Genomic DNA, 1,079,695 nt, shown 5'->3' with positions numbered 1-1,079,695 from the left:
AACCCTCAATGTGTAGTTTTCACATCTTAGTTTTTGTAGAGATTAAACAAGGTGTTCAAGGTGCTGATAAGATAGGATTTTTTTACCTTTGGACATTGCCAGGCTGGCAGTTTCCAGTCCTTGTGCTAAGACCAGTTATTTGTCTCCTTCATATTTACAACAGAAACATAAGAGCAATTCTTTGCAAGGTTGTCTCCCAGAATGTGATATTATTATTTTAAATTGAATTTCTTTCCATCACGTTGACACAAAAGGACCACAAATAGTTTCAGTGAGGTAAACAACCTACTCATACCAACTTAAAATGTCCTCTCATTATAAAGCTTTTCTAGATCACATACCTCTTCAACAATGTCAAGCCACTGACTCAGCTCTCTTATGTCAGGTTACTTAGTGACAGCACAACACGTGAGTATTTCATAACAAAACATAACCGTAGCAGTATCCTTTCAACACTACGCACATATGATCATAAGGTTGTCCTGAGCCTGCAGCGTGATTCTTGTGTTATATGTGTATTTATATTTATACGGACGGTCATCGTACACAATGATTGGTAAAGACAGATTTTCCTTCTCAGAGTCCAGGATCTGATGTTCCAGAGCTCTGAGCAGTTTTTGTCATTTTGTGCTGCATAAATAAACTTGTCGACACTGACATTTGTCGCTGTTAATTGATAAACACAGTCCAAGGTAATTTCAATCCCTCAACACAATCACTACTTTCTCAGTTTCATCATCATGGTCCTCATCCTCGCTGCTGCTGATGACGATGGAGTGCGGTAACTGCATGTTAAAGGTCACCCTGCATCCTCGCCACTCAGGAGCGTTGCAGTCCTGCTATTCAGCAACCTCCATCTGATTCTTTGGTGATTTATTAAGCAGCTGTTGTTTCACAACCACTCCTCAACAATCTGGCCCCACTGGAGCCTCTGGTGCCTGGGCTGGGTCTTCCTATCAGGGAGTTATGGACAAACACAGCTCCCAGGGGGGTTACAAGCTCTGTTTCACTCACTCCCCCTCCTCCAACACAGACCAGACCGGTTCCTCGGTGCTGTTGCTTCTTCTCCCTCCTCCATTGTCTCCATGTCAGGCTGTGAGAACCCAACATGATAGAGAGTGACTCCTGGACGGTCAGACGCCTGCTCTCCTTTGTCCCCCTTGAATAGGACTGAAAATTGGGCAACAGAAGAGTCCAGATGTCTGTAGCAAGGCATGACATAAAGAGGGGCCCACAATGGCTTCAATCTTAGTCTCAGTGGAAGTGTGGACATTATTAAGGGCCACAAAGGCTGAACAGGCGTAAAATAGATGCATCTCAACTGGAGAGTGGCTGGAGTCTTGGGGGTGTCAGATGGGAACAGTGGTCGTAGTTTCAACTAAAAACCCCATAGACACCATCAGTAATGAATCTCCCAACAATAGCAAAGGCAGTTTACTTCTATTGTTTTATGATTTTGTATCTTGGATCAAACTGAAAGCATTTCAAGAACCAGTCTTTTGTCCAACTTGAGTCAGTGCGTTACAAATGGACAGGGTGCAATTAAACATTCAATTAAGTCCTCATTCGAACAGGCAGGAGCAGATGTTGTCAGTCAATCAGAGTCTAGTATTGCAGCTACTATGCGCAGAAAGACAGTCTTTAGATTAATGCAGCAAATGACATTTTAAAGGAAGAGTTCAGCATTAGCCAGGTTTCCATCCAAATGTAGCAGAAATTGAAATGAATTTCCAAAAGAAAATAAGAATTAATGTGCATTTCCACAATCATTACGCGAATATTGGGAGTTCATTGAGATCAGCAGCTGGTGGCAACAATTCTTCAGTTTGGTGTCATCCAACTGTCGTAGCAGAGGAGGGTGCAGCAGCAAGGTGGTGTAATCAAAGGAGCACCAGTCAAAATTGAAAGAGGGAAAAACCACGTAGAAAACATGATGGAAGTTCAACATTTACGTTTGTTTGCTGCATTAATTTGAGGACTTTTATAGTCATGTTTCAGGTATGTCATTATTTGTTCACTAAAGCTGTTTCCACTGCTGTTTCATCAGCCTTTCCACCGCAACCAAGCCTAACCAAGGCCCTGTCCAGCAGTGAAGAATCCCCCTGCCAGCAGCTCTAAAGCTCACTAATTAACACGTTACATCTCATTTGTTTTTTAATTTGTACAAAAACCAAGGTGAACTAAATGACACAGCTGTCATTTTATGAAGGGATATGAATATTTCTTGGCTGGGAGCAGTGACCTCCTGAAGTCTGTGAGTGGTATAGATATCTAACACTCGGCAAGAATCAAGTACACATATTTATCAAGAAGCTGAACTACAACAAATCATGCAAATGTTTCCAGCTCTTAAAAAAAAGATGCAGCTGAATTATTTCTTTGTTCTTCCTCTCTTTTTGTGTGTGCGTGCGTTTTAAGATTTACCAGGATTTAAGGTGGTACTTGGTCTAGTTTTTTCTGTTTGCTGTAGGTAGGTTAGTGTGTGTGTGTGTGTGTGTGTGTGTGCATGTGTGTGTGTGTGTGTGTGTGTGTGTGTGTGTGTTGACAGTGCAGGGAGGTACAGATGGTGTGATGTGGCAGTCTGTCTGACTACGGTGAAGAATGTGAGATTCAGCTGTTGGCCCCTCACCCCCCTGTCTCTGACCTCATGTGTCTCTGATCACCGTCTGGCTCCATCTCATTATGACAAACTCCATATTGCTTTACTCTAACGGTATAGCTGCAACAATTACTGAAGAAAAAACTCCTAAATGTTTCACGAAAAAGGACTCATGACACTGATAAAAGCTGAAATACCTCCCAGGACTTGTCTGCCGTCACTAATTGAGCTCCTGTTATCTCTCTTTACATGGTCGTGGGTCTGAGCTGTTGACCTGCCGAGATACCTTGTCAGCAGATTTCATTAGTCATAGGAGCGGGGCTTTTGTTTCCCCGTGGTGAGTGTGTGCATGTGTGTATAAGCAAGTGCAAAGGACCTTCAGATAGCCAGGAGGACTCCAGAGTTTATTTATAGGCTGAGTGTCACAGTAGCACACAGGGCAGACAGCAGCAAGGCATTTACATCCAATGCACCAGAATGCAAAGGTAAGCAGCTTCTATAGCTGCAACATTTGGCTTAAGGGCTCAGCTTTTTTCTTTTATGTTCCAGGACCTTTGCCAGCAGAGGGAGCAATACATGGCATTGCGGCTCCTCCTCTGTCGTGCTCTTAAATGGCAGTGTCACATTGTCTAAGAGTTGTTTGTATTGAGCTGTGCACAGAGCTGAAAGAGCCCTGGAGGAGCCCCGACTCCTGCTGCATCTGATGAACTGATATAATGAGCCTGTACGAGGATGCTTACAGTACAGTACACTGCGTGATAAATATTACAGTTCCTCTCTACTCATTTGACATGTACTTTTCTCCCAAATGATGGTTCGTGCTCTCAAGACAGTTACTAGTGTGGAAGAAAGGTTTTAGTAGTTTAGTGCACTCTACTTGTAAATTATGGAAGCCAATTACTGCCACGAAAAGACAAAAACATAGATCAAAAGTCATAAAGACACTATAAAAAATAAAAATGTTCATAGAAAGTAAAAAATCATGAGATAGTAAGTCATAAATCTGAAGCAATAAATATTATCATGAATAAGTCAAAATTTTAACTAAATCAAAAACATAGTGAGTCAAAACTATTACATAAAAAGTCGTTAAGTCAAACTTATGAGAGAGTAGGTCATTAGTTAAAGCATAAATATGACGATAAAAAATATATGATAAAAACTGACAAGTTCAAATTACATTAAGTCAGAGTCATTGAGTCAAAATTAAAGTCAGATTTATAAGATCATGGTCAAAGTGTGGAAAAAGTACTTTTATTTTCAAGTGTTTTTTTCATAACATGTAACGTTTTCTACTTTATTGTGTTCTACATTTGTAAAGTGAAAGTGATAAAAGTGAACATTGTGAGATAACTGAAAATTAATTTTTTAAAATATTTTTCATAATTTTCTTTAAATTGCGGCTTGTGGGGTTCTACAGATTAGCAATACCATTTCAACCCTTTTTAAAAGGCTTGTTTTTTATGATGCAGAAAGCAACAAAAGTGATACAAACACAATAAATCATAATTTTCTCCATGAATGCATGCACACTTACAACTTTAAATGACTGAATTCATCATCAGCGTTTTGGTGATCTGTCAGCAAACCACTATGGTGTGTGGCTTTATCATTTATATAATGATAATATATGTAGTTTCAGGCAGCTGTGTTTTCTGTTTACTTTTTAAGAGAATGTGAAACTTTGTTTGGTGAGTTGTGTCTGTTGTCTGCATTTTATGGAATGGCAATTAAACTGTAACTTGTTTTGTTGGATTGTGAAACACTGAATTTCGATGAGATGAGCTCCACTTAACAACAACACCCAGCGATTCGGATATTTGCAGAATTGATGGAGAAAAAATGACTTCTCAGTTTCCACATCTTCAGCCACTGATTGCTTGGTACAAATAGATCTCTCATGTAATTGCCACTTATGCTTGAGAGCCCATTTATCTATTCTACAAGATTACGTCACAGGCCTGAAGTCTCGCCTCTCTTCCATGTTTCTGTGATGAAGATATCAAATATGTTTAGCATCTGCCACAGCTAAAACAAAGTTGAAACACAGTTCATTTGCTGAGGTTGTATACGCGCACAGAGACGCTATGTGCTTCTGTATTTCCGTACATTTATTGTGTGAATTTTCATCTGTGCAGCATGTAGCATACCCCACACTACAGCATGTCAACATTTCTAATGACCTTATCCAACAATGCTTAGGAAAGGAGAGCTGAAAGAGGGAATTGCAGAGGGGTGAAAGGATCATTTCAGATTGAACACTGTGGCCAGAGCAGCAGCTGATTGAAGCAGTGGCTTAGAGGAGCCCTCTGCTGGCCCAAAGCTATAACTACACATCTTTCCTGGGAGGCATCAGCGCCGCACAAGTCAACACAGCTGCCAGCACTGACACAGGTTTTACATTGAGTTTTAGCTTGTGGGTTGGCAACCATGCTCACCCCAGATGTCAGATGTCTTCCCAAAAAATGCATCTAACAGTCGGAAATATACATCGTCTCTAAAACACAACCAGTTCAGGAGCATTCGTAACAAAAGTCAACAGACAAAAACAACTGCATCAGTACAGATCTTGTGCTGTGCAGCTAAACTTTGGTCCAAATCCACTGAATTTTATTTCAAAGTCTATTGAAGGTCTCAGATTTCCCAAAGATACAAAACCAGTAAAGCTGAAATATGGAGATCTGGGTTTAAATATTTCACAAAGTGCAATTATCACATAGCTTCAATTAAAAGTTTGAAAAAACTAATAAAGAATTAACTGTTAATAATTGTGTCAGTGTGGAGTAGGAGGATTTTTCCAACCTTAAAGCTACTTAAGGAGAAACAAAAGGTGGTAACTGGATTTATTTTAAACAAGACAAGGAAAAGAAAACTGAAAAATAATAATATTTGAGAAGCTGCTGTCAGTGAATGTTTGGTATTTTTCAAATCATTACTTTTCTGTCTATTGACTGATCAGTTCAGTTCAGCCTGGCTCACTGGCTGTTTTAGGATGAATACAAAGAGCTGAATACAATACCAGAATTTCAGTATCAACACCAAAAGAGTAGAGCTACGACAATTAGTCAATTACATGATGAGTCTTCAACAAAATAACAAATAATCTAGCGACACTTTCAATAATCTAACAATGGTTTTGTGTAATTTCTTTTGGAAACAATGTAGAAATTCTCTGGTTTCAGCTTCTCAATTTCTGATATATTATGTTAACCAGCAGTAACACTGTGTCTAGTTGGAAAACTCTTGTATTGAAGAATGATTTTTTTTCAAATTATTTCTAGTTTCCTGATTGTAATATTGATGTTTTATACTGCTTGTCTTCAAAGTGTGATGTTTTAATTCACCCCGGCTCAGTGTTATCTTTCACTAGTATATATCCACAGCTTATTCATGCGTCACTGTGTAAACACCATTTCAGTGTTGAGGCGGAGCTAATTGTTTCCCTACAGTATTTTATGTACAGTTTGTTCAATATTTCCTGCCTCTACTGACGACAGATCTTTTCTGTATCCATCCACTGTTAATCAGTCTGAAGATCAAACACTAAACCAGCGGCTGGAGTAAATCTCCACTGTGTTTTCAAAGAAAAAAATCACCATCTTGACCTCATGGCTCTGCTGTCCTGTTACTGGAGCAGCATCTGGGCTTTATCACTGTATCATATTGTCCAAGATTATATCAACATAGCAGCAAACATCTTTTTGTACATATCTACCATTTTTTTCATTATCTCTCTGTCGCTTTCTGTCACTGTCTTTTGAAAGAAATTCATCATGAGAGGGCGAGTCTGATCAACCATCTCCAGGCTGCTGTTATTAATAAAAAAATAAATAAAAAAAGCAGAAGACAGAAAGAGTCTCATCTGAGGTACACAATGACATTGGCGAGGCCCAGCTGTCCGATATTTTGAACATCTTTTCATGCTCCTTTTTGTTGTCTGTAAATCCTTATCCAGTTGTCTCGTCTACAGAAGAAAACAATGTTCTCCTATGCAGACTTGGGTTCAGTTTTAAGCAAATCTTCATTAAACAGTTGTGTTTTGTTTCAGGCTGTCTGTCGTGCTGAGCTACAAAACAGTTGTCATGTACAGTATCACAGGGAGAGCATAAAACAGATGCAATGCTAGTGTGAAGTAAATTGGCAATTACGATTAAACCAGAATCACGACGGTTTTAAGCCTTTGGAGAGAAACAGGACGAGGATGGGGCAGATTCTCAGCATGATCTTGCTGAGTCACATTAGCAGCCTGTGAGGATCAATGTTTTCTGACTAAAAAGGGAATTTCATAATGTAGAAATGCAGATTGAAAGCCATACAGAGTGACTAGGAATATGTGTTATTGTGCTGCACGAGCAGAATTGTATTATCTCTTCCTGAAAAAAATAAATCTTTGATGCATGTCTCAGGCTCAGACGAGGTCATTTTCATATCCCTTATGCTGGTCCAAATCTAATCTCCTCTGTAATGACGGTAAAGACTGATAAATGACAAGAGGGCCCATTACACAGAGGGCTCGTATCACCAAACATGTGGCACACGTCCAGCCTCACACACACACACACACACACACACACACAGCCTCTGAGATCATTCACAGGCCCAACTGTCACAGAGCTCTGCTGCACAGTATGAGCATGTCAGTGTGGCTCCTGCATTTTTAATGGAAATGTAGGAAGGAAGCAGTCAGTGTCCACAGCAAACTAATAGCTCCAATTTCACAGTGAGGATTCCTCAAACTTCTGTCACCTTTAAACACAGACGCTTCCAGCTCATTCTCTGCAAGAAAAGAGAGAGAAGGGCATTCATTTAAAAGAATTCAATTGCAAGATTATGCTAGTTAAATTTTCACTTCACTGTGGAAAAAAAATGATTAATTCTTTTGTATGTTTGGCATTTGTGCAAATGCATATCTGAGGTGATTTATTTGACAAGGTCAGTGAAGTAAATGACATCTATGTTTGCTCAGATTTGGTGTAGGTGGATTTAAAACGTCAAACTTAGCACTCTTTCACATCCCTCAAAAAAACAAACAAACAAAAAAAAAAAACAGTTATTACTGCCTCAAATTATTCTTTCTCATGAAATGGCAGCGTGATGGGATGAGTTTGTCAGAAAAGCACTTATCAATGAAAACCAGTTTCTCTAAATTTAAACTGGGCTAAAGCTGATTCACAGACAAGTATAATTAAACTGACCATGCTCTGAAAATATAATGGTATTTGGCAAGTCAACAACATTACAGATAGTAAAAGTGAAAATCCATGACCAGTGGCACTAACCTGTAAATCTGACTCTGTGTGACTTCAGAAAACACCTTTGTTTCCATATTTGCTGTGAATTCGTCATGGGTTTTGAGATCCCATGTTAACGTGGGGCATAAAATGTTGTAGAAACTTTAATTAGACTCTTAAACTCTTAATTTTCCCCTTAAATTTCACATTAAGTATCTTACAGACACATTTTCTGCTCTGTGTATGGGTATGACAAATCGAAAATGTTCTGTATCTGATTGTTCCAGCTCTTTATTGAAGCTGCTCACTGAATGCTAACAATGTGAAATGTTCAAGGCTTTTCCTCACCCTGTAGCTGCACTGTCACATCTGTACAGTTTATACAATTTTTCATATTTCTAGCCCTGAGAGTGACATGGTACATACAGTAAATGGTAAATATCTCAACAATAATTATATGCATAGTATTTCCATGAAATTTGGTACAGATATTCACAGCCCCCAAAGGATGAATCTATATGATACTCTGACACTCCCTCTAGCACCTCCACCAGGTCAAAGTTTTCATTTATCCCATGAAATCTCAAAGTATACCAAGTGGATTGACAGAAGATTTGGTGACAGTATTCATGGTTTCCAGATGATATACTGTTGCGACTTTATTGGTCTTTTAACTTTTCATCAACTCAATATTTCAATTTTTCAAATTCTTTCCAATTCCAATACTATGACTAAACACTTGGTGGTTATTTGACAGTTGTAGTTACATGATGATGATGATGATGATGATGGCAGGTTTATCCATTATAACATGTAGACTGAAGTGTGGTCAGTAATACCCTACATCCAAATAGCATGGTAACACACCAATATTTTATTACAGTTTATTTAAGTCTAGATGACAATACTCTATCTCTCTTCAATGGTATAAGCCGGGGATACAGCGAAGGAGACATTGTGAATTATACTGGTTGAAGAGGCATTCAGGATTTGAGGGGAAGAATCAAACTGTCCTTCAACTCTTCTTTTCTATATTTACAATTACATTCTACTGTACGGGCTGTAAGTATTTTGAACTTTGACTTTGACAGGCCTCTTATCACTCATCCAATAATGGACTCTGAATCATCTGGGCCAGAGTCTGGAGGAACGAATCTCCTTCTTAACAAAATCTAAATCGTAAAGTCATGAACATGACTTTCATATATTAAACTTATTTTATGATGTGGACAAGTACTTCTCCAAACTGTATTCTATGGGATTTATGTGGGTGTCCATCAGTTGGAAGTTTTTAAGAACAAATAACAAAACATCTCTCAGAGACTCTAACCCAGGCCAGAGATTGAACCATATTCAAAGACAGCATCTCTTTGTATTCATCGGTGGAATCTGTCTTTCACAGAGATTTTATCAGCTTTCTGTTGCTGGGATGAACAGGGCAGATCACATTATACTCAAGGCTGGGAAGGAGGCACAAAGCACAGCTAGAACTATGATATAACTTTTTTTATTCTTAATTTATTCTTATTTGCTTCTTCATTCACTCTACAACTTTCCAATATCCTGCGTGTATGGTGGAATTTCGGAAAAGACTCGTGGGGGACAGAGTAGCTGAGAGTTAAGGAGTGAGACAAGGTGTGAGTGTAAGTTTCTCTTTTTTTCTCTCTTTACTGTTTTGGTCATTTGCATTTGAACCGTATGCTGCTGACAGAGGTTACTTGTTGATGTTGACCCACAATCCTTGAGGAAAATAAGTAATTTTAAAAATGGTGACAACAAAGGTATAAAAAAGAAAAATGACAGAGGTTGCGTTTATAAAATACAGCACATTACTTTGGATTAAACCAAAGTGATTTCCAGCCTTTTTAGCATGGAGCTCCTTACAAAACAATTTGAGTCTATTATCTAGTGTCAGTATCTCCTTGTAACACACCAGATGTTTATGAGTTGCTCCACCAAAGAGATGTTTCCCCTCTAAACTTCTCACGTGGCTTCACTGAAACAACAAAATAATGTCCCAAGGCCCAAAAACTTAAACTCCTCCAAAAGAATTAAGACAGATTTGTGCAGCTGAATTTTATTTTTCTTCCTTTTTACCACATTAATCATCTCAAGACTCCTCAGATTACTTATTAGTATTGCTAGTATTGCACCACTGTTTTAGTGGTACTCCTTCCGCCACTGTTAGCCTGTTTGTTCTTTATACTACTGTGCTGAGATAAGGGATCCAATCAGTGTGCAATAAAAATTTAAGACCATTACAAGGCCTGTCCAGTTTTAATTAATACAACCAATTCCCTCAGCTCACTGATGTTACATTAAGGTGTAGGTTGGTAAAAATGTATACAGACTGACATTTTTTGACATTAGGAGCCACAGGTTTGATTCCCTGCTGTCGCCTTTTCTCAGAGGGCATTACATGGTCTCACCATACTCTCCTGGGTGTTTCATCCCTCTGTCCAAAGACACACAGGTCAGGAGCTGAGACTGAAAAAAACACTGCCAGCAGATATATAAGCATGAGTGTGAATGATTGTCTGTCAGTCTGTATTAGCCCTGTGAGGGACTGCTGACCTGTCCACAGTTTCTCTCCTGCAGCCGAACCAACTGCTACACCCCCACCAACCCCTAAAAATACGAAAGCAGGTAGAGGTGATGAGTGTATGCACGAAGACTGCTCCAGTGTTTCAGGGGTAGACCACTAGGTGGCACAAAAGAATACGCAAATCTGTATAAACACCAGTAATCCATCATGTTGTTGTCTTCAGACACTGTGAAATACACAGTGTTGGAGGGTAACTAAGCACATTAACTCAACTAGTGTACCAGTGTACTATTTCATACTACATTTCAGGGGAAAATGTTGTACTTTATACTCCACTTTATTTACATTTCATTTAAATAACTGTTTGAGGCCCAAAGAGGTAAAATTATTCAATTTTTGCACAAAGACTTTTAAAAAAAGTTTTAAAAATATATGCAAATCTGTGAAGCAAAATTCTCTTTTCTCTTATTTTCTACCCCGTTAATAATCTAACAACCCCTCAGATTTGTCTTGTGGCCCATTGGAGGGGCCTGACCACTAAGCTGGGAATCACTGGACTAAAATAATGTACATATATGTGGTTAAAAGTGGCTCCACCTCGAGCAACTAGAACAGTGAAAAGTTACTCACACACTGATGCATCAGTATTAACAGTCGAATACTGTTGTCTACAATAGTATATCAGTCACAACAGGCCATTTTTCTGCAGAGAGGAGTTCGACAGTGCAGGATGATATAGTGGAACAAAGTGCAACAAGCGCGAATGGTCTCCACAAAGAAGTCCTGTCATACTATCTAGAAGAAGACTATCAAGGCTGCTCATCCACTACCTGGCAGCAAGATAACAGTGTCTCCTCCAGCTTTAACAATGGCTGTATTCAAGAAGACAGCGGGGAGTGTTTTTCCTCATATAGATAGCTGCTGAAAGTGACACAAATCAGAACAATACTGAAGAAATCTACCACTGAAACATTTTTCCAGACAAATGCCAGCGAAGATTAAATTCTGTCATTTCAGTGCTGTCTTTTGTGCAGCAATTTATCATGTGTGCGCTGCGTGAAAAGCCCAGGTTAACATTTCTTTGCTGAATTCATTTCTAAAATGTACCTGACCTACACAAAATGTCGCTTATTGAAGGGGAAAGGGGTTGGAAAGGCCCAAACATGCAAGCTGTGCAGTTTCATATCGGTGCTTCTTTCACGCTCAAGCAATCAATTATTCACACAGAGCAGTGACATCAAGTTTCTAATGTTCAAGTGTCCAAGATTTACACGTTTCACACACACACACACACACACACACACACACACACACACACAAATACACAAACACGCACATACACACACACATAAATACACACATACAATTCTAGACATAAAAGTCAAATTTTAATAAGAAACGCTAGATGAAACAAATTTGCATTCTGAGATGAGAGACTTAAAAATACCATTAACACTGTGAGTCAACCTTTTTACTTACCCAGTACATATTAAATAATTACAGGGTACAGACAGAGCACCTGCTGTACAGCCAGGGTTGGACTTGGATAATAATTCAGGCTGGGAATCAAACGTCAGCTCAGGTCAATCTCCACTCATTACTGCGTGTAAAAACTGCTACAAAAAACATAAAAAATCATCTTGTTGTTTTCAGTTTTAAAAGTTGGTCAATTGCACTTATTCAAGGCTACATAAATAAACATTCATGTTATTTTTCTCCATCTTTGGAGTGTTTTCTTTTTGACTGGAGGTGCTTACACCTGACAGAGCATACAGGTCTTTATTTTCATTGTAAATTTCCACGTACACATTTCCTGCTTTCCTCCATAGCATGAGGAAATGTTAATTATTACATTGATTACATACATGGGGAGTATTAGGTACACTTGGCTAAAACTGATGCAGTCTAATACAACAGTCCCGTAATAAATCCCATTCATGAAGGTTACCGTGATTAGTTTGTGTTGAAACACAAGAGAGGTGTATTACATTATATAGAGAGGTGTTTCTAGTTTTTTTTAATCTGTCCTGACCTCATTGATATAAACAGCGCTGACACAATAGTACACGCACCTGTTAGTATAACACAATAAAATTCAACGGCACCACAAACTTTGACTCCCAAACTTGAATCAACACCGATCAAAAACAGTTTCAACAAAACTTACAACCTTTATGAAGACAGGATTCCCATATATTGGCTACTGAGTAAATAAAAAGTTGTCATGATTTGAAAACATTTTACATTGTACTTTCCCAAGAACTTTTTTTTCTTTAGTTATTGAAAAATGCGTATAGTACAGTTTACCAAGTCGTTGTTCCCTTATTCATTAACAGCTTGTCTTCTTTTTTCCTTTTATGTTTCTCCCTCAAAGGAACAGCCAACACACATATACTAAAAAATATAAAGCTCCCCTTAATAATTCATTTTAAGCTTCTTCCCTTGCACTTACACATTTGTATTTTATTGATACAGCGTTACTGAAACGCACAGTTTTCCCTCACAGACTGGTCTGTTTGAAGGGCAGTTTAATTCATGAAAGGTTTCATGACTTGCTACACTGAATAATACTGTCTGAATAAAACAACACACAGTTTTTTCAAAACAAAACTTTACTAGTTCTAAACTTAAAATCAGACAACAGTAGAAGAAGACAGGGGACAGCAGGTCCCACAATATGAGAACAACATAAATAAGTCAGCAGTGTAACTGCCTGTCAGACAGTAACTCTATTGAAGCAGATAAAAACACAACAACACAAACACATGGAGCCTTACACGTGTGTCTACCTGTGTGTGGATGAGGATTGGTGGCTTCCTGTGTGTTTAATTGTGAACCGCAGCTCTCAGAAAACATGTGAAGCTCAATATCATGAAATACATCCATTATGTTGCATTAAAAATACAACACATCGCCCCACCTACATTAATATTTCACCTGACGACCCATTTATTGTGAGCTGAGCCAGGACCTTAGACTTACATTACAATGTAAAATCCCACAGCAGCTCCTGTTCTCCTGCATAAGTGGCTGCACAGTGTTTTCCTGTGAGACTTTTACCTGTGACAGTCATCTCTGCTCTGAATTAGACTTTGTAATACATCAGGTAATGCATGATAATTGAGCTGACATTACATTTATTCGGACCTAAGTGTATTTGAATGTTATCATTAGGGAGTTTTTGGTCATTTTAATGTTTCCACATGAAATAAAAGCCTCCATTGAGTTTGAGTATTAGTTTTTTCCCTCCAAAACAAAAATAACTTTGTTGACCTTGTGGTTGATTTCAGAGTAACAGAGTAAGCAGGCAATTTTTTTTTTTTTTTTTTTTTTTACAGAAACTGACCCAAACAGGTAAATAAGAAATGTGACATCCTGCTATTAGTCTTTGTTGGAAAGTAAGAATTTATTTAAAGCTACCCTAGATGCTGTTTTATATTAACAATGACTTCGTGTTCATGTGAAAAGGGTCAAACACACAAAGAATTGTTGCCCAACTCTGCAGTTTCCAGCATCTTTCAGCTCTGTTTTTTTTATGGTTTTCTGGGCCACAACGTTACCGTTTTGGTTCATTCCCACCACAGCAGGCAGTTGTTGTCAGTGAAAACCCCACTGTGCACTACTTACACAACAGACAGGCAAAGTTAGCAACTAGCAGGTGAACAAAGTGGAGCATGTAGCAGCCGAAGAGACATTTCCCTCAGAGACGGTGGAGACCAAAACTGAGCCAAATGGAGAGAGAATATTGAACTTATATTCATCAGTGTATCACCTGATTCCCAATTCCTTATGATTATTTAGTTGCCAGTGCACCACCCACTGGCAAGCTAAATTCATGGGCAACAACAGGAGTCAGGCTCAATGATCAGAGTGTGGCTGCTCACGAGAACAAATCAACGTGATGTTGTGTGTTTTGGACCTAATGTGAGTCGTTTCCAGTTTGATCTTCTTTTGTTAAGGTGCCATGTATGTAGAATATTTTCTGTTACCCTGAATAGATGGTGTTTTGTAAATATGGCGACAAGTTAATTTCCCGCTTTCTTCACTTTGTTCTTGTATATTGATATTTACTTTCACGTAGCACATGCTCAAGTCATATTATTGTTTTGTATGACTAATGAAATACTGTGTCAGCAGAGATCAGCTTCCATGTGTCACTGTTGGTTTCTCTGGCTAAATCACCCTGTTATCAGCTGTATGGTGAGAGGCTGTGTGTCTATGTGAAAATAGGCAACTGTTTGCTAATGAGTTTGCTGTATCAACGTGACAAGCTTGTTTCAGCTACCTCTAAGTGGAATTAATCTCAAGAATGAAGAATGTCCACATACTGAATAAATATTGAAGTACAATTAAATTACAATGTTTTGTCCTCATGTCGTAATTGTACACAATACGTTCATATAATAACATAAACCCTACAATATTCTCAGTTTATAACATATACGCAGATAAGGTTTTGCACACAGCTATCTCATGCAAGGCAAAAGAAAACGCGACAATAGTACAATTCAAATATGCAAAACCACCACAGCAATTGTGAACTTCAGGGGGGTGCACAAAGTCAAGCCCCCATCTCATCTCTCCCAGGTGAATAATAAATGTATAATGTAAACTGAACAGTTTGTGCCAGTTTTAGGAGGAAAACAAAAAAAGAAAAAGAGCCTGATGCTCTACTAAATGTCACAAAATACGCCCACGCCAAGAAAAAAAAAAAAGCCCAAATAATTCAAAGAAATAAGAGAGAGATTACCTAAAAGCATTTTTGGCACACGCACTCCCTTTATCACTGCTTATACCATTGATGGAAAGTAACTAAGTACTTTTACTCAAGCACTGTACAAATTAAGGTACTTGTACTTTGAGTATTTCATTTTCATGCCACTTTATGGTTCAACTCAACTTCATTTCAGAAGGAAATATGGTAGCAGTGACTCCATGGCAATTATTTGACAGCTTTAGGTACGACTTCAGATAATTTACAGATTAAGATTTTTGCAGAGAAAACATATGAAGAATTTACTTGAAACTACAGTATATAAAAGTAGAGGTGAAACCATCAATTTGTTGATTAATTGTAAAATTTATTGGCAATTTTTGATCAGCGTTTGAGTCAAAAATGGCAAACATTTCACGGTTACAGCTTCTTAGTGCTTGCTACTTTTTTCTTAATTTATTGCAAATATATTTAAGGTTTGGACTAAACTCTGGGCTCTGGGACAACTGCGACGGGAATATCCAGAATTCCTACAAACCAAACTATCTATTGATTAATGAAAACAACAAACAATCAGGAGATTGATCCACAATTGAAGTATTCATTAGTTGCAGTGTGATATCAAATAGTCAAAGATTTGCTTCACCTCAAACAGCTACAGTAAAATGCTGCTCACAGATTATTGCATGATTAATATTAATCTAGGGAAATACTTTCTTGACTATACTCAAGCTCTGTACTGTTGTTTAACTAACAATCTCAGTGCAGGACTTTCAGCCTTAACGGAGCATCAGTTCTTTTACTTAAATACAGGATCTTAATAACTCCTCCAGCACTGGCCTAATAAACCACAGGTATTTTGTTGATTGAGAAGCTGCAGTTGAGGTTTTGTTGCCAGGGGGCGTCACCGAGCAGCTCAGGCAGGTGAATAAGCTCCTGCGGTGTGTGTGTGTGTGTGTGTCCTCCACACACACACACACACACACACACACTCAGGAAAAGCCGGGCTGCAGAAGTAAAACGGGCTGCAAATGAAAGGAAAGACAGAGAGAAGCCGACAGCCTTGTACCTTCCCCCGGTGTGTGCGGTGAAGAGGAGCGGAGCCGCCGCTGTTCGGAGGCGGGATGGGAAGAGGAGCGGGGGCTGGATCTGCGGACGCTGCGCCTCCGCTCGCTGTTAATTGGTACCTGAAGACAATTAAGCAGCAGTTGGGGAAGTGAAGCGAGTGTCGGGTGTCAACTTTAAAGGGAGCCCCTGTCCGCTGGAGAGGACATGGAGATGAAGACAGGACTCCGAGCCGTGCTGCTGCTGATATGGATTCTTCAAGGTGAGATAATTAATTCACTCGACGCTCATTAAGCTGCTGCAAGTGGCCGCATGTGAGTGAAGCCAGGAGCCCGGCGGTAGTTTGTTAGCATTAGTGACAGCGAGTCATATTCAGACGACATGTTGGAGGAAACATTTCATGCCTCCCCCTGAAAGTTGAGACAACGCAGCTCTTCCTGTCATCAAACTCCACTTTTGAACCAATTACAAAGTCCGAAAAACACAATTTTCTATTTTAATCAAGTTATTCCACACAGAACAGCGGGGTTTTAAGGGTTAATTGTCATGATTTAAGTGAGTAAAATCCAGTACAGCACAGTACAGAGAATGGGCTACTGTCCTGCTCCTGGATGACCTTTAACACGGGGCTGCATTAACTCCAGATTTTGATCCACTCTGCTTTAAAATGCGGTGAGCGCATTCAAGAGCATCACTCAGATTCGTTGCCAAAAGACTCATCAGCAGTTATGAGAAGCTATCAACCAGCTCAGATGCGTCTTGAACCCACCACCCACCCCTTGTCCTCCCGTCATCCAGCAAAATTTTGAATTCAAATGCAGGAACAAGCTCGCTGACAATTCATGAAATATGTAATTTTTATTGCTGTGAATTCCACAGTGGCTGCTGCTGCTTGTGTTTTTACTAGAGGTCCCCTTTTAAGCACACAGCAGAGCACTCTTCATCTTAAGAGGGCATAATGTTGTTGCATGGTTGAATGCTTTGAAATGAGTTTCATGGAAGTCAAATGTTTTTCATTTGCTTTTGCTTTTGATGGTTATTGTCCCTTGTCGGGTTAAAAATAACATAAAAGCATGAGCCTACCTGAAAGAGCAGGATGTCAATTTAAAGATTCTGGACAAGTGATGCTGCCTGTCATAATATAGGAAAAGAGTCACTTAGAGAAACATAATGGTGACACAGTTTCAGTGTCCTGCATCCAACACTGGCTTTTTACTGGTATGGCTTGTATGTATGTGGTTAGCAATGAACGCTATTATAACTCAATAACTCATGAATCAAACCACATATTTGAAGTGTCACAGTGAAACATTAGAATTGAAATGTTTTGCACAGATTTTAGTTGAATGGTAATTGGATATAAAAAGAGTTTTTGTCATGTTTGTTTTTTAATGATAAGTTTGGGCTTTAAGCATTTTATTCAGAGCCAAACCTGAGGGAACCTTTTTCCAGCTGGATTCTATTAATTTACATAATGACACTCACAGAAATATTGACAAGATGTGTTAAATACAATCACTTTTCCTCTCTTTTGAACACATATTCTGAATCATTCAAGCTTTACTCCAAAAAGCCCTTTAGGCTCTTCTGACTTGGCCAGTGTTGTTGCTGTCAGCGGTGCTGCTGCATCATTTCTTACCAGATGTTGGCTTTCCTCCAGTGTGGAAATCAGAGATTGTTTCAGCTCGTGTCTTTTATGTCAGGATTTGTTTGGTTCAAACTTGTGTTTCACTGGGGAGCAGCTTTGAAAAAGACAAAAAAAAAAAATGGATGGTTATTTTTGGATGTTGAAATTACTTAGTGATTCCCAAACCGCAGTTGTATGTGAGGCTCCACCTGGTGGTACGCCAGAGCCCCTCTGTTACTTTGGGACAAAGTTATATAGTAGTGCTGTTAATCGAAGTAGTAGTAGTCATAGTAGTGGGACTGGCAACACAATGGGGCTTATTTCAGTAGTATTTTTTGCCTCCTATGTGTAAGCTTTATGTATCTATAGAAAAATAGCTTAGCTGTTTGTTGTGGGTAGCACTCCGTCCATATTACAGACAGACAGAACACGTTGCTTAGTTTCTTCACTTACTAGCTTTGCATGTCTGTAAGTGGTTGTAACTTTCCCTCCATTGTTGCACTGCACAGACAGCGGGGAGAACGACAGGGACCGTCAATGAGAGAGAGAGAGAGAGAGAGAGAGAGCTGCAAGTGTAAACAGCTGTTTGAGTGCTCTCATTAATAAATCTGTTTTTTAAAAAGTAGCCTAATGTTGTTTATTCTTTCTTAGTCTTTTGCATGGTTAAATCAATGAATTTTATTTTTTGAGACAAACAAACAAAAACCAGTCACTTCATCCTGGTGCTGGGCCCAAGGATTTATAGTCATAGCAATAGCAGTCGGGGTGGACTTACATAGACCTGGTAGTGATACTAAAGTGGCAGTGATACGAAAGTTTGGTGTGGCACATAGTGGTGCGTGGTCTGAAGAGTTTGGGAACCTCTGACTTAGAATGCATGTACATGTCTTTCATCAACAACGAGTTAAAACCAGTCTTGTTTTCATGGCAGCTTCTCTGAGGGAATCGCCGTGGCGTGACATTACATCTGCCATCCTTTGATTTGGTGTAACTGCTAAATGGAATGAAACAAATGAATGAACTCGGTTTGCGGCTCACTGACAAGCAACTACAGCCGCTTCCTGTTCTGATGATCGAATGGATTTCTTAATTTGCATGATGGATTTCCTTTTTATGCTTCTGACAGCCACTAAGCAGCCTGTCAAAAGCCAATCCTGCCTGTCAGAAACTTCAGAATTAGCGGTTCAAGAAAGCACACTAAACTCGCAGCACTAAACTGTAGTGCCCGTCCGTACGATACAAATTCAAATGAGCCAAGAAGACTCAGCTTGTGTTAATGAAACATAGCAGCTCATTGGCTTTGCATGAGAAGACCCATACTGTAGCTAATTGGCTACTAAATGTTAAGAAAATAAATCTCTTAATACTCAGCTGCTTCCTGAATCATTTCTACTGATCTGAGACTGATGCTGAACAAAGTTTTATTACCACTGACAGCATGGTACTTGTGATACAGTACCATGCAGACTGTCCAGGCTGTAACACATTGCCACTGCCCATCAGATTGCTGAAATTGGCCTGAGGACAGTGACAAGGTGACTTGGCGCCCAGTCGTCTGAATGTAGAATCAGGTTAGCGTGCCAGCCTCACTCCCCCTCCCGTAAAAATGCTTCTCTCTTTGGCCTGGCTATTAAAATATTGTCATGTGCCGGGCTGATTGTGTTCACTGACGGCTGGTTCATAATGAGATGGGAGCCACTTGGCTCTAGTGTAAGCTGATGTTTGTGAGCCAGCTATATCCCTTTTCACAGAAGAACTCGCAGAGCTTAGGGTAATTCTGATTACGTATTGTATGATTAACTAAACAAGAAATTAAACGGTTGTGGTCCGGCGCTGGGACAAACAGCGTTCCCGGCAGGGCTGCTGCATGAGAATTAACTATCCGTGCAAAGTCGGAGAAAGCCAATGAAGAGTCTCAGAGATCTGGGAGATATCTGGAAGTCAAAGTCAAAGTGCTTCTAGCTACCAAAGTAGCTAGTGTGTATAAAATAGCAGAACGCCCATTGTTCTATGTCACGCTTGTACACAAACCAATTGGTCTTTCTCGCTGTCAGTCAAGACATCAATAATCCTAATCAATGGAAGCTGTTGTGTATGTCCTTGTGGTTGTTTTCCATTGCCTTAAATGGGGAAGAGGCTGTAAAGATTTTGCCAAATAATTGCCTGTGTCATGTAGGGGTGGGCGCCGAGGAGTAACCTGGTGCCACTTGCTGATTGGTCAGGACAGTATTACTGGCTTTATAGACATTTGCTACTGCTGCAGTTACACTGGGCAGGTTAAAATGATCAGGAACAAAGGAAAAGAAAGTCCCACAGTGAACAGTTGTACGAAACGTTTTAAAGGCTGGCAGTCTAATGGCACAATAAACCTTTCTGTATATTTGAGGTGCCACTTTTCCTGCTTTCTTGCTTCTCCACCAGCTCTGCAGCCAGTCCAGTCCCTTTGGCTCTAATTAACAGGACTGATTATATTATGCGGGGAATGACACCAAATGGTCATATTAACTTGCTGAAACTCATTTAGTTTATTTTGAACAGGGCTGCAACTAACAGTTATTTTGATCACCAGTTTATCTGCAGTTTATTTCTTAGATTAATCAGTATAAAATAATAATAATGTGAAAGATTCACACTTTCCTGGAGCCAAAGGTGACATCCTCAGATGTCTTTTAGTTCAACTGAAAGTCCAAACCCCAAAGATATTCAGTTTACAGTGATATATATATGAAAAAAAAAAATCTTCACATTTGTAAACCTTGAACCAGAGAATATTTGGCATTTTATCTCTGCTTTGCTTTAAAAATGACTCAAACAATGAATCATTTATCAAAACAGTTTCTTATTTTTCTGTTGTTCAACTAATCAATTAAGCGGCTAATTGTTTGTGCTCTAATCCATCATTTACCAGTGACGCTTAGAAAAAGTGCTTCAGTTTGCTCTCCTCCTGCAGCCTAATAAGCTAAAAAACATTAAAAGCAAATGTGTTAGTCATCCTTCTTCCCTGTCACCAGGACAATCTGCTGCTGATTCTCTACGTCTTCTGAGTCACCTCATTGAGCTGAATTTATCTCCTCTGGCTCAAACTGGTAAATTGCCACCAGTTTCACATATGGCTGCATTTGTTAGGCTGACACATGCCTTAGTGTGGGTGTTCCTAATTGCCCACAGTCCACTCTGTGTACCATGAACACTCTGAGGACCCCCGTAGAGAGTGCGACTCTGATTGGAAGAAAGAAAGAGCCAAAGCTACCTAAAGGATTCTCTCATGTAAAACTAGGTCAAATTAATTGGCTCATGCTCGCCACACAATGAAGGGGACACTGATGCTCAGATTTTTCATGTTCCTACACACAACAGCTGCTGCATGTTAGACACCGATGCATCAGAACATCAAGTGATCTGTGTTGATTTTCCAGTGACAGTTAACAGTAGTGGAGGTTGACAGGTGTTGATTGGAGCTTTGCGTGTCGGCTCATTGAGCTAATATGGCTTTGAGGCAGGTGATCAGAACATTTTTACACTTGGTTACAAAAACGCTTCAGTAAGGCTGCACAATGGGAATCTCGATTTTTCTTGCTCATAATTAAGATTATGATCATTTTTCAATGTTTAAGAAAGGAAAGCTGCTGTTTTTAGCAGCAGCTTCATGAGTCTGACTCTGAGGATTATAAACCATCAACTCCAGTGTCTTACTTAACCTCTGTAATTTCCTTGTGCCTATGGGAGCTTGATGGGCATGCTGATGGTGATGCACTGTATAAGGTTCTCGTTATTGCTGTCTATATGGTTTGGCGGCAGTGATTTTCTGCTTGACCTTTACAGCTTCGTCATATTGCAGTTTGTGGTGACTTTTAAGGCGATTATGTAAATTATTTTCTCTCTGCTGGTTTCTGCTTTCATTGTCACTTGTTGAGGGAGAAAATAGCTTGTTTTGATCCAGTCGATGTCGCTAATGAAACTGCGGCAGAATCATCGTCGTTTAAAAAATCTCACAATGATATGAATTGAGATTGTGTTTTTAATACTTTTAATTGTGCAGCCCTACTCTTAAGATTTTACTGGGAATTTAGCTGGAAGTGAGGGAACAGTCTAAATTCTATAGTTCATCAGGGTGTCAGCAGGTCTTAAAAAAACTGAATTCAATTCAAACCATTAAAAAATGTAATTGAAAAACCTAAATTTAATTTACAAAGGTCTTGAATCTTTTTTTTCTGCCTGCCATAGACAGTAACATTATCTATAACTTTTGGCTGTGAGGAGGGAATTGCTAGGAGGTGTCTATTCTGGAAAAAAAAAATATATTATTTATTATTTAATTGTTTAATCCATCCATCATTTTTGGCCTCTTATCTTGGTCCTGGCATGGAAGCATGATGAGATACTGGGCCTGTGGGCAAAGAGATGTAAAAGGCCTGAAAGGTGTGATTGTTTTTTGTTTCTTTTCAAGTCTTCATGATAGTTTGCTTGTGTTTCCCGTCTCAGCTCTATGACTTTCAACTAGATATTAATTGATTCATTTTATTAGAAGTAATTATTGTTATATATAAGTGGTGCAAATGTCAATAAATTCTTGATTACAGTGAAAAAAGGTATTGAATTGCATTCCCTGTGCTACCATTGCACTTGCAAATTTTTGCAGTGGTTAGTTACAGGTTTGCAGATTGTGCTTGCTTTGCTGTTACAAAGGGAGTATCATTATATTTCAGCCATGGACATTTTAGCTGATGCACATTAAACGAACAGTTCGTATTTCTCCAGCATCAGAAAGAAAAATATGGCACACAATGTTAACCATTGTGCTCACAAACTAATCAGCATTTTGCTTGCAGGATGGCTCGCTTTGATGTTGGGTACACTGAGTGCATTAGTGATTTTCTATCCACAGCACACTTTAACAGTCCAATAACACTCATCATTATGCTGCTCAGTGAGTAATTTTAGCAATAACCTAAACTCTGCCTGAAGAAAATGCTATATACTGCATATAAGAGGAGACATCATTTGTTAACATCTCCAGCTCACTTCTCTAACCATGACTGTAAAAGCTCTGTGGTGTGAAAGGCAACAATCCTCTACAGAAGGGAGGGAGAGTTAATAAGTTAGTTGAAAACCCAGTCTAGCCAGTCGTGTGATATGTTTATCAATGTGAGTTAGATGGGTTTAATGGTCTGGGAAACAAGTAATTCACAGGGAGTGTATTTGAATTAAGCTGACCTTAAGTCATGCACCAATCATTTGCACTCTTATATGAGGTGCATCCTCTTTGTGAGGATGTACTAGTTACTAGCTACTAGTATTTGAAGCTATTTATGCTTATAAACTACAAACTTATTGGAAAACCTTAAAGCATGAATATCTGGGCCTTTTTTTGTTTTGAATATTTGAATGTGTGTCAGTGCACAGCGGTGATACTTGTGTAGTTTGGATAGCACTGCAGTCTCTGTTGTATGGCCATGCAAGATTTTGACACACAGACCTCGAGAATGAGAGACGAATAAACAAGCACCTGTCTGCTGATGAGGTGCAGGTAGCTGTTGTTGAACTATACTAAAGGAAAAGGATACCCCACACCTAAAGACACTCAGAATAGAGCTGAAACAAGATAATCAAGATTGCCTGATTTTGGTGACTGGAGGCAAAAAAAACATAGTTGCATTTTCATAATAGATGGAGATGGAAGAGTCAAACCTCCCTGCACAGCTAAACCCCCAAATTAAACATGATGGTGACAAAATGAACAACTTAAGGTTTTGCTCCAGTTCTCACCCTTAATCCCTCTCCTCAGTGTGGATGAGAGGCTCAACACAAACAGCATGGAGAGGTCACTGATGTGTTTTCTTACTTTGTGAGGAAGCTTCACTAGCCTATAGGATGCCAGAAAGGACTTGAATTATTGAAATTACTTGGAGAAAGGACAGCTCACAGTCATATACAGTGATCCACAAAAAAACAGATGACAAAACATAATAACACAGAAAAATAGAAAATAAAATAAAACAAACTAAATAAGTCCAAATATACAACTTACATGTACACCCCACCTCCATGTCTTCATATCTGCTCAAATTGTATACATGAGTTATAAATGAACATATCATATCATGTGTGTGTGTATATGTATATATATATATATATATATATATATATATATATATATATATATATATATATATATATATATATATATATATATATATATATATATATATATACATACTGTAAGTCTTCAAATAAATCATCTTACACAGTACACCTGTTATTAATTATTTGACAGTTGAAACTTAAATAATAAATGTCCTGAACCCTAGAAAGAAGAAAATGGCTTTAACTTTAAAGTCAAAACGTTTGTGCACAAATTGCTTGTGATACTTGTCCCCACGTGATTTCAAATTGAGTTTATCTGTTTGTTTTTTTCAAATTGCTATTGTCTTTTCCAATTTTGAGTAATAATTGATTTCCCATAGTGATGATATAATGTTTGAGTGTAAGTTTCTTGAAAACCAGTGAGAATAATCAAAATCCCCAACATATTCTGTAACATATATTGATCTGAACAAAGTGATGGATTAAAACTTAGTTTCTCCCTGATAACCACTGCTCTGTATCAAACCACATTTTTGAATTTTGCTACAATCCCAAAAAGCATAGATCAGTGAATCTGTAAATTCAAATTTAGCACAATTCCCAGATATATTACTATTGTACTAGTCAAGACAGTTTGTTTTATATAGCACCAGTTCACAACAAAGGTTATCTCATTAACTAATGAACTTACTACTAGACCAGTAGATTGTGTTCATTAATTTATATTGGATTAAATGTAAATTTTCATTTGATTGTAACAAAGTGGTTGTTTATATGTTTGTGAATCAAACATATAAACACATTGCTCTTCTGTCCAAACGAATACACTTGTTTCCATTCAGTGAATCAAACAAGAAGTGTTTTTTGGAAGTGATACAGACTAACTCAAAATACTCCTTATTTTTCTCCCTGTTGCCGCTAAATTACTATGAACTATAAGTTTGCGGAATATATGCTGAATACACTACACTGCACCAGTATATCCAGATTTATAAATGTAATATAAAAATATAATGCTCTGTAACACTGTTCTTCCAAAAGATGTCCACTTATTTGGTGTTTTGATGATGATGATGGTGGTGGTGTGAAGAGCTGTCAAACACGTTGGTTCAGAATCTTGGTTCAATTCATTTGGGTTCAGAGTCACAGGAGGTGCATGTCAGGATGCTGGAGGCTCGGGCTGGAGATTGGCACTGATCCAGATTCACAAACTCCAGAATGGATTCATCTCAATTTCATTTGATTTTTCATGATTCAGTTACATCAGGTGATGTAATGATGCGTAAAACGCTTCTCTGAAATTGTCCCAGGAACTTAAATTTCTTTTTCATTCAACGAGTGAGCAACACAGCTGTTTCCAGTATCTGCTAGACTGTAAACACATTCCCCAGTTTTAACTCTGTGTTTATGACAAAAATGATCTTATCAGACTACTTCCTTTTATTTTTCTATCATAAGAGCTAGGCAGATGTGCAGGATTGTTTGACATTGGCAGAGATAGTTTTAATAATGAGTTCACTGTCATCATGGTGACACACTATAAGCGCTACCTTCATATGCACTAAATTGCTGCTTTAATTTTTGATGAAATACTGTTTTCTATACGCCATTATATTGCATGGTTGTTCCATTTGAAAACAAGTGACATGCTGAGCTTCGATTCAGATTTTGAATGGATATAAAACACAGCACAGATGTTTCTCCTGTCTGAAATTAAACATAGAGTGAAACTCAGTTTTTTAAGAACATTTTATTTTCAACAGCACAGAAAAAAAAATCCAATTATATTTGATATAGGCACAACTGGAGATGATGCTCCTCATGTTTAAGAAACTTTTTTTTTCAGTTACAGTTCAAAGATAACGTGTCGTCAAAGAATCACAAGAGATGGATCCTCTCAGGTTAAATCATTAAGGCTGATGCCACGTTTGCTGCAACCACAACTGCTCCAATAACCGTCAGCGTGTCAGCTCATTAACTCCCACTGCTCGCTATCAGACCACCACAAAGGCTTTGTTTAAATGCAGTCGCTGTATATTCAGTTTGGTTAGTTAATTATATCCATCTGTAAACTTACCTACAGGATGTGACTGAGTCAAACGCAGCTTGTAGTATAATTAAACTTAAATATTCAGTGCAGTAAATTATAATGAAGCCCAGGCTCTCTGAGCAAGTGGTGGTGCAGCCTGACAGGTGTGTTGCCCCCTCCGTCACCTCTCCATCCGTGTTCCATCTTCATGAGACTAATGATGTGGTGACCAGTCCAGTTTGGCCATCTGAGAGATGAGGACAACTCGGTCTTCCCACTCTGCCAATCAGATGGTCGCTTTTCTCTGGAGTCCTACTGTGGCGACAGAACCCTCTCGGCATCTGAATCATAGACGGTCTGCAAAGGGAAACACATCCAAATGAGGTGTGCTGAGTTTGTGCTGAACGCCGAACTGGTTTCCCTGCTGATCGTCGCCCATAAATGATGCATCACGGAGGAGTGTGTCATTTACACCACAGGCGTAGGCGAAGGTCGTGATGATTTAGACCAGGTGCACCGTGAGAAAATGGCACGCACTAATGAGGTCCATTCCCTCTTTAAACGAGACCTTTGCTTTGGGTGGAAACCAGTGTGTGAACTTCAGAGACCAGGCATACAGACACACACACACACACACACTAAAACTAACTAATGTCTGCAGCAACATTTGATTTGCCAAGAGGCATTTATGTTGAGTTGTGCGACAAAGAAATATTATTAATGCTGGTGTTCGTGGCCCGAGAACCTGTTAACCTGCTGAAATAAATTTTCAGGCAGTTTCTGCAGTTGGTCACAAATACTCAGCATGAAAACATTAACTGTAAGACGTTGTTACACTGAGACAGAGGCTCTTTGTTTTTTTTTTAAAGCAGTATGACTATAACAAGAAACTGTTTCATTAGCATTTTAAAATGTGTGCTTTTCTCCAAAGAGTAAGATTGATTTTCATGGGTAAAAGGCGTGAAAACTGCTTGTCTGTAACGACAGGGAAAAAAAACACCTTTATTCTTTTGAATTTGTAGTGCAGGGAGGAAATGGGCTGTCTGCTGGCAGCAGATGAGTTTTGCACTAAGATGCTATAAGATTATAGTCCTGTTTGGCAGTTACAGTAAAGCAAAAGGAGATGGGATTTTTTTTTATTGTGGTGTCAGAGACTTGGATGGGTTTTCTGTCAAGCTGTATTGGTTATTGGTTAGTTTCAAAATGGTAAATGATAGCCCTGTGAAACCGGTGAAATTTTATGTGTAAAAGGACAGGATTGGTGTGTTTGGAAGCAGAATGGCCTCTGCTCAGTAGAGAAGAGAGATTAGTATTCATTGAGGAGTGAGAGGCATCCTTGCTCCTTTCTCCTGTTGCTCAACTGTCTCGACAGATGGAGGGGAGGGTTGTTGTGGCCAGATTAATGCTGTCATCTGGTTTGAGGTGTAACCTAGCCTCACGGGCTTCAGGCGTGGTTATGTGAGGCTAAAGAAGGTCCCTCAGGTCAATCCTGCAGTGGCGAGGCAACTCAACCACACAGGGTGCAGTTATTCCTCCTCACAGATTAAAACTGCATTACACCGTGCCGCAGTAATGGTGCTCCCTCTCATGTAATGCACTCTCCAAGGAAAGCTTGCCTTTTTATTTTTCTTCACTGAAAAAATGTTCTTAATATTCACCCTGGAATTATTAGTTTTATGTGCGATCTGAATGTTTTAAGATATTTTAAAACATTGCACACATATAGCAGAGTTCATGTACAGTATAGTTCTCCTAAATACATGACACCAAATCCTGTCGTATTTTTATCCATGCTAGAGGCTTGGCTCTAATGGCATTGTTGGTAGGTCCACTGCTTTGGTCCTGACTGAAATATTTCAACAACTATTGGATGGATCATTTTGAAATGCTGTACAGATGTTCATGGTGGCCAGAGGATGAAACCTAATAACCTTGGTGATCCCCTGACTTGCTTGGTCCCCAAAGAATGAACTGAATTGTAATAACTTTCCTACTTCTCATCTAGACCCATCATCTAGAACCGTTACGAGCACGTTAGCATTCTGACATTAGCATTTCGCTCAAAGTATGGTAGTGCCTAAGTATAGCCTCACAGAGCTGCCCCAGTATCTTCACTGTAACTAACACTGTGCTGCATTTGTACCAGTGTCATTCAAAATATTTTCTATAAAATTTCCATAATAAGATGACATTTGAATAGTCTGGCTGTATTTTTTCTGAGCACTGACTGGTTCTTTTCAGGTAGAACCTTATAGAATCAAGTCAGAGAATAACTGAAGGTAGATCCTATGCTTGTATCAAATTTTAGGGCCATTAATGCATAAAACTAAAACAAAAATCCTGAACAAAATAACCCGTCAAAGAGTATTGCTACGTGGCTAACTACTTTTTGACAAAAAAGTCAAATTATGATGCTAAGGTCACGATTTTCTGTGTTTTACCTCCTCTGCTCACCATGTAGTAACAAATCCTCCTGAAGTGGCCTTTGTTGTTTCCATAAATGCCCTCGCTTAGTTTTCCAGCCCTCGAGTGTTTATTGCAGCTGTAACATCAATTTAGTTTGTGGATCAAATTTTCATTCTGTTTGGTCCCTCTGGTGGTGGTGAGCAATTGCCATTAGAATTAATACCCGGGGGGCGTTGACGCTCAAAATAGAAACAACCTACCAAGCAGAATACGAGACCAAACAGCATTTTATAATCTCAGTGATCTGTCAAATGCTGGAATAATTGGCTCTTTGGGATGACTGAGAATTGAAGCTGGGCAGAGTAATGACCTTACCGTCACTTCAAGTGACGGTAAGGTCCTGTATGTAAGCCTCTCCAGATGTCATTAGTATGGCCAGGGAGGTTTGATAAGAGAAATTTCTCCTCAGCATCATCACTGTTAGCCCTCTGCAGACTGTGTGCCTGTCCAGGTGAGATTCATATTACAGGACATCGCTATTTTCTTCCTCTATGTTTCTTCATGTATCTGAAATATTATTTCGCTGAGACTTTCCTTCCATTGAGGGCCAGTGTTAGTGACTTTCCTAGAAAGCCAGGGTCAAGATATAATCCATTTGAACGGGATTAGTTTCTCCTGGGTAGGAAGAGGACATTTCAATCCTGTCCGGAGCAGCCATTATCAGAGATGTTTCTCTCTTGACAGTAACAATTTCTGCCCCAATTATCTGCTGTTGTTCAATTGATAAAGCTCTGATTATTCTGTAGCCATGGTTGGGGACACACTGTGTTTCGGTTCATTCAGTTCTTTTGTGATCAGGTACATCAACTAGATACCAGCGCACACAGTGCATTTACACTACAACACAGCTTTATTTTTTTTTTTAGGGCTTCATCACATACAGTAACCGGTCAATCTGTGTGTGAATAAATCAGAGCGTGTATCCAAATATACAAGAAATAAACCAACGATCACTTGGTTAATCAGCTGGTTGAGCCGTTTGAACCATCACTCTTTTTATGTATGTGTTGAAAATAGATTTTTTTTAATAATATAATATTTAGCTCAGCTGAAATTAAATATGCTCACTTGTTTCCAAAAACATGAACGGCTTTATTGAGCCCTCTCCTGTATCTCTGTCAGCAAAGTGGCAGCAGGCAGTCATGCATTCAGTTACATATATTAGTCTGTATAGAGTGACTCTCACCTGATATATATTTTTTTTTAGTAGGGGAATTTTCTTATTTCTATTTCCAACCCGAGGTTGGTTGGTCCTCTAAATTGATCTGCTGCTTCTGAGAAACCTGCTCAGACCTGATAAGCACACCAGCCGTGGCACCTTTACTGGCAAAGCTCAGACATCAAATATGCTTCATTTCAGATTGGAAGGTGAAGTCATCAACTTTCACTGGTATCAAGTCTGCCACTAAAATGTGGAATTTATCCTGAAACTGGGGAGACATAGGAGAAATGGTTTTCTGTGGACAGTAGCCACAGTATCACGTACTTTAGACTCTTACATTCATCCTGTCGTTGCTTCAGATTTGACCTACACTCTGCACACAAGATTTTTCCATTTCCATTTCTTGACATGTAACTCCTCCCGATACGTGTCAATTTTAACAATTTGTAAGGAAATAATAATTCAACTTAAACTGTGAACCTCAAAAACATCTCCCACTAGATTCAGACAAACACGGGATAAATAAAACCTAATTCTTCCTCAACAAATTCCATTAAAACTTCACGCCAGCTGGCTACCATATAGATGGTCCTCAGCCATCTTCTTGTACGCTACAGAGCAGTGAGTGTGTGGTCTGACATGACATGAAGCATCCCCTGTCGTAGTGGTACGGTATGATATACATTAGATTTTTGTACACTACAACTGTTAAGATAACTGTTTTGATATGTGTTGACAGCCTGCAGGCGAAGGAAGATAAACGTGTAGCTTTTTTTTTTTTTTCATTTCAGCTTGTAAAAATAAAAGTTGCTTCACATGAACTTTATTACAGAGATGTTTTGCTGTTCAGTGTTAAGGTAAAAATTAGCACTTTATATCCTTAAAAATACCAGTGCCCTCATTTTCATACTGCAGCAAGTCATATGCAGTTTGTGATCTGTCAGTGATTCAGACTAAAACATTTCCTGGTTTTGTAGCATTTACGTCTTTATTTCATTATTCATCTGTTCTCTTTCTCGCTGACACTAATTACCCAGAAGAAGAACAAAGTATTGACAGAGATCCTGCAGGAGTTTTCATTAAAATCCTGCAGTGGAGATGACCGTCGTGCATTTAGATCTTCTAATCAGTGCACTTTGTATGTCCTTACTGATTTGAAATGAGAAAATTATTGTAACTGCTGCAGACACAGAAATAAAGTTGCAATATTAAAGCACATACAACTTTTCCTGCCATACCAGAGGAGAGTTTTTAGTTTTTACTTACTATTTTAGCCTCATAGTTTTATTCATAATGTCATTTTAAACTCCCAAAGTGTAGCAGGAATTATTTACAGTTGATTTCATAGATTATTTGATAATCAAAATAGTTTCAGATTCATTTTCTGTTGATCAACTTATCAGTTAATTGATCAATCGCTGCAGCTCTGAAGGGATTACATTTAAGATGAAGGGTTTTCATACTTGTGTGACCAGTGCTGATGTTGATATTTGTTGCTGAAACAATCCGATAACCATATACCCACCAATAGCTATTTTTTTTAACATTAGGTCTTTTTTTTATCAAATTGTAAAATGGAGTGGGATTTTTCATTTGAAAAATCCATTTGTCTGTGCTCTCTGAATAAACTGAAGACACAGTTTCTAATTGACCTCAAACCTCATTTGGTATTTCTGTACTGCTATTTATTGTTGACCTAAACACCGTTACCAGTACAGCAGTGACAAGCTAATGATATATATCAGTGAGGTTGTAAAGGTGAAAAACATTGTTCATTTTGAACACACTAACAACAGATAGTAATCAGTGACATTCTGACCTTTAACCTGCAAGTCAATTTTTTCACGTCACAAAACGGAAGCACTGACACGACCAACAGTATTTTTATCCTAATTTTATCCACTTACTGACCTAGCCAATTTTATAGTCAACTGAAGTGTCACAATCTTTGTTCAAACAAGATATTTAACAACTATGATTAATATCTGATGGCATTAAAGTACCAATTAATTGTTACCCTCCATCAACCCCGAGTTAAAGTCCCCTGAACTTTGTAATTACTTAACTTACTCTGAGCAAAAAAGAAGAAAAGATGATTATTAGCCATGTGGAATATGGGTTCATTAGTGACGGTCAATTTAAGTGGAACATAACCCCGGCCAACAACGACAAATCAAATCCAGTGAAAACAAGTTCTGTTTAAAATGGGAGACAATGTAATGTCTGTGCTGTACTCCAAGTAAATATGTGTTTTCTTTTGGAAAGTGAAAATGAACACACCTGCCAGTCACAGGTGTCTGTGTGCTTCCTTTGAGAGAGTTGGGTGGGGTGAGTGGACAGCAGCAGCACTTAGACCTAATTGGTTTAGCTGAAGGCCTGGACAATGGGTTGTACCATGCTCTCCTTCCTAAAAACCGTTTAGGCTTTAGGAAAGAGGAGGTTAGGAAAGTGTTGTGTTTTTTTTAACCAGGTTAGTGTTTCATTAAATCAAGTCCAACAATGAAAGCTGCCCCATGTCTTACATCTAATTTAACATTTAACTAATTTAATCTCAAAATTGTTCGAGGGCTCGATAAACAACGGATTAGTGGAACCATTTTTTTTTACATCCCAAATTAGAGACTGTATGATCTCCAATTAATTCCAGTTCAAACGTTGGAGCTGGTGGAAGTGCATCATCCAAAAGTCTTTTACCATTTACACAAAAGCTCTTCACACTTTTGTGTAAAAAAAAAAAAAGAGATACATGATCCAATATTATAGTGGAAATTACAGTAATATTATACAAAATGCTTTTCCTTTTTCTTTTGAAGGAGGAGATTCTCTGTGTACTGCATAGCCTCAGTCAGTAGTTATTGAAAATCTTTACCAGCCTCACGTCCTGACACAGCCTCTCCTTGCTCACCAGCAGGTTTGTCTTTCTACTATAATGCGATTGTCTCCTGAGTCAAAGGACAGTGGTCATGTTATGATGTCTTCTTGTGTGCGACTTTTGTCTATCCCGTCTCCCCCCCTGCTAAAGCCAGCTTGGGCTGATAATAAGATTAGAGAGGCAGCTTAGTGACCTGGCCTAAGAAACAGTGATCGTTTATCTGTGAGGCTGCTGCAGATAGACATGACATGACTGGGTAAAGGGGTCTCACAGCAGAGCAGAGAGTGGGAGTGAGGCTGCAGAGGGTAAAGGGCAACAAGCGCCATTCAGTCACTGCACAAATGTGTGTGTAAGATCACTGTGTGCCTGGCTTTAATTGCGAGAGCAGAAGACATTCAGAGTACCGACATTCACATTGAGAAACACCTCAGTTACACTGTAACGCACTGTAACGTCTTTCAGTGTTACATGTCAAAAATAAAATTGAAGGCTTTATTTTAGTGCTCTGTTTACCATCTATAATCACCACCTCCACAACAAAGACAACTTTCACCTCCATCACTGGCCCCATCCATCCAAACTAATCAATGCTCTGTTGAACTGTGGCAGAATTAAAAGCTTAACCCCTTTGCTGCAAACTGCCTACAAAGATCTTAACAGAATCAGAGATTTAGAGAAGGTTCTCTATTGTAAGCCACATATGACAACATGAATATACTGTGATCACTGAGCTTCCAAGGTTTAAACTGTACTCTGAATCAGTTAAGCAATATTTTTTTTATTTTCTTTTTTTAATATATATATATATATATATATATATTATAAAGCTGCTCTGACATAGACGTTTGTTCCATACACGTATTCAGGGCCGTAGTAGTGTGGCGAATAGTGGAAGGAACTGACCATTATAGGAGTGGCCCTTAAAAAGCTTGGAATTAAACATTTGTTTTTATCTGCAATTTTGAAATTTTAGCATTATAAATAAATAGTTCATCCATCAATAGTTTGACTGACCTTTTCTTGTTTCTTACAATGACAATTAGTTGCATTTTATTCATTTCACCCACTTCTTTTTGGCCCACATCTTAGAGTAAATACCACTTGGCAAATCTGCTCTCTTTAAGCCAGTAGCTTTTCATCTATCAACGTACTGTAGAAGAGAAAAGTAAAGTAGCTCAAGAGGATTACACAAACACCAGAAAACATCCCTTTCATATGTCTTCAGCCATTACACAGAGACACCACACGGTCAGTCTCAAGGGAGCGACTGTTCCCCCATCTAATCCCAACACTGAAGGGGAGCACTCTGACAAAAGCACGGTTTATAATGCATCCACAAGCGGACCCTCGAGAGGCCTTAAAAGCCTCTCTCACTTAATCTATCATGTCAGGGTGTGGGAGCCATCGAATCCTTTTACACTCTGATATAATCCATGTTGATTACAGTCCTCTCACCTCTCTTAAATTACTGCTGCTCTTAATTGTGTAGAATGCAAGCATGCGTCAAGTCAGTCTCTCTGCTGTGTAGCATCTCTTTTTCTCTTTGTGTGTACACTGGGAACTATTTCATTTCATTTGAAATACTATGTGCAAGACAATAGGTACAATAGCAGAATGATATGATCCTTCACAGTGCACCAGTTTCTCTCTATTGTGTGTTTATTCATCTATTCGTTATTTGCAGGAGTCTATGGGTTTTTTTGTTTGTTTGTTTTTTTTTTAAAGATTATTTTTTTTGGCATTTCAGCTTTATTTATATAGTGACAGCAGAGTTAGACAGGAAAGTCAGGGGGGAGAGAGGGAATCACGTGCGGCAAGAGGCCTAGGCTGCACTTAAACCCGGGCCGCCCGACCCAGTGAGCTACAGGGGCACCCTGGAGTCTTTAGAGGAGTTAGCAGCTTTTTCAGTCTGTAGCTGCAAGTTTACAAAAGTTTGTGTCAAATGAAGCTGCAGTCTACGTACAGAAAGCTTTCCTTTTAGTTCAGAACAATTCATCGCATTTGTTTTTGTTGTGTCTTTGATACGTAGTGTGGTGGAAGTGGGGGTTTGTTTACAACTTGTCTAAAGGTTTGACAGCTTTCACATTTATTTTTTACTGAACTTTTACAGGTGTTTTGCTGATGCTGCTGCTGCCTCGCCATATCTAAATAGGGAGTTTGGTGAATAAGACTTTATAATAACTGAGGGCAACGATGGTCAAAAGTATGAAAACAAGACCAGAGTTGTGTAACAATTGGAATTTTCCTTTAAATGAATGTGGCTCAGATTTCTGTTGTGTATTTCATAGCATGTATGTTAACTTTTACACAACTCCAGTAGAATAACTGTACTGTACATCTGCTTTTACTTATATGGAAATAATGCTGATATTGTAGCTAACATTGTAACAACAGGCAGCTTTTGGCAGCCCATTGAATTCAGTGACCGCCCTTCAACCACAGGCCACAAGTTTAAGCCCCTCTGATGGCAAACATCCTTCAACACGACACTGAATCTTTACCAGCTGCAGGGCCACTCTCCTGTTACTGACCCTGCACTTAGACCATGCTGTGAAAAGAAAATTCCCCTGCAGGGATCAATAAAGTGTGTCACATTAACACAGTAATGCACAGCAAGGAAGTAAAGCAAGAGTGAAATTACCTGTACAAATCACTGCGCCACATTAATCACGCCTGTGATTTGCAAGCGTGCCAAACAGATGACTACAAGCCGTTTTACTCAGCAGTAAAATGTCACACATGAACAGTGTTGGCTGTAACTGCTCTGGACAGGAAGAAGTGCTGCTTGACTCTGCACGGCTGATGGTTTACACCACTGGCTTTATACAAGTGCAGTTTAACAGTATCCACTGTGATATGGTTCAACCGAACCTTAATGAATGACACATTTTATGAGTTCAAACCATCCATCATCTTTTATTGTTTTGTAGATACACAGAGTTGACAGCAGCAGGTTGTGTGTTTCTAATGTTATTAACAGGAAAACACTGTAAGGATACATTGATTTGTAATAACTATTATTGGGGTGTAGCTCTTCCTCAGAGGGAAGACAACCCAACCTAAACATTTCAGGAAGAGATAGACCTCTGCAAAAATCTAACGTGGTAACATGGAAAATAATTTCTTCATGTCACCTCTTTCAGTATGTAACAATACAGCTGCTATTTAGCCACAGTTTGTTGTCCTGAACCAGGTAACCTGCATCGTGTGCATGAGGTGAGTGAAATAGGGACAAAGATGTGAAAGGGTCATTTCCACCCAAATTACAAACATTTAAAAATTCATCTATGAAAGTTACTCTGACCACAGACCTGTAATTAATTAATTATCAGTGGGAACTGTTTTTAAAAACTATATGATAACCATGCACAGTGAAGTCTGTGGATTATTCAGAGTAGTTGGGACATTTCCAAACGTACTATATATATATATATTTTTATCTTTTAAGCTCTACAAATGAAATTCCTGTCTCCTCTGTTGCACTGGTGTCGTGGAAGAAGTCTCATAACAAAACACTGCAATGTGTGAAGCAGTGGTGATGTTGATGCACCAGATGCTTTGACTTAACAAACAAAACAAACAAACAAAACGAGAGGTTGTCTGACAAAAAATTTGAGCCCGTCTCAACTTTTGCTGCAGCGCAATGAGACATCATCTGGAAAGGTGCTGCAGTGTATGCGTAAGTGCACATGTAGATTACTTCATAATGTGAACACATATTTCTGCCATTTACCATAACCACATTATGAGATCAAAATCATTGTCTCACTTTCAGAGTAGTATAATCCTGTGTCATAAGTATTAATTTAATAGATAGAGTACGTTACTAATCCTTGAAATTGCAGTGTTGGAGCAGTCACCTCACATAAATCAGAAAGAGTTAAGAAGCAAAAAATACCATTAAAGGTTAACTTATATAGACAATTTATGTGTGAAGTTATTTTGTGATACTATTGTGTATGAGAAGGAAGATATTGAATATTTTAGTAGTGAGCCTATCTGTTTTCAGTGCTGCACTTTGTAGACAGTCCCTGTGCACTGGGCTCACAGCTGGCTGCACATTGAGACATAGTGTCTCTACGTGCAGTGGTGTCAGATGTTCACATGCATAGTGTTCATTCTCCAGTTCGGAGGATGTTTTAATGTAAACTAGGTTTTATCTTGTTGTCGTTGTCTACCTTGCTACGGCAGGAGAGAGGGGTCGTTTGAGTCATAACGGCAGAATCTCGCCATGTCTCAACCCAAACATGAAATAGAATTTGATAAAAACGAGCCACATTCCTCAGTTTATTCTCAGCACATTGTTTCCTCATGAAGTCATTACGTTTTAATGTGAAATGTCCCACATTATAACAATATACATTTTCACGTTATAGTGTTTCACGTTTTAACTGTAATAATGTGAAGGTACAGGTAACGTGATAGAGAGAAGTCCAGGTGAGCAGTCCGTGCTGTTACAAGGAATATCACAGTCTCTTGCATTTTTATAATGCAAGGCTGTTTTCAGTCTAAATGCCCACGAAGTGAGAAATCATCTTTTTGTGATTTGGGTGTGCTGATCATTAAATGTGTGCTTACACTAAATAGGAGAGCAGTGCAGCAGTCAGGACTCAGGTGGGAAGCATGATGGGCCAGGTTATTTCCTGTGGTCTCTGGGCTCTAAATTATGACTCCCACCTTTGGTCAGGCCCTCAGCTGTACTGTAGGTGGACGTGTGAGTGTGTGCTTGAGAAGGTCAGCTGGGGCCGTATGCGTGTAACAGACTGTTAATATAATGTACAGTGGAGAAGAAGGTCAGCAGGGCTCTGACCATGACTGTGACCATCTGAGTCCATCTCCTCTGCTTGTCTGTCTCTTAAAAGATTTAAATACTCACCTTCAACAAGAGAAATCCATCACAACTTTACAAAGTTCGTATGTTTTACAAGCCTAGTGTCTTTCCATAGATGTCATATACCAAAACTTCCTACTTTTTCACTCAATTATAGATGTGTCATTTCTTTCAGTCTTTACCTATACCTGTTCCTGCTCTATTAGGACATGTACAGTGAATTATGCCTTCCATGTTAAAATGGCATGCTATAATTAGGATTTTTTTTTTTAAATATTGATCTAGCCTATGTAATGGCCTGTGCAGCAGGGGATGTTAATTATTAATCACCTCATTTTTGTGCTTAAGGTAAAGATGGAGGTTGAGATGTAAGGTGAGGGGAGCATGTGCGTCACTACTGCTTAAATCTGACCTGCTATATTGCAGTAAATTCCAAAAAGTCTTTGATTATAAGAAGATCTTAATGAATCTGTTTTTAATTTAAAAACACTTATGAATAACATCTTTTGGGAATTTGGAAATTATTCTGAATAAAAGGTTGTGTGATTTTAGAATATATGTTTAGTCACAAAGTCCTCAAATTTAGCATCAGAAGTGCTGTGTTACGGAATATGTCTTCAAACAGGTTTTTAAATCCCTTCATGATTTCATTTTTGGTTCTTGGGATATCAGATTTATAAGACCATTAAAGCTGCACTGATGGATATATTTGTATTAACAATTAAACGTAAAAAGCAACAGACGCTTAGAGCCAGATGTTTCCCTCTGGAGTTGGTGGAGACCATTGACGGGCATCTGTGTCTCCCTGTCAGAGGCTCTGTTTTGATTTGACTTTCTATCCAATTTTTATCCAGCTTAAGCCTGTATCTCTTTGATACACTTTTAGATCTTGGTCGTTTAAAACATATCTTTTGAGTAGATGATGGATTTTGATCGTCAGATGTCGAATTTAGTTGTTTGAAGAACTTGTCTGCTGCAATCACAGAAGCAAAGGACGACACATCTGGCATCCCCACTCTCACTGATCGTGGGATTGCTTTTAACTTGTTTTAAGTTTTCCATTTTAAAAATCGTGCTGTTACACAATAGCTCTGCGACACAGAAAACAAGACCAGTGACGTGATTGTTGGAAGGTTGTATTAAACAACAAGACTAGCTCGCTAGTTTCTTTTGTTTTGAGAGTTATCCTGGACTGATCTCAGCTATAATGGCTGTGTGTGCAGACCGGAAACAAGGTCAAAAAAATGTTTGTCTTGGACTTGTACAGCACTTTGGTCTGCTGTTGTTTTTAAATGTGTTTTGTAAATGAATTTGGATTGTATTGAATTGAGAAACAGCTAAAAGAGAGTGAATATTGGACATAATTCATCATATGGGCATCAAATTAATGATACTGCTGCTTTAACTGCTGGATGTTCAAGTTCACTGTAAAGTTTGTAAGATGATAATGTCATTGTTGTTAACAGCTTGTTCATGCTGCCATGTGGCCAAAATTCAATAACTTCAGGTTTAAAACATTCTTAGTACATAAAGCTAAAGCAGTAAAATAGCACTTGTAGGTTTGGTTTAAAGTGTTTTTTCCACAAAATAAATGGTTCAATCCATGAAAAGAACTGTGCTGAATCATATTGATTAGTTACCTGAAAATTGGATTTCACTTCACTATAAAATCTATACCTGGGCTTTGGGAATTCCTCTGTGGGCTGTGGAAATGATTCTCACAGTGCTTTGATTTTATATGGACGCTTATGGATCAAGATTCAACTATCAAGTCCTTGGTGAAAGCTGAAGTCAGACCTTCTCTTTTCCTGTTAATAGCATGGCCTTCTGAGCCTAAAATCAGAAGTTTGACATTTTGGGAAATAGTCTGGCTCAGTCCAGGGCTAACAAAATCGGCCAACCAGCACCTTTAAGGCTCACTGTTTAAAATGTTGGCAGGCAACCAGCAGAGACTCCAGGAAGTTATTGTGCTCAACCAAGAAACAGTCCAGCATATAACCCATTGAGAAATAGTGATTTGTCGTATTAACACTTTGGTTTGATACAACTTCGCATGTATCTTGGTCAAAAAAAACAAAAACAAATCTAAGGGCTCCGAATCAATCATGATACATTAAAACTTACTGTTACTATTTACCAGTATATTGTTATTATCAGACTTTTAAAACGTCCACATATGCCTGCTGGCTGTATCCCTACATTAACATACAGAGAATAAATATTTCCAAAAACTATCCCTTTAAAAAGAGACAGAAAGCAGACACTTCTAAACACTTGAGAAAGAGAACTGTCTCTCTCTCCAGATGCATCCACATCCTCGCCCTACACCTCTTTCGTGATGAACTTGGGAGGCATTTGAGTATCTGATGCTGTATACAGATTATTAGCCTCATCCTATAATTCCTCTCTGATCTGAGCTCAGTTGAATGAAGTCTGAAATCAGATCACTCAACTTCTTAATTACGGTCTCAGTGCATTAAGACCTCCCCGTGTCCCACAGGCAGTGAAGTGGCGGGGCAGTCAGGAAGCCCCAGCCGCCACGTTCGACCCTGGACTTGTGTAGCAGTGGCCCTAACAGCCCTCACTCTGTCACTCTGTCAGCACAGCTCGCCTCGTGCATGGTAGCCCATGACAGATCTGGGAGATAAAACAGCCAACCCTCGCCCCGCTGCCACACTAATGGTTTATAAATATCTTCTTCAAAGGCCCGAGACGGTGTGAGGGGTGGCAGGGTGGTTGTGGGTACTGTTGTGGTGTAACATTGCAGACCCATTTAAGCTCTCAGTTTGCCTTTCATTCCCTGCCACTAGGACCCAAGAGGTGGCTGGAGGGGGGGTTGGGAAGTGTTACTGTGGGACTTGTGATGGACAGCTGGGATGAAAAGGCCACTGGCATCCACTACTCTGAGTCAGATTGGCCAACACACCACAACCGCAAGAAGACATCAACTACTGTTCGGACTGTTGACCCAGACTGTTGTTGGGTTTTAAATATTTATACAGCTCCTACAGTAATACCCACTCGCAAACACAAACCTTTTCACCAACTTGCATATTTCACCAAAGTTGGTCTACAAAAGGAGTCTTTGTTTTCATACATAAACACCTATATCCCCTGTGTGCGTGGTATTTGCATGTGATCAAAGCTGCAACCCACTGCTCCCTGCTTGCCTCGCTGACTATAGAAACCCGTTTCTCTGTTTCCCATTTGTCTGTCTCGTGTTATGCTTTGTGGTTAAATGTGTTGGATGTCAGAGCTATAAGGAGACATGAAAGGCATTCAGCATAAACACACAAGCACGCATGCCTCTGTGGCTGCAAGGGCATAATCATGCAAGTAAAATAAATGTTGTAAGGAGAGACAGAGGACAAACGGCAATCATGTTTAAAAAAAAAAAAAAAAAAAAGGTTGAAAATGTCATTGAACTATGGTGAGATCTTGTGGGCAGCAGGGAAAGTACACAAGACGCGTAGACACAAATATGCAATGAATACGTGTGAAGTGCCTGCTTTGTTTTTCAGTGGTGTGAAGGTTCTGAAAAGATCATTATCACAGGCTGTTATTGTGGTTATCGTGCCTCCGATGATTTAATGCTCCTGAATTAAAGGTTGTAAATAGTTTATGTTATGAGAAATTACAAGGTAGCTTCTTTATGAAAATTGATTGGCCCTCATAAAATATCATGTGACTCAGTGCCTTTTGTCTCACCCAAGCCCAAGCCTCTTCCTTTCACCTTTGTGTGGGCGGCAGAGGCAATGGCCTGGTGAATGATGTGGGATGTGTGAAGAGCCAGTGGGTTTTGTATTGTTTCTTTGCGTTGTTCCTTTTTGTCCACACCAGTCTTGACTATTGCAGAACAAGTGTAACACCGTTGCAGAGTTTTCTGGTGAGTTTCATCTCATTGTTTTGGTTTTACGCCCTGCAACTGTACTGCTTTGTTTCTGTGTCAGCGTCATCAGAAGGAAGCTGGAAATGTCACACAGGCAGTTAGGGACGAGCTGGTGGTCTGAATAGAGTGCAGCATGTGGCTGTGAAAGAGCCAGGTAACAGTTTGTGGAGAGCAAAATAAAAAGAGATTATTGGACTTTAATTAACCATGTGACCAGAAACACAGCTTAAGGTGAACACTAATGTTGTTCAGCGTCTGCTGGATGTCTAAATAGACTGCTGTTTGCTAGCGTGTTCACCATATAAACTATAAAAATATCAGGAGGTTATGAGTAGATTTTATGTTTACAGCTTGTTGTGCTGCCCCAAAGTGGCCAATAATTAATCAGTGTGGCTTTAAAGCTGTTATCATTTCTTCTGTTCATACTGGCCACTAAGAGATCCCTTTCTGAACTAAAACGAATGTAATTTTAAGAGACTGACTCAATTTTTCTAACTCAAAACTACTGAACACTTTTATTAAAAGTTTAGATAATAAGATTAGATTAGATAATCTATTATTTTTTGCACAAAAGGAACACTCTGGATTTTGTCCCCATCACTTAAATTCATTAGAAATGGGCCTCTCAATGGCCAGTATGAAGAGGAGGAATGATTACAGCAAGCAAAATCTGTTACAGTGGATATATGGGCAAAATGTGAATTAGTGGCTGTTACTTAGACACAGTGTGAAGTGAACTAGCATCTTTTATGGATGCTCTTGTGTCATTTTAGAGCACTGTAATACTGTAGTACAGTAAGTGCTTCCACTTCTGATTTAAGCTGCCACTTTTCTGCCATGATTTAATGTTCCTGCTACATCTGCTGTAACGAAAATTTGATAATGTAAAAACTCATAATATCTAGGGGTGTGTTAAGTTGTGTTGTGTATGACTTTTTTTTTCTCGTCTGCACTACTTTATGTGTGCACATTTGTGCATGTGAGAGTAGAAAGGAGTGAGTGCAATGAGAACCAGAGGGAGGCTGTGGGAGTTTGGAGCCATGTGTGCGAGGAGAATCAATTTAAACACAATCAAAAGTTAAGAGGGATTAAAGCTACTGCGATGAGATAGCACACTCAAAATGGTTTAAAATAGCTGCAGAGATTACACTAATGTAATCCAATTTAAAGGAGCCTTCCCCAAATATTTATTATTGAAGCACCATCTGTTTGAAGCCTGTAGGGTCAGTCCAATGTGCAGTTTTACATCAACAAGGCTATTTTGTCGTCCTACATTCCTCCGTGTCAAAAAGTCAGAGAATAACCTCATTTTCTGTGCCTCAGTCATAATTTTTGTTCATGTTTGTCCTCGTTTGACATCAACAAATCTGGGAAATCAGTTTGCAGTCAGTTTTTCACTTGTTATTTCGCCTATTAAAAGTTAAACTCAAGGTCATCCAGATTTCTTAACCATCCAGACTAATGAAAGATTATAATGAGGAAAAGAAATCTGGGGCGTATTAAAGAAACTTCCTATCCTAAGTTAAGATAGGATCTGCAAGTTTCTATAATATGGCTCCTGATGCTTAAATAATTTATTATTATATTGTCTGTTCTTGCATGGCTAGGCGTTTATGGGGTCATTTGAAGACTTTGTTAGCACTGCTTTGACACAGATCCCAGCTCAGACAAGCCCACTTTCATCCACAGTGTTTGTCTAAGCAAAAAAATTATCTCCTTCTTCAATTATAGGAAACTGGTTATAACAGTGATTCCAATATGACATGAATGCATTAACACCATCATGTTAATGTTGTCATTGTGGGCATCAGCATGTAGATCAGCCTCTCAAAGAAAATAATAAAACCCAATAATATGGTTCAGTGGTGATGAGTCCATCAGCAAAAAACTGTGGCAAAAAACATGAACAATAACGTTTTTGAATTTGAATAATTGTTGCTTTTCTCTGTTTTATATTGTTGCAAATTACTTTTGACTATTTACAAAAGATTTGGTCAGAAAAAAAGGTATTTGATTAAGTCATCTTTGTCTCTGGAAAACTGTTATTTTCACTATTATTAAATTTTTAATTTTACAGAATAAAGTACCTGTATATTCATTAAAAAAAATCAACAGATTCATCTGCATTCATAAGGAAAACAAGCATCACTCACAACTCTAATTTGGTGACAAGTTGCCTCTGCCTTTCAGTAATGTAATGAAGATTTACCTGTTAGTAAAAAACTAAAGGTCATAGAATGTGACATGTTTCTAGTGATTGTGACTGAAGACAAGTGACTGAAAGTTACATATGGTTTGAAGTAAATGTTAAGGTATAAAGACGGTTTATAAATATGAGGCATTTTCTGTGATTTCAAAGTTGCAAACAGAAAGTGTTTCATTTAAAATCACTCTCACTGCCTCTTGTTAAGACAATTAACCTTTGTTGCTGATTTCACTTGCTTCAGATGATCAGTTCATTTTTCAGGCAGCAGGCCCACCCCTGTTGTATCGATGGGAAAAGGGGGCGTGGCGGGGGGGTGTAAATAGAGAGCATCAGTTAAAGCTTTCGAGAGAGGGAGTCACATGAGAAAAAGACACGGGTGGAAGCAGAGATTACTCTGGGAGATAGAGTGGTGCTGGTTAAAGAGGATCAGTTTATCTTCACAAAGGCCTACACAGCTCCCCCAGGGCTTTGAGAGAGGGACTGACTTTTTATCCTTCACTTGATCACAGCAACACACAGCAGAAATAGGTTGGGGTGCCGCGTTAAACATGCAAATTACATGTATTTCAGTAAGAAATGAGACACCTATTTGTTTATTTTTAGACTCACCTGCTCATCCAGGTTTTCAAAATCTCATCTGCACAAACAGTGTTGCTTCAGCTTCAGTCTTTTTGTTTGATGAGTTTAATATTTAGAGATTTATCTGTTCTGGTGATACCATGATTTCCACTGTGGCTTTATCTCATAATCAGATGATCTGGTTTTTTATATGAATGTGCTGCCCCCTATGGACGAGTCAAGATACTACAGCAGATGTGCATTTGATCTCTTAATTGTGCCTCACTGCAGACTTGCATGACAGGGTTGACTTTTCTTTGATTATTCTGTGCAGGTTTGTGAGTCCAGCGTCCCTGCCGTTTTAATTGCTGTTGTAGCTGGGGCTCTGCCAGTATCTCATAGCCAGGATGCCCTGCAGGAAAACAAAAAACATTATTTATTCTAAAGAGAAGAATCCAATTAGCTGATATAAAGCGTAGCTAGGCTGAGCAATAGCCTATGGCAAAATATAATTAGGACAGAGTTTAGTGAGACTGCATAGTATCATATCTGCATCCTCTTTATTGGCAGCTTTTCCAGATATTTCCCTCTTGTCATGGATTTGACTCCATACCCACATCTTCAACTATCTGTATCTGTCTGTGTCTGCAGCCACACAAACACACATCCCAGATGGAGACGGCCACGGATTAGTGAAGATTTTCCTTCATTTAATAAACAATTGAATGACACAGTTCTGAGGATAAACCTGCTCAAAGAAGCGCAAGAATAGTCTGGAGTGAGGAGACCAGAGGGCATTATCCTACTTCATCATGGAATATCTGTGTATCATTCAGATTTACTGTCTGCATGCTCCCTACAGCTGGTACTCATTCACATCAAGAAGAAGCATAGTCTCATCAACCTACAGAAAACCTGATCCTTTCTGATTGTGTGGTCCCTGGTACACAATGTATATTAATCAAGATGCAACTCGCAGTGCATAGTACTTTATAGCATTATACAAGGCAAGAGATTCCAGGCATTCATTGTCCATGTAGTCGCAATCGCATCTCATGCAAGACCTTTTTCCAACATTGTTGTGTAATTGTTATGGCACATACACATCGGTTAATTGGACGCCACGACAGCAAAGACAAAAGCTGGTGGAGATGAAATCGAAGCGCTAACAGGATTTCTGAGGGAAAAACTATGTTTCAAATCTATGAAAAAAAGACAATTCCTCTGTATTCTGTGCTTCTGTATATTATGAATCAAAAACAGGCTGATATGACGACAGCTGCAGGGGTGATGACGATGATAAAGATGTTAATCTCATGCATGCATGTCCAATATATGGCTTTACTGCTTGACACCAGTGACATGGGCAAGGGATGGATAGCATGAAGACTTGCTTTATGATTAGATGGAGGAAGCTTTTTGTATTTATGTCTCACAGTATACATTAGAGTTTTGACATCTTCTCATGTGTCAATGATAGAAGCACGATCATGGACTGTGCTGTGGGTAGATGTCCCATCAGTAGGTTTTGTAGCTGTGCCGGCAGCATGGCTCTATGGATAGTAATCTCAGTCTGTCAGTCAGTCCACAACTTTTCATCAGCACACACTGCCATGAAATTTTGTACAGACATTCATGGTTCCCACACAGTCTGTCCAATATTTTGCTTAATGACTAAATAACTGCAAACCTAATAACAATACAACCAGCCTCAGGCCTCTGTGTGTTCACTGCTTATTTGTTTAGCATGCTAACATGCTAAACTAATATATTTAACATAGAAAACATCACACCCATTGAAAATAAGTAAGTTAGCATTGCCATTGTAAGGATGTTAGCAACTGACCAATTCAAGAATGTGTTCTGCTTCAGTGGGATCTCCTTAGAGGTCGGAGTCCATCTTTGTTCAAATTTGGCCTGTGAATTTGTGCATTTGGCCAGTTTAAACAGTGATGGGCTGTGTTTGGAAAAGGAGAAGTCATTATTCCAGCAAAAAATAATACACTGTTCCCAGTTTCTGATCACTCCACAGAAAGAGTTTATTTATTAGCCACAGTGGATAATGTTTACTCTTTTACTGCCTCCTAACATCACATCCTTTCTGGGTCTGGATTTTGTTGGAGGGAAGACTCATTTGACTGTACTTAAAATAAAACTCTTAAGTGTATCGTTCAGTATCTATAATTCTGTCAAAGCATCATGATTAAAACATGTTGGGTGCCTCATTTCAAACTCACAACATGTGGAATCCACAAACAGGCTCAGGGAGGTCGCAGGACATGGATGATTAAATGTAAAGCAAAGCGATCTGCTAATCGTAATTTAGAGAATATGAATACTGTTGCAGCGATGATGATGATGATGATGATGATGATGATGGCAGTGACAGCAGCTTTGGTGGGAGAAGTGACCATGTGTTACATCATATCCATGTCCAGCTGAGCTCTTTTGCTCACGTGAGGTGAGAGGATTGAGCCTGGGATTGTTTAGGGATTAGTCAACAGGACTTACCAGATTCAGAGATTCAGAAATTACAGGAGCGGGGTCACATTGTCCCGGGAGGAATAAGAAAGCACAGAGTCACTGCAGCAAAACCACAAGTCAAAAACAAGTTCTGTCTTTTCTTCTTGTGCTTTCTGCCTCTTTCACACACAATCTCTTTCTCTCTTTCTCTCTCTCTCTCTCTCTCTCTCTCTCTCTCTCTCTCACACTCACACTCACACACATACATATACATTTTCCTCCTCTTCATCTGTGCACCCTGCTGCCCACCCCCACCCCAACCCCAACCCCCACCAACACCACCACCACCACCACCACTACCACCAATTGCCTAATTCTCCTGCCTCTACACGAAAAGAAGGAAGGCGTGCCTGGCTGAACAGATGTGGAGATCTCAGCTGCCTGTCTATGGATCATCACTCTCTCTCTCTCTCGCTCTCTCTCTCTCTTGCTCTCTCTCTCGCTCTCTCTCTCTCTCTCTCGCTCTCTATCTAACTATCCACCCTTTTTATCCATTTGAGTATATGAGGGACGTTTTGCACAGTTTCAGTGTTTTCTGCAGTTAAAGGATTTAGTCACAAGAATACTTTTTTACTTTGATTTTTTTATTATTTTTAAACAAATCTTCAAACTGGAGACACAGACAGACACCGACTGCTGGGATCAGTTGATCCAGCTTCAGCTGTCCGGTTCAGGTGACTGGGCACCATGTGAGTTGGACATCCTCCTCCTCTTCTTTTTTAATCATCTCTTTCTTTGTCATTGGTTCCTATGACCATGCTTACTTCACATCATCATCATGATCAGCGATCCTCTCTTAAACAACTTTCTGTTGCTTGTTTTCTTTTAAGCTTTCCTTGACAGCCTTGTATTTTCTTGTTTTATACACATTTTTGAGCTGTAATGACTTTTATTAGTAAATCAACAGTAGAGCGACGACAGGTAACGCGGTCACCAGGGTGGCACAGTTGCTTTATATTTTCTGAACATTTGTAAGCATGACTCTATCTTCATGTTATAGAAGAGAAGTCGTCCTTGACCCGAGTGATTGAAATGATGTTCTTGAGATAATCCTCGTAGCGTATTTGCTTTGAACTAAAAAGCTTTGAGATTTTTGGCTTTTCTTAAGATTAGTTTTTTTTTCTTAGATGCACCTAGAAAATTAGATTAGTTTGTTTTATGTGTTGGGCTTTGCTCTCATAGATTCACCTGTTTTACAGGCAGACCAGTCTAGTGTCATGGGAAAGGAATACAGGAAAACTTAATGGTGAGATAAAGTCGTCATTAAAGACTTAATAGATACAGTGCTGCTTGTTAATTTTTCACATAAATAGAAGGGTGACATGTTCCATTATGAACAACTGCAACTAAATAAACCATTTAAAACTGGGCATTTTGGAGATACATGGTTTGTAGCTGAAATACAGCACAGTCTGCTTGTAATCTTTAGGTTTTCTCCTGCTCCAATACCATGTGATACATATGGATGTTTCAGTTAACCTCAGCTTCCTTGGCTGGACCTAAAGAAGCCAAGACGAGAGCAGGCATGTGTCAAGATGTCAAGGGGAAGTCTAAGCATGGTTGAGATTGAATAGTCCTTGGTGATTATCAAGGAATTAACAGAGCGGATCAGCCAATGTCACATTTATGAAATTCAACTTGATGACTCTGTTGGAAATGATTCCTGAGTTATTGTTTTTCACAGTCATACAGTAGTTTTAAAAGACTCGTTATGATCAGATTTTGCTATATTTCCTATGATTTAACTAGAGTCTGTCATTTAGAAAATACAAATAAAAAACTGTCAAGAAGTTAAAAACACACTTAAAAAAAATTAGAGCTGAAGCAATCAAATAATAATTTAAGTTAATCTTCAAGCAAAAATAACAGAAAAAACCTATGCCCCTTATGTCAGCTTCTCCAATGTGAGAAACTTTTCTCTGGTCTACATCAATGTAACTGATTAATCTATGGGTTAGGTAATCAATAATTAGAAATAGAAATAGAAATAGGTGTGCAAAGTACATAGATTCAATCCAACATAGGATCTGGACATGCAAAGACAAAAAATCTAAAGTGAAATTAAGTAAAATAAACACAAAAAAAAAAAAATCATATACCACAAATAACCATGTTTATTGATAAAACATAAGATGGGATAAAAGATACTAAAATTCAACTGGCTTACCCAAAGTTATAACACTACAGATGTAATTAACTGTTTCCTTACTGGTCTGTTTTGCTGTTAAAGGTGACACCCAGAAGGTGGAGATCCCCAGAGGAGAGATGGAGGTGGTGAAAGGCCAGATGGTGGTGTTACACGCGTGGTACAGCCCCAGCTCAGACATTTCCAGAAACTCTGTCGTTTGGAACTTCATGGGGAATAAGTCCACACAGGTGAGGGGATGAAAACATAAATCTGTTGTATAGATAACCCTGCTCTGACCTCTAGTGGAGTAGAGGAATCACAGCCTCTTTAAATGGATTAAAATAAAGAACGATGTGTTTGCTGATCCACATGCCATTGTAATGCAAGTGTTACATGTACAAACCAAAATATTAGACCTGAAACAATGAATAGGAAACTATTTTGACAATTACTTACGTATTTTAAGTTGTTTTTCCAGCAAACACATCAACGTGGGAAACAGTGATCAACATTTTTCAACATTTTCTGCCATTTTATTGATGGATTCATGAAGAAAGTAAACAGATAAATCACTAATTATGATCGATGATCATTAAATAGTTGGAGAGAAAAAAAAAACAAAAACAAATGGAAATTTGTTTCAGGAAAGTGTTTTTATGTAGTGCTGTAGGCCTATCTCACCTCTGAATATTATGCAAGAGGAAGAGGGTTTTTGTATTTCATGACAGTGTCATATCCTGAGAAACCCCTCTAGAGATATGTAAGGTGAAAAAGATGATCTGTAGAGATTAGGATTATTACAGTGGAGGGAAGGATGGATGAGTGTTAATGAAGGGATGCCACTAATGACATTTTATCTCCACTTTTTACTGCACCTTCTATATGTAGCACGAACCACTGGGCGAAACTGTGCATATCTGCACACACACTGTGTGTATGTGTGTGTGTGTGTGTGTGTGTGTAGGGTCTTTGCATGATTAATATAATCTAAACAGTTTCAGTGTCTGATGGCTGTGAGCTTAGCTCAAACAGAAAATCAGCCTAAAATTCAACATCCACCATCTGTATGTGTCACGATAATCTTTATGAAGGACGTTGATTTCGCTTATATAGTTAATCTGCATATCTTAATATGCCTGCAGCAAATAAAGTTCAAAAATATTTTTCATTTGAATGAAGTGATGCTTTCATTTCAAAATATGTTGTATTTTATAACAAGGACTTTGCCAGTGTAGAAATATTCACACAAATTATTACTAATTAACAGTGCAATGACAATACGGCATCATAAAGAGTTTCCATGAATGTGTTTTCTCTGTGCAGGTGATAAACTTTAGCTCAGGTGAGGTCGGGCACGGCCAGCATGACTACACCAAAAGAGTGGGCTTCAGTGTGGCCATGCCCTCAGCCAACCTCTCCATCTACATCAACAACACCCAGGAGTCTGACTCTGGACGCTACATCTGCAATGTCATCATCCCTGGAGAGACTGGCCTGACCGGAGAGGTGCATCTTAATGTCAAAGGTAAGGGACCAGAGGAATTTCAAAGGTCAGATTTAATCAGAACAGTCTGCAATGCAGCTCACACGTTTCCTTGGATTTGGAAAATCTAGACAGAGTAAATGCTGAACATATTTAGAAGGATTTTGGATTGGACCAGACGGTTAAAAATCATATATTTCTGTGAGTAAGCACTGTACAAATAAAACTCATCTGCTGTTTAGGGATTTGCTGGACTCTGAGGTCATTATGTCATCTTCCAGCAGCAGATGGAACTTTTTTGCAACATGGCTACTGCCCTGAGAAATCTCCATGTTGCGGGCAGTGGATTAAAACTACTGTACAAGTTCAATAAGGGGTCATTGATCCTGTATTCTTATCTCACATGTGTTTTAACTTAATAATACTCAGTCTGTCTGTATCTCCCCCCAGTCCCTCCCTCTCCCCCAGTATGCACCATGACAGGAAACCCTGTGATGAAGGGCAACGTGACTCTGAGCTGCAAGTCCAGTCATGGAAAACCAGTCCCTCAGTACAAATGGACCAAGGCTGCACCCATGTCTGAGGTCTTCTTCTCACCAATGCAGAGTGAGTGTTTTCACGTGACGAGGGTGTAACTCTTACTTACTTAAATGGTCTGTTCATCCAAATTTAAAAAACATGATTTTCTAACTTCCTGTAACTAAAGATGATTTTGATTTAGATGTAATTGCCCGGGCTTTAAGATTTCTGTTGTCATCAGCATTGAAAAAAATCTCATTTAACACATTGTTTTGCATTTTTTTTATCAAAGAAATACCCCTACAAAAAATGTCTGACAGTATGTTCTGTGGAGAAAAAGCAATGCTATATATTTTACTGGTTAGAGGAGACATTGCATTCAATGCCCAGAAAGGGGTATCATACTGTACACAAAAACCAAGGATGTAATTTTCACTGGAGATGAGGGAAACAGCCCGCAGCCATCACATGATATTACTTTAACATATTCAAAATAAAGAAAGGTTGTTGTCAGCGAGCCTAACTGTCCAGTAAAAGACTGACACATATCAAACAGAAGCAATATTAGGACAGAAATGATCTTTAAAGCCTTTATGTGTAGGTGTTAATGTCATGCCCCGTGCTGCTGATCCTGACACCTTCCATCCAGATGGAGCTGAGCTCATGTCCTCAGGTCACGTATGGGATCATAAGTCCCAGATGCAGCCTACGGGCTTTACTTGGCTAATAGATGTTCCAAATGCACCTCAGAAGAAGATCCTCTATCAAGCCATAACATGTAGCATAAAATCCTCTTTACAGATTGAGGGACACAGTGCTGCCCATGCAATAAAGAAGAGCTGTGCCTATGCTTCTATTGTTGCATTATTTTATAGATGTTTGTTTCCAGATGATGCTGCAGAGGAAACACCATCTGTCTCTGAACAACAGGACTTTGGCTGATTGATTGAGTATTGACTTAACTGCTTTGATCTCTGGCCCTCATCTCTTTAGAGCAGAAAAGTCCTCAGACTCATAAAATGAAAACTACTCCATCTGATTGTGCATTGACCCATGGTTTGTATGTGTGTCTGTACTCTCTTACATGCCATCGACACTCAAGTTCAAACCCTGTGCTCATGTTTTTATCTGCGCTGATGTTTGCTTTCTCTTTGACACTTGAACTTTACTCTGCCATCAGTGCTTATCTCTGTCAGCAATCTGTCTCTCTCTCTCTCTCTCTCTGTTTGTTTCTCCCTGATGATCCTCTCTCAGCACTCCTCATTTCCTGTTGACCTTGGTGCCTAATCTAACAAGCCCCATGTCATTACTTTATCAACCCCTCTAAGAGGCATAAGTTGGATTTGGGACTGAGAGGGCGGTGCAGCTCACTCTTCCACCCTCTTCCCATCCGTCTGTACAACTCTTTCCCTCTCATCTCTCATTCATGCTCACTGTTTCTCTGCCATCTCTCTTTCTGCCAAAAACACAAAAACAGAATGGAGATCCTGCCCCCAGCCCATGCTTGTGCTTGGGTTCATGGGTAAGGGTTTTCACTCATACATTTCCCACTTATTTCCCCAACTCCATCCTACCCTCTCCTGCAGACTGTGACCTCCTGAGGAGTCACGGTTTCTGGAGTCACTTCTCAAATCACAGACAAGCTGTAGAAAAGCTTTAAAGGCAAAAAAAAAATCAACCCAATTTATATGTATGCTTATAGGATTATAGTTCAGAAATGATTACGATCCACTGTTTAAAAAAGGGGGAAAAATCTTAAACAGAGGTGTTAAGGCAGATAATAATCCCATTCAACCTTTAAGATTCACAATCCCCTTGCGCATTCATAGACTAAGTCATCAAAACAAAATTAGCATGTTAAACTTTTGAGGAATAGCAGCTGGTATTTTATCTTTACTGTAATGATATGGAGAAATGAACAGCTGTTTTATTTTGTAATATTTTACTGAATAAATCGTAAAATATTAAATTAAAAATTCGTAGGATTTTCAGACCTGCATGTATTAATATTTGTTCTTCAATGGGTTGTATTTGTCCTTTAAATCTTTATAATAAGTGTGTTGTGTTAGATTTAGCTGTCATCCTATTGCATTCATTCATCTTTTGCATTGTGTGCTATATTTAGACTCACAGTAAGCCTGTATGTTCTAGGTCTTCAAGGCTCGCTAGTCTTTTTGAACCAGAAGAAATCATCACTATTTATTTATTATAAGGGCTGAAATGATTAGTTGTTTTTTAATTAGAATTTGAGTCTCTTTATGTTCCGGACAAAACAAGTAATTTGGAGGCATCTATTTTGGTATAAACATTAGTTTACAATCAACAGCATGTAAATGGAGGAAATGAATGAATACCTAAACAGAATAGTGAATGAATAGACTGATGTGTCCTGTTTCAGTTGTTTTTCTTTGATACCCAGTTGCATTACGGTGAATGTAAGTTTTAGATGTAGTTTTTTAATCTTTGTCTATTAGCAATATGGAAATTAATGTGAGTATATTACCAATTAGTAATTGGTACAACCTTTCTATTTTAAAAGGTGTGTTCTTGACATGTGAGGTAGCAGACTATACCATGAGCCTCCTATAGAAAATCTGCTGATTTGCATTAATCATGTGTCATGTGTCAGGGCTGTAACAAATGCTGCTCATTGACCTTGCAGTGATGGCAGTGTAATAAGAGTAATGCTCCCATCTTGATGTGAAGCAGCACCTACTGTAACGCCAGATCCCCTCCAGCTCTGCCGTCGCTGGCATCTGATCACTGTGCAGGCTTGAGTCAGCTGATGCTCTGCTAATCTGTCACAATTGGGTTTGGTTATTCACAGCTGGCTTTCAAGAGCAGGGATTAAATAATCAGAGAGGGATAGGTGCTTTTTGCACTCATCTGCAGTGGGTTTTTTTGGCAGCTGTGTTTGTTTTGATATGTGAGGCATGATTTTAATGTCTGGTCAAAAGGTTAAAAAAATAAAATATTCCACCTGCTAATAAATACCAGCTATTCTGACTTTCTGTGTGTTCATGTGTATTCATATGGACACGTAATTCATGTCAACAGCAGCTCAAAACAGACAGTTTTCTGACTTTTTCACTCAGTTACACTTGTTTTAGTTTAGTAATTAAAAGAAAGTTACTGTTTTACTGTAGTTTTATTGTCGACTGTGTGCACCTACCTACATTAACCTCGCTGCTGATGGTGCAGTAGCAGATGGTGCAGACAAAACAAATCTCTATCCACCCTTCACTCTCCCAAACTTTGGGATGAAGACAGCTGTGACACAATGATTGTTAAGGATTTTCTGGTCTCTTGCATTAATATGTCGCTGGCGCAATGTGAACCTTGGCTTTTCATCAGGGATGATTTGGATGAGTCCTTGAGTTGCATTACTTTTCTCTCTGTGGGGATTGACGCGGTGCAGAGTGCAACACAACCACCCATCTGAACACTTCATGAGGTTGAACGGACGCGCACCCACTCTCATTTCCTTACGTCGCCACGAAAGCAAAAATACATCAGATGAAGACATGCTGCGATGTGACGTCTAAGATTGGATTTGAGAGGATTTGTTGTGATAAGTCCCACATAAAGCTTGTTTATTTTTCTTCAGCCTGTGTTGCAACAACACAGCATTTTAAAGCCAGATGTGCCAAGAACAGATTGTGTTGAATGGAATTATCCAGTTGTGAAAGCACTGAGACGGGTGCACACACACTTGCTGCTGTGTCATGAAAATATTAAAACAAAAATTGCTGACCAGCAGCAGAGACATCAGCAGAGCTGTCTGCTGTGGCATTGCACCAGTGCCAGGCTATATACAGTAGGCACTGGAAATGGGCTAATGGTGGATTAAATTCTGGATTGAGAGTGAGAATCATTTACTAATGATGCAACTCTGCTATGATTCGTTGCACACAACAATGGTATTATGATACAAAATATGTTGTGCTATCTTTGTAAATAAAAAGGAAATCATCCGTCTAAAATTACAAACTAAATGATCAGGAATTACTGTAGTTATTTGCTGTTTTTTTTTTTTTTTTCATTCTGTGTCACTATTTTTTACAAAATGCATAGGTTTTTTTAACAGTCACACCAATATACAGAAAATAATGCAAATTCAACTGTAAAATCACTGCAGCAGAAATATTGAAGGAAAAGCTTACATTGGAGCTTTTTCTTCAAGCTTTGGTGTCAAATAAGGACCTGAAAGATATTTTTATGTAAAACAAAACAAATCAAAAGAATCCAAATGTCCATACAGTCTATTGCAGTATTATCTTACTTACGGTGAATTTGTGTTAGTTAATAGTTCCCTAATGTGTAGTGTTGTGGTTTAGTACTTAAAATTCAACCTATGTAGTTCTGTAATAAGTGTCCATGGCTAGTTCTACGAGGCCCATTTGCACAGATCACATAAATATATGATTGTGAAGAGTGTGTATCTGTGTGGTTGTCTTGCAGATGAGAGACACGGCACCCTCAGGCTGAGCAACCTCACTAAAAGCATGTCAGGGAAGTACGTCTGCCGAGCCAGCAACACCGCCGGCTCCGACAGCTGTTCCATTAACCTGGAGGTTATCACCTGTGCGTACACATGAAAACCTCTATTTTTACTCCACCACACACAAGTGTATTCAACAGTGTGTTTTTAAATAACTCAGCTGTAATTCTCATTGCGTGTAAATACTGACTGTGATCTGTTTCCCAGCTTCCAATGCAGGCATGATTGCAGCAGCTACACTGGGCTCAGTAGTGGGACTTATGGCCATGGTGCTGTTCCTCATATTCATTCTGAGAAGGAGACGGGACACTGAGGAGGAGATAGCCAATGAGATCAAGTGAGAGTTTCACTGTACACTCAGTGACCACGTCATTAGATATACCTGTACAATTTAATGAAATTCAATACAACAGCTCAGCCATAAATTCAACCGCTACAAAGTTTATAATGTTCAGTTTGGTGGTGGGTCAGGTGGTGTGGTTCTGCTTGTAAAATTCTTCCTACATGAGGGGAGAAGAATATTAGAAACACCTCTGAATATAATGCAAGCCATTATAACACCACCACTAACTACAAGCTTAATGCAAAAACATAACTGAATTAATACCTCTGTGACAGTGTCACACAAACAGAACACTGAAGAAAGAAAGATCATAAACATTTATGGCAGAACAGTTGTACTGGATTGCATTAGTGGCCTGTGTGTGTGTGTGTGTGTGTGTGTGTGTGTGTGTGTGTGTGTGTGTGTTTTTAACCAGCCTTTGTAGTTATAACCTGCATTCAGACCAAGACAGTTATTACAAGTTATTTATTTGCAGTGGTGAAAAGAAACAAACTACATTTACTACAGTATTTGATTTCAGTGCAGCTTAAGGTACTTTTATGAGCCTCAGCCTCTACATTTAATAATGAAATTTAGAAAAATGCAGTGCACCCAATGCTCATCTCTGAATTCAAATGTACCTCATTATTGTATTACATCACGTTTCAGAAGGAAATACCGTAATTTTTACACATCTGTTTTCATCTGACAGCTATAATTTTCTGTAACTTTAGAGATTCTGATTTTGCGTAGAAAAACATATGATAATCTAGTGAAAGATAATGTATCATTATAGATTAAATGAAACCACAATTTACAAAGCTTGTACAACTTGCTCCACCAAGACTCCATCCAGCTAAAACTCTAAAATGAGGATTATATGGTGCTTCAGTGATAATAATATATCCATACTATAGATGTATAAAATTATTACACTCTGGAAGGGGACAGTCTTTCTAATTAGAACTTTTTCTTTTGATGAAGTACATTTTGCTCCTCAGAAGACTTCAACATGTATGACTTTTGTTTGTAAGTGTTTCTACATTGTTGTATCACTACTTGTTTAAATTATCTGAATATTTTGTATGAGGCATTTAAAAAATCTGTAATCTTACAAGTGCTTCATTATTAAACTCAATTTGAGTGCAGGCCTCTGAAGCTGAATGTGTATATTTTCACTTTATGGAAGGAAGCAACACTTCACTGAGCTGCTTTTTCGGTCATTTTTCATTTTAGTCAGTTGAATAAATGATGAGTTTTTGCTTTCTCTTCTGCCCTCTCAATCTCTTCTTTCTCTGCCACAGGGAGGATGCTCAGGCACCAAAGCGAGTGTCGTGGGCAAAGAGTAACACCGGCTCCGACATCGTGTCCAAGAATGGTACGCTGTCCTCCATAGCCACCAGTCCTCGACCGCGAGACCCACATCAGCCCAACTTCCTCTACCCGTACTCTCCCACCTCAGCTTCAGAAACAGGCTCAGTGATTAACGCCTACCAGCTGCGTCCTGGAGAAGCCAACACCTTACAGGGACTTCCTGGTTACAACATCGGAGGCACTCCTTCACGTAAACACAAGCGGCCTCCCAATGCAAACGGGGCCCCTCCGCAGGTCCTCAGGAGCCCTGTAGTTGTCATCCCCAAAAGGACTGAGGGGGCGCAGCCTCAGGTGCCACCGCCACTCACTGTGTCCCCACAAATCAGCTCCTCCACTCTGACGCGCATGGGAGCTGTTGCTGTCATGGTGCCTGCTCAAAGCCAAGCTGGCTCGCTGGTGTAGCCAGCAGCAGCATCTCTGACGGGGGAAATATAAGACTGGTGGTTATGGATGGAGAGAAAGAATGCCTTGAAGTGGAAAACGCTTTCTCCATGAAGACCTGAAAGGTTGCGAAGGACGAAAATGTCTTGCAGGTGGTTTGTGCGTCATTTGCACAAACTCCCTTCCGTTTGTTTCTAAAAGTGAGTGCATTGTTATTCATTTCTTTCTATTTCTTTTCATATGCTGCGCTGTGGCTCACTAAAGACAATTATATTTTTATTTACACCCTTAGACGGAGATCTTCAAAATCGTCTCCAGTAGCATTAAATTGCCAATTATTTCAAGAGATTTGTGTTAATTTAAGGACATTGTAAACCATAATGAACGGTTTGAGTTGAGTTTGCATAGAATTTTCTGGTCTTGCAAAATATATTCTTTTGGCTGCATTGGTATAATGTATGAGCAAACTAAATATGACTTATTTTTTACAATTTAATTTCTATTTCATCGTATCTGGTCATGTAATGATCACTTTCAGTTACTTTTCTCAGGCTAACCGCACTAGTTCAAAGTAAAAACCCAGCAAAACCACAATTCAGGTATTACAAATAGTTCTCTTTCAAATTTCTTGCTTTCTTAGACCCACATTTACTTGTGTTCACTGAAGGGTTGTTTATTTAATCTACTGTAACAATGTCAATATGATTTCATGACACTGGTGTCTACTGAGAGAGCATACTATGTGAGTTTTTTGCCTGTTATGGTAGGTGGAATGTAACCAAAATAGTGAGTATAATATTGTTGAAGTCGATGAGTTCTGACTATTTTGTTCAAAGGTGCTTGGTATAACTTGATGTAATTACTGTTAAAGTATGAGGCCATTAGTTGATAAATGGTTGAGAATATTCAACCAGTCTGATGCTCATTTGTATGGAGCCATTATTGTAGCAAAACTATTCACAAATGTGAGTGGAGTTGTGTTACTGTATCTCAATGTGTGATCAGATTTGTAAATGTAAATTTGTTAAAAAAAAAAAAAAAAAGACAACAGATTTGCAAGTGTAGTGAGATTTGTAAATGTGTACATAGATATCAATGGCTGAAGTCTAAGGAGTTCTGCTTCAAGACCCGGAAACAAATCATCAGTTACAACTCGTGCAGATCTTGCAATTGTGTTTTTACAAATGAGGTTTGCTACATTTCTGCTGTGGCAGATCTGCATGTGTGTGGAGATCCAAGCTGGCAACCCACCATGACATCACCTACTGGTTTGTGAACTGCCATTCTGAAGCCTCGAGTTTAGTGACTGTATACATTTGGCTCTCATTATTGTAATTCATTGCCTTAACGTTTCATCAGCATTTTTTAAAGACATGATTAACATTAAAGAAACTCAACTGAACTGAAAATCTTGATTAATGTGCTTGTTTATGCAGCCATGTCCGGTTTCCAAAGGCAGTGACTTACAATAAAAGCCAAAGGTTTAAGCTCTGAAATGGTTTTTATTTTATATTTCTATCTGCTTGAGAGGCTGAGAAATAAAGGTTTTACTGAACATCAGGTTTTTTAGAAAACCCTCAGGTTTCAGGAGGTTGTCGCTTAGGGTTTAGTGAGCCTGTTCAGAGGGCACCTTAGGCCTTAATGATTTAAACAAACAAACTCCCACATGATATATTTTCTTCTTCACATTGTGTACTGTATATAGGAACACACTTCTAACTTTTTTGTAATATGACCATTTTGCTAATGAACAGCTGTGCCAGTCATCGCCTACACCTGATACTGAACCGCAGACACACTAAAGAAATCAGTGTAACAGTTGCTCAGTTCAAAGTAACTTATTGGAAAGATTTGTTTTGGGTTTTCCATGTGCTTAAAAAAAAAAAAAAGGCTGTAGTCGCTGAACATTTTTTTTTCTCCAGCTTATCTGTGCTGCAATTTAAATGTTATAATTAACCAAAGTGTCAGTCGCTGCTTTGATCATAATCTGGATGTTCAATCTTTCAGTCTACATTGCAGTAAATAACTTACAACCTCTGCATTTGTTTTAGCACTACATCAAACTTAAAAAGCAATGTCAGTGATAAAATAATGGTGCATTCCCTCTTGTCTCCCTCACATGAAACGTGAGCTGAGGAGGTGAGGAAGGGACGGGAGGAGTGAAGAGACTGAAAACAAGTAAATGGGTTTTACCTAATTGTTTGCTGCGTGTTGGCAAAGTCTATCAGTGTCTGATTTTTACTAATAACACGGTTTTGAGTAAATTGTTAAACAATAGTCCCACAAATGTTTGGGCGTTAGGTACATTCACAGTGTAAAATTATGCAGTTGATAAAAATTTGAGAACAGATCTTACCCAGCGACGCTCCAACATGGAACCTAATGCTTCATTCAGGACATTTTGGTGTAAGATAACCTAAGTCTTGTGTGATGATGAGAGCAAAGGCATGACATCTAATTTCCTCAAAAACACAGCAGTGGGGGCACCGCAGTGGCTCACCTGGTAAAGCACGTACCGTTAAGGCTTAGTCCTAACCGCAGCGGCTCGGGTTTGAATCCGACCTGTGGTGCTTTGCTGCACGTCATCCTCTCTTTCTTCCTAACATTCCTGTCTCTCTCAGTGTACCTATAGATAAAGGCAGAGAAAGCCAGAAAAAAAAACAAAGGTCAACTGAAACTGTTCAAAACAGTTATTCAAAGCCTGTCTTAGTTTTTATTAAAGTTAAAAAGGGTAATTTAAGTAAAATTCATTTACAAATCTCAGTTCTCTCATAAATCTGATTACGCACACACGGACTGATAGTTACACAACTCATCACATTTGTGTAGTTTTGCTTCAGATTTGCTTCACTAATGACCCCTTACATATGTTTTCTTGTAACTATCCTGAACTCTGGAAATAACGTGGCAGTGAGTAATTGACGTACACATGCTACCTGTGGCACTTTTACTGCAGTTTTGATTGTTGACAGTTTTTTCAGTAAATGTTCAGGAGGTGTTTGGTTTTAGCATAACTGAATAAACATCACATGTTCATAACACAATTCATAAAAAGAGACAAAAAATAATCAGGACGCTAATGAAAAGGCTGATTCCTTTTATGAAAGTTGAGCTCATTTTATTTGGAGTGTGACCTGCAAATTGCAAAGTGACATGTTAATACACAACCTATACAATACTATCTGTGTCTGCAGCCAGTTTACATAGTGCAGAATACACAGTGGGGTAAAATACAGTAACAACACAGTAACCGTGAACATAAATAAGATCTAAAAAGCCACTTTTGGGAGAGAAAAAATAAGACTGCATGTCATATACAGTAGATGTGATTTTAAACAACCATATAATTGTACTGGCACTTTCGTTAATGTCAAATCATTTTCAACAGCTGGAAAAAAAGTTCAAACTTATTTTCACAAACTCAGCTGAACTGAAGAGCAGCTTTTTAAATAACAAGACTAAACCTCTATATTCACGCTAGCAGCATAACAGGAAACATTTTTTAGATGGAAACAAAGAGAAAATATTTTGATTTTTACTACTGCTGGATGTTGGTGCCACAGTAAGTGTAATGCGTTACTGAAATCAAAAGGCTTTTTTTACCCATGTACAGTGGCCGTGATGCGACATTTCAGACTCAGCTTCACATTGTCAGACATTGTCAATATTCATCAGTTGCATTCTGTACGATAATAAAATGTCCTTTGTCTACTGCACTCACATTAAGCTGTACCTTGAACTGTATGGTAATGTTAGCATGCTAGTGTAAAATACTAATGTTTAGTATTTTTACATGATAGCTTAGTTTTGATCTTCAAGTACAGCTGGAAATTCAGTTGTCATTTAAAAAAAAAAAAAAATATGTTGGACATGTGTAAATATTGACCTGCAGGTGGTGCTGCAGGAAAGGTCATTTGAATTCATCCGATATGAACCATTAATTTATCGATTGCAATTGTTAGTGAGATATTTCACTCTGAACCAGAGGTAGTCGACAGACTCATGAATCAACATTGTCATCCCTACAGCCCTGCCACCTGTGTGGCTGAAAGTAAAACAAAAAAACCCAATATTATACTAGAAATTCCTGTTTGGTTTACCTCACATTCTCCGATGACTTTTGCCACCTGTGGAAAAACTACGATGCAGAGGGCAATTCAGGAAACCAGTCACACAGTAACAAACCAGAGTTGAAGACCACAATAATATGGTCACTACTAATGTCACTCAAAGATCCAGAGGATTTGTTTTATCATGACTCCGTCAGTAGATTTCGGGAAATGATCATCCTCATCACCTCGTTTGTTCCTTTAGAGAAACCAAAAAAAAAAAAAAAAAAACACAGGGAGTCACACAAACTGTAATCGTCCCAAATTAATTGTCTGGCTTTTTAAATGCAAGGAAATCAAAACAGATGCTCATTGTTTTGAAAGCTCACCCTCTAGAATCTGATGTACTCTGATGTCACGGACAAACTGCTGCACTGCGTAGTCTTTGAGGTAACCGTACCCACCGTGCATCTGAAGAGCCTGGTTGCAGATCTGTTCAGGGAGCATGGATACATGTAATACAGAAAAAGCACAAAGTTCTTCAGTGTCAATTAATGCTTCTATTGTCACTCGGTAATACTCACATTAAAGCACTCATCTGTTGCAAAGAGCTTGGCCATGGAGCAGAGAGAAACCGCATCAGACCGGTTCTCCTGCAGCGCTGTTGCAGCTTCGCGCACCAGAAGGCGAGATGCAACCAACTTGGTGGCCATTTCTGCCAGTTTGAATTGGAGAAACTACAAACAACACAAAGACAGAAGGAAAGATGACTTCAGGATAATTTTAGAATCACTGGCGGGACCAGTGGCTCGATACTTTGAATTTTGGATCTCTGGATCCATGTGGGAATGGACTGTAAAAAGCTGAGCTGCTTACTTGGTTGTTGGAAAGTGCCTCTCCAAACTGTTTGCGCACCAACAGGTGGTCCCTCGCCAGCTGTACACAGGCATGTGCCGCCCCGAGAGAACAGGACGCTGTTGGCAGAGCATTCGTATGAAAACTTCGGACCGAGACGCAGCTCGCGGTTGACAATGTGCAAAGAAAATGGAGCAGACAATCACCAGGGTAAGTTTTTCTAACTTTCTCTGAACACTGACAACTATGGAATAATGGTAAATATATAAGAGAAGGACAGTAGTCTAGTTTAACAGTACAAACATTCCTTTATTTAGAAAGGTAGGAATGTTTTATTTCCTCTTTAAAAACATGCACAGTCATACTTTAACACCAGCTACCAAAATCATTCTTTATGTTTTAACCACCTCAAGTCTTTGTTCTTTTTAAATAATGTCACATATGTTTCCCATGAATCTGTCGCGGGCAGGGTCAATCACCGTTGCTTAGGAGACTGACTTGCCACCATTTTTCACAATAATTTAGTTCAATTTACTTAATGTCTATAAAATCTATATTTGGATGTTATTATTTATATTAGCTCGAGCTGTGGGGATATGACAGACTGCTGTTTAATAGAGGGGTGACTGCTTTGATAGTGCTTTCCTCCTCACCAATATTAATCCTGCCTCCGTTCAGGCCTTTCATGGCGATGCTGAAGCCTTGTCCTTCCTCACCGAGCCGGTTACTCACTGGAACCACACAGTCCTCAAATATCACCGCCCTGGTCGGCTGAGAGTTCCAGCCCACCTGAAGGACAGATCGCATAACAGCTGAGTGGCTATGACTTAATCCTGCCATCTAGTGGTTACCTGTAAACACTCAGAGAGAAACATACAAAACAAAAATACACTTCCTCTTAAATATTTTGTTATCTCAAAACCTGTGAACTCTTACCTTCTTTTCTTTCTTGCCAAAACTGAGGCCTGGAGTTCCCTTCTCCACCACCAAACATGAAATGCCTTTAGGGCCTTTACCTCCTGTTCTGCACATCACAACGTAGACGTCTGTGTCCCCTCCTCCGCTGATGAAGGCCTGGAAAGTCATCATCAAGAGATGAGACATGGTTCTGGCTCAGTGTTTGGGCCTGTAAGTGTCAACATGCTTGAAATTTGTACCTTAGAGCCATTCAAGATGTAGTGGTCACCTTTCCGCTGCGCAGAGGTAAGAAGTGAAGCAGCGTCACTGCCGCTGCCTGAAGTCAAGGATCAGAGAAACACCTTTGAATATTAGTACACTGAGAAAATATGATTCTTGGTTATATTTTTTGGAGTGGATTTTTCCTTGAAGTGTGTAATAAATTGACCTGGTTCAGTGAGACAATAGGAAGCAAACTTTTCCATGGAACATAGATCAGGACAGAACTTCTCCCTCTGCTCATTATTGCCAAAGGTGTCGATCATCCAGGCGCACATGCTGCAAATTGTCAGGCAAATAAAGAAAATGTCATAGCAATCACTATAGTGTGCATTGAAGTGGTCATAATGTTATTTATTTAACTACTTTCACAACTTGATCAAATCATGTTTCAGTACAAATGAATTGCCAAACACATGACTTTTTTTCCATCTTATTGAAGATGTAACGACATATTTTTACAGCCGCACAAAAGAGGGCTAAAACGAGCCCTTTAAATCACAAAGCTGGCAAACGTTATTTTGGCCAGAGGTCTGAGCTACACAACCAGCCTCAAGTTGGTTTTAATCTAAGAAGCCCAAACCCTCAATTTCTAAACATCCAAACAATGAAGCTTTTCTTCAAATTTTAACTGCAGGTACATGTCACTGTCGCCGTATGCAGGATTCATACTTGTGGATGCTGATGTAGGCTGTGGTGCTGACACATCCTGTGGATAAAGCCTCAAAGATGACCGATGTGTCCAGCCGAGAAAGACCTGATCCGCCAACATCTGGCTGGACATAGATCCCTCCAAACCCCAGCTGGGCTGCTTTCCGCATCGTCTCTACTGGAAAGATTTCCTGGAAAAGTGTAGTTATTTTAGTTATTATAGCGATACTGGATTTATGAGGTAGATGTTGATAAATATCATTAAAAACAAAACAAAATTTTTCTTTAGCATAAAAACACAAACAATCTTGATATGGTTTTACACTTACCAGTGCTCTCTGGTGGACAGGAGACATTTTCTAAATGACCTCAAATCTACTTTGACATTTCTGTACCGCAAGTTCTTATAAACTGACATAAACAGCGATACTGATAGATCTGCAATACGCTAAGATTGGCCAAAATGTCAGCCTGGCCAATGTTGCCTTTTCACATTTTTGCAGTAAGTTGCTGCAAAGTACCTTTTGGTCCCACTCTGCCATGTGTGGAGCCATTTCATTGGCTGCAAAGTCAAAGGCCACTTTCTGGAACTCCTTCTGTTCATCTGTGAGCCCGTGAGCAGCTGTCAAAGAGCAGAGAACATGGAGTTCGTCAGAGGCGGTAAAATGCAACCATGCTGGCGCCCTGAAATGCCGTCTCGAGAACGCACACATAAAGGTACAGCAAAGGCACCTGCAATTATCAGATTGCTTTGAATATCTTTGGATGGCACTAGTCTCCAGGTTGCAGATGCAGGTATCTGTACTGTCTGCCACCACAGCTGTCTGTCCTCTTCCTTCCAGCTTCTTGCTCTTGAGAGATCAGCCATTGTTGCTGCAGCTAATGAGCAGGTTCCAGACACAGGTCGTGACAGTTATGGTACCTAGCTCTCACAGTACAGTCCATGTTTGTCCGGCCAATAAAATGACAGTAAACTTTCTGAAAACCACAGCATCTCTGTTTGTTTGTTGCCCCTCGAGCACATGAGCAACTAAACATATGACTAAACATATGAGCCCATCTCCCCCTCTTTCTTCCACCTGACACCTCTCTTCACCCAGACTCACTGTTCCAGTTCACAGCCTTCCTGGGACCCTTCTCTCTCCCTCTCCCTCAATTCAGATATTTTGGATCTGGAGCCAACTGGAAGTTTAATTCTTATTCAATTCAATATGCATAAACTCTATAATATCCTCACCCTGACTGTCAATACTGTAAACCTGCTATGTTGGTCTAGTCTGTACATTGCCCAGGAAGAGAGAGATCTTCTTGGGATTTCTTTCATTTTTTTTATTGAGGGGAGTTTTTCCTCATCCAAATCGAGGGGCTACGGATACAGGGATAGAGGATAAAGCCACTTCAGGCACATTTGTGATATCGAGCTGTCTAAATTGACTTGATTTGACTTTGCTAGGGAAGCAGAAAACTGAGGAAAGCCTCCAGGCACGGGGGGGGGGGGGGTAAAAAAAAGCACATGAAAGTATTAAATGGTGACATTCAGGTTTTGTAAGAGTCCTCCTCTCATCACACAACCTGCCTGGACAGAGGGGCGGTGTTAAGAAGGGGTGTATCGCTCCCTCTGCCTCCTGACTGGAGGACCAGGAGGACCAAGACTAACCAATGACAGCGAGGTCAATTTAATATTAAAGAAATACATCCGTGTGTTAACTAATCCTTTTTTTTTTCCATTAACGCTCACATCATGATTTGGGTGCTGAGGAGCTGTAGAAGTTAGGTCACATTAGTTCAGACTTGATTCATCACAACACACAGCTGATGTCAGGTAAACTAACAAACGGGTCGCTTTCCCGGGACTTACGGTCGATACAGGACGCTACGCCCCGTCTCTGCGAGCCTGTGGCCGGGAAGAACCGCTGGCTCCTGCGGATGCTGGAGCCCAGTCTGGCGATTCTTGCTAGAGGTCCGACAGCCGCCATGTTTACTTCCACAATGTTATGTCACTGAGCCGCCGCCGCCGCTGCTGCTGCTGGGAAATGTAGTGTTATCAACAGGGAGGCTCGATGTGTGGGTTGATGGTGAAGTTACGGAAGCCCCACTGCCGGTGACAAAACTGGACGACCATCGTACCATAGCTATTAAACACACTTTCAGATTCACGGCATTTTAAATAGTGTTTTATGGCAATTTCACTGTGTTAAAACATAAAATTAAGATTTCCCACAATAAACGATGTGAAACCGAGACTCATTTGATCAATATTGTGAAAGTTACACAAACTGACACCAGCAGCAGCGTCGTTAAATGAGATATATATATATATATATATATACGCTCCCCGCCCGTCAAACCGAGAACAGCGCCGCCGACGGGAGCTGCTGGTGAATAAATCGAGTGCCCCCACCAGGTTCAGTGGCGGTCACATGTTGTGAGTTTGTCGGCGGGTTTTGAAGGCGCCCTGCTCCCCTGGAGGTACGGGTCATCGGTGCCTGTGGAGGCTATCTGCAGCCTCGTTGCACCGCGTTTCACCGTCACGTTTGGTTTTTACGTGTCGTTCGTGTGGAGCTGTTAAAGCTTTAGCTCGTCTTGAGATGCTTTCAAGAGCTGAAAAGAAGAAAAACAAAGGGTGAAATTTTAAGTGCGGCGTATATTTCTTAGTCGATGCACAGTTAGCTTCCCCAAGCAAACCAAGCGTTCACGTTACATGATGTTGAGCTGTCACTGGGCCCCACCGTGGGTATCCGGCTGTGCCATCATAGGTCTGCTGGGGCCCCACGGAGGACACTGTGCTCCGGCACCAACAGGCCTCAAGCTGCTTTCACCTCCTGTCCTCGCTCCAGCAAACACAGTCAGCAGGTCAACAGTGTGGCCCTGCCTCGAGCTGCATCTGCTCTGTGTCTGCCGGGGCGAAGCTGTTGTCCCTGCTTGTGTATCTCCACTGGTCCTCATTTAAAGACTATGTGCATTTGCATTTATGCTTTTATTTATTTTTTATTTTTTGAGTCATTCACAGCTCATGCAAGGAGGAATGAGTTATGACTGAGCACAGTACTGAGCATCAGCAGCAGGTTGCAGGGCACATTACACATTACTGCCACACACTGAGAATTTACCCACACGTTATGGTGACCATGAAAAATGTTAATATTATTTATATTATTGTTTTACATATTAGTGTCATCGCATTGTCATTGATGTCTCATGGATGACATGGCTCTGACTGTTGAATATGTACATAATTAGTGGGAAAAAAAGCCATTTTATTGGCTTTAATCTCTAAATGGTTTCATATTGTGGACACATCACTGGATGAATCCAGCTGTCAGCTCTAACTGTTTAACGATGCGTTTTCAATTTCAGTTTAATTTGATTAAACTGCCCAGATGTTGATTGGTTTGTTTTGCTCCTGGGAGTGTTGATCTTATTGGTCAAGTCATTTGTCAATCCCTCATATTCACCTGGACCGGCTGTGTTAGGTTAGCACACAAAAGGAAACTGTGCAATTCAACTAAAACTCTGTACTATCTCTTTTTGTAGACTTTGAGAGATGCCACCAAAGAAAAAGGCCAGAGTGGGAAGCAAAACAGCAAATTCAGGTAAGCAAATGAAATCGCAGAGTAAAACTTATTGTCTGATACACTTAATGAGTAACAGTTATTGGCTCAACATCGCAACAACATTGTGTCAAAGGTGAAACCGCCTCCTCTGCAAAAGAAAGAGTTGGCGCTAAGAGGAAAACTGCAGCTTCTGTTGAGCCTGGAGGAAATAAGAAAAGCACAGAGCCGCCTGGTTCTTCACAGCACTGTCACTGGCTGATGAAGTCTGAGCCCGAGAGCCGCTTTGAGAATGGGGTCGATGTGAAGGTACGTAGCAGTGACGGTCTCCTCAGCACAGACTGTTGTTGTAAAATGTGTGTGGGCTGCACTCGTCTGATGCTTCTGGCTCATTCGGCAGTTTGGGATCGAGGATCTGAAGGCTTTGCCTAATCAGACCGACTGCTGGGACGGGGTCCGCAATTATCAGGTAGAGCCACAAACAAAACTGAGTGCTGTAATGAAAAGATGTTTACTTAAAATCAGGGACCAGCACAAATCCAGTCTGAAAAGGCTTTTCATCATCTTATTCTCACCAGCCTTGGGCATATTCTTTTCTTGAGAAAAGAATGAATACAATTTTTTTCTTTACTCTGTGGGAATGTCCCTCGAAATTATCTATCATCTGCAGGCACGCAATTTTATGAGGCAGATGAAAGAAGGGCAGTTGGCTTTCTTTTACCACAGCAACTGCAAGGAACCGGGGATAGCAGGAATCATGAAAGTGAGTCACTCTCTCTCCACCGCTGGAAATATTTTAATGACTTCAACAAAGCTACAGACAGACATGATATTTGGCTGTATTTCCTTTTCCAGATCGTGAAGGAAGCTTATGTGGACCACACTCAGTTTGACAAGAAGGATGTCCATTATGATTCAACCAGCAAACCAGACAACCCGAAGTGGAGCATGGTAAAAAAAAAAAAAATCAAATAACAACTAATGCAATCACATGAATATGGTCATCAAGTACATTTACTGGCAATAAACAAGCATGAAGGTTGAACTTGTCTCCTTCTCTCTCAGGTAGATGTCCAGTATCAAAGAATGTTGCAGCGCTTTCTTCCTCTGTCCGAGCTTAAAAAGTATCACCTGCAGCATCGGGCCAAGGGAGGCCCTCTGAAGGACATGGCCCTTTTTACAAGGGCCAGGCTCTCTGTGCAACCCCTCACCACTGGTATGTGTAAAAAAAAAAAAAAAAAATCACGCTGTGCAATCCTATATTATTATTTTACTTAATTAGACAGTCTGGGACAAGTTATGAACACTCAATCTGTTTTTCTCTCCGCAGAGGAGTTTGACTTTGTCTTGAGTTTGGAGGACAAAGAGCCACTGTGAGCATGTGAAATCATGAAACTGCCACCTATAATATACCCTCAGCCCAGTGTTAATGCAAAGTGTAATCAATAAGACATACTGTAGTGTTTTTTCTTGTTCATAAACATTATTAAATGTGTTTTTATTAAATTTATGACTCCCATGCAGTTCTTTCTCCCTCTAAATGATACAGAGGCAGGTCGCTTTTGCAGGACAACTTCACCCTCTGAAGTTGTAAAGTCACTTAAAAACACTTTGCAGTTAGCATTTATAACCAAATATAAACACTGAAGAAGAAATGGTTTACAACACTCTCTAATGTAGTTGTAAGTAAAGCAAAAGTGTTCATTAATATATTTGTTAACAACCGTCATATTCTGTGAAGCATCCACAAGTGGTGACTGGTGCATAAGCAGACAATGAATATACAATATAGTGTAGTGAAATACAGTTGTAATAATGTAAAATGTCCGTTGTTGACAAATACTGTGCATTAGTGAACACATACACCTACATGTGCATACAGCCACATTATGGTGTTATAAAGTACTTCTTAAAGGTAGGTAAAGGTAAGTAATCTATTACCAGAAAATCTGGAAGTTGCAGAGGTTGAATACAAAACAGCGTCAATATGCAGTGTTAATTAAGGCTGCGCTTTGCCTTCATAACAGTATTGGTCCTGGTTTATAGCCATTATTCAACTCATATCTTGTGTATTAGCAGCAGAAGATTCTTCACAGTGCTCTCACTGGTTTAACACTTTTCTCTAGATAACAATTGCCTCATTGTGCAATCCAGAGTTTCCTATCATCAGGTCCGCTGCTGTCCAGTGATGGTCATGTGAGTTGGAAGATAAAAGGTGTTTGACGTCATACAGAACTTTTAACTATAAAAAGCTAGATAATATGATTATTACTCAGCTTTTCTTCTCTTCTGCAAGTCAAATTTTCCCTGAAACCTGGTACTGGGCTTGGAGGTTGGGAATCTCTGGTCTATACAATTAATGATACCATTCTCAGATCCTAATGGTTTTTGAAAAGGTCCAGCATAAATTCCAGTTTTGTAACATTTGTAATTATGTTTTTGTTGTTTTAAGTGTAACAGATTTTCATTGAGACTGTTCAATATGTGGTATTGAACAGTGTTTGGTCTTTCCTCGTACTTTAGACTGCTGCTCTAATGGGGATTCCAGTTTTGAGATGGACTGGCTGCATGCTCTCATTTCTGTGCTCCTTATTGAAATATCATTTTAAAAGAATCACAAATTGATTTTTTTTTTTTGTTGTTTTTTTGTTTGCCATTTTTGCATATAGAAAACTACTGAAATGATTGTTTATAGAAATAATTGCAGATAGATTTTCTCTGTTCTAAGTGGTGGACCACCCACTTGGCCTGTTTGACATTCTGAGTATAAAAATAAAAAATCAGAGAAGTGTTGTCACACTTTTGTGTGACTTCCAATGACAACACAACTCACCTCCCGTGAAGTGAACGTAGCAGTGTTAGTATGATTATCATTCCAATATGCAGCTTCTTTTTTTCGTGAGGTTTCCATTATTTCATCCACCCAGTCTATTCAGGTTTATCGTGTCAACTCATTCACTCATTCCTACAATACAACCAGTACAAAGTCTGAGGTTTTTTCCATTTGGCATCAATTTATTTGACTTTTGGGGACAAGGAGTAAGTGATTAGCATTTTGCAAAAGATAGATAGTTCTACTGTAACTTTTCTCTGGTTAAAAGACTAAAATTATGTTAGAGGCAGGAGGATTTCATTTGCTTGATACACTTAGGCACAACTTTCAAGTCTCTAAGAAAGAGGATACAGAAGACTTCATACTATCAGATCTTAATACAAACACTGCGACACTCTTTCCTAACACCACTGGAATGCTGAGGTAAAGCATATGAACATGAAAGGTCATTTTGTGGCACGGTGTACTGTATAATCAATGTACACAAGCTGGAACAGGCTTAGAGGATTTAGCTGGTCTTATTTACAGATTTAAAAAAAATGTGTGGGATAATACTTAATAAGGTCAAGAAGGGAAAAAAAAAAGATTCCAGTTTCCACCTCCACCATTTTTTTTTGTGCAAACACACAGACAGAGAAAAATGTGTTCAGCAAGATATAGCAGTGCAAAGTTATCTCAGATTCCTCGACCTTCTAACAATGTTAGGAATGCATTTATTAAACGTGGAATGTAGGAGATACATTTTGTTGAAAATTCATGACAATTCAGTTGCATTAATTAAGAGATTAGAAATCAATTTATCCCCATAAAGCGTGAGAATGTAACTAACAAAATGCTTAAAAATCCAAGAATTTCACATGAAAGATTTTACACAGGGGATATTGTGACAGGTGATTAGTCTGATTCCCATAAAGAAAAAAAAATGTTAATGAGGAAGGTCAAGACCAGCAGCCTGGAGCCACTCTGAATGCCTCATGCAAACTGTTTCATTGGTCACATACTGCATTACTGTATGTCGGTCTCCGTTCTTCCTCCCTTTACAAGCAAATAAGACAGCTGCTTTACCAGATGTACAGTTGATAGGTGCCTCCACCACTCCAACGCAGACGCAGATGAGTCTTGTGTGAGGAGACTGGAGAGCAGCGGCTCTACCCGCTCTCCTCCTTCGCAGCTTGTTCCAGTGCGCTCTCTGAGGCAGCCGAGCCCTCGAACCGCTGAGAGGCAATCGCGGCCTGGTGAGACATGCTCTTCCTCACCACATCGCCTTTCCTCCACAGTGTGATCTCCTGTAGAGGGAGAAAACAAAGTGTATGGAGGTTTTTAGACATTGTGCATTATGTCTACGTGTACTGATCCTTACGCATGAAAACCATGTCAGTAACCTTCATTTGCTTGTCAGTGATCTCACTTTAAAAAAAAAAATCATACTAGTTACATTCTGGGTACATTAAAATAAAGGTTATAGGTACATTAAAAGAGAAGAATTTAATAAATTAATTAAAAATTAAATGTTAAGGAATATATAAGAGGAAAATAAAGTTTTAGCTGTTTCTGAAGTGAAAGAGGTCCTAATACAACATGTATTAGCACTGCACTGAAAAGCCAAATAACTGATTAATTGATCAACAGAACAATAATCCCAACCCATTTTCATATCTAATTATTGTTTTGAGTCTTTTTTTTTTTTTTTAATTAAAATATAAAATATGTCAAAATTTTCTCAAATGTGAATATTCCCTAGTTTCCTTGTTCTTCTAAGATAATAAACTCGGTGTGTTTGGTTTATGAATTGTTTATCAAACCAAACATTTGAAGATGTAATAGTGGTATTATAATAATGGTATTAGGAAGTTGGCATGGAGATTTATTATAATTTTCTGACACTTTATTGGCCAAACTACGAATTGATTAATTGGGAAAATAATTGTCAGAATAATCAATAATAAAAATAATTGTTAGTTGCAGCCCTGAGATTTATCAATAAAAAGTTAAACTGAAAAACAGGTTTTGTTTTTGTGAATTTATGTAAAAAAAAAAAAAAAAAAAGTAATGATTTATTATTTTTCTTTAAAGTTTATCTATTAAAGGCAATTAGAAAATCAGTATAGATGTAATAAGAAATAAACTTGTTAACATCAGACCACGTTTCTGTGCATGGCTGCAGAACCAACATAAGTTGCAGTCAGCATTCATCCCTGAAAGAACAGTATGGACTGATCTGCTGCTCTACTGACCAAAGCAGCATTTTGCTGGATAGAATTTGTGGACAGAATATCTGTTTGATTACAAATGCAATATTTAAGGTGAGATCCACACTTCCACACACACATTGTGCATGATTCAAACCTGTTGTTTTTCTGTTGCTATTCTTATGATCAGAGGAAAAACACACTTTACCTATATTACATTGACATGGATCTGTCAACAGGATAAACGAGACAAAATGTTATCCTTAAAAAGCCTTAGAGCACCAGCAGGAACGGCATCCAGTGCAACTGCAAACAGTAACGTTTGTGTATCAGGTTTTTATCACCTGCAAAACATCTCCAGGTTTGAAAAATACTCTCCACTCACGACAACGAGAAATTTATATATGCTACTGTCAACTATTTGTGACTCATGGTGTATTTGCAGTTAGTATGTGAACTCATTAACATACTGCATTTCACTATTTTGTAATGACAGGAAATGACAATGTGTGCACCAACAGACACTAATCAAACTGACCTCTGAATGTTGCTTAATTAACTTAATTTTGTCCCTTTGCCAGTATGAACACAAACTACATACATACTCAAAGCTGGTTGCTCAGCTGCCAAGCTAGTTCGTGTGTAGTATAGAATCGCGACCTCACAAATATTTGTTCAATGTTTCTTTTCATAAATCAGGAAAGAAACCCATCCAGTGGTATTATACATGTCCAAGTAATCAGGTTTCTCCAGCAGAAATGTTTTTGTATCTGTATTAAATGTGTTAGTAAAACAAGATACCACATTTACATGGATGTTTCTAAACTCAGATTACTGCCAGAAGTAGTAGGTAACACTCAGATTAATATAAAACATGTAAACATGAGCATGAGAGTGGCCTATTTCCATTCATCATTATCTCACCTGCTGTTTGAAGTAGCGTCTCTCCTCCTCATCGATCAGCACCAGGTTCAGGTAGTAGCGCACAGAGAACTTCTTGTTGATGTCTCGCATGGTGGGAGTCAGATCATAGCCAGCGAGAAATAACCGGATCGGAATGGATTCTCCTGAAATATGACATAAATTGTACAAGTTGGATAATATCTATCTTAATGGACTGAGAGGTTTTATGCTTGAAATAACTTATGAATAAGTGTCGTTTACCCCGAACTGGAGCGCCGTCCATGATCTCATACTTAGCAATGGTATCATTTTCATGGTATACACTTGGGCCAGTGCCCGTTGTCTCACGTTTGATTATGTCAATCTCCATGTGCTTAATCTTAATCCTCACCAGCAGGAAATAGATTTTTCCCACGATTACATCTTTCAGATGGTACCTGTCAAAAAAAAAAAAAAAAAAAAAAAAAAGACACAAGCAAAAAATGAGAATGAGGACGGTAAATAACAAATAGTTTAGTAATTGAATGCTCATTTTTATCAGAATAGTGTTACATCGTTTGAGTGTCTGGATACTTTAAACTGGTCATTGCTAGATTAATCAATAAAATCAACAGCACAGAAAATTAGTCTGCAACTGTTCTGATAAAATAAATTAATTTTTATTTTGGCAAAAATTCTACGACAGTAAACTGAAAATCTTTGGTCGGACATACAAGATATTTAACACCTGGGGCTCCGGGTACTTGATATTTTTGCTATCAGGAAATTCCATGACTGACGCTGTCTGAGTCTCTGTTCATGAAGTGTTTAATTAGTACTGTTGAGTTGTCCGACTCACACTAGAACTGCTATACTACACTAGTACTCTAACACTAGTATCTCCAAAAGGCTTTAAGGATGTGTTTATTTTCGATTGAGCTCTTTGCTAGATATCATACTTAATTTCTGTAAATGAACTTGCCATTTGAATCCTTTGATTTATTGATTTTCTGTCTTTAATGGTACGTTGTACACAGTTTTAAAAAGTGCTGTAAAAATAATATTTATTACTTGTGTGTTTACTAAATGAAATAATGAGCCTGTGGTGGTGTATCAAAATGAAAGGAAAGAAAGCAAGTTAGTTGACAACTTTTATAGTCGATTTGATAAATAAAAAATAAAAAAAATCTACAGATTAATTGATAATGGAAAATAATGGTTAGTTGCAGCCCTACAGATCTTACTTGGATTTGTTATACTCAAACTCGATGTGGAGGCAATCCTCAATTCCAACTTCCATTTTAATGGAGGAGTTGAGTTCGGGGTAAGTGCTCAGTGTGTGGACCACAATGTCCATCTCTTTACTGATGTCATTGAGTCTTCTGATCACTGTAGCGCGAAGAAAATATCTGAAAATGGAACAAACAGAGATTGTAAACGGTACTATCCCCACATCATGGGAAGTGAATGGTACATGTAAAAGCAACAAATGCTAAAATTCCTCGGTTTGAGGTTTACCACATGACAGGCAGGTTAAAGAGTGACACTTAAAGTTACACATTTCACAGCTTATAAAGTAGAGTGAATCATCAAACTTACCTTAGCTTCACATTTTGGCCTGTGTAGGACTCGTAAGGTTTCTCAACATGAGTGAACTCAAAGTCGAAGGTCTGTGACTGAGTTATTTCACCAGGTCTCGCAAGATCTTTCACCAGGGAAACAAACTCATGATGGTTTCCTCTGTCGTAATACAGCTCTAGAGAATAAAGGATGGTACCAACAAAGGCAAAAATGAGTGAACTCCAGAAAAAAAAATTCAGATTTCTGTATATAAACCCTTGGAATAAGGCAAATTCAAAATATACTTATTTTATAATATGCAGCCAGAATCAGTTCTGCATTGCTCCTCATCAAGTAAATGTAAACAGGGACATAAAGGATTAATTTTAATTCTGTAAGGTGTAATTATTTGTAACATTAACTCTTTATGTTATGACAATCTCATACTCTTAATGGGTAAATTTCACTGACACAAAGCAACATATTCAAAGTTTTCCCCTGGGGGACAATGAAAATAATTACAGTTGTGGGTCAAGAAAAGGGATATTTAGAGTGTAGAGAGAAGCTCCCGCCTACATCTTAACGGAAAGCAGAACTGAACAGTAAAAGACAAATGTTAGCTGTTGGTTGACAGGGCCCATCACTTTATGTTTCTCACCATTTACTAATCCCACTATCATTCTGCAAATTGGTACTTATGTGAAAATTCATATTCTATTAATATATTTAGGTTTAAATTGAAGTGCCAACCTAAATTTTTATGCACCTTTAGTTACTAATAGGAAAAGAAACCAATCAATAGTATTACTTTAATTTATAGTATTGTGGCAAAAGTGTTGCATTTTTCCTCTTAATCAAGTGTCAAAAGAAAATATTGACAATGCTGGAGAGGACCTGGCCCCAACTTGTGACTCTTGTCTATTACTATATGTGAACATATCTTATTATCTTATCATGTTTTTTTCATACCTATTTGGCCAACAAATTCAATTTTGATCCCTTGGTGCTCCAGCCTCTTCCCGGGGTTCTTCAGCGTGACATTCACCTTTCCACTGACTGTTTCACCATCATAGAAAAGAAAGTATTTGTCTTTCTTTCCATCTTCAGTCTTGTGTTCAGCCTTCTTCCTCGTTTCAGCATCGTTCAAGACCACATCGATTTCTGCACTTTGTCCAAAACTAAAGAAACTCATTGTAACGTTACTCTTATCTCTCTGACTTGTTAGCAAACTATCTCAACCCAAAAAAACACCCTGCTAATGTTTCAAAGTAGAGAACAGACACTCAAAGGCCTGCAGTTCCTTCTTGGAGCACACACAACACACAGTTACTAAGATATTTCACAGAAAACTCCACATTAGCTACATGTCCACAATCATTTCCACCGATTACGCTAGATAGCAAAACGATGGCCAAAGCAAACGCGCAATAATACGTCCATTAGCAAATTAGCCCTTTCTTTTTTCTTCTCTTGACCTCAGTGTCACCAATACACAGTCAGCAACGGCAACAAATCAGTCTTAAACAGACACAATCCTGCTAGAGAGGATAAACATTACATGTTTGTTTTCTGTAAGAGAAAACGGTGAATGTTGTCAAACGACCAGGATGTACGCCACCTGCATCGGCAAGACTACTTCCGGGTGGAGTTTTTCAAAATAAAATCGAAAAGACTAGTGTTCCAAAACGGAAGTTAGCGCTTTTTCATATTCGGATATAAACATCAGCATATAATACAATATTTTATCTGTACTTGGGTAGATGCGGACTTTGGATTGGAACAGTACTTGGGTTGTTACTTATGACGTTTCACAAGTCCGCAAGAAAACAAGTATAGAGAAGAGTGCAGATTGAGAAACGACTGCAGTCTTGCTTTCTGCTTTTCCGTCTTGTTGGTGGCTAAGTGGAAAGTAGCTCCGTCAAGTTTAAATAGGCCTCTGCCTAAGGTCTTTAAGTAAAAGTTGCTGCTCCAAAAATACTCCATTACAAGTAAAAGTCTTGTATTCAAAATTTTATTTGGATAAAGATAAATAATAATGATAATAAAAATAATTATTATTATAGAATAAAGTAGCATGAAACAAGTAACTCAAAATTGTACTTAATTATAGAACTTTAATAAATATAATTACCACTGTTTTATTTTACTCAAGAATTTCAATATTCTATTTTTACTTCTATTGCAATGCATCTCAGAGGGAAATACTGTACTCTTTACTCATGAGAGTCTTATCTTTCAAAAAATATGAATTAATTTGTTATAAACCACCCCACCACATATAAAGTAGTTTGGCCTCGACTATCTACAAAATTAAATTGCTGCTTTACTGTGTTAGTAACCCAATAATATGTCTATTGTAATGTGCATTTTTCTCACAGCACATACATTATGTAAAATTTTGAAGGCAGAACTTGCGTGTATATATAGTATACTCTTACTTGAGTAAAGGATCTGAATATTTCATTATATCATCAGAAGTCATCCATCAACTAGGTAAGACACGATTATAACTGCTAATAACTTTTATGCTGCAATGTACTTATGTATAAATTTGTTAAAACTGACATAGTTAACACTGTAAGTTTACAAATTACCTTAATGCTGTCAAGCAACCACAAGTATAGGTAAATAATACAAAATCTGTGCGCTGAATGCACTGCACCCAACCCTCAGTATATCATACATACAGTAAATACTTTTTTTTCCTGTTGTCACTTACCTCTGCAAAATCATTTTTAATCCTATATCAAAATCAAATTACATAGATTACAATCTGACAACACCTTTCCACAGCACAATAAAAGAAACATTTGAGTCTCTAAAACATTTACAGGTCAATTGTATTTAATAGTAACAAAATAACATGAACATATAGCAATAATATCAAATGAACAGTGGACATTTTACAACAGTTCCTGAGTTGTTACACAAATCATTGACACTAATGTTTGAAATGATATACTGTTATAACTGACAGGCTCAACACTGCACACACAGTAAATACTGCAAAGTTATTTCCAACAAACAGTTTTATTGCCATATTTACAATAAGGTATGGAGTGCAATGTATGAAAATTAAAAGATCGAAAATGTATATATTTATGTACATTAAATACTGAGTCAAAACTGGACAATATGTCCAATACTCACAAAATAATTAGTAAAGTACAGAAGGTCACTTGTACACAGAAACAGCACTCTAAAAATCATACTTCACCACCTTTATAATACATATTGATTTTGCAGCATAGTGGGATATATGGTAGTCAAATTCTGTACTTGTACATACTTATTATTGTCTGTAAATATAATAAAGGCTAATAAATTGTGCCATATCAATCTGAGCTCATCAGCCTTTTGCAGTCTGCTACTTATTGCATGTATAACTACAGTATATACAAAAACAAGTTTCTACTCTTCCTGACCACAAACTAAGAACATGTTTATCTTATGAACAAAGACAATGTAAAGGACTTTAGTAAAACAATGTCAGTGTACAGAGTAAAAAGTTTAAGAATTATAAAAGAGGATTTGTCCAAAAAACAAGGAGGAAGGAATGTAGCTTCCAGCAGCTTTTGCAATGACACCGTGGGCCAAATATCAAATTTCACAGCTTTGAAATGGTTTAGTTGTATGATTAAAAAGTGTTGTTACAAAAACAAAACAAAATAAGGTGTAAAAACCTAATGTTTCACATGGAAATTAATATAAAAACATGAAACGGTGCAATAAAATGATATTAAAATTACTTTGGCAAGTTGGTTGATTTGATTTTGATGTGCATCAGAGAATAATGTGCCATTTCACACCTTAAACTTAACCATCTGGAGCATCGTTGTTGCAAGTTAACCTCAACGGTTTTTGTTTTTGTCTTGGTTCCAGTTTATCCTCTGTCTCAGCTGTCAAATGACAAACGAAGACTTGTGGCGAAAATGGCCCTGTGAAAAATAATTATTAGAAAATTAGCATTTGCAGGACTGCTTCTTTAACAGTTTCCTTTGTTGATAGTAAATAGGACACACAATAACTGCTGTGTATGTTTCACAGATTTGGCTCACCTCATCTGCATCGCCATAGTCAACACCATCACGCTGTACTGGCCAATTGTAGCTGAAATAAATAAAGTGACACATAAAAAAAAAAAATCCTCAATGCAGCGTTGAATTTAAGAAGTGCAGAATAATGCAAAGTATTCCTTCTTTTTATACTCACTTATTTTCATTGTGGCCTTTTTTGTTAAAGCATCCACGTCTAAGGCAATTACAAAGGGAAGCCGTCAAACAGAAGAATACAATCACTCCACCAAAGCACTTCAGGAAAATCCCAAGTATGTCAACATCATCTGCAACAGAACACAGAGATTACATCAGATCTAGGTGGACTGAGAGATATGCTTAATTTTGACTATAATCGTCAAAAGACTTTCTGTTACACATCATATCATTAATACTTAAGTGCAATTTCATTCAAAATATTGTTGACAACAGGAAACAACCTTTTAACTCAATAAAATTCAACTATACTGCAATAAAGGACTTGAAACTCTTCCCTACCTACTTACTGTCAGCTACATATTAGCATATTAAGGTGCTCAGTGGTTCATCTTACTGTACCTCACAGTAAGATGAGCCACTGAGCACTGTCATTCTGTGTTCTGATCACCTGCTTCCCCTTTTACCTGCAAAACTTTCTAGTCTCTCTTCTTCAAGGAAACTTCATCCTTCTTTGACTAAGTTTGCTTTTGGGTTTCGAGTACTGTCCACAAACATTACAGAAGCCAACATGGCATATCTTTTTCTCAGAGAGTCTCGGAAATTTCCTCAAAACCTTTCAGATCTGTGTACATGTACGCATGTCACTCACAGACTTCCATCACTTGTGCGGTACACTGTGCATATCCCGCATCATTCTTTGCCTGGCAGAAGTACTCCCCTGCGTCCTCCTTCCTCACCCTTCGAAATTTCTGAGGAGACATTTTTAGAAATGTTTCAGTGCATTGACATTGCATTAGTGTAACTGTTCTGTAACATTTTATTTATATATGATTTATATGAAACATATATTTATATGAAATGTGTTAAGTAACATGGTTGGATTTCAACCACATGTAAGACTTCTGCCCATTTATTATGTTTTTGAAGTGAACCTTAAACACATCACCCTGGCATTGGATGCAGCATTATCCTCCTATAATACCGCATGCCAGGTTTTGGTTTAGCTTCCTCACTGGCTATCTTTTCAAGCATGGATTAATCCTGCTATTAGTCATACGATGGTTAAGGGTTTATTTAGATTAAGCTGTTCACATTTACAGTAGATAAGCTGTCATTGAAAATTCTTGATGCTTAAAAGGTTCCATCCACAAACACAACTGTCAGCCTGGTACCTCTTCCTATTTGACTGAGACAGATACTAATACAGGGAGAATTTGTTCATTTCTAATAATATAGTGATAATAATATTGTTTTCCCCCCAATTTTAATGATTTGTCCAGACGATGAAAACTAAAACTAGTTATAAATAGGCTATGTCCCTGTCTTTCTTACCAGGCCTCCAGTATCGGGGTTGATGCTGTAAGAAGAGTTGACAAACTTCAGGCTGTTTTTGGGGTCCTGAGGAAGCTCCTCGCTGTTGTGGAACCAGCGGTACTGAGGAGCAGGGAAGCCCTCGTTCTCCAGACATCGCAGCTCTGTTGATGTTCCCACTGTGACTGCCTCTGGCACACTGCACCGTGGTACAACAGGTTTTACTGCACACAGACACAGACACACCCTAATCAACAGGTTTCATCACATTTACAGGGCAAGGTAGCAACTGAGTGTTTTTTTGAAGCTAAGAAATAGTCCGACATTTTAGAGAACCCACTTTTTTTTTTCTTGCAGAGAGTTGGTTGAGAAAATTGATACCACTCTCATGTCTGCACATTCTTTTGAAGTTTCACTCAAATGAGATCATCTATTAGAGAGAAGTAAACTATTAAAAGACATTAAATGCTTGATCTCCCTATATTTTCGGCAGATCTTTAGGAACATCCAGCAGAGACTGGCTTGCCAACCTGAGAGTCTTTAAGCTACTGTATGTTCACAACAATTCAGAAATGTTCTCAGGAGGTTCATTGTGCAGATCCTGATATGCAATAAGTAATATTTAATATTTAATTATAAATATTAAACAACCAGCCTGGTGAGATTGGTATTAATTTCCTCATCTCAGTCTTGTCAAGAGAGCAAATAAACAACATTTCCAGAATATCAAACTATTGCTTTAAAATTTCTCTAAAACCCCTCAAATCCTAAAATATATTTTCCATAATCATATAAAAAGAAATGAACTAAATCTTTGATTTCTGAAGCACAATATAATTCTCTGTTCTTCTGTTAACCCTCAAGAATGTCTAAAATCTAGAGGTGCTGTACCCAGCCATTAGTGGTGTAGTATCCCAACAAAGGACCTGCCCACCATACCTCTCACTGCAAGACTAATAAGTATCTCATCAAAGTCCCTTTGATCATCGATGGCGGCCACCTCGCAGCGGTACTCTGCAGTGTCTGACCGAGTAGTGTTGAAGATCAGAATGTTGGCTGGCTCTCTGAGCTGAGCTCTTTGCTCCAAGTCCCCTTTACAGAGAGAGAGAAAAAAACACTTTACAATTGCTCATTCAAATACACAGCATGACTTCACAGTTTAAAAACAGAATTCAGTGCCAAGTTCTATCAAGGTACTATTCATTCAGCTAAGCTTCAAGTCTTGACATATTGCTTTGAAATGCTGTGGTCTGGTGGCTGAGGTTTTCAAACAGAGAGAGTTTCCAAGCGGTTTACCTGCTATCTTGTTTTGAAAGTACACATAACTGGGGACACCGTTTTTAATCTTTTTCCATTCAATCCTGGGGTTGTTTGTTGAGATGGACTCTATTAAGCAGGTCAGTTCAATGGCTGTGAAGGAAACAGAATGCATGCGAGCTGGAGAAAGGCAACTCAAATCAGGAAGAGAAAAGCTACTTTGGCTAAATAAGTTAGAGTGATTTTCCAGCAACTTACGCTCGAACTCATTTGCCCACACAATCTTGTCTGTGGTTCGAAGAGTCACCCCGACTGTTGATGGAATGTGGCCTGTGGGGAAGAAAAAAGGAAGAAAGCACAACACTAGACGTTGAGTAACCCTGATGGCATACAGAAGCTTTTTCATTAGGAGACATTATCCACTGGGCATGCTGCCTAATAAACAGTGGATTAGAGAGATAAATATAGAAACTACGAGAGTGTGAGAGGCTTGGGATTTGATTTCGGGTAAACATATCGTATTAATTAATTCCCATTTCTGTTGAAGAAGATTAACACCTGGGGCCAAATGTGTAAGTTGTGCATTTTTAATCAACATGTGCACTGCACATTATAGCCTTTGGGTATAAACTGACTCCTAGTAGAAATGTTCTGGTTTCAGTATTTGATTTGGTTCCTTTGTTGTGGTTAACTGGACAATAATTTGGCTGGTGATGAATCATCATAAGAGGAGTTGTAGAAGTTAAATTTCTGCAATAAAAATAGGAATACAGTGGTATGTAAATATTTGGACAGTGACACTTTTTTTTTTGGCTTTGCTCTAGCATACTGCATTTGGAATGAAACCCTGACTGAGGTTAAAGTGCTGACTTTCAGCTTTTCAGCCTTTTTGTTCGGGGGTGTTTCCATGCATACTGAAGAGCTAGTGTAGGAAGCTTTCTATACATAGTCCCTCCAGTTTTAGGACAATGCAGCAGGCCAATACCATTAAGCATACAAACAAGGCAACCAAGGTTTTTTTTTTAGTCTCAATTACAGTCTATTTAAATTACTGAAGATCAAGACTGAAAGTAAACAGCTGCTGAAAAGGTCAAATATCAAGTAAGGACTCAAATCTTTGTGCTACGATAAACTAACTGACTGCTGGCTTTAGCTCTATATTTAAGGGACAGAGCAGCATCAATTTCTCATCTGATGCCACAGACACACTGGATGTGTGGCATGTGTGTCACGGCTGCTGTTGCTGATCGGCTGCGGAAAAACACGGATTCGCACCAGCTGCGCGTCTGCTCCGTCACTGCTAAAATGCCACTGCTTCCACATGCAAAAATGGTTAAAAAAATATATTCATATTTTTTCATGTCTATGACATGTTCAGAGTCAGCCTAGACATTGGAAGTGGAAGGTTTCAGTTTCGTGTAATATTGCTAGTATGATGTGAAAACGACTGTCAACAGGTCTTATGTGCCGATAGCTGCTGCAAAACTTGCGCGAGAAAATGGCGAGACACCAAACTTCTAGATCACATGACGATGCTGCTACACGAGACACGTGCATCCCGCCCAGGCAGTGTGTCTGCTTGAATCCGTTAACATGGGCTCCAAAATGAAAACCAAGCTGTTCCACAGCCGCCATGCACAACACGTGCGAATCTTTGATTTCTTTAGTACAGTATCATTTTCTGTTAATCTGTTAACCAACAAGGGTACATGTAAGTCTTGGCCAATCATGGACACTATATTTATGTATTTACCGTATGTTTGTTTTTTGTTTTTTTTTTTCAATTTATTTAAGGCTGTAGATTATTTCAAATGCCTAAATGCAAATAAATCAAACAGAAATATCGTACAATACACACATTATTTATCTGTATTTGCTTTTCTAATAGACACTGTTTTTAACAACAGTGACTGTCAATAAGTTTCTGCCCACAAAGCTGTGTCTGGACAGTTTATCCAATTGTTTTTCATTTTGGTAGTGATGATGCATCTTTCTCTTAAAATAAAACGCTCTCTCTCACCTCCTAATGAAAATGAAGAAGTGACAGCACTTTGTATTTAGCTTTGGCAAGTCTATGCTGCTCTCTGCTCGACTACAATGAAATGTTATACACCTCTTTACTTTGTTTTCCCTGTTGTGATTTTATTTTAATGTGGCAAGGAAAAGTCAGGTCACAATGAACAAAAAGGTCCCCAATTCAGTTATTAAAAACAAAAGGCAACGTTTTTTGCCATTTAACATCTGTTTTTCATTTAATTATGACCCAGTAAATACATACAAAAAGAAACAAAAACAAATAACAATCTATTGTATTTCACTTTATTTCTGTGTTTGATTTGTTTACATTAAGCATTAAAAATTACCATGAATGCAAATTGCTCCCCAAAATAAGTCAAATCTTGTGATAAGACTGCAGGCATTGTACTAAGCACTGCAGTACAGCCTGGTCTACCAAAGTTTTTCAAGGAGTGATACAAAGTAAATTTATAAACAAGGGATTTGCTAATTATTCATGATTACTTCATTTTAATTATGTTGGCTATTTTAGTTCAGCATAACTTGACATGATGCACAAGAGTATTCAAACTTTTATGCTGAGAAGTATAGGTTTTCTTGTAACAAAAGCTACCGAAAAGAAAAGATGAGGACAATGTATCCTGTGTAACGTGCGTGGGGATATTTGATTTGTCAAAAACATATCTGACATTAAAGTATGAGCATCTTCATCAGTAGTTCATTAGATCTCACTAGTGTTTGGATGATGATAGATCTTTGAGTAACAGCTGGAATTAGTCAGTGATTAACCCATTACAGCAAAGTGCTCCTATTTCCTTTTATCTAACAAACTATTTCACTGTTCGGGCCAATGTACTATTAAAGCATTTATTCATTGAAAAAGGGGCTTGTGAAAGGGTATGCAATTTATACATTTAGTTATAACAAATTTCCAAACTGTTATTTAAAAGCCAAACGCCATGAAACATTACAAGATACAAGAGCCTCTTCACTAAACTGTGACACTAATTTACACTGAGGTTCAAAGAATAAATAATTTATCAAAATCCTCAAACAAAACACATTTGGAAGCACAAAAATAACTTAACAGTGGGAATGTGTTTATATTTGAAACATTTAATCAACGTCATTGTTTCCCTCTGGCAACAACACAAGATATACTTATTTTAAGTTCCTTGCTTGAGTGAACTCCTTAAAGCAATTAGTGTTATTTTGTAAATGTCAGACTTTAATGGCAAGAGGCAGAATTCACAAGTTTTGTAAAAAATTAGGCCAGTAAAATGTCAACTTAAGCGGAAAATGAGTGAGTATGGGTGGGGTGTAGAACAACAAATTAGGTGAAAAAAATGTGAAAATTACAGTTTCAGATGTACACATAATTTCTGTATTGAAAAGATTTAACATGCTGAGGATTAATAAGCATGTTTCCACCTTCCACTGGTACCCTACACTCAACCTATTGTGTTTGTGCCACTTCCAAATATTGTAATTGCTGGGTAGACATGCAACTAACAGCACCCATGCTGAGTAATGAAGGCATTCGTTCCCTGTGGGGGCAGTGTGAAGGGTTTCAAATGAAGTAGACAATAATAGTCGTCACAGCAGGCTTTGAATACAGCGTGGCATTGACTCCTGTTTGCCCGCGGCATTCTGACTAACGCTGAGGTATTTAGTCAAAGCAGCCTTCTTAGCACACATGTGACCCTGAGATGCACAATATGGCTTGGGGTCAATGGAGGCTAGCATATAGCTGATGCTCAGCCTGAAAGTGATGGAAACATGGGCCCTGCCAAACCATCCGGTCATACAAGCACAGCTGCAGATACTGATGAGATCTGACTCCCAGGTCTCAGCTTCCGTCTCTGTTGCTGACTTTCCCACCCTGTGCATCAAGAGCTATTTTTACCCCAGCCCTGAGTGACTGGACATCCTGAGAGACACAAGGGGAGCACGTCCAACAAACGCTCCCTTGACATATGCACATACTGCGTCCTCAGCCTTAAAACTATGTTTTGAACTGCTGACTTAGATGCTTTGAACTGCTTCTTCGATGACTAAAACAGTGTGGAGTTGAGGGCTAAATTGAAAGGACTCATTTTCAGGAACAAATTCAAAGCTACAGCTCTTTCAAATATTAGCCATTTAATAACATGTGCTACAATCACAATGCTAAGTATCACATTACAAAGAAACAACAAATATGTGTTAAAAACTCATTATTTCTGGGATCATAACATTATAGTGTGTAATAAAAGGTCCTTCAATGCAACCTTTGTTGCATGTCACCCTCCCCATATCTCTATGGCCAAAAATGTCCAAAAAATAAACAAAAGAAATATTTTCAGTCTTTATTTTTTGCAGTACATAAGTAAATACTAGGGTAACCAAAATCCAAAATTAGTATACGAACTGCACATGATTTTGTTAAAGGTTCTTCTCATCTCTATCCCAACAAAACAAAAAGTAGGCCGTGGGAAAGAATAACCACAGTCAATTAACATGACAATGTGTAACTAATTACTAATACAAGCTTAAAATAAAGGCATTCATACAACAATGCTTGGGCCCCCTGTGACACAATATAGGCTGAGGAGAAGACAATATTTCTGAATTATAAAAATAATCTCAGAGGAGGGTGGAAAGCAAACAGAATCTCATTTTTAATCCCTCTGTTATTGTAATGCATAGACAAAGTAGGTCTATAGCCTGTTCTGAGAAAAACATGCTCTTAAATAGCCACATTCTGCAATCCTCTTATGTGCTAAATGTGAAAACAACTACCCATCCCCATCCCTGCAACAAAAAGTTGTTGATCCAGTGCATCTAAAAAAAGCCTTTTTCCCAGACATTCCAGTGTCGTCGTTGCAAATATGCTGAAGGCAGAGCTAGCTGCGAGCGACATGGAGCAGAGTGAGGACGAAGGACCACTGGGATTCACAGCATACTGGAGTGACCATGTAATAACAATTAATCACTCCAGTAGATTAGATAGAGACAGTCATGTCGTCATAAATACTTGAGGGAAATGGAAGAAATGGACACATGAACTGTACTTTACCCTTGTGTTTTCTTATGATGCCGGTTATGAAAAGGTCGCCTACGCTGCAGGATCCCAGAGTGAAAAAAGACTGGGATATAATGTAGCTCCAGTAAGTTTAACCTCTGCAATCCCACTGCCCCGCTGATGCACCAGACTGCACAAAGTCATGATAAAAGATACCAAATATATCAGGCTGTATCTTGAGGAAATGTGCACAAATCATGAATAATATTTTCATTTGACAGAATGGTGTAGCAATAAAAAAACATGTTGAGGGTTTGAAAATTTCACTCAGTGTAAATTGGAGCGGCAACAATTAGTCATTAGTCATTTTTAAAACAAAAATAAAAATTATTCTCTGGTTCCAGCATCTCAAAAGTAAAGATTTCCCTTCCTTTTCATATTACATATGACTGTTACTATTCTGACATCAATCAGTTAATCAATAATCTGAAGATCAATCGATAACACAAAATGCAGATTAATCAATAAAAATAATCATTATTTGCAGCACTAAATACTAAAATAATAAATAACTTAATTTTTTATTCAGATACATTGCTGAGTAAATGAGCAGCAAGAACAAGCTGATAAAGTACAGATTTGAATGATATAGAGGGGAGATTTAATGAAACTGGGTGTTAAGGGATTAATACCATTTTACTACAAAATCAGAACTAGAGGAAGAAAGCAAAAAGATTAATTTAATCTTATGTTAAATCATATAATTCAACTTAATGCACCGATGTGTCTCAGTTATATGAAGTATGGATTAATCAATGCTAATTCTGATTCATGTTCATTATTCAAATCTATAGGAAGTCTACAACTAAAGGGTGGAATTTCAGACGATTGAATATTAGTCTAACAACATGAATGCTGCTACACTTGTGAGCTACAAGGTCACGTCTGTTTCAGAACCATACAAGTGTCAACAATCTAATAAATGTAAGCTTTGCCTGTCAGTCGTTTAGTCATTTGATTCACACTTGTAGGAGACCTGGGTCGAAAGTTCAACACTTACTGACGCAATCTGCCATTTGGAACCGGCCCACTCCACTGCCAATTTTCACACAGCAGCACCAGGGTGACCCCACAGCAAATGGACACCAGGGTGGATACAACATATCACTCAGCATCAGCTTCATTGATCAACCCAGCACTCCAGCTGTTTTAGGGGCAGGCACGATGAGAAATGTCATCTGCAACCACACAGCCTCACGATGACTGACTATATTTTCAGCTGATGCCCTTGACCTGCAGCACTGATAACGCCCCATTCACCGGCATCAATCACCTCATCACCACCAAAGGTCAATAGCTTCTCAAATTTAAGGATTCTGTTTTGTATCATCGCACTCTGAATATGCTTGGGTTTTAGGCCCAAACAAAACAAGACATGTCACCTTAAACTATCAAATTATCCTTTATTATGATTATTATGCTATTTTCTGACATTTAAAAGACCAAACAAATACTTAATAATCAACATAATAGTTGGCCAACAAATCAATATTGAAAATAATCCTTAGCTGCAGCCCAGACCGAGGGGCACTCACAGAAAGTGATACATCTTCCTGATAAGGCAGCAGTTTTAAAGGGTTCAGTGTTTATGCTGGTAACATTTCTGCATGGCGGCCAGCCACGGCAAGATAAATAAATAAATAAAGAGCTTTTTAGATAGCTTTATAGGTATAACCTATAAATAAGAACAAGTTTTGAGTTTCCAGATTTTAATCCTCCTTCAGCGTGACACTTTTTCATAGACGGCTTTTAGATTCATTTGTCTTACCAATGGACTGTTTGACAGCAAATCCTCTGGAGTATTTACAAGTCACTGACCAACTTCTGCTAATTAGATAACATGTTATGCTCATTACAAAATGAGAAAGTCATTACCCTTTATTAATGGCTGACTAACATTTAGAACCACAGACTTGTACCTGACTTGGAGGGGTCTTCCTAATGAATGTAACCATTAGTCAAATGTCGTCCTGGGGAGGATTTTGCACATTCTGTCAACCACAGCTGGATCTCAAAAGCTCAGGTTCACCGGTTGTACCCTGAACCCCTGAAGTGGGTTTTATTTAAAGTAAGGGACACAATTCTGTTTGTCTATCTGCTAGTCTGAAAATTCATTCATAACTATTTGGCAGCTATTTTAATAAGGATTGTTTCAGTAATTTTTCAAGCAAAAGTAGTAAAACACTGCCAAATATTCTCAGACTCCAGCCTTTGACTCCGTGATATCACGGTAAACTGAAATCTTTGGGTATGCATCACATTTGCGTCATTTTTGACAGTTAATCAAGATCAGATTAACAGGTAATGAAAATCATCTCTAGATGCAAATCCCCAAAAATCCCAAAGAAATTCAGTTGACTATTACAGATAACAGAAAATCAGCAAATATTCACCTTTGAGATGCTTGAACTTTTTTGAAATTTTAGCCACATTTACTTTAAAACAGAAAATGATTAACAAATAATTGCAACTGCCAATCAATTTCCTCTAGACCAACTAATTGATGATAAAGGTCAGAGGGAGCAATAAATGTTTGCTCAGGAGGTTAACAGAGGCCATGCTGCCAACCCAAAAGTAGCTGTTATTAATGGCTTGTAAATCTGTAAATCAAAAGACTGTCAACATTAATAAAGCCATTAATTACAGATAATAAATCCTTTATAAATGGTGCCTAACCAGACAGTGGCACACATAAATTCATCATGGTATATCACAATGTATGGGCCTGTTATACCGCAGGAACAAACATACAGTGGACGTATGTTATGGGGGATGCTCTTGCAGGCCTGCGGCTTCTTGAACCTCTAATGTCAGGACCGTGAGAACAGGTCTCCTCACTGTCTGTCATGGTCGCCCTTCCTTTCGCCCAAAGTAGCGTTTGCTTTGTTTTCATTCTGGAAAATTCCTCAGAATTACTCGTCAATGACAAGTAAACACATGACAATGTCGAGGCAATCTGTTAAAGCTTCCTGGAGTAAAGAAATAAAGCGACATTCAGCGTTAGCGCTGCCCCGCGTCCTGTGCTGTTTGTTTCTTCGCAAACGTTAACACCGATACGTTAAAACGCGAAGGATGCACTTTCAACTAATATACGCCATTTACCGGATTTGCTCCGTACAACAGCAACGCAGCGTTAGCGCCACTGGAGAAAAAGCCTCAGTGACATTAAAGCTGCCCGACACAACAAAGCAGCAGATAACGCTTCAGCTTTCTTGACAACCGTCAAGCTAACGGGCGGTCTAACGTTAGCACCCACGGCTCCCTTACAGCTTTGATTAACTTAAAGCCAGCCGCACCTCCCTGTGCGCGGAGCCGATTTCAACAACAGCGATGCCGACAGGAAAAAACAGAACTTACCGAGGCAGGTGTACAGAACAAAACATGCCGCGACTCGCACAATCGCCATCTTGCAGCGTCTCATTTATCGGTAACAGCTGCACACACTCAGCACCTCTGAGAGGTATGAGGATGGAGGCAGAGCAGACTGGTGGATGTTGCCATCGACGAGTTTCCATAGCTACAGAGCTCAGGGGGCGGGGGGAGGGGGAGGCAGGGGGGTGGAGCCCTGAACGCTGACTGACAGGAGATAGGTGGTGCCAGACATGCACGACCCTGATGCATGTTATCATGGGGAAAGTGTCGACACACACCCTCTTGTGGTTATATTGTTCTCTGGGATTATGTTTGTATATAGATAGATAGATAGACTGTATGTAATATAATATAGAAATTGTATATTTTGCTGTCTTTGAGGTGAACAGAAGTAAATCACAACCTATGCAGCAAAAAGAGTTAAAAATTAGCCTTTCCTCAGACGTTAATTCACTGTTAGTTTTTATTTCATTTAGGCCTACCACAATAAAATGATTGTAATTGTGGTATGTGGGCGCACTTCTGTTTGTAAAGTCTCAGAATTTCATGAACTCGTTAAGTCTTATCTAACTCAATATCAGGATTTGTTTGGCAGGTAAAGAATTATTAATTGTCTGACTCTTCAATCCTTGTGGTAACACTCAACATTCATGGGCCCCTCCTGGCAACTGACCGAGGATTCAGAAAAACCTGCACTTCTGCTGGGCAGAAAAAGAAAAGAAAACCCACATGACTGCAGAGCAGCTGCGGGAGAGTTTAGCTGACACAGGAGTGGTGGTGGAGCACCATTGATGAACAAACAGGATCTGTGTCGAAGAGTCATCATAACTAAACCTTACCTGCAACCTAATCACAAAAGTTAGTGTCTGCAAAGTAACATCCCGATAAGCCTACGTTGTTTAGCAAACAAGTGTTGTATATCGATGAAGTTTAGTAAAAGTACAGAAGTTTGATGAGCAAAATGTACTTAAAGTTTTAAAAGTAAAAGTACTCATGCTGCAGAAAACTTGTGTGATATGTTAATATATATCAAATTTTTTCATACAGTTACTAATTGTTACTCGTGGAAAGTAACAACAACAAAGTACATTTTTTCAAATACTGTGATCAAGCACAATTTTGAGTACTTTACTCCTTTCCAAAACACAAAAACAAACGACTGAACACGATTGAAATGTTGAAATAACATAACATGAAAGGAATACACAAGCAGAGAAGGCTGACCCATTAAAATAATTCTTACATAAAAATAGGGAACTGAGGTCAGAATAAATTAAGTATATTCAGTCATAAGTATGTAGAGTTTCCTGATATGGGCACTTTTGACATTTTTATAGTTATGTTAAATGGAGCAAATTGATTTTTAGTGCTTTAAACCATGGGAGGGGATTTGATAAATTACATTTATGTACATAGTTGTTTTGTTTTTTTTTATGATGATATTGTTAACTAGAAATCTGGACAGATTTGAAAGAGAATAAATCTATATTTATGGATTTAGAGCTTAGACAAGGATGTCCATAAGTTTTTGATTGTGTCACAAACATACAACAGATGCTCTGTTGTTTCTATATTTATGTGGGTCGGTTGGGGCTATGGTGCGTCGCTTTAAATGTTGCTGCAGCAAGGAATTGTGGGATCTCATTTTCTCCTCTCCTTTCGTAAAGGAAGTTCCACTTTTTCCAGTGCTGAAGGAGGAAGAAAAGGAGCACTGCAGTTCCTTTCTCTATCAATTAGAGAAACCGAACAACTCTTATAGGGCTGCCACTGAAATACTTCTACTAATATTTCATCCAGTTAGGAAGCCCCCCGAACCGAAAAAGACTTTTCAACCGCAGCCGTGACCACTATGAGCTAGAACACAAGTTGCTGTTGCCTGTAAGACAATAATGAGGGTTTAAGCAGCTTTAATCAACGCTGCAAGGGCATCAGGGCGGAAGATGGACCATTCACAGACAGGAAATGCCTGTACATCATTGTGCTTTTTGATCTGTAAAGTCAACAACAACAGTTTTTCCACTGGTCCAATTCTCATTCCCGGTCCTACATCGAAGAAAACAACCAAACAAACATACAAAAAATAAATAAATAAAGAAAATAAAGTAAAGTAAAGTAAAGTAAAGTAAAGTAAAGTAAAATAATAATAAATATTACCAAAGCATCATAAAATTACTGATCATATATAAGTGTAATATTAAATGAATACATGAGCAGAACATTTTTGCAATATCGGAAATCTGCATGAGAACAGCAGTATCCTCTGTAAGCAGGTCTGTACTGCTGGCAACAAAGGGATCCTTCAAAGATTCAGCTAATGTAATTTATTTTGTATTTATTTTCATCGCTTAAATATACTGTACATAGCTGCTTGGATTCCTGCAAATAAACAGCAGGTGGCAGTGCAAAACCATACATTAATGCACCAGACAAAACCAGACATCCAAATAACAGCACCATCTTATGTTAAGGAGTGGACTATAATGATAGCTTATTCATACTATATATGGGTGGTTTTCTGTTTCTTCAGTCATTCTGTTACAATGGGGTGTTTATGTACATTTTTTATTCTTTGTCATAGAGAACATAAGCTGAATTTAAAAACTATCTTACAGTCACCTAAACTCCCATATTAATGTTGCAAAAATGGAAGCATGTGCACTCTGAATACAACCCTCTGACCCACTCACTAAAATATAAAAAAGACTGGTGTAGGTTGCCAGGCAATCATTCCCGTGTTGCAAGGTCCCTTCATGCTACCCTTTGCTGCATCTGTTAAAGAACTGTACATTTCCATTGTTCAACAGATGCGGTGACATGACACATATACTGGTTTATGCATATATGCATCACAACTGGAAAAAGCCTGGACAGGCATGGTAGGATTACTAAACAGGCTTACTGGACATAAACCCAATAGTGACAAGAGGTCAAAGAGCCTTTGTATGAGGTGACTGTTACAATTTCTTATTGGGAAGTCAGCAAATCAACCACAGGATGCAAAACAATTACAAAGAAATACAAAACGAAATACAAAACCACTCAAAGAGATGCAAAATGACCATTAACCAAAAAAAAAAAGTTACACAAACCTCAAAATGACCACAAAGTCACGTAAAACAACAATACACAGGCATGTCATCTGTAGTTGTTTTGTGTCTCTATAAGTTTGGGTGTCTTGCTCCTCTGTAGAAGGGGTGGGAGGCTTTTACATGTCTGTGCGCAGGAGCCCATTGTCTCATAATCCATCCACGTGTGCAGGAAATGGTGATATTCAGCTTATTCGTGCTTCGGTCATCTGAGGTGAATCTCATTCTGAGCCAAGTTAGTGACACCATCGCTGTTTCGCAGTGAGTCTTATCAGAGGTGTTGCTTATTGGCACCTTCATTTCCTGAGAAATGTGGCTATTGCACGTAATGCAAATTTTTTGCTTCCATGCATCATTTGCACTGTGAATGTATACATTTCACAATATGGATAATGCACTACAGTATTGTTTTTTTTTATCCACAGGTTTATTTAGTCTCAAACTCATTAGCTCTGTTCCTGCAAGCTTGATAGACAGGTCTAACACCAACCAAGCTATTTAAGTTGTTGAAATAAGCACAGGATATTAAAGCATATCACCCTTCAGTACTAAAAAAAAACAACAGTGAAATGAAAGAACAGATTTCTTCTACATAAAAGGAGATTATAAGAAGTTGAATAAACAAAATAAGTTTATGTTTTATATTCTTCTGTATGAGCGTTGACATCTACAGTATATCAAGAAACATAACAGAGATTACCACTGTATTGCAGTATCAATAAAATAACCGTTGTTGGGTTTTATTCGTACAGAATACAGGCAAAAGCCTCATAAGAAGTTAGAATATTCAGACACAATATTGTTCAGTGTAAAATTTGTTTTACATACTTTGATTTTCATGAAGTATTTACATCTACACACAGTAGTTACTGTATTTAATATACTATTTGTCTATAATTTTTCATTTTAGACTTATATGTAAAAACCTTTAGATTTTTTCAAAATAGAACACATTATTCGCTCAAATGTAAATATTTGAAAAGGAACTCCAAAAGCTAGGCCTTTATGCTCAAATACATTTTCCCGTCTTAGCACACAATACAGCCAAAATAATTATTTATATTTTTAATTGTTATTTAATATATCTGATTGAGGGCAAAGTATTATACAAATTGCTTATATTAGTGCATGTTGATGTGAGCTGTTGTAACAACGCTTAATACTCAAGATATGTAATACACAGGTTGGGTGGATAATGGCACTCAAAATCTTAAGTGATTCAAAGAAATGCTAATGTACACTATATATGGCTGTATATCGGCCATAACTGTCACAGTTTCTTTGATGGATATTCTTATCTCGAAGTAACCTTATGTGAGTGTCAAAAACCTTCTCTTTGAAGAATCCCACAGAGCTCCCAGCCCCCTTCCTGCAGCTATTATTAGTGTGCTTGTGAAGCAAGTCATTTCTTCTCCTCCTAATATTTCTACTACACATTATTCTTCCGCTAACTCTGTAATGTAAGCATATGCTAAATGTCTACATTTTATCTTAAAACTGGAACAATTCCACCGGATGCGTATGTTATTTTTGCTCTCTGCTCTTACAGTTTTATTTTCTATACTGAAGATTGCAGCTGACACACATTCAGCTTTGGATTTCATTAAAAAAAGCTGCAGCCAAAAGTGTCAGCAGGGCTCCTAAGAACAGGAGTGGAACTTTAAGAAACAGCTTGAGGTTCAGATAGGGAGGCTGCTCAAATTCCCAGACATGACGATGAGAAGGAAAAGAAAAATGAACAAAGCAGGAGAGGACGAAGTTTCACATCCTGGTGGCTGATTGATTTAAATGTGCTCATTAAGGGGTTTGTATTTCAGCAGTTCCTTTGAATTTGGCACAGTAAAGGTAATATACACGATTCCTATTTCTTTTTGGTGTTTCATTTGATCTGGACCTACATGGTTATCCTGACCATTGATTTAACAAAAATCTGTCACTACTGTCATTTTAATTACAGTACTTTTACTAAATCTGCTAGAAATAAAAAATAATTTCAAGTGGGCAAATTGAAAATGGCCCCTTACTAACTATAATATATACATAGTTTTGAAAAATTAGCATTTTTAACAGCTGTACTTGTTTTAGCTGGTGGGGATGGACCTCAGGAATACTATTAGGCGATATACAAGTGCCCCACCCGGACTTTAAAATGAAACCTTTTCAGTATCATTTGGTGTTAAGTTTGCCTTTAAATAATCTAGTGAAATTAGATGGAATAGAAACATTTATCAAATGTAACTTAACCACTGTTGCCCTCTAAAAAGCTAGAACTATGGTAAACAAAGCAAAACAAACAAACAAAAACAATGACAACATAATGACTGTGAAGTGAACGCAACAGGATAAAAGTACCTTAACTGCTCAATTGGCCATCAAATACATAATCTTGGTAAAACATAATATTTTCAGTAACATAAGCTGCTATGGTTGACCTTAAACAATCTATTGTCAAGGGATAACAAAAAGGTTACAGTAACATTAGTTGCTAATTCTAGCCATCACAGATTCAATATTAAAGAGAGATTTTTTCTTTTCCTTTCAGCATTGCCTTTTAACAAGCAACAAGTATGGTAAAAAAAAAAAAATTGTAATCAACATTAGCTGCTAAGTTTGGCCATTGAACATACATTCACTATTGTAATGAAACCTTTCAGTATCCTTAGCATCTAAGTTTGGCCTCTAACAATCTATTGTCAAGGGATAACAAAAAAGTTACAGTGACATTAGCTGCTAATTATGCCTATCGCAAGTTCAAAATTAATTTGAAATGAAACAATGACACTTACTCTACCTTCCAGCATTGCCTTCTAAGTAGTATGGTAAAAAGAAACCAATTATAACATAATGATTGTAAAGTGAATGTAACATGATAAAACGTCAGTAACTTTAGCTGCTAAATTGGCGATTGAGTATACCCAGATAGCAAAAATTATTTGGTGCGGATCCGACCCAAAACCATCATAACATCTGGGCCAGATCTGCAAAACGGACCTTGGCTTGTGTCCTTTGGCACAACGGGCCAATACTGGCGGAGCAGTTTTTAAAAAAATCTGGGCCAGAACTGGGCTGGCTCCAGGTCAGATCAAGATTCTTTCATGGCGATCTGGCCCAAACCCCTACAGGATTTGGCCCTGATCGGTACTGGATGCAGCCCTGATCTGTATTTGATCACTACTGGATCCAGCCCAGACCCATACTGGATCCGTCCTGGATCTGGCTCAGCTCTGTACTGCGTCCTTAATGGATCTGGCCCAGATCCTTACTGGACCTGATCCGGACTTGAGCCAGATGTGGTCAAGTCTTTTGTATGCATTTGGCACCAATATGGATTTTATAATTAGTCAATATTAGTACTGAATCAAAAGGTAGTAGCATACATGTCTACAATTTCAAGCTTCTTCACATATACATTATGAGGAAATGACATGTCTTGTTTACTTATGCCACTAATACTTAAATGTGATGAGTAAATATAGGAGAATGTTTCTCTCTTGTATGCTTCAAGATGAAACCCTTGAATAACAAAAAGTAATGATTTAGGTGTATGTAGCAAGGAACTACTGTACTGAACATCGTTTGTTTAGTAGCCAGTAAACACATAAACCCCCGAGTCTGGGCGGCCAGGTCGCTCACCTCTTCCTCATGGCTGTTATAGATGAGGCGATGACATCCTGCAGCCACTAAACTTTCAAAAGAAAATACTTACATGATTTTTATGCAGGTAGCTCATAAAATGTGTATACAGTTTACAAAGTACACAATCAGCATTAACCATTTGCCAGTGATGATCTTATATTACTGATAAAAATGAATAGCATGAAGCTAAGTAATGCAGAACCTCTAACATTAATCAGACATGACAAGACTTGCATTAGCTGCAAGTCCTGAAGTTTGGGCCTCATAAGACAAGTATTAGCTACTAAATTTCTAACATTTGGTCACTATAAAGCTAGCATTAGAAATTTCAAGGGAACCATTAGCTAACCTTTGAACATTCGGCAAGCTTAAGCTGCTAACTTTTGGACCGTACAATTACAAAGACAGCTTTAGTTCCCACAACCTCTTAATATTTCAAGGCTAGCTTTAGCTTCTAGCTGTTGGACAAAGGGTAGCATTAAGCTACATGAGACAGTGCTAGTCTAATGCTTACTTTGGTCTTTTTCAATTTAATTGTAAGATAAAAGTAAAACATGTCAATAACATTAGCTACTAACTTATGGAATACAATGATAGGCTAGCTGGCTAGATGAAGCTAAGTAATGCAGTGCCACTACCATTAATGAGACATTAATGGATAACATTAACTGCTGGAAGTTCAATATTTTGGACATTGCAAGGTCAGCATTGTAATTGCAATTTGCAGACACAATGCACACTGTGTCTGCAAAATTTTCACCATTTAGTGTATTTCACCTTTTTTTAAAAGGTTTTGTTTATTTGTTGAATGTCTCTGTAAATTACTTTTAAAACTAAAAACCAAGCTGAGTTTAAAAGGGGAATGGGTTATTTGATTCTCAATATAGAATTTTCTTTGCGAGTGATCTCACAGACAGGTCAACAAACAGTAACCGATGTACCGGTACTGTAAGCACACTTTTGTCACAGCTGTAAGAACAACAACACCCAACACCCACCAACCTCTGTCCCTGCACAGACTCGGTAGTAGCCTGAACATGGTATCTGCCAGAGTGACGCCATGTGTGTTAAAAGTTTTGCTTCTAATTTTTGTCTTTTGTTTTGTCTCCGCTTCTGTATTTTCATATCAGAGATGCCAAGAAGTGTTTCGAAGAGGATATCCTGGGCGAGGTTATGCTTATAGGTGAGTTTATAAAGCGTAATGGTAACAACCTCAGCTGACCGAGTTAACTTTAGTTCACTTCATGACTTCCTTATCATTTACATCAAATGTATGTATTAATGAAGGTCATTTCCTTTTACATTTTGCTAAATCGCTTGCATTCTGTGCTTGTGTCTCTGTCCCTCCCACAATTGAAGAGATGTATCATCCTTTTCTCTGACCAATCATCTGAAGCAACATCAGTTTCTGGTGATGACAGCACAGGTGGATAACAGCTGGATCAGCTCCCAGTCTGATGGAAACCACTGTTTGATTAAAATGTTTTTACTGCTGAAAGACAGCAGAGTCTGAGGTTAATCTGGACCCAACTACAATCTAAACCTCGTGGTGATCTTTCAGATGAGATTAATCAGTCATTTGTCCTAGTACAAAACTGCAGTGATATATCAGATCAGTCCGATCAGCTGGTTTACAGGTTTCAAAGGGTTGATTAAAGTGTTTGACTTTAGGTGCAAATTCTCTGAATGGAAACATTTTTCAAAAACATTGCTGCCTCAACTTCATGCAGAATGAAGGGGAAAAGTGGAAAAGCAGCTGTACATACTTTGCCGCCACTCCTGACATGAGCCTAATAACCACACAGTGCATTCAGAAAGTATTCAGAACCTTCCACTTTTGTCACATTACACCATAGCAGAAATCACACTTTTACAGATTTTTGCAAATGTATTTAAAAGGAAAAACGGAAAGCAAACTGGTATTGAGTGTAGACTGACAGGAAAAGAAATGAATTGAAATGATTTTAGCTTATGGCTCCAACATACAATTTGAAAAAAATGGAGGGAATACTTTCTGAGTGCACTGAATGTCGAACTGATTGATCTGTCAAGCAGACATACTTGGTATTCTTTACAGATGCTGCCTGCAAGCCAATATCTTTCCTTCAGACACTGTTGTTCTAGTTACATTTGTTTTCCATGTTTTCAGAATTCATCAGATATCACAAGACTTCCTCCGGCTTTATCCAACGGGAAAACTGGCTGTTGTCAATGACAGAATCCCTACATATGCCCAGCGAGAGGAAAACAGCACTTAGTGCTGGATGACATAACACCAGGTAAGATATTATCTTACAGTGATCTCTCATAATCTACAAGTAAAAAAAAAACACAATTGAAAGTCAGTTTAGATATATTTTAAATTTGACTGTATTTCATGGTATCAGTTGCTAAATGCTGCTTGCTGTCTGGCTTAGTACTGAGAAACTTGTAACTGAAGTTGGGTAGTAGTTGTAAGATATTCACCAATAGGAGCTGTATTCGCTAAACACTATGCCAGTAAGATCTGGTTTGTGCAAAATAGCTGGGTGTGTTTGTGTGTTTTAATGTTAATATCAAAAATATATATGTTAATAATAAAAATAATATGTTAATAAAGGAACATTAAAAATGATGAAATTAATAATCCAAACTACCATTTCGAAAAAACATATACATTTAGTTTACAAAGATTGATTTTGAATTTTTCAGATGTATTTCAGTAGTGCAATAAAAAGTACAATAGTTCCCTCTTGTATTGTATGTATTGCAGTACTTAATTACAGTGCTTGAGTAAATGTATGTACTTTCCCACCACTGTCAGTAAGAAAGTCCTACCTTCCTAGCTAGAGTAGTATTAATCATTTGGGAATAGACTGTACCGATCAGCTAGCTGGCAGGCTGAATCAGTTTGTGTTGCCAAGCACTGCAGAAAGTTTCTATATTGGTCACAATGGGATTGACTTTCTGAAAGTCATCACAAGTGGAGAAACAATAACTGACTCTAAATCAGCTTTTTCTGTCTCTGTTTCACAAACACATTCTCAAAGAGATTCTCCCCTCGACCACAGCACCTTGACTTCCTTATTATTTCTTGCTTAAGAGATGCTGTCAACGAAGTTTCACCCACAGTGAAGTTTATCACATTCAGAGGTTAAACAGTATATGCAACACATTGCATATCAAGAGTCAGGAATTAGCAACTCAGCTTAATTATCACTGTGGTATTAATAGATTTCACAAGTAAGCTGGAAGGCGGCATGATGCGCAGAAGAAAAAAATGTTCGGAGACCTGATGATTTCAGTGTGATCAAGGGAGAAGGCAGCTTTAAATTTTTGCTCAATTTTCACACTGTGACTGTCTTTTTGCCTGGAATATTAACAACTGGGTGTATTTTAATTACACTAACCAATAAGGAGCACTATTTCTGGCAGTAGCAAACACCTGTGGAGAGATATTTGAAACCATGGCAACCAAACATGTTACCTCCAGCTGAAATGGGTTCAACAACATGTTTTAAATGCATGCAGTGGTGATACTGAAAGCTTAAGTGCAGCGCTTTGCTAGTAGGTTAATGGGACCGCTGACATCCTGTGAAATTAGTCAGAGTGTGAAGGTGAAGTAGACTCACTCCATGTGAAGACTTAATGGATGGACATCAGATTACTTAAAAGACAACTATTTAACTTCCTAAGATGACACAGTGTGGAGACATGGGGGATACTGTTGTGATATATTTTATTCACTCTCATATTTTCCCCACAAATCCACTGTTTGGGTGTAGATGCTCACAGACTCTGCTGATGACCACTGAACATGACAAGTGATTCTCATCTGAGCAGCAGTGCGGAGAATGAAAGCGACTTTAAGGCTCCGAGTCCTCCTGCCAACGCAATGCATGTGTCACTCACATCTGCTGCTTCATAGACGGAGAGTGAAAAAAGACGGTGAATGTCTGTGAGTTTGACTTGTTTCAGCCCTGGTATTACAGGTTATGCCCAGTTTCAGTCCAGTCACTTCTCTGAAAGGTTGCACTGTCTCTATCGGCACCTTAAAGGCAGATTTATACTGTAAACAGCAAAAAAGCATGTAAAACAGTAAACAAAAATTCAAGGCAATAATTTACTGCAGAACCTGTTTCAATTGTTATACTGTAATTTAAATGCCATTTTTAGGCAAACGAGATCTGATGACACATCTGAAATCTCATGCTCAGGTTTTGCCAGAGTGTGGACAAATGAGAAAATATATTTGTTGGATAGTTTGCAAAACATTTCATGTTGCACACACAATTATAAAGTGGACCACAAACCTATTTGTATCTGTATGGCACCAGATTTCCCCAGGACATCAGGAGATATTTTCAAGATCTCCTGAATCCCTGCATCTCACTTCAAAAGCAACTGTGATATACTATTGAGGCTATTAATATGAAAGACTTCAAGATGTGCCCTCTGGTCATGAGAGGGATACATATTCTTTATTGTGCAGGCTACATAAGGATACTTCCACAATTAGTCTTTTGTTGTTGTTGTTGTATGTCCTTCCTCAAAGCCAAAGAGCCAATTGAAATCCATCATACACAATTTGTCACTTTCCTCACATACAAGGAATTTATTTATTTATTTGATCAACTAATCAATTAATCAACATAATCATCTATAAATATAATGATTCACTTCAAAGTATACTAGAGTATATCCAGAAATCAAAGCTGATTATCATAAGCGACTTATTTCATTCTTTACACTGTGTTGCTGAAATGTTTATGTCCTCACTTGATGTAATTTTTATGTTGTAATTTTAATTATTATATTTAATATTCAGTTCTTACCTGCTTAAAAATATTAGTAATGCCATTTTGAGTTTTAAGATTAAGTAAAATTCAAGATTGTTCATTGATTTATGTATTTATTTTATATAAAACCCAAAATGAAGAACCATAATAATATGAATAACTAGAAAAATCTAATTTGATTAAATACTAACATTGCATATTCCTACATTGCTAAGATTGTCCTCAGCATTTTAATACAAAAATAAATAAACCCACAAATAAATACAACAACTGAAAAGCAAGGCTAATCTCTAATGTAAAACACTGCTGACCATGACTGGTAAAAAGCATGAATTATGATGATGTGGAGGGTGAGACTGTAAGGACATGCAGAGCTTATAAAACACCATAAACAGACATGCAACGGAACATCTGTTCAGCAGCCGGCGTTTGGTACAGGCAGGTTAGTCAGCTGCAGGCTGACTGACTGATGCTGGATAGGGCCCTCAGTGTACACATCCATATGTCCCTGTCACTAAAGCATGTGAGTCTGGAAGCATGTGGGTCCATGCTTAGTCACACCAGTGTACAGGTTTACAGTACATGGGAATAAAGGAACAATGCAAGATTAACATGGATTAGCAATGCCACACTGTAATTTTCCTTTTACACTGTTCTTCTGCTTTAGAGGACATACAATAAAACCTCCATCACTGCAGACATCAAAAAGCTGCTTGCTCACAGCAGTGACAGACTGTGAAGATCCCACTGGACAATGACCCTAAAAATAAACGAGTGTGCTGTACTCAAAGGCAAATATCTATCAATTTTTCATTCCATTATTTTTTACAGACAGCAGATACAGAGATTTTACCTTGAGTTTACCTTGTCAGAAATTAAAATATTTCAATTATTTCTGCTCAAAATAAGACTGTCAGTTTTAATCAGTGGTGGAGGACCTTTTTATTCAAGTCAAAGTATAAAACAATGTAAAAAACACTCCTTCACAAGTGAAAGTCCTGCATTCAAAATCCTGCTTGAGTAAATGTATGCGAGTCTTAACAACAAAATGTACTTAAATGATCAAAGTAAAATTGCACTGCAGTAAATGTTGCTACTGTGCTACGTTACTGTGCTATTGCTATGTTTCTGATTGTGACGACCACTGCTCTTTTCCTCTGTCTGGCCTGCTGCTTGTCCTTTCTCTCCTCCTCTGTTTCAGGAAGGAACCAAGCACAGTGGTCGTCAGCCAGAAGTGGTTCACCTGGGCTGTGGGCTGGGCAGCCATTGAAAAGCTACCTGCTCAGTCTTTCTCTGTCTGGCCCCCACCAGCGACATCCCTTCTTTTTTTTTTGTTTGGTTAATTTTAGCACCCAACACTTTCACTCATCCATGCATTCCCATACACGACTGATTTTACTGATTCAGTGTGTCCAGTGCGATCCAGTTCATGACACTGACATATTACAATATACAACTTTATTTGAATGCAGATGTCTCAACATTATACTGGTAGCCGGTCGAGGTGGAGCTAGTTTTGACTAATTTATATACAGTTAGCTAGTTTTGTCCAGTGGTTCCCAACCTAGAGGTTTGACCATACCTCAGCTAAAGACAAATCTTGTTTTGTCGTGTTATTATTAATGATCAAGTTCTGCAACACGAATCTGATTTCATTTGCTGGTCTTTTCCCTCATCTTTGCTTTTTTCTGAAATAATGGCTCATTTTACCTATCTAGGCCTTAAAATGTTTACTTAAATGAGAGGGTATGAAAGGGTTCAAGAGGAACTTCTGAAACATGACAAACATAGAAAAGAAGTACAGTATTCCCCTCTGAAATGTAGTTGAGTGAAGGTGGAATAACTCAGACTTGTACTGAAATAAACCTCTTGAGTTATTCTACTTATTTACGTTCCATTGCTGCTTTTAATCTTTAAGCAAAGAAATTAAGTTGTAAACCTTTAACTGTTTATCTCTGCCACAGCTTTAAATGTAAAAATATTGGAGTGGACAAAGTGACCATAAAGGGGAATATCCTTCTTCCGATCACTGACAGGCTGTAAATTCAAACATCAACATTAAACTCAGTAAAGGATGAATCTGATGACTCATACATTTAACAAGGGATATTGGAGTTTTCTGTGGAAAATAATCCCCAAGTTGTTTTTTTGGGCAGCTAAACTGGTCCCTGCTGCATTTAAAATTTAGAAACATTTTGTTTTCCCCGCCCTCTCTTTGGTAACCGCCATCCCCTGTCCCCCCCTAACAGAGCCGAAAAACGAATAGTTGTGTTGCATAAGAGATTATCTTCACTGTTCTTATCTTTTTCTATGTGGCTCCCATGGCTTGTAGGAAATCATATTTTATCATGGGAAAAAAAAAGAGAAACAATTTCTCCTGTGGCTTCGTGAAGCAAAGGCCATTATGTAAAGTCATGTCAATTTTTATGTAGTGAAAAATCCCCCAAAAAAGTTATTTCAAGGCACTTTACAAATAGAGCAGGTCTAGACCATACTCTTGATGATATTGATTACAGAGACCCAACAACTCCCACCATGAGCATTATATTGTGTGTGTGTGTGTGTGTGTGTGTGTGTGTGTGTCACTGTGGAAGCAGACTTGCCAAGGCCTGTGCTACTGAATGTATAGGCACACACATTATGATCTGGTGTTGTGTCAGTATTTCTGTAACTTCAGGTGACGGTTGGTGGGAGGTGTGTAGGTATAACGAGACCTTGTTTTGCCATGCAGCAGTCACAGCACACTACTGCACACTTCTGCTAACAGTGATGGTGAGAATGTGCGAGTCTGACAGATGCTCCACCTTCAGAATGGCTTGGTTAGTGATGGTAAACGGTTCCTGCAGCAGCCGTCTCTGCAGAGAAGAGTTTAAAATGTGAAGCCCTCCGTTTCTCCTGTTTGGTTAAATGGCTGTATGAGTTAAAAAAGGACTCCCTGCTGCACAGCTATTGATAATTGGGATTCAAAACTCATGACTCATAGCTTGTCTTGTACATACCATTGAGTCTTCTGCAAAGTAAAGCTTTCGCTTCAGCAGTTCTCATGCTGCCCTTTTACAGGCCCTAAACTTACCAGATGAGTTTTTTTATGCCCAAGTTCTCTTTAGCTTCCAACTCTGGGTCTCACATCTAAACACTTCACACTGACATGTGTACAGTAATTTATGTATGTATGTTGTTCCCAACTGTTAGGCTTGAGCCACTTTAAAGAGAAGCATTGTTCACTTGCACCCCCTTTTTCACAGGTTGAATACATCCATGAGTTCACCCAAAGAGTAATATTCACTACTCAGACTCATTTATGTCACAGTAAAAAAAATTATATATATATATATATATATATATATATATATATATATACATGGAAAGATTAGAGAAAAGGGGGAAAAATGTGGAACAGAAATAAGATTTTTTTGCTGTTGTTTTATCTTACTAATCATCTTCTGGACAGGTTGGGGAATACAAACATACAGCCACATTAAAGAAAAACCTGAACAAAGAAGTGGAGAAACAAATGCAAATGCTTCCATACAGTGCACAGGAGGGGGTCACTGAGTGGTCTGATGAGCTTGAAAATGATGTGAATTGTATGTTAAATGCAATTTTTGTGAAAATCTGTATGTAACATTCATAGGCCTGATGTGATGCTTCGATGCAAGCGCACATAAGGGGGGGAATGGTTGAGGGATCAGCCTGTGTTCAGCTCCTCTCAGACAGAGGGGTCGATGTCCCCTGTCGAAATGGTCAAAACTGACCCCAAGCTGGTTGTAAAATAGTGATAAAAATGTTCAAATGTGTTATGAAACTATTACTCAGCAGGATTTTATTACAGAACTAAAACGACAGTCTGCAGGAGAAAGAAAAAAAAGGTGAATGTCTTTGGTTTTTAGTCACCCATCACATAAAGCCCCTTCTTTTTTTGGACAGTCTCCAGAAAAGAAGGGAGGAGGGGGGGGGGGGGACAGACAGGCAGACATAAATGCCGAGAAAAAAAAAATTGTCAAATTCTGCTAAAACGACCGAGATTTACAAAATCCGGTCCGGAGACTGTGGTCTTCACCGAATTCCCTCTCATATGAGAAGAGATTCCCATGTGTTAATCGCACACACAGCAGCAGCCGGTGTGAGGGGTGTTGTTTGGGTGAGATCTGAGCTGATGTCGAGCAGCCAGAGGCGCACAGACGATCTGAGTCCTCTGTGGCCGCGCATGTAGAGAACGGAGGGAGTGAATCTGTGAGGCAGTCTCATCAGCGGCGACCATGTGTGCGCAGCGGGCAGCCCGGTGGAGCCGCATCCCTGCGCTCACGGCCGTCGAGGAAAAGCAGGCAAACGGTATCACATTGTACCCGCCGCCACACCCATCACACACACAGCCAGGCGCGGCGGCGGCGGCGGCGGCGGCGGAAGAGAAGAGCGTTTCATTTCATGTCGGTGACAGCGACATGACAACAGCCGAGGGCTATGGGTGAGCGACAGATGATTCACACACAACCACCAGTCCCCCCCCCCCCCCCCCCCCCCCCCCCCCAACCCCTCCCGCCCCCTTCTCTTTTCATCGCAGATACAGTAAACCTGCAGCATAGATGAGCTGGACGGTGCCAAAAACACCGACGAGTGGCGCAAAAAAAAAAAAAAAAAGCACCGTGGGTGACCGGATGATGTGCGGTGATGGCACACGTGGGGCCGGTGGAGGAGAGGTGTCTGAAGACGTGGACGCGGCTCTGTCAGTGCGCATGATACTGGGCTCCACTACTACGGCACGCTCCAACTCACCTTGAATCGGCGCACGGCCGCGCTCCTGTCATCCGGGTGCGGGGCGCACGGAGAGAGCCAATACACGCCCCAAAGCCTCGATCGGCAGCCAATCCGACGGCGGGAGAGGCGGACCTGTGGCTGCATTCTCACACTTGGTTTCACTATGCGCTCGTAAAACGGCTCCGTCTACTACAAGCGCGCGGTGCAGGTGCTCTGTCTCTTCGGGAGAGGATGCGGATGGAAGGACGGGGGAGGGAAGGGATGAAGGGAAACGCTACGAGGCAAGGAAATAGGATATGAAAAGAGGCTCCTGCTAAGAGACCGTGAGGTGCAAGGTCGAATATGAGAGATTGGTTGAACGGGGCACTTTGCGTGGTAATAGCTGGTCGGCAATAGTACTATGATTTGGTATGTGGCCACTCTGATAGCAAGTGTATTCAGCACCAGAGGAACGGCCGCTCAAGGTGAGTTGAAGTGCAGCATATCTTGTGCCGCACAGAGCATATGATTTCTGCTGCCTTCGTGTGCGCTTGGTGCTGCTTTTTGTAATCGCATGACATTTTTTTTAAAATTTATTATTATTATTATTATTTTTGTATGTTAGGTTCATATGAGCTGTGGGGCTGTTTCATCCTAACAAATGGCTGCATATCTCATATGTCACGGGAAAGTTCAGCCCTGGTTGAATCGCATCAAGGAAACACCAATTGTCTTGAAATGGCCCTGCTCATACGCATGGGAGATGGGATCATTCACTAGTACTAGTGTCCACTCTTACTGAGCATGACAAAGACAGCCTGATTGATACGGCTGTGGGTTAGGCCTGTATTGTGATCTCTGTGAGCCTCGTTTTTGTGTGATAAAGCAGCGAGTAAATGGGGAAATAACGTCCCCGCTGCTGAGGTGGTGGTGGGGGGGGGGGGGGGGGGGGGGGGGGGGGGATGTGTGCATTGTATCATGGCAAGCAGTCCCGTTTGAGTTCTCCAGAGAGGGGTGTGACCGTCTCAGCCCTCAAGATGGAAAAGTAACTAAATAATGCATCACGTGTCAGATAAAATGCTCTCTTGGATTTGATGGAGCCCGTGGCTGCATGCATGGGATTCATATGCTGAATTTCACATTGCACATGGACAGGGTCTGTGCGTTGTATGTGATGCCCTGAACACATTTAAGCTGCAAGGGTCGCCCGGAGCTGATCTAAGTGCCTCATAAACTAGTCATTCCTGGAGCTGCAAACTAAACAATATCCCTTTTGTTCATATATTTTTTTTCCTGAGCACTCTGTATTGACCCATGTACTTACTTAACCTTGCTCTTCCACTTATGTCCAGATGAGGGAGACATGTGCCAAGCTGTCGCCTGGTAACTGATCCCAATGACCCCACATACCCAGTCAAAACTGGTCTGCTCACAGGGTCTGGCTCCTCCTGTGTTGACAGCCACATCTGAGCACAGCACAACGCAAAAACTTCGTCCAGTAATGCAGTGAAACACATTTGATTAAGGAACAGAGCCTCTCAGTGCAGTCAGTGGTTAAAGCACAAATTCTCCATTTTATGAAGGCGTAGATGTGGCTTAATAATATCAATTCAAAGGTGTTGTCTGGTATCGGCACTGCACTGAAGGTGATTTACTTCCCGAATTATAGGCTGCGCCAGAGAGTCACAAATCACAGCATATTAAAAATGAGAGCTGGTTTACTTCTTCTATTACAGTGTCCCAGAATATAATGTTTGATCATAGTCTGGTGCGACACTGACGCATTGAAACGCATGTCAACACCAACTGCGAGTTATTTTTCATCTCTTATTGCAAACGATAAAGACAACACAGCAGCCTGTCTTCAGACTTTAAGGCTTTTTTAACAATATTTAAAGTCAGGATTGCCAAGAAGTGAAAATCCTTTTGAGCAGAATAATCTATCTACAGGTCGTAGTTTGAAGACTGATGTGTACTATGAAATAAATAAAACACACTAGAAAGTAAGTCACAATGTCTTAAAATATCGACTTAAGTTTCACATTTTGGGCAATACATATTAAATATAATAATAAATATATGTTTGCTCTCCTGCTGAGAATTAGATGATAAAATTGATACCACTCTCGTGTTTGCCTGTTCAGTATTAAGCATGAGCCAGCAGCCAGTTAGCTTAACTTAGCACAAAGAGTGGAAACGGGGGGGAAACAGCTCGCCTGATTCTGTCTGAATGTTCAGAAGGCAGGACCAGCAGGACCTCTGTGGCTCACAGACGTTTTTTTCCTTATGTGATAAGAAAAACATAAATGTATAAAACAATCATTTCTGGTTTTACAGGGTGTTATGTGCTGGATTATTTCTTTGCCAGGAGCAGTGACCTCCAGGAGTTTTCTTGTCACTGTGACAATGCCAGGCAACCAGCAGAGCCTCCAGGAAGTCACTCTTCCCAGCCAACAAGTAGTGCTGCATGTAACCTCTTGTAGTTTTTCACTTTGGTTTTTCTACAGATTAAACAAGCAGAATAGAACATTAGTGAGCTTTAGAGTAGTAGGCTAATCAGTGGATTTTAATACTTTTAGCCAGCAGGACAGGGTTACCATTTCCCAGGACTGTTCCCAGTCTTTGTGCTAAGCTAAGCTTCGTGAGCAATCGTGAGTGGTATTGATCTTCTCATTTAACTCTATGCATGGAAGTGAATAAGCATATTACACAAAATGTTGAGCTATTCCTTTAAGAAATGGTAATCAAATAAACTGCCATGAACTTACTGTGGTACAAAGCTGCAAATTACATACTTTCCTGTTGGAACCCAAAGGCTACTAATATGCATGGTAGCTGCTGCAGCCGCTACCCTCTCCATCGAGAGCCTGTTAGAGTGGATACATCACTAACAAAATGGTGGTCCACACCTGACTCTAGTCTACCAGCTAGAAAAAAAAAACCATATTAAAATAGTTTTCTTCCATTAATGCATCAGCGATTGAGGTCAGATTTCCAGGTACCAGTGGACATGAATGAAAACAGATGGTCGAAAACGAACATGCTCCAAAACAAACAAAAGAAAAGTAGGATTAGGGCAGCTCAGCTGAACTGATACTTGGCTCCTTTCTCATGAGTGGTATTTTGTTATATTTGCACTTTGCTTAGTGTTAGTCATAAACAAAGGACCAGTGAGTCTACAGCAAAATGGCAACAATTTCCGGTAGAAAAGTACATTTAGAATTAGCTTAAACTTCCTGAAATAGTTATTGTAAAATTATTTTGAAATATTTGTGACATCAACATCTTACGTGCAGGGCTGGATAATACATTATGAAATTAGGTATAACTATAATCATGCTGTACCATTGTACTTTTTTAATGCAGTGCTCCATGATATACTGTAGATGTATATTTCTATTCAGTATAGATAAGACTCCACCTCAACACAATAATAATGAAGTATAATGATAAAGAATTTGTTGTGTAACAAAATCATAATAGACTGTATTTGGATTAAGGCCACGGAATAGAACAGTTTTACGACAGAGTAAGTTGTAAATACATAATTACATCAATGTAATTTCAAATGAAAAATCCAGACACCAACAGATGTATTATACCCTGGAATGACTTATTATTAGGAGAGATGATGTGTTTAATTTTAATGAGCTTATACTGAAACTCACACTGGTCAGAGCATGGCGGTGTGTGAAAGACGGAAACTGAACATTTTGGAATAAAAAAACTTAAAAACACACAAACAAATCCTCAAGATAAAATTTCGCACACCTCTGCTTAAATAGTAAGACAATAAACTGCCATAATATGTGAGTGTGGTTAGTGGCACAATGCAATGAGATGTAGGTGTTGTATATTCCTCCCTTACGCAGACTTAAAGTATCATTTAGGGATGTGGTGGCCGTGAAGGTGGCGTCATCTGCAAATGTGTAGTTTTAAAATGTGAGGCACACGGGCGTCGACTTAAATGGAACAGACAATGTGAAAGAGCACACGTTCCCATAACACTGCAATGAGTAGTTGATAAACTCTGTAGACAGAAACTTTTGATAATATTGTAAACAAAAAAGGGGAAAACATTTTTTTTGATATAATTTGCTTTCACTTCTCTGCTTCATGTCATTGTAGATTAAATACCTTTGGGTAATAATAAGAAATAATTGCTACCGAACATAATCGTAATTGCAGCACTTAATTCATTCAAAAAAAATGTTGCTCAGCTTTTGCGTTAACACGCTGCAGTGTCAGCTGGCAAGGTGCCAATCAAATACGGGCAGATGCATGTTCTTGGAGGATTACTATGCAACATAAACAATGTTGAAGGGTTGTAAGAGCCCATCGTATTATAAACCACTGTGCACTTTTAAGATTGAGTCCGCAACTTTATGAATTAATAATTGTACAACTTTAATAAATAAATAATAATTGAATGATTGAAGTTATGTAAAAAAAGAATTTTTTAAATTACAAAAAATTTAATAAGAAATGTTTACCTCACACTGTGTGCACTGTGTTTTACAGCCGGTTAAGCAGATCAGTCAGTGATTTACACAGAATTGCTCAGGTATGAGCAATCAGTCACATTAAATGGACAGTCAGAGAAGTTTTCTTGTGCCAAGTGCCCATTGCGGAGGCAGCATATGGTCAGGGAGACTCGAGGTTAGTTCAACAAAGTCAACGGTGACTTGGCAACCAATCAAGGTGAAGCAAGAGGGACGCTGATGGCAATATAGAAGTAATTAAATGTCATTGGCAAGTGTTGGGGAGTGGTATATTTGAAGGACTATTTTCAGCCTGAGCCGCTGATGGCAGACTGACTTTCCTCTCAGGTTCTGTGCTGGGACTCTGTGTTTTTTAAGCGTTTGTTGAGCTGGCTTTTGGCCAGATGGTATTCATCTGTAATTCGCTTCTTGTGAGCCGGCTCCTTGATGTTTCACAGGGTCCAGAGCTCCCTCGTGAACTGTGCCTTGGCACACTTGTTCTTGTCACCGGGTTTCCTCTAAAGGCATGTTTCTTCAAAGGCAGAAATATATAGAAGCAGACAGGATTGTGAAGGTGTCAAAACTGTCACTCACATATCTGAGGCTTTCCATTAGTACTGAAGCGGCGTCTGAAAGCCCTCCTACTGTCTCTGAGGGTCCAGTTTCAGATAGATTGGGCTGTCTTGGGTTTTTGTTGGGATGTTGAGACTGTCTGGGACATTGTGTGAGGCTGCTTTCCGTGAGATGGTTGAGAAAATGTTTTGACAGCAGTGTTTTAATTTGTCTGACATCTGAAGTGTTTTCAAAAGTTTTAATGATATGAGTAAGGGACATGAGTGTCTTTCTTTCCACATTCACTTCACTGCAGTTTAATGATGTTTTTCTGTGTTGGCTGAAAACTGACTACAACTTTCAGTTTTTCTCTCTTGGTAAAGGACAATCAAAAGTCAATTATTGGTTGAGTTTGCAATTGTAATTGTTTGTAACTCAGCTTTCTGCACTGGCCTGTTCATGAACACATGTCCTGATTGGATACTCAAAACCTCATGAATGTTTTGTATTCATTTTTTTTCCTTTGACTTCTGAATATTTTTAATTGTACCGTCAAAAATTGAGACACTAGTCCTCTTCAGCACACAAATGCAAACATGGTGTACTGGAGAACAAGTCTTACTTTTGATGAATTTGATGGATTGAGGCTCACGCTGGTCTGCACTCGCTGTGTGTGTGTGTGCGTGCGTGCGTGCGTGTGTTCTGAAAGAAGATATTTTAACTATGCAGCAAAAGGCTGAAACCACCACTGAAGTTTTTTGCGAATGCTGCACACTGCTGAGTACCTTATCTTTCTGTGCTGACATTATTTATATGTGTTGCTATAGCGACAAAACCATTGTGTATGATGCACAATATATTTTCTGCTCTTGCCATTACAGTGAATAGATTTATATTGAGTAGTAATGGAACACTTACTGTGTCTCTGATGACTATGCTTGACATGAGAAAGAGCTGTAACACCTCATCATATTCCCTTCTCATTCATTCACTGATTTCTATTATGACCTATTGCCAGAGTGGAGGAAAGATCCAGAACAATAACATATCTAAAAAAGGAGGAAATCCTGCTTTCTTTATATTGTTTTGCTATTTTTTCTTGAAAAATGGCTGAAATGAATAATTGATTATCAAAACAGTAGCTGATTATTTTTTCTGTAGGAACTAACCGTTGATTCAACAAATCGTTGCAGTTCCAGCTTTCACATTGATGTAGTGGGGTGAAAAGTACAGTCTTGTAGTTCCCTCTGAAAGATATTGGAGTAACAGTATAAATTAGAAATAAATGGAAATACTCAAGTAAAGCATGTCAAGTAAGGTTAAATGCACTTAGTTAGTTTCCACCCTCTCCCACTGGCTTAACTTTAAAGTTAAAAGGCAGGAAAAAAATCATTCCAACAATCCCAAAAAAGACAAAGACAAGTTCTTCTCAAGTCTTTGGTTCGCCCAAGACTCCAGTCTGAACAGTCCTCAGCAGCACAATAATAACCTCCTCTTTCAGTATCAGTGTACTGTTCTCCATCGTTGCCATTAATAATCTTCATTTTCAGCAGCGTTGCGTCCTTGCTGGTCTCACCTATCCAGTTTTTTTTTTTAAACTATGTCAGCTGAACGTATTTGCTTGGCTGATGCTTTAACTTGCTGTTCTGAAATGATCTCCCCCTGATTGTTGGTCCAGCCAGTTTTCTAACAAACATGCAGTACAATACAACTACATCTCTCTTATTCATTTTTTTCTCCGCCGTACTTAGTAATGAGCTTAGGAGAAGGCCTGTGCTCAAGCTGTGGATGGCAGACTCTCAGTACTGGGTGTGTGCCAGCTCTTTCTGGTGATGCCCCCCCACCCACCCACCCCCTCCCTCAGTCCAGTCACAGCCGAGTCTCCTTGCAAACAAACCCTGCAGCATTCTGGGAAAGCCAGTTTTTCAGATCATGTGGTTCTGGTTTGAAGGACTAACTCTCTCAGCCACTGGAAACATGTAGTGCTACTTAAAATTAAAATACAGTCTGTTATTGTGTTGATATTGCACTTACAGTAGGCCCAGTTAAATTATCTGTCCACCAGAGACAAGCAGCGAAGTCCATCAGTCTTATCATGCAGCTGAATGATAAATATTTATAGTCCTGTGATTAATCAGGCAGTCAACTGATAAATTAACTTAATGATTTAAGAGAAAAACCAATTGCCAGTGGATTGAGGTTATGCAGTGCAGGTTACTGAGGTCATTCTTGTGATTCTGAAAGTTTCTTGTGAAGTTTAGCACGCTGCGGTTGTTTTGCACACATGCCATGGCTGGGCCACATAAGAATTTGACTTGGAATAAATTTGTGTTTTATGTTAACAGTTTTCCCACTGATAGAAAGTCATGTATCAGTCACATTTTCAGTATTTGCAATTGAAGTTATCACAGAATTATACTTTCATTCAGTGACATCTGTAGAAAATAAAAATGAAACTCTCACAGTGCAAATTTCACAGTATCAGCAGTAAAATTACTGACTCAATACCGATTTTGCCTTTGCAATGCAATTCTGCATTGTATGCATGCACCAAAGGGTATGTTCATACTAGTTCTGAAATAATTAGTTAATTACTCAATCGACAGACAATAAATTACCAACTATTTAAGAACCGATTTGTTGTTTTAGTGATTATCTAAGGGTTTGGACGGTTGTTCGGAAAAAAACAAGATGTCTGAAGACATCACCGCAGACAGGAAACTGATAAACATTTTGCTCCGTTTAGGTCTTCGATGAGGTCTTTATTGTGGGACAAAAGGAGACAGAACCAAAAATAATATAATTGTTTGCCTGCTTGAACTATTCTATATTTCCGTATATTTCCTACAAGTGACCACTTTAAATTAAGTAGTGTATCCGTCCGGTATCCATCAAAGTTTCCTAGAAAGACAAAACTTTTAAATTGTGAGTCTTCCTGACTTTCCTCTGATATATTACAGATCTGCCTGGTAATCGGTAAGTATTAATTTAATTGACATTTGTGTGGCATGCTGGAGGAACTGCGTACTTAGTTTTCAGCTTGTATTTAAGGAGGTCTCATGGGATAGCGTTTAAATAGCACGGCACTTTCTGGGACATTTTGCGTGTCATGTGCGCACATTTTAACCTTTTTGCGTGTCATTCAATGGGTTAGTTACTAGAGAAATCACATTGCGTGTATTGATGCAAGAAAATTTTGGTTAGTCTTTCTTACTCAGTAGATATTGACATTTGTTTATTAACTATTTTTCACTTAGGTGCTACATAATTTTCTATTTCTTCTTTAAAAAAATGGATTTAAGAGGGGGCACTTCATATCTATAATAACCAACACTGTCAGTTCCCTTACTGCACGGGCCTCCCTTGAAAATAACCTTGTAATCTATACCAGCTAATTTTCACTCATGCCATATTCTACCAAGAGTCAACATTACTTTCTTTTAAACATAAGATTAAACTCAAACATACCTTAACCTTATGGGCAGCATACGCTGTAAGAACATGCTTATGATTATATCGTTGGATGTTGTGAGTGGAGTAGTTGGTAGAGAAACATCTTCCAATCAAATCCCTTGAAATTAGATCAAGTGTAGTGGTTTTGAGTGTAAAGACTCGCTGACCCCTCTGTTATCCAGGGTTGGAGATAAGGATATGGACACTTGTATCATTTAGACTGGGCTGCACTGAACAGATGATATCGAGGCACTTCATGAAGGAGGCAGAGTGGATCTTCTTCAAGAGGATGGTCATGTCTTTGAATTTATACAGTGAGCTACATATACCTGGAAGCACTTTTCATGGTTCCTCGCAGCAGTGATGGATGAAGGTCTTCAGGCTGATATAGTTTTAACTGATTAAAAAAATGTATCCTAGAGCAGGACTGGATTCTGTCCCAGAAACACCGCCCATCCTGTTAAAGGGTGACTTGATAAAGTAGTTAAGTCAACAGTTTGTATTAAGAGCTATCACATCTCTACTGTATTTCCTGCACAGGGCGCTCCACTAATTTATTTCTGCTTTGGACTGATTGGTATCTCTTATTTTTTCCACCTCTGTCTTTGAGCGGTATTCAAAATGTAGATGATGAACGCTTCTACTGAAGCAACCCAACTAATGGTTTGTTCCCATGTCTGTCTGCACTCATCAGGATTATCAGACTTAGTTGTAGGCCACCACCTGCTTGTGGTCAAGACATAATCTTTCTTGCACATTTAAAACTGAAGGTTTGTAGGAATTTCGGGGAGTTTTTTTTTTAAACATATAATATTTCAAGCCATATACATACAACTTTTTTTTGCTCAGAGTTTTAACATAAGATTTTTGTAACATCACAGTGTCTTGTAATCCTATGTAGGTTGGGCCAAATGACACATGACACAGAAAAACAAAACGTTATATGGTATGCAAAATAACAATGTCTTTGAATTATTTTATTTATTAGCTATATTATTTTTGGACAGTAGTTTGTTTTATTTGTCTAGATTTAAGGGCTGCTACTAATGATTCTTTCGATTACTCTGCCAATTAATCATGTAGTCAATGAAATGACTGAAGGCAGTTTGCTTTCATGTATGATGAAGAACGACATGAAATCTTCACATTTTAGAAGCTGAACTAGCAAATATTGGAATTTTCGCTCGTAAAATGACTAAATTTGTTAAACAATTATCAAAATAGTTTTCAATTAATTTTCTGTTTATCAGCTAATTGATTCATCATTGCAGCGCTCATAGATTTACATCCATTTACCATGGAGGAAGTCTTTTTATTTTCTACCATAAATGATGCAGGGTTATATTTGACAGTAATCCTTGTGATTTGAACAATTTCCATGATGCTTAAATATCAAACAGCACTAATGATGCTACTGAATCTAATCTTATATACTAATGTAGAGACATATAAATCATCTGATAAATAAGGAACCACACTGATATAGTAGTCATAATCAGTACTACTTTCATCTTTTCTCAAGACACCACCATACTCGCTAAACTTACTCCACCCCAATCAAGAACACATTTCATGCATCTGAAAGGAACTTTACAACCCTGAATCTGTCATGTCTTTTCTCTATTTTGAGGAAACACATATGCACATGCATCTGCATAAGAGGCACTTGTTTCCAGACATAAGTGTTGAATCCACACGGGGCACACTTATGTCGCTCTGAGACTGCAGCACGAGTGTGTATGTGAGTCATAGAGAGAGGAAGTGAGTGCGAGAGAGGGAGGGAGCAAATGGGAATTATATGGAAGTGGATACGTTGATGGGAAGATATGTGGAGCCAGTGTCGTTCTGTGGATTGTCTGAGCAGTTCACATACAGGAGAGCTCTGTTGCTTTGACTTTTTCACTCACACTGTTACATACGATTTATTGATGCTGAAGAAACACAGTCTCATAAGCAGCTGTAGTTAGACAAGCCACATGAAAGCACTAATAAGCACTGTCAGCAGCAATATGCCTCTTTGTGTAATTACTTTAAAACACCTTGGCTAAAGCATTTATAACTCTTGTAAAAAAAAAAAAAAAAAAATGCTGTGGGGAAAAAAAATGCCTGAATCATGGCTGGACTGAGGAATGTCTGTGACTTACAGCTCCTGCCAAAGACGCCCTGTAATGTGCACCTCTGGTAGTGCAGTGCCTAGCAATGTTGGTTCGCCCTTTGTGCCTTTGGCAAGCCAAGCCAATTTCACACACCTCTCTCTCTCTGTCTCTCTCTCTCTCTCTCTGTGTCCTCACTGTGTGTTCGAGCAGGTGTCAGCACATCCATTGCATCCCTGACTGAGCATTGCTTGTCTGAGAGGAGAACTTTGTCATTAGAGAGAGCTAAATAATGAAGAGGCCCAATCTATCTTGGATTGTCCCTGTAGAAAAGTGAAAGCAGCAGGCACTGAGGTTGTCTGAATGCCACCTTCTGGAAAATACCTTCTGCTCTGCAGACTTTATTGTAAAATGTGCAAAATCTGTTTGTTTACACTTTGACTGTACCAGTTGTGAATGTTTGCTGGAGAGAAGTTATGTGTAGAGATAAGTGCTGTCACTTTATATTTGAAATACAAGCTTTCGTTTGAACATGGGGAAAAAAACAGACTGTTTGAAGTACTTTGCTTTCTTAAAATTCACTATCAGCTTGACCCCCATTACTGTGTGGATGTACTTTTGGTTCATTGTAAATGGCAAAATCATCAACAAAGATAAGGCTGTTTTCTGACCTTGTAAAAAGCAGCCTTACTCTGCAGTGACTACAAGTCTGAGGACTCACCTGCTGCCTTACCAGCCAGGTTGGGTGGGCCGATAGAGAGAGCTGAAGTGAAACCTGAACTCTCGGGTTCTGTTCCAGAAGCAAGAAAACCTCATTAAAAATCCCACTGACATTTGTAACTACGCTAATAACTAAGCATCCAGCTGTGGAACAGAGCTTTTCTCAAGAGTATGTTTTGTGTCCAGAGAAGGACAGTAGTATCTAATATTGTTGTTTATTCAATATTTAGGTGTTTAGCAGCCTTCAATGAACACCATTTCCCATAAGCCCAAGACAAGCACTAAACATCATTGCTTGACAGAGGGGGAGTTCATGAACGAGTTGAGTGGTCGTGGTCAGTACAAACATACTGTAATAACAGCAGGACAGACAGGAACCGCGCTGCTGCTATTTATCTTTGTTTTCATGGGAGCTGTAGTTTTTTCTGTGCTCACAAAGTAAATGTTGTTTGACTTTGTTAAAATCATGAAGGTTTAATTGTTTCACAGAGTTACATCAGTTACTGGAACAGAGACCAGCCTGGACGTGACGTCTGTCTATTGAAACAGACTTCGTGAATAAATCATGACATACATGAAGCATAGGATTTAAACATCCACTCAAGCTTCAACTCGTACTCAACTGGAGTATGTGAGTGGAGCCGTGACTCAGATCATTTCTGTAAGAGGGCAGCAGCAATACCACCTCGAGTCAATCTGCAGGTGCCTGTGTGCGGTAGGATTCCCACAGTCCAAAGGTATACAGTTCAGGTTAATTTAGGTTAGGTTGATTTGTGACTTTAAATTGGCCATAGGCATGAATAGTTGTTTGTCTCTATATGTCAGCCCTGTGAGAGACTGGTGACCTGGCGCCCTCACCCAGGATTGGCTCCATAGCTAAAGAATGGATTGCTGTGTTTGAATAGGGTGATTGTGCAGATGCAGGTTGACCAAAATAGTAGAACAGAAATCGAAAATGACTTATCAGTTAAACGTTTTTTTTTTTGTAATCATTGTGATCATCTAAGAGAGGGTACAAAATATAAAGCCTACTTACATATTGTTTGATGCAAACAACCTCCAACACAGCCAGAAAGACTGATCTAGCAGACAAACTAATTTAGCCAACATACCTTGTGTTTTTCATTGCTGGTGATGAGATAGAGAGGGCAAATCTTGCAGGGTGGTAATTGTGGCTAAAAGAAAACAAAATAGGTTCCTCCTAAAGCCATGTAGAGTCATTTATGCTAGAAGATGAATAACTAGGTGAATGCCATACCCTGAATATAACCAAAACCAGATTAAGACTCGAAACCGGGATACTGGTGTGTATGTAAACACACTCTGCCTAAATTTCCCTTTAAGTGTAGCTGCTGATGCAAATGTAATTTCCATTACAGAACAAATACAATTTATACATCATGCACTGGCCTATACTTCAATTTTGTAGACCCATATTAACACTGATACACAGATACTGTATGTACAGATACACATAGGCATACCACACACACACACACACTGAGGCCATTCTCTGATGTGACCTTCAGCACATGCAGGCTGGCATTCAATTACCGCCCTGGCAGTGGCCCATCCAGCCCAGTGGCTGCATGTCCTTGAGACTCTCACTCCAGCCTCCGTCCAGTCTATATTCCATTACATCCTCCACATCGGGAGCCCTGTCCAGCATAAAGTGGCGCTCATATCCTCACATCTGAGAAACACACGCAGCGTTTTAGCTCTTGATGCATCCTTTACAAAATCTCCAACTGCAGTGAGCAATGGTTTCCCTAGCTCATACGCTGAATCAAATCCAAGCATGAGGTAAATATTAGATTTTAGGTTTATTGGGTGAAATATTGCGCTCGTGTCAAAAAAGAGGTTTAGCAAACCCAAGCACTCCTCTAAATCTAAAACTGTCTCTCATTGAACTCCCTCAGTTTTCATATTTTTCCTCAATATTGTTCAGTGTGTTATTGGACCTCATTACTGTCAAAACATTTCTCCAGCTCTGTGCTGCCTGGTTATTGCCCAAAATTGCCTTGAGAGTCTATTTACTGTACAAATCTGTGATCATTACTGAAAGTACAATTTAGTAAAAGAGCTATTTTCAGCCACTGCCACTTGAAAAACACTCTGGGTTGAAATCTCTTGCAGATTTAACCCCGTGTGCCCCCACTGTTCTGCTGCAGTGATTCATGTGCTGGTCTGGACAGCTGTTGATTGACCGCAAACAGATGTCTCTTACTGGTTTATGATGTTACATCACGTTGTCTGTATCAGTTAACACTTGTCTTTGGCTGCTTCATTCAGTTGTTGATATTTTTGTTCACATTTCCGCTTTGCTAATATGTTTTTATTTATCTGATCTCTATAGATAATCTCCACAGATATAGAAAGACCACTATAATTATTGACTGAGTGATCTGTTACAAAGGGAAAACTCTGACTAGAGCTGCAACACTTAATCAATTAATCAATTAGTCGATTGACAGAAAAATAATTGTCAACTACATTTTTTTCAGGCAAAAACAACAAACATTCTTTATAGTTTCATCTGCTTAGTGACACTTTAAATGGGTCACAAGTTAAAGCTAAAGGGTTTGCAAAATGCTTAATCAAATAGATATGAATAAAAACAAAGTTCTTCTACACGAGTGTGCATTCTTAAATCCAATCTTAAACCCTTATGGGACTGTCTTCTGAGATTTTATAGCCCTAGACCTGATTAATGATTAATCAAGAAAATAAATCAGCAGGTTAATCAATAATAAAAATAAACACAGGTTGCAGCCCTGGCTCTGGCTCTGACTAACTTGCTGTGACACTGCCTGTTTAACCTGTGCCTAACAATGTGGAATTATCCCCCCTGTGTTTTGCTTTTGTACATGAACTGCCAGCCATATAGATGATTTATTTGACAGATGATTGAATTGTTACCCTGTTGGAATTCATGATCATAGCAGTAAATCCTCTATATGCCGAGGATAGATACATAAAACATATTGGTCTTCTGGATTTATTAGCTGCCTGATTTATGCAGATCTTACTCAACAGATATCTGCCTCTCTGTATTTGGGGGGTTTTACGGTTCACTCTCCAACTTTAGTTGAATTTATGTTTACAGTGCCAAAGCAATTATGAGTTGCCATCATCTCTTAACTGTACTGATGCTTTTACATCCGCAGTACTGTCTGTGTGGAATATCTTAAGCATGGATCATTGTATAACATTTATGTCTCATTGAGAGCATAAATAGTTCCCCTGAATAAGCCCCCATAAACCCTACATTTCCATTAAGGAAATTAAAAAGGCTATAGCAGTGACCAAGCTTGTGCTGATCGTCCCTTCATGAGGATCTCATAAAAGAATTGGAGAATTATTAGCCCTCCAATATATTATCTCGAGCCTTTAAAGTCTCTTCTCTGTCCAAGATGTGCTTCTCTTGCCATCGGGATCAAAAAATATTGTCACTGAGAAACCTGAGCCGCTAAAACTTCTGCAACCTGAACTGTCTGCAGAGAAAACAATGGATTTCAGCAGCAGCCACTCTTGTGCCACAGGGTTTGAGCCTGTGCTTCATGTCAAGTGACTCTACTTACTCAAACCAAACAATGTGTCCAGTGTGTTTCATTATGGATGGGAGCCTGCATGATCTTTTCCTCTGAAAGCCATAGAGCACGAGAGCTGGACCCAAGATAAAAGATACTTCAAGTATTGACCATAATTTGTTATCTAACACCCCGGTCCTGAACATGTACAACTATGGGTCACAGACCCAGTTTGTATTAAGGATTGAGATGTATCTTAGAGCTCTATTTATGGCAGCAGACCTTCCTATTGTGTCATCTCACTGCTTTACTTACACAACTTAAATATGATGATTTTGGTGTTGATTCTTTTTTTTTTTTTTTTTTTTTTACATATAAAGAAGTAGTTAATGTTCTGTAAATATCACCTTGTTTTTGAGGTGGTAAAATGTTTTTACAAATGTCCAGTAAATGTCTTGCTGTGTCCTTAAAGAAATATAAATAACTTATTATAAATAACTAATAGCTTTTTCTTAGCAAATGTGAGAGATGGTGGCTAGAAGATGAAATCAGTGAAGTAAAGCTGCAATATGCATGTTCCAGTTGTTTAAAGGAGCAGTTTGACATTTTGGGAAATACACTTTTTTTTTGCCAAGAGTTAGATGAGAAAATCAACCCCACTGTCATGTCTGCACAGTAAATATGAAGTAGACAGCTATCTTAGCTTAGCTTGACTGGACAGGGAGAAACAGCAAGACTGGCTCTGTCTGAAGGCAACAAAATCTGCCTGCCACCACCTTGAAAGTTGTTAAACTTTTGGGATTAAACAATCCAAGCTGTCTCCTTGTTTCCAGTCTCTGTGCTAAGTGAAGCTAACTGGCTGCTAACTCTAGCTTCATATTGTATCAGAGTGGCATTGATCCTCTCATCCCTCAGCAAGAAAGAGAATAAGCACATTTTCCACGGTGGAACCATTCCTCACAGCACCCACGTTGGGATTCAGTGATCAAATTTTCTTTTCTTTTTTTTTTTTCTTCCTTCCTTTCTTTTCTAAACAGAATGTAACAAGTAAGTTTGGTGTCATATGACTCAAAACAATAACTGTGTGGAGCGCTGAAAGGGGCTGTTATAATCGTTTTTAAAGGTGTTATAAATGAGGCTGCGGTGGAGCATGCTCAGGTGTGAATTTCAGGCCTTTGGCAAGCCTGAAAGGATTAGTTTAGCAGATTTCTGATTTTGTTGTGCTTATAACTGGATGGGACAGGTTTCCCCAGAAGTGTATTAAAAGGTCATGGTTCATACAGCGTCATGAAGGTCTTTGCACAAATCAACTCCCCACTCTATCAGTCTCAGCAATCTTTATGCATTTTGACGCGCCAAGCTGTGCTTGATCAAACACGGTTCTATTTTAATGAAAAATGCCGCTTTATTATCGGCATGATTTAAATGGTTCAAATTATTCATGTTCATGTTTGTGTTGTTCATGTACAACCTCTGTGGCTTGCAGCTGTCAATCCGTTCCCCTGTGAGCATATTTTTCACTTGTAACATTTACAGTGGGTTGGTTGGAAGTTAATTATCTTTTAGGTTAATGTTCAGACTTGTGCAGTTTCTTGTGCTCTGGTGCTGGTCTATTGAAGACCGGCAGGGGCTGTTAAATACTCATGTGGGGTTGAGTGAGTCATGCGCACGTTTCATTGGTTTTGTTTTGCTAATTAGAGCTCAAGGTAGCAAAGCATGGCTGCTTTTACCTTCTTACTAAAGAGACACAATAGCCAAGCAGATTCCAGTACTGTGGTCCGTAACTGGCTGACCACATCTCTGCTCTGTTTCAGTCCAGAATCTGTGCTCGTTGAAACGAATAAAGTAGATTAACTCTATCGCAGGATAATGCAGATTAAACTGGTAAACTGCATATGGCCTTTAGAGGTGGAGTTAGAGCTTTATTCTTCAGACAGAAGAACTGGATGAAAATATTTAGGTTTTAATTTCAGCGTGCACAATTGAAGTGCTTTCGGTCATATGAAATTTCCATTTCACACATCGGTGATGGGAGTTGAACATGAAAGAGAGGAGCGCCATTACAGACAGTAACACTGGTGCTGCTTGAGCCCATAATACTTCCAAGTCCCAGTGTATTTGTTCTTCCTGTAAAAAATTTGCCCAGATAATGCAAATGATGCTGCTAATGAAAGCATTACGTTATTCAGCTGGTGTTTCTCTGGAGTGAAACGTCAGCATGTCTCTTGATCCCTGAAGCGATTTCCCCCCTGGGCGTGGGCGGGTAGTCACGCTTGCTCTGACGGTGGAGATACAGCCGGTTCAATGAAAGTGGGGGTGGCAGCTGGAGAAAATCCATTCCCAGAGTGAGCGTTCTGCTGAGGCAGGTATGCCGACCTTTCAGTCATCTGATAGGTCAACGCTCGGCAGCGTGCCTGGACATTCATGGCTAAACGCCAGGCCTGGTGGTGCTCATAGTAAAGCTCATCTGAGCAGCAGCCAGCTATGATCAATGGAACCCCTTGGCAGCTCATTTAGTACAGTATGGCACAGCCACAAACCACTCACCAACAGATGCAGGTGACAGATGACAATGGAGGCATGAGGAAAGCTGATGAAAGGGAGTGGGTTTACCCATGTGCACAGTGACCATTCAGAATCTGCACAGTGATCTTGCTGTAGGCCGTGAGCGTCCAATGCATCTTAAGCAAAGTGTAATGCAACAGTTTAATCGATCACCTTTAATTGCCATCCAATTATTGTTTGTAAATTAGTCTTGGGTGACTTGAATGCAATGAGATTTTTCTGCTTTGTCTGGAGGAATCCTGTGTAGAAGAATTTTCCTGCACCTTGTTCTCTGGCATGTCAGACGTCAGCCCAATTGAGACGATCATTAAAATTCCTTGGTTGTACTGAAAGCGGCGTCTTTCTCATCAGGTGCCCACGGAGTGAGAGAGGAGCCCCGGTTTGTGACGGCACGCGCTGGAGAGAGCGTGATCCTGGGGTGTGACGTGTCCCCTCCCCTGGACGGCCAGCAGCCCCCCTATGTGGTGGAGTGGTTTAAGTTCGGAGTGCCTATTCCCTTCTTCATCAACTTCCGCTTCTACCCTCCTCATGTGGACCCGGAGTACACTGGTAAGATAAATGTAGCTAAATAAGCTCTGACAAAATACAGAGACTTTATGAAAAGTCTGATTTATCTGTAGTGGATTTAGTTTAAAACTTTTGAATTAAAGAGCATTTGGATGTGTCTTGGGAGGAATCAGGATCAAGATCTTTTTAATTGCCAAGTACAGTAAGTCCTCTCTCTCTAAATCTCTACAGTTTTAAATTAGATGAGACGTTTGATGTCACTCTCCGGTCTGTATGGTAAATATGAAACTACAGCCAGCAGCAGGTTAGCTCAGCTGGAAACAGGGAGAAACAGCGAGCCTGACTCTGCCTAAACTAAGTCACTTCATGCTTCATGGGCGGATTGATTTAAAAAAAAAAAAAAAAAAGCAAAGTATAAATGCATCCAAGAAAAATTCAAGACAGATTGAAATTCGACCGTTCAAATGTCTCAAACTCCACCCACCAGCACCAACAGCTAAAATGACATGTTGTAGTTTTAATGTGCCGGTAACCTCACAGTAACCACAAGGCTTGCACCCAGCTGAGAAACGGTCCAAACACATAATCGTCTATAAAACGACAATGTGTTGTTTTTACACTTCTGGTTTTGTAAGAAATTTAACAACATTTCAAAACAACATTTCTGAGCTTTAGAGGCACTTGTAGGCAGATTTTGGACAGAGCTAGGCTAGCTGTTTCCCCCTGTCTCCAGTCTTTATGCTAAGCTGAACTAACCTGCTGCTGCCTCTAGCTTCATATTTAGCGTACTGAACATACAGAACTTCTCATCTAACAACAGCAAAGATAACAGGGCGTATGATTCTTGTGTTACTGACTTTGTTTTGCTTTGTCTCAGTAAAACTGTCACTTAGAAAACAGTTTGCCTTGACAGAGACTCAACCTGACTGCATTGGTATTGTCAACCAAGTAAGAGAGAGGCCAGAGATTACTGTCTGTCTCCAACAGTTAAAACAGCTCAAAATTACCTTTGTGAGTCCATCAAGCTGTGAATCCTCAAAGCATTACAAATTTCAGTTTTAAGGGCCCTGCGCTACTATAATCATTCTGTTGACATTTCTATGATAATACAGTATACAGATTTCCCCACACTACTGCAGACATAATTATGAGCTTCTGGCTGAAAGCAGAGACATTTGTGACGACCAGTTAAATATCCTGCAGGGCAAATGTGCTGAGTACATGTGCCTCCCGATCCTATTTCGTCGGAAAGGTTGACCTGAAATTTCAGGGTGAGTTCCAGGGTGTTTTCCCTCAGAATGGTACCTCGTCTGTTTGGGCTCTAAGTATAAGGCATGGTACAGTACACTGAGGCCTTCACTGTGAGTTCTCAGAGAAAGACTTGGCTGTGCTCGTTCCTCAGCAGCACTTTCTTCTGTTTTAACATGGCGTTCAGGGCTGTGCAGGGACAGCTACTGCATAGAGGGAAATAACTGTGTCTCAGCAATTTATGACTGCATTGTACATACATGCTTTCCTGCACACTCCAGTGATGATGCAGCACAGACCACATATAGTGTAGAGTCAATACAGTATATTAAAAAAGCCCATGTGCTGCACATATAGAAGGTTTTAGAAAGTGAGGTAATCTGGTGAAAATCTTTCCTTTTATGAAGCTATAACCAACAAATCACTGGCTTTAATAAATAATGTCAGTATAATGCAGTACAGTTCCACAGCACAACAAACTGAAGCTTGCTCATGAAGGTAGGATTGATTGCATGACTGTTGTATTAGGTGTACCTAATAAACTGGCAACTGAGTGTGCTGTATATTGCTATAAAAAATACTATAGATGTGTTAACACTAAATGTTTTTCTTCACATTCACCACAGCATCAGACAACTTTAAGGGCTCCCTGTCCTGGCTTAGACAATATGTCTGCCCTCACAGCAGGAAATTTGTTCCTCTGATGTTGCTTCAGCATCTGTGACAAGATGACAAGCTGTCAGAACGAGGTTAGAATTATTCCTTCCTGTTCCCACCTCTTTACCAAGTACAAAGCCCCTGCCTGACCTGGCAATAGGCTGTGAAATAAAGTCAAAGCACAGCTTGTCGAAAAGCTGGAGGATTTATCTCCCTAGTGTGTGCGTCCTGAACATGGACATAACAGACTTTTCTGTTTTTTTATTAATAGGAGTGGAGTGAAAGCAGTGTGAATAATATTGAATTCACACAAATTCCTCCCTATGGGCTTTTTCAAACAAGGTCATCACTGAAAACAAGCTTAATGGCAGTGACTCACTGTCTGGGGAACCCTTCTTTTTGTTTTGTAGTGGCTACTGTAGATACTGCAGCTGCTGGAGCCTTTCACTGTTTACTTTAACCTCCTGACTAACAGCAGGGTATGAGCGAGCAGCACTTTTCAAACAGCATTACACTCCACTGTGCTCACTGGGGCTCTAGCAGTGGGCCTCTGCCATGTGCCATCGAGTCCACTGTTGAGGAATTACCAGTGAACAGATGCAACACAAATATGGCCAGTCTCATTACATAGATTAAAGTGTATTCTGGGGATTGCATGTGCATGGTGACAGTGTGATAATAATACCGGACTGTACGTTATGAAATGCTCTTTGGGGCACTTAATAGGTCCATAATAGGTCATTGTTATCACTCAATATGAATAAAATTGGCGAATAGAGTAAATGTGCCATTATTCCCTCACACAGCTGCTACCAAAACAGAGCAGATTATACAAGAATACTGTACTTACAGTGTGATCAAAGTGTGGTGTAGCAGATGGTGCATATTGCTTTTTTGATTTCGGTGATACTAAATCCATCCGGTTTCTGTGTGACTCAGTTTGACTGGGTCAGTGACCATTGTTCATTTTCCAGTCTTACTGATTATTAAGAGGCCTACAGTATATTAATTTTAATATGCAATTCAAATGTAAGAGAAGACATTTTCTCATTACAACTGTGTTTTTTCCCCGTCTGATTCACTGCTAAATGAGAAATGGTACATATCTCTTTCCAGACTCAAATCTATCCTGGATCATTTTTGCCAGTTTGTCCTGCGGCTATATGGAAATTACAACATTTAAAAACATCTATTTTTGAGCGCACTCAAGCAAAGACGCAATCAATAATTCAGATATGCAGCTTATGAAATTTTAGTGTCAGATTCTCCCGCTTTGGGACAAGCTGTTGGAAAACGAAATCATATCTCTCAGCACCGTATTTAGCTGCAGCCTGAACGAGGATAACATGCACATGTGTGTATATGTGATGTTTTTATTGAGATCTGATCTACTTCCCCTACATGTACATTGGAGGCTGTTGTTGACTGATGTTTTTCTTACTGTTAAAAGAAAGAGGGTTTAAAGATTATGTGAACACAAAAAATATTGAGGTACAACCGTTTTGTGTCATTTGCTTTTTTCTTGAATTCAGTTGCTAGCACTTTATCGTGCAGCTAGTGGTTAGCTTGGCACTGCATTTTTTTCATAGTTGGAAAATGCTGCATATTCTCAGACTGCAATTACAAGCAGGAAAAAACATGCAGCCTGCTAGTTTTAACTCCACATCAGAAATAACAGCAATTTCTGACAGATATGATATCTCCCATTTGATGGTAGTTGCAAAACAGCTACAAAACCACCATGACTGGCATTTATATATGAATAAAATTCAATATTGGCGCTAATTCAGTTGATCTGGCCAATTGAAAAGGAGCAATATAGACTTTGTTTGTCTGATTTTAATTGTGACCAAATGCAATTACGTAACACCATAAAACACCAAATTTAGCATGTTTATCTAGTTTGACTAGACGGCTATCTATGTATTTACCATCATGGAATAATGCATGAATGCTACCAAGTCAACATAACATGAGGGTTTCTCAATGTGTACCTTCTGCCAGCATCACGCAAATGCAGCAAAAACATATGTTTTACTAATAAATATTAATAATGGCTGCATTCCATTTAGGTCTAGCAGGGCCAGTATCCTGGTATTCTGCACGCAACACTCACTGACTTACTTAACTGTGTTCAAAATCTGCATATTAGCCATGTCAGCAGAATGGGAAGAACAGGACAACCTCCTGTTATTCCAATTTGGGAATGTTCATGGTTTATTCCAAGATGATTGCCTCAAATGCTAGCCTTGTAGTCACACTGGATGAATAGCTAAAATTAGCAACCTGTGATGTTATGTATTTGGGGCAAAACCAGATACAAACATTCTGTATGTAGCCGAATAGATTACATTAATGTTAATAATGGATTTTATTTCACTGTAACTCCCAATGAATCAGAATAAAAACTAGAAGCTGATGTCAAACTTTTTTCTATTTTTAATATTATATTTATATTTAATGTGCACCATTCGGTTCGACTGTCCAAATTCTGAGTGTGAAATTTATACTCAATATAATGCCCTCAAAAAAAATTACACTAATATATGCTAATATTCCCACCATGCATTGTGTTGTATTTTATAGATGTGAAAATTGCAGTCCTGCAGCACAACACCTGTCAGCAATGAGATATAGTGCTGATTCAGAAGTGTCTGAAATCTCTATTTACTGCTCACTATAGAGCACAGCATACTAGGCTTGTAATAGGGAGTCGTGGGCAAACAAGGGGCAAGTTTCTGACACAGCCTGTGAACATTAAATGGAAAAGAATTATTGTCAATGTTATTTATATTCCGTCTTACGACAAGTCAAAATGTGGGATGAAAAATGTCATACACAAATTTTATATCTTGTTCAGGTAGCTTTAGTGCTCGTATTTATAATGGTGCAACTTTAACCAAAGCATAGATATGATCTTTGCCCTTTAGTTTTATTTTTTCCTCTTTTAATCGTTGCTCTTCGTGATTAAAAGTTGTTTTCTAGTGTACCACATTGTGTCTGCCAGCTTTGTCACTTTGGATTTTTAGTATTTCCTTTCCAAAGCTTTCCTATCTGACAAAGCTTGCGATGTGATCTGAACAAGGTGTTAGCTCCTCTGTTTTCACAGTAGACAGAACCCTGTGCTGTGTAAGTGGTGTATGCCCGGGGGGGGGCAGTCCTGACGTGGATACAGTGCCGTTAACTCTGTTTACAGCAGCACCCTCTCACTCCTTGACAAATGGGAGCTGAAGCTGATTCCTACCCTTCACGCCACCACCCACCCCACTCAGCACTTCAATGCCCGGGCTGAATAGACCTGACTTTTTAAAGACAAGCTACCTTTTTGTTGCAAGACTGCAGTTGCCACTCCTCTCTCTTCCTCTTTGCTGTATTGATTTTCTGCTAACAAAAAAAAAAAAAAAACGTCAGTTTTCTACCCAAACTATGGCAGCATTCCCAGGATTGGGGTATCTGTCTCTCGCATGCTGGTAGAGCAATTCAGCCCACCCTCAACATCAATATATTTGCCTGACACTCACTCTGAAGTAAGAGGAAACAGTGCTTACAGTACATCTACACATCAAAGTTTTGAAAAATGCTTCATCTGAGAACACTTGTCAGACAGAGCAGAAGCGAGTGTTTTAGTCTGTTGGGCTGTCAGAGGCAGCCATGTGAGCAAGCGGGCTGCAGGCTTGAAGACAGACAGCTAAGCAGCTGAAGATTTCACCATGCCTGGTTTCCTGAACTTCTCTCATCCCTTGTGATTTCCTCCTTTTAGAAGTCCAATTTATCCTTAGCCTCGAAGAAAAAAAGAGGCGCGGATGGAGAAGTTTTATTAGAAATAGATGATTTCTGTGAAGTAGAAGGATGGACTTTTTCCACACCGACACCAAATACTTAATTTTAATTCAGATGAAGACGTGGCTCCTGGGTAGTTTTTTTTTGCATAGATCCTAGTAGCTCAAGCCAGATGGTTGTTCATTTATGGTAAAAAAATTGTGACAGTTTGTAGTGTTTATTTGTTGAGAGTTAGAAGAAAAATCAATACCAGTCCCATGTCTGTCCCTAAGATATGCAGCTACAGCTAGCAGCCAGTTACCCTAGCATAGCAAAAAGAGTAGAAACAAGGGGAAACGGTTACCCTGGCTCCAGCCAAAGGTAGCAAAATCTGCCTACCAGCACCTTTAAAGCTCACTAGATAACTCCATCTATAGCTTTGTTTTGTCTGTGTAAAAACTGAAGTTAAAACTAAGCTAACCACCTGCTGGCTGTAACTTCATATCCAACACATATGAGAACGATATTGATTTAAGCAAGACGAACTAACTTTAAGCAAGAACTCAAATAAGGGTATTTTCCAAAACTGGTTAGGGTTAGGGTTAAACTTAACTTTTTAATCCACAAACAAAATTCTTTTGCTAATAACCCTTTTTGGAGTTTCGGGGGGATCTAGGGTCTGCACGTACTTATATGCGCATTTGTGTTTCAGTGTTACAGTTCAAAGATTTTTAAGTCAGGTTGATTATAGGTGCTAAAAGATGCCTGGAGATATGAATGCACAGTGAGAGTTAGGGATTGTTAGCTCTGGGAGAGACTGGAAACCTGTCCAGGGTGTTTTCCTTCCCTTCCATCCAGTGCTTGGACAAACTCCAGACTGTTGTACTCCCTGAACAGGAATAAGTCGGTAAAAAGCATTTGTTTGTCACACCTGACTTGGACTTGCATCAAAACAGGCTCGGGCTTGTGCTTATTTTAATAACTAGAAGTTCAAAGTCTGACTTTATGGAGCCCTTTCAGAGAGAAGAAAAACAGGAGGTTTGTTGTTACACTTAATCCTAATAACATATTATACTCACTGGAAGAATATATGATCTTTTTAATCTCTTTAGAAGACAAAGCCGTATTTTGTCCTTCTGGATCCTGCTCTAAAAATACTACACCATAACTTGTAGCCTACTGTTGGTGCAAAAGGCCAACCCAGTCCTTCATAAATGTGTTTCATGCTGCAAGAAAAATAAAAGGGTAAAGTGAAGCACTTAACCCCCAGCTGATATGATAGATCTTCGTGGTGGCAAAGGAAAGCTACTAGGTGTGAGTTTAAATGGAGAAGTGGACCATCGCTGGAAAAGCACACATTTGTCTTGAAATGCAGAAAAAGATAGATGTGTATAGTTCTGAGGAGGTTAAATCTGTTGTTCTTTTCCACTCCGTCTGCAGGTAGAGCCTCTCTGCATGGGAAGGCCTCCCTGCAGATTGACCCGGTGCGCTCCGAGGACCAGGGCTGGTATGAGTGCAGGGTCCTGATGCTGGAGCAACAGTACGACACCTTCCACAACGGCAGCTGGGTGCACCTCACAGTCAATGGTGAGTCACTTGATCATACAACCTGCTCTATGACCTAGGTGTTTGTGGGTGTGAATGAAAAAAAAATGCATTACACATTTTAGCTCCATATTCAGTCATCTTGTGTTTGTTCTCAAGGACAGGCATCTGTAGTCTGATAATCATACTGTTATATTCAGCCACTCAGTGTGGAGCTCTCCAATAAAGGGCTTTGAGGGTTTATTGTGAGGCTGCATAAATCAGTAGTTTTAAGTTTTTGTATTAATTCTTCGAAGTTTCAGAAATTTTTAGTGCAAAGATGGAGAAATAATAATTCAACAGAAATGTTTTTACATTTTACATTTACATTTATTTTCTTGTACTTTTTGTATTTTTGAAAGGTTGAAATGATTGTTTTTGCATCTATTGTAATGATAGAAGTTCAGATCAAATAAGTAATTTATGTTTTTTTTACTGTACATACTGGTTTGTTTTAAATGTCTATTTCTCATCCCAGCTTTGTTTTTGGTTTGCAATTGTAACTTTCTTTAAAGTGTTACATCAAACATTTAGAGGCTGATTAATTGATCAGTGGACTGACTGAAAATGATTTGCCTTTTCTGGTCGCAGCTTCTTAGATGTGAGGATTTGCTTCACTTCTCTATCACATCATTGTAAATTCAATTCCATCACCCCCCCCCAAAAAAATCACAATTTTTCCAGCATTTTATATGGAAAAATATATATTTAATGTATCACTTTACTCCCCTTTGCTTTGAATGTTTATATTTACAAATTTCTTAAAATACACTCCCCTGTGCTGGACATAGAAAGTGAAAGGACAGACTTTCTTCTTGTCGTTGCTGATCTTTGACTACAGTGACACACACCGTTATGCACTCCTTTTTACAAGAAAATGAAGAAAAACAAAGGGACTACAGTTTGGCTCGGTAAGTTTTTATCAGGCCCCAATGAATGAGTGACTGTGTTTTGGATCATTCCTGCAGGCCTTGGGTAAAACGGGCTGAGAGGCTGGTTAGAGGAGGATTGATTATGGCCTGTTTAAGGTGGTTCCGGCAGGGATCGTCTGTGATGGTCTGAGAGCTATCAAAGTGATGACCAGGCGGAAAAAAAATCTGCACCTTTGCATTTCCCAGGAATACCCCAGTGGCTTAGAGAATCCTGCGTGAAGTGTGTCTTCACATTCTTGCAGAGCACCGGAGACTACAGAGACACTGATGTCTTTGGTTTTTTTATTTTTTAAGCCTTGTATCTGTTTCATATGAGGAATGCTTTTTGGACAGATATTATGTTAAGCTGCTTCATATGTTTTGCAGTAGATGTAATTGAATACGTGTTTGCCATTTGCAGATGCATGATGCAGTAAAGTAAATGCAGCAGATTCATGAACAGTAGTATGTTTAACTTTGTAGTATTATTGCTTTCCTCTGCATTTCTGTACTTGGTTAATATGAGTGAGAGAATATTTTTCAAACAAAGGCATTTTTAAGAAAGAATACGTTCAGGTCAAATGTGGTGATTTTCTTGCGTTAAAGCTTCACAGGTCTCTAACTTCAGAAAGCTGTAATCCTCTGTGTTGTTAGAGAGACACTTTGCGAGCAAAGTCCTGTCAAGCTCATTCACATGTATATTTTTGGTCTGTGAACTTATGAGCGCTGTGTGAAACTCATGCATATTCGATTGGATCATGCATATGTTTTACAATGGATGCAATTCTCCTATTTGAATAATGATTACAGCAAGCTGTATGCGAAATACTGTGTAAAGAACCATTTATAAAGCCCCTTGCATCGCATAATCACTTTGGGATAAAAAAATGCTGATCTGTATAAATGGTTAATATCAACGCAGGACATAATGTTTTCTTTTGTGTGTGTTTGTGTGTCGGGGTGTGCTCGTACGTTACACACTGCAGATTACTTTCTGCACTTTTGTTCTGTGTGTAGCGCATTATATCAACATTGACATGCAAGCGTCTCATTGTGTGTGTTTGTATGTGCCTAAATGAGATTTCTCTCTGCTGGTAGAAGCTTGTTAGTTGAAGTGTGAATAGGTCGTAATTTGCCGCCGAGTGTCACCTGCACGCTCTCGTGATGTTTCGAGTTTGTGAGCGTCTGTGGGCGTATGTGTGAATGTCTTGTTGTGTAGGCATACTGCATCTCTGTAGCTCTCCTCATCAGTATTCGCTCTTAACTTCAACCCCTCCCTCGCTCTCCCCCTCCCTCCCTCTTCTGCTGCTCTCCACTCCTGTCGGGCCTTTCAACAGAAACTGAGCTCTGCGGGCTGTAGCAGGACTAATAATATCCCTGAATTTCATATAATATTTGGCATTTTAAAATATGGCATTTTACATGACCTCATGTGTTTAACGTGTGTAGCTAAAGAGACATAGCACCACTCATGTACACTTGTAGTTCAACTGGTACAAATATTTAGTTCTTCTGGGGGGTGTTATTTGAATGATAGGCAGACATTCATGGAAATATCAGAAGCAGCAGTTGTTTCAGTGTCTAGACATCTAACAGGGGAATTCATATGAAGACTTTATGCTACTGTTGTCCTCTAAATGGCTGTCTGTGAGGAAGCAGGTGCCATTTTCGTCTGGCCTCCGCACAGACACTAAGGGCACCCATTTCCTTTGGCCGTTGGTATTTGCATACACTCCTCCTTTGAGTTCCTGTTTGCTGGCCTTCACTTCCTGCCAAGCGGACAGGGAATTCATGCCCACTCAGTGGCAGGTGTCAGATGGCAAGGCCTTGTGCCCGAAAAAGACACTAAGGCTACTCTCTCTCTCTCTCTCTCTCTCTCTCTGTCTCTGCCCTCCGCCTCATCGCCTCCTCTCCTCTTTAGTCTCATCTCCCCTGTCCTTCCCTCTTCTGTTCACTTTTCAAGCATCAGCAGGCTTTTCGGAGATCAAAAAGTAAACCATCACACTGTTAACCATCTACAGTGAAACATAAAGAAATGAGACCCTGCCACTGTGTGTCACTGAGTTAGCGATGGCCTGGCATTTAGGTCCCATTTGGTTGACCCAGTTGGGGACCAAATGCCAGCTCATTTGTCCAACAGCTCTGTATATTTCCCATGCGTGTCTGTCCTTGTCAGTCACTAATGGGCCCACTGTGGCTGGTGAACAACCATCCTCAGGACCATATGGGACACCAAGTGCAAATTTAAATAATGCTCACGTGCTCGCATGGACTGAAATATTATCCCGTTAGAGCTCATATGTGGCCTATGTACACAAATGGAAAACAGTTTTTAAAAAATGAAACAAAAAGAATTTAGTATTTATTTCCATTAGTGTAATGCCAGGATCCCAGTACACAATATCAGCCCAGTAATGACCCAACCTGACGGACGTGGGGTGCGGTGAATAAAAATGACGAGGTGCCACATGACGTTCCGACAAAAAAACATAAAAACCAAAGCACAAGAACTTTTTTTGGCTTTTCTCTTCCTCTCTGATATGTTCTTTAACGTTGCCCCAGAGCAGCACAAAGCGCTTATTTCATTTTAGATAACCTGTAACCCTCAGCACAGGGACATTATAAAAAATTAAAGCGTAAGTTGTGCTTCAATACTATCTCTAGTTAAAGGTTTCAGTCACCTTCTGCACACCAAAGCCACACTCACTCCCTTCTTCGCTCATTCACTGTTCCCTATTTGTGTAATAGAAAGTAGCCTACTCGATAGTGAGCAGATTTTAGACACTACTGCTGCGTCTTCAAAGTATGACACATTATATTGTGGGGTTGTTAGCATCCAGCAGTGTACACACTACTTTTGTGTTTCATTGTAAACTTTATAAAGCATTCATTTTACATTCAGTATTCAGATTTTCAACTCAGCAAATACAGTGAACTGTCTCAAACGCATGTTTATTACCACATAAACATCATATCAGTGTTACCATAATTACAAGTTTCTGACTCATAAATACTGTCCGCATCAACATCTAAGCGATAATTACAAATAGGAAAATCAGATTTTTCTGAAAGCTCTGATATATCTGACTTGGCACTTAGCCAGTACAATAAGTGCCTGAAAGCAAAGCAAACATGGCTGCCTTATGTCAGCCAAACAATCAAGACATAATGACTCTGTGTTCACCTAATGTGACCATACAATATCATGCAGCCAGAAAGGGAGGATGGAAGTGTGGTAGCGAGGAAGTGTGTGCTTTGAGTGAACTGACATTAGAGGAGGAAGGAAAGTCTCCTTGTGAGCCTCTTCCTTTTCTTTGTAACAGTTTACGCTGAAGTGTTTGAGGCTCATGATGAGAAATCAATGAAAAATGCGTACTGTATGTGGCCGTGTTCTCTTAGGAGCCGAGACAAGAAAAGAACGACCAAGTGAGGGAATAAAACGATGCGGACACACTCTTGAGTTAGTGGGTGAATAAGAGCGAATGTAAACGTTCAAAGAACAGACCAAACCCTGCTTCTTAGCATCCAAGCCATCTGCTGATGAGCTGTGTGGTCTGCAGAGAAGAGCAGTGGGAGTGCAGGATCTTCAAGCATCTTTTAATGTATATAACTGATGAAGAGCTGCAGTAAGTAGGGCGAGAATTTCATGCTCATCTTACTTTTTTTGTAGAGCAACTCCCACGTTTCCCAGCTATAGTGACACTTCCTCTGTGACAAGCTGTACCTGATGGTGTGAAACAACTCCCAGGTTGACCAATGTACCTGCTGCTGTCACCACCACATGTGCCACCTATTTCCTGTCAACTGATGCTTAATCCCTTGAGAAAAATCTGAATTAGGAGCAGAATTAATAACAGCACTTACAGTGGTGGAAAAGGTACTCAGATCCTTAAATAAAAAAGCTGTTGTAGAAAGTAACTACATACATTTATGCAAGTGGTGTAGTGAGTACAGTTTTGGGGTACTTGTGCTTATACTTTTTACTCCACTTCATTTATTCTGCACCTTTAGTTACAAGTTGCAGATTCAGGTTAATAATGCAACAAATAAATTGTAATGTATTGTTATGGATCAACACAGGATAAGACTTTGAATTCACAAGCTGTGTTATCTAAAGTAACTGAAATGAGCCCCATTTACCAGCAGCAACATAAAAGGGCAAATACAACATTAATGTATTAGAAATTATAATCCTGTCACATAATGTAAATTTGAATGCAATAATAGATATTTCTACACTGTGGTAGTGGTGTTTTTAAATAAAAAACGATCTGAGTACTTTTTTCACCGCTGAGTGAAAGCACCAATACCACAATGTAAAAAAATCCTACTCTCTTTCTCCACTTTCACTGTGTAATAAAGACATAAAAATGGCCCAAAAATAATAATAATTAAAAAAAAAAGTAAAGTACAAGTAGTAGTGTAATGTTTTGTATATGTAAAATGAACAATAATACTGATGCATCAGTGTGTAAGTAGCATTTTACTGGTGTAGCTAGATTTCTTTACTTTATGTACAGGTAGGTAGCTTGATCCAGTTTTCAAGTTCAAATATTGAAATAGTGGGATAAAAGGTATAATATTTCACTCTGAATTCTAGTAGAGGAAATACTCAAGTACAAGTACCTCAAAATCGTACTTATCAGTACAGCACTTGAGTAAATTTACTTAGTTACTATGCCCCACAGAGAACATACATATAAGAGGTGGATGCAAGTATTAGCATCTGAGTGATTTAATAGTTAGGATGATTCTCCCAGTGAGAATCAGTAAAGTATATCTTACGAGAAATGCACAAACTCATTGTGATGCAACTGCGCATGGTTGCCTCTGAATAACTAAAATGATGCATCAGGATCCATTTACTTCAGCCATTGACCTATCAACTGCATTAGCAAGGGATACATAAACCAGTCATGCATTTTATTATGATCTCCATTAATCTACTGTATCATATAATGTAATGAGTGTTAGGGAGTGAGAGGGCACTATGGATGGGCAGATGTCTCAATGTGCTAATTGGGCGATTTGTTTACTCCATACCAGGTGTTTGTGTGCAGTCTGAAGCATGACAACACTCCCACCGGCAAGCAGTGACCCACTTGTCATAGCGGCACCTTTTTTTTCTCTTTAACTAAACACAGTGTCACCATTTATAATCAAAATATTATGAAAGCAGCTGGTTGAGGAAACTGCAGTTTACTGGCCTGAAGTAGGAGGTGAAGAGCTCCCCCGTGGCTGTTAGTGAAGCTCAGAAACATCAGGTGGAGATGCAGTGATGTGGCCAAGTGGTTTTTTAGGTTTTGAAGAGTAAATGGCAGATTGTCAGTAACCCTGGTGCATGTCCACTGTCCAACTGGTGCACAAAACAGTGGCAACCACATCACTCTACTTTTGTCCAAGAGTGTTGTTCTTTCTATCCAGTTTCCCTTAGATACTGTCCTCATCCCTCAAATGCACAATTGTCCCACATGTACACACAAGGAAAAAAAAAACCTTCATGGAGGTTATATTGTTCAGCTTTTGTTGAAATTGTTTTAAAGTGATGTTAATTCAACTGAATGATCATTTAGAAGCGATACAGTTTGTGGGGCATCATACCAAGAGGTGCTTCTAATATTTCCTCCAACCTCACCGATACAAATGTTGTGGGCAAAATACTGACGACAGATCTCAGTATAACACAACACAATTCAACGGCACCACAAACTTCAGCCTTCTAAATGATCAATAAACGGGTATCAACACCTTCCTGAGACATTTTCAACACAAACTGAACATTTCAACCCTCACAAGAGAGGGGTTCTTGCAGGTTGCGTAACTGTGAGGCCTTACTTTGGCACAGCGGTGCTAACATGCTCACGGTGCTAATGTGCTGATTTTTAGCAGGTATAATATTTACCACAATCACCATCAGGATTCAGGGTGTTAGCATGCTAAAATTAGCTAATTAACAATAAGTATGAGGAATACGTGGGGATGCTGGGGATGTTGTTAGTTTTGATAAACTAAACTATAGGACATATATTAGATATTGGACCTCATGCTGACGCGATATAAAAAGTCAAGGGATCATCAAAGTCAACAGGACTCATCCTTTGGGAGCTATGAATGTCTGTACAACATTTCATGGCAGTCCATCCAATAGCTATTGAGACATTTCAGTCTGTACCAGGTGATGGACTGACCAGTACTGCCACCCACAGAGCAGCGAGCATGGCTAAAAATATTTGTGAAAACTGGAACATAATCTGTATTTGGGAAACAATTAGAAATCCGACAGGACATTTTGATGCGGTTTAATTTTTATTACTTTACTGTTGTAATGACGACTGCTGCTCTGTCACTTTCTCCACAGCCCCACCTTCATTTACAGCGACGCCGCCACAATATGTGGAGGCGAAGGAAGGGGGAAGCACTCTGCTTAGCTGCTCTGCCCAGGGAAATCCAAAACCAATGATCAGCTGGCTGAGGGAAGGGGAGGAGCTCGCAACCAACGCAAAATATTCAGTAAGAAAAACACAATGACCATAATTCTGATTTATGACTGTGCACCGAAAATAGAAGCAGGGCTTTTGCACAGATGGTGTCATCCAGTGAGTCCATCTGTACTCAAAGTATGTAATGGGCTGTGTCTCACTCGGGCATATATCAGTTTATTATGTTGCTGTGCTGCAGAAATGTCTATTTTTTGTAATAAAACTTCTGTCAATGGGTATTTCAAATGTGTGCTGAGACTTTAGTTGATGATAGAAGAATAATGTGATTTCTTTTCTGTTTAAGACATATTGTGTCCCAGGTCAGTGAACTGATTTCTGCATGTATTGAGTGTGCAGCAAGGTCAAAGTTGCAGACGTTCGGTTAATTGCAACTACAGTCTGTGATCAGCCCTGCGATACTGTCACTCAGACCTCTTCCTGCTTCTCTGTAATGTCTTTAGTAAAAACAAAAAATACATGTTGAATCATTTTCACAGTGTTAAGAACAGCTACTGGCAACGCACATCACATTTCTGAGCTCTCTTTGTTGTCTGGTGATGCTGGATTTTTATTCCCATGGATAAACTCCTAAATGTAGACAGCCTGATGTCATGGCAAGATATTTCTGGCACAGCCACAGTGCGGCTTGATAGCAGCAAAAAGTCTCGGCTACATAAACCATCAACAACAAACACCAGGTTTGTGGTGTTAGTCGCACAGAATCAAAGACATTTCGCACGCCGTTCCATTACAGATGACTCAGAATCACAGGATCACGTTGCGACAGACAATGATGCACCGCAGCCACAGGATGCTGCATCTTGACTCAAAGGTGCAAATGTCACTTTCTGTCAAGTGAAGAAACTCTTGCTCTCTTGCGCTCCAGATACCATCGCAAGTGCCCCCTCCACCTACACATGTAGCTGACAGCTGAATGCAACAAGTTCCAACACCAGGGAATTGTCAGGAGTCGGTCTTGCAAAAGTAGGCATTAGAAGCTGATGAGGGAGGTCAAGATAAGCAAAAACTGAGATCACAGCGGCTCATTATGAAGAACGGGAATGCTTTGAACATATAAAGTATAAAGAGTACAAGAGCATTGAAGAGCGTTTTTTTTACACTGCTTGTAATTGTTTTCAGAACTTTCTGCAAGGCGAATGCCTCCTTCCTTTTTCAGCGTGCCTTCACGTTCTCCTGTGCCACTGATTTGGCAGTCTGCTGCAGGCGCTATCAACTCTTTACAGCTGCCTGTGTGATACAGTGTACAAGAAGTGACGGGAGCAGACAGAAGTGTCTGTTTAGGGCCTTTTCCCTTTTTTTCCCTTTTATTTTTCCCATTTTGCTCTCCCTCCTGTCGCCTCTTTTCAACACCATCCCCTCAGTAAATGATTAGACAACATTCTGATGCATTATTAATCTCCTTCTCCGGCATCAATATTACATTAGTCTTAATATGAGTGTTACACTAAAAATGAAAATCGCTAGTGAGAGCCAAATGCCACGCTTCACTAGCTTCATCGTTATATACGCGAAAGATACAAAAAAGCACAACATTTATCAGCTTTCTTCATCCATTTCCCAGTTCTTGGTGTATGTTCAAGCAAAGACTTGGGAAAGCTCCTTCTTGTAGTGAGAAGAGAGCTGTGTGTGTGTGTGTGTGTGTGTGTGTGTGTGTCTGTGTGAGCAAGGATGAGGGTCTGTTTGCTCACCCGCAAGCTCAGATCCATGGAGACGTCATGAAGAAAGGGGAGAATGTGACAGACAGGGTTAGAGAGGAGGAGGAATCCTTCTCCTCCTCTCTCTCTACTTTATTTCATTACTTTTTTTTTTTTTTTTTTTTTCTTTCTTTGCATGCACAGAGCTACGGCTACAAAGCAGCGATATTAAATAAAACAGTTGTGCAGGAGACAGGACAGAAAGCACGGTGGGATTATAAAGGTCTCCTCCAAAATAAACTCAAATCACAAACAAAAAATACAAGCAGGAAAACAACACCAAGCTCCTGCTGTTTCAGAACCCAATGTCGGCCTGTTTAGAAGTGTCAGTGAAGTGCACGTGACAGAAATCGAGATTCTGCCTTCATCTCATGCCTCACCTATCTACTGTTTCTGTTTCGGTCTACTGCAGACTTTCTCCTCCTCCTCCTTTTCTTTAATCTTCTCTCCCTCACCATGGATTGAGTTCAGCTGTGGCACAGAAAGTATTGGAACAGACTCGTGACCATTACGTATCATCAGACCCTGATGATTTTACTGTCTTGAGAGTCTGCTACAATCAGGACTGCATGTGTTGTCTGCGTTTGATTTGATTTTGATAGATTCAGTGCAACATAAAAAAGTAGTGTAACCGTTTTAGGACAGGCAAATTTTAAAAGAGGAACGAGGGTGTACAGAGCTGACCGAAAGGCTCCATTGGAGTTGGAAATGTTTCAACTTGAGGGAAAATTCTGCTCCCGTCTGCTTCATAAATGTACAGAGACGAGAGGAGAGCGGAGGGAAATAACAGAAAGAAAAAGAGTTTCAGGTGAACCAAACCACATTAGTACGCTCACAAACTCACTGAAGCAAGGTAATCTCTGTACAACTGGTGCAATTCAGTACATTGTCTGTTCGGAACAAACAAACATTAAGAGTGAAGACCTACAAATTGCACAATATCGTGAGTAGCTTGCTCATTGGCAAACATTGTGTAAATAGGCAACCTGCACTTTCTCCAAGAGTTTATGTGACGTTGCACCAAGTAGCACTTGTAGTTTTTTGTTTGTATTTGTAATCCTGGAGGCCAAGAATATAGAAAAGAGCAATCCCGGAAAGTACAATAATGGTCACATCCTCCACAGACGCGTATCCGCAGCAGGTAAAGATGAAACCTACTGCCCAGCGTTGCATTGCTTTTTTTGTTTTTTCATCAAAACTCCAGATTCACACTCATTTGCATAGTATAAACCCCTCCCCTCTCTTGCATGACTTGTCATTCCCGTATCACCTGGAATCCCACAATGCCATGCAAATTTGATGATGGCCCATATAAAATAAATGAGAGTGGACTCTGCTGTCCACTGTGCTTGGTGGGAATTCACCACAAGAACTCCATTTAGTCAAATACAAGCAAATGATGCAAGGCAAAAATTTGCTTCACTTTCTATCTGAACCTTTACAGTTCTACATTTCTCCAAAAAGAGTCAACACTAGTCAAACGCATGATATCTTAGTGAGATGCTCTCACCAAGAGTGGCATTTATTTTTAAGGTATAACTAACAGCAGATCAGTAAGAGTTACTGGTGCGTGAAGGAGGCTGAATAGGAACAAAAAATATGCCAAATCAGCCAGACAGTGTTCAGAGCAAGTGTGCGATTAAAATAAAGACAATTTTAATCAATTTCTAGTTGATTTAATCTCTTCCAACTTTTTTAATCAGTGCAAATGGCTTTCCAAGCCTCGAACTGATGCTTCACAACACATCAGTGTTTAGTTTACACTCCGGGCTCTCAGCACACCACACGTGTTGTATGTCGCAGCAGTGATACACAAAGTGTTATCTTGTGATAGACAATCCGAGTGAGGACGACACAGTTTGCCGACAGACTGACACAAGTTAAATGTTGCTTGGGTTGATCTACTAGTACCATCTCTTGGCTGTAAAACATTTGAGAGACAGATGAATGGGCATAATTCTGCAGGCATAGCAGATTCCCCCTCAGCTGCATGAATGGACAGACTACAGCTGCGTGTGACTTGAATGGACAGAGCCTCTCGCAACCTGTTGCATAATTTATGAGGGTATTTCTATTAGGTTTGTTTCTTCACCACTTATTGGTTCTCATCAGTGCCTGGACGCAGGGACGCGCAGCGACATAGAGTTGGACGTTTCCACGGTTACCACATGCAGGAATCAGACCTGGAGTTAATTAAAACATGACACATTCATGACTTTTAAGTGATGTATTTTCTTTAGAGTAGTTTCTCACCACTCTTAGTTCAAGAGTGGAGGCGTCGCATATCTTCTATCTATATCTTTATTTTCATTTTACAAATGAGGATACAACATTTACACATATGAGACATATGAAACTACCTAACAATGTATAAATTTAGACCTGAAATATTAAGTTCAGTTGATGAACAGAAAATTAATAAGCAACTATAGTTGATTTATTTAAGTAATTTTTCCCACTCAAATGTGAGGATTTAGGATTTGCTGCTTCAAACAAAACAAACAATTAGACGTCACTTAAACATTTTCACTATTTTACAGACTGAACAATTAATCAGTTAATCAAGAAGAAATTATCAGCTGATAAATCAATAATAAAAATAATCATTAGTTGTAGAAATCGAGTCGTCCTGAACCAACAACAACACATTACTGCACATTAATACATCAGTAAAAATCTAACGATATATAATCTTTTTTTTTACTGCATTGTATACTTTAACTTTTGATAATAATACTAATGTACTTTTCAATACAGAACACTTAGCTGTAATGGTGTATTTTTACAGTTTGGTATTACGAGGACCAGTTATGGCCACAGCTAATGACAATTTTCAGTATTGATTAATCTACCTTTTATTTTGTCTATTAATCAAATATTCTAACCTACAAAAGCTCAGAAATAGTGAAAAAGGGCCTTTGCATTTCCCACAAGTCCAAGATAATGTCACATTTCTTGTTATGCCCGACCAACAGTAAAAACTCTGAAGGATTCACTTGAACATCACAGTGCGGATTCACATTAGAGGAGCTGAAACCAGTGCATATGGACATTTTTGCTTATATTACCAAAGTTGTTGTTGATTCATTTTCTCCCAATCGACTAATTGATTAATCAACAAATTGTTGAAGCTCTAATCTGAATACCACCCCTCCACCACCCACCCCTCTCCCAGCTGTCATTTACAGCCTGAAACAGGACTTACAGCACTTGTGTTTAATCCTGGTTTGTTTAACATTTTTGTGCTGGAGGTTGGATGTTGATCTGTTTCTCCTGCACATGTGACTGCAGGTACATGATGGCAGTCTAACCATCCTTGGCATCACTAGAGATGACAGAGGGGCGTACACATGCCGAGCCTACAGTGACCAGGGAGAAGTGCTCCACACTACCCGTCTGTTGGTTCAAGGTACTGTATCCATCAAATGAGCACACTCTAATAAATGCTGTTCATATGTATTTGCATGAATCACAGGATTTTGAACTAAAAAAATCATGTTTCCAGCCGTCTACCTGCAGCCTGATATTGCATATGCATCTCTCTTATTTGTTCTTGAAGACGTTTACTGTAGTAGCATTGAAAAGCAAAGTCATGCTACTCTGTGGTGTATTGATGTATGTAACACACCTTCTGAGTCTGTATCAGTCAGTCAATAGCTCAGTCTGGGGCCTATGTGTGTTCATGTGTGCGTGCTCTTGTGCACAGCCATGTGTGTACAACAGGATCTGTCTGTGAGAACGTCACTGTCTCTCCCCGGTCCATTAACTAGGCTCTCCGCTAGACACAGATCAGATAGATGGTTGTGATACCAGCCTCCAGTTCTCTCAGTCTCCTGATACAGCAGGGCTGGAGGGAGTTAACCGTGTGTATTTAACAAGCAACTGAGCATCTTGCTTTTATGGTAGAGGTAGCGTAAGGTCTGTTTTAATCCTTGACTTCAGTAGGTGGAAACAGAGCAGAGGAATTACTCTTCTCTTTGTTCCTGGTAGACTAGATGTATGTGCACACACTGCAAACACTCATAAAAAAAACAGCGTGTTGTAATCTAGTGAGGAGTGTAACCACTGTAGCACACTGCAGCAGTGGAGGTGAAATCTGTGGTCAACTGTGTCTCCATCATATGAAAGCAGGATTAAACAACACAGAGGAACACCTCACAATATAAAGCAGACTATTTTTACAAAACTACCTTTGTAAAATTTTTGTTCACACTGGATGATATGACCAAACGACACATAAGAAATTATAGCATTGCAGCCACTGTTCTTGAGTTACAGAAATTGAGTTGTGATTTTATTATTTTATTATAAATTCAAAACAGCAGATGTAATATCTTGACATTAAAGTTATAATATTTTGAAAATACAGCTATGATATGATGATAGTAAAAAAAAAGGTTGCACAGAGAACTAAGTGATGTATATAGTGAACAAAAGTCAAACTTCATTATCATCATTCATTATTGTTGAAGAGATGCTCAAGATTTCACTAGTATGGACAGACATGTTGCATTATTGTGTTGGTGGTCTTGTTGGTTATCCTGTCTTGTTGTGTTGGTTATCCTGTCTCTAAAAACCTTTTTTTGTGGCTAATAATGTTCACATCATGCAAAAATAACATAGTTTCTGTGGGAAAGTGTAGTTTGTTTATTATACACTGGAACAGACTGGAAATATGAGACCAGAATAAATCTAGCACTGGACAATCCCAAAATAAATGTACCAGAGTTCCCTGTTTGGTTTTGCATCTGTCACTAAAGTTTGTGGAATAGGACTTTTGAATTCTCACCTGTTCTCACCTGCCATGTGTGACTGCAATAACCTCGCTGACCTCTGTCAAATTAAAGTAGCATAATATCAGTATCAAATACCTTACACCACTGACTGGACATGCACATCAACAGCTCTATCTTTTCCCTCATAAAACCGTGGAGTGAGGCATAACCACAAAAAAAAAAAAATGCTTTTCCTGATGTTGAGTTCGGTTGAATGTTGGCATGAAAAGTGTTGTGAAATAAAATGGAAGATATGATTAGGACTCATACCCAGAGCAATAACAAACAGATATCTTAGGAGTCATGATTCTCACTCGGTGATCTGTTTTTAATTGTTATGTGAGACACCCGCACGGTGCCGTCAGCAGTCCCATGTGATGTATAAAGCTGTGCACACTGAGAGGAAAATAACCAGGAGGCTTGTATCTGGGCCCACTCATAAAAGACAGCTTACCTTTCATGGCTTCTGCTGTTTTATTGAGAGTTAAGACCAAACCTAGAGCACCTCGGGGGATGAAAAGGTTACAATGTGAAGCACGCTAAGCTTCAGCACTGACTACTATTAAGGTTATGATAGCTGGCTGCTCACTGTATTTTACAGTAGACTGTGGTGATATATTGTAAATAATACATAGTGCATGTTCTTTCTCACTCACAAAAAAAAAAAAAAAAAAAGCTGACATCCTCAAAGTGAAAGCAGTAGAGTCCTGCATATAGTTTAATAGGATTTTATGATTTAATCATACTTTTCATCTCTTTAGTGGTTTTCTCTGCGGTTTGGTTGAACACATTTTAAGTTGTGATATGTTGTGGAGAAAAAACTTATACTTAAAGTGAGGCTGACTGAGCCATCTCCTGCGTTCATTTGTATCGCACCTTTCAACAACAAGGAAATTCAAAGGGCAAAGATATAAAAGACATTCAAATAAGATATTAAAGAAACGCAATATAAAAAGATATATGAACATGATTTAAGATTTAAAAGATCAAAATAAACTAGAAGATAAAAATCATATAGGACAAAGTAAACAGGAGAATAAAAACTACAGTGCAGTTACTGTGCAAGTTATATATTAAATGTTAATACCAACATATGCTGCAAATCTTACAAGAAAACCTGAGTTTTACCATACATATACATACACAAAGCTTCCTGATCATTAAAGAGTAGTTACTGACCAGAGGAACAAAAATTCCTAAATGTATTTTTACTGGGCTGGATCAGGAAAGGGTTCAAACAGTAGACCGAGCTGTTACAGCTGTTAAAACACATGTTTCTGTTTTTTCTTAGGGCCTCCGTACATCGTGTCACCACCAGAAAACGTCACTGTAAACATATCCCAGAATGCACTCTTCACCTGCCAAGCGGAGGCGTATCCTGGCAACCTGACCTACACCTGGTTTTGGGAAGAGGATAACGTCTACTTCAAGAAGTAAAGTTATGATCAAGTTCACTTCTGTACCGTAGCTGCTCTAACTCTCTGTGTAGGGAAACATCTGAGTTAAGCACTTGGGTGAGGTTAAGGCTCAGTCACGTAAATCACCACCTCACAGGCTGCATTAGGCTTTTATCCCAAAGCATTTGTGATGTGAGTGACATTGTTTGTCTCTGAGCCCTTTGCTGTGCTGTATTTTGAGTGACTGTCAAAGGGCATTTGGTGTGTGTGCCTATATATACTGTGTGTGTGTGTGAGTGTGTGTGTGTGTGTGTGTGTGTGTGTGTGTGTGTGTGTGTACTTGTACTTGCTACATAGTAAGGACCAAAAAAAGTATTTTACTAACAGAGTGAGGACATTTTGGCCGGTCCTCACTTTTTGAGACATCTTCAAATCACATTTTGAGGGTTAAGACTTGGTTTTAGAGTTATGGTTAGAATTAGGTTTAGGTTAAGGTCAGGGTTAGGGTTGGGCACTCAGTTGTGATGGTTAAGATTAGGGTAAGGGGCTAGGGAATGCATTATGTCAATGAGTGTCCTCACAAAGATAGAAGTACAAGTATGTGTGTGTGTGTGTGCGTGTGTGTGCGAGCTAGTGCCGTGTCCTGCTGCGGCCCTAGAGGCAGTAAGAGTGGGCCTGGCGGGGGTCGGTCTGGAGCGTGCCAGACGAGTTAGTGCACTCTGTGGACAGTGTCACATGACTCAGGCCTTATGTCATCATGCGCCTCTCATGCAGTGATGATCTGAAGCGTAGCCAGGACCTCTACGGGCTCCCCAGAGCAGGTCTTTAGAGTCTGAGAGGGTTTTTACAATGAACAAGTGACAGGCAGAACAAGTGGAAAGGAAGAACAAGTGAATGGGTTTTTTGACTGGCAGTGAAAACAAGTGTCGGAGGGACTTTCACAGAGGAAGTGCATTTAAGTGTCCAGGCTAATTTTAAAAAAGCTTTCGTGTTGTCAGTCTTGATTTTTTTTTTTTTTTTTTTTGCAGGACAGGTAAGATATACTGCATAAAATCTTTATTGGTACCACTTTCTATTAAGTGACCTTTTATACTAAGTTTATATAGTGAACTGTGCAACTTGGGAGAACCTATGTTTATGAAACGTCTAAAAATCACACGTAAGAATGCACTAAGGAGCCAAGATGACAGCGTGAAGGGACCACACTCTGTGACTTTGAGCGGTAAGCTTCTGTATTCATGAATCCAAAATGGTGGCCCTAGATCTCACTGTCCACCACTTCTCCGATTTGGAGCTGTGGTGATGCTGCAGCAAAATTCAGACAGTGTCAAAAATTTTGTTCTCACAATGTGACTGCTGATGCAACCCACGTCTACAAACCAACCAATCATAATACAACATGAAATGATCTGGTGATATTTGAATTATGCTTAGGCTAAAGAAAAAAAAAAAAAAAAAAAAAAAGAAGAACACAGGTGCACACACAGAGACCAGAATGATGGAAGAGAAATTTGTGCAACTCATGCAAAGAAGAAAACCTTGGAAAACATAAGAGCAGCACAGATGGATGACACAAGCTGATGACGTACCTCTGCTCTCATTTTGTTTTTCTGTTTACGCTGCAGCACCACAATTCACCGCATATTCATCGCACAATCTGTTGTGCCACAAACTGATATCAAAGTGTCACACAGATTTTACTAGATTTCCCCTCGCACAGTTCGACATGCAATACAAATAGATGAGTGTGAGGAATAAGACTTCCCACTTACAGCTAAGTGGAAGAGTAACCAACCTTTAACCTCTCAGTTTGTCACATGTTCAGAGCAGACATGAGCAGTTACGCTGGGAACACACTGGATCTGTGGCATGTGGTTGTGGCTGCCATTGCTGATCTGCTGTGGAAAAAACGTGTCTGCTGCATCGCTGCTACTGCAGCTCAGTCTGTTTACATAGAGGTTGCACGATACTTGAATGTTGGATTTCTCTTCATTGTATGAAGATTGGTTTATTTTTGACAGAAAATGTCACTAAAATGCAACTGTCTCCACATGCAGCTGCTAAAATGGTAAAAAAATATTTTGTGACATCAACAGGTCCTGTCTTTGTCGATTTTTGCAGCAAGACACGTGTTTCATGTGAAAAATAGGTGAGACACTGAATCTCTAGATCACGCGACACACACGTCTCACGCAGGCAGTATGCTCGCACTAATCTGTTAACATAGGTGCTGAAAAGAAAAACAATATGTTCCGCATCAGCAACTACTGAAGAAACTAGCAGATCTGAATAGCTCGTCAGCAACAGAAACACAAGCAACCAGAAACGAGAAACTTACTGCAGCACAATAACAAAAGCCTTGTTAAGAAATAAAGGGTTTCCACTGAAACACTAGAGGGCTTTTAATTTGAAAGAGTTACAGGAAGGAGTTTGTAACGTAATGCAGCAACTTTAACGTGGGAAACAGGAGTCTGTCAGGTTCTGTAGATGAGGTAAATAAACTATTGTGGATCCCAGACAGAGGCTAGGTTTTGACCTAGTCTTGTTTTACAGTGGTTATATTACTCATACAATTATTAATAAATTCATAAAATTAATTAAATCAATGCTACCATATTGTTAGTATAGTAATTTTATATTATTTTATTTTATATGATATTATTGTATTGTCTTATTTCTATTACATATATTTCAAAGCATTGTGTTGCTAGCATGTAAATTACATACAATGTAGTCTACATGTATGGTATATACCACTCTGTACTTCAACATTTGATGTATATATTATTTTGTTATACATGTGTATACAATTTATTATTGATATATTATTGTTTTTCTAATATAATCAAAATACACAACATTTCAAATACAAACAATATAGATTATGTAAGAAGCAAATCATGAAGAAAAAACACATATGTGTATTCCACCCTGGGATCAATAGTCTCATCTTAATTTTAACTATTGGCTTCATTAATCATTAATAAATCATTAACCAGGAAGATCAGTTGTAAGTCATTAATAAAAAAATACTTAAGGCTTTGCAGGTTGTGAAAAATAACTCTTTTGCAACAGTGCAGTTATAAACATTGTTAATCCATTAATAAATATTTAATGGATGAATGAACCTAATAATGAATGTGTTTGTTGTCCAGAGTTTCTACATCCTTTTTCACAAAGTAAGTTCTCATACAGTTCAATCAGTCGAAGGGATTTCTCACAGCCGGGCATTTCAAGTGTTATTCTTTTGATTGGCCTCTAACTGATCTGTAAACCTTTGGCAAATCATGTGTTAATCATTAATTAAGCTATTAGCTGCAACCTGTAAGCTCTTATTAGAAAGTGGTACTTTTGTATTTAAAGACAATTAGTTTGAGCTTCTCTTATGTTGTGCGATTACATGTTGATTTCACTGTGTGGACAAAGAGAGCAGCTCCATTAAAAAAGAAAGCCAACTGAATATGTGCCCCATCATTAGTGTGTTTAATTTTAAATGGTGTCAAGGGGGAAAACATGTACCATTTGGCGATTATGACAATTAGCAGATTTATTTGAATCTCTTGCCCTGTACTCTGTGTTCTTTGGATCTCTGTCAGTGCTGGCTGCTGTTTGACTCTCTGCTGCTCTCTTATGGTACCATGATGTAATTTAGAAAAAAGAAAAAAAAAAAAGAAATTGGTGCCCCGTCCTGTTGGTGTGTTTCAGCAGCACGGTGTGACAAAACATCTGTGTCTTCTTGCAGTGATCTGAAGCTGCGTGTGCGCATTCTCATCGACGGCACCCTTATCATCTTCCGGGTCAAGCCAGAGGATGCTGGGAAATACACCTGCAGTCCGAGCAACAGCCTCGGCATCTCGCCCTCGGCATCAGCCTACCTGACTGTTCAGTGTGAGTGTTACCGTGGCAACAAAGTGGAGGGGGAGGGGAGGGAGCGAGCTGTGTGAGGAGAAGGGAACAGCAGCAGCAGTATGGAGGCTGCTTGTGGTGGAGGCTGCTGTATTATTTGGCAGCGCAGCTCTGCCACTGTAATGCAAAGTAACCTTCTTGAATTTCAAGGTCAGACAATAGAGAGAGGGGGCAGAGATTCCCTCTCGTCATTTTGACTCAGCCTCTTCAGCCATTTCCACACTCTCAAAGGATTTTAATGATTGAATTATTATCTATTCCGACTCCAGCCTCATTCCTGTGCACAAAGATGGAGACGGGGCTCGTCCTCAGACCCCATTTCTTTCTGGTCTCTTTTGAATCTGGGCCCCTCACTAAATGAAATGGTGACCTTCCTGTTCATCAGCTGAGACTGATGGGAGAGAAACGACACTCCTGGCCATGTGACGTTTCATAGTCAGCCCCTGTGTGTTGTGCTAATTTGCTCCCAAGTTGCTGCTGGTCATTGATTACTGTGCTACAGTATGAGAGAGAGAGAGAGAGAGAGAGAGAGAGAGAGAGCTGGGGGATTCACAGCACTGCAGGCACTGATTTCATCACTGGCCTCAGATACAGCAGACCATAATGAAACCAGTGTCCTGGATGCTTCATGCAAAACATGCTCTGCACCCATTTTTTTTAAGTATCATTGAATCACTCCCAGGAGTTGCGCTAAAGTTCACCTGGGACTAAAGATAGATAGATTAGGTACTTGAGAGTAATTTATTCAGTGTCTTTCACTTACTTTCAGCAAGGAACAGGACAACTATTTGATGCATTTTAAGTGTCTTATTCTTTGTTTTTACTATATGTACCAAGGATTCCTTGAAAGCAGTATTGATTCTGAGTGGATTGTTCTTTTGAAATAAAGTTAATTCAATACAACAGCAGGTGGCTTAGAAGAATCTCCACAATTTGTTCATTCACTAGATAATTACGGCTCCTCGATGGACCACTTGTCCATTAAATGCAGGCAAAGTTTTTCTGGGTTTTAAATGAATAAGTAAATAACTTTACCAAGGTTATATATGCAAAACGTTTGTGACAAAATTCATTAAATCTCACATTGATATTTATATATATGCCATTTAGACCTGAATTAAACGTTGCCAAGCCACTCACCTGGCTTAAAAAATAAATGTAGTCACTAACATTTTACTTTAAGTCACCCTATTAAGCATTAAGAACCAGTTTATGAGCATTTAATAAAAGGTTTGTAGCACACTATAATGCAGCTCTCAACAGATTAGTGTCTATTAATGTATTTTTATTGGCAACTGTATCTTCTCCTGTTGACAACCATAAGCGGAGGCTGTGGAAATGGATAAGGAAACACAGCTGTAATAATACAAAACAAAGTTATAATTGTTGACAGACTCTACACATTAATTAACAGTTAAAAAGGTCCTTATAGCTGCTTTACAACATTGCTATAAAACATTTATTGAATGTTTATTTACTTATTATTAATGCTAAATAGGGAGACGTAAAATAACCACGGTTGTAGTTGTGTTACTATGGCGTCTATATGTAAATTAAAATAGTAGGTAATAGGACCCAGCTATGTGTATTGCTCCTATGAGCCCCACCCAGCCCCACATCATCTTACAGCCTGTAATAATGCTGCACTGCATCTTGCACACATTGCACAGGCACACGCAGCGATGCTATGTGAAAACTCTTCAGCTGGCTGCAGCCCTGTCTTCTTCTCCACTAATTCCCCTAAAACTACACCTCATCTACATTCCCTACATCTTCATATTTTATAGTCTTGCTATTATTTGAAATAAATAAATACAATAATTAGCTCGATTTGAAGCCTTGGGTTAAATTTTGATTGATTTGAATCAGTGTGGTTGATGGTTGATTCTGTCAGAATCAACGCTGTTGTGCAGCTGTATTTTCAGATCATGTGCATGTGCTGTCCTCTGCATCCTGCATATAGTTCAAGCTCCAAATATGTGTGTGTCTGAAGAATTTTGGCCAGTCAAGAGTGAGTTCCTGCTTCAAGACCCTGTTTTTTTCCCCATCAATTAGTCCACCACATTTTCTGCTGTGGAATTTCTTTTACACATTAGATTATATCAAACATTTGGCACAGACATGATTAATGTATCCAACGTCGCTAACACGTTCTTTCCTTTATGTCCAGACCCTGCCCGAGTGATCAACATGCCCCCGGTCATCTACGTCCCACGGAAACTGCCAGGCATCATCCGCTGCCCGGTGGACGCCAACCCACCTGTGACATCAGTAAAGTGGGAGAAAGACGGCTATCCTCTCCGAGTGGAGAAGGTCAGTCTGCCTCTGGACTTTGTTTACTTCCCTTATAAAAACTGTTTGCTTTTCTTCAGTTCTCCAAGTCTCAGTGTTTGAAAATTGGCCCAAATTTCACATTGATAGATTTATTTTATTATTGATTTATATTTATTATGATTTTAATAATAAAATCATGAATATTGTATTTTCTTTTTAAATACATTTTTTAATAGGTTCAGTTTCATCTGCTTGACTGCAGTTTTTTTAACAAAATGAAATGATATTTGGACATTTGCTAAAATCTATACTACAAACAAGTAGTTTTCATCATTAGACTTTGGACATAATGTTTTTAAGGATTTATTACATTGCTGGACTTCCAGACTGAAGTTTCAGACACCATGTTTTTAAAGTTTCATTTCCGTACTTTTCTGTGCATTTTATAAGGATTATTTGTTTCTTTAAATAACAACTGAGAAGACAAGTCAAACCTATTAATATATGTATTACATGTACATATTAAGGTTACTATAATAGTAGCAGTCAATCAAAGTCCACTGGGTGACAAAAGCTTAACTTTTCCTTTCCTGTTTTTGTGACTGTTTTTTGCCATTTTTTTGCCAATAAGAGCACATGGATGATTAAAACTTGTGACTCAAAGATTATTATCAATTGTCCAGTGGCCTTTGCAAATATAGTAGTCTGCTAATATAGTAGTCTGCAGCAATTAAAACACCAACCTCACAGTTTCTGTATCATTTGGACAATATCCTGTGTGTGTGTCAAGCAGTGTCATTTTCAAACGTTCCTGAAGTGTCCCATACATATCCCTGTGCTCAGAGCTCTCTGCCTCTAGCTGCATTTATCTTCATCTATTTGTTGAAGGCAGACTTGCATTGCATAAACATTCACGTCTCATTGATCCAATTTAAATGAAGTTTTTTGTTTTCTTTTGCAGTTAAAAAGCATTTAGATTTTCAGGAACCTTGAAATCAAGCATTTTAGATTCCCCCTTGTCTTCTAGTACCCCGGTTGGAGCCTGATGCCAGATGGAAGTATCCGGGTGGCAGAGGCCACAGAAGACTCCCTGGGCACCTACACCTGTGTGCCTTACAACGCCCTGGGTACCATGGGCATGTCCCCCCCTGCCACTTTGGTGCTAAAGGTACCTCACAGCTCATGTTGGATAGTGTCTGATGTTCAGTTTCTACATGTTTTAGCAAAGTGTAGCAATAGACTGCTCCGTCCACCAGTCTGCATGATGTGTGTTTGTTTCATCAAGGATCCCCCTTACTTTAATGTGAGGCCTGGGGGGGAGTATCGTCAGGAGGCTGGGAGAGAGCTAGTAATCCCCTGTGCTGCTTCTGGAGACCCTGATATACCAACCATCACCTGGAGAAAGGTGCAGTAGACAAACACACACCATAACACATTTCCTGACAGTAAATCATCTTGTATTTCGTGTTTTTGATTTTACCTGTCGTGTACTGCAATGTTTTTGCTCTGCACTTCTTAACCATGTTGCTGTGATTTTCGTGTTCATTGAAGGTGGGGAAGCCAAGCAGGAGTAAGCACAACATCCTACCCAGTGGCAGCTTACAGTTTCTGTCCCTCAGCAAAGAAGACCATGGAGAATGGGAGTGTGTAGCCACCAATGTGGTCACAAGCATCACTGCCAGCACGCGTATCCTAGTCATCGGTACAAAGAATCTGCACAGAGCTCTCAACTTCCTCAACCACTGACCTGTCTTAATTATTCTGAGTTTATTGTGGTCCCACTCTGCTGTGTCTTTGAAATGATTTGCATGAAGAAGAAGTGACCCTTATCCCTCAAACTCCTTGCCTCTACCCAACTTCCCCTTGGGCATCATTAAAATTTCAGTTGATCTTATCTGTAATAGCTTTAGACAGTTACATTAAAGCCTGAATCTGTAGCTACAGTGTGCCATCCACCCCTCTGCTAAAACCCTGTCTCCTCAGCCTTTGTCTGTTCAGGCATTGGGCCAAGGACATCTTTTTACTCTTAAATTGATTGACTGAAGCGTCGACAAAGACATGCAGGGATATGAAGTTTAAACAGGGTTATGAAGGTCCAGATCCACTAAGAAAGCACTGTGAAGAGCAATACAACAACCAGGCCCTGAACACTGTAGAAAGTCTCATTTTACACCAATAATGCAAACACTAAAGATCAAATATTAAAGATGGTGCCTTTGCCTTTGATAACCGCTTACAACTGTGGTGTTCCCTGATTCACTTACAGATTGCAGCACTTACTATGCCCTTAGCTTGTTTAAGTTGTGACAATGTTTTTACAGCAGTAATAGCAGCTGTTTTGAGTAGATAAATGCCTTTCACAGAGTTTAAAAACCGCCTCAACTCATTATGGAGGTGTATTACCTTATTGACATATAATGTTTATGGGAAATTATAATAATTATGTTAAACATACAGTTGCATTGCAACAAGAGACACAAAAGTATTGTTCTTTGCAAGCGGTTTATGCAAATTAGTAAATTTGTGCCTTGTGCTTGTACTAGTCCAGGTTTTTAAAGGAATACGCCACTGAAAATCTATTTATTGATAATATTCATCCCCCATAGGCTGGAAAGTTAAGTTTTGTATCCAATGAAAGTAGATTCAGTGTCACTAAATGATCACACAGGAGGAGCACTTGTGCGCTACATTTTTTAAAGATTATTTTTATTTGACAATGACTAGACAGAGACTGGAAGGATGGAGGGAGAGGGGGGTGTGACAGAAGTTCCCTGGCCAGGAATTGAACTGTGATATTTTTGGAAATACACTTATTCACTTTCTTGCCGAGAGTTAATTAAATAGATTAATACTACTCTCATGTCTGTTCAGTAAATATGAAGGTATAGCCAGCAGCCGGTTAGCTTAGCTTAGCATAAAGACTGGGGTGGAAACAGCGATCCTGGATCTGACGAGAGGTTAAAAAAATATATATCTCCACCCCACTGTGTATCTCATTTGTTAAATCTGTACAAATACAGAAGTGCAAAAATGACAAGTTGTTCCCCAATATGATGAACGATTACTTTAACCGATTAAACATCAAAATAGGATTTCTGCATAAAACAACCTTGGAGCCATACCTTTAGCTGAAATAAAATAAAGAATTTGGTGTCAGCATGGAAAAGAAGCAGCCTTGTACTTCTCAGAAATCATCTATTTCTTATAAAGCTTCTCTACCTTCCCACCTCTTTTTTCTTCAAGGCTGAGGATACATCTCCATTATAAAAGGAGGAGACCTCAAGGGATGAGAGAAGTTCAGGAAACCATTTGTCTGTACAAAAACTAAGCTATTATGTGTTAACTTTTTTCTAAGCCATCCATCTCCTGGCCCTAGCTTCATATTTTACCTACACATATGTGATGGTGTCAGTCTTTTCATTTAACTGTCAGTGAGAAGATGAATAACCATATTTTCCAGATGTTGAATTCTTCCTTTAAGTCTTGTAGTCCATTAAATGTAAGCAAGACAGTGAGTCTGCCCTAGTAGCCCATTGCCCCAGTGGATATACTGTCGCACAGCTGTGTGAGCAGCCCTCAGCTGACAGGTGTCACAGGGCGGCGCAGACAGCTGTGCTCCTCAGACCACGCTCAGGTCTCTCCCTTAGTGAGAAGTAGCTGGCTCCGGGCCGCGCTGCACAGCTGTTAGGTGGGTGGGATGAGCAGAGCCGCAGACAGCGCTGCTGATCTTGAACTTGACCTTACACTGGTCACTACCTCAGCCAGCGCGACATTATCCATGGAGAGGAGAGGCATGATGCAACACAGCATTTTGGGGATGAAAGTAACAACAAAATGCTCATAGTTTGCTTTATTTGACTTGAACTCAAACAGTATGATTAAGATTCTGACTTAAAATGGCAAAAATTTATGCCCTTTTTCTGTCTCTGTCTCTATGAACCACTCAGGCACCAGCCCACATGCTCCTGGCAATATCCATGTATTGCCCTCAACAACCTCTGCTAATGTGTCCTGGGAACCAGGTTATGATGGCGGCTTCGAACAAACCTTTTCTGTGTGGTACGGTCCAGTGTGAGTGCTCTTACTTTACTTCAAATCAATCATCAGTCAGTCTGCAGATGTGGAAACACTATCTGGAGGTTATCAGCCTAGTTTGATGTACATTAGGAGCAGGGTTTTTTTTTTTCCTCTCTGCCGTCTTCATTGATGGCGATAAAATATGAAATTCAATCAGCAGCTCACCACAGAATTGTTTTGACAGCTTATTTCTCAGGGTATTTAGTGGACGTGTATTTGCATAATTCATAGTGTGTATTGGGAAAGTAATGGAGTGTCACTGCAGTAACATCCCACTCAGCATCGTCCATGAGATATGCCCCTGCTACTAGTCAGAACAGAGTATATATTTTTATTTTTCCATGCGTGTGAGTAAACCATCCATCATGGTAACAATAGACACACACGTGCTGATTGTTAATATGAAGAAAGTGGCACTTGTGAATGTATTTCCACAGTGTTCTTATGTACAATAACATTTCACATGGAGTTGAAACTACAAATTTGTAAGTCAAAGCCCTTTAATTACCATGGTAAGATATAATTAATATGCTTAATACGTTTCACATTGTAGTCTGATGGAGCGGGGTATTGTGGATGTAAACAATTAAATAACAGTGACATAATTAAATAACTACTATTACTGTTATTATTATTTAATAACAACTAAAGAACAGGTGGCTTCAGTGATAACTGGCAGAGCGCCATGATGAGGGCCGTTTGGTTTACATTTAAATACTTTTGTGTTATTATGTCAGTGTCAGTCATCAGTGTTTTAAATTACAGTCTAGAGTGAGCAAATATAAATTTTTCAGATTCAGAGATTTTGTTGCTATAGTGATCATATTCCCTTAGTGCATCATTCAAGTAGTTAGAAGTTAGAAGATATTTCCAGTCGTCAGTATTTGTGTAAAATCGTTAGTTCTGACAAACCAAATGATGTCATTTTCATCGGGGATGGGTGGAGTACATGTCCCCTCCACCTTTACAGTTTCAGTGTGATCTCTGAGTAGAGTCCAGCAGTGTGTTGATATATATGTTGATATGCTCATCTAGGTTGCTTTCGTTTATTCCTGAGCTCGCAGCAGTTAAGCTTTATGTGGAGCAATGAGTGATTTGCAGACTTTCTTTGCCCAAAGTTTTTAATACACGGTCAATAATCTCCTAAGAAGTCTCCTGAAAATAACCACATAATTTGGTGCTAATTGCCGGTAAAACAGAGAGTGATCAGTTGGTGCACTTCCAGTTATTTCTAGCTCAACCTTGAGACCTTTATTCAGAGGAGATCAGGAGAACTACACATGCAAAATATGAAATGTGTCCACAACTAAACATTCAATTCAGAATAAATTATGAATAAAGTTTCCAATAATAAATTATTGAGTAACAAATATACACTTATTTCCCCTGTAATTAGAACTGAGCAATGTGGAGTATGTTCCGGACCTATAAAGTAAATTGTAAATGTTTATGAACTAACACTTACCCACACTACATAATTTACTTGTTTTTTTTCCAAGTTACACTTTCTCCATTTCCCTTCTACTTTATTGTCTGGGCTTTTCTTGGAAACATTGCAGTAATTAAAAACAGCTAAATAGCATCAAATTTTTTGTAAATCACAAGGAAAGTTTCCAGGAAATTAGCTGGATAAAAGGGGAGCAGGCTGGTGCAAGACCATGACGTGCTTCAAAGACAAGTAAAAAAAATGATCTGAAACACAGAGAAATCTATTCGGTGTTTGACCCTTAAATTATCTGCAAATTTGCAGCACCCACTTGGTGAACAACACTGTCTTGTGACTAATTACATTAGGAGCATTATTCACCATTATGCAGTTTTACCCTTTAATCATGCTGTAAATAATCTTCAGTCTTTCTGTCTCGTTTCTGTTCTTAGGTCAAAGAGAATAGACTTTGGTCCTCACGACTGGCATTCGATGCCAGTCTCTGGTGCTCAGACCTGGTTGGTGGTGCCAGGGCTGGAGCCTGGGACAGAGTACCAGTTCAGTGTGTTGGCGCAAAACAAACTGGGCACGGGCCCATTCAGCGAAGTTGTGACAGTCAACACTGCAGGTGGGTGCAGTTAATCAAAGCTTTTTCCATCCATGTTTGCCGCTTCTTGAGTTCAGAATCAACCCACTGAGCTGCACAGAGACACTATTTCTAATTTTAGAATATGATCAGACACGGTGTGGAAGATACTGCCCTCTAGTGATATGTAAATTAATGTATATTATGGTGTAATTTCCACTGGAGATGGCGGGGGGGGGGCATTTTCCCCTCAATTTAAATTCGTATTCCCCTTCACTTTTATTGTTTCAGGTTGATTATGTCGGTAAAATCTCTTTTAACAATGACTATCTGACTGTCCAGCTGCCAAAATACAGATGAGAGAAGATATGAGTTGATAAAAAGGTTCATCTCAGTCAGCTTCAATCACTGCTGTGCACTTACAGCAATAACCTTAAAGACCAGCAGCCAAGTGGAGCGGCAAGCATTTTTATATCTTCTTTTATGCCCAGGGTTTCACCTCTCAGCCTAAATAGCATCCACCCTACCTTGTCGATAAAGGTTGGAGCCTTAAGAGAAAACCTGTACAGACCCTGTTCAGGGCAGAAACACCCCCACCTCTTCACCTCCTCTGCATGATTGAAGAAATAATTTTATCTGGATTTTTGCTACATATTCTCCCAAAAGTAGGTTTAATAGAACATCAGTCAAAAACAAGGCAGTACAGCACAGAGCTCCTTTCAGTAGAGATGCAAAAAATGATTATCTATCATCTTTATAAGGGAAAGGGAAAGAGAGTTAGTACAGGAACAATATAGCAGATATTTACATATGTCTATTCCTTTTTCTATTTTTATTTTTTGTGAAGTGATCAATGTTAGGGAAAGCACCATAACCATATTCATTATATTTTCTTAAACATATGCACATAAATGTTGTATATATATTTCAAACCTACACCCTTGAAAGTGTGTAACAGTACTTCTCACTGTATGATTCACTCTACATAAAAGAAAATTGTATGTTTGGATCAGATTCACACTTTTAAGCATAATCTTGTACATGCACAACACGCTGCTTTAATTCCACCCACCTCCACAAAGCTCTTTTGAAAAACTGTACATAAATCAAGGCCTTTCTAGCTTCTTGTTCCTGCCAGGATTTAAGAGGAGAAATCAAAACCATCAAATCATTTTAATGACATTAAGACCAAGCATGTCATGTACCATTTACTGTTATGTGCCTGACACTTAGCAGGAATGATAAGCAGAAGAATTGCACAAAATGTGTCAGGAAAGCATTAAAATGTGTTGAACTTTAAAACTGCAGTTGTTTCTTACTGTGGATACACTTCAGTGCACTAAGCAATGCAAAAAATAATTCTCACTGCAAGCGTGTTTGAATTGTCCTAGTAGGAAGAGCAGGTGTAACTAATGGCATTAATGATGACACTGTAGGCGTGCCAATAAACCAGCATGTAAGACCAAAGGCTTTTATTAATGTTATTAGTTCCACCTGTGTTGTTTGCCGTGAGAAAGATCCATTAAAGAATAGCTAGTCAGTCACATGAGCTGAACGTAGCAGCTATTAAGAAACTTATGTTTTAGTTGGAAGTGTGTTTTTGATGTAAAAGGAAATAAAAAATTTAGATTCCTTTGTGTTTTAATTCAACTCATGCTTCAAGGGCATGCTGCCAGGTCAGTCTTTGTATGCCCACTGCCTGAACAGAAACTGAATTAAAGGTGCGTGGTATTTAAAGTCAGTGTCTCAGCAAAAAGAAGGGTATGAAGAGAGGAGAGTGCATGACTAGATTTTCCAACATGCCAGTGGAAAGAACAAAGAAAGTGAAGGTTTTGAATGACTGAATGCATAAAAAAAAGGCACACCCAAAGTCTCTGTGTGTACGAAAAGAAAAAGCATTGATTCTTCCAACAAACCCATGTAGTCTAACTCTGGCACTCCCACACAGTTCCTTAAATATGGAAATCAGTGCATTAAGTTGCCTCTTCACCAATGTAATACTTCACTGTGAAGACCTCAGTTATAAAAACTGTTAGAAACACCATGATTAAAATTTTATTATTGTGTCATGCAGATAACTTTTGCTCAGGCAGCAAGGGTTTACAAGACCCCATAAATTCATACACGCCAGGACCAGAGTTCTGCATATTCATTTCCAAACGACAAAGAAAGAGAAGCACCTCAAGCATCTTACACAATCACTGACAAAAGCATACACTATGCATATAGTACTGGAGAAATAAGAATAAATACTAATTAAATAATCCATTGGTTCTTCTTTTCCAGGTTTTTTAGACAACTCTAGCAAAGTGAAATGCATCAAGATTAAACACACATTCCAGTTTTTCATTGTCCAAACACTAGAATATTTCAGGGTTTGTTGACCCATTAATTGAAAATTAACTCCTTTACATCATTATGATTTGTACAGTACAAAAACAGAAAATTGGACTCGCTTTCCTTTCTACTGACCAACATCAGTATGAAGAGGAAGAACACAAGCTCTCGACTAAAGATATTTAGCTTCTGGATAAACAAGATCTAACAGCAAACTTTTCTTTGATAGGCACATACTTTTACTTAATTTTGGCTTTGATTTTGCTTTATTTTCAAACCATTTTTCTTCAAACTTTACTTTTGATAAAGTTAATATTACAGCACAAAGGATTCCAGTGGATTTACAGAACATCCACCTTCTCAAACACTGTGTTAAGCTCTTTTGTCCACTGAGAACTGGGTAGTTTACTCCACATAAGCACCTCTTATTGATTCTATCCTCTGCTTTGATGAGACGGTTCAACAGTCTGATAATAATCTCTAGGACTCGATGACAGTAACTTCCTGACAATACAGGTCTTGTTTTATACAGTGTAAACCCTGATTCTGCTACAAACAATGTGTTGTGAAGCTTCCCTTCAATCAACAAAGGCTAAATGGGGCTTGAAAAGTTCTGACCTAGTTCACACGCTCAGATAGCAGCTCATAGATGGATGGCAATGGAGAATAAAGTTTCTACTGTATATTTCTTTGTTGCACAACCCATTGTCTCATTTTTGTTCAATTTTTTACAACAGAAATCAAACATTAGTCATTCAACTCCGACTCACAGCCATCACCCACAGCTTTATTAGCTAACAACGTTTTTTCCTCTTTTATGAAACGTAGAGAAGAAGTGATTATGTTTGATTTATTAAAATGTAAAATACATTTTGGATAAACTGAACATCACAGGGCATCTTTGTGACGCAGGATTAGGTCCAACTCATGCGTAATTAATGTGTCATTGTTCAGTATCTCCTGCTCTTTCATGACAAATGAACTGCGTTGTTGTTTTATTGTGATGTGCTGCGTTACCGTGCCACTGATAGGATGTCTGTTACTCATGACATGACGTTTAAAAAATTTTCATTTGACTCATTTTGCTTCTAATTTGTGAATCTGTCATTTCAGGCATTAAATTTGCTCCTTGGGTAAAACCGTGCCACAGCCTAGCGTATGTCTGTTGTTTCTATGGTAACACTTTACTTTAAGTCCCCTATTTAGCATTTAGCATGTGAGCAGATACATTTTAAGTTTTTATTAATGTACAGTATTTATTTATGACTTGTCATATTATGGGCTATTTTATATTATTACAGCTTTGTTTCAGCATAATGTTATTCTTTACCTGTTTATACTGCAGCCTCACCTCATTGCTGCACGTAGGAGGAGTTATGCTTGTTTGGAAATGCACCAATAAACACTTATATCCGCGGTTATAAACCGCATATTAAGTGTTAAGATTTGCTTATAAATGCTAAATAGTCGGGGTTTTTTGTGGGTAACTGGGAAAACTGTGTCTGGTCAAAGGTCGCCACACATGGAGCAGTTTTAGTCTGTGTTGAGCCAGTGTGACACTGCTCTCTCAGCATTTAGTCTGAGGTCCAGTGGAGCACTTGTGAAGTTAAATATTCAAAGAGCTAAACCACTCTACTTTCTCAAGGCATCTGACATATTTCAAGCTGAGTGACTCAATGCATTTTTTATATGATACTTACAATATACACTGCTGCTTTTTTATGATACAAAAAAAACACCAAGTGATTTTTTTCTTCCACTTAGCCCTACTTGCAACTCCACTGAATCTAGTCAGTTTTAGCCATGTTAGTGAATGACTCTGACAAAGGCTATTTTGGTCAGTCAGTCCACCACTGTGGCCCAGACTGAAATATCTCAACAGTTACTGTTTGGATTTCCTTGAAATTTTGTACACACATTCGTGATCCCCAGAGGATCAGTCCAGTCAACTTTGCTGATCCCCTGACTTTTCCCCTGTTGCCACCATCAGGATTTGGATTTTAGTGAATTGTCTCGTCAACTATCAGATGGATTTCCGTTAAATTGTGTACAGATATTCATGGCACCCAGAAGATTAGTCAAATGCACTTATTGGATTTGCACAACATTTGGTACAGACATTCATGAGGGTCACATTTCTGGTCCACAGGCTCTCCTCTGGGTACCCCAGAACCACTGGTGCTTCTTACTCCACCACGGTGCCTCACAGCCAATCGCACGCAGCACGGTGTCCTCCTCACATGGCTCCCTCCAGCCAACCACTCCTCACCTATCGACCGATACATCATGGAGTTCCGCCTCGGGGAGAGGTGGGAGGTTCTGGATGACCTGATCCCATCCACTGAGACTGAACTCATAGCCCGGGACCTCGTTCAGGTCAGTTGAACTCAAGTTTCCAAATCAACATGGGGTGATTTGGAAACTTGAGTTTGTAGGAGTTTGTCTGACTTTGTGCTTTGTTTTTTTTTGTTGAATGTAAGTGGCACAGTGGATAAGTTAGAGCAATAACTGACTGAAAAGTTAATTAACAGAATCCTTTTTTGTTAACAATCATATATTTCATGGTGCCAAGCATATCTGGAAATAACATTATTTTCAATATTCTATTTCTCTAGAGTCCACATTTTTATCATTCAGTATGCAGCGAGTTTCAGAGGAATCACATCCACATAAAGACTGTCATCAAAAAAAAATTGATTATTATTTGACTTTTTGCATTTCAGTGCATTTTAATAACCATTCAGATGTAGTGGTTCAACATTACAAAACTTTAATAGATAGACATATATACCATGATTAACAGACTTGTCATGTGTGTAATTGTAATGTATAAACCATTATTTTGCTTATGCTTAGCCATGATCCACTGAGCTGTACACAGAAACCAGTGTATGAGGCGGTCATGAGAAGAGTGTGTTTGGTGTGTCTCTCTGTCAGGAGTCCTGGTACGAGTTTCGAGTGATGGCTGTCATGGATGACCTGATCAGTGAGAGCAGCAATGTCGTGGGAGTATCTAGCACAGGTCAGTTTCTTCACAGTGAAGCATTACATACGACACACAAATGATTGGCTCTTGTGAGGAGTAGACGTGTGAGTTTTTTTTTTGTTACTAACTTTTCCATTTTACCTCCTGGCCTGTCCCGTCAGATCCCTTCCCTCCTGCAGAGTTGCCTGACGAGGGGCTGGCGCGGCCTGTGGTGGCGGGTGTCGTGGCAACTATCTGTTTCCTGGCAGCGGCAGTACTGTTCAGCACTCTAGCAGCTTGCTTTGTCAATAAGCAACACCGTCGCAAACTCAAGCGTAAACCAGGTCGGTCTCCCTCTCCTCTTGAGTCACATGTATTAAATGTGGTACATGTCTCACCATGGATGGATTACTGAACGGGCACAGGCCCTGGGTTCCAGAGCCAGAGCCTCTCGTTTGAAGTGACTGTACATATTTCAATCAAAAGACTACAAAGAGAAGCAAACTGAATAGAAAGGGATGCAAGGTGTCTACAAAGAGACACATAATGAGCATAATGAGATGCAAATTGACTACAAATAGACACAAAATGGCCACAGAGGGATTCAAAATAACTACAAAACATCCAGAAAAGAAAAACCACAGAGCGACACAAAATGACTAAAGAGACACAAAATGACCCCAGTCAGAAAAAAGGAGTAAAAAGAGACACAAAACAACCACAACTAGACTTAAACTACTACAAAAAGACTCAAAAGAGAAACAGATGCACAACAACTACAAAATGACAAAAAAAAAAAAGGCCTACAAAGAGACGTAGAACAACCACAAAGGGACACAAACAACTATGAACCTATGTATGAGGGATGAGAGGCCTGTTACATGTCTGTGCTCAGGGGCCCATTGTCTCTTAATCCTTCCATGTGTTTGGCTTTTACTCATGGTGTTCAGCAGAAGAAATGCTAAAGTGGAATATTTTTGTCCTCTCAGATCCTCCCTTGTCGGTGACACACTTCAGGAAAAGCATTGAGTCACCGTAAGTAAAGCCAATGCCAGAGCCCCTGCAGTCTACCAGAGGTGGCGACTACTGTGCATCTTCTTTTATACCTTTATAAAATTTCACTTCCCATGCATTCTGTGACAAGGCACGTTTTAATAATAAATAACAGCTAAAACCTACGAGCAGAAACTGGAAATAAACAATCTTTTTAGAGCCTTGTTAGTGATACACACAGCATGCATTCTCCAGTAATGTAGAGTTTGCGTATTGGTAAAGATGTGCGAATTGAATAAGCATACAGAAGAAGAAGCAGCCCAGGAGGATTATAGAAAAAAAAACACTGATTATATGCTTAAATTTTTGGAGGGTGTGGAAGAACATGTACAGTGGCAACCTCTAGCGGATCATGGGCAGATTAAGGAGAGTTCAAAGTAGCCAAGTCAGCATTTTAAACACATTACCCAGAGTGCCCAAGCTGCAGTATGTGTATTGATTTTTGATCCATCTGTGTTCTTTAACCTCAAACGCTGTCTGCTTTCTGCATGATTCTCAGTGGTTAATAATGCTGTTTTTTTTGTTTAGCTGCACATTTAATGTACAGTATCAGCTACGTGTGTGTACCTGTCTGTCTGTCTGTCTGTAAAAACTGTGTACATGTATGACTGCATTTCAATCTCAAAAGAAGCTCATTTGTGACAATAATCTGTGTAAATCCCATTCCAGAGGAAATGTTTGTTTGCCTGAGACTTCAGAGAAATCATTAGTGTCAGATACCTTTGTCTATTCTTTATGAAATGGTCCAGGCAGGTCAGGGAGTTCACGCTCAGCCCTTCCTGCGTGTGGCATAGATAAAGATGAACCAGGCCCATGTCGTTTGTCTCCCATCGCAGGCCTCCTCTCACCCCCTTGCCAGGGGTAGAGCCCTGCTGGGACGAGCCTGCCAGGAGCAGTTTCTTGCCCCCGCCCGCCAGCCCCCTGTGAGTGCCTGCCTGCACCAAATTACAGAGTGTGCTGCACTACACTGGCTTGGCTGCATGGTTAATGCATTGCATAGAAATGATCAACTTACAATGAATATTTGTTGTAGAGAAGCCTACCGCTGGTCTTCCTGCATGCACAGACTTTCACGCACCATACAGGGATTCGATTGCATTAGCTCAGCTGCATGTACAGTAGGATACTGTGTATATGCACTCTTTATAATGTACGTCTACGTGATGCATTCAGTGACTCAGTAAATGTCGACTGTGCTGCTCCTGGTGTGGGCAAATGAGGCCTGGTTAGATGTCATCTGCTTTCCTCACATCACCATTTGGTGCAGCATATGGAAATTGGTCTCACGTCTGCTCAAGTAGATGTAGCTTCAATAGATAAGTGATACGGTTGTCATGGTTGCGTCGTTGGTTCTCCTCTCATCTCGTCATTCTAGCTTGGTTCATTAGCTGCTGTTCCATTAGGATGCTGCTGCCGCCATACATTGTTCATTATCATAATGCTCTTCATTATGGCTGCCATGATAGAGCGCTTTGGCTTTGTATTGTGTCATCTGTTCACGTTAAGAATGAAACTTCAATCATGTCAATTCATTTTGCAGCATCAGAGATTTTTCTTTTAAAAAAATGTTTCCCCTTTGGGTGTCTTTTGGTGTATGTTAAATAAAGCCAGTGTCTTGTGTCTGCATTTTTTATTTATTTTTTTATCAGGTTATCATCGGGGAAGATAAGTCCAGAGAGCTCCCCTCCGTCTCGGCCACGCTCTCTTTCTTCGGAGGGTTCCCACGGTCCGGGCCTGTACGTCAGGAAGCTGCCCAGCCCTCAGAGAGAAAAAGACAAAGAGCTCTCCTTCTATAAGAAAACCAAGCGTGCCATAGCCAGCAAGAAATACAGTGTGTCCAAGCATGAAGCAGAGGTCACCACGCCTATTGAGCTGATAAGCCGCGGCCCTGATGGCCGCTTCGTCATGGAGACCAGCCCGCCGCCCCGCCGAATCCATGGCTTCCCCTTCGCAGAGGAGTCTGACATGTACCCTGAGTTCCGGCAGTCTGATGAGGAGAATGATTTTGACCCTGGGCCTCTGCCGCCCATCATGCCCACGCTGCGGCCCCAGCTCTCCCCAACGTCCTCCAGCCTGGAGTCAACGCAGCCCCCCACCTACAGCCCCCGCCTACACAGGCCCATGGAAGGTATGAGCTTTGCAGAGGGCAGTGCACTCCACGCCTCAGGGCAGGCCCCGGCCTCCCGCTACAGGGGCTTTCCCCAGGGCCCATTCTATGGGTATCTAGGCAGCCGCGGTGAATCAGGGATTCCACCACCATTCTACATGCCTGACATCAGCCCGCGTAGCTCCGCTCTGTCCTCCCCCCCAGGCACCGCAGAGGGGCCCTTTGGTTACCCCTCCATCCCCGAGGAGAGTGGAGAGATGGAGCACCATCAGTACACTGCCTCTGGCCATTCTCTGTCTCACACACACAGCCCTCCTCCTCGCTCACCTGAAAGCTGGCAGCCTCATGAGCTACCCTTCCTGGGTCTAGAGGGTCCACGGTTCATATACCCACCTCACCATCCCTTACATCATCCCCAGGACCTCCCTGATCCACCCCCATACCCTCCTCACTCTCTTCCCCCGAGTTGCCTGCACCTCCCTTCCCTAAAGGATCCAACGAGCCCTGGACTCCTGCAGCTGGAGGTCCCTGTGGCTCCCCCAGGCAGAGACAGGCCCCCGGGGCCTCCGGTTAGGCGCTTAGCTATGCAACAGGCCCAAAGTCTCGGCCAGCTCAGACACACGGCCCACGGTGTGGGTGTACCAGTGTTGCCTTACCCTGACCCGGCAGCCCGCACAGGGAGCCCAAGCACAGCCCCCAGTAGTAGTCCTCAGTCCTGGCTCAGCCCGAGGGCGGGGCGCCGGGCAGACCCCAGCCTACCCCCGCTAGTACTCCAGCCCTCCCGCCTTTCTCCACTCTCCCAAAGCCCCCTTAGCACCCAGCCAGGTTCTCCAGATATTCTAGTGCGCCCCCCTCCGCGCCCCAGCATCCTCCGCACCTCTCGGTCTCTGGAGATGCATGAGATCACCCTGCAGCCCTCGGCCACTGTCAGTTTCTCCCGGAGGTCCTCCCTGTCCGTCTCTCCCACTCAGAGCCAGGGCGCCATGCAACCCGGCCCCAGTTACCACGCCCACATGTCCTATGCCTCCACTGCAGCCAGTTACCCCTCCCAGTCCCCCTCTCCCCCTTCGGAGGGCAGGGATGTTTTCGGGCAGAGGCCATCCCAGAGAAGGACAGAGGAGGAGATGCTACCCTCAGAGCCCTCTCAGCTCCAGATATCAGCCTCAGGGTAGGTGATCCATTCCAGTAGAGAATAGTCACATATTTATTTAAAGAGGAGACTTGTTTCCTCGTCTGCTCTCTAGTCCAGATTTCCTCAATATTTATCCACAGTTTTACTTTGATGTTTCCATGTAGGCATAATTAAGATGCATATTGTACTTAAATATGCAGAAGGCATGTAATTGCATTTAGCACACATTGTAAGTTCATAAAAAATGACAGTTCTCTAAACTCTGACAATTTAATGGCATGTGAAAGCTCAATTTGATTTTAAGATCATGTATTCTTGTCTTTATTATTTGATAGCTCATATTTAATCTCATAAAATATTGACCATAATATTGAAAAATGAAGTCAACTTTAAAAATAATGACTAGAGGGAGATTTAGATGAAACACTTCAGCTATACAAACCCTCAAGTTTACTGTTTTTAAACTGTACCATTTCTTTTCTGTGCCCCATTCTGAAGACTGAAACTGAAAGTATTTTTCAAAGATTGATATAAATTAAATTTGATCAGATCAATTATTGATAGCAGTATGAAAGTCAAAATGTGTGAAGCACTAGCAGAAATTATTTACAGAACTTTAGTATATATTCAATGAATATTTACATTTACATTTATATTTTCCATAAAATGGTACCACTTTCTAATAATTCACCCTTTATAAATAACTGTTATTGTGTTTGATGTGTGTTTACTTTATGAATGACTTAACTCTCAGTTGTTCTTCAAACCATTAGAGGACAATTTATTGACCTTTGATAAAGCCATTAGTTACGGCTTGTAAATGCTTTATAAAGGGTCATTATAAAAGGTGACAAACCATCAGTTCTGCTCTTAAGAGGTTTGATTAATCATTAATAAAGGGTAAAGAGTTTTCTCACTTTCATATAAGTTAACAGTAAAAGCAAGTAAGACATCTGTATTATTACAGTGATTATAATGTTAGTATGTCATTAATAGATCATTGTTATGAAAATCCAGGTCTGTAATTGTAATTAACAATAAGTTGATGATAAAAACATTTTGTCACAAATGCTCTGAAGACCTTTTCCAAAAGGTCAGAGGTCAAACGATCTATTGGAAGGGCCTTCCTGATTAACTGAATCAAAACCAACCTGTCAACCCAACATAGTTGCCTTCAATGACTTGTAATTGTCCTGTAAAGTTATCAGATAAATTAGTTACAAGTTAAACACTTTATAAAAGGTGCCTTATTAGAAAGTGGTAACGACAAGCACAAAAAAACTCACTGAGAATAAGTTTTTCATGTCAGGGAACACAACAATTAAATATCACTAAAGGGATTTTTCCTAATATGTCCAACAATTTGATAGATCAGTTTCCCTGTATGCAGAATTTTAACATAATGCAGGAAAGCTAACATAAAAACATAGCTGAGGCTCATGTACTCTATGCCCCTCAGTATTTCTTTACTGCACACATTCCTGTGCCCCCTCACACCCACCTCACAACCCTAGAAGCTACAGTGATACAGTAGCTTAAGCCATGAGGCAGAGACTTGCTCCTGCACTATCACTGGCCATTAAGGGAAAGTAGCTTATAGGGCTGCTGCTTTTTAGAGGGTAAGGGTCTTACCTGATTTGTTTTTGATTGATCTCAGCTATCTGGGCAGCGTTGTTGTGACCCGGTCCCCTACGCCGCAATAGGTAAGGGTCGGACCCATGTCTGAGAGGGGAGGGGTCAGCAGGGGGAGGGCTCTAATCACTCTCTCCTTTAAAGGGGAATCGCTTTGGGTTGTGCCTCTGTGCTGGATTCAAGTGAAGTACAACTAATGGTAATAATGACTGCAGGACACATTTGTCAATACACATCCAAGGCACAGTAAGCCTGCTCTGCTGTGGCGTAGGCTGCAGTAATTAGGCTTGTGAGCAAGTACGAGGAGCGGTTTTGGACTGTGGAGAAGCATTTGATTTTGTCTTTTGATTGTTTGAATACAGACATGTTTCCCTGCACCAAAAAAAGCCTTGAATCAATAGAGGACGCACATGAATGATAGACTGGAGTATTCCCCTTTAAAGTTTTGTTCCATGTGCAAAATGCCATGCATGCATTCTCTAAACTTCTCTCTATGACCAAACAAATAACAACAATTCTCAAACTAAATTCTTTGTCACATTTGTTGTCCTAAGTGCTTTCGTTTTTCTGTCATGTGACTGTTTTTAATGGCCATTTCCTCTTCCTGTCATGTGACTTGTTCTTTAACGGCCATTTCCTCTTCCTGCCATCTCCTCCCGTCAGCATGGTGAAGCCTCTGTACGCAGTGTTTATGTTTATGAAAGTGTGCTGTACAGTGTTTATGTCTATGGAAGTGTACTATATTTGAACACACTGTGGCCTCTGCACACAGTTCATGTGATAATGGAAATGTTCTCTATCTGTCCAGGACTGTTGCAATTCTCAGATTTGTCTCACCCTCTCTGCTAATGGCTCTCAATCTCTCTCTCCACAGTGACAAATGATGGACAGCATCTCTAAAGCTTTGTGTTCCTATGCCTTTTGAAACAATACATGTTTGGCACAACAACTTGGCTTAATGAAAGCATTAAGTCAGGTTTTGAAGCTGTTTGTATTCAGTTCTTTGAAAGGCAAAGACATTGAGCCAACATTCAGCCTCATGAACCTCATCAAACCTAAACGTTGAGTTTGTGAGGTTATTTGGATTTTATTTAACTTTATTGCATATTTCTATGAGAGATGGACAACAAACCCAGAGTATTCGGTATGAGGTGAAACTGCTTCTAAAACATACTTCATACTATGAAAGTGAAGATGAACTCAATGTGATTATTGTTTTGCTGATTAAACATTGATTGTTTTTCATTCAACTTACTGTAGCATGTATCACTCATGAAATGAAAATAGTTCTTAAGGTTTCAGGAACAGATTCTTGTTTTTTGTTTTTTTGTTTTTTTGTCACGCGTTATAATCACACTGAGCAAACAGAGCAATGCTCATGCACCTTCTGCAGGGGTCAGCAACCTTTGACGTGATGAGTGTCAGTTTACAAAGATGAAGGCAGCATTTGTTAAGACGCTTGTAGTTTATGTTTAGTGTATGCACCGATAGATAGTTACACTACACCCATCTCAGTCTTGTCATGATGTAGGCTAGTAAAATATAATCTGATTGTTAATGTGATCCCTGTCCCTGCCTTTGGTGGCTCAGTCGCACTATGTCTGGTTTTCACTATTTCAGTAATGTGCCTTTCTACAGTTCTGCAGACACAGTCCATCACTGCTGAGGGAAGCCTCCTTTATGTGTTTAATGTCTCTGAAGGGTTTCCCACGTCTAGCAATACATCGAAATTTTACAGCTGCCCTCCGTAGACTGATGTGCTGTAAACATGCTACTTAGCTCAGCATATTTTGATCTGCCCTCTCGACTGACTGCAATTTGTCAGATTCATCTTTTTTCTTATGTTGACATTCAACGGGCCACATTTTCACAGCACAATGCACACACAGCAACAAACCCAAACTTCACTGTCCAGCTGTGGGGAAAAGGCCTGCTAACCTTGCACTTTGGTGCAGTGTCGTCTCCTCTTTGCCAAATGGTGACTGGGTCCAGCACCTGCAGCTCTGGGACAACTCAGCATGAACTGTGCACAATTCATCATGCTGTTGTAATTTTATTTGTCATTAACCAAATTTATCAAGTTGTAATTATGAGCCCACCCTGTTGTAATATTTAACAAAATACTGAGATATATCTATATTGTACTATAGTATTTACTTTCTCACATTGAAATTGAAAACAGCTTTGTGTGTCATAGGTTGTCGACCCCTGACCTCGTGTAAACTCAAAAATGGAGGATTTGAAAAGAAAATCTACACATCATTGTTACGGGAACAATAATTTACAGTTCCAGAAATTATTTTCATTTTATGAGTTTTATACAGCGAAGAGACCAGTATTGCCTGCATTTCTGAAGCAGTCACTATTTAAAGACCCAAACCTGAATGAGCGTAGTAGTTTCAATTATGAATCTGAATTTTTTTTAACACTGTTGCTAAGACTACATAATGTCTTTGATTTTAAAAGAACAATAATGGCATGGACTGAAGTGATTTCGTATCACTAAAAATACCCTTTGAGAATAAATATGTCATTTGTATTGCGATTATCTTTAATAAATCCTGGACTGGGTCTTTAATGTAATGATTGTTTGAGAACAAACTTATAGCCAATAATTTCACCAAATCCACTGCCACCTTATGTCAACTATTCTTTCTTTCCTTCACTTTCTCTTTTCTTTTACTTTCTTTCCCTCTTTCTTTCTTTGTGTCTAACTTTTATCATCCATCAACGCAGATAGAAAGTGGAAAGTCATCATCCTAGTGAAAGGGCTCTCAATAGAAGTACAAGAGCTCATCAAATCATATGATAGCACCCACTGGAAATAGCAATGAAAGTGCCATTCTGTCTTTTCACAATGAGACGGGCCTGAACATGACTGTTGGATTAATGCAGAAAAATGTGTGCTGTGCTGTCTCTCCTCTTCTCAGGGAACCTCTAGGTGCGTCTAGTGATCCTGCCGGGTCTGAGAGCTTACCAGCACTGCTACACCACTGTATTACTAAAGCCAAGGGAGTGGCCGCCAACAACAATAACAACACAACCTCCGGACGGAGAACAGGTTAGTCTGACAATTAGAGAAAATATACACACGGTTAATCTTAAAATATGTGGGTGGTGTGTCACTCCTGTGGTTTTCTCTGCCTTCCTTTCAGGTGTGTCTCTCTCTCAGACCCAGCAGCAATCTCAGACACCCCAAGAGGGAGAGAATCTTAACTTCCACAGAAAGAGGAAAAGGCAAAACAAAAAGAACCCCTACCAATATTTGACCTCCTTCCTGCACCGCAGACAGTCTGAGGAGGACCAGACAGGCATCCTGGCCAGTGCAGACTCTGAGGGCCCAAATTATGGGACTCTACGCTGACCCGTGTGCCCACCAAGCCATTGGACTCGACTAAACTGACCTTCCCCCCACACACACAGACACACGCAAAAAGAAAAGAAAAAAAAAAATAGAAACACACACCTCAACCCTCCCTGCTCCATCCCGGTCTCTGTATCAAGCTAATACGTTTCTTATAATCTCTAAAAGTTCATCTGTGTTTGGGGAGCAGGAAACATCATACTCCGGGGTTGGAAAATCTTATTTGAAGACAAGAACAATGGCTTTTCTGAGTTCCCACAACTACTTGTCTCTGAGGAATTTTCACTTGAAAATGCTCTGAAAATAAATAATGTATATAAATAGTAAAACAAGGGAATTAAGCTTCCTCCTACAGTAATAAAAATGTGTTGGTTGAGTATGTGACGACACGTTAAAGATTTTTCACTCACTGGTCATTGAGGGGTCCATATCTTTAGGTTTTTCAGTGATACAGTGTACTGTTAAGCCTGGTGCGTCCTCGGACAGGGACATGAGTCTACCTTTCCTACAATACAAATAGTGTCAGTATTTAAACACAGGGTTCTTACCACAAAATATACCTCAGAGTAAACGCAGAATTGCTGTAATTCTTGTGGTATACTGTACGTGCTTGACCTTTTTACATATGAAACGTATGGATAAAAAGGTTTATATCACACACCATGCTCATTCAAATGGATAATATGGCCTAACTTGATCTAATTTAGAAGCTTTTTATTATCAGTAATAGCTGGCATATTGTGTTCATTTTGATTTATGATCTAATGCCAACCACTAGGCAACAGTGTCTTAATTTTAGTGCTTGATGGCTCAGTGTGTTTACACCCATCATTACAGCACTGCATTAAGACAAAGATCATAGCCTTCATGAGAACTCTCAAAATAATTTGGGACTTATATGCTCAACAGAGGTTGGACTTGTAGGACTAGAAGAACAGGGTGATGAATTGTGAAGTGTACTGTAGTATGTATTTCATTATTAAGGAATCGTTTGTGAAATGTGGCACGTCTCGCGGTGCCTTTTCTTTTTGCCTTTTTCTCTTGTTTTTTCTAACATAAACTGCCTTTTCCTTCGCCTTCTCATATTTGTCTCTTCGGGGGGAGTGAGGGACTCCAATATTATGTGTGTTTTTACTTTCTCTGCCAAGGACACATGAGAGAATATGCTACTGAGGATGCATAATTCTTATTTTTTCTGTTTGTTTGTTTTTTTTTTTTTACTTTTTTTTTTTTTTTTAAATGGGTACCTGCTTCAACTGTGTATATCCAAGTAATAGGAAAGAACCAGAATACCCATAGAAAATAAAAAAAAAAATACATAAGTTTAGATTTTAAAATGGCAAATAAATCAATAAATAGAATTTCAGTGGAAAATTACATGAGTTTTCATGCAGGAAGAACGAACCAGAACATTAAGGATGTTAATGTTTAACAGCAGCTGTTAGAGGAGAATGTGATTGCTTCATAAATCTGTTAACAAGCAATGGGAAATATTCAAAGAATGGCCACCCTGACTGTTTATCTTTAACAACTGTATATTACTTGCTAGCTACTTCTCTGTATGTTTGTTAATTTTTCAACACTAACCGATAATGAATGTATGTTTTGCTGTACAGGAAATGAATGTCCCGATGTCACAGTACATTGAATGACCCATTACGTTGTTAAATAGTGCAGCTGTGACTGGTGGGATGACCAGTTGGCACATTAAGTCCAAATTGTTTTACTTCTCTGTGTTTTTCCTGTATGCGATAATAACTCTTGGGCCCCAGACAGGTTCTCAGCTAAGCTCCTTTTGCTCTGACGGCTACAAAAACAACCATTTTCCTTGTATTGCTAAAGCTAGTTCAATCACTCAAAGACATATCAGATAGATTTCCATCTGCTACCAACAAATCAGAGGTTTTCCGACGAATATCCACATGAATGAATCGACTCAATGTCTGCTTACTGAAAACTCTTGACAAGTGAGAAAGTGATGATTGCCTGAAAGTGAGCGTCAAAGTGCATATTCTACTTTAACAAATTGGTTTCGTGTAAGATACGAGGAAAAAAAAAATCTATATTTGTTATGTACTGTACATGGTGTGTATTGTATTTGTAAAGATAAATCAAACCATGTTTTACAGGAAGACGTTCTTGTATGAGGGTGTATGAAAAGACGGGAAAGATCCCAAGGAATTAGATTATATATAAAAGTATTTGCTTACAGTACGGCTTTAAGTGGATAATGTTTTTAAAACATTTTAAGGTGCCTCATTTGTCATACTTTAGCAGACATTATTTTATCTGAGAAGAAACGAAACCTTAATGTTAGTACCGTACAATGTATTATTGCCATAGCCCGCTGGCTGCACAAGTTGAGTAGTATTTTCTCTGATGTATAGTACGTGAATGCCCATTGGAAAAAGCTTTAGAAGCAGAAGTGTGTTGCCCTCTATAATATTTCTGGAACAAAATAATACTGTATTTTGCCCGTTCATGAGCACACATGTAGATTCACTCCTGATCTCTTCGCCTTCAGGTGTCCAAAGCAAATGAACTGAAGGAAACTTTTTTCTAAGAGTCACAGACATGCTATAGTCATGTACAATACGTGCTGTGGAGGAAATTGTGTTTACATTAGTTTGATAAAGAAAAAGTGTGTTAGGGCATAGTTGCTTTGAACGTTACGACTTGGTGCTATGTTTAACTTTGTGGTGCTGTAGAATAGAGGTCTAAAGATTTTTTCGTTTCCTGTTTCCACAAGCGACTCTTTCAGCCCTGTGTGTTTGAGCAACTAAACTAGCTCCAGTAGACACTATAGGTCCTTATCATAACAATATCATGGTGTGATGACAGTGATAGACAATAATGGAAAATAGTAGTATAACCGCAAATAATAGAGACTTGTGACATTCAAATGATCTCAAGATGACCTGTTTTCTATAGTGTGTTTGCAATGTCTGTCCGTGCTTCCAAGGTACCCTCTCTAAAGTATATTTGTGATGATATTGAGAATATTAACCCAGCCTAAAAGGAGAAACATAACCAGATTTAGATTAGTACACACCACAAGACACACGGGAGGGAATCTGAGAGCATCGTCAGGTCATGAGGGGATCTTTTCTACACACTTCCTGTAGGTCTACAATCTTTGGTTAACAGCACTGTTTTTCAAGCACACTACTGCAGGGGCGTAAACCGTCTCACATCATCCCAACCACTTTTTTGACGGAAGAATTCCTACTAGTACTGTACAGTATAGCCATGACCAGTCACCAGACCACATTTGTATTTATTGTTGATTCTCCTGGTAGAAAGGTATTGAGAAAAGCTGATACAAAGTTGAACAGCTCTCCATGGGGTTTTACGAATGGATGTCGTCTTCCGGGCTCTTTTTTGCATATTCAACAGAAACATGTACAGTGTTTAAGAGGGCTGCTTTGGACGTACTGTTAGCTCTGTCACTTTTTTTTGTTTGTTTTTTTTGGGGGGGGGGGGGGGGGTTTATTTTTTTTATTTATTTATTTTTTTTTATTTTGTTGTTTTTTTTTTCCAATTTTTCTGCTTACAGCTTTTAGTGCATCACTAGGTGCTGGTAGGATGATACTTAGAACCAATTTGATTTTTTATTGTATTAATCTTGCATGTAGAGACAATACAAAAACGCCTATTTAGCAATCATTCATGGACATCCGAGCTGGTTGTTATTGGACGGAAAATAGAAACATGTAGTATTTTCTATATTCTCTGTTTTTTCATGTGTACCAGCACTGAGAAACTAGAATGTATTATTATCGTAGGCTACAATAAGCACTACATCGCTGACTGTTTTAGCTAATGCTCATACTCAAGCAAACCAAGTAGTGCTTAAAAGGAAGAAAATTTACAACATTTCATTTCATTTTCATCCACTGAACTCTGTGCTGTACATCACATGTTTACATTCTGTATTATATGTTGTTTATTCTGTTTGTTTGTGCATAATGTTTCCATGATGTCTTTCTTTAAGTTGAAACATGTATTCAACAATGTTCATATGTAAATATTTCAAAGCAAAAACATTTTTTACTTTTCTCTGTTTTAAAATGATAACCTGATGTTTCTCTTTTTTTGTCAGTCTTTTAGACTTGTCATTCTGTTCTCTCACTACATCAGGTAATACGCTTCACTTAACTTTTTGTGAGCAATTAACTCATACTGTATGGTGCTGTACCAAAGCCTTATGTATAATATTTGTATTACTTTCCTCTCGTTTGCCACTGCTGTCCAGTGAATTCTGTATCGTCTGAGATCATGTCTTGCTCACTCTTCATGTTCAACTGCCATGGATCTCGTTTCTTTATTGAGTAAAAACAGAAAACCTGAATGAACTAAGATGTAAAAACTCTGGCCTGTTACCATCTGGCCTAGATATATAGTGACAGGCGCCATCTCAAGCCTTTATAGGGAAAACACACAGGCTCACTCCTGGTAGCTCATCATGACGTAGACATGGGCCTAGCACATGATCTATGCTCTATCTATGGCATGTCTGTGAGAATATGAAAGCAGTGTTGTATTCATGTCACCATATCATTTCAAATGCTTAGTCCCATACAAAATTTTCCTCTCAAATTTTTGTATTTTGATATAATAAAAAAAGTCAAAAGAGGTTTTATTTTTCCTGTGGTTTTGTCTCTTGAAACAAACTCTGATCTAGTCTGTGAAGAAGAAGGTGTAGTTCATATGCTGGACACAGGGTGTAAGTATTGGGCAGAGAGCGGGGAAGACAGTGTGAGGACTGGAGCTGCGTAATCAGGTCAGGTTTTTTTTTTGTTTTTCTGCTTTTCTTTTCACAGGCAGCAGCACAGGAGTTAAAGTTCCAGGTTTCAAGTTAATAATTGAGAAATGCTATTTAATTTTGAAGAAAAATGTTCAAGGAAGATCAAAGGCTGTGTTTGCAAATGCATGCATGTTGTTCAGTGATTCATATTTTGACCCCGGCTCTGCCATCTCCACCCAAATGTTAAGGACTGAATTGTGTGACGGCTGAGCCAGAACAAGGAAAACAAATAACCTGAAAGAGCATGAGGTCTGTCAGAATGACCTTTGTGCTTTTGTTCAAATTCCCTTTGGCAAGCTGGGAAACAAACAAATGGACAGCCATCTGTATACACCTGAGGAAAAATAAAAAGTGCACTTAATCCACTAGTCAAACACACTCTAACCTTAAGGGGCCTGGTCGTCTAAATTTCACAGGAGAGTCTTGAACAGAGAAGTTTGAGTTTTCACTTGCTTTTCAGGTAAAATAAGTCAATATGTTAGTGACTTTATTCAGTTTGAGTAATCGTTTGGTCTGCAGGATGTAAGAAAGCAGTGACAATGCCCATCATGTGACAGCTTTTTGTCAGTCTAACAATCCACAACACAAACATTAAACGAGAAAAACTAAGAGTTAGATGGTAATGATGTAATTCTGCTCTCAGTCTGGTAAAGTTAGCTTAGCTTATCATAAAAGACTAGAAAAGAGGGGAAACAGCTAGCAAGTGCTAGTCCACCTACCCCCACTTCTAAAGCTCACAAATACACATACTATATCTTGTTGTTTGCTTACTCCTCACATAAACCTTAGTTCAAAATTGACAACTGGAGGTTTTATGAGGGTTATGTGTGGGACTATATCTTGGCCAAGATTAGTCATATCTTGCGAAAACCTGTCATTTTTTATGGGTTTTGAACCGACTGGACAAATAGGAAATAGGTGGATTTGGTTACCTTTGGACAGAGCCAAGCTATCTGAAGAAGGCAAGAAGGGAATGAGCTATGGAGGAGGAAGCATTCAGATCCTTTCAGTACTAACACCACACTGTAAAATTACTCCATTACAAGTAAAAGTCCTGCATGGAAAAAGAAAAAGTATGAAAGTACAACCAGGAAAATGAAGGCTACTTAAAGCATCTAAAGTAAAACTACTCAACAGAATAAAATGGCCCTGTGACTGTTAAACTACTATATATTATATCCTTATTATCAATGTGATGTGTCAGTAGCATTTCACTGTAGCAGTTGCTTGATTGTTGATTGATTATTTCGATTGTCAGAACAAGGAGAGAGATGCCAATCACAATCACCAAGAACCAAATTGACACCTTCTAATAGCGTGTTCAGTCTGACCAAACTTGATATTTATTCAGTTTATGTCATTTGAGACAAATAAAAGCTGCTAATACTCACTTCTGAAGATCTGGGACCATGAAATATTTTGGTGTTTTTTTTTTCTAGATTTGATCAGTAAGTTATTAAAATTGTTTACATTTTCCGTTGACTGACTAATCAATCAATCAACTTGTTTGTGAATCTTTCATATATTGATGGGTAGTTGAATCTGTAACAATGCATCATGTTTTATAAGTTTGTCATGTTTTGGATGAAAATCTTAACTGGTAAAGTTACTATTATATGAGGCTGTGAGAAAAAATTTGTAGAGTAAAAAATACAATATATTTTCCTGCAATAGTGATATAAAGTCAAATAAAACAGAAATACCCAAGAAAGTACTCAAATTTGTACATAAGTGCAGTACTTGAGTAAATGTACTTTAGTATTAGTCAATATTCCACCACTGAGAATTAGTATATTTCCCAAAATGTCAAACTGATGCTTTAAGAAACTGCAACCTTCTCACATAATAAAAGACATAACCAATTACTTGGTTGTCCAAGAAGTAGATTAAAAGGAGAACATGGCCAAAGGAGGTCATAAAATGGTCCCAGCGCCCCCCAGCAAAAAGAGGGATAGTTGAATTTCACATTATCTCCTTCAGTGCACAGGCACAACGAAATGATGTATTAGGATGAGTTATTTGCACACCAGGTTTCACTCCCCTCACTGTTACCACCCCACCTACACTCGATGCTTATGTAATTCTGTACCAAGCATTACCTAACACCGCACCACTTGCCAGATGGGGCTGCTCGGGCTTGTGAATATTATCAAACAGAGGATCCATGCACACTCCCACGCCTGCCTAATATCCGGGTTCAGGGCTTTGAAAAGGTCTGGGAACCCCGGGGTTTGAAATATCCGAGGCGCGGGCACGACACCAGTTGTGCGCGCTCCCGGTGCCGAGTGCAGATTCCCAGCAGCCAGGCGGGCAGGCAGGCAGTCGGTCAGGCAGTCAGGCAGGCAGGCAGGCAGGCAGTCAGCCCAGCCGCGGCTCTCCGGAGTGACTCCCACGCTGCCTCCGCGGTGTCGCCCCCGATCACAGGCTTCACCCTGAAAACATCTACCTCAGATGATCAGCTGGGGCCCGTGTGTTTGCTGTGCGTGTGTGTCCGGTCGGAGCGGCTCTGCAGTGCGATGCTGACAACATGTTTCCTCGTCGAAGAGCTCAGCGCTGTGCAGCATAGAGGAGGCAGCGGAGCGGAGCGGCGGCCACAGTTACAGGTAGGCTGCGTGGACGCAGATCGTCTTTTACGCACTGCACAGACGCGGCCTGGGTACTGCTTCCTCTGCTGCCGCTGCCCTGACCGGGCGATCGCAACAGCTGTTTGAGGCATTTCTCAATTGATCAGTCTGACAGAAGACCGTGTGTGTGTGTGTGTGTGTGTGTGTGTCTGCGGCTGCATGCAGCTGACCGATGATCTGTCAGGCCCAACAGGTCAGAGTACACTGGTGGTAAACTTTCCCCAGTGGATCCCAGTTCCGTTTCTGGCAGGTGTGTGGGACTGTGAGTGTGTGTCTGGTTGCATCACAGGTTATGAAAACACATCTGAGTTTATCTGTCAAGAGGATTTCGGGGCTGTTTTTCTAGGAATCACTGTAATGCAGTGGGTGGGCACATGGATGATGAAGACCTGTGTGATCTAATGCAATACAGTGCAACAGCCCTGCAACAAGTGTACCTCTCCCTATTTTTTAAAGGTTTTTTTTGTATATTTATCACCTTTTTTGTGCAAATGCAAGAAATGTTCATTAATGTCTGTGGTAATGTCTGAGGCTGTACATTAGACTGCATTATTTTTTAATCCTGTGCCACAGATATAAGCTGTAATACATAATACATGTTAGGTATTATATGTAGAGATTAAACGATTGGTTGATTAATCATCGAGACAGGTGATAATCACATCATCATAATAGGTATACTTAAGTTAGTTCATATTGATCTGAATCGTTAAATTCTGGTCAATTGGTTGGACAAAATAAGGTGTTACATTTGGCTTTAGGAAACTGTTTTTTGGAATTGTCCCCACATTCCCTCCCTCATCATATTGTAGGAGGGAAGTAGAAAGTAGGAAGCCACTTTGACATTTGATTAGTTGTTTCAGTCATTTTTTTAAAGCCAGAATTCCCAAAGTTCACTGGTGGCAGCTTGACAAATGCGAATATCTGCTGATTTTTTTAGTTGCATGTGATAGAAAACTGAATGTCTTTGTGTTTTGGACTGTATGTGGAACAAAATAAGCAATTTAATGACATTACCTTGGGCCTCAGGACATAGTCAGACATTTTACAAACCAAGAAAGAAAATAATCATTAGCTGCAGCCCTGCATTTTATGTTGAAGCCTGTAGCCACAAGTGTATTGTTACAAAATAATAGGTATGTGTTAGATATTTTATGATGTAATTCAGTCCAATACACACAGCATAATCACTGCCTCATGATTATCCCAGAGTTGAGCCAACTCTGACATAGCTGAACAGGACCTTCACAAAGGTAATAATTGGGTCAGGGATGTCATATTGGATCACATTAGGTGACTGTAGTCTTGTGTAACTGTATGGGAGTCTTTGTGACACTCACTATTGACTTAGTGAGCCAGTTGTATAGTGACATATATAGTGTCCATTATAAACGTCAAAACATTTGTCCCACAGAATAAAATGTTCTCCTTTATAGAGGAAATAAATTTGTGCTTTGAACAGAAAGACCTATGCTCCACTGTAAGGCTTAGGTTGCCTTTCTCGGTGACAGATCGGCCTGTTGATTAAATATTTGGATCTCAAACTAATCGCCCTGCTGTTCACCCCGCTCTCTGCCCTTCATCTGGCATCTCTGCGACTCTGAAGGTTACAGGACAAAGATTGAGCTGTGACACCGACTCAGATGAAATGAAGTTAATCTCACTCTGGTAGATATCAAGAAGATTATAGGATCATATGACCCCCCCCCCCCCCCTTGCCCACTCACTCTCACACACACACACACACACACACACCCCAGAAGTGACACAGCTCTAGTAAAGATGGTTGATTTAAAAGTATCTCCTGCATTGTGGCTCGCTCCGACAGCACAGGACACCTCTGGCACATTGAGTGATGATGTGTCAAAGCTTGTGGTCAAAGGTTCCTCTAAGGTTTCATTTCCCTCCTCGTGTTGCCTCATCCTCAGTCTGGAGGAGCATCAAGTCACGATGGACAGGAGACATGTCACCATGGCAACCGCGGGCCTTTCTCCACTGCGTCTCTCTCTTGTGTTGACTGCATTCCAGTGCTCAGAATGAGAGCATGAAACCAACTTTCCCCTCGCTGACAACATGGGCCTGTCGCTTCTTCGTGGGGGATCTGCAGCAAAACCAAATGATGTCAAAGGTGCAGTTTAGGCTGCAATAATCAATATTTTTATATTAACAACGGATCGCATGGCTGTGTTTATGTGAAAGGGCTGTTTCATTGTGATGAACCCGCAGACAATTATCACCTGACTTCTGCAGTTCTTGGCAGCTCGCTGTTTTGGTTTTCCAGGTGGCAACTTTACTGTCTCAGCTCAGTCTGACCACTCCCATCTGTAATATTGTGACATACAGCAGCACTAAATGACTGATAGTTGCCCGCAAGGATTTGGAAAGCTTCTGGTGAACATTTTATTCACAGAGATATCTGGTTAACCTCCTGGTTTGTACTGTAGGTAACAAGTTCTTAATCTCCTCCTCCACATTTTGGCATTTGCAGCTGTGTTGTTGGAGAGTACAGGTCTACCAGCCAGAAGAGATAATGACAAGGAAGCCTCTCCTCTTCTTTAGACTTTTCTTCAGTACCTGTTCATATTAGCTAGCTAATGTTTCTATTATGCAAATGTGTGTGACTGCGTTATGTTTTATCTATTACAGTCCACCTTATACAATGTACCAGAAGCCTTTTGGTGTTATTGCAATGATCACCTGCAGTACTACCTAATATCCACACATTAGCTATATTAGCATTAATGTGTGTCAGTTACACTTAATTGTGTTTGGGTGGAGTGTGTGTGATAAAGAAAAAAGTGACATGTCAGTTTTTATGTTCCCTCTCCTCCTCCTCCTCCTCAGCCGTACTTCCTCCCTCCTCTCTTATGTGATTAAGTAGCCGTGACTCACTTGGACACATCTGCTGCGTGTTTGTAGCTACAAATATGTAGGCAGCCATTCTTCATGTCAGCATGCTTGCTGATACCAGTTTCGTAAACAGTCTGTGCAAGATTGTGTAGGCTGCCCTATTTTTCTTGAAAACGCCATGTAGGCCATCAGATACTGGGACGACATCCTTCTGTGCTGCTAGAGTCTCCTGACATCAGAACAATGTCTCTGCCTTTAAGGGCGGCAGGTACACGTCGTCTTTATTCTTGTATCTGGAATAGTTTTGCTTAGTACTTTGAAAATGACAGAGAGAGAAGTAGTGCGTGATATACAGCAGCTGTGTGTAGTGTAGGTTCCTTGGCTAACATTAAACAGGTGTCAGAGATTTTGAGGTAAACTTGTTTTATTTTTTTTTCCTGCCTATAATGCTGACAAGTGTCAGTATGTGTCACTCATTTTCCTCTGCCATGGACAAGAGCGAGATCACTTCTTAAAACTGACTTTTTACAATCGTGACAATCTTTTTACAGCCCAAGCTATTTGGGGCATTTCCCGGATACTCCACATTTCACGTATTGTTGTGCTCATAATAGCGATGGATGCTTGCTATAAGGCGTTCGCTTGTTCACATGTTCTTCTCTGTTGTCTTCAGCTCCTCTCCCACAAGGTCTTTCAGATAGAAACAAAAGCCCATGACTCCTTCACCAGGCAGGCGGCTTTAAAGCACACAGCTAGCCAGCCTCCTCTGCAATGTGCAGTACAACATGTTCCTACACTTGAAAAGACTCGCTGTCTGATGTGGTACAATCAGCAAGGTCAGGCATTGTACTGTGTATCATACAACATTTTTTATCATAGATCGTAAGCAGCCACTGGGAATGTCTGTCCTCCGTCAGCACACATAGCCAAAATAGTGTAAATGAGGTAATGATAATCACCATATCTTGATGACTGCGCAGCACAACTTTATTTTGTGCTTTGTTTTATGTTGTCCTAGATATTTAAGCCATACAAGGAGGCACTAATTATATTACAAGTGCTCCCAATGGTCCATGTTTTACATAATTTGGTGACACTCATATGCTCATTCATATGACTTTCCAAAGATGTTTTCCCCAAGTGACCAGTATACGACAGTGCTTTCTAAACAGTAAATTAATATCCTGTCTGTGTAATGCATTGGCCCTCCCCTGGCAAGGTTATGGTGTCTATTAGAGAGGAGATATAGTATGAGATGTGGATAGAGTGGAGTACGATCTGGCCTGTCTGCCTGCTCACATTCTGCTGAGTCAGGAAGCTTTGTGGAAGTCAGTCAACAGCAACTCAGTGGGGCTCCAGGCCAGAGGGGCTGGTGGGAAACTGCTACTACAGCGGTGGCAGGGGCTTATGAATTTACTTGTTACTCCAAACATTTCTGTACTGATTAGTGGACCTGCTTAGGGAAGAGGTAAAACTGCCTCGGTGGTAATTGGAGGGATTTTTTTTCAGTGCTGCAGGCGTATACCTCTGAGGTGTGAGAAGGGCCCTTTATTTGTGCCCACATGCCCACAGGTCGTTGTTTAACGCTAAGCACTCACATGCATCTGGAAGCTAGTTATGGGAGGATTGTAGAGGACCATTATGAGGAGTCTAGTTTCACTTCATCAGGACATTCCTTCTGTTTGTTTACAGTACATAAAGAGAGGAGTAGTAATTATGGAGTCTAGTAGAAAGTGAGAGTGATGGGGGCTGCTCCAGTATCAGTCTTCTCATGGATCAAATACGAACGCATGTTGAAATATATTCATTAAAAAATGCAGCAAATAATCAGAAGTATTTTTTTTATTTTTCACATTTCACACTGTACACTGGATTTCAATGTTGTCTATTCATTTTTATTCCTCAAGAACAACAAAGAGTCCACGGACTGGTCAACTAGGTGATGGAGCGCAACATGACTCTTGGTTTTGTGTGAAATTTGCGCAGGAATTTGATTTTACACAACATTATTTAGGAACATGCAGCGTATGAGTGGAGCGGCACAATGGTGAAGTGGTTGCATGTGTTTGCTGTGAGTGCGTGGGTTTTCTCCCACAGTCCAGACTCATGCAGGTTAGGTTGACTGACAACTCTAAATTGCCCGTAGGTGTGACTATGTGCGTGAAAGGTTGTTTGTCTATATGTGTTTCCCTGTGACAGACTGACAACCTTTCCAGGGTGCGCTCCGCCTATCGCCCAGTGTGAGCTGGGTTTTGTTCCAGCTCCTTAGATAAGGACAAGCAGGGATGGATGATGGATATGCACCATGTGAGCACCACATAACCACAAAAAATGAGTAATAATGCACAATTCACCTCGGTTGATATTGTATTTAATAAAATCATGTAATCTAGGTGAATCTAGTTGAAACACAGTAAATCTGTGTTTTTGGGGCCTTGTTACTGTTTTTAGATCCAAAAGCTGAAATAAGTTTTTTGCTTTTGTTACAAGAGTAAGAAGAGGACTATATTACCTTTAAATCATTTCTGAGTACACGGGGGTGGACCAGTGGGTGCTAATTCACTGTATGTTTGGTGAACAACATATGAACCTCAGTCAGATTTTGCCTTACATGATTGGGGTTTATTTTCATTTCCAGGCAGACTATTCTTTTTTTTTTTAATTCTTTTTTTGGGGCTTTTTAATGCCTTTATTAGACAGGGCAGTGACAGGAATGTTGGGAGAGAGAGAGGGATGACATGCAGCAAAGGGCCGCGGGTCAGATTCAATCCCTGGGCTGCTTCGGTTAGGACTAAGCCTTAATGGTACACGCTCTACAAGGTGAGCCACCGAGGTGCCCCAGGCAGACTATTCTTAAAACACTTAGGTCAAAGTAACCCATTTATACCAAGAATGTAGAATACCAAGAGTCTGGAAAAAAGCAGCGTAAGAAATATCTTCAGGAGTGATTAAAAAGCAAAAATAACAGCCCAAAACCTGCATATAATATCCAGGGCTATGCGCTGAAGCTGCTGTGGCAGTCTTGACATTTCCATGAAGAGGATATGAGAATGTTTTCCAGCCAAACCTGTCAGTGCTCTGATGAAAAGAAGCTGATATTTTCATGAACCCATCCTATGAATTTGCAGCCTGACGTGCATTATCTCTGAAGCAGCCCCTGGCACTGTAGCATGATGTCATCGCACATTACAGTCTGGGCTCTGTGGATTGTAGCCTTGAGAGTCGCACACGCTGCAGCCTCAAGTGGGTTAACGTCTGGCGGGTTCATTGCATCGAGTCTTCCTCCCATCTTGTACTCTTTTACCCACCCACCCACCTTCCTTCCTTCCCTCACTCTCTCTCCTTTTTCCCTCCTACTCACGTTTCTCTACAGCAGGCTGTTGCAGTAAGGCAGCATCATGGAGGCTGGATGTGTGGTTGCCGCGGTGATTGAAAATGCTGCTTCAGGACCCCAGGGAGAACCAGGAAGTAGTGACGTCCTTGAGGGGTGAGTTACTCTCTTTTTCCTCATTTCATGTCAGCTGATCTGAATTATGTAAAATCATACAAATGCACACTAAGAGAAGTATGTGTAAGTATTGCATGGCTACATGGTCATTTACATGCATTTGCTTTTAAATGAATAAAAGTTAGAGCAATTTAACGCCAAGGCTAAAGCATGACCCTGTTTTCAGAGTAAGACGGAGAGAAAAACAGTTTAAAGCTCTATCAGGCCCAAAACTCATTGTATTTTCGACGAATTTACACAATGTCTATGTAATCAGATGTGTCACAATTTACACTGTGTCTGTGTTTTTGGCCTCATGTCCATATTTCATTAAGCTGAATCACGGTGACAAAATAAAGGCCTGTGTCTCTCCATTCTTTGTTGCTCATAAAAGTTGAGCTGAATGGACCTCACCCTCTGTTCCTGAGCACATTGAGTCACATTTCAAGTGAAGGTTTTGTGAAGCGCTCCCTTGTGGGTGGATTGCCTTTATGACTCTCTGAATAGACAAGCTTTGCTTTCCAGCGCGTGTACAAAAGACACCATGGCTTTTTGTTGACCCCATGGAAGATGCAACTATTTTTCAGACAAATGTGTACCAAGGATGAAAGTACTGCATTTGTACCTGTCCAGACCTGATTGGAACAGATGATTATATTATCATGTTTTATTAATGATGTTACAGATTTAAACACCACAGTGCAAGTACAACATGTTTTCTGGGCCATGCTGGTGCAGTGTCATGATTTGAGCCCAAGCCACATATTGTGAATTCATCTCCCTCACTTGCTCCCTCTGGTGTATTTTTGAAAAAACTACAAGACCCTTTTTTTTGAGACCCTTACACTACATGGATGTGGACATGTCATTGTTCTTTTGTTTTGTCTCTCTGCAGAGATGTGCTACCATCTACTGACCTGGACAAAGACGATGCCTTACCTCAAGCCATCAACAATAATTATCTAGAAGAGAAACAGCCACAGGAGACATCCACTGCCATGGTACACACACCCACACACACAACTCTGACTCATCACTTACACACACAAAAAATACATAAACATAGAATCAAAAATACATAAAAATACTTAATAAAAGATACATAAACCAATGGACATGCCACCCTTTACACGCAGGACAAGTGGTGTCTTTTCCTCTCCCCCTCAGTTTGCTTCTGGTTATTTAAGCTGTATGAAAATGGCCTCCACAGCATGTCTTTCTTTACATCTTCATATTTCTGTGAGGGAATTAACCTCCTGTTTTTGGAATATGTATCTCTTGAAGTGCAGCAGATTTGTGTGCATGTATTCTTTTCTTTTTAAAGTATTTTATTGAGATTTGATGCAAACATAACCAATATTGATAATATTAATAACGATACTTCATAGACAAACACGTAGACCAAGAACAGCCTTGATGTTCACAGATATATTTTTTTAATCAAAGAATGACTTAACTTATATAGAACATAATATTGGCATGAAATAAGCTGTACAGCAAAGGGTAACATAACAGATAAATACAACATTATCATAACACTGATATAACATAAGATAGCATGACATAAGTTGCTGAAAAATAACCTAACATAGCTTAATATGGCAAAGCATAGTATAACATAACAGTAGTATTGCATAACATTAGCATAAAATAGCATACCTTAGCTTAGCATAGAATATCAACATTTGGATAATATAAGAATAACATAACATAACATAACATCGGCTGCACGCGTCTTGCCTCTTTTTCTGAGCAACCACTGTTTTATGATGATCCACATAATGATTTTCTTGGCTGTAATCTCTTCTCCATCAGTTGTCTTGTGACTGACACTTACTGATGTTTGCTGCCTCTGTTTGGCAGGTGAGGACCGATGATATCACAGAGCATCCAGCCGAGCCCCTCCTGCGCTCCTGCGTCAGCACGGCAAGCATGAAGGTCAAGAACATGAAGAAGTAGGTGCTCCCTGTGACAGTGTTGCTGCTATTATAGGCTGTAAACCAGGGCTCTTATCCAGGCCAGTGAAATGAGGACCTATAAAATGATGGGCGTGGCGCAGGCAGACAAGTCAGCCTGCTACATCTCTAACCCTCCTCTCACACAGGCCTAATCTGTCCCTTCCTCTTTCCCCTCTTTTGCTCTCTTTCACTTTGCTTTTTCTCTCCATCACAGAGACACTGTGTTGAATACTGATAAGCTGCTGTTGTGCTGTGTTGTATTTAGGCTGACGTTCCCCAGAGGTCACTTCCCCAGATTGGCAGAGTGTGCCCATTTCCACTATGAGACTGTTGACTTTGGCAACGTTCAGGTGAGCCCTGAAAATACTTACAGTGTGACTTCTGCAGCAGAGAGTTGCTATATTTAGAAATTGTGTCTATGGCTCAAGTTCAGTGGCCATTTTGGTGAACTGCTCCAAAAATGCATAATTCTTGAACTGGAATTGTGGTAATTAAATCAATATTCCTGTTTGTCTTTTCTGGACTGTCCCACCCACATAATTGCATTTTCCTTCCTTTTCCTGAAATGCCACACAGGCGCTGTCGGTGTGTTGTTCTGCCAGGGGAGCTATAAAATATACATTGGTCCAGAAGTATAAGATGTTTTCACTACTACAGATGTTATAAGTCTCATTCATGTTGAAGCCATGATCTGATTCCAGCTATGTGTTAATCCTCTATATTACAGTATATGAATGTCACAGTTAACTGACCTCTGCAAACCTGTAATGCAGGCTTTTAGTTTGACTAGAGCACATGATTATAGCCAGTGAGTAAATAAGATACAGTAGTTTCCTGGATAGTTCCTGCAGTCTAGAAACTGAGGGAGATACCTCATTTGACAGTAAAACAATAAAGGGTGCAAGAATATATGGTTACAATTTAGCTAGAGCTAAATGCTATATTGTGGACTATTTTCAAAATACTGTCATCAAACTGAAGTGATTTTAGCCACAGTAGCAGCATGGCTCTGTTCTATATCTATCTAATGCCTAATCCAACTCATGACTTGGACATATGGACTTTTCTAAGTTTAAGAGAGAGTGTATTTGCAGTGGTAATGAGTAGCAGTGAAGCATGTGCGGAAGTGGCTGTTAATCGCCTGGTTAACCTCGGTGCAGCTCAGAGTGTTTGCCAGCAGAGTGCAGCAGTCGTCTCTCCACAATCAGAAGCCGGCAATGTAGCCTAACACAAAGGAGTGCATAAGCAGTGGGTGCAGGCTGAGGGGCTGAACCCCTACATGTGGCGTAAATGGACGACTGTGTAGCAGGCTGGACAGGACTTAAATCCCAGGATGCTCTCACGCTGTTGAGTAAACGTCCTGCTGTGGGGACCATGACCAGTGTGGCTCCATCGTTAGGGTGGAGGGAGGTGAGCCAGTACAACACTTTAAGTGACCTTGAAAAGGTCCACAGGGAGAGGAAAATCTGAGCTGAGCTGGAAGAGAAATATCAGTGTGGGAGACACACTGACACTGAAAGCTGTACACACTGCCTGCACATACATGTATACAAACATAAAGCAGGCACATACCAGCAGGATTTATTTTTGTTTTTGTAATTTATGTTTGATTAATTTCTTGACATAACTCTGAGAGATGAATCTGCTCTTATGGTATCTCCCATGATGCATTTGCCTGTCTCTACATTCTCAGACTGTGGCGGCAGGGAGGGAGAGAGGGAGGATACCGACCTGGGCTCATATATCCCACTCACAGAATAACACAAGGACAGCAGACTGTGTCTGTCTGCAACCTCCCCGACTGATTCCTCCCCTGATTAGCTCCAGTCTCGCCTCAAGGGTGGAATGAATAAGAATTGTTTTGAAATGAAGAAGGGTTGCCTATCTATCTGGTGCAGCTTTGCCTCTGTGTGATGGATGAGCTTTTGTATCTGTGTGTGCCGGTTGAACCCATTTACTGCCAAACCCCGTTTGCCACCAGAGAAAGGAGGGGGAGGGCAAGATGGAGAGGGGGGAGGGAGGCAGCGTACAGGAGAGGGAGGAGGGGGAAGAGATCGAAAGAGGGAGGCAGGAAGGGGGGGTAAGACACACAGAGGGAAGCATCCTCTTTTCATATTTTCTGCTTTGAATGGCGCAGTAAGCGTGTGGCGATCCAAAGCCGTGTGAATGAGCATTTTACGTAAGGCGGCAGGAGACGGCAAACAGGCGAGTGAGGAGCAGCATTTAAACTCTGCTGTCCTCAGCCAAGACTTGGCTTGTCAGAGTAGGATCACTGTGGTCCAGGACTGCGGCTGCACACAAAGGGAGAGCCACTTCCTCCAGTTGCGGATGGATATCTGAGGTGCCTTAGTGGCAGGTAACAAGAACATGTTTTTGATTGTGTGTTATTTTGAGCTTCTGGTGGCAGATGTTTATGAATAAATAACATATTGCTTGTATGTGACTGTGCAAAGGGCTGAGGTCTGAGCTGTGTTTGCATGTTTTAGATCAGGAGGACTGTTAGCATCACAGAGGAAGTGATGCTCAAGCATGCCCTCAGTGATAACTTTAAGGTTGTTGCTGTTTCATTTCATAATGTTTAATTTTTATCAAGCTATGTTTTTGTTCAATAAAAAAAAGATTTTGGTTTATCTGTATGATTTTGCTTCCCATAATCCCCTTGGCCTTTTGACCCTCTTCAGTACTTAATTTAGCTTTTTACATTGGACTATTACCTCCAACAAATCCTTGTAGTGAATAAAAGCTTTTCCATCATGACTCATTTAACAACAATTTCTCACTCTGGATTCTTTGTCAGTCTGGTTTGCCGTATTACTGTTGAGGAGTAACTAGGTCGCTGTGTGTTGTGTAACAGTGTATCTGGATGAGCTACAGTTATAAATAACCAGAACTTCCCTTGGCTTCCAGGTCTTTGAAGTGTCTTTTACAGAAATGTCTATCAATGTATTCCCAAACTCCTGCGAGGCTTTGATCTTCTGTTTTTGGGTCATATAGAATATTGGTGAGGAGAGGAAGAGATCTGTGCTAAATCTACTCTGCCTCCAAGCACCAATATCTTAGCAGCTAATGTATTATATATTTCATACTGCAGGATTTATGGTGAAGTGAGAATATGAATCACTCCTGTGTTGGCAGCAGAGTTAATATACCTATTTCCTAAACTGTATCATAGAGTGACATGTTCAACGAACATCCGTCAGAATTTATGACTGAGCTAATTTTTAAATTCTTTTATTGTATTTGTCAAAAATGTTCACTCACATCTTTTTTTGTTTTCAGGCATTTCTTCCCATGTTTGTGTGTTGCTTGAGTTTTTAAGGTTTCTATACACCGCTGCAAAGTGTAAAAGGAATTTTACTATTTAATGGGAAAATGGGGTTGGACATGATGCTTTTCTTGTATACCAGGACACTTACAGAGAGGTTGTTGTATCACACTTATCCATTATTTAGAATATAAGTGCCTCTCAATTTTAGCTCCTCTGACTCTCTTGTTCTTCTCATTGTAGTTGGCCTTTGCAGAGGGGCAGAGTGAAGGACCGAAGGCTGGTTTGGACTCCAAAGAGCTGGTCTTTCTGGTTCAGATCACTTGCCAGGTACAATTACTTCTTACACTTGTGAAACAGATTAGATTGTATAATGCCACAAATTGGTTAGTAATGTTTTTCTTCTCTTGAAATTTCTCATCTTTTCTTTGTCAGGGTCGAAACTGGCTGGTAAAGAGATCTTATGAAGACTTCCGGGTGCTGGACAAACACCTGCACTTGTGTATCTATGACCGGCGTTACTCCAATCTCACCGAGCTGCCACGATACAACACGTTAAAGGACACTGTTGAGGTACCACAGAGCTACAGTTGCTTTCTCTGTAATCTTTTACACATACAATAAACTATTTTATATCACAGATTATGGATTCATAAGGATTTATTTGGTCATCAGAGAGATCTTGTTCTATTTCACACTGAATGGAAAATGATGCTTCATTTGTCAGACTTTAATAAATCTTCACAATCTTCTGTTTCCCTTCAGTCAGTAACGAAGATGTTGGCCACCTACCTGTCTCGCTTCTCTGCCATTGCTGACAACAAAATCAACTGTGGCCCGGTATTAACATGGATGGAGGTATCAGTTAGCAGTTGTTCATATTTGCTATTGTCTTGCACTCTACAGCACAGACCCCATTGTTTTATATTCACTTTTCAATATCTAGGTTTATTTAAGTTTACTTTTTCATACAGGCAGCTGAGAAAAAATGTACACATTTCAACTCTCTGTATCCAGTATGAATATAAATTAACATAAATTAATATAAACATAAATCTCAAAACTTACTGTAACAAATACATGATTGGCTTAGTTTTGATGCATTGGCCAGGGTCTGCTACATACACCGCTATCAGCAAAAATATCAATACTATTACTAACAGAATTTAGTTTTTATTGTACTTTGTTGTGTCCTGTATGCATACATTTTTATAATAACTTTATTCATGTAGCCCCTTTCAAAATAAGGTTACAAAGTGCTTTACAGTAAAAATAAAGATAAAGTTAAAATCCGTTCTGAAGCTCACATGTGAAGGCTAGCAGATTGGTGTAATATGGCATTGTAGTTATTGGATGGTTTGTTTGCTGAATAAAGTGCTGTGCAATAGTCAAGTCTGGAGGAGATTAAAGACATTTTTCTAGGGCTGCAATTGAAAGAAATAACCTGATCTGGGCTAAATGCTCCAGTTGGACAAAGCAGAATGGCACAATTTTGTTTGCCTGAACATCAAAAGACAACTAATTTCAAAAGTACACCTGGCTTATGGGCCTCTTTTTTTAACATTATTAGATAAGGCACCAGGAATAGACTAGAAATGATTGATGCTCTTTGTCCAGCATCCAATTCTTTATTTTAGTGATGCAGAGAATAATAAAGGGAGCATCAGTGGTACCAGGCTTTATGGGAACACACAGCTGTGTATCACGCCTACACATGATAAATGAAACTAAACTTGCTGCCTCTCCCTGCTTCCAGTCTTTGACCAAAGCAAATATGACTTTTTTTTCAAGATTGACAACAAGGGGAACCATCTGCTGGTGTCTGAAGAAGCCTCAATCAATGTCCCAGCCATCGCTGCTGCCCACGTCACCAAACGCTACACAGCCCAGGCCACAGATGAGCTGACCTTCGAGGTACCCTCTGAGATCTGATGTTTATCATGAATAAGTCATTTTATCATCAGTTGGCAGCTCTTTCATCTTTTAGCATTCATTTTTTTCCTGCATGTTTTTGCAAATGCATATTTCTGCTCCCATCATAATGCCATTTTGATGTGCTCAGCTGTGAGCAGACTATTCACATCTTCGTACTCTCTGTGATCCAGGTGGGAGATATTGTGTCGGTGATAGACATGCCTCCTAAAGAAGATACAGGCTGGTGGAGAGGGAAACATGGCTTTCAGGTAAAACATCTGCTGCGCTTCACATCACATTACGGTCATATCAGGCAGACTGCAAGCAGGATTATGTCTAATAGAAAATATATTGGTGAACAGCTTGTCTCTTCCTCCAGGAGTAAAGTCAAACTTTTCCAGGGAATTCATACTAGATAAAGACATACTGACTGATTGGCCTCCTATTTGTTTTTATTGAAATTGTATGAGTTGAACCCGTAGTTTTAATATGTTAATATTATTATATTAATAGTTAATCACCATAGTAAAATATAGCTAGTTTGTCGCTGTGTGTGTGTCTGCTGTGTGACACCCACGGATGCTCGACACAATAAGGAAGCAAGCCAGCAATGTTCAGCCTGAGGCAGCTTGTACCCTCATGCTTACTGACCTATTTTTGCACCTTCACCCTACAACAGTCTGCTACAGCACTAAACACCCCCAATGGTCCTTTGAACTTAAAAGCATATCACCATCTATTTACTCCACTCTTCTCTGCTTGCAGGTCGGTTTTTTCCCCTGCGACTGTGTTGAGCTAATAAATGACAAGATTCCCCCCAGTGTTCAAAGCTCAGTGCCGAAGCCAGGTACTCTTCAGTGTGCGTCTGTCCTGCTGTTGATGGCTTATTTAAGACTTGCTCCCAGGATATGAGTCGGATTGATTTAAAGTGGCTGTTATGTGTGTGTGTGTGTGTGTGCCATCTTAATCAGTGTGTAAGAAGCATGGGAAGCTGGTAACATTCCTGAGGTCTTTTATGAAGTCTCGACCGCCGCCACAGAAGCTGCGGCAGCGCGGCATCCTCAGAGAGCGAGTGTTTGGCTGTGACCTGGGGGAACATCTCCACAACTCAGGACATGAAGGTGCATTTTTCTTTTTTCCATTTTCTGTTCTTTTTTTCCATTGGGTAATTCTTACCTGCTGGCAGTTCACAACAAAATGTTTCACATTTTCAAATTGTAAATACCCCAAGAAGGGATTACCCAGTGAAACTGCTGCCTGTATAGTGGATTTGTGATACATTGCTGTGATGTTTGATGTGAATTGAGTTGGTGGTGTGAATAACTCTTTTATGTTTGCCAGCAGGGTGTGATTCTCCATAGATCCCTGAAGATTTGTCAAATGCTGCTGCTTTAGTGATTTTTTCAAACAGGCCTGTGGTGAAATAAGCAGGTTTATGTCATGTCATGTCACTTTATGCCGAGTATTGGATTAAAGCTACATGGACACCATTATAAAATATAATGTAATCCAGCAGTTTCCAACTCTTTTGGCTTGTGACCCCTTACAATGAGGTAATGCCTATTTGAGACCCCTTCTCGCATGAACACTTCAACCAAAGGGCGATTTATGCTTGATGATGTAAAATTATAGTATTTCAGTCACATGAAAAAAGGAAGGATTAGAGAAAAAAAATTAACACAATTTTGTAGAGATCAGATAACCATCAGATTTATTTTGCAACCTCTTGGAATGATCCATTCGCCAGACCAAACCCAACAATGACATGTCACACGTGTCCCAAGAAGATAGGTCACAAATATACATACTGTCAAATTAAATAAAATGGCTGAGCACGGTACATTTTAGAAAATGTCACTCAAACAGGAATAAATGGTGCATAAACTGCAGATGAATACATATTTGCTGTGAAAGTATTTACAGCAGCAGGACTGTATATGCTGGATTCACTCAAACTACAGTGCATTTATTCATAGTAATAAAGGAACATATCACCCAGCGCAACTCTGTGGCTCACTTTTAATAGTTTTTGAACAACAATGGAGCGCTATGGTACAGAGGAATAAGACATAACAAGTTTGGCTACAGGTGATACTTCCAGTAGGATCAGCTGGTTTTACTGTTGCTTTGAAAAATGTAATATATGACAAGAGTTATCCTTTTAATGTGATTTGTGTAGAACTGAAATGCTAGAGCTTGCGATCACTAGCTGTATTCTTACATGAGCCAAAATGTGTGTCTGGGAAGGAATTTAAAGATATCCCAAATGAAAGAGAGCATGATACTCATACATCATTGTATTTGTGCTTAATACAAAATTAATGTTCCAGCCTCCTCTCATGTCTGTGACTGTGTCCTGTAGTTCCACAGGTTGTTAAGAGCTGTGCTGAATTCATAGAAAAGCATGGAGTTGTGGATGGAATCTACAGACTGTCTGGGATCTCCTCCAACATCCAGAAACTGAGGTTTGTGTCTGTTTTGTTTATGACATTGATTTGAAATCTAACCCTGATCAATGCCTGAGGTCCAGCAGCACCTAAGCACTGAACCTCGGGTGACATGGGCTGTCCTCTACCCCTGAGACTCCTCCCACCTCTTGCAAAGCAGTATATTGAAAAGTACAAACTGGTTATAATTACTAATATGCATCATACACAATGGTTTGTTATTTAAGAACAACCCTGATAAGGAAAGGGCTGCAAATTGCATTTGCATGGCAGGGCGCTTAGTTGGTGACTGACAAGTTGTGGGTTTCTATTTAGTGCTAAATAGTCAGTATGATTCATTAACTGATTAGACAGCAATTATTCGAAATAGTCCACCATCAACATGATGGACATTGTTAATTGTGTTGTTTTTGAGTAGTTTCTTCTGAAATCCATCAAATACATTATTTTTGAAGCTGTGCTGCTTTGAATGGGTTTAATGTTCTTCTTTTATGCCTGCCAGGAGGAATTCATGAAACAAAAACTCCCATCAGTAGATAAACTGGGAGACATATAATCTGATGGGGTGTTGACAGCCAATTACATTGACTTCTCTCACATAAGAATGTGTTGACTGTCACCACATCACATGTCATTGTTTTAGAAAATGATAAATATCTGTGACATGTTGATGTTTCTCACAGTTTATACTAATTAAGGGCATTGAAAGATCCTCTTCTTTACCTGCTGCAAAGAAGAAGGTTGTTTTTTTTTTTTTAATTGCGGAGGAATATTATTAGAGATGGCAAAGAGATGGAAATCATGTCAATTATGCACTATTATCAAAGTACACCAGAGAATTTCACAAGATATAAATCATTAATTCACCGAGCAAATTACCAAGTCCAAAGTTTATAGTGTAAAAATATCCTTGTTGTTTTTGTGTTTTCACACTGACAGATGGGCAGTAGGATGACTCCCACTCTGTTCTATATCTTGTTGTTCTGTTTGTCTCTGTCTAGGCACGAGTTTGACTCTGAACAGATCCCAGACCTGAGCAGAGACGTCTTCAGACAGGATATCCACTCAGTGGGCTCACTCTGCAAGCTGTACTTCAGAGAGCTGCCCAACCCTCTGCTCACCTACCAGCTCTACGAGAGATTCTCAGTAAGGACCAGAGCACTGAAACTGGGGCACAGACTTTTGATGGGGTTAAATATAGGAATGGGAATTGGCATAGCGTGTAAGAATTGTCAAGAGAAAAATCTGCTTAGGACAAATTCTAGTTACTCAGTGATGACCAAAAAAAAAAAGAAGAAATAATTTCAAAATTTCGGCTCATTTTAAGTGCTGCTCAAAACGGGGTCATTGCATCACACTGAGCTTTCTAGGAACAGCAGGGGATGTGCATGCTAATAGCAGATTACGTGTGCCAAAACACTGGCTGCTGTGAATATAAAAGGATGGAAAGAGAGTGGGAATGTTAAGGCAGCTCCCTCTGCTGTGATTATCAGCCTCTCAGTGATGTGCGCTCTATCTTCTGCCTTCACAGGAGGCCGTGTCTGCAGCCACAGATGAGGAGAGGCTGGTCAAAATCCACAATGTCATCCAGCAGCTGCCTCCTCCACATTACAGGTCAGGTTTAAAGCTCACTGCTGAACCCTGGTGGCCTGAATTGGAAATGTGTGATTTCTAGAAAAGGGAGTGCTGCGTTAAAACTGTCTCTCCTGTGATGCTAATTTGGTTCTTGGGAAGATAAAGTGCCACCAAAAAACCTTTCTTTTTACGTACATCTCAACCACACATAAAAACTTTCAAAAATGTCGTAATGACCACAGAGTACAGGACAGCGTTTCTGCTCTACACTCCTGCTTTACAAAGTCAATGCAAAGTGACATTAAGCCTGCTTCTTACTGGGTGCACTGAACTTCATCTGCTGGTGCTCTCCTATGATACAGGATTGATTTTTTTTTATTATTATTTTTTATTGTCTTAAATTAAATTATTTGAAATTAACAGGTGAAATTTATATGAAATATTTGCATTTCTCTATCTGCAGGACTCTGGAGTTCCTCATGAGACATCTCTCCCACCTGGCCACCTTCAGCTCCATCACTAGCATGCACACTAAAAACCTGGCTATTGTCTGGGCGCCTAACCTCCTCAGGTGACTGTCGCTATCTACACCAACATCTGGCTGTGTGCATTAGCACAGTTAGCGCTGCTGTTTCACTCTAGCCTTTCTGCGACAGTGAACTGGGGCATGTCTCAGTGGTCCAGAGCTGTGAATTGGGTTGTGTTGTACTGTGACTGTGTTTCAGGTCCAGACAGATTGAATCGGCCTGCTTTAGTGGCACAGCAGCGTTCATGGAGGTGCGTATCCAGTCGGTGGTGGTGGAGTTCATCCTCAACAACACTGAGGCTCTGTTCAGCCCGAAACTCAATGCCATCATAAGGGAAAGCACTGGTGGGTCATTGATGTTTATTTACCTCAGTAAAAGAAGTAACAGAAAATAGAATCGAACTTGAAGAGATAACATGAATTTCTAATGACTTTATCTGAACACCTCAACTATAGGTAACAACACCTTATCCAGACCTAAGTCCCTGCTGGTCTGCTCCCCGTCCACAAAGTTACTGTCCCTGGAGGAGGCCCAGGCTCGCACTCAGGCGCAGCTGAGCTCCCCGGCTACCACCCCTTGCCTCACCCACAGTGACTACATCGAGGTCGGGGAGGGACCTGGAGCTCTGCTTGGCAAGTTCCACACAGTCATCGAGCTCCCGATGGAGAGGTACATTTATGGCCACCAGAGCAGTCCTGCATGTTATATTCTCCTTGCATGTTATTCCACATTTGTTATTTGAGCTGTCAGACCATGATGCTTTGTAGTGAGAAATAAGTCGTGTTCTTCACTGATGAAATAATTGGTTGATGAATCAATTAGTAGACAACAATTTTGATAGTTGACTAATCAACTATATCTACAATGAAAGAGAAATGCCAAACATTTGTTGGTTACTGCTTCTAAAATGTGTCAAATGTGATTTGATACTTTTCTCTGCATTATACCATTGAAAATTTTATATCTTTGGTTTTTGACTGTATCAAAAACATTACAGTATTTTATCATGTCACCTTAGACTGTGAAAATGTAATTGGCATTTTTCACTATTTTCTGATTTCTTGTAGACTAAATTATTAATCAGATTAAAATATGATAAAAATAACAATTAGTTGCAGCTATATTTTTGGTTTTGTTTTTTTTTAATTTTTAATTATTTATGCTTGAATGAGTTGATGTTTGTGTTGAAGTCAAGTGTTGAAAATGATTTGTCTCTGTGTTGTAGCGGCAAGCGGCCTCCTGCTAAGGTTAAGAAGTCTCCTGTGGGGAACTGGCTCTCCTTTTTCCACCTGGGCAAGTCCCATTCTGTGTCTAAACGTAAACTGAAGCGACACCCCAGTGAGCCTAACGAGATAAAGAGCATTGCACTGCCAGGTCAGACCGCTACTGCTGTTACACAGCCAGAAAGGATAAAGCTTCTGTACTAGTACTTTTCAAAGCTTCATTTTCTTTACTTTCTAATTAATTTGAATTTGTCAGTTTCTTCAGTTAATCTTGACTGTTGTATGTGTTGAAATGTTCCTTCAGAGGTGATGATTTAGTTTATCGAGATAAATAATTTGCTTAATTATTTGCAGGTGGCAGAGGGGATAGCGGCACATTGCGCTCTACCAAAAGTGAAGAATCTCTCACCTCTTTGCACAATGTGGAAGGTAAATTATTGCTTTAAATTCAAATTCATTTCGTACACTGTAATTGGCTCCCACTAGTTGATATTATCTGTATAGACTCAGTTTGAATGTACGTGTATATTTTTCCATGCCAGGGGAACCTCCAAGTTACCGCCCGCTCAGACCTCGTTCTACCAGCGAGGCTATTTCTGCTCTCAGTAGAGATGACCTACGCAACACCAGAAGTAAAGATGACAACAAAGCCCACCCACCGAATGAGAGTCATAATGGTGCTGATCGTGCTCACACCGCACCATGTATTTCACCTCCACATCAGGAGGACGAGCTCGACCTTTGTCCGCCAGCTGCAGGCATCTCTACCTTGGACTTCGACCCCATGTCTTTTCAGTGCAGTCCACCTTCAGCAAACCCTGGACCGCAACACAACAGAGATGGAAATAAATGGAGGAAGAGTGCAGGTTGTTCTAGTGAATCAGAGCCAATTTCCTCACCAAACAACAACATTAGCTGCTCTCAGTCTCCAGATATTAGCCCAATTCTGGGTAAAGGTGGGAGGAAGGTTACCTCCAAGCCGCTCTCTCCTAAACTCAGGAAGAAATCATTTAAGACTCAAGCAGATGTTCAGACTGCATTCGCCTCTCAGCCAACTTTCCCCTCTTCTCCCCCAGTGGAGAAATGTGAAGCTCCAGTGGCAGATGGAAAAGAGCCAAGAGCGTCCTACCAACACTGCAGCCCACTCAGCACAGCGAGCCAGGCGTCAGCCCTGACCGACCTCAGTCAATCTGCACAGAACCTGCCTGATCCAGGTCAGTACCACTCCCCTTTAACATCATACATAACATTTGCTCTATATAGTTAGTATCTATTTAAATAATAATGCATTCTGTAGTTTCTTATGAAAGCTTTTGTGTCTTGTCCCATCATGTCTTACCATAGCTTTGTTTGTCCTGTCATACTGTAGCGTTGTTTGTCTTATCCCTCCCCAGGAACAGATAGACTTATGAGTTCAGTGTCTGTTCTCCCTCCTCATCCTCCCTTGACGAGTGCTGCACGCAAGTTGGCTTTGGCTCTGGCCGAGTCTGCCCAGAAGGCCAGCAGTGGCTCTCAAAGAAGAAACAACATCCCATCGCACCCTTTCCAGAGACAGGACGCTTCTCAAGCCCAGGACAGACTGCCCCGGCCCTCTGTTCTCGATCTGAAAGTTTACCCCCAGGAGTACTGCAGCCCTCATGTCTCCTCTTCTGTCTCCCAGTGGCAAACATCAGCGCACAGCCCTTTGGAGAGCCTCTGCTGCCCTCATTCTGTTCATTTCTCACCTACACATCTCTGCTCTGAGCCGTTGCAGGTCACTGATGGACAGGAAAGCATGTGCAATTTCACACCTAATGTCAGCCCACTTGGGTCAGGCAGCTTGGATGAAGGCAGTACAGGGAGGAGGGACCGCAAAGAGGGAAAAGAGCTTAGAGATGTCACACAAGCAGAGCCCACCTATCAGAGCGTTGGTGTTTCAACACCCACTCAGCCTGTCTGCTCGGCTCAGAGCCCGTCAACTTCTCCCATATATGTGAACACCGATTCTATCAATGTCTTTAATTTCCGTGCTGTTCTGGCTGAGGCCTCCATGCCTGCTTCCATCGAGGAGGTCCTTCCACGGCCATTACAGCCCTCCTCAACCCATAACTACAGCCCAGAGGAGGACAGACCTCTTGGCGTTGTTGATGATGTCTACAGTAATCGCCATCATCACCATCATCGGCCAATTCCAGCAGGACAAATGCCTGCACCTCACTGCCCTCGGCCTGATGCTCTGCCACATCACCTTTCAGGGCCAAAGAGCATGTACAGGCAGTCCTCTGAAAGTCGCTACAGCACTTTAGGTTTAAGACACCCGTTGTCACCTCAGTACAGACGTTACCACAGAGATGAGCACCTTTTCAGTGGCCGCCACAGACAGCAAGGTCAATGGCAGAGGTCAGAAGATAGAATAGTTGGGCATCCGGCTATCCGGAGGGCTCGCTCCTTTCATGCCCCTCAGATTAGTCACTATGAGCTGGCAGAGACAGAGGTCCTGCCCCCTGACACCATGTTTTACGTTGAGCGGACGACAAACCAAGAAGCGCCCTATCAGAGGCTGATTCAGACCGGCATCCACCCTGTTCGGACGCAGTTTGAGAACACAGGTACTGACTACCGTTACGGTACCTACTCAGATAACCCAATAGATGGTTCCTGCTATTATGCAGAGCCTTGCCGGCAAAGTGGTATCCGCCACAGTCAGTCCTATACCATGCGTAACACAAGGGAAAGCGGACAATCAGACTACTACAACTACTCTCCACATCGTGCACCCCCCATGAACAGGGAGCTTTACATAGAAAGCAGGGACACTGTCGTTTATCAGGCAAGAGATGCAGAAGTCTTTGAAAGAGTTGTATACCAACCAGCCAAGCAGGAGAGTAAATCCAGACATAAAAATACATGTCCAGCGGTGTCTCCTTATGAGAGTCCCAGCTCACCGATTGACACAAGAAGCAGAGACATAATACACACAAGGAGCAAGTCAGACCCTGGAAATGCCTGCCTCCTCTCCACCGAAAGGACAGAAAGTCACAATATTGTTGTTGCCACATCCCCAACATCCATGAGTTCGCAACAGGCAGACCCTGAGGGCGCCAGGCAGCTGTGTGGCCACCGGTCGAGCACAGAGCTAGGACCATCCAGGCGCATTCACATCAAAGAGAGCGCCCCACAGCAGCCACCGCTTCGCAAAGTCCCATCACTGCCAGAGAGGGACTGTCCTAAACCCAAGCACAGCGAGCACAAAGAGAGAAGCCATACACGAGGTCATGACCAGGATCGATTAATGATGACCAATGCTGTCAGCAGCTACTCTGGTATTGTGAAACCCAGCATCCTCAGGAGACCTGGGCGATCACAGAGCACCAGAGAGAATCGTCACTACTATCATTACCACGCCAAATCCCCTCAGGATCCTGAACATCTGGGATCCTTTTCCACTCAGCTCAACAGAAGGACTCAGAGCACTAAAGTCAGGCCCACACAATATGACCACATGGAGGGATATTACGCAGCTCCCAAACTTAAACCCACAAGATCCAGTAAAGCCATGGCCGGATATTTGCCTGGCCAAGGATGCATGTCTCCCCGCGGGCACAGACTGCTGTCCAAGGCTCTGGGTCATGAGGCTTTTTGTCATGCTGCACTGAGATCAGAGGCCGGAGTCTACGAGGGATTCTGACCATTGGTTTTTATCTGATTCTACACTGGGGCCAAAGGAAAACAGCACTTTATCCTCTGCCAGACCAACAAACTGTTGTGTTGAAAGTGTGTTTGTTTTAACCTTCAAGAGCTGCTAAAAAAAGTGTGAAGGGAGGCTGTTGATGAGGATTCATATTGTCACCATCACTGGCAGTTTCATATTTTGCAATGGCTTTTGAAGACACTCAAAAGGGAAAAAATGAATCGTATGCAGATATTGTCTTAAATTTAGAGATTTGAAAATAGCAGTAAGAGTGGGCATGTTTGAGAAAATGATGGCTTATATATTTTATTTAATGTCTAAACAGCAAGAGATGACAAGCTAAAGTAACAGGTTTTATTAATATGATTTTAAAGTACATATAGGAATGTGTATAAATAACATTCATTTCATAAATGTATTATATTTGTATAAATAACACACAGCTAACATGTGGCCAATGTACTGTACATTTTGTTTTCTATTCTAGTCTGCTCAGACTTCAAGCACTTTTGAGGATAACTGTGTATGAAACACATTGTCTTAACGTGGTGTACATGAAGCCTCTTGATATACAGTATATATTTTTTTCTGTAAGAAATGGCTTGCTCTGAATCATCGTGAAAATACTAAATTAGCACTTTCGGGGGTTGAAACGGATGATAACCTCATGGTTTCTAACTTTTCACATTTTTCTTTCACACATTGTGTAATGCAATCTTAACATAACAATGAGTGCTACGATTTCAAGGTCAAAGCTACCATGGCAAAATATGCTAGACTTAAAATGCAAATCAGCTCATTCAGTTAGGTGAAAAAGTGTATTTTGTATGGCGATGTGGTTTTGTCATAAAAATGAACATTTCTTTCCTCTTTTAAGGAAACTTTTAACAATTTGGTGTTTTACATGAACTATGATGTTGTTTTATTCATTAAAGTTGCTATTTCAAATCCAAACATGTAAATGAGGATATTCTGTTAAGACATGTGAAATGCATTATTTTAGTGAGAGTCTTAAAAAAAAATAAACATATATTATCAATGATTATAGTTTGTTGAACTCTTGTGTCATGGGATTGTGTTAAAGGAGTGAATTTGAGATCTGCTCACTCTGGCTTAAAAGAGTAGTCCACTGATTTAAAATAACCTTCCTATAACATTATCAAACTTGCAATAGACAGTTTAAAAAATAATGATAATAATAATTAAACAACCAGAAATATATTAGATTAGAAATATATAGATTTTTTTTTTTTTTTTTTTTTACAAATCCATCAATTCTTGTTCTATTTACCTTGTGCCCACATTACCCACAATGCAACTCCACAACCAATGAGTGGTCGGCGATTCAGGTGTGGTGCCAGTAGTGGTTAATATAGTGCACCAATCACTCGCTGCAAGCCGTGCATAGGTTGTAGCCGAACCGAGGAGTTGTCTGGTAAGATCACTTTTTCATGTCTAACTTTAAACCCCTAGATATACAACTCAAGTTAAATCATGTTATTTGAGGGAATCGTAGATTTTTCTTTACGGCGACGTTGGAAAAACTTAAGATATTTACCACCTTCCTGACAGTATTATCAAAACTGTCAAACACGTTTCTAAACGTTTGAGTCAAATCAGGTATACAATGGCAGGTTGGTTGGTTGACTTTGGCGAAATTGAACCCAGTATATTGCAGGCATGTGCTTGAGTGAACTTACAGTGTTCCAGTCTTTACAATATCTTGTCTGTTAAACTAAAGCTGTAAAAAAAAAAAAAAAGTAGTTAAGTAGAAAGTACAATATTTCCCTCTGAGATGTGGTGCGAATGTTCCGCAGAATATATTCCATTTGTTCTGTTACCTCTCCAGGTGGGCGGTGGCTGCCATCTTTGTTTTGATTTGGGAACCTGAGGTGGGCAACTGGTTCAAGAGCAATAATGCAAACACTTGGTGCATCTTCTCTGAATGTGGTCTCCAGTCCCCATCATCTCCTGTGCTGCAACAGAGGTACAGCAGAAATAGTGACATAAGCCTCTCCACACAGGGAGGCGGTTAGCACGCTCTTAAGGGCTTTAGGACTTGTTCCAGTTCTTCAAGTAGGCTCCACTGATCACTTTTCAGATCCAGGAAAAACCCTTGCTGTGTGACTTCAGGGTCTGAAAGGGTTCATGTAGAATGAACCGTTCCATCTTACTGGCACATTTTGTATTAGTTTAAGCTCAGGAGTACCCTTTTATTGCTGCTTTGCTTTAAGCTTGGTGCTGGCCTTCTCACTCTTCTTGAAATTTTTTTACAAGGCATCTGGCTGATCTGGGCATCCTTCAGAGCATGGTTGACAACTAACTGTAGTGCCCGGCCACTGCACCTGAGAGACGTAACCTCTTGCCTCTTCCGACATCTGTAGAGCAGCAACAACATCAGTAGCATTGTAGTTGATGCAGGTGATGCTTTAGTATGCCTCAGTGGCAATACTTGTCCTCAGATCTGTCATGAGAGTAATTTTAGTTTTGACCTCTTAACCCTAACCCTCTTTACAACTTGTTACGGTGCTGGAAAGCAACATTGCCATACTACCCACTAGCATCTGCTCTAGGCAGTATTCACCGAGTTCCTGTCTGAAACAGAACAGATAAGGATGCAATGATGACTCTTGGGCACTGTCTACCAATCAACAGTCAAAACTCATCGTAATAGTCCAGATACTTGGACTCCTGTCTCATCGTTATGAGGTTTGAGAGCCCTAGGATGTTTTCTTTTGAGATGCTCGCGCTTGGCAGTTGTGCTGTTGTGGGAGACCATTTCAGTTTTACAAAGCATGCGCAGCACCATTTCAAGAATTCCCACAGAATCTGCTCCAGGCTTTTTGTGATTAAAATCTCATTTTCATTTTAGGTGCGATGCATTGATGTTTTCCCAAGCAAATCGGTGTATTTAGGCATTGTTCAAGCCCAAACAGAAAATAGCAATGCCCCTTATACTTTCTCACAGACCAGATTTATCTCTCTCTCCAGCTTCAAATGTTTTTATGTCTGACCAACTGACATTCAGTTTACCATCATAATCATGTTAAAAATAAAAGCATCAAATTATCACATTGAAGAAGCTATCACTATGGAAATAGTTCGTGATTAATTTTTTTGTCAGTCATGTAATCGATTAGTTGATTAATTGTTGCAGCTCAAGTGTGTTCATGTGCCCTATTGATTCTAGTACTGATACTCAAAACAACTTTGCTATCAGTAGTATTGATACTTTGGAAGTTGATCTGACCATCCTTAGAGGCAATAACTGGAGCCACTGAACAGAGTGGTTTCCCTTCTTAGATAATATTTTTTCAGAGGCCTGAGGAAGTAAAACTGGTTTAAAAAAAAAAAAAAAAAAAGGGGGGGGGGGGGGGGGACAGACAATCAAAGAACAATTAAAGTAATTATATCTTTTTTTCCTCTTTCTTATCCAGTTAATTGACTTGTGGCCTGACCCCCCAAGGTCGGGAGCTACGGTGTCACAGTTCTTGCAGTATTTGCACAGTGGTGTCTACTCACCACCAGGTGGCACTGTAGTACTTCAGAAAATACAACGCTCCTATTGCATTGTGAGGAGATCACAGACTTTGATTTGCTTCTCAGACATCTCATATCTGTTCAGAAACACTGCAGAGGATCCTGACTGTTTAATTGTTTGCATTGCTTTTGAATTTCAGAGGACATTATTATAAGACCTACTTGAATTTGATGTAAAAACATATATAAAGAACTAATTTATTCATAACGATAGATCGCTTCAGTTGACAATAGTTGTGACCTGCAGATGACATACCCTGAATGTGTGTATGAGGCTATTGCTCATATATCATAAGCTTGTTGCTGTAGAAAGCCCATTCAGTCGCAGTTTAAATTGAGTTGAGTGGCTGGAGGATAATCGGACGGAATCATCCAAGGTTGTCCAGAATGCCTCAGGAATTTTTGCTTTGTTAGAAATTATAAAAGTGTTCCCCCCAAGATCAAAACAGCGTCCCATTCACAGCTGACTGAAAGGCTTGGTCTGTGGCAGAAACCATTAAGAGAGCCTGTGGACTCAAAGCAATGTCTCCTGGCAGCTCTGCATTGCTCCTGGAGCAGTGAGCCATTGTTTATTCATCGCCGCATTGGCATTCAAAGTGCATCCTCACTGTTCTCTCTCATAACCAACAAGTTGCAATTTTTATGCATGTGAAGGTTGAAGGCAAATTATTTATGGGAGACTGGACCTGAGGAAAGAGAACGGCCTCTAGCAAAATGGTTTACGTTGAGAGCAATCCTTTTCTATAGGCTATTGAATTCGCTGGATCACAGCAAGATATGCATGTATTATTCAGCGTTTCAGAGAAAGAATTGTTGCCCTACTAGACAGCCATCTGCTTTTTGGACATTGTGATGCATTTGAGACATGCTTCCTTTCAGGATCAGGTTAAAGTCTTATTTTTCAACAGGGGGCAAATGAAATGAGTGGGGAAAAGGCTCTCCAGTGTCCCTCCCGCTAGGTTTTCACCTCCTCCTCACCACAGTGAAGGTTTTAAAGTAAGAAATATCTGAGCAGAAATTGAGCGCACCTGCCTTCATGTGTCTCGATTGGAAGAAACGTAGATCAAGTCGAGGTTCAGCTGCAAAGGGACAGAACTTTCACCTCTTTGAGAAATTATTCAAGAACATCTGGTGTTGTCCAGATGCAGAGATGAGGTATGTGAGGCATGTGGTGTCAAACACCAGCAGGTGCAAGGTGAAAGGACTGTCACCTCTCCAGGGGCAGGTGATATGCAGGGTAATATTTGCCCTACACACCTGAGGAGATGACTCTTTAGAGTTGAACAAAATTGTGCATTATAGGCCCCTTTTACACAGCCTGTTGAAGACTGGAATGTTGCACCTTAATTCCACCTGAGAAAAGGTCTTACCCTGTCCTGTTCTTACTTCAGATTGCATTTCATCACACTCCTCCAATTTAAGGGATTCTCTGAACTATATACATTGCTGTAATTACTTGTCTTTTTCACCTTCTGCTCTCTTAGTGCTCATCTCTTTGAGCTGCATCAGTGCCCTTAGTCTTTTGTTTGGTGGCTCCCTCTTCTCTCCATGCTATTTTTTCCCTGTACTCTGTGTCCTCTGCTTCATCTCTTTCCACTTAATATCATCTTGGGGGAGGGCCAAGCTCTGAAATGAGCATCAGATTGGTGAGGTTTGTATTACTCAGTGAATTTAGTTTTAATCCCGTTTTGTGTGCTGGGTCCACCTTCACATGACATCACATTCTTTGCTGAATCTGCTTCACGCTTTCTTTTCAAGACTTCTCTATGAGGGACACCATCTGGTTGGCGACTTTAAGTTGACATTTTGGAGCACTGGCTGGTAACAGGCACACTTCTTACAGATTGGACAGCTCCTTTTACTGCAGTTGTGTTCAAGCCACACATATATTCTGAGCCACTTAGCCTGAAACTTGCCTTTTGTCTGCATGTCTGAGGATTTTAAGGATTAACCTTGCTAATGTTGACATCACTCACACTGCCATTTGCACTAGTCCTTTCAGGTTCTGGTGTTTTTTGTTTGGTTTTTTTTTTGTTTTTTTTCTGAGTGGGTCCCGCTTCATATGGCCCGCTGTATGTGCTAACAAGAGATGCTGCAACCACAGAGGGGGCTCAAAGTCTTGAGAGGGGGAGAGAGTGTGCATGGTGGAAGTTGGTCTGTCTGATGTAGCGCTTCCAGCCAATCTTGCTTTCCTTGCAATGGTGCAAGTGTTGGATTATAAAACATCGCTGTTAATGTGTGCTGGAATTTCCAGCATAATAAATTATAGATTTGCAGGAATCAATAAAATTATGCACAGCACCCACAATCCTGATATTTAATTTGACATTCACATGCGTATGAAGTACACAGAAAGGATTGTTGCTCTGGCATGAAGCTGGAAGTGGAGGGTAGCTGGAGACATGTCTGTGTAAAAGTTAGAGTTGGCGCTGACGCAGGCTCTGTTGTGTTGCACGTCATGCTTAAGTCTGGAATGCCGAAAATCTCACACTGGGGCATTATTGCTGGTTTTGTTTGATTCAGTATAAACAAGCAAAGCTGGCATAACGCAGGGTCCTCTAAACAGCGGGATCTATGTTTAACAGAGACTATGGACTCTTTATTCTGGAGGAACAGTTTAAAATCCTTAATGGTCCTGACTGAAACTGCAGTCTGCAGATCTATTTGTAATATAGCCGGATGCAGTAGCTGTGTTTCTCTGGTCCACAGCACTTTCTTGCTCCATAAAGAACCGTTTTTGGTTGTTTATTACAGTGTAATGTTCCATTGCAAAACATTATTGGAACTTTATGAATGTACACTTCCTTATTGTTTCTTTAATGGATCTTGACTGTGAAGTGCAGAGCATATTTAAATAGTAAAACGGTGCAGTAGAAGCTTCTAGTTCTAAAAAAATAAATAAAAAAATAAAAAAAGTCCTTTAAAAAGATATGAATCCTGCTGGGGCTTATTTCGGAATTCATATCAGTCTAAATATGGGTCGTTGTTTTTTTCTTCTTGTGAATGTATAAAAAGTATTGTCTTATTAAAAAAAAATTGCCACTAAATGTACAAAGCACTGTGTGATGGCCTGAAATTGTGTGTCAAAATAGCTGTTTTAGAGAACAAATAAAGAAGAACCTCAGCCTATTACAAGCTTGAGCATCCAATTTTGGTACTTTCCCTTGTTTGTATGACAGAGGAAAAGTGTGATCCGCATTCTGCCCGTCTGGCTCAATGCCAGGCTGTCCTCGGTGTTGACGGTTTAGACATGAGTTTCAAAAGAGCTAAACAAGTAGATGGCAGTTTCTACTTTTAGGCACGTTCCTGTTATCTTTTCAACAAATCAGTAATTATGTAGTAGTTAGAGGAAGTTGCAGCCTTGTTTGCTGAAATCACCAGTGTATTTCAGATTTAGTATCCCTCCTATACTTGTTTGTAAGATGTGGTGTTGCGATTTATAAAAGAGAGAACATTTTTAGGAACCATCTATGGCTCACTTAATTACCTAGTTAACATGACAATGGATTTTCATTTAATTAGAGCAACCAAGAGAAGCTTGTTAGTACTTCAGATAACCAATTAGGCCCTGGCTATGAGCAGAAATACATATTTTATTCAAGTGTATCCATGGTTTTTGAAATAGAAAATCAGCTGCTTTTTAGAGGGTGCAGTGGTGGCAGGGTTGTGGAGAGCAGGGACACAATGCTTAGTGATTGAATAAGTGATTAGACCTCAGGTTTACACAGAGGTTCCTCACTTGCAGTAATGGCTGCCTATTAGGGCTCGGTTTTCTAATTTGACATTCACATGCATATCAAAGCGACTAAGCAACTAGAAGACTGTGTGCTGGCCCATACAATGCAAGGCTCAGTTTGTGTAGCAAATAATGCTCTTGACCTTTAACTGATGAATAATAGCCTGAGAAACAGAATGTAATTATCCAAGGCATTACAGTTGGTTCAAAAGGTAACCACCAGTTGAATAAGCTTTAGCCATGTGAATCCATCAGGGGCATTTACTTGTAAATGATACATCTGTTATTTGGGGCATGGCTCTATGGTGTTGAATACAGTTCGATGATTTCAAATTTTGCAAAATTTAAAACCATAAGGCATTACTAATGAGGAAATAGGAACAAAAGCCAATCAATTCAACAGGTTCCAGGCTATGGAGAGGGGGTTTTATCCGTCAGAAATAAAAAAACAAAAAAAAAAAACCTGTTTGTTTAAAGCTCCCATCTGGATCACTGAGCATTTAGTCTAGCCATCAGATGAGAGGCCAGAGTAAACAAGCACACACTCAGTTGCTGTGCAGACTCAAAGGATGTACGGTTGCTAATGATGTGCCACTGCTGCAGGTGGACACACTGCACTAATTTATGGTTGGTCAGTCACCCTAAAGTCAGACAGGTAAGATATGACGCACATGACCCAGACAGAGAACAAAAATTACACGTTAAAAAGAGGAACCTATAACTGAGCAGAAAGGTAATTACATCCATGCAGTCATTTTACCAACCAAAACAGAAAGCCTCACTCACTTCAGGCTCCACCCTCTCTAACTTTGCAAGTATTTAACTCAAGCATTTAAGCCCTCAGTTTAATTTCTAGGTTAAGAAACAAAGCATGCTCGGATATAATTTATGTTTCTGACATGCCCTTTTTAAATTGGACTAAATCAAATATGCTTTAGGGTGGAGGCGGAATAGTTCTCTGAAAAATATTTTTCTCAGGTGTCAGCATAGCAAGCACATGTAACAGGTAATGTGGTTAAAAGTAAACTAATTTCATTACTTCCCCCGTCTGTTGTTTATGTTCTATGCTTTCTTCATAATTTGGATGGTATAAATAAAGTTTATGGTGAGCTGGCTTTCCAAAACTTATTTCATAAATTCATTCTCTATCAATCAGTACACCAAGCATCAATAAAAAATATATTTTTGCTATTAATTAAAGGTAAATAATGCAGACAGGGGTCAACTTTACACAGAAATGCAACAAATGTATCATGTAGCAGCATATTTTTCTTAATAAAGAGCAAAACAAACCTTTACCATATGGACCATGAAGTGACAAACTGTCTTGAACGGAGGTAAAGGACCTAATGATGTGTTTAACGGTACATAATTGGTTCACCCACACCTTTGCTATAATTACTCAAGGACTAAAATGAAAATCCTAAAATAACACATTATTCTTGATACTACTACTATTTCTCAAAATACTAATTAAGCGTTGTAGAAAAGTGTGTTCCATCTTAACTTGTCTCTCTTTTTTTTTTTTTCTTTTCTGTACACATTTTTCTTGTTTCACTAGCTCACTTTTCTTTTGTTCACAACACAATGACTTGGTAAGAGTGCGCTAACACTGAGTACTTACTACATCTCAGACTCAGGCTTTCGTGTCTTAAAATGAATACCCAGTGATAGCACAAGAATAATGTGTTAGATGATGGCTTTCCACATCTTGTGGTGGATTATGTCTCTCTGCATGTGTGAAAGCTGAACTGTTGTGTGAATGTAAACTCAGAACTAGATGTGTAGAGATGACCACACAGGCAAACTGGATAAACAGCTCTGCTCAGCGATGTTATATCAAGCAAGAACTGAATCCTTTGCACAGCTGAACAAAGGAAATAAATACCAAACATTTCTCTGTATTTGTCTGCAAACCTCTATTTCCAATCTTCCTTTATCTGCACTGCCATACAAAGTAAAAACAAAATAAGTAGACTATTTCACATCTTACCTCGCTATAAAAAATGATCATAGAAATGTGTTCTTTTGACAAAAAAAAAGCATGAGAAATTAACAAAACTTGGAAACAGAGCTAAAATCCAAACTGCAGGGGCTGCACTCCAAACCCAATTTATCTGCTTTCTCCTTGGAAAAGTCTTTTGTGATGCTCCAAGATCTCAGTAATTGAATTTGTTATACCACAAAAATAAGCCAGTAGCTAAATTTTTACATCATAATGTCTCCCTAAGCTAAGTTGCTAAAAGCTAAATAGCTTATATTATCAGAGTAGCCTTTGTGTAACTCACAGGATTTCATGAGGTTAAGCTACCTTTAAATTACACATTTAAATGTTTGTAATGTATTTAATTCAAGATAAAATGATTAAAGTAGTTCCTATGTATAAAATGACAAAAACACATTTTGTTTGTACATATTGTAGTTTTCCCTGCATCCTTTAGATTGTCATAGAGGACAGTATCTAAATAAAAGTCATAAAATTAAGTTTTTAAGCTAACTATCCTAGCTCACCATAGTGACCATTGACTCCAGTGGATTCATATTATACTTACTTTTAAAGTTATAATATGTAACTTTTTCACATTAAAATGTCAAACAGCTACGTCTTACTACATTTTGTTGAGTTGTGCCTTACATTATCCAATCCACTTATAAACCTAGGGAAGTTTATAATTTATGGTAACAGCCAGTTTTATTTGCTCGCCTTTAAACAACGTCATATCTCCTTGTGTCAGCATTGTTAATCTGCCAGAAGTGGTTAAAATTGACTTTTAAGCCACATTTTTACAATGCATTTTTAAGGTTCTGGTAGCTTCTAACTATATATTTTCACTGGATGATGGATTTTAGATGTTGTATGCTGCAGTCTTCAGGTGATCTACACAAAGACTGCAGAAGCCTAGGTATTCGGATGGTTTTATAAACATCTTTGAGAATTATTAGCTATCATAAGGTTTTACAAGTTAAAAATCTGTTATACAGCTTAGTTAAGAGCCTTTAAACCATTTTTGGAAAGCAATGTAGTGTGTCACTATCTGCAATTCTTATTTCAGAAGAGAATGACTGCAGAGGTTACCGAGCATGAAACAGATAATTCTTTTTAACTTATCCACATCTCCCCAAATGGATTTGAATTTAAGGCTCACTCAAGCTGATGAACTTCATCCCATGATGCCTTTCTTTCCAGGTGAAAGCCCTGTGGTTGAATTCAATGCTAATTTAATTAAAAAATGTAACTTTTAATTACCTAACTAATTAATTTAATAAGTGAAAATAGAGTCAGACTGATAAATTATTGCGATGGCAGTGTTCCTTCAGCAACTCACCAGCTCACTAAAGCTCCATGTGACTGACTTCAAGGCTGTGTACAGGCATTTTTTTTTTTTTTTTTTTAGACTAACAGGCTGTCCCACAAAAATAGAACACTTTCATATGCTGACAACAGAAACACACACACACAAAACACAAGTGGAAAAAAACATCCATAGAGGCTTTGTGGTGTATCAGAAAGAAGCTGGATGATTAAATAAACTTGTAGTGCAACAACAGCATTTTTACCGCTATCTCAAAAAAGATAATCATGAACAGCTATCTAAATGTTTCAAATTAAAAATTACTTTAAATGAAAATGTATTATGCATCATCAGTGCTAAATAAGATATAAAGATTACATGCAGATGTAGCAGAATAAAAGAGATAAAGAAGAGCGGGGGAATGTTTTCCTTGCTTATTGTATCTGGGTGGTGGCTATGAAGTAGAACATCAATGTAAATTTGGGAAAAGAAAACTTCTCTTTGCTTCTGCAGAAAGGAGTCACCTTGAGATTTGGATGAGGGAACTTCAGAGGATGCTGCTGGAAGCTTAGGCTCAGCAGATAATTACAGATTTCCTGTCTGAGACACTTAACCTTTTTTTTGGGGGGGGGGGGGGATTTTTTCATAGCTTTTTCTAATTAATCACACCTAAAACTTTCACATCAACATCCAGCACATTTTCTCCCTCTGGTAAACATCAATCTCTGATTAAATATCGGACTATTAAACATCAAGCAGCAACATCGCTGACATTAGAGCCTATAGTGCTGTTCACAGCATCTTTCAGGTTTGGAGTTAATCACCTCACAAACACAAGTCTCTTCTCCCTGACACTTTCATACAGGATTAACAGGCTGGTTGTGTGTGCTTTAATTAATTCAGATTTCTCTGGGTCATACTGTAGCAGTCAGAGATAATTGTGTTGTGGTTATCACAGGCTTCAGGTGCTTGTCCTTCATCATTGTTTGAAACAACTACAGATGGGTAACAAATTAAAGGGAAAAACCCACATAAAGTGTCTTAGTAAGGTGTTGGACCACCTGGAGCCACCAGAACAGTGTCAGTGCTCCTTGGCATTGAAGCCCCACCCCTCCATTGTCATTCTGGCAGAGACCACACCCATCAGGATAGAAAGTCTCATCATAGCCCCAGCAGTGAGCCCTCTCTGAAAGTCGTGTAAATCTTTTCCTCTCACTATCTTGAGTCAAAATCAACTGGGCCTGCTCAGCATTTTTCTGCCATAGAGCATGATTGAATGTTAATTCTTTAATTGTACCATGTAGTGTGTCTGTGTGGAAGCATCTGGATTTGTTATGTTCCCCACTCATTTATTCAGGTTTTTCTGTCGTTCATCGGTTTCATGGAAAATGACTTGGCATCATAGATAGATTGGCATAGTTATGCTTTTTTTGGACTGGGTTCATTTTTAATGCTTTTTGCTCCTGCATGTTATCTTCTCTTGCAGTATTTTGCAATTAGTTTCTGTTGGCTTTTCTTTGTAGCTGTAACAGCAGGAAAGCTGCTAGCTTCCCTGCCATCAGCAGCAGTACTGCTAGAATCCATGCCACTGTTGCATGGATGAAAAAAACGCTAATATTTTGGCCTGACTTTCAGATATTTGGGGTCTACTTCTGTCTGACTTTGGTTTTAGAGGGATTTACAATTTGTTGGAAAGCTTTAATTACACTTAATCTAACAAGTTGTTGACCCATCTCTCCCCTGCTCAAGCAGCTCCCCTGAGCTGAGAAGCATATGGTAAAACAGAAGAATGAGTGGACACAAGTTAGGTAAATGACATTGATAAAATATAAAAAATTAAAAAAAATTCTTATGCCTCTGCATGGGCAACATATTGGCGTATTGTTTTCGAGTTGTCCGTCCGTACATATGTCCATCCAATTGTTGCACAGTTCTCAAGGGCAAACTGATTAGACTTTAGTGGTTAAAGGTCAATGTCACAGTGACCTCACAAAATGTGGTTTTTGCCCTGGGAAATGCAATATCTCTGTAAGACCTTGAGGCAATTTCCTCAAATTTGGCACAAATGTTCACTTGGACTCAAGGATGAACTGATTTTGGCGGCCAAAATGGTGACTGTGGCTCAGGAGGTAGAGAGGGTTGTCCACTAATCAGAAGGTCATTGGTTCCATCCCCTCCAGTCTGCATGTCGAAGTGTCCTTGGGCAAGATACTGAACCCCAAATTGCCTCTGATGGCTGTTCAATCAGTGTGTGTGTGCGCTTACATTGTAAAGCACTTTGAGTGGTTGAGAAAAGCTCTGTAAAAGCAGTCCATTTACCGTTTACCAAAGGTCAAGGTGAGTGCGGTAGTCAATGGTGGTTAACTGGAATGTTGCATGCTTTCCATTGGACTGTAGCTTACTGCATCTTAGATGGTTACAGTAAACTTACACAGGTTATTCATATATCAGGTTTAATGTCTTGAGTAAAAACGTTTACCTGTAACCCGGGGGTATTTCTGCAGTTGCCAGGGGTAAGCCTGCGTGGAAAGATGGTATCTCAACTAAAAAATCATTATCAAGTGCATAGGGGTGTGTGTTTGAATAAGTGTATAGAGGAAAGTTGAGGTGAAGATGGTATGCAAACTGGTTGGTCAAGAAAATTAATGTTGAAAGAGTGGAGTGGAATAGTTGATGGGGTTGGGGCAATGACAGTAAATGAGGACAGGGAAGTAAAGGAAATTTACACAGATTACAGGTTTTGGATTACTATTTAGTAGAGTTTAAAAGGAAAAATCTAACAACTGGACTGCATCCTTGTTTAATCTTGCCCACTAAACATTAAGATGTCTGCATATTGAATCAGCTGTAGCACTTCTTGTGAGATTGTGTGAAAACTAGTCGGTAAGCAGAGAAGTCTAAACAGTTAGCTATGAGAAACGAATAAATGGTAAAATGGCAATGGATAGTTAAAACATTTAGACAAAAATACAGTATTAATACTTTAAATAGATAAAAGTAATGAATGAATGGTTGAAATGTCCAGGTTCTGCCACTGCCAGCAGGTAAAGCCTGTTTAACAATATCTGCTTTTATTTAATAAATTGTATTAAATATCTAGTCATCATTTTAAATAAACACTTCCAAAAAAAAAAAAAAAAAAAATGATGGGTGATGTCGATGAAGGGTTACTTGAGTTTATCTGTAAGGGGGCTGTACACAAAAAGGGAACAAATCTACATAATGTCAAGTACGGCACATTTTCTTTCATTGCTGTTTGTGTAACCTTTAAGAAAATTACCATTGCAGTCTCTTTTTCTTTTAAAATACAGTATTGTGATGCTCTGGTAAATGTACTGATATCCTGTATTACCTAATTTGATCTAAAAGTTTTTATCTTGTGACCTTTGAAAGTGTTTTGTGAAGTGATAATGCCGTTTTTATTTTCAGGCAATGGTTTTTTTTTCATCTTATAAGCATAAATTGTCCAAATGTTCTGAAGAAAAATACTAGTGGTTCAAGAAGCCCTTGAGCTGCTCTCTGTAAGGAATAAAAATGTAGTTTGAAAAAGACATACTATAAGAATTTATTGTCCTGTTACCAAATGACGCAGCCAATAAATAAGTAAATAAGAATTATGCAAGTCCTTGACTATTTGTGCTTAAGAGCAGCGACATAGAGGGAGATAAGTGTGCAGACAGAGCCTGTTGCGTTTGCTGTTGTTCACCCACTATTTATTCCCACATCATTTAATTATACCTCAGCCAAGCCAAGTGCTACATGCCATCAATCTCAATCAATCAATTAGCCAACTAAACAAGCCATGCTCAGACATTCGTTCACTCTCAATTTCCCCATTGTGCTAATTACACTTAAACATGTCATTCCAAATTAAAATTGAACATTTAAATGGAATTAGTAGCGTCTAAATGAAACATCACCCTTGTACGTTCCTGATGCAGTGAAAACTGGTACAGGCAAATAGCAAATGCTTATACTGGCTTTTAGTTCAGATGTTTAATTTCAAGAGTTAAACCTCAAAAATAAAATTAATAAACGTTGAGAAAATCCTATAATCTACCGTGTTTCTAAAAAATCATGGCCGGTATTGAATGTTCCTTAAGGGAAGCATTATATTTCAGTGATTGTGTGAGTAAGGGAGAAAAGTGGCTGGTTTCTAAGGTTAAACTATTCCCATTAAAGTTTGAATAATGTTATTGACCTTTACCTGGGATGGATCACTTAAAGTAATGGGAAATGGTGGCACTGACAGAATTATGATGACAGAATAGCTTATGGTTATGAATTAGGTCTTGTTCCTCAAAATGCCTATCAATTTGTCAAATCACTAACATCCACATGTTCAGCTGGAAACCTTAACAGGGGCCCCTGAGCCTGTCGGTGTCAGTCATTTTGTCATTTAAAAAATTTCTCGCCTCCATCTTTACCACAGTGCATGTGTCAGTCACCAATGGGAGCTCAGATTTCTGCTGCCGCTGCTCACCCACATCAAACCTACATCGGTACAGTATTTTTGCCTTATTTCAGGATCTTTCTTCTTTGTGAGTTTGACATGTAACAGAAGCTCAGGATGAAGTGAGCAGGTTCAATCCAGATAATGTATTCAGCACATTGAACGGGTGGAGTGAATTTGACAGCAAATACAAATTAATAAATTCTGCCTTTCTCGAGCAGGACAGGACTACAAAGTAAAACTATGTTTTTGATCAAGTCACAACAGCACACCACTTTAAACATTGATATCTTTTTATTAAGACAAGTACTCTTCGGATTTTTTTTTTCTTTTGTAAAAATGTTGGTGTTAACCAATACAAAATATGCATGGTCATATGAGAAACATCCTCTTCACTACACAAAAGAAAAATGTCGCCTGGGTACAGAGAAAAATTTAAGATTCAACAACAAAAACAACCATCTGGGGGTAATAAAATAACCAACCCCCCCTCCCTCTCAATCCCTCCCCAGTCTGAAACACAAGTTTCATCCAAATATCCAAGACATGTTACAGATCATTCATAAAACTTCATGTCACAGTAAATACGCCATCTTTTCATCTATGAAAATTATGTTTGAATTGAATGAATGCAAACAGATGCTTGTCTGGCTGTGGTCACATCCTATAATTACTAAATAACCAATACTGAATGAGCAAAGTGTTACAGTGGAAGAGGAAAAAGTTTTATGAACATCATCGTGATTTTGTTGACACTGACTGTACATAATTTTTGTTTGCTTAACAAATCTAGTTTTCTTTCTTTGTGAACTAGGTCTATGCAAAATAATATTTAACGTTTACTGTAACAGTGCACCATATTAAGAACACATAAACATGTACAACTGAGAAAAACATGTACATCTTGTGATTTCTTCACTTTTCAAATAGCTGTGGTACTACAGTATATACTTGGGGCCTTAAATTTGCATTCTACCTGAGATGCAAAAAACACAACTATAAACACTCATGAACCTGAGAGAGTGAAAACAAACATACTAAAGATCAAGTATTAAAAAAAATCTAAAATTGGATCAGAATGATGCTTCCAACAAACTTTTAATGTTCCTCAATTAAAAGCAGCAGTCACTTCATAACCATTTAAGATAAATATCAAACCCCCAAATAAAATTTGTCATGCACATAACTGTTTCCATGACATTAAAACTCTAAAATCCACAAAAATGTACTTTTATTGTAGCTTCTTATAGCTTTTAGTACTGTATTTCTCTCTGATAATACTCGTGAGCGTTGTCCTTGAAGATATCCAAATAAATAACAAATGAAGTGAAGCAGAAAAACAATTAGGACCAAATTGAAATTGTTTTGCGATCACTAATCAAGACAATATACTACATCCTGGCATACGACATTCGAGTCAGTGGAAGCTGCCACACCACCCTGGTAAACAAAGAAGTATTTTTTTTCAAACTCATTCCAGCTTTTTATTTTATGTTCGATGTCGTATTTTTGAAGGAGGTCTATGATGCGTGAATATAGAAAATGTGGATGAGTACTGGCCCTGTAAGTTAGAAAGAACAGAAAAATACAAGATATACTGTGTAAGTGTGTACATGTGGATACTGTACGATACTAACCATATGCCTCAAAATCAAAGAAGGCACTAAATTAAGTCCTTCAATCCTTTCCTTTATAATGATAAGTATCAAGAGGTGGGTTTAAGGCAGTGGTTATCCTTTTCTCCAATACATTTACAGTTTTTTTTTTTAAATTTTTTTTTATCATAATTCATGCAATGCAATTAAATCACTTACTAATTACCAAACAGGTTTTACTCTTCTAGCTGTGACAGAATCAGAGGCATGAAGCGTGCATTGTATGCACATTATGTCTCTGTCTGTGAGCACAGGCTCTTCTGATTTGATTCCATGAAGAAAAAAAAAAAAAAGGTTAAATTTGTAACAGTAGACGGCTCTTCTGTGAAGGTTTGAGGCTGCTGGATGACAGTAAGAAAATGATCTTTCCAAACCAAGTCTCAAGCTCTACGCAAATCTTTGATAACTTGTAACGGCTCTTGGCCTTACAAGTTATCAAAGATTTGCAGCCCAAAGGTAAAATGTCTTTACAGGCGGCAAATATAACTGATTCATGTTTGCAGTGATTGAATGTCTTTTTACTTGGGTGTGGGCAAGGGCAGAAAAGTCTGCGGCAAGGATTTCTAAGCCAGAAAATAAGCAGTGATTTATTTTTTCACTTGCTTGATACTTTATACACCACTGAAAGGAAACTACTATTGAATGTGTGACATTCTTTCCTCCCTTCAACACAATACAAGCAAATAAAAAGGTAAAACCTTGAAAAATAAAATAAACCAAAGTCCTTGTAACATTTCCAGTTAAATGCTCAATATGCGGTATTATCAGATAAAAATCGATTATTTACAGAGGAACACTCTGTAAAGTAGACTTTCAGCCATTTCTGTAAGTAATTTTCACTCTATATATGCACACAAGCATAATGATTATATCTGGTCTAAGGTCGACCATGTGGGTGGTATGAAAATGTCTTTAAACCAGCCATCTTTAAACCAAAACTACGCTCAGCAGTCTATACCAATATCTAACAAATAAAAAAAAATGTAACAGAATTTTATGCTCAATGCAGCAGGACCAGACGCTTTTAGGTACTACAGAGTATATACACTCTGACCCTACAGTCAACACAATATCTGCCAACAGAGAGGAAATACTTCTGGCTCTAATTATTAGAGCAGCATTTTCTGCCATGTTTTTTGGTCCATCTATCCAAAAAAAATAAAAAATAAAAAAATTCTGATGAAAATAGTCACTAAAGCTAAATATAAATCTAGATTCAGGCAATGTTTGACATTTTGGGAAATACACTCATTTACATTCTTGACAAAATTTGGATGAGAAGATTGATACCATTCTCATGTTTGTACGGTAAATATGAAGCTACAGCCAGCAGATTATTAGCTTAGCTTAGCACAAAGGCTGGAAACAGCTAACATGACTCTGTCCAAATGTAACAAATCGATCTATGAGTGCTTCTAAAGCTCATTAATTAACATGTTCATCCTGTTTGTTTAACTTGTACAAAAACCCAAGTGTAAAAACTACACAATGTAGTTTTATGAAGGGTTTTTGGTAATTTAATTTTTTTACCAGTGGACAAAGCCAGGCTAGCTGTTCCCCATATTTGCAGTTTTCATGTTATATTAAGCTAACGGTCTGCTAGCTGCGGCATCATATTTATCACACAGACATGAGAGTGGAATCAATAATCTCATCTAACTCTCAACAACAAAGTGAATCTGCATATTAAATGCCAAACAACTCCTTTAAGTTTTTTTTTTGTTTTGTTTTTGTTTTTGTTTTCTTTGCACAACCAGATGGTCAACAAAAAGGAAAGAAAGCAGATGACAGTAAATATTATCCTCTAAATCAGCAAAAAATCCTGATACAGAGCTTTAAAATGAATAAACATTTCCAATTTTCTCTTTAGGAATTGTAACTCCATATCTTGCACATGATAGCTGTTAGGACGTCTTAGACTGTACTCCACAATACTCTAAACAAATGCTAAACTGACCTCACATCTAATTGTCAGATGTTTTCTTGAAGCCAACAACGGACCAGTTGTACTTTGCAGTTTGGTGCGAAATTATACTTAACAGTACTCCTACTTCACTTTCAGGAACAAATACATTCTATTGTGAGCAAGATTATTCACAACTGTTACGTTAGTAATCAACACAGCGATCTCAAAGGGTTGGTGGGAAATCCGAGCTGAAATATGTGAAAACCAATCAGACCTGCATGTATTTGTGAGGCCGGGGGGGGTGATGAGTTAGCAGGGACTGTTGGAGTTTGACCCACTGAGGAGAAATGTGTTGACACCGTATTCCAGTTACTGTATTCTGGAGATTACTCAAAAAAGTGTGGATGACCTGGCTCCTCAGATCTGGGTACATGAGCTAAAAGCTAGCTGCAGCACACATAGACAACAAAACAAACAAAAGAAATAGAACAAGGCACAAAATTGTCTGTAAAATAATTGAACTGTACAGAATAGGCCCCAGCAGTCCAGGAAGGGTCGGATAGGAGACTCAGCAACGCCTCTTATTACCACTTGGCCACGGCAGTCCTACATACCATTTTTTCTTTCTTCTTCCTCTTTAAATCTCGCCCTCCCTGCCCTCAAGCCGTCTTGTAACCAATCAGAGTAAGACATAATGCTCCTACAGCTACAGCAACTTCACCACCAGCAGCTTTCCCACCCGTCTCTCCTGGCCTGTCCAGTTTAGATGTAATACTCCTTCTTCTCATCTGTGTTGTTGTGTCCACCCTCCGCATTGATGATGGCCGTGTCTGCATCGGCCGCATCGTCTGCCCCTTTGGCTTCGTGTGTGAAGTAAGTTCCTGCAAAAGAGAACAGACAAATTAGCCAACACACCTCCTGCACCTCCTCATCCTCTTATGCACTTCAATCCTATTACACTCCACTTGTAACAAAAAAACACTTGAACTGTGTTCATGATCAAGTATGATTGTACTGCCGGTGCTTTACCTTTGTGTCTGGCAAAGTATCGACCAAGAACAATGAGTGCACAGAGGATGGCAAACATCACCACGGCAACCACTCCTCCGATGACAGCATGGTCAATTTTCTGCGGTGCCCCCTCGCCGGCCCTGGAGTCTGAAAACAGGACATTAACCGTAAATAATTTCATGATCAGAAAACCCTCTCAGCCAGTCACAAGGCTAATACCTTCACACAAAAGGTGGACCGCACTTGAAGCTATGGATATTAAGTCATTAGGTTGCCAAAATAAACTAAATTGGTTTGTTTTCTCTCAAAGCATTTTAGCATGACCTAACTCCAGACACGAAACAATTGAAAAAACTATCGAGAAAAAGGCCAGCTTATGTTGTTCACCAGTAAAAATGAGATGATACAATGGCACAAGTTGGTCCACAGAGGATGGTTGACAATTTGTGAATAGCTATCCCACAAAGAGGCTAATAAACCATTTAGTTTTCTAACAAAAATGTTTATTTAACTTTTCCTCACTGATTTTCTTCCCAGCTTTACGCACATTGTGATCATCACATTGTTCATGAAAATTCAAAGTCAAGACCAAAATTAATTCGCAAAATCGAGTAAAGGAGTACTTTGGCATTTTTGCTGTGTTGCAGTTTTAAATGATACAGCTCTTATGTCCGAAAAAGCAAATGTGAAACTACAGTTAGCAGCTGGTTAGCATAGCTTAGCTTAAACAGCTAGCTTGGATCTGTCTTAAGGTAACAAAATCCACCTTAAGGTACTTCTAAAGTTTATTAACATGATATTGCTTGTTTGTTAAATTAAAAGGTGTTATGTCCCGGACTAAGCTAACTGGCTATTAGCTGTAACTTCACACAGCAATGAGAGTGGCATCAATCCTTTCGTGTAACTCTCAGCAATAAAGAGCATGTTTCCCAAAATGTTAAACAGTATATTTTAAACATGTTCAGATAAAGCAAAGTCTGATGTCTCTCTAAGTTATAAACTATACATTTGTGGTGTTATATGTGTTATATGTTGAACCCAGTTCATTAGGTGAACATTTTCAGAGCTTCATATAGCTGAAATGGGTGTCCGAGCCTCTTGAGTGAGCAATGTTGAAAAATGTTTTAAGACAGTTATTTCGGCATGAAACAGTAGACACCGTCTGCAATTTCAGTGAGAGTTCACACAGTGTAAAATACATTGTGATTTAAGAGGCAATTTCTGGAAGTTATAGACCTCAATCATCAGAAATAGACACAAGTTTGGAGATAAATTGGCAGGCGGTGTCCCCATGCAGAGAAATACGTGGTTGCCTCAGGTGTCAAAGAGTATCACTGTCTAGCATTTAGCCAGATTTATCCGTGCACCACAGAAGAACAAGGCAAAATCCAAAGCCTTTAAATTTCCAGTCTCAGAATAGTTCAGAGGCATTTATCAATAGTCTATATCTGTGCACATTTGGACTGATGGAGGAGTGGCTGGTGAGGGAATGGCTGCACTGTTCTTTGCTGCATGAGAGAGCAGCTCAATTTTCCATCACTCTCACTAGTCATGCTCTGAACTTGAATGATTTTGATAAAAGACGAGTGGAGAGTGCAGTATTTCTCAACACTGTGAGGGTGTAATAAGTGCAGCTGGGGAGTCTAGTGACACATTTCACCCGAAGAACAACACAACACAATTTAAGTTGCATTCAGTTAGTGCGAGGACATCTTGGAAGTGGAAGTGCAATGAAGCTAATTAATGAGAAAAGTTTTGTTTCAGCTGAGCGCTCTCTTAAAATGGACTCGTCTTCACGTAGCAAGCCACTGCTGTGCGTCGGTATGTGTGAAGTGGGGATGTGCAAGGCGCAGTTTTGTTTACTGTAACGGCGATGTCAGATAGCACAGCTCGTTCCTGGAGGAAAGGGAACGGCTCATGCTCCATGCTAATGAACATACACGCGCTAAATGGCCTGTGCGCGGTCCTGTCTCCTCCCTCACTCCCCCACACCGTACCGCCCTCACCTTGCTCCACGCTGTCTTCCGTTTGACACATCCGCAAGGAAACATGCAGGGCCTCAGCTGCCTCTGCACAGCGAGGGAGAGTTTTATTTAACAGGTAGAAAAATCTGCCCAGAGTAATCACCAAGCTTCTATCACAGAAATGTCAGAGAAACTAAATCCCATAGCACCTACAGTATCGACTGTTATGGCTGGTTGCATATCATGTTGGCTATATCAAGTGTGCTACTGAACACTGGTTTTCTGTTTGTCAGTTTTGTATTTATTGCAGAGGAGGGCCACAAAAATATGGTCTCAAATTCAATATACATGCAGTAAATATTACTGTTGTGCTCATTTTCATTCATTTTATGGTGTTGCTGAAGGAGTGCATTATATTGTAAGGAGATTATGAGACATGTTACATAAAGCAAAGCAATACAGAGGCCTAAAGTGTATTATAAGATGATTTTAAACATAACAGTCACTAGTCATTAAGTATATTGGAACAAAAACATAACCTTGACTGATGAGATATCAGGGTCTGTTGTTGGGTTTGGGGGCTTCAAATATTGTAACAAATTGGAGGGTTCTTGTTTTTATAGTGGGTGTACAAATATTAACTTTTATTAACACAATGTGCGGTTTAACATTATTTTACCTTGACATCTGCAAAGTAGGAATGACATTCAAGACATTCATTTTTCATATTCGGCATTTCACGTGTGAATATTACACCAAGCAGGGAGCAGGCACATACACAGATAGACCTCAGGTGATGCTCAAGCACCTGCCCTTTATACAGGACATTGCAACTTCTATTTCTTTTCTAATTTCTAGTTTAGTTTTTAAATTTTGCCCATGGCATCAATTCTCAACTAAAAGTGTATCGTAATGCCTGACAACTGCGTTTTAGCTCTAATTCTTACGAGATGCACGAGCCCCTGCCCCTCCCTCTGCAGCTTCCCACCACAGTTAACATGTGCAGACTGAGAGTCCTGCAGAGCAGCAAACACTCCTCACTGACCTGCCTTCATTGGTGACAACCAGGTAACGATAGTGTTCACCCTAATCCTTGACAGTTTGTCACTGTTGTAAAATTAAACCATAATTAAATCCTCTCAATACAATCAGCCTAACTCAGGCAATAACCCTCCATTATGCTCAACAACAAGCAAGCTAGTCTGGCGTAAAATACTGTTGTCAGTGGAAACGAGTGAACTCCGTAGGTAGGCTTGTTCCTTTGTCAGGCAAGTGAAATAATAAATGTGCATTCAAAAGATTATTGAATGGCATAGTACTGAAATTAATTAATATGTAAGTAACTTTATGACATATACCAAAATGTCTGTGCACGGCACTGGCAGAGTGTAGTGAAAAGATGCTACTGGTTGCATTATGGGAAATGTAGGTTACAGGCTTTTTTTGGGTTTGAACCACATTTGGGACTAAAAGTCAGGATCTCTCAGCATCTGCTATATTATTTTTTATGTGTTTATCACATGGCAAAAATGTTGCACCTAATTCTGAAAACAAGAACTACAAGTTCTCTGCATGGTTCCTTTTTAATACCACATAGAACATGATTTAATACCACTTTCACAATCATACCAAAAGACTCAAGTTTGTTTGACAACCAGTGGGAAATATATGGCTCATTTTATTGCCCAGCAGTATATAACAAGATTAACCAATTAATATAATATTAAGGCAGATGTTATTTTCACCCAGGTGTCTGTGATTTGTTGCAGCCGTCCACGGTCAATATATACACATTCATGATACTACTAGGTACTTAGAATAGAAAAAAACCTCCAAATGACAGACAGTGTTATTACAGTGCAATTACAGTGACAAGGAGTTATTACAGTGACCTTTGTGGCCTCACACTTGAAATAAGTAGAATTTGATTATGTCTGTAATGTAGCTGGTGTCCATACCGCCAGCACAGCTCTGCTCACGGGTCGATGGGGGAGTGCTGACATGCCCACACCAGCGTCCTGACAGGATGTGCACAGCCGTGGGGATTTATGGGGGAATAAAGAGGATTTGCAACTGATGCCTGTGTCTGCACGGCGGTGGAATCTGCTCCGCTGAACTCCTAGTACCACATGCTTTACAGTCACACCTTTCTGTCTCTGTACTGGAATGACTAATTGCCACTCTGCCAGTAACAGAGCTTCCTATCAGACTTATCTGTCAGCGTGGAGATCAGAGCTGCGAGCTTGTCACCAGGCTGATTACATGGGACATAATTTCAGTTTTCATCTGTTTGCATTTAATATTTTTCACACAACGAGGCATATCACACACACACATACACTAACCCACACACACAAACACGTTACAATTTATAGATGTAATTACATCGATATAATTGAAACAGTGACTCTCTTGCATTGATAGAGCAAAGCCTTCACTTGCACTGAATAGACTCTCACAGTAACCCTTTCCTGGACAGTAGCAGGACAATGGGGCATTGCTGCATCATCAACTTAAGGACCGTCAATAGCCATTTTGCAGCACTGAACTGCTAACATCCGTGGCTTTTGTATTTGTTGCTATTCGAAAAGGAAATGAATGTAATGAGCTGAGCATACATGGGCAATCTCCACCAAATCATTTTTTGTATTGCTGTTGTATCAGACCATCAACAGAGCACAATATTGTCCTCAGTTGAATTCCAGTGCCACTGCTCGCCCGCTAAATAGATTCCGAGTCCTTTGTAATAACCCAAACAATGATTTGAAGATGTACAAACACAGCTGTGACATTTAACAGAGGTGCTGAAATACAAGTGAAGGTCCAGCTACAACTAATAAAATGGCAAATGAATGGAAATTGTGACAGTAAATTTGAACTCCACAGATGGCTGTTTATTATATCTTTTGAGACTAGCAAAATTCTACTCATAAAAGCCTCTAGCACCCATCTTTACTTCATACTCCCCCTTCAACTTGTTTTTCCCCCCAGTGGAGATCAAGGCGAGGAAAAAGGTTGACAAAATAATAGAAATCACTGCTCTCTTCCAAAGTTGCCTGAAGTAACATGTCACAAAAGTGCACTTTATCAGCTGAAAGTGTGGACACAATTTGAATTCATTGGCACATAACATTCAATCTCCAAACCTTAATGTGCTAAGTAGAGCTCTCACAACTGCTCCATGGAAAAAAAACAATATTACTGCAATGAAACACTCTTTTAACTTCAGGGTGGGCAGGCATTACTAACATATTCCCTGGAGACCAATTAAAATGGACCATTACAATATTTTCTTTCTTTAATAACTGTTTAAAGGAAAGGGAAAAAAAACTGCAAGTCAGAAAAAAAACACAATTTCAACTGAATCAGAGTAAACAAATGTGAGGAAAAAACTAATTAGCATTTCTAAATTATATTTTAATTTTTCCAATGAAATACTTCAAAGAGAAATGATACGTGTGAGAGTTAAAACAATGTTGGTAAATGTTTAATGACTAATTATGTTGAATACTAAATGCACTCTTAACAGTCTTTGTTGAAGTCAATAGTGTACATGGAATTGAGGCTTGAATCCCAAGACTAAACAGCAGTGGAAACCTGCCAACACCTAACGTGTACCAGTGCTGATGGAGGAAGCAGCAAACAAAACATGTATGAAAACCTGCCAGAAATGGATTCCTAAAATACCATCTGGTGTGAAATCACACGATTTCCTCACTTGGAAAAAAAATCCTGTGTGTTTGTTAGAACAAAGACATGGAAATAACCCTGAAGCCATGTATGAATTCTGTGTACCGCATGTTAAAGTCATAAGGATCTGCAAATCCCTGGCAGCTTAGCCAAGAAAGCAATAAAAACTTCATTATGGTTAGTAGTATTATCAAGTCTAAAGGGTGCAGTATGAAGGCCAGACGCAGGTTCATGTATAGTGCAATGTTTGCTTGCTAAGATCTTAGTGGTAGTTAATATACAGCATTGTATTATCCATAACCCAGAAGGCCACTGACCTCAGAAAACACAGTTTAACTGTTTAGCATATTTTAAAGCCTCTTTAATGTTTAGAGTTTTTATATTCCTCTAGACAAGGGTGTGGGTTTGGTTTCAGAAGTTTGGGAACACGGTCAAGTAAAAACAATTAACACCACACACATTTCAATGAATAGAGTGAATCAAAAATTACCCTAAAACAGGCTATTGTGTTTTCCATAATACTGGTAGCATAACGCTAGCTAGAAATGTTATGTATGTATTGTAACCCAAATTAAAATAAATTTCAGTTTTCTTGCTTTTTCACAAATAGAACTGTGATTTATTCCTATCTTTGACTGATGTGCATTTAAATTAAAATACAGACTAAGTTTGGTTTTTTTTTCAATTCAAGTTCAGAGAACAGCCCTGAGCAATATCTGCAGGTAGTAATTTCAGGCTGTGTAATGTCCCAACAACCACCAGAAAGGTAGGGCAGCCATTTCTCATTAAGGTTATGCCTTTGTGCACAAAGTGATGTGAGCTATAAAAGTGAGAGGGACAAAAATTGGAAATAGGTTTTTGGAGAGTGATGTGGACAATGTAAATCACACCCATGCCTTTAGTTTATTCAGCAGAGGTCCTGCTGCAGCATGCTAAACAAAAATTTACCCTGGACTGCAGATCTGCAGAAACATAGGGTCTTTTTAATCAAGTCTACAACATAATTCCTTGTTCTTTGTCTTTCCTTTGGCTCCTCTCGACAAGCCGGGGGAGAGGGGGTTACTGAAGGCTTAGCCGGGATATGATGTCCCTGCCTTGGATCATCTCTGAGCATCTGACGAGCTGGAGCATTATCGCCACAGACTCCCTTTTTATTCCTTCAGAGCTGGGGATTCTGGGTAAACTCTACCCTCTGCCCAAAAGAAATACAAGCACTGACAATGAACTTGTGGGGTACAATTTTTTTTCTGTGATGCTTTAAATATCTACTGTCACTCTTGGAGACAATATTTAGCATAATTCATTCTAAAATTACATCCTACTGTGTTGAGATTAAGATGTCTGAATGTCAGAAACTGTATGACTATGAAAAATGGTCACACATATCTGCCAACTTTTTCTTGATGCAAGATGTTAACTAAAAGCTTTTTGTTTTCATGAAAATATTGGTACCACTTTATTTTACAGGTCCCATATTTTACATTATTCCATATTTTTCCATTTTGGATACTTTTCTCTTAAGTTCCCTAAAAATTAAACTGTTTTTCAGTTGGAAATTAACAGGACATTTCCAAGAAGCATATTTCCAATGCAATTTGGTTCTAATTATAGGGGAAATGAAGAAAGTGTTCCTGCAGTTATTAAGTACCTGCTTGTTATATTCAAATTTTTTTTTAGAAAATAATAGGAAATGTTGTAGTCTGTAAGTGAAAAATTGTTCATAAATTGACATCAGTATCCAACAGTAATGTCCTAGTAATTAACAGCTAAATGCATAATTTAAGCTAATTTCTTTAGAAAAATATGAGGAAAGGTTTCAGGAAATTAGCTGAAAAATGCACAGTTAAATAAAGCATTACCAAAAATATTCAATAAAAACACATGGAGAGAAACAAGACCTAAAGACTGCCCAGCCCATTAAAGAAAAGCTCTTATGACTTATCTCTCCCAAGAGTTCTACACACCTATCCACTCACACACACATACACATACCTCTTTTAAGACACTGTAAAGACCTGACAATATGAACTTGTTAAACTTTCTTACCATTAAAACAGCAAAGAAGAAGTGCCTTAACATGATATCTGCTCCCCCGCTACACAAAACCATATTTAGGCCTTGAACTGGCACTTCGGTAAGAAAGGCTACAACAAGAGTGGAAAAAAAAACTAGCAAAAGAAGTTAACATCATAGCATATTGAAATTACAACCACCACAAGCGCACCTACAGGGTGCACTGAATTAGGCCGCAGCTGCAGGTCAGCTGAGTGAATCAGAAAGAGCTACACTTTACTTTGGTTTGATGGGAAGATAAAGGTCTGAAAACATTCTAAATGAAGCATACACCTATACGGATATGGGATTGTCAAATAACCTGAACTATCACTTTAATGTTTTCATTCAGTAAGTTCATCCCAGTCATAAGTACCACTAAAATTCAAACCTACCAACACTAGACAACCACTACATCTACAATCTACTGTATGTTTATGTGTTAATTTTATTGTATCCCCATTAGCTTGAGCTATGGCAGCTAATTTTCCCAGGGTCCATGCATTAAAATAAAGGTTCAAACAAAAACAACCAGACAGAAATGAGAAAGATTAAACAAAGCCTCATATAACACAGCCATAAATAATATCAATTAAGGGCTCACTACCACATAACAAAAGAAAATAAGGGCAACAAGTGCAAACAAGAATAAATAAATAACAATAATAATAATAATAACAATAGCAGAGTTTAAATACAGGACTACCCCTAAAGGTCATGAAAATTACAAGAACCTCAGAAAGGAAGCCGCATATTACCTGGTTATTCAACATTTACATTTGCAATCTATGAGCAGTTTCAACCATAATTAATTGAAAAATGTTTAATGATGTATTTTATTTTTAAATTTATATGTGACAATAAATGCATCCAACAATTTACTGACTGGACTTGTAAAATTAGGATCATATATAGTAGCAGTCCAATTGCCTCTGATTACAACAGAAAATCGCAGCTGGTGGTAGCAACGGCTATGCCAATTCACACTCTGGTTATAATGGATCTGTAAGAAATCGTGCTGTACACTTCCTTACTGGCGGGAGGAAAATGCTATACTGTGCCGTTATGCTGATTAAGGTAGCGCAAAGCAATCTACCACAAGCCAGCTTAGCATTGCCCCTGTGACAGGGTATTTAGAAGAGTAGTGAACTGCAAGAAAGCTCAATTACATCCTCCCAGCATGTACTGCATAAATCACGGTAAATCCTCTTTCAAGCCTGTCTTTCGGAAATTACAGGAATGTTACAGCAGAAAACATGGAGACGGCTGCATCAGTGTTACTCCAAGGAGAAGAGCTTAGGGAAAAATGCAGAGTAATGCGCAACTCTGCAAAAAACAACTTCCTGTTTGACTGGGCCACACCCAGTCAGAGTCAGAGAACTGAAATGATGCTGTATCCATGCAGCATGATCAGTGATCATGCTGCATGGATACTGCCACATTACAATATTGGAGCTTTTGATGCAGTCTCACATTGAGTTTCAAACTACTTATGTGAATATTGCCACTCCACATTTTTATGACGGCATGAATTGCAGAACAATTATGACAAAAGGGCCAAAATTGCCATATCTCTAAAACAGCTATTGATAAACCGATCTATTCTTTAAGGATAGTTTTTGTATTGAAATGTCACATTCTGGCATATCCAAATGTCAACTCCCAAGGTTGCCTCGCCATCTGTGTAGCCTTAGTGGTGCTTTTGAAATAATAGCATTTTTTTAATGGTTAATATTGAAATGAAATATTGGAGCAGAGCTAAATCAAAGTCTAAAATAGTGCACACAGAAGATGGCAAAAGGTTGCTCTGCTATAAACAGCATAAATGAACTGCCTTTCATTTACTTCATATGTCTGAGAAAATAGTTATTGATGTTTTTTGGCCTCGCAAAGACGAAATGTGACTGGCATTTGTAGGGGAGATGCAAAGGGCATTATAGTATGATGGATGGGCCGGTTGAGATATAGCTGCAGATGCTGATAAGATAGCAGAACAGCAAAGCAGAGTCTCTGCATTTTCTCAGATCAAACATGTGACTGGAAAAGGCTATGACAGGTGTCTCTGACAGCCCCGCACTGCTTGTCCGCAGTTTCACCTATCAGCAGCACTATCTGATTAAAACTGACCATCCACAGACTCTCTTAGCCTTAGGTACAACTTCTTTCCCTCTTTTCGATCACCTGGTCATACATGCATGAAAACACACACACACACACACACACACACACACACCACACATATATGATTGCTGAGAGGGACAGTAGTGGGGGCATACAGTACCTTGCGTGTTGACTGGGTTGGTGGTGGGTGTGGGGATAGTAGTGGGAGCATCTAGATGAAAAGAATAAAAAAAATAAAGAACATATATAAGAAATAAAGGAAGACAAGAGTAAAGAAATAGACAAAAGTCATTGAAGATGAGAAGCTACACTATAAAAATCATAACATGCACACGTTTTAGCTGCTGTGGTGAGTTCATTTTTAAGAAACTCCATGCCAGCAGCTCTGTGAAGCTGCACTTAAAGGATAGGTTTGCATTTTTTCAAGTCTATCTTAAAACAATAGTCATGTGCCCATATGAACATTGAAACAGGTTTTGCTCGCTGTAATCATTCCTCCAGAGATCCGTGTTTAAAGCAATTTCAGTCTAAGTGATGGGTAGACACAATCTAAAATCCTCTTTCTGTACAAAAATATATTCAAAAATTAATCTGAAGCTAATATGAGGCTTTAGCAATCTGAGTTGTTCAGATCGAATGAGTATCTCCTAAAGTTGCTGTTATTTTTTAGTATGAAATCTTTTTGTGTCTGCAGCACAGAAACGCCATCCAGGAACCTAAAGACGGACTTTTGGTACTAAAAATACTGACTTTGGAAGATTCAGAGAGTTAGTTTGATTAACTCTAACTACTTAACTTTAGATAAAACATGTTAAGAAAGGATTTCTTTAGGGCCATTACAAACGGGAGGAATGATAACACTGAGCAAACCCATTTTAAAGTAGGCCTACATATAGGCACCTGAACAATGTTTTAAGACAAACTTGAAAAAAATCAGAACCGGATGAAGTAAAGAGTTAACATCAGCATGCTAACATGCATACAATGACAATGTTGAAATGCTGATGTTCAGCATGTACTGTTTGTTTGTTTGTTTGTTTGTTTTTTGTTTGTTTGATTTGTTTTTTTGTTTTTTTTAAAACCATGTTTGCTATCTTAGTTTAGCTTGTTAGCATGCTAACATTTGCTGATTTGCACTGAAGACAAAGTACAGTTGAAACTTACAGGACTGTCATTAGTTTTTCCAGGTATTTGGTCATAAAGTACTGCACAAAATACAAACGTGACCCAAAGGTGGATCTAGATGGAAACTTTACTGGATCATCAAAACAATTACAATTCATCCTGAGGGGCTCGTGAGTGTCGAACTAAATTTCATGGCAAGCCATCTCAACCTCATGGCAGCACTACAGGTAAAGTCAGGGAATTATTGCGGTGTCAGCATGCATCATCTGGGGATCATGAACTTCTGTACAAAATTTTGTGTCAGTCTAGTAGATCTCAAGTAGATGTTGAGATATTTCAGTCTAGATCAAAGTGGTGGGCTAATGTGAAAATGCTGGCTTAGTATCCCATGAAAAGTCAGAGAATCACCAGAGTCATTAGGATTCATCCTCTGGTGACCATGAATGTGTGTACCAAATTTTATGGCAATGCATCCAGTAGTTGTTGACACATTTCACTAAAAACAAAAACTTACCCTCATGGTAGTGCTACAAGAAAAGTCAGGGGATCAACAAAGTCATATAGATTAACTGCCCTGGGGAATATTATGGCAACCCATCTAATAGTTGTCGAGATATTTCAGCCAACACATAAGTGGTGGATTGACCTACAGGCCAGCATTACCATTCACACTGTGAGCATGTCTAAGCATACCAAAAAAAAACATTTATATTTGCACTAGGGTTGTATCATATTTCATTATGGCAAGCGTCTGAATTTCTTTTTTTGATAAATTTTCTAATTAACTATGAATAATAATGTCTGACAATCATGGAAAGGTATTGCTATTTTCCACAGTCTCTCTCAATAATTAATGTCAAACTACAAATTAAACCACTCTGGTGGTCTCCTGCTGCAGCACAGCAGAGCCCCGAGCAGCATCCTCCGCCCCACAATGTCCTGATTAGGCCTGTCACTAACCCCCAAACAAAATAATCAGAAAGACAAAATGGAGGGCAATTCAGGTATGTGATGGCACTAAGGAGGGCTTAAAGCTTCCTCATCAGGGGAATATATGCCTGGCTCTGGTGCAGGGGAGAGATAGCACGACCCCTTGCTGTGGGAGAGTCACAGCAGGGGAAATTGGCTGGCTGTTTCCGTGCCTTTACTGTCTGCACTCCATCAAAAGACAGCAGTGGGGGACCACACACTCCCAAACTAATGATAAAACATCAAGGACAGCATAATGTTGCCGCCGGGGATGGAGTGTATGGTGGAGGTGGTGTTGATGGTGGTAGGGGGGTATCAGGGTATCAGGAAGAGATTCTCCTCTGACAGTATTTGAAAAGGGAGGTGGGCTAGATTTCTTTCCCTGTGACCGAAGGCAGTCTGATAGCTGAAATGTCAGTGTCTGGAAGAGGGAAATTGGCCATTCAGGGAAGAGGGTCTTCACAAAGGCCGGGATAGGATGTGGCACATATAATATCCAGCCGAACAAGAATTCTCCATGGGCAATTTCCAGGCTGGATGACTCTGGGCTCAGCATTATGAGGGCTGAAATATGAGTGTATTTTGGAGAGGCCATATTTTCAGGGGGTATTTGTATCAGTGAGGAATTTGATATGAGAAAATTTAACCATAAAGTGAAACAATGTAGGAGAAATTGTTTATCTATGCCTGCTTAAACCTGTCTGCCAACACGACAGCAGGGAAGGTATTTTTGCTTTTCTTTCGTCTATTTGTTTTTCTTGCTTAAAAGTTCCTTTTACATCAAGTATTCTTCAAAAACACAGGGGCATGTCTGTAAAAGAATTAATCTAATGAATTCTTATTGTTAAAAATGAATCTGCAAGCTCAAGTGTTGAAAGAAATTCCTCATTATGTTGCACATTCAGTAAATCAGTGGGATTCAGAAGGACAGCCTTACATAAGAACAGGGAGACCCATGAGTCCTGTCTGCTCACATTATGTCAAAACCCTGATAAACCCCAAATTTCCACTGGCTTGGGATTCTTTGACTTCTTGTCCGGGGAAGATTTATAGGTCAAAAAGTCAACTGTGGCTAAACCATGGCGGTAAAAGCAGCATTGTTCTCCTGCCAACAGGCAGTATGTGTGAGTTATAGCACCAGGTCACCTTTGAGAGAGAGAGAAAGGCCTCTGTCTGGCCAGCTCTCTCCCACACTACACACTGGCCAGGGGGCACAATTCACAGCCTGCTGCAGACACACCCTTGTGAACACCAGCATGACAAGCCTCTTTTTCAGCCTTTCGACCGGCCACATACAATACGTGCACCACAATGGGACTTGATTTGATGTGGATTTACATCGGCCTCACACCTGTCTGGGCTGTCGCACAGTGAGAGGTCATTAGTCTTTTTGAAATAGGAAGAGCCCGAAGGACTAGCACCGGTAGAGGGTGACAGCAGGATGGAAGAGCGCTGATGGACGATTCAGCTTAGCTGTATCAATAATACTCACAAGCAAAAAACAACTCATTAAAATAAAGCTATTTGTTGCATGCAATTGGTTAAACAAAAGGCATTTTTTGACAGGTGTGATGGCTTCAAAAGGACTAAGACTTCATAAATTAAAAAACAAAACCGTAAAAATGCCAGATAAGAGAAGAGGATGGTGATTTTGTAGACAAATGTGAGACTGAAGTCAGTAGCCAGGATGAGAGTGGTGCATTGGAGTGGTTTTGGTTTGCTGCAGAAAAGCTACACAAAATCGCACAAGGTTATCATGCTAAGGCCAATCTATGTTGCAGAAACACACACTAATTAAGCCACCGTAGTAAGCATGATTAGTCTGGGACAACAAACCCTCATATGGACCACAACATGATTTTGTCTGGCATTAAATCCTCCAGAAAAGAGGTGTGGGAGTCGCAGACATAATTATACGCTGTTATGAGCACCTTTTGCCAATCTCCTGTGTCTCATTATAGCGAGCTGAAGTCATAGAGCTTCCAACGCTTGTACACCAGAGGAACAGTGTTTAATAGAAACTGGTAAAATATGTGGATAGGACCATACTAATTGAAGAAGTCATGGCAAAAGGCACAAACACTGATAACGAAGCTATTGTAGCTTTTATTCTGGACCAGAGAACATTTGCTTCCCATTGCTTTTCATTCATTCATGCAAGTGTTACAGATGCAGCATGAAGCAAATGATATATGAATTTAACAGCAGTAGACACTCATCATTCATGAGAGTTCTTTAAATGCCTGCAGGCAATTCAGGGAAAACTCCTGAACTATTAGAATATTGTATTACTATAGATTGTGAAAAAAACAAAAAAAAAAAAAACAACACAATGTGAGAGGATTTACTGAAGATGAGAGTAGGAATCTTTGCACAACAATTAGGAATTTAGTCATGAAAGCTTGAATAAGTCTGCCTTGAGTGAGCTATTTGCCGGCATATGCTGTCCTTTTGTTTGGGAGTGATCATTCGGGGCCCATTGGGAACAAGCAGATGTCATCATCTGCCTGGCAGAGCACGATGATGAATAACCATGGGGCGGCAGAGTTATGAGAGTCACAGGAAACCTATGTCACAGTTACAAAGTCACATGTCAGCTGGTGAAATAAACACATTATTTCTCTGAACATCAACCTAACCTACAGAACTGCTGAACATCACACATACAGTATGATGATGTGACTGGAATTATTTTTTCAAGCAACTGAAGATCAACAATGAAAAACTGGAACACCAGCACTTCTCTGAATGCTTTGTACCTGAGAGATTTGGATTAGAGAATTCCTGCTGTGTGTGAGGCACAGTTTATAAGACATTTGTAAAAACCCTACATGGTTATTTTTCCTGCATTTTCAAAACATCAACAACACCTATCCACTAAACCATTCAGGAGGTGGTGTTTTCACAAGTTTTTTAAAGTTTCCAGGTGTAGAAATTGAGTCCCAGTTTGCTTTGACCTATAGTAAAAAAAACTACATTTGTCCTGTACCCACAACACTCCCTGTTTTTCTTCTGCAATTTCCCCTGAATGTGACAGGTTTTTGTGGCCTCTGCCCAAGACCTTGTCCCTCCATTAAAATCCTATTCACTGTTTGCTCAACAATTAGTGAAATGGTGCTGATGTGAAAAACCTCACAAATCCACATCTTTATTATTCTCACAAATCCACATCTTCAGCAACTGCCATAAACAGTCGCGCATCAGCCAGACAAAAAAAAAAAAAGTTTTATTGCTGGTTTGAGACACACAGTTGATGGCTGTCAACATGACTTAAACAAGCAGACTGAGTAACAATCGAAACGATATCAGTCTGAAACCTGCAATCGGCTCTCTCACAAAATCCACAACAAGCCCATGTTCAACAACAGCTTTGCTTTTAGCGTAACACTTCACACCTCATCTCCTCTCCTCGTCTGATCCGACTGCTTTGGCTGCAAATTAGGTTTAAATATGAGTGTTGGCTTCAGTGGCCAAATCTAAGAATCTGCATCAGTGTGTGATGAATAAGCTATGGCATGGTTTGTGCTATAGCATAACCCACCAGCGTTTGAAAGTCAGTGTAACAGTGTTTGTAAAGGTGTACAAAGATACCTCATTATTTCATCTCAGTAACATTTAGATGTTGTCATTATTCTCTAACCAGCATGATTCCTCACACCTGGCTGAAGCTATCCACAAAATATAAAAATATACTGGCAGAGCAGTGGCCTCTGGAAGTTACCATGTGTGAGTATTCATTAAAAAAGATTTACTGTACTGAGGTTCCTTTTTACCTCACTGTGCATTCTGTGTGATGTCTTTGGAGTCAACTTAGGTGAGAGCCCACTTCCATGGAGAGTGGCAACAGCATTCAGTTTTCACCATTTATAGACAGTTTCTGAAAGTGTGGACGGTTTAATATCTAAACTCTTTCTGCAAATCAATTCTTGATTGTAAGTCTTCTGAGATCTGTTTTTTTTTTTTTTTGGTGAGGCATGATTCACATCAGCCAATGTATCTTGTGAATAGCAAACTCAAGATGTTAAAGTGTTTTTCCACAAGGCAGAGTAGCTCTAACCCACACCTCCGATCTGGTTTCATTTATTGGACTCAAGGTTTTCTACCTCCTGTTTTCCAATTAGCTTTTGTTGATGCCATTACTGTTTCCAACCTACACTGTGAATGTTTGAATGATGTTTTCAATATGGACAAGAACAATACAATGATTTGTGTGTTATTAATTAAATTTAGGACTGTTAGTATTAATGCGTTAATCGTGATGAGATCAAGGACCAAGCAGAACGTGTTTGCTTTTTTTTATCGTGTTAATCGCTTGCCGCCAAACTACAACGTCACTGGTGCTGTTACCAACATTCATTATCATACATTCTAGACTCTTTAGCTGCTACTATTTCGACCCTTTGATGCACCTTTACTTGTTGTGAAGCTGCCACAGACACTTCCTACAAAGATTTTACAAGGCAGAGCAAGATACTTCATGGCAAGTCATGGGAGCAAAAGGGAGACAGTTCCGGTCTGCACAAAGGGGCGTTTAAATCTGATGCCTAAAACGATGTTGATGAATTAGTTGGAAAATAAAAATATAACTTACCCAGAGCTCATCTGCGGATAAATGATCAGACATCTTCATAATTACACGTCAGACATGCTAACGTTAGCTCTAATTTTAAGAATTAATTGTGATTAAGAAAAAATCCTCATTTGACAGCCCTAATTAAATATCATTGTGTTCGTTCATTGCCGTAACTTAGAAGAAGATCTGACAATATTTAAGACAAATTTATACATAAATGCAGGTAATTCAAAAGGGTTCACTAACTATTTCTCACTGCTGTATGTATGTTGATGTATGTACATCATTCAAAAATTCACAGTGCAGGTTGGGAAAAAAAAATTGTGAACCCCTCAGCTACTGACATCAAGAAAAGCTAAATTGAGTCAGGAGTTATTAAATGCCAATTAAACAAGATTGGAGGGGTTGGTTAGAGCTACTTTGACTTGTTACACATGTGATTCTTGTTATTCACAAGTATCATCTGCTGAAATGAACCATGCCTCGCAAGAAAGAGATCTCAGAAGATTTATGATCAAGGATTGTTGATTTGCATAAAGCTGAAAGGGTTACGGAGTTATCTCAAAGAGTTTAGATATTGATCAGTCCACAGTCAAACAAACTCTATAAATGGAGACGATTTAATTCTGTTACTACTCTCCCTAGAGGTGGGTGACTAAATAAGATGCCTCCTAAGACGGGACACAGAAAGCTCAGTGAGGTGAAAAAGAACTTGAGAGTAACAGCTGAAGCTGGTTAACATCTTTGTTCACAGGTCTCAAATATCACAAATCATGGAGCGTAGGGTCCGTGGCAGGACAAGCAGTTCTGTAGGAAGAATGGTCCAAATTTCCCCCTGAATGTTGTGCAGGTCAACAGCTGCTGGAAGAGCTTGTTTGAGGTTATTGATGCCAAAGGAGGTTGACCAGTTATTAAATCCAAGGGTTCACTTACTTTTTCCACAGGTACTGTGAATGTTATTGAGTGTGTTCAACAAAGACATGAAAGTTTAAAATTGTGTCTGTAATATTAGCACATTGTGTTTATCTGTACTTGTGACTTAGATGAAGATCATATCACATTTCATAACTAGTAAACCAGGTCATTCCAAACTTTGTTATTACTCTACCATAATTCTGCACAGTGAAGCGGAAACATCCAAATTTAGTAGCAACAGGTAAAACACATTTTTGGATTTGAGGAGGACTTTAATTTCTGAACCTCAGTTCATGTATCTTATATACTTAAGACTCCAAGATAGAAACACTTTAATATTTTAGTTAATGAATTCCTAATCCCAATCTAACATGAAGAAACATTAATATTCCTCAAACATAATGCTTTACAAACAACTGCAGTTAAGGTTTCTAATTAAAAAACATCCATTTTAACAATCAGTGTAAATTACACAAAAAAGATGCAGGAAGGAATTTTTTGTACATACTAGCAGAGGCACCCTTTTCCCTTGTTTCGGATATGGTCTCTTTCAGACAATGTTCTTGGCACACAGGCAGAAACAAATTGAAAGTTGGGAGCGAAATACAAAATGCTCCTCTAAACAGCAGGGAGCAAGCGCTCCAAGGAGAGAAAGCTAAACTCACCAACAATGGCTGCACCTGCTGCAAATTTATTTTCCCCTCATCCTCAACACCCCTGCCAGCCACCAAAAATAGGAAATTAAGGTCCGAGTTACATGATTCCTAAATGATGAAGTCCCTCTCGCTTAAAAACTTCAAACAGTTCCCTCCTGCCGTTCCCACTTGGGGATTCAAGTGCAAAGATGCCTGGTGCACCTTTAAATAGTTGAGTTGTTTGCAAAAAGGTTTCAACTTTTTTCAGATTATGTGTGATTTCAGTTAAGGAAATTCACTGGCAGTAGCAACAGTAGTTGTATTTTTATGTATTTGTTATTTATTTGCTGTATTTTTGTTTTGTTTTTTGTTAATCTAATCATTGTTTTGTGGGTGGTGATGTGTTGAAAAGTGTACCATGACTGACAATCATGTTAATGTAATGAGGCCTCAGTGAAGAGAGGCTTAAACTAAGGGGAACAAACCATCCACGACATTTAAAGTCAAGTCCTGGGAGAGATGGTGCCTCTATTGCCCTTTACTGGTTGGCTGCAGAACACATTGAAATTCCACCCACTTCAATGCGAGTCAACAGCACCGAATCTTCATCGTAGACAATAAATCTGTGCTGTCTGACCACGTCAGAAGTTTTCAGTTTATGGTTTTCCCAGATTTTCAGGCAGTCCCTCCTGGAAGACATTCAGTATTGCACCTTGCTACAAAGAGCTGTGTGATTCTCAGTCTCACCTGCATACAGCTGGCCAATCAGAGTGAAGTGGGTGTGACTGTCAGGTTGTCAGTTTTGAAAAGTTACACAAATAATCAAACAGCGTAATGTGACAGTACATGTGGGTCAGCAAAGTCTGATGTATGACAGACTTCAAAAATATAAACCTACCACGTAGAATCTCACTTCCTGGGTTTTTAACATGTCAGTCCAAAGTCAATAGCCACTTGATCCATTTCTTTCCACTCACTCACAGTACAGCAGCAGCTTCAATCTTCAACATAAATTTGGATCGCTGTGGATTTGTCAACTGCAGCCACCTTCTGTGATTAAGCTTCCTGTTCGTCTCAATAATAGCTTACATCCATATATGTCTTAAATGTCCATCTGTTTGTTGCACAAATGCCGTAGTAAATCCTCATCATTGTAATGCAATCCCATGACTGCCAATGCTACATTAGGCAGTTAAATGTAATAATCTTACTATACCAGCAATACGCACTGAATCTTGGTGTAAAGGAGGCACGTAAACATCAAATGCAATGGAGCGTAATACCTACCATATACATAGAGGATATAGTCATCATAGGCCTCTCCTACAGCATTGGAAGCCACGCAGCGATAGGTGCCATTGTAGGACTTGTTGAGGTTCTCGATGTAGAGATCAGAGCCGGTCACCACAGCATGAGGCGGCACGTCCTCGTCTACTCTCAGCCAGTTGATCTGATGGGGACTGGAGAGCACAAATACCACACACATCACTCAGGCTCTGTCTATCCACGCTAGAAATCTGAAATAAAGGTCAAATCTGAGATCATCTGAGGAGGGCCACTGGCAGGGCCTGTCTAATGATGTCCTTTATACAGCATGCTAACAACTGGTAACATTTAAATGGTACAATGAAATGTAAAGGTTAAAGGGTGCTTGGACAAGCAGAAAAGGAATATAGAGTGTATGAAACTAAACAGACATTTCAGTGTGTTCAGATGTTTTGAAATATATCCATCTGTGTGAATACTCACTGTGGTTTTCCTTCTGCAATACAGGTCAAATCTAGATTGTCACCCTCTCTGGTTAAACCTTCAGGATATGTCACCACAATCTTCACTTCTGGTTTATCTGAAAAAAAAAAAAAACAACAAAAAAAGATGAGTACAATGATCCAGTGTCATAAGTTATGACAAGACAGCATTTTTTTCTCTCCTCATACCTGCAGCCAAAGCAAAAGTTAAATGATCATTGGGCTCTGAAGTGAAGCGCTGAGAGACACAGACTTTTAAATGAAAGCAAAACAGCCGAGAGTGAAACATAGCGGAGGATGAAATGATTATCCTTTTGCTCAGTAGACATCCAGTGAGTCTACAGTACCTTTCAGCAAAAATGATTTTTTCCTCTTATCAATGCTAGCCAAAGATTACCAAAATGTCAAGCGGTTCCAGTCAAGCTTTCTCTTTTTCCTTGAAAGGTCAGAGAAAACAGTTGTCTACCTGAAAAAAAAATTAACATTCTACTCAGACTACAAAAGGATACCTTAACCTTTCTTTAATGTTTAGCAGTGTAAGGCAGCCTGTATTACCTCTTCAATCAATGCACCATTTAAAGAACACCTAAACATCATTTGACACCTGAGTTGAAGTTTTTTCATTTGCCCGTGATGACTGTATCCCATGGGCCGAGGCACTAGCGCACTGTAAGATTAGAATATGAGGATTTCATGACCCATAGATAACAGTGTCAGGCAGTGAAAAACATACAGTACATCTGTGATGGGAGAATGAAGATACACTGTGAGTGTCTATGTGGGACACATTTCATCAGAGCATCCTACAGAGTAACTGCACCTAGTTTGGAAATGTTGTTCATCTCTCTGGAGCTGTTTTGCCTCTTAGTAGTACTTCTGTGTCTCTGTTTGGTCATTTTGCCTATTTTTGTGATTGTTTTGTCTGTGGTTGTTTTGCATCTCTGTAGTCATTTTGTTTATCTTTGTGGCCATTTTATGTCTCTATATTTGTTATGTATACCATTGTAGTTATTTTGCATCTCTCTGTAGCAAATTGGAGTCTCTGTATAGTCATTTTGTGTCTCTTTGTGCCCAGTAGACCCATTCAGTAAGTCACCCATGCCCACAAATCACAAAAGCCACATTTATTGAAAGTATGTTGATTTAAACTGGAATAGAGTTCTGAGTTGACTGGTACTGTATAGATTCTTGTTGGTGTGTTAAGTTGGCAGTGTGATTTAAAAAAAAAGCAAAAGACAAAAAGGTTTTACACAAAAAAATAGCTTGTGTTTTCAAAAAATTAAATTTCTGGGTATCATTATCTCCATTTTCTAACTTTTAAAAAATGTGATTGTTTTAGTGGGCGGTATCTTTGAATCACGAGAAGTGTCTCTACAGGTGCATGATATCAACAAATGCCACAGCCTACTTAAGTACTTAAGATCCCCACCAGCCCCAACAAGAGACAGTCTAAGGTGCTGCCTTGGTCTAGTTCTAGACTTGAATAAGTTATGTTTCAGGTCACTCACATAGCACTTCCAAGTGTCTTTGAGCCAGGAGGTCCTTTACAGCTGGGTGGTCAATGATGCAGTCCACTGGCACTCCATCGTCTTCTTTGGTGACAGAAAATTTTACCCGGCTGGTGACAGTAAACATCCTGTCATACGTCTCTTCAACTGTTGTCTCACCTGGAAAAACCATCATATGCATGAGAGGGGAAAAAGTTATCAGCTAAACAGTTCAAAAATAAATCTGAAATACTGCAGCAGTACCAACCTGCAGTGACCATAATGAGCAAATAGTCATAGCTATTAAGAGCACATTACCTGTCAAACTGGAGTGCGTTCCAGTGGCATTTACATTTAATTTATGATTCAGTGATGTGGCGCCCGAACGAGGCTTTAGAGGATTCAGGTGGGCCAGAGGCCTTCAGTTCTGATGAGAGCAGGGAGGAGCGGCTGGGTCATACAGGCCTGATAATGAATGCCTTTGCAGCTTGAGGGCTGAGCATTGTTGGGGCTAACCCTGCAGTAATCTGCTGCCCACTAGGCCCTAGGCTGTCAGAGGGGCATTCATTTAGAGAGCATTACAATGCCACAGGGGCATCGCATTAGCCGCAGTGCTGAGTGTGATGGTTTACTCGCACTTAATGAAGTGAGGAAATAATTACAGCCCCACTCTGACCTGCAGCACACTTCCATTTCAGCCTTGTCACAGGGGAGCCCGGCTGGACTCAGGGAGGGCAAAACACTGTTGTTCCACAGTTGATGATCACCAATACACACATATGTGGCCACTTGATGGATATTAACCCCATTTAACACACCCAGAACCTGCCTACATACAATTTAAAGTACTGGGATTGGTAAGTGGTCAGTGAGCTTGAGGGCATCAAATTTGACCGCTCTGCCAAGTGTGGTGAGGCTGTTTGAAAAGCCCACTGACTGTTAGAGAGGAGTAAGTAAGTAATAACAGTGACATAATAATAACAGCAGGAATAAAAGGTGTGATGGTGTGATGAGAATAAATGCCTACAGACTGTGATTATCTTGGTGTCTTGTTACAGAATCAGCCAGATGGCAAACAGTTCATGTATTAACATCTGAACACATTAAAACCCAAAATGAGTAAAGACATTGCAGGATGTACAACACATAAGGCACTGTTAGTATTACAGTCTTTGTCTAATGTTATACATTTCTCTTCCCCAAGCTGTTAACTATAGCGTCTAAGTAATTTGACTTCACTCTAAAGAGCACTGAAAGCATTAACGTGACACACAGCAAATTAGTTAATCCCAAACATCTTTAGTTAAAGCAGAGTGCTGTGATCAGTGGTAACAATCTCAGAACAATGCCATCTTGTTCCCCACCAAACAACAGAAATTTCATATGAAGAGCTTTTTTAGTCACCATGCAATCACAAAGACCAAAATCAGACAACAGGTCACATTTGTAAGGTCAACGAGGGCGTTTCCAAGAGCTGGGTGAAGTGCAGTATGAATTGGAGGGTTTGGTGATTAGTCATTATCCTCTCAGCCAGTCGCAGTGATTGTCTTATACCAGCCGCAGTACTGCATTACTAAATTGGCTCAGGAAAAGGCTTCTTCAAATAGGAAAATAATATCAGTATCCAGGAACTTCAGAGTGGCATGACACACGCATGTGACAGGGCTAAATCATTATCACAATATCAACAGGTTTATTTTCCGGAGTTGAAATGATTTGTCAATTAGCTGGCAGGCAGAAAAGTGATCTGCAACTATTTGGATAATCAATGAATTATTTAAGTCACTTTTCAAGCAAAAATTGTGAAATATTTGCAGATTTAAGCCTCTAAAATTATGAATTTTGTGACATTTCATGGATGGATGAAAATAATTGTTAGTTGCAGCCATAATATCTCTAATTAAGATGCGGCAAATGTGTAGAGACTCATATAAAATAATAAAACTTTGACTGCATGACTGCACTTCTCTCAATGGAAACTTTGCAGACAACACTACTAAAACTGCTGATTTTGTGCAATAAACAGAGTTGCCTTAGTGCAATGTCAAGGAGAGGTTTTTTTTTTTTTTTTTTTATTTAATGAAAATTGCACCATTCTGCCACGTACTTGTCTGCAGTGGAAGTCTCATGATGTTGGGTCTCTCATTTGACCTCTGTACCATGCAAAATACCAAAGGGACAGGCTAAACACATTTCAAGGTCAGGAAAATGCCTCTGCCTGGGCTCAGCCTAGTGCTGTCATGAAAAAAAAAGTCTTTAATGTGACTTCTAGTATCAGTTATTTTTGATCATGATTATTCTTACAAAGTAATTTTGATATGAAAAAGAGTTGGAAAACTTCTAAAAGTTCCGTGTCATGTTTTGAAGATTTGAATCAGAAAGACAGAGCCATTATCATTGTACAGGCCAACCAATGCTTGTCAATTAATAGTGTCATCCAAACCAGACGAGGAAAACAACTGTGGATCAAGTCGTGGAAGGACTCCGATCTGAATGCAGAGAAGATGTGAGTGTTGCAGCAGAGATGTCAAATCAAACGCTCTTGTGAGCATCAACCACCGATCAATCCCAGTGCAATCAAGCATGGCCTCTTCTCAGGGTGACATTTTCTTTCAGTTGGCTTCTAACTCGAGCTGCAGAGCCGCTACTGATCAAGCTGTTTGAACACAGCTCTGACGAAAGTGTAACATTGGCATTAGCATTAATAAAGCAGGCTAAAATTAAGATAACATGAGTGCCGAATCACACTGGATCAATATGAAATAATACTTTTGCCACTAGACAAGTTCATTTTAATAACATGTTTCAAATTTGAGTGTGATTACAAACTTGAACTCTATTATGGTAATGGTAATATTATAAGTTTTTAAATAAAGCATTTTTAAAGGATTTTTTTTACAGTTTTTAATGCCATTAGTAGTGAAATAATTTATAATCATTTTCACAACATGGCAACTCAAAAGGAAAAAGTTTCTCTTACTATTGGCTTATAACTAATCTCTAAAGCATTAGTAAATGATTTACATACTATTGATAAAGCCCACAAATCCCTCATAAAAGGTGCCTTGTTAGAAAGCGGTACCAATATTACTAATATATAAATATATATATATATATATATATATATATAAAATATTCTGAAATTGACATTCACTTGATTTTTCAGAAGCTTTTAATTGTATTCCATAGCCTTCATTTATGAATGGAATTTGGTCAGATGCTACCAAGTTTCAATCAGTGAGTGAAGCAAGTGAGGGAATGTTTATTTTTGGGAAATTTATTCAGGTTACAAGAGTTGCTTTTGCAATGTGTCACTAAATCAGAGTATTTGTCACACATTTTTTTTTCCCTCCAAGGTCAAAATTAATACTACATGTTCAAGCTCTAATAAACGTATAAAATTAAAAGTAAGACTGAAAAAGTTGGGGGAAAAAAAGCTTTTATTTGATCGGCCAAGAGATTCCCTTTTCCTGAATACTGATTGTTGCCATAATCCAAAATCTTTAAAAGCTGAATTTTAAATTGCAGCTTTAATGGTTGGGTGCGTTTTTTTTAAAGCTATGTGTAAATAGTATTAAATTTTAAGTTGCTTTCCACCTAATCAAAACAGAATATTTCTAATTGAATTTTAAAAAATACAAGGTCTACTATCTGTTCAAAATTCTGATTAAATCCAATGCATGCACATTCACATAATCACATACAAATTTTAGAAACACATTTAAATGCAGCTGTCTGAAGGAACAAATCTCCTCCTGTACTTTAGCAGCAGTAGCAGCTGAGCACTGGGCTCTGCTACATTTAAATAATGTTGCAGCTGTCATTTATGCTAACAAGCATTTTGCCACCTTGTGTGTTGAGGTGCTCTCAAGCCAGGGCCCGTCAGTCCTGTACCTGCCAGCATGATAAATGGTTGCAAAAGCAATTCGTCCAATTTGAAAGTGTGTTTAAATTAGCCAGCAAATTTATTTCTTGCCATTATGGCTGTCTTTCCTACACACAGACGTAAAAAAAAACATGATCACAGAGATTCTATAAAACCAGTGTGGTGTGTGCATTTTAATCTCAATATGTGCAGGAGCTAATGAATTGTTTAGCACGTCCATAATGAGTAGTGATTTCTGTTTCCTGGGGTACAGGAGGACATGACTCTCTGGCTCTTCTTATGTACCCACTGCCACTATGGATTAGCCCCATTCGGCATGTCAGTGGCATTTCGCTGATCTAACCATCCTGTTGTGTCTCCCTCCCCTACAAAACACTCGACAACTCATAAACAGAAATTGACTTCGACTCCTGTAGGGAACACTGGAGGCACAGATGGCATTTAGCTTCAGATTCGCTCTTGTCTAAATATTTCATCTCTCAACAAGCCAAATGAATCCTCTCCATTCTAATACATATATAATTTGACAACAAGCCCAGAGATATCCACTCTGTGTAAATATGATATGACTAAAATGAATATCCCCCCTTGCTGTACAATAAGTGTGTAATGAATAATTGATGACCCCTAATCATAACTGAGAGGTAATAAGGATTTTTCACCACCCCAGATTATATACCCCTCTCTGCAATGGACTGCTGCTAGCCAAAGGCACTGGAATGGAGATGAGATGTGCAAATACAAGTTCATAACCATGTTTACCATGTATAGAAGTTTTAAAGTAAATATAAAAAGATTCAGGGAACAGTGAAGGTGTAACGAAATGCTCACATCTAAACAAGAATCTGTGAAATAAAAATTACAATATGAAAGTCGCTTAACAGCCAACCTTTTGTAAAGTTTATGAGAAACATAACAAAACATGAGCCTGGACTGGAGCTCTTGCAGTGCTGAATGCATATTTGATCATTACATACTGCGGCTAAGAAAGCAGCCCAGGCTTACAGACAGGGGATTTTATACACTGGTTAAAAAAAGAAAAAGAAGAATCAAGAATGCCCACCACCAGCTGTATAAGCCAGGCATGATTATCTTCCTATACATGTCAGTCAACATAATCAGTACACCACACATTATGTTTTAGAGTAAGAACTACATTTTGTTCACAGAGGAAGTGCCTCCAGAAATCAGGACTTGTAGGGAAGCGGACAGGCCTGGAGCATGTGAAGCAAACCAGGGGAGGCTGTTTTTCTACTGACCTGTCAGTTCTTCCTCCCCTTTCATCCATCTGATGGAGGCAGCTGGCTTGCTGCCCATGGCTGTGCAGGTGAGCTCCGTCTCGTTCCCCTCGCTGACCACATCCTCGCGGCTCTCAATGATTGGACTGCCTGGCGGGACTGACCCACAGCAATAGCAACGGTCAGAAAGACACCAGCATGATAACATTTATACATGCACACACACAATTTGGTAACACTTAACAATAAGGGTAAAAAACACATACTTAAATAATGCATTCTTCCTTGCCCTTAATAATAACAGATGCATTTTAAGTCACAATTAGTTGATACATGAATTTATATGCTGTCAAATTAGCTGGAATCCAGTTACATAGGAAAGGACATTTCAGATGGATGCGTTTGCATTAGTGAATGTACATTAATTAATCATTTGCAAATTAGTATCCATTGCCTGAGGGGACACAAATCCATGTAACATGTAAACAGTGATGATCTTATGTCTCTATAAGTAATGATGAACGCTTCATGTGCCCTGTTTCCTCTCAGTTGTGACTTTATTGCGTAGGCCAGTGGCCCTTCTGTTACCTTTAACACGTTTGGCCATTTTCCCCTCACTTGTCAGCAGGAACCTGCTGGATGTTACTGAAGCTAAAAAAAACCCTTGTAACTGAGACATAAGAAAGGACTGGTTTACTGGCTTGCTCATCGATATGATTTGCTGGTGATATGGATGACACAAGTGAAAACACTGAGCCTCAATTCAAGTAGCTTATAGGCTGCCTAAAAAGAATCCCATGTCTGTTTGGGCACATTTTGACTCAAAAGAAGATGACAACAAACAAAAAAAGTGAAATGCAAACAATGCGGAAAAACAATTTCAGTGACCAAAGGTGAACATGACAATGCCTCATTGGATTGTCCTGTCCCAGATTTTTGGGTACGATCTACAGGTCATAATTTCAGAAATAACTCTGGAAAAAGGAAAATAACAGGGGACCAATGGGACCAAGATCAGTTGATGGTGTAATAAAGTGACTACACATGTAATTTGCTTACTCAAAATTTTGTTGGATTTCGTGTTCAGTTCCTCTTTATCTCTTTAAGCAGGGACGATATTAACCATGTTTACATTCTTAGTTTCGCATGTTAGCATGCAAAGTGCAATCACTGCTTTTTTTTTTTTTTTTTTTGCTGTATGGGAAACAAGTTGACATTGACATTGACATATACTGTCAAGTGAACTCATTAGCACAGTCGCATAATAATATATCCAGTAGCTTTGGCGCAACATTATCATTCATTTGGACTCATGTTTATGACCACCTGGCGAACATCCAATATCCTTTCCCTGTTTTTGGTCTCTACCAACTTCTGAGGGAAATATCGGGCTCTTTAGCTGCTAAATGCTCCACTATGTTCACCAGCTAGTTGCTTACTGTGTCAGTCTACTGTTTGGTGCTGAGCTTTTAGTGCACAGTGGGTTTTTAGAGCTTTTCCGCTGAAAACAGCAGCCTGCTGCATCTGAAAACAATACTAGGAGAGCGGTGATGGTAGACCACCACGGTAAGTTTAGACTGGACAGTTCAGCAAGGAGCTTAAAACTCACTAAAAAGCTCTGTAAAGCTTCATAGATGTAGAGCTGCATATTCAAGTGATAATTTCGTTCTTCGTTATGAGCAACCCTTTTTTACATAGTCATTTGATATACTGTTAGCGAAAAAATGTTGGTCAGAACCACTTTACGTTTTAACAGACCATCTTGAGTGCAAAATGAATGTCTGTTTTAAATTCAGTGCAAATCCATTGAATATGTGTCAATACATTTCACTTCAAACCATAAATGTCAGCTTCAAGGTGGTGCTAGAGGAAAAATCAGGGGATCACCAAAGTTAGTAGGTTTCATCCTCTGGGGGCCATAAATATCTGCACAAAACAAATGCAAATCCATGAAACAGTTGTTGAACTGCTTATCATAACCTCATGGTCATTTAATCATTTCTTATAAGTGAGCAAAATGAATTCATGATACACCTACTAATCATTAAATCATCATGAGTCATGCATTAGTTATGAATCCCTTAAGGATGTGTTTCATACCCTCATTATAAAGTGTTATGTTACGTAAGTATATGTAAGTAAATACACATGGGTGCAAAATCTCAGCAAACTGAACAAGTCTCAGTTGTCCCTCATCCTTTGCATTAGTCAGTGCACTTGCTAAACTCCAGTTGCTTGAAATCAAAAAGTCAGCGGGGTGTTTATTTCAAGGACTCTTCAATGCACCCCTTGGTTCAGAAATACTGCAGCTAGGTTTCAATTGTACAACTAGAGTAATTACTTTAAAGTGCTTTTAATTCCTTTCAATCCCCCAGGATGTCTGCATGTATAATAAAGCTTAACTAGAGTAATTTCACTCCAAAGCATCAAAGTGTGGCACAGCTGACTCTCAATAGGGAATCGTTTGGAGCAGCCAAGTCAACATTCACCGGGATTCACAGAGTCAACACAGCTGCCAAAACCAACGCGGTCTGAGCCATCAGTTTCAGCATCTGCTCCTTTTCGTTATGCTGTTGAGCACCGCGAGAGCCTAATTGGCTGACATTTTGTTTCAGTTGCTAAAGATAACGGGATCAAAGATTACTATTATTTCACATTCACCATCTATAGCTGAGCGAAATACAATGAAAGTGTGTGCGAGCGTCTGTGAGGAGGGGTGTGATATGTGTGTGAGGTTCACACATGCACCCTCACACCTACCCAGGACAGTGATGTCTGCGTAGGCTTCCTGAGGAGGATCTGTGTAGAGCTGGCACACATAGCGTCCCTCATCGGAGAGTGACACATTGGACAGAGACACCCGCAGTTCGTTGTCAGAGAAATTCACCAGCTGGAACCGGCTGTCCTTCAGAGCTGTGGGGATACATGTGAGACAGAGACAGTGAGGATATAGGGTACAGGGACACAAACGTGAGACATGGAGTGAGGAGGAAGAGGGAAGGGGTGGAAAATGGGAAGTGGAGGGGGGAGAGAATGAGAGAGGAGATGGATGAAGACGATGGAGCGCAAGGGGGAAAAAATGAGATAGAGAAGTGTGGAAGAGTGAGGGTGGGGAGTGTTACCCTTTTGTGGGCTTTCTCCTTAATTGAGTAAAAGAAAAGTGAGTTTCAAAATGATTCATACAAGTTGATTTATAAAGTAGCTTTACAGTCCACAGAGCACTGGAAAAGACAGGAAAGTGTGAAGAGTGCTCATGAGGACTCCTAACAAGCTAGGAACTCTTAAAATGGGCCGCTGCTGGTCATGGATGGATGCATCAAACTCACATATTCCAGAAAAGGGAGAGGCATTCAAACATACATAATGAATTAAATCACAGTGCGGAGGTAGAAAGGGTTGGATGCCTGAAACTCCAAATCAAAAGTAGCCAGGAATCTGTATACTAATGCCTGTATATATTGGCTGAATTTTCTTTTAATGTTGTCAAACTAGGTTATCCATCTCTCTCAGAGTTTTCACTACGTTTTTCATTTGGCCAGCCCTCATCCCTGAGCACTCTTTTACATAAACAGCTTTGGTTGATTTGATTGGGAGCCCTTTTGATGTTTTGACCTGCCTTCTTTATCTAGTCCTCTCTGCATCTGTCGAGCTAACGAACTCTATTCAGCCCCTATTTAAAGCATAGGGAGTTTGTTATTCCCGTCAGGCTTTACACTTAGCATCATGATCATTACCCAAGGTCTCGGGGCAGTGTCAACATGAAACCTCATCCCCCAATATAATTTGAGAGCTCTTTGGAAGTCTCTCCTCAAAGGGAAACAATGACACTGATGCACTTTGAGAGTCGAAGCACCTGCTAGGGAGGGAAACCCTTCACTTCTGAGACGGTGAATGTAGTTTAAACGAGGCACTTTCATAACTGCTTGACTGCTTACATAAGAGTATGGAGGGTGCACAGTATCTTGTATTTATTAGTCAGTGTTTAGGCATATTTTCACCACAATATGTCTACATATTAGGGTTGCGATTATTTTATTAGTGATTAATCTTCTGATTATTTTCGTGATTCATAATTTGGTCTATAAAATGGCAGAAAATAGTGAGAAAAGCCCATCACAGTTTCCCAAGACCCAAAATGACACATTCAGTTGCTGGTTTTGTCGGACCAACAGTCCAGAATAGAAAGGTATTGACTTTACTCTTACAGACGACAGAAGAAAATATTCAAATTGGAGGAGCTGATGTCGGTGAATCTTAAGCAGTTTGGCTTAAAAAGAACAAGGAACATGATCAATGGATCAGTAAATCTGTCCTTGATTAATTTTCTTTTTGTCAAGTAACGACTTAATCAACAATAGTTTCAGCATGTTTTATGTTGTTGCCCTCACTGAGGCTCTAAAGATCACATGGAATTAAAGTAATTAATTTAATTAAACTAGATTTCTTAAAGGGGTATGTGTAAGAATTGGCTAACTGTGGAATTCATACACTAAACAAATATTACCAGAAGGTTTGGGTATCCACTGCTCCAATGAGAAACAAGAAAATGTACTCGTAGGCCCCTCCCCATCCCCTGTGCCACAGTCAGACATACTGGGAGCAACCGGTCCTCTCAGTGTACCTGTAACCTCACAGTTACTACTTCTTGATCCCCTCGGACTGAGGGAAGGCCGGACACTACAGTGACTCAATATTACCTCTTCACATACAAAGTAGCATTATGAGACAGACCATGGCTAGCTGGTTAGCATGCTAACATCAATAGATATCGTTGACCTAATATCAAAACATTTAATCATGTGATAATTTTGAGCAGCTATAATCAATATTTTAAATGGACAGTAAGTCTGTTTATATAGTCACAGGACTGGTTACATTGCCATGTTGTGCAGAAGTCGTGGGTTAGACAGCTAAACAATTAGCTCACATTTTTTTCACATTGTCAGTTGATATATTGTTGTTATGAAAATAGTGATTATAGCAGTTTTAAGATTTAAAACCAGGTTTTCAAATATTTGATGCTGAAAGGAGAGATGTCTTTCTGTAGAATACCACTTTAAACATCAAACCTTTGTAACACAAAGTCAGACAACCCCTGAGCAAAGATGCAGAAAATAAATAATGGTGTGATATTGCATCACCATCCATATAGGTCCACCTCTGCTGATAAACACTCATTTTTCCCATTTCAGATGACAACTCTGCCAAATTGCATGTCATTTCGCATATATCTAGCAGAATAAATGGCTCATCCCAACAAGACTCGCTCAGCCTCTATACCTATGACATAATTCATCTTTATTTACTGCAATAGAAATTGGTTTATTGGGCCTTCACTGGTACTGTAAAGCTGCTATCATTTTGGTATTTGTGTGCGTATCTGTTTCTGTGGCTGCCGCTTCACTTGTAGCTGCTGCTCTTGTAGCACCTGGTGTGTCTCTATGTCACTGCTGTTTACTTCCTTGTATACAAAGATCTGCTACTGTGTCGAGCGGCCCCGTTGACAGGTAACAATGGCACTGGCTGAGGGGGGTCCCCACAGAGCCAGCAGTCCTTTAGGAACAGAGCCTAGAATAGCGCTGCCATGGGGTTCACTAGACCCCATTACAAGAAACACAAACATGCAGCAGAAGCAGCAGCAGCCGAATAACATTTTGGCCGCCTGTCAGAAACCTGACATATATTCAGATCTAATTGCAGATAAACAAAACCGTTTGGGTATTTTAAATTGAGAAAGGCACTGTATTGACTAAGGCAGAGAAAATTAAATGTTTACAAGCCCACGTAGCGCAGCTCAATAAAGAATGAAGAGGACAAGGTTGTCTTAACCTCATGGAAAGATTTAGTTAACAGTACAGAGCTAATATTGATTGTTGCTAGGATGTAAGAGCTAATAATTCATTGTTGCGTTTCTAGACTGAAGCATCCCCAACCTAGAGTACAACATGGCCTATGCTTAACATCAATCCATTTTTCTCTGCCTTATTCACATGCAGCTTTGGGTATTTTGTACAAATATGACGAAGACGTGTACTCGAACTCCCCTGATGCTCTACGCAAGTGAGAAAATGGAACACACGTCTCGCTACCTAGACTTGTGAAATAACAGCTGGGATGCAATACAGACTGAAATGAAGGGTGTTTCTCATTCACCTTGAATCTTGGCTCAGATCCCAGATACAAACAAGTAAAAAAGCAGAGACAAAAACTCAGTTCAAAGTAGAGGTAGCCCATATGCTCATGCATAATCATAATGTTCAATATCCTAATCTAAGAGATTATCGTAAAATCGAACAGTGACAAGGACACAACAGTATTCCCATTATGGTAGCACTGTGAATTATCTCATATTAATCTTGCTGCATTCGGAGCTTAATGACTTGTGCAAAAGAGTCAGAAAGTCAAGGACAGATGGAATCACATTTGCACAGAAAATCTAACCTAAAACAGGAGCTGATCTTGCAGTGATATCCGATACCTTCTCTCTAATGTCAAAGGGATTCCTTTAGGACAGGATTTTACAAATGACACAGACAGACATACATCAGGAAAAAAAAATACAGTTGGAGCAGCTCATCCTGTGCAATTAATTCTCTCAAATGTGGTGAAATAAGCACAAAGTCTGAAGTGTAGACTAGTTGTTGTGGACACAGTTATGTGAGGAATATTTAACTACAAATTGGATTTTTAGGTGCACCATCAGCCATGCCATTCTCACCTGTTCGTCCTGTGAAAAGTCAAGTTTAGGGCTACAACTTATGATTCTCTTCATCAGTTTATCTTCCAATTATAGAAAACAGTGAAAATGCCTGTTACAGAGCCCAAAGTAAATGTCTTGTTTTGTCCGAATTACCGTCTAAAACCCAAAGATATTAGGACAGAGAAAAGCAGCAAATCATCACATTTGAGAAGCTAAAGCCATTTGTGTATTTTTGTAAAGTAACTTCCCATTCAAAAATGTCTTTTGCTTCTTGCTACTTCACAATGGAAATTTTTGTGAAGTAGGAGACATTTTGTGTCTAGTAGTTAAATGAAATATATTTGTGTATTCATGGAGTCTAGATTTTTTTCAGTGAGGGAGAAGGAATAGATGTAGATTTAAGAATATTGAACTTTTCTGTGGACAAAACTGGTTAAGACAAGAAATTATTATGCAAAGCAGAGTAATTTTATGTCTCAAAACATTGGTGGAAGTGATCTTCAAAAATTACTTAAACCACAGATAGATAACCAAAATTGTAATGTAATTTTTACGTCCATCAATCCATTAGTCAACTAATAGCTTAATCTATGTCTATGGTATGGTTAGTTAAGAAAAAAGAAATCCCCTTTATAGTTACTGTTTAGTTGCAGTTTAAAAAGGTGTACATGCACAATAACAGCAAATATCGTAGAGAATGAAGTGGAATAGATGCTTCCAACATAGAGCTTTGGTGATAACTTGGTGAGGAGAACATTTTCATTATGGATAGTACAGTGGGCGTTTGCAAGTTCTCCCCGTGTCTGCATGGGTTCCCTCTGGGTACTCAGGCTTCCTCCCACAGTCCAGAGAGATGCACATTAGGTTAATTGGTGACTCTAAATTGCCCATAGGTGTGAATGTGAGCGTGACTGGTTGTTTGTCTCTATATGTCAGCCATGTGATAAACTGGTGACCTCGTACCTTGCCCTTGCCCAATGTCCAATCATTTCAAGACATTGTGCTTGAACTTTCAGATGATGTCATGAACATTGTGTCCGAGGCACTGGCACTTACGTCTAACATCTTTGAAGTAGATGGTCTGTCTGTTGGGGTTGAGCAGCTGGATGACGGAGTCGTCGTTGTTCTTCACTCTGCAGCTGATGGTGGCCGTTTCCCCCTCGATCACTGACACGTTGTCGGCTGCCAGGTTCTGGCCTTCGACTTCTCGAATCACAGACAAAATATACAGATGGCAGAATGATATTTCAAATGGGAGACAAACATTTCTGTCTGGATATTTACAGCCTATCAAATATTTATATGTGTCACTACAGGGACTGCATGTCAACACATGCACAGTGTAAAGATATGTGAATAGGCCATGTAGATTGTCTGTTTGCAGCCATGTTTAATCCTTTTAATATAAGAGCCATGTGCAATGTTTGTCACTATTGATCTTCCACCAGCTCAGAGTGGGTCCTGTGAGTCAGTGCCAGATGGGCTGTAAGCTCTGCTGCCCACAAAGGTAGGGAGAGAGGAGAGGGTAGGAAGAAAGAGAGACAAAGAAAGAGTGTAAGAAAGTGGCAAGCAGTAAATATGGGTGAGGCGGAGGAGGGGAGGAAGAGAGAGGAAGTTAGAGAGAGAAGCGAGAGAGAGAAGAGAGAGATGAGACTGGCTGGATGCTGTTGATGGTTAAGCTTTATCAGAGCCCTCCATCTGAGGTTCCATGTGACCAATGTGTGCTCAGTGGCTCTGTTCTGTATCTCTAGGAATAAAAGTGCTGTAACCATCTGAGTCAGTCTCTATACACTGGCACTTATGCCACAGACAGGCCGCGGACCTTGTCATCGTACCTTACACACCACACACCCCCCCCCAAAAAAAGCCTGGCTTTGTTTCCCCTGTCTTCCAAGAGAAAGAGAAAGAGAATCAGAAGTCACCTTGTGCTATATTTATCTGGCAGGAGTCAAAAAAGCGTAAAGAGAATAGAGAATATGCTTTTGATGTTTTCTTGGGGCTGTGGCTGAGAGTGTTGTACCTCCACACCAGCGGAGGAACAACACTCTCAGCCACAGCCCCAAGAAAATATCAAAAGCACATTTGCATGCCAACGTTGTCAGACACCTCTATTGCATTGTGACATTTACAAAGTGGAGGGAAAAAAACATCTGCATTTTCAGATAGTGATAATGGGAATAGACAGCCAAACTAACATGATTCAAAACGAACTCTGTGAATGCGGCGAGCAATAAGAAATTAACCTCCTGTGGAGAACCGCTCCTCAGACCTGTCTGATGCAATGAACTACCCATTTCTTTCCACTCTGCTGCCAGGGTTCGGGTTCAAGACAAAAGGAAAGTAATGGGTAAAAACAGAGAGAGATTATATCCAAATTGTACACACTGCAACCCATTAACGTTTTATAGTTAATCTGAGACAGGGTTTTAATGCACTTTATATTTACTGATTGTTAAAGTGCACTGAGATCATTTTATATGAAACTGTGAACAAATACACAGACATTAACCAAATTAAATAGTACAGCAGAGGGTGATAGTGAATGATTCTTGTTCCAGTGTTTACTGGGGATACGCAGTACCCTCTAACAGCCACTAGGGACAGATGAGACAACACTGAATAAGTGTGTAAATGAATAAGTATGGAAAAAATGCACATTTTGTGTACTGAAAGTGTCATGACTTCAGTGGGTAAATATTTGGATACTTTAACACACATCAGGCTTTTCATTTCATCTCCCTCCTCTGGAGAAACTCTCACACTAACACTCAGACGTGTGTTGTGCTTTCATTCATGTTGACTTGTCAGTCGCAACAGCAAGAGGAACACAGCACACAGAGATTGTAAGTAAAGTAAATGGATGATGATGGACTTAAGGGCTATTGTTCTGTGTGTGTGTGTGTAGGGTAGTTACAGCATGGGAAAGGTTAGGGAAAGACTGTGGCTATGAACAAATACATTAGTTAAAGCGATAGTTTGTCTAACTTTCTCGCAGAGAGTTAGATGAAAGGTTGACATTACTTTTTTTATTTTTTATTTGTCCATTAAACATAATATAAGTATTTACCATTTTACCAGAAGTTATGTGTCAGACTATTTCTTGGCGTGTCTGCGTTTTTACACTTTGGTTTTGTTTAGATTAAAGATATAATGTGTTTGCTTGTTTTTCCAACTAAGTTAACCTAACCAGCTGCTGGCTCTAGCTACATATTTATCATAGAGATATAAGAGTGGGAAGAAAGTGCATAAGCGCATTTCCCAAATTGTGAAACTAATACTTTAAGGTATGGTTAAGGAAAGGATTAGGATTTCTAAAATGGTATAAAAAACTGGAATTGAACATAAATCTTGAGATGCAGAATCATCACATATGGATGTAATTGTGGGTTGGCTCCAAATCAGGATCCACCATTTGTGGGCTTCACAGGGAGTGATGATGAAAGATACACATAATCACGCTGTAGACAAGATTGCGCTAAGTTATTAATGCACAAACAGCATATAACAGGCTTTGATAATATCCTTTCAAGTCATATAATAAAAATTCAACTTTTTCTCTTGAATCATATCATTTCCTTGCGGCCCTTTAGCAATGCAGCCTAGTACTCGGTAGGGAACCACTGAATTAGTGAATGAATTAAGGAATGAGTAGAGCGAGCCATTCGTTACTTTCAAGCTACTCAAGCTGTTTACAATCTAAAAGTAAAAGAAATAAATAAATAAAGTGAGAGATAATCATAAGCATCAAATCAAAATAATCTTCATGTGGAGAGCTGAAATGTGTAAGTCTGTAATGATATCAAGTGTGCTGGAGCTCCTCATTTTCTGCAGCACTTAGTGCGTCAGTGCTAAAGAAGATGAGGCGAAAGCAATGTGAAGTGTTTTGATGTCTATTTTATTTCATCGCTGTAAAAGTAATATATTTGGCAGTCAAAACAGCAACATAGGGCAGCCTCAATGCAAGGTTACTCTGCTCCCAATCTGTTGGACTGAGAGAAAGGGAATGCAATAGATAAATTCTCCATAAGGTTTAGCAGCCCCAAGCAAGGTTGGTCCCCCTCCAATATCCTAGCCTAGGCTCATCTCCAATTCAAAACACACATAAATAACGTCGCTGTGATTAGCAATCCCATCAAAGTGAAAACAGGCCACTTTGTGGAACATGGAGGGTTTTGCGCAATTGGAGTAAACATTTTCAATTGCCTTGGCATCCTGGTCATGATTGGGTGCAAATGAGGAGAGGCAGTCATTAATTCTGGGTAGTGGGTGGGGATGGAGGGGGAGTGGGCAGAGGCATGGCACAGATGACTGGCTGATAAATTCACACTCATTCCAGCAGCTGTCTGGAAGAGTAAAGTGCCTGTATCTCTACACATGGCTGCCCTCCTGTTCCTGCATCACAACATACTGAATGAAACAGTCAGAGGGAAATACAGACCTTCAAAAGTCTGTGCGCTCTCTGAGGGGGATGTACAATCTGGCATCAAGTGTCTGGCGTTGAGGCTCGGCTCATCAGCCATCCTCAAAATGCAAAACAGAACCCACCCCAATCAAATTTAACAAAAGTTGAGGAAATCAGGACATATTAGCAGACCAGCTCCTCCATCAGAAGTTCGGAGAGAGGCACCTTTTGAATCAAGTTGGCTCTGTCTTTGATCTTTTCTCTCTTGTTTTGACATCAAAAGACATGAAAGGGGCAGCAAAAAGCCGGACAGCCAGCCCCCAATGCCTCTCCCTTGAGTCACCGCTGTCTGCAGCAGTTGTGTCCTTTTAAGGAACAACCAGGACTATAGACGGTCATTAACAATAAAAGTTTCTCCCTGTGCTTTTCTGATGATGCCTTTTCACTGCTCTGTGTCTTTATCCCTCTCATTAAACCCTTCATGATCCTCATGATGAAATGCTGTTTTAAGGATGTTCTCAAGTGAGAAGCCTTCTGTCTCAGGGTATAATTAGCGCTGTGCCATTTCTTCTAGACCCTGTGCATGGGAAGGTTTCAAAAATTTCATACCCACTAATTTGACCATCTTTCTGTTTTTGTTTTTTTTTTTTAAACCAAAGATAAGTTCTTAGATGCTCTGTGTGACAATTTAAATGATGCTACAACATCCCTTGAAAATAAGGATGTTCAACTTGAGAAAATCTTTTTTTTTTCTTACCAATTGAAACATTACAAGGTGTTTTTTAGATATAAATGAAATAACTGATATACTGTAATGATTGGATACCAGTTTGTAAAGGGAAACTTTTAACAAAGTGTTTATAACTCATAAACAGTGGCTCAACGGTTGGTGAATCGTTCACTGACGCTTTATAGATCAGTTCTAAGCCATGAACGAGTTTGTGAAGGTTGTGAAAAATCTTTTTGAATGATGTTCACTTCCCTTCCAGGAAAGGGTTGCAGGACGAAGGGTCTGGACTAAAAGTCATTTCTGAACAACTTATAAATGGATTGAACATTGATCAATGAATTACCAACATTTATAACACCATTATTACCAAATAAAAAGCATAAACATCAGCCAAGAGATGTTTTCACAACCTGGAAACGCAAACTTATGTCTGACTTATTATTAGTAAGCATTAGTAAATTATTTATTAACCATTTTATAGGAATTGTTAAAATTTATATCACTATAAACCTTATAAAAATAATGGTTTATTAGAAAGTGTTATCTGCCTCTCAATGACTCACAACACTGTTAACTGCTCCCTTTGAAATGTTTTACTTTATTACATTAAGAAAAGGAAAGTGTTATAAGCTCAAATTTGTCAGGTGCAGAGAACTGTACCTTACAAATTCTAAATCTAAACATATTTTAGGAGATTGCTTAAATGTCTTGCAGGAACTGCAGTTATAGTTTTAAGGGATTTTCACCTAAGCAAGAAAGATGGGTGAACTTTGCATAGTATTCATTGATTAGAAGGTGGCACTAATAAGTGTTATGTGTTTTTGTAGTTCTTGGCTTTGTGGTCTATGTGGCTTTAGCTGTGACAGGTAAAATTCTGTTGCTTTTGTTTAACTTCAAACCATGTAAGAAAGAGCACAACATAAAAAAAAAAATTAAAAAAAAGAGTTAGTACACATGTTTTAGTGAGGTGCTAGTTCGCAGCAAGACATCAGAGAAAAGAAAAGAGAGCTGCACACTCACAAAAGAAGAAGAAAATATGTGCTGAAAGAAGAGCCAAATGTTGTTTGAATATACAGTGTATACAGGCTATTATGAATAATTCTATATGGGAGTAATTGTTTAGCTAATCATTTTTAGCCAGTCTGTCAGTCCATCACTTGGTCCAGACTCAAACATCTTAGTAACTATTGGATTTCAGATTCAAATTTCTATGCAATTAATACACAGAAATTCATATGTGTACAATACATTAGCATTTAGCTGAACGCACAGCTGTACTTCAGATCACAGCTTGTGTTTATCTTTTACTCATGGTATGATTAAAAATAGTCCACCTCCATGTTAGCTTGGCTCAATAGGCTACAGCATTTGTGACAGTTTGGATTGTATTTTTTTTTTTTTTATCATTGCTGCTTACTTGAAGAACTGTGGTTTTGTGAGTATCTTTTAATCCTTCAGATGAATGCATAGTGGCCAGATGAGTCTGGACAGAAATTTTAAACCTGCCATTACGTTGTGTGGCAAAGTGTTGATTTGAGAACTGCAAATAAAAAGAATGGACTGGCATGGTGAGTGCATGTCTCTCTCTCCTCCTTTCTGAAGAGAAAATACCAACATAACCAACCATTTATGTAAATATGCACAGATGAACAGACTGCGGTGGACAGCCAATCAACAGACACAGACAGAAGCAAGCAAGTCCAAATGAACAGCAGGTAGCAAAAAAAATGAGTACCTGTCACGGTTTCAGCAGCTCCTGTTGCAGCGCGGGCGAGGACAAGAGCAGAAGAGAAGAAAACAGACAGGATGTGAGCAGACAGGATCCAAGCAGAGAGCCATATTCCACTGTTAACAAAAAACGTACTCATAATTTCGAAGTAGGTGTGTTGAAATTAAAACTCCATATGCCACAGTGAATTCAAAAAGTCTTCAGACCTCTTCCCTTTTTCCACATGTTGTTATGTTTCAACTGATATATAATATTTGTAAATTTCTTAAAAATGAAAAACTAGAAATATAACATTGATTATTAAGTATTCAAACCCTTCACTCAGTACTTAGTTGAAACCCTTTTGGCAGCGATTATAGCCTCAAGTCTTCTTGGGTTTGACGCGACAAGCTTTGCACACCTGGATTTGGGGATTTTCTCACTGAAGCTCTGTCAGGTTGGATGGGGAACAGCCATTTTCAGTTCTCTCCAGAGATGTTGAATTGGGTTCAAATAAGGACTGCGGCTGGGCTACTCAAGGACATTCATAGAGTTCTCCCTAAGCCACTCCTGCATTGTCTTGGCTGTATGTTAAGGGTCATTGTCCTCTGGGAAGGTGAACTTTAGGTCTAGTCTGAGCTCCTGAGCGCTCCAGACCAGGTTTTCATTGAGGATATCACTGTACTTTTCTCTGTTCAGCTTTCCCTCAACCTTGACCAGTCTCCCTGTCCCTGCTGCTGAAAAACACCCCCACAACATGATGCTGCCAACACCATGCTTCACCATTGGGATGGTATTGGGCAGGTGATAAGAGGTGCCTCTCACTGAGGAGAGGCTTCTGTCTGGCCACTCTGCCATAGTGCTCAGATCAGTCGAGCGCTGCAGTGACGGTTGTCCTTCCTAAAGTTTCTCCCACCTCCACACAGGATGTCTGGAGCTCAGCCAGAGTGACCATCAGGGTCTCAGTCACCTCTCTTACCAAGACCCTTCTCCCCCGATTGCTCTGTTTGGCCAAGTGGCCCAGCTCTAGGAAGACTCCTGGTTGCTCCAAACTTCTTCCATTTAAGCAGAATGTTAAATGCAGCAGAATTTATTTTTGTAGCCTTCTTCAGACACAATCCTGTCTCTGAGCTCTGTAGGCAGGTCCTTCACCTCATGGCTTGGTTTTGGCTCTGACATTCATCCAATTAATTGAATTTATGTTCACTCCAATCAAGGTATAGAAACATCTCAAAGATGATCAAGAGGAATGGGATGAGCTATATATTTAATCATAGCAAAGGGTCTGAATACTTATGTGATATTAAAGTTTTTCCTTTTTAACATTTTTTCAGAATTTTCTAAAACTGTTTTAGCTTTGTCATTATGCAACACTGAGTGTAGATTTATGAGGGGAAATCTTCATTTAAATGATTTTAGCATTAGGCTGGAACATAACAAAATGTGACAAAAATGAGGAGGTCTGAATACTTTATGAATGCACTTTATTTGTATAATTTAACACCAATTAAGAAAGATAAAGGCATCATGATGAGCAATTTTTACAATCCAGCTCTTCTATTTTTCCACAGGTGTGTACAGTCCCGACATAATGAGCCATTTTTCTCCCTTTATCCGTTTTCCCTGGGATTTATATTAATATGGAGGAACAGAGGGAATATGGACTTTGTTTTTTCCCCTCATGTGCCTGATTGAGATTCCAGCCAGCCCCGCTATGGAGCAGCCACTGCCTGGAGACGCTCCCCTGGGACCCGCAGTGTATCCTGGAGAAGAGAGCACCCATTCGGAACGGTGCCCACCCAAACTGGCATCTCACAGGGCATGGGAGACTGGCGTGTTCCCAAGTCCCTGCAGCAGTGCTCAGGGACTGCACCCTCGGGAGAGCTTCCATCATTCATTGTCTGCTATTCATAAACAACCCCCCCCCCTCTCCATTCCTCACACGCCTCCTCCCCCTGCCCTCTGCTGCACATCCACATCTACATTTTTATATTTCATGCGCCATCTTTTATTATATTGACATTTCACACAGGCTTTGGGGCTTCTGTACTCTGGCTGTGAGCAATGTAAGCTTCAGCGCTGAGCATACAGTATGTTGAAGTGACTGCTTGTCTCACTTGTCATTGCTGGCGTAATAAGGGTGTAAGGTATGACACATGTCCTTGTTACACTCCTTTGTGTATTTTCAATGTGTCAGCAATTCCCTCAGGACAAAAAAAGTGTGAGTGACAAATCGCACACGATGGGAAACAACTTTTAAACATTGTCCAGGGGCCTGCTGCAATATCTCACTGGCTTAAGCCGCCGCTTCTTTAAAACTTAAAGTGTCAGTCAAAACTTTATCTTTATTATGCAATAATTCTATATAATGAGGCTTCTGGGGCAATTCTGCTCCAGCTAAAAGTGATTTACAAAAAAAAAAAAAAAAAAGAGAGAGACAGCGAATGATAAAGGTTGATAGCCAGACTCAAACTCGAGCTTGAATGAGCACACCGTGTGCGTCCCAGTCCAACCAGCCCTCAGGATAGCCCATAATGAGGCATTTGAGCTGCTTTAATTGCCAGGTAATTATAATGTTGTAGCAACATTATGTAAATGGCTCATTATCATCTTGTATGTGTACTATATCTGCCCTCATTTTATGTTACTTTGTCAGGAGTGTAACCCAGAAAAATGCATCACCCTGATACCAGGGCATCTCAGTGTTTAATCTTGTCAACAGAGGCCTATATCTAAACAGAGAGACTTGTGATATAGTGTGGTGACACCTTGCCTAACCCTTCAGTATGATCCACTTCCTGCTGGTGGCCTCTGAAGAGGCTATAAATAGCTTTGTGGTGGCGGTGGAGTGTCTGCTGTGCATCCCTTCTCTCCTCTGTACCTGCAGCACATTAGGTAGAAGTTATGAGGTGCCAGCTCGCCTGTGATTAGATGTCATGGCTGTCGCTCTGCTTAGACAGTGCTGATAGACAGATTTCTTGGGAAATGCGTGTGATGGCATTCGTGTGAGTGCAGCCGTTGCACCAATCTGTCAATCATGCGGGATGAGAGCAGGCAGGCCAGCCGTCCTCCAAATAATGTCTGTCCTTGTCTCCTCACCTCTTCTCCTTTTCATCCAAATCTCATTCTCCTGTTCCACACAATGAGCAGCATTATGTTCAGAAACAGAAAAGTGGAGCATTTCCCACTCTCCACCTGCCGTGATTCTACATTTCCTGTTGGAAACATGCTCATGCTTTATGTTTTCTGTAAGAAGTGAGGTTCTAAGTGCTCTGGTACCCAGGCATTTGTGTTCAACCCATTGCCACCCCACTGAATACGTAGTAATCTATTTTTTAGTCAGTGAGGCAAACTCAGTTCTCTGGAGAGTGGATGTCTGTGTGGTAAGAGTGGCACATCGCCTCTCTCCTACTCTCTCTCTCCCTCTCTCTCTCTCTATCTCTGATCGGTAAAAGCAGTGGGGTAACACTAATGAGACAACATTTCTTCTCAGTACTAGTATGATGCCTTTGAATTAATGTTCTTCCTTTCAGGTAAAACATTCCCTTGCTTATTTTATGCTCATGATCTGTAGCATGTTGCATGTCAACCTAGTGTGTGATGGCACTGCATAAGAGGACACAACAGAGTTGGATGCTGGAAGTCTGTAGTTCCCCATTGAGAGCCACACTGGTTACTGTCGTGTGTGTATGTGTGGAGCGACGCTATCTCACTGTGTGTAGCCCACTGTGTTTTCATTTAATTAGAAGGATCAGAGGTGGGTTTCAAACTTTTTTTCTCTTCAAGGGAATCGGATGGAGACGCAAGCTCCTGCAGAGTGGACCAAATAAACATGGACAACTTCTGAGGTCAGGATTTTCACAAAAGAAACCGATCAAAGAGTTTCAGCTGTCCTCACAAAAAGAAAAAAGAACAGCGTCCTACACCTTGTGCTAGTCTTTGTTGTCAGGGATAATCATTTTCAAATTTTCCCTACAGATATATATATAGATTCTTTGCACGAACTAGTACTGAAGATTCGACAAAACAATCCTATTAACAGTGCGTGGAGTTTTCAACCTGAGTCTCATCAACAAGTCTTTTCAGCAGATGCAATGTTAACGTCAGCTTGTCCGTCCACATGACACAAGGCCAAACTCCCTCCTACAGCTGCAACGACTGAGTTAATCAGCAGAAAATTACACAACAACAATTTTGACAATTGTTATCGGATGCTACTATTGAATACTTTTGGGCTGATTGTTGAACAAAACAAGCGGTTTGAACATGAGAATTTAGATTTAAGCAAATTGTTTGGAAATTTTTTGTTATTTTCTGACATTTTAGAGACCTAACAATTAAGTGTTTGATTGAAAAAATAATCATGTGATTAATCTGTAATAAAAATAATAATTTAAGGTGACCATATTAAAAATCTGAACGCTTACTTTATAACCAGCAGCAGTCCTGCTTAGTGTGCTCATGAAGAAAAAAGTACCATACAGTTTAAAACGAGAATAAGAAATGTCTCAGAGGCGCTTAGGATTACATAAAGTATGAGCTCCTGATCTGAAATAACAACAGATCCATGTCAGTGACAACTGATAAAACTCCACCCACCAGTGAAGACTACATAATATGAATAAAAGCACAGAAAAAGCTAGTAAGGATTTTTTTGACCTTTTATGTTTATTAGTGAAGACTTTAATTGTAATGAATCATGCATTTATACAACCCCTGAAGGGTGTTCGCATCATACTGTAAAATTACTGTTTTGTGCATTTTTAAATACCAGCACTAATTTAGCTGCATTTTATTTACACACTTGACCCACTTCTTTTATCATCAGCTCTCAGGTCCAGTTTAATCCAGCCCAACCTGTCAGTGAGATATCAGAAAATGCTCACCTGTAAACAGCACTGGGAATATTCAGATTAATTCTCCCCAGAGTCGACCAAAACATATTTATCAGGTTGGCTTACAGAAGATGCAAAGCATGTTCCTGCTTGATAAACTGTAATAAAAGGGAGATTTTGCAAATATCCCCACAGAGGTGGTTAATTGCTCAGCAACTGTTGATTGAATATGCTTTGTGAATGTCCAATCTATGACCAGAATATTTGTGTTGTACTCATGAAAAGCCAAGAGGACACCTGTAGCTGAAGACATCTTTTATGCCGGGAGATTAAGGGATAATCCTTCAGAAATGCTGGCAGATGAAAAGCAGATATATTGAATTTGGTACCCAGTCTCCTTTTAGTCAAGTGTATCTACAATTGCACATAAATAACAATAGATGGATGCCCTTATGAATAAAAGGCTAAAATTAAGACATTTCAGCATCAGTAATATCTTTGAACCCCCCCCCCTCCCCCCCAAAAAAAAGGTGTGCAGTCACATTGGTGTACGTGACTGGGTCTTGTCAGTCACCACACATGAAAACATCTCTGCAGCTGGCAAAAAGAAAAAAAAAAAAACCCCGCAAACAGCCACCAGCCGCTTTAATGACAACTCTGCACAGCTCAGGTAGTGTTCGTCTCTCACAGTCATGTCAAGAAAAAAGGGAGCGCTAACACATCTCTGACAACTGTAGATGCCAGGCTGCTGTTCCACACAGCCTCACATGACAGACACCGAGCTCTCACAGTTACACAAATAAAACAGCGAAATGCAAAAAAAAAAGAAAAAAAAAAGTGAAATAAATGAAAAGACAGCAGCTGCTTAATATCACAATGACACACCATCAAAAGATAATTTGACATAATGAAACAAGACTATTCTACTAGGCAGGATGTCTCAAATCGACACAATATGAGGCAGGAAGATTGTTATAGTAACACACTATTAAGTCATACTGATTGTGACAAATGCAGTGAGTTCAGAGGTCTCTAAATCACCAACCAACTGCATATGCTGGGAGGTACAATGATTTCCTTTTTCCTACTAGGCACAATCATCCACTCTGTTATGTTAACAAGACTGGTTGACTGAGCATGGACTTAAGTGTAGCAGTGGCAGTGTGCTCTGCTCTCAAAACCACGCAGCAGAGAGAGATTCATGCTTAAAGCCAAGACAAAGCTTAACCTCTGGCAAAGTGGCACATCCCATCTCATTCAGATTGTCTATTTTGGGTGATGTTGCTTCTGTTTTTGTTTTTGTTTTTTGCTTTTTCTGTTGTTTTTGTGTGTGTGTGTGTGTGTGTGTGTGTGTGTGTGTTTCTTCTCAGAAGCAGCAGGCTCTGTGAAGCCTCTTTTCAGCCCCGGTCTCAGTTTTTAAAAGAAAGTTGCGACTGGAGCGCTGGATTGTTACCACAGGAGAGAAGCTGAAGCTCTGATTCTGCCCGGATCAAAACACACGCAGAACGGTTTGAATCAAAGCCTCCAAAGAGTCTTGAGGGAGGAATTTTTGCTATTCTGGAGGCGCAGTAATGCCTCACCTATGGTGTGGTCTCTTGCCAGGAAAACTCACATGAGCAATGTTCACAGAAGCCATGGTGTGTTTGCGAGTGTGTCCTACCTAGTCTGTCTGCCAGCATATCTGCTGACTCACTATGAAGGTTTGTACGTCTGTACAAGCATTGCTGCGTTTATGTGTGTGTGTGTGTGAGAGGTAATTAGGACATTAGGAGAAGCTTCTGACAGGCTTGTCATCGCCACAGTCTGCCCAGTGGAAAGGAGGTGGTCAGAGGGGTAAGTGGGGGTCCGGCAGGGTCAAGAGACAGCTGCTGCACCACCACTCACTGTCTGGAAGCACTCAGAGAATATTAAACCACTGGGGCCTCGGCCAAGACGCTCCCTCATTTATGGAATACACAAAGCCTTTTCTCAAGGAGGTAGCGTCTAATTTATGCCTCTGTTATAAAAGTGCTATTGTTTTGGGTTTTTTTTATCCTGAAACATAGGACGACAAATATAAAAAGATCAGAATAAATGGCGATGGCTCTGAGGTAACTGAGGTTATTTTGTAAATCAATGAATTTAGAACGCAATAATTGTTGCTCTTATTTTTACACTCACTTTATTTTTTCATGATGATATATCTGTGTGGTCTCACGCCTCCTGTGGATCCGTCTCCAGCAGAGAGAGGCTCTATTATTACAATACGAGACATATTAAATACACCCCCCAAGGCTGATGACCTTGGCGATGACATACCATTAATTGTATAGATGGATTATTATCATCACAACAATAGCATGGTTGTTTTTTCTGCTCCACTCTCCATAACACCTGTGCCCATTCTCCGGCTGCCTCTGCTCATATACTCATAATCACATCTATCAGCCCAAAACGTTAACTGCATCCGGGGACGCTAAACACGTCCATTTGTTTGCAGTTGTAATGTCTTTTGTGCGCCTCAATCAGGCACCTGTCAGACACACACCTGCTACCTCAGTGCTAAGAGAAAAGGCAGAGGGAAGGCCTTTTGTTTCCTCACAGAGTTTATAATCAGCACGTTGTTTCCAATCTTCTTCCACCATTTTTCAATTTCCCATTTCCCTTTTCTCAGTCAAATCACTGCTATCAATCAGGTGCGCGTTTGAGAGAGGAGAGAGCGAGAAGTGTGTGTGTGTGTGTTAGAGAGAGATGGGGAAGTTCCTTGATGGAACCATCTCCAGCCCTAGGCCTCATTAGTCAGAGACTGCAGGAGGAAATGTGTGTGAATGTGAGCAGCGGACACGTGTGCTTGCGCATGTGTGATAAAAATGAATACTGGTAGAGTGTGTCTGTCAATATGAGGCCATTTAACATTCCCCATTCCATCCAAATGATGCACAGCGGACATTATGCTCTCTATTTGAGTTCCTCTAAATGGATACTCAACCCAGTAAGTTCTATTATATTTTGCCCTTTCCCTCCACTGTGCTTACTGATATCATGGCAGACGATGACCTATAACGTCTCAAAACAATTTCTGTGCAACCATGACAACAGCTTCTCTGTATCAGCATGCCGTGCAGTGAAAATATCTCAGAAACGAATGCAGCTGACTGATGTGGCAGTCAATACGAATCAAACCATAACAGCTGCATAGGCACAAGTCATATTGATCTCGTGTGACAAGAGGAGCTCGCAGTGCATCGACATCTTTGAAGAGAGTCAACCAACGCGCTTTGATAGTCCATTTCACTGAACATGTTGAACATTACAACAGAAATAGCACAAAGTCCTTTGTAAGCATTCATGAGGCACAAATTAGGCAACAAATACAAAGAGTGAATAAAGGATGAGTAAACACAAGTCCAGATTATTGCCGACGTGGCAATATGCTAGATGTTTTACTGGGTGTATTGATTATAAAAGAGATCTATTTGAAGTGGCTGTACAAAATGGCAACTATAGTAAATTCACAATGGCAGGGTAATATACGGCTTCACTGCTTTCATTTATTCACAGCTTGACATTTCCTTCCTTCCACAGAGTGTGCTCTAACTGCGTGCCAATGGCCACATCATTTAGACTGGACCCACATGAATATTTAACATTAGTGCCTGGATCGTAGCTTGCAGAAAATGAATTATTTTTAGTGGGTTTTGCAGAGGCACCGTGAAAAACTCTCACTCTGGTGATGAATCGCTGGAGAGTTTATGTTGTATTAAGCAGGCAAAACAAATGGCTATCAATCATTTGAGGCTTTCCATGCTTGCCAGCTATGCATCCCCTCCCCCCTTTTCAGAGAATCTGTTGGTTTTCAGGGGGATCAGCTGCCAGCCTTGGGCGTGTAAAAACGGGTCAGCCTCGAGTTTAGTGGCATTTGTTGACATGGATTCAGGACGTGTTACAGTAGGCAACAGTCCTACTGCAGATTTAGGTAAATGTTAATGAAAATGTAGATACATATAATATTACAAACAACTCTTACTTGGTCATTTGCAATAATAAACCATTTTGAAGCAGCCGAGTGTCTTAAATTCTCAAACATTAGCCTACATCTCAGATAAGCTTTAAGTCTGTAGTAGGGCTGCAACTTACGATAATTTCCATTCCTTCATTCATTTCAGCAGCAAATGTGGCAAAATCATTGGATCTTAGATCGTCCTGTAAGACATGTCCAACAGCTGATTTAGAGCTTGGGACAGTGAAAATCTCACAATATGACTATTTCTACAAGCCACATTTAAAGACCAGCTAATTTCAGAATAAGACATGAAATGAGTCAGAATACACTGGCGAGCCAGCATAATGAACTGCAACTTAACTTCAAACGCACTTTGCAAGATCTGCTTTGCATATAGCCCTCTACCCCGACTGCAATCAGCATCACAATCGGGACCTCATTTTTTGAGGATTTTCAATGCTTGTATCTGTTTTTTGTCTTTTTTTCATATTAAACTGTAACACTACAAGTCCTTACACATTCATCACTTTATCTACAATGCCTCAAAAGTGATATCATACAAAGACTGTGACCAAGACTTTATAAGACCAGTTAGAGTGCCAGTAGATAATTATACAGAGAAAAACTAAGAGCAAATATAAATTGCAAGTAATTTGACTGTTGGCCTTGCACAGACTCGCACTCGACTTTTAACTGCGTTGAAGTTGGAAGGAGCTCAATCAGATACGTGTCCAGCCAATGATCAAACTATAGAGGGATATTTAAATTATCGAACCTCAAAGTTTCTAAAAATAATACACCTAATACTTTATGTACATCAGGCTGAATTTGGGGACATGGTGCAGAAGAATACCTAGGATATTTCTTTTTTTTACTTTTTACTTTGTTTATTATTTTGGTGTGTTAAAGTACATACAGTCACACCAATGATGTTCAAGGGGCTTAACTCAGGCACCATTCAGCATTTGTGTGACCAATTTTTGTCTAATATCTAAAGTCTAATGGATAGTGGGTAAGGGTTAGGAGAATTTTGTTGACTGAATGTTTTTGAGCAAAGACGCATAAGAAGAAAAGACAGAATAGTTCAATTGTCTAATCGTTTGTAAGGGAAGGTTCCAGGTAGATGTTTGAGCGATTCACTATTTGTACAACCTATTTCAAATGATGGCTCTATCAAGAAAGGGCCTATTGAGTCTTGTCAGACCACTGCCAAGGACGGTGGTACAAAGTTGTGAGTCCTGCAAAGAAATAAAATCTCCTGTACAACTGCCATTGAAAAAGAAAAAAAAATCTACGCTTTGGCAAAATTAAGAGAGCTAAGAGATCAAACCTAAGAACGCATAAAGGACTAGCTCTTATAGATGATTTAATCAGCTCTTCACACTTCCCCTACCTGCTTTGAGTAGTTTTATTTGATTGGCTATGTAATCACCTTAACATTGGTTAATTGCTAGTTAATTTACCTCTCATAGCAAACACATAACCCTCTAGTCTGCCAATCAGTCATTTAAAAATCATGTATAAATTCAGTCAGCTAAAATACGCACATACACACCCGCGAGTGCCCAAAGCACCAGTGTGACACATAGAGTTTACAGATTCTCGGATTACTTGACAGTTTCATTAAGACAGATTACCATGACCCTGAAGTTTTAATCTTCCAGATAAAGTGAAGCTGTTTTTACACCCATCCTCAAGGATGCACTTCATTTCCAACAACATCCAACCTGAGATGAGATTTGGCCTCTCTCAAATACGATCTGAATTGCTCCAATTGATTAAACACAGACTGGCAGGCTGAACAGAGCAGAGCAGAGTACAAACCCGTCTACACAGCCACTGGCAACTGTGGACACAAGATTGAGGGTAAGATATCTGTGAGTGGCCTGGCACCTGAGTCAGAGAGATAGTCCCACGTACTGGGGGAGGGAAGGAGGGAGGGGTGGTCAAATTGGAGACAGACTGGGTGGCTTTGCCTGTGTTTCCCCTTCAGGTTAATATTTTATGGATGTGCGATACAGTTCAGATGACAGTTTGAGATGACTGAGAGTCAGTGTGCACGCAGCAAGAGTTCAGCGATTTATTAGAAGGGAGGGAGTGCGGCAGGGGAAGAGAGTGAGGCTGAATTTGAGAAATGTGTTAGCAGCTGCTAATGTGAGGAGTCTCAAAATGACTCAAGTTTGTGCTCGTGCTTGTACGCACGCACATGTATGTGTGTGCATGTGTGTGAGATGAGTGAGTGCTATGTGCAACCCGAGCCCATTAAAAAGCAGCGGCACCGGCAGTACAGATGTGTCTGTCTCTGAGCCCAACATGAAACACAGAAAACGGCCTCTTTGATCATTACCTACCTGTCACTCTGCCCTCCACTGGGACCGCCTGTTACGACTGCTGATGTGCCACACTGACAGGCCAGATACACACACATACACACACACACACACACACACACACACACACACACACAAACTCAAACACATTGAAAAGAAAAGAAAAAAAAAAACAAAAAAAAAACAAAACAGCGCCGCTATGAGTCTGACTGATGTCGGCATTCAAACTCGTCCCTGAGGAGGTATAACCATGACGACCAGTAGTGTGGGCAAAGCGCAGGTTTATTATTCTATATTTGGATTCCAATTAGCCTCAGTGACTGTGAGGCTTGCTGGGGTCCACATGCGCATTTGTATCAACGGGCAATTTACTCACCAATCCCTGTGATTGTGTGTTTGTTGAACGTGGGATGAAACCAGCAGAAACCCATGTGATCAAAGGGAGAGCATATCCAGACGTAGTGAGGCAAAGGCAAACAAGCTTGTCTAAGTTTGTTTGTTGGACTCACTGCTTCTACAGTAGATCTGCTGAGAATATTTGAGGACAAACAGGAAGACAAGACAACTACATATAGTCAGGGTCAGTGGTCCTCTATTCTGTGATTTAACCACTGCTTTAACCCAGTCTACACACTTAATCATGTTACTATGTGTATTTGAAATTCACTGACTTTTTCTGTGATTTTCAAATGTCACACACTCTTTCGCAGTCATAGTCAGGCTGATTTTATATCTACCATTCAAGATTTTTAAGTACGCATGTCTGAGATTTCTGCCATTCCAGTACAATGGAGGTGAATGAGATTCTATTAGTATTCTTTTTAAAATGTCAAATGCCTTTTTTTTTTTATTCTTGCTTTCTAAAATAAATAATACAGTGAGGTTGAGCTTATGAAAAGATCTCGGTCATGGCAAATAAACTGTAGTGTAGTGTACTGTGGTGTAAGTGTGGATAGGGTCAGGCAAATACAAAACTTGGTTGAGGTTAGAGGAGGATTGTGGTTACAATCAAAGCTACAAAAGGCAAGTTCTGGAAATCAAGCTGGTCCTGGCATGACACCTGAAAGCAAAGCACTCCACTCGTCCCCTACCCTCCCTCCCTCCCTCTCAGCCCTTCACCTGCATCCTCATTGTGTTCTCTGTCTCAGCTAATGCAAGAATCAGGATCTTGCTATCCTGTGAGTCAGCCAAAGCAGTTAATACTAGCTTGAAGCCTTGGTGTGAAAAGAGTCGTGCATCAACCGTTGTTTGACAACCGTGAGCTCCCACCCCCTCTTTTGGCCTTCTCTGATTGGTTAGAAGGGCGAGGCTTACTCAAAAACTTGACACTGCTGCCAGGATGTTCAATGAGTCTGGGTCACGGAAGCCTTTGACAACATCTCTCCACATCAAGATGTTCTGGTGCATATTTTAACTAAAAAATATTAGAAAAGAGTTACGTACTGTAGTTTTAATGAGAAGGTTTGTGACAGGATGAAAACTCTTGTTTCCAGCATGAAGCTAATGGCGAATGTCCTACATGCCCATCCACTACCCCTCCCTCCAAACACTTACAATCTGCCCTGCCTCTACCTTGGCATTGAACGTAAATTGTGAACTGTGGATTTGCCCAATACTTCCTCCATCATTAGGGAAACTGTGCTAAAAAATGTACATTAGAAAAATTTAATGAAATAAAATCAACAGCAGAAATATTATCCTGTTTAGTCTGAATAAATCCCAAATCTAGTTTTTCTCTTAGGAACCATTCCTTCTGAAGGAGGAGTTACAATGAGAAATGTTCAGAGCTGCAACAATTAGTTGATTAAATCATGAGTTGACCAAAAGAAAATGAATTGCCAACTATTTTGAAACTATTTTTTTCAAGCAAAAATGGCAAAAATTTGATGGTTCCTTGCTTTCAAATGTGAGAATTTGCAGCTATTCCTGGTTTTACATCCCTTGGTCAGTAAAAAAAAAAAAAAGACATTCAGTTATATTATTTTGTGCTCCAGGAAACTATTATGGGTATTTTTTTTACTTCATTCTTATGTTTTATATCCAAGCAATCACTTGAGAAAATAATTAGCAGATCGATCGATCGATCGATAATTGAAATAATCATTAGTTGCAGCCCTAAAACTCTTGAGCATTTAAAAATGTTTTAATATTTCATTGCTCCACTGCAAAGACCAATATCAGAAAGAGAACTGGCTCCATCCTCTGCACAGACCAGCTGGCCTTCACAAAAACTACTAACTATGCTAACCAACTCCCAATGTGAGAGCGTCTAACAGTGTCTTAAAACACTGTAACTGCACTCTGTGTCGCCTTTGTATCTGTGGGTGAACAACTGCTGGTTAACATTTTCAAAAGGAATCCTTCGGAGACCCGGACTGCTTGGCTTGTTAGAGGAACATCTGCACCTTTATGATCAATCACAGTTTCTAAATCCTCGTTTACTCTGCCACATTTCTCGCTTTTTCACCGCGGTTGCTGTTGCTCTTGTTCTCTGATATTTCTGCCACCGCTGTTTCCAGCTTCCATAGGACAAAGTTATGCCTTTAATCTTCATGTGCCCCCACCTGCACAGAGTGTAAACAAATGAACAATGTAACGCAGCAGCAAGTATACACAAATTTATATGCAGAGCTGCATTTCAGGCGAGGTTGACTTTGTTGTTAGTGTACCACCCACATGACTTAGGGTGGTCACATTTGCTTGCAGCAATTTACACAGTTTAAGTTGTAATGGCTTTTCCACATCTATCTGAAACAGCTAAGACACCTCTGTAACTACTTTGGGGATACACTGTGCGACCACAGCTCAGACACCATTAGCATACATTGCACCGTCAATTTAAAGGTAATGTCTGGAGCTTATTCTAATGGGAATGAGTCAATTTGTTTTGAGAGTTGGAAGAGAATATGAGGACAGAGAAAACATGTGGCTATGATGTTGTGTGGAATTCAAGCAGGAACATGATATTGTATATGCCAAATCTCCTGATGCAGTCTCACATAATGTCATTGCTCACATGCTCCAGATCAGAGTCTCAGATCTTGCAGCACATCACAGAAAAAAACACCAGTCAAGCACACACCAAGCAAACCAGTCCAACTGACTGACAGACTCACACTTGTTCACAGGAGCTTCTTGCATCCTTACAGCACACTGTCTGCAACTTCAAGTGAGCAAATGAACTAATATGATCAGATCACACAATGTTTGCTTATCTCTCTCTGCACTTCTCACCTCAGATAAAGAAGATGTCTATCGCTCAATGCTTCAACTGCCTGTCTACATTTAGAAGATTTAACACATACACACATCCATTATGCTAAATAAACAATATTGTTTTCATACTTGTTCACTGTGATGGAGGAGGTATTCAGATGTTTTACATAAAGCTGCATTAATCATATGCATAAACAATGCCTCAAACGTGTAATGTGAGTCACTTGACTTTGAGTTCCCCTCAGCTTACGAAGTGTTTAAGCATCTTAAAGATATTTGTTTTGGTTAAAACAACAATGACAAATTTTTGTCTTTTGATTCACTCTCACCACTCTCATCAGCAAAAAAATCTCTAAAAACCAACGGTAGTCTTTGCTACCAGCTCAGCAACAAAGAGCAGCAGTGACATCGTGGTAAAAACAGTGGGGCATTTAGCAACTAAAGAGCCAGATGTTTCCCTCAGGAGTTGTAGAGACCAAAACAGAGCTAAAAGGAGAGTAACCACTGAAATTACATTTGCCAGACGACCAGAAACACAACTCCAAATGAATGCTAATGTTGCTCTGTGGAGGCTGGATGTGTAAGTCCCAAACATTTTCTTAACAAGTTTGGTAAAACAACTTGGTGATAATATATCACTGTTGTGTTAATAGCTTGTTGTGCTACCCCCAGGTGACCAAAAAAAAAAAAAAATCAATTAATGCAGGTTTAAGTAGTAAATGTAAAAAAAAAAAAAAAAAAGCAACTTTCAACTAAAAGTCTGGTATTCAAAGTTTTGCTGATGTCATATGTGAGTATCATCAGCAAATAGTTTTTTACAGAGAACAGCATTATAATGGAGCAAATTTAAAATAAGACTATTGATCCCCAGGGAGGAAATTTACAATGATTAAAAAATATATACACTGCTGAGTATTTCAATACGCTGTATAACACTGGATCATTGTAAGTTTTTTAAATCTTAATCTGCCAGGTAACTACTGACTGAAGCTGTCAAATAAATATTGTGGAGTAAAAGTACTTTCTCAACCTCTGAAATTCAGTGGAGTAGAATTGTTTAGTGGAAATTTTTTAATAGCAAGTACCTTAAACTGTACTTGAACATGCTACTTTGCTAAGTGTACTTCATTTTCCGCAAATGTTTGTACTGCATTATAATTTATTTCAAATTTAATTACAGGATAAATCTCTTGAGATGCTTGTGTTCAAGGGGGTCCACAAATGCAAAAAACATAAAAATTAAGACACAAAAATAAATATAATAGTAATTATTATAGAAAAAAAATATTGTCAGAGTGGACAAAAAGGGTTAACCTAATAACATCAACAAAAACACACACAAAAGTCTTCAAACAATCAAAAGTCTTCAAACGATCCCAAACCACACACAACATCTCTCGTCATCTGGACAAAACTACGGAAATAAGATAAACGATCACTGCACCACAAAGTAACAAAAATACAGTCAGAAACAAGAACAAGTGCATTTTAGTAAGCACACAAAGAAGTCTTGTATCCATGGAGGTAGCAATAGATCTGAGTGAGTTTGGCAAATTATTCCAGCCTGATGGAGCTTTTTAATCTAAAAGCATGTCTTCCAGTTTCTTCAGAAATGAATAGCACAACAAAGAAAGGGTGTTGAATATGTCTAAGTGAATATGATGATCTTAAATGGAGCTAAAAGCTGCTTTAAGTATGAAGGATAAAGCATAGTTATAGAAAATACATTTGAAAACAAAAAGCCACCACTGAAAATGGATACCAATAACAGGCTGGGGGTACATACCGTTTGAAGATTTTCTGTACTGGTGCAGATATAATACTTGAGATTCAGCACTGATACAAAAATAGTTTTGTTTAACTTTTTTTTTTATTTGAGAATCAAGCTGAAGTTCTCAAATGTTAGTGCTGTCAAAACACCAGCGTTCAACAAGAACTCCAAGTAAATGTGCAAAATTTGGATTTTAATTTATTTAATCAGTACTGTGCAACATCACAAATTCGATCACACATTCAATGGGCTTTCATTACTTTAAAATGTTTCTCAGTGTGACAGACAGGGATTTTGTCAGCACCAAAAAAGTATTGAGGTTCAACAGCAAACTGTAAGAGGCCTGGTGTGAGTCACATCCTCAGTCAATGGAAATAATATTACGATAATGTTTCTCATACAATGACTATAACAGCAACAATCCAGCTGCTATTACTACTAGTAATAATAATAAAATGTGAATGTCGGATGTTGCACAGAGGTCCTTGCCGGGGGAGGTGATGAACACAGAAGAGATGATGATCACGGAGGAAATAATGAGAAAGAGTGGCCTAATCTATGATACAACACTGCTGACACCTCATAAGATTAAGACGCCTCTCAGTCTAAATCAGTCCTCTATCTGCATGCTTAGCACCATTACTTGCTTTGTGGGGTTCTGCCCTCAGGGGTGCATTGCCCACACAATGGTAGCTGCCAAGCTGCAGAGCAGGAACACACACATCTATACACTTTCACTCACACAGTCACATAGAGAGCAAGAGAGTGAGAAGAATCAAATATGATGATTAATAAGGAAAACTCTGCGAAATCTTTACAGAAAGTGTCTGAATGTTCCTTTGGGCTGATAGCACAGCCACAGTGGTGGAAACTCCCCGGCAGTCTTGAATCACTACTCAGGAGTTTCCTTTCTTTCAAATCTAAATGCAAATTATTACATGCCAGGTTCAACCATACTGCTAATACAGCAGGCTGCTGGAGCTTTGATTACCAGAAAAAAATGGCATTTGAGGAAATTTTTGCTTAACACAAAACACACTGGTGAGCGGGTGTTTTCCAGGAAGATCAGAGCTATGCATAGAGTATTGTTTGCTTTGGACAGAGAAGAGACTGGCGCTGAAAGGCTAGTGTAAATACCTGGTTTTGTCAGGTCTCTGTGCTGCTGTTTGGAATCCAGAACAACCACAAGATCAGCATCAGAGAGCATTTTCATCCCTCGGCTTTCAGACCTACTGAACTGCAGCTCCACATCCTCTTCCTGGCCTCACCGCTCTTAGCTGCGAGACACCTTTACTCTTTGAAATACAACCAACCCACAAGTGCTCCTCACATCTGATTTATGTACAAGGTTGAAGACAGCACAGGTCACTGCCAAGTTCAGCTCGGGAGTTTTGTCCTTTTTCTTCTGATATGAGGAATTAATAATACTTACTGTTGAGAGCAATGACACAAAAAGACAAGAGAGTGATATTTTTAATCAAGTATACTGAGCTCATCTTGCAACAAAAAAAGCACTCAAATATATTTCACCTTTCACTTCAAACGTGCACCTTCCTGCTCTGTTTTGTATTTAAGAGGTGCACGGTACTACAGCTGATTTTTTAAATTAAATTACCAGAGTCAATTTCAACAATGCAAAATACCTCACATAGAACCTGGCAATAACAGAGGCCTGCATAATGAGGTAAAATAAAGGCTAAATGAATCCAAATCAGAGGAGCCATGGGACTCAGGGAATGTGCACTGTGAACAATTAGCTAGCTCATGCAGCATACGAATCAGCTCCTGGCACATTACACACATACTGTAAAGCTCATTACTGCTGCGGAGCACACAATCAGTTGATCGAATTCAGTGACAGAGCAGCGAGTGAGCTCTGTCAGGATCCGCCTGTCATTCAACTCTTTAACCCGCTGCTGCACCCTAATCACCCAGCGCAGACACAACAACAGCCTCGTGTTGTGTTTTAACAAGTCATGCTTCGTTATGTGCAGGACTTTTCCCAGAGTTTTTTTTTTTTTTTTTTGCTCTTTGATGGATGCTGACTGTTGTGATGCTTTCATCTCCTCCCTCTAAAAAAGAAAGAAAAAAAAAAAAGAATCCTTGAACGCAAACACCCATGGTTAAACATAAAAGGGGTGAGATATTTTAAAACTGACATCACTTCAAAGGGAGCGAACACATTCAAAGGGTATCACAGGAAAGAGATTCAAAAGCCTGCTAGTCACCTGTAATCCACTGCTAATACTTGGTCCCCACAACTGCATATTAACATTCACACCATTCACACACACCCTGGTTGAATATACAGATGTGCACAGCCAATGGGTGATTCATTAATATTCAACTGAACGCCAACAAAATGTACAGCTGCAAGATTTTCTCACGTAGATCAGTATTTGGTAGCTACTTTGTATCGATTCAGCATGCCAAGAAGAAGGATCTACACACGTGGATGTACACGGATTATCTCGTGATTATATCGGTGTCATTACAGATCAGCAGCAGCTTCATAGCGACAACTATCCCGTTAACCGGCACCCACCTCTCTGTCTTTGCCGTTCATCTCTGTCTCATTCTTTCATCACTTTCATCAGCTCTGTCTGTCACCACATTATTTGACTTTGTTGCCTCAGTCAGTTGTGTCAAAAAGTTTTGAAAAGAGGAACTGCTTTACCTCTAAGTAAACCAAAGAAGGAATTGTACCTTCAAAGGTTTTTTTTTATAAACCACTGAAGAGAAGTTAAAAGTTTGTTTAAAGTTTAAAGAAAAGCGCTATATCTTTGATGCAGCACAAACAACCATTTAAGAGACGTCTTTGTGATCACAGTTGAGGGCGATATTTTACTTTGAAAGTGAAGCTATAAGATGTGATTATATATATATATATATATATATACACACACACACACACACACACCGGGAACTATCTGATACTTTGTTTGTTGTCTTGTGAATATAGATGATGCACAAAGACTGAGTTTGCTGTTCATTTATGAAACATAAATTAGCTAGTTATCTGGAGAAAGACTGGAAGTTAGGAAAAAGCTGTTTGTAAGGATAAAGTTTAGATATGCTGCAGTTTGGTTATTTAAAAGAGTATAAAAGTACTTTTAATGTTGTTACATTTTTATGATGCTCTTTTTTGTGTGTTAAGTATGACCAGATGATTTGTGTTTTGTAAAACATCTTGCCCATGTGGGATGGGTCCGATGTTTGGTACAACAAAAAATGAAAATAAAAATACACTAAAAACTAAAGCTATAAGCTGTAACTACTGGATTTATTTGTGGATAGTTAGTAAACCAGTTAAGTTAACCATTAATAAGCACAAATTATGGGTTGCCATGTTGTCAATGTAACTAAGTATATTTACTCATGTACTGTGCTTAAGACAATTTTGAGGTATTTGTACTTTACTTGAGAATTTCCATTTTATGGAATTTTATACTTGTAATCTACTTTATCTCATATTTTTTACTTTTTACTCCACTGCCTTTGTCTGACAACTTTAGTTACTAGTTACTTTTGAGATGATCATTTTTCATTTTCTTGCTGTCATGTGAAACCATGTAGCTCAACATTTGGTGACTTTGAATTTGAATGTTTGAGATAAACTGGAGGATTATATGTTCCTTTAGGGATTGAAAAAATTCTCCAACTTCTAAAAAAGAAACAAAAAACAAGAAAGCTTAAAACAGGCTGTTTTTCTGAGCTCATGAAAAGTAGACTTTTTAGAGATACATGGTTGTTACAGAACGGCAATCGAATAGAAATATAGCATATTTTAGGAAAACACCTGGTGACAACAAATCTTCCATCCATCACATTGCCAGTTGTAAAAGGTAACAAGTTGTTAATAAATAGATTTTGGTCAGAGTAAGTTAAAAAAAAAAGTTTTTTTTTTTTTTTTTTACTACCTAGCAACCTACAGGTTGTTGTTATTACAGTGTAACAGTTGCAGGGGACCTGTTATAGCTTTAGCCTCAGCTGTTGAGCTTGCCATCACATATGCAGCCATCAAGAGAATATCAAACGCAGCTTTGCAGGCTTCTCATTTTAAGTTGAATCTGCTGTCATAACTGAGAAACTGCAGAGGTGCAATACAGTGGATAAACTGACACATGCAGTGCACTATGGAGTAAGCAGGGAGTGGTTTCAGACACAGTAATGGAGTTTTAGACTTGTGTCTAGACGTGTGTCTCAGGGTAAGCAACCCACGAATAGCTGAAAGATTTACCACAGAAAAACATACAAGCAACAGTGATTAAATCTCTGCTTTAGTGCTGGTGTTTGGTGGTGCTCAGAAAAGGATTTGTTGATGCAGGATAAATACGTTGCTGTGACTTACCCAAACCACATAAAGAGTAGGACAGAGCCACTAACTCCACTCTAACCCTGATATGCTAGCATCATCTCAGCAGCCACACATTGAATGTCTCAGTCCATTTCTGACATAACCTGAACCTTGACATAATATTATAATTAGCTTTCTGGTACGCCTATTTATGGCTGCCATGATTGCTCATAACTGAACAAACTTATTAAATGTTAATAAACTTATTAAAGCTCATGAACGTTTAGTGAGGGATGACTCATTAGAAAGCGGTATTAAATTATGTTTGTGTCATTTTGCATGAATGGTAGAGATACACTAGCAGCGTTGTTCTATAAAGGGATTTCAGATATCAGGCACAGTAAAAGTATAAACAGTGTATAACAGAAGGAGGCTGTGAACATCAGCCAGTGTAGGTACAGCCGCCGTGAAAAAGACAATCACACATTTTTGCAGAACACTCACAAGCTCTTAAGGGAAAAATGAGCTTCATCTTTAAGCTGCTCAAATTTCCATTTCCATTTGATTTCTCTCTCAAACTACTGCGTATTAGTTTGGCACAGCAGGAAGATAAAATCCACTCTATTAAACAAATCTTTAAACCATTTTGTTTATGGGCATCTTCACTTTGACCCAAAAATTAGCAGATTGGGCGAAAAGACAAGTGAGGCAAGCAAAGAAATGAAAAAATAATGACAAGGTAAGTTCCTCTGTAGACCAGATAGAGAAGCTTTTAGTGTCCTAGCAATCCACGTTAGCACACTAAAAGCTAATACATTTTTTTTTTTTTTTTTAACACAGCCTCTAAAATGCCTCCAGGCTGCAGATTGGTATTCTGTACAAAAATGTTTTTAAAATATATTTTAAACATGGACAATCAGAATGCAGCGATTGCTCTAACATCAATTTAAACTTTGATTCAAAACAAAATGCCTTTAATGCAAAATTTATCTGCAAAATATTCCAGTGCTTTCTCTGTTTTAAGCAAATAAGTCTTGATGGATCAAAGGCGACAAATGAGAATGCTGTCGCAAAAACATACAAGCTAAAAGCAAACACCCTGCAGGTGAGGCTGCTCCACCTTAGTTGTTGCTGATGATGATGTATGTCTTTGTAAAATAAAAAAATAAAAAACATAAAGCCGAGACCTGCTAATCTCTCCACTCTGATTATTGCTGTCACTTTAGATTTATCCATTGTATGTGTGCAGATTTGGCAGTCAATTTCATAGCCTTAAACACAATCTCCTAGGGAAATGCGAAGGTCAAGAAGGATCCATAAATAATCCCTAAGTCTGTGACTCTTCCACTAAGCGTTATTCAAAGCGGATCGATAGGATGGTGTGACTCAAACACAAAAACCTATTCTTTTGCTTATCAGCAAAGCTCTCTCCCAGCACTTTCTGGTGATCAATTATTAAAATCAACTTCACATGGCCCCCACGTGTCAACAAAATGGGGAAGTCAGATTTATTCTATAGGCTAAGACTTTTGAGAGGTAATTTTTCATCTGAGTGGCCTTTAGCATTTCTTATTAAAATACATTATTGTTCTTGTAGATTTATTTATTCAATGTGATAGCTCATTAGTCAGATTAATGTAATGTACTCTCTTCTCACTGGAAATGGTGTGCCTGCAAAGAGGTCTGTGTTGCTGTATAAATAAATGACACTAGGTAAAGTTCAAGTCTTCTGCTTTTTGCCGAAACACTGGCTTTCATTATGCATCTATTTTTATGGACGTGGTGATGCTAAATTTAACTTTCAGTACTTTGGTTGAACAGCAGATCAACTCTCAACTTCAATCTGCAAAATGTATTTTAAGTCTCAAAAGTAAGAAGCATTTTGATGATGCGCTGGTTTAAGTTGAGCAAAATTTATGGTATCGTATAATTAACAGGGCCAAAATTCACAATTTAAATATACATATTTTAAACAGGTAATTGAATATAATGTAAAATACAGATTTTTATTGATTAGTGTAGACTTAGTCTTAGTATGCCAAGTAAATAGGAACTACAGCTGTCAAATTACCTGTTTTTACCTTTGAAAACTAGTGTTTGTCATGGTCTGCCCCTGACATGACTTTGTATGAACTTTATGTTTGGACTCTTCTTGTTTTATTTTGAAATAACTTACTGTGTGTGTTCACCAAGTGGCAACCTCCAGGGCTGAAAAAGGAAGCCGACATGGACGTGCCAAAAACTGCAGTTCTTCAAATTGCCGCTTGAAGCTTCCACCAAAAGCAAGTCAATGCCAATAGACTTCTATGTTAAAATGCCCAATTTTACAGCAGAAATAAACATGTTTACAGCCTTGCACAAAACAGTTTTGGTCTCTATAGATGGCCCATTCAGGGGCTGCATCCTCCTGGCCTTGGTAGCTGTCATAGACTGCGAAGGCCAAAGTGAAATCAGACGTTCCAGCCTATGGAGGATTTCAGTTTTGCATCCCCAGCTGTATCTGCCTTTATTGTTGCATCACAAAGCACCCCTCCTGTCACCTAGCAACATTGACAACACAAAAACAATTTTTAACAAAAACTTTTTAAGGGCCATAGTTTTTAACAGTTGTACCAGCTGTTCAACTGAGCTATTCAACTGAGCAGAAACCTAATACTTACATTTAAAAGTGTAATAGTCAACTTCCAATGACTGGATGTTGACTGAAATATGTCAACATCCAGTAGTTGTTGACATATTTCAGTCTTGACCAAAGTGGTGGCCTGAGCGAGAGACAAATCAACAGACCATAGAGCCATGTCAATGGGGGCTAAGAATTTCATGTTTATGATTATTTCATAACAGTGTTTTAATATACTAACAGGAGAAAGATAAAACTTTAATATGCACAATTCTACATCACTGTGCCTTTATTCAGTCTTTCACCAAATACACTTACTGTAGATCTTTATTCATTCCATATCACTCTTCTAATAAACCTTTATTATAAATACTCTGTCATTCACAAGCATTACACACCTTTGCCACTTGGTCTCTGATTATTATTTCTTTAAATATACATTCCCACTGTTGCTCCAACCTCAATGTTACTGTGCAAATTCTGTATCACCTCAATTATCACTGTGGATTGAGTGTTATTATCCTGGAAGGCTGAACTTTAATTGAGGGTAAAAAAAGAAACTTTAAGTGAAATGACTAGTGTATATATATGCACCATATTTGAGATTTTACAAGTTACTGTGTATACAAAACCTCTGTTTAATAACTTAGACCAAATCAGTTGTTCATTGCAACATCATTGTTTGCTCCCAGCCACGGCACATCTTAAGCTTCTGCATGACATAGCAGACAGAAAAAATAGATGAACATCAGGTATTCTTTGGGTACAACCGGGTTACCATTTAAAGATATTAGCATACAGTACATGGATATAAACAATAAGAAAAAAAACATCTTGGCCCTCAGACAGAAGGTAAAAGACTCCACTGTAGTGTGTAGGAGTCTAGGGATTTCAGGGTACAACACTTGGATTAATTAAAATGTTCATGTACATACCTACATAAACAAAGCTGTAAAAGAGGATGTTCGTTGTCAGGTTCATGAAAAAGTACACCAGTCGCTGGTTTGTCACAGTTGTTTGTTTTTTTTTTTTCTTTTAGAGCCAAAAAACTAATATTCTGAAATGGCTATATATGTTGCAGATAATGGTAAATGTAAGTTTTTGAAGATAAATATATGACAATGATAAACATATATAATTTAATTAGATCCGCTGCAGTATATCAACACTGACACAATACATTCACTATATACTACTGCATATACTACTAATACACTAGACAGGAAGCATTCACTCTGTCAACATTTAACTAAAATCACAATCTGTCTGCAGATTTAAGGACCAAACCAGTCGTTTTGCATGTCTGAAACCATTTACTCAAAATGACATGTATGCTCACAGCTAATCCTGTAATCCTGGATGCAAATAATGCTGCTATGTTCCAGAAATTTACATTGATTTAACAGGTAGCCCCTGATTTCCATACAATAATGTTAGATATTCTCAAAAAGAAATTACTGTTATAATCTAATGCAGACAAACATTTAGTTTATATGTTATTAGTTAATATAATATTGAACAGCAGACTTGATGTCAACTGTGAGTCAATTATCATACCGTGCAGAAATTAAAGGTCCCATAAGTCCTGATTGTTTGTGTGTTTATATGCATAGCTGTTTATATGCATTCCTCTGGCTCACCCACAACAAGATGCCCCACAACAAGATGCCCCACAACAAGATGCCCCCCACCCAGCTTTACAAGCCAGTAAGAATTTGAGCCAATTTCTTCTTTTGAAACAGGATAACCAATAGTTGTGGAGCAGCAGCCAGGAGATGACTTGTTTGTGGTAGAGTAAGACAGTGTAATCAAACTTGTGTTGGTAACTTTAAGTTAAAGAATTTAGGTTTTTAGCCCTTGTGTTGAAAAGCAAGGCCATTTGGGTGGTCTTGTCAGTTTTAGGTATCATGAGTGTTTTAGCTGCAGTGTGCAGGCTAATGGCTAATGGTGAACGAGCAGAGGGAGTTAGTGGGCGAGCGAGAGGGGTGCAGTGGTGCTGTGGCTGCTGTCAGGGTGGTGAGAGGTGTGCTAATCAGTGCAGAGCTGGGTGAGCAGTACAATCTGTGAATGTAGCTCTGCATGTGTATTATGATCCATATTTTGCAATAAAAATAAACCTTGTAGCTCTTCAAGCAAAGCAGAGTTCCTGAATTTTGTAGATACTTTTTTTTTTTACCAATCTTGCAGCAATATTTGCTGTAGTCTTCCGCCAAATCTGATCCCAGGCCGCATTTGCTGATGAATAGTGGGCGGGTTACTTCCAGCTAGCAGCAAAACCTGACCCCAGAAAAGTGGGTGAAATTTTTTTCTTTCTCTTTTGTTAACACCATTACAGAAGCCCTTAACAGACACACATAAATGTTACAGATGTAGCTTAAGTGTTGAAATATGGGACCCTTAATAGTATTGTAGGCTATATCCTGGTCTCCAATATCAAAGTCCTGCTCTTTGTAAACATACCATCAACGCAGACCACCTCCTTTCAATGTTTTCTGTGGTAGAAAAAGAAAATAAATAAATAAAATAAACTTACTGGACTGAAAGTGTTACGTTGCTCCAGTGAACGCCAGCCAAGCAACAAACGTGTTTCACCCAAAATGTGTTTGGCATTTCATTTATAGACATGATTTCTAAGAAAGGGTTAAGTATATGCACACAATGATTTTTACAAATAAAAATAGAGGCTGTACACATGCTGCCAATGCATGTTTCTGTGTTGTTTATGCTAAATGCCCAAGGGAGTCAGCCTATATTGGGTTTATCCCCTGGCAATATATAAAGATAAAAAAAATTAAATCATAACATTTACTTATCAATAAAATTTCCCACATATATTACTGAGCAAAAATCGAATACAGGATTTTATACAACTTTTGTTTTGTGTCAGATTTCAGTTAAAAATTTCAAAGAAATTCCTCCATTCAGCACTTTGTTTGTCTTGCTCCAACTCTCCAAAGCATATACTGCGACCCACAACAAAGCCTTTAAACTTACTCATGTGCAAAGTAGGACACACCTTCACTCCTGGGAAACGCTACCCATCTCTATGGCTATTTGAGGAACTACTTACTCCCAAAGGTCTAATTTCGAAAGTCAACAGTATTTGTATAAAACGCAGCACTGATTCATCTCCACTTTAAATGCCAACATCCACTCAAAGAAAAAAAAAAAAAAGGTAAAATGATGTCTTTTTCTTTTTACCATGTCAGAAAAAAAAGACAGCGATTACAGATAAACACTGTTTACAAAATGTTCTAATACTGTCTGTTTGAGATGATGTGAATCCAGTGTTTGATCACAGTCCTAAGGCAATTTTTCAAATCTATCTCCACTACAAAACAGTCTGATGGAAAACACATTTGCTGTGCTCTGATTACAGATTATTACAACCCAATGAACAAACATTTGTCTTGTCAACATCTTCAGAATGAACTACTTCCTCATGATTGTGATCCTATTTGAATTTTGCCTCAAACTATTTTTCATGTCAAAAAGTCACTCTCATATGTTTTACTCATCAAATGTGAAAAAAGCTGCTAACAGGGTGTCCGGCTGGCCACGGGGGCTGAGGCAGACACCATTTAACCACAACATCCTGGGTTTATAAATCCGGCTGAGGACCATTTTTGCATGTCATCCCCACTTTCTCGGTCTTTCCACATTTGTCCTTTCATCCTCCACCTCCCACTGTTCAGTGTAGGCAAAAATACCAAAACTTTTATTTAACTTAACTTGCATTCTTGCATTCTTGCAATTGCATTGACAGCTCCACACTAGAAACTACAACTTGAAATGCTGACCTATATGGATGTTTCAGCCACAGCATGCGACTTTTCATTTGAGACAAGAAGTTCATTGTTAGTCTACTTGTTGTTTAACTATTTGATGCAGGAAACAAATTAATATTCTTTGTGTAATAAAAGTAAATAAAATGCTTTGTTTTCTAGGTCCTTTTCTTTTTGGCTCCAGTTAACTGCTATGTATAAAAGTCACATAAAAGACAGACTCTTTTAGTTGTTGCACAGCAGGTCAGCTGAACTCGTAATAATGTGAAATCTATCTAGAGATACAATTTAACGTTTATGAAGAATAGTTTCCAACACAAAATGAATAATAAATTAATGTATATGCTACATGGGTTTAAATTAAGTAGTTCCATGGAAATTGATCTGGAAATCAACAACAGAACTAACTACACTTCTCAAAACTTTGTATTTTCCCAAAATTTCTACCAATTACATAGTTCCTCTTAAATTTTATATATATATATATATATATATATTTGATAAAATGTATTATAATTTCTTTAAAAAATTTACTTAACTAACTAAGTGAATTTTAGTGTAAGCTGCATATTATAGTTTTACATTTGAATTACATATGAAAGAACATCACGTCCACAGGCCATGTTGAGACACTTCCCATTTTCAGATCTTTGGACCCCACTGTATTTCAAATAAAGAAAACACTGCAACTCAGGGATTTGGACATTATACCTGCATTATAAGGCCATAAAAATGGAGACACATACATGTAGCTCTTCTCCAGGGCTGGTTTTCATGGTCTTGGCTTCGCCACTTAGTTCCAATTTAAAGAAATTTTAATTCTACACCACGTAAAGAGATTTTAGACAATAGTGTGCTTTTAACTTTATGGCGAGAGTTTGGGGAAGGCCTTTCCTGCTTCAACTCATCAATGCCCCCATGCACAAAGCCAGGTTCATGTATAAATGGCCTCCTGAGTTTGGTTTGGAAGAACTTGAGTGGCCAGCCCATCACTGACCTCAAGCCCTATGAACACCTTTGGGATTAACTGGAACGAGGACTGCGAGCCAGGCCTTATCACCCAACATCAGGGGCCGACCTTACTAATGCTCTTGTGGCTGAATGGGAGAAAATCCAAAGCCAGCTTCTAAAATCTTGTGGAAAGCCTTCATACAAGAGTGCAGGCTGTTACAGCGGCAGATTAAAGCCTGTGGTTTTGGAATCAGGTGTTTAACAATCTCATATGTTTGGCTATTACATATACATACATATACTTTGTTGGGCTGTCCACATTCTTTTAGTCATTTATAGCATATGAAACTGCCATAAATGCCCCTACCTGGAGCCTTACAAACAGCACCTTGTTCTTCCTTTCCTCTACATTTCTACTGAATCTTAATGCCTCTGATTGGTGCAGATTGTACCCTCTGAATTCTGGTACAGCTTGAAAAAAATGGCTGGCAGTTTACACAGCTAGACAGGCCATTTGGTGAAGTTTGGCACTGAGAGACACTCTGGACTATCACAGAAAATTATTTTTTTTCATCCTTTAATTTATTCTTTTATGAGATCAGAAATAATTTTAGTGAGCCAGATGTGGGCAAGAGGACAATGCATACGAAGTTTCAGACAAACAATGCATTATCATATTACAAAAACAATCTCATAGCCCTAAAAACAGAGAGCCAGACAGAGAGATGAGAGAGCAGTGCCACAGTGTTGAAGATAACAACTTATGCAAAACAATAGCTCCCACAGGATTCATCTTATACAGCCCTAACTGAGGCTTTGAACTCAGTGAGAGAAAATAATTTCTAAAGTTTAAAGTTTTCCTGCAGGCAATTCAGCACAGAGGCTGAACTTCAGGTTCAGTCGACAGAGCTGAAGGTTTGAACCATGAACTTTACTGACCCCCACATCGCTGACTTAATAATAAGTGGAGAGCTGCTTTAATAATTAAGGATTTTACCACATTACAGTTGTTTTATTTATTAATTGTTAGCCGCTATTGAATGATTTATTCAGACATATTTACTATTCACTGATTAATATGAATAATTAAAGAAAACAATATGTAAAGCTGCCACTATAATGGAGTTGTTTTCCTCCACTGCGGAAGTGTAACCACACTTGTTTCTCAGGGATTTTTTTTGTTTATCCTTTGTTTTATTTACTGCTTTGTACTTGTGGCTTTCTTTTAAGCAGCTTTCAGCTGTTTTTGTTTTTCCACTAAGAAAAGACAAACGATGAAAAATTAGACATGGTAAGAATGCACATACTCATGGTCAGGCAAAATGTTTACTATGTCAAAATTATGAGATACAAACCAAGTATTTTCATGTACTTCTCATAATTTGTGTCATTACTTTTAAATCCTAAATCAAAATTTTGACATGGTATCTCTATTTTAGTAAATCACAATTTTTAATGTAGTATGTCATCATTTTGACTTCATATCACAGAGTTTTATTTACCATGAGTATGTTTATTTTCATCACGTATAAATTTTAATCTAATTTCTTGTGTTGAAAATGTGCTTCCAAACGTGTCCTTTAGTTTATGTGGCTTATCTACTTGTTGTGCCAGTGTCATAAATGGATCATCTGTGGATACATTTAAAACTTAAACACAGAATTTGTCTGGTTTTAGTACCATGTAGAGGAAATGCATGTAATTTATGCAGAGAGCTTTTGTGACAAAACTGATTCCCACCACCCCACTTATGTGGAGCCCTATGCAAATCCATCTACTGTCGATGTGCGAAATGAAGTCATAAACCCTCCATAACCCCAAGCCAAGCTCTCCATCCTGAGGTTGATGGTGTGGTGTTCCCTGTTGAGGCCACCAAGCTGAATGACAAACACTTCAAACACTTGAAGTGGAGAGATGCTGCTGGGGGAGGAGGCATTTGCTTTCCCACATTTCAGCTGCCTGTTAGTTTTCCTGAGTACTTTATTATTCAGCTGTGCCATTTTGAACACCATCAACTTCACAGACACTTTAAAGGTTCTGTAAATGAGATTAAACAAGATTTTAAACAATAATATATCAATAAACAACTATTTTCCTTTGAGTTGTAGTGGAGTAGAAGGATAAAGTAGCTGAAATGGAAATACTCTGTAAAATACTAGTTTGTACTTAAGTACAATACTCTAGTAAGTTAGCAGAAAATTGTACCCCCCCCCCCATCCCAAATTGTAATTTGAGTTTCTCTGTTCTGTTTTGGTAACTGGGCTGCAAATGTGAGATGTTCATGCATTTGACTTCCTCCTATTAAACTTTTGGCCTTCCCCCCATTTAAACACACAGGCACCGCCCACAAGCAAGCTGACACAGTACAGTATGCAGCGTTGAGGTGAAAGCGGCCTCCCAGAATTTCCTCCAGCTCCAGCTTGTCTCAGTACTGGTTTTCTTTTCCTCCATGTGTAAGTAACTTGCTGCTACATGTTACATGTCTGTTTTCATTAGTGATGGCTAAAGTAGCATTATAACATTAGCTGACTTGATGTTACCAATATTATCACTTTACTAGCTGACTAACTGTAGCATATCATGATAATGCCAACGTGGGCTAATGTTTGTGATTAGAATTTTTTTTGTTGGCTTTCGTACATGGGGTAACTTTATTCAGTTGTGCCACTTGTTGTGTTTTTAGTGGCCGGTTTCACTCGGCACCATAGCACTTTGCTGACTGAGAACGTGAAGGGATGTTGGGGGGGGGGGGGGGGGGGGGGGTACAATTTTCTGCTAACTTACTAGAGTATTGTACTTAAGTACAAACTAGTATTTTACAGAGTATTTCCATTTCAAGCTACTTTATCCTTCTACTCCACTACAACTCAAAGGAAAATATTGTACTGTATTTATTAGACCTAATATAGTACAGTTACCAGTTACTTTTACATAGAAAACATATGATGGGCTTACAAATATATGATGCATTATTGTAGATTAAACCACTTAACAGTGTTTTCGATTGTTGAAATTATCTCTGTGCTAAGCAACAGTAAAATGTTACTTACACTTTGGTGTCCAGAAATACAGTAACAACAATTTAATAAGGTAATAACAATCCAGTATATGACAACGAGACTCATGGGGGTCATTCATCTGCATTGAGTACGTCTACTTTTGATACTTAAAGTCCTTTTTGTTAGTAATACTTTCATAGCTATACTTGAGTAACATTTTCATTGCAGAACTTGTCATGGGGTTTTTTTACAGTGTGCTATTAAAGGTTCCCTGTGGAGTGTTTTTATCTCTACTAGCACTATGGATCTGTTTTTCAATAAGTAGCTCCCCGTTTTATTCATCTTGTGCACATGCATGTGCAAGTGTGGGCATGCGGATGACAATACACAGCCCTGCTGGTGGTTTCACATTATTCCACTGACCCACAGGTGGTGATAACACACCAAGATACATAGATATAGATAGATATAGTAATGCATCAGCAAAGACAGAGAAGAGGATGACTTCCATCAAGTAAACATGGAATCATGGCACATAAGTAGCAATGTGTTTTCCATCAACCAGCAATGATTGTTTTGCCAGAGCGGAAGAGAGGAGCAACCATAACAAAGGAGACAGAGCAGGCTACAGAAACTACGAGTGTGGCTGAGCCTATATTGGAAAAACTGGGAAGAAAAGTTTCTAATGGTTCAGATAAAAAAGAAACTCGGTATTCAGAAGCAGGATTGCAGTCTTAATGAGAAAGCGTTTCGAAAGCATCAGTTAAAGACTGAGGGCAGACATGATGATAGTGTTTGTGTAATCACTGTCACTGCCAGGAGGTGGAGACAAAAATTCTGCATGGCAGGTTTATAAAACAACTATGCATTTCACTATTAAATAAAGGATATGAATAATTTCTTCCCCTGAACAGCACATGCACTCATACACACAGTGCACACTGTACTTACTACTACGTCTATATATGGAAAAAAAAGAATTAGAAGACTTGGTGAAGCCACAAAATCAATACCAAATCTGATAGGTCAACTAAACACTGAACATAACCTTGATGATATTTAAATGTATTTTCCCTGGAAATAAACTGCAACTTCACTGACAAGCCAGGTCCAGACTGACAGGGCAAGTAATGCTTGAGGCACTGCTGCCACAGAAATGCACTTTAATACTTGCTTTTGCTCCAGCACCAAGATATTTTCCCCACTGGCTTTCTAATTCAATGTGTGACCTCTCGCCAGAGAGTTTTAAAAGTCTTCAGGCAAAGATCCAGCAGTTTTAGGTCTGGCCAATGACAGATGAGCCGCAGAGGCAGGAGCAAGACAGCTTGCCCTGGGCAAACCACAGAGCTTTGGTCAGCCTGCAGGGGTGAAATGCTGCTGCAGTGAGGGGAAGGAATAAGCTCTTGTAACATTATTTTCACTCTACAATATGGCACTGTCCTTCCAAGGCAACCAGCAATCACAGCATGCATTATGTGCAACTAAACAGGAGGAGATCATTATGATACAGTCGGTTTATCTTGTCTGATTCTGTCGACTTCAACTAGCAGCTGTTTATCACAGGCACCTCTGGACTGTATGTAGCTTAGCTTGCACTTGGAAAGAGACAGGTTTGAATTTAACTGGATGATCAGCACAGATCACAGTCTACAGTTTCAGTGATTAATGACACCAAAGGGAGACAATATAAGAGCAACAAGAAGACAAGCCATGTTACCCTCTGGTGTTACTAATTGCTACCATACCATTTTTTTCCATGAGGATTTTTTGGAGTTGTTGGAATGAGGCAAAGCTCATTTAGTAATTGGATATGCAAGCAAGAAAGTGAATAATAGATCTTAAGGAGTAAAAGGGCTGTTTTGCATATGAGGGGAAGCTGCTATTTTGCATATTGAAAGTCGTACACTTGACTATGCTGGTCATTTTCTTTTCACTGATGAATGAGCTTTTATGTTTATATGATATATGACATGCATGAGGACACCTATTTGATAATTAAAAGACACAGTTCAACCAGAAATATTTTGATTTAATTCCCTTTAAAAGGATTGCCCTATGTTTCTTATTAAAAGTTCTCTTTCTATTCCAGTGCGTCACTATATGTAGGACCAATTTATTGCATTAGAGGCGAAAGAACAAGATGAGAATATATGTACTTGTGCTGACAGGGCTTTTAAAATTAAAACTCTGACCATTTAAAGCTAATTAGCCGCACTTCTATTTATTAATGCACTGATCGCCAGTAGATTTAGCATTTCCTTGTCTCGCCAACTGTTCCTCTTTGACTCAGGCATACAGTAGATCTTTGCTAAGCATCCTCTGTGCCATTGTAGTCCAGTGCTGGAGGGAGCCTGCCCTCCGGTAACGCCGTTATCAGACAGCTGAAAAAATGTTAACAAAGAAGACATTAGAAAGCAAACGGGAGACAGCTGGTGCAATCTTAGCAGAGCAGAGCAGCAGTGGAGATGTCAGACAGTCATTCTGAGTCGCTGCCAAAAGCCACAATATGGTCACTAAAATTGTACTGCATGGACAATTTGCTTCTCTATACAAAAAAAAAAAAAAAGGCTCTTGAAGACTTAGTAGAGCATAAGAAGAGTTCTTTTCATTTCCCTTTCTATGTATCTGCTTTTGAAAAATATCTTTACCATAGCTTCATATCAATGGGCTAATGGAAATCATAAAAACATAAAATATAAGAACAAAAATGACTCACTATTATCAGTTCTCTGCATACTTTTAATTTTGAACAGCTCTTCTTTGCTTTTGTGAAATAGCCTCAGAGCTCTTCTGAAACACACGCACGTCACCTTGAACTTCACCTGCATTTGAACACCCAGAGGCCCCCCTCTAACATCTAGAGTAAAAAGAAACTGCTGTTTAGAAGCACAAAACAAGACCTTAGTCTATCTAGGATTTGGAGCATTATCACAACCACTGTGTTATAAGTTGCACGAGGAGGGAATAGCAAATGTTTAAAGGAGCACTTTGTAGTGCACTTGTGAAAGTCTGACATGTAAAGTTGACATGTATTTCGTGTCTCAAGGGCTCACTCATAGTCTCTGAGGAAACACCTGCAGCTTTGTGTTAAATGCATCATCTGGCAGGAAGTAGAGATCTGGTATGACTATAGCCCCTAGCCTCTGCAAGGTGCACCTCTGAGGAGATAAACAGTTCAACTGAAGAGGCAAAATAAGACAACTGAGAAATCTTCCCGCCATCTTGCCTGGTCACAAGTGGCTGAGGTTAACATAGCTCAAAGTCAGTTGCTGACAGTAATGGATCATGTGGATAAAAATGACTTTTATGGTACAGTGTTACCATTGAAAATCTTTAAGGGTCCTCCATTGCCACAGGGTTATGTTACAGAAAAGCTTTATCAATTGTAAACTACTTTCTTGGTCCTGTTGGTTGTTTCTTTGAGTTTATCTTGGAGCCGGCAGGACAAATCTCTGGCCCAGCCTGCAGCGGTCAGCAGCGAGTACTGGCAGTGCACACAGCACATTTGTCACAATTGTCTGCAGGCAAGAACACAAAAATAGTAGTTACAGTTGTTGTGCTGGTTTCCTGCTTGGACAAGTAAACATACTGTAGGGGAACACACCCAGCTGTATGATTGGCTGGAAGCATTAAGTTGGGCGACAGAATGAAGTTCTCAACTGTATCTCTGAACCATGAATATTGGGACTAGGAAATAGAAAAAAAAAAAGATTCATCAGCATATTAGGCGGACAGTATCTAATCTAAAGTATGAATAGGTAACATCCAAAACAAACAAAACACTCATAATAATAATGTTTTTAATGAGGTTCATGGTAGGAGTCTGCAATTACTAATCAGTTCTATGACAATTATGTAAAAGGGCATGAAAAAGGACGCAAGTATGTGTGTGTCTTTATGTCTGTGCCATTGGTGCGTGGAGGGAGAGATCTGTAAAATCTTTTGTTGTATCATGCAGACTGTCATTCATCAAATCGGGTGACCTCTGGCCAGTGCCCTTAGCCACATCCACAGAGTCTAGCTTTGATGGATGCCTTATTAGAGTCCTTTATTAGTGTACTTTAGCCGGGAGATAAACTTTGTAATTAATGTCTCAGTTTGAGTATATCTCATTTATTTCAATCGGATAAAGGTGACTCTTCCAGCCGACCGGAGAACAATGGCCATCGGAGGAGACAGTAGCTTGGCAGCCGAGCGGAGCCTAGGAATGCTGAATAACAATCCCATCATCCATCATGGTATGTAGGGAGTCGGCAGGCTGTGTTCGTCCTGAGGAGAAGCTCCAAGGAGCAGTTCGCTACCATGAGGGATGGCAAGACAGAAAACGGCCCCTTTCCCCCACAACTCTACCTCACATGCCGTATATTCTTCTAAAGAGAACTGAGTAGTAGGGCTGTACTTGTTTCAGTAAAGTGGACCTCAATTACAATTCAAAGCAATCTCAGCAGCTAGGGGTGCCAATATGTACTACTGGCCTGCTGCTGTAATCTAGAGTTCAGTATTACCCACGCATCATTAAAATCAGAGCTGATGAATGACATAATGATGAGAGCAGCCCGAGCTCTGCTCTACGGTCTGTGATGATGGCAGTAGTAATTTTCCTGTTAGGCTGGCCCCTCCTGTTTACTTAACCTTTCCGCAGTCCTCATTAACTCACCAACACCAGCAACTATGTTGGGTTGCCAAGGGCAAACACAATGGGCAGATGGAGCCGAGCTGAGACCATCACTTAGCCGGGCTGAGGTCACTCTGCTTTCATGCTGGTTCGAACTCTTCACTCTGAATCTTAACATGTCATTACATTATTCCTGCTGCGGGCTACGCAACCAGCAATAACCACTATTGCAAGCTTTCATTCTCATTTAAGGATAAGGTGAGGCGCAAGTCAGCAGGGTGTTGTTGAGGGAAAGAAATCACACTATTTCCTTCTGCTCCAAAGATACAGCTTTTTTTTCCTTTCTTTTTTTTTTTTTTTTATAGAAATACCCTTAAGTTTAGCTCAATGAGAGAGGACAAAATGCACACCCAGCACTGGAGGTAATGGGATATGCAGTCATTCATTCTGCTGCCGGTTCATGCTCTCTGGCCAAATGACGTCTTGGAACGGAGCCACGCTGATACAGTAGCACCTTGTGAAATCACAGCTATTATTAATCCGGAGAAGGACAGCAGTCTGATTACACACAGCCATAAAAGAAACACAGCCACAAAACACAAAACACTAAGAGTTAGCCATTCCCATCTGTATAAAGAAAAGCCTAACGCAGCACTGAAAATGTGTGCAATTAAACTTCCAGTAACTCCAATGCAGTGATAAAAACGCATCTTAAAGCTGCAATCTGTTACTTTCCTCACATTCAAACTACAGCAAACATTACACAACATCTGACTGTTGCATTTTACAAAACTGTCATCTTGTTGTTGTTAGTAAGCAGTGAAAAATGAAAACTGAATTTACTGAGACAGTAAAGTTAGATGACATTATCAGTGTCAACTGAGGCCTGACAAACCTGGTCAACATTTATCAATCGCAGACCGTGGAGTCTCTTTCCGAGCACAGGTGTTTTCAGTGTTTCACCACCCTCCAACATACAAATGTACAGTTAATAATATTTCAATCCAAACATGTCATCTTTATATTATGTGTTACGGATCAGCTGGAGCAGCACATGCCAGGTACAAATGGAAAACACAGATGGAACAGAGGATGTGAAACCCGGTCTCTGATGTGACATTCATGCACTCATATAAAAAAGAGCCAGCAATTACGTTACTACCACATTATTGGGAAAACAGTTAAGTTGTATATAAATGTAATTTCTACAAGACAGGGTTGGATAGCTGAATGGTTCAGGCACATTTTACATTAACTGGACCTCTGTTGCATGTCATACTCCTCTCCCTCTCCTCTCGTTTACTCTCTATTTCCCCTTGTCTGCTATAAAATAAAGGTGAAAATAATCTTTAAAATAAAGAATCAACTGGAGATAGGGCTGCGCCAATAAGTCTATTAATCAAATAGTCAGTCGGCAGAAAATTAAACGGCAAATATTTTGATAAAAGGTTAATTGGTTGAGTCAGTCTTCAAGCAAAATGCTGAGCATCTCCTGGTTTAAGATTCTTAAATGTGATTATTTGCTGCTTTTTCTAATGTCTGCTTTGTCTTATGTGATAGTAAACTGACCATCTTTGAGCCTGTTGGTCAGACAAAACAAATAAACTGAAGATGTCATCTTTGGCTGTGGAGGGCATTTTTCACTGTTCTCTCACCTTTAACTAACAAATAAATTAATTAAATATTTAAGAAAATATTAATTACTATTCCTACTCAAAACATGGACAAATAAACCAGTAACTTTTTACATGGCTACTGTGAATACCATAAAGCTAAGTAAGAAAAGGAGTCTTATAACTTGGGTGAACCAAACCTTTAACCAGTGTGATCAATATGGTTTTAATCCTTTTCCCTATTTAGTAGGCATCTGAAACTGTGAAGCAATTCAAAGACATCACCTTGGAGTTGGTGCTTGAGCCACTGTGCACTGTTTTCCTAGAAAAGCCCTTTCTGAAGCCTCTATGAACACACTTCCATATGTTCAATTATCAATAAAAATGCAAAGAATTAAGTGAAAAAAATGAAATGATACAATGCTAGAATAATTTAATATTTCTAGGTGAAGCCCTCATGACTAAAAATAAAATCTAAAGCTGCACAGAAAATCTTAAGCAAATCTGAAGCAGCTTGCACAGTTTTAAGTACCTGCTTCTGTGGCAGTCTCCCAGTCGGCCAGTTAAAGCAGATGGCCAGTAATGTCAGCACTAGCAGGAAGTTCCTCTCCTAAGCCCAACTTAGTCTCTGTCAGGTCCCTCCGGTTATTTGAAATGCTCACGAAAGGTCATGTCTGCCATGTTAGAGTAAACAGGAGGCCGCTCATACCAACATGTTCTGTCTCTGTAGCACTCTCAGCGGGACGCCCACACTCTGTTTTGTTTAAGTGGGCCTGTCTCCAATCAGTTAAATCAACAGCAGCCATTTGGAACAGGAGCCGGAGTGACAGGTGAACTGTGGCGCTGTCTGCTTTCCTGCCCAATGTTATCAGCTCCCTGGTTTGTGAATGGCAGGACTTGAGCCACTCTCCTGTCGATAGTGAAACAACCCACAGGGACACGCAGGAAATCCATTAGCCCAATACTGCTGTTTGACATGCTCCGAGTGAACTGCATTTACTGCCATGTGAGGGTGTGCCGTGTCTGAATTACCGAGTGTACTGTAGCATCGGCCTGAGGCGTCAACTATATTGGGAAATGTATTTAAATGATACCAGTAAACTGTTTAAAGGTTTGGCTCACCCAAGTTACAGAAAACACATTTTCTCACTTCACCTCTAATGGTACTGTAAATACTCAAGCAGATAGTTTAGGTTTTATTTGCCCTGTGCCTGACTAAGGCTATAAGTAATTATCATTATTTTCAATATCAAGTAATTGGCTGATTTTTTTTCTTTTAATTTACCAATTAATTGCTTTCTCAGTAAAATTATTAATTACAAATTCTGAAAAACCTTTGTTTTGTCCGACTGAAAGATATTCATCAATTGAAGAAAATCTGAGATAATTTTAAGAGGGTGAACATGATGAACATTGTATCTGCTGAACCTCAGCATGTTAGCTTTGCCACTGTGAGCATGATAGCATGCTGACATTAGCATTTAGCTTAAAGCATTACTGTACCAAGGGCCCTGCAGCCTCTAATCAAATGAAAAATTAATCAACAAACTAGTTGCTGATAAATTGTTTGTTGACTGACTATTAAATCAACTCTTTTTTTTTTTAAATAGATGAATAGTAGATGAATAGATGAATATTTATAATATATACCCCTATTTAATGGAGGTAAATTAAGTTTCCTTTGTGGTAACAGCACTGTAAAGTCAAATTTAAAAAAAAAAAAAAGCAAGTCATATCTCAAAACTTAAACACATAAAACCAAAAGTTTCTGCCTGGCTTAATATCTTCAGGGAACAGTTTGAGATTTTGAGAAATACGCTTATTTGCTTTCTTGCTGAGGGTTCAATGAGACGATCGAAACCACTTTCATGTCTGTACACTAAACATGAGGCTAAGGCCAGGCAGCCCGTGAGTTCATTTTAGCATAGAGACTTTAAACAGTGGGAAACTGGGCTGGCTTTGCCCAAAGCTAACAAAATGCTACCAGTGCCTCTGAAGCTCACTGGCTGTCATTTCGACTCTTCAGTTTTTGTACATATTCAACAAACAAGGTATAACATGTTTCTGAGCTTTAAAAGGTGTTGGTAGGTGGATATAATTGTATAGGTGAAATAAGCATAATTCTTAAAAATGTGACACTATTCCTTTAATATAAGTGACAAAATGTGATTGCAGTTGAATGGACCTTTTCATATTTGTCTCTTTATAGCCCAAACTGAAGCTCTGTTTAGATACCACAATAAAAAAGGGTGACATTTTACAGTGAGGTTGTGGTTGTGCTTAGTTACACCAACACTTGCCAACACTTTCACACCAGAAAGTAAACAACAGTCCCCACTGAACAGGCTCCCGGTTTGTCAGGGGTAAAGGCTGGTGACTTTCATGCCATCTGGTGACCTCCTAAAAGCAACTAAGAGACATTTCTCCGGCAGCAGCCAAGCAGGATAGCACCTCAGCCTGTATTATTGGTTATATCACTGTGGGTGTCCTTCAGCCCCATTTAGGTCACTCCCTCCACTGTGTTATACAAATAAAATTACGCACAGGATTGCAATTCAACTGCTATTTCTCTGCTTGGCAAATTGCTATGAGGCCTGGAGAAATTGAAAAAGCTGGCAAGGTCTCAGGTACCTGACAGTGACTGTGACTATGATGAAGTATCCTCCTGTTACCACTGTTGACTTTGCCAAATATCAGAGATCTCCACTGTCTCCACCCCATGCTCCAGGGCTGCCAGCTTCATAAACAGAGAGGAATTGGTGCCAATATTTCTATAAGTAGCACCAACAGACTAGCCTGTAGGATCATGCCTCTCCAAATATCTTGCTGAGAGGTTACTTCGTCTTCATGTTCTGTTTTGCTCCTCACTTGATTTGGAGATTTCAGGACTCAGTGACTTGGAGGACTGAGAGATTGGAAAGCTAAGCTGTTCACAGAGAAGTTGTGAATCAAAACAATTGGTAGCAACTGCTGGTGTTAAAAAACCCAGGAAGGGATCAAAAAAGCAAAGGGAGTCACTATAAAACGTAGTCTGTAAAATGCATTAGTCATTTTTAGGTAAAACTAATATTACAATTAATGTTGATCAGTATAATATATAATTATATTTACATACATTTATACATTTTCTGTAATTTTTCCTTCCATTAACCAGGTGACGCAAATTTTTGGTTCTGACTGACATTTATCTGCATTGGTAATTTTACTTTTTGATCATCTGTACACTGGAATATTTCTGGGTTTTACTGAGCCATGTCTTTGAAGATTAATTCTCTTAAATCATCATAATTTGTACAGTACAGAAAAAAAATTGGACTCACTTCACTTTCCACTTCACCTAGATCACACAGCTCACAATCTGTTTTCATCTTGAATATTTTTGGATCGACCAACGTCAGTGTGAAGAGGAAGACTATCAGCTCTGGATAAACAAGATGTAACATATGACTCATGTCCAAACTTTTGTTTTTTCTTAATTTTGGTTTTGACAAGATATTTATCAAACCATTTTTCTTCAAACTTCAATACAAATTCACATTTAACAAAGTTAACATCACATCACAAATGATTGGTGTAGATATACAGAACATCCACCTTCTCAAACACTGAGTAAAGCTCTTTTTCTTGCTGAGAACTGGATGATTTACTCCACATAAACACCTTCTTATTGATTCTATCCTCTGCCATTTGATGAGACGATTCCACAGCCGGATCATTTTGCTTTTTCGATGCGCTGATCCTGGTACGCAGACCATGTCTCCCTGAGTTGCCAGAATAGGAGCAAATCTGTGAACCTCTAGAAACCATCCTATAGCTCTATTCTGTGTAGTGTTGACATTTTATGTCCTTTTAAGCCCCATTTCCCTACAGCGTAGCTCAGTATAGGGAAGACAAGCCCCATAAAGTCAGTCATACGTAGAATAGCCATGATAATTACATGACTTCAGTTTATTAATGAGTGATAATAAAGCTCTCCCATGACATTCTGGTCATTTGCTTTCACCGCAGGGAGGAAACAAGGAAAGAGAGACAGCTACCTCCCTCCTTCCTACACACAAATCTGTAGGCACAGGACAAGCTGGCATTACTGCAGTGGCACCTAACTTATAGACTATTGAGTAACACTGTAATGTGTGTAAATGATTTCATTTTTTAAGGGGCCTTTCACTTTTCCATTGTTACAGTATCATGTGTGTGCCTTTCTTCTGATTACAATGCAAGAAGTCATTTCAGTCTTTGATGATTTAAATTACTCTTGCTGGGTTTAATTAGCTACTCTACAAAGCATGTTCACATTGACTCCACGGAGGCTGGACAGAAGCAGTGCATTACTCCTATTTCATCCAAAAACCTGTGTCATCAGGTTCAAGTGCTGTGAGGATGAAAAGCAAAAGAAAACATATATTCAACATCTGTAGACTACACAGTTCTACGTCATGCCCAGTCAACACACACCACACCAGCTCTCACATGTCAGATGCTCCCATGGGAAACATACACTGATTGAATGATGCTTAGACACGGTTTCCACAAAAATGTCCATAAAACAGATTCATCTTGCAACGAAGAATGGGAAAAATGTGCACAACAGCTGCACTGTCATTGTAGTTTGTATTTCCTTACACAAAATGTGTGCGTAACTTTTAATTAAAATCTGATTTTCAAATCAAAATTTGAAAATTCACCAACTATCTCACAATACTCGGTTGCACATCTTTTTCTTTTTTTTTATTATTTTTTTTGGCTTTTTATGCCGTTATTATAGCTTAGTAGAGACTGACAGGAAAGGGGGTAGAGAGAGGGGAATGACATGCAGGAAAGAGTCGGACAGGTCAGGAGTCGAACCGGTGACTGCCTGCTAAGAGCGTCTTGCGCTCAACATGGTACTACGCGCCCTAACCACTCCACTACCGGGCCACCCCTCGGTTGCACATCTTAGAGAAAATACAGCACATAAAAATGCAACCTAGGAGTATGCACGTCAAACAAACATAGACGCACACACACACACACACACACACACACACACACACACACACACACACACACACACAAACATACACACAGAATTTTTCTAACAGCTGAACCCAGAGGAAGAGACAGGTTATGACAGAAGTAAAGTGGTTATCTCAGATAAGAAATGTCTATCCTTCAACCAAAAATCATATTTCTCACTTCACATTTTATCTGAGGATAACACCTGTTGCAATAACAAGTCAAATGGATACAGACACATGAGGGGTATTCACTTGCCAATATCCTTTTAGATCCAGGGCAGGGAAATCATGTTACACTCTATATGGTATCCCATTTAAAATGACACTTTGATGTGTAAATTTGTGCAAAGTCACATGGTGACTGCAAACTGTCTTCCATACTCTGTAAACACCTGTGAGGAAGTAGAAGCCTCCCACAAAACCACAACTACCACAGGTGGTATTTTAATCTAATCCCACAATCACTGATTCTCAAATCTCAAGAACATTCTGCGTTTATCCAAGAAAACAAGGCCAGAGAAAATCAGCAGGTCACTCAAGAGAATCCACCGTAATGTCCCCTCCAGTGGCCATCGATCACGTCAAACCACTCCTCTAGCTTGGGGACATTTTGCGGCTTTTTTTTTTCTGACAAGCCTCACTAGACTGAGTACCCTGTGTTTAAGGCCAAAAGCCTATGTTTATGTGGCTGCTGGCAGATGAGGCTCTGAACTACACGTGGCGTGGAAACCTGATCCATTTATCTTTTATATTGTGAAGATGCATCTGACCTTGCTGCCCTGAGGAAATGTTGATACAGCTTTTTACCTGAGAATCATGGTTGATAGCATTAACTTTGCTCCGGAGCTTCTGTGTTGCACATCAGCTAACATGTGCAGAGTACAGAGCATGGTGTGGGATGCTGTGCTACAAAATGCGGTGGCTTGAAATTGGATATTTTCTCAGTTGTGTTTCCCGGCAATATAATATAATATTTGAAGAAAGTCCTTAAGTGAACTGTTTAAAGATTTACAAGGTGCTGACTCGTACAACGTTTGTGCTGGGTTCGTGAAAAAACACTGTAACTGTGTGTTTACATTATCCTGCACAGTGCACCTCAGCGGTTATGATCCAAGCATCATTCTTGGCATCCAAATGTATATGTTCTGATAGGGCTTGTCAGGCAGCGGCCATATCTGCCATACCACACAAAAGAGTGGCAACATGATAAATTAGGTCAGAGATAACAAGTGTCAAGACCGTGGCTCTGTCTCCACCTCTCTGCATCCTCTCTCCTCAGTGCCCAGTTTCTCCCTGTGCTATGTCACAGAGCGGCCTGGTGAATTGCACTTGTACATCCAGCTCTCATGTGTTTCAGCTGTTGCCCATTAGTTCATACTTTAAGTCCATGGTTATTCAAGTCACCTCTCTCCAGTCAGTTGTCAGTCTCAATTTTACTGTTACAGTTTTTGGTATTTTATATTTCTTCATTTCAGAGGGAAAAATTGAAGTTTGTGTGTATGTTTTAAGCCACTACATTTATCTGGCAGCTACAGTTTAGAGCAGAAACAATTTGTCAAATAATTCATTAGGCAACTGCCAGAACATTAATTGGCAACTATTTTAATAATCAATTAATTGGTTTATCTTTTTCAGTCAAAATCTCCAAACACTCTTTGTTTTCAGTTTCTTTTCTGCTTTGCTTTGTTTTATATCGTGGTAAACTGGATAAATGTGGGTTGTGGATTGTTAGTGACATCACATTGGGCTCTAGGACATTTTATAATGACTATAACAATTAATTGACAACATAATCAGAAGACTAGTTGATAATTCAAATAATTGTTATTGGCAGCCCTACTATAGTTATTAGTTACTGTGATTTTGCTGCAAACAATCAGCTTCTAAAATGCAATTATTATAGTTTCATATTAGACATTATTATGCCGGATTATATTTTATATTACAGTTTACAGATTATTATATTACATTACATTATATTAGTATTAACTGATTATACCTGCTTAGATTATGCAAAGCTGAACTGGAATTTACAGGAAGTAATTTTACTTCTACATGTGTAAAATTTCTTTTATGTGGCAGTATTGAGTGGCCACTCACATGCTATGGTAACTGTTGTCTCATCTCTGACAGGGAGAGGTGGCTGAATCAGAGTCAGAGTAGTGCATTTTTAAATGTATTTATTTAATCAGATATCAGATTAAAAAAAGTAATGATTAATTGTAAAAATGCTGAACATCAGCTCCAATCAGCTTCATTCACCTGGACTTCTAGGACAAATCGTTGTTTGAACTAAACCTCTGGTCTCAGTGCCTATACACATCCACTGCAACCTATTACTTTCTATTAGTCTAGATGCTGGGCGCTAACCCCTACATGAGAAACTCCATCCTCGTCAGGTTCTGCCACCAGCTGTCCCTGCAAAGAGGAGCCCTGACGATGGCCAATGAGAGCTGCTTGCTTGGAGAGGCAACACTGCATGGAGGGAGATGAAAAACCATTTTATAAATGTGGACGGCTCATAAAAGGATGCAGCATCCAGCATGCTTAATTAAATTCTTGTCAAGCCAGATGGATATTCTTCTTCTTCATGCCGTTCTCTTATCATCCTGGGTCCCAGAATACTAAGCCGCTCTCTTGTCAGTTCAGCTCCACGGCCAGCAACCTGACTCCTGTCACACTTTGAAGATCGTGTCCCTTTGTAGAAAAACAAAAACAAACAGAACAAAACAAAAACTAATTTGTAGTCATGGACCTGGCAATACTCCTCCTAACTACCCTTGTTTGGTCTGGTTTCCAAGTCTTCCAGTGGGTACGCTCTTCAAATCTCATCTCCTGTCCTATTGTCCACTTTGACTTTCTTGTGCAGATGCTTGTGTTAGCCTCCTTTCTGAAGGGAATGATGCAACTTGTCCGACCTGCACTGCCAATCTCCATCTGCTGGCCTCTGTCTGTGTCTTATCGTCCATGTTCACACGTCTATGTTGGGTTGGTCACCTGTCTGTCCCCTCCTGGCAGGAAAAAAGCTAACCTTGTTGTGCAGATCAGTTCTCCAAGCAGGCATATTTCACTCTAAGCTGGTGCTCTGAAATGAACCCTCCATTGCGCCACTCTTCTTTCAAATTTGTCCAACACACTTCCACCTACAATAAGTCGCACCCTCTGCAGTTCTTTCACAGTTCAACAGAGACTGTCCTCCCAAGAAAAATAAGAGCTGTAGTCAAATGGCCAAAAGCAATATATGTTTACAAGTTCAAGTAACTCATGTCTATCAGGAGCGAAGGGGAGTACTGATAAAGGCACAAAGGCCAGCGAGGAGAGTAGGTCAGAGAGCTTGGATATAGTACTTTGACACTGACTGCTGTTCACTTTCTGTTGTGTACTGTTGCTTCTTTCACAACCACGATCATACCCGAACCAAGTGAATATTATTTTAACCACGACGATGGAGGTCATTCATTTCACCGAAGTAGCAACTTACACCCAAATCACAATGTTTTCCCAACCCTAACTAAGTTTCTTCTGTGCCCAAAAATAACATGTGATTTGTAATGCTTTTGGAAGGCTCTGACAAGTGATGTCGTCCTGCCAATAAAGGCATCAGATCAGAAAAATGCTTTCTCTAAAGCAGTTACAAACAACATATTTTTTCATTTAATCTGAGACTTGTTGGATGAATAATATATGGATATGTAGCACCATCACTGAGGATTGGCAGTAAAATTGCTACTACAAGATTTTGAGTTTCATGTACCAGATCCAAGACTCTGTTGGTCTGTGCCTAGTTTTCATCTTTGCTGCATCTGCTACATCATCTCATCTGCTGTGTGACAGTGACTTTTATTAAAAAAGCAAATACATTTTTATAAAATCTTTTGTCACAGGTTCTTTAGCAATAGTGTATGTAATAAGCCGATCTTGTTTTATCCTGGTGTTCTCGTGCTGTTAGGGCTGCAGACGAGCTCAGTAGTCGAGCAAGGAGCGGGGAACCAACATTAGCACCACGCAGAGCAGCAGAACTCTGATTGACTGTTCCCAGAGCTGGTGATTGAGGAGAGCATTACGTCACAGCTGATAGATCAGAGAGTCTTACAGCAGAGTGGGGCTCCATCAACTGCTGCTGACAGTAGCGTTAGTGCTGACAACCAGCGAAAATGGATTTATGAAAAAACACAGATACTCTATGCACTGACACAAAACAGTGAGAGCTTACACACACACACACACACACACACACACACACACACACACGCTAACACTCAGTACTGTACAGGGACATAATTCTTGAGTGCAAACACCCACATTCAATAAAATACATAAAGACATTAGTGCAGAAAAACTAAATCTGCACAATGGAAGTGCTGTTATAAAATGGGAACTGGCAAAGTAAGAAACAGGAGTAGAAGACGGACGTGCAGGAACACTTAATGATGTCAATCTGTGATCATTTTGTGTTATTTAATCTATTGGTTATTTTTTCTTAGTGGATGGCAGTTACTGTCATATTACACAAAGGTTGTTTTTCACCAATAATCCAAAGACATGCAAGATATGGGAGCTGGAGACCTTAAATTGCTCATAGATGTCCTTGAATTTAATTTGTCTAACATGCATTTCTTGATTACATGGCATGTGTAATGCACTGTTCTCCTGTTCTGTCATTGTATAGACCACCAAATATACTAGGGATGTAACCGGATCAGAATAACCACCTTTTTTTTTTTACCAAATATTCAACCTATGTCTCTGAATTTTATATTTCGTAGCTGTAAGATTCATATTTTAATCTCTTCTGAACTCTGTTCAAAATAATTAAAACTCTGACTATGATGTGCCAACATCAGAATTCCACAAAGAGAAAGAAAAAGTGCACGTCCTGGTCATAATTCAGTAATAAAACCTAGTGCACCACAGAGCGCTTCTCCTGCTGCTAATAGCACTGCCAGCCAAAGTGTCGATCACACTAGACGGCAGTAGAGCAGGTTGTACCAACGTCTGGTTCAAAAGCAGCACTGGTGCTGAGAGCGTCAAAGTAGCAAACAGAAAATAATAAGTCATTTTGAGACAAGACTCAGTTTGTAAAAGTTTACAGCTTGCAATGAAGATGTCCTGTGTTGCTCTATGTACAATGATACAGCTAAAATAAAACTGCAGCAATTCGACTGAAATGAGACTCAACTTAGGGCTTTAAGACTGAGGATTCAAACAGACTGTCCTTTACAAAATGACCTCAGAGGCCATCTGTGCAAGCAGCTTAATACAACCCATTGTTATGTTTTAGTGTTAGGCGACCTCTAGCAACCATAGAAATTATGATGGGAGCAAAAGAGGAAGTCAGGTGAAGTAGTATGTAGAACAACAGTATGCTGGGATGGATGGATGGATGGATGGATGGATGGATGGATGGATGGATGGACTGACAAAGCACAGGACCTTCACACAGGAGACCGCTGATCGTTTCCTGTGTGAAACTAGTGGTCAACAATGTTTCTTTTATCCAGGACAATTCAACACGTCAAACTGCCTTTTTATTATGGTTACCATGACAATTAACCCTGATCCTAAGGAAATACTTATTTTAACCCAAACCATGATCTTTTCCTAACATTAACCAAGTAGTTTTTGTTCCTAAACCTAACCAAACCATGACCATTCCACCACCTTCCCCATTTGTTCCTTATTGTTACCATTGCAATGAAAGACCAGTACATCTGCCATTAATCTGCTCCTATGACTTGTATCGAAGGGTAGGGACAACCAACATATATAGTCATTCAGGTTGTATTGAATTTGAATCTTTGACTTTTAGGGGGCAGTCCTAAAAGAAAAAATATGTTTTAGCTGTGACCACACATGGGACTGCAGGTTGAAATTAGCTTTAAGCCAACTCTGATACACTACATGAAATTGTAGCATTTATGTGGAATACTGTACATGGTCCCTTATAAATAAATGAACGAAATAAGTAAAAAAATGATTTCTGTCTTTTATCTCATGTTTTGTGTCTGTGATGAACTGACAACAGGCTGTACAATGCTGGGATAGACTCTGCCCTCCTGCAACCCTGCACAGGGCATAAGGTATAGAAAATGGATAAATGAATGGATGGATGTTTCATCCTGATGCATTAGCTCACCACTCACCATCAGATACTAGAAAGGTTTGAAGCATTCTTCTAAAAAAGGCTTCCTAAAACACTGAAATGGACTAGGTATTTAGGTTCATGATTTATTAAAAATATACGGTACATCTGAAAACTCTGATTTTACAGGAGCCAGAGGCGGCAGCAACTAACTGACTCACTGCACTAAATAAATGCATGATTTGGCTACAGTTATTAACAAGGAATGACAAATTTTCAAACTCCATACTCCACTCTAATGGACCTATAGAACTGGAAGGCATATCCATTAGTTTGCTGATCACGGATATAACATATTGGTTGTGAAGCTAAATGTTAAATTTATCACATAGACCACTATGCAGAGTTCTGACTTACTTACAGGATAATATAGTATTAAACCATTAAAGGTACTAATTGTAACATTTTGAAAGCCCTTGTTATCAATGACACTGGTAGCCCTGAAAGTGAACTGCAGGCAGCATCCTGCTCGCACACCACTTGCACCCTGTGGGTCAATACAGTGACATTCTCATTCTCATTCGTCATTCTCATCACATTTCATATTGACTGCATTTATATTTATAACGTCATACTAGCTAGTCAGCTTTATCTATCACTGTCTGGCTTTAACCATTAAGTTTGCTGGATGATGGTGCTAACAGTTAATGAACTAGACAGAACATTATAAAAAAAAGTTTGCTGCCATACTTAAGATTTTAACGGTAGTACTACTTTTATCGATACTGCTTATCGATCTGGTTCTTTAACGATACAAAATAACAAAAAGGACTGATAAGAGTAAGACAAAAATAAAAATAAATCTAAATTTCTTAATCACAGTTCAGATGATCCACTGTCCATTTCATATTTAATTTATGGAACACAGTCATGACAATCAGCTGGCGAATGGTTAGTTTTCATCAGTAACCCATGTTGGTGTAATTTAGTTAACTCTTTGTGTCAGACTGCAAGCATGGAAAACACACCTGGCACAATCACGAATGAACTGTACAAGACACTCAAAAACTGTGCATTTTTCCACCTTTATGTAACAAACTTTTACCAGACGTTTTGAGAGATCGCTCATGTTTCCTTACATGCAAAAAGACTTCACCAAACTTCTGAACATTAAGTTCTCTCTGCTAGTGTCGCTTAGAGCAGGGTCTCTGTGATTGTGTTTACTGCACAGTGCTACAGCATGTGAGACAGAGCTGCCCTTCGCACACAGGGTCAGAGAGAGAGAGAGAGATGCAGATGAACTTCTGAGATAGGAACAGGGAAAATGCATCACAGACAAATGTCTTACTCAGAAACAGATGTAGCAATAATAAATAAGAAATCTATTTTCTTAATTTCTCAATTACCAAGAGCAGAACCGATAATGTTGGAGATTATTGATACTACAGTGTTTAAAAGTTAAGTCCCAGGGCCCCTTTAGTACCAGGTTTTGGTACACATCCCTGGCCACACTTGATTTTTGATGTGATAGTTTTCCTCACAACTCTCATTTCCTTAAATCAATGCATTAATGTTTCAGCATAATAGAATAAACCTTTTATATTGTCAAGTAACATTAGCCTACTGTATTGAATGGATCTGGCTGTGGGTTGAGATAACACTAATGTCAGTTATAAACAGATGATAGGAGTGGGAAGAGTAATGTAGACTGGAGATAATGCACATAAAATCTATAAAGCAACAGGTTGTAAAGAATAGACGTTTTGTTTTGTGCTGGGATCCAGTCGTTTGCTGACATTAGTGGACTCCATTTCAAAGCTTTTACTTTAGCTAGTGTTGCACACTGTTGGTGCTTCAGAAGAGTGGAAGAAAGGCATCGAGGGAAGGAACTCAGGAAGAAGCATAAACATCACATCTGCTTCTAGGAAAATCAGTCCACAGGCTGTTATAGGCAACCCAGAAAGTAAGGGAAGGTTATGTTAAAATCTTTTCACACAAAAACAATTTAAAAAAAATACTAATACATGTAAATGTCTTCACTTTCTTCTACTTGGTACCTTTAACCAACACAAGCTCATTTCCCTGTAATTTCCAATTTGGAATTTCAGCAACACTACCCAGCTTTGAGCTACCCAGCAAAAACAGCAGAGATGTGAGCGCTATAGGCTCTGCATACCAACTGCTTATCAACACAAATGCTAATGTGACCTTTTATTTTAAAAACAAAATTATGAATGAGATTCAGATTCAATAGCTGACAGACATGAAACATATTCTCTCACTTGATGGGAACATACAGCTTCCACTCCGAGTGGTGTAGGTTAATCAAAGTTAGTCTATTTGAGAAATACAAACGTGTCGGTGACTTAACAAAGCATGACAAATGTAGACGAGTTATGATACCACTGAAGTTCATGCCCAGACATTTCACCTCATCAGATGTAGTAAACACACTGCAGAATTGTTTCCACTGACTAATTCAACTGAAGAGAAACACTGTTTACTTACTAGAATCTCTACTATAATGTTATTATATTGGCAGGCTTTGGTTTAATCAACAATTTAACAAAGATTTGATTTAGCAGAGGTGAAAACATACTCAATTTCTGTAATCTGTAGATAATAAAGTTGTAACTGGTTTTCAAGCTACATGCTGTATGATCACTTGTAGAATCTATTTGCACTATTTTGACCCATTATTTTACTATAGAAGAGCAACAACGCAGAAAACCTATGGGCGTGGTACAGAACTCTGATTTAACTCCTCACTGCTAAAGTGTGTTGGGTACCTGCACCAAAAGAGTTGGTCAAGTCATATCATTTCTTATCATTATGGGATTACATGTTTCTCTATAATTTAGGTCTTATCTCTAAAAACAAGCCTGTTTTGGCTTTTCTTAAGCATTACTTTGTCATCGTATTTTATGATATAAACTGTCAAACTGTATCTGTGTACACTGAGACCCTGGACACAGACATGTAAAAGACCCCCACTGTTTATAGGCTGCATCATTTGTAGTCATTTTGTGTCTCTTTGTGGTCATTTTGTCAATGTTTGAAGTCATTATGACACAATTTGTGGTGGATTTGTGTCTCTTTGTAGCCATTTGATTGACTTTCTAAGAAGAAATATTAACAGTCTCTCCAAACACGAGGCTCTAATAAGTTCATTCATTAATCCATTCATGTTTACAGCTACAATGGGCTTAGGCCTCTGCCCTAACTCTGCACCCAAACCAGAGGCGAGAGAAGCTCAGACATCTTATACACAGGCTTACAACTCCATATACCACTGGCTTGTTTCAACTCTAACAATGCATCAAATTTTATGACCTCATCAAACGTTCCGCGTGTAAAATCTTGTTCTGCATAGGTACAGGTTACTGGCAGGACAACAGTGCCTTCAGATAAATGTGGAGAATTGTATGGAGATTAATGTCTCTGCAATGTAGTGAAGTAAAATATTAGATTTTACAAAATGTAGATGTTCAAGTAAAGAACTGGTAAAGCAGATATGAGCTGCAATCCTTAGGTATGTATAGGTGTTAGGTTTTCTACTATCTACAAATACATGTAATTTGCATTTTAAAAGTCTTTTTACATTATTTAACTATTCCAACAACAGATCTCTTTTACAATTTATAACTATACCAGAAAACAAACCTACTGTACACACACACACACACACACGCAATCAACTAAAGACTATGACAACACTTTGGTGCTAACTGTGACTGAGATATTTTTGGGAGGAACTGGTCACATTTCTAATTAGCTGCACAGCTGCAGTGCAGGAGAAATAAAGGAGTCCCTTCAATTTTCTTTAATCAGATGTTAGAAGACAAAGGCAGTCTGATAAGGATTATTCCGAGGACGTTTCAGTGATGACAGGCTGTGTGTAATGTGTATTTGCAGTATGGTATGTGCTCATTAAAACTAATCTATAGACTTCCTGAGGACATTAGATAAGTGTCTCGCTCAAACATATGGCACCCTGAAAAAAAAAAGGAGGGAGCACTTTACCTCTTCTCAAATAACAACCACTCTGAATCCACACAGTGACATAATGAGATAATCTTTTCAGTTTTACTAATCCACACAAAGTATAAAGTGATTTCACCATCACCAGTCCCACAAGGTTGTTGCCTCCTGTTTTGCCTTGAGCAAACTCTTTTCCATCCCATCCAGGCAGGGAGTGATGAGCCCTGCTATCCAGATTGAGGTGAGAGAAGGGTTGGTCTCCTGCCTCCAGCACCATCTGCTCCAAAGGGCCACTTTTAGACATGCTGAATAGACAATACTGTACTCACAAATACAGACGGTGGTTATCAGAGCCATGACATCATCGATACAGATGGGGCAGAGAGACAGTTAACGGTTTCAGAGATGATTGGCCTTGCACCGAGATTGTATATTATCAGTGTATCCTATAAACTAATCTACAGTCAGACCATCTCACTGAAAAAAAAACAAACACTCCTGACAAATCTACCGTGTTTCAAATCTACCTCTCATCAGCAAAAACCGAGAGTATTTTATAAATACTGTACTTATAGAGTCAAATTAAATGAGGACAAAAACTCTAATTGTTGACATATGAGATAAAAAGTTTGGATATTATCACAGTCAGTGAACCTTTGTAAGCACTAACTACTGTATTAGTAGCAGAACTGTGCTTTCCCACCTGTGAAATATTGTAAAAGTTAGACCATATCTCTCTCTGTCTGATGAAAACATATAGATTCCTACTTTGTTTTTCATCCTCTGGACTACTGCAATGCTCTAAAACAGGATTAAACAAAAAAAAATCCAGCTGACCGAGGAAGCACATCACCACTATGTTAGCATGCCTGCACTGACTTCCTCTCTCCTTCTGTTATCGGTAGTTTACAAGGCTCTGAATGGTTTAGCCTCTCTGTACTACGGTCATCAAACCCTGCCTTATGTAGGTAACACCACACCACATCATTAATCGTACCAACAGTTAAGACAAAGAAACATGGAAAAGCAGCCAACGTGTAACTTCTGTACATTCCTTTAAGAAACAAGTTGTCTTTTTCAAGTTGTCCATTTCCTTGGTTTTATCAAATCTTTTCATTTTATGTGTATTTTTTTATTCCTATGATTTTACACTATTATTTTTGTTTCATGCAATTTGAAGTAAAAGGACTTTAAGTTAATTACTATTATTTCATGAAGAAAGATTGAAGTCCACACCATTGTTTGTATAATAATACATAAGTATAATAATACATAATATACAATGAGCCATTAAGTGATCAGGATGTGTTAAAAGCTTCACTCTCAGATCAACTCAAGCTACAAACAACCAGTGCCTGGAGAGAGAAAACTGGCTTTTGAGCTACTAGATCAGAGCAGTAGGCCAACCTTTGAACCTGGGAACGAGAGAAACCCATCCTCAGAGAGACCGGGGGGGGGGGGGGCTATCGACCACAGGGAGAGGCAGGGCTGCAGTAAGTGGAATCTGGGGTGGGAGTTTCCGTGTCAGTGGGCTCATCTTACAGCCTCCCTGATGGACCACGATGACGTCCCCCAGGGTCCAGATGGGATTCAGTGGTCAGCTCGGTGACAGCTGGTGAAGGGTGGTCGGGCCTCATGCATAATGGAGGCTCAGCAGACCACACCACAACCCAACTGCTGCACTGATGTGGAAGTAGTTCCATCACAGTGTCAATACTGCAGGGTTACTGGAATATTAACTGCTGTGTAAGGCCTATAGCAGGGTTTTAAACTTTGAACTGTGAATTTGATTTTTGATTTTTGTATAAGCCAATACAGTGATTCATTCAAAGCGTTGATTGATATTTGACTCAGCTTTAACAAAATCTCCTCTGTTTTATAACAACTTGGATCTCAATTTTGTGCATTACCCATAATTTCTATTGGTTATGACAACATTGTCAATAGCCAACATAGCCAATACTTGGCTAAGTAATTACTGAGGCCTGGGAACATGGTAACATTACTACAACAGAGCAAGAACCACTGACGATCAAACAGGCTGTAAACAAGTTAACAGTTTATCCAGATTATCCAAACCACTTATTTGGAGGTAAAACTGAAAGCTAGTAAACCCAAAATGCCAATCCCTCATTGCACAAAAACAAGGTTCATGTACACAACTATGGAATACACGGTAAACAAAGCATAAAGTTCTTCTGTTATTTTTTTAACCTGCAATTTTTTTGCCGGCTGGGGGCAGTGGAAAAATGTACACACAACACTGACATATTAACACGTTTTCAGTTCACTTGATGTACGTCTTAGCAAATGGTTGCATATTTACACATCCATTAGACAGAGATCAACATTATCATTCATCAGGAGTTGTGTTTGTGTCCACCTGATGAATCTTAATCCAATATTTACCCTCTCCTTAGTTCGGTTTTTAGTCTTCACTAACTCCTGAGGGATATATCAGGCTCTTTAGCAGCTAAATGTTAAATGTTCACCACGTAGCTGCTAATCTTGTCTGTCTGCCATTTGGTGCTGGGTACAGTGAGCTATTGGAGATTTTTCTCTGAAAACAGTTGCATTAGAGCTGTGAAGCTGATGAGAGAAGTGAGAGTGGACCAAAGTTGTAAATTTGTGGGCCTTAAAACCAAAACAATGAGCTGAAAGATTATAAAATGATCTGTAAACTTGAGCAAAACTGCACCCTTCACATTACATATAGTCGGATAAAAATATTGATTATAACAGCTTTAAGGTGAGCACACCCAAAATGTAGGTTGTATTACACAAGATGTCTGTGCACACAGCAATACTGTAAGGTAGACACCCGTGTTTCACTTTTTTGTGTTTCCTGGGTTCTGTTTTTTAAATTTTATTTTCAAGTCTGTTTATTATCCAACTTCGACCTGTCTGCAAAACCAATTTTTTCCACGGAGACAAAGGAGTTAAAGTTAACTTTGATGGATGTTTACATCAAAAAATTTGGATGATAATTTTACACCTTCCATTTTCTCTTTGGCTATCATAGGGGTTTGTTCAAAACCTGCCTGATTAGCTGATGGCTCATGTATCTTGACTTATTGGACTTCTTTTTTGTGCTGCATTCCCAGATCTGAATTATTATTACAAATATGAATTACTACCAAAATAGCAAAAACCCAGGCTGCATGAAACTGGAATTTCCTTTTACGAAACCAAAGTAGAGAGACTACTTTGCTGGGTAGTTCCTCTCTGAGCTTTACATATCCAGGGCCCCATGTCCTCGCTTGTCAATGTGTTGAGGAATCAACACAACCAGCTATTCTGTTGTGAAGGGACACACTGCAGTACATCACCTCAATCAGTCATCCCAGCCTTTGTAGGCAGCCACCACGACTAGCGACCCGACCCCCATCCCCGACACAGCAGCGAGAAAGTGCTTACCTAGGAGAAAAAGACAGAGAGGACATTAAATCAGTGAGCATAAAATTCTAGTGAGCAGTGGACTCGCTTTCACAGATTAGCCAATCTCTCCTCAGCACAGTGTACTGCCACACAGCTTTAACCCTCTCTAGCTTCAATTGAAATGGAGAGGGGGAGATTATCCCATATATTATGGTGCTCAGCATTTTCTAATGTGTCTAAATATGGGCAGTAACGAAGGTCGACACACACGTGTGGTTCTCAGGGAACAATTGGAGTTTATCAAGAAGGCTGTGAAAAATGGCATGAAAACTAATAATAAGTATAACGGCAAAGACTGCGGGGCTGCTATCTTATTTTCTTAATATTCAAAGAGCAAAAACCACAATGCCAAGAGCAAGAAGAGAGATGAAAATGAAAAAAGCAGGTTGTGGGGATTCTGTGCTTTAGCCTGGGAGGGATTGAGCCCTGTATTCAGTCCACAGCCCTGTGTGAAGTGTTATTCACTCGGCTCGATCAAAAGACAAGGATGTCTTCCTCTGCCGGATGTTACATCACAAAGCTTGATTCTTCACACTCTCTTATCCATTTCTCTGCTTATTTGTACCCATTTAAGTCCAGGGACTTCACAACCCTTCCACCAAGCCAAGCAAGCACACAAACAAGCCTAATGAACAAAGGAATGAAGGAAGGATGCTGCACGATTACTGAGAGAAAATAAAGGAGACGCATGTTGTGTTTGGAACACTTCAGTGAATGGGATCTTGATCAATCAAGTACCTGCTGTTGACATATTGTAGTGGGGAAATAAACTAAGAAAACACAAGTGATACCTAAGAGGCTACAATAATAGGCATCATTTTAATAATAGCACTTTTCAAAACAGAGTTACAAAGTGCCTTATATACAAAAAAACAGGGCAAAGCAATAAAAGACATGGGGGAAAAGATACGAAGTGTGAGTTAGCAAGGCATATATAACAGGGAGAATTACAATTATATATTCAAAAATACTGAAACAGACCAAAAAAAAAGTAGGTAAAGACCAAGCATAAAAGTATCAAAGTCAAGAATTTAAAGCAGCATCATACAAGTCTGTTGTGGCAGTGATTTGATTTATACTGTATTTAGTATTTATGAGCTATATGCAGTATAGACACTTCATAAACATTAAAACACAATACAATGTAGTTGTCAGTAGATAGAGATATATGATTACAACTATGTTATTATATATTTTATATTATATTATGTTGTCAATCGCCAGTTGCACCAGTTATGGAGGTTTCACAGGAGTCGTTACCGTGACAGGTACATTCACGATAACCAGTGCCCCAGTGTAAGCTTACAGCTATATTATAGTGAGTGGCAGAAGAACTCCTGCCTTTTATTTAGGTAAAAGTAGCAATACCACTGTGAAGAAATAGTCTGTAACAATTAAAAGTCCTACATTCAAATTTTATAGTGTTAGATTCAAAATATACTTTAAGTACTACATGTAAAATCATACAGAATGACCCATTTCAGAACACTGTACACTGTATTATTGGCTTATAATGATTGATCGATTAATTTGTACATCACTTTAATGTTGCAGCTGGTAAAGTTGGGGCTGATTCTAATTGATTCTTTTGTTACAGTTGGGTTGATAATATATAAATAATATATAATAATTCATAATATTTTGAATTATTAATCGTACTATATTAATCTGAATTTGCAAAGTGACTAGTAACTAAAGTTATCCGATAAATGTTGTGGTATAAAACTGCATAAAATGGAAATACTCCAGTAAAGTACCTGAAAATTTTGCTTGATTAAATGTACTTATTTAATTTCCATCAATGGTTATAAACCATTTATTAGTTGTTTATATACAGCTTTCCAGAGTAAAAGAAAATACAGAATTAAAAGGTGAAGAAAATGTCCATCAACACAAAGTAACAATAGAAAGATATACAGTAGGCTACACTTTGTAGAGGGAATAAGAGTAAAACATTTCTATTAGTTTTTGAACTATGAGTAAGAGCAGGGAGAAGTTAGCCCGATATCCAGTCGGCTGATCTGGGTTCTTCATTAAAACAGGCCTCCACCCTTCTTTCGATTGGACTGTGGACCCCAGGTGCTTCAGAGATTTTTCTTCCTTCCTTTTTTTTTTTTTTTTTTTTTTTTTTTTTTAAATTGGCTGCACTGTGACAACCAATAGAGCAGGACAAAGATCGACTCACAGACAGAATAGGCCACACAAAGCCTGGGAGACATGGGGCCAAACCACACCGTCTAGACGGCTACTGATAATCAGTCAAAATGCATCGGCGGGTCAATGGTTAGGAGGAGTTCAAGGTTGTCCACCTGTGTGGTTTTCCAATGGAAATAATGAGATATCTCTCCACTGCTTTCCATAAAAAAAAAAACCTTACAGTACACTTAGCAGTAAGTTATCTCTGTACTTCAGCGTTCATTCCAGTGCTTCCGACCATAATGTTGCTGTTGTCAGTGCTTCACAGAGCAGCCCTGTCACTGTTGTTCTGTGGCCTTCATGACAAATGAAAAAGAAGGACGACTAATATTCCAGCCTTGAGCAGTTTTAAGTGCAAAAATAGTTTTCAGCTTTACAAAGAGCTCTGAGCCACAATTTTGCAACAGCTGAGCCGGCATCAAGGCCACAACTTTAACAAAGTTACACAAGTGCAGATAGAAAAGGGTTATTTGCAGACTCCAACCACAGACTCCTGTTGTAATACTGTACATTAATGACAAATTACTAATAAAAGTTAATAGGGGTTGGGTGATATCACAATAACTCCAGACTGTATATATTTTCCTTACATTTTATACCATGGTAGCATTCACTTTAATATCTCTGGTTGTATTGGGCCATTGTGTGAGATGCTGATGACAACAGACATCAATATGTCAATGTGTCATCAATATTATGTCAGGGTTTTAATTCACTGGTGCAGTCAAAAACTATGGAAGACCATTTCTGCCAGAAAACCATAAACAACATAGATGGAAAGTCACACTTATGAATCAAAATTAGGAGATTATAATGATGATAAATCCTAATGAGATATAACAAAATCATTACTTTGTAATTCAAGTTTATAAGATGGTAAGTAACAAAAATAAGATAATAAGTCAAAATAATGAGAGGATATGTTGCATTTATGACTTTGCAAGTAAAAAAAAAAAAAATCTTACTGGCTCTTATTTTTGACTTCGTAAGTTATCATTTTGAAAATCTATTTTCTTCTTTTCTTTTTCCAGTGAAAATATACTTCCATTAAAAAAAGCATTCTCATTGCATTTTATCCATAAATAAAAAAAAATTCTAGGAAATCTAAAATATGAATTTGAATAGAGCATATCAGACTATTTTATCAAAAGATGTGTTAATTAAAATGGCTCTCTATAGTCAAGGTCTTGGAGTGCTCCCTTGATATTTTAGCTGGGTATTCATTCATTTCACTATCAATAACAAAGAAGAATGTTCAATAAACCAACATAATCCCAGGAAATGAATACAGTTGTGAATATTTACTTTTTGTATTGATGTCCAAAGATCAATGTGTAAACTGTCGTGGTGTCAGAGAGGTGTGAATAGTTTCATCTCCAAATAATATGCAAAACCCTGAATTATTATTCAATTAAAAAGCCAGGTTTGCCAGCTAATGCAATAGATTAACAATAAATCAACCAATTAAATAATTAACTCAAGGCCTGCAGCAATTACTTCACCATTCAAGGGGACACCTCTTTCTCTGTTAACTTTATGCTACATAGATGCATACAATATATACTATTTAATCAATACAATATGTGAATGAAACCATATGAGATGAGCAGGTGTGAAGTTTGTATAAACTGACAGTCCGGTGAGGAGCTTATTCAATTTAAGTTTTAAAAAAAAGCTTGTTTGAATTTTTCCTCAGGCAGTGTTATGCAAAACATGCCTCTGAACCCTATTGATACTGCCCTCAGTTTTGAACTGAAGACTTTGAGCTCGCCCAGGGTTGTCAATCCACAGCACACACTTACAATTTGCTCCTGTGTCAAAAACAAAGACATGAAAAGAAAACAACAATCCAAAGCTGCATAATTTTACTGAGAGACAAGGGCAAGATGGCACTGTGTTTGGGCATTGTGCAGCATTTTAAACCACTGAACCAGCTTCATTATTTTAGAAGGTTTCTTCCCAAGAGCTGCAGCAGCTCCCTGTGGATCACATCAGTGTCAAGTCATCATCTGTGACAGCAAACCGCCACCGCTGTAGACAGCAGATCGCACCTCCAGTAAATGCACGGTAATGACAACCCGAGGTCCTGTGATTTTAGTTAAAAAATTCAACATCTTCTGACAATGAAGTTAGACCACATCAATTATCAATTACACTTAATGGTGGAGGAGAAATTGAATTAAAAAAGAGTCATGGCTGACCACGGGATACGAAGAGATATTGTTCTTGGCAGCCGCATTCTATTCATTCATCATTGACGTAAAGGTAATAGGACTACAGAGATGTACTAATGACCAACGACAGCCTCTCTGTAAAATAGATGAAAGGTGTGCCATTATGGGGTGGACTCATGAGAGGAGAGGCCATGCGGCTAATGACTCATTAGAGACATCTATAGCCAGACAGGCTGGGAGCCAAAAGGCCAGGAGTCCTTTTTAAGGACTCAATACCCCAGCTGACACTAATTGTAGCCGTCAGGATAGCATGGATTTTCATCGCAGATAATAACAGTCTGCTCCCCTGACACATCTTGGCCTGTTACCCACAACTGGCACTGCCCAGGTCTGTTAGCCCTGCTCAACAGTGTCTCCAGTCCCAAAGAGTTGGTGCACAACAGAACCGCAATAAAACACCAAGTGCTGAGTGCAGTGATGATCTGATAAGCTGGTAAATGTGAACTATCAGAGAGTTAAATGCAGCGGGGAGGCTGGCCTAAAAAGGAAATGCCAGAAAGAGTAATTTACAATATTCTCATTGCATCATTCAGCTCCTGCAAGCACCTGCAGTGCTGAGCAGGCCCATCTCTCATTTGGACAGAGGCAAAGCGGGATGTTTTATGGTCTAGACATACTCCCTGTCACTGTGCTAATGTGATTCAGTTCCAAAACAGTCAGAGGAAATGAGAAAAGCTACTCCTTTCCACCCTTGCAGCACTCAGACATGATACACATGGGGCTTTACACTGCTAGCAGGAGAAAAAAAAATTGCAAAAACCTTTCATGATACATTGACATAAGGGGAGGAGAGACACTTACCACTGACTGCAGAAGCAGCAGCGTGAGATTCTTGATGCTAGATTTGAATGTTAGAGTAGAAACTGTGGAGGAAAGATTGGTGGCAGTTCATTACACTTCAAACTGAAAATGATTGGCAGCAACTCTCCCCTGGGCTAAGTAGCGAACAAGAGCCGGAGTGCTGTATTTTATGAAAGACAGGCTATCGTGCATGCTGGCGGTAAAAATAATAATGTGAAAAACATTCTGAAGGAGCCCTGTGTTGTCTTTGAAGGTCTACATAACAAAAAGCGTGGCGATATCATTTGACCACAGCGACTGCAGTGTTCACTCTTAGCCATTTAATATCTGCAGACCAGACAAACGCTGGGAAAAACAGTGTGACTGGGTTTAGGTGAATACAGTAGAATAGAAAGTTAATGCACACCTGTCAGGTATGTGGTCCTACTCAGCACAATTCAGCGCTGTGACTGTGCAGAAACTGAGCAGCGCTAAGTGTTGACTGCTCATTTTTTACGTAGCTTCTATTAACCCTTAAATGCAGAGAGAGCAAGGCCTGCATCTGAAATAAGTGTCTATAAAAGATTCTTTGTAATTCCTCTTGTTTAACAACTGTATTTAATCATATTTTTGAAAAATAATTCTGCCCCAATTTTTTAATTTCTTCACTCTTTAATAAGAGCTGTCTGCTCTTATATGGAATCTCAAAATGTCATTCATGTTTCCCTATGTTAAATTCAGAATATTTCCTCCTACTAATTCCATCAGTACAAAAATAGTCATTATACTCACCACTCTGCAACTCTAACAGATACAGTTTTTTAGAGTTAAAACAATAAAAAAAAAAAAAAAAAAAAGCAAAACTTAAAATGGTCATTTGTTCTACTCCACATACTGTATTGTTGGAGCGCCTCAATTCTGAGGATTTTCAGCTAATCATTGTGTTTTATATTGTAAATTCAATATTTTTAGGTTTTGGATCACTATATGAACAAAAAAGACATTTGAAGACATTAGTTTTAGGATTTTCTCACATTTGCAGACTAAATGACTGATTAATCAAGAAAATAATAGTCAGATTAATCAGTAATGAAAACAATCATTAGCTGCTGGCTAACCTATGAAACTCAACACTTCCTGCACAGATTTTTCACTTTAAAAGCCTTTTAATGGTGCAAAGGCCATAATCACTTCTATCCATGTATTGCTTTTACTGTTTAAAATGTTTCACTTCATAAATATATCTTATGTTACATTTATGTCCTTGACTATAGATTGCTTCGGTTCATTTGCATCAATGTATTGTGACATCTGTGTTTTATTTCCTTGTTGAAATTATCCCTAGTGGAATTTGAATGTGAAACAGGCAGGAAGAATTCAGTATATAGTCACAGGAGAAGCAACTGAAAATACTAATAGTTAATGAAAACAGCATTTCTGTTACAGAACAGAAACTCAGAGCAGCAGATTGATGAGACTGTGTTGTGCTGTAGAAAAATGGGACATTATGCTGAATTTACCATGTGAGCTATTATAGTAATTACACCCTTTTGTTCCAGCTATTATTTGAGACTCTGCCATTATTTGAATGTTGGCTTTTATTTGTATATAAAGCAGAGCACAAGACTTGAGAGTTGGATTTTACTGCTGTGAGACTTGACTCTCCTGTGAGCAAAAATATCAAGCTGATACAATTAAGAATAAATATAATAGTAGACAGTATCTTGCATAGCTGTACATCTTGAATATTTAATAAATAATGAATCTTCTGCATTGAAGAGGTTTGGTCTGTTAACAGTGCTTTGAAATTAAAATGTTGAGATGCCGTGTCATTTAAGCTTACAGATTTACAAAGAACAACCCTCTCCTTTTTTTTAAAAAATGTAATTTTAATGTTATATACAAATTAAATGTAGTTACTGAATCAGAGTATCTTTCCTAATGGCGGTAAAAAAAAATGCTTACCAACATCAATATTTGACACCACAATCTTGTACGTCTCTCTGAAATACTGCTACAAAGCTGAGGAAGCTTTACGTCTATGAAACCGAGTGTGCTTGTTTTTTAAAGGGCTTCCAACGGCAAATTGAAAAACCATGCCACCCTAGTCAACCATCTCATTGAGAGGAAGCAAATCCATAACCACTGGCTTTAAAAGGCCACAGGACCAACAAACCTTTTTAAAAGACCAAAAGAGGTGTAAGCTGAGAAACAAAGGTCAATCTAATATGGACTTCTTTAACGATTGTTTCGCTCTTTGACTAATTCCCAGAGGCAAAAAAGAAAGACGAGAGGGAGGAGGAGGGAGTGAGGAAAGAGGCAGTTAGCTAGTCCACCCTCTCTGCCTATTGGGGATATGTCTTACGCCACAACAATCCCACTGGGAATTTAACCAAGGTGAGATTTTCTTCCAACTGTGAAGTCCTCTTCAACTAACCATAAAACAGCTCTTAAAGCTAATGTTCACAATTTTCATAAATATTTCAAGATATGCTACTGTAATGATAGTAGGGCCAAGGCTAGCCCTGCCTCATGTCTGCTATTACGAGGCTAATCTAAACTCCCCATGAGAATTTCTAGATTTAATTTAGGCATTCGGGGATGATGCTTGGCTGCGACAAGGGCCATCCATCTTCTCTTAACAGTCCTAATCTTTATAGAGGCTCCAGACTTCAGGTAGTGCATGTGATGGATAGCACCCCGGGCTGAGGACAGTCCATTAGTAGGAAGAGAAAACCACAAAGCCAAAGCCCAGTTACACTGTCTTAAGTGCAATTCGGAGGTAGTGGCAGCTCTGTATACTACATTACCAAAGAAAAAAAACAATGTTTTGGAACAAACGTCCACCCCAGTTAACCATCCCAGTAGCCCTCATAGGTTTAGATTATCGAACTCCAAGCCTGCAGAGAGTTTCACCTCGACTGTCACAGTGCTCAGCAGCCATTAAAGACAAAGTAAGTCTTGACTCAACAGTGGGAGTATTATTCTGACTCCGGGCAGAAGAAGAGTTGATTTGAGTGCATTCACTCTGAACTTCATTTTGAAGCTTCAATCACAAAAAATCCAAGACATTTTCAATAGTTTAGCCCTGAAATAGCTAAATAAAAACTTCTCAACTCTGATTGACAGAGCTCTTGATACAGTGGGTTGATTGACAGTGTGTGACAGCTCAGGCAGTATTTGATATCAGTCAAAGTTAAAGTTTTTTCATGAAGACAGATTGAAACTAGGTCTATATTTTAGATTTCAGAAAGATGTGTAGGTGGGAAAAAAGAAAAATAATAATTTCTGCCTGGAGGACCTAACCTTGAAGTTTTAAGGTGTGTACTGCTTTTCTGTATCTGTTTTAAAACCCCTCAAGCATTGAACCATACTCAACATTGAATTTATCACTGGGGCTAATTTGTGTATCCAGAAATCTCAGTGACCTTGTACCACGGGGCATCACAGGGACAATGTTACATAAACAGAAAATAAACAGAAAAACAAACTTTGCTAGTTAATCAGTTCAAGTGAAGATGATGTGCCTTTACTCCCCCCATGATGTCCAATTAAGAGTTGTGTTTATCACTGGAGCTCTGCAGCACAGCTTTTTACAGGTACACTGTGCTGCTGCCACCACTTTTATCTGCAGAGACAGCAGGACACCAGTTCAAAACAAAAACATGGATTATGTATAAAGTAAATGGGGGGGGGGGGGGGGTTGTGTCGCATCCATATTTGCAAAGACTTGTTTGTTAAATCATTCTGAGCAAACACAAAAACACTGTTTATCACACATTCATTTGGCATTATAGCAAGCTTCAGTGCATTTCAAGGGAGTAAATAAAGGGAAGATAAAATGCAGTAATCCATCACAAATCATCTCAGGCCTCCTGTCATCTCACACAGCATGCTAGCCTGCCTTGGCTTTAATTAAGTTATTCTGGAACTGCTGACAACAAAATAAATAAAGAAATGGAGGGAAAATAGAGAAGAGTGTGAAGTGTGGGGAGTTTCTATGGAGACCTGAAGCATCTGGCTTGATCCCAATAATTTGTTCTCTGCTGTCTTCATCTCTTTTTCTGCCGCTCTCTCTCAGTCTCTCTCTCTCTCAGTCTCTCTCTCTCTCTCTCTCTCTAGTTTATACACATATAAACTCATATCCCCTTGACACCACAAAACCTTTAACTTTGATTATAATCACTGTCATTCTTCAAACAACAACATTTCATCACATGTGGGCTGGATGCATTTCTTTAAAATTGCAATTACAGTATGTTTTCTTTAACCCTGATGTTCTGTTTGCTGTCGTGGAGATCCTGCACCCTCTTTAACTTCTAAAGAAATACTTAACATTGTTTTATCACCTTGATATGTAATAACTTGTCCTAATTTTATGAGAATTGCTTATAAACCTGCTTTTGGATTGATGGCATGTTTCACAAGCCTGCTACAGAAAATGGTCCCAAAGCATAGTTCAATAAAATAGATTCTTATGCTCACTGTCTGGGATTGGTGTTGACAGCATGTTTTATGCAGCGCTACCCATCCAAAATCCCAAATAAGATCATAATGGCATAACAAATCTAACAAGAGCTGGTACATATGTTTGTCACTTTTTTGACTGAATGATTTTTTGTCACACGAGTTGCTGACATAACATAAGATGTGACATATTTCCTTAATTGGTGTAATCGCAATACATCACCTTCATCAAATGTACAAGCCTAACAAAAGGAAGGGGTTACCACTTCAGTATTTCTACATCTTGGGTTTTAATAAGGTCAGAAGAGAAGAGAAATATTTAAAGAAAAATAATTGGTGGATATTGCAGTTATTATTTTTACAAGTAAAGCCAATGCCAACAAAACACAAGGGTTAAAACTGACAGGAAGTGTTCATTGATGACTTTTTTTTGCATTATCAAAATGTAAAAATTGAGCAAATAAAAATGCACCATCCATTAACATTGTCTGTGGTGAAGCTTATGACTCTTTTCATACATGAAAAAAGTCAGAGATTGACTGTACAATCGACTTATGTGATACTTGATTCAGCAAATGTGACCGGATCCATCAACATTTACTGTTTGCCACCAAAGAACACCATTAAACCAGGAAATATCAGCCAAATTCAGCAGAGCGAGGGCTAATACAAAATGCAAAACCTTCTCCATGTTTCTCTCCTGTAGATCAAGAATACCTGCTAGAACAGCATGCAGCAGGATAACTCATGGTGTAAAGTGCTAAACTGTGTCACTCAACTACAGAGTTCAGTTTCAATCTGGACAGTGAAGAAGCAACATCTTTTAAGGCCTATGGCTTGTTTCGAAGAGGTGATGGAAGAGGTCGCAACAGCCTTTCTACAGCTGATTTTAGGTTGAGAGAGGAGGGGTGAAACTTTATATTTGACCCAAAGGAAAGCAGCACACAATGTAAAATGTGTGCAGACAGGATGTCCAGGAAATGATGAAAAAGTGAGATTAAAGTTCAGTTATCAACTTGATGGTTCAGTTGTGCCTTTGGAGTTAACTTTCATTTTCATGGTCTTCAAAAGGATGTGTTTTTGTGAAGTATCTGAGTAAAGCGTGATCGTCTACAATGCTTTAAAACTATACTGATGCTAAATCATACATTTTATTGATTGCCGATAGCAGTGCTGTCTTTATCACAGCAACCTACACCATAATCGACTATATTATGGCATAGGCCTATAATGACAAATGTATGTGATCATAATAAAATAAAAACTACTTTTTATAGGTTTTGTTGACTTAATATTCAGTTTTTATTGACTAAAACATCTCAACACTAGAATAACTAATAAATCACCAAAACGTATGTACATTTAATCATAAGTACTGTAGAGCTGAAATGAGTGCTTGAAGGAAATGAATGGAAGCAATTCCCTAGTTCCAGCTTTTCATTTGTAAGGATGAGCAGATTTGCTTTGTCTTGCTTTATAGTAAATTCAACATCTTTAGGTTTAGGAAATATGAAGATCTGAATTGTGGTGGGCATTTCTCACTACTGTCTGACATTTAACTGACCTAAAAATGGACCAGTTAACTAAGTAACCATTAGTTGCAGACCTAAGATGAATACTCAGGGCATGTTCAGAGAGACAACAGCACCGTGTGGGAACCTCTTCATTCATGCGTATGAGACCAGACTGTCAATGCAGGGAGCTCCAGCAAAAAATAAATAAATAAATAAAACAAACAAAGCTGTCCGCCAAAAAAGTTTAACCTGACTCAGATTCAGATTTTGCTGCAACACAATGCTTCGTCATCTGGCGCTGGTTCCTGGTAGACAATTTAGTAATGTGAATGCCACATTTATACTCTAAGAGGAGAACTATAGTAGCAGCCGCTTGCATGTTCTTTTAAAAATACACGACTGTTTTTGGTCTGAATGCCCACTAAAATAAAAATTCGCTTAGTTTCCCCATCTGTTTACTGCTCTGTTTCTTTGTTTATGTGAGATGATACTTTTTGTTTTTGGTGCGTTTTCTTAACAACTTACTGAAACAGTTTTGTATCGCTCTGCTAAAATATGGAATGCTTAAAATTCTTCCAGAGAGCCTGAAAAGCATGAAACATGCAGTTTCACTCTGCTGCATTTGGCACAAATTGTGTTGATATACAGTATCAGACCAACATTTAATCTAAACTAATTAATCTCATTAATGTCTGTTTATTAGTCATGATTATTTTGTGATGCTTAATTCGGTCAAATTTGAGGAAAACTGTTTAAGACAACTGCTGCCAAAATATAAACATTTTCTTTAATATTAACTTTCTTTTGAGCCCATAATATCTGCTCTGCATTTCTCTCTTCAAAACAAAATGATCTGTGAAATAAAAGGGTATCAATAGTCACAAGTTCAACATTAACTGGATATTAGAAAACCATTTGACTCATTGAGCACAAATGAGAGGAGCTTCAAGTTCTCCTGAGAAAACTATAAATTTGGCATTTATATAAGGAACACAAGTGTGAAATGCTTCCGCACATGACGATGAGTGGGCACTTTGGCAGATTAGATTTTCGAAATAAGACAAAGCAGAACGGAGGATTTCCTCATGGGAGGAGAAACCTTGGCTCCCAACTCTACCCATTGTCTCCTAGTCTTTTATTTTCCTCTACTTCGACAGAGGGATAATCTGCTTCAAATGACACCATATTGTTGATAGCAGAGAGGCTTATTGTCCTCCTTTCATGTCTCTGATAAAAGACACAGAGAGCTACTGTTCCAGCTGCCGGGATTGAGAAGAGAGTACCATTACACTTCCTCATCTCCATAAAGCCTCCATTCATCCATTTACCTCTCAGGACTCTGGGTCCACCAGCCTGAAGGAAGAAGCAGTCGAGTGCAGAAAGCTGCTTCCCTTTGCTCCGCTCAGTATGGTACGGCACCCAGGCCGCCTGATGTGCTGAGTAGTGACAGTCAGCAGATTCACTTTGTTGTGCACTTTCATTTAAGCAACAAGGGACTGCTTTCGTTAAGTGCAACTCACTGGGATGAAAGAATTAGAGCTGGCGAAGGTAGGCAACATTAGTTTTACTCCGTCACTTTGAAATCCCAGCTATAACCATCTGTCTAACTCACTCCAGAAATTCAAGCCAGCAGAACCAGGCACAGATTATTCATTTCAACTCCTAGAATAGACACGGCACTGTAGTTATGAAGCTTATCTTTGCAGCACTGATGCAGAAAGTAGACGGACTTAAAGTTATCACAATTGAATATTAATATTACTTAATTATCCTTCAGGGGAGATATCAGTGAGGACATTGCTGATGGGAATGCTAGACTTGCTGGAGCATTTTGCTGAGCCTTTTAACGACTCATAGTTAATGGCCGAGGAGCTCAGAGGAAGAAAAGGGAGCACTTGCAGTTAGAGAGCGTTCACAGATGACAAGTGTGCATGTTTTTTTGTTATAAAATCTGTCTGGAAAACTCTTGAGAAGTGGTTGAAAAGAGCTCAGTATCTCACTCCTGCTTCACGGCCAGATGGCTGAGCATTAGCAAGGGAGGCTGGAGTCTGAAACCTGACAGTCATTCAATTCACACATCCACTGACCCGGCCGCCCACCTAAACCAAAGCTCTCCCTACACACACATTGATACACACACACACGGAGTAATATGTGTTTACAAAATAGAGCCCTTGAGGAACATAATGGTCGGCAAAAGCTTGTGTGAGCTCTGAAGAGAGGGGTGACTGACCCTCACTTGGCCATCTTCATTAAAACCTCTGGGAGAGCAAAGAGAACTAGAGGCCAAAGCTGAAGTAGAGCGAGGCTAACCAGCAATCTCCCACATAGGTGATATACAAACACAAACACTTACCCACACGCTCACACTTTCACATTCTCTCACTAACACACGCTCACGCACATTTGTTTATCAGGAAACAATGATCAGATATGCACACACTGTCAAAGTCTATTCTCACACTATAAAGGTCATATTCACAGGTGCAAGGATTGTCTAATTGCACATTTCATACAATCTTGAGCCTCTGAATGGAAACTGCAAAGGCATTTCTAAAGATAAAAAAGCAATAAGAGCTCACAATATTATGTTTCTCCCCAAACATATTTGGTAGAATCATTGGCATTCAAATTACAGAGTATATTTTCCAGCTGATATACTTTAAACAAGATAATCATCAGCAGAGGGGAGAGGGGTGGAAATTTCATTGAACAAACAATGATTATTTTATTCATAATCCAGGAGAAAAGGAATAAGGAGAATATCAGATGAGATGATTCAGGCGAGCTTAAAGCCAAAGAAGGGTCTGTTCTCGTCAACATCAACTACTACTGTCCCGCACTGCCGGAAATAAAAAGAAAACATTGTCCTGCAATCAATAAGATGAAATGAGAGTGGTAAGATAGAAAACACATTTGAATGTAGGCATGGGCAATCTTTCAATATGACTCTGTATCGTCTCTCCAGATAACCAATACATGACTAAATCATCATATGGAGATCTTGTGATTCACAGATTAAGTGTAAATGAATGGTAACACGTTTTACTAAAATCTGTCACAGCATGAGTTCCACGACACTCGACAACATACGGTACATTTTTTTTTTCTTCATGTATAAGACTCTGCTCCAGTAAATCCACTGACTATAAACATATATTACCACGACGGCCCATAAAAGCACCCTGCAATGCAAAAACAAATGTTTTTCTTTCAAAACAAATATTTTTCTCTCAAAACCAAATTCAAGTACAGAAGCATATAACATACATTTCTTTAAAATGCCTGAAAAGAATACATATGAATGTTTTCGCACCAAAATGAGACACCCACGACTGAAATAAAATGGTGACCTCAGTTGTATCCTGAATGCTGGCATCAAATTTTTCTAAGTAGACACTTTGACTTGTCATTGTAGGAAAAGCACAAATGTTATAAACAACCTTACAATGGTTCTGTTCTATTCAAGTTTCCCAATAAGACATGACACTTCACAATTACTCCAATTGTTCTATCATCCACCGCTTCCGCTACGTGTTGAAAACTGCCGATAGCTACCTGGGAAAACAGAACCACTTTCCTTTCCTGCTGCTGTTGCACAGTGGCAGGCACACGTCCTTTCAAGCCTGTATTTTTCATGGAGATTTTGTACCCGATGGCATAGTGAAAGCGAGGCTTAAAGGAAACCAATCCAAACGCAGATGGTGTAATTATTCTATAGCCATTACGTTGTGAAACCAACATTTACTTCAGTGATAAATTAAAAATAAAAAAATAAAAAACTTGCCTATTGCCACTTTTATATTTAACACCTGTACTTTCCCTACTGTGACAAGTCAACATGTCTTCTGTGCAATATGCCTAATTCTGTGCTTTCTCATGTAAATAATAAATAAATAATATTTTTTTCCTGATGAATACTGATAAAATTAGTATTTCATATTTCAAACTGACTTCAGACCAATAATGTATATAATGTCATTTGAGAAGTGTCACTATTTCTTTAAGAACCAGAATCACTAAAAATCCACATTTCTTACTTGAATGCATCTCAGGGGCTGCGTCCAAAATTGCTCCCTCATTCACAAATTCACTTCATCCATTTACATTAATGTTTAGAAAAAAAAAATCATCTTGCTGCACCTTATTTACCACTGAACCAGCTGTTAATGTGCCAAATGGTTGCTGCTAGCGTTAAGAGTACTCACTCTTAACATTATCAGCACTGTGTGACTGTGTGGTGTTTGTAGTTATAGTCTAGTTATCGTGTTTGCTCTTATTCATTGTCTTGCACTCATCCTCGATGTCTGTCCTATCTTGCTCTGTGGTACATGAAGAACAATATTTCATTTCCCTGCATGTTGACATGTGTGAACTTGTAGTTAACTCTATAGTGAGCTGTAAGTAAAGATTTCAGACACCTATGAATCTCAGCAGTTTGTGTTAGGGCTGGGCGATATGACTTCAAATCAATATCACAATTTTTTCTAACTTTTACTTTGCTTATGATAAATGAATGATTATTTCGGTGCTTATTGGTCTCTCTTTTTTTGAGCCATGCACTCTTCGTACCCGTCAATGTGATTGTGCTCCAAGAGATTCAACAAATTGATAGTGTTACCTTTGGTTGCTATCCATGTTGCATTCACCACTGTCTGGTAGTCGTGACTGATAAGACCCAATCAGGAGCTGAGACAGGTGTCTACGTCATTGTTTCCAAAAAGGCCCCATTTCTGCCCGTCCTCACAACCCAGAGTTTTCAAACTAAAACAGGTCCAGTGATATTTCCAAAAGTCTTCATTTCAGGGGCTTGAAAACTAAACATAGCAAGAGTGATGCATTTTTAAACTAAAACTTATCACTGTGAATGTAGCCATAGGCTGAGTGTTTATGCTCAAGTCATCCATATCACCAGCTTTGTTTTGAGTGAATGTGGACTAATGGTGGTCGGACCGGGTGGAGGCAGGTCACCAAATGTGAGGTAGTATCTTTTTAAGGTGACAGATCATGAACGTACACGAATTAAGCAACATGAACAAGATTAAGTTGTGAGAGGTTCTAAATGTAAGTTTTCATACTTTTTCAGTGAATTGCTCAGCCCTACTTTTATCATTCCTGGCAGGTGCAAAGTCACATGCATGTAATGTTTGCATCTGTGAAATGTGACACACTGCACTTTGGGATTGGTAGAAGAAAGTAGTGTAATGCCGTGGACCATTGAGGGCACAATTAAATATCACACAGTAGAAGAAAGGCATAGAGCAAGTATAAGTTAAAAGTGACATGGCACATCTTTCTTTTGGTCTCTGTAATATTTTACATCCTATTGTCCCTCTTTCTTCCACTATTATTTTTTATTGTTATTAATATTATTATTGTCATTAATGTTATTGTTATTATCACTTTTTCTTAAAGACCTATTAATGCAGAAATGAAAGTTTATAAAAATTTGTTTTTAGAGATTTAATGGAGATCACTGAGGGAGCAAGATGAATTTGAACAGGAAGGCTGTTGCAGAGTTTGGAGGACCTGACAGCGCTATGTGGTATGTACGGAATGATTTTGGACACAGTCATTCTCAGCATTTGTTAGTTATGATACCATGAATATGTGAAGTGATATTTAATGGAAATGAAGATTTAATTGACTGTCACTGATACCAAGTCTCAGAAAGGCAACACTATCAAACAATCAGTGGAAAATATCTGAGTTACAGTTAACTCAGTCACGATTAATTGAGTTAAAAAAAAAACAATTCTGATAACTGAATAAGCAGCACTTTTTCATATGTAAAAATGCCAGAAATTCAGCGATGCCAACTTCTCAAAAGTGAATATTTGCTGTTTTTTTATAATATTAAACTGAATACCTTTGGGTTTTGAACTGTTTATCAGACAAAAAAAAAAAAGACACTGAAGACATCACCTCAGGGTCCAGGAAAGTGTGATGGCCATTTCCACCATTTTCTATCTATGGCTCAAGCAATTAATTGATTACTCAGAAAAACAATAAGCAGGTTGTACAAATGATCCCTATATTCATTGGCTGCAGGCCTGTTTAGAAAAAAAGGACTGTAATAAACGAAAGGTTACTTTAATGCCTGAAATGAATCTATCAAAATCCTTCTCCTGCATCACTAACTTACAGTAATGAAAAGTTTCTCTGATGAAAATCCGGAATAACATACTATACACTGATGTTGGCATATGGTGTATATCCAAAACAGTAAAATAGTACATTGATTAAAGAGTGTGTGTGGTCACAAACACAAATCCATATTTTTGTACCCTGGGCTATTAAACAGAAACATGCTCCCCAACATGTACACATGTATGTCATTACTATGACAACCGCAATGATTACACTGCCCAAGAACACAAATCACATCTGGTCAAGCAACATAAAAACACTCTTCTTTTAGAGAATTAATGTGAAACCTATGAATGCCTTTAAGTCATTTCAAATGATAGCAGACGCTCAGCATGATGGGCGAGGTGTGAAGTGAGTGTGAACTGATCTTTAGTTTCTCTCAGTAGTCTTTAACAGTGAAGATGTCAAAAACTGTGGCTGTTTGAACTATGTCTAAATCTGTGACAGCCGTGAACTGCAGCTTCAAGTGTGAATGAAAAGCTTTGTACAAAACTTTGTGCTGTTTTTTGTTTTTGTTTTTTTTCTTCTTTTCAAAGAACAATGTGGAGCTACTACCTTTGATAGTGTTGTTGGTGGATATCAAAACATTTAATAAATGCAAAGAGGGGGGGCATTTGACAGCAAAAAGAAAACAACAGAAGAAAGAAGAAAAGAGGACTCAAACTCATTAAAGGTGCTTTGTGAGACTGTCCACCTGTAAAAAAAAAAAAAAAAAAAAAAAATGACCAGCTGGTTGTCTGTGCAAGCAGCTTATTATGAGCATGACCTAACGTAAAGCAGTTTTCGTTCCTAACCCTAACCAAACATCGACTGTTCTCCAACATTAACCATGTGTTTGTTATTGTTACCTAATGAAGGTTGGGTACGCCTGCAGATGGTATCATCCTATGGGTCGTATCCAAGTGTAGGGAGAAGCAACTTATATGGTCCTTTAGTCTGACTTTGTGCAGTAGAACTGATTGGCATTGTCCAACTTGCCTTTTCTGTGGTCCTTGCCATTGCTAAGTCCACTCTTGGCCTGATTAAGATCACCATGTTCCTCCTCTGACGGACATGAACTCACTTCTCAAGAGCTTCACTGGACAGGCGTAACACATGCAAGGTGTATCTGGACATCCTAACAAATCATAAGGAGTCACTAGTGCTTCCAAAGTTGGAGTCAGGGTTTTGGTCATCACTGGAGGTAAGACTAGCAGCTTTGTAAGGTAATACTTAGCATACTAGTTTTGAGCTAAATGCTAACATCTGGATACTGACAGGCTGATGTTTAGCAAGTACAATGTTTCATCATGTTCACCATTTTAGCTTTGCATGATAGCATGCTAACATTTGCAGTACACCTGATGGGAATGTCATTAATTTTGCAGATATTTGAATATAAACCAAAGTATTGGACAAATCACAATTTTGACCTGATGGTGCTAGATGAAAAGTCACAGGAACACCAAAATTACTGCACTTCATCACCTGACAACCACAAATACCGATACGAAATTTCATGACAAGCCATCCAATAGTTCAAAAGATATTGTACTTAAAAACCATAAATGTCAAACTCATGGTGGCTTCAGGGGAAAAGTTGGGATCACCAAGGTGAGTAGGCTTCATTCGTATGGGCCATAATGGGCCAGAGTCTGTTATGTACATTTCCTTCATTAGCTGTGGATGTGGTCATTCCAGACCACAGTGGCTGTGGAAAGTGAGAACTGCACAGTGCAGGGAAAAAATGACAAGCACTGCTGCTCTTTTTCACTGGGGCTGCTCATCAATTGGTGGCACATCCTGCTGCCAACCAGTGTTGAAGTTCTCCCTCTGTGACGGTCTGTTCGCCTCTAATTTAGAATCAGATCTAATTATCTTTGGGGGTTTGTTTAGGACTGGGTCCTCCTGTCTCTGGATTGGATCGAGTCTTTTTGTTTTTGAAAATTAATTTATGCATGTCTGATTTGGGTAAGTGTACCTCCGGTCCATCTAAGGACCTCCCACTCACAAACACTGACAGTTGTGTTCCTTGGATCACACGACTGGGCAGATGATACCGCTGTCAGAAATAAAACCTGGATCTCTGCACTGGTGTGCACGTGTTTAGTGCCTGCACCACCTGTGCAGGTCATTGTGCTTTTGGCTTATGCAGATCTTTTAAATATATATATATATGTAGCACTATGAAAAAAAGCAATCAGTTGTGTTATCACACTACAATAATCACAGAACTCTTTGGAGCTGCTAAATGCTTAAGTTGTTACTGGTGTTAAACATAAAGCTGCAGAGAGATGAAATGCACAATATGGATATGCTCATTGCAAAATAGCTCATTATTAACAAAACTGTGGTGGGCAACAAACAGATTAAAACCATGGATCAACTAAGTCATTAAATCCAACTTGCTTTCAAAAATCAAAGGGATAAAGAGAAAATCACTTATAACTCGCCCTGACAGGGTAACAAAGACGAGTCCCTGTTCACATCCCCTAACCCCTGACCACTCAAAGAGTCCCATCAGTAAAGTAATCTACAAATTGTATACATCCAAAGACAGGTGAGATAAAACTACAGTAAATGGCCACACAGGAAAAACAGCTGCCATTTTGTGAGAGGTACACATCTATAGTCAGATCTGAGTCTCGATGACTGCTTCGTCAAAATAGAAACCACCAAATAAAACAGACTTGTAAATCACACAGATGTCCCTGACGAATATCAACATTTCCTTAGAAGGCGGCTTCATTTATTTTTCAGCCATGCATATTTAACAGTTGCTCTCACTTGGGGAAAACAGGCCACTTCATGGAACTCATTCCAGGAATTCATCAGCACTCTGTCAGGCAACATGGCAGCCAAATATTTCTATGTCAGAAATATGCGGGCCAAAAAAACTGCTGTAAGGAAATAGGACAGACTGATGATCAACTACGCGCAAGACACAATGGAACCAAAAAGAAAGCATTTTTGAAAAAAAAGCAGTCATATTACGCAATCATTCAGATCCTGTGGAGCTGATAACCACATCCCAAAGTTATATTTTCAAAGAAAGAAACAAACAAGCTGTAATCCCCTCACCACCATACATGCAATCTTTTTTATCTTCTTTTTTTGACTTACTCTCTTTTTCCTTTCAAATTTTACCATCAGTCCCTGCCTCTCCTCCCCTTTTGATACTTACCACCTATCTTAAGATAAATGCACAGTAAGTGAGATAACATGACAATACGGTGCATTGTCTCTGGCTTCATTACAATTCTCTGAACTTATACAGGAATATTTAGGATTGAATTCGATTTAAATATGAAAGAATCTTACAGATCCTAATCAGAAAAGTATGAGGAATATGCCGACAGTAATGCTTTTACACATTTTATCTACAGACACTTTATTTGTGGCAACTGCAAAACTTCAGAAGAAAAGAAAAGCAACAAAATAATAACAAAAAAAAAAAAGAAATATTTGGTAGACTACCATGAAATCCCAAGTTCAAAGAAACACGGACTTGCAGTGCATTGCATCATGTGGGGGCACACCACCGAGTCATCTGCCACGGAGCTCATTCCAGACAAACCTGCAAGCTGAGTACGTGCAGCAAAACAGAAAGACTCATTGATCTTTTTTTCACCACCATCACCTCATTTAAACAAAAAAAAAAATAAAATCATTCTTCATGATATTTATGGAACATAAATAAGAAGTAGACAAATCTAATTTATTTCAGGGTCAATTCCATCAGCTGCCAGTGTCAGTGCAATCAATGGCTCTGAAAACACCATTCTCTTAAAGTTAAAAAAGAAAAGAAGTAAAAAAAACAAGAATCTCGATAACTATCACTGTAAGATTCAGAGGGTCTACGTGGCGGCATCATAAAGGTCTAATTTAGCCTGTTTTTCTAAGCAAGAGCTGCATGAACACACCCACCGATTGCCACATGACCTCCGCAAAGAACTAAAACACAGGGTGTTTTCCCTCAGCTCAGCCATAATGATACATTACTATTTATGTTCCGGCAGCTGGTGGGTGGCTGTGCTGAAAAGTCACTCAGTCTGCCTCCTTTATTTGCCCCCTGAATCTTGTAAGGCTCTGTGAAGTTCAGTTTTATATGAACGCTTCTGTTAGTTAAGATGTAAATTCTTTTTACAAGTTGATGATAGCTCAGCGTTTTTTTGAGATGTGAATATAAAACTCCTCATCATGCAAATGACTTCTTCACGCAGACTTGTTTGTTTAGTGCAGTTTAGCTGTGAGACTGTTGACTGCATAACTTACTGGGAAGGACAGAGTTTAAAGTATAGCTGTAAAAAAAAAAAAGTACAGCAGTCATGATTAGTTGATTAATAGATTAGTCTTTAATTGACATTTTGATAATCAATCAAATCATTTCAGTATTTTTTTCCAAGCAAAATGCCAAATGCCAAACAGCAGGATCCAGTTTCTCAAATGAGAGCATCTGCTGTTTTTCTTCCTCCTAGAGGTCATTCAGTATCTTTTTGTACTGGACTGATCAAACAAGCCATTTGAAGATGACTGTTTGGAATCTGAAAATATGTGATGGGTAATTCTTTTTGATTTTATTTTTTTACATTTCATAGACCAATGAATGGATTTATCAAGAAAATCATTTAAAATCATCAATAACAGCAATAATCAGAGCAAAAATGTTTCAGACTTCATTGTTTCAGATTCTCAGTGTGAATATTTGTGGCTTTTCTTTGTCTGAAATGACAGTAAACTGAGTCATTTTGAGGTTTGGTGTTCTGCTTGACAAAACCAGCAATATGAAGGTGTCACTTTGGGCTCTGGGTAATTGTGACATGATACATTTTTTTTGTGATACACTTTTTATTGAATATTTTTATACAAAGTACATTTTCCTGATAATACTTAGATACTTTTACATTTTCAGTGCTGGAGTTCCACTTGTCATGGAGTATTTATCCTCATGTATTTCCTCATCTTGCTTAAAAATCAAGGGATTGGTAATAAAAACACCCAATTTGAACAGATTTGCAAATGTTCAGCAGATCAAGGCTCATGGTATTATTCATACATGAACATCAGGTTTACTAAAAATGGGATGCAGATTAACATTTACTAGAAAATGAAGTGGGAGTTTTAGCTGATGTTCTAAACATCTACTGTTTATTTAAATATTCACCAAAGACAACCGACAGTACAAGCCACCGCAGGCAGTAACCGAGGCGCCACACGTGTACCTTGTGATTGAAATATCAATGTTGCTCCCATTTATCACTAAATAATTACAGCACTTAAGAGTTTTGTCTTTTCTGTATTTAGAAGAGCAATGAGCAGAGATTTCCTGTCTTTGTTTATTAAGGATCAATGTCTAAACATTGTGGGTCACCGTGTTCTCCTCCTCAGTCTCTCATCTGTTCTCTGCTGCCAAGGGCACTTTGCAGTATGATGCATGCAGCACAAAACAGTAGGCACACTGGGCACATGATGAGAAGTTAGATATGCTTTCTTTAGGCATTAAATACCGCACGCAATCAAAGGTGAAATTAGCACTTTCTGGTTTATTAAATCCCAGGGAGGGAGTCATTTGATTTGCTCCTCCACTTGTGCTTCTCACCGCTGTCACACCTCAAACTACAAATTAATTGGGTTAAAAATGCAAAAAAAAAAAAAAAAAAAAAAAAAAAAAGACTGCACCTCATTTTCTTCCAGATACTTCACAGGCGAAAGAAAAGCTCACAGCCTTGGCAAGTCAAAATCATCATTTGATTTTCAACTGCTTTAGTTTCCCCCATGGACTTTTGCTGGATCCAGACCTATTCATGTGTGTATTTACATGTATATGATTTGTTTTCTCCTCAAACCAGACACCAGAAACGTGGCATAGATAATTAATTGTGAAATATAGTCCAAGTGTGAGAGGGTTTATTAAGAATCTCCAGGGGTAAGGGTATATTTTAACTGACTCATAACAATACATATCAGGTTATAAGGCTTGTGTGAAAATAAATTCTTCTCTGGGTTCACAGAGTCATTCTCCTATTCTACAGTGCAGCTCCAACTTTTAATATTAAAGATTTGATGATGTGATTATATTCTGTTCTGTGGTTTCAGACCTGTGGAGAGAATTGTTCGTGTCACTTCTCTATCTTTGGAACTGCATATATTCCTATATTAACTGTTATTCCCAAGTAAGCCAGAAAACCAGTATATAGACACTTAAAGTATTTTTAACACACCATAATGTAGTTGTAAGCATATATTTGGATTTTTAAGTGTTTACTAATGTATGCCAACAATTTTTTGTAAATATATTTTTAAAAATTACAACCATTTTATATGATATTGTTATGTTTCATTATATTGTTTTACTGTTAGAACTAACTTATAAGTTATAATGGCAAATAAATGAACACTTGAAAATGTCCCAGAATGTGTTTAGGAATGCTACACAGAGGGATAACATAAAAAACTTGACAAAAAATTGACATTTAGTTGGGGATTATACTGGATTTAAATGGAGCCATAACTTCTCTAATCAGTGTAGTCTCAAGGGGGGAAACTAGTCTATAAAAAAATGTTATAATTTCCCGCAGCCCTAGGATGTGTTTCCAAATTGTCTTGTTCTATCAGCAGCCCAACATATTCAGTTTACAAAGAAATGACAAATACAATTATTAACTCCTCACATTTGAGAACCAGAGCACAATTGGCAATTTTGGTTTAATAAATAATTAAAGTGATTATTTGATTATCAAATCATTGATTAAGTAATCATTGCAGCTCAAGTGGTCTCCAGATGAAAAACTTTAGCCAGTGATTTCCTCATATTAGTTTGAAAGGTGGATCAGCCTCTGTCAAACATTATCAAGGTTCTGTAAATAGCTTGTCTAAGTTCAATATTGATTTTTTGCTACTGCAGTTCTCAAAGTAAACTTTATCCATCTATGCATCTGAAGACTGGATTGCACGCACTGTTCAGTCCTGTTCCACTTGACAGGCCCAAGCCATTAGGAAAGACAAAAACAATGCTTAGGCTGCTGGAGTAAGAAAAAGTTTTTGACTCTTTCATCTGCAAATTAGCCATTGACAAGATCCAAATGGCTAACCTTAATTAACTGAAGCTGCTGTGCTCCAAAGTCTGAACCACCTGGCTGTCAAACAGGGAACACAGATGGCCATCGATGTGCGGTCAGCGAGAAATGGACTCTGTGTGTGAGTGTGTGTGTGTGTGCGTGTGTGTGTGTGGTTTGATTAAACTAAAACTCCCTATTACAATATTCATATTATTCAAAATAATGGACTTAATTACATACATCTATGTCTCTGTGTGGACCTGTAAGCATGTATCTGTGCAGCTTAAAGGACAATATCTCCTCACTCCCTATGTTTGACAGTTTCCCACATGGGATCAATAAAGTCCATCAATCTATCTAGCTACCAATCTATCTTCATTTGCAATGTATAATTATAATAAATAGAAAAGGATTGGCAACTGGTAATAACAGATTTTCAAAAACAGATGTGGAAGAAGTAATTTGATCCTTTACTGAACTAAAAGCAGCAATAATACAATGTAAAAAATATTCCACTACTGGTGAAAGTCCTGTATAAATCTGCTTATTTTTACATAAGTAAAGGTATTTCAGCATTATCAGCTAAATGTATTTGAAGAATTAAAAGTACAAGTACTTATTTGGGCAGAATGGCCCATATCAGAGTGTTATATTATATCTTTCTCTATTATATATATTTGTTACAAGATTGGATTATTATCACTGGTGCACATGAAATCAGAGGAACTGAAAACTCTCCTATGTCACTGTATATATACAGAACTACATACACTATACAACATACACTAATATGATAGTAGTCGTTGTAATCTACTAAAAGAAATACAAATGGTATATAAATCGTGGTATTATTAACACATTGTTAACACAGGTATTATTTACACAATAAAATAATTTGAATAATACATTTTAGAAGAATATCCCTTGTTTATTTTTGTTTTGAAAAAGTGCAGAGGTGGTTGGAGATGTTTTCCAGTCAGTCGCTTCTATGTAACCTGACAGAGAAGACCTGGGGTAAACAAAATATGGGGAAAATCACTTCCTGCTCATGAAGCATCTCCTGTTGAAATTACACTTGGAAACAAAGGACAATTACCTAAAAACTGTGCGTTGTAAATTGTACCTGGGTAAATGTTCTATCTTCCATTCTGTTCAGTACCATTTATGTTATGGACCATTACTAATGACTACAATATTGTTTTTCTTTCATTTACATAATAATGATATTCACTTCCTAGTTTGAATTTAGTTCCTCAAACTCCTTCCAAACTTGCAGCAGCCCAGTAAAATGTCCTACTTATTAAAATATGGTGTAACAATGTTTCATCACACACTGCAAATGCAGCTTAAAGAACTGCAAGACATCATTTAAGTTTTTAAAGGTCATGTAGTTTGATCATTCATGCTGCACAACCTGGTGACAGATGTGATCAGGTCATGTACTTTGGTTGAGCTTACGTCTGACCCAGAAAATTTAACTGAGAATATTCATGTCTGTGTCCTTGGAGAATTCCAGAGACTCTCTCTTTCATGACCGTCATACGACCCTTCCTGTAGCGCACATGGGCAAACTGCCACACCATACTGTAAAAATGCTACCAGATGGCCTCCATATCCTCTTACTAGCTGACTCTGTGGTTATGGGTTAACTGGGAGACGCCCACTCAAGTATTTTCACTGAGGGATTGTAGCTGGTGCTGTTTGGGCACACACAGACCAGAACAGCCAGCTTCAGAATCTCCAACGACACGATGATAAAAGGAGAAAAATAGCCAAAGAGGCAAGAAAGTGTTTCATTTATTACCCTGGATTTTTCCAGAAAACATTAAGTGGCCAGAATAATGCATGTGTGTCTAGTACGAGTAGCGCTGCTTTGTGATTGAAGGAATCAAAGTATTCTTACAGATATTTATTTGCTCCACAGAGAAAAACAGCAACAGCACTATATCAAATTTTTGGCGACATTGCTGCTAGCCCCAGTTTTCGCTTCTTGTGCGTTACCATAGAGGTAAGCACCCAATGTTTCAGCAATCTTTCAAATACCCAGATGGTCTGCTAAACAACACTTCCCACTGCTCTGAAGGCAAGAGTCCTTAAAGTCTCTAATAATCCTAAAAAACCCAATTTTGACTCTGTTCAAGATCAGCATTTTTTCTGTCATTCAATGTATTTGCATTCAGTAATTATCTCCCTACAGTAGTTTTTAGTGGTAGTGGTGGAGTCTGCCATTCCTGCACAAGGAATTCACAGGAAAACAATGCATTCAGTCTGAGCCCATCAGCATTAGCCTCACTTTTACTGTTGACTTCTGTTATAGGAGTCAGTTCTAGCTCTGTTCTAGTTTAGTTTAAGCATCGGTTCTAAATAAAAGTACTAAAAACAGCAGTTTGTTTGGCTGCACTGTAAACAGATAGCTCTTCTGTTGTAACTCTGCTGGTCGAGAAGTGTTTGTTGTAGTATTAAACAACATTTGCTCTTACCACAATAACACAGCTGTAATGTCCACATGGATCGAAATTTTAAGGATTGCAATATTAAATTGCAACTGCATTTCCTACTTCAGGCCTCCTGAATGACATGTCCTTGTTCATTAAATTTGCTATTTTGTAGATAAATATCAAATATTGGAAGAAGCATTAATACAACTGATGATAACATTTTCAATTTTGGTTCACGTTGAAAAAAACTGAGCAATCAAATGTGTTGTATCCAGCTATATTCGGTTTGCAAAAGAGTGAAATGAGGCACAAATTCAGAAAAGGTTCAAGAATCTTTTTTTATTGTTCAGTAGATTGAATATTTTTTATCCAGAGAGTCCAAGGACCCAAGTGCCAAGTGTTGTTAATGACCCCCTGTTTCTTTTTAAAGATTAGCAAGTATTTATTCATTGAAAAATAGCAATATGGCCCCTGAAAACTTGGTTTTAAATCTTTACACCACGAAATACCCATGACTAAATAAGCAACAACCAAAGGTGAAGTTTAGATAAAATATCCCTAATACCAAGAGTTTAACACTCAAATAAAACTCAGCTTCATCAGGACTGTGTGGGTGTGGTTTTATCAGATCTGTCTGACCGAGGCCTGACAAAGAGCAAACAACCTCACAACTGCTGTTAAATCCTGATTGATGCACAGAAGTACTGTACATGACACCACCTTTTTCCAACTGAGCACCTCCCGCTTCAATGAAGGGCACAGACGAAAACAACAGACAAAAATCCGTGAAATAACAAGAGCAGAAAACACTGTGTTCATGTAGAAGCACATCATTTACAGTAAGAAGCTGTTTGAGAAAATGTGCCTTTAAGCTCTGTGACTCAAATATAATGGTAATAACAACAACAACAACATATATTAATTCAGCCGATGAGTTGTATTCGACTGATCTTGCTCAACGTTTTATCTCAATCATGCTGAAGCAGTTATTGTGATGCATAATTGTCTCTCTCTGCATTTAACAGAACAGAAGGTGATTTGCCACATTTTCAATAACTCACTTACGCTGTATTTCACAATTGGAGCCAGGAGGAATGTCAGATTAAAACAAAAACAAATCAGGCCTAATTGTGTCTAAAATTAGTCAACTGCAAGACAAGAGGATTTGTAATAGTGAGGGAGGCAGTGGATGAAAGAGTGAATCAACTCAAGATCATTGAGAGGTGAGTAACAAAACCCTGCCAAGCTTTACTGTTGTGGGAAAAAAAAAAAACTCCTCACCTCAAGGTTACAAGCAGCCAGGCTATGTGCAGCAAATGAAATACTCAAGGAAGACATAAGTCTCATTAAGGCCCATAAAGGACATCCCTAATAAAATCCTCAGCCTGACATGCAAGAGCTCTCCAGTGATGGCTGATTAATTGCTGGTGCAAATGAAAGCATGAGAGAGAGTCGGGGCTCTGTGGCTGTAATTTATCCTTCCCTGTCCTGTCTTGTCCTCCCAGCCTGGGGAGATTGCCCAGGAAGACAGGAGACGGAGAGTGGGTGGCTGGTTTAAGAGGGGGGGGGGGGGGGGGGGGGGGGGCACACAGGGGGTATCATCTTCATATTATGTGGAGGAAAACATGTTTAGGTGGCCAGTGAGATCATTTGTTTAGATTGTTTCAGTTATAACAAGCTGTATGTGTTGACATCTGGGTGTTTGAATGGGGAGAAAAATTCCCCGAGCAGGTCAGACTGATAATGATGACTGCAACATGGTCTGTGAAGAAATATGGTGGCAGCAAAGATGACCCAAAATATATTCTCGGCAGTCATATATCAAGTAAAGACTGTGCCATTTTATGACAGCTCACTCTGTAATCCATCAATAATATCATCTTACTGATTCTCTGTCAGGATATATATATTTCATCATCTCCTTCTGTCAGATCTGTGTTTATGATTAATAGAGGGGTTTCCAATGCCAGGAGGGTGTACTTGTCAAACATATGGCTAATGAGTGAATAATTACCTTCATAAAGTGCTTTGATGCTTTGCCTTTGATCATTTCTGAATCAGACTAAAGTGGAATAATCAATGGTAAGGAAAGCTTTAAGAATAGCCAGTGATATATGGGGCTGCCGCCACCGAGGTTATGAGACAGACATGGGGGTCCAAGGACAATCTGGGCCAGGATAATGCCCAGCTGAGGCCAGACACACACCTGCCCTCTAACTGTAATAAGTGGCTGTGGCACATAAAGAGGAGTGAGGGAAGAAACAAAGAAATGAGACAAAAAGACATAAAGGAGACAAGGAAGAAACAAGGACATCCCTGTGTGTGCACCATATATTTTTACATGAGCATCCTGCTGTCCTTGTTGTAGGTTTTGATGTGTAAAAAGAAAAATCCTAATTTGGTTAAAATAACCTGATTAAATTCACACTCGTAGTATGAGAAACAAAGTGTTGTTTTTAAAAAATAAATCTGTCATTTCACAGTTCTTTACTGTTCCTATCAGAATTTACTGTTACTACAGAGATCATCATTTCTGTTTTCTGTGTTAGAAGCTGGCAAACATAACTTACATCCTTATTTTTAACCAACAGAATATCATATTTAGTCAACACACCTCAAGTAGAAATGTACATTCAGTTACTTAGTTTGTTCATTGCCAATTTATATTCAACTGGCAAGACACCAAAGGTAAACAGCAATCTGAACATCACCTGAGAGTATAAGGCTGGCGAGATGCTATATTTTTCTCACTGTTTACAAATCCCATGAAGAAACCAAAAACCACCTGTGTTGATCACTCTTGCACTGTAGCTTTGAATAAAACAGTAACTATTGCTTTGTTTGGGGACTAGTTTCAACTGGGGATTAATACACAATATGTACTGTAGTGAGTATTTCTTGCAGCAGGATGGTGTATGTGGGATTGTTTCAGGATAAACTACAGTGCCCATGTTCATGGTAATGAATAAACCACCAGTGGTCATCGAGTGCAACAGAGCGGTTTAGTTGTTTTTTGTTTTGTTTTTTAAATAGTTTTTGGACAACAGTTCTATGTCATTAAGCTACAGTGCGGCAGGCTTTGGATACACAGACAATACTTGTTAGAAGGATCAATTCATTCTTGGTTTTTGTCTCATTTGATTTGTTGACAGTAAGAAAACCATAGAATAAAACAATGTCACAGTGTTTCCATAACATTTCAGGCGCATTTCAAATATCTGGGGTCATAAGACCTACTGGTTGAGTTGAAATGAACAGCTTAGATGTTGAGATATATGGACGGTGCTGAACATAGCTTTACAGAGGAGTTCATAGCACAATCATAAAGGCAATCTGACAGGTTCCAAATGACTTCCCAGTTTAATTATGTTTATCTCAACAGCTTATATTTACACGTGAAAACAAATGTGAGTGCACCTGAAATGTCCTTGCTGAAATCATTGTGACAATATCAATGACATTTTAGATTCTGACATATAGCACAATATGAAAAATTGTATTTATGATTAAAAGCAGCCTGTTCAGATCATTCATTTAGACTAAAGAATTAATACTAAGCTCTTCACAATATGATTCCACTGAAAAGTCAATAGAAGACTTAACTTGAATTTACTCATGTGATCACCGTGTCCTGGCAACCAAGAAGAACAAGATGTTGATCATGTCACTGCAGCACCGCAAGTCCAGTTGAGGATTTTTGTCCTCCCACCCATTTCCTATCATCGCTCTGCTGTTGACTATTATGTAAGGCAAAAAAATAAAAAATACCCCCAAGCAACTGCTGATGTAATTCTCAAATGAATTCTGCTGTAATGCCTGTCTAACAATGTCACTGTGTCCACATGTCAACAATTAACCATGTACAGCTTTATCGCAATCAGAACAATAGCTCTGACTGACAGAGCTGCACAGAAGACCCGTTTCTTTAGCCCGAACATGACGAATAGCCAGTTTGCTCAGACTGTGTGAATCTACAGACAGCTGAGCTTGAGTTGAGAGACATTTGAGCGGACAGCAGAATCACAGCAGTGTCAGAATCTTCAGTCTAACAAGCTCCTTCAAGCTGATTGAAGTCATGAAATATTCAACTGGCCACATCACTGAAACAACAAGTAGGACAAAAAAAAAAAAGGGCCTAAGGAAACATCCCCTAAACCTAACTGGCAGTTTAAGTGATGCTTAACACAACGGCACGGTAGCGATGGCTTAATAACGGGAAACGGAAGCATCAAACGCCTGTGGCTGCTTGAACGGCTTGCTGCCAGACTCATTGTCAGCTGGTGGTGCGTATGCTGCAGCTCTAACAGGTGATATATCATGTGAACTATCATGCAGCTGGCTACGGTGATGATGATTTAAAAGGCTCGGTGAGAGGAGACAGCTTGTCTGAAAGCCTTGTTCCACTGTGTCCGCAGCCTGATGTGATGCATCCCAGAGTCACCTTCAAACACAGCTCCTCTTGGCTGAAGGCTTGATGGGTCTCATAAATACCAATCGTAATTATGACCCAGCAGCAAACAAACCTCTATTTTTCAGGCCATTCTGACAAGAGTATGGGTAAACTGAGTCGGCCTCACTGGCATTTTGCATATCTTGTCTGACTGATGTGTCAATTGTGACGGTTTAATACTCCATAATTATGCCATTGTGGATACCTGATGGCCGAGCTGGTCCGGGCTGGCAATATGCGGCCGCAGAGTGAAGAGTGAGATGTTTTTTGCCACAAATTGCATCGGTGTTGATGACACAAGAGGTGATGAATAGTCAGAGGTGACCTACTCAACACAAAGAGCGATGGCTGGAGACAAAAACTAACATGCAGTTGGTTTGTCTGACATGCTTGTGTGTCTAGGGAATCATTAAACACAATTATGCATAATCACTGGACAAAACATGTCACCCATTACACTAATAGTTGGTTTACTATGAATATCTAATTTAAAACTTTACACATTACATAACCACAAGGTGACACCATTCGCCTAATAATGTCACTTACACTTACTATATATTTTGACAGACAGGTGCTTCCCCGAGGGCCCGTCAACTGTCATTCAACACTTCATCAGCCATGGGCTCAATGTGTCAACCAAGTAACCATGAAAGTTCCCTCTGCTCACTTTTCATCTACCTGTGCTTCTGATCAACAAGTTACCAAGTCAAGGAGACATCAAGTATCTCTTATTAGTTATGTTGCCGTTTGTTTAAATAACTAAAACACACGTGTCAAAACAAATCTGTCCAGACTTTTTGTTTGTTCTTCCTGTTCCAAAGAAGTGTTCAACAGAGCAAAACATTATCAAATGCAAGGGTGTGGTTCCATATGTTGAAGCACGGATATCTGCTCTGATCTGTAGTCTTCAAATATGTTAACCTACTACTGAAGTTCAGTTTCTACTTCTTGAGATTTTACTTTTGTTATTTCTGTCTGCTATAGCTCCGTAACTGTACAGAAATGAGAGTGGTATCGATCTTCTAATCAGACTCGAATAGTGTTTTTTTCAAGGCTCTAAGGATAAAGCGTGTTCAAAATAAAATGTAAATATATTAATAAAAATGAGCCGACAGAATGCTACATGTCAAAGTATCAACTAAAGCAAATTCTTCGTCTACTGAAAGAAGTCCAAACAGATTTGGCATGAATACATTATGTTAATATCAGATGATAATAAAAAAATTTTAAAAATCCTGCTAAAGATTGGTAATTGCCTCTGTGTCGTAGCCACTGAAGTTGTATTTAATCAACAAAATTCAATTTTGATCTATAAAAACACCAAAGAAGTGTGACTGAGATTAAGAGTACAGTTTTGACCTTAGCTGAAGCACAGCAAAATGCTGCTTAATCCATTTTTTACACATGGGTCCCTTACCACACAGCCCAACCTTGAGATTAGACACAGGAACGATAAAAAACAGCCTCCCGGCTCCGCAATACACACATGAAGTGGAGAGCTGATATCTGTGTCAATGAAAGCGTCACATAACACACTGGACTGAGCCGCAACCTTGACTGAAGTCACAGAAAAGACAACAACTGAAACACAGCTTTGTTCTCTTCACTATTTTCCTTCACTTCAGTTTTCACCCATTATGGTACAAACTAAGGAATTTTAAAAAATGCAACAACTAGACATGAACATAAAATACAACTAAAGTTAAAAAGACAGGCTAATATGAACATTATACAGAATGGTTATAAGCTTTCCATTTATGTAGACATTTAAACGTCCTTGTAACTGAAAAGAAAAGAATGATTATCTTCTCCATCTGCTGCAGGATGCATGGACGTATTTCTGTCAGATATTTTTTTGTTAGCTGTATTAAATGTGAAAGCTCCAGTGCCGATTTCCTTTGCTGCAATCTGCAGTTAACAGCTCCAAAATACCGAATGAAGATGTAAGCTGAGGCAAAAAAGGAACAGATTCAGTGGTAAACAAATGTAAGGATCCATCTATTAAACTACGTTTAGACAAAATAACTGTGCAGCAATAAGACAAGCACATTCAAATACATGAGGTGAAATTGAGGTGTTTATGAATCTTAGAGGCAAGTATGAAAATTAGACCTCTTTGTTGCAAGCTGTTTCTGCCTTTCACATAAAATATGAAATGATTTAATTAGTGTGAAGATGAATCCGTGTCTTAAGTTTCTATTATTGACTGTAAGACACTTGTATGCAGCAGAAAAGTACGATTTATGGCAAGAAAAATAAAAACTGTCTCAGTCCAGATGTGGCAAGAAATCATGGTGTTCACATTGAAAATCACAGGTATCACAACGTCCAAGTGTTTTTCAAATGAATCAAGACATGTTTTTTTTTAAGATGTAAACTCTCTTTTCTTTCACAACTACAACTGATATAAAATGGATAATTCACTCTCCTTTCTTGGTTGAAACACACAGTAGTATTAGAAAAGAGAAAGACAAAGTGAGACTGAGAGAGAAGCTTTACAACTAGGTGAATTCACGCCATATATAATCAACACATTCTTCTGTTCCCTGGGTTTAAACTTTCAACAGCTTCTACCCCCCACTTCACCACAAGCAAGACTGCTTTCTGATGATTCAAATAATTCCAGCCCCTCTCCTCAAATGGAACATTTTGATGGATTATGCAGTGTCAACCTTCACCGCACTCAACACATTTGAATAAATGTAGATTTGAGATTTACTGAAAGATGAGGCCAACATGTCAGAGTGATACACAGTTACATGCAAATGCTCTCCACTTTGAGGCTCTAGTATGTCAAAAATGTGGTGTGGAATTTTACGAACTTCCACGCGCCAAGTCTAAAATGTTTTTCATGGTGATTGAATTTATTCCAGTCGTTGTTCCACCACATATTGTCATACTGAAGTTAATGGTGATTACTGTCTGTGCTCGGGAGTCTATTGTTTTAACTGCCTTCATTACAGACAGAGTTTTCAGTTTCCATCATATCATCAGAAATTCAATGGAAGAACTTGAAATGTGAAGAGGTTCTGTTCATTCGGCCTCGACGTACAATATAAAAATGGCAGAGGGAATAAAACAGCAATTTGTGCAAACAGTGGGAAACAATCAGTGAAAACCTAAGAAGATATGACATTTGGGTCCAAGTGACAAAGTGAAATCATGTAAAACAATCCTATTATACATGTATGCCATTTGACAACCCTTAAGTCTACTGATATTTCAACCAGAATAATCCACGTTGTGCAGGTCCAGCCTATTTATGCATGCACAGATCGCGATTCTCTCAGGCTTTGGGAAAAATCAGCTTTTGCTTCAATACCAGCTTTGTCACACAAATACTTCCCCACCCTCACTAACTACACTATCTCCCTGCTCGTTCAAGCAAAACTTTATGCTAAGTAAATCATTTACATCTCCCAAGCAGCCCATCTACATTTTCCAATAAAACCCTAAATTGATGGATGTCATCTTAGTGCTCACAGGCAATAACTCCTGCTGCTTCGAAATAACAATATGTTTTGGTTTTATGAGGTCTAGACATGCTATTCTCTTTAATGACATCCCTAGGCCAGTGCTGTTTACATTTATTGATATCTGTTTTTAGACTAGAGCAGTTCTGTCTTCCTCTGAGGTTTTCTATACGGAGTTAAGTTTGACTTCTGCTGACAAAACAAAACTTTTCATGTGGTAAGTTTGGACCACAGAGTGAAGCTGTAAAAATATTTTGCTCATGTTACTCTGAGATACATTTTTGAAATGCAACACAACATTTCTATTACATAAAAGATGAATATGAACCACTTCACAGAAGTCTGACACTGTAATGTAGGTGCCAAACATCTGCTTGTGTTTGGGTCTATTTATAGATGTATATATCCTTTAAAACAACTGACATACACATTTAGCAACTGCTAAATAAAAAAAATACAACATGTAAGTGTAAACACAGTTAAATCTGATCATCCATCCCACATCTAAAGTCAGCTACAATTCTGTTCTGTGTTTTTGTGCCAGAGCGCTGAACCATTTTTTCTCAATCAGCTTCTAATGAGCAATGGTGTCCTACATGAAGACAAAATCTCATACCAACGTTACAACAGTTTTAGTCATTCCCATTGAGAGTTTCTGTTTGTGCTGTTTTTCTTCAGAGGCTTTAGCCACATCTGAACCAGAGTCTGATGGCCGTGGACCAGTGGTGTGCATGCCACACATGGAAACAGGGTGGAATTAGCCGGAGGCTATTATCATGCATCCGTGTTAAGAGCTGGTAACAATCAGGGCAATTCACATCAGCTCCTCTCATCTCTTTTAAAAGCAGTGTGACGTACAGTTTGGCAATGTGGTGAGAGTTTAGAGGAGTTTCTCCAAAATGGAAACTTGCCCAGGATGTGAAGGAGTTGCAAGTGAAAATGTACAGCAGGCAAAATAAACTGCCAAAGGCAGTTCAAGTTACATACTGAAACGCTAAAGGTCTCCATTTTTCAGTCACATTTTTTACTTGAATTGTTATTATGGAGCATACAGCTAGATGTGGTTGAATCTGCATGCTACTGAATCACTACTGCCAAACTGGGGATGAAACAGTATTTACGGCTGCATAAACTGACAATTTCAGTAATGATCCTGTTTACGACTCACAAATAATGATCCTGTTTATGAACCACTGCGCCTCAAGAAAGAGTGAAAAGTTGTTCTTTGCGTAATGTACCCTGCCATCAGATTTCACATGAGGGAAGGGCATTGGCATATAGTCCAAGCAACTGTACTTCCAATAAATGGACTGATAGCTCTTGTGAGAGAGGGCAATCTTTGTGATAAAGCAACACTAAAGCTTGCAAGAAAAAAAAATCCATATATGGTTCATACAGAAAATGAGGGACAGAGTAAAGTTCAGTCTTAGCACACAAAGATTCAGGACAGAGGCCCTGTGTCCATACATTTCACTAGTTACTGTAAACGCCCTTATTCTAAAGCCACATAAAAAGCAAGAAGTCAAAGAAGATAGGTGCTGAACCATTTTGGGTTTTTTTTGGGGGGGGGGGGGGCGGCAGCTCTGTGCTAATGAGTGCTGGCATGTGTTCTGCCTCAGAGGATAACAGAAAACCAATTGAAACGCAGTTTTGGAGAGAGCGCAGACTTTACAATGACCAATTAAATTTATGGGAGCATCATTGACTGTCAAAACTAAGTGAGACCTGATTACAGAAAAGAGCACAAAGAACTAAAAGCACCTCTGTGTGAGGAATGAACTTTGCTTGCTCCTTCAGCTTGTGTGGACGCTGAAGTATGGATTTCTGCTTGTAAGCCACAGCGCCGTCCGCAAAGACAAAGGTCCCTCTTGCACAAGTGCTGTCACTACTCCAGAGGTACCTAGGTGTGCAGTGGTAGCACTTTGTTATTCTGTCACTGAGCTGTCCTCTGTCTAGCACACATCTTATCTACTATATTCTTATGAGTTTGTCATGAAAAACCTGCTGTAGCTTCTAGTCCACAAATAGATATTTAATTCACAACTATAAACTGCTTACACAGATACACACATTAGCCACTATGGCAAGAAATGCAACTTCAAACTAGGTAGGAGTTTAGAAAACAGCGACATACTTAATAAATCAGGACAGATAGGTAAGTTCTATTCAATATTAAATGTTGAATATGGATGGTATTTATATCTTTGCCTGATGGAATCAGTTTACCTTTTAACATTTCAAATATTATGAGCTAATACAATTAAAGTGAATTAATAAAAGGAAGATAATTTGCAATAATTGGCAAGATGCTGCTGACAAAAAGCCATAAAACTCCAGAGCAGATTCACAAAACAGTACCAGAATAGTTCACTTTTGAGTATATTTATATATACAAATATAACTGCTCCTAACGTAACTTTTTTTTAATACAGCATTGGTACACTGGTGGAACAAAGAACCAAAGGACAGATGAAAGAATTAACTCTGAGTGAAAATCTGACAAGTGCAATCGGCTTATCTTGACAAATGAATAGCATTAATGGAGGTCTGCTACTGTGATCCATCAGGGTGAACTATCTTGTACAAGTCATGCAAGACTTTAAATAGGAAACTTAGAAAGTACTGTAAAATGGGAAAACCACAACAAAACAAACACCAGCACACAGGGATAAAGAAAAAAAAAAACTTGCACTGCTGACTCCATTAAAAGGTCCATAGCTCATTAAAGGAGAGTCAACAAACTTCAACACTCCTGCTGGAACCCACTGGGAAAACAGAAGCGCAAGAGAAAAAAAATAAATCAATTCCTGCATAACAGAAGCAAAAACAAAAACTAAATACGAAGTTATTAGTTAATGAAAGAGTGTGCCAGGAGAAGATGCAAAGTTTTCCATGAGATTTATTTAAATGTTTCATGGCTTTGGTTGCAACTGTCTGTTCACCTCTCAGTACTAAACTGATTCACAAATCTTTTAATACAAGAATAAAAAACTACATGTGATTTTTCACTGATGCTGCAAACTGATGTTTTTAGTAAATCAGGTCTGAACTGTGAAAAAAATGGATATGAAAAACACAAAAATGCAGATTTTTCCATCTACAACTCAAATTCTTTATTCAGGGATATAAGTATATACTGTACGTCAAGCACTGTATGATTACTACAAATATGGACTGGATTCTTGTACTTTAGATGTAATAGCAAATACTAACATTACTAGTTTAAGGAGTTTAAAAAAAAGTTCATTTTGTACAAGAGATGTTCAGCAAAATGTTTTCTATCAGGAGGCACAGAATCTACATCTAAAATCCACACTACATACTTATCTTCATCAGATTCTGTCGCATGTTCACACTAGAAAAGTACATTTGAAATAGTTGGTTTTGTTGACTTTAAAAAAATCGATTTTTGAGGTTGCTGTCAACGCAGTGCTCAGAAGATAATTAAAACTAATCGTGTGAAACAGGAACACCTGTGAAAAAAAATCACTACATTTTTGGGAAAAACATTTCACTGTTTTCTTATTAAGTTTGATTGGCAGAAGGATTGTGAAGTTACTGTTTGACTGGTGTAAGTACTGTAACATGTCCCATTAATATAAAACAGGCTGTATACAAAAGCTGTGAACTATAAACATTAGTATATAGTAGAGAGTGTATATGTAGATACTCTGTGGTTATGGCAAACATTTATGCTGGTATTCACCGCTATCACCACCTACAAAAGCCCAACCATGTGACAGAAGTGGTGTGTTTGATCGAAGGATGCCCAACATCTCCACAGCACACAGTCGATGAATATATCTGTACTTTTACAAAAGGTTACAGCAAATCAAAATGTTCAGTTATGCTGAGCAGAGACATTTGATGTAGAAATAGAAAAGCTGCAGTGCAGTAAGCTCACCATCTGAACGGCAGGGCAGTTGTTCATTTGGCAGCTCGGTGTTTGCTTTCCTTGTTAGGTACAGACAGACTGCTGTTTGGAAGCCAATGGATCAAGCCCATATTTCCTTTCAAATACATTTACCTGTCATCTTAGATGTAAACAATGTGACTTTGAGTTTCCCCCTTCCATTAGCTCTATTGCCTCCCATGTCTTTCCACAGCGCAATGACTCAAGTATGAGAACTAATCAATAGGCTTCTGGTTTGGGTGAATGAGCCTTAGTGCTTGGTTTGCACAGTCTTGATCTGCCTGACAATGACAGATTATAGTGCTGTATCTGAGAGTAATTAAGATGGGTCTATCGTCACGCTGATAACTCAAGAGCATGATGCCCCCAAGGCAGGCGGCATCAACCTGTCAGACAGCAGCTCTCTTCTGAGTAAACAACAGCAGGATTTTCTTATGATTCACCTGGAGAGGAAGCTAAAAGTTTTGCAGCGACTGTAAATAATGAAAAAAATGATCTTTTCTCTCACATTCTTAGACTTACTAAAGGCCAAAGCTACGGCGAGATTGACAAGTGTACATTTAAAAGAATAAAAACCATGATTGCATGTGAATGCACACGTTTCCCTGCCAAATTATCCCCCAAGCAATCCACTTAGTATATTAGGTACCACCTAGAGTAAATGAAGATGTGCAATAACCATTTCACTAAAACCAAGACTGCGTCCAGAAACCCTTCAGGAATTTCTACACTGTAATCCCATTTATCACAACAATCCTGTAATGTGAAGCTCACATTTTTGAACAGTTGTTGGGTGTCAGTGATGTGTTGACTTAAAGGAAAAGTTCAACACAATTTGGCAAATACATTTATTCACTTACTTTCCAAGCATCAGAATGGAAGATCGATACCACTGCCATGTGTGGATGCTATACAAAGCCATAACCAGCAGCTGGCACAAGAGTGAGAGAACTCTTAGCAGCAAAGCAAATAAGTGCAATTCCCAAACTATATCTCAGATAAGGTCATTTCAGCTGTGATCTTGTCATACTGGGTTGCACTCATTGCAGAAAGGGGCCATAGAGTTAACACACAAATACTGATTGGCTAATTACACAACAAAAACATCATTGCAAATACATTTGATAATCAATTTATCAGTTCTTTAAGCAAAAATTCACAAACATTGTCTGGTTCCAGCTTCTTAAATGTGAGGATTTGCTGCTTTTCTTTGTTGTTTATCATTTTGAATTGAATATCTTTGAGGTTGGGATGGTAACTCAGACAAAACAAAGCTATTTGGAGACATAACCTTGGGCCTGGAAAATGTATATGTCATGTTTCAGTCTAAACAATTTGTTGGAAAAATAATTGACTAATTAATTGATAATGAAAAAAAGCTTTAGTTGCAGCTCTTAATAAAAACAGGACAGTTAATGTAGAAGTCACTGTCAAGCTGTTGCCTTGCATTACATTACAGAGGGGGGTTCTGTTTTTCTGGTCCTTAAGTGTATTTAATGTTGTTTCTTTGAGAACTGTTTGTTCTTTTCAGCTGGCATCCCCGAGTATACTGTTCAAACTAAATTAGAGGAGCATTATGGTGCAATGGAGGCACTGCTGAAAAGAAACACACAGAAACTTGGAAGGACCAGGCTATTCTAATGCTGTCCCCAAGTTGAGCTGTATCCTGCTGTGTAAGGGAATAATATTTCATTCAGTCTGCATAAATACATTTTCAAAAAGCACTCCAACAAGAAAGGGAGCGACTGATTCCAGAGGATGGTGTTAAGTAGGAAGAGTACCTGTACTAATATCTCACTGTGTGTAAGCGAGATATAAATCTGGGAAAATTTGATTTTTACTTTTTTAATCTTTATCCAACAGTAAAATATGGCAGCTCATTTCCCTTAGCAATGTAAGATTTATTGATTACTGTAGTGTTTGTGTTCTGCTGCCAGTCACGGAAACGGAGTATGTGTACTTTTGTTTTTCTCCAGCGGCGCTGCATTACTTCCACCTCTGTGCTACAGCTTACAGAGGACTCTAGGTACACACAGTGGTTATTTTATCAGGCTACAATCTCCCCAAACAAGCCCAGAGAGGAGACAGAAAGGTGCAGCTACTCTCCTGTTGTCTGAAATGCAAGGTGCAACTGAGCTCTGCCAGATAGAGGAGAGCTCTCGCCTTCAGATTTCTATAGAAGTGAATGGCCTGCCATCAAATCACAGTAGATAAGGGCAGGGGCGGGGGGGCGGGGGGCAAGAAACTAATGGCAATGATGAGCCTTGTTTATTTCTCTTAGACCAGACAAAAACACCACCGGAACCAGTTTTCATTCCAGTTCAAGCAGTGGATTAGTGGGTCTCGATAACTAAATTAATTGATTAGAGATTCTGTCTTTGCTCTCAGAAAGAGTCCTTTCTCCTCCATATTGATCAGCACTTATTTAGTCTTAATGTCGTGAGTTCTGGTCTGAGTCTTATCCACTCTCAAGGTTGTGCTGTGTTGAATTTCTCTTCGGCTGCAATTTAATGACAAAACCGTTTCTTAAAGATATGATCTGAATATTTTAGATTGTCCACAACAAGACAGCAGTAAGTAAATGATAAAGTCAGTGTCTGGACCATCATCAGTAAGAAATATGCTCTTCCTATTTCTAGGCTGTAATTGTGGCTCCCATTTGGCCGAAAAACTGTCATTTTGAATGCTGCGATGCTCTGATGAAATGCTTTCTAATATTTGTGAGTGTCAGATCATTGATGTCTGCAATATTGCATGTGACACATGGATGAGTGAACAAATAATGGAGAGTGCCCCTTTGGGCTGATCAGTGTAATTTTTGTTAATGTGAGATGCATTGGCAACCTCTGAGAAAATCCAACAACAAATGTCGGCGGGCCTGCTAAGCCTGACAGGAGCAACTTCTAAAATGCCCTATGAAGCAATGGGAGAGATATGGCTGAATCATTTATACACAGTGCTCCCATTAGATAAAGCAGGGAGACCATATCACTCTAAAAGACCCAAAGTGTTCAATATTAAAGTGGCTATGATCAATATTTTCATAATGCAGTTATCAACTAACACTGTGAAAACAATCCAACAATATGAAAGCAGTCGCCTTCACAGCCTGGTATGTGATTGGCTGGTGCTTAGGTCTGAATGAGCGTGAATGGCTCTGTCCTGTTTGTCTAGTCTGAGTTTTGAAAAATGGATTGGATTATTTAAAAATGTCATGGTTACATCATATATTTTGTCTTCATTTATTCATGGTCATTTACCTTCATGGTCTTTTTTTTTTTATTATTTATTTCATACTGAAAACTTAGCCTCTCAATAGAACAAGAGCCAGCAAATCCTGATTTGCATAATGCAGCAGCAACAGATGTAAAAATTTCATTTTTTTTTTTTTTTTTTTTTTCCATTCATGCATTTTAGAATCCGTCTCACCACTGCTTCCTCAAACAGCAGCGTACATTTGCAACTGTTCTCCAACTATGATGACTGACAAATGACAAGCCCCAACACAACCAGCAAGTGCAAACAGTGAAGTAGGGTGTAGTGGAAAAAGTTAGATACACAGTTGCCATTGAGTGGAGTGGTTTGGATAGTTTGACAGTTGAATCACTAAACATTTATAAAAATCATCCTATGGCAGGAGACAGCACAGCAGTGACCACTTACATTCAAGTAGCAATCGTATTCTCCCTCCAGCTCCCCTACTATTAATTTTAAAATTATCTGGCAATGCAGTACACTGTGGTAAAATTTAGGGAAGGTTTACAGGTGTCAAAACTTGAATCCCCTCCAAACCTAGTAAAAAGCACAATTACTGGCATCTGTGATGTGTGTGAGAGACAGATGAATAGTCAGACTGAGGATGAGCCTCGATACCTCGCCAAACATAACCACAGGGAACATTTAGGGGGGAACGAAGGGATCGTTTTTAGCTATTGTTTCTCAGTATCTTCATTTCACTGATCAGGATTCTCATTTGTTAAAAATTTGGGTTGACTTATAGTACAGAGGATATCTGCCCAGTGGAGTTCGTCACTTAGAAAGCACTGTGCTTTGACTGCTCCAAAGCCTTAATGGCGGCTTGTAATTGCTCCATCACCCATACTAATGTGCACTCTATGCCCCTTTCTAAACAAAAACATTGCATTTCCATTTTTTTTCATTGTGGACCTGGTTGACACTGTCTAAGCATCACAGCCAATAGAATGAGGTCTCTCAGATCCAGGGAACAGAGAGAACAATGTCATATTCATAAGCGGAGACATCAGCTCTCCTCCTCATTACCACAGCACAGTCATGAATGGAAGCTTCTGTCCCCACAGTCATGAAAGGACCTGTCATCTGTCTGTTTCTGCTAATTGACTGTTTACTACATTTCAACACAGACAGACAGACACATTTTTGATCGTCCTCAGTTTGTCATTCAGTCTGACGGCGTGGTACAAATCCCTTGCATAGAAATGTCCGGAGTTTTTCTTCTTTATATAGTATGTGTTTTCTACGTCTCGAAGTGATAGCATGTCTACAGCTGCACCTCTGTGACCTTGACAAAACAGTCAGATACAGAATTTACCTGAGGGTCCCACTATGAAAGTGCATGAACAAAAACCCCCATGTACCTGGCACTCAAGGTGATTTTTTTAAGGAGAGATTGGAGTCTTTCAGAAAGTGAAAAGAATATAAAGTCAAGGACAGAAAGAGATTTTCTACTTTTTTTTTCTCCACCACGGACCTCAATAACCAACTTCTTTCTGTGTAAACTGCCCGACTTGCTACCTCTGACTTGGAAGGACAAATACTAAAGTGAAATCTGCCTATTCACTGCGAGCTGCAAGGCCCCTCTGCACTCAGGTCCATTTTATGAGCCGTCCCCAAAAGAGTGTGAAGTTTGATGCACATTCGCACACTGCCATGCACAGGCGAGGCAGTGATGGCTTAAATACATTCGACTTACAGACAAGAACTTGTGCCTTCACACAGATGCACAGCAGCTGATTTCAGAGCAGATAAAGCAGGAAAAAAAAAAGAAATAGCCTGGAGGTGTGATGTCCTCGGTGGAATGATGACCGCATAGCCCACATGACCTTGTTACATCTGCTACTAATGGCTAAAAATTCCTTACATGCATCAGCTGCCAATTCTCTGCCAGCCCCTCCCTTTTCAACAGTAAGATTAGCTGCCACCACATAAAGTAGTGCCATGCATTATCTAGCAATTAGAGTAAGGCTTATTAAGCAGAGTTTAATGTAAATTTAATGAGCAATAAATTCAATTTCTTTAAATAGAAGAGTATATTATTGTTACAAATGATGTACTGTGGTGATCTCAACGTACAGGCTATGAAATACTTCGCAAGTGTGCACATATCAATGGGCCATTAAGTGCTGTATTAAATTTATCCTGAAACATGGCTCTGTACTGTAAGCACTATTTTACACGGAGAGAGGAGAGAAGACCATTTTGCTGCAGAGATGGCACTAATGCACTGAGAGCTTAAACTATTACGCAATTAATCGATTAATCAAGCCACAGAAAATTAATCAGCAACAATTCTTATAATCATTTCTCTGGTTTCAGCTTCTCAGTTGTCAGGATTTGCTGCTTTTCTTTGCCTCATTTCATAATAACCTGTTAAACTTTGGGTTTTTTGACCACGGATCAGGCAAAAGAAGCTATTTTAAAAGCGTCAGCTCCGCCTTCAGGAAATTGTGGGGGGGTTTTTCCCCCTGCATTTAGTAGCTCAGATGATTAATCAACTAATCCAGAATGTAATTGGCAGATTAATCTATATAATTAAAATAATCATTAGTCGCTGTCCTGCAGTGGTGGAATGTACTGTAACTAAGCAAATTTTCTAAACCTCTGCTCTTTTTGATGTAGTTGCACTTCAATAGTTGCTTTATACATCTAATTCTCTACATTTGAGGGGCAAATATTGTACAGTACTCCAGTAGTTACTCCACTACAACAACTAGTGGTTACTAGTCACTTTGCAGAATAGCAATTTACACACGAAACCAAGGATGGACTAATGAAATATGCCGGAGTAGATAACATTACCCTAAAGTTAAATTCAGCCTCCATCTTGACCAACCTGAAACTGCCACTTCCACCTACTGTTAATGCATCAGTGAAAATAATCCAGGAAATATTGAAATGTATGGTAAGAAATACTCTGTTTTAGAAAGTGTGCTACATATTGTTAATCATGACAATTTTTTTTAAATGCAGGACTTCTGCATTGAAATCTGCTGTATTGCTACTTACACCTAAGGAAGTGAATACTTCTACCATCTCTGGCTCTAATCCTCTGCTTTTTTTGATGACCTTATCCTTGGCACTCAACAGGAGTTTTCATGTACAAGTATGACAGTACCTCCTGTAGGTAAAAGCACTACTGACAGAGAGAAAACAAAAAACACCAGAAGATCAACATTTTTATGGTAAGTGAGGTAATAAGAAGAGACACACAAACACAAATTGAGGACAGAGCAGCACACTGCCAGCTGACTTCAGCAATATCCATTTCAAAGCTAAACCCCGCCATACGCAGCCAGACGGACATCTTCAATCACTCACCATGTCACATGGCAACTGGCAACCGGCAACCAAGAGCATCATAACAACTGTATGTTTCCTTTTGTTTCTCTGAGATCCTGTCTTTCAGTGGTGCCTTGAGGCTTCATGACAGCTAGTATTGATCCACTTCACCATCACTCAGTCCTGACGAACGACTTTAAACTGGCAATAAGAGGGATTATGCAACCTTCTGAAATTCGACCATCTGATATGCTACAACAGGCCGAACCCCAGGAGATGCAGGGAGAGAAATACTGCTAAACAGATTCTTTGTTAAAATGCAAAGTCGCAGCGTTTCATAACAGGATGCTGAGCCGAGACAGCTCTTTCGCTTCAGCAGTCACTATAAGAACAACTTCCCTTTATGATGACCAGGATCAGCTGTCTCTCACTCCCTCTGCCTTTCTTTAATTAACCCTCTTTCCTTGGTATCTTTATAATAAAGTGAACGCCCATCCAGCTCGCTGGATCGTTCTTCTCTCACAAAGTTCAAATCCACTGATTCTGGATGATTAACAAAGGAAAACTGGAAGCTGAGTGTCAGCACTTCACAAAGCATGAGGTTGTTTTGCTCCCAGCAGCTGCCACACAAACAACTGGAATACCTGAGGTCAGATTAGACCATTTCTGGCTTGAGGATTTTACCTGAACCAGGAGACTGCATCAGTTTCCTATCGCTGCAACCCTCAGTGTATTGAGCTTGAGGTTATATTATTAGGTTATATTATTTTATTTGACTGAGAGGTTAATTAAATTAATGTGACAAGGAGACGCTAGACAACGCTGTAAATGTCATTCAGCTGCTATTCAACACAGACCATAATAAATTCAACTGTGAAATTAAAGCCTGGTGGGCAGTGGGCTGTAAAAAAAAAAAAAAAAAAAATCCATTTAACTTGTAACTTTATTCCGGTTTGGGAGCAGGTTACTCACCACACACTAAAGACCTGTTGATGTGTGATGCAGATGCCACTACTGTAGGCTACACTATGTAGTCAGTGACAACATCTGAAACTGGAATTAAGCAACTAAGAAGTCACTCAAGACTTCAAGTGTAAACCTGTCATCGCAACTGTTGCTTTCCCTTTTGACAACCTGAGGTTTGACAACACAACAGCATATCCCATCCTACCGCTGGGAGGGATTTAAAGCGGCTGCAAGCTGACATTTTAATCGTTTCACATGCGTCAGTATTGTCAGCGGACACGTTTTCCAGGAAAAAAAAAAAAAAAAAAAAAGACACTGACGCATGCAACTCTGATGCAACCGCGGCGGAATGACGGGGAAACGGTCGGACTGGGGGACTGCAATGGTCGTGCACATTTAGACGTCCCTGGTTCATGCAGTTGCACTGCTGTAAAGCCCGACAGCTACATGACAGATTTACATCTCCAGCCTCACTAACAGGAGCAGAAGTGAAGACTGCGGACAGAAACACAAACACACACACACACACACACACACACACACACACACACACACACGCTGGCATCAGAGGCTGCAGTTGTGCGGCCAGAGCACACTGTGCAAGACTAGAGCTGCAATGCGTGTTTTTCCTCCAAAGCGCACCTGAAGCGCAGACTTGAGAGGTCTTCAGACAGTGAGATGAGTTTGGACACTGAGGGTTTATGCGGTATGACTTCAGGATACGGGTGCGTTTGAGCCGTGTTTTCTCGTGGTCGCAGAATCGGTCTCATTTGATAATAAAGAGGCAGGTTCCGGGGAGCACTGCCTTCAACTTGCCCCAGGTCTAAACACTGTGCGACTATTTCACTCGGTTATCACTCATGATACTTTCTCTCCGCCTCTGCAAATGTGCAGCACTAACATTACTTTTTTATAGCAGTCCTCTGCAGCCTTTGCAGTAAAACTCCGGACAACACCCTTTCAACCTGCGCTGAATCACGAGATAAGTGCCCTTACAGTCCAGAGACACGGCGCGGGGATTTTGGAGTCGACAGCAGAATCAGAGCAATAGAAAGTGATGCTGAGATTTCAGGGGAAGCTTGTGCGCATCTAGCGCGCAAACGCACCACAACTTCTCCCCGGTACTCCTCGGGCTTTCGCTTGTGGAAGGGCTAAATCTGCAGCACAGACGCAAACAAGACAGCGAAAAACTTACCTTTCGGGAGAAACGCCGCTGAAATCACGAAAACAGAGAGAGAAACAGCGAGAGATCCGCTCCCCGTGATCGCCATGTTGGACACCTGCTTGAGACTGGCGGCGCTAAATCACCTAGAGACGGCCATGGGATGAAAATGTAGACACATGAGAGGCGGAGGGAGGGCTCAAGCAGGGAGCCTGCTATCATATTGGGCTGCATTATGTTGCAATGACATCTAGGCCTATAAAATTATATACGAATATTACACGGATACCTTAGGAGATTTTTTTTTTTTTAATGTCAAAACTGTATTATTGTCCGCGTAGATTGCCACTGGACACCAAAGACACACTACGATGCCCAATAAAAATACTGTAGGAATATTACAGTGACACCATGGGAAGTGTAAAATACCATGGAGCGCGGTGAGGTAACCATAAACTCACCACCGAGAACCACAGACACTTTATAGGAATATTATAGTAATTTTCTTTTATGGTTATGGTCTGTTAGTTCATGTGGGTGAGACCAGCCTGCTCCTCAACTGGCTGCACTTCGGTTTTATAGCTGGGGCACAAATAATTCTCAGATAAAACAGCATTTAGTTTATGTTTATTATACAGTGGTCCGGCCAATAGCAGTGCGAGCTGCAGTTTGTTAAACGGAGTGTGCATTCTTGTCTGTTTCATGACACTTTACAGGCTGCAGAGAAAAGGAGAGGTGTGTTATTTTAATCTGCCTTTTGGAGCAACAGACCTTTGTGCCACTTTTCATAAGCATAAAGTCAAATTATAACAAGCAGAGTTAAACTGTTTTCACCGAGGCCTTTTTTGTTTGTTTTATAAATAAATACAATGGGTTTTTTGTCCCAAAATAGGATCGTAGGGATGTTACAACTATTACAATGTCGGTAGTAAAACCACAAACACGTTTAATTAAAAGGAATCATCTGTAAAGTTTGGGGAAACTCTGGTTCTCAAGCCATTACGCTCAATGCCTACTCAAAGAGCGCCCCCTTTTCCTTAAATGGAGAATTACACTCTACAATTGAAGCTGATGGTGCTGAAGAGGTGGCATGCTCCTCCAAATCTGAGAACAATCATATCAACATTTCACATTTTTAAAATCATACTGCTTCAATGGAAATGAAATACTGCAGATTATGAATAAGTGTGACCAGCTCTCTTTCTCTGTGTGTGTGTGTGTGCTTTATTATATCTCATAATGTCTCAACTCCCAACTTATTCTCACCTGAAACCTGCTACATTTGGAATATCTTATGGGAATCACAGAGCGACAGAGGAGAGTGCATGACAACGTTGAATCTCATTTCCCTTTTTCATTGTGTCGAAACAGCACAAAGGCTGCTAATTGCACAATCTATTCTCTGAGACTGCGTGTCAGTCCTCATTCCATGGATGAGTAGATAGCATTTAGAACTTCACTCTAATGCTGCAGCCGTCCCTATCACTACAGATTCAATTCCACACATCAAATTTATTTCAGATGTTATTATCTGTGGCAGCTTGCCAGTTCTGCCTGCCACTCACACAATGTCTCCACAAGGTGTTTTCTCCTCACTGCACCGGCCAGGCTGCTTTATTTTCCGACAGCATAGAACTGGTAGGCATCAGTCTGCAAGGTGCACCTGGTGGAGTTATGCTCAATAACTTATATTTCCACAATTTGTATTTTTGTTTTTCACATTTGTAAACTTTTTTGGGGGGGGGATTTATGATAACATGATTTACAGTACACCTGATGGTTCATTTCAGTTCCTGTGCACTCTCAATACCCAGCACTCCTAAGTTTTGCTTTCACTCCCGGTCTCTCTCTCTCTCTCTCTCTTTCACTCTTTTACTGTGTCGGTGATTCACTCCACTACTGCATGGCATTTCCTTTGCTCATGAGAATAGATGGGGTTCCTGGGTCTCTCTGAGAAGAGAAGCCCAGCGTCTCTGTCTCCCCGAGCAGGATGAATAATGGATGGGAATGGATCAGATGACTGAACTGCTTCATCTGGATCCTCTGTAGTAATGGCCGGCCATAGATTCTGTGTCTGTGTGTGTGTGTGTGTGTGTGTGTGTGTGTGTGTGTGTGTGTGTGTGTGTGTGTGTGTGTGTGTATGTGTGTGTGCATGATGGTGTGCACTCAATCTGTGTATAATGCTCCAAATGGTCATGCGGCTTGCAAACAGTTAAGCAGTTTGTTTTGGAGAGCTAGTCGCACACTGAATACTGCTGGTGCCATTTAATAGGGCAGCCGTCAGCATTTTCTATTTAAATTAGTGGGGAAACTGGTAATAAAAAGATTTTCACCCGGGCCTCTTTCTCAGTTTATGTTTGATTAGAAATGCAATGGTTTTAAATTAAGATTTCTTTTCCCCTTTGGTATGAAATCAATCAAATTAACGGAAATTGAATTATTTGAGATGGTAATCTATTTAGGCAAACCATTCACCATGAAAATGTTTTCCTCCTGTTGTGAAAGGAAGAATAATTGAATCAGACCCTTGTAAGTGACCCCCAATGGCTGAGCAAGAACAAGGCTTATTGAAATGAAATTTAGATTTTCTCAAGCTTGGAAGACTTAAGTGAACAGGCAGAAGTATGCAAAATTCAATTTTCTTCACATAGTATGTACAAAGATTCACATGTATATGATGTGTAATGTAACAGGATTGAACCAAGGGCAGAATAATGGACTGTAATCATGAACATGCAGAGATGTTTGCAAGCTCCTTGTCTGTCTGTGTATCTGCCCAAAGTCATATGCACATTTTTTGTACTTATTTTAGCACAACAGGATTTATAAAGTAGAATAGCATTACTGCAAATTTCCATCTCTTTTCCCCCCATAGCAAATTATTACAGGAAATGATATTCCAAATATATCACCACAGGTCATCAATTCTTTATGCCTTCCAGGGATGAAACATGTGCACTCAATTGGTTTCCTGCCTTTTTTTTGTCACACTAACACACATGTATAAACCACTCGTAAATCACATTTATATAAATTTTTTCGAGAAACGAAATCTTATTTTTGCAACAGGTACAGAGAACTGTATTTTGGTGCCTCTTTTAATTATTCAATAATTTAGTTCCATGGTGATGATTAATAAATAATCATAACAGGATGTTTTGTGATGAATTCTGTTTGGTTGTTTGCTAAAGAAAACAAAGGCAGCTGCATAAATACATACTTGTCTCCTGGGTGTCTGTTCATTGGAAGCAACAGGATTCAGTGTTTTCAAATCTCAATGAATGTATTTAAGTAGCATACAGTAATGATCTCTGTCGCTCTCTGTCTTTCCCCCAAACAGAAAACGAGTAAATTCTTAATTGTTAGACACATGCTGCACATTTTATCTGCCAATGCACACACAGGCAATTCTGCATCCCACCAAAGCCGCAGACACAGAGCAGGTGAATGTAATAAATCATGAGTCACGTGGTACCTTACTGAGGCTTATAGTGTATGTCAAGTTGGCTGGATGGGCCAGAGTGCCTGAGTGTGCCTTTCTTGTCTCCATATGTATAAAAGAGAAATATTGTTCCAGTTGTCCCATTTATATTAGTCTAAACTCTGGAAGACTCAGGCGCTTGCACTATGCATTTTTAGCCGCTTTTTGGAAGGATGTATTGACCCACTTCTACTGTTTTATCTGCTTCAAGTTGTCCATCTACTCCAACATATATGTAGGGCATCTTTTCTATGTGAAAGTACAACACACAGCCCTCACAGGTGAACTCCAGTGCACCTTCTTATGTGCTCATTTGAATTCATTTTCAGCTGGATTTTGTCTAACAGAACACAGTTCATCATATAAATTGTACGTTGTTAAAAGATGAACTGACAGTGTCCATGTCGATTTGGTCAAGTTTGTATTCATACCAACATTTTGCAGAAGCTGGACATTTCAATCAACATCAACATCACTTAAAGTTAATTATTTCATCTGTTTATTCGTTATTTTTGAGCCATTTCACAGTTTAGCCATTACTTTTAGCTAATCATTTTTACCTATTTGAACTTTTGAACCCGCTAACAGTTTTAAGTTCTTTGCTCACTTGTTATCTAGTTTTCACACACTCAACTTCAACTGCAGTGTTCAGGTTTTATAGCTGATTCATTTCTTTTTAATTAATTTGTAATTTCATTTTTTTTTTTTTCAAATTAATTGAGCTACTTAATCTTTCCATGTACCCCCCGGCAACTGTAGAGGTATTCCCTGGGGTACAAGCACCCCTGGTTGAGCAACACTGCCTAAGGGCCATTAGCAAGCCTATATCCTACATACAGAGAGGTGTTTCATGTAAGTGGATTATTTGCCCCTGGAATAGTGTAGCATGAATATACAATAATTTTATCATGATAATGAGCAGCAGACACCCTCATAATCACTATAAAGAACCACCTCAACAGGGATTATGAGCTTTTATGCAAAAATGACCAACACTGGTGATCTGTACACAGTTTCCTCAAATTAGCACAGGAGAAAAAGAAGACAGCACAGAGCTTTGTGGTTTCGTGTTGGCATAACAACCGGTGATGTATTGCTAGCTACGCTTTGCTGGAATTATTAACACAGCTGGAGCACTTGGCTGAAAACACCTACATACAGTACTGAACAGCATAATACAGGCCCAGGATCATTAGCATCAAAGTGTCCATGACTATTTCTGCTGGGAGCCAAATGGCTGGTGGCTACCTGCTGCTAATGAAGAACACCATGCCTATAATTTTGCACATTAGGTTCAGAGTGAAATCGATGACATAATACCAGTAATAACATCATATTAATATACGTGTACAGAACCGGTCTTGGCCAACTAAGGCCACATAAAACCATCAATGCTTGCCTGGGGTATGTTGAAAAAAAATGGACTGTATGGTGCTTCTGGGCACTAAAACAGATATGAACATTTTCAGTCAGTCAGTTTGAGGACACTGCCGCACTTCCTCCAAACAGCATTGAATGGCATGTGAATTAGAGCACATTTGCATATTAATTAGGCAGAAAAATCCCATAAACTAAGCTTGTATTTCCCAATATCCTGATGAATGATTTGAAACATATGCCAGATTGATTTGTGGGACAACTGGTCTGAAAGATGCCATTTCATTCTAAAGACCATCAGTATCTGTAACAGTCACCCAGAGGTAAATCTCCAAGCTGCTTTTCAGGAACAAAACCAGCCTTGAGACAAGATTCAAGCTCTTGATTAGTTTGTTTGAGAACCAATTCATCCTGTTAAACTCCTAAGGTTCAACAATAATAGCACAATCAAGTTTATGATATGCTTTTACACTATTCAAAACAAAATAAGCCAATATTTTCCCCTGGTCTATGCTGTTCATTTCCAATGATTACACTGCAAAACAGGCTCCAAAGACCAACCGAGCAAAAATCAAACCTCAGAAAATCCAATAAAATGCTTTAACCTTGACAGTGCATGTAGCAATCATCTGTAATCCTATTGGATACACAAATTAGTCTCTAAGAATATGCTTTCACACATCAAAATCATTTCATTTTTCAATTACTGAAATCAAAGAGACAATAATATGGTTTGAAAACATCCAGTGACTTCTTTATTTATTTATATATATATATATATATATATATATATATAACTGCAAATGTGTGAAAAAACAAGGAAAGATAACATCTTTCAACCTGTTAAGAGTAAAGGTTGACTAGACAACAGAGTCCTAGCAGTTATCTAGTTTAAAAAAAAATATTGCCTAAAAACCTAAATCACTGATTTGATTTCCTGTATATGAATATAGCAAACAGGCTTTCAACCACATTTAACAGGATAGATCATAGCTGCCATTTCATCTGCTTCACTGACTTGTAGTTGATTGTGTAAACATTTCATTGAAGCAATGACTGTTTGACCCCAGATTACATTAGAGCTTTTACTGAACTCTTAGAGCCACAGGCAGGCCTCTGGAAGATCTCACTGCATAAAAATTAAAGACAAACATACTGGAGCATTTGCACTTAGGAACCTTGAGATGCAGAGGAACAATCTCCGTATCCACTTTCCAGTAAAAACAAACAACGAATTAAAGTTTAGCTGATACCTTGTTTTTTTTTTCATATATTCTGCTGAGTTGGCTTTATGGAAGCATGAGTATGAGTTATTATTTCAGATTTAATTTGATGGTTTCATTAGATAGTTATTGGCCTGTAAACTGGTAAGTGGACTTTATAGTGTCCTAATTTGTATGTAAATATTCATTGTTATGATAATGCTTCACTACAGTATCTTGTTGCTGTCTCTTATGCTGAGCAGACCTTTAAAGAAGCCAGAATTTCAAGCAACAGTCGTTATTGTGCTTGAAATGTTGTTTAAATCACTGTACTGTTTATAGATCTTTTGTTATTTCACTGAACTTCCAGACAAGAATGTGACCAGTTCTCTTCTGAGCAGAGAGCACAGTGATTTACTGCAATATAGCCATACATGTCAGGATATATACATTCATGTACAGTACATAAACACGCATGCTTTTTCACATGTACACAGCCTGCGGATTTACCCTCAAAGCCCCTTATACATTACAACTGTTGCATTTTTTCCTGTTTAACCATCCTTACCTGTTAAATAAACTAATAAATAACAACATACCATCCAGTTTCAATTCCTCCTATAAGGCTACTGTTATTCACTTTTTAAATCAGCTCTTCTGTGTTGAAGACACAGTTCATTAAGCAACAGTCTCAGCATTACAGATTACTTTTCCTCCCCTGTGTTTAAAAAGTTCCCTCATTTAATAAATGAATGGAAACTGCAGTATGAGGGTCTTTATGAAAACAGACAGGATTTCGTCAGGTGTGAAAAGCAGTGTTTCAGCCAGGCTCATATTTTTATTCCTTTCTCTCTCTGTCTCATTCAGTTGGTGTACATGGTTGCAACTTGAAGCAAGCATCAGTGAACTGAGAGAAATCAGGTTTTTCAAATTTCTGCAGTTTCAAATTTACCAAAGCTACTCATTGTCAAAAATCTGTCTTTTTTTTTCTTCCTTCTCTGCCTCCAGAGCCTCTGTAATGTACCGGTTATCAGAATATAACCAAAGGTATGTTAAACATAATATTGATATTGTAACAATATTCATGATTGGTTTTGACGGACTGTAAATTAGTGTAAGTGAAGCCATACTGAGGGATTTTTCATGCATCGGTAATGTGATACATATTGAAGCGGCAGGTCAGTGACTTTATCAATCTGACGTTAGTGCTGGTTTCAAAAACATTTAGAAAAAAATTACAACTATAATTGTGTGTTTATATTGTATATAGTAATTATAGAGTAACTGAGATTTACAAGTTTAGATTCCAAAGCTTAGATGCATTAAAAAAAATGTAAATGAAGGATCTTTCTATAAGTAACAGTGGTTTTTATTGGCTGGAGATGCTGGCTCTGTGGTATGAGGAGACATAAACTACAGAGCCCAAAATGCCCCAATCTACCCGGAACAAAGAGCAAATTAAGAGCAACTGAGACTGACTGCCAACACTTATCTTCATATCTGAAACTGCTTAACATCAAATTGGAATATGTTTATTTATGATTTTATCTTTTATTTATTTTTACAGAGAGGGGAAAGACAGCCAACAAACTTACATTGCCAGATTCATAGTTACATGTTTTACAAATTAGATCGCTAAGCCACTAAGAAAACTACTCGTTTTGGACTGTGTTCATTTCTACAGATGCTCAAAATGTAGCATTCTGTGCCCTACCTATCAGTCCTTTTCACAACTCAGGACTGTTGCATCATAAATGGCAGTTTTCTAATCACAGACCTCAGTGAGACCTTTAATATCAGTTCCATTTCACAGAAAGGAAATTTCAGATAAATATCTCTGGCAATAAACTGTATATACAGACTTTTTCATTGTCATTTCTTCTAGAATTTTATCTCTTTGTCTTGAGTTTTCACACAAGTCGGAACATATTTACCTCAAGGAGACATGTCCTCAATTAAATCATGTCGAGTTCATTACGAACATATATCGTCACGTTAGCAAGAGGACAGTGTGAAACATGGTCCATGAGAATGAGACCATTTACAATAAATGACCTTCATTTCTTGACACTGCAGCAGCTCAGCTGCTGTATCCACACACTTAGAAAAGGTTTAGACATATAGTCAAACAATGACAGAGTGGTGAGAGGAAGAGCTGCTGCCACACTCAAGCAGAGTGTTGTTCCTGCAGTAAAGCTGCAAACAGGGGGACTACCACTAAAAAAATAGTCATAGCACAACTGTTGTCTCTCCATAGGCAGAGCCCCAGCAGTCTTGTGTGTCATTAGGCCTGTAGTGCACTGCAAAGAGGCAAGTGACACAAACTGTAAGCAAAGAGGATCCACACCAGTAAGCATCCCAAAGTCAGAGCAGCAAAGTGTTGTGAATGAGTCAGTGCTCCAGACAGTGCTCCTCTTAATGTTGCAGTGTTACAGAGCAGAGGATAGACAGTATAGAGCAGTATTGCTGTGGCCATTTCATACTCTTTACTGTGGATAGCTTCCACACATGATTTGGCTCATCCTGGTATCCATGTAAAAGTGAGTATTCACTGTGCAGAGTGAGTTCTGTAAGGACTCTGTGATGAAGAACTGGATCATGAACACTAATAATATCAAAGGTACAATGCCACCTTCTCCTCATCGCTCAGAGTGCAGTGGACCAGACAGCAGATCATTGTAAAATTAAAAGAGGCCACATTTGAAATGAGATACATAACAGTGAGGCCTCGCAATTGGTTTCATTAACTAGTTTGCACAGTGAATTATTCAAATCACAACCAGGAGAGAATGATGGCTTGTGTTTACACAGTGACCCTAATTATCAAAATACTTCATTAGCAACATTGACTGTCCTGGTATGTTGGCCTCCAAATGTGTGTCATGTCTGCCATATAAGTACTTGTGAGGCCCATCAGATTAACATCATGTATAATGCTCCAGTTTTTGAGCGCGCACTAAGTATTTTAAAATTGTTTGCATATTTTCAGTATTCCCAAACGCCAGTATTTTGGTCGTAGGCCCCTAGTATCCAGACATCATGATGCTATAATGACAACATGAATAATCTTACTTTCTCCCCCATAAACACACACGCAGTCACATGAGCTGAATGAAGCTGCACTGCAAAACATTAACAAGCTTTTACATAAATGTTATTTAACTGCTTTACACTGCAAAGATGGTGCAAATATGAATATTTATTTAATTCCATTACAAAATGTAATAGTTGGGGTTTAACTTTAGAAAAAAGAATGGAGCAGTCATAACTCTGATGCTATTTTCTTTCAAAAAATGAAAGAAGAATTTTTTTTAATGAAATGAAGATCAAGAAAATGCTCAAAATTGCATAGATAGTCTCAGAACATTTATTTCCTAGAAACTTGTTTCTGCTGTGTTCAGAAATAACAAATAATCTCTTGAGCAAACACACGGGGGGGGGGGGGGGGGGGGGGGGGGGGGGAGACTGCATTGACATGGTGAGCCACGCTAGCCTCTACACCTTTTCTACCTCACTCTCATCCTCTTAATGGCCTCCAGAAACTGCTTTACTCATCCCCGACCTGACCTTTGGTTTGATGTCTTCCAGCTGGATGGCAGGCTTTAAAAGACAAGATAAAGTAGCAGATGCTGCTGCCGGACATAAACTGACTTTTTCTGTGCAACTGTGTCCTCCAAGGACCTACTTTGCCATTGTATGATGGAGCTTTGTACAATTATTCCATTCAGTGCATTTCACACAGCTAGGCTTGATCAAATGAATGAGAAGATTTATAGTACTGACTGGTCCATAACTGGCCATGCTCCAATATGTTAACCATATAAAGACTTCTCTCAGAAAAGTACTGCTTTATCATGTTGGCTAACAGAAATGGGTGTTGGAAACTTGAAAACTTTGAAATACAGATCTTTCTTATTATCTTATTAGTGCTAAACAGAAGGTACAGTTGAGGCTAAAGGGAATGTCATTAGTTTTTCCAAGTAGCTGATCGTAAAACAAAGTGTTCTCCAAATTAAAAGTAATGGTGCTAGATGAAAAGTCAGATGTTCAGTTCATCCTGAGGGGGACATGAATGTCTGTACCAAATTTCACAGCAATTCATTCAGTTGTCAACTTGAGTTACTCATGATGATCCATCTAATAATTGCTGCTGGACCGAAGTGAACCAACCATCACTGCCATCCATCCATAGATCCACGCTGCTAGCAAGACTTAAAACATTTTAACTCAAAAGTTGCGCCTGCTTTTAAAGTTTTTACCTGCTTTAAGTCCCATGTCCAGCACTTGCCATCTTTCTTCTGTTCTGACTGAAACAAAATCTCTCTTATGGATATTATTACCAAATAACTGGCCTATAAAGGTTTATGCCTCTACCTCTGTATCTGATGAATGGAAAACGAGCCCAGCTTTTCTAATCTACACTAAGTGACAAAAAACTGAATTAAATATGCTATTCCTTCTTCAGAGGAACTTAATAGAATCCATCACTACAGCTCACACGGCATCAATGAATGTTCAGCTGGGGACGCATTCTGCTTTATATTTCCTTAGTGTGAGATAACAGGTCACTGCGAGAAATAGTGATGGAACCACCACAGCCATTTTTTTCTCTGCTAAAACCTCTATTCATCTGTGTTGCTTCATGGATGACTGATATGCCAATTACCTCAGAATCTACCTTTTAATAATGCGGCGTATAAGTCACTGTAACTATATGAGTATCAATGATCTCGGCAGCAATTGAGAGATTCAGGCCTAAGTGGGTATATGTGATCTCAGCTTCACAGAACATCCAAAATGCTAGAGTACACTTTGTAAAACTATTAGTCTAACTCCCACATTATTATTCTGAAATGTTTTATATTCCTCCCCAGAGACACTACAAAAGCTCTCAAAAGTATCTTTCATCCCCATACTCCAGTCAAAGACACAGAAAATGACTTTACAACTCGGGCTGTGCTGGGTGAGCGGAGTTACAAGAGATACGTGACACTGCCTCATTCATCAGTGTACCCACACAGCAAAAGATCCCAACTAAATCTAATGGGTAGCAAGACAATCACAGGGAAAAAAGTGAGTAAGTATACATTACACCAAACTTAACTTAACCTAAACCTTAGGTTGTTGTCTTTTCTGGTGAAATATTGGATACTTTCATCTCTTTAAGCCTTGAAAAATCTTTCAAATGCAACCCAAAAAAATACAACCCAACCAACATAAACAAGAACAACTTGGGCCATGGCCTTTGATCAGGGGTCACAAGTAAATACTGTATTGCTTCATTCTAAAGGGGAGCAGTTTGACATTTTTGCAGACATACTTATTTCACTTTCTTGCCAAGAGTTTGATGAGAGGGTCTATACTGCCATTTCTGCCAGAGGCTAGTTGGCCTAGCCTAGCTCAAAGGCTGGAAACAAGGGGGGATTTATAACCTGGCTCTGTCCAAAGTCAACAAAAACTGCCTACAAACACCTCTAATGCTCATTAATTAAACTCATATCCATTTTGTTTAATCTGTACAAAACGCAGAGTCAGTTTTTTTTCACTATTTAGTTTTTGTACTGTTTACCCTTGGACAATGGCAAGATCTCCCCTTGTTTCTAGTCTACTAATCTACACTAATCGGCTGCTGGCTCATATTTACTTTTACTTGTTAAGAAAGCCAATATGTGCATTTCACTAAATTTGAAACTATACCTTTACAAACAAATGAAAGTTGGAAACTGCTGTGTTATTTAGATGCTGAACCTCGCTCCGTGTAATTAAAATGGGTGTAGACAAGGACCTGTTTTGGCTCAAACAAACTCCAGCATACTTCTGATGGATGCGTAACTGGTGCAGGGGCAAAACCCTTACCTGCTTGCTGCTGCAGAGACCTGAGTCCAGCTCCTGACAGTGCAGACTTGGTCAATCCAACAGACACAACGGGTTGTGATTGCAGGTGGGAATCTAGCGATGGTCAGGTCCATCTACAAGTGTAAAAAGATCACAATATATAAATAATGTTACTGTATTTTATTATCAAGGTATATTTAGAAATATCACAGTAACAAAATATTTATGCTTAATGCTTAAACCTCTATATTTCCAATGCTGTATTTAAATGTATCGTTAATGCAAATATTTTGTGCATGTGTTTGTTTAGCTTTTTTAAGAAATGAACTAGATATACATTTTCTTGTACTGGACATGTAACTGAACTGGAACTATATTTTATGTATTATAGCAAAAGGACGACTTTGTCTGCTCATTCAACCACTACAAAAGGTGACTTCAGGTATTATCACTTAATCTGAATGGCTGAATACTGACTAATATGAGATATCTTTATTAAAACATGTCCAGGTCTTAAATCCAGCACCTGCCTATTCAACAATCACATGCTGTTCATTAAGGCTCCCTTTTTTCTGTCATTCATATCTCACCCTGGCCATAACTCAGCTGGGGACATGAGTGATAACAGCACCATCATGGGTCTTTTCAATTAGTTTCGGGGATGAAAAATATATAATCCTCATCCTTCATGCCAGGATGCTTTCCCAGATTACAACGCAGTCTGTATTAATCATAAAATTTATGAACAAGAAGTCTGTGCTTGCATAGCCCTGCCAGTCATATTGTCTGGCTCGAGGCACTGATAACTACTCATGCACAAGCATAACAAAGACAATTAAGGGTTGAAGTGTGTGTTTGTGTTCTACTTGTGGTAGTCTTTTATTCTAAACAATGAATACTAAAAAAAAAAAAATTTTTTTTAAAATGACTCATAGCACTCCAAGTGCTGGGGCTGTTGGCTAAACATTTGCAGAAAATAAGTTGCCGGATGATGGTCATGCTAATTAAGCTCACCTCTAAAAGGTAAAATGACTTGTACAAAAGACCCAGCTCCACAGCCATATGCAATGAAGAGCTCCACAAGCTCATTTCGGAAATTTGTCACTCAACTAAAAGCAGCAAACATTCATACAACACAGCCATGTAGCCATTAGCTACATTACCCGGGTCCCTACATATCCATATACCCATTGATAATAACACCAAAGAATATTCATGGACTTGGAAGAGGCAAATTCATTCATTAAAATAACAAATGCCATCTTGGAGGAGAAGCAGCTGTGAAATCCCACGATGTCTTAGATTTATTGGTGCTCAGTTAATAATGTAATGCACTCTCTTGAATGTATTCCCTTAAAAGAAGCTGATGGAAATGCCAACTTTTCAGAAATGCAATAAAAAATTTGTACAGCAGCATTAAAGCAGAGCTTTGACCTGCTTATTAACACCTTCTGCGGTTGGAGCAGCAGTGGCTGTGATACACAGATTCATACTGGCAATTAATGTACTTTAAAAATAGGACTAGGTGACAAGGCAGAAAATGTTATGATAAAATATTTTATAATATATTGCTCAATACTTGGAGCTGGTCAAATCTCACAGATATGATACAAATAATTTGAGATTCAGTTATGACTTACGCTTTCAGAGGATAAAAAAAGACGCTCCCTATTAAAAACTTACCTGGGTACTATTGCATTGTAAAGTTTTCTTCTGTATCATAGTTATCATAGCTGCCTATACATCCATGGGTGCACAGAACTTCTGATAGCTAATTTGGAATACAATGCTGCCAAATATTGGAAAGAAAACAGGGCTCAAGTTGTACCAAACCAGTAACTCACTGACTGAATCCCCAGCAACATCCTCTTCATGATGGGAACTGTATTTAAAAACATTTGCAGGGTCCAAAACTCTGCATGCTTCACAAGAAAATATCTGAACTTAGCTGCTGTCACAATGTGATAAAATGCTGAAATGGCAGGCTGTTGTAAATCCCTTGGTTCCACTTGTTTAGCAAAAATGGTAATGTCACATGATAGAGCTATCAAGTTAAAAGCACATCTTCAGGCCACAAGATAAAGTGCAATGTCTAAACCAACAATAAATCCCATCTCTACAGACAAAACACCCTGCAGCCTGTGCATGCAGCTATTTAACAAATTATGAGTATATTTGACAAAAACCGCCTTCCTCAGTAAAACAACCAGAAGAAAACAAAAATGATCAACAACAAATCAAATGTGTGACACTACAACTGTCCATAGTCTCTAATGCAGCAATGCATGTAATCATATTATCCAGGGGTGTTTCTAATGTTTAGTCTAATATCGCTGACATATACAGGGTGGACAAAATTATTGAAACAGCGCAATACAACTCAACAGCACCACAAATGACGTCCTCCAAAATGTTCATGAAGTTGAGGGCTCTCAAACTGTCTCAACAAAAACACCATGACTGCTGTAGTGACTGCAGTAGTTTTAGCTGGGTGTTCCTAATAAACTGAGTGTATGAGTGTGTAGGCGGCGGTGTGTGTGTCTCTCTCTCACACACACACACACACAAAGCTATGTTCCTAGGCAACACAGTGGTTGTTGATGTCTTCTTCCTCTGTGCGCTGGGTTACAACCACAGACTGCACTTCAGATATATTTGACATACTGACAGACTCCTCACGCCGTCTGTGAGCGGTCGGTGATTGGTTACCGTTCGCACCTGTCCGGGCGTCACCGTGACGTCCTCACCCGTCTGCTCTCGACTTCTCTGCTTTCTCGGTCTACAACATAACCTGTCCGCTCAGCCGCTGTCGTCTCTCCGGCTCCTCACAGTTTTCAAACATTTTGACTCGAGTCCCGCTCTGCAGCCACAGCGGGGGCTGAGCAGGGGAGAGGTGGTGCACACCTCCCCGAAGTTCCTGCGCGTCCGCGGAGGCCCCACGGACAGAGAGCGCTTCAGCGCCTGGCGATACCCAGCATGCACCTGTTTGTCAAGAAACATCGCAGGTGTGTTTGTTTTGCGTCACTTAGCATAATCGCCAGGTGTTGCATTAATAATGATGCAATTTTTTTTTTTTTTTTTTTTTTTTTTTTTTACCTATGTCGAGGTAACGCTAATCTTAACCATGGCCCCATAATGACACCATCCACAATGTTATTGAATTTTTGTGCATGTCTTTGTTGGGCCTGCCCCGGATGCAAACGTCTCTCTGAACACACCCTCCATGATGCTGCAGACTCACTCACTTCCCTCCCTGCAGCTGCTGATGCGGCTCCTTTTTTTGTTTTGTTTTTTGTTTTTTTGTTTTTTTTTTTTTTTGTTTTTTTTTTGTTTTTTCTCTGATGTGGCTCCTTCCGTCCTCACATGGTTTGTCGTGACGTCATCAATTACGAGCGCAAAAGTCTCAGATGTAAACTGGTGCTTGCATTGACCTACTAGGCTTTGCAAAATGACCAATCAAGCCAATTGTTTTCGTTGTCTTCCTATGTGTAAAAGGAGTCTTTGTGATGACATAGCTGTATGTCAGAATAACTGGTATTATTTTTCAAATACTGTAATAGATTTGTCCAACAGGAACTGAATGATTTCCTCTCCTACTGGATATTTTGTGAGTGGACTGTGTGGTGGCTACTCTGGATGTAGCCCTAAACATGTCAGCTCATATAACCTCACAAAGGTCGCCTGTACTATCAGGTTGTTCTTGTCTTTCGTGAAAAAGGTGACACTTGTGTGAACGATGGGCAGCAGAAAACCATGCAATGGCTAAATTTAGATTTCAGTCGGGCTGTTTTTCACTTGACATATTTCATGTCACTGTTCTTTTGTGTATTAACCGTGACTCAAATGAAACTATCTGGCAGAAGGCATCCGGTGTGATTGTTCTGTCTTTTCAGCTTGTGATGAATTGAATTAGGCAGAAGCGACATGCATATGAACACTGACTGAGCTCAGACAGAAATTAGGGACAAGAATTGAACTGATGAGGACTTGCTAATTTCAACCCACAGCATCATCAAATGAGCTTGGTAAAAAGGCTCTGTATTGACTAGCAATTTCAGGGGCCATTTCATGTTTTTTTAATCTATTTATTTATATATTTATTTTTTTAAGAAAAAAAAAAAGGCAATTTAATAACTTAATGAAGGCAACCAATTTTAAGAACTGTCAGGAGAATGAATTGAGAAGTATATGTCCTGACGTTTTTAATTGCAGAAAGGGTGTGAAAAATCCACTCCCTGAATTGGAAGTTAATGAGCCAGGTGGATACATACGGACAGCCGAGCCATTACGGTGTAATTAATTAGCACACAGCACTTGTATCCCGGCGTCTTCTCTGTCAAAAATGGGCTAAACAATGACATGAGCACATTTTGCGCTGTGAAATGTGAACATATCAAACCAGGAGGCTGCCATCGTTGTGCACAGTTTGTCTTGACTGATGCTCTTTTACTGATTCTCATCATCTCATCGTGAGATAGTATAATGAGAAAGAGGCAAATTCTTTTTGTGCAAGATGTTAAATACACAGAAAAACTGTGTGATTTCAGACCATGCTCTTCTCATATTGAAAATGCAATCTATGGATAGTGATTCTGCACAACATGTGCTGGATAACATCTTAATTAGCGAGCTTCAGAGGTGATGGTAGGCGGATTGTGTTACTTTAAGTTTAGACAGAGCCAGGCTAGTTGTTTCCATCTGTTTCCAGTCTTTATGCTAAGCTAGGTTAGCTGGCTTCTGTCTGTAGCTTCATATTTGGCGTACAGACATGAGAGAGGCGTCAAGCTTCTTATCCAATGCTTGGCAAGAAAGTTAATAGGCGTATTTCCCAAAATGTTGTACTTTTCTTTTAATGGATGTAATTTTTTCTCCTTTGCATGTCCGCAGTATTCAGACACTTAAGGACCTTTGTGGTGATAACATAATTGTATTTTAAGTTAAGTCCTCCAAAACATTCTTCAGGTTTTGAATGTTTACCTTAATTTTCTGAATCTACAACCAGCTAATGTCCCCTTTCTGACTCCACTGCTCATTATCTGGCTGCAGAATAAAACACGATGGAAGGATGGAGCAGACAAGGTTTGGGTCAAGTGTTTGCATCAGCTTCATTCCTTCTCCAGATGCCTGAGTCTTGACAGGTGGAAATCCTGTGCTCCACCAACACATTATTCTCGGATTAGAGACATTTTGTACATTGTTGAGATGGTAATAAGTAGATGTATACTACAGTAAGAGGGTCCTCTGACAGTTTTAGGAGGAGATGGGGAGCATTTTCACATAAATACACTTTACCACATCCTGTTCTGTATTTTAGTTAACCTATTGAAATTATTTCTTTTGTCTTTTATTGTTCTGTACTCCATTACAAACATGTATCTATGGATAAAAAAAAACATTTCCTGCCAACCCAGACTGACAAACAGATTATTATTTGGCATATTTACCTTTATTGGACAGCTATTAGTGCAGAGGCAGACAGGAAACATGTGAGATAGAAACAGAGTGAAAGGGTTTAACATGCAACAAAGGTCCATCAACAGATTTGAACCACGGACATCGAGTTTATGTGCCATATGCTACAGTAACCATCAGACACTAGAGCACTCTCAAATTCCCTTTTTCTTACTTGTATTTTGTTTTTTTTCTTTCTGCTATTCTTTTTTTTCTTTATTTGTTCTGTTTGTAAATTTGTTAAAAATCTGAAATGATGCTAAAGAAGTGACCATTATCTGTTCAGAAACTCAGTAAAAGTTCTGAGAGACAGAAGAACAATTTTGCAGAGAAACTGAACAAACCTGGATTGTAGGCTGATACACACACACACACACACACACACACACACACACACACACACACACACACACACAGAGTCAAATACACACTTATGGCCATGAAAACACATATATGACACATGCTTATGATCTTATCTCTCAGTGACACTTACTGGTGTAAAGTCTAACACGATTGCTTCAAAGTGCAAAAAGAAATAATACTGTAAAGATTTTTGCTGGGTCCCACTCCCTCCCACCTCATGATAGAGGGTGTAATGAAGAATGGCATGAAACATTTATGGAATCACTTCAAAGATAGCACATGCTTTCATGATTTCAAATGTTTCTTGGATAGGTTGAAATTGATGGGATTGCCTTACTGCATATCAACCTCTCAGTCAAATCTTCATAAGACCTCACTGGCTTTACAGTGTTAACGCCAGATTTCACACTTTTTGTTTGTTGAACACTTGTTGACACGTTTCCTGTATAATGCTTTAAATGTTAAATGTGAAAGTGATTAAAAAAAAAAAAAAATTATTATTAATGTTTATTTATAAAAATACACTATGTTGTAGTTTGGATACTGAACAAAAAAAACTGAAACATTTCTGACCTCAGATGAAGGTGTAGGACCAAATATGTTCAGGCTACTTTTAGGTAAAAAGGTAACTCTGAATTGTAAATGGAGTCAAAGATAATGAGCAAAAATTTCTTGAGTCTCATATTTCTCACGCAAATTGACAACTCCCCTTAATTGAAAAATTGACACCACCCCTTCAAAGTCGACCTTATTCTGTTGAAGTCCATATTGCACAAAAGAATGAGAATAATGCCCAAGCTACCGCTCTGCAGTTGGCTCATTAGCCTTGAAGGTAGAGTAATACAATATAGTAAATTGTTTTCAAAATTATGTGATATTACAGAGTTTACAAATCACTTAACACAATATTAATTCATGGATTTCTGCCCAAATTGGCTTTTTATACAGTAGTGTATGTTAAAAAAAAAAAAAAAAAAGTCACTAAGCTAATAAGCAGTCCACTTTTGAGGCTTAAATTCCAAAATTATCATAATCCCTTGTTAAAAATGTATTAGGTGGTGAGTGAAATTTAGTTAAAATGTCTTAAAAAAGAAAAAAAAGGATTCATGTTTATAGAAAAATTTCAATATTTTTGGAAATACACTTATTCTCTTTCTTGCAGACGGTTAGATGAGAGGATCAATACCACTCTCATATCTGTGAATATAAGGCTACAGCCAGCAGCTGATGAGATTATCTTGGCCTGGAGCAGTGATCTCCTGGAATCTGTACTGGTTGCCTAACAACTGCTCATAGTGAAGAAATAGTTCAGCACATATCCCCTAATAAAAAAAACAAAAAAAACAAATTGTGATTTTACATTTGAGGTTTTGTGAGCTTTAGAGGGGCTGGCAGGTTCAGAGAGAGTCAGGTTAGCTGCGTCCCCCTGTTTCTGGTCGTTGCACTGAGCTGAGCTAACTGGCCGCTGGCTGTAGCTTCATATTTAGGCCTACAATACAGACATGAATGTGGTATCTATCCACTTATCTGAATCTCCACCAGAATGTGACTAAGATTCATCCCCAGAATGTCGAACTGTTCTTTTAAGATAGGTCAGTGTTCAATTTTGCAAGATAAATTTAACCGCTAATCACACCATTTTGATGCTTTACCTAATAAATTAAGTTGCTAACAAAAACTGTGTTCTATTATTTTTCTATTTCTATTTCTTTTGAATTCAATTATGTTCTGGTGTAGACCAAATTAGTTTTGAGATGAAGATTTCCTAGGGTAGTGCTATTGCCCTGCTTTCAGTGTTGGAACAGAACTCACTTCTATTTCAGCTGGTGTCGGCCTGTGTTTAACACACATCTTATTTTCAGTCTAAAATAACATTCAAAACCCTACTGAAGTTATAGAGGGTGCTGCGGCCAATGAACCGTGGCAGAGTTAACTTCCAGGTTGGCTTGCAGGATAACAGCCCTGCCGGACTCAAGAGGTTTGTAGAGGCCATAACATTATTCACATAAACACTTTCAGCACACTGAAAGACCTGTTAAAGTAGGAGTGAATGAGCAAACACACTGAGCTCGGCTTTTACACATGGGTTTCTACTGGGAACCTAATAACACCCAAAGTAGGTATTAACACATACAGGGAAATAACACATTGCTTTTAAGGTGTAGTACTTATATGCAAGTTGTACATAGACGGAAAGCAATGACCTATTTTTCTTCAAATCCGATTGGTCTTCTACTTAATTTCCTCTAATGTTGCAGTATAATCACTTTATATACCAAACTTTGTGTATTCATTTTATTGATCTCATACTGTACATGTAAAAGATTATCCTTTTGATCAATCACATATTTCATGTGTCTCTCATCTTCTTACTTGAATGATCTTTGGTGTTTCAATATTGCAGACAGCATCTTGAAGGCATTTTGATGACTGAGAGCAGCGTTCTGCATAGCCTGGGGTTTGGAATGGGGTTTGAGTATGTTAGAGGCTTGTCATACATCTTGAGTGAAATCCAAAGTGACAGGCTTCTTGAAAGACTGAGGATCTGATGCGAACTGTCACTGCACATTATGGAAGCTGGTCCACGCTAAGATCGGTTTACAGGATGTTTGAGTAGTCTGCAGTGAAAATCTTAAAATCAGTCTGTTACTCTAATCATTAATACCATTATAAATAATGACAAGCACATTTGGAAAGGAGGCTGCCTCTTTGTGTTTTCATGGATTTATTACAATAGCCAGCTCTTTGCCACCTGTTCAGTGTGTGTGTCTGTGTGTGTTGACAGTAATAGCTGCTAAAAATAGAGTTAATTTTAATTTACTTATAAGTACTTATCAAATGTCATTAAATGGGTACATCTAGCACAAATGCAGAAGGATTTCAGAGTATTTTGTTTACACCAATTTGAGTTGGATTCAGAATAAGTAATTAAAAAGTAAAAGATGGACATGAGTGATAATGGAAAAAGTAATGGAAATGCAGCTTTGAAAAGCTGTTACAAAATGTCTCAATGCAGAACAACTGTTTTAAGACTGAGATTAGACAGCTGTATTTATTTGATATAGTCTAGAGTTGCAATGATAATGTAAACACCCTCATGTACCAGTGCTGTCAGTCTGGATGTATCTGCTCAGTGATAAACCAAAAAGTGATGTGTGTAAAATAGTGTGAAATTATCACAAAATAAGTACAGAAAAATAGATCCAAACTGCTGAGCTAAGCAAGTGAGATTTTTAAAAACAACTAAGTGGGAGCGTTTGCCTGAAAATAACATAAGACACAGAAAACAATCAATCAAACACCAACCAAATCAAATTCAGTAAATACTGCTGCATTTGCATTGCACTAAACCTCCCATCCAGCTGGAGTGTTGGGAGTCAGACAGTTCGGGTTGGGGCCAGACACCATGCGCACATGATGAAAATCTATTATCCACTAAACACACCACTTTTACAGTAGAAAAGTGATCAACATTAGTTCTCATTAATTCTTAATTGCATTTGTACACTGTCCATGCATGAATTACGCAGCAAGAAGAAGCTACCACAAGTGTCCCATTTAGTAGTAGAGATATGCTGCCCCCACATGCCAGAAAGACCACATCACATGTAAAGTTGGGTTGCCTTCATATCTAAGGCTCCATTTCCATGTTGTAATGTTTTTAAATCCCTAGATGGCAGCAGATATCTAAGATATATTTACCATAATATGTTCTTGGTTGGTTTTGTTTGACTCAGCTTGTGTTTTTCTGTGTCATCGTCAAGCTTAGTCTCTACCATACGGCTCTTCATTTCAAGCTGAAAGTACTTACATCATAAAAAAAATCATATTTGTCTTTGGACTTATTGCATATGTACAGGAGATGGAGAGAATAACACAAACACTGGTGAACCCTAACTGTGTGACGCAGCAATTTGTGGTGTTCTTCACTGCATTATATTGTCTTTTTTTCAGTTATTTCATCCAAAAGTTATAGTTCAGTCCTAAAATTATGTTTGGCTGTTTGGCAGTTTGACTCTGCCAAAGGGATATTTTCAGTATTTAAGAAAAGTGTTTACACTGTCCACTTAGAAACCCACTCTCAAAAATGTAAATAGTCTTCATCAAATACTTTACTTTATATTTCCATATTGAATTGAATTCTTTGTGGGACTTAGCCGACTCTGTCATCATGTGGTCACAGATTATTTTTCTTGTGTTCTGGGTTATACTGATGAGACAGAGGTGAAGAGTTGTCACTGGTCTGGCAGTCAAACACTGGACTTTGAGTGGAACTAAGCCCTCTTTGTACTGATGATGATGAAAGTTGGTTAGAGCATTGCAGTGACATCAAGCAATGACACCTTACGTCCACAGTGGTGACGACAAACTTGCAGTTTGACTGTATTGCGTGAATCATCTCCAAAGAATGAAATCTTTATGAAGGGGAGAAGCTGCATGGGATTGGACACTGCATCCTCTCTTTCCTGCTGTTACATAATGAATATGCATATGGCTGAGTCTGTGTTTAGTGTCTCTGTGTGTACTGATGTGTGTGGTCGTATGTGAGCTTAGTCAGACTTCTCCAGATCTCTGCCTACGCAGATTAATATCTGCAGTCCACAAAGGAGCCCTGTGTGCCTTGCAGGACAGACTCTCAGGACAATGAATCCACTGTCTGACAACACTCAAGCTAACTGATATGCACCCTGTAGTCCTGAGATTATAGGAAGCTCAGTCTCTCTGCACAGGTGATAATTGAATGACGGAGCTGTGCTCCAAGCTTTCTCAAAGCTTTTCACCATGACATTCATCTAGACTGCAGAAGATTGAATTAGAGAAGCTAATAGCTTTGACACATGTGCCCCTCCACTTGTGACTGTCTGTGGCTGTGCTGGTTCAGTTTTATAACATGCCGTGTTTGTGGTTCAAATTACAAGAAATTTCTATATTTTCATCAAAAAGAAATACATTTGAAGCAGAAAAAGGTCAAAGAAAATTGAACATGTTGATGTTGCAATAAAGCTTGATTCTAATAGTGTTTTGCAAGGCCTTCATGCTGCATTTTGACCAGTCTTCTGATCCACAGTAGCACCACAGTGTTTTTCAGTTTGATTTTCTTTTGCCTGACTTGGACAGTAATTGATTATGTAACGCATACCACCGGAGTCAGAAAGAAGGAGAGGGTCGAAACAATTTTAACAAGTCATCGAAGCTTCCCTGTTTTTCATGTTAGTCACACTGATATGCATTGATCATATAATGTTCAAACCTCTCCCCAAACAAATGACCTCTACTTTTCTCTCATGACCCAGAAACCAATGTTTATACCAGTACTGTATGTTGCCTTCTGGTACAGTGGTGGAGGAGGTAAGAGAAGCTATTTTAGAACCTCCTACAGTGAAGAATGTTCACGTGTAATCTCTCCCAGAAATATGCTGATAGATAGGTAGATAGATAGATAGATAGATAGATAGATAGATAGATAGATAGATAGATAGATAGATAGATAGATAGATAGATAGATAGATAGATAGATAGATAGATAGAAATTAACACAGAAACACAAAGCAGATGTAAAGTACTGCACGTGTGCATGTGCATGTAGGCGTAAGCTCAAGAGAGTATGCATGTGTGGTCATGGCTCTAATGGGTGAAAGAGGATGAGAGGAGGCAGGACGGAGTGGGGGAGAGATACTGTAGAAGGAAGAGACAGAGACGGAAAACAGAAAATACCCTCAGACAGCGGTGTGTGTAATGAAACGTTATGTTTTAATTTGAAGAGAATTGTACGTATTTGTAAAATGATCGTTTTTCTACTCACTGCTCTCCTTCTCCGGACCAAATTGAGGGGGATGAAACTAACAGAGATTAAATTTATCAGGTACTACTACTATCACTGCTACTCCTGCGTGTGTTTGAACATGAGAAATAGATTTTGGCAAGGTTTTGAAAAGGATTCTGGGTGACTGGGGGAGATGAAAGAGCATGTTATGTCAGCGTTGTCACAAATGGACATATTCACTTTAACAAAAATGGAGTTGATGGCTCATAGGAGGATATATATGTGCCATTTTTTCTGGAAAAGTGCTTTTTCATGAAGACGATTAGGGCATGTGGCAGTTCAAGCCATACTGTCAAGCAGAGGAGGAGGGTAATACAAATAAGATTTTACCACAAAATTCAAAACACAACGCTGTTAAATTGCTAGACAGAGTTTTCGTTCAATATACTTTTGCCAGTTTCCTGCAGACTAATGGAAAAGTGTGTCTCCAGTTAAGCTTTTTATTAATTAAAACCAAGGAATTTGGCTGACTGGACCTGTGAGATTGCAAAACCATAAATAATTACATGAGTGTTTATCCTCATTTTCATCCTTTAAAAAAAATCACTTGAACATTTCTTGGAAACTCAGACGTTAGCAAACACGAACAAGATAACCTAAAAATAAGAACAAGCTACATCAGCTTTTCAACTTCAACGCACACTGAATAAAACACTACAGTATATTCAGAGGGCATTCATATGAGTCATCAGCTGAGTCATACTTTTCCTATCTGTGATGCTGAGGCACGAACGCCAATCAAACTTCCCTCCTTTCCCCCCGTGGCAGATTACCTCTCTGCTCTGTCTAGTTATTTCTTAGTAAATGGATGGTTAGAAGAGGAATGTCTCTGAACATTTTTGGGGTCACACACCCCGTGGTGGTATGTTTGGGAAATTATTGTGAAGGGAATTATAGAAGAGGGATGGGTTGCAGTAAATGTGAAAAGATTTGACCACAATACATTTTCAGCCTGCCCACAGATTGGTTTGGATTTATTAAATTTTGGCCCATTGCATCTCTCTGCTCGCCAACAGTGCAAATCAAAGACAAACTGCTTTCACACGGTGCCAAATGTAATGGTTCTCCCCTGCTGTGCAAGCCAACAACATCCCTTTCCCTTGCATATCTGTTCTCTCAGGTGACATTCACTTTAGAGCCTAAATAAAGTGTGTTACATAAGGCTCTCGTTGGTCATTGAAGGGGTGAGGGTTGGGGGGCCAGGGGGGTATTTGACTCACAGCAGTGCTTCACAGGAGTATGTACATAGAAGTGATGACTGTAACTTTTGGTGGTCTTTACAACTTGCTTTTTAAATGCTGGACTCTTATTTTGTTACAAATTACAAATTAAACTGTATTAGTTTATCTTTGAATTGAAAATCAAATCATATCAGTTACTGTACACACAAAGGATAAAAAAAAAATCATCATGTTGGAAGTTGCATTGTTGAGAAAACACAGCTGGTCAGTTCAATGAATAAGGAATACGATCTCATAACCTAAATATTTTTAAAATCTCAGCTATATGACTGATTATCACAGTTCACCTATACAATTATGGGTACTACTGTGTAATGAAAGGTTGTTAAGTTGTAATGGGTAACTAATGGGTATGTTAATGTTATGTTACTAATAGATGAGTTATATACTATTTATAAGAACATATTTTGTGTTACCAGGGTGTAAAATTTAACTGAATCCTTTTCCAAAAGGTGAGTAGTCCTTGTAACATTCAAACTGCATTTTTCTCACCCAAGCTACCACAGCTGACTAACTGCTGCTGATTATTGTCATTATGTGACCAAAAAGGTTGTTTTATCTGGCCATCAGTCCAGAATCGAAAGATAAGTTTACTATTAAAACTAAGAAAAGCTTCAAACCCTTACAAATTATAATGAGGAAATGGGAAATGTCACAAAATTCCTGTAATGATTAATCAGTTGCTGCCACATAGTTGCTAACTCTCAACTAATCTATTAATTGACAAATTGTTTCAGCTCTACTGATAACCCAAAAGTGGTTCTTATTAATTGCTTATCACAGATCTACAAAGTTTAAATAAATCTAAACTATAAAGCCATTAATTACAACTCATGAAGGGTACATATTTCACATGTATTTGTAGATACACGGTATATTCTTGAGGGGAAAAAACGTGTTTACTTTGAGACTCTATAACCAGATTTTCCCTTATGTGGTCTTAACAGCATGAACCATATGAAAAGTATATAAAGGGCAGCTTTAAATGAATATCTTTTGAGAGCTTGGAGGCATGGATAGATTACTACTGGGCGCAGGCCCACAGGCCCCAAGGGTCACAGGGCCCTGAGCCAGAGCCTCATGTTTGAAGGGACTGTTAATATTTCTTGTTAAAAAGTCAACCAAACAACCATTAAGAGACACAAAATGACAACAAAAGACACAAATATTTGTGAAGAAACACAAAATTAACACAAAGAGAGGCAAGTGACCGTAGATGACCATGACTTTTAAAAAACACAAAGCAGCCACAGAGAGATGAAAAACGGCCACAGAGATGCAAAACAACTAGAGATGCATAACCCTCTACAAAGACACAAAACGGCCACAGGAAGATACGAAACGACCACAAAGAGAGGCAAAGCATGTACAAACAGATGCAACAACTACAGAGAGATGCAATACCACCACAAGTAGACGCAAAAGGACCACAAGGGACACAAACGACCCGTTTAAAGGTTCATTCTTTCATCATCTTTTTTGTTTGCTTTAGTATTTTCTATATGTATATCTTATATATTACATGCATAGTGCGAACTGTATAATTTTGCATTTTTATGATAATGACGGGGGATCCCCACTACACTGGTCTCCTTTGAGACCGGCGCACTATTTAACAGGAGGTCCTTTATTCCGCTTGTGCGGATTAATTCACGTGTGTGAGAAGGCTCCGCTTGTCAGTCAGACTTTGAACAGTGCACTGGCGCTCATCACCGCTAATCTCTGACCGCTGCCACTGACACGTCTACCCGACCAGCTCAGATATATAGATTAGGATGAACAATTGCTAAGAGAGGCAAAAAAACCAAACAAAACCCGAGGGCAGCACCGTAGGGACCAGGCGGAGATTAAACGTAAGCTTCGCCGTTTAACGTTAACGTTACTCGGGAGTTGCGATGGTCCAGCCAAGGGATATTTTTTTAGCCTTGCTTCTTGTGGGCTGTACAGGTAAGCAAAGATCTCACATTTAACTCTGAATCCGCGCTTTCAAGCTAGAAATGTTTCTGTTTTCGTTCTCCCATGAATATCCCACCTATTTCCACCCGTGTGATCGTGGTCCGGACGGCGGGCACCCCCTCGCCTCCCGGTCTCCCCGCTCCCTCCGCCCGCAGCCGCTCCGTTTAGCAGGTGCAGCGGTAACGGTGCTGCGGCTGCTGCTAATTAGCTTAGTGTCGAGCTGGGTGGTGTGTTTTTTAAGTAAAGACTTATCTCTGCTAATGCGTTAGGGGACCATTTTCCTCTGCTACATAACGCTGCTCTTTGCGTGACCAGCCTGTGCGCTGACTTAGCGTTATTGTGCGTTAAATAAAATATGATGCACAAGAGGAACAGGCTTGAAAATTGTATTAGTGTGGATGTGAACAGTATACGACTGGATGTGGCCCGGGGATTACATTTCTCTCCATCTATAGCCGTGTATGGGTGGTTTTGCCTTTGGTCTCTGCCTGGATGGGACGTGTTGGTTGTTGATGGGGAGTGATGCTGGGCTCCCTCTGTATTTGTAGACACACACCTAAATGCACACACACACACACACACACACACAGCCTTCTGGGTTGAGTCACGGTCTCTCAGTTAAAGGTACGTCGTGCAAAATAAAACACGTGTTATTTTGAAATGCACCTGACTGTGCACAGGTGTGATGATGGCACCGAGGAGGGGTCGTAGACAATGGCTTGCTTAAAATAAAGTACATCAAAGGTCTTGAAGGGACAGTGTTGGTTTATTTGGTCTTTCTGGCACACTGATGCATAGCAAGCACAACTGCTACTCTGAATCATCTGTTATGTAATCTGATGCCACGATAAAGGCTTTGAAATGAGTGAGAGATGAGATCCTCTAAGTTGGTAAAATGTGTCGTTATGTAAGTCTAATTCGGGGAGTTTTGTGTCAAATTACATTTTTAAATAACCTTTGCTCGCCCATTTTTTGTGTGATTAAAATCAGAAATTTGACATATGAGAGGCTTATGGTTGGAGTAGCACTCTTAGCTACACTCAGGGTTTTCGTGGGATAGCCTTTTAATCCTTTATGTACAATCCGGTATGTGCAGGGGTGTTCCTCAGGCAGGAGAGGGAAACGCAGTGGGAGTGGATCCCTCACTGCATTGTAAGGGTAATGCAATTTCATTTCTACTGGGTTTATTGGAGGATTTCAGTTAGTTAAAAAAAAAAAAAAAAAAAAAAAAAAAATCAGAAAGATCAGAAAATGACAGAGAATAAATAATAAGTGAATAAGAGAATAAATAAGAAGCTACATGCCTCTAAAATTTTGTATTCTGTTTAAGAGAGAAGCTCTTTCAAAGTTTTTGTGCAGTTAGTGATTTTGTAAGAACATCTGAGGCCATAAGACATTTATATTACAGTTATATGAGTAGAGACATTCTGACTGAAGGATCTCATACAGTTATTAACCAGTTTTATAGTGTTACCATCAATATTAGATTGTTAAGGTTGATAGTGATATTTGAGAGTTAAAAAAATTCTTATATATTTGCTAATATCAATTTCTTACATAAATACTATTTTTAGGATCCCTTAATTTTTTCTTCTTAAGAATTGTGACTGAATATCCACTGACCAGGAAATTTTGTAGTTGAAAAAATAGACTTGCCAGATTTGAATAAACTATGTAATTCTGACACCGTTTCTAAATTTCTAAATTTGGCATTTCTGTACTTCAGTTTCTTGTAACTTTGCAGCCTTATTGGTAATTAACAAATTGTGGTAGATGTATCAGCCTATCCGACTAATCGCTTTAACTCTATTGAACAATATAATTCTGTAAGGAAGTAGGGAATTTAGGATTTGGTTTTGGGTTTAATCCTGTACGACAAGCTGACAAGCATTACATCAAATGTACAATTATACGCAATAGAAAGTGGACAATGTAGCGTTAGAGATAACACTGCATGGTTCTCAATTCTCATTTCACAATTTATCGCACTGCCAGTTAACATCCATATTCAATGTATTCATGTTGTTGTGTCATCTCCATTCTGATCTTGCATAATGTAGACTACCTTTAGCAGGCTGATGACTTTCTCACATAACTCAAGCGGCATCACTGAGGCCAAAATTAAAATATTTGCTTATATTCCTTTATTGAACCTACTTGTTGTAATGGTTCGCATTGCTCAACAGTAATGTCAGCTATAGTACCTTAAACTGTCACTTTTTGTCCTTGAGCAGTTGATTGAAGTCAAAGAAAATCCTAATCTTTGAATAGATGATTATATGGCATGGTTGCAGTATTTATGACTGAGCTGAGATTGGGGAGAGATTAAACATTTTTTTCTTACTTTTCCTCTCTGCTGGCTGCATGCTCAATGGGCCTGTTGAGCCTCTTGACATAATTATTAATTGATGCTTTTGAAATTGATAACTTGAATATGGAATAATTGCAACACTGCAACTCTGAAAATGAAATATAGCCTCCAGAAATCAAAGTGAGAGAAGTGAAGCAAAGATAAGAGATGAGTTCTTAATGTCCCCAACCTGTAGGACTGATGAAGGAATTGCAACTCTGCATCCAACCATATGGCTCTTTTGAAATGGAAAACATGGCTCTAGTTTACAGTAGGGTTGTTTCACTTAGCCTGTGTTACATCATCAGTCAGATCATGTGGAAATGATGACGTAGCTCCATGCTGCTCCATTTACAAAGCAAGATGGAAGCATGGCTGACTGCAGGCTGACTATGAGAATCTCCAGAATTCTTTATGTCTGACTTAGCTTTATGAGGGCAGAAATCATCACTGCCAAAAGCAATGGCTGCAAGTCCAACTGCAGACCGCCCTCACCTTGAAAAGATACAGCTAGTCTTTTTTTTTTTTTTTTTTTTTTTAAACGTTGCTTTCTCTTCAGTCTCCTGCATGACCACAACCAATCAGTTTCCATAAATATATAGCTTGATTGAGTGCAGAGACCTTTACAGATTGTCCCTGCCCTAATGAGACACATACTATCATGGCTCTACATGGTCATACCTTGCAGAGAGGCAGCAGCAGCTAATTTTTCTTTTTATTGCATTTATTGAATAATCTTTGTATTATTTTTGATCATTTAGTCTCTAAAATTACTGAAAATTGTGAAAAATATCTACCACGATATCTCTTTGCATGGGCTGATTCCTGCAAATTGCTACTTTTTATAACTAGTACCAAAACCCAAGGGTGTTCTATTTCCAATTTTATGAAGCAGAGAAAAGCATCAAATCCTCAATCCAGTCAATCATTCACCTTTTTGAAAACTACGTATGATAATGGCTTAGTATGCCACAGGGCTGCTGCAGTTGTTGCAGTGATGCAAAAATTATTTCAGCATTCCATTCAAACCATGGGAACCAGGGGTAGTTGCTCCAGTGCGCATCTCAAAAACCATGATAAACTAAACTGGTCTTTGACTTTGAGTGTCAAGCTCTACTCTGCAAATAAATTAAAAATCGGACAAACATGTGAATTTTGGAGGAGATCCATTAGTAAAATCCCACCACAGCAGTTAAATGGGCTAAGACCATACCTTTTCACCTATATTTTCGGTCTTTTTTTTTTTTTTTTGCTTTGTCTTCAAATAACTAAACCTGCTAGGAACAAAGTGTCTCTTGACAAGCTACTGCTAAGAATTTATTTCAGGATGGAGAATATCATGAAAAAGTATAACTACTGGATTTCACAATTACTGTTAAACAACTGTCAGCCACACATGTCCAAGGTCTTTTATCTATTCAGACTAGTAATTTCAACAGATTCATATGTTATCTGAACCGTGACACAGTCAGTGAAATGTCCACTCCCAATAAAAAAATTGTAGACTCATTTTAAAGCTCCCATATCTTTTGCATTTAAATTTTAAAAAATCTCTCAGATGCTAACAGTTTCCTTCCAGTATTAGGAAAGAGAAGCAAGGCAGGCTGTGGTTTTATTCCAGCCAGTACCACTTGACTCTTTGGTGACGGGAGTGGATCAGACAGATCCAGGTCTGAGAGAGTTGAGAGGAGATGCATTGCCTAAGGACGCTAAAAAGATGACATTACATGTGCACGTGACCCCGTGAAGCGCTGTGGGAGGAGCATAAACATACTTTCCTAAGGGTTTGCTCACAGAAGAGGCACAGGCCGTGGCTTAGTTGGCTTAGTAGTTTTTTCAGTGATTAGATTCTGTGGTGGGAGCGTCCTTAATGTCATTCCTGTGAGATCTGAGTTATTATATCAGGGATTAGTATTAATCAAGTTTAATTTGAGAGTGTGAAACAGGTTAAACAGAGAGGCCTGGGAGACAAGCTTGTTGTGCATCTTGTTACTACTGTGCGTTCGTATTAAAAACCTTGTAACGCTACAGACTTCATACTATACCTGCTTCTCTCAATATCAAAAACATGATCTCAGAGCTATCAGGAAATTTGAACAGTGTGTCCTTGTCATTCATCAAATCGAAAAAAAAAAAAGAGGCCAGTGCAGTGAATGGAGGATCCCCGTGGACATGTAACTGTAGATTGGCAAAATTTTAGGCATTAAATGGCTTCTCTCCACTTTGAAGCTTTTGGTCTGTGGAGCAAAGGGAACCTGTGACAGGGTGATGCAGATTTTGTGAAAGTTTTGCAATGTTTCAATTATCTGCAAGGAATAGGCAAGACTATTTGACTGATTGTATGTTTTAAGCACTCAAGTAATGCTGTAAGCAGGAGATGTAACAATTATCTGTATGTAAACACCTGGGTTTGTCTTTGATTAAAAGATTTTAGCGCTTGCTCACTTTTACAGGCTGCCAGCTCCTCTTGACAATGGTAAAAACAACTTTGAGCCATTTAAATGCAGCTTTTTTCTTTCCCATTCTGATTTCCTCTAAACAGTCACCTTCAGCTGTGTAAACGCTTGGTGCACTTGGCAAAATGTATCACCTTTTCTCACTAGGCTATTCACTTACAAATAAAGGCTGATTTCCCCTTTCGCTCAGGCTGTTATGAAGTGAGAGCACCTCCTGGCACCCTCTCTGTGCCTCTCCATGTCTTATTTGGCAGAGAGAGAAGCAGGGAAAGGCAGGACTCTTGTGACCTAAACTAAGTCATCACAGCCTTGCCATGTGGCCCCTGAAAGAGGAAAGAAGCTTACAATCATGTCACTATCCATGCTGGAAGGAATTATGTCTCAATTTAGAAAAGATACATATAAGTCTTCTCAAGTCAAACTCCTGAAAGCAAGCTTACAGTATGTCCGATGTAAGAAAAGGAGTGCATGTCTCATCTTACCATAATAAAGCAATATGCTGTTGGCTAGGATTTAGCTCTCTTCTTTTATGTAGTGTGAAGGGAAGCAGTGTGCATGTCTTCTCATGCATCCATGCACATCATGGTGCATTCATTATTGAAATACTATAGGATGCATTACCATGCACAGAGCAGGGAAAATTTGGATTGCCATGCCTCAGGCTTTCTTTTTAAGCAGTCACCACAGTGCATCACCTTCTCTAACATTATTCTTGTCTATGGCTTAGTCATTGCCTGGCAACTTGGAGATACCACTGTATCACACAAAGTCATGGCATGCACTAATATTATTACGAAAAAAATTCTGTCATTATAGAAGCGAAGTGATGCTCATTCAGGAAAAAAGCAGTTATTTTTAATCTCTAATTAGATCACAGTAAGAAGACACTCTCCAGGGGAGCAGTAGCAGCTATAGCTGTTTCTGATCCATTCAGCGTGCACAATCCACTTTGAAATGATGTCAGTGATTCCCACAGATAGGCTGTACTTGGGGAGCCTGTAGAAGTATTTTAACAGTCTGTCAAGTACATTTTAACCCATTTAGCAATTTTACATGTGATAGGTTCTGTCTGGTATAACGCATAGCTGTGGAAAGCAGCACATTTGAGTATATTACCTGTAATCTTGCACAGATAACTGTTAACACTCTATTCAAAGGCTCTTTATTCATAAAATATTTCGCCTACTCATGAAAAGATAATATGTAATAATCACCTTTTTATAAATTTATTAGCCTACAGCTACAGGGATCAGTGAACTTTCACATTATTCTCAAGTTGATCATATTTTATGGCTGCATGTCTCAGTATTAGGATTTTTAGAGGACTAGAAGGAAAAGAAAATTTAGAAAGTGATATCACAGGGGATGGGAATTAACCTCATTTCATCCTCATTCAAGCAGAGTAATCTAAAATTATGTAATAGACATGTCCAAAGATAGAAAGGAACCTACATGGCAATATGGCACCTGTTTTAATTTTGTGTCAAGATGAACTGTTTCATTAGTATGTTAAATAAGGAATCTTTTCAGATCTCTGTTGTTAGCTTGTCACACAGTGAATAGTTGATTTTATTTTCTATCATTTTTCGATTCCGTTTGCTTTGTAATTCATCTTCTAATAATCAGCTGTTCAGGGGGATTTTTTGGATTCTTGTTATTCAGATCTGAACATTACACCCGGGTGGTAATTTTAATGCAGTTCAATCTGAGATCTAAACATCCACTTTGACCTCTTCTATCTGAACAGGGCATGCAGGCCTGTGGTCATTGATCCCAATGAATAATGAATGAGTAATGGCAAGGGCATTACACCATCTCTTACCGACATTAGCTTGGGTAGTGCTTTCTCTCTGCAGTATGTGGAGAAATACTGCTGTTGTTAATGCCCTTATAACAGATGGCATTGTGACATAAACTTTTTTTTCTTCATCTATTTTCCCTTTTTTCTCCATTTTGACAGCCACTTCCCTTCAAACTGAGGTGTATTATATAACTATTATATGCCTGGTGTCACGACAATCCTTTTTTTTTTTTTACCCCCAATAGAGTAGCTTTAACAGGAGGGAGTATCACACAGATTTACACTACCACTCATTTACCACAGAGCCCATCCTTTTTCATACATGGGCACCTGAACCAATCAGATGTAACCACTGCATGGAAGGAATTTTGAGAGCTTATAATGTCTAATTTTAAGGCGTTTTCACTGATGGCGCTGGATTGACAACATGAACTGGCAATCTCATCAAAAGCTGAAGCTAACACTTCCTGAACCCTACACATACACACACAGACACAGTGGACCAGAGGTGTAGCTGGAAGATTCAAAGGGATGAGAGTCCATCTCTGAGTCAGAGGTCACTGGAGTACTACAGTTAACTCCTCAGTGGCAGGGTGGTGGGAGTGGATGAGATTTGTTTTGAAATGCTGAAGGCTGTTTGGATGTTGTTGGACTCGGTAACAGTGCCCTTGAACTGGTACGCCACCACTACTTCAGGGATGTTTTCTGGCCACCATTTAATTGCACTGTTTAGTCCCTCTTGAAACCTCACTCAAAGGTGCTGAAAGTTAGCTCCAGCCAATTGTTGATCCTTAGATTCATCTTTTTGTGGAACAGTTGGTCAATTTTTGACCCGCTAACTCATGATTAAAGGGTCACAAGTTTTGCTATTCCAGTGTCTGTTTTCTGCATTATATTGACCTTGACCATTTGCTATTTTTGGCTATAGTACATACAAGTAAAAAGTTGCAGACCTGATGGGTTCACACAGTCTACTAAACATCTCTCAAAGTGCCAAAGGTCATAATGCCTGACAACACCACATCCAGCACAGATTGAAAAGATTGGCACAGAATTATGTTTAGCATCAGCAAACTTACAGCTTGTTCAACTTGCTTAGTCTGTGTTGCAGTAGAAGATTGATGGATGTATGATAAAAAAAAATTTCAGGAGCTCTGATGCAAACCTATGAGTAAGCTGGTTATTAAGTTATTTACAGTATTTACAGTATTTGCATTTTTTACAATCAGCCAGAGGATTTTTACTTTATTGATGTGCAATGTGGTGTATCAACATTAATGAAAATGCATATTTTCACCCAACTATGTAATATAATCTATATTTTATGCATAATAATAAACATCAAAAACTGGACTGTGTGTAATTACGGCCACATCATGCAGGTGTAATTGACCACATAAGACTTCCCTGTGACTTTGTGCAGATGGAGAAATATTAGGGGGCTGTTACAAGTCATTCATACCCTGTAACCTCAATCTCTGTTTCCTTTCTTGGTGTGAAGTCAAACACAGTCATTGTTGGCATTGGACTCTGACATGGTTTGACTTGTCACCCTTACTGTGTATGATACCCACAGACACAGAATTGAAGGCACAGTGTTTGGTGACATTGACGTGTTATAATTATGGCATCATTGAACAGTGATTCAAAGCACAGCTGTCAAACTCTGAGGAGTTTACAGGTCAGCCCTCACCTTTGGTTACAAGCTTTGGGTATTGACCAAGAGGTGGGTGTTCTTTGTGTCACTCTGTGACATAATGACTTGTGAAGGTGTCTTAGTTTTGATTGACAGATCTCTCAGGCTGTCACGCTGCATGCTCAGCCCACCTTAGTTCCACTCCAGCTCCACCATCTTGCCAAATCTGGCTTCAGTAACTGACAAAGTTGTCGGCTAACTGTAAATCTAAATCCATGCTGTAAAACATCCCTTTTAACCATTTATCAGTGTTACCTTTGAAAAACTATGAGAGCAAGGAATAATCTTTATGAAGGTGAATACAGAACATTTCCATTAAGGCCCAATGTAGGAAAGATAGTGAAAACCAAGGCCCAGAAAGGATTCACTTCTGTGTCACTGAACCAACAGCAGCTTCTGGTTGGTCCAGTGGAGGTGGTACTGTGTAAACCTTTCATACATTATGCCCTGCAAGTAATGCACCTGTGGCCTGCAGACACTGACTAGGACACCACTGCATAAGAAATTGGACATTCAATATCAGGGAGGAAAGTGAGAAAATCTAATAAAAATAAATATGTACAATTACATAATTTATTACATGTTTGAATTTATAAATGTGCAAAGCTCTATGTACCAAATTTGGCTGACTGAACAGATGACTAATAAATTATTAAGTGGCTGCACTATGACGGAAAGAGAAAGCTAGCTTTCTTAAAGATTATGAATGCCTATGCTACATATTTCAATGTGTTTTAATTACTGTCAACAGATATTCTTATCACAATGATATGATGGTTATCTTAAAGGGTTACTCATACACCGGGCTTTTGAACATTACTAATCAAAGCAGTAACATTACACAATACAGCTCATCATAGCACCTTTTGTAGTATGTGTGTAGTATTAGCCCACTGATATAATGTTATACTTAAGAAGCATAGTTACAATGAAAAATGGTGATACTCATTATTAAATATTTTTAAATAAAGAACTGCAAAACAGCATGAACACACACTTTGCATGAACTAAACTACTTAATACAGGTCAAAGCCACTTCCCCTCATTGTTTTCCTTTAGCTTATCTACATTGATCACAAAGTAATAGATAGTAGATAAACAGCAGCAGATGAGTTATAGAAGAATTCCTCACCCCAGAGACAACTGATATGGTAAATCTAATATTTGATTGAATATCCTGGCCATGAGATTGAATGAATGAAACTTGCAGACAGTCCTTGGAATTTCAGTATTTAGAGGCAGTGTTGATAGTGTTGCTGCTGATATTTATACTAATACTGCCTCGAATTATTGATTATTGAAATCCTAACGAAACCCCTGCCCAGTGAAGATAATATGTGAAGGAGAGTGAGAACATAAAAGAGAATGAGGGACAAAAGAAGAAGTGCAAGGTTACAAACTGACTTAAACACACAATGGTGTAAGTGTCCCACTTGTCCAACCCAGATCAGCAGACTGAAAATGAAATATCCAAACAAAATGTTGTATAGTCTACAGTGCCATCTCTTTGAACCTAACTTTCTTTTAGTGTGTGTGCGCTGTATGTTTGGCATCTTGTCTGCTTGTCTGTCTTGATCTTTTTAACCATGTCTCTCATGCCCCTCCTTGAAGGATCTCCTCTCAGTATGACTCATTGACTTCCACTGCCTGAAAGCTGTCTTGCTTTCTTTGCCAGCAGAAGCCGGATGTGTCATGAACCCCTTTGTGCATCTTTTCCATGGATGCCATAGAGTGCAAAGGCAGATGACAGGCCATCTGAAGCAAATGAAACTATCTCACATCACCAGTCATAGTGACAAGGCCAATGTAGCGACAGGGTATCTATGCACCCTTAAAATGTTTGAAAATAGCAGTAGAACACCAATGAGAATTACTGCTCTCCAATAATAATCACCATCATTGTTCTGCTAGTCTACTAACAAGTATTTACTGATTATTATTAAGCTGCAGCCTGAAGCAGTTCAAGATAGGTTTTATTATTTACTCACCCAAACCCTGTTATTCTGTCCTGGTGCTTACACCATATTCCACACAGCATGTTGTTGGTATACAGTCTTTTTTAAGCCAAAGACATTTTGTAGCATAGGGAGGTTTTGCGTAAAAACGAAACACATTTTGCAAAGTAATCCTTGCATTCTTTATTAGTGGGACATTATTAGATATACACTTCATGTTGATCTAACAAAAAAAATCAGTGACTGTGCTGCATGTATGCTGTTACCAAACAGTAATCATGCACTGTATTCTCAATGGCATACTGGTGTAGCTACTCCCACTGGAGATTCCTTCACAACAACCACCATTAGTAGGGAGAGGGGATATGCCTGTGAAGAGCTATTTTCTACCTTATGACAGCACATGGGTGCTTTCTCTGCCTGAGTGAATACAGTAACACAGAGCTAAAACACATTTTGACTGAACGGGGTCAGAGCGGTGTTTCAGGAGTGGATGTAAGCCACCATGCTGGAGCTTTATGGATGTTTGACATCAGCTGTTATGGCATTCATAGCATGCGTCTGTCTTACTGTGCCGTATTGGAAAATGTTCTCATACAGGGTCTCTGGTGTCATGATACAATGGAGAGGCTGAGCAGTTTAAGTTTAAGAGTGTTTATGTTGCAATACTATTTAGTATTATTTTTTTTTTCCTTCTTATGCACCAGAATCATTTAAGCTGTATTTTTTTATCTCGACACATCTGTGCAATCACTGGAATTCCTTTGGTCTTACTCTCACTACTTAAATGTGATACCTCCTGGGTTTTTACTCAGTTGAAAAGCACGGTGATGGCTGGTCATCTACTTTTAATAATTCTGGTTATTCCTGTTGATTTAGTTGTTGTAGCTAAACCAGTGGATGTTTGATGTACTGGCTTCAAAAAGTATTCAGAACCCTTCACTTAATGCACACTTCACTGTACTGTAATTTTTACTTTTACATGGCTGATCAATTACACTCAACAACCCATACTGGTAACGTGACATGTTTTTACAAAATTTTTGAAAAGGTATTAAAAAATCAAAAAGTAAATTCTCTCATTCACAAAATGGTACATCTTGTTTGTTTTAATTGTCCTTTGGATGTGTATACAACTTGTCTGGAGTCCACCTGTGGTAAATTTATTAATTTGACATAGTTTAGAAAGGCATACACCTGTGTAAGATCCCACAATACACACCTGCATGTCAGCACAAAAACAGGTTATGAAGTCCAAGGAACTCTCTGTAGACCTCCATGATAGAATTTAGTGGCGAGGGATAGATCTTTGGCCACTGTTCATCGCCTGGCTAATACCTTTTCTACAGTGAAGCATGGTGGTGGCAACATCAAGCTATTGGCACTGCCTCTCAGCAGCAGGGACATGGACAGAACAGAGGGAATGGTGAATGCAGCCAAATACATAGAGGTCCTTGTAGGAAACCTGATCAAGAATGCACGTGACCTGAGACTGGGGGTTCACCTTTCTGCATGAAAATGACCTGATGACTACAGCCAAGAAGATGCTGGAGTGGCTTCTGGACAAGTCTCTGACTGTCCAGCCAAAGCCTGTCTGTGGAGAGACCTGAAGATGGCAGTTCATAGAGGCTTCCCATCCAATCTTACAGAGCTTGAGACAATCTGCCAGAAATAATTGGATAAACTGCCCAAATCCAGGTGTGCAAGGCTTGTAGAGACTTAAGCAAGACGACTCAAAGCTGTAATTAAAGTATTGTAATCGAATTAAGGGTCTGAATACTGGAGGGATTTCAGTTTTTGATTTTTAAGACATTTGTAAAAATTTCTAAAAGCATGTTTTCACTTTATATCTACACTCTCTAATTAACAACACAATAAAGTGTGCAAAACGTAAAATGATCTGAATACTTTCTGAAGCCACTGTAAACCTATTCTGGTTCCTGTCAACATGGACAGAACAAATATAACAACAAAAGGTTTATATTCTGAGGGAGTGGCCTTATTAGAGCATAAGATATAAGATTCTACTGTTTTGGGATTGATTTGTGTTCCTAAACATGACTCTCATTTAACATAGCAGAGCTACCATCATTTCATGAAATGTAGAAAATAAGCATTTTAATTTAGGTTGGACTGCAGTATCCACAGTATCTGTTCAAAATCATGGCGTCGTAATATGTATTGCAGAATGTGCAACTCTGTTTTCAAGCTAATTTTCTCATAAAACTTCATTAGAAAATTAGCTTGAAGGAATGCAGTGTTGAAATCCTTGTGCAACATGAGACATCATGATTGGACGACTCCATCTTGGAGCTGCTGCATTGCCTTGGGTTCTGGATATTTATTCAATGATGGGGTGACATGTTTTCCCACAGTGCTAGAATGCTGTGAGCTGAGGCAACTGTGGTTGGTTTGCTTGTGTCCCAAAGAGATCCTTTTTTTTTTTTTTTTAATAACTCGAGGAGAGATGCTGCCCTAAACAACTGGCAAACACAGAGAGGTGAAAGTCATGCTGCGTGCACTTACACTGAATAATTGCACCAGAGTTTTCAAGTTAATGTGTTTATGTGCAGCTGTGATAGTCTGTAACTGTGTGTCTGTTGCCATCAGTAGGCTAATACCTGCAAAGTACTACCCACAGACGGGTAACCATGAAAAAACTGCAGCCACTGGCTACCACTGGCTACCTCTTCGCTTTGACCAAGATGTAGTAATAAAATTCCTGTGTTAGACTTGAAATCAGAGGAGCAATTAAACTGTTTTCACAGAGATGTTGCACAGAAGACCTCCATAAGGACACTCCACATTTGCTACAAATGGGATTTGGTGGTTTGATTGATTAAATACTATAGGAGTTTTAAAACACTTTCAAGTTTGTTAACAAATGAGGATAGAAAAATGTTAACGTCAGGGCCACTTTGTCATGTCAAAGTCAAACCATTTCAGAAATTTTAATACAGACTTAGACTTTCCAGTGTCTGTCAGAGAAATATATCCAAGTGGGAGCAGGAGGTGTGTCTAATTAAAGACCAGTCTATATTTTTAGTTTCAAAAGTTACCTGTCATGTCAAAAATTAAAAATCTAGATAACAAACCAGAATTCTATGTTTGAATTAATAATATTTTTTTTTAATATTCCTATTGCATTTAGTCTATATGTATTGTACTGTCCAGTGTGATATCCCTTAGATTTAAGTCTGCAACTAATGGACACTTATTTTCTTGCTGAATTGTTTTGTTTATGAAATGTTAAAAACAGTGATGTCTTTCGTTTGCTTGTTTTGTCCGATTACCTGTCCAGAACCCTCATATATTTAGTTTGCGTTTACATATGAAAAAGGAAACAGCAAATCTTCCGGAAAATCATTTGGAAATTGTTTTTGCTTGAAAAATCACTGAAAGGATTAATCGCTTATCAGAGTAGTTGCTGATTGATTATATGTTGATTGACTAATCCAATCTTTACAGTATAAACATTTTGCAGCAGAGGCATAGACAGACAGGCCATCAGGCGTACCACTGCAACCCCTCTCCCTCTGATGGAAAAGATCCTTACAGAAACACTGTAATTGATTAATTGACAAATTGTTGCAGCTCTACTTACCTGATGGCACTACTTTATGCTGTTTTTGTATCACCTCTGTAAATTTGTGTGAGATGTTGTGCACAAATGACAAATATATTGACACATACAGTCTATGTAAATGAAAACTTCCAGTGGATGCATTCCCCTGGTTTAAATAAAGGGCGGCTTGGGTTCCTAAAAAATGACTTAAAATGACTTTCTCTAATGACTTGAATTTCTGGTTTTCACAGTTTCTTTTTTTTGTTTTTTTGTTTTTTTTGCTCCTGATAAATTTAATTCAGTAGAGCAGCCCACAGGATTTGCAACAGAACATTCAATGAACTGCAGCTTACATGTGCAGCATATACTGCTTCAGACTGAATTTATGAAGAGATCTGTAGTAATCAGCTAGTTTGACTCATTATCATCTGAAGGTCGAACTAATAAGGTCCATCAATGACTATAATCACAGCCAATGCAGTTATTTTGTGTACCTTAGTCCATGTTAAACCTTATTTTCTGCTGTCAAGGTATAATACTGGAAACACCATTAAAGGTATACATGACCCTGAAATCCATGTCCACTGGTAATGAAATCAGTCTAGGCCACTTAGCTGAAACTGGCACGTATTACACATATAATGAGCAGGCATAAAATCAGGAAAAAGTCATTAACCCACTCTAATTCATCACAACCCTGTTTTTAAGTGCCTAGATTAATGGCGATAGTCTTCCCTCTCTGTGGATGTCTCTGGAGATTCTAACCCTGAGGAATGGAGTAGTCAACTCTCTGGAGGCTAGCCCTGTCCCAGTATCTATTTTTACAGTCCAGCCTCTGATTGGCCAATAAGGTGTGTGTGTGGTAGCTCATGTTGTGTCATAAGGTGCCTGTGTGCCATCTGTCGCCCTCAGTGGAGCCGTTGTGAAGACAGGCCACGCCTAGTCAGTCTGTCTCAGAGAATGCAAAACACAACCTTGGGCTTTCCTTGCTCTTTTGCACTGACAGCTATATCAGGAAGATGAGGGGAATGCAGGATCCACCTTCACAATAAGTGCTCCTCATGAAACCAAAACTGATTTCAAAGTCTTCTTTGTTTTACTTTCAAGCAGGTAACAGAGTAATTATGTGGAATGATCAAATGCATTTAATTTCAATACAAAATATTTCTTGAATATGTACTGGATTTGTAGAAAAAGGAACACCTCATATTACATACCAACAGTAAACATGAGCAGATTTGCGTAGCAGGTGTAGTGACCGGTTGTTTTTTTTGCTTTGCCTGCCTAGTTAGAGTATTAGTTGTCTCACCAAAAGTGCTCAATAATTAAATCACAACATTTATGTTATTGCTGGCTTAAGGTTGACTGTCCATGACTTACATTACCTGCCCTTCTGCACAAACCTTATCCTTCTCAAGCCTCAAGTACAGTATGTTTCATTTTCAGTTTTAAACACCTTGGCAACCCACCTACCAAGGTTTCCTTTGGTTGCTATGGTTTCTCTCTCAACAATTCGAAGACTAAATTGTAATCACTAAATTGCTAGCCCATGGGTGTGTGCATCTCAAGGTGTCTTTATGCTAGCCCATTGACAAATTTTCACTTACCAAGCATGTTTCTCTGCCTTTTCCTCAACACATCTTGTGAAACGCTTAGTATCTTACTGTGTTGCTATTTTGCACTGGGGGGAAAAAGGGAAAAGATCACAGCATATAACCACTGTGTTGTATACAGTACACCACATACACCGGTCTCTCTTTAAGAGAGTCTAACACTCACAAATGTGTCTCAAAAGCACCGGTCTGAATATTATCGATATACTCCACAGGTCACAATTGAGCTAGCACAGTTTTGTCAAAATAAAACAAAACTTTAACCATTCACGTCTAGCTTGTCAAAAGCACCTCTAATTAGTTGGCAACTGGAAAAAGTTTGGAAGAGCATAGCACTGTTGTTTAAGAATGCAAATGGCTGGCTGTTATGGCTTAGCACAATTAGATGTGGCATGGATTAATGAGGTATATCAGGGATGGCCTTGAATAACATGGATGTGCTAATGGAGCACCAAGCATGCCCTTGTCAGAAAGGCTAGAAACTTTATTTATTGAAATTCGTCAGTGTAAATAGTCTGAGGCGAGAATTTAGAGCATGGCCCTGAGAATAAATATCAAAAGCAATATGCTGTTGAAGTGATAAATTTGGAAAATCTAGAATTAGAATTAGAAAAAGTGTAATTTTCATGTTTTCATGCTCTGCCATTTTCTGTTTGGATTTTCTCTGGGTTTCCAAACCCATAGATACAAACATTAGTTATTGGGATACTCTTGCGATTACCCCTGAACAAAGTGCTGGCCTCAGATCTGCCACTGGTCCTCAGGCACTGCACTGTGGTTTCCCAATCCTCCTTAATAGATAGGATGGGTCACATTCAGAGAATAAATTTCCCCATGGAGGGAAGTATAACTAATTTTAAATAGGATAAAACAAATGAGCTCCTTAGTGGAGCATAGATGACTCTTGTGTTATGATCAAAGGGTTTTATTCTGATATGCAAGAGACTGATTTTCCAGCAGGGAGATATATGAGAAAGATGAATTAAACTGAAGGCATTTCAGTGGCACTTGTCTGGTTAGTTAGGCAGCAAGACGTCCTATGCATAGCCAGGGAACATTATGGAGCAAAATGCAGCATGTTCCTCAGTCTGTGAGGGTGAATTAGGTTATTTTGTGCAGGGAGCCTGGTCACTTGTACACAATCAACACTGGGTTATTATTTTGTTGTTTTAAAATTACAGTTGATTCAAGTAAAAGTGTCATTACACAGCTAAGGTTGATGTGTGCTTCACTAATTAGTCTTTTAAATTGGCAGAAGAGAAAATGCATAAAAATAAAATGGTAAATTGTGTGTCATATACAGAGCAAAACTGATTTCATGCTTTTCTTTAAAGTCAACATCAACAAAAGATAAAACATCAGAAAAGCCTAATATACATAATCTTGTCTTTTACTTAGCAAGGTGACATCAATCAACAATCAACTAAAATGTTTAAATGTTCACAATCATTAGATAAGAGTTTCACAGATCATGGAAAGGCAGTCACTTTCTACAGTACTTGTCATTGTTGCAGTTTTATTGTTTTACAATCCACCTGTCTGATGAGACTCTGAGCTGTAACACAAGTTGTTTTCAGTGCTGTTTCATCTTCTAAATTAAGTCAGGAACATTGTGAAAAATTCAGTGAAGAGATGAGCAGATAGAGGCTTTGATTTTAAACTTTGTTACTCCCTTCTACACTAGATCTTTTCTGTGTCTTGGTCTTTTTCTTTCCGATTATTATCATTCTGGCTCTTTGAATGTGGTTATCTTTAAATCAGTGTTAGTTTGGATAAACATTCAGTCAACTGGGAAATAACAGTTTAGCAGTTTTTTAGTTGAGCCAGCATAAGAGACAGTTAATCTGAGGCCTGCTTGATTCACAGCCACTGTTTTGCTTTGATTTGATTGGCTTGAAGTGTACGGTGGTCAGCAGAGACATAATCTGAGGACAGGAAAAGACCATCTGAGGCATCATCATTTGGCCGTTATGGTGGGTGACCCTTGTTTATTTACTGGCAAAGACAAATTTTACTGGCATTTCATACTTGGCAGGTGTTAATTTCAGACTCTGTTAGTATGGGAGGCGGGACATCAGTATCTGATTGACTGCTGGTGGGTGATGTCCAAATGCTCAACTGCAGCCAACTGTTTCCATGCCAGCAAGCGAGGGAAAAGAGATGACCATAGTGAATATTGTCCAACATTTCTCCGGTCGTAAGATAGGTTTGGGCTTCTGTGCCGGCTGTCAACATGCTCACACAATTATCTCCCTCAGCTCTGTAACCTTGATAAAGACACGCTCATGTCAGTTTTTATTTTCATTAGCGCTTTAATCCAATTACCGTGTGGTCTGCCCTAATCTCTAATGGGTCTACACCGTCTTCCTCCATTCATAGATGACTCCAGAAGTGGCTGTGCACGCTGTGTCATCCTACACAACATAATGAGTACTCAAGTGCTGCTCTGCCTCTCTGCCCTGCCCCTGGCTCTGTCTGGCTGTATCTGAAATGGTGCATTCCCTCCTATTGATCCTCTTCCTGGTGGAGTCACAGGCAGGCTTATCCGGCTCGTCCCAGCTTGTCTGCCTTCTGAATGGACACACAGAGAGAGCTGTGTGCATGTGCCAGGCTTCGGGGTTCTGTGTAGTCTCAGGCAGCTTGTGGCTGAGTGGTCATTGTGGCTCCCTCCCTCTTGCCCTCCTGCCCTCCCCGTCTCCCTTTTTTGCCTCTTTGTTGTTAAAGTAATAATTAGAGATGCATGAAATTCTGCCCAGTTAGCACGGCATTAGTGTTTTATATTCTGTTAAATGTTAATGGATTTCTTGCTAGTAGCAAGCAGGGCAGTTGCTTTGTGGGTTTTTTTTATGGGAGTGTGTCGTGACTAGCACTAGCGAGGAAGCCACCGGAGAACCACTGTAATGATTAATCTGGAAGAATGAGTGTTATTTTGCGACAGACTGTGGTGATTCATTGTGTTCACAGAGATGTTAACATTTCAGACATTGTTCATGCCACACAGGCTCCCTATTCTTGCATGTAGTTGCTGCACAGGATTCAAGCCGAAAATAAAAAAAATCTTTGCACAGTCCCCGGAATTCAGCCTCCAAGAATCTTTCCATTTCACTGATTATGCATGTCTCTTTTAGACGTGGTGACAGACTGCTCTCTCTCAGTCCTCACGCTGGTTGTAAAGCTCTACTGGAGCCTTAACTTGGATGAAAATCAAACTGGGATTTTTGGCGTAATTATTATTCCTCATCATCACTTATCTGTCTCTCGAAGGTGACAAAACATGCCTGTCCTGGATTTTGTGTTCACAAAATGGTCAGAATTATATAATAAACCACAGTTAATCTCTTTCCTGTTATCTTTCCAGACGCTTCCTCTCCCCTATATTTTAAATGTCCCTACCAGCACAATGTCTGCATCTTCTTCTGGCCTTGTTTTCAGCCTTCTAAATACTGACTCATTACAGGAGTACACAGCATGGCATGATGGGCCACAGACGCTCAGCTCTCTGCCTCCCTGGGCTTTTGTTGTGTGGTGCACAGCTGAGGCAGATGCTGAGGGGCACTCACACTAAATTGCCTGAATGAGGGTGAATTCTGCTGGCCGCTGAAGTGGAGTGCACCGTAGCTCATTGAGTCACAGCTTATCTTCCACTAAGAGCGGAAAAGGAATGTTGCTCAGAGAGGCATTAGAGAGAGTTCATTTTACCTCATATTTTGGCTTCACTTTGAGTCATGATGTTGTTTAAAAGATCTTATAGCATCACGGCGGTGTTTGAGTACGCCCAAAATGATATGTGTGTTTTGTATTTATTGTTATTTTCAGTAGTCCGTAAAAATGTAGTTGAAAGTGCCAAGTCTGGGAGAATGGTGCAGCCATGTGCAACAGCATAGATTGAAAAAACATCTTCCCTAATCTGAATATATCTTGTGAGTGTGTTCTCTCACATTGGCACAGTTGTTGTGCTTGCGCCTGGTCTCTGTACTATCCACATTAGGGCTAATTTGATGATTATTTTCGTTGTGGATTACTTCATCTGACGTCTGTAAAACATAAGAAAATAGTGATAAAAATAGGGATGCTACGATTCCAGACTTTTGGTAGCCAGTACCAATACCAATGAAATTCCACAGTTCTTAATACCAAATTCAATACCACAACAAAAAACAGAATGTTGATGACGGTTGCCTTGTAATGTTGTGAGCACCCAGCTCACCTTATGAGCTGTCGCTATGTTGGTCTGAACAATCTAATGTTAGCCTTTGTGAACGTTGTGTAGCTGTTATAATTCACAAACAATAGTAGTATAATTTCAGGACATACACACTTTATATTAACAATGTGTTGTTAATATAAAGTTAACAACTGAAACTCACTCACCCTGAATTCTCTGCACAGGCCTCTATGCATGTTTTTAGGTGCTGAGATAAGTTTGTGTTTCCTCCTTACAATTGAAAATGCTCTGTCACACAATTTTCTAACTGGCTTGTCCACATCAAATATTTTTTTCACAAGTAGTGGCAGACCTGTTGCTGCAGCTGTTCCTGAGGCCTGTGCTAATGCCTGTATAGCCTGTACTACGAAGCTCGTTATCAACTGGCTCAGTTAACCCTGGGTTTACTTAGGTGGAGTTATCAATTATTAGCAACATTGTCAGAACCATGAATAAAGTACTTAATATGATATGAGAAGAAACGCTGATACCTGTTGGTAAATTTGGTTATAGCCACATCCAAAAGTTATATTCAGCAAGGTGATATGTAGTCTGATGAGGTCAATCCAACTGACATTTCTAATCATGGTAGGTAGCACATGGCAGTATGTGGATGATTTTTCTAATAAAAGAAATTAGAGGTTTAGTTGTTATTTCCACGCATCGTCATAAAGTCTCCCTGTGTTATTCTGAGCTGCAGTGATGAAGACTATCAGGAATCCTGTCGGGATCAAAGAATCTTTGTTCAGTTAAATGAAGCTATAATAGTTATAATGTAGGCCTATTTATTTAGTGTAAGAAACTCTCCCCTGAAGCTCTGTTTTAAAACCAGAGTGGACACATGCAAGGAACAGCAAAACTATTCAACTCATAGAAAGTTCAACTCATAGATATTTTTCATAGATATAGATATTATCTATTATATTATACTACGTTGTTATTTATTACTGAACTGTAAACTCTTTTGTTCCCGTTGGGCTCCTGTAGTATTATGACTCAGTGATCTGATTGGTCAGTAGTTGGGCTGTTGACAAGTTTTGATCTGATCTTCTGAAGTTAACCTGCTTCAGAGCAGGTTGGGATTTCAGCATAAGTTACTGTGGTGATTTACCCCAGTAAAAAATGAACCACCATTGTAGGACTGAAAACCCAGAGTTAAACCTTAAGTTACCTTGATAACCTCAAATCCTGCTTCGTAGTACAGGCCTCTGCTGTCATTCCACATGTTGTTGTTGTGACCTGTGCTTAACTTCTTCTCTTTGAGTTTGATGTCAGACTAGAACACTATTATACTGACCTCGCCAGTCCCGGAAGAATCACTAGTACCTATGAAGTCAAAAGAGACATTTTCAAAATTTTGGCATCGACTTGGAATGTCATTAGAAAAAAATCAGAGCTGCAACAATCAGTTGATTAGTTGACAAAAATTAAACAGAATTATTTTGATGATCAAATAGTAGTTTTAGTAATTCTTTAAGTAAAAAAGTGAGACATCTATTGATTTCAGCTTCTTAAATGGGAGAACAGGATGATTTTATTTGTTATACATAATAGTAAAATAGTGAAAACATTACACAGGGCACTTTTTTTTACTATAATCAATTAATGAGTCAAGAGAATAACCAAACCAACAGATTAATTGATATGGAAGATATTCATTAGATATTCATTAAAGGTCCCATCACAGTTTCTCAGCAGCTAAAGTGATGTATTCAGAATGTTTTGTCCGACCAGAAGTCAAAAATCCAGGTATTTGGTTTACTATCATGTAAGCAATAGATTATCAGTATAGTTGCAGATTGCTGTTGATGAATTAATTGATCAATTAAATAATTGTTTCAGCTCTAGTCCTCATGCCATTGTTTGTAAGACCACACCTGTCCTTACTGACAACATCAGTAAATCCTGCTCAGAACTAAGCTGGGACATTGAAGTTTTGCATGTTACACCACCTTTGTGTTTAAATGTATCAACATCTCATTTTGTAGTTCATGTAATTCAAATTAACAGCAATTTTTCTAGTAGATGTCTTAATGTCGTAAAGGTCATTGGTTGGAACAACAGTTTTAAATAGTTAATAATGCTGTTCCAAAAGTTTTGAAATGAGTTACAATTGAATTTATCTTATGTTTATATATTTGATCTGAAAATAGTAATGTTTAAAGGATGTGTTTTGATGTGTATTTATTTTTAGTTAAATCCCTTATAGTGGTGCACATCAAACTACAGTACATAAGACTAAAACCATCTCTTTGGTTTATGACAAAATGATAGAGGTAATATGGCAGAAAGTAGGACATATTTTATGATACTTCAATATCACAGCCAAACGCCTCTCAAATGGCCACTCTTCAACAACAGATAGGAGTCTGAATCACCTCCACTGTGGCAGCTCATCCTTTGCTGCCTCGGCCTCTTATTCTAATGTGCACTGCCCTATTATGTAACTCATAAATATGACCATTACATCAGGATTTCAAGTGATATTTTACGCCCTCGTTTTATAACATGTGGCATTCTGCTGTCATGAAATAAATCCTGTTATCTGCTGCTTGTGATTGCAGAATATATTAATTTTCAAATGTAATTAATCATTTATGGCTTATAAAAAGAATTTAACTGCATATGAATTCCATTGTAAGTATTGTAGATGCCACAGAAAGATGATTTGGGATTAAGATTTAGTACAGTAATTTGGACTGAAAGCTTTGAAATAGATATAATTAAGAACCAGGCAGTTTCTCTGTATTAGCGGTTTATTTTGGGTTGGCACATAACCATTTCTTTTAATGCTAATGCACGGATTCACTGTAAGCTGGCGGCCATCTGTTATGCAGCCTTATCATGGTTAAAAAGTAATACGCAAATGAAATGCCCCAAGTGTCTAAAGCCTGACAGATACCGATGCCTCAGCTTGGGGCTATAATGAGGGCAGCACCAGCTGAGCCTCAGATGAATTGTTAAAATTTGCTCTTTAAACATCATGTGGATTCATTGAATAATATTGTGCACAGGGTTGAATTCATAGGTTTCATGCATTTATGGTATGCGATTAAGTGGTGCAGATGTTGGAGCATCATAGCACCAATGCTCCAGCCAGACAAAGCAATCATAATGATCAGTTGAAGTTGTGCGCTGTGTTTTGAAAACCTCTTCAATGTAAATAGTCACTCCTCAGAGGCTGCACTGCTGCATCCAATCAGACAGCCATAAGAGAGAGAGAGAGAGGAAGACAGAGAAAAAAGAGAGAGAGAGAGAGAGAGAGAGAGAGAGAGAGCAGTGATGTCAAAATGTGGGGAGAGGGGAGCCGGGAAACACGTTTCCATAGCAACTGGTAGAAGTGAGTATAACTGTGGTTGAGAGACATGAGCAGCAAGCAAATACTGACTTGTTCCTTAAAACTAGTATGTACTGAATACTCTCACTCTGGGTGTGCATTGTCACTTTAAGACAAACATCTCAATGGTGTGTTTGTTCTGCAGTAAATGCTTTTAAGTTAATTTCTACTAATATGTGTATTCTACTTTTACCAGTATTCACTGAGAATCAAAATGTGTTTTGTGTACTGAAACGCTGCACATACATGGCTGTCTGCTGCAGAATAAACCAGACCCCTTTTAAAAGAAAATACCTTCCAATTAAAGCTAAAACGATTAGTTGATCAACAATTAGTTGATTGAATTAACAAAAAATTAGCTATTTCAACAAGCTATTATTGATAATTGGTTGTTTGTGTCCTTTTTTTTGTCTCTCTTGCAATACATCATAAACACACCGGCACTATTACTGAGGCACTAGATTCCTACAGACATCTGAACTCTAAAATGATTTTCTTTCCGTTAGTTCAGACGCTACCAGTTAAAGGCTTGTTGACTGAAATAGTGGCACGTATTTGTGTTACTCTGCATCTTAAGTCGTAATTATTTTTGGTATTTCATCTCAGCAGACAGTAAAACTGTGTATGTATGTGTATGAATGTATTTTATATCACAGTGTTGTAATATATTGCCATTACCTTGGGAAAAATATAAATATATGTAGTTAAAAAATATCATTTTAGTATTGTATCACAACTTACTCAATGATCTCCAGCCCCACTACACAGAGAACATTTCATTTGAAGGACAGATGAGATTCTTTTGTTTATTTTTGATTACAGATAGTTAAGCTAAGATTTTGTAATTGTGAATGTCAGTTTGGCAGGCTTAAAGTTCAAATGGTGTGTATGTGTGTGTGTGTGTTTTACGCTGGCAGAATAGATAATGAGCATAATCCCACACGGCAAGTGAAGCGAGTCACAGCTTGGGCTGAGGCTTACTACAACATCCAATAGCATAGGCTGCAGCACCCGAGGTGTTGTTCTAAGATAACTACAGAGGCTGGAGGAAAGAGGCCAGGCCCTGCATAAATTCTCATCTATATGGTGTCCTTATTCTTCATATCTCATCAGTTGCTTCCTACTTAAGTGTGTAAGAGGTTAAATTTAAGATACAATCCAAGCTAGAAATGATGGGTTTAGTCTACATGAGACTTTGAGGACCTCCAACTGTTACCATTGATTACTGTAGCTAAAGGACATCAGTGTACATCATTGTCATTCATGAAATAACCCCCTTCCACTACCATTGCACAGACAGACAGAAACACACCCATACACGTGCAAGCAGATGTGCATGTACTGGTATTAAGTAGTACAATGCCTTAGAGCTGTGCTGATTAAAATGACCCTTAAATAGAAACCCAAAGAGGACAGTAGTCTGAAATGGGAAGGATGCATTCTGGTCCTTAACTATACTTTCATTCAGATAAGTGGCCCAAAATGTTTTGCACTTTGTTGCATCATATTGTGACCTGCATTAAGAAGCGGCAAAAAATAAATTATATAACTGAAAATACAATACCAATAATATAGTATCTTTCTCAATGTTGCTATAGATTTAATGAGTTTCCTCTAAGATTACAAGCACCAAGGTTTCATTGATGACCTATAGAGACATGAATTATTGACACTGCAAGCTGTCTCCTATATCCGTGATCAGCCTGCATCCAAATATGACATTGCCCACAGCTACAGTAAATGTTACATCATGTGTATCACAAATGAACTGCTAATGTCAGAACCACAGTTCTCGTGCTGCATTCAAATTTGCCTTGTGCTTTCCTGTTTGCACACAGAAAAACAGACCAACCACTAGATTTATTGCTGGTGTTGTCTTCTCTTGGTATTGTGGTAAAATTTAGGCAGGCCATTATTCTCAGTATGTCATCTGTTAAGTTTATTTCAGCCTGAACACATATGGTACAATTGTAAACAAGACTTAATTAGCTGCTCAGATTTTGGGATAGGCCAGCATTCTTCATCCATTTGTTGGCAGCTGATCTTGGGGTTTCAACCATATTCTACATCCACACTTGGCAATGTCTTGAAGGCAGGGATTATTAAATCTAATTATCCTCCATGGTTTTTGTCAGTGTGTCTTTGTTTCTTGACTTACTCTTTATTCTTCAGTCTTAAGAACAGAATTATTGATGTGAAATACAATCTAAAACTAGCAAAGGTAGTGGTAGGTAGGTAGACCTATGCTTCATCTTTAAATGTTTGTGATCAGTCTCCCTGACATTAGTTTGGTTTAGGGCTGAAACAATTCCTCGAGAAACCCGATTAACTTATAAAAGTTATCGAGACAAATTCTTTGTATCAAGGTTTTGTTAATCCATATGACGGCTCAGTAATCACGGTTAGAGATGAAACAGGTACTGGTTTCACCCAGTAAAAATGCAGTTAGTGTTACTGTTTTATATTTTAATTTTCACTATAACCATGGCCGATTACCGTAGTTAATTATTGCGGTTAATCTAAGTCACGGTTGGTACTGTAGCATCGACCAGCAACAGTCTCCCAGACGCATGCGTGGCAAGCAATGTACGTTTGTTTTGTGCCAATTGAAACATGGCAGGAGGGAGGGACAGCGCTTCTCTGGAGATTTTTCAGCCTTCTAATACCCTTTTTAACACCAAAGTTAGCGGGTATAATGTTTATTTTAAATGCAAGTAAAGTAAACCTGCTAGAAAAGGCAATTGATTCCTTTTACAGCTGCTAGATGAGTTTACCTTTCTGTTCAGAGCAATGTTATCACATACACACAGAGCACACACACAGACACAGGAGAGAACGTGAGCTGGGTTTAGTTTTGACAGATAATATTGTAGCAAATTAAGCAATAAAAATGTTGATTTTTCTTAAAAGGAAACCAATTAGTTGTTCATTTTAAGAGACCTGTGTTCTTTCCCCTTTTTTGTATTTCCTATATTCTATTTTTTCGATATTTTATTGTTTTCTTATGTCTTATCCTTTAATAAGAAAAAAGTAGTTATCTGATTACTCAATTAATTGATGGAATGAAATGGAGAATACTCAATAACTAAAATAATTGATAGCTGCAGCCCTAGTTTGTTGATGGAAATTGTTGTAAGATTGTCTTTGCATTTAAACGTCACGTTACTGCTTTCATATTTTGTATTATACTTGGTCAATAGAGATTGATTTTAATGGGACGGGATTCCGTTTTTTCATCTTAGTTATTTATTAAAGCTTTTGGATGAAGAGCCCCAGTCTGAGGACACATTTTAATATGGAATGTCAAGTTTAACTGCAGGGAGATTACATATTTTCCCAGAACTAGGTCACTCCTACCTACTTGAAATGTTTATCTCTCTTTAGGTCTTTCAACCAGTCTTGTGTTGAAGGCCTTAACAACTACAAAACTTACCACAAATTTTGGCATGTAACTTCTGCTTGTCTGCAAGATTTATAAGCCTAAGGATAGGTTTGCCAATTAGTGGTACATAGCACCTTATGATGCTCTTGGGGCCGTCTTCCTTTCTACTCATTTTTAGGCCCTTGTTGCAGTGTTAATACATACCAGTCATACTTTGAATCTTCTTTCATGGAACTCTGTTAAGTCTTCAGGAGTATGGTAAATTTGTAGGAGATTTAGGAGATTGTGTTTAATGACAAGCAGTTCAGAGAAATAACAATTCACTGGCTGGGTTTTAATATGAAATGAAAGAACAAATCTGAGAATCCACTTAGAATTGAAATGCCTAGTTCTGTTTTTATATAACTGATTACATTTTGTTTCAAAATAATTTTTAGTTTGTTGCTCTTTGTAAAAAGTTGTTTTGGAATTAATAATTAAATAATAAAATAATAAAATAATTTATACATGTCAAGCTGCTCTCTCTTTTTTAAAAACCCATTTGTGTAGGAATTGAAAAATGTGTGCTATCAAATAAAAAAAGACACTGGCAGAAAGCAGTGTGTTATGATACACCTCTGACTCAACAGAGATACTGACACACCCTTGATATTGACTGGCTTATGGGAAATCAATTACAACTAAATTAAGTAAGCAATAAGATCAGTCTTCTACAGCCATGCAATCGGCTCTATGAGGTTATACTTTGCACATCATTGTGTTGAGCTAAATGCTAACATGAATATGCTGACATCCTCACAGTGACAATGCTAGCATACTAATGTTTAACAGGTATAATGCGTACCATCTTACTTTTGCATATTAGCATGCAAACATTTGCAAATTAGCACTAAACACAAAGCGGAGCTGAAGCTGATGAAATTGATCACAAACGTTTCCAAGATTGTACCAAATTTCATGGGAATAGTTGAAAAATCAGATATCACCACACACATGGAGATACATTGTCTGAGAACCTTGATTGTCTTTAAAAAAAAAAAAAATTGTGCCAGTCCCTCATGAATGCATAAGTGAAAAATTTGCTGGTGGTGCTTAAGTAGGAATAGAGTAGGTAATCAGTAGGACTCATCTCTCTGGAGACCAAAAATGACTATTGAAAATTACATGACAATCTACCTGGCAGTTGTTGTTATGTTTCAGACTGGACCAGTGTGGTGGACTCAACTGTGCAACATTCCCATTCCAAGAGCCAGGCTCCTAGCATGGCTAAAAAAAATGGTCCTAAACTTAGGAATTAAGATAATATAGCATTTATCAGTTAACTTTGTTTGAAATTTGTGCTACGGCCAAAAACTAAAAGGAGTGTATATTTGATTCTCAACTTAAAGTTCTCTTCTCTTCTTCTTATCTACAGTGCTTGCTCCTTTAACTTCTATTATGTGGAGATGTCCATGCAGTTTCAGCCCTACTTGGCTTTAAAATGGATTGGTCACTAGCGATTCACATTCTGATTAAATTTCTAGGACACACAGTTGGTTTGTGTAATTTGGCCACCCCCTGCTTTGAAAGAGATTTTGCCCTTTAACTGGACTTGAGTTACAGTAGCTTGTTAGCCTCTTTAATATATGAAAAGTGAGCTGTTGGTTGGAGAGCAATTACTCTGTCCTCTTGTTTATAACTATCTGCGAAGAGGAGCCACGGCTCTCCCTTCGATCAGAGAGAACCAATTAGTGCTTGGGTTACAGAATAATTTAATTTGGAAAACTCCCAGACTGTGCAGGTGTGTTGTTGTATTCTAATATTCTACAGAATAAGATGGAAAAACATGCAGTGAGAGGCAGGGAAGAGGATGGAAGATCATGTGATAGAAAATCCCTGTGGGACCTTCATCCTTCTGAATGTCAGCTTGCTTGGAGGATGTGAGAACAGTTTTGCATTGTTGGTTTTGATATAGGAAAAGCTGTGTTGTGAAGTATACTGACAGCTCTTACAATCTGGCTCTCTGCTTTTTGACTTCATGACATTTATTCAATCCACATGATTGATCCAGTTAGATGGAAGTTTCTGATATCTTAACACTTATGCTAAACTGACACTGATCTTTTTTTTTTCTCATGTTATCAATGTACCTATTGCTCTATTATTTGGCCATCTATGTATAGATTATGCAATATATTTTGGTTTAAATTGTTATAATTAGGTGTTATTCAGCTTTATGGTTATTTTGGAGGCTGCCGTTTTTGTGCTGTTCAATTGTATTCCGTTATATTAAGGGGTGGTTGTTATCTCTATGTCTTGTTATCTTCGAGTGGAAACAAAACCCTAAACATTGTAACCTTCATGGGGATTTTTGCAGGGCTGTATTTGACTACATTAGTTTTAGCTAGATGCACCAATATATTCATGGTACAATAAAACATCATGACTTACTTTTACACTTAATTTGCTCCTCAAAATGCAATGCTATGGTAAGCATTTTACCTAATCTGTATGATTCTGCAGCTTCTGCATTGCTCTGACATATTATGGGATATACAGTAAATCCTGACCTCGTAAACTTTCTACATTTTTGACTGCATCAACTGTCTCTTCCCTGCATGTATGTCATAGAGAATACATGTCTGAACAGCAGTTCATGGTCTTATAAATGGGGCTTATTTCATGTGACCTTCATTTGGCCCTTTTGCTTTATGGGACTTCTTATAATGGGTTTATTACATTAGTACTGAACTTGTAGTTCTAGTTTTGAATTGTGGTCTAATGTGTTTTTGTTACTTTCTGTTTTGATTTCAGCCATTGCTTCTGTGTACATGATACGTTTTTGAGGATTTTTCCTGGGCTGATGTAAAGCGCTCTCAGACATTGAATGTGATAATGGGCTGAACAAATAAACTTCACTTGACTTGAATAATCATCATCATCATGCCTCCTCTGCAAATGAGTTGCCTGTTTGTTTGGCTAAATGAGCCAACTGTACTTCTTTCCTCAGCCCAATTAAAACAAAGTCCTTATCCATAAAATTAGCATAACGTTGTTTTAGTTAGTAGTTCATATGAAAATAAAATGCGTGGGGTTTTGATGTCTTGTTTTCATGTTCTTTCGCTTTGAACGTCATATGCTGACAAAAACTCAACAATTTGGATCATTTAAAAATAAAACGTTCAAACAACCTAATAATTGTTATGCATCTAATTTAATGTAGTGCATTGTGCTTTGTGTTAAGTTGACTGAAATGAGGATAATTTGACAGCAGAGACAGTTTCTACCTAACACTGGTGCTCTGATGGAATGAGGGCTCATACTCTACAGATCTGCTAAATATCAGTCTCTGGAGGGTGTAGCAAACATTATTTGGTGGATCAAATTCATTATACTGAACGCGGTCTAATCTCAGCCATGTATTGGATGCCTACCTTTGATCAGTTAATTGATTCATAAGTAGCACATGATTCACTATCAGTGCAAGAAATTCCTCCTTCCTCTGTGAGTTGTAGCCACCATGAATGGCAGCCACCAACTCTAGTAAACTTGTTCCCATGAATGTTTCTCATATTGATTATTGATGACATCACCAAAACAAAGATAGATAATCAATACAAATGTATAATAGACAGACAACATTTTTACACTTTTTGGTCTAGGGCTTTCTTTTGTTCAGGTTTAGACTTTTCAGTATCAGTAATTATGATCTTGTGTGTTATTCTGGGATCTTGATGGGTTAAGAGATGAAGCAATTAATTGCTTAGTAGATTTATTTAGATAAATAATCAGTAACTGATCACTTGTTGCAAAAATCCCCCAAAATTCACTGCTTCCAGCTTCTCATATGTGAATATTTGCTGATAGTTAACTGTTAACCTTTGGGGTTTGTCAAAAAATAAACAAACCATCAAAAAACAATTTCAATTTGTTAACTTTAAATGATTAGGGGCATTTTTCACCATATACCATGCTATCTATTTATTTATTTATTTATTTATTTTTTCAAACAAGCTAATAATTCCTAGCCTTTTTGCTATATACTTAGCAGTTGACCACTCTAGGACATACATTTTTATTTGTACGTGCCCAGTATTTGAGCCCAGTAAATGTTCATCTTCATCACATTTAGAAAGGTTTAAAAATCTCATTTAAAATCTGGTTAAATTCTGAGTAAAATAATGACAATGTACTAGCAGTTACAGACGTCATAAATTTTATTGGACTAATATACTAGAATTAGTCAACCGTCAGAAATGTAAACAACTGTGAAAGGACAGAAAATAAATTAATCAGGGGATTTGGAATGTTTTGATCTTTACATTTTCAAACTTGAGGTAATATCACTTTTAGGAAAATTAACTATTGTTGAAACAGATTTGACCACAATAAATCAATCATTGCTTGTTGGCTTCATGTGTTGACATTAACAAAAACATTTTGACTGTTCCTTTTAGTCCATCTTTACTAGACTTGTCTTCTTTCCCCATGTCACTTAACAACACTATGTGCCCACTCTCAGCCTGACCGCCAGTGTGTGTGTGCACACTGGAGGTTGTGCATGCACATTCACACATTCTTGCTCATGCATGATATAGAGCGGGATTTTGGGCCCCATTTAGTCACACTTCTTAGTCAACCACAGGAGCCCTTGACTGTCCCCTTGGGAGATTCTACAGGAAACAAGTGAAGCTTTGTTCTAATTAAGCGCAGAAGTGTTTCAGGCCATACTTCTGTCTGTGTCAAATAAGAGAAATTTGTGTTTTTTTTTATTATCAGGTCTTTGATGAAGTGCAGGCTGTCACCGAGAGACACACTGCATTTATCTAGCTCGACAGACACCATGATTTCAAAAAATATTTTCAAGTGTCTTAAATATAATTTCTCTCAAGGTAAATTGGCAGCACTGAATTGGTTGTTATCAAGTGCTGAATGTTAACTAAATAATTTCAGTGCCCGCTTGGTGTTATTTCTCTTGAAAGCACAGAAAGACTGCAGGCAAAAGAGGAACAAGACATGTCGACCTTGGTAATGGGGCTGCTCAAGCCAAAACTGGCATAAGTCATAGTTTCTTGATGTGCACGGGCATTGATTTCCACGTTTTCTTTTCCTACTGCCTTTTTAACAGGAGTAAAAATATTGATGCATGTGCATACATGAGGTTTACACCACCTACAGGCAAGCAGTACAGTAGCTGCAGTAATATGGGCCACCTGCAGGAAATGGGTATCACAGTTTGAATTTGATTTATTTTTTTGATACTGTTGTCTTTGGTTATGCGTTAAATAAAAAATGCAGTTGCAGCAGTGATTCTCTGTAAATGGTACACACTGATACTGTAAATCTACATCTGCAGGTCTAATCAGTGGGATACTTAAAACTGTTGTCTGTTTAAGTACATTTAGTATCTTTTAATATTGAACCAGTTTTAAGCATTTCTGCATTCTAAAGCAGTGTGTCATTTGTTATGTTGCCAAGTAGCTGATATTGTATTGTATATTTTTTTTCTGTTGTAGTTTCACTGGAAGTGATGATCACACCAAGTCATGGTGAGATTAGTCTTGGAGAGTCCAAATTCTTCATGTGTGAAGGTAAGTTTTTTAAACTGGCCTGACTATTGTCCTTCTTAAAACTTAAACTTTTCTGAGTCAGTCAATGCAGAAACATGTTGTGTAGTTAAACATAGTTCAAACGCACACAACTGTATTTTAAACTCTGGGTCAAAACTGTAAAGTTTCCAAAGATACCAAATATGAAATATGAAGGAAAAGACATTTAGAATACAGATCAAAGTGGTGTTTTGGGTTTCAATATTTCACCTTCTAAACATCAGAGCTTCAAAGAAGACTTGGAACAAGCTAATCCAGAATATAAAGTACTGTAAAATGTTCAACTACAGCCTTGAAGCCACTGAAGGGAAGGAAAAACTGCATGTGAAGTGGTTAAATCTGCTCCTAAGCTATTGGTTTTCAGCTTTTAATCACATTTTGAGATTTTTGCAAGGGTATAGCCCGAAGTGATTTAAATACACAAAAAGTCACGACAACACAGCCCAAAGTTTCAGTTTTGGGTTTATATTCTCACAATAATAACAAAAAAATTGTTCATCAGATCAAATTAACGTATAAAAACAAGCAAAATCTGAAATAACTTGTCTGCCAGAAAACAGCCTGATTCAAATTGGCATGTTGGTAATATGAGCGCACACTGCGCAGATAACTGGCACTCAATGGCAAAGTCAAGGCAGCATTATTTATAGTAGAGTACATTTCAAATCCAGGAAGCAATTCAAAGTGCTTTACATAGCCAAAGAAAGCCATTAGAATGATATTCAAACAAAATAAACAATAAACCAGAATAAAATCAATTAATATAGAATAAAATGAGGTAAAAGAAATAGATAAAATGAAATAAAATGAAGACATAAAAGTACAAAAAAATAATAATAGACAGTGAAAGTGCTGTTATAGTGCAGTGATAACCTGTAAGCTGCCCAAAATGCAACAAAGGAAATAAAAGTGCAGTAGAGAAACCAATCAGTCACAGGCAAAGGAGAACAGCAAAGTTTTTAATTTAGATATAAAAGTGGCTGGAGCTGATGTGCATTGTAAGGAAAGTTGCATCCATGCATGTGCAGTATAGTAGCTAAAAGCAGCTTCCCTCTGTTTGGTTCTGACTGAAGGTTTTACCAGCTGACTGCTTCATAAAGGTGTAGACCCCACTGGATCAGATATGTATTTTGGTCTGAGATCATTAAGTGATTAATAAACTAGCACTTTTGATTTTACTCAAATGAAGGACAAATGATAAAATGATGCTGAGTGCCAGTATCAGTACTTCACATTAGCAACCATGCATCATCTTGTAAAACTACATCACTTCACAATCCATATTTTAAAAACATTTAGTGGCATCCTGGTGATTTAAAGGTGGAGGATGTGTATCATGTTGCTGAAAGGTCCTGATTTTCAGTCTGATCAATCAGTGACCTTTGTTGCATGATACTTCCTTTAATGTTATGTGTTTCCTGTTGCCCTCCACATGGGTTCAAAGTAAACAATGGAATAAAATCTTAAAGAAACAAAACATTTAGTTTATTGTAGGCTGATGGGTCTCATTTAATGACACTTTGGTTGTTTCAAACAGCTAAAATGTATAAACCACAGGCTTCAGCCCAACAGATTGTAGAGCAGAAGAATGTGCAACCCACAGTGCTTGGTCTGTGGGCACTGGTTGTCTTCACTGCTGTTAAATATGTACCTTATGGATACTTGTTTCTTATGTGCTGCTCTTTACTGTGCTCTCAGTTGTAGGCGTTGCCAAGCACATAGACTGGTTTGGGCCAAGTGGCGACAGGATAGAACCGAACAGACCAGACATAACGGTAACCCGTAATGATGAGTCATCTTCCACACTCACTCTGTATAAAGCTGGCACTGAAAATGCAGGGACATACAAGTGTGTCGCTACCAATGGAGACCAACAAGCGGAGTCAACCGTCAAAGTGAAAATCTTTCGTAAGTATTTCCTCCATCTTATACACTCTCCAAACTATTGAGTGGTACAAGCACAGAGGAAAAAAAACATTTATTGAACTCATAGTATTTTATTGACTGCTCAAGGGCAACACATTACACTTTTTCTTTTCAAGTGAAGATGGATTTTTCATCAGTTCAATAAATGGTCGGAAGACCATTAGAGGTCTGCCTAATGATCCTGTCTGTTGTGCACTTCTCGTGAGTAATGGCTTTTATTTTCTGTGAATGCCAAACATCAGCAAATGTCCGTCAGAGACGTAATCCCTTGATTTTTCCAAACAACTGCTCAGTAAGTCAATACAGAGTTATTGTTAAGAAAAGTGGAAAACTGTTTTAAGAAGGAAAATTTAACTGTTTATAGATGTGAAGTGCCTCATGGAACTGACTCAGGAAACTCATACAGTCACATTAAGCAAGCCACTGCCACGGTCAGACAGGTTATACACATGCCAACTTCTGCCACATACAGGAAAGGAAAGTAATAGCAGCAGTAGTTTGCAGATGTAATGCAACATAAAACCTACAGCAAAGAAGATAATAGCGACAGCAATGGCATCACTCGTGCCCCCTGCAGGCAATTTGTTTTTTTATTGCTACTGTGATCTCTCTCTCTCTCTCTCTCTCTGTGTGTGTGTGTGTGTGTGTGTGTGTGTGTGTGTGTCTGTCTATGTGTGAGGTTTCATGCCAAAAACTTTTAAAAGTGTATGAGTACATGTTTAAGTGTATGACTTGTTTTCTGCTCATATCAGCGAAATGATCTAGGCAATATTCATAATATTGGATGACCTTATATCTGGGAAGTTGAATATGATTCTGTAACTTAACCTCAGTCAAGTCTAAAAGGTAACATTAGTTCGTTCCATACCATGTCGAACTCCCAGCAAATTCTATTAACCACTTGGTTAGTTAAAGAAATTACTGTAGATTAGAAATGCTGCAGTTCTGCTAACTTAAAGAATAGTGAGTCAGGGGAGCTTGTTTAGAGTGGAGTAATGTTCAGAGGAAGCAAGTTTGAGGTAGTAACGTAGTTACAGGGGAGTTGACTATGACCTTAGAATTGATTCATTTTGATCTGGGCTTGAGTGAAGTCTAGGTAAAATTGTCAAATGGTTCAGAATTAGATTTTTTTTCTATGCAGAAAAGTGCGATGGTGGGCAAATTGCCAAGCACTCCTAACAGTTTAGCCTTTTTGTCTTTTTTGCAGGAAAATTGCAGGTTATTAAAAAATCAATTGCTAGTGTGGTTACAGAGATTGTTGAATGTGGCTGAAAATTTTAAAATAAATGACAAATTCTTATGTCTGTAATACAGTAGCGAATAAAAACATATTCCTGCCCAACAATCACACTAAGTGAAGGAGTTTTATCGTTATATCGGAGAGTAACAAATGTGTTTTGTATGTTTTATTACAGAAAAAATCACCTTCACGAATGCACCCTCACCCCAAGAGTTTACTGAAGGAGACAATGCCAACATCATCTGTGATGTCATCAGTTCACCACCTCCCACTGTGCTCTGGAAATATAAAGGAGCCAAAATACAGATGGAAAAAGATGGTAAGATTTCTCTGAACAGCATGGGGATCAAATCTGGATTTCACCTGCTATTGTGACTATCTGTTACCATCAGTTTGTGCTTAACACTTTTAACAGTCCTGAGCTATTAGTACTTAGTACACTGTGAAAAACATTAGCTAATGAATATCAATGGTTGTTAATATCATTTGATAGTTAAGTTTGCATACAGTCTAGTTTGCATAATGGTTTGCATAAAATAACTTTAAATCCATTCTATTAGAAATAATATTTGTGTTCCTTGTTGTATTCCTTTCAAAAGTGAAAATTGCACTCTTGAGTATCTATGTACCGTATTTTCTGGACTATAAGGCGCACTTAAAAGCCTTTAATTTTCTCAAAAAACGACAGTGGATTAATGTAAGTATATGGATTAATTCTGGTTGTGCTTACTGACCTCGAAGCGATTTTGTGTGGTACACGGCGCTCACGGCACTCTGTCAAAATGTTTTAGTACGACTTTGGTAAACTACAAAGCCGCACCGCTTGCAGCATTACGGCTATCGTAGTCAGGAGTGTCGCAGAGTAATACATACTGTGCTTCACCATAATATTACAGTGTGTGTGTATAAGGACCTATAAGGAGTTATTGTGAACACGCTAACGTTTGATTTAGCGGTATCAGACTGTGTTTTTTTTACGTGTTACAACTGAACAATGTTGAGAGTTATTGTGAACGCGTTTAATAAAGTTCGACTGACTTATCTGACTGTTTTGTTTCGCTTAATGCGCCTTATAGTCCGGTGCGCTTTATATATGAAAAAAGTTCGAAAATAGACCATTCATTGACAGTGCGCCTTATAATCCAGTGCGCCCTATAGTGCGGAAAATACGGTAGTCCTACTCAGAATTGTGAGTAACTATGGGTGAGTAATTATATAATATGGTCAGGACATGAACAAGGTTCACCTCAGAGTGCAGTACTGCTGTTTTGCAGTGTCAACAAAGATTTGAGGGAAACTTTAAGACAACCAACATAAAGCATATTGTAAAATATGCTTACAAGTCCAACCTAAAAGCCAAACAAAATGTTATTAATTTATTGTAACTGTAATGGACATAGAGTGCTACATAAAAGAAGACACAGTCAAAAAAAAACACAGACTAATAAGCTAAAATGGATATGTAGATTTACCATTGTTAGAGAATGTAAATTGTTCTTGCCTGCATTTGTTGCCATTATTCTTCAGGGTTTATCCGGTGCTTTGAAAGGAAAAATTAATTTGGTTTTGAATTTGAAAATACAATTGACTCGCTCTTATTCACCCTTGACACTGAGCAATATTATAATGTGTATCGTATTGTTGGTATTGCTTGCTGGAAAATAATAACACATGGTCATGTGTGGGTTGTAATAGTATTATGAAATACTACATGATTAAATTTATTTGGTTCGCATTTCATCTAAACTGAAGGGGTTCCTAAAGACCTTGGCCACATTTCTCTTTTTCTGTAGCTGATGGAAGGAGAGTTGGACTTTGGGATTTGACAAATTGGAAATAATATAAAATATGTGCCCAAAAATAGATTTGTTAATGAGTTTTTTTTTTTGGTAGCAATAACAATGCAGAGGTATCAGTGATGAACAGACATCAGTGTTAAAATGTTAGGTTGTGAGCCAGATATATCCAAAAAGCTTTGCCATGGCCTATTAATTCAGTAAAGAATATTCTTTATGTAACCCTCATGGTAGCACAGTAGCAGCTGTTCATCATCAAACACTTCAAGTGATTGACTTGTGCCTGATTTGCCAAATATGTAACACACCTGACAGAGCATTTACTCTCTTCTTCCGTACAGTTCGGTTTAAGGTGCTGAGCAACAATCACCTTCAAATCCGTGGCATAAAGAAGACCGATGAGGGCTCATATACCTGCGAGGGTCGCCTCATGGCCCGCGGCGAGATTGATCTGCGGGTCATCAAGGTCATTGTGAACGGTTAGCAACCCTCTCTCCCTCACACTATTTCCTCCTCCTTTTTGTTCCTGTGTGCATGTTTTTGTGCGGCAGGTGTCCCATGACGCTTAAATAAGATGAGGATCCTTAGAGGCGACCAGGCTCAGCATCAATGTGGAAACAGTTGCCCAGAGCAACCATGTATCAAAGATGTTTCATGCTAATGAAGTCTGTTTCCTGCAACTTCTGAGCCTAGCAAATGAGTGTACCTAAAATAAGTGTTCTGAATTTGTCACTGCTTCTGTTTCTGTTTTTCCTCCTGCTATCTGTCTCTGTATCAATGTGACTGCCTACATATGTGTGTATCTATCTACCGATTTTTTTCTTTTGATTTATTTCATTATTTGTCTCTCTCTCTCTATGTCTCAGTGCTCCCGACCATCAGGATATGGCAGTCAGAGGTGAATGCCACAGCAGATGTCGGGCAGTCTGCCATGTTGACTTGTGCTGTTGATGGCTATCCTGAACCCATGGTGACTTGGACAAGGTAAAGCCCCGCTGGCAACTGGAGAGACAAATGCTTTCAAAGAGTTGTAGCAGCACTTGTCAGATGATCAGCCTGAATCATTTAAACAATTTAAACTGTTAAATTGTAGAAGTAAGCCTGTTAGTTAGTTCGGCAGTCTATTTAATAAAACCTGACTTTATCTAATGTTGAAGTTATTGATCTAACGTTAAAGTTATTACTGTTAGTCCTTTCATTTGTTATTTTGTTTTTGTTTTTTTTTTTGTAATTTGAGACAACTCACACATATACAATCAGCAGAGAGCATCATATCATGATATCATATTTTTAATCTTTGAAGTAGCTTAAAGCTTGTTAAAGTTTAAACTTTGTCACCTTTCAATTTGTGAAGTGCTTGTAGAACCAGTTCTTGTACTTAGTTTAGTGGGTATTGAGTTCAGGTTGTACTTAGGCACAGTTGTGCTTTGAGCATAATACTAATGTCAGCATACTAACATGGCTGACAAAGAAAATGCTAACATGCTGATGTTTAGTGGGTATAATCTTTACCGTGGTCACCATATCATATTGACATGTTAGCATGTTAACAACTGCCAGTTAGCACTAAACACAGAGTCCAGTTGAGGCCGATGGTTATGTCATTTGTTTTGCAGGTATTTGATCATAAACCAAAGTATTGGACAAATTAAAATTTTGACCTACTGATGGCATTAGATGTGAAGCATCACCAGTGCATCCTGAGGGGAACATGAATGTTGTACCAATTTCCATGGTGGTCTATAAAATATCTGTTTTTCATTCTTAACCAAAAATGTCAACCTGATGGTGGTGCAAGAGGAAATGTCAGCAGATCACTGAAGTCAATACAATTCATCCTCTGGGAACCTCTAAATCAATCCAATAATTGTTGTTGAGCAAAATGGTGGAATGACCAACAAACCTACAGACTGACGAACCAATGAACCACGCTGTGATTTTAGGTTTGCCCACTGAAAGTTTATTTCACAGAAGCATTTCATCTTGCATACGAAATGTTAATTAAACATTAAAATTAATTATAGCCTGTTATAATTCTATGTTATGAAGGTCATTGAATCTGTCTAGAATACAACAAGATTGCATGAAAATTTATTTCACTCACCATCAGTGACTGGTAAAGAAAATGTTTTTATAGAAACACAGTACATAGGCTTCCCTTGAAAATTAAACATTATAGCCTGCTGGTTCAGTTTATGTGTCAGAGAGGAGCATTATGCTACTTCTGTAAAATTTGGCTTTGCTGGACTGAATATCTTGCTCAGAGTTTTTGAGAAGAAAGGGGATGAGGTTTGTTTGTCAGTTGGCTTTTACAGCCAATTATTGCAGTAGTCAAAGTTGAACACTGTCAGTAACCATACACCCACATCAGGTTTTGGTCATATGCACCATTTTAACTGCTTCAAACTGTATAATGGAGAGTTATTAGGGGTATTATACTGACTGGTTTATTCATTGAAATTGGATACTTAATCGCAGGGTATTAAAGGTGCAGTAAACAGTGAAACCTGAAGACTAGGGTGTCATCAAGAGCCACACTATACTGTGTGTCTGAATACAGCCATTGATAGGCTCCCGCTTTGTTATACTGTTCCTGTTCATCTTGTTTCCAGGACAGCAGTTAGCTTTGTAGATAGCTTAGACTGGGGGAGTCACAACGTACAAAGAGACCAGGAGCATCTGTTGCTCTTGGTCTTCAGTATTTTTTGGCCCACTGAATCATTTTTAATACTTGTGCAGTTAGACAGCACCCACAACTTGTTGAAAGTTGTATTGAAGCCCAAACAAATGATTGCAGTCACAGGTCAGAGAATATTATCTCTTTTGCATTTCTGGCAATAGTGAAAAACGATTTATACTCACCTAGGACATAATGAAAAAAAACATGAGACATTTTTTAAAAAATTGCCTCTTAATACTGTCAAAAGTCTCGAAGAAGAAAAATATTATCCTTCTCATTTTCTGAGAACATTTTCTGCTCTGAAATTGTCAGCTTACACTTTCTTCATCACTGCACTTCTACTTCATCTCTTGATCTGTTTCACTTTGTAATTCATCTAGTAACTCCTGCATGTTTTCCTAATCTCTAAGGATCATGTTTAAGAAACAGTTTATCTTTTTGAAGAACAGCAGCCTGTTAACATGGTGCGGATTTGATTTGATAGATGAATATAATGTTCAACACTTGTGTTTTCCACAGGAACGAAGTGGTTCTCGAGGCAGGAGAGAAGTATAGCTTTAATGAAGATGGCTCTGAAATGACAATAATGGATGTTACCAAGCTGGATGAAGGAGAGTACACCTGCATTGCCAAGAACAAGGCTGGGGAAAGTGAGCAGGAGCTCAGTCTAAGAGTGTTTGGTAAGGAGAAACATTTTATATACATACAGAACATGAATTAAAGTGACAATGTAAAATGTTCCAAGTGTGTGGGAATGAAGTATAAGAGTATGTAGGTGGGCTAACAATGGTATGGTTTCGTGTCTAGCTTTGAAACGGATACAAGACGAGGTGTTGTTTCAGTGTGGGTTGTGTTGTTTCATGTAAGGATGGAAACTAAAGATGTAGAGAATAAGGTTGAGCTCAGCTGAACTCTTTGAATTCCTGTACTTTTTTTCTTTGTTTTTTTTTTCCAACTAGGTTGTTGCCGCCTTTATTTTGTCATGTTACAGTGACCATGTCCTAAATCGCAATCAAAATATCAGTTCATGTAGTCATGTCAATTAAATTTATGTTAAGTTAGCTTGTGCAGATTATTTTCCTAAACAATTGTAGTGGCCAAAGCCTGATTCTTTAGAGCTCATTGTGTAAACAAAATTACTCATGACAGTTTTCAAAGCATATTGTTTACCTCTTTAGGAAATTACCTCATTATGTTGAGGATTTTCTTGCACTTCAAAGCCCTGGTCTCCTTACATCAATGTGGAACAAGCTGTAATCATGTGTTTCCTTTTAAACTCCGATGTCTGAATATGAAAGCTGCAAATTTGTTTTCTGATAATGTTTTGTTTTGTTTTGTTTTGTTTTGTTTTGTTTTGTTTTGTTTTGTTTTGTTTTGTTTTGTTTTGTTTTGTTTTGTTTTGTTTTGTTTTGTTTTGTTTTGTTTTGTTTTTGCATCGACCCTGATTTGTTTAATATGTGGTATCTTTCAATACCTAGTCTGACTCAATATTCATATTTACTTCTATAATATAGCTCAGTGATCGTCAACTGGCGGCCCGCGGGCCGAATCTGGCCCGTCGAAGCTTCCAATCCGGCCCGCAATTGAATTCCGAAATAGTGAGGAGGAAAAAGAAAATCTCTTGTGGTATTTAGGGTATCCTTTAAAAAGGATTAAAGCAACCCAATAAGCAATTGAGATCGAGTTCTCCTCCTTCATCTTCTCTGTGAAGTTGCCACAGCAGCCTCCTTGACAACAAATCTCCCTGGAACCAATCAAGTTTGTTCCAAAACACATCAATTTTTTCCAGTGATGGACATGACAGCCCCACAAATTTCAAGGCAAAATATCTCTATCACCCCTGGTGGCAGGCAGCAGTATAGGTGATAGGAGCCTGACTGATAAAGGCTAAAAAATGACATCAATTTTGTAAGAAAATTAAAATATCAAAACAACAATACATTAATGAGGCCAAAATGTAAATTTTATTTAATTTTATTTTAAAGTCTGGCCCCCACAGTGTCTGCCGAGAAAGATTCTGGCCCTTCCACAAATGTAGTTGATGACCCCTGATATAGCTGCACAGTGCACACTCGCCCACAATACCCCATAAATCTTAATTTTTTTCTCTATGATATTCAATATTCATGGGCTAGATAAGCAGCAGTTTGTTCTTGGGTTCGTTATAAATTTAAACACTAAAATCCGAGCATCATCCACATAGTGTTGTGATCAATTTTGATCAATTTGACTGACAGTGCTGCAACATAAGCAAAACAACCTCACAACTTGATTTTGATTCAAATGTTGCTATATTCTGATTGGTGTAAGGACGTATGTGACAACACCTTTTTCCAACTGAACTTCACCCACTTCAAACCAGTGAGATGATCACATACGAAAACAGAAATACACACAAGTTTCATATGAAATAACCAAAACTGGTCCATCTTTGTCTAAGAATCTGATTGTGAAAATATAGTCTTCAAAGCCTTAAAATATGGCAACACTGAAATTAGTAAAGCAAATTGGATGAGTTCTATATACCTCTCAACTGAGAATATATAATCTGCATCAATACCTTTGGTAAAAAGTATGTGTGTGTGTCAGAGCTATAGTGACAAGGTTTACGCAGCATTTATTTATTTCTATTTCCTAACTCCAGCATGAACAAAATAAGCTGCCAGCAGCAGAGGCTTTTAGAGCGATTCTACAAAATGATTAAAATACAAAATACTTCACTTGCTGACACACATCATCAGTGTATTACCATTACTGAAACCCCTGGCCACTGCTCATTTGTTTGTGCTGTTACAAGGTTGTCTCGCTCACAGTGCTATATGATAGAAAATAATTCCAGTGTTTCAATGATAAAGGAATGATTGGAGTGGATCTTGGTTTACATTGCTGACATAGCTCTGATCCCAATCCTGCTGATCAGTTTGTGACAAACCTGGCTGTAAATATAAGTGGTTGTATTTTTAAATCCTTAAGTTAGAAATAACAAAAAAACACCCTTTCCTTTGTTCATCTAATCATTATCAGTTGAGAGAATAGCATTTTAATACAAGGTTGCAGTTGTTTTTTTTGTGCTGAATATTGTAAATTCTATTCACACTGAATAGACATAAATTTAGTAAGCCCACTGCCTAATGCATGCATTCATCCTTCATGGAGTGGAATGGAAAAGATGAGAGCACTGAGTAATGCACTTCCTTGCGCTTCAGAAGAAGCACTTGAATTTGCTTTGCTCTGCTCGTGTCACAGTTGTGGCACCCTGCTGTTCTTTCAGGCTAGCTCAGGTGTACTTTAACTTGACAGTCTGCTCAAATGTAAACAAAAATGAAGACAGGCTCCTTTGAGATAGGCTAAATAAATTATTACATGAATTAAGTTAGGATCCACACATGGTTATCACAACTTTGCTGTCACTGGGACTGGGAAAGCTTAAATACATTTTTACTGCATAAAAATCCCCCTCACCTGTCAAGCTACTGATCCTCATCCTCCCTTTGAACTCATCCCAAATCCACAGAGTTGCTCTGTTATTTATTGTACTTGTGCTGCCAAACCACCTGGCTGTCTTATTATGCTTGTGCAGATGTGATGACTATGTGTTTGTGTTCTACAGTCAAACCTAAGATCACATACATCGTAAACCAGAGCACTTCAGAGATGGAGGAGCAGGTAACTCTGACTTGTGAGGCTTCAGGTGATCCAACTCCCACCATCAACTGGAGCTACGGTGAGCGTGTCTTCACTGAAGGAGAGCAGGTAAAATAAAAGTGGATGAAAGTAGTTGCTAAATAACTGAATCCTAGACACTTCATTTTGATCCTTAAGGCCTGGTGTCCTGCAAGCATTATTCCTTTTGGAGCTAATGAACCACACCTGGCCTAAAGTAGACTGATACTGAATGTGTCCCAGTTGCACTATACATAAAACCACTTGGTGCTCGATGTGTGAAAAAAAAGAAAAAAAAAGAAAAAGAATAACAGATGATGGTGGAACATTGTCTCTGGTGACAGCACAGAAAAGAGTTAATGTAGAAATAAATCCACGAAAACATTTATATTACTTTGACATTGTTGTGAAATTAGTGATGAATTTCTGAAGCTGCAGTTTGAATGATATCAGCTAATCTCATGCATCAGTTCCTCTGCACAAAAAGTAAAAGTAAATTTTTTGTATTATAATTTTCTTCTACTACACTTTATAAGGCATCAGTACGTGATGTGAAACTGGGACACAGTGCCTTGTAACCACATGGGAGGAAGATAAACCTGCAGGACATTGGTGTCTCAGGGAGAGGGATTGAATACCTTTAACCTAAATTCAAGAGGTATATTGATGTGCAGGTGGGGGGCTTGTGCAGTTTCATTGTGAAACACCCTCAACAAGGTTTATGTACTGCTTTTTTCCCCTAAATTAGCAGCTCCTTCGAGATGACCCAGTGGACTTCATGTAATTAGCTCAGCGATACTCAGCCAGTAATGTGGAGTACTCTTAGACTTGACTCGAGTTTTCCCAAATGTCAAGAAAATTTTAGCATCAGAAACGCAATTATAACATTCCCAAAATAAGTATTTAATTTGAGGCAATAATTAAACTTTGTCTGCTTCTTATTGTATTTGCTAGAATGAGCACTTGAAGGCTCAAGTGTTTGTTTGGCATTTTCAATCACTATTGCCATTATTCTGCTGATGCCAGTGATTGAAAAGAATTGAATTTGTATCAGTGGATATTCTGTTGCCATCTTTTAAATTTGTTTTGGCACTGCATTGGTTAAGAGCTAGTTTTTTTTTTACCTTCCATTACATCCTTGATACCCCTGTGTGTTCTCTTGGTAATATCCTCTACAATATTCCATGTACAAACCATCAAAAACAATGAACGCCTGATTGGTATTCTCGTACATCTATTGCCCACATGACCTGGTTCCTTAAGGTCTTGTTGTCTCCTTAAGGTCTTGTTGTCTTGCTACAGTTAACAGTTAATGAGAGGGAAAATGCATTAGATATATACTGTAGATCATGGAGGAATTCTGGAGCCAGTCCATTACATGCACTACATTTTCTTCCTACAGGCACATCTAAACAGGATCTATCAGGTATGAAATCCGCGTGGCACAGAAATGTACTGGAGTAGTGTTGCAAAGTATGCCTCCAGATTTGACAAAACCCCCACTGAAATCAAATAATCCCTTTTTATTGAAAATTTCCCAGCTGTTTCTTGAAAACCCCAAGGAATGATCTCATCAGAGTTCATGAAATTGATTCGACAACTGCATGCCTTCCAAATATAGCCCAAAACCTTCACTGATCTTGTGATACAAAGTGTATAGAGCTTATCTCATAAGATCAGATGAAAATGTGGTTAATAACATAATAATAGGGAAACATAATTTCTGTGTCGCTGTTGCCTCATCATTTCAAACTTTCCATCACAGCATGAGGTTGCCTGGATGCAAGCCCAGCTAGTTCTGTCTGTCATCTCCATAGTACTGTAGATTGTCTAACATTACTGTTGGTATCACCTGAAAATTGAGGGTAAAAATGCTCCACATTAAATTTATCTTTTGAGTATCTAACACCCAAACACTGCAGCAAAAATATAAGCATTAAAAACATACTGATCATCGAGGTGGCCAGGAGAGAAGCGGGTTAACTGACATGAATTCAAGTAGACTACAGGTACTGTTCTCTGTGAGGAACAGAAATATGAACCTTACACCGTCACCTGTCAAACCTACAGGGCTGAGTGTTAGATATTCAAAAACAAATTTTGAGTGGAGCCACATAAGTGCAAAACAAGCTACCACCATATGGCACGTCACGACATGCCTATTTTTTTCTTTGTAACACCCACAGTGGCATACAAGGACACCCAGTAAGAGTTTATACCTCAGTCCTATTATCCACTGTCGATGTCTCAGGAGAGAGCATTTTTTGTGGAACACACCTCCCAACTGCTGTAGCTCGACTTCTTCTGTCAGTGACAGTTTGGCTTCTTCTGTGATCTTGAAGCTGTCACAGTGGATGAGGAGACTCATCAGAACACTAGACGTTCACTCAAGAGCTCCACATCTCACAGTTTCACCATGAAATGTTATAATAGACATTGCCTGACTGTAGGTGTGAAGATTGACTCTACGGGTGTTGAAATAACAATTTTATACTTTTTCTTATTGACAAAAAACAGGCAATTACAATTTGCAGTAAACACCCATTTTCTGCACTGTGTAGTCACTGATGGGCTGTACCATGGCATGTCATGTGACACATGTCATGTAACACACACCTGTGCTGCGGTGGCACTGTGTTTTGCACTTCAGTCTGCAGTATGCTGCGTGATCTGTGGCATCTCTTCTTCAAAGAAATGATTAGCAGCCTTACTGAATCACTGTAGAGTAAGAGTAGATGCAGATTACTTATGTTCTCCTTTTATAATTCTGATTATCAGCAGGGGAAATGATTTCCATGGTGGGGCTCTAATGAATGCAGGAGGAAACGGCTGCTAATTGTTTAATTGTAATGTTCTGTTTGTTCATTCGATGTCTGTCTGTCATGCTGTCTGCAATCATCATAACAGCTGTATTTCATCTGGAATGGGTGTGACAAGTGAACCAACATTCATTTGGGGTGGACATGGTTAATTGAAAAAAGAAAACTGCAGCTGTTATTTTACTTTTTTGTACACTCTTTAAAAGTATGGTAAGGGCAGCATTGGTGAGATAACCAGTACAGATCTGTATTGTGCCATTTCAGGTGTGTGTTGATGATTAATAGATGGAATTAATTAGCAGTTTATTTGAATGTGTTTTCAGTTCTTTGACTCCTGAGCTGCTCAGCTCCTCATTTCTGGCTGGATCACAACAGCGGGCCAACCCTATAATCGCAAATGTCTGTGGGTGACTGACTGACTGACTGACTGACTGACTGAGTGATCATAGTTGAATGATCTTATATCCACCATTGGCTGATGTGAGTTGAAGTTTGGCCATTGGCCGTTGCATTTTTAAAATGAATTAGTGCAAACAGAAAGAAAGGGCTGTCTCTAATGGAAGCCTGTGTCAGATAAAGACCTGTTACCTGCAGTTGAAGTAAATAAATGCCCTGGTCGCTTTTTGAGGAAATAGAGTACTTAAAAAATTCGATGGAAAGCGCAGAAGTGCGCTGTATGAGAGGCAAAATAAGAAAGATGTCGCTTATAACTTTCTCTCTGAGTGATCACTTTGCAAGTAAATATAGCTAAAATCACAACACAGTTTTTGTCTATAACTTATGTGTATGAGGATTTTGTCAGAAAATGTAAAATTAGGATTTTAGAAGTGTAGAGCAGCAGCTTAGGGTTGGCTTGGAAGTTAACATGTAGTCTTAATGTGCCACAGTTAAGTCATACTTGTTCCGTTGTCTGACAACAGAAATAGAAAAACATGTAAATGAAAACAGCTCTATTGGAAACTTATAGAAGATAGTGAGTTTAAACTGGCTGACTAGTCTTGTTCTTGTTTGAAGAGCTTTGATTATAGTACATTACATAATGTACATTCAGCACATAGATGTTTTTTACCTACTTCATGTAGAAAACTTGTGATAATAATAAAATACTTTACTCTATCGCACATATGAATGATGTGCAGTTTTTTTGTTAGTCCTGACAGAGAAGAGGATTATCAGAGTAGTCTGATAAATCCCAGATTGGGTGTAATAGTCATGATTTTAGAAAAATGATCCTGCCCTGGCTGTGACTGTGGGTTGTAACTTTATATGAATACACTGACATTTTGGCAAAAAAACTATTTCACCATCTTTTCTGTACAATAAAACTATGAGTAGTATTTCAAGTAGTTAATTGTGTAATCTGCATTATACAGTTGATCAATTAAGATTTTGCAGTTGAGAGGGACTATAACTTCTCTTAATGGTTCAATTCACAGTCCACAAATGATACCAACTTTGAATAAAAGCTTCAGAAACTAAACATCAGAAATAATTTATACATGTTTATGTTGTTTTGGATTACCTCCGTCTTTAAAGTTAGAATACATCCTTGAACAAATCTCTGTGTTTAGGGGTTATTAAAGCTGCCCTGTGGAGTAAACAAACAGTTTCTGTTTACATTCACTGTTACTCACTAAAACACACTAAACTCCTTTAAGTCTAACAAATGTGTAGAGTGCATTACGTTATTTTCAAAATAAGTGCAAAGCTGATTTCTCTTGAATCTGCATTGTTGACACCCATCTTTACGTATTCTGTCTTCATCTCCCTGCTTTTGATGCAGCATTACTTCCACCTGTAAATCAGTGGAATAGGATGCATGTTTGTCTGCACGTGCACAAGGACAAACAAAATGTGGGCCCACATATAAAAACATTGATGCATAGTGCTGCTGGTGGACCACAGGGTTACACAATTTTAAGCTAACATTTTAACTCTATAATAACTTTAATTTCAGTTTCTCAATTTACAACTTTATTGTAGACTCTCAGACAAAAGACCAAGACAAAACATGTCGGCCATGTAGAACTTTGTGAGAGACTGATATAACGTATGCTATCTCAATGGCGGATTTAGATATGGGCGGCATCTTGTCAGGGGGGCCATGGGCACTCTAAAAAGTTACATTTGCGCAATAGGTTTTCTATTGCTCATTTGCACATCACTCAATGAAAAGTCTCTGTGTGGGTTGGAGCAGGTGCTCTTTCTAGTTTATGCAGGCATCTGCTGCTGAGGTCTCCCCTCTCATTCTCAGAGGTGGTGGGAGATATAGAGGGGGGCAAGGGATAATTCTCCCCTCTGGAGCAGGGAAATGTATCAAATAAGCAGTTCTATCTCTGTACAGTATCAGTATTAACCATTTAATTGCTGGGCAGATTTCATATAATGATTTAATTGATTAATTTGCATGAAGGAAAGCAAGAAAGGTCAGACTTTAGATGGCAGTTGTTTTAAAATGTGTGTCTTGTTTGAGTGTGCAGTAGTGTAATAATCAGGTTCTCTCGTTGGATAAAGGGTTTGCTCCTCAGGAGTTTTCTGTACTGCTCTGTTGAACAAAGTAAAAACATGTTGTTGACTGAATAAGGATGACTTTTTGTGGTCCTTTTATCAGGTTACGCTGCTGCCTGTTGGAGGTCCCAACCGCTAAACCAGCTGCTTTAACAAAACACAAAAAAAATTATAGGTATCAGCTGATCTCACTCATAGATGATCGGTATCAGTATTGCTAGCAAAAAAAACTAGATTGGGGCATCCCTAACTATTAAAATTAAAAATAAAAAGGGTAGAGAGGGCCAAGGTTTTAACGATATTATCTTCACCTTTCATGTGAGAACAATGGTGTTTATGATGCAGCAGACAGTCTCTACAGTTTAAGATATCTTGAATTGAGCAAAAAGATCAGGATTAGAGGATTCCTTCAGATGCTGCTGTCAGTCATGTACAAAACCAAGACAGTCTATATTTCATCTGATATTCTATTAGCCATTCAAATCTTAGTCTGGCTTTGTTTGACCTTGTTCCCATTCTACTGTGGTCTTGTGTTTTAAAGGTTAACAGGAGGAGAAACGAATTCATTCTGAGGATTCTAAATAAAATCTTGAGTGTCTGCACACAAGCATTGTCTGTTAACTGTGAGTGAAGAGATGCACAATGTGAGGATTGAAGGAGATTACTGTATCATACAATAGAAAAGCTGTAGTACTGCACATAAAAAGGGACAGCATAAAAGGAGTATGCTCAAAAAACTGTTGTACACTCGTGGGTGTATGCCTGCTTAGAGGTACGTTTCAAATTCAAATTAGTACTTATCTGAGGATAGTTTTGTTTTTGTTTATACATCAATTAAAGTTAAGTGTTTATATATTTATTTTAAAACTTTCAGCTTTATGTGTGGTATTTTGTTGTTTCATTCCTTTGAATGCATTCACTGTGAGTCGCACTAGATAAGTGTGTCTGTTTATTAAATGAAAATGTAAATGAAGTATTTATCCATGCTTTGTACATTATCTACATAATGACTGTTTTGCTTATTTGAATACATATTAAACATTCTGCTTGATGCAGGAAGTTTTTAAGCTGTAATTATCTGGAAATATTGTCAACTATACAGACAGAAGTTATAGTCAAATAAGAGTAATTATAAAACTTAAAAGCAGAACAAAGTTTGTAGTCAATTCGTGATGCTACTTTATGTCTGTAATCTGTATGTTTGTAAAGAAAAAAAAAATTCAATTCAAGTTTCAGCACACAAATCTGCTTTTAAGGCCTGCTCTGTGTAACTTCAGGATTTTCATTTAGAAATTAAAGACTTCAGAAAGGAAATTCATGATTATTTTATTTGTAATAAGATGCTTAAAGAAATTTTGTAATTAATGTTGTGTGGCAGCGGTGTAGGCAGGGCATCTGGACGTGCTTTAAACGTTGCGTGCCAGTACAGAGAGAGCATTGTTTTATCCAAACACAAAAGGCTGCTCATTTACAACAGCATGCCTGCTAGCTCAGTAGTGGGGTGATGTAAGGGTTTCTTCACCAAAATGCTAGTCAGTTTTCCATGATGTACTGGCAGAGGCTCCTAGGCTCAGCAGTTAATGACACAGGACTATGACAATATGCATACTCATTAGTTTCAGTCAGGCATCACCAAGTGAATAAAACACAGCCAGGGTTCAGTACATTTGTGTGTTTGCTGTATTCGTGTTAGTATGTCGCCTCTCTCTGCTTTGCCCTCTTCATGCTGACATTACAATTTCTGTCAGAACAAAGAGCGAGGGTAATTCTCTATGGAAGGAAATAACAATGGGCAGGAAAAATGATAAGTCCCAAAGGAACCGTCACAATATTGTTCTGCGCGTTTACTCGGAGACGTGATTGTGTTATGGTGTCTTTGGTTTTGCATGCTCGCATCTGCTGTTGTTCATTGTCCTTTTGTCTTAAACAATCACCTGTCACAGATATGACAGTGATAGTTGTCAGCTCACTTACTGCAGAGGCAGTGCTGCAGACGAGTGTGTGGATGAGGGTGACGATGTTACAGACCATTAGGTTGCCTGTTTTAATTGGGCTACTACTCTTTCTCAGCACGGTGGTGATATGCAGCCAACTGCTGTTTGTAATGATGTACGGTGCACCCTGCCTCTTACTGTGACAGTAGAGGACTTACAATGCTCTCAAGAACAGAGTGAAATTACACTCATACAATATGTTTATTTCTAATAAGGTTTTTACAGTCTCCTTTTTTTACACTCATTTTGATTATTTTCATAGTAAATAATGAGTCAAGTTTGTTAGTGATATAAACCACTCAAATTCAAACACACCATATGTTTATTGTGTTATTTCTGAGCCTCTGGCATTGATTACGAGAGGATAATACAGGGGCTTGATTCACCGTTTTGCCCTACAATTATTCCGGCAGATTGCTTTCATTTATTTGACATTTTCTTGCTGTTGCACCTGATGAAATAGCTGTTTATCATTTTGCTTGTTACGCTTCAATACCTTTTCGCTGTGTGGGCCATCACATCTCATCGTCATGGTTAACATTTTCTCCTCAGCATCATGAAATCCATAGAGCATGCTTTCCAAAAAGCTGGGCTTTTCAGTGTCACTGATTTAACTTGACATAGCATGTTGTCTAGTACTGTCTAGTACAAATGACTTGTTTGTTATTCAGAGGTTTGATTTTATCTGTCATGATGTGAAATAATTCTGTATTGGGCAGAGTGTTTTACTGTATTCGAGTGGATATGACCAACGTGATTATGATAATCACTTATTCTTGGTATGTGAATTTATTTCCTGAGTAACTCAGTAACATGACAAAATGTTAAACCCATGTTGATCCCAGTCAAACAATGAGTCAGATATGCTTTTTGTGCTTTTGAAAATGATTTACTTTAATACCATTTACTGTGATTTTCAAATATATGCAGTAGGTACATGAGACAGACATTAGAAGTGAAGTGCTGCTACATGATGGTATAAAGAGGCCTTAGTTATTATTTAAATTGTACAGTTTCAGTTAGTGTATCTTTAGTGCATCAATTCTTATCATTCAAAAAATCATGTTTTTAAAACTAATTTGCCCGGAGATTTATAATATCGACTGACAGTGTTAGATGCCATCATATAGTTTTTTTTAATGAACAAGACTTTAAATTTCTGAATTCATGCAAATCACTGTTTTGTCAGTTGTAGCCTTGTAGTACAATCAAAGCATAACAATGGGGAAAAAACACTTAATTGGAAACTGTAGTACAAGTATTGTTAACATTCAGAGCAAGTATCTGACTTGCAAAATTACTCAACATAACACGAGGCAAAGATTTATTTCCAGGTCTCACATGGGTGTAGAAAGAGCAGCAACTAAATTGCTTATTTTAAAACCGTCGTTGTTTATTGAGTAACCCAGCAAATGTTGTTCAATGACTGATTGACTAGGGTACTAACTGTCATTTCTTGATGTAGAAAAGGGAAGAGGAAAGGCTTTTTATATGCACAACTAAAGACAACAATGAGAGTAAATTCTGTTTTATTGGCTTTTATCCTCTCATTATTGCTTCAAGCTTCAAAAATGGATTACAAGTTGATAATTGCTGCAGAACTTGTACTAAACAGACCAACATATCTCTGCAGCAGTGTAATGGATTCACCTCTTACTGATAAACCAATAGCCTTCTTATCTGTAAGTATTTGTGCTATCATGATGCCAATGGACTTGCTTCTTTTAGGCTTAGAAGCAGTGTTGTTCCAGTGTGCAGTAAAGAAAATAGCACACCAAAAATTTACCGTCAAAATAAAACCTTTATTGTCACATAATAGGCTTCTCTGGAAGGTAAATCCAAAGCCAATGCCCTTATTATAACTGTAGACCTTTAGTAAAATGGGACATTCAGCTCAGGTACTCGGGGTGCACAGAAAGTAAACTGTGGATATTTAATGCATGCAATGTGCAGCATCCCAGCTTTGTCTGGATAAGGATTACTTTCTAAGAATTGCTTTGCCTTGTGTTTGTTGTTCTGTCTCTGTCCTTTACAGGCATCATGGACTCGGCCCGAGCAGCACAAGGTATTCTAAATGCATGACTTTTTTCTACACCCATCCATCTTTCATGTCAGGGGAGTCTAATTCAATTCTGGATGGATGCAGATCAAAATTCTTGATCAAATAAGGGTCAGGGAAAATGTAAACCCTGAGAATGATGCAGTAGTCCATCTGTCTATTTGTTTTACTCGTTTGTTTTCCATATAAACTAAACATGCTGTAACTTACTTCAGCCTGTTTGATTCCAGACCTGTAACTTAGCCTGTGACAACACAGGTCATTACAAGACATCTGCCTGCTCAAATATGATTTTTTTTATGTATGGGATGCATCAATCTGTTAAATTTTGTTTGTCAGCCTGTTTACCCTCTGATTTATTTATTTATTTATTTTTAGGTAAAACTCACACTTCTCAGATCTCTCTGTCCTCCCACCCACATCTTCAAATCTAACTCAGTCCACTGTCAATTCTTGATTATAACTTCAGCAGGTTTTTCTGACATTAGAAAATAGCTTCCTGTAGTTCTAATTCTTTGCACCACCGATGACTAAATATGTATATAAGAGAAAATGAAACATGTCTTTGAGCAGCAACCCAGAGTATCAGAGCCAGACACTTTCTCTGAAAGAAAGTGAAAATTGGCAAAAGAAAGAGCTGCCCACATAAGCCTCTCTCCAACTTTCTTCACTATTGAATATGTGTTTTACATATGTGAGAAAATTGGTGAGAAATACCTCCTTGTTGGGTCCAGTATTACTGCTGAGTGCACCAAACTGGAGGATAGAGCTGGTAAAGATTCATTTTTTTTCTCTTTCAAATGAACACAAATTTGTGCTCTCACGAAGTATGTCATCCACAATCAGCCCATCACCATCTCAGGAGCAAGATCATACAGTAGGGTTGCCATTGTTATTTATACTTTTGTACCATTTGACAGGAAATGAGTATGTATTTTTAGACCATTTGGGTTCCTCAAATAGCCTTGCTATTTTATTTTCAAATTGCAGGGAGCACTGCACGTAAAGTGAATTGGTTTTTTCCTTTTACTCCTTCCTGTGATAGTTTTGAGAATGTTTTTTTTTTTCTTTTTTCATTCATTGTTTTCAGCAATCAGTAAATATGGACAGCTGATATGCATTCATTAATGACACCTGTGATTACACAGACTTTGAAATGAAAAACCTCATCGCTGACTACAAGAGGTGAGGAAGAACCTCTCTAATCAGGCACACGCTGACAGTAATTACTAGATTTGTGTAAAACTGTGACTTACACTTGGTTACACAAATGTTTTTTGTGCATCAGCTTTAATAAACTGTGGGCTTCCTGTACACTCTTACCTATACAGTGGGGGTAAAAAGCATCATTTTTAACATCCAGATTCATGATCAGCAGATTGTACAAAAATTAGGCAACTCCAAAAAGCCCAAACAGTGCATCTTAGTAACCTTTAAGAAGGATAAAGATAATACTGACATAAACACATAAATGTCTTAAAAATTTGTGATGCTATGAACCATATTTTAGTCAGCTGTTGTCTCACAAATTACATCTAGACCACACATCTAGAGCACATCTGCAGCACATTTGTGATTTCGGGTTGTGAGTGTATTGCTTTACATTAATGCATTAGGCAATCATTTTCACTTTCTAACACAGTGATATGGTGTTAAAGTCCACTTGCACTCTGAATTGATCACTGTATGTCCTTCTGCAAGAAATCCCATTATAAACCACACAGGGGAGGAGTGTGAGCAGGAAGCAGTATGAGCATGCTGAGCATGTTTTTTGCAAATGCGTAGGCAGCTGAGTGTTGATTTGACAAGCCGCTGAAAGGAAGGTACATTCTGGGGAAGGCACATCTGTATGCTGGGACAGTTAAGATTTGGTGAGACATGAGTTTAACATGTCCTCAGTGCATTCTCAATTTTATGCTCTGATGTTCCAGCAGTGTCTCTCTCCTCTGCTGGTAAAGCTGAAGAATCTGGTGGGAGAGCCCTGCATGTTGTTTGATTTATTAGAGGAGCTTATGTTTGAAAGTCTTTGTTTTCTCCCTTGTCTGTTTTATGCCAGGGTTTCAGATGAAAAGTGGCTTTGTATGTATTTGTAAGAGGCAGTAAAGCCAAAAATATGATCAAGTAAGTTTCCAATAGACAGCCACTCTGGTGCATGATGCATTAAGGATGAAAATGATTGTTATGAAACATGAAACATGAACATATAATTTGCCTGAGAAACTGACCATATGTGGTGCTGGCTTTGTTGGCATTTTGATGCTGCATTCTCCAAAAAGGAGCACGAAATTAGAAAGGACTTGACACTGAGGCTTACTGACTAACTAGGACGTCATGGTTGTACATAGTGTGGCATGTTGCACAGATGCAGGAGTCAGAAGCACTACCACAGGGGTCGAGAGAGAACACTCTCTGCACGGGGGTCAGAATAAAAGGGTAGTGTGTTATGTAAGTGTCTCCCTGGTCTTGCTACCCGCTATGCATAATGAATGCCCCAGACATGCTTTGTCTATTGAATTTGAATACAAACTAACGAGGGTTTCTCTTACATGGCTTCCCAGACTGGGCCCTAATTCAGTATGTGTAAAAGCAACCGTACCATTGTTTTTGCCTCTAGCTTGGATCAAAGCCATGAAAGCAAACAAAAGAGAGGCTTAGATACTCAGTTCTGCAGTACCTTGTTAAAGGATCAATTCACAAAAATGCCTAAGCTTACTGTATAAAAAAATACAGTATGTAAACACAACAACACAACAAAGAATTACCTAGTTAGAGATTTTCATCTAGAAGACAGTTAAGTTGAGCATCACCCTACTCAATTATGAGGGGAAAATAATGTTTATTGTCTGTATAATAAATGTTTGAATAATAATATCCTAGTGGGGGAAAGGTTTTTTTAAAAGCAGAAATTTGGTCTGTCTGACACTTTACACCCCAACTGCTGAGTGTCAGATGACGACAACAATCACAACAACACAGAGTTATTGACCCTGAAGGTCAAGAAGCTACTTATGGTTGGATGTTGTAACTCTGCATATCAAGTTAATGAAAGCAGATATCTCTTGAGCAGGAGGGTCATTTACACATCTCATTAGCCAGCTGTCTATTGTCATTTCACAGGTTTCAAACACTTTGTGACTTGACATGTGCCCTTCATCACTGAATGTGGGGCATGTGCTAAATGTGGATTTACAGAGTGTTGCAACCTAAAACACCAAAAAACACCACAAGCAATTAACTTAAAATGTCATTTTACTGAAAAATATGAGTGTGTACAATGGCACTAAGTCACACGTGTCATCAGTATAAAAGTGCGAGTGTGGCATGTAAGGTAATGCTCTGTCTAGTGTCACGCATCAGCATATTTCTTGAGTTGGTAAGCCTTCGTGTGAAAGGCTCTTGATGGGTTCATGTGCTTTCTGTAATCAATTATTGATAAGCTCCCCTGTACTGTCAACTGTGTCCTTATGTTTCCAGGTCTTTACAGAGCAGAATGTGCCTACTTCATTAATGTAACGTCTGTTCTGCTCATTAAAGAACCACTTTCTTAGGCTTTTTTTTTTCAGGTCACACATCTTTCTTCTAAAATATGCTCTGTATGTAAATGTATAATTTGGCTACGGAAAATAACTCAATGACCTAAATGAATGGTTTTGTTTTTTCCTAAACGACGCCATTTTCTGCTTTCATTTAGAGTAAGGATGGAAATGTGGTGGTGAGGAGTGATGCTCGTGTGTCTTCCCTCACTCTGAAGTATGTCAAGTATACAGACGCTGGCCAGTATCTCTGTACAGCACGCAGTGCCATTGGAGAGGATGATCAGCCGGCACACCTGGAGGTTCGCTGTAAGTATTTCCTTCATTCTTTCATTCAGCATGTCCTGATCATATAAATCTCTTAAATTCACTTTTACATATCACTTGTTTCCGGCACTATTAAAACCACAAAATCAGAAATGTTTTGGCAGCAAGTTTCTATCAAGTGTATTTTTTGTTTCCTAGATGCCCCTAAGATACATGGTGCGGTAGCAGTGTATACCTGGGAGGGAAATCCAGTGAATATCAGCTGTGAGGTGAAGGCTCATCCCAGCGATGTATCTATTGTTTGGTTGAGAGATGGACTGCAGCTCCCCAACTCAAACACCACCAACATCAAGATCTTCAGAACACCATCAGCCAGCTACCTGCAGGTACACATAAGCCAAACTACAATTTACTCTCTACAAAATAAATTCAACAAACACACAGCCCTCCGACATGCGCACGCACACACATTCCTCGTGTGTCATCAAGATTTCATGACCATAGACTTGAAGTAAAGAGTTTTCTTTCAGCTCTATTCTGTAAAAAATCTGATGAATAATTCAGCAGCAGGAGAGCTCACAGCAACAAATAAAAATAGGCTACTCTAATGGACAAACAAAAAGGTCACCTTCAGAGTGTTTGACACACAAGTTTGTTCATCTGTTTTGGTACACTGCCCTTCATATATTTGCTGCTTTCTTTTTTTATTTTCCTCCTCTAGATAACCCCTGAATCTGAAAATGACTTTGGGAGCTATAACTGCACTGCCTCTAATGAGATGGGCACAGAGTCCAAGGAGTTCCTGCTCATTCAGGCCGGTCAGTGATGATACTGTGATTCAAAATCCGTCTTTATTTTGCATTTACATGTTTGCATCTGTTTTTCAGCATGATCAAACTTTGTATTGAGTATTGATGATGGAAAGAAGTTTTATGTAGGATGTACATTGCTAGAAGGGGACATATTCTGCTCATTTCACCTCTATATTTTTTATTCTGGGACTCAAGCAGAGTATCTTTATGTTTCACAGTTCAAAAAACAGGAAACAGGCAATATCAACAACAGAGAGGAGCGCACCCAGTACTTGTTAGCACTGCCTCATCCTCTTTCCAGTGAGGAGGTTCTGAAAGCAAACTGCAAACAAAGTAACTAGTAACTAAGAAGGAGAATACAACTGATTGTAAATGGCAACTTCTCAAATCTATCTGTACATGCTCAAGCTTATAGAGTGGACTGCAGAAGCATCCACAGCATATAAAAATGTTTATATATATGTTTTCCTGTTAATAGTTCTATGTGTGGGAGACGTGCTATGAAATGGAAAACATCTGCTGTCAGGAAATACCAAAGCTACCATTGTTATCATATTATTATTCTGCTGCCAAAAAACAGCCTCCTTGACATGGTGACAGGCCAAAACTAATCAAACTCTTCCCGGCCTCTACTTTAGATAGATAGATAGATACTTTATTCATCCCCTTCGGGAAATTCAATTGTCCAGCAGCTCGCACACATATGCAGTTTTGATTTAAAGTCCAGGCCATGAGCCACTGCCTTTGGCTTTGAGTTGTTAAATAGTCTGATGGCAGCAGGGACAAAGCATCTCCTGAACTGCTGAGTCCTGCAGCACAGAGAGATGAGACGTTGGCTGCAGCTGTAGCTGCTTCTCTGGCCTGCATTTATGTTGTGGAGAGGGTTGTTGGTGTTGTCCAAGATGGCCTGCATCTTACAGAGCATGCATCTCTCAACAACAGTCCTGAGGGAGTCCAGGAAAATGTGTGACATAGTGACGTAGATAACTTGGAAGAAAAGCCTGGAATACAAACAAGTTGTTTCAGCCACTTCAGTGTTTTCTATGGGAGAGAATAAATCTCTTTGCTGTGGACTTTGGACTTTGTAACTTAATAGACCTTTTACATGCACAAAAAAAGCTATATATCACACAAAAGACAAGGGAGAAGCATAATATGGACACCTTGTGTATTAGGCATATATAATCAGTAGTTAAGTTAATTTCATTGTAGCACACAAATTAAATTGTGAGTAATACAAAAGGTTTTTTTCCGGCCCCAGGCTTTAGGAGCAGATTTTTCACCCACATTCACACATTAGACCAAAACATCTACCACAATGTGGGATTACACAGACCGTTGTTTGTTTAAACAGATGATAAACTTAGATGAAAAGGCATTGTAACTAACATGAGGTAATTTTACATTACTTCCCTCTGGTTGTTTAGAAAATACAGCGGATCTGAGCTTTTCACTTTGTGCAGTGCAGAAATATGAAACAGTCAATATTATTGTGCACATCCACAGTTTAAATGTGTGTGTGTGTTACTTCAATAAAAGACAGTTTATCAAAGTTACAGCTTTTTGCTGACATGAGCTCACTACCAGCAGATAGCACTGACGGTATACTCACCAGCACATTAGACAAAGAGAGAGCAGAGAGCTAGTGCCACAGTTAAACCACAGTCTCCAGTAAATAAAAAGTGATTCAATAAACAACTGTGCTCACAACGGAGTGTGTTAATTCAGCCAGTAGTACTTGCATATGGAAAAGAGGAGCGTAGTGATGGGTGAACTGACATAAGCTTGTTCTCATCAACTCGTTGACTAAACTTGACTAACATGAATGTACATAATGAATAAATAGTCAATTTATTGTGTTTGCCAGAAATCAGATATCTTCAATGCAAACCCAAGATGAAATCTTTATTTCAACTTGATCTTTGTATGTTCTTCATAACAAAATGCTTACAATTTTAGGATATCTCAGTTATGGTGTCCAGTTATTTTCTTTGTGCAGATCAGCTGTTACCTGAGTAAGTTTGTCATTGATACATTTAAATGTTTTTCCTACCAATATTTTTTCAGAAATAATGTCAAAAATGTGCAACATTCAGTGCAAGAGAAATAGCATTACTGTCATAAATTGTAGATGTCTTACAAAATGAAGCAGTTTTTACATTTATTTTGGAGCTATGAGCAGCTGTGAGCGCATTCTGTATGTGTAATGGAACTATGGAGTCTGACAGTGTTGGTGTGCTGCAATTTAACAGGTTTTGTTGTAATCGCGCTGCATTTCCTCTCTTTACCAGAGGTGCCATCAGCACCATCCACCAGTGAGGTGAGACCCTTCTCCACCACAGCACAGATCCAGTTTGAGGAGCCTGAGTCCACTGGAGGTGTTCCTGTGCTGAAATACAGAGTGGAGTGGAGGACACAGCACAGGGGCAGCTGGGTGCACAGGGTGTTCGAGGTCCAAGATGGTAAGACCACAAATTGAAACAAAACAAACATGATGTTTTGTAAAAAAAAAAAATCTTTTTTTTTTTTTTGGGGGGGGGGGGGGGGGGGGCATTAAGATTAGGAATTAGAAGCAAACTGTAATCAAAAGATAACAAAATTAGTTATGCTAGTTTTGCACATGTAAGTGTTTTTGTTTCACATAATGCATAACACTGGAACTCAGTTCATTGCATTAAATATTTTAGTTATTATATTTTGATAATTTTGTGATGTTTGTTATATGAAGATACATATCAATATAGTCAAAATGTGTGTAGATACACTTCACTGAATAAAAGAAAGTTTTCCCATAGCAGTTGTTACACAAAACAGACAGAACGAATGAAAATCATGAGATAACATTAAGCAATAAATAATATTGTTTGACAATGAAACAGGCAAGATTAACAATATGTACTAAGTAATCCCACCTTCAGAATGATATAAACATGGTGTCTGATAACAGCTGTCAGTTAGTTCTGCTTCTGTGTCGTCTGGTTTTAGACCTTTTAGACCATCTCTAAATAGATTTATCTGTTGTTTAAACATTGCTGGAATGAAATGAGAATTGCTCTAATCATTGTGTACTTGTGATGGAATTAATTATGTATGTATTGTTGGAACAGGGGATGTGTTTGCTTTACTGCTAATCAAAATTATCAAGGTGTTCTCAGCAGGGATTGCACTGCCTCTGATTTATTGTAACAGGCTCCATCAGTGAGGTAACTATCACAGGCCTGAAGCCAGAGACCAGCTACGAAGTAAAGTTGTCAGCCATCAACGGCAAGGGTGAAGGTGAAAGCAGTCCCGCTGAGTTCTTCAAGACAGAGCCTGTCCGTAAGTGGCACAAGTTGCACACTTTACAGCACACTATAGAGCCTCTATCAGACCTTTCTGACCTCTGTCAACACAAACACATTACCTGAGGTCCCTCTGTCTTGGAGTAAGAAGTGCTTGTCTGTGCCGTTACTAATCTAAAAACTCACTGAAGAGTAGAGTTTCTCTGCTGCTGGACAGCAACACACTGAGGCTATTTGGACAGTGTCAATGCTTCCAACAGAGTCTTTTCAGTCGAAAGTCTGTCCTCTTCAAGGTTTTTTGTTTGTCCAGGAGTAAAACTGACAGCAGGAACTAAATCACTTGTGGGGGATCTAAATTAAAATCTAAATCTAAATCTAAATCTCTCTGACCCCGTTGTTTTGCTTACTTTTTCCATGGAGGTACATTGGAATCTAAGAATTAAGGGAGAATTTTTATTTTTACTGCTTTAATACCATCTTGCTATTTTACACATAAAGTTACTCTCCGATTTCATCAGACACTTGGATCTAATCACACAGCCATTTAAAATCCACAGTTTTACAGTCCTTTATTAGGCTCATTATGCGCTTGCAGACCATGAATTAGAATGTGAAACAGTGAGTTATTCCTTGGTTCTTTAAGTACCAGTCTTGAGGTGAGTCTTTAACTCATTATTTAGTTTTTAGCCCCCTCTGTTGGCTGGAAACAGCTATCCTCCGTTGAATTCACACTGATTGTGCCCAGTGACTCATAATTAATCCCATCTTTGTTCATAATTTGTCTGTAACTGTCTGCATGCTGCTCATCTCCACATACATTTTATAATTTTAATCATCAATTTTTTTATCCATTTGCCATCATCTGTCTGTTATATCCATCAGGCCACACTTACAAAAGTAAGTGATTTATCTCTTTTTGTTGAGCTCTCAGTTTAACTTGAATCTTTAACGTGTTAAGTGTTTTGAAATTGTGTTCATCAGTATTAAATCTAATAAGTATACCTTTAGATTATTATAATAGTAGAGCATTATCTTACCCATTTCAGTTTTGGATTTGCATGTCCTAACCCTATCTGTTGTTTGACAGTTACATCTTACCTGTTTATAGAGATTCCCTAATGTTCAAGACACAATGTATCTGAAAACATCAAAATTATACCCATGGCAAAGACAAGAAGTCAATGTCTGTTCAAAATTCAAAGTGCTTGTTAAATGACTAGAAAATCAGGACTAAGACAACAGACAAAGGGCAAATCATTTAGGATTTTTAACATTTTGTAATATTGATTTATTACACTGAACAAACATTGTTTGATGTCCTTTCTGTTAATAATTAAAGACCAATTACGATATCTGGAATAAATTAGCTGGAACATATTCATGAAATATAAGAATGTTCCACTTCATGCTGCCTTTAATACCGTGTCTTAAAGCAGCCTTTGTGTTTACTGTGTTTCTCCTCTGCCTCATTCCAACCTTAAATGTGTCAGTCATTAAATAAAACGTTGTGTTTCCTCCTCTTTTTTGGTACTGTCTGCCAGAAATGAGCCTTGGTAAACTCTTGAGTGAAGTGTTATTACAGAGACTCAGGTAGTCATTTCTTCAGACAGTTGATTCTGATTGCCTGATATCTTCTCTTTTATGTCCCTAGACGGCATTTTTCATTTTTTCACTGAAGACGCAGGTTTGTTCTGTAGTGAGGATAATAGAAGATTAGTTTTTACTGCCGTAGCTGTTTCTTTCCCTACAGGATACCCCCATCACCCTGATAATCCTCAACTCCTCTGTCTGTAGATTTTATTTCACCTACACTGCATGACTTAACAGCTGAGTTATCCAAATATGAATATTGATATGATTTTGATTAGCAGCTTGTGAATTAATTGGCTTAATGACAATATTATGAATTAATGCCAAATCTCTGCATTTCAAAAGCTGTACATTTCCCCTCTGGCTCCAGCTATTTGGTGTAATTTGTGAATGTTTAAATTTAGATTAGGACCATCAGCATTGATTAATCAGTTGCCTTGCAAATCACGAAGCCTGTAAAGTCAAGAGGATAAAGCTGATAGATGTCTATTGCACTTTTCACATTGAGAACTCAGAAGAATTTCCGTGCTCAGTTGTTGTGTATATCAGTATGAATAGCTTTGCTGTGATTCCATGTCTCTGTTTTAGTTTGTCTCATTTAAGTTTGTTTGTCCTATATCTACATTATGTTTTATGTTATTTCTTTTATGTCTTTCTTCTTCTGTAAACTCACGTGTGCATTTCATGTGACTGTTACTTGACTTGCATGGTGCTGATGATCCCCTCCACTCTGCAGAAGGTAACTTGATGTTGCAGATTTTTGAAAGAAGATTCCTAACTATAACCGGAGAATCCCACAATTAAACAACACATTAACTGCTTCTATGCAATCATGTAATACATGTCTACCTCAGTTCTATTAATCAAGTCATGTAGACAGTTGCCTCAGCAGGATAAATGAGGGAGAGCCAGAGCTGTCGTCACAGTAATATATAACAGTCAAGAGTGCTTAATATCAGCATCACTTGGATGGTTTTGATATACTGCTACCTGAGGGAAGTCTTCTCCTTATAAGGGTGTTTTACTATAAATCAGGTGTGTAATATACAGTTTCCTCTGATAACAAGAGAATCATAATCAGTGTCCTCACACATTTCCACAAAATATGGCTCCTTCCAGCAATTTGCTCTGGTTCTCAATCAAAAGCTACCAGTAATCCTGCTCAGTGCTACCATATACAGTATATCTTCCATATTCTTCACCATCAACCTTAGTCTGAATACTATCACTACAGGCTACAACCACTAACATGGACTGATGAATTAATCAGGGTTTTGAAGGAAAAAAATAATACGAGTCTGAATGCAAACACTCAGTGTGCACGTCTTTCTTGTTGTCTATTAAGTAAAACCTTATTTTAGCTCTGCAGTGCTCAGTACTTAACTTAATGATTTAAGTTTTGTTGTGATTCATCTGCACAAAACTAAGAGACATCCATGAACTGATTTACTTTACTCCTGTAAACGATCGTCATTGCCTGCACCCCCCTCCCCGTTCTCAGTCAGCAAGGTGTTACGGGGCCCAGTGAACTAAACACACAAGAAGCGCAACTGAATGAAGTTGCCCTGTGTACACAGCGCCAACAACAAAAACTATTTAGCTGCAACCATTAGCCCTGGCTAGCATTAGCATGATATGCTCCACAGCAATGCTGGCAGTAAGCCAGGTGGTGAAAGCAACATTTTCTGAACACATTTATAATATTGGTAAAAGCCAGGTGGCTAAAGTTATCATGCCTGCTGTTGCTTCATTAATGAGAACAGACATATAACATTAAGTAGCCGTCAAGTTACTTACACAGGGAGGCATCAGTCAAGTTGGAACCCTTTAGCAGCTTGTGGGTGCCTCCTGGTCAGAAGAGCCAGACCAGTACTAGCTCTGATTGGACCGGGAAAGAAATTCTTTATGAACTTGGGGAGGGTCAGTGGTTTAACAGGAGGAACTCACAGGCAGTAACATGCCAGCGTACATGCACTATCACTACACTTGTTATGCTGTGAAACACAAATCCTACATAAACATTTCAGTCAACGATATATAATAATGTTTTACCCTGAAGCCTTGTATGACACTAGCGGAATGTCAGTCTGTAATTTTTGTACCAATTGAATGTCACTCAGCAACTGGGACTGAATCAGATAAGCATGTGGCTGTGTGTCATTTGGTAATTAGTCAGACTTGTGACACACCATCTTGAGGCAAGTGATTAAGAGGGACAAGTGACCTTAAAGGACAACAACAAAGAGAGTGGCTAGTTTCAAACTTTAGACCTTCTTCATATTTCTAATGAAGGATGTGTTTTTTCCCCCTCCAATTCTGCAATTTTAAAGGTGGACTGACAGAACTGCATCTGGCTTCTTCTAAGAAAATAACACATCTCTGCATTTTTAAATGAGCCTTTATATAACCTCCGTATTGCTCTTGTGTGCCTGTAGGGAATCCCAATCCTCCTAAGCTTGAGGGAATACTTCAACCTAAAGGCAACTCCCTCAAAATCAGCTGGATCAAGCAAGACGATGGTGGCTCGCCCATTTTACATTATCTTGTCCGCTATAAACCAGTGAGTATGGAGATTAAAGCTGTTGATTAGTCCACTCAATATTTTCTCAAATAGCCTCTGAAATGTGAACATTTACTGATTTTAGCCTTTTTGATAGTAAACTGGATTTTGGGTATTTTTCTGACCTTTCATATGCCAATAAATAAATCCTTTGATCTTAAGACCTTAATTGGCAGACTACTTATAAATGAAAATAATAGTTGCACCCCTAAAGACATTCATGTTCAAGCCTTCATGTCAATGCACATAGAACTGAAACAATTAGCTGATAAAATGATCAGTTGATCGCCAAAAAATTAATCTGCAACTATTTTGACTAATCAATGATGCCCATTTTCAAGCAAAAATGACAAACATTTTGATGTTTCAAGCTTCTCATGTGTGAAAATTCTCTGCTTTTCCTTGTCTTACATCATAGTAAACTGGGTTTTTCATTGGGTTTTGGACTGTTGGTTGGACAAAAGAAGGACATCTCTGGACATTTTTTTCTATATTTCCTGATGTTTTATAGACCAAATGATTTAATCAGTTATTGAGGAAAATCAACTGTAGGGTAACTGATAATGTAAACAAATGCATGTACTGAATATCTATCTTTGTGTTCTTAGGTACAAGCGTTGGAGTGGAAACCTGAAATCCGCCTGCCCAGCGGCAGCGAGTATGTGGTTCTCAGTGGGCTGGAGTGGGATACAGAGTACAATGTGTATGTGGTGGCAGAGAATCAGAAGGGCAAGTCACAGCCAGCAACCATATCCTTCAGGACGTCCACGGTGCCAGATGCCATCCCAGGTACCCTCCTTCAATTCACTCACACTAAACAGGAACTAAACAGCCAGAAAACTGAGGAGCCAAACTCAAAGCTCAAAGCTAAGGTTCTATTTTTAACTCTCCAGCTCTGAAAGGTGAATGACAACTAAATAAATCTACAGAAAAAATAGATTTCCTGGACAGCGGTGAGCCAGAAATGATTTTCCGGCTGAATATTCTCACTTTAAAGTTTTGACAGCCCTTGCTAAATGAGCTTGAGTTTGCACTCACAGAACTGGGACGGGCACTTTCCACAGAGGATGAAATGATTTCCTCTCAGTGATTGTAGTTTTTCTTTAGCTTTGTTTACTGTTAAAATAGAAGCTAGAGTGAATAGTTTGTGCCTTTGTAGAGGCAGCCTTCAAATTGACCCTTGATAACTACTGATTAACTCAGCTGCAGCTCAGGGTTTTTTACTAACCGTACAACAACCACACAGCCTGATAGTTTCCTTTAGGTGCTAGACACTGTTGAGCACTTCGCTGAAACATTGCAACTCACACCATTATGTCTTCCTCTCACTTCTTTTCTTACTCATTTTCCAATCTAAAGCATTTCCCACTCACCCACCACTGAGTCACCTTCGAGTCAACATGCAGTTTTCCCCTTTGTGCTGTGCTTTTGCTTTGATGTGTTGCTGTATTTTTTTCTCCCTTGTTACAAAAAAATCTGGGTTTTTTTCCACTTTTGGTTTTCAGACCTGACACATTTTCACTTTCTCTCTTCCTCTGTTTTCCCCACCCTTCTCTTTTTTTCCTCTTTGTTTCCCTTCATTCCCTACCCCGTATTCGTCCTTTATTCTCTTTCTCTTTTCTCTCTCTGTTCCCTCTCTCAATGTTCCTGCTCTCTTGCCTGGTCCTGGACATTGGTGTGGTGGACCACGTGAACATTTTCGTCCTGACCTGTGTGCATTTTGGTGTGGTCGGGGTTGTGCTGTCCTCCCCCCTCAGCCACTCAGGGCTGCTCATCTGTGACATGCACTTTGGTATCACTCATCTTGTCCATCATCACTGTACTTCTGCTCTCTTAGTTTTCGTGGGAAGGCACATCATAACAGTAGCAGAGAGGTTGCCTTTTCTCTGGCCTGGCTGTCTCTCTGGACGCTTTCACTCCTTAAAACAGACTTTGTCCATGACAGACGTGTCTCTGTTATGGGTGAGAAAAGGTTGCTGCATAGCTTGAGAACAGACCAGACAGACGCGCTGAACCAAAGGCAGTGGAAAACCTCCGCCTCCCACAGATTCACTCTGCTCAACATTAGCACAACTAGTCATCAGTACTAGACAACAGAGGAGTGCCAGTTTACAGTAATGAACAATAGTGGAATTGAAATGAAGTTATTTTAAAAATAGACAAAACAGAGTAAAGGCTGAGTGCTGGACCTGTCCGTTTACATAAACACTGTACTATATTCTTTAATCGCTCACAAAAATTTGCATATGTACTGTAAAGGTTTGTAACATTAACGTTTACATTATTAAAAACAAACAGCTAACTTAAAATGTTTGTAATAATAATGGCACAGTTGATATACTGAACACAGAGGTATCATAAGTAAATTGTTATTTTTGTGCTGATTACTAAGACAAATGTCCATATATTTCTCATGCATGTAATGTGTATCAAATGTCTTTCAAAAATACCTGGTTTTTATACATTTATAATCGGAGGGTGCTTTACTCAGCTGTATTTAATTCACTAGCAGACCTTGTTTACATGTTAATTATTGGTATCACAAGAGTTAAATGTACCGGTAAACAGAGAATATTTTAGAGAGTTGACATTCTGCAGTCTTCTGCTAGAATTAAAATGGACTTTACATAAATGTTGATGATGCCTCACAGCTTTTTGTGATATCTGGAATAAGCCTCACGTTCATTTTGTCCACAAAATATCCTGCATGTCTGGGTAACTAGCAGCACAGTGTAAGCTTTGGTTTGCTCTTCTTTCTAATACCAAATAAATGGGTTGAATATATATTTTTAATGTTTTTTTTTTTAAAGGACAGTCTAACCCCAACCATTTGCATATAAATTCCTCAACAAGCTTCATATTTAAAACGAAGTTGTATAAATAATAAAACACAAGTCAGACAGCAGAGTCTACACAAACACTGCATCTAAATCCATGCTGAGACAACTAGAACCTATCACTGCTCATTGCAGGTGAGTTGTTTCTGTGTTATGGAGGTATTTGTGGTTACAGTAGCATGGTTGTTTCTATAAAACTGTCATGCTGCAGTTGTTCAGCGCTCTCCCTCTCTCGTCTTTTGTCTGGCAGATTTGGGTGATGAGGCAGCACTCTCCATGGGCATCATGCTCTGGGCAGGGATCCTTGTTGTGGTATTTGTACTCCTGCTGCTGGCTGTGGATGTCACCTGTTACTTTGTCAACAAATGTGGCCTCATCATGTGCCTGTGCGGCAAATCTGGCACAGGGACCAAGGGACACAACTTGGAGGAGGGCAAGGCAGCTTTCATGTGAGTATTACAGACAATTAAAATACATGCACTTCAACAGTCTGTTAAATAGTGACCCTGGGCCAGATAAACAGTAAGGTCCAATTATACTGTAGGACCCAGTTTTCTTTTCATTCTTCATATATGCTTTTTATATTCACAAACTGGCAACACAGATGTTTTTTAAGTTGCTCTGATCAATTTTTTATGCATCATTCAGATGACTGTTTTGTTTTTATGGCCCACAACTTTACTGTTTGGGTTCAGTTTTGTGGGTGATCAGTATCATTTCCAGGCGCAGCAGATAGTTGGTTTCAGTACACCAGCTCTAATAAATACTACCTGCCCAGCACTGGCAGACAGATAGAGGCTAGCTGATGAATGTAGTGGAGTTAAATGAGAGATTTTACATTTTTCAAGTCTGTATTAAAATAATAGTCAGTTGCGCTTATGAACATTGAAACAGGGTTTTGCTTGCTGTGATTGTTCTCCCTGCTCATACTGGCCATTGGGATATTCCTTCTTAATGCAATTTAAAGGTAAATGATAGGGACAAAATTCACCAGTCCACTTTCCATGTAAAAATATATTCCAAATTCCTGAAGCTGATGCCACTCCAGCCATCTGAGTTAGACAAATCAACTGGATATCTTCCAAAGTTAGTCTTTTTAGTACAAATTTCCTCAAGGCCAGTAGGAACAGGAAGAATTATTGGCAAGCAAAAACTGTATGTTCATATGGGCATTCAACATTTGTCTTTAGACAGACTGAATCTATCCTTTAAAGAACCACATATTTCCTTCAGGAGTTGGAGGAATCTAAAACAGGTCTTTAAGGAGAGTGAATACTGTAACATTATTTACACTCTGCATCAACATCAAGATATCCTCTCTGGATGAGGAGAAATGTGTCTTAATACAAGTTGTAATTGCACGCAGACTGTATTGTTATAGTATAAGGTAAGATAAGCAACAGCAATGTAATGGTATCTAAGCCAAGTATAAATACAATCTGTATAGTGTGACTTCAATAGGTAACTGGTTAAAATGTGTCAGGTCTGAAAACTAGTTATCCAATTGGATATTTGTGTTAAGTTGTGTCTCAATTAATCATGAATTAGTGAGTTAAGGCCAAAAATGTGTTTTGTAAGGTCACTGTGACCTTGATCTTTGATCACCAAAATCAAATGAGTTTATCCTTGAGTCAAAGAGAGCATTTGTACCAAATCTGAAGAAATTCCCTCAAGGTGTTACTGAGATATCATGTTCACGAGAAAAGGACGGATGGACAGACAACCTGTAAATATAATGCCTCTGGCCCTGGCTGCCGCCGGTGCAAAGGCATAAAGAATCTGCCCATCAAGTTGATACATCACCCAATGCTGCTTTTTACCTCCCTCAAGCAAGCCCAGCAAAAAATTACTAGTAATAGCAGTAGCTAGCAATTCTTCCCTAAAAAAGAAAAAGTGATTTAAAAATGCATTGTTTGTTGGTCAAGAGCCCAATTTGCTAATGTGCATACTGAGATCTGATAGCAATGCAGCAGACTCAAGATTATAAGAACACTGATTGTAAATGCAATGGCCTGTGGATTTGATGTTGTTGTACAGCGTAATGTATCTAGAAACACATCACATATTAGTATCCGGTGGAAATGGAGCTTTAGACTTAGATTCACCAGGTGGCCAGAAACACATCTTGGATGTGTGTAAACAGAGGCTGTTTGGTAACTAGTTCCCGAAACCAACTTTATATGATAATATATTGTGTTTACAGCTTGCTGTGCTGCTCCCAAGCGGCCAAAAAAATTTAATATGACAATATATGATGCTCTATGCACTATTTTGAGTAATAACGCTGTGATGTTATATTATTATTATTCCAGACGGTTTTTAGCTCAAGTTCTAATTTATCTTTTTGTTGTTTATACCTCATGTACTGCACTTGTACTTTAGTGACTTCCTACCTTTCCCAGAAAGCCTTTCAAGGACCTACATCTAAGACGATAAAGAGTTTTAGCTGAAGGTTTTATGTTTAGGCTGATAAAGCAAGAGATCAATGGGGAAGAGTTTTCCATTAGGAAAAACTGAAGAGTTGAGCCTCGAGAGCAAAATAATCATGTCTAGTGATGGTCCACTCAGTCAGTATCTAAAGGAACAGGGAAAATACACAAATCAATAACATGGGCCATTAAATGAGATGGAGTTTTTTGAGTGGTCTCCTCCTTCAATGAAAATATGAAGGATGCTGGGTTAAAGTGAGGCATTGAGCTAATACACTTGTGCACTATAACGCAGTTTCAAATCAATTTGTGTTGAAAGTTGCATTGTTTATTGATTTGTGCTACATTTCATGTTGCCAGTTTCTCTAAAATACAGCCACATGGACTACTTCATGTGTCAGCTGATCAAATATTCAGGCTGCGATTGGGTTGAACAGATAATTAATCATCCATTTGGCATGTAGACATACAGTAAATTGCTCTTGTATCTAGTGCTACAACTAATGATGATTTTTATTATCAGTTAATCTCAATTAATCATTGATCTCTTCAATGTCAAAAAAAAGAAAAAAAAATGCCAGTTGCAACTTTCTGAAGTCTGAAGTTGACGTCTTCAGATGCCTTGTTTTGTCCATTCAGCAGTCCAAAAACCATTTAGCTTTTTGTAACGTATGACAATCAATCCTTCCATTTTAGAAGCTGAAACCTGAAACATCTCAGGATTTTTTTTCTTTGTTTTTGTGTGATAAATGAGTTGATTGTCAAAATAGTTTGATTATTGTTCCTTTGATTGACTAATTGAGTAACTTACTAATTGTACTTTATCACTTGTTCTTACTGCTCATTTTGGAAGAAACAATAACTTTTTAGATCAGATAACTGTTACCAGGATATACATCTTTCTGTCCTACAGAAAAGATGAGTCCAAAGAGCCGATAGTGGAAGTCAGAACAGAGGACGAGTGCACAGCCAATCATAACGCAGCAGGACCTACAGAACCCAATGAAACTACACCGCTCACAGAGCCAGAGTGAGTAAAAGCTGACATACAGCATATAGACTTTTTACTGCTCAAGTCTTTTTAGCTGTTGTACTTTGCACTCCACTTCAAAGAATAATTACGTTATTCAACAGGACATTTGACCCTTGAAATTTTCAGAAAAGTTGAGGTCATTCTTGAGTGGAGTCCACTGAACTGTGTTGCTTTTCTGTTTTTATTCCCTTTCAGAGGGATTACTGCACTTTGTGTTTCTTCTCCAGCCTTTGGAGATTTTCTGTCTCATTATTAACAAGGTTGAAGCAATACCAGTTAAAGACACTGAAAGGCTTTTGTCCTCTTGAGTGTGTTCAACTCATATGAAGTCATTTGACAACCTCAGCAGCCATCTCTCATATCAACAGTCTGGAAAAATTAGATTACACAGTATGACATTGTCACTGGTACTGTTTAACCCTTATAGGTGGTTCTGCGTGGTGCTGTAGTTTTCTGCAGGAAGACTGGTGCTTTTTTAGTACATTAGTTTCCTAGTCAGTGTACTCTGTGTTGGTGTGTGTATGGGTTGTATCCTTTAATGTCCACTCACAGCATGACGCCCTGTTTTTCTTTGTTTCTTTTTCTCACTAGGCTTAATAGCTGCTGTTTTTTAGTTGCTTTGTCTATGTGTGTGAATTTCTAAAGCCAACTAAATCCTCTGCATGCTCTCGTCCGGGCCACCCTTCCTCTGTCACAGTCACCCTGGTGTCTAGTCTGTGTGTCTCTGTTCTCTCCCTGCTCTCTCAGGCTGGCGGCTTACACTGCTGCTCTGGCACTGGAATCCCTCTCCTCCGTAGCCACCAACTCTGACACAGCCACTGCAACAATTGACCCCGCTCAGGACAGCCCCTCTAGCGAGACCACTACCCTCACTTGTAGCCTGTCTACCCCAGCCAACGACCCCTCACCCACCCCCATCCCGGCCCCGGCCACTACTCCAGAGTCGAACACGACCCCACCGACTCCCCTCCTGTCTACGTCTGCCGTCGAGGCTAAAATGGCCCCCCTAATAGAACAAAGAGGAAATAACACCCCAGAAGAGCAAGAGAAAAAAACCACCCCTCCTTGTACACCTGAATGGACTAAACCTCAAAAATCTGGGACACCGATACCCCCGAAACGTAGACACTCTCCCAAACTTGCCGCTCTGAATGCTAAAGCTAGCCCCCCTGTATCTCCACTTGCTTCGTCTTCTCCCACTCTTGACACCAAGAAACCTGCTCCAAGCCCGCCGGTCGCCAAGCTTACCATGCAGCCACACACTGTAGCCTTAGACACTGAGACACCAGCACAAACTGCCTCCACTCGAGCAACCACTGCCCCTCCAAAACTAGACACTGATTCAAACACCACTGGCCCAGACTCCAGAGGGAGTAGCCTTACTGCCTTTGACACTAACAAGCCTACTGACCAAACAGTTGATAATAACATACCCACTGCCGAAGCTGCTGTTACTAGCTCTCCTTCAGTGATCCACAGTGCTCGTAAAGTCCTAGATGCTGGAGAACCTGCTCCTCTAGTTGCAGACGTCCCCTCTCCTCTTCCTGTTACTCCTATTCCTTCTGCTCCTGCCCCCCCCTGTCTAGAGGCACCGGTCTCGAATTATCTCCTCACAGCAGTGCCAGACACGTATGACTTACTAACCCCTGACGTGGCACCCAGAAGTGCTAATTTAGAGTTAGAGCTGACAAACGGGACCGAGAGACCCTCCCTGCCACCAACAGACCTTATTAGTTTAGACAGCCCGCCCTCTGCCCCCTCTCTGCCCAACGGAGATGGAGCAGACCTCCCCCCCTCAGGCCCAGTTCTGGAGGCATCAGAGACTCTGGCCAAGACTGCTCCTCCTGTCAACGATGAGTACGGCTCCCTCTAGAGGTTTATCTCTGTGTGTGTGAGTGTGTGTGTAATTTGTATGCCCATTCATTCACCACCGCATCTTGCCATTGACCACACAATATGAAATATTGTAATGGTAAACTGTGGTAATGACATTGGGATAATTATCAGTAGTATGTTGTGGATAGAGGAGTGATATAATGGTTTTGTTTTTTATGCTTGTGTGTGACAGTTCTCCATTGTGGGGTCTCCATTGTTGGAATATTTACCACAAGAATAGTTAAGCCCCTTTCAGACGTGCAGCTCATTTAATAAATGTGATGGCAATTTTACACACCGATCCCATGTCTTAAGAAAGACCTAAATCGTTTTTACAGAAAAAGTCACAACAACAGTCTTTTGAGTTTGAGCCTTGTAAGATTTCTGAAAAACTTCCAACATGACACAAGTCTGGACTGAATATGCATCAGATTGAAGTACAGGCTACAGCAGCACAAGGTTTCTTTCAGCCCTCTTAAGAGTGTTTTAACAAATGTATCACTTAAAGGATGAGGCTGGTGATTTTCTGTATTTTTCTCATCATCAACAAATTCCATTAAAAGACCAAAACCAACAAGGAGTTGATCCTGCCAACAAGTTTTGTCTGTGGAGTCAGAGCATGATATCTTCTTGTTCCTCTGTGCCACAGAGCTCCATTGTTGTCTGAAAAGCATTGAAAACAAATAAGCCACATCACTGCACTGGGTGACATGTTCCTTCATTCCAGTGATCGTGGATACTGTAGTTTATATTGAGTGAAGCCCACAAACACTGTTCTGCTGCTGTGAATACTCACTAAATTACAACACAGTTTCCTCCTGTCTGAGTGATTTTTGTTTAAAACTACAATACCCAAATATTTTAGGAGCCTTTTTTAATGAAGCTATATTTGTGAGCTGTTTTTTTTAAGATTTATGTTTTCAGTAGCAAGTAGCAGTAGTCCAAGTATTGAGACATGATATATTATCATGTCTGATATGTATCAGACTGATGCACTGTTGGTTTGGGCCTTTTCATTTGTGGATAGAACAATAATTCAATAAAAAAAATATGTAATAACACCAGACTTATCCTTTAATGATCTTTACAAAATGTTTAAATTTAATGTTTAGATTCTTCTAATATCAAATTGACTTCTAAAAATTAGTTGATTTACAAAAAAATAATCAGCTATTTTGATGACTGATTGGCATTTCTGCTGAATAAATTATGAAACATTATGTAGTTCCAGCTTTTCAATTTCATGGATGCTGTTGTGATTTGTCTTACTCAACAATAAATTAGTTTTAGGTTTTGAGGGAAGTATTGAGGGAAAACAAGCAAGTTCATGACATCACTATTATAGACACATCAATTCAGAAAATAATCACAGATTACTTGGATGACATAACCATAATCATAAGTTTAAGCCCTGAAATGTTTTTTTAAAAACCCTCTTAGAACAACAATAATCAGACCTGCAGTCTCGCTCTATGTACATTTTAAATTTTCATCCATCTCATCTTCATGGATGAGATTACAAATATCCAGAAAATCAATCACATTATGTCAACTGATGAAACTAAAATGAGAGTCTTTAACCTTATGTCTTCACATAAAATGGGCATCTCATGATGAAATTAATGAGAAAATTTAGTTGGTGGCTCAGTTTGAGAAGAGGGGGTGAGTGGCTATCAATTAAGTCTTCAGCAGCAAAATAAGTTGTCAAACCAATCTCTGACAGAAAACATTCTTCACTTCTTAACTCAGCAGTGCCACCACTCCCTCTCGCGCACCAGATGCCAGATATCGCACCAGCATTGTGGCTCTTTCCACAACAGTCCTGTCATCTGAATAAAGCTGTAACCAACACCCACAGTCCATATGTAAGCCATCACTTTAATAGGCTGATGAAACCAGCAATGTCACATATTCCATGTCTGAAATGGGCCTTATTTTAATGACAAAGCGTTTTGTCTCAGGCAGTAACTCTATGCCTCTGAGTGTTGCCTAAATCCTCCCCAACTCTGCAGCTCTGCTAAAGAGAACAGAGGCTAGCCGTGGTGTTTTCCTGCTCTGAGCTGCAGAAGAGAGGAGAGGCGCTGAAGGCAGGATCTAGAAACTGTGCCTCAATGCTTTAACACGAACGTGGATATCACAACCACAAGCCCAGGGCTCACTGTCCTAACACAGTCTCTTTGAGGTAGAACTAAACTGATCGACAGAAAGTATTTGCTACACGCTGTTTCAGTTTAGGAATGAATTATGTGGGTATGTCATTATCTGTTTAATTTTATCTGTCTGTTATCAAGGTGGTGAAGAAATATGTAAGAAGACGTCTGAATACATAGTGTCCTCTTACATATTGGGTGAAGCTGTCATTGAGAGTAAATGGTTAAACTTGTGTTTAACTAAAGTGTTTGTTCACTGGGAATTTTTTGTTTTCTTGCCAGAGATGACCAGATTTCTAATTTTGAACTTTCTCCTATTTCCGCTGCAGGAAGATTTTTTCTGAGGAGAAAGTCAAACTGGAGGAAGCCGAATTATCAAACGCCCTGACGGAGATCGCTGCAGAACACAACAGTGTCATACAGACAAAAAGCACCGAGAGCAAAGCATGATGGGCCAGGGAAACCCCAGCCCAGTCCAAAACATTTTGCAGCAGCAACAAGCAAGAAACACTGCAGGAGTTTTGATTTCCAGTGCCCTTAACTACATATTCAAAACACACGTGTTGATTGGTTAGAGCGCACTTTGGCTCTGCTTTCATTTCTGCTTTCATTCATGAAATGTTTACTACACCCAAGGAGTTTATCTTTAAGTCATAAGAGATTTGTTTTATTTTTTTATTCTTATTTTATTTAACCAGTCAGGATGATTAAGAAAAATCGTATTCTTATTCTAACAATGCTTGGTAAATATATGAAATCAGACTCTACTTTCTATTGTGCTAACAGTTTAAATTGCAATTGCACACAGGTATCGGATTATTATCAGAAATGTAAAAAAAAACTGACTATATATAGAAATTATTTTTGTTATTTTCATGTTCCACTGCTCAAATGTAAAACTGTTTGCTTTTTTTTTTTGTTTGACTCTTAATTTGTGGACTAGTCTCATTAAATATCTTGTTCTGCATGTGTGACCTGCAAGTGGTTGTACAGTTATGTTTACAAGGTTTATTGTTCACTTTGTCTGTTACAGGGATATTTCATCTCTCACAGATATACTGGCATTGATCAAACATAGGCGTTCGATATTTGGATTAAAACCACATTTGCTATGGTTTTAAAAATACAGGATTAACCCACAGCCAGCTGCAGGGGGAAAGAAGCTGACGGAGGATCCCGCAACACATTGACTGTGTGCATCATCAGATCAGATTTGGCCCATTTTATGATCAAATCTATTCAGACTGTACAACAGTGATAGTTAAAAATATTCATTAATAAAATATGTTTGATTTAAAAAGGCAACTCATTGAACTCAAACATTCACAGAAAGACAAAAAATGCAGAAATGCTGATTCTCAGCCAAGGGTTAAAGAACCGTGAATCAAGTGAATGTCTTTTGATCTTGAGCTAAATATACGCCACACATTTGTTTGGGGGGCAACAACTACAATAGCTATCATATCTTCCTCACATTAAAGCAGATCAATGGTCTGGCTTCGTACTTTGAGTTGTGCTTTTGAAGCAAAAAAATAAATAAAACCTCTCAAAAGCATTTTTGTACTATTTAAAAACTACAAAGAATTCTTTTCGATTCCTGCCTGCAAGCTTGTGCACTGTGCCTGTGTGTCAGTAGATTGTCTTGTCATCAGTTTCTATGATAATCTGCATAGCTTTGTCGTGAGAGATTTAGCCTATTCTTTTGATTTAATATATTGTATTATTAGAAGAAAAGTACGATAAATGGACTAATGTGGTCATTATAACACGTGTAGTGTATAAAACTGTCCGTCTCTGGTCACAGCACTATATGTTGCCAGCTATAGTGAAGGGAGGTGTTTTGAGCCTTGGCATGAATTCAGTCGGTACTTTATAACATATAACTACAAGACAGATAGACGTGCCCATGTTTGTTTGGGGCAAATAGTTCTCATATTGATTTAATGAGTGTTAGCCCTTGGGGCTTGTTCTGGCATAAATACACATTATTTTTATTTCTCTCCCCCAGGTGTTATCCAAGTGTTCTGTAATGTGGTCTTTGAATTTCTTTCTTTTCTTTTCTTTTTTTAGTTCTTGTCTTTTTGTACAAAAATCACTCACCAAGAGTGGCTGCTTGACAAGTTCAGGAAGCAGAGTGGTCCACCTGAAGCAGAGGATCAAACCTTTTGTAAAAGCTTTAGATAATAGTTGTAATGTCAAGACAACTGAACACAGATTTGCGGTATGTATATATATATATGTATATATATATATATATATAAAACCAACAAGCTTTACTCACCTTTACTCCACTGCTGTTACCAGACCACCTTGCTCCCTCGTCTGTGGACGCTTCTTTTGGTTTTATTGGGTCAAACTCAGAAAATATCTGTTGTGTACAGTCTGAGTGCTAACCCATTTACAAAATAAAAAATGGTTTCCGAATCTAATTTTGTCCTGGCCCATTTTGTCATTAGATTCAATTACTTTCCCCCACTTTTTAAAAACTGTCCTCTTAGATTCAGAGCATGCAGTGACATATTTTGGACACTAGATGACAGTAAATACCTGTTTTTAGATTGCCTTTCTGTTTTCGCCATGTCATGGACACAGGACTATTTACAGAAAGGTTACAGTGCAAACAGGTTGTGTTGGGGCTGGAAATTCCTCTGGCTACTTGTTGAGAAAGATGGGGAACAAATAAACACGTGTTACATAATGCATGTTTGTGTGGGAGTAAAGTTAATACTTCCAGGCTAGGATGTCAAAATACTATGTACCAGTGAGGGCTTGATATTTTCAGCTGTGCCCCCCCACCATCAGTACCTCTAATGTGACATGAACCCGCAAACCGGTGCCGTGTCAACAAAGTGTCAACAACCGGAGCAGCCAGCACTGACCCTGCTTCAGCATCCTGTTTCAGCCACCACACTGACCGACTGTCCCCTCTTCCCCACTTCATTTCTCTCTGGACCCCTGTTAAATACAAACTGATTTCATCTGTATGTCCGCTGCATTAATCAGTTTCTGCTTGTTATTTCAGGGCAACGGACTGGTCCTCACCATTATAGGCTGACAGCGGTTCAGATGCCCTGTAGATGTCTCTGATTGCAGCCCTGATGGAGAGACGGGGAGCAGAGGGCGATCATTTAGAGCCGTGACGTCTCCCCGGTGGTGATTTGCAGCCAGTCAAGTCAGCAGCAGGCAGCCGTGATGATACAGGAGCTTGAGTGATGTGGCCTTCAAAGTAAAAGGGTAGAAGTGACCAGAAGAGGTGATTGTATCAAAATGTGGGTATTGTATAAGAGTATTTATTTTTCATCTAGAGCTGTAGCTACCATTGAGGTGATTCCTGAGTTAATTTTCTGGTAAGTTTATTCATCTACGTTGGAGCGACTTGGAAGATTTGTGATTTAAACATACTCCATTACAACTAAAGGTCATGGATTCAAAATCAGCTACATGAGTTTAAAGTGTCAGCATTATGCATTTGAATGCAAAAAAAAAAGTTGGTCACTCGGTAAATTACATATTTTGTTGATTTTTCAAGTAAAAAGAAGCTGCAGCTTGTGCAGCAGAGAGACATTAGAATGAGCCTTGTTCTAATGTTGACGCACCATTACTTTACAATTAGAAAAACAGGAAAAATTAGACCATGACTGATTGTAACATGCAAAACTTTAGGTGCCCCACTAAGTCAAAAGCCGATCTAGTAACCCCTGCTTTTTGGTAGATCTCACAGTTTGCAAGTGCTCCCTGTAGCACTACATTTCTTTATATTTTTGCTTGATACATTTACACCTACTCTTTCTTCAAGATCCCTTCAAGTTTGTAGATATTTTAGGCTGTTTTGCACACTCAGCAATCCCAGTGTAAGATCTACCCACAGATTATCATCCATGTTCAGGTCAGGGGACTGTAAGAGCTTTTTGAAGGAGTTCATGGTGGATTTTGATGTCTGCTTTGGATCATTGTCCTGCAGTAGGAGCCTGTCTCTTTTCACTTCTGTGCAGTGTTTCCTGTGCCACTGGATGCTACACAACCCCACTGAATAATGTTTCCACCCAATGCTGAACAGTTGCCAAAGGGGGGGTTACTAAGTACTGACATAGTAGGGTTTCCAACAGATTCCATAATTGCTGCTTAATTATTTTCTATTCCTGAGTTCATGAAATAATCAAATAACAGCATTGGCATCTGAAGAAGGGCTACTCTTTAGTGTCTGTTGCTGCAGGGTTATATTTACATCTTTTCACTTCTCTTCAAAAATCTACACAACATGTCATTTTCCCTAATCTCTGCATATTACTGGAAGCCATCATTATGCAGACACAATTAACTCAAAATTATTATTATTATTAGTGTTACAGTAACATGTAAGGGGCATTTAAATGTTGCAGTGGCGCAAGGTGAAACTAATTTCAATTATTTTATAAAAAAGTGTCTAGGTGCAAGAGGTCATATTTCATGGGATTATCATAATGTATGTTTCATATGAAAAATGGCAACTGCAACATAACTAGTCACTGCCAATTAAATATAGTTGGGACAAAAGTGCCATAAATTGTGGGTACTCTTTTTAAGTGCCTCAAAACTGAGTGTTTGTAATTACATTTCACCACTGCCTTCTACAATTTAAAAACTCACACATGGTGTGTATTTTAAAGGCTCATCCCAGTGTTTTTAGTTCCAGTACATATACAGTACGTTTTACTGCTTTAAAGACAACAATAATGAAGGAATAATGCAGAAATCATTCAGTATGTACTCAGCAGGATTTGATGGCAGTGTGGAAAACACAATAATATTTAGTCCTTCATGCTGAGATATAAAATACAAATAGTTAGTGAATACCCGTAAATACCATGTTCAGTGACTTAAAACACCAGGTAACCAAGATACCACAGCCCTAGCACTTTCTAAAATCTTGTCTACAGGCCTGTTTGACATTTTTGTTACTGATTTTGTAACAGAAAGCCTGATAACAAAAGAAATGTAAAAGTCTGACCATTAACACTGAACACACTCATAAGTTAAACAATTCTCTTTTATCGTCCAAGTATAACTTCTTATCAAAAGCAATATGAGCAAGGTTACAGAAATTTTGTCTTGAAACGCACAAGCTCCTTCAAAGAAGTTCCTCTCTTTGTACGTGATAAACATTAGCTGTGATTACTTAAAATATTCACTTTTGACTGATTTACCTAATAATTCGGTTATATGTAGTGATGATTGCTAAAAATGTTTTAAAAATATTAAATTCTAATAGATTTTCACAGATGGTCACATAAGAAATGGTGACTATGAACGAATGAGTGAATATGCAAACAATGATTTTTATTCTTTCCTTTCCAGCACTAGCCACACTGAACACTACATAATATCTCGGAGTAACATTAGCATTGTTGCCTAACACCATTTTAAAAGCTGCCTTCACCTCGGTTTGATGGATGCACATGAACATCACGCTCAACGTTGCAACACGTGGTTTTCAACACGGGTTTTATTTTGAAAGCTGTGCCCGGAAGTCGTGTTTGTCCCCCGCTGCTTTGACCGCCGCGGCTGGGTGATGGTTTGCTTACTCGGAGCAGGGCTGAGTTTGGAGCGGGTACTGTGAAATGTGTAAGCATGATGTTGGCTGGATAATCCGCGGAGGACGTTAGCAGACAGAGGTAAGGTGACAGCCGCCACTTTTATCCTCTCTACCGATCATTTCAGCCCGCTCATCCCGCTCCGCTGAACTTCTTCTCAGTCACTAATTCTGATGTGAAATGATTTCTTGTCATTTCACATCATTGACATGTGGAAATCGAGCGAAGTTTACCCGCAGCCTGATTTAGGATTTGACAAACTTGACTAAGCCCGGACTGTATCGCGGACTGTCCACTTCACCGTGATATCACTGGACTATTTTAGATAAACTGGGTCTTTTATTTCTGGACAGCTCTCTCTCTCTCTCTCTCTCTCCACCACGCAGGCAGTAAATAAGCGAGTAGTGAGGGTCAGTTTGTCGCAATGTGTGTGGACGGTGAAGGGTTTGTGCGTCTGCACCTGATGCGCTCCGAGGTCGCGGTTAGTTGAGGATGCAGCCTGTCAGCATCCTCAACTCCGACAGCACCAAACATCCCCCACAGCTTAACCGTCTCCCAGACAGTCATCCAGGTATTTCCCTGGAGTGAAAACAACATGAGGCGCTGCCAGGACTGAGCTCCATGTTCACGCTTTTATCAATGAGGTAGTTTTATAACTTATTCGGGGATTTTCAGCAGAGTGTCTTAATTGTCTTTAACGCATCTAATCATGGACGTGCGCAGCCTAAATGAACTAATCAGCCCTTCAAGCGTTTGTTAACAGCTGGCCTACCTGTTGAGGGCAGAGGTGTGTGTGTGTGAGTGTGTGTGTGTGTGTGAGTGTGTGTGTGAGGAGCTTGATGAATTGAACCGTCACCTCTCAGTATGCAGACGTTATTACAGCGACGTGACCGCTTCTCAACGAGACCTCAGACTAATCACCTGCAGTGGAAACTGTTGCTGTTGCGCTTATCGACCTGTTGTCTGCCTTTGGTTGTTAATTAAAATAAATAAACATGTTGGGTGCATGGAGTAAAACCCCTGAAATGACCGAGTGGGGGGGTTAACATGCACAGAATATATTTAATCTTCTATTTTTTTTCTTCTTATTATTCATACACATTCCTATTGATTGAAAGTGGAGTATAATTAACTGTCTTATGCATTACACTGTAAGTGAGACAGGTGCTAACGATCCTCTACCACCCCCCTCCACTCAAACCACAGACCCACAACCAGCTGAAGGCAAGTGAAGCAGGCAGGACAGCCACACCTCATGCGCGGGCTCAGCAAAGGTCCGAGTGGATACGGGTCTGACAAACATGGGTGTGCTCCAGCTCCACAATCCCACTCACCCCAGCACGCTTCTCCAGCGGGCCAATCAGATGCGTCTGACCGGCACCTTGTGTGATGTCATCATCACAGTGGATGGCCAGGAGTTCCCGGCGCACCGCACCGTCCTGGCCTGCACCAGCAAGATGTTCGAGATCTTGTTCCACCGCAGCAGCCTGCGTTACGCCCTGGACTTCCTGTCCCCCAAGACCTTCCAGCAGATCCTGGAGTATGCCTACACTGCATCCCTCCAGGCCACGGCCGAGGACCTGGATGACTTGTTGTATGCCGCTGAGATCCTGGAGATCGAGTACCTGGAGGAGCAGTGTCTGAAGGTGCTGGAGACCATCCAGGCAGAGGAGAGCGAGGAAGTGGCAGTGAGGAATCACAGCTCCGGAGACCACAGTGACCACAGCCGGGCCAGGCACTGGAGGCACATGTTGATGTCCAAGAAGCATTCCATACAGGATGGACCCAACCGCACCACCCCCACTGCTCTACACCACCTGGCGCTGTACCACATGACGGAGAGGAGCTCTCCTGGTCCAGAGCCTGAGGTTGCTCCTGAATCGAGCCCCAAGCTGGACACAGAGGTTGACATGGAGAGTTGTCAGCAGCCTCTGCAGCACAGTGCAGAGGGTGCTGAGGTATCCCAGGCCCCATCCCTGGATCCTGCTAGAAGCATAAAATCCGAGAACATGCAGGTGGATGAAGCCAACAGTTGCGAGGGCAGGTCCTCCAGCGCCGGGGAGGGGAGTTGTATGTCAGACCAGCCCAGAGACGAGGGCCCGGGGACGCCCCTGAGGGGCAGCGTGATCACCAGCGCTCGAGAGCTGCACACAGGCCCCGAAGACGGAAGACAAGTGGTGGGGAATTCTCTTGACTGTTTCCCCGGGATCCCTGAGAAACATCTGGCCTCCATATACTCTGTGCCCTCCAACCACACAGGGGAGGGGATTCTGCCAGTGTCCGTTTCAGTGGCCCCGTCCCTGGGCGTGCCACTGGACCCGAGGGCCTACAGCGGTCTGCTGCACCAAGGCTTGCTGCACAGAGAGCTCCTCAGCAGGCTGGGCCAGTTTGCAGCAGGGATGAGGCACGAGGGCCAGGCTCAAGGACAGCAGTGTTGTGGCGAATGTGGGCTTCAGCTGCACAGCAGGCAGGCCATGGAGCAGCACAGGTAACACGCGTGAAACATTCATCAACACCACATTTTTCACACCCTCCTGCAGCGTTACAGTGTGTTTTAAATCTATTTTAGTATCTTATAGTTTCACTTTGGGCTCCAAAATTTGGTTATCACTTGTTAAGGCCAAATGAAATTCTGCTGAAAAAAACTAAAAAAAAAACAAACCAAAAAAAAAACAAAACTCTCTGTTTCACATTTTTACTGACAAACGTTTCACATCTAATAAAGGATGTGCGGGATGTGCAGGTGCACGTGTGCTTGTGCGGTATGATGAATGTGAGCAGTTGATTATGCTGTTAAGAACAGCATTGGACACGTGTCTCTTGAATTCAACTGTTTCTTCAGGATTTTTTTTCTCTTCGACATGTTAAAATACTACCAGAGTGAAAAGCTGGAAGGAGCATCAGCAAATATGTTAATTTATTCTCAGGGACACCTGCACTCGTGTCTTAACAGTGAGATGTGTCGGGAAGTTTTGAATCGAGTCTTTGTAAGGGATTTGATATAAAGAGGCCTTAGTGTCTCATAACGCTGTTATTTACAAAGCCTCATTTCTGAAATTCTGTTTGATTATTTGTGTAGAAGTGTGTCTGGCTGTCTCCCAGGCTATTTGATATGCATTCCTTTGCATCAGCAGAGAGAAGCCTCTCAGCAGGGACCAGGCTGGACGCTTCAGCTAGATGATGGATAACTTGTGCTTCTCAACTCGCTCTGCCGTTTTTTCTTTATTTCTCCTTTATTCATGAGCTTGCCAGATTGTATTTTGTCATTGTACACAGAAAAACTTACCAACTCTCTCAATGGCAACTCTCATTAACTGATGTTTATAATTGTGCGTGTGCTCGGTCGTATTTGACTCATCACTTCATCATTAGAAACAAGACAATCTGTGAGCTCAAAGGCCTAATATGCAACTAACCCATGATTAGGATCACAGCCTGTCCCCGTCCGCGCCTGTGGCTGACATTTCAGCCTCATGCCACTTTAGAGTTGTGTTGAAACCGCCCAGCGAAATAGAGCATCCCGTGGGATATTTAGTGATGCGCGTTGCTTACTCATGAAGACAGGCGGATGTCCACAGGTTGAAGGAGTTGCATTGGTGGCACTGCTTGAGGACGTAATGAAGTTGCTGCAGGTCTGTAATCAGGTCACTGAGCATACACCTGGTGTGCAGATTGACATTTGTGGTGTTGTTAAACAAGCATCTCCTGCCACAGTCACAGTATGAAAAAGCATAGACAGGTTTGTTGGAATTTTTGCTGAAGTAGTCCTAAGGTCCTAAAGGAAGAAAAAGTAGAGAAACTGAGTTCCAATATATATGCAATATTTTTACAATGTGGCTGACATTACACAATAGAAACTGCAGTACTTCAGGTCATTTTTAGGTTATTGAAACTTCTGCTGATCCAACAAATTATTGGGCTATTTTACATGTTTGAAGACAACTCTTTTTTTCAGTATCTTTTAATTAATTAACTTTAATTATTGTCTTTTTATGTTTTTGAGGAAATAAAATAATTCTGTTATATTTTTATGGTATTTTTGCCTTTTTAAATACAGTGTGAGGCATTTTTTAATGTCTTTATTACACTGGACAGGAGACAGGAAATAAAGAGAGAGAGAGATGGGGAATCAAATGTAAATTTTCCCACCAGGACTTGAACTGGGAATGTTGTGATCACATGGTCAGCACCTTTAACACTCCATATTTTATGAAATTAAAACTATTTTAATGCAGTTTTTACTAAATAGTTTACAGAGAAGAGAAAAAGGGAAATTTATACATCAGGATTACTTGGTTACCAGCTTAAGACTGTCAAAATAAAAGCTTTCTTAAGTAGCTAACGAAGTAAATTATCTTTGAAAGTCGGTCAAATCTTTTAACTTAAAGTAAGCAAAAAAATTGCCAGTGCTCTTAAGAACATAGCTCCAAAATTATTCCTTTTTCTTCATATGTAAATGTTGATTTTATGTGTGTTAAATTACATCCCAGGACATTTATTTTGACCACAGAGTGTATTTAACCGTGCACTCTTTTTAGGCCATTTGCTCTGCTGTGCACGGGGTGATATAAGGATAACAGTACAGATGCCTTGCATGCTTGGATGTGTGTGATATGATATGATAGGTTTTGCTGCCGGCAGAGCTTCAGCGAATCATCTTCCTTCCTCCTTTTCATTGCAGTTACAGGAGAAGTGTATGTGCATGCATGTTATGTTGGAATGTGAGTTTGTGTGCATGTACTTGCGTGTGTTTGTGTGTGTGTGTGTGTGTGTTTGTGTGCGTGCCCAGTGTCTTGCAGTGCTGGCGGGTGGAGGCACGCGTATGTCTGCACTCTGAAATTAGCCAGATATCCTATTGTCTGTGTTCTTTTAGCATTCATGCGTTGTGATTCACAACTCCAAGGGCCTCTTACACTAATGATGCTGCATTCAGTGAGGGATTCTTGCCGGAATTAAAACATGCTCCTCTTGTTACGAGGACAATGAGGCTTCTGGGTTTGGGGGACTGTACAGAAAAAGCGCAGAAACGAGATACTTTTATTATCACAAGTGTGTTCTTCGCTCTGTTCTTGTCTCCGTTAACATGCTCACATCAGTGTTTGTCTTTCCACAGGAGGCTGCATAACGAGGAGAAGGGCCACGGCTGTGAATATTGTGGCAAACACTTCCAGGACAGCATGCGGTTAAGGATGCACATGCTTTCTCACACAGGTACTTAGTAACTCTCACAGTCTTTATCTCATAGTGTTCCATGCTTATGAAGCCTCTTGATAGTGCGGCCTTTCAAATGCACCTGTTCATACTACAACCCCTTCCTCCCTCCTCCCCCCTCTCCCACCAGTTAGTGCTGCTCCGAATACTTGGATCATGCTTTCTTTTCCATGCTTAGGTCTATGTACCTCTCCCTCCCGCTACTCTCCTCCCCGTCTTTCTCTCTAGTCTCTCTCTGTTTAAATCGTTTCTGTGTTTTTTCGGAGACTCTGGCAGCTCGCCAGCTCTGCCCCTTCTGAGTGATGACATCATCAGCTGCCGGCAGGCCTGGGTGTTCTGCCAGTGTTCCGAAGCGTGTGTGATGGCTCGCTCGCAGATGTGTGTCCAGGAACACACTGTACCCAAATGCAGACTTAATCAGACCTGACTGCTCTCCCAGCTACTTTATCCAAAATAGAGAAAGAGGAGCAGAGGGGTGGGGGTGGGAGGGTGGATCAGGGACTAAAAATGAAACTAAAACAGAAACCTCAACTGGAATATGTGTATAGACAAGGCGAGGTCCCTTGTTCGGGAATGACATACTGCTGACAGATGAGAGAGAATCTGCTTCTTTAAACTTCACCTGAGTTGTCCCTTTTTTCCCTCGTCTATACCCTCTGCACAACCCTAAACACACACACATATAGTCTTGTATTACTTGCAGACCTCGACAACACGCTTTGATTTTCAATTCGCAGTGACATCCACAACAGCAGCACCTTTAACCTAATTTGAATTTTTGCATAAACTCTCCCCATCCCAATGTGTCAACCCATAATGCTACAAAAAAAGAGAGATGTGGATCTCATTTCTTTGTCACTGTGTATTTCGGTATAGCAGCCTTAGATCCCGCTGGTTGCTAAGGAGCGAGTGCTCCACTGCTCTAATGGGCTGATTTGGTATTCAGCTCGATGCTGGCTCTTATTTTGGTATGCCAGACAAAGTGTTTTGATGGAGGACGATTGCAGCCGCGTCTGGAGACAGTTTGATGGTTTATGGATGAGAGCACACTCCGTGCCTTTGACTGCACAAGACAATGCACTATGTTCTCTTCTTCCCTTATCACACAATCTCACACAACACAACACACCACACTGGACAGCGTCACACAACATCAGGATCTACAACACTGCTCCAGTGTTACTACTATATAAGACTTCTCTCAACCAAGTTTTATTTTTGTGCCGTATAACAAAACGTACCATCCCAAACAGTAACAGTTTGTTTTCAAAAATTGTTGTTTTTAGAAATGAACAGATTGGGGCTTTTTCGTTATTTGTGTGCAGCACTGGGAACAGTGGCACAGTGTCTCTGTATAGAGGCATCGTAAGAGTTGAAAGAGGACCACATTTAGGCTGTAGCGCTCAGAGTTCCCAAAGCTTGTGGGTGTTTTAATGAGTCATTTTAACTTCATTTAAAGCCAGCTGAGCAGAAAATAGATCAGTGAATGAGCCCTGGGCCAGTATGGATCTGCAACCGATTTACATCTCTGTGAGAGCCAACCCACATCCAAACAGCTGTGTGTGTGTGTGTGTGTGTGTGTGTTTATGTGTGTGTGTGTGTGTGTGTATGTATGTATGTGTGTGTACGTGTGTGTGTGTGTGTGTGTGTGTGTGTGTATGTGCGTGTGTGTGTGTGTATGTGCGTGTGAATATTTGTCCTATGTGTCTGTCTGTGCAGGTGTGAGGTGAGTGCAGAACAAGGATTGAATGTGTCTGCGAGCAGTATGCATACTTGTCTGTTTCATGTCTTCATCAGAATAGACAAGGGCATTCCAAAGGTGAACTGGGAACTGTAGTTACAGTGTATGCGATGGGATTTGGGGTGTTGACTCTGAAGTGTTTTTTTGATAAAGGGATGTGCCGCAGGCGGGAAGCGTCTGCTGTAGAGAGAACACCCAGTCCTTCTGTGGCCTCTCAGGCAGACAGTCTGCTCACTGTTCAGAGACTGATAACAGGGCACGGTAAATAAAACTCTTCAGCTTGGCTCTTTTTTGTCAAGAAGAAGGCCCTTGCACCCTGTCTGGTGCTTTTGTTTGTCCTGAGTTGTGTTTTTATGGCGCTTTCCTCTGCTCCATTGTACTCTGTGCATTTGCTTCCTTGTGTTAACACCTGAAAAGCACAAGTGTGTGACAAGCAAGCCTCTTTGGTGACTTCTGAAATAAGCGCCTTTGTTCCTCTCTTGTTGCTTTTTCCACAGTTCACTATAAATGCTGAATTAACAGACTTACTCTACAATTACAAACACACATGTTTGTGTCTATGACTGACGAAGATACATTCTTATAAATTTGGTTTTATCTACAGCTCCTGCAGAGGCGCTGGTGTGTGATCAGTGTGGAGCAACATTCTCCTCAGAGGATGCGCTGGAAGCCCACAGGCAAACACACACAGGTACTTTACAAACGTGCACTAACACCCCCCCCCCCCTCCCACACACACACACACACGCACACACACGTTATGTTTAACCTGGGCAGCATGCATTAACCTGTCGAGTAAGCCATGACTACGGCACTTGTGATCGTGGGTCTAAACTTGCTTGTCATGCTGGCAGGGTTAAACTGTTCCTGTCATTATGCTCCATAATTTATCAACATGGAGGTGGGAGGTCCTCTCACATATCACCCACTAATATCTGCTGGCATCCAGACCCACTGCATGCCACTTCACCACAGCCGTAGCTTTACAGCACAAGTATTACAGTTTCACAGACATGTTGTTCTCATCTGCTGCTTGAGAGCGGCTGTGGAATTATTTACCTTACACTCACACACTCAACAACAAGATGAAAACCTTTTGTCCTTTTCAGTATTCTCAAATTAAAAAAAACCCTTTCTCGTCCAGCGAGTGCCTGCTATTAACAGTTGGCACTAGGATGAGTCAAAATATTTTTTTCTTAAAGTTGTGTTTTTTGGCTGAGTGACTGCACAACCTGGATGGTGACTTGTGATTTGCAATCTGGACTGTCAGAGTTTGGAACAACTTGCCCGAGGGGCGTCATTTTCATCTTTTAAAATCAATTCGTAAAAATTCTGTATTAGAGGCAAGCAAACAGAGAAACTGAGTAGTGTCACACTGTTTGAAACAGAGACTAGAAAGTTCTTTACAGAAAGGAGATAAAAATTAATTAGTGCATTACTGATGAAGTAAGAAGTCCTAAAATCAGGAGAAAGCCAAAGAACACAAATGTTTCTCTCAGTAAATTGGTATTTGTATTATTAATGGTAGTAAGAGTATTACTATTGTCAAATTCAGGAGTGTTATTAATAACACTATATTACTTCTAGTACCGCTTAATAATTGAGGGCAACATATAAAGGGCTTAATAAATTGTCTGACTTTATTAAAGGTTAGTAAGTGATATTTTCTTTATCAACTTCAAACTAAAGGTTTTGTCCCAGAAGTGAACATTGTGTGAAGAGTGAAAGATTTTGAATATAACATTGAAAAAATACATATAATTTGCATATATAAAAATGCTAAATCACACCACGCAAGCTCACTTAAAACAACATACATCAATGCATCAGTAATAACCATTAGAAGAAATAAATAGAGGGACATTCTGCAGCTGCTGGGTTGTGTGCCCACATTTTAGCAGGTTTTTGTTGGTGTGTATTCTCTGCCAAATTCTTGCTTCGTATTTTTAGCTCTTTGATAAATTAAGGAAGGAACCCTCCTGTGAATTGTTTGATCCCTGACACCTTCTGAAAGAAAGCTTCCAAAAATCTGAATAAATAAAACTTTTAATGACTTAAAATATCATTTATAGCTTTATAGCCAGCTGCTTTTGCTGAAACTATTAGTTGATTATTTGATCAACAGACAATTAACTTGCAACTGTTTTGATAATTGACTAATCATTAAATTTTTTTAAGGGAAAATGCCAAAAATATATTGCTTCCAGCTTCTCTGGATATTTGCTGGTTTCTTAGCCCTCTACCACAGACCTTTAGGTTTGTAGACTGCTGGTTGGACGAACTAAGCAATATGAGGAAATCACCTTGGGCTCTTGGAAATCATGATGAACATTTTTCATTTTTCTGACACTTTATTGACCAAATAATTGAGCTGCCAGTTATTATCTAGATTAACCAATAATGAATATAATGATTAGTTGCAGGCTCATTGTAAAATGGACAGAAAAAACAAACCCTATGAACCAGTTCTCCATCTCAATTTTGAAGGTTAGTTTAAGATAATCATCAACTAACATGATCATGAACCAAGTTCTATATTATAACAGCTTAATACTGGTTTTTAAAGGCTCTGACCACTAGTTTACTGCGATTGATAAAATCATTGACAACCAATAAAACTGATACTGTAAGTATGGCCTGTAATGAAGTGGCTCTTTACTCTTGAATATTATCTTATCATCTTGTAGTGGGAGACTTAACAACAGGTTTTACTCAGACCTTTCTGAATAAAAACCAGTGGGACTCATGTCAGGCGGTACATATGCCTGACAGTGTCTGAATCCACACCTTTTCTGCTACTGTCAGAGAAAGGTGATAACCCTCTCAGGAGAACTGGCATGTAACTGTAACTCCAGGTGGCACACACAGTATGAATAGTTAATGGATGGGGACATGGAGGGGTGTTAACGATGCCCAGAAGTTTCTACCCTCATCTCCCCAAGTTGTAAACATCCAGAGCTCAGTTTCAGCTTGGCAGTGTATCCAGAGCAGGGTACAGGAGGGCATTACTCTCTCATTTTGTCATGATCTCAGCTCGGTCTGCTGTGACGCATGACCCTTTTTACTGACTCTTATTGTAGCTCTCACAGCTGATGACATGAGCTACAGGTAATTTAATCAGCTGTGTTAAGGTTGTGTGGGGAAATTATGACACTGCTCCAACTCAATTAAAAGATTTAATAAATATCACCTGGATTTTATCTCAAAAACACGTGATCTTTTAGTGGTCAGTGCTGATGGTGCAGCCACGGCTTTAATTTGCCATGTGGCATAACCAGTGAGCCAAATGAGTTTCCTCTTAGCAGATTAACACTTGTCAGACCTCAGCAGCTGCAACACTGCTGTCCACCTCCTCTGGAGGGGAAATAACACTACTTTTGAGAGACCTTACTCTGAAGCAATTTGGCAACACTGGCTGCAAGACCAGTTTACAGTGAAAGTCTCTTTAGTCATTTTGATATGTCAGAGGTGAATGGCCGTGGGTTGCTGAAGTTAGAGATCAAAGAGAGGAGGGGGGGTGGGAGGTGGGGAGGTGGGGGGTGGGGATGGAGTGGACTGTGAGAAGGGAAGGGGGTAGGGGGTATGTGAGGACTTCCTGAGGGCAAGAGGATTGCTGTTGGTGTTGGATGCCAGGACTGAGAGGAAAACAACATCATGTGCTGCTGTTTACTCCTCACCACAGCACTGTCATAGTCTCCTCTGACCTACTTGTCAGTGCCCAAAATAAAAGAATGGATCCGTCTCCGAATTGCTCTCACAACAAAGGGGTTTGTTTCATCAGAGCAAGCCAAGGGTCTGGGGCACCAAGCATTCAATATTGGAAAACTCAAGTCTGTAAATTATCTACAGTACACACAGAAACTGACTATATATCCTTCAAACCATACTGGCTGACCATTTTGCCACCTTGCCTTCAAGGCAAAGGCCATAAGAGTGCTGCCTTTGTGTACTCACAGCAGCTGCACTGTTTCCACACATTACGGGCTGCTTCATCAAGTGAATAATATTACCTTCTGTCCAAACCCTAATTAAACAGTCCTGTAGTCCATTCAGATACAGCCCAGGCTTTATAATACAGCCTCCTTAATGCAGACCTTTTAGCTCGCCTAATTGAGTGTCCGTCATCATATTGCATTCTCCTGTTAATACCGAGTTGTAATTTGTACAAGCCTTAAACTGAATTGAACTGTGCTCCGTTTGGCCATTGTGTCCTCAGTATTTATTTGCACTGACTGCCATGATACACAAAGCCCTGGGATGCCCTGTCATTTCCTGCAAAGTGAAATACAGTTGATAGAGAAAATATTGTTAACATTCTTGGAATCGAGGCGAATGAAACAGTGTGTGACCTCAATGAACCGGTCCATGGAATGGTGGTTAAACACGAGCAACGTATCTCTTGTTGCATTAATTATTGAGTCGGCTGTTCCTCACTCGGGTAGATTAGCAGTCTACTGATGAGCACCCGGGGTTGTTTAAGGTACTGTAGTGTTTGTGTATGTGCTTCTTTAGCCACCACATCTTCAGGAAGCGCTGGCATGAACACATACGGCAGTATGAATGCACAGGGTCATGTGAGGTCTAGCACATAATGTAGCCTGCATGACTGTGTATGTTTAACTGGGTGTTATCAGTGAGTCAGCAGACAGCGAGGAAACTGTATATACACTGAGTAGGGCCTTAGGAAATAGTCTGTAGTGTCCTCACATTGCATGCTCCAGCTGATGGACATGATCGGCCATGATGTAATATTGTAAATTGTGAAATTCCTTGTCCTTTTGATAGCAGCAGGGGATTTGTTTAGCTTTGACTTGGCTGTCATTCACCATTTACTGAAATAAACATCTAAACAGATCAAATTCTGCAGGGATTTATTAAAATAGGGCAAATTGTTTGCAAAATAACAGTCAAAATGATATGTTTTGTTTCCACAGTTTAGCAAATATAAAGCAAAATTATTTACAAATCAATCAGTTTAAATGGTGGGCAGCGGACACTAAAGTTAAGATTAACACAGAAGAAATTATACAGATTTGCGGGCGTCACTGAATACAATCTCTTGTTCAATTTGCAGTGGGTTTACTCCCAGATTCTCAGGGTGGGAAAACTTTTGTTTGCTGCTTGAAAAGAAACAGGCTGCGCTTATTTGTGAATGAAGGGATTAGCTTGAACACTTCACCCCAACAAGGACCATGATCCTATCTGGTTGCCTAGACACATGGTTTTGTTTCTTAGGCAGCGTGAGAGCCTGGCTGGCTCCCACCTCAGTTGGACTGAATAAGTGGCAGATGTATGAAGGCAGACCATGTTAAATCACATGAGCATACACATCGTCTTAGTGGAGATGTGCTGAAATAACATGAAAACCTCAAACTGCCCTGAATTACAAAACTAATTGTGGATTAGACAAGCAGCTCAGTAATATAATGCACACAGTAAATGTTTATATCTTCTGCCTCATAGCAGAATTGCTTGAAAGTGAATCATTATTCTCACTGTTAAGGCTCCCTCCCACTAAACACAATGCCCAGTCAACTCTCCAGCCTTTTGAGGAATACCATTGATTACATGGTATTTACCCCATTGAGGGCCAAGGGTCAGGGGGTCATCCTGTGCCTTAAAACCCAAATCCCAGGCCCATTGTCTGGTTAAGGGTGAGAAAGCAGGGGGCAATGACAGCCAACTTTAGGGCTTATTCTCTCATAAAGAAGCTCCTCCGCACTTGTTACCAAAGCTTACTGGAAAACTCTACAACTGCAAATCCCTTTCGTTTGAAAAGTTAACAGAGCACAGCGAGGAGAAATGCCACCACTAACACATACAAACACTTCCTCGCCTCCGAAGGTTTTTGTTTACACTTCAAGATATTATTTGTCATTTTTATTTTCAGCGTCGGTTGCGCAGAATAAAATCGAAAACGACTGCAGAGCTGTTGTCACCGTGTGTCAACCTGAGATCAAGAGTGAGATTCTTGTGACAGAATATTTGTCATGTGTCTTTTGTCAAGTTTCAGTGTTGTTGGTGACAGAGGGATCAGGATATACATCTATGAGTGTCTTCGAGTGTGTCAGGAAGTTAACGGTTTACCTCCTTAAAGAAACTGGAATGTTAAACTTTCAGAGCAGCCAGAACAAAGCACACAGGCTGCATCGAAACAGCCATTTACAATATATGATCGTTAATAAAGAGAGCGGAGAGATAGGATAATTAAAGTAGCTTTGAAGTAACTACAAGGTGGATAATGTGTTATTCAGTTTGTTAAGGGCTCTGCTCTGCTTTGCCTGCAGCTGAACTAACCTGGACACATTGGAACAGAAAGCACTCCCCCTGCTGACGGCAGCAGATACTACCATGGAAACTAGTTAAAGTGAATCAAGGCTGAACATCACAGGTCATGCAGACTGAATTTTGTGCTTCTTGAGTGTCTTTTGCCATTTTTCGACAGATCATTATCCAGACTGCACTGTTGCACTGAGCTTAGTTAACAGGGCATTAGTTAGGTATGACTCAGGCAGAAAATGAAGGTTAGATAGTGAAAGGATTTCCTGTATGGTCAGCGGATGAGGGGAGTGGGGAGGGTGCAGAGGCGTTGAGAATGGAGGGTCCTTTGTCTTCAACTAAAATATTGTGATCCGTGGGTGAGAAAGGGCCTTGGTCATTAGCCGACAGCATAAAGACAGGGATTGTAGGAGTTGTGTGAGTAGCCTATGACTAATGGGCTTGGTCAATGAGGGCCTGAACCTCATTGTGTAACCTTTGTGCAAAAGTCCACAGGATAAAGCCTCTGAACAGGTGCAGTTCATTCCACCGGCTCACCTCCCTCCAGGATTGTTAAGATCAGGGAATGTCTTTCATCCTGTCTTCTTTCTGTTAATGATTATGAATGATCAGTTCTATTAGAGTCATTTTGGGGGGAAGATCTCAAAACTAGGTTCAAAAAGAAGCACTAGAATTTCAAAGAAGAGGCTTTGTGTGTTTATGCCAAATTGTACTTATCTGTGAAATGTTCAGACTAGAAAAAAAGCCTCTTGCTTTGTTTAAACAAAATGTGTATGCGTGGATTAGTAAACAACACATAGTGAATGTTTCTGATTTATCCCTGAAATGTGAATTTTTGTGATGTGTTTCTTTTTCTTTCTGCTTTGAACAGGCTTGTCTGTTAACTTGATTGAACCTAAAGCAAGTGTCTGACACTCTTCCCTCTTAGTATGAGTGTGCTGTATCCCTTTCCCTGCGTTAATTCCAATTTAATTGCCAGTTGCCTCAAGGCACTTCAATAACAGTAACAAATGATTTGATTTAGTGGACCTCATCAGACTGCATTTTAAATGCGACACAGCAACCCCACTTGAATTCCAATGAAGTGCTGGCACAGTCCTCTGTTTACTAATGATCCTCTGCTGGAGATGTCTGATTGAATCTGAGTCAGGAGCAATGGGACCTGCTAGCATTGTAAATGATCTGCAACCTGAGCAGACAGAGAAATAAGGACCTCATAATCTCACATTAAAGCCTCACTCTCCGGGACATGCACATTATGTCCAATGCAGCTGATTAACCAGTCCCTCAGTCTTACCACACATATGAATTTGCACCAGTCAAACACACACAGTCAACACTTGTATGCCAGTACTCAAATCCATTCTGGCATTCAGAGCCTGTAGATCAAGTGTTGACTGTATGACAGCCAATGGATCTTCTTCACAAAGCCATTTTGACTTAAACTACCCTACCAGCGACTCCCTATCTGTATTCCTCTCCACACTCTGTGCAACAGGAAAGCAGCCCCAAAGAGATGCCAGGTCACACACAGGATTAAACTGGATTGTGTTTTTTCCTGCAGTCCTGCCTTTAATGGCTTGATATCACTACTTAACATTCTGCACGGAGCGCATAGTGTAGGCATCATTTAGGGTGGAGCTACTATCAGCCGCTCTTTGAGCACAGAGACAGAGGACTTCACAGGCTGGAGCTGACTCCTGATGGGGAATGAAGAGAATAATTACACATCTAACACACCAGGAAGGAGCCATTGATTGTGTGATTGGCATGCTGTGCATTGTGTGGGAAATTCTTAAAGAAAACAATGACTTTCATGGTTTAAAATAGAACGTATAAAGAATCACAGTAGAAAGTGCCTCTGGGCTTTTAGGGGAGTTAGTTTAGGTAGAGGCACTTGCTCTTTGAAAGAAGCTTTTCCCTCTGAGGACTCGCACAAAGTTGAAGTGACCCAGTTTCCCCACTTAAGGCCCTGTCTGTGTATGGTACTGAAATAACTGTGCGTCTGTGTCTTGTGCGTTCTCCAGGGACTGACATGGCGGTGTTCTGTCTGCTGTGTGCAAAGCGCTTCCAGACCCAGAAGGCCCTGCAGCAGCACATGGAGGTCCATGCAGGCATGCACAGCTACATCTGTAGCCACTGTGAGCGCCCCTTCCCCAGCCACACGACCCTCAAAAGACACTTGCGATCGCACACGGGTAATACATGGATCATTTGCACCATCATCTGTTTGTAGTGTCATCTCCTGTCACAAAACATAAACTTTTGGTGTCAAACGCATGCATATGTTGAGAACGAGACAAAGACGGTGCGTATTTATTTTTGTATTTGGGTTAATTTCCTCAGGTTATTGGCTTTCAGGTTTTAGTCAATTTGCATGCATCCTCTCTCACCCTCCTTTTTTCCTTCTCTATAAGATGACTCACTTCTCTGATGACAGCACTGTACCGTTATGGCCGGTGCATATTTTGGGCAATTTCATCCTGTTTATATTTTGGGTTCTTATACAGCCTTTGGGCTTCTGCAATTCACGGCTGTCAGTTCTAGTGTGGTTCACCCAAAATGATAGAGGAAACCCAAATAAATATTGAAGGAAAAGCAAATGGAAATGACTTGTCTGTGTGTTCTACCGAGGGTGAGTCTTAGTGCCGCAGGAGACGGAGAGATATTTACTGAAAAGATGTCCCCCTTTCTTCTTTTACCTTAAATAACACTCCCAGCTGTCAGGACGGCTTGATGTCTAGACAGGAGAAATACATAATTGATGTGAAGAGACAGAAGTGAAGGGAGTTTTGGCCATGGCAGCGTATCTTGTTTGTATGCCATTCTGCTTGGAAGTAACATTTTGTAAATGTCATCTGCTCCGCAGTGGGGTGGAGGATTGGGGAGAATCGGCCTGTAATGAGGAGAGCAATGTATCCTCTGACTTGGCTGTTGCTGTGGACACTGAGATAATGAGGCACATAGGTCATTGGAGATGAGTCAAACCCTCAGCCTAGGAAAGAAATAGATTAACTACAGTATAGAGAACAGAGCAGCACATGCCTAGAGGACTTTTATTAGCTATTAGCAGACAGCCAAGAGGAGTGTCCTCATGTCATAACATTAGCAACGTTTGAAAGCACATTATTTCCCCGCTTGATATGCATGTGCACAAAGGGCTGTGTGATTATTTGACCTATGCAGCTACATATGCGCCATACCATGTTGTGTCAAGAATAAAGTTAGCCTTTAATGCTTCTCATGATAATGGGCTGTACTGGTAGTGTGGCTGCTGTTGTGACACGACTGTGTTTTCAGGCGATCACCCGTTTGAGTGTGAATTCTGCGGGAGCTGTTTCAGAGACGACGGCACACTGAGGGGCCATAAACGCATCCACACAGGAGAGAAGCCTTATGAGTGCAACGGCTGTGGGAAGAGGTTCAGCCTCAAACACCAGCTAGAGACACACTACCGTGTACATACAGGTGCGAGTTCAGAGACCACAACACACAAACATACAGGAGAGTGCAGGATCTTCAGGGGATTGCTGCTGTTAATAGAGCTTATTTAGCTTAATAGTTCAGTGTTTTTAAATTAAAGGGACATGAAATATATGGAATATTGCAAGTGTTACTGTCAGTCAGTCAATCCCATTAAAAGGCAAAAACTAGCAATAAATTGATCCTACTAACAACTATTTTCTTTATAGCCAACCAGTTCTTTATGCCTCCAGTTCAGAAACTAATAAAACACATCAAAGAACCACACTGTTGCACTGGGTTACATGTTCCTTCATTATGATGAACACAGCCAGTGCAGTTCATTTTGACTCAATACCACATACACCATCCTGCTGCTGTAAATACTCACCAAGTGTTTATTCATATGCAGATAATAATGTTTAATAATGGATAATAATGGTCTTTTTAAAAAATCAAAGTATATTTGTGGCCTGCTTTTGAACATTCACATCTTCAGTGGAAATAAATAGGCTGGGAGTTCTTTTCGTGGGAAAAAAATGTCTGTGTGTCCCACAAAGATGCATTATTTTTAGAGTATTAAAAAAAAAAAAAAAAAAAACCTTCACAATGAAGGGCATTAAAATTTCTATTTGAATCTGAGGTAAATACAGCAAATTCTAATCCCTGGTGCCTTTAAATTAACTTATTTAACAGAAACACCATTAAACAATTACATTAAATCATTTAAGTATTCTAACAAGTTACATTTCCTTCCATCTTACATTTTACTGCCTGCTATCTGATTTCTCACAGAGGTCAGAGAGAAACTGAATTTGTGCTGGGTGACACTGACGGATCAATATCTAATATCAAACTAAAGGCAAACCGATATAGGTCTAATCCCAGAGCACAAACACACATGGACACACACCACACAATACTACAATAAGTACAATGGACTGAAATAGAGGTGAATCCTGTTTCACCTGGCAGCCGTCTGGCTCTGGGTTTACAAGGTTAATGCTGTATTGTTGAATTTTTCAGGTGAGAAGCCATTCGAGTGTAAGCTGTGTCACCAACGGTCCAGAGACTACTCGGCTATGATCAAGCACCTGCGCACTCACAACGGAGCGTCTCCGTACCAGTGCACCATCTGCCAGGACTTCTGCCCGAGCCTGGCCGCCATGCAGAAGCACATGAAGGGCCACAAACCTGAGGAGGTGCCGGCGGACTGGAGGATAGAAAAGACTTACCTGTACGTCTGTTACGTCTGAGCAGGACTTGGACCCCATGCACAATCTGACACACTCACACACAGACACACACAGTTGGGTGAAAACCTCAAAAACTCCAGTGTTGCTTATTTTTAAATCTGAAAGTGTTTCTTCATGGGTTGAAAAAAAAAAAATCTGACTCTTTTTGGATAAACTAAAAAATGCATTGAGGGAAGGTGTCTTTTTTTTTTTACCTGATAAAAATGCAAGCATGAACACAATTTGTCTACACACTAGGGCTGCCAATAATGATTAGTTGCATTATCAATTTTCTTATTTTTACTAATAAGCGATACATCATTTAGTCTAAAATAATGAAATGTTGGTGTCGAGGTGACATCTTCAAATAACTAGTTTTGTCCGACCGACAGTCCAGTCCAAAGAGATGCTGGGTACAATGATGTGACACTCAAATTCACACATTTTGAGGGGAACAGCGAATATTTAGCATCTGTCCCTGAACCATGAATTGATTATGAAAATTGTTGACAGTTTCCTGACAACTTAACTGTTTCAGCCCAAATACATGCAAACATACAGACATTCTCTGTCTCTCTCACACTCACTCACTCACATACACACACACACACACACAGTTTTGATAATAACTGTTGCTCTAATGGAACCACTGTGGTTAAAATCAGTACCACAATGGCTGCGACTGCTGACCTGTGTGTGTAGCAGGAGCTTTTTGATTGATTGCTAAACCATCAGGCAACCTGAGTCATCGTCTATGATTGTGCAGTAGGTGTTGAAAACAATTCCATGAAGGCTTGATTGGCTGAACTTTGCAAGATTTCTCTCCTAATTTCCTGTGACGTCTACGTTTTTGGTTTTTTTTGTTTTGAATTATTTCTTTCTGCTGTTGGATTTTAATTTTGGAGTTGTTTATTTTCTGCATGTTTTACTTGAACGGCTGCCACGTTTTGACCTCATAAGCTTGATCTCTTTAATTGCCTTGTCTTTCTTGCAGTGGGTGTTATTGTTTCGAGGTAACTGGCTCACAATTTGAGTTTCTCTTGCAATGAAATAGGTTTTGCTATTTATATGTTGTTTATTTGTTACCAAATATGTACTGGTTTTCATCACACAGTCGGTGTCTCTCGGGATGATTTCTAGTAGAGTGAGCTCTACCTCTCCTCACTTTTAACCGTTTGTTTTAAACCTACTGCAGATTATTCATGCATTAGTGGTTTTAATTTTCTAACAAAAACATCATAACTTAAATGGTCAAACAGTGTGTAAAAAATGCGAAAGGGCCTCAACATGGCTTTTATGTGTAGTTTTTTATCATTAACGATATATAGATGTCTTATAAAATCACAGAATCAGAATTTTCTAGAAGAAAATTGAAGAAAACATGAAAAGAAGTTTTTTTTTTTTTTTTTTTTTACAAAACATGAAAAGAAAATTCTGACGTTGAATCACTATGAGCAGGTTATTGTCAGTTGTAGTGTAGCTGTAATGTACAAACTGTCATGGTATGTTATTCCCTTATGTGAGCCTAACACAGGCCTTATAGATTTAAACATGTTGTATTTTTGTATTACAGTAATTTGCTATTTGTTTACATTTGGTATGATTTGAGAAACATCTTAAAGTGTGTGTTTTATAAGTCTCTGATTTGATTAAGATCCCTCCCTTGTGCCTCTTTTATAAGTAGCGCATCAATGTGCTTGAGTACATGGGTCTGTGCTATCAGTAGTTGTTTCTGGGTGTTTGTTTATTGTTACTTAATTAAAGATAGACTGCCATGTAGATCCACTTTGTCTCAACATTGCAACTGGAAGCAACATACTGTGATAGTGGCTGATAATCTGATGCAAGTTCCAAGCAATTTTGATGTAAAAGTACACGCTTGTCTCAAATTATTTCCTTCAAAGTGACAATGGACTGAGATCTTTGGATGAAAACTGTGTGTATAGCAAATCTTGGCATGTGTGGGCATTACCAATGCCTTCTTAAGTAGCCAACAACACTCAGTGCCATGAAAACACACATTCACTGTATCTATTCTACATGAACATGCACTATAAATGGATTTCCTCGGTGGACCAAAAGAAATAGAGCACTTTTGTTTGAAAAGGGTGTTTTCTTTGATCTTTCTATGTTGTGATAATGCAGATGTCCTTTTATTTGATGTGTCCTAGAAGGATGTGATTAGCATTGTTTAGATTATGTCAATGTCTGTCTACCTCAGGGCCAGATCAAAGCTCGACCTGGTATCCAATCAGGGTTGTTCTTCTTGCCATGTGTGCAGTAAAATCCCTCTTCATTACAGCTTTGTAACACAGTGTGTGAAAGTGTTTTCTCAGTGTGGATTCAGGCACAACTCTGTATGCGTCAGTGTTCAGTGGCATGGTTAAAAAAAGAATAAAACAATTTACTATTTTATGCATCCTGTCCTCCAGCCCTTTTTTTGTCTGATGTGCCCTCAGAGCCCCTTAAAGACCAACTCGCCCTTTAATCAACACCACCTGTCATGTTCCAAATGTGCTCATTTGAATTAATTTTTAATTAAATGGATCTTATTTAACTCAATTAACTTAATTTTTCATACAACTGAACTACCAATGTTTAAATTTATCCACTAAATAGACTACACTTTTCTAGTCTCATCGATCACATCAAGTATCACAACAGTATCTTGCAAGGACACTTCGAAATGCGCACTGGAGGAGCAAGGAATCGAACCACCAACCTTCAAACTAGTGGATGATCCACTCCACCTCCTGAGTCACAGCTACCCCATAACTTTTGGTTAACTGTTTGAACCATTCATCCATTACTATGATGTATTTATATACCTTGAACTGTTTATTTATTACTTTTAGCTAACTCTCCAGGCTTCCCTGCTAACTAGTTTTCATGCAATATGAAATCACAACACATGGTTGACTCAGTATATGGGTATATTTTGGTTCATTCTGTTCAGTTGTGAATAGAAACTGCACACGTACCCCCGGGGTACATGTATCCCTTGGGGGATCACGGCTGTATGGTGCGACTCTCTACAGTCCTTATTCAACCTGAACATTTCACTTTTACAGCACTGCAGTAGCGCTGCCCATCAACTGGATAAACACAATGCTGCTGTTCCCTCTTAGCAGTTTATTGGTTTCTGCCACAAACCTTCACTGTCTCAAGCTGTTTATAGAGTTTGTGTGTCATCTGGGCTACTTGCACACAGCTGGAGTCATTCCAGGCTCTGTGGTGACCTGATGGCACTCTGCCAGAGCCACAGCTGGCCTGTGTTTTATCCCAGATGTTAAAAGGAGCTAAAAATCAGTATCTTATCTCTGCCTCTGCTCCATGCACAGCACAGTGAAAGTGAGACTTCTTAATTACTGTATATTTTTTTGATATTGGGTTTTAATGTTAGCCTAATTCCTTTGGGATTTAGCAGGTTATTGTGCTAGTGCAATGTGGTTTTTTTGTTTCCTTTTCTAACCTTGTCGCTTTCCCATAAAGTCTGAGTGCCCTCTGAGAACACTGTGAATGTTTTATTGTGTAATCTATTTTCTAGCTATATGACTTCAAACCCTTCAGCCAAATTCCAGCCTGCAGTGTTTACAGTTTCTCTACAATGATCACGCTCTCTTGTTTTCTAGTGCTGTGGGTTTTTTCGGCTCATTCGTTTCACCACAGGGATAATTTAAGCTTCATTTTAGCTACAGTATGCAACTCCATTCATGTGTTTCCACTAAATTCATGTTCACTGAACAACAGTGTAAATATTGTGAAATCAATGTGTAAATGCTATTAGAAGACAAACATTTAAAACGCTGCTGATGAGATTCTGTGAATTGACCAGGTCACCACACTAGTCTTGAACATTTGTATACAGGACATTAGATGGCTCTCAACCTCTGGGCTCAGGAACCCCCAAGGGTCTTCTGAGGGGTTGCAAAGACAAAAACAACATGACAAAGGAAAAAAAAAAAAAATCACTCTTTGCTTATAGAGCTCATAACTTACAGACGTATGAAACATGTCGTTTTTGTTTTGTTTTTTTGTTTGTTTTTACAAACGTCACAAACTACAAAGGTTGGGAGCCACTAACTTAGCTTTAAGTCGTGGGAAATGGAGGGTACCAAACTCAAACCTGAGAACTTGTTGGCAGGGCAAACACACAGGACATTTTACTGCTACATGTGGCATCAACACATTCAGGTCATAGCCAGTGACAGATCGTCTTACATACAACAGCATATAAGGAATGTTTGGACACCACCAGGACATAGAGAGTGCTTCATCAAAGCTAAAAGAGCCAGCAAATGGGAAAGAAAACAAATAAATTAATACATTAAACTGCAATTTCAGAAGAGAAAACCCTGTTTAATTTCCTATTAAAAGCAGCTATTATGTATATGTAAAATCAAGTATCAAATTTCCCCGTAGGAAAATGCATTGTCAAATTAATTTATACCATCCATTATCTGCTTAGCTGTTTAGCAGCAGATTGATTTATTCATTTGTAAATTCTTAATGACATAATCTCTTTTTATTGTCCTATTATGTGTATAATTTATTTTATTGTTCATTGCTTTATTGGTCATTGCTCAATCAATGAATTGCTTTGTGACTTTGCATTTGCAAGATTTTTTTGGGTTGGTCATAACCTGAGAGCTTTATGATAGATCCACTGTCCCATGTTGCAGCAGCAGATGGAGGTTGAGTGCCTTGCTTAAGGGCATTTAGAGCGTAAACAGTGGTTGTAAAAAGTGTGGGAAAAGCTTAAACATTTTTCTAACTGATCCAACCATATGGTCTGAATCATTTCTTTCTAACTCTCTCCAACCTCCATGTCCTTAATAAGAAATTAATTTAGCTATGAAGCAAATATGTAATTTTGACTCTGCGTAAAATGACAATCACCTCTGTAACCCCTCCACCTCCAATATCAGCCCTGCCTTCAGTCCAAGGCCACGCTCAGTGGAGGAGCAGATTGAGTGGGAGCCGGTGTTAATGTAATCTCCTCTGTTTAATTAGAGTGAGCGTGGTGGGCAGCTAAAGCAAACCACATTACCCACCATCTGGTGGGGAGCAGCTCTGCTCTTACCCAACCTCACTATCATTAGCCTCTACAAGACAAGACACAAACACATACATGACAGCTATTTATTCATCCTGCCGCTTTCAATACAGACACAACTGCATACCATTTAGTGACTATGATGAGGCCATACTCATGCATAGACCTGTCACAAATGCATTGTCCTGTAATTACAGTATGCTGGGCAGCAAAACGTCCAAATTAAAATAGTTGTCAAAGATTTAAACTATAAATGCCACAAACTGTCCAAAACAGTTTCTCTATAAAACAGTTCCTGACTGTTTTTCTCAGATAATTAATCTCCACTTTTCATCAAGTGTGACATCCCAACAGTGACTACAACACATTCAAAATACTGAGGCAAAAGTCTGTAGGACCAAGTAATCATCATTCATTTTGTATTTTGAACTTTTGGATGAACATGAGGCTGCTGTCAGATTGCACAAAAACTGAATCCAGATCAGTAGATCTTCGATGAAAGTATTTAAATTTACCACAAGAGGGCAGTATGCTACCACAGCTGACATGCAGGAGCGTGCAGACTGCAGGAATGGCTCGAGCACAGAGGATTTACAGCTCCACAGAAGGCAGGGCTCACTGGCAGCCAGCAGAGCAACACAATTATTGAATCACAGAGAGAAAATCTGGCAGTCAGTGTGGGTGTGGGTGTGTGTGTGTGTGTGTGTGTGTGTGTGTGTTGTGGTACAGATCAGTGGCTTCTGACCTCACCCTGTGCTGCATCATCACCTGGATAGCTTACACAGGGTTTTACTTCTTGATTGTGTCATGAGACTGCACTGCAGGGTTCAACAACCTCCTCCATGCTTTGAGAACATGAAAGGTTCGTCCACATTAAATTCTTGTATATATTCACATAATATAACATTTTACCTTCTACAGTAAAAAAGGCATTTCACCCATAGTCTTGTGTTTTGGACCTGTCTGCAGTTAGCAGGGGGTTTTAACACCCTCTCCCATGTACATGGCACAGTTATTGATCCCAACCCTTTGATGGCTACATCTAGGTGAGATAACCAAATAGTAGTTGAGGCTTTTTCCACACCACTGGCTTGATGACAGATTCAATCACTATCTCATAAATGCTGGCTGAAGGATGTAATGACACACCTCAAACAGCAAAAGCATACTACCAAAGGTTGAACAAAAAGTTTTCTGAAAACTGTAGTACCTCCAAAATTTGACACATTTCAGTTAATGTGTACAGTTTTACAGATCCCTACCTCCCATTTTTCTCTCTTTTCTGTCTCTTGGTATTTACACATAAGCTGGTGTTTATACATGTGTGTGTTAAGTGAGTCTGTGAGAATGGTTGGTATTCTGATGTCTACTCTGAAAATTTGATAATATTTGATTAAAATAAGCATTTTGTGCTTTTGTGTGACAATACAAAGCCTATTTCAATGCTCTGTTTACAAAGTTCCTGATGCAAACAAACCTTTAACAGCATCATAAAATATTTACTTTAAATATTAAAATATTTATTAAATGTTTACATGTTTAGAACTTGTAAATTGAGATTCCCAACCAGGGGGATGTTAAATGTACTTCTGCAAATACCCACAAGTAGATTTATAAACTAGTGTCAGGCTGATATTTAACATATCTATAGTCACAAACCCTGATAAACTAAAAAAATAAATAAATAAATAAAAATGACCACTCTAAGTGGAAGTAGCATGAATACAAACTTGGCCAAACCTGCTAAACTAGTTTTTTTTTTTAAAAACACAGGTACTAAGTCTAACCATCGATAATTCTGTGACTACGCCCCATACTATATTTAATAGTGTCAAAAGTTTGATATTCGGGGGAAAGGGATTCCCCAAGGGATAAATTAAGTATTCTATCTATCTATCTATCTATCTATCTATCTATCTATCTAGTCTTGCTATATCCAAAGGTAAAACAATTCACCTATACCACCTATTCACCTATGTTGCTGTAACACTTTATTTTAACACTGCCTCCCTCAATACTCCCCAGAGCCAGGTTAGCTGTTTCATCCTGTTGTTTTAAAGCCAATTGGCTGCTATTTTTAGCTTCCTGTTTAGCTGACAGATCTGAGAGCGGTATCATTCTTCTCATCTAACTCTTAACAAGAATCATATTTCCCAAAATGCTGATTTATTCCCTTAAATAAACTCCAATTTAAAACCAGTTTAGAGGGGCACATATGGAACATGACAGGTGGTGGGGTACTTGAAGGCACACTTGAGCTCATGTGATTGGGCTGTGGGTGTGTGTCAGACAAAAAACATCCACCACTGCATTTGGACGGTGTGTTTAACAGGCTCCACTTTGCCCTGCCTACATCTGTGGGTACTCCAACCTTTAATGGCTGTCTCTGCTGAGAGGTCACGGCCAACTATATCAATGGTACAACTCTCATGCCGGTCCACACACCAGTGAATCAGTTTTAGATGCCTCGGTGGGGTGGACTGACAAAAAGCTGTCGAGGCAAACGAGGCTGGCCGAATGTTAAAAAGAAGCTTCTCTCTGTTCTGTTCAGTCAGAACCTACAGTGGGATTTCTGAGAGGGGACTGAGGAAGTCAGCATGTGATGTTCAAGGTCTGGACACTATGAGAGGCACACATACTAATGGCTGAGATAAGAGCAGAGCTGATCAAATCTCACAACACCAAACATGGAGAGCGCTTCCTCCTCAGAGCAGAGAGAGATAGATACAGCTCCAAACTGGGCTGCAGCCAGCCTCCTCACAGTGGAGCCTCAGACTTTGGGACATGAATAAATGAATGAATGTTGTCCACAAAGGGGTGTCCCCCCACCCCCCACAGCCAGTGCACGGTGACAGACTGTTATTGTTGTTGTCACGTTAGAGGGATTTACTCACAAACTTAAATTTCTGATCAAAAGATGAAGATGAGCCAAATTATAGTCAGTGTCTAGTGATATTGACAGTTTACTGGCCTAGATAGTATATAGATGGCCTACATAGATATAATTATGTGATATATGTATGATAGTCTATACTCAACTCAAAATACAATTAATGCAGTCTTATAGAACGGTCCTGCCATAGAGCCGATGTTCATGAAACTTGTACGTTTTTTGTTTAAATTGGTGCTGATTCTACTTTGTGATCCCTTCAGAGAATACAGTTTGTGGTTTATACTGAGAGATATATATTTCTAGTATTTTCTCCACCCCATTTATATCAGAGAGTAGATTAAATATTAAAAACCTGTTAAGCATAACATGTCTGCAGCCACTTATAATTTTTATTGTGGATTAATCTGATTATTTCATAAATCATTTTTCATAAAATGTAAGAAAATCATGGAAAATGTTCATCAAAATTTCTCAAAACCTGCATTTATATTCAAATTGCATAATTAGTCTGATCAAATGTCTGTGGATATTTAATTAAATTGAGATTTTAAAATGAAGTTACAGTGATACAAAAGAAATTACAGCAGCTAATACTAATATTTGAGATGCTAGGAACAGGCAACATTTGGCATATTTGCTTGATAAATGGCAGTTATCAAAATTGTTGGCAATTGTTTTCTGTCAATTGACTAATTGATTAATCAACTAATCATTTCAGCATGAAATATGACACAATTAAAGAGCACCACAAACCACACAGCCCCAAGAGGACTCAAGTTTCACCAGAAGAGGGAGACATGAAAACCCTTGTGTAAATGACCGAACAGCAGCTATGTTCCCCCTGCTCTTCTGTTTGCCTCTGTAGGAGAAAAACACACTGCAGCTAATATTATCAAACAGTATTAACCTTACAACCCTGGTGATATGAATTTCAGCTGTTGCTCCATCACATCCAATTTACACCACAGATGCAATGCTCATTACTCTGTGTTTGATTTCTAAATAATTCCATGTGACACCTGTTAGATGAGCCAAATAGATCTGGGCCATTTCTTGGATTCGACTTGGCAGTCAGATGAGGAGGAATTTTCCTTCCTGGCAGTAGTTCCCTTCACCTGGACTCTAGCTAATCCCACACCATGCATATGGGAGATGCATTAATAACCTTTGTATCACATGTTCTCGCTACATAGATCTAATTAGTTATTTCTTCTCAATAAGAATTCAATGCGTCATTCAAGAAATGAAGCGATGACAGGTTTTGATTGCTAATCTCTTTGAGCTCCAGCTATTTTCTCACCATTTTCAAAAAGCCCGTCCACCTTATTTAAATTGTTAATTATTTTTACTATTTTTAGAATTAATGATTTCCATTTGAAGCCACTCAAACACCACCTTTTCTACTGTACTTAAAACAGAGAAGATAATTGAAATACAGAAAAACAGTATTGTCAAAAAAACTGTCTGAGTGTGAGCTGGTTAAAAGAGTGAAGAGAGAGGAGAAAGTCATCTGTCAGCGGGCAGACAGAGCAGACTTCATTTTGTTCTTGAGTGTTGAGAGACGATAGCTTTGGATTCCAGATGATGGGGATTGACATGATGTGAGACTTTTCAACAATCTGCAATAATGACCTTTTCTCAGAACCTACAAACTGTCAGGTAATAAGGTGTCTACGGTGAAAATGGACAATCTTTTGGCACAGGTAAAAAGTGCTACCTAGCAACCCCACCGGTGTCCTATCCATAGTCAGCTTGGCGGTATCTCTGGAGATGCTCCCCCCTACAAAGACCTGGTTCAGCTTGCTTCCACAGGCCCCATGACCCCCCTGGACAAACAACAGCCTCATTCTCTGCACCACTGCTGACCTCATTGTCTCTTTGTGAGGGGAAAATCCAGAGTTGCATTCTGTTAAATGGTCCATCAACTGCGAGTAGGACAGACCTCTCTACCTCCAGCACAGGCCTACAGATGAGCACGGACACCACTGCCTTTTCCTTAGGACTGTACGCAAGGAAAACATGGTAAGAAAAGGGAGGGAAAAAGGGAAATATTCACTCCACCTTGCTAATGTAAGCAATCCTGACAACACCACCTCTCTCTCACCTTCACTTGTACCTTCACAATCTACAGTAACAGCTGCTGTTTACACATGTATTACTCACTGTATCACACTTGTTTCTGTCACATTTTCTTATGTTTTTTTTATAATTCATTTGCATGTTATGACCTATGCTGCACAGCTGTACTGAATTTCTAAACTGCTCCTGCACATACATCCAACTCATTCAAGAGGCCAAAATTACATCTTTAGCAACACTCAAGTGCTACAGAAAAACAAGACAGCAGATGGTATGGCATTTATCTGATGAATTTTGTGCTAAACTGTATAATACGAATTACACCTATTATAACCTATTATAAACAAATATGTTGCATAAAAAAAACACTGCTTCTTGGAGAGTAATCCCAACAAAAACATACACTCCAGCGTGATGAAACCTTAAAACCTGAAAACAAGAACAAGCAATGTTTTTTAACCTCAAATTCAAATGTGTTGTACAAGACACAAAACAGGGATGCCTCCCTCAGTGAGGAGGTATATGACACACACACGCCTGTACACACTTACAGCTCCATACAACTGGACTAGTGAGCGGTGACTAATATCCAGTTCTTCTAATTAAACTTGACAGAGCCTGACAGGTTATTGAGGAGAAGATAGTCAGGTAGTCTTTATTGCAGGGAAGCAAATTTACCAGGGCTTTATCAAATAGGAAGGAGCTATAAATAAGGTCTGACATGCCTGCTGTAATTCTTATAGAGTCTTGATGGAGACGCATTATCAGTGATCGAGAACCCAACGGCCGTCAGTCATCCTTTTCACTCAGAGAAAACAGCAGGAGTCGCAGGGACCAAGGGAGTGCAGGGCTGGTTAAAAGGGATTCATTCTACAACTAACGGTAAGCTCCATCAGTGCACCACACTAATGGGCATCAAACCTCAGACTACAACAGCAACCTAGCTTCATTAGTACAAAAAAACAACAGAGCTGTTAAAACACACACTGTCCTACATGTAAAGAACAAGCCTAACGAAGCCTCTGCACTGAATCAAACCAAACTGAATATGCAGTGTGGTGACAAGAACTCCAGCAAAGCAGCGCTTTCATATATAAAACTCTCTGTAGATTTGCTTTTCATCTCTTTAGTTTCGTGCATGTACAGAACATAGTTTATTCATTTCTGTCTCTGTCACAGTGCTGCGTGTCACCGTGCTATATATGTATTTAACAGCTGATATTTAATAATTCTTTTCAGCTCGTATCTGGGATCAGAAGTCATTAACTCCTGTCTTAACTGTTGCTTTAGCTCACAGGCTGGTGAGGCTGCTGGCAGCAGTGTGTGCAGTTGGGCTCCTGGGAGGCTTAGCTGTAGGTGTCTGGTTTCTGGGTGAGTCAGTACATGGAGTACATGGTGAGAAAAAAAATCACTAAATGAGCTTCACAATATGCAGGAACTGGAAATGAATGTGTAAAACGTCCAGCTACACCTACTACAGACTGGTGCTCGACTGCTCCTGGATTTCTGAGGCCAATACATTGTCAGCATTTGAAAGTTTTAGAAATATAGGGCTGCAACTAATTATTTTCATTACTGATTAATCTGTTGTTCCATCAACTGATTGATTCACTGGTCTATGAAACATAACAAAACACTGAAAAATGCCAGTAGTCATTTTTTCCCCACATGATTCTGACCAAGACACAAACTGAGTGGGACATCTTACAGCTGAAAATAAACTTGTCAGTGCTCTCTGGTGGACAAACTATATAATAGTGACACTGGTTTGAAATTATTTCAAACATATCTGTGGTATTTTTATTTGCTGAGACCTAGATGTCTGCATTAAGCTAATATTGGCTGATGTATTGGCCTGGCTGACACTGGCTTCATAATAGTGCTGGTGTGGCACCACTATGATTTATTATTCCCATTTGTACCCCAGTAGACTTTTAACAGGATGAAACGTAATTCAGATGTGATGGGTATAAGTTAAAAATAAAGTTCCCTAAAAGTTACTAATCAAACTGTTTAAGGAAAATGTCCTTTAATTCATTAAAAGGAGCACTCCTACATACAGTATTAACATGAATCAAAAATCAGAACAGGAAACAGGACATGTTAAGGACCTAAAAAGTAAGGACATGTGTGATATGTCGGCATGTGCTTCTTTTTTCAACTGGTCTCTCTCAAAGTCCTCCAGGAAAGATTTTAGAGCAGGCGAAAATAATAATAATGTTAAGTATTGTTTCAATGAGCTTTTTTTCTAACCAACAGCACCTCTAGCAACAAAAATATTTCATTACTTTCCTCTTCTGCATTTCAATATGTTATTGCTCTACAGGACAGGCTTTGCCTTCAGAAACAACATTTTTTGCTGCTAGATAAATGACTAATTAACTATATCTTTACTACAAATAGTCAAACTTCTGCTGAAGCCTTCCTCCTCCCAAAGTCCAGTGGGACTTGGGGACACAAAAGAGACATCTTTCTGCAACGTGACAGAGGACATTTCTATCTCTGACTCCAGGAAAGGTCTGTGTTCCCTCCTTTCTTTGGTGTTTGTTAGAGGCAGGCATTTATTTCACAGTTTTTTTTAAATTAACAAACAGTGCGGGATTGTGTGGCTGCTTAGCTTATTGTTAAGAGTTTCGTCATAATAGGTCATGGTTCATCTCTGTAGTGGTTATTAGTTGAACAGTAGAAAAATCATCATTCACTAGCTGATTCTTGTTGCCTTTTGTTCATTCCTGAGAGATGCCCATTGACTGACATGAAAACCTCACACATAATGATGTGTTTGTATTGACTACATTAGCATAAATACTTGTGTTTTTCCTAATCATATCCCACTCATAGTAGAGACTCATTCATTACTGTTGACTGAGAGCTTGTCCCTGGAGGGATTTTCAATCAATCAGGTTCAGTGTTTTACAGAATCAGCCCGGAGAACTCCCTCCTGGAGATCCAGCTGGGGAAGCTGCCCACCTGGCTGCCAGTATGCTATGAGAGGTGGAACTCATCCCTGGGAACGCTGGTCTGCAGACAGCTGGGTTATCTGAGGTTTGCACTCCTGACAAAATCACACACCACCTCAGCCCTTAACATTGATTGAGACTGGACTCACTAACTTATAGTTTAATCTTAGCCTGCTTTGCCAAGGCTTACGGCTTGGCTTATTTATGATCTGCTAATACCTCATTTGCAATCCTGCTTCACACCGAGTGAGTCTGAATTATCTTAATACTCACTCCCACCCATTTTGCATGTGTTCCCTCACCAGACTGACCAAGCATAAAGGAGTGAATCTAACTGATATTGGGCCAAACCATACAGATGGCTTTATACAAATTGCCTCAGAACACAAGAGCAGCCTGGAAAATATGTGGCAATTCAGGTAAGGCAATTTGTCTGAGGACATCATACTCCATAATGATGCAGAGAAAATTATGGCTACTAACACATTAATTATGCATCATTAGTTACCCAATTTATTTTCATTTAGGGGGAGCTGCATCACAGGGAAGGTTATCGCTTTGCAATGTTTTGGTGAGCAAATTAAACTTAACTTTTCTTTTGACTTTGCATCCAACAAAAAGCCCCGCAGTTCTTACCTGTTTCTTAGAAAAAGCTTAACATCAGAGGCAGAGAAAGTGATTGGTGCCATTTGCTGCAGCGCTTTCTGACCAATCCAATTCCACTTCTTGATGAATGGGTCTCTGTATAGAATGTGGGACTCGAGCAAAGTTGCCCAGGATAATTGGGGGAGTTGAGGCCACACTGGGCAGGTGGCCCTGGCAGGTCAGCCTCTACTACAGCAACCGTCACACCTGTGGAGGCTCCATCATCACCAGTCAATGGGTAGTCACAGCTGCCCATTGTGTGCACAAGTAAGACTGCAGACCTTACAAGCACTAAAGGTCAGGGGTTACAGCCTCAGTGAAAGAGAATAATCAGTCATTAACAGCTGTACCTCACTGGACACATGACAGTTCTCTATTATCAGAACCTGCCTCTTCTTTTCTCATCTCAAATGTCAGCTACAGGCTGCCTCAGGTATCCAGTTGGGTGGTCTATGCTGGCATTGTCACCCGCAGCTCGGCAAAAATGGCTCAGCAGACAGGCTATGCTGTGGAGAAGATCATCTACAACAAGAACTACAACCACAGGAGCCATGACAGTGATATAGCCCTGATGAAACTGCGAACTCCGCTGAATTTCTCAGGTCAGCTCGGAGCCTCCTCACAACATATGCACACAACATATGGGCTGAGATAGCAGCCTTTCAAAAAGGCCATGAGCACTGAAAAAATGTCAATATTATGGCCTCAGTTTACCATTTTATTTTCTTATGCTTACACATTTCAGCAAACAAGCAAAAAGTGGTATACTCCATCTTTTATGAAGAATAACTGATCACTGTCAGGTGTAGGATGTGCTAACTTCTGTAGTCACAATAAACAATGATATATACTATGAATCAAAAGGATATAAACATATTTCACCCCACATCCCTCTCTGCAACTACATTAGTTCTTTATACAAGTTCAAATGTAGGCATACAACCTCAACAAAGCTTCCTTGCAGACATGTTGCAAAACATATAAAACATATTTCTGTCTGATATTGTTTTCCACAAAAAAAGTCCAATTACCTTGTTAACATCTTAAAATGACATCTACTTCTTCTCCCTCATTGAAAAATCCAGAATCTTCAAATATGCAAATGTTTTTCATTTCCAAAATTAAACTGCTAGACACAAGATACGTCCTACTTCACAACAAAGTCTACTCTCAGTGTTGAGAACAGAGAAAACAGCCTCCTAGCGTCAAACTCTTCACATACATCATTCTGCACAATGAAGCTCAAACGTCCAAGTGAGGTAGTCATAGGCAAAATGCATTTCTGAGAGGGGACATCAAGGACTTGAGAACCCAACCATATCCAGAAAACTAGATAAACTTGAGGGAGCCCATTACAAGACAAAACCATAGCAGGAGGAAAAATATAGCATGTGCATGTCTCTCAAATAGAGCGGGAGAAAAAGCCTTAATGAAAGGATTTGAAAAAAAAAATCATAGTTTATTCCAAATTATCAACCTGTTGGTTCCAACATGTTAGAATTAAAATATGAAGAGGAAACATTAAATTATATTTTTTCCCTTTATCTAGATACAGTTAGGCCTGTCTGCTTGCCTCAGTATGACTATGATCCTCCAGGAGGTACACATTGCTGGATCTCTGGATGGGGATACACACAGCCTGATGGTGGTAAGATGCACCTGCAGCACTCTAAAACAAATCTACATCTGACAGAGCAGCCTTAAATATGTCTTTTCTCTCTCAGTTCACTCACCTGACACCCTGAAAGAGGCACTAGTTCCCATAATAAGCACAAAGAAATGTAACAGCTCCTGCATGTACAATGGAGAGATCACGTCACGGATGCTTTGTGCCGGATACACAGAGGGAAAAGTGGATGCATGTCAGGTCAGGTGCATGTTTTGAACACTAACTTGCAGAGGCATTATAAGAATTCATCCTCTTTTCTGTGATCTCCTTAGGATGAACTGCTCACATCTTGTAATCTGGGTCAGTCTATAATGAAGCCTGTCTATGTTTACCTGTCTAGGGGGATAGTGGGGGTCCTCTGGTTTGCCAGGATGAAAACGTGTGGAGGCTGGTAGGGGTCGTCAGCTGGGGGACAGGATGTGCTGAGCCCAATCATCCAGGGGTTTACACCAAAGTGGCTGAATTCTTGGGCTGGATCTATGACATGATTGAGGTAAACAGACTCTTCAGAAATTCTGTGGTAGAAATTATCCAAATATTTGTACAGTACATGTAATGTATGTTTCTATTTAATGCCATTTTATACTTTTAATCTGCAACATTTTACTGCATTTACACTTTGCAGGTCAAAAGCATACAAGAAGATATGATCACTTTATAAAATATGATGCACTGTGGATTAGACGAGACTATAGAGACTATTTTAATTTTTGATTAATCCAATTTTTTCTTTGCAATTCATCATTTAGTCTAGAAAATGTCAAGAAAAACGGTGACATTTTCAAAATGCTTGTTTTGTGCAACCAACACACCAACCAACCCAAAGATGCCCAATTTAGTATCATATCAGACAAAAAAAGCAGGAAATCATTTGAGAAGCTGGAGTCAGCAAATGTTTGGTATATTTGCATGAAAAATAACTGAAATGATTAATCGATTATCAAATAGTTCCAGATTAGTTTTCTTTCAATCATTGCTGCTCTAATAGTCCAGTTTAGTGTCATATCAACCAACATTAAAATGCTGTTTACACAGCAAGTGATGCATCAATTTCAAAGCTAAAACACTCTTATAATGTACTTGAGTACTTTTAATTTTGCTAATATTGCTTCTGTTCTTCTGCTTAAACAACTTTTTGAAAGCAGCATTTTCAAAGTATTTTGAGTATTTTTTTTTTTTTTTTAGGCCCTAATTAAGTTATCACACAGCCATTATCGTGATTTTTATATCATGAGCAATAAAATGGAATATATAAAACTGCATAGTGTAACATAATTATAGTTTTTACACTGACAAATGACTGTTTCTCTTTGCAGAATTACTGAGGAGACCTCTTGAAGCACAAGCAGAGGATGCGACTGATGCGATTACTGTTTGAGACATTTGAAAATTACAGTTAATATTTTTACATTTAGTGTCCGTTATATGGTGTATACATAAAGACAGACTAGAGATATCAAAACACATTTTTACGTTATATTTTCCATGTACTGAATATAAATTATTCCCCCTATAAAATGTGTCTTGTGATTATTGAGCTGCAGTTGTCCACTTCACCGCCAGGTGGCGTCTGTGTAACACTTCCGCTCATCTCGTCTCCATAGCAACTGACAACATTAGCCCAGTAGTAGTTAGTTATATTTGTGTGTTTGACCTTCCGCTGTATTTTTATTTTTATTTTTATTTTTATTTTTTATACATAAAAAAATAATATTATATATATTCGCTTTGTTATCAGAGAGCTAACTAAGCTAGCTAGCGGCTAATTGATATTAGTGTTTGCTAACTCCAAAGTAAGACGACATTTACCCATTTACTTCAAAATGTCCTCCACTGGCGGTGCAGACGGTGTTTTGCAGCAGGTGAACCAGTTCTGGTCCATGCTGGACGACCTGTCTCAAAATGACCCAGCATCTTACCGCAGGTTAATCCAGAAACAGATGGAGGAAGGAGCTGAATTCATGGCGCCGCCGGAGCTCGACTCTCGTATCTGCGCTGAAATACTGGTGAGTTTTTACGTGAAGCGGCGAGATAACCGGTTAACTTCGCTTTGGGCGTCTACAAGTCTGCAGAAACTATCTCTCTCAACAAGCAACCCCGGTGTGTCTCGTTAATTGAGGCCCGGTGTGCACAGGTAGCACTTAATGCTGTGTCCGTGAGTAAGTTCCGCTGTACTGAAACTGTTGGCAAACACTTTTAATGTTTGTTTTGCTTTATTTTTACACAATTTATGTTGAAGTAGCAGTACTTAATAATCAAAGGAGGCAAAGAAAAGCAGAAAATATTCACTTTTGAGAGGCTACAACCTGTGTGTTTTTGCATTTCTAACTTAAAGATTCCCTTGAATGATGGATTGATTATTAAAGTTGTTGCCATTTAGTTTTCTGTCAGCTTTCCAGCCTGCCCTTCAATATGTAACATCAGACTTTTACTTCACACAATGAAGCTGTCATACCTGTGTCCAATCATAGGTCAGAGATAGGTTATGTTTTCATAGTTGTTTTTTTTTATGGACAGTACATCTGTGCTCTCAACAGGAGCCCAACAAAGGGTTGCTATATATCAACATATGCAGCTGGAAACGTGTGCCTGCACCTCAGGATCCCGGCAAGCCATTACCTTTATATGCAGGAAAACTGGAAACAGACACAAATGAAAGTCAAGGTAAAAGACAAAGCTGTGCTACAGCACAAGCTACAAAATAAGTCTTTGTGTTACATGATATGAGCAAGAAAACTAATTAATAAATTGGATGTTTTCTCTCCCCAGGCTTTTACACTGTGTTGGATGTAGCATTAAACCCTGCAGTGCTAGAGGAAAGTAAGAAAGAAAAAACTGAAGTCTATATGCTGGCCCTGAACTTTGCCCAGCAGCAGCTTGGGTTGAGGTTATCTCAGCAGTACACTGTCGTCAGCTGTAGCCCGAAAAGTAGTCTAGATGACTTTCAACGCCGCCTTGGGTTTCAGCAGTGGTCCAAGACCTCAAAACAACCCGACACAGGTAGGGCAATAAGTCTCATATCCTGATAAGCTGCTACAAGCCCTTTTTGTTTGAACTATTTTCCTTTGCTGCTGCAGGTGTATCATCTTTCACCTTCTACCTCTCTTTCTAATAATCTATAAAACCCTTTTTTTTATAGCCAGTGAAACCCCAGCGGCCCTCCTGCAGCAGATCTCCTCTCTATGTTCAGAGGAGCAAGACATTGAGCTGGAAGCCCAAATTATCTCTAGACCCGTGGAGCACAAAAAGGATTTGATCCAGGTCATCTCCAGCACTTTTGTGCAGCCTCAGAAGCCAGAGTACCAACTTCAGGTGAAAATTGATACAGCAGGAGTTCCACGCAGCGTGGAGCTGACAGTGGAGCTGCCAAAGGTTTGCTCCGTGTCAGAGTGCCAGCTGAGAATCTCCAAGGTTAGAAGTTACACACTCCCTTGAACAGAGTTATAATGAACCACTTTAGAATCCAATGTGTGTCAGGGCATAGTTGGATGTCATTAAAAATACATAACTGACTTGTTCCTGCTGTTGTGAGTCTTATAATGTGCTGAATTTATTTACATCTGCAGGACGACGTCTTACTGGAAGTGGAAGATGTTTACTTTTTGCTTCTGGAGTTTCCAAAAACTGTAAACGAAGACACTGCATCTGCCATTTTTAACAAGAAGAAACGAAGGCTTGAATTAAAAGTGGATGTTTTGTGACCATTTTCTTTAATGGAGAAACAAACAAATGTACCTAGAGGTGATCAGTCCTGCTGGGGATGCGCTGATGAAACTGTGAAGGTGGGAGTAAGTTGTAACACTGGAAATACCTCAAAGCAAATTACTAAAACGAACTAAATTCCTTCTCTGCAATCTGAAAAACCTTGGAAACACATTATACTATGAAAAACCTAAGCGAACAAACAATAAACAGCTGCCCTGTAAAATGACCCCTCTGAAAACCAAAATGTTTTTCTGAAACAATATGTCAGTGTGTGGGTTGATCTGCAGCAGCAAATTTAATTCTTAACCTAAAAAACATTAATTGACTTTAATGACAATCTGTGGGCTTTGTTTATCAATGTGTGGGTGGATGAGTAGAGGTGTATAATGGCTAGGAGCTGGTGTACGGAGTCATTACCTGACGCTGGGGGAACAATTGACAACAAAATGATCCATGCAATAATTCATGTTTATTAAAACATCAGAATCAATGCAGAACAACAACATCACTATTTGGCAATCTGGAACATGTGAAAAATGTCAGTCACCACTTTTATTGAAAGCGTTGCATGCTATGCACTGATTACAGCTTTTTAGAGCACAGCTTATCATGTGTTATTTATTGTAAATCACAATAACTTTCTTTATAATTCAGAGTTTCAAGTGACATTACTGACCGGTCATTGGTAGCCCCACATATTAATTTATGAGCTGCAAACAATGTCTAGTATGCATTCCTTCAAAAAAAGAAAAAATATGGTACCCAAATGTCAAATTCAAGTCAAATTCTTCATATGAAACATTCACTTTTAAAACATGGTTTTATACTGAAATGGTGTTATATCCATTGGTCCCAGTTAATTGTATTATAACTATTGTTTCTTATGGCATCACAAGTATTTTTTTCTGTGAAATCCTGGTCCAGTGGGAACAACTGAGGTTTGTAGTGGTGATCTCTGGCTCTACCTCCTCTCTCCGTGGTCCTCCTCCACCCACGCTACAATCTTCCCCTCCCAGCCAGGCACAACTGCTCCATCGTGGAATACCTGAACAGCCAATATGGACATTTACATATCCAAGACAGACTCACATCTATAACGTACAGTCAAAAGGTCCACATAGAAACTGAAAATGACTTCTCACTGTTATCACATTCTCTGGGCTGGAAATCAGTCAGCCCATAGTGTTTTGAAGTATAGTGCAGGCACGGCTGTTATTAGCATATCTTTCTCTTTTACTGGCATTTTACATTAGCCTGCTGACGCTGATGTGAAAAGAAGTAGAAGCTATAATTAAAGTCCCACGCCTACCTCCTCTTTCACTGTGCCAAACTCAGGGTCAAGGGCCTTGAAGTGGTATCTGAAACTGCCTTGTCTGTCTACAGCGGCCTTGAAGTCACGCAGCGTCACCTCACCCAGCCTGTAAACACACACTGTCAGTCATGATCTATGCAAGCATGCACCCCCGGAGGCATTAAGCTTTTCTAGTACAAACATTTAACTATCACAGCCACTGAAGCATCTATATATAGATCTGGTCATGCAAGAATCCAGCTCTAACCCGCAACAGCAATTTCATGCACATTCCACTGAGGGAACAAACAATAATAATGTAATATAGACCCAGCATAGCATAAAGTATGTTTTTTTTTTCACCTTTTTGGGATGTTGATCAGAAATGGAGTCAGCGAGCGATCAGTGAAGTAGAGCACTTTGGTGTAGACAGCGGTGTCCAATCCCGGGCTGCTGTGTGAGTGTGCCATTTCTGGAAATAATTACAAATACACGCAAATATTGTTTTTCACAACCACAGTCTAAAGTGGCTCTAGCCTCACAGCCAATAATCTCTCTCTGCACATAACAGTGTAACTTAACGGCGCGGCCAGAGTTGAGATGTTGCAGAGGATGACAAATCCTAAACAAAACAAGGATTTTGTTTGTCTCACTTGAGCTCGGTGGCCAGGAGTCACGGTCTGTTGAGTTGGCTCTGCGTCCCGGTGATTTAAATTCCTCCTGGAGGAAGAACCAGTTACTCATGGTAAACTGTCAGTTGTCATCTGTTGTTGACTCATCATTCGTCACATGACAGATGTGTTGCTACTTTTTAGATGTACTCTGAAATGGTGTGGGTGTCTGTGAGAGAGTGTGTGTGTAAGAGAATGCATACCCCTCTGTCCTGTCTGCGCTGGGTGTCCAAAGAGTGTAATCGGTCCATGAGACTGGACACACCCTGCTCCAGGGTGTCCAGGGTGTGATGTTGGGGATCATGGCCAGAAAAACTGTCTCTCAAACTACGCAGTGCCTCCCTGACCAGCTGCAGCTCTTCCCCCTGTGACAAGCTCTTGATAGTCATACAGTTTCTATAAGTGTAGATTTGTTTTTGTCAGTAGAAAAATGATTAGGTTCAAATAAAAACTCATGGTAAGTCAACATTATGAGATACTAAGCCAGATTTTTGACTCTAATTCAAAGTTATGATACTAAATTAGATTTATGACTTATTTCATCTTAGTATTTTGACTCTGTAAGCCAAGGTTCGGACTTATTATCACATAGATTTTGTTTCTCATAATCTTGACTTCTTATCTCATAATTTTGACCTAGTACCTCATAATTTTTGATTTCTAATTCTTTCTTACTATCTCATTTTTACTGACAGTGACTACTTTTATTTTTGCATGCATAACCGTTCATCTATTTTTCTCTTTGGTAAAAACCAGCTTCCATACAATAAAACATCAAAATGAACATATTAAACTGTAAATTATAGTATTATGACAAGATGACTGCAATAAAAAAAAAGGGCACATACCGGTGCATTATGTTGAAATGCTGGAGGAGGTGTCGAAGCCACTGAGTTACTGTAACCACCACTTTCATTCCTGAATGACTGTGAAACACACAACATTATATGTAAATAAAGTGGATGGGACTCTCTTTTAACAAGTATGGATTGTGATATTCGATAGTAACTTGACCAGTGTATGCAAAGCCTGACACAGCTCATTCCTCTGTGCTGTAAGCCTCCACTGCTTAAAACTTTTTAAAACATGTCAGTAGGTGTTTCTTTATAATGATGAACATAGGCACTGTAATTTTATTCAATCTCACATGTGCCATCCTGCTGCAAGAAATACTCACTAGAGCACCAAATGTGTATTAATCCACAGCTTAAAATAGTCCCCAACAAAAGTACTATTTACTGTGTTTATAAAGACTACAGGTCCCAGCTGTGTTAGAAAATTTCTTCCTTAAAGTGTTTTTTTGATTGTTTGTTTTTTTAATAGATTAAAGTATGCAAATATAAACCACCAGCCTTGTCACACAAAATAAATTTCTCAAAATAAAAAGTTCTTCAACCCTTCTAATTACAAACATTAATGTTCATTGGAAGCTTGTGGTGAAAATGGGGTCAAATGAAAATGAGTTTTTATCGCTTAGTCATGTTTTTTCCCTCACAAACTTCTCAAAAGTTGAGGAGCGAGTTTTCTGCTCAGTGTGCTGACCTGCTACAAAATTTAAAAGCTGTTGCAGTGAAATTAGGATCTTGGAATGCTTCGAACAGAATCAGGAGACAAAGATTTCAAACAACATCCAATTTGCAGAGTTTGTCCGAAGGTTGAGTCCAGTACAGGCCAAAACACCACCAACGTAGTGCTACCAAGGCCAAAGCATCCCACTGGTGGGACAGTGCATTTATAAAGGGCTAAATCTCATCTTAAACTGTTCTTGTATTAATGAATTTTTAACTTGATTATTTACTGAAGTCTCTTTATTACTTTTATACAACTGGAACTGGTTTTACTTGTTTTATTCTGATCCAGTTAATGTCTCCTGTTGGCTGATTTCACATTTGATTTTGTAATTCATTGATTTTAATTTGCTGCTTCATGTGAAATGCTCTCTAAATAAATATTATTAGTGTATATTATCATATATATTTCATTTACCTACAAACATATGTTGTGAAAATACTTGAAACATGTCATGCTTCATACCCGTGCAAGGCTGACTTCATGCACTTTGTGCTGAGCTTCATCAAGTTTTTGTTGCTGTTGCTGCAGTATCCTGTCCTTCCTCCCGAGTTGCTGCTATTGTAGCGAGAAAGATAAAGAGGTGACTTTAGATGCATGTGTGTATCTCAGGAATGCACTGAAATGTAAATAATAAAAAATACAATACCTCATATTCACTGAGTAATTTGTTCCGTTCACTCATCTTGTGTTTGAGCTCCGCCTGCAAACAGATACCTCAGTGTGATATATGAGGGCTATATCATTCTCACATAAACCTGCCTCCACAGGTCAAGCAGGGCAAATATTTTATGGTGTCAAATGGAAATCATCACTTGTCTCACATTTTCCCCTTCCAGCTGATCTTTGGCCATGTTGCATCTCAGTAGTTCCTGCTTTAGCTGCAGCACAGCATCCTCCTGCACCGCCAAGCGCTGCTGCAGAGCATCCTAATGAGGAAGAGAGGGAGATCAAAGAAACGTGCACCGAAGACCTGAATACAGATACACTGTATCCACTCATCGACAGCACGCACCCACCTCTAAAGTTTATTATCTTTATAAAGAAATGAAAAATATATGTTGTGTATGAGAAAGAACCCGCAGAATCATCCATTTGGGAGGGGGCCAGAGAGGAAAAGATTGAATTATATCCTATAATCCATTTTACACAAAGGACAAAATTAGAGTAAGTGGTTTACCTTGATGGCCTGAATGTGACGCACCTCCTGTTTGTGTCTCAGGAGTTCCCTCTGAAAGCCACACAAGTGAGCAAAGACATTAGAGAACGGGACGCTTTGCTCGCAAGGCAGCTCTTCTATACTAAACCTAATTACATTTACGTTCAGTACCTTGAGATCAAGGGCTTCCTCCGTGCTTTGGTCCAGACGACTGCGGATTAGAACCTTCAAAGGGAGAGGGCATGAGCAGCGTAATTAGAGAATGGAAAAATGTCAGATTGTATGAGGAGGCAATGGGCCTGCATGACAGCGGGCTGGCAGTTTAGAGAGATTCATTTGTGCTCTACGATATCCACTCTCGAGAGGAGTGATGGCTGCAAACCTCATCACAACAGAAGGGCTGACACTGACACTTCACACAGAGTGGCGAGCAAGTGTTGTTTTCTTGAGTTAGCAGAGAGAGGGCACTGTACCAGCTGCTGTTCAGTGTTAGCCCGGTTATCTCCGAAGCTCACAGATCCATCCTGGTCCTCTTCAGGGAGGGAGCCATGGAGCAGCAAAGCCTGCGGACAAAAAGAAGCCTGATATATTTCTGTATTTTGTATTTGTAAATACTGTAATTCTGTAAGCCTGTTTTTATACTTGGCTTGGCTCAGTAGGTTTTCCACCTCAGCCATTCAAGCCAATAGATTCGCCAAACTGAAAGCTTTCAGACATATACACAGACTTCATCCTCTCACCTGCACCAACCCATATATAAGCATCACCACACACACATACACACACACACACACATACACACACACACACACACATTTAAAGCAAAAAGTAAAGACTCTCTCTGGTACCAAAATGATAAGTCTTAAATTAATAACGAACACTTTTAAGTACCTATTGGCATATTAATACCTTCTTTGTTGTATTGCATTTGTCCAGAGTTTGTTTTCTTACATCAGCAGCTACTTCAGTCCATATAAATCCTTGAAGGTCAGTGTGGAACAGAGAGAAGTCTAAAATGTCTGAAAGCTATTTTTGTTTCAAGCATTTGAATCACTGGACAAATCCGAGACGTGGGTAGTGATTCAGAGGTGAGGAACCAGGCTACAAACTCAGAATGAAATGTGTAAACTCACTGCGAATGTCTTCAACCAATCTGGATCCCATAAAGACAAAAATAGAGACAGGACTGTCCAGCTTAGCAAAGTGATTGCATTTAGTTTGAACATGACAGTATTATGTGAGTAGTTGGCAGGAAAGTCTGTTTCTGTAAGAGTTACCTCACAGATCTATTTTAGGTACTCTACAGCGTGTTGACTTATATTGTACAGACATGTGATAAAGATCTTGCTCATCCATCTATAGAAATAAACTGAGAAAGAATATGGCATTGCATTAGAGCCAACTGAATAATAACTTCATCATTAAATGTCACAGAGATAATTTTGCATAAACTTGTCAAAGGCGGACAACCTGTGTATTGATTTTCCAGTGGAAAGATGGCTCTATGATGGTCAGGCCAAAAATTCACAATAGAGTGACGTTAAAGTAGACAAAGAGATGGCAGGTGAGTTTATTCAAGTGCCTTATTTATTCATTCATTTATTCACCATAATTTATCTCAGATCAATGACTGTCTTTGTGCCTTCTGTCACTGTGTTCATAGCAGCGGTGCAGTTTGTTTTTCATGTGCGCTGTCATCAGGAAGTTACCTGAAGGCGGAACACCATCCTCCTGGCCTCCTGCATCTCTTTCTCCAGCTGCTCCTGGTGGGCGTCCAGCTGCTCCTCCCAGGACTTCTCCTCCTCCTGCCCATCATGCCCAAGGGAGGGACACAATCCACAGAGGGACACCTCCTCTGAATGGAAGAGACGAATGGGGGGGGTGAGCTTATATAATGTTTTGATTCACTGCATCGTGTTTTGCTCGACATGAGCTGATGTGCATCCAACCAACCTGTGACAGATTTTTTCTCTGTCAGTTCAGATTTGTCATCTCGTGGTTCCCCCTGCTCCTCAGACTGATCATGGACTGTTTCCTCTTTAGGGGTGTCAGAGGACTGGGTGATAACATACTCCTCTTTGGGGGTGTGAGCAGGGCTGGCTGAGCTGAGGCTGAAACAGATGGTGGGCACAGGCAGGAGTGAGCGTGTTTGTATCTCCTGCCAAATGAATGGCAATAAATAAACCTAGCTACATAAAATGAAGATATACAATTTAAAAACTCTCCGAGGAGCACAGAAATATGAATTAATCCCATCTGGACTAATTTTTTAAAATCTGATTTTAAACATGTAATGCCCATATGAAAACAGTGTATCACAGATTACTTAACAAATCATAAAATGAATGAAAACACATCACAGAACAGGATTGAAACCTGTTCAGAAAATACACAGCGAGAACAGGAATGAATGCAACTCTCTCATTTTTCCCACAGGAAATTCTTTACATAGTTTGCTCCCCCTTTGGCCATAATTTCAAAACATAATGCTTGTATGGTTTCTGAAAGACTGGTTTTCTTGCAGCTTGTATGATTATATGTTTTGTGATTTCTGAGAGCAACGCTAGTAGCTTGAGGTTCAGACTGATTGTCATCTTCACTCTGCTGTGTTTGTAGAAATAGGATACAGCTACTGTGACCAGTGACCTACGGCATTATGCATAGTCCTTTAAGAGGGGATTCCATCTTTCTCCTTCTATGCCTCCGTGGGAAAACAAGCCTGCGTCTGTGGAGACAGATCTGAACTGTGTGCTAGCAAAGGCATAGAAAAGCACCACAGTTCATCACCCTGCTCCTGAGGCTAATAACTAAGGAAAAAAAATAACAGTGGACTTAAGCAAAGGATAACACTGTTAGTGAATGTCCTGAAGGATTGCATTTGCTCAGTCAAACATGTTTTCCCATACATATGCAGCAAGATCTGGATTGTAGTCAATGAGATTTTCTGCTTATCTAATAGCATTACTCAGCACAAGCTAATATCACAACAGACAGCAAAAAGTAACACGTTCAGGCCTATTATCTGTCATTTTTGACTTCACACTGCCTCTGCATGGATTACTTGTGCACATATTCCTGTGACTTATTTATTATAATGTGCATGTAAGTTCTGTCTGAGAGCAAATCTAAGAGCTTAAAATGACAATGCTAACACGCCACTATGATGTTCACCATTTAAATTCGGCAAGTTAGCATGCTAACATTTGCTAAACACTCAGTTGGAAATTCATTTTACTGATGTGTATCCACTTTTGAAAGTTAATATATTCAAATATCTGAACAGTCGATTTTTATTTTCATTTATCTGTTTTTTATTTTCAGAATTTAATTAGTTTTTATTTTTTGTTTTTTTTTAATAAAAAAATGCTGTTATCAGAATATTATATTGGTTGATTCATTGTTTTGCTGTCCAGGTTAGAAAATTTGTTATTTCACAGCTTTTACTTCCTGTTATTGGTTATATCATAAACCACAACATACACCTGAAACACAGCTTCACCCTTTAAATGTAGTTTACAATAATTGTAAAAATATTTGTAGATTTGTTTTGAGGTTTCCTTATCTAACGCCTCATTGTTACACTTAACTGGTCCCCATTAAACTACAGGGGAGTTTCATTGGTTGCTATTTGTTTTTAAATGCATTTACTTTAACTGTCCTTTATACTTCAACAACTTTTAGTTCAATTTAGATACATAGTTAACACCCTCTCTTAATTGTGTCATTAATTTCTAAAGCAATTGGAAGATGCTTTTCAATTCAAAGCACCATCAGGCTGAAACAACATGTCGAACTCACTCAGATCTATCACTGCCTTTCATAGCTTCACGACTTCTTTGCTTGTTTACCTCGACTGAACCCTCTTTTTGTTTTTGATTGTATTAGCCTAACTTTTTAGTTTCAAGGTAAACTCAGTACTTTGACATAATGTTACTTTATTGGCAGTGATAACTTATTTTATTCCATGTTAGTTTTGTAACAGAGGTGTCGTGTGTGTGGTTTGGGATTGTAGAACAGCCGTTGTGTGTGTGTTTTGTGTTGATGTTTTTATGGTAATTGTTTTGTGTCACCTGGATTATTTTATTATATCATCATTACTGTTATTTATGTACTTTTTTTTGTTATTTAGCTTTTTTTGTGTTTGAGGACCCCCTTGAAAAGGAAATGATGCAATTCAAGGTTTTTATCCTCAAGTATAACTGAGGCTGACTGGAATGTTTTGTAGGTATTTAGTCATAAACCAAAATACTGGACGTATAAAAATGTTGACCTGATGATGGCATTAGATTTAAAGTCAGAGGATCACCAAAGTTGTTATAATTTAATGTGAGGGGGGCATGAATGTTTGAATTGATGATACAATTCACAAAAAAACGCAAATGACAACTTCATGGTGGCGCCAGAGGAAAAGTGAGGGGATTATCAAAGTCAGTAGGATTAATCATCTGGGCACCGTGGATATGTGCACCACATTTCATGCCAGTTTATCCAAAAGTTATCAAGACGGCCTCAACAATTGTCAGGTGCGAAATAGTGGACCCAAACTGACAGACTGAAATTGTTGTCCTGCTGTTAGCATGACTAGAAAAAAGTATATACAATTATTATAGTTTGAACTTCTAATTCAGGAGAGTTTAGTCATGTGACAATAGTCAGTTTACAATCAACACACTGAGTGGCCTCTGGTAGTTAGGTCCTCCCAGCGCCTCAGAAAGAGTCATTGCACCAGGTCACTTAAAAAAACAAACAAACGAATTGAGCGTCTTATCAGATGCTGTTGTGATTATCCCTAAGTGTTTTTCACAAGGGGATCAAAGAGGCCGCCTTGTACTAATCTTGTCATTGCAGATGATGACATTATCGAGATACCCTCTATCATTGTCTTCGATTGCAGTTCAATAAACTCTAACAAATGTATTTTAGATGCTACCTGCTGATCTGTTGCACCACAAGAGAACATACATACAAATAGATTTGGAGCATATGGGCTAAGCCAAAGATTAAGCACTGGGATTTGCAAGAGATGAGCTTCAGTGCAACAGATTAACATCATTTGATCAGCAGTAATGGAAAGTCACTGCATATATTTACTCCAGTCGCTTCTGTATTATAGTGCAATTTTGAGGTACTTTTAAGTATTTCCATTTTATGCTACTTTATATTTATGCTTCACTACATTTCAGGGGAATATTGCACTTTTGACTCCACTACATTTAGTGATAACTGTAATTACTGGCTACATTTCAGATGATTTACATTCAAAAACATATGATAATCTCAGTAAATACAATTTATTTCTAAACAAGCTGAATCAGCACTTCACAGTGTTTTGGGTTGTGGCTCTTTACAAAACAGCAGTGTCTACTTGGGACATTTCAGGTGTCTACAGGAGTCATTCGTAGTTCTACCAAAGAAACACTTCTCAGGTAGTTTCATTTAAATAACTGTTTGTTACCTAAAGAGGTAAAATGTTTCATAAAAAACACGGGTCCCAAAAATATTTGTGCAGCATAACTTAAAATACCGAACTGTACTTAAGTAGCTAGATTCAGTTTCACCTTGACCAGGTACAACAGAAATATTCTGTTTATACATTGATGCATCAGTATTAATAATCTAATAATGTTAACAATAATAATAATAAGTCAGGAAAGATGTTTTTCTAAAGTATGAGTACTTTAACTTTTGATATTTTAAGTAAATGTTGCTGATAATCCTTACGTATTTATGTATTTTATTAGGATTTCCAAATGCAGGACCTTTTAAATATTTTAACATTGTTGTATTTACATTTACTTAAGTATCTGGGTACTTCTTCAGCACTGGTGAGCCGCTTTAAAGTTTAGACAGAAGACTTTAATTTAGAAGTTCATCTTAAAGGATATGTTCAGTATATCGTGGCTTGTGTGCTAAATGCAAAATCATGGAAGAGATGGTGGCTTTTTAGAATATGTTCACAGTCCAAAAGCATGTCTTATTTAACTCTAGGAAAAAAAAAAACCTTTATTTGTTAACTAAAAATCAAAATCGTGAAATAGAAGAGCCGGTAATGGAAGTTGGACTGTGGTTGCTAGGCAATAGCAGCTCGGCTCACACAGACACATACAGGGACACACCCACACCTACTGCACTGTAAACACTGAACAATAACCTGCACTGTTTAGGTATCAAGCCAGTTGTTATGGTGAAATATGTTTCTAACTCTGAGACTCACAGAGGCCGTTCAAGATGATGAAGATGATGTATAGTCTCATGAATTTAGGCCTTGTGTATAGTATATCTCCCTCCACTGATGCACTCATGCATCGAAGACAAAAACAGCAGCCTGTCTTCACACAGTGTTACACAAATCATGAAAAAAACAGCACTTACCATTTCATCTGTTTGGCTCCCATGCTGGTGTTTACAGGCTTAACATCCCAGACAGTTGGAGCGCCACATCTGGGTGATGCCCTGCTTCTCAGCTAGGACCATAGCCCAAACACAGCCAGAGGCAGCAGGGAGGGGAGCAGCCTTGAAAGCAGCAACCAGAGGAGTCTCCACGTCGCACACTGTGTTCAATCAGACATAACAGCACATTCAAATCCTCTCCAGCAGCATATTCCTAAAACATAAAGCTCCAAATCCTAAACACACGCCCTGAACCCTTCCCCTTAATCATACCAAGGCTCAGTCCTGGCTGGCAGAGGCAGAGAGAGAGAGACAGAGGGAGAAAGGACTGGGGCTCAGCAACACCAGCAGCTGAAGTCTGCCTGGTTTCTCATTGCACTCGCCTTGTGGTTGAGCTCAGCAGCTCCCATTCATGGACACAATGTTTTTTGTTCCTTGCGGACACGAACTGATGCAGCCCTTGTGCATCTTTTTCACCCTTTTTTCTCTGCCGATCTTTTTGCATTTATTGCCTCAGCCCTCCCTCCCTGCCTCCTTCCCTCTTTCTCTTCTGCTCGGTCGCACTGGCTTTGTATCAGTCTTTCCTTCTTTCAGTGAGCGAGGATGTCAGACATGGCTCTGTCTGGGTGTGTTTACCCTCCCCCCTCTCCTTCATTTCTCCTCCCTCCTTTCCCCACTGCTCTCTCCTTTCACAGGGAGGAGGAGGGAGATTTTCTCCTTATCCTTCTCTCTCCTTTCCCTTTGCTTTTTCTGTACTGTATGTCACTGCAGCTAAAATGAGAACCAGCATATGGAAAGAATGAAACCTGAAAAATCTACAGTCTAAGTCTTTTGTTTGTTGAAAAAAATCACAAGCTTGCATAACAACGACCAGCCAAGCTGAAACAAGAGGTTAATGATATATTTACAGTCCGGGTGTATTAAGTTATGTGACAATAAACAAACAGAAAATGGTATCTATAGAAAGGACACATTGCCCTACAATTACAGCTCTTTTCACAGCATTCATGGATTGCACTGCATTTGGCGAACTGCGTTTTTACCACAATTGTGAAAGCCTTAAAAAAGAGTTATTTAGAATATGCACTAAACAACAGAGCCAGATTAAACCAAAAAGTAAAAATTATCAGCTTTATAATTTGAGCAGCAGGCGGCAGAAACAAAAGGTTTTCTAAGACCTGTGTTAACTACTCTTTTGACTGAGCACACTGTCATTAAGCTGTTAGAAATGCTGCTGGTGTCATCAGCAAGAATGTGAAATAGGTCTCAACGTGGCAGCTATCAGTCCTGTCCACAACAAAATGACACTGTCTTAAATTCTGTATGGGCACCATCAGCACATGCTCCAATGAGCTACTTTACTGTAGCGTGTTAATACAGAGCCATGAAAACTCAGGCTAAAGCAGTATTGATGTCGATCAATCAGCAAGGTTACAATTTCTACAGCGGCGGAAACAGCAGTCAGACCCTTTAAAAGCAGCAAAACCCCACTGTAGATGTCCTACAATTAAAATTGTTCGTAAAGATGCAAAGATATTAGCACCCAAATAAAGTACCTTACACCAGTGGTTCTGAAAGTGGGGTCTGGGGACCCCCAGGGGTCTTTCAGGGTGTTCCTGCAAAAAGGGGATTTTTACTATAAATCCATTCATATGTAACACAATGACAGACTTTCAAACACTTTCTGTGATAAAATATTGTGTAATTCTGTGATCAAATTTGTATCACTTTAGTGTCTTTGATGTGAAAAAAATTGAGAACCACTGCTTTATAGTACTTGCTATGCTGAATGGTCCATCTAAGAATAGCATATCATATTATTGGACTAAAATTATTGATGCATAAAGGTGTAAGTATCACTTTAATATTGTAGCTGGCAAACACAAGGCTAATTCTACTGTTTATTATTTCATGAGCAGTTTAAACTACAATAGTATATAATAATTTACTTGTTGATTGTATTTTGAATTAATAAACTGAATCTGCAAAATAACTAGTAATTCAATTTTTTTTAAATAAATGTACTGGAATAGAAGTATAAAATAGCATAATGTGAAAATATTCAAGTGAAGTACAAGTACCTCAAATTACCTTCCACCAATGTATTTCAAACATGCATGTGTGTTTAGATTAGATTAGATTAGATTTAGATTTAGATTTTGGATACCAGAATGAAACGTAATGTATCATAGGATTTTGTAAAGAGTGAATTTAAAATCCTTTTTTTCACGCAATATACTATATATTATTACAACATTATTGCAACATTCTGCAGCTATGCTAACAGGCTACTGCCTGTAGCTTTGTATTTTATGTACAGACATTAGAATTTCCTGATATTGATCTTCTCATCTCTCAACTCTTGCAAAGAAAGCAATTAAGTTCCCCAAAATGTTGAATTATTCCTTTATATTAATCAGTACTTATATATAATCATTGTGACTTAAATTTCTGATATTCATCACATCAGGGCAACTGGTATCAAACTAATCAAATAGATTTTATGTTTATTTAATATAGTAGAGGACACAAGTGGTTAAAAACCATTCCAAGTGGCTTATTCTGAAGGGATATGTTCCATAGATTTGTGATTATTCACACTGAGAAGAGCCACTGAAGTGGCTACGATTCACTGTCTTTTGTAATCCTCAGATGTATAAATTCACTGTTCGTCAGTTGGTTTTGTTAAATATTTGGTTAAAATTTGCAAAACTGCCAAGTGGAAAACACAGAAAAATTTGGCTATGCTCTTCCTGTGAAAACGAAAGTGCCAGCTGAGGCAAGAAAATCAAAGTGGCCCCTGTATCCACTCACAGTATTTGATAGTGTTGGGCAAAACTCAAAGTGGGAACATCTAGCACTCAGCTCCGGCCATGTAGTATTTCCAGAGAACATGTAGGGGCATGAATATTGGGGAGAGGGAGCTGCTTGTGGAGAGTTGATATCAGTTTGACATTCAGTTACTTCTCATTTCTATACCTTTCAGTCTTGCTTTGAATGTTTTTGCTTCAGTATTAAAAAGACAAGGACAAACTCAGGCACAGAACAGGCACATGATGAAGACTTGGCAGACCAAGATATGACTGAGGGAATTGGTGGAAACAAGGTGTTTCTTTAACAGAGAATATCCAATTCATGCATGGATGATACATAAGGAGTGACTTTTTTGTTCAAAGTGTGGTCGGAAAATCATTCCACCACTGGGGAGCCAGGAGGTGAGAAGAAAGCCGGTGTGCCACAGGGACAGCATGCAGTCAGCCAATTTATAAATCAAATGAGCTGCTAAAATAGAACATATTGTTTGCATGGTCACCATGGATTCTGATTGTAAATGATTATTGTGCCTGCTATGAAACAAGAGGTACCCATCTTTTTTTATTCCACTGACCTTCAAACAGATATGTATGGAGCACCACAGACTGATAAGACTTTGTCCCTGGGATTCTCATCCCATTTTTGTTGTCAAATGCAATTTGTAAAGGAAGTCAGCGGCTGTTTACATTTATTGTTTTGGTGATAACAGCGGAGAGAGTGAAAGATAATTGAAAGTCAGTCTCTGTCATTATAAATCAGTTGTTGCCCAAAACATTCATGCATCAAATAACTGCGATTATGAAATAAACTATTTTGCTCTGATATTATCTGCAAATTATAAAGCCCTCAGAGCTCATATTTCTGTCAAGGCTGCACATCCTCCGAAATGTGTTATTTGCATAACAGAAAATGTTTGGAAAAGTTTAATCTTCACATGAATAAGAATTTTCCTTTTATTCAAGTAAGTACAATTGTTATAAAGAAAATAAAAATGTTCAAGTATGCCCCATCTTTACAAATGTCAGATCTACTTGGACACAAATCTGCTCCAAAACATTCCCACTGAATTTCACTGAAACCTTCTAACAAATGTTTTTTATATAATTATGCTTATGAACAATCAACAAGCAAAAAACAAGTCCAATTGAAAAACTAACATCAAAGGTAATGGCAGTGCTGGAAGACGTATTCATATCCTGTGCCTGAGTAAAAGTAATACTACAACAGTATAAAAACACTCTAGTCAAAGGCCTGCATTCAAATCATAAACCTTGTAAAAGAGTTGAGGTATTATCAGCAAAATCAAAGTTAAATTTATTTTTACGCAAATTTTAACAGCTCTGTTGGGTAGACTGACTTATCACCATGCCTCATATTTTCTAAGGTGATTTTAGGTTTTCTTTGTAAAATCTTTGTAAAATCCACAAGGTAACGAGTCTGTCAGATAAACGTAGCAGAGTAAATGAGAAGTGTAAAGTCGCAGAAAATGGAACTGCTCACATAAAGTAAAAGTACCTACAAAACTGTATGTATACAGTACTAGTAGTAAATGTACTTAGTTAATTTCCAACAATGACAAACTTCTCTGCAACTTTGATATACAAGAAGTGTCACGCTTGCTTGCCAAAGAAGCAGAAGTTGACACAACTGCTTCAAATCTGTTTTGACATGTGTGAATCAATAAAGACTAAATGGACCTTGCTTCAGTGAAGTTTGAACCAATGAGCAGGAGATAAATTTTTTTCTACTTTCTACTTTTTTATTGGACAGAATTTGTGTTAAAAAAAACTGAAGAGTGGACTACAACACAACAAAATTGAACAAGGTTTAGCTTTTCTGTTTTTGTCAGGTTGACATTAAGGCTCAAGACTGAAGTGTGCCTATTTAAAACACTCTATACCCACTTTACATACAAATGTCTAAAATTAGGCCATATACAGAAACAAGATGAAACTTTGATCCCCACAGGGGAGCACACATTCATCTTCTCACTCAGTGGAAACATGAAACAGCTTCATACATGTATCCAAGTAGACTACTTATTAAAACCACTAATTAGGCTACCACTAAATTGAACACTACTTAGTCTTCATCATATTATGCCTTTAAAAAATTGGCTTATTAGGTTATTTGAAATAGGCTGAGGCTGAATGAGTTTAACAAAGTGATCTGTCTTTCAACATTTAGTATGTAGGCTATGTGGATAAACTGCATACATGCATACGCGTTTTATTTTATTTATTCATTAACTCTTTTCTTTTCTTTTCTTTTTATTATTTTTATCTTTCTTATCTCTTGATTATCTCTGTAGTGTCCTACACAGTTCTTACTGGGTTTGCATGCGTGTGTGTTTCTTTTAATTGTCTGACTGTCTGTCATAGCACTTTGTAAACATTGTTTTAAAAAGGTGCTATACAAATACATTTTATATTTTTTACTATATCATCCTGTGTGCCACTCTGAGGACTTTGCATTAGAGTACATTGGTTGCCTGGGGTGGTGTAGCTAATGTATGTGGTGAGATATGCAGGAAATCAAGCCAGGTCATGCCTAGCTAAGCACAAAGTACAAAGACTGGAAGCAGGGAGATATGATGGCATACCTTTTGTAAACTTATATTACTTTCATTGGTATTTTTATTTAATAGTATTTATTTTTTGCATTTTAAGCTAAGAGGGAAACAACTAATCTAGACCTGCAATCACACTTCAAAGAACTCAAAAATGGTTTTATCTCCTGTTCATATATCTTGAGTTACTAACATGTAGACATTGAAAATTAGACATTTTGGTCTGTCCGGAAGTGTTTATATAGCATACCTCTCCTCACACTTAGTGAAACTGTCAGCAACAAATAAATATCTACTATTATCTGTTATAGTATTAATATTTGTAAAAGACTTTAATGCATCCATAATTTTAACCCAATAATATAATATAGTTACATTACTTTGAAATGGGAAATTCTGTGTAATAAGTACTTTCACTTTTTTGGACTTCAAGTATATTTTGATGCTCATACTTTTGTTCTTGTAAGTAACACTTCCTGTTTGACTTACGTTTTACTGGGAGTAACATTACATTGTTATCTTGGTACTTTTACTTAGGTGTTCTCAGTGGGACCATCAGCACTAGTATCCATTTCACTGAGTGAGCCATTTGAGTCAGTATATAAAACATTGCTAATTAGTTGTTGATTTTAGAAGTACAGTAAAACAAATACTAACCATTTTATTGATTCATATTAAAAAAAACAAACAGTCCATATCATTGATATAACCCTTACAATTTGTTGACTACTCCCAAGCTGGTGTACCGTTGGACCAATCACAGCACAGATTTTTCAAACGTGCAGTGACGTAGGCTTACGTTAACGTTAGGTTTGGAAAAAGGCGGAAGTACCGGTAGAGACTGAGCTGCGTTTTGGTTTTGGTCCCCTTGAATGCTACTCGTTTTGGAGAGGTACAGTTTGTACACATTTCGGAAATAGTGGTTAAAATGTACTTCAAGTAGTAGTGTTATGTTGTCCGGAGCGGATACAAGTTAATTCTTAGGCCTGTTACTTAAATCTTAATTGTGCATCCGATTATTCGACAGTGTTAGCTAGCGGGCTAGGCTAACAGGTGAGTCTTCGTTTAGCTTCGTACAGCTATCGCGTATGTAGAAGAGAAGCTGTTTTTCCTGCCTATTTTAAGGTTGATTAACCAACCACTTGTTTTGTCCGTCCATTACTTACATTAGCCTCTTGTCAGGTGTCGCCATGTCAAAGCAGTCGATGGGGAAGACCTTACTGAGGAATGTAATCCGCCACACAGATGCCCACAACAAGGTGCGTTTGAGTTCATGTGTTTGTATGATAAGTAAGAAAAACAGTCAGTTATCGGGTTATTTGGTATAACTGGGTAAAACTATCTTGTCTTCACGAAAATCATAATGATCAGTTTTTGTTGAGACTTATTTAGAAAGGACTTGATGTAAGTGTATGAAATTTTTTAAAGATGTTTGAGCTGATGTTTGTTGCATTTGCGTGCATGAGGGTAGACTAAGTAACGAAAACATTTTTGAGAAAATTGTGTAAAGTTCTCGTTACAATCTCTTAAAACCTAAAGTATTGTCTTCAAATTTTTTTGTTTTCTAACACTTTGACACCCAAAATTATTTGGTTTACTGTCATATAAAACAAAGAAATGCAGCAAATCAGGGCATTGTATAAACTGGGATTGGGTACTGTTTCTGGGTAAAGTTATACTTAAAATAATCACTTAAATGATTATCAAAACAGTTGCCGATTTTCTGCCCAATGACTTAAAAAAATGAGATGTTCAATCTCTAATAAGTTGTATGAGCTGGAGCAAAGAGCAACTGTTCATGTTCATGCCCATGCAATGCCTGGATGGTCTCATATCTCTCATGATATGGTATTGATGATGTCTTTGTAAGTGATGGCTCAAGAGAGGTTTTATTCTATAAATAAGCTAAACTAAAATTGTAAGTTAGTGATACTTAATATTTAGCAGCCTTGAACATGTACACAAACTTATTTGCAGGATTTTTCTTTACCCACAAGTGTTGAGGAATGTGCACAACCTCTGTAAATATTTAAATCCAATATACCTTTGCTTTCTGTAAATTCAGATTAAACAGTTAGTGTGTGTGTCTGGGCAGTTTTTAATGTACTTACTGTTGTCGACCCACTCTAGATCCAGGAGGAGATGGAGATGTGGAAAATGCGAGGCTGGGAGGTCCAAACGTCTCACGGCAAACATTTTTCAGATCCAGTGTGTGTGAGGTAGGAACAGTGGATGTCCCTGTTTAATTTGAGCCACCTGTACACAAGAGACACCAAAGCTCATTTGGAACTATATCTCATAATGTAGCTCTCACTTTAGAGAGCCGTTACTGTATGTTGGCTTGCTGATTTATCAGTAGTGGTTGTGTTCCAGGGGACGTATGCACTGTGATCGAGATGAAGCTAGAGACCTGAGTCGAAGCAGAGAGCGAGTCTCTGAACATGACGACAGAGAGGCTCGATACTACACTCGCAAACTGTATGAATTTGAGGCCAAAGATCCTGACAGGTACAGTATATGGTCTAATCCTCTTTTTCAATACATTTTAAGTATTTATGTACTACTGGAAAATGATGAGAAGAACCCAACATTTGAAAACAAATGACATACAAGATTGATACATCTACATTTTAATTTTTTCTGCTCCGAACACAGGTGGGGACATAGTGGCTTCAAAGAGCTGTATCCTGAGGAGTTTGAAAGTGATAGGTAAGCAAAAATGCAGCACTGCACCAATAAAGCCACAGATAATAACTGAGCTACGTGTGAAACTTGGTTTTAAAGGTGCAATCCAGTGATTTAGCACTGCACTTTAATCAAACCGAGGATCACACAAAATAAATATTTAAATAAAAAGACTTGATGCGGCAGAGTCGAGATATTCTGACTTTTAGTCTCCAGTGTGGGTCAAGTGCCACAAAATCTGGATCATACACTTCCCATAATGCAGCTTGAGAGCATCTTTTATTAGCTATGTTGTGTTCATGTCACATCAGTTATTGTAGTTATGAGTTTCCGACAAGACAAATACACACCCTCCTCACCTCAACCAATGACCATAGACGGTGTATTTAAACCCATATTGAATATATAAGGTGAAAGCTTGCGGTCATTAACATGGGAAGCTTTTACATCTCTACTATTTATCCCGTGTGACAAGGTGGCATTTAGTCCTGCCTGGTAAATGCCATGTCTTTTAAACTTCATGCTATTGTGTTTCTGTTAAAAAAAAATTAAGCTCCAAGCCAAAGCTGAGATAACCCTGATGACACCATGAAGGATAAATTTTTTTCAGACTTATACAACTTTTCATGGGGTGAGTAGTACTCCAATGAAAAGTAAAATGATCTTTATGAGTAAAATTGGTGGATTCCTCCTCATAATTTCACACCTTAAATCCCCCTAATGCTCTGTCTAGCCTTCATTTATTTTGTTCAATTTGTTTTTTCAGTGAAAAACACAGAGCTACAAAGAAGATCGGGCATCACAAAATGAAAAAGGCCAAGTCTGACACAGAAGAAAGCTTATCAAAACACTCCAAAAAGTCCTCTCGAAAGAAGAAAAAGAAAAAGAAGAAACACGAAGAAGTGAAGCGAAAGAAAGCTAAGTGTTCAAGCAGTGATGAAAGCAGTGATGACAGCAGCGTTACCAAAGACAAGCAGAGGAAAAAAAAAACTAAAAGTCATCATAAAGACAAGAAAAGTGCAAAAACCAAAGGGAGAGATGACGACAGCAGCTCAGAGAAACGTGGTGACAGAGAAAGGGAAAGACGGACTCACAGCCGCAAAAAGCGAAAACAAGACTCCCACAAAGACTCAGACTCAGGGCAAAACTCAAATAAGAAGAGGAGGAAAAACTGGAAAGCGACTGGTGAGGAGAGCTCGGGTGATAGTTCTGCTGACTGAGATACAAAGATGTGGACTAACACACAACTCAGGTAATGAACAGGGAAACTACTGCAGACTCCTTTGTTCCCCCTAACTGAACAGAGGGCTTTTCTCTGCAGGGCCATTCTGTATTGTACTTTGTTAGACATCAACAAGCCTGTGCTGTCGGCCCTCACTGTGGGCGTTCTGTGTAGCTATATCTCATCACCTCTGCAGTGGCTTGAAGCATATTGTACAGCAGTGCAGGCAGCAGCCAGCGTGAAGAGTAGGTGGTGGGGTATCCACCACCTGCCTCATGAATTCTCTGGACTGCAGGCTCATTGATTGATCACTGACTCTCACCACAGGCTTCAGCCTAATGTGGAGACCATTTGACCTGTTTTTTATTGTTTACTGTTTTGTATTTTATTTAAGAAAAAAAAACTGTAAAATTATGCAACTTTCGTCATTGGTTATGATAGAATGTGCATTTGGTTTTAATCATGTTTTTTTAGTTTTGTAAATTTTAATATTTGTATGCAGCACATTGTCAGGGTGAAAAATAAACATCTATTTTTCTGCATTCTAAAATTGTTTTTGTGGAATATATTGTATTTATTTTCTAAAGGATAACTGTGCTAAAGACACTTATTGTTCAGAAATTACTGAAAACACATCAAGTTGCACTGTTGGACTGGGTGACAAGTACAGTCAGTATACTGAAGATCTGAGCACGAAATGTGTATCGATCCCCAGCGAAAATAGTCCCTGACAAATGCACAGTTTCCTCCTGTATAAGTAATGTTTGCTTAAAACCACACTGCACAGTGGTTATAGGATTATTAATTATTTAGCCTATTCTTTTAAAACTAAATCTATATATTATGACCCTTTTAAAAGATTTACATGGTTCAGGGCCAAGTGTCACATAAAAGGTACAGAAGTCAGACAGTGGCAAGGGATGGACCAGCACTGTTGGTTTTGATGTTTTCATGGGATTTGTTGACAATAACAAAAACCGAATATTGCCAGCTTTATCCTTTCAAAGAGATGATTATACATGTTAAACCATGTGTCATAGATATGACACTTTTATTTGACATATTACAGTATAAATATGAGAACCACAGTTTCCACCTGTCTGCTCTGATTCTGTCAGTTTAGAACATTCACACAATTTAGGGGTCAAATAAAGCAATGTAATGAGACGGCAGTGGAAGTCTAGATGACTGAGTTAATAATTCATACTTGAATACTTTGAAATAACCTCTGGCATACAAAAAAAAAATTACATTTGCAGTTTGAGGTCTTGTTAAATTTTTGATTTGTCATGCTGTTTGTAAAGAAATAAAACAGAGGTTGGTTTCCTCTCCGTAGGCTATAATGGATCAGAAATGTCACTGCAGTCCCAGCCCAGTGTGAACACGCACATCTATTCAAGAGGCAGAAGATACACCTTAATAAGCTGCTACTCCTGATCAAAGTGAATAAATGTCGAGATTTGTGGAAGTGCTCTTTGACTGCTAAGCTAGTCGACGAGCACTCAGTGATCCAGGTCTGCACTGAAAAGCAGTAGAGTGCCATCCCCTGAAAGGTGTTATTGCTTAGGGAATCTAGCACATTGATGGAATTTAATGCCTGAGAAAAAGATTGAATGACACCAAAAACAGCCTTGAGCATACAAATTCAACACTACACTCTCAAACTGCACAGTTGAAACCAAATCAACACAATCTTCTCTGTCGCTGGTCAGTTTCAGTTTCGTCACACTACATTTGTAATAGTATTTTTTTGAGTCAAAAGTCTAAATAAACTGGGTAACAAGTAGAGGGCCTGTGTCATCTGGGAATTTTTAGATAATCTGATGCTGAAGGAAGTGTTGGTAATCCATTTTGAAAGTGTGTGTGTGCTACAAACGCCCGAAGCACTTGCAGAGTCTGTGTCAATAGGCTAAGTGTTCTCTCTAAGCAGCAGAGAGTGGGCTGTGTGGAGCTTGGCTGCAACTGCCCAAATCTTGGAAGTGGAAAAAAGCAGATGAAATTCAGCTGGTCAAATCATTGTTGACAGAGGTTTTTAAAAACACAGTCTGGGTTAATAAGCGTCTGGCAATAGGGCAAAATTCATAATTTAATGTTTTTCAATAGCCGCATACATCTATCCAATTTATTCATACAATAACAAATCATTTTTGACCCTGACGATTTCAGTATTGGTCTGCTGGTCCATCACGTTTATCCAGACTGAAATATCTTTACAACTACTAGATGGATTGGCAACAGCTCAACAAATATTGCATGGACTGCCATGAAATTTTGTGTGGACACTCATGTCGCCCTCAGAGTGAATTGTTGTAACTTTGGTCGTCTGATTTTGTGTTTAGTGCTTATTAGCAAATGGTGCTTTCTTGCTTTCTTCCTAAACCAAGACAGTTTACATGGTAAAGTGGTAAAAAGGACAACCATGAAGGACCAGTACCATGAAGGTGGACTCATAGTCTTGTTTTGAAATTAAAATCAAATAGAATTTTTTCTGCTTTGTATCCTGCTGCATAATAAATAGTAAATGTATCTGTGCAACTCAACAATATGAGATGTGATTCTTTTGCAAATATCTATTACTGCAAGTCATCTCAAATGGTTTAGATGAGCAGTTTCCACAATGATCAAAATAGTGATTCACAGTTTGAACAGTTTGATTTGGTTGGAGAATTTCTCTCTCCACAGAAACTATACAATGTGTCTCGATTTACTTTTTCAGATTACACTGCTGAGAAAAAAAAAAAAAGCTCCCAGAAATGATAACTAATATTTCAAATGCAACGTGTGTTAAAAGCAGTGTTAAAATGAAGTGTCTACAAACATCACATTTATGTTCAAGGCAAACCAGAACAAAGATCTAACTGGAATCGAAATATTGCTTAAGTGAGAGTACAGGTGTTATTTTTTGCAGGTATCATATTAAAGTGTGAAGTGTATGTGCATGAAATTAATCAGAAAAAAACTGATACAAATTTGCATCAGCGCGAACCTCAGCACAGCTGGAATATAGTTGGATGAGAAAAGCAGTGATATTTTAGAGCCGGTACCATGGTTAACATGGACAAGTCTTTACATTTTATACTTACTCAACCAGGTTCAGACTGAACTTTACAAACACGTTACCATGCAGTGGGGTCTTCAGGGGCCACACAGAACTGCTGATGAGACATAACACACTTTGCTCTATTCCAAGTGTTCACCACTTTGGCTGTCCGGGACGATTTTGGAGCCTGGGTGAGGTCTCATCCTCCTTCTACCTAAGCAGATTTATAGTTTAATTATGTTTACAGATAGGAGACTGGAAAGCATCAGCATTAATTGAGGAGATAGACAAGAGTTGAAAAATGTGTGTACCACAAATTGACAGCTTAGCATTTACACACTGAAGTTAAACCTTCTTCTAGCTGGAAAAACAATATTTCAGGTTATGTGAAAAGTGAATGGTTTTGGCCAAAAGCTGGTTAAGTGTGATGAGGAGAAAGGAAAAAGAGATGACCCCGTTCTTCGACTCATTCCTCTCCGTCACTGAGGATGCAAATTGAGGAGGAATTAAAACCTCCAGTGTGACTTATCTCTATGCTCCGATGTTTTGTCTCTCTGCTGTCCACGCAACTCTGTTTGATCTCAGCCTGATCTAAGAAGCTGTAATCAGAAGAAGAGGGTGGTTTCTGTAGCAGCGAACAAATATCCCTCATCCACCCTGATCGTATCCTTTCCCACAGTCATGTCAACTTTTCAACCACCATCTAAAGCATTTATAGGCAGTACATCATACATAAAAATGCTTTATAACACACTATAAGATAATTGTAAGCAGATAGTAGGACATAATATTTATGAATGGAGACAACTACAACGTGTCTTTTGATTATATGTCATTAATTATGATTATAGTGGTGTTACACATGTGTTATTAAATATCCGTTATTCACCAATAATGGATGCTTCACAAGAGGAGTTATCGGCTCTCAACTATATTATAGCTATTCATAAATTATTTAAGTGTTTACATACAGTACTGTTTATAAATGCTAAATAGGGGGGGTTAGAGTAAAATCTTAACCCCTTTTCAAAATCTAAGCCTTCAGACAATTCAGAATTAGAGATTAATAAAAACTGAACCTTAACCCCCGGATGCAACACATTTCTGCTTAACATGGTTATTAATGCATCTTCGCTGCAGTCTGCAAGTCATTAGGAACCATACAGGGCTTTGTCTCCCCCGAGTGGTCAGCAACTGATGTTACACCCTTGTTTCAAACAGCTGGCTGCATTTGAATTCAGCATCACAATGTCCAGTTATCACGTCCCTCGTCGTCCCACACCCCACTCTGCTCCACGGCCGTCGCGCAGCTTTCACAGAGGCCTTATAAATAGTACTCAGAACATTAAATATTTATCATCTCTATTTGTGTGTCCCTCCCTGCAGTGGACACATATTGCTGCTCTTGAAGCACAAGAAGGAAACGCCATTTACACAGTTAACCCACACAAAAAATTTAATACCCTTCGTGAGGGGATAAATGGTCCAAACTTTGACATACTAAATAGGGAGAGGTGTGATGACACAGGTTTTTAATGTAAAAACTTGCAGCCAACACCCAAATGCTTTGTAAAAAGTCATGTGACATATGACTTACTTACTTACATAGTTAGTACACATACACCAATGTTTTAATATACTTATATATGTCTTTTTTGTTTGTTGTCTTTTTATCTAGACCAGCCAGATACAGTACCGATTAATATACAGTCACATCTGGGACAATACCTATTTAACATCATAAAGTCCGACTGCCGAAGAGGAATCCACAGCAGGTTTCCAGGTCCATCCTCTTTATGCTAACATTAGAAATCGGCATGTGTAAAATTCTGTTCTTTTTTTTTTTTTTTTTACTTATTATTATTGTATAGACTGGTGGTGATACTTGTCCTTGTATCTCGTGTCTTCTGTGCAAATGTTTTTTTTTTTTTTTTTTGAAAGAACCCAAAACATGATTGACATAACAGGATACCTGGCTGTTCACTTTACAGTTATGATGAAGTTTTTTTTTTCTTTGTTTTGTTTTTTAAAACAATTCAACAGTCACATCCAGATGCCATACCCCTTTGCCATGTCACAGAAAAAGGAGAAAATTAAAAATCCAAAATAATGCTTCCCATCATCAGGGTGGGAGGCAATGATAGAGAGGAAGGTTTATGACTACAGTGAGCAGCATCCTCCATTCGTACATCTTTTAGAATAAGGCACTGCTGCATAAAGAAAGGACATGGCCAACAAACCTCTCTGGGAGTATGATGGGGAGGCAAGATGAAAGGAGACTGTGTTCTTCTCCAGCAACTCACAGAAAGTTTGCATGTGTAAGTAAATGTGCTTGTGTTTACCGTTTGCTGTGTGCAGTAAAAGTGTGCATTGTATGTTATGTAGACATATTTGTGTTTTTACATGTGTGTGTTTGTGTGTGGCTGAGCTGTTTTTCAGCTACGCTGCTTTTCCTCACACTGTGCTCTCAAGCATCCACTCGGTGCTGCTGAATGTAACTCTCCTGTTGGCGAGCGGAGATGACTCCACGTTGAGCTGGTTGGTGGACTTGTGCCACCTCGTCCTCGCTCTGCGTGGGTAACTATGACTCTGAAATATGGAGTAATCCCCACCGTCAAACGAGAATCTGTGCCTAGTTCGTGCCAGCTCATTAGGGAGCAACCCCATGTTAGCTAGGGCACTTTTCTTGTCCTTGAGCCTGGGAGCCTCCTTGGTGCCAGCATTGGGACCTATGAGACACAGGGACATGGTGGAGCCCGTCAGGCTACTGTCTGTCTGCGTGTCCTCAGACGGGGGACCAGAGCGCTGTGCATCCAGGCTGGTTCTTCTCTTCAGCTTGTCTACAGTCAGTGGAGGCAGCTCCACCTCCAGGATGGCAGTGGTGGCTGCTGGATCCTCCTTCTTCTCATTTTCCACCCTCAGCACCAGCGCCATGCACTCTTTTGGTGCCTGGGCGTCACGCTGGTCCTCGTCAGAAGGCTGCTTGGAGGTGGAGCGCTGGAGCCGTTGCTGGCTGCCGTTGGTCTGCGAGTGCATGCTGGAGCTGACCTTGGTCTTGCCGTCCTCTGGGCTGCTGTAGGCCTTGTAACGGATCATCAGGATGATGATGAACACCAGCACTGAAGCAACAATTATACCGCCAATAATGATGATCATAGTGCCTCCCAGGAACTGGCTGTGCATGAAGCGGCACTGGCTGACCTCACTGGCTGTGTGGAACTGTACACAGCCAACCACACGTGTGGCTGTTAATGATGTGATGCCGTCGTCATAAACCGCCAGCACACAAAGGTCATACTCCCGCCCTGCAGCCAGATCATTGATTAAGAAGTTCTTACTGGTAGATGGGATCATTCTGCAGAGAAAAGAAATACGGAGCGGTGGTGACGATGTCGAGGCTAAATCATCAGAATTACAACACCCACATAAACTGATTTGCATAAGGTGTATTAAATCACACAAAGGTGTCAGTTCCATACAACAAGAAGACAACAGGGCCATCGCAGCTCTAGCATTAAATATTACTCATTGAGGTAGGCAAACATAAAAAGCGCTACACTCCATTAAAGCTGACTTAAGAGAGAATATGTTATATTATAAAACAGCACTGAGAGGTTGCTCTATTAGGTATGTGTATAAAATGACAGTGAAAGGTAAACTGCATGGTGATAAACAAGGCAGAAGTGGCTCACTGTCTAAAGAATATGCCACAACAGCTGCTGGCCGCAGGACAAGTGACGCATGATGTGAAGACAGTTATGATGTGTGAATACCTAAGGTCACATTTTGTTGGTAACTGCAAGATTACATGACTCTAAAAACAAGGGTAAAGGCATTGTCTTCAGGTCAACATAGGCGTTAATATAATTAGAAACTTGTTCCTTTTCCCTAAAGGGAGATTTTGATGGTTATCATTTGTAGGTAATGATGTACCACCTAAAGACAAAACAACACCCAGCTCCATGCCTAAACTGGATGAGAAAATTATACGGGAGAGGGACTCATTATATCAGATAAAACCTAAGAAAAAAAGGAAGTCGACCACTATTATTAACTCGCTCCGTGAACGCATAAATCCTGCAGTATTTTCTCAGTGTACTCGCTTCACTTTATGTGCGCCATGTTACATAAGAAACACATTAAGCTTATTCTCATATTTGAAACAGTATTTCAGTAAGGTTTTCAAATGGTAGTTTTTACTCACCATTTTAAAAAGAGCGAGCTCGTCCTTTTTTTTCTTCTCTATGTAAGCACTTCATACATACGCATATTACACATTGCAATTTAACTACCATATAGTGCATATTACTATATGAGAAACTTGCCCACATTGCCCTTGTGCTTGTATTCCTCTCTTTGCTGCAAACAAGCAGTGGTACAAAGTGATTAAGAACACACATGTTCTACTTTTTTGTACAAATTTATGGTATTATTTTCATTTTATGCTAGGTTATAATTCTAACCTACTACATTCAGTTTACAGCTACTTTTCAGATTAAGATTTTACAAACAAACATATCATAAAAACGTCAAATCTGATACCTTGTTATTGAGTAAACTAACCAAAAGTAAAGTAATTAAAATGAGCTCCACCTCAATTAACTACATTAGTGTTTACATGTTAATACATCAGTAATAACGATCCACCAATATAATAATATAACAGTGACAGTGGCCACTTACCAAAACAAGTACTTTTACATTTGATACTGTAATTACATTTGGTGGTGGAAATTAAGTAATTAAAGTAATTTTTAAAGATATTTACTCAAGTACTTCTGAAGTATTCTGATACTTCTAGTTCATTCAATTTCAGAGGCAACTAATGTACTTTTACTCTGATAGCTGTGGTTACTAGTTATTGTTCAGATGAAGATTTTACATGAAAAACACATGATAAGTTTATAAAATTCAATGCACTGTTAGAAATGAAAACCAGGGCTTACCAACCTTTTTGGCTAGTTACAAAAAACATCAGAACCTTGCAGCACAGGGGGCTTTGAATTTGTCTATGAGTTGTTAGCAGTTTAACCAAAGAATTATTTCCCCTTTAAACTTCTCAGATGGTTTCATTCACTGTTCGAAGCCCAAAGAGGTAAATTGTCCAATATTTCTTAAATAATGACCCTGTTGATTTTTCTTGCGACCCTTTGTAGGGCCGCAACCCCTAGGTTGGAAACCACAATACAAAGCAGTTAAAACCAGCTCTACCCTAACCAGTTTTAATGGCAAAATGTTGCCTGTGCATTGTTGCATCAGTCGTAAAAAAGTATAATGTGATGTATAATAACATCTCATCCCCATTTGTCTACAGAATGAGTTCTTTATGCTGATAATAGTCATAAAATTTTGAATGTGGGACTTTTACTTGTGAAGGAGTATTTTATAGCATGGCCCTGCTCCTTTCTCTTACTGTGAGTAAATGATCTGAATACATCTTCCACCACCACTACAACCAAGCCTATCATTAGACAACCATATCTAATCACACTCTGTGTTGCAACCAATTAATGCAGACACTTGCTAATGATATAAACAGTTACATGCAGTAAAATAGTTGGCCCCATGCTATTGTTGTCAAATTATGTTTTAATGATCCTGAAAAGGCCCTTTAGTCCTTCAAAGTGCTGGACTTCACAATCTATTCATCTGATTGCAACAATATCCTCAAATATCAGCGTGAAAATGTTTGAACAAACCTGTAAATATCTAAATTATACTGTACTTTTTATGCATATCACAATGCATTTTAATGTATTTTAATTAATGGAAAAATATTCTTCCTCGGTTTATCCCCCAGACTACACTATAGGGGTTCTGCTTATTTTTGGACATACTTAATCATTTTGCATCTTTGGGATCTGTCAATCTGCCATAGTGGACCGTTGTGTCATTCAGCAGATGGTAACTCCAGATGTCTCACCTTTCCTCCTGTCCCTGCTCTACCATCCTCCTCTCCCTCCATTCATCCACCCCCTGCACCATGACTTACCTGTACACCAAAGTATCATCTGCTGTGCTGTTGTACTGAATCTGGTACATCCGGATGCCGGGGATATGGCGCTCAGATGGCCAGCGGATCACAGCGGACGAGGAGGTCAACTCGGTGACCATCACCCTCCTGTCCTGCTTGTCGTAGCCCTTTGTGTCATTGCCAGATTTGGAGGAAGTGGTGATGTCTGAGAGGCCAGGGTCCTCACGCATGTGGCCTGTGTTGTTAACAAACAAGGGTAAGGGGATCATGTTGATCTCAACAGCAGCTGTAGCAATGCCTGCAGCATTGGATGCCACACAATTAAATGCTCCACTGTCCTTCAGTGTAGTGATGAGAATATCAAGGGTTCCATTTTCATACAGGATGGTGCGGGAATTATTATGCACCAGCTTGCCGTCTGGTGACCGCCAGTGAATATCTGGGTCTGGATCACCCACGGCTTTGCATTTAAGGGTCACACCTTGCCCCTCCATCACATAGGGCTTAGTGACAAGATGTTTGGTGATCAGCGGAGGCTCACAGATAAACTCCTCCTCTTGGATGGACCAGAAGTATTTGTCCATGAGGTGCTCTGGTGAGGCACAAGTCTCCAGATCATCCTCTCTTGTCAGCCTGCGGAGCCAGAGCAGCTCACAGTTACAGTGAAGAGGGTTTCCACCAAAGCTTACAGCCAGAGTGGATGAGCTGGAGCCCTTGGCGTCAGACAGGACTTGTGCATGCTGGAACAGGCTGTCTGGTGGCAGCTTCTGCAGCCTGTTTGAGGTCATGTCCAGGCGGACCAGCTTGGTGAGCAGTGTAAAAGTGCCAGCTCCAATGTGATCAATCAGGTTGTGGTCCAGCGTGAGTGTGTTAATGTTGGTCATTCTGGCTATGGCTTCCCAGGGAAGGCTGCGCAGGTTGTTGTTGGAAAGATCCAAGTCCTCTATGGTGGAAACAAACTCATCAAAGGAGGTGGGGGCCACCTGGTGGATCTGGTTGTTACCGAGGATGAGGTGCCGCAGGTTGATAAGGCCTTTAAAGTGGTCGCTCTTTATCACACTCAGGCGGTTTCCGTCCATGTGGAGTGCCCGCAGGGATCGCAGACCAAGAAAGGCATGGGGAGTGATCTGGCTGATGGTGTTTCGGGACAAGGTGAGGTGGACCAAACTAGTCATGTTGAAAAAGTCTTTCCTGCGGATGATGGTGATGAAGTTGTCAGTGAGTCGCAGTTCGACGGTCTTGCGGTCAATGGTGGGGGGCACAAACAACAAACCAGTCTTAGCACAGAGCAGAGTCAGAGTTGGGGAGAGGTGCTGGCAGATGCAGCGTCCAGGGCAGCTGTACCCCTTCACCAGAGCTGCACACAGCAGCATGCACAGAACCAGCCGGTCCATTGTTGATTAGTTTCCAGGTCCTGTGTGGGAGACAGACACAGGGAAACAGGAGAGACAGTGAGTCAAAAAAGAGATCTTTAAATTAATAAATAGCATCACTGCCTTTATGAGACCTGCTGCAAAAAACAAGAGTCTGACCAAGATTGCTGAGATTGTCAGCAAGGTATCAATCACAAAATGAAATGGAGCTTTTCCGAAATAATGGCACCTGGGATGATGAAAGCCTGTGCCAATATGTCTCTGTAGCATTTCAATGGAAATAACAGAATATGTTTTGTGCCAGCAGGCTGCATTACAACTTACCATATAATTTCTTCAATGATCACAGGGCAGTTTTCCTATACCAGGTAGCCACGCCATGTACATTTGCCTAACCCTATCATATAACAAGGCTCGTGTTTTTCTTGCTCTGAATTCCACATCGGGGTAGAGAATTACAGGCAGAAAAGGGCGCTTGACAGCAGTGCTCAAGGATTTTTATGACCTTTTCATGCTCTGCGCTCTCCCAATGCTCCTGAGTCGTACTGCAATATTAGACAGAAACCTGTCATGTAAATCACAGCAACAAAAAGCAAAGGTGGAAACAGCGCAAACACGGCTTGTCGGAGTGCATCCAATGGAGGCATTATTGGTCTGGTTCTTGGGTTTTGAGGATGCTCTGATCCTCTGATTCCCCTTTAGAAATATTGATTTCACTCTTGGAGAGAACACGCCTGTGGTGACAGGGGTAAAAAGTGATCCTTGGCTGTAATAACCATAAGAGACCCCAGCGGAGCACCAACAGTGATGTGCTGATGCCCTCTTTGGTGTCCATCTTCACTGCTAAAACCTTAAGCTTTGCTGCTGATGAGAGAACCTGTTAACACAGATAAAGTAAAGGGCTGACAACTGACTTCTCTTTTCTAGGTTTAAAGAATGACATAAGAGTTTCTACAGCCCACCATCCCATCCAAACCCACAGGGTGACAGCTTTGATCTCTGCCAGATCTAATGTCTCAATCAACAGCAATGTCTGTTTTTAAGGGGTCCAGCATAAATATTTTTAATGCACTCAAGAAATCCTGGCTGTGGATTTTAAGCACAAATTGTGTCTGTTTTTGAGCACTTCTGATGCTCCATCCCATTTGTCATGACTAATTTGAGCCATTCTATCTATGTTCCGCCACATTGAGGTGATGCTGAAGTCCTTAACACCACCGATTTTGTCCCCCATTGTGCCCAAAGCAAAATAATCTAATGCTCACAGCACCAACAGCCCTAAATTAAATTAGATGTAGCCAAACTCCCTTCCTCCAGCTCTCAGACTTCAACTTAATTGTAGGCTTTGAACGAGCACCGTTTTCACACATAAACTTTACAAACTTGATGCTGACTCCGGATGTTGTTGCCATTGGTGAGAGAAGTGAGAAATTGCAAGTGCACAGCTGTCGTTTTACATCAACCTGTGTTGCATTTGCCAGCCAGCAATGATATTTCTTAGTCGCTTTTTTCCTTTCACTCTCTTGAACACACACACATACTGGCTGGCTACTGCCTGACAGACAACAGGGCACCTCGTTAACTATGAAACACTGCTGTCCAATCAGAGTGCTCATTAAAATCTGGGTTTGTATGATGTCACTTTCTGAGGGAAGTGGAACAGCTTGAAGCACAGGCTCAAACCAGTGGGACAGTTTGTCAAGGTTGTTGATCAAATTTAATCAACACTGACTGTGTTACTTCTTTATTGTACTACATTTCACTAGACCATTAGACTGTATTTTTAAAACACACAAAGCCCAGACCTTTGCTCAGTTTGTTTACACTCCCCTCCCTCCTCTGCAGGCTTAGCTGCAACCTCCATTTCCAAGATAGAACCACCTTAACTGTCTGAAATTTCAAAAGATTTCTTTTAGTGCAATTTATTCAACAAAGAATATACAAGCAAGATAAAAATACGAAGGCTCACATAGTTATTTTCTGTGTTCAGTCATATTTATACTGAGGTTAAACAATTTCCATGTACAAAGACACACACTAGGTGGTATACTGTGTGAGAGAATTTCCAAACCTCCAGAGAGAATTTATTTATTTAGCAATGCTCCTCTATGTTGGCAGCACATTGTGCCTGCCTTGTCTAATTCAATTCTCCAAAATTTCCTTTTTTTAAGATTCTGGGGAAGGTAACACTACAACCATCTACCACTTTTTATGTTTTCTCCCTGCAGTATATAATGATAAAATGAAAATTAATATGCCTTGAATCTGGACCAGAATATAGATTGATGGATTAACCAATTAGAATAAATCTGTCTTTTTAGTGCTTCAGCGATTAGTCGAATATTCAATTTGTTCATTGAAAGAATAATGAGAAAGATAATCAATTAGTCATTTCAGTCATTTTTTAATCCAAAAATGCCTAAAAATAGTTGGTTATAGGTACAAAATATGAGGATATGTTTCCTGATTTTTGGACTGAAAGAAAAAAACAAGAAAAAAAGCAGGCAAAGGAAAATATTTAAGAGTTTTGTAAAAGAAACTTTTAATACCTTGTAATGCCTTTTATTGAAGGAAACTGAGTGTGTAAGACTTTAAGACCTGCAGATACTGTAGCAGTGCAGATCATACTTCCTCTTACATAGCTTCCATTAGAGCCACAGTATAGTTGGGTGAGAGAATTTCAACAGCGATAAGATCTTTTGGTTCAGATTTAATCTAATATTGAAGTTCGTTCATTTTCAACACAATAGAGACCTTGCTTGTTTGTGTTAGTATTCAGATAGTAACTAGGCCACAAAGCTCATGGTTTCTCAGAGGACCATCTGTGCCAGCGCATGTCCTGCCTCGCCGTCGAGGATACTCTATTGATCTTTCAGCATATCAGGGTGGGAGAAAACTTTGTTGCCACGGCAACTCTGGTGTAGAATGTAGGTCTTTGAATTGCATTAAGATGATGTTGGGTTGCCCGAAAAGCAGAGCTTCAATCTTAATAGGAGCTGTGAAGGTGAGAAGGGACATGAACAGATGTCTGAATGGCCAAGTAAATTAAAAAGAAAAGGGCAGCTCCACCTCACAGTTCTATTTCTGTTTTATTGCTTAATATTAGCGGCAGCTGCCAAATCGATATGTAGACAATGGGAGAGAGCATGAGGTGAACTGGAGATGAGGTTTGTTTATGTGTCCAGTCATGTAGGAGCACAAGGGACTGCTGAGAAGAATCATTTAGACACCTTTGATTTTAATTAAGAAACACCTCTATTCACATTCTGTCTTATTCAGAAATTAAATCAGTAGTCATATAATAATTATAAAAAAAAACATATTCACATATATCCATGAATACAATGACACACCTACATAGTCTGGGCACAGATAGATATATAAATATGCACATACTGTCTCTGTAAATGTGCCTATGGAGCTGTGAAACTACTGCATACTCCTCGAGTGTGAGAGCTTAAGAAACAGTGCAGTCATAACTTCATTTCTAAACCCCACTTAAAGTGTCTCCTTGTTTGCTTTTGGATATGGTAAGGTGAGCACTATAAGTCATTATAATTGAAATTTGAAGATTTGCATATCCTAAACCACCCACGAGTAAACCTGACATTCAACACTATGCTCAAATTTTCTAAGTCTTGATCCATCCCACAATCCACAAGCTTCTTTTCACATCTGTTGTCCGTGGCCACAAAAGGCTGAATTACTAGAACTTTTGCTGGTAAAAAACAACCATGCAGACATGCAGGAAACAACCTGAACCTGAACCTCTGAACAGGAGAATATATGAAATTTGTATTTCAATTTTTAGCCAGTGGTCAAAAATAAGCACTGACATAAGGGCACACTGCGTCTTTTGACTTGATCAAAATACAGTGGTGAAAGTGGCCTCAGTAGACCACTTCTCAGAATGCTGCACAGCAAATTGTGGAAAAAATAAATATCATTTTCTTTCCCGTAATATAATTATCTATACCAACATTGATTACTTGCCAAAACAAATACTTGTTTTGCTTTAATTATGCTTTTGTTTAAATTTGCCTGCATAATACAGCTTAAAATGCATGTCAGTATTAGTAAAGCTAATTTTACAGGGAGAGCTAATAGCACTCCCTGCTAAGTAGCACTCCCTGTGGACATTAATGACTGATGACTCATCTGTATTAGGATGTATTAGCACTGGTGGTTTTATTTTCTTTAATGCCTGTGAAGTTTTCCGTTTTTTTTGTCCTGGTTATTTATATTTTGTCTTTAGTGTTGTTTTAATTTTTTGGCCATTCACCTCCGCTACGGGCTTATTCAGAGGCTACACTATTGGCTATAAGGCTGACTGAGCTTCAGTTTGCAGTGATCCTTATCATTGATCACTGTGCATTTTGATTCTGAAATATTGTATGACCACTGTTGCTTGTACTGGGCGTATTCAGGTTTGTTTTATCTGCTTGCACAAACATATATTCTTGGATCTGAGGGTTGTTAACCACTGCACCAATGGAAACAGTCCTTTCACCAGCTGTGTGGGGGTTTCTCTCCCTTGGTGCCTATTTGGACCTTAACTGCAGTGTTGTCTTCAACAAAGGTTGTAAATTTTCCTGCTTTTCATCCGGCTGTGTGGTAATTGCCCTCTTGCATCTGACACTGGACCAAAACTGGATAAAAAAGACGCTGACAACAACAGATGAAGCAATTAGACAACCAACAGAGGAATTCTTCATCAAAAAATGTTGATAATTGATTAATTATGTAAGATCAAGAGACAAATGACAAATGGTCTCTGGCTCTAGCTTATCAAATGTGAGGATCTGATCTGTTTGTTATATCACTGTAAAAGTAATATATTTTCATATTAGGACCTTCAATTTGATAAAACAAGTAAAACTGAAGACGTCACCTTGAGCTCTGGAAAGTTGTGATTGCGATTTTCCTGTCATTTTATAGACTAAATAACTGATGGATTAATCAGTAAAAAAAATAATCATTATTTGCTTCCCTAATAGCAACATGGTGCTACTGTGTAATTGGAACAAAGGTTGATAAGGCTTTATTTCACATTTCCCATATTTCTCAGTTAACTGCATGGAAACCAATTTCTTAAAAAAATGCTGGTATTTACATGTTAAGTAGGATATTTCCATGAAAGTGAAATCATGCAATTTAGTACTGATTGTAAGGGAAACTGATGAAGTGTTAGTTTCTACAGTTTAGTATCCACTTGACAAACAAAAAGTCTTAATACTTGACGGTAGACAACATGCTACACTGTCCATGAAGGTTCTCAGTCATCCAGGTCATCGTAGTTGTTGAGTGCTGAAGTTGAAGGCAACTGGACTTCTTTTGATTCTTGAAGACGTTCACCTCTCATCCAAGAGGCTTCTTCAGTTCTGAAGACCAGTGTGGGAAACCCAGGTATTTAACCTTAGGTGGGGACAAAATCCTATATGTGGCAGGCTTATCTGAAAAACTCTGAAGAATGTTCTATAAACACAGGACTCTCTGTTGAGTCACACCTTGGCTCCTGTGACCCTAACGACTCACATGATGGCTAGTCAACGACTCTTAGGACCACCTCCAAGCTGTTTGTCCCCACCTAAGGTTAAATACCTGGGTTTCCCACACTGGTCTTCAGAACTGAAGAAGCCTCTTGGTTGAGAGGCGAACGTCTTCAAGAATCAAAAGAAGTCCAGTTGCCTTCAACTTCAGCACTCAACAACATGCTACACTATATCATTTTATTTTACAGGTCTGGTCTTGTGTAGAAATACTGATCTGCTATGTCTGTGAAATTTCTCTGTCTGACATACAAAACTAAGGAATTTCCAGTGCAGCTGAAAACTATTAAAAAAAACGAGAGCAATTAAACCAGCGTGCAACATAAACATCAATTATATTAACATTTGCTGATTACCAAGCAGATCTATAATGTATGGCAGTTCAAAGTCATGAAGACTTTTTGTTATTTTTTCTGTGAAACTCTGATGGATATTGACATCTCACTACTATTTACAAACTTATACTGACACACTACATAATTTCCTAGTTTTTTTCTTAAACACTTGAATATAACAAGCATTTGACAATTCCCCTCATCATTCGCACTAAACTTTAAAATTTGACATTGATTTGAAATATCCTTGTAATTAACAGCTAAATACCTAAATACCAGCTAATTTTTAGCAAATAATAAGGAAACTTTTCAGTAAATGAGATGGAAAATACAGGACCTGTATAGCAAAGTGTTATACATTTCATCTGATCCTGAGCACAGATTATTAAGATAACCAAATTTATGGCATAATTCTGCACAAGGCATGTACACGTGAGTATTTTACAACACACAGCCACCCACACAGACACACAGGAGAATACATGCAGAAACACAACTACTTATCTACATGTCCATGTAACACAAAAACAAACATGCTGAACAAAGAGAAAACAAAGACAAGAATAAATTAAGGCTCAGCTTGGATTTCTGCCTGAGACGCACTGATGTAAGTATGTATCTGTGTGTTTAGATTTCTGTTCTCAACATACCTAAAAAAAACAAAAAAACAAACAAAAAAAAAAACCATGGACAAAAAATAAACTTGGGCGCTTCTTATTAATGTTTGTATCGTTCACAAATGCTCACTAGAGCTGTGTTTAAAGAGGAGACACCTGAGCAGGTACTTGGGCAAATTCTTCAACATCAGCTGCTAACTTACAAATGACTAAAAGTAAGAGCTTAGAGGGCACCACACACAATGCAGTGGGGATCAAATAAAAGCTTAAAGATGACATCTAAAACAGCATGTCCTATTTCTGACTGTGTAACACCTTTCTGCTGCAGCATTCCCAACACACAGCATCCAGTTTACACATTAAACAGTGTGAGCAGCTGTGAGGACGATGACACATCTCCAAAACTTACACCCAGATACTGTGGTATAACTCCAGCATTATACTGTTGGAAATGTTAATTAAGACATCACTTAATTCTCAGGGATATTTTCATAATTAAATAACCAGACAAAAGAAACAGTTTTTCAAATTGAACGACTGGAGACAACTCGGAATATCTCATAAATCACAGAACTGTCAATTGAAGCAAGCACACACCCCAGTTTCACAAAAATTAAATACACAGATCAAACTATGTCTCCTTAATTATTGTCCTCTGTGAGAATAATGTATATGCGTCTTAACTACTGTCATTAAACTGTACAGGAATGTGCTTATTACCTGTCATCTTATATTCACTCAAAATGAAATATGGCCTCACTTGATGAAATGTTGGGATCATAACGTGGTGACGATAGCGTCTTTTTTGAGGGCAGCAAAGCTCAGATGATCTTTGTGGGTTTTTTGTAATGAGAACCACCACTGACCTTTAAAGTTTCAGCACTCAAAAGCTGAAATTATTAGTTGATCAGCAGAAAATTTATCAACCCAATAGCTTCCCCTGTTACCCAGTTTTACAACTGTGAGGCAGCTTTTCTTTGTCATTGTTGCTTGAATATCTTTGGGTTTTAGACCGTTGATAAAACAAGCAAAATTGAAAATGCCACATTATGTTTTAGGTATGTGCCATGAGAGTTTTTCACAATGTTCTGACTTTTTATAGATCAAATGATTGAACATGATTAAGCCAAAATGGTTTCAAGGTTTCAGAAAATGAAGGTCAATGAGGGTTTTTCACGACATTTTAAAAACCACATTATTGGAAAATTATCTGCAGTTTAATTTAACAATAAAAATAATTGTTAGTAGAAACCCTGGATTACAGTTACAGTAGTTGAAACTCAAGCATATTTTGAATGTGACATTGAAAATAGTCAGTGATCAAATACGGACAATGCCAGAGTTTGTCCTTATCTCACAAAACCATCTTCTCAGAGCATTGTAAGGATATTTTCTGGACATGACTTTGTCAGGAAGCTGTAAACACCAATTAGACTGTGCAGTCACTGAACTGCTAGCTGCCCTTGTGTGACTCTTGTCAGGATGCAGGCATAATTATTGACAGGCCGAGTTCATTGGAGTCAGCTCTGTCTCCACCAGTGGACGCCTAAACTGAGGCTGCACAGCCCCAGGGATTTCTGGTCGCATCTCATCAAGGGGCAAGGGAGGGGGGCACTGTCGTAAACAGGAGGAGCATTTGCATATTATAATTATGCCTGCATGCAAAGACGGTCTTCTCAATTACATCCCATTTAAAACTTTCAATGAAGAAGAATTGAGAAGCACAAAGTACTGCAGCTCCATAAACTTTAATTGTAAGAGCTTCTCTAAACAAGATTGAGAACATTAGGATTATACTGCGTAGATACAGTCATGCACATCACTTGTCGATTCAACACTTAGGTGATTGATTGTTACCCTTTACCTGCTACAAACTCTTTTTAATTTGAATACGTCCTCTCACAGATATAATCAACACTCAATAGCTGCTCTAACAGCTGCAAATTACCCCAAAGCAAATACATGTTGTAAAATCAAAACAAGCTTTTGAAATTCAAATAACAAAGTAAAAAATCTTCAAATTGTTAGGATTGGTAAATAATTTCTATGACTGTTTCCCAAAAGTGTACCCTTGAATATTACCTGCTGATTCACATATAAAAAGTAAATAGGCCTACATGGGAGGGACTGTATTATAGGACATCCATGCACACTTGTTGGTCAATGCTTTTAACTTGAAGTCACAAAGCACTGAACAAGGCATTGCACTGAAGTGTGTTACAGCCAGGTTCATCACTTTTTAGTGTCCTCTGGAAACATGTTGCCAGTATTTGCAGGGTGATTGTGTATTTGGTTGTGTTGTGAATATTTGCAGTGTGTGTGTTGACCTCTCAGGGCCACAGTTCTTCCTGATTAATCAATTGTTCTGTTTATAAGATGTCAGTAAATAGTATAAAAATGCCCATCATAATTAATTAAACGTTGTCATGTGTATTGTTTGTTTTGTCTGCACAACAGTCAAAACCCTAAAAATATCCAACTTACTATCATTGATGACTAAGAAAACCTGAAAATATGCATATTCAAGAAATTAAAACCAGTGGATATTTGCCATTTTGGCTTTTTAATAATCTACTTCACCATCTGTTCAGAATTTCTTTACATCAGACAATCTTGACAAAAAATCATGATATGTAGCCTAATGCTCCCTAAAAATGTCAGAACACGCAAATAATCAAAGGGGAAATTATCTTGCTTCATATGAAATAACATTTGAGTGCTTTTTCATGTGAAGTGATTGTTTCTTGTTTTTTAGGTCTCAAAGCCACTCATACTACATTTCTGCACAGAATCCTGATTACTGTACATCCAGTCACTGAATTCTTCACTGAAATAGACTCGCTAATCACAAGCACCATATGATGCCTAATGGAATTATGTGATATGGTGTTGTTCCAGTCAATCCACTTTACACACAAATTGCCTCCTCAAATAAGCCAAAAAAAAAAAACAACAAAAAAAAAAAAAAAAACAAACCCTCTGACTGCAATCCATCTGTCAGCTGTCGTGATTAATAGAATAAACAGGACAATTCACTGCCCTCTGATTTACAATGGCCACTTATCTATTTTAGATTTGCTGTGAGAGGTTTTGCAGAGCTGGCCTTTTTTGAAATTCACACTTTGGATTAGCGACACTGCAGAAATTATAATAAAGATGAACTACACAGTTTTATCTTTAATGATATAGAGTATCAAGATGTTGGTAGTAAAATGATCTGTACCACAATTTAAAAATTCGCTGTTAAAAGTAAAAGCATTGGATTCAAAATCTTACTATAGTGAAATTCGAGTGCTAGATAGATAAATCCTGAAGTAAGGAAAGTTAGGCATTCAATAGCGTATTCACTACAGACAATACAAACCAGTGCAAAGCGAACAACTGAAGTAATTTGTTAACTGTAACTAAGGCAATAAAAAAGGCAATAGCAACTAACAATCATACAAAGAATAAATAAGAACAGACAATTATGACTAAGAATTATTGGGAAAATGTACTTAAATTATAAGAGTAAAAGTACACACTATAAAGCCAAAATGGGCTCTGTCAGTATTACTTCAGTATATATTATACCATTGGATTGTTATTATTGAAGCAGTAACATGCTTTAATATACTGTATAACCATGCATTACATTTTATTATGCTCATTTAGGTCTTAAGCATCTTCATCTGCAAAATAAAGTGTAGCTACAGCTGACAAATAAATGTAGTGAAGTAACAAGTACAATTTTCACACTGAAAACACAGTGGAGTAGAAGAAGTATAACGTAGCATGAAAATAGCATAAGATTCAAAATAAAACACTCAAGTGACATACAAGTAAATGTGATTTGTACTTGGAAGTACAGTACTTAACTAAATGTACTGTGTCACTTTTTACCAATGGGTGATAGAAATAACCTGTAGTACAACATACCAACATATTCTTGCTTTGCTGACTGAAATAAAAAATCCACTTTAGTGATTGCGAGGGCTCAGCCTAAATTTGTTCTTTTCTGGAGACATGTCCTGACATCTACAAAAGGCTTGACAATTCACAGTGTGGCTGTAACGCTTCTCTCCATGTAGCACTTCCACTGACACGTTCCAAGAGATTGCTTAAGTACAGTCGACATGTTTGACAAAAAAAAAAAAAAAAAAGAAGAAATACAGCACAGATAAACAAGCTATGATAAAAGCTGGAGCTGCTAGCAAACAATATGAGGACAGACAGTGATTCTGAATGACACCCAGCTTATGGGATCTCTGTGGCTAGGCTTAGATATTTTGAAATCCAGCAAGGGTCAGTGACCAGAATTGGTTATTTTATAAACTGTAGCAGCATGATTGTCTTTTCTATGTGTAGTTTGTGCATGTGTTCTCATATGATGACAGTTTTATTATTCCCTCACTGATGCATGCTGGTTTGCCCTCTGCACTTATCCCTTTACCCACTGACTTGTTTCATTTTGTTCTTGTCCTTTTGTTCCTCAGCATTGTGACTCCACTCCCTCCTCGCTCTGTGCAGATGAGCTGAATAGACCCTCTGAATTGGTGCCTTATGATGCTACTTACTGCTACAGTGATGCTAAGGAATCCACACTTGGTTTCAAATCCTCCTCCCAAGGCTCCTATACTGCATTGATCCTGCTCTGTATGTGCACTTGCAAGGCATTATGTGTACCTGTTATGTTGCTAGCAAAGAGCCACTCTGCACTGTGGATATATATATATCAAATGGCTAAGATGGATGACTGACCAGCTTGTTCTATATTAAAAGAACCATGTCTGAAACAAACAATGTCAACCATCTGTTAATCACACAATAGACTCACAAAGTTTCTTTAAATCAACTATAACAGTGACAATAAGGCACAGATTTGGATTTTCTTCAAACGCAAAAACACATACATACACACACTATCACAGACCAATTAAAGCTGCTGGTGCATCTAATTTGGGTTTTCAGCCACACTAATGACATGGCTCTAGAACGGCCGTGTCGCTCACTCTGTAAACCACTAAATATCTCAACAATGACTGGATGGATAGGCCTTAAAAGTTTCTACAGGCATTTGTTTTTTTTGTGAAATGTCTAAACAACTATTCCATGGATACAGATATCCATGGTGTCCAAAGAACGAACCTCAATGACTCTGGTGACATTGTATCTACTGCCTCACAGGTCAATTTTTTACATGATGAATTGGGAATGGGATTTTGTACAAACATTCATTGTTTGCAGATGATGTATCTGAATGACTTTGGTGATCCTCTGACTTTTCCTGTAGTGTAACCATGAGGTTGACAGTTGAGATTTTCTGAAAGCATGAAAGTACTCACATTCATGTTTCTTTGTGAATTAATTGTAGTATCTTAGGTTATGCTTGAAATGTTCCTCTGGTGCCATCATCAGGTCAAAATTTGAATTTGCTCAAATACCTGCGACACTAACGACATTTCCGTCAGCCTCGGCTGTGCTTTGTGTTTAACGCTAATTCACAAATTACCATGCTAACATGTTAAACTAAGTTGATGAACATGGAAAACATTGTACCAGCTAAATATCAAAATGCTAATGCTGTTATTGTTTGCTCAAAGCTATGCTCTGCCTAAGTATGGCCTCACAGAGCTGGTCGAATGCCTAATGATGAGGATAATAGAGCACATTTTCACATAGTCTCTTCTGAAAGATGTTCATAGTGTTGCACTTGGTTGTTCACATTAAAAATGTAGGAAACAGTTGTGTCAAGAATGAAAACGAGGGAACTAGAAAGTTACAGAAATGGTCAAAAAGTGTGTGTGATTTCTGAAGCTATATGAACACTTGACAAGCAATTCTGATGATGTACACTGTCCCATGGTTCTGTTAAACTATTGTACAGTGTTGCTTCCCAGCCAGATCCTACTTAATGTAGATGACGCCATTCATCATTTTGCATCTTAACTCAAATACAAAGTAAATATCCAATGTGTACCTTCTCCTTTGTGACCAAGTATTATTTAATTAATAAAAACAATTGAGATTTATTACCAACGGGATCCACATGAATAAATCTACTGTAAAAATAATGGGAAAATTCAAGCAGCTCTAATTGATATAGACTACAGTGGTCCAAATTCACTCAAGGCTGTAATGCTTGTGTGTGTCACAACCTCAGAACGAAGCCGCTTTGCCTGCATGTGATTCAGTCAGTGCACACAAATAATGGATAACACTGCTTCAATTTGACACACTTCAAAGGAAAGACTGCACAAAGCAGTTCTAGGCAGAACTTTTGTCAAACATATATTTTAGGTATTATATTAATCTGGTCTCGGTGCCAAATAAAGCACCTTGTAATGGCAATACATGCATGGTGGCAGTGGGGCAGTAACTAGACATAAGGTGTGGATTTATCTACGGTCGTCTTTGTACCAAGAATATTAATTAAACTAAGTGAAGACTTGCTGCTGCCAACAACATCATCATGTACCAGCTCCTTTATTTGTTCACCGTGACTACTAAAAACAAAACAAAACACTTTAATCCTATGCACCAGTTGCTTTTGTAAAACTGCTAATACTGGATTTGCATTTGCATATTTGTTTATTTGTATGTTTTGTATCATCTGTGTTGCCTTGTTTTACTTTAGTATGTGGTGCACCATGAAGATGTGGTGTCGTGTTGTTCTTTTCTCATGTATTTTTAAATGTAATCTTCAACTGCAGCGCCAGATTATCCCACTATGAGGTCCCACGGCAGAAATGAGCTGCGGGCCCCTGCTGAGCCCCTCCCCAGAGGCCAGGAAACTGACCAGCCTCAGGGTTTGTTATGAGTTCAGTTGGTTTGTGATTATTTGATTAAACACAAATTTATTAAGAAATGTGCAGCATGTGAGCACAACATAGGCAATATCTAAGGAAGTAAACCTATATTTTGAAATAAGGCCCCATTAAAAGACAGGGCGTCATGATTTGTTAGTGGCCACCGTAAGGCCCTTACGTCCCACTTTTTATTGTGCTTTAGTGGTTATCATCAAACTAATTAGCAAATATGAAATTACCACAAAGTAAATGGTTAATATTAGTAGAGGTGACTGACACACAGACAAACTGGGGAGGTTGGACCCCCTGAGGGTCTAGGGCCCTGCAGCCTTGCTTTTACTACATTCAAGTTAAAGGCACCATGTTGAAAGAACAGAACACATGTATTTCTTTGAGGCCTGATAACTGCATTTAATGCATTTCCTTCCTTTTAAAACATTTGCAAAACGATTTAAAAAAACTAAAAACCTACAGTACATTGCCTACATGCATGTTGGCTCGCTGGCAGTTTTTTTCCTTGCCTTTGTTGGTCCATAGCTATATTCCTTGGCAAGTTACTGCCACCAACTGTTGATCTGTGAAATGTCATGAAACCATTGGCAGGACTTTGTGTCATGCCACCGTCTGGATGCACATCCTTGTGCACATACAGTAGGGTTCAAAAGTCTGAGGCCACTTCCCCATTCAAGTGAATAGGAGCAAAATGATGTACCACTCCTTAAAACATTGCTCCACATTGCTACTAGTGGTTAAAAACTCTACATGGTACCTTTAAAGTTTACCCAACATTTCTGTCAAGTTTCCTAAAAAATAATAATAATTATGAGCTTGATTATGTAACATGCACGATGAAAATACATTTTCTAAGATGTCCTTTACGTTCCACTTTTTTATTGTGCTGTAGTGTATTAGAAAAATATTTATATTTCCAAGCCTGCAAGTTTTACCTGCCAGGTTGAAATGAGGGTCATGTTTAAAAAGTACTGTTATGCATGATTCTCTGAGTGAATTAGATCCTTATTTGCCATTTGTGCCTCCGATTACAGTTATTCGGGAAAATCGGGTCAATGCAGTTAATCCATGACATATCTGTATAATTAGTAATTATATCAATGAAGTGTCTAGATTGACTACAGACAAGCTCATGCCACACTTTGTGAGTCCCTAATCACAAACCTGTCAGGCCTGTTATTTGAGACTGAAAGACACATTTAGCTCCCGCTTATCAGTCACGTAATTATTTTTTAACTAGAATTTTTTTCATAGCTGCGCACAAACTTAATACAGCTGAATCCATGTGAAACAGTCAGTTGCACTTTCTCATAATGGAAAATCAGTGTTACAAAAAATTTATTAGCTGCTGTGTAAAGTTGTTGATGTCTTCCAAACCCGCCAAAAGAAATTAAACTGATTCAAACATTTACCTCTATTCCTGTCTTCCCAATACTTCATCTACTTCCTCAATTTCAATTTAACTTTCATAGCTGTTTCACCTCAGAAATATATTTCCTGTAACTATGACAAAAAAAAGTTAAGGACTATTTCATGGAATAATTGTACTGGCCAATGTTAATGGACAAGAAACATTAAATACAGTGCATGTAGTGACTTTACCACCAATGAGTGGAAGTTCATTATGGGCCTTTGTGCATGTGGTTGTACCATAAATAATTAGCTCACAACCTATTTGATGGATGTGGCATTATCAGAAATTGCTCTTTATTTTCTGTGTCTAGTTAATTAGTAAATTTGATAAATTAGCCACTGAACCAAATTGCTGTCCAAAAGCTATCAAGTTAAGAACAAATTAAGCCTGAGAAATGAGGACATCAGAGAACATTCACTGGGATTGAGCTGAAAGTGCTTTTTTTGGGGGGTTTTGTTCTCTTTTATTGGGCAGAACGTGAATTTAATTCAAAATCCAACATCAAGCAGTTTCTACATATTCAACATCTCCCAACTGGGTGGTTGCTGCCATATTCAATGCAGGCGTCTGCTCAGTGCAGGAAATGATTTGTAAATAAAACGGCTTCCTTGGATTTGAAGGAATTCTTAAAGAAGATGTTAGGATCACTTCCCAGGTTTGATGTGTGATCTGAAAAAGAGAGGGCAGCGCTGTAGCTAGAGTGGTTCTGTCTTTGGGTTTGATGCTCAGCCCTGGCCCTTTCTTGTGCAGACTCTGTTTATTTTCTCAGTGTTTCTGTGGGTTTCCTCCAGGAGAGTGATCTTTCATCTGAATGAATTGCAAGGAAATGGATATATCACTTGCTAATTAGTGGAATACATTGCAATGGGAGTGGTTTTTTGGAATGACAGATATTATATTTGTTTCATGTATTCTTACTGACTGACAGTTTTCGTAAGCTGCAGGAGACTGGTGTGTGGAAATAACTGAGAATAAGGCACCTATAAAGCATACGGCAGCAATACTGAATGTGACTGTGATAGTTTCAAACACTGCATATCTATAATTTACTCCAGACATTAACACTGACCATTATCTTGGACAGCAGGGCAACCTGCTCAGCGCCATTATTGCGCTTTAATATAGCTCTGCCCATGCCACTTGTCCATAATACTACACCCAGGCAAGCTCATTGTGTTGCCAGGACCACTTATAACATCCCTGTCTCATGTGCAGCTCCTCCTCCTCTTCCTCACTCTCCTCTGCCTATGAGCCAATGCAAATTACAGTAACAGCTTGGACGTGAGTATAATCTCAAGTGGTGCGAGCTGGGCTCCATGGCAAGGCATGCAGGCAGATGGAAGCAGAGACTCTGCCAGGCCTCTTTAGGGGCTCCCACTCTTTCTCCAGCATGCTAGACAATGGAGGAGCTGTGGCTCATAACCAGCTACTGTACTCGTCTGCCACTATCATGCAGCCTACTCCCTTTCGCTGTATTTGGTAAATGATATGAAAGGAAGGAGACTCCTGTCATGGCCTTGTTCAAACCAATGCACAGATGGCCACGTTATATCACGAGACACTTAAAAAAGCAGAGGGCAGAAATGGAGGATGCTCAGATATTCTCAAATGGTACGATGAAGGAGAAGCACAGTGGGTGTGTTTCTGTATGTTTCACTGAACAGCAGGTGGTAAAGGCCTTTCCCTTGAGCTATGGTAGATTTATAAATAGCACTTTAGATAAACAGCCTACTCTATTTGCATAAAAGATCATATCAGAATTCAATGGAAATTATTTTTGCCCCATTAGGAGAAAAGCTTTGATTCTCTTGAAAAAAGCACCATATATTATTCATTAGCAACTCCAGTGAGTACAACACCACTTCCATTACTGTACCTATATGTGTGAACATACATCATCCAGACAATATTCATACAATATACACTACAAAGGATAATTAACTTGAGCATATTTTAAATATGTCATAGGCTTGGATTGCCACAGGGAGAACAATTTTGTTTCAGTATTGAATTAGTTTTTCTTTATTCTTGAGCATGCTTCGGTCTACATTGCTGAACTTTCAGTAACTTCTGCCTCTGATACCCATGGACCAGACAGATGCTCTGCTCTGTAATTTGTCATGCCCTGCCGACTTTAGAAAAAGTGAATAAAATGATAAATTTATAAAAGAGAAATGTGAGAGGAAAAACATTCTGATACTTTTATGATTCAGATTCTTTTTTAAGTTAAGAGCTTGCCTCTTTGGATTCAAGCAATTTAGTAAAAGTTAGATCAAAATATAATGCACCTGTTATTTTGAATGAATGAGCTCCAGGCTTTACGCTTGCATGACAACACAGATCAGAGGTTCTCTATTTTTCTGCTCTGGGAGAAAGGCTCGTTTATTCTCACTAACACCGATTGTGTTATTCTTGGCCATTTACGTAAATGGATCCTTAAATTCAGTCATGTTCCTTGTAAATAATGAGGATATGCTTATTTAATAAAGTTGCACCTTCGCGTGTCATTAAACATGCCTCTAAATTTTTGATCATGTGACGCTGCAAATCAGGGAGCTCCGAGACAAACACATGTGTCTCGGAGGAGTTCAAACAACGCCTTCCCTCCCGTACACATACATAACAACAAACAGCACAAAAGAATATGATGTATGGAGAAATCAATGGAGTGTGAGTCAGCTGTGTGTCAAGATGAGGCTGTTTAAGTGACTCACTCTTCAATGTGCTGCCAACCCTGAGTGCATCTGCACTAACAAAAAGAAATTTGACTGAGACAGAGAAAGAGAGAGAAAGCAGCAAGACGCTGACCACAACTCCCCTGGAGCTACACATCTATTGTATCTGACTTGTCCTCACACACTTGCAGGTGTGTTTGATTTCACTATATTTTCCAGAATTTTTGGAAATGGCATTATCTACACCATTTCAATTTCACAAAGCCCCTATTATTCTGAGATGCGGATGACATGCAGAGTATAGCTTAATTTCTGTGGGTGATTAGAGCCGCAGTTACAAGAATCAGGCATGGAGATGATATCACAACATGGCAACATGTGCTGTAAACCTCAAGAATAGCCTGAGCTGCTACTGGACGCTGCCTGTCACTGCCTCCAATACTTGGTATTCCATGAAACACTGACTGCAGGACTCAGACTACCTTGACAAGAGAAGCAGGCCATAAAACACAAGACAGGGAATGGGAGGTATACATGCACAGTGCAGCCACTGGAATTTTGAATATGTGAGGGTAATAACTTGACCTCCTCCTCGCTCTCCCCTCAATCCCTGATTAAAAACATGTATTCATTACCTACTTACAGAACGCCATTTTCTCAGTTGTAGTACCATAATTTTGTGCAGGCAGAGATGAACTGCTGGGGAATCCTGTTGTTACGCCTCTTATCGCCCTCAAACTTGACAACCAGGATTAAACTACACTCGAAAGAACAGCTGGGCAAAGATGCCAAAAGAATACATATGGGCCAAAATTGCCATACTTTCCTGACACAAATTGCTTTTATTTGACGGGATGGGTTGATTCAATTCTCTTAGAAAGGATTAATTTAACTATGGGAATTATTTTCTTTTTTTAGGACAGAAACAGAACAGGATGTCTCACAGTGCACAAAATATGCAGAGTTATGCAGGGTGCATGACTGTTGTAGACGCTGCTTGTTAGGCGTACGATGAGGGGGAGGGGGAACACTGAAGGGAACAGCAGTTATGTTCAATTCAGTAACACAAGCTGGCTAATTAGCACTGCCCTGCCATTCCCTTTGAACCAGCAGAGGACAAGTGGGAGCCATCATATTTCTTTGTTCTCAGCACCATGTGATTCCCCCCTGACCGCAGAAACCACAGGGGTTCTGACCACAGTGGGTCAGAGGTAGGCAAAATAACCTCACTTCCAGCCCCCCTCCTTTCTGAACCCCTCCACTCACCCAGAGGAATTACCCAGACCTTTTCCTAAAACCACGCCCTCAGCAAAGTACAGTTACTGGCAGCACGCTGCATCAGATATAGTGCCTAGATGTAGAGCGATGACATTTTCAGGATGCAAACCTACTCCGAGCACACAGACAGATGTTAAGGGGATACAGGTACCTACAGCACTTCAGATGCACACAATTATTTCTGGCTGACTGCTCTCTGAAGACGGAGCACAGATCATTAACTCTATCCTCTCAAGGGCTCGGTTTTAATTAATAGTTTTATGCTATATAATGTACAATTGAAACATGAAACTGCATTTATGTACTGCTGCAGCATGGTGAAGAGTTCTTTATAGCCCATTTCAGGTTAGTTAGAGATGCAGTCAGTTACACTACGAGTCCAGATAGAACCTTTTTGTACCACACATGGGTCGCATCATTTGAAATACTTGGCAAAATTAGTTCAGCAGTTTAGGTAAGACAGTAATTACTCTTCGAGGAGTACTTTGTAGCCCCCAACATTATCTGACTCTTTGGCTTGACATCACCAAACAGAACAAGAACAGACTGCAACAGATTCAGGTCCAGGACTTGTACACCTCCCGATTCAGAATAATGAGCCATTAAAATGACACCTCACACCTTGGTCACAACCTGTTCCGACACTGGTCTGGTAGGTGCTACAGAGCGATGTATGCCCAAACAACCATACACACAAGTGAGTATTTTGTATTTTTTCTTTCGATAATTTCTTAACAGTATACTCTTATCGTCAAAATTAAAATGAGAGAATAGAGGAGATGATGAAAATGTTGACAGGCTCAAAGCATTAAGTTTAATGAACAGCAACAAGCGCTTTGTGGCCTTATTAAGCCCAATGTCTTGGTTTTCAGGCTAGAAATAAGTTGTCTCGACCTTATTGGTGGAGGTTGTATGCAGCCTGAGAGGAAGTCTGCAGGAAATTCAAGGCAAAAAAATACTACTCCCTCCTCCTAGCATATTTTGAGTATAAAAAGAAAATCATTAAATCTAGATATTGTTTAATATTCATCCACAATTGAACATCAATCTTTTAATACCTATCATAAGGTATCAGGTTTCTATCAAGGAAACTGAATGAGATTTTTAGTATTAACAATTCAGAGATTTACAAAGTGTTTCTTTGTTGTTGTTGTTATACTACCATTATTTTGGAAAGCCTTGAAACCGAACCCTTGCATTTTACTCTAATGAACAGCTACATCAGACATCTTGTGATGTCACGAAACAATCCCAGGACAATAATCCTGTAATACAAAATTATCTACCGTACTTACAAATTATAAACAGTACAGTTATAAACTTTAAGTTTAATATACAGCTGTGTATATTATCCATTGTTATCAAACATAAATCTGAGGAGGCTCTATATACTGTCCACAAACCATCTTCTATTTGCATAAAAAGAGGAGTACACCCACACATTATTTGTAACCTTGGAGACATTGTATGTTGTTTATATACAGTATGGGTATCTCTTTCTTCATACCCCACAGTGCCTGCCAGTATAGCCATATGTTTATGTTTGTTACAACTATCCTATTGTATATTTGTTGTCTGCACTGACAGCCAGTCGAAACCTGTGTCAAATTCCCTGTATGCCTAAACATACCTGGCCAATAAAGCTGATTCTGTTCTGACAAACTCCACCCATACGACTGTCTAAACTGTATACAACAAATGCTGCAGAAGAAAGAAAAAAGCATTTGCAAATTTGACCCAGTTCTGTCCTGCACCTGTAGTTTCATCGTCTTTTCTGTAATGTATTCCCATCGGTGATCTACATAGTACTGCATCTTCAATCTGCTGATGCACCACTGCTAACACTACATTTTAAGCATAGTTTCAGCTACAGAAAACGCTGCAACTGCTCAGAGTCACTATGCAGTGAGTTGGAAAACACAACAGACTCACCAGATATCAAGCCCTGGTTTCCATCGCAGGTTTCACATTAGCATCCCGATCAGCTGGTGGTCAGAGAGTCAAGGCCGAGGCAGGTGACTCCCACAGGCGTCACAGGAAAACACCACCTAGAGGAAAAAAATAGGTTTAGGCTTTTTGTTAGGACTGGGACACAAACAGCTGAGGTAAGTTAACAAACTACACTAAAAACCTGCCAGACATGTGGTTGTTTTAACACATTTCGGGATGTTTATCACCTACCTCTAGATAGTATTCTGGTGGAGGAGGCAGCATTCCTCAACACACTAGAGAAGCAGTCATACATTCATAATCTCATTGACTGAGCTTGCTCCTTTTTACACTTGGCAGCTTTGGGTGCGATATGAACGCTGATCTGATTATGAAACAACAAGAAAGAAGCATAAGCTGCAGGAGAGGCACCAGAAAAACGGAGTTGAAGATACCATGACTATGAATGTGTGTCCTGTCATTAATATTTCACTGCATCATTGTAGCTAAAGAAGGAGAACAAAGTGTAAAGGGGAGCATAATGAAAAATTAATCATGTTTTGACACAGCTTTGGAATTTATCTGTGCAAAACAAAGAACGGGTGAATCTTCTGCTTGTGATGAGATTTTGTGACTGAGAAAATGAGGTGATTAATGCATCCAAATAATTACTGCACACTTTAACATAAGGTTATTGCCATTATATGCACCAATCTGATGAAGATGGATGAGAATGAGGTTTTGTGACTATTTTTACTGCAAAATTTTATGTTTTTTTTCTCACATAGTAGAGAGGTGACTGCCAAGGTCACAGGCCTTCAGCTTCTCACTTGTCCCTGGAATTCAAAACAAGCTACGTGACATGTCTCAGCTCTCAGTACAGCAGCACGCAATCCAAGAGAGATTACCATATCGCTCGCATTTGTCTGCAGAGAGCCCTCATGCATTAAAAAACAGAATTCTCCACTCAGGTTCTACTTCCAGCTCCACTGTACATGAATTTGTATTCAGAGAGGGACTTTAGGCTCTTCACCTTCAGCTTTTAACCCAGGCAATGAAGTATTTATGACGCAAGCTTTTGCTTTTTGATACGTCATTATAGTCCTTTTTCCATTCATCCTGGGCTGGGTTCAGTGCTGTCATGTCGAGTCAAGTGTCGAGTTTAAGAAATGAAGCAAAAAAAACAAAGTAACAGTGTAGGTGTCACAAATTTCACGGCCTATCATTTCACAGTCTATCAAGCCATGCATATCAACGCCTTCCACTTGTGTGTATGGTGGTGCTGCAGCCTGCTCTGACACTCAGTGTGACAGTGAGTGGTGTGACTGCAATGTGACACTGAGCAACCACTGGGAGATGCATTAAGTTTAAATTTGTTTCGAACAAGAAGTCCTTCACCCGTCCAGAATGGTGTAACAACTGATTTTTCAGTGTTATCTACATTTCCAAGCATCACATCATCACCTGGCCCAGTGTGATAAGTCCAGTGTCAGTCCAGGACAAGCCAGTCTCACTTAATCTCCAACATGGCTCCCCTTCACCGTATCAAACGCTCAACTACCCTGCTCCACTTTTCTCTCACAGCCACAAGATTTTACCTCTCTATTTTCTCTTTCTTTTTCACTCCAGGGCCTTATATGAAGTGAACAGACAGAGAGAAAAATCCTCAGTGCCAGGCAACTTTGGCCAAAGGACATACTCCGTCAAGTCATTATCCATCACCGTGATTCCTTCCCTCCTATCTGAGCAAGACAAAGACAGTTGTTAGGGAGACAGTCATCCGCCTCCTCTGCCAGCTTTGTTACCTAGAATATTCTGGTATGACAACAGGGGCGGCTCAGACTTCCCTTTTTACCTCTCTGCAGTTATATTCTGTCTGTCAATCCACACAGAGACCTTTGCTTCTTAGATATCAGCTCTGCAAAAGCAGCAAAAGAATCCTCTGCAAAAACCTTCAGGCATCTCATTACATCAGATCCTGCTGACCATCTAGGGAGACAAAAACAAGCCTTGGAGCTTCAATCAATTATAGATTTGAGTGAATGCATTCATAGCGGAGATAGTCGCCTTTCTTTTGTGCTCCCCAGATATCGACAGAGGTGATGGCTATTCCCGAGCTTACTGGCAGGTAGGCAATGACCCAAAGCGTTTAATAGATCACAGAAGTATTGAAGTATTGGATATTTATTCCACCATGACCATGTGAGGAGATTTTTGTGTATTTATTACACACTTTAATTATTTTTGAATCACCTGACTGGAGTAAAGGTTTTGGTTAGAATTAAATTTTTCAGCGAGTTCCTCCTTTCCCTAACTGCAGGGATCACGGTGCTTGAGATAAAGACAAGCAATAAAGCAGTTGCAGCTGTAACACGCTTATTAAAGGACATACTCAATGTCATCATGACTCAGCAGATGGAGCCACTCGTTGAGGAAGCAGCAATGCTGTTCAGAGGTGTAGAGTAGCCTGATAGCTGTCATAACTGTGAGGTCAAACTCATCCTCAGCAGATCCACAGAACTGAATGCCATCAGACCATTTCCCTTTTCCCCCTGGCTTTTCAGTAATGCACTCTTCACATCAGCACTTTGATTAATGACTTGATTTACACTCTGGATCACATGTGCTGTATGGCAAGATATCAATCATAGTACTGTACACATTCATGGATTTTCAGCAGCTGTGTTGCCTCAGTTAAAGCCTAATTACATCTACCTAATAGGTGTGCATGTACAAGCCCTGCCCCAAAACTGTTAACACATTGAAGATATCTCTCTAAGTGTAGACCTTATGTGTTTAAATACATCAGATATATTTCATTTATTCAATAGTTGCAAAATTCTCAGAGTCAACTGGGGACATAACCACAGAAGTGAGATGATTATTAAGGACGAGCAGCTGTTTCTGTCTGAGCCATTTCCACTAATCTAAAACACCATCAGACTCTAATGAATGCTCCCATCCCACTGGCCTGACTCGAACCAAACTGAGCTCTTCACTTGAAATGAGACAAAACAGTTTCAAGGAAAATTGCTTGTAGGAGCAGTTTGATTGAATAATTAGCTTTTTATTAGCTTCTACAAACCTTTGGCATTTGAGGTCAAGAATAGATGAATGGTGTGTGTGTGTGTGTGTGTGTGTGTATGTGTATGTGTGTTCCTCAGCCAATCAATACTCATGAATCCGCTGTTGCTAAAGGGCAAGGTTACCAAGAGAAGGCTTGAAACTAACGGAGCAAGGTGGGATCACATAGAAACACACTCTCAGTGATAATTAAGGCTGGTTGTATCAGGGGTGGACTCCAGCAGTAAAAGCTGCATTAGCTGAAGGTACAGAGGCTTTTCAATGGGACTTCATCCAGTCATGCCAGCATGGGTTAAGTTACAGGTCTGAACATGCAATTGGATTTTGCTCACATGACCATCAGATCCTCAAATCCAGATATGGAGGTTTTCTTTTTGCAGAAAATAGTTACGTGCCCAAGGTTATGTCTTGAAAATGCTTGTTTTGTCCATTCAATTTACAAAGATATACAGCAAAGAGTTAAACTTACATTCTAACCTCTCCTCTATCTAGCATTTAAAAGCAGTATATAAAGACTTAATAAGTGGTTTATAACACACAATACCATATTATAATGTAGTTTTGTCCATTATGTTCCTTAATCTATTTGTCAACATTTATGGCTTTGCCTACAAAGTATCCATAACTGGTGTATCAGAAGTCAATAACTGTTTGAAAACACAGTATGACAGATGTAGTCACACTTAATGATGATTTATGATTACACGTAAAAACAAATCCTGTTAATATCCTATAGGTTATATATACACACATATGTATAGTTAATACAGTATGTTAACTATATACACACACACATACTAATCATTCACAAGCAGCTGTCAGTGATATATAAATGTGTTTAAAACTCATAAAGACTGGACCTACTATAAATGACTGGATAGATGGGACAATGGAGATTTACATGCTGGAATGGTTACTTTCTTTAAATGTAAAGATGGACATCTTCATACAACACTGGGCGAGGATGGATGGAGTATGTCAAACCTCTGAGACCTGATTTTGTTGGACAATCCGCTAAAGAAACATCCATATTTTTTAATTAATTAATTTTTTCCTCATTGTATTCTCTTTGATGTTCAAATACTTTACTGTAAACATGTAATATATGTAACTGTGTAAAACCAACCGCTACAAGCAGTTTTTATTTATTTTGTTTGTTGTTTCCCTGTACCTCTCTCTCTGGATGTTGGAGGTATAATGTGTCTCTTTTATCACAGTTCTCTCATGAAAATGAAAAGAAATAAACAATGTTTCAACCTAAATGAAAATGAGGCTGAGAGACTATTTTTGGTACAAAATACTATGTTACTGTGATTTATATATTTATTTTTGTCTTTAAAAATGTACCATATTTTTTTCTCATTGCTTTTATATCATTTGTTATGCCTTTGGTTATAATGCCATTGAATTTTGAAAGGAAAACTTCTAATTACATGTTCAACTTGAAGGTTGATTCTGAACCTTGGAAATAATAATTTGAGAAACCTCTTGTCAGCTTTCAAGTGGCCTTCCCTTGTGAATAGCATTTGCTCAGTTGTCATGAAGAGAATGAAATATGTATACCTTAGATAAATAAATACCTTATGTTTCATATTCATATTAAATATGTAATTTTAAGCAATTACAGCTATGTTACACTGCATTGATAATTATCAATTAAACAGATAAGTATGCTTCACAGGAGTTACTGAATGATATTCAGTCACAACCCAAAGTGTTAGACATCGTGTTGATCCCCAGTGTTTTTACATTTCATCCTGAGGGGTCATCAATATATGTACCAAAATTCATGGCAATCCATCCAATAGTTGTTCAGATATTTAACTGGATAAGAGAAAACTGGCCTGTTATAGAGGCTAGATAAAAAGTCAGGAATCAACAAAAATCATAAGACTTCACTGTCTGAGCAGTATCAATGTTAGAACAAACTTTCATGTCAATCCAACCAGTAGTTTGGTTTCTGTCTGGATCAAATTTGTGGATCAACAGACTGATATTGCCATCCATATTTGATTGATTAACCTTTTCAGCTCTCAGAGAATCAGAGGGGAGTAATAAAAAAGCATTGTCATCCATGACATAAAAGATACAAATGAGATACTGTGTGATATTTGGTCATGTATGGTAAAAAGATCTCATAACTGTGTTGAAATATTGTTTTGCATACACTGCTCTGTGAAACTTCTTTGAGATAGATTTGGCTCCAGTTACATTACAATACTTTGGGGAAGGAGTGGACATGTTTTAGAGATATGATCAGCCAAAATCTTGTAAAACCTTGTAGTAGGTCAGAGCTCACTAAACATCAAACATCCTAATATGATATTAATCCAAAACAACTGGCAAGTGATGAATCATTTAATCTAAGTTTGCAGTGAGTGGATATAAATAATAAAGTTAAGTTTGCCTTTGAGCATGTTTATAATTATGTACTACAAAATAAAAGGCATAATCGAGAGCATAAAGTGCCATAATAAGTCCGACAAACTCTATAGTAAAGCATGCAAGTTCATTCTTAACCTTGTAAGTAGTGGTTAAACAAAACAGTACCAACTAAAGGTCCACTCACTAGCATTTTTGGGGCATTTAACCACATCACATGATCTTCATCAGCAGATGTAGTGTGCTCAGTTGTCATGAAGGTGGATCTGCTTACATAAAGGTGTTAGGATTTTATCCAAAGCATTTTTAGGATTTCTTGTCGACCTTGGCCTGATGATAAAAGAGGATCTCCGCTAATTTTGTGTCACATATTAAAAAATAAGCTTACATGTCAGCAGATCCATCTCCTGTCTTGATGATAATTCAGTGTCTCAGTGAATCTAAATCAAGCTATATTTTCCCACAAGAACAAATTGCTCACTAGGATTAGATTTTACATTTCCCTAATTCCCAAAGAACGGTTTTGCAATGTGGTTCCACAAATTATGTGCATAATCCTTCCACAGGCAGGTCTGCACATCTTAATGCACTGTGTACAGGTTTTGGCATCGTCACCAGACTGCACGGTGCAGTTTATGGAAATTTTCAGGGGTTTGACATGTTCATGTCACATCAACAGGAGGAGATATTGTGAGGTTTTAGGTAGCTGAATAGTGGTGAGTCTTCATGTGGCTGCGAGCAGGCTAACGTGAATGCACAAAGGACTCCCACTGCTCAAGCATCTCTTATTAAAACCTAAAACAATAATTCATCTGAAGATTTTTTTCTATTATTTTCACTGTGCTATGTTCTGTACTTGCTTGGGTGAATATTCATATCTAACTTCATTAACTGCGCAAAATGTTGTCAACAGAGAATAAAGAAGAGCTTATGATGAAAAATGATCCAAATTTAGATCACCCAGTGACTGCTCAAAAACCAGCACAAGGTGGTATTTCTGTCTGCATGTCTCATGCCATTAGCATGTGCTGTCTTCTCAGAATTAATGTTACTTTGATCATTTTGTGCTGCTGTAATAGGAAAAGACAGGTCTGATATACTAAATGAAGGTTTTACAACTGCCTCTCCTGCCCCATTGAGTTTTAACCTGAGAATGCAAATCGACCTCATGAAAACCAAGTGATTTCATGGTTCACTGACTGCTACATAAGCATATGGTCTGCAGTCTCCAGGAAAATGTATTATACAGGAGGCGGTATACATATGAATCTTACCTTAATCCGTAACTATTCGTTTTGTAACCATTCAGTCATACTTGGTGCTCTTGTACATCTCTGCTACAGCATCAGAGTTTGCTGCATTATACTCTTTGGTATCATTTAAAAACTCTGGGGAATTCAGGCGACTTTCTGCTATATTATGCCATCAGTATTTACAGTATGTAGAAAAGACATGGTCCTCTGTTCACAAATTCAAGCATGAAGATTACAAGGGCTTAGTACGACAAGTATTAGCATATCCTGTTACATACAAGGCTCTAAGCAGGGTTATGACAGAGTAATGGAGCTGCATTTAGCTGGTTGAAATTTTATACAATTAATTGAATACTGGAAAAAAAAAAACGCAATAAAGCTTTGGCACCTTTGCTGCAAAATCCTTTCGCAGAGATCAATGATTCTGAGGGATTCTGACTCAACAGATTTGAAGGCTGAGGAGAGAAAAAAGCTTTTATTATTTTTACTATCCCCTCTCCACCAATAAAGTGGGAGGGCAAAACCATTTTACAGAGCCCCAAGCACGAGCGTAATTTGCTAAATGAATGTGACAACTTGTCTGTAAACAAGAGCTGGGACTAACTATGAATCACACTTGCTAGCCAGATATTTTTCCTTATTTACCATCTGCAAATAATGTCAGCGTTGTGCCCGAGCGCTGCCAGAGCTGTCACTTTGACAGGCTGTGGAGGTGGTGGTGCTGCAGTCACCAACAAAACAGGTTAAAAAACAAGTGCTCTTCATTTCCTTCCCCTCATAAAAACATCCCAATTCTCCCCAGCCTGGTAAATACTCAGACATCTGTAATTTGTGTCTCACTCTTGAATTTATTGCCAACCATAACAGGATTTGTCTTTCAAGACAAGAGTCAGGATGAAGAGACCAAACAGGAGAGGAGAGGGTTGATAAGATCGTTTGCAATATGTCAAAGGAAGAATAAAGAGGGTTTATCTGATTTCCTCAGCTCACTCTCATTTCACTGGAGCTGAATCACAAAAATTAATTTATTTCTTTTTCTTTTTTCACTTTTTGCTACAACAAATGAAAGAAACTATGCAGCACTATAGGAATAAAAATCAGTCACATTAGGTACAGAAGTTGAGTTGTGCTTCTGCAAACCATTTCATTTTACCTCTATTCAGTCATTTGGTGCAGTAGTCACATACAACTCAGTGACATGTTCTTTCATATATTTCATTGACTACACTTACTATAGGTTTTGAGATATTCCTCCATGCCTCAGATCCTGTCTGTGTTTTTCCTGTGTTCTGACATAGCATTCATACAGCAAAAGAGAAAGCTAGACACTGACTTATCTTAATACTAAAGGTGGAGTATTTGTTCAGAACAAACTAACCTGGAGCTCAAAACTTGAGCCATTTGTCTTATTAAATATGACCTCTGTTTTTAGTTATGCTAGTTGCATTACTCTATGGCAATGAAGGTCTGTCTATCCAGAATGAAATATCTCAACAACTATCAGATGAGCTGTAATGAATCTGTGCACATTCACATTCAGTTTCCCCTCACAGGATAAACGGTATTAACTCTGAAGATCCTCTACTGTGGTTTCTGTCGAAATACCCGCCAAACCAATCACAGTCCCATCAGCCTCAGCTGTTGTTTGTTTAATGAAAATTAGCATATATTAACACACTAAGTTCAACTAAGATGGTGAACATGGTAAACATTATAACTGCATATCATCAGCATGAAAACAACACAATACTGACATTAGTCTTTAGCTCAAAGGACCGCAATGCCAAAGTACTGTATAGCCTCACAGAACCACTAGCATGGCTGTAAAGAAGTCTTGAAGTCTTGTTAAATGAGAAAGAGAAACATAATATTGTGGATAAAAATGAGACACTATCAGTGGCTGATGTTATCTCTTTACTTAAGTGTATGTTCTTGTGAGCCTACGGGCAATTTAGAGTCAGCAATTAACCTAATGTGCATGTCTCTGGACTGTGGGAGGAGGCCAGAGTACCCAGAGGGAACCCATGCAGACATGAGGAGAACATGCAAACTCCACACAGCGAGGCCCCAGACCCCAGGTTTGAACCCAGAACCTTATGAGGTTCTTGTGGGCATACAAGCATACAACATATAAATGTACAGCTATGCTTTGTGTTTTTGTCATACCTTGTTTCCTAGAAACTATGTTTGTATAGTACTGTTATGCAACAGCAAATAAGTTTTGAGGAAACATATTGCAGCTTGGATAATGTTGTTCATGAACATAATAAGCAAACAGTGTTGTTAAACATACCTGCCAAGTCACAAAACACATCTACAAAATGTTACCTGACAGCGCATTTCATTTCTTTTCACATACCAACAGAACAAATACCTATATAACACAATACAACACAAATGTAACAGAAAAAAAATGCATTTGTATTACATGAATGCATTTCTCAGAAAACTGGGTTGCTTTGTTTGTCAGTTAGTGTCCGCCTGAACCTCAACTTCTCCTTTGGACCTCAATTTATAAAAGGCTAGAACGAGCTTCATTACTTTCACCTGTTAACTGTTAAATGTGTTCATATTAAAGCAGTTAGTTTCTCACATAGTTAAAAAAATTAGGTAAATAAGCCACCGTCTGACTCATTTGGTCTCTTACAAATGCATGAGCCAGACCCTGGGCTCATCAATAAATAACAAAGAAGTTGAAATAAAAACAAAAAAAAAACAGGTTGGAAGTTTCTACAAAGTCTCACTGTACATCTTGGAAATGGAAAAATCTTTGCCAGCTCCTTAAAACAAATACTGAGAACCGCCAGCCTCAAAACATCAACTATTAATCACATTTGAAGCTTTGTGCCTAAGAGTGAAATACCCATAACACCTCACTGCCCTGCATGGTCTCAAATTACACAATCAAAGGGAGCTTTTGTATCAAAACCGAGTTTAAGTGGGGCACAACTTCCACATACTTCACTGAAATCTTAAATTCAGTTTCAGCCCAAGCACCAAAAGTATTTTTTCACTGAAAATGGCATTTTAGGATCAACTATCTTCAGAAAAAAAAAGTTCATTCAACATCTTCGGCAGACAGGGAACTAAGCTTTTCCTGTCCTTCACTGCAAACATAACAGAAAACAACAACATCTCTACCCCATTCATTACTGTTAATTTATTGTTAATCTGCGGAATTCAGGATGTATATATTCATCATTTGCAAATCCTAGGCTTTTCATGTTTACATTAATTACAATAAATAACTACTTTGAATGAATGCTCTGTCAGAATACAAATAAAGATGAATGTTCAAATGTTTCAAACTTAAAAGTTAAATGTTTTTGCAGGAAGTGTGGATATTTTAAAAGAAATTAACTGAATATGAATTTCCACCAGCCTACATATTCCTGAAGCTACAGTACATTGGCTGTCCAGGTGCCAGATGCATAAAACTCTGTGTAGATTCATGACTAAAACTATGCGTACGCACAAAACCAGAAATATATGCATACACATTCTTTTCATCATAATTATAATGGCGTGCATATGCATTGAGAAATTGGGCGCATGTGCACAAGCCTCATTTCTACTCTCACAATTAGCCATAAATGGATGAAGACACACCCTTAATACAGACAAAAACACTGTCTGTGCCATAAGTTCACCGATCGTTGGTTGGATTGCAAACAGGAGCTCATCAGTAAACTTTAGTACAATAATTCCACCTGTAATTTCCTGTTTTACTCTTAATTTCATTTGTTGGGACAAGATATTAGGCTCTAGACAGGCGTCCGAAATTGTGATTAAATATTAAAATAGTATGGAAACAGTTTACAAAATGCCTCACAGTAAATAATGAGGATATAGTATTAAATAATGCTAAAGGAAACATTGAGCACACAAACACATTCATTTATGTTTATGAATTGTCAAGTTCTCTTTTCTGTGTAAACACCAAAACTTATAATGATAATAATGAATGAACCTCCTCTTTATTTTGCATTTTCACTTCACTGTATCTAATTTGGCTCACTCTAAAAAAACATGTGCACCCATGGTCAGTCTCACCACATATCCTGTGTTTATAAATACCAATTCATATGCGGGAAAAGGCGTACACACAGTTTTTGTGTTTACACATTATTTATGCATCTGGCCCCTGGTCTTGATTCCTGCACTTGGGTACATTTATCTCTGTATGTATTATTGATATCCTCAGGAGATAATGTTACAACAAGGTTCTCAGGATCAATCCAGCTCAGATGAATTTCTGTTTTTTCAGGAATCTCAGTGACTCCTTTTGATGCATTCGACAGTTGTAAACATATGTAAACTGCTGGCATGGCTGAGCCGTCCATCTATAATGGATATGGAGTCGCATGGGGTGGAACAAGTCACCTCGAGTGAGATACTAGGACTCTATGAAATGTTAAAATGGGCCTCTCCAAATATGTTCTGCATTTCCATGAATAATATCCAGAGCTTAGAGTATGAAAATGTCAATCGCTCTCTGCCAGGCCTTCAGAGATTTCAGAGTGCAATGAGAAAATGTTTTTCTTAAATGTATGTCACTCTGGAGATCTTCTGCACCTAGTTGTGCAGTCATTCAGTATTTCATAACCTGGACTAAATCTTCTAAACCCCAAGATGTGAAGTATGTCATTGATTGCAATATAGGACTTACAAAAAAAAAAAAAATTATAGAAACTGTATATTTCTCCAAGGTTTTGCAAAGTGCTGTTTCCCCAAACTGCTACTTTCTATGAATAATAATGTGCTGAGAAGTTTAAATTGAGTTTAAGTCATTCCATGGCTTGTAGATGGTTTTCCTTGAGCTCCCCTTGTTGCTGTTTGTGCTTGTGATTGCTCTGTTTGAATCCCTTTTGATCTCGGTGCAACAGTTGACACCACAGACCAGGTCATCCTGCCTGAAAGCCTCGAAAAAAAGGGTTTGTCACAGTTACTGCCTTTCAAATGGTTCAGACCATAACTTGCTAGATCATTTCCTGCTGTTGGAGGTAGTGCATCATCTGAACTGTATTTCATATTTGGTCTTTCCCATAGATTGATTTTGGCTTCTTTCTTAATGAAACACTTTTTATGAGCACGCAGAAAGCTTTTAATCAATGTGCAAGAACTGTTTGCAATAAGGCTCTCGCTGTTATTGAATTATTCAGAAAAAATGTTCTGTCAATACATCATGAAAGCCAATATAAAATGTTCAATAACATGGGCAACAGAAGAATCAAACCTTTCAACTAATGAGTAAGTGTAAATGTGCTATTTTTTAAGGCCATACTAATTTCCACTGTATTTAAGTCTGCACTCTCAGGTACTCTTGATGAGGATCCAACTTGGTCACATCATTTGCAAAACAGGATATCTGTTTCTGCAGTGAACACCCACTATTTCTACTAGTGCCTTTAAAATGCACTGATAATGTGCTCAAAAAATCTTTGCAATAAAAAAGAAGTCCATATCTATTCTGTTATAAAATGATTAGAACTGAATCCTCTGTCAAATTATAGCAGTAGATTCACACTAATGATTTGCTTCCAGATATAAAGTGATATATCCAATATAACATATATCACTAAACTGCAAGTTAATGATAATGAATCTGGGATTGCTGAATTCTGCCCACTCATCTCTATTAATCCCAAAAAAAAAAAAAAGGAAAAAAAATTACACTGGAAATTCCTGCTAGGTCTGTGCGTTACAATCTAGTGGATTTTTACTCAGATCTTTTTCTAAGACCAAGATGTAAGAACTCTTCCGTCTTGTTTCCTCTGCTGAAAGTACTGATAAAATATGGTCTTTTCCAACCTGAGGAAAGTTATCTGTGCTTTTATTTCATCTCATTTTCATCACCACAGCTCTTAACACCAGTTGGAAATCTACAGTCAGGCCAAATACAAGTTAGGATTATAGTACCCCTAATTTAGTGGTTTTATAGTGGAGCTTCCACAGTTTTTCAACTGGTACTAATTTGTGACTTTTCCCTTCAAGGCTCTATGACCATAAAAATAGTTTAGGAGGGTAATATTATAAGCACTGGAAAAATACCTCTCAAAACACTTCAGACATCCATGCTGTTTATACTCAACTTCTACTTCATCCTAACCTTCTTATTTGACTTAAAATTTCAAATATTCTCTTTTGTAATCATACATTATAGTATTATATATCAGGGTTGTGGTTTAGATTGTGTTCTAAAAAACACTGACACACAACCTTGTTTTATTACTTGCCGCTGTGTTCAATACATGGGTGCAAATCATGATTCATTTAATTATCAATTAATCTCTCCATTATTTGTATCCCTGGCTGAGAATCTGTTTAGTCTAAAATGTCAAAAAATAGTGAAAATGTGGCATCAGATTGCAATTTCACAGAGTTTTCAAATCATCCAATTGCATCCAATTATCCCACAAAAATATTCAAATTACAATAATATAAAACAGAGAAAATCAAATGAGGATGTGTGGTATTTACTCTTGATAAATGGCTCAAATTATCTATTGATCAACAAAACTGTTGTTGATTAATTTTCTGCCAGCTGATTACTTAATTAATAGAGTAATAGCATTATATTATAGTAATAGCATTATACACCTTGTCACAGGAGCTGCTCAGAACCTGCAGGACCCTTTAGAGACATGGCATTGCAATAACTCAGTAAGCTTTGTACATTTGCAAGTTCAGTTGCAGCTTTTTTCAAGTTTAAGGAAAAAAAGTGTATATAACATCTTTAGTTGCACAGTTGAGAACTGGTATTTTTGGGGCAACACACTGAGTCTGGCAGATTCAAAATGTTCAGGAGTAAGACAGATTGTGTGAGCTCTGTGATTTTGGGAGAAGTGAAGTGAGTCTCATTTTCATTTGCACTGTAAAAATTATGATGATTTAAGAGAGTTACTCTTCCATGAAATGCTCGAACAAATCCTGAAGTATGCTGGAGCACAGATGATCAAAACTTAAAGTAGTTGTTCAGTTGTGAATTTACCAACTTTGTCTCAAAAGCCTGGGAGAAGGCAAGATGGACTACTTATACAGTACTTTTTCTAATCTTTCTTGTATTATATAGTTTATGCTGTCATCAATAATGCAGACAATGACAGTTTGAAAATCTGATTCGGAATAGGGTTTCTGTGCTTTTGGGCTTTTTTGTAGTGTTGCTTATATATAATATATTGCTTTCCAGTATTTTAAAAACCTTACTCCTCACTTGAAGACAATATATAACAATAGACAAGCAGAGAAGTCCACACACAGACTTGAGTATTGCAGAGCAGAGCGTGACCGTGAGACAGAGGCCGGTGATTAGCCCCATCCACTGGGAAAAAGTCAGAAAGTAATGCCTTGGAGTGATGACAAGCAGAATATGTGGATGGTGCACTGAACCATCACGTACACGTCACCTGCTGTAATGGTGTTCACTTGATTAATTGAAGCTAACGTGTCTGATTCTTGAAGCTTAAACACTTAGGTTTGCTCTACATATGTGATTAAAGGTCAGCTCACTCCAATTTATTTGCCAAAAAGGAGAGGACACAGGGGAACAAGCACAGGCTGGGAATTTAATCAGTGTGGCACCCTGATGCTGAAAGCTGGTTCTGCTCTGTAAGCAGCCTCCTGGTTCGTGATGACACTCACATCTGAATAAGTGCAATAGTGTGTGACTAATGATCAGTGACTGAGACAAACTCCTATCATAACACAGTGACACGTTTTGTTGACAAATATTTAGTTAGGACAGACAATGTTGATTAATGTTAAGAGTTACGGTCATTTCAATTTCAGTATACTTTAAAAACATGTTTCAGTTAGATGATATCTACAGATTAGCCTGCTCAAATCTTCCCACTGGGACATAAAGTGTTTCCCAAAACAACAAAAAGAAAAAGAAATTCAATAGATTCACAAGAAGGACTTTCATAGTCAGACAGAATAAAAGCAAGAAATTAGAGTAGGTTAGAGGAGTTATTAGTCCATTTATTTGGGAAATGTCTCTGTTAAAACTGAGTGGACTTCACCTTAGTTTGTGTCTGTAAGTCCCTTGATGACAGCATGCACTCAGAGAACGATTAAATCGACATTAAAATAAATTATTCTCCAGCCTGCAGTCTGGCTTTGAAGAGTATATACGTTTAATGGCTGTGACTGTCAAGTGTGGAATGTGTGAAATGACTTCTGCAACACGTTACGTTTATAGTGGGGGAGGATTTCTTTTTTGTTTCATTAGAGATTATATTCCTGAGTCCATCACTTACCAAGTCGCTATGATGTTGAAATGTTGATAAAAGTGGGTGAATTTAAATGAGGACGATTTTATATTTAAAAAGAGCTTTGTCACAGATTATGCACCGCATTTGACAGAGATTTACTATATTTCATACCCTGCACTGTGCAACATCTTTAAGATTTGTAAGCTGTAAAAGTCTTACTATATGTTTTAACTTAAATCGTTGGTGTACCTGTTTACAGTGCAGCCAAACAAACTCAGACCATCAAAATAAAGAAGTCAGACAATAATTGGCCACTGACCATTTTTATCTAGATGCATTTTTTAATTAACCATTTTAGTTAGTGCAAATCTCTGTGACAAATACACTGTTTCTACTGGTTACCCCACATCAAAACCCATCCCGTGTCTCACCATTTGAGCTCTTTTAATTTGAGTCAGCAGCAGTAAGATGTTCCCTTTGCATTGGGGGTAATTTCTGAGATCTGATCTCAGATCAGCAGGATAGCAACATCTGTCTTTATCTTTTATCACAAATCGTTGTTTAAATTATGTGACAGTGCAATGGTTAAGGTTCAGTTAAGTTAAAACAGCTCGGTTAGGTTTAGGGAAAGATCAGGGTTCAGCTTAAAATAAGCACTTCATTAAGGGGAGGGCACCTTCGTCGACATAAACAGGTTGTTAAGTATGGAATGAATGAGGTCATGATTTAAAGAAAACAACGAGTGTTGGTTGGAGGCAGAAAACAAACAGCTCCTGTGTTAAAGTGCTGTGTTTTGTTGACACATCCATCCACCTTGACCTCGTCCCTACACAGACTTTCTTGCTCTGAAACACCATCACCAGACTTCCACCTTTGCTCACTAGAGGGCTTTGTCATTTGATTATAAACACATGTCGTTTTGGTGCACTTGCTAAAACAGCTAATGCTTTCATTCTTCTTTGGAGCACAGTCTAGCTGGATTACATATATGCATTGATTTCCTCTGTATTATTTTTGCATATAAAGACAATTTCAGTCTAACACAGGAATGGCGGACTCAACCACTGTGAATAAAAACTATCAATTAAAGTAGTAATTGCTGAATGTAAATACAATGAATGGGTATTTTTCAGATTTTTTTTTAAATCATAAGGATTATACATGTGCAAAAATTGACTGAACGGTATAGACAGCTAGTCATGGAGATGTGAGCATTAAAACCCAAAGAAATGCTTCACAGAGAGGGTATTCAACCATCTTCCCCTTTTCTGGCAGTCACTACAGCAAACCTCACATCAGCATGAATGAAGGAACAGCAGTGAAGAAAAATGACATGCTGTGATGCCTGGAGAGAGATGTCCTTCATGGGCTTCAATACAGCAAATGGTATTATTATCTGACTACTGCATTCTGTTATTTCCCTCACCTCTTTCCTTGTTGTGCCCGCACTGTGATGAGGAAGCAGTCATATTTCACCTCGTTATTTACATATAGCTGTAATAATCCTCTGTGTTCCTTCCCCTTCACATTCATTTTGATATTCTACAGTATTTACGACTAAGGGCTTTGCGGCGCATACCCAATACGGGCGGAGGGTAATGAATAAATTAAGCATCAGGGTGAAGGCAAGAGTCCTACTCAGAGGTCACATGTATTTTGCTGCCATTTTAAAACCTGGCAGATCACTGAGTAATATGGCAGAGGAATACGTCCAGTCAGAAGCAAGTGAGCGGATGTAAATGGGCAGCCATTGGGGAGCACCTGAATAATTTATACCCCCCACCCCCACCCCCCTTGTTGTGCTGCACAATCAGGGGAGGTTTATTTCAAACAAAGGGAACATGATGTCTGTTATGAATTTCTGTTCTGCTTTGTCTCACACTGTCATGTTTGTATTTGCCATTTTCATCTGCATTAGATTTATTTTATTTGATGTATCAAACTGCTGACATGTAGTTGTAATTGTAGAAAGATGTATTTTAGTGTGCTCTTAATCTAACTCTCATTTTTCTGCAGCCTAGGACATCCCACTACGTCTCTCTCCAGATATGCCAGGTCTCATTGACACAATTCTCGAGAGAAACTCACAGCGTGATCTGTTAAACATGGCACTTCATACTAAGACGCTGTTTGCCTTTTCTTACCAAAACTCCACCCGCACAGTTGACTGCATGTATTATCTCTTCTGCAGTGGCTCCAACATGCCACAGAAAATACACAATTTAAAGTATATAAGTTAAGGAAAACAATATAAATGCGTCATACAGTGTCTACACAGCAACTTTTTCTCTGCTGCCACACCTTCTTCTGTGTACAACAACACATTACATTTCTCTATAGGTCAATGGCTGCAAGCTCAAATTACTGTCTGAGATGGCTTTGTTGGACAGTGAAGAGAACGACTGAAAGAAAAAGAGACAGAGCAGCTACTTACAGCACTGATACAAACAGCACATGAAACCTTAAAGTGCCTTTTTGTGTTGTTATTGTGTCTGTCATGTCATTCACAAAAGATTATAGTTCTCAAGTCCTGTGCCATGTTTAGTCTTGTCTGTTGCTGTGACAGTCTGATTGTTGCATGTGTGTGTAGATGTTTGTTCTGCAATGGTTTCACGAGGTTTTAGCTGAATGCTGAATGTGCTTTGATGTTGTTTCGTCTGCTTGTTTGTTCTTTTTAAATGTGTAACATCAACATGCTCGGGGATTACAGATGATAATTAGTCTTTTGGCTAAACCTGATACGTTTATATAATATTGATGTTAATTAATATGTGTCGTTTGTGTGCCAAATGAATAAAGTAAATCTTGAATGTTATGCCAATACTGTGTTTTTCAAGCATACAAAATTACTGTAGCTGAGAAAATGCCTCTTCCTTTCTACTACAACATCCAGAATTCACTGCAATCAGTGAAAGTCTCCCAACTGACCCCTCACCTTGCCATACTGCCACCCAGTTCCAGTTCATCTCCTGCTCCAGCTGAATGAATGTGGCTTTAATTCTGTATTTTCGCATACATTAGTGTACAAGCATGTGACAAATGTACAAACACAATAATTTTCCACAACAGCGTCAAAATCATTACTTTTGTGCAGATGGAAAAGGTTAATAGAAATAATGAACCTCCCCATAATTGATAATACTAATTAGTTGCATTCATACATTTCTAGTCATGTACAAACACATTGTAGAAAACGTTTCAGAAGCACTTACTCAGCAGGTAGCTACACTAGTTTTCCTGTTGGCATTGGCTGTTTCCTTCAGCCTATTTTTAAAAGATAGTTTCAAGCCGTTGTTACACACAGCTGCACTCTCGGGCCAGTGAAGCCAGCAGCATGACTCAAGGATAAACCAATAGACACAAGCAATGCCACAAGGAATGAGACATCACTACCAATTACTTACTATGTTTACAGGGCCAGTAATAGTAGTACATTAGTTTGTAAGAATACATTGTTTGAATTGTGTATGAGGCTAATCAGCACAAGGGATCTAACTGATACAAATACATCATGGATATAAAAGGTATCAATATTTTTTTTTTTTCCACTTTGTTGATCTGTCACCCACTTATTACCTGACTGCCATTAAACTTACACACCTTCCTCAGCAGTATTTATGCTTTCTAGTGACAGTAGTGTATACAATGGTTCATAGATCCAATTTGAAATCAAAAATTATAGATTTTCCTAAGTATTCAAATAATGCCTATTGGTGCATCTGCACCTAAAGTTACAGATACAGTTGATTCTTTACTATTCAATAAATGTAGGTACCTGGTCATGTTTTCCTAGCAGCTAAACTCATAAATATATCAAGAATATAAACAGCAGAAAACAATTTGGCACATGCAGCCTAGTCAGTTTCCAGCACATTGTAGCGTAGTCCTGGCCCGCTTCCAGTGTAAATCTGACCACAGATACATACATAGACACATAGAAATGCAGATAGCTTTGTGAAATAAACAGATAAAAACAGTAGCTTTGTGTTAAAACTAATTGGCTTATTGACTGCGTGATAGAAAATTTTACACAGAAAAGTTTTACACACAAATTGCATTTTCCCCGACTCCTAGGTGACTATCAACAGTCTAAAAATCCATATATATTTACAATGAAATAATTGAGGAAAAAGCACCAGATCCTCACACTGGAGAAGCTGCAATCAGAGAACATCTGGGATTTCTGCAAAAAACATGACTTAAACAAATGCTTTGCTGATTAATTTTTTGAAAATCTCTTTTTCACAATATGATCAGGTATATTACAATAAAAACCCTTTGTCTGTGAGCTACTGCTGGTTTTCGCACTTGAGGGCCAACATGTTGTCAGTATGGTTTCTAATTCTGGAGACACCTCCCTCAGAGGTGGGCCAACGAAAACTGAGGAAACACAGACTGCAGCTGAAGCTGGGGTGAGCTCTCAAATCACAGAACTCTGTGAGAATTTTTATGTCAGACTTTCACTTTTATGTCATATTACAACAAAAGGAGCCAGGCTGAAAGAGGCTGCTGATCCTCTGATAATTCAGACGTACAAGACTGTGCCAGAAAGAATTTCTTTGTAATGTAAATATATGTGGATAGCCTATAAGTACTGTATCTACTAGGCCTATAAATACTATATATAAAGATACTATAAATAATGAATATATGTAAATTTAATATATAAAAAATAAATTATCATATTCATTTGATAATTTATGGATTACAATCAAAATGAAAGGAGAGATTCACATTTCACTGTAGTTTTTAACAACGATCCAAGAGGATTACGTGTCATTTGCAGCTTGTCTTTGGGATCAGGCAGCGATTTGCTGCTGCGTGAGATGGTAAGTCTTGCTGCACTGCACATGTGGGCAGTGAATGAGAGGGATGTTTGCTCACCTCTCCATCATAATCTGCTGTTCATCAAAGAGATCTATTTTCTGCCCCCTTTGTACCTTTTCACTGGACTGCAAACTCTGACAAAGTGCCTGAGTCTGTGCTCTTTAATGATGATATATGGGAGTTATCCTGAGGATGTTGTCAAATCAGGGGATGTACTGTGGGTGTAAACCTGGGTGATGACACAAGGACAGTAAATAAAAAATATGGGGTTTTTTCCTAATTCAAAAAGATTATTTATTTATTTATCTAATGGAGTGCTGCTCTTAAAATGTCGGGAAACAATTGAAAGAAGTCCAAGGTGCTTTAATTCTGCTTTAACACTGACAATTAACCCCCATTTTCTAATATGTTTAACTATAATTGGGGGTGTCACAACTTGAGCCATTACCAGGAGAGGAGATCAAAGCAGTTCAATAAGTTTTTCAGCTGTAAAGTAGCGAGTAATGTCCCTTCATAAGTTTAGGATTTCAAGTAGCTTCAGATCATATTTGTCATTGATAGATAGGAAATGTGGTGCAAAGCTTGTTTAGTAAATTTTCCACAAACTGATTTTTGGTGCATTCTCAGACATCTATGCCACTGCGGTAATGAAGATTAATTCGAGAATCCTCAGACACACACACACACACACTCTTAAAAATGGATTCCACTGTGTGTGAAATTTAGCTGTTGTTCAACTCGCATTGCTTTGACACAGTGCATTTTCCAACAGCCATTTCTCAAACTGACACAGAATAAAGAAGGGTTGCGGCCTCCTCCTGTTTAATTATAGCGCCCTGAGAAAAGCAGCAGATGCCAACAAAAGACATCAAAACAGTCATTTGGATGAGGAGGAGAGTCTAATTTCAAAATTAGTCAAGAAGCTCCCTATTTTGGTGTGTTGATATTTTTGGTATGCTGAATGTGATCTCATGGAGGAAAATGGTTAATCAAAGAGCTCTTTTAATTTTGCAAGTTATTAGACTCCTCTCATTTCGTTTTTCTTTTTCCTGCTGAATGATAACACAAGAAAAACATTTAGTTTAGAACATGCAAGTCAGCTGCAAAATACTGTGGGACTGAAATCATTCAGTTTAATAAAAAGCAATAAATGTTAAAGTGATATATTCTGTATTTCACACACACATACACAAACGTATCCTCTGCATTTCTGGTTATAATCAATCATTTATAAAATACCTTCCTTAGGGCTTGTTAATTATTATTAAGAATTATGGTAATGATTTTATTCTATATAGAAAACACTGGGTATTTTCATAACCTGAGGTAATGCTAATGAAAGCTTTTGTCAAACTTAAGGGAAGGAGAACTGTTAAATAAGCATTTTAACAGCATCCCAGAGTATCAGGACTAATTAAATTATGTGATATTTATTTCCTTGTTTATTTATTTTGTTGCAATCTTATGTCTCCATCAAATGCATTTTAACTTTTTTGTTTACTGTGTTTGTGCTGTGGCTATGAGAAGACAGTTTAAGACAGTATCTGTGATTAAGTGTCACACAGATAAACTTGATGTGTTGTGACTACTGAATTGACACCTTTAAAAGCTTTGATTCTGAAAAAAAAACAAGGAACAAAGAAATAACATGCGTTCATTTTATATCTGTCTAGTTTGAGCAGGAAGAAATAAAATCAAAATCAGTATCCGTGCAGCGGTGAAAGCTCATTTTTTCCTTCTTTTACACATTTTTCTCATTAAAAAAACATTAAAATAAAATAATCTAAACCCAGTGTTCTCACACTATCACCATCCTCACATATAGCATCTAAAGACCGGAGGTGTATGTGGGGTGTAAATGGTTTTTCCTCTTAAAAACAACCCCATAAAGCCCACACGTTTGCACTAACAAGGACATGAAGAAGAACACATGAACCAGACTATCCACAGTAATGACTTTGTTCTGTGCAGAATCTCTGTATAAAACTGCTTTTAGAGGACCCACTAATGGAAGTATTGTCACCTGAATCTCACATGTAATAAATGGTCAAAGCTGTCTGACTCATTTCCTGCATTCCCCACCAAAAGAGACCAGAATCCCCTCCTCAGAGAATGCGAGGATGATTAATAATCTCATGACCACATCATCAACTTGTGTTTAATTTAACATCACACACCAAAATATTCTGTGTGGCTAATATGCTAAGATCTTAATCAAAATACCTAAATTAATTTGTTTCAAGGAATCTTAACAACCAGATATTCAACACAGCCCATCCTCACTGATAATATTCTGCTCATTTCATTAAAACATAAGAGGCTTTATATCCCTTTTCATGTCTTTTTGGGTATAAAATAATGGTTAATGCAGTGCTTTTTTTTCTCCTTAAATGTTTTGTTCATGCTCATACTATGGATTATTAAGTTTCTATTTCTAGCCAACTGCCAAATTAGCTGATATAGCCGATGTCTGCTTTGCTGTGCAGTGCTGTAGCCAGACACTCCCCCTGTGCAGGGAAACATCCTCCAGGACTGATAGTTCAAAGCAAGAAAAATCAATGTCCTCTCACTGTGCCACATTATGTAAACCCCAAGCCACCTGAAAATGATCAGTTTCAATATCTGCAGTGCTTAGCTGCCATGCCTGGCGTGTCTTGATGTCTCTCATTTACTATGATATGGTGTTCCATTACAACAACATATGGGCCTCTCAGAAATTTCTCATTTTTAAATGTAAGGATTGGCTTCTCAGCTTATTTTTATGGAAAATTTAAACTGGTGGTTGACAGTAACAAAATACATGCAAACTAAGTGACATATTTGTATTGATTACTTCCATATTATGCCACTTTATACTTCTACTCCACAACATTTAAGAGGGAAATACTTTACTTTTTACTCCACTACAATTAGTTTAAAGCTATTACTGTATTTACTTGTTACATGATATTTGGGTGTATCATTAAACAGCCCAACAGATTATAAAACACTTCAACTGACCTCCAACTCGACCAACCACAACATAAACAAGTGTTTAAATCAGAAGCAATATCAAACTTTCGATTTTTTTGCTCAAGTATAATTTTGAATGCAAGAATTTTACTTGTATTTCTTACTGCAGTGTTACTACTTTTAAATAAGTAAAGCATCTTCCTCCACTACTAACTCTTACAAGACAAAAAGATCTAGTTATTCTTGACACAGATAAGATGGCACCACTATCAGTAAGTACAACCCTACCAGATGATTATTGTAAAACACAAGAAAACTAATTTAGCCACGGTGCATCTAGTTACATAACTTCTTTGTGCACACATAACTTTTGTTTTAGGGCCTGGGAAAGTTGACACACAATTACCACTGTGGTGGCTTTTCATGACATTGATGAAGCTGTTAGTAAAGGGCTGAAAAAGCCACAAGTCAAATCTTTTAGTTCCATTACAGACTCTGATTTCTTACCGAATGAAGCAAAGAAAGAAATTTGTTGTCAAAAATAAAGCAAATGGGAAAACAATAAGGGAAAAAAGTCACAGTACAAAGCTTAGATAATTTTTTTTCTCTTTTTTTTGCAAGGGGCATTAATAAAAAACATGTCATTAAGAATATCCAGCTGCTCTATTCTCTGAGATATGATAATGTGCTCTCAACAGACTTTTAACAAAAGTAGCACACATGTGGCACTGGTTCATGTTGAGTTTATGTCATGTGAGAGTACAGCAGACGAAGCGCTTTCCTTATTCATCTGCAAACAGTAGCATGAAGACAGCTTGGTTTGCCCTAGAATAGCAGTAGTAGCACAAACATTCACCTACCAGGGATCCTCTTTAAGGTCTTATATGTGCTTAAAGGCAGCTCCATAAATAATTCCTTAAATGCAATATATAACTGTGATGAGATCTTCCCTTCCCTGAATCATTATTTACAGTAAGAAGCAAATTCCCTTGAATATCTATGACCAGCCACAAATTCCTATGAGAAATATCAGTGCTGTGCACGTTCATGAGTTTATCAAACCATCTATTGTATGTATTCTCAATCCGTGTTCACAGTAGCCCAGGGTGTTTTCTGCTGTTCATCAGAGGGGCTGTTTTCCCTATTGAGATAAGAAATTAAATCTGCAGGAGCAGAGGATGCTGGGTTTGCTGCAGGGTGGCGAAGCAGCAGCTCTGATAATGGAGCCGACTCCCATTGCGCAGGCTATGAGGCAAACAGCCGTGGCGCCAGCCCAACCCTGCCTATGTGAGAGGACAGCTAACAGTGTCATTCTGAGGAGGCTCGCTCGCTCGCTCTCCCTCTCTCCCTCTCTCTCTCTCTCTCTCTCTCTCTCTCTCTCTCTCTCTCTCTCTCTCTCTCTGTATGTGAACATGTGGTTAAATCTGCATGTGACAGAGATAGGAGGAAAAGAACGAGATGCTGTGTTCTTACTTTCCTCTGTGTCTGGATTTGAGTTAATATACGTAGGAGGGAAAGGACAGAAATGGGGTAAAACTGTAGGATTTGCCCTTGTGTTTAATGTAGTGAGAATATGCATGCATGGTGAGCCAAACACACTGACCCCATGGAATAAAAACTGAAGGATCGATTGAGTCAGAGGAGGGAAACATCTTCTTTTTCAGAACATTGTTATCAAAGCCTTTCCTCTCTACCCCTCTGCCCCATCACTTTCTGTTCATGCTCACAGTTTGGATGGGTAATGTGTGGTAGTATATTATGTAAATGTGAAAAGGGTTTTAATTTCAATTTGGGTACTCACCAGAATATTGTGTCGTTTTGGATGCTCCTCACGGGGTTCACTTCAAAGCAGTCTGCAGAGAGAAATAAACGGTCACACCTTAATGTGCAAGCACAAATAACATTGGGGGCCATACGGCACCAGTTGTAATAGTGTCAGAATCATAAAAAGGTTCAATTTATAGTTCAATCTTTGATTCCATCCCAGACTCAATACAAATGATTTGATATTTCTATAGTGGTGGAACAATCACTTTCTGCCCGAGGCCTCTCTGCCAGATCAAATTTAAAAAAGGAGAAATTCAAGCAGAAATATCATTTTACCTGCCTCCTTCTTTAAAGACGATTTCCAGCTTTATATGCAGAACTAATATTTGTCTTTAGCCTGTATTATGATTAACCTTGGATTGTACACTGGAACACTTGCCTTACCTTGCAGTTAGTTTTTTTCTTTCACATATGTAAATTTTTTCCATTACATCTATTAAATGCAATGAAAGAATTCAATGAAAACTGACTATTGAATATATAACATGTACTGTCCTTGTACAATACGGCATTTTACTGTACATTACTGCATTATTAATTTGTCTCCATTAAAAAACTTTAACACAAAGCTTAATAAAGCCTGGATAGATAGATAGATAGATAGATAGATAGATAGATAGATAGATAGATAGATAGGATAATATTAAAACATACTAATAAAGACATGTAAGATATATGTGCAATGGTAATGCTTCATTTAATATGAAATTTATAAAACTGTGCAAACAGTGTACATGGTTATAGGCGGTATAGTAAAGAACAGTCTATAAGGGGTGACCGTCTTGCAGCAGGCCTCAGAAACAACAGAGTTGGCTGAGACTTCAAACATATTGGAAGCATAACACATTAACTGAAGGTGCTTCTTAAGCTGCTCATCTGCTCTCCTCCTCCAGGCTGTCAAGGTGCACTCCTACAACAAAGCCTGCCTTACGGACCAGTTTAATGAGTCTGTTTTAATCACCAGCCATAATACTGGCTCCCCAACACACAACAGCACAGAAGAGTGCACTGGTCACCACATAGGACATGTGAAGCAACCTGTTGACCTGAGCCTTTACAGGAACTACAGTCCGCTCTGCCCCTTCCCATAGAGGACATCACAATTTTCTGACCTGCCCAGTTTTGTTGTTCAGGTGCACGCCCAGGAACTTCAGGTTTTCATTATCTGAGAGGCCACTGAGAGCACTCGTGCATCCCCTCTTAGGCGCCAATGTTATAGTCACTGATGTCCTCATCATGTGCAGTGCAGAATACATTCCAGTCTGTGAGGTCAAAGCAGTCCTGTAGGTCTACCGTGGCTTCCCCTGACCGTACCCTAACAGTCCTGGTACGGGCATCCCTTGTCAGTAAATCCCTTGTCCCCTTTTGTGCATTTGACTTACTGGGAGAAGTTGGTCAGTGTAGAGGGGGACATAGTTGGAAGTCTTAAGTCTCGCGACAGTTGAGTGGATGACGTCAAGGGACATGGCTGCATTCACGGAAGGAGGAACTAGCCACCGCAGCAATAGCATGTGAGAATTCCTGTAGCAAATTGTTTGGCTGCATTCCCACTGCTAACAGTTCAATATGAGGACTACACACCATATAATTCAAAATAAATGTTTGGAGCAACACTATTTCAAGCTGATGAAAACGGCAAGCCCTCCTCCTTTGCTGTTACTGCTCTGTTTCCCTCTGTCCACTCAAACCAGCTGGAACCCCTCGAGCATGACATGCACTCACGATACTGCACTCACGACATTTCCGTTGTGCTGCAGCGTGGGTAGAAAGTTCATTCATCGTATTCGCCAATGATCTCACATTCCCCATGATGACAGATGGCAGGAAGGGTTTAGATGTCCTCACCCTCACTTCGCTATATCCCTAACCTTAGCACCAGCTCTAACCCCTCTCCTGTGCCTCCTCAGCTCTGCTGGGATGCCAGCCGGTTTTCGGTAGACGATATTACCAAGCCTGATCAGCTGATTGTGGGTGTTGGTCCACATGAAAAAAAATAAAAATAGCCCACGAAATCCACACATAGAGTTGAAGATTATATTGGTGATACACAGACAGCCCACAACAGCCCATTACTTTTAATCAGACCCACCTTTTTAGTTCATTAGAGAGTCTGCATTGATTTTGCCACTCTTGAACCAACCCACGTTGCTGCTGCATTAATGTTTATCGCCTTAAAACTAAAAGGCTAATGTGTTAAACAGGTTTTACAGGTGGATGACACACCTACAGTGTAATTTGTTGTCACTACTCCACATCATGGCAAGAAAAGATACACCGTTGTATTTGTATCCAGTTTATTTAAAGACCCAGTAAAATTAAAATTACACTTCCCACGGTCATACATCTCTACGATAATGCTTGAGCTGTCTCTAGTCCCATGTATGCCAATCAAAAAACTGTTTTGAGTATTCAGACTCTACATTATTCCCTCTTTATTATTCAGGAAAATGTTTTTAATGAGTGATCTTGCAACTGGGGGCATAAAAAAAACCTTTAGTCTGCATGCCTACTTTTAGCTTTTCACTCTGGCATGGTAAATGTGCAGTTTACATTGAGGTTGTGGGGATGTGGATTTACCCCTTGAAATTTTCACCATCTTTTCAAGCAAAAAGTCCTTGATTTCAAACAGAGCTGAACAAAAGTAGGACTCTCTCCTACCAGCGACTGTCAGTTTTGCTTGGTGAAATTACAAGTGTTGTTAACTGGTTTTATCAGCTGTAGCTAACCAATTAAGCACTCTTACTATTCTTACTGAATTTTTAGTGTTTCCAGCTGACTTGTTTTAAACTAAGAATCTCATAAAAGTTGTCTTAAATATAGACCCAATGGCTTATGCCGAAAGACTGGGACTAAAGCTACACATCCCAGGTAAAAAGTCAGCATCCTCAACAGCTGAGGGACCATGGACCATAAAAAACATGGATATAAAACTAAAGAAACATTACTCTTCTTTAATTGCTGTATAAAGCTAGGTAGTCCTAGTGTATTAAGAAAGTAAGGTGTAAGTAAGTGCTTAGATTGCATGCTTATCTAAATTTCAAAAAGTGTATTTCACGTTTAATATACAAGAGAAAAGGCTGTTAGGATAAGAACAAGTGTCATTTGGAAACCTAACACTATCCTCTGTAACACTGGCTGGACAGAGCAGAGAGTATAACTAGCATAAAATTTGACAACATCCAGGACCAGATTGTATGCAGTGGGGAAATACTGCTACAGTGCAGGTCACAATTGATGCTTTTTTTAACATTAACATGTAACCCCACAAACTTATGTAAGCTAGTTAGGTAATGATGTGCTTCCTGGCTTGGTTGCTACTGTAGGTAGTAAGCTAGTTCGTCAGACAAGCTATTGATTGCAGCTTCTGTTAGAGCAGATAAACACACTGTAATCCATTCATTATACTTTCATTCTTGTGCATTTGGTTTTGGAAAGGCATAAAAATACACACTGCCCTCCAAACTCTTTAAAGCAAAGTACTGCTGTGGCGAGCCTTTGAAACACTTTCTGGCGAGCAGAAAAATCAACTGCTTTTATTCCAGTGACTGATTTCAGAAAATCACGCTGCACTTAAAACTACATTTATAGGCATCCCTAATCTTCTCTGGTGATTTTACCTGCTGAGAGCATATAAATGCTGGACATGAATATGAGGATCAGTGCAGTTGCAGAAAAGACCAGTTCTTAAGCATTTCTGGTGCAGTGGTGTCGTGCACACTTGAGCTTCAATCTCACATGCACAAAACTATACTCTGCAGGACTTTGGGGAAACAAATATAACAAGTTAGATTTAAATAGCTTTCAGAGGACACAAACAAGCTTCTTGGAACTAATTTAAACTGCTGCACTGTATATAGGCTAAAACAGTTTAGGCAGCCACAATTTCTTCTCTTTTTCCCCAGTGCATAACCAAAGACGTACATGGAGCTACCACAGTTATTTGAAACTTTTGCAGATGAAGAAGTTTTCCACTGTTTTTCTTTTTTGATAATAATGACAACAGAGGGGTAGCTCTGATTCATCTGTCAAATTTAATTGCCAAAGCAGCAATCTTGATTAGGATCTCAACAGTCCTTTTTATCAGCCCCTGCCACAGCAGCACAGGGTGTTTGTCCAAGCAAGACATATTTACCCAACCGGACTCTGACTTCCACCAATGTGTAAACAAGAAGGCCTCTACAAAAGACCCTGACATTGGGAGCAACCTTCAAAGGTAGTTCAGTAGCTGTCCATTACAGCCAAAAGAGACATGCCCCCCTTCATGTGTTCCAAACATGTAGCTAAATCTAAAATCTTCCTAGTGTTACTAAGGAACCAGTGACATATCATTCAGTGTGGATATTTTGTCAGCTTTTTAATACAACCTAAATCCTTTATTTTCAAAACGCCATTACCTAACATCCAGTAGCCAGCTTTCCGGCTGACCTAAGACAGTGATGTGAGAAGTACAATTTCACGCATGCTTCACTTCTCTGATATGGCCAACCTATGTTCATGTGCCCTGAGGCATTCAACACAAAGGAATTGATTAATATACACTGCGCACACACTCACACTACAAACATCACTCAAGCTTTTCATGCCGCTCTAGCTGTAATTTTACATGTTGTGACTGCATGCTAACTGCCCCTCCATCTACTCATCAAACTCCCACGCAGACACATCACATACATACACTACATGCACACAGACTTCAACTGAGTCACACAGTGATTAGGTTTGTGAGAGGCTTTTCTGCTCTACATTTTAGTTAGTTGTTATTTTTCTAGTTAAAAAACACTGGCAGTGGGATGTGTGATTTGCAGAGGAGAGGGGAAAGGCTGCACACTCAAAAACAAAAGCTGTTATGCTTCAAAACATCCTTCAAAGATCAGATGTCATTAGGCTCAGATACTGCCTCCAGGAATATCTTCATTTCTGTTAATGCAACCGAATTAGAAGAGATGACTTGCGGCTTTTTAAGCGTAACTGGTGTGGTTAAAAATATATACATGAATATGATTAATTTCATTATCAATTAATGTGCCTGTCTGTTATTCAATTAAGATCAGTTTTCTCCAAATAAACAATTCTACTATTTCATGTCAGACAGAGGTAAAGTGTCAGGTCTGCACTGGTTGTTGATTCTCTCCTCCTATAACCAGAACATTCACAATCAGTCCCAATGGGAACAAGACTTATGGGTTTCAATCATCTCTTCAGAGTGGAAAAGAATATTGAAGGACTCCTCAGTAACATCCACAGTTACATGACTGAAAATCTTACACAGAGCATATATCCCACCCTCCCTCTAGAATTAAAAAAAATGGACCCAAGCTCCTCTGATCTGTGCTGGCATGGTTGTGGACTGATTCATATGCTGTGGCACTTCTACACAGTCAAATCCTTCAGCAATTATGAATCACATTCCTTGTCCTGGTGTTTTGTTTTTTGGCTGCTATGAGAATATTTTCTTTTAACTAGAAGATTCATATAACTGTGTATCAATAGAAATCTGGCTGCTTACATTATTAAATCTTCTTGGTATGGAACGAACAGCTGATATGATCAGCGATTCTATCTATGATTTTGGAATGAAGTATGAAAATGTGTTTCAACATTGTGTTTTCCAATGAAATTACTCTGGACTCATTGTGGAGTCCTGTATGAGAGGATTTTGAAACCTAGTTCTCCCACGCAGGTCAAGTAGACCTTATGATCATAATTACAGGTAATTAACTAAATTATGTATTTTCCTGTATACTATACTATTCTGTACTGATGCCCCCTTACCATATATAATATATGTTGTTGTGCTGTTTATCAGTGTATTGCTGTCTTTGTTTGTTGTAGTGTAGTTGTAGTTTTGTTTTGTTTTTTCTGTATGTATTTCCTGTATAAATGTAAAACTGTGAATTAAAAAGAGAAACAGAAGATATAAATCAATGCCTGAAAAAATAGTTTCACCTCTATACATATGTAATATTGTATATAATTATGATACATGAAAGACTTAAGATTGATACATGATTGATGAAGTACTAGATGGTAAAACTGCAGCTGTCAGGGTGATGGTTTGCTTCTTCCTGCTTTTCTAAACCCAGTGTAGCAGCCCAGGCTTCTCATTCATGGCTGTCCTCAAGGACAAACAGCTATTTGTTCGGTGTTTCAGGATCTCAGAGCTTCTGTACACAGGGTGAGGCAGGCATTTGGATAACTGTAAGCTTGGATTATGTCTCCACATAGCGACAAAATGGTTGTTTCGTTTGACATTTTTTCACAGATTTTGCAGTGTTGTTTAAGTGGAACATTCAACATACACTGAAACAGTTTCATGCTGCAAATTGCCTGTATTTTGCAGTACCTGTTGGTGTGTGACCAGAGGCCAGCGATGCCCATAGAAACATTATCGCCTCTCAGTCGACACCCTCCAGAATCTTTAATGAAGAGTGAAAAAGAACCAGCTACAGGGCGTCTCTATAGCAGTGTCTAAACCATGTGTGAAAATGCTAGGCACACAGCACATCCACTCCTCTATTACTCTGCCTGGCTTGCCACAAGGCTAAAATAAATATTTTGAGGCCAAGATCACACTGCTAATATAACCCCCCCCCCAATAAAAAACAAATAAAAAACACATATTTGATGTTGGGCCATGGTGAACTTAACCAGTTGATGAATAGCGAATAATGGCAAGAGGTTAGCCTATGGAGTCTGAGTGAGGCCTGCTTTTCTGCCTGTTTAAGCCCCCTCTCTTGGAATGATCAGTGTGGAATACAAAACAAGAACTGACATGGTGAGAAAGGAAAGGATGTGAGAAATAGCTGCTCTGATACGCTGCATGCTTAACTGATGGCTTGACTGCAGTGTTTGCCTCTGTTGCGCATGTTAAGCATGTTGTGATTTTCATCAGATACCAAACAGCCGTGTTACTCTGCTGCCTCCGCTGAGTGTGATTTAACAGACAGCATATGGTTCTCTTAGCATGCCCACACAGTTGGCACACTGACCGTTACCAGTACCTCCAGGGCGGCCAATATGACCTCCAGAGATGAGAGAGCTCCAGACAAAGGCAACAACCCAAGGCAAAGTAGAAGCCTGTACTGTGGGCTGCACTGCGGAGAGCTGGAACACATGAGCACTCAGAGATAATGGCGGTGGTGGAGGTGTAAAATGATGAGGAAAAAATTGTGCTGATATTTTACTACGATATTTACCATGACTATGATGTTGTGACTCCTTTGTTAGGAAGAAAATCTCAGCATGGTGCAAACACTGACCGTGGTGACACTGAGCTATAATACAAGTTGCCTGAGAGAATCACATCACATAATATACGCTCTAATAATTGCTGTGGTTATGCAGCTATTTTTAATGAAACAAAAACAAACAAAAAAAAAAAAAAACGAGTTCCAATTGCATGTCTGTTACTCCATAAATGTAAGTCAGTGAACCAAGGCGAACATGGTAATAGAGTAATGCACTTCCATCTCATATGAATAATTATGCAATAAGCACAACACAACGTAGTGCACCAGTGGCCACAGAGGTCAGCAGGGTTACCCATGAGCCTTCAACACACAGACTACGAGCATGCAGGGGATCAGAGTTTCCCTCCGTTCTTGATGAGTCAGGGAGGCTCGTCTCTGTGGCTCATGATCTGATGCTCTGGTTGTAAGCTCTTTCCCTTCCCCTGCCCCCTCGTGAGCTGAAGCCTCTGATGATGTCCGTACTGCTATTTATACACTTAGCCATGCTCAGCACATTTACTAGTGCTCCATAAATAATCAGTAAGTATGAGAGACAGTGTGCAAGTGGGACGAGTTTGTTTTAACACAGCAACTACTGCCTTCCTAATTTCACAGAGCAAAGTACCACGCTCGCAACATCCCACTTCTGACTTGTTATTTCGGTCCACGCTGAAAACAACAACAGAGTTTTTACGTATTAATGCAGCCATAAACAGGCAACTGACTGGGTAATGGGTACTTTGACTGGAAAGTCTTTAATGGTTGTATTGATTGTACTGAACAGGACAGATAAGGTCTCAGAGAGCATATACCCCATGTCAGCAGCATTTCCAATGTCTCACTGGGGATAGCTGCACAACTTACTCAATATCTTTATTCTATGTCTACCAGAGGTAGGCAATGAAATTTAAAATGAAATTTTGTCTTAATATCAGGGCAAAAATCACTGACACTTTTTTTAAATTAAAAGCAACCAATGTAGCCTCATGCGGGGGAAGTTGTCATGATTTACGAGGTGAATGCTTGATTAATAAACTACTGCTGAATACATTTACCACCAAATGATTTGCTCATGTCTTTTTGCTGTTCTCTGCTAATTACTAAAATTCACATGCATGTTACAACGCAGGCTTTTCTTTTGAAATAACAGAAATGTTCATTCTGAATTAACCAGGTGGTACATTCATAACTATGCGCACACGGCAGCAGCAGAAACACAAATAGCAAATTGTAAATAGTACATACATTGAGATTAGTGTTGTTGAGATTAGTGCCCAGAGCAAGATCTGAACTTGAACGTGATTGGGTTTTTTTTTTTGTTTTTTTTTAGTATTGGTGCTAAAAACAAGGCCTTATGCTTTTATCAGTAGAATTGATACTTCCTTTTTTTCCTCATTGCACTGAAACTGAAACTGTGGGTGTTTAATTATTGTAAAACTGGGTGCAAAATCAATCATTATTGCACACATGGGCATGTCAAACAAATTCTACGCAATTTTGGCCTCTTTTCCTGTGGTGCACCTGGATTAGATTGAGCATGGTTGCCAACAGTGTATGATCCCATCCCTCGTTTACATGTTATGCTCATGTTTGCACTCAGTTTCACAAAAATGGAAGGAGAAATAAACAATATAATCAGCTGGTTGGATTAGGATAAGCTTCTGTCATGGCAGATAATGTCAGCATGTGTTCATCCCCTTTAAAAGCAGCAGACTGTCGCTGACTGCAAGGAGAATCCAGTCTGGCTTCTCCCTTGAGTAAACTGGTGCTAAGAGGTGCCAAGGTCCAAAGCACAAATATACTGCACCCCAAATACGATTATACACCACTCCAAATATTCTTCCAAGGATACATCATGTCCCTGGTTAAATTTAATTTGTGTTTTAAGAGGCATTAAAATACACCATTCTTTCCATGTGTACTGTGTGTGCATGTAGTAATTTACTAAACAATGAAAGCTGTGGACCAAGTGTTCATTATTTTTATCTGTTGCATGATTCAATATTTCACTCAGTTTCTCACACAGTACAGGGGTGTGTTTACGTGTGCAGATTTTCACCATTTAAAAATGTTCTGAGGGTTTTGATGAAGCTCATGGCTCTATACATATACATGAAGTATTAGTGCTAATTTACCAACCAGGTGTTCAGAAAAGCACAGAGCTTTGTGTAGTTTTTGGTGGAGTCTGTTGCCGTGTCAGATGATTAAACTCGTTCTTTAAGGGACCAATATTTTTTTGAATAATTGTGGAAATTTTCCCTTTGAAAAATTGCAGCACATCCTTCAAATTAGCGACTACAGCCTGACCACATGCATCATATCCACTGCTGTATGAGGGCAACATGTATTTCATCCACTGACAGAGAAGACTCTCATACATCCTACATGTAGCTGTGCTGGACATTACGGGTGTCCACCCATTATAATTTCATACACTTTGGAAGATTTTATAGATGAAATATTTGACTGGCACTTGCTTTTAAATTCAGAAGTGGACTGAGGAAATGCATCCACAATCTTATGCCAAAATGAATAACAAGACTGCTCCAACCCATGATCTGCATAAACACAACAAGATTTTTTTTTTTCATCAACTCTTCTTGGCACCAACAAGTCAAAACAGCTGTTTGGGGAAGCCATCAACCCTTCACCTATCTTGGAACAATCAAACAGGATTGAAGCAGTAAAACTTGAACTAGCATTGTACTGCCTACCTGCATAGAAATACAGCAGTATACAGTATCTGTTGTTGCAGAAAAGTTTTCAATATATACCAAAGAAAAAAGAAAAGTCAAGGCTGTGGCTTCCCCAAGCAGCTGTTTTGCCTTGTTGCTGCCAGGGAGACACAATAAAAAAATAAAATAAAAAAAAAGCTTAAGTTTTATACCTCACTAATAACAGGCTGTCATTTCATTGATCAAGCTAGCCATTTAATTTTAGATTTTACCCATTCAATAAAAAAAACAGTCTCAACACACGTTGGGAAGTCTAATGATAAATAGCTTACAGCACTGCCATGGCTGGAAATGGAAAGTGAAAAGATTTCCTTTCAAGTCTACTGGAGAGGCAAAGTTAAAGGCGTTTTGAGGATCACATTAAACCCAAATGTGTCATTTACAGGCCCACAGCTTATTACCACCTATCTAATGATTTTAAAGATCATATAGTGCTTCAATTTTCAAACTATCTGAAACAAAACAAACCATGTCCAAATGGCAAATAACTATCAAACGGGGAGAATAAAGCTTCATATTAAAGACATAAACGTTCGATGCAGTTTTGCTGAAATACAGCTTGTTTTTAACTTTCTTTCCTATTAGTGTGTATGTGCACCATACACAATTATAGAGCATATTATAGTCCACCCACAGAAAAGCTAAACATATTTTAATGTTATCTCATAAAATTCTAATTAATTGTATTCAAATCTACAGTAGTTCATTTAATTCAAATTCAGACTATAATTCCAATTAGTTTTCTGTTTACTACTTCATTTCAAACTAATTTAAACTGAAATTCACGAGTTTTGAATTAAGCACAATGAGGATGTTTTCCTGACTTTTGCCCCATGAATATGGGCATAGATTGAGCTTCAGGAGTAAGTGAGTATACAAAAGGAATGGATAAATGTATATCTACATATATACATGGTCTCCATATACTAGTCAGGATTTTCATGTAAGGTCAGATGAGATGGCATACAATGAAACTTTAATGAGTTCCATGAAGAAACAGGGATGTAGCAGCAGAATATTGATAGGATACAAGAAGAGCATCCTGAAATATGTTGTGTTCAACACTGAATGCCATTTTCAATATGTCAAGGACAGGGTGTAAAAAAGCTTGGCAGTATGGTACAGAAGCAAAAACAATGCAATTTTCAACATTTAGCAACATCTGAATGTGTAACGTCAACAATTTGCCTGAACCCACTTGTTTTGAAAAGTGATTGTTTTCATAGCACTCTCAAACAGTCATGGTAAGCTGGACTTGGACAGCCTTGCTTAGTCACGCTGACAGAGCAGTGCTTCCACAAAACACCACAAAAGCCTAGTTATGATCCACAGCTAGAGTCTCATTTGAACTCGGGCACCAAATGTGCAGAAAGCACCGTTGTTTGTTTAGCCCCTGAGATGTGCTTGAGTGTTAGCTTTGTGCGTCCAGTTATTTACTTCTATATCTGCAGGCCCCATAAATACCAGTGTTGGGGTGCAAAGAACAAAACGCAGCCTGGAATACTCTTGATGATATTGTACTACACCAGCAGCATCTCGCCAGTGGTTTAAAAATGTTTTGTCATCATGGTGTCAGTGGATCTACAGTAACATTTATATCACTGCAGTGGCTAATAATAGCAACCTGCCAGCTACCACTGCAAACTCTGTGATGGGAAACAACAGTAAGCCTGCAAAAACCGTCGTATCCTATCCATTCATGTCAGCATACTGACACCCTCACTGATATTGAAAGGGATTATGTAACTTAAGTCTGCATGTTCTGCATGCCTGAAGAAGTGTTCTACTTGGATGGGGGCTGATCTCGCCGTGCCAGTCAGCCCTGTCTGAATACTGACTTCCTCCTTCGCAGATAATCCCATGAAAAAGACAACTCTTTAATGCCTAACATCCTTAACACAGCTCTCTCAATTCCTTGAATCAAAATTAGCCACCATGGACGCCCAATCAATTTTGTGCCTCACCGTGGACCTTTTCCACATGTCAGAGGAGATGTACCGTGAGCACAAATCTGGTTCAAAGTGATGATGAGATGAGTGGGATAGAAAGGTATCACTGATAACGAGTATGTCGGTGAATATGATGGGCATACAAGGCACATGTAGGACTTGTTTGTTGCCGTTATCAAATTAAATCATCTTAAATTATTTCCACTCCACAGTATGGGTGTGTTATACAATCTAATTTCTTTGCTGTTCAATACAGATGCAACTCAGGCCTCTCTTGGTCTTTGGTGCAAAAAAGCTGCAGATTTCCATTAAGATAAATTGGAAAATGCATTGAAAGAAAGGCCACAAAAACTCACTGTTTACTGCAGGGTTTTGTGAGAAGACAATAAGCGTTTTTTGTTTTTTTTTTTAACAGTAATCCTGTTTCTCCTGTTTCTAGGTACAACAGGATATGTATAAACACCTCTTGCACATAATTATGGTGACTCTTCTTTGTGAATTTTCTAAGGGGTCAATACAGATTTTAAATTCTTTCAAATCCTTCCATGTTACATTATGATATTGTGAAAGGAAAAAAAACATATGTCCTCCTTGTTTATTTTAAGTCCTCCATAAAATGTAAATCTGGGTCCAGTTGAGGACATCTGTGCTGGATAAAAATGAAAGACGGCTGAAGAAAAGGAAAAGAAATATGGCCATGTGTCTGCATGAGTAAAGGACATTACGGGCCAAATGCTCTCAACACTATCCAGCAGATTCTCAGGAGAGGCAGGGAAAGGCTGAGAGGCCATGATGAAATAAGACAGCAGTCAAACAGATTGTTTGCTAAGAAATTCCAAAGAAATGTCAATCAAAATGTTATACCCTCGAGTGTAGGTGGAGACAGATAAATTACTTTCAGTGGTATTAAGTCCAGAAAATGTACTGTATATTGGTATAATTTTCTAATAAGAAACCTTATATATTTTTCCTTTTTTTATGGAAGTGGTAACTTATGGGTTTATCAAAGGTTAAGAAATTATTTCCTGATGTTTTATAGATCAGTTACTGAAAACAACATTTTGAGTCCCCAAAATCTCTTTGGCTCAGGACACTTGTTTTGTCCTTATGGCTGCAGGGAGTCAGTGCCAGTCCATTTATTAACTATTTACAACCATTTACAACAGCAGGCTTTATAAATTATTGTACAACCCTTTAGCAATGGTTTCAAATTCCAAATGATTTACTAACTTTTGCTGATGGCATGTTAAAAGGTGAGACGCCATATACCTTTTATTAATTACTTATAAATATAAATGCCAGCACAGATGGTTTATTATTCTTTATTTAAGGCTGCTTTACAACAGCAAACTTGATGGTTTCGCAAGTGAGAAATTCATGAACAGTAATTAATGACTTGACAATTAATGACTCAACAGCAAGTACAATTTTTCATTACCTGGCAGCCCAGAAATGATAAATAAAGGATAAAAGTAGTTGGAAACCACTGCTGTTTCCTAGGGCTGTGGTTCGAAATATCTAACAAGACTTTCATTTTAAGTGAAGACACATAAAACTACAGGGAGTCTGCAACAGACACTGGTCCACAATCATTCAGATCTTTATGTTAAGAGGAAGCTAAAAATAAATCAGTTCTTAAGAATTAAAAGGACATTGGTTTGATGTTAGCAACTATCAAACTGACCCCTTTAAATGTGAACACACAAATGCACATGTTAATACCATACCTATGAGCCTTACGTCTACATAATATATTCCGTACAGTTCTGTTTTAAAGGACTAATGGTGAGTAATGATTGTTCTTTATGCTTAACCAAATGACACACCTGCCTGCATTTCAAATAACAAAGGGATCTTAACAGTACCTTTTCATAAAGTACTAGAACCCTTTTCAGAGCCGTTAAGTTCCCGTATCCTTGTGAAATGGCTGCATATGCAGCATTACCAAATACGCTACTGTACATATACTCTGCCCTTTGTAAAGCTGTTGTGCAATTTTCCTTGGTTTTCTACCGTGTTGCACAGTATGATAAGACTAATGTAACCTTGCAAAGGATTATGTCTCAATTTAGCTGCAGTGTTGACATATACAGCCCTGGTTTTTGCACAGTTTCTTCATTTTTATGCAAATGTGCTGCTAGTATAAGGGTAAATATAATTTAATGACAAATACTGTGTGGTTGTATTTTATCAGTGAAATCGAGTCCAGTCAAACATTATTTGTTTTGTAATGTAGATATTAAAAAAATTCAAGCAATGATGCAGATTGTTTTAATCCTTATGCATATGGAGCACAGGGTATGAATCCATTTTAGTCACAATGAAAATACATAACAAGTCATATCTCCTTCTAAGAAAAAAAAAAACAAACATCTTTAAGCCTCATGGAAAACCTTCCAGGACACACATATAAATGAGGTCAAATGTGGTTAGTAACAGTTCATTGCATCCCCACAAGTCATCACAATCAACAACCATATGCTTTTCTGCACATTTTAGTTACATAAATCCAAACTAGAGAGCCTTGTATTATGCTGCCTTTGACCACAGAGAACAAGAGATGAGGGTGTTAAGGAAAAAAAATGAATTGTTGATTGTTAATGGCTGTGGGAGCAATGAGAGACAGAGCAATGAAACGGCTTTCTAATGTCTTGTTGCACCATGAGAATGAGGCAGAGAGGAGTGAAAGGGTTTTTGTTCTGCCAAGGTCAATTGTTCCACGTTGATTTTATTATGAAGTGGAAAAGAGCTTGATAATAAGCTTGTTTAATAGCAGTGTTTCAAAAGTTATTGGTGGGTACAACAATAACAACTCAGAACGTATTGTATCTTAAGTGTAGGCGTGGAGTAAACCTATTTCATCTTTATTGCCAAAATGAGCAATAATATGGACAAAGCATGATTTGCTTTATACACCTTAAGTCGTTGAGGCACTGAGGCAATTTGAGCTGCACTTGACAGCATCCATTATTTATGACAGCGCCCTCTACATATTCTGAAAGACATATTAATTAACATGGTTTGTCAGTTACATTTTATGTTACTGGGGGCTTCTTCACCAGGCCAGCAGAAAACAAGAAGTGCATACTCCAAGCTATTTATCATTAATTTGTCATCATTTACATTTAGGTGGGAGAGAGGAATCCAATTATGTAACCCAAGACATGTTTTATCCCTTATGGGAATAACCCATGAAATAAGACTCACCCTGCAGACGTTAAAGCTAGATTTCAGATTGGTGTCATTGGAGTTAATCCCATTACAGGGGCAAATAGAAGCCCGGGTGAAAGAACAGATATGTATACAGAGGAAATGGGATCAGTGCAGAGATTCAGCCAACCAAGCTATGTAGGGGTGAACTCATGGTTTAATGGATTAAAGCCAGTCAAGCCGTGATGATTAACCTGACCCCGTTGTTGAAGAGTGGCCCCCTTACACCTCAAAGCTTGGGAAATATATGTCTGTTCTCGATCCGGATCATGGGAGGTTTGAATCAAAACCATCCTCCAGCCATGGCCACCAGACAAGGCCCTTGGACACCCCGCAGATCCATCTGTGAAAGGCAGATGACGGGGGAGTTTGACTCGTACAACACACCACGCCATGACTCACAGATGGGAGCCAGCTCAGGCAGGATTTGTCACCATAATGGGAACGGTGTCTGTATATGTGTACTTTGTGTGTGTGTGTGTGTGCATGTGCTCGCGTATATGCACGTCTTGTGAGGGTGTCTGTGAGCACGTAAGTATATGTGTGGTGAGACCATGGTGTTGACTTTCAGCGGAAAGGGGGTGGGTGGAGGAGAGGCGCTTTGACAAGTGTGTGATGCATTCTCCTGTGACGGCAGCAGCCATCACAGAGCAGTGGGCTGTCAGAGACTGATAACCCAGACAGGAGGTCTTTACCTCGACCCCTGTCACTGGGCCTAGTCCACAGTTCAGGAAGGCCCTAAATACACAGCCTTTTAAATGTACTATGGAGTATGATACTGCCTTTTGGGAATGTTTTTAAGGCGTATTGTACGTCTTTATTTTCGCACATGTATGCTCTTGTTCGAGCTGAAATAATGAAGACTGTAATTTTGACAACTGTAGATGCAAGAAAAAAATTGGATAAAAATACATGTGAATTCATAAGTTACCTGAAAACAAACTTATTCCTGCAGCATTTCAGCCTCTCTTCCTTTTGATTCAAAAGTACTGTACTAAAATAATGTTTAGTCTGTGAGCTATACATGCAGCTGCTCCTCACTTTGTCTCCCACTATCTGCACAAACATAAAAACCAACTACATCAGTATCACAGCTAGCGCTCCTTATCAACATGTAGAGGAGGCTGCTAAGTGATTCTACCTTATTTCCACTTCAAATTTAGTGGTTATGGGGTAAAATATAGCTAACTCTAAACAGATGAATGTTGTTTTGAATGAGTTGGGTTCTAGTGCTAACGATCACCATCCTATTAGGACCAGTGGTGCTATTTAGTGAGCAAGGACGAGCCGAATGTAATCTGTCAATCTCCTGCTTCTGAACACACATCTGCAAAGGTGCAGGCAGAATGCATTCATGTTCTATTTCACTAAGGTCCATTCCTCCATTTTGCATCATTCTTCCCATATCCAATTCTTGCACAAATGGCTAAGTTATCCATATTTAAAACTTGAACAAGGAAAAGCAGTTGATGTAGTGATATTACTGGGCTGGGAGCTGTGAACTATAATCTTCTAACAAATCCTGCCAAAATAATCCTGAAAAGGTTTGTGGTACAAAAGTGACTACATATGATATAGTCTAAATACTCACAAGCTTCACCTATGCATTTTGTAAATGACTTAGTTCAGGTCAATGTTCTCAGCTGCTTCAGTCTCAATGAAGAAAAAAGAGCAGGAGCCTCTCTTCATTGACTTACTCCCCCAGAGACACCGAGCACTCATAGTCAAGTAAAAGAACACTTGAATGCTTTCCGTCAGCTCAAACAGTGCAAAGTCTGCACACTGCTCATGGGAATAGTCAGGTAAAACCTTTATATTACCAAGTTTATCTCTACAAACAGAAATGGTAATCTCTGTCAGCTCAACATTACACTCTGTAAATAAGCTTCTGCATATTTGTGTATTTAAAATTCTTGAATAGTGCAGTATGACTGTAGGCAATGCATTATGGGACATCACCTATGGTTTGAATGTATTCACTTTTGAGTTGTGAGGAATTTTTATTAATTTCAAGGAATTCTCAACATATCGGTGCCAGATCCAAGCCTTGATAGGTTGAAACAGCGTTTGTTTTTACAAGCTATCAGAGGATCTAATGAGGACAAACAATAAGCAGGAATGGATGTTTTGAGAAGAATAATGATGATGAAGGGTAACATTTTGTATTCAAAGGATGTTTGGCAGCCAACTCTCAAATCTCAGATGGCCATGCTTCCCACAAGCACGTCAATGTACCACACAAACAGATTTTTCAGACCAAACCATTCTTTTAATTGCATTTGCAATGTAACAGTGCAGTGACTGACAAAAATTAAATGATGAGTATGATGTTCACATTGTCTACATGCAAATTTAGAGTAAATGTGACTTATAGTAGTGGATTAAAACATGCAGAAACAGCAATCTGGCTCTTTAAATGCTCAATTAGTCAATTGCTCCAACAGTATGTGCAGGCGGTTAGAGATGCCTGAACAGGCCTTTAGCTGCCTGACCTGAGCATGGGAGCTAAAGCAATTAACAGACACATCAGCCAAACTCTGCGGGTTACGATCTGCAGTCAACATGAAGATGCGGAATTCAGTAGTGGATTGAAAATACTACAGTGACTTAAATGATAATCATATACAGCTGCTTGCTAACATGATTGCACAGCATTTAAAACCTATACATACATATATATATATATATGCTCAGGCAAATCTACTAAAACCAACTGCGAGGCACTTTCTGAATGTTGGACAACTCAAAATAGTAATAGGTAAGGATTTAAAATGATTTTTTTTTTTTTTAATCACACTCTATATTTGTGCAAGGCATACTATGATGAAACCACTTTAAAAGCACACAATTTGCTCAGTCGTCAAATAGATATGGAAGTTAGTTAAAGATAATCTTATGTAACTGTTCTACAGTATGTGACAGTGAAGGGAGTCGTGTGGATCAAGGATAAAATGATTGATCACATGTTACTGTACCTTCGCTGGAATCACAATAATGTAAAAGGAAAAGAAATTGAGGTTCAGGGCTCCAGTCCTCAGTCAATATGTGATGAGACAGATGATGTAAAGCTTATGACTGGCTCATGTTGTTATATAATATGAAATGGTGGCGCAGCACCAAATCTTGAATCTTAAATTGGTACGAAGGTGAGATAAGAGCAGGCAGCATAACAGCCAGATGTTATCACTTTAACATACGTGAACCATTTCACGTGTGGGTGATGTGTGAGGATTTTGGTGGAAATAAAACTCCTTGGAGCATGCACAGCAAACAGACATAAAATAGAGAAGTAGGTTCTTGTTCTGCTCAGGTGGAGAACTGGTACATGTGGCGTTATGCCAAGCTCGCCGAGGCTGCAAAGCAGCACAAGGACTGCCGTCACCAGCTGCAGTTAGCGGGCTGTTTAACAGTTGACAATGGGCTGGTTAGCAGCAGCTGAACTTTTTAGATATCTAAATATAGCACCTTTTAATAATGTAAACTGTATCTGTATTCTGATTCATCTGAAAAGTAGATCATATGCTAAAGTAAGACTGTCCATGATACAACATGGTCAGATTGCCACCTATATGTCAGAGCAACAATCAAATCAAGGCCTCAGTAGCCCGTATACAAACAAGTGAGCCTGGGAAAATATTGACACAAATTGAAACACTGCTACTGTAAAAGCACAGCAATGCTTTTCATCTTCATATCAAGGCATACAGCTACACCACACAAACAGACAACATACACTCTCACTATTACAGTATATCAACTCATATTTTGATATAATTACTGAATCACCAGTATTTGATTTAGAGAATATTACAGATTAATATTGGCATAGTACTGGTCTTTCTAAGACTTTATATCAAAATGAACTCTTCATCCATGTTTGCAAAACTAATTAAATCTGATATAGTGACACTTGGAGCTCACCTCAGCCTACTAAAGAAAAAAAGCAGACATAATGCCGAAAAGGGCTCTTTCAAGTTGACTTTAAAATGATGATAGCAGCCTGCTGAGGACGTCACTGAAGTAACTTCTTAGTATTCATCTCTTGAGTTATTCAGGAAGAAGATTCACCCTGAAATTAGAAAATCTATTCTATGTATTAAGGGAGAAAGTTCTGAGTCAAATGAGATGGTAAAGTAAAACAAAATACGTGAGCGACCCCAAAGCTCTGAAAAAATACTGCTCTCTGACCTGTGAGATTACCTGAACAGCATACCGAGTCAGTTTGGTTGTATTATTTACTTCATAGCTGGACTGCTGCTGCTACTGCCGCTGTAGCAGTTTCAGTGCCTGATTAATGACTGTGTAGTTTAAAAGGACTGGAAACTTTATAAATCTCAACCATTCCCTTGAAACCCGAGTGCTTTCACCAGACCATAAACATAATTTCACACAATGCCATCCAAACATCGGGAGAATGACCAGTGTTGAGTATGCTGTGTGTTTTGTTTGATGACTTTAATGCTCAACCTGAGGGCACACATCCCCTCCCACAACAACACTGCACGTACTGCTATGAAAAATGCCTAACCCTCTCTATACAGATCCTGTGTGAAATGTAGCTTGAAATATAAGAAATCCTTATGCTTATTAAAATCAATTAAAGAACTTGACATATCACTATTCCTGTAACTATAAGAGAAGCCTCATTAACTTTAAGAACCTGTCAATCCTAATATAAACTCATAGGCTGGATCAAAATGTGTTTATGTGGTTTGGATATTCTGCTTGTCAAATCCCCATGAGATTGACTTTCAGGCTCACTTTGAATTTACGTAGTGCCTCACTGAAGGAAACTATAAAGGGATGAATGCTGGCATCTGTCTGTCATGGAATCAAGATTTGTTGCTGCACCACAACAGCAAAGAAAAAAAAAAAAAAAAAAAAAGGCGACAACAACGTTGAAATGATCACCTTCTTTGACAATTTCTGCTGCATATTTCTCAAGAGCTGTTGCATATGCAAACAACGGCACAATCCATAAATGATACACCTTGCATGTCTGAGAAAAGAGCAGTGTGGGTGTAGCACTAATGGAGCACTCCTCTGACAGTCAGCTCTTTCAGTTGTCTTATGAAAGCAGCTTGAATCTTCGGCTGAGGTGAATACACCGGTATATTTGCAAAAGATTTTTATTCCAAGAATTACTCCAGTTTGTTTTGCAGGTTGCCTACATAAAGTGTGTCTGGTCTCTGGCGTCTCTAGCCCTGGCGCTCTATTTTCAATTTTCCTCTATAACAAAACAGTTAAATGTTCACATAATCTAGGGACTTCAGAAGTAGTCACTGAACCACTTCCTTGTGACAGTGTTATTTTGAAAATGACACTCGGCCATCCCTTGTATAACACCACACACTGTAACAGTCAGATACTGCTCATCTCAGCACAGTAGGTCACACTTCACATAAGCTTTGTAGCTGCAAATCCAGTGATGACTCTGTGTGTTGAATGCAGCTTAAATAAGGACCACAACAAAGCAAATTAGCCCCGTCACCATCGCTAAATAGGCCATTATTTTTTCCCTGAAGAAGCAGCCATGATGTCCAGTTTCAGTACATTGTTGCATGTTGGCCCTAATCACTGACAGAAAGACAGTTTCCGGAACAAAAGGAGATGAGCCGAAAACAGCCCAATGGGAAAATTAGCCTGTATATTTCTAAGAGAGCTGCGAGTTTAAATTCACTACATGCTTTTAATTAATGACAGGGAAGCAAGTAGATGGGAGAGGACGGGGGAAAAGTGAGTACAGACAATCAACATAAATATCTTACAAAAGGGTCTGAAGGGAATGTACCACCAGGCACTGTCATCCAAGGGTCTGATTAATGGCAGCTCTCTACTCTGGAGGTGGTTTTATCCACGGTCATACAGCTCTCAACTCATCCCCCAGCGCCTCAAAAGTAAATTACCCCTCTACAAATTCCCTCATTATAAATCAAACAGATGACATTATCTCCAGGAATATCTTTTTTTTTCTCAACAACTCAACCGCATTAACAGGGACAATGTAAAAACAACTGTGTACAACATTCTTTAAGAGGTAGGGATAGTGGTGGAATTTGAATTATGAAGACAAGAAATGCACAGTATGTGTGAATGAGCATTCATCGATCTCTTCAACAAAAACCAAAAATGAGAAAGATCAGTCTGTCATGCACATCTAGAGACAATAAATTGCCGTAGATGAAAAATGGCTGCGGTGACAGAATCCTGGACGACAGGGTACATTTTTAATCTTGAAATTGTTGTCTGTAATATAACATTTATCCCATATGAATGCTGAAATTTTAAAGCCTATTAAATGACCACTCTCCAAGCTGGTATTTGACATTGGTATCACAGTCATTTGTTTTGCCACAGTGCAGCCATCTATGCTAACACCATTGTTCATGATTTGATTTGAAAGGACAGTCTAAAATTTGGTTGTGATGCTGTGAAGGAAAAGAAAACAAATTATAAATGTATTCATGCCCTTGGTTCGATTGTTCAAACAACACCATTATTGTCACAGATTTTCAACATTTGTCATCATTTTCACACTTTATAACTGTTTTGCCTTTCATCCTGAAGTATGTGCTTTTATTTTGCAAAATACAGACAAACACTATGCAAATGGGGTCCACTCATACAGTTGGCAGTTTAGTAGTTTGAGCTATGTTCGAAGTGAAATTAATTCAATTATAGAAGTCATAAGCTATTCATAAGTAAATCTTATGCATTGAATGTTAACAATGCAACCCATTTAATTCCACTAGAAAGCATGACTCATAATAATAAAAAAAAAAAACTGGGTGATTTAGTTCATGTAAACAGAGCCACAACACTTGCTGAGGAACTTCACTTCAACTTTAAATTTTTACATTCTACCATGTAGAAGGCACAGTTCCCTATGCAGGATTACTGGTATTATGTGCAGATATATATATCTTGCAGTGTTGAGCTGCTGTGAGCATCAGTAAACAGAACCAACACGCTGCCCTCTGTATGTCCACAGCAGGACAGGTGTTTGCACAAACCTGTAGGTGCAGAGGCTTGTGCAAAGCTTCTGTAGTGTTTCATCTAACCATTTCATTTGTGCATGGCTCTCTTTTTCTTTTTTGCCCTAAAACCAAAAATTATACTCCTACATATATATATATATATATATATATATATATATATATATATATATATATATATATATAATATATATATATTTATTTACACAAGCTGTTAAAACTTCATAGCTCATAATTGCTCTTAAGATAACATCAGTCCTTCTTGTCTTGTGATCCACTGTGCTTTATCAGAGATGTAATGGTCTCAACTCAGCATTAGTGAGCCTGGCTGGCATTGTTCTCAGGTGGCTTCTCAGTAAAGGTCATGATTCATCTCTGGGCCCTCTTGTTCCCTCCTCCGGACCTGCCAGCCCCTCCTGCCTTGTTTCCCCCTAGTACAGATACCTGTCGTACTCCACCCGCCCACCAGATGTCTCTGGACTTTCCTCCTGTCTCCACATCCACCTCCTCACCTGTTTTTCCATTTTCCAATCACTGGAACTTCCCCGCCTATGTACACATCTGTTCCTTATTTGCCTTATCTGCTATATTTATACCAGCCCTTTTTCCTCAGTCTTCCTCAGCTAAAATCTCAGTGTGATTCCAGATGTGCTCCTCATACTGTGGACTCCCATTCCTGCTACCTGTGCGTAGTTACCTGTTGTCTGTACCTGTCACTCTGCCTGCCTGTGTGTCCACGCTTGGGTCACTTGCTCCTACCAACATCTGCGACAGTACGATCTGACTGAGTCATGCCTGTTCTCAAGTTGGGGGTCCCAGCAGACGTCAAGCTTGTTCTTGAGGTTGGCGTCTCAGCTGAAATCAAGCCTGTTCCCGAGTCCGGTCCTGAGATGAGGATTCCAGCCAACATCTTGTCTGTTCTTGAGTCAGGGGTCCCAGCTGATGTATGCCCGTTCTCAAATTGGGGGTCCCAAGTATGTTCTCGAGGTGGAGGTCCCAGCTGACGCCAAGCCTGTTCCTGAGTCTGGTCCTGAGTTGGGGGTCCCAGCCGACATTTTGTCTGTTACTGTGTCTGTCTGTCCCCCGTTGCTGGCCACCTACTCTGGACCCCAGTACCCTGCTCTTTCTCCAGAGGGGACCCAACTTCACCAGCAGCCTCCTGCTCTTTCTTCAAAGGGGACCCGCCTTCGCATCATCCTCCTGCCTGACCTCCAGAGGAGACCCGCCTTCACCATCGGCCTCCTGCAGAGGGGACCTGCCTTCGCCGTTGGTCTTCTGCTTGACCCCCAGAGGGGTCCTGCCTTTCCCAGTGCTCAGCAGACGGGTTTTGTCTGCCTGTCCTGCCTCCAGGCCATCCTCTAGACCCACTGTCTTCTCACAAATTTATTGTGAAGCACATGCAGGAAATGTTGAGCTGGACTCAGTGGTAGCTTTGTGAATGAATATTAGCTTACTGCAACAAATGAAGAGAGCTGAAAACAGGAAACAATGCCATTGACAATGCCATTTGTGTGACAGAATGACAAATTATGATAAATGCAGTAATATTAGACAGAGGACTGTTGGATCATTGAAAATTCAGGTGTGGCGCATTGCCACAAGTCAATGAATGTAGCAGAGAAAGTACATTAACATCATCAGTGAACCAGCAGGAAACAACAATACTGAAAGGAAAACAATTCTAGGTAATCTATTGTGAGATTAACATGTCTGTATGTATTTCATAAAAAATTGCTGGGCATAGGATTCAACATTTTCCATTTTCAATTCATAAAAATGCTACTTGATGTTGTTCCCTGACATGAAAATCCCAATTGGTTGCATTTGGAAAATCAACTGAAGCACAAAATGAGGAACAAAATGTCAGAGGGGCAAATGTATTTTTATATGCAGCACATGCTGTGCTCGTGGCTCTGTCTTTAACATAGCTTTTCTGAGGCACTGGCATTTGTCTTTGCTCATCTAATGTCACAAAACTTTTGGATTTTGTTTGTTGCGAGGGAGACAAATCTGAAACACTGTGAATGGTTGTTAGTCCCAAGCAAAATGAGTGTGTCTGTAACATTTCCTCTCCATTTGCTCCTTATGTACGTGTGGAGTTCTTTTTTTGGCTCATTTCCCACCTCATACCTCCATTTTCCATTATTCATAGAACATTTCACATTTTGTGATCATGTTTGTTTTTTGCATTCATGGGGCAGAACCCTTAATTTGACCATTAACTCACATAACTCGTTTGCTGCTCAAATTAAGAAACAAAAATAAATATCAATGAGAACTGCAGGGCTTTGCTGCTGTGTGTAATGTGTAATAAAAAGGGCTCTGAAGAAAATCTTTTAAAAAACTGTGAAATAATACAAATATTTCACAAGATAAAGGTTAAAGCTCACTCAAGTCATCTATAAAATATCAACAAACAAATACAGCTAATTTATTAGCCTTGAGTAGTTTATTTAATGCTTAATTAATCATTAAGTGTTCAAATAGTCAACACCCATGTGTCTATAGCAGGTGCAGGCCCATAGTGGTCCTCTTGAACCTGAGATGAGTTGCTAGAAGCAAAGAGTAGGCAGTGAAATACTGTCAAACTTCAAACAGCCGTGGAGCTTCCCTAGTCGTACCTTCACACTCCAGTCTGATCTTAATAGTACATCCCAGAGTGCTCCAGCTTTGAACTTTCTCTACTTGTTTCCTCATATCTTGGAGTCACCTGGCACTGAAATGTGTCTTCATGTTTTGACACAAATGAATTTTGTTCCAAGTCACATTTTTCTCATGAGCAGCAGGTCTATGCAATATTAAATGGGAAATGCAGTGTGTATGCCAGAGGTTTGGGCTTTGAAAACATGTGAAGCATCTGGCCAGATGTGCTCTAAATCATTCATTTATGTAGGACTAAATAATTTTTGAAAAGAGTGACCCAATTGCTTCCAAACATAAGTCTCAATCTCTATTTTGTGCTGTTGCAATAACAGGTCTTCAAACAGTGACTGTGACATTGCATTGTGTCGGGGGGAAATGTACATTAATCTCGAGTCCTCTGTCCAGGTCTTGAGTAACTTTTTTTAATCTACAACCTAGTGTGAGTCTTCAAAAAAAGAACATGTTTACCATAGATGTTTTCATTGATTTTCTAATAAATAGCATTCAAACAAAGCAAGATGTAATTAAATAGGAAGTAAAGTAGTAAAGGTCAGGGGCTTTTTTGAAAATTATGTTAGTAACTCAAGAACAACTTGAAATCAAACAGACTCTACTGAATACACAGACTATAAAAATATGTACTATCATTATATGTAATTACTGCTGCATCTCTAAAACAATAGCAGATTTTCAGTGTATTCAAATGGTCATTAGCTCTGGTTTGCACACATACTACAAAACTTACAGAACCATTTTTTTGTAACCATAGCACTTCTATTTTTGTCAAATAATTACAAATTACCGCAACACATAATTACTTCTCGTTGATTTATGGTGACTTAAGGTTATTCTAAAATACTGTAATTTGACTAATGTTAGGCCAAGTTATTTTAGTTCAAGTTGGAATAAATGACTTCATTCATTTATGCTGAGTCCTATAAACTGGAGAAAACTTTGTTTTGTATAAAGCATGGATTTCCTGATAGATTAGGCTTAAATTGTTCTAAAGATATAACTCAATCCAATTGGCATTCAACAAACATGTGCATGATACAACTTGGGGTAAATTAAAATTTAGAAATATAAAACAACCAATTCAAAGGATTGTGATTATTTCTGCTTTTGTCATAGTAATAGTCAAGCAACAGATGGGTGACTTTTAAAGTAGGTGCTTGGCCCTTGCAGCTTAAACTTCCATTATTTATTGCATTAACACTATAAATGAACTGTAGATTCAAGCCAAATGAAAAACATTGAAACTGAACATACTGTCTATTAAAGGCTTTACTGTTAATGTAGACAACCACTTTGTAGCATACACCCACTGGTTAAAATTATCTTATTAATTATGATCATGATTATATTTTTAATTTCTTTGTTTTATTCAATAACTGTATTAACTACGGCAGCAGTTTATTTTTGCTGCATATATTCACAAAGTTTAGTTTTCAGCTATTTGTTCCTAACAGCAGAAACAGTAGAAAGATGCCAACTTGAAAGATCAGAAGTTTGAGTTTGTGTCAACAGATAAGTGATGTCTGTTACATCTGGGACTGTGATTGTTACATGTTTTATTGTATGTACCTTTTCTGTGCATCAGCTCTTTCTGAAAAAGGTGTAAGGAATTCATGACATGATCCCCTCTTAAGATGAAAGATTTTGTTTGACGGTGATGGGAGATGTTGCCCCACTTTCTGCTTGGCCCCCTTGGGAACGGTCCTCACTCTTCCCTCCTCGCCTGGTTGAAAACAGAGAGCCAGGCGCAGTGAAACAACTGCACTAAATACAGCCCTGCTGTTACCATAGAAACCAGCACTGGTGCATCCCTGACTAGTCCTACTGTATTTCATTTTGCACTTGACCCAGAAAAACACTGGGAGGTTGATGTTTAGTTTCTTCTCAGTCAAAGTACAGGTGATATAACAGGCAGGAACAAAGAGTTACACTGTGAATGAGGAATAAGCAAAAACCCAGAGCTTTCTGAAGGAAGCAAAAGGAAAAGATGCAGGTGTGTGAAAAGGATAGAGGTATAAGCAAGCAATGCAAGTGATGATGCCAAAGGCGCTTCAGGGAGAGTGAATTTACAGTGACAACAAAATAAAGTACCACTGCAAGGCTGGCCATAGCTAAACTGGACTGGACAGCACATGATCGCATTTGAAATATATCAAGTTCTACTTGTGCTGACACCTTTCCTAAGATAAAGGACAATGCGACACTTTTTTTTTTTTTCCAGGTGTAGTGTGGCATTGCTGTTATTACAGTTATATAATGCAAGGTGCTGCACTGCATCAAACAGCATTGTTTTAAGACAGCACTGCCCATCTCACTTTAAAATTTCACACAGAGGCTACATTAAATTCAATGTGAATCCAACTGCCAACAAAATTAGGACATCTTTAGGAAGGAGGAGCCACAGGTCAATATCAATTATCATAATTGTAATTATAAACCTTACGTAATATGTTGCCAATCTATTGGACCCCATAACATCCAGGCATTTCACCAAGTTAAATCATTTTATACTGTGCTCTCAGTTCTGCTGGGACATCATTATAGTGTCCTAAATAGGTCAGGAGCAGCCCATTATACTACAGCCAGGCTTTATTCTACAGAACATGATAAAGCTTCTGTGTCATTACCACCCTTTCTAACAAACCCGATGATTCCCACAAGTGTCTTTAAAGTGATAATACACCAAACATACATGATTTCACACAGTTATTTCCACAGTGGCACTGAGCACGTAATGGTCTAGAGATTAGATGCAACATCAGACCTTGTCTGTGAGGTTTGTATTGGAACAACTGCTATAAATGATGTAACTACATCATACATAGAAAGACAGCTACATATGGGCTGTGGGCACCCTACATATGTACAGGCTCCCACATCTATCAAGCCAACAAGTCACAACTGATCTTTAAAGTCTTTGCACTTCAAAGGAATTACTGCTGCTACAATCCAATTTTGTGGCTTGTGGTTGGACTATATACTGTGATTAAAGAAAAATAATATCACTAAGGGCTTTCTATACAAAAAGAACTGCAGTCAGCACATACAATAAAAACAAAATTTCAATAAGGCAATCAGAGAAGACAAATTGGTTACTGCTGAGTACATTTTCCATAATAAATCTTTAAAAGCGACTGACATTGGGTGTTACTGAGAACAATGGATAGAGAAAGTTAGTAAGGTCTCTATCTTACATACATTGTGCAGTAGATGTGTGGTGCTGTGATTGCCTTTTAACGTTTATTCTTCCAGGGAATGCTTACAGGATGTGGTGTGCTGCAAACACGCAATACTTATGTTTCCTACAAACAGTTAAGTGGCATTCCAATTACTCTCAACCCATTCATTATAAAGAAAATTTGCCTAAAATATCAACACATTAGATGATTCATTTACTGTCAACCACTGGAGTGCTGCCTTTTTTCCTGATTCTGTTTTTGGCAGAGCACCCAGGTGAGTTTCAGAGCAGAAGTAACACACCTGTTTCCTTTTATATCAGTAGCACTAACACGACGATGAGATGAGACCTATTTTGGAGGATGTTCACATTACAGCAGTATAACAGATAGGAGGTAAGAAAACTAGAAGTAAGGAACAACTTTAATGAAATAATGAAAATAAAATAAATGAAAAATAAAATAAAGAAGTGACATTACATGCTACTTGCTTTATATATATTACTGCATTTTAGACCACATATACTATACAAATTGTGCAAATACAGTATGTATGGTTGTGAAATAATGTTATTCAGTTCAGCAACTCTAAAGACATTACTGTGGTAGTAAAGTGACATACTTCAGAGCTGCAACAATTAGTCAATTAATCAACTGACAGAAAATGAATTTAAGCAAAAATGCCAAAGAATTCTGTAATGTTCCTGCCTCTCTAATGTGAACATTTTCTGTTGTACAACTGAATTTCTGTGGATTTTAGACTTAAGATGTCAACTTCAGTAATGTGAAATTTTAACAGGAATTTTTTTGAATTTCTTGAGATTTTATGGACAGTCAGATCATTTAGAAAATTGTGCCCAAACATAACAAGTATGCCTCCACTAACCAGTCAAGTGGGGAGCAGGAAAAGCAGGAAATATGGTCACAATCTCCCCTTTCTGAGTTACATTATTGAATAATGACCAAAGGTGTATTTGCAGAACATTATGATGTCACAATGAACTTCACCTTTAACCATTTGGATATAAAATGTCATGACTTAATCATTTTTATCTTATCCTATTGACGCTTGTGTTAAATTGTGTCATAATTACCATATAAATTCTAGAGTTATGGCCAAAATGTTCTTGTGAGGTCACAGTGACGTTGACCTTTTACCTTTGACATACCAAAATCTAATCAGTTCATCCTTGAGTCCCAGTGAATGTCTGTTCAAAATTTGAAAAAAATTCTGTCAAAGCCTTTCTGAGATACTGCTTTCAATAGAATGGGACGGATGGATGGACGAATGGATGAACAAGAGGAAAACATAATGCCTAAAGCCAAAGCTGTCATCGGTGCGAGCCATAAAAAGAAAATATATTCAATTTACTATTATATAAGACAATAAGGCAGCAAATCCTCTCAGTTGAGAGGCTGGAACTAGGTTATGTTTGGCACTTGCGTGAAAAATGATTCATGATTAATCAATTCGCAAAATAGTTGCCAGATCATATTTGACTTTGATTAGCTAACTGATTAATCAACAAACAGTTTCATCTCTACATAGGTCTACAGGTCTATCTTCTCCTGCTACCGTATGTAGGAAGGGCAGAACAAAGGGCGGCATTACAAAGGCCCCCTTATAGCTGATACATATTCAGTGTCATTGATCTCTCTTTGCACTGTGCAGCCCTGCCGCCAATCTCAACACCACCTTGAGTAGCTGCAGAGGGAGAAGAGAGAGCTCCTCATTCACCCACATGTTCACAGACAGTGTGAGGATTTTGTCCTCTGGTCCTCTAACCTTTAGCTTCCTACCATCATATTATATATACTGAAAAGGGTGGAAATGCCTATTTTCCTGTACAAAACAACATTTACTCATAGGTTGTTGTGCTTGTAGTCTGTTTCACTTGTAAAACCTATTAAACTACTACTCCACTATTATTGTAATAGCCAATCCAGCATTCAGCAGCATTAACAGAAAGACCAAACAAGCTAACGATTGAACAAATGCAGTGGCAAATTGGACTAATTTCCTGCTTGTATTTCTTTTTTTTTTTTTGTGCATAGAGCAGCAGTGCTCCATCCTGACTGTCTGACATTGGGTAAGCACAGGGTTGCACACTCCTGCTTTTGTCTTTAATGGTAATTTGAATGGCACTGGCATATAAGCCTACACTGCTGGATGGGGCTGAGCCAGTCCTCCGCAGTTAGGGCCTGGCGGCATCACATTACAATGCTGGAAATCTTCTACTAAGTGTGAGCAGTATGGCACAAGACAACTGCGGTCTTTCTAAGTGGTCTATGAGAGCATTGCTAAAAGGAAAAGCACACAAGTCATATAGACGTTCCTACTGAGAGGCATTCCACAGCATGGGAGGGGGCGTACAAAAACAAATTATTTGTGACAAGTGTACTTACACAACGGGTGAATTGTCACAAACCATTTTAAAAAATCACCACCTGCCACCTAAATGCTACAGAATACCTGAGCAGGACCTCTATAGTGTGTCAGCTAGGAAAACTACGAATCTGTTATGCCTTAAAGCAAAGCGGAGGAAACTGTACGAAGTGTATACGTATGTCTGAGTCTGTGTGGTTTGTTAAAGCGAAAAGTCAACCCTAATAACCATTTGTATTAACATTAGACATGATTACATGTCTCATTTTAAGTCTCAATTCAGTCGAAATCATCCCCCGATCAGAGAGTAAGAAAGCAGACAAGAAGAAGATTAAATTAGGGTTGATATAACCCTTGTAATGGCAGGCCTTGAGAGATGATTAATGGTAATTGTATGACTCGATCAGATAGTTAAAAGGAATTCAAATGAGACTTGGTGTGTAGGCTCAAATGGACAAGGCGAACAATGTAGAGTTTTTGTATTTTACAGAGATACACTGTTGAATCCCTTTGAAATTACTTTTTAGAGATCCAATAGAAAGCGAGGGATTCCTTAGCTTTACATGAGGGAAAAAATCTTTATTATTTGGAATCAGTAACCGTCTGTAGCACAATCCCTGTTTCACCAAAAAAACAAAACAAAAACCTGGATATGTATCTAAAAATAAAGTGTTCTTAGAATGTTAGAGAACATATCTATACCAGAAATAATTTAATACCTTATCTTTTCCTGGGAAGAATAACAGAAAAAATAATGTAAGATTGTTACAGTGACTATGACTGTACTCTGGATCTCCACCAATTTTACATGTTAAAACACTGCTGGTGTGTCAAGTGAAATCACTTGAGCTATCTCTTCTTGAGCTAGGAGACAGTTTTTTAAAGAGAAATCCTGTGTTTCACGCTGGAGGTGTAGACTTTTTGTGTAGGTAGACAGGAGGATCTCAGGAAAAGATATCACTGGTTGCATCATGGGAAGTGTAGGATCCCATGTTTTTGAAACTTGGCTGTTGCTAGAGACTAAAAGTCTGCATATCTCAGTCTTTGGTGCATCAATTTGGACCTTTTTGTATGGGAGTGTGAATCTAAATTGCCAGATTGGTTCAATTTTCTCTGAAAGAAATTACAGACAGAAGAAATCATTGTGTCTTTATCTATAAAATGCAGTATGATCCAATATGTGAAGAAACATTACATCAAACTATTCTTCACCCTAAACCCGGAGCATTACCATAATGTCTATTAAGTAGCTGTCCTCTTCTATTATATTCTATTTTAAGAATATTATTACTTTATGGATATCAGTTAATACAATATTACCTGATCTGACAACATATTTGGAATCAGTAACCATGTGTACTGTATAACATAATTATACAGTACACATGCATCTGTGGCTTAGATGAAAGCTGTTCATTATTGGCCTCTGATGTACAGCATATGGACTCGCAGCAGATATCATTAGCACGGGTGATTAACTGGCCAGGTTAAGTGTCTTGCACTTGAGGGCCTAACGATACTATCCGCCTCTAGGGATCAAGTCGCCTGAATGGCAAATTGTCTTATCTCCAAAATCAGCGCAGCGGCAGGGTGCCAGCTCTGGAGCTGGTGACACATCATACATATTAGGTGACTGTGTTTGTGGTTACACGACCGAACGTGAGAAACAATGAGGATGTAAGCCAACGTCAGCAGGGAGTAAGACGGGAGGGAAATGTGTCACAACAGAGTGACTGGGGGAAGCTGCAATGCGTCCTTCTAGATTGAAACACACCTATCTCACATTCAAATTTAATGAGAGCATGTTGGGAAAAAGTCATAAAGGAATTGGGGTGGTGGTAATAGGGTGGCAGCCTCAACCCATTAAAGCATCTTAAAGAAAATCAATTTTGAATCTCAAGTTCAAAGACATCTCAGTCAGTGGTTGACTGTGAGCCTAAGTGAGCTGGCACTGGGGATTTCTCTCTTTGCATTGCACATTCTTCTTTATGGGTCTTTGACGCATGTCACAGGTCGTTCCCTCCAGCTACCACGCAACCTTGTTGGATTGTCTTTAGACTAGTGAGGTGTAACGAGCTATATTTTCTGACTCTTCTCTAACCTGCATGGATGCCAAAAAAGGAGGGTGCAATGTGAGATCCTAAAACACTTCACGCCACCAGAGTCACCAGAGTGCACTACATTCACGGGTGGGAGGTCACAGTGCCTCTAGAGTCCCTTCTCATCCTCTGAAGGCAGACTAAAGGTTTGGCAGAGTAATTCAAGGCAGAGAAAATGATGCTTTCACCATTAGATGCTGTTGTTCTTGTGCAATTTCTTGAGGGTCCATTGCTACCTTTTAGCGCCGGAGGAAAATTTAGACGACTACTTTCAGTTCCTTGAACTACCCAAATCCTGTTTCTGCCTGCCGGTCAACTGACTCCTCCTTTTCAGTGAGAGAGGTGGTCATATCACGCTGCAGCTGATTGAAAGGTAGCACAGTTTCAAGCTTGATGCCTCTGAGCAGTTGCGTGAGTGGTCCCTACTCACCAGTGTTGTTCACCCACTGATACACTAAAGTGTGTAGAGGGCAGCATAAAACGGTGATGAATCCCTCTGTATCCAAATCCAACCTGTTCTCAGAAACAGCAGGGGGATGAATATATTACAGCCTGACGATTCATTAGCTGAATGTCAGGCATTAAGTGTGCACTGACAGGGTCTTGCCTTTCAACCACAGTTGTCTACATGAAAGAAGACCTTTAGTTCGACTCGAGTCATCCACAAGATAATTTAATAACTCACCATAATAGCTTTCTGTATTTTGATAAGGGATTTTCATTGTGACCCTTTGCCCTTTATGAAGATTTTTTTTTTTATTGCAATAGAAGCTTTTCTTTCTCTAGTCTCAATATGAGCGAACATAGGTTTATGAACAGCCACCCCCTCATATAAGCTGGAACAGGCACCACAAGCATAATAAAAAAAATCAGTGTCAGGTTATCATGGAATGCAACCAGGAAAAGACAATTGCATAAGACAACATAGGACACAACAGGACATATAAAGGCCATTTAGAAGCTCTTTCAAACTTTCAAGGTTATCACCTTGTTTGGGTTCAAGTCACTATTTGTAAATACATTACTACGTTTATGTTTGAGGTCCTTCCTAAGTGCTCAAGACCTAGTTTTAAACTAGTGATTTTTGGATCCACTATTAAGTAATGTCTCAGTTAGTTAAGACTTAAGTCATATGTAATTCAGCTGCTCCATCCTATCAAAAACCTTATATCTGTGAAAACAAGTAGTCATAGTAGCATCAAAAACTGTAACATGACTCAGTTTTAGAAAAGCAAATATTATATTAAACCTATTTGCAGATCTTTTGTAAGTTACTTTGTGTTATTTATATCAGAGTCTGCAGTTAGCAGCGTTCATACATTTTAAAATGCATGAGAAGAATCAGACTAAGCTAAGGTGACTGATGCTATTTAATCATTAGGTCTAATGTTACTGGCTAACATTTTGTAATATGAGGTATACTGTGTGTTTTCGGAAATATAATTCAAAATGTTCCTTACTAAATTAAACAGTACTTTGATTAAAGTCAGGTCAGACAAACCTCTTTTACTCTTTCAAATATTTAAACAAGCTAACATTGGTGTTGTCAGTTAGGTAGCGGTTAAACCTGGAAGTGACTGGGTTTAATATTTAATAGAGAACACTTACGTCATAACAAGACTAAGTTTGAAGTTACTAACAGCTGGTGCAACCTGATCTTTATCAGCAGATGAAGTTTGACCAGGTCTCATGAAACTTTACAAGGTGAAATTTCCATTTTTTTCCCAGGTACATTAATGACTGCTTGTTTATGCTGGATTAAAATAATGAATAGAGTACTAAAATGAAATCTGAAAATTCCATGATAACTATGCACAATCCCTCTGCTGATAAACTAAAATAAATCTACCTTCCTTTCTATAATACAACTGCTCACAAACTGTAAAGAAAGAGTTGAATGGGGGATTCCCTCTGTTTTTGTTTGGCAGAGCCCTACTCAAAAACCGAGATAATAAGATGAAGGTAAAAATATTTATGTTACAGCAACATCTTTATCTGTCATGCACAGAGAATTTCACTGCAAACACTCTGAAGCCTGAAATTTCCAGCTAAATCCCCGTGGCCATTTTGTGCAGCAGAAAGATACGGCCCCGGCATATAGAAAGAAAGGCCAGAATTCTGTTTTTAATACTTAATTCTGAAGTCACTGCTGGTAAGTGATCTTCGCGCTCTCCGCATACTAATTTGCACAGACGTCGTCCTTGAGACCCGTGTGATTAATAATGGATACAGTGTGACTATATGCCAATAGCAGGAGCGAGCTGTAGAGCAGTGAACTGCAACACTGGGTTTGAGAATGTGCCTCCTTACATCTCCACATCTCAAATGCAGCGTGTTTAAATTAACCAAGACAAATAAGAGTTCAATTTTGCCATGTTAAATTGATCCTCTCTTGTGGTTTCGCAGCAACAGGATACAGGAAATTAGTGAAATCTGATCATGTAGTCAGAGTCCTGCCAGCCCTGCAGCTACACAGCTGCATCACAACTGTCTGGTGCATGTATTTCTGAAACTGCTTTCTACCTAAAGAATATGTACAACACCCATATAAGAGGTTTAAAAATATGGGCTAAAATAAACTCTGTGAATGAGTAATGTTCTCTTGATTGCCTGGGGTATTATACTGGCAAACTTTCAGCAGGAATAGTGTGGATTAACAACAGCAGAGTGTCAAAGCTCAGCACAAAGGATTTTTCACATTATTGTTATCCTATTATAAAAAAATGTATTAAATGAAACAGCTGTCAAATTAGTATCGAAGATGTGAAATCCAGTCCAAAAATCCTCTTTTTCTGTTATAAACTGACTCTAACTGATATTGCATGGCCCTGCTCCAAATTTAGATACATGCAGAAAGAAGTCTGCTGACAGTAACATCTGCATCATTCCTCCTTTAGATGCATGTTCATTGGTGGGTGAGACAGTGTGCTGAAAACATGACATTTTATTTTAGCCTAAGTGTGATCTGCGAGAAGTCAAGCCTGCAGAACAATGTTAGTTAACATGTAAATACTGTATACACTGCACACCACATGTAGACATTAGCCAGCTACACTCATTTGCTAGGGGCCATTTCTGCATTTCTTAACTAGTTAAAACAGAAAGCAAACAAGTTTAACATCCATAATTAAACAAAGCTGAAACATTTTCTGAAAATCTAGTAGAGAGGATGCTGTATATGGGCCAAAGGCACTAGAATACGGTTGCTAATCAATGTTTTGGTGCGGTTGAAGACACACCGCGCGTTACGATGTTAGCTGCTTAACAAAGTTCAATGCATATGAACTATATCCAGCGCTTTCTGTGACTTCAGCTCTTGTGAAATGACCCAGAGATTCTCTTCTGTGCTACACCGTCTGCTCCTTTGAGGTGACTGAAGCGCACAAGATCCCCCTTTAAATTTTCTTCAAATCTCATCCAGTTCTGTCATTAGGAGTAGGCTGTAGAGTTTTTTGTGCTGTATGAACTACTTTCAAAATGGATGGACAGATGGAGCTTTATTGTAATTCCAAAAAAAGATCCCAAGGGGAAATGGTGGATGAAAAAGCTCCGCCTGAATTACAAAAGGGTACATTTATTGGCACTTAGCTGGTTGCTATATGCAGTACACTAGTGATATGCACCATTTTCTCTAATGGTGGTATCGTCCTAATTCTCTGCCTCCTGGAAATAGAAATGTTGACTATTCTTGTCCTGTTTAATAGGTAGCTGTGTTCAAATTAGCGTTGCAATCACGCCAAATTTCAAAATGTGTCATATTATTGCACATGTTGTTTTCATAGACAGAAACTGAGGCTTCACTGCAGTACCTTCCCCGTCCGTGACAGCCCTGGTAACTAGTGGAAACAGTCTACTATGCAGAAAACAAAGGCAAACCTGAAGGATGGGACCTGCCAATGATTTCCCCTTGCGTGCGGCCACAAGACTCACAGGCCATGTTGATTTACTGACAAAAACAAGGTCCCCTTCTGTGTGAGTCAATGCTGGTGTGAAACACTGCTCAAACAGGATATTTCGCTCTTTAGTGGTGCTCATCTCTCAAAGGTAATGGCTTGGAAAATCTGGGTGCCTTTAAAAGGCAACAGGGACTACAAGGCCATTATACATTTCTTATCCTACTGACATTGCCATCACAGCTTAGACAGGCTGACATGAACGGTCACTAGCTTATTACTTTCTCATAAGTGGTATGGTCCAAATGAAAAGACTTCATTTACAGACTTCAGTTGTTTCCAGTGCAACTTGCACATGGCAGGTTGATTCAATGTCAATCCCAACTATTGCTCCCATCATAATAATTTCAAGCAATTACGTGATGTGGAAGTGGAGCCTTTGCAGTAGCAGTGGCTGACAGCTCAGCCTCTCATGTGCTGTAGCATTTCCACTGGTACCTCTGGGTCTTCAAGATTCCAGGATCAGAAGATGCCGTAATCCGGAAGGTGATCGGGCTTCAGTATCCCACCTATTAAAGATGCTGGCAATATATCTGTGCACCCCAAGAACATGTGGTCAATAGTTGGTGTACAAGACTTACCTCACTAAGCCGGCTTATACTTATGTGCTCATAGCACTTCTAAGCTTCTTAACGAGTAAGCTCGAACTGAGCTAATTATTCATGGCCAGCCTCAGTCCCAAGGAACACAGCCAGGGATGAGTACCTAAAATCATGAATTTTGCACTGTAACATATGGACACTATTTAACTGCCTATTTCAAAAAGCATGCAGGAACATCTACCCTTGCTTTATACATGACAGAAGTAACACAGCTGGGGGTGTCCTGATAGCCAAGTGTTTCAGTTACATACCCCATGGGTGTAAAAGCCCTGCACAGCGAGTCCCTGGTTTGACTCCTGGCCAGCTGGACCATTTGCTGCATGTCACTTTTTCACTGTCTCTATTAAATGAAGGAATAAAAACGGCCAAAAAATAATCATTTAAAAAAAGTAGCACTGCTCTCCTCCTTACTTGTCATTTTGAAACATAGTCCTATGGTCAGGTCTTTGTCATCCACAATCCTTTGCCTGGTAAGCTTAAACTAGCAATGATATCTTGATTTTTTAAAATTAAAACTGTAAGTCAGCTGTGGCTGTGATTTCTCTGATGTTTTCATATTCAAAGAAAGCTTTCGTCCCCAAAGATTTAAAAGCTGACTCATACTTAATTGTTACTCATCTTAATATGGCTTTCCCATGTGCCTTTGTCATTTTAATTTAGCTACTTCAAAGTCAAAAGTCTCTTTCATGGTGCTTTTCTGTGATGTTGCTTACTGTCACCAGAAATGGGAACATTTTACGAATCAGATTAGAGGAAAAATCTTTATGACTAATTCCACATTTGCTGACAAGTAATATGAAATTCGAGGTAAGCTGTAAATGTCACTTATGAAAATTGGTCATCCAATATAAAGAGCAAAGAATGTACATGCTATAAACTGTACACCCAAGTATATTTCATGCAAAACATGTCACTATCATTTTTCCTCATATTTTCACATTAGTATTTCACGTTTATATGCCTAGAAATAAATAGTTGATTAAAACTGTGCATCTGCTGAAATACAGCTGCATCTGACATCCCCAAGTAACAGAGGTGTTATAATTGCGTACCATTACCAGAGATGCTTCATTACATTTACATTTTAAATCCTGCTTTCTCTATTTTTTCTGGCATGTCTACATTGATTTTCCCATGTATGTAAATAGCTTGCTGAGGCATTTCATCACCTGCCACACCGACAACTTTATAACTTCATTCTGGTTATCAGTATATTACCTAAAAACTCAATTTATGAGAGACAATTGGATCACCTGTGAGGATCACTGTTGCGCAAAGTAAACATAATTGTCTATGTAAGATTCTACAGTAATCTGATCCAGCAGGGAGTTCCTAACAATTACAAACTCCAAGTCAAACATATTACTGTGAAAATAATGATGTATTTGAATAACAGTCGGGCAGGCTTTTGTATGGGAACCATAATGATCTTCAGTAGTACTTGCATTATAATGGAGTGGGCAGTGGGAAAATGGTGAATGTAGCTGTGCATTAGGTGCTTTTTAGAAACTACAACTTAATTAGTGGCAATAAGGAACCTACTCATATATATAGATGCAGCGCTAAATGATGATGTTACCAGTTCAATTAAATGTAAATGGTATGCAAAATACTGAAGAGAAGAATCAGCGTCACCTTCCTATGTAGCAGGACATACGTAATGTAAAAAGTGACAACGCCTGAAAGCATCTGAAGGCAATAATGCATGAACTAACTCAAATGGTGTAAATGGTGTGTGACTCAAAACAGAAAAACTCTTTCTCAAATAGTTATTGAGGTCTGAGTTATGTATCATTTCAGCACCGACATCAGGATGTACACATAGATATACAATTTATGGCTCATGCTGTACTTGTCAACCATTTTATTGCTTGATATAAAAATGAAAATGAGCTGAGATCACCATTATACTAATTTTTAGCCATGCTAGCAGAGCTGTTGAGTTGGTCAGTCCACCACTTTGGTAAACTTTGACGTGCAGCTATTAAATGTATTTCCATGACATGTTGTGCAGACATTCATGGTTTGACAAGATGAATCCTAATGACTGCCATGATCCTCTGACTGCTTCTAGTGCTACCAGCAGGTCAAAGTTTTCACCTTTCCCATGTAATAACTCTGTATCCACTAAATGCACTGGCAAAACCTTTGGCTCAGACATTAATGGTTCCCAGATATTAAATCCTAATGACTTTGGTGACCTCTTGAGATTTCTTCTAGGGGCCACACTCAGTGATTTTGCACACACATGCCTTCAGATAATGATAAGGCAAGTGTATATGGCAGATTTTTTTTTCTAACTTTGGAGGACAAAAATGCTCAAACGCAGTCTTTGAGGACTTTTGCTTTGAATGCCATGGTGCAACCATTTAAGTTGTATTAAATATGAAATTACCCGACTAGATATTATGATCAAAATTTTCACTAACTCCTGGAGTAATTACAGCAAAATCTTCTTTGTCAGATAAATGAAAAAGACTTCTCAAACATGTTAGGTAAGCTATTAAATCTTCAATTTATCACTGAAATACTGAACAGGATTTTCAACAATAAAATATGTAATAATAATATATAATAATTATATATTCTGTTCTGTGAATGTTTGTATCACATGAATGTCACTGTCACAGAAAAAGTATTTCACCTGGAGCCAAATCATTTGGAGTCTATTAAGTGTCCTTGGACCAGAATGATAGAGCTGCCGGCTCATCAGCCATATGTTATGCTAGCGATTAGACTCGAGCCATGCTGAGAGAAACACTACCCCTCAAGTCAAACATGGAGGTGCAATATGTTTTGAATAAAGTTTGTTTTACACCTTCAAGTCTCTTTATTGCATATCTAATTTAAAAGGAGAATTGAGGTTTCATTGCTTATGAACATATAACCTGCTTTGAAAAAGCAATACAATGACTTTTTGAACTAGCATCCATCAACACATTTTTAAACAAACATTCATGATTTTGTGTCATAGCTTAAGACGAAGCGTAGTAAACCAGAGCATCTTGCTCAAAATGTCTCTCCTTCCATACTTTGTCAGAAAAGAGTCACTGTCTACCTGTCTCACAGCTGAATACAGTGCAGAAACACAGAGAAAGAGATGGAACAAAGACTGATATGTAACAAAGTGTCCCTGCTGGATTCAAACACAGCATATCACAATTACATGACACACACTTCATCCAGCTGAGCCACCAGGATGCCACAAACACCTAACAGGGTTGAGGGATGTTTGCCGCCATGGCAACACATCAAATAACACTGATGTGTCTTATGAGAGACGACCAAAGAGCTTAAGCCACAATGCCTCACAAGTGAAAGAAGCTAATGTCATTGTCTACAGATTCAAAGGGATCGGAGAGTCTGAGGAAGGAAGAACAACTTAAAGCTTTATCATTCCATGTTATTCCAAAAAACAGCTTGTGTAGGTTTTTCACCTAAGTGGAAAAGTTTTTTTGTTTTTTTTTCTTTTTTTCCCTGAGGATCAACTATATGTGTCCAATCAACTTGGTCTCTGTGCATTTCCCCAAACTTTAGCAGACATTTCTTATCATTAACATTTTAATCCCACTAATTTTTAGAAAATATTTTCAAAATTGAAGTCCCAGTGGCTATGTGTAATGATCACAGGGGACATCAGTGAAGACCGTAAAATGTACAACGCATTTCACTGTCTAATACGATGAAGGCTCTTCCCCAAAGCTACTCGAGTGACAGCCAGCTGCCAAGTGTCTTGCTTGCTCAGCTGTCTAATCTAAAAATTACTGACGTGTCAAAATTCAAAGAGTTTTGCAGCTGTAAAGATATTCATGAGGAATTCTTTAATTTAATGACTGAATTTGACACTCAAGGCTGTAATGTACTCTGCGTTCTTGATGAACACATGTTCAACCAGTATCGTCTTGTTAACGACTGTACATGTGACTCAGACTTCAAAGCACTTTTTACACAATTATGCCATATTCAAAATACTATCATGATTGTTGCAATGATAGCAAGGAAATATATGTATGTTGTAATTCAATTTTCAATCCCCTCTTTAAATAATAGTGTTATTAAAATGCCTGTGTAGTCTAAATACAGTCAAGTCAAGATACAATGGAAGTGCTTAACTGCTGAATGTCTTATCACAGTCACTCAATCGACTTCTCCTCCCCAACTGGGGATCAAAGGGGTATCCATCTGCTATTACTGAGCTAATGCCATGCACTCTTTCAGTTAGAGGATTTCTCAGACGCTATCTGCTTTTCATCCTGAACCGGAGCTTTATTTCCTCTGAGATGTGTACTCACAAAGCAGCACCCAATCATCTAGCAAAACAAACAAAGTACGAGACAAGAGGAAAGGGCAACTATTTTAAGTTTTCACAGTTTGTTGTATTAACATGCAACAATTTACCAATTAGACAATGTATTTGTGTCATTTTTGGATGCTTTATTTGTGAAAGCTAAGGTGACAGAGGCCAGGCTCAGTCAATAATTGTTGCTGTTAAATCTTACCTCAGTGCTGAGCTGAAGCATGGAAATCCTGACAAATCTAAGTTGCCTCTGATTCGGAGGATTAATAATTAGAGACACTGAAGGCACATACTCCCTAAATTAACGTCACATCATCTCTGCAGCATGATCTCAGACACTTTCGCAGAGATTTGTGTACACGAATAAGATTTTCCTGAAGCTATGAAGACTGGAGAGGCAGTTCTTTAATCTCTTATGTGACACTTTCTGAAGTTGCTTCTGTCATTAAGTAATTTTGTGAAAAATGCGACAATATGATACTGGACTCACTAGATAATTATGAATATAGCATAAACACGATGACAGTGAAAAGTACATCCAATATCTCTGTTCCAATAGTAGAGTTGATATTTTAGAATACAAACCGACAACTGAAGGATTAGTCGATCAACAGAAAATTAATGCTTCTGATTAATAAATAATCGTGTACCCCTTTTTTTTGCAAAAATGCCAAACATTCCCTTGTTGCAGCTCCTCGATTGTGAGGATTTTATTGATAATTAAAAAAAAGCTCTAAACTGAATGTCTTTTCACTTTTTGGGGGCATTTTGAAAGATCAAACAGCCCTACTTAAGGGCTTATTGAAATATGAACACACTCAAACAAACTGAGACCCAATGACACAAAAAGTGCTCTGATCCTTCACTTATTGTGAAGCGATGACAATATGCCATCAAGAGGAAGCCTCCCTGTATTACTGAATTCACCTCAGTAAAAGTAACTGATAAATAAAGCAGTACAAATGTACTGAAGTTTGATTCAGTAAAATCCTCTGCAGAAAAACCTTTGCCACCTCAGAGTGTTGGTTTAAGATTGTCCATTTTAAGGGCTTGTACCAAGAGCTATCAGATAAATGTGGTGTAGCAAAAAGTTCAGTATTTCCCTTCGAAATGTGGTGCATTATACATTCATGCAGAATGGTAAACATGAGGTCAAGTACCAATTTCTTTGCAGAACAGTAAATCTGCTAACATACTTTACTTTTCATCTCTGCTAAGTTAAATCGCACATGTAGCTCTGCAGAGCAGGCCTGGAGCCTTCAACCAACCATCCATCCAAACCTCATGGAGGAGGCTGACACGCTTTATGAATGTCCTGCATCACTAATTCTGGCCACAGTAACTGAGGCCCTTTTAGTCAATAGACACCCAGCCCAGAATGACTGCATCCAGCCATCATCTGTCAAGCCTCTCGATAGAGAAAGTAGTTTGTCAGACCAATCTAATGAACTGATCTTGCTGAGGCCCGTCAAAGTGCATCATCAATAACTGTAAGCATGGATGGCTCCGAAAAGCCAAAAGCATGCAGCTACTGCCTGTTGGAAGATAATCACTCTTTAACGAGATTATCACTCTACATCACTAGGCTGGTTTGTTTGCTAGTTTGCCACATTGTATACTGATGTCGGTATCAAACCATAAAGCTTTCATATTGTTTCACATCTCAGCACTGCTCATATGAACATGATATAGAGCTGACCTTCTACTGGGCACTCTTCTGGCTGACATGAGTCTGGTTGGCATGTCTCAATGCATCCTGACAGACAGGTACGCCAAGGGCTGAGACTGTTATGCCACTGCTGTTTTTCTTTTAATGGTTAAGTTTGAGTTGCTTTTGTTTTGCCAGTTCACATCTCATGTAAGTCAATGTCAAGCACCTGCCCCCAGTGCAGGCCCTTACAGATGATTCCCCACATCACAAAAGATCTAATCGAGAAGATGGTATGCTAAACCACTCATCCTTCGGCTGGGTTGACTTATGTAAGCACGCCAGTTTAGAAACTGGGCAGTTCAGAATAAACACACTCTTAAAAGTCCTCTGGTAGTGCTGTGGGTTAACTGGACTCCAGAGAGAGATTTTCAATTTGAAGATAGCACTGTATTGGGCAGAGTGTTACCTTTGAAATGGCCTGTGCTTGCACATGTTAAATGGTGGAAAATCATAATTTCTTTTTTTTTTTTTAATTTAAAAAAATACCCCATCAGACTCATATTAAAATTTACATTTGTGGTATTTGCTGGACAGGCTTATTGAGTGCAGCACAGAGCACTCCTCAGTATTCATAATTACAACAACAGCATTGGATCAGCTGAAGGCCTTTGGCAGCGACCTGATCATCCCAGCTGACCATAAATGTCCTACAAAGAGTGAACTGGTGTGCTGAACAAACAAGCCTCATTCCCTTGAATAGATTTCCATTTATATAGGGCACAATAGGCAGTGACACTTAGGATACTGTCTTTATTCTATTAATGCTGGTCAAAATGCTCACACGGTCAAAATGGCAATTTCTTTGCACTAAATGGTAAAATAGCACTTTCTGTTTCATTGTATTCCTGCAGTAAACAGATATTCCAAAGGCTTTAAGCACAAGTAAGGTACAGAGGTTGTCCCATTATAGTCTTTTATGGGCTATATTTGGCTGAAGCTGCATTGTGACTTGGCAGTAGCTGCACAAAGTATGTACTTGATCCACTTCACATGAGGCTCTGTTCCAAAAGAAATAAAGATAGTTTTTTGGATATTGTCAGTGCCCCACTAAAGGACAGAAGCATCATCAAAAAGGTTTTGACAGAAATCCTCTTTGAGACACTGTTTCTTGTTTTTTATCCCCATTTTCAACAACAATTGCTGTTCACTGTCTGTAAAATGGTTTAATGACTAAGTTCTAATCACAACACATAAGAGTGTGTAACACAATTACAAACTAAATGTACAAATGACAGTATTATAGTTGTTTTTATGTCAAGTTTCTCCTTGGTTTGTCCCATCACTGGGTAAAGCAGGCTCTGTTAATGTGTACAAATTAACCAAAGTTAATTTGCTTGATGAAACAGTGACACCAAGGACAGACAGATAGGCAGCGAGACAAAAATACCGCAAAAATACTGCAAAAACAGTATATTAAAAATATGAATGTATAATACACACTGTATACAATTAGTTTGTCGAATGAGATTGGGACATAGCATAGGCATTCTGAATTTTGGGGGATACTGTAGTGGCTACGCAGCTCTAATTCATTATACAGAGAGCTTGTTATTTAGCTTTTACTTTCATTAATATAAATGGGTTGGACAAGATTTTAGAAACACCTGTCAGTGAAACACAACACAATTTTAAACACCTCACCTCTTTAAAACAGTTTCAATAAAAACTGAACATTATGACCTTCATGGAGGTAGGCTTTATGGCAGGACTATTGTATTAGACAGCATTAGTTTTTGCTAGGTGTACCTAATAAACTGCCAACTGAGTGTAGATGAATAAGTAGGCGGATATCCATAGAGAGGGCTGAGAATGGGTGCTCACTAACCCTGAAAAAAAACTAGAGCTATAGCTATAGCTATATCATGTAAATGCTTTTATGCTAATCTATGCTACACTCAGCATGGTCAAGCAGTGAATGCAGGCAACACATGAGAATTTCAGGTCCTGCAGGATTTATATGGCCTACTAAACAGCAAGTCAGCCTGTGAACACACGGGAGTCACTGGGAACTTTCCAGGGAATACAAACATCAATTCTAAGAAGTGAGACTGAAATTAACTTACATACATCTGCAAAAGATCATGTAATTATTAGCTGAACTTAACAAACAAGGATCGAAACATCCAATAGATGTTGATCTAAGGAATAGATTTTCTGAGCCACAGGTCAACTTCTGCGTCAGCATGAAACCCACCCTGCTTAAATGTCCTTCTGCTCATGTATGTGCAATAACTTGCTGATCAATGTGTTATATTGCTTACTTAAAGAAAAGTGCAGCCAAATAAATAGACCACACTGCATAAACACTGTATTAACACGTTACACAACTTTGTCTGTTACGCAGCAATTCACATTTTTTGTTGATTTCGCATTAATACTGGAGAGGAAAATCAAACATTAAGTCAGATAATGTGGATAAAACATATATTTTATCGCTAATGACTATAATGACAACATTCTGCATCCATTACCACTACACATAACATCCATCAACAATTATTTGTGCAACATTTCTACAGAAGCTGTTAATTCAATCTATTCTGTGTGTGAATGTGTTCTGTGTTTCAGAGCTATATATAGATATATGTATAAAGCTTTTGAAGGTCTCAAAGATTTAAACATCATTAATCTGGAGCTTTACACAAACATAGTGCACCACACCTCGAGATAAACGTGCTAGGTTGCTATTGTTTGAAAAAAAAAGCTCAAGGCAGGAAATTATCAGTTTGACTCTTGTGTGCATATTAGATAAATATCAAACAACACATGCAGCAGTGCCTGCACATGAAGTACAACTTATTTCATAGATTCGAGCCAAATGCGTGGATCCTGCTGTTTCTCTGAGGTAATATATTTTTCATCTCCTTTAAGCTCTGCATTTTCATGATGATCAAGCTTTGCTGGAATTGTATCAATGCAGCAGTGGTCCTTTGACATTCTCCTCACAGACATTAAGACTTGACAGAGATTTAATCAAGGCTGGGTGAGTTTTTTCCCCCGCTATTGTTTGTCAGCTCTGAAAGCAAGAAATCAAGATGCCAAGTAGGCATCTCTCCTCTTTGATTAAGTATTAAGACACTGGGATTCACTGTGGAAAAATTAAAGCACAGAAAAGAATTTTTGTAATAATAGTCTCTGATTCATCTTCCCCTATATGTAAGAAAACAATACCCTGTTGTGGTTGCACAACAGCAAACGGCATAAATTGAAACTCAACATCCTGCATAGATACTTTTAATAGACAACTAGATAAAAAATACAGTCAGTGACAAGATATTATCCACAGACTTTTAGTTTTTGCACTGGGGTGCTAGATTATGCATGTGTCTCTATTAAAGCATACAGAGAAAACAGAATGTGAAGGTTGAGGCTCTTAACCATTTGCTTCACTAGAATAGTTAATGCTTCCGCAGTCTTCCAGTCTTTAATAGGCAGAAGAGTTAGACATCTGCACTGAAGCTGGTGCAGTCTGATGAAGAGGACGCCTTACGACTCTCTGACAAACTAATCAATATGTAAGGACAGAATGATCTCTCATCATAGTGGCATATTCAGTAGGAGTAAATCATGGAGGCATTAATCTTTTTCTTAATGCCTCAGTTTTGTCCAGTGCTTCTTAGGTCAAAGAAGAAAGTCTTAATAGGGCTAGTAAGACCTGTGGTACTGAGCCCTGCACAATAATATATTGTTCTTATGCATTATTTAATGGGACTGTGGGGGAGATAGTGTTTGTGTGGATTTCAAATTCGGGATGAGAGCATGTAGCGCTCTTAATTGGCTTTCTCTAGAGAGCCAAAGGGAAATGCTGTTCTGGTAGAAGATATTGATCAATATGACCAGATGCAGCTACTGAAAGCATGGTCTAAATCAATGTCACCTTCAGGTAAACAGCAGAAGACCGGCAGCTGCATTGTAAGACATGAGTGGGAGTTTGCTATTATACTGTACTACATCCAGGCATTGTTTCTTATTTACATAGTGTTATCATACCACTTTATCTAAATGACCATATAAAGGCTCTGACACACAGTGTCAGGAGCAACAGTTTAAGTCTTCCACAGTGGCAGGGTGACTGCACAACAGTGGTTCTTGAGGGAGACAGATGCCACCAATAATTGTCTTATCCAAGTCAACAGAAGCAACAGGCAACTGGTTGGTACAATGCAGTAGATCACATAGGTTTAAAATGTGATGCTCCTCTGCAGTTTAAATACCATATGCTCTACAGCAGGTGAAATGTTTTTTTCCCCAATTGAATATGTGTGTCAGGACTCTAGCTGCTGTAGACAGGTTGAATATGGTATGTTTGGATTGTAACGGCTGCTTTCCACTGAGCTCAGCAGGGCGTTCATCATACCACATCCTGCACAATTATTCCTGAAAGAATTAGCTCTCTGCTCACTCTATATAGATCTTTATGTGAATCTATATCCCTCCTTCAGACAGCTAGTCTCTGACAATGACTCTCCACTGCTACCCTTAATAGCTGCCCACTCCAGCTCCCATTGTACATTCTGGTCACACCCTATTGCCCCATTTTACATGTGACACTCAAGACGCATCGAGAAGGTCAGTCTTTAAGGCACTAGTGCTCTTTGTGCTCACCTGTTTTTCAGTCACTGTCAGAAACAAACAGCAACTTAGCCATGGTTAACAGGCGTGCTCCAGGCCCATGTTCAGTCTCTGTGACAATAAATGACAGTTTTCCTTATTCAGATGTACTGCTCAGATGTGAAGGGCTAAAAGCCTCCGAGATAAGAGGAACCATGCAGCAATCACAATTTTTTCTAAAGACAGCACGTCAGAATATGAATGTTCATAAAAAACATGACCAAGTGCAAAAATGATACTCCATCTACTCTAGCTTGAATTTTTGTGGGGTTTAGAGGAGTTTTCTGCTGCTTTGCTTTTACAGCAGCGGAGGACAGTTTGTTTCATCTCAATATATTGTCTGAACGTTTGCAAACAAGTGTTTGCCTGAGTACATGATTGACTCTTAAGTATTTGTATACATTAGCAACAGTGCAAGTCACTCTCAGAAAATAATGTGGTTTATTCATCCATTTTCAAAACTGCTTTTTGTGTTCATAGTCACATGGAACGGCAGCCTCTCCCAGAATGCATTGGTCAAGATGCAAATTACAGTCTGGACAGGTCACATTTACCTTCAAACACGCATAATAAAGTTTCTAATCCTCCTCACATGCATGTCTGTGGACTGTGCATAGAATTATTTGACTCTGGTTTTCCCTAATGCATGCACACAAACAGTCTGAGCTAATTAATGCATTCAAACCCCCCACCGTCTTCATGGGAGGTGATATCATGCCCAATATGCTGCACAAAAAATATCTTTTGAGTCCTAAACTAGTGTCAAATAATTCATTTCTTGCTGATGAGTGACAGGGAGCATGCTTTAAAAAGGATAATTTATACATACTGTCCAATAGCACATGAGCTCTGTTGACACCTTGTAAAATCTCACTGTGGTAGCGTTTTAGTGTTATATTTTAGTGCTCTTACCTTTTTCTCCTTTTAAAATTCATGATGCAGCAAAGTTGAAAAGTAGAGAGTTTTTTATGCCTCTCGAGGCCTGTATGTTATTTACCTGTGTTTCCTCCACTGTTCATTGCCTTCAGTGCAACACTGCCTTTTCCTGTCACTTTGTTATTCACTAACCTTAAAAATAAATTCAAAGGGTAGCCCTGGTGTAATTGCTTCAGTGCTTTGGTGGCTACTTCTTTGATCTTTTTGGCTAGTTGTAATTACGCCATTTCTTCAACTTTTTTCATGCATCTTGAGCACTAAATAACTTCACTTGCCTTGGGAGAAACATCTATCTCGTTCTGTCGAGTGATAACAACTTAATTGGCACTTATTTTCTCCTTTCTTTACTGGTCACTCCTTCCTGCATGCTGAGTCCAGAACTCAGAAAATTAACAAGAGGGTAGAGTTTTATTTTCATTCACTGACATCACTTCTTTAAAGTCTGTCATGGTTTGCATCATATCGTTTGATCCGTTGCTGTTTATTTCCAGACAATGCGTGAGTGCAAAGGCAGCATGAATTTTAGAGGTGAAAATGGAAATTCCTTCACATAACAAGCCCAGTGACCCCTGTCAGTTTCAACAAACTGCCTTAAGTTAATGCAGGGATCAGCCTCTTATCACTCCAAAGCCAGCACACAATATTATACAGTACTGCAATACTGTACATAATTGTGTTTAGGACTGACTCAAAATAAAGCATGCTAACAGTTACTTGTACCAGTTTGACTCTTTGAATTATCTCTCAGAGCAGGTTTAAAAAAACTATTTTCGGAGCATGTGTACATTTTGCAAATGTCAAACTGACTCACTGTAAACGGCTATTTTACCATACAGACAACAAGACATTCTCATTTGGAGTCTTTTATGCTCCAAAATACAGATCAATAGCTCGTGCTTGCTGTTATTCTTTCATTCCTGCACTGGCTGATAACCCTCTACTGGTCCCGATTTCATGATGCTAACACATGACACCGGCACCATGAGCAGCTGCTATAACACAATGCAACAGAATGGCAAGGCAGAGAGACTCCATTAATCTCACCCCACGACCCGTATGTAGCAAACTAGAAAGAAAAAAAAAAAGAAAGAAAGCAACCTCTGCACACATGCCATTGTCACTTTCTTTTTATGCATTACCTGCTGAGTTATGAATTTGTTCTGCAGTCATTCCCTCCCTGCACTAGCATTGCTAAACATAGAAGTGTTGGCAATAATGCATGATAATGACCATCCTGCCTGACTTCATTAGGCAAACACATGACAGCAAGTGCTCTGAGCTTCTGTTGTAACATCCTGCAACACATTGACAAGCCAAAGACGTGATCATCACCACTTACTGTAGCACACAAAGCTAGTAAAAAAAAAAGACATCTAAATACATAAGAGCCCTGCTGCATGCACCGCTAATTCAAATTACAAATCCAATAAGGCTCAAGTATATCAACCCTCCTAAGAAGAAACCTCATTAACCTCTGTTTTTAGGAATCGGTTCAAGTCCCTTACATAAAAACCTGTGTGATGCACGGCTTTAACCAAACATAATTTCAATTTGTTCTATTCACACAGCCAGTCAAACCTTTCAGTTAGTTCAACCTTTACTGAAACACTTAACAATAACAGTGAACAAAGCCTCTGAGCTGCTTGTGTTTTTTGTTAGTTTTTTTTTTTTTTTTTACCATAAAAGCCTCATATGACATATACAGTAGGTTTTTTTTTTCATTGCTCTTAGACATTAGAGGCATCTGTCAGGACATGGAACAATGCCAAGACCTTTTGGCAACTTTCATATTTCATCTCACTGTCTGATTTCACTGTTGACAGTTGCAGAGGTGGTTTTCTGCCTGATAGGAACATACATACAGTCCTAAGATTCACTAAGAGTAAAAAGGGGTGCATACAGTAGATGTAGCTTGAGGTCAGTGTTTTCCAAAGGCACTGCAAGCTGCAGTAACACTTACTGCACGCCCTGATGGAGCAACACAGCTGGCCAATGCCTACATCTTCCCCAGGGGATGTCTTGGAAGGTATTATGCGGATAAAGCCGAACTCGATGAAGGATGTTCACTTGACTTTAGTATAAGCATATTGACATCTAACCCACCTGATTCTAATAGATTTACAACCTTGCTATCACCACACAGGCATCCTGGACCGTCACTTCTCCCATCTGTTGTTACCAATGTCCTCTGAGTGATGAACAGTATTTCCAGAGAACAGACACTGACCTCTCTGGCCCTGCCATGCCAAAATTACAAAAGCCAGAGTGTAACAAACTTCCAGCAAATGCTGAGTTGAATCCAAGGAGGCTGAGCTTATGGAGTAACTGGAAAATGAAGAGAAGGGTTAAAAATTTCAGCTGCAAATGTAATTGCCAGCATTCACTCACAACGCCCATGAGATCATTATCATGCTGCATCAGTGCTTCTGTATCTCCTATCATCTTTAAACCTGCTGAGCTGATTGTCAAAAACAAAGGTGTGCAGCCCTCTAACTCGTGTACACAGTGCACACACGTTGCTGAGGCCTCATCTCGCCATAAAACAAGATATTCATCTGGCTGTATCTCTTTTCAACTCAACTCACAGGACATTAGCAAGTTCTTCTCATCGTTCAAGCTCTGTGGCTCCATGGTAAAACTATCCACTCATTCAGCAATCAGTGCAATTTGCCCTGATGGGAGGTGTTTCAGTGCTGCTGCTAATTTATGAAAAGTCTTGGTCTCTGCGTTGTGCTGATGCAGACACGCCCGGGCCATTTCCACTTGTGCTCCAGTCTCTGGGAATTCAACTCACATGTGTTTAACCATCTTTGATTGCACAGCTAGAAGCCACAGCACAGCTACAGTATGACAGGGCTGTTTCTGGGCCATGGGACTCTGACTGTAGAAGACAGACTGTATAACAGCACCAATACTATCAATAACTGCCCTACCACATGAGGACTGGACATCTCAAGTAACCTGAACACATCTCTGCTAGACAGACATCACATTATCCAGCAGACTACTGTGAATGGCTGCCTTTAAAGTAGAGCGAAGATAAGATTTGCACATTATGCAACATAGATAGATAGATAGATAGATAGATAGATAGATAGATAGATAGATCGATCATAACGCAGGCCTGTTATTCTACATTTAGTAGTTCGCACAATCAATGCGGCACGTCAGAGATTTGGACTGTGTTCAGCTTGTCAGAGAGGCATACATTTCATCCAAACATGTGTCAGCGGTGCCAAAGTCCACTGCACATTTCTCATCAAGTCTACTTAGTGACTTACCAAAAGTGGGACTAATAAAGCAGATGGCAAAGGGTTGATCCCATTGCACATGATTTCCGCCGTCCACAGGCTGATCTCACTGGATAAATTCACAACCTCAGATGGTAGCGACAGTTCATTTATTCCAAATTGACGCGTAAAACCTCCTCGTCAGGCTGGTCAGGGCTGTGCTGAAGGAAATCCAACGGACGTGATGAGCGACAATCTGCTGCTGAAGTGTCATCAACAAGAGACCGCGGGGTATCTTCCAGTTACCTGCGTCTGGATGAAACCCCACCTTAAATCCCAGTACGATCCCGATTGAGGCTTAAAGGCAGAACATGTAAAAAAAAAAAAAAAAAAAAAACAAACTGAAATCCCCAAATCCTCAAGCTCAGGAGAGGGTCCGACACTCGCGTCCGAGCCGTGTTGAAGGGAGTTAAAGCGTCAGTACGTGGTCGTGTCAAGTCCCCCGCGTACGGGTTAGTAACGCAGGAATAAGGTGGATTCAATTTCCAATAAATCTCACGCTTGTTATGAATTGCAGTGCAGATGATGCGAGGAGGGAAGCTGCGGTCCGGGGCTCCTTCCGAAGAGAGGGGGTTGCGCTCTTTAAGGTCGGCGTCAAATTCCGGCTTCAAGTCCGTCAAAAATCACGAAGGTCAAAAACTGTCCGTGAGCAGCGGTTTTCCTCAGTGCGGTTATCGCGGCTGGTTCACTGGTAGCTGTTTGCCATTACTGTAGATGTTTGTTGTCATAACTTCCCCTGTATAAAGCGCAAAGAAAGAATCCCACCCATGCACTGATACCTTGATTTTTCTTTTTTTCTTTCTCCTCTAATACCGTGCGTATCCGTGCCAGAAATTAGTTTTCATACATGACTTGTTCTGTCCGCTTCTTCGACAAAGCAATGCGGTCGATTTCTCCGGGCGGGATGTGGCAGGAAATCCTGCTGTGTCGCGGAGAACAGGCAGCCTTTGAAAATGCGCCTCTACTCCTCATGCAGGCGTCCACCTGCGTAATAAGAGCCCGATACAAATGAATACATGTTGTCACGCCATGATGTCTGGAGCAGAGCGAGGCAGAGCCAAGTGGCCGGTGGACAACACTCTTGGCATCAGAGGAAACGACTGACACCTTTCACGGACAGTGCAGCACTGCAGCAATGTGATGTCATTTGGGCTGCGTTTAGAGCATACACACGACTAACTGAGGTTTTTCTTTCTTTCACTGGGCTGATGATGGGAAGAACATGTTTCACATGACAGGGGCTTCATATAGACAGGAGGCGCTGTGGCGTGTTTGTGATACACCGGGATGGGCTGGTGGCTCGTAGTCCAGCACAACAAGATACTGCAACGGTGGGGAGGGAGGATGAAGAGAGAGAGAGCGGGGAGGGGGGGGGGGGGTGTTAGGTCACTGCTGCACTTAAAAAAAAATCACATTCACCCCCTAAAGGCACAAGACGTGTTTACTGCTTTGTGTTTAGGCTCTAATGAATACCCTTTTATTCCCTTATCCTTCTCAATCTTGAATACCCATCATTATATGTGGCAACACAAATAACTTGACCACCCACGTCCCAGACAGCACCTCAATCTTTGCTTTGCTTTGGGACAAGCACTCCTCTTGGCCCAAACTGATGGAAATGAATGCCCAGCATATAGAAAAATAAGCATGAACATCCACCCACCATAAAAAAACAAAAAAAACAAAAAAACAGAAAAACAATGGGTAATCCTCTCAGAGTTGCAGAAGAAAATCCAGAGAGCCCATCCTTCATCATAATGTGCACATCCGCAATGTGCCTCTGAGAAGAGGATAACATGTTTTCAATGTCTTTTTTTCTTGTACATATTCATCCCCAAGCATATTGTCTGCCTGCATGGAGGCCACAGGACATGTGATGAGAAAAGGAAATTCTGGTGGACTTGACAAATCCTGTCAAATCCAATCCATTTGGCTGCAGGAGCACCACACATACTTGCACACACGTGCAGTGTGTATTGCATATAAAAAGGCAGATTTCTGAGACGTGTAGAAAGTCAGGAGAGGAAAGTATGAATTTACCTTTAAAATGCAGTTGATTTTAATGGAATATCGCTGCTGTGAGCCGAATTAATTAGCCATAAAATATTAGCTCATCATAGAAGAAAAATTAAGATACAATGGAAATATCACAAATAACTGATCCCAAATGTAAAACTATATTAATGCAGAGATGATAAGAAATAAAAGTGCTATACATAACAAAGTTACAGCTAATTAGAGTACCACAGGCACACTTCAAAGGAAAGTTATAGCAAAAGTAGATCTTCATAGGGATGTTTTTTTGTCTTAGGCATTGTTATGGAATAATATCTAAACTAACTACGGTAGCTGTAGGTTTCACATCATCTTTGTTTCAATCATGCAACATGACAGGCGGCACAATTATCTGATGTTGAACACTTTGTACAGCAGCAGCCTGTTGTAATTAAAGGGCAGTCCACAATGGGTGGGGCACCTCCAGGGCAGTTTAAATGGATCAGTGAGATTTGACACAAACTAATTTTGGGGACTCATGCACTCACAAAGCGACAATTCCTCTTTCAAAGGGCAATATTTCTATCAAACCTGCCTACTTAACTGTAACTCAACAAATATTCACTGCATAGTTATCTTTAAAAGGGTTGAAGCCAGCAGCAAATGCACCCTCAAAACGTGTTTTGTGCTTTTTTTGAATAGATGGGATCCTCCTAAATTTAATTGTGTCACAGAATGTGTTGTAGAGCTGAAGTTTCATTATGTGATTGCTCCGAGCCCGACCTGAATGAGCATGTGTGTTCCTGAGGTGGGTAAGCGCATAAGACACATGCAGCGAATACTGATGGAAATTGAAAAAGCGCCATGAAGGAAGCCAATCTGCTATTTATATCAGGCTGCACTCTGTGGGGCAAAGCTCCCTCTCACAGTAATGCACTGTAAGTGATTGATTAGTGTGATATTGAGAGATTGTCCGTCTTAACTGTCTTCACTCGCCAAAGTGATGAAATTACTGCACACTAGTCTTTGAAAGCATAATAGCAGATTAGGTCAGTGCGATCCATCCACTCTAATAAAGAAACTTCAATTTGAAGTTGCTCAATTTGGGTTCAGGTGTCTTTGTATGTGTCTGTCTAAAAAAATGCAATTTTCGACACAACACACGTGTCACTTGTTTTCACAGATTGTGCAGATCAATTTCCATTAATTTAGTGAAATTCCCTAATTCTTCTCCCTGGCTGAGCCCTAAGGACCTACAATGTGATGCTCCATCAGGTCAACATGTCAGTGAATGGTTTAGCATGCGTGTGTTCTTTGAATTGGGATTAAAAATTAGTGCAGTGACAGAGACTATAAAGCGCTGTGTTCAGGAACAGCAACATCATTACAGCGTATACGGGGCTCTGTAGTGGATTAGAGCAGTCTTGTTTATACCGTTGAATCACCCTGTGCATTAGCGCTCTCTCTCACAATGCAAAAAGTTCCTCTTAATGTGCTTTAAACCTTCCATCTTACCATCAAATGCGGAAGCACCATAGATGTGATTTCCACTGTAACGGTCTCTAGTTGGCTTATAGGCAGTGCTTTTTTACGTGGAGAAACAACAGCCGTCTGTCGGAGGCAGACTGTTTCAGCACAGATCAGCCTGTATGGGGAATTTACAGCATATAGATACAGTATACTGTATCTTTGTATATGAGCACTCAGTGCTTATTTGCTTTATTCAAGCGGGTTTGTCCTCAGATCTTTGTAGTATCAAAAGAAAATGTAGTAGGTAATGCTAAAATGACGTGTACAGCAGGTAGAATATGTACAGCAAAAGGGGTTCCCACGGATCTGCAATTGCTGTTGGTTCAGCAACAATGCAAGGTCACTCTCCTGTGTACCTGTGTCACAAATTGCACAAATGTTATACATTGATCCACTCCAACCAATTTCTCATAGAGACGCTTTCATGTTTCATACATACTATATCTCAGCCTTGGCCCGCTTTACTTTGGATAAAACTAGTGATACTTGCAGCTTTAACGGCTCTTCAATGTGTCCTTGTACGTGAAATCTTAAAGATGGATGTAGGCCATCTGGGGAAGTGTGAGGTATAGCTCACTCACAAAGAAGTCTTTATTCCACAAGTTATAAAAAGAACCATGTTACTCTTTAAGAACAAAAGACAAAGCTTTGAGTGTAAAGATCCGTGTGTTTCAGCTGCAAAAGCTGTCATCAGTTACAAGATTACACGCATGGTTAATTCATCTAAAATATAGCTAAAATAGCCATTTAGATGCCTGTATTTAAAAATATGAGAAATTATATCACCAAGTGTAATTGAGGATCTGACATTGTACCATATTAAAAAAGCTTGAGGATATGTTTAAAAAACACATCCTCCATTTATTCTTGGGCTACAATATAAAAAGAAGGGCTCCAAAAGGTCTCTCTCTCTTTTTTAATGAAATTTAAATCACCTCCTTCTGGACCAAGAGACACCTTCTCAGTGGCAATAAAAGAAAAAGCAGATGTAGTGAGTGTCTGGCCTCTTTAAAGTGGCTTCCTACAAGATTTTTGACACCCTATCTCTTAATGGAGCTCCTGCACTCAGTAACTTAGTGTTTCAATGAGCACTCTGTTTCACTTTCCACGGGGGCATGAAATCATCCATCACATCTGTTGTTTTACAGTTAATGAATCTCTGCATGCCAGCAGTCTCAAAAACATTTTCTGTATTTCTTGTATATAGTCAATTATGGCCATAGGCATCTTGGGTAGTGTTGAATATCTTTATTTTTGACCACTAATTATCATGTATCCTGATGAAGGCTGAGAGTGAGGCTTTGTTACATTAAAGCTTTGTCTGTTGTTTTTTTAAGAGCAGCTGCATTTTTTTTTTTAATTCTTTGGTTCTTTTGATCTTGAATTTTGGAGAAGCTGTAAGGTTGTGACTTTTTTTTAAAACCTTTGAACATAAAGACACATGTCAGTCCCTACTGACTGTTGTTGACAGCAAGTAAAAGGTTGCGAATATGCTATGGTTGCATCAGACAAAAAAAAAATACTAAATCCACATTTCAGTTTGGTTTGGCAACATAACATAACACAACATAATCTCAACACATGACAACAGTATTATTTTCTATTTAAGGCTGCATTCATTGATTTTTATGGGCACTTGGGAGAGGCAGAACAAACCAAAAACACAACAGACATCATTTTATAAAAATGTAGCTTTCTTTATTGGCCACTTGTCAAATGTAAGTTCTCCTTTCAGTCTTGAAGGAATTGACTTGTTAGCTGCTAAATGCTCACAGTCTAGTTGCTGACTGTGTCTGTCTGCTGTTTGGTGTTGTGCAGGTAGTGTTCTGTGAGCTATCTAAGCTTTTTTGATAAAAAAAACAGCTGCCTGCTGTGCGTGAAAGCAGGGATGATGAGACAGGTGAGACTGAACCACAACAGTGAAGTTGCAGGCTGTAAAATCTAAACAATGAGTTGAAAGATGCTAAAATGCTCCACAGAGCTGAGGGAAACCACTGAGTCAGGTGATATTTCTCTGTGGGTTCGTCACTACATGCAACAGCTTTCACATTACACATAGTCATTTGATTTACTGTTAATATAGAAAATACTGGACAGCACAGCTTTAACATTCAATCTGGTACCAAGTCTTTATTTGACCATTTTAGTCAAAACAAATGACGTCAGTATTTCTCAAATTTGATTTGCTGAACTCGTGATGGAGCAGGAATTCAGGAAGTCAGACACGCACAGTGTGACTGATCTGAACCCAGTACGTCTGATCCCAGCTACACTTTAGAGGAAAGTATTTGAGAGTTCAGCTGAATCTAAAACCTAAAATGTTTGTTCTGTATATAGATATTACATCATAAGATGTGTGCGTATGCTGTGTTTGAGGTTACCATGATTTATACCACTGCCCCTGATGGATTCTCCTGCCGAGAGCAATTTCAGACCCTATATCCCTTATAATGTTTGTGTATGCACTCAAACAAAATTAATTCAACAACAATGCAGCAGAAGATGCACAGCAGAACATCACTTCCTTTATTTTCTTCATTTATGTTTTTCTTTTTTTTTTCTTCAAACAAACTATTTTTACATTATGTACTAATTTTGTCTAAAATTGATCCAAAGTGTTTTTGTCTTTGAGGAAAGCAGACAGAAAAATGAGAACTGCTATCTCAAGAAGAAAAAAAAATCTCAGCAGCAGATTTTTCAAGGTACCATGGCAACAGAACATTCAAAAGAATTTTGATGAGAACAGCAGGGAAAGAGAGGCTGATTACAAGGGAGACAATTTGTTACTCCAATTACAAGAGCAACAGAGTCTGATTGCACATACACAAGCATTGTGTCTTATTCTTTATCTGGACCACTGTGCAAAAACACTGTTCTTTTCTGTCCTCTTCAGTCAGAGGAGGAGTGAGCGCGGCTGGAGCATCCTGGTGTGGAGATGAAGGGCTCGGTCTAGGTAGCTCTTGCCACAAGGCTAGTTTAGCAGCTAAAGCGTTGGCATAGTGATATGAGGTGGACATGGCTTTGATTGGCAGTGCAGCAGGATGAGGAGCAGACATGCAGTGGGTGGACAGTTTTTACTTCTTTTTTTTTTTTTATCCTAAGAAACTCAATTTCAAATCACACAAGAGTAAGTGGCAATCAACACAGTGCTGCAGCTGTCTATCTTGGGCAACTATTCTCACTTCCCAATCTCACTCTCCAGTGCTCGGCAAACAGACCACCGTCCTGACAAACATAATCACTCACAGCCCAGATCCAGAGAGCATCTGTCAGTGGGGAAAAAGTTGAAAAAAAAAAAAATGCTGCATGCACACTTGGTTAGACACCTTTATGCCCTGAACACACAACTCTCAGCTGCACATTATCAGGTGATGATTAATCTGTTAAAGTCCCTGTCATCAGGAACAGACATGGCTTGAGATTTTGCCAACATTCACAGAAATGTGCTTACACACTTTGCAAGGCACGAGAATCACTGATGCCATATGGATTGAATGAATATGTATATCTAATGTTTTGTATGAAAATATGGAGTGGGATAAAGAATTGGAAATCCTTACAATCAAATTATGAAGGTAATTTTGCTATGGCCAAATATTTACCAGCCACTAGTTCACTTAATTGTGCTTTCTCTGTTAACCTGACTGCCCAACTGACATTTATTTGCATTTTAGTAATATGCATGTTGTCTAATAACTTTTATAATATATGACATTTTAATGTTATATAAATTATTATCATAAACTCAACTATGACAGTCTAATTGCTGCTGACAAATGTAGTCCATGACTGTTCTATCTCAAGCAGAGTACATCAAGGTCTTTCATATAAAACATTTTTTCTTTGTACTCAACTGCAGAATGCACAAAGAAATTAGTCATGCACTTTATCACTGTGCCATTGTTGCAAGAATTAAAGCTGTTGTGAATGAAGAGTCTAGTATACATCTGTAATTTTCAAGCATTTCTTCTATAAGTCAAGAGGTAATCTTGTCAAAATGACTGTCAATCACCATGAAGCCCCAGCCCCCCCCCCCCCCCCCCCCCCCCCGCAGATGAAGTGAATTGAGCTTAGGAGTCAGTAAAAGATGGATCTGGAGGCTGCCATTGTATGAGTTCATGTAGGTGAGTTTCAAAGCTCCACGTCATGGTTTTGTGCTGTAGAATAGATGAGTGCTAGGGTTCGGTGGGTGTGAGGAATAGAGGCTACCAAGGCTGAGATAAAAGGAGGATGCCAGCTAACACATGGAGGATGGGAGACGGTGACTAAAGGCCCTACCTGAGCATAGCAGTGCCACAGAGCAACCCTCACCTCCTCTTCTCAGGCTGACTCTGATAGAGTGTGTTATCAGTTCAGACAGGCAGGCTAAGTCACTGGTTGAGTAAAGGTTAGAGCTACCGGCCTGTTACTTTGCCCATGAGGGCAGGCAGGTGAATGTCAAAGCAGCCTGAATCACAAGGGAACACTCTGGGGTGGAGGGTGAGCCAACCCCCAGGTCAGACACTGATTTATGCATTACTTGTGTTCAGTGGTGCAACACCACATCAAACTGAGCAGTGCGCTGATGAGCAATATGTAAACTACGAGGATCATTGGGTTTCCTTATGCTTTTGCATGGAGTACTAGAAATATGCGTCTTCAAGCACATGCCTAGTGTTTCAAACTTAATGTCCGATTTAGTTAAGCTTACCTATGTGTTAATGCTAGGAAACAGGACTGTAGACCATCCTGACTAGTTAAGGTGCCGCCAGTGTGCAGGCGGCCAGAAGCAAACAAAACAATTTGTAGAGGACCTGCTGTACCTCCTGAGACATAACCTACAGCTTTTTTTTTTTAACAATTTACATGAGTTTGTGCCAGCCAGTACATTGTTTCTGTCTGTATTTTTTTTCCATCTTGGAGACAAATTACATACACAAAAGGGATCCTAATGATAATGATGATAAATCTCTCATTCATCCGCACTTTGTAAAGACCAAACGCTCTGACCGAGACTCTGGTCATTGGTAAGTCTTGTATCACCTGATATCTACAGTGCTTTAACAGGTGATTCAGTCCCATAGAAAATAATAAGTACAGGCAAACTTGACTTTTACATCAAGCTGCATTCAGTGGGTCTTCAGTGTTACACACAAAACTTAGGGAGCTTGTACATCCATGCACATCAGATGGTGTGTGCTGCCTTTTATTGTAAATGTTGCGTGCATTTTCCCTTAATATGCAGATTTTGCATTTAATAATTACAATGTTCACTTCTCAGCTGACTAATCATACTGTATGTGATCATTTGACTTGAGTGTAATATAGTTTTCTAATGATATCGTCTCCTCTTGCACACTATTTTCCTTTAGGTTTGACACTAATTTCTCTTCTGTGTTTTCTTGTTAGGCCACAGTAGAGAAATAACATTTTAGATACACAATGTCTTGTTTCCACCTGGCACTTAGAGTAGATCTGGGACTTGGCTATAATTGAGACTATGCAGGATTCCATTAGTACAGCTGTCCAACAGGGAGGCAGCCTGTTCAGGCTTCTCTACGTACCGTATCCGCAACTGAAAAGCCCTGAACACAGGAAACCTTATTTAAAGTTATTGGTTTCAAGCTTTCTCCTCTTTCTCACGGGGCATGCTTATGTTTGGGGATCTTGCAAGTTCGGCAAAATGTAAGTTTGAGAGCAGCTGTTCAGGCTCCATAGTTGCCTTTTTATATTGGAATAGCGAATGTGGTGTATTCACAGGCCAACTGCGATGATTCTCTCTCTCCGCTCTACATTGACAGTCCTTTATCCACAAATCCCTCAGTTGGACAACAGTGCTTCAGGTTAAACAGCTGTTGTTGCTCTTTCCATGCAGAAGTCAAGTGTGTACACAGGAAGAGAGAGAGAGAGGTGGAGTCGAGCCTTGGGCACCCGCAGCTCTGCAACTTCAAGAGATAACACAAAGTATGCTCAGCGATTGGGCCCACGGCTCCTTTTTTTTCTCTTTCCTGCCTGTGTCATTTTAACCAGACTTGTGATAGAGCCTGTCTGCTGCGAAACCCCATTAATTTCCCCACGGGCTGATCATTCAATATTCAATAGCTACTGTTATACAGCACCAACTGTGGATCAAGCAACTAAGGCTGCTTTCCCTGACCAATATCATCAGAGCTCAAAACAATCTCTGTGAGGGGATCACAAGATCAGGCTGAGACACGAAAAATAACCTTATTTTGAAATTCTCTCTCTCTTTCAGCTGTCAGTTTGGCTGTAACTGGCATTAAGTGCAAAATATGTCCGTTCTGCATTAATGTACACAGAGTACTGGGTAAAATATAGGCTGTGACACATTTTAATGGGCTGATCTTTCTCGATGCATATGTTTAGCAATGAGACATCTTTATGGTGAACTAAATGTTCTTTTCAAAATGCCACAGGAAATACAATAGATATTCATTTATTTATCACTTCTTCAAACAGGTCCATATTTTTTAAAAGCAGTATGAAAAGGATGTAGGTGCTAAAATAGTCAGAGAAAGACGATGCATAGTTACCACTTCTTTGACAGACAATATGCAGAGTTACAGTTATGACAAATTACTGTCTTACTGGGCTGCATTCAGAAAAGATACCAGCCTAAATCTGCAGCTCTGCAAAAAAAGAATGTGAATAGTGTGAATAGCCATAAGGACTCATGCTTGTTAGTGCCTTTACAGTATACATTCACTCGTAAAGGATGAGGGGGAAGATCAATTGGTGTTTAATCCTGTTTTGGTGTAACTGCATAGCGACTCCTTTGGCAATGATGGTTGAGACCGTGTGAAATTCAAACCATGGCAATGATGTCACTGTTGTGTATATGCAAAAATGCATTGATATGAAAAAATCGAAGCCAAGTGGGATTTGATATCTCTATACACTTAAATGACTACTTAAAGGGAGGATTGGCAATGTGCCAGAAACAACCCTGTCTCCAGAAGTCACATTTACTGTATACATTACTAAACCTAATATGTTTTGAGGGAAATGTGATTCCTGCATGGCATGTCTTTTTTCCAATCTACAAAGTGTTGAGTTCATTTAACTGTCGTAGCTGTTGTGTTCATAGGTGGATGGTGGGTGTACAAAGCAAAGCATTGCCTACATTCAAATGACAAAGCTCTCTAGTGGCCGCAGGAATTATGAATCTTGTCCATTGTAAAGAAGGGTTGAAATCTCAGAGCAGTGAGGTGGTTGGACTTTTAGGAAAAATCATTGACTGTTGATTGCAAGATGTGCCATTGCTGTAACCACATAGGGTAAGAACTGGTTGACACCGGTTATGGACTAACGAAAGATTTTTTAGCACATACACCAAACTTTGGTTTGTGTGTAAGCCCACACCCACAGGTTGCAGGTTGGTGTGTTAAGGGAGATGGAAAGAGAGAAAAAGGAGTGACTCGGAGTAGTCAAGGTTTTTCGTTCTTTGTTCTGTATTACTCACCATCAACGAAGTTCCCTCTTCGGACATCTACATGAGAAACGGAGTCTACAAGCCAGAAAACTACCAACAAGAGACAACAGAGAATCTACAGCTGAGAATACAATATTAGAGGAGAAGTGAGAGAAGTGTTTGCCAACCAGCAGTGGATAACTATTAAACTCTGTAGCTCACCAGCTTGCGCAGTCAAGAAGGAACTGAGACTTCTAAAAGAGAGTCGGAGGACTCAGGTCATCTCAGGACTGGCTGCTAATGGAGGGGGATTGCCATGGCCAGGCTATCTCTCCATCCATCCCTCCCTAAAAATTATATGTAAACCAACCAGCCTCAGCTAGTTATAGTATTATTATACTGATTGATAATTGATGTGAGAATGAATTATTGCTGAATGATTTGCCATCTTTAAAATAAACTCTTATTAGAATCTAGGCGAGTCTCCTCACCACCAGCTTAACCCTAGAACACTAACGTCGTGTGGGTAGTGTTTCACCCACACGATTCTTGTCATGTGATTTTCATTGTGTTGCTGCTGTCTGAGTTGCATGGGTCCTTGGGTAGCTTCAGGCTGCTCATTGATGTCATTAATGGTATGTTTGTTTCCCTCCTCCCATCTATGGATTTTTCAAGAGGCATGCGTTCAGGTGATTTTCACCCGACGTTAGTGATGGTGTTACTAATTTTAACGTTAGTGTTCTAGGGTTAAATAGCCTTAGAATCTATAATTAGGAATATAGTCTGACATTGCTGACCATTTAAATAGAGAGCTGGTCCAGACCACCTGTACAGGGGTTTCCTGGCGATCTAACAACATCTGAACCCAAGGAGGACATAGTGTGACATCATCACATCAGTCACAAAGTCAGCAGGAGTGGTCAAGGTGGCTGGATGGGTCAACAAAATGTCGTTCCCTAACATTTATTAACGTGTTTTGTGCCCAAACGTAACCCAGTCTTAACAGAAAACATTTTTAAATTTTGCAGCAATGATTTGTAACTGTTTTTTTAAGGCACTGACAAATGATATCATCCTGCTGGTAGGGACATCAGATCAGAAAATGCATGTGTGGTTGTGAAAGATAATCACAAATGACCTATTTTGTGGTTTAATTTGGAGAACTTGTTAAACTAAACAGATACAGTGTGGTCATTAAAAATGTGTCCTACTTATGTCAATACAAAAAAACATAATCCAGTTTCATTTAAAATGTATTCACTGTTGCAAATGAGTAGTAGCCTATATAAACATAATATCTAGGAAACAGGACCAAACAGACGAGTAAGATATAAAAAAGTCAGTTTTAAAGACTCCAGTCTATTCTAGTTGTTTTAAACGTGACACACAAAACTAAAGTACTCTCTGAATCTAACCATTTAAAATCTTGTCACAATGCTGTACCTTTTTGAAGAGCTTTGAGAGTTTTTACCCAACATTTATCCATAATTTGCCTCAGTGTCAAGCACAGGTTTATTTAATGAGAATACATCACAGTGAAACTACACACTGTCGCACTTTGTTCTCCTTATGCGGTGAGTCAACTGATGTTATTCCCAGACGACAGATCTGCAGGGGGGAGCTTCATATACAGCAAAATTAGTGGCTCAAGGTCTGGCTCGTGCAGCGCAATCATCAATTCCGCATCTTACCTTCTCTCCAAACTCTTACCAGCAGATACAGGCTGTCAAATCTTCCCATGGAGTATCTGTGTGAGCGACACAGGGAGAGCTAAATGCAGAGAGGAAGTTTAACAACTCTACCACATATGCACTTATGTTGCATGTCGAAATTTATTCTAATTTTCTTGACAATGTTCTTGTCGCACTGGTGATATTAAAATGTGTGTGACATTACTTTATTTAAGTTCGAAATAATTGTGTGATTATTAACTGTCTTCATTCAAGCTAATGGACAGCAACTTTCAGCTGATTAATTTCTAAGTAGAGTTATTTTTGCTGACTTTTCAGAACAAACCCATTACATGAAGCAAGAATTAGTACAGTAATGTATGACTATAAATGACCCACTGCGCTCCACTTGTTAGTCTTTTGTTCAGTTCACTGTCAGTCACCGTATATGAAGTGAAAGCAACTTTTTATCTGATTCTGCAACAATTACACACTCATCCTCTTGCAAACCAATTTGTTCAGACAGTCTTGGAAACGTGGAAGACTCCTGGAAGCAGAGACTTCCACTTCAAGAGATTCTGAGTTTGTGGGTGATTAGGACCAGCTGCTGGAGAGCAGCCAGAACTGGAGTCATTGGAAAGGCAGGTAGAGTATAAATTGTCTTTGTTTGACTAGACTACTCAGACTACGGTACTCATCATTCCCAACCCCTCCAAGTGAAATGATTGGTGAAATTGCTCAGTAGCTATGGGCAGTGTGAATGAAACAATGTCAGATCCAAAACAAGATTTGATATCTCATTTATTCACTGACCACTCTGTACCCATTATGCTTCGGTTAATCAAAAAAAACTGAGAAAATGTATGACCAGACGTGGCAAAGCATATGCTTATTTTGCAGTAAATAGAAACTTCAATGCAGCCATCTTTGTGAATCTATTTTGAATTTGTTTTGGCTTTGCCTAAAGACTGGAAACAGGGGGAAAGAGCTAGTAAGGTTCTGATCAAAGGCAACAAAATCCAACTGTCCTACCAGCACCGCTTCAGCATTTGTTGCTTTGCGGAGAGCTGGGGTAGCTATTTCCCCTTGTTTCCAGTCTTTAGAAGTCTTTAGACTAAGCAAAGTTAAACTAACCTAGGCCAACTTTCTCCCTGCTGTAGTTTCATACTACACAAAATGAGAGTTATTGATCTTCTCATTTACCTTCAAGAAGCATATTTCCCAAAATGTCAAACTATTCATCTAAGTACTGTGCAGCGAGCCCTCCATGCTCTATCAGACTAGCCTGATATCAAGACACAAAACAAGATGTAATCAAAGTTGAAAAGTGTGTAAGAACTCCTTCATCGCAACATTCAAATTTCTAACCTTCTTGAAATGAATTTATCTCAAAACTGATGCCTCATGTTTCCCAGCTGAAATGAATTTGAGGTTTGTTGAAGTGAAATCAGGGAAAGGATGCTGAGCAGCTGAGCCTGTTTCAACGTACAGCTGGAAACAGGTGCTTTGACAGCTTGGTCTTCTAAATCAATATGAGATGGAAAAATGGAAATTTTATGTGAGGTCCCCTGAGGGAAACAAAAAAAGGAGGATTAAGTATGGAAATAAACAACAAAGGTTAACGCAACTCAGTAATGTAAAGTGGGATAAAATATTTTTCCTCTCGACACTTTAAGAAGCGGATAACAAATTTTGATTAAAAGGTTCCTGTGAAACCAGGGAAAATACATCTTAATTCTGGCCTGTAATTGGTGAAATTTGTAAGTGAAACTATATTTACTTCAGCTGTCAAAAAAATTTGTCAAGACAGCTGGAAGTAATCATGGCCAAATAAACACAATAGGAACCTTCTAGCAGGGTAGGATGATAGAAAATTAATTCCTCCTGTGCCTCTTCAGGATTCTTTGCTTTGCAGGAAGGAAATGACAGCCAAGGAAAGTGAAACAAATGCCAAAATATGGGTAAAAATATCTACTTATTCAAATGCTTTCTGTGGAAACATTATCTAAATTCAACATAGTGTACAATATCGTCCACAATGAGGTGCCCACCTAATTTCTTTCAAACTTTCTTCTTGCACCATAACTTGTATATGACAGAAAGTGAAAATTAAACTTGAGGGCCACTCTAGCAGGAAAAAAAAAAAAAAAATCAGTAAACGAATAACAAGATTAGTCAGTAGCCACTACTTGACTTCCTATTGTCAATGTGCAAAATTGGGGATGTAGTTAAAAATTGTTGTGGAACCACTGTAAACAATTGACCTCATTGTGTCCTATTTGCTTTCTGCCTAGTGTCAGTTGGTTTCAGCCTTTAATCCATATGTTTCTCTCCTACTCTGTGCTCACATATACAGTATCTTAATACAGCCAAATTGCCAATAAAGTGATTCTCATTTATATGTTTTTTTCCCTTTCTGTTGTCACACAGCAGAACAAGTTTGAAACAGTGGCTGAAACACAGCCCATTAAGACTACATGTTAACCATACTTATTTCCAAGCCATTTCAAAGCTGCTGCTCAGCACTTCACGATTTTATAACTGCGACGTCATCTGACAAAATCACCAAACATATAGATCAAAGAGAAAGACTGTCCTGTGATTTCCGTTATATTCACTTGTAAAATGATCAGTCAGTGAGAAAGTTAGAAGCGACAAAGCATCTTTCTTATTTTGTCTCTCACACAGTGCACAACCTCTGTCTGGATAACAAATTGCTGCTCTGCCTCTCTGCCACTTACTGAACAGAGCAGAGGTGTGCCTCTCACTTGCAGGGCAGTACTGGTGACTGGTAAGGTTTGTCCAGAAAGTCCCTAGGTTCTTTTTTTGAGAAGTCTCTAAATCTTGCAACAAATGCTTTAAGTTGGCAACTTAGCCCCCCTGTACAGAGACTGTGCAAATTCAGTTTGAAAGAGCAGTGGCAAATGGGGAAACACCACCACTTGGCTGGCCAAGCAATGGTGCAAGTTCATGACTCACATTGCATTTGGCTGACCAGTCGTGTCATGGTCAGTCATGGACTCAGGTTTATGTAGGGCTGGCACCACTGTTGCAGTCCAGCCAAAAAGTAATCACCTGTGATATTGGTTTTCCCCTTTTTTGTCTCACCTAAGTTTGAAATGCTCTATACTATCAAAAGCGTTTGTGTCCTTTGTCTGGGGCTGTTTTTCATGGACTCAACTCAGCCTCATAACTCAAGTGTAGGAAATCTTAATACCACAGCATACATTTATATTTTAGACAACAGTGTGCTTCCAGCATTGTTGCAACAGTTTCAACATGACAATGCCTGTGTGCACAACCAAGTGCTGTGAGTAGTTAAATATAGCCATAAAAAGTTTAGCAATTCTGATTGAATATTGTGCTAAAAAAAAACTGACGAAATACATTGAAAGTGAACATTTTACTGTTACGCTCAGTGTCAGTATTTTTGTAACTTGCTAGTTATGTAAATTAACAACATTTCCTCATTGTGAAAATAGTTAATATAGTCAGAATGGCATTAGTTCCAGCCAAAATGTAATTGTGGTTGAAAATCAGCTGTATATAAGGATAATTCCTAATAGACAGCTGGAATTTGGTGCGGAAGAACTTGACTGCCATGCACAGAGCCCTGACCTCAAACCCATCCAACACCTTTGGGATGAAATGGGATGCTTTAGTGGTTGAATGGTAGCAAAACTGTGCAACCAGACTCTCAAAACTTATGGAAAACTTTCCCAGAGGAGTAGAGGCTGTTATACTGTAGCTCTACACTGATGCTCGTGATTTTGAAATGAGATGTTCAAGAATCACATTTGGGTATTTGAGTGTCCACACACTTGGGGCTCTATAGTGTTTGTTGTGATGTTTTTGATATGATGTCCCTTCTACTGGCTTTTTGGAAAGGAGGAGGTTGCACAAGTGAAATGGGCTTCTACACGACTGTATTAAGATTTAGTCTCATTACAGGTCATTATAAACCTGAAAACATGTACAGAGAACTGTTTAATTAGTTTACTAAAGCACAATCCACTGCGATGCTAAATCTATCACAATATTCCCCTAATAGACATAAAGGTATCTGTTAGTTCCAGTCATTTAATACCTGTGTAGTTATAAAAGTTATGACCCTTAATTTGGATGATCCTAACTGAGCTCTGCATGAATCCAAATTTGAGCAACTGTAATTTAGTCAAGGTTATTATTTTTGGTGGATTTTGATTTGAGGGTAATTTGGCAGTGTCATTTGATACAAATTTTTCTGCATTAGTCCTGCCAAGAATCTTAAAAAAATATGGCTCTACATCTAAGAATTTTACGCAACTACACGCCAAAAATTCTTGAGAGTTGCTTTTCTTTCCCCCAATTTTCCAGTATTACCTCAAGTACTGCTTTCATGTCACCCAAACACTGCAGAAAGAGAGCAGGATGTATTCTGTAGTATTTACTGAATATGTTATAATTTTAGTTAGTTATTTTAATTATATACACAACTATGGAAATAAAATGTTCTGTCTTTGGATGTTATTCAAACATTTAAGCTTGTAAGACTCTTCAGAGAGGTGATTCTGTGGTAAGTGGAGCATAATTACTTCCAATTTGCAGTTTACAGTTTTGTGAACTGAGCATGATTCAGATAAGTACGCAGTGAGCTCACAGACTCTGCTCTCTGCTTCCATCACTTTTCAGACCTCAGAATAAAACTCACTCAAAAAAGACAAAAAAATGGATTCTCTTTAAAATGAGTGCCTCCCAGTTATTGAGTAATGGTGGTAAATCCAATTTATCTATGATAATTTTAACCTCTGGCTTTTTGGTTCATCTAATGGTTTTCCTTTCAAAATGCATCATTACCTTTAACTTGATATAATCTATGATATGCCACAGATAAGTATATCAGTTCATTTATTTGCAACTTTTTAAAGCTCTGCGAATAAAATTTTATCTCATGATTATACATTTAATTGAACTTCTGCACTGGAAACCTCTGTTCAGCTCATTACCTGAAAAAATGTTTTACAGGAACAGAAAGTTTTAGTTTGGATGAAACCTTCATAGCACAACAAAAACCCTGAAGCAGGGATAGTTTGCCTGATGTCTCTAGAAATCATTTCATTGACATGTACATGAATTTAAAGAAAAGATGAGGGGTCAACCAAACTAAGTAAAAAGGGAATTATTTAAAAATTTCACAGGCTCAGCCTTGATTTATACTAAGTTTAAACTGAATGTCTTGATGTGACCTTCGTTATTTTACTGTCAGAGCTGAATTTTTTACATATTTCTACATGAGATTTAATTGGACACTGGTTGTCACAAATACAGTAGCCAGGCCTGGGGCAAGATGTGTTTAACTGCAGAGACAGAAATTTGCTTTCTTTTCGTCAGATTTACATATCCGCGCATCCACCTGGTTCTGTCTTTTACATCTCATACATCGCTGTGAAAGTGGAAACACATTTTCCACTCCCACAGTAAGCCGTATGTAGAAGTGCCCTCTATTACCTGTTTGCATATTGATCCTTCTGCCTGTTCCACTTGTTACACCTCTCAATGAAAAAAGCAAGAAAGTAGTGCAATTTTACCAATTGGGCCACACTGCTGAGGTTTTGTGACAGCACCATTACAAACGACTGTGCTTATTTTAGTACCTGTAGCATAAGGAGCTTTTTCATATTAGATTGCTTCATACTGTGCCAGAGTACAATGACCCACTAACACACAGTTGATATGATCCATACACATGAGCCATATTCATGATCACCTCCTCAAGTGAACCTGCTCACAGTTTGTTGAAATTCAAAAACTATAATTTAAGTGCATAAATACACATTTGAATGGTATTTTATAGATTAATGCATAGACTGCAAAAATAATAACACAGTCATTGAAACTGGCAAACAGCGTAAAGAAACATGTTTTACTTTAAGGTCACATCTCTCACAATGTATTTCATATCTACCCTATCATGTCAACAACAGCTGGCTATAGAAAATCATGTTTACATGGTTTTTAACAGAAGTGTGAGATGTGCACATTGTTACTCCACTAGATTCCTTTATAAATACAACTAAATATGTAGAAAAGCATATTTTTTGTGTTTACGTATTGCTTTTACATCAGGTCCTGGGATTGCGGTAGCCTATACCTAGAAAATAGCTAGTTAGTCGCAGTTGTATGCCTCCGCCAACCAGTCAAGTTGCCAAAAATATGGTCACAATCTCCCCTTGCTGAGTTACAGCATTGCATTATGGTCAGAAGTGTTTTTGCAGAACATAATGATGTTTCAGTGAGGTTGTCCTTTGACCATTTGGATATAAAATGTCTTCAATTCATCATTTTATCCTATTCAATATTTCTGTTCAATTGTGTCATAATTAGTTTATGGAAGAGTTATAGCCAAAATCATGTTTTGTCAGGTCACTGTGACTGTGTGACCTTTGACCACTAAAATCAGGTCATCCTTGAATCCAAGTGAACATTTGTGCCAAATTTGAAGGGATTCCCTTGAGAACTTCCTAAGATATCGCATTCACAAGGCTAAAACCACAATTTGTGAGGTCACAGTGACCTTGACCTTTGACCTTTGACCACCAAAATCTGGTCAGTTCAGCCTAAAGTCCAAGTGGATAATTGCACCAAATTTAAAGAAATTCCCTCGGGGCGTTACTGAGATATCGCGTTCACAAGAATGGGACAGATGGACATATGGACAGACAACTTGAGAACATAATGGCATAAACATATAACTGTCTCTAAAACGCGCAGCTTGCAACAAAATATTTCTCAGCCAGATTACATTCACTTGACCACTTGATAGACATGAGAGCTCCTACTTGAAACAAGTAGCTTCAAATTAGGCGTGTTACATAAAGACAAGAGGCTTGTGTTTGCAGATTTGACAGCCCTCCCCTGAAACTGTGTAGCTGACACGCTGTAGAAAGGGAGAGAAAAAAATGCCAAGCTGTAGATCTTCAGAGAACGGCAGCCTGACATTTGTTAGCTGCCTCTCTGTGTAAAACTGGCTCTGCCTCACAGGTGACCTTCCAAGGTCTATTTTTGTCAGGTAATGACTGTCATTATGAATGTCTTTGCTTTACATTGCTTCTACCGCAGCAGTCATGCTCAGATAGAGACATTTAGACAACAGCAGCAGTCCAGTGCTGATCTCTGTGAATCTGACCACCATCCGTGGAAAAGCTGATGGGTTGTCAGGTTTCCCACATCCTTGTTCAGAGAAGAGGTGGAGGTGCCGCCCTATCAGAGTGTGCTTCAGCGCCTCCAGCTCCCTCTTGATTGCCTGACATTCTTTATCAACAGTCAAGTAATTCTGTTCCCTTGGCAACAGTTTCCTGCTGATACAAAGAATCAGGTATCACCTTGAAAGTTTAAGAGTGAGGTTGGCAGCCTCTGTGTTTTCATTTGCGTGCAGCTGCACCATCATTTTCAGGAGGAAACTAGGGTTTAGTTGTCAGGTCTGAGCTTTTATTTTTCTCTCTTCCTGCACTGCCCGACATTCAGGACATAACATTCTTCCATTTATTCCTCTTTACCACCTCTGATCGGTCACTGCAGCGCTTCTACACAGTGTTTTTCTATGGTGCTATATCTGCTGTCTTTCCTTTTTCAGAGGAAGGTCTCCACCCTCATGTCAAATATCTATTACTCAAAAAAACTATAGGTAATAATCTAAATGTAATTGAATTTACATTTATAATAAATAACTGAGGCGACTTTGAGATTAGGTTCTTTCTAGATGCTTGAGTGTAAGATTGCACTGACATTTTTCTCCTTTTGACCTTTTGGGGATTGTGAGGGGAGATCACAAAATGTAATTCTATTACGCTATTAACTCCCCGACTGGCACTGACATGCATCAGCCCTGAATTAAATGGAACAATGTTATATTCACCCTGGCAGCACATTATCAGCACAGTGTTGTGTCCATGCAATATTTCATTTCATATTTTCTCTGAGTCTGAAGAGAAAACTCTCTCGGGCATATATTTATACTGGCTATTGTCTGGCTAGAAAATAATTCATTTATTTTCATTCACAGCTAGAAGAAAGAAGATTACCTGGCAGTCATATGTGGCATTTTCTCCTAAACATTTCTTTTAGTGTAAAGCTGTACACCAGAACTACATGTCCACATCTTTGAAATGGCAGATAACATACAGCTGTGCTGCATTTGACAGTGGATGAAGAGTCTGAATGGATGATATTGCCCTTCTTGCCCCAGAGCCCCTTTATGTATACTTTCATCTGGCGTCTGAGTTCAAAGGTTAGCATGTATCAAATATTATAGGGAGAGGCAAACTAACTAACAGAAAGACAAGATTTAAACATCAAAACTGGCTCTCATGGCTGGGTGATCATCATGGGTCAAAGGCTTTATAACATTCACTTATACCCCCCGCACTTCAGGTGCACTCATGTGAACAGACTAAGCAGTGAAAAGTTTGTAGTAACTGTCAAAATATAGGAAATGTGAGGAGACATGCAGCCATATTTTTAAGTCTGTAGGCTTTTGAAAACAGCTCGGGCTAAAGCAGGATGTTAATGTTCATTTGTAAAAAATATCCAACCCACAGAGGCTAGAGAAAAATTTTCATTCTTTGTCCACTGATTCATAAATAACCTCCTCCATTAATGCAATTGCATCTTCATTACATACTCTAAATGATTTCTTCAGTATTTTCCTCACAATGATGACACAGCCAATTTAGACTGTGGTTTCTCCAAAAGAAACCCTCTGTCATGTTGGTGACTTTCTGACTTCCTGGTGTTAGTCTACTATGAGTATGAGATAAAGGATGCTCATATTTATGGACACAGTGCATTTGGAAAGTATTCAGAACCCAGTTTTTTCACATTTTGTTATGTTAGAGCTTTATGCTAAAATCAATCACTAGAATTACCATCTCTGCCACTCTAGTTAGTTTCAGGCTACATCCCTGTTCATCCAGAGTCATATAAAATAATAACCATTTGTGTGAAATTTTGTCATAATTGCTGTGTGAAGTCTTGAGCAAGGGCTAAAAAATGTTTTGTGAGGTCACACTGACTTTGAACTTTGACCTTTGTCCCCTCCAAAATCTAATCAGTTTCTTTTTGAGCCAAAGTGAACGTGTGTACCAAATTTGAAGGGATTCCCTCGAGGAGTTCTCGAGATATTGCGTTAACAAGGCCAAAATTATGTTTTGAGAGGTCACGGTGACCTTGACCTTTGACCCTAGCCACCAAAATCTAAGTTTGTCCTTGAGTCCAGGTAAAGGTTTTTACCCCATTTTAAGAAACTCATTCAAGGCATTACGGATATATTACATTCACAAGGCCAACACCGTGTTCTATGAGATAATCATGACCTTTGACTACCAAAATCTAATCATATTCATCCTGCAGTCCAAGTGAACATTTGTGCCAAAAAGTTCCATTGAGGCACTACTGAGACATCTTATCCACAACAATGGGACGGATGGACAACCTGAAAACAATATCCAGCTCTTGCAGTTGCCAGTGCAGAGGCATAAAAAAACATTTCTCCCCTCATTGATCTATACTCAAGACCCTACAATGGCAAAGTGAAAACATAATTCTAGATTTTTTAAAATAAATCTATTAAAAAGGAAAAACTGAAATATCACATAAGTATTCAGACCATTTGCTGTGACACTTGAAATTTTAGCTCAGGTGTCTCCCATTTCCCTTCATCATCTTTGAGATGTTTCTACACCTTGATTGGCGTCGACCTGTGGTAAAATCAGTTGATTGGATTTGATTTAGAAAGGCAAACACCTGTCTATGTAAGGTGGAAGAAACCCCCTGCAGAGGTCAGAGACAGGATTGTGTTGAGGCACAGATCTGAGGAAGGCTTCAAAAAAATTCTGCTGCATTGAAGCTTTCAAAGAGAACAGTGACCTTTTTTTCATTCTTAGATGGAAGAAGTTTGAAACAACCAGGAGTCTTTCTAGAGCTGGCAAAGGATTAATTATCATTTGGACTTCACTAAGCACTGCACTGCCTACTTGAATGAGAATATAATGATAATAAATGAACTTTGTCATTTTGTACTGATTGCAGAGAATTGAGTTAGTTTGTTGAAGTTATTAGCAGTTGTTTAAAGAGTGGTTCCATTAAACCCAAGTAAATATTCATCTCCTCATTAATTTATTGGAAACTTCATATACAGTATATATACACTTCATTTATGCAAACAAATTTTACATGTTCAGCTGACTTGCAACTAAAGACTCTACGTTAGTCTATATAAATAAAAACAGCTCCCGTGATGTCAACACCTAAGGTAAATTTAATGAACAGCTATGTTTACATACACCCACTGGCCCCTTTATTAGGTACACCTGTTCAACTGCTCGTTGACATAAATATCTAATCAGCCAATCACATGGCAGCAACTCACTGCATTGAGGCATGTAGACATGGTCAAGATGACCTGCTGAAGTTCAAACCGAGCATCAGAATGGGGACAAAAGGTGATTTAAGTTAAGTGGCATGGTTGTTGGTGTCAGACGGGCTGGTCTGAGTATTTCAGAAACTGCTGATCTTCTAGGATTTTCACACACAACCATCTCCAGGGTTTACAGAGAATGGTCTGAAAAAGAGAAAATATCCAGTAAGCGAAAATGCCTTGTTGACGCCAGAGGTCAGAGGAGAATGGCCAGACTGCTTCAAGCTGATAGGAAGGAAACTGTAACACAAATAACCACTCGTTACAACCAAGGTATGCAGAAGGGCATCTCTGAACGCACAACATGTTGAACCTAGAAGCAGATGGGCTACAGCAGCAGAGACCACACCGGGTGCCACTCCTGTCAGCTAAGAACAGGAAAGTGAGGCTACAATTTGCACAGGCTGACCAATATTTGACAATAGAAGATTGGAAAAACATTGCCAGTCTGATGAGTCTCGATTTCTGCTGCGACATTCGGATGGCAGGGTCAGAATTTGGTATCAACAACATGAAAGCATGGATCCATCCTGCCTTGTATCAATGGTTCAGGCTGGTGGTGGTGGTGTAATGGTGGGGGGATATTTTCTTGGAACACTTTGGGCTCCTTAGTACAAACTGAGAATTGTTTAAACGCCACAGCCTACCTGAGTATTGTTGCTGACCATGTCCATACCTTTATGACCACGGTGTACCCATCTTCTGATGGCTGCTCCCAGCAGGATAACACGCCACGTCACAAAGCTCAAATCATCTCAAACTGGTTTCTTGAACATGATAATGAGTTCACTGTACTCAAATGGCCTCCACAGTCACCAGTTCTCAATCCAATTGAGCGCCTTTGGGATGTGGTGGAACGGGAGATTCGCATAATGGATGTGCAGCCAACAAATCTGCAGCAACTGCATGATGCTATCATGTTAATATGGACCAAAATCTCTGAGGAATGTTTTTCAGCACCTTGTTGAATCTATGCTGTGAAGAATTAAGGTGGTTCTGAAGGCAAAAGGGGGTTCAACCCTGTACTGGCAAGGTGTACCTAATAAAGTAGCCGGTGAGTGTAGGTGTGCAAAGATCACTATAAAATGTCAAATTACATAACTATTTCCAGCAAATTATTAGAAAATTATGGATCCATAAAAATTAAGGGTTATAGTACATTACTGTGTTGGAGCTATTAAATGTTACCAAGTACTGCTTGGCCAGACACGTTCAATATTACATTCAACCCCAATCTTACACTGTATATATAAATATATATACTTTTTTTGATTAGTAAAAGGCGTGACAGATGGAGTGCAGCATAGAGACATATGACATCCTCGAGTGCCTGTGAATACAGAGTGGATTAAATGTGTCACGCAACGTGAAAAGGTTGTAAATGCTGAGCTGAAGCTGGGTCAGTATGGGGGCCAGGGAGAGCAAATGCCCTTCAAGTGCTTGAAAATATGATTCCCACTCTGGGGGAGATTTGTCAAGGCAGCATTGATTGGGGCTGTGGTAGGAAGGGTGACATGCTCAACATGCTGAAACAAGCATCTTCTCAGCTTGGAGCAGCAATACCAATATTTCATCTTGATCTCTTTCCAATAGGTATCCGCAACCACATACACAGGCACACCTGATTTACTGCTGCTTAAAAATGTAATTATAAGTCTTGACAAATAAAATCTCTCATCTGATCATTTGGTTGGTGTGTTATGGGCATGAATCCCTCACAGACACTGTGAATTTCTATTTTTCATTTTCTCTCTGTTTTCTATTTAGGCTGTCACATTGATTATTGCGGATGTAATCAGCAGTCCTGGCTCTGTGATTAGTAAAGACAAACCTAAATGCTTTGCTGCAATGCTGTCTTCATTGTTTCTGTCTACCAGGGAGGAGATCCCGCAAACAAACCAAGTCAGTGCACAGAGTTGATATAATGATGCACTTTCGTTTATCAAATGATGTCACTGTGGTATTATCACAGTTATAGCCCCGGTGGATACTAGAAATAAGCCAGTGCCCCGCCAAACGCTTCCTAATGAACCATGCTGTTTTTCTTGCATAGTCAAGAGCATACACACACTTGGGTATGAAAACGCTGCATATGACAGGTTTGTGTTTAATGACCACACTTTTAACCACACAAAACAAGGGATACAAATGTGGGGAAAATAAAGCATTATTAAGGTAGGAGGCTGATTTTGCTGGCATGGAGAAAGTCAGAGACTACACTTTTGCCTCCAGGAAGATGATATTTTTTGTCTGCATGAACATAGTGTATAAAGTGAAAAATGTATTTGATCATAACCTTATATGGGTAGGTTAGTTTGTGGCAGACTGATTACCTATTTTCTTTTCTATGCCGACAGTACTGCATACCGTTTAGTTTGTGATGCATACATGTTAATACAAGTGCAGTTTTCTTTTTTATATTTTTTCTTTTTTGAAGAATTAATTCCTTATTATGTAAATAATAATGTTGCCACCATCAATTTATACAAGGCTCAAGTGACATTCACAGTTTGTAAACATATTCCTTTTCTTAGACCCAATGGATGCATGAGTAGGGCAATTAAATAGAAATATGTGGACAATTAAATTAAATGGCACTAATTGCTTCAATCATCAGTTCACCATTTATTTCTTACACAGCACCATTGCCATGAATTTATTCCTCCTCTGTTAAGGGTCCAGCGGCAGCATAAAATTTCCATTAGGAGTGTCTCTGAGCCAAAAAATCTGTATTTTCTATGCTGACTGTTTGCTTTTCTTTCTCTGTGCAGACATTGCTGCTTTTTCCTGTCTGCCTAATATAAATTTAATATTCATGCTAGAATCCACCACCAATGCATCAACAAAAAACAATTATATCATTTTAAAAAGTTGTTGTTTTTTAGTGGTGGCACAGTGGTGCAGTGGTTGGCACTGTTCACTGTTTAGCATTCACAGCAAGAAGCTTCTAGGTTCAAACCTGGGGCCTGGGGCCTTCCTGTGTGGAGTCTGCATGTTTTCCATGTGTCAAGACATGCACATTAGGTTAATTGGCGATTCCAAAGTGCCCACAGCTATGACTGGTTTGTTGGTAATATGTCAGCCCTGTGATAGACTGGCAACCTGTCCAGGGTGTACCCCACCCTCGCCTAGTGTCAGGTAGGATTGGCTCCAGCCCCCCCACCCTGCGACCTTATGAGAATAAGCAGCATAGATAATGGATGGATGGATGATTTTCAGTAGTAAAATTATGCAGTCCATATTACTATCTACACTACACTAATACAGGGTTTCCCCTCAGATCCTGTTGCATCAGGTCTTGTGATCAGTTTAGTTAGACTGTCATCCTAAACCAACAGTCAGGGTCATTAATGAAATAGTATCTTTATGTGGGGTTTGTTGTTTATAATGTGGTAGCTATCCCTTTAACATTGTTGGGAGTATAATGCCAAAATAAACAGACTGTTCCTGTCTTTTTTTAAATGTACCCCAACTTTGCCTTTAATTAATTAATTTCTCTACTGCACTTCTATTTCCCTCAATGACTTTTGGGCATATTAGATTACGGTACATTGGCATTGTAATTATGCAATATATTTCTGATGTTTATTTATCTTTTTATCTTATTTTACTATTTTTAATTTCAATAACAATATTCAAATGTTATTTTAATTCTATGTTTGCCTTATGTAAAGCACTTTGATCTGTATTACATGACAATATATAGGCCTATCGATATTGTGTTGTAAAATTATATATAAAATGATAGGTCACACACCCTGTGTCTGTGTGCTGTATAGGCCTATATGCTATGAATATGTTCCAATGTGATTTCCATATCCCTATCTCAATGCTAATTCCTTAATAAATAAAGCTTGACAAACTAACCAACTAATATCCAGCATGTAGTAAAAATTGATCTAATTCCACAGTAAACTAGGTGACATGCATGTGGGCAGAGAACATTTCAACACAGTCAGCCAATTTGGAGAATTTCAGCACGGTGGAGAGCAACCAACACACAAACAGCGCGCTCACTGCTGCTGAGGATGACAACTTAATGAAACCCACCTGGTGGTGAGGAAGGCAGTCCCCTCTTTGATTAATCAAGTGCCTCAGCTCTTGCAGAGAGGATAAGGTTAGTATTCCTTGTGCCTCCTCTCCTGATTTTTACTTTACCTGCACGGTCAGCATTTAAAATGTTTTCTTTTTTTATATATACATTATTATGTGTGTCCTTTCATTTATCATTCATTTGATTTGGTTATTTCCTTTTATTTCATTCCTAAAATATAAATGAAATACTTTGCAAGGGCGTCATGGTTCAGCGGTCCTGTGGATTGCTGCTCTGAGTCCAGCGGCACATCCGGTCGGTTATCACAGTAGACATTAATCCCCTGAATTTCAGGGTCTCAAACCTCACCTTGGACAAATGAAAGAATAGATGATAAGGATGTCCTCAGAGAATCCCGCTTACTCTGAATCCTGCTTCACTCACTGCCATTTTACTGTCACTATGTTGAACTGAACTGCCTGGAATAAGTGGTTGTTTGTGTTTTTTCCTGTCTGGGCTAACCCTAACCTTCCCGTCTTTTAACTATAGACTAAAGTCGAATAACGATAAAGCAACACAGGTGAAGAAAATTACACAGTATCTATACATAAAAATGCATAAAATGCTACTGACTGCTACCATTTATGCTGACACTATTAGTTGATAAACAGAAATTATATTAATAATTGGTTCATTGTTAAAGTCCTATGTCAAACTTTATCAAGGTCCAGCTTTTTCTCTGTTTTATATGTCTGTATGTCTGGAAACCTGTGAGAGGCATTTTCAACTATTTCTCACAATGAATAGACTAAATCAGTGGTTCACAACCTAGCGGGGCTCACAACATAAGTCTAAGGGGTTGCGAGATTATTATTAACAAAGGAACCAGAAATCTTTCTGCTAGACCAAATCGTTTTTTTTTCAGACTTTCGTCTAATCTTTGCTATTTTATAGTGATTTATTGGATAATTTGCCCTGCTCAGACTCACAGAAATAAAATAAAGAGAACTGGTATACACACACCAGAACTGACCATGACAAGGGGTCGTTGACATTGTTTTGTTTTAAGGGGTCTCTCGGGTAAATACTGGACTAAATTATTAATCCTTTTTTTTTTTAATAATCGACAGATTAAGCAGCTCTAATTTTGTCTTCATAACATCTTTCCATCATGACTTGAGTTTCAATACATGTGAGTAACATTTGCTAATGCTCCCCTCACAGGTGGTAATTCACACTGCTGTCTGCATATCACGATTCTTCACACCTGATACCAGCAGAGGTGAAGGTGCTGCGGTGAGGAGAGTACACCTGTGTGCAGCACTTATGGCAGAAGAGTACTCCCTTAAGCGTTTTGTTCAGTTCACTATCCAAGCAAAGTAAGTTTCAGAGGAAAGTACTACGGTGTATGGCAGAAACAATGTTCAAGCCACAAATCCATGTTTACCAGGTTGGTTGGTCTGAGAATGAGTATGATAACGGAAAACAGCTTTTAAACAGAAGAGTCTATTACTCAATGGGTTGAGTATCCATTGCTACTGTTTGAGAGACAGGTTTGTGCTACATTGTTGACTGACTGTTGTGTTCGTGATTGACAAATGAATAAAAACAACATCAACAGGTGTCTAATGCAGCTCACAGTGGCCTGTAATTTACAGAGACAAGGTTACTTTTCCATTGTAGAGCTGAAGAGCTAACATACCTGTCATGATGCTAAACACTATAATAATGTTGTTTTTTGGCTTGACAAAAAAAAAGGGAGGTGGGGTACAAAAGTAACCAATTTCTGTACTACAGACTAGTTTATGTGTTTTTGCACTGCCATTACTGTGATTCAGTTGATGTGAAAGCATTTTTGCTGCCCCCTCTGTCAGGTGACCTCCAACCTCTGCACTGCATTAGAAAGTAGTATGTAGTAAACCCCAACCAGTGTTTCTTTAGCTATAGCTTCTAATAATAAAGCAACAGTTTTGCAATCCATGTCTTCTTGCATTGTGATTAATAAATACATAAAACGTCTGGCCAGGAAACATATGCAGCACAGAAGTCTATTTACAATAAACAAGGTTTTTTAGATTACAAACTTTATTTCTGGTGCATTTTGATAAGTATAAAACAGGGTCTACAGGGTCTGCTGCTCGAATTTCATAGTAAAGGTAAAATTAGCTCAAACGAAAATGCTTTACATACATTACACTTCATTATAGTGAAGATTTAGGGACATGCATCACAGTAATGGCAGCTTGTTTACTTTTGCCTCCAACACAGATGATGATGATGATATCGGTCTGTGAAAATTTTAATAATTGTACACACATATACCGAACTTCCTGTGTTTGGAGATGTTTAGCCTGTGATTTTTGGTTGGTCTGGGCTATGACTGTGTCAACAACCTCTCTCAAAGTATAACATTACTAATAACGGACGCTCACACATTGACTCAGTCTTTGTTTCAACATCAGAGGGATGACAAGAACATGGAAAGCTGCCAGTGATTTTAAGCTCCACACAAAATCAATATTAAAGCCCTTAAATGCAATTCGACACAACAACATAACACCATAAAATAATCTTGGCCTACAGCAGCAGTGATGCACAGCACCGCCATTACTACCAATAAAACATTACTTATAACAACACACTGCTTGTAAAGGAAGAACAGGATCAGAGCAGTCACAGTATGGCTTTTAATAATAATTTGCTGGAAAAATGTTGATATTTATTTTTGAAAAGGAGGATTTCACAGTGGTCGCTCATGTGTTCAATCTGACAGTCCATGGATAAATTCATTTTTAGCAGTGTTGCCTTTTCTGCCCCATGAGGCTTCATGAAATAGGTCTCATTTCTTTTGTCTGTGTTATAAGCTTAGTGGTAGATATCGCAGTCAGTGAGGGGAAACAATGAGGGTTTTGCTATTAAGTTAGATGATTTTTTTCTCACCAGTAGTGGGATGAATGTCTGTATAAGCAGATGTGGGTGCACAGTGTCAAATCCCCTGAAAAAAGACACTTTTGCCCCCAGCAAAAACGCTCCACCACCCCTGCTCTCTCATCATCAACACCACTCTCTAGTACTTTTTAAAAATTTTTATTCCCAGCTGTCGACCCCCAGAACCATCACAACGTATCACCCTACCAGAGGCAACAACAAACTGTTGGGCTCCACGGCCTATCAAGGTGAATCTGGGCAACGCACCAGTTTCTCAACTATAACTTTCCACTTAATGCTGAACTGTAGGGCTGGCTATACCATTACATTTCACACAGGAGTGGCATGCAACCAGCTTAGTTGTGTGCAATTGTGTTGATGGACAAGACCAATGACTAACTTGAATGTTAAATCAAGCTGAGCTCAATAATATATATTTTTATCCTACTATTATGTTGAACCATGCCTGTAGATGCTTCTGCTGTGCCACGCAGCAGAAGAATCCACCACTTTCCTAATTGAATATCACAGCTGTACTCAACACAAGAGGGCAAATCTATGTTATCTCAATTAATGGGAGTTGTTGAAAGAATGTGATATTTTATTCATGGATACATCATTTCTAAAGTTCTCCTTTTGCTCCACAGTGTGGCCTGGCTGAAGGGTCAGAGTTTAATTGCCTTGCTCAAGCACACTACAGCAAAGGCACATGCTCACCAGGACCAGCAGGATCTTAAACTCAAGGACAGCCTTCTCACTGTATGGCCCTGCTGCCCATGAGGCACATGTGTCACACACTGGCTGTACTGTCTATAATTAGTGTATGCATGCATGATTTCAAATGAAAGATTTCCCTGATTCACAATGAGCTGTCATGACCGATTACCATGGTGTCATATAACAGTTAAAAGCTGGCTGACTAACCCTCACATTCCTTGGCAAGGTCCTGATGTCAATTTGTGAAAAAACTCTGGCAGGTCTTGAGAAGCTCCTTGACTCACAACAATCCTAATCTAGGGCCTAGAGGGAGGCAGGGACATGCTGAATGGATGCTGGAGTGGACTTGAGTGTGAGGTCACAAAAACTGTTAACCGTCCAGGCTCTTGGCTCACTGCAGTATGTCATAGTTCTGTACCCACCACTGCCATTTTATTTCCCAGTGGCCTCAATTTGTCAAAAGGGATTCTATGCGTATCTGGACTTCCCCTCATAACTGAGGGCAGTCTAGTTGTGAGAGGGAGAGAGACCTAAACAGCTGCAGTGAAACTACTCTAATGCTAACATCCCTCTACTTAAGACAGAATAATCACTGTTAGACAACTGCGTTTCCTCTGCCCCCTCCCTCTCCCACTCTCTAAGTTGCTTCAGGGGGTTGGTGTGTCATGCCCAGCATAAATAGAAAACAGCATTTCCATCTGTCTGGTAAACAAGCTGGCTAAGCTGTCACCTCAGTTCACCCTATTTGGATATTTCCCATATTCAGATGCTTTACGCTCCACACAAGCATTTATCAAATCAAGCCGTAGTGTTAATTCCATCAAAAAGAAACCGCTATGTTTAAATGTGCATTTTAATGGAACAGAGCACAATGGAGTGCCAGGACTAGCAAAGGGGCAGACACTATTCATCTCACTTGAATTGAAATAGAAAATGTTAATCTTTGATAGAAATAAAAATTTAAACATAGTTCAAACACTCAGAATCAGCAAATTCACTTTCATGTGTCACTTATTTACTGCGACTTGAGAGCCTTTGAATGACTTTCCTTTGATGCATTGCGCGATGCTTTTCTCTGAGTCCAGAGGTAATACAAAGAGATCAACATGATCAGGATTAATTAGCACAGATGCTGACATTTCCGGATCATATTTATAATGCTTGATGTTTACTCTTTTTTAGAATTGCTAGCAGTTTGCTTTTTTAAAATCCTAAACATCTCCCGCACAATCTTTTATTTTACACCTAAAATAATTAAAATGGCCCAAAATGCCACAAGTCTCAAAAGTCAATCACTGTACCGAAAGGACAGCACTAATTATATTATTTTTTATAATAATATATATTATTATTATTCATTATTACCCCCCATCTCTATCTATCTATCTTTCTATGTCCCAAAGGGTATTTTTACAATAAGTCCAGTTAAAAAATACAATGTACTACTACAGGAAAACATCTTTGAAATGTTGCACAGAGAAATGAAAAATAAAAAATGGTTTAAATATTGTAGCAAAGAAAATTAGCTAATGCACACACGTAATCACAAATACTGCAAGTCAAAGGTTTATTACAACTGGATTTTGTTTAATTTATGCAGCCACATTTTCTCAGCGCCATTGCACCTTTTGTTCCTTTTTCTAATAGCTGATTATGAAATTGAAAGTTATTCAACACCTGAAAAGGTTCCAGCTGAGATGGGAGTCAGCTGTGATTGGACTATTTATGCTGTTTCACCCAGCACTTTGTGTCTATAATTGTGTGAATATTTAAAAAAAAACAAAACAAAAAAAAACACTTTGAATTATAAATGCTTGTGAAAATGTATTGAAAAAAGCTGTCCTATTAATGCTATGCATACAACTTAAATGTGTACGAACAACAACTACAGACTCCTGGCCATCATTATATTATTATATTATTAACATTCGCCATAGAAGGCATGTGGCAATATTGACAATAAACGTGACATTTAAAAAGTGAAACATTGATATTGTGTAAATGATACACACCATAATTTAATGGTGGCAGATGTTAGGCCTTGTGGTTCTTTAGTTTATCAGTTCATCTGGTTCTTTTTGTACACTTTTGTACAGCTGTGTTTTTACACACTCTCCACCTCCCCACAGTTGTATTTTAGTGTAATTCATTTGCCAAAAAAGAGACAAAACAGACAATTAACAAAGGTAAAGATTCATTTGATTGATACCATTATCATTATTATTATTATTTTCAAATTTTGACAAATTGATTTCAGCTATGATATTCATGTATTGAAAATCTGGTATCGTGACAACCCACTTGATAACTTCTTTCATTGAAAAAATTGTCAATGAAATCTGTTCTTCACTCTATGCTTGCTCTATGCTCGCATAGTTTGCTAATATAAAACATTCAACAGATATTGGAGAATTGGACAAAACTGGACCAACTGACTGGTGTCAAATCAGTGATCAACAATGAGTTCTTAATCCTGTGATCCCACGAGTCACCACTATAAGACTCATACATAATTCTGCACAATGCTTGCACACACAGATACATTCATGGGCACGCATACACACAGGCACACACGCGCACACACACACGCACACACACACAGAGGCAAAAAGACAGAGACAGATACACACCTCTTGCCTCCTGTCAAATTAGTTTACAGCTTCATAAACGAGGCACAAATAAGCAGTGATACAAGCAGCAAGAGCTGTAAAAACCGACAGCTGTGTTGATATCTCTGTCGGGAGGGATAGAAACGACTCCACTGCAGACATGACACTCTTCTCTTTGCACAACTTATTAGCCAAAGTAATCACTTAACAATGCTGCAGGTAATCACTGCAGACAGGATCATATGGTCACCCATTTCAGATGTAGCCTGTTAGGACATGACCTGAATTTGAAAACTATCACAATCAATGTATTGCCCCTCCAAAACAAAAGAACAGCAAAACTGTTTGCTTTCAGGATACCAATTGTGTAATGCAAAGAGGAACTTTATTTAATTTTGTTTGTTGGGGAAAAATCAGCATGTTGCACGTGCATTTCCTCTCGACACCAGAGTAATTTTTGCCATGTGAAATCAAATCTATTTCTCATTACAGAAGCAGTGTTTGAAAGGTGCAGTGTTGCATATCCATGAGACAATGTCGGACTGTTTTGAATCAAAGTCATTGTCTGATATTTGCTTTCTGAGATTAAAGGAACAAAAAAAAAACTAACTTCTAAAAAGACTAACTTTTTGAATGCCAAGCTGCATAGCCTCAGTGTAAGGAAGCCTTTTGTCTTAGGTTAAATTATGTGAACAAGCAAATGTGAGTTAAAGATCATAAGTTCTTCTGTTTCAACAGCAGCACAGCAGAGGTCAATCCTCAAATACCAAAACAAACTACAGTTTACTATCATACCATCAGTGTTATCAGCCTGAGGATCTCAGATATTCTCCCCAGTGGGCTGGATTCATAGTGAGATTAATGCAGGACTTAAGTGGGTCAGAGGAATATGAGTGTCCTGCCTTTTATTTTCTTTTTTTTTGATAAAAGATGTTCCATCCAGTCTAGATAGGAAAGACACTCTCATATGCCTCATACTGAACAGTGAGGAAGGAAACCTGTGTAAAAGGAGCTCTCACTTACTCCCAAAATAGAAGTTTGCTGTTGCTGCAGATAAGGTGTCACAAAACAGCACTCAATTTTGTTTCCATGGTGGCCCCGTATCTTCTGAAAGACACGATGTCGAGCCACTTCTGTTAACATCACATTTATTTCTCTGTTGACCTTTCTCACAGCAGGGATAACTTCTTGAGAGCAACTTTTGTTGTTCCAGCTCTAAATATTTCCAGATGCTACACTGTGTTGTCCATTAACTACATCTAGTACTAAGTGCTCAGCGCAGACATCCTATCAACCCAAACCTACAATGAACCTTCAGCCTTGTCAGATACTGACTCTAGTATCAAACTTAAGATGCAAACACATCTATATTTGTATTTTTTTAACAGTTCCAAACAGCAAATAGCTTTTGGTCATTTCACTCCGAAAGCAGAATGAGGCAACAGAATTTATGAGGCAATGTGCTTTGATCTTGGTGTGTTGTCCTCATTTTACAGGAAACACCTGCCTCAAACACATTTAGGGAGATTAGGAGTGAGCTTGTTATCTTTCTGCTCCATGCTTGTGTCTTTTACAGGACTGGAATTTCAATGCAGGACCAGACACTGTGAAACTGTTTCCACAACCGGCAGAACACAGACGTCGTTCATTTGTTGCTGAAATGTTGTTCAGCTACATCTGGGACCTGCTCACGGTGATAAATCTGACCTACGCTGTTGTGAAGGTAAAGTGATGCTGAATCTTTAAAGACCAACAGGTTAGCAGCAGTTAAAGTCCAATTAAAAAGTTATACTCTGCACAACTCCACAGGAATGAATAAAAACAATAAAACCCTGATTCATTCAAATGCATTTTCTAGGTAAAGATGCTTATTTCTATCTGATTTAATCAAGTGTTTGTTCAAAATTGAGTTTCATTTGGTGATTCTAGCATCCATGCCTCATCAAAAATAACTCAAAGAACAATGAACATGCATCACCATTTTCATCTTTAAAAGATTCCTTGAATGCTCAAGGTATCTGCGGAGGGATTTTTCTGCAGGAAGGAGCATTACTCCTCACAATCATAAAGTTTGCACTGAATAAATACTTGGAGCTCACAACATTGTCTTATTGATGTGCAGAATATACATGGGTAGGCGGAAAATCCCAAACCAAATTTCAGTGAGACGGATTGTGATCTCATCATCAAGGAAAGGCGATGGCTGAGATTGATTGTGCTGCGTCTTTTACAGGAAAAAAAAATGTGTTCTCTTGGCAGCCCACATTGTGGATTTCTCATAGGAAAATCATTCTTTGCTCTGAAAACAATACATCTATGGCTGTGTACATTTGCTCCAGGCTAGTGTGTGTCAGCCAGCAATCTTTAAAGTGTGTAGTGGTGTTTTATGGTGTTAGTTTGACAGAGGTGTAGTTAAACCTGCTGCCAAATTTGCTGACCTATAAAACACACTGTCTGTTTCTTAAAGTTATTTATTGTCTGCCATTATCTTCTTGTAAAATGTACACACACCACACACACCTCCCACTGTCACCACACAGAGTATATAAGCAAGCTGGAAAAGACAAAAGTAAAGGGCAAAGTATCAGAGGAGCATAAACAATCAGCTATCTCATTCCTGCAGCCTATCTGTCAGTCTTATCTGTGTCTCCCAACTACAACGATGTAAATGATATCTCACTGGACCCTGCCAATAGTTAGAGCACATCAGCTGAACAAGGCCCATGCTTTATAGATCTCATTTGATTTTCACTGCTGATAGTGGATGCGGCAATTTATGCCAGTGCTCATTCAAGTAGATGGAGATCAAAGAACCTCGTCCTACCCCTCCCTTCACTCCCATCTCTGGTTTCATCAGATCTGCAACAGGACTCCTTACAGAGGCTTTCTGATTCACCTACTGAATCATCAGGGTCAAAATCCATTTCTTCAGAGTAAATGTGCACTGAAAAGCTGAAGTTTAAAAGAAATTTGCATGTATTTACATGTTTATCAAGCAAAAATTACCTCTTCCGATCTTTCCTGATCAGACCTGATTGTATAAAAAAAAATGTAGTGTAACATATAATTTTCCTCTCTTGAATGTGCAAGGACAGACTGAGCAATCATTAGCATTTTCAGGTGTTCCTGAGCTGTGTATTGCCTCACACAGACAAAGATGCATTCACAGTGCAGCTAAGGGCAAGGTTATTCAGTCTTGAATATCAGTTTAGGTGAAAAAAGGGAAACGGGAGACATTCCCAAATCAATTTTTGCTTTCACGTTTCATTTATGAGTAACATCTATCTATAATAGATTGAGCACAAATTGGTATACTTTATTTATTAGCCAATTTGTTTTGAATTATCCCTGACAGTCTATTCATTATTGCTGTTTTGTTTTAACAATTCGGCTGCACTGTAAGAAAATTAGATATTACTGCAAACAGCTTTCACTAAGGAGTTAATAGCACATCCACTCCAAACAACTGAAGAGACATATTTAACAGTGCTAGTCAGTGCTACTCTAATTTTCTTTTTACAGAAAACCAATATTCCTTTTTTGAAACAAAGAGATGCTAGCAGCGTTTGTGGCAGGTAATATTATAAGACTCAGACCAGATTTGTTAACATTTGAAATAGGAATCAATCAATCAATCAATCAATCAATCAAAGTACTTTAATGATCCCAAACTGGGAAATTGTTGCGTTGCAGCAGCAGCATAACTTACAATATGTACAATTTATTATTATTTATTTAAACTGATTTATTATAAAGGGTGATGGCTTGTGGCAGGAATGATTTCCTGTATCTGTCCCTTCGACAGCGGAGCTGTAGCAGTCTGTTGGAGAAGGAAGTCCGCTAAATGAAAATGCTATGTTAGATACATTATGAAGTATTGTAGGTAGCACATCATACACTGTACAATGTTCTATATCAGTGGTTCCAGCTTTCAAATGAAGCCTACTTATTACCAACCACCAAGCTAAGAGCCATCACTCTACATCTTACATGTTGCATGGTTTATACCATCTAAGTTCAACCGCAGTCAGTCAACTGCAGTGTCTGTCTGGTGAGAGGAGTGAAATTCTGCTATGAGTCTAGCAGCCTTGCTGTGTCATTTTAACAAGAGCTCATTACAGCTTCAGCACAACAAACCTAATTTCCTGAAGAAAGGAAATAAGGTGCAACAAAAAGCAGCAATGAGCGGTTTCTATGGGACCAGAAAACACAAACCTGGCAATTCTCTCCAGGTGTGTGTTGCAGTGGACGCACCAAATGTTCAACTGCATCAGACAGATTGTTATTAAACCTTTCAAAGTGACACTGCAATCAGTGAATATACATGAGCTGCGATTTGTTTCTACTTGTATGAAGGAAACACTGAAGGATGCATTGTAATGTTGCACTGTTGATATTATTATCTTATGCAACCGAGGAACAAAACAAATGGTCATCTATGACAGCATTCATAGAGGTACCATTAAATCCATATTCATATTAACAAAAACAAGGCCAAAGATGCAGAAAAATTATGTTCAACATTAGCCTAATTACTGAAATGGTGAATGATGCTGTAATTTATTAATAACTGTAAAAATATGCAGATGAATATTCATTAATGCCTTTGTGATGAAATAATAATAACGTCTGTGAAGTCTTTTACAGGCAGCCTCTGTTCTTCCTTAGAGCAGATGCTCAAGTACTTTAGTCAACAAAGCCTACCTCAGAAAGGGGAAAAACAAACAAATGTGCCAAATGTTTGATCTGATCTTCAATAGGAGAGCTTATAGAAAGCAGAGACTGTGCATCAGACAATGTGCAGCCAAAGAGTCTCACTGGACAGCAGAAAAGCTGCTCCAAAATACCATGCGGTGAGGTAATTCACAGAGCACTGATGAAGACAAGGCACCATGATTTAGCTTCCCATTAGCACACATATGCACACACCGTCATCTCTGCACACAAACACACTCACACACAGTCATTTTTCAGCATTATTCGGTTGGAGAAATTGCACCCTGAGCAAACGATACAAAAAAGCACTTTTTGATCGCTGTAAATACAGCAGTTGGAGGCAGATAATAGCAGTGTTTTTCAGCTCTTAGTCGTCACTAAATGGAGCAACACTTTTTTTTTTATTTCTTGATTTCTAAAAAATAATAATAATAACAATGTGCCTATATAAAAAGAAAAAAGAATTCGTAGCACCAACATCAACAGTAAACTGTTAACGTTACCTTTGTGTTTATGGCTTGTATAGTTGAAATATGGAGCAGACTTACTCTGCTGTTTTCCAATTTCCACTGATGCTTCAGACCTATTTTCTTTCTTTAGATACAAACTTTTTTATCTCACACCTACTTCAAGCAACACCTGAATAAAGATAGAAGATAAAAATGGAAACAACACAAAAAATGGAAGAATGATTTATTTGTTTTTCTGTTTGTAAGTGTGAAGAAAAGCTTGTATTTGACTTTCAGGTCTTTCTCTGAACTTGGTCTGCAGTGTCATATACAGCTCAACCTTTTCAAATGTCAGTTGCATCCTGTAAACCACAGTCAAATAAGAATTCAGTAGCAGTGTTATTGTTTTCATACACAATGATTGTTTTGCTTCTGGTTCATCTTGAATAAATTATGGGTTCTTGTGATTATAGTTGCAAACAAAGTTTTAGGTGTACTATGATTATTTGCATGCTGGTGTTCATTACTGTAAAAACACACAAACATGTAGCAAGAACATGTTTGGTAGATCTATTCAAAAGAGTGAGGCAAACAACATTTTTTTCTTTTTTTAAATTATGGATGTTATACTAAATTTTTAGAAGCCAATTACAACTAGTGGATATATCATGGGCTGAACTGAAGCCATAGACAGGGCTTGCTTAATTTTTCTATAATCAACCAAACCACAACCTTCACCTACACCCTTAACCATGCCAGGATGTTTCCCTTATCTGCCCTTTTGTCATTGTTATTACAGCGTCTTAGTAGCTTAAACTTAAGTACACAAGGGAGACAAGACGTAAAAACCAGTCCTTTGCTTCATACTGTATGCCTACAATAGACCCTGACCACCGCTCTATGACTTATTTGCATAGCAAGAACATAGCACTTCATGGACTACAAAATGACATGCCACTGAACAGTTTTGCAGTATTAAAGTGTAAATTGTAGGAGAGGAGGTTGTAAATGAGGGAGAATACACGAGACAATGAGAAAAGAAAAACAAACTAGGAAATAAAAACAGAATTTAAATCTGACTTATAAGGTCAATTTTGCTTTAACACCACTTACTGACCATTGCACTCTGAAAAAATGCTAGCTATGACTAAGCCATGGGTCCATCGTAGCATCTCTCAAAGTTTCATACCTGCACAGTTCTCTTTCTCCTGACTTAGCCACAAACAAAAGCCTGTTATTCATATCTGAGCCCAAGGCTGTACCCCTTTCGTAACCCTGTGTCATGTTGTCAACAAACTAACATGTGAGGTCCCTGAAAATCCTGTCTTACAATGTCCTATCAGCACACCTGCTAGAGGGCATGTTGCAGCTGCAGACCTGAGAGACTCCCACTGCATGCCACATTTTAAAGCAGGATACAAAGCAGCTGAATAAAGGAGGAGGTCTGTGGTCTCACTGTTGAGGTGTGGTGACCCGTAGAACGTGTATCATAACTGATTTTCTTTTTTTATCCTCTTGGTTATCCTTTCCCGAAAGCTGTAAGTGATGTGTGGGCCAGGGCTTATCCAGACCCACATCTAGAAACCAGCCACTGCAAAGGGGCTTATGGAGATAATCAAGGGTCTTGATTCACTAACACCACCTAGACTAGGCTTATCAGGCTCTGCAGATGCTGCTACCAAAAGCTATCATTCTTCCGTTGGGTGTGTATCTTTTGTAATGAGAAACTTGACAGGAAATGGTTATTTCACTGTCCAATTTACACTGGTGTTAACCAGAACCTCAACCAACCTCAGTGATTTAAACATGGTAGGTACTGGACTGGATTTTAAATAATATAATTGGGTGGTTGGTATGGAACAAAGTCATTGTTATAGACATAACACTTTAAAATATAAGAACATCCAAAATATTAAAGCCTCCCTTTATTTTAACATGCAGTGTATGACATAGTTAATTATCCAATTAACCATATCTGACATGGTCGCATCCAGACTTAAATTCACAATTAAAAGCAGAATTCCTAATGCACATACAGTGTGCATTACATTTATCTAAATCCCCCTGTCAGCTGGCTTTCCACATTGGATTTAGACTGTGTGGATAGTTAATAAGTGTTCATGATTTTGTTTGCTAATATCTACACTGCTAACAATTCAACAGCAATTACAGTGAAATGAATTTGACAATGGATTTGAGTTGACATCCACAGTAATGAGCTTCCCGCATTTATGAAGAACTGATAACAGTTGTTTTTGCTAAATGTTTTGAAGGGAAAGGTACAAAGACGTTTTATGTGCTTGGTGCAGCATAATTCAAATAATAAACCTGCTCCTTGTCTGATTTTTGTTAATGCAATAGCGAAAGTCCTCTTTACCATGAATTCATTAACAACCCATTAAAGTCCAGTACAGCTCTGCTTCATTGTTCTTTGGCCATCATGTTGTCTCCTCAGTAAATACTGTAACTATGTCTTTTGAACTGTGACTCGGCACATAAGGAACATTTAATTAGGAAACCAAGGTGCTACCTGTCAGATTTTGTGGTAGCTGGCTACCTCCTGTTTTGAAGTGATTGCCATCAATGTGAATGTGGATTGTTAGTCAACATGATGCTTGTATACTGTACCTGACAATGGTGATTTCTGGCTTTTTAATTATATAAAGTCTTGAACATTTGAGGAAAAGTAGTATACTTTACTGCACTTTTAGTGGCATTTTTGCTCCTTTTATTCAACTTTGTTTTCACTCATGAATGGCCAGTTTTACTGTTGTAAAATAAATTTTATTGCTTTGATGCCAGTCCATCATCAACAAATCCCTTTTGCTTATAGGACCCAATTACTAAGTGTTAAAAATTTCCTGATGATGTTGGCTAAAATTTAATTCAGGGAAGAAGCACACACACGGTAAGCCACAGAAATAAATTCTTCTGCCAAGTAAAATCACACACTTGCAACATCACACAAGGCAAGGAGGAGATCCAGGCCAAAACTACTGTGATTATAGCCTCAAAAAACTGAGGAGAGTGGTGATTATAAAGATCATATTACAGGGCTTCACAGTGTCTCAGAACTTCCTTGCTGACTCGACTGGTCCCAAAATGAGACCGCAGCATTTGATCTTCCAGCCTAGAACATGCCGTGGGCATTAGCGGTAGGTTGTGATGTGAAAGTGAAGAGAGAATAGAGAAAGAGTTAGTGGATCTGCACAATAGAGCTCTGACTGTAATATTGTTTTACTATTTAAGCATCACTGAAGCATGTGAAAACAGTTTGTTCTGTTTCAGGATGGTGGTGTCCTCATGAAAAGAAGTATATCCTGAGTTGGGGGTTTATCTTTATCACACCAAAGGTTAACATCACCCAGTTAATTTCCTTTGGGCAGAGAGTTAAATTTGCTACAACAATGACACGAGATTTATAAAGGGTTCTGTGTGTAATCACTTTAATGAAAATATTAAATGGGAATGACATGAGGTCTAAGACTGGAGGCTCCGATGTCTCTGACTCACTGATGTAGACCAGGGCTCTGACTCCCTGCAGCCGTTTTGGTTCTCTCAAAGTACAAACTTTGGAAATAAAACATTGTTTTTCTCTTTAGTTTTTCACTTATATCTTGAATGCATAAAAATAGTGTCTTGGATTATTTCAGTTTAAACTATTTACAAAATATACAATTTTAATGCAACTCAGAAAATAAAGGGAACATTGCAAGCTTTTTTAGAAAGTTTTTATTTTATTTTTTTTAAACATAAGTTTTAAGTTTATAACCTAAATAATGTTTAATATATTTGCTATACTTGGTTCCTTCCCAAGCAGCAATTTACCTTGGTTACTGAGCGCTCAATTACTGCTCACTTGTCAGATTAAAAAAACATGACACGAAATCAAATGGCTAGCAACAGTTGATATACAAATATAGAATGAGCATTCAGTGGCCCAATGTGAAGAAAATTACTGCAAAATTCTAATTATATGCAAGCCTGGGAGTAAAAAAACAAAAAGAAAATATCATAAACTTGTAATCTAGTTCTACACTAGTGTCAGGTGCTTTATTTTAGCACAATGCAGCTATGAATTTAAATACTATGAATATTCACTTGTAGAGAGCAGTAATCACCGCAAATACTCATTCCAAGGGATTAGCAGCTTCTCATCACGAGTTACTTCCCACTGACAGCAAGCTGATCAAAGTACAGAAGCATGAATATTAAGCCAAAATGAACACACAATAGCTCTGCACGGAGAGCATTATCGAGAATTAATTATCACTTCAAGAAATCTGAGTAATCTGACCTATTTTCACTACTGCAATGACTTCTGGGATGACAACACCTCTTTCCACAGTTCTCACCCAGTAGATAGCAAGATAGCAATGTTATGCTTGTGATGTGCAAAATTATTTGTATAAGTATAACCCCGACAGAGGACTTAAAGGAAAGTCTGAAATGCCTTCTAGATATTTTTCTCCACAAAATGACTTCACAGGATCAATATGCTAACTGAGATAAGGACTGACCTTACACTGCAGGAGATGACAGGACCAAATTCATGTTAGAACAGACCACCACACTGTGGGAAACTGTTATACAAGTCTTTCCAATATTCTGCTACTCTATATGTGTTGTGCTATATGTTTTAGACAAGCAACATGAAACCTAGTTTTCCAGTTTAGGTATTGAGTGAGGATTGCAGTGATTTCATCTCCTGTCTGCACAAAACAGTACAATGGAAATGCTGAGACAAGGATGAATGACCTAATCTTATTATATTTTAAAAGGTTAGCCTTTTCTCCATCTCTTGGGCCCCTTGCCAGCTCTGGACCACCAGGTGCCCCATTTCCCCTTTTTAAGACAGGCAATGTGCCCTATTTTACAAGACATTTAGAAATGTCATAGTCATTAACAGTCAAAAATGTAACCTAATGTGTCTTTTTTTAGGGAAATAAAGAGAAACTAGTACACATGATGTGATATTGCAGATTTTACAGTACATTACTCAGTGAATTTTATAATTCATCTGTAACAGCCATTACTAGCCATCTTTATACAGCAAAAGCCATATCAAATCCAGCTTGGATAACATTGTAATTTGGCACACGCAATATTAGTGTTGTGGCAGGAGGCCAGCTTCAACCTATTTTTTCCTGAAGAATTCAATTTGGCATTATGCCACATGTGAACACTGCCTGTGAATTATAGTGTCCTTCCCTTGAGCAAATGTATAGACACAATCATTTATACCTGTAAATGGCTTTCTGGTGACACATTTCTGACCATGATTTGTGCTATGATGCTGTTGTCTAAGTCTGTGTTATGTAAGGTGAGCCAAAAAAATAAAAAAAAATAAAAAAAGAGAGAGAGAAGAGGGAAAAAAAGCCAACCACTATTCATTCTCTCCGGGTAGTAAAATTGCAATTTAGGTAACTCCCCCATCACCTCTGCAACTATTCCACACTAAAACTATCAAATATAAATTGTTCCTACTGCCTTAGTGAAAGGGTTGGGAATATAATTTCACGATGGATGATTCAGGGCTAATGTGTGGTGTGATGCACCTCAAGCCACAACAAATGTAGACAGAAGTGACATATCCATTATGCCTGTCTGAGGCAGAGAAGTGACCTTTGAAACTCATTCTGTTCCTGCACACGAATTAGAAAGGGGAGCACAAATTCCTCCTTTTACCAATTAAATCTTCTCCATGTTTGTGAGGTCCCACTCATCTAAATAATCATCCAACAGGTTTAATGTTATGATGAAATGCTGAAGAAAAAAAAGCAAACTATGCAACCCATTCTCATAAGCCAGTAACTGTTTGCTAATTCAGAGACATGCCGTAGTCTAAATCATATCCTATCTAGAGGAACGTGGGGGACAGATGCAGACCTAATGTGCATGCCAGAAAGGATAAAACCGATCAAAGCGAAACTGTCAAATCTCTGCATGAGGCTGCAGTGTGGATATCTTGACTCAAATGAATGTAAGTGAGCTGTTGTACTACCCTAAAAAAACAGTTTATCTTTTTTTATTTGCAACTGTCTTTCAAATTTACCATTTAATTGTGAGAGTTTCCACATAAATTAGATCCCTGGTGAGGTTGAATACAGTGCATATTAAATGGGAATCCCAAGAATGATATTTTGAGTGTGAACTTGGCTTGAGGTTTCACCACCAATTAAGAGAAAATCAGCCAACGCAGGGATTTGCTGCATTTAATCAGCTGACTTGAAGGGCTGGTTGTTTTGAATCGCAGAGGCAAGGCCAAGAGGTAATTTGACTAGACACACATAGGGCATGCTAATGACTGTGTGCGCTTCATTACCCCAGCCTGGAACTGCACTGCTGAAAAGAGTATTACTGAACAGATCTTTCTGTCATTGTACCTTTTGTATGACTTAAACTCCCCCCTACATCAACTTTCTCTTGAGTTTGGTGCATAATATTGTTTGCATATCTGAGGCCATGCAAATTTGATTTCCCAATTGTATTCTGAGAATGCCACCGCAATGCCATTACTACTGCCATCCCACTTCATTTACTAAGCCCTGACACGACAGTGATTCGTTGGAATGAGAGTCCCTGCTGAGGAGATGGAGATAACAGGATGATTCATAGTCTTTCAAAAGAGGTCACAGCTTCCTGTGCTTTTACGAGAGGAATTTGGGATTCCCTCAGTGCACGCAGTGAAGGGCAGCAAGCCAAGCATCCCAGTGGGCATACAAAATTAGTTGCGGTGTGGATCAGGAGCAAACACCTCAAAACTAATTATCCTGAACTCCAATTGCAAAGTCTAGTCTTATTGATAAGCATAAGTGGAATAAGTCTTTTTTCATATAAATTGCTCAAATCCAAATCTTAGTAATATTAGATATTATACCAAATATAGATAGATATAGATTAAGATAATATACCAAAAATAACAAATGTACTATAATAACAAATACATTTTAATGTTTGTAAGGATAACCATGACCACATAAGGAAAATTTAAAAGCAAGATATGAATTGTCCAGATAAGATGTGGAAATTCACTTCCAATAAAAAAAGGGGATGTGAAGGTTAAATGCAAGCTCTTCCCTCCATCCTCCTTGTCTCTAATTACTGGGCAAGAGCGTGAGAGAGCCGCGCTCCTGACTGCAGCTGCCTGGTGACTGCAGCAGAAACCAAATCTTCTCTGCTGTCTATTATAATGAAAGTGACCAGACCCTCAGGCACTCTGACAGTATTTCTGTAGGGAAAAGTGGGCTCTGCGACAGCTTCTAAGTTTAACCTATCCTTCTTGATGAGTTGAACACTGTCTTGATTTCTAGACCATAACCAAAGACAGCCATCAGGGTGTATGTTGACAATGTGTAAACGTGCAGGGGTTGCACTCATGCACAATCACATCACTTGTAATAAACAGACAAGATTAATTAAAGTCTCCATTTTAATGAGAAAGTCATTGCCTCCTGGCTTACAACCTACGCAATCAAGTACTGCATAATGGTAACATACCTTTACCATTGGAAACTGTTGACCAATGAAACCTGATTATTCTGGTTTGTCGCAACAGAGTGAGGTGTTGGATTGTGTGAAATGCAGAAATTATAGGTTACTTCTTACACACGTTGTAACAGCTGTCCAGCTGTTATCCAGTGGTAATGGTATCATGTAATGCAGTTTTGTGGCTCCATATGAGAAATCGAAATGAGAAATTTGAAATTTCTTTGTGTTTCAGCCATAATGCAGTGCATTTCACTAGCATCACAGCAAAATGGCTTAACTCACCAGCTCCATATATTTTCTTGTCCTGAATGACGAATTCAAGGATGGATTTCAACAGCAGATGAAAATCAAAATCCTGCAGATACAGTACAGCAATTAAAATGTTGAATTCAAATTTAATCTTATCAGATAAACTGAGTTTTGGGTTCATGCATCACAAAGTTTTTCCAGTAGATGTTATCAGCTTGTAACTCTGAATTGTGACACCACACTCACACATACACACAAAAACAATGATTTAAAATATGACATAAAGTTTTAGTTCAGTTAGAAGCAGTGCGTACCTGTACACCATGGGCAAGTTGGGGTTTTTTTGGTGAAAATTGTGATAATATGGCAAATATTTCATAAAATGACAGTGCAGGAAATTTATTTAAGCTGGTGTAACACAGAAAAGGAATGCAGGAAATGAGCACAAATTCCAATCAAGCTTGAAGTTACCTTCACTTAATTTAATTATTTTTTCCCTTTTGGCTTAATTATAATTCGGTAGAGGGGGACACCTTGCAAGACACAGAAAGTCCATTGTGTAGCTGAACACAAACAGATAATCATTCAAACATTTATATAAAGCACCTCTAATCCAATCCACTAGATAACAGTGTTGTTTGGACACGACAACATGCAAATTCCACACAAAAGAGGTCAGAGATAAGAACCAAACCTGCCCTGAGGCAGCTAAATATTGAGTCACACTGCCACTATCCCATTAAATGTTACCTTTTATCTGAAAACACCCTGCCCCCGTGATTATCTGTAGTTTGGAGCTCAAAAAGACACAGCATAGCACCTGGTGTTGGCAAACAAAACTCTCTTGGACAATCAGAGAGTCAGCTGGTGTACTCCCCTGTTTAAGTCTGAAGTTAAAGATGCAACTATGAATTATGATAAAAGGTTGTACTGAGGACCGACTGAGAAAATTTACTCTTGGTGGCCACTTTATCAGGTACATCTGTACAGTCTAATGCATTCCAATACAGGGGCTCTGCCAAAGTCTACTTTTATCATTTAATGAGTATTTAATTATTCATATAATCAAATTTTGTAGATGCAGAAAAACTAAAAATATAAAGATCTGATCCAATTCCTAAGACGATTCAACACTGATGCATGTAACAAACTCTCCAAGTGAGTCATGCAGAAGGTCTGCTGCTCTTTTTGCAAAAAACAGCCACATTACCTGTCACTCTTATCTCATGAATCAAGATCAAAGAATAAACTCAGTCTCCAATATCCAACATAATTCCATATGACTTTGTTTAATTCAGCCAACAACTGGTTTTCAGCTTTGATATGCCAAAGCGAACAAAAACCTCACCCTCTCTCTTTCTCTCCCTCCGTCTCTCTCACGCAGCCCAAAGAACTGAAAGACCGTCCATCAGTTGATCTGTTTCAGTGCTGACACAGAGGGCGAGTAGGACTGCATAATGCGGCTTAAATCGATATCACAATATGAATAAGAATATTTTTGATGTCACATCACAATACAGTGAATGTATGAAAACATCACATAAAATAAACATTCTTCAACGTCTGATTGATGTTCAATGCAATGGCCCGTGCTCCGCTATAATATATTATATTACAGAAAAGTCTTCACTCACAGACACGTCTACATCTACACTCATTAACTGGGTTTCCATCCAGCTTATAAGAATCTCAAAATATCACAAAAAAGCCACACTGCGGTTCATATCTCAGTCGGGTTGTTTTGTTTTTTTCCTCGGGGGGCACATTCAAGTCAGCAGTGACTTGAATGTGCCCAGGGGTCTGCAATCTCAGCTAATTAAACTAGTCTAACTTGTACCGCATGCAGGATCACCTAATTATGTTTGGACCAAAATAGTCATGTGACACATGCAGTTGGAAGACAATAAAATAGGTTAATTCTCCACAACACAGATGTAAGTCTTTTGGCTTCCTTGTCAAACAGACAAACAGGTTCCTCGCCTCATTTCTTGGCAGTTGTGCATAGATAATAGTGAGGTACACAATGTGCTGACTTTGCTGTTATACCTGGCTCCGGGGCAGGATGCCCAACACACTGTGCAGCTGTGTGAGATTCAGTCTTTCAGGATGGGGTCTTGCTATGGTTGGGTAGAACATGCAAATGATCTTCCATTTCTCTCAGCAGGTAAGGGATTTCTCAGACCAGCTGGTGTTTGACATTATATCTTTCAATTATGAATTCTGAGGCTGACTATCAGCATTTTTTTTTCTCAGCACAGCACTGAGCAGGTAACACCTTCATTCTTTCCTCCATTTGATTTACACCAGATCTGTGTTTTAACGGTCTCACTTTCATTACTCATGCTTATAAATATTCATTTTATTTGAGCACATTTGCTATATTTCTCACTTCTTTGACCCCAAAATAGATACTGTTAGGCATGTAGTCTGATTAAAATATCACTGGAAGCAGCTGTGTTACTTTTATTAGAAAGGCAATACAACATGTAAATCGAATGGTAAGGATCAAGTCTTGAAAGCCATACGGCTGCATATTATACTAAACAAAGCAACCAGCGATCATAAACTGAACCTAGCCCTCTATTTTGCTTGTACATCCCACAGGGACATATCATTAGATATTGGATGAACAAAGTCCCTCATAGATACAACATGGGATAGTCAGTCAAAGGCTGCCATTTAACTACGCAGTGAGGAGATCAGTGTGAGCTTCGACTATGACTGAACAGGATGTCTGTCTAGTAACTGAGCAAATGGCAGGCTGGAGAAGGATTTTGTGGAAATAGTTTATTCTTCAATACTGTAGTGAAATACATTACATATGTTTACTGGACATGAAGAGTAAACTCATCAGAATTTGATTTATTACTGTGAGAGGTTTCTAGGGACAGTCTTACCCATCTTAAATGGATACCACTTTTGGAATCTCACTTCTTCATGAACGATGAAACTTCTTAGTCTGGCGTACCAGGGGATGAATATTAATATAAACATTTTTCTTTTCAATCATACCAGCCAAAGCATGATAGAAAACCTGTAGGGATGCTATGGCCCAGAGGCAGTGGTGGCTCAGGACGTAAAGCAGGTCGTCCACAAATTGGAAGGGCGGTAAATCAATTCCAGGCTACTGTAATCCACGTGTTTAAATGTCTTTGGGCAAGATACTGAATCCTAAATTGCCCCTGATGTAGTGATAGTCAATAAGACAAGAAAATCTCTATATAAGTGCAGTCCATTTACCATATCAACATAATTTTTTGTACTTCCCAGCAGTATATAATAATAATTCTTAAAGTTTTAATTAAACAAATTTACACGGCCAGGACTCAGATAAGTGACAGAAAAAGTATGTATTGACTACCTTATTGAAAATTATTAAATAATTTCAGTTCATTTTTTGCTAGTCTTGCAAGTTTTTGCTATTATCAATATTTGCCCCTTAAGACACAATGAGGCTCCAAGCTACAGTAGTTAGAAATAATGACAGTGGTTACAATAGGTCAGATGGTGCTGGCTGACACTTTCAAGGACTGAGAAGTCTCCTGCACTGACAAAGTTCACTGTCGAAACAATTCCACTTTGAATTTATAAGTGTGTAATGTGTCCTGGCAGGCCAATCAGATACAAACCCATTTTATATCATCACTACTGACAGCAGGCAAGAGAAATTATTTAAGATGTTTGTAAATTATACTTTATACTTTATTATACCCTCTAAAGCCTTTTTGGGGTTACTGAATTCCCTGCTCTTAGTTCAACCTACAGGAACAAGTAAGTACGCCCCTACATTTATTACACTTTCATATCCATAAAATTAGAATCAGGTGCTCCAGGTTAGGTGCTAATGACTAAAACCTTCTTAGGATGTGCAGCGGGAACCTGACTTATTTAAATCTCTGCTGTTCTCTCTGCTATTGAAGTGTGTGTGTGTGTGTGTGTGTGGTGTCATCATGCCAAGATCTAAAGAGCTCTCTGAGGCTTTCAGAGAAAAGGTTGTGGATGCCTGTTAGCCTGGCAAGGGATTTAAAAGGATCTCCAAATTATTTGAAATAAATCATTTCACTGTAAGGAAAATCATCTACAAGTGACGTAGAGTTCAAAAGACTAGCAATTTGTCCAGGACTGACCGCCCCAGCCTTTGCTGTCCAAAAAGAACATTAGAGCAAAGCAGTTTGCCAGTGAATACAGAGGCAAAGACAAGGCCTTCTGGGGTAATGTGCTCTGGACAGAGTTGTTTGGCCACACTAACAGTAGACATGTTTGGCCCCGACCAAAGACAGCTTTGCAGCAAGGAGAATGAACTCATACCAACTGTGAAGCATGGTGGTGGAGATGTTATGGTTTGGGGTTGCTTCGTTGCCTCAGAGACTGGGCATCTTGCAGTCATTGATTCAACCATGAATTCTGCATCATAGCAGACAGACATAACAGTGCTGGTAGATAATGTGAGACCATCTGTCCGAAAGTTGATGTTGAACCTGAAGCGGACCTTACAGCAGGATAATGATCATAAGCACACCAGGGAATGGCTCAAGCCCAGATTTGAATCCCATTGAAATGTTGTGGGGAGGATTTGAAAAGGGCAGTACATGTGAGAAACCCCTCAGATATCTTGCAACTGAAGGAATTGTACATAGAAAAGTGGTCAAAAATTTCAGCAAGCTGATGTCAGAGACTGGTGGACAATTATGCAAAATGCCTTATTTTTGCTAAAGGGGGGCGAAACTAGCTTCTGAGGCCATGGCAACAACATGTATTGATATTTCTAGTGAATAAAAGATTGCCAGTTTTCCTTGTGGTTTTGTAAATCACCTTTATGTGTAGGCACTGTATCAAAGAGGATCAAAGGTTTGTTTGTTCAAATATGTTGAAAAAGTCAATAGTTTCCATGGGGTGAAGTTAATTTCTCACATGACTGTAGGTGCACTGTGGCACCTACACAACAAAACGCCTTCTACAAATAGCTGATATTAACTCCAGGTGCATCTGAACCACAATTTTCAAGTTGAATGTGTTATCTTTTAAGTGGTCTTGCGGGACAGTTTAAAATGGTACAGTGTAGCTCAGACTTGCTTCTCATGAGCAAGTCAAACTAATGTGGAAGCCAGTGCCATGAGATGGTTTTGATGTTTTCTACAGGTTTGAGATAGCCCCTACTCAGTCTTACAACACTAAATCTTAAGTACAAAAGACATAAAGCGTATTGTGGAGTCTCTTTATAATGAGGTCATCTAAAGAAAATAATCTCATTGGCAATATTGATAACAACTGAAACTTTGACAAATGAACTGTTTTTTACTTGTCCCTTACAAAAAAGAAGCCACAGCTCTGCTGCAGGATCTCTTTTGTCAACAGGTGAAGATGAAAAGCAGAGCTACGACAGCCACGCCACACCACCCAATAAAATCCTACATACATCACTGCACACTTCTCCTCTTTGTTGACAAAACAGGTAAATCACAAAACATGCTTTGTGTCAAGAACATTTATAGCCACTGATCATTGCTCACCACAGGAGCAAGAAGCTGGCAGCTGGACTGGACCGGCAGTGTGCCAGAGACATGTCATCATGCCAAGTCATAATGTGATCAAATCTGCCAGTCTTTGCTTTGCCACACCTACTCTGCATAGCCACCGTAACTTCTCTGTATCCACCCCTCATGGCAATGTCTTGAGCAGTTTCTAATTTTTTTAACCACAAAATGCTGCATTGCAGGCCTCCCACAGCCCCCCCACAAACAAATCATTAGCTATTTTCTGGTTCTATGCAAAATACAGCACAATCTAATATATGGAAAACTAGTATTAAGTAACAAATATATAGCCCCATTTCCTTATTATGGTGTACATTTTATTCAGTTGCTTTTGGGGGTATTTTATGCCTGCCATAAATTTAGTTCCCTCAACAAAAACCTGCACTCGCCCTGTGGATGTCTTCGTCCTGCATTTCAGTAACAACCACAACATTAAATATTTTCCCTCTCCATATCCTCAGTATTATAGTAGTTACTCTATTCACTAAAAAAGGTATGCTTTTACCTCATGGCCAAAAATAAAAGAGTGTATTTCCTTTCCAATGCACCCTCTGAATGAGAAACAGAATTTAAACAAGACATTATGCAGCAGTGGACAAGTCTGCAATGAACCCTGTTACTTTGAATTTGAAATACAGGATAACAATAAAACCAAAGCAGAAGAGGAAATAAAACATCTGTCTAAAACATTTGCTCTGTCAACAAGCAAACAGCCCATTTAGTTTTTCTAAAATGTACCCAATACCCTGCTCTAAACATCGGGTTTGCTGTTGATATTTGGTAAGGCCTTAAAACAAAAATATAACAATAAAAAAAAAGATGAAGGAAAGATGCTGTGGTGTTACAACTCTCCTGCCCTCAATTATATACTGTACTTTAAGATAAACATTTCTATCACCTTCTTTTCTATTTTTTTTTTTACAAGTTAGAATAACATTCAGTTTTTTTCAGCCTCAGAGTCTCTTATAAATTACCCAACTTTATTATTCATTTAGATTTTATTGCCATATTCACTGGTGTCAGTGAATCATCAAAAGTGAAAACATGCCTGACAGACTCTGACCAGAAATGATTTAAATTGATTAAATTAAATGAATCCTGTGGACTCTACACCAGCTTCCAATTCCAATATTGCACGAAATACAAATACTTCTTCAGTATAAATCAAAATGGCCTTGCCATACAGTAAACGCTATGCAGTACACCTACAAGCCTGCATGTACTCGTGGGTCCCATATTCCTGATCTATTTTTAATTCTAAGATTAACAAAACTTTTTCTTCTATTCTCCAGATTCTGTCCTGATAATTATGCTGCAGTCTTTGTGTCACCATAGTTTATCCATACACACATACACACAACAATAATCATAATGTCTTTTATTATGCTCATTTTAAACCAGGGGAGATCACCGTGGTAACCTATGCTGCAGGTTCATATCAGGAGGGGCAGGGGGGAGGGAAGAGGGGCCTGTGCCACCTCTCACTCATCACAGCAGGTGTGTCAAAGCTTGTAAACTAGCGAGTGGCTTGCTCATCGGCAAACATTGTGTAAATAAGCAACCTGCATTTTCTCCAACAATGTATGTGACATTATGCAAAGCAGCACTTTTGCTTTCAACCAGATGATATAATCAAGATCATCTCCTCCTTGTACATGGAGGTAAACACTAAACTTATTGGCTCACCACTAAGTGAGCAGGTAAACACTAAACTTACTTTCTCTGCCAGACAAATTTCACCCTCATCTGCATGAAGTTTTTTTCCCCACAATGGTTTATACAGATTTTCAAGAATGACCAAACAAATTTTTAGTTAACTGGCACATTGTAGTTTTTCCTACACTGTGCCCTTGAAACATTTGAGCGCCTCACAATATTACCAAAGATATAAGTGATTATTCTGATAGGATTCAACATTCCTACACACCCATAGCCCACCCACACAGGTGTTTTCTCTTATGTTGACTGATGAGACTTCTTCCTAGGACAGTGTGGGCATGTACAGACAGCACTCAATTGACATCTCCCTCAGTCCTCTCTTAAGTCTGTTGCAACTGAAGGGAAGGGACAAATTACATTGTTGTCATTTTTATGTTGTCACAATTCCCAGAATAGCTTTACGCAGCTTCCACCAGACTAGAGGTCTAATCAGTACACAGTTATTACAAAACCTGTGTGGGTTTGCAGGGCCTTTGAATGGTGCAGTGTCCCAACTTTACTTGACAGTCATGGGTAGACCTTTTAACTTACAATGGGCCTTTTTCACAAAAGACATTTTGACTTGACATCGCAGGAAAACCACAGGTTTAACATTTAACATTTAAAATAGCTGTTCTATTGTCCATACACTTAAAACCCCAGCATCAGTGTTTCAATACAAATCTTATATGAAAATATACAGTGTGCAAAGGAGGCTAGTAGAAAGTAACTGATTCAGTAGTTGGGGGTGGGGGAGTCTCAGCTCTTTATCACTCTATGCCTTCATAATAAGCTTACAGTGATATCTAGGTGACACCCTGCCACAGTAGCACCAGATTCATGCCCTAACCACTTAGCTAAGTGATTCTCCATCCTTGCCCTTTACAATGTTTACTTTCCACCATTTTATGCGGCTATCCATATTTTCTGTGTGAAGTTAATGCACTACATGAGCCCATCAGAAATTCAAAAACAAGTAGTACCCATTGCATGTACACTACATTTTGCTAAAACACCAAAGCAAGGCTAAAGCTTCACATCTGATGGATGTGAAAATCAGTCATGCAACACTACACATGTCAGTGATGACTCAAAATAATGAGTCATTGGTGTCTACAATTACTGCTCACTAAAAACTATTGAGGTTTTGGTATGAAGGGAACAGTGAATGAGTGATTTCAGACAAAATGCCAGATTCCTGCTGGTTTTCACTGTGGACATAATTAGAGACTATTTCACACCTGCTATGCCCAGTGTATGGAATTAATTAGAAGTGCTCTGATCTACATTTCATGTCACCAAAATGAAAGAAATCTGTTTGGGGTGGCTAACCCTCTGTTGTTGTATTTTGTAAACGAGTCGTTTGTAGAAGAGAAAAAATAACAAAACTAAAATGAAAATCCCATGTCATTATTATGATCTAGGACCAGGACTATCTGCTGTCCATCTACAAAGTTTGTAGATGGACAGAGCTATACTGTGCCTGTGCATCAGGAGGCTGAGAATGGCCATATTTGCATTAATCTAAAGTTACTTATTTTGTTATCTCATGATAAAAAAGCTTGTTTTCTTGTGGTAATGGGTCAATTTATCTTGCTACCTCGAGAAAACAAAGCCAATTTCTTGAGATAATTTATCCAATTGTTCGAGAGGATAGCTAATTATGAAGTACTTGAAAATGAAGTATCTTGTTCATTTGATCACACCTGATTTCAGCCTTCAAGATCACTGTCATGACTGTCAGGGATAGATAACTGAACCGCAAATGAAGGCATAAATGTATAGTTTTGTTTGCCGCTGTAATGGGTACTCTTTGATCTTTTCAGCTTAGATCAGTTACACTTGTCAAACCACCATCTATGTGTGGTGGCATGGCACTCCTTACATCTGATAAACATTATAATTAATAAGAGGAAACAACCTTTTGCTTTCTTGTGATAGTGGGTTCAGTATCTTGTTTATCTCATTATCTCAAGATAACAAAGCTTTTTTCGAGATAACGTGATAAATTAACCCGTTAACAAGAGACAACTAGCTTTGTTATCTTGTGATAAGAAAATAATTAACACGTGATCTTGAGATAACAACATTAAAGAATAATAAAAAAGTAAAAGTAAAAATGAAAAAAAGTATAGTCATTCTCAGCTTCAGTAGCTGAGTCTGCAACTTTGTCTCTTAATTCACTTTACTCGGTACGCTGGGATGTTGCACTGTTTTCTGTAGCGCTGATTGAGTAAGCCTCAGAAATATATCAACTGGACCACGAAGGTGTAAAACACTCTCCATGGTACTGACATGTGTGATGCAAAAATACATCAATCAGTGAAAAGAAAAAAAAAGCCAACTTCACATGCAAGACATGTCAGTTATTAGGCTGCAGTATAGTTAAAGCCAATATGGGCAACTTTTTACTTTGAAGGCAGGAAGTGTATATTTAGATCCTCCCTTCCTTCCCTCCCTTGAGGTCGTTCCTCAACACATGTAACCCGTGTTGATGCGGTGCCAAACAGCATGAAGCCTACTTTGCTTAAAGCTTTGCATAACTATGCATAAAGCTACACAGGCACTGAAGAAGCAGATAATTAATACAGGCAATCTGTATTTAAAAGCGCTGCTGACATTTACCTTTGTTTTCAAGACAGTCATGTCTGATGCATGTCACCACAGCTTTCAATGACAATGGAAGAGGTGTGTCTTTTATCAGAATACCAATGTAGACAGTCCAACTTATCCATATTTGGATGGCAGTGTAGCTTTGAATATAATATGACAGCTTAATATTGCATATTGTGTGGTCTTACTTCATACAGGACAAGTTAACAAAAAGCTAATTACACAAATACTGTAAATTAGAACAACATGCTGGCACACACACACACACACACACAGGGCTCAAGAATAATGCAGATGTACTATTAACAACTACAACAAATTCCAAACAACAATCCATTACCCAGACAAACTGAGCACAATCCAAAATGTGACTGAACTTCAACAATCAATAACCACAGCATTGGCCTAATGCTGATCAACAAATCCAACCATGTGGCTGCAAATGCCACACACACACACACACACACACACACACACACACACTTTATGAAGAACAGGAGAATAAAAGCAGCATGCTGCCAAGTTCATTTTCAGTGCAGCACAACAATGCAATACATAATTTCAAAAGAACCACTTTGTCCTCTGAATCCTTACCAGATATTGCCAGAGGGGGTCAGGAGCATCTGAGTGGGCTTCTCTTCATCTCATCATATTGCACACCTTCTTCAGAGTCTCATTATTTAAATGATCCATTATCTGTTGTGCAGCTTTGTGAGCACCTGTGTGTTGCTGTGCTAAATTTTTTTTTTTTTTTTTTTTTTTCTGAGACTGAGTGCAATTGTGTTGCTCTTGTCTCCACAGTGCATGGCTATAAAAGCGAGTTGTTTACCTGACAATCCAGCCCATTACTTCTCAGCTACCTGGCCCGAAGTGGTGTCCTACAAAGTGAGCACTGGAAAGTTTCCCAGCTGTCCGCGTTAATGTCCTCATCCTGCTTTTGGCCAGAAACAAGTGTGGGTCATATTTGCTTACTTTGCTTCCAATGCCCTTTAGTCAAAAAAAAAAAAAAAAAAATCTATATATTTTGTTGGTGGGTCTTTTCTGCCCCAGCTGTCTAATCATCATCTGCAGTTAGCTTGGGATCTAGAGCTAGCATCTGTTTTTCACAAAGATAACTACGGCCAAAACTTTCAAAACCCCAGCAGGATATTTCACAACACCTACCGCTTTTTGAAGACGTCTCCAGACGCCGCAAAGGCTCCCCCGTCGAGTTGGTACAAAAACATCATCCCTGGGGGGCACAATGAGCAACATTTTTCAGCCTTTTTCGCCAAAAGATGGCAGCCGGAAGTAACACAGCTCAAGATTTAATATCCCTGTTTCTGTTGCACCAGTGCAGTAGCTTAATCTAGCAGATACGTTTTACTAGCAATATAAATAATAATATTTACATGATATTTTTAGTTATTAAATTATATCCAGTTGTTTTAAATCATAACATAAAATGATACATTCATATTTTTCATGCATAATACAAAATGAGTGAGGTAATAGTTTTAATTGAGCAGGAAAGTCTCTGAGGAGGCTTCATGGAAATATCTTGTCAATGCAAAATGCCACAGAACATAAACACTCACTTCCAATCTGCATAAGGATTATTCCAGTAGCCACAGGGTGACTGGCAAAATGAGGCAGACAGGTGCCAAGCATGAATAAGATCTGTCATGGTGTTTTTGATATTTGTGTTATATTGTGCATATATTATGTTAAGTGGGTCTGGTAAGTAATAGTGTTTTATGATGAACCAAACCAATACTGCAGTTACAGCCTTTTGCTCACACAGTGTCGTGATTGACATTCTGCTATAAGAATCAGAAATGCTAAATGCGGCAGTACATCTTGTAGGTACACATACAGTGTGGAAGGAAGGAAGAACTCACATTTATACTCAAATGTTTGAATACAGTGTGAATTTAAAAAATTAAACAAAACAACACAGTCACTTGCTTTACTTGACAAAAAATTATCATAATCGGCTTTTTTCACCAAAGACATTTTGACATGTCACAGGAGGAAATTCACAGGTTTAATTAATAAAACTAATGGAGGCTGAGATCCATTTAGCTGCTCTGCTCCTAGTCTTGTGTATGCTGGCTCACTGTCATGGCTTACATTTAATAGAGCTATTGTTAATATTAATCTTAGTAACACCTGTGCTTTTTCCTCAAGACAAGTCAAAATGTCTGCTGTGCAAAAAAAAAAAAGTTAGCTCCAATGAATTGTATTCAGAGATACGTTTTGTGAGAAAAGTATTAATATATCTATGATTTTAAAATGTTTCTATTCCATCAATCGTGTCAAATCTTATTCTGATTTATTGCATTATAATGACACCACCATACAGTCTATGGTCAACCAACAGACTGCACAGACTGGATAAATGTGATATGAAAATAAATCCGTACTATGTGACTCGAAGAACTAAATCTCAACCTTGGTCAAAATCGATGCACTTTAATGAAGTAAAAAGGCATGCCGTGGCAGACACAGCAATTCATTTGCATGAAAATTGTGTGCATGATGGTAAAAGAGTGGATATGATATGGTTTGTGTGATTTGGTTAGAGTCCAGAGAATTTAGTTTCCTGTGCTCCACCAACATATTTCCCTGCAAATTAAACTTGCCCACTCTGTGGCAAAATATTGAAAGGATGGAATTTGTATACCTGAAAATATCACTGGGTCCAAAAGGTGCTCATTGTGAGGAATGACTCTTACAATAACTAGCTGGCAAGATCTGCAAATTTCTTTTTCCATTTGTAATTTTTTACTGTAACACACTGGTCAATGCAGCTGCTGCAGCAACAGCATAATTAGTCATTGAGAGCAGGAGTTATGTAGTTTAATTTATCATTTATGCAATTATAATTTTTCCCCTTCCTTGTATCAATGATGCATGGGTGTTTTTAGCAGTCATTGTGAAGGCTCATTATAATTAACCATTCTTCTCAAAGCAAACTATGCTTATCTATAATTATATCTGTGTTATCTGTAGCTCCATTAAAGTCTGTATGTACAAACAAATCATGTTACATATTACAAGTACAAGTACATATGTCAAATTTCAGGATATGTTCATTTGCAAGGCTCATGTATAATCAACTATTATTATCAGTCCACTGTATGTCCCTGTATCATTTCCAGGCTGTTGGTTAATGACTTCATGGGCTGAAGCCTTGGATATGTGCTGCTGTGTCATTTACACTGCAATCCCATCAATCTGTGTTGTGTCATTGGTTTAGCTGTAGCATGCCCAACACCTCCATTATTCCATCAACAACCTGTCAGTGCAGAGGGGAGTGAAAAACAGCGGCAGCAAGAGATTGCACAGAAAGAACGCAAGCAGCTCCAAATTACAATACTGATGTTTTTCTGTAAAAAGAAAAAAAGGGGCCTCATATGAGTTACTACATGCCTAAGAGAAGTGGAGTGCATTTAGATTTTAAATAGGAAGGAAAGAAAATATTGTGTTGTCAAAGGCTTGCTTCCAGGGAAGCAAACATCAAACGTGAGCATGACACTAGATGACAATGTACCTCCTAGGGGGTGAATAGCAAGACTTTTAAGAACTAAAACTTTAATAACTCAGGAATGACTTACTTGGTTTTGACAAGAAGTGCTCTGTTTGAAAAGGTGTGACTTGAAATAGGCGAGAATGTTCCTATTAATGTTCACGTTTGAAATTCAGCTGGATTCATTTACTGACCAAAAATAACTCCCTCCCAGCTGCAGTGTTTCCTCTGTCACAGAGATGTATTCCTCCTCTCTGGGTGGATAAGAAGAAGCATGTCTAGCTGCATGAACTTGAACATGAATCATGCAAGAACTTTAAGTCAGTTTGATAAGCCGTACCCTGAGTTAATGGCCTAGATTCACACTATATTTCATGGTAGTTAACAATCTGTATGGGCCTACATACAGCAGTCAAAAGCATAGACCTTACTGGCTGTAAACATTTTCAGTCTCAAAAAGGCCAGGTCTGTGTCAAGTTGAGCCCTTTTATGGTATTTGTTAGATTATGACCGGCAGATTATTTGAGAAAGTAACTGTCCCCAGGTGTTATGAACATCCCAAGCTTGTTCTCCACCCCCATGATGCTCAACTGTAGAGATTAGGCTCGCAGGAAAATCTCTTCCCTCAATGGTAGAGAGGGAAAAAAAGGGGTCCAAAGAGGCACAAATGCACTAAGTATGTGTGGCCAATCAGCTTTCTGCTTTGCTTGAGCATGCTGTCCCTCTGGGCCCGTTGATCCAGGCAAAGAAAAGTCCTCTTTTTTTCCCCCAGGACCTGTAATACCTGCATGATGAGTGCCACTGTGCTGCCAGCTGCAGCAGCCTCACTCAATCCAACCATCACAAGGCACCACACACAGAGCACAAACAGGCCTGAGAGCTGCCAGTGTAAAACATACTGAAGCTCTTTACAGCCACCTGCTGTGCTTCATGTAATACAGCATTTTGCATTGACACGCCGTCTTAACTGAAAAGCTATTCATCTGTACGTGCTGTTTTGTTAACATACATAAATAGCTGTGAATAGATGTGAATATTTAATGACCTGTTAAGCTTCCCCACTGTGGGACTAATAAAGAACTATCTTATCTTTATTGCATATTGAATTGGTAACACATTATTTTACAAGTAATTTCCTGATAATGTTGTATGTCATTGTCCAAAGTCTGAGAGGGCTTCGGTGGTGATGTTGAGTTTACAAACAGTTGATGACTTCTAGAGGAATTTTCTGTAAGAAACCAAACTACATATTAATTCATTATTGATTTATTATTTATCATTTTGTTCTCCACATATGTTTGATTGTATGTTTAGTTGTCGACAAATTTGACATTTTTGTGTGTTTAGTTGACCTGCTGTACGCAAAGACCCTCTGGGTTACACTAACACTTAATTCCTTGATTAGAAGTGTTCCAATTAGGAAAGGTGGGATCTGTCAAATTAGCCTAATAAACAAACCTTAAAATGTGGCTCAGACACAAAAACACATTACAGTTTTATTCTTACTTTCCAGGAACATTAGATCACAGAGCATTGTGTTGTGGTGGGTAATAAAAGACTAAAGCCTTGAGCTGTCAAGGGACTGAAATTGCATGTGCAGGGAGTTCATAGTGTAGGCCACACTTGTGTATGCATGACTGGTCAAATGTCTTTCAACGCAGTAAATCTTATTTTATAGTTTAATTTTTATATTGACTTAATTAAGTATACAAAGGGCAAAGGTCCAGACTTTGCATTTTGAATGCAGATTTCAATGGTGCCTTGGATCTGCTGTTTAAATTATAGCGGCTTCATTAGTGGATGAGTGCTTGTCATGAATGATTTGCAGGCAGCATGTCAAATCGGCCATCTCAAGGAGAAAGCAGCATCACAGTGGTACAGAGGAAGAACCGGGATCCATTCTTCATGCTTTCCCATTAACACTGGGACGGTTGTCTTTCGTGATTATTACTTACTGCATACACCAATTAGCCGTGTGGTCTTTCATGTGGTTTCATTAATACAAAATGCTGCTCACACACAGCAGTGAAATGACTCTACTGCATAGGTAAATTTTGCAATTAATCTGTGTCCTTGATAATAAGGTAACTGAAGGTCTGTCTAGCATGTAATGTTTTTGTCTCTTGTGGCATTGTCATTCATTTTATTTGTACATTCAAACATACAGATGTTTCTTGTCGGCCTTATATAAGACTTACAGTACTTACGCAGAACATTTCAAATGTCAAGATATACCATCATTATATGAAAGTGTTTGGTCTTTTAATATTAATAAAATGCATATTTTATCAATGTATTAATTCAAAAATATTAGATATATATTTCATATATGTATTTTTTTTTCATTGATGTATTTTTGTATTTTCAGTGCTTCTTGAGCATAGACACAGATGTATGTCATATGCTATCCAGTGCACTATACCCTGTGCTCCCATAAACTGACTTCAGGCATTTGCGCCTCGATTTTGGTTCATATACTGCAACTTGATCTTAACATCTCCTCTGGGCCGCTTTAGGATTTTAGCTTAATTTTTAGCTGATTCGTCTTTGTAACGCTTTTCAGAGGTTGTAGGTTTTTGTCTCTGTAACTGACTTAATGTCAAGTTCCAGGAAAACCTCAAGATACATTCCTGCACGTCACAGCAGTCGCTTCTTGAGCAAAATAAGGTCCATTAATATCTGGGCTTCATCATTTGAATTTTGGTAATTAAGGCTGTTTCACCTGTGACCTTCACCAATTTGTGAAGGTCACATTTGATCCTTTAATTCAAAACTTATGAAGACTGTTGACACTGGCTGCATGCAGTTTAACCTCAGGAGAAACTGTGGATGATGATGATGATGATGATGATGACGGAGATGACGTCGGGTGAAAATAAAGCAGCTGAATGATGTATGATCTGACCATGTGGCATTCATTTACTACTAGCTGTGTAGTATTACTCTTATTGTGATTCCCTGCAATGAAACCATCACTCTGAAAAATAATGTGGACATGTAATCATGACTTCAGTGTGTGGCAAATATCTATCTTAGGACAAGACTTGTGCTTTTTAACAAGGACAGGTAACACATGCACCTACCTCTCATTCCTTATAATCAGCTCTTGGTTCAGTGTGAGAACCACTGATTAATACTGCAGACGTGCTGCACTTCCAGATGGAAACTTTGTCAGTATGTGTTCCACCTTCTCAGCACGTGACTGATGAACAACTCTATTATTATAATCATCTCGATTCACACTAAGACGCTTCCCCCCCATCGTCAGATAATTAAGCTTAGTCACGGTTGAAAACACAGATGATGTGTGAGGGTACTTCTCTGAACACCACATATCTAAATAAGTTTGTTTAATTTGAGCATAAAGAACTTGGAGTGTGCAAGATCAGTCAGATTACATATTGTCTCATCAGTGTAGTTCAGTACAATTGTTAAGACATGTACAGCAGGAATAAAATAAATAAGTACAGTGCAGTGTAGGTTAGTACAGCCAGATAGAGTGAAGAGCAAGTCTCATTGTTCAGTTCAGTTCAGAGAGACTTGCATTAAAAATATATTTAGTAGTTTCTTTTAGTCAGTCTTCATTCCCACCAGGTATCCATTCGCCGTACACGTACTCTCTGCTTATAGTGGTATTCTTTCAGGTGCTTTTTCAAAGTATTTGGAATGGGAAGCATGTTAATGCCATCATAGGTGGTGCAGCTGCTTATGACCGCTCTGCAGATGTGCTGAAGGCTGAAGGGCTGTGTGCGATGGATAGGGTTGGACAACAGGGGCTCGAAGAACATGCAGGAGTTGGGGTCCTTGTAGTGTTCCAGCAATCCTGTAACTGTGGAAGCGTGGAAGACACTGGGGTCGTGCACGTCAAAGCTAAAATTGTGGTTCCACTGTTCAATGCGTGCATGTAGTGAGCGGCCGTAGCGACGGAAGCTAACAGAGAAGAGGTAGTCTTCCTGGGCAGAGTCACGCAGGAGAAAAGTGCCTTCGGGTTTTCCCTCCAGCAGCGTCTCTGCCTCGTAGCGGTCCATGACCCCCCAGTAACATGGGAGGTTGGTAATCTGCAGCAGGTCTGGAACTAAACAGTGAATGTAATCGATCTGAGTGTGAATGCGGTAGCCATCGTGAGATTTGTGATGCTCAGCCTGAGGAAGTATGGCTCTAGTGGACATGTTGGTCGCTGTAACCTCTGGGTCAACCAGAGGGTCAGAGATAGCATCGCAGGTGTGGACAGAGGCTGACGCTGAGGCTGTAGCGGAGGCTGTAGCGGTGGCTGTAGCAGAGGCTGTGGCCACCACCTCATCCAGAGTGTCCAAACAGCTCTGTAATAGAAGCTGGTGCTGCTGCTGTCTTTGGAGAAGAAGCTGCTGTTGCTGATGAGCAGAGGCTCTGTCGGCCCCAGCTAACTCATTCATACCATGAGCCAGCTTAGGGCCATGCTTGTAGAGCGGGTTAATTTGGGCCGTCACCTCAAATGTGTGGATTTCTGCATTGGGTGGTGGCTCGACACCTTGTTCAATGCTGATGCGCCTGCGCTCTCGCAACCTGTCATCTACATCCTCCACCACACTAGCCATGGCTGACGTTGGGGCATTGCACACTACTGCAGAATCCAGCATGGGTGGCTGGGTAATGGGGGCCGTGTGTTGCTTTATGAGATACCACTTCTGAGCCAGCTCTGATCCTACAGGGAAAGGGCAGTCATCCAACATCAGCTCACTGAGATGGATCTTACGCCTTGAGGAGGCACAGGCGGTTGATGATGAAAGAGCCTGTGGAGGTGGTGCTGGCGCTGCTGCACTGTGCGTCTTTATTGGGAAACACTGCCCCATTGCATCTTGGATTTTTTGCCGGAGAGTGCGACTGCTGCTTGACCCTCTGCTGTCACTTTCACTTGGTGCAGGTAACTCACTGACAGAGCTGGCTGTTCCCAGTGCTGGCCTGGCTGTTACCCGTTCTTGTCCGAGTAAAGAGGCAGCGACTTCCAAACCCTGCCATCTCCAATTCTCCTTCAGAGGAGAAGAGGAAGATTGGTCCCTGGTCTCTAGGTCACTTAACAGCTCACCATACTCAAAGCCATCACTGACAGGCCGCTCAGCTGCTGGTTCATGGCAGGCAAGGCCTTTTTTCTTCCCCTTTACGCCTTTCCGTCCAACACCTGTATCTCGTCTTTCTTCTGATCGGCTCTGTCTCACCTTGGGACGGGCCCCCCTCTCTCGATCTTTCCCTCGGTTCCCTGATTCCTTTTGCAGTGACATGATGGATTATGTGGTGAAATGGCAACAGTTGTGCCGCTCCAGGGAGTTGCCAAGGGATAACTTGTAAATGCAGTTAGCAATTAGCGGAAAGTTTCCTGTCCACATCCCTTGTCTGAGACGCAATTATCATTGTCCATGGATGCTGGCCATAGAGACTATAAAGAACCTGCAAAACAAAATGAGAGTTCTGTTTAGATCCCGCGGTTGAAAATAATTGAAATAAAGTTGAAATAATCCTGGATAACATACTGTGATGCACTCTTAGTTGCTAGTTTACTGGAAACCCCTACCTCCACACAACAAAAGTTTATTTAATCTAAGACAACAGCTCTTTTAAAATTCCACCTTCATGAACATTATTTTGTTTATTTTTGTTGAAGCTGTTCCAGAGAGATGCTGATTCTAGTATATTTTGAATTAACTGTATATTGGGGAAGTAAAGGAAACAAACAACACAGCCAGCACAGGCCCAACATCCACTTTGATTTATCAGACCATAGTTGGAGATGTTGGAGAGCACTGTCTGTGCTGTAAAGCTGCCCCGGTCTGGCCTGTATGAGTTTATCTTAGCTTTCAGCAGAGCTGTTACTGTAGTCCTTCCTTACTCCTTAAAACATAATATGTTCTACCTATTATTATTATTATTATAACTATAACTATAAACACTTCACTGATAGACGGTCAGAAACAGGTAAACTGAAATTAACATAACTGTGTTGTTCTCTGCTCTGATTTCATACGAGTTAAAGCGTCTTTTAAGGTAAAGTTAACATTACACCGATAATTTTCTACCGTAAGTTACAACGGTGACAAACCCAACAACAGAAAGCAGCTGGTTAGCTCTTTGAAAACAGCCTATAGGGTAGCAAGAGGTTTGGATTGAAAAATGCGTTGATAAAAGTATCTCAATCCAGTTGTTATGCTAACACAACATCCTCCTTTTGAGTTGAAAAGACTGCGATCTCAGTAACAGGGACGCGGCTCTGTCCTCTAAAAGGAAAAAAAAAAATCACATTATCGGGAGAAAGTAGATGGCCAATTAAAAACTGAAATCTTTCAACTTTTTCTACCACATTTTAAGCTAGCTAGCGTTAAATACTCGCAAGATATCAAATTCTTCAGTTAAATCGCCAACTCAATCGTCCCTTTACAGACAAACATAGCAAGCGAAAACATTAACGTTAGCTTCCAAGCTAGCGTCATTAGCAAGCAGCTGTTTATGGCCGGCAGGCTACGTTAGCAAGGCAGCTAGCTATCCGTTAACTTGGGTACTTTTTCCTGTAGGAAGAAGGGTTAAGTTGTACTTATACCTACTTATTTCCAGCTTTCTCAACAACAACATCAACTGTGAACATACCTTGACGGTTGTTACTAAGTTTCCCGACTACAGAGCTTGTTTCCTCTAAGATGCAACTAATGACGGTAACAGCGAGGCGGCTAGCTCACGTTAGCTCGATAAATGAACAGCTGAGACCGTGCAACCCGGATGTAAAAAGTAATTGGGAGTAATTTCTTCGATAACGTCGGAACATAACTGTAGCATCACAAATGAGAGCAATAAAACAATGACAGCTGCTAAGGCGTGTCTGACGTGTAACGAAGGAAGTGGACACACACACAAACCACGAGTGAAGTTGCAAAAGAACTGAACCTCTTTATTTGGACTGTCAGTGATCCGACGGATGCTGCACTTCAGACCATTCACACATATGAGTGACAGTAAAAAAGTAGAGCGTAAGCATGGGATGCAAAAGGTTCATAAAATATTAGAAAATGTCTGGGGAGTCATCAGAATTAAATATAAATTGTACAAGACAAATATATGCGATGTAGCCTACAGCTGGCTGCATGAATTCAACATTTAAGCCTGGCAGGGACATCAACATGATCTCAGGACCACTTGGTTTAAGTCTCCTCATGACACAGGCTCTGTACCTCCTAGTGGATGCTTGGTATGTAAAAAATACACCAGGCTGAACTTATGAAGTGCATTTCCCAACTCATTTCATGCATCACTGGAATGTAAACATGGAGTAAACATATTCCTTGGCCTGTTATTAGTGTTCAGTTTACTCATAATCACATCATTTGTGGCCCAGATAAGCATCGTCATCCCCTGCTGCATCTTCATTATGCACAGACACTTGCAGAAATCTGCTGCATTGTACCTCTGTGTCTATTTGCAGTAATGTGTAGGCTGTCCAGAGCTACAGCAGATATGAAAAGCATCATCTGAGCCATTTGTAACATAACATAATTGATATACAGTATAGTGAATAGCTAAAAATAAGATCTTAAAGTCGTCAGCATTGCTAACTCACTGAAGTCCTTTGCGGGCATGAGTGTGATGCTTTTTAGTAAGTCAGATCTATCCAAGAGCCTGCTCTGAAGAAATCCATGACTAGAATACTACTCAAGACCATTACATCAACTTATTGAGGATACTGGAGCTGTGCATTTCAGGCACCACATGAACAGTTTATCAGGACATGACAGCTAACAGTTCAATCACAAGGTCAGGAAAGCTATTCTCTCTCATCACTGCATGACCAAAAAAGCAGGCGTTACATGCCTCATACAGTTATCAAATCTACCGAGACTCATATGGAGTCCATGGATTGAGGGGGTAGAAGGCTTCTGTTTTCAGGCTCTACCCAGCCAGCTCATGTGCGAGAAGGCTTCAGTTCTTTAATGTGTTACATAGTGAGACAATGGAGTATTCATGACATCACATAACATGAATTGGGCATTATCCCAGAGAGATGTAAACAGTGACATTTAGGCGATATAAACATACAACATTAGTTGCAAGAGTTCTGCTCTCTAGCTGTTGGTGACACTGGGCACCTTCAACCACCATGTCCTCTATCTACAACAGTGCTGTATTAGTGTGGCAAAACATGCGATTATAGAAAATAAGCATAAGTTATCAATATCAAGGGAGAGTAAAAAATACAATTGGAAAAGATATCTGTAAATAACCATCTTTACTAGACAGACCTCCTATGGCTCTGCTTAAATAAAATGTGAATGGTTATCCCTGCCTTGTGATGCAACCAAAAGTGATCCAAAAGTTAAGACCATATTACACATACATGCACCTCCGCTCTGCCACATTCAAAGACAGAGGCTGTATAAGACTGTTTTTGATTCAACACTGATACCACATGATAATGTTAGGGTTCTGAGACTGAAACACATTGAGACACAAACAGAAAATATGGACATAGTCAAGCACCTTGAAAAGTATGATTCATCAAATCATCACATTGGCCGTTTGAGGAAGAGGGCACTGTGAGGATGAGGGCGCTGCGCTGCAGAGCATTTATTACAAGATTAAGCTTCATTTTCCAGAGCCAATCATAAGGGGGCCAGAGGGTTGAAATGGGTTTCATTTAGTTTTCTCACCCAGCATTAGTGTAAATTGAAAACACTCTACCCTCCTCGCTTTTATCAATGCAATATCAAATCAGCTCTTGCACAGTACAAACCACACCAGCCCTTATTCACCCCTCTGGGGATTCCTCGGCACAAAATGAGATTCATCATCATTTGTAGTAGGGCATAAAATAACAGAGACAAATTGCAGCTGGCATAAATTCTTCAAACTGCTGTTCTTTTTACAAAAGTATACCATTCTGTTGCATTTCACTACAAATATCCTTCTCAAATTAACAATGGTACAACCCTTCTCTTTGGCTTTGTAGAAGTTTAGAGGAGGACAGTCACTTCTACTTTAACTACGTGATCAGGGAAAACAACAGGTATGCCTACAGTTGAATTAGAAGCTTTTTCCTCGCTCCTTTTGGTCCTCCCTTTCTGGCCTTTGCCACAAAAACCATCTTCTCTGGAGAGGATAAAAAGAACCAAGGAAAGGAATCTAAGTTTCAACCAACACAAGCTCTCACTAGCATTGGTTATAGAACAACTAGGGTTGCTAGGAAGTGTATTGGTGTCTGTATATCAACACCTGTCAACAAGTGGAACCTTTCATCGAGTGTATCCTTGGGCCAATTACAGTTTAGTGCCTAATATTACACATAATTTAATAAGTGCCTCACTTTTGGCTGGAAATCTTCTGAATCTACACATTATGTGGTGCAGGGGCCGTGGCTGTCAGTGTGTTCTGAATAGAAAGCCTTGCTCCATGGCAGGAGGAAAAGAAGAGTAACTCATAGGGCAGAACCCCTTTAAGACAGCACCAATCCACCATTTTTCTCTCAGACCACGGCAAACTGAGCCTCTGCACATCATGTCACAGTCCTGCAGGTGACATGGAGCAGTTTGCACAGTTAACCTTTTTTTTTTCTCTGTCCTGCAATATAATAATCATCTGTATTCCATTTTTAATAAACTTAGTTGTATATAATAAAGTACAAAAATATTAGAGAACATATACACAGTTTTTTTGTCATTTTGTAGTGACTGCTTTGCCTGGTTTTCTTAAGCATACGTATATCTTTGTGCTGGGTGATGAGGAACTGAACAGGCCTCAACTGAAGTGTATTTTTCCTTGCTTCTGTTCATATTGTTGATGTCCGGTCTGTTCCATCTGTGGAGGAGATTAGAAAGAAATATGTTTTAAGACATTTACACTCATAAAACATACAGAACCATTCATCTTTCACCCTTAAAAAGGTGGTTAGAGAGGGCTACCACTGTTCCTTCTTTTCCTATGGGAAGAAAAAGTTATTGATGCCTTCTTATGTGTCCATTAATCTTTAGCTTCATTGCATACCTTTTATGAATTCTTATGGTACGCCAATGAACTTAGCACATCCTATATTTATTAGATACATTTCTGGATAGTAGCAGCTCCTTCCACAAGCTGGAAAAATACACCTAGCAGCTGAATGAAAGTATATACAATATCCTAACAATACCTTTCTATCTGCATTTGTTCATCTGCCGTGGCTGTGTACTAAACAAAAGTGAATAGGATGTTTGATAACATGTAATTCCCTTTTAACAGTGAAGCAGTGAATTGTGTAAATAGTGAAACTTTTTAAACATATGGTACTGTGTATTTTCCTACTAATCCAACCAGGCTAAACTCACTGTTAAACACAAAATACTGGTCAAAAGTTTTAGAACATCTGAATTTTTCCCCGTTATTTAAACTGACATAATTCAATGTCCCAGTGTTTGAAATTTAAGATAGGACAAAAACACAATTTAACTTTTTCAAACAAGGAATCATGGAATCGTTTTGTTGAACTAAATTCAAACAAAAATTTTGACTCATCCAACAGCCGAGCTCGTGATGTTCCTTCAGTAATTTATCAAATATTCTCAGAAAGTTCATCCCAACACTGCTGCAAAAGATCCCATCAATGTGTTGCACTTGTAATTTACTTAGCTTTACCCTCTGTCTAGTTCACCCCAAACCAACTGGATAGGGTTTAAGTCTGGAGACTGCGCTGCTCCTCCATCATGTGAAGCCACCGTCTAGTTCTTTTCATCTTGTTTCATTATATCGCTGTAGGATGAACCCCCAACCAACCACTCTGTCTTCCTTTGTTAATGATACCGATGCAGTACAGTGTTGTCCCAGTAATGCATCACAGGGTGTTCATTCAGCCTTAAGTCTTCATTTACTTCCATTGATGCATTGTAACCTGTGTCTTATTCCCCGAAAAGGCCTGTTTTCTATGACATTTACATTTTTTCAGTGACCTAAATTTTTTTTTCAGCTTAACTTTATAACTTCATTCAATGTTATTTGCTGGACTTGAACTGCTGAAATTTCAATAAAGACTGAAATATGGGGGGTGTTCTTAAACTTGATCGGTTGTACACTTACAGACAGTACACATGGACACAAAAAGGGCATCAATAACCTCAATCTGTCTCTGGGAAATGAAGGAAAATAGCTTAAATTCCCCAAATTCTATCTAATTCCCCAAAAACTCATGCAACAGGGATACCTTTCTATGGCAGTCACAGAACACTCAGGAAAAATAATACAGAGCTACTAATCCTTCAGCTTGTTTGACATGATGATGCAAATCTTGTCATTCGAGTACACCATACAGTGCAATACTCAGAGGTATGTCTACGCCTTTCTCTCTGCTACGGGAACCTGACTGTGACTTGACTAATGATATTGTGTAAATAAGATATTATTAAATATTAATACACAATTATAACTAATGAAATGAAAATTATACAAGTCAACATCTTTGTTTGCGTAGGGGATGTGTGTGAACAAATTAGTATGTACTGCTTTCCCTGATGGACACAGTCTCCTCATAAAATCCTTTCTGTCATTGCCTTGCTATAAAATATAATAAGGTGTTGTATAGTTGAAAGTTGTGTGAGGTCTACCAGTCAGTGACCAGTCAGGACATTGCTGAGGACACTTACCCCCTAAGGCATGCTCTGTCATACTGAGGCACAGTGACTCCAGCGTGGGGTTGATCTCCAGGTCAGCACCTGGAACTTGGCATTCTGAGGGAATGAGTAAAAACATTTTAGTCCAAAGGAAGATTAAAGTTTAAAGTCCGTTTTTTTCCACACTCTAAATTTACAAAAGCAAGAGTGTATTTTGCACTAAATAGATAATGTCCACAGAGGATTCATTTGCCTATTTCACTTGGAAAAGAACAGCTTCCATTATCAAGACACAAGTATGCCTTATCTGGTTTAAGGGGAAAATGCCCAGTTTATGTGCTAAAGTATAGCTATCATTATGGTAATGTGAAGTTCAGATAATTTGTTTGGCTGATAACAAGAAAAAGGTGACTGATACTAAATGCACAGAGTAGTTGCACTGTTAGCCAAACAGACAAAACAAAATTTCACATGTTGAATCTGCTACTAACGAGAATCAATCAAATCTGATGGTACAACAAACAACAGTTTATAGTTTACACTTTGGCCATATTATTTACTGGATTCTGGGCTGATGAATGCTCACCCAACCTTTGCCACATTTTAATATGTACATATAATTGTAATCCAATTATTTGGGAGTGAAAAAATTACTGAATGTTAACTCATTATTCAACTCTCTGTTGTTGATAGTTTTGAATGAAATGATTGAATGATTGATTTAGTTTGAAATGTTTCATTTTGTGATCACTTGTGTTGCTTATTATGATGGAATTGGTCGTGAAGCCAGTGTACCAGCATAGGTTCAAAAAAGTTATAACCAGAAAAATCATAGTCAAAACTATAGAAAAATAAGAGCCCGGTAAAAAGTGTATATTCCTTTAGGTGTGTCACACTCACAGAAACATATTTCCTTATGGTAAATGACAATGCTTGGTAGTTGTGCAGAATCAAACTATGTGCAGCACACCAGTGAATCTACAAGACGCCAACGTTCTTCACTATGTTTTCATCAACTTTAAAATCTTGCTGCTCCTAAGCACTAGAATGGACTCAGCCTCATGACTACTGCTGAAACATGCCATTAACCACTAAACAACATGAAAATCAGTTTGATTAAATTCAAGCCAAAGCAAACAAAACCAAGGAACAGAATAATTTTCATCATGTGAAATGAAACCATCTCATAAAAAATAAATAACTCAGTTCTCAACTGAGTTAATTTAAATGCAGCTTGTCTGTACATACAAGTACAAGTGGGTGAGACAATTCACTGAGGCAGGGTACTAGATTGCCTCTACAATCCTTTTCCCTAGTTCTATGGCTAAAGTCAAGTGTGTTTTATTTTGTCATTGAGTCATATCTTACAATTCACTTGTTTACAAACCAAAATGTGAACACTCAAGACACTCTTGAGATGTATTCTTATGTCCGGCGTAAACTGCAATCTGTCTCAAGTGAATGCAGATATGATATGTAATACTGGTCTGAGGAGGGACACAGTGTGAGTGAGCTTCAAAGTGAAACCACAGTACGCAGGCCAGCAATGACCATTTTGGGTGTTAAGTTTGACCCTTGACTGATCTTTATATTCAACTGTAAAACCTGGGTTGGGTATAGTTTGGACTTTATCAATTCTGATTTAAATCCTGCTTATTGATTCCAGTTCTTATCAATTCCCTATTTCAATTCCAAAATGGTTAAAGAGGTCAGATGTTTAGAAAACAAAAATTCATCATGTTCATCGAACTTTCACAAAGTAAATAGTATTTACTATTTACTAGTATCTACTACAGTAAAGATTTATGATCCACAGACATGTGCATAAAAAATATGTGAAATAATAGATAAAGATCAATATAGAGCAGTTAATTAACTGCTACTAACTGCTAGTTATTTTAGTGTTCGGTGACAAACATGCACCTCTATATTTTACTAGTCAAACATGAGTCCGAATGTCAAACTGTACTTATTGATCCAAGGCTGAATTCAGCCTGAACTGATGCACAGTAGCTGAGCTTTATGATTCACTGAGGCAGCAGCAGCAACAACACATTAAACACAGCACAGTCTTTCAGACTGAAGCTGTGCTGCCTTAAATGTTTGGTCAGATTTGATGTGCAACCTGACTTGGAGCTAATTAGCTTCCCACATACTTTGCACTTTGCTTTGTCATTGTTTTCTTTTCTACAGTGAAACCATGTTTTTGACCAATTATGACATCCATCTTTCACACTGTTGTGACGCTGCCGTGCATGCGAGCTCGTATTTTATGGATTTAATTATATTGTGTAAATTTTAAACTGTTGCAGCTGTAGAGGGCACTTTAGCTCTGCTCTCCCTCATCTGACACTGTATAAGCTTGTATACAAACAAACTGACATTCTTTGAAGGATGCCGCCGCTGAACTGAGACATAGCTGCTGTTGCATTGATGCGTAATGTAGGACATAGACAGGTTCAGGCAGATAGCTATGTTATAGGAACCGATGAGCAGAACCACAATTCAATTATTTTTTCTGGTACTCGGTTCTTGGCATTTTGGAACCAGTTCTTATTTGCGACAGGGTTTTGAACCCAACCCTATGCAAGACTGTGCAGTGATGAGCGATGCCTAGACAGCTTTACATTCTTTAGAGTACCTGGAACAATACACTGTTATATTACTTTTCTGTCTTCATTGATGAACAAATCTTTTAATACTGAACTCCTTCCAGTATCTTGCCTATTTGTTTTATGTGGCCTCTGTACATGTATGAATGTTTGATATGTTGGTTTACTATGATCTGTCGCAGTAAACCTAGAAAAGCCAAGATATTTCTGTAATCCTTATCTCTATAACAAGATTTTAGAAGATAACTTGGGGTGAAGATCTGTGGTGTATTCTATTTATTAGTATGAAATGCTTCTTAAAAATCAGTTTTAACAATGTATTTATGTGTGAAATATAAAGCTCATGTTAAAAGCCAGTAAGGCAGCAAAGTTTTAAATTTTAAAACAAACAACAAAATAATACCCATGACAAGGTGTAACATAGCACATCGTGTGGGTGCTAGGCATGTCAGTTCTAGTACCTGAAGCACCTTTTACAGAGGAAGGTGTAATAAGCAGAACATCATATCAGAGGTAACCCTGTTGGTAAAAATTAACCATGAAGGTTAAAACAGCATATTGTGAACTGTACAAGCAAATACTTTAGTGATACTGTTCAAACCTAGTTATGTCCACATGTAATGATTTAGAAGAAACTTATGGTATCCAAGGTCTTGTGAAGGGTTTAATATGAGAATGAAATAATACATTTGTAATATTGTTTCTTTAAAACACAGCAAATATCCAGACTGGGATTTTTTTTTTCCAAATGAAAGCTGAAGTAGATACAGCCCCTTTAAGACACGGAATCTATAACAATGTGGGGCTGGCCAGTTAAAAGTTATTTATGGAAAACTTTAGATCAACTCTGTTAAAACATGACAAAATTACTACAGATGAATTTGCAATGCTTGTGTGTGGCATCTGGCACATGAGACAAGGCGACCAATAGGTTATGTATATTGTATGAGGTGACTGATTGTTTACTGCAGCATGCCGCTAAGCTGTCTTGTTATTTTGTCCTTGGCACAGAGGGAGAGCAGCCCTCTATTTTGGCATCTGACCAAATGCCTATTTCTTCCCCTGAAGTTGTGTGGCTCATGTAGGTTGCAGGACTAACTATCAAGAGTCAAATCTGACACTTCCAAACAAACTCTATTGGATTAACCATTCCCTGTTTAGCTTGATAAGAATAATTTTACTTTAAAAATAAAAGGAGTTCTTGATGAGCAATATGTAGGTGAAACTTGTGTGGTAAAATGTAAACAGGAGATTAAGGGAGGTAAGACTGACATTAATAATTACATTTTGTCAAAGAATAAGGTATACCAAAATGTAAACAAGGAGAGAGATAGAATGTCGCTGGGTGCATACCCGTTGAGATGTTAATTAATAATCAAAGAGGCTTGACCTCACACAATACCTTGCTGCTGGAACATGAGCATGGTTTGCGGGGAAGTGTGGACAGGGAGTGAGTGGGTCCGCTGCACAGAGCTGCGACTCTGACTTGGCATGCTGTTACTACCCCCAGGGTTGGCAAACCACAAGTTCTACAGAAGAAAACACAAGTTTTCAATACATAATTCCCACTGTTTTTCTTTCAGCTAAATCGTTAAGTAAAAACTCTTCAAGCTATCATAATGAATCAATTTGTATCAAAAATATGAAGCCTCAAGCCTTGTACTGTCTTGTGTGCACTGATTAAATGCCAAGGCCATTTATTTTTTCACTTCTTTTACTTTCAATGCAAATGTTTACTAAGGTGAGTTATGACTCCTGGTGCATGACATCATATGGGTCAATACCATCAGGTATAGTGAAGAGATATTGAAGAAAAACTCAAAACACAAACTTCTACTGGAAAGTCTTGAAAGTAAAAATATGGAGTCGGGTTCAATTACACATTAAAAAAAACTACTTTCAGCTGTGCAGTCAGCTTTTAGTACTAAAAGTTTTCTTTTAAAAAAGGTCATTTGAAATCTCCAAAGACAACAAACCTGACATGAAATAAATACAGACTATTTTGTCCACAGTTCGTGTCACAAACTGGCATTAAAATGCCCATCCAATGACAGGAATACTCACTTGTCTACCCTGGCCTGCCAGCACAGGATTAGTGAGTGTGTGGCGTGGAGATGCTCCCCCAATCCCACCAGGACTCAGAAGACTGATGCGCCCGGCAGGGAGTCCACGAGGGGTCATCTGGAACTGCCTTTGCCCTCGTCGCCCTACACCTCCACTCACAGAGCCTGCTGTGGGGAGGGAGTTGGACCCATATGTCCATCTGGAGATTAAAAAATGAATAAATAAATAAATAAAACAAACAAAAAATACCACACATCAGAAAGCAGTGACAGTCTGTTCAACTTTTGAAGCTATTTCATATGAAATGACCGTCATTATTTAAACAAGGAAGAGAGAGTGAAAGAGATAAGGGAAAGGAAGGAAAGGGAGACATGAGTGCAGGGAGACATTCATCTGGTGTGACATATTCCCTGCTAAATAGGGAGATCAAAGGTAAAGGAAGGCCAGCAGAGTTTCACCCTTTCTGTCGGTACACTGGCATGTCCAGCATAGCTTTCCGAGGGAACATGCGGAGCAGTTTGAGGACCTGCTGCTTCCAGGAGACCAGCCTTTTCTTGTGAGTTTCTGTGAAAGCCTGACAGAGAGAGGAAGAGAAAAAAGGCATTTTCAAAGGCTTTTCAAAGAGCATTAGTAGGGTTTCAGGAGATGCTTTTGAAATTTAAGATTTTTAAAGGAAAAGGTAAGTTTTATTATTCCTTTCAAGAAACAGGACTAGGTCAAAACCTAGTATACGGTTGAAGTGCATCATAGGCTATTTGCATTCAGCCTAGTGTCAGCTGGTTTCAGCCCTTTATCTATTTGCTTCTCTCATAATCTCTGTGCTCACATATACAGGATTTTAATACAGCCAAGTTTCAAATAAACAAAGTTCTCATTTACATGTTTCTCTGTTTCTGTTGTCAGACAACAAGTATGAAATAGGACTGAAGCACAGCTCATTAAGACAACATGTTAACCAGCAGTCTGACCCAAGCCATTTCAAGCTGCTGCTCAGCACTGCTAAAATACTGATTTTATAACCGCAACGTCAAAATCACAAAAGACTGAGCTGTGATTTCAGCAATATTTACTCAGCACAGAAAGGTGTGTCTGTGGAAGCCGACTTTGCACTCGCGGGCCTTACTGGCAACTCTCTTCTAAAGAAAGTTGCTAAGGTTTGTCCAAAAAGTTGCAAGATTTGTCGCTAGGTCTTTTTTTGAAAAAAAGTCAGTGAAAGGGTCAGAAAAGTCGGGAGATCATCTAATGACAAAAGCACTAAGTTGGCGCTGCTTCTTCTTCTTCTTTGGGGTTTTAGGGCAGTTGGCTTCCATTATGTTGCATTACTGCCTTCTTCTGGTTTAATTATCCACTACAATCTTGTAATTAGTCTGGTTGCTGTCAAAAATCTAAACATACATTTTCTTCCCACACTTAAGCACATATTTAATCCTGGTCTCCACCCATCCTGGTCTCGGTAGCCCTATTATCATTGTCCTTCTCTGCTCTTCATATTTCCTGCATGAAATCACAACGGCAGCACTGCCTGTCTGTGCCAAATCATTTTGAAAGAGCAGCAACTAATAAGGAAACTCCAACACCGGGCCGACCAATGGTGTAACCTTATCTCTCGGTCATGCAGCACTTGGGTGACCAATATGGTCACCCCATCACTCAGTCAGTCCTGGACATACACGTTTATAGGGCTGGCCCTGCTGTTGCAGTCCAGCCAAAAAGTGAAATAGATGATGACAAAATTCTCTCTGGCTAACAACTGATTGCATTTGTCTTTGATATTGTTATCATTTCACATTTTTAAGGTATTATTTAAGGTATTGCTTTTGGTGCTGTAAGATATTTACAACACTGTATACAAATGATTTCAAAATATTGAGCAAATGAAACTTTAATGTGCAGCTTCTCACCTCATGTGTCAGACACTTCTCAATGAGCTGAAGGTAACAGCTGATATTCTCCTCATCTGGCCTAGACACGAGCAGCTGGGTGCACACTGAAAAAAAAAAGTCAGAGATTACATATCCTTGTCCACTAAGACCGTTCTGATCTGAGGGATATCTGTGGATTTCTATACCTGAGGGTCTGTAGATATAGATGTAGATAATGTTTAGTATCTATGTGTTTTATGCCGAATGCTGACAGAAATAGTTTTTATCACAGTATTTTGTTATACTGATGATTGGGTTTTATATGCGTGTGTGTTAAGAAACATAAAGTAACACTTTCCGTAAGGACAAATTATATAACCATCAATGTAATATATGTATTATCAGGAATTTAAAAAAAACATCATGTTCTTACCTTTGCCCATGACACGGGTGAACTGTCCAGCAATATCGCCGTCTGAGATGGGTGTGGCTGAGGAGTCCCCATCACAGGGAGGTGGGTTGTGGGACTGGAAGCCCTCTGAGGCTGGCTCTTTATCTGCTCCCGTTTTTGTGGATTCTGAAGGGGAGGAGGCGGTGTCCAAGGCAGGCTGTGCTGTACTAGGTGGGCTGTAGGCCTTAATGGGTGTGATGATGATCTGCTGCAGCTCCTGAAGGGCGTTACGAAGGTTTCCCCCTTCCAAAATATCCTGACAAGAGACGCCATCAGTGTCACATGCTGTATAAGCTATTCAGAGAGGTGCAATTTGAGTTGTTCATTTGTTGTGAGTAGAGAGGAAAATATGCAAATTGTGAATCAGGATTTAAGCTTTAAGAGTAAACATTTGCTCCCCCAAGATGTTTTAGAGGCTCTGCGCCATGTCTGTTTCTGTGCTACCACAACAATCGTCGACAGATACGTGTACTCAGGTACATCTTTTTATCAGTACAACTGAAAATTCATCAGGACAAAACGCTACTTCCCCTTTTTTAGTACAAGAAAAACATCATCATCCCATTTGAATTACCTTTTCTAAAGACTTGAGCACACTCTGCCTCTCTCGCAGTTTCTGGATACTCAAGGCAATCTTATGCCGTGCTCCTTTAGTGACATTCTAAAAAGGAGAGACAGGAAATAACAAGATGGCATGAGACGCAAGGAAGTCCTTTCTTGTGGGAACACTTGGCAATTTATACAGTTACTAAATAACAAAGCTAATCACCATCTGTTTCATTAAAGCCAGGGGGCAAAGGCAAAATCACGCTGTTTGTATGTGTGACTGGCTTGATATAACTGTAGGGTGCGGTGCTTAATTTCATGCCTCATTGAGAGTTGATGTATCATCAGGTTTGAGGACAGTAATGTTCACGATTGATAAGAGGGGTGGAATAATCAAAGGCCTGCCCCAGTGTGTATAAAAGAGAGGCTTAAAAACCTGCGACTCCAGGTGCTGCTCTGTGAGAATCATCATCTCCTCATAGGTCATCTGGGAGAAAAGCGATGCATATTTATGAAGGCGGAGACTTTTCAACCATGCGGGAACATCTACAACAAACACAAACCAAGTCACGTTACGTTTTGGGTTATATCACCACAGCTGTTGGCTGTGCATGGCTTTTACCAGAGCCAAATGCCATGAGTGCCCATGGCTCAGATAGGTAATGAACTCTGACCTTTCATGCCACTGCCATCCTCCTGGAAAGTGTTGCGAGTGGAACCCTGTTCTTCTGTCTGCTCACTGCCTGAGGAGGCTACGCTGCTCTGAGGTGAAAGGGGTGCGTGGTCTGTTGGAATGAAGTTCTGCCGGCCCCCTGCATCATCCTGGCTCACCCATTCAGAGCCACAAGCCTGGGGACTAGAAGGAATAATGGACATGGACTTCTTCAGAGGGCTGGGCTGCATCCCACCCAGACCTGTGAAGGGAAACAATCCAGGTATGAGGAACAACAGAAAACAATTCTTAGGAAAGAATAACTTACTTACACTCTAGGACCTTTAATTAAATTATCTCTTTACATAATGTGGGTGTTATGTCCACAATGGTCTCGTATATAGAGTCAGTCACACCAAACTATTTCCTCTGTGCTTTCTCACCACTTTAAAAATAAAAGGTGAATGAGAAACTTCACCTGTGTTATTGCTGTTTATGGGGGAGGACATCCCGCCTGGGAATGGCATGTGTCCATTCTGGCCTGCTGGAGATGTGCTGGATGACGGAGACTTGTCATGCCAGGCAAGGCCAGGGTCCAAAGCCTCAGCAGAGCTGGGCCATTCATCTGAGCCCTGGCGTGGGTGGTAGGGGCTGGATGGGGCCCGGGGTGCGTAGCCACTGGATAGGTGCTCCTCCAGGTGGTTTAGCCACATGGCCAGAGAGGTGCGGTCATCCAGTGTAGTGGCAGGGTGGATGAGAGCATAGGACAGCAGCTGTCTGCTTTCTTCCACAAACAGGCTACTCTCGATAGTGTGACTCAACACCTTCTGCAGCAGCTTCATATACTCACATTTGGCCTCGCTGTTGCGTGGCTGCAGCAGAGGCAGATGTGACAGCAGCAAGGACACCACTTTCTCCTTTGGCTCCTGATGCCACTGGCTGACAATTGCTAATGACAACAGGAAAACACAGAATTTGACCAGCGATTAATCTTTTATTACTAATTCAATACAAGTCTACTTCAATTGTAGAAAAATTAAAAATAGTGTTTCATACTAAGAGATAACCAACAGCACTTGAAAAAACACGCATAAAACTCTCAGCTACCTGCATTGTTGGCCTCAGCTTCAAGGATGTGGATCTCTGTGCAGTCTGCCAGCCAGTGTTCAAGGCAGATGTGTAAGAAGCGAGCCTGGGTGCGGGACACCCTCTTCAGGAGGGACAACAGTGCCACCGTCTGTTCACACTCATTCCAGCCTTTGAACCAATCTGTGAGGATACCTACCTGGTCTCGGAACATCATGGCGTGTCTCCTCAGTAAGGAGAACAGGAATGTGTTGATGGGGAGGGGGCTAGTGGAAAGACTGTTCTTTCAAACACAGATAGGATCAGTCTGCCCCGCACAGCGGGGTCGTATTTGCAAAAGTCCTGGGATCCCCTCAGACTGGACCGAGGGGCCCTCACATGGTTCAGGTGCAGAAAGAACTGCAGACAGGGATGCCGTGTGGATTACTGGGAAGGTGCCTTGTAAGTGAGGCTGAAAGTGTGTCAATTATAGTTGGTAATCACACAAACAGGAAAATCTTTTTATTCACTCTTGCGTGTTCAGGATCACATCATCCACGCCCTATTAAATCAACAAAAGAGAAAGAGAAAAATCATAGGTCTGAATTCACAAAATGTCATCTTCAATTTCAAAATCTTAACCAACCCAAGAGTTATTCAGTATACATCCCTTCCATATTTGTTTAGCTTTTCTAATTTTACTGCATTCACCATGAGACCAATCACATCTTCTCATATGTGAAGATGAGTGCTTTTACAGATTAAGTCTGTCCATACCACAGATTTAGTATTGGAGCACGCTCCTTTTGCTATCTACTGGCAGTTCTGTTAATTTTTGGGGACATAGGAGTTTTCTCCCCCAGTACCGCAAATATAGGATTCATGATTTTGTTTGACGATGGAGACGGATCATCAGCTTCAGTGAGTGACCTCCACAGACTGAACTGACTGTGGGGGACTGCTCTTTTAACATGAAGGTACATGGATTACACATTTATAAGAGATGATGGCACATAAAGCCAATACAGGACGAAGAGACTGCTTCAAACAATTAGATGTAATGAATCACAGTGATAAGGAACATAACATCAACCTAGGTTTTTGTTTTTTTTTTAATTTGTCATAGTTACAAAGGGGACTCTATTTGTATAATTCCCCTGATAGGTTCAAAATAAAGTGTGATATGAGACATGTCAAAATTAATGTAAAGAAGTTTTCACTTATGCTTTACTTAAACTTCATAGAGACTACTGGCAATCTTCCTCACGCTGCTTGAGTCATACTATAATGATAAAGGTGTGCCAAACATGTTATACACAGTATGTAAGAGCCAAGGCCAAAAACACAGTGATGCTTAACGCATAACACTAAAATAGGCTGCAATTTGAGAACAAGGACTGTCATCGGTACCCTGTATTATCAACAGGTACTTATAATACACAGCTTATCTGCTACATGCTTACTTCATAGGTAACGTTACATGTCAAAACTACTTACTGCCAACACTGCAAATGGTAGCACCTGTAACATTAACAGCTACAGCTTTTGTTTGAAAGATGAACCTGAGTGTCTAGCTAAGAGCTCTAGTCAGCAGACCCATGTTGTGATTATCCCTGTGAGGTTTATTAACTTGAAATAAGCTAACATTACGCCCAGCAGCCTAGCATTAAAACAGCGGTTAGCCAGAGTTAGCTCGGTCGGCCTAGTCAGTGATGAGGGATTCGGGATTTGTATTGTTTTTCGTTGACGCTGTTGCTGCCCCTTTTCTCCGCTTCGCACTTCAATCTTAGCGGTATCAACGGGGATGTTAAAACGCGTATTCAATCGACATGAGGCTGTAGGTCGTTAACAAGATAAAGTTATAAAACTGAAGATTTACAATAAATGCACTCGAAAGGTTTGTTGTTTACCTTTGTCGGTTGTCACTGGTTAGCGAGCTAGGCTAAAGTGCTAATGCATAGCTAGCTCGACGGTAGGGTAGGATAGCTAACCGCTAGCGCTAGCTTCTTAGCTAGCGAGTTTTGCTAATAGATGCAATAACGTTAGCTTAGTTGAAAGAAGCGTAGATTTCGATCCCATGCGTGGTGTTCCTTCAGGGTAATCCTTTACAGCGGCAGGCTCCCGCGGTTTCAAACATACCGTGTTAAAGAATGTACGTACAAAAATGTTTATTGCAATACAGAAAATAAAGAGTGTACGCCTGGAGAAATCTACTTCGATTTTGACTTGACGTAAGACGTGGGCACATCGTCATACGTCTGGATGGTACGTAATGTTGTGTTCCGCCCATAGGTTCCGCCCACAGTCTGGTCAATAAAAGGCTCCATAACATGTAAGATCCTGACAGGTAAACACGCCATATGGGCATGTTCTAGTGGGAAAAACTAAAAAACATGATAACGAAGAAAAAAAAAAATCTCCTATTGATATTGTGGTATATGGTTTAGAATGGGGGAATCAGATTTTCCTTGGTGAGTAACTTGCCATACTGTCACCATTCATAAAATAAAATGGAAACACCTAATGATTTCAGTCTAGAATAATTGTTGTTAATCAGTTCATCAGTAGAATGTCAGAAAATAGTTTAAAGATTACTGCCATGTTTCCAAAGTCACAGATGATAATGTTTGAATTTCCCCAGGGGATCAATAAAGTATTGATTATCTATCTATCTCAAATTGCTTGTCTTGTCTAACAGCCCAAAACACCTCGATATTCTGATACTACTATATGGAACATAAAAAGGAAGCAATTTTCACATTTGAGAGGTTTTAACAGATTGATGTCTGGTCAGCACATACACACAGATTCTGAGCAGTTGGGGTCTCAGTGCCTTGCTCAAGGACATGGGAATCAAACAATCAACTCCACAATTAATGGGCACCGTCTGAGCTACAGAACCATTTGAAAATGACTTAGATAATTAACTGACTATCAAAGATGAATCAGCCTATCATTTCAGCACAAGAGTAAACTATTGCATTGTTTGTTCTGAGTTGGTTTTAAGCATAATGTCTTCTGGCCACTATCAGTTTTTACAAGTTGGCTATCAGCTGTGAATGGCAAAGGGCAAAGGGCCTGCTGTGACATCACAGACTCTACAATTAATGGGCATCCGCTTTTAGTTTGGACAGGTTATAGAGAGGATCAGTAATTCATCAATAGGTTGGTGGTTCGGTCCATGGCTCCTCCTGTCCATGTGTTCTTGGGAAAGACTGAACCCTAACTGCCCCCAGTGTAATGCATTGTAATATACTCACCATAAGAACAAACCTGTCCCTCCACTTACAGATTCTTGCTGCGTTTGACAGTCATGTAGTGTGTGTGTTTTCAGCATACAGGGAAGTGGCCCAAAGTGCAACACAAAGCAACTGCTAAACACATGGTTTAGACCTAAAATGATCAAATGCCTAAAACCACACACTATAATCTCATGTACTTCAGTAACATTATACACGATGACTACATTTTAATCACATATAGTCCACACGCAATGCAACAAAAATGTGCAACAGTGGTTTTTATGAAGGATTTTTACTTCTGATGCTTAAGTACAATTTATTGCATATATTTCTATACTTTGACTTAAAAACATGAATTTAAAACTTAAAATCTTAAGAATATTGTGGGATTGTTAGGATTTGAGTGATTTTTCCTGCCTCTGCAAGTTTTGATTTTCTCTGTGTAAGATAATGGGAAATGAAAGTAACCCTGACCAACCCTGAAAGAATCCTACAGTAAAGTAACAGTGATACACAACTTATGGTAAAATTGACCTATTTCAGCTTCAAACATGAATGAAGTTAAACAATCCAGTCTCTTTTGCCATACTTAAATTTACAGCTTTGGTATGTGTATTTTTTTCCATGTTATATTTTTCTTCAGAAGATGGTCACACTGTTTCATACAACACGCGGCTGAGCTTCACTCTGACATCATCTCGTGCTGTTGAAAAGAGGAAGCAGCACTGATGCATGTTTTTTGCTGTGTGTCTTCCCCTTGCCATCTTAGGGAGGATCTCTTGACAGTCTGAGAGTAGCTGTCGGTCTGTTGCAAACTGTTTCAGCAAGGAAGTGTCACTCTGAAGACAGGGAGGCAGAGAAGAATCCTTTGAGAATGGTAGGTAAAACTGATGCAATTGTTTGAAACATTTTGCTTTTCTGTTGAAATGTATCCGTTTTGATGAACTGCCATTCAAACATATTTGTGTGTATATATTTTTTTACTTTACCACTGCGACACAAGTCGGCGTCGCCCGTGCTCTTTCATACAGGAAACTACATTCTGTCTTGTTGCAACACAAACATTTCCTGTCCTCAATATGTCAGAAAAGTGGTATTAATGTTTCATGCATCCATGCAAGGTGGATAGACCTGAGCATCTGAACAGATCAAGCAGGTGTCTCTTATCCTCTTTCTTTGTTTCTAGTTATGTCTTTTAGATCAATCCACTTAGCTTTATCAGAAGCACAGGAACATCATGTCTTAATATTTCTTAGATTGACACCGTTTGAGTGATATTTTTTTTACGCCATTTTGCAGTCAAGCTCTCTGGTTGTGTGTGAAGTGGATGAAAGTCTGAAAGATAAACTGAAAAAGTTTAGATTTCGAAAAGAGACCAACAATGCTGCCATACTGAGTAAGTATCACATCTGCACTCTCATACATTTGTAACTTGATCCACACGGATTGTAAATGTAAACATAAATATAAATGTTGGTGGATCAACAAATATAAAAGTAAACCAAAAGCCTAAATATTCATTGTTATGTCTCAGTGAAAATAGACATGGAGAAACAACTTGTTATTCTCGAGGAGGAATATGAGGCAAGTCAAAGTGTTGTAATTTTTCTCTTTTAGAGGATTTCCATCAGAGCTGAAAGGCACTTAGACTCAACTTTGTCTTTCAGGACATCTCACTGGATGACTTGAGAGATGAACTTCCAGAGCGGCAACCCAGATATCCTCACTAAAATTCTCATAGTTACACAAAGTACATTAGCAAATGCTGTATTCATATAGTAACAGAACACAATTGGACCATATTTTGAGTTCCTTGACAACAGCGCACATTCATTGTCTACAGCTACAAGTATGTCCATGCTGATGGCAGGGTGTCTTACCCTCTGTGTTTCATATTCTCCAGTCCAGTGGGTAAGTAATAATCTTTGCATAGGTTGAAACTAATCTTTCTCTATAGATTGAACTATTGTTTGAAGAATAACTAAAATTACAAATGATGAATTAGGCATCAGTTGGGTTTCTTTGAATTATGCTCGACTGGTCAAATTACAGAATCCCTTGGGGAAAATGTCATTTGCATTTTAACAGGATGTAAGCCAGAGCAACAGATGATGTATGCAGGCAGCAAGAATCAACTGGTCCAAACTGCAGAACTCACAAAGGTAATTATATTAATATTTCACCACCTTATATTTTAGACATTTTAATGTCACTTAAAAATACAGTTTCCTTCATCGGCAAATCTGTAATATATATATATATATATAAAAAAAAACACTGTACTTATTGCCAGAGTCCTTCTGAAATCTCAAACATTTTTATTTTATTCCAAACCTGAAACCTGACAGTTTCTGAGAATCACATTAAAACTATGTAACTCTATAGATTCTGAGATTATTATTTAGTCAAGAAAACATTAACATTAGTACCTGCACTTGCTGGGCCACTTATTCATACATTAAAGGTTGTGCAATTTGTTTGTTTCAATGCGTTACTCTCTGCTTTCCTCTGTGAGGTCTTTGAAACAAGAAACGCTGATGACTTGACAGAAGAATGGCTGAAGAACCAACTGGCATTTTTTCGCTGAATAAGCATCTCCCATATTTCCCTTCCGTCTTTTTCTTTGTGAAACATGGCCCTCAATTTTCTTTTTCAATTGTTGTGAATGCTTTTGCTATTAAATCATTTACTGTGTGCAATCATGTTTTAACTTGTCAGTTTTGCATTGAAATCATATTCATATTGTTTTCTTACAAAAGTCTGAACTGAGCAAGAGCTAAACAAATTAGATATTTTATCACTTTAAAATGGAGCAAACAGTCCTATGCTTCTTGGGCTAAAATAATGGGATTACTTATAGGTTCCCTTCATTTGCTAAGGAAGGAAAAACAACAACATTTGACCACTGAGTTTCTTAGAAAATGCCACCTGCGATTTATTATCACTTTCAAACCATAATGACATGTCAAAAGAGAACTAAGACATTTTTACATGATACTGTACTAAATATCTGACAGACAAAAACAGGGGAATGGTGTACAAATACCTACTGAGGCTTGAGCTAAATCTAAAAACTGGACTGAAGAGAGATGTCCCCAGTCCAAAAGCAATGAGCATCTTGCTCACAAATTTCATTGGATATTTGCAATCATCAGTGTTTGTAGCTGAGAATACAGATAAGATAGGTGGCCGTCGCCAAGCCGTCCAGACCAAAGAACTCATTCACTGTCACTGGCATCACTGGAGTCTGAGCCTCTCTCACTTCCACTTCCACTCTGAGCCTGGGTGTCTGAATGGTCACTGCTGCGGTCGCTATGTGCTGGAGAAGCACTGCGACTCCTGCTGCCTCCTCTGTTCCCACCTTCATCCTCACTCCCACTGCCCTCGTCCCCGCTGCTCCTGGCTGAGTTCTTGGGCTCGTTGTCGTCACTGTCATCGTCACTGCCGAAGATCTCTTCCTCGTCGCGCATCTCTCTGGTCCTCTCTTCGCCACTTTCACTTCCACTGCTGCTTGCTTTCCTCCTTCTCTTTCCTCTGTCCTCATCCTCTTCGTCCTCTTCTCCCCTTTGTTCCCGGTCGTCATCATCATCATCCCTCTCAGATTCACTCCCAGAGTTCTCTGCCTCACTGCCGCTGCCCTTCTCTTTCTCATCACCTGGAGAAAACAATTCAAGTATCACACAGAGCAGATGGTGAATCATTTAGCAGACACACTGACATTACTGTAGTGTAGCAGGCAGCCAATTCGGTAACAATTAAGTGATGAGGACTGACCAGAATCTTGCATGTCTTTATCCATGTCCATGTCTTCCTCTTCATCTTCTGGCTCATGGTTCTCCAGCTGAGCTTTACGTGCTTCCTAAGAATCACAATGAAGGGAATCATCAGTCAATAAAGGTAATCACTAGTAAATTACAAGGGTCAATGAGGAACGCAATATAGCTGTTGCTATGAAATAATTTTGGTCACCTGTTTAGGTGAGTCTTATTGGATGTTACTTGATTGTTAAATATATATATATATATATATATATATAAAATTCATAACACACACGAGAGCATTTCATATAAATGTTAAAATGCTAGTCACAATTGACCTCCTACACCAGTTCTGTTGTCTTGCAACTACTTCGTTCAGTAGCTGAAAACTTCTATTAATATTTTTTAAAACAACTGCAATTTGATATATTGTAACAAATAGTAACTTTTGGTTCTATAAAAATATAGATAATTTATTATAATTCACTAGTCATAACTCAAAGTTAAACTTTCACTAACACATAAACAACTGTCCAGTTAGTGACAAAATAATTTTAGTTCAAATGCACCATTAGATGCTCCAAGCCTTGAAAAACAAAGTCAAAAGTGTGTAAGAGTAATGTCGATAAAACAAAGGGGAAAAGTGACAAGCACACTCACCTGAGCTTCAAGCTCTTTCTCATTCATATCTCTGTGCTTACACACCAGCACAGCGTTTGTGGTCGACTGTGCTCCAGCCTTGGCTCTTCTCTTGCTCAGACGCACCCTGCAGGAGAGAAGAAAGGCTGTCAGAGGACAATGCCAAACAGCTTCACATGAAAGCCCCACACATCATTGGTGCTGGTGCTGTTTGTTTTTGTTTTGTGTTACCAACAGGCACCAAACTGTCTAATGAAAAGCACTCTACCCTTCCACATCCACATTTAGTTGCTTGATCTAAAATGGACCAGCTGCAATTATTCCTGTCAAAAACACACCTCCATTTCATCATGTTGAGGTGCAACAACAAACAAGTCTCTTCTCTAATCAATGATTTACCTTGTCTCGAGTTCATTGTAGTAAACACCATCTCCATCTCTGAAGATAAAGAAGTAGTTCTCCTCATAGCCCTTGCTGGCTTTGTTCTTGACATTCCAGTTGTACTCCCTGGCTATCTTGTAATCATACCTGAAACACAGATAATAAAATGCATCATTACTTCCTCGTATACAACTTAAAGCAAGCAAACTGACAATGTTATTCTTAAATGCATCATGAAAGATCCAGGATTTTCTTGATTAAATATTTTTACTTACAGATCTTCAGGCATGTAATCCACACCCTCATCGCAGTCTCTCTTGCGCTTGCGAAGTGTGTCTTCATTGGGCAGGAAGTAGGCCACAAACTGATTTCCTTCCTCATCCATCATACCTCTGCATTCAAGAGACAAGAAACGTAAACTAGTATTTATGCAAGAATGGTTCTTTTGATACACACATCCACAGAATGGATATTTTGTAGACACCTGATCATAGCCTGAGACATCATTTCCACTCCTGCTGGTCCTGATATGTCTTTAGGTGCAGGATCAGAGTCAAAGATGACCTGAGCACATGGGTTGATCCACATCTGAGGAGAGAAAAAGTGTACGAAGTATAATTATCTAAGTCCATAAAGTGTCAGTTTGTCAAACAAAGTGCCATGTAAAAAAGCAATTTGAGCAACAGATTTTTACTATTAAGTATAAATTTGCTGTATTTTATTGTTATGTGTTTGTTATCTTTTCCCCATCTCTGCACTTCTCTCACTACAGTGTATATGGCATGCAATCTGAAATCAATCACACAGACTCCAAAATCCAATGAACTGGGTGAAATTACTTCTGTTAATAGCTAGCTCACCTTGAAGTCAGGGAACACAGGCAGTACCTCCACAGGAGTAACTCTGGGTTTACTGTAGTGCTGCGTAATCTGGAGAGAAACAACAGACATTTTTGCACCATTGCCATAAGTGGAGTTGCAAACCCATAAAGTCTTTCAATACCCAGTTTGAAGCTACTGTCCATTCCACTCGTCACGTTGCTTGATATCTAAAGGTTGTTAAAAAAATAAGGATTGGGCCAGCCTGGTAATATGCTCACTCACCGATTTCTGTGCATCCTCGAATGTCTTCTCAATAGCAGAAATCTGGCTGTCTCTGTCCTTGTAGATCTCTTCTTCTGTAAACTGTTGTTTGACAGATACACCGATCCTAAACACAAAACATGTTAAAGTTAGACACACACACACACACACACACACACACACACACACACACACACACACACACACACACACACACTAAATCATATGCCTTTCTACGACTGGGTGATTTCAGGATAAAAGCTTTAAATAACTTACTTGACTTCCACTTTCTCATTGGAAACACCATATCTGTTAAACTCTGTTGAAATATATTCTGTCTTTCTCATCCATGGGACCACTTTGGCATGCTGCTGTGACCTAAGTGAGAGGAGAGGGGAAAAAAAAGTGTACAATTTCTGCAGAAATTTACAATATCAACAAACTACCTATATTGTAGACTTACCTCTTCGAGCTGGATGGAGCCTGGATGTCCTCTTCCAACAGTTTTTCATCAGCGGGATCCAACAATACTGTCAATTTAAAAGAAGGCTCAGTTTACAGACTGACAAAGATAGTCTCTGAAAAAATTAGGAATAGACAGTGGGATGTGATCACAACGAAGACTTACTGTTGGGATCTATGCGGTAGGTGTCTGGGTTGATGAGATCGATGGTGACCCCAAGGTCTGGCTCAGTCAGGAGTTCATGCTTGTGCTGTTTCTCTAGAGAAGTGGCTTTATACTGTACAAACCTGCCACAGCAGACAGATAAATGTTAAGATGTGTCTGTGCTTATAAGTGTTTACTTAACGGTGACTGAATACAGAGACAGATGGGCGACCACATTTACCTGTGCTGATCAAATGGATATGTGATGAATTTGGGATCAAAAGGGATGTCGGGCAAACTGTTGCAGTACTTCACGCGACAGACAACTCCTGACCTGTCGTGGGCACAGAATTAAGGAAAAACTCAGTTGTGGTTAGCCAGTTATTTCAAATGAGTGTAAATGATAGAAAATGCAAAACAGTGTTAAATCTACTCACCTCTCTGGGACAGTTCGGTGAGAGGACGGCCTATTGAAAGAGAAATCTATCAAATCTTTTACCACCACTCAAACCACTGCTATGTCCTCTCTATACTATGCTTGGATGGATAAATGGATGCCACAAAAACTGAGATGTAATGCATCATCATCCTCTTACAGAACAATAAGTTTACCAAATGCACACTTCATGAAGTCTAAAAAAACTTATCATTAATGGCTAAAACATTTAAAATAAAGCCAAAACAAATGTAAGTTTTTCATGGCAGGGCTGTTGCATTTAACTGCATAGGGAGTACAGCTGTACCTGGTAATGTGGTTACTGAGTGTAGTACTCGTATTGGTACCACTAAAATGAAACGTAAAAATATTCTGTAGCACTGCGGGCTGCAATCACATATTCAATATATATTGTACTTCATCATTTTCTGTTCAGTTAATGAAAGTTAACTACCAGATGCTTGTTCCGTAAATTTAATAGGATCCAGACTGGCTAACAAGGGCTAGCTTAAACTTCGTTTAGCTCCCACTAACACAAAGTCAGCCGTTTTATTTACCGCCACTGTAACTTACAACAACTGCCTGGAGAGACCAAGTTTACTTATCTAAGATAGTTAACCGGCGCTAAATTAGAGAATTAGTTAATTTAACGAGCAGGTTAGCTTAAGTTAACTTGACGTAAAGCTTGCCTGTTTGTTTAGCTAGCTACCTAGCATTTTTAGCTGGCGATATACACAACTGAAAACTGCGCAACCTATTAAAGGGTACCGACTCAAATTTGATTTAGCATTAACAATAATACAAATTATCAAACACATACATCCAGCAAGGTTAACAAAGTCGCAAAAATAAAATGTTTACTACCTGTGTCCGTCTTCTCGTTGAGCTTGTGTCTGAATCGTTGGAGCCATGTTTGTGACAAACTGCTCACAACTGAAGGCAAAGCTCTCTGTCTGCACAAAGAATCAACACAAACCTGCCCGATGTCAACCAAAACCCTCGACCGAGGCCAAACTACACACAACTATCACATTTAACTTCTACACAGCCACAATGCATTTTATCTTGTTTTGTTCCGGCATGATAGGATGCCGACCCGGTAGTGTACGGAGGCTCGCAGGGTGATTCAGGAGAGCGACCCCCGCTGCTCTGGCATGTGACATGTTAGGCCCAGTGCACAATACTCAGATAAAATATTTCCAATTTATTTAGCATATTGATAAAAAAAAAACAACTTTGACAACATTCTTTGTCTCAGTTACAGAAGGAAAGCAAAACTATCTGCTGGTTTTGTTCAAATACAAACCCACAAAAATGTCAGGCAGACCAATAATCTTACAAGCTTGCAAAGAGATATATATTCTTAAAGTATACTTTTATTTTATTTAATGGATATGACTTCAACATATTGTTTTGTGAGGGGATTCCTCTCATGGTTAACGCATGTATGTGGCCCCTTTGAAAAAAAACAACCAAAAACATCTTAACACAAGGTTATTCCAGGGTTCAGTCCCCTCTTGTGATCTTCATCAGCAGATGGTGGTTTTGCACTTGCCATGGAGATGGTTCAGTTATCACATGACCTCAGTATGGAATTTCAGTCATGTAATAACAGCTGGTCTTATATCGAGCCAGAGATAGAGGGCAACTGAGCAAAATCCATCCATCGATAAAGGCCACAAGATGTTGCTAAAGGCTCTGGAAATCTTCCAGTAAGTGGACAAAGTATAAGTATTTCAAATGTTAATAATGAACCCTCAAGCTCAAATTATGTTTTTTTTGTTGCCAGTTTATCTACTGTAGGTGAGGGCTCTCATAAAATCCTTGTTCACATGATGAACTCTTCATAATCATATATCTGTTGGGTTCAGACTTACACCTAAACCCAAGTGCATGGCTCCACCAACACAAATATTCTACATTATTTCCTTGTTAAATGTCCTGCATACACTAAAATATCTGATAACTGTTAGTAACATTCATACACATAACCTATAATAGATTTACTGCAATCTGATATTTAAAGCAAATATAGCTGCAGACAACAACAACAACAACAACTGTAGTTGCATAGAATGGTAGTATGATCAAAATATCATCTCAGTGCAAGTCTTAAAACAGAGTTTAGAGAAATAAAGAAAGATGCATTGAACCCATCCTTTGCATTGCATGTTCCGCTACATTCCCTCTGCTCAACAAAAATCTGAAAATGAAAGTATAAATGTTACATTGGTGGAGATGACACATATCAATCATTGAGGACCTCCCTCTATGTCTTCGTTGTGCCTTCACTCATGCTGCACCTCTCCACCACCTATTATTAAAAGTGGGCCTACATTTACCTACGTTAACATGGACTCTGCACAACAGTGTGCAAGGCAGTCAGTGCAAAGGAAAAAGAGCTAATGCTTTTCGTCATATGATCCCCTGTCACGTCACTGCAACAGCCCTCTATCAAGCGCCTTCCAGTTGACTTCTTGAACGCTTCCCATCTCAGGTCTGCACCTCTGTCTGCATGCTGGTATCAACTCTGTGGAGAGAGAGACAAGAGATTAAACATTGCCTACAGATACACACAGCTCATACTTTAAAACTAAATAATATAAACTCAATTATTCAAGGTCAAGGCAAAGTTTATACCTGCTCAACATGTATATCATCTGCCCGGGATCATCTGTAAATGCCCTGTAACATCAAAAGAATGGGTCCATTAAAAAATGTGCTCGCTAATCCATGAACCACTGATTCCATAACAGACACTGCCCATTAGGTTTGAAGTGTTTTTCCATCCACTGGTTCAGAACGGGGCTTGAGGACTATTAAGGTCTAATTTTGGAGCTTATCAAGGAAACAGAGACAATGCTTTGCCTTTCAACGCATCTCATTTTATGTTCTCTTCTCTCTGGTTATTTTCAAAATAGCTAGAACAAACTATTATGGATTTTGTGAAGCACATGTAAAAGTTAACAATGGAAACACATCTCTTACCCATCTCCCCAGTGGTAAAATGCCCGGTCCTGGTAGAACATGGACAGAAACAGCCACACACTTATTGTCTCGACCCAGAAGATGACAAACAGGAACCATAGTGATGACAGCAGGACTTCACACAACATCCTGGAGCTCTGTGAGGGGAACAGACGTATAGTAGAAATAGATGACACCATCTGGAATTGATCCTATAAAAATCTGTTCTCTCACTTTTTCGCGTCATTCTTCAACTCTGATTTAGGGTTGGGCAATAAGATGACTCACATGCGTCGACTGCCAGAAACTATTTGTTTTTTGTTTTTTATATTATCACTTAAATTTCTCTGGTTAAATAAAATCAATTTTAGAAATGTTGCAAATCATGTTGTTTTCATGTTCAGTTCATACCTGGGTCTGTGACTAAAATGTTTACACTCTCAATAAGCTTGTTGACAGTGTGCTGAGTTTCACTGCTTTCCATACGAGGTGGACAACTCCTTACAGGTGCCTATCCATAAAGGAAATATTGTAAATACTGTGTTTGCCATTTTTAGTATTTTCTTACACCTGTAAGAGACTTGTACGGGATATATTTCATACATTATAATTCTAATAATATTTTATACTAACCTACCCAATGTATAGTTTGTATATTTGGCTCACCTCCCACTTAAAGTTAGCAAATCAGTGTCCAAACATGTTAGCTAACGTTAAATGTCGACTATTCTTTAGCTAAGCTAACATCACCAAAGTTACTGGAGTTTGTGTATCGCTGCAGTGACACACAGTTGCTGGTCAATGTTGTCGATGTGGGGAAAATGTTAAGTGTTAAAGAAATAATAACAATGTCTAACTTAGCTTGCTAATTATAGTCGAGCTACAAGAAGTAACGCTAGCCAGCTACTTAGCTAACAGCTACTTATATTAAAGCCTGTAGTTAATTAAGCGAATCATTACGTGTCGTCTTTAACACTCATAATTACATTTAAATGCAATCAGTGCATCGCTAATGCAATGATTTTCATCGTAAAAAGCGACAAAGTTACGAGAGGAATAAACTGGTGCAAGTTAGACTCCACAGCCAACACGAGTTAAATAACTATTTTCTAACGGGGCCAACACAAAGCTAAGTTACGCTAAATAATGACTGAATCTTGTTTTAAGACTTTGTACTTACTCAAGTCAAAGACCGTCGAGACGGCATCCCCTTCCTTTTCCAAGCTAGCTAATGCTAAACATCCACTTTTGTTTACAATGCTCGTCATGTGGCGTGTTGCATGTGTTTCCGCTTCTGGGACCATTTGGGATTGGTTGGTTGATTGGCAAGCTGTGGTCCGCGAGTCTTCAGAGGGCCCGTTACGCCTCTTCTGCGGTCCCATGATAGTAGCGTCAACACGGCACAGCAGCAACCTAATGTTGCACATGTGAGACCCAAAAAACACACACACACAAGGCGAGTTATACTAAAATTACTTTATTACAGCTGATTTCTGTTCAATATCCCTCTGCCAACACAATGGTAAATATAATACAAACAAAATAGTAAATTTGATCCTATTTTTTATTGTTTTGTGAACCTTTTTACACAATTTAAATCCACTTTTAGTACTTTACCATCTCTTGTGTAGTATCTTCATAATCTCTCTGACATTCAATAACAAGTTCCACCATCTATACATTTTAATACAGGTTATGAGTTGTAGTGGTAATGTGCCAAAGAAGAATACTGACATCTACAAAGAAATGCAATCTCTTTTCATAATTTGCCTGTCACCACGTCATCTTTTCAAGCTTTTTTTTTTTTACTTTGGGCACTAGACCAGAACCAACATGTTTTTGTTTCATACATTTCATGTCATTAACCCAATGATAGGTAAAACATGGAGATGAGACAATGCAGTGGTATCTGGGCTTGGCAAATCAGGTATGGCACAGTGTTTGACCATAGAAAGGATCGCCACTTTCTGTTGCCGATTCTCATTCAATATCCCATATGCTTTCAGTCAGTAGGACAAAATTTGACATCAAAGTTTAAGTAAAAAAAAAAAAAATTAAAATAACAAATAAAATCTAGGTGTTTGGAGAGGTTCTTGTGACTGACAATGATTGACAACAATATCCAGACTCACACAACGCTGACACAAAAGTGAACAAAAATTGTGCATACAAACTTAAGGTTGGCATGTATGTGAGGTTTGATTGGCCTAACATTCAAACTCTTGGCCTTGGCTTTTGACTTAATGCAAGATTCCAATAATGATAAATATATCCCCCTTTATTCAATATCAGTAAGTCAGAAAAGAAATTATGTCTGTAACCTGTTGTGTAACAGTAGCTGGAACTACTCACATGGCATTAAAAAAAAAAAGGTTTTGGGACCAAACCATATATAACTTGTTATAATGCATACTTTTACTAGGTAGGATATATACACATGGAAAATGGAAATCCCACCTATTTTAGAAAAAGACCCCAGCATTTTTGTGTCCTCGAATATGACAGGAATATATCACAGTATGACATTCAGAAAGAGCCAGCATCTGAAATATTGGCTCTGAACCAGAGTGGAACGGGGACAAATGGGCTAAGTTGTGGAGAGCGGGAGAGAACAAACTCTGCAGTGATAATGCTCAGATGGCCTGGTGACTAAATAAGTGGTATTTATAGGAGATGACAGCAAACACATGCATATCAGGTATTTGTTTCTGTACACAAAACCAAGAACATCTTCCAATGAGCTATGTCCAGACAACTCATCACCACTTTAACTTTGAGAGTGAAAGGTTTACTAATATCAATGTGTTCTGTCAGTTAAATAAAGTTAGTTTTAGAAATTATTTTCTTAAAATGCAAGTTTAGTTTTTAAATGTTTTCTTTAATAAAATATACACATATGAACATTTAACTCCAGCTTTGTGATTCAGGGGAGCATTTCTCCTTATTATCTATGGATAATTATCGTTAAAGGCCTTTTCATCAAAGCGTTTTTAAATTTTCTGTATGGCAATGGGAAACCTCACATGAACAGAGAGGCTGTTAAAAGTTGAAAAGGGCACCGACTTCTCCAGTGATATTTCATCAACCAGAGAGGAGCAAGTGGGCAGAAAGATATTATTTAGACAGGAACTGCTAGAGCTATCAAAGGAATACCTAAGTGCTTTTTGACACATTGGTTTTTTTATTTGGCCGTTTTTCCAGCGTGTGCGTTGACTCAATTTTACATTTACATGTACATGCTACAATGTCATCATGCAAGTGTGGGCTTGATTCAGTCACCATTGTTCCTGGGTTCTGCTGAGTTGGTATAACATTTATAACTTAGCACCCTTGAAATTTTTAGTGTTACCTAACTGGGCCCTAACATTTTTTAACAGTGTTATTTTTTTGGTTTTTTTTTTAGTAGTGCCAAGCCTGCTGTTGTGGTCATGGCAATTACCTTACACTCCTTTGAGTTTGTATATGGAAATTGTAGCCAAAACATATCTAAAAAGTCTGCAGCATCCACACGTCCTCTATTCATTCAAAAGTCAGCATGAACACACAGAGGACATGACCAACAACAGCTACAGTGAAACCCACATTCAAAACACAGTAAAAGCTGCAGGAAGGGGGAAAATGCTTTCACTTACATATTATATGTTGCCATACACTAGGCCACGCCTGTGTTTGGGAAATTGCTCCTTAAAATCACAGCACAGGTAAGCTCGACTCCTCAACTTAACATGCGTACCAACAAAACACTCATCCACCAGGTGCTTTGCGAAAAGAAGTCAGATATTAATTTTACACATATTTAGCTGTATAAAGTGCTTTGAAAAAGGCAGCAGTTTTAAAAAGGCACTAATAAAAATCAACAGATCAATAGTAGGATTGTTTTGAAGGCAAATGAGTCTCCTTTTTCCCCCCCTGCACAATTCCTCCTTTCAACATGTACAATGACATTCTCTGTAATGCAGGGGTTTCCAAGTTCACCCCTAGAGTACCACCACTCTAAAGACCTTAAACCAACGTTACTGATATGCGCAAATAATTTTCTGTTTCTCAAGGTTTATAACACTTAAACCAACTCTACTGCATACACAGTGAATAATGTGAGAAAAGTATTTGGGATTTCTGGAACTAAAACCACAGGTTAAAACAGACTGGACTAAACATACACTGGCACTGATTAGAAGTGGTTGATGAAATTTAAAGTATTAAACTATGAACATCTAAGATTTTTATAATCAAAGGTTACAAGGCACTGTAATAATGTAGCATAAGCCTGAAACAGTTAAAATTAGTTTATCTGGCTCTGAATTTATAAAGTCTCATTTTGGCTGATGACCAGGAAATCAAGGGAAATCAAACTATATTGAAAGGAGGCATCTAATTTATCACAATGACCATTACAGCAGGCTGGTATCACCATAGCAAAGCAAATTAAAACTCTTTAGTTAGGTCTGCTGCATTTTTCACCATCAGAGAATTGACCAGTGTATTAATGAGTATGAACTGGGTGAGTCAAGGAGGGCGGAGGGGGTCCTAAACACAACTGTGATTGTTTGATACCACATTTTTAAAGGACATAGTTAACACATGTCAAAGGCTTTTCAACAGTGTTTCATGTGCAAAATGAGAGCAATGGCTGTAAATAGCACAAAATATGTTTTAAAAGTTCCATATGAGAGAGCTGTAAATAAAAACAGACGGGAGTATTATGCGTTGACACTCAAATTGCTTATGTAACATAAATTTAAGGATCTGTATGTGTGCCGATAAACTGCCGTGAGGACGGGCTGTGCCTTTTCCAGCCCTTTTGACCTGAGCAACATTTATTTAATCACACATCCACATCTGTACACGGGAGAAACGAAGGGGAAGTGTCACAGAGAGAGACAGAGCAGAGGAGCTCAGCCAATTCTCTATCCTGCTGTGTTTGTTGGATTCTACATCTCCACGCTCAAACTCTGACTCCACGGCTGATAGGAGATCTATGTGTAGGAGAGGTGTGACCCGTTAGATATTTGAGAGGTGACACTGGTACTCCTGCTCATGCTCTGCTCACTGCGCCCTCCAGAGGATGTCCTTCCCATTGCTTGGGGGCTGTTCTGTACACCTCCACTGCTGCGGGAGACCAGGGCTCCTGCTGATTGGTGGCCCCAAATTGGTGGACCCCCACCTCCCTGCATGCCCTGCCCCCAGCCCTGCTGCATAGATGCCCCTCCTGGACTGGAGTGATAGTGGTGATGGCTGCCTTGGTGGCTTGACCCTAAGCCTGAACTCCCACTGCCCCAGTGTGGCCCCTGAGAGCTCCCAGGAGGGTGGTGCTGCTGATGGTGACTCCAACTCCCTGAAGCCCCAGGAAAGCTATTGCTAAGGGCCTCTGGGGAGATGTTTGATAGCACCATGTTGCTGAAGCCCAGGCGCATACTCTCTGAGTCAAAAGCCTCAACTTCTCTGGCTTGACGTTCCAGCAGGCTCCGGATTCGTTCCAAGCGTTCATTCTGCAAGGACAACATCTCCTCCTCAATCTACGAGAAAAAAAGCAGATAAGAATTCATATACATAAATGTACATAAATGGATTTTTGCACTAGACAGAAGTTTTTTTTCTGCGTGGACACGACCTATTAGCAGACAGTGGCACTGTTCGCATGAATTGCAGCTAATGATGGCTGAGTTCCATTTAGCTGTTTTAGTTTCAGGTTCCTAGTGTTTTGCATTCAGTCTCACTGTCTATGTTGTGTTTACGTGCACAAAATATTCCGGTTTTTGCCCTTATTCCAAAAAAGACAATATTCCTACAAAGCTGTTAAGATGGCTAATCAAAGGGAATATTCCACTAGTATGACAGTTAACATGCAGCTGTGCCTACTCTGATTAACTCTGATTAAAAGGTTGGCAATGCGATACTGGTGCATTTCCTAAAACCTGCCAATGTCCAAGTCTTTCAAAACATTAAAAAATATGTGCATTTCTTCTTCCGTCCAGGAAATGTGGGCTTTTCTTTCGGGCAGGCATCTGCAACCCAGGTTGCAAACAGTTGTCTAGTTGGTTTGTGTACAATGCACAGAGCTGTCCGTAACAGCCAAGAGGCCGTGTGTTGCAAACTGCTGTTCACACCCCAAACTGAGATGTATATCAATCAATCAAAGTACTTTAATGATCCCAAACTGGGAAATTGTTGCGTTGCAGCAGCAGCAGCAGCACAACTTACAATATGTACAATTTATTATTATTTATTTAAACTGATTTATTATATAGGGTGATGGCTTGTGGCAGGAATGATTTCCTGTATCTGTCCCTTCGACAGCGGAGCTGTAGCAGTCTGTTGGAGAAGGAACTCTGCTGTCTGTCCAGTGTTTGGTGGAGAGACTTTGGTGGAGATATTCTGAATGCGCTGTATATATATGTCTAAAGAATGCTCCTAAAACCTGAATAATATAATTATGCTGTTTGCATGACCCATATCAAACTCCAAATATTGTGCATGTTTACATACTGACTGTCATGTATTACAGGGACACTTAAATATAACAGAGCCATTGTCAATACTATTGGTAACACCTGTGCTTTTCCTACTGAGAAGACGAAATGTTCCATCATTTATCACTTACAACCAGGGTGCACATCCACAGGTGTTTTCACTCATTATTAGACCTTTCTAATAATGATATTAGATTATTAGACCTCTCCAGGACAGAGTGGAGGTTTACAGACTGTGCTGTTGAATTTGTTGATTACAGCTGAACAAATTACACCTATACCATTTTTATTAGTACATGGAGCCCACTGACGTCCCAGCATAGCTTTGGCCACCTTCGACCTGAGCAGGTCTAACAAACAACAATAGAGTCAGACTAGTGTAATTCTCTACACAATTATAATCTATAGAAGACAACCTTCTGTTCCAGCAGGGCCCGTCGGAGTGACACCCTCTGCTCCAAGTCCTTCTTCTCGCGTTCATGCTGGGCATCTGTCTGCATCTTGATCTTGCTCTGGTAGGCGTTGAGAAGCTCCAGCTCCTGCTGTAGCTGCATACGTAGGGCTTGGCACTGAGCCTCCTGAGTCTCATCCAGACGGAGCTACAGACAGAGAGATGATCAAGATCAGGCTTCAAGGAGTAGAATACATACACAAATTATTACTGATTTAGACACAACCTCTACAAAAGACAGTAAAATGTAAACTTCCTTCACAATTATACATCCACTCACCGCCTGAGTGGAAAGCATTTCATTGATGGAGTGGTCATACTGCTCTGCCAAAATGGCAAGTTTGCGGTGCTGCTCCTGCTTTAGCCGTTTAAGGACAGCCTTGTGCTCTGACTTTGGTGTGGTCTCCAGCAAATGGTTCCTCAGTGCTTTGTACTGCCTGGTCTGGATCTTACAGGTGTCCTGGAACTGCTTCTTGATCTGTAGCTCTTTGGACTGTGTTGTAGAGAAAAGTGATTCAATTATGGATTTATTTATATTTATAAGCAAACAATGGACAACAGAAATACAGTTTGCCTTACAAAATGGAAGGCAAAAGCATACACTCATAACCCTGGTGCAGTCTTTGTGCTCTATATTCCATGCAACAATGCTTCAACACATCTTGGCTTCCACAAAATGAGGAATATGTCAGCAGAAGGAAATTGCTTATTAGACAAATACCGAGAGCATCATTATAATTAAAATGAACGTGTCTCATGAATATTCAATGTCCATGCATGCTCACAAGCTCATTCTAACCTTGAGGCTTTTGGGTTGCTGGCGAACCTCCATGACATGTTTGCGTCGAAGTTCCCTCTCCCTCCTCTTGTTATACTCCTGCTGATTGGTGAGCTCCGTCTGGTGCTGCAGGCGGATCAGCTCAGCCCTTGTTTTTTGGATGGTGTTGAGCTGGCGGAACTCCAGCTCCTGCATGGACTCATGGTGCCGCAGAAGCATGGCATGTTCCAAGTCCTTCTGGGTCTGTCGCTTGTTAAGCTCCTAATTATTTGCACATGCAAGGACAAACAACAAAGAGATGAGACTGTCACACAAGAAAGATAACTACATTTTTTCTTTTTTTAAGTAATTCATCAATATTTGCAACATTTCAAACCAAGACGTAGAGTACTGACCTCTCGCACCAAGTCCTGTTCAACATTGTGGCGAGCGATCAAGATCCTCCGTTTGAACCTGCGGCACTCCAGCTCAAGGTACTGCCTCTGTCTGCGCTGTAAATTAGCCTCCTCCTCTGCTTGGAAGTGCTGGAAGTTCTCTTTCTGCTTGGACAACCACTCCTGCTTTTCTTTCTTCGGTGTTGACTGGTTTTCATTCAGCTCCTAAAGGGAAGAAAGATTACAGGTCACTGGCAGAACTGACCTCTGGTACTGATTGATGTATATTTGATAACAACAAGTTAGCTGAAAGACATACTTAGAGGGGACAATGTTTATATTGAGGAAGAATACAAATGGGTCCCCCTACCTCTTTCAGTTGTTCCTTGCGAAGTTTGTACTCCCGTTTTTGGGACTCAAGGAAGCTGTTGAGCTCTTTCTTCTGCTGACTCTGGATATGCTGTTGGAACTTCTTTTCATCATTGCTAACAGTTTTTGCCTGATGGAGAAATACACAGCATAATCAGTTTGATCTATGCAAAATATCAGCCAGAGTAAATGGTAAATCTTAATGAACACATTAATGAAATGAAATAATACATCTTTCTCCATCGATGCCTGATGCTTCTTGATCAGTTTCTCCATCTCCTGGGCAAAGCTATTTCTCTGGTTCTCTAGCTCCTTGTCCAGACGGAGTCTGTGCTCATCCATCTCAGCTTTCAGCTTGTTTTCCAGAGCCATCAGCTGTTTCTGGTGCTGCCGTCTCATGCGCTTGTAGCCCAATATCTGCTCCCTTAACTCAGAATCCTGCTCGTGCTCCTTAATCTGGCGAGTGAGCTGGCAACACAAGACACACATTCTCTTTATATTGTGGAAGGAAAGAATGTGTTTTTGAGAGAACAATATATATGAGGGGCAAACACATGCATCATGTAAAAGTGAGGTATTTAAGAAAATATGACAAAATGGACAATCATTTAAGTATTAAATAAACAAATGATAAGTATATCCAAATATAAATATTTCAAGCTGCATCATGGCACTGCTTTTGATTACATACAAAATATCACTACTTTTTAGCTTTACAGCAAAAAGCATTCACTGATCGTGGGGTCAGTATGTCAAAAGAACCCACTGATGCTCAAAATTTCCAGCATGTACACAAGCAGTTATTTTAGTAATCAAAAAGTTATTTTAACTATCTTCTGATTTAACCCACAAATATATTAAGTGTGTCGTTACCACTGAGGCTGTGCGTATAGTGGCAAAGTGTTCGCGGTTTCGTTTTGGCCGTGGAGTTTGTGCAGGTGGTGACTGTGGCTCAGTTGGCCGGGTGTGAGGTTCTGATTCTTGATTATATGTCTCTTCATCCTGAAGGGGACACAAAAATGCACAGAGGAACAACATATTAACAACACAAAAGACTTAGTGAAACCAGTTTTAAACAGTGAATGCTTTATTACACTATAAGACCTGGTTTTGTAACAGACCAGAACCTGAACTTCTTACCGGTTTGAGGTGTATGACAGAGCTGTTTGACATGACTGTGTGGTCTCCCTCCATGTCCACCTCACTCTTGTCATCACCTGCATCTGTTAGACTGTTGACAGAGCTGCTCTGGGAACTGGCACTGATTGACATACTGGGGATGGATTGGTTGCTCCCCACGCTGTTCACTGTACCTGTCCTACCCACATTGTGTTCTGGCTCCTGAAAAAGACAGTAACAGTTACCACAAGGCTCTCTAATAGCATGGGTTGACATAATACTGTAAAATACAGCCTCACTAAACTGGAGGTGACAGAGAAAGAGAGAAATGCAGGTTAGCAGTGGTTGAAAGAGTCACATGACAGACCTCCTCCTCATCTTGTGCCTCAGTTGTGGGGCCATTGTGGGCTTCCTGAAACAAGATCTTCTTCATTTTACGATACTGCAGATTGTCCAGCTCCCGCACTGCATCCTTAGTCCGATTTATCAGGTCTATTAGAACTGAGTCTGGTCGTTCACGTTGGACAAATGCATGCTGGAGGAAGGACACAGAAAAAAAACCTCTTACATTAAAGTCCTGAATTCTAATATGACTATAAGGATTAACCATGAAGCATGACATAAGTCTGTCATGGCCATTTTCTGATTTGTACCTTTAAGAGCTCTTCAGAGTTTGGCCTATCCTGGGGAAATTTCTGAAGGCAAGAATCTACAAAGTTTCGGAAATAATCCGTCCTAGAGTTGAGGGATGAAATGTAGAAAAAGGACACATGTGGAGTTATTTTGTGGACTCAACTTTTTTAAGAAACAATACACCAGTTCTTAAAAATGTTATTCTAAACTCACCATTCACTAGACTGCAGTGTGGGGCTCTCATTCTGTGCTATATGATATAAGGCACTCATTGCATTCATGTTGAACAGTGGAGGCTTCCTCTCAGCTACAAACCAAGGAGTCAGATGTGAAGAAAAATGAAATTATAAGAGGAAGAGAGAGCAAAATGATTCAGTTATTGACTAATTAAATGAGCAAAATAAATCCTGGCTACAAGATTTTTGGACAAAGTATAAAAACAGACGTGTGGATGCAAACACAGGAAGAACAAATGAGGTCTAAATGTTAGATTTCAATCAGGCCATATACAACAGTGACTGTACCTAATTCAATGCAGGTTATTCCCAAAGACCAGATGTCCACCTTTCCATCATACTGACCCTCATCCATGGCTAAGATGACTTCTGGGGCCATCCTGACAAAATACACGCACACACACAGCACAACAAACATATGTGAATGGCAATTTATTGAAAAATCTGCTAAAGTGCTGTGAAAGAAACCTTTAAAATACATTTTTTGTAGCTTACCAATATGGAGTCCCAACAAAGGAGTTGGCAGGACAGGCAATGGAGGCAGAACCAAAGTCTGCTAGTTTTACCTGCCCTGGCTCTGTCAGCAGGACGTTTCCTGCTTTGATATCTCTGTCAAACACAGAAAGAAAGGATTATGAGTCCACATCAACAACAGAATGCCCAAGGGCATAAGCACTTGGTGCCCCGCGTGCTGCTGAACACTTGAGACACTCACCGGTGAATCATGTTTTGGGAGTGAAGATAAGCCAACCCTTGAAGAGCACCATGGGTAATTGCAGCTATTTCAACTTCTTGCAGAGGTTTCTTGTGAACTGGAAGAGATACATTCACCAACAGCAATGTAAGGATGAACTGGAGAAGGGAGACTACCATCTCTGCTTGTAGTCATACACTCTCATGCAAGGACCAAAGGTTTTCAACTCACCTTCTAACAAATCTGAAGCAGAGCCTAGGCAATACTCCATAACCAGCTGCAATAAAATAAAGAGTGTTCTGTGTGAATTATGTATTTTTTCATCTTTATTCATCACTGGGTAATATAGTGTGGTCATCATCACTGTCTGTCACGTTGAATCTTACCCATGCAGTGTGCTCTCGCAGGTAACATCCTTTGTACTCTATGCTGTTTGGGTGTTGTATCCTCTGCAGGAATTTCACCTCCTTGATTATGTCTTGCCATTTCTGTGAAAACAGAAAAAGCAGAGCACTATAACAACAGACACAATAACATCAGTGAGTAAACATAATGACTACTGCTCGTTAGCATGAAGTAGATTAGTGAAAGCCATCATACCTCAGTCGACTGCTTTCCACTATAGGACATCTTCTTGATGGCCACCACCTCATTTGTCCGCACATCCCGTGCCTGAATGACAAACACATTACATTTTGGTGCAATCGTCATCTTCACTTTATAACTGTACCAATAAAAATTTTCTACATTGTTAAATCAACAGTCACTAGATAAGACCTTACTGCCCAAAACATCAGGAAAACACAATCTGTATTTAAGACTCAACTAAATGATTCACATTAGAATCCAGACTATGTTTAATCAGTGTAGCTGTTTGGGTAACATGGCATTGTAACACACAGGCCTGCTCCCCATTGAGACAGCAACTGGTATAACAACCAACTGGGACTTGTGGTACTTACTCTGTAGGCTAACTGACATAAGCAATGAATGCCTCTCAGTACTTGACCATAACATCCATATAACAACAATCACATAACGCTTTTTAGCTAACTCATTGCACAAAAGTCACACATTTTCAAAGATAATGAGCAAAAAAACACACCATCAGAATCACAAAATTGTGGCTCCCACTCTGAGAACATGTCACTACAACAGAACTGAATCTCTAGAATCAGTCTGAAATACAGTGGGTTCCAAAAGTCTGAGACAACTTTCCTATTCACTTGAATGGGTCTCAGACTTTTTGACCCAACTGTGTTTTGAAATATTTACTTTTGTGGTTCATACAATGGTGCTCTCCCATTGCAGTATACTGAGAAAAAAGATCTGCCTAATTTTCAGCAAGGTAATCGTGGCAGCATTCATTTCATCCTCTGCAAATGATGAAGAGGTAACATCTAAATTTAGCCATTCATGTAGCACAGTGGTATACAAGAAACATATGTTTAACTGTATCTGATTAACTGAACCAGATATTGCCTGCCCTTTCTCGGACCGCTAAGTGTCCTCCTGTGCCGGCACAGTGGCCTCACTGAAATAAATGAGGAAGCTGCATTTTTTGATGCAAATACTCACGAAATATACAGCACCAAAGCTGCCATGTCCGATCTCACGCAAATCTGAGTAGAGCTTTTCTGGGTCCTCCTTGAAGAAAAGCTCAGCAATTTCGGGGTCCTTCAGGCTCCCCGCCCGACTGTTGTTGGGCATAATGGGGAGTTGGGGGGCAATGCCGCTGCCGCCAGCAACTATCTGGGTCTGCGACAGCGACTTGAAAGCCCCCACCGATGGCTCATCTGCAGGACAGTGGTCTCATACGTGTTCAGAGCTAAAAGTACAAGGAGAAACAAAAATGAGTACAATGGAAAAAATACAACAACAGCAGAGTGGGTTAGTCTAATGCATTCATGTGTATAAATTGCAGGGCTTCACATTAATACAAGTACAATATGCACCAAAAGCAGTTTTTGGATATTTTTGGGCAAAGATACACATAAACAAAGTCTAATAACCTGAGCGAGGGAAGGCGACACAAAACACAAAGTGAACCATGATGTCACGTGCAAATGTGGAGAATGGCCAGTTGGAAATCCTGAGGTAAGAGATAAGTCTCCTGTTTCCATGGTAACAGCAACTACAGTAAGGAAATCAGTGGGCTGTGTCCTGACAACCTCCTCTCACACGTACAGTGACTGGTATGTAGACAGACAGATGTGATGAGGATACAAAGAACCAGCTCGAACAAAGAAAACGAGGTAACAACACATGGCTTCACTGTGAGATAGATGCCTGAATGAAACAAAGCATTCCTGTGATAGGTCTACTTGTTAAACCTGTACTTGGTAAACACACACTCTCAAACATACCAAACATTGTCCCTGTAAGCTTCCTTCAAGTGATTAAGAATCAGTTCACCAAAATTACAAACACACACACACACATCAACAAATAAAAAATAAGAAAATAAAAAATAAAAATCTATTGCCAATTAAGATATTCACAGCCACAACATCCCAATATAATGCAGATAATTTTCTATTTATTTAGTTATTTTTAGGTAAACTGACCTTTTAAACATAAAAGAAATTTAAAAAACATACAGCTTAGGTCCACAACTCCACTGTCAGGCTTAAACTTTTACCGTTTGCTGCCTATTAAAGAGTCTGTTCTACAGCTCTACTGCTGTAATACAGATGTAGACTGTAAAAGATCACTGAGGAAAGTTTACTGAGTACACGCGGCTCAGATGATCAGCTGCAAACAGATGCAGAGCTGACGCTAGAGTCACAAGACTTCTTTCCCAGCCTGGGAGAAACAGCCCCCAGTTCAAGCAGACATCTTTTGTCTCACAACAACACTGAACAACTCACTATTCCACACAGATGCAGCCACGGCCCTGAAATAAAGCCTCATTAACATGTGGGACTGTGCCTCTTTATTGCCATTGTTCTTTACTACATTGTTGCTCTTGAATGAGCGTTGTTGTCATATCTCATGATGGCATTTTCAACTGTTGACACGTGAGCACAAAAGTGAGTGATGATAACTGATACCTTCATAAAACACCCTTACGTTCCAACTAGCACACACAAGAATGCAGCAGGACAGGACAACAAAGCTGGAGGGCTGGAATTCCCAATGTATGCCCTCGATGCGCTGCATTTCTCAGCATTTCCTGTTCGCTTAGCTATAGGGAGGTGGGACTGGGCCCTGGTGAACATTTTAACTAGTGATTATCTGCTTTACTTAACTTAACAACAATGGCATGCTTTCAGGCATCGCAAATTTAAAGACAGTGTAAAAAAAAGTTTTTAAAGCGTTAATTTCTTGCAGAAAATGAAACTGTCATCACTTCTTAGAAATCAGTATGCAACTGAAACTTATCAGTAATGTAGGTCAGGTAAGTCATTTCCTTTTGGCTTTCCAATCCACAACACAAAACACTCACAATCACAGTGTCAACAACCAGTGTTTCCTTTATCTTTACCCTCCATGTCAAAGAAACGTAACCAAGCCAATGTAAGTTTTTGTACAGGCCTACATCATAATATATTAATTAAGTGTCAATTGGACTTAATCAGAGTTAGGACAGGTACACACTTGTAAATACGAGAGAGTTCTGGCTCAGGAAAATTTAAAACACAATTAACTGATGAAGATTTGACTTTAAGCAAACCCACAACTATCATTTCTGGGTCAGCAGCCCTGCCTTACCTGCTGCGTTTTATCCCAGGTTACCTGTGGCTAGGTAACACCTCACCGGAGTTACAACACAAGTGCAATTACACAGAGCAGTTAGTGGGATTTCCTTTAAGTTGTCACTTTCCAACCGCTATTTTACTAGTCACACCAGAAAGTTAAACTAACACAACCACACTCTCAAGCTTGCGCAAAAAAAAATCAGACTGGCCAACGTTGAATGTGATGTTAGCTACACACCAAACTTAACGTTAGCTAAGCTAAGTTACGTGTCATATGATGAAACAATCCCAGCAACATTCACAGCTTGTGAACTACGGGACGAGTTCATTAACTGCACGAAGGGTGCGGAATTAAACAAACTATAACAACCTTTTATCACAAAGTGCTAAATTAGCAAGCTAACCTGTGTGATGTTTGCTAAGTTAGCTTAGCCAGTTAGCTGAAACTCACCCTCTTCTGACAGGCCAGGTTTCAGCGCTTCAGATAATGTCGTGTAGCGTTAATTCAAAACAGTTTGGGAATATAAAAGTATCCCCCCCCCTGTTTCATCTCTGGTGCGGCAATTTCGTCCGCTAAATTCTTGTAGTTCCCAACGCTGTCAGTCGATTATAACAGAAAGACTTGTTAATTATTAAATGTTAAAATCCCCACCCTTGAAGTAACTGGGGTGCCAGAAGAGTCGAATCCCACTCCCAGGCAGGTCCAAAGATGGCTGCCGAGCGCTCCACCGCCGCCTCCCTTCGTGAAAACGCGTTGGGGAGAATGTGAGGGAAGTTCAAACCCCACCAAAACACCCATAAACAGGCCGCGACAGTACCCGCGATGTGGTTACAAAAACGGGAGATTCAACCTAGCACGGTGCCATGTAATCCACTTAGCTGCTCAGATAGGCTGTGACTCCGCTTGACTGTCCGTCTTCCCTCGGCATAGTGCGAACAGCAGTTCCGCCCTGCCTGTTGCAGTAAACTCTCTCTGACCCAACATCCAGAGGCGGAGACACCGGAGCATAATTAAAGAACGCAATCTAAGCCTGTAACATACGGGAGAGTGAAAACTGAGGTCATACAACGCTTTTTATGCATTCATGGTGTGGTGTCACCTCATATATATTTCAGGCTACTGACTTAAATGACTACACCGTGGAATAGGTGATATAAAAATACAGTTTAAGTGAAAAAATGCTTTACTGAAAAGCAGAATTGATTTATTTTTTGTATGGAGGATTATTGTGGTAAGTCTGTTGAAGCTGGCGTAAAATGAAGTTCTAACAGGAAAGTTTTCTCTTGCTGAAATTCTTTGGCTTGATGGTGGCACCAGAGAAAGGGTTCAGGTCTCACTCAAAAACACAGTGATTCACTCTCTCTGTTATATGAATATCAGAGACAAAGTTCCTTTCCAACGTTTTGGTTCATAACATTGTTCAAGAAGAAGATTTTAATTGTTGCTCTTGAATGAGCGTAATTGTTATATCTCATCATGGCATTTTCAACCCCGCCCCAATTAAAAAAAAAAAAAAATCAGGTGATTAATAAAATCAATAGGAATTGGGACCAATCATATAGATGTCAAATCTCATGTCTTACTGACCACTTGTGTTGCAGATCATGGACACTAACACCAAAAAAACACACTGTGTACCTCCCTGTCCAACCAATACGACCTTCCAGAGCCCCAAAACACATAAAAGAGCAAGGATAGTGACTTGGGGATACATTTATTTGCAGTTTCAACCAAACTTTCTTAACCATTTGAGTTTAATCGACATTAATGTTGATTAATGAAAATATCTGTAATGCATATTCACTGGCGTACTGAATCAGCTTTGCAGCAGATATTCACTACACACCTCACGAGATATACACTGCCTTGTTGTCATCATGCCCAACAACACTATTCAAAACCCAACACATATTCACAGGATAATACTTCTGTGGTCCACACCAGGGAATTAACCAACACAAACTCAAATATTCTACCGATGGCGACTCAGCAGCTCCACTGGAACAGAGAAAAAATCTTAAGGCCTTCCACTTTATTTTGAGGATTCTGAGGATCTAACCACAATCATTGCAAGCATCTCAAACCACATGGTATAACTAATCTTAAGACAGAGAAATATAGAAATTAAACATTAATTTGTTCCTAATTTCTGAAAAACTTTGTGATAATCTGCAGCATAAAAGATGGCGTTCTGATGGTGACCATGTGAAAACAATGATATCCACAGCATACCTACAGAATCCTTCATCATCAGACAAAGATTATGCAATTTTCCCCTTCAGGCAGTGCATGATAGTCAGCAAGTTTAATCTCTCTCTCTCTAGCTATCACTATCTGCATGGTAACTCAGCCTGCACAACAATCTGTCTGTTGTAAACTCAACAAATGGCAAAGTTCTGCTGGCTTTTAAGATCTGTTTAAGTGTCTCCTCTTCAGACGATGCCACATGTGACTGGTGCTGCATGTGTGTTACACAACTTGAAGCTTCTCCATGAAAAATGGAGATCCTGGGGGTGACAGCAGTAAATTTGGCTGTTTTGAGCCCATAATAGCCCTGACCAAACTGCATAACAGAAAGCAGAGGAGGTTGGCCATATAAGGCTCTAACTAAAGGGTGGGCTCCTAATTCCAGTGTAAAATGTATAAGCACAATTTACTTTTAAAGGGGATGTTGATGAAATGCCACTTACGCTAATTTTAGAGTGAGCAAACAAGCCTTATTTAGTCTCTGAACTGGTCAAGGCTATGGATGAATTGATTGTGGAAGGCTAAACAGGTACACATAAAGAATGTACAGGTGGTAGCTGACAGGAGTAGTCACTTCTACTTATTTATAATGCATTAGGGTAAAACAATTAATTAAAGGATGCTGCTATAGCAGGAACCTGTTCTCTGAATGAACAGCTGTAGGAGGTGTGAGCTCAGTTTTAGCTGAGGTCATTGCATCTGGAACTCCATTTTCTTTTCTTTCCTCCATCATTACTTCTCCTCCTTTTTCCCTCCTGACTCTTTCTGGGCTGAAGGAGGGAGTATCTTTTGTGTAAAGAGTGGCTTCTCACTCGGGGGAAACTCAAGAATTGTATAATTGAAAAAAAAAATTGAATCATTGGATAGAATTGAGAAAGAGGATTAAATATCAGAAGATGGACTGATCTTTTCAGATGTGAGTTTGTGAAACTACGAAAAGTTCTGCATCATAAACAATATTACTTGTGATCATATTCAGTCACGATTCTAAATATTGCATTGAGAACAAAAACATATTCAAGTGTTTTTTTCTTATCATGGCATCATTTTGAATGTGTCTTTCTTTAACTCTAGCAGCCCAATAATTTTTGTAGGATGGGCCACACATGGAAAAAATATAAAAGTATTCTGACACTTTACATACGTAAAAGAGGCAATACCACAATATGAAAATACCCTGTTATGAGTGCAAGTCTTGCATTCAAAATATTACCTGTCTTAAAGTATGTAAGTATTACTAGAAAATGGATTTAATGTATCAAAAGTAATCGTGTTAAATTTCCATATATCATAATTATTACTGGTGCATTAACTGAAGCGAGTATGAGCAGCATTTTAATGTTGTAGCTGTTCGAGGAGGAGCAAATTCTAACTACATATTATACTGTTTGGTCGAATAATCAATAGTAATGCTTTATATTTTGCATATAAAATCTTAAAGTGCTGCACACCCATAGCCCACGCATACAGGTGTTTTCACCTATCTTGTGCAATTGTACATGGCATGTACAAGCTGTGCTTGACTGACATCTTTCTCACCTTAAGTTCATTGTTTTCCTGTATGTTTTTGGGGCAGGACAGATTGCTATCATTCGTATTATTACAGAGGATTTGGTGACATCATGAAATTCACAGCAAAGTACCTTTCAAGAAACATCTGGGTCTGATAAGCCAGAGTAATTGAAAACACCTGAGTGGGTGAGCACAGCCATTTATCTGCAAAGTCACTAATAACTACAGCCATCACACAAAAGTGCATTTCACTACTTCACTACATTTCCTTCAGAAATGTGGTGTAGTATAGTAGCATACCATGGAAAGGTTCCATAACATGGAAACACCCTATAGCACCATTACCTAAAAAATTCATTTACAGTACTGTAAGTGTGTTGAACCTGAGTAACTGTACTAGTTACATTCCTCTACTATTCTGAGTTACAGTAGCTCATCATATACAGAATACGACAGGTTCTGTTTTTCTCTGGATTGTGCTTAAACTAGATGAAGTAAACGCACGGATATAATGCAGTATTCAGTAATGTCAACCGATGTAAAAAAAAAAAAAAAATGTCCCACAAATATCAAGATGTCCACATATTATTACCCAAGCTTTTATTTTGAAGGAAAAAATCTCCGGAAACTCTGAAAGGCGGAAGTAAAATGCCTGAGTTTCCCACATGGTGAAAATGGTTGCGACTGGGGAAAAACAACAGGGTCACAGACCCGGCATATATAAACAGAAAAATAAAGGACACAAACATGGCAAGCATCGGACAAAAGGTGAAATTGAGAGAGAAAACAAAGGTAAGCCATGTTTGGTCAGTATTTATTTTTTTTAACGGCTGCGATGTGTTAGCTTGTGGCTTTAGCCACGGGTCTGTACACACACGTGTTTTTCCACAGGAGTTAAAGGTGGCATCAGTTTAGTAGAAAATGTGGTGAATGTAGATCAAGTCTTTTTTGAACATCGCCCTGTAAAAACGACCGATTGTGCCGAGTCTCGTTTGACATTGACAACTAAACTGGTGGAGTGTACGTGTTTCTCCTGTTTACCTATACCCATTTAAGGGGGGGACTAATCAGCTGTCCCAAATACCACAGCAGAGAAAGAGCAGTTGTCATACTATGTTAAACTGAGCGAGAAAGTAGATTTTTTGATTGATTTCAAACTCTGTTGTGCCTCAGTTTCCATGCCTGGATTTTAATCATCTGTTAATTAAATTAAAATTACATAATTTTTATAGTAATAAATTCAATGTCACACTGTACATTAGCACTGCAGTTAATACTGCAATTTGATTTATCATTCTTCAATAATACAACATGCACATGGTAAATTGAGCTTAAAGGGATGCTTTGATTACTCACTGAAAGCAAAAGCATGGACTTTATGTACAGAGGATCCCAATTACCCAGTCTGTCATTCATAAATGAACAGCAGCCAAAGGGCCAAATGAACGAAAACTATTCAGTATAAGTTTCACTAAAGATGCACAGAGGTCTGTAAGGCGAATCATCTACCACTGCAGGTGCTTTTCATATATTGCCCATCAAATAGATGTTTTAAAGCAGCCAAGATATTGTAGACATCAGTCATAACTCCAATAACCTACGAACAGCCATATGAATACCTTCTTTGCACTATGTTCACATCTGATGGAAATTAATTGACAGCCCATAGTTACAGCATATGTTTTTACCTCAAGGACACATTCAAACCCAACAGCAGTTCAAATACTGAATTATGAAAACTTGTAATGTTTTATATGGGCTTCCAGTAATTGACACCAGCACTGCAGAAGGTAGGTGACAATATAATGTAATAACAGGCCTCTTCTTAGCAGCAAGGTTATAGTTTGTTTTGTCAGGCTACCTTACATCACAATTTTAAACTAAGCTCAGCATGCAGATAGTACTGTATTATAACTGTTATATACAGTAATAATGTTCCAGAAAACCTAGCGCGAAAGCTTAAGTTGTTAGATGGAGTTTTGCACCATATAAAACATCTGTCATAAGCTTTTGGTTTATATATAGTGCAAGTCTGTGAGGTTTGTGTGTGCACATTTACTTCACTTGGGATTTTGCAACATACAGTCGAAGTAAATCCTTGTGTTAAACTGTCACACAGGGAGAGTGTCAGTGACAGCCCTTACCAAAAAACAGAGGAAGGAGCAAAAGAAGATGGACAGAAGGCACAAAGCCAACCAACTGCGCAGGAATAAGAAAGACATGGTAATATTTCATTTCACATGAAGAATAGTTGTCCTTGAATTCTTGATGAGTGCTGCAGAGTTTCCATTTACCTCACCTGTTTAGGTCCTGACAGAGAAGCGGCGTCTAGGCAGCAGGGACGGTCCTCCTCATTTGGTTGCTGTGGTGTCTCTCCATGCTGGAGTCGATGCTGGCGCCATTACCAAACTGCTCCGGGGTGAGGATGCTGGGGGTGTTGTTCATCAGGAGCGGTGCATTAGTGGCATCAGTGACAGTTTTGGGCTGACCCTGCCTCGGTTTAAACAAAGGTTCACCTTTCTAAGCCACAGCACAGGTAAGTCTGAAATTATATGAACAGTTGTTACTTCAAAAACACCCAACTAAAATAAAATGAAATGAGTTAAACACAGTTACTTCTTGCATGAATAGAATTGCAGACCTGCTTTTTTTATGGATATACAGCCGTCCTCAAAATTATTCATACCCTTGTTAATTTTGTGATTTTTTATTTTTGCGATGAAACTAATGCATTTTTGTCAAGTTTGTTTATGAATTATATGTGACCAACAAGTGAAAGAACGACAACAATACACAATTCAAGAAACTCTTAAATTCATGGGTATTTTATTGTCGGATTACCAAAAAATGCCATGTTCAAAATTATTCATACCCCTGGCAATATCTCAACAAAAATGTCCCAAATGTGTTCATCTTTGTCCCAAAGTTATTTCATGATGTCTCATTGGAATGAATACCTTTTTTGTTGACCAAATGTTAAACAAGGTTAAAAAAAATAGCATCTTTCCAGAAGAGTATAAATAGTGGGAAAGTGTTCAGGTCATTGTTAATCTCTGGTCATCATGGTAAAGAAGAAGGAGCTCAGTGAGGACCTGCGTCAGCGTCTTGTGCAGGCCCACAGTGAAGGAAAGGGTTACAAGGCCATTTCCAAGCAGTATGGTGTCCCTGTCTCAACCGTCCAGAGCATCATCAACAAGCACAAGAGGTTCAACACTGTCAAAAACCTCAGTGGGCGTGGCCGAAAGTGTAAGGTGTCCCCCAAACTTGCCAGGAGAATCTGCCGAGAGGTCAACACCAACCCACGGACCACAACCAAGGCCCTAATTCAAACCCTTGAGCAGACCGGGACAAAGGTGTCACGGTCCACCATTGAGCGAGTTTTGCACAGAGGAGGTCTCCATGGACGTAAACCTCGGAAGACGCCGCTGCTCAGGAAAAAACATCTGGTAGCTCGCCTGGCCTTTTGTAGAGGTCATCTGAAGCAAGATCCCAGCTTTTGGTCAACCATCCTGTGGTCTGATGAGACAAAACTGGAGTTATTTGGCCATATGGATACCCAGTATGTCTGGAGGAAGAAAGGAGAAGCCTATAGACCAAAGAACACTGTGCCCACTGTCAAGTATGGTGGTGGAAGCATAATGCTGTGGGGATGTTTCTCTTCCAGTGGCACAGGCAATCTCGTCAAGGTCCAAGGTATCATGAAAAAGGAGGATTATATCAGGATACTTGATGAAAATGTCAAGGAATCTGCTGAAAAACTCAAGCTTGGCCAAAACTGGATGTACCAGCAAGACAATGATCCTAAACACACCGCCAAGGTAGTCAAGAAATGGTTCAAGGACAATGACATCAGTGTCCTGGAATGGCCAAGTCAAAGTCCTGACCTCAATCCAATTGAGAATTTGTGGCATCACTTGAAGACCAGAGTGATGGCGAGGAAACCAACCAACCTGACCCAGCTTGAGGCATTCGCCAAGGAAGAGTGGGCCAACATCCCACAGGAGACGTGCAAGAAGCTTGTGGACACGTACAAGAATCGTCTGGAAGCAGTCATAAAGAATAAAGGCTATGCCATTGACTATTAAATAAAGACGATGGACTAGGGTATGAATAATTTTGAACATGGCATTTTTTTTGGACTCCGTTAATAAAATACCCCAGAAATGATTTTTTAAAATTATTTTATATTGTTGTCATTCTTTCAATTGTTGGTCACATGGAGCTAAAACACAAATTTGAAAACAAGCATTTATTTCATCACTAAATGAAAAAAATCACAAGAATCAGCAAGGGTATGAATAATTTTGAGGACGACTGTATTTGTCTTAATATTTGAAAAACTAATCAGCAAATATCTAGTATATATACATTTAGAAAAACAAAAAGACACTCAAGTTGGTAGTCTGGAGTCATGCTGGCAGGTTTACACTGGTGACATAAAGTAGAATATTTATAATATATGCTTTACCCCTAATACAAAGGCTGGATATATTGGCATTGGTTCAATTAATGTAATGTACAGTCATGTTATAGAGCAATTTAAAACAAGTATTTAAAGCTCATACTGTGTCACATATCTTTGTTGTATAAATTTTGTCTTTGATGAGCATTTTGTTGTCTTTGGGCAGATGACATGCACTCCCTGCTGGATGTAGCAAAGATTGCAGACAGTCTTGTATTTGTGCTGGACTCTACTGAAGGTTGGGACAGCTATGGAGACTACTGTCTGTCCTGCCTCTTTGCCCAGGGCCTACCCAGCCATGGTGGGTATATACCTGAACACACTGCCGGAGCCTTCAGACTCCATCTTTGACACTGGGATAGACTGCTGTAGCAGTAGATTTTATATTTTTTTCCGGGTGTACGCTTTCTAAGCCCTCGTCTTTCTGTCCCTGAATTTATCCCATGTAGCACTGGTGTGTCAGGGTGTGTCTGACCTCCCTGTGAAGAAGAGGGTTGAATCCAGGAGAGCTCTGTCAAAGATCACAGAGGTCCGTTTCCCTGATGCCCGTCTCTTCCCTCTGGATTCTGAGCAGGATGCCACGCTACTTCTCAGACATCTGGGCACTCAGAGACAGAGAAAGCTTGGCTTCCGCTCCAGACGTTCCCATCTTTTGGGTCAGCATGTCACTTTTACACCCAACAGCCCTGCTGAGGGGACAGGTGGTGGGCCCACCGGTCTAGGTACTCTCAGTGTCTCTGGGTATGTCCGTGGCCGCCCTCTACGGGTTGACAGACTGGTGCACATCAGTGGACATGGAGACTTTCAGCTCAGTCAGATTGATGCGCCATCAGACCCTCTTCCCCTCAACTTAACCCCCAGACCAGCAAAGCCTGGCAAGGGAGGAGATGTTGACATGCTGGTAGGTGTTTTTAAACTTCTCACATATTTTTATGTATATTATTTATAACATCTTAAACATGACAATTAGTAAGGTAATTATCAGTTTCTGGCTATAGCTTCAAGGGAAATCCTGTTTTCTTCCACATGGTATAAAAAAGTAACGTGAAGAACTTGTTTAATTTGGGTAAGTGTAGAAAAAGTTGCACCACTTAAGTGTAAAATTGAATTGTGAAATTTGCACCCCATATGATCAGAATATTAATGAAACCATTTTGATTCATTTGTGCATTGTGTGCATGCAAAATAAAATTTGTGCTCACACAAATTTAACATTTCATTTTTAAGCATTGGCCTTAGCACCCTGTTAACATCCAAATAACTCATGAGTGATCACTCTCCGTTTGCACACCTTTTCTGCACATTTGTGCAATCAAAAACAATTTTTGCTTCATTAATTCTCAAGTTATGAGCATCACACATCAAATAAATTGTGGTAACTTGAGAAATAACAAAGCACAGATGTTTGTTTTGTCTGTGCAAATGTTGTAAAAAATGGACTCTAACAAGGTGTATGCTGATTTCTACGTAGTGTGAGGAACACTATGAGTGTGCAGTCAGGCACAATGAAACACCAGAAGAATCCAGCCGGTCTGGTCAGTGGGTGCTGACGACACCTGGTGCTGTTTTTTTTATCTTAATAAATATATTTACCATGCGGTAACACTACACTTTCAGTGGAGTATACAGGGAATAAATAAATCTCTACCAAGAAACAAACAGAATATACAACAGCTATATACTCATAACATTAACATACTTATCGCAGGCATTAAGCTACCACAAACAAATGTATGAAGAAAAAAGGGATTTTTGCTCAAAAAGTTGTCATCAGTAGGGAGCTTGGGTATCTGTGGCAGGTGAAAGGGCTCAGGCCTGATGAAGGTAGGCTTCTCCTCCTCCTCTGACAGGTCCTCCTCCAGACCTGCTCTTCACAGCAAATGTGCACAAACAAATGAGACGACTTTGGATACATTTGGGCATTAATGGGGTGCTGACATAATACACCTATGCTTAAAACTGTAATACTTCAGTTCTCGAAAATCTCTATTCTAAATAGTAATAATAGTCTTTTCCTGTCATCACACATCAACGGTGTTTATGTGCAGCCCAACAGGATTAACTCTTTACCATTAAGCTTGTCTTGCAATGTGCACTTTGCCGTGGACATTTGTCAATGTTCACCTGTTTACCCAGTCATCTGTGGCTCCCACAGGACGGAGGTGGAGATGAGGCTCCTGTGCGGGTGCTCATGAAAACAGACCCATCCTGCAGGGAGAGTCTGCAGACTGAGGCTGAGGTGGATCCCATGGACGGAGAGCAGACATGGCCGACTGAAACAGAGCTGCTGGAAGCTGAAGGTGCAGAAAAAGAATTCACACATAACAACATTTTTCAGTGATACAGTTGCTAAGATGAAGATTCCTGGGGACCTGCATAAGATCCTGGTCAGTGTTGAGATCGAGGCCAAACTTGTGTTAAAGCAGCTACACCTGGTTTGACTAGATCAAACATTTGAGTATAGTCTGACACTGTTTTGTTTGCAGGGTATTGACACCAAATTGTGACAGGTGATCTTAAGAAGCCGTCAGCAGACTGGAAACAGTTGTGTTCAGGAAACTTTGTACAAATGAAACTAGTTTGCCAGCTGCTGTTGACATTTGCCACATTTTCCTTGATTACAGTTTCAGATTACACCATGATGTGACATGTAGGAATCAGTTTTCAAAGTAGATCTGAAAAGTTAAAAAAAAAAGTTAGAGTCAAATTGTACAGAGTAATATTTTATCATCTGTACACACCTGAGACAACTTCAAATCATGTCTGGCAACCAGAAATTGGTTGTGTCCTAAAATGCCTTTCTTGATTTAAAATGTGTCATTTTAATATTAAATTGGAGATATTCAATGAAACCTTCCACAATGAGACCATAGTCTAAATGTGTCATTGGTGTTTCTCTTTGCTATTTAGAGGCCAGGAAGAACAAACGTGTAATGAAGGTTCCCAAAGGAACATCAGACTACCAGGCCACGTGGATTGTTGATGATGATGATGAGGAGGAGGAGAAGGATGGAGAGATGGATGAAGAGAGCAGTGATGACGATGATGATGACATGATGGACGAGGCCATGGATGGAGAGGATGAAGAGAAAAACTCTCAGGTACATGTTACAGTATTTTGTAGGTATTTTAACCGTTTTAGAACAGACAGTGGAAACAACAGAAAATTATGTAGGAAGATGCAACAAGGGTCCCCGACCGGCGACACATGGTTTATGGTCAGCATTTTGGTGTCTAGGCTATGGGGGCCCTCCACTGGTATGCACATGTCAAATAGAAACTAAACTTCAAATTTTTAATTTTCTCTATCACATGTTAAAAAAAAAAAAAAGGTAGAAAAATGACTTGAAATGGTTTGCATTATAATTTAATAAATAATTAAAAAGTTTCAGCGTAACACACCTTTAGGGTCAGTTTGTGCCGCTGCTCTTTGTTGTCATAGCAGTCAGATGGTGTAATCTCCGGGAGGATGACGCTGATCTGTGGAGAAGCTGTGAAGTATGAGTGTCAGTGGTTCCGCGGCTGGAGCGGTGCATACGTGACCCACGGTCAGTGCACCTCGCGGCTGAGAGGCACTGTTTGTTTTCTCAGTGTCTGTCTCTGGGCTCCAGTGCCAGGCTGCTCACCACAACAATAGTGTTTGGAGCAGGAGTCCCGAGAGAAGCCTCCTGTCTTCCTGTCCCTGTGAAAAGAGCTTCCTGTCTGGACGAAGGGAGGGGCAGACCATTTATTTGTTTCCAGCACCACTTGAAAAGAAGTCGGGGAAACTCTCCTTATGCAATGGGTTCATTACGATCTGTAATTGTTATTAGCATGTGTTTGATGTAAGGTCTGCACACAGGAGTACATATTTATGTGGGGGTAACAATGGGGAAAAGGGCACTTCAAATGATAATGATTATTATTACTGCAGCAGGGATGTTGGAAAGGTTGTGAATCAACCCCACGCTGGGCGCTTTCCCCTCATGTATCTGGCTCCTCCTATAATTTGCCAGTCATGGGAGCACTGTGCTGCATGTCTTCTTTGATGATTCATTTCGTTATACAAATGCATTTCCCATGGAAGTTGAATTTCTAGATATTCTAAGTGTGGATGTCTTGAGATGCTGGAGGCAGTGGTTTGTTGACACACTGGGAACAGCACAAGATTTAAATATATGCAAACCAGGGATTCCCATAATTTGCATTCTGGCAAGTCCTCATCACACATACACATACAGATGCAAATACTACTATGCACAGCACGAGTCTTCTTAAAACACCACTCTTACTGTGTCTGGGCTGGTCTTGTTTATGTTTGGCTATTATACAATCACAGTTTCTATACTTAGAATCTCTTTGACTGCACTTGTGTTCCCAACATGTCCGTCTGGGCATTGTTCGTAAAGGCAGCAGTTTAGAGAATGAGGAAGGAAAAATATCTATAAAAATCGCTTTGTAATAAAGAACAGTGAGGGAATAGCAGAGACACCTGCTCATCTATGTATATTTGAATTTTGGTGTTGTATGTGAGTAAGAATTGAACATCTAAATTTTTGGTGTAACAGCTCATAATTTGAACAGTGGACACTAAGAGCAGTACTGTGAATGCTTTTATGGTTGCCGCCTGTTGTATCTGGTGATGTAAATAGTTTTGGTTTTGAAATATATACAGTAAAGCTCTGAGATGTCTACCTCCATCCCAGTACAAGGGAATGGAGGAGGCAATGTATTAAGTGGTTAAAATAAAATTGAATTATCTCCCATTGTGTTGGGGTGGTAGAAAACTCAGAGACAGATGTCTCAAAATCTGGACAAATCAGAGGAATTTATTAGAAGAAGAAGAAGAATTTAGTATTTTTGTATAATTTGGATGAAGCCAAAGTTTTAGTCCTCCTGAGACCATGTTCCATATTATTAAAATCTCTTGACAAAATGAACCATTAACCGGACTGATGGATGCACTCTATATAGCTAAATTTATTGTTTTAAAACAGGCATAGCAGTGTGGTACTGTTCTGCTGTTTCTGTTGTGTACTTGTCAATGTAGGCTTTTTTGTGTGGGGGATACTCATAAATGAGGGCGCAGGCTGCTTCTTTAAAACTGTCTCTTTTATGGCGACTAAAAAACATCAGACTCTGCAATGATCCAGATATGTTTGCAGTCAAAGAATCGATAGCATTCGTTAGGCTTCTTCTGTCCGCAGGCCTCGGGGCTACAGTATATTAAGACAGATTTGTGCTGTACCCTTCCTGCTCAGGACCTTGATTCATGTTGTGGAGAAGAAGAAGATGAGGATGAGGAGGAGGAGGAAGAGGTGTGCTCCACAGATCGAGCTGGAGCAGATCAGCGCTATGATGAGCACATGGACGAGGCTGCAGAAGAAGAAGGCCTAAAACGTCACCGTGAGGCTCGAGCCAACGAAATGTTTCCAGATGAGGTGGACACACCCCTCGACACATCAGCTAGAATCAGGTCAGTTCTGCCTCTTTTACAGAGGATGAATTTATTTTCAAGTATTGTGAGTTTAGAGTAGAAGGAAAACAAATTCTGAGATTTTCTCCACACAGTTTGATCATGTCCACGTTTGATCCTGTTGCTGTCCTCTGTGTCCAGGTTTCAGCGCTATAGAGGACTAAAAAGCTTCCGCTCCTCGCCCTGGGACCCCATGGAGAACTTGCCTCTCAACTACTCGCGCATTTTTCAGTTCCAAAGCTTTGAACGCACTCGCCGCCGCATACTGGCTGAGGCTGCAGCTGAGGAAGAGGGAGCCATGGTAAAATGGACTGTCTTCATTTATGAATTGCACTCCTGTTTTAGACTTGTGGCTTCACTGACCCCGCTGCTCCTCTTACTTCAGGTGGGCTGGTATGTTACACTGCACATCGCTGACGTGCCTTTTTCGGTGATGGAGAGTGTTCAGTCAGGCAAGCCTCTGGTGTTGGTGTCCCTCTTGCCCCATGAACAGAAGGTATGATCCACAGTTGTGACATTCGAAAGCCTTTGTGTCCAATTTTGTAACCGTCCATTTGAAACAAACTCCCACTGACAGTTTTATTGTTATTGACTTTACTGGCGTCATCGTTTTTTTTCCCCACTGACCACAGATGTCAGTGATGCATGTCTTGGTGAGGAGACACCCCAGCAATACAGAGCCGATCAAATCTAAAGAGGAGCTGGTGTTCCACTGTGGATTTCGGAGGTTCAGGGCCTCTCCTATCTTCTCTCAGCACACCTCAGGTAGAACGTGTGATTTGAGCAAACATGCCCCTATATAAACCTTGATCGCTTCTTCCTGGATCAGTTTTTTTAAATTGTCAGAACGATTGCAGGTGTGAAACAGATTTAGCTGCTGGACATACAGTGGCCAATAAATACCTGAGCATTGAACCCGGCTCTGCTTTTCTCCAGCTGACAAGCATAAGATGGAGCGCTTCCTCAGGCCAGATGCCCCCACAGTGGTGTCAGTGTACGCTCCCATCACCTTCTCCCCGGCAGGAGTCCTGCTTTTCAAACAAAGGAGTGACGGTGAGATAGAAAGTCCCACTTATACTTTGTAGAAAAAAAGTAGATTTCATTAGTAGTCTGGCTGTCTTGATTTTAAAATCCTGACCATCCAGTCTGCTGGCTAATTCTTTTATCGAATTACCCGCCTAAGTTAATTCTGTAGTGGTATTTGAGCTTGTGTTCTCGTTACTGTCTCTCTAGGCATCCAGGACCTGGTGGCTACAGGCAGTCTGCTCAGCTGTGACCCTCAGCGTGTTGTGCTGAAGAGGATCGTACTGAGCGGACACCCGTTCAAAATTAACCGGCGCTCAGCGGTTGTCCGTTACATGTTCTTTAACAGGGGTGAGAGGATGTTGACATACTATGGCTACAGAATATTACATCATCATTACATCTCTGTGGCTTTGATTCATGGTTTGCTGCTCCTTTTTGTTTCCTTCTGTGACAGATGATATCATGTGGTTTAAGCCAGTGGAGCTGCGAACAAAGTGGGGTCGGAGAGGCCACATCAAAGAGGCTTTAGGTGAGAACATTTTTAAAACAGGTCTCAGTTTCAGCAACTTCTTCAGATATGACCCCTAATTGTTATCTACTGTGATTCTGACTGCCTTTTTTTTTTTTTTTTTCAGGAACACATGGTCACATGAAGTGTGTGTTTGATAATCAGCTGCGCTCTCAAGACACTGTCCTGATGAATTTGTACAAGAGAGTGTATCCCCGCTGGACGTATGACCCCTACGTGCCCTTGCCATTACCTTGGGTCAAGAGAGAATGCATTGTGGAGATGGACGACTTGGACATGGAGTAGTGGAGGGACAACATGACAACAAGAAAGACACAGGACATATATTAACAGAAATACTTGAGATCAGTGTGGTCTCATGTCATTTTCACAAAGTGAAATGTGTATTAAATAAAACAGTTTTGATCCAAAGTACTTCCTGTTTAAGCCTCTAACTTGCTGCTGAGTCTGGTTTGGCCACTAGATGGCAGACATGAATAAGTATTAATAAAATTCCTTCACTGTTTTGTTGAGCAACATTCACCTTTGTTTGAAATAGGTCAAAAATGTTTGAGTGAATACCAGTGAACAAATAGCTCTGTGTGTGTGTGTGTGTGTGTGTGTGTGTGTGTGTGTGTGGAATACTTTATGATTAAACAAATATCAAGGGCTGTTACCACAGCAGCTGGCAGGTCAATAATAGTTTTTACATTAGTCATATGTCAAGCCCATTACACTGGCAACTCTTTGAAGTCATGCAGATGTGGCTTAATGCCTGCAGCCACATTAAAATGTACAAACTAGGGCAAAATCATTGCATAGATAATGTCTGTGATGTTTGAGGGACTTTAATCACAGAAAAAGAACTCCCAAGTTGTACTTTTAAGCAAAAATTCTTGTCCATAATCTCTCAATGAATGACTTGTGACCTTTAAGATTTTGACAAATAGCAGCTGTCAGGTTCATTTATTCATATCATCTTTTATCACAAACATGCCTCAGTGGACTTAACAAAAAAGAGGTTACGAGACCTAATTAATAACCAGACTTGGGTTGAATTTAATACTGTTTATTTAGGCTACATGGCACCACCAACATTACATTACTGTGAGGACAAGTGAAGAAAAACAGCAGCTGATTTTCTTTTTTTTCTAATTTTCCTGTACCATTGATATAACTTATAAGAGTTCTACCTAAAATTGTATGTTCATCTAATAATAGAAGCACTGATAGTACTTCACCTCCTACTAGCAGAGCTCTTCTCACACTCACACACACAGCTCTTTCTCTCTCCATGGTGGTCTTGCCCTGACCTGAAGCCTCCTTTTTAGCTCTAGTCAACACACACACTCAGATCATGACCCCTCTGTTGTTTTCAAACTGAGGCTGAAATGCTCTACACTTCTGCATCCTTCCCTGCCCCATGCTTTCTTACTTAGGAAAACACTGATTTATGAATTGAAGTATTTATCATAAAACTGAGCTCTTGCATGCTTGCAGCAACATGATTCATCTTGGGGCTCTGTTGGGACTGCACCACAGAGGCATGCCAATATGTCTGGGAAACCAGAAGGTGAAGACTTTGGGATGGAGAGGAGAACATGATCCAAGAAACGAAGGGGAGCAAAAGTTCACTCTGTGCATTTTTATTTGATTATGGTGGAAAAAGCTGAAGAAAAAAAAGATAATACAATCGAGAAAGACGAATGTCTCTATTGCCCATGGGGGGCAAGCTGGGAGCTCTGGACAGTTTTGTGGTAACACTCAATTTATTTTCAACTTTACTATTTTTTTTTACACATATGAAGGCAAGGGCACAGTGATGTGTTGAACACATCTTGTTAAGGCTGAAGGGAGGGGTGTTGTGTGCTCCGCTGGCCAGCAGTTCATGGTAAGGGGAGGGGGAATTCAATACCCCCATGATGGAGAATGCTCTTAAAGTAACATGTACAAAAATGGAGCTGAATTTGACATTTTTCCCTGACACTATCAATTTGAAACAGATAAACATTCAGCTGCTTGGGGACCAACTGCAACGTGGTAAAGCTGAATCCAGTCGATAAGTCAAGAGTGTGTTTGGCACAGGCCACCATCAGAAGATGTGAACGCTGGTGACTTAGTGCTGTTTGGATCAGGAATGTCTTGTGGTTCTCAGTTCACTGCCACCACACTCAGTTGGCTCCCACTGAAGATATAATGGGTGAGAGATTTTTCCGTTGGATGTGGATAAAGAAACGGAAGGAGAGAAAAGGGGCAGTTAGGGAGTGAGAGATAGGGGAAGAGCCAGATGATGTTCAGCATGAATAAAACCAGAAGCGGTGGGAGGAAGCAGTCGAAGGAATTCAAAAAGGGGGACGCATAGAATTTGGAAATTAAAATAAAAAGTTAGTGGGTGAGAGAGAGAGTGAAATGGAGGAGTGTGAGTCTGAGGCAGTGTGGGCGAGGGAGTAGGAGAGCGAGAGTGGCTGGCGTTTATGGATTGCAGATGTGGCGCTATGGGGTTTTGGCAGGGGCCATGCGCGCCTGAATCCTGCACCGGCTGGGTGGCACCGGGGTGAGAGGGAGGTCACCACACCGCAGCACACAGCCCATAAAACACTGAGAGTAGTGGGGGAAAGGACAGAGAGAGAATAGGCCTCAAATACACACCAGCCCGGGCAGTAGGGGTGAGCAGATCACACTTTAGGATCACGCACGCACATGAATACCCAAACATCATGCATATGTCGAGTCAGGCGAACTATAAAGCCATAGGTTCATACATAAACCTTAGCATGCAGTTTGGAGCTAATAGGCTTATCTGAAATTTAACAAGTATAAGCCGTTGTAGACAACTTCTCCAATCATGAAAAGTCACACCAACTTCACTGTTAAAAGGAAATTTTCCACTTCTGTACACATTAATGGTGAATTTATTACAAGTGCTTTTGACAACATCACTAAAGAGAAGCCAGCCAACCACGTGCTGAGCCAAAGTGTTCAACTGGAGTCTGTTCCCTTCAGTTCATCCACCCACTTGCCTATAAATTCTGCCATTTCTCTTTCCATCCTCATCATTCTTCATTTGTAATGTAATTTACATGTCTGTTGGTTATTTGTGGAATAGTTTGGACAAGTAACTATTTATACAGACAGACTAACGTCCGATGGTCAAATATTTAGGAGGTTAGTGTTAAAAAAGGGATGTTCAATTTATGAATTCTTTTTTCTTAGCTGGAATATGGGAAAAGTGTTAAAAGTAAAGTGTCACTCACTTGCTCTCTCTCTCTCACACACACACGCACACACACAAAGAAAAGGCAGCCATAAACAAACCCAAAATGCTGCAGTTGTAAAACTTGTTGCCTGCAGGTGGTGTGAGTGTTAAAAGCTGTAGCTTTTCCTTGCCTATTGGATGCAACACTGACTGATCTTTCGTATCCTACAGGTGGTTCATGCACTCGCAGATGATGTGCAAGTCTGACAAAACAGCTCCCCCCGTGGAGGCTCTGCAGCCTGCTAAATGTGAATAAGTAAGTTTGCGAGCGAGTAACACGTTAGTGTCCATTTGGTGATTTGCTTATAAAAAGCACAATACAACACTAATTGTATTTAGACGACTAAAAATATTGATTTATGTACAATAGAAACACTTCAGTAAAACACTATTTTTTTTTTGTGCTGACTTTGTTGCAACATATTACCATACAACAGCATTAGTTTCACATAGTAAAACAAACTTTTACAGACTTCTGGAAATGTAATGCTTTGCCTGTTAAAACCCTTCGATGAACATCTCATGCACTCTCCTGTTTATGTAGATGCTGCCTGACAGTACTTTTGTATTAGGTCAGCTCTGTTTTTCCCTTTCTTTTGTGATATCCTTCCCTCTCTTGTTCCCCTTTTTCTCCCCCTTAGCCTGGTCCTGACTCCCTGGTTCCTGGGGCCTGGCCAAGGCGTGTGTCCCTGGAGGAGCCGGAGAGGAGATGGAGAGAGGGGGCAGCAAGGGGGTGCAGAGACTGACTCCAAAACCACAGCTGCAGCAGCCTCTCCTCTCCACTCTTTTCCTCTCCTCTAATGCCTTCCCTCCTTGGCTGGCACACTCCCCAGCTCTGCCATTAATCAGAGGGGAAGGGTCCTTTAGTGCATGTGTGTTTGTGTGTGAGGGAGAGAGATGCTGACTGTGTGAGTGGCTAACTGAGTGTTTATGTGTATTGCTGGATGGGACGGTAGTGATGGTGATGGTATGGAGACCAGGATCTCACAACATAGCTGGAGAGTTCACCCAGAGAACAAAAGCGGGAGGGAGGGAGGCTGACAGACATAAAGCCTGGTGAGCAGATTGTGACTGCCAATGACTAAACGGAAGAGGTAGACAGATGATCTGCAGAAGTTTTTAGCATCACAGGATGAGACCAAGACTTCTGAAGATGGCACAGATCTTGTTTGTCACTATCTGAGATTCTTTGGACATTTTAAGAGAAAAGTGTCACAACAGCACCTGCGCACAAACTTAAACTAAGCAAACAGTCCATGACCTGACATGTTAACAAATCAAATCAAGGTTCCCTTCAAGGTGTATGCTCCCTCTCTACGTTCCCTCGTCCAGCCCCTGATTATCCAGGTGGGAGTGAAATCTGAAAAGAAAAAAAAAAGGGATAAAATTTCCAACCTGCTCTGCTCTCACCCCTGAACGGGCCTCCCAGAGTGCTTTTCTGCTGACATCACTGCACAGAGACCTGGCAAGCCAATCTCTCCCCTGCTCTACCATTCCCCACTCCCGGCTTCCTGCCCTGATGATGTCACACACCATATGGTTTTCAGCAGTATCAAGCCGGAAAAGAGATTTAGTCAGCGGAGAGGAGAGGGAGAGAGAAGGAGGAGGGCTGGAACGGGGCACAGGTCGGACACAGAAAACAAAAGGTCCGCTCTTCCCCTTGTGTGTGCTGTGAGTGGAAGGTAGGGAGGGAGGGAGAGGAGGGGGAGGAGGTGAGGGGGCAAGAGGGAAATGGCTGCACTGTGTGAGGCTAATGAGGAGAGACCAGGGAGCAGAGACCGTGCATTGGACAGCCATGTGTTGCACAGACGCCGACTGGACACACAAACACGCATACAGAGATCCACACATTTAATCAGTCACTGACACCCACGCTGTGGAGCAGGGGGAGGCAGGACCAAGCCAACAAGGCCATACTGGTGAATGAGGTTGGCATGTGCATTGCTCAACCCTCTTTGATTCAAAATCGATCAAATATGCTTTGTAAGAACCACAGTTGATGCATATTGCATATTAAGGCCTTCGATTGCCAGAAACTTAAAGCGCCAATAATCAATAATTTCAACGACAACAATGGATAACGAAATAACATGCATGTGAATGTGCTCACTTGCAGTGATGATCACTCTACTATTTTTTTCCCTGGCTCTGCATTGTCCCCTCAGATCTATGGAGCGTTTTTGCATTTTTCAGCTCACTGTTTTTGTTTTTTCCTGCCAGCAGCTTTTTTTTGTTTAGGTTCACTCTCATCTCTGTTTCCAGCTGCAGCAGGTGGGCATTTTCAGCAAAACAGCTCTCAAAATCCACTGCACACTGTCTCCCTAGCAACAGCCGACAGACAGACACAGTTAGCAACTACCTGGTGAACACAGTGGAGCCTTAAGCAGTTAAGGACTCAGGCATTTTTCTCAGTAGTTGGTGGACATTAAAAACAGAGACTGACTATTGCGCTCACATCGCCAGAAACATGAGTCCAAATTCATTTTAATGTTGTGTAAATAAGCAACTGTTTGCTAACACGTTAACTGTATCAACCTATGAGGTGATAATATAGTCATTTTTGTGCTTACAGCTTGTTTCTGTCAGTTATTCAAGCTTTAGTATCACATGATCTTCCTTAATTCCTTAATTTCCTTACGTTCTGTAAAGCGCCCTGAAACAGGAAATTTAAACATCAAGAATCCCATGACAACTTTCCATAAGCTGGGGAAGATTGTGTGATACGATCAAAAACCCCAGAGCAGCTACTAAATGGACTTAGTGGGGAGAGTGTTTTCTCAGCTTCTTATGGTCTTTTTCATATGTATGGTAGCCCCTGTCCCTCTGGTCTGCAAAATCAACATTTTCATTTCACTTGAGTCTATAAAATATGACACTATTTTGCATTCAGTATAATCAAAATTAAACAAGTCGCATAACTTCACTATATAATGCTGTCTTCCCCAAATGTTTTCAGCTATCTTGCCTCCATCAAGGTGGTATATGAAAAGATTCAACCTGATGTACCCACTGTGTAGCTAAAAGCTTTGGGAATGCTTTTTTGCTTTCTTGCTGAGAGTCAGATGAGAAGATCAATCCCACTCTCATGAGAGTGGGATTGATCTCCTCATTTAACTTTTGTATTTCCCAAAATGTCAAACTGTTAAGATAATATATTTATTCATTTTCAAAAAATCGTTGTAATGTTTTCTCTACGTTAAATTGCACTTTATGCATCTCTTGTAAAGTCACATGGCTAGTTAATGGATTGTTTAGACCGAAACTGGAAACATCCTCATACACCACCCATGTGAAGACAAGATAACCAAAATACGGGAAAATAATAAAAACGGGAAATAAAACATGTGGTACGGGGTGGTATGAGCATTCTCAAAAAACAAGAAAGTATTTTGGATTCATACACGTTTCCCTTTGTGAAATAAAACCGTATCTGGCTCTAATCATGGCATGATAATCATCCATCACCAGCAGATGGGTGAACTAGAATAGCGACCAAACGCACACAACAGCTCTGCTCATTCAAATGACATGCCTTGCACGCCTATGCTCTAAAGCTGTCGCAAAACTGCTCATTACAATGAATTAAGAGAGGTCTGTGTGTAAATGTTGAGCCTACCGTTCAATTTTTGGTGGCGAGGGGAATCTGAAGCTGGAGGGGGGTGTGTCTGGTATGATGGGGCGGTCACAGCAAGCATCTGGAGATATGTGTGGCCATGTCCACTGGAAAGAAAGACAGAAAGAAAGAAAGGAAAGAGGGATGATTGATGAGAATGAAAGAATGAAGGGAGAGCAAAAGGCCCTGTGTGAGTAGTTGAGAAAAGTGTGGGACATTACAGTCAGATGGTCTGTTCCAAGGTGTTAAGATTACATTTATACTGTCCTGTCTATTGTCCAGTCCTGCTCTGTCTGCTGGCAGACAGAGACGGAGCAATAATAATGTGATTGCAATATTCCTCTCTCAAAACCTAAATTGAAACAAGGCGGTCTGGGCCTTGGAGACATGGTGACCCTGCAACATTTCTGCTCACAGATGTCTGAAAAACTTGGCTACAGTCATTCAGAGTATTCAGCCCCTCATTGTGTTTCCATATCCACCAAGCTCCTGCAAGATATATGTCACATGTAAAACCTGCACTGCTCACACTTGGAGAAATGGTGGGAATGGTGTGTGATTTAGAGGGTGACAGGCGACTGTTAAGGGATTTAGCTGCTCAGCCTGCCTTATCTCCAGCTCTGGTTCCTCACCGAGTGTTGGCCCTCGGGGAAGTAGCTTTCGGATGGGCTCCCTGGGCTGTGTTCGGGGCTCGGCTCTTGCAGCTTTAATTGAATCATTGCTTACAACCTGCAATTTGGAGGCTTTTTCAGTTCATTAAAAGTTCAGTGTTTCAGGTTTTGCCGCGCTCCAGATTATGGTATGTTAAATTGTGTTTTGACAGGCTGAAGTTTAATGTCCAGTACAGGCCTCTGGAGACTGATTGATTAGAGAGATAAAGTCTGTCTGGGAAGACAACAGCTGTACCCAGAGACATAAAAAAAACAGAAATTCACCAACATTAGTTTCACAGAATTATACCTCTTTTTTTTCCACGTCTTCCTTTCTTTCAAACATAGGCTACATGCCACTCTTAACCATATCAAACCTTTTTACTTGCTTTTAACCCTGTCTGTCCTAGCTGTGCGCCGGAGTTTGCTATCGGAACATTTGTTAATTACTGGTTATGATGCTTTTGTAAACTGTTCACACTCCCGGCTTTGGCCCTTGACCCCTGTAGAGTCAGAAAAGCTTTATAGGGGTCAAGGAAACCTAACGTCATACATATAGTCTACATATGTATAATCCATTAGCTGCATGTAACGCAACCTACATATAACATATTTCTTCATTTTCAAATAGCCCTGGTTATTTTGAAAAAGAAAACGTGCAATACATCAATATTAGGAACCAATAGGATACATAGTTATTTAGAATAAGAATTCAGTTTTTCTCTTGGGGCTGTAAGGGTTACACACCACCATATTCCATAACTCTAATATTTTTAAATGGTGTGTAAATTAAAACAGAAGGAAATCAAGGAACGTAAAAAGACATCGCCTACCTGACAGGCAGCAGATGACATCACTACGTGTTTCCCTTGGTGGAAAAACTATTTTGGACCATGAATTGAAACACGCTGTCACATCCTTGATAGAACCTATCTATTCTCCAGCAAAGCTCTGCCTACATCTGTCTGCGAGGTTATCATCAGTTCATCAAGAGCACATGGGAAGTGAGAGACAATACCTTCCTCCACTCCGGCGGCCTCGCGGGGTGGCTCGGATCACCTTACTGAAACAGCACCACCTTGAACTTGGATAATTTCAAGAGGAAGTGAGGGCCTGCATGTTTTATGAGATTGTCATCTGCTGTTGTGATCAAAACAAACATGAACAGGCCTCAGTCGGGTAAGTGTTTCACTGGATCACATCGGCTGTCTCTTAATGACCTCAGCGATGGTAAAATAATTAGTTTCATCTATTTCAGTCTGTGGTCTATCAAAAGGCCTCTGGATGACTATGGAAAGACTGGGAGTTGGAGGCCTGTTTGACATAATCCATCCCGATACAGTGGATTAAATGCGAGTTAGAATTATTGTTTATAGAAAGTTAATGACTCCTGCAACCCACAGTGTACAGGGGGAATAACAACCTGAAGCTGATTAGCAACGCTATAGACACTCAGCATTTTTCTGGAGTTGTTTTCGCAATTACCTTTTTCATGTAAATTGGAATAACCCGGATTTTAGTGGTGGTTATAGAGAAACCGGGGGTGGAGTGAAGTTTATTCACAGACAGCCTAAGCCTTTTTCGTAAACTACAGCACTGATTTTTTTTCAGTGATTTGAAGTACTCTAACTAAACACATTTACTCAAGTACTCTTAATTTACTTGAACATTTTATGCTACTTTGCACTTATTCTCCACAACACATCTGAGGGAAATATTGTACTCTGTACTCCACTGTGTGTGTCTGACACCTTTAGTTATTTTTCAAATTAAGACTTTACACTCTAAACATAACATCACTCTATATCAAATTAAACAGCACTGCATCATATAAGGAAGTTAAAATCAGCTCCACCCTGACTAACTATGGCAATAAAGCATAATTTACATCTTAATGCCTCCATAATAATGATTCACTAAGGGAAGAATGTGACATTATAACACTAGCAGACACAAACGTGACAAAAGCACCCAGAGGACGTCTACTTCTGATGCTTTCAGAGCATTTGGAGCATTTGCACTTTTTAAAATGCCAGATTTTTACTTATTTGTGGAAGTGCTACTTTAGCTGAAGTAAAAGATCTGAATACTCCTTCCATCACTGCACATTTTTTCGCGAATAAATATCCATCACTAAAGATGAATCCACCCGAACTCATTTCGTTGTCGGTCAATTTTTTTGACCGACAACGATTCTGATTTTCTGTATAAATACCTAATCGATATAACAGCTCTGCAGGTTGCTGCGTGTTTTTTTCCCAGGTGGCGCTCACAAATAAGAGGTCAGGGCTTTGCTTCCTCTTAATTTGCCCTCAAATCACTACACTGCACGTCCACCTGGATAATGCCAATGGGACTCGCTGCCATTGGGTGTCGCTGTGCGCGTAAAGTCTCCACCGGCAGGTTTTGGTCCGACCGGACCCCAACACAGTCTGAACTGTCAGATAGTCTAGTTAACACGTGAAAAATACTGTGTACAGAAAAGGGCGAAAGAGGGGGAAACGGTCAGAGAGACGGGGCGAAGAGAAGTTTTGCGGAGGAGCTGGACTTGGAGGACAGTGCGGAGATCTCAATGAGGGACTGCCGAGAAGGAGAGCAGACAGTCGGCCAGAGCGCCAGACATGAGTCCGAGGTAAGACTGTGATACGGCAGAGAGGCAGGGATGCCATCCACGCAGACGTGTGATCGCACCGTGTCAGTACGAGCTGCGTTTGCTGGAGTACAGTCCGAAGTTTATACAGCTTTAATAAGCTCTATAATGTATTTCAGTTTTGATCCTGACTAAGATTGAGCATCTGAATGATATGGTCCTGTTCGGCCTAAAGCTCATCCGATATACAGAAACTTCGGCTTCATTAGACTTTTTTTTTTTTTTTTTTTCCCAATCATTAGCCCTGTATGTGTGAATATTGAAATCATCCAAGACACTGGATTTCTTGTGAAGAAGATGTTTTTCGTTACAAGATGTGCAAAGAAAGAAATAAGATAACAATTTATAAAAGTCACATAGAAATAATTAATATGAGTTTAAGTTTTGTTTTTTTTTTTTGTTTTTTTAAATGGGCCTAAAGAATAGGATGACTCGCAGTTCTACAACAGAAACAGTGAAAGAAAATGGGAAGCATTTATTAATAACAGTGTCCACAGCGGGCTCCGTGTTATGGCACACAGCTGCTTTCGTTTACTGAGCATAAGAATATTTTGACATAGAAAATACAAAGTTTTTAAGTGGGCAGGTAAATATTTAAATGTAACCTGAAAAGCCCTAATGTTGCCAGTTTTCAGGAGACAGTCACCATCAGTAATTCTGTTCTGTTCAGTCTAAACCTCCACATGCAGGGGATGGGATGGGTGCATACTGAGTAGCAGGTGTTTTACCTGAGAGAGAGAGAGAGAGAGAGAGAGAGAGATTCAACCCTTCTATTAGTTTCCACTTTGCGTATTCATCTCGAAGTGAAACCAGGGGGCCTCCTCAGGCTTCACGTTTTCTCAGGGGAGGTCTGTAGGGAAGGTGAAGTACACCTTCATTTGAGCGTTTCATTGTCGATTGCACTTCATTAAAAAGCAAAAGTAAAAGTAAAAAGTACAGACTACCAACAGCGAATTGTAAATTAATTGCCTAAAGTAGGAAAAAAAAAAAAAAAAAAAAAGCAAACATCACTTGTGATTGAATTTGATCTCATTTTTGGCCTCAGGGACAAAATCACATTAAATATGGTGGCGTTTGGGGGAAGTCTAATTCCTTCAAGGTCCTTGACATGAAAAGCGTCAACGGCTCTTGATATAACCAGTAATTTCCATCATTAAAGTGCTCTCCAAGGTTTAAGTGGGCTGCCTGATCATAAATATGGAACATATATATGTAGGTACACACTGGCTGCCTGTCTCTTTAAGACGATGTGTTGAGAAGTTCAAGTCGGGGTCACTTGAAGTTCCTGCCCTCGATTTTACCTTTTAGTTTTATTATAGACTGACATCACACGGGGCGCTAAAACACTTAAGGCGCATAGAGGCTCCATTATCATCCCGGTGCGCGTTATTGCTCCGACTCAAAAATAGCTAAGGAAATTACTAGAAAAAAAAATCAGAGGAAACTGATGCTGGTCTAAGCACGTATTTTTTTTTTTTTTTTTTTTTTTTATAGGAGGGGATGAGAAAGAGGGGAGAGGAGGGGCAGATAGACAGAGAGAAAGAGGGAGAGGGAGGGAAGTGGGTGGGAGGACGGACCTAAGGAGCGACAAGAAATTCATATCAATTAATAATCATAAAAAAAGAGCTGGCAGACGCACTCGGAAAACTGGCATGGTTTGTTGGAGGCTGGCAGTTCAAAGCTGAAACGTCAGATATGACTCCTAGAGACTGCTGAGATGATCATTAAGGGAGACTTAGATCGGATGGCAGAAGACATCGGGCATGCAGGTAAGAGCTGATATGCTGCACACAGGCACCCAAACAAGAGGAGGGGAAGGGGGACATTTAGGCTTTTATTCATTAAACTGGACAGCGTGGGCTGCCAGGGAGAAAATCTGTTTTTTATTGAGTTACTGAAATATTAGTAGAACGTATTTTATATCCTGCAGCCTCTTATGACTTTTATTTTTTTTTTCATATCGACAAGAAAGACATCGCTTTTTCTTCTTTCCGGATTAAATTCGACTCGGTGCAAAACATTCAGCCTTTTTTTTTTTTTTTTTTTTTTTTTCCCCCCCAAATCATTATTAAACATGGAGCAGTCAGTTGATTTTTAAATTCTCCAGGATCAGTTTGATGTAGGCTAATGGCGACTTTAGATTAAATCTTGTTTCAAAAATCTCAAAAGAGAAGTGTGTTTCACGCTCCAAAATCTGCTTTTTTCGATATCTGCCGTTCGAGTTGAATTTAAAAAAATATATATTTTAATTTGATTTTATTTTACTCAGATTTGATGTAAAGGTTAAAGGGGACTTCTGTTTAAAGGGAACTTCAGTGTACTCAGTAATCCCGTAATACGTTTTGAAAAGGAAGTGACAGTAAAATCATAAAGTCCCTGTTGGAGATGATAAAATAGGCCAAACATTGTGTGAAATAATGTCAACACTGAGTTCGGGCGAAAACAGACACACTGAAGAACATCCCAGTGATATTTGGGAGAGGGGCTTTTTTTTTTTTTAGTGAATGGATTTCTGGTTTCCTTTAGAAAGGCCGATATTTTGCACAGCTGCATTCACAGAGATGCGTCTGAGCGCTGCTGACAGGTCCAGAGGCGCAGGGAGTTGGTGTAAGAAGCAGCTGTGATGCACCTTGAAGTAGAGGGATCTGTGAACGGTGGGTTTCTTGGGGGGGGGGGGGGGGAATTTCTGCTCTTTGACGGAGGTGAGGAGGAGGAGGAGGTGGAGGATGAGGCGCTGCAGCCCAGACATGGATTCACTGGTGCTTCGGGTTGATGCACGCTGCTGTGCGCGGCTGAGGCAGGGCAGACCGCGGCCACGCAGCCCCAGCACGCTCCTCCACCTCAGGCTGTGTTTGCTCGAAGTGCTCAGATGTTTCACAGTGACTTTACAACCAGTCCCGAACTTCAAACCTCGCTCCCTAATACAACGGGGAAAGTTTGTGTGCTGTAATTTGTTTAATTTTCAAATGAATGCGCAGCCTGTCGCTCATCCATGCAGAGGAGAAGACATTAGAAAGTAAGTCGAATCAAATTAATTAAAGCGGATTAATCCGCTGTAAAACCCGCACGACATGAAATGATTATAAAGCAATAAAACTTCAACTTCAGAAGCGTTGATCGTCATCATATCACATTAATGTGATTATACACGATCTCCTGTTTAAGTAAACTCGACTCACATCAAGATTAAGAGGCTGTGTGCTGCTCTCATGCCCCCGGCACTATTCTATAAATGTGGGATGATTTTTTAGATGCGCGATTACAGCAACAGGAAACTGACGCTGACTCTCCATGATGTTTGCTGACCTGACTAAAACTCAACTTATTCACTTATTCATGTGTGCAGCTATAGTCCAACTGCGCCTCAATAGAAAACCCACAGTCCTGTTATTTCATGCATGTAAAACCTCTCCAGCCTGGATTTGACTCGTGTGACTCACAAGAATAACAAGAAATAAATTAGTTGGACTGAAGTGATATAAAACTAGAGTAAAATATCTTCTTGCAAGATTGCACTGACTTCCTTCTGCACTGTTGCCTCATAAATTGCACATATGATTATATATGAACATGGTCGAATAGGTTCTAAAATAAACAAGGCTGCATGAGCATGGGCAGCAAATTGAGATGAAAAAGAACATAAAAGGACAAGGTTTGACGCACAGGTCTGGAGTGTTTATGTGACTGAGGCTGAATAAGTTTAGTCCCCCGTCTTCACCTCAAACCGCAAAAGTGACAAAACAGACAAAGTATAGGGACAGTGAATATTAATCTAATGCAAATACCCGAGTGCCACCGGCGTGAACGACATCACCATCATTTAAGTTTCCACAGCCTGTTGACGGCTCATTAAAAACTAGTCTATCAGATAAAAACAGCCCTGCATCCCAGTGGGGCTCAAATAACCCTCCCTCAGGCGACTGTGTGTGCAACCGAGAGAAAGGATTTAATTCAACCTGTTTGACACAACAAACACACAAAACAAGCTGTAGTGCATTTGAATGTATTTGAGAATATTATACGTAGCAGGCTTGTTTTAAGATGTGTTCTCTGACCAAATATCACTGCAATCATAGCTGGCTTCCTAACAGGATGCAGTGAGCTTACACTTGCCCTCCAGATCAAGAGTTTTGTAAAACAGTTTTACTCTGGTCTTTCACATTTTGTCATCAGACAGTGAGCCCAGCTATTTTAAAAGGCAAACTGTAGCCCCCTCACAGACCCACTCAGATCACAGCGAGAGAAAAGAGATTCTGACTGGGTTGATGGGAAACCCACAGCCACCTTGACAGTTGTTACCACAAGATCTTAAAAAAAAAACAATTTGTTGTATGCGCAGCATGTTGCAGGTGCACAGAAATGTTGCTTTTTGCATGACATTTTTTTTTTTCTTCTATCACAAAGTTTGCAAGGATATAATAATTAAAAAATAGTCTGTCTTCATAAAAAGCAGGTTGATTTTCTGTAATGCTTTGTAATGCACTTGAACTATGTCATATAATACGGTGCTGTGGACCGCATAGAGACAGGAATGTACACCGATTGTGTGTGTGAGTACACAACGTGTCACCATACGCCGCACAGCAACCAGTAACATTAACAGTGAGCTAAACGCCCTTAATTCGACGGAGACTCTGCAAAAATTATGGAAATTACTTGGGCCATTCCTCATATCACACTCATTTCTAAACATGTTTGATGTGTCCGACGCTGAAATTTATAGTAAAGTGCGACCGTTGAGTAATCAAAGCCAGACAGAAACCAGAAGTGGAAACACTTACGACGATGACACCTGGACACATGATGGAGCGTAAATCCAATGTAAACCTGCAATACCTGCCTTTTATATTCATAGTCCTTTCTCTCTTTTTTTAGATATTTATGACCAGATAATAAGTAATAAATAGCGCACAAGTCATACGTGTAGGTATGCAGACAGAAACTATCGAAATAAAAACCAAAACTGACTCACAAAAATATAAAAAAGGCACATTTAAAAGATGTAATTTTTCTTTCATATTGATGATTGTTCACCACGTGATCACTTGCTGGATGTCACACTTACAGTAACTTTTCATTTTCCACTACAGTTGTGAAATTGATGCTGCCTGATGCTGAACATGCATTTACAAAAATACACAGCTAAAAGTGCACCAAGGAGCGACCTTGACTTTTGGTAGTAGACAGTTTTAGCAGCAGTGCATTGACAGAGAAAAACAGACACATCGGTTTTTTGTTCGGGAATCTCCAGAATTCCTCAGTAAATCATTTGTCAGATTTTTTTTTTTTTTTTAATTTGTGCTTCCCTTTTCTTGTGCAGAGTGTGTACACAGAATGAAATAAACAAGAAGCGAATGAGCTGGTGTCAGGAAGACCACGATCAGACAGAAGACATGATATTTGTTTAGTTGCTTGTTTCCCATCAGTGAGACTAAGCCCTTAGGGACAGTTTGAGACGTTTAATCTCCTATGTAAACTATCCTCAGATGCCACTGATTGAACAATACATGGTGTTTCTTGCATGCAGCTGATGTAGTTTATTTTAAGCTTGATGGAACAATTAGTGTTGATATTTAAGTGTGTGTGTGCGCGCGTGTGTGTGTGTGGGTGTGTGCACGAGCATGTGTGTGTGTGAGTGTGCATTAGATCCCTGGAGCTGTTCTCAACGTAAAGTATTGAATCATCTAAGGCTGATTTACATCCTGTGTGCGCAGTGTTCCTTATATGACTGGACAGACAGAGGAGCTGAAAGACCCGTCTTTTTTTGGATGTGTCCTTCCCCCACAGGTTTATACCTGCTGTTCATCATAATTGTGAAACATTCATCTCTTGCTTTGTTTAAAACTCTGCACACCACTTCTGGAATACTTTATCAGGAAGCCAGCAGTTACAAAATATATATCTGTGGTTTTTTTTTTTTTAACTTTACTTCTTTCTCTGTTTTTGCTCGCTGCAGAGGAAGTGAATGCATAGACTAGAATTTCTGATAATGAGAAAACCATTGCAACCGCTCACCTTTAGCAAAAGTTCACTTTTACTGAGTGGCCTTCGCATGCACTTCCCACACATAATTTCTGCACTCTGCACACGTTTTACCAAGTGGAATCTGTGAACTGAACATGATGATGTAAATATTTAAAGGAAATTTATTTAGTAAACAAGACAACAGAATCAAATGATAAAATTGTAATTATGAATTTGTATAAAAATGCAGTTAAATTAAGTGAAGAGTTGTGTTTCAAAGGAAAATTTTTTCCAAATGTTTTTTTACTAATCCTCTGAAATGTATCCTCAAGCAATTACGATTTTTATTTCTGAACTACTCCTACAGGTATTTAATGTGTTGCTGGCAGTCAAACATTTTGACGCTTCAGCCTCTCAAATATATTCTAATTTAGTCTGATGTTTAAATCATAACTTTTCCAAGATAAAATAAAAAGATAAAAAGACTGCGTTGTTGAAAAGTACACATTGCGTCTCTGTGTCCTGAAATGCTGACTGCTGCATGACGTTTTACAGATATCTGTTGTTGCAGGTGGCGGACTGAAGACGATGCTGGATGCCATGGAAGTTCCAAGTCATGCTAGGGATCTCCTCCTGCAGCTCAACAGCCAGCGCACCAAGGGCTTCCTGTGTGATGTTATCATTGTGGTGCAGAACGCCCTCTTCAGAGCTCACAAGAACATTCTGGCTGCCAGCAGCCTCTACTTGAAATCCTTGGTGGTTCATGACAATCTCATCAACCTCGACCACGAGATGGTGAGTCCAGGGGTCTTCAGGGTCATTCTGGACTACATCTACACAGGCCGTCTTAGTGACGGAGACCCCGCTTCTCCCACTGAACCCAATCTAGGGGCTGTCTTGGCTGCAGCCAGCTACCTTCAGCTACTTGACTTAGTGGCTTTGTGCAAAAAGAAGCTGAAAAGACATGGCAAGTACCCTCCCCGCCCAGGTCCTGCATTTCTACCCTACCCAAAGATGGGACCCAATAGTATGGGGTTAGGGAGTGGTGGCAGGTATAGGGTTTCTACTCCTGTCATTCAGCCCTGCCCTCCAGGAGGAATGTTGAACAGCCATGCATCCCGGACAGCACCAATAGAGGAGCTTGTTCCCCATCGACTAGCCATCCATGCTGGGGAACTGTATGCTCCCACCTCCACCCAGGGCTCTCAGGTGTTCCCGTCTCTGCAGTCAGCTCTGCCTGCCCAGCTTGGGCGCTCGGCCCACCCTGAGAGGAACTGCTCCCCCAACTATGGCCTTGACCTCTCCAAGAAAAGCCCCAACTCCCAGTCTCAGCACACACCCTCTCAGTCCCATCTGGCAAACACTCACAATGATGAGGAGCGGGACGAGACTCTGAGCGGCCGCACTAGTCCCATGCAGGGGACGAATGGCAGGGCCTTCCCCTCTGAAAAAATGGAGTCGACCGACCAGATAAGCTCCCTCACTCCTCCACCTTTCCCCCATCTCAACCAGCCTCTTGGCCCACACCTTCCCCACCTGCACCGCTCAAGCTCCCAGGGCCCAGATCGCTACCCATGCCCCCCGAGCCCTGACACCCCGACGGAAGGTGGAGAGACAGGCAGAGGAATGGGCAACATCTACCGCTGGGTGAAACATGAGCCACTGTCATATACAGCTGAAGATGAAGATGAGGATGAGGAGGAGGAGGAGGGGGGTGAAAATGGAGAACAGCATCATAACAACCACAAGGCTGGGGAGGAGAGTGAAGGTGCAGATGACAAGAGCGGGTCAGGCACAGAGGAGACAGGCAGCAGTGAAGGCCGCCCCTCCCCTACTGGACCAATGGGGAGGTTCCACATGCCGTATGAGCCGGAGAGCTTCGGGGACAATCTGTATGTCTGCATTCCCTGTGACAAAGGCTTCCCGAGCTCGGAGCAGCTCAATGCACATGTGGAGACACACACAGAAGAGGAGCTGTACGGCAACTCTGTTGGGGAGATGGGAAACAGCAATAACAGCAGCAGCAAAAACATGAGCAGTAATACAAATGGTTATGGGAGCCTGAACAACAGCAACAGCCTCAACAGTTTGTCCCATCTGGAGACCAAGTCGAGCCAGGGGCTGAATGCAGGGACCATCGGGGAGATGATCCGACCCTACCGCTGTTCCAACTGTGATAAGTCCTACAAAGATCCAGCCACTTTGCGACAGCATGAGAAGACCCACTGGCTGACACGGCCGTACCCTTGCAGCATCTGTGGCAAGAAGTTCACGCAGCGTGGTACGATGACGCGCCACATGCGTAGCCACCTGGGCCTTAAGCCTTTTGCCTGCGACTCCTGTGGCATGCGCTTCACCCGCCAGTATCGCCTCACTGAGCACATGCGCATCCACTCTGGGGAAAAGCCCTACGAATGTCAGGTGTGTGGGGGGAAGTTCGCCCAGCAGCGCAACCTCATCAGCCACATGAAGATGCACAGTAGTGGAGGGACAGCGGGGGGCCTGACGACAGATGGGAAGCTGAAGCTGGACTTTGCAGAGGGCATCTATCCTCTGAGTAAATACACAGCAGAGCACTTGGGGCTGAAGCAGGAGAAGGCCAATGAACTTCTCATCCAAGCTCAGCAGCAACTGGTAGCTGATGCGAAGGCCATGGAGAGCCTCTACCCACTGTCCAAACTGGCCTCGGAGCACCTGGGCCTCCCCCACGACAAGATGGATGTCCTGGGTCAACCCCTGCCCCCTCCCCCACATGCCCTGTCTGAAGCCCGCACCATTGACCGCTTCTCACCCAGCTAAGATAGACCTGTATAAATGGCAGTCACCAATAGGTCTGTGTGCACACACAACTTGCAGTATTCTAAAGCCATTCACCTCAACTCAGTATCTCCTCTGCACCTCAGACTCAGGCCAAAAGGAATTGGTCTGCTAATGCACACCAAAAAGTGTAGACTGTAAGTGCCTTTCTATGCATCTAATGTATCTTAAAGTCGTCCTTCATAAAGGAGGTCTGTGCTCTTCCATGACCAAGGGACACTCACTCAAAGAAGTACAGTATTTATGTACAGTGTATGCAAACAAAACTTTTTTTTTTTTTTTTTTAAATTTCAGCCATTGAGCCAAAGTGACAAATTGAACGCCAAAATGAAATTGTTTTATTTATTTTTGTATCATTGTGAAATCCAAAGAGAAACTGTTGCAAGGAAATGTTGCAATCAGACCCTAAACCTGTGTACTATTAAGTATCATCTGTGTACAAGACATGAAAAAGCACATAAGGACAAGATTCAGGGTTTGTGTCGAGACCTGAGCAGAACTTTGATCAAATGAATAAGCCAAGTCTTCTGGACTTTAAAGTAATGGGAGGACATTTTTTTTTTTTTCTTTTCTGTTTTTGGGGTACTGGACAATTTATGTATCTCACCCTCCAGCTTCTCCCCATCCTGTTCCTGCTTCCCAAGTCGTGAGGAAATAACTGAACGATAAGAGCAATTGCTTCAGCATTTCGGTAAAGTCTCCTCTGCTTTATTTTCTCCACATTTTTTTAAAGTAATCCACTCCCCTGCATATTTGTGCGGATAAAAGCTCATACTACGTGACAGTGATGGTAGCTTAATAAGCCTTACACTCAGCGTGTAACCCTTCTTGAGCTAAAACTTCCTCTTGCATTTTGACTAACATCCCTTAGCTTTCAGTTGTTATTGAGATGCAGCAAGCACAGCCCTCTGATCTCATAACTGGGACATGATTGCACATACCCAGTTGATGACACACTAATCCCTGTTCATGATGAGTGTAGCTTCATCTCATGGTGTAGACGAAGCATGGGTGTTGCCTCTGACACTGTGCAATGCAGCCGAGGCAGGCAGCAGAGGCAGGGAACAGGTCAGAATGAATGACACAGAAATCTGTCATTTACTGTCAAGAGCAATTACGGCATTCACAGCAGCCTGATGATTAATTGTAGAGCGGCAGTAGTCTAACGTTGCGTTGGACGCCGCTCTGCTCCACTGTCCGACCTCTCATTTGACCTCCTCTCCCCTGTAGTCTGATGTCTGGGAGTCCTGCTACTGTTGACAGGCCAAAGTGTGTGCTGTGCTGAGCCCTTTGCCTTAAAAGTGCTCCACACACCACACGCATAGACGCTCCCTCTCCACACACACACACACACACACACACACAGCGAGCAACTAATCTGTCAGTGATATGAACAGAAGAAGGGGTTTGCGGGTCTTCCCTGGAAGCCAGCGAGTGAACAGCACACCCCAGCTGCTGTGGCTCAGTAATCCCTGTGAAATCTCACTTTCTCCAGGACAATTCGCACTGTTTGCCGGCATGATGTCCCATTTCATGCCTGCCATCTTACCCCTCTGATCCACTTATTACCATCATATCCCAGCCTAGCAAATGTCTCCCGGCCTCGCCTCCTTTCCCCGGCTGGTATCAAATGCGGAAACAAAGAATGACATATTTCTGTGTTGGCTGACCAGCAGTTCCTCCAGCTTGAAAACAAAAGAGCACTTAAAGGTTGCGGGTTGAAGGCACATTCTTGTCTTTGAATGTTTATTCCAAAGAACATGCTGCCATTTTGTCTTTTTTTTATTTTTCTGGTCCTTGATTCAGATTAGAAATGTCTGACCACTATAGTGCCAATGCCAACCTCAGTGGGTGAATGTGAAGACTAAAGCCATAAATACACTGTGATAGACGTAGTGAATCTTAAAGGCTTTAAAAAAAAAAAAAACAACAAAAAAAAACAAACAAACAAAAAAAAAGACAATGTGCCTTACTTTTGGGATTGTTTTCCTTTTTTAAATGTAACAATAATTTAAGGGCTTCTTTTCTGTAGCATATGATCATATCAAACATGTTGTTTCCTGTCACTTAACTTTTCTTTACTTCATTTTTAATTGAACTGAAAGCAGCGCACGTGAAACTGGTGCTTACCTCAGGACTGAACCCAGCATGGGGATGCTAAGCTTTAGTAAACCTTTGAATAACAATGTCATCACACACACACACACACACACACACACACACACACACACACACACACACACACACACACTTTTTTATTTTCTTATTAACAGGGCAGTGGTCCTGTGTTAAACCTGTGGTTATTACTGTGTTTATACATTTCTTGTTACAGTGTTATGGTGGGGAGATAACGTGATATTAACATTTTTGTTTTTATTTTTACTATGCGGTATACATTTTCTATTGTGTTGTCCTCAAGGAGGCTCGTGTCTGTCTGACCAATTCCATTGTTATAACATAAGGCAAAGTCATTTTGGTAGTATCTTAACTGGCTGTTTGTAAATTTCTGAACCACACAGAATGATATTATTGATCTCTGGTTTCAACCACACATACAGTGAAGTCTAGGTGACAAGTGCAGTGTAGTTTGAAGTTTCTGTTTGCTCACAAAACATGATGCATTACCAGTAGTTGTGTAAACAGACAAGCAGTGGCTTTCCTAGACAAGTATGAAAACGTTCCTCATTGTTTAAGCCTTTTTCTCCAGAGGTTATTGAACTTTCGATGAGAGCCAGACTGAGGCCGTACATGCACACGAACACACAGGAAGCTTGTTTTGGTTGATGCTTCAAGTTTTGGGTCTCTGTTGTTAGAAGGTCTGTAAGAAAAAAAAAAAAAGAAAGAAAAAAGAAAGAATATCTTCATTGAAACAATATTAATGGTAGTATCTTGGTCCAGAAACGTGCATACGTGTTAAAAGCGTAGGAACAGGCGGATGTCAGTCGTGGGAATTTCAGTCCCCTCTCTCCCTCTCGTTGACGAGTTTAAATGAAAATCTGTGTCCTCCTTTCCTTGCCTTACACCGTTAAAACAACATTAATTGTTTCCACTGTCACTTCAAATCTGTGCTGGAGGGAAGGGCAAGATAATGGCCGAACATTTCTGTAGGCTGTGCACTGTTTGAAATTTGCTAAATTGCATTAATGTGTATGATAGACAGAGGGGGCAGGTTGTGTCGCTATAGAAAGGGGAAGCGTTTTCTTGTCCGTTTGTGTGTCCCTATGCTATTTGAGCATATAAGGGGCTGTTAATGCATGTCCTGGGAATAGGGTTGGTGTGAAGGAGAAGAGCTGAGGAGCAGGAAGTGAACTTTTGGCTGGTGTGTTGTGTTGAGCAGGATGTGCCGTGTGTTTCTGCTCAGAGGCAGATAGAGAGACGGAGAATGGGGAGGGAGAGGAGCAGGGAGAGCGCAGCAGGGTGGACACGAGCCATTGTCTCAGTATGAAAGCCTGTTCGTACTTCTAAAACTCTCCATTCAGAAAACAAGTAGACTGTATCTTCTCTTTTCCTTCCCCTTTTTGCTCTTTGGGAATAAACCTCTGCTCAGTATCACGATGATATGACATGGTGGCCTTTCAAGGGCTGAACAGTGAGGAAGCCATTCAGACATTTTGTTACAATTTGAGGATGTTGTGGATTAATTTTTTTTTTTGGAATCCTTTTAATCAAAGGAATTCATTACAGTATTTTCCCCATTTCCTCCATATTTTGAACATTAAAAAAATGAGGACAGGGCTGGTCTGAAATTGTGTTGTAAATAATAATTTAAAAAAATGGCAGTATTTCTTTTGCTCTGTGGTTGATTCAGTTAGTAAAATTAGAAGAGTCTTGTTTCAATTTACTGGTGTAGCCATTCACCCCATGGGGTTTTAGGCCATATGCTTTTGTCAGTGTTATTTATATGACACATCAACTCAGAAAACGTCTTGTTGCCACCAAAGTGGTTGAGATGAAGATGTTTTGAGAGTAATAATGTTTAAAACAATTAGTTACATTCATTAACATGATGAAAATGAAATATAAATGACAAACAGACGAACTACGATAATATTTTATTTGACTTTTTAGCCTTTTTCATTCCTTTTTAATGTAATGGCAACCATCCCAGGCCCATAACTTTTGTAACACTAACAATATAGAAGTAAAAGCGGTCTGGATGAGTTCCAGCGGCCCCGTGTAGACCAAAAAAGGGGTTTGGTTTAATGTTAAAAAATGCAAAGTATGCCTTTAAGCTTTCTACCAGCGGCAGCAGGCCGAGGTCACCTATGTGACTCTGACAGGCTGAATAGTCGTGATCTGCGATCATCCCGCTGTTTGACATTTATTGTGTTTCACGCTGTGCGCCAGAAGGACTGAAGCACTTAGCAGACATCGCAGATGCTCAAAACAAAACTCAGTGACAATCTTTGTAGTTTCCACGGGTTCCATTGTCGAGCTAAGCTTCTGACCAACTTTGACTTTGCCTTGTTATGAAAGCCATTATTTGTTTGGCTAATCACGAGAGCACAGTGCAGACATGCCACTATTGTCCAGTGTACATATTTCTTTTTATGAGGACTCATGTTTAAATGTGAGCATCAATAATCCAGTCTTATTTTGGCATTGAAACCATAAACTGACACTTAGGTCAACCAATACAAATGTGCCTTCAGTGTTACACGCATTCAGTGATTTTGCAATAATTTGTATGACTGTATGCATGTGTGTGTGTGTAGGTTTTCTGATGTGTCCGCATTGTGCACCTGTCCATCTACATGTCTGAACGCCTTTCCCACAGCGTAGCAGGGTGAAGTACAAGGGAGAGATTTGACACTTTCAAGGGTCTTTATTACAAGCAGCTGCTTTAGATTTATTTCCCCGAACTCCACTTTTCTGGAAAAATCATTGTATTGTGATTTTTTATTACTCTTATGATCCCCTAGAAGTCCCACAATTGCCTGTCCTCTGGCACTTTGCTTCCTTTGCTTCCCTCCTCTTCCTCCCTCCAGTGCAGAGCTTGGCCACACTCGTTCACCACCCTTGTTACCTCAAAGCGGCGCTTTCCTCCTCACCTCTCTCTGTCCCCTCTCTCTTCTTACACTCAACACAAACCGCTGACCCACAGCGCCCACTGCCCCCCCTCCTCCCATGATCCACTTACTTCCAGCTGTTTTTCATGCTGAAGAAGACAGTTGTCTAAATGTTTATATGAAGAGCTACTTTCTTTTTCTTTAAGCCCTGATCAATTTCCAAAATGAACTTCGTGGCATGTGTTAAAATACAGCAGATGATGGGCCAAATAAAAAAGTCTGACATCGTTATTGTATTCTGATCCTCAAGCCAAAAAAACGCTTACAAAGGGGAGATTAAAGACAGCATATCGTTGTAGAGGAAATGCAGAATAATGCGAGGGGAAATGTTCAGGGGAAAATATGCTCAGAAAGATGCCAGTAAAGTAAACATGTATGAAATTGCACAATTGAGCCGGGGCCTCGGCTGCGCCAGCCAAGTCATGCGCTGAGATGGAGGGAACAAGTCGGAGAGAAGGGCTGAGAGGAAAAGAACCAGAAACAGGGAGAAAAATAGCTTGTGCTTGATAGTCATAACCTTCAGTAAATAACAAAGGAAAGCTGGTTGTTCTGTGTCTGTTCACCTCTTTTTTCCACCTCGTTCTACTATTTCATTTCCCTCTTTTAGGAAATTACGCTTTTTTTTTTCTTTTTTTTTTTCATTGTTTATTTCTGCAGGTCATTGCCAAGGTTGTTTAACACTCATGTCAGCATGCCCTCCAAGATGTCATCCTCTTTCCAGGCCTAACAATTATCACCCAATCAGCACATGACCCACAGTAGGCTCATTGTAGTAGAATAAGGAAGGGGGTTCTGGCTGCCCATGTCTTCATCCTGCATCTGTTTAGCTTGGATCTCTGTTTCTTTCTCTACCTTGGACACATACAAGACAGACTAAGTGGACTTGAATCTTTCCGTTTACAGTGTACAAGCTCTGCTCCAGAAGTTTAAATTCACAGACAAACAAAGAGCAAGGACAAAACCAGAAGGAATTTGAAAGAGTGAAAGGTAGTCAGGGAGAAGATTTGATTGTATATCTATATATTACACACACACACACACACACACACACACACAAACACACACAGCTGGATGGCAGACTGCTGCTCCAGATTAGGTCAGATTTAATTAGGCTGCCCTGCTCTGTTTGGAGTGTCGCTTCTTGTAGAAAAACCCATTTTTAAAGAAAAGGCGATTCCATTGACGGCTTCCACCCAACACACTGAAACCTGTGCCAAAATGTTACAGAGCCTCAGGGTCCTCACACACACATGTCCATCAAGACCCACACACACACACACACACACACACACACACAAAAACAAGCATCTATTCTGGTTTTGGAAAAAGGTTATGTGTAGAAATGATGGATTATGATCTAATGAGGATCACTGTGACGTTTTGAGGTGGTTGTACCCGACTGGTTGCGGTTCAGGGATAGGGGAGTTCAGCAGTAACACAGACTGCCACGCAGACAGCAGTAGCTACAGATAGATGGAAAAAAACTACATACATCACAAATTTACAATGGAAATGAGATTTTTCAGTCGAGGACAAGATCTAATTTCAGCAGGCATGAAGCAGATGTGCGTGACAACATTAAAAAAAATGTCCAGTGTTTTGTTTTGTGGTTTTACAACAGGTTATACCATAAAAAAACAATTAGAAGCAATACATTAAACCAAACAGTATTTTTCTATTTTCTGCATTTCATGTCAATATTGATCTTACTTTGCTTTAGTGAAATGAATGTATTTATTGCATGTCAAAATGTTTTATAGTTAATTTTTGTGTAAATTTCAATTGTGGGTTTTTATGATAATTTCATTTAATTATGGTGTCTTGATAAAATCATGTTGATAAGGCTTTTATTTTTTTAAAAGCCAATGTGAAAAATGTCATGTTTTTTTTGTTTGTTACTATACTCAAAATCAACTTGGCAATAAAGTGAATTGCATAATGGATTCATGATGAAGTGTGTCAAATAATTTAATTTATAGTTTTTTTTCATTATTTTATTTTTTTGCACATTTAAGTCAAATACAAATAATTACACATAATAATGCATAAATATAAATTTCAAATATAAAAACATTCCATTACACTGTTTTGTAGATATGACTGAAATAAAAGAAATTGCTTATTTTCTTGAATTTAATTACACCCGATTTAGTCCAACTGATCATCTTTCATACAAAAAAAGTATGAGAGCAGAGCAGCATCCATTTTTGTTTTTGACACATTTATTGTGCATGATATGGGTTTCATATTAAAAGAAAAACATTAGACAAAAGACCACGATCGAGAGCATTTCGCAGCAGTTATAACCGCAAAAATGAGCAACTTCTGTTCGTTTTCCTATAATACATTCGCCTTCGAGTCTATATTCTCCCATATGGAGACATGTGAGTGCCTCATTTAAGACAGAGAATTTCAAATGAATCTCATACATCACACACAGTCCACATGCAACAATGAACAGATCCATTACTCTGTCAGCAGGAGCAAAACCAGCCAGGCAGGCACACGCACTCACATCCTTTTCCACTGTGCGAAAATCACCTTATTATCACCAACGCATAAGAAATCATAGTGCCTTCCAGATGTTTGATATGAATCAAGTTGCCACAAATTATGTCCTGACATTCAACAAATTAGCATTTCTTCTCTCAGGTGCTGTAAATCATCAACATTCATGAACTAAAGGTGCTTCCTGCGAGCTCCTATTCACCAGGTGTAACGAAAGACATCATCCGCTCGATGCTGCTTGAACAGTAGGTGAAAACAAAAGGAACAGCGTGACATTCATCATGTCTTAGTTCATACCGTTCCTGAAGCTGGAACACAGACACAGTTTTCTCTGAGTTAAAGGAAAATTCCAGTTTATTACAATGTGGGTATTATTTTCATAGTTGTGGCCACCATATCTAAGTTTGACAAAAATAACCTTAACTCAAAGTCCACTTACTAGCTTTTTCCAGAACTTTCAAGCTGGTAAGTGTTTCCATGGTCAGGAATTAACTTGTCAAGATGCTTTCTATTGGTTATGAGAAATCTGTACTCACTAAATTTATTGCTGAAATCTGTGACCTTGGTTCATTGCTACAATGAAGTCCCACAGGGCACAGGCATTCAGATGGTCAGACAGGTTGTAAACACGCCAAAAGTTTAGCCACATAATCTAAACCACCCTTATTTGGGGGTAATTTGGTGTTCACAACAAAAACGTCTTTCTTCAGGTACTGATGTGACATAATAATATGAACCAGTTTGAGAAACAGATCTAGGAGTTGCCAAAGTGCTGCAAAACACTGTTAATAATACTAGAGACAGGACTATAAGAGAAACAGGATTTTCAACCGTTGGAAGTTCTCATACGAACAATTATTTAATCTTTTGCTGCAAGATTTGAAAGGCAAACATGCATGTATTTGACCGGCTAACGCAGCAGATGATGTCGTGGTGCAACGTCTTGCAAGCTGAGCCAGGATCAACCTTTTTGTCATCCGTGTTGTTTTTTTTGTCATGGACAGATGAAGTCAGTCTAAATTGGAAAGTTGGTAATCATCCCTCACTACATAAGAAACCTTATGTGTGCACTTGTAAGAAAGTAAGCACATCAGGTTAAGGTTGAACCAGAATATCAAATCTTTCAACTGTGATGAATGTTTACTACAATAATTTTACCATTTTCTTTTTTGTTCTCTCTTCCAGGGCAGATAGGTTTGTCTGCCCTGGGAGTTTGTTTAAAATCTGATCTAATTGTGTGATTTCAATTTTTTTAAGAAAAAGAGCTCTGCCTAAGAATTTTGCTGCAATGCCTTCTGGTTAGGGGTAGTTGTCAGAACCTTAGTGCCCACTGCTAACACTGAGAAACAAGAACACGTCTGGCACCAGGCCAGTGTCCACCCTGCCCCTTTGCCCCCCTGCCACTCGGAGGCATCACATATTAAATGGCAAAGGTCTGAGGTGTCTGGTGTCGGGCAGTGGGTGCCATGATTCAGCCTGGTAATGTCAAAGAGGGGGGGGGGGGGGGTGTTTGGCTGTTGCCAGGTCTTATTCACCTCACCATCCCCCGCAGAGCCTCCAGCCCCCCCACCCCCACAAGACATGCAAGTCAGATCAAAATGTTCACAAGTATGAATGCAAGTGTGAGTGTTTGCTGGTCTGCCTGTGTCAGTGCAGTGATAGAACAGTTCAGGATGTTCTCCCTCCTTGTGAGCAAAGTATGCTCCAGACCTTTTTCACCCTGAATAGGAATAATTGGGTGATACATGAATAGATGAGGCTGATAATCAGTCTGTTTCCAGTGGAGTGGATGTTTGTCTAACCTGGTGCTTCAGATGTGGAGTAGATGGGATGTGAGAAGGGCAAAGGTGTTGACTGCAGAGTCATTTAAACTGTGAGGGACTCTGGTGCCTGCGGTAAGTGAAGAGTTTAGGAAGTGTGCTTTCGTTCACATTTGTGTGTTAAATGGTGACTGAAATTACAAGTGTATCAATGTCAGAGCAGTTCCAGCATAGTTCAGGTCTGTGCCCACTTTTGCACTTTTGTTACTTCTCTTAAGTTCCTGGAATCATAGAAAAGATCGTTTCGGACTTTCCAGTAGCAGCTTTCAATATTATGACATCGTTGTGAAATTGTTTGCCAAGTTGCTTGAGAACTCTAAAAAGGTCACAAACTTTAACATTTGAAGAGAAGTTCCAGTCACTGTTTTGTATTAATGTAGCTGGGCTTGATCAATAACTTCAACCACAGAGCCGAAATGAGATAGGATGAGGCGTCTTAATTTCCTGCATTTCTGATATATGTCTTTCTCCACTCTCGAGTTAGAAGTTTAACCAAAAGCTAATGTTCTCTGAGCTCACATTAAGACACTTCCTGTCAGTCACACCTCACTCAAGTCAGCAATCCAAAGCAAAACAGTTCAACTGATTATGTATGCAGTAAAATATGTGAATACAACAGTATTTTACACAGTTAGAGCTTAAAACTGGCATCCTCCTCCTACTTTTTTACTTTACTGCATTGCTCGAGCCACAAATCCCGCCTTTGCATAACAAAAGAAATATTAGATTTTAAAGAAATCCCAAAAGCAGAAAAAAACAGATGGAGAAGTAACATTCTCATGAACTGACTTTTAGCTCTAACATGTACACAGCAGACTTTAGACACTAAATTTACTTATTACAGATGCAAATGATCTATGATTACTGTAATTGTAACACATGCTTTCACTTGCTTGTGTTATGTTTCTGACTCATAACAGGACAGTGAGACACTGGTGGCACAGTTCTTGTCAGTGACTTTCAGTAACCTCTGTTTGTAGTGGGCGGAGGTGCAATAATATATGTGGGCAATTACAACTTCATCATGTTGTATGGCGCTAATGACATTCTGCTTCCTGTTTTCACTTTCATTCGCTTGGCATGTTCTTTACAGGTTTACTATGTTTATTTTGATTAGCACATTGACCAATGCTTCACCTGTTGAATGTGTCCACAGATTTTAGTTTGAGTCTTGGATGAATGTAGCCATGTAGCGGCTACAAATCAGTGCATATTTTGTGCTTTTCATATAATTTCATCCACGTTTTATCCACGATGAGAGGCTGCCATGGGCTGGTGGATCAAGAGAAACCACATACTGAGCCTTGGAGAGGAGGTGGTCAGTATCCTGCACACTATGAACTATTTAAGGGGCGTAAAAAGAGGGAGGTTATCAGTTAAAAAACACACTGTGCATCTAAATACAACTTTCATTCCTCTAAAGAGGGTGTGTTCTTGTGTGATAGATTTAATATTCCATAGTTTAATTTAGTTTGTGAGAGAAAGAGGAAAACATAGAGAGAAAGAAAAGGGAGACAGACACATCAGTCCATTTATGTGGCCGTCATCATGACCTTTACATGTTGTGTCTCACGCCATGTTTTACCGTCTCCCTCCTCCTCTTCTTCTCCACTTCTCTCTCTGCTTGTCTATCCCACCCCTGCTACATTTCACTGCTTGGACTCCTACTGAATGGAAAACAGCTGGGTCGGGGACTGCCCAGAGCACATTATGCCCAATTCTTCAATGAATTCCCATCTACCTCTCCCCTCTCCTCCTCTGTCCAGTGCGCTCCCCTGCTCCCTGTCCTCATTTAAGGTGGGGCTGCGCAGCTGAAACAAAAGAAAAACAGCCTGTATGAGAACATGTTTCTCACCCACATATGGTCCTCTCTCCCTCTCCTCCTTTCTGTGAATTCGTTTCCCAACCCAACTCCCTGGTGATTCTCTGGTGTTATGGCTGGTTCTGCTTTTGACAAGCTGAAAAACGCGGAGATATAATTCAGCTGAGCTGCACAGCCAAGTATGCATATAGTTAAGTAACGTGTCAGTTATCACATTGTCTTGATACCCAACCTATTTCACCTGCTGTGCTAGACAGGGGCCAGAGTGAGGACAAAAACAGGCATAGAAAGTGTGCTTTAATAGCACCATGGAATAATGGGATGATAGGGTACCATGTTTGTTGAAGCATGTTGTTCCAAAGTATCGTAAAACACTAATTTTGTTGTGGAAAAATCTAAGTGGACCTTGAGTTTTTTTGTGTTAGACTACTATTTCCAAGGTCAGGAATGAACCTTAATGCTAAAATACAACTTTAGCCTGATTCCAGACCTCTTGATTCACTGCCAGTATCTTTGATTTTATCAGTCATTCAAATACTTCTGGTTTTAAGAATGAGGGTGTCATCTTACAGAAAGATGATGACAGAAAAGTTTCCATGAAAAAACCAACAACCGCGGATAAGATTGACTTAAAACTCTAAAATTGGCATATCTATTCTTTGTTGACAGATGTTGGCATGTACTTTATACATGTGGGTTTAGCTGGTACAGCCTTACCTTGGTCTGGTATAACCAGTAGTTTATGGTGGTTTATGTTCTCCTGTTGGCTAACATTAGCAATTTTTTAAGAAAAGATGCAGCTGCTACTTAACCAAAGTTACTTCGGCTGATTGCTGATTCCACAACCTCTTTCTACTTGTTACCAGGTTTTAATCATAAAACTGAGTTCTTTGGAGCAACTGACGTAAGAGAATTCTAGAAATGAAGGGAAGTTCAGCGTGTCATCATCTAGTCATCGCCACTGATGGCAACAATGGCCACAGTTCAATACTTATAGTTTCACTTCAAAGAAAGATGGGCTAGAAACTTTATCTGACCTGATAAAAGAGTAAAGGTCACATAAATATATTATACATGAGGGCTTCAGATGAGAGGGAGCATCTAGTCCACCTTTGCTGGCAGCCTGTACTTCAGAAGAGTAGTTAAAGTATATGTTATTGGCTTGTATACTTTTTAATTAGATAATAAAGAGCTTAGTTGAAGTGGAGTCAGCTGTAACGCTTTAAGATGGTGACTTGTTGTGAGTGATGAGGAGGATTATGTAAGTGCTGGATGGTTTGGTTATGTGACAAAGATGAAAAGCATTTGAAGAGAGCTGAAGATAGTATGAGATACAGAGCAGGGTCAAGGGAAGTATGAGGAGGAAGTATTACCTCAGCCTCTGAGGGGGCCTAAGTGACAAATTGGGTGTATATTGTGGGCAATGTGTGTGTTTGTGTATCTATGCCAGTGCAATTTCCTGCAGATTGACTAACATGTGGGCACCTGCCCTGACAAATCCGCCCATCCTGTTTCTCTCAGCTTACACAATGCGTTTGCTATTTCTGCTGCTGCACTCACTTTGCAAAAACATGCAAATAAAACACACATATAAGTGTGAAGGCTGTACAGCTTTTTGTTTATCATGACCCCAAAACACCTATAAGCTGACCTGAGTATGAGCTAAACCCCCATGAAAGCTGTGCCTCATACCAGCCTGCGAGGTGATAATAGAAACTGGTACCAGAAGTTCATGAATTAGTCATTTGCAGATGCTGGAAGCCACAGGGAGAAGCATACACGTAACACAAACAGGGACTTCACATCAGAAACTCTGCACATCCAGCACAGTGGAGAAAAGCGGCCAGACAAGCCTGGACAAAGTTACCTGGCCCTGGGGGAGAGGGGCTGAGGGCCAGCCTGGCTGGGTGACACACACATGCACACCCACATACACACACATATGTATATATATATATATATATATATATATATATATATATATATATATATATATATATATATATATAAAGACAGGCAGCCCAACATTAGAGGTAATAATGAGATCTTTATCTGTTAGTGGGCGAGGTAGAGAGAGCCTTTAAACTGCACGCCTGGAGGGGAAAAAGTTGAACAAACTAATGAGCTGGCATGCAAAGAACTGCAGTTCACAAGGTGATCTACTGTGTGTGTGTGTGTTACTGTAGGAAACACATACAGGATCTGTCTATGTTATATGACCTTTAATTTAATAAGGTGTGTCCTCATGTGAACGCACTGGCAGCGTGAGGTGTTCTGCGAATAACACAAAGTGTGAAGGTGAGACTGTCAGATCTGTTGCTGGGACTTTGAAGCTTTTTTGTTTGGTGAAGCGCTTTCAGGCAAAGACTGAGCCTGGGCACACATACTGTATGTGTGTGTGTGTGTGTGTATTTCCTTTTGTCACAGAACAGAAAGTCACTGAGGTGTTAAGAACAGGGTGTCCATTACCTTCTCAGTGTGGAGTTACACACTTAAAAGCAGTCCATTAGTATTCTGTGCAGTTTGACAAGGGTAATAAATTACCAAGTGCTTCATCACTTTCACTTTGTGTGCATGTGTGTGTGTGTGTGTGTGTGTGTGCGTGCGTGTGCATGCGTGTGTGTGTTTGTGCACAGTGGATGTGTGTAGATAGTGGAAGCCTAAAGGTGAGAATAAAGTAAGGGTGTTGTTTCCGTGTGTTTGTACATCTGTCTCTCTCTGCCTATGTGAGTCTGTTCATTTGTATCTAAAGAAAAAAATGAAAAATCTTTCAAATGTCTTATTTTTTGCTTGACACTCAAAACAAGTAGCAAGTGGTGCAGTGGGTGGGTCATTAATTGTCAAGTTAGTGGTTTCATGTGTGGGTCACCCTGTCCACATGTCAGTAATATGCTTGAGTTACACACTGAACCCCAAATTGCTTCCCCTTAGGGTGATAGATCTAAGGTACTTTGGAAAGAAAGCATCTGCCAGATTAATGTAATGTAAATACGAATTAGAAAAACACCCAAAAAAAGATGTATCTTCCATTCCCTTCAACTGCCTTACATAAAGTAAAATGTATAAAAATTACGTCACTGGAAGAGTGAGAGCATGTTGTAAATGCACATGTGGCACAGAGAGGTTACTTGTCTGTTTGAGAGGCTCGGAAGACGACATGTGTGTGTCATCCAGCTGTAGATTAGAACCCCATTAGCCTCAGTGGCTGGTCTGCTGTTTAGACTGAGTGTAAACACAGAGAGAGGGATGGTCTGAACGTCTTCTGTCTGATAACACTTGCAAAAACATACACATATGCACATACACAAATGCAAAAACACAGCACTATGTCTGGACGACCATGCTGTGTGTGTGTGTGTGGACTGAGTTCTGGTGTCTCCTGTTAGAACGCTCTGTTGAATGCTCTCATGCCCTCCACTGGCACCATCCGCCCCCCTCCTCCTTCTGTCTTTCTCTCTTTCTTTCCACTGTTGACTTCAGGCAAACTGTCTTCTTCAGTCTTTCCCACGATCGTGTTAAAAAAGTGTTTCTCAGCTGAGACACAAGCACAAAGCTCCTATCAGCTATAAATATTGCCAGTGGTATTAAGTGGAACATATTAAACAAGTCCGTGTCTTTGTAAGACACAGAGGGTAAATTTATATTATGAAATCATAAAATATGTTGTTGTTGTCCAGTAAAGTTGGCGCCATGGATCTAAAAAGTGAATCATATTTTCATATTTTTTGAAATAAAATCAAAATTTTTAATTGACAACACAAAATACAGGAAACAACAACTATCGAACTTATAGATGGATGACAAATGATCAGCAAAACCACCATTAAGTGTTTAAGTATGGTGTTGGGACACCATGAGCCCGCAGACCAGCTTCAGTGCTCGCACAGATTCATATATTTCCGCAGGTCTCTGGATATCTATAAGGGGGTTTAAACACCATATTATCTATCTATTTTGATGTTTTAATTATGGTGGCAGAGAGTGTCGTACATGTACTGCTCAAAAATCTATCGTAGGTGTTTAATTGGGTTGAGATCTGGTGATCTGGGAGGGCAACAGCTTGAGATTCACATCATTTACATTCTCATGAAATCATTCAGTATGGAGGCATCTGCAGGCTTTATGTTTATTCAGTATTTCATGCTTATTTGTGTGAGATGAGAAGATCGATGCCACTGTCATGACTGTATGGTATCTATCAAACTACATCCAGCTCCTGCTTAGCTTCGCATAAAGACTGGAAACACTCACAAATGATTCCCACTCACTAATTATAGTGTTTTTTGTTTCATCTGCACAAAAAGCGTTAAAAGCAATTTGTGATTTTACTGAAAAAATGTCACGTTTTTATGCTTCGACTAGACAAATGAGAGATAACATGCTAATTAGTGACCTTTAAAGTGCTGAAGTTAAGCTAAGCTTTAATTTTACCGGAAATATATGTGCAGTATCATCTTTTCTATTAACTTTTTACAGTAAAACAAATTAGCATATTTCCCACAATATCAACCCATTCCTTTCATTTGTCTCCCGTCTGTACATGGGATGGCAGGGGCAAAGACAGCAGATGTAATTTGGTGTGAACCACATATCTGCGTGTCGAGGTGTCCGCTTGTGTACAGTATGTTGCAGTCAGACTCGTGCATGGACATCACAGTGAGCGAGTGTACATCTTCAGCCAGTTCTGCCCCAGTTTGCTGGCAGCCGCTCCACTGTCTGTGCTAAAAGTCACGTCGCGAGGAGAGAGAGAAGCCCAGAAAAGCGGGGTAGGAAGGAGGAGGGGGGTGTAGAGGGCACAAGGAGCAAGACACAGGAAGTGGAGAAAGATGAAGAGCTGGGAGACAATGTGATGCACAGGGGTGCTGAAATGGGGGTGGGGTGGGGAAGCAGAGGAGAGAGGGGAGGCAGAGGAGGAATGTTGGAAGAGGAGGAGGACAGAGCAACAGAGGGAGAGCACAGGGTGTGTGCATCTGGCACTGGGAGGCAGGGAAAGATAGCGTGGGCCAGGCTGGCCGGACGTGTGTGTTTGTGTTTGATTGAAGAGGGATGTGAGACACAGACCCCTCACTGGCTCGGTTTTACTGGAATGCTGCCACGGAGAGATGGACACTGACACACATGCTTTACACACACATGCACACATTTGTACAGCGAGTGCAGAAAAATGGAGACCGAGGAAGAGACTGAAGACAACAAGCTCAATGAGGCAGTGTAGAACAAAAGGGTTTTCAAGAAACTGTTTGGAAAATGTGCTTTATCGCTTTGTTGCCAAGAGGTAGATGGAAGATTGATGCCACTCTCATGTCTGTACGTTAACATATGAGGATGGAGCCAGCAGCTGATTAGCTTAGCTTAGCATAAAGACTGGAAACAGGGGGAAAAAGCTAGCCTGGTTCTGTCCAAAGGGAACAAAAATCCATCTACGAACACACTGTAAAGTTCCTTTGTTAACATAATTATCATAACATCTGGTTTGTTTGATCTGTAAAAATAACAATATGCAAAAATAATGCAATACATGGGGTCATGTTGAAAGTTTTCTTGGATAGAAGCAGTTGCTAAGCAATAAACAGAGACTCTGGGAAGTTACTGGCCACAGCCGAGAGATAGTTTAGCACATGATGACATTTATACCCTTTGGTTTTTGTACGGAAGATATAATGTGTTGATTAGTTTTTAGTTACCAAAATATCAAACTATTGCCTTAAGGGGAAATAAAGGGGGCTGATGTGTATTAAGTGGTGTTGTATGTTAAGGTATAAGCTGAGAGGAGAGAAGAGCAGATAAGGAAAGAGAGGATGAACTAATGAGCTGCCAGCGAGGCTTCCTCACAAACGGTGAGGACGATGATAACAACCTTCTGTTTTTAACATGACACTCCAGGAAAATGACATGTTTCAAGGTTACAGTCGCACACCAAAACAGGATGAACCTTAGATCAACCCCATCAACTCCTGTGTGCGCTACTGTAGACAACCATGCCCTTACAGATTGGCAACAGGGTGAAGGCACACAGATAGGCACACGAAGCTGATAAATGGTGTCTTTGGATATTCACATTGCTGCTTACATAACCTGATGAGTTAATAGGTCAATCAGAGTTGGACGAGACTGATGTAAACGTGTCTGCAGACAGGCAGCGATATCCTGTCCAAAAATGCCGTACGCTCGGCTCTAATGGCATATTTTTGCCCCCACAGTTAGGGCCCGCCGTCTGAGAATTCCTTCGCCCCCGAGAGTGACTTCCTGTCCACTGAGGCAGTGTGTCCCTATCGCCACGGAAACAACATTACGGAGTGAGTACAGGAGCCGCTAAACATTCTGCTCTTCCTTATGGGACTCCAGAGGCCAGATGGACTAACACACATACACACACCTAAACAGGGAGAGGCAGCACATCCAATAATGGCACAAGGAGTGTGAGTGTGTGTGTGTGTGTGTGTGTGTGTATATGTGTTGGGTGGGGGAGGATGGGGGAGGGACGTAGGGGGTCCATTGTTTCAGACTGGAAGGCAGAAGTGTTGGGAGGGGGTGAGGGAAAGTCAAGGGAAAGCTAAATTTAGAGCACCTCCGCTCAAGTATTCCAAATATTCTTACGTGTATTTGGATGCTCACGTATACAGTTTATTACTTCATCCATTTCCAAGAATTACATCATTATGCAGCCACTTACGCATCCTCTCCATAAATTCACCATTTAATTCCAGACTGAGACGCCCCCTGTACTATGTTCTTCATTTACAAAAAGGCACTTTAATGTTTATTTGTGATCATTTTACAGATACAAACAGACCATGAACAACTTACTTACAACTTCGATTTAAATCTGTGTGATGATAGTTTTCATCTCAGATGGAACAGTACACATGGGGTTAAATCTTTGTGCACATGTTTTGGGTCATTTCCTGCTGGCTGTACAGCCCTGACCTGCTGGTGCGGACCTGGCCACACACACCGACAGACATGCACATACACACACGTCCAGCGCTGACCTACACTTCCTGTCAGACAGCGACACCCCCTTGGAGAGAAAGCTTGATCTGTCTCCACTACGTCCCCTGCAGAATCTGCTGTCCACCTCATTGTTCTCTTCACACCTGAGCATGATCACCAGGGACCATGGCTGAAATGACGGCAGACCCCTGAACAGGTGCTTCGTTACCAAAAAAAAAAAACAACAAAAAAAAAAAACACACATTCTTTGTCACAGTGACAGTGACAGACCTGGCAGAGCAGGATTTACTGACAGAAGGCCTTAAGCTGTGCATTTCAGGCTGAAATATATCAGTGCTGACAATAAAAAAAACTATTAAAACTATCCTTCAAATGAAAGTCTTAAGACCTCGTGCCCCATGTAAAATAATGTTAAGAAGTAAGAGCAATAATTATGATAATAATAATAAATACTTTGAATTAAATAAGTTATTCTGAAAATTACTTAAATGGACATAAAAACATAAAACAAGATGCACCCAAAGATATACTTAAATATAGCACATATGCTTATACAACAAATTTTTTATTATATTTCATATTTCCTTTCTCATTAAAGTACCGTATCTGACATTCACACCCAACCTCAGGTGCAGCGCTGTTGTCTGCTGTCCTGCGTCACTCAATGTGACTCCTCAATATTTGTCACTCCAGTATTTCTCATAAAGGAATGAATGTTGTTAAAATGTTAATTACAGACATTACATATAATATAGAGGCAACTACATCTGTAGCCTCCAGATTCCATAGTCTGCCCTCCTCCTTCCTCCTCCGTGTTCAGCAGGACTATAGCTGTGACGTATTATCTTTATTGTATGTACATAATGTGCCTCTGGTATGTGTGGGTGTGTTTGTCTATGTGTGCATCTGGTTTACCCATCAGGGCTCCGGCGTCCAGTCCCTGACCTGGTGAGGGGCATGGTGTGGTGAAGCTACGTGTCTAACGTGTTTCCGCCCATTGGTGGGGACTGATGTCACTCGGGATGAGGTGTTGGGGTTGAAGTGAAGACTGGAGGAGTCTGGGAGGTGGAGGGTGAGAAACATCACAGCCTAAGTCAGGCCTGGATGTATCCACAGGCCATCCTGGAGAGAGACAGTGCATGTATAAGGGTTGGGGTGCTTGGCGAACAGATTTCTAACAAGGTTTTAATGACATGCTGTAAATGGTCCATGATCCAGAATACAACAGAGACTCTGATGGATCACGCACACACACCCTGTCTGGTTTATCATACATTGGTCAGCTCTTAAAATCGGTATCTGCGCCGCCCTGTGCCCCTCATGCTCTCTCATTTTTACCTCTAACACATGAATCTCCTCATCTCATTGGAGTCAAAGCAACCACATGCTGTGGACTGTGATTACAGCCGAGTGTTTACAGTCCCCTCATATTAACACTTGTGTTAAACAGCATGGGGTAACATGCTGTATCAGGTTTGATGGTTTTTTTCTTTTTTTTTTTTTTTTGAAAATGCACAAAATTTGGTTGACACCACCAGCTTGATGGCAACTGATGCCCATCAGAGGCAGAGCATGTAGACAATAAATGAACTTTGATTTTTCATGAGGGGAGAGACTATCTCAGCCTACAGTATTTTATTGCTTTTATTGGACTGAAGACAGTGCTGCGAGGAGAGGAGGAGGAGGTGGAGGAAAAGTGGGACCAGTTCAAAGTGGAGTTGAACACATACAACCAAGAAACCCAGGACTTTAGAGGAGGAAGGGAACACTATTTATGCTTTCAAGAATCTTGTCAAATATGCCTCATAATAATGGTTTGGGAAGTGTATTGCATTATATCTTAATATTGTTTATGTATTGTTTTGGCCTTTTCCCCTGTATATTTCACTGTTGCTCCATTTATCTCATGCTACAACCCAGTGTCAGTGCCCAGTTTCACGATACACAGGTACATTAGGAATGGCACTCCATGTTTGAGATTGTGCAAGTCTGCATCTGCATCTTTGTGAGAGTGTGCTCATGTGTGAGGGTGTGTGTGTGTGTGTGTGTGCGTGTGTGTTCTGGGTGTACATGTACATGTGTGTAATGAGAACCAAATGGTGGTGTGTGTGAGTGCATGGTTTCTCTCCCCCATCTCTAATCAGACAGCCCCCAGGAGTACGGTGTGAGCGTGGACTCAGGGCTTAGAGAGCTGAGCTGCTACATAAATCAGCTCTGCCCATGGAGAAGCCTGGATACATGTGGACTCCACTAACCTGCCTGATGGAGCCATGAAATGTTTCAGACCGTTGGGTTGGGGAAACTTTTTGAAGGGTTTCAGTTTTATTTTGGTTTTCAGTAATGATTCAAGGTGTGAAAAGAGGTGTGAAGCTGCAGAAATAATGAATTCTGCAGCATCCGATGACTGACCACACTGAGGCCTATTGTGCTCTGGGTAGGTGGTCTCTAATGACAAGGCCAGGTACTGTCTAAAGAGGAATAATTTATGCTATATGCTTGTTCTCTCGCGTTAGAGTCTCAGCTATGTTACTGCATCTTTTCTCCATCTCTCCCTTCTCCACTCTCTCTGTTTCAATCCTCATTCCCCGCAGGAGGTGGCCTCTCCCTGTCCTCCATCTCTCCTTCTCCTCCCTTTCTTTCTCTTTCACATCTGGTCAGGCAGCTGTGGCTGGCCAGGGTTCAGAGGGGTGGGAAGGTGTGGAGGGAAGACGAGTAGGAGGGGGGTAGTGGTTGAGTTTTGAGTAGGCTATCAATTCCAAAGCCCAGGGCACAGTAAAAGAAAAAAAAAAGATTTTACACAAAATGTGCACTGTGAAAAAAAAAGTTTGAACCAAATCTCTTCAGTTTCTCTCAGTCTATCTATCACACTGTCTCCCTGTGCACTATTAAACCCTATTAAAGAGAGCAGAAGTGCAGGGAGAAGGGGCGTAAGGTAGGCTGGGGGTTTAGGGAGAAGCTGGGGAAGAAGGGGGAGGACGGTGAGGGCAAAGATTTCAATATCTGATTTCCACATCTTAAATACATTAATTTATCTTACCCTGGGGCTCTTTTAAAGTTGGGAGAAGGGAGAGGAAGGGATGGGAGGAGGGAGAGGAAAAGGGGCGAGGGCACTTATGACATTTTCATTGTGGAATCTTGTTTCTATTGTTTCTGTGGTCAACATATTGCCCAAAGATTCCACATGCCATCATGGCCACACAGGCTCTGAGCTGCTAAACGGTCACAGATGGTATTACACACTTTGTGCGCATGCAGATGACTTGATTCCTGTCAGGCTTAGGTGCCTTTTTTTCTACAATATGCCAAAGTCAGCGAGTGATTTACCGCTCCCTTTACGAGTGCGTCATTGTGTTCCACATTCCAGGATGTCGTCTGCGCTAGCACCTTTATGCCAACTAGGCTGTCTTTGTCGATCTCCACCCTGAGTGCCAGTTCCTCTGCACTCCAGCTGAAGTTCACGACCTCTCAGAGTTCACGTTGGGACGAGGGCCTTTCTGAGGAAGAGTGAACTCTATGCTGTGGTCTCACGTGACTCTGAGCATATGCTAAGTCACCTCCAGAGTGGAAAAAAGCTCCACTTTCAGTTGCTTGCAGTTCCTTCCAACTCATTTTATGGCCAGTTTCAGAGCACAAGGAGCCAAACAAACAGAGAGGGATAGTTGGTCAGAGCGAGGGGGCAGAAACAGAGAGACAGAGAGGGACCTATAGTATCCAGAGACAGCCAGTAGGAAGTGAGGGATGGGAGGGAGCCAGTAGGATTGAAGGGGAGTGTACAGGTGTGTATGCATGTGATCACCCTAGTGGTGTGTATTATGTTTTCTGAAAGTGTGCATGCATGTGTCTCTGTGTGTACATGTGTGTGGTGCCGGGGTACTTGGGAAGGTGAACTCATGCTCCTCTCGGTACAGGAAGCCCCTGATTAGTGCTAACGAGAATTGCAGACCATATTAATGCAACCACACACCTCTCCCTCCCTCCTGCTTTTCTCTCTTGCTCCTGCCATCTGCACTCTCTACATTCTGCCAGACATCATAAACCCACTGCAGAGTCCTGAGACACACTCCAGAGCACTGAGGGGGGCAGGCAGGGGGCTGCCACGCACTCAGCCCCCCCCCCCATTGCACATTCAACCCCACAATAATACACCTCTCAACAAAACAGACGTGTTGGAACATACAGTACATAGTACACACACTGGAGAAATCTTATACCATATGACAGATAGTAGAGTTCATAGAACAAACATTTACACACCTAAACAAACACAGAGAGGACGGTGAAAAGCGAAACATTACACAGGCGCAAACATTCACAACTGCACCGAAACACGTTTTTTTCAGTTTCCAGCAAACTTAATTTGCATTGAAAAGAGTCTATGCTCGCAGATCAAAGATAGCGAGAGCGTGAGGCTGCAGAGATGGAGTGAGAGAGAGAGAGAGAGAGAGAGAGAGAGAGAGAGAGAGAGAGAGAGAGGATGGAAAAAAGGTCTGCTGGTGTGCAAGTTTTATTAAATGTTCCTGCAGATGGACAGACAGGGCGTTTTCATATTGAGACATGGATACCCTCTCCTCTATTCTCTTGACTCCCACCCACACATTAACATGTGTTTCACATTCAAAGCGGAGATGTGCAAACCAACGGCCAAACACTCAGTGTGACTGGCAGCCCGCTCCCTCACTCCGTAGTCATAGAAATGAACTTACAGAACAGCATTATGTCTTTCAGTGCGTGCGTGTTTTTGAGCTCTGTGAGACTGTTTCAGTTCTTGATAAAAAAAAGCGATCAGATTGCATACTTCTGTTCCAAAACGAGAAAGAAAATGTCCCAGCTGAGGCTCATTGATGTGAACTAGGTGGAAATAGTGAAAATTAGAGCTCACTTCAAAATGTTTTGTTAAAGTCTTCACTTCAGTGCTTAGTTCAGTCTGTAGCTGATCTGTGGTTGCTATTTACAATCAGTTCTCACTATTGTACTGAACCTGTTACTGCATCGTGATTGTTTCTCTGGCTTTCATGGTGTTTTTGGTAGCTTTTTATCTGGAGGTATCAGACTGTATTTCTCAGCTCCACTGCAAAATGCTACTGATTAGTTCAGTGACACCAACGGTTCAGTAAAATCCGTTCAGCTTGAGCTTGCGGTATAAAAAGATATGGTTGTTCACTTTCTGAACACGTCTAATGCAAAAGTATGTTGATGTTAAAAACGGGGCAAATCAACTTTTTCTGCAGTTTTTATTGGAAGTGTCATACACTGTTATTTTGCAAATAATTGTTTTTGCATCAGTCTTAAGTCTCAGTTTCAGTTGTGCTATTTTGAAACTATAAATGGGCTGATGCCAAATTGGGAGTTCCTGCATCTGCCACCTTAATTTCTTAGCAAAATATTTTTTCATTGTAGTCTCCAAATCTGAAAAAATATATTAAAATCCCAACATTTGAAATTGTGCCCCTCTAATTTCTTATTTGTTATAATACCCAGACAGGAGTTGATAACCAGCCTCCCCATATTCCACAAACTTGTTAAAGAAAACAGAAAATGTGTTGTTTACAATCCCAAAATTTGAAATTGTCTATTATTTACTATAGTCCCAAAATTTGCTTTAGCTTCCCTCAAATCTAATATCTCAATATTGTGATCTGGTTGGACAATACTGGACATACATAAATCATCATTACCTAAAAAAATAATTAGAAATTAAAAAAATAAAAAATAAATAGAAAAATGATGCAACCCCATTTTTGTTTTGAGGCCCCCTGGTGGCTCCAGGGCCCTAACCAGGTGTTTAGTTCAACTGGTCAGACTTTGTCCTTAAAAAGAAAAGTGCAAACTCTACATGCATGTATATGCACATGTATATGTATGTCTACATGTATGTCAGCGGGGGGCCACTGCTGTTTGATCCCACTAAACGGAGATGTGAGTTCAGAGTCAGCGGATGAGGAGCAGACAGACACACAAACATAAATACACACACACAGTTAAAAGAGAGAGTTAGATAAAGGGGAGACAGACTGCATGAGGAAACACATGGCATTATACGCCAGTGAGTCAGAGAGGGCAGGTAGTGTCTATGAACATAAGTGTAATCACAGACAACACAGGGTTGAAGAAAGGGTGGTGGGCTGGAGACAAAGACAGAGGTGGAGGGGTCAGTCAATGGGTGGGTGGGAGTGGTGGGGGCGGATCTCTTTCTAGTTTACCCAGCTGGAAAACTAAGAGACCGAGACAGAGGCCTGATGTCACCTACTGTACCCTACCCTCTCAACTCCCCTACTTCCTGTTCTTGCTGGAGTGATGTCACGGGACAGCTGGGGATGTCACGTCCACACCCCTCTATCCCCTCCGTCTGTCCCCTCTCTCCCCTCTCTCAACTCGGCTTCAATCACTTGCGTCCCACTGTGACCGGGGACAGTCAATGGAGCACGTACCAAACACAGACAGAAAGGCAAGCACGCGGAAGCTCAACACACACAGCGAGCATATTCACATGCAGGTCGATTATGCCGTAAATATAAATCATGTAAATTAGGTAATATAGGCAGAGCAAGGGAATGAACAACACAACCAACTGTGTGATCCAAAAACATTGTATAATTGGTTTGTTGTTTTATGTAGTTCACTTGCTTCCACACAGTTTAATCGAATGAAAAAAGGAAACACTGTAACATGACTCGAGGCACTGCACCGGATCCAGTGACCTCACCACCCTTTGCTCTGACAGCTCTGCTCCTTAAAGTGCACAAATGATCCAAACCAGTCATGACTGCTGATTTGATTATGATAGCTCACAATAACAGGTGTAGCGCATGTGAACCAGTGTCTGCTTGTATCAGTTATCACCATTTATAACTCCATTTTGACCCATAAACCACTGATTTGCTCACAAGCCTTTCGTTAAAAACTCAGATTTCTGTCCAGATCATAAGAGCTGGATTGTGAACATCATTCAATACTGTCTTAAAAACAGTATCACTTCAGGGAGGAAGTTATCTGACAGATTTATGGCTAAATGTGACTATAAAGACCTCTCAAGCATGTTGAACCTTTTTGGGCCACCTCAAACTAATGAAAGAGTATGAGTTCCTGTTACAGAGAAACAGCATTTGTCAGGTTCTATAGATCTGTAGTGTTTGTTGTGGCATGTGTCATTTTCTCAAGAGTGGAGGGTTATTAAAGCTGACAGATTTTTAAAACTCATTATTATAGAGTGGCGGTGAGCAGCTGACACTGCTGCTCCCTCAGGGCTAATGTTTGACCTGTCGACATTCACTTACAGTATCCAACACACCCTCAAAACAAAAATGACAGCCTTAAAATGGATTATTGCTGTAGGGGAAGCCTTTAATGCCAAGTACATGACAGGAGCTACAAGCCTCTCTAAACCTTTTGTAAGTTTGATATCTCAGTTAATAACCTCATAAACAAGCTTCAATTATTAAGATGTATTACCATGTTTATTCAGAACTTCCAATACAAAATGCATTACATGCAATGACTCAAAATCTCAGCCTTGTATCAAGAGAAATTCAGTCATAATTAATCAACTGTTTCCAAGGTTAGCATTGAATTTTCAATCTCAACATTTGGGCCAAGACTGGGACAGGAAGTCCTTCAGATGATCAGAAAAATGGAAATTTAAACATTTACCATTTCATGACAACTCCATCTGCTGTGGAAGATCATGTGATACGATCAAGAACTCCACAAGAGCTACTAATTGGTGTAAGGAGATATTTTGTATTTGACGTGGATCATCAGGGAAAAGTTCTAGACAACCAAAAGCCAGTATGACTTTTTTCATACTGGCTAAAGGTGTCACAGAGCATTTCAAATGAAAGGAGGAAACACTCGTCCAGACTGGCATCCAGATCTGTGCACGGAATTCAGGGTGAGTGAGTTTCAGTTGTTCACTTTGTATTAAAAACATGTTGTCAAAAACATTGATGTCCTGAAGTGTTACCATTATTGTTTGTGAATTAGGACAGCTGGAAACTGTGGCAGCAAAGCTCCACACACGTTTACAGAAGCTAACATTAGCTTGTTTAGGCTAATGCAGTGACAGCTCAGTAGCAGGCCACTGTCATCACCATTCAGTCTGTCAAAATATAACGCTCACTTTTTAAATGCATATTTTCACACCATGGGTCTGTCACTATGTTCGTCAGTTGAAACTACTGCATGCACACTGATTATCTGGAGGTGTGTGCATGTTAGTACACTGTGTGAACAACCGTCTTTTCCGGTTTTTGCTGTGGTATTTCATTTGGTATTGAGAATCATGTTATTTTGCTGGTATTGGTACTTACCAAAATTCTGGTACTGTGACATCCTGACTGTTTACAGAGTCAGTATAAAACAACTTTTTAAAAGCAACTTTCAAAGTGATACTAGTAACATATTTAATCTCCTGCGCCTGCATGTAAGTGTAAATATATGTACATAAATTGCAGGACAAACTGCTTGACTAAAACAATAAAGAAATGTGACTATTTGTTGAGAATGATCTTAAAATATCATTTTGAATAAAGGCAGATCACTCTCACTCGAAAGCATGAGGACATTGTCATTTAGGCTATTCATAAAAAGTCACAATCAGTTTAATGTGGACAGGAAGTGTGTTAAATAATTTGGTCCCAGATGAAATTAGATCTTACGACAGTATAAGACTGACTGACTGTTAAGATGAACGCCTATTCAAAAAAATTCCAATGTGATGTAAAACCAAAAGTGATTGTAGGTCAGACAATGACTTGGTTGAATTTGTTGGCTAAATCACTTTTGGCATTTTTAATAGATTATAAATGATTGACCACGACCTGTATTATTTTAACTTTAATGTGCAGAGGAACAGGCCAATAAAAATGTTTCAGTCTTGTCCATTCCTGCCTCTCATTCACTTCAAAAGCCATTCAAAAATACCATTACAGGGAAATTTCCCTCAGTCATTCCCCTGCTCATTTTAAATCAAGCACCACACAGTGAGAGAGAAAGAGAAAGAAAGAGAGAGAGAGAGAGAGAGAGAGAGAGACACGCGCGAGCACACACACACACAATCATCACAACTAAATGCCTAACCCTAAACTAAACCTAAGTCTAACCTTATCCCTAAAACCAAGTCTTTGCCCTCAAAAAGTCTCTACTATACTAGTGATACTAGTGGAGACTTCAAGTTTTGTGACAGGAGTCCCCACTTGGATGTAAGAACAAGAACAGGCACACACTGTGTTACGTGCAGGCCGACAGGACCCCCCTTGTAGAAACTGAACACCACAGTCTTCCTCCCTTTAGGCATCCCCTCTACCCTGCCCTGAACCCACCCTGTCCCCTGCTGGCCACTGTCCTTAACCAAACACACCACACACACACACACACACATGCACATACACTGCACCCGACTTTCTCACACAACCACACTACGCCACACACACACACACACACACAATACAAACACTCTCTGAACTTTAATATCGGATTATGTTTCAGTGATGCACATGCGCGTGCGACATACAGACATACACATGCTCTTCGTGCCGGCCCTTCTGAAAACACACACATCCTTTCACTTTCTTTGATGGATGAGGAAATGCTCACACAAACATATAAACACAACCTCCATCCGAAATCCCATTACATCTGTATGCTTTTCCTAGAGCTTCAGTTGAGTCTTTCAGGACCTGACGTATCTAGTAGCTCCGCCTCCCCTCCTGTCCTCTCTTTCTCTCTCCCAGCTTAGGCCCTACCTGATTGTCTGCTTGTTTTCCCTGGCGGCTCCCAGCTTCCGTTCCCAGGCTGGGAGGTGGGAGGTGGGAGCGCAGCCTACGACACATACTTTCCACCCGTGAAGGCCGAGGGCCAGCGGCGGTTCCTCCTGTCCACAGGCCCTACAGGAAGCACTTCAGCCCTGCTGCTGCTCACCCGCTCCAAACTACTCCTCTGGCTCAGGCCAAGGGTGAAAGCAGGGAGGAGATGGGATGAGTGCATAAGAAAGGGATACAAAAGGTTCATAAATGTGAGAAGTGGGAGGATGCTGAGTGAGATTGAGTCTTCTCTCTTTCGTATCCAACAAGAAAAAACTCCAAACTCTCCAGAAAGGATTCATCTTAAAATGCTGACCTTACACTTTAGTGTGGATGGGATAACCTGAGCTTTTGGAAAACAGTGATTGCAAGAATTTAAAACCGCATCTTTTTGCTGCTCTAACCTACTTTTTAGCATGCTAGCACACTAGCATTTGCTAATTAGCACTAATTAGTGCTAAAAGTGTAGCTGAGGTCGACAGGAATGTCTTCGGTTTTGATGGTATTTGAGCTTAAAGCAGAAATTACAATGTCAGGCAAAAATTCTGTGCAGACAAAATTTCATGTGCGAGTACCTGCACAGGTAAAAACAGTTCAGGTAATCGAGGTGAGCAGAGGGCGACAGAGTCAGCAGAATAACTCACCAGATGTTAGCTGTTACAAACAGTTTTGTTTATTGCACATCAAAACAGGAGGAAGGAGATTTTCTTGTTTTTCTTTTGTTCAGGAATTTCAGCGTGGATGAAGATAATCCCAAAAATCACTTGAAAACACCAGTGTGGACACATGTTGTTTTGAGATGTAGCCAGATAAACGTGGATGCAGTCTGAGATATTCAGGGTGCCAGAGAAGTTCAAGCACTTAGTAAGAAGTAGAGGAGAAAATGGGAACAATTCTGTTCTAGTGCTGGAGTAAACAGGTTTTTTTTCTTCTGCTTTAATGCTGCACCTGTGGGTCTCTATTCTCTACCTTTTCCCAGTGGGACTTCCTGCTCCTTTGCAGGCTCTTCTCAGAGTCAACATGGCCCCTGTGATTAGTACGAATGACTCTAATTATGTGGTAATGGTGTAATTACATAACCCAAAGTACTACCCTGCTGTAGTACGCTCCAACGTCTATCCCTGTAAGTGACAGCACTCGCACACCCACCAGTCTGCGAAACTTGCTACTCATTTGTAAAGAGATTAATTTTTTCCCCAGCTGTTTGCCTCTGGGTTTTTTCATGCTGCAGTTTGTTTTTTTCCGTGCTTGGGGCTGAGCCATTCTGTCACTGCTGAGGGTTTGATGTAGGCAGACATGGAGGTGAACCTAAACAATGACTGTGAGGCTCTCATGTTAGATTAGTTCTGTTTTATATGAGCTGAGTGCTACGGTAATCCAACCAGATCACATAAGGGTAATTTGGTACCCATTTCCTCGTTCAGCAAGCTTTTATGTAGGCCCAGTAATCATCTGCAGAGAACTTGAACTGTACATTATACCCCTAAAGCTCAAAACCAGCTGTACAGGCCAATAAAAAGACAAGTAAAGATGTGTTATTAGACATTAGGACTTCTCTGCCATGCACCAGGTACGAGCACTGCACTGAAAAAGCAGATTTCTCCAAAATCTGACTGCCGGTTCGCCTCAGTGCTCGGATCTGTTTTTAGTGGTGAGTTTGGAGGAAACGCAGACACTTACTGTTTCTTGCAGACACTGCTTAAAAGCACGAGTGGCTTTTGTAAAACATGGGTCAGTAATAACACACTTCAGCACTGAATGATATCATTTGGCGCTGTAACTATAATTCTGAGTAGCAAATCGACAAAGAGAACTCCTGGAAACTGCCACTTTATTTTCTTTGCAACTGGATGATTAACTGCAGATAAATGTAAACCGCATTTGAATTTTGATGGTGAAAGGAAAAAATGCTTGTCATAAGATTATTACTCTGTGATCTGATAAACAGTTATTACGGTTAGTCAGATAAGATACAAATTATCTTGTGACATAGCCACGCTGATAGAGGCATGACAGAGGTGCAGTGACTCAACAGCCGTGACACTTCCGCTGTGAACAGCTCCCTTAGAGATAACAAACATGCCCACAGAGTCAGCGTGATCAGTGGGTTGGGTAATTTGACAAGCAACGGTATACCATGAGATACAGATATGTCAGTCACTAGAAATATTGTTATACTGTTTCGACTGAGGTAACTCAGTCTTTATATCTCTTTTTATATTTGGGCATTATGGCTGATATTATGTATCTAACTTTTTGCATTTATGTGACAAAAACCTTAATATTTCAGTCACTGGATTCACTGGATTAACCACAAACAGACATTACCATCTGGTGACTTGGTCTGTTGTGTCACTTATCGAGGGGGAGATGTAGTTTGGCTCTCGTAATCTTTGAAAAGAATGAAGAGCAATTTAGCAACTGAAGGCATAAAAGTCCCTACAGAAAAGGTGGAATCTTAATAACAAATAGTATAATGCAAAGTAAACAACCGTTGGGGAAGTGCAACAAAGCCACTTAATGCTGAAGTAAAACCAACAAGTGAAACCCACAGCTTCACAGGCTGCCACCAATGGACCGAATTATTACAAAATTTGTTTTTTATGCAAGACCAAGTTATACCAGGGCGCAAATGACCAACATCATTATTTATACAGTTAGCTTTTATTATTAAAATGGATAATGTAATCCCACGCAGGGGAGAGCCATGTGTCATAATTTATGAGGCGAATGCCACATAAATAGGCGACTTCTGAGCACCAAATGATCTGCCAAACATAAGGCATGTCTGTTTCCTGTTCTGCTAATCACTTAATAAGATGCACGCAACGTAACAAATAAATGTTTACTGTGTGAATTTTACGAACTGACAATGTGATTGCTGCTTCACATAACAGCAGCAGAGAAGCAAGGAGTTTCATGCACTAACAAACGTGGTCATGTGGCTAGAACATGATCTAACTGGGAAGAATCCACTGTTTTATGTTGATCCTAGTATCTGTGTATTGATAGTTTGGCATCAATGCATACAGCCCTAGCTACCACCTTCAGTTCTGTTATAGGAGATCTATAATGATCTGTTTTGTTGTTTGTGTTTCGTCTGGTAATTAGGCTGCACTCACTCTTGGGGCTCAACCCAAGTGCCACACCCCTAACCTCTCTAAATTCTCCCATGTACCCCAACCCTAACCCAACCTTTTAGCCTACATAGCGTCCAGGGACACATGCCCACATACCTCCTGCCATTATTTTGGACCAACACTCTCTCCTGTCCCTCCTTTGACTATGGCACTCTGGGCATCTCTCTGTCCTGTCTGGACCCTTTCTGTCTTTCTTTCTGTTGAATTATCCTCCTCCCAGTTTAGTTAGAACGGCAGATTGTCTCTCTCCACATCCTGATATAGACTGAAAAGCTATCTCCCTGGACTCCACCTCTAACCCTGACCTCCACCCCACCAAACTGACCCTGACCCTTTAGCCTTGAGCCAAGGTTCACGTCCTGCATGTCCTCGAACACAAATAGAAAAAAAACACACACACACACACACACACATATACATACACAAATCAAGAAATTCTTATTGTTATTATGTTATTAGTCTGTTGATAGAAAGAACAAGGATTCTGAACCATCTGCTTAGTTATACAAAACAAAAACAAAAAAAACAGTGTGTCACAACCTGATTTCCAAATTTCCCTTTCTTTGATTCACAGGATGAAATTAAAATGGAATCATTCCATCATAAATAACTGTGGGCGTAGAATACAGTTTTCTATAATTCATACCAAGCAACAACCTATTTTTTTTCCTGTTATCCACAAAAAGATCCAAGACTGCATTGTGCAGGTTGAATGAACCCATTCATTAACAGTAAGCCTGTGTTGGTGATAATGGTAAAATAGATATCAAATATTTTGAGTGCTACTGTTTTTTGTTTTTTTTTAACTTTATATATTTTTTCTATTATTATTTTTTTAATAATCTGAGTGTCAATTTAGCATTTTAGCAATTTATGTAATATAGAAATATTTTGAGGTGCTCATCTGATCAGAATAATTAGCAGCTCATTTGTATTTCTATTTCTTCACTTCCGATTCCTGTAAGTATTTTCTGAGCTGTGCTTACCACGAGAGGACCTAGTTTACTGTAAACCCCAACACAATAATGACCTATTGTGGGAGGAAACACAAAACAACTTTGATGGATAACAATGGATTAATTAAATCTGTGTAAAAAATCTGTTTATTAAAAAAATCTTGTTTTAGGCATTTTTTTTTTTTGCTGAAAATGGGTGACAACGTAAATGTGTAATAATAATAATGGGCCTCTTTATCTTCATGGATGTATTTCTTGCACAGTAAAACCTCGTAAAACATTTTTGAAATGTTAAGTTTCATTCCAACTATGCTTAGAGGGGAGGGAAGGGAAGAACAACACATGGCGAGGCCAAGAAAGAACCACGTCTGGATGTGAAATCAGGGTGAGATACTGACTTAAAGCCCAGTCTGCCCCCTCTTTTTCACTATTATTAGAGGGCGTGAATGAGTGGACTAATCCTGATTGAATTACACAGTAAACTCACTAGCTGGGTATCCAGAGCTAAGACAGTGTCCTCTGTGTACCCTCCACTCAGAACAGGAAGCTGCCAGCCTTTCTGAGATTAAGCCTGTTTCCTCTCTCCACACTGCACTCCCAACGACCCTGTAGCCCTGTGACCCTGTAACCTTCCTCCCAGTATGTATGGCAGACACACCATCGGCTGAGGAGCGTGCCAGCTGGGGTTTGACACACACACACACACACACACACACACACACACACACACACACACACACACACACACACACACACACACACACACACACACACACATACACATACACACAAACACACTAAATCACTCCTCAGAAAATGACACTTGAGTTCAATTCAAAAACAATATGGCCTTCCTGGCACAGGACTGGAATGCTGAAGTGTTCAGCAGACACAACACAGTCAAGTATGTCAATACTGTATCCATATACAGCTCTGCCCCTCACCAACCATGCTCCCCCCTCCCTCTATAACAAATTGTGGCAGTAATTTTTCCCTCTCACTGAGTTTTACAAGCTGTAATTTGAAGCACCTGTAGCCACAAAGAGGCCAGATGAGGGCTGCAGGAGTCTGTCTGTGACCCAGCTTCAGCCTTGCAGGACCCATACAAAAATTGTATTTGATATGTCATCTTTTATTCTTCTGCTGACCCTGAAGCTGATAACTTAATCACTTTTACTAATATGGGAAACAACAACTAAAGTTTTAATTTAACTCTGCACACATAGCTTGATTTTTTTGTTAGTGACACTAATGGCATGGCTCTATGGATGACATCTTTTGGTTTGTTGGTCAGTCCACGACTTTGATCCAGATTGGGTAGATGTTGAGATATTTCAATCTATTACATTTTCATTTAAAGGCATTCATGATCCCCAGAAAATGAACCCTACTGGCTTTAGTGATCCTCTAAGTCAGGGGTCGGGGTGGGAGGAGATTCTCTATTTCGACATAAACTACAGCTTAATGTGAGACTGTCAGTTAGATATTGTAAGATTTAAAAAAAATGAGATTATCAAAATAATCTGGCGGGCCAGATATTATTGCCAGTTGCCGACCACCGCTCTAAACCACTGCTCGCCTCTTGCACTACCTTGAGATTAATAGTTTTGGTTTTGAGTAAAATATCTCAGCAACCATTGAATGATTTCCCATGAAAATGGGTACAGACATCCAATCAATCCTAATGACTCACTCAAAAGTTTCAGTCATCCAGTGCAGTATCTCAACATCTGCCAAATGGATTGGCACAAAGTTTGGTACAGGCATTCATGTTCCCCAGATGATATATCCTAGTCTGTCTGGTGAGTCCCTGACTTTTCCTCTTGCGACATCAGCAGGTTGACATCTGTGGCCTAGAGTAAAATGTCTCGAGATGAGTTGGATGGATGGTAATGCAATTTGGTGCAAACATTGATGGTCTTTGGTGAACTCTGGGGATCCCCTGAATTTCCATCTATTACCACCATCATGTAAAAATTCAAATTTGGTCCAGTATTTTGTTTTTTGACCTAACAGTTTTTTTTTTCTTCGTGCATTACAACCTCACACAGCTGCTGGCACGGCTGTTCTATTTCTGCAGAACCTGCAGACACGAGACCAAAGATTATCAAATTGAAAGCTACTGATAAATGAGCAGCACACTCATTTAAACTCTCACTTTAGAAAATAATACAGGCTCAGCATCACTGATCACCCACTCCAATATAAGAGATAAAAAGAGCGAGTGATGAGATGATAACACTTCCTATGAAGTGGTAGATGCAGAATTGGGCAATGAAGAAAGCACGCCTGAATAGAAACCTATGTCTCATACCTACTGTATATTTGTATCACAAGTCAAACATATGACTGAATTGTAGGATTCTGCACCTAAAAATGCCAATGATTGCATGTGATGCATCATCTCACAATGACTGTGGACAACTGAGGTCAAGTTTAACACTCTTCAAAGTTCATAACACTCGCTTTTAAATGGAGGGTGAGATTCCTTTAATCTTACTGTGTGTGTATGTGTGTGTGTGCGTACAGACGTGTTCTATTTAGGCCACATGTAACACCCAGGCGCTCAGCTTGCTATGAAAACAAGGGGTCATTAGTCAGTGTTCAAGGCTGTAACCTGCAGCTCTCCGAGGTTTCAGGTCAGCTGCTTTCTATTAAGTCAGGGGGCTGACTTGGTGCAGCCTTAAAGTGTGATAACCCTGGCTGAGTCACCAAGTTTAGATACAAACACTGATGCTATTGATGGCCTCTTGGTTTAAGTCACTCAAGAGAAAACCCTCAGAAGGGGAGGTTGTGTATGTGTGTGTCTGAAAACACATAAACACAAATAACAAACTAACCTTTTGACCCGCCACTGCTGTGGTATCCACATCCATAAAACCTTAAATTTCTCACTGCAAAATAATGGCAAATGCTACTATTATTTTTGGTCAACCATGCAGTAGGTTTATGCATGTGGTTTCTGGACACATCGCCTTTAATTATCAGTAAGGGGTCATGAGCAAAGTGAGCACAAACCTCTATTTAATTTGGCTAATTAAAGCAGGGCTGTCAATTGACCCGACTGCAGCAAGGGTATAATTGTAATAAGAAGCTTGTCACCACAGTTGTACCGCAGGCGATACACAAAACGAGCACTGACTCTAGCAAAGTGTGTTAGGACTCTGCTGCAAAGTAAACAGAGGTGTGTGTCTGTTTGTGCTTGTTCTATGTGTCATTCCTCAGGCCGCTTTCTCAGAATACTTTCTTATTTACAAGTTTTTTTGGATGTGCTCCCACATGCCGCCAGTCTCTTTCTGTGAGTAAAAGTATAAATATATCAGCCTGCACGCGCCTGTTAACCACAAATGTCATAGAGAATGAAGACAAACCTGAATGACAGTATATAAAAGCCAGAAAAGAGGCAGGGACAATAGAATATCTGCAGTACAGGGTGAAAAAAAAAAGCTGTAATAAAATTTAAAAGGAGCATGTTCATAGTCTATACTATTATAATCTATACTATTGTTACAACTGAACATTTTTGGGTTAATTACATTGGAAGCGGAGACACTGCTTTGTTAAGACTAAAGAGCGGTTGGGGGGTAAAGAAATAAAGCATGTTCATTAACAAGCTTTACCATGTTTTTCCTTCGCAGGAGAGGCTTTTAGGTAGACAAGCTCGCGAAGCTAGCAAAAATTTGTCTACTAATGTTTTCTGGGAATGAAAACTAATTGGTTGGGTTTAGGAAAGATTGTGGTTTGGGTTAGAATAAGTATTTCCTTAGGGTCAGAGAACATTTGCTGCAATGGTTGCAATGATAAACACGGTTAAGGTTGCAGAAAGGTCATGGATGAAAGACACATCAGTGAATATCAGTTTCACGCTCCCGTCGTAATTATTACAGCTGCTATAGGTCTAACAATAAAATGTAAATGGGTGGTAATAAGCTTGTTACACAGCAGGAGGACAGTCTCCTTTTCAGGTATGAAGGTTTGATGGTTTTACATTGTTTGGTGAGTGCATGTACTTGCCAATTTCATGCATGTTTATATATGGTGAAATAATTAAGCGATTTACTTGATAACATTCTAAAGCTAGCTAGCCTTTTTGAACGCTAACGGCACTGTCAGCCAGGAGTTGTAGGTGTTGATATGTTATGTTTTTATGCATTTTTATAAATTCATGGGTTGCAATGGAGTTCAAGGTTATTTAGAGTGGAGCTGTTTCGCTGATTCATTTTCTACAATGTTACTTTTCGGTACTACTGTATGACTGCATTCACATACAGAAACATCGACCAAGAGCTAGTGTGTAAGGTTAAAAAAATGATATTTTTAATAACCAGTTTCCATTTACCAAAAGATTTGTTGTGCAGTTGTTATGTCATTGCATATATACCTCTGTACATGTATCTGTTATTTTTTTTGACTCAAAATGCTCATCCTTTTTTAGCACTTTTGCTGACTGATGATTTTTCTATTGACATCTGCCTTACTGACTTTTGCAAACACTTTCCCTTTCTTGCTTTAGTTTTCCATCAGTACAACAGCCTACACTATTGCACTTGTGCATGCTCAGACAAACACACACACCCACCCCTCGTACTGTTTCCCTTTCACACCTGGTTCCAACCTTTGGTCTATGGTTTCTTTGACCCTCAGTAGCAGAGATCCTGTGCCTTGGATGGTGTTAATCAAAGCCTTGTTTTGATTCAGGTCCAGTTTGCTGAGTGAAGAACATGTTCAGTCAATGAAGTTGCGGCTCCAGGGCAAAGCATCTTTGAAATGGAAATGAGTGCTGCTTCTTCCTTTCCTAGCTATCACCAGGACTCACAATGGTAATCCCCCTCTTAATTTATCAGTGTGAATCAATTCCAAATGAATAGGTAATTTCTTTTTTTCTTTTTTTCTTTTTTCGCGGAAGGATGCCATCTGTGATGAATCAGGGACTTGTGGGGAGCTGCAGAGAGTGTGTAACTGTGAGGTGTGAGCATAGATCTGGGCTCAGTAGAAACATTTAAAGCTTTTGATAAACATTCTTATCTAGAGGTGAGATGTAGAAATATGATCTGCTCAGACAGAGCAGAGAGCTAAAGCCCAAGGCACAAGGCATGTGTTTGTGTGTGTGTACAGTATGTGTGTATATTAGTTTAATGGTGGTTGTCCCCACTTTGCCTCTTTCCCTTCATCTTCAATGCTGAGGGCCTGTTTTATCAGCTCCACCGCCAGAGCTGACAGTAATGTGTGCCCACCCATGTAGTCAAAATGTGTTGGTGTGCTTTGTCTCAGTGAATATATTTTATCTGTGTATGTGTGTGTGTGTGTGTGTGTGTGTGTGTGTGTGTGTGCGTGCATGTGTGTGTGTGCCAGCCAGCAGGCTGGGACAATACTCAAAATATCTTGGCTGATTTATATGGTCTCCTCAGGCTTCGGAGCGATCCTCCCCTTCATGACTAAAGACAGCAAGAGGTCTGTGCAGGGACAGCCGAGCTTAATGACTTAGCCGGTGCCAACTCAAGCTCACACACACGCATGCACAGGTATTTATGCATGCTATGTAGACACACCTACAACCAAGCACACAATCAAAGGTAAAAGTCATATTTACATGACTTAATGTGAACACACAAAAAAGAAATCAAAGAAAAATAGCATGTCAACTGCACAATGAACCTATCTGTAAAACCTGACTTATTTCACTGAGTAATATTTTATCCTCTCTGCACACAAAACCGCAAGCAGTCAACCACAAATTTTGGCTGCCTTAATTGTGGCTATGCTGCTCAATATTTATTTAAAAAAAATTAATCTAGTTTCTTTTTCAAAGAGTGTGCACATGCAGCGAGGTGCAGCACTGGTATAGTCACTGCAAGTCCATCGTGCTCAATCTAACAAACAAGTCACACAAATCTGCTCCAATAAGCTTGAGAGGCAGAGAAGATGATTGTAACTGTGAAAGAATTCGTCTACTCCTGTTGTCAAATTGCAAATAATATCACAAAATTCTTCCAAAAGTGACTCAAGAGAGCTTTGTTATCTGACAACCCTATGGTTAAAAAGCAACGTAACACCAGCTGAAATTCCTGTTTTCACTGACCTCCAGTGGTTGAGATTCTCACTTTGCTGCAGTTATGTATAAGTCTGCTCATGGTGTCGCCGCTACACGCCGACAACACTGAGACAAGCACAGGAGGCCAATGCTTTTCAGTTTGACATTATACTTCTCTTTAAGATATGGTTAGGTTTAGGCACCCAAAATTGCTAGGGTAATACTTGGCAAATGTCACTTTTAGGTAAAAAAAAAAACCGGAGGGACAGGGGGCAGGACAGAAATGACAATGTCCACGGGCAAACTATCTAACCACAACCTCCTGTCAGTTAACGTCAGCTGTGTGTCAGACATGTTTTGTCAGCACTGTCGAACTGGTTCTGGGCACACAACAGTACTTCTTTGGCTGAACGGATCCAGTGTAGAAACTGATAGACAACTGCAGCTGGTGCTGATATGATGCTGACACGCCGCTTTTGCTACTGAGCCGGCGTGGACAAGTTGTAGTCTTTTTTTTTTTTTTTTTTTCAACAGTGGAATCATTAAGTAATGCTTTCGTTTCAAAATTATCTCATTGTTTGTGACAAAATGATGTCTTAATGACTTAAAGCCCACTTGGTTGAAAGCTCCACAAAGCTAATAAATGGACCTTAAATTGAGATTATTTTGATCCCAAGGTCAAGAATGAACTAACATGCTTACAGTCATTCCAGGCAAAACTGCGAAGGCTGCTTAACAGGACACATCAACTTGTGTTGTTTAAAATTGGTAGGACAAACTCAAATGTGTGTTTTTTTTTTTACTTTCCAACATTATTTTGTCAGTTCAACTCTTGAGCCCAGCCTGTGATCTCAGCCTCCAAATGGCGGCTCATGTTTCAGATGACTATTAACGGCCTGTTGAAGTTTACATTTATCAGTGAATTCTTATCAGAGTTTTAAAATTGGGCCATTTATCTCCCAGTTTTTAGTAAGTTACCACAGGGGGCTAGCATGAGTCACTAACAAGATGGTGTACTGAAGAAATTTGTCTGTGGAGATATGGTCTGCCTCCTGAGGCCACCAGCTCCCCTTATGTGGTGTTTTACTGGAGCCACGTCGGTTCTTGAGGAGGAAAGTCTACCCAGCCAGATATGAGAGCACCATGACCAGGACACAGGGGTGACGAGAGGCCGGCCGAGGGATGGGAGGGGGGGGGGTGAAGTGGAAAGGGGTCCTAGAACCATTTTATAGCTTTTTCTTATGCCCTTCTGCAGGGAGAAAGCAAAGGAGTGTCGTTTTTTTCAAACACATAAAGTTTGAGATTTTGATGATTTATAGAGAAAGGAAGAGAGAGAGAAAAAGAGCGAGCAGGAGGGGGAGGAGGGTGGTGGCAGGGGGGTTTAAACATGATGCAAACCATTTGGAGTGGGGAGCGGAGGTTGCCAGCACAGCCTGCTCTGTTTAAACTGGAGAGGAAGTGACCGTATATACAGCATGCCAGCAAACTCCCTCTCCCTCACTGTCTTTTTCTGTCTCTTCATTCTCTTCAGTTCTCCCTCCCTCTTTCTCTCACACACACAAACACACAAAAATCTGAGTTTCAGAAGCTCAAGAGAGTGTGTGAGCACACGTACGTACATACTCACATCCACAGAGGTCAAATGATGGCCATTGGTGAGAGAGTGTGTTTGTTATTCTAATATTATGTTTCTTTACATCACCGTCACCAGGCCCATCACCATTATTATCATTATTACTATTATTACAATCTGGAAGGCTGGGGGGTACACGGGAGAGTGAGAATAAAGGAGCGCCGAGGGGAGAAAAGAGCCAAGAAAGAGAGACTGAAAAATGAAAGACAGAGCGAAAGGGAGGAGAAGAGGTCAGCATTTTCCCTCAACACCCGTCCATGACTTAATCTTATTCCGCTCTACTGAGACCTTCCCAGGAATGAGGATTTGGTGTAGACACAAGGAGAGAAAAAGATGAACAGTGAGAGGGAGATGATGGAGAGGAGGGTGATGAGGATGTGAAGGAGAAGAGGCGCAAAAGAAAGAATTGGAGTCCAATGTACAGAGAGCTGGTTGGATCGATGGTTACCGAACCTCGCCTCAAAGGAGAATTCCACCATATCATAACTCCTAATGGTATTAATAACATTGTACTCACTAAATCAGAGGATGAGGCTGTGGATATTCTTTATTTTTGTTGGGGTCAAGTAATCCCATGAAAATACCAAAACCAACAATGTGTTAAGTTTGTCTATCAATATGACCTGACTCGCCTGTCCTGTCTGTGGCTCTCAGCTCAAGGTCTTTCCTACTGAGGATGTGCAATTTTTAAAACACTTTCTAAAACACTCGCTTTTATCAGATTGTGTACTAGGAGATTATTTTCAGCTTCAGATTTAGTCTTCTAGTGAGTATAGATGGCAGCAGACACAACTCAAAATAAGCTCTATGAACAGATACCCAGTGCATAGGTGTGGTTCACTGATGTGTTTTCAAATGTTTTGGAGGCTTTGGGTGCATGGACAAAACTTGTCAACAGGAATAAGTCATTGCTGGTTTTGGTCTTTACATGAGATTTGATAAAAAAAAAACATAGACTATTACCAGACCTTTCCTTTAATTTCCGAGAAATGTGGCGACATCGCTAAAAAAAAAAAAAAGTGTGACAGGGCAAGAACACACGACCATCATTTAGTCTTAAACAAAGACTCACAATAGCAAATTATTTGGAGGGAAAAACTAATAGCAAAATGATTTCCAACTTCCCAGTTTGACTTAACTGCACTCTCTGTAGCTGTGCACAAAATCTTCCTGTACAAGAAGGGATCATTACTGATATTTCGCTTTCAATCTTTTAGATAATCTGGCTAGAGTTTGGAATGTTTGTCCAAATCCTGTCTGATTGTCTGACTGGGCATCTTTGTTTGGTAGCCTGGGTAAAGATAACTGATTTGCTGTCCACATCTCAGGTTTGTTCAGCGATTCTAATAGTTCTGGTATTGATGGTTATTTTTGCCGACTGAATTGACAGCTAGCCAATCAGAGGTTAGTAGGACTTAGAATAGGGACGTCATTTTATTACTGGCCTATCTACAAGTGTGGATGAGATTGACAAAGATGAATTTGACCTACAGAATAGCTATTCTTAAAATGGCATATTTCTTTTAGAGTAACTGCGCCTTATTGGTACAGCAACTTCGGTGTAAACTGAAAATGACCATGGTTGACATGAAATGGCAATTCGGCCTGATTATCAGGCTAGTTCTTTGCCCAATCTGGTCCTACATTCACAGAGCATTCTGTCTTACCATTAAGAGCACTCGTAAGTCGCACTGAAGTGTCTAACTTTGAGACCAATTTTTACTAAGAAAAAGAAACAAATCAAAGTAATAAAATAAACCAAAGAAATTAACAAATATAGGCCTAATTATGACATCCAAATTAAATAATAACAGATTAGGTGCCGGTTTCAAAAGTAGTGCATAGTCCCAGGAGAATTCAATTTTACAATAAAAACCTACATTCAGTTCAGTCAGAGTGCATTTATTGTTTGGTGAATAGATCAGTTTACGTATGGCTGGGAGATCCCCAAGTTGTGGTACTGCAAAGTTGCATTTTCCCTGTTGCCAAGTAGTGCAGCGTTGCAAACTTCCTGCGCTTCTTAGGTCATTTTGGTTGGTTGTAGATATTATTGCATCCCTCACAAGATCCACAACAATCATTACTGTCTTGCGATCAAAGCCATATCTTTTATACAGACTTTTGTCTTGACTACTTTTTACTTCTCAAAGACTTAGGTGCTACTTTAAGTGCAATATGGCTTTGTGAATTACTCTTAGTCAAAAATATTAGGTCCATTGATTGAGCCCACTGATTTTTGGAGTTTCTCCTATATTGGTACATTTAGCCTAAAGATGCTTTGTGAATATGGGCCCTGACTTCCTCTTAATACAAAAATAACAAAATAACAAATGCCTAAGTTGTTAGTAAAAGTGCCTGCCTACTTCAAGCATTTACTGCTGCATTGCTACAGCCATCTGTACTGTAATGGTTCCCAATCAAGCGTGAATCCAGCTAAAATAGAACTAATAGTCCCTACACTCTTGTTTGGGTTTTTTTTTTCAAATCAGACAGACAGTCCACCTATTTCTGTTACTGTGTATGCTTCAGCTGTGGTGAGCCAGTCTAGACCTCACTAAACCGGAGCACTGTGGTCTGGTGATGTAATCCTAAAAACACACTGTACAACTAATTGGTTTATGATCACCTCCAAATTGGCTCCCAGTGGACTTTATCAAATTGAGAGGCTAACATGAGTGGAAAGGTTACTTGGCAGTTCAGAGGTTTGACAAGCTGCCCTGCTCTTCCATTTTTAGTTCAGACAGAAAAGAAAACCGCGCACTAATGTACCAAGTGCTTTTTACTGGTACTGTTTTGTATTTCCAAATGAATTCTTATGAGGATGGTCATAAAATGAAAGGCAATAAATGGCTAACTAAAATTAAAGCAAGGGTAAAGGAGGACTGGTAAACATCAAGTTATTCAATCATAAGTCTCTGCATTTGACATCTCTTCAGTGAGGCTACAGTTGATTTTGATTGTGAATTAGAAACAATACATGGATGCCAAACATAGCATCATGTTTTTCAACTTAAAAGAAAACTCATTCATGATTCAAGATTTGATGTTTAATTGTCATTTCAGTGAGGTTGATAGGAATTTGCTGTAGTGAGCTAAAATAGAGCAAAACAAAAACCTCAAGACATCTCATAACCACACTGAAGACATAAAACAAGTGGTAAAAACACAATTCCTATTATATGCAATAATATATTGCTGTTCACTATGTCCTTATGAGGAGGTAACATTTTATTACCATATGTACACTCTTCCATTAAAGCTCTCTTCACAAGGATGCACAACACAAGCTGTAACTGCTTCAGAGTATGCAAACACACGCCCACACGTGTGCGCCTGTGTGTTTGACTGTGTCTCAGTGTGTGCGCTGTGCCGTTGTGTTGCTGGTGGCTCAGCTTCAGGATTGTGTCGAGGCTGTCTATAATAAATGTGCCCAGGCGAGTGGGCCCAAAAAGATATATCACAAACAGGAGGGGAGGCAGAGTGCACAGGGGAAGGAAGAGGATGGAGCAAGTGGGGGCGAGAAGGGATCTGAGTGGGAAAAGAAATGAAGAAGAGGAGAAGGGAGATGGGGGAGAAAGGGGAGGATCGATTGGTAAGGAAAAAGAGAAAGGGGGGCAGGGGCTGCTTTCTCCTGGGCCCTGCTATGTTTCCCATTATGTAAGCCCTGGTCACCGGCAGCATGCCAGCAGGCAAAATAAAAGAGTCTCTCTGGCTTGGCACGGCTCGTATTTTCCTATCCTCGGCGCGGGGTCAGGGAGGGGTCAGGCAGCTGGATGGGGCGCTGGGGGGATTGTGGGGTCTGGGCTGGCCTCCAAAACCCAAAAGGCCCAGGGTTCAAGTACCAGCTGAAAGCAATCAGGGGGAAATCTGGGAGTGCCACAGCTGCTCGCAGCAGCGTTGTTCTGTGGCTCAACTCTCTCTCCCTCTTTCTCCGACTCTCTCTTGTCCCACTTTTCCCTTCTCTGTTGCCTGTTTCCCCCCTACCGTTACTTTTCTTGACAGACACGCAAAAAAACTGCATACTTTAAACATGAAGCCAGAAGTATATGTATGCTGGTATGTGTGTGTGTGTGTGTGTACACGTGTGTGGGCGCACACATCTCGGGTGTGTTTGTGTGTAAGCTCATGTGTTTGCATGTGTGCTGGCGTATGTTTGTGAGTGTGTGCGTGTGCGAGCGGGGTCACCGAAAAGACACAAAGGGATAAAAACAATAGCGGCGGTCCGGACTGCTCAGACCACAGCGAATCGTACACTGCGGCTTTGTGTGTGTGTTTGTGTGTTTGACTGCAGAGCCTGAACATCTCTGTGAATGTGCATCTCTGGTGCTGCTGTATCAGCGTTGTGTGTGTTTGTGTGTATTTTAAAATTCCATCAGTTCAATCAGAATAAGAATGTGGAGGGGCTGTGAACGATGCTTCGCTATGACATTTCATTTTAAATCTAACTCATTCCATGCCAGCTCTGCCCTGCAGGATAAAAAGTGCCAGTGTAAAATGAGTGATTAAATGTATGTTGAAAGCAGGTGGGGGGAATTTTCCCGCTCTGGTTTCGGTCTAATCTTCCCCTAAGAGGGCACGGTGAATGCCAACAAATACAATACCTTTCTCAGTGATTACTTCCATCCTCTGGAACATTTCTAACTCGTCTGAGTCTTTTTCCTTCAAGATGACAGAGTCTGTATCCACAGGGCACCAGAGGTCACTGAACAGTTTGATGAGCCTGAAAACAATGTAAACCTTACACCAGAGCCAGCTCAGCAACGAGCCCTAAACCCAGCCGAACAAGTATGAGTGACTTGGAAAGTGTAATTAGGTACATTTCAAGCCACCTGTTTTTATGTTCAGTTTCAATTTGTGCAGAACGAAGCTGAGTGGAAATGCCAGAAACAGAAAAAGTTTTTTAAAGTTTCTGTATGTGTATATGTCTCTGTAAAAGTTTCTGTCATACAAAAGCAAAGGCATTCATATCAAGCTGCCTCTCTCTTGTTCCCCCCAACCAGACAGCACCACCCAGAACAGTATATAAAAAGTGGGGATGTCAGGGGTGTAAGTAACTACACCATCCCAGGTTCAAGCCCGTGCCATCCTAAAGCTGGAACGTCAGCCTTGCTCTTAAGCAAATGTACGTGGGTGATGTTCAGGGACATTCACATGGTGGTTTTCTTCATAAATCTATGTGTTTGGGGCTTAACTTTAACATGCCCAGTTCAGTTCCAGTGTTATGTTTCAACATGTTGGATCAACCAATAAACTCGTTTGATGTGCGGTGCCACATAACACATTGCTGAGATTTAAGAGGTGTGTCAGGTACTGACTGTGATCTAAGATTACCCATAACACCCTTACAGACATTTGCATGTATCTTTGCAGCTACATAAGTTGGGAAACAACTACAATAAGCATGATGTATCAGAGTTAGTTGAGTAGTTAATTTTCCCTCTTAAATATATTTGTGGAAACACATTGTTTCACATTTTATTTTTGCCAGTTTCAGTAATTTGCGTGAACACAACTACTGAAACACATAAACACGCGTTCCTGCCATAGTGATACTGCCTGTTAAACAACACAGCTCAAGACTTAATAGTGACACCAGCAGTGTTGGGCATGTAGCCCATTGTCAAGGTGTCAAGACGACATTTTCTTGCACCTTCAATAAAACATAGAATAACTGGATGTGAGCTGCAAGAGTAATGTTGCATGCCTCTTAAAGTCTTAGACACACAAGTAAATTTCTCCCTAGTGTGCAATGAAGCTGTTTTGGCAGATTGCAGCAGCTAGACACCCCATTAAGACACCTTATGTAGTTGTTTTCTCAGTCCTAGCACTTACCTGTAAGAACTCACCTATTAACGCCGTCTTGTGAGAAACACTTGCCCTGAAATCCCTCATCGGCTGAGAGATTAGCAACTACAGGATCATTACACTTACTCCAGAGCCGTTCATCTCATAATAGGCCAGAGATAGTGCAGAGCATTCAGCAGGGCCATTAAGCTTTGCATAATGTTTATGATAGGTCATGGATCTCCGTTATGTCTTGCTTAATGTGCACAGCAGATTGTCTCCTGGCCTGCTGTGTATCCACCGAGCTGGCACCGCCACGCCTGCCAGAGCAAGAACTCTCCACGCAGACAAGCCAGGCCTGCAACCTCTCTTATCATCTGTATTCCCTGTGCTGGGCTCTGGACTCCCTCAACTCATGCCCCCCATCCAGACACCTGGGAGGACGAGGAGGGAGGAAGGAATGAAGAGGGAGACGGGGGAGGCAGACGGATAGAGCAGCAGTGTGATTGAGAGTGGCAAAAACAGAGGAAGTGATAGAGACAGAGAGCTAGCCAGCTGAGCGAGACCCCAGACACAAAGGGCTGGGATGACACACACAAACACACACATGCACGCACACACACTGACATATGCTCACTAGTGGTCCAAGAAAGGGGAGACTGACAGATAAGACTTGTGCCCGAGGCATGTGCTGGAGGAGACACCCACACTCGTTCGTCGATTCGTTCCCTCGCTTGGAGTGACGGAAGGAGCAGGGCTGGCTGTCGTCAGCCTGGCCCAGAGCAGGAAGTGTGCTGGGGATAAGGCAGCCATGTGGCAGGATGTTATGGATTTCTAATTAGAGCAATTCATCTGTCAGCAAGGGCGCGCTTTCACTGGAGCTTTCTCTGGTCCTGCATTTGCCGGACTTCCATACTTCACACTCCCAACTTCACCCACGCTTTACACACACATTCTTCACCCAGAGTGAACATGAACATGCACACGTGTCCCAGGAGACTTTACAGTCATTGCTTGTCCAACATACTTCATCTCGGACTGACTACACCAGAGCAAATCATTCAATCACCGCTGCTCACATCAACCAAACAGACCAAAATGGGCTGAGGGGATCCCTTGAGAGAGCTCATTCTTCAGCAGTGTAAAACCATGACTAAGATAAGCACTCGCCAGTGCAGAAGGTGGAGAGACTGGGAATGAAACCAGTTGTCTGCACACATAAACACCCTATGATGCAGCATTCTCAACTTGCCTCAAGGCGAGTGTTGCAGAGAGTGCACTGTTCCCTGAACAAAAGCAATAATGCTAAGCTGGATACTCTGGTGGACTTAGAGCACAGAGCAGAGACAACTCCCCGGGGAACAGACCCTGCTATTGTGTTACACCAGATATCCTGCCGCTGCTCTTTTGGACGGGAGCTGATAATCATACAAATAAACAAACAAAGGGGAGGTGTGTTATATGTCTGACGTGTGTATGTGTATGTGTGGGTGTGTGAAACAGAGAGAGATACTGTAATCAACTGAATCTTTGTATTATATTCATGATCCACAGAGGATAAACCTGTACGATGTTTGTGATCCACTGCCACGAGCAGGTCAAATTTACACTTAATGCAATCATATACATGTACACATGCTTAATGGATTGGGACAGAATTCGGCACAGACTTCACTGACCCTCTGACTTTTCCTACAGTGCCAATAGCAGTTTTATTGTTTTGGTGATATGGGAATTATCTTCACAAATATTGGATGAATTGCCATATAATTTGGAGCAGACATTCATGTCTGCCTCAGGATGAATTATAATAACTTTGTTCATCCCTTAACTTCTCCACATAAAGCAATCATCAAAACTTCAATTTGCCCAGTACTTTGGTTTGTGACTAAAAACTAATGATGTTCCCATCCCACTTACTGTTCTGCATGTTGCCTGGCAAACACAGTCACATCATGACGGAATTGCAAAAAGTATCATGTGGTAGCAATAAAAACAATAAGCAACAACAATAAGTAAAAATTAATCAGAAGAACCAAAATAAAAAGAAGCACAAAAAAGAGCAAGAAATCTTTAAAAATACAGTGAGTTTTGAACAATTGTCCTTAACCAAATCTATCCTGCTTTTTCCCTCTTTTAAAGCGAGACAAAGTCAAGGGTGAAAGTGCAACAGAAACTGCATCATGAGAAAAAGCAACGGAAAAAAGAGCATGATGAGAAAAATGGAAGTGGAGAGAAGACGGAAGAGATTGTACAAGAAATGAGGAAGAGAAAGAGAAGGTCAGAGAGAGAACGGGAAAGTGAATAGGAATGATGAGAGGACGCGCAATGAAGGGGTGATAAAGCAAAAAGAGGGTGTGAGAGAGAGCAGAGAGAGAGTGAGCTGGGTGGAGGTGAAGTAGAAGGGAGGGGGGGGTGTGGGGGGGCTGTGCGAGGCCGGGAACACAGAGCAGCGGCCGGGGGGATGTTTAGATAGGTGCAGGCTGCCACTAGGAAGTCCACGCTCCAGTATAAACAGGCCGCCACACAACCCAGCACTCCCAACTGTGGGAGAAATCTGCCCTGAGACACACGGAGTGGCGCTGGCCAACAGAGCGAAGGAGGGAGGGAGGGAGGGAACGAGGGAGTGGGTGGTGGGAGGCAAGGGAGGATGGGTACACGGCCACTTTCAGATCCCCGCAGAATATATACACAGCTGAGTCTGGCCTCTGGACCCATTTCCTCTCTCTTCCCTTCGCTGAGGTCCACACAGGACTCCTGAGGCCATTTTGCCTGCTCTTATCTCCATGTAATCTCTACCTCATATACCCCCAGTATACACACACATGCACACACATATACACACATGAACACACACTTGCGTGCAAGCGTGAAAGCATGCACTGAAGTGCACACACACAGATGTTTGTATTACTATACTTGTGAGGACCTCTATTGCACTAACCTCTTCACAACATAGCAGCATTACAGCCTAAACTCAGGTTTACTGCTCAACTTTACTTTAAACCTTAAGCAGCAGCTAATCAATAATTTTATGTCGGCAATACATCAAATGACTATATTTAATGTGCAAAGGGCTCGTAGTGACATACCCACAGACAATGATCATGTGATCATCACATGCAGTTCCCCTCAACTCTGCTGAGCTTTTCAGTTTGTTTGGATTGATGGTTGGTTCGCTCTCATCAGCGTCGTCTCCAGCAAGAACAGACAGCTTCTCTCCGAATGCCTGCTGTTTGGTTCTTGGCAGGTAGTGTACAGCAGGTTTATCTGAGTTAGCAGTTATCTGGTGAACGTACTGTGCGAGGACTTAACAGCTGAAGAACCAGATAGTTTCATAAGGAATTACAATGTGGGTCGTACTGCTGTGGTTTTGGTTTTGTTTGTATCAGTTATGATAACACTGTACTCACCAAAGTAATTGCTAAGATCTGGGAGCACAGTTACATCACAGAGTCAGTAGTAAACAAGGCAACATAGCTGCATTACCAAACCAAAAGTGAGCAAACCTGACATGCTGAAAATAGTCCAACAAATATGGTAAGTGAAATTGTTGAAAAGTTGAACAAAGAGGTCAGTTTGCAAACAGTGATGGACGTTTACAACAGACAAGTTCAATTTTGTCCTCACTTTCTCCTCCAATGAAGTTTGGCCAATGTAGGGGTTTTGTTTAAAATCTGCATAACAGTGTCCCCCCCCTTAGCTGGTAAATATTCCACTATGCTCACCAGCTAGTTTCTAACCAAGTCTTTCTGCTATTTGGTGCATGGGAGTTTTTTTTAGAGTGGATTTTTACTTCCTACTACTCCCATAAACAATACTGAGAGCAGTAGAATTATGGACTGGACAGCTAAACTATGAGCTAAACTCAGCATGGTGCTCCGTAAAGCCAAGCTAATTTGAGAGCTAATTCTCTGTTTGACTCATAGCAACCTCTTTCAAATTGTCACATTGTTTTTACATCGTCACTTGATACATGGTCATTGTGAATCAGTTGTAGATGCTTGAAAGTACTTTTAATCCTAACCTTACAAGAGAAACAGAAGAATTCCCTTACTGTGGAGGAGTTTCCTCATTTTTTTCTATTCCAATCAGGGCCACATAGCTTCTGAAGTATATGAATACAAAAACACCCCCACATATACACAACTCAAATGACCATTTTCCCATTTAAACACACGAGCAGTCTCCATTTCTCGCTCTCTCTCACACACACGCACACATACACACGTCTTGTGGTTTTTGTGCTATGCAGAGGGTTTTCAGGGGAAATTCCTTTGAACATGAAACCCAGTGAAAATATGGACGTTAAACGAAGAGAAACACTCAACATTCCACGAGAACCAACACAACGGCAAACCCCTCCGTCACATCAGGCGCTCTGGCTTCCAACTGACATCATGTCCTGTAAGGTATCACGTTCCCCTCCCCCCCTTCCTCATCACCTGGAGAAGAGCAGGCACACTGATGCAGTCACGCTCATGTACACACACTTCACTGTTCAAGTCCATCTGCACCTGGCCCAGACACCTCTGAGCTTAGTGAGGAGAAAGGCCAGTCTCACCATGTTTAGTCTGTTCTTCTGGCCTTTCAAAGTGTGACAAGACCCATGAGGGGCTGAGGAGTATCTGAGGGGACTTACAGTGTCATGAAAGATTCACAACTCTTCTCCTGTAGACATATATTCAGTGAATATTTACTCTGTCTCTGTCACTGTGATATAGTGTAGGTAGCATTAGGCTGGAAAAGGAACAAGTTCGTAGTTTCATGTTTTTGATTTTCGATCTACGGTGTGTTACTGTATCTATTGCATATAGGAGACAGAACCAAACAATTTATTAAAGACAAATATTTCACTCAGTGTAAACAATGAGGAGTTGGGCCGAGCTGATACACATTAACTGAGCAGTTTACTAGAAACACCTGTACACCTGCTCGTTCATGCACTTATCTAATCGGCCAATCATGCAGTAGCAGTGCAGTGCATAAAAGCATGCAGATGCAGGTCGGGAGCTTCAATCAGTGTTCACATCACACACAAGAGTGGTGGGAAAGAAAGGTGATCTCAGTGACTTTGATCGTGTCACGATTGTTGGTGCCAGGCTGGTTTTCAGTATTTCTGAAACTTCTGATCTCAGGGGATTTTCACGCACAGTGAGAAACCGCCTCTGGAGTTTTGACCCAGAATGGTGAGAAAAAAAAACAAGAGAGGTCAGAGGAAAAAGACCAGACCGGCTGAAGCTGACAGAAAGACTACGGTAACTCAGATAACCACTCTGGGGAGCAGAAAAGCATCTCAGGATCCACAACGTGTCGAACCTTGAGGAAGATGAGCTACGGCAGACCATGTCAGGTTCCAGTCCTGTCAGCCAGGAGCAGAAATCTGAGGCTGCAGTGGGCACAGGTTCACCAAAACTGGACAGTTGAAGACTGGAAAGATATAGCCTGGTCTGATGAATCTGAATCTCTGCTGGGGCAGGCAGATGGTGGGGTCAGAATTTGGCAGCAACAGCATGAATTAATAGATCCAACCTGCCTTGTGTCAACAGTCCAGGCTGGTGATGGTGTAATGTTGTGGTGAATGTTCTTGGCATAATTTAGGCCCCTTAATACAACTTGCCTGAATGCCACAGCCTATCAGAGTATTGTTGCTGACCATGTGTGTCCCTCTATAGCCACAATAATGACCATGTCACAAAGCAGAAGGCATCTTGAACTGGTTTCATGAACATGACAATGAGTTCAGTGAACTTCTCTGGCCTCTTAAGTTCCCAGATCTGAATCCAATAACACACCTTTGAGATGTGGTAGAACAAGACATTGGCAGCATGAATGTGCAGCTGACAAATCTGGAAATTATGTGATGCAATCTTGTCCACAATCTCAAATGAATGTTTCCAACATCTTGTGGAATTCATACCACGAAGACCTGAGGCTGTTTTCAGAGCAAAGGGAGGAACTGCTCAGTATTAGTATGATGTTACTAGTAAACTCTGTGTCAGAAAATGTGGAATAAAATGACTTTTAAGACTTTAAAGATACTTAAATAATAAAAAAGACTGAGCAAAGAATAGGTAAATGCTAAGACAAAGCCAATAATCTCTGCCCAATTCATCCTTGTGAAAGTACATTCAACCATTTTACACAAACAAAAGTTGTTACATTTCTATGTAGGCCTATATGCATTAGTATAACAATAATATAATAAGTACACGTATATTTACATCTCTACATATTCTTTTAATAGATCCTATCCTGTACTCTGAGATTCAAACATATTGTCTCAAACAATGTGTGTTTGTTATTGCGTGCATTCTGTGTTTAAATCTACAGTATATTTTCTAGTTTGAAGGATATGCTGACATGTCATTGAACAAGAAGCTGAATCCCTCTCAGCTTCAATGGGATTTTTGTGGATGGTTTCATAAGATATCATATGTTATGGCTTATAATTTAGTTTTATATTGTAGAAGTTCAGAATCTGAATAATTTAATTCTCCTGAATGGCAACTAAAGCTCTGCTGGCAGCCCATGGACAAGTCTTGCCCAATTTTAGACCATGTTATCAGATACAGTCAGGCTAGTGCCTCCACTGTTCTGCTGTGTAAGTGCGTGTCATGGCTCAGTGCTGCTGTGTAATTTTGCAACAAAATTCAAAGGAAGACCAGAGCAGTGTGAGGGCAGCTGAGAGGAGAGTATGAGTGGCCGAACAAGAGTGGGCCAACACCCAGCCTAAAACATTGATGCAAAGATACACACACACAGACACACAAACTGGCTGCCAGTAAACACTAACAAGTCCAGCAGCTCTTCCTGGAACAGCACCATGAAGCAGCTGTGAGTCCCAGCAGAGCCTGACTCTCCCACTCACAGGGCCTCTCACAGCCAAACACACACCCATGCCCTCACACACTGATATACATACCACACAGTCTCACACAAAACCTCACACGCACTTTTTTTATGTTGCTCATTGGATTTTCTGCTTGTTCCACTTAAGGTTAAAAAAATATTGCTTTTATTTTCTGAAATCGATTTGTTTCGGTTGGAAAGTTTTGCGACATCGCACAAAAACTCAAGACATACAAATTGACCAAATATAAACCAACTTGGGATTTTCAAACCTGATCAGACTGACTTGTTAAGATGAGGACTGCTCAAAACCAGAGGAAACTAAGAAAAAACTGAAGCGGGTAGCTTCAAATTCCAAATCAAAACAAAACTTCTGCTTGATATATTACAAAATTGTAAAGTTTGTGAACCCTAAAACTAACTCCAAACCCAGAAAACTGCTTAGCCAGCAGGACTGCCCGGAGAGACAGTTCAATCATTTCCATCCCAACAATCACAATTCACTGTCAGCCTGCAGTTATCCCTGATCTTAACCAGCTTTTTTATTTGTTGCCTTGCCTTAACCATAACTTGACAATACTTTGGTTGCCATAACCTCAGTCTTTCCCCAACATCAACCATCTCAACCCTGCTGTATCATTCACTCTCAACCCATTTTACCTCCCCAGATTTAGCTGTACTTGTGGTATTCCCCACCCTCAACCTTTTCGCTCACGTCAACCCTGATGGGTAGATGTCTAACTTTAACTCGTGAAGTCCAAGTATGTGGGTGATCACACTGACATGTGTAGGCCAGATCTTTGCAGACTGGCCCTGACTGTAGACATGGCAGAAGAACAATGTTCAAAGAGTCATAAAGATATAATTGAATACACCTAAATAAAACCCTTAAACAAAATGCTTAATCAAAGTGATTTTATTTTCCTTTATGTTAATTCACAAGCATCCTCCAAAGGGCACGTATGATTTATGTTAATCTTCAAATATTACGACTCATGGTATTGTTGCATAATGCAACTTCTGGTGATTAAATCTACTTCTGACATAGTTTGTTTGCACAATTTGTAATCTACACATCATCATACTCACTTCTTTAAAAGTTCTTTAAAATTGCTTCACTAAAATACACACAACAAAGTGCAGAGCTCAAAAATACACATCTGACCACACATTACGTAGATTACCAAGCGGACATAAACATACCCTGTTCTAATCGTCCTTTAAATTTCATCATCATACACAGGCTCTCCTGCATCTACATATTACTGGACAAGAAAACGCCACAGGCACAGAACTACAAGTGAGGAAGGGCACACAGTATACAGAAGAAGTGAATTGAAGAAGTGTGCCCACTCAACTGTGAAAACACCTAAAACTCTGTGTTTCTGGCACACGCTCAACTGAAAAATGATAACATACAGTTTACCAGATCTTGTGGTATTTCCAAATAATGCCAGTCTGAGTGTTGACTCACAGTGAGTTTGTGTTTTCCAAGAAAAAGACTATGTAGTTCTGCTACAGAAGGTTTCGTCTTTGAGTTTTCACATCAGCTTTTCCCTATGTAGGGATTCTGTTTAATTCAACAGGTCTTTCTCTTACCCTAACCTCTGTCCATCCAATAATTGTAAACTAATGTTGTTAAACCAGGACTTATGGTTGAATCATCTAACAAATGAAACAATTATTCAGCTGCCTTAAATTCCAGTATTCCTGTGGTTACATCCTCCAGATTTTAATAAAAAGTCCAGAATTGCATCATCCTGCTGGCAAGTTACGGGATTTATTTGGACATAAACAAATAGCCATTGCTGCACGTATTTACAGATAAGCATTACAATGCTTCTAGCATTAAAAATATGTTTCATATTGTGTTCAGAAATTAAAAACTATCATAGGCTTGTTAATTCAGAGTGAATTCAAAGAAAAGTAAAGGCTGTGACCTGTTAAAATACAGGGAACACTCTCTCAGCACATAAACTCTGTAGCTTGCTGAGACTACTTAACATAACATGCCCAAATGTTTCATTACAGTGCACAAACAGATGTAAAGAGGATGTAAGATGCACTGCTGCACTTTCAGTGACACAGTTTCCCAGGCTTTGCTCTGGTGTGCATCTTGCGTCACTACCTCTGGTCTCATGTGGTTTTTCAGTGGTTGCAACTGCTTCAGTTCACAGAGCGAGCACTAAGCTTCTAAAACGGCTCTCATGATCACAGATCCATCCTCACTTACTTACTCACTGTAACACGTTAGAAAATCAGCACTGGTACAGATTTCCAATCAGGACAAAAACAACTGAGAGATGATTCCAGGCCTGACATTCCGATCTGGGAAATCTCCTCCAGATTTCCCTGAATGAGCCACTTGCAAACTTTGGGTTCGGTTTTGGGCCCAGTCTGAATGACCTTAGCAGATGCTTTAAAAGGAATGCTGGAGTGACTGTGGTACTGTCTTGTGCTCCGACCCTCCTCTGTACTGATGCGAGCCACAGTCATTTTATTACACTCCCCCTCTTCCCCCCTCTGACCTAAGGAGCAGAGTGAGTGATGAAACCCCCAGAGTCCCTGCCCTCTGGCTATTCTGTGTGTGGATCAAGACCCACAGGGTAAGACAGTTGGCAGGCAGTGATGAAACAATCCTTTGATTCTGTCGTCCAGGACAGAAGACAAATGGCAACTCACGGGTCTGTAGGGTCTTAACTTCCCCTGCTGTGTTTTTAAAACCAGATAGAGATGTGGAAAAGATGTTTTATTCTAAAAATGAGCTAATACCTGGACGTGGAAACACACCGACAGTTTTGCTGGAATCTCCACTAGTACTGAAACAATTTGTTCAATGATTATTTACTCGACAGAAAATTGACACCAATTTTAGGTCATTTATCAAAATAGAAAAAAACCAAACATGGGCTGGTTGCAGCTTCTGGAATATGAAGACTTGGTGATTCTCTGTTATTTTTCTGTGTAAGTTGGGTATTTATTTATTTATTTATTTTATGAAATTCTTAGACTAAACACTTAATCAGATGTGAAGTCGTTTGTTCTTGGCCACATGAAAAACTAGCTGTAAAGACATAGTTGACATAGTTTTCTTAAACATTTGATTTAGCCAACATGTTAGCATTTACACATCTGGTAGACATGCAGCGAGCATAGCATTAATATGTAGTATGTTTCTGGCCACCTGATGAATGTAAGTCAATGATTCACGATCCTTTTAGCTGTATCTAAAGAAGAATATCTGGCTCTATAGCTGATAATGTTCCACTATGTTCACTGTTTGGTGCTGAGCAGGTTGTGTAATGTGAGTTGTGAGTTAAGGTTACACGATGTAAATCCAAAACAATGAGTGGAAAGCTGCTACAACTCTGAGAGAAACTGCAGTTGGGTGCTAATTTTCTGCAGGTTTGTCAACGTGAGGAACGGCGGCCATCTTTCACGTCACACATAGCCATTTGATCGGTTGTTGACATGAAAATATTGATAATAGCTTTATGTAGCTTTAAAAAAATAATCCAAAAATGAATGACTGATTAATAGCTAAAAATGAAAAAAACATTATTTACAGTTCGTCAACTGTTATATTTGTTTATGACCTATTATAATAATAATGACGTCAGTAAGAATCAAGCGTGAGACATTATGAGAAAAAACAATCGTGCTACTGTACCTGCTCTCACACATGCACAGAGTCAAGCGCCACCTGCTCTGACAGCAAAGCACCCATCCAAGATTAACTGTAAACTGTTCACTTGATGAGTTTTCAGTCACAGCTATGTGTGCATGGACACACACTTCAGATGAACCAAGAGTAAACACAATAAAGGTGCACGTCTGTCTTCTGTAAACAGCTCCTCTAACCTGGGCGCCCATTCAGACGGGGCAGTCATCCAGGATGAGCTATAATGCCGCCGAACGAGCCCATCCACCAACCCATGTGTCTGTCGCAAGCAGTAAAGAGAGCAGTGAGACTACCCAGTGACCGCTGGTTTATAATCAGTCAAACACAGGCGTGTCAGCCCTGCGCCCTGTGACACTGCGCTATGCACACTACACAGAGCCGGCGGCCCAGCTCGAGCCAGCTGAGCTCTGACATTCTGCCTTGCCTTTTGCTAAATTGAGTCAGTTCATTCTCATGACCCACGGCAAATCAACGTGACCCATTTACGAGGCTGTCTCAGTGGTTCCTGTCAGCACAGCCCCTCTGGTACATCAGGCACAGATACAGGTCCTGTAAGAGATGACAGTGTGGAATTTAAACATTTCAAGCCATGGAAAGTGTAATATTCATTTTTCTCGTAACTTGGGCCATATGGGATTTGGCACATTTATCACAAGGACAGTAGAAGAGGACTAATGCAGCTGTGGCATGGTGCTTATCACAGTTTGGATCCTCACACAAAACTCTGGATTATATCTCAGTCCTCTTGATGCTTGCAATGTAAAACTTGGATTGGATGTTGAGAATCAAATCAACAACCATCTTCGTACATTGTAGCTCTTCTGCCTCAGACACCTGCAGGCACAGATATTAGTACGATCAGGTTACTTTCCCCGCAGGCTGTAAATGGTAAAACTGACCTTACTCGACAGCTTAGGGCTGACTTTAAATATCCAGGCATCCATCAGTGCCTACGAGAAAGACAAGAGGTAGTGAAAACAGAAAATTGATTGCGAAAAGGAGTGTTAAAGATAAACACAGCTAATGGAATAGAGCAGAGAGGGATAAGAAGAGGGAAAGAACAAATAGAACAGAGGATGGCCACTGAGAGAAAAGAGGTAATTTATGGTGGAAAATCCCGTTTTGTCTCACAGGTTGAGTCTCTGATGTCCTGGAAGGCTGATTCAGATGTGTTTCACATGTCATAGCCTGGGGTAGCGGCTGCACTTGTTTGTGTGTGTCTCAAGGCATGTCATATGGGTTATCTGCTTGAATTAAGGGGATTATTTAAAAGTAAAAAAAATGTAGCATGTAGCCTGGCTCTGTGCTGGTAAAAACTATACACGTGTACAACTCCACATCTTGGAAGAGAGTTAAGAGCCTCTCCAGAGGAAACAGCGTGCACAGTGCAGACACACACACACACACACACAGTGCATGTTGCAATGTCTGTGCGTTTTGTCTTGTGTGTCTGATTGAGAGAGTTGCATTTTTTATGTGTGTGTGTATGTGTGTGTGTGTGTGTGTGTGTGTGTGTGTGTGTGTGTGTGTGTGATGGGGGGGGGGGGTGTATGCAGGTGGCTTGCTCCGGTGTTCTGCCAAGAAAGAATACCCTGGGGTGGGGTGGAATAAATGAGAGTGGGAGAGGTAAGGGGGTGGAGGAGGAGTACAGCAAGGGAGGAGAGGAGAGCAGAGGGGACTTGATTTAGATGGTGGTTATCATAATCGATTAAAAATTGTTTTCTCTTTAGTCTCAGCACCCTGTGTCTCTCACTGGGGCTCGGGTGGGGCTTCCAGAGAAGGGCCAGGCCAGATGACTTCATTGCCATATGGTATCTAACCTCTCAGTCACACTCATTTACAACAATACAGTGCATACCCATTCTCCAAACACTCCCTTTGTTATGCAGCACTCAGTAATTCTGATAAAGCCATGCCCATACACACTGATCCCTCAGTCTAGGAGGAACCCACAGTGAGTGGCCTCTTACCACAGTCAGCCTCCTAGATGCAGAGCGATTACTCCTGTGTGTGAACATACAAAGACTCACACAAGTTTCTCAATGATCAGTTTCCTTGTGCGTTTGCAAACTCTTGTGTCTGAAGTCACAGTGTTAGAGGCCTGCTTGATCTCACAGGCAAAACTTGCTGATAGGCTGAAATTTTTGTTTGCTGATGTGGAACCATGGCTGGATTAACCTCTAAGGAGGCCTTTGGGCAAAAGTTTGCTGTTGGGCCCCTGTGGATCCCCACACATTTTACCGTCTGTGCATTGTGTTTATCCACTACCCTGCTGCCTTCAAGCTGCACACACCCTCAGAAACCAACTCGAGCTGCCGGAGTAACTGAAGAAATGAACACATCATGCAGCGTTGCCTCTGCTACTAGTTGCTTGTTGTTATAGGCTTGAACATGCAGATAAGCAACTGAATACATTCTCCAACAATGTATATGATGTTGTGCCAATTTTTTTCTGTTATAAAAAAGAGGGATCTCACAACTTTTCGAACAGACATAAGCTCCACAGACTAAACTTTTTGTTGCATCACCTTTTCATTGTCAGTTTTTCAGATCAACCTCTATTTATTTTTGTTCAGTGGGTCTTCACTGAAATGCCCCCTGGCTACAGGTTTTCTGTCAGTTTATTTATGACAGCTTAAACACAACTTTATCTAGGTATATGCATCATGAGCACAATATCAATTATTTAACTTTTTATAAACTTAAAATTTTACTTGCAAAGCATATTCCCTGAAAATTTTGCAACTAATCAAACCACCAAATGCCCCAGACCACCAGGGGGCCCAGAGCAGTTGCTGATAAACCAGTCTTATGTTGATTGCAGGCTGAGCTGACAAGTCAAAAGTCAATCCTGTGTTTAGTGGATTTTGCTGTCTTTTGTGTTTCGCCACTACCATCCAACTGACTACTGGCATCTATTCAACAGCCGCTCCAACAGTGTTATCTTCATTATACAAGATTGTTTACACCAAAACAAATAAAACCACATAATTGTACAGCACACAGTATACCTGAATATGACCTGCCCCACGGCCATATATCTAATCCAAATTCCAGCAATGGCCTCAACTGCAGCCATAACCCCAAACCAAAAGATCCCAGTGTGAGTGTGTAGTTAAAGCATCACCACATATTTCTGTAATTACTATGTGTTTTAAAGGAAATGTTGCCTCTATAGAAGTCGATAGAATGAGGGGTTATAGTAGGCTGTGTGCATTGACGATGCGATGGAGAGAGGGAAGAGAGAAGGCACTTTGAAATGCTATAGCGAGCCAGTGAACTCCTGCTGGTGACGGCACAAAATATGGAATGCATTACGGAAGTGACAGAGCTGAGGACGAAGGCACAAACAAACACATAAATCCGCCATAGACAGACACATAGACGATTGCAGAGACAGACAGGCACCCTCTGCCGTAGCTATTTCTCTACATCTGCTCTGTCTCTCTCTCTCTCGCTCTCTACCCCTATCACACCATCTTTGCAACCTTAACCCCCACTTCCCTGGCATTGCTCTTTCTCCCTTTTCGCCTCAAATCATCTATCAAGCTGTTCTTTGGTTTCCGTCTCTAGTGCCCAGGGTGGACCGGGTCCCACTCCTCCAGTCCATCTTCCTCCTCTTGTTTTCCAGCTTGAGGCCCAGAGAGAGAGAGAGGCAGAGAAAGTATTTGCCCTGTCTCTCCCTCTCTCTGGCTGTCTTGGCTGCTCTATAAAGGTTAGTGAGAGCATGGTGTGGGTGTTGGTGTCTCAGGGTGAGTTATGGGTACAACAGCCAGGGGACCCCAGAAAGAAGCGAATGAGTGTACTGTTGGGAGAAGGATGAAAGAGAAAAAGAAAAGAGGGAGGGATGGAGGGAGGGCAATTTAAGGGTTCAGAATGCCAAGTGCTGATGTGTTTGTTTTCCATCACTGCTGTTCCGGGCAATGACAGAGAGAGAAAACAAACGGCTACACTGATATATTACATACAGACTTTCAACTCTATTCTCAAAGCATTAATTCTACAATGAAAGTGTCTTACTTATCGCCAAAGCACGCTTATCTCTTCATATCAAATCTTCACACTTGAAATCTTAAGTCAGATGACTGACTTAAAAAAAAAAAAAACAAAACACGGTTTTGCTCACAGGGAAAAAAAAAATACCGAATGAACGTATGAACAGTATAAGCCTGTAACAGTGGGTGTGTCTTCGCAGCGGACTCATCATCACATGCACTGACTGTGCAGCTGCTGAGATGAACATGAACTGAATGGTGGTGTTGGTGACATTAGCCATCACGGTGACTTGACCAGAGCGCGCACACATTCGCGGCATGGCGTCGGTTCAAAACCGTGACTTTTACTGCATCATTTCAGTGGTGTCTGTCAACTTTTACACTGTGCAGTGGTGCTTTACGCTAAGTGTGAATACCTGTCTTTATAAGGTAGTGTGTTGCTCCTGTTGCGTGCAGAGACAGTTCCAGGCATGCTGGATTGTCTAGCCCTGGCGCTGTAAGGCAATGTATGGGACAGACTGGAGGGCGGAGGAAAAGGTGGAGGAAACATTGAAGCAATAGAGACAGGGAGAAAAGACAGCGGCTTGCCTCCATCAGTCGCTGACAAGCATGTGGATGGAGAGACATGAGTTGTGCAGCTGGATGGAGGAGAAAATGGAAGGACAGAAGAGAGGGATGAGGAAACAGGAAAGGTAGAGAGAGAGAGAGAGAGAGAAACAAGAAAGTGAAGGTGTAGTATAGCCCATAAATCCCACTGACCTGCCAGTGGGTCAGTCATTATGAACTCATGCTGTGCAGCCAACATTTTTCAAACCCACGCAACTTTATTTAAAATTGTAGTGGAGATCCCAAAGTTTCCAAGGATACCAAACATTACAGGCTGAATAAATGATGAAAGAATAAACATTCTAAAGCGTCAAGGATGAGCTGGAACAAGCTGATACAGAATATAGAGTGTGTGATACTATCAGACAGAGTGGAAAAAGATGATCTTCCAAACCTTAAATCTAGATAATGGGAAATGAGAAGGGGCAACATGGGTGTTAAAGGACAGATGAGAAGAAAGAGCAGATTAAAAAGTCAGTGGGACAAGGAGAAAGAGGAAGGGGAAGACCCCCGGCAGCCCACACAGACCCAACCTGTGTGCTGTCTGACCCACAGCATTTCTTATGAATGGAAGGAAATTGTGTCCTGAAAAAAAAAAAAAAACTATTTAAAAAGCATGAGTAATAATAATAGAGTCAAGCCAGCTTCTGAGAGCAGGACAACAGCGTACAGGACACAATACAGCAAGAAGAAGGGAAAGAATGAAAGGACAAGAGATAGAAAGGTAAAGGGACAACAAGAGAGGTTTATTTTATTAGCCTTTAATAAATATCTGACAGATTTCCTGAGGAAATATCGCAGATCACATGTAAAATAGTTTAAGACTGATGTCAACTGCAGCAACATATGAAATCTATTAGTGAGGAGCCACAGCAGACACAGGGTGAGAGGGAGTGAGAGAGCAACAGAGGAGCAGAGAGAGAGAGCGAGAGAGAGCGAGAGAGAGAGCACTGCTGAAAGTCATGCAGGAGAAAAAAATCTCACAGCCTTTCCAAATTCTTCGAGAGGTAAAAAAGTCAGCCAAGACGCAAAATCAGAAAAAGGAGGAAAAAAAAAAGAAGAACAGAAGCGCATGCCTGCGCTCATACATGTACACACACACACACACACACACACACACTTAAGCACTGATCTCCACATCCTGCTGGGTTCAGGGCCAGCAGTGAAATGAGTGCCCAGACACCGCTGCCAGCCCCAGGGAGGGATGGAGAATGGAGACACACACACACTCACACACACAGAAAAACACAGAGAAAAAAAAAAAAAAAAGCAAAAGAAGGGTTGGCAGGAGGAGTAGCCTGCCAGGAGTGCTACCATCTGTAAAATAACATGACTTCAGGGCAACTTCTTGAAATGTACCTCTTCATTCTGGGTAACCTCCTCACCTGCTGTAGTTTACCTGAAAATTTAAGCTCACTGTCATCAGTCCCTAATATTCCCCTTTTGGAATTGATGCATGCCTAATTGTAATTCTGAATCAAAGAAGCATTTTCTAAATTTAAGTATGATATCCATAACAAGCAAAAAAACTCTCTGTACAAGGCAGATTTGGTTTTTTTTTTTCTCTGCTGCATGTCTGTGAGATTTTGTATGTAAATCGCATATAATTATATCTATGAGAAAGTTCATCACTTTAAGAGAGATACTGAAAACCACACAGGCAATCACTAAATCTCATGATGGTGAACACACACACACACACACACACACACACACACACTCACACACTCACAACCACCCACCCACACACACATACACACAGAGTGGTGGTTCCGTATTTTGGAAAGAGGAACTTGTACTGGCTCAGTGGTGCCAGTATGTCTGTGGCAGTGTGGCAGCCATGGTGTTCCACCACCCTCACCCTCGCTCTCCACCAAGACCCAAACCACAAGCCAATACCCACAAGCCAGAGAGGCCTGGATGAATATACCCACCACTACACACACACACACACACACCTCACACACACACACACACACACACACACAGTCAACCAACCACACATACCAAGTAAAGAGGTAGAGTTCTGGAAAATGAGAATGAGTGAGGTTTCTGTCTTTCTCTGTCTTCTCTTCCCCCTTTTTAATCATCCAGGCCTGAAAGGGCACACAGAGTTCAGCGGGGACAAGGAAGCTTGCAGGCGGGGAGGTGCTGCTACAGAGATGAGCAGCAGCCTTACTACATACTACACTGCCTAGCCTGGGAAACTGAGGCGATGACTGGTCTGAGTTAAGTTCGTCACAGGGCATAGGGCTGTGTGTGTGTTTTTGTGTGTGTGTGTGTGTGTGTGTGTGTGTGTGTGTATGTGTGTGTGTGTGTGTGTGTGTGTGCATGTGCTCAGTTGTGCTCTTTGTCAAGAGTAAAAGTAGCAATACTGCATTAGAAGTAGAAACTGATACTGCCTGTGTTGCTTTCAGTCCATTCATCTCAGTGGTCTCGTTCGCACCAGTCTCTCCCTAGTGGGGAGAGGGGGTGTGTCAAGTGAACATTGCTTGTTAACACCCCATCTTCTTTGATACAACCACAGGGGGGCACCAAAATCAGAAATTTTTCAAATCCTACCCAGAGTGGCTTTGAGTAAATGCTGCAAGTCCTTAAATATTTTCAAGTACAAAATACAGATGTATTAACAGCAAAATATACTTAAAGTGGGTAATATAAAAGTACTCATTACTAGCAGTGCTCATTATGAAAAATGACCACATTCACTATGCTTCATACTGCTAAATAGTTGTTTCATTTGTAAAAAAGTATTTCATTGTTAGTTTTATTGTAAGTTGATCCAGATGCTGCTGAGTCTGGCTGCTGTGCTTTATAAGATTTAGTTAGTCACTGGTAACAATTCACTATCTTTCTTTAGTTTATAATTTCTTTCAACTACAGCTGTCAACTACTATATCATATACTGATGTCTCATTGATAAAGTCAGTTATTTCCAAGTGCCTCAAATTTATTAAAGAAAATAGCAGCAAAACTTATTTAATTATGAAATGTAAAAGCTTTGATTACAAAAAATTTACCTCCAAGGATGATTCAAAGACTTTGCTCAAAAGTAAATGTGTAAAAACCATTTTAATGATGAAACCGGTCCAGATGATGGGAGATCCAACCAACGCATATTGTGTTAGGTCATCGATTCAGTCACAATTCATCATATTTCACTTGCTTATCGTATATTCCACATGTTCAGTTTTTTAGCTGCTAAGTAACTACGCTGTCAAATACATTTACTGGAGTCAAAAGTACAATACTTGATTCTGAAATAAAGTGAGGCAATGTCCAAGTAAACCAAAAAATTGTACTTGAATACAGCACTTGAGTGAACCCACTCATTTACTTTTCACCTCTGCTTCTTGTTTGAATGTGTTTATAATAAGCAAAGCAGAATGAACACTGCCTGCAGCAAAGGCATCATTTTCACTTTAGTGTGGAACAGACTGTACACTACCCAAGGTGTCCGTTTAAATCTTACACCCAGAACTCCACATCTCACCACGTAGCGTGTATGTGTGTGTGAGTGTGTATATTAAGTGTTGAAGGTTAGGGTTCCTGTATGTGTTCCCCCTAGTTGTGTAATGGCCCAGTGGAGTAGAAAGTGATGAGAAGCTGTTGTTTGAGCCCAAAGCAGGCCCTTATATGGAGCGCTGGAGCTGTTTTCGCTCCTCTCCGCTGTCTTGCTTCTCTCCAGAAGTGCTACAAGGTCGGAAGAGAAGAGGACATCCTTCCAAGTCAACATATTTACATATTTGCAGCGATGTGGGGATATTCAGCAGAATGTTGGCAGGCGAGGCAGTGGTCAGCCAGGACAGCTGAAAGTGGACATCTGGGCCTGGGCCTTGGCTGCGGCTCACTCCCTTACCCTTATCACCCTATCTCTTACACATGAAACATTATAAATTTGACAGCTTTGTACAGCTCAATGGACATCTTAAGATTTTATCTTCAGTGAAAACTTAGAATGAACCTACACATGTAGAACCAGACGTAATATATGATTATCATCCATAACATACTGTGAGGCTATAGAACATATTTTATGTGGAATCGTAATTGCTGTAATGCAGCGAGTTCAACAACAACAAAGATTTTCTCTCATGGACAACACACCAGGTCATGTCATGCCTTGTCATCCTAAACACCAGGGAGGTGCCCTAGGGAACCCCTTGCCTTCCTCTCCACCCCCCCCCCCCCCACCCCCCACACCCCCCCCCCCCACCCCTCCCCCCCACCTCCACACCTTCTCTCTCTCTTTTGCCCCCTTCCCTCTTCTGTCACCCCCATAGCTCTTGCAAGGAACACAGCGCCATGTTTCTCTTGGCAGAACTCTGCAGGCTGTCCCTGCGTGCCTGAAAAACCAGCGTTCTCCCCCTCGTCCCTGCAGCCAACGCGCACATTTCTCACATTTTCTGCCTGCTCTCTGTGAACAGTTCACTTCAGTCTCCTCACATCATGCAAGCTCCCAGGCACTGCAGGACAGGGTGGGACAGATACGTCCTCTCACTTACATTACATCCACATCCTCCCTGTCTCTCTTCCTTCTGTCTCCAAAGTCTCTCTATAATTCACTCTCACTCCAGCCAAATCCCTCTCTCTCTGGTGGTTACTTGCCCTTTTCGCTCTGTCTGAGCGAGCCAGCTGAATGCAGGTGTGTGAGCATATGCATTACTGTACTTTGATGAGGGAAAGCTCCTAATGTGAAAGTGTCTGAACCAATAGGAAGGAAACCGGGTGTTTGGCAGGCACTTGTTTCACAGACAAGTGTCAGTTTGAGGGCACAAAGATGTCTCAGCCAGTTAAGAAACTAACTCCCAGATCAGTCCAGCCGCACAGGTGCAAGATACAGTTCAAGTCAAAGGCAGGAAATGGCGTACCCACTACAATAAAGAGGGTAACCTTACAAGGGCTGAATGAAATACAGAGAGAGGCAGGGTGAATGTGTGGTCGACTGCACATATGAACACATTTGAGAGGAACTGGGCTTGATTCAAACAACTGGAATTGAATCCATTTGCCTTCAACTACAGAGGATGGACGTTTAACCTCTATCCCACACACCGGGCTGTTTGGCAGCAGAGCACCATTTGTATTTATTATTTAATTTATTTTTTCTAAACTTTAATTTAAACTTTATTTCCTCTGTGAGTCTGGGGTCTGAGCATTGCTACATAAATGAACGTTCTCAGAAAACAGGGAAGGGGGGAGTAAAGAGGGAGGAGGAGAAGGGGGGGGGGAAAAAAGGAAAAAAAAAGTGCAGCCTGTCTCTTGGGTGCCCTTTTTGCCATCCCATTTCCTATGCATCTGGTCTGTGTTTGTGCGGAGAGGGAGAGGGGGAGCAAAAGGGGGACGGCCGTCTGGGGCCGATTAATAACCAGTGATTTATAGGAACTTTTATAGAATAATACAATAAAAATGTGTGCGTACGTGTGTGCGAGAGCATGTGTGTGCATGCGTTTGTGTGTGTGCTGGCCTTAGTGAGAGTGCACACAATGCTTTTCTAATTCTGGGGAATCAAAAACAAATTATCGGGAAAAAACACAGACCGTGCTCAGGATAAATTGGGCACAGATGGAGGCAGGAAATAAAAATGAGCGAGGAGAAGACACTCGCAGAAAAGAGCGCAAGAGGAGGACAGGAGGACCACGAGGGAAGAAGGGGGTACCAGAGAGAAGTGACAGAGCGAGGGCAGGATAGGGTGAGGAGAGGTAAAGACAAGGGAAGAGAGAGGGATGGAGAGAGGACAAGAGGAGAGAGGGTGAGCAAGAGGACAGGGATGATGTGGAGGAAGAGAGGAGAGTGGGAGGAGAGAGATCAGGGGAGTTCCCATGCCCTGTGCAAAGGAAATGGGCTTAAGAGCGGGGGTTAGCATGTGTGTGTGTACTGTGTGTGTGTGTATGTGTGCGAGTGGGCAATGAGATGAGCAGACCCCTCTCTGGCACACAACAGTATTTCCTTGCCAAAGTGAAATCTGACCCCCCCCCACCCCCCATTCCCGTTCATCCCCATCCATTCTCATCTCACACACACGCACACCTCAGTAACTGACTGCTGGTAAACTGATGGGTCCTCTCGTGACACCCACATGGGTTTTACATTTAGCTCATTACACCTGATGTTGCACCACTCACATCTAACTAATGTTCACTTATTGTATATATAACTAGTCTTATAACTACTCATGTAGTGTGTCGAACTAAAAACTATTTCAGATCTAACTCAGGTCATTCCTTTTATGCAGTAGTGTTCTGAATTAACTCTTTTGCATGTTTGTGCAAAACATGAGGTTACTTACTCTTTATGTGGCCTTGTGAGAGAATTTGAGTCGAACATGTGATATAATAATTCTAACTATACATTTGTATGGCATTACAAAATAGCACACATACACTAGATCACATGGTGACATTGTCAATTATATTGGGCACAGGCATGCTGTGACATGATGCTAACTGGAGTCCAGTAAACACAACTCCATGGCCAATTTTAATTTCTAGTTTTAGCTTTTCAGAGACATATGGATGACAGTTTATATTTTTGCTGATAAGTAATGATACAGATATCCAAATGTAACATCTCTCGCTCCTTATCAAAAATATGTTAAAAATTTCTGTGTCTAAGTTGAAAAATCAATATTGCTAGTTATAACATTACCTAAGTTTTTAAACTTCCAAAAACTGATGTACTGATACTGGTATTAGCACTAAAAGCCATTTCCGGCTTCCGGTTGAGGTCTGAGCAAAACACATTGCCTGGACTATAGAAAGAGTTACCTAAAGTGTAGAGAGGCACTGTAGTGCGAACATGATGTACAAAAATTACAGCATGACCTAACCAGAAACGCAGTGTGTATACTGACGTATATCATACTGGAGTATGTCATACTCAGGTGTCTTTTACTGGTCTGATGAGTGGGAGTTGGTTTGTCACAGGATCCTCCGAAGTTGGGTAACTGTAAGCTCTGACTCTGCTCTGGAGTGGACAGTGGGAGCCGGCAACAAGCACTTCCCAGTATGAATGACTTCCTGCTCTGCGGGCCTGGACTGTGGCATCTGTCAGCCTTCCACCCCTCCCTGCCCCGTCACTCCCTCCACCTCTCCCCTACTCTCTCTTTACGAGTCCACCAGTACTTCCTCCACTCATGCTTTGCTTCTCCTCCTCTCTCCTCCTCCCTCCTCCTCATCCACCTCCTCCTCCTCTCCATCCTTTTGCCCTCTTGCCCACTCACCCCCTGACTGGGGCCTGAATCACACAATGTTTCACTCCATTTGCTGGTAAATCCTCCCTCACCCCAGGCCTCCACAGTGCCCTCCCACCTTCCTCTTCTTCTTTTCCCCTCCTTCAACCATCCCTTGGCATTGCCACCCACACACTAGTTCCTGTTGATCCCTCTGGCCCCCTCATTGCCCCCTGGGCCTAATTTTGGTTGCCCCTGGGTAGGGGGTAAAGCCAGGAAAAGGAGAGGAGTTGGTGGTTGTTGGCAGGGCAGCAGAAAACTGAGAGGACCTTCCCTGGAAACTCCATCAGAGGCTGAATCACTCTCAGCTGCACTTTACTGAGAAGTAAAAAGCTGGCCATGCAGTTCTAGCCGTGGAGTATTTGTCTTGCTGTCCATTTCTGATATATTTACATCTTCATCCCAGTGACCAAATATGGCACAGTGGGAAATCATTTATCCATTCCTAACACTGAAAACAATGGTGCTGATTTGGATTGGATTGTTGATCCATTTAAGGCATAAGGCATTTTAGTGTTGTAGTTAAACACATCTCTATCTCTCTCCAGACAGTGCAGAACAGCATGAATTAATCATAATATATTAACAATCTCTGCAAAAAGGACAAACTTTTTTTTCAATCACAAAGGCATGTTATACCAAAAGCATCTGATGACAATATCGCATTATGGACTTTGACCCTGAAGTCGGTCAGTGACAGCTTAGTGCCTGTATGTCGGTTTGACAGTTTTGTTTTTTTACAGACTTCAACTGGAAGTTTCAATTTCTTTATTCACACTACTGGAAATTACCATTGTAATACACTAATCAACCAACACTAATTACAGCAGAGAAGAAATAAATATTCATATAATGACAACTAAAACTGTTAAAATATGGGATAAAACCACACTTCCCTTTTTCAGCCTGTTGAAATATTTTTTAGATGTCACATCATTTTGATGAGCTTGATTTGATGAGCTAAATTAGCTTACAAAAGACCTGTAATTGCATCCTTTATCCTTTATGTAAATATGGCTGCAGAAGTTGTCCTACAGCATGTGTATGTAGTATTAGATCAACTGAACTGTGGCTAACTCTGTTAACAAATGACTATCAAAACCGATCATGTCGCATCTCAACTGGTTTCCAACAGAAACACTGGCAACAAACATTCAAACAAAGGTTTTCAGTCAACTGTCATATTGCATTTCAGGTTACCTTGGTATTGCAGTTTCGTAATGAGAATTTTTTTTTCTCTTTCATGACGTGCGAAAAAACAGTTGCACTCAACATTCTCTTGTTTCCCACTGTCTTAGCTCTCCCACTGACAGAGGCCAGTGGACATCTCATGCCCCCCCCCCCCCCGAAAACCACAAAGACTCATGACAACTGTTATCTGTCTGTGGACATAAAAGACAAATCATGCTGTGTGTTAGGTATGAAAGTGAATTTGCTTTCACAATCACATCCACTGACAGTAACTCATGTCTGTGAGTATGTGAAACTGGACACATGTGCCTTCCCATGCAAAGGTGGTTGCGACGACAAAGGGGCAAAGGGCGGTTACGTGCACAAAGCAAGTTGAGTACGTGCCGACCTGCCCCTGTTTGTATGTGAAAGTGTGTGCGTATGACTTTTAGCCCCAGAGTGATAGCAAAAGTGTGCATATGTGTGACCACAGTGAAGTGAACATGCCCACCACAAAGGGAGAAAATGAGAGAGAATTGGAGAACAAAAAGAGAGGCAGGCGTCAGAGGTGCAACAGAGTGCCGTCTGTACAAATGTGGGTATGAAAAGACACACACACAGGCACATGTTTAGAAAAACACACAGCAAGCTGACACAAAGCCACACACCCACAGGTTTCACTTCTGCCTGGTGTGGCAGCACTCTTGAAACACCAGTGCACCAAGGTTAAGGTTCACATACAGGTCAGGGCACACGCACACACATGAGTAGGAAAAACTCATGACTGTTACTCCAAGTAATGCGATTATAGAGTTAGGCATTGGTCACGTAGAAAAACAACATTACAGTAGACAGTAGGGTACAAATACTGCACCTGCTTTTCTGCATTTATTATTATATAAATAAATCTAAAAGAAAATACAGTCAATGTGAATAAAAAAGAATGAGAGGTATTGTAGGGTGCCATGGGATGCACAAAAAAAACCCACACACCCTCACACGTGAAAAGACCAACATAGGAATGTGTCGCGGTGCCAGTATGTGAATGTCACTCATTATTCAAATCTGTCAGAATCAGAGTTTGGAAAGTAAAGCTGACGAGAGAGCTGAGACCTGCCCACATTGCTACAGGGGAAATAAGCACATGAGAAAATGCGTTTGTAGTGACGATACAGAGTTATACTGAGATGGGGAACTTGACCCTGGGAAATGAGCGGGGACTGTGCTGGGCCTCATTTGCATGGTCACACTATCAGACTATTTCTTAATCAACCAACGGTTCTTATCTGTAACCTTATGAACTCTCGTAATGGAAATAGAAGCTGCCTTTTGCTGTAGATTAGACGATTTTACACCAGTCTGACGCATGTAAGCATGTATGTGTGCTTCTGTTTGTCTTCAGCACATGTGACTTTCTAAGTGTGTGTGTCAGAGCGTCGACAGGGGTGAGAGCAGCGCTGGTTGGGGAGAGAGGTTGCGGGTGTTGGAGGGGTGGGCGAGTCTTTCTCATGGCCTCGGAGCCCTCTCTGGACCCTGTTCTTGTGTTGTGATTGGTTAACTCCCAGACACTGTCACTGAGACCAGACACAGCATGCACACACACGTATCTCGGAGGGAGAAGAAGAGGAGAGGAAGAGAGATAGAGAAGAGAGAAAAAAAGGGAAGGCTGACAAAAATGCTAGGAGACAGGGGGTGAGACCGTGAGCTGGAAAGACAAAGTGGGTTAAAATGAAAGTGACACTGAATGTCAGAAAGTCAACGTGTCATTCAGTTTTACAGTTAATGCAGCATGGCAGCCTTTGCTGCAAACATTACCGTAAACAGTCTTCTTCTCTGTCAAAGGAAGAGTCTGCCCTCTGCTGACAGCATTTTTGACTGCACGAGTAAAACTAATCCTCATCAATGTAACCTGATGTTGAATGTGAGGGGAGAGGGTCTGTTCTCATGGGTGAAGTAGCTGTAAGCAGAAGTAGCAAACACAGGAAGGACTGTAACTCTGATGTCAACTGAAAAAACCCCACTTGCTAGACAAGACAGCTGGTCCACACTATTTTTAAGATGATGATGATCATGACAGACTAACTTTTTAACAATGTGGCCATATTTAACACAGACGCACCTAAATATTTGGCGTAAATTTACGCTGCCTTTTTTCATACATTCCTAACTAAGACACCTCAGGTATGTAAGAAATGTAACACTAATGAGCTTTTTATGTTAAAATTTGCCATTCTTAGTATGGAAAATAGCAGTAATATTTGTCTTCTTGCTTTAGGGAGATAATTTCGGTGAAAGTGCTGTTGTATAATACCAGTAGTCACGCTTACACAGACGCCATGTAGTAGGTTTGGAAATCGAAATTGAAAATGAATACAACTGAAGCAACAGCACAGACACGGAAATATCTGTCAAAATAGGTAAGTTAGATTGAAAAATACTGAGGTAAAAGCACAAATATATAAAGGTCTACTCTGACTAACTTCTCTTACGAAATGCATTCGACACCTGTCTCTCCAAAAGTAGTGGAGCATGGTGCTTGATGTAAAACAAAAATATCCCTTATTAGCTAAACTGCAAACTGTTCTTAAAACAGTAGAGCAATGTCAGCACTGCAGTGCAATAAATTGCTTGCTACGTGTCAAAAATATCCTCCTATTCACTGGACAATCTCTCGGTGGCACGCCTCAATGAGAATATTGCACCTTTATGCGACACCACTGAGCTGAAGCTGTGTCAAGAGAGAGTGCGCTTAAAGGTAGCCTCGGGTACAGCGCTAACACTGTGGGCCATTAGTCAAAAGCTAATGGCTGTCTTTAATATGCAGAGTTATATAGACAGGCTAACAAGGCACTGACCCAGAGCAGGCAAGATTAAAACAATAGTTTATACAGTAGTCTCTGTTGAGCTGCACATAAATCACCTTCAGTATCAACACACCATAAGAGTGTTTCTATAGATTATACACACTCACTTGTGGGTGTGTATACAGACGCCCTCAAGCAGGTCTGTCTTTAGTGTTAGCACAAGCGGTGAGGTTGTTTATCCCACAGTCAGCTGGTAATCCCTCTGTTAGTCTAAGCGCTGCCCTCAGAAGTATGAAATGCACACACGGCACGAGGGCACACACATGCTCACGCTCACGCTCACACACAATCATGTCCTTAAAATATAGTAAAATATAGTGAGCTTTACATCTTGAGGGTATTATGGTTAAGGTGGCACTGGTTAAAGGATGGGGCTGAAGTTTTCTGATTGTGGATAAATTCTGAGAAAAAATCAAAACCATCACTGCCTTAGTCCATCAGTCAGTACTTTCTGAACGTCCATCCGATCCTACTGAAGTCAAGTCATGTCAGATTTTATTTATATAGTCCTTATACCCTTGAATCAGATTAAGTAAAAATTCCCCTCCAAAAAACCCTTCAACAGGTGTTGAGGGATCTTAAACAACTGGTCACAAATGTGAATTTTTTACACTAACCTCAAGGCTCAAGGGAAAGCGATGTCAGTCTGTCCACTACTTTTCTTCAGACCAAAATATCTCCCAAAATTGTTGATTGTTGTGAAACGTCTTGAGAACTATCAAATTGACTTTTTTCTCCAGATATTCATATTCCCCTCAGAATACATTGGAAAAACTTTGCTGATCACTGATTGTTCATCTAGTATGATTATCATGTCAAAATTTCGGTTTGCCCAATGCTTTGGTTCATGACCTGAAAAATAAATAATATTCCCATCTGCCTCACCTGTACTTTTTATTTACATGCATGTGCTAAAACGAAGATAATGAACATGGTAAATGTATCTGCTAAACATCAGCATGTTGACGTTGTCATTTTGAGCTTATTAGTATGCTGACATTAGCATTTAGGTGAAGCACTGCTCTGCCTAAGTAGAGCTGTTTTTTTTTTTTTTTGTTTCTCAAACAGCTGGGCACTGTAGGTTTTAACAAATATGCAGGATGAGAATGTGTATTTGTTGGGGAATTTGAGCTGTGGATTAAACTAATGCCTGATATTGAGCGTAAGAAAAGAGGGCCTGTTGTCATGAGTGAAGCAGTTATAAGAAGTGCTTTAGTAAGTATTAAACAGCAGCAGGATGGCTGACTCAAAATAAAGAGTGTCCTTCTTCATGGTAATAAAGGAACATGTCACCAAGTGCCTTGCTGATGTGTTTTAATAGATTTTGGGCAACAATGGATATCTAGGGCACAGAGGAATAATCTAAATCAGGCTTTGGTAATAAAGGCAGTACTTGTCAGGGGAATAAATTAGAGGGATTCACTGTTGCTTTTCTGTCTTTTCATGGAATTTGTTAACAGCAGGAATAATATAGAATAATATTAGCCTTATCCTTTAAAGGCATGTGACGCAAACAGATGTACTCATTCATCGAGACCTTCCACCGACACAGACGTTCTTTAACTTCCAACAATGACCTCAACCAGCATAACCACAGGCCTAACCCTAACACCTTAGCTCAAACACAAACCTAATGTTGTGTAATCGTAAACCTCATTTTGCAATACTGTCCTCATTACACGGCTGTATAGCTCAAACAAGGTCTCAACCCAATCTAAGAACAAAAGAACTCCCCACCACCTTGTACAATACATACAGTATTGTGGGATAAGAAAAACCGTGCATTAGCAATATTTCAAGGGTTCTCCAGTGTCCATCCCTCTCATTTTAAGAAGCGTGCCGGCCTCGCATTTCTAAGAGCACTGCTCCTGTGTGTGTTTGCCAGTGCTGATGAGAGGCTGTAACCCTGGCAACAGCTGCTGAGGTGCTGCTATCTCTTCTCCCTGCCCACTGATACCCATCGCTTGCTCTACCTCTCTCTGCCTCTCTCTGCCTCTCTCTCTCTCTCTCTCTCTCTCTTTCTCTCTCTCTCTCCTGTAGTGAGTCATGATGGTGTTCATCAACTTCCTGTGAAACAACTCACCCTGATCCCCCATAGTGCAACCAAGGTTTGGTGTCATGCACGAGTGTGAACACGTGCTTGTGCTGCAGACTACAATAATTACCACTTTTAGGCTTTTGTTGTAGTGGTGGATTTTTCAGTTTTTTTTGCAAATCAATCTCTTTTATCACTGAGTGTGTAAGTTTTTACAGTTCTTAAAAAAACCTATGATCTTTTGGTTCATGTAACACAAAAACTTGTTTTCTTGACTGAAAAGAACACCTTTTTTTTCATCACAGTTTCAAACATCTTCTGCGACATCACTTCTTCTAATGTGGTTTTCATTGTGTCTGACATTTCCCACTAGGTGACAAGTTGTACGTGTCTAGAAGTGTTCATCTGTGTGTTTCTGCTCCCACGCAGGCCAAATTATGGTCATCACTGCAATGAAAATAGATCACGTCTGAGCTTGATTTTTACTACTGAAGATGTTGTGATATCAGTGGAAAAAACTTTCTGGTTAGACATGACAGCTTAACCTGACCCTTGCACATACAGTAAACTCATATGCATGAGATTAAAGTGCAAATATACAGATATGTGTCAACGTGTATTCTCACACTCTAGAATACCTTCGGAGTTTTAATCATTTCTTTATTTAACTTTCCATGCGCTTTTCCCTATCAAGTCCAGCTGTCCATATGTCTCTGTGATACATGTATACAGGTGAAAGACTGTTATATTATTAGGAGCCAACACTGTGATCCAGGGGCTTCCAGCATCCGATATGCAGAAAAGATAAGGTGTGTTTGAAAGGCTAGCTACTCTGGCTAGCCAAGACCCATTCATGGCCAACAACAGCTGGCTTGGCATCCACACACCTTCATCTGTCTGATCTGGCCCCAGACTCTGACAGCAGATCATAATCACATCCATTCAAGATTCAATCACTGTTTCTGGAACAGTGAGAAGAGTGAATGAGAAGCATGCATCTTGGCTGGAGCATATGCGTTTCATTGATATTAAATGACTTCTTAGAGCAAAGTGTACTTTTTCTTGGAGAGATACATGGATACAACTGCAATGAAAGTCTAGATCATGGGTACAAATGTGTGTTGGTGCGCACATGTGTGCAGCCTACTACCACGAAGTGTGAGCACAGTTCAGAATAAAACCAAACCACAGTGAGGCAGAAGCAGGTCACCAAATGTTACCAATGATTAGAGAACACACATCACCAGATAGAGATGCCAAAAAGCAGCACTGCACTCAGAGATAACAGAGCACTGTTGCTTGCTTTATAACTCTAACTGCAGTGTATGTACTTTTGAGTATTGTTTCTTCATAAAGATGAAAATGTGTATGCTCACAGCTCTGACATGATTTCCCTGGATGTCTAACTGGTGTTTTCAGTAGTTAAGAAAGTAATGTCTTCATGAAAATGAGAGAAAATAAGCGATTATTCATGAGCTGCACTAGCTGGTTAACGGTACTTCACCGCAAGGTACAGCTTATTTGTTACACTAAATAATTATAGAAACTGCTTTTCCAGACTTATTTTTCAGAACTGGTGGTTGACAAATGCTGATAAATACTGATATGAATACTATTTTACATACAGAACAAAAAATCTAATCAACCTCCCATTAGCATGAAATAGCCAAAAGTATCCGCAATGAAACAACATTAAAACACTGTTCACATGTTTATCCATTAATAATAATAAGCCAGTATTAGATTTATAATAGATTTATAATACACAATTAAATGGGCCAATCTTTATATAAAACCAAAACATATAGCATCTTTAAGTAAGGGAAAATACATTCCCATGAAACAACAGAGATGAATACATAAAATACAAATAGACTAAACCTCACATTGACACGAGTGTGACTGTCACTTAGAGGAGAAGAGAGGAGGCCTTACTGCGGGCGGAGTGTAATTCATGTTTCTATCCATTAACAGCTGCCTAATACCAACTTCAACATTACAATACATGGTGAAATTAAGCATATTACTCCAATGCGGTGAATTAAATGTAGCTGCATGATTTTCTGCTACTATATATATATATATATATATATTATACATATACATACATACATACATATACACACACAATATATGTACAATATATGTTTTTTTAAACAGTGACACATTTTTCAGCTTTTAACTTTTTGTCTACAGTACACAATCTTAACTCTTTTGGCAGGAGATATGGAATTGAGAAAATGTGCATGATACATTCAAACAGTACCTGAAAATATTCAACACAGTCTTTGTCACATGACCTGCAGCTTCTTTATTCTTTCCAAATTTGTCAGAAATGTATCTTGCATGCAAATCAATATTCTTTACTAAGCAAAGCTCTCTCGTGATCCTCGTTTACAAAATGCACATGCAAACAAGAAGAAAGAGGCTTATTTTAGAAACCGATTCAAAAGTCCTGACTACATCCTGTGGAAAAAAAACGTACCACAGAGAGATAGAAGGTACGAGACGATGCTGCTGCTGATGTTAGATAATCTCATTTGGCTCATGACTGCAGGTTCATTTATCTTGTGAGAGAAGATTGTGACATTTATGGCAGGAAGAAGGCCTTCCAAGGGTTTGAGGGCATGGCAGAAGCACAGAGATAGAGACTGTAACTGAGGCCAGGACAACGCTGGAGCTGCCTGGATTTGGGACCTCTGGGAATTGGTGAAGCCCTGTGGAGCCAGTGGTGGCTTAGGTTTCTGCCCTGACACATTCATAAATGCTACGCAAACATACACAAATGTGCAAACAACTTTAGCACATGGTGACACTTGTTCTTGCATCCAAGCAAATAACAGACACAAAGAAACAAACATTCATTTCATATCCATTGCACACATGCATGGACACACACACACATACGCTGAGGCTCATTTCATATCTGACTGTGAATATATGGAAGGGTACAGTAAAGTCTCAATTTAGCTTCTTCACTTCATTGAAAATGAAACCTGTCAGTGATGAGTTACACTTGTGGTGCAGTGTTCCATGGACTATAATGATGCATAAAACATCCAACAACCAATGATTTACTTTTTCTTTTAATTATTCCTTGGCCCATACAGTGTGTGTGTACGTGCGTGTGTGTGCGTATGTGTGTGTGTGTGTGTGTGTGTATGTGCATGTGCATGTGCATGTATCTGTGTATGTGAAAGTGTGGGAGCTAGACCCACAGAGTGCACTGACAGGGCAGAGGTACTTCCACCCTCTCTTGTGCAGCACAACACAACACCAAACCACAAAGTCACTTCTGCTACCTCTACTGGAACAAAAGGTCAAATATGATCCTGAACTTACTTTCAGTCAAGTCCAGTTCCCTTTGACTGCAGCACTTGTTTGTAAAATGTATAATTTCTCTTTTTTGAATGATTTATTTATAAATTTGCTCCTTGCAGATTCTTTGCAACACTTTAAAAAAAGGCTGCAGCGTGTGCATTGACAAAAAAGGCAACTTGAGCAAAGCAGCGGCTTCGGCAAAAATCATAAACCAAACCAATTCATAGACTAGAATAATGCAAGTTTTGGTCTCATATTTCAGTCCCACTGGGTCATCATTTCACTATCTAGGTAATTTCACAATATGCTTTCATGTCTTTTCTACATATTCATGCTTCAGAAGAATGAATATGAATTTGATATTACACTAATCTCTCATGTCGTAATATTTCATCTTAACACATTTCAAGTTCCCTTAAAGTGAACAAAAAATTACAATGTACTGTTGCAACAAGCGGTGAAGATTAGAGAAATAAACCCACGCCAGATTACAAAACCTGACAATACTATCATAAAATTATTTTATAACTTCTATAATTATTATATCAAGTGACATGAGCAAAAGCAGCTTTATAATAACTTCATTCTTCTCTGTTCAGGTGAAGTGAAACTGGTCACAGAGACAGAACACCACAGCAGCCAAAAGCTCAAGGTCCTGACCCCTGGGTCAGCTGAGTTGCAGCATGTGTGGGACTGAAAAAAAGCAGCCGTAGGGAGAAGCTCCTGACGCTGGCTGCCTGTGTGGCTTCCCCATCGGTCGCTGCTTCCCTGTCTGCAGGGGAAGCAGGACAGTGCCAGGGTGCAGTGTTTTATGAGCTGGTCTCAACCAGACTCCCCACATTCCCACAAGCATTGCGCTAAAGGACGTGACTCTGGCCATGCAGCTGCTGCAGCCAAACCACAGGAAGCGTGTGTACTGTGCATCATAACACATACACACATATATACTTACATATACATACACATTTCAGACTCTGGCAGAAAGGCTGACTCACCAGATTTTCCATAAGAACCATAAGAAATTGTGCCACTTGTGTTTAATTAAAGAGGCACGATGAATCATCTGGACCTCGAAGCACTACATTTAGCCATAACATATTCTAAACTCAATGTTCACTTACTAGTTTATTCTAGGGCTTTTGACCATATCAAACAACCCTTCTCAGTGAATGGAAACTTGCTTAGGTGTTATCTTGTGAACCAAACTCCTGTTTAACTCTTTTTTACCAAACATATGTATCAAGAATGAACATCCATCCTTAGTGTGCATCATAATTTTGTGTTACATACTAAATAACATATATACACTGTCTTTGCATCAGTATCTGGTATCTATTTATGTATGTAGTTCCAGGGGCCAGATATAGACTGCAGAGGCCCCTGGACACAAAATCTTGGAGCCCCCCCCCCTCCCCCCCCATCTCCCCTCTACTTGGAAACACCTGTAGCTTATACAGGATTTATACTAACAGGCAACTGACTATGATCACAACCTAAAGAACAATATCAACAGCTGTGTGTATATATATATATATATATATATATATATATATATATATATATATATATATATATATATATATATATATATATATATATATATATCTCATACAGGATTTCCACCATATCACACATCCTGACTAGAGATGCAGTGGTACAAAAACCAAATGTTTTCCAAAAACAACCAATGTCAACTACCTCTCATTTAGGGCTGAACAGTTAATTGATATATATTATCAAAATCACAATATGGCCAAGTGCAATATCCAAATTGCAGGAGTTGCAGTTATTTTGATAAAGGTAAAATGTGTCTCAACATACCATAAATAAAGCATTGTCGTGATACAGAGAGTCTCGGCCTATAAATCATATTCTCCAGATGTAAAGAAATGATGGTGTTTGGTTCAATCTCCAGCAAAAAAAAAAAAAAAAAAAAAAAAAAAGAAAAAGAAATATATCATCATAATTTCTAAAAAAAAAAAAAAAAGACCCTTCTGACTGAAATCGTGACTCATCCTGGAAAACTCCTCCACTACATTGTTTAACTCCAGGTCTCTAACGAGTTCCCACTATGTTGCCAGTTTTGATAAAGAGTTCAATAGTTGTTGGCTCACTTTGGACTCAGTTCATTCTTAATTCTCGCCATGTTGGAAAATAAGCCCCCCCCCCCTCGCAGTTTGGCAACAGCAAAGTAAGAAACATCCTAAAAGCTACAAGTAAGCAAAGTTCAAATAAGATGTTCAGCATCTTTTATGTGATTTGTTCCAGCTAGTTAGCAACCTATAATACATTAGCATCCTCCCCAGGCTCCTTGCTAATGCTAGCATGCTGACTTTTGAAAAAAGTTGGTATATCTTTCCAAATTTTAGTCTTTTTTATATCAATTTCTCAGTTTCGCCTTTCTTTTGGCGCTCCACTGCTGCAAAAGTAAGTTTTACAAGATGTTTTGAGCAATATCTTTTTTCACCCAGATGGCCGCTTTGCCGCTAGATTCCCACAGTCACCACCTGACCTGCCCTGACCCCACTCGCCATAATTATGAGACGGACACAGCTGGCAAATCAATCATAATATTTCGAATGCAAACTCATTCATCATTCCGTATTTAAAAATACGCACTTATTCGATTAATTTGATTTGAACAAAAGAAAAAAAACAAAAAAACAAAGCCGAGCCAGCCGTTGGTTAGGGTTTTGTTGCCCAGTGGATAAACCGTACCTTTTGGCTCTCTTCTAATTCTGATTTTTTTTTTTTTTTTTTGGGTAAGGTTACATTTTTTGTAATCGTTATCTTTCTCTCTCTCTCTCTCTCTCTCTTTATTTGCAGCATAAATTATGAGTCAACTCCTGTACATTGCCTAGATGCTGTAATGACAGACCTGACTGATTCACTGCTGATGTCAGAAAATTTTTTAGCCTAATGTCAACACCATTTTTATCTAAAAGTATGGACTGATTCAATTTCTGTACATGCGGAAAATGGTGTCGTAAAGAGATGGAGAAAAGGCCAAATGAATTGAAAAATGGTCACTACAGACCATTTTGTAAAATGTATAAGTGTATATGGAGCTCTTCTGTATTTCAGTGCCCCACATACATTTAAAGAATTTCTTTAGAAACTCAAACTGTATCAATTCTTGAATAGGTTCCATATATGTTTGTGTAAAATGTTTGACCTTTTTGTGTCCATATGATGGTAATGTAGATAAGATGCACTTTAAATCCTGTATTTGATCTAATCCCAATAAACAGCTATAATCAATTTCTACCCCATGTGTAACAGCACCGGAACTTTGTAGACTTATGTCTTACACATTAAATTACCAGACTGCAACTTAAAGGTAGTCTGTGGAGTTTATGACCATTAGTAGCACTCTGAAGCATTGTCCATGATACAGACAAAACTGTTCCCCATTTGGATTGTGTCATGCACACTCACCAGAACACACATGCATATGTGAGAGCCTGTGGTCGGCAAAGTTCAGATCTTGCAGTAGGTTTCAAAGTATTGCGCAGTTCAACAGTCAGTGGCCGTGATGTGCCAACAAATGCAGCAACGTGGCAGCAAAGTCACTGAAAAGATGCAAGGAAACAAAGGTATAAACAATGCACAATGCAAGATTAAAAAGGTTAGCGTTAAAAAGGTTTTTTGAGGAAGGAAATGCACTCATTATGTTTGTTAGACCTCACACAATGCAACTTCTCATGAAACACTGAATGAACCTTTGTTTGGTACAAGAAAACTTAAACTTAAAATAAAGTATGACACCTATTTTCGTATATTTGTCTTGTTTATTTGACCTTCTTTTACCACCTAAACTTTGAGCTGCAGACCTCTACACTCTGGTTTAAAAGAAGACCTGGTATTAGGAAAATGTTGGCCCCTTCATCATGTGAGAATCCTCTGTACCCTTACTGAGGCCAAATAACGTTCCCTACAAACATAAACTAGTCTACAAATCTGTGAAGGGTGGACATGTAGAATTCCAGCGGCTTTTCCTAACTGTCACACAGTCAAGTGCCATATACTGTCATAACACAAACGTTTCCATGTTCTAGTGCAGCGTGGCACTCAAACACAGTGACAGTGCTGTGAAAATCATGAGTGCAAATCAACACAATCTTCCCCTGTGACTCAGATTGCAGTGTACAAAGCAGATTTTGAAAAGGAAGGCATTCAGTGGGTTTCAAGTGTGTGTTGGCATATCCTGTGTGAGGTTGACCAGAGATAGATTACACACCCAAAGTGTGCGGTGACCTGTGCTGCAGGCAATCAGCAGTGGTTTAGATTGTAACATTAAATCATTTCATATCACAGCCATATCTGCTCTTCCCATGGCAGTTAGGAGCCGCAATCTTAACTCACACAGTCACTGCAGGAATGTAAAATGAAACAAACTTGGTTTTCAACAAGTTACCAAATTTTTTATATATATATATATATATATATATATATATATATATATATATATATATATATATATATATATATATATATAAATAAAAATCTCGAAAGAATTAGTGTATAGGTCCACAGCTCACACAAAGACATACTGAAGCATCATACACTTGCAGTGTGTGGTATATTAAATATAGATCAATATGCTGCTCTATAGGTGACATGAACATGACACGCTCTCCACTGTAGGTGCAAAGAGCACATAGGTTTTGCAAGATGCATCCATACTTCTTGTTGCAGTTGTTCATTGTGGAACATACAGCATTACTGAATAATAGATGTGAACCAGAGGAGGACTGGTTGTTTGGAACAGATGAACGCAGGACATCAATAGCTTCCATTTAGGTTATTAAATCTTTATCTCTAAGAAAAGCAAGAGGAGACACTGAAGTCATGGACAGGAAGCAAGACTTGTGGCTTGGGCATTCAGGGAGTCTCTCCTGAAGTGAGGGCTGCAAATCATAATAACTTATTCAAATAGGCTTATGTGTTCACTGTGTGCTTACTGGGATATTTGTTTGACTAGGATGTATTAAAACATGCGTAATGTACATGTCCTTAAAATTTTGTCAGACCAACACTGACATCTATTGGTGGCTTCATTGCTAAACATGTAGAGAGAAAGAGGTTCCATCAATGTCTCTTTGTAAACAAATAGTCACATACATGTTGCATAAATTTGGGTTTAGTGCAATTTCAGTCCTAAACACAAAAGCTAGGTCATTATTACAAGACAATACCCCTTTTGATGAATTTAGTGTCTCAAGAGTTTTCAAAACGCATCACAGTAAAGTGGGGATATAAGTAGATCACTCAGTGGAGTTGTTGTTTGGTTGAAAAATCACTTCATTTTTGAATGAATGAATTTTGTATAAACAAAGCATGATGTAAAATATGTGAAAAAACAGACATCCTTTGACTCCTGGTGATTTAAAAAGCAAGAAATCAATCACTGCATGGGGGACATGTTTCAGGTTATTATTCATGCAGTTCAAAAGTACCCAAATTTCATTTGTATTGAACACTGAATATTGAATACAGATGCCCAAACAGACTACAGTTATAGTGAATGAGACAGTAACCATTTGGAACAATTGACACCTGGTAATGACACTTAATAGCACTAAATCCACTCTGGTAAAATGATTGCAGGCTTGAAAAAAAGTAAAGCACATTGTGCACTGCTATTAAAGGTCTGAATCATCTTATGAAAAGGTTAGATTTTTGAGGACATATTTCATCCACGTTGGTTAAATCTCAGAATGAAATAGCTGTAATGGAAGCACAGTCCTGCGTCAGTGGTGAAAAATAATTAAAAAATTTAAAAACACTGTACAAATATTAGTTTAATAAAAGAATTCATACTGTGCCATGTTAGCCCTTGGTCATAAAGTATGTTTGACTGCATAAGCTATTTTTAAAAGGGTGATGTTTGCAGATCCATTAAAAAAAAATGCTAATATTTTTGGGCCTGATACAGGGCACTTATGTAAAACACGGAGGTGGCATAAAGCCGCAGATCTCCAGCTAGGTCTTACAATACCAGTACCTTTCTGTGTTTCTCTGTCAAGGTTAGCCAGGGGAGATAATACAAAGATGTGTGAGCGTGTGCATGTGGGGGAGGGGGGGTGGGGTGGGTGAAGGGGGGGTGAGTCATCTGGATGAGTCATGTGCTGTGTGTGTGGACAGCTCAGGGAAGGATGGATAGGGAGAGGAAGGCCGGGGTGTGCAGGCCAGAGTGAAATGGCTAAGGTGTCTCAGTGCTCCATGTGACTCAGTGGAACTATCGCTAAAGAGAACAGATGTGTTAAGTTGCTGTCTGACATTATTTTATCAGGATAAATGAGCATACTGTATGCCTAAGACCCGCTGCTACTGTACGCTCCATCTGATACATTTTTAATGTATTCCTCAGAGACAGAATGACGAATACAGTTAAATATCACTCGCATGAGCTCCGGCTCCAGCAGTATGTGTTCACGACCAGCAGGGGGCCCCTAAGAATGCAGATTCAAGGCAACATCTCAAAGGAGTAGAGGAACAGAAAAAGCCTGGGGACTGTGAGAAAGTTTCACAAAAAAAGGGCAGAAAAAAAAAAAAAAAAAAAAAAAAAAAAGGTCTGTTGGTTTCCATCATGCAGTGTTTCAAAGTTTCATTCAGAGCTCATCCTCTCACTCTATCATTTTCTCACCCTCTCCTCCCCCCTTCTTCTTTGTCTCTCAGAGAATAGGTTCACATCAAAGACTGCTGTTTTTTCCTGATGTTACAGTTCTCACTTTCCATCTCAGTCTCACTACCTACAATACAGTATGCCGTCCTTTCACACAACATACTACAGGCGGCAACTACTAGAGACAAGATATTTACATGAATGAAAAAAGAGCATGTCTAATCTGTGGCAGGTATGAAAGTGTGAAAGGCAATAGAAGTCAACTGTTTCTTCTGTGCTAGCTCTTCCGCTGGAAGAATCGTGATCAGCTGAGTCAGACTGACGACTTTGTCCAAATTTATCTGATTTCTCCTCAGTGAGTCAGTAGAAGACTCCAGGTCTATGCCTCAATCAAACAGCCCTCTGCCCTGGAATGATCAGTGACGGATGTACTGCATCCATGCACACAAGGCAGGACAGCATCAACTTTACATGCGGCATCTGACTTAAGAGAAAACGAGTGAACATCAGACATTACGATGCCCTGGCTGGTAGGACGGCACATACAAAGACATGTTTTTTTTTTCCGTCTCTCCTCTACAGAGCCGGCACCTGTACCGGTGAATGAACAGTCACGGCTAGAGGAATCAAACTGCCTTTGGGTGAATCCTGTTTAATTAATTCTCACCCACTAACACTGACTTTCCAACGGGGAGGGGGGTGAGGGAGAGCTGTGGAAGAGGAGAGGGGTGTGTGATGAAAGATTCATGAGCAGTGGTGATGTTAGAATGAAGATAGGGGTTTTATGTCAATGTATGTGAGATTGATGCTGTAACCAAATGAGCCCCAAAATAAATATGCATGAGAACCAAGATACATATGCATCACAGCATATATACCATAACTTCTAGGAACAAGCACGTCAAGCAGCAGATAGTGGGGAGAATACCCACAATAATTTGCTTTGTTGTCGCACTGAGTAAGGGGTAATTCCCTGTTTTGACAATGTACTGTAGCACCACTGTTGACATGGCTCCAGGCCCTCAGTTCTAACAAGCTGCAGATTGGAAACCAGGCTGAATCATTGTCAATGTTGAGCCTCGGTGCATGTAAAACTATGCAGCTGTGGTAGGCTGAGGGACAGAGAGGAGGAGAGAGGGAGAGAGTGACTGAGTGGCAAGGAAAGAGGAAGAAAAAAAAAGGAGAGGGGAATAAGCGGGAAGAGGAAGAGTGGTAAAGCAGAATACTGATTAGTGCTGAGAGAGAGAGAGAGAGAGAGAGAGAGAGAGAAGGTGGGGCAGGAGCAGCATTCTGCAGGTGAATGCTGAGCCCTGTGGGGTCTCTCTCCCTCTATTTCTTTCTGCAAAAATGGTGCTCATGTAACCAGCACGCTGACAAATGAACAGATACAGGCCGGATGGGAAGAGATGAGGAAATTGAGAGAGAAGCAGTGTTAAGGATAGGAAGAGGATTCAAAGATGGTAGTAGTGGGGAGGATTACTTGCACTTGCAGAATAAAAATGACACAAGGGATCAGACAGTGTGTACAGAGACATTCCCTGGACATCAAAGTGGTGTCCCCGCGGTCTCTCCCTCCTCCCTTTTCTCCAGCTATCTGTCTCTTTGTGTCTTTCTCTCTCTGACACATGGAACTGCTGCATTGGAGAGAAGATTTTTTTTCTTTGTTTTCTGAGAATGAAGTAAAGCAGGGGGGTTGAGGTGGGAGAACTGGAGATGATATTCCTGTACAATGTAAGAAAAGAGGGAATCTGAAGTGAAGAGTTGTGAAATACAGCCTTGGGGTGAAAATGCGGGTGGTGGTGGTGGGGGGGTGCAATGAGCATAAGAACATGAGGTGCAGTGGGATCTTCGCTCCCAGTGACGTATTAGTTTTTCATACTTAATTCATGATACCCCTGTGAAATCATTGATGGCTGGTTCTGGCATTTTTGTGAGTATGAGTACTGACCAATGCTACCTTTGATTCTGTATGAATTATTAATGTTTGGTTCATTAGTTTATATAACTTATCACATCTGTAGGTCTCTAACAGAGATGACTTTCTGGATCTCTGAGAGAGTTGGGCTTTGGGATTTAATGAGCGTGTGGAGGGAGGTGTGTAGGAGAAGGGATGACTTATAGAAACCTAAAGCTAAATTACTAATACTATTAAATCATTTCTGGGTTCTTAAATCACATTCAATAAATGAGTGAGTGCATTTCTAATAAACTGCCAGCCATAACGTTACAAGAATACAGCAGTTCTTTGGAATACAGATATAAAAAACAATTTGGGTATTGGGTATGACATTAATACAGTATTTTTCTGAATGTTATTATAAAATTCAGTGTCTCTGCTTTAAGGTCCATTCATTCAGTCATGGCAGGTCCATAACTCAGTTTTTAGTGCCAGCAATCCCTCCCCTCAAGTGTCCCTACATATTAAAAATTTGTAACCAGCATTACACAGTGTGGTAGCCTAAACAGATTTTGAAACAGGGAAGCAGAGAGAATTGGTGTTGAATCGGTGCTTTGGCAGAGTTGGCAGAATTGGTATAGGGAGGCAAAAAGTTGAATCAGTGCCTCCCTACTTGTCTTTGGGGACCAGTGAAGAGCACCACTATAAAGTCTATAAATTTAACCATGTGTTGTAAATATATTAAAGTCAGCAAAATAACAGGAGCACCACAGAATACAGTGTAATGATAGCAGAACAAAAACTACAAACACTCTAACCGAATGTTCATGGAGCTCATAATGTTCAATTTGAGACTGTGTCAGTGAGGCATTGATTCCACTCTGTTGCACGATTGGGAGCCAGAGTTTGTTGTGTTGCAATATTTTGTTATACATGTGGCATTGAACTAAGGTGAAGAGACAGCTGCCCTGGGAACGCTGTTAAGATAATTATCTACAGGCTTAAGAACACCATATGATGAACACAAAGGACTTCCTGTTAGTCACACAGCAGGCCTATGGCCAGCACGTATCTGTCTGCTACCCTCACTACTGCTTGTCACATGTCATGTCTCTTTGCCTGTGTTAGTTCATCAGCCCATCAGATGTAGATATTTACCTCCTCCTTTTTGCTCTCCTGCTTACGCTAAACAAGTGAATCATCACTGTCACTCCCTCCCTTTTCTGTTAACTGCAGTTTTCTCGCTTGTACACTCACACATGGAAAATCAGCCATCGGCAGCCAATCACCGAATACCACCTATGAGAAGGGGAGATGTATGTGAAAGAAGCAGAGAAAAGGAAAAGGATGCTTGTGTTGTAGCTGCTATTAACTCCTGTGCACATCCTATACATATCTACAATGAAACAAGTTTCAGGAAGTTCTGTTTATGTTTCAATGTCTTTCCTATAAAGGCATTATATGTTGATGATAATGTAAAACTGCTGTGCTTTTGATGATTTATTGATCTGAAACATTTGAATTATTTAAAATAGTGGCTGAGCCCTTAAAATAATTCAATCACAGGGGCTACCAAGTAAAGAGTTAAATCACATACATACATTTTCTGTATGGACATTCTCTTTGAAGCACTAGCATGCCAGAAAAAATCTAAAATCTGGAATCAGGTGAAAAAAGTGTCAGAGAAAGAGGGAAGTATTTTATTTGAGATGGTAACAACGAGTGATTGAGTCATAGAGGAAAGATCGTGGTTGGAGTGAAATACAGAGACAGAATAAGAGAGCGAGAGAGGCAGCACTGAGACCTGGAGGGTTCCCTTCAAGATTTGGTTCATGTGCTTCTATTTGCTGAATCATTATCCAAAATTGCCTGTTTCTCACAACCCTGAGACCCTGCAGCAGTGTGTGAACCTGAAGTTGAACACACAAAAATCTCTTTTGTGGGTCATATTGTTCCATTACTGCATAAACTATTCAACTCAATGTTTCTGGTGAGTTCTATGTTCTGACTTAATCATGAGATTCCCCAAACAAAGAATTTCTTCAATATCCAAAAAGAGAGGCAGAAAAATTTAGGCTACATAAAAACCACAGACCTTTCTCAAAGCAGACAGAATGGCTCCTTAAACACAGGTGTGACTGATAACTTTAGTAAGGCATTAATAAGCCATTGGCACGGCTTACTGGTACCTAGATGGAACAAAGTCAGTGTTAATGTTATTAGTTACAGTGCTTTTCCCGCTATGACAAGTCAAAATGGCTGCTGAGAGAAAGCTATACTGAGGGCCACTCAAAGTCCACTTGTTCTGGAGCTTTTGACCATATCACCAAGAATTTATCAGCTGATGAAGTTTGCTCAGTTGTCATGGAAATATCAAATATTCTGAGCATGTTAACAACTTCTCATCCATGCTACCTTCAAAGTTGGGCTTAAAGGAGGTATTTGTAAGTTTTGCTCTAGCTACATAGCCATTGTTAGCATTAATAGCTGTTTACTTACCAGTCTTGCAGAAAACCTCTGCCATTCTTACGTTTACTTAGTCCAAAAAACGGGCAGAGTCAAAACCAGGAGATCAGAATCAGGCAAACAGAGCCGACAAGGAGCAGGCAGGTATCCGTAGTCCAAGAAAGGCAAAACAGGATCAGAACAGGGAGGCAGAACTGGAAATGCTGGAGAGCTTGGCAACGTATGACACAAGACAACCTGGCAGGGAACAAGTGAAAATGGAAAATGGTGAAAATATATACACTGAGGAACTAATGGGCAAATGGACTGCAGGTGAGGAGGAGATGGGCGGGGAAACCCAGGTGAGGGAAATGAGTTGATTGCATGGCAGCGAAGAAAGGCAGGATCTGAAATGACAGGAGAGTTAGTGACATGAAACCAAAATAAAAACAAAAACAAACTAAGAGTTAGCGTAACTACGTTACAATCCGGGCCAGGGCTAGCTGGTAAGTATGGTTACTTTGCAAACATCAGTAAAAAAAATATAGAAACAGAAGACAAAACAAAATGATTACTTTTCACTGCAGGAAAGTGAAAAGCTTTTGGTGAGTTGACCAATTAAGTTTGATGCCAAACTCATAAGGTCATTCTAGACTAATAAGTAAACAGCTGTTAACGCTAACATTAGCAATGTAACAAGAGTAAAACTTACAAATAGCTACTTTTACAGGTGAAACAGCACCTCACCAAACTATCTCCACTCAAGACCCACCAACTAGACTTGTTCTGGAGCTTTTAGCCAGGTTACACAGCCTTCATCAGCAGGTAAAGCTTGATACATTGCCATTGAACTGTATGTGTTCAACGTTTCCATTATTGTGTACAGTTTTAGGGCTTCTTATCCCTGATGGGTTAATAGTTGGGCTTGTAAGTTCAACCCTGACCTTGGAAACAGAAGTTGACCAAAAATCTCCACATAGGCTCCACTTACTCACATTTTTCTCTTTTCTCGAGCTTGTACGCCATTGTATCAGCAAAATGTCTCAAGAAAAAGTTTTTGACTGACGCTGAATTGATCAACTGTCTGTCTAAAGGCAAACTGAACACATATTTGATGTAATATTTGTTCTCCACTGCTTCTCACATACGTCAGAATTTTAGAGGGGAACTGCACTGATTTTACACAAGAAGAGCAGTTCACTCAACATGAAATGTATGAGGCTTAAAAAAAGGTCTAATGAAAGGAGCTATGAAGTTGGGCCATGACTCATAGTTGGGGCCGGAGTTAAGGTTAAGTCAGATTATCTCCACCTTTGCGGCTTTGATTTTGACCACTTAGAGAAAAAAAAGTTTGTTGTTTTTTTTTTGCAAACTTCCCAGCTTTAAAAAAATACAACAATAAATTACCCAACTACCCCTTTAAAGGCAAGAAGAGCACATACAGTGGAGTCCCACAGCTCCACGGTGCCTTCCAGAAATGATTCAGGAATGACAAAGATGTGTTTGATCCTTGTAATTATTCTCTGATGGAGAGAGGAGGGCACTTGTTATATAACAGGTTCGAAGAAGGAAGTTACTCATAATCTCTCTGGCACAAACACTTATACATGTACAGTAGTGTCCATAAGTCTGAGACCACAAGACAAGATACTTCTATTTTGCATTTGTTTTGAATGTAATAATTTTTCATTACAAATTATATCATCATCTTAACAATTTTACTGCAATGTTGAATCTTTGAAAAATGTGCTTGAATTTCTGAGTATCTTTGTATTTGGTATTACCCCATTTTGCTTTCATAACAGCTCCACACATTTGTGCAAAATCTCAGATGACCCACATTATCTTGTGATGTCACAGAATGTTTGGCCTTCTCTGTATTCAAGTGTCCCCAGTTTGGGGTCATTATTCTGCTGAAGTATGAATCCTTCTCCACAAACATGCACACCAGAGGCTGTAGCATGTCACAGAAGAATGGAGTCATACATCTCCTTTGTCAGGATGTAGTTATTTCAATGCATGTGTCCAAATCTAGAGTAGGCTAAACACCCCAAAACTTGAATATTCCCACCATGGCTTAACATGTTGGGTATCATTGTCTCTCCTGTTCGTATCCTTACACACCACTCTTCTGTTACTGCCAATAATCTCAAACTTGGATTCAGCAGTAAATAGGACTTTCTTGTAGTTGTCCACTGTGAAATGTTGGCATTTCTTAGCCCAGCCCATGGGTTTGGCCTTGCCTCCCCTCCTGAGAAGAGGTTTGGAAACTGCTACCCGTCCTCTGAGTCCAATACAAGACATCACTTTAGCTGAATGGAGTCTTGCGCTCTTTATTTGGCAAATTCTGAATCTGTGATAAAGTTGCTTTCTTACGTCTCAGAGAACTAAGCTTGATGTATTGATCTTCTGACAGTGTTGTCATTTTTGGCCTGCCTGATTGTGCTTTGGATACAACTGATCCAGTTTCTGCAAAGTGTTTTAGAATTCCACACTATGCCACCTTAGAAACTTTTATTCTAGCTCTGATTTGATGCTGAAAAAGTCCCTCTCTGCTTGACTTCTGCCTATCAAAATACCACTTGGTAAGCAATTATACTGGAAACGTAAGCTGTAGCTTTATTTATAACAGCTGAGCAGTGGCTGTGAGTTGAGTTGAATGAGCATCTGATGAGTCGATCAAATCCACCTGACTGTTATCTGAATACATGCTTCAGTGGGAAAGGGATACAACTCAGGGAAATCTGACCTTTTGTACAAAGACGCCAAATTTGCTTAGTTTTGACTGCTGACCTAGAAACAGTTTGTCTGAAACAGTTTGTCTTTATGTTACGTGACATAACTTCTTGTGTTTTTAAATGTTTCTGAATCCTCGAACTTTGTGATTATTATCAGGTTTTCATGAAAATTATTAAGAGATTTTCAATGTGGTCTCAGATTGTAAATCAAGCAGACAAACACACAGTAACATCAGGCAGGTCCAGGTGACAAATTTCTCAATTAACTTTCTCTGCTTCCTGCGAGAGTTATTGCTCACACCTCACTTTGTTGCTCACATCTCACTTGGCTTGTAAACCGTCACTTCTGAAGCAATTTCCTGGAGGACGTTAATTCACCGGCCTACTTACAAATGAAAACAGGACCAACGGACAGTATTATACCCAATAAGAAGCCAAATATTGTTCCCCGTCACCCCTACTCACTCCCTCCCCCACCCCCTGTCATGCTTCCTTCTCCCCCCTCTTACTTCCTCCCATCACGGAACCCTTAGCGTCCTCCTGTTGACTAAATTTCCTCGATGACGTAAGAGTCCACGTACATCGTCCATGTAGGTGATGCTTCTGAATGAATGAGTGTCCCCTCCCATCTCCATTGCTAGTACTACGGGATGTCTATAAGAGCAGATCACCGGGACAGCCCGCTGAATTTCATGAGGTAGCGAGGTGCGAGAGGGAGATGCGAGATTGAAAAATCAATCCAAGACAAAAAAAAAAAAAAGATTCGAGCCACTTTTGCCGAAAATTACGCACCAGTGCTGACGACGAGGTTAGATAGGATGTGACTATGATATATTTCAGGTTATATTATAACGAGGTGGGAAAAGGTAAAACTGTGCTTTCTTTATAGTTTGATCAAGTAGTAAACTGAAGAAACCCCTGCTCGGCCGGCGAGGACCAAAGAGGTAAGTTTTCCTTTTCATTGTGCCATTTTTTTTTATTTTATTTTTGTCCTCCAGAAATTTTGGATGCTTACAGAAGCTGTCTTACTCCTCCACGCGTGGTAAAGAAATTACAACAAGGACGAGCTTGTTAAACCAGGGTAAGCTCACTCTTTTCCTGTCACCGAATTTCCCTCTGCGTGTCATGTCGTGAATCTACGGTAGATTACAGAAGCTGGAAGTTACTGCAGTGTGAGTCACTTTGGCGCACATGGGCAGTGACAACTGTGAAAAAAGCGGAGAATGTCTTGTAGGGTGTAGGCTACGCTGACTGCATGTTAACCAGGCTGCATCCCCGCAGATAGCAAGAGAATCACGACGCTATTTTTCCAAGGGTATCAGTCGGTCTATGCGGGACGCGTCCTAACGGGCTGCTCCGTGGACTTGTACCCAACACTGCCAAGCCTGGCGTCTGTGGCCAGGGTGGTATGGGACAACATGTACTCATGTGTTGCTTGTTGGGGTTAGGCTGAGCCAAATTATAGGACACAGCAGCCTCAAGAAATCCATCAGTTAAACGCAGCACGTAGCCCTGATGGAGTATAACTATTATTCAGCCAGCGATCCTCTCCCTGGTTCGCCAGTTTCTTTCCTTTTTTTTTTTTTTTTCCATGTTGAAATGACATCGTGACGCGTTCTTGAGATGAAGTCAATTTTGCGTCATTCCTGCGCACATGCAGACGACTTCCAATCACCCATCACAGGGCTTTAAAGGCACAGTGCGAGTCGCCTATATAGCCTACGTCCACAGCCTGCATTGCGATGTGTCTCTATACTAGGTGGGGAGTTGAGGGGGTGGGAAGGCCTGGGGATCTGATGAAAACTGCCGGAGGTAACTCCTGGAGGGGGAGCTATGTCCAGAATTACAATGAGCATGGTTCAACAGCCTCTCCCGCTGTTCTTAGCCTTAAAGTCCGTATGCGCGGGTGATATTCACATCGGCTTTGAACGAACTTGGCAGAGCTGTGGAAACTACGCGGGCCATGAGAAACGATCAGCGATGCTCTTTTAAAGACCTGAAATAACCAGCGGCTCAACGAAGCTGCGTGGCGCTGTCCGGGGTGCTGAACGTGGTCGGTGGGCTGACCTGCATGGGGCTGAATTGATTGTGTTGAACTAAGAATTCTGAAACACATGTACTAAACTTTATTTGATTTGTGTCCACACAATTAGTGAACCATCCGAAATTTCCCCATACGGAAAATGTTGTAGATCTTTTCTAGGCTAATGTTATAGAAGATTTTCTAATCATAACATAAGAAATCCTTCACTTTGTCCTCCATGTAAGTTTTTGATCCGGTCGATAGTTTGATAGGAATATTAGGAATATTTTAAACTCTCTGACCTCTAGCTAACGTGTGTATGTCTGATAGAAATAGAGAGGCGCATCTCTAGAGCTATTTACGGCTCAAGCAGCAGCGGAAACTCGGCCAGTGGATGATCTTCAGCACCATGGACAGAGACAGAGTCCAGATACTCGGCCTGTCACAGGGGGATATTGGTCCAATCACAAAGTTTTTTTTTTTTTTTTTTTTTTTTTACACATGTATTTTTGCATGTGGGACAGAGGCAAAGTTAGATTAGTAATGTCATCACTGATGTAAGTAAGTTGCAGTGACGACACTGGAGGTTGTCAGGTAAAAAATTGACACAGGAAAACGTCCAAGTCAGTGGTAACCTCTGATAACAAAAGTGAAAACTTTTGTACTTGCCCACTCACAGTGCTCCTTCCTTTGCTTCCTCATCTTTCTAGATTCCTTCCGAAGAAAAACTGACACAAATCACCACTGTCAACCACATTACACAGCTTGAAACCGCCAGTAAAACGTGAGATTAGTGCTCGTCAGTACTCAAATTTCCTGCCTGCTGACATCAGTCCTGGAGTTGCTCAGCTTAGCTTGCATAAGCCACCAATGTACCCTGTTCCCCTGTCTGCCCATATCCTCTGGCTGACTCATAGATAATCAGCATGGAAATCAATGCTACAAACACAACAAGTGAGCTATGTAACCACCTGTCTGGCCACCCATAGACTAAGGCCACTGGTGGGAAAGGCTGTGATGTATGCTATAGTGAGCGCCCCCCCCCCACCCCCCCCACCCCCCCACCCCCACTTTTCCCTCTGCATGTTGTAGCTTGTATGCTTTCTTACTCTCTGCAGCATGATGCAATTCTATGCTACAGCTCTGTTCTATCAGTCAGTGCATCAATACCTTGGCTCTAGACTGCTTACTGCTAAAACTGCTCCAAAGTACAGTAACAGTCTACAGTCATGGCTACTGACGTCTGGCAAACCTCTGCTCTGTGTGATCAAATTCACCTTTGTGACTGTAAGAGTTAAGATGAGTGGGAAGATGCTGCTGCACTATATGAAGTTTCCTTTCGGAGCTCAGCACTACTAAAGGCTGCATCACCAACATCATCAATCCACCGAGGACGTCAGTGGTTACCACAGCCAATCATATTTCGCCCGCTGTCTCCATGGTGACCGTGGCATTAGATTGTTACTGTAGCAACAGCACCACTGGTAACAGTCTACAGCCATGGTCGCTAGGGGGCAAAACACACATCTGAACCAGAGTGGTGCAAAAGAGCAAGCTATTAAGAATGTTAAAGTCAGCAAGAGAGAAAAAGTGACAAAAGATGACAAAAGAATTGCAGCAGTGTGGTTTAAAGCACAGAAAGAATGTAATTTTGCTTGAACATACAGCAGTTGATATGGAGTGAGGCATTCATGTAATTAAAGAAAGTGGAAAAGACAAGAAAAAAAAAGATTGAGTCAAATCACGGTGGTGAGAAACACATGAAAATAAGTCAAACTAATACAAACCAAAGAGCCTGGCTATACTATATGTAACTGAACTCAGTGAACCTGGTCATAATTAAACACACAGAAGTAGAGCTCCTTCATGTCAGAGAAAAAAAAAAACCCTTCTCATATCTGCTGTAGATTTAAGAAGGAATATTCCAGTATGTCCTTATCCTGGAGGAGGGAAGACTCCTCCATGTGTAGATCAAAGTCTCAAAGTCCACTCCTGATGAAAACTGATACACCCTCTGCCAGTAGTAGAGCTCAGAACTGCTACTCCTGGAACTGCTACTCCTTATCACTGGTTATAGCAGTGTGTTAGCTGTAGCTCTACAGGTTATTTTTCTGTTTTATTTTCTTACAAAAGCTGTTGGTTTTTTATTCTTCCTGAATTAATTCTCCATTTCAGTGTTATGGTACATGCATATTTGAATCATACCCATGTAATGTAGAATTACCTATCAATAAATTAATTAATCATGAACACGTGAAACTTTGTATCTTTGTCAGTTATAATTATTTGAATTGCTTTTTAACAGTGAAGTGAAAGCTCAGGGTCGGCCACACAGCAGTGACCTTGGACTTGACAGGGATTCAGTGTCTTGCTCAACACTTCAGCAGCCTGGCTAATGAGGATGCCCTGATTTAAAATTTAAATAATTGATCATCAGACTTAACAAAACCCCATCCTGGAAGTAGTTGCCATCCTTCTGAAGATGAGTAGTCTTGGTCTCTGCACTGTAAGACTCTACATGACGATCTCCTTTCCAGCAGCACATTAAGTCTTACTGTTCAGACACCGAGATCCAGATCACAAAATTGGCACCAGTGCTGGTTCTGATCAGCCTGATTTTGATATCTGTGACTGACTTGGTCATAAAAAGTTCCAATATTTGTTTCTTAATCTTCAGCAGTTTTTTGGCAATGCAAGATTAAAAGAGGTAAATGCTATTTAAAGTTATAAAGATACTGTACATAAGAAGTTTGCATGTGAAGCAGAGGCATGTGTTTTAAAAATTAGAGCTGCACATTCAGTTCCAAAATAAATGGGAGAAAATGAATTATTGAGTGAATTATCTAATACAAGATTATGAAGGACGCATCTATTGAGTCTTAGATAGTCTAAGACTCAACAGATGCATCCTTTATGATGAATTGTAAATGTTCCACTTATTACAAGGTAGTCTAATAGAAATAAATATTTTTAGCCTTTAGATTTCAAGTAGAAAGAAATATTCTGTAATGATAAGGGGTTCTTATGCAAAAGAACTAATTTCACATATAAGGTAAATGGCCATGGCATTTGAGATACAAAATATCTGTCCCCTTCCTCTAGTTAATCTATTTTGCACAAGAGGGTTTTTTAAACTCAGGAATCAGCACATGCACAACTGGACAACTGTATTATGTACATTTTGGACAAACTAACATTCGTTCTTTTACAAAGTTCAAGTATGTCACAGTACAAACCTGCTGCCCTCAGAGGAGTTACACGCATCATAAATGCTGAACTTTTATGGTAGACAATCTAAACAAACTGACTTTTTTCTGGTAACAATAGGGATTAACTTGGGCATTGTTTATTTACACGTTGGTTGGTTACCAAGTTCATCAGAAGAAAAGAGAGAAAATCGTCAGGTACTGAAGTTTTACCAAGGTTTTCTCCTCTTGTCCTACTTGAGAACAGAGAGAGAAAAAAACAAAACCAAAAATCCTCTTCACTATCACACTGGGAAAGTTTAATGATGTGTCAAACGTGTCTTTATTGTCCAGTAAACCTGTTGTAACAATGTCATATCAAAATCTTTAGTATCACTTTAAAAGAAATGTTTATGTGTCCTTGGTAAATAATGACCTCATGATGACTTCATAATAAACTATCAATACATAAATTAATATTCATCATTATCTTTGATTTACCAATTATATCCTAATGCTCTATAACAGATTAGTACATCAATAGCAGTGACATTAGATGTTTTATTTATATATCGAGAAAGCTTTGCTTATGCACACATTTTGAAACATTACCAGCTGTAAAGCAGGTGATAAAATACTGGCCTTTGTCATGACTGTTTTACTAAACATTAGCAAATGTTTAATGAAAATGCAACAGATTTAATATTGATATATATTGTAGCATTTATTTTCAGATAAAGAAGTACATGCTTTGTTGTATATGTCAAGTATTCATGAAGAACACCTTGTGGTGGAGCTTTTAGAATAAAGTATATGATTTTGAGTAGGTATCAAGGTTATAAAGTAAGGAACAAATCAGGATAATAAATACAGAGAGTAATAAATAATATGAGAACAAATACAATAAATCCTATGGAAATTTCTTGTGAGTCCACTTCTATATAGTATATAAAATAACCAGTACAAATAAAAATTAGTTTCTTATTATGTGTGAATCTGCATGCTAATCATGGGTTGTACTGATTATGTTTCTGGTTAATTCTAAATCAAATGTCACAAACCAATATTCAATCATTGTTAGAGAGTAATAGTTTTCTCTGGGAAAGCATCATAAACTCATGAATGACACAAGATAGACAGCTGAAACCCAGGACAGGAAAATAAATTAATCAGTTGAAAGCACATTTGCATTAATATTCACATCCATGTGTTATATTTTTTTGCTACCACAGCCACACTATATGGTAAAGTGTCAAACTGACACGAAGCATTTTGAGGCCAAATGACTCATATTTCCTCTCTGCTTTTACCAACTTGATATCTAACAGCTACAAAGTTATTCAGGAGTGTGCTGCAAAGAAACCATTCATATTCAAATAATCACATAAATGGATTGCAGCAAATTTCTTCAAGGATTTTAGAAATAAAGCAGAGGTTGGATATACTGGAGGTCTGTAATTAGCTAAAACATCTGGATCAAGAGTAGGCTTTTTAAGTAGAGGTTTTATTACTGCAACCTTAAAAACCTGTGATCAGATCTAAAACAGAAATGTTGATTCAAGGAAAAACATCCTCGAGCAGCCTTGTTGGAATACGGTCCAGAAGTCGATGGTTTAGATAAAGAAACTGATGAAGTTAGCTGAGACAGATCTATAGGAGAGAGGTGGTCTAAATATAAATCAGGTTATCAAGGTTGGGTCCAAGGCTACTGTACTGGGTAATACATCCATGTCAGTTGTGGGAAGCAGTTGATTAATTTTTTCTCTAATAGTCACAATTTTATTTGTAACGAAGCTCATGAAGTCATTATCATTGAGGGTTAAGGGAACAGATTGCTCAATAGAGCTATGACTGTCTGTCAGCCTCTGTGCTGAACAGAAACCTGAGATTGTTTTTGTTTTCTTCCATTAACAATGAATGATAGAGGGTTCTGGCATTATGGAGCACTTTTAGAGCAAGCTTTTGTGAATTGTACACACAGAGCTAGCCTCCTCTTATTCTCTACCTTCTTTTTCAGTGTTGTACTTAGTGAGATTGCAGCAGTATCAAAAGGATCATCAACCTGTGTATTAAAGTTGAGATAGCTGTCCTACTGTGGTGGATTTTCTTTCTTGAATGTTGTATAATTCATAATTATGAACTCAAATTTTAATAAAATATGTTCAGACACACTGTGCTAGGAACTAAGTCAGATAAAAACTGAGAACTCAGATAGGAATTTAGAGTAAGGGGCAGGTGGATGACATATATCATATATATGATAACTAGTTGGGCTGATTTTTTAGTTTTCTAGCTTGGGTGTTAAAGACGAAGAGAAACGCTTTCCAATTAGTTATGACTCAGTTTAGGTTTAGGACTGATTAAATAAACTGGAGTGAAAAATCTCTGCGACCCCTCCTCCTTGACCTGTGCTTTGAGGAATGTGAATAATAATATGAGTAGGAGGTGTTGATTCATTCAGACTAACATATTGTTCCTACTGCAACCAAGTTTCAGTCAGACAGAACAGATCAATGTGATGATCAGTTATCAGATCATTGACTAATGGAGATTTAGATGAAAGTATTTTAAATATTAAATATTTAATAGTCCACATTTAATTGTCCTATTTCCGTGTTTTGTTATAGTAGTTGTGTTCAGTCTCATTCATTTTTATGTATAACTCACCTTCTGTTTACTTTTGATTTAATAAATTTAGGTGGTCAGGAGGTAGACACAATTCCTATGTGGTTTATGGCAGGTGACTGGTCTTAGAGAAGCGCAGAGAAGTGTGTAAGACTGCAACTCTGCCTCCTGGTCTTATCTCTGGGTTGTCATGGCTTTGGCTTTCTAATAAACTCAGCCAGACCTCCAGATATGAGAGCTGCTCCATCCAGTGTGGGATGTATGCTGTCTCTCCTAATCAGACCAGGTCTACCCCAGAAAGTCCACCAATTATCTACAGAGCCCACATCGTTTGCTGGACACCACCTTGACAGCCAGTGATGAATGATGACATGCGGCTGCACGTGTCATCACTGGTCAGATTAGGCAGGGGCGGAGATAAAACTACAGAGTCCAACATTGTCTTTGCATATGTACACCCTGACTCAATATTAATCTGTAGTGACCTCCAACTGGTGTAACTGGCTGTATATGTTTATCCTGTTTCAAATAGGATTCAATGTTGCTCGCTCTGGCTCCCCGGTGTTGCTCACATTGCATTTTTCAAAATAAAGCTGCCAATATTCAGAGTTGGTTTCTCAGCAGGTGTGTCCCCGGGTGGGAACAACCTGTTCCAAAAGTGACCAGATTGGTGGTGAAACATGGGCTTTTGCTTAGGGCTGTGCTTGTTACCAATAGTCACCCAGCCGCCCTGGCCTCCTGGCTGCTCGTGAACTGCTGAGGGGAGAGTAGGAGCTACACTGAATCATCCGGCTACAGACAGGCTAACCATAGCTGGCTAACAACATGGTTTCCATTGTGCGGTGCTGCGCTTCCAATTCACTGAGCCTTGTGTCCATGTCGACAGATAAACAGCATTTATCAGATACGCCGTTATGACTAAAGGAGGCAGAGGAGCAACTAAACATAAGGCACAGAAACTATTGATAACTGCTAAGCTTAAGTAACTAGCAGATCTGAATAGTGTGTAAACGACTGTGGATTAGTGAGAAAATCACTATAAGGAGAGAGCTATGAGTGCTTGGGCAAAATTAGTGTATGCTTAAATGTACAACAGGTAATTAGCTGCATGGGGGGTTGTTCAGTGGGTATTTGGCAGTGGACTGAACTAAACGGAGTGCGGCTGTTCCTGCTGGTTTAAAATGATGATGGCTTGTTTGTCTAAAGGCCCAGTAAAATAATACAGATGGGACCTTTAATTTTTCATGAATTAACTGATTACTGAAGGCATATGCTATTTTAAAGGGTCAACCAAAATAAGAATCTCAAGAATTTAGAAAAAAACATAATGTATTGGATCTTTATTTTCATTTTTGTATATTTGAAAACTTCCCACAAATTCTCAACGGATTTTAATGATCCTCACAACATGAACACACAACTATTAAGAGACACAAAAAAGTAAATCAACAAATGAAAATCAGTAACCCTTTGAGTTGACATGTTTTCCAATTAGCCACATCCCTCTAGACTTGAGTGAGAAAAAAATAAACTAATTATTAAGAAAAGACAGATCACAGAATGAGAGGAAAATACTGACAATCCACGGCAGGACAGAGTGGGTTGAGGAAGAAGGTGACTTTGTGACAGCCCTGTGCCGGGGTGGCTCTTGGCCGGATGATCAGGGACAGGCTGATCTCCCACGCAGAATTAGTCATCTCTTTACACCACTTATTTTTTTCCACTAAAGACTCTTATTCAACCTTCTAGCAACCTTCTTTCACATTGCTGTTTGGCCGCCCAGGCTTCTTCTCTCCCACACACACACATAGAGTCGGCAGCCTCTGGACATAAGCATTTATTGTTTGAATTTCCAAAGGGATGCAGATTAAGAGGTTGTTAAATACTTAGCTTCTAATTTCCACCATTATTGGCAATTACTTAACCAAACTACATCAAAGAAACTCTTTAGATTTAAATACAACAGGTTGTCAATGTCAAAGTTAGCTGGCATCTCTTCAGTCTTATTTTCTCAGTAAGAGTGCTGCTGTCTTTTTAAAAACACTTTTCAGAGATGCAAAGAATTGCCAAACTTGCCTGCCCAAGCCCAGTTTAATCAAGAACACACTACCTTCAGGTGTAGACACAGGGATGCTATGTGACATAGCTGAGAGAGGTTTTCTGTAAACCTGCATTGATCATTGGAACGATGATCAGTGTCCAAATCATGCAGAATTATATTTTACACTGACAACATGCAGCTGTTATGTCTGAAATTGTAATTGCACATGCACTATCACATCAGACATCCATTATTATTACCATAGCACACTCCAAAAAATCTTTCAAAGAGCATTTCACTGCAGCCGAGCACTGACTTTTTCTGTGCTTCATATTTCTCTGTAAACAGTTTCTCACCCACCTACAGAGTGTCTTGACAGATGTAAATACAGGCATGTTAAACCAAATAAATCGTCTATTGTTGTCATGTCTGTTCATTTCTAATATAATCCAGGTTGAATGGCAGAAAGACCAAAGAGTAAAAAAACAGAGAAGGGACAGAGAGACAGAGAGAGAGAGAGAGAGAGAGAGAGAGAGAGAGAGAGGGAAGCAGATAATGAAATACAGACTTATATTCTCCCAGTTTGGATCTTATATACATGTCCTCCACTGCCACTCCTTTCCCAGCTCAGCCCCAGTCACATGTGGCTGTGTGAAGTCATAATCTGCCTCAAAGCTGCGCTGATGGGGAAAAAAAAGCAAAAAACAAACTTGCGAAAACATTCTCCTCCTCGTCTGTTTATTTTTATTGTAGTGCCATGAGTCATAAAATATATTTCCGAACTGTCTCTTTTCTAGCCATCCTTGATTTTCCTTTTAGAGAGAAAAATCCAGCAACAATAAAAAACATACAATATGACAAACAAATGAATGCTTGACTATGTTCATGCATTTACTCGGTGTGAGGGTAAATGTAAACATGCCTGACGTGCAGGGAGGTGTTGAACACACACGGTCAGTGACAATGAAAGCGAGGAGGGGACAGTGAGAGACTGCTGCTGTGACTCAGCCTTTCCCTGGTCACAGAAATAAACAACTAAATGCATCATGGGTGCTGACATGATTGTCCTGCTTGTAGGTAGCAGTGAAAAACCACAGAACAAAAATGAACTCAAGGCTTCATATTTACTGAAAATGTTTTATTCCAATCAACTCCTCTGCATTTTTGATCATGTGAGGTTTTTTGAGGGTGAATTATCCGACAGCTTTTAGGTCATACAACTGCTTACAGGTGTAGGTTAGGCAAACAAAGGCAGGGCACCAGCAGCCAGCCGACCATACAGTCAGGGTATATGGATATCACTGTACGTGACCTGAGCACCTGTTGTGCTAAAGCACAAGCTGTGGCCTCTGCAGGGCTATAACGCCTATAATAATCATGTCACAAATCCTCTGTGGCGAGCTGTGTCCTCAGCACAGGAAATTGGGTGCTGATGGCAGAGGAAGCGAGATGGCAAACACATTCAGAGCAGGAGGGGTGCAGGGGAAAAGGGAAGAGATGGGGTGCCAAGGAGGATGAAGTAGAGCGGAGTCACATTCCTACAACATCTGGAAACAATTGCACACACTAGTTACAAAAGTGCACTGGGTACTTGTACTCTGCCAAGCTTACTCACTCACATACTGCCATGCCCAACAAAGCCTTTCCACAGTGAACAGCGTGTGACTTGAATGCCTCACAGGATGCAAAGAAGCTATTCAAAGAGTGCCACCTAGTGGCCACTCAGCTGTTGGCATGGCTGGTGATGAACCTGAAAGAACAGGCCAGACTGACTGGGGTTTATATGACTCATACAGCTGTCTGTCTGAGTTAAAACACATCTGTGAATCAGCGCCTCATTAAGTTTCAGGTGTAACTCCCCTGTTAGTTTTATTCCATGAGCCAAATCAAGAAACCTCAATATGCTTTGAAAAAGTTCCACTCAACCACTCAGTTATTCACTTTTATTGAGTTTAGGGGGTTTGGTGGTACTCGTCCTTTTTTTTTTTCTGTATATTTTACACAGGCAGGGTTAGCCAAACTAATTTTATCTCACTTCAAAGAACACAGTAGCTCTTCCTTGAGCTCTACCAGGGGGGATTGTTGCATTGTTCATGATAATAATAAGAGCAAACACTTGTTGATGGGGAAACATAATACAGCACCTCAAACAAGATCAGTGGAATATTTAATACCGCAATTATTTAGTGAAACGTGTTTACGGAGGCAACTGAGGAGGCTATTCTTGAAGACAGGCCAGCAAAACAAGCAGCCTGACTTTGTTTGAGATATGGAAGTTCAAATTTTACATTTTACTGCTTAGTTATTTGTGAAACCTCTTGAATCTCATGTTTGATTTTTATATAATTCTTTTCTGATGGTGATATTGTTAGAAATTGTAGTGATTATTTGCCCCACTGAAATATGTATTGTAAAAGTAAACATTTGACTATATTGTATTTTTTTTTTACATAGATCTATAGAAAAATTTACAATGCCCAGGTAACAAATAAGAATAAACAATGAACAGTAAAAATGAGAGAGAGAACAGGAATTTTGATGTGTTATTCTGAAATACCACAGATATATTTCAATTCAAATTCACACATACCAGACATACTGACAAAAATTTATTATTCGTTTTGATTATGAAAACATTTCAGAGCAGCTTAATCAAAGCATCCAGACCTGTCATAACGATATAACAAGGGCCCTATTTCACTTTAATTAAGATATTTAAATACCCATTAGTTCCATCTGTTGTGTCTAAAATGGCTTAAATTCTGACCAAGGCCAACAAGGATATAAAAAAAAAAAACCCAACATCTTTTGTACTGATGTTCAAATCAGTAATTAATATTTAAACAAACCAAATCTTTAGGCTGTGAGATTAATGGATGGAGAGAAAAGAGGATTTATTTAACTTCTCCCCTCTTTCCACCTAATACAGTGCACCAAAAAATATATCAAACATCAGCTGGGAGAGAGCTCTGCTGCCCACTGATGTATTCTTGACTGCTGTGCATCATACACTTTACTGTCGCAAGCACTGAGCGCCTCAAAACAACAGCCACCAGTCGGACAGGCGAGAAACATCATGAGACGGACGTTTTGCGGGATGGACTGTATCACACTGTTCTCTGTTGCCAAGGAGATACGGTGGTGGAAAGCGGAGAGAGGATCTGACGGGAGAAGCCACGTAGTTTGTAGAAGATCATACCCACCTCAGACAACGTGCTGCAAACTGGAGGAAGGGTTCGCAAGTTCTCGGGATCAGCTGAGGCCGTGGTATGTTGCTGTCAGTTTCGTTTGTGGTAGCCAAACAGCAACAGTGAGTTTTATTTATTTATTTATTTATTGACAGACTCCAGCATCAATAAATAATGAGGATGGAGAGCGGTCGTGACTAGCACTGCACGCATCCAGGAACTCACACTCCTCAGCCTTACAGAACGGGCTCATAGCTTCAGCGTGGCAACGCGATTATCAAAAACACTCACACAAGAAGCAGGAGTTCATTTCTGATGTATTGTTTCAGAATCTGACTAGAAAAGCAAGAAAGAGAAACAAGGTCGCGTCATAATCCATGGCATTTATTACTATACACATTTCAATAGAGTGTATCAAATAAAGTGCTCCATACAATATGTCTGTGACTCTCTTTGAAATACGGTATGAAGGGAAACTTATTTCAGGTGTCCAACAGCATACAGTGCTTTATCCAAGGACAAGTGGATTGCATTTGACTAAAGCCACCCACATTAACAGACACTTAAATTCCATACAACGTGTTCAAGGTCATCTGGCACACTGTGTCTCTCTAACAATCACAAAAGCCGTGTCTGAATTACAGAGAGGCCCACACATTTCCCCCTATGCAGGAAGAATTCCTTTCTTAGCACAGCAGAGAGCAGCGCCTTCATGGCAATTTGACTCACATGAACATGTGTGAGCTCGAAACACAAAAGCCATTCTCTCTGCTGCATGTATTTTGAGCTCAGAATACATGCCAAAAATGTGAATAAGGGCAATGAATTTGGTTTGATCTGCTGTGCTGTAAAATGAGGGATTATTTATGGATAGTAATCCATTTGAGGAGGGGCTGAGGGATCCTCTGGCTTTAGCTCCGCTTGCTGATAGACTGTCTGGACAAATACCCACTCTCCTCCTCTGGTCTGACCTCCCTCCAGCCGTTAACACAGGCAGTGGCACTGGCAGGCTCGAGACGAGTCAAAGGCGGTGCTGGTCACGATGTGTTATTCCCCTTGACAGCCACAGGGGGCGCACTGGGTCTGCCCACACTGCTTGGTAGGAGGAGCTGGCTCTGAGCCTGGCTTCTGCAGGCAGGCAGTGGGATAGCATTAACACTTGGAACAGTGACAGTACCTACCTCAGACAGATTAGTGGTAATATGGAGCAATATGGCTGTTGTTGGATGTATTCACAAAGCAGCAATTAACTGAATCTCTAACTGTCTTTTTCTATTTTTGAAGTTAATCAGACATTTTATGATGCACATCAAGGTCAAGGTCACAACCACGCCTTTCAGAGAGATGTCCTGATACATGTCCTACTGTCATTGTGCCACTGGGTGTCAGTGTGGTGATGCACTGATAAAAGCCGTCGACCACATGCTGAACACTCTTTTACCAGCTTCTCCTCCCCCTCCCCTCCCCTCCCTCTGTCATTCATTCTTTTATCTCCCACCCCTGCTCACCTGGGCTTGTCTGCGCGTGGGCCGCACAGGTTGGTTGTCAGGGTGGTTGGGCGCCCATGGCCCCAGGCTCTGATTGGAGTAGAAGTCCATGGGGTAGACTTCCTTCCAGCCTACTTCCTGTAAAGCCACGGCTGCCTGTGAGATAGACAGATGACGGATCATGTAAAAACAAAAAAAGAACAAGAAAACTGACAAGCTAAAAATGCAACACGAGCACCCTGTGAGGTGCTGCGGTTCACAATTCTGCTGTTTTTTTCCTCCCTTGTTATTTAGTGGATTTGCAGTTTTTTGGGCAAACCAGCTGCAAGAAATTGTAGAGTGATGAGAAGACACAACAGACTGACTGTACAGACAAGACAGGTGTCATAATATTAAGCTCGGATAACTGGCAGAGCTGTCATGTTGTCCCTATGCAGCTGCACTGCACGACACAACAGCTGCTGGAGGAGAGCAACAGTACTGGCATGACAGTGCTGTGACATAAGTGCAGGCTGCTCCATATGGAAGAGAAGTGCCTGTGAATACCGATTGTGAATGAAAGAAAAGGAGAGCAGCTGAATGACTGAGCAGATGAATAAGCAAGCATGTTGAACGAAAGTGATTGTTCATTTATTCATTCATCCAACTATTCGTCTATCCTTCAAACTATTTAGATGCCAAGGAAACATGATGAGAAAACAAGTCATATCATTGTAATATCATAAAAAAAAAAAAATCACTCTTTTGACCCATTGGAGAATTTAGTTGAAAGGAAACATAAAAAAAAAAAAAATGCAGCTTCAAAGTGATGAAATCTCTCCTCTAGCGGGACATAATTCATCACTGACACACAGCTTGTGTGCAGCTACCGTAGTTTATTTTGTTAGCATGGTGTGTACCAACGTTGACAAGGTAGTGTTCTCTTACACGGTGGCTGCATCTTTAAACAGACACAGGAGCAACACTCCCTTTAAACATGGTCTTAAACCTTCATTTCAACAAGCAGCATTAAAGCATAAACGCGACAGCTGTAAAGATAGAGCTGTGAATTTACTTGCTGCATAGAAGAACTGGAAATTAAGCGAGCGGAGTTTATGTTTTTGGATCTTTTTGCTAAGCTTTCCAATAATAACAGGGGTACTGTGCTGCACACTATGTATACATTCATATAAAAGTTCAAATGTAGCAAATATCTGACTTCTGTGTACGGGTCTTTCAGGTTTAACAAAAATACTGACATAACTTGCTTGCTTCATATCCAGCAATTAATAACATGAAATATGGGTCAACCAAATCTCACAGTATTTCCTGCTAAACACACACACACACACACACTATGTACTGGAATAAATCTTTCATTGTCTAATTTTTTGCCTTCGCTCTCCCCAGACATCCTTCTCCTGGAGCCCTCTTCATTTTCTCCTCTCCCCTGCCCTTATTCCACCCGTCTCTCATTTCTCCAGCTTTTACCCACTGCTCTCCTCCTCTCCCCTCTCACACCAACTGCCTCTCTCTGTGGAAGCTAGCTTCTCTTGCTAATCCCTGCTCTGACAGGAGAGCCAAGTGTGTCTTATTGACTATAAATATAACATGAGACGCACTGAAAATAAATGCTGCTGCCCCCCCCTACCCCCTCCCCCTCTCTCCCCTCCACCCCTCTCCTTGCTTACTCCATCCTCCCAGCTCGCTCCTCTTCATCTTCATTCTAAATGCCACAGTGGAAAAAAGCACAGTGCACTGAGACCTATAACACTCATAGGTATGAGATGGCGGTGAATTAGAACTTATCACAACCGCGCACAAGCACGCACGTATAAAGACACAAGTGCATCTGCGAATTATTTAAATGTACAGACATTGTTCCCAAATAGCTGCCAGGGAGAGCAACGTGAGCTGTAACACAAACGGCTTAAGAAAACAGATTGCTGCTTTCCTCATTACAGCACGGCGAATTTCAGACTACAAATGCACCGGTATAGACCTCGGTCAAAAACAATACAGAACAATCATCACTTTCTCTTCTGAGGTGAATGCTGTCATTATTCTTAACGGCCTCATTCTGAAACATAAGTGCAGCACAAGCAGTAGAGAAAAACAGCAACCATTTCAAATCAAAATCCAATATTCAAGACAGCAATTCCCCTCGCATCCATTTCACCAGGATCCAAATCAGCAGCATATCTTTGAGGAAAATCACTGAGAGAATTAATAGTTGACATTAAATGCTAACCAGCCAAGTCACATAATTACCTATACACATAACTGCCAAACCCATAACAAAGCAAGCCTTTTTATTTTTTTATTTTTTATTTTTTTTTCGCAGGCTTGCTACACCAGCTGCAGCGGCACACAAACAAACACTTGCTTTGAAATGGATCTTTATGTGTTGCTGTCCGATCTATCTCTCTCCCTTTAGAAAAACAAGACAGCTGCGGGAGGGGAGGGACTGTGTGTGCTGTTAGCCAGTAGGGGGGGCTAGTCTGCTGCTGATGCTGTTGTATATGTGTGTGTGTGCTTTATGGCTGAAGGAGGGGAGATGGAGGAGGTGTGCTTCTTCATCTCCAGCACAAGCAGGCCTTGATGAGCCCTACACAAATTCACCACCCCTTCAAACACTTTCACATACTGTAACATTGTAGTAGCTCCCCTATCCTCTGCACTTTGATGACGGCTTCAGCGGAACATCTGCCCAAGGGTCTGTGTACTGGCAGAAAGGTCTCTCTGAGTGTGTGTGTGAGTGTGTATGTATGTGTGTGTGTGTGTGTGTGTGTGTTTGTGTGTGTGTGCAATGCATGAGGCTCCTCTGATAAGTGAGTGACAGCTGTGATCCTGCTGAAAGACTATAAGGTGCATGTTTACCTCATATGGAGATAGCAGGGGTTTGGAGAAGGCTGTGCCCCAATCGATAGAAAGGCGTGGACAAGCAATCTGGACCCACCTGTAGGAAAGACATGGTACAAATGTACATCCATGGCTGAGTGTGTGAAACAGAAGCAGTCAAAGAGGGCGAGAGACAAAAATCCTATTAGACAGGCAGGGCACATCTGCGACTCCATGCTGCATGTGGATATGTGATGCAATGGGTTGTGCGGGGAGCCTCCCTCCACCTGATCTCCAGCATCTGTTGGAGAGATCTGTCCTGATTTGCAACAGCTCTAAAGACAGCCACACTACACTGTCTGAATGCATAGCTACCCAGTGAGGGAGGGAGTCTGAAAAGAGCGAGGGAGGAAGGTTTTTTGGTGGTGGAAGGGGGGAGGGGGGAGGGGGGGCAGACTTGGTTGAAGGAGGAATAAACAGAAAAAACAGGGGAAGAAGTGAGTAGAGGTGAAATGCAGCGAAAGAAAAGAGGGAGAGGATAGGTGAGTGTGAATAAAAAATCCGCACCAGCCCGGTCTCCACGGAGGTAGCCTACATAGCTGGCAGACAGGGTGCTGGAGGTGGGGTGGGGGGTGGGGTTTTGGGGGGTGGGGGTAATAGGAGGCCGTGTATGAAAAAGATGGGGAGGGGGTGAGAAAAAAAGAGAGGACACAGTTATACAGCGAGAGAGAGAGAGAGAGAGAGAGAGAGAGAGAGAGAGAGAGAGAGAGAGAGAGAGAGAGAGAGAGAGAGAGAGAGAGAGCAATGAAGATGAAAACAGAGGGAGTGGTGGTGATGGTGGTGTTGGTGGGGTAAAGAGGCCCAAGCAAGAAGAGAGGAGACAGAATAGAGGTTGGCATGGAGAGAAGAGTTTACTCTGGGAAATGCATGAGAGTGGGATGAGGAGGGCGTGGATGTAAACAGCTGGAGGGAAAAACGAACAATGGGAAAATGGAGACGAGAGACGCGGCCGGGGCTACGGGGGTTAGCTCTCACAGATCAATGCTATCCACAGCTCCATCTCCACTGAGGGAGCAGACCCTCCCTTGTCCCTAATCCTAATGATGGAGCTCCATCAGGAATATTGACAAATATGAACTGAGCTGCAGTGCATATAAAAGCCCTGGAGATAACTCTAGATGTAGGTAAATGTCAATAAGAATATGCCTGTTTGAGATTAAAGCGAAGGAGTGCAGGCGAGTACAGAGGCATAGATGGAAAACACATAAAAGACAAAAAAACCCAAAAACTTTTTCTGTAATCGCTTGAGTACTTTCATGTCTACTCTACTGCGTCAAATTCCCCCATCTGTCTATTCTTCATTTGCCAACTTTCACACAGTTTCTCAGCTGCAGAATTGATTGCACTGTTGACTTTCGCTCTACTCCGCTCTCTGTCACAGAAATATTCCACTCCCTCTGGGCAAACGCATGGCATTTTCTCATTTTCAAATAACACTTAAACCCCCCCCCACCACCACCGCCTGCCCCCGAAAGAATGAATTCTTATTCATCCTACTAATATGAGAGCCAGCTGAGTCAGAGATATTTGTACAAAGAACCAACCTCCTCAGACCTAAGTTCACTGAGTTTAGATGGAGAAATATGACCTTACAGTCCATCAGCTTCTATTCATAACCACAGTCCATTCTGTAGCCAAACACTGTACATGTATGAAAAACCGCCTTAGCTGATACACACGGGATGAAGGAACTAATTACAGGAGGAGAAGTCTGACAGCTTACATGCATGTGAGTAGATGTGTATATGCGCCTCTGCTGTACTGCTGCACATCTGTAGCACGAAGTGAAAAGAACGCTGGGAGGGGGCAAAGGCGGGAGGGCGATTAATAAGGACACCAAGACTCTTTCGGTGAAATCCTCGGGGCTAGCACTGAGAGGGCGGTCTGAGAGGAAAGTGAGACAGAGAGCATAAAAGGGAAGGCAGAAAGGATCCCTCCTGAGGAGCAGATAGTTGATTGGCACATAGAGCCAAAGGGGACTTTTCTAATATTAGCACAGGGACTGACTGAATGGTGCAGTTCAGTAAAATACATGGTGCCATGCCAGGTATTGCCCCCAGAATGCAGCCAAAATTGTATTTCCAGCCCTTATCTGGCCTTCAATCTAGCCAGCACAGTAGAGAACACACAGCAAGTGGTGCAGTGAAACAAGAGCTGGAGGAAAGAAGAAGGGGAGAGGTGTAGAGAGACAGGTAAAAGGTGGGGGTTGGTCTCTGGCAGCTGAACCTTGTTTCACAACCTCACAGCATTTGCAGGCAAAGATTAACTGAAAAAAAAGGAATAAATGAACTGAGGTTTGATGGAAATCTTGTCTTTTCAGTCCCTACCTAAAGCACGTGTTTACTTACCAAGTTAATTCAACTGAACCCTGACCCTTCAACACATATAAAGATTTGAGAATCAGGATGCAGGGCTGGTGATGGCTATGCTATGACATACAAAGGTAAGATCACATGACATTTAGTGCTACTATGCAATCTGAGCTCCAGCCTAAGCTTTGCTACATTACCCTGCTGTGGCCCACTGCACCCTGACAATGTTAGGAGGACCTCTGCCTGCATGGCTGTGCTTCAACTACGCTGACACTCTTGAACCGCCAAAAGCATGAACAATTAACCTTTCAGCACTGCAGGAAAATGGAAAGTTTTCACCTTTAACTGCAAATTCAATTCAATTAAAACAAACAATTTAATTCCAATGGAGTCAAAAATTAAAATTCAGAGAAGAGATAAAAGGCTGCGATGCAGTGGGTGATATTTGCGGTCTAGTTGAGATAAGTGTGTGTGGTGTGCAGATATCTGTACAATAGTTTAAAACCTGCTTGGGGACAGCCTAATTACACACTTAAGAGCATATGCTAATGGTGCCTTTCTCTTTATATGAGTGAGTATGTGTGTGTCTAATGACAGAGAAAGCCTGGGGGTGGGCTCTGTACAGTGTGCTTTGTCCGCTAGCGCCGAGCACTAACGCGTCCTTTACCACCCAATTGTCTACTGCTCAATCTCTCTCTTCCCTTCTATTCTTCCTTCAACACAGCTTCAACCACCTGGTGGTTTGCAATGTCTTATTGTCACCTCATGTAGGATGCCTGGGTTCTTACAAACTCCTGTGAGCAGTGAAGGACAAAAATAACGCCAGTAGAGAAAAAAATAAAAAAGGCTGCTAAATGACGAAATGCCAAAATATTAGCAGAAGACATCCACTCAGTGGCGTCTAATCTCTGAATAAGCACCAGCGATAAATGATGTAAACAATTTTATCAGTATGTAACGTCTCCAGAATGAACCTTCATTTTCCACTTCCATCTCTAACCGAGACTCATTAAGGAACACTAAAACATTTTTTTTCCAAAACACATTACATTGACAAAAACACCATTATGATGAATAAATGTAATGTTCTCCAATAAAGCAGGAAATTGAATTTTAATACTTTTTTGGTATTGACCAGAGCATCAAGTATCAAAAACTGTCCGTGACTAAAAGCTGGCATCAAATGCCTGCTCCAATTCTTACTGCTCTTATTCTTTGAAGAATAGTACAAAGACCTGTCAAGAGCTGCCAGTTTATTAGGTACACTAAGATAAAGCTATATATAAAACAGCCCTGCAATAGACTCTACCTGTGTTCAGTTTTGTTTGTAGTTCTGTTTTAGAGAGGTGTTAATTGAAATCTATGGTAATTTTGGAGGCTGTAGTGAGTGGTGTTATTTAATTGTGTTATCAGAAAAATCTCTCATTATATAGGATTTATTACATGGAAGTTAGTGAGCTAGGGGGTACCTAATAAACTGGCAACTGAGTACACAAGCATGTAGTGTATTCCCATCTGATACATATTTATACAACAGCCTTAATTTTGTATTCAAACACTTTGGTTTTCTTGACAATAATACCATAGATGCTGCTGAAACAGACCTTGTTGAAAAGCTCGTTGTCTGTAATGAGGGTTTGTTTTGGTTCGGTGAATCGTGCCTGACTTACATAATTTTCAAGCTACACTCATACATCAGTCTGAGGAAGAGAGCCAAAAAAACAAAGAAAAAAAATGATCACTCACTTTCCAAACACAGCCCCCTCAACTACCTCTGCATCTCTCTCTCTCACTCTATCTATCTCTATCTCTCTCCAACTCACTCTCAGCGTCTCTCAGACCTTCTGTCCCTCTCTCACCCACTCCTCCCTCACACATCGCACCTCTCATTACTCCATAGTGAGAGGCCAATCTGAGGGAGTGTGAGGAGCACGTGAGTGACTGTGTGAGTGCCTGTGCCTGCGTGACTGCGATCGGAGCTGTTGCACATCAGTGTGTCACTAACCCCTTGTCCATCTTCACCTTTGTTCATGCAGTCAGAAATCAGAGGCACTGCACCTCGAAGCCTGAGCACTTGATATTTCATTGAAGAAACTTGAGGGAGTTTATTTTGTTGAATACACTGATGGGTGTTGCAGGGCTGGGAAACAGATTCAACTGGTAGAGCATATTTTAGTACCTGCCACTGTGATTATAAAGGAACTTCACCAATTATTTTACAGTACGTGAGGGAACGAGAGAAAGTGTTTATTATGTGTGATGAGTTCCTTGGTATCAGGTAAGGTATTTTTATACTCTGGTGAGATGATTAAACTGAATTTGGAGCCTAAAGGTAAAATAAATAAATAATAAGCCGTTGCGAGGCTAATTTTTTGGGGGTTTATATTATTCTCTGACCTTATTGTGAAAGTACAGAGTGAAAAGTAAGCACTTTCGTAGATTATTCATGTATAAAATTCTTCTTTCTATGCCCTGTGTGTCAAAGATGAGGAAACTGTATCAAGCATCCAAGTTCATTACGCTGGACTATTTGCTTTTGCTAAGAAAGCAAAACTATGGATCTGACCGAGGCTTGAATGCCAATTTTGTTTATGAAGCTGTACACTCTAGACTACTGTTTGCCAGCTCCTTGTTATAGTGTGCCATGCAAATTATGCTGACTCTCAATTATGTGTGCAATGATGCTTACAGAATACATTTCAAATGTTGTTGATTACAACTTTCAGGCGACTACTTGCTGTTGATCGTAATAGCTCTGCTGGGGTCCATGTTGTGAGAGAAAAAAAACTACCCATTCTTTTCAACAAAGACACACAACAGTGATTAAGAATGAATAAAACAGTGAGCAAGTGTTTTAGTGATGTGTGGTGTGTGGAAGTAAAAGTAAAATGATAAACTTTTCACTGCATAAGGAAGATTCTTAGCCCCACAGTGTCTCATGTACTGTGCATCAGGGGATGTCATTGGGGCTAATAGACCATGTCTTTGCAAGCAACTGGATCAGCTTTAAACGAGCCACAGCCACAACCTAAACAAGCTGCATTACTTGCTTTCTGCATTCATGTTCTTCATGTTTGTAGTTTTACAAAATTTGGGTTGCCTTCTGCAAGGTTAAGAGTATACAGGCCATAGTTTTTACTTCTGTCATGGCCAAGTAGTACATACAATGAATAGCAATTAGCAATAGCTAATGTGTTTGCGTTAGTGTATGTGTGTTTATCTTAATACTCACGCATCCACATCTGGCATAAGATCCAGCTTGCTGGGGAAAATCTCAGACAGGAGTACTCGAGTGAAGGACTTGCCAAGTGACTGGATCCTTGACTCCAGGTGCTAGGGAGAGAAAGAAGTACAGTCCTCCAATTACCACCTCAGCCTCAGCCAACCAGCCAAGTTGCAGGAAATGTGGTCACAACCTCCCCTTTCCAGGTTACAACATTGAATAATGGCATAAGTGTTTTTGTAGTTTTAGATGATGATGTCACAGTGAAGTTGACCTTTGATCATATGAATATAAAATGTAATCACTTGATCATTTTCTCCCATTAGATTTTGTGTTAAATTGTGTCATAATTAGCATATGAATTCCTAAGTTATGGCAAAAAAGTAGGGTAGGGTCACAGTAAACATTTTTTGTGAGGTCACAGTGACCTCGATCTTTGACCTTTGCCCACCAAAATCTAATCAGTTCATCCTTAAGTCCAAGTGATTGTTTGTGCCAAATTTGAAGAAATTCCCTCAACTGATATATCACATTCACTAAAACGGGACGGACGGACGTACGGACGGACAGACAACTTGACAACATTCTCTCTCCGGCTCTGGCTGTTGCCAACGTGGAGGCATAAAAAGGACCAACTGAAATGGTTTGCAATCTAAGCATCAGTCACAATTCTCTCTTCATTGTGAAACTCCACTGTATCAAATGATAAGTTGCCTATCCCATGACTTCCACCCACAGACACAATCTTTTAAGCATTCTAATCTACGGTCATCCCAAAGTTTTTCCTCTATTGTCAATCTTAGCAGAAAGACTACTTTATCCAGCTGTCAGTTTCTGAAGCCTCATGTATCCATCCATCCACTTTCTGCTACTTATCCAAGTCTAGTAAGTTAAGGGAAGTAGCATACAAATCCACCTCCTCAGCCATTTGCTCTAGGTCATCCAAACTGGGATGTGTAATCCCTCCAACACATTCTGGGGTTTCCTCTGGGTCTCTGTCCATTTGGCTCTGGCCAAAAGCTTCTACAGTGAAGCTTCTGGATTAGATACCCAAAAGAGCAGCAATTGTACTCCAACCTCTGGATCATCAGTCTGCTACACCTGTCACTATGGGCTCAAACACACAGAAGAAAACTCAGTTTGGTTGCTCATAACCACAATCCCATTCTTTCAGTCTTTGCCCAGAGCTTAAAACGGGAGAGGACAGGAATTCAGATGAAGCACTTTTGCTTCAGACTCCCTCTGCATGAACATCCAGCACAATGGCTGCATTATTGCCGTCTCTGGAACCAATCCACCTCTCAAACTTGTTACACTCACTAATAAATGAGACCAAATGATACTAGAATTTGTTTTATTTGGAAGCAATCACTTCACAATCTAAAGGATGGGATGCATTTTTTTTTCCTTCTACTAAAATACCATCAGACTTGAAAGGTCTGACTCTCACAATCACTTCAAACTCAGCTGTAAACTACTACAATTAATGTTGAAGGTCACAGTCTGATGAAGCCCACAGAACTACATCATCAGCAAAGATTCAGTCCTGAGGTCACCATTATTGGTGTCTCTCTACTCCTTGGGTGTGCTTGGAAATTCTCTCCATAAAGATAATAGAATTGGTAAGAAAGCAAAGCCCACCCCAGCTCCAACTGAGAATACACTTTGGTTGTTTCTGAGAATACAGACACAGCTCTCACTTTATTCTTGAAGTGCCCCACACGACATCATAAAGGGTACAATCACAAACCTTTAGGTCAATAAAAAAACTCCCATGACTCTTTTGAGTACACTTTCTTCTTTCTGAAACTGAGTTTTTACAACTAGCTGAACAGTAATACCAGTGTACCAGGCTGGACAGCCAGAGCCTTGCCCTCTATAATACAGTTGCAAGATTTAACCAACTTTTTCTACAGGGAAAAACAGTGGAGCTCAGCAGGTCCCCACACCAGTGTGGCATCTTTCACTTGAAGCAACACTGAAAAAAGAGAGTCTACCCAGGAGTGTCAGAGTTGGGACTGTGTGTAGAGGTGAGTCCAACTATATTTGATTGGTACCTCAAAGATGGCACTGCACATCCCATGAGCCAGTTTTTCAGGGATTAGCCCTCAGCTTTGCTTGACCTTTTGCAATACACCAGACCTCTACACCACCCTGGAAGGTCGTGGGACCCACATGGAGCTGCCCCCACTTTACGTCCTCAGACTGAGCTGGATTAGGCCCCTTTGGTACAAGCCCAGACACCAGGCCTTGTATAATTTATCAATAGATGAAACTGTTAAGCCAGTTCGAGGAACTCTGCTCCTCTCCTTTTGAAGTATTGGTGAAGTGTTATTCAGGGATATAGAAGGCAGCCAAGAAATCTCACAAATGTTCCTTTGGTGAGATAAGGTAGGAGTATTTGCTGATATCCCCTGTCCTTGGGAGTATCATGAGACATTTCTACAACTGTGCTCTTATCAAAGATAGTACTGTTCCCTAACTTGAAAGGTTATCTGACACTTCACTTAACCTTGACAGATCACTATGGGAGATCTGGTGGGTCTTTTTATTCAAAACCCACTTTTTTAATCCATCAACTCCTGCCATTCTAAAGTAAAACTTTTCTCTCTCTAGTGGACATTTTTATATCAACGCTGACTTCATCTTTTGAGTCTGGACATGTATGAAGAGAAGAAGTGCACCTGTATACACATCAGAATGTATAATAAGTGATAAAACCTAGGTGTGGTGTGGTTTTAAAGCTTTGACATCTAGTGTTCAAGTGGAGGTCCATGCATTCTACCATTATCTAATGTATATTCATCTCAGACATGATGACATGATACACATCAGCACAGGAAAACAAAATGCAGGTGTTTCAAACAAAGAAGAAAGAATGAAGTGAGCAATATAGAACAGGGGTTGGAGGGGAAAGCGGCAGGAGGAGCAGCTGTGAATTTGGAGTGACCAGAGAGGGCTTCTCGGTCAATCGATTGATACTCTCAGACATACTTGCAAAGACCTAAGAGTTTTTCAGTTATGAGTCTGCACCTAATGGACCAGTATGTGAGTGTGTGCACATACATAGTATTTATGAATTCCCAAACTATGGGTTCTTTCTGAGTGAGTGTTTTCAACTCATACTGAATGTTGATACAGTTGGTTAAAGTGCCTTGACCAGAGCCGTGGTTATTGTTATCTAATTTAAAATCGCATATGTTTTTTAAAGGGAGCAAGATTCACAGGAATATTACACTTAACCTTCTGAATTTTGATTGGCAGTTTGCTGACTAACAACATGAGCAGCAATTTTGAATGATATTATAATTATAATAATAATTATTATTATAATTCAATTTTTTTAATTTTAATGAAAACCTCATCATTGAAGAAAAGCATGACTTTTTGTGCAGCATTTTTCAAGCTGTTAAATATTTATCTATGGCTGATTATTTCTCATTTATGTTGCCACACTGAGGAATTGCTTATATTTATATCCCTAGCAGTAAGACTCTGATACAGCCAACCTTGTGGACAACAGTGGGATCAAGGTTAGAACTTTCTATGGCTGTTTGGCTGCATCATCCTAAATCTAAAATAACAAGCTCCCAGTGTGAAGACTGCTTGTCCTATTAGTACTCCATGTCACCACATCACTTGTCAGAGAAACCCACACTGAAAAATATTACAAACCATTGCGTAAGTGGCCTCAGGACATCTAGACATGTTGAAAGGAGGGTGCAGACTCTCACCTCCAGGACTTTGGGGCTGCCCTGTCGGCCCAACGTGCCCAAGATCAGGCCCCATCTCTGGGCTGAACGAGCCTTGTCAATAGCCTGGAGCCTTAAGGCTCGCATGGTGTCATGGTCATAGTACTCCCTGGAGAAAACCTTACTATAGGGGTCATATCTACAAACAGAAAAAGGCAAAGACACACAGACGTGAATGGAATATGCGACTAGACCTAAAGAGACAAACCTCATTATACACATTACACTTCATTGTTCAGGTATCTATCTTGAGGACAGAAATGCAAGAAAAGGTGAAAAAAATCCAATCATGAAAAGCCTTCGAGTATGACAGGAGTCAGTGTATCCTTGGGAAAATGGAGGTATTTCTGAGCATCTAATCTCCTTTTCTCCGGTACAAGGGGTTCACTTGAGATTAGATCTTGTTTATGAGAGAGACCTGTGATCTGTGCGACAGTGCATATGTCTATAACAACACAATTTCACTTTGCATGCAAACAAGACCTCATCAAAACAGAACTTCATACTCACAAAATGTTATCATGGCACTGCAATTGGAAGGCAAGTGATCATGACCACCAGCAGCACACAAAACATTCTTGTGAATATCTTAATAGGTATTCACATATTTTTTATTTGTAAATTTTTTCTCCTGACTTTAGCTTTTGCAATCAAATGACTTTATTCCATTGACATGTTTTAGTTGTGTGAATAAAATTACAATTGTGATGTTAAAATTTTGTTGATGCTGTCAGTATTTAAATTACACAAAACATGAAAATATTTAAAGATGTGTGGTGGGTGGGACTTTGTTTCACAATACCTGTAGGCAGGGATATCTGGGTTTGCTATCATGATTGACTCGAGGTGAAATCTTCCATCTCCCAGATAGCTAGAAAAAAAAAACATCAATCAATTCAGTGTTAGAAGTAAAGAAAAGAAATTAAGAAACATAATTTGTACCAAGGAAACCTACTGCAGACAATCAATGTTCAATGTGCAATCATATTTAATACTGGCCTATTATTTTCCTATTCTCTCCATCAGCTCTCTCTCTTTTTAAAATCTATTCCTCTATGCACCCTTTTAACAACAGACCAAAGTGTTACCACACGGAAGGCCCGAGGCTGGGGTAGAGGGCCTGCCCATCTCTGCTGTCCAGGAACATGGCCCCAACGTTTGGAGCATGGTGTTTACAGAGAATGCAAGCCCTTCCAATTAACCCTGGTGCTGGGGATTCACCAGAGCCCGAGCAGAGGCATGGTTCACAAAACCATAAGTACACAGAGGCATGTAGGTGCCTGAAAACACAAGCTCAAGAAGAACACTTACATAAACCCCTATCTCGGGGTCAGGCTGAGAAGAATCCTGCTGTTAGTGTGAGGGGGCTCAGGTCAGTACCCCTACTCATTTCTGTACAGACTCAGTAGGCCTACTGAGACAGGACATGCAATTAAACCCACTAATTGGTCAGTGTTTAGAGCAGCTTAGAATAGGCTGTGGGTGGTTTTCCATGCACACTACCTGGAGACATATCTGGCCAAGACTTTATCTGTAAATATGTGTGTGTGCCTGTGTGAAAGCAGTGCTTTCAAAGCACACATCTGTCTCACTGTTCTTATGTGTGTCACAAAGAAGACTGAACAACAATACAAAACGAACCTGAGAGGAGCCTCTGTTGCACTGCTTCTCTTTGCTTAGCAACATCCAAGGACCTCATATAATTACGTTCCCAACAAAAAGCCTGCTGCGCTTCTGCCACAGTCGTCCTCAGCTCTCTGTAGCTTTAAGAGGCTCGACTCTAGCTCTCTCTACAATCACAGTCCTTCCATCCATATTCTATTGTTCTTTCTAAAAGTGCTGTAGCTACAAGGCTGTGCGTCTTTACGTTATGCAACACCCTATCTTCACGTTTACATCTTCATATTGTTCCATTAGGAGGAGAGAACTAGAGAGCAGGCAGCAGAGAGAAGTGGTTGACTGGTCATTTCTAATAATTTTTTTCAATGCACTTTTCAGATTTTAAAAATACTTTTCTTCATTATAAAAACAAGACAGACCAGGCCTTTTCTAAAGCCTCAAAGACTAATGGACCACTATTCATTCTCCATAATGTTCAAGTAGTTCAAAGCTTAGGCAAAATGCAATTACAACTAGTGCATGTAACATTTTTGGAGCGCTAGCTAATTCTTAATTAATGTAATATAAGCCCATGTTAAATATGAATTTACTGTACTGTTGAAGGTGATGAACAAAACCCTGCACAGGTTAAAAATAGATTGTTCTGTGCTGCTTTTGTTAGAGATTGTAGGTAATCAATTGTGTCAATATCTTAACAATTATTCATTAAGGTAAAGTGCACAATGCAATTGTACTGAATGTGTGTGTGTGTGTGAGGAGAGAGAGAGAGAGAGAGAGAGAGAGAGAGAGAGAGAGAGAGAGAGAGAGAGAGAGAGAGAGAGAGAGAGAGAGAGAGAGAGAGAGAGAGAGAGAGAGAGAGAGAGAGAGAGAGAGAGAGAGAGAGAGAGAGAGAGAGAGAAGCGTACCAACTCACAGGCAGGCTAATCGATTCTGTCTCTCATCACACCCCTCCACACCCGGACTAACACATCAAAGACAACGCACATTGGATTAGTAGGTGAAGCGTACCCTAACCCTTCCACTTCCTTCACATGTACAAAGACACACACACACTCCACTTTTGTCTCCCACAGGGACTGGCTTATGCACATAGCAAAGCTTGTTCTTGTGTAGCCGTTTTAATGTCATGCCCTGGGAGATTTTAATCACATGGACCATCACCAAATGTATGTGGATCAGATGTACCAGGCTGAAGCACCTTGACATAATTAGACCCGGAGAATTACTTCAACGCGCTGTGCGCTGTAAAGCACATGATTCTCTCGGCTGTCAAGCTGCATGTATAGACGCAAAGTGGCTGCGCAGGTGTTGTTTGTTGCACGGACCTGTTACTTTGACAAAGCACTCTCTTCCCTGCAGCACAGTGAGATAAGCATCACTCTGACAGGTCTCACATGCGCAGCGTTTATGTTGATGTCAAAACACTGAGGAGCTAGACCGTGAGGACACGTGCAGCTACCCACTACACTAAACATCTATCTTTTTCCATTTATAGGATATGAAGGGGAGCATAAGAACTTAAAACAGGCAATCACACAAACTGAAACGAATTCAGAGACAAAACGGTGACATGTCGCAGTTTATCACCTCTCACCATGCACGTGCCACAGTCAGTGGGATACTTTGTGAAAACAATTCTTCAAAAAGTGGAGAACTGCTGAGCTTGTGGATGTGTTGTGGTTAGTTTGAAACGGCCAAAACTGGCCGTGTCTGACTGGCTTTATACAATTCACTGCTTTGCACAGTGTGAAGGTATTTTTAGCCTTGCCATCCTGGATCAGCATCTGGCTGTTTCCAGCTGGATATAAAAAAAAGAAGCCTGATTGGAAACACACAGGTATGGCTGGTTGTCACAGCTAGCTTCATGTATGTGTGCCTGGTGTGACTGGTGTGATGTCATAATGATCCTTCCTCATGTCACATGGGTGGGCATGGCAATGGCAGGTGTAATTATTGTAGCTAACAGGGAGGGGGTGAGTCAAGGCTGGATGTCTTTGCATATCTGGATATCTCTTCTAACTAACAGAAAGAAAGGACAGGGCCTGGGTTGAAACTGTGAGGTGGAGGACAGGAGGAGGAGGGAGACTTCTTACATTATGGCGTTGACATTGCGGTCCAAGCGAGGGGAGGTACAGCCCAAAATTTCTCCTGGTGACAGAGGGCGACACTGTGGGACCAGCACATCATACTCTGGCTTGAGGGCTGCACTCACAGCCTGCAGTGTGGAAGAAGGAAAGATGGTTAGAGATTTGTCCAGCTCAAAACAGAAATGATATATCAAGCAGCAAAAAAGGTAAAGGTGGCTGATCCAAGTCTTTTTTGTGTTCTTCATAACACCGTTTCCCTGTGTTTGTACACATATTTTGTTAATTTTCTAAATTTTTATTATTCTTATATTTCTTTTTTTTTTTTGGTGTAATAAAATAACAATGGAAAACAGAAGACACGGAAAATGGATGCAAATGAGACAGAAGACACCGAATGCAGAATGTATGCATGCAATGTGTGCAGAAGGACAAAACAGGACATAGCAGCCACAAGATAAAGGCTCAAGAGAGGGCAATGATGCAAAGACTGAGAAAGAGGAGAAAAGATTACACTCATGCATGTCACTAATCCTCCCAGAGATTTGATTCCCAATGCAGCCACCAGTATATCATACTAAAAATAAATAATGAAAAGCTGTAAATAAGGGGAATATCAACCCAACATGAACAATAGAAATAAATATTTTCTGCACTCAAAAAAAAGACTTCTTCCAACACCTACATTCATTTAAGCAAAGTGAGAAGATGAGAAACCAAACAATTACAGCAAAAAAGAAAAAAACAACAAGTTGTGGCACTTGGAGGCGGAAAGACAAATTGAAGGATTTAAGGCTAATTTAAGGCAGTCCACAGGGAATACGGATGAACTCCCAGCTTCTCCCGCCCATACTGTGTGACCTCAACAAGCCTACACACAAAAAGATAAGAGTGAGGTAGACACAATGCACAACTACAAACACAGATACATATGCACACATGGATGCACTCAAACACCCCAACATAAAACATGACCCGCATGGGCAGAGTGTGGTTTAAAAATAACGGTGGTTACATTAGTGAAGGCCCAGAGTGGTGTCAGTTCAGCACAGCAACTGAAAGCTGCAGAAGGCATTATGGAACAGAGGCTGAGAAAAAAAAAAAAAAAAAAACGGTGTGCAAGTTTAATGCTATAGCTGCTGCCATTGCTTATGTAAAGAGCAGAGCTGAGCACGATGCTGAACCGAGAGGCCTTCCGAGTTCATTCCACCTTTCAAATCCAAAATAACTGCCGGCGGATTTTTAAAACCCACTCTTGAACTGAGCTTAAGTGTGGAGCGTGAGCTTGTTCATAAAAGCCAGGAACCAGAAAAAGTATACTGTACAAATACACAGTATTTATGTACTGTACATCCAAAAATACTTGGGAAAATACATACAAGTGATTATTCATTTCATCTCAACTCTCTGCACAAAAATGGACCCACACACACACACACAAAATCAGACAGATCCAGTGCTCAGTCACCTGCAGCGCAGCTACAAACTGAATAGTGCTGACGAGTGCAAGAGATTGTCCGGGGGGGAAGTTGAACTTGACTGTATCCAGGAAGTGTGCATTGTCCATCTGGATATCCACAAACACATACAGCATCTTAATACCTGCTGTGGAGTCGATGGGGACTGCAGGGAGACAAAGACAAAGAGAGACATATGAATAATTCACTCCGTTGTGTCAGGTAAGCCTGAGGTGTATACAGTATTGATGGCGCCTCAAACACTCAGCGATACAGCTACACGGGAACACAGTACATACGTATATAGCTTGCGGTAGGCATCTGTGTTCTATAACTGAAACTCATTCAGTGTGAGTCTCCAGCACATGCAGCAACTGATGCAAAGACCTCAATTATTTAGGGAAGGAAAGGGACACATGTGATTACTATTAATGCCATTAATTTCACAGGCCATTTACTACGCACACGGGCCTGGGAGAGGAGGCTAGAGACGTGCTGAGATAGATGCTGAAAAAGTAGGCGAGAGTCCAAGGAAAGAGGGGAGAAGGTCGAGGATAAGAAGGAAGAATTATCGTTTGCATTGATCAGTGTAATTATTCTTCCTGTGGTGTTATATTTAATTTGCAGATCAGGAGCAAGGGGACTTTTTTTTGTTATGATTAAGCAAATGGACCATTATGGTGTAAATGTCTTACAAGCAAATGCAGCTCACTCGATGGCCTTGATTAAAGCAGCAGCAGAGAGAAAGAGAGAGAGATAGGGGAGCAAAGCATGACAAGGCTGTGAAAACAGTGGGGTGAATAGTGAAGGGTGGACTGGGAGAGACTGAGGAGCTGTGAGACGCATATCTTTACAAAGGGCTGATGGCAGATGGGATGGAAATGGGAGAGAGGAATGGGAGGAATAGGAATAGGAAATTTCCTATGAAAGTTGGCTTGAAAACACTGAAATTCAATTTGGGGTTGGGGGGTAGGCGATTTAATAATGAACTATATAAATTCCAAAGGAAAGGGGATGGAAAAGAGGAGTGGAAAAGGTAATAGGATACTGTGTGTGTGTGTGTGTGAGCGTTGGGGGTGGGTTGTCAATTAACTGGCAACAGAAGTGATGAATGGGCTAACATCTCAGCTGCGAGTGAAGGGATGGGCATGGACAGGGAATTTTAAAAAGTGAGCTTTCGCTGCGAGCCACATGTTGAGCGAGAAACCAAGGAGTTAAACATATCATAAGGCTAAAAAGGGTTGGAGGAGGTGAGTTAAAATCCAGACTGAGGCTAACAGCTGTCTGTTGCTTGTTTATAGGCGCTCCTGAAACGCAAAGGGCAGGGGAAAGTGACATCGATCTGTGTTCACATTAGCATGGTAGCCTGAGAGCACTTAGACGCCGCAATTAGAGACACAGTCAATGAGATGGACAGGACTCACTTGCACCATCAGTGGCTTTTATTCATCTGTGTTATAGCAATAAGGTCACTCAGCACAGCTGTTTGTTAGTGCCCGTGTAAACACATATACACGGGCACAATTGTGGCAAGTGGGACCGAGAAAAGGTTGGACATAATGGTGTTCTGGCTTGTTTACAAATCAATACGGTTCCACTCTGTGTTGTGCTTGTGGAAATCACTTCCACGTGCGCTTCCCAGATATGTATATGACATATGAGCAGCGGGGTGATCAACAGCAGCAGTACTGATAATGTGATGCCGTGTGATGTGGAAGTTAAGAAGTCATTGCTCTTACTTTTAACCAAAGACATCTTTCCTGTTTATCCCACCTTCCTGTTGTTTGAAATGAAATAAGTGATCAGATAAATGGTGTTTAGAGCCTTGTAGAGATACCACATTAGACAGCCTGTTTTTTTTTTCTCATTACCTCCTTAACCTTGTTCAGTGTCTTAGCCGTTAATATTAATGAAGGAGCTTTGTTCTTTTTGTAGCTGTTCTTTTAAACACGTGGGTCAATTCAGAGAGGAGTCACTAAAAAAATAGTGTAAACAGTAATCTGAGCAGTAAATAAGAAATTGTGTGTATAGTGCAATTACTGATGTGCTAAATTTCTAGTACTGAATGTCTGTAAAATGTTAACTGTCAATTGGCCTTTTATTTAAACCCAAGCAGATCAATGTAAATAACACAAGCTCAAACTAAAATTGTGCCTTGGGTAAGTTTTGTTTTATAAAGCTCTTCTAAAATGAGTCATGCCACCAAAATAGTAAGGATCTGCTTGTGATGTGGAAGAAGGTCAAGTAATACTGAAAGCAATGGCAACTGGCTTGGCATTATCTAAACAAGGCTGCTATGTCTTGCCAGTTTTTTTTCTCCCTTTGCTTTTTCCAGTTTGGTAAATAAACACTATGAATTAAGAGGAAAATAAAAACATAAAAATATTAAAAGTGATAATATAATAATAATAAAAAGTGTTCCTCTCTTCCTCTCTCTCTTGCCCACTAACTCCCCACCTTTTTTCACTTTTTCTTTTGGACTTTTTTTGTTCAGACTATTCAGATATTCGGTTACAAAAATGTCAGTGTGGTTAAATAGATTCCCATCCATCATATCAGTTAACATCAGTATAACTCTAAAACATAGAAAAACATGGTTTTATGATGTCGCTCATATTGTCCTGCACTAGATGGTGGTGACAAAAGATGAGACGACACCAATATTCAAAAACAGATACCACAGAGGAAATGAAAGGGGAAAAAGTGCAGGAGAGGTGGTTCCTCCATGAGTCAGTCAGAACACCGGTCTTTAATCTCCCACGGGTGTCTGACATCTTGGGAAACAGTGCAGATGACGTCCTCATGATTGAGTGATGAGTGATATACACAGTAGCACTTTTACATTCTGCAGATTCTTTGGGAATCTGTTGTTCGTCCCGTTTCTTTAACAATTGCTTCCATCCATTAATGTCTGATCTTACTGTACAACCAACAAATAATTGATCTTTGGCGCCTTTATTGGGCTCATCTGAGCTTAAATGTGCGCACACAGCACAAAGACAAAAACAAAAACAAAACAAAAAAAAAAAAAAAAACAAAACAAAAAAATAAAAAGCACAGAGAGAGCTTTTGGGTGTATTAAAATTCTATTGGTCATTCCTGGTATTTGGGAGAGGTGAGGTTGTTCTGGCGGGGATATATCAAAACTATTGATTTAGCATTTCCTCCCATGTTCCGCAAGAGACAGACAGCGGGGGCGAGGGTGAAGGTCCTCAAGAACTACTTGAGGTTTTCAAAGGACTGCTCTAATGCATGTTCCCCATTGATCTGCTGGGTAAATGTGAAATCCAGGCTCCAAAGGTCTGATATGCCTTCCGTACTAGAGTTGAGTAGGCTGCACTAACTAGTTATGTTTCCCATTGATCAATAGCTCCGTCCGTCCCTCCATCAGTTTGTCTATAGTCCGACTTCTTTTTCATGCAGCCCACTCTCAGTGGGGGTGGGAGTCCTCGGTGCTGGCTCACCTCACGTTCCTCTGTGTGGTACAATGTGAGTGCAGAGTGCCGACAGAGAGACAGACAAACATGCTCACAGGCAGGTGAAGGGACTCACTGAGACAACTGTGTCCGTAGTGCACCATGAAATCCGCTCCCAGGGCTCGGGCGGTGAAGTCGTCCACACAGCAGGCCCCGTATGTCACGTCTCCCATCACAATGGTGTCTGCCTCCGTGAACCTGGGATGTATGCACACAGAGACACTAATCAGTGCAGTCACATACCGTATGCACCTCCTGTTGTTTGTTACCATAGCGATCGATACACATAGCATGCTAGACACGGTGTGATTATGAGGGAGCTGAATAAGATCAATCCCTCTCCAGTAGCTACAGATAGAGTACACTATATAGTATCTGCCCGCGTTGTCAGTCAATGACTGACTCACAGCATATCTGGGTGACACACTGCTATTCTTGTGCTCTTCGTGACGGGTAGCCAATGGCCTCAGTGCGGCAAAAGCTGTCTGGTAGTTAAAGCACTGCCAGACGGGGGTTAATAGGCCACCAGTCAGACTGACCACTGAGAGGAGGCTCTCACAGTGAAGGAGAAGTAGTGGAGGAGTGCTAAGACTGGTACACATAAACAGATTAGAGTCTGAAAAAAAAAACCTTGGCTAGTCTATCTGTGGCCTGGATTTACAGCACATCTGCCTGGAAACAGGAGAAACAGCCTCAGCAACAGTTAGTATTTGCAGGATGAGAATAAACTATTCAGAATAGATGCGTTACGCAAAAAGTAGGTTGTCAGAGCACAGACCATGTGGGCCTAATGTTCCACTTTGTGGCTGTCGTAGAAAAAAAAAAAAATCATGCCCTTTTTGAGAGCAACACGACCAAATTATACAGGCATCTGTGGACCCAGATCTGTTTGGAACAAATTGCTGATCGTACTATAGAAAAACAAGCTCTTTCTTTTATCACCCTTTATGGGCGGATGAAATGCTAAGTAAACCCATAAAGGCTAAACTAAATAGATAAAGACTGAGAGTAAGAGGGAGGAAGTGCAAATGAACAGAAGCTTGAGGTATTGTGGAGGAAGAAAGATGGGTGGATGAGGGGGTGGCTGTAAATGGTGGAAGTTATTAGGTATTCGTGGCTGTGTTCTGACAGATGTAGGCTAGACAGACGGGGTAGAATAGAGATGAGATGGAGGGCTTGGAGAAGTGATAAACAGACATGGCTGCACACAGAACATCTGTAGCAACCAACAGATTCTTAGTAATGTGTCTCCTGCTGCCCAATCTTTCAACCCACATCCACCCTCTCTGTTTATTCCTGACTCTGCTGCTCGCAAGGGGCTTCAGACAAAGTTTCTATTTAGCCTTTCCTCCCTCTTTTCTCTGATGTAATCTCTGGTTTGCACTCTCTCTGGGTTCCTCATCATCGTCCCTTAGATTTCTTTGTTGCCTCTCACCCTCTCTCCCTATTTCCCTGTCCTTTCTCCTCTAATAGCTGCTCTCAAAGTGAAGGGCAGTGCAGGCCAGCTGAGCCCAGGAAAACATAGACAGCAACTCATCTGGTAAATAAATATTTGCCTTAGAAGATTTGAATCAATTACCCTCTGTCTTTTCATGGTTTTGATTTTGCCTGTGTGTGCCTGTTTGTGCTGTGTACACATGCACATGGAGGTGGGTTATCACTGGTTACTAAAAACGACATAAACACATTGGTAGTTTCAGTTTGACTGTGGACTAGTGCACTAGTTTTCTCATTCACTGCAGCCCATTGTTCTTTCATTGCAGTCCGCTGACTTTGTTTGGAGTTGCATAAATGTGCATCAGCCTTTCAGCTAAAAATACACAGCCAGCCCACCAAAAACATAAGGGAGGCTACTCTATTCCCTGCAATCTACTGCAGACCATGCAGAACCATCTGCAATGCAAAACACAGCACTACAGAAGATTATTGTATCTAATCAGCCATCTATCTGCCAGAAATACCATTATCACGCTATCTCCATTGGCAGCATGAGGCATATCTAGTTATTTCCAGAGTGAGTACACTGAAATTTCATGGTAATAAATGCTAAGAATCTGATTAGTAGGCCCATATGAGACATGTGATGCTACTGGGACATTGACAGAGTAATTACTGGGCAATGTATAGTCCCATATCCCATTGGGAAAGAGGAAAGGAATCATGTTAAAGAGAACGACAGGATTTAAAGCGTATCAGTGTTAATCAAATCCTTTTTCTAACACACACTATCTCACACGGGGCATACTATATGGCTGCTGGGCACATATAAAGCACCTCAGACCCTCCTAATTTCCATTGATACCTCTCTTCATCTACTCAACCATCCATCCTTCCCTCCATTCCTGTCTGCACTCCAGTGTCAGTCGCTTTCCCCCCTGTATAATAGCACTGGTTTTGGCTCATCTCAGGATACTCAGTTCAGCCATTCCAACTGAAATGTCATTAAGATCTAATTAAGATGTCAGAGAAGCTTGTGAACTCTATAACAGCCCTTGTTAATTAGCTCTTTAGCTTACAGCTCAATATGTGTGAGAAATTGCCAACTGATTCGAATCTTTGTTATAAAAACCACTGAGCTTGTGTGTGGTGCAAATGTGAGTCTGGGATGAAATAGCAATTTACATATGTGCGTGCACACTCACACCAACATGAGTGAGAACACACATGGACACACACACACACAAAACTCCCAATTTTAGTACGAGCTGATTGTATCACTGTTTATCAACAGGTTAAGTAGCTGATAAGTTGCATATAAACAGCATCTCACTCAGCTCCGTTATTGTCCTGGTGTGGCAGAGCAGGCATGAAAGCAGATTAATCTTTCTGCTCCTGTCCTCTGGAGATGACTTCCGTTCCTGATTTTGACAGGAATTTCCTCTGATGGCGCCTTAAAAGGAGAATTTGTTGCCACAAGTGCCTCACAGCTCAGGGATGCTGCAGCAGACAAAGAGAATGAAAAACCTCCGTCTCCGAGCCATCCCATTAGCACACACAAAGCCATTCTGTCACAGATCACACTTATCTGTTGATGAAAATTACTAGGTCAACTAATTTAACTAACAGGCTTCCACCAACTGTTTGAATATCTGTTGATTTAAGGTTTGTACGATCTTGAGATGTGGAAACTTGAAAATATTTTCACTCTAACATTCAGCATCACTCTTGGGTCCATCAGCTTGTGGAAGGATTACAGTTAAGAAAAGCTCCAACAGGGATATTTTCATATTCAAAAACTGCATTAAAAACTACAGTGAGCTATTTGTGAGTTTTGCTATTGCTACATTGCCAATAACAACATTAACAGCTGTCTTGCCCAGCGCTTCAGCCTTGATTGCGTTTACAACACAAGAGGTTATAACAGGCCCTCAGAGCATTGCTTCTTCTACAGAACAGAGTGGACACCACCGTGACTCAGTAGTGAAAAGTGATGAGCTACGCCAACTGGGTCGGGCCCAGCATGCTAACCTCAGTATAAGAAGGGGTATGTAGCAATAGCAAAACTTACAAGTAGCACCTTTAAACCCTGAATACTATACTATATTTGGGCTGGCTGTTTAATCCATTTTACTGTAGTCACATTGTTTTTTTTCTGGCTGTTTTTTTCATGGAAATTTCCGTGTGTTTGAAGAAGTAGGTCTGTATGGTGCTGGGGGTACATCTCTGCAGCACATGTTTTTGTACTTAACTCAGGGAAAGTGAACTCACCAGACTTCATGCAACAGTGCTTCACATTCATGTATTTCAAACATTCATACACGGAAGGTGTCAAACATAGCATCAGTGCTAGTCCCGCAAACAGATTCGTCAAAGTTTGAAGTTTTACCCTGATTCAGGGCAAATGAGTTATGTACATAAGTCAGTGATGGCATTCATATTCATGAGCTAGACATGTTTAAGGAGTAAAGATGTGGAAGTTTGTATTTAAAGCACTATATCTGGCACTATATCTGATACTTGATACTTAGATATTTATTTCATATCTGATACTTGATGCTTAGATATTTATTTTTTGAAGCATTGCCTATGCAATACATTGCAAGTCTCATATTTTTGTAATTGTGTATGTATCAATGTACAGAATGTGTAATTGATAGCCATGTTTTTTTTTCACTCTAAACCATCCATATTAGCTGTATAGATAACTAAATGTTGCTTTCATGTCTCCCATTCCATCTCCCCTGTGGCAGAAAGTGTTAAGTGCCTTGCTCAAGGGCAAGAAGGGAGGGAAACGTTGCTGCTTTTTCCTTCTGTTGATATAAAAGGAGCAGTGGTTTAGATTTTAAAAAAAAATCTTATGACTCTTACGATGCTTCACTATACTGTTGTTCAAGCTCTTTTAAGAAAAATAGAGGCTACTGTTCATCTTGCAATGGGACCAACCAAGTCAACATATTGATGATCTGACCCATGAGTACTCTGTAGCTATTGCTACATTATTACGTCACTGACAATATACACCTGCCAAGGTGCTCAAATCTGTCTCTGTGGTAGTTGCCATGATGACACACACACACACACACACACACACAGAAAACAATAACAGCCATACTGTCACAGCTGGAAACAAGTTCTCATAAACTGCATTAGCTCTGCTTGTCATGCATTTATGCATTTGCTTGGCAAGCATGCGGATGGTCAACAAGCCCGCCACACAAAACAGGAAAGAGGGGGGAAAAAATATTGGCAACAGCTGAATTTTTCACAGTCGTATGCCATCATCAGGTGGTCTAATCCAATTTGCAAATTTGATGTGATTTAATTTGTTCAGTGGTAACTTAGCTAGTCAAGTGAAAAATGGGTGCTGAAATCATTAGAGCTTTACCAACCTTTCCATGTTTTAAAGTTTTGCATCCTTTGGGGTCAATGGTTAACATCATAGTGCTTTGATGGTATCTAATGGTAATTTCCATGGTACCTAATGTGCATCTGCCATCTAATTAAGTCATTTACATGATGTTAAGTTATGACAATGAATATGAAGAACCCACCACATGTTACTCAGGCACCATAATAGCTCGGAAGTTACCTCTATTAACTCAGAAAAATGTTATAGTTTTCCGTGGCACTGATTCTACATGAACACCATCCTTCCAAAACACATTCCCTCATTTGTTGTTTTAATGATGGTGGTGGAGAGTGCAGTCTAACAACAGTCGAAAACCTCCCATTGGTGTTCAACTGAGGTGAAACCTGGTGACTGTGAAGGCCAAAACAGAGGATTCACATCATTTTCATAGTCATCAAACCATTCACTGACCCCTGGTGCCCTATGGATGGGGGCACTGTCATCCTGGAAGAGACCACTCCCATCAGGATAGAAATGTTTCATCATAGAGTAAAGGTGGTCACTCATAACAACTTTGGATTAATTAGCAGTGACCCCTCCCTTTGAGGGGACAAGTGGCCCCAAACCATGCCAGCAAAATGCCCCCCACGGCATAATAGAGCCACCTGCCACCCCTCACTGTGGGGGTGAAGCACTCAGGCCTGTACCATTCTCATCATGTATGCCACACATGCACTTAAACACTTGTGGAGAATATGGTGATGGATGACTCCTCTGATCATGTCACCTTTTTCCACATCTCTGTTGACCAGTGCTGATGGTTTTTACACCAATTAACTCTCAAACATGTATTCATCTTTTTAATGAGGGGTTTATGCACTGCAACCCTAGTGTTGCAGTGCATAAATAAAGTATAATCTCCCTCCCTATGTGACTGTTGACTGGCTGTTCTTGCTGACACAGTCTGATCACGTCCTGCATTGACATTTTTAGTCACCTTAGGAAAAGTTGCTCTTAACTGCTTAAATGTACCGTACAGTGCCGCTCTGTGGAAGCATCTGCGTTAGTTATTTCTCTCCACTCATTTATTCAGCTTTTCCCTTTAATTTGTCACCCATCCGTACGTCAAGTTTGACTGGAGAGTGGGTTTCTGAAAGGGGCTCTGAGTTCTCTCTCACACCGACACATGTAAATGGTTTTGGGCCAAACAGGATTGATAACATTACCCTGTTGGTTTTGAAATCTATTCTCTGCCTTTCCCTCAGTGCACGCTGGGGTGGACTTGTTATCATGTGTTTCATTACAAGTCAGACCAACCTAATATGTTTCTTGAGTTCTGTGATTTAAGATACAATACAATAAATTACACTTTGTTTAGAATATAATCCAAAAAATAAGAGAATACCCTACAGTCAGAAGGATCTGGATCCTTCTCACATTATAGCTCATTGGCAGCTGTTAATAAGCGGTTCACAGTTTACTTTCATGTGCACATACTAACATTTACAATACATTAAATGAATACTTAAAAATTATTACAGTAAGGCATCTGTTGATGTAGGTGGCTAATAAGCATATAGATTACTGGCTAAAACAGCTGTATATGCAGCACAGGTGCACATATGTGTAACAGCGTGGTGTGTATGGAGTTTAGACTTTATATTTATGACAGCAACATCTCGGTTTCTTGAACAATGGTAAACTTGTTCTTTAATTGGGGTTATTATTATTTCCAACATCTTCTAGCATTCAACTGTTACCGCAGCTGTTGCTAGGCAATAATGTATAATTGACACAAAAATGCACAAAACACTGACAGTTCTTAATTAGTTCTTAATTAATTATCAGCCAATACTGATGGGTGATCTTTAGAATTATTGTGATGGCTCCCTTTCTCATGAGACTTTTTTTTTTTGGGGGGGGGGCTTTTTTATTATTAAATACAAGTGGATACTGACAGGAAAGGGGGTAGAGAGAGGGGAATGACATGCAGGAAAGAGTTGGACCGGTCGGGGGTCGAACCAGCGACTGCCTGCCAAGAGCGTCTTACGCTCAACATGGTACGCACCCTATTGTGTGTGCACTTTTACTTCACCACTGAGCTATTTTTTTATATACTGTTTATACAAAGCGAGCCTCGATGAGTATTCCAGCTCACTTTGCCACAGCATAGTGTAAAGTCATGACCTCACCAAATGAAGAGAATCTGATGTGCAAAACTTGTGTGGGCACAGATAGATTATTCCTTTAGCTGCTTCTGTGCTCATCTGTGATATAATGAGGAGTGTAAGAAGTTTCTCTTCTTCAAAGAATTCCAATCATTCTCTATCTTTGCTTGGAACTCATTATAAAACAGATGTCTCAATAAAATGTCTTATAAAATAGTGCATACATTGACGTTTTTATGAGAACTCTGCAAACTGTTGGTTGAGGGTTAATTACTTTAGGCTTTGTGTGGGCCACGAGTACAATTCTTTAATTCAGGTAGGGAAGATTTCAAAATCTAATCAAGACCCCAAAAATGGTCAATGTAATGTAAGAACAAGTCAAAACTGTTATACAGGCAGGTGTGCTTTTCTACAACTGTATCCAATGTTCGATATATGTTTAGACGTTGCTATACATGGCTTTTTATTATGGTACCATAAATATTTAAGGCATGAGATGAACAGCAGGATTAAACCCATGGACTTAACAGAAGGAGTTTTAACATATGTAAATATATATATGTTATTTATTTAGGCAAAAAACATATCAGTAGTGATACAGCCATAACACACAGGCATGACTGGAGTTACTTACTGTGCTTGTGCATGTTTTTATACACATTGTGCAACAAGAGGAAAATAAAAGGAGGGATTAGGGGATTTCATGATTGCTTAAACATTTGTGTGTTCAAGATTAATGTTTCAAATGAATATCGTCTAGCCTGATGTACCTTGACTGACCCTGATAAATATATATAGAGAAAGGAGCAGACTAGACCTGGGGCACTGACAGTCTGTATTTCTACTGTCTCTCCCGGCAGCCTAATAGGAAGGCAGCAGTGAACTCCACAGTAGGTTGTCTGTCCATATGACTGTGCTGCCAGTGAGATTTTTTACATCTGAAGTCTAATAATAGCATTGGTAGCTGAATGGTCTCGTAGGAAACAAAGTGACAAGCAGGTCAGTGAGGTGGGTACAGGTGCTGCAGCACTGCTCTTGCACAGTTGCCACTGATACACTGTGGGTAGACAGCTCGAGCATATGTAGTATGTTTGCATACCAAGTGAAACCGTGGAGACACACACACACACACACACACACACACACACACACACACACACACACACACACACACACACACACACACACACACACACACACACACACACACACACACACACACACACACACACACACACACACACACACACACACACACACACACCTTCCCCTGCAAACAAAATAAATGTGTGAATTATTCCCTACATCTGGTGAGGGTTCATCTTTTATTCCATTACATTTCAGACATCAGCTTATTGTGTGTCTGTGTCTGTGAGTGGGCTTTGGCACGGGGCAGAGCAGACTGGCCCAGGAAAAGAGGCTTCTCCCGAAGGTAGCAGGGTAGCTCAGTAGAGACGAACTGTCATTATTTCCTCTTTGAACGAGTTCAGTTTGAGTAAATGAGGAGAAAATAAGATTAAACCAGGATGATAGGAGCAAAATTAAAGTCCAGTGGAAGAGCTAATGTTGAGTGGGAGATGACGGGGGGATAACCAGAGAACATTTGAGCTGAAAACTGGGCAGGAGTGTATTCCACATAAGACCAAAAGAGGGGGAGGTAAAGAGAGAGAAGGAAAAAAGGAGGAGGATGCTGAGGAGTGGACTGAATATGTTAGCTAGATGAGCTGTTTGCTGCCATGTTTGTAATATTAGCAAATCTGATATCTCTAATCTGCCTCCTGCACATATAACACAGAAAATATCCTGACGAAGTATTCCCCTCCAAAAACAAATTTGGAATGGGACATTGGGCAGGAGGATTAAAAGATCTCCACTCCTTCTTTTGTTACATATATCTTCCACTCAATGTCTCTGTCCTGCTATTTCCAGTTCATTTCATTGTCATATTGACACAGCACTCCTGAGCCGCCTGTCTTCTACAGAGAAAATTTGGAGACAAAACGCCCTGTAAAATATGACAGTCTAACTGCAGTCATTGAACATCTGCCAGGAATGAGTAAACAGAGAGACGTGAGGCAACGAGTACGGGATGACGCTTAGACAGATGTTTTCAGTAATACCATTAGATAATCCTTTAACTCCCTGAAAAACAAGATCATTACTGCTATTTCTGTGAGTGTATCTCATCTATTTGTCATGGCATTTATTCAAAAGCCTGAGCCATGGGTCATTATGGAAAAGCCTACAGCTTTATCAAGATAGAGCCCCAAACTGCAGCATAGCTGAGTATGCTTAAAAGAGCTGCAATCCAATTTACTGAACAAAACAAAATGGTGATATGGCAACAGTTATTACAAGTGACTGCTGCTGTGCCGATACTGCTTCAGGAGGTGAAAACTCAGGGATAGGCCTACAACCAGTAATAGATATGATCTCCGAGGATCTCTAAGAAAATAATACAGAAAACTAAATCTAGTTTGACACAGTGGTTATCAGATCTGTGCGGGTATGAAGACAGGGATCAGGATAAGGGACCAGAGAGGACAGATAATGGGGGTATTAAATGCTATCTATTGTGCAGCTACAAGAGCAGAGCACTAAAGCTTCTTTGAAGTTGCTGTTGATGGCTGAAACTATTTATTCACCTCTTGCTTAGCCTCATGTAATTAATCATACCATAGACAGCCATGGAAAGCCTGCATGTGTATAGTGCTTTTAGGGACAACTGTAAAGCTCCTGAAAATGTGGTTTTAAATATTCAATTTACATTAAATATTCATGACTAAATAAGCAAGAACAAAGATAAAGGTATAATTAAAAACTGTTGCAGTTATTATTTATCAAAGTGCATATTTTTACAGCAATGGATGACATTACTGTGTCAATGGGAAAGGGGTCATTAGTAACTTTTACCCGACTTTGCAGGTCCCCTCAGCATTATTGAGCTTTTCAGCATCTTTTCTGGCTTGTAACTTTGTTTTGGTTCACATCACCACTCTCACTGCACTGTTTTCAGATGCAGTTTGCAGCTTTTTTCCAGCTAAGAAGTTGCAAAAACCCACCGCATGCTACCTGTCTAGCAGACAGTTAACGACTACCTGGACAATATCGTAGATTTAGCAGCTATAGAGACAGATATTTCTCACAAGTAAAGAGATAACAACAGAAGAATATTACAGTTAGATTCAGATGGCCAGAAACACAACTGCAATTGAAGGCTAATATTGCAAATGTTGCTCAATATCTGCTCATTATCACTATGTCTATGTCTTGTTTACAGTCTGTTTCCACTGCCCTTATATGGGCAAAAGATCTGTTGTTGCAGGTTTGACAGTTTAACACTCAAACACTCGACAACAACCCTACAACCATCATCACATTTTAATCAGAACGTTGTTAAACCAATCGGTGCAAGGAGGAAGGTGATGTCATCTTTTCCCTAGCTGAGCCCCGCCCACCTCAAACCACCGCGAAAAGGACAAAAACAGAAATAGAGAAGTCTCTCATGGAATAATCAAAAGTTTGCAAACTGCTTGGAATCGCTAATTGTAAGAAGCCAACAAAAGTGAGAAAGTGAGAGAATAGCTTTGGTGACATTTAAAATTGATGAGCTGCAATTAACAAAGGAGCCAAAAGCATAAACATTTAAAACAATTTACTACCGAGCTCAGGCCCACTGGACCTGATTTACATGCTGCATTTGCACATTCCAGTCTGGACAACAACTACATTTATCAAACACAGCACTGCATTGCCTCACTAGCCACAATCCTCATGACATAAAACCTTTTCTTGTTGCGATTGATGAAGTCACATCCATCTAATCCCTCTTTCACTCACCAATGAGGTTTCCCTCCATCATCTGTCACTCGGCTCCCTCAAGTTATTTCAGTCTCTCTCCTCTGTCTTCATTTTCTCAAGCTTTCTGACTCCTTTCCTCTGCTCTTATGCTCCTTGTCATAATTTCTCTCAGCTGCTGTCTGTCATTACATCGCCTACTTAATTTTTGGGAACGCCCACTCATTAGAGTATGTCTCAATGCTTGATGAATCTAGTGATTGAGTTGTCCTTCATTTATCCTCTAACGAAAAAGGACATCCTAATAGTAGTAGTAGTAGCTTTTCTCTCTCCCCTTCTCTTTACAGGAGTATTGTTAAGTATAGTTGGACTTTGTGGAAGTTATATTATGTTTTCCACAACTCCATTCTGTTTCCTTAGGTATTTTCATGTGGGTATATTCATGTAAAACTTTGAACAAAATAATTCATAATATGAGAAAACATATGTCTGTGTTTTCATAGTAGAAAAGCAGCTGTTTCATGTTGGATTAGGAAACATGCATCTTTTCCTAGCCGTCCATTGGGCTGGTTTCACAACACTGGATGTTTCGTAAGAGACAGAATTTCATGATCAAATGATCCTTTCCAATGTTTTTCTGTTATTTTTATTCTTTCCATTTTGCGGATTGCACAACCCCAATTTGGGTCCTTCAACTGCCAAAGCAATGACAGTGGAATTACTGTGAAAGGACATTTTAAAAGCATACATAATAATTCTCCCAATACATTCTTTCCAGGCTGTGCATAATATTACATGGCTCTCTGTGAGTGCAATTACATGGACATGTGCCGGGCACTATGCTATCCAACATGAGAGTGATTATGACCAGTCTGAGTGGCTGAGAACAGAGGGGAAAAGAGGGACTGTAACCATCAGGACTAAGCATTGCTTATCTCTTCTACACACTGCTGAGAAGAGGGAAATGTGTTTATATCATTACTTCATGAATAAGACGCCTCCGGTCTTTGACAACAATACCAGTGGTCTCCTCACCAGTGGAACTAGAAACTACTGCCTTCACCCAAGTGCTCATTACTATCTTTACATTTCATTTGGAAGTCAAAGGGCACATGGGGTTAGGCTCGGATCAAATCCCAATTCAGTGTCATCGGTTTGAGCAAGGTCTTGTTTCACTGCCAAGGGCCTCGGGTCTCTGTGTCAATATGTCCAACACCTAAGTGGATCTGAATGGACCCAGTTGTACACAGTATCAGGTGTGTCTTGAGGGCAAGAGGAAGATTGAAAACTGTGAACTTCACAGCTCGCCGGAGCTTGGCTCTGATGAGGGAACCAACTGGCAGCTGGCTCACAGACATTAGCTCGGTCTTTTGCCTTTTGTCCATGAATGTTTTATTGTTGGAGCAGGAGGTGGAGGTGGAGGTGTTAATGCTATTTATATAAATTTGTCTTTGTAACATAAACAAAACATTTTTTTCCCCCAATGGACATCATTATTATTATCATGCTGCGGATGATTGTTAATTGATCAAATTAATTGATAGCGTATCTTGCTGCCCCTGCTATCTGTCTTTTCTCGCTGTTAGAGTCTAATGAGCCGCAAGTATCTTCTTAATTTATGCACATTGGGTTCAGGTAGGGATTTCCACGGTCTGTCTGAAATTCTGAACATGTGAAATCATAACCTACATCTGGCTGGCTCAGTTATGTCCAAGGTACAGCAAAAGTGACTATTTTTTCTTCTTACTATATCTCTAGAGGGAGCTCAGCTCTACAGCTCAGGCAATTTCCAAGGTGCTATCTGCCAAGATATTATATTACACCATGCCAGCACCTATCAGGATTTCCAGTCTGCCTGGACATGATGTCCCCCCCAGATGAGATGTGATTGAGATTAGCAAAAGGAGAAACTGCAGGTATCTTCATGGTTCTCCAGGCCTTTGCCTGTAAGATGCTCAGGGACTTAGGTGTGGCTGATGCACTTAACACTCTCCAATACAAATTCACCTGTGAAGGAATCAGTGTCACAAGTGACAAGGACCTGCTCTGACAAAACTGGCTGCAGTAGTTGTAATTACAGTCTTGACTTTCCTTCTTGAATGCTTCCCTTCTCTTTTTAACTCTGTTGTATTTACCGTTTGAAAAGAATAAGGATAATAAGGAGATAATTGAGTATATAACTCGTTTGTGGTTGGGTCTGCCCTCCTGGCAAATCCAACACCTATGAACTTTCTTTCAATATAACAGTCAAAATGCTCCACTTTAAACACAAATTTGGCAATCAGTCCTGGGTAAGAGGTTTAACCTTCGTCCTATCTCATTTTGGCTTCAAGTCTGTGTCTCCATGTCTTCTCTCTGTGGACTTTAGGAGAGGACAGAGGAACAGAAAAACCTGGCTGACACTGACAAGCTTCTATAGGGCGGGTACTAAGGGTGTGCCTGGCAGTAGGGCTAATTAGACAGCACTTAGCTCTATGGGTGAGCTGGGAGCACATATATGAATCTCACGTATATGAGGTTCTCCTATAGCTTGACTGAAGTCAGCACAGACATACGACCATATTGCACATATGTACCAAAAAACCAACGCATATGCACATGCATACACTTTCTATACTGGCACGTGGACACATTCACTCACTTAACGCCCATATCTGTTGCTTCAGCTCAGCTGTGCTGTGGGCGCTGTGAAGACTGTGATGGTGTGAGGACAAGAAGGCGTTCAAGGTTCCTACCGGGCTCCTTCCTAATGGTAGAGTTGACATTTACCCCAGGAGGCTGTGGGCTGTGGCTGCTGCTCCCACAGAAATGATTCAACCTGCCATGCAGAATATAGAGGAATCCATTCTGACGGATGGAGACGGCTGCGATGAAGGACCTAGAGATGTCTGGGGGCTGTGTGTGCATACTGAACCTAAATTTACCAAACACACTACATCTGACATGCCGGTTACTTTAGCCGTTGAGGATTTACGTTGACAGTTATCTAGAATAGTACATGATGGAGAGAGACAGAATACAAGTACAGTGTGTCAGTGGGATCACCAAGTGCACGTCTTCCATCACATGTTTTGTTGAATCATACATACAAGCACACAGCTCCTCCAGAAGGCTCAACAACGAGCATCTGAGGACCAGTTCCCTCCACGCCAGCTCGCCTCACTGATCAGACCTGACTGTACCCCACTCTTGTTCTGACAGTCATGTTACTGCTGGTCACACATTTTGCAGACATTTGCCTTCACACTTTTTTGACTATTTCAGAGGTCCACAGAGTGTCAAACACCTACATCCAAAGAAGTTTACCCATCCTGATTAAGTGCAAGACGTTGGGGGCTTCTTGATTATTGCTGGGGGACGCTCTGTCCGCCTGAGCATGGTTTGAGAAAACCTTTTGTTCTTCTCTTTGCTTGACTTTACATCCGATTCTAGACTGTGCTCAAAATTGGTGTGAAAGTATGTAATTTCTTTCATTACCTTTTCAGTTGATGAGAAAGCATCTCTTCTTGGTTAAATTTGAAAAAAATTTACATTTTTATTGTTGATTTCACTTGATTTCAATTGATTGCTTTGATATTTTAGTCTAATGTGGTTTACATATTTAGCCTGCTCAATATAGATTGTTATTTTGACCTGCTATTTTGATGATTGATTGCTGATAATGGCTTGCTAATATTTTGTCTATCACATGAGTATTGTTTAGATCTAATTTGGATTTAATTATCAATTGATTATTTCTATGCTTAATTTGATTAATTAATTGACTGGATTCACTGGTTGGAGATTTTGGCTTTCTTAAACGCACAGTATGTAATGTCTGCTGCTTAGGGTCTCTCAATCAAAACAAATACAAAGAAGGTGTTGGGTGATGTCATGAAATAGTGTGGGATTGTGGGAGCTGTTGTCTTTACCATTATTGCCGTCAGTTTCTCCTGGTTTGGATTCCCTCAGTGTCAGTTGTTCAGGAGGATTTTACTGGCAGACAAATTATTCTCAGAGGTGTCCTCTCCATAACAAACTGACCAGGGGATTAAAACTGGTCGAAACAACGGATAAAGCAGTTTCACTATAAAAATCATGATTCGCCTAGGACACAGAATGTCTCAGATTGGCTGGAAACTTAAACTGCTTACCTTTGTTTCTTTAAAGACTTATGAACCGTTCAGAGGTTTTTACCGGCAGCCAAATTATCCACAGAGATCTCCTCCTCTTATAAGAAACTGATAACCAGATTAAAACCCATAGAACCGATGACTGAACCAGTTTTACTTTAAAATTTCTGATTTGCTTTTCAGGGGACACAGGGCGTCTCAGAATGGCTGGAAGCTGAGACCGCTTACCTTTATTTCTTTAATAACTTATGAACCAGACGTTCAGAAAGTTTTTGACGGCAGCAGAATTATCCTCAGAGATCTCCTGTCCATAACCAATGGACCAAGGGACTAAAACCAGTAGAAACAATGAATAAAGCAGTTTCACTTTAAAAATCTGTGATTCGGCAATGCTCTTTGGTGGACATAGGATGTCTCATGGGAGCTGAGGTACCTACCATTTGCCTGGCTTTTTTCTCTGATAATTTAAGGTCCAGATGTCTGATGACGAAAAATCCTTCATCTGGTTAAATTATATAGTTGAAAACAACAAAGGTGTAAAAACATGTACCTTAAAAATGTGGTTTCAAACTGGATAAAAGTCAATTTTGAGTTTCTGGCAGGCAACCACAACGCCAGCAAATGAGCATAGGGGATATGACATCACTGACAGGCGACCTAATAAAACAGACCGTTTGAGAATTAGGTTTGAGAATTAGGTTTGAGAATTGCTGGAAACATTTGGGATAATGAAAGTACACCTCACAAAAAATAAACAACATAGGTCTGGTCATTTTTAGACATTTAAATTTGGAAAAGTTACATATTTTAACTTTATTAACCTTATTCCGCTCATAAGTTTTATGAATTCATTAATCTGTGTTGGCTCTGAATCTGTCTAATTTATCTATGCTCATATTTTTGACATCAAGTACAATCATGAGTAATCCCCTGAGTTTGTTCTTCACCATGATGTTTCACACAAGTTTTTTTTTTTTGTTTTTTGCCACATTTTACTATTGTTAGGGTGATTTGTTGTGACTCCCTCCATCAGCTCAGTGTCTTTGGATGTTAGACACCGTTTATTATGCTGTTTTGAGATTCTTACAAATGGTAAATCTCTGACTCATCACTGTATACTCACTGCCAGGGCTGGTTGGCCATTTCTGTCAATGTGTGGGCTTAGTCACCGGTCTATCTTTATTTATAAGGCCATTTTTGGGAAAGCTTCCTTCCTACTCTTGTTTCTATATTAAAAGTGTGGGCTTCATTATACTGTCATCTGAAAACCTGGGATATTTTTTGCTGACTGTTATTCTGCATAAAAACGTGAAACTAATTTGTATTAGAGTTTGTAACTGGTGAATGAGTTTAGGGCAACTGCCAGATCTAGGGAAAATGAGTAGTTTGGTAACTGTAGTGTCTTATAGTAAAATATTCCTCATACATTTTAATTTACCGATCTCTCTGTCCTGCTGTCCTCCTTTCTTTTTTCTGTTCACTATTTTTAATGCATTTTTCTTTATGTTATTCTTACCTTATACCTTTGACTTTTTTGAGGTGTTTTTCTAAATATCATGTATCTCTTTGAAAATAAATTCTGAATATAAAAGCTGAATAAGTACAAGGGATTATACACACACACAGCAGTTCATCAGTCTAACAGCAGTGTAAATATAAACAAGGCTACCATAGATGTGTCAATTATGTTAATTTAGTAATTTGATGTAATAGCTCTATTAAAGGCAGCTTCCCTGCACAGTCAGAAACAGTGGGAATAGAGTGAATCTATTCACATTAGAACACATTGTTAACTGTAATCTATGTCTATGAAAACATATTAAACTGTGGACTGTCATTTATTGGACAGAAAATACAATCTTTAGATAGAAATATGATTAAAAACTACCAATTACCTCATTTCTAATTTGTTGTTTAAAGCTTGTCTGTGCCTCTTAAAGTGGACTAAAGTTTTGTTTCATAATAAAATACCATTTCAGTTACTTATTTCAGGATAATCGACTCAGTATCAATATGGCTTTACAGGGACTCCTTGTTCCATAAATGAAACAAACAATAAAACAACAGCACAATTAAAAGATGTAGATTGTCTCTTGTGATCTGACAAATAGAGTCTGATGACTCCTGTTCAGTCATGGAAAGCATTGTTTCATTTTTCACTATTGTTTTTTTACTTCAACAACAGGAGCCCTTTGGCCTTGTGTGCTTAGAGAATTTGTCGCTTAACCACCAAACAGCAGAAAACAAGACCATGGATTAGGTTACAGGCCAACATCTCCATGTAGAGGCCCAGAGTTTCTGTGCCAGGAGAACAGTGATTAACATTAAATGCTACTGCTTTCCTCAGGATTAGGACATGGCGACAGTCCCACACATCCGGCTTTCTGCTACTTGCTTTATATTCCTCCACTGTCACAAAAGCAGCAGCAGTAAATACTGAAGTAAGTTCATAAAAGTATCTTTCAGAGCTAGAACAAGACAGCTGGCATACCATCAAAGGCAATAAAACATATGGTACAGTGACAGTACATGCATCATTGCCTGCCTGCACAACTTACCATTTTTTTCCTTTTATTCTGGAAGCTTTTTCTCTCTTGTTTATTTATAAAAACATAAGTCTTTGTATTCGTCATGAATTTGTTTGGATTTGCTAGAACAATGTCAACGCTGGAAGAGTAATGAATGAAAAGAAATGGCACAGAGAGAATCGGGCAGAGGAAGATGGAACTGTAATAAATAGACTGCTGCTTTACATAGGGCTTCATGGGTATTTAAACTTGAGGCACTGGAGGAGGTTAGTGTACAGGTCAAGTCTTAGGCCACCATTAGATTTATTGTTTTAGCAATGCCATAATTACCATATATAATTATATATAATTATTTCTCAGTCTCTTATTAGAATACAACCAGAAAATACAGGAAATGTGTATGTAGTATTAAAAAACAGGAAAAAAAAATCTGAAAAAACAGCTTCTATAGGCTAAAGTGGCAAGTATTTAGTGTGACCTCCCCTTACACTTGAGCAATAGCAGGAACCTGGTTCTCTTAAACCTAAATGGAATGGAACCCTAATTAATGTCATTGCTAACACCTGTGTTTGTCCTACTATTTCATTTTAAAATGACTGCTGTGAAAAAGGTCTATTACACCAGGTTTGTGCAAGATATGCTTGAGCATGACATACACATCTTGTATGAGTTTAACTCATTGGAAGCTTGCTAATATGTATAAGACCAACTTTCAATCATATAATTCCATTCAAAACGCCAAAGATCACAGAATTTGACTGACAGCACGGCCACTCTCAAAGGGAAATCAGCAAACAAACTGGATACTCAAGATGTGGTATTCTAGCAGTTATAAAGACATTTGAAGAATCAGGAGAGGTCAAGGACAAAAGGAGGACTGATAGGCAGAAAAAAAACTTTCAAAATCTGATGAAAAGTTTCTTAGAGTTTCTTCTTTGAGAGACCAGAAGAAGTCCAGCAAGGACCTGGCTCAGCATCTGGCAGCTTCCTCAGGCTGCCAAGTTGACCCTTCTAGAGTCCCAGGAAGCTTGATCAGGACTGGTCTTTGTGGAGGGGTAGCAGCCAAGATGCATGATAACGATCCCAAACACACTGCTAATGCAGTGAAATCATATTTGCAGAGAAAACCAGCTGATGAAACACTGACAGTCATGGACTGGCCTCCACAGAGTCCCAACCTGAATATTATAGAGGCAGTACGGGATCACCTGGACAGAGAAAGAAATAAATCTAAAGAAGATCTCTAGGAAGTGCTGAAAGAAGCCTGGTACAATATATCAGAAGATTACTTCAGAAAACTTCAGGACAGTCTCCCCAAGTTCAAGTGCTTAGTGCCAAGGGAGGTCACACTAATGCTGACTTTTGCCTGTAAAAGTCAATTTGTTCTGAAAATTGTTTTTTTTTAATTTTGTGTACATATTTTCTGTATTTTCTGTGTGTAGACTGAAAAATAAATATGGATGGTCATTAAAACTTAGCTAAAACCACAAAGCTAGTGGTGGCCTAAGACTTTTGCACAGTACTCTCTCTCTCTCTCTATATATATATATATATATATATATATATATATATATATATATATATATACAGCCTGAGCCTGTAGAGTAACATGTAAAAGAGGTTCTCCAGTTGTCAAATGAAGAATATTTCCAAAATAAGATCACATTTGTATATATGTGTATGTATTTGTGTATGTATGTTTGTATGTATACGCACATATTTATTCTTAAAATTGTCCCTAATTGTTTTGGATTACATTGCTTAAAAGGGGTCTATTATTATTATTATTATTATTATTATTATTATTATTATTATTATTATTATTATTATTTTTAGTAGTAGTAGTAGTAGTAGTATACAATAATATATATTTTAATGATTACCTTCAAGGTCCAGGGGCGTAGGTTTAGTTTCAGAAGTGGTGGCGGTTGAGGGGGGTGCGGGATGGGGACAATGCTGTGTCCTGCATTCATATACATTCATATCATCTCAAATAACAAATCATGGTAAAATTGGTTATATTTACCATGTGAACAATGAAACTAAAACTGCTGTATTATTGATGCTTTAAACTTATAATTGCCTATAATTTCCTGATAACTAATGATGTACTGACTTCAATCAGTAGTGTCTAGAGGATCACAATCAGGTTGCTTACAGCCACAACGACCTCCGCCATAGATGATGGGACAGCCTGTATGTTGCCTGAGAGGTGAAACCCAGGGTAAATAAAATCTGCATATCAGCTGCTACTTCTTGCAAAGCTTATTTGCTATAAGCAACATTAAACACTCGGAGTGTCTCTCATCTGGATTCTGGCAGCTGGGCAGTAAGTACACATTGTTTGAAGATTTGAGTAACTGTACTAAACTGAAACTGAACAAGTATTTATTTTGCTGTTGACAGACTTATGGAGTGTTTTGGTTCTAATTCTTTTTTTTTTTTAAAGCATTTTGAAGTCAGAAATGTCTTGGTCACTTTGGAGGACCCAGTTTACGGTGCTGTTTTATTGTAGATGTGTAAATATGAGCACGACATCATGTCTATTCTTCCAGTTGTTAGTGTGAATGCAACGAAAACAGACAAACCAGGAGAAAGAGGGAGGACCAGGCAAAAACATATACAGATAGATAAATAAATAGATGGGTTGACATATATATAGACCGAGCTAGAAAAAGAAATGTAGTGCCTATCACATTAAGCATGGTAGACTATATAAAGGGTGTGGGTTTTGACCTAAGTGTATTAACTGCAGCATGGCCATAATTCAGAGCAGCTTGTCCTCATTAAGACTTAGCAGTCCATCCCACTGAAGCTCCTTACTCTGAGGGTAGCTTAGCCCTTTCATCCCCATTTTGATATGGACCTCAGCCCTGTCTCCAGAGAACGAGGGACTGTGGCAGTGATGGTGATGGCAGAGCTGCCAAAACTCCTGGGACCTCTGGTAACCCTCAACGTAAGCTAGGTGGCGCAAGGTCAGCTGCCTGCTGTGCCAACATGCAAAGGTTACTGTCATTCACCCTCCAATCCTATCCTAGATCCTCAGATGGATGGGTATGCCCATTTGCTAGATTTTCATTGATTCAGCAACTGGCCTGGTTATAGCTTCAATAAAGTGCTCTGAAATGGCCATACTGAGTTACTGTGTTGACACTGGTATCAACACTACTCCGACTTCCAGGGCACTATCTATCCGGTTACAGACTTAGACCAAGACACCGAGTTTCTTTAATTCCTCTTTACAAATGTTCCAATTTAATTCCCACAACAGGATAAAAGATCACACGGTGAGGAGCCACCAGATGGTGATGACCTTCGATTCATCGTTTCCTCCAATAAACCCTTAGACGTGACGTGGCTGTCAACTACAACTACCAATCCTGTGGCCAACACATAAGCAAAGCAGGTTTAAGAAGTTTCTCAGTCAGCCAGGTCAAAATATCTACACGTAGTAAGTCAAAGGCAACCGGACGACCTGGGTGCCATTAACTGCAGGCTTTTGCTCTTCATCACACACTCCAGCTTCCCATCCTACAGGTGTAGGCTTTTATGACCCAGTTGCTGTGTTTTCTGAGGTATGCACACTGATTCATGTTGACTCTGTTCTATTCAGCCAACTACTGTCATGTAGTTTCTCTACTGGCCAGAAGACGAATGAAACAAAGCTTGAGTTAAAGAATAATTCTTGTTTATTATAACTTACATCTTATTTTCATAGTTCTGGCCATGCACCAATACAATAACACATTGTACCAGCAGAGTTATACCAGTTTTATAAAACTCAACGTATTTGGGGAAAAAAACATATGTGAACTGTAAAATTATTTCCTGACTGATGTAAACATACATCAGAGTTTACAAACTGACTGTCGATCAGTTTTAACCTGCAGCACTTGCGGTAGTTGTGTACACAGACATCTTTCCTTTGTAGTCAGGAATTATTGCCAGCATTTCAGGTGGGCTCACTGTCAGTCCACTCACCAAATAAAGTGGTTTAGATAATCTGCCTGACTCTCACCTTGTTTGCAATCTACTGTCTGCAGCAATCTGCTTGCCTTGCCTCTCTCTTTACCCAACTGTGTTGCAGCAATATCGAAATGTTCTCCGATCTCAGATCTTTGGTCTGTAAAATACTAACCTGAGTTAAAATAAACTGGAAACATCCTTTAAGGATGAAATTGCAGTGGTATAATCCTGGACAACTAAAATGCTGGTGCACAAGATGGAAGATACTCAGTACTTTGCACAGGATCTGATGTTCATTCAGGACTTAAAGAACCCGTTTGTTGAATCTGGATCGACTCGATTGCTAAAAAAAAAAATCTTACGTGCAGAAGCAAAATAGTTTAAGGGAAACTGTATAGCTGGATCTTATGAAGGGAAACCTCGAGAGCCGTCTTCTCTGCCGCAGTCTCGGGGAGAAACTGTGTAGATGGTGAAGAGAGGATGAAAACACAGGCAGAAGAGCGATAGAGGATGAGGTATGAAGACAGCGAGAAAAGCAATTAGTAGCGTTAATTGCTCTCATTAGAAGAGATGGGGCAGATTTAGCAGACTCCATGATGGACAGTGACTCCTCAGACACATAAATGTAGAATGCATGGGTGTGTGGTTTAAAAGTCATGCAGCACGCGGTGGTAGCTCTCGGTCTGATAGCAGCAGGAATGATAAGACCCCTATCATCCAAATTTCACTCTATCATCTTTCTTGTGGCAAAAAAAGTAGAAACGACTGTAAAGAGAGTGATAGAAAGATAAAATGATAGAGGTCTGACACAGCTGGAGTAAAAATGGGCAAAATGATGGTGTAAAAACAGAAGACAGATAAAAGAGTTGAGGCGAGGGAGAAGGACAAACACTTTCCCGCCGCTTCTGTGACTAAGACCGAAGTTTTATCACTTATATGGTAAATAAATGGGTTTAGGCATGGTAATATAAAATGCATGTAAGCGTGAAGAGCAAAATAAAACAGTCAAACTGATGTGAACCCAGTTTCCTGCGTGAAATCAAATATCCAGCCGGCCTGAAAAATGTATGGCAGCTCCCACCACTCTCATCTTCCTCATCTTGTCCATCTCCCAATCAGGTTAGTATTGACGAAACACCTATGAAAACGATCCACTCTAGGTGTTTAATGATAGCAGCGATTTTCTTTGGGAAAACACTTTGCAGAAAAGTGCTCCTGAGAAACAAAGGTCAGCTGGAGGTGAAATGAGACCGCAGAGACACCGACCCTGGGAGGAAAGTGGTAAAACAACACAGCTTTTTCTTGTAGCTCGCAGCGGCCCTCACAGAAGTGTATTTCGGACTGTGTTTCTATTTACCACGCGCTTAAGTACAAACTTTACTTAGCACAGTGTAGACCAAACCACAGTGTAGTGGAGCACTTTAATGCTGAAGCACTTCTCGCTGCAGGATGAAAAAAAAAAACAAAAACTATCTTTGTGGTGTCTGTGTGATGGAGTACTAGTGTGCAATAGGGTGTATGCAGACTGAAACAAGATGTAATTAACATGAATAATATATCTCCCCTCCTCCAAACTGTGACCAAGGGAAGTTGTGATATCTGCTCTGTCGTAAAAACTGTGTAATTGTGTCCCATTTTCTGCTGAGTCCCTGATTGGTTCGAAGGCGGGGAATTATGATAAAGCTCTCGCTTTCCTAATGAGCATCAAGTGGCCGTGGCAGTTAGGGCTCGTCCACTGCTGCTCACTCACAGACTCTCAAATAACTTCAGCAAATCAAAATTCAAAACATCTTTGTCTCTCCGCCTTACCTCTCAATGATGTCGGCGATGACACAGGCAAACATCTGCAGGCCCTCTGGAAGCTGCAGGGCCACTGGTGAGAGTGGGGGTGGGAGGGAAAAAAAAGCAAAAGTTACACATTTGAATTAGAGTGATGGCAACTTGTTATTTAATAAATCCTGGACAGCACAACTATACATAGCCCCTGCTAGTGCTTCAGAGTATACCACTGACAGCAAATAGTGACATTTCAGGGTAATTTCCCCTCTGCCACTGTGGTACTGCGAGTTTATTCTAGCAGGTGACGGCTGTTGGAATCATGGTCCAAACCAATCACAACAGGTCTATCTCTACAGCTCATGGCTTGTACAGAGCCATTAAACTCTCTCTTTTTCCTGTCTCTCTCTCTATGCCTGCCACTGGCTCTGGGAGTCACACACATCCACTCTCTCTGCTACTGAAACGCACAAAAACACCTCCTTGCCCAGGCGTCACACAAGTTTAAAATAGAATTTATTATGGACAAACTGATACAGCTGCTAGAAAAGTGAAATCAAGCAACCAATTAGCAAACGTGCTGCGTGTTGACAACTGGAGACCTCCTGATCTACTGACAACAAGTGAGATGAACAAATGGAAAAATCTCGATTAGGGCAGGATTCACTAAGTGGTTTTAAGTGGTTCGTTTCAGACTCACTCTGCATCAAGAGACAAACATGTTTTTTTTAATCAAACAGGCAGAAGGGCCTGGAAGCACAGTTTCCCTGTCATCTCAACTGCGCCCTGCCTGTAATCAGTGAAGTATGGCTCGTTCCTTTATGCATGCTCATTTCAAGAAAAGACACACAAATGATGACTGGAGATGTGATGTGAAGTTGCACATTCTGCTGGATTTGCTGCTAATCGAGATGCGGGGATCAGCATTGCATGAAGCAGGTGCAGGTACATTAAAAGGGAGGGTTTAATGGGAAAATGAAAATTTAAACATGTTTTCTATGGAAAGTGTGAGCTCAACACGAACAAGTATGCAGGGGGTTTGTAATAAATTAGCTCAAGTGAAAAAAATATGAGCTTCTCAGAAAGAAAAGCAATGAGTCATTAGGTTTGAGCCTAATCAGCTGGTGGAAGTTCTGCATAATATAAAACATTGATATAAAGCTGTATACAGCACATTTTTGATCCATTAACAAATGTTCATGATGCCGCTGCTTTGAATCTATAGCAACATAAATCCTATTGATGCCATCTACCTCTGCTGTAGATCCCATCGATATCAGTTGGACCAGTTGCTTCCTCTGGATCAGGTGTCTCTCCTGCACTACTGTGCTACACTTTGTAATGTCTCGCATTTCATGATAAACAATCTTTGTGTTTGTTGGCTTTTTACATAATTTTATATATTATAATAAACACTCATCAGCCACTTTCTTAACGTTAACTGCTTGTTATCGCAAATATCTAATCAGCCAATCACATGGCAGCAACTCACTGCATTGAGGCATGTAGACATGGTCAAGATGACCTGCTGAAGTTCAAACTGAGCATCAGAATGGGGACAAAAGCTGTTTAAGTGAAATGGCATGGTTGTTGGTGTCAGACGGGCTGGTCTACTAACCATCTTTAGGGTTGACAGAGAATGGTCTGAAAAAGAGAAAATATCCAGTAAGTGGCAGTTCTCTGGGCGAAAATGCCTTGTTGATGCCAGAGGTCAGAGGAGAATGGCTTCAAGCTGATAGGAAAGCAACAGTAACTCAAATAACCACTTGTTACAACCAAGGTATGCAGAACATGTCGCACAACATGTTGAACCTTGAAGCAGATGGGCTACAGCAGCAGAAGACCACACCGGGTGCCACTCCTGTCAGCTAAGAACAGGAAACTGAGGCTACAATTCCCGTGGGCTCACCAAAATTGGACTTGAATTGCAATAGACGATTGGAGAAACGTTGCCAGTCTGAAAAGTCTTGATTTATGCTGCGACATTTGGATGGTTCGGTGGTTGGGAAAGCATGGATCCATCCTGCCTTGGCTGCTGGTGGTGGTGTAATGGTGGGGGGATAGTTTCTTGGAACACTTTGGGCCCCTTCGTACAAACTGAGAATTGTTTAAACGCCACAGCCTACCTGAGTATTGTTGCTGACCATGTCCATACCTTTATGACCACGGTGTACCCATCTTCTGATGGCTGCTCCCAGCAGAATAACACGCCACGTCACAAAGCTCAAATCATCTCAAACTGGTTTCTTGAACATGACAATGAGTTCACTGTACTCAAATGGCCTCCACAGTCACCAGTTCTCAATCCGACAGAGAACCTTTGGGATGTGGTGGAACGGGAGATTCGCATAATGGATGTGCAGCCAACAAATCTGCAGCAACTGCATGATGCTATCATGTTAATATGGACCAAAATCTCTGAGGAATGTTTTTCAGCACCTTGTTGAATCTATGCTGGGAAGAATTAAGGTGGTTCTGGCAAAAGGGTCCAACCCTGTACTGGCAAGGTGTACCTAATAAAGTAGCCGGTGAGTGTGTGTACACATACACACACACACAGACACCTTCATCTTTTAACACCACATCTTTTAACATCTCTATAAACAATTAAATGTCACTGCACTAATGATTGTCCTGTTCTTTGGGGATAGTCTTGTGGTTTTTGCATTACAGATCCTATATTATTTGGTAGATCGGGAGTCCTTGTTTTAGTATAAATTAATCCTGCCATCTTGTCATCATATAAACATGATGACATCTTGGTTTCAGTGACTAGTCAGATATTGATGATGCCAACTCTAACCCTGCAGGAAGGAAAAAAAGAACAGGAATCAGAGCGTGAAGTGGATGAAAAGGAAAAGACACGAGTGACAGAGAAGAGATTAGTAAGCAAAGTGAATATGGTGCTGTGAGATGGATCACACACTTATAATAATAATAGTCTCCCTTGTTCATTTTTCCTAGCTTTGGTAAAATTTTTAGACCAATTCAGGCTGCAACTAATGACTTTTTCCATTTTCCAGAAATCTGGTGATTATTTTTACCTTTGTTGGATCCAGCTTCTGAAACATGAGAAATTCCTGCTTTTCCCTGTTTTTATGTCCCTGATTATTGACAGTTTTTACAAATTTTGCTTGATAAATGATGCAAACATTCAATCAGTTACCAAAATATTTCCAATCCATTCTGTCCATTAACTGACTATTTTAGCAAAGACTTCAATGAAGAAAATTGTTTTCCAAGGGAATCCCTTGCTTCAGATGCAGATAAACATATTTTCAGTAGAGAGAAACCCCTAAAAAAGATAACATTTGATGGAATTGGCTGAGAACTAAAAACAAACTACAGTGGATTTTTAATGAAGTGTGAGTGTGTACAGTATTTTGTCCGTTTGTAAGTGTGTGAAATCCAGAAGTGATACTGTTCAGTGGTTGTGTGTGTGCCAGTAAGGCCTCCTGTCAACAGGTCTCTTTTTACCTTTTGTGAAGTAATTTCTTTATGTTTGGTGTAAATCTTAAATGACCACAGACATGCACTAACAAAGTGTTGACCATTTCAGTGTGAAGTCACTGTCACCACGTCACACACACCGAGGGAGCACCTGCAGGCAAAGGCTTTGCTGCAATCAACCGTGCCATTTTCCCCCAGTCACACTCTGTCACACCTTACCTCAATAAATCCATCAATGTCTCCGCGGACACTTATAATTCGAAAAACACTGAACGTTTTCACATGACTAGGCCCGAAACGATTTCGAGACTTGAGTGCCAGACAGCATTAAACAATAAAAGCTGGGACAGACGAAAGGCCACGGAGGTTGAGGGAGGATGGGCAGGAGATGGAGTGATAGATGGAGCGATGCGAGGAGGAGGAGCAGGAGCACTATTTACTGATGAAAGGTTAAGGGATCACCAGGAGCTCATGCAGACAGTGAGAGACAGGCCATTACCTAGAAAAGGGCAGGTTTATTAACAGAGAAAGGTTTCAGAGCACACCTCGGCCACAGCTGACAGAGGCAAAGCGCTTTCTCCATCTGCTGCCCCGAGCGAAAAGGTGAGTCAGATGCTGGAGGTGGGACTGAATGTTTGAATGCATGTTTGAGTTTGCACGCAAGCAAGATTAGCTGCTTCTAACTTTGGAAGTATAGACCTGCTCCGAAAAAATAAATAAAGCATCTAAATCATGCGGATATGAAAAGAGACAAGAGACGTTCAGATGTTTCTTATTCTTGGAGACGTGTCAGTTAACGTGAACCCCTCTTGCATACAAGCAGCTTTCTCAAGTTGCAGTGACGCACATGAAGCGTCAGTCACCAATCATCTACTGATGTTGTCCGATGACTCATCCATTGTTGTAACACTGACAGCTCTACAGGTAACACGGCAGCTACATGTGGGATTATTTTAACAATCAAAGACAGGAGGTAAACTAAGAAACTGCAGGGACGACCAATTTATCAGTGAACGGCAGGCTGGCCGCTCAAAACCAAGGGATTACTCTGAATTTTCACAAGGGGGGGTTACAGCCAGGAAGATGAGAATAAGGCTATAGACAGGGTTCATCCTGTAGCAGATTCAAATTCTGGTTGTGTAAATGCATACAGTAACATTTAGGATTCGATGTGATGTTTTGTCAAAGGTCAATCAACTGCAACAGGGAGACTACACATCTAAGTAAGTAAAACAGGAGTTGTATGCAGATGTTAATCTGTGTCTGTCCTTTCTGTGTGTTATGGCCAATATTAGAGAAAGGGGACAAAATGAATTAATCGAATAAATAAATATAAACACACCCAGTTTACAGTTTATTGACTAATTCAGTCTAATACAGCAGTCCTGCTATAAATCCAACTTCCATGATGCTGAAACTGTCTTAGAGGGGCTGGCTGCTAAGGCATGTGTTTGGTCTAACCGGATTTATGTTTTAATGATATTAATTCACCAATAAAATGAATTTTATTGGTGAATTAATATCATTATTAATTTTTTTTTTTTTTTTGAATTAATAAAATGTGTGAATGAAAGTCACGCAAACTGACTCTGCTGAACAAACTGACTCTGAATTTGGACACAATAACCACAATTCCACTATCCACATGTGCATTTCCAGTCTGTAGATACCAACAATAACTCTGATCAGCTTGAACTTTACACTGGCAGCCGGCACTCTCACCACTGTCATGTTTTCTATAAAGGAACATGCTGTTCAGACAGAGGGGAAAAGGCCATCTTGGACTGCTTACTGAGGAGTCATTTTGTACTTGGGAATGAAAGAAAACAGTAGTTCTGTTCTTTAGGGTGGCGCAAAAAAAAAAAACGATTTAGAAAAGAACCATTAATTAGTCGGAGAAAAAAAAAAAACAAGTCTGCAGCCATGGAGGTAATTGTCATTCTGGACTTGTGAAGCACTTCTGTTTAGTGTGGTGGGCCATCTGTGGCTTAGCTGGGTGTGGAGTAAACATCAGCACTCAGCAATCCTCAATGCAAAATTCACTTTCTAACATTTTGTGATTACAGCAAAATTCTCTTTACGGCTTTTCTCTTACTTTCCCTACACACTGTGCTCTCATGGAAGTAACTTCACCAAAGAAACAGAAGAAACTAAAAGGAGGAATTAAATGCTCCACGTGTTGCTTACTGTCCTGAAGCTCAAGGAAACATCCACAAGGAAAGTGTCAACTGTGCTAAGCTTTTGATTGTCTGTAGTTTAGCTGTGAGAAGACCTTGGGAAACAGAACAACTCCTCAGGCATTTCACAATCCCCCAAGGGAAACTCATTCATGGATTCAAGGTCCCCCAAGACACTCAAGGCCATACTGCTTTTTTGGCTTTATCTCTATGTCTTGTCTCTTTCCAAGTGCGATTCAGTAGTTTCAAGGCTGAAAAACTGTTGTGTAACGTACCGCAGGCTACAATAAAATGGTACAAATGAATGTAAACTGAGATCAGCCAACATGCCATTAATGGTATTACACAGGATAAAGAAAAAGAAAAACACAACTTTATTTTCTTAAGATTGCGGGTATTTTAGTTCAACTATTAGTTGTTATTACCTGGAAAAACATGTAGTAATTTTAATGAAATGAAGCAGGGCTGGAAGGTGCAAAACCATTTTTTCTATGAAACATGGATAATTACATTACTCCCATCTATTTTTGTTAATAGCTAGCCTGAAAACCCTCGGCCTGGCCTTTTAGTGGGTCTGAATTCCTGTCATAGGCATGTTGCTCATTGCCATCGCTTATCTATGAACAAAACACTAGACTCAGGTAATCAAGTTATTATCATCTAATTACGTTTTCTGCTCACTTGATTTTATTTTAACTGAACGTGTGACCATAATGGAGACAGCCGCCTGCCAAAGTCTGAAGAACTGAGCTGCTCTTGTGAGGAGCTGAGATGCACAACAGATGATATCAAAAACAACACAATTAAATTAAAATGAGAAAATTAAGCAAAACAACACATGGCTTTTGACTATTTATAAAACGCAGCAAAAGAGCCTGGGCAGCTAAAATAAAATTCGACTATATGTCCCTTAGTCCTCAGTTTCAAAAGCGATTCAACAGGAGTTCAAAGGCTGACAAAGAAACAGATGGACACAAAGAGGAACAGAGGGAGAGAGAGGGGTGATAAGGTGTGTTACACTCTCTGAGTTCAGAGAGAGAGGATGAGCTCTCATATATATATATATATATATATATATATATATAATAAAAAAAAACGTCACACAGCAAAAAAGCAAAGCCAGCGGGCACTCACACACTCCCCACAGGTACATCAAAAACATGATTCAATCCTCTTGGCGTGCCATCTGCATATTTCTGCACAAGGCAGGAACGACTGGAAGACTAGGCATTTGGACATTTATATTAGTGAGGGACGGTTTTCTTCTCAGGCTGGAGGCCAGCATTGTAACACTACCCCATGACCTGTTTCACTGGGAACACCAAACTCTAGAAAAGTCAGAAATGAAGCAGAGACTGAAGTGGGCGTGCTATTAAAGTCGATCCCAACCAATCCTTTAACTGAAAAAGTAGTAAAACATTTCACTCACAATCCAAAAACATCCCTGAACATCCCGTCATCTTTCTCAGCTTTACACTGACAACTCGATTTTGGATGTTTTCAGTAGAAGAGGAAATAAAGAAATTAAAAGATAAAAATAACAAAAAAATAACATAGTCATAGCTTATACTTTATTGGATTTTCACTTGGGGAAAGAAAGACCTGAGGACACAGGAAGTATTATTTAGATTTTCTTTAACAGGTCACGGTACCTGACAGTACAGAGCAGCTGTCATCACAGTTATTTTAACTGGGTAACAGACTTAGGTCTCAATGTTAATTCCTCGTGTGATGAGGAGTTAATACAAGTGCAGAAGACGTCCAAACAATAAGAGTGTTTTTGCACTTGAACTGTAAACCGGAGTCTGAACCCCACAGCCTCACACAAGAGCACCTCCAAACTGCAGATCGATAGTGTAACACAAATTCATTCAAATTTTTACATCTGCAATGTAACATCCGTGAGTATAAGTTCTGTAGATCAGATAGTGAAAGTGAAAAACTGGATGCCTCATCATCAGTCATTCCGTTTCTTGGCTTCTTTGTTTCCCCACTGATTTGGAAAAAATAGCTCTGCCTTCACGCTGTAGAGCTGACAGGGGTCTGGCTGGGCCCCTTCAAAGCCTCTCTGCTGCTAATTACAACTATTGGGTTTTTTTTGTTGTTTTTATTATAACCTAACAATAACAATGTAAGATTACCACCCACATGTTACTGAAGGCAGCTCTAGAGCAACAAAAATGATATGCCTGTTGCCACACACCACAGCATCAAGTGATCCGTCAGTGAAGCCTCCCGCTGTGTCCAGGCTCTTCACGCTCTGAGTTCTGAGGCTACACCCCCACTGCAGGCCCTGCTACTCAACTCAGAGCTGAATATTCTGTTTGACTAAACGATATTTTTTAAGTGACCGATATCCTGTATCCAATTAAATGACCTCCATCCTGAAACAACACCTCTGAACAAGAGACATCGCAACAAAAGATACAACATGTGGACAGTCTGTCAGAGAGGCAACACAAACCGTTTCCCAGCTGATAAAGACAATATTTTTTCTCCTTTTGCTCTGAGTCTGGGTTTGAACTCTTTGTTCTTCACATCAAAAAAGGAAATAAAAAAATATAAATCCTTGTATTTGTTTTTAGTTCCGCTGCACACAAGCATGAGTGTTGGATGAGCGGTGACGAGTAATCTGAGTGTGAACACACAATCAGCTGCAGTGTTGGTGGATCTTTCCAACTCCGTCAAAAACACATAAGCACAGGGGAACTGTCCCCTCCCCAAAGATCGAAGATGAATCACAGATCCCCTTCACAAATTCAGTGCAAACTGACTGCAAAACACACTGGACATCATGGGGATGCTTGTGAAAAACATCCCCCTTCACTGTGGAGTCGATCAATCTGATCAATAAGAGTGAACACACTACAAGAGGAAAGGTTTTTTTCTCTGAATGACATCGAGACAGAGCCACAAATACATCTCATCTTTAACATAGCAATATTTATTTTATTTATTTATTTATTTTAAAGTTTTTGGTGATGGTGGCTGTCGTTAAATGAGTGTTCAGTTCTGTGAGATTTGAATAGCCTTGTCAAAGCATATGGGATGACCTACAGTGCATCGGGAAAGTATTCACAGCACTTCACTTTTTCCACATTTTGTTATGTTACAGCCTTATTCTGCAATGGATTAAATTCATTTTTTACCTCAAAATTCTACACACAATACCCCATAATGACAAAGTGAAAAAAGTTTGCTTGAAATTTTTGCAAATATATTAAAATAAGTATTCACCTAAGCCTTTGCTCAATACTTTGTTGAAGCACCTTTGGCAGCAATTACAGCCTCAAGTCTTTTTGAGTATGATGCTACAAGCGTGGCACACCTATTTTTGGGCAGTTTCTCCCATTCTTCTTTGCAGAACCTCTCAAGCTCCATCAGGTTGGATGGGGAGAGTCGGTGCACAGCCATTTTCAGATCTCTCCAGAGATGTTCAATCGGGTTCAAGTCTGGGCTCTGGCTGGGCCACTCAAGGACGTCCTGTTGGAAGATGAACCTACGCCCCAGTCCGAGGTCCAGAGCGCTCTGGAGCAGGTTATCATCTTTCCCTCGACCCTGACTAGTCTCCCAGTTCCTGCTGCCGAAAAACATCCCCACAGCACGATGCTGCCACGACCATGCTTCACTGTAGGGATGGTATTGGCCAGGTGATGAGTGGTGCCTGGTTTCCTCCAGACATGACGCTTGGCATTCAGGCCAAAGAGTTCAAGCTTTGTTTCAGCAGACCAGAGAATCTTCTCATGGTCTGAGAGCCCTTCAGGTGCCTTTTGGCAAACTCCAGACAGGCTGTCATGTGCCTTTTACTGAGGAGTGGCTTCCGTCTGGCCACTCATCTTACAGGCCTGATTGGTGGAGTGCTGCAGAAATGGTTGTCCTTCTGGAAGGTTCTCCTCTCTCCACAGAGCAACGCTGGAGCACTGTCAGAGTGACCATCGGGTTCTTGGTCACCTCCCTGACTAAGGCCCTTCTGCCCCAATCGCTCAGATTGGCTGGGGGGCCAGCTCAAGGAAGAGTCCTGGTGGTTCCAAACTTCTTCCATTTACAGATCATGGAGGCCACTGTGCTCATTGGGACCTTCAATGCTGCAGGAATTTTTTCTGTACCCTTCCCCAGATCTGTGCCTCGATACAATCCTGTCTCAGAGGTCTACAGACAATTCCTTGGACTTCATGACTTTGTTTGTGCTCTGACATGCACTGTCAACTGAGGGACCTGATATAGACAGGTGTGTGCCTTTCCAAATCATGTCCAGTCAACTGAATTTACCACAAATGGACTCCAATGAAGTTGTAGAAACATCTGAAGGATGATCAGTGGAAACAGGAGGCACCTGAGCTCAATTTTGAGTGTCATGGCAAAGGCTGTGAATACTTATGTACATGTGATTTTTTTTGTATATTTGCAAAAATTTCAAGCTAACTTTTTTCACTTTGTCATTATGGGGTATTGTGTGTAGAATTTTGAGGTAAAAAATGAATCCAATCCATTTTGGAATAAGGCTGTAACATAACAAAATGTGGAAAAAGTGAAGCACTGTGAATACTTTCTGGATGCACTGTACATGGCCTTTTGAAAACTGGGTCTGTCATTGATTTGTCAGGACTCTGGATAAACCTGCGTGAACATCGCAGGAGTGTACATTAGTCATCAAAGTAGGTCAAAGCACAGATGTGCTCATGGATGGCTTTTTGTATTAATGCTCGCACACGCTGTCGGTAAACAACAGATTCTTGATGTTGTGTGTCCTGTGTGTTCAGACATTCACTGTGTTAATCTAACACTCTACGAACTTGCACAGCAGTTGTTAATGAGGTGTGAGTAACAACACAAAGGAAAACACGTCAGTGCTGAACTGTTTTACAAACCCTCAGCTAATATTAGTCGTATTCACAGACATCACAAGGACGTAAAATAAATACTGTTGAATCGAGGTGATGAAGGGAGTAGTGGCGCAGTGTAAATGGTTGTCAGTTCATTCTAACTTTCAACAGAACGTGTCATTTCTGCTCCATCTCATGATGAGAAACGGGAACTATTCCTCTGATGTGTGTAAAAGACTGTGTTTATTATAGATCATTTACTTCCAACTATCTTCATCCAGCCTCTGCTCCAGACCAGCTCGTGTAACTTAATTCAGAGGTTAGCTGTACAGTTGAAAGTGCTTTAGATTTCTGTGCATGTGTGTGCATTTAGCTGCATTTAGACTGTACTTGTGAGCAATGTGACACTGTTGCACACCGTTGTGTTAAAATTCCAATTACCACCCAGATCCTATTTTACCTTTGCACGAAAGCTTATTGTAGGACTGCTCTTTGATCATTTGAAATCTGCCATTTTCCCCTGCAGCAACTACAGTGATGGTCTCTGTTAAAAGTGTAAATATAGATTCCTAATCATGTGCAAAATGAATCAAATATTAAGAGAGAACAGAGCTCACCTCTCTTAGCTTGGGCCTGTCTCACTCGCCAAACTGTCTTGTGGATCTCAAAGTTGTAATTTGCAGGCAGGGCTTTGATCGCCTCCTGTAACTCTGGGTCTTGCAGGATTTCATCCGGAATTTGATTGGCTACCCGCCGTGGTCCTCGGACTGGGGAGAGGGTGAAATGATTGAGCTGTTAGCAATGGGGTGAACACAGGCTGAAACCTTCTCTAATGCATCTAACTCTGCTTACATCCTACAGACAAAAGCAGAAGTAATGGATGAAGTTTTCATTGAGAGCTGCCTGCACAGGTCACTCTTCACCAATGAAGCTATAGACTCAAGCTTTAAGACAAGCTTCAGATGTGTTCTACAGTTTGAACAAGCTCTTGGGTGGAGGGGTTAATACAGGTCAGGAAAGCTGTTTTCAACAAAGTCATTTTATCATCCAAACTCTACAAATGCACCCCTCACCTCTGGAGTAATAGGCCACAAGCAATAAGAAAGGAGAAGTGGGCAATTGGACAAATTTTATTCTGAAAATTATTTTCTACAAGCCGCTGGGTAGCTGGAAATGTCAGCTGAAACGGGAGAAACGCTGAGGGAGATCTTGCTCTCATTTTTCTGGCAGAGTCTGAGCTCCACACAGCCCCTCTTGTTCTCAGGTACAGGCAGGACTTTAATGAGAAGCACTGTGTATACTCTAAAACAGAAACTGCACCAGCATCTCTTAATTTATTGCCTTTTGTTTTGTTTGTAATTTGTATTTTGGCTACAACATTCTGTCTGCTATTGGCTGCTGGTGCTTTTTGATAGGCTTGCACTTCCACTGTTGACAACAGGACCTTGTATTACTTTACTTTGTTGAGTTCAATAAATAACTCAGGCATTCAAATTTATATTGAGTTTCATTTGTAAGATTATTTTTTTTGTCAAAAAATGGAAATGGAAATCTCATTAAACACTCACATACAGCAGTTCTCATAATATATTCAACCACTGAGCAACTGTGTAAAGATTTGCCAGCAGACACTGATGACACCGTTTTGCTTTTCAAGAGGAACTCCAGTCTACTGTCGTCTTATACAATACACTTGATTAAAACACAACCTGTCAGGTCCTTTGCCACTAAATGTTTTTTCAGGTCCTTGTTAGATGTGGCCACCACCATCACCTTTGACCTCTGTCAAGAGCGCTGCATCACGTCAACTGATACACAGATGACTTGCAGTGTGTAGGACTTCAAACCATTTGGAAACAGGACTCAACTAAGAACTGTAGTGTCTGCAGAGAGCTCATGTTACAGTAGTGTTGTATCAGCACTCGTCCAGAATGTAGAGATATGGCCAAACTCAAAACATTTTCTTTGTATTTTTTTTTGTGTCTTCTTTTTAAAAGTCCAAAGTGGAAGATTATGAGGTACTACATGATGTGACTGTGTGAATTCATGTTGGAAACATGTCTGTCTTTATCACAGTTTGCTTGTGTATGCAGTGTCCTGCTGTGGGAAACACTGCATGGTATCAAGTAAACACCCTGAACACTGACAGTAGCTACATCAGACCCTTCCATAACCTATCAAGCCTTTCTCTCTGGTCTCTCAACCACCTCCTTTACAACAACACTACAGCTGTGACATAAACAGACTTCAGGAGGAGTAACCACTGCAACTCAACTTCACAGAATTAATTACATTAGCTGGGATGTTGTGTGTGCAATCGTTGAATCAGAGAAACTGGAATGCTTTCAGACATAATGCGTAATTTCTATTGATTTAATTAGAAGACACTGATGTGCTGTTGAAACACAACTTCTTTCATTAACCCCCAAACACACAACTAATCCGACTTCCTGTTCCAGACCTCCACATCGACCTCATGAAGCCTGGTGAGTCATCTCGACAACACTCAGCACCAGCTGGATGCTAACTCTGAGGCTAAAGAAGCTAATATCTTGACTCTTCTGAGGAGCCAGCGAAGATGAGACACCGCGGCCGAAGTGTTGAGTGTCGGTGTCGCGACGCCTCGTCGCCGGGCGTCTGCGTACGGTGCTCACAGAGATGACACATTTCACCGCCTCCCGTGCTGAACATTTTAATATCTAATATTTACCTGTGGGCTTTTTGGCAGGAACAATCTGGACCTCACTCGTGGGCGCTGCCATGTTTCTTTCTCCCAAACATAAAACATGTGAGGAGCTAAAAGGGGAAAGCAATCGACTGAAGAGGACGGTGCAGAGGAGTCGAGCCCCGATGTAATCGATGTCGCTGAGCGGGACGGGAGGACCCGCACCTACAGATCAGGGCACATCCCTGACTCTGTGGGTTAACGTTCAGTGTCCACCATTTTCATCCATTAAAATCAAATCAAATCAAATCAAATAAATGAATACAATAAAAGTAAAATATTGTATAATTTAGGCTATACACTACGACAGTTTCGAGGTGCATCATATAGGCCTAAATAAAATAATGATAAACGTAAAATAAAAACAAAAGCAAAGAAAGTGAAAGATGAAAATAATAAAATAAAACACCAAGTAAGATACTGATATATTGTGCAGCACGATTTATATAATGAGGGGGGATTTTAAGTGCTTAACACTTAACATACATATTAATGTTATCATCATTATTATAATATTGAAGTAGAATAAAATTAGAGTAAAATAAAAATCTAAATATATCAAATTCAAAAAATCTATTGAAGTAAAGTAAAACAAAAAAAGAATACATAGCCTCAGAAATAAAATAAATTAACAATAAATAAAAAAGGCAACTGTGTGTGTGTGTGTGTGTGCGTGTGTGTGTGCGTGTGTGTGTGTGTGCCTACTAATTTGCAGACTATTTGATCAGAAAGTCAGTTTCTTCTATGAAAGTAGAATGGGGGCGTCTCAGATCCCCCGCGATGCTTTGCCTGCTGGTTAACGCATCTAACAGGCTAGTCCGCACTGTGGTGATATGTAAGTTTTGTCCACTCGTGTTGAATCATATTTACCATCACGCAGAGCTCTGGTGTCAGGGAGCAGTGTGTCTGAGGCTGGCGCAGACGGGGGCAGAGAGGCAGTGGGACGGATGGAGCAGGATGCTGCCCGGCGGAGGGGCTGAGGCAGTACAGCACACTTTCTCCCTCCTTGAGCGCATCAACGAGCTCTGATCTATAGGTGGACAGCAGAGAGATCCACACAGACCAGATCACAGAAATGTGACAATTACGAGTGGAGAGCAGAGCTGAAAAGGGGGGGTTTAAGGAAACCGAAGGCATCAAAGTCTACATTATTAAGGAGGATTTGAGGAGTCTACGTTTATAATCCGACATCAGAGGCGGAATGTGAATCCAAATAACTTATGTTAATTAGAGATTCTCACGAATATGATGCGATTTGAACGGCTCTGAAGCACCGAGAGGAGAATTTCAGATTGGCCACTTGGATTTAAACATCTGTGGGTTTTTTTTTTTTTTTTTTTTTTTTTGGGAGACTGCCTGTGTTCACCGTTGACTTGCCCCTAGAACTGATTTGCAGCCTCCACGGTCATTTGCGTCTAAAAAAAAAAAAAAAAAGGAGTTGGCTATCAGAGGTTGTGTTGGACCAATGTGCGTTTGTGCTCTTCTCACACACACACGCACTGGAGTTAGCATTATTTCGGACTGAGGGGATGGTTTTTGTGCGTCTGTTTCGCAATGACTGCCGCCTGATTTCCCAGGTCCCACCGAGGTCCGCCAGACTTTGTGGAAAAGCAGATTGTTGTTTGTTGTCAGTCTCCATCAAACCGACGGCAGTCTGCGGTGCAAGTCAACACAGTGGATCGCAAGAAAATCCGGAGGAGTGACAACTGACATTCACACGGTCGAGCCACGAAGGCTCCGGATCAACTTCAAAACTCAAAAGCGCACAAGTTTTAAGTCTGGAATATAAGAATAGATGATTCTCCGAGGACAGAAGACGAAATACACCTAGGCCTACAAAATGTTCAAAAGGGGTGAGTAAGTCTCAACTTTAGCCCCCGAATTATTCTCTCGATTTGACTGATTTGCTCATTTGATTAGTTTTTCTGCAGAGTTGAAATCTGCGCTCTCATCATGTAGCCTATATGAATCCAGTGGTGGCCCCTCTCGTACGTTTATGAAATGTTTGTTTAAATATGACATAGGCTGCTCATATTGCACCGTGCTGCCCGGCAGATGTTAATACAGACGATGCGCCATTTGAAGCACATCTTTAATTTGCTTTAATTCGCACCGAAGGTTTCTGGGAATTAAATATTCATCTGTGTAAGGAAACATGGGGACGACTATGTGATATTTATACAGCTGATGCCGCACTGCAGTTTATGAGTTGTGCCCGGGTCACAAGGCTATCTCTGCGAGCACTGCACTCTGCAGAAGCATTATTATTTGCTGCGTGTCAGTACATCTAGCTGTGATGGATCAAACCGCGGTTCACAAGGTTATCCACCGCTGGCTACACAATGAACACTCAAGACCTTTAGCAGCTCATACGAAAGGGAAGAGCTCCTCAAACTTTTAATATCAAGATTCCCCAGATAGATACAGCCTACATTAGACCACACACTCTTATTTGAGGATCTTTGGTCCCAAGGATCATTTCTCTCTCTAGCTTTCATCTGGCCACACAGCAGTGCCACTGTCTGTTCTGGATGTCTGACAACAGCAGGAGAGCGAAACCTCTAATGAGAATAGATAACTGTAATACATGCTCCCATTGTGCTATCATCCAGGGAATGAAATAATCGTGAAATTAAACTGTTTCTCATTTAGCTGAGGCCCCTGGAGCCCCCACAGGGGACCCCTGAAGGTCCCTAGACCCCACTCTAGAAAGCCCTGCATTAGGCTTTACTGTGCACAACACTTTGTCATGAGTTTGAACAAGCCTGCATATGATATATAGTCAAACTTTTAAAAACACATACACACACACAGAGCGAAGCACAGAAACACACATGCTCAGTGGGGTTCGCCACACAACATAGCTACTCACTGTCTGCATTATATTTGTATTTGTTTAGTGCGTCTTGTGAAACACCATCTGTTTTGAGTGTGTGTGTTTCTGTTGTGTGCCGGGGGGGGGGGGGGCAACGTGTTTTTCTTGCTGCCATCAGATCGATTATTGCTGTTCCAACAGTCGAAATGAAACGCGCCATGGTGATGAGTGTTTATGGCAGAACAGCTTTGAGGGAAGGCCCATTGTCTAAACCTGCCTCCTGACAACTTCTCATGATTGATTAGGCTTTAAGAGAAAGCTCATTGGTATCATTCATGAGAAACATAACATCTGGAGTTTCTTTAGGAGAATGAATCACCATGTGTGATTCCAGGAGAGGCTTTTTGGAGTTTAATGCATTTCATATGTATCACTGTTTTGGGTAGAAAACTAATGGACATGCTGGTAAATGATCCTACATTTGATAATAAATCATTATGGTCAACACATCCTCAATCCTCAATCGCAAACAATCATTTTCCGTTTACACTCGGGGTTAAATGAAGAGCTGAAACCAGGATGATTGGCATCTAAGGGGTTTGTCCTCCAAACATGCTCGGTCTCTGCTCTGTCCAAGGTTTTTGCATGTGAATCAACTGTCTTACCACTGCACAGTGTTGGACAGAAAGCCACTTAATTCAAGACAAATGACTTCAAAGCACAGATTTCACCAGTCTGCCAAAAGTGCTCTGTATGCCAGCATGAGTTTAGGAGTCTACAATAGTGAGGCAGCGATGCGTCAGTGTTGGCAGGAACAGCGCAGAAGTTCTCTGGTGAATTTGAATCTTTTTTTTTTTTTTTGCACCTAAAATAACACAATCAGGGGAGCTTGGCTGATGCATCAGGCACAGCATTTACTATGACACATTCACCATTCACAAAGACAGAGAAGCAGAGTGTCTTCGCTGACACACACTGGCAGCAGCTCTCAGGTTGACTTCACATTGTGGCTAGCTGGGCCTAATTAGCATCTTAATGGAGTGGATGCGTCGATTGTATGATGGCCTTTTGGTTCACACTTTGTCTGACAGTCTGCTGATCTCTCCATCTGTGGGCCATGAGTTTGTACAGGTTGATCATTGTTGCGACAAGGTATGGTCATGTCCGTATAATCCACAAATTTGTCTAGGCATGTACAACATTAGCTGTGGTGTGTGTTCAACTGCAGGTGAAACAACACAGTCCTCAAATCTTTGTTTGAACAGTCAGAATGGTGTTTGGGATTCTGCTTGTGTGGGTATACGTCTTTTCAGTGGCTTATACAACTACATGTGTGGGTGAGTATGTGTCTGGGAACGTGTGTACATCTATGTAGCCACGCAAGCACATACATCGCTCCATCTCTGTCTCTGCTTTTCTGTCCATCTCTGTCTCGCTCTCACAATCTCTCTTTTTCTCAAACCCAGTCGGCCATAGAGTGGGCACAAGGGATGATGTGTCAGAACAGCTCTGAGATGGAAAGGATGAGATGTCCATTGAATATACCATGCGATGACATACTGTAATTGCTGCTACATGTTATTCAGGGTAGTTACAGGAGGTTGAGCTGCGGCTTCTCCTGCGTCACAGCACCTTGTTGTTGTACAGTCTTAGACACAGACAGGGATACCACTCACATACTTGCTGAAAAAGAAACACTCAATGTCAATGTGCAACCCTCGCAAACAAAGATAAACGTACATACATGTCCTTGCACTTCTCTGATTGCATTTATTCCACATCCAGTAATGGCTTTTCATGGTGTGGCCCATTTACTACAGATGTTTCGCTGACCTGGATGTCATAGATTTTCTCACTCCCATGGGCAGCCACCAGTCTCCATTCATTTCAGAACAGCATGAAAATCAATTTGCAAAGTCTTGGAATCAGGCTTGAGAAAATCACAGACAGCGTGAATTCATCTGTATTTTCAGTCACTTACGTCACTGTTCAATGGGGATGCTATTGAAGGCAGAAAGTATTTTTGAAATCCTTTTTGCTGGTGCGTATAAGTACATGTTAGAGTGCGCATGACATTTCAGAGCTGACAAAGCAACCTTTCAAATGCAAAACAAATCTGCCCCTCATTGCATCTGCATGCACCACCCAGTGACAATGTTACCTGTAACAAAAATGGAGGCAACTAAAAGTATGTTTCGTCTCTACACGTAGGTCTTCTTACTGCACTGACATGAACTGAAACTGATGGCTGCCCAGGAGCTATAGGAAATCACTCAGAACCTATGTCATGCTCTGGAAAAATGGTGACTGTGATGTAACATATACATAATTTGTACTTAACAGGCTAAAATTGCAAAACTACCGTTAAGCAGCTTTAAGCATCAGAACTACATGCCTTACCTCGACCCTTATACCTGAACTTTAAGCTAATCCATCATCAACCATAAATCCAACTTCTTAACCTGAAGTAGCACTCTGAAGGGCTCACAAGAGCACACACACACACACACACAAATATGGTAAGGTTTACCTTTTGTAAGTGTCAGACTTGAGAAATGCATTTGCATTGACTTCATTTAACGTGATGAACTTTTCTTTTTTAATTAGCTGAGAGAGAACAAAGGGGGTTGTAACAAAAGTAAAGATCATGTGAGCTTTATGCTTGTGCACACTGGCATACACATCAACAACTGTTTGAATGCTAATTAATTCAAATAAAGAGCACTCTGTCATAAACATGTCATCAAAACAAAACACAACAAAAAAACACCACAGTCTCTTCCTTAATCTTCCATCTCCAGTGATTGACAATATGCAGAGATAATTACTCATAGCCATTATGAAACGCCGTAGCATTTAGTAATCAGATTTTGTAAATCAACCGCAATTACGAGCGTCGATTTCAAAGTAGCGCATTGCTCATGTTGTTTTCAGTACCAGCAGACAGAGTTAAGGTTTGCCATTAATGAGTTCAGCACGATGAATGCAGCACAAGGGAAACACCTGTGGGCTCTTCAGCTTTCCAGCTCTGCTCACTTGTGCTGGCCGTACATCTCACGGACCTGAGTCGGTGGCGTCAGAGCAGCTCCTCAGCCAGGTCTGGGCTCCACAATATCAAATAACCACAGGTGTCAAGGGACTCCTCTCCTTTGTCAGGGAGATGTTTTTAACTAAAAGATGATCTGACTCGTCGACATCAAGTGCCATGTTGATGATTAAAAAGCAAAAATACTGAAGTCATAAAAACAAAAAGTCTGTCTTTGTTACCAAATGACAAACAGAGCCCATTCCTTAGCACGCCCCGAAGCCAACCCAATGCAAGTGATTACATATGACGACATTGAATTTGCACAAGAGCAGTAAATGCCCATCTGTCAGTGTAATGTGTTGCAAACTTTAAGCCACCATCAAGGCCCAGAGAGAGTTCTATTTAAAGAGAACACATTCCCCGCTCATATTATCATCTTCCTAATCCTCTCACAGTGTCAGCCTTCTGCTATCACTCCTTGTCAACTCTGTATTGTTGTACTTCTCAGCCTGGCTTGTGTTTCTGCATGGGTGAGAGGAAGCGTGGACTGATGACTGAGGGTTTGGAGGAGAGGGAGGTCTGAAGGGAAGTGAAAAGGATAATGTAGAGGGGAGCAAAAATATAAACCTCAAACTGATCCCATAAATCTATATAAGCTTCCCGAAAAATAGAAAGCAAATCTGAGAGGAGGACATCTCTACTCCGCTTGTTTAAGAATGTACATATTAAGACCTTCTACACGTCATCTGTTTAAAATGGTAGAATGGGCTGATCACAACATCAATATGCACAAAAATGAATTACACAAGGAAAGAGTTATTTTGCATCAATCATTTGATTAAATAGGACAAGGCAACCAAAAAGTTGACTAAATTGACCCATTGGTAGTCTGTAGATTTAGCCTATAAAACACAGAGTCAAGGATAATTGACAGAGGAACATTACCAATTATTGGATAGCTGAGTCACATTTATTATGCTGCCACACAGAGCACCTCTGGCTCTGTCAGTGCATTCCAAACATCTTGTTTAGTCAAAGGAGATTGTTGAAATCCAAAAGCCATTAATTTAGTGGCCAATACTCAGGAGTGTTTCCATGGAAGCCTCTGGGATTGTTTCACAACGTGTTGCCTAACAGAAGATGACAAATAATTAAACAAGTGTGTGTTGTGTGTGTGTTTGTGTGTGTATGTATGGGGTAGAAAGCACTGACTGGTGTGCATGTCCCTTTTCTGCCATGAACTGTTGTGTTTTCCGGAAGCCATTTTCACACTTCCCTGTCAACCATTTCACACTGAATTAGGGCACGGGGCGCTCTGAGTTCAGAAGTGGATGTGGTGCTCTTATGCAGCTGAGGGCTCACTTATTAATGACGTATTAATGATTAAATCCACTGGACATTACAGCTTGGAAGAGCCTCTTCCAAGAGGAGTCAGAGGTGATAATTACAGAACATGGATGAAAAAAACCTGTCCATCGTGTGTTTGCCCTTAAAAAAAAAGAGAGAGCGAGAAAAAAAAAAAGCCTGATTCCATCTCCTCAGCCTTTGTTGTGGAAATGAGATGCAATGATGGTCATTAGCGGATGATAATGAGGTGAAAGAGACAAACAACCTAAGCCCTGTTGGTTTTTCTAATATTAATAATTAATTTCTGATTAAGTGGCTAATTGGAGTTTAAAGGTCAATGTCAATGAGAATGCCATAGATCTTAAGAGACAGGAGGGAGGTGGGGGAGAGGCAGAGGGAGACAGTCCAGGAGACTGTTGACAGTAATCCCAGGTGCTCTCCTGTTACTCTGACAGCTCTCCCCCCTTCCTCAGCCATCCTCCCCAGGCGACATTACCTTTGTGTGCTGAGGACAGCAGTTCAGCTACACAAGCACCTGGGCATCTGCCCTTTTGGCATTGAGAGTTAGCAAGTCCTCAAGATGGAATGGCATATCATCACAAGATAGAGCAGAGGTTAAGAAAAGGGGAGAAGGGAACGCCTGTCACATTCATTTGTTGTCCTCAAGTTAAGGAAAGAGGCAGATTTGGCACAGACGTGTATTGGGTATGTACGCACTGGCGTGCATAGTAGACACAAAGTCTGAACTGATCTGACTGCTGGCATTGATTCACCTTATTTATGATGTCTCAGATTAATCTCATACTCCGTCCATGTCGCAGTCAGAACTCATTTATTTCAAGATGTTTGACATGAAAACAATGTCTAATTCAGCCCGCAGAGTTTGCAGGTTTAAAGATGCGTCCAAATGACAATTTCTGCTCGGGCTGCTGGGTGAAATTAAAACACTCAGTGGGAGATGTGATGAGGAAAAGGAACAACAATCATCTTTCCATTTTCCAAGGCTCCTGTCTTTGGCTTTGTCACTCCACTCACCCCCTGCCCCACAGCTCCGCTAGAGCCGGCCTCATCGTCCTTGGCTTTAATGAGACAGCCTACTGTCACAGTCACATCTGAGCTTGATGCTTGTAATATCTGCCGTGTCTGTGTTCTGGCAAATGTTATCTGGGCTCATGCGTCTGTCACGGCTGAGACTGACTTTTAGGAACAGTCAGGGCTCAGGTAATTGCTGCAACCTGTTAGGATTAATTCTGCCCTGTGATGTTAATGCATGCTGTGGCCTGTGATATCGCAAGTGCAGAACCACTCTAACTAACTACAGGGTGATTTGGCTAATTGTTGGGTGCCATTGCAATCTTGTTGGGCTTTAGGTACAGATCAGGAAAAGCCTCCACTGAAAAAAAAAGAGAGATTTGAGCTTTTCCATACATTTCATCACATTTTTTAGAGTGATTGCTATATATTCAACCATTCCTTGAAAGCAGTATGGTTTCATTCAAGAGCGATGAGATAGAGGCTGGCACCAGATGTTGTCTCATATGATGGCTTGAGGACGACAATAGGATTTACAATAGAATCCAAAAGATAGTTGAAGAGAGGAATGGTTAAGTATTATTTAAAAGGCACGACTGAGAGACAGATGGAGTTGTAGTAATTACAGAATATAGGCCAAGGTCTTTTCCACAATCACACATCTTTTTATATGCAAATCCCTGACAATTGTCTTAGAATGGTCTTAAATTCAGTCATTTACAGCAGCAGAACCATATTTTGACCTTATTAAGGCTGGTACAATGGGGATAAGAATGGATTGGAATTACCGGTTTCAATTTTACTTATTTTCTTTTCTCACATCTTCCTAAATGGGAGTCAGAAATGTCCTGCTGTGTTAACGGCCTTCCTTCAACATATTGAAATCTATTTCTGGTGCAGAAAGGACCTCTCTCACACGCTCTCCTTCTGTATTTCAGTTCTCTGAATGAGACTGAAGTCCTTGACATTTGCCTGTTTTGCTTCTCTAACAAGCATTGCTCTTCAGCGTTGGCCCTCACTCATAGAAATCATTCGAGCCATTAAGACTTTGCATCATTTTTGTTTGGGTAACAAACTCACAATAGAGGTGCAAGGTGCTGTTTTGTGTGCCAGAGATAAGCGTGTTAATTATTCCAGTACTTGCTAAAGAGTACAGAGCCCTGGCTCAACTCAAATGAAACACTGTGGTGGATTGTAACACATGGTGGATGTGGTAAGACTGTTCAAAGTATGTTGGTATTGTGCTTCGTCACTTCCCTGGCCTCCTTAACTGATGTTATGGTGCCTTTTTAAAATTTTTTTTGGCTTTAGGTGTGGCTGGGGAGACCATGCTATAGGACGGAGTAGTAACAGTAGTGAGAAGTAGTGGGACCAGTAGCTGGTTGTTTTACATTCAAATCACCTTGATCCTGCAGGGTTTCAGTTGTGCATCCTAATGAAGCATTTTCCGTTGCCCGTTGCGCAGGATAAAATCCAGGTGCCTTTCTGTTTAAGATGAAACTGCTTGGAAAGCAAACAACTCTCAGAACGTTTTGTCATCCTGTTCTTGGCTGTCATTTTGGAACAACAAAGGGACAGATGTCACAGCAGTGTGGTCTGAAGGCGGAGTGAGGCCGATGGTATGAAAACACCATCAAATATGGATTTTCTTCCCTTGGCAGTGCAGGAATAGTTTTTTGTTGGGATTTTAATGGTGAGCAAAAGGGGAAAGCTCAGAGCTGTTTTTATTCCACAGAGAGGTTTCCACCCATCTGTTGTGGTTGGCAAGGGCCCTTGAAGAGAAAGCTGCATCCTGCATCGCCTTCAGTCAAAGAAAGAGAAAAGAAGCAAGAAAAAAAGAACTGTCAGGCTAATAGATAGTCAGTACCATGTACGCTGTGTCTCGTAGCTGCTGCTCCCAGTCAAGGCCTCAATCACACACTGCTCAATCCCCATGGGAGGCCGGGAACACAGAGATGCCACAGTCTGACAGTGAACACTGCTATGGCTCTGCCCCAACACCTCACTATAAGATCACTATCTGGGCCATGTGTGCAACCCTGACAGCTCCAACTCTTACTAAAACTACAAGTTTCTTTATTCCCCAGATGGCAGGGAGCAGCCTACAGTTTGCCCTCAGCAATCACGCTAATATGTCCCCAGCCCCCATGCAGAGACCTGGCTGATGCTAAAGTGTTATTTGGAAATGGAACGTAATCTAGAGGTAAATATAGCAGATGTCATCCACTGCCAGCTCAGTGAAACAATAAACAGGACACGCTAGTGGAATAGTGACTTGTTATATTGCTGGGGTTACATAAGATCTATGACCTGCCATGGCGGTAACAATTCTTTGTATGGAGGACTGATAGCGTTCGGTGCTAAAACTCCTCTGGCTGGGACAGTAACTTACCAGATTTGTCCCTGTCTTCACAAGCACAGCCTTGTCAATTATTTAAAAGAGCAAAACAACAGCCCAGAACAGACAGCACTTGGTGTGCGGAGCTCATTTACACGTCTCTATTCCCAGAAGTGTGCTCATGCATTTAGGCCATAATAAGAGCTGGTCTTTCATCCCTATGTGTCTGTGTGCTAATTCACACTCTTACCAATGTGAGTACCCTCATCCCTCAAAGACGAGGGCATCAAGGGAAAACAAAGAGACACTGAGGAGAAAAGTAACAAAAAAAAGCATTATTAAAGACTTGTTTGGTTGCTCACTTCATAGGAACAGAAGGAGGTAGAAGACTTTATTATTGTGACAGAGAGATACAGGGCCAAAGAAAGAGGGAGAGAGACCACAACGGCAGGCATTAGGTTCTGTCAGGGCTCTAATGGAAGAAGCAGGTTTTTTGTGTCACGGCTGCTCTCTCCACTGATGGATGGGGAGGTTAACAGTCACTGCAAGTTAGGTAGCTGAGTGCACAGCATCCTCTGGAGCCACTTTCCAAACAGTGCCCTCCTGTATCTGCTGATTAGTCAATCAACCTATCTGAGATGATAACTTTCAGCCCATTAACAAACTAAAGCCAGACCATGCTGTCCCAACAGGATATTCCGGCGTTCCTATATTTGGCAGACTGCATTGTTTACTCTACATGCATCCCTGTACATATTAGTTTTGCACTCTCTGTGGAATTTAACTTTCCCATTGAGAGACCATAAAGTACACAAAGCAGGTATGGGGTAGAGGCCTGCATGCATGCCACTGGTATTAAACACCATCTCTTTCTAAGCACATTCACAGATTGTGTTGCAGAGGGAGAGCCTGTGCTGCACGGGTCAAAAAGAAGTTAATAGAATCAATGACATTGTCAACAATGAAAAAAAAAGTAAGTACAAAGAAGTAAGTACAAAGAGTTGTTGAAGTGGAGAGGGGTAAAGGAGACACTGAAAGAGGAGGAGGGAGGATAAGAAGGAGAGAAAAGGAGATGGGCTGTAATGATGTCTGGGAGAATATATGTACGGAGATGGTGTCTTTGACATGAAAAAAAGCTCATTGACCCCCTAAGACTGATGTCCATTTCCATGGACCAGTGCGGATGAGGCTATTCTTCTTTTTCAAGGAACAAGAAGATATTTATTATGAACACCTACCTTCTGAATACACGCGCAAAACACAAAATATACAAACCTGCCTGTTAACTGTGGTACTGAAGTAAAGGTGTTATGCTCATGTGACACCAGATGACATGGTGAGACATTATATTATATTTTCTCCTTTATAAGTTATACTCTTCAACTTAGAACCAGCTGATTGGTTGAGAGGAAAATAGTAAAGGGGTAATCTTTCAAGAAAAATGATCTTAAAATACTTAACAAATGTAACACCTGAGAAAACAAACTAAGCAAATGAATGGGTTTATTTAGTGGCTGAAAAGATCATTAGATTTAGAATTTACAAATGATTTCTTGGTGCTGCGAGCACTTGTGCTGCTGCTTACCGTTGCATGTGTTTCTAGGTTGGTTAAAGATAATAAAAAAAAGAGGGGGAAAAAAAAATTTGTTAATATGGAGCTTAAAAAAGACACCATCAGGGCTCCCTCCCCTTCCTTAGTAGGAGAGCGTTTCAGCCAGCTGTGTTTATTTCCAGATTTCACACCTTGTTTATGATGTTAAACATCATCCATGTCCCAAAGTCTCCATGAGGTACAAGCTACATGATGTGGCAGTGAGAAGAAGGCGCACCCACAGCCCAATCTGTCAGGGCCCCTCACAGCAGGCCCTGCCACACACACACACACACACACACACACTCACACTCACGCTCACGCACACACTCTCAGTCTACACTAGTTCGCAACTGTGTGTTAGAATGCATACATTTAGTCAGTTTTTCATCTCTGCACGGAGTACCTCGGCTTATGAAACCATGCAATGATGGCACTATTATCCTGCTGATCGGAATAGCTCTTGGCACTGTGTGGGAGCAGCTGGGGCGATCTCACACACACACACACACACACACACACACACACACACACACACACACAAACTGCAATCCTTGTCTCTCCCTCTCTGTTGGAGATTCACACCATTTTTGTTGCATCCGTGTATGTATGAGCCCTCTTCAGCTCTCTGCCTCCCACCTAGCAGGTGCAAACACTTCTATAGAACTAAAAGGCTTCAGCTTTCTCTCTCCATACACTACTCATCTACTCATCACTGCCCACATACTCCTCCTGAAGAATGTGATATTATGGTCATGTAGGAGAGAAACAAAACAGTTTGTACTATAAAGTTGTGTTTTGTTTCTGTTGACACCAGACTGTTGTGTTAAATAATGAGCTTCATCTGTAAAAGCACAACTTGGAGTGAAACTTTTTCTTGTTCATGTGATGAATCACATTGCTGTTTGTGCGGTTGGTTTGCTGGTTGCTGAAGACCCAACGGCTGCACTTTAACATGTTCAAAGTTTTGAACTGAAATGTTCGCTCTCGACATTACAACACAAAGGTCATCTTTTAAGTGAAAAACGTGCTGACTGAGGTGAGATGGCGAGTCATATTAAGAAGCTCCCTAACAGCGTTCTGCCATGTCACCGCGGTTCGTGTCACACCAGACAAATACGCATGTTTGCAGAAAACCTCTGTCAGAAAGGATCCTTGACTATTGTCTGATCTAGCCTGGAAGGTGTAGCACAGTTCAGTAACTCTGTCTTCACGAATACTTCAATGCCAAAATAAAACAAGTTGAAGATGATACAGCAGAAAAAAGAGAGACATGGCAGATGTCAAAATATGTCGATAGGTCTTTACAGAAGACAGCTCTGAAAAATCGAACCAAATTAATAGAGTAGGTCTGTGTGTTAAAGATTATGTAGAGTACGAGTTGTTGGAGTTCCTCGGATATATGAATAAATTTACAACATGTCAGAGGCAGTTTAATTTAAATCAATGAAAATCATAAAGAGGAATTTTCACTCTATCTCTGGTTATCTCAGTGACAATATATCAACTGATTAAAAATATGTGTCAGACCAAGTCTTGCTGATAAGAAATAAAACCAAACAAGCCAGAAATTGTCAGAATAATTTCAAAGTTGACATCTGGGAAACTCTCGTTCACCAGTGAATGTCAGGATTTTCTTTTGATTATAACAATGTTTGCAGCTTGCAACTAAGTAATGGACTTCTTCCATCACTATTTGCACAAATTAGTCTCCTGCTTCAAGAAGCAACAAGCACACAACATCTGTATGGGTTGGTGTTGATTCAGAGCCAGGGCTGCTCCTATGGCCTGCAGTCAGCTCCATCCTGCTGTGTGTATCATCAGCTCTCTCCCTCTTCTTTGGCTTATGATTAATAAGACATGTCTGAAGAGAGAGAGGGAAAGAGGGAGAGAGAGAGAGTGTCAACATTTGTGTTTAGACTTACGCTGGGCAAAGAAAATGGTGTTCCCTGAAGAGTATGTCTGAACATAAAGGCCGTGACCTCTCAGCACCGGTCCTGTGACCCCGCAGCTCAGCATGCTTGGCCCCTGCAGCCCTGTAAACACCCACAGAGCTCCAGCTTATCTCCAGTCACAACAACAAACAAGGCATTGTTGAAAGGAGATAGAAGTATGAACAATGAGCCAAGGTGTTTACTGTCTGATCCGCCGCCTCATGCCGGGACTGCGGGATGACTGGCGCTGTTTCATTTTGAATGCAGATTTGTAAGGACAGACCAAACAGGTAACAAAGGTCACAGAAAAACATTATTCTTAGCAGCGCCTGGTATACAGACATAAACACACTCTTCAGACGGACAGCAGGCATTTCTGCACACAACCAACAATTTGTTTTCTACATATTGAATCTATTGTGGTCCCATTTCAGACAAGCCAATACATAATAGATAACTATGATCCTTATACAACATCATCCACATGAAATAATGAGACGTATAAAAGACAGGATGACACACATGCTAAGCGGTGGTATTTGAAACAGAACAACATCAACAGAAACGATTAGATCTCACCGCAGCACTTCCTCTCTTTCAAGCTCTGGCAGGGACAACTGTGTGTGCGGCCTCAAAATGAATAATTAATGTAAATTGGAATTGTTAGAGTGGCAAAATCACAAGGGCTCAGACTAATTGGCAAATGTTTTTTTTTTTTTTTTTTGTTTTTTTTTTCGCTCACTACCTTGTTGCCAGTGGTAAGAAATTAAGAATAGTGAAACATAATGAGATGTGGTTTGGGCCAGGGTCAGGAGAAGTAGAACAACCAAATGAACCGATTCATTTGAGACAGAATTCAATTAGAATTTAAGTCTACGCTAAAAGGAAAGGATTGTTGGAAAAACTGTACAAGTGGCACGACAAATTGAAAAATCGAACCACGATAATTGTCCAAATTCTCATTTAGTTTGCTACGTGGAATCAGGCCTAAGGTACAGGCAGGAGATAGTCTACCTTCCTCAAATAGTGCTTTGTTTACATGCTGACACCATGACATTGATACTTAATTTTAATAAACTTGGCAAGTCAGTGTAAGAATCCCCTCATTTTTGAGCCCACATGAAATGAGGATGGTGAACTAGACTGTTGCTGCAGTATATGTAAGTGAGCCATGGTCGTAAATAACAAGTAGCACAGTCATTCTCTATACAAAAAGAATTCTCTATATGCTGACGTATAGCGTCGTTCAGAGATGTCTCCAGACTGGGAGATTTTGTGTGGAGGGTGTTGTTAGATTCTATTCCTCCTTGTCATTTCCTTGGCTTCCTTGCTTGCTGCAGATTTTTTTTTTCTCCTCTATTCATCCTGAATTATTAAAAAGTGTTGTGATTCCCAGTATGATTGTGAATCTGGGGCTGCAGCTCTCAACTGCGCAGTCACATTTGCTTGTTTTTCTCTCTCCTCACAGTGTTCTCCCTGTCTGTTCTCGTGCTTTCTCACTTGGTTCACAAGCCAGAGCATGATGCTGCAGTCCTCACACCCGAAGTCTCACCTTGAAGGGGCAAGAGAGGGGATTTTAGATGATGAATACTCAAAAAGTCGTGTCTGCCCTCGTCTACAGAGCGAGTATTACTCGTCTGAATCTGTATTCAGGTCAGGGTACTTTTCACAGGGGAGGGGAAAAAGGAGGGAGGGATATTTTTCTTTCCCATCATGCACCAACAGCAGGGCCCAAATTGGCACAGAGGGTTGGGCAGTTTCTTCAGGGATAAGCATCCTGTCTCTTGCCTGACTCCCTCTGAGGGAAACTTGCCAGGGACATCCATTCACCACAGCACACACATGCCCGTTGTCTCTTCAAATATAACCAGAGGCCCAAGGGACCAACAAATTCGTACCCCTGCAGCTGACCTGCCACCATGGCCAACGACCCCACCTCTCCTGTTTTTCGTGCTCCTTGAGATTCCCATGGCTGCCAAGCTTGACATGCCAGTGACTCTCTGGCATTGCAGAAACCACAGTGGCTGCCCTGAGAAAAGGTTATAAAAACAGCTGCTGGCAGATTAAAAATTCATGCAGTGTTACCATATATTTGAGTATCCCCACCTCTCCCTCCCTCTCTTTTTCCTTCTCTCTTTCTGGATGATGCACAGATGACACACCAGTCAGTACAGCACATGGGTCTGGGGCTCTTTTGTCTCTGATCTGTGGGAGAATATTAATGTAGTGTGTGCTGTCTGAGATGGATCAAACTATTCAGTAAAAAGAGGGATCTTTATCTGAGTCCACAAGCACAGGGTTGTAGGGATTTTAATGTGGCACTGGCTGGATGTACACTCTAATAGGCCAGTGCAGAAAACATGAGAGGGATCCTCAGAGACCGCAAGAGTCAGCTATGGAATGAGGGATGGGAGAGAAAGAGATACGGATGGCTGAAGAAGCTCTTTCTATAGCTTAAAGGACTCCTGACTGTAGCTGAGCTGCTGTGTTTGCAGCTGTGTTACTTCTTATGCACATGTGTTTCTTTAAAAAATATTTAGTGTTGACCATCTTGCCTCTAAATGTGCCTTTCAGGCCCATGGCAGACTTGCACTGTACTGGATGTTCACCACTCAGACCTCAATAACTTATATCTGAGCAGAGCTTTAAGTGGAAACACATGAGCTCACGAAGCAGTTTGTGATACAGCAATCAGAAGTAAATGAATTGCTTTATAAAAAATAAAAAATAAACTCTAAAGCATATAAAGCCTATGAGTACTGCAATGGAAAGTTCTGTAACACAGCACAGTGATAATGTTGGACTATTCTGTAAATCTGAGACGTGTTATGATACTCTTCAGACAGATGCTTGAACTTCAATCATACAGGGCTTTATTCATGAGACTCGTCGCTCACTCCTTTGAAATATGGCGTTTCTTTGAAAATGCGGAAATTCAGGATGACAACTTGATACCTTACATAAATTGTATTGTGTCAGGGAGCTTTAGAGAACTCTCTCCTTCCTTAGGTCGCACAAAGCGTTAATGAATTCAACTCACAATGTTTCTGCATACTGTGGCCAGGTAATGTCAAATGGACGTGTCGGGGCAGTGCAGATATACTAGACACGTTCGAGCAGACATACAACGGAACTAGTCATTGGAGAGGATTTGAATCAATCGCAAATTGATGAGCTTTTCCCTCACATGTGAAATCAAAAGAGAAATGCATGGACGTGTGCATGTGTTTAAAAAGAAACCCCATAAATATGAACATAAACCTGAATCCCTAAATATACATACATAGGTACTATACATACTATGACAACTTGAGAATGTAAACTTTCCGTGAGATTCCTCAACTAAACTCTGAAACATTCTGGTGTAAAGATGTCCAAAATTAATTACAATGTGTTTAACATTGTCTCAAAAGGCTGGAAAAGAAGGCAAGCTGGTCTATTTGATTAGTATTTACTCAGTGTTCCATGAATGTTTTTGTCTGTGATTTATGAATTTTGCTGTAAACTATGAAGGTCTGAAGATCCGATAGTGAGAGTTGTTTGAGCTGGTTTTGTTTGTTATTGGACTTTTTTGTTGTTTGAAAATGTATATGCTGCACTGTGGCCTGTGTGAATGGCTTCTGTGGTGTGTTGTAAGCCCATACATGTTGGGTATAGTTGCATGACACGGTAAGACGAATGTCTGTCTTTTATTCATTCATAGACATATTCATATTCCTGTGAAGTGGTGTCAAGACTTTTGGACGCTTTTGTACATATACAGTATACACCCCCACATTTAAGTCCATGCAGATAAAAACAATGCTATATAGTGCTATGGCAAAATGATCAACATATCTTGAAAATCAACAGTAAAAGGCAGTAGCTGAAAGCTTTATTCAGCCCAGGTCATGTCGCAGTCCTGAACTTTCTATACTTTTAATGCAATGCATTATTGTATGACTATTAGGCAGAAAAAAGAACTTAAAAAAGAAGCGGCTGTACTTAAGAAATATGGATATGCAGGGTAGACCTAATTCCACAAAATATGTCTTCTCCATAGCCTTTAAGTTTTGCATGTGCTATAAACACGCAGCCTACGTTAGAGGAAATAGTGCCATTATATCCAATGGACTTGTTCGGGTGTTTAGCAATGGGAGGTATTTTACAAAAACACTAGAAGGGATGAATGTAACATAAAAGGCCACAGGGATTATGAATAGTAGTTTAATGAGGCAGTAGGTGGATGTCATGGGACTGTGCAACCCGGAGCGGCTAAGAGTGAAGTCCTTTATTCCGATCAATGTATGGTAATTAGGGAGCGATGGAGATTGTCCAAGAGAAGGATTGTAAAATGAATGCAGGGTTACAGTTTGTTAAGGCAGCTACAGTAAGGAATTGGCAACATAATGATAATGCTTTTGAATGAGCATTGAAAGACTCTGGCTCCTTGCACTACCAAATTTATTCACCTGTACTATTAGTCATGATGCAGCAGGGACTTGGCAGCAAGATATAATAAAGGATAGCATTTTGAGCCATGTTCTGTCATTAAACACTTCTGTCTTGCTCTGGGAATAGCCTGTGGTTTCACTCCACTCTGAATGATAATCAACAGGCTTCTCAGACTTGGCTGTGCATTTACTGTAGTCTTAGATAGCATCTATCCACACTGGCTGTCAGCCGCGCGTTAATGTAAATACAATCTGTCTGCGTGCACCTAATCACACCCTGACAGGACCAGAAAATACTGAGCTAGATCATCAGAGGACCAGCTCTGCATTGAAATCCAGAGGCCTCTCCTCCCCAGGGCATGCCTCCAGGGCTGGATGTGTCCACAGTGAGGCGGTCTGTGATCAGCCAGGGTTCAGAGAAGACTACTGCACAGAGCCTATCAGGTGGTGGTTGGAGTGGAGGTTATTATAAATGGGTGGGGCTGACCCTCAGTTTTCAGTGCTATGAAGTTTATTTGTTATGCTACTCCATTAGATGATTTAACTCCTGCTTGATTGTTCTTTTCTCTCTGTTTGGCTATCATTCAAGCTTCTCTCCACCTCACAGATCACCACTCCGGGCTCAGCGTTGCTCCCCCTCTTCCACTTCTCCCCTCTCCTTTGCTCCCTCCTTGTTTGTCTCCTACGGCATCACCTACTACGCTTTGCTGAGTGGAGAAAACACTTGTTTTGACAGCTTTGATAACCGACTAAATGCCATGTGTCTGGAAGAAAGGGATCTGCAGTGTAGTATTGGAATTCATTGCACTCGCTCTCTTCCTCCTTCTCCCTCCTCTTTGCTTTGTCTGTGTGTGAGTGAAACAACTAGGGGTGGGCCCCTGCACAGTGTTCTGTGTTGGCTAGCTAAATGTGTGTTTGTCCCTAAATGTTTGCTTCTGTCTGTTTCTCAGACTGAGCGGATGTATGAGCAACCATGTGAGTGTTTGGATCTGCAGCTCTGTGTGTACATGGAGCTCAGCTACAAATGGCATCTTGTTGAGAAAGATAAATTAGGTTTCAGTGCTTTGACTTCAGCCTGTGCCGTCACTTGTTTTTACTATTTACTCACATGCAAATGTAAGCTTCCCTGCAAAATAATGAAATAACACAATCAAAAAGCACTCCATTGTGAGTGTCATAAACCGAGGCTTATTATGAGGATAATAGCCGTTTAAAATTCCCACTCTTTGATGCTTCATGAGACACAAGTTTAATAGGAAAGGCCAACTGTAGAATATATTTTTTCACTTACGTAGGATAACTGGCATATAAACATGTCCTTCGTGTTATTAAAGGCACTGTCAGATCTGTCAGTCATCAGGAAGCAGAGGAGAAACATATCTGCTGACACTAATGTAGAAGAGATATGTGGCATGTATGTTGGAAATTGCCTCAGCCTTTTCAAATATTGAATTAATGTGCTCCAATATTCATCATGTACCTAAATATGGCATGATAGGAGGTATCTTGGAGTCAAAAGAGCCTTCAGTTATTGCCCCCATCGCTCTCTTTTCTGCTCAGGCTCACTGGGCTGGAGGACATGTGAGAGAGGGAGCGCGAGAGCTGCACTATTAACAGGAATTTAAAAGACTTTCTAAATGTATACTTAATGGCATCCTGGTAGTCAGAGATGCAGGAAAAAAATTCATTCAGTACAGCATTAATTGCAGCACCAAGTTTCACTGACAAAGTACTGATACAGTTTGATTATATTTTATGGCTATGAATCCATGACCGCATAATGATCCTACATCCACAAATGTTATTGGAAATAGAAGAATGAAAGTGGTCCTTGAAGAGCTTGCCCCATCCCCACCCCACTTAAACACACACACACACCCTTCCTTTTCTTATTTGTGAGGACATTGAATTGACTTTCATTCATTACCTGGCAGCCAACTCATAATGTTAACCCTAACTACTACATACCTAAAGGCCCGGAGCATGCTTCAAACAAACTAGTTACTGTTAATATCAGAAAACAATGATACAAAACTTTGTATTATACTCCCTCACAACTGGCCAAGTGCTGGCCAACTGTCAAATTGTCTGTTTAGGACAGTTACAAAAATTGTTGAAAAGCTGTAGAGGAGTGGGAGTGTAAGATGCTATTCAACCATCTTCAGCTGAAGCATAATGAAGCCTTTATACCTATTGTGAATGGCCACAGTTGGAAGGTGTGGACAAATAACCTGCTGTCACAGCTTCCTCCTGAACACATTCCACTGCTTCCCCAATCTCTCTCAAAGAATTCTCTTTTTCAGGTCTTTGTAGTTTCAGTACAATGAATCGGATGAATGGGTAACTCCTGGTAGGCATTCATGTTGTTGTTCCTAATAGTACATGCACAAAATGATTTCAATTGTTACTGTACTGATGAGCCAAACTATTATGACCACCCTTGCATTACATGCTGTTGGTCCTCTGCATGCTGCCAAAACAGCTCCAACTTGACATGGACTCTACAAAAACCCTTAACGTGCCTTGTGGTAAATTTGACTTGCTCCAACGACCCGTCGTCAGGTCATAGCTTGTCCCTCCTCAAACCAATGTCGGTAGCAGCACTGTTGACCAAGAGTGCCACACAAGTCTTGGCATTTCGGTGCTGCTCCGACCCAGTCAACCTCGCTCAGGTTTTTACACCTGCGCATTTCACTCACACATTTCATGTGTGAGTGGTCATGATGTTTTGGCTCATTGGTGTATGTGATGAATGAAAAAGGAGAAAAGTTCACACCCTGCATACTATTCCACCAATACATACCTGGTAACCTATTGATTGTTTTAAGAAATGTTCTTTCTCTGAAAAGTAGCAAAATTTGTTAGAGAATTGTGGGATTCTGCTGTTGGAATATGACTTTCATTTTGAAATATTATAAGGCCTAAACCTAGTCTCACATTGTCTTAAAATACATTGTCAACATCATGGGGACTAGTTTTTGTTCGCAAATGGGAGGTGAGGTAACTCCCCCCTCCCAACTTCATGATTGATAGATGTTCACACATATCTGAACCCACACTGAATGGAAATGACTTCCCCCAATGTGAGCAGTCTACCAGGTTTTATTCCCTACAGCATTATAGGGCACACACCTTTTCAGTCACAGTTGACAACTTAACCTTGCCTGATCACTGTAGAAATCCATTAAACCTACATTTTCCCTAGTTCACACACAAGTTTTCGCAGATGTTGGGAAGTATTCCAGAGACATGACATCACATTATCAGTGTGCAAAAACACTTCTGTTTTTATATCTGGCAACACCTTCTATTTTTACTCTTCACTAAACAGATAAGAAGAGAGGTGTTGCAAAACAAGATGATGGGGAGAGTTTCTCCGGAGAGGGAAACCAAGCATAACCATCGTCTTCAGTGCGTCCTCAGATATTAAAGAAGCTCTGTGAGATGAGTTGGGAGTCTATCTTAACAACAAGACACTGCCGGCTGCCACAGAGAGCAAACTTTGTGCTCTTCTCACGATTCACGGAGGGTCAAAGTTAAATCAGCCTTTCTGTGTTGTTCTCTGACAAAAATGGTTAATTACAGCTCTTTATTTTCTGCCTGAACTCAGAGTTTGACCTGCCTATTCATAATGCAGTGCTAAAGGACCTTGATTACCCAGCTGTTATCTCAGAGCCAGATATGGCTGCAAAATAAAGAAGGCAGAAAATATGTGCTAGCAAAAACAGTGGATGGCCATGCAGGATGTTCTGAGAGACACTAATATCAAATGGCCCCACGTCGCAGCCTCCCCATAAGGACTGGTCAGTTTTCTCTGTTGAGGGATATGCGAGATCAATGGCCCCTTCATATACCCTGAAGATATGACAGTGGACACTGGCCCGTCTCCTTGACGACCACCATTAAGTCAAGTGTCTGCAATGTGAAACACTTAGACTTCATAGTTTAGTGTCTTAAAGATACTGGACATCATCTGGGACAGCAGGTTTTGGGATCATGTTTTCTCCCAGACTTCGGTTGAGCTGCTGAGATATTTTTTCAGGTCTCACCATAACACTTCTGTTACTATTTCATTACGATTGCAATATTTTTACTCTTTTTGATATTTGGTGGAATATTGAAATTGACCTTTTGTTTAGATACTGTATTTAATTTTCTCTTGGTTTAATATTAGTTGATAAAAACCAATACTTATCTAGATTTTTTTTTTTTTTAATAAATATTTGGTTTCTATTGAATACAGCTTAATCGTTATAGGCTACTCACAGTAATATCACTGTTAATTTCTGAATAACCCTTGTTTGTAATGATAGACCAAAACATACAGTTTTCTTTACTTTGTTTTATTCACTGGGGTAACATTCACAATTTTAAAAGGACTCTTCAGAGAGTACTCCTGAAAGTTACACTTACATTTAACACACATTTATCGTGAGAATCATTACGAACACGTTTACTCAAAAGGAACAACGGACTCTGCCTGTATAGCGCCCTCGCTGGAAACGAAATGGAATTGAACACTTTTCTCTCATAAGCCCACTCAATCTTTCCACTAAGATTGAAAGATGTGTCTTTTTTCTCCTCCACATCTCAAAAAGACATATCCCTCTTGCGAAGGCCAGCATTTTAAAAGACTCTTGTAAAAGGCCAAGTGTGTCAACAATATCAAATCTCTTGTCTGCTATAGGACAATGTGCCCTGTATTTTTTCAGGAAATTGACAATGTCCAGCAATATATTTGCCAATAACCCTCTCTTCAGTTCTTTAGTTATGAACAACTCCTTGAGGAGTTTCACAGATCAACAGCCGAACAGTGCTATGGTGCTTGTAATTCCACCAGGTCATAGCCTGTGCAAACAAACTGCATTGTCTGTTGATAAATACTTTAACGCTCACTCTGAATTCATAGCTTGTCTTGCCTGCTGACTTTTTGGCCTTTCAGTGAGGAAGTTCAAGCATATGTCGGACATATACTGGTTCGCACATATGATTCTGATAAATCGACTGCTATAAGTAGTCAATAAACTTTTACATAATCTTTAGCTAATCATTAGCAATTTCAAAAGTCAATTTTTTTTTGAAACAATGAATTACTGCCCACTACTGCCCACTTCCTGCTGTGTCTGCATCTGAAATGTAAAATATGCAGGAAAATAAAAATGCCTTCCCGCTGGCTGACATTGGTTGGCTCCAATGGACTACCTGATTGATCCTGACGAGGTATTCACTCTGTAGGATGTAAGTGACCAGATGGCATATGTGGTGGCCAGCTCCATGTCTGGCTATAAAACCACACGAGGCAATGTGTGGAGGATATGAGGAGGGAGAAAATCCAAATTCAGACACATCCAGACGACGCTCAAGGAGAAGGGTGGTGGGAGGTGGACACGAAACATGACAGCTGTGTTAATAGGACAGGGACGGTGATTTAATAAAAGGAAGTGTGGCATACAGCTGAGACAGAACAAGTCAAAAAAGTCTTTCTTTGTCTTTGTCCCTTATCACTATACTTTTAACTACAATCTCAGGGTCATTTAAACAAGAGGGAAAAAGACAGACATAAGGTTACACACACTCAGGTCATGGCTATGTATAGGACAGCTACAGAAAACCCTATGGGGAGATGGATATTGATTTATCTGGGGAGAAGTTAAGATGGATGCAGTGGCCATCAGGAGGACATACTCTTCAGGTTTTACACTTGCACTTAACCATAGTGGAAAGAGCGCTTGAACACCCAACTACTAATTACTGTTACTGTTACATCTAAAGATGAGTTTGGCTTTGACTTGCGCAGAAAAGAGCAGAAAAGTAGCTCTTTTGAAGAACTCTCTGAGTAACATTAACTTCATTACATAATCATAAGTATGTACTGTATTCTTAAAGACTGCCTTACTAGGGGAGGTGAATTTAAGGCACACTTACATTTGGGCAAAATGTACTCGCACGGTGTAATGGAAAACAGATGGGAGGTTAAATACTGCTTGCAGAGTCTGTGTGCATAAAGTGTGGGAGCTTGTATGGTTAGCAGGCAAATAACAGCATCCACAAGCTGCGCATTGTGGTGTCTTGTAAAAAAAACACTTCATTGTCATTATCTTCTATCAATGTCATTGCACTTACTGCAGCATCCAGCTGCCTCTGCTACTTATATTGTTCTGCACTGATGTTATACAGTAGAAACAAAGATATGACATTCAATAATTTCTAAATTAGGAGTCAGTCTATCCAATATATATAATTAGCTGGACACTGGGAACTCAGAGTTTTGCAGGTTGAAGTTCAATCAAACTAAAATGAACAAAGAATCCATAGAAATAAACTGAGAATAAATATACATCTAACCACACCTTAAATGTACCGTAACAGGATGCCTGTAGACAATCTCTAACTCTTGCTAAAAGTAGTTTTATTCTGGGAGTCAATAAATATTTATAATTAGTTACTTGCTACCCCTGCACTGCGGACTGTGTGAGAGCACAATTTGTTATTGACACTGGATGAGAGAGTAATGAGGAGGAGCTGAAACACGAAGCCACAAAGTGCTGTTGTTCTTTTGTCTAATCAGGTATGCTAGTGTACTAATGCACATCAAACACTGCCTCTCAGCCTTCCCTCATATTCCCTGCATCCTCTCCTCCCATCTCCGCTAAGCCTCTCGTTTGCAACATGACAGAACGGGGAAAAAAAAAAAACGAGCAAGCCCTGAAACTGTTTACCTCTCTTTCCTCTAGGACACTCCTACAGAGACCACAGAGTTTCTGCTGATGTATAGTTACATCCGAGCCATTCAGTGTAGAAATATTGCCACTGCACATGAGAGAAGTGTGGGCGATAAGAGACCCACAACAGCTTGTGAAAAGGCCATGCCAGCGGGGGTGATACATTACGGCTCCATATCCTTTCCCCTCCTGGATTTTGTGTGTGTGTGTCTGTGTGTGTGATTATGTGTCAGCCTGTGCATCTACGTGGGGTGACTTTGTGAGCTGTAGGCACAGAAGACTGGACATGGCTGCATGGGAATGAAATAAACCTGTGATAGCAGATTCAGAATACTTGTGGGGAAAGCATGGCCTCTTGTGACTCTGGGCTGACTAATAGGTTTTGAAGTATAAGCAGGGCAAGGTTGTGAGCCGTTATGAGTGGTGGGATGTCAGGGCACAGATTGTCGAGAAGAAAAAGAAGCAATCACAACTGACATTAATAAGAAATGACAGCAGTGCTGCAACAACAGAATAAACCTAGAACTGCAGCAAACTTGTAAGTGTATGATATCAGCAGGTGTTGGGGAAAAAATAAATGCAAAATTAAAACAAATAGAATTACCGCCTTGTGGTTGTATCCCTCTGCCAACCAACTAAGTTGCAAGAAATATGGTCACAATCTCCCCTTCCTGAGTCACAGCATTGAATAATGACCAAAAGTGTTTTTGCAGAATATTGATGTTAAAGTGAAGTTGACCTTTGACTGTTTGGCTATAATATGTTACCACTTAATTTATCCTCATAGGCATTTGAATTCAATTGTTTCATAATTTGTGTGTGAATTTGTGAGTTATGGTCAAATACATGTTTTGTGAGGTCAGAGTGACCTTGACCTTTGATCACCAAAATATAATCAGTTCATCCTTGAGTCCAAGTGGACATTTGTGCCAAATTAGAGGACAATCTCTCAAGGCATTACTGAGATATCACATGTGAAGTCACCATGACCTTAACCTTTGACCTTTGACCACAAAAATCCAATCACTTCGTCCTTGAGTCCATGTGAATGTTTGTGTCAAATTTGAAGACAGTCAAGGCATTACTGAAATATCATGTTCACAAGAATGGGAAGGAGAGATGGACAAGATGAGAACACCTCCGGCCCTGGCTGTCGCTGGTGTGGAGGCATAAAAGAAAAGTTTGTCAAACAAACTAGTGAGTGAACACATGACTCCTGTAATGTAAATAGTGGGTTTGTGGATGTAACAAAAGAATGGAAACACTAGCTGTTAAAACTCGTATACTTTAAACAAGCTGAAATGTTTTTTACACATGCAATTTTTTTCCCCATGTATTTTTATGACTCCGACTAGTAGGATATAATTTGCATCCATTAGCAAAAGCGTTCCATAGTGTGCTCTTGTGTCTAGGAAACAGTGCAAAATTCTAAATTGTTCAGTAACTTTCAATGGAAACTAACAGAACTTACATGATGGCAGGAGGGAAATCAGTTTAAAAACGCGTAGTATCCTTTGTAAAATGGCGGGCAGTAATGTGAGGTATCTGTTCACACTCAAACCACTTTTACTGTCCTTCAAGCCTTATTTAAGAAACCATTTCCAGTGGTGAGCTGTTGTTGATCTGGTTAAAAACAATACTAAAGAGTTATGACAGTACAAACTTTAAATTGTAGTCATGAAGCTGTTAGTTTGGCTAAGACGTATAAACTACCAGTTGCACACATCTGAGTCAAGATGCTCATGTACACACAGACTTGCTGCAATCATAGTCTCTGAATCAGTTTACAGGATATTTTCCTGCCATTTGATCATGACAGATATGGCACTCAGTAATGCCTCAAGCTCTGCAGTACTGTGATTACAATCTCAGATAGACAGTCCTTTATTCTCCAGTTGTTTCTGTTTTTGGTTTTTTTCTCAGTGATTCTTCTTCTTTTCGCCGGATTTATCTTTGTTCTCTTCCAGCCACGTTTCCTTCATGACACTAAGTGGAAGAAAAATGAACCTCTTGCCCCCCCTCCTTTGCCCCTCACACTCATGCTACTCTTTAGCCATTTATTTGCATTTTTTTGTAGAAATGGAAAAAGAAACCAATTAATTTCAAGGCAAGTAATGCAGGTTCTCACCGTTCTTGATCTGCGTTCAAGTGACTGAATGAGCCTGCTCCCCAGCTGAGCTGACCTCAAGACACAGTGTCTCCTGTCAGCTCCTTCATAACCACACTCACTCCCAAGCTCTTTGCTCTCTAAATGGCTTCTCCATTGTAAGCGAACGTTAGCTAGGGATAAAAAATACTGTGTCTGTCTTGGTGAGATAAAGGCCTAATGAAGTAAACATTCTCCACACAAGAAACAAATGCACAAAAGTGTAAAAAAATAATAATATATGCGTTGGTGCCAATTAGTTCTTAGTTTAGAACACTGAGCCTGCTTTCCTCTTGAAGGGTGATAATGTAGGGATGCTTCACATTTATTCTCTCTTAATGCTCTTTATGAGTATTATATAACTGAAAAACAGACAAATCTAAGCTTGTAGCTCGAATTTTAAGCAAAAGCAGTGTGAGCTGTTGCTGTCAGTGATTCACAATGTCCACAGGGAATGCCTGGATTTTAAACCCCATTGTGCACATTGTTAAACCCACACAGGTTCGCTAAAATAGTGCTATGCTATGGTACAGACTGCCTTTAGGGGTTGAGGGTGTGGGATGGAGCTTAGCTCTTTGTAATAGTGGGATCTGTGGTGTGTAGACTGTCACCGGCTGCCTGCCCTGCAACAGGCATCCACATCTGTGCCTTAGACATGGAATCATGTGGTGCACGCTTGTCTTTTCTTCTCTCACACACTTCTCTTCATCTGTCTCTTTTTTTTTCCTCTCCTTACATTGCTATGCTATCAAAAGAGAATTTGCCATCAAGAGGATGTCAACTGGGGAGCGGAGGATAGAAAGAGCGACAAGATTTCAGGGTGGATGTGATGTGGATGGAGGGACCAGAGCAAAGAGAGAAATGAGGAAGGGGTTAATGAAGCAGATGGAGGAAAAAGAAGGCATTGAGGCAAGGGGGAAGAGCAGAGCAGCATGGACAATACTGTTGTGAAGAGGAAACAAAAGAGACTTAGATAAAGTGAAGTTAAACAGTGTCAATCTCAACACTTGAGAACTCAGCTCCAAATCCATTTTCACTTGTGTGCCAGAAGTCAAGCAGGCAAAAAGACTGAATTCAGGTGGGAACCAAGGTACGTCAAGGCAGACCAGCCAGAGTCTCTAAAGTCACCCTGAAACTCTAACCATCATGTTTTAAACCCCTATAAAGCAGTGTGCTGAAAAATTGGTCAGCATTTCACTGAAATGAAACAAAGTGATTTAGCGTGTTCATATTAACTATCCCATATGCAAATGTATTCAGTAGGATGTGACAGGATTACGTAATTAATCCAGACATCCCAGCTCTTTGTCATTCTTTATTTTTATGGCTTTCTGGTAGAGTGGAAGCAGGTAACACTAAGTGACAACATGACATAAATGCTTTGTTTACAATAGACAAAGCAAGCACAGAAACCTGAAGGCATATTGGAAAAATTTAATTCTATCAGCCATGATCACATCATCTCTTTTTCAATATGCTAACAGCCTGTTTTCCATTTCTTTTTTTTTTCTTTTTTTTTTTTTAGTGAATTCATGACATTTTCATGCTCAGTTTGAGAAGGTGCACACAAACCCAGATGAAAATGTACCTGTAACTGTCATTATGGTCAGTCTGGGAGTTGTAAGGCTTTTACATTTTCAGTTGTGACTGTATGGCCATGAGTGCTAGAGGTCCATTTTCCAAATGAACAGACTTAAGCACATCAACTGGCTTTTTTCCCCCTAAACTCCTCCATTGCTCGATTTCATGGCATTTGAACACTTGGGTCTGCAGGTAATTGAAAATAGCCTGTTGTTAGACAAGTTATAAAACCATTCACAGTCATTACCCAGCCAATGAAAAGACATGTTTTCCCAATTAGGCTGCTGATAATAAAGTCACCTGGCTGGAAGCTCAGAAGGAAGGCAGGCAGGCCACATGTGAAGACGGTGATTGTAGTCTGACCTCAGAGACCTTGCCTCCCTCTGGGGCCACAGCTCCCACTGAGCCTTAATTACAACCACACGCAGCCCTCAAACGCAGCTGTATCTGATTCTAGATTAAACAAACTTTGACACACTTAATTGAAATGAGAATTTTCTGTGAAATGGAGCCTGGCTTAGGTCGACTCAGAATGTTAATGTCAGGAAATCACAATGGATGTGTGAGTTGAAGTGATGATTGTAAACCTGATCAGATAGCTGCTGTGGTAGCTTAACCAATTGCTTGCTAAATGCAGGCTGGATAATAGCAGGATAACCTGCAAAAACCACAGATAGAGCCGATGGGTATACAAGACAGGAAGGGAGGTAGAAGAAGTTATTGTCCCAATCTCTCTGTTAGAAAACACATATGTGTGGGCACATCTGTAGCCAATTAGCAGTGTTGTTGTTCTCATCAGACTGGGTCACCACAGGGACAGTGCACAACCTACTTTGCCATCCATAGCCTTTTCTGCCTTGTTGAGCCTTTTCTCTCCAAGCGTGCCCCCCCCGCCCCTTACAAAGCTTTGGAGGGATAGCATCCTCCATCTTCCACCTTTTATTCCACAACAGTGAGACGTGACTCAGGTTTGTCACAGTTGGATCTGTTGAAGAGAGCCTGCACTGAATAGCAAAAGACAGAGAATGTCAGCATGTGACAGGGTACAAATTGCTTCACTACCATGATCTTTGCTCTGCTGCAGGTGCTGTGTTAGAAACATGTGTTGCACCTTGAAATTATTGTGAGCTGTAATTCACCCTGACACTTGATTTCCCTTGATAATCACTGTTGCTGGTGTAAGGTGGTTGGAATTTATTATTTGCTCTTAAATAGTGGCAGCAGAAAAGATAATATATTCATGCTCTACACAGTATTTCTCTCCTCTGCTGTCCTGCTTTAGCTTTTTGTCTTTTTAAATGACCTTAAGGGGCTCTGGCCCTTTGGACTATGGAAACCCTACTGCATGGGCTTTTTTCATATACAGTGTAAAACTTGAAATAAAAAAGTTAAAAAAAACAAGCTATATGTAGATTCTGTGAAGACCATTTCTCACCGAAATGAAATGCAGGTACTCTCACAAAACCTAGTCCACTGGAGCACCTGGGGAGATAGTTACATAGTATATTTAAGTGTAATTTAACCCACTGAATAATTCAGCATCATCTGAAGCCTCCTGATGATGTCCTGCTGGCATGGCTGCCTTCACAAACAAATTAGGAACTGGAGCTTCAGAGTGGGGTGGGGACCCTCCTGGCCTCCGGCAACCTGTGTTTTCACAGGCTTTGTGTCTTTACCTTGGTTGTCCTTCAGAATTAAATCATAATATTCACTTGAGTTTTTGAATTATGGAGTTGTCATATCTTGTCTAGAAAACATAAATCCTTTTTTTTTTTTTTTAAATGCATACTTAAAAAATGTAATCTCAAAATTATATTTTCATTGCATAACAAATATTTATTTTCATAAAAATACATCCAAGGGTCACTGGTTGTCAATGTTCCCATATCTTATCACATTTTTTTTTTTCAAATCTTATCCTGACCTTTCCCTGAACCCAAACTACCCTTAACATCCATGTTCTCTAAACCCCATTTTACACGGAAAATGAAAAAATATTACAAATTTTACTCAAATAAAAATGCAGTTCAATATTCTTCCAACCCTCTGACATTTGAAGCAGTATTAAAAATGTTGAATGGCCTTTATTACTGAGCAGCAGGAATTTGCTAGATCAGTAGAAGTACTCCTCTTACAAAACTCTCTGTTGCAGCCTTCAACCCTTCCCTCAATACTCTCATTCCTCTTTCTTGTTGAGTTTTGGTGACTTGTTAATTGCTTAAACAGCTTACATTCAAGACAGCTAGTGTCTAATTTGGTCAGAAATACTGAACCCAAATTCAGACAACAAAGGGGTAGGTGGAGAAAACCTTTTATCTTTTATAACAGAAAGAAACTTACAAAAACAAGGATCCAAAAAACATAAAATCCAAGAATTCAGGAGCACATCAAATGGAAACTGGGTTTCCACAGTAAGAAAACACATAGACTGACAAATACAAGTGGGAGCGCAGAGACTAAGTACACACCGGGGAGGCAAGGGCAATTGAACATAGGTGAAACACATTAGGGCGGGACAGACAATCAAAAAGGAGAGAAACACAAGACAAACACAGGAAGTAAAAACATAGTGGAAAAACAAGGAATAATACAACAAAATAAAACAGGAAAAGAATCAAAAGTCCAAATAAAAAGTGTCTATCAGGGAAAACCATGACAGCTAGTCATCTCAACTAGTTTGATGAGAGTTGATTTGAATTGAAGTAGCAAACCAACCTTAACTACCATGCAAGACTCTGATACAACCCTTAGGGGCTTCTCCGAAAATACCACCCCTATGGCAGCAGCCATAGGGCTTCATCATCATGGCTACAACAATAAACAAGTTTAAGGAACAGTTTGGTTAGATGTAGGCAAAAAAACAACTTTGTTAGGTTTACGAAAGGATTGTGTTTTAAACGATGACCACTGGTTTCACATTGGGAAATAAACAGCATACTCCCATGCCAAAGACCTGTGTTTTGTTGACTGAGCCATCCACCCTAACCTCCACCATACTCCTAACCTGAGGTTTGTTGCGCTTTACGCTACATAACCTTCCTCCTTCGTGCCTGTCTTAATTAAGGCACTACAGGTTGCCTAACAGTAAAATGTAACTGTGGGTCGTAATAGGCTGTTTGCACAGATGACCTATGGGCTCGTTTTTTATAGAAGGACAGTCTCAGTGAAAGAGATGCAAGATATCCATATGCAAATTAATGAAAACTTGTAGCCTATAGCGCTGTCTGCCCCTGACCACCAGTTAAAAATGGAGAGTGGGTTGAGGGGGACAATGACCTTCCAAAACCTCCAAAAATGAGAATATGTGGGAGACAATGAGTTTTGAAAGGCCAGATTGTCTGTACCTGGCAAACTGATCCTTGAGTCTGTGAAATTGATCACTGACCTCACCTTAGATATATTATGGTTAGTATGTGCTGCTGGGAAGGTAAATACTGAACAAAAGCAAAACAGATGGTGACATGAAATGTTGCCCGGTAAGGCAGAGCCTATATTAAAGAATAGGTTTACAATGCAGAGTGTGTAGCAGTGGGTGTGTTTTGGCTCAAGCTCCCAATCTGTCTTCTCTGTGTATCTGAAAAACTAATGAAATACTACAACAAAATGGCCTGCCCTTTCTAATTTGAAAAGAAATGGTGCAGTGGATGCTGATGCAAGGAGTGAGGGCGAGGAAGGACCAAGGGAAGATAGAGAAAGGAGAGTAAGATGATCCCTATTGAAGCTAGATTTTCAATCCATGAAACAAGCACAAACACAACAAAAAAGCCAGCAAAGCGAATGAAATAGTCACTGCTCAAGCTAACGCACGCACAGTCCGACAGTAATTAATCTCCTTTTGGGTTACAAATGGTTGGCCTGCTCCTGCATTAACCTCCGTCAGGGCTGACACTGTGCTAATCTCTTCTCCTCTCTGACATTCACGCTGCTGCTGATGAATATAGGACACCCAGCTTGGTGTAAGGCAGAGATTGAAGAGGAGGGCCCATCCTCGGCCCTTTACTCCTTCACCCTTGTGCCATTGCCTCCTTACTGACAGAGTAATTGAATGGCTGAGACTGTCTCATCTGTGAGATCAGGTAGAGAGGAGATGATGGCAGACCCCAGTGCACTGACCTAAATGCTAGGTAGCAGAAAATTAAACAGTCCAATAACTGTGAGTTGTACATGTCTAAAGGTTTGTTCAGACAGAGAGCAAAGCAAGTTTCCACTTCCTATCATTCACCTACGCACCCAAACAGCCAGTGCAATGCTGACAGATATTAGCTAGCTGGCAGCGTATACACTGACCATGTGTGTGTTGGGTGTCTCTGTGCTGTGTTTGAGTGACAGCTCAGCCTTTGACTGGTCTCAGAACTTAACAGGGTCTCCCGTTATTTCTGTTATTTCTCTCAAGAGTTGTCTCCTTTTCTTATAGTCTGTGTACATGTACGCATTGGAGCCACAATGCCTCAGGATAAGGAACTTGCATGAGTGGATCTTCACCTTAATTCAACCTCCCCAGTTGAATTTGCACATCTATTGCATTGACTTCATGTGGAGTTGTATTGCCTCTGAAATATGCGGCACATTCGCACCTCAGTACAAACCTAAGACCAAAAAGTACCCGTGTACATCACTTCTCGGTGCAACAAAAGAAGCTGCTTATCCCTCTGCACCATTCTGTGCTGGTTCAGCTCTACATCCTGATATCATCCTATGCAGAAGTAGGCCACAAGTGGATCTTAAAGGATGGACACATGATACAAATGACTACACTAAATGCCTGCATCACTCAAATTTTATTTTATTTTATTTTATTTACCTTTACCTGGGTTACCTTTACTTACTAACCTTTGCAATTATGGAAGGGAAGTAGCAAACATCTCTTTTGAAGGTAGCGTACATCAGTTGCAGGGGTGCTTTTAGATGTGTGGAGCTGGATGGAGAGCTGAAAGATTAACGGTGTGTGTGTGTGTGTGTGTGTGTGTGTGTGTGTGTGTGTGTGTGTGTTTGAGTGTGTGCTAAAGGGGGTTTCTTCTCTTTATACCTGCTCTTAGGAAAGATCTATCCATCTGCAAAGCCCAAGGGACATTCAACATAGCAAAAGTGCTTGAGGACTCACTTCTGCCAAATCTATTTTTCTTTAAAGATGAGAGTGGTATGGCCTAAGCATGTCAATATGACAATGTGTGTGGATAGAGCAGGAAAAGGGGAGAGAGCTTGGCACATCATTGGATTATAGAGAGAAAGGTAGAGAAGGGTAACAGGGAGGGGCGGCATCACTGAGAGTAAGCCCTTTCATCTCTTTCTGACGTCTTCAAAGACAATGAGCCTCACCCACTGCTCTCTGTGTTGACATTAACACACTGCACACGCACTAAGCCAAAGATCTGAGAGCACACACACAGTTCAGACATACATGCCCCCCCCCCCACCACCACCACATGCAAGCTACCTTACCACATGTCCTCTGTGTGGATGAATGTCAGTGAGGACAATATTAATAACCCAAACAGTATTCGCACCTTTGCCTTCCTCCCACCAGCATATGGTCGTACATGTGAGCACATGGGTGTATTTACATGCCATGAACAAGTGGCAGATTGCAAACGTACTCCTCCTGTCTCCCTCACTCCACTGCTGACTTAAATGATGGGAGAGTAAATGTTTTGAAGCCAGCACGGGATGTGGGCGGGTCAGGCAACACAAGTAAAATACCGCTTGAGGATGAGCTGACAGAAAGAAAAATCATTTTATCAGTGTCATATTGTTGTTTTCATTTGCACTAAAACAACACAATATTGTTGTCAACTGTACGCCCAACATCCTCTCTCTTTTAAGCTCTGTTTGTGGTGTCAACCAACTCCAGAGAAAAACATTTGGCTCTTTAGCTGCCCAGTACTTCGCTTTGTTTACCACCTAGTTGCTAATTTTCTCTGCACGAATGTTCCCTTTAGGGCTCCCTTGATAACTGTCGGGAAACATCTGCGAACACAACTTCCAGCACTTACAAGAAATGTTCCCATTTGGTTCCCAGTTGGACACATTACAACATTCTATTACAATATTAAATATGTTATGTCAGTCTATTTGCCATGTCATTACATTACAGGAACATTTCGGTGGAACTTGCAAAAAGAACATTAGCAAAAATTAACAGAATTAAATCCAGAGCAATTTGATTAGCATTTAGAGCTACAAAGATCTCCATGTGCATCACTGGCGGAAGCAAAGGAAGTCACACTTAATTAAAGGTATGTCAATTTGTCAGTTTATTTGGTCGGATTACAAGGGAGTGTGAATGGCGAGTAGATGAGAGTGGACAAGGGTGGAGTATAGCCTTCTTAAATTACACCCAGAGGCCACTTGATTATGACAACTTATGCACCTGAACACTAATGCAAATATCTCATTAATCATGTGGCATCAAGTCAATCTGTGGAGACCTCTGTGTAACATCCTAACAGCCTGGGAAATTATTACATGTCATGTTTCCTGTTTTATTTTGAAATGGTCACGTCTTATAATTTCAGCCCCTGCCATTGTGTGTCTCCTGCCCCTTGATCAGCCACACATGCTTCCACTCACATATGTAGCCCTGGATTTCTTGTCAGCAAACCCTCAGATACACACGTCCCTGTTTTCCCAGCTCCCTTGCCAGATTTGCATCGTTCATCACTGTGTGTTCATCGCTTTCTAGCAATTTTCCTTGTGTTAGACACAATTGTTTTTGACTTTCCCTTGTTCTTCTGTTTTTGGATTTTTGTCTACTCCCTGCCTAGAAATGTTAGCTTGAATTGAACTGACGATATTTGTATGACTACCTCGCCATTCACTAAAGACTTTTTGAACTTTTCATTGTCTCCCAAGTGTTTTTCTACATTTTGAGTCTCTGTTCAGACCAAAAATGTTACACTTTCGGTTAGTTCTTATATAAAATAAGGTATATTAAAGACCTTAGCTTTGGACAGACGTTACAGTACATTTAGTGCTACGCAAGAAGGGTGCTTTATTACCAAGGCTGAAATTCAGTTTTATATTAAAATAAGGGTGTAATTTGTAAAGTGCATTATGGTTGGGTTGACATCTTCTTTGTTACTGTCTCAAAATATGTCTTGCTCCCTGCTTGTTAAGTAGATATTTACAGGCACATAGTCTGATTAGTAAATGTCTAGTCACCAATGCGTTAATTAGACGTGCAATTCCACAGCATCTGTGATAAAAATGAAGACCTCTTTGATTTATAAACGAACTGAGATAATGTTACTTTTAGCGTGCTTTGGGGATATCAAGACCAGCAGTATACACAGAAATGAAATATTTTATTATAAATTATCAGTCAAGCCAGATGCATTATGCAGTAGCCGTCATCCTCCACAGCAACAGTTAACATCATGCTCAATAAAAGAATTTATAAGAACTGAGATGCTGAGAATGTCTTGCATTAGACATGAATGTTTTATAGTGTAAACACGTTTTGAAGATATTTCAAGATAGCACTTTCTATGTCCCCTAAAGATTCTGCAAAAGTTCCTGTAATGTTAGTAAAAGATCTGCAAACATTTGGCGGAGGTAATGCAAGGACCTAAATAGGACTGAAAAAGAAAATCACAGGTTGGTTCCCTAGAGGTTCCTGTAATGTCACTAAAGCTTCTGCAAAGGTTATGGGAATGTAATGTACAGGGAACGCCCTCTTGTAATGCTTCCCTAAATGTTCTGAGAAAATCCTGCATGTTCCCTGAAAGTCCACCAAATAGCATCCCCCTACCCTTTAAAGAACTCAACACTGTGACTGTTAGGACGTACAGTTTCTTGCTGGGTTGATCCATTGATTACAGCATGGAAATACTGATTTAGTGTAGCTTTACCAATCTAAACCCTTGTGTAGGCAGTAGAGGTAGTGATTAAAACCAAACCTGAATCAATGGCCTGTCAGCAAAGCCTTATCAGTGCCAGGTTTCTGCAACCACAGTTTCAGCTAACTGTTGTGTATTATCATCACAAAGTGACAGAATCAAACCTCAATGTACGGGCCGAAATGCCTCGTATCATATATGTATAATACAAATATAAAGTGCTGCTATTAGTTAATTACTGTGCAACAGCTGCATTAAATAATGCACAAGTGTGTAGTGCATGTTAGAGTTCACTGGGTTTCTCAACATTCAGGTGGAATTGTTTCCTTCTAATGGCTGCATATGTGTATTTGGCATTTTATTTTGTGTTTATCTGTGCTGGAGGCTCCTTGGAGTCAGCAGTGCACTTTGCTTGTTACTGTGAGCAAAACGTCTTCTAGCTATGTATCCCTCTCTCTCCCTCTCTCTCTCTCTTTTTCTTTGTCTCTCTCTCACTCCCTCTTTCAGTCTCTCTCCCCACTGCTGTGAATCTGCAGATGAAAATGCTGCAGGGCACAGGGTTGGTATGTATTTGTGTGTCCATATGTTTGACTGTTTGTATGTATCTTTTGAGGGGGCGTTTTACTGCATTTGACAAACAGAGAGGAAGTGGCAACGTGATGGGCAGGGAAGAGGTGAGTGGGTGACAGAACAGTTTGAATCTTAAAAAGAGCAAAAACAGCATCTGTCTACATAAACCACAATGTGCTTGAAAGTTTTTTTTCCCTGCAGTAATGATAAAGCAGATAATTACACTGCATGCGGATGACGCGAAGTATTACAACACCAACTACTGATCTTAAATGAGTAAAACCAAAGGTAGTGTTTTCAAATTTTATATTTTATATTCACTAGCCACTAATATAATAATGTCTAAATCAATTTGACTGATTTTGATAATTTTGCCCAAAATATGGCACTATCCTCTGTTTCTGAGCATCCTCTATGTTTCTGTATCTATGACAGCTAAAGCTCAACTTTGACATGTTAGTTAACCCCTTATTTAAATATAGTCTCATCGAGATCCAAGTCTCTTTTTCAAAGAAGATCTGTGCACAAGAATAAACATATACAGTATGAGCATGGATAAACAAGAAATTTACAAGATATTTTGCACGGTACATTCACAATCATTCCATTGGGGCCACTTACAACCTGATTTGTTTTTCCAAGCTGACTTTGTAATGTCCTCTGATACGACATTATAATTACTGTATTTGCTGCTCTCTGATCATGTATTTAGACATAATAAGGGTAGAGGGTCCCTGTGTTGGTTAAAGGGGCTAATTTTCTCTGCCGCTGAACATGGTTTCTGGCTGAGGGAAGTGGTGATGGTGATAATGGTCGCTTGCCATGAGCTTCAGCCATCGTTGCGTTTACAATACAGTAGGTTGTAATACAACCTCTGAGCAGTGCTACTTCCTAGGGTCAGACTGGATGCTGCAGTGACACATAGTGGACAGTGACACGAAGGCCCAGACTGTACTGCAGCTGGATAGCAATGCTAACTTAAGAAAAGAAGTGAAAGAAATGGAGGCAAAACAAGACAAAACAATAACACTGGTGCTGCGTTCCACCACTGGACACAGTTCTTGGGAAGTAAAGGTATGAAGTTTGATGCTGAACTCACAATGTGTCTTATAGACTAGTAAGTAAACAACTGTTCATGCTAACGCTGGCAATGCAGCAGCAGCAGAACGAGTTGTGGCAATGTTGAGGTCAAGAATTTGACACCTGTGATAAAACACAGTGCACTTAGATAAACTGGGTCAAGAGGCTTTTAAGTGAGGGGGGCAGACATGCATATAATCACTATAATCAAGCACAAGCATTATTGTAGATTATACAACTGTCTTGTGATTAGCAGAAGATAAACGTGATTTGTTTCTACCGAACTCCACTTCTGACCTTCAATTTTCCAGCCACATGTTCCACATCGGTCTTCAAAAGTGACTTCACAGTAGTCCTACAGAGGTGTGCTACATTTGCAGCACACCGTTAAGGCATTTGCATTTGAGGCAGTCGTGACTGTATTGACCAAGAGCTTTCTGAAGTGAGTTGTGTAAGAGCTTCCCCAGCTGCACTGAGGTGTGCCCAGGGCTCTTGGGCACACGCCAGTTCTTAGCTCTGTCAGTTGGCTATGTGACTGGTGTGTGTGAGTTGGGGGTAACAAGGTGACAGCGATGGTACCTGGGTGAGCAATGAGCAGCGAGGCGCGTGCAGGCCATCTGTAGTGAATACTGTGTTACTGCTCAGAGGTCAAATGCAGAGAGGGATGCAAACCACAGAGCTGCTTTTATTTCTATGGCCTAAATGACCTGCAGTATATCCTCTCATATAACTCCCTATCGAGGGAAGGACCATTTGTCTATGTGACCCCTCATCTTATCGGCATCTCTGGATCCATGGAGACTAACTAAATTCTACCTCTCAAAACGGACTCAGTGAGAGTCTCGGCTTACATAAAAGGGCTCACTGCTTCTTTAGACCAGGCAGCATTGAAAAATAAGGTAGTGTTTCCCAAAGTTCAAAGTAACCCAGTCCTCCTTTCCCGGATAGAAGATAACCCATAGTATTGACTTTTAGGTGGTGCTGGAGACTTGGAAGTAGACTAAATACAAATTCTTTTCTAACAAACAATATTTTGTCCACAGTCCATGGTGTTGATACACAGACGCATACACAGAGACACAACATGATAATGATAAATGACTGTGATAACCAAGAACCATTAATTCTCCAATTTCACTGTCATTGTAATCAATGCTGAGCAAGTTTTATCCAGCTCTGCTCCAGTGTAATAATCTCAGATATCTGTAATTGCTGATGGTAATGAACAGTGATGCTTGGGATCAAAGGGTTCACTGTATATAGTACAAGGAATTTGATAGTTAGCAGAAGCAGTGGTAAATAACAGGGCCGCTGCCAACGTTTCAGAGAGAGAGAGAGAGAGAGAGAAAGTGAGAGATGGTGGGTCTCTCCCCTACTGGAATGCCAGGAGGTTAGCAGGATAGGGCAGGTGTTGAGGATAGGGTGCCGCCATCAAAGCAGAGATCTGTGACTGCTGTTGTCACAAGCAGGGTACCAAGACCATCTTTCATCTGTCCATGCCCATATGCGATCTCCCACGTGTGCCCTGCCCTGGCTAAGTCTATTTGCTGTGCAACCCATCCGTAACAGCCATGTCAGACAAGAGCGACTTCAAAAGGCAGAAACAAAAATGCAGTTTTATCCACTTCCAAAAGCCCAGCACCAGTCCTACATTTGTCCCTGTGACCCCAAGCGGAACATTGATGGAACACCAGCATCTTACAGCTGATATGTTTGTTCTGTAAATCAGAACAGAGCAAAACAAATAGCGTACAATCTACCATAACAATAGATGCAGTGATAGTTTCAGGTCAGCTCTCATGCCCATGAATGATTGTTAATCTCAAGTAGCCAGAACCCCAGCTGGCAAGACTCATAAGAGGAACGGAGAAAATCTCAAAACAATATGTGACACTGAGACCCCAGGTGATCCTTATACAGCATTTGACTGCCTGCAAGTTTGAAATTTTAGCCTTAGGAAAACACAATTTAAACATCCCACTATGTCTCCACTGTTTCTAACCACCTTTTGCCTGAATTTCCAAATACCATAATTTGGCACAGGCACCTTTCTATATGAGATTATATGATAGTAGCCTACAATTTTGCCTGCTGCTACACTGAAATCTTTTCATGATGAACTCAACCCTTATGCGTCAGTTTCTTGCATGTGCTGTGCTTCCCCCTCCTGTTTTGTGTTTGAAGAAGAAGTCAAATACAGTCTTTAGCTCCCCCTCATTTTTAGCACTCTCCTAAATATATATCAGAATTAACACCCTCATATAAGCACAGGTAAGCCCTGCCCACCAGTGGTCCAATTGCAACAGGTCAGAGCCAAAGAGCTCCCATCTCCTGGCTCGGGCTCCATATGGCTGGGTTTGGAATCCCGTTTGTCCTGGGGGGGGGGGGGGTAAGCGGAGCGGAACTGACCCCAAAATGGACTCATCATAGGTGTGATGGCAACAGATGAGGGAGTTTAGTCCACATGGCCTCCCTTTGCTCATTATACCGGCCTGCACCTGTGGTCCTGCGGCATGGCACATCTGCCAGCCATATCCTGGCTCCTCCTTTACTGTTCCCTCTGCAGCCCTCTTGGGGTGATGCACCGTAATTCATGAATATAGATACACATATATCTCACTTTTAATCCTCTCTACCACAGCCTAGATGTGCAAGCTCCTCATCAGCATCTGTTCATGTGTGGAGTCCTGATGATATGATATACAGTAGTGTGAGTAGTCTGCAGCAGTACTCGCTGATGGATAGCCAGTGGATAAAATGTTTCTTATCTCTAACAGTGCATGGCTCCTCATCACATCGAATCTCAGACTCATTTTCTCTTTCTATAATCTTCACTGTGATGTATGATATAAGTGCCATCATACACATTCACAAATAAAAAGCAACATTCTGTAAAATCTACACAGAAAAGTTTCAAATGTTGGCAACAAGTAGGGTATTTACCTGATTAAACTTGTTAATGCTATAATTAATCATGACTATGTTTTTGGGATTCCATTATTACTATAATTTTACATGACAAGCTGTGATATTGTCTCTTGTGTAAGGTGTGTGATCTGGTTTACTGAATCAAAGCAGGTGGACTGTCTGTCCGATCGCAGCCATTTGTTTGCAGCATGCTGTGATTAACCGGTCTGTGCTTTCCAGACAGCTGCAGGCGAGAGCGAACCTGCAAGTTTTAACCACAATTTCTATTTAGGGGTGAATCCTTTTTATTTGGTTGCATGCTGTGAAAGACTAATTACCGACTAGTTTCATTTAAATTCAGCTGATGCATTGATTTAATCTGAAGAAATGTATAGATTTATGCATTTATAGGAGCTACGGGAGTTATTTTGAATATTTTAAATATATGAATATAATGGCAGTGTATTGTCAATTAAATAATCACAATTTATCTGAGGCTGTGGTCATTCAGCTATATACCATATATCTACAAGGATCATGGAAGGAAAGACTATATGGCAATAATAGGAAGAAATATATGAATATAGGGTACAAGTATAAATAAAACATCTCTATTTTAAGCACTATACTATGTTCTGGTGTATGAATCCAATGTGTGGGCACTGAAAATCTCTCAAAAAATAATATTCAATATTATTCAATCAGCCATAATTGTCTGGAAGCTCTTTAGTTTGGTCCAGTCAGTGCTCCCAGCCACTCAACTCCCTGTCTCTCTGAACTCAGCCCCTCTACTCCAGGAAGAAAGCCATGCTGAGCTTCAGAGCTTAAATTAAATGCATGTCCAATATGTTTTTCAAAGAATGGCACAGCAGTAGCCCAATAAGCTATTCACATTAACTTCTGCTGTGGGTGCATCAAAGAGAGTGCTGTCTGCAGCAGCAGCAGCAGCAGCGGCAGCAGCCATGTCCTTGTTGAGCACTAAAGAATTATTGTTGTTGGGTTTTTTTTCAACATTGATCCTGATCCTTATGCTCCTTGAACAGTGTAACTGTAATAACAACCAATTTAGTCTCATCCGATCTGAACAATGCCAATTTACTGGCACTGGACAGCAGTGGGAAAACAGAAAAATCCTTTGCTCAGTCTGCATTTGTTTTTATTTTCTCTTGTTGATTTCACAGTGTTGTGTTTTCAAGCCGTTTGCATGTTTTCCACGTGGTGTGCAGGCAGAGCCTGTCTGTCGTCTGTAGTTGTGTTGAGCTCAGGGGCATTTATTGTCCATCCCTCTATTGGGGTTTAGGTGCACAGGACAGAGCTTTGTAGAACCACACATGATCTACACTACAGTCAACTGCTTTTTGTGTGACAGGAGGCAAACAGCAATCCACGGATCAGCTGCTACAATCATGTCAGGAGGAGCTAATCCCCCCCCCCCCCCCCCCCCCCCCACCTCCACCTTTTCTATTGGGCTTTGTAGTTGATGTCAGAACTGCAAGAAGCAAGCCAGACAGACATGTTTATTTTTCATTTATGGCAGCAAGCCTCATCAAGGGCACCAAACCATCCACAGTCTGTATTCTTCTTGCTTTCACGCGGGCAGAGGAAGGGAGATAGTAATGAGATGAGAAAAATGCTACATGAATACAGCGGCTGTAGTTTGGCCTATTAAAAATGTGCATTTTCTTAACATCATTAGGTGAAAAACTGTGTGTGAGCAGGGATGTGTGTTGTGTGGTAGTCATGGTGATGAAGGCGGTATCTGAATGGGCACGTACTGTATGTGCACATTCATGTGTATTGGGAAGACAGAGTGTGAGACGAGCAGCACAGGAAGGGCAAAGTAAAAGAAAAGAGGGGGCCATTTCAGAATATACAGAATATGGTACAAGCAGCTGTTATGACACCACTGTTCTCTGTTGAACAATGAAAAATAATGTGAAGACGTGCAGTGGCACAAAACTGGAAATATTATTTGTTCACATTTGTGGAGATGTGAACAGATACTGTATGAATTGGGGGACAGATACTTTATCTGCTCCACAGAGGAAACATATGAAGAATATAAGAATGAAATTACTCCAAATGTGACAGCAAGGGTAATAGTAGTAAAGTGTGCTGCAATATGGATGTCAAGTCAATATTTATGTGCCCGAGGGTTATTCTGTGCGCTCGCTCCAACTGACATTTTCTAATAGCACTGAAATGTGTGTTTAGGGATGGAGGAGAAAATGAGGGACATAGAGAAAAGTGCTAGAACCATCCAAGAGGACGTGGTGTACATAGCTGCCTCTCAGACTCCATTAAGGCTGATGGCGCCCCCATAAAGCTGCTCTGTGCTTCTCCTGCTTATGCTCTATTCCTCATTCAATACACAAAGTGACGTTTGAACCTGACACATTCAGGCCACAGCTGGTTTAGGCTTTCATGCACTCATTTTTCTGTCATACGCATATAGTTTTTTTTTTTTTTTCCAACACTGACTCACTGAAATAAAGACTGAGGCATTGCAATATCTATTCAGTACTGTGCAAGGACAAGGCCTCATAACCCTCTGTGGAGCTGTCCATGGTACAGAAGAAAGACGATGAAGTGCCTGCATGGCTCTAAAGATGCAGCCATCAGAATGCCATGTGCCCATATCTGCCTGGTCCAAGATGGCTGCTCACTGGAGGTGGAGATGGCAGGGTCCTGATCTCTCACAGTCTTATTTCTGTCTCCCTGAGTTAGCAAAGACTGTGCCAGCCTGACAGCAGAGTTTGCATAACACACACTGCAATCCGTAACTTAATGACTTTACGTCAACTGGACAACAGGTTACTTTAGCCTAAGCAACCGCGTGTTTTACGACGGCTCTTAGACAGGATGAGCGATTGTGATCATTCGCACACATGCAGGCAACCACATGAATGAACACAAGAGAAGAAATCAATGTTAGTTATTTAGCAGGAGAGAGGAATTGCACCCAGAGAAGTATGTCAAGGTAATTTGTGTGCCATAGTCCAATATCACGTGCATTGTGTCAGTCTGTGGACTTTACAAACCTTGTAGGTGATTTACAATGATGTAGAAGCAAGGGAGAAGAAGGAGGATCTGAGTTGCTGGAGGCTCTTGATTTTCTTTATCTTACCCTCACTGTGTGTTTGTAGGAATATGCAGTATGCATGTGAGTTTTAATTCTGGCTGAATCAAACTGGTTTTTTTTTCATAATCCAGTCATCTGTTGATATTTTTTTAATAATGATTTACATTATAAAATTTCAGACAAGAGTGAAAAATACAGATAGACATTAAGAGGACATCTTCCAATGCTTGTACTGAAAGAAATTAAATTTACAATTAGTATAATTTACAATGACGATGTAGTATCAAATTGTTATATTTGGACAGCTGAAACTGGAAAATGTTTGGCTCAACAAGTTAAATGGTTTAACGTATTGTCAAAAAGTGAGTAAGAATACCCCCAAAAACTAAGCTGAATCCAAACAAAACCTTTCTGTCCTACAGTTAAAGTTAATGCTGATATATAAACAAGGAGTGAAGGCTTAAAAGAACAACAGGCTCCTTTCTGTAGTGGAGCAGGGTGTTCAGGAGAATAGAAAAAAAAGGACACAAGCAAGAAACAAAAGGATAAAAATACCCATTGCCCTTGAGGAGAATGAAAGAGATGAAAAAATGACAGATGGACAAGAAATTTCTTTTAAAGATATTAGGAAGGGACACAGGCATGCAGTAAGTAAATGTCAGAGAGGAGAGGAGTGGAGGAGATGAGCAGTGGTCCAATGGGACATGTACCACATGGCTGGTAGGTCTTTACTGGATACTGTCTTCTATCACTGTTGCAGTGGGCTTCATTTGCTGTTTCGCAGCCCTGCAGGTCTACTATTTCAATAGCTGTTATCCAGAGCAAGGGCAAGCAGGAGTAGCCAGTGTCAAGGCAAATCTCACATGTTTATGCCACAGGACATACAGCATTTTTTTTTTCATTTGAAGCCCTAACAATGCTGACAAATGATATTGGAGGACCTGAGTTCAAGAGAATAGCACAAGTGTTGTTTCTGGTGACGTATGTGATCTTGTTAAAACGCTAGGGCTGCTATGAACAGGCAGTTTTGATTGGTTGTCTGAATCACAGTACCTGCAATGGTTGTCACCATAAACACCATCACAGCCTCACAGCAGAATGAGCGAGCTTCCATGACTGATGCCCATCATGCAGTGGGGTGTAGCCTTACACTCTCTGGGGTAGCAGAGGAGTGGACAGAGAAGGACAGAAACATGTATCAAATCTCAGGGGGTTGAGTCTCTGTATATGGGCGTGGACCGGAGAGTAGGGTGGGCACTGCTGACATTTATAGCGCCCTGTGGATGAGGCAGTAGGGGCGAGAGATGCAGTGGTCGGCCGGTGCAGGGTGATAATGAAGTGACCCTTGTGCAAAGCGCTGCTTCTTTTCCTCCCTGCCCCTTTGCCACCCGCTGTAGCCAGGATTGATGAGCAGGGGCCAGCGAGGAGACACTGGGCTAGATTACAAACATACCGCTTTGTCTTGTGTGCAGCAGTTCTTCAAAGTATAGCACTGCTCCCTTTAATTGGTTGCAATCCCTCCAAAGCTGTTCTCCCTGCACAGCCAGCACATGTTCTGTATTGTTCTGAGGGGTGAGGTTCAGAAGAAAGGGGGGGGGTGGGGGGGTGGGGGGGGCATGGGGGGGGCATGGGTAAGAAGGGAGAATTAGGAGGACCTGGAAAAACTACCAGCTGCAAGAGTTGCTGGAGCATCTTAATTTTCTTTATCATATCTTCAATGCATGTGCATGTCTGTTTTCCAAACGGAGAATATGAAACATTCAGACTATGCATGGCCTAGATTCAATGTTGTTTTTTTTTTCAAGTCAGTCCAGAAACATGAAAGGTTGAGAAAAACTGTTTAAACGAAGCTTGTTCAGTAGCACTGGGATTGATAGGCTTATTTTTGTTGTTGGAGAAGAAGGAAGGATCGACTGTGTTTACGAACTATTTGAATTACTTCAAAGATTGAACCTGTTCACTTCAAATGAGGATGCATAGGAAAGAGAGATTAGAGGAGAGGTGCTGGCATAGATTTTAATAATTTCTCCCTTAGAGTAGCAGGTGCAAGTCATACACAGGTGCTCACTTTTACTAGATCCAAGTGTTGTATCCTAGCAACCTGGCTGTGGGAATAGGCCGGTGCCCCGCCCATGCCCCAGGGGATGCTGGGATTGAGATTCTGATTAAGGCTTTAGGCCAGTCGGAGAGGGGATTGCAAATCATCAGTGCAGCTCTTCAGAATTGTGGGAACCTGGCAGCTCTCAAACCTTGAGGGTCCAAAACCGAACCCAGTGACGGTTCAAGAGAAACCTTGATGACTCAGCAGGTACATCCTTGTAGCCTCGTGGCCTGATGATCAAGTGCTCTGAGGGGGATTTGCAAAGTCAGGAGAGAGAATTCAGAGCATGTTTGAGCATATTCTTACACAGCAGAGGGGCTTAATTGTGAAAAGTCCCTGAACTTGTGTTTGTTGAAAAGCCTTTGAGCATGGGACTTTGCTTGTATTTGTGTGTATTTCAGTGTGCAAGTGTGAGCTATGCATGTGAGTGTGTACTCTCCCGTGAGCACTGCACATTTATTATTTTTAATGTGATTCCTGAATCACAGTGGAAGGCTTCTAATGAAGCTCATTGGGTGTCTGGGCTGCAGCAGTCTACTGCTGTTTACTGACTACCTCCACCCACTTCCCACTCTCCCTTCTCATTGAGGCTACATGGGGGAAAAACTGCAGAGATGCACCGATGCTGAGGCAACGATCAGGGGACAGCCAGGAGAAGAGGGATTAGAGTGATAATAAAAGTTTGGTGTGAAGAAAGCGAGTCAAGTTTGAGGAAGAGAGAGGTGTAATGGGCAGGTGTGAGAGCTGGGGAAAAAAGGAAACAGAGACAAGATGTGAGATGTGCAGTGAAACAGATGTCAGACAGAGTCAGTGTAAGTGAAAGGGCTGCATGATGAGGGGTGTGAGATAGTGACTGAGGGAAGAAGCAAAGAAGGGAGGTAGATAATGTGCTGACCCACTTTGCAGACACCATGCTGAGATCCTAACCAGTGCTGCAATAAATAACACACGGCAGGCCAGCAGAAGCTAACAGCTGCTTGGTGGCAGTCTGTCCCCCCCCCCCCCCCCCCCCCTTGCCCACCTGCCCTACAGCCTCCACCCATACCCTCATAAGTCTACCCATCACTTCCTCCCATCACTTCCTCCACTCATATATTCATGTCCCCTAGGCACCGGGTGGTTTTTGTGTATTTGCATTTGTACAATCCAAACATGCCTTAAGGCATGCAAGTGGATGTGTGTTAAGCAGGCAGTAGGATATCTGTGATTGGCCTGTGATACGTGCAGGCTTGGTCACGGTGTTGAAGATTGCTATAGATGTTTACATGGAAGCTCAGGTACAGTGACAAAAATCCTCGTTTGTAATAGATAACAAAAGATAACAAGAGACAGAAGGAAAAAGGAAGGCATCAAAAGAGAAACAACTGCGCGTGCACGCTCACACACACACACACACACACACACACACACACACACACACACACACACACACACACACACACACACACAGCAGTCAAGGTCCTGCTGTTAGGTCCATTGTGTATATGTACACAGTACTTTTCAGCAGGAAATAGATGCTGCTTGATGATACAGAGATTAATGTTAACGTTTTAACACAGTGGACTGAGAAAGGCTGCGCTGTTTTGACTGTGACAAAAAAAAAAAAGTTATTGTTTGTAGCTCAGCATTTTTGCAGAGGTTTAAAGTCTGTCTACCAAGTCAATTTGACTGTAGTTTAAACATTTTTACTGTTGGGAGCCATTGATTTGCACTGTTTTATGTACCAGAGTCAAACCCCTTGTGACACAAAGGCACATTCATCAGCACCTATGACAGGGGAACACTTGTGGACAGAGGCAGGTTATTTTCTTGGATTTATGCAGTGGGTTGAACAAAGACTCACTCAAATGTGACTCTTCTTCTCATTTTAAAACCATGGTTGTTAATCCACTGCTATAACAGCCTTCTTTCTTCTCTGAAGGCTTTTCACAAGATTTTGGAACCTGGCTTGCACGTTTTTCTCATATTCAGCCACTAGAGCATTAGTGAAGTCGGTCACTGATGTTGGGCAATAAGGCCTGGTTCACAGTTAGTGTTTAAGTTAATTCCAAAGCTGTTGAAAGGGGTTCAGGTCAGGCCTCAGTTCTTCCACACCAGACTGGGAAAACCATTTCTGTACAGACCTTGCTTTGTGTATAGGGGCACTGTTATGTTGAAACACAACAGGCTTTCCCCAAACTGTTACAACAAAGTTACAAACACACTGTTGCCTAAAATATCATTGTATGCAGTACCATTAATCTTTTCCTTCATTAGAATGAAACCCAAACCATGAAACATAACCAAAAGAATGAAAACATGTATGGATAGGGGCTGTGTATATAATGTATGTACACAACTGTCAGACTGCTGCATTTAAAGTTCACACAAAAACATACATCAATATGTGTGTCCACCACCACCACTGCTCCTGCAGTGAATTTGCCATCAAACACAAAGGCATGCACAGTGTACTTTAGAGACTTCAAAGCAAAAGCTGGTTAGACTTGTGTGTGTGCTGGATGGGTGTGTGAAGCCACTTGTCCTTGGAAAGGGGGTTTAACTGTGGTACTGGTAATCAATCAATAAGTATTGTTGTGTGAAGGGGTCATGGAGACATGGCCATCTCTCTTTCTCTCTCCCTCTCTCTCTCTCTCTCTCTCCATCACCAACAGGAGGATGCCCTTTTTCTAGAGCACACAGAGGTGATTCTACCTACATGAGAACAAATAATCTTCTTCGTATGAGGCTTTTGTGGCACAAAAACATGTTAGATTATTCTTGCCACGTGTACAAAATAGGACCATATTTTGTACAATACTTTACCTGGAATTACAGGCAACTATAATAAACATTAATTTTTTTTCTCCCAGGAGCCTTTTATTTTGAAATACATTCATGTTACATGAACAAGTTGTTGAAAATGTTGATTGTCCACTTGCTAATTTGTCAGCAGGTTTTCATGAATGTGCCGTAATGACCCTTTGAAGGACAATGAAGCCAGTATGCACAATCTAACAGGACTAACAGGATTTCCTGCCAAGATACTTTGCCATTCATTTACTCTGTGAGGTAATTACTGTTTGTGATTACAACATGACAATGTACGGAAATACAGTGGGCAATTCGACACATTGTAATGCAGAACAAAAGCTCAGTTGAACGTAATCTCCGTGTTATTAGAAACTGTTGTTAGATTAGAAGAAAGAGACGTGAACAGAGGGAGGAAGCAGCAGTTCTGAGAGAGAGAAGACGATTGGAGTGATGCTTATGTGAAATGTCAACCATGGCAAAGCTTGGTGGGTGTGGGCTTTCATGAACCCACGTTATAAGGAGAACTGTCATCACTGACCCAAATAAAGGCGCATCATCGTGATGATTGAATGGACTGATTAGGATACATAAATGCAGAGTGTTAAATTAATGCTGTGTGTTAATTTGCTGAACACGTTGCTCACATAAAAGCCTTAACTGATAAAATAGAGTCTTCACAGCTTAACATTGGATTTTTGTCAGCTGTCATACTTGCTCTGATAACATCTGATCACATGAAATAAATATCTTCAGATCTTAACTACTTTTGTGTGCGTGTGAAAGACAGAGAGGCAAACAGGCACTGCAGCTTTATGTAACACTGCTCTCAGTTGTGCTCTTTGGCAATCCCCTGTCAGCAGAGGCTACAAAACATCAAAATGATCTTATTCAAACCACTGTGGCACATCAGTAATGAAGATCCCTCTAAATGTGAATGAAAAAAATTAAAGTCTTCAAGCTCACATTTTATATAGTGCATTGTTTATTATTTGAGCTCCTAGTAGGGAGGATGAAAAAGAGTGGCACGTCTCTTCTCAGCAGTGTTGTGTGGAGACAACATAAATCATCGGGTGTGTCTACAGCGCAATGATCGATGGCGAGAAAAACATAAGGCAGTCTAGATCACTTTTGATCTGCACCTTCACACTGAATTTTACACGTTATATATAGACGTGATTCTTTTCCACTCTTGCTACTCACTGAAGGAGATACAGGTGTTTTTGAGACCGTATATGCATTGTGACACGCTGTCCTGACGGGTGATGAAGTGGATACAGATGACATGGTTGACTGTGCTGGAGGTGAAACACAGAGAGAAAGTGATGTCAGGCAACCTAAAGTCGTCAAACGGCCATGGGTCTGGAGAGTGATAAATGATGCCATGCCATCAGTGTAACGCAGCGTGGTTTTCGGAGAGCTCTCTTGTGATTTATGTCCTGATGTGTTCCTTAAATGGCATTTTGTTTCTTTCATCACTATCATAAAAGTGTTTAATGAAGGCAGTATGCATGCAGCAACTGCTGACAATACGTAAGGTCCTCTGGGCTGTGAAAAGTGCAGCAGTGGGAGAGGGTTTGCAGAGGAAGAGAAGAGAAGAGACTTGGACAGGTTTACCGTTGACTCCAAACAGCATCAATCAGAATGTAAAAGCATTGACCAAGAAGCCAATCAGTGTATTTCCTTAAATGCCGGAGAGCAGTGCCAAAATGTGTCGTCTCACCACCTTGTATGTAAGCCAGTGGTAGATGTGTTGTGTCGCAACGATGTGTAGAATTTGAAAGTTTTTAACATCCTCTAATGGTAATATCTAAACCAATTTTGACAAAGATTGTCTTATTATACTGTCTAAAATATTCATGCAACTAATATTAATGGCTGTGAGGTGTCTTAGACAAGTGACCTTTGATATAAACATGTAATTACGTGTTTGCCACCATGGCAATCTCTGTTTTTTTAAATTTCATATGGACATGCTTGAAATATGACAGTCCCACTTTCTAATAAATTACCCTTTATGAACGATTGTGAGTCTTAATAGTTTTATTAATCATTTAAGTGTAATTTACAAATGTTTTATAGTTCAGTCAAACCAAAACTTTTGGGGTTCCAGGGTAGAAGAAAAATCTCTCTGGCTGCTATTCATCTCATGCCTGACACTTTTAGCTTTTTATTTCATCATGAAGAGTTTCTAATGGGGCACTTGTGGAAAACCCTGAGGGGAATCAGGACCAAAATCCATTTATTAACAACTTACTAACATGTATATGTATGTACTTGATCTTATTATAAGGTATGAAACATACAAATATTTATAAATTGATTACCAATAGTTATAACATTAATTTGTCCTTATTAATTGCTTATAATGAGAATATTTGTAAACTATTATTACAACTATTTGTTGCAACTTGGGTTCCCTTTACAAGTAAGACCTATCAGAGAGTGGCCCCAGTATAATTTAAATTTCACCAGATTTTAGGTTAGTTAGTGTTTGGATATTTTAAGTATATTAAATTACTGATAAATCACATATTAATATTAATTGATTGAAGTATACAGGTACAAATACACACAAACTGCAGTGCAGCACTAAGGGATGGCTGCAGAGACAAGTCCTGTTTTCTTATTTCACTGTTGTACAATGTTGCTGAATGATGCTGAAACAGAAGCGAGCTCACGATCACGTAATAATCTAAATTTAGCATTGCTGATTGAGATAATGTATCTAATAGGTTTACAATTAATGAGCCTTGCCCCACCTGGAGAGAAGGGAATCATTGGTTGTTTCTGTTGTAAGATGCTGTTCTCTGGCAGCTGGTTAAAGTCATCTGGGAAATAACTGACTGAGGCAGAAGTTGATGAGGCAAGTTGAAACAAAGAGGGCCCAGCAAAAAACGACAATTACCACATTTCATCACAAATTGAACATCACAAATTGATAATGTGTAACAGTGTAAGAGCATCTGAGGATGGATTTTTCCTTTTACTTTAAGATGGTGTGATGATGAAAGGCAGAGACAGGGCGACGAGACAAAAAGATAGATAGAGACGAAGCATTTTCTTGTCAATCTCATTGTCACCAATAAAAGGAAACAAAGCACCCTCTCACTTCATCCCCACCAACCTTCACTGAATAAAACACAGCTGCACTTTGCTATGAATAAATTATCTTCCCAGCAAACACTGACCATGGCCAGCTTAAATAATTGAGGCAGATACTCGAATAAACCTTTGATGCCCTAAAACAGCATGAGGAAATGGTGTATAGCTCTACACCACCATTGGCTAAATACTAAGTACAGCATACAGTGAGCTGCGGTGTCAGAGAGGACTAGTGTAGGCCAGTATACACACACACACACACACACACACACACACACACACACACACACACTGGCCTACAGAGCAGTCATAGTTGACACACACACACCCAGTGCCTCAGGGGCTGCTGGATCAAGTTTGGTTTTTGTTCCTCATACTGGAGGCCATTCACCCTCTCGCTGACTTTAGAGGTTACTTCTGCTGCATCCGTGTGGGTGGAGGTGTTTGGAAACAAATCACTGCTTTTTGGTTCTGAAAATATAAAGGCTCTGAAGAAGAGTCTCCAGATCACTACTCACACTTTCTTTTGTTTGTTATATTAATTATAAGCTTCTGGAATAACTCCAAAGTTTATCCATTTTAGTCTCCTCTTCATTAAAATGTCACTGAAGCACCTACTCATTTTAATTCATTTATACATTATTGCCTCAGGCACTTATATAGACACAATTTAAAACCTAAATATAGATGTTCATGACAAAGAATATGAAAGGAAAGAAAGAAATAGTAGAATGAATAATAATAATAATAATGATACAAAATTAAAAGAAATCCCTAATATCACAATTACACTATTATTATATACCAATAATACCAATTAATATAAACATACCAACACAAATGATCCAAACAGAGGTCAGTAGTGTCACTACATGTTCCTTTACCTATCAACATGACAAACTCCTGCTGCAGCTCACAGCGATGTGCTGCTGCCTGAGCTCAGGCTGAAAACACATCCAAGGTAAAGTTTTCTTTGCATGACTCGCCAACTTCACGATCACTGCAGTTGTATCAAAGCTGGTTCTTTCCTGCCAGCGTTGAACTGCAGTACACAAGCTTTTCATCATGATGCGTTACATCAGTCTGAGCTGCAGTGTGCGTCTGCGAGCTTGACAACAATGGAAGTCTGTGAGTGGCAGGGCTGCAGTCGAGGAGAGAGTAGCAGCTTCTGACCATGGAAAACACAGTACATTGGTGATTGGTTTTCCATGAGCAACAATAAAGATAGGACTAAACATTATCCCCAAATCAAAAGAGACTTTTGCCTCTTGGTCGAATAATCCATACTGTAAATGTTTACTGAAGCTCTGGTCTGCAGTCATACTGTAAATAGTTGAAGATGTCCTGTATTGTCATGGCTTCGAGCAAACACTGGTGGCCTCTGTGGTCAGTGTGTTGTGAAGATCTTAAAAGTGTAAAGCTCTCTTTTGGGGAAAAAAACAAAAAAAGAAGCCTTTGGTATCTGCAATGCCCGTCGTCTTTTGTAATGGACTTAAGGGAGTGTGGCAAGGCAGGCGTGGCAGAGGTTAAGGCTCCTTGTAGACCACTTAATGGCCTTTCACCCCTTGAGACTTCCAGAGATTTTTATGGTGGATTTTTGCTTGTGCAATGTGTAAAGGTTAATGTAGCTGGTGGCGGACTGAGAGTGTATGATATGACACGATACACAGTTATAAAATGGGTATAAGGGACAAAAAGCAGCACCACTGGTGAGTTGGAGCGAAAGAAAAGAGAGAAAGGTCGTATCTATAGTCATTAACGCTTTCCATTGTTATGGCTGCATGATAATGTTAATGTGAGTCTCAATGAGAAGCATTAGGTAGAAAACAAAAACTGATTAATGTCTTAGGTGACCTAGATCGGACTAAAATTTGTCAGATGTGGAGAGAATAATTGAAGGGAATGTAAGAAACAGCGAAATTACACAACATCAGTTTACATGCTGCAATTACTTGATCATTCAGGGTAAAAAGTGGCCAAGCAGCAGGAGAGTTGGACTTGTCACCAAAAGAAGGTTAATGTCCCTTGCTGAGCTGATAAAAGACTCAAGGGGAAGGTAGTGAATAAAGTATATTCCTCCCTGCCCTAACAATCACTGTTAATGATCCTTTGAGAAAAACATTGAACCCCCAATTGCCTCAAAGTGACACAGTGACTAATAGCGGAGGTCTGTAGTTGCACCGTGTAGGTCCCAGGTGTAAATATGTGTGGCTCTATGACTGTTTAGCAGGGTGATGTAGAGAAAAGGGCAGGCTTGCTCAGTCAACTTTCTCTGAGTAAATAAATGTTTAAAAATGGCAGTGAGAGCAAGAGAGAAATGGAGTGGGTCAGCGCCTACAGCTCTAAATAATGCCTTAAATCACCTTGTAGAGAGGCAGTGTTGAGAATTTAACCTTAGACTTACACATGGCTGATGCCTACTGTCTGAAAAAAATATGGTATGTACAATGTGACCCGGTCATTAAATGTTTTATCTGTGCAATTCTTAAGAATAATCCTTTTGACCATATTTTAGCCCTAATAAGAATGATTCAGTGTGTGAAATATTTACTTTGGGTCCAAATGTGTTCATTTGATATTGTTTTTCATTCAAATATACATACTTTTTTTTCCTTAAGCAGTTCATGTTTTTTGGCATTTAGTTAAAATGGCATTTTTTAGATTTTATATAATATAGAATATTAACAATTTTGACCAAATAAATAAATATAAATAAAAATAAAATACATTTTACACTTTTCCCTCAGCAGATGAAAACAGAAATAAGACTGAAAACACTGGAAAAAGAAAAAAAAAATTGTTTGTTTTGTCAATTTATGGTTTACCAAGCTCAGTAATTCATTTTATTTACACATTGACGTTCTGCTTTATAAAACTATCTCACTGTGTACATAAGTGAGAAGTCCACAGTCAATTCTTTAAAAGATTCCTTCAATAGCTCCTTCTGGAGCCACAAAAGGCCTTATACAACTCCTTTTTCCACATATGCAGTCACACGCTCCCAAGCCTGTAAACACACTTTGATGTATATCATTGTCACTTTTCCCTTAAAAATGTAGAATATTAAATTTTCCATTTCTGGCACCCACAACGGCACCTGTTAGACCACAATGCACGCTTTCAGTAAATAATGAGCAAAAAAGAGAATTTTCTGACTGACTCATTAATGGATACACACTTATTTTATTGTATACATGTCATCATGTTTTATTCCTCTCATGCAACAGTAAAACAGCTCCGTTTCAGAACTGGAGACACTAGAGATTTGTTATTGGGCTCTGTGGAGTTATGATCTGAACATGTTTTCCTGGATGTCTCATTGTACATTTTTTAAACCTTTGGTAGGAAAATGTCTTGTTTATGGCTCAGGTAATCACACCAGATACCTGCGCACAGTGTTTACAGTGCACAGTTGACACTTGGGAAATGAAATGTTGAAGTTTGGTCAACTTGAGACTGGGAATAAGCCTGAGTAGAGATAATATCTAAATGTAAATATTTCTATAGCGTCTCCATGTGTTCATACATTTATGTATGTATTCAAGGTCACTTGCAGGCCTGGCTTAGGCTGTGTGACTGAACAGAAGGGATTCTGACAGCAGTATTTTGTAGCTTTAACTAATTCCAGCTCCACTGTCATGCTTAAATACCTTTTCCATGTACCTTCCCTTCATTCTGGAAACACTTCAGAGGGAAGAACAGAGAGCCATAGATGGAATACATTCAAATTCACTCCCCCTTTCCTTTACAGTCCACTAATCTGAAGTGTTACCCTGATATAATGCAGAGTTTTTTTTCCTCCTCTTTGACTGTACAAGTGTAAAAATAATGAGTATTTGCTGAGCTGCATTTTAATGTGGCCTCTTGCCTTTCCACACCTTTTCATTTGTTTCGTTTTCATCTTGCCATACTTCTTTTTTCAAATAATCTATTATGGAGTCATCAGTATACAATGAAGAATATCAGTAATATGAAAAAAAAGAAGAAAAAAAAACAATTTTAACCTTCTTAGGTGCTCATACTGTGCATGGCAGTTTGTCCACTTGAGCTGCTGCTGAGTCAACGGATTCACACGGCAGATGCCCTGTAGGCACATTAATTTTTGAGTCCTAGAAATTCCTGTGTATTTGTGTAGATAAAGAAATGTCAAAGTCATGCTGTTAACCTAACATCAATTTTGTTCATTTAATATTTACCTCATGAAAATACTTTTCTTCCTGGAAACTCTGCACGTCAGGCTGGTTTTGTTTACGCTGAGTGATAAGGACGCCCCCCCATGCTGGTCACCATATGAGCTCATTCAGGCGAAACAGCATGCTGTGAGGATGCTGCCATAGCTCGTAAAGTCGATAAGTTGCATATTCTATGCTCTTGTCTTCTCTTTTCTCTTTGTCTCTATGAAGTAAGAATACTACTGACTTCTGGATGCCTCCCCACTGCCCTCACCACAGCTCTTTGTAACGTTTTAGTTACGGTTTGTGACATAGAGCCAGGACAAATTCAAGTACTCCATAAGCAGTCCAGCATAGTTACAATTGGTAATAAAGTATGTAGCAGTGGAAAATATGTGAGCAGAAACCTCACAGCTTTGAGAGCAAACTCTCATCAAGGGCTCTCCCATTCTAATTACCCAGCATTCAGAGCTACTCAGCGCAGCTCACACTCCAACCATCCAGCTCTGTCTATCTTACTGCTATTCTTTTTTTCAGCCTTGCCCACCCCTCAACAACTTGTCCCTGCTTTATGACTCAGAGGTAGTTGGCAGGGTGACCGTCCATCTTTATCACCTCCCCATCAGACAGGACTCCCCCTGTAGGCCCAAGCTCTTTGTAGCTTAGTGCCAAGCACTGTGCCTGTTTTAGCTGTCCTGATAGCCGAGTGGTCGTGCTGGGGCTGGACGTGCAGCTTCCCACCCCCTGGGCAGCCACTGGCTCTGATGCACTGCTGTGGGTCTGGCTGAATGTGGATCTTGGTATGGATTCCCTCTGTGATCTTTCCCACTGCAGTTGGGAGAAAACACACACGAGTACGTATTTATTCTTAAGCCCCTAGTCTCTGCCAAACTTCTTGAAACAGAGCATGGTTCAGTTTGCAGATCCCTTGGGCAAAAACTTTCTCTAAGGCAAAGTATGGATGTATGTCAAGGTTGTGAGAGCAAGTTACATCTCATGTGAAAGTTCTTTTTCCTGCTGTTGCCCTCTTGCCTCTGTTTGTCCTGGCATTTACTTTGCCCATATGCAGAGAAAGCAGCCAAAACGCTACGCCAGGGAGATGCTGAATTAATGATGCAAGAAACTCTTGCCGGAGATGCAAACCTACCACAGTGGACACTGCAGTGACAGACTGTAGCATGCAGACCCAGCCACCATAGCCATGCAGCTCACCAACCGCTGTCATATTTCATACCTCGGCAGCGAAGCCTTATGGCTTATCTGGAAATGCAGGCTTTTCATTTCATTGAATTAATTCCTCCATTTGCCTTTTGTTTTGCAGTGTGCTCACATATTCATTTATTCACAATGGAATGTGTATCGTGGTAAGCGGATGCCTCGTCATTGTCATTCAGCTGGAGACAGAGCACGTACTTAACAAGCGAAAGCTCGTTAGATTAATTTTGCTTTCCTTTTTTCAAGCATGCCGCTCTCTCCCCATCCAATTGTGAAATATGAACACAAAATGACTCTGTGATGCACCATATCATGGCTTTTGAGCTGACACCATGTCACCAATAACAATGGCATTACAGTAAAGATTAGGGAGTTGAGCCATTTGTTGCCACTGCAAAGCCTTCGTGTTGATGTTTTTCAGTTTTGCTATAGCAGCTGTGGAAGTGGGTGTGTGGATGTTTCTAGCTCATTTCTCTTTTTTCCCATTCTTGCATCCATTAATCCATCCATCTTCTACCCAGTAATCTTTTCAAGGGTTGTAGTGCCAATAGGGAGCAGACCAGATGTTCTTTTCTCAACAACTTCTACCCTCTTAATGTGTTTTTTGTAGCTAATGTCCTCATTTTATCATGCAGAATGAAACCTCATCCCAGTCTGTCTTTTTTTGACCAATGCCAACCAATGTCAGTAAAGTAAAGTGGATCTGTGGCCCACACTTCCTTTCACCACTGTATCCCAACACAACACCTGCAATAACTGCAACTGACACCCCACCATTAATCCCATGATCCTTCTTACTGTCACACATGAGTAAGACTTTGAAGACATGTTATCCCCTCTCACGTGGATGGAGAAACCAGAAGACCTCACATTTTCAGGTGGCAGCGCTCATCCTAACTCATCGCACTCAGCTGCAACGTGTGCCAGCACGCACTGAAGATCAAAATCCACTTAAGCCAGAACGATGGCATCATCTGCAAATAGCCATCACAGCTCAATCAAAATGTCACTGAACAGGACACTCTGGAGGGTACTCCTTGAGATCTTGTCCAAAAATATCACAAACTGGAGTAAACCCAGCTTTCATCTTAAGTCTAGATGGACCAAATGAGTTCCTGCAAATGATCCTAGTACCTCTCAAAGGACTTTGCCTTTTACAAATCCACAGCAAAGTAGGATAACAAGCAAATTCTCATGACTTCTCCAGTATCTGAAAGAGTGTTACAGTAAAAGCTGGCCCTCTGTTTTAGTGTTTCCTAACTGCCAGATATGTCTCCTAACAGACACAACTGTCAGGGTTTCTAATCAGATGTCTGAACCAGCTCAATTGGTGTTTTTTTAATGCTAAGGAGCAGCAACTCTATCCCGCGTCCCTCTACCGCTCCCTGAGGATCAATCTTATCCTTTCAGTCACTAATCACTGCTTGTGGAAACAGGTGAGGGGTAGAATACAGATCACCTGTTCGATGGAGAGCTTTGCTGTCATGCCTTTTTTTTTTCTTTTTCGTTTTTTTTTTTTTTTTTTACTGCATTCTGGTAAAATGTGTGCAGGATAGCAGTTGCTGTTTGATCAAAAGGGTGATTTTAACCTCACTCATTAATCAAGATATTTAAACTCCTCTTGGTCCTTTTCATATGACAATGAGGATCATCACTTCTGTCTTCAGGCCAAGAGCACAGCTCCCAAAGTTCAAATGTCATTTGCTGGAGTTGTTTTCCCATCTTCAAACCGAGGGCCTTTTTCTCTATTTTCTGTTCAATTATTTTGTTATAACCGTGTGCTGCTGATCTTAATTGCAGACTTACCAAACAATTCTTAACACAGTTGTTGTTGTCTCTCTGCTGCCACAGTGGATCACCATCCATATATTTGGCATAGGTTTTACGCAGGATGCCTTTCTTGACGCAACCTGGGTTCAGGGAATCCGCAGACCGAATCACCAATCAAGGAATCAGCAGCCAAACTGCTCTACCACCTGAACTGTGCCCCCTCCCCCCTCCTCTTTTCTCAACACAGTAATGTGCCATAATATAATGGAGCTTCAAAGATTTCCCCACAGAAGGAAAAGAGAACTGAGGTGGATACTGATGTATCCTGTAATTGAAATTAACAATCTCATTCACATGGACCCTCAGAATCACAGCCTAATTGCCTCCCTCATTAAAAAACATGTGTTGTGTCTTTGCGATCTGCACTAGGTTTCATATTAAACTGGATTATTGCTGCTGCCACATACAGTACAGTATATCATTCTTTTTTTTTTTCATCAGGTCATTTGGCGACTACATGGGGGAAGTGAGATAGCACTGCTCGGTGGCATGCTATATTCTTTAAATGAATAAGCTTCATTATAGAGGTCTCGCTCCTCTGAACTTCAATTCCACTCAGTGTCCGGTCCCCCTCTGTTATATTGCCTCAATCGTTAGGAAATTTAATTACAGCTCCTGAAAAAACTTGAATCAGATGGATTATCCACAGTTGCCATGAAGCTTTGTTTCAGAGTGGGAGGCTGCCAGGAAATTTCCAGAATACTGTTAAGACTTGGACCAGCCTCCACTTACAGACAGGATTTAGACAAAACGCACCATTAAACAAGTCCATTTAATGTGGTGCTGGAATAAGGACTTCACAGTCATTCTGAGGCTACTGTACTGAATTACAGCTCTTATATGAAAGAGAAACCTTTTCCAAAATATGAGCATTGTTTATGGGTTCAAAGGGCTTAAAACAAGACCACAAATACAACTGATAAAATATAAACAGTAATATAAATCATATGTTGGCTATGTTGTTCTTGAACTCCTTTCTGTCTAAAAACCAAAAGGTATAATTCATTTATTGTTTGTGTGATACAACCAGGCATCAGAAAGGAGCGTTATTATCTCTTTGTTAGAGGTCACTGGATCTGTTTTCATATTTTCACCGGTTCTTTCTCTTTGTTACAAACAACGCACACACGTACATGTGTCTACACAAGTGTAGACACATGCACCTACTCGCTCAGGAAGTGAAAGATAATTGTTGTTAATAATGCATCTTTTAACTAAAGTGTGGGAACAGGTGTCAGGGAGAAATGGGTCATCGTTGTTTGCAGGTTCAAATGTGTTGATGGATTATCTCACTTTCAAGTGTGCTATTCTCAATCACCGTCTGACACCTCTGTTTGAAATGCTGCTCAATATTTGATGAAGCCACGTCAGGTCTCGGTAAGCGCCCACTGTATTAAGCTGCGCAATCTGTGTATGATTCTCTTCTGTCACCATAAATATAAGAGTTGAACTGCTCTATTTTCATGCTTTATATCATTTGCCATGTGATGATGCACATTTTTCAGCGTATTTGAAGTATTGAAGTCTTTGATTTGAAAATTGCTTTGATGATGTTTAACTGAAGTCAGGTTTCCTTGAATTTATCAGTCTGGAAATCCTCTTCTCAGCACCTGAAAAATTTCGTCTCGTGTTGACTCATCGGCAGGCTCCAGTATCCAACTAGTGGCACAAATCAAGGAAAGCCATTTTAAGAGCTTGGAGGAAGACATTTCAAATCCTGCAGAATAACAAATCTGGCCTATGACGACGAGGCTGAGCTCGAGGCATATAATCCATTTGCTCCCCCAAATATTCTGTAGAGATTTTTTTTTTCATACCTACTCCATAGTTGACACAGCTGACAGCGACATTTACAGGCTTGCTATTGAAGAACAGAGAGAGTTGTCACTTGTTAAAAAAGTTACAAAAGGCTCATGTGTCTCAGGATTCAAAGGTTTATTTGTCACATGCACACAATTCTGACGACAGCACAGACATGGGATCCTCAACTTTGATCACTTCTTGTCTGGTGTAATTGATGATGTGCAAAGTCATTTTCACTAGTATGTAGACAAGAGTTTGTGGCACGACTGAGATCAGTACTTCTGAATTGCAGATCCAGTTATATTCTCCACTGTTCCTAATTTGCAAATACTTGGTCTTATTTGACAATAAATAGGAAAGAACTGTTCTGCGGTTGATATAATTGTTATAACACAAGGCAATTCAGTGTTAATATTGCCTTAATATTGATCTAGTATAATTAAATTACTACCCTGGCGTAGTAATCTTCCTGCCCTCCGGCCGCTCTAAAACACAGGACAAGAGGGGCTTCAAAAGGCAGTTTAATTGACAGTCAACCTGTGATAATGCCCTGTGTGATCTCAAAAGGGGAGATTTGTGTAAGAAGTGTTGCAATCTTGTCATCCTCAGATTTCATTCTTATGCAAATACATTTAGAAGCAAAACTGGCAGCACAGGAAGAAGTGTGTTTGTATAGTGGAGGTGTGTGAGGTGGACAGTAGTACAACTGTATGACTCAGACCCATGTGTTTGTTTCCTATCTCACTTTCATTGAACATTTCATTTCACTAATGACAACAGTCTTTTCCTCAGATTAGTTCCCTAACATTAACCATAACCACTTTAAATATGCTGCAGCTGCCATGACCCCAACATTTTCCTAACCTTAACCAACTGCTTTCAGTCACCTAGACGTAACCATAATCATACAAGAGCAGATATTGCTGGGTAAATGAGAAGTGACAGAAAACATTTGGCACGTGTACATTGCATATGCATGCATATATCTTTTTTTTTTAAAAGTTGTCATTGGACATTGTGCAGCGATTTTGATATAAAAGAACTTAATCTGACGTTTTCTGCAAAAGCTACATGTGGAACTCATGTACAATAGTTGTGTATGAGTGTAACCTTTAGGAAGAAACAGCTGTCCTTTGAGTGAGCCGGTTACTCAGAGAGAATATAACTAGCAAAGAGTATCACGGTCTTTGATACTCCACAGGATGGAGAGCCGGCGCTCGCTGCACTCTGCAGCATCTCTTCTAAATTACCTTTTGTCTGCAGCCAGACACACACACTTTGGTTCATTGTCTTTTTCATCTTTTTTTTCTTCTTTCAACCAAGCAAATCTCAACCTCCCCATCTGTCTGTTTTACATATGCCAAATTTTTCATCACTTCATCTTGCACAAAAAAGACCATATTTACCTTCCCAGCTTTCTTCACTGTGTAGGCTCAGGTTAGAGTCATGGTATACCCCCATCTCTGTGTTTCATTTGTCCTCTCTACATCTGTTACTCCCTACATCCTGCCATTGGGATTCTGCTCACACTGGCCTGTCTAATTAGAGTGAGGCAGAAAGAAAGAAAAACAAAGGCCTCGCCTTCTTTTTTTTTTTTTTGCTTCCCTCCACATGTCCTCTCCCTCCTTTCAATGCCTCTAGTTTTCTCTCCCCTCCCTCTCACTCCTCAGTCAGCTGGATCACAGGGAGATAGTGCTAATTGATTTGTTAAAAGGCACTAGGTTCCTCATGGTATTTTAAGGACTTTACTGTGTCAAGACAGAGCAATGCGTAGTTTTATTTTTCAAATGACAGGGAGAGCGAGTGGTGCAGCAGCTCCTCCTCCTTTGTTCCTACCTACACCTGCAGTGTGTGCCTGAGTGTGTGTGTGTGTGTGTGTGTGTGTGTGTGTGTGTGTGTGTGTGTGTGTGTGCATGGGAGCAGAGATTGTGAGTTGATTGTAAGCTGAATAATTTATTTGTTTGGAGTAGCCAGACTAGTTCCTACATTTCCCTTTACAGCGCTGTGGTTTATTTATTTAAAGTTATACTACATGTCAGGACCCTCCATATATGAGTTGTCAACACAGAATCTATCAGAATAAATTATGCAGCACCTATTGACATCCCAGAAAATTATCAGTATAGGGTTCAAAGTGTAGGAAAGAAAGCATGTTTATGTAACGCTGTGTGCCTCCAGAAGGTTTTGTTTGAGAAACCTATTCCCTCATATCTGCATTACTCTGTTTCATCTGTCTATCTTTGTGTCTGTCTGTACTCTGTCTGTGCATTCTCCCTCTGTTGTGGAGGATGATCAATATTTCAGTGAAGTGTCATTTCAGTTCCAAGCCTGTTTATTCCCACTGTCTACATCAAGGATTTCAGATGAGCTGCCCCTGGTGCTGTCTTCCTGCAGAAAAATGTGCATACATGCAGAGCTGTGGACATACATGTATGGACACACACACACACACACTCACACACTCACACACACACACACTCCATCATGCAACCCAGACCCATTTTGCCACCTCAGCTCGCACAGCTGGGCCGACAAACCACTTGCCTCAACTCTCCAAATTACCCAGCTGCCCCGTGCTTGGTCCAGCTGCCCCTGTAAGCCACACTCATTTATAAATGAGCCTATGTGACAGGCTCCAGCATTAGCATACCCCACTGTCCACACACACACACAGCCAGACACAAGTTCCACACTGAAGGAAAGCATGCATTCTTCCATATGCGTGTCTGTTCTGCTGGTGACTTCCCAGCAGTAAGGGAGTGTCTCAGCTGGGCTGGTTCTCCCTCAAAGCTTGCCGCCTGCTGCCTCATACCCGTCCTGATCAGTCACTGTTAATAAGAAAATTCAATCATCAGCCCATCACACATGGCTTAGCCCCCTGCACCCTCCCACTATCTGCAAAAAGACACAGAGTCAAGAAGAGGAGGAGAAGCTGGCAATAAATAGGACTTCTATATATTCAGTATTGTACAGTCAGGTTTTGGCAGTCCTCAATGAAAAGAGGGCAGCTCTTGGAACCATTCCTTCGACTCTATGCATCCGAGCAGACTGCCAAACATACTTAGCAAGTGCTGCAGATGGGAGAAATGTGATGTTTTGTTAGAGAGAAACAGATTTACTGATGTTTTTATGCTTGCCTTGTTGTGGTTGTACAGGGGCTTCCACCTAATGATCTGCATCAGATTAGGAAGTTAAATCATTAAACACAGCCGTTCGTTGCCACACTCAAATTGACCTTTTTGGCCATGCAATGGTGTGTAAACAATCTTTTTTTTTTTTTTTTAAACATTCGCTGACAATGCAAACCTTTCTCCGTTACTATTACAATGTCTCATCTCTTGCTCCTGATCACTCTCCACCTCTTACCTATCCTCCCCTGCTCCTCTCCACCCCTCCTCCCTGCTCTCATTAATTGATATTGTCTCACTTCATTAGAGCCATTTTGCACCAGTAGAAAATTTCAAACTCATTTTCTTATCACGTTTCATCATCATTAATTTCAACCTTTACTGTCACCTATAAAAACCTGCCTGAGTCCCATCGCATGTCTTTTTTTGGATCAGAATTCAGACTCTTAACCTTTCACTGTCTTGTAGCTGAGCTGAAATGTTAAAAAAAAACAACTGCTTTAATCATTGTGCGTTCATTGTTGGTGATGAGGTGGGGCAGATGCAGTAGTTTTCTGGTTTTGACACATTCTGTCATAACATGTACCACAAGTACTGGTGACATTTTTTAGTAGTGTCTGCAGGAGAGAGTGCACAGGAAAAGAGACGGTTTTATGTTTAGCAAATGACCATAGAAAAGCCTTGAATGTTTGATTGGGATTTTACTTGTAAGTCTTTTTTCTATGTCAGAGTGTGGGCTGAGTCATCTCACACCAACTAAATGAACCACTTTAAAAAGACCCCGCTTTCAAATTTCACTCTGCTGTTGCTGGTTAGAATATTAACCAGGTTTCCACATTGGTGGGCACCCCATCATGGTTTATACTAAGCCATTTGACTTGACAGTCAAACACTTGAAATGCTGGAACGACTCAGGGAGCTAAATTGAGGCACAAAAGCAAACCAGGAGAAGCAAATAGTTATCAATAAATAGATTTCGAACAACAGATGGGTGTCTTGGAGGGGAGGAGAAATAGCTTGGTGAGAGGAGGACAGGGATGACTGGCTGACTGTTGTCACTGAGCTCCTGTTCTTAAAAGGAATAATTTGCCTCCCCGTTACATGTCAGTTCTCCATAAACATATAAGCAAGAAAGCACCAGGGCTGAACAACCGTCATGCAGTTGTTAAAAGGCTCTGCGATGGCCAATATAGCTGAAGTTGTGGTCTCACAGACTGAACTGCAGTTGACAGAGAATAGTGCTCTTGTGATGGCGAGTGCTCTTATGATGCTGTGGAGCATTGCAGACAGATGATAGTGGTTTGGAGCTCACCACTTGCCTGTGAGAGCAATTCAGTAAGAAATTTGAAGTTGATTAAAGAACACTGGAGCTTTTCATCTCACATTTAAGACTACACGATATATCAATCATAAGTGGAGTTTTAGAACAAGTTGTGCACGGTTTGGGGTCAAGGAACAGGTAGTTAGACCTCTCATTAATGAAGTGCTCTTTTTGGCAAGTAAAAGGAATATATAATTGTTCATGCATAACTTAAATAAGCCATTTCTTTGTTGAGTCTAATAATTGTTCTTTATCATATATTCTCTTTATCTCCATTGGTGTGCAAGCCTGGTTCTGACAAAATGATGAGTTACCACTTCAGTACTTTTCTACTTATTGAATATTTATAAGGTCAGAAGAAAATACACATTTTAAGAAAAATGGTTGATTTAGCTGTTATTATTATACATATACAGCAAGAACGAGGAGGTAAAGTCAACAAAACAAGGTTAAAATGCTTTTTTACTTCTTATATTTATCATAAATTATGAAAAGTGATTGAGATTCCCAGATTAAAAGTGACATATATTTGGTTTAGGCATTTAATATTTTGCTATTACACAAGTAAATGACATGGACCTGCGTGTTTGGCATGTGAACTAAAGTGTGGAGAGCAACCTGATAGGCACACCCCATTTTAAACAGCAAATCCAATTCTAATCAGAAGAATTATTGACTCCGGCAAACAAACACATGAAGTGAATTAGCTGGCTGACAGGGCGAAGTCAAGTACATCCGCCAGACAATAATTATTGGATTAACAATGGATTCCAATGTGTCTTCCAGTGCAATCACTATAAAGGTTAATTGAAGCCACTCTGAAATCCAAAGGCTTAATAGCACTCTAGGATGCTATCCTCATTTAACTTTGCAAAAATCAACATATTAATGCGGAGAGCATCATTATCAGGAAACACAATGCCTTATTGTCATTTCCAGAATAAAACATTTTCCAGTTAAATGCTGCTGTGTTGTCACTAAAATCTACATACAAGCAGAGTGTGCTTTGTGTAGGCCAGAGACTACCTCTCTGTGAGAAGCAAACTTTTTTTTTTTTTTTTGATGATGAACACAACCTCAAAAGCAAGCCTCAGATCGTTTATGCTCTGTGGCTGCCCACAGTATTGTGACTGAGCCCTAGGGACACTCAACTCCATCAAACAGGAGAAACAAACAGAATCAGCAGCAAACAGAGTGTCTGCTCCTGCTGTGTAGTAGAGTATGTCCTCAGCTGGTGTAGCTGAAGATTTGATGTGTGTGTGGGTATGAGTCTGCGGGAAGTGAAAAGTGATGAATGAGAATTGATGCTCATTAGTTTTTCCTGACAGTACCATTGGACGGTTACACCTATAACGGATTTCTGACAGAAAATAACATTCCTGCTTTTGTGGGGTGACCGGCTTTGAAAAAGATAAAAAGATAGCACTCAGTCGAAGTGTATTCTCCGACAGTTGACAGACAGTCTGAGATAGCCTCTGTGTTTGTGTGTATTGGGTTGGATGAGTAAAAAAAGATCAAAGCGCTATGTGGTTTCACTGGCAGAGAGAAACGCACTTTACCCAGCATGCTTGGTTCTCCTGGAGTCTTCCCAGCTCTCCACATTCCCTGTTGTTACCGAAGCGTCCGACACACTTGCATGCATTGACTGTGGCCAAAATATTGGCCCTGACTGTGCTGAGCTGGACTGTTTTGTTGCTTTGCAGACAGACAAACAGGCTGAGCTCCTCTGGTGTGCCCTTCCACCAGACCGAAGCAGAGCAGCCAAGCCCAGCCGGCTGCTGCGGCTTGTCTCTGCTTGTTTGGACCAGCTCAGAATCTGGCTGTGCTACATCTGGCGGTGACCCAGCTCCAGAGCCACCTTGCCTTCACAGGCAAAGTCCTGAAAGATTGATGAGCACCCAGAGCGTGCAGCAGTCTCACAGGTGCAGGGGGACCACTAATGGAACTTCTAGACACATCCTGACCAGACCCGTCTTGTCCTGACTCGACAAATCCAGCTCTGATAACGTTCAATCTTATCATTTATTCTGCTCAACCCAGGCTGCTGTAGAAAGTGACGCCCTCCCCTGTCAGCATGTGTTTCACAACCATTATTCTGACTTCGATCCGCAGTTTCCCCAGTGTCCTCTTTAGGGCTTTCAACTGACTTGAACTTTGATTAACCCTAATTCAACCACAGAAGGTCACTGCAGAGGCTGAGTGAGTGTTTGTCAGTCGGCTTGAATAAATACATTTTAAAGAATCTGTGATGAACTTTCAGCCTAGTTGTTGACACAGGAAATGCATAAAGCTCAGTGGGCTGTTTTTACCCTCATAAGGGTGTTTATTGACTTCCATTACTTGTAAATAGGAAGAAATTACTCAAAAATAAAACCCCAACTGTCCTCTTTTTTTGTTTTGGAACAGCTGCTTTTGATATTTTTGCATGGTACAGTATGATGTCCAGCAGTACCACAGAGGAGCACATTTTCATTTTCATGCTTTCTGATGACAGTGTAATTGCTCTACATCTAAAAAACTATCAAAAGCAAGACCACCCTGAAATAATGGAAAAAGCATGCCGCATTACACACTGTTCCTGACTCGCAGAGGAATGGATGATGTGGGTCAATTTTTACCAGACTTGATTGAGTAGAGAACCAACCATCCATGCAGAGCAGAGTGCAGCGTGTATGCAAAGCTCACTTTAATGAATTTCAATCTGCCACCCTGTCCCTCTATCAACCCACCCACCTTTAAAATGTACCCGAAAATGGTTAAAGGAAGTGTTACGGTGCAAAATCACAAGCCTGCCAGATACAGAAGTGATTTTGATGAATTTCCTCATCAAAGACTCGTCACGCCTTATGGCAGATCTCTATTTTGCATCTGACCTTCTCCTGTTAAATACCCTGTTTCATAGCAGCAAGGTAAGCAGATAACGGCCTTCAGTTGCACTGCAGGTGGGAGAAAAGCTCTTATAAACTGCTGTTTTATTAAACTCTTCCTAAGGTGCACGACAAAGCATAAAGAAAAGCAGCAAAACAAAGGCTTAAAACCAAGAGCAAAATGGTTCTCTCAGCCAAACCATTATGCAACCTTGTTTGGTGATGTGTGCTGCTGATGTTCCTTGCAGTAAGCTATTAACCATTGTGATCACAACTGCAGTGATACAGGGATTGGAATGAGATGTGTGTTTAAATATATGGGTGTAAATTATTAAAAACCTACAGCAAGATCTTTTGATTGTCTCAGAGCTGATTCCTGTCTGGTGGTCAGCACTGAGCACTTTTTAATTCAAGATGTAATCTTTTTCCATTAGAATAAATTGTGCCCTGAAGACACCCAGCTAGGGGAAGATGGTTTCCCCAGGTGAAAGAATGTATGTATTTGGGAAATGGCTTCACATTTCCAACGCTCTAACTCCAGTTGCTTCATTTTCCATAACAATATCTCCTCCCTTTATCTCAGAGATGAAGGGTAATGAACAAGGCAGATTGGTATAGTGGTGCAGGGAGGTGCACAGGGGCATGCTTTGCCTCACTGCAGTATTCCAGGAACAAATAACTGTTGAGTGCTGGTATGTGCAAAAAGCTCTTTTCCCTCAACTCTTAATGAAACATGGTACTGGTAATTATTTGATATGAGATCAGGCACCTGCAATAATTTCCCCCTTCATGAAGGTACCTCAGAATCCACATAACCTACACAGAGTATTTGGGGACCGTGGATTGACTGGACAGGCTGCGTGTGCATGGGTGGCTTTGGAGAAGTGGTGTTTACTAGAGTGGGCTTTGAGAAGAGGGATTAGTCCTCTTCCATTTTAACATTGGGCAGTGGGCTCTGGCTCTGCTGCTGGAGCAGCCAGCACTCCACTCAGCCAGATAAGGCAGGCTCCTGACGCAGCTCACATCATATACCAACACGCTCTGGGATGTATGCTTACAAACGCACACACATATAGGCAGGAAATGTAAGTGTGGACCAGCACATACAGATACAGGTATTTTTGAAAATAAATACATGATGATTCTTTCTAATAAAGTCTTGTTGTTTTCCATTTCTCTTGAGTTTTAAAAGCCTGATTATGGTTTACAGCATATTTCAGTGTGGTGCTTGGATACACAAGGAATAACGACAGCACAAACATAGAAACTCATAAGCGTGAATTAAATGGCTTACTTGTGGGTGGGATTGGAGACAACAAGGGGAGTCATAAATGAAGTAAGAGTAAACGGATAAGGGGAGATGAAGAAAAGAGGAGTGGAGGCGCCAGACGTGCAGAGGAGGCAGAAACGGGTTCCCACAGAGTAATGTGAGAGCAGAGGAGGTTGAGAGAGGTATGATGCAAGGGATTGGATCTTTCAAACGGTAATCGCTTAGCTACCCAAAGGGGACAACTCCCTCTTTCCCGCTCTCTCCCCTGTCAGGACGAGGAGGAACAGGCACTGGATTGAATTGTAAAAGAGGCAGAGGATCAGAGACAGGTGGAAAATGAGAGGAGCAAAGGGCAGAGTGGGGGAGAGATGAGGCAGAAATGGTCCCTGCGCTTGAACAGGATAGAGGTAGAACGTCTGTGCACGTGTGTGCCTGTGTGCTTGCCTGGCATGTGCCTGCATGTACATGTGCGCATTCTTGTTTATGAGCAGGTCTCAAGAGACGGCGTGCAGATTATTGCCAGAGAGGACCTATCCTATTCAATCACTCCATGGGTCCTCTCCAGGAATTGACACTCAGGCGAGCATCTCCTGGGAAAGAGGGGAAGTAGAATGAGTGAAAAGTAGAATGATATCCATCAGTAATATAAACAGCTGGAGGTAGTGCTGGGACCAGGAAGCATTCAGTGCTCTGACTCTCTTGACAGTGGGCTCAAGGGAACTCCACAATGTTGCTAACATGTGAATCTTATGCCCTTACACAGTATGCAGCCACAGATGATAGACTGGAGTAGAATTAGACCAGCCACTCCATAGTGAAGATAAGTAGGCAAAGTGGAGCCATAAATTATTGTTGCTATTTGTTTGTCTGGACCCAGTGAACTCATGTTTATAACCTAAAACAGACACCATTATACAGAAAACTCCATTGAGAGGTTATTAATATCCATAATAACATACAACAATAATGCATTTTCTCCTATGAAGTCCACCACAAATGCCATCTAGCTCTATCTGGCCCCATTTTAAAGGAAATCAGAGTAAAGCCCTGACAATCAGCACTCATTATTTCCTTTCATCGTTCTATTGTAAGGCAAATGGGGCACAAGGATGCACTCCATCTCATGTGCTTGATGCATGTATCATGGGCAGGAATAAATTTTTGAATACTAACAAAATGCATTATTCATTGACCTAATTACAGCCATGACTCATTAACGTACATGTGCAGCGTACATGATGATATTCAAAGAAAGAATGGCTATGAATCATGGATCGCCCACAGTGAACACACATCAATCAGCAAAGCCTTGTTCAATAAATAGACGGTAATTGGGCCCAAAGAAAGTTAGTTATTTGCAGGCAGACCTTATTAGATTTAGAAAAAGGTTCTAGTTGGTCCCTAACTGGAAATGATACGGTATCAGTGGTTTTACATGTTTTAGCCTATTTAAAACAAACTGAATGTTACTGCTTTACACTTTCTGAAGCTTGTGCTTTAGCTTGATTTCCTACAGTACCGTTCAGACAACCCACTAGAGTTAAAGTTACAACGAATCCTTCAAACCAATCAACAAAATACATTGTTTTTAAATGCCCTCCTGAACAACATAAGCAGGACAACATGATGTCAGTGCCTTGCAAAACAAAAAAAAGAAAGTGTTTTCTGATCTGACTGCTGTCATGAAGGTTTAGGTAGGTTTAGGCACCAAATCGATAAAATAAAACCAAGGTTGAATGTCAGTAGGATATGGGAAGCAATGAGTGGTCTCCTGTGTCTGACATCTTGTTGACACGCCTAACTACTCCGACCTCCTTCCTCTGCAGTCTTTGTGGCTCCATAACAACATCACGCAGTTTGTTCCTTTACTCCTGTCAGGATAGAGTCATAATTCATTTACTGAAACTGATTGTTCAGCATAACGATTGATGTTTCTCTTTGGAGGACAGTGTCTAGTGTTACAGTCGCACGTCCCTGCAGATGCATGCAAGAACTTAAACCCTCCATTCTCCGACATCTGAAATTTCATAGTTTGCTGCTCATCAGCAATCCTTTTAGGTATTATAAAAATGAAGAAATTCACAGCATCCTTTTCACACCATCAGTGTGGGCTTTCTGTTGTCTGTCTTTGAGATTAGATCGCCTGAGAACAGCCCTCATCAGTTCTTTTTGTCAGATGATTAAACATACGTTTTCTTAAATGCACTGCTGGCACAAGTGTTGAAGATGGTCACAAAACAAAAATGAAACTTTAAGAAGAAAAAATAAAGAAGTTGAGTTGTTCACTGTGACGAATAGCTTGGAGATGAAATGGAACGCAAATATCAAGTCTGTTCAAGCTGATTTTAATAGCTCTCTGAAATAAACTGAATTGCTGCCTAGAAGGTAGGAAATCAGTCAAGAAACTCGTGGTGTTCTTTGGAAATAGTTCACTGTAATGTAAAGCCTCCAATGTGTGTTATGTTAAAGTTTTAGTGGAGGCAGTTAACCATAATGGGCCATGCTCTCTTTATCTCTTTATCACCCCGGCTACCATCTTACACACATCTGGTGAGCGGATAGAGGCTTCTCCTCCAGGCTCATCATTAGCACCAAACATGGGGATTGGCTCATTTGATCAGATTTCCCCCCTCTCTGTCTCTCCACTACACATGTTCTCACCCATCTCTTTTCCAGTAGTACCAGCACCACCACCCTCTCCCCCGTCTATCTTTTCCTCGGCTGGCAGCCGCTGAACAAGGGAGTTCTATTTTCAGAGGAATGCCTGAGAGAAGTCATCAGAAACAATGACAGGCATGTTTAATAATGTAGAGAGGAGGATGGCGAAATGCTTTGTAGGCTTCAGGGAGATAACATAAACCCAATCATAGGTCTGATGCATTAAATAGACAATAAGGAGATGTGGAGATGTGTTTACAAAGGGCTGGGTGTCCTCCCACCATTATTATCCACCCATTCATGGAATAAGTGTGGGAGGGAGGGAAGATAGTGGAGGGTCTGCTGATTTCTTGTGAAATCTCTAAATGAGGTATACGTACATGCTGTGGAGAGAGACAGAGAGTGAGTGTGTTTTTGTGTATGTGTCTGTCGGGCTCATATCCCCTGTATACTTGCTCACATTTATTGATCAATAGCCTTGGACTTCCTGACCCCTTTTAGCACTGTCAGTCAGGCGGCTTATTCTCACCCAGACGCCCCCTCAGTGCTGATTGAATGTCAATGTTGAGGTCGTGCAGTGCTGTGGTTCTACTTGACTTAGCACGGCTGCATATCTTGGAAGTATTTTATATTTTTAATTTCCTGCCTGTGTCATGCACACTAATTCTGCACCACCGGGTAAGGAAACCCTCCAGCAGAGCCTTGCAGCTTTCATGCTGAATAAAATGAGATGGAGGAGACTGGAAGCTGCAGGATGAACGCATTGCACATGTCACCTTCACACTGTGACAGGTGACCTACAGCATTCCTCTCTTGCTACGGTCCACTGTCACTTGTTGTTCGATACTACCTGAGAAGGAGCTTGAAGGTTAAACCATGTTGATTCTGCTTCATATTGTAGTTGCCATTTGTATCCTTTTTTGTGCTATGGATTTATGGGGCCTGTCAGCACATAAAGCTGTCACTGTTTCATCAAGCTGCTTCCAGTCTTGTTTATTTTATTGGACTTAATGGGCCTGTTTGGAAGCTCTGTTTCCCACTGCTCAAGAGTGGAAGCCTACATGTTGAAAAGTAATTTTATTGCTAAGTTGCAATGAGCCTTCATTTTCAGGACAGCTCATTTATATCTATCAGTGGAACCATTTCATTTATCATCTTGGAGAAACTGCTCAAGTTGAAAAAAATCAGCAAAGCTGCTAATCTGTTAGCTTCTTATCTCCTGATTTACTGACGAGAGGTGTGAATCTATCAATGCTAGCGTTTGGTTAAGTGTAAGTCGTTGGTGAGTCATTGCAGAATGAGCAGATTATTTCCCTTCTGCCTGAGATGAGGTACACACTGAACATTTTACGATTTGCAGCTTGAACAGCTTCTTTAAAAATAAGTTTACAGTCATTTAGCCACTTGTGTCACCTGGTAGATCTCAGCAGCAATTAAATTCATCATGTCCTCCCTATGATGAAACTTGTAAGTGAATGGTGAAATTACTTCCGAAACTGATGCAACTTTTGGCACCCCATTAACTGCAGTTGGCAACAGCACACATCTTCAGTCAACACATGCTTTGGGAATCAAAAAAGTCTTCGAAATGTTGAAGTTATCACACTCGAAAAAAAAACCAACTCGGCCCCGTCTTTAGTTTGAGGCCCTGACAACCTTATCAGCACAATTGAGTCCAGATTATACAGTGAGAACTAACTGTGTTCTGTTGTTGACCCAATTCTGTCGACTCCCACTTAAGTGTCTCTGTCGCTATAAATAACATGTTTATATAACTTATTTAACGTATAAAACAACATGAAATGAAATGAAAAAAGAAATGGATTATGGGAATAATGTGAACCTGGTGGTCATTGTAACATTAACAGCTTGTATGACCGTGTGGGACCCAGTATTGACGAAGAGACCAAAGACTTGCCCCTTTGGAGCCACTTTGTGGTTTGCTTAGCTCTAAATAAAAGCCACAATGGTTCTTATCATCTCTCTCTTTCTTTCTCTCTCTGATTCAGGTTTGATTCACACCTCCTACTCAATCACAAGCACTAATGAACTTGACTCCCCCATGAACTTCATAAGAAAGCCCTTTATCCCTCTCAAATAGGCTTTGACTTACACAATAGCTGCATGCAGCAGTCATTTTGTTCACACTACAATGCTTCTATGAGGACCAAAGAGCTTAGACATTATGGACATTTTAGGATTCAGATTCCAGCATGGCTGCATTATTACTCATGTAATCGGATAACCTCGAAAACAGACATTTAAATGCAGAATGTTGCACTTTCTCAGCTAGTATCCATAGGAACATATTAAATCACTTTTGACTGTCCCTGCTTGCAAGCTTTTTAGCTGTAGTTCCTAAGGGATCCTTCCAATAGCTGAGGCCCTTCAGGTTTAATTCTGTGTGGATGAGCAATGTTATTAGTGCGTCTCAGTGGCTGCGTCAGGCTGATCGGTGAAGGGGGCTGCAAAGAAGCTGATGGGAGCGGTTGATAAAGGGTGATTAACCAAGCCACTCTTTAATTCTAATACCTCACAGATACGTGTGCACAGACACACACACACACACACACACACACACACGGCTGTTAGCTTAGCCCCCCACTTCATATTCACACAAGAGAACAGATAAGAGATAGTCCCCTGAATTTTCACCAAGGACAAGATTGTAAATTGTTTTATATTCAGAGGAAATGGTGGCTATACTGCCTATGACACAGTGTGTGTGTGCGTGTAATTTATTTTTACTCTGACAGGATCCACTACCAGACCTTGGGGGGGACATCAGCACACATACAGTATTGTACACAGGTTCGAGGTGCCCTTGCAGCGGTAATGTTGGGCACTATCAGTGCCAGGGACAAACCAGCACCCGTCCAGTCAGATTTCCCGCCCCAAGGAGCCGATCTGACTGTTGCTGGCTGACTGTGCCGAGCAGAACTGACATGAAGAGAAACAGTGGATTTTTTAGATGCAAAGCCTTTTGGTGTTTTATTCCCCTTTATCAGTAGGATGTTTTGTTTTCATGGATGGCTGCAGAAGAGGTCACAATCACACACAGAGACAAAGAGCAAATGGATGACTGGAGAGAGTAAGTGTGTTGTCAGACAGGCCTTTTAAATATTAGGATTTACCTTGACAAAGACAACCACAGGGAGGAATTAACAGACTGGAGAAGAACACCAATGCAACAACTGAAAAAAACAAACAGAACATGAAATGCAATTAATTCTATTAGCTGGACTTTCCCAGAGGAGAAGTGATAAAACACTTACAGATGTATCAACAGACGGCATCAGCAGAAACAAGGAAGAGATACGTTTGTGTAGGACCCAGGCTTTGGATTACAAACACTGTGCACACATCCAGGCCTCTGAACTGACTCTTTAAGTGTGATAGAATCAAACAAGAGGAAAAAAATACAATCAGAAGGTTGTTTGAATTTACACAAGATGAGACCAGCGTGCAAACTGTGGCGCAGGTGAAGAGTGAAGGACATGTGCTCTGTTTGTTCTGATCAAAGTGACAACAACAGCACCAAGAGTACTTACAGTCTATTGTACTGTATCTAGGAGAGGCAGAGCCAGTGGAGGTCACTTCTTTGTAGCCCACCTCCCAATATTTTTTGTATTAACCATTTATAACCACCTTTTTTCATTTGTCCTTTGTTTAATGGCGCCTTCAGTGTAATTTCATTTTCCTCTTTGCTCTCCATTCCTTCTTTGTCTCCTCAGTGAAAAAAACTGCTTCAAACACAAATGTGCAGAACCAATGACTAGATGTCCCTGAGTACTAGTATCTGCATGGATCTCTTGTTCTGTATCGATCTTTATTTAGCAACAAATAGCCCCGTGGCTGTGAAGAGGTGTGGTGAGCACTGTGGAAAACTGCACATTCGTCACTGTTGGCTGATTTAAAGCAACAACTAATTTCATTCTGTGTGGGTAAAGCAGCAGACTGGCTTGCTGTTGAATGGCAGCAAATAATTGTGTGAGCTCTGGCTTTTACAGTGGTGAATCAAAGCTAGAAAATGACCTTGCGTCACCTCATCTGAAGCCATCTGAAGCCAGTCATGCACACTAACAGACTGGGATATGTTTATTCGAGTACCGTGAGCACGGTGCTGGCTCCTGCCCATGCAGCTAGTCCAGATTAAGTGCTGATGAAATGAAAAGAAAGAAGAAAGAAAAAACTTGAAAATTGCCACAATGCTAGCTGTGAGTAATGATCTTCCAAATGTGTTCGAGGATCTCATAGAGTCTGTCCCAGTGCTGTGACGAGAATATTACAGCATACAGTATAAGATGACAATGTACACTCAGACACACGCCAGGTGAGTCAGCGTAAGCTGGGTTTTGAACATGGCAAGCTCATAGCTCTTGACACAGCTATCTTATTGACCAGCGAGAAGAAAAGAACTGTTATTAGAAAGTTCTCTTTGAGCAAGGAGTAGAGGGGGGACTCTGTTAAATCTTCCAATAGGGCTGAAGAAAAAGCCCCTGCCAAATCGTCTGATGTAGGCTGAGCCTGCACCAAGAGGGAGGTGAGGGAATGATGAATGTTTTAGAAGCTAACGCTCCAGGAACTGGGATTTTACAGGCCATCAACACTGGGCTGAATTGGACCAGACAGTCGCCAGGGAGACGCCACTCTCAGGAGAAGGGAATGTAGGCTGCGCACAGAAGAAGAGATGCAAGGCTCTGCTTGCACCACAGTTGCCTCGCCAATCTCAAGAGGTTTTTCAAAGCTGGGAGTCGAGGCAGTTATTAATTATGGCTTTTCTCTCTTGGAAGAAGAATTAAGAGAAATATGCTCATATAATATGTGACAGTGGAGAGGATCTGAATTTGTTGAAAAATTTGTTTTTTTTTCCAGTTTCAAGGTACATTATAATTAGGCAATAACTGGTGCTCTGAAGTACCCATAAACTAAAGTGTAACTTCCAGAACAGCTGGAAGAGAAAATATATAGTCAGACACTCGAAGTCTCAGCTTGTGCTACTGCCAACATTATATTTGATTTTATTGTTTTCTTTATATACAATGTCAAGTCTTGATAGAACAAATTACATGACTATGTAACAAAGCCAATAAGACAACACATTTTTATACGTAGAAAATCACCTCAGTTCTGCTGGTAACCTGATAAATTGATGTCTCATTGAAAACTAACCTGCTTTTTCCTGAAATCAACTCCTCAGTAATCATTGATCATCTGCTGCTTCTATAACCTGTAGAAATGTGCGAGGAATATAACAGTGATTCAGGTCTGCATGATACAAAGTGGTCCTGCTCTGAAAAGGCTGTCGTGAGAGAAGAAAAAAAAAAAAGAATGACCTTGAGCAAATGCTTGGTGTTGGATTGTATTTTCTTTCCCTTGGTGAAGTATTTCCGCCACACAATCTTCTTACATTTTTCAGAAGGGACAGTAGGATTATGGTTACTGTATGTTGACTGAGTATATGCACTGCTCAGTCTATCTGTCCATGTCCTTGTTTCTACTGTAATATGTTTGAAAGGTGTGGCTAAGCTAAGACATCCTTGCACTCTTAGGCCATTTTTTCTGAGTCAGGAAGCAAAAACATATTGACTTGTTCATTCTATTTACGATCTCTTCCCTCTCACTCAGTTTTCCCATGTTCCATTGCCTTGTCACATTTTGCTTCTCCATCTATCCATCTCTCCTCTCCCTTTTACATTCTTCATTCAGTCGCTCCTTCACGCACAAAAAAACATGTCTTAGCTCTCAGAATATTGTGCCCATGTGCTAAAACTGACACTGTCCTCTAGTCCTGCTGTTCCTTCACTTGGGTGATGAAATATTTAAACAACATTTCTGTTCCTATTTAATTGCATGTCAACACACCCTCCGCAGGACTCAGACTGGTCTGTGGGGTTAGGAAGCGAAGCTGCAGCCTGGCTGGGGTCGGTGATGTTTTACAATATCCAGCTGAGACTGGGGAAGGATGGATTAAGTGTGAGAAGGTTGAGTGTGGGTATGTCAGTTGCAACAACACCATAAGTAATTCATAGGTTGTGTTCTAACCTACTGGGATAAAGTTGCCCTTCAGATGCCCTTTTCCTTGAAATTCCATCCTACCGGCATTCCTCACGCACAATAACAACATCGCAGCAGGATATTCTGCATGTGGTGCATTGATTGGTGAGCAGGGAAGCCCATAGGGATGACATTCATCTATTACTGTATATGTAGACTCAGTCAGGGGCTCTGTAAAGTCAAAATCTTTGTTTGCATGTGTTGTTGTTTGTGTATTTGTGCCTCTGAGGGAAACGACACTGCCCAGCTGTGCTGCATGTATCACCCCGGGTGATTCATCGATCAGTAATATGGCAATGTCTGCCTCAACAGTGACTGTCTAGACATGGCAACGTGGTGAGGCATACTGAGATACAAAGGGTTTGAGAAATAAGATATGAGTTTTGAGGAAAGTTGAGATGAACGTGCAAAATGGTGACACAGCAAAAGTGGAGTGCATCATGTGAGGAGGCGAGTCTAGACAGTCCAAATGTGCTGTAAACTCCACATGCATTACTTACTAGTCAGACTGACACCTACATAATTACTTATAGTCACTTCAGTTCCTCACCTCCTACCACGTGGCCTTTTCTCTCACACAACCTCCTGCTGCATTGGCAAAATCCAAAGTGCTGGCAAGTCATGAAGCATGTAATCTCAACATACAATCAGAGTGCATCAAGCAATGCTCTCGAGTGGCCTGAGCTACTGGATACAAGGTAGTGAAAGGGAAAAAGGGCTGAGAGGAGAGGAGAGGAGAGGAGAGTGTTAGGAATCTGACCATGGATCTAATGTATCACACTGCTCCTGCCCTGGACACTTAGAGAGTAGTGGACTTGTTTAAGACCCTGAGAGAAACCCACCAGTGGACGAGTGGGATGCATCTCTGCAGACGTCAAACCATCACCCGCATACATCATACTGAACCATAGGTCACCCACTATCCATTCCCATTACCCCCCAAGATTAGATTTCCATTTGATTTGATGGGAGGTTTTTTTTTTTGAGTAGAGAGAGAGAGAGCCACTCTCCAGACACCAATTTAAACAGGCAAAGCAAAGTAATCAATTCACAAACCGGAGACTGCAAACTGAATTATTGGGATGGTGAGCCTGGTGGTGGTAGGGATCAGCAGTGAGAGCCAGTTTCACACCTATCCATATCAAAGGCTTTCAGGGCAGGAGAAGGAGCTGTGAGCTTCTGAATAGTAGCGAGGGATCAGTGATGATTAAAGCTAACCTGGGCATAGCAAGACAGCCATACAAGAGAACTGTGTGGAATTCACGCTTACGTTCCTGATTGATTTTCCAAGCTCCAGGCTTTGGAAGGTCCATCTGCTTCTAGGGTCCTTTTAAGGGCGAAGTGAAATGAGATTTTGATGACTATCATTCTTGTCTTGGCCAGTATAAAACACAAGGGCTACTTTCTTTTCACAATCTTTTTTTAATGTTTATAATAAATAATGGAGGAGATGCACTTGGTCTGTTTTCAAAACTGACATTTTTAAATATCTTTTTTTTTTTTCTGCGTAGATTTTAGTCTGACCGTCAATAACTCTGGGTTGGTAGTTGCCAGTCTTTAATCCTTGTATTGAAAATAATAATTGCAAATTCAACCATTTTTTAAAATGTTTTTCTCTCTTCTGACCCTCTTAAAAACCCTGCATTTAAGTGCTAACCCTTCCCTTTGCCGAAAAATACAGTTTATATTCCTTTTGTTTACTGTAAAGATATTCTCAGACAAACATTGTAACATTACTTATGTGTGGGGTCAGTTAGACTGTACTGAGGTGTCGTCCCCTGTCTGACACCCCAAAGTTATAGTTAATAATCAGTTTTTATTAAGTTAGAACAGGTCATCAAGTATCAAGCTGATGGAACAATGTGAAGTGTGAGGGTTAAGGCTGTTGTTAGGTTCAGCTGTAAGCATGCTAATGAGAAACAAATTGTCTTGTTTGATATTTTAAAACCACAACTGCCTCTGACTTTTACTTATTTAGTTGCAGGCACTGAGCACGAGTGAATTAATCACCATTATATCATCTGTTTGCAGCTTCATGAATCTGACAGATATGATCGTCCTCCTAAATTATTTCACTCGGGCACATACTGTATGTGTGCATCTTAATGGGGCGACATGTCTGCTGGAGGACCTCAAAGCTCTTAATAGTCCTTCCTGCTCTCCTTCCACTGGTGGCAGGCTACCCGTTGTGTTATGTAAATCATCAATGATTTGACAACACCAGCCATAAATCTTCATTAGTTGGTAGAATATGAGAGAGGAGCTATTTTCTGATTCTTTGGGAGTGTTTTGTTATGTAGAGAGATACGTCTGATGTCACGGTGCAAGCACTAATCTGCACCTTGCAACCGACTAAACACTATTATTGATGGCTTTTACACTAATTTGAATAAAAACGCAACTCCGACCCCCCATTCATTTCTCTGTGACACATTGTTAGACACTCAGAGCTCATTAGTTACCAGGCCAGAATAGGAAAACAGACTCCAAATAATTTCTCATTTCTTCTCTCATTTCTCATTATGTAGCTCACTGGGCTTTGGAAGAGCTGTTCTGAGAAAGTACTGGATGTATTTACTTAGCTCTTAATAAGATAACAAGCATTGTCAAAGGTCCGTTTATTGATTTTAATACAGCTTATTTAAGCACTCGGGATAAAATGCTGTGAAAATAGATAATCCATATTTTATTTATTTGCAACGAGAAAGAAATGCACTCTCTGGCTGAATGTGACATCCATCACTGCATATTTTAAAAGTCATAGCACATTCTGTAAAAAATGAGCGAGCCGTGCATTAAAAGTGTCTGGTAGGTGCTTAAAAATAGGCACACTGCATCATCTCATTGACACTGTGGTCCCACTAAGCTAGATAGAGCCCAGATCGAGTGTAGACATTTTCAAATGCCAGCCTATCTCCCTTTAAATCTTCCAGAGCCCTTATTCAGTGCATACCAGAGGAAGTCTATTACCCATTGATACAGCGTGTGGACCATGTGGCGTACCCTATCACAAGGCATCCATGTTTCGAGAACTGACAATGTATTATGTCAGCACATTCCCTTCATACTGTATATCAGTGCTTTCTATTCTTCTAAGTTTCTCTCTATCTCTCTTGAAACATTTAAAAGTGGAGACACTGCAGAAATTGCACCGTGCTGAATGATGTTTATCGCTAGCAAGCGTTTCAGCACATAATCCACAGGGCCATTCTTGAGAGTATTGTGTGTGTGTGTGTGTGTGTGTGTGTGAGTGTGTGAGAGAGAGAGAGACATTTCCCTCTTCTGACTATCAGATTCATCTCATCTCTCTTCATTACCATTATACATCCATCCACAGTGAGCTGAACCCCTGGCTGTGGTACTTCGCGCAGTAATACTCCACAGTCCCCCATCTGCCCTGGCAACTTCCCCGTGCCGCTCAGGCCCAATCTACCCATATTACTTCCCCTCAGGCTTCATCTAAGTGTGACTGATAGGGCCAACACAGGGAAACAGCAGGCCTAACTTTCAATACGATTAGGGGCTGCGAAGTATCGGCACAGTCTCTCTCTGGCGCTCCCTCCTTCAGCAATGGACTAGCTGAACTGTCTGCATGCATGTAGGAGTGACTTTAGAGAAGCTGAAACAGGTTTGAATAAATGTGGGCGAGAATGAAAATCTCAGAGCCATGCAGGGCATAGTGTTAGCTGGTCAACAATGCTAGTGGGTCAACAGTAGTAGGGTGGTGAGAGAGCGTCACTGCTGTCAGCCTGCGTGCTCGGAGCCTGTCTTGCTCCTGTAACATGCACGCCCACTGGTGACGCCATGTTATAGAGGAAGAGCATGCTGTTACAAAATGGGATCTGGGTTAGATTTCATGAGGCTCCTGAGTGCTCTTACTGCACAGCCCAGTGCTGCTCAGTTATGGGTCATTAGGATGGCCTACCCCTGCCGTGAACCACCCCGGCCCATTAGCTGGCCGCCTGGTTCAGGCTGCTGAGTGGGCGAGGCTAAACTCTGGTGGAGACGTTCCAGGCTTACGCATGGTACAGTATGCTGTAGATATACAGTGCTGAGCAATGAATGGGGATAATTTCAAAATGGGCTGTAGATAAAGATGTGATGAAAGAGTTTGCTTTTGCCTCTCTGGCACTTCTGTAATAGCTTGGATTGTGATAGTCAATCATAATAATTGTCATGAAGATGTCATTGTGGTACTATATTGATCTTTGCAGCGACAGTTAGAAACAGGAGAGTGCCTCAGGAGACGGTAGAAATTAAATATCTTGCCCAAGGTCACTTCATCAGGGCAGATGCTGGCTGATGTACATGTTCTTGTAGAGGAACATTGAAGTGCAGCACTTATAGAATCTGTGTCCTGGAGTTTACCTTGTCTCGTTACTTTGTCAGTGATCTGGTAAGAAAATCCAAGTTGCAAGACAGACAGCCGGAGAAGTAAGTGTAATCAGATCATTAAAAGGTTAAGGAAGTGCATCCTGTAAAGTCAACATATATTTTTAAATCTTTTTTAGTGTAATTTATAACCTTATAGTTGAAAAAATACTTCTTTAAACTTAGTATTAAATTAAATCAACATCATGTAACATTTTACCAGGTGATCTGTTTTCATTTTTTATATAAAATCATAGACGTATGGGTGATATAACAAAATCAGGTCGTGGGACCCCAAACAGGACATTAGGGTTAATTATTACTGCATTTATAGGCTATATATTACTATCTGTTGGATGTATGGTTTTAATTGTGTGAGCTCATATAGAAATGTTTAGTAAATGCTTTTAGATGGTAAATAATTTTAGGTTACAATTTAACTAGATTCAAATTGATTTATAAATATCGGCCTAATCATTGTGTAGGCCACGTTTATTGTGCAGCTCATTGCTCTCTGTAATGTTGCCAGAAATCTTTTGCTCATCAGCAGGGGCAGCTCAGACAACACGGATCTTCAGGACGTGCAGAGTGACATTATCTCAGACATCATCCCCGGGAAACACAGCAGAAAAAGTAATAAGGAGAAACAGGATGCCTCCTCATATTTGAGATTACTTTCTGTATTTTCTGGCAAAAAAAAGTGTGTAATTGCAGAGAGCACAGAGATATTGTCTGCTGTAGGTGCAGCAGTAGGAGCTCTGCAAGTAGCAAGAATATTTCGTACAGCACACTTTCATAAATCCCGTCAAAACAAATGTGCATACAGTGTGCAACCGATATCAGTCATCTTAATGCCTGCAAACTAACCCACATGCGCAAAACTTATGAGTTATCATGAGGGGAGCAAAGCTTTACTTTACCAACTGTGCACAGACCAAATCACACCAGCTATCACTGGCAGCTGCATCCAAATGAGGTCTCTCCATGAGAGCAGCTTTTCATGCATGATCGAGAGTGGTTTACTTCTTGATGCTGCTGTGGTTTTTTGTTTTCATTACTGGGAGAAAGCAAATCCAGCGGCACCATGTGAATTTTTTTCTTCCCTTAAAAATGGTGAGGACCTCATTTAATATACAGTAACAATTTAACTGCACCTAAGAGCCTCTTTGGTTAATATATATGATGTTTTATATTTAATACATTCATTGACTTAAAAATATACTTTAATATTCTTTGTTGCAGCCATTATTTAGTCGCCATCAGATGAGGACCTGAATCAGTTTGCACTTTGCATTGGTTTTTATTCTCAGATTTGATGGTTGTTTCTTAAAGGAGGTCTGTTCTTTGGTTGGCCCACACTCACTGTACAACCATGCCCAATGATCTCTTTTCCTCCTCCAAAACACAAAACATTCAGATATGCACTATATGACTTTTTAATGAATTGTTTTTCCATCCCAGTGACTTGCACAAGCAGCTTTTGGAGCAGAAAGGATTCTGAGCTGATGATGATGAACTATCCATTAATAGGAGGTCAGCGAGGAGGAAATGAGCCTAATATAAACCCAGTTCAAATGCATCTTTGCATTTAATGCACTGGTCAGACTGTTTAATGTCTTTTTATTGACACTGTTGTTGTTGTTGTCGTTATCATCAATTATTTATGTATTGAGAGGAGTTTGGAGTAAACATCAATATAAAAACACTGAAATGCAATATGGACCACATGCTGAACATTTTAATCACTAATGCAACTCAATGGCCGACAACATTACTACCATATAAGCTCAACATGACAATGTATTTACATGAGAAAAAAATGGGTTAAATAAAGAAATGAGTAATAAATGTAAAACTAAAATAATGAATAAATGGCATGAATTTTACTGTTTTAAATTCTTATATTCCTCCACATTTGAACACCAACTGTTCGTAGCTCTCACTCCTATTTGGAGTCCCCTGAAAAACTAGACTAGAATTAATGAGACACACAATGCAATAAAATCCAAAGAGGGCAACACTTTAGTTTAGAATGATAATCTACACACCATTAGAGGCAATTATGGCCGGCCTTTAACATGTATCACATCTCCTTATCAGCAAATTATATTAGTGCATTAATGATGGGTGAATTAATTGGGTGCAGAAATGGAGGGGGCGGGGGTGTGTGAATGGAATAGCTTCCCAAGTAAGAAAAATAAGAAAATTTAGACTGACCTTGATTCTACAGCTGGAAGATACTTCTACTCCTCTTTGCTCACATCACCCGTCAAAAACATGCAATATAGTTTTTTCAAACTGCATCATGCTATTACATTTTAAGGCCTTGGCTCCATCTACACTCTTGACCGTCATATTATGCAGCCTGAAATTGACTGTATCAGTGCACTGTCTCCAATCAGAAAGAGCAGTATGAGGATTATCTTTCAGTTATTGTTCTGTGTAACAACAATGAGGCCTGGTATTAAGTGGGTTCATGAGATTCCTGAATCTCATATGTCCTCTGATTAAAGTAGTTTTAAGATGCAGAACAGTGACTTCGGCATCACTTTTTCCAACAAGGAGAAGAGGGTGGCAGAACCAGATAATATGCAATACTTGTCAGAGACTAAATTATTATTTGTCCATGTCTTTGCATTTTAATTTCTTGTCCAGTGTATTTCGACAAGGAAAGTGATTAAATTTGACATTACACATGTGCCAAAGGTTATGAGAAAATTCTTTCTGATTTGACGAAAGTAGGAGGGAAAAAAAATCCAATAAAGCTTAGCCATGCCCTAGAAAGAGAAGATGTTAAACCGAGGCTGGTTTTTCATTTAGACTCTACCTCTTTCTCTCCCCCCCTTTTCCTGTTCCCTTATTACCCTGCAGCTCAGAAAGGAAGGGAAATGATTTGGGTTGAGCCAGCAGAGAAGTAAGGACAGACTGACTGAGACCTATAGCAGGGGTGGTGTCTGTTTTTGAGGCTGGGCTGGAACAGGAAGATCTAAAATGGAGGGAAATATTATTGTATTCATAATTCATTTCAAGCATCCCTCCAGCCTCAAATTCAACTGCAGCATCGTGGCGTAGTTTGTTTGTTTCACCCCTGCAGCACGCTCATAAAGATGTGCCGTGTGTGTGTGACTACGTGCATCCAAGTGTGTGTCCTCGTGTGCGCACACAGCTGTGGATGCTTGCAAATGTCCCGTCCCTCGCGGGTAATGTTGAGGGCTGTTTCCAGATGGCTGCCGGTGAAACTCAGTCTTAATCGTGGTCCACACCTGTCCTCTCAGGGGTAATGACAGCGTCCCACTTCTCTCGCTCCCATTTGATGTCTCCTTCCGCTTTCCCACACACCTCTGTCCTCTGTCACTCCCCATATTTACTCTTCCCCCAGCAGTGCAGGTGAGTTTTTCCGGCTCTCACCCCAGCATCCCCACGGACAGCTCTCCTCTCCTCTATGACAGGACAATGATTACAACTATTCATCACCTTATTAGCACTGATTAACTGCACTTGTTTACCAAGTCCCTGTCTATACCATCCTAATTATGTGAATGAAAATGTCACATACACTTTGTTTTTCATAGTTGTGCAAATACTACACCTTTCAAGAGGAGTTAGTGCAGACAGGAGCTGTGAAATGAGCACAGAGTCTCCGTGGCATCCCAAAGATGACAAACATCACTAACAGGCTTTTCTGATAAATCAAAAGTTTAATGATATTCACAAATAAATAATTGAGTGCGTTAAATAATGTAAATAGAAAGCAGTCTTCTCTGCCTCCAATCACTCTACAAAACAAATTAAAACTGAATTTTCACTTTTCCTGTGTGTCATTTACAGCCACTTTTTTAATGATTCTTTACTTTTCCTATTTTCTTTGACATACATCATTATTTATCTACCATTTTCCCAAGAAGCATTTCACCAACCTAATAAGAGAGGCGTGTTTAAAATGCCTGGGCAGTATTAGCAATAAACTTCATGCAACAGCAAAACAACCAAAAAGCTGTTTTGGCATCTGATTATGTTTTTACTGTGAGGCAGCTGCAGCTACTGACAAAGTACAGTACAGGGGAGTGGTTCCGAAAACACAAGTCTCCTGAGTGTTGCATGAAGTAAAAGAATAAAGAAAGAAGTGTAAAACAAAGCTCCCTAATGACGACTCCTGCTTTACCTGTGAGCTAATACTGCCCATGCATCTTACACAGACTCCTCTCATTACTATAAAGACAAAGGAAATCTGAAAAAGTTACGTGAGGGAACTAAGGAATTAGATTTAAACTGAAAGTGAAAAAATAGATTTAAACGCAGTGTAGCGCCCAGAAAATACAGAAAGCTGAAAAGTTAAACAAAGACACAGTGAGTATATGGTAAATTGTAGAGTAAAGTAATTGTATTATTAATTATTTTTTAATTGTATAATTATGATGTTATGGACTGATTTGAGGCAAAGCAAATAATTAAGAGAGTTAAAACCTTTTCATTTTCAAATAGCTATTTGCATTATTTAAATTGCTAATTATGTATTTATTCAATTGTAATTTTGGGATTGCATAAATCTCCCCAGGGATGCTTTGTTGTTAGTCGACAAATAGTAATGAATCAATTTTCATTTAGGTAAAAGCAGCACCTTGTGCATATCACTGTCCATATTTCAACTTGCTTGAAGGACATCATTATAACTGCAATCTGCTTGCCTGACTGCATAGCCAATTATTAGATGCTGTTACCATGTTATTTATTTTCATGGCACATGCTCTACATGTAAATCACGGTTGTACAAACAAGACACTGTCGTCTGACAAGACAATGTGTTCAAAAAATGTCTTGAATTACCAGAGCATAAAAACAATTGAAATGGCTGTTTCCTGTGACCATGTGCATTTGTCCACGGTCATTTCTGCCGCATTTATATTTAATAATCAGGTTTCCTTTATAATCAAAGGCAATCCTTTCTTTCCACATGGAACCATATCATCGGCCTGCGGACGTGAGCAGAGAACCAATTACCCCGGGAGCTATACATAGTTAGATCCAAATGTATGTTAAACCAATTCTGACATGTCTTTGAGCTGCGGCGTGCATCAAGGAGGTTAATACCACGACAATAATGACTGATTCCTCTCTAAATGGGATCTAAATGAGCTGGTGCGCTTGGCTGATCTGCTGAGGCAAAAAGAGCAGGTTGGCGGCTTATAGGTAACGTAGCTCCTGTTCTCTGGGGGCTGGCCGTAAAACCTTTGGCTATGGTGGTCCTCTGGGGCGACGCATGCATTACCGAGCACCAGTGTCACCTTTATGTTCACTGTAAGAGGGATATAACCACAACTGTATATCAAGTGAATTACATGCTTGTCTATACATCCCTGAGCAATTCTCTTCTGTGTTGCTGTAGCGTCGCCTACAGGTCAGGAAGTAAAGGCTGTTATTCTGCAAGGGCTATATTAAGCTCCTACTAATGAGGAATATTTAGACCTTTTTGCTCGACACAGTATCTGGCCAAAACAATGTGACTGGCCTTCACCTCATGTGAACAAGCTGTGTTTTAATAGTGTTCATAAGCCAAGAGTGAAATGCCATCTGTAAAGTAGCCATTAGTAAGGCTGGCAGCTCCAGTCCAGCAGGCGTGCACCAGCCTTAGTTTAAATGTCATCTGTTGGCTGTTCACACAGCTCATGACAGACTGAATAAAACCTCCTCTGGTCCAGTGAGGGGATGGTATAATATGGCCTCTGACACAGCAATCAATAGGCCATGTCTGTGGAGGGAATACTGTGCTCCTCCTGAGGCCCAGGTGGGACAGGCAGAGTTGTAACCAGAACCCGGTGCCAGGAAAGGTGTATTACAATAGGCAGGTTGGCACGGCAGAAGCTGAGGCCATAATCAGTCACAGCTTACTGAAACAGCATGGCCTGATATGGCCGTCTCGCATCTACTGTCTCTCTCTCTCTCTCTCTCTCACAGACCACACACCCATATTGTTGACACATGCATGCAGGGATTGCCAGGCATAATCTACAGAGACTCAGCATCTTTTATGCTTTCCTCCCCTAGCCTGCACCCATACGGATACAAATATACAAAAACATGAGAACAAACATATGCAGGCTCACACTTATACTGTCGTCCTAAGGCTTTCATCACTCAGTTTATCCCCTGTCAATGTTGTTTCGCCAGTGTCACCACTCATAGCTGTCTCTCCAGCTGGGACCCGTCCATCCCAACTATCCCACCCCAACAATCTCAGCCTCTGACTGGAAGCGTGCAGGGATGGGCTGTCTGTCAGTTGAGGACTTGGTACAGGGATCCATAACCTCTTCAATGGCCTCTCAATTTCCCCTCACTGTCTTGTTCCAGACAGTCCTTCTAAAGTTTCTGTCAGAGCTCCATGGCCAAAGCGCAGTCAGACTCAAAAGGCAGTCCATGCGGAGGCCGAGGTCTCTTGGCTCAGACACACAGAGAGAAAAAGACAGACAGACAGACAAAGAGACAGTTCGTCTTGATGGATAGCTCCTGAGAGACAGAGAGAAAGCATAGGGACTCTGTGACAGCATGGATATATATACCCACACATTGAAGATCGAAGGTGGGGGCGACTGAAAGAAGTACGCTGCAGAGGTGCTGCGAGGAGCAAGACAGCAGCTGTGACGGGGGATGAGAGGCAGGACAGAGATGGATAGAGACAAGGCAAGTAAACAGACAGAGGCAGATGAACAGATGATGATAGATGATAGACAGCCAGATACAAGAGCGAGAGAGAGCCTGCCCTGTCCTAGCCTGTCTCTGCCCTGTCTGAGAGGGTTAATGTAAGCTGCACACCAGCACTTTAATAATACACCAGCCATGGAGTTAAAATGGATAAACATATAAAAGATTCATCAATCTGTCATAGAAGAAGGCTATGGCGTGTGTGTGCATGAGTATATGTGCGAGTGCAACCTTTTATAGTGACCCTGAATGTGTGTCCTTTTGTGTTAAACAATGCAGAAACTACAGTGTAAATATCAGTGTGTTAGCCCAAAAAAACAAGTTCCTCACTGAGGTCTCAGATTGACATACAGGCCTAATAAAGTCGGCTTTTGAGGCTGCTGATAAATAGCAAATGTAACATAACACTGACTAAAGCTAGAGCTGTCAATGGTGAGGCATGGGGCCTCGGCACAGCCTGTCAAAAACAATTCACAACAACAAAGGGAAATCTCTATCAAGGCATTCTTTCTCTATGGAAAGCATGAACCACATCCATGCTTTGTCATCAACCCTGGCAGAATGCGGAGTCATTAATACAGATACAAATGTACCATGCAGGGTACAAGCACACACTCACATACACACACTCACACACACATATACAGTACACACACACACACACACATACACATGTATATATATATATATATATATATATATATATATATATATATATATATATATATATATATATATATATATATATATATAGTTGCCTTAACATATCTTAAGTGAAAATAGAGCTTGGTCTGGCTGCTTTGAAAGCTTCAGTGCTCTTACAGTTCAATTAGTGGAACCAAATCCAACTCCCAGTAGGCCTGTCAATCTCACAGCCAGGACCTGTCACTGCCCTGGTTTCAGCCTGACAGCTCAGTACACACATATGCACATGCAAGACAAACACACATATACAAACTCCATGGACACCGGGGCACACAAGCCATTCCTTTCCCTCCCTCATGCACACGCAAAACATCAACCAACCCGGCACTTCTCGATTAGGCTTATGGCTTCATTGCCCCCTCCAGATCCTGTAATGAGAGAAAGAGGGAGGAGAGAAAGCTGAAAAGGTTTTTTTTGGGGGGAATGTTGTGAGAACAGAGACAATCCAGAGACAAAAAGGTTAGACACATCTATAAATCTAGGAACCTAACCTGAACCTAAGTCATTAAGAACATATTCTTCTTTACCTCATGTTGTGAGTTTGTTCATTTCAAAACAGACTTAGAAACAGGAGACCACTGTTTGCTTCCTGTTTCAAATTGACAGTTAACGTTGTTTCTTTGAACCATGACCACAATCATTCCTTATTTAAACCCAAACTTTCAACAATCACAATCTTTCATTAGCATCACTAAGTTGTTTTAATGCATAAACCTAACCAAACCTTTACCATTGCATTGTTACATCAATAAGGGTTCATTATCTGTGGTAATGGTCGTTCAGGTTGGAGGACTGGTTGGGTTTCCTTCTATCTCAAGTCTTTATGCTAAGCTAAGCTAGCTTGCTGTTTCCTTCAACCTTTTATTTAGTGGACAGATATGGGAATGGTCAGTCTACTAATTTAGAGGAAAGAGGAAAAACTGTGTTCTTGCCAGACTAATTTGTGAATTGAGTGCACCTTTGCTCCAACCTGGTAGCACCTTCAAACAAACTCTTGCTGATAGATGATGATCTTAGTGACCACCCATAGCTAATGCCTTTGCCAATGTCAAGGCAATATTTGGCTTGTTTTCTCATTGATATAGCAACTTTGGTGTCTTAGCCTGCTTGCATTATTAACTACAACTGTGCTGTGTCTATGTGTCTTCTCCTGCTGATTGAGTGATTATTGGGGGCGATCTCGTTATGGGTAACCCCAACCCTACCCCATATTAACTCTTTGTGCAGGGAAAGCTGAGATGCCTTGAAAGTGAATTTCCTGTACTATTTTTGTCATATCACCCTCGACATAAAAGACATAAAAGTAAAATATCTGCGAGTAAAACTGGATAGTTCAAGGGGGACACATTGAAGGGAGAATAAACTGGATGGTGGCTGTAAATGTTATTGTCTCATTAATCAAAGCGACAGCTCTTGTGCCCATCACACATGTGGGAATTGTCTCCAGTGACATAAGTAGGTGGACCAAACTTGGAATGAGCAGGTCCTATCAGTGGATGACAAAAGTGTAACTGACCCCTTGTCTCTCATCTATTTTAGGAAGCGCTGGCTGAGCCCGCTAGCTGTAATTTAGCCAGAGTAATGCATCTGCAATTTCATGCTGGGTTTGCTATATTTTGAGGACAATGGAGGCAGCATGTAAAAAATTTAATAGATAGACTCCTGTGTCATCATGGATTTGTATGGGATTGTGGCTGTAGTTAGAAGCTATTCAGGGGGATTGTGTTTAACAATGCTGCACAAGCCCTCTGCTGTTTTCCCAGAGAAAGGAGTTGCCAGAAAATCAATCAAGGGAGGCATGACAACAAATAAATATTTACGTTGAGCGACAATCTCCCTGCATAAACACCACTTAATGCCCCAGAAACAGAATTCAGACATGATTTATTCCTAAATTACCTTTCCGATCTTTCAGACAGCAAAATTGTTATGTATATACTCGCAAGTGTCATCTTTTTGGCCGTTGTGGCGCATATTTTGACACTTCTGTTGGTATGATGAGAGAGAGCCAGAGTAATGAGAGCTTGAAGACAAGTTGTCCTTGATATTTTATAAAAGACAATTAAACAAGTTTGCTTTAAGTTAGCCAGTGTGAGAGTGGCCAATTCCTCATATTAGTGCAGTTCCATGGTTGATGCAGGGCAGTCCTGCAGTCAGTTTTCTAAAGGGCTCTATCCCACAGGGATTCACCAAATACCAAACACATGCATCAGACAGACGAGCAGTAAAAAAATCTGAAAAAATACTCATTAAGGATAGACTGGAAAAAAAGCACATTCATCAGCAGGAGCAAGGCTTTCACACTGCAGCTGAACGGAGCAACATTTTCTGACTAAAGCAGCACTAAACAAGTTAGCGTCACTTCCGTCAAACATTCCCTGCTCTGTAATTTTCTCTCCTACTCCATTTTCCTCTCCTTGTTATCCATTCTGCAACTCCTCTGTCTGTCACAACAATTTCATGGTCATTGTGCCTCCTGGGGAGAAGTTTAAAGGGCTTTTCTGTCTGCCTTGGGGGCTACCTGGTGCCCCACAGGAGCACCCTGTTATTTTGCCTCCTGCTTTTATTGCACCATCATGCAACAAACAAAAAGATCAAATATCGATCAGCCAAAATGACAAACCACCTGCTCCCGCTGTAATACAAAAAACCTATGCACTGCACAGCTCTCTAATAAAAGAGGTTGATTACAAGAGCAGACTTGGACTCATGCACAAACACACACACAAACACCCTCACATAAAAAAAACACAACACAAGGCAGAAGAGGCCTTGGAGGAATACTTGTGTCAGACTAATCAGCTGCCCTCATAGACTTCAAATTTGCAGGAAAATAGCGCACCATCAATACCAAGGGTGTTCACATATACTCCCATTTGTAATAGAAAACTCTGTCATATGAAAGCAAACGAAAAACAAATTGATGCGTTTCTTAATGGCATTGCTCCCATGTTAGTTGTGCATGTTAAATTGTACAAAAAAAAAAAGAGAGAGAGAGATGACGCCTCCTGGATGAACACAAGAGACTCTGTGTTGTTACCATTCACACGATGAAGAGAAATCAGTGCAGTCAACACAATTATTTTATACAGTCCAATGATTCTGTAAAGTGCAAGAACTATAAGCAAAAGGGGTACAGCATCAAACAAGTATCAAACATGTACCAACTGCAGGCTTGGAAAGTGTCCAGAAAAATTTTGTAGCTCCCTTGTAGCTCAGAACGGAAGGAGTCCGTGATTAGCTTGAATTTATGTTGATTACAACTGTGGTGACAGTGTAAAATGCAGAAAAAACCCTCTGAGTTTGATGCTTAAACATATTTTTCTAAAACCTCCACTCCCACTAGTTCCCCCCACAGGCTACAATGTTCGTTACACCCTATGATTGATTAATCCCCAGGGGCACCTCAATGTGTTTGCAATCGCTCACAATACTGTTGGATTGTCCTGTTGGCAAAAGTGTCTGATTCTACAAGGCTTTGCTACTGTCTTGTGTGCTGTGAAGACTACCCAGTCAGTCACAATCACACATCTACAAGTGGTGTTTCAGCACCCAACTCACAGCCATGCAGATGTAATCCACCAGAGCAGATGGCTCATGCGGGCTGTAGTCATAGCCGTGGCTATGGCGTGTTCAGAGCTTGGCCTCACCACGTTCAAAAAGTGCTTGGAAGTAACACAAGATATTTCAAGGGAAGGCAAAGGAATTGTGGGGAAACACGCAATTTTTTTTTTATTATTTCGCCATCAAACAAACAATAGACAACACCATTTATCACATAACAGAGATCCTATACGGTTCAAGTGTATTTTGCTGCAACAATTTTGAGAAATACTGTACATTATAAGTGTAAATATAAAGGTACTGAAACATATTTTCTCAATCAGTTTCTTACTATGAGCGACAAAAACATTTCCTGCCAAAGCTCTAGCAGTTTTGGTTTGGTTGGTCTGTGTTTCTGTTTGTGTCTTGGTGGTGGTTTTCTCACTGGTTTAGAAGAGGGCAGAAAACTGTGCTGCACTAATTAGAATTCAGCAATATTTGTATCTAAATCTGATGACGGTTGTAGGGTTGTTCACTTCTCTTTTGTCAGCACTGTCAATCAAATAAGATCAAACCACACCTTCACAATATTGATGAAGCAGAATAGGTGATTTGTTGTGGGCCAAATAAATGTGTTTTTTTTACCTGAACTTTAACTTTGATTTTTGTTTAGTCAGTCATGAATTTAAGAATAAAAATAATTAATGCAGTAATACTTAAGATCTGCACTGATTGAAGTTTCAGCACTGAAGTACAACAAGGTGCTGCTGACATCAGAGATCTCCTGTTGTCAGACCTTAGCCTGTGGTGATATATGTACTGTACATATCAATGTACTGCACAGCAAAAGCAGTAAAATGTAATATATCCTGTCGGCGTGTCGTTCTAGGTTTTCAAGGTGACATGAATGCCTTTGTTACTACCTCTCACTCTTCCTGACCCCAGCTCAAGTATAATTGGACCAGCCAGGCCTGTCCATCCAGTCTATATTGGTGCCAGCTAGCTGCAGTTTCACTCTCTTTACTCTCCTCACACACACACACTCCTTCCCCATTATCTCCTCGAGCTGGCTCAGCCTTGTTTTATGCTCGACGTATTCACAAACAGTGAGCCATTTCAGCAAACAACACTGAGCTGCATTTCAGCGCGCCATTTACAAATATTAGCATTAATGCAAAATGTATTAGGAATAGATAAATGGAGATGAAGGTGGGTGAGTGTTATTCTCACTGCCTGAACTCTTGCCAGTTAAACTCTCTACAGTGTGTCAGGTTGAGTGGAAAGGAAGAGCAGAGAGAATTTTTATGAGGTGGAGTAATTAGGAAATTGGAATCTAGCTTGTATGGACTAGTATGCAGACTGAATGAAATAAACTGTGCATGAGTGTGTGTTGTGTGGAGTGGGCCGTGTCACAGAAAGTAATTGTGATGAAGCTGAGTTTCATCCCTGTCTCAGGGATGAAACTTCAAGTTATGTAACCCAGTTTCTCGAAAGAAGATGTGTCACTGTGGGACAATTCCTCTCATGGGGGTTCTTCTGAATCCAATCCTGTCTTGAAGGCATATCAGAGCAGTGCAGGTCTCTGTCTTGCAACCTTATTACCACCTGCAAAGTCCCAAATCCTTGTTCTACTGAACAACTAATCTAGCAATCTATCGTTCTTTGCCTTTGGAGCTTTAGGATTACATGTTTAATCTGTAATTATCTTCTACTTAAATCAGTCACAAGCTCATTATGGGATAAAAATGCCCCGCTTGCTGGCAACCAGTTTCCTGAGGAGCCTGTAACTTATTCATCGTTCTACACACAGTGAAAAGGCTCAGTGATATCCTAGATTTAAATCCCGACAAATCAATTTGGAGTGCACCTAGTCACTGCACAAATCTTTGAGACAGAAAACACAACAGAAGGCACAAGTGGAATAAGCTTGAAAATCCACAGGTGGCTCCTGCATAAACCTCAATAACTGTCCTCACAGTCCCAAGAAGATTGTGTTGCTGTCAAATACAAACAATAGTTGTGAAATAATCTGATAAAAAGTCTGCAGACATTTTCAACATGTTAGACATACTTTGTGGAGTCTTTGACCACAAGTAGTGCAATGGAGTAATGTTTTTAAAACAAGTGCGAGGAAGAAGAAACAAGTAAACACTGATGCACAATGTAGGTTTAAAATTCCTCCAAAAAGTGGCTCTGTAAATGTTTTATGAAAAAAGAAAGGCATTCATCGAATTTACAACGCCCCAGTGATTCACACAGTGCATTTTGGTGAGAAAAGGTAACTGTTAACATAGCTCTCTCTACATAAAGACATTACTGGGTAAATTTAAGAAGTCTTCTAAACCAACATCTCAACCCTCAAAGAGTGGAGATGTCCTCAAGAAACCGGTAGCTAAATCTTAACAGGAAAAAAAGCGTTGTCAAATGCAGTTTATTCTTTCATGTTTGTTTCTAAAAATATGCCCATATATATCCAAACTCTTTAGCTGAACTGGTCTCAACCTGTGTTGGCATTGGCCAACCTGCAGTGATGTGATGACTTGTCACAAGACGACGTTGCTTTATTTCTGGAGGGTCACAAAACATCAGAAACTGAATTTAGGGAAATAAAAAAGTTATTTTTTAATTCTTTGGAGCTTCTCTTTAATGGTTTTACATTCACAAACACAAACTTTTCTCATACTTTTTTTGATGCGACTTCCTTCCAATTCCCTTTGTTTTGTCGAGTTTTTAAAGGAGTCTTCCTGCACCTATAGCTTGTGGCTGTGATGAGCATCAAAAATGATTCATCCACCGTCCCCGAATCATCCATCACACAATGGTTTTATCTACACAGTTTCCTGAAAGGCGGTGGCACTGGAGCTACAGAGTTGGTACACCAGGGGAATGAACTGCAACAGAGAGTCTAGGGTGCAGAGTTATGCTGCATAGTCAAACCTTTTAGTCTTGTATTACTTTGAACCCTCTTGTTAAACCTGCTAAATCTCAGAGAGGTATTCCTGAAATGATTTTGATTGCACTATAATTAGGAGAATTATAAAGGTATTGAGGTGAATGAAATACATACAGGCCAAAAATTCTGAGAGCACAGTTTGGTTATTCCTTTTAAAATGCCTATTTTGATGAATTGCATGCTTTAAATTCCCGTGCACAATGAAGATTATCTGAAGCTGAAACTCCCTCATTATTTGACATCCACAGACTCAGGAAAAGTGAAAGTTAAAGTAAATGAGCTTCTGTTGGATTTGCAGAGTAGTGTTGCCCATGCTGATGCCTGCTGTCAGGAACAGTATGAATACTTTGTAACATTTGAAACACAATCCTCAGTAATTTGCACTTATCAGGATTCAGTGGTGTTGGCGTACCACAAAATAGTCTCCTGATGGAAAAGCTTCTTGAAATCCATGAAATTTGACGTCACTATTAGAAGAGATGAAGCAAACCTGGAGTATGACAGTGAACCCAAAAATCCTACTTTCCATCTCCAGATATGTGCAAGACACCTTGCACATACTGCGATTCTTTTTTCTTTTTCCCATTCTGAATCTTGTCAGAGTGTTTGCAGCTCTGAGTAGTGGGGATTGAGGAGTGAGAACAGTGTTATCAAGAAGCAATCTTGGTTCGATGGAGTGGGGATCTTGGCCACAAAATTGGTGGATGGCAAATAGTTCTGTGGTAAAACAGACAAACGCTATACAGTCTGCTGGTATACAATGTGTAGGGTCAAATGTCTTTACCTCTTGGGCAATTACACGGTTACACAAAATCTTCACCTCTGCCAGTGATAAAATTAAAGTCTGCTATGATGTTGGTGACTGTATCTCCACATAAAATCAGAGCACAACAAGGTTGCAGTACCACCTCAAACCATTTGTTTTCTTCTCTTTATGTCATTTATGGGGTGACTTTGAGTCCTGGATAGACGTTCTACAGTTGCAGTGGGCAATTTTGGAATAATATCCCCTCTAAACGGCAATCCAATGTCAGTGAGAATGGCACTTAATATTCCCAAACACTTCATTACATTTCTGTCAATCTTCATTCTTTTTCCACTCTGAGCCTTGGCTATCAAGGTCACTGTGTTTGGCTCATTCGGTGTGATGCTGCTGGCAGCGTGTGAGTCCACTGATCACAGCTGGCCTGTTCATTAGGCAGAGAGTGTTGACCAGCGAAAGGGCCACTAGGAGCTGTGGTGGCTGACACTGGTGACACTTAATGATGAAACCCCTCTGTGCAAATATTCCTGTATTCTTGTTGCAAATATAATTGACCCACTCATATATAGGATATGTAGGACATGCTATAATTCCCAGCACAAGACAATGCTGTGTGTAGTAATTCTGAATGATGACTATCAGATCAAACTACAAGTGCCAAGAAAGGCCCTGCATAATGTTATACAATACAGTGATAAATAATAATGTTCAGCTGCAAAATCTCTGTCAGAGAGAAGATCATTCAAATCTATTATCATTTTTAAGGCAGTAGTTTATTTTTAAAAAGCAGTATTATATTGTTTAATATTGGAAACAGTGGTATGATCTAACTAACTACAATTACTCAAGTACTCAGGGCCTGTTCTGCTGCATGAGGACTTTTATTTTAGTTAAATTTTGCTGATGATACATCTGTACTTTTACTTAAGTAAGATTTTGAAAGCAGGTTTTTGTAATTTTGCATGTGGTTATTCTGTATGATGTTGTATTTTTAAATTATTACATACATTTATTTTGTAAAAGATCTGCAAACTACTTCTTTGCAATATTTTTTCATCAACAAAATATAAGTAGCATTAAAAAACAAACAAACAAAAAAATGGATTCATTTACCTTACATATGTGGTTTTAGTGTGTTTTAAGGAAGCATTCACAGAGCAAAATTAATTAGTTTTACCTCAACACTGCGTCCACAATTTACTTTACATATGAAAAAGAGAATAATCTGCCGTTACTATGAGACAAACTATAAATAAACATTCCACAGTCTGTAGTGATTATCCTCCAGATGAAAGAAATAATATAATAATAAATAATGTAAAATGTAAAGACAACTTCACCAGCAATGATTGACGAGTTAATGAAATATATTAAATCCAAGCTCATATATTTGCAGCCTTTGCTATCATAAGAGGCACAGCAGGTTGGTTATGACATTATGTATATACAGTATTCAAAACACAGAGCATTTTGCTAAAACAGTAGCAAAACCAGATAGTCAGTATTTCTCCCTCTCCCACTCTTCTTTAGAGCCAGTGTGAGATAATCCTATTGTACTTTACTACATATTAACTTACCTATGGAAAAAGATGGATTTTCAACCAGGCAAAGTGGGCATCTGCTCTAAGGCCCCAGACCACCATAAACCTCCAGGTTGACTGCATGTTAAGTGGTTGTCAGCCACTGAATTCACATTTGTTTGAGAGTTTGCAGCACTAACGTCATCTGTGGCCGCAACATGAAATATCTGCCCTAGGTCTCCTTGGTAGTTTAAACCAGCCATACCTATGGACAAATATACACCATGACAAACTATCAGCTAATGTAAACAATGCACAGACTACTACAGACTACTGAGATAAAGCAACTCCTCGTTTACCATATGTGAATGTGTCAGCTTTTTTCTGCTATTTTTATTTGGGTGAAACATTATCACCAGCATCAAGTCACATCCATGTGGCTACTTTTGTCCACAGGGATTGTGGCATCTGATGAAGAGTCCATCCTTTAGTCAAGTGAAAGTGTAGATACAGCAGGCTGCAGTGCAATAACGCTCTATTTCAGCTTCTCTTTCAGGCTCTTTATAGGCTCTTTAAGGTCTCTCTGCGTGCACCACCGGCAGGCAGAGTCAATACTGTGAAATGTGATGTGAAAGCTATTGTGAAGCCATGCAAGTTATATTAATCATCACAATGACACATTATGGAAAGAAGCAATTGCACTTTGAAGAGTTTTAACCATAGTTCCTCAAAAAGTCATAAAAGACAGAGGAAAATTTACCACTGTATTTATGCCACTGCTTAAATCAAACACCGAGACCGAGAACACAATGCCAGGTTAATAGCAGCTTTGTGTAGGTCTGCTATGGCTGCTGCCTTTTATATTGCTGTTGACCACCAGACTCCTCTGTGTAGTAATGTAATCACAAACGAGTGCAATCCTTATTCTCTCTTTTGAGATTGAATTGGAGAGAATTTGAATGATTGGAGTTGAGATTTTATTTGAATGTTAAATGTTCAATACTTTCATTATAGTGCAAGTCAAAGTCTCTGCAAGCTCAAATTCAATGTCAGTATCATCTGTGGAGGGTTTATGTCTGTGACACACACATGGATCAAAATAGTTATAATTACAAAATGAGAAAGAACCGGAAGATACTAAGCTACAGTCAGTTGATTGCACTTGTTGTATAAAATGTGATCATCATGAGTCTAAGTCCACCAAAGCTGGTTGGGAATTTGGTGCCTGAAGTCAAATATGTAACTGTATGTAAACTGTAGGTTAATCAAAGTTTAAGTTAGATTGTTTATGATGGTGCTTTTGATTAAGCCTTAAACGTAATGCTGTGCAGCTGAACATTGTTCACAGACAATTTAAAATCCTAGTTGAGATCCCAGAAATTCCAAAGATACCAAAAATGTCAGGCTGAATGAAGCACAAGACATCTTGAAAATTTCCATTTGATTGAAAGATACAGATATGAAACAACATTTAGTCTTGGTTTTAATATTCCTTTTATGAGAAATAACAGGTATGTCAAGGGGTTAAAGTTTGTGGCTTGTTTTGGTACTGTAGTAATATTGATTTTGTTGATATTATAAGCAATGATGATATTGAAGCAAAATCCCAGTATCTGCTCTGTGTGGCCATACAAGTTGATGCATCTGTGTGCCTGTGTGTTTTTCTGTGTGTGTGTGTGTGTGTGTGTGTGTGTGTGTGTGTGTGTGTGTGTGTGTGTGTGTGTGTGTAAGAGTATGCTTTGCTCCAGGAAGTTGGCTTCCAGCTGTCAGGGAGTGCAGCCTGCAGTCAGTCAGGGGAAACAGGTCTGTGTAAGCTGCCAGTCAGGCCCAGCACTGCAACTGCTGTCCCTACAGTAATGATGATGGGGGAGCACATCTACCACTACGGGAGCTCATTAAGGGAAAATAATTGAAGTTTGTTAAAAACAACAGTGTTCAGGCTGGGGAGACAGGTGTTTGTCCACATTTGGGAAGACACAGTCTCCTTCCTCTGCAGGCTTTTTCACTTGCCAGCTACTGAATGAGACTGCAGAGACAGACAAACAGACAGACAAACAGACAGACAGACAGACAGACAGACAGACAGACAGACAGACAGACAGACAGACAGACAGACAGATAGATAGATAGATCTGCATATGCACAAGCCAGAAAAAATTGGTCTAGACTGAAACTGTCACCTCATTCAGCCTCTAACCCCTCATCTTCTATCAGCAGCAGCAATAAACAGGAAATACAGCCTCTCATTCACACAGTACTGAAAGCCTCTTCTGATTCCCTGCTTTTACCCAGCACTGACAATCACCATAATTATTACTGCTCTCACAAATAAGTGAGAGTTGGGAATCGTTTAATGGTGCAGTCTAAAATTAAACACAACACATGTAAACACTGGCATGGAAGGAGAAACATGTAATTACTGGTAATTATAGAGCGGGATTCTACCACGGCAAAGTCAATCAACCTCCTGTGCTGAAGAGGAAACTACAGATCGCAAGAGCTTAGACCAATGAAGGTTTTCTTACTGTAGCAATGCCAAGAAAATTAGTGTTGTATCTGCCTTAGAATTTTTAATTAAAAAAACTCCCAGGGTCATTATTAAATATTCATCTTCAAGATGACAAATCTGTCCATAAAGACCATAAAAAGAGCGCTTGATTTCATAAAATGACACGAAATTTCAGTCCCATGAAGATGCTGTTAAACTGGCATGAAGGACCGTAATCCGCCTAAATGTCTGGCAGTGGAGATGCATGTCATGTGGTGATTATGCTGTTTCACATGTTCCTCCAAGAGCAGGAGGGGAGTGGGTGGGGGTTGGATGATCTGGATGCCTGACTCAACTGTTGGAAGCCAAACTCAAACCTTTACCTTTACTCATCAGGAAAGGATTAGGCAGACATCACTTACATTTGTGACAGGTGATTCAACCAAACCAGGAACCAGAGGGTATTGTATATAAAATCAGTATGTTTTGTTGAGTTGGGAGAAACTCCCCATACGTCCTCCTTGACATAAATGTTTATTACAACAAGGTGCAGAAATACTGTGTCTGCTTTCTCAGATAAAATCAGATCAACATAAAACCTGGCTGAGCTGTGACAGGTTTAACTAACAGGATGATCAGAGTGTGTAAGAGCATTCATCCCTGTAAGTCTCATGGCAGCTGGCTATCTGGCTAACTGATGGTCTACTTCAAACATGTCCCATTTCTCCCACTCACTTTTATTGTTAACAGTGTCCTCTGTCCTCTGACTTCCATAGTCCAGATGAGAGAAGATCTGAGTTGATAAAATGTTAATACACTCATCTAAGCCTCATTCAGCTACTTACTTTGCAATAAATGCTTATTTTTTTGCCCAGGGCTTTAGCCTGAAAGGAAGATCTGTAGAAAAAGTTGAGAGTGTGTTACTCATGAGGTTATGAAGGCTCTGGTAGACGCTGCTCCCAGCTTATGAAAGCAGAGGGCCTGTGTTCATATTTCTCAGTAATGTCCATAGATTCATAGTAAGAGGTTTGCAGACATCAGGAAATCTAAGAAAAAGGCGAATGTACTTGTAAGCTCCTACTGTGTCTGCAGTTACTTATGACACAAGTTGCCTTCACTTGTAACCGTAATTAAGACATTATAGTGGGGTGTTGTAAACATGAACAAAATACCCGCACAGTTTGTGTTATCTAGTATTTTTTCTCTTACAAACATAAATAAAAGAGATAAAAGATTTGTTTGTGACAACAGAAACTTTGAAAATGAGCTGTGAATGTCATCACCCAGAATGCTTAGCTGTAATGGAGCATGGCGGAGCCATTGGCACTTTCTCAGCTGAGCTCTGTCTCAGCCTAATTCATAAGAAGAAATATGAATATAATGGTTTGCAAAATAAAAATGAAACACTATCAAGAGCCAGTGCATTTACAGTCTTTCATTAGGCATATGGAAGCTGTTCCTGTGCTGATTGTTTCTGATAAGATTAAATATCCAACTTCTGGCAAAGGATCAGAGCTATGCGATTGTAATTGCTGCAAAAGTGTAGCTTTTAAGTGTTTTGGGCTTGGGAGAGGCATCAGGGTTGAAACAGAGTATGGGCTTTGTGTCCACTCAATTTTTACCACATCGTATACTCTTTTATATACATAAAAGAATGAGTCTGGCTCAAAGAGAGCTGCTGTCCAATAATAATGATAGCCTATCAAATTTGAGGGCTGCAATTATGCAAATTTTATTTTATTTTTTTTCTGAAATGGCTTCCTGAACAGAACGTCACTCAATAACAGACTCTCACTTAAACCCCCGCAGTACTTTCTGATTGGCGGTTAGTACAAAATGTGGCAGAGCATCACCAAATGACTCTATGCAATAGGCACAGAAAGTGGAGCGCTCCATGATCGAGAGAAACTGGTCAAAAACTTTCATAAATAATTGTACCAGATCATGCATAGCTTTCCAGCAGATGGTGCTTTTAAATACATGTTATGGGTTCATTACCTCAATGTCATGCAGGGTGTTCTCTCCTCAAAGTGAGAACTTCTCCTCTGGCTGCAAATTTTTAATTGCAGTCATGTTCACAGGTTCATTAGGTGTAACTAGCTGACCTCATTAAGCTCATCCAGCTTTTACCATCCGTGGCATGTCTGGAAGTTTTGACAATGAAAATATTCTTAATGTCTAAAATAAGAGAAATAAAAATCTGTGATGCTCTGTGTCTTCAATTGTTGCATTTCACTTTCCTTCAACCTGGTCTGACCGTTCCCAATTCAAATACTGATTTACACACACACACACACACACACACACACACACACACACACACACACACACACACACACACAGTGATGCATTCAGCTCAGTAATGTGCAACAACATTAACAGCAACAGCAGTAAGAGAGAATTTTTCCAATTGAGGAAAAGTGAGCATCATACCTGGAAGTCTAAATGCAGCATGTTTTGAAACTGCTTTGCATATTGGTCTTTTTAGGCTGCTGCTGTAAACAAATTGGCATCTCTGTCTCTTGTGTGACATGTTTCTCTCGAACATCAATGTGAATGGTGACTCAAGAAAGGATAATTTGCTGTTTTACTCTGTGAGGCCAACACCGAAATCTTTCCCAACCACATAAACACTCTGCTGTCACACTCTGAAATCATTGATGTTCTGCTATCACTGAGGGTGTAGTTTGCTATGTCATTTACTTTTGGCCACATATCTCTTCAAATGGAAAAAAACAACCTGCGAACAAAATGGATTTGCAAATGTTACTCTGCTGTTTGATTTTTCTGGATTCAGGGAGTCCTGTTTCTTCTGCTTTATTCTGAGCTTTATAGATCCTACAACAAATATAGGTTCATTTGCTTAGTTATCGGATTTATTTCTGTTTTATTTTGTGTAATTACCATTTGAGATAAAACTTTTATTTTGTAGACTCAAATTTAAATTTGATAAAGTATCATATTTAATTGCAATAACTTGTACTTACTCAAGTATAATTTTGAGGCACATTACTTTAATATTTCTATTTAATATCACTTTATATTTCTTCAGAAGGAGATACTATACCATGCTGCGTAATCGGTTTTATTCACTTTTGGACATTTTTCTGATAATACTCACAGTATATACTTTTACTTGATTACATTTTAAATAAGTAATAAATAAATAATAACCTGCTTTTAACTTCCAATGCATTTTTATCAGTAAGAAACAAACCACAGTGTGACCAGTGGGAGGTCTTGAACAACTTCCAATGACCCACCAGCCAGATAAATAATGTGACCAACAGCTCTGGCCAGTGATCAAAGCACAGCATAAGGAAACCAAGTGTTGAGTTGAACTATGAGGCAGCATTGCCTGTCATGAATAGCGAGTGGGAAATTGGTTGAAAATGTCATCAATCAATGTCTCCTCTACAGGAATGGCTTGTTAGTTTTTCCAGTGGAAGTGCCACTGACATCCTCCAACAGGTGACCACAGTGAATGAAAACGGACAGTCAGAGGTAGAGAAGAGAAAATGTGGAGTGGTTATAAAAAGGGTACTAAAGAGGAGAGGTCCTTTGGGGAGAGGCTCATAAATGCTTAAAAATATGAGATACAGGATGTTTGGAGCTACTAGCGGGTTCAGGGCAGATCAGTCAAAACATAATGATGCTGCTCTGAGGGAAGTGACTTTTAAGTCTATTAATGCCATGTTTTCACAGCAGGGTGAACGAAGGTACCCTCGAATTCAGCTCGAAGTATTTCTCCAAGTTCACAAGGGATCGTTTTTATGTCCCTGGAGGTGACTTCCAGCTCTTCTGTGATTTCCAAACAACACATTTCGAGTTCAAGTGTCAGGCTGGTGTTGGTTGTATCAGTTTTGAACTGGTTGTATCTGTGATTGTTATGTTAGTTGTGCAATATGAGGGTAGATGTAGCATATGTGAGAAGAGGATTAGCAATATGAAGGTAAACTACCATGGGTAGTAAACTATGATGTGACCATATGGTTAGGTAATGCAAGTGCAACAACTCAGTGGAGATGGCTTGCATTGGCAAACCATTTCCAAATGTGATAAATATTAGTAACCGTGTGGAGTGTGTATGCCATCCACTGTGGAAAGCAGAAGAAATTGTGCTAGAAAAGTAATTTTGTGTAAATTAGATCAGATGGAAAAGAGGATGCAAACAAACCTCCTTGTTACTTATTATATGCAACACATACAATGACAATATCAAGCATAATTCTAAGTTAATTGCCTCCTTTCAGGGTTTAAACTCTTGCAGGGAAATCAACTTCCTTATAAATGTCAAATTTATTCATCATGCATCTATTGTAATCGCATCTATCTATGTAAATGAAAAGCAAAAGTCAGTGAACATTTTGGGAAGATATGGCTTAAATGAGTTGTTGAACTATAAACACACCTGATGAGACATCAGTGTGATATTTAAAAAGGATAAATCAACCTGAACTCCTACAAGCCACATGAATAATCGATTCTGCCCAAATACTGTGGCTAAACAGAGGACTGACTGTGAGTCTGAGACAGTGAGGCAGACAAGGCATGAGTGATATAGCAGAGCAAACAGCAGTTTGGTGGGACAGATGGCTACATAGTCATAGACTGGATGTTCAGGATGGAAAGCAGACACCTCAGCACGTAACAACAGCAGTGGGCAGCTGCAAAACGAAGCATTTATCAGGGTAAACAAGACAGACTTCATTTATCCAGCTTGGCACTCGCAGTTTCAGTGGTTAACCCATTGGGGCTTCACTTGGGAAAAAAGCTAGCTGTTACATGAACCTGTCGACACCCACTCGTGAAGTTATGAGCATTATTTATGTTGATGCGGCTGTTACAAAGTTCCCTCTGACTCCTAAGATGTTCAAGGCTGGAGCGATAGCTGTATGGACTGGAACAGAACAAGTTTGTGTTGGATATTAATTAAAGAGGAGACAATGCTCGGTCAAAGGTTTTTCTAAATATTCAACCTTTCGTCACAAGAGAGCACATGACTGATGGAGTGTTGTTTCACTTATCTATCCCCCCAGGAAACAGACAGAGGGAGCAAAGGAGGAAGTCAGGTGATGTTGTTATCCCATAGAGCAACAAAGCACAGGGAGGAGGTCGGGGTAGATGGATGAATAAAACATCAGACTTTAACACAGGAAACCTCTCTGTTTGTTTCCCGTTTCCAATGTTGCTGTTTTTTAAGCATGACCACAATCATTCCAACCTTAATGTGTTTATTATAAACTTAATGAAGCTTAGTCATTTTAAACCCCAATGTTTCCCTAACCACCTCGGTTCTGTGCCCAAACCTAGCCAAACCTTAACCATAGTGTTGTCACATCACACATCCTGTCAGAGCAGAAAACACATCTGTGTGTTGTTCTCAAGGGCACAGGCAAATTACATATTTTGTTGTTTAATGCGGAGGACTTGCTGCACCCAGCACTTGTGTGCACATTTTTTAGCTCTGTTTTTTAGCCCAAGGTTGAAACATAAATGTGAAGACAGTGGGTTATTTCCAGCAGGAGTCTGATAGCACAAAGTATTCCTGCCATCTAAAGCATCCTTGCTAAACATCCCATTTTGTTGCGAGTCCCCCTGAATCAAAAAGCGAAAGCTTCTCTCGACAACTAACATTTTGCATAAATTTTCTGAAAAAAATCACAACAAGAGGCAGAGATTTTCTCCCAACAGTAGCTTTAATCTAAAGTACGGCAACACAACAAGTGTCTTGACTAGAAATGAAACAAGGTTAGAAAACATGAAAATGAGTTTGTTGTGCCTTTTGAGCAATACAATGAGACAATTTATATGGATGAATAACTTTACTTTTAACTTTTATTATTTCAAAGTGAATACATTGAACATATCTTTTGTTTATTTCAAAACTTACTTCACCTGTGCTTTGCGGCATTGTTCTTCATGACTGTATTTCAATGCTACCTCAGGACTGAATAGCATCAACACTAACACTCTCAACAATTTAATCCAGCACAAACATCACTACAAACTACAAGTATTGCAGGGCTGTTGAATCGGCCTGCATTAAATCGTTCAAATAAAACGCCCACCGCATGTGCAGAAGTGTAGGAGGGATGTTTTGTGAGGAGGAAGGTGTGCAAAATGGGTTTGTACAGTATTATGTGTTAATGCTGAATTATTAAAGTATGGAAGAAGATGAAGGAATGGAGAGAAAAATGCCATATATACTAGCCGACCTCTGAGAACAATAAGTTGAAATAGAAAAGGGATATAAGTGGGAATATGAGGACAGATTTGTCAAGAGACCAATGACACTGGGTTTATATGAGAGACTGTTGAAGCCATAAATCTACTTGTGCTCCAAACAGTATCATCATGTTGAATAGCACCAGTATAGTCTCTCACACACTACTAAACGCTCTGTACAAACACTCTTACACACAGTCATAGTGTCCTACATAATGTGCTACTTTATCCAACACACACGCCTATATGTCTATTACTTGCTTATATTAACCTGCTATGGGACTACTGGAGTATGAATGGACTGCCCCACCTGTTTTTGGTAATTTGGTTGAATAAAAAGAAATGTATTTATATGCACCATGCAAATGTTGACAAAGATCAAGATATGTAATTTGCTACTGGACCTATTTAAAGGGATAATTTGACATTTGCTACAGCCAGTTAGCTTAACACAAAGACTGGAAAGAGAGGTAAACAGCTAACCTAGCCATGAACACAACAACACAACAACAACAAAATCCACCTTCCAGTACGCCAGATGTTCACTAGTTAACATTTAGATATTGTCTGTTAAATCCATAACAAAACTGAAGTGTAAAAACAACAACATCTGGTTTCAACAGACTTAACGGAGCACTGTGCTTTAGAAGTGTTGGTGGGAAAATTTGGTCCAGTCTTTGGCCCCACTTTGCCAGGCTGGTAACTCAGTTTTGCTTATTACACTCTCCACTGACAGTTTATCAAGACAGGATAATAGTCTGTGTGAAGGACACAGCAAAGAATGGTTGTTAGAGTTTGACTGTCACAGAACAGCAGCTGATTGAAACAGAAAACATTTTGGTCCCGCTTTTCACACCATTAAAAAATCAAGAAAAAGAAATAAATAACTAATCAGAAAAATAATGGCAACCTAGCTGTCACTCTAATGACACATTTTAAATTGATCATTAAAATGTTGGTGGCGTCAGAACTGCCTGCAGTCCCACTGAACAGTTACAGGATTTGTTTTTAGGAGGAGAAGCCAATCAAGAGCTTCGTATTTACAGGATACCATGAAACTTTAATCATACTGGCTAAATGTTATTTATGGCCCAAACACCCTCTTGTAGTTTTATATCTCAGGTTGCTTTGTTGGAAATGAAAGTTTTACTGTACATGCAAAAATATGGACCATCATCTGGTTCATTTAAAGTCTCATTGATACTGCGACATTTTGAATTGACGATATGTGGAGTTGAGTTTGAGTTGAGCTCCACAAACAGCTTTCTATACATTTTAAATCTTATTTTATTCCTATTTTTTAAATGATTTTAATTTCCATGTCTTAATTTTTTACTGGATGGCTGTTGCCCTCAATTATTTTATTTTCTTAATATGTTTTTATTCACATATCGTTTATGTGTTTCTTTCACTTGTGCTTACTTATGTCTAATGTTTTATCTTGACACTATCCACATATTTTTTTGTGGTTACTACTTCCGCAGTAGCTCACGCTTGCAGCACATTGTGCTTCTGGAATGAAATGTGCTATATAAATAAAAAGTTTCGCTTTGCTTTCCTTTGCAAGCTATATTAAATTTGTTACTCCAAATTGCCAAAATGATACAAAACAGATTCTATTTCACCAGCTACAGGGAGCTGAAGGGAGCTCCTGCTGATTTTACAGCATTTAATATGAATGTGTTCATTGATCTCACTCACATCACTGCTAATGTCTGTGGGACAGGTGGACTGTAAAAATCTCAAATGCTCCATATGCCATGCAAGGCTCCACTCTCCATCCCTCAGCACATCAGTGGTATTCCTCTCATTCCATAGCCCCAGCTCAGTCATTTCTGTGAGAGAAATATGCTTCCAATTTCTGTTTTGTCATTTCTAACTGGAGCAATCCACTGAATGAATTCCCGGAGTACCAAAGTACGTGTCACAGAGAGAGAGAGAGAGAGAGAGAGAGAGAGAGGCAGAGAGAGAAAAAGGGGGAAGGACACGAAAAATCTCCTGCACTTAACAGGAAATAATTCTTCTTGACTGAGAAGCATTTGCTGCACAATTTTTTCCCCATCACTATTTCTAAAACTCCCCTGGTGTCATTAGTCTCTGGGTGAGGGAAAAAAGGTTAATTTTCTCTTTCCTTCCAAGTACAGTGCACAGTGCATTATCACACTGCAGTTTTACACTTTCAAACACGAAGCCTGTCATTTGTGGAGGAGCAGCCTGGGGATAATAATGCTGGGGCTGTGGATGTAATGAAAGTAGTGCCATTTGTCGCTCGCTCACTCGTTCACTCACTCTCTCACAAAATTAGTGTGGCAAGTTCATATCACATGATGCATTTATTTGATCCATAGTGATGCAACGGCGATGGCAAATTGGACATGGGTCAATTCTTTGCACTTTCTTATTATTTCATCATTGTGCAATGGCAGTGTCACAAGAATAGAATTTTTTTTTTTTCGATGTCATTTTTTATTTTGACACATAAGTATGTGTTTGAAACTTGTCTTTAAAAATATTTTCTTAGGCCTTTGATTATACCATTGGTTCGTTATGTTTAGCCCATTAAATGTGTTTAATTTTTCTACTACTGACCACTTGTACAATTTTTCCTGTAAAAGCTACATTACCACCTCACTGTAATGCAGTTTTAATCCGAGACAGCTCCAAAAACGTGTGTTCAAGGGAGTATGTTGCTGGAAGCATCGTGAAAATTCAGGTTTTTCAATTTATATATATATATATATATATATATAAATCAGATGTTACCCTCACAAAGTCAATTATTCACCTGAATGTTAGACATCAGGCGCCATCCCTGCTCTATATCTATCTATCTATCTATCTAGCTATCTATATATCTATCTTTCTATAGATATATATATATATATATATATATATATATATAGGTTCCATCTTTTGGTACCATGACACAAGATTGGGGATGTTTGTATCGTGGTTTAAGACTCAAGATTCAGAATCGTTACACCGTACTTGTTAGTTCGACATGCAGCCTGCTTGGTTTATGATTGCAAACTGTATTACTCTGAGGAAGGTGTTAACTGTGATGCCTTTAAGAAGCTGACATCTTAAAAAAGCTTTACACATGAACACACACACACACACACACACACACACACTTGAAGACACACAGCCTGGCTTTTATGGCAGTGCTTCAACAGCACACAAGTACCTTGAGATGTTGTAAGAATTTTGAACCTGAGAATATGAAAATGAAATGAAAATGTGTCACATGCAGATGGCTTGAAGGCAGCAGCAAACTGAGAGCAGCCTATAAGACATGTTACCTTATTTGTGATCACATTCTCTCCTGCAGCGTCTGAACCAGCAGTGCTTCTCTATATCAAGCAGGCAGACAGGAATAGAGGGATACAGGTGCTCCCAGGTAACCAGCCAAGTTGGGCTGATTGTGGCTGTGTTCTGGCACCAGATGACCAACTGTGAGTTGGACCTGGCACATGTACTGTACAGCTGCCAGATCAGCTCCAGTCAGTGGTGGTTGGCTAACAAAGTTTTTTTTTTTTTTTTTTTTTAAATTACTTTGTGTTAAAGTTTCTTTGCTTTGTCTTTAACATAATTTGCTTCAGACTTTGTGTGAAAAAGACTTTGGCTGGTTTTGTTATGACAAGTAATTTGGCATTTTTAATTAATTTTGTCTGGCTTGTTGCACTGACCACTGGATGACATCCTAAAAAGCCTAAAACCCTATTTTCTCTTTCTTTGCTTCTATTGCAACACCACTGACAGTTAACTCTGATCAAACCGCATCCACACAGTCCTAATGAGGCATATTATTTTCATTAATTCATTGTAATCCGTAGCTCTTAGAATAAACATGTATATTTCAAGCATGTTTAGATTCAAGCAGCAAAGACAAAGAAAATTTTGTTAGACATTGGTTTCACAAGCAAAATTACAAATACTTGATACCAAAGTCTTCTCAAAACATTGAGTCAAATGATTTGATTTAGTTTCAGTTTTTTTGCAATTCACTCATCTGTGGGGAGCATAGCATCTGAAACCAGGTCTTTTAAGCTTAGTTTGAACATGTGATACACCCACTGTTATAATGTCCACTGGCATTGCAAGTATTGTGTTTTATATGAGTGTAGAGACAGCCAACCTTTTTGTATATGATGCAACGGTGAGTGAGGACTTCATCACCAGCACAGTGCATTGTGATAGAGGCTGCTCAATGGTAGTCCAACTAGAAGGAGAGAAACATGATTTGGTTCTATACAAAAATCTACTTTAATGGCTCTTAAAGGTGAGTCTAGTATCCAACCAGATTCCCAGGTTCTGTTTTGTTTTGTTTTTTTGTTTTTTGTTTGTTTTTTTTTTTGTTGTTTTTCTATGACAATAATTCCAATTGATTAGTTGATTTTTGTAGTTTTTAAGTATCGAGGGGTTTTAAGTTTGGAGGGATTGTCAGTTCCAGGCACATTATTTCCTCTTAAAGATAACATACTGTTACAGGCTTTTCATGCATGGTGACTATGAGTTCCTGTGATAAAATATAGCTTTATGGTGTGGACATGGTGTGTTTGTGTCAGTCTTGACACCTATCATCAGATAACCAGCAGTACAGCATCATCTCACTACAGTGAATTACTGGGATTTGTCACAGTCTGCCCAGCAGCAGACGACCACTACAGTGCTAAGTAGAGGTGTCTAATAAACTGGTAACTGAGTGTCTGAAACAGAGGGAGAAAAAAGACAAGGAAGATCATATTATGTCTCTGTGAAAAAAGATTCATTACATTCATTGCACTGGTCTGAATGAGAGTGTAGTGTGATAGATTTCAAGTAATGGGGAATTAGAATTAATGCAGTAGATACAAAGTATTAAATGTAGAAATTGATAGCCACTAATGTAATGTACATTAAGTTTCATCATAACTTTAAGTGTAAGGATTATTACACACTGTAGGAGTGTACATCATTTCCAAAGAAAAAAGGTTTTGCCATAAGCAGAGAAGCATTTACAGCTACTGCTCATTGATTCACTGTTTCTTTAATCCCTTTCTACAATCATAAATGTGAGATGCACTACTTTTACCATTTATCACATAAAATATATTTGAATAGCAATAGTTTTATCTCAAGCCTCAATTGTAAGGGAATCCCAGCCATATTCAACACAGAGCCTGAAATCTGCATTATGTGTTATATTCCTGTTAGATTATCATACCATGAAATTTTCACATTCCTCTATTTTTAATTATCTCTAAAATTGTACTAATCAAGATAACCATATACTGTATATTAATCAGCTCCACCATCACTTAAGGCAAAACTACTAAAAACTACCCCCCCCCCCCCAACCCCCCCCACCACCACCTTTCTATCCCCAACCCGCCTATGCAGCCACCCACACATTTAATTTTCAATGCAGCCAAATGTGAGGGGTTTTTTTTTTCCACTCAGGAAAATTCTCTATAAAGAATTGTGAGCATTTCCACAAGGGAAGTAGAAAGAACATCCAGAATCCGCTCCAAGAACATCAAGTATTGGCTGATTTGCCACATAACTTTGGATCTTGTTATGGCCCTGAGAGGTTTCAATGACTGAACTCTATCTCTTCTTCTCCGACAGTCTCGCTTGATCTTTTTGTTCACCATATTCACAGAGAAAAACAGTTTCTATAGATAGTAGGTGGATGTTCTACCATTTTTTTCATTTAATGAAAACTGTCCTTTGCAAGATGTTTTTCTTTCCCCTCTTGCAAAATGACAAGGTTGATGGTTGGGTCAACGAAGCCTGTAAGAAACTGACTGTAGGGCAGAAACATGTGAGAGACTTTTTCAGGTAATGTATAAAAGAATTAAAAAATTGCATATTATGTTGATATTGGAAGCTGCACTGTGACTGCGGTATGAACATTTTTTGTCCGATTGATACAAAAAAACCATTGTTTACATTTTTTCGTTTCACAGCAACAGACTGTTTTCTCTCAATAAATCCAATGAATAACCCAAACCAACAACACATTAGTCTTTCTCAATTCTGCCATGCTCACGCAAACTGTGGTATTCAGCCCTCAACTCATTACTGAAAATGTAAACCTTTGAAAATAGCTACCAAATATTCTAATTAATCTATAATTCCCTAAAGGAGATATTACTCAAACAGGAGCAAGTGGTGAATTTTTTTGAAGACTATTTACAGATGCATGTCTGGTGCTTGAGTATAGAGGCTATAGCAACAAAACTGATTTCGGGGGCTTGACTTAACATAAACTACTCTCAATTGTAATAAAGGAGCACGTCATCCTGTGCAACAGTGTTTAATAGTTTTAGGAGAAGAGTAGAGGTCTATGCCACAGAGGAGCAAGGGACAGACAGACTTGTCAGCAAAGGATCATTTAATTTTCATCTGATTAGTTAACAATAAGAAAATTACAGGGTATTGTCTGCCTTATCCCTAAACCATGTGGATTGAGTTGCCAAAACTGGACCAAACCTTAGCCATAGTGGAGGCAGATTAGAAAATAACACAAAGTCAGTTTTAAGGATGGTGATTAAATGACATATTTCACCATTCAGATATGATGACTTTGTTTAAAAAGGCTTTTTGCATTTGGGTTGTTAATGCATGCATCTGATCAACGTCAAGACATGCTATTGTTTAAAGTAATGATTTTGTCTGTTGTTTGCTCTTTGCAAAGTACATTTTATCCCTTTAAAAAGTACTGCACACAAGTCAAGTTTGTTATTTTGCCAACAGTGGGAGCTCAGCAGAAATAATCATCATGGTTGACTGGGACCAGTTTAACCCCTGAAACAGCCCTACCAACAATGTTGCCTGAAGGTAGAGCAGAATAGGTGGGCAAGAGAGAGGGTGACATGGTGAGGAGGTAACATTTGTGGTGGTATAAGGGCACAGAGGTGTGAAGATAATAGCCCCAATGGGGAGATATGCAAGGCAGGGGTGCTTTATGAGGCTTGGTCACTGTTGTGTGAAGGAGTTCTGCCCTGCACATAGAAACTGAAAGAGTAATCTTCAACTTATTCAGTTTTTTACTTTTGGATCTCTCCTTTTCTCCCTCTTGTTTTGTCTTCCACATTCATTGTGTCTCTTTTCTCTTCCTCTCCTAAATTTAAATTTGCTTTATTGGCATGACCATACAGTAATTAAGTACAGTATGGTTGCACAAGGTCTGCAAGTATTATGATTTTGAATGTAAGAAAAAAACACTAATCATTTGCCCATTACTACATGACACACACCTATAAGGTGATATATTATCATCACATATATACATTCTCTAGATATATGAAGATATAACATGTTTATAACATGTATGAAATACACATAGTAATATATGTACATATATCAAAATGTCTATGATGAGTTATTATATGGTATAACATGTTGCAACCATATGTATTAACAATACACATTTTTTTATATATGTAAGTTTATTAAAACATCACACATATTTTAAAAAAATCTTTCTTATTAATTTCAAACATGCCTATCATCTTCTGAGAAGTGGTCTCACACTTGTGGACCCTATTGCATACAATATCAACATATATTGACAGGCTTTGAGATGGATATATATTTATGTTAAGTTATATGGGTGGTTCCAATTTCTAATAGGTTTCATATATAATTTTTATCTTATATGTACATATATATCATATATAGAAATTGAATAGTGAGGGGGACCAGTAGAGTTTTATGTGTTGTGCTGGTTTTCCCTCATATAACATGTTCTGACATATTTTGCAGCTTCTATGGCAATACCCACTTTCTTTTCCCAATAGTAAATATTGAATTTTGTTTTGGTGTCAGAGAGTTTGAGTTTTATTTTGGTAAACAACTCAGTTCTTATGTGTTTATAGAGAATGCAGTGTTTCTATCTTGCTGCTGGCACAACTTTGTCTGTTTTTCTCAGGATACCAGGTTTGTGTGGGTCCACCAGTCTCAGTGGTGACCAGACTGTGGTCGCTCAGTCAGTGCTCATCTTTCTCAGTTTCTTGTTGCTCTCGATAACCTGCCAGTTGGTATCATCTATTCAGTGCTAAATAGCATAGAGTTTTTTCTAGTACGTGTCCAGTGGCTGTAGAATGTTTCTTCTTCTTTGGCTGTTATGTGGCCAGTCCAGATTGTGCGAGAGCTGCGCTGGAGGAGCTGAGGCTCAGGCCCAGCTGGCTGTCAGGACCTCTCGCCTCATAGCAGCACAGAGCTTTGGTGAGAGCTGAGGCTCTTTAACCCAATGTGGCATCTGAGTCAAATTGGCTAGTTTCAATCATTTACACAAAAAAACTACCCTAAAATGGGTTCCTCATTATGAAACTCTGTGTCCTTTGCTTATTTTTGCTACAGAACAAAATCTGGTGTTGATGAAGTCAGTCTAGCCTGAGAAGTTCAGGCTAGTTGAGTTTTTTTGTCTACGTTCTTTTTTTTTTCACGCTCTCTGTCAATATCATTACCAATATGAGGAAAACAATATGCATGTAAGGCTTTTCTTTCCATACTGATTTTAGATGATCAGGTATATACCATTAATGGGTCCACAAAGTGGAACACCAAACAAGCATTAAGGTGTTACGCTCTTAATTAAAAGTAGAAATTGGCTTAATTTAGTTCAGCATTTATTGTTTTTCTTTCTTGTTTTTCTGTCTCCATCTCCATCTCCCCTCCACTTTTACTCTCCTCCTCCAGCTCATCTCCCTCCCTGTCCCATTATTTCATTTTTCTGCCTCTCCCTCCATCTTTGAAATACCACACTCACAATTTCTTGTGTAAACAAACCCCCACTCTCTCTCTCTCTCTCTCTCTCTCTCTCTCTCTCTCTTTCAGTCTCTCTGTCCTTGACTTTGCTTCTCGTTATCTGTCTTCAAGGAGAGCTGGGGGGGGGGGGAGTGGCTGGAGGGAATCATGTTTCATCACCCAGCCATATGAACTGAGATGGAGCCTGACATCTTCTTTTGCAGCTGCTTGTCTGAATATCATTGTTTTTTATGACTCGGTTCAATATTCAATGGAAGGCTCTCTTTTTGGTCATGCGTCAAAAAATTTCAAGGGACCAAGTCATTACATGCAATGAAAATTAGTCTAAGGCCATCACTGTGGAGGGGGGAAAAAATAAACCACTTATCTGTGGAGCGTCTGCAGCAAGGCACTTAGCTGTATAAAGAGAGAGGGGATTGGAAGAACTCACTAGTGAGTGGTAGTTGCATGCAGACAAGCAGCTGAAAGGGAGGGGAAAGCACTCACAAAGCTGAGTAGTATGTGTGGTTCGCCTCCAGAGGGTTCAGGTTTACAATGGACAGGAGGAATAGAAAAACAGAAAATGGCAGAGCTGTAGCACAAGCAGCAGCCCTGGCAACATGGTAAAAACATCAGAGTGGCTTGTGAAAAGATCAAGTGTTTTGCCATGATTTTCATTCCACTTCATGGATAAAACACAAGCATCCAGGCAAAGCAATAAGAGTAAGAAATTCATTATTGGGTTGTATGTTTTTAAGGTTTTGGTGATGGAACACTTTGAAGTGAATCCTTGGTTCTGTTGTGCTTTTGCAGTGACTCACTAAATCCCATAAGCTGCTATAGTATCTCTAACGGCCAGACCAAGGTTTCTTTAATCACAACCAGACAGTGACTGTTTTATCCAGCGAAGCCTCCTGCTTTGTAGTTTGGGGAAACAACAACAGAATCAATTAAACGCCGCGGGGGAGGGAGGATGAGGAGTAAATAATGGCACAGACAGGTCGTAAAGAGGAACAGCAATTTGAACGAGGGAGAGAGACATTAAGTATATCTGTTTATAGAAATGTAACATCCATGAACTACAGCTGCATAGACTTTAAAGAGCTCTGACAACTACGGCTGGTAAATTTCTCAGGGGTATAGACTCAATAAAACAAGCACAGGTATGTGTACCTTTGCTCGATGGAGACAACAGTGACTCAAGGGCAACTCTAATACACTGCAGAGAATTGAGCGAATGAAATGATGATAAGTTATCATCCTCAGCTGGAGCTAGACTGTATGAAACTGAAGACGGACCGAATGAAGACAAAACAGTGGGGCTAAAAAAGTGGAAAAACCAAGATGGAATCCAATTGAGAGCAAAACAGATCTAAAATTGATTTGATGAGAATTGAACATATAGCAGTCTTTTTTTTCTTTTTTCTTTTTTTTTTTTTTTTACCCCTGACCTGGTGAGAAAGTTACAGTAAATGCTGAGTGTTTGTTGGGAGAGATTGTTGAAGGCCTTCAAGGTGATAAGCCCTGCAGAGGCCCAATACATTAATGAATTAACATTACACCAGGATCAATGGCGAAGCTCTCAGGGTCTGAAAAACTACCCTTAATGAAAAGGGATTACTCTCTTAAGATCAAGGTCTTCCACTTCTCTTCATCCCCTCTACTGCTTTTCTTCTGCTCTTTTGTATTCTGTTGTGTTTTCCTTCCCCACTCCCCCGCCCCTTCTGAGGAAATTTTAATTATGTCCACAATCTGACAAGGCTACACCAGTTATCTGTTTTAAATGCAAAGGTTGTCCGTATATGTGAAAGCACTGTATGTCATTTGTTGCAATGTGACTGGGAGAGAGAGGCCAGTGTAAAATGATCACTTTATGTATTCACGTCTATATACATTCTTTAATTAGAGCAGATTTGAGACTCTGATCTGTCTACTGTGTTTGTCATGTTTGAAATGTGGCTCTGAGAAGTTTGTAGATTTGATCCTTCACAGACAGCAGCATCAATGTCAGCTCCAACTGATTCACAACAACAATGGATTCTAAAAGGCAACAACTGGCAAACAAAACCTGTCAAAACATATCAAAATGCCTATAGAAACTTCACAAACCATTTCTGCAGCGTAATCAAACCACTGATCAACGTTCAGTACTTTGCTCCAGTTGCTCACAGCTTCTCTGCAACATAGCTAAACACGCTTCTTTCATGTCATGCTGTTGCCTTTTCATAGCTCCAAAGCCCCAACCACAGATAGAGTAGCATATTCAGCTATGTATTGGTGCATAGTGAGCATATTAAGCATTGTGAGCGTATAGATCAACGGTAATACATTCATTTGTATATTCTGTTTCTATGTAACCCTGTATACACTTCTCAAACTTCGGTGCATCTTGAGATTGTCTTTTAGCTCTCACTTCCATCCACCGAGTGCTTTTGGTCTCTTGGTCATCCAACTGTCTCCTGAACTAATGAGCCACAATGCATTGCTGGTCCCTCACACACTTTTCTGCTTGATTTCACATTTCTCCTTGCCTCTTTGAAGCCATTAGTTAAGACTGTTGAGACTCTGTGTGTGTGTGTGTGTGTGTGTGTGTGTGTGTGTGTGTGTGTGCACCTTTACATACATGAAGCACCAACCTCTCACCTGCTATAAATAATTGATCTGTTGAATCTAGGGTGTATGAGGCTTGTATGCAAACAGGCAGCTGCTGCAGCAGGAAGGTACCTTACAGTTTGTTTTAAGAGAAATATGTAAGGGGTACTAGGAGGTGAAGATCAGCCAGGTGGAAAATGCCGCTGCTCAGTGCATGTCCAGGTCTATACTGACCTGATGGTTCCAAAAGACAGCTTTGCAACTTCTAAATCATTAATCTATAAAAAGCTTTTAGCGGCATGTGCTTTAGCCTTAAAGTGTTGTGTGTGTCTCCAAGGTCATATCTACACATCAACATTATGCAATTTTAAATACCAGTTAAACGGGGACTGAGACACTGAATCACAATAATGTACCATATAAACTACAATTAATGCTTCAATGTATCCCACTGCCAAACAGTCAAGTTGCAGTTTATGTCCATATCCATGCCCAGACTCATACAGTGAAGACTATGAAGGAATTGAAAAAAAAATGGTAATAAGTGTATGAATTCTTGGGTTAACATTTTTTGTGAGGTCACAGGGGTCTTGATCTTTGACCATATTTTCCAAATTTGAAGAAATTCCCTCAAGGTGCTCCTGCGATATCATATTGACAACAATAGAGCAAACAGGTGCACGGCATAAGGAAAAGGCAGGCATTAGAAAAAAAAAAAAAGAATATGAAGGAAAATTTGAGAACGAATTGGTGGAACAGAAGTTGACATAAGGAAAAACATGTCTCACAGCAAACAAAACACTCAGCAACACAATTTACTCTCTATATTTGCTGTTGATAACCAAGCAGCAACACAATAACAATTCAGGGGCTAAAACAAATTGAATATTTGTCTGGTAAATAATGTGAAATTATTCATGTTAGCACATGGACGCTTAAGTCATGCAGTGAACTGCTCTCAGGCTATACTCATGAGGATTATAGTGTTTGAGCTGACAGGTATCTGAAATAAAGGACAGCGAGACAAAAATGCAGAGCAGATTGAGACAAATTGTAGGGTACATCTGCGTGCTACCAGACTGATTGGAACGTTATATATAATAGATTATTATATTTTTGTGTCACTGTATGAAGCTCAAAAGAATAATACTTTTTTTTTCCTTTTGTCTGCAGCCCTGCACTGGCCGTTCTGCTCTGCTTTTCTAAACACTATGTTAATTTATGAAGTCCATGGGGAAATTTCACTATGTTGTTTGGCCCCTGCAACAGAAACATCAAAGCACAGGGTCAGTTAAAGAGCAGCAGCCCTGGGGCTGGTAATGATTCAATGCCTTGCTCAGATTCTCCATAAGGCAGATGCTCGCTGACATGAGGCTTGCAACCAGGTCATGTGGTTCATGGAGGAACTACACTACCAGTGCTATAGACGTGTTTCTCTAACACTGCGCAATGAACTGAACTCCTCCTCTCTTTACTTACTGATTGAGTGGGTGTCATCAGAACAGTTAATGGTTTTCAACAGTACAAATTCATTTGTAAACAATAAGTTTTTCAGTCTGTGCTTTTCTCTCCTTCTGTCTGCTCGCTGTCACACGGCATCACCACAACTCAGCTGTCACTCTGACAGAGACACACAATGATCGACTGTGCTGCGCGCTGTCATTGACACACACACGCATGATTGAACAAGATGCAGCAACTGGACGAGCCAAACAGACTGACACACTCTGTGTAACAGAATATAACTCTGGCATCAAGTGTGATTAGTAGCCTCCAGCTACCATATAAAAGGCAACGTAATTAACAGTTAATTAAGCATTACTGTACCCATTTAATATCATCAAAGGGGAAAAAAAGCTTTTTCAAATGCAGTCTATGTTTTCTGCCCACTAAATCCAGACTTTCAGTGACGCTCAAATATAAAAGTATTATAGCAGACTAGTCAGTTATTTCAGAGGTAGCTGCTGATTTCTTACCAGGGAACCAGGTGATGCCATGATGTAATCATCCTGCATAAAGGTTTCAAACCAACAGCTGCACTCCTCAAAGAGAAGTTTCACTCCTGAAAACACTGAGGTAGGAATGTTGAAACGGAAAATTTCAGTTTGGCACTTGTGTGCTATTTTAAGGAATAGTTAACGCTATCATCACCAATGTATCTTTATCTATAAAAGGCATTAATTAGAAAGAATTAGAAATTCTAACTCCTTTATTTTCCTCCTTTAATTAAAGCTGTTTAATTATCATTTTTTTCTAAACTTGTCATAGCAGTACAAGTGGTACAAGACCTTTTGAACAAATTTGTTAATTAAATTTGCTGTTAACCAAAGACTCTACAGTAGATGGCTGACTGACTCATATCCACAGCTCTTTCATGATGGAGGGTTTTGTTGCCTCAATGACCCTTAGAGGAAATATCGCTTTACTTCTACTAGTGTCACTCAAAGGAAACTCTTTTTTGGCAAAACGTCCAATAAATGTGGTTCCTGAATACCGAAGAATAATTAGGATGAGCAGATTAGAAATCTGCACACATGTAGCTGCCCATTCATTCAGAAACAAATTTTACCTTCCAGATGTTGCGATAATGAGACAGATTTACCAGATATTCTAACGGCACTGGCTTGTGAGATGAGGCTGACACCACTGACCGATCTCATACACTGTGAAAGAGGCTGTAAAGATTTCTCTACATTTTCTTACAGGTCCTACATGATATCAAACACCTCTGAGAGCTGCAGACCATCCACCATGAAAGATAATTATTAGCCACTCTACCAACGGGAATTGCATTATAAATGCTCTCGATCACTTTAATGGAACTACAGTATACGAACTACATATGGATACACTTTGGATGATTTATATAGGTTTGGCAGAACCATTAGTTTAGTTTGGCCATTGCTGTGCAATACCGCCACAGGGAGTGCAATATATTTGAATCATTTGGCTTTGTGCTGTCATGATGAATTAATGTAGTTGGTGGCTGAGAGTGTTGCTCCCAACAGAGGATATTTGGCGAGTGTGTGTACATCTGTGCATGGATAGTGTGTGTGTGTGTGTGTGTGTGTGTGCACTGTATGCATGTGTGTGTGTGCATCTTCATTCTTGTGTGTGCATGCATCCCATATGGCATCTATCTATCTAAGAGTAAAGAGACCAGCAGGTGCAGATGTGCTTCCAAATGTAAGAAAGTGGAATAAGCACCTACTAGACATCCATTAAGTCTGTTAATTAAAATGTAGAGATTAAACAACTGGATAGCTCAGCCAACAGCTCTCCGCCTCTCTGCCCGGTTTCTCAGCATCCTCAAATTCTATCTTTGAAATAAATGAGGTTTATTCACCTGCACACTCTCCACAAATATTCCTCTTTATTCTGTACATGCTCCATATGGTGTGGCTTGTTTGGAGGAGTTATTTTTAGGCCCTCTGATTCCTCCACCTGAGAAACACTGCTGTCACTCACATCATCTCTGCCGTTTTCATGTTTAACTTCCCTCTGGTTTGCTTCCTTGCTTTTATATGTGTTTGTGTGTTGAGACGTGATATAACCAATGAGATCCTTGACGCTTTGCAGTTGCAAGTGTCTGCCCTGTGTCTACAGGTGAAAGAGACCTCTGTCGTACTTTCCCACACAATCTTATTATTCTGTCTCCATCTTCAGTGTATCAACATCTTCTTTACTTTATTCTTCTCTCACTTTGTCCATTCCAAACCTAAAGAGATTTATCGACAGGTCCACCTCATTGCTGCTGCTCACATCAAACATCAAACAACCATAAAATAGCACTTAGCGGACATAAATATCGATACTGTGGGGAACACACAGACCCATTTAACCCAACCATAACTTGGCATTCTGTATGCCAACCTGCTTATGTGACTGGGCTCCAGTTCTCATCTTTTTTCACTCTAATAGATCCTCTGTCTCGGCAGGGACACAATCAGAAACATGAGGGAGTTCAGTGCCTTGAAGTGAGGCCAAACCAAGAGAAGAATGATCAAATCATAATTACTGTGCAGGAGGGGATGACAATATTGAAGAGTTTTGACAATTTACAGTTTCTGTGCCAACACACATGCCACAAATCAAAGGAATCAAACATGGAACACAACAACCAAATGTAAATCAATAGCACAAACCCCACAAAAGGAGCAGCTTCTGCATCATGATCCAAGCATTTTTACAATGTCCTTGAATGTCCAAAGTCTCAACAAGTCTTGCACGTGCACAACGCTCACTGATCTCTCTTATAAAATCTATATCAATCACAAAAGAGAAGATGGAGAAAAAGAGATAAAGAAAACATTTAGGCAATTCTCAGGATTTCCCAAAAACGAAAAAGGCTTGAACCTGGTTTTTTGTAAATTCACTGTATATAATAATTACACTGTGCTCTGTGTGACCCAATTTATTTGTACTGTGCCACCATGAGATAAAATATGAGACCATTGCTCTGACACACACACACACGTGTGTGGTCACTGTTTGCTGCACCAAGAGAATACCACTGCAAAGTGATATATTTGTGAAATATTTCTATTCCACTGTGTTTCTCTGAGATCTCAGCATTGTCATTGTTCTCTCCTATTTTCCTTTCATTCACTAGAAGAATAGTCAGGCAATCTTATGAGGCCTGCACTGGCGCAGGGAAATAGCAAATGAGACAAAATCTATTACATTCTGCAGCTGGCTGTGAAAAAATAAAACAAACATTTCCGGGCAGAAGTGTTGCTGGTCACAGCTGTTGGCAGGGTCGTCCATGTGTGAGTTTGCGGTTCAGCCAGAAAATAATGGAAGTAATCAGTGGTTTTAACAAGTCAACGGAGACATTCTTTAAAAATGATAAGACACAGCTTGAGTGACAGTATTAGTGTTGTGCCACTATTGCTGTTTGTTTATCCTTTAAGAATGAATACTTGGATTTGAGCTTTTGTTCCAACTTTGCTAATTAAAATAAATATGCAGTCACTGACCCATACTGGAAATGTCAGAAGCTGATGTTCTGTTTCAGAGCATTGTTCAGTTTGCTGTGAAATCAAAGCTTATATAAACTAATGTGAATTGAAAAGTGATTTTATGCAAAACTTATCTTTAGATGTTGCCCATTATTGTTGAAATCAGTATTGTTTATATACCGCCTGATTTTTCAAAGTCTATTAAGAGTTGATTAAAAAATGTCCTATAATAGAGAGCTATAATATAGAGAGATATATAATAGAGAATATCAATGCACAACTCAGATATAAACAGGTAAGGTGCTAAGGAAGGTACGAACAGCATCAATCCATATTAATAATTTTGACCACATGATCTGATATTGAAGCCTGCCACTCTGCATGAATTGACAGTAGATGGGAAAAATAAAGAGCTGAAGTTAGGAGCCGTCTCAGACTTGCCTGCACAATGGCCAAAAGAGTTTTTCAGATTTTCATTAATCAATCAATCAATCAATCAATCAGTTTTCTCACTTTATTTTCATAGAAACTTCCAACCTCCAACTTTTAAAGAAAAGTCACCACCACAGTTAAAACTCCTCTTCTATTTCCACTATTAATTCCCACCTGAGGCTTTAATAGTTACACATCTTTGACTCAGTTTAGACTCACCTTTCTCTTTATTACTAGAAGGTATACATGGCTAACATTAGTATGTCAATTTTAGGGATGTACCAGAATTTTAGTAGACGGTACCAGTACCATTGAAATCCCACAATTCTCGATAACAAATTCAGTACCACAGCAAAAAATAGAAAACAGAGGATTTTGCACACACACTGTTCTAACGCACATGTACACACAAACACTTCCACATAGTCAGTGATTAGTTAGTGACTAACAAGGTGACAGACCCGTGGCATGAAAGTATTCATTTACAAAGTCAGTGTTATATTTTGTCAGAATGACTGGTGATGACACTAGCTGAGTTACGAGCTGTCGTTACGTTAGCCTGAACCAGCTAAAGTTAGCTTTTGTGAACGTTGCGTGTGGAGCCAATAACGGTATTTCAGGACATAAACATTTTGATGACATGTTGTTAATATGAAGTTAACAAGTGAAACTCACTCACCCTGAATTCTGTGCACAGATCTATCTTTGACTTGCTTAGATAAGTTTAAGGTGTTTTCCTCCTGTGGCACCATTTGCATACTGGCTTTTGGTTGTCTGTCCCTGATCGGCTACGTCATACACCAGTCTTGGGGTGTTTTTTTGTTGTTTTTTTTTACTAGCTGCTGTGGACCTTTTGCTGCATGTGTACCCACTGCTGTTATTTGATTGTGTTGGTGTTGTTTACCGTGCCTGCCTTCTTCTTCTCTTTGAGTTTGTTGGCAGACTAGGACACTTGTAGTATTATTATACTGCCCTCGTCAGTCCGAGAGGAATCACATCTCCGATACCTATGACATTTATGGTACCACAGAACTGTAGAAAAACAAGTACGGGCACATTATTAGTTTTGGCATCGACTTACCAAAGTATTGGTTCTCTCGACATCCCTAGTCATTTTATATAGGCCATATATTTTATTGGATGTTTAACTTATACATATAATGTAAATAAAAGGCAGTAGAAACAATTTAACACAGAAAAACTTTCGGTAACTTCTCATGATGTGGGCCACTGAGATGTTAAGAGACTTATGGTATGAGATATTTTTGTGACATAAAGATACAGATATGGGTGGCAGTATTGCTTCATGCCTCACTAACATATACTAAAATATCATAGTATTATTTCTTGTGAAACTTCAATTAGCTCCACTGTGTTGAGTTCACCAGAGTTTACCACTATTAACCAACAACTGTGAGCATTTCCATGACTGTAAACACTGTCTGAGTTTGGGGTCGAGGCGTTATTTAGAACCAGTCAATAACGGCAGTGACAACACTGGGGTGCTTATCGTAGGTCTGTGGAGAGACACAGGAAATTGAGTTTGTCCAGTCTAATGATGGGCACAGTCATGCAGCTCTACAGACGTACCATTTCCCTCCTATTAGCAGAGATGGGTTATTCATGAGGGCAAATCTAGTGTGAACTATGTTTCATTGATATTCTACCCAGTCACTTCTCATTGTCTGTCAGGGGACCCGCACCATTCTGTTTTATTCATTTATTTATCCATTTCCTTTCTACACTGCCAAAGGTAAAGGGGAATTTGGTGAGGATGGGGTCACAGTGTCAAACCTGATTCTCCCTGTGAAGAGCTATCAATAGCATCTGTCATCACTAATCAGGAGGCAGGAAAAAGGGGTGGGGGGTGGGGTGGGGTGGGGTGTGTGACAGAAAGCTGTATGAGGAGAGACTTGGAGGTGAAAGACTTGTGACGAGAGTGTTAATACACAGCCTAGACTCCCACCAGAAATAGCTGCGCCTTCTCCTTTCCAAAAACACATTATCTCTCTTTCAGAGCCTCTCCTTTATTCTGCCAAATTCCAATAGGCACTATTGGCATATATATGCTCCGTCGTGTCCAAAGCTATTTTTATAATACAATTTGAGCTGAATGGCTCATTGTGTGAGCGTACAATGTAGTTATGACACACATTAATTTCTTACATTTTCATTTAAGGACAGCATTCCCACACAATGCTTATTTTTTTCCCTCTGTGCTAAAAACCAGTCTGTCTATTCAAAGCTCTGTAAACAAGTGTCATTCAGCCTTTTATGCTTGTCACACTGACATGATCTGCCCCATTCAGTTGCAAACCTAATGCATGAGGTAGTGCTTGAGAATGTATAGAGAGCTTCTACACATATACACATTTGCGACAATATGTTGTGTGAATGCATGTGCACATTTTAACAGCTGCATTTAAAGAAGTGTTTGGCGATATAAATACATGGGTGCTGCGATGAGAGAGCTGGCAGGTGTTACAGTCTCCAGTGGAAGTACATCTTATGCCAGCTGCAAAAGCGCGCGCACACATGCCCTCAGTGCTGCTGAAAACAAGGAAAACGGTGTACACCTCTCCCTAGTCGCCCATCTGCATGCAGTAGAGATTGTATGAGATACTTGCAGCATCTAAAGAGCATCTACATCACAAGTTCACGTCTTCTAAAGCCTCCACAGGGATTGAAGTTAAAAGATTTCGTTCATAGGCAACAGAAAAGAGGACGACATTATAACCTACATCTACCATGTTTTTATTCTCAATGTTTTTTTCCTCTTCAAAGAGAGATGTACAAAACAGAGAAAACAGCCATTTTAGAGGGGTAGATTAAGCAGGGTAAAGAATCTATTACTTTGTCCTGACAAGCTGAGGAGAGTGAAAGGAGAGTAGGCGCATCCTTATGTGTCCAACATGATTAGCAGATCACTGATTCAAACCGCCTCACTATCTGGGCAGCATCTACATTTTCAGTCCCTCGCTTTCCTTGTGTATCACGCTTATCAATGTCTGTCTCTCGCCTTCTCAGATCATTTTCCGGTTAGACATCTGGTACCTAATTCTATGGAGGACTTGCATGAAGTAATGAGTAAATGGAAATAGTTTAAGGCCTCAAATAATGTAATCACTGGAGTGAGAGGATAAGGCAGGTGATTGAAACGGGTATCATTTCAATTCAGAACAAATGTAAAAGCAGACGACAGATTACATTTCTTTTATTTTGTGCATTCTTTTAAAAAAAAAAAACCTCCTGTGAGGGTCAATACTCTAATAAAATGTGAGCCAATACGAAATTAAATGACGAGAAAGCTGCATCTCAAGTACCTGGCTGCTGCTTTATGCAAATGTCCCTCAAAGAGCAGCCGGAAAATTTACTGCGTCTTGTCTTGCTTATTTATCTGATAAATAAAACAAACCTTTATTTCCCAGGAGTAATGAAAAACGTTCTCACCTGTTTACTCAGTCGGCGGGTGCCGTGCTTGATACATCTTCATGGAAATGTTGAGTAGCGAGAAGGTGGAGTGCAGAGTGACAAAAAAGTGAACCAGCTTTCTTGTTTGGTCTTGTCGGTGTGACAAATCTGGATATAGCCAGTGTTATACTAAAGGATCCATGTCCTGATGCAGGTCATGACATTAAAATGAACCATCTACATAAAGCTGAGGCCTGTTGTTGTGCTCTCATGGCACATCGTGGTCTCAAACACAACATTTCACCTGCATAGCAGCACATGCGAACACACACTCACGTTCAACCTTTAGACAGTGTTCAACCGTGAAGAATCGCCTCATTTAGTGGGCACAGTTCTGGTTTAGGATGATGCATGCATTTCCATTGTTGCTCAGTGGCAGGGCTTAACAAATAGGATTAGATGTGTGCACGAACACACTCCTGTTCAGGTGGCACGCAGCTCTGTGCTCCAGCTCTGCAACCAGACACAGAATTACTGTTAAAGGTCAGTGGAGTCAGACGCTGAATGTCACAGCTTAGCCACAGTTTGGCGAGAAAATACATTCAGATAAATATGCCTGTCTCTTGGTGGAGAGTAAATCTGCAGCTCCTGAATTTCCAGCATAAAAGACCCAGGATTACAGGGCGAGCTAAAAGGCAACAGGCCTATCGATTAGAGGCAGTGAATCGGGCCTCAGCTATGCTGTGAATAATAAATTGAGCAGAAGACAGCCAGGGGTTGTCAGATGGAGGAGGGTGTAAGTTGTGCTCATTTTAGATGAGATTGTGGATAAGTCACATCTCCTGTCTCAAGGATCTGGGGAATCATGTCACCGATCACAAAGAGCCTCAGAGCAGCTTACTACAAGTTTAAATAAGCATTCCACGCCCCATTTAACAACACAAACGGACTGATGACAGCCTCCGCTCACTGCAAAGTAGTGCCAATGGACTCAGGGGAAGGGACTGGACTCTTAATAGCACATCTCCCTAAAGTGGTAGAATATTGGAATGGTTGATTTCTGAAATGGCTGCATATGTGTCGAGTCCCACAACTGTTGCACTGGGGATCCAATCAGCCTCACTAAGACATTGTGTGACTCACTGGAGCAGGTGTCATTGTTTGCTCTCTTCAATAGACTCCTCATTGTGGACCTAAATGAACTCAGTAGATTTGGGCTGTAAACTGTGATAGAGAAAGTCCATATGTGAGTGTGCTCTATGCCATGAGGTGATCTGATAAGGGAGACAATGGATTTATGACGAGCAACACATGTTCCCAATTGGCACAGAATCAGATGAAGAATGAATTTGCTGAAACGTGACTCAATCCATCGTGGATTCTGCTTGGTGCTCTTGTTTTCTGACCTGTGTTGTGTGACTTCAGTTCATTCTATAACGTCCATTTTTAGCCATGCTAGCCAACTATTGAATAGACTGACGTCAAATTTTAATAAAATTAAATTTCAGACAGAAACTGAAATTTGCTACAGACATCTAGGATCCCCGGAGGATCAATTCTAATGATCTTAGTGATGCCTTGACTTTCCTCTAGCGCCACCAGCAGGTTGACATTTCTGACATTTTCTCTCAGCTGCACTTGCTAATACGCTAAACTACGATGATGACTACTTCAAACTATGAAGATGGTAAACATGGTCATCTTTCTACTGCTAAAATCAGCATGTTAACATGCTGACGTGTTGTTCATATATATTTCCCCCTTTCAGGTTTTGAACTACATCAGACTTTAAAATTAAAATGAACTCTGCACTTAATTATTTTTTCTTTTTCTTTCCCCTCTGTGTGTGTGTGTGTGTATGTGTGTGTGTGATGTATGTCTCTAATCTCTCTCAACCTGTGTATGTGTGTGTGATCGTGTGTGCTCACTGCAGGCTGCGGGCTTGAGTTCCTGCTCGTTCTCTGTGGACTCGAGTTTTCCTGGTCCTGCCCTCGTCACTGTATCTGCTACACTGCACCCAGCACCGTCTCCTGCCAAGCCCACAACTTCCTGTCAGTCCCTGAAGGCATTCCTCCTGACAGTGAGCGCATCTTCTTACAGAACAATAAGATCCATCGCTTACTTCGGGGCCACTTCAGCTCCAACACAGTCACTCTCTGGATATACTCCAACAACATTACATACATCGAGCCCTCCACCTTCCACGGCTTCACACTGCTGGAGGAGCTGGATCTGGGAGACAACCGCCACCTGCGCTCCTTGGCTGAAGACACCTTTCACGGGCTGAGTCGGCTCAGTGCACTACACCTGTACCGATGTGGACTCAGTTCACTCCCTAACAACATCTTCCAAGGCCTCAGAAATCTGCAGTATCTCTACTTGCAGGTACACCTCATTTACAGTTTGCTTTTAGCTCTAAGACCCTCGTAGGGCTGTCACTTGAACTATTACCACATTCAGTCAAACACAACCCACGTAGCCTAATCCTAAACTGTTACAGAATAAATGTTGTGTTTATGTGAAGTACTGCTGCTGCCTCAAATGAACGACAAGCTAACGTTACTGTACGGCTGATGCATTTTACAACAGCAAACAACCTCCCCTACATCCATAATTTTGCATCCATCTATCCGAAATGCTTCCACACATTACTCAGATGGAATTATATCATGATTAGCAATTCAGAACTGCTCAGTAGTGCTCTCCACTTTGTGTTAGCAAAGATAACAACAATAGCCTTGTTTACTAAGGGCAATAGGTCATGCAGTAGGTCAGACAGAACGCCCACCACTTGAGCACAAGACAGACACTAGGATCACTTATTGACTGATAATTCTGAATTATAACAACGTTGAATATTTAACATGTTCCTATGTCTGAACAGTTGTTCAGAACAGTAGTTCAAATGTGACAGACTCTGTGCTTGGTTGTGCATGTTGATGGTGTGCATTGAAGTTACAGTAATACAATACAATAATAATGGAATGAAAACTCCTAATATGTAATCCTGTGATTGCATGCTCTCTGTATCTCTTCAGGATAATCACCTGAAGTTCCTGCAGGATGACACGTTTATGGACCTCCACAACCTGAGCCACCTGTTCCTGCATGGAAACCGTCTGTGGAGCCTTAACCAGAACACCTTCAGAGGCCTCCGAGCCCTGGACCGACTGCTTCTGCACCAAAACCAGATTGAGTGGGTTGACCGCCTGGCCTTCCATGACCTGAAACGTCTCACCACCCTCTACCTGTTCAACAACTCCCTGATACAGCTGTCAGGACAGTGCCTGGACATGCTGCCCGCCCTAGAATACCTGCGCCTCAACAACAACCCCTGGTCATGTGACTGCAAAGCCCTGCCGCTATGGGAATGGTTGAAACGTTTCCGAGGTTCAACATCTTCAGTTGGTTGCCAGGCACCGGATAATATGGTCGGGAAAGACCTCAAAGAGCTACGCAAGGAGGACTTCCCAAACTGTTCACCAACCGTTCCTAACTCTGAGTCCAGAGCCCAGACTAACAATTTATCTGGGACAGTGAATCCGTCCATGAATCGTGGTGTAGCAGTGGGGTCTGGAGGGCAGACCCACATAGTGCACCCCTCGAGGCCTGGGCGTCCTCGGAACTGCACAAAGCCTCGTAACAGGGTGAGCAAGGGGAAGGGCGACAATGAGGTTCACCACTCGAAGGAGGTCATGGCAGACAAGGAGGATTCATCACCAGATTTCACAGATGGGGGGAAACATGACCACACGTCCCCAGACAGCACCGTCATAAGGAGGAAGCACAAGTGCACTCCACGGACCACTGTTCGCCCCCCTAGCGGGGTCCAGCAAGCCAACAATAGGGCAACTTTATCCCAGTCCTTACTACATGTCTACGCCCTCTTTGTGGCCTTGGTAACAGCCAACATTGACTACATTCTCCGCTGACCTGCAAAGGGTTTGGCAAATGCTAATCACAAAAAACACAGCCCTCAGACCCTCTCTTGCTCCTGCACAACAAGGCCTGTGTGTCCTTTATGTATGTGTGTGTGAGTGTGATTATATGTGTAAATGTTGTGTAGGGAGCTTTACTGTTCAGACTCAAACAAAGCATCAAACATCTACAACAGAGAGACTCACAGGACAAAAATTGACTGGGGACTGAGAACGAAAGGATGATTACAGACCAAGCTCACACTGCCACTTAAGCCAGTATGATTTCATCTTCAAATGTCCTGGCATCTATTATATTTTTTTAACTTCTGTTTTTTTCACTCAGCTGGAGCTTGGATAACCAAAAGTTGGTGAAAAGAGAGCAAAAGAGTGAGAGATAACTGAGCAAGCAGGGTAAAACTTGTTAGCCAGTTAGCTCTGAGACGGGTGAGCTAGGTCTTCAAGCGCTCCATCCAGCTTTAATTTTCAGTCCACTGTTTGTAAAATGTTAAGAAGAAGTGACTAAATGAAAATCGCTGACCCTGTAAAGCCTTCAGTGTCAGTCCTAACTTACTCTCATCCTTTCTGCTGGTCCAAGGAACAAGCTGCAAGTGTTTCTGATAAACAAAGAGGTACAGTGTAAGCGTGGCAATAAATTGTTAGTGTCAGAGTAAGACATAAGAATGTGTCATTCCTGTTACAGAAAGGAAAACTAGAGCCACAGATGATTTAAGGCCATAAATAGAACAACCAATTAGCTTTTTTCCCCAGGTACTGTGCAAACCTTTCTGCCTATTTTTTTCTTCCACATTTCTGCTTTTTTTTATTTGATAGACAGTAAAGAGTGACAAAAAAGGAAGGGGAGAGAGAGAGAGAGGATGACATGCAGCAAAGGACCTGGGTTGGATTGAACCCAGGAGGCCGAAGAATGAAGCCTTGTTAGCTACCAGGTGAGCTACCCCCCCCCCCCCCCCCCCCCCCCCCCCTTCTTCCCATTCAACAGTATTTCTTATTGGTATTCCATCTCTGCACACAACCCAGCGTCAATCTTCATTTCCACCCCCTTTCTCCTCCTGTGCAACTGAATAATAAGCTGCTAATTGCTTCAAGATGACGAGGACTGTCATGCGCTATTTTCATTTGCTTGGAAAAACTGTGCATCTCTGGGAGATCAAGCTGTGAATATTGAAGAGTCTGTCTATATCTCGTGTCAGATGTTGTTCATTTGATTTTTCTAAGACACAAATGGACCTAGAGATGGATCCCTGCTGCAGGGCCAACAGGAGCCTTAGAGGTTGAGGGTCATACGGGGCTTTCTCAGTTTCCCAGTGAGGCTGTGCTGAACTGATCCCTCCTCAGCGAGGGCATGGTTTCCTCATTGAGAATATGAGGAACACATTTTTTTTTCTTCATTGCTGAACTTCAAACGGAATACAAGAACAAGACTGGAGAAAAAAATGTGTGTGTACCTTAAATGACTCGTGATCAAAAAAAAAAAAGAAAAAAAAGAAAAAAAAACATTCAAAAAACATTTTGAATGGAGCATGGCAAAACAGGGATCATGCAGACTCCTAATTAACTGATGCGATTGTCCATGGATGTGCGGATCCAAGACCGAGACAATCGCTTCTGAAGTAACAAGGGAACGCGGCACAATGCAGACTGACAGATGGACAATTATGAGACATCTCCCTGTACTTCTGGAGCTTTTGTGCCTCCCTTCAATCTACCAACAATGATGGTGTTTGTATCAATGATGTGAACTGTACTCGTAACAATGGAGACAATGGAGGACTTCTTGCAGTGCTGATATTAATCATTTACTGTATTACTATGAGAAAAACAATATAAGCGACATCAATGATGATAACAGGGTTTTCTGCTCCTCCCGTCAGGAGGAGTCTTTCGATTTTTGATTTTCTGGTGATTTGTTTATTTACGTATTTTTCATGTTATATTTTTAGAACCTTTGATTTGTTAATGCACAATTCCTCACCTCACTTTTTCTTGTTCTACTGTATGCCTACTCATCTTCTTTCTTTGCCATTACTCAGTTGTTCAGTAAGATATCATCAGAGGACAACAGCACAAAAATGTTTATAAAGATATTAAAATCTATATCTTCTTATGTCTACCGTTGCAGTCTGAGTCTGTTTATTGCTGCCGTTTTATAGGCTTATTTGGAGAAAGTAAAATACATTCTGAATCCACCCTTCTCCTGACTCGTTTTCCTTTTAATTCATTTAAACCCAAAATTGATTCTGTCTGCAAATTTAGCTTTTTTCCACCCTGTTTCCTCCTCTATCTTTGCTCTGCTGTGCAATCTGTCTCTGCTGATCAGACCTTGCTGCCTGAACTACTGTATAGCTGCTTCCTACAAACAGAGCTACTACTCTTCCTGCGCACATCTAGGATTTATGTACAGTATACTGTGTAAACAGTAGTGAAGTCCTGGCTACAAATGGGATTTTTTTTTTTTTTTTTTTTTTTTGAAAAGCCCATGTTATCAACAAGACACAGAAGTTAAACATGAAATGAGTTTCTGACCAACCTGGGGGAAAAAAAGGAAATTCAAAGACGACATGCAGGCTGTGGTACGATATACTGCAGTTCAATAAATCATTTAAAAGCACTAAGGATATTAATGAAAGTGTCACATGGAATCTGTGGATATCCCAAGCTATTATTATTAATGGGCCTTTAGTACATAAATTCCATTTCCTCTTCTCTAAATATGCCTCACCATGATAGAAATTGATCCACAAGTAAGTGTTCAATTTTACTTTTTTTTCCAAATTCTGTTAAATGATAAATGAGCACAGAAGGAGAGGTTATATGCATGGGTGAAAGTGCTGTGTAATTATATTTAAATTGATAGCAGGTCTGGCATCTGGTGTAACTACACTAACTCTGCAGCTCCCAATGCTTTACTTTTCTGCTCCTTAACATTGCCCACATTGCTAACATAGCTCATTAAAACCCAGTGTTATTCCCTCAACAGTCCAAAAACTGAAAGTGAAACAATTAAATGAAATTAATAAAGACATGTCAGTTTTATCAGATCACATTTTTAACAAGTTGGCATATTCACACTGGCCTGAACCCACATTCGAAATCTTGCCAGTTTCCTGGTTTTGATGATGATGTACACAGTTAAATGCTTCTCATCATGTGAAAACTCTTTTAGTTTTAATGGAACCACATGGCTTCAAATATATAGTGTTTATGTAGATTCGTCTGGTCTCCGAGTCAATCTCATCCATAATGATCAAGTCCAGAGAGTGATTTTCCATTTACCATGTTTGAATGAGCTGAATGAGATGTTAAATGATCAACAGGAAAAATGAGGCATCCCTGCATCCATTTGTAACTATTTGCAGGAGCTGATGGGGTGTGGATTCACTGATAAGCTGGTACATATGCACATAAGCATCCATCACTGTAATGCAAACATGCACTTACTAAAGTGATGTGCACAGAGTATGAAGGTGCATATTTCCAGTGAACACTTTTATAGTTTTCGTATAGTTTTAGTTTATGGTTTTAGTTTACTAAGTGTAGGTTTAAATAATCAGCAAGGCTGAGTTTTAACTTTATATTGAAGCTGAAAATTGTTAAGATATTTCTAAAAAACATTCATTTGGATAAATTATGAATTGACTCTTGCAGAGTTAGTTAAACACTCTGGTAAACTGCTCAATTTAAGAATGAAGGTTCATTTTTGTCCTTGGCATCAAAATGTGTTGAGGTCATTTTACAGGCTTCATCATGGGCTACAATCCTGCCCATGTACAACCACCAAACTAAGGACACATGAGGACATCTGAGCCAGTTCCCTTCACTGCTGAAGATCATGAGATGTGGTTGAGAGCGCTCAGTGGTCAGTCTCGCTCTATGTTCCCTACAGCCAGTGGCGTGAGCAGCTGTAATCCTGTATGCACTGTGCGTACATTTTTTTTTTAAAGATTTTGTTTGTTTATTTAGCTTAATGAGAGATTCCATTGCCTGATTTTTTGAGATTTCAAAATGCCAATACACTCTCTTTCATGTGCTAATAACCCAGAATATCAAGGGTAACAAAAAATGCATTGTACGACTGCTTTACAATTAGTATTTGAGAGAAAAGCAGATGATATGCAGTACAGG

The 1,079,695-nt window shown here is 39.8% G+C and overlaps 24 protein-coding genes and 3 long non-coding RNA genes across 72 annotated transcripts; 15 read left to right on the top strand and 12 right to left on the bottom strand.

Moving 5' to 3' along the window:
- Positions 1 to 15,971: 15,971 nt before the first annotated feature.
- On the top strand, positions 15,972 to 58,157 carry esamb (endothelial cell adhesion molecule b). Its single transcript, XM_071495778.1, has 7 exons — positions 15,972 to 16,416; positions 48,632 to 48,777; positions 49,853 to 50,054; positions 50,463 to 50,618; positions 54,993 to 55,115; positions 55,240 to 55,369; positions 56,659 to 58,157. The coding sequence occupies exons 1-7, from the start codon at positions 16,362 to 16,364 to the stop codon at positions 57,128 to 57,130; spliced, it is 1,284 nt and encodes a 427-aa protein (XP_071351879.1). The 5' UTR covers positions 15,972 to 16,361; the 3' UTR covers positions 57,131 to 58,157.
- A 2,048-nt stretch (positions 58,158 to 60,205) lies between these two features.
- Positions 60,206 to 65,858, bottom strand: acad8 (acyl-CoA dehydrogenase family, member 8). The gene is made up of 11 exons (XM_071495780.1): positions 65,699 to 65,858; positions 64,362 to 64,462; positions 63,862 to 64,031; positions 63,359 to 63,468; positions 63,171 to 63,247; positions 62,950 to 63,087; positions 62,667 to 62,802; positions 62,035 to 62,132; positions 61,743 to 61,895; positions 61,548 to 61,650; positions 60,206 to 61,417 (listed from the first exon to the last, which is right to left on the bottom strand). Exons 1-11 carry the CDS (start codon positions 65,814 to 65,816, stop codon positions 61,362 to 61,364), a joined length of 1,260 nt encoding a protein of 419 aa, XP_071351881.1. The 5' UTR covers positions 65,817 to 65,858; the 3' UTR covers positions 60,206 to 61,361.
- On the top strand, positions 65,569 to 68,897 carry thyn1 (thymocyte nuclear protein 1). Of its 5 annotated transcripts, none has more exons than XM_071495786.1 (8): positions 65,569 to 65,662; positions 67,375 to 67,433; positions 67,528 to 67,700; positions 67,792 to 67,860; positions 68,062 to 68,154; positions 68,247 to 68,342; positions 68,457 to 68,607; positions 68,722 to 68,897. In XM_071495786.1, the coding sequence occupies exons 2-8, from the start codon at positions 67,385 to 67,387 to the stop codon at positions 68,766 to 68,768; spliced, it is 678 nt and encodes a 225-aa protein (XP_071351887.1). In that variant the 5' UTR covers positions 65,569 to 65,662; positions 67,375 to 67,384; the 3' UTR covers positions 68,769 to 68,897. The 5 variants fall into 5 exon arrangements, 4 of the variants coding, with proteins under 4 accessions (XP_071351887.1, XP_071351888.1, XP_071351886.1 ...); XM_071495787.1 differs by having other exon boundaries at positions 65,660 to 65,800; XM_071495785.1 differs by lacking the exon at positions 65,569 to 65,662 and adding an exon at positions 66,225 to 66,309.
- A 1,483-nt stretch (positions 68,898 to 70,380) lies between these two features.
- On the bottom strand, positions 70,381 to 76,500 carry LOC139631545 (vacuolar protein sorting-associated protein 26B-like). The gene is made up of 6 exons (XM_071495781.1): positions 75,825 to 76,500; positions 74,895 to 75,051; positions 74,540 to 74,704; positions 73,578 to 73,753; positions 73,338 to 73,480; positions 70,381 to 71,510 (listed from the first exon to the last, which is right to left on the bottom strand). The coding sequence occupies exons 1-6, from the start codon at positions 76,045 to 76,047 to the stop codon at positions 71,373 to 71,375; spliced, it is 1,002 nt and encodes a 333-aa protein (XP_071351882.1). The 5' UTR covers positions 76,048 to 76,500; the 3' UTR covers positions 70,381 to 71,372.
- A 1,177-nt stretch (positions 76,501 to 77,677) lies between these two features.
- jam3a (junctional adhesion molecule 3a) lies at positions 77,678 to 90,238 on the bottom strand. Its single transcript, XM_071495782.1, has 9 exons — positions 90,075 to 90,238; positions 81,896 to 81,967; positions 81,677 to 81,790; positions 81,320 to 81,472; positions 80,402 to 80,604; positions 79,719 to 79,818; positions 79,068 to 79,197; positions 78,914 to 78,965; positions 77,678 to 78,793 (listed from the first exon to the last, which is right to left on the bottom strand). Exons 1-9 carry the CDS (start codon positions 90,136 to 90,138, stop codon positions 78,758 to 78,760), a joined length of 924 nt encoding a protein of 307 aa, XP_071351883.1. The 5' UTR covers positions 90,139 to 90,238; the 3' UTR covers positions 77,678 to 78,757.
- Positions 90,239 to 106,545: 16,307 nt separating this feature from the next.
- Positions 106,546 to 173,747, top strand: igsf9ba (immunoglobulin superfamily, member 9Ba). Of its 2 annotated transcripts, XR_011693490.1 has the most exons (21): positions 106,546 to 106,808; positions 124,069 to 124,266; positions 131,329 to 131,475; positions 138,742 to 138,893; positions 143,869 to 143,986; positions 146,644 to 146,785; positions 150,492 to 150,637; positions 152,826 to 152,968; positions 153,957 to 154,097; positions 154,215 to 154,334; positions 154,481 to 154,631; positions 156,877 to 157,000; positions 158,885 to 159,060; positions 163,505 to 163,731; positions 164,293 to 164,377; positions 164,503 to 164,664; positions 165,310 to 165,355; positions 167,023 to 168,648; positions 170,270 to 170,315; positions 173,175 to 173,305; positions 173,400 to 173,747. XR_011693490.1 is itself a non-coding variant. In XM_071496797.1 (20 exons), exons 1-20 carry the CDS (start codon positions 106,745 to 106,747, stop codon positions 173,606 to 173,608), a joined length of 4,308 nt encoding a protein of 1,435 aa, XP_071352898.1. In that variant the 5' UTR covers positions 106,604 to 106,744; the 3' UTR covers positions 173,609 to 173,747. The 2 variants fall into 2 exon arrangements, 1 of the variants encoding a protein (XP_071352898.1); XM_071496797.1 differs by lacking the exon at positions 170,270 to 170,315 and having other exon boundaries at positions 106,604 to 106,808.
- A 6,648-nt stretch (positions 173,748 to 180,395) lies between these two features.
- On the top strand, positions 180,396 to 204,997 carry arhgap32a (Rho GTPase activating protein 32a). Of its 3 annotated transcripts, XM_071496321.1 has the most exons (23): positions 180,396 to 181,018; positions 187,263 to 187,376; positions 188,272 to 188,377; positions 189,240 to 189,331; positions 189,600 to 189,684; positions 192,843 to 192,929; positions 193,035 to 193,172; positions 193,365 to 193,457; positions 194,391 to 194,513; positions 194,705 to 194,782; positions 195,279 to 195,360; positions 195,485 to 195,634; positions 196,876 to 196,978; positions 197,962 to 198,106; positions 198,492 to 198,574; positions 198,999 to 199,106; positions 199,261 to 199,406; positions 199,518 to 199,731; positions 200,288 to 200,436; positions 200,640 to 200,714; positions 200,828 to 201,151; positions 201,362 to 201,499; positions 201,680 to 204,997. In XM_071496321.1, the coding sequence occupies exons 2-23, from the start codon at positions 187,288 to 187,290 to the stop codon at positions 203,950 to 203,952; spliced, it is 4,881 nt and encodes a 1,626-aa protein (XP_071352422.1). In that variant the 5' UTR covers positions 180,396 to 181,018; positions 187,263 to 187,287; the 3' UTR covers positions 203,953 to 204,997. The 3 variants fall into 3 exon arrangements, with proteins under 3 accessions (XP_071352422.1, XP_071352421.1, XP_071352420.1); XM_071496320.1 differs by having other exon boundaries at positions 187,266 to 187,376; positions 200,828 to 201,499; XM_071496319.1 differs by having other exon boundaries at positions 200,828 to 201,499.
- A 289-nt stretch (positions 204,998 to 205,286) lies between these two features.
- On the top strand, positions 205,287 to 207,328 carry LOC139631568 (uncharacterized). Of its 2 annotated transcripts, XR_011693410.1 has the most exons (3): positions 205,287 to 205,390; positions 205,805 to 205,942; positions 206,233 to 207,328. It is a non-coding gene; the product is annotated as an uncharacterized lncRNA (long non-coding RNA). The 2 variants fall into 2 exon arrangements; XR_011693409.1 differs by having other exon boundaries at positions 205,805 to 207,328.
- Positions 207,329 to 219,252: 11,924 nt separating this feature from the next.
- Positions 219,253 to 449,858, bottom strand: cadm1b (cell adhesion molecule 1b). Of its 11 annotated transcripts, none has more exons than XM_071495819.1 (12): positions 449,722 to 449,858; positions 378,241 to 378,353; positions 263,520 to 263,629; positions 257,709 to 257,855; positions 252,713 to 252,865; positions 249,974 to 250,111; positions 244,850 to 245,008; positions 243,343 to 243,439; positions 242,881 to 243,053; positions 233,537 to 233,587; positions 223,568 to 223,696; positions 219,253 to 223,419 (listed from the first exon to the last, which is right to left on the bottom strand). In XM_071495819.1, exons 2-12 carry the CDS (start codon positions 378,351 to 378,353, stop codon positions 223,301 to 223,303), a joined length of 1,389 nt encoding a protein of 462 aa, XP_071351920.1. In that variant the 5' UTR covers positions 449,722 to 449,858; the 3' UTR covers positions 219,253 to 223,300. The 11 variants fall into 11 exon arrangements, with proteins under 11 accessions (XP_071351920.1, XP_071351921.1, XP_071351918.1 ...); XM_071495820.1 differs by lacking the exon at positions 449,722 to 449,858 and adding an exon at positions 380,929 to 381,214; XM_071495817.1 differs by lacking the exon at positions 449,722 to 449,858 and adding an exon at positions 380,938 to 381,214.
- ncam1b (neural cell adhesion molecule 1b) lies at positions 392,749 to 470,482 on the top strand. Of its 10 annotated transcripts, none has more exons than XM_071495805.1 (21): positions 392,749 to 393,045; positions 424,909 to 424,983; positions 426,700 to 426,909; positions 428,343 to 428,486; positions 430,305 to 430,442; positions 430,830 to 430,947; positions 433,163 to 433,323; positions 436,254 to 436,396; positions 437,709 to 437,732; positions 445,663 to 445,692; positions 449,378 to 449,528; positions 449,685 to 449,872; positions 450,208 to 450,304; positions 452,590 to 452,760; positions 453,488 to 453,616; positions 457,605 to 457,729; positions 458,338 to 458,518; positions 460,817 to 461,015; positions 463,909 to 464,025; positions 464,776 to 465,885; positions 468,383 to 470,482. In XM_071495805.1, exons 1-21 carry the CDS (start codon positions 392,994 to 392,996, stop codon positions 468,501 to 468,503), a joined length of 3,684 nt encoding a protein of 1,227 aa, XP_071351906.1. In that variant the 5' UTR covers positions 392,749 to 392,993; the 3' UTR covers positions 468,504 to 470,482. The 10 variants fall into 10 exon arrangements, with proteins under 10 accessions (XP_071351906.1, XP_071351911.1, XP_071351910.1 ...); XM_071495810.1 differs by having other exon boundaries at positions 464,776 to 465,903; XM_071495809.1 differs by having other exon boundaries at positions 464,776 to 465,919.
- A 52-nt stretch (positions 470,483 to 470,534) lies between these two features.
- Positions 470,535 to 508,795, bottom strand: LOC139631567 (uncharacterized). The gene is made up of 4 exons (XR_011693408.1): positions 508,663 to 508,795; positions 507,186 to 507,330; positions 471,096 to 471,272; positions 470,535 to 471,008 (listed from the first exon to the last, which is right to left on the bottom strand). It is a non-coding gene; the product is annotated as an uncharacterized lncRNA (long non-coding RNA).
- Positions 473,434 to 493,970, top strand: zbtb16b (zinc finger and BTB domain containing 16b). 2 transcript variants are annotated; one of them, XM_071495815.1, is made up of 7 exons: positions 473,434 to 473,704; positions 474,830 to 476,111; positions 478,737 to 478,834; positions 481,180 to 481,266; positions 488,882 to 489,052; positions 490,155 to 490,322; positions 491,343 to 493,970. In XM_071495815.1, exons 2-7 carry the CDS (start codon positions 474,925 to 474,927, stop codon positions 491,570 to 491,572), a joined length of 1,941 nt encoding a protein of 646 aa, XP_071351916.1. In that variant the 5' UTR covers positions 473,434 to 473,704; positions 474,830 to 474,924; the 3' UTR covers positions 491,573 to 493,970. The 2 variants fall into 2 exon arrangements, with proteins under 2 accessions (XP_071351916.1, XP_071351917.1); XM_071495816.1 differs by lacking the exon at positions 473,434 to 473,704 and having other exon boundaries at positions 473,719 to 476,111.
- tmprss5 (transmembrane serine protease 5) lies at positions 494,123 to 508,349 on the top strand. The gene is made up of 13 exons (XM_071495830.1): positions 494,123 to 501,522; positions 502,323 to 502,461; positions 502,870 to 502,950; positions 503,983 to 504,096; positions 504,489 to 504,624; positions 504,845 to 504,958; positions 505,067 to 505,110; positions 505,289 to 505,451; positions 505,602 to 505,786; positions 506,734 to 506,832; positions 506,909 to 507,051; positions 507,194 to 507,346; positions 508,170 to 508,349. Exons 1-13 carry the CDS (start codon positions 501,520 to 501,522, stop codon positions 508,176 to 508,178), a joined length of 1,383 nt encoding a protein of 460 aa, XP_071351931.1. The 5' UTR covers positions 494,123 to 501,519; the 3' UTR covers positions 508,179 to 508,349.
- pih1d2 (PIH1 domain containing 2) lies at positions 508,472 to 510,867 on the top strand. The gene is made up of 5 exons (XM_071495831.1): positions 508,472 to 508,859; positions 509,391 to 509,517; positions 509,623 to 509,853; positions 509,993 to 510,264; positions 510,420 to 510,867. Exons 1-5 carry the CDS (start codon positions 508,677 to 508,679, stop codon positions 510,552 to 510,554), a joined length of 948 nt encoding a protein of 315 aa, XP_071351932.1. The 5' UTR covers positions 508,472 to 508,676; the 3' UTR covers positions 510,555 to 510,867.
- Positions 510,868 to 511,008: 141 nt separating this feature from the next.
- Positions 511,009 to 522,263, bottom strand: dixdc1a (DIX domain containing 1a). Its single transcript, XM_071495829.1, has 16 exons — positions 521,912 to 522,263; positions 521,621 to 521,799; positions 517,202 to 517,359; positions 516,958 to 517,103; positions 515,722 to 515,811; positions 515,420 to 515,473; positions 515,270 to 515,320; positions 514,914 to 515,018; positions 514,739 to 514,792; positions 514,555 to 514,647; positions 513,369 to 513,446; positions 512,724 to 512,885; positions 512,503 to 512,569; positions 512,213 to 512,321; positions 511,868 to 511,976; positions 511,009 to 511,603 (listed from the first exon to the last, which is right to left on the bottom strand). Exons 2-16 carry the CDS (start codon positions 521,641 to 521,643, stop codon positions 511,520 to 511,522), a joined length of 1,383 nt encoding a protein of 460 aa, XP_071351930.1. The 5' UTR covers positions 521,644 to 521,799; positions 521,912 to 522,263; the 3' UTR covers positions 511,009 to 511,519.
- A 5,556-nt stretch (positions 522,264 to 527,819) lies between these two features.
- Positions 527,820 to 531,486, top strand: nkapd1 (NKAP domain containing 1). 6 transcript variants are annotated; one of them, XM_071495995.1, is made up of 7 exons: positions 527,820 to 527,913; positions 528,049 to 528,074; positions 528,204 to 528,280; positions 529,152 to 529,240; positions 529,395 to 529,529; positions 529,677 to 529,730; positions 530,473 to 531,486. In XM_071495995.1, the coding sequence occupies exons 3-7, from the start codon at positions 528,212 to 528,214 to the stop codon at positions 530,924 to 530,926; spliced, it is 801 nt and encodes a 266-aa protein (XP_071352096.1). In that variant the 5' UTR covers positions 527,820 to 527,913; positions 528,049 to 528,074; positions 528,204 to 528,211; the 3' UTR covers positions 530,927 to 531,486. The 6 variants fall into 6 exon arrangements, with proteins under 6 accessions (XP_071352096.1, XP_071352093.1, XP_071352094.1 ...); XM_071495992.1 differs by having other exon boundaries at positions 527,836 to 527,913; positions 528,193 to 528,280; positions 530,473 to 531,485; XM_071495993.1 differs by having other exon boundaries at positions 527,838 to 528,074.
- Positions 531,487 to 535,401: 3,915 nt separating this feature from the next.
- Positions 535,402 to 695,737, bottom strand: lrfn1 (leucine rich repeat and fibronectin type III domain containing 1). 5 transcript variants are annotated; one of them, XM_071495984.1, is made up of 6 exons: positions 695,548 to 695,737; positions 694,978 to 695,317; positions 586,425 to 586,476; positions 561,916 to 562,031; positions 539,961 to 541,356; positions 535,402 to 537,323 (listed from the first exon to the last, which is right to left on the bottom strand). In XM_071495984.1, exons 5-6 carry the CDS (start codon positions 541,334 to 541,336, stop codon positions 536,423 to 536,425), a joined length of 2,277 nt encoding a protein of 758 aa, XP_071352085.1. In that variant the 5' UTR covers positions 541,337 to 541,356; positions 561,916 to 562,031; positions 586,425 to 586,476; positions 694,978 to 695,317; positions 695,548 to 695,737; the 3' UTR covers positions 535,402 to 536,422. The 5 variants fall into 5 exon arrangements, with proteins under 5 accessions (XP_071352085.1, XP_071352084.1, XP_071352083.1 ...); XM_071495983.1 differs by having other exon boundaries at positions 695,213 to 695,317; XM_071495982.1 differs by having other exon boundaries at positions 694,978 to 695,314.
- On the top strand, positions 645,884 to 682,261 carry LOC139631643 (uncharacterized). 4 transcript variants are annotated; one of them, XR_011693424.1, is made up of 3 exons: positions 645,884 to 665,463; positions 666,604 to 666,758; positions 668,955 to 682,261. It is a non-coding gene; the product is annotated as an uncharacterized lncRNA (long non-coding RNA). The 4 variants fall into 4 exon arrangements; XR_011693423.1 differs by adding an exon at positions 668,477 to 668,555 and having other exon boundaries at positions 645,884 to 666,758; XR_011693421.1 differs by having other exon boundaries at positions 645,884 to 666,758.
- Positions 695,738 to 701,229: 5,492 nt separating the features above from the next.
- Positions 701,230 to 704,759, bottom strand: socs9 (suppressor of cytokine signaling 9). The gene is made up of 2 exons (XM_071495987.1): positions 704,507 to 704,759; positions 701,230 to 703,315 (listed from the first exon to the last, which is right to left on the bottom strand). Exon 2 carries the CDS (start codon positions 703,147 to 703,149, stop codon positions 701,476 to 701,478), a length of 1,674 nt encoding a protein of 557 aa, XP_071352088.1. The 5' UTR covers positions 703,150 to 703,315; positions 704,507 to 704,759; the 3' UTR covers positions 701,230 to 701,475.
- Positions 704,760 to 704,778: 19 nt separating this feature from the next.
- On the bottom strand, positions 704,779 to 720,977 carry LOC139631638 (protein Smaug homolog 2). Its single transcript, XM_071495986.1, has 13 exons — positions 720,645 to 720,977; positions 718,777 to 719,296; positions 718,148 to 718,618; positions 717,692 to 717,931; positions 717,454 to 717,563; positions 717,046 to 717,132; positions 716,454 to 716,727; positions 716,060 to 716,145; positions 714,617 to 714,732; positions 714,159 to 714,357; positions 713,497 to 713,623; positions 709,516 to 709,599; positions 704,779 to 707,701 (listed from the first exon to the last, which is right to left on the bottom strand). The coding sequence occupies exons 2-13, from the start codon at positions 718,970 to 718,972 to the stop codon at positions 707,673 to 707,675; spliced, it is 2,019 nt and encodes a 672-aa protein (XP_071352087.1). The 5' UTR covers positions 718,973 to 719,296; positions 720,645 to 720,977; the 3' UTR covers positions 704,779 to 707,672.
- A 3-nt stretch (positions 720,978 to 720,980) lies between these two features.
- gmfg (glia maturation factor, gamma) lies at positions 720,981 to 724,675 on the top strand. The gene is made up of 8 exons (XM_071495996.1): positions 720,981 to 720,999; positions 722,746 to 722,853; positions 723,276 to 723,372; positions 723,511 to 723,560; positions 723,644 to 723,695; positions 723,807 to 723,887; positions 724,065 to 724,138; positions 724,492 to 724,675. Exons 1-8 carry the CDS (start codon positions 720,997 to 720,999, stop codon positions 724,561 to 724,563), a joined length of 537 nt encoding a protein of 178 aa, XP_071352097.1. The 5' UTR covers positions 720,981 to 720,996; the 3' UTR covers positions 724,564 to 724,675.
- Positions 724,676 to 724,886: 211 nt separating this feature from the next.
- On the bottom strand, positions 724,887 to 729,972 carry paf1 (PAF1 homolog, Paf1/RNA polymerase II complex component). Its single transcript, XM_071495989.1, has 14 exons — positions 729,744 to 729,972; positions 728,881 to 728,910; positions 728,685 to 728,777; positions 728,465 to 728,586; positions 728,300 to 728,366; positions 728,113 to 728,214; positions 727,858 to 727,963; positions 727,615 to 727,683; positions 727,239 to 727,342; positions 727,030 to 727,146; positions 726,773 to 726,901; positions 726,395 to 726,500; positions 725,751 to 725,835; positions 724,887 to 725,631 (listed from the first exon to the last, which is right to left on the bottom strand). The coding sequence occupies exons 1-14, from the start codon at positions 729,788 to 729,790 to the stop codon at positions 725,195 to 725,197; spliced, it is 1,614 nt and encodes a 537-aa protein (XP_071352090.1). The 5' UTR covers positions 729,791 to 729,972; the 3' UTR covers positions 724,887 to 725,194.
- Positions 729,973 to 730,068: 96 nt separating this feature from the next.
- taok1a (TAO kinase 1a) lies at positions 730,069 to 747,626 on the bottom strand. 2 transcript variants are annotated; one of them, XM_071495978.1, is made up of 23 exons: positions 747,123 to 747,626; positions 744,549 to 744,798; positions 743,571 to 743,642; positions 743,357 to 743,458; positions 743,202 to 743,247; positions 742,992 to 743,088; positions 742,772 to 742,885; positions 742,565 to 742,656; positions 742,254 to 742,347; positions 742,061 to 742,142; positions 741,775 to 741,942; positions 741,429 to 741,629; positions 741,162 to 741,290; positions 740,520 to 740,756; positions 740,290 to 740,418; positions 739,941 to 740,144; positions 739,567 to 739,806; positions 739,048 to 739,260; positions 738,733 to 738,915; positions 733,027 to 737,362; positions 731,868 to 732,004; positions 731,520 to 731,564; positions 730,069 to 731,409 (listed from the first exon to the last, which is right to left on the bottom strand). In XM_071495978.1, the coding sequence occupies exons 2-20, from the start codon at positions 744,678 to 744,680 to the stop codon at positions 736,823 to 736,825; spliced, it is 3,075 nt and encodes a 1,024-aa protein (XP_071352079.1). In that variant the 5' UTR covers positions 744,681 to 744,798; positions 747,123 to 747,626; the 3' UTR covers positions 730,069 to 731,409; positions 731,520 to 731,564; positions 731,868 to 732,004; positions 733,027 to 736,822. The 2 variants fall into 2 exon arrangements, with proteins under 2 accessions (XP_071352079.1, XP_071352081.1); XM_071495980.1 differs by having other exon boundaries at positions 747,324 to 747,626.
- A 3,438-nt stretch (positions 747,627 to 751,064) lies between these two features.
- tsr1 (TSR1 ribosome maturation factor) lies at positions 751,065 to 762,317 on the top strand. Its single transcript, XM_071496781.1, has 15 exons — positions 751,065 to 751,223; positions 752,551 to 752,654; positions 752,739 to 752,967; positions 755,060 to 755,194; positions 755,343 to 755,794; positions 757,049 to 757,193; positions 757,804 to 757,994; positions 760,134 to 760,348; positions 760,490 to 760,649; positions 760,734 to 760,844; positions 760,981 to 761,113; positions 761,285 to 761,401; positions 761,582 to 761,722; positions 761,829 to 761,903; positions 762,010 to 762,317. Exons 1-15 carry the CDS (start codon positions 751,097 to 751,099, stop codon positions 762,186 to 762,188), a joined length of 2,514 nt encoding a protein of 837 aa, XP_071352882.1. The 5' UTR covers positions 751,065 to 751,096; the 3' UTR covers positions 762,189 to 762,317.
- A 9,489-nt stretch (positions 762,318 to 771,806) lies between these two features.
- Positions 771,807 to 787,844, top strand: hic1 (hypermethylated in cancer 1). Of its 5 annotated transcripts, none has more exons than XM_071496260.1 (2): positions 771,807 to 772,033; positions 778,571 to 787,844. In XM_071496260.1, the coding sequence occupies exons 1-2, from the start codon at positions 771,974 to 771,976 to the stop codon at positions 780,812 to 780,814; spliced, it is 2,304 nt and encodes a 767-aa protein (XP_071352361.1). In that variant the 5' UTR covers positions 771,807 to 771,973; the 3' UTR covers positions 780,815 to 787,844. The 5 variants fall into 5 exon arrangements, with proteins under 5 accessions (XP_071352361.1, XP_071352365.1, XP_071352362.1 ...); XM_071496264.1 differs by having other exon boundaries at positions 771,808 to 772,033; positions 778,587 to 787,844; XM_071496261.1 differs by lacking the exon at positions 771,807 to 772,033 and adding an exon at positions 773,604 to 773,820 and having other exon boundaries at positions 778,587 to 787,844.
- Positions 787,845 to 885,171: 97,327 nt separating this feature from the next.
- On the bottom strand, positions 885,172 to 943,621 carry dph1 (diphthamide biosynthesis 1). The gene is made up of 12 exons (XM_071496703.1): positions 943,461 to 943,621; positions 941,368 to 941,517; positions 930,334 to 930,397; positions 907,240 to 907,361; positions 903,699 to 903,853; positions 902,240 to 902,361; positions 899,329 to 899,397; positions 898,509 to 898,665; positions 894,784 to 894,884; positions 889,219 to 889,297; positions 886,381 to 886,515; positions 885,172 to 886,000 (listed from the first exon to the last, which is right to left on the bottom strand). The coding sequence occupies exons 1-12, from the start codon at positions 943,510 to 943,512 to the stop codon at positions 885,920 to 885,922; spliced, it is 1,287 nt and encodes a 428-aa protein (XP_071352804.1). The 5' UTR covers positions 943,513 to 943,621; the 3' UTR covers positions 885,172 to 885,919.
- Positions 943,622 to 944,952: 1,331 nt separating this feature from the next.
- On the top strand, positions 944,953 to 1,077,067 carry rtn4rl1b (reticulon 4 receptor-like 1b). The gene is made up of 3 exons (XM_071497025.1): positions 944,953 to 945,328; positions 1,073,566 to 1,074,017; positions 1,074,671 to 1,077,067. The coding sequence occupies exons 1-3, from the start codon at positions 945,316 to 945,318 to the stop codon at positions 1,075,562 to 1,075,564; spliced, it is 1,359 nt and encodes a 452-aa protein (XP_071353126.1). The 5' UTR covers positions 944,953 to 945,315; the 3' UTR covers positions 1,075,565 to 1,077,067.
- Positions 1,077,068 to 1,079,695: the final 2,628 nt, after the last annotated feature.

The sequence above is a fragment of the Trachinotus anak genome, unplaced genomic scaffold (assembly GCF_046630095.1).
Source record: "Trachinotus anak isolate AG129_WGS33_773 ecotype Australia unplaced genomic scaffold, CSIRO_AGI_Tana_v1 ptg000014l, whole genome shotgun sequence".
In the NCBI taxonomy this organism is placed as follows: domain Eukaryota; kingdom Metazoa; phylum Chordata; class Actinopteri; order Carangiformes; family Carangidae; genus Trachinotus; species Trachinotus anak.
This window is presented reverse-complemented; position numbering and strand designations above follow the sequence as displayed.

Bases quoted from the DNA above. Each gene is read 5' to 3' on its own strand.
- esamb (XM_071495778.1), top strand. From the start codon at position 16,362: ATGGAGATGAAGACAGGACTCCGAGCCGTGCTGCTGCTGATATGGATT. The intron at 16,417-48,631 runs GTGAGATAATTA...TTGCTGTTAAAG, and splicing joins GCTGATATGGATTCTTCAAG to GTGACACCCAGAAGGTGGAG. The intron at 50,055-50,462 runs GTAAGGGACCAG...ATCTCCCCCCAG, and splicing joins GGTGCATCTTAATGTCAAAG to TCCCTCCCTCTCCCCCAGTA.
- acad8 (XM_071495780.1), bottom strand. From the start codon at position 65,816: ATGGCGGCTGTCGGACCTCTAGCAAGAATCGCCAGACTGGGCTCCAGC. The intron at 61,896-62,034 runs GTAAGCAGCTCA...TGTTGTTTGTAG, and splicing joins AGGCACTTTCCAACAACCAA to TTTCTCCAATTCAAACTGGC. The intron at 61,418-61,547 runs GTGAGCTTTCAA...GTTTCTCTAAAG, and splicing joins AGTACATCAGATTCTAGAGG to GAACAAACGAGGTGATGAGG.
- thyn1 (XM_071495786.1), top strand. From the start codon at position 67,385: ATGCCACCAAAGAAAAAGGCCAGAGTGGGAAGCAAAACAGCAAATTCA. The intron at 67,701-67,791 runs GTACGTAGCAGT...CTCATTCGGCAG, and splicing joins AGAATGGGGTCGATGTGAAG to TTTGGGATCGAGGATCTGAA. The intron at 67,861-68,061 runs GTAGAGCCACAA...TATCATCTGCAG, and splicing joins ACGGGGTCCGCAATTATCAG to GCACGCAATTTTATGAGGCA.
- LOC139631545 (XM_071495781.1), bottom strand. From the start codon at position 76,047: ATGAGTTTCTTTAGTTTTGGACAAAGTGCAGAAATCGATGTGGTCTTG. The intron at 74,705-74,894 runs GTAAGTTTGATG...TTCCATTTTCAG, and splicing joins GGCCAAAATGTGAAGCTAAG to ATATTTTCTTCGCGCTACAG. The intron at 71,511-73,337 runs GTGAGATAATGA...CTCCCTCTACAG, and splicing joins GACGCTACTTCAAACAGCAG to GAGATCACACTGTGGAGGAA.
- jam3a (XM_071495782.1), bottom strand. From the start codon at position 90,138: ATGAGACGCTGCAAGATGGCGATTGTGCGAGTCGCGGCATGTTTTGTT. The intron at 81,473-81,676 runs GTAAACCGCTTG...CTCTCTGTAAAG, and splicing joins CTTTCAAAACAAGATAGCAG to GGGACTTGGAGCAAAGAGCT. The intron at 78,794-78,913 runs GTGAGCCAAATC...TATTTTTCACAG, and splicing joins ACTATGGCGATGCAGATGAG to GGCCATTTTCGCCACAAGTC.
- igsf9ba (XM_071496797.1), top strand. From the start codon at position 106,745: ATGATTTGGTATGTGGCCACTCTGATAGCAAGTGTATTCAGCACCAGA. The intron at 138,894-143,868 runs GTAAGAAAAACA...ATGTGACTGCAG, and splicing joins CAACCAACGCAAAATATTCA to GTACATGATGGCAGTCTAAC. The intron at 152,969-153,956 runs GTCAGTCTGCCT...CTTGTCTTCTAG, and splicing joins ATCCTCTCCGAGTGGAGAAG to TACCCCGGTTGGAGCCTGAT.
- arhgap32a (XM_071496320.1), top strand. From the start codon at position 187,288: ATGGAGGCTGGATGTGTGGTTGCCGCGGTGATTGAAAATGCTGCTTCA. The intron at 194,783-195,278 runs GTAAAACATCTG...CTCTGCTTGCAG, and splicing joins GAGGGAAACATGGCTTTCAG to GTCGGTTTTTTCCCCTGCGA. The intron at 199,407-199,517 runs GTGGGTCATTGA...CCTCAACTATAG, and splicing joins CATCATAAGGGAAAGCACTG to GTAACAACACCTTATCCAGA.
- cadm1b (XM_071495819.1), bottom strand. From the start codon at position 378,353: ATGGACCTGACCATCGCTAGATTCCCACCTGCAATCACAACCCGTTGT. The intron at 257,856-263,519 runs GTACTCATTTTT...TGATTCGAGAAG, and splicing joins AGCTGCTGAAACCGTGACAG to TCGAAGGCCAGAACCTGGCA. The intron at 223,697-233,536 runs GTACTGTATGCC...TCCTGTTTTCAG, and splicing joins CAACCCAGTCAACACGCAAG to ACTCCAGGGCCGGCGAGGGG.
- ncam1b (XM_071495805.1), top strand. From the start codon at position 392,994: ATGGTCCAGCCAAGGGATATTTTTTTAGCCTTGCTTCTTGTGGGCTGT. The intron at 445,693-449,377 runs GTATTCTAAATG...GCTTTCATTTAG, and splicing joins CTCGGCCCGAGCAGCACAAG to AGTAAGGATGGAAATGTGGT. The intron at 461,016-463,908 runs GTGAGTATTACA...TCTGTCCTACAG, and splicing joins GAGGGCAAGGCAGCTTTCAT to AAAAGATGAGTCCAAAGAGC.
- zbtb16b (XM_071495815.1), top strand. From the start codon at position 474,925: ATGGGTGTGCTCCAGCTCCACAATCCCACTCACCCCAGCACGCTTCTC. The intron at 476,112-478,736 runs GTAACACGCGTG...GTCTTTCCACAG, and splicing joins CAGGCCATGGAGCAGCACAG to GAGGCTGCATAACGAGGAGA. The intron at 490,323-491,342 runs GTGCGAGTTCAG...TGAATTTTTCAG, and splicing joins ACACTACCGTGTACATACAG to GTGAGAAGCCATTCGAGTGT.
- tmprss5 (XM_071495830.1), top strand. The intron at 504,625-504,844 runs GTTTGCACTCCT...TTCCCTCACCAG, and splicing joins AGACAGCTGGGTTATCTGAG to ACTGACCAAGCATAAAGGAG. The intron at 507,052-507,193 runs GTCAGGTGCATG...TTACCTGTCTAG, and splicing joins GAAAAGTGGATGCATGTCAG to GGGGATAGTGGGGGTCCTCT.
- pih1d2 (XM_071495831.1), top strand. From the start codon at position 508,677: ATGTCCTCCACTGGCGGTGCAGACGGTGTTTTGCAGCAGGTGAACCAG. The intron at 508,860-509,390 runs GTGAGTTTTTAC...TGCTCTCAACAG, and splicing joins GTATCTGCGCTGAAATACTG to GAGCCCAACAAAGGGTTGCT. The intron at 509,854-509,992 runs GTAGGGCAATAA...TTTTTTTTATAG, and splicing joins CTCAAAACAACCCGACACAG to CCAGTGAAACCCCAGCGGCC.
- dixdc1a (XM_071495829.1), bottom strand. From the start codon at position 521,643: ATGGGAGCCAAACAGATGAAATG. The intron at 515,321-515,419 runs GTACTGAACGTA...TGTGGCTTTCAG, and splicing joins AGGAAGCCCTTGATCTCAAG to AGGGAACTCCTGAGACACAA. The intron at 511,977-512,212 runs GTGAAAAAAAAA...GTGTGTTTACAG, and splicing joins CTGATCAACATCCCAAAAAG to GCTGGGTGAGGTGACGCTGC.
- nkapd1 (XM_071495990.1), top strand. From the start codon at position 527,894: ATGCTACTCGTTTTGGAGAG. The intron at 527,914-528,192 runs GTACAGTTTGTA...TACTTACATTAG, and splicing joins ATGCTACTCGTTTTGGAGAG to CCTCTTGTCAGGTGTCGCCA. The intron at 529,241-529,394 runs GTAGGAACAGTG...GTTGTGTTCCAG, and splicing joins TCAGATCCAGTGTGTGTGAG to GGGACGTATGCACTGTGATC.
- lrfn1 (XM_071495984.1), bottom strand. From the start codon at position 541,336: ATGGACCGGCTGGTTCTGTGCATGCTGCTGTGTGCAGCTCTGGTGAAG. The intron at 537,324-539,960 runs GTAAGTCATGGT...TTTTCTCTGCAG, and splicing joins GATGATACTTTGGTGTACAG to AATGATCCCATCTACCAGTA.
- socs9 (XM_071495987.1), bottom strand. From the start codon at position 703,149: ATGTCACTGCAAAAGGAATCAGGGAACCGAGGGAAAGATCGAGAGAGG.
- LOC139631638 (XM_071495986.1), bottom strand. From the start codon at position 718,972: ATGATGTTCCGAGACCAGGTAGGTATCCTCACAGATTGGTTCAAAGGC. The intron at 716,728-717,045 runs GTAATTCAAATG...GTCTCTTGTCAG, and splicing joins TGCTCAAGTCTTTAGAAAAG to GATATTTTGGAAGGGGGAAA. The intron at 709,600-713,496 runs GTATTGTGTGAG...TCATTCCCTCAG, and splicing joins GCTCATGTTCCAGCAGCAAG to AATGCCAAGTTCCAGGTGCT.
- gmfg (XM_071495996.1), top strand. The intron at 723,373-723,510 runs GTAAGTATCACA...GTTATGTCTCAG, and splicing joins CAACAATGCTGCCATACTGA to TGAAAATAGACATGGAGAAA. The intron at 723,561-723,643 runs GCAAGTCAAAGT...TTTGTCTTTCAG, and splicing joins TTCTCGAGGAGGAATATGAG to GACATCTCACTGGATGACTT.
- paf1 (XM_071495989.1), bottom strand. From the start codon at position 729,790: ATGGCTCCAACGATTCAGACACAAGCTCAACGAGAAGACGGACACAG. The intron at 728,911-729,743 runs GTAGTAAACATT...CTCTTTCAATAG, and splicing joins CAACGAGAAGACGGACACAG to GCCGTCCTCTCACCGAACTG. The intron at 727,684-727,857 runs GTGAGTGAGCAT...GTTTCTCTCCAG, and splicing joins TCGAGGATGCACAGAAATCG to ATTACGCAGCACTACAGTAA.
- taok1a (XM_071495978.1), bottom strand. From the start codon at position 744,680: ATGCCCAACAACAGTCGGGCGGGGAGCCTGAAGGACCCCGAAATTGCT. The intron at 743,089-743,201 runs GTGAGTTGAAAA...TATCTCTTCCAG, and splicing joins TGCTTCAGATTTGTTAGAAG to TTCACAAGAAACCTCTGCAA. The intron at 740,757-741,161 runs GTAACGACACAC...TTGTGTTGCCAG, and splicing joins CTATACGCACAGCCTCAGTG to CTCACTCGCCAGATTAAGGA.
- tsr1 (XM_071496781.1), top strand. From the start codon at position 751,097: ATGGTGAAAATGGTTGCGACTGGGGAAAAACAACAGGGTCACAGACCC. The intron at 755,795-757,048 runs GTAGGTGTTTTT...TGGCTCCCACAG, and splicing joins GAGGAGATGTTGACATGCTG to GACGGAGGTGGAGATGAGGC. The intron at 757,194-757,803 runs GTGCAGAAAAAG...TTTGCTATTTAG, and splicing joins AGAGCTGCTGGAAGCTGAAG to AGGCCAGGAAGAACAAACGT.
- hic1 (XM_071496260.1), top strand. From the start codon at position 771,974: ATGAGGGACTGCCGAGAAGGAGAGCAGACAGTCGGCCAGAGCGCCAGA. The intron at 772,034-778,570 runs GTAAGACTGTGA...GACGTTTTACAG, and splicing joins GCGCCAGACATGAGTCCGAG to ATATCTGTTGTTGCAGGTGG.
- dph1 (XM_071496703.1), bottom strand. From the start codon at position 943,512: ATGGCAGCGCCCACGAGTGAGGTCCAGATTGTTCCTGCCAAAAAGCCC. The intron at 902,362-903,698 runs GTGACTGAGCAC...TCCACACTGCAG, and splicing joins AGTTTGTAGCTGCGCTGCAG to GCTGTGAGTGCAGCCCTCAA. The intron at 894,885-898,508 runs GTGAGAGTCTGC...TTCTCTCCCTAG, and splicing joins GCAGCCCCAAAGTCCTGGAG to CACCTGGAGTCAAGGATCCA.
- rtn4rl1b (XM_071497025.1), top strand. The intron at 1,074,018-1,074,670 runs GTACACCTCATT...GTATCTCTTCAG, and splicing joins TGCAGTATCTCTACTTGCAG to GATAATCACCTGAAGTTCCT.